This window comes from Ornithorhynchus anatinus, chromosome 2, assembly GCF_004115215.2.
Source record: "Ornithorhynchus anatinus isolate Pmale09 chromosome 2, mOrnAna1.pri.v4, whole genome shotgun sequence".
NCBI classification, from domain to species: domain Eukaryota; kingdom Metazoa; phylum Chordata; class Mammalia; order Monotremata; family Ornithorhynchidae; genus Ornithorhynchus; species Ornithorhynchus anatinus.
Genome location: NC_041729.1, coordinates 88,882,314 through 89,947,137, shown reverse-complemented (window position 1 = coordinate 89,947,137; position 1,064,824 = coordinate 88,882,314). Strand labels below are relative to the sequence as shown.

Below are 1,064,824 nucleotides of genomic sequence, written 5' to 3'. Positions count from 1 at the left end.
GAAGAGGGAGGGAAGGAAGGAATGCGGCACCGCCCCCCTTTACATCACCCACCGAGGACGCTTCCGTTGCCCCTAGCAACCGGGGGGGGGGGGATGGGGAAGGATCAGAGAGCCCTCGCTTAGCGCCGCCGAGAAGGCGGGACAGAAGAGGGAGGGAATGCGGCACCGACCCCTTTACATCACCGGCGGAGGATGCTTCCGTTGCCCCTAGCAACGGGGGGGGGGGACCAGGGCGCCTTCGTTTAGCGCCGCAGTAAGCGCTCAATAAAGACTGTTGAATGAATGAAAGAGGGAGGGAGGGAGGGAGGGGCGGCACCGTCCCCTTTACATCACCCGCGGAGGACGCTTTCGTTGCCCCTAGCAACCGGGGTGGGGGAGGGAAAGGACCAGGGAGCCCTCGCTTAGCGCTGCCGAGGTGGCGGGACAGTGCTTTGCACATAGTAAGCACTCAGTAAAGGCTACTGAATCAATGAAAGAGGGAGGGGCTGCGGCACCGCCGCCCCCTTTACATCAGCCGCGGAGGACGCTTCCGTTGCCCCTAGCAACCGGGGCGGAGAGACCAGGGTGCCCTCGCTTAGCGCTGCCGAGGAGGCGGGACAGTGCTCTGCACGTAGTAAGCGCTCAATAAAGACTGTTGAATGAATGAATGGAGGGAGGGAGGGGCTGCGGCCCCGCCCCCTTCACATCACGCGCGAATGACGTTTCCGTTGCCCCTAGCAACCGAGGGGGGAGGGACCGGGGCGCCCTCGCTTAGCGCTGCCGAGGAGGCGGGACAGAAGAAGGAGGGAGGGAGGGAGGGGAGCGAAAGGGCGGGGCTGAGGACCACGGTTCAGGGGAAAGAGCCCGGGTTGGGGAGTCCGAGGACGTGGCTTCTAATTCCGACTCTGCCACTTGTCTGCTGTGTGATCTTGGGCAAGTCACAACTTCTCTGGGCCTCACTTACCTCATCTGTACAATGGGAACTAAGACTGCGAGCCCCACGTGGGACAATCTGATGAATTTATATTCCCCCTCCCGCTTCCCCACCTAGCGCTTAAAACAACGCTTGACATATAGTAAGCGCTTAACAAATACCATCGTTATTATCATTATTATTATTATGATGATGACGACGCGTCCGTTGCCCCTAGCAACCAGGGATGGGGACCAGGGAGGAGGGATGGAGGAGGCCTCCCTCGTGGAAAGAGCTCGGGCTTGGGAGTCAGGGGTCATGGGTTCTAATCCAGGCACCGCCGCTTGTCAGCTGTGTGACTTTGGGCAAGTCACTTCACTTCTCTGGGCCTCAGTTACCGCTTGGCTCTGCCCGGGACGCGGAGCGACGGAGGGAGGGAGGGAGGGGCTGCGGCGACCACGTAGACACCGCCCCTTCGCATCACTCGCGGATAACGCCTCCGTTGCCCTTAGCGACGTGAGGAGGTTTTTCCCCTTCTCTCTGCCCGTCCGTCTGTCCGTCCCTGCTGGGCATCCGCGACCACCAGTCCTCCAGTCATTCAGTCAAACAATCAATCGATCAAACAATCAATGAGCAGCGTGGCTCAGTGGAAAGAGCCCGGGCTGCAGATTCGGAGGTCATGGATTCAAATCCCGGCTCTGCCGCTTGTCAACTGGGTGACTTTGGGCAAGTCACTTCGCTTCTCTGGGCCTCAGTTACCTCAACTGTAAAATGGGCATTAAGACTGTGAGCCCCAGGTGGGACGACCTGATCACCTTGTATCCTCCCCAGCGCTTAGAACAGTGCTTTGCACATAGTAAGCGCTTAACAAATGCCATCATCATTATTATTATTATTATTGAGCGCTTACTGGTCCCAGAGCACTGTACTAAGCGCCTCGGAGAGAACAATCTTCCTTCTATTCATTCAATAGTATTTATTGAGCGCTTACTATGTGCACAGCACTGTACTAAGCGCTTGGGATGAACAAGTCGGCAACAGATAGAGACGGTCCCTGCCGTCTGACGGGCTCACGGTCTAATCGGGGGAGACGGACAGACGAGAACGATGGCGATAAACAGAGTCGAGGGGAAGAACGTCTCGTAAAAACCGATGGCAACTAAATAGAATCGAGGCGATGTACAATTCATTAACAAAATAAATAGGGTAACGAAAATATATACAGTCGAGCGGACGAGTACGGTGCCGTGGGGATGGGAAGGGAGAGGTGGAGGAGCAGAGGGAAAAGGGGAAAATGAGGCTTTAGCTGCGGAGAGGTAAAGGGGGGATGGCAGAGGGAGTAGAGGGGGAAGAGGAGCTCAGTCTGGGAACGCCTCTTGAAGGAGGTGATTTTTAAGTAGGGTTTTGAAGAGGGAAAGAGAATCAGTTGGGCGGAGGTGAGGAGGGAGGGCGTTCCGGGACCGCGGGAGGACGTGACCCGGGGGTCGACGGCGGGACGGGCGAGACCGAGGGACGGCGAGGAGGTGGGCGGCGGAGGAGCGGAGCGTGCGGGGTGGGCGGTGGAAAGAGAGAAGGGAGGAGAGGTAGGAAGGGGCAAGGTGATGGAGAGCCTCGAAGCCTAGAATGAGGGGTTTTCGTTTGGAGCGGAGGTCGATGGGCAACCACTGGAGTTGTTTAAGAAGGGGAGTGACACGCCCAGATCGTTTCTGCGGGAAGATGAGCCGGGCAGCGGAGTGAAGAATAGACCGGAGCGGGGCGAGAGAGGAGGAAGGGAGGTCGGAGAGAAGGCCGACACGGTAGTCTAGCCGGGATATAACGAGAGCCCGTAACGGTAAGGTAGCCGTCCGGGTGGAGAGGAAAGGGCGGATCTTGGCGATATCGTAGAGGTGAAACCGGCAGGTCTCGGTAACGGATAGGATGCGTGGGGTGAACGAGAGAGACGAGTCAAAACTAGACTGTCTAGACTCTAGACTGTGAGCCGTTGTTGGGTAGGGACTGTCTCTATCCGTTGCTGAATTGTACTTCCCAAACGCTTAGTACGGTGCTCTGCACACAGTAAACGCTCAATAAATACTATTGAATGAATGAATTAATGTACAAAGTGCCCGGGGAAAGAACGATTATAAACAGGCGCATTCCCTAACCACGACCAGCTTAGTCTAGGGGGGGAGACAGAGGTAATTAATATTATTATTATTATCATCAAGTGCCGTCGTGTCGTTTCCGACTCGCGGCGACTCTTTGGATAGATTTTCTCGGTAATATGTCACCTTGCTAACGGTTCTTCCGTTATCGTTCTTATGGTTTCTATCCATTGAGCCGCTGGTCTGACTCTGCCTCGTTTTCCCTGGATTTTTCCCAGCAATAGTGTCAGACCGCGTGGCGTAGTGGATAGAGCCTGGGCCTAGGAGTCAGAAGGTCTTGGGTTCTAATCCCAACTCCTCCATTTTACTGCTGTGTGGCCTTAGGCAGAACACTTCTCCGTGCCTCAGTTCCCTCATCTGTAAAATGGGGATTGCGACTGTGAGCCCCACGTGGGACAGGGAGTGGGTCCAACCCGATTTTGTTCTATCCACTCCGGCGCTTAATACGGTGCCCGGCACACAGTGGGCGCTTAACAAATGTCACTGTTATTATTATTGTTACAGAGAAGCCGCGTGGCTCAGTGGCAAGAAGGAGCCCGTGCTTGGGAGTCAGAGGTCGTGGGCTCGAATCCCGGCTCCGCCGCTTGTCCGCTGTGCGACTGCGGGCAAGTCGCTTCGCTTCGCTGTGCCTCGGTTCCCTCATCTGTCAAATGGGGATTAACTGTGAGCCTCACGTGGGCCGGCCTGATTCCCCTGTATCTCCCCCAGCGCTTGGAACGGTGCTCTGCACATGGCAAGCGCTTAACAAATACCAACGTTATTATTAATATAATAAAATTAGAGATATGTACATCAGTGCTGTGGGGCTGGGAGGGAGGTTGAAAAAAGGGTATAAAGGGAGCAAGTCGGGGGCGATGCAGAAGAGAGTGAGAGATGAGCAAAGAGCGATTTAGGGAAGGCCTCTTGGAGGAGGTGCCCCTTCATTGAGGCTTTGAAGGGGGGGGGGAGAATCGTTGTAGGGAGCGGGAGATGAGGAAAGGGGGATGTAGTCGGGGAAGGCCTCTTGGAGGAGGCGTGCCCTCAGTAAGGTGGGGAGAATCGTTGTCCGCGGGATATGAGGAGGGAGGGTTTTCCAGGCCAGACGTAGGACGCAGACCGGCCGCTCCGGCTGCTCTACCGTGTCCGGGTCCATCGGCGGCCACGGTTGCCCCCACCTCCCTAAGCAACCCGACTGCCCCTCGCTCTCCTTCTGGCCTCCTCCTCCTCCTGCTCCCCCATTAAAGCGGTCGCTCAACCCGCCGCCCGGCCCAGTCCTCTCCTTCATTCCTTCGATCATATTTACTGAGCGCCTACTGTGTGCGAAGCACCGTACTAAGCACTGAGGAGAGCACCGTGTCTTAGCGGACAGGGCACGGGCCCGGGAGTCGGAAGCCCCGGAGTCCCAATCCCCGTTCTGCCAAACGTGTGCAGCGTGACCCTGGGCAAAGCACTTGGCTTCTCTGGGCCCCGGTTCCCTCATCATGGAAAATGGGGATGAAGAGTTTGAGCCCCACGTAGGACGGGGACCCGTGTCCGACTTGATTAACTTCTATCTACCCCGGCGATTAGAATAATAACGTTGGTATCTGTTAAGCGCTTACTATGCGCAGAGCACCGTTCTAAGCGCTGGAGTAGACACAGGGGAATCGGGTTGTCCCACGTGGGGCTCACAGTCTTCATCCCCATTTTACAGATGAGGGAACTGAGGCCCAGAGAAGTGAAGTGACTTGCCCACAGTCACACGGTTAACAAGTGGCAGAGCTGGGATTCAAACCCGTGTCCTCTGACTCCAAAACCCATGCTCTTTCCACTGAGCCACGCTTGGCCCACAGTAAGTGCTTAACAAGTACCATAACTATTATCATTATTACAGTGCAACAATATTCATTCATTCAGTCGTATTTATTGAGCTCCTACTGTGTGCAGGGCACTACACTAAGCACTTGGAAAGTACAATTTGACGAGAATTGAGACTATGAGCCCTACGTAGAACAGGGATTATGTCCCACCCGATTATCTTGTATCTACCCCACAGCTTATTCATTCATTCATTCATTCAATAGTATTTATTGAGCGCTTACTATGTGCAGAGCCTGACACATGTCACCGATTGTCTGCCGTGTGACCTTGGCAAGTAACTTCAATAATAATAATGTTGGTATTTGTTCAGCGCTAACTATGGGCAGAGCACTGTTCTAAGCGCTGGGGGAGACACAGGGTCATCGGGTTGTCCCACGTGAGGCTCACAGTCTTCAGCCCCATTTTACAGATGAGGTCACTGAGGCCCAGAGAAGTGAAGCGACTTGCCCACGGTCACACAGCTGCCAAGTGGCAGGGTCGGGATTCGAACCCATGACCGCTGACTCCAAAGCCCAGGCTCTGTCCACTGAGCCACGCTGCTTCTCTAGCTTCTCTGGGCCGCAGTCATCTCATCTGTAAAATGGGGATTGAGACTGTGGGCCCCACAGGGGCCAGGGACTGGGTCCAACACGATTTGCTTGTATCTACCCCAGCACTTGGTACAGTCTTTGGCTCATAGTAAGCGCTTAACAAATACCACAGTTATTATTATCATTATCGCTATTATTATTATTCTCTGTGCCTCAGTTACCTCATTTGAGGATTGAGACTGTGAGCCCCATGTGGGACAGGGACTGTGTCCGACCTAGAGAAGCAGCGTGGCTCAGTGGAAAGAGCCCGGGCTTTGGAGTCCGAGGTCATGGGTTCGAATGCCGGCCCTGCCGCTTGCCAGCTGTGTGACCGTGGGCAAGTCGCTTCACTTCTCTGGGCCTCAGTGACCTCATCTGTAAAATGGGGATGAAGTCTGTGAGCCCCACGTGGGACCACCTGATTCCCCTGGGTCTCCCCCAGCGCTTAGAACAGTGCTCTGCACCTAGTAAGCGCTTAACGGATACCCTCATTATTATTATTATTATTAACCTATATCTACCCCAGCATTTAATGCAGTACCTGGCACAAAGTAAGCACTTAACAAATACCACAATTATGATTACGACAGAGTAAGGGCTTAACAAATTCTGCAATTATTATTATTATTAGACCAGGGCAGTTTTGAATAATTAAACATACTCAGGGCCAACCATTCCAGTAAGGCCTGGGGAGAGATCGTGGGGGGATTTCTCCGCCTCTCTCCACACAGTAAGCACTCAGTTCATACCACTGATCAACTGATTTCAGGAATCCTTAAATGCCCGTTCCCTTTCCCCTTTTAGATTGTCAGTCCCCCGTGGTACAGAGACTGTGTCCAACCTGATTACCTTGTATGAACCCCAGTGCTCAGCACACGACTTCACACATAGTTCCCGGTTGTCATATTACAGCGTGGCTCAGCGGAAAAAGCCCGGGCTTGGGAGTCAGAGGTCGTGGGTTCGAATCCCGCCTCCGCCACTTGGCAGCTGTGTGACTTTGGGCAAGTCGCTTCACTTCTCGGTGCCTCAGTTACCTCATCTGTTAAATGGGGATTCACTGTGAGCCCCACGTGGGACCACCTGATTCCCCTGCGTCTACCCCAGCGCTTAGAACGGAGCTCGGCACATAGCGAGCGCTGAACAAATCCCAACACTATTGTTACCTTTTTGTCTTCTCCACCTCTGACTCCTTGTCTCCTTCCACATTTACCCCACGCTCAGAGATCCATGGCAGGGGCCCGCTCGAGAAATACGAGGAAGAGGAAGTTGGAAGTGGAGAATCAAGGCTCCTGTAGTTGGGCACGGCCCCCGTGTTGGCCCAGTCTTCTTGTGGAAGTGATCAGCTCGCTCTAGAAGAGGGAACCGAAGCCAAAGGGGCTTTAAAAAGGCAAAAAGGGAAATCTTATTCAAACAGCTCTCTGCCCCTTGAAGCTAGAGTCCTCTGAGTCTTTTCCATTCCCCGGAGTGCCTTGGAAAGAAGCTCCGGGGTAATCGGCAAGCGGAGCTAAGCCTTAAATGCAGGATAGGCAGAGGGCCCGTCAGTTTGTTCTCTCTCGGTTACCGATTTTTCACGTTAGTTTCTCTGACCGTTTTTGAAACCGTGAGCACTCATGCCCGGGCCTAAGAGAGCATGTGTGCCTATACGAATGTGTGTGTTTACAGAACTCTGCTTATGTGTTTAAGTAGATTGCTGTATTTATCGAAGCTGTCAGCTCTCCTAACCACTCAGCTCTCACTCTTCGTTTCTCTCCAACCTACGCACTCATTCATTCGTTCAATCGGATTTATTGAGCGCTTACTATGTGCAGAGCACTGGACCAAGCGCTTGGAGTGATACAATTCGGCAACCGATAGAGACAATCCCTGCCCATCACCGGGCTCACAGTCTGTGCTTGCCTTATTCTCATCTCTCCCACCTCGTGCCTTTACTCTCTGCCGACAACTCCCTCTCACATCAGATGTAACAGATCACAGTTTTCAAGCTCTCCCTGCAATTATATTTCCTCCAGAAGGACTTCCTCTATTATTTCCTAACCTTCCCAGGGTATATATTCCCAGATGCCACTTCAGAACTTCTGCACCATCTAAACGCCGGTATACTCACAACCTCTTGAAGCACGCTCACGTGCGCGCGCGCACACACACACACAAATGCACACGAACCCAGGCCTGTATATATGTGTGTGTGTATGTGTGTGTGTAAATATATATATATATCCATTCAATCGTACTTATTGAGCACTTCCTGTGTGCAGAGCACTGTACTAAGTGCTTGGAAAGTACATCTCAGCAATCAAGAGAGGTAATCCCTGCCCACACTGGGCTTACCGCTGCAAGAGGGGAGACGGACGTCGAAACGAGTCAACAGGCATCAACATAAATAAATAGAATTACACTAGATTGAAGGGTCGCCCCGGTACCCCGCTTCTCCTTCTCCAGGGCAGGGTCAGATCCCGTGCGCCCAAATTGGGAAAATCAGGGTCAGAACCAGCCTGTAGCCCGTAGGGTTGCCCCCCCCCACCACTCTGACTCCTTCCTCTCTCCCACTTCTAGAAGACCCCCCCTCAAGGCACTCGTATATATGTATAGATCTATAAAAATATACATTATTACTTAGGCACTCTTTTCCAAATCACATTTTTCTTCTTCCTCCTGCCTGCAAGTTATTTTAATGTCTGCCATCCCCCAGGAAGATCATAAGCTCTTTCAGGGCAAACTCAGTTTGTCAGAGTTGGGAGAGTCAAGAGCTAAGGTGTAGCTGTGAAAGAATGAACAGTTCAAGTTGGGGAATAGTCGAATGAGGAAAAGGTTTTCTCGTTTATTTTTCAATGGTATTTGTTAAGTGCTTACTATGGGCCGGGCGCTGTACTAAGCGCTAGAGTAGATTAAGGCTAATCAGGTTAGACACAGTCTATGTTCCACATGGGGCTCACAGTGTTAAACCCCATTTTACCGATGAGGTAACCGGAGCAGAGAGAAGCTAAGTAACTTGCCCAAGGTCACACAGCAGACAAGTGGCAGAGCTGGGATTAGAAACAGGGTCAGTTCTCGGCCCTCTTCTGTTCTCCTTTTACACTCACTCCCTCGGTGAACTCATCCGCTCTCACGGCTTCGACTACCATCTCTACGCAGATGACACGCAGATCTACATCTCCGCCCCTGTCCTCTCCCCCTCCCTTCGGGCTCGCATCTCCTCCCGCCTCCGGGACGTCTCCACCTGGATGTCGGCCCGCCACCTAAAACTCAACGTGAGCGAGACTGAGCTCCTCATCTTCCCTCCCAAACCCGGTCCTCTCCCAGACTTCCCTATCACCGTGGATGGCACGACCATCCTTCCCGTCTCTCGGGCCCGCGATCTCGGTGTCATCCTTGACTCGTCTCTCTCGTTCACCCCACGCATCCTATCCGTTACCGGTTTCACCTCTACGATATCGCCAAGATCCGCCCTTTCCTCTCCACCCGAACGGCTACCTTACCGTTACGGGCTCTCGTTATATCCCGGCTAGACTAACGTGTCGGCCTTCTCTCCGACCTCCCTTCCTCCTCTCTCGCCCCGCTCCGGTCTATTCTTCACTCCGCTGCCCGGCTCATCTTCCCGCAGAAACGATCTGGGCGTGTCACTCCCCTTCTTAAACAACTCCAGTGGTTGCCCATCGACCTCCACTCCAAACAAAAACCCCTCACTCTAGGCTTCGAGGCTCTCCATCACCTTGCCCCTTCCTACCTCTCCTCCCTTCTCTCTTTCTACCGCCCACCCCGCACGCTCCGCTCCTCCGCCGCCCACCTCCTCGCCGTCCCTCGGTCTCGCCCGTCCCGCCGTCGACCCCCGGGTCACGTCCTCCCGCGGTCCCGGAACGCCCTCCCTCCTCACCTCCGCCCAACTGATTCTCTTCCCCTCTTCAAAACCCTACTTAAAACTCACCTCCTCCGAGAGACGTTCCCAGACTGAGCTCCTCTTCTCCCTCTACTCCCTCTGCCATCCCCCCTTCACCTCTCCGCAGCTAAAGCCTCATTTTCCCCTTTTCCCTCTGCTCCTCCACCTCTCCCTTCCCATCCCCACGGCACCGTACTCGTCCGCTCGACTGTATATATTTTCGTTACCCTATTTATTTTGTTAATGAATTGTACATCGCCTCGATTCTATTTAGTTGCCATCGGTTTTTACGAGACGTTCTTCCCCTCGACTCTGTTTATCGCCATCGTTCTCGTCTGTCCGTCTCCCCCGATTAGACCGTGAGCCCGTCAGACGGCAGGGACCGTCTCTATCTGTTGCCGACTTGTTCATCCCAAGCGCTTAGTACAGTGCTCTGCACATAGTAAGCGCTCAATAAATACTATTGAATGAATGAATGAATGAATGAATGAACCCAAGTTCTTCTGACTCCAGGGCCTGTGCTCTAATCCACTAGGCCACTAGGCACTGCATTAAAGATGGTGTCAGATGGTAGACATGTCTTTTAGTGTCAGGGTGGTGGTATTAAAAGTGGAGAAAAAGAGATAGATCCAGGAAGTATTTTGGTAGAAAAATTGGTGGGATTTCAAAGCAGACTGAATGTAAGAAGAAATAGTAGTAATAGCATTTACTGAGAACCCACTGGGTGCAGTGTACTGAACTAAGTATAGATCGAGAAGCAGCGTGGCTCAGTGGAAAGAGCACGGGCTTTGGATTCAGGGCTCATGAGTTCGAATCCCAGCTCTGCCACTTGTCGGCTGTGTGACTGTGGGCAAGTCACTTAACTTCTCTGTGCCTCAGTTCCCTCATCTGTAAAATGGGGATTAAGACTGTGAGCCCCACGTGGGACAACCTGATTCCCCTATGTCTACCCCAGCGCTTAGAACAGTGCTCGGCACATAGTAAGCGCTTAACAAATACCGACATTATTATTAGTTACCTCTACGATGTTTTGTGGTTGCGTCCATTCCTTTTTTTGTTCTGGTCCCTACTCTTGCATGAACCTCTCGTGCTTCTTCATTAACTGACTTCCACATTCCCGGTTCTCCACTCTCCACTCAATTCTCCATCTGCATCCCAGATCAAACTCTCCACTCTGCCGAAGCTAATCTCATCGTCACCTCTGCTTGTCTCTCTCACCTTCAAGCAGCACCTCTCGCTATCATTCCTGCCTAGAGCTCTCCATCCAACTCTATCATGCCAACTGCATGAATTACTTGATTCTATTTATTGCCAATGTTCTCGTCTGTCCGTCTCCCCCGGATTAGACCGTAAGCCCGTCAAAGGGCAGGGACCGTCTCTATCTGTTACCGATTCGTCCATTCCAAGCGCTCAGTACAGTGCGCTGCATATAGTAAGCGCTCAATAAATACTATTGAATGAATGAATGAATGAATTGCCTCCATCTTCTCCTCAACAACCTGACTCAGATTCCATTTACGATGTGTCTTTTTGCTTTCTGTTGGCTCCTTTCCCCGCTGCTATTGTAGTTACGCTTCTCTTGGGGAGGTAGAAATAGAAATAGTCTCCAAGTTTGTGGATGACTGTAAACTCTTCTAAAAGGTGAAATCTTCTGCCGGTGGGGATAAACCACAAGAAGGTCTCATAAAACCCGAATGGACAGAAAAATGGCAGCTGGGTTTTAATAGGAACACATTCAAAGCAATACATTGAATAAAAAGGAATCCAAACTACAGGTGTATGATGTTAAGCCGTAAAATATCGACCATCTCAGAAAAGTGGCTCTTCTGAGTCATCCGTTTCTATTTTTTCAAATAATCTGTCTTTTATGGTGTTAGCAAAAGATGTCAAGAAAATACTGGGCATCAACAGGAATGAGATTTTTAAAAATCATAAAAAAGGGAAAGCTTTGTTCCAGTTCTGGGCGTCCTCTTGGAATAGCCCTTGCTCTAGTCCACTGGCCACACCGACACCCACCACCCTCGCTCCTGATAAAATATTCTGTTGCAATTGTTGGTGACAGAACTCAGGACTAGTTGGACCATTTGCTCTACCCAATAATATTAGTTTAATTTTTGGTATGTTTCATCTACTGTTTCCTCAGCATCTTGTCTAAATAAGTATACATGTAAATATCTGTGACTATGTGTTTGCTTTTCCCATTAGATTCCTTGAGGACAAAGCTATCATTATTATTACTATTATTATCACTTTTTGAGTGTTTATTTTGCACCTGGCCTCTATTGCCAGAGTGGAAACAGGTTAGGTGATTCAAACATGATATCTGTCCCACAAGAGGATTTACACATTCAGTGTGAGGAGGACACATAGAAACCAGAAATAAATACAAAAAAAATGGAGCCTATTAAAATGCTTAAATTAAAAATTAAGACTATTGAACTAATTAAAGAAGATGAGAAGCAGCGTGGCTTAATGGAAAGATCACGGGCTTGGGAGTCAGAGGTCGTGTGTTCTAATCCCGGCTCCGCCCCTTATCACTTGTGTGATTTTGGGCAAATCATTTCACTTCTCTGGGTCTCGGTTACCTCATCTGTGAAAAGGGGATTAAGTCTGTGAGCCCCACGTGGGACAACTTGATTACCTTGTATCTTCCTCAGCGCTAGGAACAGTGCTTGGCATATAGTAAGGGCTTAACAAATACCATCATTATTAATCAGGCAAAACAGTACTTGAAGGGACCGGTCCTCAGGCCTCTCACTGCTCCAGGCAACAGTCATCTGTTACAAACTACAGCAGCGACCCCAGTCAGAATTCCAAATGTTGGGAGGCAAAGTCATCTCCTCCTCTTCCTCCTTCCCTTCCCTCTCCTCCTGTCCTGTGGGGGCCAGGGGTGCGCCACGCTTGCCTTTCCCAGGTGTCAAAATTCAGAGTCCGTCAGGGAATCTTGGAGCTGGGGGTGCCGAGGTGCCTGGTTCAGGGAGATCCCAGTTTATGTCCAGCCTCGTGGACCTAACAGTGGGTGGGAGCTCACACCGTCAGGGCAAGATGATGGAAAGGGAAGCGTCTGTCGTAAAGACCCCCAGTGCCTGGTACAGCGAGTGTTTTGATGTTGTTGATAATGATATAATAACAATAATAACGTTGGTATTTGTTAAGCGCTTACTATGTGCAGAGCACTGTTCTAAGCCCTGGGGTAGACACAAGGGAATCAGGTTGCCCCACGTGGGGCTCACAGTCTTCATCCCCATTTTACAGATGAGGTAACTGAGGCCCAGAGAAGTGAAGTGACTTGCCCACAGTCACACAGCTGACAGGTGGCGGAGCGGGGATTCGAACCCGTGACCTCTGACTCCAAAGCCCGGGCTCTTTCCACTGAGCCACGCTGATATGAGCAAACAATACAATAAAAATTTCACTCAGCACTTTGAATACTGTTGGCGGCCAGTGGTGAAAAGAGGGAGGTTCTTACGGATCTCTTGATATTCCCTCCGAGGTCAAGCTGGTATTTCTATCGGGCTCTGCGTATGCCAGGTATTCCCACTGCTTAACAACTCCGCATCGTCTCTTATGCTCGCGAAGCTCGCCTCTAATCCAAATATTATGAACTCTGGGACTAGGAATGATTTTCTCTAGGTTTTATTACATTTCTTAGTCTTACCTATGTTCGGGTCTCCCTGTGAATGGCTTTTCCTGCGATCCAGGGAGATGAGGAGGTGGCTGGGAAAAGAAAAGAAAGGAAAGGAAGCAATGTAGCCTGCATAGTCTCTATCGTCACTCGTAGTACATTTATCCACTTAATGTCCTCATATTTTTCTCCCTGCTGCTATCTGGGTGATAGAATGGAAGAAGACAGAGAAGAAGAGAAAAGATGCCGAAGGTGGGGGAATGATTTATGCTCCACTCGTTGCTTCAGTTGAGGTCACCTCCTTGATCACGCAAGCACAATCATATCCTCACAACAGGGTGATCATTACATTCTATTTGAGGAATAAGATGCTCCAGAAAGAGCCACTTCCATTCCTTTATTATCATTATTATTATTATCGCATTTAAGTGCTTTCCATGTGCCAGGCACTGAACTAAGCGCTGGGACAGATATAAGATCATCAGGATGAGCACAGTCCATGTACCACGTGACTCACAAGTGGTTCACAGCGTTAATCCCCATTTGAAGACGAGGTAACTGAGGCACAGAGAAGTTAAATGGCATGCCCAAGGACACAGAGCAGACAAGTGGTGGAACGGGGATTAGAACCCAGAAAAATCCCTTCTTCGCAATCTCTGCTCACAGGCTATTTTTCCAGTGTATTTTTCTAATCTGTGCTTCCCATCCAAAGGACCAAGTCCAAAACCCAATAATGCAATGTTTTTTTATCAAGGCTTACTGGGTGCCGAGCGCTGAACTAAGTTCTTGTCCCCGCACCCTCATCTTTCCTCATTTTGTAGCCTCCTTTCCTCCCTGGCTTCTCTGGCATTTCAGGTTGGGGAAGGAGGGAGATTTAGCGTGAGATCTAACACTGTTCTAGAAATCAATCAGTCAATCAGTCTCACTTATTGGGCACTTCCTGGGTCCTGAGCACCGTCCTAAGCACTTGGGAGAGTACAGTATAGCAGAGTTGGTAGCTACATTTCCTGACCACAGTTGAGTTTACAATCATTCGTACAGTCAAATTTAGTGAGCACTTACTTAGCGTACTAAGCTCTTGGGGGAGTACAAAACAACAATAAATGGACATATTCCCAGTCCACGACGAGTTTACAGTCTAGAGGTGTCTTAGATGGTTAATTTGTGAATCACCAAGAAAAACTGAATTAGCAGACTTTTAAGATCCCGACTCTCCCACTTGTCAGCTGTGTGACTGTGGGCAAGTCACTTCACTTCTCTGTGCCTCAGTTAGCTCATCTGTAAAATGGGGATTAAGATTGTGAGCCTCACATGGGACAACCTGATTCCCCTGTATCTACCCCAGCGCTTAGGACAGTGCTATACCGACATTATTATATGGGGGAATGGAATAGTGATATGTGGTCTATATTTTCATATTTGAATTACTTGATTTCCATCAGCTTTATTTGGGGGTTTCCTGCAAATTATTCTCTCCTGGAGGCTGCCTCAGTGACTTGTGGGCAGGGATCGGGTCTACCACTCTGTTGTACTGATACTCCTAAGCGCTCAGTGCAGTGATCTGTACACAGTAAACACTCAGTAAATGCCGTCGGTGGATTAAAGCTCACCGTGAGGAACGTTCCAAGGTTAAAGCAAAATTTCATTCTTATTTAGCGGCCTAATTCATATATTCATATTGTCAGTAGATGGCACCATATCAGCACAAATCATTTATTGCTGCCCACTTCAAAACTGAACAGTGAAATTCCTCCTCCCCTTACCTCATCACTCTCCCAGCTAGCCTGCCGACATGCGGCATTTTCATTAAACCAGCCGTCGTCTGATCGCAACTTACTGACGGTCTTAAAACCAAAATTTAAAAAATCTTAGTCGCCTCAGAATTACCGGCTCTGAGACGTCTTGCTCTGCCTGAGTTTTACTCTATCCGTCAACTAATCAGTCAATCAGTGGTAATTATTTAGTGCTTGCTGTGCGCGGAGCGCTGTAATAATAATAATAATAATGTTGGTATTTGTTAAGCACTTACTATGAACCAAGCACTGTTCTAAGCGCTGGATAGAAGGGAATCAGGTTGTCCCATGTGGGGTTTATAGTCTTAATCCCATTTTACAGATGAGGTAACTGAGGCACAGAGAAGTTAAATGACTTGCCCTGTGCAAAGCGCTGGGGAGGGTACAGTATAACAGAGTTGGTGGACACGTTCCCTGCCCACTGGGTATCCTTCAGTAATTTGGAAAAGTCTGCAACGGCTGGCCTTCGGAGGATAGGACCATCATTCATTCAGTCAGCCGTATTTACTGAGCGTAATAATACTAGTGTTGGTATTTGTTAAGCGCTTACTACGTGCAGAGCACTGTTCCGAGCGCTGGGGTAGATACAGGGCAATCAGGTTGTCCCATGTGAGGCTCAGGGTCTTCATCCCCATTTGACAGATGAGGTCACTGAGGCCCAGAGAAGTGAAGTGACTCGCCCACAGTCACCCAGCTGACAAGGGGCAGAGCCGGGAGTCGAACCCATGGCCTCTGACTCCGAAGCCCGGGCTCTTTCCACTGAGCCACGCTGTAATGATGATTTATTTACTACCGTGTGCAAAGCACTGTATTAAGCACTTGGGAGAGTTCAATACCACGACTAACACACATATTCCCTGCCCACAGTGAGCTCACAGCTGTCTCTCTCTTAGAAGACAACGTTCTGGGAGAGTTAAAAAAGCACTGACTTCCTCATAGCTAAGCGGCAGAGGCTGCAGGGTATTTTAAGCTGTGCATTGTTGGGTTTTTTTTCAGTTTGACTTGCCTCCTACCAGGGGTTCAGCCTATGGTTCTGATGCCATTCGTAGTGCCCGGGTAGGTCTGAAATCTCTTGGATGTGGAGGTTAAGTGGGTTTTCCTCTGTCCAAGATGAGACTGATCGCCCAGACTCTTAATCTCTTCAGGTTTCAAAATGGCCCCTCCCTACTATTTGTCTTTTTCACTTTTTCCTGCGCAGGCTGAGGGTGTTTTTTTCCTATTCGCATACTTTTTAAAAACTGCAATCGGACATAATCTCTCTAAATCCCTTCCCCTTTCCTAACGTGTTTGCTGTACCTGTTCCACACTTACTCTTTCACATTTTCCTACAAAAGAGGGCCTCTGAATGATCCTTAAGAAGCCAGAAAACTCAGGGGCCATTTTAGAAAGGGCATCCTCTCCTTTGATTTTACATTTTCTTTGTAGGTTCACTTTGCATTTGCCCAGTATTCATTCATTTGGTCTGCTTCCTTTTTGTTTAATTTCCGCTTTCCCAGCTGATCTCCTGTGAGCCTCCTTCTCTCATCCTCCCTGCTGCCTTCCCCGTTGTCTAAGTAGAGCCTTGCAATAATAATTAATACTAAGTACAGTACTTGCTAAGCGCTTACTATTTGCCAAACACTGTTCTAAGTACTGGGGTAGATGCAAGTTCATCAGGTTGGACACAGTCCCTGTCCCACGTGGGGCTCACAGTCCTAATCCCCATTTTCAGATGAGGTAAATGAGGCACAGAGGAAGTGAAATGACTGGCCCAAGGTCCCACGGCAGAGAAGTGGCAGAGCAGGGCATTCAAACCCAGATCCTTCTGACTCCCAGACTCATGCTCTATCCACTAAGCCACACTGTTTCTCTAGCCGCTTGCAAGGGCTGGAAATCCAGAAATCTGGACCAAATCAGCTCACGCTGGGTTTTGGCCAAGTAAAAATTGGTCATTCATTCATTCATACATAACGAGTGTTTACTACGCGCAGAGCACTGTACTAAGTGCATGGGAGAGTACAATACAACAATCAACAGACGCATTCCCTGCCCACAACAAGCTTACAGTCTCAGGGGGGTGGGGAAGGTCATAATGATAATTGTCGTAATTGTTAAGCACTTCCAACGGGCCAGATACTGTACTAAGCGCTGAGGAGGATACAAGCAAATTGGGTTGGACACACATCTGTCCCACATCTAGCTCACAGGCTTAATCTCCGTTTTACTGATGAGGCAATTTAGGAACAGAGAAGTGAAGTGACTCGCCCACGGTCACACAGCAGAGAAGTGGCGGAGGCAGGATTAGAACCCAAGACCTTCTGACTCCCAGGCCCGTGCTCTACCAACTAGGTCACGCTGCTTCTCTGGTTCAGTGCCGGTGATTGTACAGCAGGGGATGTGATGCTGAACTGTTACCCACAGGGAAACTTCCTTCAGAAGTCAATGTCTAGTCATTTCTGGCTGCATCCTGAGCGGTACTGGGATAGATTCTCCTGGCAGGAAGTTCACTTTGGAATGTTGGCACACCAGGGCATGGTCTCAGCAGACAAACAGCTACAAAATATCAGCTTTTTTTTACGGAAGAAAAGCGTCTATTCATTTTCCCAGGAATTTATTCAAATATCGTCTTTTTCCTGTCCCCTGATTCTAATGGAGCGCTATCCTTTTCCAGAGGAGAGCGGAAATCAATAGTATAGTGTTCTGCATAAAGTAACTGCTCAATAAATACCACGGACTGATCGATTGATTGATTGACTGAGGCATTATAATTGTTTTGCCCCATTTTGATTTACTTGGCCCTAGACACAAGAAAATGGAGATCAGGACTGCGAGTCCCAGGTGCGACAGGGACTGGGTCCAACTTCATTTGATGAGAAGCGGCGTGGGTCAGTGGAAAGAGCACGGGTTTAGGAGTCAGAGGTCATGGATCTTAATCCCGGCTCTGCCAGCTGTCAGCTGTGTGACTTTGGGCAAGTCACTTCACTTCTTGGTGCCGCAGTTCCCTCATTTGTAAAATGGGGATGAAGACCGTGAGCCTCACGTGGGACAACCCGATGACCCTATATCTACCCCAGCACTCAAAACAGTGCTCGGCACATAGTAAGTGCTTAACAGATACCAAAATCATTATTATTATTATTATTATTGTATCTACCCCAGCACTTAGTACAGGGCCTGGCACATAGTAAGGGCTTAACAGATATACCACAGTTATTATTATTCTTCTTAAACCACATGAACTGGAATATGTATCTATTTTTAAAAACTTAAAAATGGTGAGCATTTCCTCTCACTAGCTGAATCCAGCTTGTTAGTGCAAAGCCTCCCCCTCGCCCCCCGTTACCAAGGAAAGTGGGGGATTTCCTCACTGTCCTCACTCTCCTGATTTATTTCATTTATTTATTTTGGTATTTGTTAGGCACTTACTATGGGTCAAGCAATGTTATAAGTTCTGCGCTAGATTCAAGTTAATTCATTCAGTCATATTTATTGAGAGCTTTCTGTGTGCAGAGCACTGTACTAAACGCTTGATCATGTTGGACACAATCCCTGTCCTACATGGGGCTCAGGATCTCAGTGAACCTGATGAATGAACATCCCCCAGAACCCTGTGGGGAAGAATACTTAACCTGAATTGCCCCCTGAGTGTCTGAGCCTAATCCAAGCCTAGGTCTTCAACCTTTTTTCTGGCCCTACCCCAGGCACATCTCTAGGTCTGGAAAGATGTCTACCAAGGGAACAACAAGGTACAGTGGATAGAGCACGAGCCTGGGAGTCAGAAAGCTCTGGGTTCTAATCTAGCCCTGGGTTCTAATTTGACTTTCACCACTTGTCTGCTGTGTCACCAAGGGCAAGTCACTTAACTTCTCTGTGCCTCATTTACCTCATCTGTAAAATGGGGATCAAGACTATGAGCCCCACAAGGGACAGGGATTGTGTTCAATCCAATTTCCTTGTATCCGCCTCAGTGCTTAGTACAGTACTTGGCACATAGTAAGTGCTTAAAAATACCATTTTTAATATTATCATTAATAATAACTATTATATTGTACTCTCCCAAGGGGGAAGCCCCAATAGATACAATTGATTGATTGATTGATTCCTGGGTGCCTGGCCTTTGATTGATTAAGCAGAGGGAAGACGTTTCATGCAATCTTTTTTTTTTATTTGTTAAATGCCTACCATGTAACAGGCACTGTACTAAGCACTGGGGTCAGACACAGCCCCTGTCCCACACAGGGTTCACAATCTTAATCCCCATTTTACTGATGTGGTAACTGAGGCACAGAGAAGGTTACACAGCAGACAAGCGGAGCTGGGATTAGAACTCAGGAGTGTGCTCTTTAGTTACTTTTGTGAGTATAAGATATGAGATAATCATATCCCACATGAGACAGTGTAAGTAGGAAGAACAGCGAACTAAGGCACAGGGAAGTGACTTGCCCAAGGTCACACAGCAGATAAGTGGCGGAGCCAGGATAATTAATAATACAATTATAGATACACAATTCTACTGGTATAAAATTCTCCATAACCATCTATCTGGAAGATAATCTTTCATTTATTCATTCATTCATTCGATCATATTTCTTGAGCACTTACTGTGTGCAAAACACTGTACTAAGCACTTGGAAAGTACAATTTGGCAACAGATAGAGAAAATCCCTACCCAACAATGGGCTTACAATCTAGAAGGAGGGGACAGACAACTGAACAAAACAAGGAGAGAGGCATCAATACCATCAAAATAGATAAATAGAATTGTAGATATATACGTCATTAATAAAATGCAGTAATAAATATGTGCAAATATACACAAGGGCTGTGGGGAGGGGAAGGGGACAGAGCAGAAGGAGGGAGTAGGGGAGATGGGGAGGGAAGGAGGAGCAGAGGAAAAGGGAGGGCTCGGGGGCCTCCTGGAGGAGGCGAGCTCTCAGTAGGGCTTTGAAGAGGGAAAGAGAGTTAGTTTGGCGGAGGTGAAGAGGGAGGACATTCCAGGTCAGAGGTAGGATGTGGGCCAGGAGTCGACGGTGGGACAGGCGAGAACGAGGCACAGTGAGGAGGTGAGCGGCAGAGGAGTGGAGTGTTCGGTGTGGGCTGTAGAAGGAGAGAAGGGCGGTGAGGTAGGAGGGGGCCAGGTGATGGAGAGCTTTGAAGCCAATAGAGGGAAGTTTTTGCTTCATGCGAAGGTTGATAGACAACCACTGGAGGTTTTGGAGGAGGGGAGTGACACGTCCAGAGCGTTTCTGTAGAAATATAATCCGGGCAGCATCCGGACAACATTGGACATCATAGTTCAATACTTGATTTTGGATTTAAAGAAATTCCTAAAAATAGAATTTCAAAATCACTGCAAGAAAAGACTATTTGAATCTAATTGAAATGGGAAAAATTGTCCTTTATTGATCCATAAATCTCAAAGATTCATCAACAGTCCTAATATATATTTTTTTCCCAGAAAGTGTTTTATGAGAATCTGACTGGAATTTTAGGACTAAATCATTCATGAGCAAAGCCAATTCTAGAGCCTCAATTTTCATCACCCTAAGGAAGTGAGAAAGAAGGAGGTAATTTTGTTTCAAGTCATGCCCAAAGAACGTAAACTGTGAAAACTAATGAAATAGTAGTCCCAGAACCTGGCAATTTTGCAGATTAGTAGACTGACTTGTAGAGGGAGTGAGGCAAATATTTCCACAAATTAATGACATTTTACAATAGTTTTGCCTCCATGAAAACCTTCAACACCTCCAACATTGACCCCTGTTAGACTTTGCTTCCCTTCCCTCTAGGCCCCGCCAATAGGATGGCAGGAAGATTGTGAAGGAAGCTATTCATTTCCACATCATTATTTCTCAAACAATAGTTTTCAACTTTGTGAACAACTCTTTCTCTTTGAATATCAGCTCATGAACCACTGTTCTGGTTCATAGGCTTGGTGCTATCTTTTCCTTTCAACTGAATATTGAAACAGGTAAAGAAAATATCAGAGAGCAACATTTTTCCATTTCGACACAAGCATAGTTCCGGGCTTTTGATTTTTCTGCCCTTAGCGAAAACGACTTTTGAAGTGTTTTGATTTTACCCTGCTATTTTTTTAATGGTACTCGTTAAGGGCTTACTGTATGCCAGATAACGTACTAAGCGCTGGAGTAGTTACAAGCTAATCAGGTTGGATCCGGTCCATGTCCCACATGGGGCTCACGATCACAGTGATTCCTCATCAAAACTGACGGTCTCGAACGTCTCTCCGGGTGGGAACAACCGACGAGCCTCCGTCCTACGGTTTCGGGGTCGAGAACCTGTGTGGAGATAGTGGTTCTAGTGCTAGTGGTTTGCCCGGCACCACTTGCGTGCTCTCCTTTCCCAGCCGTGCTCCCACTGGGGCATGGAGTGCAATGGGAGAGTAGGCGGACTGGGATGCAGCTCATTGCAGAGAGCAAGCACGAGTCTGTCCCAGGCCGAAGTGATCACAGACGAGTACCGTAACAGCAGGCCGTCGCCTTGATGGCTGTGGGGGTCTTTTTGCTATTTTTCGGGATGTCGGCTGGGTCCGCCTCCTTGCAGAGAGCCCTTGGTGGTTCTTTGAGAATCCTTCACCACTAATCAATCAGTCGTATTTATTGAGTTCTTACTGTGTGCTTGGCACTGTCCTGAGAACACTGTACGAAGAGCTTGGGAGATTACACTATAACAGAGTTGATAGACATGTTCTGGGCCCCACAGTGAGCTTCCTGTCTAGAGGCCTAGTCTGATGGCCTAGCTAGAGCCGGCAGAACTGAAACTGGAGCCCAGGACTCCTGATTTCCAGACATTCTCTTTGCCCTGGACCAAGTGACGGCACCATAACCTGGCATTTCGGTGTAACGACTTCCTTCAAGGAACACATCTACTTCTCAAAGGTGACTTAATCCTGTGAATTAAAGAATGGGATAGATACAGAGCAGTGTTGCCTAGTGGCTAGAACAAGGGTCTAGGAGTCAAAAGGGCCTGGGATCTAATTCTGTCTCTGCCACTTGTCTGCTGTGTGACCTTGGGCAAGTCACTTTGCTTCCCTGGCCCTTAATTACCTCATCTCTACAATGGGGATTAAGATTACTTGCCCCATGTGGGACAGGGTCTGTGTCCAACCTGATTAGCTTGTATCTACCTCAGTGCCTGGCGCATAATAAAAAAAAAGAGCCACCAGGCAAAGATAGTAGTAGAATCAAGAAATCCTGACTTCCAAATCTAATGATTTGTTTTACACTGCACTGAGTAAATTTTTTAGGCCAAACTACATTTGAGGCCTACTTGCCTACTTGCCTGCTTAGTGGGTAGGTGGTCATTATTCCAGAAAATGTGGTTTTCAGCTGGTCTGTCCCCTGTTCAATACTGATAAGGCACTAGATGCTCTTATGTCTAATATTTTTATTTTAAACATCCAGCATCTCTCTGCCTTGGCTTCTCCCTCCTCGTGCTATAGCTTGGAAGCAGCTCTCAATAACTCTGGAGAGGTCAGATGACACAGAGAAAGGCTCAAGGTACTGTAGATTCCTGCAAAGAAACTTTGAGTCTTTTACGGCATAGCTTGGCACGTAAAATAAGACTGTTACTTTTAGGTCAGCGAAGCAGGGTCTGGTATCGCTGAGGGCCATTAGCAACCACTCTGTGGTCGAGTCTTCTCGTTTTGATTGTTGGGCCCTAACGCAAGCTGTAAACTGGGAATTGGCCGTGGGTAATTTCTCAAAAAGCACATTTCTCATTTCACTGTTACGTTAGTTTGGTCATCTGTTAAATCTAAGTGCCTTTGCTCAGTTTCATCCAGAAATTACAGGCCTTATGGAACAGACTGGAAGTGTTAAACAACCCTATGTTCTGTGGAATGTCCCTTGAAAATCTTCAGAGATGAGCTGATGTGTCCTGACCATCACTAATCCTGTCTAAAAATGTATTTCTGTAATGTGCCATCTAAAATTTTAAAAATGTAAAAAACAGAGAAGTAGTAGAACTGTTTAATGTATTTCTCCAACACTGGCTTGAAAATGATTTCTTGTCCACATAGGCTAGGAAATTCACTGGTGCATATAATACCTGTTCTCGCTGAGACTTAATTATTCCCTGAAGTAAATTAGACCCAGTGGAGAGCGTACTGGTTCTTTCAGGCACCTCATAGTAGTGTGTGTTTGTGTGTGTGTGAGAGACAGAGTGCAGTTCCATTCTTTGTGTGTGAAGATTCATTCATTCATTCAATAGTATATATTGAGCACTTACTATGTACAGAGCACTGTACTAAGCGCTTGGTATGTACGAGTCGGCAACAGATAGAGACAGTCCCTGCCCTCTGACGGCCTTCCAGTCTAATCGGGGGAGATGGACAGACAAGAACAATGGCAATAAAAAGAGTCAAGGGGAACAATGTAATTTGGTCCACGTGTGTGGGTGTGACCGAAAAGACCGATTTTTATCTTCTCACCACACACCTGTGAAGGTCATCCTTTTACGTCCTCTTTCGCTTGCTGTTTGCAGTACTAGCCAGGGCCTGGAGATATTTTCAATTTTGCCTCTTGGATTTGGTCATTTTCTGTTGGGTTTTTGCACTCTATGGACCTCTAGGCTCCAGACTGTAAGCTCACTGTGGGCAGGGAATGTGTCGTCCAACTCTGTCGTACTGTACTCTCCCAAGCACTTAATACAGTGCTAGACCCATAGTATATGCTCCGTACGTACCTCAGATTAGTTGGTTCGTGAGTCTGGTACGAGGAAGGCAATTTTTCAGGCCCCTTGACTAGTCCTTCTTCCTTTTGGGATGAGCACTGTATTCCTAAGTAGGGTGTCTCAGACCTTTCTCAGCAACGGAGTGACCAGTCTGGCAAGATGGCGGTGACGGCAGCCGGGCTGTGAGAGGGCTGTGAGAGGCGGCAGTGATGACACCAGAGATCCAAGGTGGGGTAACCCCTCCAGACCCACACATGAAGGGGAAGGATCGCTGAACCCTCCCCACCCCGTGCCCCTTCCCTGCCTGGAGTGTAGGACTGCAACAGAAGGAAAGTATGCTGAGCTATCCGGCCCCTTCCCGCCACACACACCTCTGACCGTGCCTGAGGGGAGGGCCGCCGACCACTCCGGCGCCCACTCAGAAAACCAGGGGACAAAAAACTGAGACAAGGAGAGGGTCTGTCCCCATCCCTCCCCAACTGTGGGGACATACGATGGCTTCGGGGGAAGGGGCGCTGAACCCTCCAGCCCCTACCATCACCCCAGAGGTCTGAGGGAAGTGTCATCCACTGCACGTAGGTGCCTGAGGACTGAACAGCGGGGAGTGTCATCGTCCCCCCAGCCCTGCCAAGGAGGCCCGGGATTGCCCAGAGGGAAGAGACTCTGGCCCACTGTCGTCCCACCCCCGGGTAGTGAGGCCTGGGTCGCACCGAGGGAGGGACACTGGGACCCTTACTCCCCCCTCCCTCCACCCGGGCACCAGAGATTTAGGACCGCACGAGGAAGGAATCACTCATCCCACCTCCCACTACCCCTTCTCACACGAGGACGCAGGCATCCCACCGAAGAAGCAGGACGGCGACTCATCTAGGCGAAAACCTGTCCATCATCATCAACAAATAACGATGATGCTCACCTGTTCATTCCAGATAGATGCTTTAATGACTCGCTGGAAATTATCTCTGGAGAATGTATTGGCTCTTTCAGGCACCTGTAGGTGTGTGTAAGAGAGAGACAGAGCAGCTTCGTTTGATTGATTGAACTCCTTGTGAGATAAGGACTTCTAATTCCAGTTCTGCCACTTGTCCGCCGTGTGACCTTGGGAAAGTCCCTTCACTTCTCTGTAGGTCAGTTACCTCATCTGTAAAATGGGGATTAAGACTGTGAGCCCCATATGGGACAGGGACTGTCTGCAACCTGATTAACTTGTATTAACCCCAGTGCTTAGTACAGTGCCTGGCAAATAGTAAGAACTGAACAAATACCATTTTTTATAAAAACGGAAGATAGCTATGTACAGGTGCCTATGCATGTGTGCGTGTGTGTGTACATACATTATCTACTTGGTTTTACAAGTCCTGATCGGGGACTCACTTTGAAACGCAACAAAACCCTTATTATATCTTTCTAGATTTCTTACCCTGACAGGTATTATGAAAAAATGCTTGGACCACTCTGCATAGTTGATTAGTAAATCTTAAAACTACGAATCATATACCATTGCTTAGTCAAGAAATCTTAACTATGCTTGTCGTGGAAGCAGAATTGAATTTTTTGATCATAAACTCAAACCATAATTCTACGCTGAAAACATTTTCAATTAAGTAGCTGCATTGGAGTAATTCAATTGAAGTCAAGGTAAGTTATAATAATAACCATATGACTGTAAACTGTGTTTATAAATTCAAGTTCAACATATCTACACAAATCAAATTGTGAGAAATTGTCTTAACGCCTACTTCTGAAAACTGAATGCAATTTTTTTTGGTTTGATTATGTACTATAGTTTTGTTAAGTGAAATATTGCCTTAAAAGGAAAGGGAAAGGGAAAAGAACACCTCATCAGTTTTACGTAAGCCAAAACCTTGCATGTGAACTCAGCGTAACACAATGTAAAACAGTAGATATGATAAATTTAATGAGTAACCCTGGCAGGACGGATAAAGTCAGATTGCTCCACAGCTTCTTCGATGCTACTAGTTGAGGGCAACGACTGACTAAGACGATCCCTCTTAGGATCTGGAAGGGTGGAGAAGCAAAATATAATGACTATTTTTATATTGAGATAAACGTGTTCCAGAAAGTGGGGAAAAAACTGGAACTTTAAGCAAACTTAATTTGTGTCTCCTCCTTCCTTTCCAAACCCTTTTCACCCTCCACGCCTCTTCCCATTTTCCTCTCCGCCCTACCTGCCCCGGGAAACAATTGAAAATATCTTTGAACAACTTTATCATCCTTACTGTGAAGAAATCTAGAAAGCCAAAATAAAAGAAATATTTTCGCCAACATCCTGCTTTGAGGGCAGGGATCACGTCTACTAATTCCATTGTTCTCGCCAAAGTGTTTCGTGCCATACCTGCATGCAGGAGATTTTCAACAAATATTACTGATTGATGGTTACAATCTATCCCCCACCTTGGGGAAAAATCTGGGAGATCCAAAATTAAGATAAATCCCAAGGTAAATTGCTCTAGGTTAAAAAATGTACCGCATGAATTGCTCGTCTGCGTGGCTCTCAAGGGAAAAAGCAAACAATTCCTCATAGCAAACAAGAAACTCCTCACTCTTTGAATTCCCTTCACTCTGCCTTCAGGAAAGCTAGACTCTGCCCCAAGAGGGGTAGTCAGTCAGTCAATCGTATTTACTGAGCGCTTCCTGTGTGCAGAGCACTGCACTAAGCACTTGGGAGAGTACAATATAGCAATATAACAGACACATTCCCCGCCCACAACGAGCTTACAGTCTAGTGGTGTTCTCCCACCACTGGCCGAGGTGCCAGCTTCCTCCCAGAGCATTCCAAATGATTCTAAGGGCTCCCAGAATATCCCAAACATTTCCAAGCAAGTCTGGGAATTTGCTTGAATTTAAACGGATGTGGTTGGCCTTTTTCCTTTCAGGAGCGGGACTCACTGCCTTGTTGTCTGTAGCTGATGGCTCTGTGGAGCTCATTCCATCTATCAATTAATGGTACTTATGGAGCACTTAATTTTGTGCAAAGCTGAGCACTTGGGAGAGGAAAATGCGATAGGGTTGGTATACCTGATCCCTGCCCACCAGGAGCTTAGAGTCTAAGGGGAAATACTGCAAGCAGCCACTCCACATGCTGGTGTTGAGGCTCTGTAGCCTCCTTGTTCCTGGGCTGTTGTTGGGGCTGCAGCCCCCTCTCCATTTCCGCACCGCAGCCCCCTCCCCACCTCTGCACAAGCTTCCTCTGATCAATCAATAATATTTTCTGAACACCAACTTTGCAAAGTTTACTTCACGAAGCATACGGCAGAGTCTGATAGCATCAGGAGGTATGATCCCTGCCCTCAAAGAGTTTACAACCTATTAAGAGAGACGGAATCTAAAAGAAGTTACAGGTAGGAGGACTCTTGTCTTTCGTTGTGGAGTCACCTCCGACCCATAGCGACACCAGGGACACTTTTCTCCCAGAACGCTCCACCTCCATCTGCAATTGTTCTGGTAGTGGATCCATAGAGTTTTCTTGGTAAAATACGGAAGTGGCTTACCACTGCCCGAGTAATTTCCCAACAACCTATGCCATAGAAACCCTCTAGACCGTAAGCTCATTGTGAGCAGGGAATGTGTTTGTTTATTATTGCATTGTATTCTCCCAAGCACTTGGTATAATTCTCCGCACACAGTAAGCTCTCAATAAATACGATTGAATGAATGAATCAGCAAGCATATTCTTATTTATATCCATCATTAACACTCTAGTATATATGTTTACCCACTTGTGCATTTGATTAGTCATTTTGACTCCTGTGAATGTTTTTATCTTTGTCTCCACCCATGAGAACATAAGCTCCTTGTGAGAAGGAACTTGTTTTTCTTTATTCAGTACTTGCCAAGCACCAAGTTCAGTACACTGCACCAATAAATAGCTTAATAAAAAACTCCGCTGTGACTGCTATTCCTATAATTCTGTATTTCCTTTCTTCCTGCTGCCTAACAGCTCCAGGGCTTCACAAAAAGCCTCAGAGTTAAGGCTAACAGACGACCGGGACACCAAAAGGTTAGAGTGGAGAAGAAGACTCCAGGAGCATTGTTTTGAAGACCTTCACACATATCTAGTGACTCCCTTTTCCTGCAAAACTGCACACATTGTTCCACCTCCGCTCATTGAAATTTTGGGATCCTAGCTTGAACTGTCAGCTTAAGCTTTTTTGATTGCATAGCAGATTTCCTTGGGCAAACAATGTGGCTTAATTGGTTAATGAGAGGGCTTTGTAAAAATATTTAAAAATAAAAGAAATTGCCTTTGGCTGTTTCTCTGTGTGATCTTAATGGTTAGACAGCAGCCTTGGGGGAGGGAGCATTTTTTAGTTCTTTTTTTTTTTTATGGTACTTGTTAAGCGCTCACTATGTACCAGGCACCGTACCAAGTGATAACATCTTGTCTGTCCAATGCTGTCGAGCCATCTTCAACCCACAGTGACGCCATGGACACATCGATTAGACTGTAAATCCATCAAAGGGCAGGGACTGTCTCTATCTGTTGCCGATTTGTCCATTCCAAGCGCTTAGTACAGTGCTCTGCACATGATAAGCGCTCAGTAAATACTATTGAATGAATGAATCTCTCCCAGAATACCCCACCTCCACCTGCAATCACTCTGGTAGTGAATCCATAAACTTGAGTCTCCAGCCTTGACTCACTCCCATGCCCCTACTTCCCAGCACAGGTGAGTTTTGACTTGTAGCGGATTGCCTTCCACTCTCTAGCTACTTCCCCTGCTACGAATGGAATGGATTGGAGAAGCAGCGTGGCTCAGTGGAAAGAGCCCGGGCTTCGGAGTCAGAGGTCATGAGTTCGACTCCCGGCTCTGCCACTTGTCAGCTGTGTGACTGTGGGCAAGTCACTTCACTTCTCTGGGCCTCAGTTCCCTCATCTGTGAAATGGGGATTAAAAGTGTGTGAGCCCCACATGGGACAACCCGATTACCCTATGTCTCCCCCAGCGCTTAGAACAGTACTCGGCACCTAGTAAGCGCTTAACAAATACCAACATTATTATTATTTGCCTCTGCCTGACTCTCCCTCCTGTAGTAGAGACTGGTAGAGTACTGGGAATTCTCCAGGTGTGATCCTGAGAGGGGAATGCTAGCGTAGATACTGGTTAATCAGGTTGGACACAGTCCCTGTCCCATTCGGTTCTCACAAGTTTGAATCCCATTTTACTGATGAGGTAACTGAGACAAAGAGAAGCTCAGGACTTTGTCACACATCAGACAAGTGGGGGAGCCAGGATTAGAACCCAGGTCCTTCTGTCTCCCAGCCTCCGTTCTATCCAGTAGGCATGTATGGCATCCAAGTTCCCCAGACTCCTTGCTCCTGGTGAGGTCCAAATGACACAGAATGTTCCAGTATATAAATTGCTAACTGAAACTCTCAGTTAGTTTTAAACCACCTTTCCCACCAGGAAGTCCTTTTGCTCTTCTAAGGAGACCCAGGGGGAGGGGAAAAACAGAAATCCTGGTTTTCTCTTTTGAATCATATCTTTTCCTCCAAAATTCAAAATTGTCAATCAATCAATTTAATAAAACAATGGCATTTATTGGGTGCTTTCTGTGTGCAAAGCACTGTACCAATTGCTCCGGGAAGTATAACACAACAGAGTTGATAGACGCGATCCATGTCCACAAGGAGTTTATAGGGGAGACAGACATTAAAGAAATAGTGATGGTGATAATTATGGTAATTGTTAAGTGCTTAGAATGTGCCAGCACTGTTCTAAGCACTAGGGAAGACACAAGTTCATCCATTTGGACACAGTCTCAATTCCCATTTTACAGATGAGGTAACGGAGGCATTGAGAAGTTAGGTGACTTCCCCAAAGTCACAGAGCAGGCAAGTTATGGAGCTGGGATCAGAATCCAGGTCCCTTTTCACTCCCAGGCCTGTGATCAATCCATTAGGCTGTGCCGCTTCTAACTCTCTCCTCAACCAACACAGACTCCCATTGGCTTTAAGGCTTTAAGCCATCTTATATGTTGGTGTTCTTCAATGACTACTTCTCAGCTGTAGCTCTTCACTCTCAACTGCTAACTATACCTGGCTCTTAACTTTAATAATAATGTTGGTATTTCCCATCTCTAACCTCACATCATTCGATCAGGCTAGAATCTCCCATTTCCCCACAGAATCTTCCAGACCACAGCTCTCCCTATCATCAAAGCCCTAAAATCTAAGTCCTCCAGGGATCCTTCTCTTATCATGACATCCCGGTCCCCATCAACCCAGCACGACCCTTCATGTTTATATGTTCCATTCCTATCCTCGGCACTTGTGCGCCCATGCATATTTTTAATTGTTCGTGTATCTGCCGATGACATTATTCAGCTGTTTTCATCCGGTCTACTTGTACTACTTCCTGATGGATCCTTATTCTTCTTTCTGCTCTCACTATTTGCAAAGAATTCTTGTCTATCCATCCATGCTAGAAGTAAGCTGGGACAGGCCAGCACTCAGCTCCCGTGTGAGGAAAATAATAAAAATAGCTGTGGTATTTGTAAAGGCCTGATTATGTGCCAGGCAATGTACTAAGCTCTGGGGTGGATAAAAGGTAATCAGGTTGGAGACAGTCCCTGTCCCACATGGGGCTCACAGTCTTAATCCCCATTTTACAGATGAGGTAACTGAGCTACAGAGAAATGAAGTGACTTTCCCAAGGTCACACAGCGGGCAAGTGGCAGAACTGGAATTAGAACCCAAGTCCTTCTGACTCCCAGGTCTGTGCTTTCTCCATTAAGTCACACTGCTCTGGAAAAGTCCTGAAATGGCTGTTCTGGTTACGAAACTTGCTCTAGGATGGTATGATGGTGGTGGTGGTGGTGGTGACCCTCTTAGCCAAGCCTCGTTCTCTGCCCCTTCTGACTCTTGTTGGCCAGCAGCTGGAGCCGAAAACTCCAACATCACAAGGAGTGCCGGCTACAGAGCTTGGTGTCATCTCAAGCGAGCCCAGTCCAGCCAACATGACCCCAAAGCCCGCCTCTTCTTCCACCCGGAGACCCGTTGCTGCTCCCTGACCCTGCCCTGGGCCTGATTTCCGGGCGAAAGAGTTGATGGTGCCCGATTCACCGGCTCCCTCCTTCCTCCCTCCTCCTCGTGGCCTTTCCTGCCATTTGGGTGCTTGGGGGCAGAGCTGGGGGTGGGAGGGTCACTGCAGGAAGGAAGATGAGTCCTGGGTCTGAGTGGAAGGGTCCAGCCCAGTCGCATGGCCTTCACAGAGCCCAAAACGCCGGCCTGTGCTCCAATCAGATGGTGGGGAGGATTGCTTCAAATGTTTTTCATTTTCCTCTTCTTTTTTAATGGTATTTGTTAAGTGCTTACTGGGTGCCAAGATCTGTACTAAGCGCTGGGGTAAGTACAAGATGATTTTGAACATGGGCCCTCTTCCACATGGGGCTCACAGTCTAAGAGGCGGTAAGAACAGGTATCTCATTCCCATTTTACGGAGGAGGAAACTGAGGCTCAGAGAAGGGAAATGACTTGACCGAGGTGACACGGGAGACAAGTGGTGGAGCTGGGATCAGAACCCATGTCCTCTGATTCAAAAAGCCTGTGCTCTTTTCCCTAGACCATACTGGGGGGGAGTGAGGGATCATGGCTCTTTTGGGGGGGGATTTCCTTCCTCTGGTCAACTAGAGGGTTGGAGGGGGTTGCTGGGGCACCTGGCCTTTCATTCACTCAATTGTATTTATTGAGCACTTACTGTGTGCAGAGCACTGTACTAAGCACTTGGGAGAGTACAGTACAACAGCAGCGTGGCTCAGTGGAAAGAGCACGGGCTTTGGAGTCAGAGGTCATGAGTTCGAATCCCAGCTCTGCCACTTGTCAGCTGTGTGACTGTGGGCGAGTCACTTAACTTCTCTGCGCCTCAGTTACCTCATCTGTAAGATGGGGATTAAGACTGTGAGCCCCACGTGGGACAACCTGATGACCCTGTGTCTACCCCAGCGCTTAGAACAGTGCTCGGCACATAGTAAGCGCTTAACAACTACCAAGATTATTATTATTATTAAAACGATACACTCCCTGCCCACAACAAGCTTACAGTCTAGAATGAGGGAGACAGACATTAATCTGAAAAGATAAATGACAGATGTGTACATTAGCGATATGGGGCTGGTCGGGGGAAGAACAGGAAGAAAGTCAGGGTGACACCGAAGGAAGTGGGAGAATAGGAAAGAGACTCTTAGGGAGGGCCTCCTGGAGGAGATGTGTTTTCAATAAGATTTTGAAGAGGTGGAACGTAACTGAGCTTCTTATCTTCCCTCCCAAACCCTGTCCTCTCCCTGACTTCCCTGTCACTGTGGACGGTACGACCATCCTTCCCGTCTCTCAAGCCCGCAACCTCGGTGTCATCCTTGACTCGGCTCTCTCATTCACCCCACACAGCCAATCGGTCACCAACACCTGCCGGTCTCACCTTTACAATATCGCCAAGATCCGCCCTTTCCTCTCCATCCAAATGGCTATCGTACTGGTACAGGTTCTCATAATATCCCGGCTGGATTATTGTGTCAGCCTTCTCTCTCATCTCCCTTCCTCCTGTCTCTCCCCGCTCCAGTCTATTCTTCACTCCCCTGCCCGGATCATCTCTCTGCAGAAACGCTCTGGGCACGTCACTCCCCTCCTTAAAATCCTGCAGTGGTTGCCCATCAACCTCCGCACGAAACAAAAACTTCTCCCTCTGGGCTTCAAGGCTCTCCATCCCCTTGCCCCCTCCTACCTCTCCTCCCTTCTCTCTTTCTACCGCCTACCCCGCACCCTCTGCTCCTCCGCCGCCCACCTCCTCACCGAACCCCGTTCAAGCCTATCCCACCGTCGACCGCTGGCCCACCTCCTCCCGCTGTCCTGGAATGTCCTCCCTCCTCACCTCCGCCAAACTAATTCTCTTCCCCTCTTCAAAACCCTACTTAGAGCTCACCTCCTCCAAGAGGCCTTTCCAGACTGAGCTTCCCCTTTTCCCTCTGCTCCCTCTCTGCTCCTCCTCCACCCTCTGTTCCTTCCCCCTTCCCCGCTTCACCTCCCCTCAGCTAAGCCCCCTTTTCCCTCTGCTCTTTCCCCTCTCCCTTCCCCTCCCCTCAGCACTGTGCTCATCTGTATATATTTTTATTACCCTATTTATTTTGTTAATGAGGCGTACATCCCCTTGGTCCTATTTATCGTGATTACGTTGTCTTGTTTTTGTCCGTCTGTCTCCCCCGATTAGACTGTGAGCCCGTCGTTGGGCAGGGATTGTCTCTATCTGTTGCCAAATTGTACATTTCAAGCGCTTAGTACAGTGCTCTGCACATAGTAAGCGTTCAATAAATACTAGTAAATCAATTCATTAATGAGTGGTCTGTCAGTTTTGAGGACGGAGGGCGTTCCAGACCAGAAGGAGGACGTGGGCAAGAGGTCAGCAGTGAGATAGGTGAGCTCGAGGTACAGTGAGAAGGTTAGCATTAAAGGAGCAAAGTGTGTGGGCTGGCTTGTAGTAGGAGAGTAGTGAGGTGAGGTAGGAGGGGGCAAAGGGATTGACTGATTTAAAGCCAATGGTGAGAAGTTTTGTTTGATGGAGTTTTTTGAAGAGTGGGGTCACATCCTGAACATTAGACGAGATGTCTATTCTGTTACAAAGACAGAAGAAGCATGGTGACTATTCATACCTTTTTCCAGGCTAGGGAACACAGGTGTCGAACCTACATCTTCTGCCCTCTCAACAAACCTGACTTGACAGGGTCACTGGCAGAGCCAGCTCTGCTCTCACTGCTGCATTTCAACCAGCATATTTCAAGTGCCATCAAGAAAGCGGTGACCCTAAGAACAAAAGGAGGAAGTAAAGAAGGTGAGCCTACCGTTTTTTCCCGTACGACGTCTCCAGGATCTACCTCTTCCTCTTCACCCAAATGACTATGACCCTGGTACAAGTTAGACTTCCCTAGACTATTGTGTTTTAGCCTTCTAGTTGGTCTCCCAGCCTCCAGCCTCTCCTCATTCTACTGTATATAACACGCCGCTACACATATCATTAAGTTTTTTAAAAAATGGTATTTGTTCAGTGCTTACTATGTGCTAGGCATGATACTAAACGCTAGGCTCCAAGCTGATCAGATTGGACAACCAGGCCCGTTCTCTATCCACTAGACCCCACTGCTTCTCTCTCCAAGGTTTAGCGTTAAATCCCACCGATACGAACTGTAACAGTTGACTAAGAAGAAGCCTCGGTAGTGTGCTATGCTTCTATGATTTAAGTAACACCTAGAAAGTTGATATACCTTCCCTGCTTCCCTCCAACCATGGGTATTTTTAATTGCTTTTTGATTCTTTCCTTTAACGCTCTGACAATTTCTCAGTAGCCCTACTACCTTTTTTTTTATATTAACTTTTATCCTCCTTTTCTTACCCATTTGCTTACTCTGCCTAGTCCATCTTTTCCATTTGTTGGCTGCTATAGAAGTGCAACTTTCATTCATTCATTCATTCATTCATTCATTCATTCGTATTTATTGAGCGCTTACTATGTGCAGAGCACTGTACTAAGCGCTTGGAATGTACAAATCGGTAACAGATAGAGACAGTCCCTGCCCTTTGACGGGCTTACAGTCTAATCGGGGGAGACGGACAGACAAGAGCAATAGCAATAAGCCCATTATCATTTAAACCATTTTCCACAAAAGGGATCTATGCAAAACTTCATTTTTCAAGAACTGCTTTTGTCCAGATTTGGGGGCCTGAGGAATAGGTCATCTTTTAATCAATCAATCAATCAATCAGTGGTATTTATTAAGTGCTTACTATGTGCAGGGCACTGTTCTATGAGCCTGGGAGAGTCTTTCCAAGGGAGTCAAGTTACACATTTAACAATAAATATTGCAACCACCAGACAGATGTGTAATAAAGGCACTCTACTATCATCCCTTTGCTAAAAATAGAGACACAAGTCTTGGGACGAGACCAGACGACTAGCATGGCCTAGTGGATAGAGCACGGGCCTGAGAGTCAGAAGGACCTGGGCTCTAGCCCTGGCTCTGCTACCTGTCTGCTGTGTGACCCTGGGCAAGTCACTTAACTTCTAGGTGCCTCAGTTACCTCATCTGTAAAATGGAGATTAAGACTGTGAACCCCACGTGGAACGGTCTCGCCAGTCCTGCCATCGACGCCTAGAATGCCCTCCCTCCTCAAATCAGCCAAACAAGCACTCTTCCCCCTTCAAAGCCCTCCTGAAGGCTCACCTCCTCCAAGAGGCCTTCCCAGACTCAGCCCCGCTTTTCCCCAGCTCCCCCTCCATTCAGCGTCACCTCGACTCACTCCCTTTTGCTCTTCTCCCCTCTCCCCATCCCACAGTACTTATAAATATATATGTATCTATCTATAATTATGTTTATTTATATCGATGCCTGTTTTACTTGTTTTGATGTCTCTCCTCCCCCTTTTAGACTGTAAGCCCAGTGTGGGCAGGGATTGTCTCTCTTTATTGCTGAATTGTACTTTTCAAGCACCTAGTACAGTGCTCTGCATGTAGTAAGTGCTCAATAAATACGATTGAATGAGTGAATGAATGACAGGAACTGTGTCCAACCTGATTACTTTGTATCTATCCCAGCGCTTAGAACAGTGCCTGACACAGAGTAAGCACCTTAAAAAATACCATTAAAAAAAAATGAACGGCCACGGAAGCCACGTTAGCTCCCCTAACCCCATCCCTTCCCAGTGACGGCTTGTAACTCCTCCTCCCCCTTCCCGATGCCAGCTGTGGAAATGGAGGCAGGGAGCAATGGGGCAGGCTGGGGGCAACTATTGCCGTTGCATCATGGCACTGTGGCATAGGGGAGAGAGTGTGGGCCTGGGAGTCAGAAGGTCATGGGTTCTAATCCTGACTCTGCCATTTGTCTGCTGTGTGACCTTGGGCAGGTTACTTCACTTTCTACACTTCAGTTACCTCATCCGTAAAATGGGGATTAAGACTGTGAGCCCCCCATGAGACAGGGACTGTGTCCAATCTGATTTGCTTGTATCCACCCCAGTGCTTAGTACAGTGTCTGGCACATAGTAAACGCTTGACAAATAGCATTATTATTAGTTTTATTCCCTTTCCTTTCCTGACTGGAGGCTGGGACGAGCTGAGTGACCCTTCTCAAGACTCTTATCTCCCTCTGTCTTCTTTTCTTTCTACCTCTCTCTTCATCCCTTACCATCCCTCCCAAATCCTGTCCCTCCCATGGCTTTCCCATCACCGTAGACAGCATCACCATCCTTCCTGTCTCACCAGCCCATAAACTTGGAGTTAGCCTTGGCTCCTCCTTTCATTCAGCCTATATCTTCAATCCATCACTAAATCCTGTTGGTTTCACCTTTACAATATCACTAAAATCCACCCTTTCCTCTCTACCCAAATTGCTACCACGTTACTGCAATCACTTATCCTCTCCAGCATGGTTACTATATCAGCCTCCTTGCTGACCTCCCAGCCTCCTGTCTCTTTCCACTACGGTCCACGATTCACCTTGCTGCCTGGATAATTTTTTTACAAAAACATTCAGATCATGTTTCCCCACTCCTCAAGAAATTTCAGGGGTTGCCCAATCATCTCTGCATCAAACAAAAGTTCCTCACCATTAGTTTTAAATCAATCAATCCCCTTGCTCCCTCCTACCTCATCTCACTATTCTGCTTCTACAACCCAGCCCCCGCGCTTCGCTCCTCTAATGCTAACCTTCTCATTGTACCTTGATTTCCTCTAACTCACCACTGATCCACATCTTCCCTCTGGTCTGGAATGTCCTCCCTCCTCAAATCCGACTGTTATTCTCCCTGCTTCAAAGCCTTATGGAAAGCACTTCTCCTCCAAGGGGCCTTCCCTGCCTAAGCCCTGCTTTCCTCCTCTCTCACTCTCTTCTGTGTCACCCTGACTTGTTCTCTTTATTCATTCCCCCTCCCAGCCCCATGACATTTATATATATATATATTTATAATTTTTTATTTATATTAATGTCCATCTCCCTATCTAGACTATAGGCTCATTGTGGGTAGGGAATGTGTCTGTTTATCGTTATATATTGTACTCTCCCAAGTGCTCGGTACAGTGCTCAGCACACAATAAACACTCTTTACATATGATTGATCCCTATCCCTATCTTTCCCCTTAATCCCTTTCTTTCCCCTTCTCCCCCTCCATCCCCCATCTCTCTGAATGTGAGTTCTGAGGAAATGCAACAGTTATATTGTTATATTGCACTCTCCCAAGCACTTAGTCCAGTGTTCTGCACACAATAAGTGCTCAATAAATACAAACAACCGACTGATTAGAGGGGAAGATGGTTGAGGCTTCTCCACAAATTGCAAACATTAAATGTAATCTGAAGTGTGTGGGAGTGAAAGGATAGCCACTCCCCCATCGACAGTGAATTGTCAGACATTTAAGCAGCTGAACTTTGCCACATGACACTGCTCTGCTCTCTCATCCCCAGGACCATGGAATAGTAGCCTGTCCATGGCCACAAACTACTAGCACCTCGGTTCTATAAGCACCTGACTGAAAGTTGCTTAATTCAACATGTGCTGATAGAGTTGATCAATCCAAACCCGATTGATTGCTAGCAGTTGCCAAAGAATCAATTATTGTCTTACTCATGATACGAGCTATCGATCTCCATGTAATTAGAAACCACGTGTCTGCATCACGGGGCACAGACATTCATTCATTCAACGGTATTTATTGAGCATTTACTGTGTCCAGAGCACTGTACTAAGTACTTGGGAGAGTACAGTACAACAATAAACAGATACATTGCCTGCCCACATGAAATGGAGTTATTGGTTGATGCTGTTCATAGATAAATCCTACCTCCCAGACATCCTGGCCTTCTTGTCAAGGAGGAGTTCTAAGCAATCAGAGAGCACCCTGTAGCCTTGAGGAAGCCTGAGCTTCTTCCACTTCTTCTTGGTTTCTGTGACTGTGATGACATCACCATACTGCATCATGCATTCCATGGCCCGGGGCGGGGAGGAGGAGTGTCACATAGTCAACGCACTGGAAGGTTAATCTAATAATAATAATTATTATTATTATGGTATTTGTTAAGTGCTTACTATGTGCCAGACACCGTTCTAAGCGCTGGGTTGGATACAAGCAAATCGGGTTGGACACAGTCCCTGTCCCATAGGGGGCTCACGGTCTCCTTCCTCATTTTACAGATGAGGTAACTGAGGCACAGAGGAATGAAGTGACTTGCCCAAAGCCACTGAGAAGACAAGTGGAGGAGCTGGGATTAGATCCCATGACCTTCTGACCCCCAGGCACCTGCTCTACCCACTACACCATGCCACTTCTGTTGCCGACTTGTTCATTCCAAGCGCTTAGTACAGTGCTCTGCACATAGTAAGCGCTCAATAAATACTATTGAATGAATGAACTTCTCAATTCACTTAGGCAAGTCACTTAACTTCTCTGAGCCTCAGCTTATTCCGTTGCAGAATGGGGATTCGATACCTGTTTTTCCCTTCTACTTAGACTGTGAGGCCCATGTGGGATAGAGACTGTGACCAACCTGATAAACTTGTATCTACCCCAGTTCTTGGAATAGTGTTTCACACAGTAAGTGCTTAAAAAAATACCATGAAAAAAGGAGACTGAATTGTTCAAACCCTTCTCTGACATTTCTTTGACGCTCGGTGGCCAATAGCACCTCACTGGTAACCGGTAACGGAGGCACAGAGAAGTGAGGTGACTTGCCCAACATCACAAAGCAGACAGGTGGCGGAGCCAGGATTAGAATCCATGACATTCCGACTCCAGGCCTGTCCTCTATCTGCTACGCTAATCTGACCCTACCTGAACCTAGGATTGATGATAGTTCAGTCTGCATTCTATACAAGTTCATCTTGCTCAGGGAACACATCTACCAACTCTGTTACATTCCCCTCATCTCCCTCTGCTCCTCCCCCTCTCCCTTCCCATCCCCTCAGCACCGTACTCGTCTGCTCAACTGTATATATTTACGTTACCCTATTTATTCTGTTAATGAAATGTACATCGCCTTGATTCTATTTAGTTGCCACTGTTTTTACAAGATGTTCTTCCCCTCGACTCTATTTATCGCCGTCGTTCTCGTCTGTCCGTCTCCCCCGATTAGACCGTAAGCCAGTCAAACGGCAGGGACTGTCTCTATCTGTTGCCGACTTGTTCATTCCAAGCGCTTAGTCCAGTGCTCTGCACATAGTAAGCGCTCAATAAATACTATTGAATGAATAGTCATTCATTCATTCATTGAATTGTATTTACTGAGTGCTTACTGTGGGCAGAACACGGTACTAAGCACTTGGGAGAAATCAACACAACAATAGATGATCACATTCTCTGCCTACAACAAGCTTACAGTCTCCCAAGCACTTAGTACTGTGCTCCATACACAGCAAGTGCTCAATAAATATGATTGATTGATTATTCCTCCAATTCTTTGATGAATTAGACTTATCTGGCTAACGATATTGTGCCAGGAATATCCACAATGACTTTATAAAACGCACAATAACTTTCAACTTCCTTGTCGTTCCTACGGAGGAAATCTCAGTTTAGCTGTCTGCTGGGACACCCAGCAGGGGTTGAAGTATTTTGATTTTTTTCATCTTTTTCATCTTAATGATCCAAGCGGAAGATAGGGTTTCTCAGGCCTCTCTCTGCTAGTTGTAAGTGGACCATGGTCTGTGGAGAAACAAATGTTCAGTTTGGCATCCGGCGAAGTCCAGCTTCTCTGTGAGTTTATAAAAATAATGAATCAAACATGAATCCCTTTATGGTATTGTATGTTCAGTGCTAGGAATAGCTGAAGGAGCTTTGCTTTTTGCTTCCTGATCACTTTGGATGGTATTTAGAGACTGATGACAAGTCTTTCAGGCTCTGTGAATTAAGACAATTACTCACATGTGAATTCTTTATGGAATCCTGGCTGTAATAGAAAAATCTGAAAGATGTTGCCGTGTGCTTCCTTTGAGCTTTGGATGGTATTAAGAGACTAGCAAGCCTTTCGGTCTCCGTCAGCATTTTCAAAGTGTTACTAAGCCACTAGCTAAATTCCTTTTCCCAGACTTAACCAGTAGGGAAATCTTTTTAATGCAATAGCTGAATCTTTTTTAATGGTATACCATGTGTTCTCCTTTATTCCATTAATGTTTTCCTTGGTGGGATTAAATTTTCTACCCTTACTCCACCTACAGAACCAGCTTAGGTACTTTTTATTCTCCATTTGTGATGTTCCTCTTCTCCCCCTCTTTTCCCAGCCTCTCCTACTTTGGTGATCAAGAACTAATATGAATAAAGGCAGCTGCAAGAAAGTATCTCTGAAGATCTTGGAGAAGGCAATGGGACATTTTTTTAATGTTATTTATTGTGTTTACTATGTGCCAGTGTACTAAGTGCAGGGGTAAATACAAGATAATCAAGTTGGACACGGTCTCTCTCCCATATAGGGCTCACAGTATTGAGCTCAAATCTGCTCATTTTACAGATTTGGTAACTGAGGCACAGAGAAGTTAAGTGACTTGCCCAAGGTCACACAGCACACAAGTGGCAAAGTAGGGATTAGAACTCAGATCCTCTGACTCCCAGACCCATGCTGTTTCCACTAGGCTATTCCACTGTGGAAAGAGGAAAAGAATGGAGTCAGTTGGCTTTCAAGAGCAAGAGGGATCATATCTATTAATTCTACTCTACTCTTCCAAGAGCTTAGCAGAGTATTCTGCACACCGTAGGTGCTTAGTAAATACTCTTGTTTGATAGGTTGTTTGATTGGTTGATTGACAGATGTGATTGATGTGATTCAGCGCTCTGATGACCATGCTTCCACCAAATTGCTAAAGAAGATATTGACCAAAGTTAGGATGTACTTAATACCGGAAATTGGAATGGATAGTACAAAACAGAAAATACCAAAGTTGTGCTGTACAGATACCTCAAGGAATGTGTCAATTTATGTTATTATTGTTCTCTCCCAAACACTTAGCACAGTGTTCTGCACTCAGTAAGTGCTCAATAAATACGATTGAACGAATGAAGAATGAAGACATACCTCAACCTTTTAAAGCCTATGGGGCTCAGAACTGCCGGGGCAAAGCTAAACAAAGCTAAATGACTGATATCTCTCTGGCCTGATCATTTTGTATCTGCCCCAGGGCTTAGTACAATGTTTGGAATGTAGTAAACATTTAACATATACCTCCGTTGTTGTTATTAACAGAAATCAGTCATTCCGTGTTAAGAACATGAGGCTGCTTGAAGGTTTTATTGGGTATGGTCTAAGATACCCCAAATAATTCACCCTGGACTGCTTTTTACCCTAGATTGTAGCTTAATCAGATAGAAATACTTTACCATGTGTAATCTAATCAGGCTAGGTCTCAGAGGAGTGGGCAGACAAGCACACCAAATAACAAGAAACTTCAAACTGAATTTCCTTTTCCATTTCTCCCTGATGAAAACTCAACCCTACCCCCAGGGCATGGGTTGGGGAGGGAGTTAGGGAGAGGACTTTCCCGAGATAGGCAGAAGAGTCAGTCTTCTGCAGAAAAGGATAATAAAATATTAAGATGAAGGTAAAGAAGAATTGTGGTAGGTGTTAAATGCTTACTATGTGCCAAGCACTGTTTTAAGTGCTGGAGCAGACACAAGGTAATTAGGTTGGAAACAGTTGCGGTTCACATAGGGCTCAGCGTCTAAATTGGAGGGAGGATTTAATCCCCACTTTACAGATGAGGCACAGAGAAGTGAAAGGACTTGCCCAGGTTCCACAGCAGACAAGGGGCAGATCAGGGATTAGAACCCAGGTCCTCTGACTCCCAGACTCGTGTTCTTTTCACTAGGCCACCATGCTTCTCGTTATTCCTGGGATATTCTTGAGAATAGCCCAATAGCTTCTGGAAAATGTTGGCCAAACCAGTCTTTTTTATTATAGGTTTCAAGTCCATGCACCCTTGGTGACATTCCTCCTGCCTGTTGTTTTCAAGGGATTTTAAAGGACTCTGCTCTCTCTGTGTTCTAACACTAATTCTCTATATTAAGAATACCCTCCTGATGATCCTTTCTGTGTTCTTTCCAACATTAGAAGTTACACGTCTCTGCGCATTTATATTCCAATCAATAAAATGGAAATTATTTTAAAGAGAAAATTGAATAATTTGAATCATTTAGGATTGAGACTTGTTTAGGTAATTAAAATTCATGTATGTTGGACACAGTTGGATTTGGTTATTGCAGACAGGAGCTTCTTGGATTTCAAGGAGTTAGCCAACCTATTTCTTCCTCGCTTTTCTCCAAGGATCTAAGCTGGGCTTGTTTCAGATAAAGGGTTGATTTAGATAACAGATATTTGGATACACGTGTTTTTATTGTATCCATTTTGTTTTGGGGGTTAGACTAGATATAACCTGTAAAACATGTCATTTCTGAGCTAGAAGAACATGTGTGTTATTGTAACTTCTGAACTTTAATGTCACTCTTACTTGGTCAGATATGCAAATACCATTGCCTTTTGCATGACTGCAATTTCAAGTTTGATTGCCATAGAGCCCTTTGAGATTCATTGATTATTTTAACTGAAAAAAATGGAAAATGAAAAATGAAAAAAAAATGAAACTTAATTTGACTGTTGGAGCAATCCCTCACATGGTGGAGAGTGGGAATGGTGGAGTGGGGCTGGGGAGACCTAAAAGCACAGCTTAAAATAATTGTCCTTCATTTTGAAAGTTTCATAGGACATAGAAAATAGCCAATGGCAAGGCCATCAATATGTCATCTGTGTATTTGCTGGCCACCAAACAAAATGTCAAATTGTTTTCAAATGAACTCTCCATGGACAAAAAGGAAACAGATGGGGAATCTGCTGGAGCTCCAGCTGCTTATTTGACAATTTGCTTTAAACATTGACTCTCTCTTTTCCTTTGTCCTGAACTAATGTTTCATCTCCTAAACAAACAGGGAAGAGATTGGAGAACTCTGCAGCCCACTGTTATCCCTATAGAACTTTCTCTTCCACATAGAGTGAAGTCTGGGGAAAGAAAAAAGAAACAAACTTGATGCCAAATTGCCTAACTTCAAGTGAACAAATTAATATATTTCCACCTGAGTCCTCTCTGTTCACAATCATTTCTAGTATCTAGCTGTTTTATTTCTTCATCTCTTACCATCTCCTTTAATTTCTCCCATTTTTCAATGCATTTGTTCCACAAATCACTCTTTCCAATCTGTTCTGCTCTCTCTCTTGATTTGTGGACATTTCTCTAGCTATCTCAAATAATTAGAAGTAGACATTCTATGTGTTTTAATTTTATTCATTCATTCATATTTACTGTACTAAGTGCTTGGGGAGTATAATTCAGTAACAAAGAGAGACAATCCCTGCCCACATGGGTTCAATTTTATATAAGGCATGGCCGTCCAGTACAAATTTCCACCATCTGAGTAGCATAATCATATTTCCTAGAATATATTTATGCTACACAATCTTTGATTACTAAAATCTCAATGCTTCAAAATGAAACTTCTGGAAACACTACACCTACACTACTTTTATTTTTCATGCTTTCCACTACTGAGTGTTCTCACAAAGAGACAGTGATAAGGACATCAGTTAGTTAATGGTATTTCTTGGGCAACTGCTGTGTGCAGAGCACTGTTCCCAGTAAATGGAAAAGTTCAGTGTAATTAATGCATGATTCCTTCTCCCAAAGACCTTAAATCTTAGAATGGAGACCAACACTAAAATAAATCACAGAGAAAAGAAAGTAATAGATTACGATAATATGCACATAAGTGTTATGAGAGTTGTGTTTTTTTATGGTATTTGTTAAGCTCTTATTTTTTTGCCAGGAACTGTAGTAAACACTGAGGTATATACAAGGTAATCTGGTTGTACCCCGTCCACGTCCCACATGGGCTCACAATCTTAATACCAGTTTTATAGTTATAGTAACTGAGGTACAGAGAAGTGAAGTGACTTGCCCAAGGTCACTTAGCAGACAAGTGGCAGATTCAGGATTAGAACCCAGGTTTTTCTGACTACCAGGCCCATGCTCTATCCACTAGGCCAAGCTGCTTCTCTGTGAGCCTCCAGAAGATGTGGGAAGTAACCAAGGGCTACCTGGCTTGTCCTGCTCCCTGAGGGCTGCCATTCTGGAAGAATATCAAAACTCCCTTTCCTCCTTATGACTAACAATCACTCCAAACCAATAGATTACACACACACACACACACACACACTCCTTAATCGTCCTCTGGTTTTAAACAGCTAATGAATATTTTATGTAAGGATTTCAGTGGTATCAGATGTCCCAAGAGGTTACCAAACTAGATCCAGGAATAACCCGCCATCTCTGATCTGGAATTTATTCCGAGCTTACACCTGGTAGTAAATGCCCCCTTTGAATCTCACTGTTATGTTTTTCTTCGAGTTCCTCTTGGGGCACACTGTCCAGACACCTTCCCTGGTTATTCTAAACTGTGAGCCCATTGTTGAGTAGGGACCGTCTAATCCTGGCTCTGCCACATCAGCTGTGTGACTTTGGGCAAGTCACTTAACTCCTCTGTGCCTCAGTTACCTCATCTGTAAAATGGGGATTAAGACTGTGAGCCCCACCTGATCACCTTGTATCCCCCCAGCATTTAGAACGGAGCTGTGCACATAGTAAGTGCTTAACAAATACCATCATTATTATTATTGTCTCTATCTGTTGCCAGATTGTACTTTCCAAGTGCTTAGCACAGTGCTCTGCACACAGTAAGCACTCATTAAATGTGATTGAATGAATGCATTCACCCACCCATTTCTCCTCTCCCCTGTAATTGGCAGTGTGTCCAGCTGGTCAGCAGGTGAGTGGCATCATCCTACACAAATGAGCTCTCCCTTTGAGAGGATTTTGAGGAATGAGCAACTTCTCTAGAACCTTCTGGGTCATTCCCCTTTATCTATGGGTCTAGCTTGGGCTGCTATAAGTATGAATTACACAAGCCTCTTCTGCAGGAACCTTGTTGCAAGCTGTAAGTTCTTCTTTGGAGGTTCTGAAGGTAAATCTCTAGCCCTATTTTAGTAGGGTTGTTTTTTCCTTCAACCCTAATCTTACACCCTCTATGACTGTGATTTTTCAAATTACATTCTGAAAAATAACCAAGAGCATACTGCATGCTGTACTTTGCTATCACCTGGCTAATGAAAATGTCATCACTGCTCTTTGGGAGTAGCTAATATGATAATACTCTGGCTTCCTTCCTTAACAGAAGGGGAGTTGACACTCTTAAAAGAGAAGTGTCAGGGAGTGTTTGTTCATTTAAACACAAAGGTAGAGCCTAAGGTTACTTCTAAGACAGCTAATGTGGGCTATGTTTGGAAGATGCAAAGAAGACCTTACCTAGATTTCTTTGTTTGACAGAGATAGTTGTTTTCTTCTTTTTTTAAAACCACACAGAAAATGAACATCTGTCACAGACCATTGACCTGAAAAAGCTGTGACATGTTGAATCTATTCCATCAGCATACACTGTGTGTGTGTGTGTGTGTGTGTGTGTGGTAGAGTTCAGGTCAATGAAAATACAGATTAATATACTCAGCTTAGAAGCTGGGAATAAAGATACAGTAGCTCCAAAAACAGTTTTGCCAAAGAAAGCTACTGTATTTTAAAAAAAAAATGCAATTGTATCCAAGTAGATGTAACTGCTGTCACTGATTTTTTTCCATGGCTCGCTGTGCCATCTACTTTTACGTAGGCTATGATCACAGACTCTCATCACTGTTAACTACATAAGAGTGGGGTGGGAATGCACTCCAAATTAAATACAAAATAATTGAGATTGAGAGGAAAATCGGGAAGCCAATCTGAGCACAAAAGTAAAGTCATCCTTCGTGAAGCACAAAAAATTATTTCTTTAGAAAACACAAATGAGAACTGAATTTAGAATTCAGGAATTTCAGAATCATACCAACATGGTAAATATGCAGAAATGTTAACGTTCAAAGCATGAACTAACTGTTGTTTTCCCAGGTGGTAGGGTGTTGGGTAAGCCCTAATATGCATTTTTAGTGGCATTAGTAAACTTATCTGTGAAAGTAATCACCTATCTATGTCTGGAATAGAACCAAATGGAATCAAATACAATAGTGGATTAAAAATGATTTTAATGTATTCTGCCTCTTCTTTCCATTCCCCTTCTGGTTGGTTTCCATGGAATCTGATTTGAAGGGAACTTTGAGTGTATTGTTGCTGGCAGAAGCTTGTGTTGCCTTTGCTCAGTAATTCAGAGAGGTAAAAAGAGGTGCAGCTGGCTAGAAGAAGGAGGCTGACATTGTTAGGTCTAAGTAGGCCAGCAAGTATTTTGTGAGTCAAATGGAGTTTCTGAGGGTGTGATGAAGATTGTCGAAAGCTGTGTATTATCTCCCTATAGAATCCATGAAGGTATATCTTCCTATCCCCCTTGCCATTTACTAGAATGCTTTATGATCGCTGTTGTGCGTGCAAATGTGTGCAAGTGACATTTGGAGAATAGGTTTATTTAACTGATTGAAATTTGCAGAACTGTGATGACAGCTTCCTCTATGTTACATTTGGCCACAGAAGCAGCCACAAAACAAACTGAATGACGCAAATTGGGTAGCTGATAGCAGCTGACAACACACAGCTCAGAAATCAACTCTGTAGTCTCCCAGAGCTATTTAAAACAAAACATTTCGAAACAGCATTCTTAATCATTTTTGATGCGATGGAAAGTGATCTTAGTTTACATGTGAAAATTATGGGAGAATCAACGGTAGAGTGCTTACTATGTACAGAGCACTATGCTAAGCAACAGAATTAGCAGACGTGTTCCAGTCAATTCGTCATTTATTCATATTTGAGTGCTTTCCATGTGTAGAGCACCACACTAAGTGCTTGAGAGAATACGGTATAAGAGAGTTGGTAAACAAGTTCCCAACCCATAAGGACCTCACAGTCTAGAGAGACACAGACATTAATATAAATAAATGACAGGTATGTCCGGACGTTCTGTAGGGCTGAGGGAGGGGTGAATAAGGGGAGCAATTCAGGGTGAGGTAGAAGGGAATAAGAAAAGAGGAAATGAGGGCTTAATCAGGGAAGGTCTCTTGGAGGAGATGTATCTTCAGTAAGGCTTTGAAGGAGGAGAGATAAGAAGAGGAAGAGTGTTCCAGGCCAGAGGCAGGATGTGGGAGAGAGATTGGCAGTGAGATAGATGAAACTGAGGTACAGTGACTAGGTTGATAATATGTGGGCTCTGTTTGTAATAGGTGAGGTAGGAAGGAGCAAGGTGATTTAAACCCTATGGTAAGGAGTTTAATACCAAGGTGGATGGACAACCACTGGAGGTTCTTGAGGAGTGGGGAAATGTGATATGGGAAGTAGAGTGAATTAAGGACTGTAGTGCAGTCGGGAGGCTGATATATTAAGGCAGGTAAGGATAAGTGCTTGGATTAATATGATGGCAGTTTTGGATGAAGAAAGAGAGCGATTTTTAGTGATGTTGTCAAGGTTGAACCAACCGCATTTAGTGATTGGTGCTAGGCCTTGCTAGCACTTCCTATAAAACAGTAAGACCCATGCCGTTTTTGGATCCACTTGCTCAGAAGACTTTGTAGCTAGTTTCTATAGCTTCCTAAACTGCCTAATCATGCCCACTTCTCAAGGATGGGGGAGGGTTGGGGGAGAAATGTACGCTACTTTAGAATATAGACTCTGTTTTCCAGCAGGCTCCAAACAAACTTCTGCAATTCTCTAGGGCCAGTTCTTAATTCCCTGCACCACCCCCATCTTCGTGCTTTTTGGGACAGAAAGATAGAGCAGTGGCCCCCATCTTCTTGCTTGTTGGGCTAGAAAGAGCAGTGGTTGCAACAACCTCTCACTAGACATGGTAGAGCCATGAGTTATGGAAAATAATTCTATCCTGTCCTGCTCCCATTGGTCAATAAATCATGAAGCAGTATTTCATGGTGGAAAGAGCAAGGGCCTGGGAGTCAGAAGGCCCGTGACCTTCTGACTCATGGTTCTAAACCTGGCTCTGCCACTTGTCTGCTGTGTGACCTTGGGTAAGTCACTTCATTTCTCTGTGCCTCAGTTACCTCATCTGTAAAATGGAGATCAAGACTGTGAGTCCCACATGTGACTGGGAGTGGATCCAACCCAATTTGCTTGTACCCATCCCAGCATTTAATACAGTGCCTAGTATGTAAATGCTAACCATGTTGGTGGTGTTACTGTCATACTGGAAGATGCAAACATTCCAAGGGAACTACTGTTCTATAAGCGAACTACAGTGTTAATCACTCTCTCCTGTGCTTAGCACAGAGCCTGGCACACAGTAAGCGCTCAATAACTTGATTGAATTTCACTTAAATCTTTACATAAGTATCAAATATTAGCATTGGACTGGGAAGAAAAAATGGTCTCTATCAGGAATACAGCTGGAGCCAATTTTTTAAAAAAAATATGTAAGTGCTTAATATACGCCAGGTAATACGCTAAGGCTAGCGTAGATATAAGCTAACAGGCTGGATACAGTCCATGCCCTCCATTCTTAGTCCCTATTTTATTAATGATGTGTGTAGATCTATAATTCCATTTATTTTGATGCTACTGATGCCTGTCTACTCATTTTGTTGTTAGTCTCTCCCTTCTAGACTGTGAGCCTGTTATTGCGTAGGGATTGTCTCTATCTGTTGCTGAATTGTACTTTCCAAGTCCTTAGGACAGTGTTCTTCACACAGTAAGATCTCAAATATGATTGAATGAATACAGATGAGGTAACTGAGGCACAGGGAAGGGAAGTGACTGCCCAAGGGCACACAGCAGTGAAGTAACTGAGTCAGGATTAGAACCTATGTCCTCTGACTCCCAAGCCCATGCTCTATCCATTAGGCCAAACTACATCCATGTTCCTGTATATAGATTCCCTCAAACCTATTGAAAAAACACCAAGTTCAAATTAGAACATAAAGACAGCCTACAATTACCTATTTGAGTGACAAGCTTATTAATGATTAGAAAGCCCTAGGTTGAATTCATGTCACCTTCTTTCTGAGGGCTCAAAATGCTTCCTTTGTCTATATTTTTCTTCCCTACAACATCCTTTTGAGACAAAGTAGTGGTTACCTAGAGGCACACTCCCCCTATGGCTGTATGTGTAGCTGTCCTTCATTTTCAGAGATTACACTCCTAGCAAGAAGCAGTTGACTAATGGATAGAACACAGGCCTGGGAGTCAGAAGGACCCGGGTTCTAATCTTGGCTCTGTCACCTATCTGCTGTGTGACGTTGGGCAAGACACTTAACTTCTCTGGGTCTCATCTGGAAAATAGGAATTAAGATTGTGAGCCCCTTGTGGGATGGACTGTGTCCATCCTGATTAGTTTGTGTATTCCAGCACTCAGTAAGGTGCCTGGCACATAGTAAGCATAATAAAAACCATAAAAAATAATAATTACTCTTTTTGCTAGGTCACACAGGTTTCCAGAATGGGGAAGGGATAGAGAAGCAACAGGGCATATCTATGAACAACTAAGTGCCTCCATACTGTGTTCCAGCTCTGACATTGTTGTGCATTTCACTTCTTCCAGTACTATTCAGTAGAATTAGCAGGCACATGATCTGCCCTCAAGGATCTCACGGCCTAGCAGGAGAGACAGATGCTAAAATAAATTTCAGATAGGAAGAAGTAATAAAGTATGGAGAGAAACAGAAGTGTTACAGGAGATGGGGAGTGCTTAGGTGGAACAGAGGGCTAAAATGCCAGTTGCAGGCTATGTGGTGGGGATATGAGTGAGTTAATCAGGGAAGGCCTCCTGGAGGAGATGTGATTTCAGGAAACAAGAGAGCAGGGTTCAGTGAACCTCTTCGAACAGACCCCCACCTCCATCACCCAAAACTCAGGTCCTTTATGCAGTTGTAAAACAAGGTCACACAACCACCAAGGGAGGAAAGTGTCATCTCCTGGAAGAGTGATTGTTCTCCTAAACTCTGCAGTCTATGTGACAGGCTTTCATAATGATGATAATTGTGGCATTTAAGGGCTTAGTATGTGCCAGGCACTGTACTAAGCACTAGGGTAGATGCAAGATAATCTGGTGGACACTGTCCATTTTTGACCAGAAACTTCAAAAGGCAGTGACTCTTGGGTACACTCCAGGAGGGCCAATTTCTCACAGTGCTGGATAAAAACTATTACCACTACTACTTTACCAAACGTTTTTAGGACTTGTCCCCAGCTCATGAAGTTAATGATTTTGGAGTCAGGCACCTCAAGTGCTTCTTCACTTCTCACTGCAGCAAAGCTAACATCCACACACATTTGATGGTGAGAGGTTTTCAACCTTTTTTTTTTTTTTTAATCTGCCTTTTAGTCTTTTCTCCTTATCTTGTTGCTATTCTGGAAAAATCTGAAAAATCCAAAGTCCCCAGCAAAAGTATTAATGGTACAGTTAGAGAAAAGTAGGCTCAAGAAGAGCTGGGTTTTTTAACCATTCTACCTTTGGAGAGAAAATGCTGGATTTTATGACTTCAAACAAATGGTGGGGGGGGTGTGTGTATGTGTGTGTGTGTGTGTGTGTGTAAGTGAGAAGCAGCGTGGCTTGGTGGAAAGAGCACGGGCTTGGGAGTCAGAGGATGTGGGTTCTAATCCTGGCTTTGCCACTTCTCTGCAGTATGACCTACGGCCAGCCACTTAACTTCTCTGTGTCTGTTACCTCATCTGTAAAATGGGGATTAAGACTGTGATCCCCATGTGGGACAACCTGATTACCTTGTATCTACCCCAGTGCTTGGAACCATGCTCAGCACATAGCGCTTAACAAATACCATAATTATTATTATAATATATATGTATAAAAAAACTGTCATCCAAAAGAACTAGTTGCATATATGCCTTTTTACTTGAAAATTGGACTGCTCGGTGGGCAGGCTTTTTTTTTTGTTGCAAATGCTATCATGAAATCATTTAGAAGCTGCAAATGCTGATATGCTGAGCGAGAGAAAGAAATGAAAAGGATGAGTAGGGCAAAGAATGGTCAAAATTTAAAACAAGGGACGAGACTAGAAGCAGTCATGGGGCAGTGGCTCAAACACGGGCCTGGGAGTCAGAAAGTCTTGGGTTCTCTATCCTGGCTCTCCCACCTGTCTGTTGTATGACCTTGGGCAAATCACTTCACTTTCTGTGTCTGATACCTCATTCCCCGATTTAGACTGTAAGCCCGTCAAAGGGCAGGGACTGTCTCTGTTACCTATTTGTACATTCCAAGCACTTAGTACAGTGCTCTGCACATAGTAAACGCTCAATAAATACTATTGAATGAATGAATGAATCTGTGAAATGGGAATTGAGACTGTGAGCCCCACATGGGTCAGGGACTGTGTCTAACCCAATTTGCTTGTATCCCCAGGGCTTAGTACAGTGCTTGGCACATAATGCTTAACAAATGCCATTATTATTACCATTATTATTATAAGATTAAGGAGAAGAGGAAATTGTCTGATATGAAGAAAAAGAACTGGGTGATGAAGAGAAGGAAACAAAAGCTAAACTGCTGAACCACAGTATGCTTCCCCAGTCAAACAGAAGGAAAGGCATGAGTTTACAAAAGGAACAAAAAGGGAAAGGTTGAAATATTTTTCAAAATAACAAGCACATAATCCACGGTAGTGAGTGCTTACTGTATACAGAGCACTGGACTAAGTATTTGGGAGTGTACAGTACAATAATGGTTACTTGCCCTGACCATATCGAGCTTACAGTCTAGAGGGGGAGACTGACATTAAAATAAGTATATAATTTTAAAATGTGTGTGTGTTGTGGGGTTGGAAGGTTGATATAGCAATATCAAGGGGTTGAAGGCAAATTATGTCAGTAAAAGATTTAAGAGTCACACTTAATTTCTAAATCATTTTACCTTTGAAACAAATGAAATATGGTTTTAAAAAAAAAATCATGCATTATCTCAAAAAGTTTTACTCATTTCCCCCCTGGGCCAAGGAGCCAAAAATTTCAATGGCCGAATCCAAACAAGAGTAGTTCTTTTTTTCTTCTCTCTCCTTGGTCTTCCTCTTTAAAATTGACCACACATTACCCTCCTCCTAGAAGAAACTGGAATACTTTTCCCATTCTCCAAGATTTAGCACTGGTGAAAAGATTGCTTTGTGGCCATTGTCTAAAGCATCATCCATTAGTTTGAATAACTTCCAACTGAGCTGTTAATTTTCAGGAGATTCATAGGCCTCTTTTCATATGTGACCCTAACTTACATCTTCATGGCTTGCCACTCCCTGGTTTGGCATCTCTTATCTGACTATATATAGAAAATGAATCTCATCTTCCCAGCCTTCTCTGTAGCAGTGGAATTGATAGCGAGGACAGCAGTGGGTATCTCTTTAAATGTTTGTGACAGCTATAAGCATGCATTTGCAATCTTTACACTGCTTGCTCAGTTCAGATTTTCAGGTTGTGAACTAGAGGGAGAGTAAAGATTTTTTTTTTTCCATACTCCAGATTTGATCCTTATACATTTAAAAAAAGGATTCTGCTTAATAATGAAAAATCACTATTCCTATATTTTAAGAATAAATCTCAAGAATGTCAAAGATCATAAGCAAACATTGAAATTAATCAATCATATTTATTGAATGCCTATTATGTGCAGAGTAGTGTGTTTAGCATTTGGGAGAGTACAATATAATAGAATTGGTAGACATGTTCCCTGCCCATGGTAAGCTTACAGTCTAAAGGTATGTGGATATTGTAATTGAATGTGGAATTGAAATGTGGGTGTGAGTATTTTCTAGTTGTGTGTGTAATATTTTTTATGTTATTCATTAGTATTTGAGAGCCTCATGTGTAGAGCACTGTGTGGGCCACTTGGGAGCGTACAATAAGAGTAACAGACACCATCCCTGCCCTTAAGCACACTTAGAATCATTTTATGAATCCTTTAGTCGGTCTATTGGAAAGTAGTCTGGTGATTTTATTAACAATGGGAAATCTTCAGAAAATGGCAATGCTGTATTTTGTGTCAAGGTTGAATGAGAAGGACCACAGAAACCACAAGAGCACTCTTTCACACAGACTGGGCACTTCCACTTTCAGCTGTTGAGAGGAGGTTGCTGAAATCTGCACTAAGGAGCTGCCTTAATCCAGACTCCTTCCAAACCCAAGAGGACTAGATTCATTAGGGATTTGGACCATTGCCCGAGAAGATTTTTCCTACCAACTAGAGGCACCACTGTTTGAGGCTACTGCTATCTTCCAAGGCTGTAATTTGAGGTTAAATCTTTACACCATCAATCAGTGGTATTTACTGAGCGCTTATCGTGTGCTGAGCACTGTACTAAGCACTTGGGAGAGTACATTACAGCCTCCAGGTTAAAATCATCCACTCTGTCCCTAAAACTCCTCACTGTAACACATTTCACCTTGCTACCGTTTACTTCCCGGTAAACTCTTCGAGGGAAAGGCTTGAGGTAAAAATGTGCTAATTTTCTGTTACTGATTCCTAAGCACTAAAACAATAGGTGGCATGTAGGGCAGCTTTTTGGTTGTTTGTGAGGGCTCAAGGGCCAGTCTGCAGGTTATTTATATCACCAGGCTTTTCCAGCTGCACTGGCCCAAATCTGTTGTTTCCACCTAGTTGCTCACATGGTTTTACTGTGGGGCCAATGTGCGTAAATGCGGTTGTGAGTGGCTTTCCTGTAGGTTCTGGAGAGTTGAAGATTACGCATGAGGTTGTGGGGCAGTTTACCATTCCGGATATCGAACAAAAAGGGCTCAGGACTCTTCCAAAGTAACTTTGTTACGTGTTTCTAAAATTTTTGTTCAGAAACGGGGACAGATACTTTTCAAGTTGATGAGCTGTACCTCTGTAACAGAGGGAAAGCTGTTTCTCATTTGGACAGGCTTCACTAATGCACGCTATGTCGTAGATGTACCTTTTGCTTCCCTGAAATACAAGCGGTATGAAAGAACACAACACACAACAACTGACAGGAGCAAACATCAGTACTAAATAAGCAGGCCCTTTAGTCTTGAGTCCAAGGGAAAACATAATTGTGTATGCAGTGGGAAAGTGGTGTTTTTGAAATTTTTTTTTTAGAGTGATATTCTTCTAGTGATCTGAACCTCCATGGGGAAAAATTTTACCTCAGTGCCAAACTAATACTAGTGGGCATGCTCAGGATGCTGCTGAGGAGAGATGTTTTCAGAATTTCAGCCCGTAGTCCTGCTTAAGGTGGCCATTCACCTGACTTTGCAGTGGACAGTCCAGTTTGCAGGTGGTCTGACCCCTGTCTACTGCAGCATGGCCTGCTGGAAAGAGCGTGGGTTTGGGAGTCAGAGGACGTAGATTCTAATCCCGGCTCCGCCACTTGTCTGTTGTGTGAAGCTGGACAATCCGCTTAACCTCTTTGTGTGTCAGTTCCCTCATCTGTAAAATGGGGATTGAGACCGTGAGCCCTCTGTGGGACAACCTGATTACCTGGTATCTACCGTGCTTAGAACGGTGCTTGGCACATAGTAAATGCTTAACAAATACCGTTATTATTATCCACCCCTGAAATATAACTTACTGCCTCCCCTACTAGTTTTTAAATTGAGGCTTGGGATCATATCTACTAAAAATTGCACACTCCCAAGTGCAGTGCTCTGCCCAGAGTAATTTCTCCCTAGGTAGTATTGACTGGCCCGGAGTATTCATTCAATTGTTTTCATTGCGTGCTTACTGTGTACAGAGCACTGTATTAAGTGCTTGGGAGAGTACAGTACGGGAAGCAGCGTGGCTCAGTGGAAAATAGCCTGGGCTTCGGAGTCGGAGGTCATGAGTTCCACCCCTCGGCTCTGCCACTTGTCAGCTGTGTGACTGTGGGCAAGTCACTTAACTTCACTCCCGGTTCTGCCACTTGTCAGCTGTGTGACTGTGGGCAAGTCACTTAACTTCTCTGTGCCTCAGTTACCTCATCTGTAAAATGAGGATAAACTGTGAGCCTCACGTGGGACAACCTGATTACCCTATATCTACCCCAGCGCTTAGAACAGTTCTCTGCACATAGTAAGCGCTTAACAAATACCAACATTATTACAGTGTAACAGAGATTAGCGCACAATAAGCTCACAGTGAGGGACTAGACATTTTATGTCTGTATACTTTTATTTCCAGTATCACTCCACCACGGCTCCCTTGGCTGAGTTCTGTGGCTCTGATATGGACTCCAAGTTTCCAGGAACCTGAGTGAGAAACGCAAAGACTTTGGAGCAATTGAGGGAACCCCAGAGAAATGCTTTTGATTCAAACCCGTTAATTGCTATTATTACTGTATTTAAGCACTTACTCTGTGTCAAGCGCTGTTTCAAATGCTGGGCTTGATGCAAGATAATCAGGTTCGACACAGTAGTCTCTGTTCCACATGAGGCTCACTATCTGAATGAGGCAAACAACCACCAAAATGGCAGCTGGGTGAGATCATAGCACCATGTTGCCCGTTGGGCCATCACCTGTGGTCCGGGGACACCCAAGTCCTGCCCTTAGAGCCTCTAATCCCAGCTCTGCCACTCTTCTGCTGTGTGACTTTAGAAAAGTCAACTTGACTTCTCTGTGCCTCAGTTATCTCAACAGTAAAATGGGGTTCAAGATTGTGAGCCCCATGTGGGACAGGGACTATGCCCAACCCTATTTGCAGGTATTACCCCAGTACTTACTGGGATGTGCCTGGGATCTGACTGTGCCTGACACACAGTAAGAGCTTAAGAAATACCAAAATTATTGTAATGGACATCCGCACCTCTTCTCCTGAACAGACCAAACTGGGGTTCTTCCAACCACCAGCCCGATCTGCTCGACTCACTGCTCCCTTGGACAGGGAAGGCCCGGAAGCCAAGATGGTTGGCAAAAGGGGGTTAAAACCTTCCATCATTGGGACACCTTTCTTTACATCCCAGTCCTCCATTGGCTGCTGTGGGAAGGGAGGAGATGGAGGGCACTTTCAGAGCCTTATCGAATGTCAGCTTGGGGAATTCATTTTGGAAATGGCAGTGGATTCTGTAGAATGTGCCACCAGATCTACTGTCCCCTATCACTAATCTACTTTAATGTCTGTCTCCCCCTCTAGACTATAAGCTCATTGTGGGTAGGGATTGACCCTACCAACTTTGTTGCAGTTTACTTTCCCAGGCATTTGCTAAATATCATTGAGGGAATTTAGGAAGCTAGAGGAAGATACTAGCTTTTCCTAGGTTTAACGAGGAGTTCTAATTTGTAGTCTGAGTGCACTCAGAGGAACCATGTTTGATTATTTGTTCTTCTTGCAACCTAATTCACTGGAACTGCTCAGTAAATATTTAGTTAAACATGATGAAGTAAATTGAGGGGAAAACCTAGTGAATTGAGAAAACTGGTTATTTCCAACCTCAAAACCACCTGCTCACGTTGAAACAGGAATTGAGACTTGTGTGACTGGCATTCCCCTATTCAACACTCTTCAATCTCACCTTTCATTTTCACCCGGGGGTTGGAGGAGCTTACCTTTGCCATAGTTTTGGCATTGAGGACGTAAACTTTGTTTCCAAATTACACTCTTCATGTTGAAATGTATTTGCACGGAAAAGGAGTGCTTTCTAGCACTGCTGAAGTCTTAACCTAGCTGGGATACCCAACTCTTAAGTAGCTCTGTCGAAGTTTGAATCTAAAGACAATTCTTTCTTATAAAATTCATCAACCATTGTTAACCGCAGTTTGGTGTGAAAGATACTTTAGTTCTCCTCTTCCTTTTCAGATGACGTTGATGATGATAATAATAACCACAACGGTAATAATTGTGGTATTGTGCTTACTATTTACCAAGGACTGTACTAAATTTATAGGGTAGATAAATGAGTCAGAGGTATTTGAGTGTTTACTGCATGCAGAGCACGAGATTAAACCCCTGGGAGAGTATGATGTCATATATCGTGTTGGTAAATACAGTTCCCGGTAAATACAGGGTGGTCAGGTTAGACCCAGTCCCTGTCCCTCATGGGGCTCACAGTCTGAGGAGGAGGAAGAGATGTTTAATCCCCATTTGACAGATGAAATAACCGAGGTATGGAGAGGTTTAAGTACTTGTCCAAGGTGATACAGCAGGTAAGTGGCAGAGCTGGGATTAGAACCCAGGGTCCTTTTGACTTCCAGGCCTGGTGTTTTTTCTATTAGGGAACACTGCTTTTTCTACAGCTATCTTCAGCCTTTTATTTTACTCTGGCTCCTTCCTCCTTTTCTTCCAAAAAGACTTTAGTTTTCCCCATTAAAAAAAAAAAAATCCTTCTCTTGACCCATCAATCCATCAGTCAGGGTGGTCTCGGGATCCGTGACCTTGGATCGCTGGGTCCCCTGGGGGTTGGGTTGAAGAGGGGGAAGCCGAGGGGAGAATCTCCGAGGCCCACAGCTGGCTCCCGGCCACCTTGTGTGAGCCCCCCGTGGGACAACTTGATTACCTTGTATCTACCCCAGTGTTCAGAACAGTGCTCGGCCCACAGTAAGCACTTAACAAATTATCATTATTATTGTGGTCTCAGGAGATGATGCCTGAGGGGGAGGGTGGGGAAGGGACATTTGCTACCCCACAGGGGTTACCATGAAAACTCAGCAACAAATATTTGAAAGCTGCAGCATCTGGATTCCTGTTATTTAGGCAAAGGTTGGAACCGCTTTTTGGCCTTTCCCTTCGTAAATGCAATCAGCCAGGCATCTTCCGCTTTAAATGGGTGGCCGTGGTCATGGAGGGAGGTGGTAACAGGGAACACTTCTGCTAATTCTATTCCAACTTCCCAAGCATTTAGTACAGTGCTCTGCACATAGTAAGCATTTACCATTGGTGGTGGCGGCTCCCTCCCCTTGGATTCTTCCAACGGCTGTCTTCTATTTACAACAAATATTTCTAAGGGCCTTATGGATATGACCAATTTCAACTCATTGTTACAAACCATCCTCAAATCGACAGGTAGATGGCAATCTGATATCCTCCCTCACTTCCCGTCCAAAGCCTTTAATGGGCTGTAAAGACCTGCAAACTCTACGTTCTCTTCGCCAATTCACTTCTTGACCCTCTGCAATCTAGTTTTCAACCCTGTTCACTCTGCCAAGACCAAGCTTACTGAAATCTCCAAGGCCTCACTTTTAGCCAAGTCGTCTCTATCCTAGCCATCCTTCTTACCTTCATCACCACTGAGCCTCCTTGTCACCTCTCAGCTGGACTACGACATCAGTCTCCCTACTGGTCACTTAGCCCTTTCCCTCTCAGTGCTTCTTGAATCCACCCCAATGCTTAGAACAGTGCTTGACACATGGTAAGGGCTTAACAACTATCACTACTATTATTATTAACTCTATCTTACAGTCTGCTGCCCAGATGACCTTTCTACAATACTCTTTAGGAAGACCTCAAACTTCCAATAATTCCTTATTTCACTCCACTTCAAACATTAAAGGTTTGACGGCTGGTTTCAAGACTCCCCGTCATCAGACTTCTTATCTTTTTACTTTTCTTCTCCAGCTGCACCCCAGCTCACACTTTCACTCTTTCCAAACTATTCATTCATTCAATAGTATTGATTGAGCGCTTACTATGTGCAGAGCACTGTACTAAGCGCTTGGAACGTACAGTTCGGCAACAGATAGAGACAATCCCCGCCCAATGATGGGCTTACAGTCTAATCGGGGGAGAAAGACAGACAAAAACAATAGCAATAAATAGAATCAAGAGGATGTACATCTCATTCACAAAATAAACAGGGCAATAAAAATATGTGCAAATGAGCACAGTGCTGGGGGAGGGGAAGGGAGAAGGGGAGGAGCAGAGGGAAACGGGGGAAAAGGGGCTTAGCTGAGGGGAGGTGAAGGGCAGAGGGGACTATATATACTTTGATCTCTACTCTCCTGTCTTCAGCCTGGTGTGTGCCTTCTCTTTTTCCTGCATGGAACTTCCACGCTCAAATTTTCCAAACCACATTCCTCCTTACCTTCAACAACCTCCTATAAAGCCCTTCTCCAAGATGCGTTCTCCTGTACAGTGCATAATAGTAAGTGCTTAATTAATACTTTTACTACTTCTGCCTAATCATGCCACCCTTTGGACTTGTGTACATCATTTCTTTAACATATTTACTTCTCTCTCTCTCTCTCTCTCTCTCTCTCTCTTTTTTTTCCCCCTGCTTGCTTGTGGTTTCACCAGTGGTACATGTTTTGTTTTCACTTTGTTTTTCATTTGCATCTGCCTGCATCCTCCATTAGATTGCAAGCTCCTCGAATGCAAGGCCTGGGTCATCTACTTTCATTGATGATATTTATTGAGCACTTCCTGTGGACGGATCACTGTAGTAAGCGCTTGATAGAGTTCAGTACAGCAGAGTTGGTAGACATGTTCCCTGCCCACGAGTTGACTTTCTAGTACTTTTATTGTGGACTCCCAGCTTCCTAATAAAGAGCTCTTCAGTGCTTAGTAAATACTGATTAAGACAGTGATGATGAAATGAAGAAATTTCAACTGGGTCTTATGGGGTGCACCCTTCAATGACTGGCTGACGGCACTCTTTATTTCAAAAATATGTCTATCGATAGTTTTAAACCAGAAGTTTGGTGATACACTTCAGGTACAGATGTGATTACTGATCTTTGGTGACTTGTGAGCTCTGACTATAACCACTGTATGTTGTAGGCTTCTTGGGAATGTGTGAGAACCTGTAAATGGTGTGTGGATGCTTTGTAAATTGTATCTTGGCATGAATTTGAGAAAGTGAGAATTGCTGAGAAAATGTGAAGCAAAGGGAGGAATTCAGGTTTAGACATCAAGAGATCTGGACCAGGAGATTTCTCTTGTCTCATCAGATGTGTGATCCTGAACTTCTGTTTTTCATGGGCAAATGAAGACCATACAGTAAGAGTCATTATCAGATGTTGGTCAAGTGATTGAGATCGCTGGAATGGTGTAATTCTGGAACCACGGCTCCCATTCTGGGCTAAGTGGTCAGAGGCCATTTTGACAGTAGGTACCCCTCAGAGTGGCCATCTTCTCTCAATAGGAATTCTCCCCATTTTGGTTTTGACTCAAGAGATGCTCACTCTGTTTTGAGGTTATGGAATTTCATCTGATGTGACTTGTTCTGAGTGTAAAGTATGCTATTATCTAGTCACCCCATTGGTGCATCTATGCAGCAGTTATTTCAGTATACTGCATTCAGTGGGTGTTCATTAAATAATAATAATGTTGGTGTTTAAGCGCTTACTATGTGCAGAGCACTGTTCTAAGCGCTGGGGGAGATACAGGGTAATCGGGTCGTCCCACGTGTGGCTCACAGTTAATCTCCATTTTACAGATGAGGTAACTGAGGCACAGAGAAGTTAAATGACTTGCCCACAGTCACATAGCTGACAAGTGGCAGAGCCGGGAGTCGAACGACATGTTCTTCCCCTTGACTCTATTTATTGCCATTGTTCTTTTCTGTCCGTCTCCCCCGATTAGACCGTAAGCCCGTCAAACGGCAGGGACTGTCTCTATCTGTTGCCGACTTGTTCATCCCAAGCGCTTAGTACAGTGCTCTGCACATAGTAAGCGCTCAATAAATACTATTGAATGAATGAATGAACTCATGACCTCTGACTCTGAAGCCCAGGCTCTTTCCACTGAGCCACGCTGCTTTCCCGTACCAGTACAGAGTCATCAGCTTAATAGAAAATGCACAGTCCTGGGAGTCAGATGTGGGTTTTAGGCCCTGTTCTGCCACCTGCATACAGCGTGGCTCAGTGGAAAGAGCCTGGGTTTGGGAGTCAGAGGTCATGGGTTCGAATCCCAACTCGGCCACTTGTCCACTGTGTGACTGTGGGCAAGTCACTTCACTTCTCTGTGCCTCAGTTCCCTCATCTGTAAAATGGGGATGAAGACTGAGCCACATGAGGGATAACCTCATTCCCCTGTATCTACCCCGGCGCTTAGAACAGTGCTCTGCACATAGTAAGCGCTTAACAAATACCAACATTATTATATGAGAAGCAGCGTGGCTTAGTGGAAAGAGCCCGGGCTTGGGAGTCAGAGGTCGTGGGCTCTAATTCCGGCTCCGCCCCTTGTCTGCTGTGTGACCTTGGGCAAGTCACTTAACTTCTCTGTGCCTCAGTTACCTCATCTGTAAAGATGGGGATTAAAAAATGAGCCCCACATGGGACAAATCAGATTACCCTGTATCTACCCCAGCGTTTGGAACAGTGCTCTGCACATAGTAAGCTCTTAACAAATACCATAATTGTTATTATTATTATTATCACTTAATCTCTCAGTGCCTTGGTTTCCTCATTTGTAAAAATGAGGATAAAATTCCAGTTCTCCCTCCCTCCTTAGACAGTGAGCTTCGTGTGGGAGGAGTACGCTATCTGACCTGAGGATCTTAGTTGGGCAATGCTTGGAACACAGTACATAATCAATATCATCATTACTACTACTAATGGTGGTATTTGTTAATCGCTTACTATTTGCCAAGCACTGTTCTAAGTGCCGGGAGAGATACAAGGTAGTCAGGTTGTCCCATGTGAGGCTCTCAGTGTTAATCCCCATTTTACAGAAGAGGTAACTGAGGCACAGAGAAGTTGACTTGCCCAAAGTCACACAGCAGGCAAGTGGCGGATCTCACATTAGAACCCAAGACCTCTGACTCGCAAGCCCGTGCTCTTTCCACTGAGCCACGCTGCTTCCTAATATCACTACTGATAGTGCTAACGTAATGATTCAAGGAACCATGTGTTGATTTCCCCACTCTAGAATCCATCATACACAATATGAATCACAGGGATTCTATCTTCTCTATGTAGTAGTAACCCAATATGTATCTTTCATTATTAATTTATCCAAACTTCATTCAAACTATTTATAGCCTTGTTAATAAATTCCATCATTTTTTCCACTTTCTCAAGGAAGGGTTTCTATTGTATTTGTTTTAAATCTACCACCTTGCAGCTTCACTGGGTGCTGCCTCATTCTGGAGGGGTGGAACTTACTATGTGCCAAGTACTATATTAAGAGCTGGGGTAGATAAGAGATTATCAGGTCCCATATGAGGCTCACGGTCGAAGTAGGAAGAACAGAAGTTATTGAATCCCCATTTTGCAGATGAGGAAACTGAGGCACAAAGAAATTAAGGGACTTGTCCAAGGTCACACAGCAGACAAGTGATGGATGTGAGATTAGAACCCAGCTCCTTTGATTCCCAGGCCCATATTCTTTCCATTAGGCCATGCTGCTTCTCTGACCAATAACTATTTGGTGAATGTGCTGTCCACACCCTCCAACATATTTTTATAAACCTCCATCATGTTCCTGTCTCACACCCTTCCTTGATCTTTTCAAATTGACGAGTCTGTCCTCCTAATGATTCTTCTCCTTCTTACCCTGACCCCACCACTTACAATTTCCCTGAAATCAGAACCTTGATAATTGCTTTGGGAATGTCCCGTCCACACCCTCCAAGACATTATGAACTTCCATCGCATCACTGTCTCAAACCCTTTCTTGGCGTTATCGAATGAAAGGGTCCGTCCTCCTAATGCTTGTTCTCTGGATTGCTCCTTCTTGCACCCAACCTCCACGTACAATTACCCTGAAATCAGAACCGTGATTGTAGAGGTGTGGCTGAGGCCAGGACTGGCCCAGTGGCCTTAGCTTGACCTCACCTTTGGGCTGACCTAGCCTGGGAAACAAATGTCTGGTGTAGGGGCAGGCTTAGGCCCAAATGAGGGGATGATTTTCTCCTCTCCAACCATGTCAGGCTTCTAACGCCTCTGTCTGGGAAGAGGTGGGAGGGCACATCAGGCCCAAAACAGAAGAGATGTGAGCTCTTGCCAAACCTGTGGCTTTTGCTGTTAACAGTAGTAATCGTGGTATTTAACTGCTTGCCATGTGCCAGGGATTGTACTAACTACTTGGGTTGGATAGAGCCTCTGCCTTTCACTGGAGCTCACAGTCTAAATAGGAGGGAGAACGGTACTTAGTACGGCCGGACCCTAAATTGACACAATCTGGTAAAATCACATCTTCTCAAAGAGGCCTTCCTTGGTTAACCTTTTGTTTCTCCTTCCTTGAATTGTATTTATTGATCACTTTATGCAAAGCACTATACGAAGTGCTTAGAGAACAATATAACATCAGACATATTCCTGTCCACAGCAAGCTCCCAGTCTAGAGGGGGAGACAAACATTAATATAGATAAATGAATTATTGATATGTGCTGTGGGGATGGGAGGGAGGACGAATGAAGGAGCCAATTAGAACAGCGCAGAAGGGAGTGGGAGAAGAGGAGAGAGGAGGGTTTAGTCAGGGAAGGCTTCTTGGAGTTGTGCCTTCTATAAAATTTGAAGTGGGGGAGAGCAATTTTCTGTCTGATACGAGCAGGGAGGGCATTTCACACCAGAGGTGGGATGTGGGCAAGATCATCACCTAAGCAGTTGGATCTGTACTCTTTAACTGTTGATAATCTGCCCACAACACTTTGGTTTTGTCTTACGCTGTCGAGTCGATTCCAACCTGTAACGATACCATGGACACATCTCTCCCAGAACGCCCCATCCCCATCTGCAGTCGTTCTGGTAGTGTATCCATAGAGTTTTCTTGGTTAAAAATACCGAAATGGCTTACCACTGCCTCATTCCACACAGTAAACTCGAGTCTCTTCCCTTGACTCTTTCCCATGCCACTGCTGCCCAGCACAGGGGAGTTCAAACTTGTCGCAGATTGCCTTTTACTCTCTAGCCACTAGCCAAGCTAGGAATGGGATGGGGTATGCCTCTACTTGACTCTCCCTCCCATAGTCGAGACTGGTAGAGTACGGAAACTCTCCAGGTGTAACCTTGAGAGGGGAGATCACTTATGTACCTAGCTGTAATTTATTTTAATGTCCATCTCCCGCTCTGGGCTGAAAGCTCCTTTTGGGCAGGGAATGTGTTCCAAACACTGTTGTATTGTTCTCTCCCAAGAGCTGACTGCAGAGCTCTGCACACAGTAAGCACTCTAATATCACTGGTTGATTTGGATTTGTGTTGTCATGAGCAACACAGCAGGAAGCTGACAGTTTAAATGGCTAGGCTTGGTCGGATTAGCACTAGCAAAAGAGAAACACTAAAACGGTGGAGGGAGAGACGGACTGTCTCTAACAGCCTTTACCATCCTTTAAAACCAGAGATGGTAATATTTGCTCTTATGACCAAGATCCACAGCCAATTTCAAATGAACAAAAACAGGAATAATCAAAGATCCTCTAGGCCGAGCTAAAGTTCTCTCTTCAGTGGTGATAAAAATGCAGGGAAGAGACTGGGCTTTGATCCAATTAATCTATTTTGCATTCACAAAGATGCTATGAAACAAGTTCTCCGAAGAATAGAGAAAAAGAAATTTGACTGCATCATCTATAATTCTACACTTGGCATCCCACACCTTTTTCAAATTGATGGAAGAATGCGTTTTCCTGTTACTCGATCGAAATAGTTTCAAATTTAGTAGACACTAAATGGCTATAACAAGGCAGTCAGAAGCTCCCAGAGCTTCTGCACATTAGCTAAATCATCCCTTTAAACTTTGCTTTTGGGTGTTGTATGTCTTTTTATAAACGATTATATGGATTGCTTTTCTTAAGGGAAGCGTCACTAAATTGATCAGTACATCTCTGGAGAAAAGAATTATTGACTTGGGAGTCTAGTGCGGTACTTTAGCCATGATGAGTTGTGCTTTGCGTCACTTCAAATTTTTCTCTAATCATATCAAATTAGACTAAATTTTGGAAAATGTTTGTTCTATTTTGTCTTAAGGAATATTGCGTTTGTGGTAATTCTGTCATCACAGTGAGAAGAAATTTTGATCATCTTTTATTTCTTTCCTCCTTTCTGTCCAGGAGGAAGCACATTCCTTGTGCTCTGTCCTTTTGACTTCTACCGTAGCATTTAGACAGGCCAGTACCTAGCATAGTTAAACATCTAAGACTTGTTCAGCTGAGGGTTTTCAATGAGTGCTGTGAAAAATGTATCTTAAGACATTCTTCACTGGGTTGGCCCTTGATAAAGTGATTTCACTTTCAGTGTTTGTTTTCTTTTGTTAACTCTGCATATCTTTGTGGTTAAACTTGGCTTTGTCAATTTTGCTCTTTCATTTGCAAACGGTTTTCCTGCCCGGTGCAAAGTGATTCTTTGGAATACTGCCCCAAGTTTAAAACCCTCTGGATTCACTCTTCTCCAAGAGTACAGGTTTCACAACAATATGCTTCCAAATGCATTGTGAAAAATAAGTATATCTGAAGTTTTTCCCTTTTTAAGATGTCTACTTTAGTCCTTGCTTAATTATGGTCTAAACTAGGAAAGCATCACTAATAACCAGGACAAAGCCTTGATGTCATCAGACATGTACTAAGATTAACAGACTGTTAGCTAAAGATCAGCTGCAGACATTTGTCAGAGGCACCTAAAAGTCACATTGCAATTGCAAAAATTGTTGTCCAGGTTTCTATCCAAATCCTCCTGGCGCTGCCGTTTTGTCTGACAGAGTTGGATGGGTTTCTTCTTCCAAAATCTGCAGCCAGTGTGATTTTACTCTTCTAATGTTGCCTTAATCAAACGTCTAAAACACATTTTGCATTTTGGATGCCTCATTCCTATGGTTGCCAGTGCGCTCTGGAAAAGTTGGAGACATTTAGTCATCAGATAGCTATCTGTCAGTGGTGAAGGCAAGCAGAGCAGTTTGGAAGGAGGCTCCAGTAAAGCAGTAAGGACTAGTTTGATGTTTTCTTATGACTTATTTGGAAGCCTGAGACCTCCCTTTCCCAAAACTCCTACCACAGAGTTCTGCAGCCACATTCATTCATTCAATAGTATTTATTGAGCGCTTACTATGTGCAGAGCACTGCACTAAGCGCTTGGAATGAACAAGTCGGCAACAGATAGAGACGGTCCCTGCCGTTCGACGGGCTTACGGTCTAATCGGGGGAGACGGGCAGACAGGAACGATGGCGATAAATAGAGTCGAGGGGAAGAACATCTCATAAAAGCAATGGCAAATAAATAGAATCAGGGTGATGTACATCTCATTAAACAACATAAACAAAATAAATAGGGTGATGAAGATATATACAGTCGAGCGGACGAGTACAGTGCTGAGGGGGTGGGATGGGAGAGGGGGAGGAGGAGAGGAAAAGGACGGAGAAGAGGGTTTAGCTGCGGAGAGGTGAAGGGAGGGTAGAGGGAGCAGAGGGAAAAAGGGGGGCGCTCAGTCTGGGAAGGCCTCTTGGAGGAGGTGAGCTTTAAGTAGGGATTGGAAGAGGGGAAGAGAATTAGATTGACAGAGGTGAGGAGGGAGAACATTTCGGGACCGCGGGAGGACGTGGCCCGGGGGTCGACGGCGGGACGGGCGAGACCGAGGGACGGCGAGGAGGTGGGCGGCGGAGGAGCGGAGCGTGCGGGGTGGGCGGTAGAAAGAGAGAAGGGAGGAGAGGTAGGAAGGGGCAAGGTGATGGAGAGCCTTGAAGCCTAGAGTGAGGAGTTTTTGTTTGGAGCGGCCACATCAGACTTCACACTAACCCAGAACCGGAATGCAAGATTCTAGAGCATGTGGAGGCATGGGCCAAAAATCCCTGCTTCGTTTTGGATTGCTAATGAAAACTTTTTTTATGGTATTAAACTCTTACCATGTGCTAAGCGTTGGAGTAGATAGACGCAGATGGACGCAGTCCCTGTCCCACAAGAGACTCAGTCTTAATACTTATAGATGAGGGAACTTAGGCAAAGTGAAGTGACTTGCCCACGGTCACACAGCAGATAAGTGGAGGACCCAGGATTAGAACCCAGGTCCTTCTGACTCACTCGCCCATTCTGTACCCTCTAAGCCACACTGCTTCTCTTGTGAAGTGTTTACTGGGTGTAGACTGGTAGAACAGTACTTAATAAAGACGGACCCTAAATTGACGCAATCTGGTAAAATCACATCTAAGCCACATTGCTTCTCTGGTGAAGATAGACTGGTAGATCCATCTTTGGTGGGGGTTTGGGGTTTTTGTTGTTGATTGTTTTTGCTTTAGATTTATTATCAGGCCCTAGCATTTCCTGAATCTGCAGTGATTCATAATGACCTACATGTAGTCTTATGTGTGTGCCTCCAGAGCAGAATCATCTCTGCTCCTTCCTTTTTCCGGAGTCTCGTACTTCCGTATTTCCTCCTGCCTTCAGAACACTTCTACATGTATGTTCCACCACACCTCAAACTTAACACGTCTAAAATAGACTCATATTCCCCACCCCAAACTCTGTCCTACCCCTGACTTTCCCATCACTGTTGACAACACCACTGGCCTCCCTGTGTCTCGAGCCCATAACCTTGGCATTACCGTCAACACGTTTTTCATTTAACTCCTATATTCAATCTGTCACTAAATGCCTCCTTTCACAGCGTTGCTAAAATCTGCCGTTTCCTCTCCATCCAAACCGCTACTGCACTGATCTAAGCACTTATCCCACCTTGACTACTCCTTCAGCCATGTCGCTGACCTCCCTTGCCACCTGTCTCTCCCCACTCCAGTCCCTACTTGAGTCTGCTGCCCAGATCATTTTTCTAAAAATAGTTCTGTCCATATTTCTCCATTCTTTAAGAACCTCCAGTAATTGCCCACCCAACTCCACATCAAACTCCTTACCATCAGCTTTAACACATTCAATCACCTTGTCCCCTCCTACGTCATTTCACTGCTTTCCTACTACAACCCAGCCCACACACTTTGCTCCTCTAATGCCAACCTACTCTTCTCATCACCAATCACTCACCTGTATTCTCCCTCCCCCTTAATGTCGGACAGACGTTCACTCTCCCACCTTCAAAGTCTTATTAAAATCACATCTCCTCCAAGAGATCTTCCTGACTAAGCCCTCATTTCCCCACTCCTCCTTTCTGCATCACTCTTGCCCTTGGTTTATGCTCTGTAAACACTTGTAATTCACCCCACCCCTAGTCCCTCAGCACTTACGGACATGTCTGTCTCCCCAACTGTGTTGTACTCTGCCAAGTGCTTAGTTCAGTGCTCTGCACACAGTAAGTGCTCACTGATTCATTCAGTAATATTTCTGGAGTGCTTATTGTGCACAGAGCAATCCACTAAGCATTTGGGAGAGTACAATATAACAATAAACGGACACATTACCTCCCACAAGTTTAATAAACATGATCGATTGGTTGATTGAGCAGATGGGCCATTAGGTTTGCTGATCCTGGCTCTGCTACTTGTCTGCTGTGTGACCATGGGCAAGTCACTTAACTTCTCTGTGCCTCGGTTACCTCATCTGAAAAATTGGGATCTGTAAAGTCAAACAGGGACTGTATCCAACCCAGTTAGCCTGTGTGTACCCCAGTACTTAGTACAGTGACTGGCACATAGTAAATGCTTAACAGATACCATAATTATTATTAATGGGGAAAGGGTTAGACAGGGTTTCTTCAGCGTTGACTTGACAAATCATTTCATCAAGGAGTAACCTAAAAATTTTGGTGACTTTCTTGGAGAGCCATATTTGCTTAGTAATATCCAGACTCTTGTCCTGTTAATGAGCACTTATGCACTCACTCCACCCCCCTGCTCCCAAAGCACCTATGTAGGATGTATATCCTTATGCTTGGTTGCTTATCCTACCTATAATGTATTTAAGTGTTTACTCACCCACTCGATTGTAAGTGCCTTGTGTCTCCCAAGATCTACTGGATTGTACTCTCCAACTTCTTAGTTTGATGCTCTGTGCACAGCGTGCTCAATCAATAGAATTGATGGAAAAATGTTTTGATAATCACTGTGGTATTTAAACACTTCCTATGTGCCAGGCACTGTACTAGACGCTGGAGTGGATACGAGCAAATCAGGTTGGACACAGACCCTGTTGCACATGGAGCTCATAGTCTCAATCCTCATTTTACAGATGGGGTAATTGAGGCACAGAGAAGTAAAGCAGCGTGGCTCAGTGGAAAAGAGCCCGGGCTTGGGAGTCAGATGTCATGGGTTCGAATCCCAGATCTGCCACTTGTCAGCTGTGTGACTGTGGGCAAGTCACTTCACTTCTCTGTGCCTCAGTTACCTCATCTGTAAAATGGGGATTAACTGTGAGCCTCACCTGGGACAACCTGAGGACCCTGTATCTACCCAGCGCTTAAAACAGTGCTTTGCACATAGTAAGCACTTAACAGATACCAATATTATTATTAAAGTGACTTGCCCAAGACCACACAGTACACAAGTGGCAGAGTCGGCATTAGAAGCCATGACCTTCTGACTCTCAGGCCTATACCCTATCCACTATGCCACGTTGATCAGATCGATGAATATGATAGAAAAGCCCTGGTGGTGCACTCATCCTGCATGTGTTGCCCTACAAAGATCTTATCTGTGTGCCCCAATTTGAACTGATGCCACATGGTAGTTCAGATAGTGCAAAGTTGACCACATTCGCCAAATAGCCCTTTCAGAAAGACTTCGGCTAGAATCTTTTCAGTACTGGCAAGCTCGAGGTAAAAATGTTCTTCCTTATTTAAACATATTCATATGAACCTTTTCCATTTTGCCAAGTCTTAACGAAGATAAACAGAATGCAAAGAAAACATGTTTTTTTATGAGGAAATACAGAAAAACGAAGTGGGCTTTCATCTTTCTGGTACCTAAGCATGTGGGCAGGGAATGTGCCTGTTGTGTTGTAATAATAATAGTGGTATTTATGGAGCGCTTACTATGTGTCAAACACTGGGGTCGATATAAGGTAATTGGGTTGTCTCATGTCCGGCTCACAGTCTTAATCTCCATTTTATAGATGGCATAACTGAGGCACAGAGAAGTTAAGTGACTTGCCCATGGTCACAAAGCAGACAAGTGGCGGAGCCGGAATTAGAACCCATGACCTTCTGACTCTGAGGCCCATGCTCTATCTACTACACCATGATACTCTCCCAAGCACTTAAAAAGTGCTCTGCGCACAGTAAGCGCTTGCCTTCATACAAGTATTTACCATTATATTATTATATGTATATACTAGAATAGTCTTAGAAGTATAGAAACAGCATGGCCTAGTGAAAAGACCACAAGCCCGTGGAGCCAGAGGACTTAGGTTCTAATCCCAACTCCTCCATCTGCCGGCTTTGAGATCCTCGGGTAAGTCACTTAACTTCCCTCTCCCTCAATTTTGTCACTTGTGAAATAGGGATTCAGTACCTGTTCTCCCTTCTATTTAGGCTGTGACATGAACTGTGTCTAACCTGGTTATTTGGAATTTGCCCCATTGCTTGGTACAATGCTTGGCACACAATGATTACCAGATGCTATTTTAATAATTTTATTATGCATTCAGTGCTTTCTGTGTACAGAGCATTGCAGGTGCTTTGGAAAGGGGAAGAGAAGTTGGCATAATTTCACCAGGTCAAAGAGTAAGTTCAGAAATAGTAATGATTAAAGAAACTAAACAAACAATAAACCCCTATACATGTGAAGGCTATGTACACTGTGCCAATAAAGATGCTTTAGATGAATTATCTTATTTACATGTGGCTCACTGGGGGCAAGGAACCTGTCGACCAATTAGGTTATTGTACTAGCCCAAGTGCTTAGTACAGTGCTCTGCACACAGTAAGGGCTCAATAAATACAACTGACCAATTGACTGAAATAGCCAATGAAGGACCCAAAATCCTGTTCTCATTTTTTAAAATGAATGTGCACGCATACAGATCTGTTGTGCTGTCCTGTTTGTCGTGTACCATACCTGCATTGTCCTGAGGATGACGTGTCTAGGAGAATGTGGGATAAGTCAGGGAACACCTCTTGGAGGAGATGATTTTTAGTAAGGTCTTGAAAGAGAGTGGGTGGTTGGTTTTGAGCTGGGACAGTGACCTATGGTAGAAGAAAGATATTGGCAGGGGCTTGGAGAAGGCAGAATAGAGTGACTTGCTAATTTGGAAAGAATAAAAGAGGTTTCATAACAGGTTGAGGGAGAACATTTAATGGAGAGCCTTGAAGCCAATGGTTAGGCATTTTTGTTTTTATTCAAAGAGAAATGGGTACCCAAATGAAAAGATTTTAAGATAGGGAGTGGTATATTTTAAGCAGTATTTTAAGATGATACCTACACAAATAATTTTATAAATTTATCACTCTAAAATACTGATACAATGAAGGCGAAGCTGAATTTGAGAAGTCTGAATCATTCAGGCAATTTGCAGGTGTAAAGAGAGCCACAACAGCTCTCTGAGGTTAGCTGTGTATTGAGGCTCTCCCTCCAAACAGTAAGTTCATTTTAGGAGGAGAATGTGTCCACCAACTCTGTTGTACTCTCCCAAATGCTTATTACAGTGCTCTGTACACACTAAGTTATCAATAAATACCATTGATTGAGACTATTTCAGCCAATTTGTGTCACACTAAATGGGGACAAGCTCTGAAACTGAATCTGGTTCAGTGTTTCTGAGAAAGTGAAACTAAAGAATAGTGTTTCATTAGTTAGATGAAACAACAAAAAACAAATGGATGAGAAATGACAAGCAGGCCATAGTAGTCAAAATAATTTCCCAGCAATCTGTGATGCAGTTTATTTTAAAAAGCCTCAACTATTTCCCAAATAGAGAATTTTAATAACTAGAGTGCTTAGAGAGTCGATGCAATTGGATGAAAATATGCCTAAAGATTCAAATTCCACATCTGCTTTTTAGTTTCTCTTTTTTTTTTTAAAAAAAAAAAAGGTTTCACAGAACTCTTAAGTGTGAAATGTGCAAAGTGTAACATTTTTCTTTTTTTAAGGCTAAACACTTCCCTTCTAATTTTCCTGCCATAGCATTGCTTTGAAGAGTTGTTTTAGGGGAATTTGAGTGTAATTGCATTGGGGGAATTAAGTGGCAATCACTGAAGTGGGACTTGGCAGTTACCATGTACTGTTAAAATCATTGCCTCCTCTCCGAAGGAAAGCATTGTTTCATCATACTCCAACTAGGATAAGCTCTTCCTCCAGGACATAAACCCAATTCCTTCTGACATCAGTGGCAAAAACCACAAACTTATGGAGGGCAGAATATCAGTGAAGATCACCTGGATCTTGTTAGGAGAGGTAAATGGCCCTTGTGAAGATTTTATTAAAAAAGTTCTGGTGACTTGAGTAGTAGAAGCCAAAAATCTTGCTTCCGGCTCCATCTGTGAGTTGCTGTGTGATTGTTAGACTCAGATGAGTCTGTTTCACTAGATGAGGGGGGCATTGAATTCCATTCGAGCAGTCCCTGCAGTTTGTAGGGAGCTCACGAAAGATTTCCCAAAGAGGTCTTTTAACTAGAATTTCTGTCCCTTTTCCACCTCTAGCCCGGCTCTGCCACTTGTCTGCTGTGTGACCTTGGGCAAATCACTTTACTTTTTTGGGCGTCATTTACCTCATTTACAAAATTGGGATTGAGACCGGGAGCCCCACGTGGGCAACGTACTGTCCAACCCGATTTGTGTCCACTCCACTGCTTAGTACAGTGTCTGGCACACAGTAAATGCTTAACAAATACCAAAATTAGTATTAATAATAATGTTGGTATTTGTTAAGCACTTACTATGTGCAGAGCACTGTTCTAAGCGCTGGGGTAGACACAGGGGAATCAGGTTGTCCCACGTGGGGCTCACAGTCTTAATCCCCATTTTACAGATGAGGGAACTGAGGCACAGAGAAGTTAAGTGACTTGCCCACAGTCACACAGCTGACAAGTGGCAGAGCTGGGATTCGAACTCACGAGTCCTGACTCCAAAGCCCGTGCACTTTCCCCTGAGCCACGCTGCTTTGTTAGCCACTCCATTGCTTGTCCTTCTTTAATAGTAATAATTGGGGTTTTTGTTAAGTGCTAATTAGGTGCCGAACACTGTACTAAGCACTGGGGTAGATTCAAGATCAGCAGGTCTGAAACAGTCCCTGTCCCACATGGGGCTGCCAGTCTAGCAGGGAGAACAGAAATTGAATTTCAATTTTGCCGATGAGGCTATTAAGGCACAGAGATGTTACTTCCCCAAGGTCACCCAGCAAGCGAGAGTCAGGATTAGAACCCAGATCCTCTGGCTTCCAAGCCGAGGCTTTTTCCACTTCTTCCCACCACTGTCCCTGTTTCGTCTCTCCCCACGCTAACCCCGCACTCCCCCACCTTCCCCACTCATCAGCTCATTCCCATCCAGTCTCCCCCTTTATCAGTCATGCCATCCCAGCTCTCTGTCCCCTGACAGCCCCAGACAAGTGCAGCCCACAGAACTTCCAGGGAATGTGCCTACTGTATACTCCATTCATTCAATAGTATTTATTGAGTGCTTACTATGTGCAGAGCACTGTACTAAACACTTGGAATGTACAAATCGGCAACAGATAAGTCCCTGCCCATTGACGGGCTACTATATTATACTCTCCCAAGCACTTAACAGTGCTCTCTACACAGTAAGTGTTCAGTGAATGCTAGTGGTTGATTGTGTATCCTGTGAGGCAGTGTGATATCATAATGGTAATACTTATCAAAGAATTCTTTGGGCCAAGCACTGTGCAAATTACTGGGATATAAAATAATCGTGTCAGACAGTCTCTGTCTCACATAAGGTTTATAGTCTGAGGGAGAGAGAACAAGCATTTTATCCCCATTTTGCAGTGAGGAAACTGAGTGCAGAGCAATAAATGATTTGCCCAAGGTCACAAAGCAAGCCAGTGTTGGAGTAAGGACTGGGAAAGAAGTAAGCTGATAGATGCTTTTCATTTCCAAAGAAATAGCTTCTTTTGAAATGAAAGGTATGTTGCCAAAATCCTAAACATGATTTGCATCAGGGGTTTTTTTTCCATTTTTCCCCCTCCCCGGGAGCGCTTTTTTTTTTTCCACCTCAGTTTGCAACTAGGTGACTTTCTTATAGTAGGGAGTGAAACTGTAAATAGCATTTGAATGAGCTATTAGGATAGATTGGTCTGCAATTAAAGGTACAAATTAGATTTCGAATGCATTTTTCAGTATAAGAATACATATGTCTAGTCCTCTCAGTAATTTAATTTTTCCTCACTTTATTATAACAATTTACTAGAAAATAAAACATTACTCTGCTTGAATCATGCTGCATTCACCTTTAAGTGCATATACTTGCTTCGAAGCTGTATGAATAATCACACCTGAAAGATGAATAACACAGCAGCCTGAATTTTTTTCCCCTTGAAATTATTAAGCAGTTGAGCTGTTTGTATGCAAGTTTTCTCTTAAATCAGAAGTTTATTATTTGCCATAATTTATACTATCCAATCCCATCAAACAGCAGTAAATTTTCTTATGTTCCGGTTTTTAACGTGAGGCTTATAAATGTCGCTTTAGATGGCTTTCGTGTAAAGTGAACAGGCTTTTACTCTTTATCTGTAATAAGTTGATTATTCATTCGCCTCCCACTACAGCCATTTTCACATGGTTGATACTTTGCATGGAGTTTATTATTATGTCACAGTCTCAATAATAAGTCCCAAGTGTGCCAATCAAATGAAAATTAATCAGCTGCAGCCTACCACAGTTCCTTAGAGGTTTTCACTGCTCCTGCCTTCAGCAGTTATCAATCAATCATATTAAGGGTTTACTATGTGCAGAGCACTGAACTAAGGACTTGGGAGAGTACAGTATAATACAGTTGGACACCTTTCCTGCCCACAATGGTCTTACAGTTTAGCGAGGGAGAAAGACATTCATATAAATATAGATAAGTACATAAGTGCTAAGGGACAGAGGGAGGGGTGAATTAAAAACTGCAAATGCAAGGGTGACGCAGAAGGGAGTGGGAAAAGTGGAAATGAGGGCCTAGTTTGGGGGAAGGCCTCTTAGAGGTGATGTGGTTTTTAATAAGTCTTCGAAGGTGGGGAGAGTGAACATCTGTTGGATATGAAGAGAGAGGGAGTTTCAGGCAGAGACAGGGTATGGTAAGGGTTCAATGGGGAGATAGATGAGATTGAAGTACAGTGAGTAGGTTGGTATTGGAGGAACAAAATGTGCTAGCTGGGTTGTAGTAGGAGAGTAGTGAGGGCACAAGGTGACTGAGTGCTTTGAAGCCAATGGTGAGGGGTGAGTTTCATGTGGAGGTGGATGGGCAATCACTGGAGGTTCTTGAGTACGAAACATGGACTGACTGTTTTTGTAGAAAAATGATCCGGACAGCAGATTGAAGTATGGATTGGAGTGGAGAGACACGGGAGGCAGGGAGGTCAGCAAGAAGGCAGAGGCAATAGTCGGATCGGCATGATAGCCGTTTGGACGGAGAGAAAATGTGGATGGTAGCAATGTTGTGAAGGTTGAAGGGACAGGAATTGGGACAGATTGAATATGTGGGTTGAATGAGAGAGAGAAGGATAACACCACAGTTCCAGGCTCGTGAGACAGTGAGTCTGGCGCTGTCTTCAGTGATGGGGAAGTCAGGGGGTGGACAGGTTTGGGTGGGAATATGAGGAGTTCTGTTTTGGGCACTTTAAATTTGAGATGTAGGCAGGATATACAAATAGAGATCCTGAAGGAAGAAGGAACTGTAGAGAAGGAGAGAGATTAGGGATGGAGATATAGATTTGGGAATCATCCCCCTTAGAGATGGTAGTTGAAGCTCTGGGAGGCAACTGAGTTTTTTCCAAGGGAGTGAGTGTAGATGGAGAATAGAAAGGGACCCAGAACTAAATCTTGAAGGACACCCAGTTAGGGGATGGGAGGCAGAAAAGGGTTGATTACCTTAAACACACAAGACAAAGGCCTTGTTAAGGTGATAATCGCTTTGCTAAGAGGGTTGAGAGTAGGCGGTAGTTCCCCAGACAGCCCTGGAGACTCCAAGTACCCTGCTCTTTTCACTAGGCCATGCTACTGCTTTTTGGAGTTGAAAAGCAAAAGAGCTGCATTCTAGGTCCTGCTTTGCGATTGGCCTGTGGTATGAACTTGGGAAAATCACTTAATCTCTCTCTGCCTCAGTTTCCTCACCTGTAAAAGGGGGATAATTAAACCTGCCTCTCCCAACCTTACAGAGATAATAATGTTGGTATTTGTTTAGCGCTCACTATGTGCAGAGCACTGTTCTAAGCGCCGGGGGAGATACAGGGTCGTCAGCTTGTCCCACGTGAGGCTCGCAGTCTTCATCCCCATTTTACAGATGAGGTAACTGAGGCACAGAGAAGTGAAGTGACTTGCCCACAGTCACACAGCTGACAAGTGGCCGAGTAGGGATGGGATTCGAACCCATGACCTCTGACTCCCAAGCCCGGGCTCTTTCCACTGAGCCACGCTGCTTCTCACAACAGAGACGTTGTGAAGATAAAACAGAAGCAGTGTGGGGTAGTGAATAAAGCATGGGTCTGAGAGTAAGAAGGTCGTGGGTTCTAATCCTGACTACCACTTGTCTGCTGGGTGACCTTGGGCAAGACATTTGACTTTCCTGGCCTTCAGTTACCTCATCTGGAAAATGGGAATTGAGGCTGTGAGCCCCAAGTGGGACACGGATTGTCTAACCCAATTTACTAGTATTCATTCCAGCGCTCAGTGTAAGCACCTAGCAAGTACCAGAATTATTATCAGATGAGACCACTGATGTGCCAGTGCTTTAGAAAAATATAAGTGCTCTGCACAATCACTCAGTGTTAATTACTGAGCACTTGCTGTATGCAGAATACTGTAAGAAACGCTTAATAATAATGTTGGTATTTGTTAAGCGCTTACTATGTGCAGAGCACTGTTCTAAGAGCGGGGGTAGATGCAGGGTAATCAGGTTATCCCACGTGAGGCTCACAGTCTTAATCCCCATTTTACAGATGAAGTAACTGAGGCACAGAGAAATGAAGTGAATTGCCCACAGTCACACAGCTAAGTGGCAGAGCCGGGATTCGAACCCCTGACCTCTGACTCCCAAACCCGGGCTCTTTCCACTGAGCCACGCTTAATGATGGTATTAGATTGTGATGCCTATCTGGGACAGGGACGGTGCCTGACCTGATTAACTTGTATCTACTCCAGCACTTAAAACAATCCTTGAAGCTCTTAACAAATGCTATGATGATAATATTTTAATACTGATGTGATGACCCCTTCCCTAGCTGAATTTTGCCTCCCTCCCCAAACTGAGCTTCAAAAACAAACAGCTGAGAGGACACATTTACTTCCCCTTCCTAATTCATCCCATACTCACTGCCCGACAGCTATTCCATACATTTAACTGTCTTCTCAAACCTCCTGTCCCTCTGCCCCCACCATCTCTCTCCCCTATCGACTTGGCCATATATTTCATCAGCAAAATTGAAACCATCTGTCACGGTACCCCTAAAATCTTCCCTGCTCTTCTCCAATCCCCACCCTCTCCTCCACCTGCTTGGACTCTCCCTATATTCCCTGCAATAACTCAAGATGATATCTCTTGCCTCTTCTGTAAATCTACCCCCTCCACCTGTGCTTCTGACCCCGTCCCTTCATATCTCTTTAAAACACTTTCCTCCTTCCTTCTCTCCTTGACTGCCAACAGGCTTGGAAGTGAGAAGTCACGGGTTCTAGTCCCGGATCCGCCACTTGTCTGTTTTGTGACCTTGGGCAAGTCACTTCTCTGTGATTGTTACCTCGTCTGTAAAATGGGGATTGAGACTGGGAGACCGGGAGCCCATTGTTGGGTAGGGATTGTTTCTGTTTGTTGCTAAATTGTACTTTCCAAGTGCTTAGTACAAGGCTCTGCACACAGTGCTCATTAAATACAATTGAATGAATGTGGGACAGGGACTGTGACCAACCTGATTACTTTGTATCTACCTTGGCACTTAGAACAGTGCTTGGCACAAAGTAAGCACTTAACAAAAACTATACGTTTTATTTTCAACCGTTCCATCTCCAGTGGCTTCTTCCCCACTGCGTTCAAACATACCTAAGTATCCCCCATTCTAAAAAAACCAAAAACAAAACCCTCTCTTGACCCAATAGCTCCCTCCCTTTTTCACCCCATCTCCCTCTTACCATCTCTCTCCAAACTTCTTGAGAGTTGTTTATAACCACTGTCTCCCTTTCCTATCTTCAAATTCTCCCCTTCACTCCATGGAAACAGCATTCTCTAAGGTATCCACTGAACTTCTCACCAAATCTGATGACTTCTATTGCATCCTAATCCTCCAAGACTGCTCAGCCACCTTTGACACCGTGGACCCCACCCTCTTGTCCTTGAAATTTTATCCAACCTTGGCTTCACTGACACTGCCCTCTCTTGGCTCTCCTCCTATTTCTCTGACTGCTCCTTCTCAGTTTCTCTTGCTGGCTCTTCCTCTACCTCCCGCCCTCTGACAGTAGCGGAAAGGAGGGGAATCCTTCAAGGCTCAGTCCTAGATCCCCTTCTATTCTCATTCTAAACCCATTCCCTTGAACTCATGGGACTTCAAATTACCATTTCTATGCAGATGATTCCCAGATCTACATCTCCAATTTCTCTCTTTCCCTCAAGACGTATCTAATTGAATGTCCTGCCGACACCTCAAATTAAACATGTCAAAAATGTACTTTCCCACCCAAACCCTGTTCTTCCCTTGTCTTTCCCATCACTGTACTATTCTCCCTGTTTCACAAGTCCGTAAACTTGACATTGTCCTCAACTCATCTCTCTCATTCCACCCACATATTGGAATTATTAGAGAAGCAGCACAGCTTAGTGTAAAGAGCGTGGGCTTGGGAGTCAGAAGACATGGGTTCTAATCTTGGCTCCACCACTTGTCTGCTGCGAGACCTTGGGCAAGCCACTTATCTTCTCTGTGCCAATTTTCTCATCTGTAAAATGGGGATTAAGACTGTGAGCCCCACATGGGACAACCTGATTACCTCGTATCTACACCAGTACTTAGAACAGTGCTGGGCACATTGTAAGCCCTTAATACCATTATTATTATATTGAATTTGTCTCCAGATCTTGTTCTACCTTTATAACAATGCAAAAAACACGCTTTCCCCTTCACCCAAACTGCTACCATGTTGATCCAAGCACTTATCCTATCCCGCCTTTGCCTTCTCTCTGACCTCCCAGCCTCCTGTCTCTCACCATTCCAATCCATACTTCACTTGGCTGCAAGAATCATTTATCAACAAAATCATCCAGTTCATATCTCCCCGCACCTCAAGAACCTCTAATGGCTGACCATCCATCTCCACATCAAACATTCTCCTTACCATTGGTTTTAAAGCACAGAGTCAGCTTGCTTCATCCTACTTCACCTCACTAATTTCCAACTACAGCCCAACCCACGGCCTCTGCTCCTCCTAGCACCAGTTTACTCAGTGGGCCTCGATCTCATCTATCTTGCCGCCAACTCCTTTCCCACATCCTCCCCCTAGCCTGGAATTCCCTACCCCTCCTTATATGCTAGACCACCACTCTCTCCACCTTCAAAACATTATTAAGTTCACATCTTCTCCAAGAGGCCTTCCCCACTTTAAGCCCACTTTTTCCTGTCTCGTTGCCTGTTCTGCATCATCTATGCAGTTGGATCTTTAGGTTTTCAGACACACTTGGTATTTACTCCAGCTCCATAATACTCATGTGTATATCTTTCAAGTATATATTATTTATTCACATTAATGTCTCTCTGCCCCTCCCGGACTGTAAGCTACAGGGGACACGTCTGCTAATTCTGTTGCAGTGTGTTCTCCCGAGTGCTTCGTACAGTGCTCTGCACATAGTAAGTTCTCAATAAATACAATTGATTGGAGCCAGGGAAGATGTGCCCCCAGAAGAGGGGAGAAATGAGGAGTTGTGGCTGGAGTTCTCCCTGGGCACGATGGTGGACTTGAACTTTATTTACACTTCCGTAGTCAGTCAATCAATGGTATTTGTTGAGCGTTCACGGTGTGCAGAATGCTGTACTTTGTGCTTGGGTAAGTACAGTATAACAGAGTTGGCGGACCAATCCCTGCCCATAAGGAGCTTTCAGTATACAGAGGGGGAGGACCTCAAAACAGATCAGGTACAGGGGAAATAGAGTGTATAGGTATTGGGGGGCTGAGAGGGTGGGAAGGTGCTTAAGGGGTACATAATCAAATTCATGGTCTACACAAAGGGGAGGGAGATAAAAGGCTTAGTCTGAGAAAGCCTCTTGGAGGAGATGCAATTTGGGCAGGGGTGGGAGGGAGGGTTGAAGAGTAGTGGACTGTTGGCTATGAAATAAGAGGGAATCCCAGGCCCGAGGGGCTGAATTTGGCAAATGAATCTTTAATTCCCAGCCTCACAGGGGTTTCATGAGAAGAACAAAGGTAAGAATGAGAAGTGATTGTTCTGTGCAGTTTGAAGAAGAAAATATGGTGGCAAAGCAAATTTTGAAGAGAGTAAAGCAAATCTTGCCAAAATTTTAAAGGGTAAAACCACCTGGAAAGTACCAGGCCATCATAACACTGGTGTTGAATGGAAAGTGGATCATGGATCTCAATAGTCAAGACCCACAAAGTTTTGCTCAGAAGACAGAACATTCTGCATGAATGGTAGAGTAAAATACACCAAAAGAATGTACTAAATAGTTAAGGATGGGAATGAAGTTCCCAGAACAGTATTTATCAAGATGTTTGTGCAATAACAGCAATATTGAATTATTTGGGAATGTCTGGCTTTGTTAAAAAAAAAAAAAAAAACCAAAAAAACTGAAAAACTAGTTTGTAATTTTTAAGAAACATTAAATTTAGAAAGGTGATTTATGATTAGGAAGGAAAAGAAAACACAACTAAAAAATGAATAAACTAAATGGCTAGTAGAGTAAATGGACTGAACATAATGTATAAATAGGATAACTCCTTACTTTTAATGACTGTCATATATATTTGTCTACCCAGTACAATCTTCTAAGTAAAAAAATGCAGATCAATAATAATTGTATTTAGTACCACACTGAAAAAATGTATGTAAGCATTTAAGAGGAAAAGTATCATCAAATCTTATTTTAATAACTCTTGAAACAAGGCACTTTTCCTTTCTAATATTTTTCAAAAGGTGATTGGGTGTAATGCTCCAATGCTAAACTGAATCAGTTTCATTTTATAACACATTTTCAGATTAACAAATGCTTTGGACTTGGGAGATCCATTAAAATGAGCTTATCTAGTTATTTTTGTGCCTGTTGAGAAGAGCTAAGACTTCGTACCAATATTGAAAACCAAGTGCAGTGAAATGTTGTGGTGAATATAGTTACATCAGAATACAAAGAAGGCAAGACCTTTTTTTCATCTTTTTATAAAGGAATGTGTTTATAAAGAAATGTGTCTAGAGTGGGAGGTGGCAGTGATTTGCTATTTTGAATTTCCACATACTGTAGTTCCAGTTTTCTTACAGTATCACTTTCCCCATACATTGCTGGCAGAACTTAATTTAGCCTTCACATGCAAAAACTTTAGACTTTCAGCACATCTTTGTTCTCTACTTTTCTGACCCTCCAGTAAGAGTACAAATCAACACTGACCTTTTTAAACTCTCTAGTTACAGTTGACAAGAGTTTGTGGTGATTATGACAACTGATATATTTTCAACCACTGTCCTATAGTCATTATTTAGGATTTGGCTTGTTCTCATCTAGTGAATTCACTTCAGGAAATCCTCCTATTCAATATCAGTCTCCGGAGAAGGATGAGCTGGGTGTGGGCAGAGCTAATGGCTGTCAGAGACATTTCACATGTAGTCTCAACTCTTCAAGCTATGCTAAAAATACTTTCTCATCCTTTTGTTTCACCTTCTCCAGCAGAGTGTTGTTTCTTCAGGGACTTCTCTTTGCAACCCTCTTGAAATTCTCCCATTTTGGCTCAATTTTTTTTTTTTTGAAAATAATGAAAAGAAATAAGGAAATGGAAAATTATGATTTGTTTCCCAACAATAGTCTCCCTGCTTAGTGTACCCCGCATGTTGTTTACTGAATTAACTCCCTCATCTTGTTGGTCAACTCAGAAGCTTAGATTGCTATCTCTGACAGCTCAGGATCATTCAGTTTTCATGTTCCACGTTTTGCCATAAGTTGCTGCTTCCTCAAGGAAGAGAGATGGGCAGTTTTCAAATATGACCCCGGTGGGCCCTGTGTTTGAAGGAATCACACATCTGCCCTTTTAAAGCCCAAGAAAGGGAGGAGAGGTTTGCTTTCTGCCTCACACTCTGGCAGAAAAGTATCTGCACATGCTCAGACGGTTGGGCGGGAACCGTGTGAGATGCCAGATGAGAAGTCCAGCAGTAGAACTTAATTTCACAGATGAATTAAGAGACCCCCAGACACTCCTGTCATAGCTTATCTCCCTTGTTAGGTAGAAGTCAGAAGTGATTTATGGCAAAAAGTAGGCCCCAAAGACATCATGGATCTTCAGGGCCTCCAGTCCAAATGCCAGTGATCTACCAAAAGAGATATATACTTTTTTCTTCTACACTGTAAATTATCTTTGGGCAGGGATCATGTCTACAACTCTTTATTATATGTACTATTCCAAGCACTTAATACACAGTACTGTATGCTCCATAAGCACTCAATAAATATCACTTTTCTGTCTAAAGAACTAAACCCCTAACTTTAGGCCTCAGGAATCTCTTTAACTAGCTTTTTCCTTTCTGACTTATTTCAGTCTCACGTTTTAGCTTCTGTTATTATAAAATACCACTGCCAGAAACATCTCTCATCCATTTCTTTAGCTATGTTAATGCCTTTTAAAATTCTCCTCTAGCTCCCCATTTTTCACCACATCAAATCTAGAAGCCACTGTCTCTGCTTCTAGCCTCTGTAATGCAACTCTTCATTCCATTTACTCTCCTTAATCATCCCCTCTTTCACTTCAGTCAAATCGTAGATACAATCACTTTTCATCCTCACCAACAGAGTTTATTGGGTGACTAATGTGGGTGGAGCACACTTCGACTTCTATTTTTTAAGCCTTCCTTTTTATAACTTTTTATCTTCCACTCAACTTCTCACCCCATCTGCCAAGCCATCTCTTTTTTTTTTTTTTTTAAAGTCCATTTTTCCCATGCAGTATAAGCTCCCTCTAGTCAGTAAACTCTTGCAGACAGGGATTGTGTCTATCTACTGTATTCTAGCAAACACATAGAACAATGTTCTGAATACAGTAAATGGTTGACAAATGCCACTAATTTGATTTCCTCGTAAAGTGGTGTGAAACCCAGACTCAATCCCTGAACCAACTTTGTCCCATACACAGTCACAGATAAAGGAGTTTAAAATGAGCTCTGTCAGTATTTTGGTTTAGTTGTATCTTCACTGGATTGTACATCTCTTGAAGAGGGACAATGCCTCTTCTGTTCCCCTTCAATTAGCTAGGCTAGGGCTGTACATATGCTCCCCCCACCCTCTCAGTTATGCAGGAATGCCATACTAATTGATGACTGCCATTTTCTTCATTAGAGGAAAAATCGGGTTTTGCCTGACCTGAAAGTGAAGCCCATAATTTCTTAATAATAATAAAGAATAATTGCATTAAACACTTACTACAAGCCAGGCATTATACTAAGCACTGGGGGATACAAGCAAATCGGGTTGGACACAGTTCCTGTTTCACATGAGGCTCCCAATCTTAATCCCCCATTTTACAGATGATGTAACTGAAGTGAAGTGACTTGCCCAAGACCACACAGCAGACAAGTGATGAATCTGGCATTAGAACACAGATCCTTTTTACTCCTAGGCCCATGTTCTATCCACTAGGCCATGCTGCTTCTCTGTAAAATTTAGCCATAACACTTTAAAATAGTTCATCTTTTGTCGGTCATTAGTGCTGAGGCTCCTTAGTGGGTGGCTAATCTGGGGGACCTTTGGTAGGAGAAGCAATAATTCTACACACAGTAAGTGCTCAATAAATTTGAATGAATGAATTTATTAACACACTTTAAACTCTCAAGAAATACTGTTGATTGATTTCTGCTGTGCATTTATCCAAAAGGGGAAGGATAATTCTGAACCATCTACTTTAAATATTCATCAAAAGGAGCATGGCCTAATGGAAAGAGCACGAGTCTGGGAGTCAGAAGGCCTGTGTTCTAATTGCGTCTCCACCACCTGACTGCTGTTTTGACCTTGGACAAGGCCCTTCTCTTTGCTCAGTTTCCTCATCTGGAAAATGGAGGTTCAATTCCTGTTATCTTATATCTATCTAGTGCTTAGCGTGGAGCTCAGCCCGTGCTAAGTGCGCAACAAATACCACAGTTATCTTCATTCAATCATATTTATTGAGAACTTACTGTGTGCATAGAGCACTATACTAAGCACTGAGGAGAGTACAATAAAGAGTGAACAGTCAGTCACATTCCCTGCTCACAACAGGCTTTACAGTCTTGACTACTAATATTATTAGTATTAGTAGTATTTTCACACTACTCACCTTTGCAGAAGCTGGGAGAAGACAAGGCAAAGTCGGATTCTTCAGTATTTTGTCCCTCTGAATGGAGTTTTACTTTCTCAGTCTTCTCCCTCACTCATCCTCCTATTTCTTTCTTGACCCTTGCAGCCAAAGCCTGGAAGAGATTCAGACGTTCACACTCTGGTTCCCCCCTTAGTAAGAAGTATGAAAAGCCCCTGAGCAGCCTAAAAAAGTCTTACTAGGATCATGAACTCCGCTTCTATCTTCCTTCTCCATCCAAATTGCTACTCTATTGATCGGTCAACTATACGGAGTGTTTACTGTGTGCAGAACACTGCATTAAATGCTTCGGAGGATCCAGGGTAACAGAGTTGAAACTTTGCCTGCCCACATTGAGAGTACAGCCTAGAAGGGGCGAGAGGTCTTACTGTTACAGATATCTATGTAAGTGCTATGGGGCTGAGGGTGTGATGAATAAAGCCTGCAAATTCAAGTACCAGGGAGAAGGAGTAGGGGTCATGAGGGCTTAGTTGTGGAAGGTCTCTTGGAAGATGTGATTTTAATAAAGATTTAAAGGTGTGGAGAGTGGTACTGGATTGGAAGGGGGAGGGAATTGCAGGAAGGGTGTGAGTGGTGAGATAGAAGAGATGTAGGTACATTTTAGTGATCATATCTACCAATTCGGTTGGACTTTTCCAAGTGCTTAGTACAGGACACTATACACAGTAAGCACTCAAATATGAATATGATTGGTGATTTACTTTTTTTGCCTCCTTCCCTTGGTTTCTTCCCCAAACCTGACAGACCCCATACCTCCTCCATATTCAAAGCCCTCGGAAAATTGTCCCCCCCACCCTACCCCGGACAAGTCTTCTCAGCACCCTGAGTGGTAAAAATCCATCGTCTGCCTCTAACACTTTGGTATTTTTTATATCTATCATCAGCACTTATCGATATGTTCATTCAGTTGCTCACTGAAGTATTCATTGTGATTATTCTGTTTGTAAACCTTCTCATAGCTACCTCCCCCATTTTGAATGTAAGCTCCTTGTGGAATGAGAGAGTCCAGGGGAAGCAGCATGGCATAGAGCACGGGTCTGGGAGTCAGAAGGTCATGGGTTCTAATTCTCTTTTGCCACTTGTCTGCTGCGTGGCCTTGGAAAGTTCCTTCACTTCTCTGTGCTTCAGTTACCTCATCTATAAAATGGGGATTAAGACTGAGCGCCATGCAGGACAGGGACTGGGTCCAACCTGATTTGTTTGTAACCACCCCAGCACTTAGTACAGTGCCTGGCACATAGTAAGCACTTAACAAATACCACAATTGTTATCATTATTTTTAGACTGTATCCCTTATTTGTTTTGCATTTCTCTAAACACTCCGTACTCTACATTGCACACAGTGGATGCTCCTTAAATGCTGTTGGTACTATTACAACATCATCACAGTCACAGGGCTATATAGATACTTGATATAAGCTATCGCATGGTGGGGATGATGAAGTAATGCATCACAGACCTAGAAATGGCAGAAGTAGTATTCTTTGAAAGCTTAATTAATGCAATACACTTGGGAAATACAACAGTAGCACAAAGCACGTTTCCCGCCTAGAAAGAGCTTCCCTGTAAACTCCCTCTAGACTGTAAGCTCACTGTGGGCAGGGAATATGTCTACCAACCCTGTTGTATTCTCCCAAGTGCTTAGTACAGTGTGCTGCGCACCCTAAGTGCTCGATAAATACGATCGATCATTCTCCAGTGAAGTGAGGAACAGTTTATATTAGGTAAATAATGAATGATGCTGATCTGTTTCATGTTCTCTACACAAAGGAAACTGACATGGAAAGGAAATACTGGGGAGGTCTATTGGCAAGGCTGCTGTTTAGAACCTTGCCCGGGGGGGGAATCCATCCATCCCCTCCACGCCATTTCTTCAGATCAGTTTACTACTGGTGCGACAAAGGACGCGACCTTGGAAAGGTGGGTAGGGCTTTGGAAAAACTCATCTTGAGGAGTGGCTGCAAATTAATTAATTCTCTGTGGAGCCCTAAATAATCCTCCTAGTCAGAGGAATGTTTGGTTCTTTCCTCTAATACAATGTAGGCCATGGCACTCCACCCTCATCGCACTAACGCTTCCCTCCGATGAACAAGATTATGAGATAGAGGAAGGAGGTTTGGTCGAAATGATCATTTCATCTGTTGGATGGGAAAGGTTTTATTCCTGGAAGCCGATCGGAATGCTTACGAAACAGTTGTGCTGGTTGGTTTAATGACACAAATCTCTTTCCCTGAGGGTCCCCTGTTGAAGTTCCACAAGATGGCAGTGTTTCAGGGTTTTTATTTAGGGCGAAGAGAAATCTCCTTTGAAGGCGCCTGCATGAGGTGGGGAGACAGAGAAGGGAGGCAAAAGATGAAAGGAGAAGAGGGAAGAGGGAGGGAAAAGTGAAGAACTTTGGGCACATGCCCTCTGCCACCATCACCCCTTTGCCGCTCTGAGCTGCTGAGCAGCGGCGGCTACAGCAGTCTGGCCTAGAACTAGTCAGATGGGCCGGCGAGGCTGCCATTTCGCTTGACTGGTGGTAAAGGAGGCGGGGGGGGGGGGCCGCAAGCCAGACTCAGCTGCAGGCCTGGTCTGCTGGGTCTTGGGTGAACATGGCTCCTCCACTTCTTTAACCCTCCATCCCTCTCGCCGCTTTGGAGTGCTGGTGTGAGGAGGAAGCAACTCTCGCCCACCGTCATCCCTCCCCTTGGATTCATTCATTCAGTTGTATTTACTGAGCACTTACTAGGTGCAGAGTACTGAGAAGCAGCGTGGCTCAGTGGAAAGAGCCTGGGCTTGGGAGTCGGAGGTCATGGGTTCGAATCTCAGCTCTGCCACTTGTCAGCTGTGTGACTGTGGGAAAGTCACTTCACTGCTCTGGGCCTCAGTTACCTCATCTGTAAAATGGGGATTAAGACTGTGAGCCTCATGTGGGACAACCTGATTACCCTGTATGTCCCCCAGCGCTTAGAGCAGTGCTCCGCACATAGTAAGCACTTAACAAATACCAACATTATTACTAAGCACTTGGAAAGTACAATACAGCAATAGAGACGATCCCTGCCCACAACGACGGGCTCACAGTCTACGCCTATGTGTGTAGTCCCTTTCATTCATTTAATTCATTTGTTCATTCATTCATCTTTATTGAACGCTTACTGTGTGGAAAGCACACGGTACCAGTCCCTGATTTGTAATATTGATGGTGTTTGTAAAGCACTTACAATGTGCCGGGCCCTGTACTTAACGCTGGGGTGGGTGGACACAAGCAAATCGAGTTGGACACAGGCCCTGTCAACTGTGGGGTTCACAGACTCGATCCCCATTTTACAGATGAGATCCACAAGTAACTCAGCCAACCATTTTTCCTTAAGGTGGGGCAGAATTGTGTCCGGAAGAACCAGAAGTGAGTAGGGGGACACACCTTTTAAATTTCAGGGCTGTCCACCTTTTCCCCCCTTCTCCCATCCATGTGCTAATGGAGGCAAGAGAGAGCCTCAGTTGCTTCATCTGTAAAGTGGGGAATAAGACTTTGAGCCCCATGTGGGATAGGAACTGTGTCCAACCTGATTAGCTTGTGTCTACCCCAGTGCTTCGTACAGTGCTTGGCACATAGTAAGCACTTAAATACCATAAAAACAAAACAGAGAGAAAATCAACCTGAGCACATGCTTCTGTGTGAGTGTGTGTTTTCAGTTTTCCCAAATCCCCCAGATGATGATTGTTTTCTGTCCCCCATGCACCCATCCAGACAGAGCTTGGAGGGGAGATGGCAAGGTGCCTATCACCTTGGGGCTTCAGGCCAGGAAGGGGTCTGGGCTGGTGGGGAGAAGGGGAGAAGGAGCTAGAACACTAAAAATTTCTAAGGAAAAAAAAAAAAGGACCCCAAAAAACCGCTCTAAAACCTTCTTGCTTTGCTTGAACCAGGGACCCTAGGGACCTTAGAGGGTGTACTGTATTTACTTGTGTAATTGCCTCCACCAAACAATTCATAATTCAAAAATCACCATACTCTGATCTTTGAGAAGGGGGAGGGAAAAAAGGATGATTTGGGGGCACAGTAGTAGCAGCATGTGCTCTGATAAGAAGGGAAAAAGAATCAGAATGAGAAAAAGCCATAGGTACAGATTCACAGAGGCGAATATGGAGTTTCTTCTTTTAAAAGGATGTGCTCCTGGGAAGGAAGAGAAGGGAGCGGGGCAGTTATTGTAATTCATTGATTTGCCTTTTGTTAGGCTGCACTTGGGAAAATGCACTAGAAGAGATGCAGTCTCAAGTGTCCTCTTATCTTTCTCATCCTTCTCCCCTCCTGTGATTTACTTCTCGGGCTCCCCTTATTGCTATGCTTAATTCCCCGAGTAGTAGCTCCTCTGTTTTGAAGTTACAAAAAAGTAGGGGAACTGTGCAAATAAATAGGGTAGTCTAACTGGCGCAAAAACCAATAGAAAACTATCAGTCTACTTGTAATGTTTTTAGTGTCTCTCTCCCCTGCTAGAGGGTAAACTTCTTGAGGCCTGGAGTCATTTTTACTTTCTCCTTTGTACTCTCCTATCTACACAGAGTAAGCAGTCAATAAATACTACTGAATGACATAGGGAAAATTAGAAGTCTTTGTGAAGTCCTTCCCTGCAGTATCCTCTGAGGAGATCTCCTCCCTCCTCTCAAACGCCACCCTCTCCACCTGCGCCTCGGACCCCATTCCCTCTCACCTTATTAAAACCGTCGCCCCTGCCCTCCTCCCTTCCTTAGCTTCTATTTTTAACCACTCGATCTCCAATGGCTCCTTCCCCTCTGCCTTCAAACATGCCCACGTCTCCCTCATCCTAAAAAAACCCGCTCTCGACCCCACTTCCCCCTCCAGTTATCTCCGTATCTCCCTACTACCCTTCCTTTCCAAAATCCTAGAACGAGTCGTCTACAGTCGCTGCTTAGAATTCCTTAACTCCCATTCTCTCCTGGACCCCCTCCGATCTGGCTTCCGTCCCCTCCGCTCTACCGAGACTGCTCTCTCTAAGGTCACCCGTGACCTCCTTCTTGCCAAATCCAATGGCTCCTACTCCATTCTGATCCTCCTTGACCTCTCTGCTGCCTTTGACACCGTCGACCATCCCCTCCTCCTCCATACCTTATCTCACCTCGGCTTCACGGACTCCGTCCTCTCCCGGTTCTCCTCTTACCTCTCTGGCCGGTCATTCTCGGTCTCCTTCGCTGGAGCCTCCTCCCCCTCCCATCCTTTAACTGTTGGAGTTCCTCGAGGGTCAGTTCTCGGCCCTCTTCTGTTCTCCATTTACACTCACTCCCTCGGTGAACTCATCCGCTCTCACGGCTTCGACTACCATCTCTACGCAGATGACACGCAGATCTACATCTCCGCCCCTGTCCTCTCCCCCTCCCTTCGGGCTCGCATCTCCTCCCGCCTCCGGGACGTCTCCACCTGGATGTCGGCCCGCCACCTAAAACTCAACGTGAGCGAGACTGAGCTCCTCATCTTCCCTCCCAAACCCGGTCCTCTCCCAGACTTCCCTATCACCGTGGATGGCACGACCATCCTTCCCGTCTCTCGGGCCCGCGATCTCGGTGTCATCCTTGACTCGTCTCTCTCGTTCACCCCACGCATCCTATCCGTTACCGAGACCTGCCGGTTTCACCTTTACAATATTGCCAAGATCCGCCCTTTCCTCTCCACCCAGATGGCTACCTTACCGCTACGGGCTCTCGTTATCCCGGCTAGACTACCGTGTCAGCCTTCTCTCTGACCTCCCTTCCTCCTCTCTCGCCCCGCTCCGGTCTATTCTTCACTCCGCTGCCCGGCTCATCTTCCCGCAGAAACGCTCTGGGCATGTCACTCCCCTTCTTAAACACCTCCAGTGGTTGCCTATCAACCTCCGCTCCAAACAAAAACTCCTCACTCTAGGCTTCAAGGCTCTACATCACCTTGCCCCTTCCTATCTCTCCTCCCTTCTCTCTTTCTACCGCCCACCCCGCACGCTCCGCTCCTCTGCCGCCCACCTCCTCGCCGTCCCTCGGTCTCGCCCGTCCCGCCGTCGACCCCCGGGCCACGCCCTCCCACGGTCCCGGAACGCCCTCCCTCCTCACCTCCGCCCAACTGATTCTCTTCCCCTCTTCAAAACCCTACTTAAAACTCACCTCCTCCAAGAGGCCTTCCCAGACTGAGCTCCCCTTCTCCCTCTACTCCCTCTACCGCCCCCCCCCTTCACCTCTCCGCAGCTTAACCCTCTTTTCCCCCCATTTCCCTCTGCTCCTCCCCCTCTCCCTTGCCATCCCCTCAGCACTGTACTCGTCTGCTCAACTGTATATATTTTCATTACCCTATTTATTTTGTTAATTTTGTTAATGAAATGTACATCGCCTTGATTCTATTTAGTTGCCATTGTTTTTACGAGATATTCTTCCCCTTGACTCTATTGCCATTGTTCTTGTCTGTCTCCCCCAATTAGACCGTAAGCCTGTCAAACGGCAGGGACTGTCTCTATCTGCTGCCGACTTGTTCATTCCAAGTGCTTAGTACAGTGCTCTGCACATGGTAAGCGCTCAATAAATACTATTGAATGAATGAAAGTTGAGAAGAAGAATGACATTAACTGCAAATGGATGTCAGAAACCCGACACTTGCTTCTGTTATCCTGTCCCGGTTGTTCAGAAAAGTATGTCACCCTCAGGTGCTCTATAAATACCATTATTCTGACATACTTATGGGTGTATCCATAATGTATTTATATTAATATCTATTCCTCTAGATTGTAAGCTCCTTGTGGGCAGGGAATGTGTCTCTGTTGTATTGTGCTCTCCCAAGTGCTAATACAGTGTTCTGGATGCAGTTAGAACTCAGTAAATACCATCGATTGTTTGAGCAAAAGATTTCCTGATGGACAGCCAGCTCCCAGAAAGAGACACCAGCTAGGCTGTTTTCGGAAGGCCTTCTAACTTTCAAGCAAAGACTCTTGGGTGCCTGGTTTGTCATCACTGGGGCCCTTGTTCTGGGCCTCATAAATTTGATCGGAGGCATAAGTGAGGCTCTAATGACCCCATCGCTAAAATAGAAATGCTATGCTGTAATCAAAGTGAATGCCATTACCGTGACAGCATTGTCAAGGAGAAAGGAAATATTCGGCCACGATACGGACAGACTTAGCACAGCAGAGCCAACAACTGTCAAGTGGATTGTCATGGGAAATTGTAACATACATATTGGCAGCCTTGTGAAACACAGAGGAAAAATAATTGGCTCTCACAGGACCAGAGAGCTAAATAGCAGTCATCTCATTCAACGAGTGGGCAACTCATCAGCCGGTAATTATTTACACAATCTTCCATTTATAAGTAAAAGAAGTACATTATGGGTGCATTCACTGTCTAAAACCTGGCACCTTATTGGCTTTATGATTTTGATTACGAGATCTGAAGGATGTTCGTATTCTACTGTGTGGCGCTGAGCCCTAGGCAGGCCGTTTGTTCAATCCAGAATGAAAATCTTCTCTACCTTGGCAGGTGATTATCGGTCAATATCGAAGCACTTTACAATGAAGGCCTCTTCAAGGAGCTCTACAATAATCCATCAGCCATCAACCGCGTCGGAATAACGGGTCCTATACTCCATTAGCCGTGGCAAATGCCTCCCTCCATACAAACCTTCTATGAATTGGCCATTAAGACGGTGGCAACTCACAGCTAGTCCCAGCAGGACTGATGATAGATCAGAACGCTAAGTATCCGATGTGTCATCAATATCTTGCAGCTCTTTGCAATAGTGACACAAAGAAGCTTTTGTCATGACCTGCTGATCAAGTTGAGCAAAGTGGTGCCACAGCTAGAGAGAGCCAACATTTTCTTTTTAAGACTGTCATTAAGCCAAAAACTTTTCTACATCCCATAAGGATCTATAAGGACAACAATATCAAAGAATCAATCAATCAGTAGTGTTTATTGAATACTTATTGTGTGCAGATCAATGTACTAAGAGCCTGGGGAGAGTCATAACAGAGGTGGTAGATAACTTCCATGCCCATAAGGATGGCAATTCCCTTATCTCAAGCCACGAGGGAATTCCTCAGAGAAAGCAACAGTAAAATCTTCTTAATATCTTCCTCTGTTTTCCGCCATGGAAGATGAGAACCAAAAAATCAAATAACTTTTCCAGCATATGAAAGCATAATCTTGGTTTAAACTTTGGAGGAACTTTTTGGGATAGCTCTGTCCATATCCTGTTTCCCATTCCCCACTCCTCTTCTAGGACTTCTGCTGTTGGGTCTAAGCCAAGGGGGACCATGGACCTCAGTAAGGGCACCGTCCTAGCAGCATTGCCTAGTGGAAAGGGCATGGGCCTGGGAGTCAGAAGGACCTGGGTTCTAATCCCAGATCTGCCACTTGTCAGCTGTGTGACCTTGGGCAAGTCACTTCACTTCTCTAGACCTCAGTTACCTCATCTGTAAAATGGGGATTAATATTTGTGAGCCCCATGTGGGACAGGGACCGTGTCCAACCCGATTATTTTTGTACCTACAGCAGTGCTTAGAACAATGCCCAGCACATAGTAAGTGCTTAACAAATACCATTAAAAACAATAAAAATCATGTCTATGTATTTCATGTGAATGAAAGACTCTGTGTATCCACAAGTGGGATTGCAAGAGCCAGTGACACCGAGGGGCAATAATAATAACGATGGTATTTGTTAATCGCTTACTAAGTGCTGGGGGGATACAAGGTGATCAGGTTGTCCCGTGTGGGGCTCACAGTCTTAATCCCCATTTTACAGATGAGGGAACTGAGGCTCAGAGAAGTGAAGAGACTTGCCCAAAATCACACAGCTGACAAGCGGCAGAGCTGGGATTAGAACCCATGACCTCTGACTCCCAAGCCCGGGCTCTGTCCACTGAGTCACGCTGCTTCCCCAGGGGTAGACACCCTCGGGAGATTGATTAGGCATACTCAGTCCAACTTTAACCGTACGACCTAAACTACATTTGCGCCATGCCAGCTAACGGCATCCCAGGGTGGGCCTAACACTCTCTAGGTTTGATTCAAGGTGGGCCTTGAAAGCATTTCTAAGATATTGAGGGAGTTGGCAAATTGCCGTTCAGAAACCTGATCCTGAGGAAGTAATTTTTTTGGGTAAGTGGTGTTAAGTTCTTACTCTTTGCCACACACTGTACTAAGCCCTGGTATATATCCAAATTTGGACATAGATCATGTCTCACAAGGGGCTCACATCTTAAATCCCCATTTTACAGATGAGGTTGCTGAGGCACTGAGAAGTTATGTGACTTATCCAAGGTCACACCACAGATGGATGGTGGAGTTGGGATTAGAACCCAGGTCTGTGCTTTTTCCAGTAGACTATACTGCTTCCCAAAGAACTCTAACAGAGAACTTCTTATAGCAAGTGATGTAATAATGTTGGTATTTGTTAAGTGCTTACTATGTGCAGAGCACTGTTCTAAGCACTGGGGTAGACACAGGGGAATCAGGTTGTCCCACGTGGGGCTCACAGTCTTAATCCCCATTTTACAGATGAGGTAACTGAGGCACAGAGAAGTTAAGTAACTTGCCCACAGTCACACAGCTGACAAGTGGCAGAGCCGGGATTCAAACTCATGATCTCTGACCCCAAAGCCCGTGCTGTTTCCCCTGAGCCAAGCTGCTTCTCATGTATAGAAAGCAGCAAGGGTTTGTGGGAAGAACTCGGACCTGGGAGTCTGAGGGCCTGGGGTTCTAATCCCAGTTCTGCCACTTATCTTCTGTGTCACCTTGGGCAAGTCAGCTGACTTCCCACGTCCTCCGTTTCCTCCTCCTAAAATGAGAATTGAATACTCATTCTCCCTCCTATCTAGACTGTGAGATCCATGTGGGTCAGGGACTGTCAGAACTTCTACCCCAACGCTTAGTACAGAGGTTGGTATATAGTAAGTGCTTGAGAGATACCATTAATATTTTAGTGAGTGCAAGCCACACAACTGCCTTTGTGAATTCAGTCAGAAGCTGGTCATCGGTAGGATCATCTCTGGACCCGAAAGACAGTTAAATTGTATATTCCTAACTTCAGTAAAGCATCCTCAAAGTGCTGACTCAACTGCCTCGGTATTGCCAACTCCCTCATTACCCTACAGATCTCTTTAATCAACTTTCCTCAGAGAAGATGACCCTGGCAGGACTTTTTGAAGTGTACACACTGTGTCGTGACCTTAAAATAGTAGCCCATCAGCAGCTGACCAGATTAATCAACTGGTAACGGGCCCAACACCTGCTTGGTTGTTATGGCTTCAGGAGGGGAGAGTGTAACAAGGCCCCATCTCCTCTGGTTTCTAGGAGATGGAAATCCTGATGGCTGAACTATTTTCAGCAGGGAGGATAGGTCTTTTAAAGGAAATCTCAAAACGTTTGCTGGGAGTACAGACCTCTGCATTGAGGGAGAGAGCAGAAGGACAGCATCTGCCCCTTATACCCCACCCTGGTTGAAGGGAAAGTACAAAGATGAGTTTATATTTGAAGTTCAGTGTTGATATCAACAAATGAGCTGACAGCTTCAACCTGATGGGTGCTCTTATCACTTAGGGTGTAATTAGTGTCATGTTCTTCTTACTGGGATCAATCTTAATTCTCAGGCTGGCTTTAGAAGCGGCTTGGCGTAGTCGATAGAGCACGGGCCTGGGAGTCAGAAGGTCATGGGTTCTATTCCCATCTCCACCACAACTCTGCTGTGTAATCTCAGGAAAGTCACTTTAATTCTTTGTGTCTGTTACCTCATCTATAAAATGGGAGTTGAGACTGTGAGCCCCACATGGGACAGGGACTGTGTCCAATGCAATTTGCTTGTATCCATCCCAGTGCTTAGTAGAGTGTCTGGCTCATAGTAAGCACTTAACAAATACCATTATTGTTATTTTTATTATAATTATTATTATTACCACATTATTTTCTAACCTTAATGCACACATTTTGCAGTTGGAGCTGTGCCTTCAGGTTTTATAAAAAAAAAATAGAGCTTTTATTTTTCTGTCTCTGGATCCTCTCCCTAGAAAGTTCAGTATATGTGGTCGTCTTTGACCTTTAAGTAATTTCTGACCTTCCATTAATATAATTGTAAACACTTTTTAGATCAGATGCAAGCATTTACAGTTATAACTGTTCAGTGACAAGCCTAATAAGGGTGAGATTTTTATCTTTGAGTATTAAATGTAGCTGATCAGACCAATAAGCAGTTGTTTACTTTCCATATAAAATCACCTTTTGATGATGATAAGAATTGTGGTATTTAAGAACTGGAGTAGATACGAAGTCTGTCTCATATGGGGCTCAAGGTCTAATTAGGAAGGAGAGCAAGTATTTTTATCCTCACTTTACAGATTGAGAAACTAAGGTATAGATCATTTAAATGAGTCTCCCATGATCACACAGACAAGTGGCTGAGTTGTGATTTAGACCCCAGGTACTATTGCTATTATTACTACTACTACTACTAATAATAATCATGGTATTTAAGCACTTACTATGTTCCAAGCATTAAACGAAGTGCTGGGGTAGATATGAGGTAATCAAGTTGAACGCCGTCTCAGAGGGAAGGAGAACAGTTATTGAATCCCCCTTTAACAGGTGAGAAAACTAAAGGCAGAGAGTATTTAAGTGACGTGCCCAAGGTCACATTGCAGGCAAGTGGCGGAGCCGAGAAGAGACCCCGTATCTTCTGACACGCAGGCCCGTGCTGTCTCCATTAGGTCACACTGCTTCTCTTTGATCTGTTGTTGCATTTACTGTACGCGTTGCTTAGTTCAGTTTCTAATTCTGTCTTTCACTCTCATGATCCTCCAAACCCTCTGTGAGAAAGCAATCACCCCAATCCTGACTGTCACTCACCAGGATGTCCTTTCAGACGTTTTCTTTGCGCTCCCTTCTGCTAGGCTTCATCATTTGAGGTTCTGCTGAGGTCCCGGGAGAAGCGGGGTTGATTTTTAATTAATAATTGTGGTATTTCAGTGTTTACTAGATGCCAAGCACTGTTCTAAGCACTGGGGTAGATAGAAGCAAATCAGGTTGGTCACAGTCCCTGTACCATGTGGGGCTCACAGTCTTAATCCCCATTTTACCGATGAAGTTACCGAGGCAGGGAAAAGTGACGTGACTGGTCCAAAGTCACGCAGCAGACATGTGGCAGAGCTGGGATTAGAACCCACATCCTCTGACTCCCAGGCCAGTGCTCCTTTCACTAGACTATGCTTCTGAGACTCCTGTAAAGCAGCATTTTAGATCGCTTGCTCCTGTGACCCTAAACTGTCCATCCTGGGAGCTGGGCGGGGGGAAGAAACAAGCCTGAGAGCAGCTGTGCTCTTTTGTCAGGAGCCTTTCAGTAAAGAAATGCAGTTTCTATTGCTGCGGAAGTAGGATCCCCTGGCACCCATGTCCTTCTGACTCCCAGGCCCATGCTCTATCCGCTACACCATGCTGCTTCATCTCTTCTTGCTTACTTCTCTCTGAGACCAGGGTGCAGATTGAGATCTTTTTCCACTGTTTACTCTTCGTTTGTTCACCCCTGATTAATTGTTCTCTGCCACTTTCATTGTCAACTCAAAAATCTCACCAATAATCCCTCAGGTAACACAGAAGTCAAGTTAGTTCCTTTACCCATTAGGCAAACATTGCTTTTGTACAGAGCACACAATACTCTCCAGTGTCCTCATGGCAGGCCAGTATGTTCTTATCTTCATTTTTCCCTTCCTCCTTCTCCCACTCCTGCCCCAGTCTTACTTGTGCTGCGCCTTTTGCATCTGCTATCAGGAACGTAAAAATTGTGGTACTTTTTAAGCGCTTACCATGTGCCAATCCCTGTTCTAAGTGCTGGGATAGATACAGGTTAATCAAGTTGGACGCAGTGCGTGTTCCACATGGAGCTCACAGACTAAGTAGGAGGGAGTAAGGTTTAATCCCTATTTTACAGATGAGGTAACTGAGACACAGAGAAGTTAAGCGACTTGCTGAAGGTCACAAGCAACAGACAGGTGGCAGAACCAGGATTGAAACCGAGGTGTTCTGACTCCCAGACCCATGGTCTTTCCACTGGGCAATACTGCTTTGACCTATGGGTGCTGTGGAGGACGTGAAAGGAGGGCGAAATACAGGGACCCTCCGGGGAAGGCCTAGGGATAAGTGGGTTTCCAACAGAGCCTCAAAGCAGCCTGGAGGGTAAGACACACAGATGGAGGGGTTCTTCTAGTCCTGTAGAGACCGCAAAGGCAGCTGATGCGAGTCTTTAGTGGGTTGGCAAAGGTTTGGAAGGCGGAAACCCTGAGAAGCAGCATGGCCTAGTGGACAGAGCGAAGTCCTGGGAATCAGCGGGACCTGGGCTGCAATCCTGGCTCTGCCACTTCTCTGCTGTGTGACCTTGGGCAAGTCATCTCACTTCTCTTTCCCTCGGCTACCTCATCTGTAAAATGGGGATTGAGACTGTGAACCCCATGTGGGACAGGGACTGTGTTCAACCTCTCTAGCTTATATCTACTACAGTGCTTAGTACGGTGCCCGGCACAGAGTAAGCCCTTAATAAATACTGTGCCCCCCGACCCCACCAAAAAAAAAAAAAATGCTCGGCTAATGTATTTTTCTAATAGTCTGCCTTGCCCATAAAGGCCTATGCTGTCAGGTGCTTTGCACGCAATCCATGCTCTTCCACACCAGTGTTGAAATAGCTCCGATGAAGGGTGGCAGGAAACAAAAAGGAAAGTGGGGAAGAAAAATCAGAATCTGTCCCTCATCACCACTGCCCATCAATCAGCACAGCAAAGATGTTGGAAAGGCTTGTTCCTTGATATGCAGTTATTCCTTCTCACAAAGAGTTGGAAAGTGAAATGAAGTGCAGCACAAATCTGAGGCATGTTGAAAATTTGCAAAGAGAAAAAGATCTCTAAATTGGCACTCGAAATCATTTTGTTGTCATTTTGCTTTACAAAAAAGAACATAATGTACTTAATGTGTTTATTCCTAAGCCTGAAGAACACCGATAATAAAATAAGATGCATGACACATTCTTGTTTTTCGTAATACGGATCCGATGAAGAAGCTGGAGAACCCATTCTGTTCTGTCCCTCCTTTCCCTGTCCTTCTTTCAAAAAAAGAGTTGAAGTTATCGCTGAATTCTTTTGGGCATTTTCCAAAAATGCGATGCTTTCATGATGTGCAAGAAGCAAATTGCAAGGTAATGACCTGAACTATAGGTATGGAAAGCTGGAGACATGTGAAGCAGCATGGTTTAGTGGATAGAGCATGAGTTCTAATCCGGGCTCTGCCACCTGTCTGTCTGACCTTGGGCAAGTTGCTTCACTTCTCTGGGCCTTAGTTACCTCAAATATCAAATAGGAACTGAGACTGTATAAGAACGTAGTACAGTGCTCTGAAAACAATGTGTTCAATAAATACGATTGAATGTGGGATAGGGACGGTGTCCAGCTGGATTTGTTTGTATTCACCCCAGTGCTTAGTGCAGCCTGGCATATAGTAAGTGCTTAACAAATACCATTGTTGTCATTATCATTATTATTACGTGAAGGGATAATTTAACCTGCGGCAACATATGAAAATCCCTAATGCCACCAAATTGCCTAATGAACCCAGACGTGTCTATCTCATAGACCACAACAATGAGCCCGAATAATTAGTGAAGTATTTCAATTCCTATGGAGAATTGGGGAAAGGTAAAGTTTAGGGAATAAATGAGGCAGGGGTGGGTGGGGGAGACGGGAAACTAGGGATGGGAATGTGCTGTGCGGCCATGAGGACATCAGAGAGTAATAGTATTTGCTCTGGGCAACAGCAGTGTTTGCCCAATGGGTAAAGGAAGCTGCTTGAGCACATTATACCGAGAGAGTGAGTGTTAGTTTTTGCTCCTCCATATCTAGTGAATTATCCTTTGGTAATCCATAGTATCAACTTAAAAATTCTGTCAGGTAACTGATTGGATTGTATTGTGTTTAACCCAGTGCTCTGCACTGTGCTCGGCATGTAGTAAGCCCTTAATTACCACTATTCTTATTACTAATATTCTTACCTTCTTTGGGGATGCAGTGACACAGCTGTTCCTCTTTACTCTTCTTCTCTCTCCCATTTTTGATCTTGATGCTTCATCACACACCTTTTAGCATTTTTTCAAGCTTGTACTCTTTGCTCCCCTATTCTTCTCCTCTGTTTAGTATTTGTGTCTAATAAAATACAAATAAGGCTCAGCTTGATGTAATGAGGTCATAAAGTTCCAAAAATAAGTGGGTCCAAAGACAATCTCCAAACCACATTAAGTGCTTACTATTTGCCAGACACTGTACTGAGCTCTGGAATGTATTCAAGTAAATTAGGTTGGACACGATCACTGACCAGAATCTTAATCCCCAATTTACTGATGCGGTAACTGAGGCACAGAGACTTGCTCAAGGCCCCACAGCAGACAAGTGGAATAACAGCAGACAAGATGCAATAGTGATTTTTGTTTCCTGCCACTATGAGTTTCACCCAAGACCCCATTTTATTACAGAAGTTACATTTGTATCCCTAAATAGGAATTTCAATAGACTGAACACATGACCCTTGTTTCACCGTATCTTTGTCCAGGGTGAGATCAAAAATGTTTATCCTTTCCAAAAGGTTTTGTTGGGGAGATTTATTGCCTCAGATTCGCTGATCCTGTTATTTCTCCAGGCAGTAGACAAATTATTTCAAATTAAAGCAAAACACACACACACACACACACACACACACAACTCACACCCCCGGCCCCCACACTCCCATATCCCAGATAGGTTTGCTGAATTTGGTACTAGATGATTAAAGGGCTTTGGGGCTACAGTCACACATTTATCATCGGGGAACATCATCTTGAAATAAAAGGACAGCACAGCTATTCCCGCTACTGCCAAATGACAAATTGCAGGCCATCCCTTCTAAATCCTAGAAAATAAGGATTTTTCTTAAGAGCAAAATCCAGAAACTAATTTTAATTTCCTTCTTCCTAAAATAGCCCACAAACTCATGATTTAGTCCAGTCTTTAATATCCTCAATGATCATTTCTGTTTCCTCCATTGATACCTTAAAATATCTTTGTAACTATCCTCTACAAAAAGTCACCTTCCTTCCCATTGGTTGAAGAGTACACTTTTAATCACTAAAGGGATATTGTGTTTATTTGTAAAACCGTATCTTTTTCTTCGGTCAGTATTTTTGCCATTCAGTTTTGTAACCTCTTTCAAGGCCAAATTCTCAAAAGCTCCGATATCTCATGTGACTTCCATCATTTTTCTAACTTAGAATCCGTGTTTCTTCTGAGGCGTTCAGTCAGATGAGGTAACTGAGGCACAGAGAAGATAAGTGACTTGCCCAAGGTCACACACAGCAGACAGGTGGCAGAGCCAGGATTAAAACTAAGGTCTTCTGACTCCCAGACCCATGCTCTGTCCACTGGGCAATACTGCTTCGACCTATGGGTGCTGTGGAGGTCGTGAAAGGAGGGTGAAATGCAGGGATCCTCCGGGGAAGGCCTAGGGATAAGTGGGTTTCCAACAGAGCCTCAAAGCAGCCTGGAGGGCAAGACACACAATTGGAGGGGTTCTTCATAATCCTGTAGAGACCGCAAAGGCAGCTGATGCAGGAGTCTCTTTAGTGGTTTGGCAAAGGTTTGGAAAACGGGAGAAGCTGAGAAACAGCATGGCCTAGTGAATAGAGCAAGGTCCTTCCTGGCTCACTTTGACTCCTCTCTCTCGTTCCACCCACATATTCAAGCCATCACTAAATTCTGTCGATTCTACCTTCACAACATTGCCAAAATCCACCCTTTCCTCTCCATCCAAACTACTACTACATTAATACAAGTACTTAACCTGCCTTGATTATTGTATTAGCCTCCCTGCCTCCTGCCTCTTTCCACTCCAGTCCAAAGTCCATTCTGCTGCCCGAATCGCTTTCCTTCAGAAACGTTCAGACCATGTTTCCCCCTTCCTCAGGAATCTCCAGTGCTTGCCCATCCACTTCCACATCAAGCAAAAACTCCTCACCATTGGCTTTAAAGCACTTAACCACCTTGCTCCCTCCTACCTCACCTCGTTACTTTCCTCCTACAACCCAGCCCACACACTTCATACCTCTGGTGCTTAACCTTCTCACTGCAAAATCGATCTCATTTATCTCGCCGCCGACCTTTCGCCCGCATCCTTCCTCTGACATGGAACACCCTCCCTCCTCATATCAGACAGATAATTGCTCTCCCCCACTTCAAAGCCTTACTGAAGGCATATCTCCTCCAAGAAGCCTTCCCTGAGTGAGCCCTCCCCTCCTCTTCTCCCTTCTGTGCCGCTCATACTTGCTCCTTCGTTCATCCTCTCTTCCTATTGGTTCTATCTGTATCCTATCTGTATATATACAGATTATATATCTGTAATTTATTTATCTATTTATATTAATGTCTGTCTCCCCCTCTAGATTGTGAGCTCACTGTGGGCAGGGAATGTCTTTGATGTTGTACTTTCCCTAGCCCTTAGTACAGTGCTTTGCACACAGTAAGCCCTCAGTAAATACGATCAACAAGGTTAGACGAGTCACTTTTCTTCACTGGACTACAGCTGTTAGATTCCATAAAATAAATCATTCCGAGTCAAGCTACTGGTTCATCCAGCCCTGTGTGCTAGCACCAACCCTGGTACCAAAGAGTAGCTGGAAGAGCAATGTTATGGTGTCGATTTTTCACATATAAGCGTATGATAATGAATCATCATTATGGGAAGCAGCATGGCATAGTGGCTAGAGCACGGGCTTGGGAGTCAGAAGGTCATGAGTTCTAAACCCAGCTCAACCACCTGTCTGTCGTGTGGCTTTGGGCAAGTCACTTCACTTCTCTGTACCTCAGTTACCTTATCTGTAAAATGAGGATTAAGACTGGAGTCCCAATTTGCTTGCATCCACTCCAGCGCTTAGTACAGTGCCTGAGGCCTACTAAGCGCTTAAAAACTACCACGACTATTATTATTATTATCTAGCATATTACTTTTCCCTCCAACCTTCCTAGTTTTGTTTTTTATGGTATTTGTTAAGCACTTACTACATGCTGGACACTGTACTTAATGATCTAACAGTTACAAGATAATCAGGTTATACACAGTCTGTGTCCCACATAGGGCTCGCAGTCTTAATCTAGACTGTAACCTTGTTGTGGGAAGGGAACATGTCTACCAACTCTGCTGTACTGTACTCTCCCAGTAGAGCTCTCTGCACACAGTAAACACTCAATAAATACCACCGATTGATTAATCCCCATTTTACAGATGAAACACTTGAGGCTCAGAGAAGTTAAGCGACTTGCCCAAGGTCACACAGCAGATAAATGACAGAGCTGGGATTAGAATCCAGGTTCTCTGATTCCCAGGTCTGTGCTCTTCTCAGTAGGCCACACTACTTCTCTATTAAGCTACTGCGGACCTCTCGTCCCCGAATTTATCCAAATTCTTTTCATAGTCTTGTCTAATAAGCATCTGTCTGTACTTGATGGGACATGGAAAAACTTTCAGTGGGGAGAATTATGCAGCAGAGATGAAAGACAGCAAGTGTTTCGATGCACAAAAGCACTCTGGTGGCACAAAACAAAGATATGAAAAAGATTCATCAGAAATTACAGATTGCTAAGGAGAAGCTGAGGGGGAACAAAAGTACATGTTCAAAATGAATAACGTGACTCACATATGAAGGTAAAAGACAAAGGTAGAGAACTATGAGTATACGTTATCTATGTGGGTTAGACAGCTATTCTTTGCATATGGGACATACCAACTAGAATAATATGACTATATTTTTCTATGATACATACAGTGGAGTTCACCCTCCCCAACCCTGCTGCCCAGTCTCCACCCACCTGTCCCCAGGGCCATCCTGTCTTGAAGGAGGTTGGCAGGAAAAGTTCATTCGATAGTATTTATTGAGCGCTTACTCTGTGCAGAGCACTGTACTAAGCGCTTGGAATGTACAAATCGGTAACAGAGACAGTCCCTGCCCTTTGACGGGCTTACAGTCTAACTGGGGGAGACGGACAGACAAGAACAAGAACATGGTTTGAACAATTTCATGGTTAGCTAGTATTCATTAAATTCTAATAGCTTTTTAAAAAAAACTCAGTGGTATTCATTAAGTACTTACTGTGTGTCAGGTATTAATAATAATGGTATTGTTAAGTGTTTACTATGTGCCAAGCACTGTTCTAAGTGCTGGAGTAGATTTAAGGTAATCAGGTTGGACACAGTCCCTGCCCCACGTGGGGCTCTCGGACTTAATCCCCATTTTACAGATGAGATAGCTGAGGGATGGAGAAGTTAAGTGATTTGCCCAAGGTGTCACAGCAGAAAAGTGGCAGAGTCAGTATTAGAACCCCGGTCCTCTGATTCCCAGTCCAGGATCCACTAGACCACGTTGCTTCTAGTAGGTGAAGTAATGCTATATTTTGAAGGCATGTTAAATTCAGTGCACTGGACTACACACTTGGGAGGGAAAACAAAACCCTAGTCATGTTTTCTGCCCACATGTGAACTCCTTATGGGCAGGAAATGTCCTTGTACTTATCTTTTATTTCTCAGGTGGTTCGTACCGTGCATTGTTCACAGTGGAAGGGACTGCCTGTGTTTTTAAACTTTTCAGCTTCAAATGCACAACCAGATATCAATCTGTCCATAATGTCATCTAGATGTCCCCCTGATACCTCAAACTAAACGTTTCCGAAACAGAACTCTTTATCTTTTCCCCTCTAGACTGTAAGCCCGCTGTGGGCAGGAAATGTGGCTGCCAAATCTGTTGTAGTGTGCACTCCCAATCATTCAATCATATTTATTAGCGCTTGCAATGTGCAGAACGCTGCATTAAGTGGTTGGGGGAATAAAATATAACAGAGTCGGTAGACACGTTCCCCGATCACGATGAGCTTACGAGAGCTTGGTAAAGTGCTCTACACGTAGTAAGTACTCAATAAATGCCACTGATTGATTGAAGCTAATTGTGGGAAGGGAGCTTGTCTACCAACTGCATCATATTTTACTCTCCCAAGTGTTTAGTACAGTGCTTTGCCCATGGTAAATGCTCAGTAAATACAATTAACTGAGTAAAGAAGAGTTCAGTAAATACGACTGCTACTAGTGACAAACCCCAGACCAAACTGAAAATCTGCAGATTAATAGCAGGGTTCCACTTTTTTTTCCCTTTTTTCTTTATGGTATTCAAGTGCTTACTATGTGGCAAACACTGTTCCAAGCTCTGGGGTAGATACAAGTTCATTAGGCTGGATACAGTCCCTGTCCCACATGAGGTTCTCAGTCTAGGAGGGAGAACGGGAGAACTGAAGCACAGAGAAGTGAATTGCCCAAGGTCACGCAGAAAGCGATTGGGCAAAGCTGGGATAAGAACCTAGGTTCTCTGACTCCCAGTCCCATGCTCTTTCCACTAGGCCGTGCTGCTTTTCATAATGAAAGCTGTGTTTTACCTCCCAGAAAGTTCTAGCAGCCAGTATTTTTGTTATGCTCTATCACTCTTGGTGGAGTGATCCTTTGTGAGGAAGATCTAGTTCCTTGTGGGTGGGAAATGTGTCTTTACTGTGGCATTGTACTTTCCCAAGAGCTTAGTTCAGTGCTTTGTACAAAGTAAGCGCTCTACAAATACTACTGAATGAATGAAAAAGGGTTGATGATCCATTACATTCATTGAGCACTGTACTAATCTCTTGGGAGAATACAGTATAACCGAGTTGGAAGATACGTTCCGTCTCCGGAAGGAACTTGCAGCCTAGAGGTAGGGCAGGGAATGTGTCTGTTTATTGTTTTATTTTCCTCTTCCAAGTGCTTAGTACAGTGCTCCGCGCACAGCAAGTGCTCAATAAATATGATTAAGCGAATGAATCCTCTCCATGAGAGTGAGGAGGCAGACAATGAATGTCAAGCTGCAGGCAGTGTTCTGCATCAACTCTTCCTGGAGGTCTAGAAGGGTTACCTCAGGCCTGGCAAGATTGGCAGCTTTAGAAGGTGGCGCTTAGCGTGGCTCAGTGGAAAGAGCATGGGCCTTGGAGTCAGGGGTCATGGGTTCGAATCCAGGTCCTGCCACTTGTCAGCTGTGTGACTGTGGGCAAGTCGCTTAACTTCTCTGTGCCTCAGTTACCTCATCTGTAAAATGGGGATTAAGACCGTGAGACCCACGTGGGACAACCTGATTCCCCTGCGTCTACCCCAGCGCTTAGAACAGTGCTCTGCACATAGTAAGTGCTTGACAAATACTAACATTATTCTTATTCTTATTCTTTGTTATCTGTTGCTTGTATTAACACATTTTAGGAGAGACTTTGTTCTTAATGATTTGGTTCTCCTTTGCCCTCTGCTCAACTGGGCAAAGCCCTTCTAACAGCAGTGACTTAATAATTGTGGTTTCCATTAAGCACGTACTGTGTGCTAGGCACTGTATTAAACCCTGGGATGGATACAAGCAAATCAGGTGGGAGCCTGTCCTTGTCCCACAAAGGGCTCACAGTCTCAATCCCCATTTTACAGGTGAGGTAACTGAGTTCCAGAGAAGTGAAGCGATTTGGCCAAAGTCACACAGCAGACAAGTGGCAGAACTGGGATTAGAACCCATGACCTTCTGATTCCCAAGCCCATGATCTATCTGCTAGCCCACGCTGCTGTAACCTTACTGCTTGACCAACTGCCATCTCCCTTTCCTCTGGCCAGATTTTAAAAAAACCAACGTGCAAAAAAAACCAAACTTTATTGGAGATCTGAACTTGATGCAGGGCTTACATTTGACTTCTTGAGGCATTTAGACTGTAAGCCCGTGGAAGGGCAGGGACTGTCTCTAGCTGATGCCGACTTGTACATTCCAAGCGCTTAGCACAGTGCTCTGCACATAGTAAGCGCTCAATAAATACTATTGAATGAATTGAATGAATTTCAGGAGCATCATCTACGTCATACAAGTGGCAGGGAAAGTCTGGCAACAGTGATATTCCTGGGAGGCAGCTTTGTTGGACACAGTCTGTAGGAGAATGGAGCAGCAGACTTCTCAGTTGCTGAATATCGAATTGAAGTAGATCAGCCCCAAGCTGGAGGGGGAGAGGAAATGTTTTCAAGACACAGTGACGCACATCCTCAAACAATGCAATGGAGATGCTTCTTGTTGGAGAAGATGAGAGATAGGAAAGAGATGTCCCTCTTGGAGCAAAAGCTTCCAAAAGGCAGGGAGTCTTAGAAGCAGCATGGCCTAGTGGAAAGAGCATGAGCCTGGATGTCATAGGACCTGAGTTCTATTCCAGGGTCCACTCTTGTCTGCTATGTGACCTCGTGCTAGTCACTTCACTTCTCTGTGCCTCAGTTATCTCTACTGTAAAATGGGGATTAAGATTGTAAACTCCATGTGGATTGCAGACTGTGTCTAACCTTATAATCTTCTACTGAGTTGCCCTTGTTTTTACGAGATGTTCTTCCCCTCGACTCTATTTATCGCCATCGTTCTCGTCTGTCCGTCTCCCCCGATTAGACCGTGAGCCCGTCAAACGGCAGGGACCGTCTCTGTCTGTTGCCGACTTGTTCATTCCAAGCGCTTAGTACAGTGCTCTGCTCGTAGTAAGCGCTCAAAAAATACTATTGAATGAATGAATATCTATACCAGTGTATAGTTCAGAGCCCGGTACATTGTAAGTGCTTAACAAATACCATTTTTTTAAAAAGAGGCAGAATTGAAAGCAGTCCCAGTTGCTAGAGATAGCTGTAACCACAAGCCAAAGACGGTCCTTACTTGTGCACGGAGTGGAAGGGACTACCCGCATTTTAATCTTTTCAGCCATACATGCACAAGCAGATAGTAATCTGTCCATAAAGTCATCTGTGAATACAAACCGTACGCATCCACACAGATATTTGTCCCCTCGGGTTTGACGATGACGACGCTTAGTGATGGGGAGATGTTTATCAGCAGGTGTGAGTGCGGCCGATAAGACCTACTCGTGATCGAAATTCCATCCATATCTTGTCCATGGAAAGATTGTCCCTTGTTGTGCTGTTGCATTTGCTCCCCACAGGCCGGCTGCCGTGTCTATTACTTGGTGTTAAGACCTTTCTGAAGCCTCTGTTCTAAAAGAGTCAGTCCTTTTCTAAGTGCTGTATCCCACAAGGTCTGCTCTTTTGCTTTTTGACTCACGGCTACCCACTGGTTCACTCTTCACAGTGTCTGCCTTGTCCTCTCCATCCAAATCGCTAACAGATAAATCCAAGCACTTATCCTATCCCTCCTTGAATACTGCATCGGCCTCCTCGTAGCCTCCTGTCTCTCCCCGCTTCAGTCCGTACTTCACTCTGCTGCCCGGATCATTTTTCTACAGAACTATTCAGTCCATGTTTCCCCACCCAAGAACCTCCCAGTGGTTGCCCATCCACCTACTTTAAAGAACTTTATCACCTTGCCCCCTCCTACCTTCAGTGATTTCCTATTACAACCCAGCCAACATATTTCACTCCTCTAATGCCAACCTACTCACTGAACCTCAATATTGTCTGTCTCACTGCCGACCCCTGCACCACGTCCTGCCTCTGGCCTGGAACTCCCTCCAGCTTCATATCTGTCCAACTACCATTCTCCCCAACTTCAAAATCTTATTAAAAACACATCTCCTCCGAAAGGCCTTCCCCCAATTTTAAGACCTTATTTCATCTTCTCCCATTCCCTTCTGTGTCATCCTTGAACTTGGATTTGTTCCCTTTATTCATCTCACTGTCATCACCACAGCACTTACGTACATATCCATAATTTATTTATATTAATGTCTGTCTCCCCCTCTAGACTGTAAGCTCTTTGTGGGCTCCGCTGGCAGCGAGTATGTCTACCGGCTGTTATAGCGTACCAAAGAGCTTAGAGGAGTGCTGTACACACAGTGAGTGCTCAATAAATCACTCAACAATAGAAGCAATGTGGTCTAATGGATAGAACCAGGGGCTGGGAATCAGGAGATCCTGGGTTCTAATCCCAACTCTTCCAAATATCTGCTGGGTGACCTTCTCAGCTCCTCAGTTACCTCATCTTTAAAATGGTGATTAAGAATGTGAGTCCATGAGGGACAGGGACTGTGTCCAACCTGCTTAGCTTGTGTCTACCCCAGTGCTTAGTACAGTGACTGGCACATTGTAAGTGCTTAACAAATGCCATAAAAAAAAAATCAATGGCATTTATTGAGAGTTTACTGGGTGCAGAGCACTGTACTACTCCCTCCCTCTGCTCTTCCACCTTCCCCGCACCACAGTACTCGTGTATATTTGTACATATTTACTATTTTATTTATTTTATTAATAATGTGTATATATACCTATAATTTTATTTTGATGCTACTGATGCCCGTCTACTTGTTTCGTTTTGTCGTCTGTCTCCCCCTTCTAGACTGTGAGCCCGTTGTTGGGTAGGAATTCTCTCTATCTGTTGCTGAATTGTACTTTTCAAGTGCTTAGTACAGTGCTCTGCAAACAGTAAGTGCTCAATAAATACGGTTGAATGAATGAATACTAAGCACTCTGGTGAGTATAATGCAATGTGATTGATTATGAAGATTTATCTTTATTGTCTCTAATGCATTTATTTTGCCTTCCTTGTTTGCCACAAGAACAGTCAACCGCAATAACCTCTTAGGAATTTGACCCAACAAAGCCAGGCTTTTTGATGATTGAGACAGAGAGGAAGAATCATTATGGGATGAAGGACTCCTGATTTATTATTTATTTATGATTACCATTATGATTACTACATTAAGCACTTTTTATCAAGCACTGTTTTAAGTTCTGGGGTAGATACAAAGTATATCAGGTTGGACACAGGCCCCTTCCCACATGGGCTTCACAGTCTAAGTAGGAGGGAGAACAGGTACTGAATTCCCATTTTATAGATGAGGAAACTCAGGCCCTGATGTGTTCACTTTCGGTTGTCCCCGATGTGAACCATTTGAGGATTCGAGTAATGCATCATTTAATTTCTGGGAGATCAACATGATGTATACACGTGTATATATATATATATGTCTTACAGACATCTTATAGATGTCCTCAACTGAACGCTCCGCTCCTCCGCCGCCCACCTCCTCACCGTCCCTCGGTCTCGCCCATCCCGCCGTCGACCCCCGGGCCACGTCCTCCCGCGGTCCCGAAATGTTCTCCCTCCTCACCTCTGTCAATCTAATTCTCTTCCCCTCTTCCAATCCCTACTTAAAGCTCACCTCCTCCAAGAGGCCTTCCCAGACTGAGCGCCCCCCTTTTTCCCTCTGCTCCCTCTACCCTCCCTTCACCTCTCCGCAGCTAAACCCTCTTCTCCGTCCTTTTCCTCTCCTCCTCCCCCTCTCCCATCCCACCCCCTCAGCACTGTACTCGTCCGCGCGACTGTATATATCTTCATCACCCTATTTATTTTGTTTATTTTGTTTAATGAGATGTACATCACCCTGATTCTATTTATTTGCCATTGTTTTTACGAGATGTTCTTCCCCTCGACTCTGTTTATTGCCATCGTTCCTGTCTGCCCGTCTCCCCCGATTAGACTGTAAACCCGTCAAAGGGCAGGGACTGTCTCTATCTGTTGCCGATTTGTCCATTCCGAGCGCTTAGTACAGTACTCTGCACATAGTAAGTGCTCAATAAATACTATTGAATGAATGAATGAATGAATGAATGAACTAGCAACCTGCGCCCTTTCCTCTTTAGTGAAATTGATCATACTAATAGGAAGCCTGAGGTCTGGACCTTAGACCAGGGAGAATTCCAACAGATCTCCTCCTCCTGCTCCTGTTCACCCCAGGGAGTGCCTCTATAAACATCTAGGCATTGTGCCTTACTCTCTAAAATATTGATAGCTGTTTTCTCTTTCTTATGAAACTAAAGCAGTAGGGAATTCTGATCAATTGTCTGAAAAATTCAGAGACAACTAACTCTATCGAGTTGGAAGAAACATGGCCTAGGGCATAGAGCAGAGGCCTGGGAGTCAGAAGGACCTACGTTCTAAATCTTGCTCTACCACTTGTCTGCTGTGTGACCTTAGGCAAGTCACTTAGCTTCTCTGTGCCTCAGTTCCCTCTTCTGGAAATTGGGGATTAATAATTATGGGTTTTTTTAAGCATTTACTATGTGCCAGGCACTTAAAACTGTGAGCCCCAAGTGGGTTAAGGACTGTGTCCAACCCAGTTTAGTTTGCATTTACCCCAGTACTTGACACATAAGCACTTAAGAAATGTCATCATCATCATTATTGTTTTTGAGGAAATGCAGATTTCTAGCCTGAATTGTCATTATTGTCTTCTGTGAATTCCTGGATAACAGTTCAGCTCTCTGCATGTCTGTAAGCCCATGGAAGGGCAGGGATTGTCTCTGGTGCCGAATTGTACATTCCAAGCGCTTAGTACAGTGCTCTGCACATAGTAAGCGCTCAATAAATACTACTGAATGAAATGAAGGGAGGGAACGAGAATTTGGTCCGGCAAATCTCTCCCACTTGTGTTCTGGGTAAGGTGATGGTTTCGTCTCCTGGGCCGCCTGCCTACCTAGCAACTCTCACCCACTCAAAAGTTCCGTCTTAGGAAACCTACCCCTCTGTGGCCAAAGCCTCCAGAGGCTCCGAGTTAAGGCTGCTACTGAATTACAGGCTTGGCTTAGGGCATGAGCCGCTTGTTTGTAAATTCTCTGATGCAATATTAAAGTAAATAAGAAACATGTGTCACTTTGAAAACCGTTCCTTAAACTTACCCCAAAACTAAACAAAATAAAATTTATATGGAAATGCCTGAGGAAGAGTGGACTCGGGGTTCTATTTGAAGAAAGAGATTTACAAGCTGTGAGCTATCCTTAAATTAGCTGTCACCTAAAGTCAAAATAATTAGATCCCCCATCCTCACTTTAGTGGAGCAGAATATTCCATCTCTACACCACCAAATATTTGGGACTTTCAGAGTTTGTAAGGATAACATTTTTTTTTTTTTTAATTTTCTCTTGGTTCCGTGGGTTTGAAAGCTTGGAGACAAGCTAGACTCTAGGCCAATAACTACATGTGCAATTAACTGTTCAACTGCTTGCAACCCTTACTCTTAATTTTTATGGACTCATATTTCTTAAGGTGCAATTTTACAGTGTAAAAGCAAAGACGTGGTAATGATGGTTGTGTGAAGTAGAGAAAAGATTTCTTTTAGAACTTGAAACCACGTCAATCAATCCATCAACGGAATTTAGAACTTGGAATCGCATCTATGATTCTATTTGTCTTGATGATACCGATTCCTGACTGCTTGTTTTGTGTTGTTTTGTTGTCCGCGTCCCCCTTTTAGACTGTGAGCCCGTTGTTGGGCAGGGATTGTCTCTATCTGTTGCCCAATTGTACATTCCAAGCGCTCTGCACGCAGTAAGCGCTCCGTAAATACGATTGAATTAATGAATGAACATTACTCACTCAATGGAATTTATTGATCGCTTACGATTTACAGAGCAGTGTACTAAGCACTGGGGAAAGTACAATATAACAGGGTTATTATTATTATTAATAATGATAATGGTATTTATTAGTGCTTACTACGTGTCAAGCACTGTTCTAAGCACTGGGGTGGATACAAGTTAATTAGGTTGTCCCATGAGGGACACTCTTAATCCCCATTTTACAGATGAGGTAACTGAGGCACAGAGAAGTGAAGTGACTTTCCCAAAGTCACACAGCTGAGAAGTGGCAGAGCCGGTAATTAGAACCCATGATCTCTAACTCCCAAGCCCGGGCTCTTTCCACTGAACCGTGCTGTCTCTCTTATAGTAATGATGGTATTTATTAAGCGCTTACTTCATGCCAAGCACTGTTCTAAGCACTGGGGCAGATACAAGATAATCAGGTTGTCCCATATAGGGCTTACAGTCTTAATCCCCATTTTACAGATGAGGCACCTGAGCCACAGAGTTGTAAAGTGGCTTGCCCAAGGTTGCACGGCAGACAGGTGGAGGAGCCAGGATTAGAACCCATGTCCTCTGACTCCCAAGCCCCTGCTCTTGCCCCTAAGCCACGCTGCGGTAGAAATGTTCCTTGCCCACAAAGAACTTACAATCTAGAGAGGAGCTTGTTACATGCTTGGCATAAGAGTAATGTTGGTATTTGTTCAGCGCTTACTGTGTGCAGAGCACTGTTCTAAGCGCTGGGGGAGACACAGGGGAATCAGGCTGTCCCACGTGGGGCTCACAGTCTTCATCCCCATTTTACAGATGAGGTAACTGAGGCACAGAGAAGTGAAGTGACTTGCCCACAGCTGCCAAGTGGCAGAGCCGGGATTCGAACTCCTGACCTCTGACTCCAAAGCCCGGGCTCTTTCCACTGATCCACGCTGCTTCTCCCCTAGTAGGTACCGAAGATTCTGAGCTGGTATTTTCACGCAACATTCCAACCTGTTCAACTTTCCAAAATGGGCTGTGCTTAGTCGAGTGCTCTTCATAAAGTGAGCACTCCATAAATACCACTGATGATGGTCCACTGGGGTGCTGTTCCCGCAGACCTCAGGGACACCAAAAAAAATCCCTTCCAATTTCCTGCCTCTTCAGTTGAGTTCTGGGTTGACTTCCTGACTTGATGGCAGCGTTTGACATTGCCTGAAAGGCGTCTCCACACTCCGCGTACACTCCGCAGCCGATTTGGTGGAGAGCTGTGAGGGTTATTCAAAGCAGCGTGGCTCAGTGGAAAGAGCACGGGCTTGGGAGTCAGGGCTCATGAGTTCGAATCCCAGCTCTGCCACTTGTCGGCGGTGTGACTGTGGGCAAGTCACTTAACTTCTCTGTGCCTCAGTTCCCTCATCTGTAAAATGGGGATCAAGACTGTGAGCCCCACGTGGGACAACCTGATTCCCCTGTGTCTACCCCAGCGCTTAGAACAGTGCTCGGCACATAGTAAGCGCTTAACAAATACCAACATTATTATTATTAACCTGGACTTCAAAAGCTTCCGATCTCTACTTTAGCAATCAGTCATATGTGTGGAGCCCTTGCTGGGTGCAGAGTACTGTTCTCTATTGTTGGTATTTGTTAAGCGCTTACTATGTGCAGAGCGCTGTTCTAAGCGCTGGGGGAGATACAGGGTAATCAGGTCGTCCCACGTGAGGCTCACAGTTAATCCCCATTTTACAGATGAGGTAACTGAGGCACAGAGAAGTTAAGTGACTTGCCTACGGTCACACAGCTGACAAGTCCCAGCTCTTTGGACAGTGCTCTGCACGTAGTAAGCGCTTAACAAATACCAACATTATCAAGTGGCAGAGCTGGGATTCGAACCCATGACCTCTGACTCCCAAGCCCGGGCTCTTTCCACTGAGCCACGCCGCTTCTCTAATCTGTAGTCTAATCTCTAGTCTGTAAGCTCCTTGTGGGCAAGGAATGTGTCTGTTTATTGTTGTATCGTTCCTACCCCAGTGCTTAATACAGTGCTCTCCCACACAATAAATGCTCAATAAATAAGATTGGTTACTAAGCACTTGGGAGAGTACAATATAATAATGTTGGTATTTGCTAAGCGCTTACTATGTGCCGAGCACTGTTCTAAGCGCTGGGGTGGATACAGGGTAATCAGGTTGTCCCACGTGAGGCTCACAGCCCATCCCCATTTGACCGATGAGGTGACTGAGGCCCAGAGAAGTGAAGTGACTTGCCCACAGTCCCACAGCTGACAAGTGGCAGAGCTGGGATTCGAACCCAGGACCTCTGACTCCCAAGCCCGGGCTCTTTCCACTGAGCCACGCTGCTTCTCTTGAGCCACGCTTCTTCTCTGATAATATATATATATATATATATATATAACAATATAAGGGTTGGTAGGATCATTCCCTGCCTACGGCAAGTGTACAGTCTAGAGGACTTTACAAGCATTATCTCTGATATCCAAAATGTGAACAGAAGAGGTGCCAGGAATATAGTAGACCAGCCCTTAACACACACAAACACACTCCCCATTTTCTTCATTGAGTAGTGGCCTCTTTTTCCTGGGTTCTACATAGTAACATGACGCTGTCAGTCTGCTGAGGACCCGACGTGCGATTGTGCCGGTTTTTGTTTCTTTTTGGCTCCAGACACTTACCTCAGCAGGATACGTGAGTGACCAGCACTGGTTACCCATTCAATTGAGCTGATTGGAATCCTTCCATACCCTTTGCCTCGCTTGGATATTTTATGGTAAATTACAGTGGGGGGCCTCATCATCCTGGTAACAGAAGAAAATACTTCAGATGACATCGAGAAAACCACAGGCATTGGGTGGATTTTAGAGTTGTTTATTGCCCTTTCCCCAGCAAATAATGGTAAGGTTTCTTGAGTGTACAGTCCCGTTGACAGCCTTGATAAGTGAAAAATATGGCATTTTCTTCCTTTGGTAAAGATCAATTCTGTTCTTTCATATGCTGATAAAGGGTGAGAACAAGAAGATAATATCTGAAAGCTTAATAATGTTGCTAAATGTTATGGACTGACACAAATAGGCGGCTTCCTTTATCTAGACAGCTGTGGTTTTATACAAATAATTTTGAATGAGTTCTCTGTTTGACTTGCAGGAAGATTATGCGCAACACTGAAGTGTATTTTTTTGAAAGGTCACCTTGACTTTCCCAAGGAACTCTTAAGGCATTCGTGACTGTCAACTCTCGATCGGAGAACTCTGCAGACTGAAGTACGTTTAACCATGCATTGCTTAGGAGGAAAGTATATTGGTGGCGGAAGGCGCTTGTCGAGATTTGAAATATGGGAACTGTGGGGAGCACAGTAATTTTGCACCGCTCTACATGGCTACCTTTTAAAAGCGGAGAGGTTCCCTCAGGTTAGTAGAGAGGGGTTTAGGGAACCAGTTGGTGGGGGGCGGGGAGGAAAGGGGGTGTCAGCCTGAAGTTAGCAATTTTAGGTTGTTAAATTTATTGCAGATGATAATTCACGTCAGTTAATGAAATCACCGCTCAGTCTAATGGATTGACTGGGATGGGCTATTCAATCATTAATTACTCGTCTAGTGCCTGAAATAGCTCATTACAAGCATCACAAGCAGATAAGGCAACACTTATTGAAAATTAAGGCTTGAAATGCAATACTTATTTTACCTTTTCGTTATGTGGTGGGGAAATAATTGTTCACTGCTATGTGCGTAGCACAATATCTTAGCATTATTTTAGAGCTCAGTCTTTTAGGAGGACCATGAAGCTAATCCAACTTTGGGCACAGGAATCCTCATGTTTGGTGAATAGATCAACACTGATCTTTTTAGAGACGGCTTTAAAAAGTAATTATTTCCTTTTTTGAACTCTACAAAGGCTCGATTTTGGCATTCCTAGCGAAGGGTGGGTGGGGCAAGGAGAGGAAGCAGAGTGGATCAGGGTCCTGCCTGCTTTGCCACAGGGCCACCGCCCCACTTCCATCCCCTCCCCCAGTGTCTTTCTGGAGGCTGCCCATTGCCCCCCATTTTTCCCAGAGCTGGAGGCCCAGGGCCTGAGTGAATGTCACTTGGCTCAGACTGACCTCCCACAATCCTTGGGCAGGAGCCGGAGAATATTTCCTGATTTCCCTCCTACTTATTTCCACTTTATCATCGGAATTTAAAAGGTATCAAAACTCTGCCAGGAAAGCACATCTCTCCCTTTCCACCCAAACTCCAAGGTCAGCATCCATACTGCGTCCTTCCCCTACTCTCCACCACCCTACAAGTAGGTACTGTTCAAAGTAAGCTCGCTGTGGACAGATGAACGTGTTTACCAACTTTGTTATCCTGTACTCTTTCTAAGCTCTTAGGACAGTGCTGTGCACACAGTAAATGCTCAGGAAATATGACGAATTGAAAGGTATTGAGGTAGATAAAAGCCATTTCCTGTCCCACGTCGGGCTTACAGTCCAAGCGGGAGGGAGAACGGGAATTGAATCCTCATTTTACAGGTGGAAAAACCGCGGCACAGGTAATAATAATAATAATAATAATGTTGGTATTTGTTAAGCGCTTACTATGTGCAGAGCACTGTTCTAAGCGCTGGGGTAGCCACAGGGGAATCAGGTTGTCCCACGAGGGGCTCACAGTCTTCATCCCCATTTGACAGCTGAGGGAACTGAGGCACAGAGAGGTGAAGTGACTTGCCCACAGTCACACAGCTGACAAGTGGCAGAGCTGGGATTCGAACTCATGACCTCTGACTCCAAAGCCCGGGCTCTTTCCACTGAGCCATGCTGCTTCTCTAAGATAAGTTAAATGACTTGCCCAAGGTCATACACTAGGCGATAGAGCTGGGATTAGAACCCAGGTCCTCTGACTCCCACCTCTTGCCACTAGGCCAAGCTGCTGTGAGGATGACTTCATTGCTCAGGGACCAAGGGATGGTGTCAGATAAGATGCTGGAAGCTGTGGGGTTCAAACTCGAAATGAGGAGGACGTGTGAGAGAGTCTCATTGTTTAGCAAACAAATTAAAAGAAATAAGAGGTTTAAGTTCTAGTTTTCAATTGGATACGATGTTCGTTTTCTTGCAAACTATCATATGGTGATATGTGCAGCTGTTAACCAGCTGCTGCCTTTTGCTGTGGTGGAAACGATCGTGATGAACACTGCTTAGTTTGTGTACCTCCTAGAGTCCTTCGGTATGAAACGATCCGTGCAAATATAAAATGTTATTTTTATGTTAATACATTAATGTTAAGTTTGAACCTGAGGCACTCTTTAAGTGGAGGAAAAAATAGAAACAATGTTCAGAATTAATTCCGGCAACTAGTTCGTTTCTTAAAGTATCTGAAACAAGTGCAAGTGTTTTGCCCTCATTTTCTAGTTAGTTTTGTCCTGGCTAGGAAAGACTAGCCCGGTAGGCATGGTAAGCTGATGCCTCCTTGATTGCTCCAAATAATGAGTCACTTAGCGCTACTTAATTTCATAACATTCTAATATTTTAAAATCTCCATTGGGATGACACGAAGGACTTCTTTCAACCGGGGCGTTTTGTTAAATTTACCGGAATGAATATGATTTTCTGATCAGAGCATGGTCAATATCCAGACGTTTGAGAATAGGTGCTGGTGGTGTTGGCAAGGGAGATAGGAGGAGAGGGTTTAGGAAGGAATGTCAAAATCTGTTACCGATTTGTACATCCCAAGCGCTTAGTACAGTGCTCTGCACATAGTAAGCGCTCAATAAATACTATTGAACGAATGAATGAAATTTCAGTTTTGGACTTGTTGAGTCTGAGATGGCAGCAGGTCACCCGAGTGGCTTCGTCCTGGAGGCCAGAAGAGGGGCAAGATTGGACCTCAGGGGAGAGGACGTCCTAAAGAGATGGGTGAATCGTCCCCAGAGAGAGGAATCCAACTGATCGGACGAATTCTCCAAGAGAGTGATTGTGGAGGGAGAAGAGCAAGGGACCCTAAGCACAGCTCTGCAGGCACCGCTAATCCACTGATAGGGGGATGAGAGGTGAAAAAGGAGTCAGTGAAGGAAGCAGAGTGGTTGGAAACATAAACGAAAAACCAGGAGAATAGAGTGAGTAAAACCAAGATCAGTTAACATTTTAAGGAGAAAGGGGCAGTCCACAATATTGAACAGGGTAGTCTAGAATGTTAGTTTGTAGTGAGCAGGGAATGTGTCTGTTATATTGTATACTCTCCCAAGTGCTTAGCAGAGTGCTTTGCAGAGCACACGGTAAGCACTCAATTAACCCGACTGAATGGTAAGCACTCAATTAACCCGATTGAATGGTCCTCGGCATCAAAGGTAGCTCAGGGTTTAAAAGGATTCAAACATCACGTGGATCATTAGATTTAGATTACGATGAGATCACTGGTGCAATTCTGATGCAATGAAGTGAGGGAAGACCTGGCCGAGGTAGGTCGAGAACAGAGTCGGTGAAGCAGAAGTGAAAGTAGAGAGTACATAGCTCTTTTGAGGATTTTGCACAGGAAAGGGATGAGAATGTTAGCCAGAGGATTCTGTGGGATCTGGAGAAGGTTTCTGTAGTTCAGGGTGATTTGAAAGTGGTTGAAGGCAGAGGGGAATGAGCTATGTGTGTGTGAGAGAGAGAGGTTCAAGAGGGGGGAGGGCAGAACGTACTGAGCAGGAATAGGGGTTCAGAGGCACAGGTAGAAGCGAGAAAGTTAGAGAGGAGCCATGGAGCAGCAAGGTGAGAGATTTTTCTCCCTTTATTCACCCCTGCCTCAGCCCCACAGCACTAATGTACATATCAGTAATTTATTTAATTATATAACTGTCTATATCCCCTCTAGACTGTAAGCTTGTTTTGGGCAGGGGTGGTGTCTACCAACTCTGTTTTAGTATATTCTCCCAAGCTCTTAGTGAGATGATCTGTACACAGTAAGCACTCGATAAATATGATTGATTGACTGAAGTTGCCCAGGGAGGCCCAGGATGGTGAAGCCAGAAAGCAGAAAATGGGAGGGAAAGAGGAAAGGGAAGACGGGAAAATAATAGTAAGCACGTAACAGATACCACTATTAGGTGCCAAGCACTGTTCTAAGCGCTGCAGTAGATAGAAGATATTTACGTTGGACACAGTCCCTCTCATTCATTCATTCGTATTTATTGAGCGCTTATTTTGTTGCTGGATTGTACTTTCCAAGCATTTAGTACAGTGCTCTGCGCAGAGACAATCCCTATCCAACGGCCTCACCCTTTCCCACGTAGGGCTCGCAGTCTTAATCCCCATTTTACAGATGAAGGAACTGAAGCCCAATGAAGTGACTTGTCCAAGACCATACAGCAGACAAGTAGTTGAGCTGGGATTAGAACCCGTGACCTTCCGACTCCCAGGCTCGTGCTCTAGCCACTGTGCTACGCTGCTTCCCATGGGAAGATATGGGCAGTCCTTGGATAACACACACATCCATTACTTACTGAGCTGTATGTGCCTCCATTCACGCCTTGGCAGTGGCTACACTGCCAAATTAAACCTCTGAAGCAGCAAAATAAGACCCAGCTGAAGTAAGTGAAAGAGGGAATTTGGGCCCGGTTACAAAGGTGTTAATAGAGCCAGACCCAGTGGGAGCAGTAGGAGGGGTTGGATGGTGGGTTGTTGCATATGTCCGTTGTTGGGTAGGGATTGTCTCTATCTGTTGCCGGGTTGAACTTTCCAAGCAGTTACTACAATAGAGAAGCAGCGTGGCGCAGTGGAAAGAGCCCGGGCTTTGGAGTCAGAGGTCATGGCTTCGAATCCCGGCTCTGCCACTTGTCAGCCGTGTGACTGTGGGCAAGTCACTTCACTTCTCTGTGCCGCAGTTACCTCATCTGTAAAATGGGGATTAACTGTGAGCCTCACGTGGGACAACCTGATTACCCTGTATCTACCCCAGTGCTTAGAACAGTGCTCTGCACATAGTAAGCGCTTAACAAATGCCAACATTATTATTATGCTGCTCTGCACACGGTAAGTGCTCAAAAAATATGATTGAATGAATGTAGCTCTAAGGAGGAATGCACATTCAGAGGCTGCCCCTTGTCCTCCACTCCCCTCTCTTTCACAGTATTCTCTTTCGCCAGACCAGTGGGCAGAATGATAATCATAATAATTGTGGTATTAAGCATTTACTATGTGCCAGGCATTCTATTAAGTGTTGGGGCAGACACAAGGTTGGACCCAGTCCCTGTCCCACGTGGGGCTCACAGTATTAATCCTCATTTTTCAGCTGAGGTAACTGAGGCACAGAGAAGCTAAATGATTTGCCCCAGGTCGCACAGCAGACAAGCGGCAGAGGCAGGATTAGAATTTAGGTCCTGTGACTCCAAGGCCTGGGCCTCATCCACTAGGTCACGCCGCTGTGAATGGATTACAATGTATTCTTACATTGCATTGCACTCAACACCATGAGTTATCACAACTGAACAAATGAAGGAATAGAAATTAAGTACTTTGATTAAGGACTTACACTAAGGGGGAGGAATTTAGAAAGAATATCGGTTCTAGTCCAGGGCGTCTCAGGTCACGTTATCCCATTAGCTGCTGAAGACTTTTTTCTTTGATTGATAAAACATTGACTTATAATTACATCCTGGAGGAGAGCTTCCTTGAAGGCAAGGAACTAACGCTCTAATAACTCAGAGAGGATGGGTCTCCATTGTCAAAAAGGGGCGATATAAATTCCAAGGCATCCTGGACAAGTAGGAGCTAAATAAAGCTTTCTGGAGATATAGTAAGCACCCAAAAATATCATTGGTTGATTGATGGAGTGAGCTATGGGTGTTCTGTCCAACTTCTCCATTTTAGCTGTTCTCAAGTTAAAGGAGACACTGCCAGTTTGCATTTAGGTTGGGAGCAAAACCTCACACCATTTCATGCAATTTCGTGCAATTTCCTTTCTAATCTAGGGAAGAGCCCCACTTCACTTGAAAATCTGTGGCCCAGCCTGAGCCATCCTACCCACGGCTCATGCATTTGGATTGGGGGTGGCCTGAACTGGCCCCATAGATTTAGGATCTGTAGAAAGGGTTATATTAGCCCCACCGTGGGTTCTGGGCCTGATCCGTCTTCTGGGGTCCCCACCACGTGTTGGGTGACACCGCAAGGTCTAGTAGAAACAGCATAAAACTGAGAATCTGGAGAAGCAGGGTCTAATCCTGGCTTTGCCGCTAGTTTGCTAAGTCGCCTTGTGGAGTTCACTTAGCTTCTTGTGATTCAGTTTCCTCACCTATAGAAGGGAGATTTAAATAAATATTCTCTCTTTCCCATGGACTATGAGCCCTCTGTGGGACAGGGACTGTCTTTCATTTGATGGCATTGTAACAACCCCAACACCTAGTATACTGCTTGGCACACAATAAGTGCTTAACAAATTGTTATTATCGTTATTCTTATTATAAACTCGTTTGGGGTAGAGAATGTATTTACCAACTCTGTTATACTGTACTCACCCAAGTGCTCAGTACAGTGCTCTGCAAACGGTAAGCCCTCAATAAATAGGATGAATTGTATCACAGGTTTAGCGCAATATACAACATTATGTCATGTTGTGTCTTCCTCCTCATAGTCAACAGGTAGTCAACTCTTCCCCCTTCAAAGCCTTATTCATTCAGTAGTAATAATAATAATAATGTTGGTATTTGTTAAGCGCTTACTATGTGCAGAGCACTGTTCTAAGCTCTGGGGTAGATACAGGGTAATCAGGTTGTCCCACATGAGGCTCACAGTCTTAATCCCCATTTTACAGAAAAGGGAACTAAGGCCCAGAGAAGTGAAGTGACTTGTCCACAGTCACACAGCTGACGGAATTTGAACCCATGACAATAATAATGTTGGTATTTGTTAAGCGCTTACTATGTGCAGAGCACTGTTCTAAGCACTGGGGTAGATACAAGGGAATCAGGTTGTCCCACGTGGGGCTCACAGTCTTAATCCCCATTTGACAGATGAGGTAACTGAGGCCCAGAGAAGTTAAGTGACTTGCCCACAGTCACTGGCAGAGGCAGAATTCGAACCCATGACATCTGGCTCCCAAGCCCATGCTCTTTCCACTGAGCCACGCTGCTTCTCTAATAGTATTTATCGAGAGGCTAATGCTTGCAGAGCGCTGAACTAAGTGCTTGGGAAAGTACGACACACACACACACACACACACACAAAAAACCAGTGTCACTCCCTTCCCACAGTGAGCTTAAAGTTTAGAAACAGGGAGACAGCCATCAGTACAAATAAACCATGAATAGAAATAAATTGAAGGTACATCTCCTCCCGGAAGCCATCCCTGACTAAGCCCTCCTTTCCTCTTCTCTGCCTCCCTTCTGCATCACCCTGACTTCCTCCCTTTATTCAACCCCGGTCCTGGCTCCACAGCACTTATGTACATATCTGCAATTTCTTTATATTAATGTCTGTCTCCCCTCTGGACTGCAGGCTTGTTGTAGGCAGGGAATGTGTCTGTTTATTGTTGTATTGTGCTCTTCCAAGTGCTTAGTACAGTGCTCTGCACACAGTAAGTGCTCAAAAAATACCATTGGATGAATGAATGATTGAATATGCTGTCATGAGATCTGTCTCCCCAGCTTCACCCTGTTCTTGCCTCCATCCAGAAGTAACTCCCGGGTGGGACACTGAGTCAGCAGGGCTCTATCTTTCAGGTCTGTCCACTGAGGGAGGGGGTAGCAGTTATAGAGTGCTTATACAGTGCCTGGCACATAGTAAGCGCTTAAATACCATTATTATCATCATTATTATTATTATTATTAGAGCGATTGCAGCAGTGAGGCCTGCAGGGTGGGATCCACTGCCATGACTGTCATCAACCACTGAATAATAATAATATCTGTGGTATTTGTTAAGCACTTAACTGTGTGCCAAGCACTCTTTTAAGAACTGGGGTAGGTACAAGTTAACCAGGTTGGACAGAGTCCCTGTTCCACTTGGGGCTCATAGTCCTAATCCCCATTTTACAAATGAGGTAATTGAGTCACAGAGAAGTTAAGTGACTTGCCCAAGGTCACGCGGCCGACATGTGGTGGAGCCGGGATTAGGCGCTTCAGTTCTGAAGCCGGATCTGAAATGGTTCGGTTTTGCTCCTAGGGCCCAGGATTCCAAAGGTACAATTGCTGATATACGTGTAAAAAAGCAGAACGTGATTATAGGCCAAGGCTTATACATTGGTCATAACTATGACCATCAATTGTATGTATTGAGTGCTTACTGTGTGAAGAGCACGGTCCTCTCCCAGACTTCTCTATCACCGTCGATGGCACGACCATCCCTCCCGTCTCTCGGGCCCGCGATCTCAGTGTCATCCTTGACTCGTCTCTCTCGTTCACCCCACGCATCCTATCCGTTACCGAGACCTGCCGGTTTCACCTCTACGATATCGCCAAGATCCGCCCTTTCCTCTCCACCCGAACGACTACCTTACCGTTACGGGCTCTGGTTATATCCCGGCTAGACTACCGTGTCGGCCTTCTCTCTGACCTCCCTTCCTCCTCTCTCGCCCCGCTCCGGTCTATTCTTCACTCCGCTGCCCGGCTCATCTTCCCGCAGAAACGATCTGGGCGTGTCACTCCCCTTCTTAAACAACTCCAGTGGTTGCCCATCGACCTCCGCTCCAAACGAAGACTCCTCACTCTAGGCTTCGAGGCTCTCCATCACCTTTCCCCTTCCTACCTCTCCTCCCTTCTCTCTTTCTATCGCCCACCCCGCACGCTCCGCTCCTCCGCCGCCCACCTCCTCGCCGTCCCTCGGTCTCGCCCGTCCCGCCGTCGACCCCCGGGCCACGTCCTCCCGCGGTCCCGGAACGCCCTCCCTCCTCACCTCCGCCCAACTGATTCTCTTCCCCTCTTCAAAACCCTACTTAAAACTCACCTCCTCCAAGAGGCCTTCCCAGAGTGAGCTCCTCTTCTCCCTCTACTCCCTCTGCCATCCCCCCTTCACCTCTCGGCAGCTAAACCCTCATTTTCCCCTTTTCCCTCTGCTCCTCCACCTCTCCCTTCCCATCCCCACGGCACCGTACTCGTCCGCTCGACTGTATATATTTTCGTTACCCTATTTATTTTGTTAATGAATTGTACATCGCCTCGATTCTATTTAGTTGCCATCGGTTTATACGAGACGTTCTTCCCCTCGACTCTATTTATCGCCATCGTTCTCGTCTGTCCGTCTCCCCCGATTAGACCGTAAGCCCGTCAAACGGCAGGGACCGTCTCTATCTGTTGCCGACTTGTTCATCCCAAGCGCTTAGTACAGTGCTCTGCACATAGTAAGCGCTCAATAAATACTATTGAATGAATGAATGAATACTAAGCATTTGGGAGAGTACAATGGGAAGCAGCGTGGCTCAGTGGAAAAGAGCCTGGGCTTCGGAGTCAGAGGTCATGAGTTCGACTCCTGGCTCTGCCACTTGTCAGCTGTGTGACAGTGGGCAAGTCACTTAACTTCTCTGTGCCTCAGTTACCTCATCTGCAAAATGGGGATTAACTGTGAGCCCCACGTGGGACAACCTGATTACCCTGTGTCTACCCCAGCGCTTAGAAATGTGCTCTGCGCATAGTAAGCGCTTAACAAATACCAACATTATTATTGTATAACAAAGTTGGCAGACATATTCCCTACCTACAATGAGCTTCCAGTCTAATAAAACACAGCAGATTACAAAGCACTTCCAAAGTAAGTATTATATAAATTTTAAATAATCTACAACTTTATCTGAGAGATGTACATATACCCTGATTAGTATATATGGTAGTTTGTTTAATTATAAGTTTATAGGCATGTTTTCAAAAACATGAAAGGAAAAATAGTTGAAATAGGCTAGTTATTTTAAAGTTGATTATAAGAGTAAATGATTAAAGCTAGTTTGAAAATCAATTCATGCAGTTTTGAAACCAAGATCAATTTCTTTTCCTTATTTCTTCTGGCATCCTAAGTGTCCTATTTCCCATTTTCTATTTCCATCAGTAATACTATGTGATTGTGGCTTCAAATCAGCCATTTCCATGCAGATGTGTGTATTACAGTTATTGACACCACTTTGAAGTCATTTGCCGTCTCGTTCTGATTTTTTTTATAGAAATGCTCATGTCACATTTACTAAAGGTGAGTGTGCCATGCCTTTTTTTCCCCACCCCAAACTGAATTACGAAGGCAGAACTTGAGCTGTCAGGTATAGATTCTACCAAATTAGGTCGAGATTCTGTACTACCTCATCTTAAACCCTATTCTTTTGTGCTGCAATTCAGAAACCAATGTTCATTTGTATTTTCTCTATGGACTACTTTTCTATTCCCTGGGTCATTTAGATTTCAAGGAATGGTTCAACTTTTAGAGCAGTGTAATGATCTTAGTGGGTTATAAACTTGTCACGTAACTCATATTAAAAAACCAGGGTACTCTACTCAATAGGATACTAAAAAGACTCAGTTGAAAGCAGAGAGTCTAAGAAGCAGCATGGCAGAGTCGAAAGATCACAAGCCTGGTAGTCAGAGTACCCGAGTTCTAATCTCCCCTCTGCCACTTGTCTGTTTTGTGACATTGGAAAAGTCACTTCACTTCTCTGTGCCTCAATTACTTCATCTGTAAAATGAGGATTAAACCTGTGAGTCCCACATGGGACACAGACTGTATCCACCTTGATCAGCTTGTGCCTAACCTGATGTTCGCTATACTGCCTGGAACATAGCAAAGCAAAGAAAAATCTCTCGGAACCTCAGTTCCCTCATCTGCGAAATGGGGATTCCACACCTGTTCTCCCTCCTTCTTAGATTATGAACCCCGTGTGGGACCTGACTGTCTTGTATCTACCTCCAGAGCTTAGTACAGTTCTTGGTTTATAATGAGCATTTAATAAATACGATTATTAACAGAGAGTTCCTTTGGTCATTAAAACTCCATAATAATACAAATTATGGAAAAGCATGATCCTTGGTTTTAGGCTGGGTTGCACTCACAAATTATTTAGGTAATGTTGGCCTTAATAATTCAGGTGATATTTAATAATGCAAAATTTAATAATCATTTGGATGGTGAGTCCCATTAGAACCAGAGATTGTGACTAATTCCCACCTCTGTGTTTTTCCCCAACTTTTAGTACAGTGCTCTGCACCCAAGAAACACCCCTACCATTACTTTCCAAACTTCTTGAACAAGTCGTTTACCCCGCTGCCTCCACTTCCTCTCTTTCAATTCTCCCCTCGACTCTCTCCAATCTGGCTTCCAGGCCCTTCATTCCACAAAGATGTCCCCTGTTATGGCATTGGTTATATGCTTAATATGTGCTAGACACTGTACTAATCACTGGGGTAGATACAAGGTAATCCTTAAAAACCTCCAGCGGTTGCGTATCAACCTCCGCCCGAAATAAAACCTTCTCACTCTGGGCTTCGAGGCTCTCCATCCCCTTGCCCCCTCCTACCTCACCTCCCTTCTCTCTTTCTACCGCCCACCCCGCACGCTCCGCTCCTCTGCCGCCCACCTTCTCACCGTCCCCCGTTGACACCTATCCCGCCGTCGACCTCCGGCCCACGTCCTCCCGCTGTCCCGGAATGTCCTCCCTCCTCACCTCGGCCAAACTAACTCTCTTCCCCTCTTCAAAGCCCTACTGAGAGCTCACCTCCTCCAAGAGGCCTTCCCAGACTGAGCTTCCCCTTTTCTCTCTGCTCCCTCTCTGCTCCCCCTCCGCCCTCTGCTCCCTCACCCTTCCCCCCTTCATCTCCCCTCAGCTAAGCCCCCTTTCCCTCTGCTCTTCCCTCCTCCCTTCCCCTCCCCTCAGCACTGTGCTCATTTGTATATATTTTTATTACCCTATCTATTTTGTTAATGAGGTGTACATCCCCTTGATTCTATTTATCGTGATTAAGTTGTCTTGTTTTTGTCTGTCTCCCCCAATTAGACTGTGAGCCCGTCAATGGGCAGGGATTGTCTGTATCTGTTGCCGGATTGTACATTCCAAACGCTTAGTACAGTGCTCTGCAGATAGTAAACGCTCAACAAATACTACCGAATGAATGAAAGATAATCAGGTTAGACACGGTCCCTGTCCTACATAGGACTCAGAGTCTTAATCCCCATTTCACAGATGAGGGAACTGAGGCACAGAAAAGTGAAGTGACTTGCCAGGGTCACACAGCAGACAGTGTTGGAGCCAGATTTAGAACCCAGTCCCTCTGACTCCGATGGCTATGCTTTTTCCACCGGGCTAAGATATTTCCCCTGGGTCCTCTCAAAGGTCACCAATGACTTCTTTCTTACCAAATCCAATGGCCTCTACTCCATCCTAATCCCACTCACCCTCTTAGGTGCCTTTGATACTGGGCATCACCCCCTTCTCCTGGAAAGATTCATTCATTCAATAGTATTTATTGAGCGCTCACTATGTGCAGAGCACTGTACTAAGCGCTTGGAATGGACAGATCGGCAACAGATAGAGACGGTCCCTGCCGTTTGACGGGCTTACGGTCTAATCGGGGGAGACGGACAGACGAGAGCAATGGCGATAAATAGAGTCAAGGGGAAGAACATCTCATAAAAACAATGGCAAATAAATAGAATCAGGGTGATGTACATCTCATTAAACAAAATAAATAGGGTGATGAAGAGATATCTCCTGCTTCTCCTCTTATCTCTCTGGCCACTCCTTCTCAGTCTCTTCTGCTGATTCCTCCTCTGCCTCCCAACCCATAACTGTGAGAGTCCCCTTCTGTTTTCCATCTTCACCCACACCCTTGGAAACCTCATTCGCTCCTATGGTTTCGCTATAGAAGGAGAGAAGCGAGATGCAGTAGGAGGGGACGTGGTGATGGAGTGCTTTAAATCCAATGGTGAGGAGTTTTTGTCTGATATGGAGATAGATAGGCAACCCACTGAAGATTTTTGAGGATGGGGGTGACGTGTCCTAAACATTTCTGTCGAGAGATGATCCGGGCGGCAGAGTGAAGTTTAGGACTAGAGTGGGGAGAGGCGGGAGGTTGGGAGGTCGGCAAGGAGGTTGATGCAGAAATCAAGGCGGGATAGGATGAATGATTGTATTAACGTAACAATAATAGTAATGTTGGTATTTGTTAAGCGCTTACTATGTGCAGAGCACTGTCCTGAGTGCTGGGGTAGACACAGGGGAATCAGGTTGTCCCACCTGGGGAATCACAGTCTTAATCCCCATTTTACAGATGAGGCAACTGAGGCACAGTGACTTGCGCACAGTCACACAGCTGACAAGTGGCAGAGCCGGGATTCAAACCCATGACCTCTGACTCCAGAGCCCGGGCTCTTTCCACGGAGCCACGATGGTAGGCCACACAACAGGCAGGTGGCAGAGGTGGGATTAGAACCCAGATCTTGTGACTCCCAGGCCCCTTCTCTTTCTACTAGGCCACGCTGCTTCTAGCGTGGCTCCGTGGAAAGAGCCCGAGCTTGGGAGTCCGAGGTTGTGGGTTCTAATCCCGGCTCTGCCGCTTGCCAGCTGTGTGACTTTGGGCAAGTCACTTTACTTCTCTGGGTCTCAGTGACCTCATCTGTCAAATGGGGATTAAAATTGTGAGCCCCAAGTGGGACAACCTGATCACCTTGTATCCCCCCCCCCCCCAATGCTTAGGACAGTGCTTGGCACATAGTAAGCGCTTAACAAATGTCGCTATTTATTTTATATAAGTGGAAAGAGCCCGGGCTTGGGAGTCAGAGGTCATGGGTTCTAATCCCAGATCCGCCGCTTGCGAGCTGTGTGACTTTGGGCAAGTCACTTCACTTCTCTGTGCCTCAGTTCCCTCATCTGTAAAATGGGGATTGAAACTGTAAGTCCCACCTGGGACAACCTGATCACCTTATACCACCCCCAGCGCTTAGAACAGTGCTTTGCACATAGTAAGCACTTAATAAATACCACCATTATTATTATTATTATCCTCTCAAAGCTCCTCCTCTGCCTCCTGCCGCTTACTGTGGGTAGTGAATTCTGAAGTACAGATATTCCTGCCTGAATATGAACCACCCAGTTATCACAACCCGACTGTGAATTGGCGTATGGCTTTGCCAGAAATATCTTCTAAAACCTGTTTCAAGCAAAATGACAAACTCGCACTTTTATCATTAGGTCATTAGCATTGCACAGGGAAGTAATTGTAACTACTTAAACTGACTTAAAACAGTGATAAATTAGTTACCAGTGAGGTGCTAGTAATGGGTCCTGAGTGTCAATGAGACGGCAGAGAAGGGTTCAAACAATGCACACTCCCTTTACCATGGTATATGTTAATAGCTCACTATGTATGAAACACTGTTCTAAGCGCTGGCGTAGATACGAGTTTATCAGGTTGGACACAGTCCCTGTCCCACGTGGGCCTCACAGTCCAAGTCGGAGGTGGAAACAGGTATTGAATCCCCATTTTGCGGCCGAAAAAACTGAGATACAGAGATGTTAAGTGACTTGTCTAAGTGATTTGAGAAGGAGTATAGCACAGTGGATAGAGCATGGGCCTGGGAGTCAGGTCACGGGTTCTAATCCCAGCTCCACTACTAGTCCGCTGTGCGGCCGTGGACGAGAGTCACTTCTCGGTGACTGTACTTTCCAAGTGCTTAGTACAGTGCTCTGCACACAGTAAGTGCTCAGTAAATACGACTGAATCGAATGAATGAACGAATGACTCAGTTACCTCACCTGTAAAATGAGGGTTGAGACTGTGAGCTCCACAGGGCACAGGGACTGTGTCCAACCCGATATGCTTGTATCCACCCGGGTGATCAGTGCAGTGCCTGGCACATAGTGAGCACTTAACAAATACGACAGTTATCATTATTAAAGTCTCACAGCAAGCAAGTGGCAGAGCCAGGATTAGAACCCTGGCCCCCTACTTCCATGCCGCCTCCCTCCTCGAAACAAACCTTTGAAGGCTTTTTCATTTTACACAGTGTTCTTGGATTTGACCTGGAGTGACGCAATTTCAATTGTTTTGGAACCATCTTCCTTCTAACGTTTTATTGTCAGTAGCCAAACTTTTCATGAGTCAACTCATGTGAACGTGAAAGACATTACGGGATGCTGATGATGAGTACTGGTAATATTCTCACCTGCATGTGCAGTTCGGTGCTCTAGTTCCCTGTAGACTGTAAACTTCTGCAGACTAAGCTGCATTTGGGCAGTGATCACACTGACCAACTCTGTTGTATTATAATAACGATAATGATGGTATTTGTTAAGCACTTACTATGTGCCAAGCACTGTTCTAAGTGCTGGGGTAGATACAAGGCAATCGGCTTGTCCCACATGGGGCTCACTGTTTTAATCCCCATTTTACAAACGAGGGAACCGAGGCCCAGTGAAGTGATTTGCCCAAGGCCACACAGCAGACAGGTTGTACTTTCCCAAGTGTTTAGTATTCTTTCAATAGTATTTATTGAGCGCTTACTATGTGCAGAGCACTGTACTAAGCGCTTGGCATGTACAAATCGGTAACAGATACAGTCCCTGCCCTCTGACGGGCTTACGGTCTAATCGGGGGAGACGGACAGACAAGAACAATAGCAATAAATAGAATCGAGGGGATGAACATCTCATTAAAACAATAGCAAATAAATAAAATCGAGGCAATGTACATTTCATTAACAAAATAAATTTAACAAAATAAAGTTAGTACAGTACTCTGCACACCGTAAGCACTCAATAAACACCACTGATTGATAGATAGTGCCTCAACACTATTGTGGGCAAGGAATGTGTCTGTTTATTGTTATATTGTACTCTCGCCTATCAACCTCCGCTCCAAACAAAAACTCCTCACCCTAGGCTTCGAGGCTCTCCATCACCTTGCCCCTTCCTACCTCTCCTCCCTTCTCTCTTTCCACCGCCCACCCCGCACGCTCCGCTCCTCCGCCGCCCACCTCCTCGCCGTCCCTCGGTCTCGCCCGTCCCGCCGTCGACCCCGGGGCCACGTCCTCCCGCGGTCCCGGAACGCCCTCCCTCCTCACCTCCGCCAAACTGATTCTCTTCCCCTCTTCAAAACCCTACTTAAAACTCACCTCCTCCAAGAGGCCTTCCCACACTGAGCTCCTCTTCTCCCTCTACTCCCTCTGCCACCCCCCCTTTTACCTCTCCGCAGCTAAACCCTCTTTTTCCCCCTTTCCCTCTGCTCCTCCCCCTCTCCCTTCCCATCCGCTCGGCACTGTACTCGTCCCCTCAACTGTATATATTTCCATTACCCTATTTATTTTGTTAATGAATTGTACATCGCCTCGATTCTATTTAGTTGCCATCGGTTTATACGAGACGTTCTTCCCCTCGACTCTGTTTATCGCCATCGTTCTCGTCTGTCCGTCTCCCCCGATTAGACCGTGAGCCCGTCAGACGGCAGGGACCGTCTCTATCTGTTGCCGACTTGTTCATTCCAAGCGCTAGTACAGTGCTCTGCACATAGTAAGCGCTCAATAAATACTATTGAATGAATGAATCTTCCAAAAGCTTAGTACGGTGCTCTACGCACAGTAAACATTCAGCAATTATGATTGAATTAGAGAAGCAGCATGGACTAGTGGATAGAATATGGGCCTGGGAGTCAGAAGGATCTGGGTTTTAATCATGACTCCTCCACTTGTCTGCTGTGTGACTTTGGGCAAGTCACTTCACTTCTCTGTGCTTCAATTATCTGTAAAATGAGGATTAAGACTATGCATACAATGTGGTTCACTGACTGCGTCTGACCTGATTACCTTGTGTGATGATGATGTTGGTATTTGTTAAGAGCTTACTATGTGCCGAGCACTGTTCTAAGTGCTGGGCTAGATACAGGGTCATCAGGTTGTCCCACGTGAGGCTCACAGTCTTAATCCCCATTTTACAGATGAGGGAACTGAGGCACGGAGAAGTAAAGTGACTTGCCCACAGTCACACAGCTGACAAGTGGCAGAGCCGCGATTCAAACCCCATAATCTCTGACTCCCAAGGCCGGGCTCTTTCCACTGAGCCACCCTGCTTCTCGTGTCTCATGTCTCGTGTCTACTCCGGCTCTTAGTACTGTGCCTGGCACTTAGTAAGTGCTTAACAAATACCAGAAAAAATAGCTGCAGGGCAGAAAACAAGACAGAGAAGGTGTAATACATTCCCTCTTCTCTGCACCATCTTTTTCTTCTTCCTTCCTCCTCCCCCATCTTCCCTCCACAGTACTCCCACCACTGAATAAAGTACATAATGTCCTCAATTCAGTAGCTGGAGTTTGTCACGGCAAGCTTCCTTCTCCTGCTCATCATTCTCTGAATAAGATACTTTGAATGTATTAAAGGAAAAATGAAAAAAAAGCTGCTGTCATGAAAGATGCTGGTAGATTGACAGTCTTGGAAGCTAAGGACTGTTATTACATTTCTTTTCTCCTTTTCCAGTTGATTTGTAGATTGTGTTGTATTTTTTTAAACCCCTCCTTCCTTTAGGTGGTAAAGAAAGATATTCCTCTCCCTGCACTATTTTTTGAGAAGCAGCATGGCCTAGTGAAATAGAGCATGGGGCTGGGAGTCTGAAGGTCATGGGTTCTAATCCTAGATCCGCCAGGTGTGTACTGTGTGGCCTTGGACAAATCCCTTCACTTCTCTGTGCCTCAGTTACCTCATCTGTAAAATGAGGTTTTTGACTGAGCCCCATGTGGGACAGGGACTGTGTCCAACCCAATTTGCTTGCATCCACCCCAGCGCTTAGTACAGTGCTTGGCAAGTAATAAGTGCTTTACAAATACCACAATTACTTATTATCATTAGGGGTTTTTTTTAAGGAATTAGTCACAGTCCTTGTTTTGATTGTGACTGTTAATTTATACATGCAAATCATTTTAATCCCAGGTCCACCATTTGCTTGCTGTATGACTTTGGACAGGTCATTTAACTAGTCTGTCAGTCTATTGTATTTATTGAGTGCTTACTGTGTGCAGAGCACTGTACTAAGCACTTAGGAGCATACAATACAGCTATAGACAGGCACATTCCCTACTCCGGGGCTCAGTTTCCTCATTTGTAAATTGGAGATAAGATTTCTCTTCTATCTCCCCTTTAGACTGTGAGCCCCAAGTGGGACAGGGACTGTGTCCCTTCTGCTTGAATTGCTTGGCCTATAGTAAGCACTTAACAAAAATCACTGTTATTATTGACTCATTTGCCAGTGTTTGTATGGCTGGTCTTGCTATTCAAGGATGACCTCTGCTCTTTTAGTGAAATTCTCCTGGTTAGTAATAGGATAAATGCTTGACCTGTGGATTTGTTTATAAATGTTTTGGCCATTTAGGAATTAGAAAACAATGTACGGTTCACTACACCTTAAGGAGAAACAGAGACCAAAAGAGAATGTTTAATCAGAGATGAGCACTTTAATTTTATAACACCCTAACAAATATAAAGCTATCGCTTGCCTGAATTCATGATCAACTCTAATATCAAACAACAGTGACGACTTTATCATCTCTCTTGTGTTAGTGGGTATTAATCATTGAAGGCAGTCTTCTGATGCTCTTAACATCACAGTTCCCTTTGCTTCAAACACCTTGCAGCGGCTTTGTTGTAAATAAAAATTTTCTGTTTTAATAGTTAAATTTAGAATGCTTCATTTCCTATAATACATAACCATACCCATTTTATTTGACAGAATGATTATCAGTCTGTCATATTTGGAAAAAAATCAATGGTCATAAAACTAGCCCCTTCTCTTCCTGGGACTGAAGCCTTTCCTATCCCAGTGAAACCAGAACAACCCGATGGAAAGGAGCTGTTTATCCAGAGTTCACCGGATATTAACTTTAGCTCCTTTCCTATAAGACTGTGCTCATAGCATTCTTTTTTCTTCTTTCATTAGTAAGCCCACTTGATGATATCTTGAAACAATCTCACCGACTGTGGGATTTCCTGGCCCTATTTCCCTTCCTTTCTCACAGCCCTGTGTATTAGCTGGTGGTCCGGGTGCTGGGTTGATTTGGTAAAGGAGGTGAACTTCAAGAATTTGAGCATTTTTTTCTATTCTGGATTTTAGAAATGCAGGATTTTTTTTCCCCTGACATTTACACTCATTTTAAAATAAAAATGATGGTATTTGTTAATCGCTTAATATATGCCAGGTGTTGTACTAAGTGCTGGGGTGGATAAAGCAAATTGGGTTGGACACAGTCTTCTGTTATTTGCTAAGTGTGCATTATGCACCAAGCACTGCACTAAGAGTTGAGGTCAAACTAAGAGAATCAGAGGAGACACAGTCCCTGTCCCACATGGAGGTTACAATTTAAAGAGGAAGAGAACAGGTATTTCGTTCCTATTTTTCAGAGGAGGAAACTGAGTCACAGAGAAGTTGAGTGATTTGTCTAGGGCACACAGCCGGCAAGGAGTGAAGCTGCTATTAGAACCCTGGTCAACCTCTAGACTGGAAACTAGGGCAGAGAACGTGTCTACCAACTCTGATACTCTCCCAGGCATCTAGTATAGTGCTCTGCGCCCAGTAAGTGCTCAATAAATACCATTGATCGATTGAGGTCCTCTAATTCCACTGAATGATTTGGATATGTTAGATATAAATCCATACCTATATATGCACGTGTGTGTGTGTGTGTGTGTGTATACACACACACAAATTCAATTCAATCATTTATTAAGTGCTTACTGTGTGCAGAGCACTGTACTAAGTGCTTGGGGAAAGTCCAATACAACAATTCCCTGCCTATAGCAAACTCACAGTCTAGAGAGGGGGAGAGACAGACATCAATACAAATATCTAAAGTAAAGCTTTTCTCTCTAATTAAACTTCAGTCTTTTAAGGTAAAGCAGTATGCTTATGATTCATTGTTTATTCATTTATATTGAATTGATCGCAATCACAGAATCTGTGCCTGGAAGGGGTTTAGGTTACCTAGGTCATGCCTCACCCTTAAATCACAGCAGGGAATGAGTAGTCTTCCTTTTCTAAATGAGTTCAAGGAGTTTTGCGATTTCGTGGAGTCAGGGAAAAACGGAACTTGAACTTTGAATTAAAACAAAAGAGCGTTTCAATTTTGGCAAAACAGTGCACACGGTTCTCCCATAACGCATGTTGGTATTACATGTTTTGGAAAGAACTGTGTTAGTTCATGAGGAAATATTCTTCTGACAATGCATGTCTATCTGATAAAATAGATTCAGATAGATATAAAAGCATAAATATTTATATCTGACAAATCTGATCAAAGCTAATGTGATGGCAGTTAAAGAGGCTTTGTTTTTGGTGTCAAAGCATTACATAATAATAATTGTGGTATTTGCTAAGCGCTTACTATGTTCCAGGCATAGAACTAAGCACTGGGGTGGATACAAGCAAATTGGGTGAGCCACAGTCTCTGTTCCACATGGGACTCCCAGTCTCAATCCCCATTTTACAGCTGAGGTGACCGAGGCACAGAGAAATGAAGTGACTTTCCAAGGTCACACAGCAGACAAGTGGAGGATCCATTACGCCACGCTGCTTCTCTACCTATGACTCTTACAGTGCACGTTTTTCTAAACACATGGCTCTTTGGCGATATCGCCCCTGAGTTATAGGAAAATAAAGTGTGTTTTCATCACCACTTATGATTGTAATCTTTAGAGGAATCATTCTTTAAAGACACCTCTTTCTCTTGCAGCATTTCGTTTTTTGACAAATGAGCGTAACTTTTAGCAAGGAAAGCAATTAAAACAACAATGCACCACATAAAGATGGAATGCCAGTAGCACCACACATTACAGAAAGCGAGATGGCAGCTCACTCATTGGATTTGATTGGGAACATTTTGGGCTTCATCCGCGGTCCTCAACCGCTGCCCTGTGGAGCTTTGTGGCCTTCACTGAATCCAGGGAGACTTAGAGCTGAATGAGAGGAGGAAAGCAAAAGCTCTGGAGATCCTGGCTATCTATTGCTAATAGGGCAATGTCATGGGTTAATTGGGAGAGCACAATCACACAGCCAGAAATCCCACCCAGACTGCACACGTAGCTCCTCTTGTGCTAACCGTCTCACTGTGCCTCCATCTTCCTTATCTCACCACCAACCCCTGGCCCAAGTCCTGTCTCTGGCCTGGAATGCCCTCCCTCTTCAAATCCGACAGACAATTACTCTCCCCCTACTTCGAAGCCTTACTGAGGGCACATCTCCTCCAAGATGCCTTCCCTAAGTGCCCCCTTTCCTCTTCTTCCACTCCCTTCTGCTTCACCCCAACTTGCTCCCCCCACATTCTTCATTCAATCGTATTTTTTGAGCGCTTACTGTGTCCACAGCTCTGAATGTTCTTCCTCTGCTCCCAGCCCCACAGCACTTATGTACATGGTGGTAATTCACATATACTGATGTCTGTCTCCCCTCTCTAGAGTGTAGTATGTCTGTTTATTGTTGCACTGTACTCTCCCGAGCACTTAGTACAGTGTTCTGCACACAGTAAGCGCTCAATAAATGCGATTGAATGGGTGAAGAAGCTGAAAAGATAGCCAATCCTTAAACGTGATGACAAATGCATTGTTTGCCATGAAAATGAAGCTTAAAAAGGCTGGCATTATTACAAAATGCATGGATTCTAGTTAGATAAGCTAAATGTATAGTAATGTAGTTGCTAAATTCTCTGAGGGTAGGGAGCGGGTTTACAGTCTCGACTGTAATGTCCCAAGTATTTAGTACAGTCAATCTAGTTTTTGTTTTTTTATGGTATTTGTTAAGGGTTTATTCTGTTCCATCACTGTACTAAGTGGTGGAGTAAAAAACAAGCTAATCAGGTTGCACGCATCAGGTTGCATCACAGTCTTGATCCCCATTTTACAGTTGCGGTGACTGAAGCACAGAGAAGTGAAGCGATTTGCCCAAGGTCACCCAGCAGACAAGTGGCAGGACTGGAATTAGAACCCAAGTCCTCCTGACAGCCATCTCCGAGGTCTTTCCACAGGGCCACGCTGCTTCTCCATGGGTAGCGACCGCTTCTACCAACTCTGTTGCATTGTACTCTCTCAAGCACATAGTACATTGTTCTGCCCGTAGTAAGCACTCAGTAAGTACCATTGATGATGATAATAAATACTATTAATTGAATTTAATAGTAATAAATTGATATCTGCTTAAATCTGAGCATCTGATATAAAAGCAGAGAGAGGACCTACCTAATTAATACACATTTTTTCCCCCCAAAACCTGTTGATTCAGGAATATAGTGATCACATTTATAACAGACATGATTGTCCTAAGCCTCGCCGACTCTTTCTTCAAGTGTACCCACTTCTGAAGACATGCTAGTCTTCTCAATAGCACACAGCCCATACACTTTCTCCTTCAGTCAATTAACTGTATTTATTGAGCGCTTACTCTGTGCAGATGCACTTTCTCCTTAGTGGGGGTCCATGAAAAGAGGGTTGAGCCGCGCGTGCGGAGTCCCGGAGCCACTAATAACTAAACGTGGCAGTCAAAAGATCTTTTAAAGCTCTTCTGGGCCTTCCTTTCAACCCTCATTAACTCATGGGGAACTTGTGCGGACTCCTGCATTAAAACCAGGAGAGTGTCCCCTCTGAAGAAGAAGAACATAGGAGTGAAATGAGGAAGTTCCTCCAGCCCCTGTAAATAAAGAGTGAAAATAAGAAGGGCGGAGGAGTGAGTAGCAACGTGACCAGATGGCAAGAGGACGGGCCTGGGTGTCAGAGGACCTGGGTCCTAATCCCAGCTCTGTCATTTGTCTACTGTGTGACCTCAGGCAAGTGACTTAATTTTTTTTTCCTCAGTTCCCTCTGATAACCTTGTATCTTGGGGAAGCAGCGTGGCTCAGTGGAAAGAGCCTGGGCTTTCGAGTCAGAGGTCATGGGTTCGATTCCCGGCTCTGCCACTTGTCAGCTGTGTGACTGTGGGCAAGTCACTTCACTTCTCTGTGCCTCAGTTCCCTCATCTGTAAAATGGGGATTAACTGTGAGCCTCACGTGGGACCACCTGATTACCCTGTATCTATCCCAGTGCTTAGAGCAGTGCTCTGCACATAGTAAGCTCTTAATAAATACCAACATTATTATTATTATCTATCCCAGTGGTTATAGCAGTGCTTGGCACATAATAAGCTTTTAAATACTGTAATTATTCACAAGTTCCCCATGAGTTAATGAGGGTTGAAAATAAGGCCCAGAAGAGTTTGAAAAGATCTTTAGACTGTCACATGTTTAGTCATTAGTGGCTCCAGGACTCCGCACTCCCAGCTCAACCCTCATTTTATGGATACCCATGAAGGAGATAGTGCATCTGCACACAGTAAGTGCTCAATAATAATAATAATGATCATTATTATTATTAGTTGTAGTAACAGTAGCAATAGGGGATCCTTCATGGAGAAGGAAGAAGGAAGTGCACCGGGGCTTAGAACAGGCACCAGCGGACAGAATCGATCACTCAGTCATATGCTCTGCACACAGTAAGTGCTCAATAAATACGATGGAATGAATTTAATGAGCACTCACTGTGTGCAGACCACTGTATTAAGAGCTTGGGAGGAAGCTGTTTTCTCCTGGCTACCCTGATTCAAAAAAGAAAGGGAACAGGACAAGGGTGGGAAGGAGCTTGGAGAAAGCTGGAGAGCAAAGGGAAGGAAAATATTATAGTAGGGAGAACTGAAAATGTGTTCTGGTACCTGTGTTGCATTTTATGACTTCCTTTGAAAGGACTGTGGTATTTATTAAGCGCTTACTATGTGCTGAGCAATGCACTAAGCACTGGAGTAGATACAAGATAATCAGGTTGGACAAAGTCTAAGTAGGAGCAGTGTGGCTTAGTGGATAGAGCACAGGACTAGGAGTCAGAAGGACCTGAGTTCTAATCCTGACTCCGCCACATGTCTGCTGTGGGACCTTGGGTAAGTCACTTAACTTCTCTGGGCTTCAGTTACCTCATATGTAAAATGAGGGTTAGGAGTATGAGCCCCATGGGGGACAGGGTCTTTGTCCAACCTGATTATCTTGTATCTGTTCAGTGCTTAAAACAGTGCTTGGCACATAGTAAGTGCTTAACGAGTATGATAACTATGATTATTAGCGGGGAGGAAGGTCCCGGGAGCAAAGGATGGTGTATGCACAATTTGGGAGGAGAAAAGGAGAGATCACGGAACTACTCAGGCATAGCTAATTGCCAGGATCGGTCCTGTCCAAGCTGCTCAGATCTAACCCAAATCTAAATGGATCCAGGGGGTCAAAAGTTTCGGGAACCTTCCACTCAAATCCCTTGTGAAAGCAGAGTACTAGGATCTTTTTTACCTTTTTTTTCTGAAGTCTTCTTACTTCCGCAGAGCACCCACATTTCTTGTGGCAGGGCCAAGAGTGCAAAGGAGATAATAGGCTATCTTTCTTAGAAAATATCAGCAACAGGAATGCCAAGGGTAGCTTGGGATGACTGGGATGGCCAAGGTACACATTACCCTGGAATAGTGGAGAAGCTTAGGAAGGTGACAAAAATTCTGAGCAAATCTTATTTAGCAGAAGAAGAGCCAAGAGACTTGATAAGGCAGGCAATTGAGTGTTGAGCCCTGCATTATTTTATTATTATTATCATCATCATCATTTGTTAAGCATTTACTACATGCCAAGCACCGTTCAAAGTGCTATGGTAAGTACAAGTTTATCAGGTTGGACATAGATTATGAGCCCCATGTGGGACAAGGACTAAGTAGGAGGGAGAATGGGTTTTGAATCCCCATTTTACAGATGAGGAAACTGAGGCCCAGATAAGTTAAGTGACTTGCCCAAACAAGTCAATTTGTGTGGCTGGGATTAGAACCCAGGCCCTCTGACTCTGAGACCCATTCTCTTTCCAAAGACCACAGTGCTTTTCTTTTAGGATGTAAAGAACACTACTAAAGAAATGACTGAGGGGTGCTGGGAAAAAAAGACACTCATTTATCCAGTCATATTTATTGAGCGCTTACTGTGTGCAGACCACTGTACTAAGCGCATGGAAAGTGCAATTCAGCAACCCACACCAAGACATCAAGAAGGCAATTAAGAGCAGGAAACTTAGAGAGCAATCCGCAAAACTGAAGAGATGCAGAGATGTGCAAAGGAAGATGGGGACAGGATGAGGCAGGGAGAGGGGGAAATCACACAGATAACCAAGCAGATTAAAGGACAAATGAGAAACACATGTCTGAGGGGAACAAGGGGTCATGTGACAGGAAAGGGAAGGGCCGGCACAAAATGAAGTTTTAATAGCACCTAGATCAGCACCGCGCAGATAGGAATTAACAAGTGCTTTTGATGGTGAGGTGCCAGGAGACCGAGGGAAGGGAAAGTTAGTCATGACTTTGAAGTTTAAAAATGGACGAATCAAGACCAGATCAAAGGAAAAGCTGGAAATGATAGGAGAGCTCTCAGATTTGTTCGGTAGAAAAAGGAAGTGGATAGTGAACAGGGGCCGACTGAGCTATTCCCTTTCCCTTTCTCCCTCTCTGAAATTGCCAGTGGGTGAAGGGAAATAGAGGGTTTAAAGGTAAAATAAACTGGGGAAGAAGGAGTAATACTCTCAGCACCTGGAATAGATGGAAGCACCACTGAATTTTATAAGTATTTGTTGACTGCTAAATAAACCTGCGACAGAGATTTCCTATGTAATTTGGGTGGGATGGGGATAGTGGTGGAGAGAAACAGCCCAGCCTGTGATATGAAAGGCAACTGATTGTTTTGCGTAAAACGGGGAAGAGACTTTGGGAATGAGAGAGCCTTAAACGTTTTGGAGTTCTGACCATAAAATACTAGTGGGCCTTGAATTATTAGCCAAGCATGGAGGGTTGGCAGAATTCTTTAATGAAAGAAGGGGAAATAGCAGACTTGGGAAACGTAATTGGACTTTTTACTTGAATGGTATTTGTTAAGCCCTTACTATGTGCCAGGCACTGGACTAAGCGCTAGGGTAGATACAAGATAATCAGGTTGGGCTTACAGCTTCATTCCCCATTTTACAGATGAGATAACTGAGACACAGAGAAGCGAAGTGACTTGCCCAAGGTCATGCAGCAGATGAGTGGAGGAGGCAGGGTTAAAGCCCAGGCCTGTGCTCTTTCCACCAGGTTATGCTGCTGCTTCATTCTGTGAGAAATTCTCAAAGATAAGAAAGAAATTCTCTTTCTAAGAGAGATTCTGAGAGAAAAGATGGTCGGGTTTCTAGAGAGCCTTGTTGAAAAGACCATAATGTATAGCAGAATGAGCCCAGTTTCTGTATCCTTCATTATCATTCCCATATAGACCGTAAGTTCTTTGTTCCCAGAGGACTTGTCTTTTCCAGGTGCTTAGTACAATGTTCTTTACGTAGTAGACAATCAAGAAGCAAGTGTGGTCCAGTGGAAAAAGCACCAGCCCAGGCCCTTCTAATTCTAGCTTTGCCATTTGTCTGCTATGAGGTCTTGGGAAAGTCACTTGACCTTTCTGTGCCTCAGTGACTTCATATGTAAAAAGGGGATTAAGACTGTGAGCCCCGTGTGGGAGATGGACAGTGTCCAACTGACTAGCTTGTAACTAACCCTGGCACGTAGTAAGCATTTAACAAATACCATTCTAAAAAAATAAGAAATACCACCAAATGTTTGACTGGGAGCATGGTGCGTGTGTGTATGTGGCATGGCAAAACCCACTCCATGGCTGGCAAAACTTTTGGTTCAGGGTGGAAACCATTCCTCCCCACTTCTGGGATTTTTTTTGTCTAATGGCTAGTCTCAAATGCAATAACTGTGTTGCTGGGCAGGGTAGGGCAGAAATATTTTCGCTCTCCCCCACAAGCCTGTGCTTGCCATGAATCTGGGAAGAATAGAATGAGAAGCGAAGAGGTGTCGAGAAAGATAAAGAAATCAGGGTCACAATGAATTGATGATAACTTTAGAATCCATCTTCCTAAACTGAATCATTATAAAATAAAAATATGTTCTCAATATTATTAGTAGTAATAAAGTAATATTTGTTAAGTGCTTCCGACGTGTCAATCACTGTTCTAATCGGTGGGGAAGATACACGATAATCAGGTCAGAGACAAACCCTGTCCCATACAAGGCTCACAATCTAAGTAGGAGGGAGACTAGGGATTGAATCTCCATTTTACAGATGAGGTAAATGAGACATAGAGGGCTTGCCCAAAGTCATACAACGGACAGATGGCAGAGATGAGATCAGAACCCAGATCCTCTGACTCCCAGGCCTGTGCTCTTTCCACTAGGCCATGTTGCTTCTTGGCAGTCAATCAGTCAGTGGTATTTATTGAGCACCTACTGTGTGTAGAGCACTTACTAAGCACTTGGGAGAGTAAAGTACAAAAAAAGTTGTTAATGCTTGAAATGAAAGTATCCAGTGAAATCGAATCCCACTTTTCAGGAAGTATGACCTTTTAGAGCTCTTCAAATCATCCTGGTTCTTTTACAGTTGCCTCAGGATAAACTTTTCACTTCCTTATTTCTCCAATTACGACAATATACTAACAACCCTACTTCAGTTTCTTTCTCACGTCCAACTGTGATTATCACTATGGAATTATTTCTCAGATTTGTATGGCCTTTATATACCAACATTATTATTATTACCCGTCAAAGAGCCAGTGACCCTGGAAAAAGCTTCCAGTCAAGTAGCACCACACTCATTTCCCACCAGTTACTCTCTCTGCCCTCAGCTTTCGAAACTTTGCCCTATCCTCCATTAAAACCTTCTTTAAGAGTCACCTCCTCCAGGAGGCATTCCTTGATTAATCAGGTTGAACACGGTCTGTGTCCCATGTGGGGCTCACAGTCTTAATCTCCATTTTACAGAGGAACAAACTGAGACATAGAGAAGTTACGTGACTTGTCTAAGGTCCTACAGCAGACAAGTGATAATTGCCAGGAAGAGAACCCAGGTTCTCTGACTCCCAGGCCCATGCTTTTTCCTCTTTTCCCTCTCCTTTAGACTGGGAGCCTCTTGTGGGATAGGGACTGTGCACAACCTGATTATCCTGTATCTATCCCAGGGTTTAGTGCAGTATTTAGATCATAATAAGGGCTTGACAAATACCTTCAATATTTTTATAGAAATAGGTGTCATGGCAACCTTCTAAAGGGGTAGTAGAAAGAGTGACCAGAACAACACAAAATCGTGCAAACCCCAAATCCTACAGCTGGTTCAAGCACTAAACTGTGTAAATGTTTATGCAAGTTGTTTTACGATTCATAAAATACTCTTTTAACGGTTTCATCGAGGGCTATCGGGCAAAAACTTTATAGAACATCCACTAAGTCAAGCTTTACCCTTCCACCCTTTATAACACTACCATAACAGCCGGAGGGTGCTGATTCCATTCATGAGCACTTTGCTAAAAAGTCACTTAACTTCTCTGTGCCTCAGTTCCCTCATCTGTAAAATGGGGATGAAGACTGTGAGCCCCACGTGGGACAACCTGATTCCCCTGTGTCTACTCCAGCGCTTAGAACAGTGCTCGGCACATAGTAAGCGCTTAACAAATACCAACATTATTATTATTATTATTATTATTAAAAGGTTATATTCATGGTTTATGACTTCCATATTAGAGTTGTTAAAAATCTTCCTTAAATTCCCTTTGGTTAAGTCATAGCGTGGACGAGTGGGAGACGAGGGCTCTTGGGCCAGGGAGAACAGTGGGGGACAAGAGTAGGAAGCAGTGTGGCCTAGTGGAAAGAGCATAGACCTGGGAGTCAGAGGACCTGGCTCCACTATGTCTGCCGTGTGACCTTGGGCAAGTCACTTAGCTTCTCTGTGCCTCAGTTCCCTCATCCGTAAAATGGGGATTAAATCCTACTCCCTTCAGTTTAGACTGTGAGCCCCATATGAGACGGGGACTGCGTCCAACCTGCATCTACTCCAGGAGTGCTTAATATAGTGTTTGGCACAAAGTAAGCGCTTAATGAGTCCCATAAACAAAACAATAAAAACCAACTGAGTTAAGTTTCACTGCAAAGATATGGGAAAGCAGTTGAGTGCTATTTCCAAATGCCAGAGTTTCAGATCCCCCTAGAGACCTCTGTGACTCCAGAAGTTGTTTTTGATATCTCCTGGTTGGATAAGCTACTAGATCTCTATCAGCGTTATTTTGAGGTTCTCAGCAAATTAGACTCTCCTCTAGACTTGTAAGCGCCTTGTGGGCAGGGATTGTGTCTACCAACACTGTTGTATCGCACCCTCCCACGCGTTTAGCACCAGTACTCTGCACGTCTGCACACAGTAAGCACCCAATAAATAACATTGATTGAGTTTAACTATCTGACACTCGTTGACCCAGCCAAAGCCTATAACATAAGAGCTATAAAATTTGCATTTAAGTGCATTATTTAAATTTCTTGTGTCTCTGCCATATTAGCCATCTCAGGGTGAATCTCAAGGAGCTGAATCAGTAGGGAAGACAATTATAGTTGCAACTCACAGAACCCACAGTGTTTTCCACTGTTTCTTTTTCCTTATTATGGCATTTGCTAAGTGCTTACTCTGCCCCAGGCACTGTACTAAGCACTGGGGTAGCATACAAGCTAATCAGGTGGGACATAGTTCATGCCCCTCAAGGGGTTCACAACCTTAATCCCCATTTTGCAAATGAGGAAACTCAGCCTCAGAAAAGTTAAGTGACTTTCCCAAAGTCACACAGCAGACAGGTGGAGGAGTCAGAATTTGATCCCAGGTCCTTCTGACTCCCTGGCCCGTGTTCTAGCCTCTAGGCCACACTGCTTCTGCACGGTGGAGCCTAAGGCCAGATACAGTACATTAGTTAAGGTCTGATTAAGTGGGAGGGTTATCTCATGTTATACACTTACTCAGGCTAACAGCAGCGTAACATTTCTAATTAAGCTCATCGCGGTTCTCTGTGATCTCAAGATCTCTTTCCACCCTATCGACTCGTTCATGCATAGTTCCTTGTAAAGATGTTCAACTGCTGTCATCGGAAGCTATCTGCTTTATAAATTCTAACACCCGTGTTGCTCTTGTGTAATTTCTTTGTCATCCTTCAGCTTAATTAGAAAATATTCATATTTCCTTTGTTTTTTCCGGTTGTATATCAGCTTTTCAGGAATTTGGAAGTAGTAACAGTAATGATTGTATTAAAGTCTTTACTATGATGTCAAGCACTGGAATAGAGATGGGGTAATAATCAGACACAGTGCCCTGTCCCGCATGAAGCTCACAGTCTAAGGAGGTGGGAGAATAGGCATTTAATCCCCATTTTACAGATGAGGTAACTGAGGCAGAGAGAAGTTCAAGCTACTTGCCCAAGGTCACATAGTAGACAACTGGTGGGGTCTGGATGAGAATCCAAGTCCTCTGACCCTGCAGGCCTATTTTCTTTCCACTAGGCCATGCTGCTTCTAAAAATGTTAAATAGGGACATATTAGCTCATTCTTAAATATGACAACTTTTAGTGGGAGTTGATTAGCTTTTTACCCAAAGTGCACGACTTGGTATTTCAGTCTACAAAAGTGTTTGTTATCAATGAATCAATCAATCATATTTATTGAGCCTTTTACTGTGTTCGGAGCACTGTACTTAGTGCTTGGGAGAGTTATTTAGCTTGTAAACCTCAGCCCAAGCCACCTTTACCAGTGCCATGATGTTGAGAGCAGTAATGCTTTCTTGGACCGGCGATATCCGATACAGAGAAGTAATGCTAAGGGAGAGATGTTCAGATTGGCTTTCTTGTTGTTGTTTTTTTCCTTTTCTGGGTGCAGCCCCAAATTGTTAATAGCTTCTAACTTAAGATCTGTGTTCAATTGCCAGACCGATAAATGAGTTTAACAACAGATCCTTGGCTTCAACTGTGCCCTCTCTGTTGAACTCAATTCTCTCGCTCCCCTGTCCCTCTGCCGATCTCTTACGTCTAACCCGTGGCCCTGGATCACCTCCGCCGTACTCTCCTCCTCCTCCTCCTGTGCTTATGCTGCAGAACGCTGCTGGCAGAAATCCAGCCATCTCCAACTTATTCTCACCTGCTGTGACTCTGCCTCTCCTTTGCTTAGCAACATCCCTTCTCTTCCCTGACTCCCATGCCCACTGCCTGCAACAGACTTTTAACTTCGCCTTTAAATTGCCAGCGCTGACTATCAAGTGGGAATTTCTCAAACTCTCCCTCTCACCTTTCCAGCTTCCTTTTACCCGCACCCCCATTCCTTCAACTTTTCCAGGCATCTTTCAAGAATAGTTCTCCTGCCTCCTCTCAAAATATACTCTCTCCACCTGCACCTCATCCCTTCTCACCTTATAAAAATCTCAGCACCCATTCTTCATTCATTCATTCAGTAGTATTGATTGAGCGCTTACTAGGTGCAGAGCACTGTACTAAGCGCTTGGAATGTACAGTTCGGCAACAGATAGAGACAATCCCTGCCCACTCATGGGCTTATAGTCTCATCGGCGGAGACAGACGGACAAAAAACAAGACAACTTAATCACGACTTCATTTCTCCTTGCCCACCATCTTCAGTTGTTCATTCTTCTGATGGCTCCTTCCCTTCTGCCTTCAAATCTGCCTGTCTTCCCTCTCCTAAAAAAGCCCACTCTTGACCCCTCCACGCCATCCAGCTATCATTCCAACTTAGTAATAATAATAATAATGTTGGTATTTGTAAAGCGCTTACTATGTGCCGAGCACTGTTCTAAGCGCTGGGGTAGATACAGGGTAATCAGGTTGTCCCACGTGAGGCTCACAGTTAATCCCCATTTTACAGATGAGGTCACTGAGGCCCAGAGAAGTGAAGTGACTTGCCCACAGTCACACAGCTGACGAGTGGCAGAGCCGGGATTCGAACCAATGACCTCTGACTCCCAAGCCCGTGCTCTTTCCACTGAGCCACGCTGCTTCTCTAACTTCTCTAACTTCCCTACCTTCCTCCTACCATTCTTTCCCAAACTCTTTGAAAGGGTTGATTACCGTCACTACCTTCGGTTCCTCTCCTGTAACACCCTCCTCGATGCTCTACTTCCTAGAGAAGTAGTGTGACGTAGTAGAGAAGCAGCATGGCGTCGTGGATAGAGCCTGGGCCTGGGAGTCCGACGGTCATGGGTTCTAATGCCGGCTCTGCCACTTGTCTGCTGTGTGATTAGACCGTAAGCCCATCATTGGGCAGGGATTGTCTCCATCTGTTGCTGAACTGTATATTCCAAGGGCTTAGTACAGTGCTCTGCACATAGTAAGCGCTCAATAAATACTATTGAATGAATGAATGACCTCAGGCAAGTTGCTTCACTTCTCTGTGCCTGTTACCTCATCTGTAAAATGGGGATCGAGACTGTGAGCCCCACGTGGGACAGGGACCGTGTCCATCCCGATTTGCTTGTATCCAACCCCACACTTAGTACAGAGCCTGACACGTCGTAAAGGCTTAACAGAGGTATATATCAGCGTGGCTCAGTGGAAAGAGCACGGGCTTTGGAGTCAGAGGTCAGGAGTTTGGATCCCAGCTCTGCCACTTGTCAGCTGTGTGACTGTGGGCAAGTCACTTCACTTCTCTGTGCCTCAGTTCCCTCATCTGTAAAATGGGGATTAAGACTGTGAGCCCCTCGTGGGACAACCTGATTCCCCTGTGGCTACCCCAGCGCTTAGAACAGTGCTCTGCACATAGTAAGCGCTTAACAAATACCAACATTATTATTATTAATTCATTTATTCATTTGTATTATTGCCTGTTTCCCCCTCTAGACAGTGAGCTCCTTGTGGGCAGGGAATATGTCTGATATTATACAGTACTTCCTCACGTGCTTAGTACAGTGCTTTGCAGATAGTGCTTAATATAATTAATAATAGTAAAATATCATTATTATTATTATTATTACAGTCCAACCTGTGATCCCTTCATTCGACTGAGACCAATCTCTCCAAGATCACTAATGACCTTTTCTCACCAAGTCTGATGGACCCCTACTCGGTCCTTAGTCTCCTCTACCTTTTGGATACCTTTAATAATGAAATACCTCCTTCCCCTGGAAACACTATCCAACCTCGGTTTCTCTTATAAAGTCCTGTCTGAGTTCTCCTTCCTTCTCTGGTCATTCTTTCTCAGTCTTTTTTGCCAGGTCTTCCTTTCCCTCCTGCCTCCCAACTCTCCGTTGTCTCTCATTGCTCAATTCTGGTTCCCCTTTCATTCTCAATCAACACTCACTCCCTTGGGTAAATCCTTGTGTCTTAACTATCGCTCCTATGTGGATCAATCAATCAGTGGCATTTATTGAGCGCTTAGTGTGTGCAGAGCACTGTACTAAGCACTTGGAAGAGTGGAGTTCAACAGAGTTGACAGACAGTTCCCTGCCCATTTCGATTTTACAGTTTAGAGGTTCTTCCTCCTCATCTTCAGAATCTGCCCTTTCTTCTCCCTCTGTAAGCTCGTTATGAACAGGGAACGTGTCTGCCAGTTCTGTTGTATTGCACTCTCCCAAGTGCTTAGCACAGTACTCTGCACATAGTAAATGCTCTCTAAATACCATCGATTGACTGACTGATCGAAACTGTCATTTTGTAAACCCTCCAGAGCTTACAAATGACTCATAAATCTACCTCATTCATTCAATAGTATTCATTGAGCGCTTACTGTGTGCAGAGCACTGTACTAAGCGCTTGGAATGTACAGTTCAGCAACAGATAGAGGCAATCCCTGCCTACTGACGGGCTCACGGTCTAATCGGGGGAGACAGACGGACAAAAACAAGACAGCTTAATCGCGATAAATAGAATCAAGGGGATGTACGCCTCATTAACAAAATAAATAGGGTATTACAAATATATACAAATGAGCGGAGTGCTGAGGGGAGGGGAAGGGAGAGGGGGAGGGGCAGAGGGAAAGGGGGCTTAGCTGAGGGGAGGTGAAGTGGGGGCAGAGAGGGAGCAGAGGGAAAAGGGGAAGTTCAGTCTGGGAAGGCCTCTTGGAGGAGGTGAGCTCTCAGTAGGGCTTTGAAGAGGGGAAGAGAGTTTGGCGGAGTTGAGGGGGGAGGGCATTCCAGGAGCAGCGGGAGGACGTGGGCCAGGAGTCAAGGGCGGGATAGGCGAGAACGGGGGACGGTGAGGAGGTGAGCGGCAGAGGAGCGGAGCGTGCGGGGTGGGCGGTAGAAAGAGAGAAGGGAGGAGAGGTAGGAGGGGGCAAGGGGATGGAGAGCCTCGAAGCTCGGAGTGAGGAGTTTTTGTTTCATGTGGAGTTGGATAGGCAACCACTGAAAGATTTTAAGGAGGGGAGTGACAGGCCCAGAGCGTTTGTGCAGGAAGATGATCCGGGCAGCGGAATGAAGAATAGACTGGAGCGGGGAGAGACAGGAGGAAGGGAGATCAGAGAGAAAGCTGACAGCCGGGATATTATGAGAGCTTATACCAGTAAGATAGCCGTCACCCCTCCCTACCTCTTTCCTTCTCTGCAGTCTTGCATTTCCTCACTTTTCCAAGACTTCTTTCTACATGTTCCCCCAGGACCTCAAAACCTAATATATCCAAAACCAGTTTCCTCATCCCCCTCCCAAATCCTCTTGTCCACCTAACATTTCTATTGCAGCCGATGACATCACCACGCACCCATCTCTCAAGCCCTCAACCTTGCCACTGTTCTCGACTCCTCTTTCTCTTTCAATCCCTCTATTCAGTCAGTCATCAAATCGATCAGTCCATCATTCAGTGGTATTTGAGTGCTCACTCTGTGCAGGGCACTGTACTAAGCACTTGGGAGAGTACAATACCACAGAAGTAAGCAGGCACGTTCCCTCCCCATAATGATCTTATAGTCCAGAGATTCTTCTTCCACATCTTCACAATCTGTCCTTTCCTGACCATCTGGAAACTCATTATGGGCGGGGAACGTGTCTGACAATTCTATTGTATTGTACTCTTCCAGGTGCTTAGTACAGTATTCTGCAGATAGTAAGCACTCAGTAAATGCCACTGACTGACTGGTCCAAACTGCCATTTTGCTGGTCCAAGAGCTTGCCATATCCCAACCTGACTACTCCATCAAATGTCCCTTCCTCCAGTCTTTTTTTATGGTACTTGTTAAGCACTTAGTATGTGTCAATCACTGTTCTAAGCACTGGGGTAGATACAAGGCTGAATACAGTCCCTGTTCCACATGGGGCTCACAGTTTGTTGGGGGGAAACAGGTGTCGAATCCTCATTTTGCAGTTGAGGAAACAGGCACAGAGAAGTTAAGTGACTTGCCCGAGGTCTCACAGTAGGCAAGTGGAGTGGGGGAGTTGGCATTAGAACCCAGGTCCTTTGGGTCCCAGACTCTTCCCTTTCCACTAGGCCATGCTGCTTCCCTCTTCAGTCCACATTTCACTGTGCTGCCTGGATCTTTTCGAAAAACATAGCGCTCTATGGGACACCCCTCTATTTCAAAAACCTTCAAATGATGACTATTCCTTTCTGCCTCTGGCAGAAACTCCTGACCATGGGCTTTAAGAAACTCCTTCATCTCTCTCTCTCCCCTACCTATCCTTGCTCCTCTACAGTATGCCTCAGCTCACACTCTTTGTTCCTCTCAAGCTAATAATAATAATAATAATGGTATTTGTTAAGCATCACTATATGCCAGGCACTGTGCTAAGTAGTGGGGTGGATCCAAGCAAATCAAACTGGACACGGTCCCTGTCCCACGTGAGGTTCACAGTCTCAATCCACAGTCTCAATCCCCGTTTTACAGATGAGGTAACTGAGGCCCAGTGAAGTGATTTGCCAAAGGCCACACAGCAGACAAGCGGCGGAGCCGGGATTAGAACCCATGACCTTCTGACTCCCAGGCCCAGGCTCTATCTACTACAATATGCTGCTTCCCACTGCTAACTTCTCAATGTATTCGTTCTTTCCTCTGTCCCTGTGGGCCTCTCATTCGCACCTTCCCTCTTGCCTGGAACTCCCTTCTGCTTTATAGACGTCAGACCACTGCTCTTTCCATCTTCAAGGCCCTTCTGAAATCACACCTCTTCCAGGAGACCTTCCTTGATTAACGTCTCATCTTCACAACCCTGTTCATTCATTCAATAGTACCACTGCCACTTGTCAGCTGTGTGACTGTGGGCCAGTCACTTAACTTCTCTGTGCCTCAGTTACCTCAGCTGTAAAATGGGAATGAAGACTGTGAGCCCCACGTGGGACAACCTAATTACCTTGTATCTCCCCCGGCGCTTAGAACAGTGCTTGGCACATAGTAAGCGCTTAACAAATACCAACATTATTATTAGTAGTAGTATTTATTGAGCGCTTACTATGTGCAGAGCACTGTACTAAGCGCTTGGAATGTACAAATCGGTAACAGATAGAGACAGTCCCTGCCCTTTGACGGGCTTACATAGGACTAGTATTTATTGAGCACATTCTAGGTGCAAAACGTTGGACTAAGTGCTGAGAAACAATATACAGATGAGAGTTCGATCTGGCCCACTTCAGCCCTTCCTCATCGGTCACGCGTAAAATCATGCCTGCTCGTTGCTCTGCATGGTCAATGAGATAATAATAATGTTGGTATTTGTGAAGCGCTTACTATGTGCCGAGCACTGTTCTAAGCGCTGGGGTAGACACAGGGGAATCAGGTTGTCCCACGCGGGGCTCCCAGTCTTAATCCCCATTTTACAGATGAGGGAACTGAGGCACCGAGAAGTTGAAGTCTCCAAATTATATTCTGCAGAATAGTCGAACACCACACCTCGGGAGGTGATTACCTCAAAACCCCAAGACACTTTTTAGGTTACATTTATACCCGAACTATAGCCCCACTTCTTCCCCCGCCCCTCCTCCCCCAGGCACATTTCAATCACTGACACAGGCATCTTGATACTCAGATAAGGTTATCTTGGTCACCAGGGCTTGTTGACACACTCTCAATGGTCAGCAGTAGAATTTAGCAACTGCAAAGGATTTTCTAAACCAGACCGTTGACAATTTAAAAGTTAACTTTTTGTATTAACATTTTAAAAGTTCTCCTCTGTGTTCTTCAAAATGGTGTTATTTCAGCTAAGGCTATGTTTCCACCAAATGGCCTGTACTTTACTTTCCACACATCACAGTGGGCACTCACACCCCCGACCTTCGCTTTTAACTGTGCATGTGTTTGTACTCTAATGCTTCCTCTGATACTAAAGTAAGAAGCAGTGACACTAAAATGAGAGGCAGCATGCATAATGGGTAGAGCACGATCCTGCGAGCCAGAAGGACCTGGGTTCTAATCCCGGCCTTTCCACCTGTCTGCTGTACCCTTGGGCAAGGCACTTAACTTCTCCCTGCCAGTTACCTCATTTGTAAAATGTGGATTAAAACTGTGAGCCCCACGTGGGACAGGGATTGCATCCAACCCGATAGCCCCAGCGCTTAGAATAATAATAATAATAATGTTGGTATTAAGCACGTACTATGTGCCAAGCACTGTTCTAAGAGCTGAGGCAGATACAAGGTATTCAGGTTATCCCACGTAGGGCTCACAGTCTTCATCCCCATTTGACAGATGAGGTAACTGAGGCACAGAGAAGTTAAGTGACTGGCCCAGGGTCACCCAGCTGACAAGCGGCAGAGCCGGGATTAGAACCCATGACCTCTGACTCCCAAGCCTGGGCTCTTTCCACTGAGTCATGCTTAGAACAGTGCTTGGCACATAGTAAGCACTTAAACCCTATCATTATTATTATTATAAATTCCAGATGTGTCTCCCTCATAGATTGTAAGCTCTAAGCTCCTTGAAAGATTATAAGGGGTCATGTTTACTAACTCTATTGCATTTTCCAACCACTTAGAAGAGTGCTCTGCAGTAGTGATGGGAAAGATCATTTTAAAGACAGAAGTTACTCCAACTTTGTCAACATTTCCTCACCCTGATTATGATTTTTAGATACAGTGCTCCAACAGGATGGACCCCGGAGGTTTCTTCTCTTCTTACATAGTCAAAGGAATTGAATAAGGAAAATGACATCAATGTGTTTTCTGAGTAGACCTGTCTTGTCTTAGAGAATGCAGTGTTCCTCCTGAGAGTCTCCCACTAAATGGGCCACAATCAGTCAGTGATATTAATTGAGCACTTTCTGTTTGGAGAGCACTGTGCTAAGCACCTAGGAAAGTACAGCGCAGTAGAGTTTGTAGACATGATCTCTGATCCCAAGGAGCTTATACTGTCTACAGGAGGAGACAGGCATAAATTACAGATGCGGGAAAAGTAGAAGATAAGGATGAACAGAAGTGTTGTGAAACTGAGTTGGGTTTCGAAAAGGTTTGATATCGGCTCAGAGTGTAGCGGGCTTTTAAGTACTATCCTGGCCATGTGACTTATCTGTGTATGTGAGTAATAATGATAATAATGGTGGTATTTGTTAAGTGCTTACTATGTGCCAAGCACTGTTCTAAGCCCTGGAGTAGATACAAGGTTAACCAGGTTGTCCCACGATGGGCTCACGGTCTTAATCCCCATGTTACAGATGAAGTAACTGAGGCACAGAGAAGTTAAGTGACTTGCCCAAAGTCACACAGCTGATGAGTGGCAGAGCCGGGATTAGAACCCACAACCTCAGACTCCCAAGCCCGCACTCTTTCCACGAAGCCACGCCCATCAGTGTATACTGAAAAATTGGGAAATTCCTTTTGAGGATGTGCTATTTTTTTTTTTTTCCAAGAGCGGGTACAAATCCTGATCTTTGGAACTATTTTTATTCTTAAAAATCTAAGCAATACCATGATGCTTCCTTCTTAGGGAATCTGTTCATGATCAATTGCAAATATGGGAGACTCTGAAGAACTCCACTGAAATTTGCAACACTGGAGCAATGAAATCCCATTAGGCCAATTTTTAATGAAGTAGCATTGGAAAAGAATATGATTCCTGAATTTGACTCATCTAATGAATATAAGGCAGCTCTGTAGGTAGCTAGATGAGTTTAGGGTTGCCAAAGAGACCCGTAGCCTTGAATTTAAAGTTAGTGTCAGTCTGAGTTTGAGCCAGGTCAGAAAGGTTCACCATGAAGTGTTCCCTCATGGATATGTGACATTTTGAAAAGAATAAGCAGTCCTAATTCATGGCGATGGACAGCTGTCTTCCAATAAAGAACTTCAGCTGGACACAGGAATTCATTATGGGCAGGGAACATGTCTCCCAATTCTGCTGTATCATACTCTCTTAAGCTCTTAGTACATTGCTCTGCACAATAAATACCACTGACTGGTTAAATAAAAGTTGATGTTTTTATGGTCTAAGTAGGGAAATCCAAAAAGCCTCAGATCAAGATCAGCTTACTTTTCCTCAGAAGTTGTCCGTCAAGGTCAGGCCTTGAGTTGAGCTTGATGATGTGTTTATTGCTCCAATCTGTGTGGGAAGAAGCCTTTGTTTATTTCCACCAATGATCCATTTCTGGAGAACAATCTTCTTATCTTTATTCTTGACCTTTATTGTTATCACTAAAAACGAATTGGTTTTCCAGCCAGCCAATCAGACCTGCTTTCTACTCTTTTCAATATTCGAAAGAGTAAATAGTTTTTACTATTTTATTTCTACTTGGCATGAAAATACCAGACTCAAGAAAATAATCCATTTACCCAGAAATAGTGATTCAGAAGCTGGGGGAAAACTACAGTTGCCACCTAGACCATCTTCTCTCACCAATTTCTTATCTGCCTATGTAAACATGAGCTTTGAATTCTTGTTCTTTATGGCTTTTTGTTTTGTGTACACAGATCTTTTAATGTAGCAATATAGTTATCCTGAGAATAGCCTCTTCTCACTCACTTCTTGGTTGGTCTTCCTCGCTTGCCCTTTGATTTACTGACTCATGAAACCTGCTCAAAGCCTGGGAGGGAAGAATCAAATCTGTGTATCCATTAACTCCACCTGGGATTACTATAATTGTTAAATTTAACTGTTTACTCTGTGTCAAGTACTGTTCTAAGTGCAAGGGTAGATAGTTTATAGAGAAGCAGCATGGCCTAGTGGAAAGAGCACGGGCCTGGGAGTCAGAGAGGACCTGGGGTCTAACTCGGATTCCACCACACTTCTGCTCCGTGACCTTGGGAAAGTCAATTCACTTCTCTATGCCTCAGTTCCCCCAACTGCAAAAAATATGGATTCAATACAGGTGCTCCTTCCTACTTAGAATGAGTCCCATGTGGGATCTGTTCATCTTTTATCTATCCCAGCACTCAGTACGGTGTTTGGTACATAGTAAGTGCTTAACAATATCAAAATTATCATTATTACTGTTATCGGTCTGGGCACAGTCCCTGTTCTATATGGGATTTATAGTCTAAAAAGGAGGGAGAGGGATCTAATCCCAATTTTACAGATGAGGAAACCGAAGCACAGAGAAGTTAAGTGACTTGCTCAAGGTCATATAGTAGACACCTGGCAGAATTTGGATTTGAACTCAGAACTTCCGATTCGTAGGTCCATCCTCTTTTTCCCTAGGCCATACTGTTTCTTAAGTTTAGCCTGAAGAGGGGAGAGACTGGAGGCAGGGAAGTCAGCAAGGAGGCTTGGTGCATTAATCAAGCCAGGATATGACCGGTCTCTGACCATGCTACAATGTAAGATCCTTGACCAACTCTACCAAATGTGTTGTACTCTCCGCAACCATATTTGGTCTCTAAATATAACTCAACACCAAGATGTGTGTAATTCACTCACTGGAATGATCATCCTCAGAGTTGTCAGTTGCCTTATATTGTGTCTCAATATTTCAATCAGTGAAACTTCTAATCATAATATCTTTAAGGGAAAAATATTCCCAGGAAGAGTCAGTACAGTATAGAAGGGTAAAGTCCCAGGCCGAGGATGGAATTGGTATAATTGCCACGATAGAGAACTGTACTAAATGCTAGGGTGGTTACAAGCAAGTAGGGTTGGACACAGTCCCTCTCCCATGGGGCAGTCAGTGAAAGAGACTGAGAAGGATCAACCACAATGCAGAAGGAACTGATACAGTCGCTCATTGATCTAATCAGCCCCACCTATACACACTGACAAGAATGGTATACTATAGGCAATGTGGAAAGGAAAAATTCCTAATGGGAACAGGAGCAGGCTCTCTGCCTCAGTTTCCCGCTGCCCCTGCCACCCCAGAGAATAGTGGCCTCTCGGACTGTCGCTGGTGGTGTTCAAAAAATCAGTAGGGGCTGGGACAGGGGCACACCCTTCACCTCAGCTTTCACTCCCCCCGCACTCCTCCAACCCCCACCCCCTTCCCTGGGACTCCCGGGTTACAGGACTGAGTCCTAGCCAGTTCGGGATTACTTCCAGTTCTGGCTCTACTAGAATGACTGGGATTTGGTGAGGAACATAGTGTGTTTTCATCCAGGAAACCAAGAATAACAGAAGGCATGAACATGTTATACCCAGAAGAACAACATTTACTGACCGTTTGGGTGCTATAAACATGGAATTTAGAGTTTTGCTGGAAAAGCAGCCAAACAAGTGAGGGCATCTTTTTAATCATTGTTTCAGAAGAAATGAAAGGCACTTAAGTTCTACTAAACATCCGTTAGAGGAAACATGATGTTATGCCCTGTGGAGAGGCATTTGGAGTCAGTCCTATTTATTGAATAATTACTATGTGCAGAATACTGTATTAAGTGCTTGGGAGAGTATGATATAACAGTAGAACAGACACATTCCTTGCCCACCAGAAGCTTACAGTTCAGAGGGTGAGAGAGACATTAATATAAATAAATTGCAGATACGTACAAAAGTGCTGTGGGGAATTTAGAGGATATTGAAAAGTTGAACAGCTAAAACTAAGTCCAAGTGGATCATAGAGGAAATGATATATGGAATAAAATGAAACGAGGTACGCAACTGTTTTCCTCTTACTGGTATGGAAATGAAGCAGGAATCAAAAATTCAGTGGAAATAAATCAAATATCTGTATTCCCTTGGAAAGTTGCATATTATCTATTCCAAGAGGAGGGGACTAAGGGGGAGATAATACTTGGAGTCGAGTTGGTATGAAAGGAAAATTATCAGAATGAATATTGTGTGCCCTAAGACGAAGGGTAGAAAACCTCAAGAATCATCATCATCATCATCTGCGTTTACTGAGCATCTGCTGTGTGCTGGAGCAAAGCGTGTACTAGGACGGGGTGACCAAGTCTCATGATCTGAAGAGTTGCCAACCAAATGCATGATATGGCCAAGAGCCATAGATCAAAACAAAAAATTCCTTTAATTGGCATGTCAAGTAGGTCCTCTCCACCGGTCTGTCAAGTGAATCCACCGCAGCTGCCCGCCTATCCACTGCGGCCTTCGGTGTCCTCCGCTGGAGTGTAAGCTTGCTGTGGGCAGGAAATGTGTCCGTTTAGTGTTATGTACTACTCTCCCAAGTGCTTAGTACAGTGCTTTGCACACAGTAAGTGCCCAATAAATGTGATTGAATGAATAAATGACTGCCACTCTGCCTCCCTGGGCTACCACACTGGCTCTCCTCTGCCTCCCCAAGGGGCCTTCATCCTGACCTGACCTGTGCCTCCCGGGTGGGACAGAAAAAAACAGCCAAAGCTCAGTGTCACCTCCACAGAACTTCACGAGACTGAGCGGCTGCTCAGTGGCAGTCACTCTGGCCGTGCTTGTGACTTTGGACTCTGAGTCGTGAGGAGCTTGAGATTCTGTTCTTCTAGTCTTCCAGTGTAGGAGTTTACAGTCTAGTGGAGAAGTCTACAGTCTAATGAAGGTGCTTACAGTTTAGTGGAGGAGTCTACAACCTAATGGGGGAGCTGAGCAGTTTAGTGGAGGAGTTTACCGTCTAGTTAATGGAGGAACTTAAAGTTTAGTGGTGGAGTTGACCGTCTTTTGGAGGAGCTTATGGTTTAGTGGATGAGTTTACAGTCTATTGGAGGAGCTTACAGTTTAGTGGAGGAGTTTACATCCTCTTCAGAGCTCAGATTTGGTAGAGGAGTTTGCGGTCTATCAAAGGAGCTTATAATTTAGTGGAGGAGTTTACAGTCTAACTGGGGAGCTTACGGTCCCACTTTTAAATTCTCCAGGTCTTTCTAGTTCTTGGAACTGCAGCTGGAGGGACCAAAACATCAACAAACTGGTCATACCCATAGCTTTCCTTTTTGTGAATCCAGTCTTTCTCCTGCCCTTCACTCAGCTGACTTCCACATACCCTAAGATGACAGACCAAGAACCAAAAACACCCAAAGAATTTTGAAAGGAAATGCTAAAGAAAAGTTTTCCTCAGTGTGTCCTTTCAAGCTTCCCATATTTTCTGGAGACAGGGGAAGATCAGAGTTGACCAAACACCTCCTTTTTCCTCTCCCTGTTCCCCCTGCGCCCCGAGTTAAGATGACCAGAATCTCCATTTGGTCTCACTGCAGTCAGGATGCCTGTTTACCTTACCCCGCTTCCCTGTTAATGCCCTTTTTCTTCTGCTTGCTTTGACTTCTCCCTGAAAGGTAGTAATATAAGAAATACTGAGAATGGTTTCATTTCCTGATATTTAGTCTCATCAATCAATGGTATTTATTGAGTGCTTTCTGTGGGCAGAGAGCTGAACTGAGCATTTGGAAGAGTGCAATAGAGTAAAGGAACACGATCTCTGCCTTCAAAGAACATGGAGTCTAGTGGAGGAGACAAACATTTAAAGTAATTACAGGCAAAGGCAGTAGCAGAATGTAAAGATATGGGCATAAATGTCCTCTCTCAAGTGTATAGTTAAGGGTTCTCGTCACCGTAAGTGATTAATAAATACAATTGATTGATTGATTCCTGTGGGGTAGAGGGTGAGGGGTAGGGTAAAGGCTTAAGGGTTTAGAGAAGCATTGTAGCCTATTGGATAGAGCGTGGGCCTGGAAGTCAGAAGAACATAGCTTTACCACTTGTCTACTGTGTGACCTATGGCTGGTTGCTTAACCTCTCTGTGCCTCAATTACCTTGTCTGTAAAATAGGGATTAAGACTGTAAAACCAATGTGGGACATGCTCTGTGTCCAACCTGATTACCTTGTATCTACCCCAGTGCTTAGTATAGAAGCAGCGTGACTCAGGTGAAAGAGCCCGGGCTTGCGAGTCAGAGGTCACGGGTTCTAATGCCGACTCTGCCGCTTGTCAGCTGTGTGACTTTGGGCAAGTCACTTCACTTCTCTGTTTCTCAGTTACCTCATCTGTAAAATGGGAATTAAGACTGTGAGCCCCACGAGGGACAACCTGATCACCTTGTATCCCCCCCAGCACTTAGAACAGTGCTTTGCCCATAAGAAGTGCTTAACAAATACCATTATTATTATTATAATTATAGTGTCTGGCCTATAGTAAGTTAAATACCATTAAAAAAAAGGCATGGATTTATGTAGGAAGGGAAAATAAAGTAGGGAGATGAAAGGTTAGGGAAGGCTTCCTGGAAGAGATATCCTTTTAGTAGGGTTTGAAGGTGGAAAGAGTAGCAGTCTGATTGTGAATTGGGAGGTAGTTCCAGGCAGGAGGAGTGACAAGCAAGGGGTTGCCAATGAGTGAGAGGCACATAAAGATGGTTAATATTAGAAGAATGAAGGGTGTAGAAGAGGTTATAGTGAGAGAAGAATAAGGCTAGCTTGTGGGGAGAAAGAAGAATGAGTGCCTTAACGCCACTGGATACAATTTTCTCTGGGATGTAGAGATGAATGGGCAACAAATAAAATATAATTCCTTTGTTTTTTTCTTGGTTAGCACAGGACTGGTTATTTGGGTATAAAAGGTTTAGCTTTTTAGATGCAGGAAAAAGGGGTTCCAGAAATATATAAAAGAAGCTACCATTTTGCCAAATGGCTAAAGGTAAGAGAAAAATTTATAAATGCCATATTTCAAGACTATTGGGTTGCACTGTACTCTCCCAAGCACTCTTCACAGAGTACGTGCTCAATAAATACCATTGATTGATTGGTAATATAAACACAATTTATTTTCAGAAATGTATTTGGCTTAATGGGCTTTATTTCTCTTTCACTGTGCCATTTGAAGTATTGGAGCACTATTGAAAAAATATTAAGTATTTCTTTGAATTTTAAATGGATCTCCATTTGTATACTAAACAAAATCTTTGCCAGGTGTGCATTTACCTAGAGATATAGATTTTGGACATTAAATATTTTGTTTCAAAGTTGGAATTTCTCTCCGTTGTGTTGGAGACCATGATAAAGCTTTCTGTCATCCTGGAGTTGTGTTAACTTTGTCTCTGAAAAATGGCTCGGGGTGGGGGGGTTGGGGGGGCTGCTCATAAATGGATCCTAGCAATCATTGCTTCTTTGGGGAAATGAGCTGAGCGGGCAGCTGATCCTTCTATTACCCTTGGGTACTGCACAACTTTGTCAGTGTTGATGATAATGATCATTTGGGGACAGTTTGTGGTGCAGATGTGACATAAACACCGGGCAGATGCCAACTTGATAAAATTAGTTTCAGGTTCTAGGTCTTCCGGTCAGTCCCCACTGCCTACATCCTTTTTTTGTGGTATTTGCTAAGTGCTTACTATGTATCAAGCACTGTTCTAAGCACTGGGATAGATACACGTCAATCAGGTCACACACAATCCTTTTCCCACATGAGGCTCACAGTCTAAATAGGAGGGATAACAGGTATTGAATCCCCACTTTACAGTTGAGGAAACTGAGGGACAGAGAGGTTGTGACCTCCCAAGGTCACACAGGCAAGTGACAGAGCTGGGATCCCACTAAAATGTCCTTCTTTTTGTCCAAAAAGAGCTTAAAACTGAAGTGTGTCTGAACCTGAATCAAAGGTCATGAGTTCTAATCCTGGCTCCGCCACTTGTCAGCTGTGTGACTCTGGGCAAGTCACTTAACTTCTCTGTGCTTCAGTTACGTCATCTGCAAAAAGCCCATAGATCCAACGTGGAATGGACAGAGTTAAATCAAGATGGAGTTTAAAAAGCACTAATCTGGGCATGATTATAGAGAAAAAAACAGAGAACGTTATTGACTGTTGTGTTTGTTAAATAGCTATCTAAAAGTCCATTGTAAAGAATTAAATTCAATCCATTTCCCCTGTGTACAATAAAGTAGGTTTAAATGCATCATGAAGAATTGAAAGTCACCTAAGATGCTTGCCTAGAGAGTGAGGTATCTGAACGTTGCCTCCTCCAAACTGTATCTCTTATATTAGATTGTAAACTCCTTGAGGCCAGGAATCATGGTCTACTAACTCTATAGTAAGCATTTAGTAAATACCATTGATTGATGGATTGATATTTGGATCATTTCTACCAACTCTATTGTACACTAAGTACTTAATAAATGCCACTGATTGATGGATTGATGTGACTGTTGAGTTTTAACTTTCTTTGTGGTGCGAATATAATTTTATTGTTCTGTTCTTCCATCCCACCTCACTTAGATTGTGAAACTTTATGAGTCAGGAACTGGATCTTAATTTATTTCCTCACATTTCTTCAGTGCTTGTAACAGCAAGATCAGTTTTAGTAAATACTAGTTTTAATTAGGTTAAATGTAGGAAGAACTTATTTTGAAAGTAAAGGGCTTACTAGGCTCCCGAGAAATGTTGCAAATCTCCTGAACATAGAAGGTTTTTTCTTTTTAAATTATCAAGGGTTCTCATCTGAAAGAATGAATTTCAGAACCTCTTAAAATCACTAAGATCACTAAAATAACTTTGATTGTTATTATTAAGTGCCTTCAAGTCATTTCCGATTCACAGCGACTCCATGGATATACTTTCTCTAGAACTTCCTGTCCTCTGCCATAATCCGCAATCTTTCTAATGGTTCTTCTGTTATCGTTATCGTTATCTATCCATCTAGCTGCTGGTCCCTCTCTTCCACGTTTTCCCTGGACTTTTCCTAGCATTAGTGTCTCCTCCATAGAATTAGTCCTCCTGATTCTGTGCCCAAAATATGCTAATCTAAGTCAAGTCATTTGGCCTTCCAAAGACCACTTTGGTTTAATTTGCTCTAAAATCCATGTTTGTCTTTCAGGCAGTGCTTGGTACTCACAGAAGCCTTCTCTGACACCACATTCAAAAGAATCAAAGGTCTTTCTACCCTATTTTTTCACTGTCCAGCTTTCAGATCCATACACTGTCACTGGAAATACCATAGAGTTGACAATATGTATTTTTGTGGCAATCATCACATCAGCCCATTTCATGACTTTTTCCAGGCTCTCCATAGCTAGTGTTCTTAACATTAATCTTTGGTGTATTTCTTGGCTACTATTTCCTTTATTATTCATTATCGATCCCAGTAGAGAAAAATTGTCAGCTATTTCAATCTTCTCTCCATCCACTGCAAATATGTTAAAACTTCCAGTTATCATGATCTTTGAAAATATAGGCCCATCTTTTTGCTCTGTTCTTTAACTTCTATTAGTAAGCCCTTCATGTCTTCTTCAATTTCTGCTGGTAGGGTTGTATCATCAGCATAATGAATGTTGTTTATATTCCTTCCTCCAATCTTTACTCCCCATTTGTCTTCATCCAATCTGGCTTCTCTCATTAGGTATTCGGTGTAAAAGATGAATAGATAAGGTGATGAGATACATCCTGTCTTAATCCCTTACTAATGGGAAAGCAATCTGTTTCTCCATTTTCTGTTCTTATTGTAGCCTCATGTTTGTCATACAGGTTCCACATTCATGCAATTAATTGGCCTGCTATGCCCATTCATCGTCTTTAGGATTCTAAAATTATCATTCCTGTAGCAGGTCAGCAACATTTTGGGATATTTGGAAGTATATTCTTTAAGGTGTTAAATTGGGGCTTGAATGCAAAGATGCTTATTATTAGAAAGTATTTGACATTCAAATGCCACCAGTAGGCCAGACACACTCTAAGTGCAATTGCCGACATTCCTTTAACTAAAGCAGTAAGCCCAAAGCAGGAATGGTTTGGTTAAATTTAGTTTTGACTTTGGATTCCACATAATCAATGATGCAGGACTTAGTGAACTTGTCAGATTGGAAGTTTTTCCTGAAGATTTCACACTGGGCCCAGATCACAGAAAGGGAAGTAGAAGTTCCAAAACAAAAAGTAGTTTGGAATTCATATAATGAAGAAATCTTTGTTTAAAGTTCCCGAAGAATCCTCTTAGACCAGAATTCTCTTTTGAGATAAATGCCTAATGAAGTTTGGGGTTGAAACGTGTGGATTAAACAAGTGGTTCGCCTTGGATGACCTATGTATTTTCCTCTCTGGAGGCACGGAGTTGGACTGAATGACCTTTGCAGAGCCCTTCCAGCTATACAATTACTGGGGTGTTTTCTACAGGACTATGATGCTAAATTTCAATTTACAGGAGTCCAACAGAGTATGCAATGTAAATGACATACTGACATTTCACGAGCCAATCAGACCCTGGAAACTTTTGAAAGGTTTGACTTTGTCTAGGAGCACGGGACAGCAAAGGGCACCTTCAACTCACAAACAACTCATTCAGAATTTAAAAGAAATGGACATGGAATATGGCAAAGGTACAGACTGGCTTTGGGATTTATGCATGAGAAGACAGCGGAGTGATGGGTGAACCTTAATCCATCAAGAAAGTGGAAGCACCACCTTGTTATTTATTTTTTCCCTTGTGATTAAAGCTCTTTATTGTTTTCTCTTTTACTCTGAAAATGAAAAGGAAAAAATATGGAAGTTCAAGGTGAACAGGGCACACGTCTGGAAATCGGAGCAAACTGGGTTATGTTTCTCAAAACTATCTCCGGGTTAACCTTGGGCTAATCCCTCAGATCTCCTGGTGTCTCATTTTCTGTATCAAATTTGACATTTAGTTTTTGTTTTCCTCGTCCATTTCCATCCCATCTGCTCAAAAACTTGCACCTTCGGTTTGATTTCTGATGAGAATAGCATTGTGCTGCTGTGCCTTTTGCTCTGAAGTATTAAAAAAGCTGTCACTCAGTTCCCAGATTTGGGCTCCTCCAGCAGACAGACAGACGCTGGGGCGAGGGCTTCCGGTGACTGGCGCCTGGTTGCTGGAGTTAGAGGGAGAGCATTTGAAAGCTTCTTACCCCTTTTGGACTGAAGTGGTGGGGCTTACTACTCCTGCCCTTCGAATGTAGACCTCATCTCTGCTGTCTCCTCTCTCGGGATCCCCAAAGGACAGCAAGCAGACAGCCACGCATGCATTTGCCCGGAGCCAAACTCTAGCTAATTAAACTTCTCCTCAGGTACAAAGTTTTGTCTCTGGGGCTTTCCTTGGCTACATGTTTCATTTTGAGAGAGCATTTTGTTTCCCCTGCCTGATCTAATCCTCATTTTCTCCCTCTCCGGTTCGGTGTCTGCTATAATATTTGTCCTGGGTACTTGCCTTTCTTTCTTTTTTACTAACTGGAATGAACTTGTCTCCAAGACTGGATTTCCTTTTCTGCTTAAACTCCATAAAAAAAATCAAAATTCAAAATTCAGAACAAAGTTTCTTCAGAATAATACAGTACTCCTTTTGGTTAAGAAGAGCAAAGAAGACTCACCTGTTATAACCTAACTCACGGCTTAGTAAATTGTATAAATGTGGGATACTGAATCAATATTTTTAAGGTCCAGGATACGCTTTCCATTTAGGTCATTGCTATTAAAAGCTGAAAAAGTTGTCATCCCGAGTTGCCGTAGCCAACAGGAGCTTACTCTACTGAATTTAACTTTCCACTCACCTTTATTTAATAGAGGAAAACATCGTGGTCTAGAGTAGGAATGAGGAGACGTGGGCCTTGGTCTCCTGCCATTCTGGTATACTTGGGAAAGCCACTTAAATCTTTTTTCCTCAGTTTCCTCTAGCTTTTTCGCCTTGGAGAATAGAGATGTTGGCATGTTCTCCTGCCCACCCTGAATGGATATTTGGTGAAACCAGTGGTTAGCTGGGATAATATCTCGAGCACTTTAGGAAATGAGTTGTCCACTGATAACACCGGTGATGTGGGTAAAGTTAGGCCCTTGTCCTTTGTTAGTCCTTGGCTTTGCTGACACTGTCCTCTCTTGGTTCTCCTCCTATCTCTTTGATTGCTCCTTCTCAGTCTCTTTTGCTGGCTCCTCCATTGCCTCCCACCCTCTGACAGTGAAGGGGGACCCTCAAGCCTCAGGTCTAGGCCCCCTTCTATTTTGCATCTACACCCACTCCCTTGGAGAACTCAACTGCTCCCATGGCTTCAATTACCATCTCCATGTAGATGAAGCTCCCAAATCTACCTCACCGGCCCTAACCTCTTTCCTTCCCTGCGATCTCATATTTCTTCCTGCCTCCCGGATACATCTACCTGGATGTCCACCTGACACTTCAAATTGAACAGGTCCACAACTGAACTCCTTTTCTTCCCACCCAACCCCTGTCCTCCCCTTGTCTTTCCCATCACTGTAAACAATACCGCTATCCTCCCTACCTCACAAGCCCATAACTTTGGCTCTGTCCTTGATTCATCTCTTTCATTCAACCCACATATTCAGTGTCACCAAATCCTGTTGGTTCTACCACTGCTAAAATCCACCCTTTCTCCTCCATCCAAACTGCTATCATGCTGATCCAAGCACTTATCCTATCCTGCCTTGACCTCTGCATCTGCCTCCTCGCTAACCTCCCAGTCTCCTGTCTCTCCCCACTCCAGTCCACAATTCACTCTGCTGCCTGAATCATTTTTTTTACAGAATCATTCAGTCCATGTCTCTCCACTCCTCAAGAACTTCTAATGGCCGCTCATCCACCTCCACATCAAACAGCAACTCCTTACTATTGTCTTTAAACTACTCAATCAACTCGCCCCATCCTACCTCACCTCACTGATGACCTGCTGCAGCTCATCCTGCACATTCTGCTCCTCTAGTTCCAGATTATTCACTGTGCCCTGATCTCATCCCTCTTACCCCCGCCCCCTTTCCCCCATTCTCCCCCTAGACTGGAACTCCCTCCTGGTCCATATACACCAGACCACCACTCTCTCCACCCTCCAGACACTATTAAGGTCACATCTTCTCCTAGGGGGCTTTCCCAATTAAGCCCTTTCCCCCAGCTCACTCTCCCTTCTGCAAAGTCTACGCACTTGGATCTGTGACATTCGATATTCACCCCAATCCCAAAGCACTTAGGTACATACCTTTAAATTATATTTTATAAATTATTTATTCATATTAATGGCTGTCCCCCTCTCTTGATTATAAATTAATTATGGGTAGGGAATATGTCTGCTAATTCTGTTGTACTGTACTCTCTCAAGTGCTTAGTACAGCACTCTGCACATAGTAAGCGTTAAATGAATACCACAGATTGAATGATTGATTATCATGCTGATGCTTTACTCACATATACTCTCAATCACACACACACACACACTCTCTCTCTCTCTCTCTCTCTCTTTTCCCCCTTTCATTCTCCACCTATCCCTGGACTAACAAAGCCAAGATCAGGTCAGGCTGATCTGTTTACTGCTGTCTCAGTAGAATCCTTCTTCGATCAGTTATATTTATTGCGCACCTACCATTTGCAGAGCACTGTAATAAGCACTTGGAAGAGTACAGTGTAACAGTGCTATACAATATAACAGCTTCATCATTCGAAGCTGAAGTTGTGATGCACTCTAGGTACATACTCTTTGTAAATTCCAATGAGTGTTGCCTTTTGAGTAAACAAGTATTTGCTACACTTTCACATCTTTACTATCTGTAATAACAATGATAATAAAGATAGTGTTTATTTTACTCTGTGCCAAGCACTCTTCTAACCCCTGTGATAGATATAAAATAAATAGATTGGATACTATCTGTGTCCCTCATGAGAGGGGGGAACAGGTATTTTATCCCCACTGTGCAGACGAGGAAACCGTGACCCAGAGAGGTTATCTTGTCCAGGTCACACTGCAGACCAGTGGAAAAAAAATCGGACTAGAACCCAGTTCTTCTGACTCCCAGTTCTGCATTCTTCCCTCTAGGCTATACTGCCTCCCTAGTATGTGATGCTTAATAATAGCTCTCTGCTACTAATCTCTTCCAGGGAGATGCTTCTCTGAAAGGAATTAAGATAATGGGTGGAATCCTCATTAACTTGTGATTTAGCTGTCCAATATAGATTGCTAATGGTCCAAGAGGAAGTGAGGAATAAGAAAGGGGAGAAGAAAGAAGGGGAGTGGAGAGATTTTGAAGGAGGGTTGGAATGGAGGAAATGGAGCGGAGGGTGAATCCTTTAGAACGTCCCAGAGGCACCTTGGACTTTGAGATAGGGCTTCTAAAGATTTAATGGCCCAATCCAGGCCCTGCCACCTCAGTCTCCGCATGCCCCTCCATCCCCCACACCCAACCACCTCCCCCTTCATTAAAAACTATCCAGTTTATGCTGTGGAGGGAGGTGGACCCTACATACTACCTGATAGATATATTTGGGCTCAGCAAATTGATAGCCAGATATTTAGAGTTGGCTGTGCACCGTCCAATTCCACTTTTCAGCAACAGTAATTACAGAATATCTAGGGGAGCTGAGCACAAGTAAAGCAGCATGGCCTAGTGGAAATAACAAGGGAGGCAGGGGACCTGAGTTCTAATCCCAGCACTGCCACTTGCCTGCTGTGCGACCTTGGGTGCGGTACTTGTAACTTCTTGGTCCCTCAGTTTCCTCATCTATAAAAATGGGGAAGCTAACTGTTCTCCTTCCTCCTTAAACGGTGAGCTCCAGATAGGCAGGGACTATGGTCTGATGTGATTATTATGTATCCACCCCAGCTGTTAGTAGAGTGCTTGACACATAATAGGTGCTTAACAAATATCACAGTTTTCTTTATAAAAGTCCTTTAGATTACAGTTCATTAGATTACCAACTCTCTATGAGAGAGGAACCCGTCCATACATTTTTGTCACACCAAGAAAATGTTCAATTAATACCACTGTGACTTTAGCCCTGCAAATCCTCCTGTTTGTGTCAGAGGTGGGTGAATGGATCATGGAAGGGGGAGGTCCAAGGGTGAAGACAGTAAAGTGGAGCACCTCACTTTTATTATAGATGAGCAGTCTTTCATGGTACCAGGTCACAGACCAAGTGTTTATTCAGTTTTACATTTTTCTCTGGCCACTTCAGACCTCTCTCCGATTGCTTTCTTCTATTTCTCTTAATGAATTACCTCATTACAATTATTTTGCAGAAAATCTAGCCGACATTCTGAGTTTACCTTTCAATGATTACTCTGGTTCTAGAGGTTTAAAACAAATTCTGTTCTGAAGGTTTGGGGACAGTCATGGGAAGTGGATATTATGGCTCTGGGAAGCCTATTACTGAGAAACCATTTTTACACTAGTGACGCCAATAATCCTGGAACTGCATTTGAGCCTGTTTTCACCATTACTCTGTGGTTAGGGAACGAAAGACAGTCTTATGTACAAGCATTTCGGTAGAGCTTCCTTTTCATAGTTACCCTGAAATTGCTTCATTTCTGTGTCCTGTCAATTGCTTCTACTGTACTTTTACCAGTTTGATCCCCAACATCTTTAAAAATCAGCTTTCACCTTCAGTTATTCTTGCTCTTGGCCACCGAGTAAATTGTGTAAATAAGCTGAAGGGAAAACAGCACGAATAAGAATTAGCACCAGAAACCCGATGAGGGTAAAAGGTCAAGAGCAGAAGCTTTCCACGAATGGGTAGTAGACTGCCCCCCCACATCTCCCTTTCTGTGGATTGCTGGCAGAGCCAAAGAGAGCAAAATTCCTTGTTTTCTTTTGAGGTTTGCATTTCAAATGCCTCATTCTTCATGCAAGGAAGAGAACACTACTCTAATATCATCATCGTACTTGATGATATTTTTGAGTTAAAAATTAAATTTAGTTAAAATTTTAACAAATTTTAGTTTGAAAAAGATCAAGCTCTTAAGCTAACTTTTACATCTTTCAACATAGTTCAGAAGTAGGCCTCTGTGTCAGTCTTAGCAAAACCATGTTCTTTAAGGATTACCCATTATTCGAAACTTTTTCAAGCCTCACAAATGTAAACCCTGGGTTTCCGGAGAAATGAGAAGTTAGATATACTTCATCAACCACTCCTTCTAAGTCCCTACTCAGTGCCAAGTCCCTCACTCTTACTCATACCAGCTCTGGCCCCTTGCTTCTGTCTTCCCTCTCGCCTGGAATTTCTCTCTCTTTCAAATCCACCAGACCAGTCGTATAGTAGAGGTTCCAATCTGCTGGTCCAGTTTGCCATATCCCAGTTTGACTCCGGCATCAGCCTCCGCACTGGACTGTGCCTGTCTTCAGAATCTCTCTTCTCCTTCTGCTACCCCTCTAGACTCTAAGCTCGCTGTGGGCAGGGTATGTGACTGTTACATTTTGTAATATAGTCCCCCAAGCATTTAGTACAGTGCCCTGCACACAGTAAGCACTCAATAAATGTGATTGACTGATCTGAAAGAAGCACAGCGATATCCTCGTTCAGCTGCCATTCCTCTCCAAACACAAATTGGAAACCAACTAAGAAGCAGAGTTCCTCGGTAGATAGAGCACGGGTCTGGGAGTCAGAAGGACCTGGGTTCTAATCCCATTTCACCCACTTGTCTGCTGCATGAGGTTAAGCAAGTCACTTTATTTCTCTGTGTCTGTTACCTCATCTGTAAAATGGGGATTAAGATTGTGAGCCCCATGGGGGGCATGGATTATGTCCAACCAGATTAGCTTGTATTTACCCCAGAGTTTAGCACAGTGCCTGGCACTTAGTAAGCGCTTACCAAATACCAGAAAAAAATAAAGCTTTGCTGTATCGAAAGCAGAACAGAATTACAGCCAGGTAGAAAAGGTGGCTAAATCTGACCGAGCTCTCTGCCCTTTTCACTCACCCCAGTTCTGTACAGCTTTTGGATGAAGAGGAGAAACCCCCTACTTCCCTCACTATAGAGGAGGAGGTGATCATGGTTGCCATTAAGGCTAGAATTTTATCTCTACCACCTGCTGAGATTTGGGGGTGGAAAAAGTCTTGCACCAGTTTTCAAGAAAGCATATCAGTTAATGAGATTTACTGAGCACTTACTGTGCACAGAGCACTGTACGAAGAGTTAGCACTGTATTAAAAGTGTTTAGGAGGAATACGACTGAGTAGGCCGACAGGTTCTCTGCCTATAAGGAGATTATAGTCCAGATGAACTTTTTAAAATGATAGAGTGAGGAGTTTGAAGGTGGGCTAAGATGACCAGAAGGCCAAGGGTAATGCAGGGCCCTTTATAAAGACAGGAAGAAGGCTGTTCTTAACCCAAATTGGGTAGATTTTTCACTGCAGTAAAGTGGAAAAACCACTTCCGCAGCAGAGCAAGCTTCTATTTCTGCGGCCTCTTGCAAAATCTAACTAATCATATTACAAATTCTAATTTAGTTAATGTTGTGATGTTATGTTTTGAATTACTTTAATAGAGAATAAATGAAAGACCGAAGGGCAAGAAGGGAGGTCTAAAACAGGGAAGTGAGGGTTCAGTGAGAAGGTTGGTGTTAGAGCAGCCAAGTGTAATAATAATAATGTTGGTATTTGTTAAGTGCTTACTATGTGCAGAGCACTGTTCTAATCGCTGGGGTGGATACGGGGTAATCAGGTTGTCCCACATGAGGCTCACAGTTAATCCCCATTTTACAGATGAGGGAACTGAGGCACCGAGAAGTTAAGTGACTTGCCCACAGTCACACAGCTGACAAGTGGCAGATGGGGATTTGAACCCATGACCTCTGACTCCAAAGCCCGGGCTCTTTCCACTAAGCCACGCTGCTTCTCCAATAATGTTAATAATGTTGGTATTTGTTAAGCACTTACTATGTGCAGAGCACTGTTCTAAGTGCTGGGGTAGATACAGGGTCATCAGGTTGTCCCACGTGAGGCTCACAGTTAATCCTCATTTTGCAGATGAGGGAACTGAGGCACAGAGAAGTTAAGCGACTTGCCCACAATCACACAGCTGACAAGTGGCAGAACCAGGATTCGAACCCATGAACTCTGACTCCCAAGCCCGGACTCTTTCCACTGAGCCACGTTGTGGGTTGGGTGGTGGTAGGAGATCAGTGAGGTTAGGTAGGGTCCAGGTTTGTAGCATTTAAGTATCTGGGAAAGCATAGTTTACAGTACAGCAGTTCATAGTACAGAGACGTTTCTGAGGAACGCAAGGTATACCTGCGTATGAAATCCAATTTTCTTCCAATGTAGTATTTGTTCTGTAAGTGGCTGCTTGCATCCCTTTAAATTCCAATTTCCAGCTATGATTTAAGTTAAGAAATTACCTTTTTCATTTGGGTTGGACACGGGAAAGTCACTGATATTGCCTTTAGCAACACTGTCATCTCCTGGTTCTCCTCCTATTTCTCTGGCCGCACTTCACATTCATAAGTAAGTCTGGTCTTCCACGCTGCATTCTGAAGCCCTTTTAGGGTCCTGCAGGACCTGACATCTATAGCCCCCACTATTTTAAACTCAAACCCCCCTTTTCCTCCAAGATAACGTTTCCTCTGGTCACAGTGACAATTATACCCCTTAAACACTTAGGAACTCCCTTCCTCATCCCCAGCCCTGCAGAACTATCTGATGCATCTATCCTTATACTCTGCCATTTCCCCTAACTGTAATTATTTTAACCTCCCTCTCTCCCTCTAGAATGTAAGCTCCTTGTGGGCAGGATTCTATTGTAGTGTATTTTCCCAAGCATCTAATACAGTGCTTTGCTGCTCCTCCTGCCTGGGATTTCTTTGAAGTCTGGAGATGTGTTTTGATTTAGGATGAGTTGCATGAATACTGGAAGGACTAAAGAACAGTGGGAACTTCTCTGTTACCGATTTGTACATTCCAAGCGCTTAGTACAGTGCTCTGCACATAGTAAGCGCTCAATCAATACTGTTGAATAAATGAACTTTGAAAGTTTAGTTCAGTGGCCCAGCAAGTAAGGCTAACCGCTACAGCAGGCCAATATTTTTTAAAACCAGACTATTATCTCCCTAAGAAGTAGGGAGAAGTTGGACCATTAATAATAGTTTAATAATTGTTGGGGGTGAGAAGGCCATCTGGATAAGGTAATATTCCTCAAAACAATGTTAAAGTGCTTAACAAGATCTAGTACGGTGCATCATCCCCAGAAGGGGTCCAATAGATACGATTACTAGTGCTACTCCTATTGCAGCATGATAAGTGATGTAAATAACATAAGAGTTAAGGCCTTCATCTCTTTAACCCGTGTTTTAATACATTTTCCATTCATAAGCAATACTGCTTTAGGTTCTTTAGGGCAATAACTTCTTGTGTGTAATTAATGATAGTAAAAATAATTGAGTTGTGGTGTAGAAAAAGGATCAGATTCCCTTTCTTATAAGTGGATCACAATTTAAGAAGTAGGGAGAGCAGATATTTTATCTCCATTGTATTTCTAGGAATAGTAATAATAATTGTGGTATTTATTAAGCATTCACTGTGTCCCAAACACGGTCAAGAGTACTTGGGGTAAATAAAAGATGATCAGGTTGGGCAGAGACCATGTCCTACATGAGGCTCAGAGTCTAAGTAGGAGGAAGAATGTTTACTATATCCCTATTTTACAGTTGGGGACAGAGGTGAAGTTACTTGCCCAACGTCACACAACTGGCAAGTGGCAAAACTGGGGTTAGATCCTGGGTCCTGTGACTCCTAGGCCCAGTCGATCAATCATATTTATTAAACATTTACTGTGTGCATAAAACTGTAGTAAGTGCTTGAGAGATTACAATAGAGATGCGTGGCTTAGTGGAAAGAGCACAGGTTTGGGAGCCAGAGGTTACAGGTACTAATCCTGGCTCTGCCACTTACCAGCTGTGTGACTTTGGACAAGTCACTTAACTTCTCTGTGCCTCGATTACCTCATCTGTAAAATGGAGATTACGACTGTGAGCCCCACGTGGGACAACCTGATTACCTTGTATCTATCCCAGCGCTTAGAACAGTGCTTGGCACATAGTAAGCTCTTAACAAATGCCATCATCATCATCATTACGATATACGAGAGTTGATGGGCACATTCCCTGCTCATGCTCTTTCCACTGAGACATTCTTTAGTACTATCCGAGGCCAACCAAGCCTTAAGGCTGAGTCACCGTCACTTGCTCTGCAGTCACTTGAGGCTCTTTCCACATAGTACAGAACCACTAGGCCCAGATAAATCTTTAACGGGTTCTCTCTATATCCCACTAGGATGGGTCGAATGGCAAAGTGAAATTCATAAAAATGGTGATAAAGTGTTTATCAAGTTTTAGTAGTTTCATTGATCACTGGCTTTAAAGCATTCAATCACCTACTTTACCTCCCTGATTTCCTACTACAACGTAGCCTGGATACTTCACTCCTCTAATGCCAACCTACTCATATACCTAGAGTATCTTGTCTATCCAGTCTATCTCGCCACTGATCTCTAACCCACAAGCCTTTGGCCTAGAACACCCTCCCTCTTCATATCCAAAAGATGATCACTCTCCCCCACTTCAAAGCCTTGCCGAAGACCAATGTCCTTCCCAGATTAGGCCTTCATTTCATCTTCTCTCTCTCCCGTCTCTGCCACCCTCACATTTGGATTTGCTCCCTTTATTCATTCCTCCCTCAGCCCCACGGCAATTATGCACATATCCATAGTTTATTTGTTTATAATATTGTCTGCCTCCTCATCTAGACTGAAAGTTCACTGTGAGCAGGGTCATGTCTACCAACTCTGTTAAATTGTATTCTCCCAAGCACTTAGTACAGTGCTCTGCTCACAGTAAGCGATAAATAAATGTGATTGATTGATTGCTAATTCAGTTAGTCATTGTTGTTGGCACTTCTTCCAATGCTTATTCCTCTGTCTCACTTTATAATTGTGTTAACATTTCCGTTCCTCATGGAAACTGTACCTCTGAAGGGTTTGTGTATGCAACACATCTCTTTCTTTTTCACTTTTTTCATGTCAGAAGGCTGGAGCAGAATCCTGAAATGCATGGGCCTGAAATGCATGCGCCAGTTTATTTAAACCAGTAATTGAAGACCTTTGTCAAAATTAATATCTGGAGGATATTTTTAGAATATTTATGATTTGGTTGAATTGCATTCAATACTGGAAGTTATGCCAGGAAAAGGCACTCAGAAAAGAAATGGGTTGGATTAAAGGGAAGGTAATAAGAGAATTGATTTTACTGGTATAAAACAATTAGATTACAGAGGGGATGTTCTTTTGGGTTAGTGAAGGTGCCCGTTGCCACTTTTCTTTAAGTTGGGGGGACACTGGAAAGTCAAAAAGCTGTGACTTAACTCCTGTGGAACAGGCGGGGATTGTCTCTCATTCCACAACTAAGGTTGTGCATCAGTTTGCTGCGAATAATAATGTTGGTATTTGTTAAGCGCTTACTATGTGCCGAGCACTGTTCTAAGCGCTGGGGTAGACATAGGGGAATCAGGTTGTCCCACGTGGGGCTCACAGTCTTAATCCCCATTTTACAGATGAGGGAACTGAGGCACGGAGAAGTTAAGTGACTTGCCCACAGTCACACAGCCGACAAGTGGCAGAGCTGGGATTCGAACTCATGAGCCCTGACTCCAAAGCCCGTGCTCTTTCCACTGAGCCACGCTGCGAACATGTGGAAGGGAGCAGCAGTTTCACAGCAACTCTCCCTCCCCACCCATCCCTCTCCTTACTCCTGGCCTGGGCTTTTGGAAGAACCTGCAGGGTTCACTGGGTTTGATCCAGCTGGAGAAGGAGCAGGGTCAGCCAATATCTCAGGTAACCCAACATATAGTAATAATGTTGATATTTGTTAAGCGCTTACTATGTGCCGAGCACTGTTCTAAGCGCTGGGGTAGACATGAGGGAATCAGGTTGTCCCACGTGGGGCTCACAGTCTTAATCCCCATTTTACAGATGAGGGAACTGAGGCACAGAGAAGTTAAGTGACTTGCCCACAGTCACACAGCCGACAAGTGGCAGAGCTGGGATTCGAACTCATGAGCCCTGACTCCAGGGCCCGTGCTCTTTCCACTGAGCCACGCTGCTTCTCTGTATATAATGAGAGGGCAAAAAAATGCAATCTTAAGCCTTCGAGGCTCAGTGATATCAACTAGAAATAACACTGAGGGCAAACTCTTTCTTGTCTCAGGAACTAAAATCCTGAATTACCATGCTGAGAGATGTAGAGAGAGAGAAGAAGAGAAATTGAGTGAGATACAGAAGAAAGAGTGAAAGAGAGGAGAGAAAGCAAGCGAAAGAGGGAGAAAGCATGAGAGAAGAGGAGGAGAGAGAGAAGGAGAGGGAGAAATAGTGAGAGAGACCCTTTTTACCCTTTTTTCTCTTCTGGGGAACCCCTGGATCTGAGAGAGCCCTTTAGATGGCCATCCTGTCTATTCCCCATTTCTTCAGGGAGGGATCCACATTATTTGATTCTTTTGTTTTAGATTTACTTCAAGATTTGTTCTTCAACATTTTTTTCCTTGCATCTCTTCCTTTCTCTTGTCTAGCCTGTAAGCTCCTTGTGGGAGGCAACGTATCTACCAACTCTGTTATATTGTACTCTCCCAAGTGCTTATTACAATGCTCGGCACAAAGTAAGCCTACAATAAATGTAATTGATAGATTGATTCCCTTCAATAGAGCCTTGCACATAAAGGTAAAACTAGGTCTCTAGTAGTCTCTGTAATCACTTTACAGAGTGATTATCTCTAACCAATACTCCCTGCTTCATAAAATAGGCAGGGTGACTTCAGTGATTAATTATTTGTGATGACAACATTGTTTCACTGAACCTGCAATCTTTCCTTCTAGCTTTCTTTTAAGAAGCTTTCCTTCTGTATTTTTTGTCATCTGTTAATTTAATTTAATGAAACAATTCAGCTCTGGGTCCTTTACTTTTTTTACATGTGCATTTTATTAATAGATTTTGTACCTTATGGGTGAGTTCACCATCATCATCATTATAATCATCAGTAATATTTACTAAGCACACATAACTATTTGTAGATTTTGGGTTGAGACTGGGACTCTTTTTAAGATGTTTTCAAGGACTTTCCTCTTGCTCATTTCAATTCCATTTTCCATATTACACCCTCTAAGTGGCCTCCAAAACCCTATTGGGAATTGCTACTCTATCCATTGACCAGGGATGATCCCTGGGAGAACTTATCTTTTATCCTCATTGTCTTTCACTCCCCGTAAATGGGAAATGCATGTGATTTAATATTGCACTCTCTTCCTCCTCCTTCTTCAAATGCCATCGGAGTCACTTCCTAACCCTAGCGACTCCAAGGACATACCCTCTTCAGAATATCCCATCTTCTGTCATAAAGTTGTTCTGGTATGTGTAAAGATACGGAAGTGGTTTACCATTGCCTTCTTCCACACAGTAAAAACTTGTCTCTGTCATTGTTTTTGATCAATGTTTAGATCACTTAATCATCTGCCTTTGATTCTTTCCCATGCCGCTGCTGCCCAGTGCAAGCGACTCGACTTTGATGCTTCTGCTTAGACATTTCCATCAAGGGTAGCCCTATGTGGCCTAGCACTAAGCTTCATCAATGTACACAAACTCTTCTGCCATAAGATATTGATTCACAGGAGAACATCATCCATCACAAAACTACAAATTGTAGTTTCTTTCTTTGCCTTCCCACCACCAATTCCTGAGCATGAGGGTACCTACTTGTCTTGTCATTTGTTAGTGGCGAAATTCTCCACACCATCCACCCTGCCTCCAGTCAGTGTCAGTCCATGTAGACAATGACTCTCCACCTCTTCAAAGTCTTACTGAATGCACATCTCCTCCCTGACTAAGCCCTCCTTTCCACTTCTCCCACTCCCTTCTGAGTTGCCCCGATTTACTCCCTTTACTCACCCAACCCCATAGCACTTATGTACATATCTGTCATTTTTTAATTCCTACTAAGGTCTGTCTCCCCCCTACCCTGTAGACTGTAAGCTCATGTGGGCAGGGAATGTCTTTATTGTTATAGGTACTCTCCCAAGTGCTTAGTACAGTGTTCTACACACAGTAAGTACTCAATAAATATAATTGACTGACTGAGCTGTACATTCATACTGTGCCTTTCTTAGAACTCAGCTATTTCTCCTATGATCCTGTGACAGCACTCTTCATTCATTCAGTAGTAATTATTGAGTGATAATAATAATAATAATGTTGGTATTTGTTAAGCGCTTACTATGTGCCGAGCACTGTTCTAAGCACTGGGGTAGACACAGGGGAATCAGGTTGTCCCACGTGGGGCTCACAGTCTTCCTCCCCATTTTACAGATGAGGAAACTGAGGCACAGAGAAGTTAAGTGACTTGCCCACAGTCACACAGCTGACAAGTGGCGGAGCCAGGATTCGAACCCATGACCTCTGACTCCAAAGCCCAGTCTCTTTCCACTGAGCCACGCTGAGTGCTTACTATGTGCAGAGAACTGTACTAAGTGCTTGGAACCCTGACCTTTCTCTACTATCTGTTATCTTTTACGTTATCTCTTATCCCTCCCTTGGCTATGCCCAACACTCTACCCTGAATAAGCACCTTTAGCTCTTGATAATAGTTTTCCTACTCCTTTCCCTTGGTTTCCCACACTCAACTTCCCAGCATCCAGAACCCCTTCTTCCCCACTTCACCAAAAACTTTTCTTCCTCATCTTCTGTGTTTAAATTCCACCTCCACTCTCTCCTCTTATTCCTCATTCATGATCACCAAATTTGAGGCAAATATAATGGTAGTATTTCTTTAATTTTCTGGGCTTGGCTTTAGGTCTGGGGTCCTCTCCATTGGCGATGAACCACTCTATCTAAATATCCTTCTCCGAGTTTGCCTACCTTGCCCACTACTTTGCACAATTAATCCCCATGACCAAGGATCCTGTCATTTTAATTGCTTTTGACAGAGCCCACTATGAGACCCAGCCTTTGTGAGCACATGTGTGAAAAACTCTTTGATGAGAAAGACAATTCTCTCCTGTGGATCGTCTAGCGTGAGCTCATGAAACATTCCAAGCAAGCATTCTTCATATTCCTCAAGCAGCTTACAAAAGCTCTTAACTTTAATACTACCCATACGACCGAGTCCAAAAAACCTCTTTATGATTATAAAATATTTCTGTTGATTCTGCCTTATGATGTCTTTCAGTATGATATAGAGCAGAGTGTTTTAGAGTTTAAAAAAAGAACAAAAGCTGCTCTTTATCTTAGTGTTTTAGTATACCAAATAATAGGAAAAAGAACACGGATCATAAAAGATGGGACCCCTGGCCAATTGGTGTATTTGATTTGGTTGAACTTTCTCAGGTGCCTTGTGATGTCAAGATAATGAAAGAAACAAGGACTAGAATTATTTAAACAATTCCTCATTTGGGGTTGTGAGACAGATTGTTATAAGGAAAGAAGCAGCATGAGCAGCAGCATGTCCTCATGAAGAGAGCAGGGGCCTGGGAATTTACTGGTATTTGTTAAATGATTACTATGTGTCAGGCACTGTGCTAAACTCTGGGATTGATACAAATTAATCAGGTTGGACACAGCCCATGTCCCACATTGTGCTCATAATCTTAATTCCCATTTTACAGATGTTAACTGAGGCACAGAGAAGTTAAGTGACTAGGCCGAGGTCACCCAGCAGACAAGCGGCAGAGCAGGGATTAGAACCCAGGTCCTTATAATTCTAACCCAGCCACGTGCCTGATATGTGACTTTGGACAACTCATTTCTTCTCTGTGCCTCAGTTCCCTCATCTACAAAATGGGGATATTCAATACTTGTCCTTCCTCCTACTTAGATTGTGAGCCCCGTGTAAGACCTGATGATCTTTTTATCTACCCAAGTTCTTGACATATAGTAAGCACTTAACAAATAATACAGTTTTTCTATTGTGTTATTTGTTATTTTATATTGTACTCTTAGTATATCTTATTGTAATCTCCCAAGCATTTAATATAGTGCTCTGTGCATAGTAAGCACTCAATAAATACGATCGATCAATTGAATTGTTCCTTATTGCTATTGTTCTTGTCTGTCCGTCTCCCCCGATTAGACCGTAAACCCGTCAAAGGGCAGGGACTGTCTCTGTCTGTTCCGATTTGTCCATTCCAAGCTCTTAGTACAGTGCTCTGCACATGGTAAGCACTCAATAAATACTATTGAATGAATGAATGAATTGTTATTATCAATAATAATAACAATAGGACAGTGCTATATTTACATAGTTGGTAGATCAAATCATTCTTTTATTCTTCTGCCAACTGGGTTACTTCCCAAATTATTGTTTTGTGCAGATGCATTATACAGTGTCCTTCACAGTAAGCACCAAATAAATATCACTGATTGACTGACATGCCGTGGGTTGATCTTAGAACATACCCACCGGATTCCGAGGCAGGGGCAAGCTGTCAGCTCCTTTGAAATTAGGAGGCATGTCTCATGGAAGAGCAGCCAAATGTTGCTGTGTGACTCAGATTAGACATGCCCTTCCAAGATGCCGGCCAGAGAACTATGCCTCAGGCAAAGGCAACAGTTTGGATGCAAATGAATTTATATAAATTAGCATCTCTCTGTCTCAAATTTGTGCTGAAATTATTTATGTTGTAATTATGAATTTGGGAAAAGTTTGACTGTTCTAGCCCAGGTTTCCCAGCAATGCCCTAGATTAACACTCCTTGTGTTCTGGCTCACTCTGAGAGTTTGCAAAGAGTGTGAAAAGCCTGAATTGTGTCCTGCTTAGAACTTGATTAGCTATAGACCTACAAAGCCTTGCACAGAAATGATTCGTGGTCTACCAAAAATATCTCCTAAATTCTTTTCACAGCTCTTTTCACAGTGGACCAAGTGAAGCTTCACACATATCATCTACCATTCCTAACCCAACTCTGAGTGGCCATGGTGGCAAATAATCTTAATTAGTGTCATGAGAGAATCTCAAAGCATAGTTTCTTAACAGAGTATCCTCCTTTATAAATATTCAGATAACTTGGCATTTCAGGTTCCTCCACCTCTTTTGGATGGAATTTACTGCTCAAGAGGTAGGGCTGTGTACTGGGGTTCTGGCTCATTATTTCTCTATTTGGCTTATGAAACCATCCTAGTTTAGGGGGTACTGCAGAAACCATTAGCTAAAGATCCTCCCAGATGTTTCCTTAATTATGGCCCAGAGTTTTGGAATTCCTTTTATTTCATGTTTTCTGAATGTGTTTGATGTTATAAACATCCCAAACCCATGTGTGCAAAGGGGTGAGGTTTTGTTTTTTATTCTGGAACAAATCTCTTCCTCCTAGCGTGCGTATTTGTCCCTTGAATTTCCTCTATTGGCGTGGGGCTTCATTTCATCTGGCACTAAAATTCCAGGTTTTGTCAAGGTCTTGGGCCCGGCTTTGCTTTAAGTATTCCATAGTTAAGTCAGATTCAGCTTAATTATAACTATAACATTGAGAGATTGACTTGTGTGGCTCAAGAAAATAATTGTTCTTATTTAGTTGGGCAGCAGGTCTTTTAAAGCGTTCAGGCCAAGTGGTAAAAGCCGTGGGTTTGGGAGTCAGAGGACCTGAGTTCTAATCCCTGCTCCACCACTTGCCTTCTGGGTGACCTGGGTAAGTCACTTAATTTTACTGGGCCTCAGGATCCTGGTCTGTAAAATGGGGATTGACCACCTGTTCTCCCTCCTATTAGACTGTGAACCTCATGTGGTCCAGGGCCAGTGTCTGACCTGATTATTTTATTATCTCCCCCAACACTTAATACAGCGTTTGGCACAGTTAAGTGCTAAATTCCACAGTTTCTAAGTGCTTCAGTGATAAGCTCCTGGACTGGGGTCTATGGCTCTTTAGCTTGCATTATATTGTGCCCAGAACATCACCAGGGACATGAATCAATGCCACTTGGTAATGGTGCTGCATCTGAGGTTCCAAATTCAGCAAAACAGAATTGGCAGTGAAAGGCCGTAGGTTGCGTCTGGCTTCCTTATGCATTCCAAACAGCTCAGGATTGGATCCAGAGTTCAGGTGACAGCAGAAACCAACCATGTCCCCACCCAGGTTTGAGGAAAATTCGTGTTTCTGGGTCCCCAGCTGGACTGGTGATTGGACCAGTCAGAGTCAAGACAGAGCTTTAATTTGCAAGTGTGTCCTCCCGCTAAGCCACAGCTCAACAGCAAGGCTGACTCTGGATGATAAGCCAGGTAAACAGTTGCCTCGGGTTGTGATATTTGGAGAACTGGTGGCATGATCCATCATAAAGAGGCTAACAGTACTGCCCTAAGCAAATAGAGTTGTTCTGATGCTCCGAACAAAGATCCCCCTCTAGCCTGTGAGCCCAATGTGGGCGGGGAATTATTGTTGTATTGTATTTTCCCAAACAGTACAGGGATCTGCCACAGTAAGCATTTAATAAATATGATGGAATGAATGAATGATGGAGGCTAGGGCTATCTGTCCCTCTGCTTCTCCATAGGATGAATAAAACAGGATTATGGCACTCTGGAGTCAATCAATTGTATTTATAGAGCATTATGTACAGAGCACTGTACTAAGTGCTTGGGAGAGTACCATATAGCAGAGTCAAGACAGAGCTTTACTTTGCAAGTCTACCCTCATGCTAACCCACAGCTCGCCAGCAAGGCCAACAATACAACAGAGTTGGTAGACATATTCCCTGCCCTCACTGGTCTTACAGTCCAGAGGATGAGCTCACAAGAATGATCCACTGATAGGGATCTCAGGGCCCGGCCACCCACGGAACCAAGAGGAGGAGTGCAGAGGGGCGGCTGCTATGTCGATTTCTGAGAAAAGCTGTTTGGACAGACTTCCACAGACTGTAGTGCAGGCATGTTAGGCTACATTCACACAGTCATGCAGGGTGATGTAATGCTGGCACGTGGAATGCTGCATACACATTCAGTGTGATGTCGAGCGTCATTCAGAATGGAAATGGCCAGATTTTCTCCACCTCAGGGTGACCAAATGTCTGAAAAGTCAGCCCTCTTGGCCAGGGGAACCATAAGTCAAAATGGAAAATGGAGGATGAACAAGAAATTTATTAGTAGAATGACCTTGTTTGTGTCCACTCCCAAGACCAGCTCTGATATATTGTTTGTCCCTGGAAGAATTCTGATTATAAGGGCTTGAAGGTAACTGACTTCTTAGAAAACTATCACTGTGTTATTCAGAGCAACCAAATCCTCTAGGTTAAAGACGTTTTACTGCCAAGTCTCTTTGTTTTGTCTTTAATACCCTAGTCCTGAAGTTATAATGTATTTTTTACGCCTCTAGTTTTATCCCCCATTTAAAAAAGACTTATTGGGATATTCATTTGAGATGATATTGCCATTCCTTGCCTATCTGATGATAGTCCTGGAAGCAAATTCTACTCTTCTCTTTCTGCCTGGTAAACAAAAAAACAAACATAGTGCTTCCTATGTGCCCTAATTTTTGTTGTTTTGTTTCATTTCCACTAACTTGGCTTCTTTGTGTTTTGTTGCTGTTGTGCAAGGAACGTGTCTACCAACTCTGTTATATTATACTCTGCCAAGCACATAGCACAGTGCTCTGTACACAGTAAGCACTCAATAGATACCATGGATTGAACGATTGTGTCTTCCTAAGCACTTAGTGCACTTCTTTGCTCTCAGGAGGTGATTATTACATAAGTGTTCTCCTTCGAGAAGATTACTGTAGGGCAGATGCATCAGTTTGTTTTTGTACCAGTTGTCATTTGCAACAGAAGTGCTAGTTTTATCTCCAAGTCCAGAATGAGAAGTTGTTAATGACAAGCAATCTTCCAAGATGTGTTTCTCTTTATCTAAACTCTAATAGGAATGGATATTCACCAGAACTGAATTAAACCTCTAGGGATAGCTACAAGGTTTGGGAGGTTTTCATTATCGTCATTTTCTATCCCCTAGAAATGTCAGAATAACATCTTTTGTCAAAATCTTCTATTTCTACGCATATCTGCAAGAGCCTTCAATATGGAGAAAAAATGAAGCCATGTGAAATTTTAAACCCCTTTTTTAAGCATTGGATCTCATTAAAAGTTGTTTTTCCTGTTTGAATTTAGAAGTACCGGGAGTGAGGCTTCTTTCATCAAAGCTAGCTTGCACATCTTATTCAAAATCTTTTGCAATTTAAGAGTCTCGGAGACTATCGTCGAGGAAACCCTCATTCGTTCTGAACCCTCCTTTGAAATCCTTGCCAGGCAAATCATTGTGACCACACTTCACAATTCCCCAGTCCTGGGCAGCAGATGTATTTTTCCCATTCATTTTACATGTGGCTTCAGGCAAACCAGAAGCACTGCTCAGCCACCTTTCAGTTGTATTGCTAACTGGCTGAGAGGGCTCATGAGCACCATTATTTTCTGTCCGTGAAATGCAGAAGAGCCGTGGGTTAGGAAGGGGTTGTTTCTCCAAGGAACTCTCTTCGGCTGACTCTCTCGGAGCAGAACTCTGAACTCTTCTGAATCCTCTTATATTGTCCATCCCGGAGCAAGGAACGGAAATAGATGACTCACTCTCAGTGCTAATTATCAAGTAGCTTTCTGGACATTTAAGTGAATGTATTCCTTTCGAAATTTTGTTTAACTGCCACGCAGACCAGAGTTCTCTGCTGACCTCCAGGCCGGATCCGGTGCAAGCAACATCCTTTCGGTGCTGTATTGCCATTTTGAAGCTAATCATCTCTCAGGAGAGCATTCGCCTATTTGGAGACGGCTCACTGTGCTTAGCACGATCACCCTCTGGACTCTAAGCTAGTTGTGGGTGGGGAATGGGTCTGTTTATTGTTACACTGTACTCTCCCAAGCGCTTAGTACACTGCACTGTACATAGTAAGTGCTCAATAAATATGATTGACTAATAGTGGTTTGAGGTATTGTTTCTACCACGAAAACAGAAATGACAGAGGAAGCTGAATTGCATTTCACAAAGACCCTAGAACAGCTATCTGAGAGCCCAGTTTGCCCATTTCACAACTAAAGATGTGAAGGAATCCCTTCCCCAGTTCAAGTCCTTTGATCCAGTGTCCTCTCCATTTATGATGGAAAAGTATTTTAAACAAGTGAAGAACTCAACATCAGAGAGCCCTTTTATTTCTTCAAGAACAAAGAGCTTAGAAGAGTGGAGATGGGGATGGAGGGAATTCATTAGAAGTGGAACTGGAGCAGGAGAACATCTGGACTTTTGTTGCCAAATCTTACATTTCCCCCCCTCCACGCCCTCCCCATTTTTTGGCACCCATGTTTTTCACACCCATATGGCATAAATATGCATGGAAACATAATGCATGATGAGCAGGGCTGGACTGGCTCAGAAAACTTTATCGGGATGACCCATTATGAAAAAAGAAATTGTGGTATTTAAGTGCTTACTATGTGCCAGGCACTGTTCTAGGTGCTGGGCATGAGCATTTGAGAGCTGGCTGGAGGATAGAAATAGGGTGAAATGAAGAACCCAGCTCCTCCAACTCCATCTGCCTCTGTCTGCTTTCCTACTGCCTTTCTGAGCAGTTCTCTACTTCAGGCTTTGAGGATGGAAGAAAAAGCTCAGAGCCACACATGGCCCATGGTGTCCCCACCCAGGCCCCTGCCCACCAGGATTTTCCTAGTTATCTAAGGGTCTGGCCCACGGTAGGATACTAATGGGAGAAACAGTGTGGTCTAGTGGGTAAAGCACAGGCCTGGGAATCAGAAGGACCTGGGTTCTAATTCCGCTCCTCCACTTGCCTGCTGTGTGACCTTGGGCAAGTCACCTCTCGGTGCCTCAGTTACCGCATCTGTAAAATGGGGATTAAGACTGTAAGCCTCATGTGTCCAACCCAATTGCTTGTATCCACCCCAGCACTTAGGATAGCACCTGACACATAGTAAGTGCCTAACAAATATCACAATTATTATTATTTATTATTAATGACTTCCTTTTGATGGGCTCTGGAATGACCTCTAAGGAAGGGCTACGTGTCATACAGAGTCCAAAATCAGACATGGCCCATATTGAAAGGGATTAACACACAAATTCATTAGATAAGTCACAGAGAAGGGACGACTATCCATGTGGAAAAAACTATACATCTTGTGAACCTAAACATTACTGAAACATTTAAAGAACCAAAGTGCTCTGCCATTTTCTAAAAGTTTTGAATTATGGTATGCGTTAAGTTCTTACTATGTGCCAAACACTGTTCTAAGCACTGGAGTAGATACAAACAGTAAGGTTGGTGTGGCTCCTGCCCCATACGGGACTCACAGTCTAAGAGGGGTTAGGATTTAGTCCCCATTTTACAAATCAGGAAATTGAGACACAGAGATGTAAAGTGACTTGCCCAAGGTCACACAGCAAACAAGTGGCAGAGCCAGGATTAGAATCCAGGTCCTCTGACTCTCAGGACCCTGCTCTTTCCTCTAGGCCATGCTGCTTCAGAAAGGGACAATCTATCAATGTAGTCTTAAAAGGATTGAGAGTGCTTTCTTCTAAACTATCCCAGCAGGATGATGATGGTATGCGTTAATTACTATGTGAGAGGCACTGTATTAAGCGCTGGGGAGGATACAGGCAAATTGAGTTGGACACAGTCCCTGTCCCATGTGGGGTTCACAGTCTCAGTCCCCATTTTACAGATGAGGTAACTGAGGCACAGAGAAGTAAAGTGACTTACCCAAGGTCACAGGTAGACAAGCGGCAGAGCCGGGATTAGAACCCATGACCTTCTAACTCCCAGGCCCATGCTCTATCCACTACACGATGCACCTTCTTATAAGCAGAATATTCTGCTCCTGACAAAAGAGAATCTTCCCTTAACAAAGAAGGGTGTTGGTAGGGGAAGATTCCTGCATTAATAATTTGTCTAAGGAAACTTTTAGAGAAGGAAAAATATCTCTTGAATGTTCTGCTTGAATTCAGTTTTTTCTGTTGCCAGGACAACACTGAGTGTGGGGAAATCAGTCAATCCATCAGTAGTATTTTTTAAGTGCGTACTGTTTTCAGGGCACCATACCTAGTGCTTCGGAAAGTACAACAGACTTTGTAAGCTTATCCCTGCCCACAAGGAGCTTACAATCTACAGGGGGAGACAGTCATTAAAATGGGTTAGGGGTAAGGGAAATAGTAATAATAATGTTGGTATTTGTTAAGCGCTTACTAGGTGCAGAGCACTATTCTAAGCGCTGGGGAGGATAGAAGGTGATCATGATGTCCCACGTGGGGCTCACAGTCTTCATCCCCATTTGACAGATGAGGTAACTGAGGCACAGAGAAGTGAAGTGACTTGCCCACAGTCACACAGCTGACATGTGGCAGAGCCGGCATTCGAACTCATGACCTCTGACTCCCAAGCCCGGGCTCTTTCCACTGAGCCACGCTGCTAGGGGTAAGAGTAGAATAAAGAGGAAAGAGTGACTACTGTCAGGCGCACAAAGCCACTGCTCATTACGTTTTAGGAATTGCAGTGTAACTAACATTTGTGAGAATTTTTGTGGGAAACGTAACAAAGGACTTTACAGCTTGTTGGGCAGGATGTTAAATCTTTGAAGCCTTGGCATAGACTGACTGGCAACGAAATTTCAGTGCCCTACACCTAAGTGCAATACAGTGATTGTGCCATTCAAGGGGGTTTGAAAGAGTACAGCGTGATACTAATGATCTGAGATTTTATGCGCAAAACATTTCACTTCACCCTAACTGGTGTTTTCAGTTGACACACGTTCATTTGGGTTGACGTCGCCTTGGCTCTCCCCTCTCGGCTTCTAGGAGCTTACACGGATTGCTGAAGGACAGAAGTTGAGGGACTGGAATGGGAGTTTGTTGTGTAGACAGAGGGGTGAAGAAGGAACTGTCACGATGGAATAGTTGTATATTGCTGTGGGGAAATGGGAGTTCTGTCAGGGAGTGTGTTGAGGAGAAGGAAGGTCCCCAAGATGGGAAGGAAGACATGGAGTGGAGTGATGGCTTGTCCGTCTCCCCCGATTAGACCGTAAGCCCGTCAAACGGCAGGGACTGTCTCTATCTGTTGCCGACTTGTTCATTCCAAGTGCTTAGTACAGTGCTCTGCACATAGTAAGCGCTCAATAAATACTATTGAATGGGGAGGGGAAAGAAGGAAGTTGACAGAAATATAGTCTTTCTAGAGTTGGAAGAATACCTCAAGGGAAGCCCCATCTGAGGCTTAAACCGCACCAGCCTCTTCACTGCTCACTGAAAAAGATGAGCAGTTCCCACTGTTTCTTTGGTTCTAGATCATCTTCATCAATGGTATTTTTTGAGTACTGTGAGCAGAGCGCTTAGTAGAGTATAATAGAGTTGGTAGATGCTCACAACAAACTTACAGACTAGAGGGGGAGAGAAACATTACTATAAATGAATGATTTATAGCATAGAAATTTCAGATCTTGTAGAATGGGCTAGGAACCTAAAACCTCCATGGCTTGGGGGAAAGGGGGCTGGCAATTGGTAATAATGTTGGTATTTGTTAAGCGCTTACTATGTGCAGAGCGCTGTTCTAAGTGCTGGGGGAGATACAGGGTAATCAGGTCGTCCCACTTGAGGCTCACAGTTAATCCCCATTTTACAGATGAGGTAACTGAGGCACAGAGAAGTTAAGTGACATGCCCACAGTCACACGGCTGACAAGTGGCAGAGCCGGGAGTCGGACCCATGACCTCTGACTCCAAAGCCCGGGCTCTTTCCACTGAGCCAGGATGCTTCCCCTGGTATGGTATGGTGGAGACTCCATGGCTCAACGTTCTCCCCAGCCTCTGTGTTCTCTAAAATCGGTCCTGTTCCTGCCTGGGAGGAATGTATTATTGTATTGTATGTCTTAGAGACATACAAGGTTCAGGATAGGGGGAATATGGACCGCTGTACCCCATTACCAAGATGTTTCCCAGGTTTCCTTCAGGTTCCACACCACATCCAGTCAACCAAACTGGTCAGATGGTTCAGCTTTTTCCAAACCCACCTTCTCCTCAGTCGCAAAACCGATCTTCCTGAATTTCCCTGTGGACTGCTTCCTTACCCAGAGCTTTTCCCATCGGCCTAAGTTATCCCCATCCCAACCGGGCGTAGAGTTGAGATAAAAGAGGGACCCACTACATCCTGAGTCCATTCTGAGGAGAGTCTGCTTCTTGTTTGTACATTATTCAATAGTATTTATTGAGCACTTACTATGTGCAGAGCACTGTACTAAGCGCTTGGTCGGACAACATTACTTCCTCTTTGTCAAAGAGCAGCGTGGCCTAATGGATAGAGCATGGGCCTGGGAGTCAGAAGGACCTGGGTCCTAGTCCCGGCTCCACCACCTGTCTGCTGTGTGACCCTGGGCGAGTCACTTCATTTCTTTGTGCGTCAGTTACCTCATCTGTAAAATGGGGATTAAGACTGTGAGCCCCATTTGGGACATGGACTGTGTCCAACTTGATTAGCCTGTGTCTACCCCAGAATTTGGAACAATGCCTGGTACATAGGAAGTGTTTAACAAATACTATTAAAAAAAATTATCCATCTAGGATGGTTTCCACACCATTTTGCTCTTTCAAAAGATTCATTATGAGGGATTCCCATTCTTCTACCTAAAGAATGCAGATTTCTCTGGCAAAAGAAATTGTGTTTTTTCCTCTCCAATGATGGGATGAGCATCGCTTCTTCCCTAATCCTCCAGAGATTCTGATGAACAGTGCTAGAAGCCACGAGAGGGAACACGAGGACAGGGAGCCTCCTATGTTGAGGCTCCCAGATGAAGGCTTCGTGTTCTCATCTTTGTCTCTGGTTCCCAAATGGGCTTGTGGGGGAAAAGTGATACAATCATGAGATCACTCTGAACTTTCAGATGATTTCCTGTTTCCTATACATTTAAATACACAGGGAATAATCCTTCGATTAAAATGAGGCCCCATTCACGAGGATGGCAGAGGTTCAATTAAAAAGGAAGAAAAATATGTTCGCATTATAGCAGATGCAGAAAGCATGAATCCGGCCTGAGCAACGGGGAAGAGAAGACTTGCTACAAGGCACCAGGTCTAGAGGAGGCTGACAGGCACCACTTAACCAACCTACTCAACCACCTTCCTCAGCGGCAAAGTAGAAGTTAAAGGTTTTGTTTTCTTAGGTGATTTGAAATTCCTGCTTTGGGCGATTGAAATCTCATAAGCAGGAAGGCTATTCTGCACAGTTCAGTCACTCAGCAAAACTGGGATTCTCCTTGTATTCCAGGCTGTGGTCTCTGGCCAAATCCCATTAGTATGCTTGGGCTTCCATCTTCTGGGAAACCCAGTGTTGGAAAACCCATCATCTCTTCATTAAACTTCTTTTCTGAGCATAGCGCTAAAGCAAGAAAAGTTATGCTTAAAATTCCTTTACTTTTTCATCTTCTTTCTTCCTCTCTTCTGGCTCATGTCCCCTCCCTTCTTCCAAAATGCTGGAGAGTTGCTGAGTGATAGCTCACTGGGAAGGACAGAAAGGAAAATTAGTTCAGAGGCTGCATCATCATATAATAATTGTGGTATTTGTTAAACCCTTACTATGGGCCAGGAAACGTACTAAGCACTGGAGCGGATATAAGCAGATCAGGTCGGATGCAGTCCCTGTCCCACGTGGCACTCACAGTCCTAATCCTCATTTTACAGATAAGGTAACTGAGGCACAGTGAAGCGATTTGCCTAAGGTCATGCAGCAGACAAGCGGCAGAGCCGGGATTTGAACCCATGTCCTTCTGACTCCCAGGCCTGGGCTCTAATCATTAGGCCACTGTGCTTTTCATGTCCCAGCTGGGAAGAGTTTGCTGGGGGCTGTTTGGAGCTCTGAGGTTGTGACTGCCAGGCAAATGTCAACAAGAAATCGACCAATAGCGAGCCATGACACGAACCCTCACTGATGGCAGGACGGCAAATGGGTCAGGCACAGGGTGTGAGTTTCGGCACAAATAATTCCCAAGCAGAGTTTATGTTCCAGTTTTTACCAAACTAGAAAAAGAGCACAGCGCATGCTGAAAGGCAGAATAACCTCGGAATTACTTGTCGTACGTGATATGTGTGTTGTGCTTGAGAACAGCCTTCAACAATCGGCTCTGTCTCCCATTCAGCTGTGACCTTTAGAGGGAATTCTGGTTAATGACATCATTGCGGATGCTATGCTATTTGGAGAAGCAGGGGTGTTCAGAAGTGGAACCATGGGGAATAGATGGACAAAAAAAAAAAAATCCCCAAAATTAGAGGTCAAAGGTTGATGGCACTAGACGGTAGTGAGACGTTTCTGGGATCTAGTCAGCCCGCCAAGCCTGAGGCAACGTTTAGTACAATCCAGCTTCATTGGGTGGAGCATGTGAGGAGAACAGATGGATAGTACAGTACTAAGTGGCTTGTGTGTGTTGTGTTTAAGTGGGACAAGTGCAAGCTGGGAAGGCTGAAGAACATCTTATTGAAGAGGAAAGTCGCCATCCCAAACAATGTGTGATAACAGTGAACCGAGAGGCAATTGCAGCAAACAGGCAGGCTGACGTTTAGCAGTCAGATGAGGGATTGCACTGCATAAGTTCAGAGACAGAGGCCATCCAAAAGGCAAATCCTAAAACAGCTTGAGTCTCCTGAAAGTGCCAAAAGGCATTAGCGTGGCCAGCAGCAATTTGCCTTTGCCCACCGTGTGGAATGAAGTGAGTCAGTCATGCAGGTATCTTTTTGGAATCCCCACCTGCTGCTCAGGATCTCACCACCAACAGTGTCATCTTCATCTATGAAGAAAAACACTGTGTCTGGAAAAAAAGATTTGTTCTTCACTGTGGACTTCTACACAATTCTGAAGCTTGACAAAACTCATTTTTCTTAGCAAACTATTTTTTGCTCTTTTGTTAACTTTTTAGCATCTGTTTTTTAAAATTACATAAACATTATTCATTCAATAGTATTTATTGAGCGCTTACTATGTGCAGAGCGCTGTACTAATCGCTTGGAATGTACTAATCGGTAAACATTAGGGGTGACTTGACTCTCCCTCCCATAGCCGAGACTGGTAGAGTACTGGAAACTCTCCAGATGCTGGCCTGAGTGGGGAATAGTCAGCTACCAATACAAATTCTTTCTGTGATGGGAAGGAGGAAAGGCAGACCAGAAGAATAAAGGTCTCAATGGTGGAAGGTTAACCGAAGAAATCTAGTTGTTTTCAAAGCATTATGCCCGTGATTATTATAATGAGCAAACTAGGGTATGTAGAGAACCGATTTATTACTGAAGGGTTATTAGTTCCCATTTTTAAAGGCTCATGAAAACTTTGAAAGATGTCTGAAAATTGGAAGGAACTCAGTATCCTATCAACCTCCCACCTCCCATCGAACAGAAACTTCTTACCGTTGGGTTTAAAGCACTCAATCACCTTTCCCCTCCTACCTCACCTCATTACTCTCCTACTACAATCCAGCCCACACACTTCACTCCTCTACTGCCAACTTACTCACTGTACCTTGATCTCTTCTATCTAGCCGCTGACCTCTCGCCCGTGTCCTGCCTCTGGCCTGGAATGTCCTCCCTCTTCATATCCAACAGACAATTACTCACCCTGCCTTCAAAGTCTTACCAAAGGCACCTCTCCTCCTTTCCTCTTCTCCCACTCCCTTCTGTGTCACCCTGACTTGCTCCCTTTATACATCCCCCTCTTTCAACCCCACAGCACTTACGTTCTTATCTGTAATTTTATTTTTATATTAATATCTGTCTTCCTCTCTAGATTGTAATTTCATTGTGTGCAGGGAATGTGTCTGTTGTTATATTGTACTCTCCCAAGTGCTTAGTGCAGTCCTCTGCACACAGTAATCACTCAATAAATACGACTGACTGACTGAGTATTCACCTTTTATAAATTATGAAAGAGTACCACTACGTTTCTTGAATTTGGGAAGACACTAGAAGAAATGAAAGGCTGGTAAGCAAGCACCAGGAAGAGTAAAAGGGATTTGCTAGAAACCGGGCAGTCAGTCATGCAATAGGAACGGTGCCTTGTCACATCACATACTTAAAAATAAATCTAGTCTACACAAGGGACTTTCCCAACTTCCCTGCATCCCTCAATAGTAGAGGATAAAAATAAGACCCCAGTAACAATAGTTGTCAGTTTTGCTATTGATCTATGGTTGCCCAGGGTCTTGTTTTCGGTCAATCAATATTTTTTTAATGGTTTTAGTTAAGCACTAACTATTTCCCAGGCACCGTACTAACTACTGGGGTGGATACAAGCTTATCCGGTTGGACACAATCCCTGTCCCACATGGAACTCACAGTTTTATTCCCCATTTTCGGGTGGAATAACTGAGACCCAGAGAAGTTAAGTGACTTGCCCAAGGTCACACAGACAAGTGTTGGAGCCAGGATTAAAATTGATCCTTCTGACTCTCAGGCCCATATTATATCCACTAGACCATGTTATTTATTGAAAGCATATAGCGTACTGTGTGCACAACACTGTATAAGCACTTGGGAAAGTACAATACAACAGAGTCAGTTGACACTATACCTGCCTGCCCACAAGGAGTTTACAATCTACAGTCTTCGTTAATAATGATAATAATAATGATGATACTTGTTAAGCACTTACTAAGTGCTAAGCACTGTTTTATGCGCTGGGGTAGAAACAAGTTAGTCTAGAGCTCACAGCCTTAATCCCCATTTTACAGATGAAGTAACTGAGGCCCAGAGAAGTGAAGTGACTTATCCAAGGTCACACAGCAGTCTTGTGGTGGAGCTGGGTTTAGAACCCATGACCTTCTGACTCCCAGGCCTGTGTTCTATCCACTAAGCCATACTGCTTCCATACTAATCTTCTCTGTCCACCCTAGCTGTCCTTCAGTCTTTCCTCTCAACGGCCTCCAGCGGCCACAATGACCCACGATCCCCACTCCAGGGCATCAGCCTCACCCCACCTGTTCTGGATCTCAAGTCCGCCCGCCCAATTTCTGCATACATACTTAACTATCTTAATACAGCATACAATCACTCTTCAGTCAATCCCTACAATTCTTTGAACTCCAAGTGTGTGCAGAGCACTGCATTGAACAGATTGAAATAGAAGACACAATTCCCGCCTCAAATAGTTTACAGTGTAATGGGTGAGAGACTTGTCTCTTGTCTTATGCTGTCGAGTTGTCTCGGACCTATAGCGATTCCACGGATACCTCTCTCTCAGGATGCTCCACCTCCATCAGCAGTTATTCTGGTAGTGTTTCCCTAGAGTTTTCCTGGTAAAAATATGGAAGTGGTTTACCGTTGTCTCCTTCCACACAGTAAACTTGAGTCTCCGCCCTCATCTCTCTTCCATGCCGCTGCTGCCCAGCATAGGCGAGTTTTGACTTGTAGCAGATTTCCTTCCACTCACTAGCCATTGCCCAAGCCAGGAACAGAATGGGTATGCTTCTGCTTGACTCTCCCTCCGGTAGCCCAGGCTGGTAGAGGACTAAAAATTCACTAGTGCGATCCTGAGAGGGGAATGGTGGAGAGGCAGAGGCATAAATAGCTTACACATTGTGGACAGTGGAGGAAAGCAGATTCAACTGGTAATTCATTCATTCAATAGTATTTATTGAGTGCTTACTATGTGCAGAGCACTGTACTAAGCGCTTGGAATGTACAAATCGGCAACAGATAGAGACAGTCCCTGCCCATTGACGGGCTTACAGTCTAATCGGGGGAGACAGACAAAAACAATAGCAATAAATAGAATCAAGGGGATGGACAGCTCATTAAAACAATAGCAATAAATAGAATCAAGGTGATGTACATCTCATTAGCAAAATGAATAGGGTAATAAAAAATATATACAAATGAGCAGACGAGCACAGTGCTGAGGGGAGGGGAAGGGAGAGGGGGAGGAGCAGAGGGAAAGGGGGGGAAAAGGGGGCTTAGCTGAGGGGAGGTGAAGGGGGGTGTAGAGGGGCAGCAGAGGGAAAAGGGGAAGCTCACTCTGGGAAGGCCTCTTGGAGGAGGTGAGCTCTAAGTAGGGCTTTGAAGAGGGGAAGAGAATTAGTTGTGAGTCAGGTAGGCAGCCACCTAATTTGAGAAAGATGGAGACTTTAATGCATCACGTTGCTTAAAGAGGCAGCTAATATACAAAGATACCAAAGATAATACTAGGGATAGGGAAAAACAGAGAAATAAATGAATGGAGTATGGAAATCCCTATATATTTAAGTGTTAAGTGTAAGCATACATTTCAAAGACTTGGTTTTGAAGTCCCAAAAGAAAATAGTGTTAGTGTTAGTGGCATCAGAAAGACATGCTGAGGGTCCATAATATGACATGAGTTAAGACCATCCTCTGCCCAAAGAGCGCAGGTACGGGGTAATCAGATGAAAAGACATTTTACTGCATGATGTTATAGTCACAAGTTTAGATGTAACTTGTCTGCTGTGTGACCTTGGGCAAATCATTAACTTCTCTGTGCCTCAGTTCCCTCAACTTCAAAATGGGAATTAAATAACTGTTCTCCCTCCTACTTAGACTGTGAGCCCCATGTGTTCCCTGATTATCTTGATTTTACACCAGCACTTAGTACAGTGCTTGGCACATGGTAAGTGCTTAATAATAGTTATTATCGTTATTATATTTCTGACTGGCTATGCCCTCTGTGATTTGCATGTCCTAATGGCCTGTTTCCGCTAGAAACCCATATGGATGCGTGAAGAATAAATCACGTCTGGTGGGCAGCGAACATTTCTACCAACTCTCTTGTATTGTTCTCTCCTAAGCGCTACACTCAATAGGAATTCAATAAATACTTAAGGATATGAGTTAGGGTTTTGTAGAAAAGTTGTCAGCCAATAGATACCAAAATTTCATTTTGAGTGAAGAGGTAAAATGAAGGCAGGGATTACAGGGAGGCTTGGCACTGGCTGGGATAGATTATAGAGAACCTACAGTCCAGAAAGCAATAATTTTGAGGTTTTTTCAGCCCTCACTGGAAATTCTCAGAACTTGCCAGAAAACTGAGATTGACAAGGTAAGGAGTCCAGCTAAAGAAATGATTGCCTCCACACTGTCCCCAGTAACAACTTAGGCTACGAAATATTCTTCCTCAACAATGAAAGAAGAAAAAGAGGGAAAGGTGTTTCGGTGTACAAATTCTTATCATTTACTGTTTCCCGATCTGTAATTTATTTTAGTGTCTGTCACCTCAACTACACTGTAAGCTTCTTGAAGGCAGGGATCGGGTCTTTCAACTTTGTTGCATTATACTCTCTCTAGCACTTGGTACATTGCTTGGAACACAATAAGTGCCCAGTAAATACCAGTATTTGATGATTGATTGATGGCAGGAAGAGAAATATAAATTGGCCCCCCAAAAGCTCCTTTGATAGAGGTTTGAAGATTGTGGATGATTTAGCTGAAATCCTCTGAGACAGGGAACTGTCCTGGGTGATCTTCTATATCTACGATTTAACAATCTTGTCATGAGAAGTAGCGTGGCCTAGGGGAAAGAGCACAGGTTTGGGAATCATGGGTTCTAATCCCAGCTCCACCACTTATCAACTGTATGACTTTGGGCAAGTCACTTAACTTCCCTGAGCCTCAGGTACCTCATCTGTAAAATGGGGATTAAGACTGTGAGCCCCATGTGGGACAACCTGATGACCTTGTATCTACCCCAGCGCTTAGAGCAGAGCTTAGCACATAGTAAGTGCTTAAGAAATACCATCATTATTATTCAGATAAAATCATTTTTATGATATAGAAATAATATTAATTTTGGTAAAAACAAATCAGAATCCAGAACTTAAAAGATTTGTATTAAAAAGGAGACAGAAGGCTGTTGAGATAACTCAAATCCAAAATCAGTATTTAAGAATTTTCTATTTAACAGAGAAATATAAATGTGAGAGAATAGTCTTGAAAAAGAGCCACAAATGCCCAAGACAAGAAGAGAAGTTCGATGGAAATCGAAACATCAAAATTCCAATCAACCATATGCAAAGAATTGTAATATGTGGGTAACATAATATGTAATACAATTTTACTGGATCTGCAGTGGGAAACACCATTACAAACATCTGGCAGTTTATTGTATCTTATGTCTCTGAAAAAAAGTTCTCTTTGTGCAAGAGGGATTCTTGGTCTGCTAGCCATGGAAATGTAAAACCTTAAAATTCTCTCTGTTTGTTTTGCTGGCATTATCATATACAGTGGAGCCAAGACCTGGTTAGGGGAATTGGGGCTGTGGTGTCTTTGAAGCAGAAGCTGGCAGTGAAGTGAAGAGTTTTAAACCTAAAGGCAGTTGTTAACTGGTAAACAGTTTAGAAAATATCATTACCTCATTCTTACTTAACCTAGTAACCCATCACCCTGTGGCTTTTGAAGGCTTTCTTTTTCTTTTTGAATTTAATATCTTTAAAGCCAAAGTGAGCATATGGACACACGCACACACACCCCTAGAAAAGACGCACCACAGTGGATGTCCAATCTTGATATAAACTCCCGAAAGCTAGGATTGTGTCCTCTTGGATTAGCTTCATTGAAATTCCTACCTCTCTCTCCCCTGCGGGGATGGAGTCAGGAAAAAATGAGATGTGTAATATAAAAAGCACTTTGGAAAAATAAAAGTGCTATATGAATTCCAGATTTTATTATTAAATGTAATATATGTTGAAAGAATGGAAAGTTTGCTGTCCAGTGGTATTTATTTAGTGCCTACTGTGTGCAGAACATTATACTAAGCACTTGGGAGAGTTGAACAGAAACAAAAGACATGTTCCCTGCTCTCAAGGGGAGATGGGCAGTCACAGAGTAATTGGTATTTTATTTTTTGAGGGGGAGAGGTGGATACATACTGTAAGCATATCTACCAACTCTGTCATAAAAACAGCGAGGCCTAGTGGATAGAGGGGAGTCAGAACAATCTGGATTCTAATTCTACCTCTACCACACATCTGCTGTGTGACCTGGGCAAGTCACTTAACTCTCTGGGCCTCAGTTACCTGATCTGTAAAATGGGTTAAGGGTGTGGGCCCCATGAGGGACGGGGACTGTGTCCAACCTGATTAACTTGTATCTGTCCCAGTATTAAGAACAGGTCTTTATACAAAGTAAGTACTTAACAAATACCATTATTATTAGTACTATTATTTTCCCAAACACTTAGTACAGTGTTCTCTACACTGTAGGTGCTCAATAACTACCATCGATGATAATGGTGATGAATGCAAAAATAAGTGTTTCTTTTTAGGTAGACTGTGTTGCAAGCAGAAAATGTGGATCGTGAGCAAAATCCTTAGTAGTAATAGGGTTTACTGAACATCCACCCAGTGCAATGCTCTGTACTAAGCTTTCCCTCCTTGTTCTTGTTCAAGGTATGTTGATCCACATAAACGTAGTATTTCATTGATGGTTTGTCAGTCTTTACCGTAACCTCCTCCAAAAGACATATGTATAGTTGTTCAAAAATAATAATATAATATCTTGATTTTGTATATTGCTTTAATTTCCAAAGCATTTTCATACTGTGTAGATCATCACAACATCCCAATTTGTTAAGAAAAGAATAGTAATATGAACCCCATTTTACAGATGAAGAGTCAGTGGCCCGAAGAGGTTAAGTGAATTGTGGAGTCACCCAGACGGCTAGTGGCGGAGCTGGAGCTGGAATCAAGATCCTCCAACCTCCTAAAACATACTCTTCTTCCACTACAACATCCTACCTCTCAATCAATCAATCGATCAATCAGTGGCATTTATTAAGCACTTACCATGTGCAGAGCATTGTATTAAGTGGTTGAGAGAATACAGTACAACAGAGTTGGCATTTGTAATCTCTGCCCACAAGGAGCTTACAGTCCAGAGGCGGCAGACAGACATCCAAATAGTATTATTAATAATAATAATAATGTTGGTATTTGTTAAGCGCTTACTATGTGCCGAGCACTGTTCTAAGCGCTGGGGTAGACACAGGGGAATCAGGTTGTCCCACGTGGGGCTCACAGTCTTAATCCCCATTTTACAGATGAGGGAACTGAGGCACAGAGAAGTTAAGTGACTTGCCCACAGTCACACAGCTGACAAGTGGCCGAGCCGGGATTTGAACCCATGAACTCTGACTCCAAAGCCCGTGCTCTTTCCACTGCGCCACGCTGCTGATATTTACATATACGTCCATATTGTTGGACATTACAAAAATATGACTCAATTTTATATACATATTACTCAGTTGAGTACTATTTTTGTAATGTCCAACAATAATCAAAATAAGTAATCTGTAGCCCCCAAATTAAGAATTATATTTTTATCGATGAGAAATATTACAGAAACGAAAGTCTTGAGTTACATGAAATGTAAAGTGCTTTAGTAGATAAGCATATAATTGAATTGAAGTCTTGACCTCAATTTAATCGCTCAACACTTAAACCTGTCCCCTCTGGCCCACTCCAGAAATACTGGTGAAGACTTAAGAAGCAACACTTAACAAAACAATCAAGTTTTTAAAGTACTTCCAACCATTGACTTTGTGTAAACATCCTGATTGCAAATGAACCACAGAAATGTTGGATAGAAACTTTAAGTATCTCCTGAGGGTAAAGATCCATCCAGAGGGAATGCAGCCCCTTTATCTTTAAATGTCAAGGCTGAGTTATTTTACTTTGTTATTTATTCAACCTTTCTTGAGCATCAGTATAAGACAGGTGGCATCTGTCGCAGGGAGAGTTCTGAAGTTTTAAGTGGAGTGTCCAATTAAACACTTAACTTCTAAACTGCCAATAATGTGGTAGAATACATTGAAAATGTCAAGATGACCTAGGAGAGTAAGCCAAGTCTTGGATACAGCTGTTTCCTCAACCTTGTGAGACTAAATAATCGCAATCGGCCCTAGGTTCATGTAGAAAATGGTGTCGTGTTATTGTGCCTTCCTTTTTTTACATTTCACCTATGTATTCTTCTGCTCTCTGATAGGAGGATAATAAGAAATTGCAAGGTTGGAAGGCTGAACAGCAAGATCTGTTATGCATGATTATAATTAGCTGCAGCATTATGGAAATGTAATAAAATCCCCTATTCAACTGAAAGTATATAACTGCTCAAATAAGGGGTTTATGTGATAATGTCGAAATTCTAATTTATATACGGCATTCTGCTGCAGGTTTTGGATATTCAGGAAAGTGTTTCACACTTTACTTCCAAGCATTCTGTTGCTACTACTGAAGACAAGTAACTGTGCAGCATGCGTCACTGATCTAACCCAGTAATGGCAGGGCTTGTGTTCTTATAATCTTACAAGGGTGATTTAAATATAGTGAAAAATAATCGGATTTACTTCCCAAACTTGATGCAAAACAGAACTAAACATTGTCAAAGCTTAAAAGCAGTTAATTTTGATTATATTCATGCTTTTTATTTATTTCCCAATTTCCTTTTATTTTCTCTCTCCTTTTTCTCTTCTTTCTATCCACAGCTTTGACGGTCTAACCTTTGAAATTGAATGGCCAGGAGAAGAGATCTCCTTGGAATATAGCCAGGATGAATAAAGCCAGGAAAAAATTGGAAATCTGGAGACAAAATGTTATTTAGGATAGCTTTTATTCCGTCTCGGGCGGCCAGTTATCCTGCCCCCCCGCCTGCATCTTCTTCCAAATCAGTCAATCAGTAATATTTATTAAGCATTTACTCTGTGCAGAACACTATTCTAAGTGCTTGGGAGAGAACAATAGAGTCCGTGTCTTAGTTGTACCACTAACAGTGCTCTGCCTATAGTAAGCACTCAATAATAGTCACAATAATTGTGGTATTTATTAAGTGCTTACTTTGTGCCAAGCACTGGAGTAGATACAAGATAATCAGGTTGGACACAGTCCCTGTCCCACGTGGGGCTCACAGTGTAGATCCTCATTTCACAGCTGAGGCACAGATAAGTGAAGTGACTTGTCCAAGGTCACACAGGAGACGCGGCAGAGCGAACCTATGACCTCTGACTCCCAAGCCCATGCTCTTTCTACTAGGCCTAAACACCATCGACTGAATGATTGATATTCAATAGTATTTACTGAGCGCTTACTATGTGCAGAGCACTGTACTAAGCGCTTGGAATGGTCAATTCGGCAACAGATAGAGACAATCCCGATCCCTGACCTCAAGGACCTGTTAATCTATCAAGGGAATTAGACCCTAAAATAAATTACAGGTGAGGGGAAGCAACATAATTTAAAGTTATCAATCAAGTGTTGGTATTTGAGTTCCTTCTATGTGCAGATCACTATACTAAGCACTTGGGAGAGTATAGTACAAGAGAGTTGGCAGACACATTCCATGACCACAATGAGCTTACAGTTTAGAGAGACGTACAAAAATGCTGAGGGGATGTAGTGGGGAATTATGTTGCACGTTTTCCCCTTTTTTCCTTGCCTATCTTCAGCTAGAGAGCTATTCTACCAGAGAGCTGGTAGGATGGAAGGGGAAGTAAATTCATACCACTCATTTTTTTTAATGCTATTCGTTAAACACTTAATGTATGTCAAGCACTGTTCTAAGTGCTGGGGTAGATACAAGTTAGTCTGGATACATTCCCTGTCCACATGGGGCTCACAGTCTAATTAGAGGAGCACTGTTGCTTAGTGGATAGAGCATGAGCCTGGAAGTCAGAAGGACCTGAGTTCTAATCCTCGCCACTTGTCTGCCGCGTCACCTCGGACAAGTCACTTAACTTCTCTGGACCTCAGTTACCTCATCTATAAAATGGGGATTGAGACTGTGAGCCCCATGTGGGACAGTGACTGTAGCTTGTATGTACCCCAGAGCTTAGAATAGTGCTTGACACATAGTAAGTGCTTAACACCATCATCATTATTATTACAGTACCCAGCACATAGTAAGTGCTCAACAAATACCATAGAAAAGGAGATCAAGTATTGAATCCCCGGTTGACAGTCAGGGAAACTGAGGCACAGAAAAATTAAGTGACCTGACCAAGGCTATGTAGCAAGCAAGTGATGGAGCTGGAATTAGAACTCACATCATCTGGCTCCCAGGCTCATGTTCTGTCCACTGAGCCATGCACTTTTGAATTTTCTTTCCAAGTCTCACTCCTCCTATGTGACCATTTGGAAACTTTTCTGTATGTCATAAAACAACAAGAGAAACTCCTTCTGTCAACAGGAGGGCATTTTTATAGTGGGCTTGATATTCACTCCACCCTTAGACCAAAGAGCACTTGGATCTGTAATTTATTTATATTAAGGTCTATCTCCCCCTCTAGTCTGTAAGCTCCTGGTGGGCAGGGAATGTGTCTACCAAGATCTTCAAACAGTGCTCCACACACAGGAACTGCTCAATAAATACCATGGATTGATTGAATGATTGACTGGTCATCATGGCTGGATGGATTTTCACATAGAGGAGAAACATGTAGTAAACACCAAAATGTGTCTGAGAAGCAAATTAGTGTTTCCTACCCTGAATAAGTTTTGCCTCTAAGGGGGAAGCCGGGAAGAGGCAATTATTTATCAATAAAGGAGACTAAAGGAAGAAGAGGATATAAAGGAAAGCAGCTAAATAAATAATTCACTGTGCAACTGAGGATATATATGTATATACGTAACCGCAACACCTTATTCATATAGTCTCAGTTATATAGTGAATTATTTATTTAGCTACTTCCTGTTGTATATCTTCTTCTTCTAGTCCCACCTTCGAACCCTAATATATGTATAAAGTGCTGAGGATCGGTACAAATACATAAGTGCTTGATGTAGCTATTGGGTTCTTGCTTTTTAAAGTGTTGGGACCTAATCAGAGAAAGCCTCCTGGAGGAGAAGGGACTTTTAGGAGGACTTTGCTGGTGAGAAAATTGGAGCCCTCACGGATTTTGGAGTGGGGGGTGAAAGTAGTAAGCAATAGATTTTATTCAGAACCTACTAAATACGGAATACTGCACTGAGCCCAGTGAAAAATATTCTGGTGTGAATTAAACAAACTTTCTGGCTCCTAAGGGCTTTGAGTAACAGGGAGAGCAAGAGGTCAGATGCAGTAGAGTCCTGAGGTAGAGTTAGATTAGCTTGGGAGAATAAAAGAGAAGCAGTGTGGCATTATGGAAAGAGCATGGGTTTAGGAGTCAGAGAACATAACCCCAGAGGTTCTAATCCCAGCTCTGCCATATAATAATAATAGTATTAGTTAAGTGCTTATTATGTGTCAAGCACCATTCTAAGCACTGGGTTAGAAATTAAGTGACTTGCCCATGGTCACACAGCGGACGAGGGTGACTGAGCTACATGTAATAACTGTGGTATTTGTCAAATGCTTACTCTGTGCCAAGCACTGTACCAAGCACTGAGGTAGATACAAATTAATCATCCCACATGGGATTTACAGTCTGAGTAGGTATTGAGACCCCGTTTTGCAGATGAGGGAACTGAGGCACAGAGAAGTGAAATGACTTGACCAAGGTCACACAGGTAAGCAGTGGAGCTGGGATTAGAATCCAGGACCTCTGACTCCCAGGCCCATGCACTTTCTATTAGGCCACGCTTCATGAACTTGCATTAAGTAATTTTATCTTTTGCTATTTAGTGCTCTTTTGGTTATGCTAGAGGACCATTCTTGAATTTCACAGACTTCTGAGTACTGAGTTACAGGGTTTATCCTAGAACAATGATCTCAGGCTAGAACAGGAATGCTAAAGAATGGCTGTGGGAGATTTACATTGTTTTCTAGAAGAAATTCACCTGTAAAAGGTCTCCTTCCTCCCTCAGTAGCCTCAGGGTGTCAAACAACAGCACAGAATCCTAGAAACTTACTTTATCCCTGCACATCTCCAGGAGCTAACTGATCAAAGCAAAGATTCTTTGACTGTCTCCATTTTCCTTTGCTGACCTGAGATATAAATCTCTAGACTTCACTGCTTCTCCTTGCTGAAGTTTTCCATGGTGTGTATTCGAAAAGACAAGGATGTCAGGGCATTTCACTCTAAACCTCGGGGAGAATCTAAATGAGAAAGACTGTATTTGGGTGAGATGGGCTGCATTGTACCCAGTCATTCGATAGAACTATGCTGTGGTTTTACATCCACAAAGTGTTGATGCATTTTTTTTTTAAATGCTAGGGGTTGAAACTAGCTGAATTGAACCAGATGAGAAGATTGACAGGATTATTTTTATGGATTTCAGCTGGGAAACTGCTGAGTTTCATATGATTTTGACCAGCCCCAGAAGTTTATTTGTGTTTTTGAGGTCCATAAAAAGAATCCTTTCCCACCTCCAAATTATTTCCTTCTAGTTGACCACAGCAATCTTTTCTTCCAAATACTCTGAGATTTTTATCTCCTCTCTTTCCCACTCTCAGCTTCTAGGAAACTACTGCAACTTATGAACACTTTGCCAATCTTTAGACATTATTTCCAGGTGCATGAAACCACTTTCTACCCACGCTAATTGACAGTAAAAAGACTGGTAATAAATACAATTGACAGCTAACACAGATCATTTCTCCCACGCAATAATGCACATTGAAATTTTTTTAAAAAGTTCTCCCTCTGAGCTCTTCAAAGATATCATGGCTGACTGGTTTTCCTGATCTTTTGTAAGGGAGACCCTGGAAGATATTCTTTGAAATTCATACCCTATGCCATTTTGTAGTAAATCACAATCAAAGCTAAAGCAAAGGGGAGACTTCGATATTTTTTTTAAATATAGGCAAGTAAGATATTCCAAGTAGAGCCCAAGTATTTTTTCCCCGCTATTATTATAATTAGTATTCTCATTACATTTTGAGCTTTTTTTTTTTTTTTGAGATGTGAGTCTTAGCTATTTCCAAACAGTTTGGGGTTTGCAATGAAGACTGCATAGGTGTAGTTCAATGTATTTACAGACGTGGATGCTTTCTGTCTTTAAAGTGATTCTTATGGTCACAGCAACTGGCAATCTTTTCACAAGTATGTAGTTACACAAAAGAATGGCTACAGACATTTACATTTCCTAAATGCAAAGATGGAGCAGCAGTAGCTTTTTAAATTGTCCCATGGTGCCATAACCAGGTTTCCAAGAACTGTTCTGGTGAACTGGCTCCAGGTCGACAAGTATTCCACTGGAGGGTGTTCTTGCTGATATTTTTTAACAGCAGTTCTGGTTATGTACCTGTGTTATCTTCTCGTACCACAGTTCTAGTTTCATAGATTGTGAGCCCTTCAGGAGTCAGGAACTATGTCTAATTTTTACCCCTGTATTTTTTTCATCACTGAGAACATATTAAGTGCTTAATCAGTACTATTACTACTAGACCTTCTCATGGAATGTGAGCAGCCCTTATTAGGACAAATCTGATCTGTACTGAAATAAAGCACTAAAAAGAATGTGTAATTGTGTTTTTGATCTAGGCTATAAGCTTGTGTGGGTAGGGTATGTGTCTACTGGGTTGTATTGTACTCTCCCAAGAGAGTACAATATCAATCAATACCATTGATCATGATGATGATGATGATGAGCTTGACATTGCCTGATCTTTTCTTTGTAATTACTTGTTTCCATCTCATTTCCTTTGCATACCATCTTTATTCTTAGTTGTATTTAAATTTGGTTGGTGTTTTTAAGCATCAACTTCTTTCCTTTTATGTATGACCATGTAGATCTTAGCCTTATTCATTTTATTTTATTATTTTCATATTATTGGGATATGTTATATATTATTTGGATTTATCTATTATGAATATATGCAATAGATAAATCCAAATTTTATATTTAATATATGTGTGTGCATATACACGTATTATATAAATATAGTACCTATAATACATATATACATAGACTGTAGGTAGACTTGCAGTTTTAGGCTGTAAGCTCATTGTGGGCAGGGAACATGGCTACCAATGAGGCTATCCTATACTCTTCCAAATGCTTACTACAGCGCTCTAAACACAGTAAGCACTCAATAATTGCTGATGATGATCTGTATAATTTATTCCATAGTGCTTATAAATTGGGCTTATTTTTATTTTTAATTATTTCTTAACTTACAAGTTATGATGAATTTAATTCTTCTGGCCTGGAGGTGGGAAGGAAGTGAGGGGCAGTGTTGGGATTTTAAAATAGTGGGGACATGTAGTAAAAGTTAAAGGGAGTCATTGGATAGAGGGCTGAAGGAAAAGGACAGAAGGTAGGATTGAAGAAATGTGTATGTGTGTGAGTGACATGAAAGAATCTGTTTGAAAACTGTATAATAGTTGGGTGATTCTTTATTAGAGTACTATATTCAGTTTTGGTCCTCATAACTAAAATATGATTTGGGGAATTTGGAGAGATTCCAGGTGAGAAAAAAGTGATGGGAGGGTGGGGGTATTAAGTCTAGACTGTGAGCTCCCTCTAAAATGTGAGCTTCCCTCTAGATTTTGAACTCGCTGTGGGCAGGAATGTATTTGTTGTTATACTGTACTCTCCCAAGTGCTTAGTACAGTGCTTTGCACATAGTAAGCACTCAATAAATACTATTGAATGAATGAATGAAAGCCTTTGAGAAATAGCGCTACGAGAAGTTGTTAAAAGAACGGGTTTTGTAGAGCCTGCAATAAAGGAGGCTGGGTAGAGTTATTAAGAAGCTATAACTTATCAAGCATATACAAAAGAGACTGTGGTATAACTATTAAATGTGAGCACTTTCCTGGCCAGAAAGGAGGCAATAGGTTTCAGTCAGAATTAGAGGTGTGTTGTTTTGTGTTTCAAAACTGCCTCTGCTCAATTTTGAGTGTCAAATCTTTACCTTTGTCCAGGGAGTGAGGAACCTGAAGGGAGTCTCTGGAGAACTGTCTTCTGGTGGTCTCTCAGAGGCAGCTGCTTGAGACTGCTGTCAGACAGAGCCACTTGGAAGAGGAGCTCAGTGAAATTCAGGGCAAGCTAAAGGGTAGCAGAGTCGGTGGAGGAAGGCAAGAGGGGAGGGTTGTGCGGGAAAGTCCCCGCACATTGTTTACTGTACTGAAATGGCAGGTAGGAGGAGGCCGGCGGGATGTCTGAGCAGACACAACAGTGTGTTCTTTTCTTGAAACTTTTGTATCAATCCTGTCTGTTTTCATCTGGTTTTAAGCAAGTTTCTTGACTGCTTGTCAGGATCCTCCTCCTGCAATAACAGCATTAGATGGTCATGGTGAGTACCTAAGAAATGTATATCGGTTCTTTCCATCCATTACTGTAGACAATACCACTGTCCTCCCTATCTCACAAATCCATAACCTTGGCATTATCTTTGATTCATCTCTCTCATTCAACCCACATGTTCCATGTCACCAAATCCTGTCAGTTCTACCTTTACAAAATAACTCTGTCTTCAACCTCCTCTCTGACCTCCCTGTTTCCCATCTTTCATCACAGTAGTCCTTACTTTGCTATGCTGGCTGAATCATTTTTCTACAAAACTGTTCAATCCCCTACTCCCCACTCCTCAAGAACCTCCAGTTTTGCACACTTGCAATTTTTTCCTTTACCCCCTCCAAACTGGCTACCAGCCCCATCACTTCACAGAAACTGCCCATTCAAAGGTCACCAATCACTCAAACACATTTATCGAGAGCTTCCTGTGTGCGGAGCTGTACTAAGCAGTTGGGAGAGTACAATATAAAAAGTTGGTAGACATATTCCCTGCCCACAGTGAGGTTACATTCTGGAAGGGGAGACAGACTTTAATATGAAAAACTAAATTATGGGTAGATACACAAGGGCTGTGGGGTAGAAGGAGGAGTGAAAACTAGGAGCAAATCAGAGTTACCCAGAAGGGATTAAGCTAGGAGCAAATCAGAGTTACCCAGAAGGGAGTGGGAGAAGAGGAAATAAGGTCCTTATCAGGGAAGGTCTTCTAGAGATGTGCCTTAAATAAGGCTTTGAAGTGGGGAAGAATAATTGTCTACCAGCAGCGTGGCTTAGTGGAAAGAGCATGAGCTTGGGAGTCAGAGTGTGTGGGTTCTAAATGCTGCCTCTGCCACTTGTCAGCTGTGTGACTTTGGGCAAGTCACTTCACTTCTCTGAGCCTCAGGTACCTCATCTGTAAAATGGGGATTCAGACTGTGAGCCCCATGTGAGACAACCCGATTACCTTGTATCTACCCTAGGACTTAGAACAGTGCTGGACACATAGTAAGCACTTAACAAAGGCCATTATTATTATGTGAAGGAGGTGGGTATTCCAGGCCAGAAGCAGGAAGTGAGTGAGAGATGGGAGGAGAGATGGATGAAATCAAGGTACAGTGCTTAGGTTGGCAATAAAGGAGTGAAGTGTATGGGCTGGGTTTTTAGTAGGGGAGTAGCAAGGTGAGGGAGGTGGGGATAAGGTGATTGCTTTAGAGAGTTGGTAAGGAATTTCTTTTTGATGCAGAGGTAGATGGGCAACTAGTGGGGGTTCATGAGGAGTGGGGAAACATGGACTGAATGGATTTGTAGAAAAATGGTCCGGGCAGCAGACTGAAGTTAGAACTGGAGTGGGGAGAGACAGCAGGGAAGGTAGTTGACTTGTCACTGTTCATTGTTGTATTGCACTTTACCAAGTGCTTTGTACAGTGCTCTGCACACAGTAAGTGCTCAAAAAATATGATTGAATGAATGAATGAAGCATTTGTGATTATTTTTGAAGCAGCATTATCTAGTGGAAAAAGCACAAGCTTGGGAGTCAGGGGACTTGGGTTCTAATTCCAGCTCCACCACTAACTTGCTGTCTTACTTTGGGCCAGTCACTTAGCTTTTCTGAGCCTCATTTACCTCATCTGTAAAATGGAGATGCAATCCTCCTCCCTCCAATTTAGACGGTGTCCAACCTGATTATCTTGTATCTACCTCAGTGGTTAGTACAGTGCTTGGCAGGTAAGTGTTGAAGGCTAAGGAGAGCTTGTGGGAAGGGAGAAAGGAATAATATGCCTTAAGTAAATTTTTGTTCTCATCTCAAGGACCTTCATTTCACACTCCTTGTGGCCTGCTGAGCTGTCTAAACTTAATATGACAGTGAACCAGAGCAGCAACCTACAAAGGAGATCCAGCTGCCTAGCAGGACTCAGCCAGGCAGAAGAATCCACTCCTCATCCTGGACTCTAGCAACATGCTTCTCTGGGATCTAGCTAACTGGATCCTGTGGTACTGGATTGTCGGTCAATATCTGGACCTGCTGCTTATCTCTTTCCATCTTCCTGGTCTCCTCCCCAAATAAACATATTCCTCTTCTTTTCCGTTACTTTTTTTTCTTCTTTCCTCACCTTCCCTTTCCCCATTTTTACATAAGTATTTCAGATTTTTCAATGGGTCAGAATGACTACTGGGGATTTTGTTGTGAAAGATGAAGAAGAGGTGAGGGAGGTGAAGGAAAGAGCAGAAGAGGTGAGGGAGTAAAGGAGACAAGTGAAAGGGAGACGAGGAGGAGGAGACAGGAGAGGAGGGAGTTGAAGTAGAGAGAAGGAATGGGAGATGTAAAAAGAGGTGGAAGGCGCAATAGTGGGCAATGGCAGAGTTTTTGGGTGAAGAAAATAAACAGAAGCAAGTGATAGACATGAGATGGGGGAAAGGGGAGTAAAGAAAAATGAGAGAGGAAAGTGAATAAAGAATGCCAAGAGAAAAGGATTTGTGCAGAAGACCGGTTTGTTCCACGTTGACTCTCAATCTGGTCTCCAGGCTGAGTGTACAGTCAATGCAGACAGATACAGTAGTGATTGAGAAAGAAGGGTGGAAATACAAAAATTGCAAATGAAAAAATGTTCAAACAAAGAAGCTAAAATCAGCTTGCCACATGCTGGGTTCAGTTCCCAGAATTAAAGCCTTCAGATTGAGGCTCCCAGTTGGACCACTTTTGCAGGTGTCCAGGGCTTCTATTTGCTATGGGAATGAGTTCCCACAGAGTGGCTTTGCTAGGGTAGAGATTCAAAGTTAATGGCCACAAGGAGGTCAATCAATCAATGGTATTTATTGAGCACTTACTAGGTGCAGAGCACTGTACTAAGTCCTCAGGAGAGTGCAATACATAAAAGAAGCAGTCATGTTTTCCGTCTATAATGAGCTTAACATCCAGAAGAGGGGGGAAAATAATAATAATGATAACAGTAGAAGTAAGCACTTATTAGGTGCAAGAGCATGATACTCAGTGCTGGGAAAATATACAAAAATGGGAATTAGAAACAGACCCTATCCCTTGAGTGGCTGACAATCTATGAATACAAGTGGGGGAGAGGACTGGAGACAGATGTTTTGGGAGCAATGAAATAACAAAACATTTAAACAGCATAAGGCACAAGGAAAGATACACATCGCCCAAAATAAAAGCCAAAAGTCAGTAAACTAAGTCACTTCCAACCAAGACCAGTGCGCCATTTCCAAACAGTTTCAGGAGGGGAAGAGTGTGAGTCTGGGGGCTGTGTAATGTGGTCTGGCATCCTCAGTGTCTTAGGGGAAAAACTGGTCAAGCCTGTTGCCCTCCAGCCGGTCCGAGCAGCTTGCCTGTATTTTGATCCACCTGTTCCCCAGGTGGATGCGTGCTGAACTTGGTCCATTTGGTGCAGATCACGTAGAAATGGTAGAGGAATAAACAAAACCGTCCCTACCCAGAGCTCCTCAGAATGGCGGTGACAGAGAGTGAACATCCTGAATGATCTCTCGCCTCAGCACTTCCCCTTCACCTGAGCTCTAAGTCCTCTCATCCTCCCCATAGTATTTTTGGATATATCTTTAATGTATTTAAAGATATACTTATGCATTTACATGAATTTTATATATATGCACATAGAGGAATATATATATGATGATGATGATGGTATTTGTTAAGCACTTGTAATGTGCCAAGCACTGTTCTAAGTGGTGGGGTAGATACAAGGTTATCAGGTTGTCCCACATGGGGCTCACAGTCTTAATCCCCATTTTACAGATGAGGTAGCTGAGGCTCAGAGAAGTTGTGACTTGCCCAGAGTCGCACAGCTGACAAGTGGCGGCGTCGGGATTAGAACCCACGACCTCTGACTCCCTAGCTCGTGTTCTTTCCACTAAGCCATGCTTCTTCTCTAATGTGCTTCACACATATGTGTGTGCATATATAAAGCAATAGTCTCCTCCTATCTGTAATTTATTTTAGTGTCTGCCTCTTTCCCCTGCTAAGCTCTTTGAGGGAAGGGATCATATCTTTTGTACCCTCTCAACAATTTATATAATGCTCTGCAGACAGTAAGCTCTTTATAAATACTTTTGTTGGATGATTTAAAATTATGGGTAGGGAATGTGTCTACTAACTCTGTTATTAAATACTCTCCCAATCTCTTAGTACAGTGCTCTGCACACAGTAAGCTCTCAATAAATACAACTGATTAATCAATGGATTGAACAACGGTGCTGTAATCATCTTCCTCTTTTACTGGGGAAGAGCAGAATAAGCTCCTTTTAGAGATCCAAGCTGGCTGGAAATTTGCAAGGCAGAGAGGGTGATAGATTCAGGAAAATTGCAATGAATAAATGATTATATTAGCATGGTCCTCAGAGACAGGGGCCGGAGATGGTTTCAGTAGGACACGGTCAGTTCTTCCACAGAAATCCTGCCTGCCTCATGGGTATGGTATTGCTTATGCCTCTGCTGCTCTGCTACGTGATGCGATTCAAGGAGACACGGATCACCCTGGTATCCCAGGGGGAGGAGGAGACGAAGAAGCTGGTTTTTCCTGGCGCTGACAGGGAGCATCTCACAGACTCCCTCTCCGCCTCCCCCCAAACATTCAGCCTGATCGTGTGTGAGCTGGATGTTTACAGTTTGGGGCTATGGAGGAGGGGAAAATATTTTGGCTAACGTGCAGTGACGTCAATGGCTTGGATCCCAGTCAGTTGAGGGACTCTGTTGTTGCTTAGCAAATGCCTGCACACTAATGATTCTGCTTCTGAAAAAGAAAGAAAGGCTGCTGGCAGATCTTATAGGTCTATCAGACACCTTCATGCAGTGATGGTGCATCTGAATATGTATACTGTGAGTGCATATGTGTTTTACTCGGTGTGTGAATGTGTGTGTGTATTGTTAGAGAAGGGTCTGCATCATTCTACTTTCCCCTGACCGGCAATGCTTATGGAATAATTTTAAGTATCTAGGAGAGGAGGAGAAGACAAGCACCATTTGGATTGCGGTTTGGCTGGGTTTCATGTGTGTAGACATATATTTGCTAAGTAGCAGTGTATGCTCCTGTCTTGCCGTATACCTTTTTTGATAAATTATTTGTGTTTCTATAAAGCTGGAGATTATGACCCAAATAATCAGGCTTTCTTCCTCTATGATACTGGGTATCCATGCTCTGATTCGAGGGACATAGTGCAGCAGAATCTGATTTCAAAATTAGAGAAGTAGAGTGGCCTAGTGGATGGAGCACAGGCCTGAGAGTCAAAAGGTCTTGGGTTCTAATTCTGACTCTGCTACTCGTCTGCTGTGTGACATTGAGCAAATCACTTAATTTCTCCGTGCCTCAGTTACCTCATCTGTAAACTGAGGATTAAAATTGTGAGCCCCATGTTGGATGTTGACTGTGTCCAAGTTGATTAGCTTGTATCTACTCCAGTGCTTAGTACAGTGCCTGGCACATAGTAAGAACTTAACAAATACCATTTTTTAAAAAATCAGAGCTTCCCAGAAGAGCACAGTGAAAGAGAGGCATGCAGTTGTTTTAAGGCGAAGAATGCAGTGTGGTGAGTAAGACTCGGCCAGAAGTAAAGCTAATGACTACTGTTTGTTTTTTTTCCCAATTATGTTCAGGCATATTGATACGTGAGGGGAAGGGATGCCATCAAATGCCTTGGGAACATGTGGCATGACCTTTAACACCATGAGGTGTTCCCCAGGGGCATTAAAAATGAGGACATGCATCCTAAGGAAGCTGCCTATGTCAAGAGAAAAGGAACAGAAAGCAAATGGAGGAGAGTAGAGCCACACAACAGGAAGCCCAAATCTCAAAGGCGAATACTGCCCATCGGTGCCAATAAGGTGAAGAAAGTTTCTTGCTTGCACTGGATCAATGAGGGGCATTTACTGAGCATCTACTGGGTGCAGAATACTGCACTAAGTTCTTGTACAGTACCAAAGTCCTGCCCACAGGGCACTTAGGATCTAGCCGGGGAGACAGTTTCTAAAATAATTTACAGACACGAGGACGAAGGAAAAAGGAATGTGTGTATGAGTTAGTGCTTAAGGGATAGGGTTTTTAAATAAATTTTTTTGTGCAGTGGGTTAAATGGTGGGGTGGCAGTTGAGGGTTGTTAGCTGGGACTGTTAGAGATTAATCTTGGAAAGCTTCTTGGAGGAGATGTGTGATTTAATGAAGGGTTTGAAGATGGGGGAAGGCTGTGGTCTGCCAACTTTGAAGTGGGAGGGAGTTTCAGGGAGGGAAAGGACGTTAGCAAAGATTCAGCTGCCGGAGAGACAGGAATGAAGCTGAGGTAGTCAGTATACTGCCTTTGCAGGACTATAAGAAGAGATCAATAGGTCACTGGGGTCCATCACATTCAGGAAGAGAAAGTGAGCGTTTTCTCTGGATTCAGTCAACCCAGTTAGAGGTAAGAGACTCCCAATCTTGCACAGCTGAGTAGGAAGAACATGGCATGGAAGGTGAATGAATGAATGAATGAATGAATGAATGAATGAATGAATCAAAGGTGTTTATTGAGTGCTTTCTATGTGCAGGGCACTGTACTAAGCACTTGGGAGAGTACACTACAACAGAATTAGCAGAGCCTGTAGGCAGGGATACAGTATTCGGCAAGCACAAAACTCAGAAGACAAAATGATAAAACCTCGATATACATTCTTCCAGAGTGTTTTTCATCCCTGTGGTAGGCTAGGGGATGAAGCCCCTTTTCTAGCACTGATTTTCAGAAAAACTGAATTAATCCACAGTTTTCACCTAAAACCAGGAACTCATTTCTTCTCAGCAGTCTTTCCTATCATGAAGCTCTTGTTACTTAAACAGTTTTACAGTTGCTATTTGGGGGGGAATACGCATGATCTACAGTCTCTGATTTTTACTCCCTCTTTTATTCTGCCTAGTACCTTTATTTTTCCCTTTTGAGGATCTTTTTTATTCTAAGATCCAGTTCCTAGCTCCTGGAAGGCCCCAGTAATCATGGACAAGCCAGATTCCTAGACAGAATAATGACCAAAGTCAAGATTGAATCAGTATTACAATAGATGCAGAAGAAGAAGACTGTGGTTTACAGAATTCTGTTTAAAGACACTGAGGTTTAAAGCTGCAAATGCAAAATGTGATAGTCTGATTACCAAAGGCCCATTCACCATATGCTTGGTCTCATGGGCACCCTAAGGAAGGATTTGCTTGGGGGAGGTGGCAAGAGGAGGATTTAGACTAAACGAACCCCAAATTGTCTCACACTAGATTCTTTTAGAAGCCTAGAAAAGCTACCTAAAGCAGAAACACCTCCCATATCCTGCTGGTTCTGGCTAAGTTCTCAAGGAGAAACACACCAGATAGTCTGACCCTTTCTTTCCAACTTCCCTCTGAGGACCTCCCACTCTAGAGGGTGGCGGGGCTCCTTCCACTACTGGCAAAAAAGTCAGACTCCCTCAAGAATGACCAAATAGCCTCTGGAAGGCAGAACCAGCCCCTTTACAGTCCAGATTTAATAGATTTTCGGATTCTCGCCACCTCTTCAATTCTTTTGCCACCCTTTTATCGGGGTTCAAAGCACACCCCTTCTCCTGCGACCTGTCTGGATAACAATTAATTTATTCTGCACCTTTTAAAAAATTCCATCTCCATCTCCCCTTCTAGACTGTAAGCATATTGTGGGTGGGGAATGTGGCTACCATCTCTGTTATATTGTACTCTTCCAAGTGCTAGGTACAGTGCTCTGCATACAGTAACTGCTCAATAAATGCGATTGATAAAATGATCATGAATTAATTTTTCTACTGGTAGTTCATCCTAAAGTAACCGGGTACCAATATATTTAATGGGCACTCCTTTGCCTCCCTTGATTTGTCAGATCCTGAAATGCTATCCTTATTAGGGAGAAGTGTTTCTCGGGCTGAATTTTTACAAGGGAGGCAGGTGGTAAAATAAGCCCTGTGTGGGCAGGGATTGTCTCTCTTTATTACTGAATTGTACTTTCCATGTGCTTAGTACAGTGCTCTGCACACAGTAAGTGCTCAACAAATACAATTGAATGAATGAATAGCAGAAGTCCAACTGGATTGTATGTATGTCTCTCTACCACCATTCCATGCCTTCCTGTAATCTCAAATTCAGTAGTGGTTAGGTGCTTTCACCTTAAGACTAGATCATAAGGAATGAATCATCATTTCTTTTTTGAGGGGTGAGGATCATTAGCAGCATGGTTGTGGTGCATGGTTGTGGAGTGCTGGGAAAAATCAAGTTAAATAGACACAGCTCCTGCTCTCTAGAAACTTACCATCTAAAGCGGATGATAATGAACTTTTCTAGTCTCTAGACTATAAGCTCATTATGGTTAGGGAACGAGTGTACTAATTCTGTTGTATTTAGTCAGTAAGTCAATTGGCTCTATTTCTCTGCTGCGTGACCTTCGGCAAGGCACTAAACTTCTCTGTGCCTCAGTTGCCTCATCTCTAAAATGGGGATTCAGAGTGCGAGTCCCACGTGGGACAATCTGATTACCTTGTATCTACCCCAGCACTTAGAACAGTTCTTAGCATGTAGTAAGTGCTTAACAAATAGCATTATTATTGTTAAAAATTGTTTTATTGAACATTTGCTTTGTGCAGAGCACAGTACTGTTTAGAAGACTACATTATAACAGACACATATTTTATTAATAATAATAATTGTGGTATTTATTAACAACAAGCACTGTTCTAAGCACTGGGATAGATAAATGGTATTCAGCAGACTAGTGGCAGAGCCGGGATTAGAACCCACGTCCTCTAACTCCCAAGCCCGGGCTCTTTCCACGAAGCCACTGCTTTCCACTGCTTCTCTACTCTCTCAAGCACTTAGTATAGTGCTCTGCAAATAATAAACAGTAAATATTGTCTCTTGGGAATCAGTCCTGGAAAACAGGGGTATGTGAAGAGTGTCTCCTATTTATATTTAGTCTGCATTGTAGTGACAGGAAATTTTCAGCCTATCCACCCTCTGGGAACATTATTAAAGGAGGCAAATCCGAGGCCAATTAGTAACTGCGGGCTTGGTAGATGGTATCTGTCAGACAGGTAGCCCATTCAAATGAAACAAGAGCATGGCAGTAGAGGAACTAAAGTAAAGCTGCAGTAAAAGCTTCACTCAGCAGTGTCCAGAGGTATTTTTTGTCTTTTCATATTGATGTAAGAGGCCTATGAAGAGCCACTTAGAGCTTGGGCCTGGCTGAAGTTGCCAAGTGAAAAGCTAGTTAATGAGGAAGCATCAGGAAGACCCAGCCCAAGGTTTCTGTGTTCCTAGAACCAGGCAACTTTGACTTTGCCACTTTCTCCTTATGTATAGAGGTAGGAAGGGGAAATAACCTTGTCCCGAAATGTTTCCCTGACCTGCTAAAATGCCCCTACAGTTCCCGAGCTCCTCAGGGGCATGCGTGTGTTTTTCATTCATGAATTAAATTTCTGGAAGATTTTTCTCCTTCCGTTTTGGTATTCCTTTCTCGGAGGCTCTTGCACGCAGGCAGACACATACTCCTTTCATTCATTAAGTGGTGAAGTATTGCACTCAGGATACAAAGGCCACATCATACGCACTTTATTAAGTTATAAGTAGAAAGGAGTGGATTCATTTTTAATTTATTATTCAATAAAATTATTATTGCCCATCTGTGGCAGATCTAGTGTATGTAGTACTTTTCAAATGCCAGCCTTGTCCCTGGCACTACATGCCTCATAGAGAACACTGTGGCCCTTCTGAGTTTGACCCTATAAAGTGTTTTGTTTGTTTGTTTTTAATTCCAGGGAACATTTTTGTCAGTTTTTTAACTAATTGTACCCTGCTGCAGGTTGGACATTGGCCCACATAATTCTTTTGGGGTTGCTCCATTTTAAAAGTTCTTTTACAACCCAGTCTAGCCACTTCTGATTTTCAAGAATTTTGGCTGAAAATGCCACGTTGTGTTTTGAACTTTTACCAAATACAGTGTCCCCCCAGTAACCCTGGCAATGGGGGAGGGTGGTGCCAACCATCTGCTGGGGAAGAGTGGATTTCCCAGAAGGCATCACTCAGTCTTTCCAGCCTTCTTGGCAAACTTTCCTAAATGAATTCCCCTTCCCTGTTTATTGGGCTGAGCGATCTGAACTGATTATCTTATATCTATTCCAGTGCTTAGTAGCACTGGTAAGCAGCATGGCATAGTTGATAGAGCAGGTGTCTGGGAGTAAGGTCATGGGTTCTAATCCTGATCCTCAACTTGCCTGCTTTGTGACCTTGGACAAGTCACTTCATTTCTCTGGGCTTCAGTTACCTCATCTGTAAAATGGGGATTGACACTGTGAGCCCCACGTAGGACAGGGACTCTATCCAACCTGATTATCTTGTCTCTACCCTCATGCTTAATACAGTACCTGACATGTAATAAATATCATAATAATTATTATAGTGCTTGCTGCATAGTAAGTGCTTAACAAATTCCATTACTATTGTTATGAATCTTCAGGAAACCAAGTGCCTCAGATAAACAATTATCTGAGAAGAAACAGAAAAGTTGTGCTTTTAAAAATATACATTTTTTTTCTCTCTCTCTCTCTCTCTATATATATATATTATCAAGTGCCACTGAGTTGTTTCCAATTCATAGCAACTCTGATATATTTTCTCCAGAACATCCTGTCTTATATATTCCATTGGGGGAAAAGAAATAGGAAGAAATGGGAGAAGTTTTTCTTTCATTGAAAGGGAAGAAAAGAGGGAGGATCAGGTGTCCTCTCAGGTGATCAATGATTGTATTCAGCTGGATTCTAATTAGACCATTTCTCATAAAGATGCTGAAACAGGAGAAGATTTACCTGAAAAGCCAAACCAGAAGAGACAAATATACCCAGATGGAGTAGGTGTCCACATTTTAAAAAGCTGTACAAGGGAGAAATCTTTGAGAAGTTAATATGATGTTGGAAGAGACGCAGCAGGACTTAGTGGATAGACTACAGGGTTGGTAGTCAGAAGGACCTGGGTTCTAGTCCTGCCTCTGCCACTTGTCTGCTGTGTGGCCTTGGTCAAGAGATAACTTTGTTGTGCTTCAGTTACATCATCTGTGAAAGGGAGATTAAGACTGTGAGTGCCAGGTGGGATATGGATTTTGTCCAACCTGATTAGTTTGTAAACTACCCCAAAACTTCATAAAATGTCTAGCACATATTAAGTGCTTAACAAATACCATTTTTTTTAAAAAAAGGTGTAGGGTACTAGCAGTTACTATTATACTTTCCACTCCCTTATTCTGGGTGCTTACACTAAAGAAAAAAGACTTTCTCTTTCTGCCTACCCTGCTTTTGAGAACCAATCGCAAGTCACTGGGTATCTTTGATGTTTAGTACAGGATTGAAAATGCAGGATTGTGCCCATAAGTTACAGATATGTGATGCTGTTTCATTCAATGTTGAGTATATTTACACATAAATCATCAGGAACTAGTAAAACTAAAATGATGACCGTTATTGAGGGTGATGTCCAGGTTCTGAGTGAGACTTTCATAAAAGAGCTTCTTTTTAAATATTTAGCTCATGGAATAGTTAAAATGGAAATGTTTTTTCTTACAGTTGTTCTGTTGTCCAAAAGGGCAGAGCTGGTTTTTCCCCAGGGGCTGGGGAACAACCCAAAACTGAGGGACAAAAGGAAAATTTTGTTCTGAATTATGCAAAGAACTCTTAAAGGGAGAGTGTGGTTCTTTTATACTGTCTTAATCTTGCATTGAGATCACAAGGTGGCATTTTTTTCTGTTTCCAAAGCCAGATTTTTGTTTGGACTTTCAGTATCTGCTCTTAGTATCAGTGTACTCCCATGAACTCTTAGATAAAGATTTTTTTTAATCTTAAATTCAATTTCACCTCTTGGATTGACTCACTCCTCAAGAAATCTGAACCAATAAGAGCAAAAAAAAGACTGAGTGAAAAAGTTCTGTTCACTAATAGATGCATTGAAAACAAGAAGAAAGTCTTCAGTTTGGTGGTCGTGGGCTGAGCAGTAAACAGAGAGAGGTTGTGTGGAATGAAATTTCCAAACCCTGCCTGCATTTGCAGCCAAACCTCTGTTTGTTTTAAGATGGAAAGGTTTGAAAATGCAGTAAAGTGCTGGTCTCTTCCATCAGTCAATGGCATTGACTTAGTGCTTACTATCTACAGTGCTGTAGTAAGTGCTTGGTAAATCCATTACAACAGAATATGCAGACATGTTCCCTACCCACAAGGAGCTTAGAGTTGGGCAGGGAGGCAGATATTAAAATGTTACAGTTATGTACAAAAGTGTTGTAGGATGAATATCAAGTGCTTAAAGGGTACAGATTCAAGTGCAACTTTTATACATGAAGAAAGAGGGAGTAGGGAAAATGAGGGCTTTGAAGGGGAAGGTCTCTTGGAGGAGCTGTGATTTTATTAAGGCTTTGAAGGTGGGGAGAGAAGTGGTTTGTCAGATATGAAAGGGAAGGAATTTATAGGCCAGAGCGAGGATTTGGGCAAGAGTCGGTGACAAGACAGTTGAGATTGAGGTACAGTGAGTAGGTTGGCATTGGAATCATTTATAGGGACTGGGTTAAAGTAGAAAAGCAGTGAGTGGATAGAGCACAGACCTAAGACTCAAAAGGTCAAGGGGTCTAATCCTAGATCTGCCACTTGTCTGTTGTGTGGCCTTGGGCAAATCATTTCACTTTTCTGTGTCCCCATTCCCTCGTTTGTAAAATGGGGATTAAGACTGTGAGCCCCATGTGGGATAGGGAAATTGTCTAAACTGATTACCTTGTATCCCCCTCAGTGCTTAGTACAGTGCCTGCCACATAGTAAGGGCTCAACAAAGCCCATTATTATTATTATTATTATTATTATAAAATTAGCAAGGTGAGGAGGGTGTGAATGAGCTGACTAAGTGCTTTAAAGTCTATGGTAAAGGGTTGCTGTTGTGGAGGTGGATGAGATTTGTGACCTAAAGGAAAACATCTTTTTGTAGTATTAAAACTTTACAAGAACAAAATGATTAAACGTAAATTGCAAAAACACCATATGAAATAATCTTTCTAGTGTACACTACCTCCTTGTCAAGAGACTTTTGTTAAGTCCCAGTGTGTGCCTTTAGGCCTTGGGGGAAAGCAGGATGAGGAGAAGGGAGAAACTAAGGTTTGAAAGAAACCAAAGACTCAGGGAAATGAATGCATTAATGATGACTTGATCATTCATCCAAGTTTCATTTTCTCTGTCCATACCATTCGATCAGTGGTTAATGTGAATAATCTCCTTCAGTGCAAGCATCATGTCTACGTATTCCATCATTCATTCCCCAAGCATGAAGTACAGTCATCTGAATGCATTAAGTGCCACTAATTACTGGATGCAGAGCGCTGTACTAAAGCTTAGGAGAGTACAGGGCAGGTTAAGGAGTCTTGCTCATACAGTCTAGTGAAGGAGTAAATTCCAGGTAGGGGAAGACGTAGAGTTTGAAAATATTTGCCTAAGAGTTGTGGCAAACTTGGGAGTAGGCTGAATATCTGAAAAGCTTTGAGGGAGGGGCTTCTAAGTACATAGTTGACATGGGAGGGAGAGTTGTCACAGGAGGCATAAGGTAGATATTTCATGATATGACTCCTGTCAGGAATACAGCAAGACCAGAAATCTATTATTATAATAATTATTATTGTTATCATTATCAAGTGCCGTCGAGTCGTTTCTGATTCATAGTGACTTCTATGGATATATTTTCTCCAGAACATCCTGTCTTCTGCCATAATCCATAACCTTTCTAACGGTTCTTCCGTTATCATTGTTATGGTACAATGAATCTACCAGCATGATAATAATGGAGGAAGCCTGTAATTAATAAAACATGCTAGTACTCCTGAGATACACTATGCTTGCTGAGCCAAAGTACTGATGCTCATTTCATGAGCCTAAACGAGCTCAGCAAGGAACTTATGGGAATCAGGCGGCTGGCCCAAGGGAAACTTGATATGTACTGTCTCCAAGTTCTACTTCCTTTTTTCTTTGGCTTTTGTGGGCATCTGTGTTTATGGAGGGTGTTTGCCGCAACTGCTTGTAGCACATTTTCTTACCCGGGCAATATGAGAAGTAGAAAAGATCATAAGGAATGTTATAAGGCAGGGCTAAAGATTAATGAGAGCTTCAGAGTTTGTGAGCTTGACAGAATAAAATTCTGGATCATTTTGGAAGGGCAGGTCAAACCAGCAGAGCCAGCTTGCCTGGGCACCCCTGTGAGATACGGACACAAATTCTGACTCTATTCTCTGACTTAATGACACTTTTGCCCCACCCAACTGGATGCCCCAGTGAACTCATATGAGCTTCTAAACAGGGGAGAATCAAGCTGTTTGACTAGAGGAGAATATTCATTCATTCCGTTGTATTTATTGAGTGCTTTCTGCATGCAGAGCACTGTATTAAGTACTTTTGAGAGTATTATACAACAATAAACAGACACATTCCCTGCCCACTACGAGCTTATATGTGTGTGCGATCTGCCCGTGCCTGTGGAACAGGGACTGTTTCCGACCTGAATATCTTGTGTCTTCCCTAGAGTTTAGTACAGTGTTCAGCCAATAGTAAGTGCTTCACAGATACCTCGGTGATTATTAATTGGGAAACATTCCTCCTTCACCTTTTCTGCTCTACCATTCCTTCTTTTACAGTTACAGAATTGTCAGGGTGATCCCTAGATGAGGTAAAGAAAAAGCCCAGCCCTTTCTTTGGAAAGCTGGTTGCAAAGTGCTTCAGACCTAGGGTGGACTCTTTATGAAAGACCAGAAATGTGCTCTCTTTCAGTCAATATCCATCAGCACATTTATCTACAGTTGGCTAACTTTGGTTCCAAGGGTACAGTGGTAAAACACACCCAGCCACACGCACGCTTCTTGCATGAAAACCCTTTGAAAAATCAAACTGCCCGCTTTATCTCTGAGCCCTACATGTGTAGCCTTATGATGCTTCCACTTTTGCTGATCTGTCTGCTCTCTGCCCTGTCACACTCCTACCCATCTGCATTTGGCAGTTATTGTTCATCCTCTTGTAAATTCAGCAGTGAATAAATCTAGCAGTGACATGTTCCTCTTCCCTGTTCCAGCCATCAGCTTTTTAGCCTTTCCTTCCTTTGAATTTGTTCTTATAGTTATTGAGATTTCTGTGTCTACTACACGTTAACACACATTACACGTTAAGTCACAGAAACCAATGAGGAAAAACAACAGGAACTTTGTAAAGTGGCCTGGAACTGTAGGAAAGAATGGATTGGAAATGGGAAAAATGGATATCAGCTAGACTTTTTTTTTTTTAAAGAAACAAGGAGGAACCAAGATCATCAGAGAACAAAAACTAAGGGAATTAGAGAAAGACAGAGTAATTTGTGTTCATATCTGTAATTTATACTAACATCTGATTCCGCCTCTAGACTGTAGACTCATGGGCAGGGAACGTGTCTACTAATTCTATTATGTTGTACTCTTACAAGCACAATACAGTGCTGTGCATACAGTAAGTGCTCAGTAAATTTGACTGATTGAAATAATTGTGGTGGTATTTTTAAGTACTTACTATGTCCCAGACATTGTACTAAGCACTGGGGGGTTAAACAAATCGAGTTGGACACAATCCCTGTCCCTTATGGGGCTCACGGTCTTAATCCCCATTTTGCAGATGAAAGAACTGAGGCACAGAGAGGTGAAGTGACTTTCCCAAGATCACACAGCAGGCAGGTGGAGTAGCCAGATTTAGAACCAGGGTCCTCTGACTCCCAGACCCTTGATCTATCCACTAGGCCACATTGCCTCTAAAGGATTGACAGGTAGTTGAAAGTATATTGATAGAATTTTGAAAGTAAGAGGGCTTGGAAATAGGAGTAGAAAATAGAGCTAGAGAGAGAAGCTCACACGTTTCTTTCCTCATCTCTGCTTCTGTTCCCACAACTTACTTCCTCATCCAAAAAGCACGTGGCATGATCCAATCCCCCTTGCATTCTCACAGAACCCATTCACTCTGCCAACTGTTGGAACAGAACGTTTCCTTCTGATGCTAAGGTTTCCATATGCTCTTCGGAATGGGTTGTCATGATATGTTTTCCAACATATCCATGTGTCCAGAGTATTTTCCTGGGAAATTAGCTCTTTCAAGTTCCTGGTTACATTATATACAGGAGAAAACAAAAACCTCAATTTCTCTTCCATTCTTTACTAACAAAGTTAAGTAGATCTCCACAGATCTACTTCGGGACTTTCTCTAGAAAGACTTGGTAAAGGAAACACGAAATTTCCAAAAAATCCTTGAAAAACTATCCTTCAATTTTTTTTTTAAAAAAAGAGAATAAGAATTCTGTAAGGCTAATGGAATAGGAGGTTGAGAATCAAAAACTACTCTAATCTATCTTAAAAATATGATCAAGCCATGGAAAGGTCTTCATGAATATGCTTGATGGTGAAATTGTCCACTCTCTTTGAAGGAATACAAGTAATTCTCACCCAACTCCCCATACCCCACCACTAAAGAAAAGGGAGAAAATGAAGTTAGATTGTCATATTTAAGGCAGAATATCTCCTTAAAAACTGTATTTCTAATGAAGAGAGCACATTTATATGTCATTGTAAAACAGGCAAACTCATTTTTCTCTAATCACTTTCAATCCATTACTCTCCATTCATTCCTTTCCTACTCCAAGGGCAATAACTACCCCTAGAGAGTTAAAGATTTTCTCATTTTATGAGGCACATTGAGGATCAAGGCCTCTGGAAATATACACACAGCACAACATTGAAAATAGGAGAACAGTTTTATAGCCTAAAGCCAGCCTTGGAAAGAGGTACAGAGTATTTTACCAGTCCACACAGTATTTATAACCAATCTATGGGGTACATTTACAGTTAAATTAAACAGACCAGCATGTTTTTCTATTCCCCCAATTTTTTTTTTTTTTCACTTGAGCAGGGCTAGTAGGCCAATAGCAATTTCGAAAGATCCTAGTTCTATCTATCAGGGTCTCCTTTTTGACATCTCTGCCTGCTTGTTATAAAAAAAAAAACCCTGTGCTTTAACCTATTTCAGGAGAAAAAAGTCAAAGGCTAAAATGTGGAATGATTCACCCAACTTTAACTTGGCTTACATTCAAAAATCACTCTTTTCAAACCAATCATTTTCCACCAGAAAACCAATTCTATTTTTTCCATCCCCTTTCAATACTTTGAACCCATCCCATTTCACAGAAATGTTACCCAAACTCTGTTGGCACTTACCATTAGGAGATCTAACCAGAGAAGCAGCATGGCTCAGTGGAAAGAGCACGGGCTTTGGAGTCAGCGGTCATGAGTTCGAATCCTGGCTCGGCCACTTGTCAGCTGTGTGACTTTGGGCAAGTAACTTCACTACTTGGTGCCTCAGTTACCTCATCTATAAAATGGGCATTAAGACTGTGAGCCCCACGTGGGATGACCTGATTCCCCTGTGTCTATCCCAGTGCTTAGAACAGTGCTCAGCACATAGTAAGCGCTTAACAAATACCAACATTATTATTATTGTTATTAACCTGTGATTCTACGACCCAGTATAGTTATAATAATACTTATTGTGCCTACAGTCTCTTTAGGTTTTAGAAAAATTACATTTGCCTAAAGAATCAAACAATTTGCAAGTGTACCTAGGTCACCTCTACTGCTTCTTGCAGTTGTTCCAGGATTCACTAGAACTCAGATGGCCTATTCATTCATTCATTTATTCAATCAATCGTATTTATTGAGCAGTTATGGTTTTCAGAGTACTGTACTAAGTGCTTGGGAGAGTACAAAACAACAAGAAACAGACACATTCTCTGCCCACAGCGAGTTTACAGTCTAGAGGATGAGCATGTCGACCAGATTAGTATTCAGCTCGTCTGCCCCCCGTCTGGTATGGATTAAAGCACCAGTCACCTCTATGCCTGGTATTTTAATTTTCAGCAACCCATCTCCCTCCACCAAAACTCTTGTCACTGGGTTTTGTGTCTTGAGTGCTGCAGCTGTGCTCGTGTGAAAGGGAAAGGAGCATAACAACTATGGATCAAGAAGGAGATCAGGGATCCCTCTTTGTCTCCCTTCACATCTGGCAGACCATTACTCTCCCCATCCTCAAAGCCCTCCTTAAGTCCCATTTCCTCCAGGAAGTCTTCCCTGACTACTGGGAAAGCAGCCTACTGGCCTAGTGGATAGAGCACGGGCCTGGGAGTCAGAAGGACTTGGGTTCTCACACTAGCTACCCCACTTGTCTGCTGGGAGACCTTGAGTAAGTCACTTCACTTCTCTGGGCTTCAGTTATATAATCCCTCAACACTATAAAATGGGATTAAGACTGTGAGCCCTGTGTTGGACAGGGATTGTGTCCAACCTGATTAGCTTGTATCTACCCCAGAGCTTAGAACAGTGCTTGACACATAGTAAGCACTTAACAAATACCAATATCATTATTATTAATTTCTAATCTCCTCACCCTATTCTCCTCCCTACGGCATCATCCACATACTTGAGTCCTCCCACACCATCTGAACTCTCATAGTTCTCTTCACCTTCACTCCCTAACCTCCACAACGCTCATGTACTTAGCTTTATACTTGGCTTCTTCTTATTCCTGGAATTTATTGTAATATCTGTCTCCTCTGCTTGATTGTAAGATGTTTAAGGGCAGGGATGGCATCAAAAGAATCTCGTACACTTTCCCGAAGACTCAGTACAGTGCTCTGTGCAGATTAACTGCTCAGTGAATACCACTGAGCAAGCAAGTTCTGAAAAGCATGTAACTGATGTGAACAGTTTAGGGTCAGTTTCCTGGAAGTTTAGAGAATCTACTACTGTCATTCTGTGGAAATAGGGGTTCTCATCTTAACAAGGAAACTGCAGCAATGAAGTATTGTTCAAAATAACGAGCGATGTGCTTCCATCTTTGTAAGACCTGATCATTCCATTTTTTCTGACATGTAAAATTTTAAAAAGTTGGGATTTGGCTCGATAGCCGATGGGTTGAAATTCTTTGCCGTTCCATCGCTTAATACTAAAGTTCCTTGACTTCAATTGTATTTGCATGCTATCAAGATTCTTGCCAGCTGATTTTTCTCATGTTCTCATTTTGAGAGCTTCTCTGGACTCTAGGGTTTTCATTCAGTTGAACAAGTAGAGGAACATCCTGACATTAATAATTCAGCAAGCAAAGGAAACTAAGAATTCTTCTGGCTGAGAATTTTCCTCCCTCGAGGCAAAGAGGAGTCAATGATCATTATGGACCGCTGACTCTTTCAATACCAGTTTGTGTTTCCTCCTTTCCTATCCACCCGTGATTTCTGCCTAAACCTTGGTGATTAAAACCTCCACCAATGGGGACAGCATTGTCCTGCAGTCTTTTTTTGTCATAACCTATCATCCTCCCCCTCAAAACTATTCAAAACCTAGTGCATATGCTGAGTTTGGTAGTAGGCCCTTAGGTCACTTCAGAAACTTCAATATGACACACTACTGACAAATATGTGTGTTTTTTCTCATTCCTTTTCTTTCTCACTCCTCCTTTACCCCCTCTGCGTCCCACCCCTACCAAATAAACTGTCCTAGGCTAATTGAGCCAGAATCCAGGCTTGCTGCATATGTTTAAGTTGGATGTGTATACTCGAATGTGTCTCCTGTAAATTGCGGAAAATCTTTAGCCCTTCCCTTCCATCCCCAGTTAGTTGCACATTCAATAGATCCTTGTCTCTGGAGAGATTATAGTGTCACCCTAAACAGGGCCTAAGGATTTTGAGGGCCTGAAAAAGGATCCAGTTGTTTCCAGTGGATTTCAGGTCTGAAAGCCAAAGCCAATGTCTTGTGGACAGGAAATGTGTCTGTTTACTGTTATATTGCACTCTTCCAAGAGCTTAGTACAATGCTCTGCATATAGTAAGTGCTCAATAAATAAAATCGAATGAATGAATCCCAAAGTATTTGGGTGTCCACAGTATCCTATCGTCACTGGGCTTTTAATGTTTTGCCATGAATTCATTTAAGAGGAAAAAATCCTGCTGTGATGTAGTGCTGCTCCTCAGATGGCCTCTACTGCCTTCTCTCCCCAGTCTTATCCCCATGACTTGCTAATCACTTGCAGAGTCACATGCCCCTGGGGTCCATGATGACGTTTCCGGGGAGTGAAGGAAAATTTTGTTTCCAAAGTCAGTACAGCCTAGGAGTGGGGGAGGGAAATATTTGAGCAGTTGAGCAGCATGTGCGCAACAGCTTTTTCAGTGGATTAAGGCGGCAGCTGCTATTTAGGAGGTACACGTTGAACGGGGGTTTGAGACGTGCTAATGGTACAAGATTCTTCAGCTAGTTAAGAAGTGGGGTGGGTAGTAGGCTCAAAATTTCATTAATCCCGCAACAAGGGAAAATGAAGAGAAAAGCTTTATGGCTTTACTGGGAGTGACTGGGGTTATGGACGCAAAAGATATTTTTTCACTTTGTTTATAAGCAGAGAGCACATTGCTTCCAACCGAGAGAAAAATAATTCTCGCCTAATAAATAGGCTTTGGGGGATAATCAAGTTTGTAGGGCCCCAGTTTTAGAGTTTGGCTATGAATGTGGTAGTTTGGTCAAAGAAGTAGTTAAAATGTGATCTAGTGAAGTTTCTAGAAAGACTGCGGTTTGAGATTGAAGGGCTTTGGTAGCATCAAAGCAGTGAAGGGAGTTGTACTCCAGCCTTGGCTTTGGGTTTCATAAAACTGACAGGCTAAAACTCACACCCGATACATTATTGAAAGAGGAAAGACAAAAATCCATCCAATCTTTCCCTCAGGACCAGTTTTGGCCTGTTGTACAACTGAGTTCTCTGAGCAAGTTAAGAAAATCTGTGGTTCTTATCAAAGGCAGTAAATTAGCACTTTTTGTGTGTAGGAAAAGGATTTGCCGTACTCCTACTTTGGGGTTTAAAAAGCAAGACAAGCATATGAACTATATCCTTTCTTGAAAAGGAAACCTTCAGGGGCTTAGGGGAAATTAAAAGAGCTTCAGTTCCCATTAACAGTATAGTTAAATTATAACCTTATCCAAGACAGCTGAACAAACATGTTTTGGAGGGAAAATATGTACAGTTCTGAAACAAGAACATGGAGAAGGGTTTGTGTTTCAAACTTATTCCACATTATTCCACATATATGTGGCACCACATGAAAACATAACCAAAGTGTTGTTGGAATGGCTGTTTGTCTGAAGCTAATATTTTGAAGATTTTTGCAAATACAGTACCCTGAATTTTAAATATTTAAAATGGCAAATAAACTTGAAAGTGAAGTGTTCTTAAAATTTAATTTTGACATTTAAAAATGAGCCCCTTGAAACTCTCAATTAAAAGGATAGCTAAAGGCAACTAGATACTTTCCAATAGCTCTGGGTGGAAGAGTGCTGTTTTTACTGGGTTCATTTTTTTTTTACTGCACATTTCTTGCAATTGGTTTTTTTATCAATTTTCATAACTGTGAAGGAGGTCAATAATATAACAGACACAATATTATCATTATAGATGAGTGAATTGACAAATTTAGTGATTTCTCCAAGTTCATATAACAATTAGGGGTTTGACAATAATGTAAGCTAGTTTCTAGGCCTTTTATTTGCTTCCTGAGTCACTGTAGTCTTTGAAACTCTGAAAAGCCTATAAAGCTTTCAGGGCTCTAGCTTCATTTTCCACACAGAGAAGCAAAATGGTCTGCTTTTCCGAATGAAATCCTCACTCCTCTAGACCTTGAAGATCAACCTTCAAAGGTTACTCTATCGCCTGATTTGGCATAGGACAGCACCTGCTGAACGAGCCCTGGCAGAGAAAATTCTCATCCCCAAAATAGAGATTGGAACCTCTCCCTTTATTGATGGTTTGTGACTTGAAAACACTGCGCTAATCCCCTCAACCTCTGCACACTGTTCTCCATTTATATGGGGCCACGTTCTTGACCCATATCTCACCATGACCAATGCTGCACTCGACTGCACAAATGATTTCTTCCAACCCTGTGAAGAACTGCATCCAAACAGGGCTCATGAGGTCAGATAGACATGCTTTAGTTCCCTGACAGTGTCCTAGCTGAAACCTGTAGTGAAAACATGGGTTATGACAAGACAGACTGTACCACAGAAATTCCTACCCCCCTCAAAAAATATGTTTGGGCAAATTGATCATTTCATCTGTGATATTTATTGAAAAGTTATTATGTACAGAATAATAATATTAGGATGCCTATGCTCCTTGTCGAATGTTTACTATCTGCCATGCACAGATTAAGTGCTGGGGTAGATACAAGAGATTTAGATTGGATACAGTCCCTGTCCCACTTGGAGCTCACTGTCTAATGTGAAAGGAGAACAGACATTGAATACCCATTTTACAAGTGAGGAAAGAGAGGCACAGAGAAGATAAGTGACTTGCCTAACATCTTATAATAAACAAGTGGCAGAGCTAGGATTAGAATTCAGGTCCTGTGACTCCCAGGCCTGTGCTCTTTCCACTAGGCTATGTTGCTTCCCTACAGAGAACTGTACTAAGCACTAGACGAGTAAAGTAGAGGTAGTAGACCTGATCCACACCCTCGAGGAGCTTACAATATACTGGGGGAGGAGACATTAAAATAAATTACAGATAAAGAAAACAACTGAGAATAATGATTTGTCCATATGTGCTGGGGGGTGGGGTGGATACCTAAGTGCATAGGTGATACAGAAAGGGAGGAAAATAGGCTGAGGAGTTATGGGACTAGTCAAGGAAGGCTTCCTGTAGGAGATGTGATTTTTAGTAAGGATTTGAAGATGGGAAGAGTGGTGGTCTATCGGATACGAAGAGAGAAGGAATTCCAGCCAAACTTCCAGTCCAGTAGCATAAAATCCATCAGACCCCGCTAAAATGAACAATTCCTGGGTCCCAGGTAAGTGGTCAATACAATAAAAGCAAAACCCCTTAAATGAAAGTGTGGTTCCTCTTAGGAAAATTTAGTTGGCTGTTTGTCTTCTTGTAAATGAGGGAAGTTTCTAACTCCCTTCACCTTTAAATAAAATGCACTCAGTACCCTTGACCAGCCTAGCATAGCCCTGGGGTGGTCTGATCTGGTCTTGCATTCTCTATATGTGAAGTAATTACCATTCTTGTTGGAGGGGATTCTGTTATTCGATGTATGCCACTGCCAGCTAATAATTCTTTAGCAGTGTGCAGCTCACATGGGGGAGGGAAATCTCCAAACGACAAACAATTATTATGCAGGGGAAAGCTGGGGTGGTGAAAAGGCATCTCAGTTCCACAACTTGGAATTTCTCAGGTGCAGTGGAGGGCCCCTGGCCTCTGACTCCTTTTGCCTCTTTCCCATTAAGCCCTCCTCAGCCAGCAAACTGGGGCTCTGGGAGCTTTCTCAACCTCCTGCTTTAAGTTTCCTCAGTAGCTAGGCGGCCCTTATCAAGTCCACAGTGATGGAATTCATTCATTCATTCATTCAATAGTATTTATTGAGCGCTTACTATGTGCAGAGCACTGTACTAAGCGCTTGGAATGTACAAATCGGTAACAGATAGAGACAGTCCCTGCCCTTTGACGGGCTCACAGTCTAATCGGGGGAGACAGACAGACAAGAACAGTAGCAATAAATAGAATTTAGGGGATGAACATATTAAAAACAATAGCAAATAAATATAATTAAGGCGATGTACATTTCATTAACAAAATAAATAGAGTAATGAAAATATATACAGAAAATATATACAATTCAGCCACAGTGGCAACGATCTTTAATCTTCAATATCCTTCAGATGGTTTTATGGGCATTTTCTTTTACTTTCCTCCCACAGTCAATTCACTGAGGTAGGTCACAGAAAGCAAGCAGTCTTTTCCTCCTTTGTTCCTTGGCCCAGCACCTGGACTTTCTGGAAACTTCAAAGGCTGGTTGTCTAGCAGCTGGTCTTTGATAGGATTGTGTGTTCTGATCAAGCATCTGCAAAAGCAGGAAGCTAAGTGAAGGGGTTTAATCAATGTGACTCTTTACACCATGAAATGTCTCATCTCCTGGAGTATCCAAAATGGATGTTCTGTTGAGGGACCTTTATGCCAATACTCAGAGGTCTCAGGGGTTATTTTATTTTATATACTTATTTAGTTAGTGACCTTGTGTTGAAGGCCCAGTTTCAATGCCTGCAAATTCTGATCCCTTCAAAAAGAGCAAAACTCCTCCAATAAGATCAACCACAAACATGTTCTTCAAAGTCATCCTGCTAAATTGAGAAACATTTTGGCCAAATAGAAAAGGAATTGAATATGCAGTAATTTTATTTGGTTGCCAGCACTTTCATCAGTAAATGCTTGGCTGCCCTTGTTACAGTTCAATTCTAACCATAAACCACTTGAAAAAGTCCTAAAAAACAAAACTCTCTGCTCTGGGCAGCACCACCCAAACTATAGATAATGATTCTTAAATTGCAAAAATGTAACATCAACTTCATTCGCAGTCTAAGGAAAGTCTCTTTTGTAGCCAGCAGCTGCACAATCGTCTATTAAGTGTCCCCACCGAGAATGGCCTTCAAGCCAACATTGCCAGGGGTGGGGTGGCCTGAGGAATGGGTTCAATAGTATTTATTGAGCGCTTACTATGTGCAGAGCACTGTACTAAGCACTTGGAATGTACAAATCGGTAACAGATAGAGACAGTCCCTGCCCTTTGACGGGCTTACAGTCTAACTGGGGGAGACAGACAGACAGACAAGAACAATGGCAATAAACAGAATCAAGGGGAAGAACATCTCATTAAAACAATAGCAAATACATAGAATCAAGAATGAATAGAATCAATCGATAGACACACAATGGTGTGTCTGTCGGAAGTGAAAGCCAGCCAGGAAAAGCCTCAGCAATGGACAAAATCAACTGACCAATCATCGTCTTTATTGAGCGCAGAGCAGAGCACTGTACTAAGTGCTTGGTAGGAAGCAGTACAACAGAATTCCCTGACCATAATGAGCTCACCATCTAGAGGGGGAGACAGACATTGATGCAAATAAAAGACATTGATATGAATAAGTAAACAAAACTGGAGAAGAAGCTTGTAAATGCAAGCAACAGTGGACTGTTGATGAGGCAAAACCAAAAAAATCTTGCCCAGCAGGATGGGGTGGGATAGTACTCAGGACTGGGAATCGGGAGACTAGTTTGTTTTTTTTTTAATGGTTTATGTTAAGCACTTACTATTCTCTGTGCATTCATTCATTAATCCATCCATTCATTCAACTGTATATCTTGAGCGCTTACTGTGTGCAGAGTACTGTATTAAGTGCTTGTAAAGTACAATTCGGCAACAGAGACAATCCCTACCCAACAATGGGCTCACAGGGGGGGACAGTATGAAGCACACGGGTAGACACAAGGTTGGACACACTCAGTTTATGTTCCTCATGGGGCTCACAGTCTTAACTTCCATTTTACAGATGAGGTAACTGAGGCACAGAAAAATTAAGTGATCTGCCCAAGATCACACAGCAGACAAGTGACCAAGTCAGGACTCTGACTCCCAGGCCTGTGCTCTATCCATTAGACCATGCTGCTTTCCCAGTTCTAAGTTAACTGAAGTTCTAATCCCAGCACCACCACTTGCCTGTTGTGTGACCTTGGAGTAGGCACTTGACTTCTTGGTGCCTCGGTTTCCTCTTCTTTAAAATGGAAATTAAAAACTTGCTCTCCCTCCCCTTAGTCTCTGAGCCCTGGGTCAGAATGATAAACAATGAATCTACTCCAGTGCCTAGCATAGAGGTTAGCACGTTGTCACGTGCTTAACAAATACCATTATTATTTTAATTGGAGCCATACAGATGATCTTCCACTTTGGAATGGCTCAAGGTTTACGAGACCAAAAATGCTAGCATACTTAACTGAAAGGGGGCATTACCACGACCACGCAGATGGTTTTCCTGGGCCAGTGCTCATCTGTTGCATTGTTGTATTTGCTGACCTTGACGTTTTTCCCAAATGGGAGAATCTCAGCAACATGATTCATGGAGTGGAGATGGCGTTTGTGCTCTGCCCTGATATATGGTTTTTAGGAAAGATGTTGGTGAACACCTCTGCTTCTCTTAACCTGTCATTTTGTTTTGACAGAAAATGTGGCTGTTGCCTCTTTTTCTTCTCCAATGGAATGATCCTGTGACTATGTAACTTTCTATGAAACAGTATGTGTTTTGTTGAAACTTTGGATCATTAAGCCAGGATTTGCTCTCCTCTCTCATTCAGCCTGCATATTCCACTTCACTCCTCTGGTACCAGCCTACTCAGTGTACCTCAACCTAGTGTCTCTCACTACCAAAGCCTTGGTCATGGTTTTCCTCTGGCCTGGAGCTTCCTCTCCTTTCAGATTTGACAGACCACTACTCGCCCAAATTACAAAGCCCTACTAAAAGCATTAATCCTGTTCTCCCTCTTAGTGTGTGATCCCCATGTAGGACAGAGACTATCTGTTCTGATTAATTTGTATCTATCCCCGTGCTTAGAACAGTACTTGATGCATAGTTAGCACATAATAATAATAGTAATAATAGTTATACTGGATAAATGCAAAAAAGTCCAAGACACATCTCTCCAGACCAAAATACACTAGAAATTGTTGTTTTTCTCATTGTCCAGGCTGTTCAAGGATGCATAATGAGTCAGTGGTGTCATCAATTCATCAATCAATCAGTGATATTTACTGAGGGCTTACTATGAGCAGAGCGCTGTACTAAGCACTTGGAAAGTCCAGTACAACAGAATTAGTAGATAAGATCCCTGCCCATAACAAGCTTACAATCTAGAGGAGCAGACAGATATTAATATAAATAAATGTGAGGTATAATATACAATTGAAATATACGTACATAAGTGCTGTGAGGTTGGGGTAGAGTGAATATCAAGTGTTCAAAGGTCACAGATCCAAGTGCATAGATGACACAGAAGGGAAAGGGAGTAGGGGAAAAGAGGGCTTAATCCGGGAAGGCCTCTTGGAGGAGATGTGACCTTAGTAATGCTTTGAAGGTAGAGAGAGTGGTGGTCTGGCCTATATCGAGAAGGAGAGAGTTCCAGGCTAGAGGGAGGATATGGGAAAGGGGTCAGTGGGAAGATATACGAAATCGTGGCACAGAGAGTTAGAAGAGTGGAATGTAAGGGCTGGGCTGTAGTAGGACATCAGTGAGGTGAAGTATGATGGGGTAGGCTGATTGAGTGCTTTAAAGTCATGATGTGCCTATATTGCTGTGGCAGACCTTTGCGGCCTTTTTTTGTGTGACATGTTATCTTTTCTAAAAATGAAAAATAGAGTCTTGGGACTATTGATTTTAGGGGTTGGACTTGACCTTGTCTGTGAGATTGGTGGAGTTGAGTAAGAGTCCTCCATAAATTGGTCCTGGAAATCAGAGCTGGGACTCTGAACTGCTGCTCAAAAGTGGTAGGGAGAGGGAAGATAATTTAAGGAAAAGCCCATCATTCTCCCTTTTCCCCTACTTAGGGCTTTGTGCTCCCTTTTTGCTCCTTTAGTTGTTAACTTGAGCTCTTTAGGCATCATCTATTGTGGAGCACCTATTATCCCCCAGAAAAGATTAAATACTTTGTGTTTGCATAGGATCATTTTCTCTTTATGTGTTATTGTTATGCCAACACTCCCATTTGTTGATGTAGAAATTTAAAGTAACCTGAATCTAATTACACTTTTCCATAAATTGACTTTAAAATAAAAATAAAGCTTACATCTTGGGATGGCAAGCAGAAGGTCACTAGTTGGCATGTACCACCTCATAATTGCTTGTTGTTATTTTTAAAACTCAAGTTTTAAAAGGTTCCAAGGACCAAAGAGCAAAATGCAAAGGCAAAGCAAAGTCAGCACCTATCAACAAGTAGGTGAATCTCAGAAAGCAAAGTAATTTGAAGTTGAAACCCCAAACTGCTGCCTAACAAGCACCTAACTCACAGTCCCCTTGTTAGATAAATTGTCAGAATATGGAAGCCATGACCCCCACATCATCTTGTTGCAAAGCTCCCTGACTATGTCCAGCATCCTGTGAAAGGTCAAAGGAGACAAGAATCAAGTTGCTGTTTCTAGCCAGTCAGCTACAGAATGGCAGCTTCGTTAAGCCTGCCCATGTCTAATTTTAATGTGAATGTCATCAGTCATTTGCTTTCTGTCACAGGGTGATGTCTATTCTCCCAGTCTTCAAGAGTCTTCTTCCCTCCCCTGTAACACTGGCCAGTAGAAGAGGATGAAGACGTGATCACACAACTGGTATTTCTAATCTCTAAATATCTTGACAGCACTAGTCTGACCCAGTAGGAACAACACTCAATCATCTTTGCTAGGAAAGGATCATAAAAACCTGTGAAATGAAATGTACAGGTGATCTGAAAACTTGTTTAACTTAGTAGTTTAAAACTCTTCCTCCAACCATCCTTTTATTTTTTGTAGCAGAACTGCAAGTAATAATTATGGTATTTGTTAAGCACTTACTATGTGCCAAGCCCTGTTCTAAGCACTAGGATAGAATCAAGGTAAACGGGTTGAACACAGCCCTTGTCCCCATGGGGCTCACAGTCTAAATTCCCATCTTACAGATGAGGTAACTGAGGCCCAGAGAAGTGAAGTGACTTGCCCAAGTTCATACAGCAGACAAGTGGCAAAGCCCAGGTTAGGCCTATGACCTCTGACTCTTAAACTCGTGCTCTTACCACTAGGCCATACTGTTTCTCCAGGAAATAGCAAAATGACTTGTCTATGACCGGCTTCCATTCCCTCTCCACTTCCTATTCATCTACTGGTGGAGCAATAAAATAACTGAATGACAGTAAAAGGAAAGAGGAGTAAGACAAGCAAATGTCCCTGATAAGACATGAATGAGATAAGCAGTCTAGATGTGGGTATTTATATAATTCTGTAGTCTGGTCCTCAAATCCCTTGAAATAATGAAACATACGTTAGAGATTGGAGATGGAGAAGGTGTGATGAAGAGAGCCAGAGTATGTGATGGTGGTGAGTCCTGTTTCATAAAAAAAGAAAAGAGCACTTTTAACACAGTGCACTAACGTCTCCAATTAAGACGTCATAAATTTGTGCTCTCACCAAGCCCAAATTTAATGCACATGTATAACAGGAACACAGTCTATAGTCTACCCAAAATGGTGTGCTAGATCATATTCCGCCCATATAGGCAAACTTGTTTTTATGACTGTAGTCAGTGAGGATGGTGACACCCACCCACTTACTTTCATGTGCACTAAAGGGGTTTACAGGGCTTGAAGAGCAGGACTAAATAGTGAACAGGATTCGCTAGTTATGATTTGGAAATGGAAATCTATTGTTAATGCTACATTACATTGCTTGAGACTTTGAAGCCTCTTTTGAGAAGTTTGAAATACATTAATGGAACTTTGTTTTGAATGCATAAAAATATTTTAAACCCCAGCGAGCTAGTATTTGAAAGATTGTCTCTTTTTGGTGATTTGGAATGAATTTTGATTTATACCGGTCTAACAACTGAATTCACTTATGCTCTGGCTGGCTCGTTATCTCTGTCAATTCTGACTGATCGGCAAATGAGATCAAAATCATTGAGCCAAAGTGTTGCCTAGTGGCCCTCGAACGACCCAAGCCCAACATAAACATTAGAACTTTACAAGGCTGGTAATAGGGTGGGGCATCTTTCCATGGAAGAGAGCATTGGGGGAGGTTTGCCTGGAGTGAATCTGGGTAACACAGCTGCAGAGCCCAAGAAGCCAAAAATGAATGATGGATCAAACTCCAAGGCTTGGAGGTTTAGTATAGCTATAAGTACTTCCAGATGTGCTAGTATACACAAAGCTCCTTTCAAAGGCAGAACTCCCCATGAAATTTCTTTTCTCTCTTTAGAAGCGGCGTGGCCTAGTTTAAGAGCAGGTGTCTGGGGATCTGAGGATCTGGATTCTAATTCTGGTTCTGCCATATGCCTGCTGCATAACCTTGGGCAAGTCAGTTAACTTCCCTGTGCCTCAGCTCCCTCATCTGCAAAAAGGGGTTCAATATGTGTTCCTCTCCTACTTGATCTCTGAGTCTCCGGTGGGACCTGGATATCCTGTGTCTAATCCAGCTCTTAGTATCATCCTTAGCATATAGTAAGTGCTTGACAAATGCCACAGTTATTATTTGATTTTCAAGCACAGTCAAAATCCATAGTAGCGGAGTGTGAAATGGGGATGATTTCACCAGAGCAGCCAAGCCATGGGACGTTTTAGGCCTTGACTGCTTCAAGCAGACCATCATGGAAGACACCCTTAGCATTTATCATGAGGAGAAGCTGAATAATTTGAAGATCAATCAATCCATGGTATTTATTGAGTACTTACTGGGTACAGAGAACTGTACTAAGCACTTGGGAAAGCACAATACAATAGAGTTGGTAGATACTGATGATGCATACAGTGAAGTGATAGGAACAGTCATTCACAGAAATGGGCTAGGTATTAGGCATCTCCCTGCTAAGGTTTATGATTTAAAGTTGGAAAGGCAAGTATTCATTCATTCATTCAACCAATAGTATTTATTGAGCGCTTACTATGTGCAGATCACTGTACTAAGCGCTTGGAATGTACAAATCGGTAACAGATACAGTCCCTGCCTTTTGACGGGCTTACAGTCTAATAGGGGGAGACAGACAGACAAGAACAATAGCAATAAATAGAATCAAGGGGATGAACATCTCATTAAAACAATAGCAAATAAATAGAATCAAGGTGATGTACATCTCATTAACAAAACAAATAGTGGAATGAAAGTACAGGTAGTTCTTCATAAAGCATGTTTCCATTAGGCGTTTTGGCTAGAATATTGTTGAGGAATTAGAGAACTTTATTCCCTCAGTAAGCATCTGTCTGAATCTAGGGTGATGAGGGGTGGGTAAAAGGGTGGGAGAAACATTTTATATGCCCAATGCCGGTTGGGATGTGAGAGATCCAGGTTTTCCATAATGTGAGAGTCTTTGGGAATATGAGTTCTATCATATGGAAGACCGTGATGTATTCACAGAAACTGGGGAATTGACTTCCATCACATTCTGCCCCTCCCCTCTTACACTCCAAGGTGGTCAAAGGAGGGAGTGAGAATATCCTGGTCTTTTTTTGACCTAGGGGAGATTGAAGCCTCTGGGTAAATCTGGCTTTGGAGCTGAGATGCCCCTGTAGGATGACTAGAAACAGAAAACACTTCTCGGGGAGTTCCAGCTGCTCTAGAGTGTCCAGAAGTCTGAAGGTGCTGAATTGTGAAAGATATAATAAAGCACTGTTCTGATGTAATAAGGCATTGTTCCTCTCCTCAGATGTCTTGAAGTCTAATGAGGGTCGTAGGGTTAACACAAACTCACAACACACAAGTATATCAAAAGTCACCAGTGACAGCGGCACAGAAACTAAAATATCAACCTGTAAGCAACTAAGGCACATATTTATGGTTTCCTGAAATGAATCTCTCTGCTGCAGGGAAAGATATCAAAATACTCAGAATTCAACAGGTTCCTTTAGTGTTTTCCACAGTTCATCAGGCTGACTGCTTTTCTGATGATCATCCTCAGTAACAACAATATTTGGTTGAGCATTTCTTTTCTGTGTGAGCAGCACATCATACCGGATTCTTTGGAGCGGCATCCAAACAGTGTATATACTCGATGACTTTACGCATCTAGTGAGGAAGATGCGATGGCGAAAATTGCTAAAGGCAGCAGGGAGGTAGTTGGACTTTTTTTGTTTAGGTGCATTCAGCTCTTACCCAACAGCACCCTCCAAATAAGAACAGTCTGTTAAGTAAAACAATTTTGGACTGACAATCAATGTGAAAGGAATTGCGTATTAATTCCTATTATTTTAATGGCATTTGTGAAGTGCTTACTATGTGCCAGGCACTATGCAAAGGGCTGGGGTAGACACAAACTAATTAGCTTAGACACGGTCCCTGTCTAACATGGGGTTCACAGTCTTAATCCCCATTTTCCTGATGAGGTATTGAGACATTACCTAACTTTCTGTTTGGCTTGGGTGAATATCTTCTGTGCGTTAGGTCTGCCATCCATAAAAGTGAAGGATAGAACTGATCAACTTTCAAGGGCTGCAGGAGGATGGAATCCCTGTTGAGTAGTACAGTGCTTTATGTTCTACGTTTTTTGTGGAAATTTGATAGCACCAATATAAAATCCAAGCGAGTCTGTTTCTCTGTTTTGTAATGAGATGCTCCTGCATATCAGGATAAACTTCATTTGGATTTTTGGTGCCTCCTGTTCACACAGCTTAGATCTCATTTGGTTTCACTGGCATTCCAAGTGTCTTTTTTAACACTTCTGCAAGTGATCCCTTCCCTCACAGTCCATGGTTTGAATTACCTTAAGGGTTTGGGGGTTTTTTTGCAAGTATTGTATTTTCCCAAATGGACTTTACATTTTCTTCTCTCTCTTTCTTCACATCCTCCTATATTATTCATTAGGCCCAAAAGCCTATGATATGTATTATATATGATTGTCTTTCTGAATTTATAGATGCTATTGTCTGCATACTCATATATATGCCTACTGTGAGTTGGGGGAAATCCATCTTTGAATAATGTACCACTAACCCACAGCATTGGATCACCTCCCCAGTATGCTTCCTTTGCTCCAGTGTATGAGCTGTGGACCCCTGTTGGCAGAAATTATCAGGTTGAACTTTCCCATCCCAATTTCATCCTTGCCTGCTTTAACTCTAACTTCTTCTCTTCCCAGTAATATTCTTTCTCCATCCTTATGGATTCCTATGCAAAATGCCCTTGCCAGGTTTTCACATCTGCTGTTAACCTCTCCCCAACCCCCACCTCTTGCACCTAATGACCTGATCATGTACTTTATAAAGTGGAAACTGTCAGGCCTGATCTTCCTAAAATCTGCCCACTCCTCTCCAGTCCCTCCCTCCCTCTTTCTTCACTTTCTTTGACTCTCCCATCTTTCCCAGCAGTTTCTCAAGAGGAGTTCTCCAGTCTCCTTTTAAAATCTATCCCATCCTTCACTTCTTATAAAAACAATTCCCCCTCCTTTCTTCTCTCCTAAATGTCATCTTTAACTGTCCGCTTTCTAATGGCTTCTTCACCACTGTTTCAAACATGCTCATCAGTGGATGATATTTGTTAAGTGTTTACTGTGTGCAAAACACTGTGCTAAGAGCTTGGGAGAGTACAATACATATATCCCCTATTCTTTAAAAAAAAAAAAAGCACCCATTGTTCCTTCCTGTTACCACCCCATCTTCCTCTTATCATTTCTTTCCAAATTCCTTGACTGAGTTATCTACAGCTGCTCCTTCCACTTCCTCTCCTCCAATTCTCTCCTTGATGCCCTCCAGGCTAGTTTCCATCCCCTTCATTCCATGGAAACTGCCCCCTCTCAGATTACCAGTGTTCTCCTTTTTACCAAGTCCAGTGTCCTCTACTCCATCCTAATCCTCCTCTACCTCTCAGTTGCCTTCACCACTATGGATCACAGTCTTCTTCTGGAAGCATCTAAATTTGGCTTCACTAACACCGCCCTCTCTTGGTTCCCCTCCTATCTCTCTGGGTCCTCATTCTCAGACTCTTTTATAGGCTTCTCCTCTGCTTCCTACTGTCTGCGAGTTTGTCGGAGGTGATCCCTCAAGGCTCAGTTCTGGATCCCCTTCTATCCTCCATCTCCATACACAGCCTTGAAGGACTCATTCACCAGCACGGCTTCAACTACAATCTTTATGCATATGATTCCCAAAGTTACATCTCCAGCTCTGATCTCTCTCTTCTCTACGGTCTCATATTTCCCCCTGCCTTCAGGACATCTCTACTTAGATGCCCTACCGACACCTCAAACTTTATATCCAAAACAGAACTCCTCATCTTCCCAGCCAAACCCTGTTCTCCTCCTGAATTTCCCATCACTGTAGACAGCACCACCATCTCCCTGTCTCACAACCCATAAACTTGGCATTATCCCCAAACCAGTCTCTCTCATTCAACCCACATATCCAATCTGTCAGCAAATCCTGTAGGTTCAACCTTCATAGCATTGCAAAAATCCACTTTTTCTACTCCATCCATAGTGCTGCCACAGTGATCCAAGCACTTAACCTATCCTGCTTTTACTGCATCTGCCTAATTGCTGACTTGCCTGCCTTCTGTCTTTCCCCACTCCAGTCCATACTTCACTCTCCTGCCCACATCATTTTTCTAAAAGAAGTTCAGCCTGTGTTTCTCCATTCCTCAAGGACCTCCAGGGACTGCATCAAACAGAAGCTCCTTACCTCTTGCTTTGAAGCCCTCGATCATCTTGCCCACGCCCCTCTTAGCTGATGTCCTACTACAGTGAACATATGCACTTTGCTCTTCTAACACCAACCTACTCATTGTTCCTCGATCTCATCTATCTCCATGTTGACCCTTTGCTCATTTCCTGCCTCTGATCTGAAACTCTCTCGCTTTCTCTCCCTTCATATCTGACAAACTATCACTCTCCCCGCCTTCAAAGCCTTATTAAAGCACATCTCCACTGAAAGGCCTTCCATGACTAAGGCCTTATTTACCCTACTTCCTCTCCCGTCTGTGTCACCCTTCCATCTAGATTTGTACCCTTTATTCATCTCACCCTTAGCCCCACAGCACCTATGTACATATCTACAGTGTATTTATATTCATGCCTGTTTCTCCCTTTCGGCTGTAAGCTGCTTGTGGCCAGGGAATGTGTATTCCAACTCTGTTATTGTGTACTATTCCCAGCACTTACTACAGTGCTCTGCACACAGTAAGAGCTCAGCAAATATGATTGACTGATGGACACCTACACACATGTATAATTTCATATTTACTAATGGCATTCCTAATGGTGATCTTTACCCATAAGTGCAAGTATTCTATGTAATGAACCATTTCTACTCTACCTTGCATTACACACAGACTGCCCCCCTATAGGATTATGCCAATACAAGTGTTGTTTGTAATGCCCAATGCTATCTTTGTTTTCCTTCTGCTCAAGAAGAAGCACTCACTTCTTGACCCAACATGGGGCTGCCATGATGCTTTTGTCCAAGGTACATGCCAGTGAATTCTTGAAGTGTTTCCCCTGCTCTCTTGCTTTAGTTCTTAGCAGACAACAACTGTTTGCTTATCCCAGGAATACAAAATCCTCCAAGAAATTTGGACTAATAATAACAATAATTATGGTATTTTTTAAGCGCTTACTATATATCTAGCTCTGTACTAAGCACTGGGGTAGATATAAGTTGATCAAGTCCCACATAGGGCTTATTCACAGTCTAAGCAGAGGGGAGAACAGGTATTGAATCCCCACTTCGCAGTTGAGGCACAGAAAAGTTGAGCAACTAGCCCAAAGTCACAGCAAACAGGTGGTGGAGCCAGGGTTAGAACCTAAGTCCTCTGTGCTCTTTCCTCTAGGCCATGCCACTTCTCTGTGATGATGATGGTGGTATTTGTTAAGTGCTTGCGATGTGCTAGTCTCTGTACTAAGTGCTGGGGTGGATGCAAGCAAATCGGGTTGGACACAGTTCCAAGTGGGGCTCACAGTCTCAATTCCTCATTTTACAGCTGAAGTAACTGAGGCACAGAGAAGTGAACTGAGTTGCCCAAGGTCACACAGCAGACAAGAATTAGAACCCTTGGCCTTCTTACTCCCAGGCCTGTGCTCTATTCACCAAGCCAAACTCAAAGTCATACAACAGACAAGTGGTGGATCCACGGTTAGAACCCAAGTCCTCTAGCTCCTAGGCCCATTCTCTTTCCACTTGGCCAGGCTACTTCTCTAGATTGAAAACTCCTTGTGGACAGGGAATGTGTCTATCAACTCTGTTGTCTTGTACATTCCCAAATGCTTACTACAGTGCTTTGCACACAGTAAGTGCTCAATAAATGCCTTTCATTGATGGTCAGCTATGATTAGCGATGCTTCTCTCCTCTTCCAAGCTATTCTAAATCATCACATTCTGATTATGGTAAAAGCTTAGAATTAATCATGAAATTGTGCACCTGGTTATGAACCACTTACAGAATCACAATCTGCCTTGGATGAGTAAGAAACTTAAAAATTACTGAGGTGTTATACCATCCTGTATCTGGGGATCCCCAAACCCCGGTGAGGTTTTTTTATCCTTGAAGCTGACCTGAATTCTGTTTGCGAGGGTTTTCCTCTTGGTTAGCACACTGTCCAGTAATGTTCTGGTACTGTTGTTACTTTTAGAGCAGAGACTTGGGGACTGTCATGACAAGGAGACAGAACAGGAAACAGAGCCAAGCTCTATCAATGCCACTAAACCCTAACTTTGTGTAGCTCAGTGTGAAAGAGTCTATGTTTTTATATCCACTTTCATAGATGTGCAGAAAATATGACCTTCAATACTGTCATCATTGAACGTGTTGTCGCTGGATCGTACCTTGGCATGTTGCAAGAGTTTCTTCCTTCCTAGAATCAGTCACTCAGTGGTATTTATTGAGCACTTAATGTCTGCAGAAGACCATATTAAGGACTTGCACGAGTACAATACCACCCAGTTGGTAGTAGTAATAGTATTTATTAAGTCCTACTGGGTGCACTACCCTGTACACTTCCCCTTGACTCTATTTATTGCCATTGTTCTTGTCTGTCCGTCTCCCCCGATTAGACTGTAAGCCCATCAAACGGCAGGGACTGTCTCTATCTGTTGCTGACTTGTTCATCCCAAGCGCTTAGTACAGTGCTCTGCACATAGTAAGCGCTCAATAAATACTATTGAATGAATAGTAAGCCCTGGGAGAGAATACACAGGTGGGAATTAAACTTGATACATGTCTCTTGTAGACAGGTTCCCTGCCCACCAGGAATTTACAATATAGAGGAGGGAGTTTGCTAAGGTCTTTCACATTCCTCATTACAATAATCATCAACAGTATATTTATTGAGCACTTCCTGTGTGCAGAACATCGGACTAAGCACTTGGGAGAGTATAATACAAAAGAATTGGTAGATATGTCCAGATATTTTCCCTGCCCACAATAAACCTACAATCTAGAGTGGAAGAGAATGCCCTTGGGCATCCACAGTTTTATCCAGAGTTATCACTTTATATGGGAGCCAAAGTTAAGCACTTTAGCATTGGAAAATTCCAGTTGTAACTAATGAACAAGGGAACTGTAACACTTGTAAGACAGCATATTTGGCATTAATTCAGGAGTTTGAATTTGAAGATTCCCCCAACCACATGGCCTAATGGAGAGAGCGTGGGCCTGGGAGTCAGATGGATCTGGGTTCTGATCCCAGCTCTGCCACTTGTCTGCTGTATGACCTTGGGCAAGTCACTTAACTTCTCTGGGCCTCAGTCACCTCATCTGTAAAATTAATATTAACCTTGTGAGCCCCATGTGGGACAGGTACTGTGTCCAACCCGATGCTTGTATCTAACCCAGCACTTAGAACAATGCCTGGCGCATAGCTAGCGCTTAACAAATACCACAATTATTATTATTACTATTATAGTTTCTGTAAATCCATGTGTTTATTTCCCAAATTTTCTTTTGCTTTTCTACTTTAACTCCTTTTTTTCACACCCCAATGTGAACGGTCATTTGGGTTCTTCCCTCTGTTACCTTGTCCTGTTAATTGAACCCCATGTTGTATAAAATGAACTGTATATTGTTTAATATAACAAACATTATTTTAATAAATTAAAATGAGGACAAGAAAATGAAATTAAATTGCTTAAGCAGTCAGAACACACCAAAAGCAGGATGCAGGGTTCAGTGTAACTCTTAGGAGTAGAGGAGGGCTGTCAAGTATATAATCCTATTTTCTAGAGAGAGGTTTCTGATAACTATCCCCAGAGACGCATGTCTCACTGTAGCTAAAACTGAATGAAGTATCTTTTTTTCTGGCCAGCTAACAAATAAACACTCAATCAGCTCTGTTTTGCTCACCTATCACCCACTCCAACCAAGCTTGCACATTTTGCTCCTCTAACATGGCCTCTCTCACCCTTGACCCCTTGATCACTCTCCCTCCTGCCTGGAATTCCCTCCCCCTTCATTGCTGAAAGACCTCCCCCACCACTCTCTCCATCTTCACGGCTTCCTAAAATTACAACTCCTCCAGGAACCCTTCCCTCACTAAACTCTTATCTCCCTATTCATGCATTTGTGTCCATGCCCCCTTATACATTTAAGTATTGACCCCACCTGCCACCCCCAAATCATCTATATACATATCATTATACCCTGCCACTTCCCCTAACTGTAATTTATTTTTATGTCTGTCTCCCCACTGTATTATAAACTCCTCGAGGGCAGGGATTGATTCTACTTACTCATTGTACTCTCCCAAGTGCTCAGTACAATGCTCTGCACTCAGTAAACAATAAATACCACTGATTGATTACATAAAACCAATATGCCATACTGGTTTTGATTATTAGATGAAATGGAACTTTTTCAATGAGAATAAGATACCTTACTTACAAAGAAACCCCTCTCCTCTATCTTATTCATTTTCATGTACACTTACCAAACAGCAGCAAGCTCTATCCTTTCCTTGATGTGGGGGCAGAAATAAGAGTTTGTATTAGCATCAGGATTTCTGGAATCATGTTAAGACCCCAGACATATTGATTGGCTGATTCTAGGAAAGAAAAATTCCAAGAAGTACATGGTTGACTGTGAGTGCTTTGCATGCATTCATGCTTCAGTGAATAGCTAACCCAGTACTTCCTTTCTGGTCTCCTTTTCTTAATCAAGCAGTAACAGTGCCTAACATGTGCTCCTGTAGTTTGGTGGCTTGTGTGAATTCAGTTCTTCCAAAAAATATACTTATCTCTGAAGTGGGTCATTCATAGTGCTGTTGCAAATCTCCAGGTTTATCTAGAGGGAAGAAATGCTTGAAACATGAGGATTTCTGCCGAAAGAAAGGCCAAAGGAAATTATTTTTTCTGAAAAAAAAATCTAGAATCACAAATATCCCAGATTTAGAGTGGAGGGAAGAGAGAGGACTTGCTTTGTATTTCTTAAGTATTTCTGTAAGGGGAGTTGCATCATTGAGATAATTCAGTTTCTCCTCAAATTCATCCTTCGTTCTTGTTGCTCACGGAGTCGAAGAATAGTCTCTTAGAAAATGGCTTCTACTTGACAAGATGGAGTTACTCTTGCTCACCACAATCATCTGTATTCTTTTTCAAGAATAAGCTAATAATAATAACAATAATGATATTTGTTAAGTACTTATGGCATGTCAAGCCCTGTACTAACCACTGCGGTAGATACAAGATAATCAGGTTGTACATAGTCCCTGTCCACAGGGGGATCACAGTCTCAGTAGGAGGGAATGGGATTTAATCCTTATTTTACCTGAGGAAACTGGGGCACAGAAAAGTGATTTGCCCAGTGTGTCACAGCAGACAAGTGGCAGAACCAGAATTAGATCCTAAGTCCTCTGACTCTCAAGACTGTTCTCTTTCAATTAGGCCACACTGCTCCTTAAAGGAAAGCTGCCCTTGGTCCAATAGATTCCTATCATGGATGTCTACATTCTAGTCCCAGTTCTGCCTTCCGGAGCTAAGCCTCCAATGGTAAAGATGGAGTATGTACTATGTACAACCTGATTATCTTGTATCTACCGCAGTGGTTAGTACAGGGCTTGACATGCCATAAGTACTTAATGGAGAAGCAGCGTGGCTCAGTGGAAAGAGCACGGGCTTTGGAGTCAGGGCTCATGAGTTCGAATCCCAGCTCTGCCACTTGTCGGCTGTGTGACTGTGGGCAAGTCACTTAACTTCTCTGTGCCTCAGTTCCCTCATCTGTAAAATGGGGATGAAAACTGTGAGCCCCACGTGGGACAACCTGATTCCCCTATGTCTACCCCAGCGCTTAGAACAGTGCTCGGCACATAGTAAGCACTTAACAAATACCAACATTATTATTATTATTATTATTATTATTATTAAAGGTGAAGCATTAGAGAAGCAACGTGGCACAGTGGAAAGAACCCGGGCTTGGGAGTCAGCAGTCATGGGTCCTCATCCCGGCTCTGCCACGTGTCAGCTGTGTGACTGTGGGCAAATCACTTCACTTCTCTGTGCCTCAGTTCCCTCATCTGTAAAATGGGGATTAACTGTGAGCCTCATGTGGGACAACCTGATTACCCTGTATCTACCCCAGCACTTAGAACAGTGCTCTGCACATAGTAAGCGCTTAACAAATACCAACATTATTATTATTATTGGCCCAAAAAATATCTAGGATATTCCACGAGGTGGACAAGCTGGCTAATGGGGACAGAAAGGACTGCAGCAGCCGCCAGATTCACTACCCACCAGATCACGGTACCAAGGCGTAACTATGGCAATACTAAGTGGTTACTTGGGCTGTAAATGGATCTGTCAAGTACCAAAGCTTTGTATAACATTTGCAGTGGCTTCCCCATCACCACCTCCAAACGGGGGTTTGCATTTGGAGTTCCCTATCCCATCAGGACTGTTGTGATATTTCTGCAGAGCTCCTTGCCAATGCTTTCATTGTTCAGGAGCATAACAATTAGTGGTCTTGACAATTTTTTGATGCTAGGTTTCTACAGAGAGTATGAGATTGGAGCATATTAGGAGATGGTTTGAATGACATTTTGCTCCAAGCATGGCTACTGTGAAATATGCATCCTTGACATCCCTCTACCACAGTAGTATGCCTCTATTTATATTGTAATCAATCAATTGTATTTATTGAGCACCTATCATGCACAGAGCACTATACAAACTATTTGGGAGAGTTCAGTATGACAGAGTTGGTAGACATGTTTCCTGCCCACAAGGAGTTTGTAGAATAAACACCATTGATCCCTCTCTTCACCTGTTTGCACTCCTCTGTGCTTTCTTTTCCAAGAGCTATTTCACTGGTTTTGCCACCAGATTTCATTTGTCTTCCTTGATCACTCTGAGCCTTCTTTCATCCTCCTTTTGGTGTTCTCAGCTGCTCTAAAACCCTCTCTCTTGGGTCTGCTCATTATGCTCTGGTTTAAAGTTAGACATGTTCAGTTGGCCTTCTTTTACGCTCCAACTTCCCCCTACTGCCAAAATGGGCTCGGTTGGAGTGTGATAGAGTCTCTCAGCGATCAGTGATAGAGATTTAAGGTTTATTAACCTTTATTATGTGCATGACTCTCACCAGCTCCCTACGGACCGTGGTTAAGATCAGTGAATTGTTCCCAGGCAGAAAAATCCCTGACAATGAGTGCATTTCACAAACACCATTTTTACTGATTTGGAGTCTAGAATGGAAACAGATGTATTTTAGCCTAATGTTTTGGGTGTGCCTTTCTTGGCATCACTAAAATTCATAGTTGACATTTTGTAACAATAATTAAAGGAATGAAAAGCTCAGGTTTTTGACCAAAATTTTCCATAGATCTAGTTAAATGCTGTGGTGGCTCATAGAACACAACTTCAGAATACCCGAACCAGCGCCATTGGCTTAGATGATGCTTACTATTAAGGGTAGGAACTTTCCAGAAGGTCCTGGATACTCTGGTATTTAAAGGACTGTAAGCAGTTACAACATCAAATGTGAAAATTTTCCAAAGGGATTCTCCCTTGGAACAACTTTATTCAAGAAGTATAAAGACCTAGAGAGTGTACAGTAAATCTCTTGGAATTTGTTCCATTGTATGCTTTTTTTCCCCCTTTATACCTGTATATACATTCAAGTAGCTAAAAAAAATTTTTGATGACAATAGTTTGGTTTATCGAATTCAGGTATGCAGAGCACAGGTGTTAGAGGAAAACCTCTGCAGCCGATAGCAAGTTATTCAAAATTGTTTATACAGTCACCTGCTATCACGGAAGCATTATATGTGGTGAGACTGATAAAGGTTCTTACTGGAGGGGTTGAAGATTTAAAACTGCCGCTGCTGTATAAGCAGGGTATGGCAGAGAGGTGAGTCAGAGAGGTGAAGGGAATCAATAATAATAATTTTGGTATTTGTTAGGTGCTTACTATGTGACAACTGTTCTAAGTGCTGGGGTAGATGCACGTTCATCAAGTTGGACACAGTCCCTGTCCCACATTGGGCTCACACACTTAATCCCCATTTTTTATAGAAGAGGTAACTGAGGCACAGAAAAGTTAAGTAACTTGCCCAAGGTCACACAGCAGACAAGTGGTGGAACCGGGATTAAAATCCATGACCTTCTGACTCCCAGGCCCATGCTCTAACCACTCCACCTCACTGGAAGCATGGGCTGACATCCCCTTCTTACCGTACCCAAAGCCGTGCCAGCCCATGGTGGGAGCAGATGACATGGTTGGGAGTTCCCTGGATGCCTGGTCCCCCACAGTCCATTCCCATGCCAGGGTATTGGGCACGGCCCAGACCCAAGTCAGGACCAACTCCTCTCCTTGGCTCATGTGACTATGTGAGCCTCCAAATCAATGAGGAACAACTTGGTCCCCACTACCGTGGAGTCCCTGGACCTCCAATTACATGACCCTTCCCATCTTGAGCTGGAGGACAGCTCAGCCCCAGAAGATGATAACAGACTTCAATTCTGAAATATAGAGAAGATAGAGAGGCAGAGAAGAAGCAGCCTGGCTCAGTGGAAAGAGCCTGAGCTTGGGAGTCACAGGTCAGCGTGGCTCAGTGGAGAGAGCACGTGCTTTGGAGTCAGAGGTCATGGGTTCGAATTCCAGCTCTGCCACTTGTCAGCTGTGTGACTGTGGGCAAGTCACTTCACTTCTCTGTGCCTCAGTTACCTCACCTGTAAAATGGGGATTAAGACTGTGAGTCCCACGTGGGACAACCTGATTCCCCTGTGTCTACCCCAGCGCTTAGAACAGTGCTCTGCACATAGTAAGTGCTTAACAAATACCAACATTATTATTATTATTAGGTCATGGGTTCTAATCCCGGCTCCGCCACTTGTCAGCTGTGTGACTTTGGGCAAGTCACTTAACTTCTCTGGGCCTCAGTTACCTCATCTGTAAAGTGGAGATGAAGACTGTGAGCCCCATGAAGGACAACGTGATCACCTTGTATCCCCCAGCTCTTAGAACAGTGCTTTGCACATAGTAAGCACTTAACAAATACCAAAATTATTAAATATCTCATACCAGAATAGCCGCCCCACTGCTTTCTGGTGCAGCTTCCGGGTGACTTGCTTTCGCCTCTGAGTTTGAGGGAACTTTTAACCCACCGAAAGATCTCAAGTGGACCCAAGTAGAATAATAATTGCATTTATTATTGTGGGTCTCGTGTGGGAAAGGAACTGTGTTCAACCTGATTAACTTGTATCTACCACAGCACTTAGAACAGGGTTTGACACATAGTAAGCTCTTAATACATGTCTTGCCTTGTGCTGTCATCTCTGACCTATAGAGATGCCACAGACACGTCTCTCCCAGAACACCCCACCTCCGTCTGCAATTGTTTTGGTAGTGTATCCATAGAGTTTTCTTGGTAAAATACCCAAGTGGCTTACCATCGCCGCCTTCTTGCAGTAAACTTGCGTCTCTTCCCTAGACTCTCTCCCATGCTGCTGCTTCCCAGCACAGGTGAGTTTTGACTTGTAGCAGAGTGCCTTCCACTTGCTAGCTACTGAATGGAATGGGTTTGCCTTTTGCTTGACTCTCCCTCCTATAGATGAGACTGGTAGAGTACTGGAAACTCCCCAGGTGTGACTCTGAGAGGTTTTAATACATACCTTAATAAATAACAACTAATTTTATTAAGTACTTACTTTATGTCAAACAATATTGTAAGTCCTTGGGTAATACCTATGGCATTTATTAAGCACTTCCTGGATATTAAACCCTGGGATATAGATACAAGGTTATTGGGTTGGAGCTCACAATCTATCTTATCCTCATTTTTATGGATGGGGGAAAATGAGACCAGAAAGGTTAAGAGACTTGTTCAAGGTCACACCGAACACCAGGACTGGGGAACCTGAGACAATCAGATGGGAAGAAATCCTAACCCACACAAGGCTCGCTGCCTAAGAGAGAGGGAGAGTAGGAGTTTATCCCCATTTCATAGATGAAAAGACTTTTGCTTTTTGTGTTCTATCATTATGTTTGATTGCATCTTTCATATCCCACAAGCAACAGGTGAGGCACTCCTCCACGTTCAGAGGTATTTGGCAATTTGGTTGGATCAAAATTTATGTCTGGTCACATTTGCTGACTTGACTCTTTGAACACTGGGCATTCATGTCAGGTGAATTACTGAGTTTGCAAGAAAAGTGGCCAAGTTTCTGGCAATGAGCAAAGAGCTGAATCTGCTCGTATATTTCATTTCCTACAACTGTACTTAGGGCTTTGTCAGATTTACTTTACGATAAATCAAACTAATTGGCTTTTCACCACTAAGGTATTCATACTAGAACCTCCACAGCTCTGAATAATATGGTGTGGCTTATTTTATATAGGCCCATTTAGCCGACTGTAAATTTACAAAGACCGTCTTCTTCCACTGTAAGCTACCAATCTGGGAACTACAGAATATTTTCAGTAACAGGTAAAGATTTTTGGTGAATAGTGATGTAAGCCTACTGTGGGCAGTGAATGTGTCTATTGTTATACTGTACTCTCCCAAGAACTGAGTACAGTGCTCTGCACACAGTAAGCGTTAAATACAGTTGAATGAAGTGCTCAGCCAAAGAATGAAATTACTGTAAAATGTGGGGGCAGTGGGGGGCGGTTAAAGATTATTGCATGGAGATCATTATTAATTAAATATTAATGACAGAATTAGTATATTATATAGCATTATATTGAAAAAAAAGAAATAGCCACTCTTAGAATCCATTGCTATGAAGGAAAAAGATATATGTCTTTTGCATGTTGGTTGGTATGTATACACTTAAAAAAACCCAGAGGCCTCATGTTCACTCTGGAGAGTGGAGGGCTCCAGCTGTTGATTTGAAGTCTAGACCAGCCCAAGGCAGATTTCCGATCCATTGCTCTAGTTTATGCCAAACACACTATCTAAATTCGCACGACTTTCTGTATCAGAGCATGGTAAATGAAAAAAAAGTATTTTCAGTGAATGTGCGCCAGACTGTTGTGAAACAACATTTGAACCTAGCTCTCACCCAGATGAGCACAAGGTTCGCTGCATCAGAAAAGAGTACGGGCTCAGGGAGCTGGAAAAGATGGCCGTTGAACACATCCGTGGCCCCACAGTACATAGTATACTCCTTAGTCATTACGAGCCGCCTGCAGGCTAACTCAAGCCTGCTGGAAATGTAAGGGAGATTTCTAACCCTCTGGTTGAAGAATGAGAGGTAAAAAGAGCTCCAGGAGGAAAACACACTTGCCAAAGTGTCTGCCGGTGCAGGAAATGAAAATGCATCGAAACTCTTGATCCAGAACATCAGACTTGATAGACACGGGTTGGGGTGAGAGAGGATGTTGGGGGGTGTGGGTGGAGATGCCAGCATGCTGATCACCAAACAACTGTTTAGAACTAATGCTCTTTCTCTCAGTCAGGAACAACAGTTCTTACTTGGAATTTATGTATTTTTTGCCATGATTCAAAGCTGATTTGAGGCTACAAAGCAGACTTGACCTCACTGCCTGCCTCCTGCTGTCCAGATTCAATGAAATATCCAATTGGAGAACCAGAAGCCGCAGATAGAATGATGTAATGCCGTTACTGTGTTTCTGCCCACTAATGAATAATCACAGGTTGCAGCAGGCACGTTATACCGGGGATGGATGCGGTAGGGTAGGGTGGGGGAGATGGAGGGGTCAAGGCCTCCAAGCTGGCTCCAAGCTGACTCCCCACTGACTCAAACATGGAAACGGATTATGAAAGCTAAATCAGTGGGACTGGCCTGGCGCTACTTCCTGACCATCAGAACAGCTTTATGGATGCTGCTATGTGTTTTCCTTCTCTTGGGGTTAGACTTCATCTCAGGGCTGGGATCTGTGTTTTGATCTCATGAAATACAGCCAAGCAAAACTCAGGGCTTGGTTCCTTTCTCTGCTCTCCTTGGTTTTGGTCTTCCCCTCTTCAGGTAGTGTGCTACCTTTATCTCTATGGAAAGACCCATCCTAAAATCATGCAGACACACACACACATATTCACCCTAGACAGCCAAAATATTTCAAATGGCAAATAAAAATAAATATACTTCCATGTCAATGAGGGCAAAAACAGTGAAAGCACAAAACTGCTCCCCTAGAAACACTGGAAAAATATGCATCTTCCTTCACAACCAAGTAGAATTTCCACTGAAAGTGTTCTCCTTATAACCAGATGTTTTGTGAATACTCTGACTGCATTTTTCATAACTGAACATGACCGCTATGAAATTTCATGAAATTTCACCCTGCAAATCATTTTACTGGCCATAAGACCCCAAAACAGGGTGGTAGAATCAAGGAAAGGGTCATCTGAGGAGTAGAGTGAAAGGGAGAGAAAAGAGAAAGGATCCCAGAAAGCAGTGTGGCTTAGTGGAAAGAGCACGGGCTTGGGAGTTAGAGGTCATGGGTTCTAATTCCGACGCCATCACTTGTCTGCTGTGTGACCTTAGGCAAGCCACTTAACTTCTCAGAGCCTCAGTTACCTTATCTGTAAAATGGAGATTAAGACTATGAACCCCACGTGGGACAATCTGCCTACCTTGTTTTTACCCCAGCACTTAGAACAGGGCTTGGCACATAGTATGCGCTTCAACACAATTATTATTATTGTTATTTTAAAATGTGATTGGTGGAAATCCTTTCTCCAGAGGGAGAAAATGTCCTTAGAGTGGTAGTGAAATTCCACCCATTCTCAAACAGTGAAAAACAAACTTGCTTTGCAAGCAGGGGAAAACCAGGTGGTGAGTATTCCAAAAGAAGGAGTGCTATTATAGAACCTATTAAGCACGTACGGCTGTGCAGAGCAAGTTGGGCTTTCCGTCATTTCCCTTATGTGATGATGTAGGATCTTTTAGTAATTGGGGCGAATTACCTTTACACTTGTCATCAGCATGGGTTTTGTTAGTAGTACTAGAAAATTCTTAGAGATACCCTCTACCTTTAGGGTTTCCATCTTGGCATGTAGAAGTTCTGATTCATTAGCTGAGCTAAGGCTACTCTGAGACAGCACAACTCCTAGCTGGTGCTAGGAGCTAGTGGAGTGAGCTGGGAGGAAATAATGTCAGTCAATCCATAGTATGGACTGAATACTTATTCTCTGTGGGGTATTGGCACTTTGCACTTGAGGGAGAAAAATAAGGCTAGTAGAGACGATCCTACCCTCAAGGAGCGTACAATCTAGCAGAAATATTTGCCATAAGCATGGAAGAAAGAAACATGGTTGTAACATGTGTCTATTCAAGAAATTTTCTTTTCAATGGAGGGTTTTTGGTTTTTTTGGTTAAAATGCCTAGGGTAGAGTAATCACTTGTCAAGAAAATAGCTTCATAAAGCTGATGGAAAAATAGCAGCTGGGCAGAGCTGAAATGTTGCCTGCTCTTCAGTGAAACAAGATTTTAGCTTCTACATGTGTCTCTTCATTGACATGGTATGGATAATCTGCTGCCCAGTCTGAGGAGGAGGTATACACGTGGAGTCTTACTGAAGGCAAGTCTCCTCCAAGAGGACTGACTAAGCCCTCCTTTCTTCTTCTCCCACTCCCTTCTGTGTCACCCTGACTTGTTCCCTTTACTCGTCCCCACTTTCAGCCCCACAGCACTTATGAACATATCTGAAATTTACTTATTTATATTAATGTCTGTCTTCTCCTCTAGACTGTAAGTTCATTGTGGGCAGGAAATGGGTCTGTTTATTGTTGTACTCTCAGTACAGTAAATGCTCAGTAAATATAATTGAATGAATGCATTAATGAATGAATGATTCACACACTGAGGTGACTCCACAGAGCACTAATACTCAGACACGGGAATGAATTAAAGTCATACTGCTGTAAGGAGAGGAGTAGTAAAGCATGGTAGCTAAAGGGAAGACTATCTAGCATGGAGAAAGACTAGTCAGACTTCCAATGGCTTTTATGTCAGAATAACTCCACCCTAGCAGAAGGCCAAATTAGCTAGGTGATCAGCTAAACCACCCTCAGAAAGACGCCAGTGATCAAGGGCCTTGGTGGTAGGGAAGATGATTTAGTACAACACAGCTCAAGATTATGCAGACTGGTGTTTTTTTTCTACTGTTAAAGCTTGTTCTGCAGGCAAGATCTTGTTAAATCCCAGTATCGTATGTTAAGAATTTTTTTTTATGGTTTGAAGCTACATGAAGTTTTTTGATCGACAGAACAAAACCTGTTAAAACTTTGGTGCAAGACAGTCTGTTAGTAGGTTTTAACAAGTATGGTGTAGACTCGTGAGAGCTACATGAAAATCACTGCAAAAAGTTAATGCATCAGTTAAAGGACCAGAAGACCTGTAAAGTTGGAAAGAAGTCTTGACAGCACAAGGCTTTCATTAAGGAAATATATTCCACTTCCAACTAATGACCTAGAGATAGGAATTCAGACATCCAGCTTTAATGTAGTACAAGCCTTGAAGTAAAAGCATCTGTTTATGCTATTTGACCATTTCAAATGATTTAATAAGCTATCATTATTACAAAATCTGCAGGATTCTGTTTGACTGTATGTCACTGAGAAGAAAAGTTGAGGCCATTTAAGTAAAATCCTCGGAGTGCACCAGTTAACTAAGAGGTCAAAAAGAAGAGACGGAATCTTTTATGAGATGTTGGTAGTTCTTATATGTTCTTTTAATTATATGTTAGTCTTCTTTACCATCCCAGAAGGAGTATTACTTGGTTAGATATGCTTGACCTTCTCTTATTTCCCTGTCAATCAATGACTTTATTGAGCACTTACTGTGAAAAGAGCACTGTATTAAGTGCTTGTGAGAGTACATTTTAACAGAGGTGGAAGACGTGTTCCCTGCCCATAAGAAGCCTTTGTCTGAGCTCTAACCTCCACAGTCATCCAGTGTGGAAAGTGAGGGCACCACCAGAACCCATTTGCAATCCTAGTAAGCCAGCCAGGAAGCAGTAAACTGAGAAATAGAGTGAACTCTCTGACAGCCACAGCCATGGATCAGTGATCCAGCAAAATAGGCCATAATGAAGTGACTAAATCCACCTCAACCTATTCCTTCTCTCAACTTTCCTTCTCATAGTTGATAACTCCACCACCTTTGCTTTGCTAGAATTCCACAACTTTGGTGTCATTCATTCATTCATTCATTCATTCAATTGTATTTACTAAGTGCTTTCAATTCAGCAACAAATAGAGACAAATGGGCTCACAGTCTAGAAGTGGGGAGAGAGGCATCAAAACAAGTAAACAGTCATCAATAGCTTCAGTATAAATAAATAGAATTATAGATATATACACATCATTAATATAAATAACTACACTTACAATTATGTACATATATCCCTCACAATTTTTCAGCTCTCTATATTCAATTTGATAATTGTGGCATTTGTTCAGTGCTTACTCTCTGCCAAGCACTGTAGTAAGAACTGGAGTAAATAGAAGATTATCAGGTCCCACATGAGGCTCACAGTTTAAGTAGGAGGGAGAACAGGTATTGAATCTCTCTTCTCCTGGAAATATCATCTATGTTTGGTTTGACTGACACTGTCCTCTCCTGGTTCTCCTCCTATCTCTCTGGCTGCTCATTCTCATTTTCTTTCAGTCTCCTCCCCTGCCTTCCAGCCCCTAACAGTGGGAGTCCTTCAAGGCTCAATTCTGGATCTCCTTCTATTTTCCATTTACACTCACTCTCTTGGAGAACTCATTCACTTCTGTGGGTTTGCCTACCATCTCTATGGAGATGACTTAGGAGAAGTAGCGTGGCTCTGTGGAAAGAGCACGGGCTTTGGAGTCAGAGATCATGGGTTCGAATCCCGACTCTGCCACTTGTCAGCTGTGTGACTGTGGGCAAGTCACTTCACTTCTCAGGGCCTCAGTTCCCTCATCTGTAAAATGGGGATTAAGACTGTGAGCCCCACGTGGGACAACCTGATTCCCCTGTGTCTACCCCAGCGCTTAGAACAGTGCTCTGCACATAGTAAGTGCTTAACAAATACCAACATTATTATTATTATTAGACTCCCAAATCTACATCTCCAGCCCTGATCTCCTTCCTTCTCTGCAGTCTCATATTTATTCCTGTCTTCAATCTATCAATTGAGTTTATTGAGTGCTTACTATGTGAAGAACACTACAACAGGATTAGAGGACATGTTCTCTGCCCATAACAAGCCTACAGTCTTGTCTTGTGCCGTCGAGTCGTCTCTGACCCATAGCAACTCCATGGACACAACTCTTCCAGAACGCCCCACCTCCATTGGCACTCGTTCCTATAGTGTACCCGTAGAGTTTTCTTGGTAAAAATATATAAGTGGTTTATCACTGCGTTATTCCATGCAGGTAACTTGAGTCTCTGCCCTCGACTCTCTCTCATGCTGCTGGTGCACGGCACAGGTGAGTTTTAACTTGACAGATTGCTTTCTGCTCGCTAGTCATTGTCCAAGCTAGGAATGGAATGGGTTGACTCTGCTTGACTCTCCTTGGTAGAGTACTGGAAACTCTCCAGGAGTCATTCTGGGAGGGGGCTTACAGGCTAGAGGTGAGCTTACAAACCGAGACATCATATATACTTGGATATACTTGAGAAGCAGCGTGGCTCAGTGGAAAGAGCACGGGCTTTGGAGTCAGCGATCATGGGTTCGAATCCCGACTCTGCCACTTGTCAGCTGTGTGACTGTGGGCAAGTCACTTCACTTCTCAGGGCCTCAGTTACCTCATCTGTAAAATGGGGATTAAGACTGTGAGCCCCACGTAGGACAACCTGATTCCCCCGTGTCTACCCCAGCGCTTAGAACAGTGCTCTGCACATAGTAAACGCTTAACAAATACCAACATTATTATTATTATATCCTGCCAGTAGCTATTTATTTTGTTAATGAGATGTACATCACCTTGATTCTATTTATTTGCTATCGTTTTAATGAGATGTTCATCCCCTTGATCCTATTTATTGCTATTATTCTTGTCTGCCTCTCCCAATTAGACTGTAAGCCTGTCGAAGAGCAGGGAATGTCTCTATCTGTTACCAATTTGTACATTCCAAGCGCTTAGTACAGTGCTCTGCACATAGTAAGCGCTCAATAAATACTATTGAATGAATGAATGAATAGCTCAAGCCTAACATGTTCAAAGCAGAACTACTCATCTTCCCACCCAAACCTTATTCTCCCACTGATTTTGCCATCACTCTATCAATCAACAATCATATTTATTGAGTGCTTATTGTGTGCAGAACATTGCACTAAGCACTTGGGAGAGAATAATATAATAGAACTGGTAAGCGTACTTTCTGCTCACAGTGAGCTTAGAGTCTAGTGGGGGAGACAGACAATAATATAAATAAATTATGGATGTGTACATAAATGCTTTGGGGCTGAGAGAGGGGTCTCTGTTGCCAAATTGTACTTTCCAAGCACTTAGTATAGTGTTCTGCACACAGTGCTCAATAAATATAATTGAATGAATGACTAAGGGAGCAAATCAGGGTAACACAGAAGGGAGTGGGAGAAGAAGAAATGAGGGCTTAGCCAGGGAAGGGCTTTTAGAGGAGATGTGTCTTCAAATAACGTTTTGAAAGTGGGGATAGTAATTGTCTTTTGGATATGAAGAGGGAGGGCATTCCAGGCCAGAGGCAGGATGTGGGTGAGATGTCATTGGCAAGATAGGCAAGATCGAGGTGCAGTGAGTAGTTTGCATTAGAGGAGCGAAATGTGTGGGCTGGGTTGTAGTAAGAGCAATGAGGTGAGGTAGGAAGGGGCAAGGTGATTCAGTACTTTAAAGCCAATGGTAGTTTCTGTCTGAGACAGAGGTGGATGGGCAACCACTGGAGGTTCTTAAGGAGTGGGGAAACATGGATTGAACATTTTTGTAGAAAAATAATCAGGGCATCAGAGTGAAGTATGGATTGGAGTGGGGAGAGACAGGAGACTGGGAGATCAGCAAGGAGGCTGATCAAGTAATTGAGGTGGAATAGAATAAATGCTTGGATTAACTCTGGAAAGTCCCACCATCTTCCCTGTCTCATAAGCTTGTAAACTTGGTGTTATCCTCAACTCATCTTTCCCATTCAACCCACATATTCAATCTGTCACCAAATCTTGTTGGTTTCATCTTCATGACATGTTAAAATCCACCCTTTCCTCTCCATTAGAACTTCTGTCTTAATGAGCCAAACACTTGCCCTACCTATAACATCTTGATTACTTCATCAGCCTCTTTGCTGACCTCCTTGACTCCTGTCTCTGCCTAATTCAGTCCAGACTTCACTCTACTGCCTAGATCACTTTTCTACAAAACTTTTCTTCTAGACTGTAAGCTCATTACGGGCAGGGAATGTCTCTGCTAATTCTATTGTGTTGTACTCTCCCAAACTCATACTGCAATGCTCTGCACATAGTAAGGGCTCAATAAATATCATTGATTGATTGAGTCCATGTTTCCCCACTCCTTAAGAACCTCCATTGGTTGCCATCCACCTTCACATGAAACAGAAACTCCTTACCATTGGTTTTAAATCACTCGATTACCTTGCCCCCTTCTACTTTGCCTCATTGATTTCCCACTACAGTACAGCCCATACCCTTTACTCCTTCAGTGCCAATCTGTTCACTGTACTTCAGTCTCGTCTATCTTGCCACAGACTCCTAACCTATGCCCTGCCTATGACTCCCAGGCCCATGCTCTTTCCATTAGGCCATGCTGCGTCTCAGCCAGTTTACACCCAAGTCCTTCTAGTTCTTTCTACACCTCTCCTGGAGCCTCCTCTTCCTCTCCCCTCAGAGATACCACTCTGCTACTAGGTCTGGTCATCCAGTATTCTAGACAGCCTCCTCTCTGCTCTCTCTGCCTCCAACTTCTCTCCTTGACAAACTCTACCACAGGCCACTGCATAGTTCTCCTTAAGCATCACTACGGACACATCTCTCATCTCCTCAAAACTTGCTTCCCTTGTCTCTCCACAGCCAAAAAAGTCTCCTCACAATTGACTTTGAGGCCTACTGCTAAACTGCCCCACTTTCTCTATCTGCTCCCTTTTTCTGCTAACTTTCAATTCTCTTCATTCCTCCCAAGCCAACCTTCCAGCAGTATCTAGCTCTCAACTCCCTGCCTCTTTTCTCGTGCTTGGGAACATGCACTCCCTTTACAGATTTGACAGACCACAGCTCTCATAACCTTCAAAGCCCTCATCACATCCTACCACCTCCAAGCACCTTAAATTGTTTAAACCTGTTAAACATCTCTAACACTTACAAACTTATTCATACCTGTCCTCAGTACTTTTGTATATATGTTCATTCATTTATTCATTTTGACCACTCAGTATAATTTTTATTATTGTCTCCTCAATAGAGTTTCAGCTCCTTGTGGGTAGGGAACATAGCACAGCTTTGTTTTATATTTCATAAGGACTTAATACACAGTACATGGCATCCAATGGGTACTCAGTAATATACAGGATAGAGCATGGGCCTGGGAGTTGGAAGGTCATGGGTCCTAATCCCATTCTACCACTTGTCTGCTTGGGCACCTTGGGCAAGTCACTTTACCTCTCTGTGTCTCAGTTACCTCATCTGTAAAATGGGGATGAGAGAGTAAGCCCCACATGGGACAGGGATTGTTTCCAGCTTAATTTGCTTGTACCCCTCCCAGCACTTAGTACAATGCTTGGCACATAATAAGCACTTAATACCATCATCATCATCGTCATTATTACTATTACTGGTCCCATCTCAAGCTTTAGTTATATTATTTTTAAAGGAATGCATATATAGTAGTAAGTGTGTGCTTTTCTTATGTCTCTAACATTATCATCAGTACTGAATGAAGTAAATGCTTAGTTAGTATAGGACCATCCACTTTTCTTTCACCGAGTTGAGTGATTCATTCTGTTGATTGATCGATCCATGGTACAAAGTACTGTACTAAGCTCTTGGGCAATATGGTTGGTAGACACAATCCCTGCCCAGAAAGAGCTAGAGGGTGAGACAGATATTGAAAGTAATTAGACAGGGAGACTGCCAGGGTATACAGATATATTCATAAGCGCAGTGCCATAGGACTGAGGGTGGGGTGAATGCCAAGTGCTTACAAGGTACAGATTCAGCTTCTTCATCTTTAAGAAGAATTTGAAGGAGTTCTGACTGGGTTTGAGATAAAAGTCCAGTTTCCAAGAAACTGATTCTATGGAGACAGTATTATGTAAAGTGTTAAGGTGGTAGTCTTGAATAAGTCTTGCCTGCTGAAGAACTGAACATTTTCCCAGTTTATGCAGGCTAAAAGAATTAATATGGAGGGAAAACATCTTAAAGAAATCCTGAACTAAGAATTCAAGTAACCAATTGGGCATTTCCAGAAAGTGCAGACTCAGATAAGGAAAAGACTACGTGGCTTAAGGAATATGTACATTTCCTTCTTGTTGGTGTGGTGGTAAATCATTTTGCTATGGACACGTCTATTTAAAGGATAGTGATACTATTTCACAGCAGCTCTATATTAGAGAGGGATATAATTCAGAGATTATTTCTTTCTTTGTACATTAAATGACTCTGAATGATCTTCAATAATGACCGAAAAAGAAGGAAAACACACATGCCAGATTTGAGGACAGTAGGGGTTTATTAGTATGAGTATTTTTGATAGTGCAACAGATGGCTTCAACAAAGACTATAAAACAGTATGAAACTTAAACATTGAGCTTTTCAGTTAATATAGGAAAATTTATACACATTTCGGTGTAATGACAAAAAACATAACCTAGCACTATGCATTTTTTTATCTGTAATATTTTTTAACTATCTGGTTTGAGAGGATTCATTTTTTACTTGAAAAATTTTGGAAGTTATTCATACCAATATTTTGCAAAGGAAACTGCAACCAGAGAGAATAACCAGCTAGAGCAAGATGATAAGGATTTTTTTGGGGTTTATCAATAGAGAATTGCTTAGAGATATCTTTTTTTAATCTCGGGAAAGAATTGTATAACTGGATTTCAAACCATTTCAGTCTCACACATGAATCTCTGCTGGATCTGGTTATTAATAAAGTCATTTGTATGATGACTCTCATTCTTCAACCTTATTTTGACTTTGCTAGCCTGCACCCACTTTTGAGTGGTGAAGGGTAGTCTCCTGTTCTCTCTGCTGGGTAACATTTATTTACATAAATGCTTCAGCTTTCAATTAGTCCAATGAGTGAGTGGCACTTGTGATTCTTATCAAATCTTTGCTGTTTTATTACAGAGCAGAAGAAACTTCAAACCAGGGATTTTAAAATGCTCTTGGACCAGTAAAGGCTTTAAACCTTCTTCAGCGAAAACATTTAATGACAGCTCCTTTGGGAACGCAGCAACTGTTTTCTTCTTTTTGCCTCTTTTTCCACCCTTCAAACTCCCCCAAGAATGTTAATTTTTTTATAGTATTTGTTAAGTGCTTATTATGTGTCAAGCATTGTTCTGAGCTGGGGTAGATACAAGTTAATCAGGCTGTAAGCAGTCCCTGTCCCACAAGGGACTCACAGTCTAAGTAGGAGGGAGAACAGGTATTTAATCCCCATTTTGCAGTGAGGAAAATGAGTCAAAGAGAAGGGAAGTGACTTGCTCAAGGTCACACAGGAGGCAGGTGGTGGATCCAGGATTAGAATCCAGGTCCTCTGGCTCCCAGACCTGTGCTCCATCCACTAGGCAACACTGCTTAATTATACTCAAGGTTCATCTCTGCCCAGTTCTACTTGTTTTAGCAAGAAACATAGGGCCCAATTATTTTTCTAGAAGCATGAGGGGCCCTCAATAATGCCATATGAAAGACCCCCTGGCTCTCTCCATGGATGTTGCTCCTGCTACCCCTGTCAGCCATCTTGCAATATGTTGGCACTCTTAGGGGCTCGTTGAGAGAATGGAGATGATTCAGTGCAACCCATCACCCCAACTGCAAAAGCAAATCAGGTAGTTATTTTGCTGGTGGTGGGTCATTCCTTCTTTATCCTCTCCACTCATTTTAAAGTAAAGGAAATGTGTCTGTTATATTGTTGTATTGTACTCACTCGGGCACTTAGTACACTGCTCTGCACACTTTAAGTGCTCAGTAAATACAATTGGCTAAGATCCTACCTCTTTAGGCAGCCCCTGAGTGGACTTACTATTGCTGTTGAGGCAGCAGGGCTCCTGGTCCCTGAGTAGCCCTATTGAGTAAGGGGCTAGAAAAGGTGTCCAGTCTATTCTTAAGCTTGCACAAGCCACCTAGTCTTGGTAGGGATGAGGGAGGTTGGTGAGAAAGGAATTTCACCCCCTTGCTTCCTACATGCTCTCTTCATTAAAAGCAGGCTAAATTCTGGAAAATCCAAGCAGCCATCAAGAATATATCTTGTGAACTGTGAGTAGTTGGAGGAGCAGCGTCGCTCAGTGGAAAGAGCACGGGCTTGGGAGTCAGAGGTCATTGGTTCGAATCCCGGCTCTGCCATTTGTCAGCTGTGTGACTGAGGGCAAGTCATTTCACTTCTCTGTGCCTCAGTTACCTCATCTGTAAAATGGGGATTAGCTGTGAGCCTCACGTGGGACAACCTGATTACCCTGTATCTACCCCAGCGCTTAGAAAGTGCTCTGCACATAGTAAGCGCTTAACAAATACCACCATTATTATTATTATTATTTAGTATGCAGCTACTGTTGTTTATCAATAATAATGCTAGTAATTGTAACATTTTTAAGTACTTATTCTGTGCCAAGCACTGTACTAAACTCTGGGGTAGATACATATTTAGGTTGGACACAGTCCCTGTCCCAACCAGAGTTCACATTCGAGGTACTGAATAGCAGAACAGGTATTGAATCCCTATTTTAACCAAAAGGAAACTGGGACACAGAGAAATTAAGTGACTTGACCAAGATCACACAGGAGGCAAGTGTGGAACAGGAATTAGATCCCAGGTCCTCTGACTGGCAGGTCCATGTTTTTTTCCATTAGGCAACACAACTTCTCTTGTTTCTATGGGAAAAGGCAGCTCCAGCTGGGGAAGACCTTAGTCATGACAGACTTTATCTTGCCACAGTAAATTCAAGACTCTTCACCACTATGCCCTAACTACTTAAGCTGCTTTGTAACCTCCCTTCTCTCTGGTCCTCCGTTAGTTCCTGCCTCTTTCTTCAAACCTGCTTTTGAACCGTAGCCTGTTTAATCTTTCATGTAGCATACCCTAAACTTGTTTCTACAAATTCTCCCTTAAATCTCACAGATCTTGAAGAATTTACTTCACAGTCCCTCCACAGAAGACACATAGCTTTATTCACTTGAATTTTGTTTTAGATACCAAATGAATTTGGACTTCACCACGGCATTTTTTCCTGAGAATTCTATCTTAGTATTTGGGATATTACACTTGCTATGGTTATATAGTAGGGACTACGATATGTTATGTAGTGGCTGACTATGCCATGGCTAGTTAAAAATGAAATGATATGGCATAAATCATAAGTCTTTATTTTCTTTTTAAGGGGAAAGCAGGCACAGACCTGAACCCTTGGCAAAATTGCTCTTAATTGGTTGTCGTGGCTTGGAAACTAAGGATTGATTGGCATGTTGAGCATTCCTTAAACCCTCTTTCCTTGCATGGTTTAGAATGGCTTATGCAAGTCATTGATGGGGTTGTTCCAGGAGATGTGAGCTGTCATGCCTGTTGTGCTGTATTTATTCTATTCTTGATGTTTCCAATTGATTTTATTGTCTTAAAATTTCTGAAAAGCATAATCTTCCCTTTTCTGAATTAAGCTTCTATGCAGGTCACTGAGTCTCAACTTTCCTGACCCCTTGCAATAAGAATGGAAGTACTCTAGACTGCAAATAAACTTTTCAAAAGCTCACAGAATACTTACTTATGTAAGCTGGGGAAATGCCACTTTCACAAGAAAAGAGCTTTCAGATCTCTGCTGATTGTCCTTTTGTGGGTGTTGACTCACCCCACAGGTTCCTTCCTCTCCCCCATTCCTTGCCTCCAAAAAAAAAAAAGTGACTGTCCATGCAATGGGCTTGCCCTGGATCATAATCAGGGTTATAGTGAATGAATATCCTTTTGCTGGTGGGAGAACTAGAATCTAGGATCTTGGGTCAGGAAGTCAAAAAAAAAGCTAAAGTTTAGGGGACAATGCACCTGCTTGGAAATATGATATGAATCCGAGTGGTTGCCTCGTACTTCTAATCTATCTTCAATATGTTGTTCGAGGTCATTTTGATTAATGTTTTGAACTGCCTGGAGTTCACCAGTATTTTTTTTAATTATGAAAGTAGAGTTGTTCAAAAATCCTATCACTAACATTGGTTGGAACCTTAGGGAATAGAAAACAACAGATGAAAATCATTGCACTGTTTAAAAATCACGAAACAAAGACACTGCTTAAGTGGGAGTGAACTCCACTGAACTCAACTCCCTCCCTCCCCTATCTCTTCACTGATCTCATACAACTAACCCGCAACCTTGGATCACCTCCACAGTAGGCTTCCTCCGCTCCTGTGCTTCAGCAGCCAAGTGCTGCTGGCAGAAATCCAAACACCTGGTTGACCTCATCCATATGAAGTTTATCCTCAACTGCTTTAATTTTGTCCTCTCCTCCACGTGACATTAATTTTTCTCCATCCTTATCGACTCCCATAGCCATTGCCCATGCCAGCTGTTGCAGACGTTTAACTCCCTGCTGAAACCACCTGTCCCTCTGCTCTCCCATCTCTTTAATGTCCTGGTCATGTACTTCATTGTTAACATTGAAACCATCAAGCATGAGCTCTCTGAAATCTCCCCTGTTTGTATCCAGAACATTTCTACTTGGATGACTCACTGACATCTCAAATTTAACATGTTCAAAACAAAACTCTTCATCTTCCCACTCATCTACCTTCTCCTGATTGTCCCTTCACTGTAGTTAACACCACCATCCTCCCTTTTTCATGGTATTGGTTAAGCGCTTACTATGTGCCAGGCACTCTACTAAGCACGGGGAGAGAGACAAGCTAATCAGGTTGGACAGAGTCCTTGTCCCACATTCATTCATTCATTCAGTTGTATTCATTTAGCACTTATTGTGTACAGAACATTGTACTAAGTGCTTGGGAAGTACAGTTCAGCAACGTACAGAGACAATCCCTGCCTACAACAGGCTCACAGTCTAGAAGGAGGGAGAGAGACATCAAAACAAGTAAACAGAAATCAATAGCATCATTATAAATAGAATTATAGATATATACACATCATTAATAAAAACAAATAGAATTATAGTTATAAATATGTACACACACACATATATATATACATATATACATATATATACACAAGTGCTGTGGGCCTGGAGGTGGGGGTAGAGCAAAAAGAATGGGTTGGGGCAATGGGGAGGGGAGAGGGAGTAGAGGCAAAGGGGGCTTAGTCTGGGAAGGCCTCCTGAAGGAGGTGGGCTTTCAGTAGAGTTTTAAAGGGGGAAGTGTGCTAGATTGGCTCACAGGCTTAATCCCCATTTTACGTGAGGAAACTGAGGCACAGCGAAGTTGAATGACTTGCCCAAGGTCACAGAGCAGACAAGTGGCGGAGCCAGGATTAGAACCCTGATCCTTGTAACTCTCAACCCAGGCTCTCTCAGTTAGGCCGCACTACTTCTGCCTATATCACAAGCTCATAACCTTGGCGTTATCCTTGACTCATCTCTCTCATTCAACTCACATATACAACTGTGATGAAATCCTATTGGTTCAACCTTCACAGTATCATTAAGTCCATTAGTGATACTTCTTCATCCGAACTTCTACCTAGCTGAGCCAAGTACTTATCCTATCCCTGTGCCTTGACTACTATATCACATTCCTTCCTGACCTCCCTAACTCTTGTCTTTTCACACTCTTGTCCATACTCCACTCTGCATGATTTTTAAAAAATGTTTAGTGCACTGGGCACTTCTTTCCATTCCTCAAGGACCTCCAGTGGTTGCCTATCCCGGCTTCTCGTTATATCCCGGCTAGACTACTGTGTCAGCCTTCTCTCTGACCTCCTTTCCTCCTCTCTCGCCCCGCTCCGGTCTATTCTTCACTGCGCTGCCCGGCTCATCTTCCCGCAGAAACGATCTGGGCATGTCACTCCCCTTCTTAAACAACTCCAGTGGTTGCCTATCGACCTCCGCTCCAAACAAAAACTCCTCACTCTAGGCTTCAAGGCTCTCCATCACCTTGCCCCTTCCTACCTCTCCTCCCTTCTCTCTTTCCACCGCCCACCCCGCACGCTCCGCTCCTCCGCCGCCCACCTCCTCACCGTCCCTCGGTCTCGCCTATCCCGCCGTCGACCCCCGGGCCACGTCCTCGCACGGTCCCGGAACGCCCTCCCTCCTCACCTCCGCCAAACTCATTCTCTTCCCCTCTTCAAAACCCTACTTAAAACTCACCTCCTCCAAGAGGCCTTCCCAGACTGAGCTCCCCTTCTCCCTCTACTCCCTCTACCACCCCCCCTTCTCCTCTCCGCAGCTAAACCCTCTTTTCCCCTTTTCCCTCTGCTCCTCCCCCTCTCCCTTCCCATCCCCTCAGCACTGTACTCGTCCGCTCAACTGTATATATTTCCATTACCCTATTTATTTTGTTAATGAATTGTACATCGCCTCGATTCTATTTAGTTGCCATTGTTTTTACGAGATGTTCTTCCCCTTGACTCTATTTATTGCCATCGTTCTCGTCTGTCCGTTTCCCCCGATTAGACTGTAAGCCCGTCAAACGGCAGAGACTGTCTCTATCTGTTGCCGACTTGTTCATTCCAAGCGCTTAGTACAGTGCTCTGCACATAGTAAGCGCTCAATAAATACTATTGAATGAATGAATATCCACCTCTACAACAACAGAAACTCCTTCCCGTGTGCTTTAAAGTACTCAATCACCTTGCACCCTGCTACTTTACCTCACTGGTTTCCTACCACAGCCCTGCTTGCACACTTCACTCCTATATTTCCAACTTGCTCACTGTGTCTTCATCTCTTTTATCTCATCACTGATAGCAGGCCCACTTCCTCCTTCCGGCTGGAACTCCCTCTCCCTCCATATATGGTAAACCACCACCCTCCCCATCTTCAAAGTCTTATTAAAATCATATCCCCTCATGAGGCCTTCTCCAATTAAACCCTCTTTTCTCCTACTCTCCCTCTTCTGCATTATCCACACACTTGGATCTATACCCTTAAAACCCTTGATATTCACCCCACCCACAGCATTTATGTACATGTCTGTACTACATTTGTATAAACATCTGCCTCACTGTCAGGTTGTAAGCTCCTTGTGGGCAGGGAGCATCTCTTAGAGCTTAGAACAATGCTATGCAAAATGCCCTTCTCAATAAATACCCTTGACTGATTGATTGGAGAACTCCATCTGACTGGCTAATGTTCACCTGGGCAGAAATTGCTCACGAGGGGATACATGTAGGACACCTCCAGCATTATTTTGTAGTGAGTTATGAGACCCAGGTGGCCTGGAGTCTTCGGCAATGCTAGTCTTCCTGGTCACCACACTTATTCAAAGGTGTTTTCTGACCAAATGACTTCCAGCTTGATAGGTGGGGCATTTGATGATTGGCTTGAGGGTAATAATAATAATAATGTTGGTATTTGTTAAGCGCTTACTATGTGCAGAGCACTGTTCTAAGCGCTGAGGTAGACACAGGAGAATCAGGTTGTCCCACATGAGGCTCATAGTCTTAATCCCCATTTTACAGATAAGGTAACTGAGGCACAGAGAAGTGAAGTGACTTGCCCACCGTCACACAGCTGACAAGTGGCAGAGCTGGGATTCGAACTCACGACTTCTGACTCCAAAGCCCAGGCTCTTTCCACTGAACCACGCTGCTTCTCTAGATAATGGGTAGATAAGGATGAGTTTGGTACCTATTAAGGACCTGCTTTGTGCTAAATCCTACAGTCAATGGAAGCTATGAGATCGGGCACAGACTCGATGAGCCAACTTTCAACAACTGAATTTTAGATCTTTTGACTTGATTGCATTTTTGGTGATTTGTTCTCTCTGGAGTGATGCACATCTTTTTTTTTTTTCACTGAACAAAAAATGCAGTAACGATGTGTTTCATTGTATGAAGCAGTTCAGTGGATTTCATTTTATGTGATTTCTCTTGAAGATTAATGGTTCAATTTCTCATTGTTATCATCTCTCAGATAATATGAAGTCAAGAACTTTATGTCTGAGAGTTATATAGAAAATAAACCTTACACTTAAAACATGCAATATAGTGGTCTCTAATTAGGAAAGAAAATCACAAAATAAATTATTCCTGTTTTCATTCCATATAAAAAGCAATAATGATTGTTGTTAGATCTGAGTTTATAGACATTTTTATTTTATTTCTTAGCTAATCATTTTATCTGTATCCAGAGAGGAGGTATGCACTGCTCTGAATATGCATCTCTCTCTCTACCTTACCTTTCCCAGTTAGTTTAAATAACAAGTGCTCCAGCAGGTGATGTGACAGTCTAAAATTTTGGGAATGTTATACCAATATATATATAATAATGTTGGTATTTGTTTAGCGCTTACTATGTGCAGAGCACTGTTCTAAGCACTGGGGTAGATACAGGGTAATCAGGTTGTCCCACTTGAGGTTCACAGTTAATACCCATTTTACAGATGAGGTAACTGAGGCACAGAGAAGTGAAGTGACTTGCCCAGAGTCACACAGCTGACAAGTGGCAGAGCCGGGATTCGAACCCATGACCTCTGACTCCCAAGCCCGGGCTCTTTTCACTGAGCCACGATAACTACAGAGGATAGGTAGAAATAAGTACTGGGAAGACATATTAGAGGAGGAAAGCTTTCAGGAAGACTCTGAATAGGAGACAAGTGTGTTCTGTTGGATTTGGTAAGAGAGAGGATATTAAGCCGGAGGAACGATGTGAGCGAGGGGACAGATCAATGAATAAATCAATCAATTGTATTTAGTGAGTGCTTACTCTGTGCAGAGCACTGTACTAAGAGCTTGGGAGAGTACAATATAACAGAGTTGATAGGTTCCCTGTCCACAAGGGTGAGCCCGTTGTTGGTTAGGGATTGTCTCTGTTGCTGACTTGTACTTTCCAAGCGCTTAGTACAGTGCTCTGCACACAGGAAGTGCTCAATAAATATGTTTGAATGAATGAATGAATCTTACAGTCTAGAGGGACAGACAGACATTAAAATTAATTATGAATAGAATAATTATGGAAATAATTATGGTACTTGTAAAGTGCGTATTAAGTGGCAAGAACTGTTCTAAGCCCTGGAGTAAGCACAAACCAATCAGGTTGGACTCAGTCCCTGTTCCTAATGGGGCTCACAGGCTAAGTAGGAGGGCGAAGGATTGAATTTCCATTTTATAGATGAGAGAGAAAAATGCTGAATACCTATCATAATTTCAGGTGCAGCATTGGTGCTGGAGGGCCTCTTTTTTTTCTTTACATTTATTGTTCTATACTCTCCCAAGAACCTAGTTCAGTTTTCTTCACCTCAGAGACACTGAGTAAATGCAAATACACTGAGATAATCATTAATGTCATAATATGGAAAGATTCAAAACAAGAGTCACAGTGTCCCAAGAGGCTGATATATATGTGCATACATGTTACACGTGACCTAAATGTAAAAGCAAAGAAAGTCAAAGAAGTTAAAGTAGGCCTGAGGATGGGGTAAATAAAGGGGACAAATCCAAGTGCAAGGTTATCACAGAAGGGTGAGGGAATAGAGGGAAATGAAGGTTTTAGTCGTGGAAGGCATTTTGGGGGAGATGTGCCTTCAACGAGGCTTTGAAAGTGTAGAGAATGAATGTCTTTCACATTAGAAGGTTGCGGGGGAGTTCCAGGCCAGAGGCAGGATGTGGGTGAGGAGTTGTTGGTGAGATTATTGAGATCGAGGTACAGTGAGAAGTTTGGTGCTAGAGGAGCAAAGTGAAAGCACAGCATCATAGTAGCAAATCAGTGAGGTAAGCTAGGAGGGGGCAAGGTGCTTGAGTGCTTTAAAGCCAACTGTAAGGAGTTCCTCTTTGGTGCAGAGGTGGATGGGCAACCACTGAAGGTTCTCAAGGAGAGGGGAAACATGGACTTGAATGAGTTTATAGAAAAATGATCTAGATAGCAGAGTGAAGTAGGAACTGGAGTGGGGAGAGACAGGAGGTAGGGAGGACAGCAAGGAGGCCGATGCAGTAATGAAGGTGGGCTAAGATAAGTGCTTGGATCAATATGGTAGTGGTTTGGAGGAGAGGAAAAGACAGATTATAGAATGTTGTGAAGGTAGAATCAAAATGATTTGGTGACAGATTCAATATGTGGGTTGAATGAGGGAGATGAGTTCAGGATGATGCCAAGAATAATGTTTATATGAGGATATGCTTATGATATCTGATATATATGATATGATATCCCACGCTTATGGGAAGCAGCGTGGCTCAGTGGAAAGAGCCTGGGCTTCGGAGTCAGAGGTCACAAGTTCAACTCCCGGCTCTGCCACTTGTCAGCTGTGTGACTGTGGGCAAGTCACTTCACTTCTCTGTGCCTCAGTTACCTCATCTGTAAAATGTAAAATAAAAAATCTGTAAACTGTGAGCCTCACGTGGGACAACCTGATTCCCATGTGTCTACCCCAGCGCTTAGAACAGTGCTCTGCACATAGTAAGCGCTTAACAAATACTAATATTATTATTATTATATGATATACGATAGGATATACTTATGACAATAATGCTTGTGCGACAAGGAGGATGGTGACGCTGTTTACAGTAGTACAGGGCCTGACATATTGTAAATGCTTAACAAATGTCATTAAAAAAGTCAAGAGGGGTCAGGGTTTGGGTGGAAAGATGAGGAGTTGCTCTGTTTTGGACATGTTAAGTTTGAGGTGTTTGTGGTACATCCAAAAAGAAATGTGTTGAAGGCAGGAGGATATATTAGACTGCAGAGAAGAAAAGAGACATTACTGTTGTCATTATCTAATGAAAAGTCATTAGGCAGTTTGCTATTGTTATTTAGGGCCTGACATCTCCTTCAGTTTAATTAATGATTCTTAATTCCCAGTGCTATGAACATTAAACTGTAAAATAATCTTCTGCAAAACTCTATTCTTGCTTTCCGCTATAACATTTTATCTGAAAATATCTATTTTTCCCCCTCATGTGAAGTTCAGAACAAAAATACAGTACTTCTCATCGATGGCAAAGTATGATACTACTGTCGCCTACACACAATGCTATCATGCATCTATAAGAATCAATAAAGTCAATGAGTGATATTTATTGAGTGCTTACTGTGGGCAGAACACCATAGTACACACTTCGGAGAGTTCAGTACAACAGAATTGGTAGACATTCCCTGCCGACAGCAAGCTTGCAGTCGTGGCTCAGTGGAAAGAGCCTGGGCTTGGGAGTGAGAGGTCATTGGTTCGAATCCCGGCTCTGCCACTCGCAGCTGTGTGACTGTGGGCAAGTCATTTAACTACTCTGTGCCTCAGTTACCTCATCTGTAAAATGGGGATTAACTGTGAGCCTCAAGTGGGACAACCTCATTACCCTGTACCTACCCCAGTGCTTAGAACAGTGCTCTGCACATAGTAAGCGCTTAACAAATACCAACATTATTATTAGAGTCTAGAGCAACTTTCTTTGAAAAACTTCTAAGTATTTTCATACCCATTTTTCCTTGAAGTTTTTTGTTTTGCATTGACTAGATAAGTGGAAGATTTTTGAAGAATGTTTTAAATATAACAGGCTTTTCTCTATGCCTGTGTAAAGTATTTATATTAATGTTTTCCTCCCATCTCTAGACAGACTGTCAGTTCCTTGTGAGCAGGGAATGTGTCTACCAGCTCTGTTGTATTGTACTCTCCCAAGCACTTAGTACCACTGATTGATTGTTTTGCAAGTATCCATCTTCTCCATATTCCATTCAGTCATTTATTGAGCACTTACTGTGTGCAGAGCACCGTTCTAAGTGCTTGGAAAGTACAATTCAGCAACAAAGAGAAACAATCCCTGCCCACAATGAGCTCACAGTCTAGAAGGGGGGAGACACATCAAAACGAGCAAACAGGCATCAATAGCATCAATATAAACAGACCTATAGGCATATATACATCAAAACAAGTAAATATGCATTCATTTAGATAGAATTATAGATATATATGTATATATATATGTATACATATATACGCAAGTGCTGTGGGGCGGCATTTTCCTGTCATTTTCCCTTTCCCCATAGCCCTTTGATTCCATAATTAAAGATCTTTGATCATTCTTTCATCAGGCCTGTTTCTTTCTCTCTGCATCCCTCTCCCCATGACGTTTTTATTCAAAATGCATTGATTCCTAGTACTCCACTTCCTAAATCATGACTTTGTTTTGAAAAACAAAAGCAACATTCAAACCTGTCCTATTTGCTAGCCATCAACTCCAGGATGCCTTCCCAAATTAACTTCTAATTCTCTGCCCCATTTATAGCCTCTCAATTGTCATTTTAGCACCTCTGAGCCACTGAAGCATTGAAGTGCTTATAATTCCCTAATATCTTTTATGAACAACCCATACACACACACACACACATATATATAGATAGATTTTAAAGAGAGGCAGAGAGGAGAGGATATATCTATTTATAGATATATATAGATATATATGTGTGTGTATATATATATATATACACAAACCTTCTAAATTGTAAGCTCCTGTGGTCAGGTAAACGTGTCTACATACTCTGTTTTCCCCTCTCAAAATTCCATCTAAGGGAGGGAGAGTGAACTAGAGGACTACCCTTTCCATTTCTTGCTTGAGCAGTGGCTAGCGAGTGGAAGGCAATCTGCTACAAGTCAAACTTACCTGTGCAGGGCAGGAGTGGCAATGAGAGACTCGGGTTGACTGCGAGGAAGAAAGCAATGGTAAAACACTCCTTTATTTTTACCAAGAAAACTGTGGAACCACTACCAGAATGATTGCAGATGGAGGTGGGTATCTGGGAGAGATGTGTCCATGAAGTTGCTAAGGGCCAGAGACGATTTGACAGCATAAGACAAGACTCTGCTGTACTGTACTCTTCAAAGTGTGCAGTATGGTATTCTGCACAAAGAAAGCCTCCGTAAATATTGATTGATTACCTCTTCCTTTCGGTTATTTATTTTAGTGTCTCTCACCTGATTGTAAATTCCTTGAGAGCAGGGAGAGCAGTAAACAAATTCTATTATTCATTCATTCGATCATATTTATCGAGCACTTACTGTGTGCAGAGCACTGTTCTAATCACTTGGAAAATACAATTTGGCACCAAATAATAATAATGGCATTTGTTAAGCGCTTACTATGTGCAAAGCACTGTTCTAAGCGCTGGAGAGGATACAAGGTGATCAGGTTGTCCCACATGGGGCTCACAGTCTCAATCCCCCTTTTACAGATGAGCTAACAGAGGCACAGAGAAGTTAAGTGACTTGCCCGAAGTCACACAGCTGACAAGCAGCTGAGCCGGGATTTGAACCCATGACCTCTGACTCCCAAGCTGGTGCTCTTTCCACTGAGCCACGCTGCTTCTCCAACAAATAGAGACAATCCCTACCCAACAACAGGCTCACAGTCTTGAAGGAATGAGATAGACAACAAAACAAAACAAGTAGACAGGCATCAATAGAATAAACAGGCATCAATAGCATTATACTCTTATACTTATTATACTCTTTCAAATGCTTAGTATGGTGCTCTGCACACATTAGGGCATCAAAGATATTGTTGTTTGATTCTGGTATTTTTGTACCCTCTTCTCACTGTTTCCAGAAGGATCTTACTGTTGGGCATCCGGCTATCACTTGACTCTTTCTCTACTTCCACCTCAATCATAAGACATACCCTGATCCACACCCAAAACTTTAATTATTTTAGGCAAACTATCAACTTCTTACAATTTTTCAGTCTCAGCACCCACTCCATCCCCAAACCTCCATAGTAATAATAACGATGTTATTTTTTAAGTGCTTCTTATGTGCCAAGCACTGTTCCGTATTTACAAATCCTTACACTCAGTTGTTTTCCCTACCTATAATTTATGCAAAGTCTTTGCCTACTGCTCGATTTTAAGCTTCTTGAGGGCAGGAATCAATTGCACTCTCCCAAGAACTGAGTAAAGTGCTTGGTGCACAATAAGCACTCACATGATTGATTGATTGGTCATTTTCTCATCACCTTCATTTCTCAATGTCCTTCAAACTCCATTTTATATGTCATTTCCCTAATATATCTTTTTCCAGGTTCAATATATTGCCCTCCCCACTTTGTCTTTATTACATTATTTCCTTCAATTTTTTGTTACTTCCTTGTCAGAAACCATGTCTTTCTATGTTTCAGTCCTTTGAGTGAGGACTGAACCCTTTCATCAATGACAGATGAGGATAGGGAAACCTAAAACTTTTTCTTCAGTTTCCTTCCCCATTCTCCCATCAGAATTGAAACATACAATTTTTAAAAATCTGTATGAATCATTCCCAGCCCATATTCAGTGGGAGGAAAGTCTGCCAACTGTCTTTTGACAATACTAGTCTTATTGTTCCATCAAATGATAAAAAAATACTGTTAGAGAAACCACCCAGCTAGTTGGCAATTTTCAGAAATTATTTATGTGTAAAGAAACAAGAAATGAAAACTGCTTAATGAGGCAGACTCTGTTCCAGAGAGACAATCTCCATATCCTGGGGTTTTACTTTTTGTCTGTCTTTCCTCTAAAACTCTATGTTTCACATGGTTGCATCCACCATTATTCACCCCTAGTCTGCTATGTGACCTTGGACAAGTCACTTAACTTCTCTGTGCCTCAGTTCCCTCATCTGTAAAATGGGAATTAAGAATGTGAGTCCTGTGTGGACTTGGACTGTGTCTAACCTGACTAGCTTGTATCTACCCCAGCATTTAATACACTTCCTGGCATGTAGGAAGTACTTAACAAATACCACTTTTAAAAAATGGGTTCATTCTCCATTCTTATCCATTCACTGTTGAAATACTGGTCACACTTCTGTATACCATTACCCTTTTCAAACTCAGATTGTAACTCATATGTTTACATTGTTTTAAACTAAACCGTGCTTTGTCTTGTCAGGTTCAATAGGCAACCTTTGTATGTCCTCTTACACAGATGGCCCTTCACTGCATAGTTTTGAACTATAATAGGTATCACACTCTAGAGAGAGGATATTACCAAGTCGCCTATTTTTGATATCTCTCTCTCATAGATGGGGATGTCTAACATATCATCATGATTCTCTTTTTCATAAGCTTTTCTAAATCTTCGAGCATTCTAACCACTTAGTCAACCTTTGCTTTTCAAGGCTTTCACAACAAGCAGTCCCACTGATTCCATAATTATCATCTTGCTTTTCATCTGCTTGAAAAAAACTTTTTTATTGTCTTTGGTAAATCTTGTAAGGTATAGCTTATATTCCTTTTCAGCCAACTTGATTTCTTTACGACTCACCTGATGTTCTTTATGGACTTTTTCTCCTTCAATCAATCAGTCAATCAATCAGTCCTATTTATTGAGGGCTTATTATGTGCAGAGCCGTGTACTAAGTGTTTGGGAGAGAATAATACAAGAGTTGTTAGAGACATTTCCTACTCACACTGAGTTTACAATCTAGAGGATCTTTCCACTTTAAAGAAAATGGTCATTTTCCCTAAAAGCCCTTCTCTACTTTGCCAATTAACCAAGCAGGGTTTTACTGAGTTTCTTTGTGTTGCTGTTGTTTGATTACAGTTTTGTCTGGCCTTTCAGGGTATTTTAAAATAAACTCCAACCTTGTTTTAGGCTATTTAATTTTTGTAGTTAATCCCATCAGTTTTTTTCCCCTAAGGATCACATTTTAACATTCTTTTTTGGAAAATTTGTTCTCAGTGAACTTTATTTTTGTTGTTTGGCCTTCCCTCTTCAACAACATTGTAAAGTTTTGTTGTTTTGTGAAGGCCAAATGAACATATACATCCTGCACCATATCCTGACCTCTACTCAGCATTGTCAGCATATTATCTCTCCTTTGAAGTTATAGAACTAGTTGCTCTAGAAAACATTTTCTTTTATCCTATCCAAAAGTTGACCTTCACTACTTTTGGTGAATTTATTCAACCAATCAGAGAATGATCTCCCCCTTTTATTACATCCCTTAGTTTTGCAGCTTTTTCATTTTTACCTGACATTTAAGACTCCTTCCTAATCCTGATTAAGTGCTTTATTGAGCAGTCCTAGAAAGATATTTTTGCTTAATCAGTGATATTTACTGAGCACTTACTGTGTACCAAGCACTGCATTAAGCATATGAAGGAGAACAGTACAGTAGAGTTGGTAGACCTGTTCATAGAGTTTAGGGTCCAGAAAGGTCTAGTTCAAAGTGAACCTGTTACTCAGGTGTGGGAATTCCAGCTTTTGGGATTCCATAAATATCTTTTCTAGATAGATCTTTAGGTCATTAACTCCATGTTTCTAGCATACATTCCCCAGATCAGCCCCAATCATTCCTCTAAGTCTTCTCTACTTTATACCCTCTCACCAGTGCATCCCACCGGTTTTGGTTTGTACACCAAATTTCGGAATTGTGAATTGCATCAACATTACTAGTCTAGATTGTAAACTTGATGATGATGATGATGGCATTTGTGAAGCACTTACTGTGTGCAAAGCACTGTTCTAAGTGCTGGGGTAGATACAAGGTAATCAGGTTGTCCCACGTGAGCTCACAGTCTCAATCCCCATTTTACAGATGAGGTAACTGAGGCACAGAGAAGTTAAGTGACCTACCCAAAGTCACACAGCTGACAAGTGCGGAGCGGGGATTTGAACCCGTGACCTCTGACTCCCCAGCCCAGGGTCTTTCCACTGAGCCATGCTGCTTTGGAAATGTATCTACCATCTCGATTGTATTGTACTCTCCCAAGTGCTTAGTACAGTGCTGTGCACACAGTAAGTGCTCAATAAATATCACTGGTTGATTGATTATTAGTGTATTTGGTTATGGGTCCAATGCTATATGTATGTACGTAGTTAAAGCAAACCCTTAAGTTGAGTTTTCCAGAATTAGGAGCCCTGAATTCTTCCACTCTGCTTCCCCCTTTGTTTCTTGAGATATACTATTTTAGCTTAGGAGAATGTCAGTAGAGACATTTGGAGCCTCGGTGCCTTCTGTGAGATGCATTAAGAAGTGTTGGTACGAGAGCATCAAGCATTGATTGTGTATGACGTGCCTGGGGGACCCGATGGATCCCTGCCCTATAGGAGTAGACCTATAGATCAAAAGCAGCATGGCCCAGTGGATAGAGCACAGATTTGGGAGTCAGAAGAACCTGGGTTCTAATCCCAGCTCTGCCACTTGTCTGCTGTGTGACCTTGGGCAAGTCACTTCTCTGTGCTTCACTTGCCTCATCTGTAAAATGGGGATTGAGACTGTGAGCTCCATGTGGGACAGGGACTGTGTCCAACTTGATTTGCTTGTATCCGCCCCAAAGCTTAGTACAGTGCCTGGCACATATTAAGCATTTAAGATACCACAGTTATTATTATTATTGACCAATATGGCAAATTTATTTGTACTTATACTATTTCTAGATGGAGTCTTATGATTTTATTCTAATATGTAGTTTGCAAGGTATGTAATGTTCTCTTCTAAAAGTATTATGTGACCCATTAAGTACCCCAGAAGAGGTACATTCTGACCTAAATCTTCCTAATCTACTGAACTCAGTGGTTGTCATTGTCATTTTCCAAACACATTTCAAATTGAATCCACCATATCCATTTGAAATGTTTGCTTTTTTTTCTGGAATCCTAGAAAATTGAATGGTTAGAACATCCTTTTGCATTTTTTGAAAGTTTGCAAAGTTTAAAAGTTTTCAAACTTCTTGTTGATACCTAAGATGTCAACCAGAGTTCGGGAAGTTTTCCTAACAGTTTTTCTGTTTTGTTTTTTCTTCCAAACAGCATAAGTCATTTATTCTTTCAAGTCATTTAACTGGAAAATTCATCATTCTTGGGTTCTGGAAACATGAAATGGTGTACCCTGGTAAAAGGGATTAATGAAAATTGAAATTGCAATTTTGGCTTAATTTGTGATGCCAAAAAGGTGGTTTTGATCAAAAGACAAAAGAACCAGCTCTGAAAGACTTCAAAATTGCACATACAAAAAGTATTGGATATGGGGAGACTTTATTTCTCGAAAATTGAATGCAGGTTTATGCTGTTAGGCTTATATTATATGTTTCTAGAGGAATGGGATTGTGTTTCACTTGTTTATGAAAAATAATGAATAAGTAGGCTTTAGTAGATTTTTTTGATAGTGATAAGAAACTTGGTTGCAGCAAAAGAAGCTGTGGAAGAAGGGAATTCCTTGAGATTATGATGGAGAAAATGATGACTACCAAAATAACCGCACTTAATAATGATAATAATAATGATGGCATTTGCTAAGCACTTACTATGTGTCAAGCACTGTTCTAAGCGCTCGGGTAGATACAAGGTAGTCAGGTTGTCCCAGGTGGGGCTCACAGCCTTAATCCCCATTTTACAGATGAGGTAACTGAGGTATAGAGAAGTTAAGTGACTTGGCCAAAGTCACATAGCTGATAAGTGGCAGAGTTGGGATAAGAACCCACAACCTCTGACTCCCAATCCCATGCTCTTTCCACTAAGCCACGCTCTTCCACCATGGTGCTTCCCAGCAACCTTCCCTTTCCAACCACTATACTATTTCTAGATGGATTCTGATGATTTTATTCTGTTAATATGTAGTTTGCATAAGCCAGCCTTAATAGTCCAGCCTTTCTCTCTGCACTTTCTTCCCTTGCCTCCTCTCTCCTCCCCTATCTCTGTTGTCCTCCTCCTTCATAGAAACTCTCTTTATTGTGTGCCAATTCTTCTTCCCCAGGAACCAGGTAAGCCTATGAATTTTTTTTTTTTATGGTCACACAGCAGATAAGTGGCAGAGCTGGAATTAGAACCTATGACCTTCTGACTCATTCATTCATTCAATAGTATTTATTGAGCTCTTACTATGTGCAGAGCACTGTACTAAGCGCTTGGAATGAACAAGTCGGCAACAGATAGAGTCCCTGCCGTTTGACGGGCTCCGTCCACTATGCCGTGCTGCTTACTATGTTCAGAGCACTCTACTAAGTGTTTGGGAGAGTACAATACTGCAGAATTAGTAGACATGTTCCCTGCTCATAACAAACTGACAGACTGTAGGTAAGTGCTCTGAGTTTCACACTTCAGAGGAAATAATAACTGTGGCATTTGTTAAGTGTTTACTATGGGCAAAGCACTAGGGTAGTAATAATAATAATAATAACTTTGGTATTTGTTAAGCTCTTACTATGTGCCAGGCACTGTACTAAGTGCTGGGGTGGATACAAGGAACTCAGGTTAGACACAGTCCGTGTCCTACATGGGGCTCACAGCCTTAATCCCTATTTTACAGATAGGGTAATAGAGGCATAGAGAAGTGAAGCAACTTGCCCAAGCTCACATAGCAGACATATGATGGAGTCAGGATTAATAATAATAATAATAATTATGGTATCTGATAAGCGCTTACTATGTGCAGAGCACTGTTCTAAGTGCTGGGGTAGATACAGGGTAATCAGATTGTCCCGTGTGGGCTCACATTTTTTTAATCTCCATTTTTACAGATGAGGTAACTGAGACAGAGAAGTTAAGTACCTTGCCCAAGGTCACACAGCTGACAAGTGGCAGAGCCGGGATTTGAACCCATAACCTCTGACTCCCAAGCCCGGGCTCTTTCCACTGAGCCACGTTATTAAACAGGTTTGTTCTTTCATAAATGTATGCAAAGCAAGTTATGAGGCCTAGTGAATAGAGCAAGGGCCTAGGAGGCAGAGGGTTCTAATCCCCAGCTCTGCCACCTGCCTGCTGTGTGACCTTAGGTCGAGTCACTTTGTTTCCCTGTGCCTCAGTTTCCTTAGCTGTAAAATGGGGATTAAATATCTGTCCACCTTCCCACTTAGACTGTGAGCCCATTGAGAGCCAGGGACCCAATTATCTTACATCTCCCTAGCATTTAGAACGATGCTTGGAACAGAGTAAGCATTTAACAAATATTATAATTATTATTATAAAAAAATCAAAATGGAAAATTTCTGAGTTGTTAGTCGCTCATTTTATTGAGTGTTGTGTGCAGAGCACTGTACAAAGTGCTTGAGAGAGTACAATCTAACAATGAATGGACACATTCCCTGCCCACCATGAGTTTACAATCTGGAGGGAGCTTATAATAAATGTTGGTATTTGTTAAGAACTTACTATGTGCAGAGCACCATTCTAAGCGCTGGGGGAGATACAGGGTAATAAATTGTCCCACATGAGGCTCACAGTCTTCATCCCCATTTTACAGATGAGGGAACTGAGGCACCGAGAAGTTAAGTGACTTGCCCACAGTCACACAGCTGACTAGCGGTGGAGCCGGAATTTGAACCCATGACCTCTGACTCCCAAGCCCGGGCTCTGTCCATTGAGCCACGCTGCTTCTCATGATTTAGTTGCTTATAGATCAGCAAAATTCAGGCTTTCAAAGACAGTAAAAATGGTGCTGACTGCCCATGAGGAGACTCCAGCAGGGGAGAAGCTCATGCCCATTGCTCTCCACTTACCCACAGCACCACTTTGCCTAACATATAGAGGGCTAGAAGCAGGAAAAGGTAAAAAAAAAAAAAAAGAAAAAGACCATGTTGATGCTTCTGACTGGCATGTGCTCCCCTGGTCGGTGATCATGGCTCAAAGGTAAATCACTGTTGAAGCGATCTTCTTCTCACTGATTTCTGATAACTTGCTATAACTTCCCAGCTGTTTGGCTATTTGTAACCTCAGCTGATTCCGCTCCGTTGTGTCCACCACAGTTCTGTCAGGTCACCAAAATACACGTGAAAAAATATATATCATAAAACTCTCCGGTTAACTGCCAACTCTCCATATTGTGAATGTGTGTCTGTGTTTTATTTCTCCTCCACTTTGAAGAGAAGGCATTCGTCCAGTTTTACAATAATAATGTTGGTATTTGTTAAGCGCTTACTATGTGCAGAGCACTGTTCTAAGCGCTGGGGTAGATACAGGGTAATCAGGTTGTCCCACGTGAGGCTCACAGTCTTCATCCCCATTTTACAGATGAGGTCACTGAGGCACAGAGAAGTGAAGTGACTTGCCCACAGTCACACAGCTGACAAGTGGCAGAGCTGGGGTACTGTGTTCCACTGGTCTTCCCCTGTCTGATATAGACCTGGTCCTGGGCACAAATATGTCCTATAATTTTTTCCTAAAGTATCCCCAACCTCCGTCTGTCTTGACTGTTCCTGCCCCTGGGTTGGAAGCAGCACCCTGTTGACCAAAAGCTAGGAGGGAAACGCAATGGTCTGGAACATGAGGGGTGGATTCAGATTAAGGTTGGCTAAATATCATGAGTGACATCCCTATGTTAGAGAAGCAGCGTGGCTCAGTGGAAAGAGCCTGGGCTTGGGAGTCAGAGGTCATGGGTTCGACTCCCGGCTCTGCCACCTGTCAGCTGTGTGACTGTTGGCAAGTCACTTCACTTCTCTGGGCCTCAGTTACCTCATCTGTCAAATGGGGATTAACTGTGAGCCTCACGTGGGACAACCTGATTACCCTCTATCTACCCCAGTGCTTAGAACGGTGCTCTGCACATAGTAAGCGCTTAACGAATACCAACATTATTATGTTATGCTGTGCGCCCTATGTAAGGCAAACAGTAGCACCCATATCTTGAGGCCTCAGATTTGCAAGGGCAGTCAATGGCTCCTCCACTACCTCTTTAGCCACCTTGTTTTGGGGGGGATTTTCACGTCAGTGAATCTTTCCTATAGAGAAAGAGTGTGGTCTAGTGGAAACAGCAAGGGTCGGGAGTCAGAGGAAAAGGATTCTAATCCTGGCTCTGCCACTTGCCTGCTGTGTGATCTTAGGCAAGTCACTTAACTTCTCTGTGCCTCATTTGCCTCATATGCAAAATGAGGATTAAGACTCTGAGCCCTGAGTGAGACAAGGACTCCATCCAATCCGATTATCTTGGCCCCATGTGGGACCTCATTATCATGTATTCAGTAGTATTTATTGAGCGCTTACTATGTGCAGAGCACTATCTATCCCAGTGCTTAGAACAGTGTGACACATAATAAGTGCTTAACAGTTACCACAGTTATTCTCACCCTCTAGACTGTAAACTCATTTTGAGCAGGGAGTGTGTCTGTTATACTGTTACACTGTACCCTCTCAAGCGCTTAGTACAGTGATCTGTACACAGTAAGCTCTCAATAAATACAATTGACTGACAATTATTATATTTTAAACTCACAGAAGGCTGGGCACAAATTCTTTCACAGACCACCTTCTGCATCCAACTGTTTAATGCAGTGCCTTTTGGGTTAGTTAATAAATCCTTCTCGATGATTCATCCATTCACTCATTCCATCAATTCTATTTATTGAGCACTTACGGTGTGCAGAGCACTGTGCTAAACACTTGAGAGAGTACAATATAACAATAAGCAGACACATTCCCTGCTCACAGTGAGCTTACAGTCTAGAGGGGGTTGGATGATTGCAACGAACAATCTTTCCCTTTAAAGAAAGACCATGGCAGGCTCGGAAAGCGGGATTTTCTGCTTCAGAGAGTTGTGATGCTCTTATCGTGGACCCTAATCTTAGAGCATTGCCTTTGGGAGTAGAGATTGGGTTAAGTCTTTCAGACAGGTCTGGTGACTTGGAGGCGGAACCCCTGGGTGTGTTTTGCAATCGAACTGTTCTCTTCCCTACAAACTCCATTCCAGAGCTTCAGTTCGGTGCAGCCCTTTGTTGCCCCCTCTTGAAAAAAATGAGAAAATTACAGATAAAAGCAGAAAAAAGCAACCTTAGGAGTTAACCAATGACCCTGCATGACAATAATCCACAGTCATGTGAAGTAGAGAGCTAAGGTGTCGAGGAAGAATTGACGAAGATGGATATTTAATAGATGTTCTCAAAGGCGTCATGGACTATGAAATGGATAAGATGGTTTTCCTTAGGGAAGAGTCCTATAGAAACATAACCAGTGAAAAGCCATTTGGGTTTCAATGGCCTTAAATCCCTCTTTGAGCAATAACGGACCGTTAACTAGTCTGTTCATTACATAACACATTCATATGGCCATCCTAATCCTCTACTACTAATTGCTCCAGCAGAGTACAAAGTAGTGTATTTAAGTTTGAGTTGTTTTCAGTTATTGGAGCCAGTTTTCTCTTATTCTTGACCCTATTTATGGAAAGATAGTTCTGGTCATTTGGTGGCCTTTAAAATATGTCATTATTGAAGTCAACTGTTACTTTTAACATTACACAGCACACACATACTATAATGACACAGACTACTAGCTGCAAATTATTGCTATGAGGAGTATCAAAATTCAGAATGGTAATGCTCTTTGAATAAGAAATTTTTCCTTTGCAATGAAAAGTGTTCTGGTAATGCTAATAAGAGTTTTGAAAGTTATATGGAGTCAGATTCCAGTAGTTCTTTGAAAATATTTCATCTCAGTGATTTTGCAAAACTGCGGGTGTTCAAGATGAAGCAATTTCCAAGAATTGTATAGTTTTTATATTCAACAAGGTTCAGTGGTAATTTTATGGAATTGGAAAAATAATGGGACAGTTTTGCAAAGTCTATAACATTCATGTAGACTTTAATTTTTCAGTTTGTGCCATGTGGCACGAAGGAACAATACAAATGTTTGCCAACCTCGAGAATGAAAAGCCAATGAAAGTAATATAAAAACCAACAGATCAGAGGGCTTTGTTTTTCTTTTTTTCACTCTATGCAACTGCCCCAAGGGATTTCCCATAAAGTTGGATGGAGTGTGAATTGGCCCCTAAAACAAAGTGGGGCGTCACAGGAGGGGGTGAGCAATTTTATTTCATTTACAAATGAAAACAATTTCACAGAGGTTTTATTTTGCTGCACGCGTCCCTGTATACATCTCCAGCAGTGTTTGTACATCCCAGAATATATCTGTGGGCAGTTTTCTTCCCATAGATAGTATTTTGTCATACAGATCTCATGTATCAATGCCATAGTTATTGGTTGGAAAGCTGTCCAACACCTGAATTTCTCCTCCCTTTAATTTACAATGTTGAGGCCATTATGATCTAGACAGATGAGTTAATCCTTTCCCAACTACGTATCCAATCATTTGTCTAATTCCTCAAGCCCTAAGATTTCTGGAACCATCTTGAGTTCTGTAGCTCGAGAAGGCTGCTAAGCAGCTCAGTTTTGTTCGTATATGGTTACCACACTCAATTGGCTCACTGAAAGTATTTTTCTTTCTCTTGCTCTGCTGACATGAACTTGGGAACCCAGTTGAGAAAATCCACTAACTGAAAATAAACAAGCAAAAAAGAAAAAAACCCAAACCAATTAGGGGCAGGAGAACTTGGAAATTTATTGAGGGTGGTGAAATTACTAGAACACTGATTTGGACAATAATAGAAAGTTTTAAAAGTTTCAGATATAAACTGCTTTGGGAAGAACTTTTTTTTTCTTTTTCCATGGGAGAGTTACTCAACTTATGATGGCATGAAGGACCACACAGAGGTGGAAAAACGTCTAGCAGCCAACCTGATGGCAAAAAGCTCAGATTTAAAAAAAACACCAACCTGCAAAATTGAAAAGAATGTACAATTCAGTGGTTTGAAAATCTATACAGCATTAATGTCTCCCGCCTCTGTTTGTTTTTGAATGAAAGGCAGTTGAAGCCTGTTGTGGGCAGTGAATTTTGCTTGTTGTTGTATTCTTCCAAGTGCTTAGTTTGGTGCTTTGTGCACAGTAAGTGCTCAATAAATATGATTGAATAAATGAAAAAACAGAAGAGTCGTTTTCATACAGAGCCCCTCAGAACAGATATGAGGGCTAATGCTGAGCTCTGGCACATTAATACATTCCCCCTTTTTGGAGGTTGAGTTTTCAGTTGGAATTACACATGTCGACCAAAGTTAGAAACCCAAGATTTAGGCTGCATGCAGCAGAGCCATAGAGACACAAACTGGAAACCAATTCATTCATTCATTCAATTGTATTTATTGAGCGCTTACTGTGTGCAGAGCACTGTACTAAGTGCTGGGGAGAGTTCACTGCAACAGTGTAACGGCCACATTCCCTGCTCACAGTGAGCTTACAGTCTAGAGGGGAGACAGACATGATGTGAATAAATAGATATATATGTAAGTGCTGTGGGATGGGGGGAGATGAATAAAGAAAGTCAAGGCAACCCAGAAGTGAGTGGGAGAAGAGGAAAGGGGGGCTTAGAAAGGGAAGCCCTCTTGCAGGAGATGTGCCTTCAATAAGGCTCTGAAGGGAAGGGAGAGTAATTGTCTGTGGGATTAGAGGAAGGAGGGCATTCCAGGCTAGAGGGAGGATGTGGGTGAGGGGTTGGTGGTGAGATAGATGAGACTGAGGTACAGTGAGAAAGTTAAGATTAAAGGAATAAAGTGTGGGGGCCTGGTTATAGTAGGAGCGTAGCGAAGTGAGGTAGGAGGGGGCAAGCTGATTGAATACTTTAAAGCCAAGGATGAGGAGTTTTTGTTTGATGAGGAAGTGGATGGGCAACCACTGGAGTTTCTTGAATGGGGAAACATGCCCTCAACACTTCTGTAGAAAAATGATCCAGGCAGCAGACTGAAGCATGGACTGGAGTAGGGAGAGACAGGAGGCTGGGAGGTCAGCAAGGAGGCTGATCCAGTAATCAAGATGGGAGAAAATAAGTGATTGTATGAATGTGATAGCAGTTTGGATGGAGCAGAAACAACATTTTAATGCATTTGGATGTTTGTTGAAAACTCATGAGTTTTCTTTTCGTTTGCTTGTTTTTTATGACATTTGTTAAATGCTTACTCTGTTCCAGGCAGTGTCCTGAGAGCTGGGTGGATACAAGCTAATCAATTTGTTCACTGTCCATGTCCTACATAGAGCTCACAGCCTTAACCCCTATTTTACCGGTGTGGTAACTAAGGCACAGAGAAATTAAGTGACTTGCCCAAGGTCACACAGCAAATAAGTGGCAGAACTGGAATTAGAAGTCTTTCAGTGTTCCAGGCGTGGGCTGTATCCACTAGGCCATGCTGCTTCTTAGAGAAGTATAGAGGAGAATGAAAATAAAAAAAAAAAAACAATACAGAGGAAAAATAAGCCCAGTAGTTTGGAACACCAAAACTGATATTACTTGAAACATACGCATCAACTTAACTTTCTAACAACTACCTGTGTTCACCCAGGGGAAGCAGCATGGCTCAGTGGAAAGAGCTTGGGCTTCGGAGTCAGAGGTCATGAGTTCGACTCCCGGCTCCGCCACTTGTCAGCTGTGTGACTGTGGGCAAGTCACTTCACTTCTCTGTGCCTCAGTTACCTCATCTGTAAAATGGGGATTAACTGTGAGCCTCACGTGGGACGACCTGATTACCCTGTATCTACCCCATTGCTTAGAACAGTGCTCTGCACATAGTAAGCGCTTAACAAATACAACATTATTATTATTATTATTACCCATTTCTAACATGCTCTGACATTATTAATTTCTTCCCCAAAATTCAGGAATATAGCTCTACTGAAAAATTAGATGGCAGTGGCCTTGTGGTAAGATCACTCTCTTGGGAATCAGGGAACCTGGGTTCTAGTCCTTGATTCTGCCACTTTCCAGCTATGTGACTTTGGGCGAGCGACTTAACTTCTGTGTGCCTCAGTTTCTTCATTTGTAAAATGGGACTTAAATAGCTGTGCTCCCTCTCCATTAGACTGTGCCTCAGTTTCCTCATTTGTAAAATGGGATTTAAATAGCTGCTCTTCCTCCCCATTAGACTGTGAGCCCCATGAGGGACGGAGACTGTGTCCACCTTGATCATCTCATATTACTCCAGCACTTCATATAGTACTTGACACACTGCTTAAGCGTTTACATTTATCATTATTATTATTATTATTAACTCGAGATCAGGGACCACATGTCTTCTATAATCCAAGTATATAGTACAGTGCTCTATGCTAAGTACACACTCACACAATAAATAATATCGATTGACAGTTGGAAAGACCAGTAGCAGGTCACTTATGCAGGCCTTTCTTTCTTTTTCTCAATGTGACTTTAAATTTGAATATAGATAGTTTAGGCCAAAGAACCCCTAGGGATGAATTTCATAATAAAGTGGAAGTTAGCAACGTTGTAAACTCTACAGCCAGAATTTACTCATTTCCAATTAATTCTTATCTAAAAGATCAACCCAGATTATAAAGTACAAAGTGGAAGATTATGAAGCCCTTCTGAAATGAGAGTAATGGACTGAGACAATCAGATGAGGGTAGAACATGGTACTCACCCTTCTGGACAAGCTGCATTTTTGAGTCCTTGTGAGCTGGAGCTCCAGGGGGTGGGAGAGTGAAACAACACAAAAAAAATGTAATGCAGTTGCCTGAAACCCAAAGCATTTATCAGTAAAACTAAATATTATTGTTGATGTAGAACTATGATTTCCAGCTCAGTTCAGATAGAATATCTTTGCATCATAAAATAGTTTAGAAACGTATAGGAGAGCTTGTTTCTAGAGTTAAATTAATCCTGGGATCTCAAGGGAGTGAATATAGTCTTTTGTAATCAAGGGGAAATGGCAGGGTGTAAGAAGTCTTCAGTAACTGAATAACACAAATGACTGACTTTTCTGAAATTAGGATCCTGTTTTATAAAGTTATACAGTGCTTAGTAACCTTCTTTTGTCTTTTGCTTCAGTTTTAGCAAAATAAAAGGTGGATGGAATGCTTGGAGCAGTAGAGGAAAAAAATTCTAAAAAATAAGAATCTTGATTTCCTGAAGACATTTTATTCAGCTTCTCAACAGGGAAGTGCTGGGCTTGGCCCTGAGAAAATTCCACATCATTTACCTGATAAGAAATACAAAGAAAGACAAAACAGGAGGGAAGTAAAATAGGATGTTGGTGGGTTCAGGAGCGGGAGTTGAAGAAGTTGGCAAGGGCTTCTAGATGGTGAACTATTAAGGGCTAAAATGAAAAAAGTTAGGGAGGTGTAAGGTTATAGATTCCTTACTCCATGCCTCCTTGTGAGAGACCTCATGAACAAAGAAAGAAACGATAACGTACTGGGAAGAGAAGCTCTCAGACAGGATCCAAGCTCTCTAGGATAGGAGTGTCTATTTGTGAATCAAACAGGTTTGTGTTTATTATCCCTTTCTTGAGCTAGCCTTCAGGATGTCTTGACAGTTGTGTTCCAGAAGTTTTGGGCTGTCATCTGTGAGCTCCCAGAAAAGGCGTTCTTCTGGGGAACCCTGAGAATTTTACATGGGGCTCACAGTCTTTATCCCCATTTTACAGATGATATAACTGAGGCACTGGGAAGTTAAGTGATTTGCCTACGGCCACACAGCCGACAAGTGGCAGAGCCAGAATTAGAACCCATGACCTTCTGACTCCCAGCACCGGGGTCTATCTACTACACCATAAAGAGATTACTTTAGTGTCAGTTCTAATTTTGGGAGAAGGTAAATGATATGTTGTATGTTCAAGATACTTTTTGTTTCTCCTATGATTATAATCCTCAATTGTTTAAGATGCATTTTATACTTTGCTCTTTCAGCTGACCTGGGCCCGTGACATCTTCCTGCACACAGGGTCTGACATTGACTAAGAGGCCATTGTTCTTGTCTGTCTTTCTCCCCCGATTAGACTGTAAACCCGTCAAAGGGCAGGGACTGTCTCTATCTGTTAGGGATTTGTACATTCCAAGCGCTTAGTACAGTGGTCTGCACATAGCGCTCAATAAATACTATTGAATGAATGAATGAACAGCCAATTCTTGCTTTTTTCTGCTGAAAATCTGAGCAGATGAAAGATGTTGGCCAGATCTTCTTCCCTTGAGCTCTGGTTGCCTCCCCTGCCATCCACCAGTCTTAACTATGGTATTAATTGGGCTATTTGTTAAGAGCTTATTATGTTCCAGGCACTGTACTAAGCATTGGGGGTGGATACAAGCAAATTGGGTTGGACAGCCCCATCCCACATGGGGCTCACAGTCTTTATCCCCATTTTGCCGAGGGAACTGAGGCACAGACAAGTGAATAGACTTGCCCACGGTCACACAGCAGACAAGTGGCAGAGTTGGGATTAGAACCCATGATTTTCTGACTCCCAGGCCCGTGCTCTATCTACTATGCCATGCTGCTTCTCATCTTCTGGAGCAAAGATAGCAGAGGACAAGAGACAACCAGACACAGATACCTAGTATGCTCTGGAGGAAATCATAAGAAATACTGCTGATGTTTATGAACTGTCTGAGGAAGACAGAGATTATGAACCAGCCAGAACTGAAATTCCACTCTGCAGCACACACACACCCCTCTACAGATTTTCACTGGCATCATATGAAATTATATTAACTGTCCATGAAATTACAGCACCTAGGTACCGTCCAGCAATGCACCAGTACCTAACAATTTAAAAACTGATTGGAGAAAGCCAGTGTGTCCCCTGGATACTGTAACCTGCCACTCCCCATGATCACCGTCTCTCTAGGAAGGAGGGCCCAGAAGTCCCAGGATTCAAACACTCAGAGATTTTTCCCCATTTACCACTACCACAATCATTCAACTGAAGCCATGTTATCATCCCCACTCCTGGCAAGAGTGTCAAGCAGAAATTCATCTCTAGCAAATAGCACCTAGGGGCTGAGACTTTTCACATGCAGGGGATCTTAGGCCTTTCTCTCTGTCTGGGTAGCATAACTCTTAGGAGCTGGAGTCCCACTCCCCTTCATTATTATACAGTTACCTTGTCCCTTGATTTAGTGTACCTACTAAATCACTGTTTAAAAATGATTTTATTAAAATCAGAAGTCTATGAAAAGAGGTTCTCTTCCTTCATAAACAACGGTCATAAAATAAGCGAGGCAGTTCCATTAACTGTTCCTGTTTCAGGGAACTGACCTCTCCTCTTCATCCCTTGACCCTTACTTGTCCTGCTTTCCTTGAGTGGTCCATATCCCATTCTACTTCTAGCACAAAGCTCTTTTCTTGGGATTCAACTTAGGTACACTGGATAATCCAACTGAGGAGCAGAGGAAACCCAGATTTCCTAACTGCAACTTCAAATCTTAGTTTTTCACATTTCTATTTGCTTTTATCCTTTGTTTCTAGGTACTCCCACACCTTCACCCAAATCATCCTCTAGATTAGTTTGTTTCTGTAGTTGTTTTTGCTGTAGAAAATTTGCCTAAGAAGACTTTTTATTATACTTGTTAAGTGCCTCCTGTGTACCAGACACTGTTCTAAGAGTTGGAGTAGATAAAAGTTGCAGTCCATGTCCCACTTGGGGCTCACAGTCTTAATCCCCATTTTACAGGTAAGGTAACTGAGACACAAAGATGTGAAGTGACTTGCCCAACACCACACCACAGATAAGTATTGGAGTTGGGACTAGAACCCAGGTCCTTCTGACTCCCTGGCTTGTGTTTTTTCCACTAGGCCATCCTGCTTCTGAGACTTGCTCCAAAATCAAAAGTCTTAAGCTCAGAGTTCACCCAAGGATAGCAAAACCTGAATGAGCCAAGGTAGCAAAATTTGTTGTTTTGAAGGAAAAAGAAACCCAATTCTCAAAATAACATCATTGGAGCCTTCTCCCCTTTCTGTCTCTTGGTGTCCTGGCCACCTTTCAGCCTTAAATCTGAGCAACCTAACTGGTAGAGTTTTTCACAATTCACTGAAGCTGACTTAGGAAGCAGGAAGGAAGGAAATCCAGTACTGCTTGTAGTAGTAGAAATAGTAATGTTTATTGAGTGTCACATGGCTCAGTGCATAGTACCCATTGCTTGAGAAGTTCAGAAAATAGGAGTGATACATTCCTTGCCCCCAGGAGCTTATGGGGGAGAGAAACAAACATATTCAATTATTTATTTTGACTACTTCTGCAAATGTACAATTGAATTCACAAGTCTAAAAGAGTGCTGAGGGTGGATATAAATGTGTGTCCTAATGGTAGAGTTTGCTGATGGGCTCATATGGCTTTAGCATGCTGTAAAGTATGTTGGAGGAGGTGGGAATTTAGGAAGACTTTGAATTTGGGAAGAGCTGAGGTCTGTCAGATGTGGGAAGACAGAGAGTTCTGGACAGCTTCTCTTTTATCCGGAAGTATTCTAGGAGACCCGAGAAGTGGGGAACTAGGCAGCCTGAAGGAACTATGTCTCGGGCCCCAACCTTTGATCTTAAAATAACTTTTTTTCTTAAAGAATTTAATCCTGGTTCTCAGGACTCCCAGAACTTTCCCTTCCTGCTTTCCTGAGCCAGGTCACTGTGGCTATAGAAACACAAACTTTGTTGGGAGAAAGGAATCAAGAATCATCTGAAACTGAGAGTAATATCTGATCGTTCTGCCTACAGAAGGCAGATCCTCCTTCTTGAACAGCTTCATCGGTATCATCCAATCAGTCAATCAATCAATCGTATTTGTTGAGCGCTTACTATATGCAGAGAACCGTACTAAGTGCTGGGGAGAGTACAGTGCAGAATTAGCAGGTAGGTTCCCTGCCCATGATGAGCTTAAGGCCCATGATGAGTCTAGAGATGAGCTTACAGTCTATCCACGTGTAAGGGCAACAGCTGGTAGCATCTGCTTGGGTATTCTGACATATGATGAGTTGAAAGTGAACTTCTGCAAACAGGGAGGTCAGATCAGATATTTTTAAAGCATAATTTTAAATAGCGTTAGAGCCTGAATGTCTTTGTGAATAGGAAACAATAATAATAATAATGCTGGTATTTGTTAAGCACTTACTATGTGCAAAGCACTGTTCTATGCGCTGGGGGGATACAAGGTGATCAGGTTGTCCCACGTGGGGCTCACAGTCTTAATCCCCATTTTCAGATGAGGTAACTGAGGCTCAGAAAAGTGAAGTGACGTGCCCAAAGTCACACAGCAGACAAATGGCAGATCCGGGATCAGAACCCATGACCTCTGGCTTCCAAGTCCGGGCTCTTTCCACTAGGCCACGTGGTCCTTGCATGTGTTGTGTTTTCCCAGAGTCCTAGCACAATACACTGTACCCAGTAAAACTCAATAATAATGAAAGTCAATAGAAAATTGTGGCTTTTAAGTGCTTCCTCTGGGCAAAGCATTGTACTAAGCACTGGGGTAGATGCAAGGCCATCTTGTTGGGAAAGGTCCCTTTCCCATGTAGGGTTCACAGTCAAAGTAAACCATTCCTATAATATCAGGAGAGGGATTACTCTCCTCAAGTAGAGGACTGAAGACTGAGCTGTTGAGGCAGATTCAAAAACAGGGCCAAATCTGCAAATAACAAACAAATCAGTGAGCAAAAGGATGCTATTGGCTTGTAAATAATGTTAAATGGATCATCGGTTTTATTTAGTTATGGCATTTGTTAAACACTATGTGTCGAGCATTGTTATTACAAGTTTATCAGATGAGACAGAGTCCCTGTCCCCCAAGGATCTCACTCCTAAGTAAGAAGGAGAGCAGGTATTGAATATCCATTTTACAGAAGGAGAAACTGAGGCACAGAGAACTTAAATGACTTACACAAGGTCATACAGCAGACAAGTAGTGGAGTGGGGATTAGAACCGAGGGCCTCTGCCTCCCAGCCCTGTTCCCTTCCGCTATGCTACATGCTTCACCTGCTCTTTGCAGCCTTGCTGCACTCTTGAACAAAATCTCACTCTCAAAGAAGTCATTTTTGCACTGAAGGAACCCACTACCTGTATTTACACATATTTCGTTAGCTAGGTTTTTTGTTAGTGATGAAAGATACAGAATTCTCTAATTTTGGGTGGGCCTTGAGGTGGTTGCTCCATGGGGAGGTATTTTAGGGTTTTTGTTTTGTTTTTAATATAGCATTTGTTAAGTGCTTACTATGCACCAGGCACTGTTCTAAACTCTGGGGTAGGTACCAGTTAATTAGGTTAGACCCAGCCCATGTCCCATATGGGGCTCAAAGTCTTAATCCCCTTTTTACAGATGAGGTAACTGAGGCACAGGTAACTGAGGCATAGCTGCTTTGCAGGTGCACTTTCATTCAGGTTTCATGGAAATTCTTCTGGATGGTTTGCTGTGATCTAGTGATAATACATGAAAACACATACATACATACATGGGTAGAGCCTCTTTAGGAGCTAGAGTGGGCTCTCCAAGCTAGTGATGGCTGTCGTAGCTATGATAGACTCCCCTCGAGTGGGTAGCGCAATCAATACCATTTTCTCACTAGCCTGTGCAGTACTAAATGTGGTGGAAATATATCGAAATATATCAGCAGAATTACGGCTTCTACATTATGTACACTCCATTTCCCGGAGATCTCTGAAGGCAAAAGATTGAGACTTCTGATTCTGGACCACACAGGAAGGTTGAAAATAGATTCTACTGATTCCTGGGAGGATTGTTCCGTGTCTGATTACCTGCTTGTTATGATAGCAGAAGCTTTTCTCCACTGGCATGGTTAGAGGTGCCTACCTTGCAGGCAGTGAATTTAGGCTTACGTAACTCTAGTCGAATCCCCCAAGTTCATTTTATCCACATGGGGCCACAACAGTCTGTCTCCCGGGGAGAAGGAATGTGCAGTTTGCCATTCCTGAACTGGGTCCCTGTAGCTTTTCTTTCTAATTCTTAGTAATTTTTAGGGACTTGTCCCAAGAAGTCAATTTATTTGCAGGTTGTTTTTTTCTCCCCATGCACTGGATTCGAGTAGGCAATCTCAAAGGGTAAAGCCTAAGATGGAGCCATGGAAAGTCATGACTGCCTGACTCTTACCCAAGTTCTTCCCTACCAGGGAATGAAGGAGTGTAGATTGTGTGTGTGACGCTGTCACGGATCTGTCCAAATGACCATGAGACTGCTGTTCAGGACTTTATTTTAGAGTCTGTGAGCAATGATGACATTTTCTCAGATGGGATGTTTGGACTGTTTGCACTTTTGTTTTATGAGGACTTAATTGTCCAAAGCTGCTTGTTGGTAGAGCCATTCATTAAGTGTCCAATTTGTCTACTGCCCATTTTCCATTAAAGCCTTCAGATCCTAAAATCTGGAAGCAGGTGGAGATGGGAATTGCCTCTTCAAATTCAGCTTCCAGTCATGAAAGACACCAGCTGTTTTTCCGGTCTCCTGAGTAAACTCAGTTTAGTGACCCCTTGTTCAGTTCCATCCCAGACTTGTATTGATGCAATTAACAATAGATTCCCTTGAATAAAGTCTTTTTCAGGGTCGGTGGGCACTCTTCTTGTGGCATTTATAAGGAAGATTCCTAAAATCTTCCCCCGGGATTTCTTAATAACCAAACAGAGGAGCCGCTCTGCCTCAGTTCAGATACCCCACAGAAAGCAGCCTGGCCTGGTGGAAAGAGCCCAGGCCTGGGAGTCAGAGGTCCTGGGTTCTATTTCCAGCGCTGCCACTTGTCTTCTGTGTGACCAAGGGCAAGTCATCTCACATATCTGTGCTTCAGTTACCTCATCTGGAAAATGGGGACTGTGAGCCCCCTGTGGTACTTGAACTGTGTCCAACCTGATTAGGCTATATCTTCGCCAGTGTTTCATACAGTGTCTGGCACATAGTAAGTGCTAAACAAATGCCATCAAGAGAAAAAGGAGCCAAAGACTGGTGTACAGATATAAAGTTTGCTGGAAACTTTATGAGGTGTAACGACCATTTGTTCCTTCAGTCGGGATCACAGGTCTGAGTGTGTGGGAAATGGGGGAGGTAGAAGAGGGTGTGGTCTGTTACAGTGCTTGTTTGGATGAGGAATTGAGCACCTTTTTATTATGAAATAGTTCATTTCATTTGATATGAAAAAGCACTCTTTTAATCTGTTATATATACTGAGGATTTACAGTGTGCAGTGCACTATCCACTAGGCCATGTTAAGTGTTTACTATGTGCCAAGCACTGGTCTAAGTCTAAACCTTTCTGGGCTTCACTTCTGGGTTATCCTACTTTGTGGGAGTCATGGTTTCATTGGGACTGCTTGGACCTGAAGTCTCAGCAACCCACTGTAAATCCATTCATTCATTCATTCGTTCATTCGGTCGTATTTATTGAGCGCTTACTGTGTGCAGAACACTGTGCTAAGCACTTGCAAAGTACAATTCAGCAACAAATAGAGACAATCCCTGCCCACAACGGGCTCACAGTTGCACATGGGTGGTGACATCTCTGTTGCCCTCTGTAATTTATTTATTTGCATTAATGTCTGTTCCCCCTCTAGCCTGTAAGTTCATTGTGTATAGGGAATGTGTCTGTTTATTGTTATATTGTACTCTCCCAAGTGCTTAGTACAGTGCTTTGCACACAGTAAGAACTCAGTAAATATGAATAATAATAATAATAATAATGGTATTTGTTAAGCACTTACTATGTGCCAAGCATTGTTCTCTGTGTGCCAGGCACTGTAATAATAATAATAATAATAATGTTATTTGTTAAGCACTTACTATGTGCCAGGCATTGTAATAATAATAATAATAATAAATATTATGGTATTTGATAAGTGCTTACTATGTGCCAAGTAAACACTAACACTGGGGTAAATACAAGGTAATCAGGTTGGATACAGTCCCTGTCCCATATGGGGCTTACAGTCTCAATCCCCATTTTACAGATGAGGTAATTGAGGCACAGAGAAGTGAAGTGACTTTTCCGAGTTCACCCAGCAGACAGGTGGCAGAGCCAGGATTAGAACCCACGACCTCTGACTCCCAAGCCCGTGCTCTTGCCACTAGGCCATGCTGCTGTAGATACCAGCAAATTGGGTTAGATAGTCCCTGTCCCACATGGAGCTCACAGAGAGTAAAGTGACTTACCCAAGGGCATACAGCAGACAATCAGTATAGCCAGGACTAGAGGCCATAACCTTCTGACTCCCAGGTCTGTGCTGTATCCACTACACCTGAATGAATGAATGAATGAATGAATGAAGAGCTGCTGGGGTTCTCTGGGTGTTTAAAGCCAGGCTGAACGTGGCTTGTATGAGCTTTGTCCTGGCTTCCAGGCAGGTGGAAAGGCAGGCTCTGCAGGCACTAATATCCCCCAGTCCTGTCCTCTTATCCCCGTTTCGCTGGGAAGGTCTGTGAGACCAAATGTTCCACCAAATTTTGATTGCTCTGATGGCAGCAAAAGCAAAATTGATGAGAAAACTGTTTGTTTCGACATTTTTGTTAAGATTATTTATTGTTTAATACAACAGAATGGAGCTAAATACTGGTCGTAACAAAAAAGAAAAAATGTAAATATTTTCCTTTGATTCTTAAGGATCATTATGATAATGATATTTAATGACGGCTTGTTATGTACCAAGCAGAGGGAGGGTTGATACAAAGAATTAGATACAAATCAGATTTGGACATCATCCCCGGCCCACGTGGGGCTCATGGTTTTTGAGGGAGAACAGTTATTTTACCCCCATTTTTTTGAGATATTGACATTCCCAAGGTCACATGGGAGGGACCTGGCAGACCCTGGACTAGAACCTAGATTTCTTGACTCCCAGGCCCTTGTTTTTCCCACCAGGCTGAGTTGCCTCTCTCTCCAATTTACCAGGTAAGGACCAACAACTGAAAACAGATAAGGAAGAATTAGCACATTTAACAGGCCAACAGCAGATCAGATAAGGACCCCAGGAGTGTTCATGAGGCAGATTCCAGGCCTGACTAGCTGCCATGTCCAAGGGTCCAAGGGCACAGGATATCTCAGTGTAAAGTGAAAGCTGGATTTCATGAACTCAAATGGAGTTCAGGTGATTTTACTGTGGTGGAGTCCAGGACAGAGATTTCAGACACAGTACTTACCATAATTAACAGTGAAATGAAAGAGAGAGTTTTTTTCACACCCCTCTCCACCCCTGCCCCCCAAACAAAACAAAACAATATTTCTTGTCAAATTATCTGACTTCCTTGCCAGCTGTTCAAACCTAAATTGAAATTGGCCCCTGGCTACTAGTTTCCTGCTGAACCATCACAGCTCTATTTCCTCTCCACTTCCCCTTCCTCTCTCCCCCGTCCCTTAACAGTCCTTCTCATTTTCTCCTCCCTTCCTATAGATGTAATCGTGAAACATATGACTATGTGTAGCTGTGTAACACCCACACAATTCCATGAGAATTTATGTTCCCTCACCTTTTTTTTTAATGGTATTTGTTAAGAACTTACTGGGTGTCAAACACATTTCTAAGAGCTGGGGGGGGGGGATACAAGCTAATTTGGTTGGACACAGTCTCTGTCCTGCATGGGGCTCATAGTCTAAGTAGGAGGGAGAACGTGACTTGCCCGTGGTTACACAGCAAGCAGTTGGCAGAGCTGGGATTAGAACCCAGAAAGTCTGGTTCCTGGACCCATGCTCTTTCCACTAGGGCACACTGCTCCCAAGCCAGAGGGTTACAAATGCCCCCTAATAATAATTAATATTTATTATGGTATTTGTTAAGCACTTTCTGTGTGCCAGGCACTCTACTAAGTGCTGGGGTGGATACAAACAAATCAGCTTGGACACAGTCCTTGGTTCCACTTGGGGTTCACAGTCTCAATCCCCATTTGACAGATGAGGTACACAGAAGTGAAGTGATTTGCCCAAGATCACATAGCAGACAATTGGTGGAGCCAGGATTAGAACCCATGACCTTCTGACTCCCGGGTCCCTGCTCTATCCACTACTCCATGCTTAGAGAACTTGATGAGAATTTACCTGGGAAGACCTGAAGTCACTGAAGTCAAATTTGGGATCTTTAACTGCAAATATCAGGCGTACTGAAGGATAAATAGGTAAGTGCAGGTGAGGTAAGTTTAGAGTATATGCAAAGGCTAAGGGTAGGTGAATAATCCTAAACAACGTGGCAGCCACTGGGTGACATGACCTGGGGAGGTGGAGATTCTTTGGGGAATGCTTCTTGGAGAAGGTTGGGATTTCAGGAGGTCTTTGAAGATGTGGAGATCTGTGGCCTGGTGGATTTGAAGGGGTAGGGAGCTCTGCGAAGGAGGGAGGCCTAACAAGGAGTTGAAAATGGGAGAGTTGTTACCAAGGCATGGTGAGAAGCTTGTGGGTAACAAAAAGGCAAACTAAGGTGCCATTTTGAAGAAAACTATTAAGTAAACAGGAGAGAGTTGGTACAACAGGAGGAGCCAGCAGAAAAAATTAAACCTAATGCATTCTGGAGTACTGTGTTGTGCAAACACACACACACACACACACACACACACAAACCCCCCCACCCTTCCCGAGTTATCCATCCTCTTCACGTGGTCTACCCCACAGAGCTAACGTGTTGAGTTTTGCTTAGGTGCTATAGAATAACTGTTCCAGGACTTCATTGTTTGTGATCCTGTCTTGTGAATTTATGTTGTCACCCAAATGCTGTGGATGTAACTGCTCCAGAAATAGGATGTGGTATCTCTGGTTGATCTTTGCCTCTGCAATATAATGGGTTGGACTTAATTTTTTGTCAAACATTCAATTCAGCCTGAAGTTTGACATACAGTGCTTATCGATTTACCCAGAGGCACTTGGGCCTACTTGACTGGATTTTCTGCTTCTTGTTCCATCTGTGTATCGTTGCATGATCCCAAGGTAGCAGAACTCAGTGCCAATATTCAGCTCTGGGTCGTCGATGAAAATCCTTGGTTGTTTGTAGAATTTTCCAAACGCAGGGTGGAACACAACCTCAGTTTTCTTTATGCTTATTGTGTGTCGACAATGTAGACCCTGGAACCCCAATTTATTCCTTTGGATTTGAAAAGGCACTTACAAGTCACCTTCAACACAACTGAATTTGACCATGCCATTGCAGAATATCCTTAAATTCTTGATAATTTTTTAAACCAGTCCAATTTGCTTTAGTAACCGACAGTCTTCATCTAAACAAATAATATGCATCATAATGCCATCGATTTAGTAAAGGAGTGTAGGAGAGCTCTGTAGATGAGGAGAAAACAAAGATGGAGAAGAGGATGGAGAGAGTATTGTTCATAATTGAGGGGAGGACCCAATGGCAGGATGACTTAATCTCAAACTGATCTTTCTGGACTGGACTTGCTTATCACTATGTTCCAAATGTTCCATGTGTGTGTATGTGTATTAGTTATGGTATTTTTGAGTGTTCACTATATGCTAAGCACTGGGGTAGGAATACAGACATTGTTACCATCCCCCAAGAGGCTCACAATATAGGTGAGGGAGGGTGGGGGATAATTACATTAAAAAGAGACATAAAATCTACATATTCCAGAAAACTGAATCATTGGAAAAAGTACAGGAATCAAAACCCAAGGGCAAATGCCAGTGATGATGCCAAAAAAAAAAAAGACCCCAAGATGCACATGACATCTCGTTACACTGGGACACATCATAACTTGATGATGTCATAAGGATGCCATTTTTGCAAAATTCTGTCTGATTCTGCCCAAACCCAGAACTCTGCAAGAGGGCAGAATACTGTGTTTCCACAGACTCTACTTCTCTCTATGTGTACCTTCAGAGCAACTATGATCAAAGTGCCACTTGAATTTCAAAAAGATGGAGAAAAGAAATTGCTCATGGAAATCCCTTTTCTCTGGCATCCTTCTTCCCCCTAGACTAAAATTCAAGCTTGTAAATTGTTTCAGATGGGTGAAACCCAATTAGCTAATTATCTGTTAGTCCAGATTTTGGAAAAGTTTACCTTTCTATATGGTTCACCAAACCCTTAATGATAGGTTACTTTTAATCAAACTTTAAAAAAAAGAAGCAAACACATAAATTATGACCAAGGCTACTGTAATCTCATGGAGAGAATAAAATATTTTAGAAGGAAAAAATAAATCTTTTTCAACGAGGACATCATCATCAGCCACCAATTTGACAGATCACCAGCGGAATTCTGAAGAAACTGGTCAGATAACATGTCAGAGTCAGGGTCAGAGCTTAGAATTTCCCAATCCCCAGCAACGTGGGATGTGAATCTAACTAACCACATATTGAATGACCACCAAGCATTAATGCTACCCCTAGGCCTCCCCCCATCACACCTCTCATTGCTTTGGCAGTTTGGAACAAGGACCACAGTCTCGAGCAGGGAGGAATTCATTCATTCAATTCAATCGTACTAAGTCCTTGGGAGAGTACAATATAGCAATAAACAGAAAAATACCCTGCCCACAATGACCTTACAGACTATAGGGGGAGACAGACATTAATATAAATGCATACATTACTGTATAGGGCTGAGAGGGGGGATGAATAAAGGGAATGTCAGGCTAATGCAGAGGGAGTGGGAGAAGAAGAAAGGAGGGCTTAGTCTGAGAAGTCGTCTTAGAGGAGAACTGCCTTCAACAAGGCTTTGAATCAGGGGAGAGTAATTGTCAGTTGGATAAGAGAACGGAGGGCGTTCCGGGCCAGAGGCAGGATTTGGGCGAGCAGTCAGTGGTGAGGTAGATGAGATCGAGATACAGTGAGAAGGTTAGCCTTAGAGAAGCCAAGTGGGTGGGCTGGGTTGTAGTAGGTGAGTGGCAGTGTGAAATAGGAGGGAGCAAGGTGATGGAGAGCTTTAAACCCGTGGTGAGGAGTTTTTGTTTGACCTGGAGATGGATGTGAAACCACTGATGTTTCTTGAGGAGCGGGGAAACGTGACCCGAATGTTTTTGTTTTGTTTTGTTTGTTTTGATCCAGGAAGCAGAGTGAAGTATGGACCAGAGTGGGGAGAGACAGGAAGCAGGGAGGTCAGCTAGGAGACCGATATAGTAATCAAGGCAGAATAGGATAAGTGATTGGATTAATGTGGAAGCAGTTTGGATGGAGAGGAAAGGGTGGATTTTAGTGATGTTGTGAAGGTGGAACTGACAGGATTTAGTGATGGATTGAATATGTGGGTTGAATGAGAGAGAGGGGTCAAGGATAATGCCATGGTTACGAGCTTGTGAGAAAGGAAGGATGGTGGTGCCATCTACAATGACGGGAAAGTCATGGGGAGGACAGGGTTTGGATGGGAAGATAAGAAGTGCTATTTTGGACATATTAAGTGTAAGGTAACTTGAGGACATCCAAGTAGAGATCTCTTGAAGGCAGGAAGAAATTCAAGGCTGCGGAGAGGGAGAGATATCGGGGCTTGAGTTGTAGATCTGTGTATCATCCACACAGAGGTGGTAATGGAAGCCATCACTGCCCCCTCCAAGGACCGTTTTCCTGCTAATGTCCCTCTCTAGTAGGTCACTTCTCCAGTTTTTTATTAGACTGTCGGGACTTCAGCCGATCTCTACCCTTTCCAGTAAGGATTTGACAATTTTAAATCTGTTTTAGATATTTTTCAATGCTGAGATCCCTTCTCCTCTGCTCCTAGTACTGATCTCCACAGGAACTGAATTGAGAAATACAATGGCTCAGGAGGAATTGGGGAGGGTCAGTACAGCCCAGAGAAACACGTATGTCCTCATTCCTCTCTTGCTGTTCTGTCTATTCTAACTTTGTTGGTGCTTCTCCTCCCTTTACCTCAAAGTTAGGGCCCTCTGTTCTTCTTACTTTATTCTCACTCTCTTGGGGACTGCATTCGGCCATGCCCTCCCTCCGGTCCTTCCAAGATAATAAACCAAGAATAATTTTCCTTATAATTCAATCTCAGAATTTCCCCCTTCAGAAGATGCCAGGGCCTGGTTCCAGTTGCTGCTGGCATCAAGTTAAAACTCTGGCCCTAAACTTCAAGGTCCACAATTGAGTGTTCCCACCTTTCCTAATAGTCCTAATTTCCCATCGTGGCCGCTCCCGCTCACTGCTCCCAAATCCATTCAAGCAAACCTCATCATTTGGGAGCCCACTGTTGATGGCAGCAGGTGGGCTGTGTGCTGGATAGAGAAGCTTGATGGAGAACAAAGGTCTCCCAGCAGCTTGTTGTGGGAGTCCATAAATTAGAGAGCCACTTAAACTGTCAAGTACGCAACAAAGATGAGACTGCGATGGTGACAGTGCAGAAGTCAGGATGAGAAGCAGCGTGACCTAGTAGAAAGAGCTCTGGCCTGGGAAACAGAGGACCTGGATCCTAATCCTGGCTCTGTGGCTTGTCTGCTGTGTGACCTTGGGCAAGTCACTTCACTTCTTTATGCCTCAGTTACCTCATCTGTAAAATGGGCCTCCAATACCTGTTTTCCTTCCTTCTTGGACTATGAGCCCTGATTATCTTGTATCTACCCCAGGACTTAGTGCAGTGTTTGGCACATTGTAAGTGCATAACAAATACCACATTTGTCATTATTATTATTATTATTATTACGAATTTTAATGCACTGGCTACCTAAGCCTATTTTGTACAGAGGAGCAGTGTTACCTAGTAGATAGAGCATGGGTCTGGGAGTCAGAGGGACCTGGGTTCTAATCTGCCACATGTCTGCTGTATGACCTTGGAAAAATCACTTCACTTCTCTGTTGCCTCAGTTACTTCAGTTACTCAGTTACTTTTACTTACTGTGTAAAATAGGGATTAAGACTGCGAGCCCCATGTGGGGTATAGACTGTGTCCAAATTGATCTGATAGCTCATTTTTGGTAGGGAATTTGTCCATTTGTTGCTATACTGTATTCTCCAAAGTTCTTATTACAAAGCTTTGCACACAGTAAGCATTCAATAAATATGATTGAATGAATGAATGAATCTATCCCAGCAATTAGTACAGTGCCTGGTACACAGTAAACACTTAACAAGTACCATTTTTTAAAAATACCAAAAAAAAAAAGGGGAGGAGGGGGAGAGAGACTAAACTAGTCCTAAACTAAACTGAACTCTCTTGCGAGAATGAGAATGATTCTCCCTTGAGGGTCCTTTTCTTAAAAACTCCAGTCTTCACCACCGACATTTAAAATGCAAGAGATGACTGGGTGACATTCCAGAAGAAATAACTAGAAAAAAAATTAATATGATGCTAACAGCTTGTCATAACCCTAAACATTCTGAGACACCCATTGTCCTATAAAATCAAGGAAGGATATCAATTTTGCTGTTCCATTTAGAAATTCTAACAAGATTGCATCAGGAAGAGGAGGAAGGTCTGAAATTAAGCAATTGGGAAAGAAGGGAGAGAGGTCCCTGAGGGACCAGCTACATCTGTTATTTCCAGTATATGTTCCCCAAACCCCTACTTAGTGGCCCCATCCGCCACACACAGTAGGTACTCAGTGAATACTGTTGATAATGATGAAAAGGAAGAGAAACCCAAAGGGCATGTTGACTTGTGATCAATCAATCATATTTATTGCACACTTACAATGTGCAGAGCACTATACTAAGTGCTTGGGCCAGTACAATATGACAGATTTGGTAGACATGTTCCCTGTTCATATCTTGACAGTCCAGATTAATGATTGAAAATGCTGCTGACAATGTGCTAGATTATTAGCAGCACCTAGAGGTTATGATTCAACATAAACAAAGAACTGAATAAATCAGGACTGAAGTCTCTCAGAGTGGGCACTCTGAGTGTAAGGGAGTGAGTTATGCACGGTGAGAAAGAATGTGTTATCTACTCTATAGGTGGAAGTGCCTAATACCCCGAGAAGCACTTCAGTTACGGCAAGACACTTTAAATGACGTATGGGCCCAGAGACTTAAAATAGGGGGAGATTCACATTTTTTACTGGTGTGGTCATTTGGCTAAATTTCACATTTTTATTTCTAGTAACAAAGATGAATTAGCCATCCATTTAGGAGAGGCAAAGGAAAGGGAAATTTCATCTTAAATAGAGCAACAGCTGGGAAGTGGGCTGTGGGGCGTACTTACACATATGTAATACATAGAAATCCTGTTGCCCTTTGTGAAGATGATTTTTCTTGATGCGACCGCCTGCCAGGTATTTGAAAATAAGAACCTGAGCTGGTAAAACGCTGCTTGGGTTCCTATGAAAGTCTGGGGAGCCTGGCTCAATAGCTGCCACGAATTCTTCCCATAGTAGAGTCCTTTAAAATGAATAGCACATGCAGAGGAAAAACTAAACCCTTTGACGTCACTCCTGAAATGAGGAAACATAAACAGAAAAGGCTCCACTCCAGTAAGCTACCAGTGCTAAAGCTGATTGGTCTCTGCTTTTCCTTGCCTGTGGCAACTGACAGCACCTCCCAGCAGAGAAGGGCCTTCTGCTTGCTCACACAGTCAGGCTGAAGTCAGTCGGACTGCAGCAAGCTGTAGTCTACCCCAGCACTTGCCTGGGAGAAAAGTGTACTCTGTTAGAGACTCTGGTTTTTTTTTCCCCCCCCCCCAGGAGAGTGTGCTTTTGTGTGTGTGTGTGTATGCGCGCGCGAGTGCGTGCTTGCATGCTGTGTGTAGTTTTTTTTTCTTTTTTTTTTACTTAATTATATTCCTAATCCTGGATGAAGTTGCTGGATTCTGCAGCACAAGTCTTCATGAACAAACAGCACCGCTCAGAGATTTCACGGCATTCAAAGGTCACAGAACTGCCACTATGGTTAAATGTCTTGTTTAATGGTTGAGGTATGTACAGAAAAATTTCAGCAGCAACCTGAATTTTTTTTAAAGGGGAGGTGAATTGCAAAACTGGGGGAAGGTTTTCTGATTAAAAAAAAGAATATACCTATATATTTTCTGTCTGTGATTGTTACTACAGCAACCGCCTTTTGAATATTTCCTTCCTATTTTCTGTTCAGACTGGCTGAACGTTTTCACTTGTCCTGAATTAACTATTTGAGAGCATTAAGGGTTCATTTCCTATTAGAGCAGTGAAACAACAGGATCTGGTAGCTAGTTCTTTGTGCCTTCATTGAGAAAGACCGTGTTTTTTCTGAATGCAAAATTCCTTCTGCTCCTCTCAGTCATGAATTACAGTAGCATCTATGTAGACCTTTCAGTTAGTTCACATAGTTTGATTTTGTTTTTTTCTTTAATCTATTTGTGGGGTGGTTGAAGGGAGGCACATGGGAAGGGGTACTGGGGATGTCAGTATCAAAGCAGTCTTTTTTTCTTGATGTTTTCATCATTGATTTAAAACCAAAGAAAATTAAGTAGCTAAAGAACGTGGAGGTGGTGGTAAGATTGAAGGCAGGCATATCTACAGAAAAGCATGTCAGAGTAACACATTTGTCTGTTATGTGTCATCCGGGTAGAATTTTTAGGGTGCCTTGGATTTAATAGTCATAAGGCAAACCTCAGTTTTAGGCATATATGGAAAGTGGCTTCAGTTTGTTTTTTTAAAGTCTCCTTTTTATTACTCATGATTTCCAGATAGCCTTAGCCTGCACTCGTTGGAGACAGAACTGGAAATTTAATTAGTAACTGAAATGATAGAATCTGGTGGCTATTGAATGACATGTAGCGATCCAATCCATCATCCTGCATTCGGTGGTCTAACCTGAATGACTTTTGCGGTGTTAACGGTGAACACGGTACATTCTGCAGGAAATGAGTACAACTACTAATACAGAACTAACAGGGTTGTTTTTGGTGGCCTATTACCAATACTTGTGTAGGGAGCTGAAGGGAATGTGCAAAAGAGAAGATAGCACCTGAATGAAAAAAAGATCCTATCAAAATGGCAAATTCCCTTTGCAGTTCTCCTAATGAAATTTAAGTGTAGGCATTCTCCTGTACCAAGTTAATAAAGGGGTTCTGCAGGGGTGATGTCCCCCCCGCCCCAACCCCAACTTATTTAATGGCAGGTAAGATCATACTGTTTGAAAACACGAGTGTGCCTGTCGACCCGCTTCCTTGATTTTAAGTCTTTGCTGCTGTTCATAACTTCTCATAAGTAAAATCTTTAAAAGCTGGTCACTTAAACAGCAATATTGTGCAAGGGAAAGCTTGCTTAGCAAATTTTAATGGGTTAAGAAAGGAAAAGAACTGCACTAGTTTCAAATATACCAAGTTAAGGGCTGTGAAAATATTAGCTCTGAAATGCAGAGGATGTGCTGTGAATGGACAATTGCTATTCTGCAGTGCCTAGTGGGAAAACAAGGACTTTGTGTATTGCAAATGCATAACTGCAGCCCCTCCATTTCCTTTGCTGTATCTTGCACTGCTGGAGAGGGAAACAAAGAAGGCTTCAGGAACACATCTTTATTGCCATCTTCCCTACTAAATTGAAGTATCATTTTGTCTCAACTAGTAACCCAGCATTGGATCTTAATAGCTGGATAGTTGGCCAACTCCCTATCCCCTACAACGTCCAATACTTTACCCCTGAAATTGTAACCTACCTGATTTCAGAGCATGCAGACTTTCTTGAAGTATGGAAGGCAAAATTCAACTGTGTGTGTGTATGTGTGTGTGAAAGTGAGTGTATACACTCTTGTGCTACACAACAGTGGGGAAACCTCACTGCCACACAAAATAATCCAAGTCTTCAGGAAAGAATAAACCCTGCATTGAAATAAGGAATTCTGTTTCAGATTTGTCCATGTCAGACTTCTAATGGGAACTCCACTGAATAGTAGTAATAATATTTACTACTGAATCCCCACTATAGGAGTTCCTTGTGTAAGTGCAGCAGTTAAAACCCTATATAGGCCCCAGAAGAGGGCAAGTAGAATGTTTCTTTATGCTTGAAAACACTTTCTCATGACTTCAAATTTGTTTTTAGATGATGCAGCTTAGTGGAATCTATCAAATATCTCCCCTTCTAGACTCTAAGCTTGCTGTAGTCATAGAACAGGTCTACCACTTCTCTTGTTCTCTCCCAAATGCTTAGTACAGTGCTCTTCACAGGGGGAGTACTCAATAAATACCATTGATTGATTGATTGATTGAAAATATAACCACATATCTAAATTACCATTTAATGCAGTGCCGTGACCTCCTGTCGTTTTGGGCAAAGCCAGGTTTTGGGAGTTTCTGCTTTCTCTGGGTGCACGTGGAGAAAAATGAATTGATGATGGAAAGACCAAAATGAATTGATGATGTAAGGACCAGTAATCCTGGAGAGTAGGGAGGTTTGCTCCAGGGAAATAGAGCCCTAACTGGGATAGACTGAGCTGCCGTGGTCAGAGTTAGATATGAAGTTCCCATTCCAGGAAAGACACTTAGCATGGCAGAATTACAGAAAGTGATCTGGGAAAACCTTCTTGAGAGTTTTTATCCACTCAGGAACTTTTCAGCCATTTTGGGAAGAGTACCACTTGGGACGTCGGCAATTCCTTTCTGAACCAAGAATTAACCAGTCCTGCTGAACGGAGACCTAAAACACCATATAGAGAAAACTCGTAAACGTCAGGGTAGCTCAGTGGAAAGAGCACGGGCTTGGGAGTCAGATGTCATGGGTTCGAATCCTGGCTCTGCCACTTGTCAGCTGTGTGACTGTGGGCAAGTCATTTAACTTCTCTGTGCCTCAGTTACCTCATCTGTAAAATGGGGATGAAGACTGTGAGCCTCACGTGGGACAACCTGATCACCCTGTATCTACCCCAGCGCTTAGAACAGTGCGCTGCACATAGTAAGCGCTTAACAAATACCAACATTACTATTAGTATTATTAACAGTTAGCCATCCCTTTCTCTGAAGCAAAGAAGTAAGCAGATAGGATAGCCTTGGATCTCTTTTAATGGAGGAAATACAATTCTCCAGTGGTTTAGCAAAGGCACAGGGGCTGTAGCCCCCTGCTGGGCTGCGAAGCACCACTAAAAGTTGAGAATCAGTTATGGAGTACATTTCTCTACTTCCATTTCACTAAAGCGATCCAGCCGGGGCACCGTGAATGCTAGCAATTGGTGTCTCTGTAGGAAGCGTTTTTTAGGATCTAAAGGTTTAGGCTGTGATATGTAGTTTATAGTCATTCGTTCATTCATTCAATAGTATTTATTGAGTGCTTACTATGTGCAGAGCACTGTACTAAGCGCTTGGATTGTACAAATTGGTAACAGATTCAGTCCCTGGCCTTTGACGGGCTTACAGTCTAATCGGGAGAGACAGACAAAAACAGTAGCAATAAATAGAATCGGGGGATGAACATCTCATTAAAACAATAGCAAATAAATAGAATCGAGGTGATGTACACTCATTAACAAAATTAATTGGTTAATGAAAATATATTCAGTTGAGCAGACAAGTACAGTGCTGAGCGGAGGGGAAGGGAGAGGGGGAGGAGCAGAAGGAAGTGATAGGCACATGCAATTTACAACTCCTTAATAGGAGCCAACTTACTCCTCTTTCATAGGAGCTTACTTCATAGTGAAAAGAGTATTCATACTTATCGAGTGTCCACTTGACGCAGGGAACTGTATTGAATGTTTGCTTTAAAAAGCTAGAATGTAAGCTTGTTGTGAGCAGGGAATGTCACTGTTTATTGTATTGTACTTTCCCAAATACTTAGTACATTGCTCTGCACATGGAAAGTGCTCAATAAATACGATTGAATTAACAACTGAATGAAAGCTAGGCTGCTGGCCCCGTCGTCAGCAGAGCACTGATCTGGAAATCAGAAGACTTGTTTTCTAATTCTGAATCTCCCTGCTGGACTGACTATCCTATCAGTGGTGAGAACTTTCCATCTCCCCCGATTAGACTGTAAGCCCGTCAAATGGCAGGGACTGTCTCTATCTGTTGCCAACTTGTTCATCCCAAGCGCTTAGTACAGTGCTCTGCACATAGTAAGCGCTCAATAAATACTATTGAATGAATGAATGAATGAGAACTTCTGACCAAAGAACTACTTAAGACATTCTACAGTGAGGTCAGAAGTACTGAAAATTAGCTGGCCAACATGGGTGGTGAAAAGCACTGTACTCTCTCAAATGCTTAGGACAGTGTTCTACACGCAGCAAACACTCAGTAAATATCATCGATTGATTGAAATGCCTACCAGGTGATGGTACTGGGCCTCTTTATCATCACTATACCGTGGTCATTTCTGCCAGAAACTGATCATGAATGCAAAAATTCTTTGAGTTGCATTCATTAATATGTTGATTGCCCCTCCCCACCCTATTCCCGCCTACTCTCTGGTGGACCCTGTGCCCAGCCAAGAAGCAGAATGGCCTAGTGGATAAAGCAAAGGGCTGGGAGACAGAAGGTCATGGGTTCTAACCATGGCTCTGCCACTTGTCTGTTGTGTGACCTTGGAGAAGTCACTTCACTTCTCTGTGCCTCAATTTCCTTGTCTGTAAAATGGGGCTTGACACTGTGAGCCCCATGTGGGATAGGGACTGTGTCCAACCTGATTTGCATGTATCCACCCAGTGCTTAGTACAGTGATTGGCATATAGTAAATGTTTAACAAATACCTCAGTTATTATTATTAACTGCCTGTGTATTCCAGGAGACTCCCACTGGATGCTGGGGAAAGGGAAGACCATCACCAGGGGAAGCATTAGGGAATAAGAGATGACACCCTCATCCTGAGGAGCTGAATCCAGGCTCCTGCAGCTCCCATCTCCCCTCCCTAATTCCACAGCTCCCAGTTTTAGTAGAAGTAGACTCTTCAGTAGTTGTGAGGAATGTAAGCTCTCCCTTCCCTCCCCAGATTTCCCCATAGGGGCTTTTCTGATCTTCTCCTTGGGACCACTGACCTTGGGGAGATCTCTTGGGAGTCACATCACTGTGGTTCTTTCTGGACTTCTGTCTTAGCCCTGACACTCGCTTGCTTTTAAGGAAATTTGTCATAATGAGGAGCTATAATTCAAACATTTAACCAACTTTTTTGTTACTTCCTGTTTCTTCTTTTCCCCCTCCAAAACTGTGCAAAGCTGCAGCAAGACATACAAGATACATGAGTGTCAGTCAAATGTTTACTTAAAAGACCCATCCTCTTTCCCTCTATGTTCTAAAGAACGGATATGTCAGCGAAAAATGTAAATGTCTTGGCTTTATTTTATCTATCTGTTATAAGCCTGCTTGTCACCACTTAAAATATACTAAATGCAAATCTCAGATGTGTTCTATATACAGGGCAAAAGCATAGTATTTTGGAGTATTTTGACTAGTTATTTTTTAAAAATTTGATTCACATTTCTTTCAAATGGAAAATGATTTATTACAGAAAATGGCAGACCCATGAAATATGCATATGCATCCAATTAATTTTTCCAAACATTGTTGTAATTCTCAATGGGGTGTGTTCTGTTTCATCTTTTTCACTAGTGCTTAAACAAATATAGAAAGATTTCACTAAATTATGATTGTTAAAGTAATAACAACTTTCCTCTAAACACCCAACATCTGGGCTATCCTGTTCCTATCTTCTCTGTCTCCTCATTAAATTGGGAGTGAATATCATGTAATAGTCAAAAAGCATTAATATCTCATGAAATAGTACATTCTCAGTGCTGGACTATGTGAATTAGTTTACAATTCCTCATTGTTAAATTATGGAGAATCAAGGTATCTGTGGAGCATATCAACACTAAGGATATTCACTAGAAAATGGAATCAAATATATCAAGGAATTGACTAAATTTCTTCACAGCTACCCTAATAAATTTAAAACTCATCAAATTCCATAAAGCAAAATTCTCTGTAAATCTTGTTGCAACCCCAAAATCCCAATTTCCATTTGGCCTCAAGGTAAACCATCTTGGCAGTCGTTATGTAATAGTCGTTATTTACTGAGCGAATCTGGTTTTCTACTATGAAATCACGTGCTCACTGGTGACACAAGTGATGAAATTGCATTTCTGTGAATTTTCACTTCTTTTTGTACCTCCCATATTCCTTCGGCAGCAGCAGCATCCTTTCCTCCAGGACACTCCTGCTTTTCTATTAGAGATCAAATCCCACACTAGGTTATAGCCAAGAGATCCTTAAACTTATGGAATTTATTAATCTCCTACTATGTGCAAACCCTGTGCCGAGCACAGTATCCCCAGCCCTGAGAGGCCCAGAACAGAAAATAGTTTTTTAGTGAGGGAGTTTCTCTTCTAGGGAGAGGCCCATCTCTCTAGCTGTGTCCCTTGGACAAATAAGGATTGATATCTGTAATGTTGAAATAACAAGAAACTCTAATATGACTTGTAGTGTTTAAGAATCCTGGCTCCGCCACTTATCTGCTATGTGACCTTGCGCAAGTCACTTAACTTTTCTGTGCCTCAGTTCCCTCATCTATAAAATGAGGATTAACACTGTGAGCCTGATGTATGACATGGACTGCGTTCAACCTGATTAATTTATCTCTACTCCAGCACTTAGTGCCTGGCATATAGAAAGTGCTTAACAAATACATTTAAAAGAAAAATCTGGGTTGTTGTCATGGTCATGTCTTTACCTTGTATAAATTTAGCTTTGGGAGAATCAATTTTGCCATCTATACCATCCCCCATTTTAGAGATGAGGTAACTGAGGCACAGAGAAGTCACTTAACTTCTCTGTGCCTCAGTTACCCAGCTGACAAGTGGCTAAGAGGGAATTAGAACCCAGGACCTTCTGAGTCCCAGGCCTATGCTCTATCCACTAGGCCATGCCGCATCTGTGAGCCCCACGTGGGACCTGGGCTCTGTCCAACCTGATTAACCTGTGTCTATCCCAGTGCTTAATACAGTGCCTGGCACATAGTAAGCACTTAGCAAATACCATTAAAAAGGGACATTTCTTTCCTCTCCTTGCATCAGTGCCTACTGCTTGGGCTAGCACCTATGTATATGAGCCTCCCTTTCCCCTTTCAACCTTACTCCCATAGAGAACTCTTGGTAAAGTGGGGAACTTTTGTTTTCTCTAAGGATTTCTGCCACGGAATTTCTCACGTAAATGAAAGATTATTCTCCCAACCTAGTGTCCAAATCAATTTCTAGACAAATAAAGCTCAAATATGCACTTCCCTTCACCTCAATCCATCAGAGTCACCCGAAGCATTTCCTACTGAAAAATAGTTGGAAAAATTCAATGACAAACTGGAAGTCAGTTTGTTATTTCTTAAAAATTCTCATCGCTATATAAAACTCCTAAATACTAGAAAGAAAACATATCTTCTGGGAAGGGAACATATCTACCATCTCCATTGCATTTACTCTCCAAAGTGCTTAGTATAGTCCTCTGCTCACAGTAAGTGATGAATAAATAGCATTGATTGATTGACTGTTATGAAATATCCTTTATAAAGTACAGCTATTCTCTCCAGTTCTCTGTCTTGCAAAAAATCTAACTCCATGATTAGGGACAAATACGATCATGGCTGAAGACCAGGAAGCTTTCTGAAAAAAATCTGAGGTACAGAACCGGTAAGATGGAATGTTCTGAGCTTCAAAAAGCAAAGAGTGATTGCTCCTCATGAAAAAGTGGAAAAATATTGACACTTTTCACCTTGTGTTAAATGAGTACGTCAGTCATTGAGATGGATGTTTGAGGAAATCCCACATCAACTAAAGTCTTTCCTCAGAAAATTAATGCAACACATGGTTCAAACTTTACTGTCAATTTAGTCTGAATTGCTTAACCTTAGTTGACTGTGACTGTGGACCAGTAACTTCACTTCTCCATGCCTCAGTTACCTCCATAGGTAAAATGGGGATTAAGACTGTGAGCTCTATGTGGGGCAGAGACTGTATCCAACACATTTATCTTAATCCTGGCCCTAGTGCTTAATACAGTGTCTGGCACATAGGAAGCACTTAAAAAATACTATTAAAAAAAGTTAATGCCTTTGGGATATGTTGATTTGGGTGGGAGTGAAAAGCATGCAACCCGACGCTCTGTAATGTTCAAAGTACCTGTCTGGCCTCTCTTTCTGGAAAATTCAATCTCTTCTCTTTCCTGTAGGCCAGCATGCCTTGTCCATTTGGATAAAAGCTGTAAGCCCGTCAAACGGCAGGGACTGTCTCTATCTGTTGCCGACTTGTTCATCCCAAGCGCTTAGTACAGTGCTCTGCACATAGTAAGCGCTCAATAAATACTATTGAAAAGAACTCAGTCATTTAAAGAAATAGATCAGTGCACAAGGCACTAGGAGGAGAAGTAAGAACACTTTAAAGATATTTCCACTTCATTCTTTCTGTGAATTTGCTATAAAATTGGTTTCCTCGTGATGGCCTTTGGTTTTACTCATTGAATAAACCTGCATTTGTTGAAGTTCTTAGTTATGATTATTCTTCTAGTAGCAATGGACAACTAAACCTCACAGGAAGACTTCTGATGGTCATATCCTTTAAATTCTTAAACTATTTAAGTCTGTTTTTCTTCATTTGGATCCCTGACCTTTGGGCATTTGCTATTCATTCCACCCTCAACCGCACAGCACTTACATATGTATATTTAAATTATATATTTCAGATCATACATTTATATTAATGTCTAACTACTCCTCTGGACTGTAAGCTCATTTTAGGCAAAGAACTATCTGCTGATTCTATTGTATTATCCCATGCATTTAGTAGAGTGCTCTGTACAAAGTTAACACTCAATAAATACCAATAATTGATTGACATTGATTCATTCATTTCCCATTTCCAAGGAACTGATTTCTTAACAAACTGTACTTCTCCCTGTCATTTACATACAATAGTCACTCCAGATCTCCACAGGTGGCTATAGAGAGTATGGAGGGAGGAACACAGAGAGAAGAAAATGTTCAACCCAACCCTTAGAGAATTCTCCTCAGCTCCAGAGCCTTCCACAGAGCCTCCAGCATTAACTACTATTCCTTATATAATAATTGTGATATTTGTTAAGGACTTACTATGTGCCAAGCGCTGTACTAAGCAATGGGGTAGAGGCAAGATAATCAAGTCCTACATGGGGTTCTCAGTCAGCCAGCCAATTGTATTTACTGAGCACTTACTGTGTGCCGAGCACTGTGCTAAGTTCTTGGGAGAGTACAATCCAACAATAAACAGACACATTCCCTGCCCACATCGAGCTTACAGTCTAGAAGGGGAGAGCGACATTAATATAAACAAATAAATTACAGATACGTACATAAGTGCTGTGAGGCTGGGGCAGGGGAATGAATAAAGAGAACAAGTCAGGGCGACACAGAAGGGAGTGAGAGAAGAAGAAAGCAGGGCTAAGTCAAGGAAGGCCTCTTGGAGGAAATGTGCCTTCAGTAAGGCTTTGAAGAAGTGGAGAGTCATTGTCTGTCAAATAGGAGGAGGGAGGGCATTCCAGGCCAGAGTCAGGATGTGGGCAAAACGTCGCCGGCATGATAGACGAGTTGGAGGTGCAGTGAGAAAGTTAGCATTAGGCAAGGTGTGGGGGCTGGGTGGAAGTAGGAGAGTGGGGAGGTGAGGTAGGAGGGGGCAAGGTGATTGAGTACTCACCTAATAATGTGAAGCCTATGGGGAAGTGTTTCTGTTCGAAGCAGAGGTGGATGGGCAACCGCTGGAGTTTCTTGAGAAGTGGGGAAACACAGTCTCAGTAGGAGGGTGAAAAGTACCTGGCTCTCCAAGAAAAGTCACTGGAAACAGGAGACTGACAGCTTTGCCCCCGAGGTCCCAAGAGCCCAGATCCCCTCCCGTGATGACTTCCACCGGCACCTATTGGGGCTCATATTACAATACAGAGATGAGGCATTGTGATCTGTGCTTCATCAGGATGGAGTGACATTTTTCACTGGATTACTCTACAGCCTGTGTCCTAGGGTTGAGCTCAAAAAGGTCCAGAAAAATATACCTTTTTGACTCCAAATCTCTGTCAGTGTTTCTAAGAGCTCCATGTCAAAAGTAATTAGAAAATACTGGGTTTTCAATTTTAACATTTCACCTCCTTTGGAGAAGGGGAAAGTGGCTGATCTTTATAGTTCTGGTATCTTTTCATTTTCATGTTTGGGATTTTCTGCCTGTCTACTGTGAATGGCTTAGTGTAAATAATTTGAATTTCAACCGCAGGAAAAATAGTGCATTTCTGTTATTGGTTTTAGCAATATTTTCTTTAATAAAGGCCTAAAATCAGAGCTTGGGACCCCTAGTATTTATCCATTAAATCTTTGATTTTTGAATTTTCAGTCACTATTTGAGACACAGGGAAAGGGAAAGAAACTATCCCAGTCGGCCATACGGCCGAGAAATATTCCCTTCTCTTTCATTGAAGGCATTATTCATGTACTGTACTGTACCTGAGTATCTTCAGGAGCAGTTAGCAATGCACTAGTTTCCTCACTCCTTTGTTAACATGTTTGAGTCCTTTGCTTTCTTGCAAAGCATAGGGGAACGAGAATCATGCATTACCCTGTGTGTGTCAGTACTACGTGGTGCTCACTGTTTTCATTCCTTAATCATTGTAAATATTTGTGTTTTTTTAATAAATAAATATTTCGAAAAATGGGCCTTGAAGGCTAGCTCTGTCTTGAAAGTTCAGGCCTGTACAAGCTCATCAGTTGCCCTCTCCCCCTTTAAAGATCCGTGCTTCTTTACATTTTAGAAGTTTTGCAGAAAGATTTTGAAAGTTCACTTTGAAAATTAGCTTCCTGTGGTTAGTCAGTAAAGCTGAGGGTTGAATTCCTTGTCTCAGATTCCTGGATGCTCTCTTATCTGAGAGACTAGATGATTTGAGGAGTGGCTGAATCTATATACCATATGCTGACTTTCATTCTTTGTCTTCTTTAGAATATTTAAATGACTCAAATCACCTGCAATTAGGGTGGTTCTAAATGGCACCCTATTTAGCTCTTGACAGATCATCACTTCTGTGTCAGTGGGCTGCTTCCCTGCTTTCTCGGTATTTGTTTGCTTTTGTGTGTTTTACAAATGGATATTTGCATCATTTGTAGTTTTTTTGCTGTAAAGAAGGAAACTATGATTTTAAAAGGCTCCAATTCCAAGTAGCCACTGAATGGTCAAATTCCTTTCCTTTTATTCGGTTTAATATAATTCTTGAAAAAATTGAATTGCTTAATCCTTCATATTATCAACCCGACAGGGAAAAAAATGATAGCCTGCTGCGTTCATACTGCTTTCATCATTTTCTGAAGGTAAAAATGAAATTGATGAGTTTTGGTGCCCTTCTGCTAGTGGTGTGCTTTGCCCATTCTGGAAACAGTAGTAGAACCAAAGAGGAACCATAGACTTGAGCAAGTGACCTGTCACTGTCTTGCTGTCATTGATCAATCAATCAATAAGTGGTATTTATTAGTACAGAGCACTGTACTAATCACTTGGGTGAGTACAATGCAACAGAATTAGCAGTTACAGTCTCTACCTATATCGAGCTCATAGTGCTGTGATGATCAATCCTCTTTAACTCAGCAGGGATTAAGCTAGAAAGCTCTTGTTTTTTAGAGCAACACAGAGTAAAAGATTTCCTCTTTCGACCTTCACCACTCTTTGGGACATAACACTTAAAACAACTCATCACAGACCATCCATCACAGACTTGGATGTGGAAGTGAACACAAACTTTCAGAATTTGGAGACATGAGCAATTTAACTATTTTCTTAATTATGGAAATTGTTTTGCATTATATTGGGTTCCACATCAGTAGATCTCATGATGGATGTATGTATCAGATAATCCTATCTCTTGGCCAATGTAGGTAAGGGGTTAGCAATGGAAAATCAGCAAACATGGCCTAGTCCAAAAGAAGAATCCCTTAATTCTCTCTTTTAAGACTGACCATTGATGCCTTGCATGTGTTACAGATGTATGCAAAAACACTTTATTTCCAAGACATTTGCAACAAATGTTAGAAACAAACTTTTATTCAATTAGGTGGCTGAAACGATGAAAAGGTTTTGTATACCTAGGGTACGACATGGTTTCTTGCTCTAAGATCTCTGGATTTCTCATTCCTTTTTGATTCATTTGGGAAAGCATTAGAGAAAATGGAGTTTCATCTTATCCAAGTTTCTCTACTTCCAAGATGAAATCAATTGTTTGTCTATAAGGAAAGTGGTATGGTAATATGCTGAAACCACATCTTCAGCAAATTTTCTGTTTTTATTCCCTTTTTCCTTCTCTCGATTTCATCATTTTTTCTCCTACATTTTTCTTTTCCGAAAAGAGTTTCTATTAAACCCTCTGCTTGAGGAGACAACATAATAGCCTTCTGAGTGATCATGAATTTAAGGTTTATCATTTTCTTTATGGCATCACTAAAATGAGCAAAAGAGAAATGGGAAAAACCAAATGGTTTTATAATATGCATTTAAAGGCAAGAGTCATTGGCTTTTTCATAATATTAAATACTATTTTCATATTAGAATTGTTCCTTCATCCACATGACCTACTGGAAGGTGCAAGCACTGCTTAAGGTCTAACACTTTCATCTAGCGATTAAATTAAGCCAATGGAGATAGTGCAGGTCGGTGTTTTACATGATAGGTGGGATTGAGGTCTGTTCCCTCTGCTTTCGTCTCTGCCTTCTGCATAGAAATAGAAGGGGGAAATCAATCAATTAATGGTATTTATGGAGTGTTAACTGAAAGCAGAGCACTGTACTAAGCACTTGGGAGAGTACAATACAACAGAGTTCCCTGCCCACATTGAGCTTACGTCAGGGTTGTTACTTTAGAGAACATGCCTTGTTCAGGATACTCCAAAATTCATCTTTGCCAAGCCACTTTAATACTGCACAGGAAGGCTCTTCAAGTAGCATTTGGGTCAACTGTTGTTGTTTTTTTAATGTGCCAGGCACAGTACTAAACACTAGGGCACAGACAAGCTAATCTTTTTTATGGTATTTGTTAAATCCTATGTGCCAAGCACTCTTCTAAACTCTAGGACAGAAACAAGCTAATCAGGTTGGACACAGTCCATGTCCGCTATGGGGCTCACAGTCTTAATCTCTGTTTTACAGGTGATGTAAACTGAGGCTCAGAGAAGCTAAAGAGCTTGCCAAAGGTCACACAGAAAACAAGTGGCAGAGATGGGATTAGATCCCAGGTCTTCTGACTCCTAGGTCCGTGCTATTTCTACTAGGCTACAGTGCTCTGCCACATAAGGAACAATTGTTACCCTTTGTCAATGGCTGAAAGGAAGAATCATGGAGGATGGAAAAGGGAGGACATATTTCTTACTACCCTTGGGAAGATATGCTGTTTGTGCCCTCCTACAAGACAGACCTATTGATTGATGGTGATAATGATGAATGTCCTCTTGAATAACTGTGTCTCTCTACTTATGAGGCAACAGTTTAGAATGAAAAATCAGCAAACATGGCCTTGGTTTAGGGTTAAATGACTTCATTCATTTAAAAAAAATTCTCAAAGAGTCAATGATTTTTTAAAAATCAAGATATATCTTTGGATGAGCAGCATTAAGCAAGACCATAAAAAATAATTGACTTGTTATCTTTTAGAAAAAAGCATGTCTTTCAAACTTTAATTAAATTTTGCAACCAGATCATCTAAAAATGTAATAGCTGTATAATAGATATGCAGTGTTTCAGAAGAGTTTTCCAAATTTTACACTACCTCTGAGAAAACTTTTTTTGTGTGCTTTTAGTTTCTTTTGACTATTTTTGCCATGCAAAATAAGCCTCTTAATGGTATTACATTATATACCTTCAGGTGCCTAATGTTTGCTTTTGGGAAACTGGCTTAATATTTACCCAGGGGATTAAGCTGTTCCTCTGCACTAGCTCATTGCTTGATGAACTGAGAAGTCTCTTTTAGCTTGGACACAATAAACAATACCAGTTTGCAAGAAATCATTACAGGCTACAGAGTCTAAGTAATAACAATTATGTAGCATTTTGTAAAGCTCCTAATTGGGCATTTCCTCAAACTCTTCAGGATTAGAGGGCTAATGCCTTACTGTGGGTTTTTAATACATGTTTACTACAGTTTACAGCATCTTTTATAAAATCAATGCAGAAAGTGGACTCCAAGTCTCCACTGGCCAAATCAGGTTTTAAAGTTCATGATTTTAGGCAGGCGGTTTAAGGGTACAAATCAAAGGCATGCAGACTGCCTTCTGGAATTCGTGAGCAGCATTTACCTTCCCAATGAATTTCTAAAATACCTAGGATTTCCACCTGGAAAGGGCATACTCAGTGAAATAACTCTCCCTCACCTACAGACCTCTCACTGGTTTATGCATCATTATTTAAACCTGCAGCTTTAATCTGACCTTAAAAAGTCTTAAAGTGCCTTTAAAATGTCACTGTATTTCCAATTTGCGGGGGGGGTGGTGGAGGCTTCTGGTGTAGCCCAGGTGAACATTTTCACAAACATTAAATTTTTACACAAATACTCTCCAAAATAACCTCACACTGGTAGTCCAAACCTGGCACCTTTCTGACCCCTCGCCTTTCAGCAACTTGAGATGATTCTGAAAAATGTGTAAAATTCCTACAGAAACAGGGCAGAGGGGAAGCTATAGACCACACTGTCTAGTCTGTCTCAGAGATTATGCTGTGGGCCCCTTCATTCCGGCTAGTTCTGGAAGGGAGTTGGTAACCTTGAGAGATTAGGAAAGAGCAGACTTGACACTGTGGACAAATAAAAGGAAAGGAGCGCTAGAAGAGAACTTCAAAGCAAAATAATCTAGAGGCTGTTTCAATCACACTGTATCTCTGCGTTTTGCCTTCTGTGTCCTTCAAAACCAAATGTCTGTAGGTTGTAAAAAATAATCTAATGTCAACTTTAAGAACTTTATTGCTTAGGAGATGTTAATTGGCATTTGAAAGTACTTCTCTTGGGTAAATAAAACCAGCAGGAACTATTTAAGTATCACTAGAAAGCAATTCACAAGATCATTCAAAGATTTTTATTTAATTTTCTCCTACAGCTGTTTGTATAAGACCATATGATCTAACATAAAATGCAATGCTTCTTTTCATCTAATAATTTCTTCCATGACTTTTTTGCTTTAAAATATTGCGCCTTTTTCTTAAAATGGAAATGGTGTCGATTTAAATTTATGTGCGGTTTTAGGGAATTTTATTCTAGTGCAAATGATGTAACAGTGATTTTGCCAAGTGTATTCAGTTTTGTACCTAAGCTACCTCTAGACTGTTAGCTTCTTGTGGGTGGAGAACATGCCTATCAAATATGTCATATGTGGGAAAGGGACTATGTTCTACCCAATTATCTTTTATCTACCCCGGTGTTTAGTACAGTACCTGGGACATAGTAAGTCCATAACAAATACTATTATTATTATTACTCTCCCAAGTACTTAGCACAGTATTCTGCACACAGTAAGCGATTGATAAATACGATTGACTAATTTTATAGCCCCTCTGAGAATGTCAAAATCTCAAATGAACACATTTGTTTACCCAAAACTCACCCACGCTGGGCAGCAGCGGCATGGGAGAGATTCGAGGAGGAGGAGACTCAAGTTTACTGCATGAAAGACAGCAATGGTAAGCCACTTCTGTATTTTTACCAAGAAAACTCAATGGTTACACTACCAGAACGATTGCAAATGGAGAGTGGGGTGTTCTGGGAGAGATGTGTCCATCGTGCCGCTTTGGGTAGCGACACCATCATCATCTATTTTCAGTAACAGTGTTTACTGAACATCCACTAGATGCCGAGCACTGCATAAGACACTGAGGGCATATTTAGAAATGGAAGATCCAGCCGCTGTCCACACGAAGCTTACACAATAATGGAGGAGAAGAGCACTTTAGGTAGTGAACATATATCGTTGAGGGGGTGTGCAAATAAATAAAAGCAGTTGAATTAATAAGGTGATCCATGTGTGCTGTAGTGACAGTTGGGATGGCATGTCTAGAAAGATGTAGGGATTAATCAGACAAGGCCTCTTGGAGAGATTTGAGGGATGTGGTATATTTGTATCTATAATTCTATTTATATTAATGCCTGTTTACTTGTTTTGATGTGTATATATCTATACTTCTATTTATTTATATTGATGCTATTGATGCCTGTTTACTTGTTTTGATGTCTGTCTCCCCACTTCTAGACTGTAAGCCTGTTATGGCCAGGGATTGTCTCTCTTTGTTGCCGAATTGTACTTTCCAAGCACTTAGTACAGTGCTCTGCACACAGTAAGCGCTCAATAAATATGATTGAATGAATGAACTGAGGTGGCGAATACTTAAAGGAATACTTTACAGAGGAAATGACATGAGCTGTGGTTCAGAGGGGAGAGATATGAAAGGTGTAGGGGGAATGTTAAGTTTCCTACAGAGCAACAGAGAACTCCAGATGGCAAAAAGCAGGTCAAGGTAATAATGGTTATGGTATTTGTTGAGCACTTGTGATATGTGAAGCTCTGTAGAAAGAATCAGGGGACATAGACTGTATTCAGATCAGGCTAAGTCCCTGTCCCATATGGGGCTCACAGTAGGAAGCAACTAGGTAAGAGGGAATCAGAAGCTGGAAAGCTTGAAAACGAATCGTTGAGCTTTTGTTTCATGTGAAAGATTTTGAGCAGGAGACTGATATACTCTGATCAACCTTCTTTTTCAATGTTTTGTTTTTTCCATGGTATTTGTTAAGCCTTTACCCTGTGACAGACACTGTACTGAACACTGAGGTAGATACAAGGTAGTCAAGTAGGACACAGCCCCTGTCCCACGCAGGGCTCCAGAGTCTTAATCTCCATTTTACAGATGAGGTAACTGAGGCCCAGAAAAGTAAATTGACTTGCCCAGTCACAAAGCAGGCAAGCAAGTGAGCCAGGATTAGAACCAAATCCTTCTACCTTCCAGGCCCGGCTCTATCCACTAGCCCATGCTGCTTCTCAGTGACCACAGTGGGAAAGTTAAGAAGAGGAAGGCCTATGAGAGAAAATGGTGAGTTTAGCTCTAAGTTTCTGATGGGCTGACCATCCAGGTGGTGGTGTCTGAAAGTGGAAGGATATATCATCTCGTAAAGTAGGTTAAATATCAGAACTGGAAATGTTGAAACTATGAGTTCAAAGCAGTCCAAGAGAATCAACTCCAGTATCATTCTGAGTGCTTGGCATTCATGGAGGAGGGTGAGAGAAACTCTTTTCAGTGAATTATCCACTGAAGACTCCTCATTACCAATTTTTCTGGAGGCAAATGGATTATAGAGGTAGGCAATAAGGTCACAACTAAATTCTCTAGTGTTTTTTGAACCTTCTCGATAAATTCCATACGATAAACAGAACCTTTGGGGATTTTCTCACCCATGTAACTTTAATGCCAAGCTGAATTTTTGTGAGCACTAAGAGCATGGTTTTAAAATAAAATAACATAAGGTTGTCAATCAATTATATTTATTGAACACTTTCTGTGTGCAAAGCATTGTACTAAGCTCTTAGAAGAGTACAATATAATGATATAATAGACACATACCCTGCCTACAACGAGTTTACAGTCTAGCAGGGGAGACAGACATTGATATAAATGAGAAAATTATGGATATGTATATAAGTGTTGTGGGACTGAGGGGGCATAAATAAAAGGAGCAAGTCAGGGTGAAACAGAAGGGAGTTGAAGAAAAGGAAAGGGGGCTTAGTCAGGGAAGGCCTCTTGGGGATGTGCCTTTCATAAGGCTTTGAGGTGGAGAGAGTAATTGTCTATCAGATATGAAGAGGGAGGTTGTTCCAGGCCAGAGGCTGGACATGCACGAGAGGTTGGAAGCAAGATAGACGAGACTGAGGTAGAGTGAGTAGGTTGGCTTTAGAGGAGTGAAGTGGGTGGGCTGGGTTGTAGTAGGAGAGTAGCTAGGTGAGGTAGGAGGGGGCAAGGTGACTGAGTACTTTAAAGCCAACGGTAAGGAGTTGCTATTTGAATTGGAGGTGGATGGTCAACCACTGGAGGTTCTTGAAGAGTGGGGAAACATGGACTGAACTGTTTTATAGAAAAAAGATCCAGCAGCAGAGTTAAGTATGGAGCGGGGTGGGGAGAGACAGGACACATGGAGGTCAGCAAGGAAGCGGTTAGAGTAATCAAGGTGGAGTAAGATAAGTGCTTGGATTAACATGGTAGTTTGGATGGAGAGGAGAGGATGGATTTTAGTGATGTTACTGACGATTTAATGATTGATTGAATATGTGAGTTGAATGAGACAGAGGAGTCAAGGATAATGCCAAGGTTATGGGCTTGTGAGCGAGAATGATGGAGCCGTCTACAGTGATGGGAAAGTCAGGGGAAGGACAGGGTTTGGGTGGGTAGATAAGGAATTCTGCTTTTGATGTGTTAAAAGCATGGCATGTATCAAAACAGCACGAATAACTAGTTGGAACAAAATCCTTCCGCTACATTATGTGTTGGTCAGTCTCCTATTAGAACAGGGTCAAGTTGGTCACCTTTTGGACAAAGGATTCACACTTGAACTTGGCTTCCAAAGAAAATATTTGCAGAGCACAACTGAGCTCATGGATGGAAGAGATATAGACATCCCTTGCTTTCCACTGGGGATGTCCTCCGGGATTAGACAAAGTCAATGTAAAATGAGCACTGTTTTCCATTATAAAAGGAAGTTTTGAAATCCATAAAGAAGAGAAAGTGTGAATTAGTTTACATAGAACTAGTGTAAGGAAACTAACTACCTAATGCACATAGTTGATTACACAATGCATGCACTGTGATGACTGCACAGTTGCATATGGAATTTATTACCACAGGAAGCTGTGCAGACTGAAAATATTGGTTAAAGAGGGCTTTGAATAAATTCATGGAATGCCATCTGTAATTGGCTACTGTTGGAAAAATTAAGGATGCAGACAGAAGATTTGGGGATGTAAAGTGGTGCTTCCATAACTATTACGATGAATGTTGAGGAGTGTATTATCAGCCAGACTCCTCCAAGCATTCTTTGGTGTCAGAGCATAGGCTGTCCTGATCCACTAATGGCATTTCTTATGTTCTTATGTCTTCAAAATACTAAATTCTATAACTTGAGAATTGCCAGGATCAGATAACTCATATATACTAAATCACAAGAAGAATATTCAGTTCTCTGGAAGCAGTGCAGTGGACAGGAGGCATATTTTTAAAGAGCAAGTCCCCACTGCTGTTAAGGAGGAGACAGAACACACTTCTTCTCACAGCCAAGCAGAATAAAAACTTAGGTCATCTCTGAGGAAAATGAGGTCTGTTTTCATGTTGCACTGTTGACCCAGGGGTGAAATGTTTAAAATAATGTTAATAATAATAGTAATACTTGAAAAACACTTCCTTTATTCCAAGCACCATGCCAAGTACTGGGGTAGCTGCAAGATAATCAGATCAGAAACTCTCTCTCTCTCTCTCTCTCTCTCTCGTGGGGCTCAAAGTTTAAGAAGAAATGAAGACAGGTATTCTATTCTATATTCCATGATAGAAGGTAACTGGGGCATGCAGAGATGAAGTGACTTATCTAAGCCACACGGAAGGCAAGTGGTAGAGTTGGGACTAGACTCTGACTCCCATTCCAGTGCTCTTTCCTCTAGGCCACTTTCTCATATTATATTATCAAACTAACAAGATTTTTTTAAAGGTATATGTTAAGTCGTTACAATGTGTCAGGCACTATTCTAAGTGCTGGGGTAGGTACAAAGTAATTAGGTTGGACAAAGTCCCTGTCCCACATGGGGTTCACAGTCTTAATACCCAATTTACAGATGAGGTAACAGGCACAGAGAAGTGAAGTGACTTACCCAAGATCACCCACCAAACAAGAGGCAGGACCAGAATTAGAACCCAGGTCTTTCTGACTCGCAAGCCCATGCTCTATTCATTAGGTCACGCTGGACATTTTGATTTGGACCGGTGGGTGTTACAGTGGGCGCCTGCTAGGCGGTGCAGTTCCTGGGGATGGAGTGCTTAGAACAGTGCCTGGCACATATTAAGTGCTTAAGAAATACCACTAAAAAAAAGAGATGGAGGCTCCCAGGACTTTTCCCTAGCACTAATGACCACACTATGGTCTGGCTGGTCAGGGGCAATTCCATAATAAAGTTTTTTGTTTACTTTCACACCATACATCAAAGAGTTAGAGTGTCCTAGGGATATTATGTGCTAAGCGAGCATGTAAATTGAAGTATTGACTATTAACTTGGTTTCTGGAAATTCTTCTGAGCAATTTTTTTTTAAAGATAGAAAGCCATTGCATTTGAGAGTCATCCTTAGACTTTAGTTTCTGTTCATTTTTCTGGTTTGCCTGTCTTTCCAATGTCTAAGAAGTCTGCAAGAAGTTTCTCCTCCCCTCTTATCCCACCATCCCTCCCCCTCCCCCACCCCACCCCAGATCCCCACCTCCCCAGATAAGATACACATCATTTACTTTCATTGCATATAATTTCTGGAACATGCTATCTTGGCTGCTGGAGCTGGCTCCGCAAGACCATGCCTTTGAGATTTTGATTAATAGCCTGCATTAGAAGCAAAGAGCTGTGTAAAAGATATATAGTCTAGGTTGTTGGCATGGACTTTTAATGTTTGGTATTACAGTTTACTTTCAGGAACTAATATTTACAGCAGTTACCATTTAATTAACCGAAGTCAAAGGTCTGAAGAAATACCAGTGCCATAACAAAAAAATAAGGCCACCGGAGTGATGGCAAATAAGACGAGTATATGGGGATAATGCCCTAGGCAGAATTAGTGCTTTTAAGTCGTGTGGAGCTATCTTTTTTCTTTCTATCTTCCTTACATCTCTCCCCTAAAGCATCATCATAATGAGGTTGATCCTCTGTCCTTCTGAGTGGCAGTAGCTGATTAGGCTGGCACTGGTTGGCCAACACAGAGATATGTGGGGGAGAGGGAAAGCGCTTTTTAACTCTCTTTCCTCCCACCCCCCATCCTCTTCCATAATGGATGATCAGTGCCTTCACATGCTCTCTTCACATAATTGAACCTCATGAATTGATTTCAACCTCCTCAAGCGATCCATTTGCATCAACTGTAATACAGACATTTGACCCCCTCAGTAACGCATTTAGAAATGTGCATTCGGTACCTTACCTGGCTGTGTGTGTGTGTGTGTGTGTGTGTATTCAGTAGTTTTGCTTTATGGGTATTGTGCAACAATTTCCTTGGCGTAAACTTTCAGGTTCTGAGATGTGTATCTCTCTGAATCTCAAACAAGTTTGAAAGTATATTCAGATACGAATCCAGTTTCCTTGAACTTGAGCACTTTTTGCTGCTGTCCCTCTAAGACATACAGAAACCGTATCACTAAAGAGAAGGAAGGAAGTTACTGTGTGTTGGGGAACCAAGCTCCAAAAGGAGGATGTTTCATCGAAGTACTTGGGAGCAACCAATTTTTCTCTCGTTTGCCCTGGGTTCCCATCTGAAACCAAGACGTTGGTATGGTCCAGGCAAAGAAACTGAGTGAAGAGAGAGTTAACTCCTTTTTTCTAAATTGCAGGGGAAATAAATAATTAGTTTGTATTTGATGAAGATTTAAGAGCCCAAAGAAGGATCTTGTTTTGGAAAGATTTCTTCTTTTTACCCAAAATTATTTTGGCACCCCATTTAAAAGGTGCAAAAACTGGTCTTAGTTAGCCAGCTAAATCTAGTTACGGATTGTGAATGGTTGTGGCATCTTTACAAACTGCAAGCCTATTGATTGTTCCCATTAAGGACAATTTTTTTTGGCCTTGAAAAAAGAAGGGTTTGTCTAGTTTTTCTCCTTTCCCTTTCCTTCCTTTTCTCACCTTCCTACTCCATCCCTATCCCACTGCCTAAGCACATCTACAAAGGGTGAAATTGCATTCTGCCCCATCAAATACAATGCAAAGAGGACAAAAATGAATGAAAAGGCATTAGTCTCTTCCCTTCATGCTACTTCATGACCCTAGGGTAGTTTGGTTCCAATCCAGTGAAACAGTTTAAGCCCAATTCAAAACCATCAATCATCAAATTAATGATATTTATTAAACACATAGTGTGTGCAGGACATTGTACTAAGCACTAGTGAAAGTATAATACAACAAAGTTAGTATTCACATTCCCTGCCCACAAAGAGCATACAGTCTAGAGGGGGAGACATGTCATTAATATGCCAAAAAATTACCGATATGAAAATAAGTTCTGCAGGGCTGAGGGTGGGGTGAATATCAAATGCTTAAAGAATATAGATGCTAGTGCAATACTCAAGTATCTAGTTCGGAGCATCCATAATTAGGGTAAATCAGTTGTGTGGTTTTCAGCTGGCCTGTCCCAGATCCATTTTTTATGGTTTATTTATTTTTAAGATATTAAGTACTTACTATGAGTCAAACACTGTTCTAAGCACTAGGGTAGGTACAAGTTAATTAGGTCAGACACAGTCACCGCCCACGTGGGGCTCACAGCCTTAATAGGAAGGAGAACAGGTATTTAATCCCCATTTTACAGTTGGTGAAACGGAGGCATAGAGAAGTTCAGTGACTTACCCAAAGTCACAAAGCAATTGGCAGAGCTGGGATAAGAACCTCTTTCCACTAGGCCACACTGCTTCTTGGAACTGGACACTTGACTATCCAGTTACAGTTGTGGCAATAATCCTAATTCTAATCCTGGCTCTGCCACTTGTCTGCTATGTGACCTTGGGCAAGTCACTTCACTTCTATGTGCCTCAGTTATCTCATCTGTAAAATGGGGATTAAGACCGTGAGCCCCACGTAGGACAACCTGATTACCTTGTGTCTACTCTAGTGCTTAGAAGAGTGCTTGGCACATGGTAAACACATAACAAATACCATAATAATTATTAATTATTATTATTAATAACATTTCCTGAGTTCTCAGCTCCCATTTAGTGCAGTGTCCATTTGTGAATTTTCAGCACCTTGCCTTTCACCACCGTGGCTCCTGCAGCCTAGTTCTGTGACTTGGGTGTTGTGCCAGAATTCACACTTATCATCATCATCAGTGGTATTAATTGAGTGTTTACTTGTGCAGAGCACCATTCTTAGCAGTTGGGAGAGTAAAATACAGCAGAATTGGCAGACACATTCCCTGCCCACAGTGAGTTTACAGTCTATATGGGGAGATAAAAAATTAATGTTATGTGGGAGGAGAATGCAAAGATCCCTGGACTAAGTGTGGGTTTCTTGGGTCCTGCCCAGAAACACATACAAATCTGCTTTATTTTTACAAAATGACAGCCATGAGGTCATCAAGTTGAGCGGTATGCCTGATGTCGTGTGTCTCCTCGTCCGGCCTCCTTGGGAGAGTTAACAGCAACCCTTTACACACAGCAGGCCAGGCCAGTTCTAGGGTGGCCCACAGGAGTTGGATTCATGATAAAGTGTAGATTTGAGACAACATTTCCCAGAATCAGCCCTAGAATCAGCAACATGCCCTAACAGATAGAGCATGAACCTGGGAGTCAGAAGGGCTAATCCCGGCTCTGCCACTTATCTGCTCCTGATCGAGGGCAAGTCATTTCCTTCTCTTTACCTCAGTTACCTTATCTGGAAAATGGGGATTAAGACTGTGAACCCCATTTGGGACAGGAAGTGTGTCCTTACTGATTAGCTCTTATCTAGGCTAGCGCTTAGTGCAATATCTGGAACACTTATTCACAGATCCTCAACACCATTAACAAATACCAAAAAACAAAAGTAGACATATCACCTTTAGAGAAACCCTAAAACTCACCTATCCTCCAGAGGATGCTGGAAGAATGTATATCTAGGCCAGGATCAGGTCAGTAGGAGTTGGAGAAGTGGAGGTAAAACACATTTTCTTCCTACTCCTTTGACCCCTTAATTTCAGGTCAAAGCCATATGTCCATCCTTTGTACTTCTCATTAATGACTAGTCTCTACACCCACTTGGTCATGTTTTAAGCATGTCACGGTCTTTCTTCAGAAGGCTAACTGGGTAAGTGTCCAGGATCCTGAGGCAAGGGGGTGGGCAAACCCCTTGAAATGTCTGGTTACCTTCTTATTAGGAGAGGGTAGGTAATTTGGCAGAAGAGAGAGGTGGGCTAGGGTAAAAAGCAGAGCCCAAGCTCTTAGAGAGACACTTTAAAAAGTCATAATGAGTCAACAAAAAATCCCTACCCCTGATAGCACACGTCATCCTTAAATTTTGCTTTCATTTGTATTTCGGGGTTCCACATACGTTTTCCCCTTTCATCCCTTTTTAGGTTTTACTATTCTTCTAAAAAATGAATGTAAATCATAAAAGACCCCTCCCCACACCTCACACATCCTCTCCCTACCAATCTTGGGCAATGCGATTGCCATCTTCAACAGTGAAAAATGGCTGAGGATAGAGTAGCATCTACTACCAGTGGGTCCTAAAGAGATCTTTAGTTTCATAATCATAATAGACTGAAGCCCCTAGCTTTGCTAGCTGTCTTGCTGGGCATGGAGGGCCAGGTGAGGACGTGGGGGCAACTCTGGACCATCTATCACCTGCATGGCTCAGTGGAAAAAGCACGAGCTTGGGAGTTCAGAGGTCATGGGTTCTAATCCGGTTCCACCGCTTGTTTGACTTTGGGCAAGTCACTTCTCTATGCCTCAATTACCTCATCTGTAAAATGGGGATTAAGACTGTGAGCCCCACGTGGGACAACCTAATCACCTTGTATCCACCCCACCGCTTAGAACAGTGCTTCACACATAGTATTATCATTATTATTACTGCAACAGTACATAGAGCTGCACAGCCTGCTAATGTAGATGTACCTTTGATCTGATCTTCTCCCAGACCAAGACCAAAATCCAGTGAAATATAGTCAGCACCATTCTGGAATTAGGTAGATGGATCAATATAGTGGGCTAGTGCCTGGCCCATAGTAAGTAATTATCAAGTATCAAAACAAAACCGAACAAGCCAAATCTAAAACAAACCAAAGAAGCCAAAAATGATAGCAATGCCGTTCAACGGGAATCTTAGTAACTGAGGAGCACTAGTTATTTTCCTTACACAGGAAGGCGGTCAAAAAAAAATACCTTATGGCATTTTCATGATCATGGTGGACAGGAAATTTCAATGTCAGTAGGGTCATATGTGAACTTGAAGGACAATTTTATATATATCTACATATATATGTCTACACATATGTGTTGATAAGTATCTTAAGTATATTTCTCATTCCTAATTATGGTATATTCATCAATTTGTGGCGCTGTCTCCTACTAGATTATACATTTCGCAAGGGCAAGAATCTCATCTTTTATTTCTTTTACAGTTTACCCTGCAACTATGCTCTACAGTCAGTTGTCAACCAATAAAGGCTCATTTTTTTAGTAACTCATAAATCCTCTTTGATTTGTGATTTCCCCTGAAAGAAATTCTACAGTCTGAAAAATAAAAGAAATATGATGTCTCTCCTTCCATTAAAAATAATTTATCTTTTGATTATCGTTAATATTCTGAGGGGAGTTTTTTTCATGCATGTTCTGGGAAATCCCAATTGTAGATTCAAGCTGCGGATGCCTTTATGATCTCAAAGAGTTCAAAGTAACAGATCTGAGAGTGTTGCTATTGATTTGCTTCACTCTGCCAAATGTAAATGATTCATGTTCAGTGGTACTTGCCCTGCCATGGATGAAAACAGAAGGAATAAAACTTACACAGCTTCAAAGGGACAGTGTGACTCAGAAGGCAGCACACTGTGTCAGTCAGTACAACTGGCATTTTAAAATATACATTAGAGGCTTTCCGTGAAAGTTGTGTCATCTTTACTGAGCTTGTCTTCCAGATCTCCGAACAGGAGAGAGGAACTTGGATTAAAGCCACAAGCAGTAGCCACTGTCCTTTCAAATGGGTTTCCTTGGTAATGAAACTAGATGTTTGAGAGTACATAAACCCCCGTGACCAACTGTGGAGAGAAAACCAAAGTGGTTCATGAAAATGGGCTTTGGACTACAAAGTGATGTGAAACTGTGGAGCCGAGCCAGGCCTCCTGTCAACGAGGGCACGGCTCCACCCACAGTAGGTATTCAGGCAATATACTGTTAATGGTGTTGACAATCTATGAATAACATACATTTGTTTTCCTCCCACCTTTTCGCATCATAGTACTCCCAGATATTTTTGTGAAGTCTCTCTCTAGTCTTGGACCCCCAAACTTACTGCTTTTTTTTTAAAAAAAAACACCTTTCTCCTCCCCCCTACCCTCCCCCATTTACTGGCCTTGTCCTTTTTCTCTCCCTAGACTTCCACTTTTATTTAGTATACTATTCACAGGACATTTTGCACAAAATTTGAATAAAGCTGCATCCACATGCCCCGGGGTACAGATATGGGTACTATTTGGAAAGAAAATCCTGTAAGTGTGTTTTAGTGTGATATCAGAGACATTTTACTTTTTTTTTCTCTCTAAACATATAAGCCGTAGACCTTGCCAGCTTCAGAATAAGCAGATGGGGCTCAGAGGTGGGAAAACCTTGTAATAGCTTTTTCTTCAATTTAACTTTGGTTGGAAGGAAGGAAGGGTATAATTAAACGGTGGGAAGGAATTGTATCTGTTAGTGAAATGCTGGAGTGGTTAACGGGAAAGTAATGGGCCCTTCATTAGAACCTTGGAAGAAGAGGTTAGTTAGACTTAGGACATTTCCACAGAAGAGGTTGATTAGATTTTGGACATTTCCACGTTGGGGCAGGAAATAGGGACATATTTCTATCCCCCACCATTTCTACCCAGTTCTTGGATTCACTGAAGGGAAACCTCAACTTGTATCCTGTAGACTTTGGGCAAGTCACTTAACTTCTCGGTGCCCCAGTTACCTCATCTGTAAAATGGGGATTAAGACTGTGAGCCCCACGTGGGACAACCTGATTCCCCTGTGTCTACCCCAGCGCTTAGAACGGTGCTCGGCATATAGTAAGTGCTTAACAAATACCAACATTAATTAATTAATTAATTAGACTGTAACCTTGTTAGGGGCAGGGGATGTGACTATCAATTCTGTTGCATTGTACTCTCCTAAGCGCTAAGTATGGTGCTTTGCACACAGTAAGTGCACAATAAATGCCATTGACTGAGAAGCGCTCCACAACAAATAGAATGTGCCAGGTATGTATTTTAGGTTACAAATATAGACGCTTTCATTTTAGAATCCCCAAGGATATGATTAGCTCCTAAACATATCTTGAACCAGGAAAACCTAGCAACAACTTTCTCACTGTACCTCGACCTCATCTATTTCCCTACTGTCCCCTTGCCCACATTCTTTTCTTTGGCCCGGAACTCTCTCCCCATCCCTATGCGATAGACCCCAACTCTCCCCAACTTCAAAGCCTTATTAAAATCCCATCTCCTCCAAGAGGCCTTCATTCATTCATTCATTCAATTGTATTTACTAAGAGCTTACTGTGTGCAAAGCATGGTACTAAGCACTTGGGAGAGTACGATATAACAATAAACAGACACATTCCTTGCCCACAGCAAGCTTACATTCTACCTTCCTGGGTTAATCCCTCTTTTCCCTTATTCTCTCTCCCTTCCATGTGACCTCTACACTTGGATCTATGTCCTTTAAGCAATTGAGATTCACCCCATCCTCAGCCGCACAGCATCTGTAATTTATTTATTGTCTCTCCCTCTAGACTCTAAGTTCCCTGTGGACAGAGAATGTGTCTACTAAGTCTGTTGTATTGTACTGTGCCAAGCGCTTACTACAGTGCTCTGCACAGAGTAAACACTCCATAAATACCACTGATTAATGACTAGGGCTGGTTTGAATGAAGAGGTGGCAGAAACATGCTCTTTGATTTTCCCCCTCCTTTTCCAAATTCAACACTGCAGTCTGTGATCTGCTCTCTCAGGGATTGAGTGGTGTTTGAGGGTGGGGGAGGTGAGATCATAAATTTACTTTGTTTTGGAAGCAAGACCGGTGATAAGAGTGAACAATGGAGTGCCTGGGTTTCTGAATTGGAAAGTCGTGAAAAAGGAAATCATTCAATTTAATCAGAGATTGAAAAGACTAATGTTGTTCAATTTAAAATGAAAAGTGGTTGGGAAATATGAACAAAGTGCTAGATGCCAAAAATAATAAATGGCCTAGCAAGAGCCAACAAGATTTACCTTATCCATCATAGGTTCCGTTCTTGATTCATGCTTCTTTTTAATAATTCGAACAGAAAAACAAGTCATCCCTCAATCGCATCAAAAAGATTGAAGATGGATTAAAGTAAACTGTTTGAAGCTATATAGATTTAACCCAGTGAAATTTATTTTCTTCAGGGTATTAGTGAGGCAGAAAGCTTAAGAGTTCTCAAGACGAGGATTAAATAATTATATGAATGGAACTACACATTTAGGGAGCAGATCTATGGACAAGGATAAAAATGGTAAGGATTACTAAACCCCACATTTCCTCTGTACTCACTGGACAGAAAGGACAGTTTAAAGCACAATTGCAGACTAGATGCGGAGCTGATTTTTTTTCAAATCCATTTTGTCTGATGTGTGACTGTGGGCAAGTCACATAACTTATCTGTGCCTCAATCCCTTCATCTGTAAAATAGGGATTTATTTATTGTTTTCCCTCCCACCATGTGGGCCCTGATGAACTTGTTTTTGCCCCCAGCGGTCAGTACTGCTAGGCATATAGGAAGTGCTTAACAAATATTATCATTATTATTATTATTTCTGCCTTGCTTGAGAAGAAGAGTTCTATTCTGCTTGCGCTCACAGTTGAAGGGAGCAAGTGCTACCAATAAGTATGGAATGGAGATGCCCATGGGAAAAATGGATCTCAAATTATCACTAGAATCAATCCCCCTTTTTTAATAGGGTCATCAAAATGCCTTCCCTCCCTTGCTCAGCAAAATGCAGTAGGATACAGTTAATCTTATAATAAAGAACAGATTTTTATACTTCCTCTGAACGATGTGAAAGGTTATCAAAGGAGGAGGCATAAACTCTCCACCTTATGGCATAAAAGTGTACAGTATCAAGCCTACAGAAGTATTACAATCTCCTCAAATCTCTGCCACAGAATATGATTGTTAATCACACCTCAGGTGTAATTTAGAATTCTGAGAGGGATTTCAAAGGGTCATGAGCTTGCTTCTTATCCCTTAGAAAGTGGCTCTAGCTCATAAGATTTAAAGTATTTCATTAGGTGTCCTCATGCAAGAGTTATAGTAGGCAGAACATTGTAATAATTTAGGAAATTGAATAGACTCTTGTCCAAATGCTCTTAGCAGAATATGTGAACAAGCAGTCATCCAAGCCAATTAGAAATGATGAATCTTAATTCCAACTTTAGGCTCACAAAATTATGATCTTTATCATTCAATAATTTTTATATGAATGTAGATGGAGCACTCATGGTTCACAGCATTGTTACATCACCAACCTACAAATCAAATCATTTAGGACAGATGCTTTAGGGTGGGGGAGAGTTGTGCTGAGCACTCTACGAAGCAAGGTAAGTTGACATCATCCCTGATCTCTTGCAGCAATAGACTCAGTTGCCTCAAAGGAAAAATCTATTGTAATATTTTGACAAGTTTGCAACTGATGATCCAAGAGAACAGTCTACAAAGACTTTTTGTGTTTGTGTGTGTCAGGGGAGGATTTTTTCAGCACTTACTATGTGCCAGGTACTGTACTAAACTCTGGGGTAGATACAAGGTAATAAGATTGCACATAGTCCCTGCCTCACATGGGGTTCGCAGTCTTAATCCCCATTTTACAGATGATGTAACTGAGGTGCAGAGAAGTGAAGTGACTTGTCCAAGTTCACATAGACAAGTGATGGAGCTGGAATTAGAACTCAGGTCCTCTGACTCCCAGGCCCATGATCTTTCCGTCAGACCATGTGGCTTCTCACACTTGCAAATTATACTCACAAGTTTGTACCTGACTTTTCTGGTTGCCCTTCAGTGTGTCACTTACTAAACACTATTGTCTCAGGTTATAGATTGAAAAAAATCAAAATGAAAAAATTGTAGGAAGCCTTGGTTTGACTCGCATTTGCATTCAGGAGGCACTACCCATGGGAACAAAAATGTTGCTTTTGTCCTACCAAATTGCCCTTTAACATTGATTGCAAGCTCCTCAAGAACAGGGATAAATCTTTATTCTTCTTTAGTATGTTCCCCAAGCATGTGAAAAACTCTTCTGTCAAGAGTAGGCGATCAGTGATTATTTTTGAAAATGGTGATGAGAAAGAGGATCATTTTTTAGCACATTACAGATTTATTTCACCCCCTTTAAAGTGGGGGTAAAAATCCCAGCTCTCCACAGAGAGGAGAGCAGGAGTCTGTGTTTAGATGTTGTCCTCCGTTCTCCCACCAACCATGCTCTGGTGGAGGATATCTTCCTAGATCAGTGTGGGCTCTGAAGCGGCTGGGTGTGGTGGATAAAGCACAGGCCTGGGACTCAGAAAGTCATGGGTTTTAATCCCAGCTCTGCCACTTGTCTGTGTGATATTGGGCAAGTCACTTCCCTTCTCTGGGTCTCAGTTACCTCATCTGTAAAATGATGATTGAACTGTGAGCCCCATATGAGATAAGGTCTGTGTCCAACTCAGTTTGCTTGTATGCACTTAAATGCTTAGTACAGTGCCTGGCACATAATAAGCACTTAAATACCACAATTATTATAAAGACATAGCGGATCCTTTCTCCTCTCCATATCCACAGATGCTCAGGCATCCAGGCCCTCACTCCTCTAGGAGGTGATGCTTGACTGTGTCTTGGTGTTAGAGAATTTCCAATTTGCTCTCTCTGTTTAAATGATTTCCTTTTGATGATAACCTTAACACGTTTGGAACCACTACCTTCTCCTGAAGTGAGTGGCTGAAGAGCAATACTTCAGTGCATTCATCAACATTTCCTTATACAAGGCAGGGCTTGATTTTAAATTCAATTAAGAAATGATGGTACCATGGTTTCTGGCATCAAATGAGTCCAAAGCCATGTGTCCTGAGAAGCTGGGAAATCAGCCAAAATATCCCAAAGCCTCCAGCAAAGCTCCCATCAAATAATAATAATGATGATGATAGTATTTGTTAAGCGCTTTACCATGTGCCGAGCACTGTTACCCATGAGGCTTGGGGTGAGGAGACTCAGATAAACATAAGAATGTTAACAGGTAGGAGGGTTCTGAGGCAAAGGGAGCAGGCCAGGAAGAAAGGCAGCTCTAGAGATGAAGGCCTCCCACATTTGCTTCATCCAAGAACACTTACCAAAGTGTGTGATTTCAATCCACTTCCCTCAGTTACCTTGTCAAACAGGGTCATCAGGCAAATGCACTGGCTTTCCCGCCCAACATTGTTGAAATGTACAGGTTCATTTTGTTAAAAAAAAAAAAAAAAGGATGCCTCTTTTGAATTGAAAGTGAAAAATTTAACACACTGTTTAGAAATGAACCCGATGAAAAATAGAAGGCTAAACTAGGTGGGGTCGGTTATGACTTCTACTCTCAAAAGTAAAATTTAAATCTGACCTGGAAGATGAAAGCAGAGAAGCAGAATGGCTCAGTGGAGAGAGCCCGGGCTTGGGAGTCAGAGATCATGAGTTTGAATCCCGGCTCTGCCACTTGTCAGCTGACTTTGGGCAAGTCTCTTCTCTGTGCCTCAGTTACCTCATCTGTAAAATGGGAATGAGGACTGTGAGCCTCATGTGGGACAACCTGATTACCCTGTATCTCCCCCAGCGCTTAGAACAATGCTCTGCACATAGTAAGTGCTTAACAAATACCAACATTGTTATTATTATTATCAAATAGATGGTTTCTGTTTCTGTTCAGGGGTGAAAATTCAGGACCAACATAAAAAAATAGAACTGTAGTTGAGTTTTAAGTACAAGGCATTTACGATTTTAACTAACAAAATTTAAGAACGAGATAGTGGTTATGTGTTACTAGCAGCTTACCCTGGAGAGACATGTTAATATGGTTCCGAGACACCTCTGCAGTAAACACATTTACATCTTGGATAAAGTGAAATGCATAACAAATTTTCATCTTGACTAGAATGAAAATCATAGATGATGCAAAGATACTTGAAAATGCTTTCAATATTCACTGAATAAAATAGCTCAGTTGCAAAGGAGGTATTCACTTAATCAGAATCCTAGGAATTTTTACTAGTCTTAGAAAATGGATTCCCATGCAATAATGGAACACTTAGATTTATGTTCTTTAAAAAAAATACAGTTACTATGTGATACATGTATTGTAATTTGTACATTCCAAGAGCTTAGTACAGTGCTCTGCACATAGTAAGCGCTCAATAATACTATTGAATGAATGAATGAATAATATGTAGTAAATACTTCATAAATTCCATAAGAATTCATACACCTTGTGCTTGGTATATAATGACTCATAGTTACCTGATATTTCCCATTCTGTCTCCTTCCACATTTGAGATGGTGGAACCGTCTCTTTCCAAAACATGAGGTATAGAAAATACCTTATTTCAATTATATGAAAACCCAATAATCTGCCTCAGGTGCTGTTCTCCATGGATACAAGTGTGGCCGTGTGAAAGACAGATATACAGCCAGCAATCCATTCCCCTTGTACACGTGATGAAGACTCTCCTTTGGCTTGTAGCTGTAACTATTGCCTTCAGAGTCTGTTGCTATTTGGGAATCAGTGCGGCCTAATGGAAAGAATATGGGCCTGGGAGTTAGAGGACCTGGGTTCTAATCTTGTTTCCACAACTTCTCTGCTGTGTGACTTTGGGCAAATCACTTAACATCTCTGGGGCTCAGTTTTCTCATCTGTAAAATGGGGATTCAGTACTTGCTCTCCCTCCTACTCAGAATGTGAACCTCATGTGTTTCAGTGACTGTGTCCAACTTAATTAATTTGTGCATATCCCAGCACTTAGTACAGTGTGTGGAACATAGTAGGGGCTTAAAAAATACCATAATTATTGTTGAGCTTCTGTCTTTTTGCTCTCAGCCTGCAAGTAACTAAAACAGTATGACCATACATCCCAGTTTAGCTGGGATAGTCCCAGATTCTTGTAGGCTATCCAGGACAACTTTAGAAAAATATGCAAAAATCCCCACATTGGCATGGCCTTTGGCTAAATTAGTCAGCCTACTACTTTTCACTGACCCTTAAATGCTCTTGCTCACTTTAAATTCTTGGACTTCCACAGCAGAGCTGGAACCTGCTTCACTCAGTTTGGATCCCAGAGTTCTCTGGGACTTGTAGTTTGGCCTGAGAGATTTTGACTCCACACTTCCCCCTTCTTTCTGACTCGATGATTACCTTGATTTTCAACAAATTAGAATGGTCAGGCTAAAACATAAAGATGGGAACTAAAAAGTGTGGTTGCCAAAAGAATGGACTATTCTCACAAAAACATTTCAAACATTTAAAAGACAATATTTGCCATAATTTTGATTTTGGAAGCAAAGACTCAGAGTGGCCTACCTGGTTTGCCCAACTCTGAAAGGTGGTTTCAATCTTTTGTAAACACTGAGAAAGGATGAGCAGATGAGAGCAAGAAGAAAGGGATTTTATAGATTTCTATATACTTTCCCGATATGCTGGCATTATTGATTCCTTCTGTTTACTCACTCTTCTCCTTTGTTCCCTTCAAGGCCTCAAAGATTTTTTGATTTGATTTTAAAGCTCTTCACTTCACATAGACCACTACGCTACAAGTCCAAACCATTATTTTACGGTATTTGTAAAGTGCTTACTATGTGTCAAACAGTGTTCTAAGCACTGAGGTAGGTATAAGTTAAATAAGTACAAGTTAATTAGGTTAGACACAGTCTCTGTCCCACATGGGGCTCACAGTCTAAAATACCCAGTTTCTTTCAGACTGTGCGCCGCTCATATAGAACAAAGTCTCTGTGAAATCTGATGGTCCTGTGCCATCATTAAACATGCAAACCGACATTTTAATAATAATAATGATGATTAGTATTATTTCATTATTTATAATAATTTAATATGATATTGATAATTATTATTATTACTAATAATAAGCCTCATAGTCTAAATAGGAAGGAGAACGGGTATTTAATCCCCACTTTACAGTTGAAATTGAAGAAACTGTGGCACAGGGAAGTGAAGTGACTTGCCCAAAGTCTCACAACAAGCAGTTGACAAAGCTGATATTTTAACCCAAGTCCCCTGACTGCCAAGTCTGTGCTCTTTCCTTTAGGACATGCAGCTTCTTTGAGTAATGAGTGCTGGAATTGCCCTGCATCTCCAACCTTTTTCAGAGATGCCCACCCAAGAGTGGGACCCTGAAACCACATCATCCTTGAGAGGGTGCTGACTACAGTATCTGTTCTAAGGAGGAAGTAACTGGCAGTTGGGAAACATTTGAGTCTATACCAACCCACTTGTCTGAATAATCCATTCTTCTCTTGCTCTGTTTATTTGTGCACCACAAAGAGGAGCAATGAAGGCTTTAAAAAATGCACTTGACCCAGTTCACACAGTATACTCTTAGATACGCCTGATTTGTGTAAACACGGCCTCTGACCCATCCAGGAGTAAAGCGGAGCTCTGTGAGTCCAAGGTCTGTAAGAAGTTAACATGAGCCAATACAAACCGGGCAGAGGATCTAATAAGCATTAGCCAGAATGAGAAACCGAAGAACCTCCGATCCTATTTGGAAACTAAGGAACACCAAGTGATTTTGCTGATGGCCCCCATTCTGTCAGATAGTCTCTTTGCCTGGTGATAAGGGGTTGATTGTGACTTTGAGGCTGAGGTAGAGGAATTGTATTATCGAATGAGGAGAAAACTGATGGAAATTGGAGGGGTAAGTAAAATTTTGACAAGTTTGTTAATCAAATGAACTTCCAGATCTACAAAATATTAGCAACTCCCTAAAGTAGAACAAACTTACCAAAAAAAGCCCATTGCATGATAGGGGTGAAGTGAGGGCCAGTGAGAAGCTCAGCAGATAATCAGGAAGAGGAGATGAGAAGGGAGAAGGGATACTGCTTGCTCACTGCTTGCAGTTCTCCTAATCTGGGTCTCTTGCTCCCTCTTTCTCATCTCTCTTCACCCAGTGGTCCCCAGTTCATTCTCTTCACTTCTCCCAAGATTTGCTTCTACCTAGTGCTTATGCTTGATTCTCTTGCCTTTGATCTCTAGCTCACAGTGTTCCCCCAGCTTTCCCCCTGAACCCAGTCCACCAAACCACAGCTCTCCCCCATCTTTATAGCCCTTCTAAAATTCTGCCTCCTTCACCAAACCTTTCCTGATTAATTCACAACACCCCAGTCCTATCAGACCAGTGTGGTGTACTTTACTGAAGTCATCAGCATTCTTGAGTGTATATTTTTTGTACATCATTTCTGTACTTGAATCAATCACATTTATTGAGCATTTACTGTGTGCAGGGCACTACTCTCATCTGTGTGTTCAATTATTCAGCTATTTTGTCCTGCTATTCATTCAGTAGTATTTATTGAGTACTTACTATGTGCAGAACACTGTACTAAGTGATTCACTTCCTGCTTTGTACTTGCTCTTCCTCTTTCACTATCTGTAAATATTTTTTATCTGCTACCCCCCCTCATTAGTTCATAAGATTCCTGGGGGAAGGGAACGTGTATCTTGCTGCCATCAGATTCTCCCAAGTAGGTAGTAAAGTGCCTAGAATCAGCCACTGATTCTTTTCCTTTTTACCTTCCTCCTCCTTGCATAGTCTCTACTCCTGGTTTCTGTTCCACTGCAGTCCCCAGTCACACGATCATAAGTGTTTGCCGGTGTACCATGCTAAATATTTACAGCCAGAAAATGACAAACTTTTTAGGCCATCTTTAGGTAGGGTGGCCAGATCTCATTGTTCAGAATGCTCGACACTGGCTAGTCTGATCGTTGTCATTACTGGCCCTGATCAATGGTCCATCCTGGCTAGGTTTCTGCCTGTTATTGGCAGGGAAGACTGTAAGCCCGTCAAACGGCAGGGACTGTCTCTATCTGTTGCCGACTTGTTCATTCCAAGTGCTTAGTACAGTGCTCTGCACATAGTAAGCGCTCAATAAATACTATTGAATGAATGAAGATAAAACACATCAAGACGTAACAGCTGAATGATGGAATGTGTTGACTTTTTTAGTGCCTCAGATTGCCCTCCTCAACATTTGAGATACAGTGTTTGCCTTAGTAAGCTATAGGGAAATTTTGGGTACCATCTTGACATCCCATTTCGGGAAAGCAGAGATGTGAAGGGGGGAGGTGGAATCCAATATGAATGGAATATCTATTGAAGTTCCTTTTTGAATTGAAACTGTGGGATCAGAGCACATACATAAGCATTCCAAGTGCAGTGGACAACAAAGAAGATTGCTGTTCTTAGGAATGAAAATTCCAGAGGGCTCTATTACTATTATTGTTACTATGTGATTATTATAGTATTTACGCGCTTACTCTGTTTCAAGCAGTGCTCTCGGTGCTGGGGTAGGTACATATTAAAAAGGCTGAACACAGTCCCTGTCTCAGATGGGGCTCACAGTAAAAGTAGGAGGGAGAACAGGCAACCCCTTTTTTACAGTTGAGGAGACTGAAGGTGAAGAAGTTAAGTCACTGTCCAGGGTCTCACAGCAGGCAAGTGGCAGAGCCAGGATTGGAACCCAAGTCCTCTGACTCCCTGGCCCATGCTCTTTCCACTAGGCCATGCTGCACCCATGTGAAAATAGCTGGAATAGGTGACAGATTCCAACTTGGTAGTAGGTCTTCATCCTTCTCTAAGGGTAGATGCATTTAAAATGGATGAAGTCCAAGATTAGTAGTAGACTTGTCTCTTAGTGCAAACGTTGTTGCTGACTGTGAGAATTTCATCCATGAGTATGTGTCCAACTCACGTTTTATACCCCCTTGTCTTTTGGGTGAGCACTGCTCAGACTCTAATGTTGAGAAGGGAAAATGTATCCCACCATGGTGGAAAACGCTTGATTTGTTGTTGTTGCGGTAGTGGTGATGGTTTGCACTGAGCCATCCACACACTCTTGCCTGGAAGTAGCAGCACATACTGTGTGATGGGAGTAGGGAGATCAGGTGTGGGAACCAAACCTTAACAGCAGTAGACACCACTGAGCTCTCTCCCATTTGATAAGCCATTGTTGAGTGTGATAACCGAAGTGACTTAGGTTTGGGGTTCTTTCTATCTTACGGAGAAAACAAGGAAAATGGAGAAAAGAGAGTTCTGGGCCTGAACAGGACCATTTTTCTTAGCCCTTCCTTCTTTTTTTAACCTTCCCTCTCCCAACATTTATTTTAAAAGTCTACTCACTTGAGTAATAGCTCCTTTTCTGGCTGCCATCTCTACCTTCCTTTTGGCACAGCCCAGGGTGAAGTTTTACCCTTGTGCAGTGAGGTGATTTAGTACAGTGCTAAGATTTTGGTATCTTTGGGGAAAAAGTGCTATTTTACAAACATATAATATTATTGTTGGTGCTATCATGGTTGTTTTAAATGAACACATAAGTACACTAATAAGAAGGGAAGCCAATTTTTTTAGAATGCAGAACAAATATAGTTGTCCTCCTAGACCTGATTAGTCATAGGCAAAGTAATCACAGCTACAAGCAGCCTATCGTCTTGCGAATTTCCAGAGTAATTCAGAATCCAGAAATCATGTGTTCCATGAAAGTTATAAACCAGGGGGAAAACCTTTTATTTAAGAAATTCCATGTCCTTGTTGTATGCAAAGTGACATAATGGACAACTGTTTCTACTATTATAGATTTAATATTCTGGCATCTTTGTGAAAAATATTCCTCCGGGGATGTACTGGGGGAAGGAGAATCTCTTTTCCATTGGGAAAAAGTGGAGTCCCTCACAAAAAAATAAGAGAAAGAATTCTTTTGATTTATCCTTGGATTCTTCCCAAGGAAATGGCATTGCCCAAATTAGCAAACTTGGGAAATTATGGAAAAATGCTATGTCAGAGTAAGGTAGAATCGAATCGGATGAGAAGAGATTCTGAATGCTTTCCTATACAGGCTGATCTAATAAAAAATAGTAATGATAATATTATTTCTTAAGTGCTTACTATATGCCAAGCACTTTTCTAAGTGCTGGGGTAGTTACAAGGTGATCAGGTCAGACACGGTCCCTGTCTCACATGGGGCTCACAGTCTTAATCCCCATTTTACAGACTAGAGAACTGAGGCACACAAAAGTGAAATGACTTGCCCAAGGTCACACAGCAGACACATGGAAGAGCTGGGACTAGAATCCACGTCTTCTGACTCCCACGTCCATGCTCTTTCCACTAAGGCCATGCTGCCAAACCTTTCCCTAAAGAGAAATTTGGTTACTTCAATCCATCTATTCTTGGGGTTTAAGGAACTAGAAAAGAGTTGAGGGTGTCCAGTTCCACCAACTCTGGGGCTTTTCCCCTCTAGATTGTAAGCTCATTGTAGGCAGGGAATGTCTGTTGTGATGTTGTACTCTTCCAAGAGCTTAGTACAGTGCTCTGCGCACAGTAGGCACTCAATAAATATGATTGACTGACTGACTTTGACCTTCATAAACATTTACCAAGCAAATAAAAAAGGTAAACCACCAGAGTGTCCTTTCCAGGCCAAAAAGGAGGATATTTATTCTGCCTGGTGAATGGTGACTGGTGAATGACATTCTTTAGGAAATTGTGTGAAAAATTAGAAACTGAGCAGGATTCCAAAGGTGTTATTCATTGCTAGGACTTACTTAAATTCATGGGAAAGTATTTCCAAGATGGATGCAGGTAGAACCGCCAGGTCCAAAATGTAAAACAAAAATCTGCCCTTGAGGTAAATTGGATGTTTATTACATTTGGCGAAATAGTATCTGAAGTATTTCATTTCTGATTGCTGGCTCCAGTGTATTTGTCAAGGGGAATTCTATTTGAAATTGGTGAATATTCCCATAACCTTGGGAGAATGGAGCTAGAAAGTGTTTATGTAAACCACCTTTCTGGGTTATTTTGACAGTACATCCTCCATTCAACTTCTAACCAAAGTGTCAGGTGCGGGGATAACCTGAACACAGTTGCCGTTCCTCGCTTCCAAGATCTTTGCTGCTAGTGAGGTTGACACCCATCAACCTTGGACTTTCCACGCATATGCCCACCTCCGGTCGGCATCACCAGCCAGCAACTACTGTTGGTGAATGATGTCCTCCCACCTCCAGTTTTTTTAAATGGGATTTGTTAAGTGCTTATTCTATGCCAGGCACTGTACTAAGAGCTGGGGTAGATACAAGATAGGTTGGACACAGTCCATGTCCCACATGGGGTCACAGTCTTAGCCCCCATTTGACAGATGAGGTAACTGAGGCACAGATAAATTCAGTGACTTGTCCCAGGTCACAGAGCAGACAAATGGCAGAGCCAGGATTATTACCAAGGTCCTTCTGACCCCCAGGCCCGTGCTCTCTCCACTAGGCCAAACTGCTTATCATCTGTACAGTTTCTAAAATGTCATGGGCTTTCATGGAGATTTATGACTCTGATTGACTGTAAAGAGAAAAGTTCCCCAAATGATTCATTTTAGTGCTCTAAATAGATTTATTTCAAAGTCGTAAGAAAGGTTATTCATGATGGTTCCCTTCTACCTACTGTAGTTTTAGATTAGAGGATTTTTTAAATGTTCAGTTTTCAAAAGATTATGTTGAACAAAGTGGGCCAATTTCTGCCCACACGAACTTCCAAATGACGTCAATGGAGGCAGCGCACGCAGATCTCCAGGCAGGATTTGGCTCATTATATGTGTTTTTATTTAAGAACAACTGCAGAAATGATTCCTCCAAACTCAAATTACACAATTTGTTCTTCCTTGTGTCCTGAGTCAGCAGTAGCCACATTCTGAAAAATAAAGCAGATCTTCCTCCATAAACAAATCAAAATAAAAATAGGAATATGAAACACTGAATAACGTTTTTCATTTCCAGAGTCTGCACTTGGTGCCTTTTTTTGCCTTTTTTTTTTATTTGTTTTGAGGTGTTTGGGTTTTTTTTTTTTTTTGCGGCGGGGAGTCTGACATTCAATGTAGCATTTCACAACTGAGAGTGATGCCTCTCAAGTTGATTGTAGATAGATGAACTTCTGTAAAGGAGCTGCTGGTGTCTCATGTTTGATCTGAGTTGCGTTCCTTGCTCTGCAACTCACCTAACTCTGTGATCTTGGGGAAGTCTTTTAAACTCTTGGAAGATCCCTGAACAAGTTGCCAAGAAGTTGCAGAATTTCCTTTTTGGACTTCACTGAGGCAGATGGTCGGGAACCTTCAGTTAATTGGGATTCTAGTTATTGTGACTGCAGATAGTCTTTCCTCTGTGTTCATTTCTTTTTTCTGTTATTGGCTTGGATGACATCTTACAGTGGGGACTTTCACAGTTTAACTCTGTGAAGCACAGGAAAAAGCCAATCAGTCAACAAGAGTTTAATGAGCCCACAAGGGGCATCTAAGACTGTTTAAGCAGGCCTATATTTAGCATGCTCTACTGGGTACAAATTTGATGTAGCACTCTTTAAATATTGATAATTGATATTCTAGCCATTTTTATGGTCATTCAACTCAGTTTAACACATTTCATTTGTTATTGAAAATCTAGAAGGTCATTCACTATTTTCATTAACCTCCAAGGATATGTTGTGGTTTCCCTCAGGCTAAACCTTTGGGAAAGGCCTGCCTCCTCTCTGCACATATTGCCGAAAGCAGCCTTTCAACTCCTTAAATCTTAGTTAGATTTAAGATAAGTCCTATTCTACTAAGGTTTATATGAACTTCACTCACTTTTCATGTTTATTACAATAATTTGGAATGCGTTCCACCATTTTTCATCCTGTTTTCCCTCTGTACTGCATTGGCCATGCCCGTGAGTCTGAATCCCTTTATGGACTTGCCCTACCTCCACCGAACATATGTGCATACTTTTATATTCAGTTGCCTCCCCTAGCTGTATTTTATTTTAATATCCGCCTGACCTGCTGGACTGTAAGCCCCTTGAGAGCAGAGATCACCTCTAGTTACTCTATTATACTCTCTCAAGTGCTGCTCTGCACACAGCAAGTGCTCAATAAATACCATCAGTTAATTTCAGGTTAGATGATTGTGAAAACAGTTTGACATTCATGACACTCATTATTCTCCAAGGTGGTGTCAGGAATGGACAAAATCTAATAGTTAAAATTAATATACAATGTTGCACTTGCAGTAAGTACTCAGATGCTGTTGCGTGAATTAATGGAAATTCAACTTGCTGAACATTACTTCCTTTAATGCCAACTTTTTCTATACCAATTATAACTCTTTCCTCCACTAGACTCTAAGCTCCTTGTGAGCAGGGATGTATCTTCAAACTTGTACTGTAATCTCCCAAGTGCTTAGTGCAACCCTCGACTCTTAATAAGCTCCCAATAAATAACATTGATTGATTGATTGGCCGTTCAGCAAAGACTGTTCTCTTTTAGAAACAGATCTGCTCCATGCCCTTAAGGAGCTTGCAGTTCATTGTAGAAAAAAGACAAAGGTTTCTACACAATGAGCTTAAGTGTGCCCATATAAATACAGTACTTACAGGAATGAGCTGAAGGAGAGGAGTGGCTGGAGATGGTGCTGGTAGGTTCAAGAAATAGCCATTCCTGGAAAGTTTCCTGAAGGAGTGGGCCTTCATTGAGCTATGATTGAAATAATACCTTAGGTTTCGAATACTGCTTTTATTCCCAAAGCATTTTCACATTACTTGTGTCATTTTTACTATCACAAAAATCCTGTGAAAAAGGCAGAAAAGCAGGTATTATCATTCCCATTCTGCAGACGAGAAAACTAAGATATAAAGAGGTTAAATAACTTGCCCAAAGGTCACACATGAAGCTGGTGGCAGGGCTCGGACTCAAACCTGCCCTTGTCAGCCTCCATTCCAGTGCTCTGCTACTGCACCATGCTGATAATGGTGATCTATTCCGAGTTATCCTATTGAATTAGCTACTTAAAATCCAGAGAAGAGAGCACAGCAGATCTTCCGATTTTATTTAGAGAGAAAGGTACTATTGTTACTTCAATAGACTAACTAGAAGTTGGATATAGATGCGAGTCAGTCATCTGTGTCTCTGCATGGACTATTAACCTTCATTTTAACACAAAATGATTTTAAGTGGCTGGTGCATACTCACTTATTCTGTGGAACAAAACCCATTTGATTGTGTCCCGCAGTGAGTAATCTACAAATGCATAAACTCTCTTATTGTGACAGTGAATAGAAATCCCACCACAATCCAAAGGCTGGTCACTGGTTCAGGATGACTTTGCCATTTGCTGATTGATGGTTCACTCATTGGCAAAACTGCATAAGGCCAGAGGACTCTTGGAGAAGAGGCCTGGGAGTCCTGGACCCCAACATGGGCCAGATGACATTGTTCAATACCAGTGAGGGGGCCCACGACTGTCTCAGTGTGGGAGGAACCAAACCTTTGCCCCGGTTATTATGGTATTTGTTAAGCGTTACATTCTACACTCTACACTCTAAGCGTTACACTTGTTAAATTACACTCTAATCAAGTTGGACACAGTCCCTGTCCCACATGGGGCTCACAGATTAAATCCTCATTTTAAAGATGAGGGCACTGAGGCACAGAGGAAGTTAAGTGACTTACCCAAGGTCACACAACAGACAAGTGGCAGGTCAGGAATTAGAGCCCAGGTTCTTCTGACTTCCAGGCCCGTGCTCTATCCATTAGGCAATGCTGCTCTCTTTATACCAAAGGGTTCCTTAATCAGCATTTGTATTCTGGCAGTTGGCAATGTAGTCCAAGAATGTTGCTTCTGCCATTGGAAAGGTATTTCTAGATTTCTGGATTAGAAGGCCAAATTTTCTTCTCTCCGATCTCATCTGTGTGATGTAATTGATGACTATGGAAAGTTAATATAGCCTTGAAAACAAGTGAAAGTATTGAACCTCATGAAAATTTGTTCTCCTTCAAAGTTCTAATGCTTCAATACTTGTCTAGGAAGAGGAATATTTTCAATTCTTATTTGAAATATCATTACAAGTATATGTTAGCATGCATTTGGGGACAAGTGATGAAGTATGTTAAATTTGCTATCCTTGCATTCACCCAGCTTATCTGCCTTGAGTAAATAGAAGATGGAATACTTGAGAGACTCAGGAAAATATATGGCTAAGACTGATTTTTTTGTAGGAACCTGGAATCATGAGATGATAGCACACAGTAGGTATTCAGTAAATAAGGGGCCCCAAAGAGAGGGTTGGGAGATCAAGCACTTAAACTAAGGAAGCTAAGTGGAGAGAAAAATGTTTGTAATGAGTCCCAGCATGCCGCCACCCAAACAGCATTTAGAGTCCCTTTATGAAATCTCTAGGATGTAATTATTGATTGATCTCAGCCCGCAACCCCTACTCTTATTTATTCACAAAAAAAAGTCAACATTTCAAGAAATTTTTTTTCCCTCAAGGAAAAAAAAAATCCTATGTCTGGACATCAATTCATGAAAAGAGATGCCTACAGTGACTTTTAAAACACTATGGGTCAGGGTGATAATGTTAAACATATTCTTCCCCAATTTTTTTTCATGGTTTGTTTTGGGATTTTTTTATGGTATTTGTTAAGCTCTCTGTGCCAAGCACTGTACTAAGCACTGAGATAGATACAAACTACGCAGGTTCAACACAGTCCATGCGGCTCACAGTCTTAATCTCCATTTACAGATGAGATAAATGAAGCACAGAGAAGTTAATTGATTTACACGGTAGACGAGAGACAGAGCAGGAATTAGAACCCAGGTGCTTCTGACTCCCAGGCCCATACTCTATCCACTAGCCCACACTGCTTATCAATTTTTATTCCTATTATAATAATAATAATGTTGGTATTTGTTAAGCGCTTACTATGTGCAGAGTACTGTTCTAAGCGCTGGGGTAGATACAGGGTAATCAGGTTGTCCCATGTGAAGCTCACAGTTAATCCCCATTTTACAGATGAGGTAACTGAGGCACAGAGAAGTTAAGTGACTTGCCCACAGTTACACAGTTGACAAGTGGCAGAGCCGGGAGTCGAACCCATGACCTCTGACTCTGAAGCCCAGGCTCTTTCCACTGAGCCATGCTGCTTCTCCTATTATGAAGAACTAACCTTTATTTAGAGCCTTAAAATGAATCTAGTCATTCATTTATTAGCTTGCTGTGCCGTATGTATTTCTTTTGCAAAGTCACATGCCTGGGAACTTTAACAGGCCCTACAGAAAGCTTTGTTTTGAAAACCGGGTTTCATTTGAAGCCATCATCAGATAATCCAACAATACTCTCTATCAATGTTCCATATAAATGTGTTTTTTCTATGTTATAAGATGGATGAACTGATATTTATAGAAGCAAAGGAATTTATTGTTTCTGTGTAAAAATATATTCTGTTGTCCCAGACTCATCTCACAGAATATCCTAGTAGATTCTCCATTGATTGTTTGCTGCCAAGACTTTGATGAAAGGGAAAAACACCTAGAATGATTTTAATTACTAGAATAACTTTAATTACTACATCTGGTAAAGGAATCAGAAATGAGGGTTTCCAATACATATTTTCCAAATTCCCGAGTCTACTTTCTTCTGGAAAGAATGAAGTTGTGAGAGAAGCCTAAGCTTTTGGGGTAGAGGGAGTGTAAGGTCTTTACGGGCAGAGAAATTCTTACAAACTCCATTTTACTTTTCCAAGTGCCTAGTACAGTGCTTCGAACAGAATAAGTGCTCAAAAATCATTGACTGATTGTTTTTCTAGCCTTGAGAAACTGGAATAAGCACAGGGTAGTTAGTGATAAAGACTGTTTTAAAATCCAGGCTTTCCTGGAAAGAATAAACAGGTTGGAAGTTAGCTAATTTTTAAAATCTGGTATTTGTTAAATGCTTATCATATGCAAGGCACTGTATTAAGTGCTGGGATGGATGAAAGATAATCGAATCCCACTTGGGTCTCACAGTTTAAGTATGAGAGAAAACAGGCATTGAATCCCCATTTTACAAATGAGGGAGCTGAAGCACAGAGAAGTTAAGTGACTTACCCAGTTTCACAGCAGACAAGTGGCAGACCTTGGATTATTGATCAATCAATTAATGGTATTTATTGAGCACTTCCAATGTGGACTGTTCGAAGCATTTGGGAGAGTATAGTGCAACAGAATTGACACATTCTCTGCCCATAATAAATGTAGTCTAGAGGGGGAGACAGACATTAACATGAATAAACTAGTAATTTCATTCATTCATTCAATAGTATTTATTGAGTGCTTACTATGTGCAGAGCACTGTACTAAGCGCTTGGAATGTACAAGTCGGCAACAGATAGAGACAGTCCCTGCCCTTTGATGGGCTTACAGTCTAATCGGGGGAGACAGGCAGACAAGAACAATGGCAATAGAGTCAAGGAGAAGAACATCTCATAAAAACAATGGCAAATAAATAGAATCAGGGTGATGTACATCTCATTAAACAAAATAAACAAAATAAGTAGGGTGATTATATATAATGATATGTACATAAGTCCTTTGGGTTTGGGGTGGGGTGGATATCAAATGTCCAAAAGCCAAAGACCCAAGTGCACAAAATTTAGGTCCTCTGACTACCGGGCCCCTGCTCTTTCCACAAGGCCATGATGCTTCTTTGCTCTCTCCCCTCTGATAATAATAATGATGATGGTATTTGTTAAGCTCTTACTATGTGCAAAGAGCACTGTTATAAGTGCAGGGGGTGTGGGGGGGGGGAATTCAAGGTGATCAGGTTGTCCCATGTGGGGCTTACAGACTTAATCTCCATTTTATAGATGAGGTTACTGAGGCACAGAATAATTGAGTGACTCGCCCGAGGTCACACAGCAGATAATGAAAGCCAGATTAGAACCCAGGGCTTTCTGACTCCCAGGCCTGTGCAGGAAATTCACTGGTTCTTCCCTCAAATCACTGTGAGCTGTGATTTCCTGGATTCTCTTGACCAGAGTGGCTACCACGTTCCCAATGGCTACATAGCAGATGGGTTCTTCAGGAGGGGTCAGACATTCTTACCCCTCAACGATAATCCAGTGTCACCCCAAGGGCTCAGTGGGGTCGGAGAGGGTAAAAGTCTTTCAGTTTTTCAGTTCCAGTTGTTTTATAGTCATTGAAAGCATACGTTGGGGAAGCAGCATGGCCTAGTGGAAAGAGCAGAGTCCTGGGAGTCAGAGGACCTGGATTCTAATCCGGTTCAGTCTATCTTCTTTGTGACCTTGGATAAATCATTTAGCTTCTCTCTCTGCCTCAGTTACCTCAACTGCAAAATAGGGGTTAAATCCTCCTCATTCCAACTCAGCCTGTGAGCCTTTTGTGGGGCAGATTATCTTGTAACTACCCCAGTGCTTAGTACAGTGCCCGGCACATAGTAAATACTAACAAGTACTATGAAGAAGATCAGTAAGATGACATAAGTACTAAGTACTTTTCCAAGCACTGAGTACAGACGTCTGCACAAAGAAGTGCTTAATAAATATGATCGAATGATTGGAAATAAATATGATTTCCCTGAGTGGCCTAGTAGATAGAGCATGGGCCTGGGAGTCAGAAGGACCTGGGGTTCCAATCCTAGTCCTAGTGTAATCCTACATATCAATTTTATGCTGTGCAACATTAGGCCAGTAAGTCATTTAACTTCTCTATGCCTCAGTTACCACATCTGTAAAATGGGGATTAAGATCGTGAACACCAAATGGTAGATGAACTGTGTCCATCCTGATTAGTTTCTATCTACCCCAGTGCTTAGTATAGTGTCTTTCACATAGTAAGAACTTAAATACCATAAAAAAGGGGAGGAAAAAGTTATCTATAGCATTTGAGCACTTATTCTGCAGAGCACTGTTCTAAGAGCTTGGGAAAATTCAGTAGAGTTAGTAGACATATTCCTGCCCTTGAAAAACCTAAGTCTCAAAGAGGAGACAGATATTAAAATAAATTACATGTGGGAGGAATAAACAGAGTTTAAAGATACATAATAAATGCTCTGTAGAGGGGAAAGGCCCCCTCTCAGGGTCACACCTGGAGAGTTTCCAGTACTTTACCAGTCTCAGCTACGGGAGATAGAGTCATGTAGAGGCATATCCATTCTGTTCCTAGCTTGAGCGGTGACTAGCAGTGACATGGAAGAGAGTCAAGGGCCAAGACTCACGTTTACTGTGCAGAAGGAGGCAATGCTAAGCCACTTCTGTATTTTTACCAAGAAAACTCTATGAATCCACTACCAGAATGATTGCATATGGAGGAGGGGTGTGTCCATGGCGTTGCTATGGGTTGAAGACGACTCGACAGCATAAGACAAGACACGGGAAAAGGGAAAGAGTGAATATCCGTAAGTGCTTAGGTGATGATGAAATGAAGAACTGGCAGTAAGAAGGGAAATAGGGTAGGGAAAAGAGATTAATCAGGGAAGGTCTCTTTGAGGCAATGTGATATCAGAAGGGCCTTGAAGAATGAAATAGCAATTGCCTGACATGTGAAGGAGAAAAAAATTCCAGGCAGAAGGAAGGGCATAAATAAGAGGTTGGAGGCAAAAGAGATGAGACCCAAGCACAGTGAGTAGGTTAGCTTGAAAGGAGAAATGTATGAGAGGTGGAATATAGTATGAGAACAGTGAAGATGGAGTCAGCCTTTTTTGCTTCATGTGGAGAATTGCCAAGCTTTGGAGTTTTTTGAGGCGTGAGAAAGACGTGCACAAAATAATCCAGGCAGCAGAATGAAGAATGAACTGGAGATGAGGGGGAGTGGAGTTAGGGCAGTCTATGAAGAGTCTGATGAAATAGTCAAGTTCTTGGACCAACATGATGTAGTTTGAAGAGGGATGGCACATTCTGAAGATTTTGTGGAACACTGAATATAGGGGTTGAAAGAGAGAGAAAGAAGAGTCAAGGATAATGCCAAGATTGCAGGCTTGAGAGACTGGGAGGATGGTGGTTTTGCCAACAGTGACAGGAAAGTTAGATGGTTGCCTATCAACGTCTGTATCAAACAAAAACTCCTCACTGTTGGCTTCAAAGCTCTCCATCACCTTGCCCCTTCCTACCTCACCCTCACCTCCCTTCTCTCCTTCTGCATCCCTGCCTGCACACTCCACTTCTGTGGTGCCAATCTTCTCACTGTGCCTCTATCTCACATGTCTCACCACAGACCACTGGCCCACATCCTACTTCTGGCCTGGAACACCTTTCCTCCTCAACTCTGCCAATCACTCTCCCTGCCTTCAAAACCCTAGTGAAGGTGCACTTCCTCCAAGAGGCCTTCCCAGACTAATCCCCCTTTTCCTCAGCTCCCCTTTCCTTCCCCATCACCTCGACTTGCTCCCTTTGCTCTTCCCCCCCACCGCCCCACAGCACTTATCTCTTTATGTATATCACTATAATTCTATTTATTTATATTGATGCCTGTTTACTTGTTTTGATGTCTGTCTAGCCCTCTAGACTGTGAGCTCCTTGTGAGCAGGGAATGTCTCTCTTTATTGCTGCCTTGTACTTTCCAAGCTCTTAGTACAGTGCTCTGCACCCAGAAAGTGCTCAATAAATATGATTGAATGAATGAATGAAGGTGGAGGAGAGAGGATTTGTGAGGGAAGATACTGACATATTGACCTGGAGGTGCAGGTGGATCATCCATACGGAGATGTCCCAGAGGCATATCGAAATGTGAGCTTTCAGAGAAGAAGGGGCCTGGGCTAGTGAGTTAGATTTTGGAGGCATCCTCATAGAGGAAGGTGGTAGTCAATGTAGTGATAGCAGATAAGCTCCCTTGGACCAATGAGTGTAGATTGTGAATGAAAAGACTCAGAATTGAACCTTAAGAGATACTCACAGAAGCAGAGGAAGAACTGGCCAAAAAGACTGAGGCTCAAAAGCGGCTTAGAAGGAAGCACAGACAAGTCAAGTGACCTGCTCTGGTGCTGTTGTGAACATAGGTCTGTGTTCCAGGAGACTGAAATTGGAAAAATGTTATTTGGGGTGAAAGCAAACAACCACATTTAGGTAAGTGGTTTGGAGGAAGATTAATAATCAAGATATACTCTAAGGGATTCAGAGAAAAATTGTTAGTAGGCAGAAGCAAAAGCACCTCTCCAGACCATGGTAAATCTGTTTTTGTTCTGAAATGTGTGTCTTTATCGTGTTTGGTAACGTGCCTTTTCTCCCAAATCATTTTTCCCTGCAAAACTCCCTTCTCACAGCACGGAGACATCTGATTTCTTGACCCTCTCCATGAATCCCCTCTAGACTATAAACTTGTTGTGGGCCGAGAAAGTGTTTACCAACTCTATTGTACTCTTCCAAGCACTTAGTCCAGTGCTCTGCACACAGTATAGCACTCAATATTATCATTGATTATTTGACTGGTTGATCTCTGGCCATAATTCATTCATTCATTCAATAGTATTTATTGAGCACTTACTATGTGCAGAGCACTGTACTAAGCACTTGGAATATACATCCCCATTTGGGCTCTGTATCCCTCTCTTGATGCACACATCCAGGATCTCAACTCCACTCTCTCCTCTTCATTTAATCCCCTCGTGGCACCAGTCTCCAGGCCTGATCACCTCCACAACTCATTTCCTCTGCTCCTGTGGTTGTACAGACTTCTTCCAAGCCAACTTAAGCCACGTCACATTTTTCTACATCTGTTGTAACTCTCCCTCTGCTCAGCAACATTAGTCCATACCAGAAATGCTCATCTCTTGCCTCAAATCATCTCACCTAACTTTCACAGCACAGTTGACAGCACTTCCAATAAATCAGTCAATGGCATTTTTTGAGTGCTTACTGTGTGCAGAGCATTGCACTAAGTTTTTGGAAGAATAGATTACAGTGGAGTTGAAAGACACATTCTCTGCCCACAAGGAGCTTACCCTCTTCTCCCTATCTATCAAGCCCATGATTTGGCATTATCCTTGACTCCTCCCATATTTAAGCTATTGTGAAATCCTGTTGGTTTCACATTTATTATATTATATTAATTATGTTAATCATAATTGTATATTATATTAATGCATTATATAATAATAATAATAATAAAGGTACTTGCTAAGGACTTGCTACGTACTAAACACCTTCCTGAATGCTGGAGAAGATAAAAGATAATAAGGTCCCACATGGGGCTAACAGTCTAACAGTTTTTGCACTTAGAGCAGTGTCAGCAGTTAGACCAGTGCTTGGCACATAAAAAGCGCTTAACAAATGCCATCATTATTAGTAGGGTGAACAGCTATCCTATCCCCATTTCACAGATGAGGGAACTGAGGCACAGAAAAGTTAGGTGACTTGTCCTAGGTTACACAGAAAGTATTTTGTGAAGCTGGGAGTGGAACCCAGGTTCTCTGACTCCTAGGTCAGTGCTCTTTCTATTAGGCAATACTATTTCTCATTTCTAACACTTCCAACCCCTTCCTTTCCACCCCGATCTGTTCTCTAGATTATAAACCCTCCCTCTAGACTGTAAGCTCTCTGTGGGCAGGGAATATTTCTGTTATATTGTTCTGTTGTATTTTTCCAAACAGTACAGTCTGCTGCACACAGTAAGCACTCAAAAAATACATCGGATTGGTTAACCACACTGGTCCAGGTACTTGATCTTATCCCAGCTAGCTTGCTGCAACAGCATCCCCACTGATCTCCCTTTCCTCCAGTCTCTCTTCTCTCCAGTCTTCTGCCCATCACTTGCCTGCCCAAATCACTTTTCTAAAACATTCTGCCCACATCTTCCCACATCTTCCCACTCCTCAAAATCCTACACTGATTGCCCACTCATGTCCGTGCAAACAGAAGCTCCTGACCATTGGTTTAAAGGCATTGATTCAATTCTCTCCCTCTACTTTACTTTATCCTCTACTTTATCTTTTCCCACTAAACCCCACTCTCATTCTTTTGCGGCCCCCAGTCTCACCTCTCCCACCACCTTCTTCTGGTTCTCACCCTTCCACCTGCCTGGAACCTCCTCCCTTTTCCTATCCAACAGATCACTTCTCTTTCCATTTTCAAAGCCCTGCTGAATTCATACAACCCAGCCCGCACACTTCTCTCTTCTAACATCAGGGCATCTCTCTAGCTAACAATCCCTTGCCTGTGTCCTCTCTCCGGCCTGGAACTCCCTTCTCCTTCATGGTGGTACTTGTTAAGTATCAACGTTGCGCCAAGCACTGTACTAAGCCCTTGAGTAGACACAACATAATCCAGTTGAACACAGTCCACGGCCCACATGGGACTCACTGTCTTAATCCCCATTTTACAGAAAAGGTAACTGAGACACTGAGAAGTTAAGTGACTTGTCCATCTATAAAATGGGGATTGAGACTATTCATTCAATAGTATTTACTGAGTGCTTACTATGTGCAGAACACTGTACTAAGCGCTTAGAATGTATAATTTGGCAACAGATAGAGGCAATCCCTGCCCATTGACGGGCTTACAGTCTAATCGACTATGAGCTGAATGTGGGACATGGACTGTATCCAAACTGAGTAGCGTGTATCTACCCCAACACTTAGTACAGTCTCTGGCACGTTTAACAAATACTATAAAAAGTAGTTTTGAAAAAATGGTCTTGGTTCCTAAACATTTCTGAATCCATGTGAACTGAGAATGCCGGTATATTACTAAACACTAAAACATTGTGAATTGGCATGTTCATATTGTGGCAACAATGTGTGTAGGCAGTGTTGTGTAGTGGATAGAGCATGTGCCTGGGAGACAGAAAGCCATGGGTTCTCATACGGCTCCAGTACTTGCCTGCTCTGTGAGCTTGGGCAAGTCACTTCGCTTCTCTATGCCTCAGTTGCCTCATCTGGAAAATGGGGATCAAGACTGTGAGCCTCTTGTGGGTAATAGCTTGTATTTACCCCAGTGCATAGCACATTGTTTGGCACGTAGTAAGCACTAAATGAATAGCATTATTCTTATTATTATAAAGCTTGAATTAATATTCTAGAATTGAATAGTAAAACTGGTAAAACTGTAAACTCCTTGAGGGCAGGGATTATGTCTCTTACCACTACTATCAACTCCAAAGTGTGCTTAGTAGAGTTCTTTACATATAAGTTATCAGATAAACACTATTGATTGAATTCATATATTAAAAATCAAAATCTTTTTTCAGATTTTTTTTTCCTTTTAATACTCTTTCTTTGAAAGGAGATGATCATTCAGCTTTTGGACAATTCAACTTCTGAATCCACATGATTACAAAGACAGAATTTTTCAAAGAACTTAACCCTTCCAAAAAATATTTGCTTCTCCTTCAATTCAAGGGTGCTGGTGCATTCCTAAAGCAGGCAAGGAGATTCCAAAAAGAGTTATAGAAACCCTCTAGTTGCACCACTGAAAATTTTCATTCTTCCAATGGTTTTACCAACTCCAAGAATATTTATGGTCTCCACCCTTTCTTCAGAAGCCTGTAGTCTTTAAAAGAGAACAGCCTCAGAAAAGAGATACGACCATTTCTCAGATATGTTGCTCCCTCCATATTAAGCCAGCCCCTTGGGATCTTTATGTCAGCCCTTTTGAGACACAAGGTCAGGGACATTACACCTCCTTCTTGTACCCTGGAATAGCAGTTTGAGAAGCAGTGTGATGGTGAATGGAGCACAGGCCTGGAAGTCAGAAGGACTTGGTGTTCTAATCCCTGCTCCACCACTTGTCTGATGTTGTGAGCTTAGGCAGGTCTCTTAACTTCTCTGTGCCTCACTTACCTCATCTGTAAAACGGGGATTAAAACTGTAAGCCCTAAGTGGGAAATGGACTGTGTCCTACCTGATTAACTTGTATCTACCCCAGTGCTTAGTACAGTGCATGGCACAGAGTAAGCGCTTAACAAATACTGTAAAAAAAGTAGAACTGAAACCTTCTTAAAGCTTTTCAGAGGATCGAGCTTGTTTCATATGTGCTTCGTAGCTGAAAGTGTCTGGAAAGTAACTTCCAAAGTTAACTTTTGAAGATTTCAAAAATGGATTAAATTTGAAAAACCTATGTCCAAACTAGGCCATAGGATATGCTTTCTATCTATTATATTCTAAAAGTTTTCTGTTTCGTAAAGATCTTACAGACTTTACCTTTTGCTTATCAACTGATTTCAATTGCCTTTATTCACCATGTCTCAAAGATCTGTCTTTGATCCCTGCATTGGGTCCTTCCATGGATCAGCATATCATTGTCCAACATGGATTTTATTATTTGGCCTGTTCTATTAATGGCCTGATAAGAAAAATAGAGTTTGGAAGGGCAGCTCTCAGTAGTTTCTGGAAGCTTCAGATGCCATTATGGTAGTTTCTACTAATGCTACCCGGAAATCTGAAAGATGAATACCATAGTCCCAGAGAGCATTTTATACAACCTGTCTTGCTGGAAATCGGGTACAGGAATAGCATTTTTACTACTGCTCTGTCAATCAATCAATCAATCAGTCAATAATATTTGAGTGGTTACTGCATGCAGAGCGCTGTACTAAGTAATTGGAGTGTACAATCCAACACCGTTGGTAGACATATTCCCTGCCCACAACGAGCTTGCAGTCTAGAGGAATGTTTCCTCTTTTCCTTGGATTGGTTACTTTTTTTTAAATTCTACCTTCTCTTCCTGCTGCACCACCACAAATTAATGCCTAGAGTTCTTACCTAAATTAACACCTAGAAAGAGAAGCAGTGTTGTCTAGGGAATAGAACATGGGCCTACAGGTCCTTGGTTCTAATCCTGGCTCCTCCACTAGTTTGCTGTGTGATGTGGGAAAGTCATTTAATTTCTCTGTGACTCAGTTACCTTATATGCAAAATGGGGATTAAGACTGTGTGCAGTGGACATGGACTGTGTCTAACCTGATTAGCTTGAATCTACCCCAACGATTAGTATGGTGCCTGGCCCATAGTAAGTGCTTAACAAATACCATAAAAGAATGAACTTCTGATTTATAGTTATCCCTTAAACTAAATAGTCAAACTACCATTCTGTATGTGAAAGCTGGGAGTTAGCCTTTTTTGAGCTTAGTGAGTCAAAATGATTTTGTAGTTCTCTCCCTTTTGAGAAGGAAAAAAGTATGTCCACTTTAAGAGAATGTAAAGTCAAGCCCAAGTCTTCCATTATGAAAGCAGCTTTGTTAAGTTTAGTAAGTTTTATGTTCATCCCCCTGTTAAATGTAAACTCTTTCAGAGGCAGGAAACATGTCTGAATTTCCCAAGCACTTAGTATGGTGTTCCATGCCTAAAACCCTCTCTTGACCCCACTGCCCCTCCAGTTATTGCCTTACCTCCCTCCGACCCTTTCTTTCCAAACTTCTAGAGCTAGTTTTCTATACTCGCTGCCTCTAATTCCTCAACTCCAACTCTCTCCTGGACCCCCTCCAATCTGGCTTCCATCCCCTCCACTCCACCGAAACTGCCCTCTCAAAGGTCACCAATGACCTCCTTCTTGCCAAATCCAATGGCTCCTACTCTATCCTAATCCTCCTTGACCACTCAGCTGCCTTTGACACTGTCAACCATCCCCTTTTCCTCCACACCTTATCTCATCTTGGCTTCACGGTCTCCTTCCTCTCCTGGTTCTCCTCTTATCTTTCTGACCATTCATTCTCAGTCTCCTTCGTAGGTTCCTCCTCCCCCTCCCATCCCCTAACTGTAGGGGTTCCTCAAGGGTCAGTTCTTGGTCCCTTTCTGTTCTCCATCTATATTCACTCCCTTGGTGAACTCATTCACTCCCACGGCGCTTCAACTCTCATCTGTACACAGATGACACCCAAATCTACATCTCCTCCCCTGCTCTCTCTCCCTCCCTCCAGGCTCATATCTCCTCCTGCCTTCAGGACCTCTCCACCTGGATGTCCTCCTGCCACCTAAAACTCAACATATCTAAGACAGACTCCTTATCTTCCCTTCCAAACCCTGTCCTCTCCCTGACTTTCCCATCACTGTGCACAGCACTACCATCCTTCCTGTCTCACAAACCTGCAAGCTTGGTGTCATTCTTGACTCTGCTCTCTCATTCACCCCACACATCCAATCCATCACCAAAACCTGCTGGTCTCACCTTCGCAGCATCTCCAACATCCGCCCTTTCCTCTCCATCCAAACCGCTACCTTGCTGGTAAAATCTCTCATCACATCCCAACTGGATTACTGCATCAGCATCCTTTCTGATATGCCATCTCCTGTCTCTCCCCGCTTCAGCCTGTACTTCACTCTTCTGCCCGGATTATCTTTCTACGGAAATGCTCTGGGCATGTCACCTCCCTCCTCAAAAATCTCCAGTGGTTGACTATCAACCTTCGCATGAAGCACAAACTTCTAACTATTGGCTTCAAAGCTCTCCATCATCTCGCCCCCTCCTACCTTACCTCTCTTCTATCCTTCTAAAGCTCACCCCGTACACTCCACTCCTCTGCCGCTAACTTCCTCACTGTGCCTCATTCTCGCCTGTCCCACCATCGACCCCTGGCCCACATCTTACCTCTGGCCTGGAATACCCTCCCTCCTCACATCTGCCAAACTAGCTCTCCTTCCCCCCTTCCAAGCCCTACTGAGAGCTCACCTCCTCCAGGAGGCCTTCCTAGACTGAGCCCCCCTTTTCCTCTGCTCTTCCTCCCCTCTCCATCACCCCTACTCCCTCCTTCTGCTCTACACCTCTACACCCTTCCCCGCCTCACAGTGCTTGTATATATTTGTACACATTTATTATTCTATTTATGTTATTAATGATGTGTATATATCTATAATTCTTTTTATCTATTTTGATGCTATTGATGCCTGTCTACTTGTTTTGTTTTGTTGTCTGTCTCCCCCCTTCCAGTCTGTGAGCTTGTTGTTGGGTGAGGATTGTCTCTATCTGCTGCCAAATTGTACTATCCAAGCACTTAGTAGAGTGCTCTGCACAAGTAAGCGCTCAATAAGTATGATTGAATGAATTAATTAATGAATGAACAAATGCTGCTCATATTGCTTATGTCTGGTAATGTGAGCAAATTTATTATAGAGAAACACAAAGACTATGGAACTACTGTTTTTTTGAGACCTCTACTCCACCCAGTCCTCTGGGATAGCCTTGTAGTCTTTTACATCATGGATGATAAGTGCATTATCTAGCTGAGAAATGGTTTAGTGAAACTACACACTGGTTTGAACACTTGAGGAAAGATAAGGGAACTAGCATTCCTTATTCTGGAAAAGAGAAGACGGGGGGTGATTTATAAACTGTATAAATGTATATACATTTATACGGGGAGTTCACATAAAGAGGGTAATGTTTAGCTGTTCTCCAACTCCCCTGAGGATGGACTCAATTAAAGGCATTGATTGAGTACTTATCGTGTACAGAGCACTGTACAAAGCATTGGTGTGTTCAGTGCCATAGAGGTGGTAGACATGATCCCTCACCATGAGGGGCAATATGGTCTATAAAAGGAACTTACAGTCTGGAGTAACAAGAGGAAATGGACTGAATCTGCAGCAGGAGGCTGTAGGTGAGACAGAACTAAAAATTTCAAAAACAACCTATGTTATATTTCTGACATGTTTTAGGAGTGGTCTCTCTTGCAGGTAGCAAGAAATACTGCATTGAAGTGACTTTGTAGTATTGAAAATAAGATAAAGGTAATGATAAAAGCAATTAACTGTAGTATTTGTTAAGCACTTACTATGTGCCAAGACTCACTAAGTGCTGGGGTAAATATAAGATAAACAGGTTGGATCAAGTCCCTGCACCAGATGGGGCTCACAGTCTAAGTGGGAAGGAAACCAACTATTTAATTCCCATTTCACAGATGAGGAAATGGAGGCACAAAGAAGTTGTGACTCTCAAATCCCACAGTATACAATTGGAAATGCCAAGATTAGAACCTCGGTCCTCTGCTTCCCAGGCTCACAACTGGAATGGGCCATTATCTCTTGTGAATCAGGGGAGAAGACCTGCAGTTTGGTTTTGTGGTAGATGTCATTTATTTTTCACTTATTATTTAATCTGTGAAGAGAGTGGACTTTGGTTTTTGGTGATGACACAGTTGATGATGAGATTTGATCCGTGTGTGTGACTGAATAGACGGATGCACAGCCAAAACGGCCCTTTCACTCAGAGCCCGTGTGAGGAGCGTTCTTTGATGAGCTGCTGCAGTTTCTATTTACTGTTCTTGCACTTGTTTTCGGGTCTGTTTCTTGTTTCCCAATCCTTTCTGAGCCTTTGGTAGTAGACCCCGCAACCCCCAACCTTTTCGATTGCTGCAAATAATGTTTTCTGATCATTCAGTGCCCTTATACTGTAAGACCCAAGGCCTTTCAGGGAACTTAAAGAGAATGAACAATTTGGAAAATTCCAAGAGTAAAGTACAAGTGCAAACTGGCAGGAGAGAAAAATGGAGTGAGAAAAGAGAAGGAAAAACACAAAAGGGAGGGAAGGAGGAAAGACAGAATGGGGGAAATATGCAACAAAAATTTGATTGGAAATAGGCACTCTATAAATTTGAGAAAACACTCTTGAACTCTCAGAAAGGCTGGATTTTATCCTGAGAGAAGGATTTGACAAAGTCATCCCATCTGACAAGGTATCACCAACTCCTCCCCCTCCACGGAAACTCTTTGATAATGAGATTATCATCTAGATTATTCTCTTGGCAAGAGTATGACCTTATGGCTATGTCTTATGACATTTCTTCCCAGGATTTAGGTCTTATTTCTTTTCAAGTTGCTTGAATGTTCCCATTTTAGTCATTCTTACCTCTTGAGAAGGAAAATCCCTTAGTAAGTGTGGATCAGCCACCCTTCACATGGCAATTTTATTTTTTGGTGAGGGTGGTGAAAGGAGAACAGGGAGATAGCAAAAGCTTTTCTGTGGATATTCCTGGATGCATGTCTCAGCATCTTAATCATTGAATTTGAGGTATTTAAAGAGGTGAGGGTGAGAAGGACAAGGACAGCAGAGGTTTTCAATCCACCAACAGGAATATCCTAAGAAGACTAATGTAATTAAAGGAGGTGAAAAGGAGCCCAGCCCAACAAAAAAAAAAAGGGCCTTTTCATGCTTCAGGAATGGAAAACCTTGAGGCCCACAGAGGACAGATGAATAGCAGGCTCAAAGACCATTTTATTTTCCACAAGTAAGCTGCCCATCCACATGGCTGACACACTTAACATGCCATGAGTTTCAGATGGTCTTGAAGGACGAGTCTTTTTCATCTGGTTAATGAGAAGCAAAGGGGAAACAGAACATTCTTTCTTAGCTGGGTGATAAAGAAAGTCTGAGTTTCCATATGTGCCAAAAATATTGAGATGCTGGCTCCTCCCCCATGCAGACTTGAATTCTAGGTTAGAACTGATTTAGTTGGCATGAAGTCTGCTTTTGGGAGATAGTAAGATTCACGGGTCACATGAAAAATTTTTGCGTCCACTATTATTTTTATTATTTTATATTATTATTTTAACAACACAAAGCATTAAATATTTAAAATTTTCTTGTCATCTTTTCTCCCCAAGTTTCCTTGTACTGTGTTCATGATTTAAACTGGGTAAGATTTTAGAGGATCTGAGAGTGGAACCTTTTTTTTTTAAAGTTAAGTTGGAAGAAGCAAGGAAGTATTCCCTTTGGCTGCGGGAGAGGGAAGATCTCATTATCAATTCATTTAGAGATAAATCTTTTATTTTTAAATACTGTCAAAAATCTTTTGTCTTGGGTGTAGGAGGGGAGATGAAGAAAGGAGGAGGCTAGGGGAGAAATCAATCAAACAGTTTGATTGGTTATTTTTGGGTATTTTTGGAGCAACGTCTGTATGCAGAGCACCATATTAAGTGCTTGGGAGACTATAATACAATCAATCAATTGTACTTGTTGAGCTCATACTGTGGGTAAAGCACTGTACTAAGCGCTTGGGAGAGTACAGTGTAATAAAGTTGGTAGACACGTTCCCTGCTCACAACGAGCTTACATTCTAGAAGATAGAGTTGGTAGACATGTGCCGTGCCCACAAATAGTCTAGATGGGGAGAAAGATGTTAAACTATGGCTATGTACTTAAGTTCTTTAGGGCAGACTATGAGGTAAATATCAAGTGCTTAGAAGGTACCAATCCAAGTTCATAGGTAACATAGGAGAGCAAGTAGCAGAAATAAGGATTAGTCAGGGAAGGCCTCTTGAAGGAGATGTAATTGTACAGTTCCATGTTCATAGGTAATGCAGAAGAGAGAGCAAGTAGCTGAAGTAAGGGTTAGTCGGGGAAGACCTGTTGAAGGAGGTGTAATTGTACAGATCCAAGTTCATAGGTAATGCAGAAGGGAGAACAAGTAGCAGAAATAAAGGTTAGTCAGGGAAGGCCTTTTGGAGGAGGAAATGTAATTTTAGTAGGGGTTTGAAGGTGGGGACAGTAATTTTCTGTCTGATATGAAGTGAGAAGGAGTTCCAAACCAGAGGGAGGACATGGACAAGGGGTCAGTGGAGAGATAGATGAGATTAAAATACAGTGAGTAGGTTGATGTTAGAGGATCCAAGTGTACAAGTTGGGTTGTAGTAGGAGTTCAGCGAGCTAAAATAGGAGGGGGAGAGCTGCTTGAGTGACTTAAAACCTATGGAGTTTATTTGAAGCAGAGGTGGATGGGCAACTACTGGATGTCCTTAAGGAGTGGGGACATGTGGACTGGATTTTATTTTTACAAAACTTTTTGCAGGCAGCGGAGTGAATCAATCAATCAGTAGTATGTATCGACTGTCTTCAGAGAGCACAGTACAAAGTGCTTGGGAGAGTACACTACAACAGAATTGGTATTGAAGTGAAGTATGGACTGGAGTAGGGAGGGACAGGGACAGGGAGGTCAGTGAGAAGGTTGATGCAGTAATCAAGGAGGGATATAAGTCCTTGGATCAACAGATTAGCAGTTTGGATGGAGAGGAAAGGGTGGATTTTAGAGATGCTATGAAGGTAATACTGAGAGGATTTGGTTACAGATTGGGTATGTGGTTTGAATGAGAGGCATGAGTTGAGGATAATGTCAAAGGTACAAGCTTATGAGACAGGGAGGGTGGCCTGTTGTACAGTGATGGAAAATATGGAGAGGATAGGGTTTGGATGCAAACATGAGGAGATTTGTTTTGGACATACTAAGTGTGAGGTGTTGGCAGGATAACCAATTAGAGGTGTCCAGAAGACATAAGGAGAGGACAGAGCTGAAGAGCTAGATTTGGGAATCACCCACATAGATATGGTAAGTGAATGACTTCTTCAAGGAAGTGTATGTAGATGGAGAATAGAAGGACACCCAGAAGTGAGACCTAAGGGACTCCCGCCGTTAGGAGGTGGGAAGCTGAGCGCGAGCCTGTGAAAGGGACTAAGGAGGAGTGGCCAGAGAGATAGGAGGAGAATCAGAAAAGGGCACTATCAGTGAAGCCAAAGCAGGATAGAGTTTCAACAAAAACAGGCTGGTCCACTGTGTCCAAGGCAGCTGAGAGATCGGGAAGCTTTAGGACAAAATAGAGGCTGTTGGATTTGGCAAGAGGGAGGTCATCGATGAACTTAGAAAGGACAGTTTCCATGGAGTGAAGTGAAGGACCTAAGAAGGAATTAAGAATAAAATGCCTTTTAGACAATGAGGCTAGAGTCAGTCCACAACTGATTTGTTTATGGTATTTCAAAACCAAGGCTGATGAGCCCATTATGGGCAGGGATTGTCTCTATTTGTTGGTGAATTGTACTTCCCAAGCACTTAGTACAGTGCTCTGCACACAGAAAGATTGAATGGAAGAATGAATGAATGATTACCCCAAGAGAAAGAGCAGCTATGTGGAGTCCACGCTGTCTTTTTCTTTTGGCACTCACCCTCAGAAAGCCATCTCCTCTCTCCTCTGCCAGCCCCGTCTCCTTCCCCTCACTGTCACTGGACGCTGCTGCTGAAATCGACTTGCCCTTTCTATTCCAGTGTGCTGTCCATGGCTATGCAGTCAGTTAGTTTTCCTTGGCAACTGTTCAAAGACAGTAAGTTTGACAACAGGAGAGGATGAGAGAGAGAGAGTGAAAAAATATGGTGAGAGATTGAAGCGAGTCCATAAACACCATTTTTGGATGAGAGTGTGCACATGTTGGCAAAGCCTGTGGCGGAGGGGATAATGTCGACCTTGTGCTTCAGGTTTCTAGATTGTTATTGAATGTCTCCTTTTCAGGCACGCTACAGCCTGTGGATTTGGAAGAGGAATGATTTTTAATTGTATTTTATGGTAAAACATTTTAGAGGAATTAGAAGTAGATCATTGATTTAAAAAAAAAGCCCTGAGAAAATTGGTCCTGTCATTTTGGAAGGGGATCATGTAGCTGGGAAAGCTCTAGCTCTGAAAAGGTGGAGGTTATAGTTGTGTTGAAATGAATGTCATTGCTCCTTTCATGCTCACCGAGTTAGTGTTGTATTGTGTTGTGGGAAGCAGCATGGCCTAGTGGATTGAGCACAGGCCTGGGAGTCAGAAGAACCTTGTTCTAATTCCATTCTGCCACTTGCCTGCTGTGTGACCTTGGGCAAGTCACCTCCTCACTGTGCCTCATTCCTGCCTGTCCCGCCATCAACCCCTGGCCCACGTCCTACCTCTGACCTGGAATGCCCTCCCTCCTCACATCCGCCAAACTAACTCTCTTCCCCTCTTCAAAGCCCTACTGAGAGCTCACCTCCTCCAGGAGGCCTTCCCAGACTGAGCCCTCCCTTTCCCTCTGCTCCTCCTCCCCTGTCTATTCCCCCTACTCCCTCCCTCTGCTCTACTCCCTTACCTTCCCCACACCACTTGTATATATTTGTACATATTTATTGCTCTATTGATTTTATTATTGATGTGCATTTATCTATGGTTTTATTTATCTATTTTGATGGTATTGATGCCTGATTACTTGTTTCGTTTTGTTGTCTGTGTTCCCCTTCTAACTGGGAGCCCGTTGTTGGGTAGGGTTTGTCTCTATCTGTTACCCGAATTGTACTTTCCAAGCAGTAGAGTGCTCTGCATACAGTAAGTGCTCAATAAATATGATTGAATGAATTAGTGATTACCTCGGTTATGAATGAACTCAGCACTTCAGTCCCCTCCTCTGTAAAATGAGGATTATTATTAATAACAATGATAATAAAACAATTATTATGGAATTTGTTATGCACTTACTATGTGCCAGGCACTGTACTAAGTGCTGGGGTAGGTACAAGCAAATTGGATGGGACACAGTCACTTTCCCATGTGGGGCTCACATTATTAATTCCCATTTTACAGAATGATGTAACTGAGGCACAGAAAAGCGAAGTGACTTACCCAAGGTCACATAGCAGGCAAGTGGCAGAGCCTGGATTAGACCCCATGACCTTCTGACTTCCAAGCCCGTGCTCTATCTACTGCGCCACACTGATTAAGACTGAGAGCCCTGTGTGGAACGGGGACTGTGGCCAACCTGATTATCCTGTATCTACCCCAGAGTTAGAACAGTACCTGGCACATAGTAAAAATTTAACCTCTACCACAATTATTAATATTATTGTTACTCTGGTCAGTATAAAATACCATTTTGCTGTTGTCTCAGTACTCAAGGTCGTCACTCCCAAATATGCTGGGCACTGAATATGTAAATAGAAAATTGTGACTAGAGGTGGTAAAGACTCATTCTGGTTGAAACTGAGGTTTTGCTTCCAGCATTTCTGTCTCCCTGGATGGAGGTTGCTGGCTATGTTCAGAAGCAGGGTGGCCCTTCCATAACATAGTATTGTGATGCTCTCACGTGCACCTGGCATTAGGCTAAACCCTATATATTCAAAGGCCCAACACCTACCCTCTGAGGTCATGTAATCATCAACTCCGTCTTATGGACCGTAAACTCCTTGTGGACAGGGATGAGTTGTACCAATTCTGTCATTCGGAAATTTCAGCAAATCTCTACCCGGATGCCCTGCTGATACCTCAAGCTAAACATATCCAAAAGAGAGCTCCTCATCTTCCCATCCAAACCCCATCCTTCTGCTGTCTTTCCCATCACTGTAGACAATACCATTATCCTCCCTACCTCACAAACCCATAACCTTGACGTCCTAAACTCATCTCTTTTGTACAGCCCACCTATTCATTCTGTCAACAAATCCTGTCTGTTTAACCTTCACAATATGGCTAAAATCCACTCTTCCCTCTCCATCCAAACTGCTACTGCGATGGTACAAGGCCTCATCCTTTCCTGACTTGACTATAGCATCTGCCTCGTCGCTGATCTTCCGGCCTCCTGTCTCTCCCTGGTCCAGTCCTCACTTCAGTCTGATTAGCAAATCATTTTTCTAAAAAAACATTCAGTTCACATCTCCTCACTCCTCAAGAACCTCCAGTCTTTGACCATCCACCTCCACATCAAACAGAAACTCCGCATCATCAGCTTTAGAGCTTTGGATCACCTTGCCCCCTCCTACCTCACCTCACTGACCACAGCCCTCACACTTCACTCTAACACCAGTTTGCTCACTGTGCCTCGATCTCATCTACTCACTGTCTACCCCTTCACCATGTCTTCCCTCTGGCCTGGATCTCCCCCCCAACCAACTCCTTATATGCCAGACCACTATTCTCCCTTTCTTCAGAGCCTCATTATCTCCTCCAAGAGGCCTTCCTAATTAAACCTCTTTTCCCCCAACTCCCTCTCTATCAGTCAATTAATCAAATGTTTTTATTGAATGCTTACACACAGAGCACCGTATTAAGTGCTTGGGAGAATACAATACTCCCTTCTGTGTCGTCTATGCACTTGGATCTGTATGCTTTGGGCATTTAGTATTCATCCCACCCTCAGCCCCACAGCACTTACGTACATATCTTTAAATTATTTATATTAATGTGTTTCACCCCTGCTACACTGTAAGCTTGATGTGGACAGGGAATGTGTCTATGACATCTGTTGTGTTGTACTCTTCCAACTACTTAGTACAGTGCTCTGCACACAGTAAGTGCTACATTGATTTATTTCTCAAGTGCTTAGTACAGTGCCTCTCAGTTTCATTTTCTGGCTTCTCCTCTGCCTCCCATCCTCTGACAGTGGGGGTCTCGAAGGGTCAGTTCTAGATCCCCTTCTATTCTCCATCGTTAGCCTTTCCCATGGAGAACTCATTCTCTCCCATGGCTTCAACTACCATTACTTTGCAGATGATTCCCATATCCACATCACCAGCCCTGATCTTTCTCCTTACCTGCAGCCTCTCATTTCCTCCTGCCTTCATGACATTCATTCATTCATTAATTCAGTCATATTTACTGAGCTCTTTTTGTGTGCAGAGCACTGTACTAAGTGCTTGGGAAATACAATTCAGCAACCAGTACAGGCAATCCCTGCCCACAACGGACTCACAGTCTAGAAGGGGGAGATAGAAATCAAAACAAGTAAACAGGCATCAGTAACATCATTATAAATATAATTATAAATATATACACATCATTAATAAAAATAAATACAATTATAACTATAAATATATACATATATTCACACATGCTGTGGGGTAGGGGGGTGTGTGAGGCGGGAGCAAGTCGGGTTGATGGGAAGGGGAAAGGGAGCAGAGGAAAAGGGGGCCTTATTCTGGAAAGGCCTCCTGGAGGAGGGGAGCTTTCAGTAGGGCTTTGAAGGGGCGAAGTGTGCTAGTTTGGTGGATTTGAGGAGGGGTAGACATCTCTACCTGGATGCAAGCAAATGTAAGCATTCAATAATTACCATTGTTTGATTGACTGATACAGTTCTGTGCACACAGAAGGTGATTTTTATCCTGCAAACAAGGCAAGAATTGCCTTCTTTAGAATCTCTTTCGTCCTGTCTCTCCCTTAGGGAGAACCTTCCTTGCCTCATATGAGACTGTTATGGCCTCATGGTGAGGATTCATTCCCTTCCTATCCTCCCAGAATAATAATAATAATAATAATAATGTTGGTATTTGTTAAGCGCTTACTATGTGCAGAGCACTGTTCTAAGCGCTGGGGTAGACATAGGGGAATCAGGTTGTCCCACATGGGGCTCATAGTCTTAATCCCCATTTTACAGATGAGGTAACTGAGGCCCAGAGAAGTTAAGTGACTTGCCCACAGTCACACTGCTGACAAGTGGCAGAGCTGGGATTTGAACTCATGACCTCTGACTCCAAAGCCCGTGCTCTTTCCACTGAGGTTTACCCCAACACATTCCCAGGAGAAGTCTTCTTGCTACCTCTACAGGAACTGCACAATATCCAGCTATTAGCTGTACCCTCCTCACTCATGTCTCCTTTCCCTCTTCAAACTCTGCTCGAGGTTCAGCCCCTTCATAGAGACTTTTCAGATAAATGGCACCAGGTTCCAGTCATTTCAGCGATTCCCACACCGTGACCTTCTTGCCTCCTAAAGGAAAGAATGCTCTAACATATATAGTGTGGGTGTGTATATGCACACATTTAACGTTTTCTGTTGAAAAGCATAATTGGCTGTTTATTTGTTTTAAACGTTTCTTCACACTTGTTTTTATGTGAATGTACTGGTGTTTGTCTTCCTTCCCCCATTAGATTATAAAGGCTTCGATGATGAATTCCTCCATTAGATTATAAACAAAATATTTTAATAATGTCGGTAATTGTTAAGTGCTTACTATGTACAGAGCACTGTTCTAAGCGCTGGGGGAGATACAGGGAAATCAGGACATCCCACGTGAGGCTCACAGTTAATCCCCATTTTACAGATGAGGTAACTGAGGCACAGAGAAGTTAAGTGACTTGCCCACAGTCACACAGCTGACAAGTGGCAGAGCCGGGAGTTGAACCCATGACCTCTGACTCCGAAGCCCAGGCTCTTTCCACTGAGCCACATTGCTTCTCTCTTTGTAACTCCCCAAAGTGCCTAGTACAGGATTCTGAATGCAGTGAGCTTTCAGAGATTATCATTGACTGACTAATGGAAAGGGCAGCGGGGAGCCAATGCACGATTTTTGTGGTAAGAGCAGGATATTTAATATCCAAACATCAGTCCTCCGTATTTTCACCCTCATATACCTTTTCCATAGAAGAAATGCAAATATAATAAGGATGAGTAGGAAGTATATTGGGAAGTATATTCTCCTTTTGTCTCTCTTGCTATAATCTTGAACAAGTCATTTAAAACCTCTCTGAACAACATTTTTTGTATCTTTGAAATAGGCCAAATAATTTCTACCCTTCCCTATCTCCAGCAATATACTGAGATGTCAAAGTGGTTAGGAGCATACAATGTATACAACAAAGAGGTTGATTTCCCCCATACTTTGTAGGGTGTTTAAATTCAGACATTTAGGATTGCCTAGAGCCATAGTCTTGTGTACACAAACACAGACACATATTACTTTCATATGTTAATTTGACATCTTTGATTTTTCCTTTGCTTCTGCCCTTACAAGTCTCAGAAATAAAAGGAAAATCATCTTAACTATTTTATTGCAGCTTTGTTGTGATATTCTTCAAAGAAAGAATAGAATCCGACTGAATGAGAAATAAAGGTGTTACATTTGGTGATGAGGGAATATAAAACTGAAAGTCACTTTTCCTTGAGTATATTATTAAGTAAGAGGCATTTGGGAAAAGCTCAAGGCTCATTAAATACATTATCACCAATAACCCAGAGAAAGGGCAAGAAATTATATTTTTGAGGGTCACCAGCACAAAAGAAATATCATAGTTACTTAGACTAATGATCCAGCCAGCCCAATAATCCATTGCTGATGGTGATAACAAAAATTTCTGGGAGAAACAATGTGATGGCTGTCTTCCTTGACATCTAGCCTCATGGTTACTCCTGGACCATTTCAATGTTTCCCTCTTATTATTCATCATAGATCCATTATGCACGCACTTATTTTAACTGTTTTCAGGACTTCTAAAAGCCCAGCTTTTTCCTCTTATTAACAATCCCCCTATTAACTCAGTATTGGCCTCATCCATGAAGTGTCTCCTTTTGTTGTGAAGCTACCACCTTCAAGCTTCAGTGAGTACCACCTCATTCTGGTGAGTGGGATTTGGTGAATAACAGTCTGAGTTTACTCTGTCCCCACCCTTCATTATTCCTACACTCCAATCAGGTCCCCTCTCAGCCTTCATCCTTCTTTGCTGAAGAGTTCTAATCCTTTCAGTCTGTCTTCATAAAGAAGCTCCTCGTTCACCCAGTTGTCTTAGGTTTACATAATAGTAAATAAATAAATAATAATGATGACATTTGTTAAGCCCTAACTATATGCCAAGCTCTGTTCTAAGTGCTGGGAGAGTACACGGTAATCAGGTTGTTCCACACGGGGCTCACGGTCTTAATCCCCATTTTCTAGATGAGGTAATTTAGGCCCAGTGAAGTGAAGTGAAGTCACACGGCTGACAAGTGGCGGAGCCGAGATTAGAACCCATGACGTCTGGCTCCCAAGCCCAGACTCTTTCCACTGAGCCACGCTACTTCTCTAAGTTACATGGCTACTTTACTTTCTCAACGTAATAATAACGACGATAATGGTATTTTTTAAGCACTTACTTTATAATAATGTTATTTAAGCGCTTACTATGTGCAGAGCACTGTTCTAAGCGCTGGGATAGACACAGGGTCATCAGGTTGTCCCACGTGAGGCTCACAGTCTTCATCCCCATTTTACAGATGAGGTAAATGAGGCCCAGAGAAGTGAAATGACTTGCCCACAGTCACACAGCTGACAAGTGGCAGAAGCGGCATTCGAACCCATGACCTCGGACTCCCAAGTCCGGGCTCTTTCCACTGAGACCTGGGACCTCACTGTTCCAAGCACTGTTCTAAGCACTGGGGTAGATACATGTTAATCAGGTTGGGTACAGTCCCTGTCTCCCAAGGGCGTCACACTTTAAATCTTCATTTTACAGTTGAGGCAACTGAGACACAGAGAAATGAAGTGGCGTGCCCAAGGTCACACAGCAGACGTGTGGTGGAGCCGGAATTAGAACTGAGGTCCTTCTGACTCTCAGGCCCGTGCTCTACCCACTCAGCCACACTGCTGCCCATCAGTTCTATTACATCTTTCCTAAAGAAGAGCAATTAGGTATGCACATACTCTGTTCTAGGAATTGCACCTCAAACAACCTTTCCAAAGGACGCCACCCATAATAGGAGTGGACTTGTTTTCTGCTTTTGGGGTTTTACTGAGAATCATGCATTTAAGAAACAGAGAAGTTCCACCTCCAAGAACCTGCAGCATTATCCTGGGGCATGAGAATGCCAGAGCAATACCAGCTGAAAGAACTAATGTCACTGAATGTCACTGGCAAGAACAGTGGGGGCCTGACTCTTGTTGAGCAGCCATGCAGATTTATTAAGCATTTGCATCACTGTCTGTACAAGAGCCCGGAGTCCTCTGGCATCAGTGGATTCTGGTTTCCAAAAGGGTAAAATAAATTTAGCTGGGGAGTGGGGTAGTGGTGGGAGAAGCAAAATCAGCAATTGGAAAAAGCTGTAGTCAAAAATCCCCTCCATTTGCTTATCTAAACTGTTATTAATCACTTATTCCATGATATTTATTATTAAGACCCTCCCCAGAGTTATTTGAATTTGAGAATGATTTTGGCCAGTCTCACTCTTAGCTTTCCCAAGCTCCTTTATATTTCCCTTGGGGAGGATTGTTATAGTTTTCGTAAATGTAACAGAAACAAACTGTCAGCAAACTTGAGAATGACCCAGCCAGATCCACTATGTTCTGCCTGAGATCAGATTGGGTCCAGTAGGAACTCAATAAATACGACTGACTGATTGACTGACTCTCTCTCTCTCTCTCTTGCTCCATCTCTCCATGTCTCTCTCCCTTTCTCTCTGGGTCAGTCGATGGGTCTGTCCAGCCATCTTAATGTGTTTCTCTTTCAGTGTGTGGGTGCATGGGGGTTGGGGAGTGGGCTAGGATGACGCTGATGGCTCTATGCAAATTTCAGGATGAATCTCAGGCCTCTTTGTTTATAGAATGGGCTGATTGTGTGATAAGCAGCTGGAATGTGGAATGCTCACTTGTGAGCATAGTGTCCGCAGTCCTCATTTTGCTGTGCTGCCCGGAGAACAACAGATCAGTGACAGAAGAGTCCTTACTGACCTGCAAGTACTTCACTTGCCCCTGAATTTGTTTCCCTCTGCTTTAAGACATAAAAAGGAATAATAGGAGGTTTAAGAATTAGAAATAAAAGCCCTTTCCATTTGCCTGCCTCGACACTCTGCCCATTGGCTGAGTTAAAGACCAGAATGACAGGCTAGAAATAACATGAAACTGAAACGAGAGGATGAGAGAACAGACAGGATCATTTGTACTTGGCCTCCTACTGTTTGTCCAGAGCACTAAAAATTTCTTTACCAAACCTGTGCATGTGAAGCTGCCTGGGGCTTTGGGTTTGACCATCAGCAGTTGACAAGGTTGGGTGGAAGTCTGAAAATCCATTACTGATTCTGCCACACCGATGGGTTGGCTGTGTCTCCATGGAGCCAACCGCACGGAAGTTGGAAATTTTTCACAGAATCAGAATGTATCTTTACAGCCAACGAGTCATCTCACGTAGGATGAGGAAGTAAACAAGAGTCTGTCCTGCCAAAATTGAGCCATCCAAGAGTCTAAACCATAAGCTTGAGCTGGTGTGCAGGGAAGGATTTTTTGCAGGAAGATGGCACCCTTGTGTGGATAGGGCAGTAGTGCCTGGGGTGGCTGGAATCCCTGTACTATCCCCTTGGTTTCATCGCCAGCCTGCTTAAACTCTGTGGTTTGCTCTGAGCCCTTCCCTAGGGTGACAGTAGAGTTAGGCCTTCAGACTGGATGAGGAAAGGGCCGAAAGGCTGTTGACCAGAGCTGACATCAGGGCTTCCACAGGAAGCTTGGTGCACCAGATATGCATGGCACAGATCCTGCCCTCATTAAGTTTGCTTTGTGAATATTCAGGCAAAAAAGCAGAATTTTCAATAGAAAAATTATCTTTCAGGAATGTACCTGCTCTGGGCAAATTTGGGCACCCCTGGCCTCTGAAAAATCCCCGTCATTCTTTATTCATCTTCAGATATATTCTGAAGGTTCTCATTTACTGTCCTGTGTCAGATGCCGGAAATGTCCCTCCACCCCACAAGCCACTGTTTCTGCTCTTATGGAACTTATTGTCTAAGAAAAGATGACGCATATTAATTCAGTGCATATGTTAGCACCTTCCGCCCATGCACTGAGGATTAAACAAATTTTGCCCTTCATGTGATGTATATTGCATTTTCCTTTTTCACTGGGTTTCCTTATTGTGGAAGCGATGGGAGAAGTAGACAAGAAGAGCTTGGGGAGGTGAGGGAAGGGGGAGGGACACGGGGAGGAGGGAGTTACGTGCCTTGCCCAATCTTTGATCCATCCAGTTGGCCCAGGTGCCTTGCATTAGTAACTGTCTGCTCAGGCCTAATCACACAGCACATCCTCACCCGGTGGGCTACGAGTGGAGGAGTGAGTCTGTATTCCAAAAGCAGTCGAAGGAAGCCAGGTCTACTGTGCCCTGCTGGTCTCCCCCAGTTTGAGCAGCTCCTGCTGGATTCCCAAGACGGGAGGTAAGAGCACTGAAACTTTGGACTCTGCTGTGACTCAGCCCATCTGAGGCAAATTGTGCCTCGTGTAGTCAAGGGTGGAAATTATCCTTAAACATTTTGATTGAGAGCTTAATGTGTGCAGAACATCGTACTAAGTGCTTAGGAGCGTACAATAGAACAGAGTTAGTAAACTCTGACCACAAGGAGCTTACAGTCTTTACTTTGTAAACTGACACAATGGAAAACCATATTTTCTTAGGCACTCCCCAGCTGCTCCCCACTTCATTCCTGCCACTGACAGGGGCCCATTAACTCACTAAGCTCTGTTCCTCCCAGTGAAAATAGTCAGATTTTTAAGCCCAAAAAATGTATTTCCAGGCACAAGGGTACCATTTAGTGTGATGGGAGGGACTGTGTCTAATTTGACAAATTTATATCTACCCCAAGGGAAGCAGCATGGCATAGTGGATAGAGCGTGGGCTTGGGAGTCAGATCATGTGTTCTAATCCTGGCTCTGCTACTTGTCTGCTGTGTGACTTTAGACAAGTCACTTCACTTCTCTGGGACTCAGTTCCCCCAGCAGTAAAATGGGGAATAAGACTGTGAGCCCTCTGTGGGACAGGAACTGTGTCCAACCTAATTTGCTTGAATCCATCCCAGCACTTAGTACAGTGCCTGACACATAGTAAGTGCTTAACAAATGCCATCATTATTACTATTATTATTATCATTATTACATTGTCTGGTACTTAGATCTTAACTAATACCACACTTATTTTTATTATCATTATTATCTCTTTACTCAGGCAGGTGGGGCAAGGATGGAAATCATTCTTCCACTGCTCCCTATCCCTCTTCCCATAAGCCTGCAGTTAGGAATCAGGGTTGTCCTGAAGAGGAGAAGGATATATTAATGTATCAATCTTTCACTTGTGTTTATTGAGCATTTACTGTGTGCAGAGCACTGTACTAATATACTAAGCACTTGGGAGAGTAGAGTATACAGAGTTGGTAGACACATTCCCTGCCCACAATGAGTATACAGTGTAGAGAGGGAGCAGACACTAATGAGAACTACTGTGGTTTAGAAAACATGGGCTTGGGAATCAGAAGGAACTAGGTTCTAACCCCAGCTCCACCACTTGTCTGCTGTGTGACCTTGGACAAGTCACTTTACTTTTCTGTGTTTATCATCTCATCTGTAAAATGGGGATTAAGACTGTAAATTCCGGGTGGAGCGGGAGCTGTCGAACCTGATAGGCTTGTATCCACCACAATGCTTAGTACAGTACCTAGCACATAAAAAGCAATTAACTACCACAATTATTATTATGTAAATAAATTATGAATATTTACATAAGTGCTGTGGGGCTGAGGGAGGGGTGAAGGAAGGGTGCAAATCCAAGTGCGGGGTGATGCAGAAGGATGTTAGAGAAGAGGAAATGAGGGCCTAGTCTGGGAAGACCTCTTGGAGATAAATATGGTATTTGTTAAGCTCTTGCTATGTGCCAGGCACGGTAGGCTTGGAAGGTAGGGAAGGTGATTATGTGTCATCTGAAGAAGGAGGGAGTTCCAGGCCAGAGGCAGGATGTGGGCAAGTTGTCAGTTTCTAGATAGATGAGATTGAGGTACAGTGAATAGGTAGACATTAGAGGAGTGAAGTGTGTGGTCTGGGATGTAGTAGGAGAGCAGTGAGGTGGGATAGGAGGGATTGAGTGCTTTAAAACTGATGTGAAGGGGCAACTGCTTGTTCTTGAAGAGTGGGGAGCATTGATGTAATTAGCGATCTGCTGGGTAAAGATGACCAAGACACCAGAGAGATGTATTATAGGAAACCTTTTATGTGGTTGGGGGTGATGTGATTTGTACATTCCAAGCGCTTAGTACAGTGCTCTGCACATAGTAAGCGCTCAATAAATACTATTGAATGAATGACTGAATAAAATCCCAGTGCATGGACCTTCCTTCTCAGCCCTTCTGTCCTCAAAGGATTCCCCAGAATTTCTGTCCCCAGAGAGCCAGCCCCTCCCACCTTCTCAGAGATCAGTCTTTGACTGAGGAACTCTTCCCCACCTCTAGCAGTGTGGCTCAGTGGAAAGAGCATGGGCTTGGGAGTCAGAGGTCTTGTGTTTGAATTCCGGCTCTGCCACTTGTCAGCTGTGTGACTTTGGGCAAGTCATTTAACTTCTCTATGCCTCAGTTACCTCATCTGTAAAATGGGGATTAAGACTGTGAGCCTCATGTGGGACAACTTGATTACCCTGTATCTACCCCAGCGCTTAGAACAGTGCTCTGCACATAGTAAGCGCTTAACAAATACCAAAATTATTATTATTTAGCTCATCTTAAACAGCCACAACCAAATAAGACTCCACCTTGTTTTATATGCAACTTATTATTATACAAACTTATTTATACCAGCATCTGAATAGAGAATTACCCAGTTTTTACAGGGGGGAAATTCAGATGCAAGAGGACTGCAAAAAAATAAAGATCAAAGAAAAGAGCAGATTTGATCTATATTCTCCCTGATGCCTTACTTTCCTCTAGACTGAAAGCATATTGTGAGTAATGATGTTATTACAACAGTGTTATTGTACTCTCCCAAGCACTTAGGACAGTGCTCTGCAAACAGTAAACACTCAATAAATGTGATTGATTCATTACTTTGATTCAAATTCCCTACCCATGTGGGGTTTTGTCTGTCAAGGCACCTTCCTTGTAATAACAGTAAGTGGCATTAAGTGCTTTTTATGAGCCAAATAACTTACTAAGTTTTGAGGTAGATACCTGCTAAGCAGGTTGGACAGAGGCCCTGACCCACATGGGGTTCACAGGCATTAAATCCCATTCTGCAGATGGAAATTGAGGCATAGGAAATTTAAATGACTTATCCCGCAGGCTCTTCAATTGGTCTAAACTCTCTACTATTAAATTTTCCAGTTCCCCGGCCTGTAGAGGACATTGCTCTGCTCTCTTTCTCTGATTTGTTTAAATTGGAGTCACCTTTGATGGGATGGTAGAATCAATCAACATATGGCACCAATTCTTCCTTTAATGAAACTTCATTTTTCCTTCACAGTCCCCACCCTATCCCAGGTCCTATTTACTTTGAGCTTGGAGTATTGAAACAACCTCCTTCCTGGTCTCTCTGCTACCATCTTCACTCCTTCCAATCTATCCTTAAGCTTGTCTTCTAGACCGTAAGCTTATTGAGGGCAGGGAATGTGTCTGTTATACTGTACTCTCCCAAGTGCTTAGTACAGTGCTCTGCACACAGTAAGTGTTCAATAAATAAGTTTGACTGACTATCCTAAGAACCATCTTCTCTTCATCCTACTGTTCCCCTCTTCCTAAGCCTACAGTGGTTCCCAGTTTCTTCTTATATCAAATAAAAACTTTTCAGTGTTAAGTGTGTCGGCTACTGGATCTTTTTAACCAAGTTTCCTCCCTTAATACTATTATTATTACTATTACATCTCTACCAACTCCCCTACACATTCTCTTAGCACCAGCCCCATTGCCTTGTGTGCCAGCCTTTGCCCATGATTCCTCTAACTCTAAACCATTTTCCTGTCTTCCCCAGGTCATTTGCCACCCCCTCTTCCAAAGATCCATAAAAATCCTATCTCTTCATGAAACCTTCCCAGAAAAATCCCACCGTTCCAATATTCCAACTCCCCAGCACTTTTATGTCTCTAAAATGTGAAGCATGACTTAGTGGTAAGAGCACAGGCCTGGAAGTCAGAGGACCTGGGTTCTAATGTCATCTAATAAGCACTTCTCTGTGCCCCAGTTTCCTCATCTGTAAAATTAAGATTCAATACCTATACTCCCTCTTTTTTAGACTGTGAGGCCTATTATCATTATTCTATGTTGGCATGCATTGTTTAATAAATGGATCATCATATTGCACACAATCCCTGATCAAGATGTGTGGTGCACAGTCTGAGGGAGAATGGGTATTTTATCCCCAATTTACTATGAAGAAACTGAGGAACAGAGGAGTTGCAATTTGGTTCTGTCCCTTGCCTGCCTTATGATTTTGGGCAAGATTAGAACTCAGATTTCCTGAATCCCAGTTCCATATTCTTTCCATTAGGCCTAGCTCACTCCCGTGATTTCTGTTGATAGTGTTTCTGTACCACTATCAATGGGCTCTGTGTCTACTATGTGTTGTACATGTGTGTGTGTCTTGGCTCTCAAATTAGGTGATGAAATCCTGGAGGATGAGATCCTTTTCTGGCTATTTCTTAGTAGGGGTTCAAAATTTACTCTTGGGTGGATGAAGGAATAAATGATATGCTGTGACAATAGAACTAGTAATCACAATCATGCCATTAGTACAGTGCTCTGCACACAGTAAGCACTCAATAAATACCATTGATTAATCCTGGCTCTTAAAGGGGTTTATAATCTAGCAGGGAAGATACACTAAAATAAAGTACAGGGAAGGGAAGCAGCAGAGTTTAAAGATATGTATTTAGAAATCTATCAGATGGTGGCCAAAGGGCAATCCAAGCCTAGACATGGGCTAGAAGGAGTTAAAATTGAGTTATGTTTGAGGTTTAAACTACAAAGCTTCTCCGCATGCGTATTTTCTTCACTGGAAAAAAAATTTTAATATCAGAAGGGAAGAAGTAGAAAGAACACTCTTGGCTGAAAGAAGAGTTGTAGTACAATAAAGCATCTCATTGAACAAAATCCTTCTTTACAAAAGGGCTGGAGAACTTTAATTTAATTCAAAAACTATCCCCATGCGTAATTCACCATGGCAGGAAAATTCAAGGTAATCTATTAAAATTCGACAACTGCAGTTATTCAAAAGAAATATAGGCACGGTTGTGGTTTCTGTAGATTCGTGCCATGGGACTTGGAGAGTTGTTAATTGGCCAGGATTTGTTGGTCCCTGGAAGTCTTCACCACCTACAGGTCCTGTTATCTTTACAATTTAAATCAGTCAGTGCTATTTATTGAATGCTTACTGTGTGCAGAGCACTGCACTAGGTGCTTGGAAAAGTATAGTACAGTAGAATTGGTAGATATGATTCCTGCCTACAAGGAGTTCACAGTCTAAAGCAGGAGACAGACATTAAAATAAATCACAGATAGAGGTAATGGCAGAGTGTAAAGTGGATATGTACACAAGTACTGTGGGGTTGAGGGTGGGGTGAATATCAAGTGCTTAAGGGGTACAGATCTAGGTGCATAGGGGGTCACAGGGGTGGGGAAATGAGGGCTTAGTTGGGGAAGGTCTTTTGCAGATGTGATTTTAGTAGGGCTTTAAAGGTGGAAACAGTGGTAGTGTCAGACATGAAGGGAGAGGGAATTCCAGGCCACTCGTAATGCTACTCAGCTTGTGCACCAGAGCGGAGGAAGCATACAGTGGAGATGATCTGGGGCTGAGGGGTTGTTGTTATGAGATCAGAGGTGTAGGGGACTGAAGGAATTTAGTACAGTGGAGAGGGTGGTGTTAATGGTGTGGTGTGTGTAAGTCCAGAGAAATAAGATTGGGTGACGAGACCCAAGTAGGGGAAGATGGCTTTGAAAAATTGCAGGGGCTCAAAAGAGGTCCCTATGGAGAAACAGGACAGATTGGGGAAACAGGGGGAGAAGGGAGGTCAGGAAGCTGTAATCTGAGTGGAATTTCAGATTTGGTGAGATTGGAGATTGTGCATTGACTAGAGATAATAAGTACCAAAATAATAATGATATCTAAGCGCTTACTATGTGCTAAGCACTCTACTAAGCTTTGGGGTAGAAGCAAGATAATCAGATTTCATCCACATGGGGTGCTCAGTCTAAGTAATCAGTCAATCATATTGAGCTCTTATTATGTGCAGAGCACAAAAGTGCTTAGAGTATATTACAACAGAATGAGCAGTCATTTTTCCTGCCCATAATGTGCTTACAGACTAAATACAAAGGAGAACAGGGATTGAATCTCATTTTGCAGATGAAGGAACTGAGGCACAGATAATTTAAGTGACTTGCTCGAGGGCACCCAGCTGGCAAGTGGTGGACCCCAGGTCTCTGACTCCTACTCCCATGCTCTTTCTACTAGGATACACTGCTTTTATAAAGTTAAGACTGAGAGTGCATCCAACTTGGTGAATGGATGAGGTGAGGTGAAGCAGGAGGAAGAAAATAAAGGCAAGTCGGTGTGAAAACAAAATGTAATTTTCTTCTCTACCATGGGCAGGGATCATTCTCAAATGACCATTCCAAACTTGGACTAGTACTGTGATCTGTGAAACAATCCATTCTGAAGGTTGGAGTTCCCTCAATTTGCATCCAAAACACTACATCATAACCCAAATCAGAGTAGAATGTAGGCCTTTGCAGAGCTAAGATGTAGCTCTCTTATCTTAAAAGAATTTCATATTGGATTCTATATTCAGTGATACCAATCAACAGTTTTTATTGAGCTCAGATGGTGACTCTGATACCCTGGACCTTTCTTCACCCCACCACACCCTCAATATCTCCTCTTTCCTTATGAACCTTACCATCAGCAAAATGCATATGCAATTTTCTCCTATTTTTCAGAACACAAACTTGTCCCCAAATCCTAAAAATGGGAGATGGGATACACCCTGGAACCTCAAGATTGTCTTACTCAAATTGGGGAACCTGGAAACCTTACCCTGACTCCCAGAAATGGCAAAATCCAGGGAGCCGAGGAGCAGGGCCTGGGATTATCCTGAAAAGAAGTTTCCCAGAGCCAGATCTCAGGCTGTAGAGGGCCCCTAAGGCCAGGAAGTGGGGGCTGGAGATGAGTTAGTGCTACTTGATTCTGATTGTTACTGACAAAGTTAGGGATCCGCCCAATATTCTGACAAGTGATTATAGTTTGCTTCAAGTTTTTCCAGGGGGTTTTGTTAGAGGTACTGCCAGAACTGCCCAGTCTTCGGCTCCTTTCAAAAGAACTGTGTGTGTGTGTTCACACTAAAATAGCAATTTCTCACATCCATTTTTACCAGACTAATCAAGTAATAGACCCAGGCATATTTAATAAGAATTGCCTTTTGTGGGTCAAACCTTCAGAACTCGTCTCCAAGTGCTGGGCAAAAACTTAAAGAGATGAAAATCCAAGAGAAACACCAAGACCTGGGTTCCAATTCTGGCTCCAACTTTGCCGTGTGAATTTGGGCAACTCATTCAACTTCTCTGTGCCTCATCCTCATCTGTAAGATAGGAATTAAATACCTTCCTTCCTCTTTTTTGGAATGTGAGCCCCATGTGGCACAGGAACTCTCCCTGTGCCCAACTCAAGGTCCCTCTAGATTGTGAGCTCCTTGTGCACGGGAAGCATGTCTGCCAACTCTGTTGTAGTACACTCTCCCAAGTGCTTAGCATAGTGCTCTGCACACAGTAAGGGCTCAATAAATACTGCTGATTGATTATCTTGTAGCTACCCTAGCACTTGAAATAGTCCTTGCCTCATATAGTAAATATCACTTAGTTATCATCATCATTACTACTATACCAGCGCTTGGGTCATTTAAACAGGGTAAATTTTCATTCATGATTCTGGTCTGAGTCACCTATAAACATTTCCATCCCAAGTTACTACAAATCTCATTCAAGTTACCCAACTTTAAGCTTCACAAGTTCACTTGCTTTGACATTTGGTACCTTTATCCAACTCAGTGTTCCAACTTGGTTCTTTTTACATTAATACATGAATATTGTAGTAATTCATGGAAGAAACTCCAGATGATCACTGTACCATATGCGTATGTGCGACTGAAAGGGCTAAAATGAATGGGTACGTGACGTTGCCAGACTGTAGGTTTTATAATAATGGATCTGTCTGGAACCTGATTCCTCAGTCCCCAGCTCTTGCAGAGGGTTAGAGGCTTATTCTACTGAAATTTGGGACAATAACGTGTCCTCTCCCAAATTAATTTCCAGGAAAGCGAGAGACACTAAATGGGGACAGTCCTGATTATTCCAAAATGTGCTGGGCTCAGAGCAATTTTTGAGTTCCCTCTAAAAGTGCTAATGTTCTTGGAAAGGAGCATCTTCTGGTAGGTTACTGCTACATGTAATGGCATGTGATGATACATGCATGCCTTAAGGGAGGAACCATTTGAAAAGTTAATTTTTCTACCCAAGATCATGCTGTACTGTAAACAGGCATTTTATAAACCATATCCAACCATGAGCTACCCTAGGAGTGACTTTTAGGAGGAAAAGCCAGCCCTGGGGGCCCAGGGCTGAGGGAATCCAGGTCAACTTGCAGCTCCCAATCAATCAATACTATTTATTGATGCTTACTGTGTGCAGAGCACTGTACTAAGTTCTTGGAAAGGTACAGTATAACAGAGTTAGTAGACGTGTTCCCTGCCCATATAAAGCTACCCATAGGACTTTCTACATGCCTCTCTCTTTCCCTCCCTTTTACCCAAACACACTAAGCTTTCCCATTCTGCTGGGCTACTTTAAATCTTTGGTGGCAGGGCAGGAGGGTGGAAGGTGAGGGCTGCTATCAGAACTGGGGTGGTGAGTTCAAGAGACTCAGTCTGCCCCTTCTGACCAGTGGTTAGAGTGACTATCTCTGAATGGGATCTTATTTTCCCACAGAGGAGAGGAAAAAGACTGGCTAAATCCAAGGAAAATGTCCACATCTAGGTTAAAGCATAGAACTGAGTATTTTTCTCCCCTGCAATATTGTTTCTGTAACTCTGAACAGTGCTACAGTATTTTAACCTGAGTCTTGTTAGATATGCTCCCGTCCTCTTGAAAATATTGTCTTATAAGAGCTTTTTTCAGGCAAAAATCCTATCGATTTAAACGTGCTCAAGACTACTCTCTGATCTACTGAAATGAGAAACATTGAGATCTTGAGCTAGACAATCCCCTAATCTAGTCAGGCAGGTGTAAAGATTTCTACAGGGCAGATATGTGTATTGTTGAGTGAAAGGACATGACAAATATCTTCTCAAAAGAAATGCATCTCCTCTGATTCCAACCTATGTGAAAGCCAAACTTTCTACTAGCATTACTGAACTCTCTCAGCACAAATGGAAAATTTGGTAGGATCAAGGGATAATGGAAGCTTTATTCATCTTGTTCACTAATGAGGGACCTTCCAGGAGGTACTCTTAGGATCCAGATCCTTCAGATGTTAGCTGTGCAGCTGTTTAATTCGCTGGACTATTCAGGCCTCTGCAGTCAGAGCAGTTTACACTCCGTCCCATCCCAGGTTTAAGATTCAGCAGTACAGAAGCTGCTGTTGAGAATAACACAGTTTCCAAGTGAAATCAGTCATTTGACCCTATGGTCATGCATCAGACTATTTGCTCGTTACTTCCCCTTGCCTTAAACTTTATAGGATAGTGATTAGTTTGGTGATGGTTTTCCTGAAAAGGCCCCACAGAATCTGATTTGCGTAGTCGAGTTCTATTGCTGCTTAACACTGGTGGCTTTGATCTTCATCTGTTCACCCTAGAGGATAGAGTCTTTGCATTTTCCAGCTCATTCTGGCTTTAAAATTGGTTGCCAGTGGAAGTCCTTATGTCTGGCTGGTATGTTTTGGTGGTGACAGAAGACCTGTTGCTTGCCAACTCCTCATAGGCTGGAGTTGCAGGTTGGCCTAGTGAAAAGAACTCAGTCCTGGGAGTCAGAAAACCTGGGTTTCCATCCCAGATCTCCCAGTCACCTGCTGTATGGCTCTGGGCAAATCAATCATTCAGTAGTATTGAATGTTTACAGTGTGCAGAGCACAGCATGAAACGCTTGAGAGAGTACAATACAACAGAATTAGTGGACACATTTCCTACCCATAACAAGTTAACAGTCTAGAAGGGGAGACAGACAATATAAATAAGTAATTTATAATATATAATTTATAGATATGTATTTAAGTGCTGTGGAGATGAATATAGAATGTGACAGTTCCACATGCCTAGACAATGCGAAGGGGGAGCAAGCCAGAGGAAAGAGGGCTCAATCAGGGAGCTTTAATAAAGCTTTGAAGGTGAAGAGAGTGGTGGTCCGGCATATATAGAGGGGGAGAAAGTTCTAGGCAAGCAGGAGGATGTGGGAAAGCGGTTTGCGGTGAGATAGATGAGATTGGAACACAGCAAATAAGCTGGCATGAGAGGAGTGTTTGGGCTGAGCCGTGGTAGGAGATGAATGAGGTGAGGGGGCAAGCTGATTGACTGCTTTAAATCCATTGGTAACGAGTTTGATGCAGAGGTGGATGGTACCGTGAGCTTGTTAGGTGCAGGGAATGTCATTGCTTATTGTTGTTTTGTTGTAAGACCTCCAGGAGGCCTTCCCAGACTGAGCCCCCCCTTCCTCTGCTCCCAGTCCCCTCCCCACCCACCCCACCCTCAGCTCTTCCCCCTTCCCCTCCCTTCAGTACTGTGCTCATTTGTAAATTTTGTATTTACTACCCTATTTATTTTGTTAACAAGGTGTGTATCTCCTTGATTCTATTTATCGTGATGATGTTGTCTTGTTTTTGTTTTGTTCTCTTTTGCTTTGCTGTCTGTCTCTCCCATTTAGATGGTGAGCCCATCACTGGGCAGGGATTGTCTCTATCTGTTGCTGAATTGTACATTCCAAGCACTTAGTACAGTGCTCTGCACATAGTAAGTGCTCAATAAATACTAATGAATGAGTAGTGTACTTTCTTAAGCGCTTAATACAGTGCTCTGCACACAGTGAGTGTTTAATAAACACGGTTGAATAAATGACTGGAAAGCCATTGGAGGATCTTGAGGAGTGGGGATTCATGGCCTGAATGATTCTGTTGAAAAATGATCCGTGCAGCATAACCAAGTATGGAAAGACAGGAAGTCAGGAAGCAAACGAGGAGGCACATGCAGTAGTCTAGGCAGAATAGGATAAATGCTTGAATCACTAAACTTCTAGATTCCTCAATTTCCTCATCTGTAAAATGGGGATTCGGTGTGTATTCTTACTCTGACGTAGACTGTAAGTCCCTTATGGGACAGAGACTTTGTCCAGCTTGATTAACTTATATCTATTCCAGGGCTTAGAACAGCGCTCAGCACATAGTAACAGGCCCAGCCCCCACCAGAACTCATCAATCAGGCACAGAGTCATGACCTAGAGACTCCACACCCCCCCTTGCCTATAGGACAGACAGGGATTCGTTCATTCATTCAGTTGTACTTAATGAGTACTTAATGTGCAGATCACTGTACTAAGTGATTGGGAAAGTACAACAAATACAATAGGACCCTTAGTGAGGTAGGTTGTCAACAATTTTCTTACAATCTGTGCCCTCACATGGTGGAAAATCAGATTTGGTGCTTCATTTAGTTTTTCACCTTGAGAGTAATAATAAATGAACCAAAAAAAATTTCCCCAGGTTAGACTCTCAAGGCCTCCTCTTCATCCAGACAATAATAACTTATTGTCAAAATACTTTTCCACGTGAGCCCTAAATTCTAGGTCCTTAGAGCAAAGACTCCCTCTCAGCAGCAAATGTCTCCTTCCCCCAGCTCCAGCTCTTCAATTTATTAAACCTCTGCCCTTTACCAGGGACTACCATTAGGACTGTACCATTAGGACAGTCAGTGATATTTACTGTGCGCTTACTATGTGCAGTGCACTATATTAGTGCTTGAGAGAGTACAATACAATAGATTTAGTGGATAGGTTCCCTCCCCATGACAAGCTTACAGTCTAGAGGGGGAGACAGACATTAATATAAACAAAAAATGAATAATATTCTCCTCCCTACGCCATGTGTCTAACCTCAGTTGCAGTACTTGGATCGATTCCTAGGCCGAAACCAACCTCCTCAGATCGCCCCCGCCAACTCAGACTCTAGCCCTCCCCTTCTGCAAGCCTCAATTATCCCAGCAATGTTTACGAAGGCTGACTGGTAAAGGAATCATCTTTGCCCACCAAATGGCCTCCCCGCGCCCCCACTCAGACCAACCCCCAAAACAGGGGGGAGGCTTTCTGCTTCTAACCAGGCCTGGCTGTCACCTGTAGGACAACATCTTTGATATAATCACGAGCAGCCGTCCTTGGTTTCTCAACCGGGCGTCCGCCACCGGCTTTGAAACTGCCTTGGAATCGTCTCAGAAATCTTCATCGGCCAGGACCGCCGGGAATGACGTCACTGTGGGATTGCTACTGAACTTGATGTTCCGATAAACAATGCTGCGGTGGCCGTTGCCACAGCCGGCTCTCTTTCTCTGGGGCTGCCAGTATGGGTTCCCTATTCATTGTGTAGGGGGTGGCTGAGGGGATGGAGGAAAGAACGTGGGAGTGGTCAGGGAAATGTAAACAGAGGTTTAGCTGGATCACCTAATGAAATGAGGGCATGTAGGCCAGGCTGTACCGGCTCATTTCAACTCCTAAATGGCGTTCTACCCAAAGATGTAGATGGATCTTTTTCAGAACATAAAGCCTTTCCAATTATTTCCACCTAACCACTGATTGACTTACTCCCCTTTCCTTTTCCATCCTACAATGCAGTCACAGCAAGAGAGCACTGTGTAGCAAGGCCCGAAGGGTTAAGATCGTCTTGGGTTTTATTTTCTTGGACGGATGCCTTCGAGTGTCGGTTGTGCACTTTAATGGTGGTGCAGAGGACAGAACAAGGCAGAAGATGAGATCCTCTGTAGCGATAATGGTATTTTATGTTTGCCCCATACTAAGGCTCTGGGATCATATCACTAGCTCCAGATTTTGGAGTAAAAATGGTAGTATAGAATTTCCAAAGATGGATAGTTCATGTTCCCTATTCAGTACACTGCTTGCATTATGCTGTATCTTTCTACCTTAAAACTCGCAGCAGAGTAAGTCAGATGACAAAGGATAATAATAATAATGATGGTATTTGTTAAGCACTTACTATGTGCCAAGCACTGTTCTAAGCACTGGGATGGGAATACAAAGTGATCAGGTTGTCCCACGTGGGGCTCCCAGTCTTAATCCCCATTTTACAGATGAGGTAACTGAAGTACAGAGAAGTTAAGTGACTTGCCCAAAGTCACACAGGCGGAGCCAGGATTGGAACCCATGACCTCTGACTCCCATGTCTGTGTTTTTTCCACCAAGCCATGCTGAAATGAGTCCGTCTTTTTGAAAATTATACTAACTGGTAACTCTTATGGATAGGGCTATCATGCTTGATTATCAATTGACAAGCTATTGGTGGCATTTACTGAATATCTAATAAGTTATAGATCCTATATGAAACACTTGAAAATGTCCCCCACTAGCACGGCACATGTTCCCTGCCCTCAAGGAGCTTGGAGTTTGTTGGGGTGGAGAAAGGAGAAACAGGAAAAAGTTACTTGTAGAGAAAGTAGGAGAAGAATAATGATAAAGCAGAAGGTAGGACAACCACCTCAGAATAAACCAGCTGAACAAGTAACTGACTATATAGACAAATGTGTAAACTGTATGCACTTTAATGCTGAAGAGAGAAATATATGCACATGTATAAGGCTAGTACGACTGGGATGTTGTGAATAAATCAGGGAAGGCTTCATGGGAAAGTTGTACTTAAGGGAGTTTTGGAGATGGAGAGAGTGATAGTGACTTCCAGGTTGGAAGAATAATGTGAGGGGTCAGAGTGGAAGGGTTAAGATCTTCCCCATTTAAGCCCTTTCCCCTGGCTATCTCTCCCTGAGGTGTCACCTAGGCAATTGGATCCGTGACCTTTGGGTATTTGAAATGCGCCCCACCTTCAACCCCACAGCATTTATGTATGTGTCTATAAATTATATATTATAAATTATATTAATGCCTGTCTCTCCCTCTATCTAAACTGTAAGCTTGTTGTGGGCAGGTAACAAGTCTACCAACTCTGTTGCATTGTACTCTCCCAAGCACCTAGTACAGTCCTCTGCACATGCTACTTATGCTTACATGCTCTGGTATGGTAAGAAGTCTATGCTAGATGGAAGAAGGGAGAGGCTGGAGGCAGGGAGACCCATGAGGAGGCTGATGGAGGAGTCTAACTATAATATGACCAGAGGACATCAAGTGTACCTATATGAGGAAAGAGGAAGAGGCAAATATGAGAAATGTTATGGAGGAAGAATCATCTATCTTTTAGCAGGTGTCTGGATGTAAGGGCTGAAAACAGTGATGAGTCAGGATGAGGCCAAGGACCTGGGATTCTAGGGCAGAGTGTTTGATGTTATCAACGTAGTTAAGAAAGTTAGGAGACAAAATGAGATGTTGAGTTTTTAGATATGTTGAATTTGAGGTGTTGGTCTTCCACTGAAGCATTTTGATGCTCACCCCAATCCTACAGCCCTTACGTACATATCCTGGTACTCTATTATTTCCCCTCTCTGTAATGTATTTTAGTGTCTGTTTCCCATCGTAGACTGTAAGATTATATGCTTAGTACAGTGCTTCACACCCAGTAAGTGCTCAAAAAATACCATTGATTGATTACCCAATTAATTTCTAATCTTCTCATCTTACATCGCTCCTATTGCCCCTTCTGCACCACCTAAGCATTTTTTCACACCAACACCTATCTCCCCTGCTAGATTGGAAGCTCCTTGAGGGCAGGGATCATGTCTATTAATTCTCTCATACTCTTCCAAGTACTTAGGACAGTGGTCTGTGCACAGTGTAGGCACTCAAGAAATGCTCGATCAAAGAGAATGAAAAAATAACAAATCTGTATGCTTTTGGGTAAATTTAGCTAACACTCTTCAGTCAAGCAATTAATCCTATTTAGGGAGTTCTTACTGTGGGCAAAGCACTGTACTAAATACTTTGGAAATTACGATTTAACAGAGATGGTAGACACATTCCCTGCCCACAAGGAGCTTACAGTGTAGATGGGGAGATAGACATTAAATAAATTACATGTATGTACGTAAGAGCTGTGGGGTTGAGGGTGGGGTGAATAAAGGGTGCAAATTAGGGTTCATAGGGTGAGCTCTTGAAGCCCATCCTGGAGAATCAGGTTATTTAAAACTAAAAATACTCATATCCAGAAAGGAAATATTTCTTGCAGAGCAAAAGTGTATTTTTCATACATGGAATAGTTAATGGTGCTAAATTACTGCAAATGGGATTCCAACATGTGCAGGAATTCTACAAATTCAAAGTAAATTTCTTTGGCCATTTCCATCTAGGACACTTAAAAATAGTTTGGCTTTAATTTTCTGGTTATCTAATTAAAAAAATTGTTTAAAATAGTTGGATAAATGAGGACCAACCATAGAGATACTTCACTAAACATTTACTTATTGAAAATTTACATTTTTGTCAACTCATACGGGAAAGTAGTTATCTTCCAAACCCAGTAATTCTGATACAGCCCATAATCAAGTAAAATTCCTTAGTGTAATTTTCATATTGCTATTACTGTACTTCAAAATATACGGTACCGTAAAATGGGGTCGGGGCTTTGATAGCTTCTCTATCACATTAGGCAATAACCAAATTTGGCATTTGCACGGAACCATTCGCACATTCTGTAAATTTATCAGGCTGTTCTCTGATGTATGCCTATATGTGAATCCCGAATCTATTATTTTCATCATGGAAGAAGCTAGATACAGTTAGGATTGTGGGCTAGGGCTCATAGTTTATTGTTCACACTCAAAGCATTTCATAAACCTTCTGGATGAAAGTTGTGGCCGGAGCATTCAGCGAATTGTTGGCACTGATGCACGTTTGGTGAATGCTTGGAACAAAACCCACTCAATATGGTCATGAAGATTAAGGTCTTTCAAAAGTGAGTGTCAAGACCTAATGTAGAGATCCCAGAGAGATAAAATAGAAGAATTAGTAGGATTCACAATCACAGTTTATTTAGTTGAAGAAAAGAATGACTAGAAGACCATAACCATGAACCTCAAAGTATTTTTAAGTTTCTACCAAATTTTCAGGGAAGAAGGACAAACCATCTCACTTTGGATGAACATGCAGTCAATGTCATGTTTCTAACCAGGACTTGGAAAACCTGAGATTTTTATCTCAATTGGACTGATTTGCATTTCAGTTTAAACATTTCATTCTCCCTATAACCCCTTGGAATTTTGATTAACTCCAGGGCTTTTCTCCATTAACGGTCAGAACATGTTAAAAGCTACTCTATTCTTAAGATGGCCATGTTTCTATCCTGTAAGGTCGAAAGACACTATATGTGCATTGTTAGTGTTAAACTAGAGTATTAGTTCATCGTGGGCAGGGAAAATGCCTACCTACTTATATTGTACTCTCTCCCAAGTGCTTACTTAGTATACTGCTCTGTGCACAGTAAGCACTCATTAAATGATTATTATCCCTATCACTACTTTAATCATCACTAACAGCATCAACAACAATGGAGCTCTATGTGTTTTAATTTCCCTAAACTTTTCAAGCTTTGAAAAAAGAAAGCTGAGATAATAGTTGCGTTCTGATTGGGTCCTCTGTGATACATCCACTCAGTCAATCTATGGCAGAACACTGAGCATCAACTGGGGGTTCTTTTTCAATATCTTTCACTGGCTCATGTGACTTGTGGAAATATGAATGGTTTTGTAGTTCTTTATATTCATTCCAGCGCTTTTGAAACGGTATTTTTTAAGCTGCTACTGTGTGACAGGTACTTTTCTAAGTGCTGGGGTAGATGCAAGATAATCAGGTTGGACACAGTCCCTGTCTCACATGGGGCTCACAATTCATTCAGTCATATTTATTGAGCGCTTATTGTGTGCAGAGCACTGTACTAAGAGTTTGAGATTGTACAATACAACAATAAACAGACACATTCCCTGCCCACAATGGACTTACAGTCTAGGGGTAGTGAGAAAGACATTAATAGAAACTACAGATATATACATAAGTGCTGTGGGGCTGTGAGGGGGGATGAATCAAGTGAGCAAGTCAGGGTGATGCAGAAGAGAGTGGGATAAGAGGAAAGGGGGAGTTTAGTCAGGGAAGGCCTCCCGGAGGAGATGTGCCTTCAGTAAGGCTTTGAAGAGGGGGAGAGTAATTGTCTATCAGATTTGAGGAGGGAGGTTGTTACTGGCTAGAGGCCAGGGCATGGGCAAGGGGTCGTTGGTGAGATAGATGAGATAGAGGTGCAATGAGAAGGCTAGCAATAGAGGAGCGAAGTGTGTGGCCTGGGTTGTTCATTCATTCAACTGTATTGATTAATAATGTTGGTATTTGTTAAGCGCTTACTATGTGCAGAGCACTGTTCTAAGCGCTGGGGTAGATACAGGGTAATCAGGTGGTCCCACATGAGGCTCACAGTTAATCCCCATTTTACAGATGAGGTAACTGAGGCACAGAGAAGTTGAGTGACTTGCCCCTAGTCACACAGCTGACAAGAGGCAGGGCTGGGAGTCGAACCCATGACCTCTGACTCCGAAGCCCAGGCTCTTTCCACTGAGCCACGCTGCTTTATTGAGCGATTACTGTGTGCAGAGCACTCTACTAAGCGCTTGGAAAGTACAATTCGGCAACAGAGACAATCCCTACCCAACAACGGGTTCACGGTCTAGAAGGGGGATACAGTCAGCAAAACAAGTAGACACACATCAATAGCACCAAAATAGATATAATTATAGAGATATACACATTATTAATAAAAAATAGAATAATAAATATGTACAAATATACACACGTGCCGTGGGGCGGGGAAGGGGATAGAGCAGAGGGAAAGAGTAGGGGCAATGGGGAGGGGAGGAGGAGCTGAGGAAATGGGGCGGCTCAGTCTGGGAAAGCCTGGAGAAGTTGAGCTCTTAATTGGGCTTTGAAGGGGAGAAGAGAGCTAGTTGGGCAGATGTGAGGAGGGAGGGCATTCCATTCATTCAATAGTATTTATTGAGCACTTACTATGTGCAGAACACTGTACTAAGCGCTTGGAGCGTACAGTTTGGCAACAGATAGAGACAATCCCTGTCCATTGACGGGCTTACAGTCTAATCAGGCCAGAGGTAGGATGTGGGCCAGGGGTCGACAGTGGGACAGGCAAGAATGAGGCACAGTGAGGAGGTGAGCGGCAGAAGGGTGGAGTGTGGGGGCTGGGCTGCAGAAGAAGTGAAGGGAGGTGAGGTAGGAGAGGGTAAGGTGATGGAGAGTTTTGAAGCCAACAGTGAGGAGTTTTTGCTTCATGTGAAGGTCGATAGGCAACCACTGGAGATTTTTGAGGAGGGGGGTGACATGCCCAGCGTGTTTCCGTAGATAATCCAGTTACCAGAGTGAAGTATAGACTGTAGGAAGAGTAGTGAGGTGAGGTAGGGGACAAGGGGGCAAGGAATAATCTTAATCCCCATTTTACAGATGAGCTAAATGAGGCACAAAGAAGTGAAGTGATTTGCCCAAGGTCACACAGCAGGCAAGGGGCAGAGTCAGGATTAGAACCCAGGTTTTTCTGATTGCCAGGCTCATGATCCCCAGGCCACTCTCCTTCCACGCTGCTTTGGCAGTTAAAATAATTAACTCATCTCCTGCTCCATATTCCCTGAGTTGGGGGGGTGGCAGCACAGCCAGCCATGAACCAGGTGAGGGGTAGCTAATTTCTCCTCTAGTGGTCTTTTTTTCATTTTGTGTTTTCTTAAAAGGGCAGAGCTCCAGGGAGCTGGGTCCTGCTGCTTAGGTCTAAGAATTATTGGTCAGTAGCACATCAGAAAAGATAGAAATAGGCCATATCCCTTAGCTGATGTCATGTCTGATCTGGTCACAGTAAATCAATGGGGCTCTTTTCATATAAAAATATTAATTTGGCAATGAACTTGTACCAAATGACTTTTGCTCCCTACTTCTGTAACTGGGATATATCCATCCCTTGTAGACTGTACGTTATAACCATGCAATTTTGCTTCCAGCAATTACTCGTGGGTTTCAAATCTGGCCCCCGGATCATCACCTTGGAGTTAACGGGACACTTGATTCTTCCGAGGTCAGAGGTCAATTGTACCCAAAAACCAAGAAGCTTTAGTAGGTCATGCTAGACAGGTTTGCCATCTTGGAGCTCTTGGTTGCTGGACATGATGCCGTCCTGTCCTGAATCCTGATACAAAATGTGAATCTGGCAGAAGCTAGAAAGCTCAGACTAGTCCCTGACCAGGATTTTAAAGCCAAGTTCCAAATAGCTTCCAAGTTCCAAAAAGTTCCAAGGACTTTTCAATCTGTTCGTACAAAGAAGTCAAACGAGTAGACCTCATCCTCCTCCACTGCCCCCGCTGTGAGAGATCCCAAGCTCCACAACTGCTATGCAGTTCTCCACTGTGAGTTCTTCTGTTACGACAACCCTGCGCCTGTTACCTCTTCCTGTTGAAATTTGCAGTGGCTGCGAAGGGCCCTACTTCACCACACACTCCTGGTAGTCGGAGTGTTAAAGTGACTGCTTCATGGCAGAGAAATGAGTGGCGGTGGTAGGGAAGGTCTGGGGCACAGTTGCCCCCTCACAGTTACTGGCCCACAAGCATTTCTAGGCTATCTAGTTTTAGAAACACAGTCCCCTTCTCAAACACATTATGAGGACAAAAGATTCCAGAAGCCCTTAAGACAGATAAATTCCTCCTTCCCACTCTGGATCTCACAAACTGCTCCTAGACACCATTCAGGAGAATGGCCTTACTTAGAAGTTTTTTGACTTTGGTGGCTTGTGTTTGTCCACCAGTTATAAATAGGACTTCCTTTCAAAATATTCTTGGGTCTAGGTGGCATAGGATTTATGTCCCAAAACTTATCACTAGCAAATTAATTGTCCTATTGATCGTAAGAGACTCTAATTGTACTGGAAAACATAATTCTCGCCATCTGAAGTGGGTAACTCAACAAACATTATGGGACCATAGCTAAACGCTCTTAGACACCGTTTAGGAGAAGCAGGCTGCCTAGTTGATAGAGCACAGGCTTGGGAGTCAGAAGGACATGTGTTCTCATCCTGACTCCAACACTTGTTTGCTGTGTGACCTAAGTCACTTGACTTCTCTGGTCCTCAGTTCCCTTATCTGTGAAATGTGGATTGAGACTTTGAGCTTCATGTGGGTCAGGGACTGTGTCCATCCCAATTCGCCTGTATCCCCTCCAGTGCATATTACACAGTTCCAAGCACATAGTAAGCACTTAGCAAATACCGCAATTATTATTATTATTATTACTGTGATTATTCCTATGCTATTGGGTTCACTGGTTGTTTTCTGTCTAGATAGAGGGCAGGGTTCTCTTCAGGTTTATGCCTACAACACCTTGACATAGGCCTCTCCCATGCCACTGATTCATTTACATTTGCTTTATTCCTGCAAATCAACAGAGGTATAAAGTTGCATGGATGGAAAGGGAAGCATTTCCTTTGTTAAAGCTGGGGCTGATGGTTCATTTATCCAGGGTATTGGAAAAAAGTCCTTTATTGCTTCTAATGTAATCAAGTTCTAAAATTGTTCTGTGGTTGAGAGGACAGCAGTTCCTAGTTTGTGCTCAGGGCTATCCTTTAATAACACATCATGGGCCTCGAGGATTCAGACTGCCCTGGGGTTCTGCCACCCAAAAAGAAGAGGCAGGTTAAGTGTCTTTCTCTGCTTTAGTGATCTGGCTGGAGAACAATTTGCCCAGCACAAGGTACTGCCCTCCTATATGCCCTGCAAAATTACTGTCACAATTTTACCTCTCTGAGGTCGCCGGACTTTGTCTCTGGTTACCTACCTTCCCCAATAATTAGAATCCAAACTGCCAGAAGAAACAAGTTTCTGGGGTACAGGAAGTAAGTGACCAAAAAGTGTTGTTGTTTCTTTGACCCAGTGAATTGAATGTCAACACTGGCTGTTTCTTAAAGGTCTAACGGAGGAGGTCCCGAAGGGCTGTGAAATACCACATAAAACACACAAAAATTATAAACCTAAACCATAACTTTGTTATCGTTCCTCTGGGTTATATTGCATCCAGATGGAAAAAATGGCCTTACTTAGAAGTTTTTTTGACTTTAGTGGTTTGTGTTTGTCCACCAGTTATAAATAGGGCTCCCTTTCAAAATATTCTTCCATCTAAGGTGGTAGAAGATTTATGTACCGAAACTTATTACTAGAAAACTAATTGTCCTATCAAACATAAATAAGAGACTTGGAACATAAATAAGAAACTCTCATAACACTGGAAAACATGATTCTCGCCATTCAAAGTGGGTAACTCAACAAACATTGTGTGACCATATCCAAACGAGAGCGCAGTAGTTCCTGTGGCCTATGAGATTAGCTGTATTTGTTTAGGATGGTTTGGGACAGTGAAAAAGTTCCAAGTTATGCCTAAAATCCAGACATTTGGCAGGAAGAGAGAGAATTTATTTACCAAACTCTCTTCAATCCAGCAAGAGAGTAGAGGAAAAATGGTGCCACATTAAAAGTTAGCTGGCACATTTATAGAGGAAGGAAAATACCTTCCAGTTTATCCCCAGCATACAGAACTGATCACAGGTGTAGCTGGAAGTGAGCTGGGCAAAGCCTGGGGCCTTCTGCTCCCATTGGTTTGGCTGGGGCTTGATTCATTCATTCAATCATATTTATTGAGTGCTTACTGTGTGCAGAGCACTGTACTAAACGCTTGGGAGAGTACAATATAACAGTAAACAGACACAACATGCTTACAGGCTGGAAGGGGAATACACAGCAGCCAACATATTTTTTTCCTGGCATCTTCTCTGGCCTCTTTTTGAAGCACAACCCACCAGGCCCACACCCTCTAGACTATAAACTCCTTTTGGGCAGGGGATGTGTTTACCCAACTCTGTTACATTGTACTCTCCCAAGGACTTAGTATAGTGTTCTGCATACAATATGAGCTCAATAAATGGGATTGACTGATTGTTTGCTTCCTTGGAAACCCCCACTCACCCTCTTCCACTAAGCACACAGGAAAAGGTATGGCAGGATCCAATTGTACTATGGGTTCGAGAGTGTGTAACCTCAACCCTGGGTTTAGAAGGGGTAAAATCAAGCTTGCTATACAAAATATGCATTTTATGATATGGAAAAATTTCACCCTTAGTAGAAATAATTTAATTATGGCACTTAAACACTTACTATGTGCCAAGCACTGTTCTAAGCACCTGGATAGATACAAGGTAATCAGGTTTGACACAGTCCCTGCCTCACGTGGAGCTTACAGTCTAAGTAGGAGGAGTAAGATTTAAACCCTATTTTACAGATGGGGTAACTAAGGCACAGTGGCTTTCCCAAGGTCACACAGGAGATATAAGTAGAGCTGGGATTAGAACCCAGGTCTTCTGACTCCCAGGCCTCTTCTCTATTCACTAGGCCTTGCTGCTGAAGCTGGGTTTAAATCTATCTTTGTCAATTAGACCCATTATTCTTTAACTCATCTCTTATGGTATTTAAGTGCTTTTGAGATATGGGTTAATCAAGTCCCTGTCCCACATGGGGCTCACAGTTTAAGTATCAGGGAGAAGAGATATTGAATTCCTATTATGAAATGTGGAAACTGAGGCACAGAGAAGTTAGGGGACATGTCCAAGGTCACAAAGCAGTCATAGCAGGTTGAGGTGGGATTAGAACCCATGTTCTCAGGCTCCTAAACTCAGGCTCTTTCCTCTAGACCACACTGCTCAACCTGTCAATTACATTTATTGACTGCTTACTGTGTGCAGGGCACGGTACTAAGCATCTGGGAGAGTAGAGCACAAAAATGAAAGTCACATTCCCTGCCCACAACGAGTTGGCAGACTCAAGCTGTAAACTCTAGACTGGCTTTAAAGAACTCAATCACCTTGCCCCATTTCTACTCTCCTACTACAACCCAGCCAGCACACTTCGCTCCTCTAATGCTAAACTTCTCACTGAACCTCAATCTCGTCTATCTCACCACTGACCTCTCACCCACATCCTGTCTCTGGCCTGGAACGCCCACCCTTCTCATATCCAACAATTACTCTCTGCCCCCTCCAAAGCTTTATAGAAGGCACATCTTCTCCAAGAAGCCTTCCCTAAGCCCTCTTTTCCTCTTCTCCCACTCCCTTCTGCTTCACTCTGACTTGCTTCCTTTATTCATACCCCTACCCAGCTTATTTTTTTAATAGCTGCAATTTATTTATAGATTTATATTAATGCCCGTCTCTGTTTTCTAGACTGTCAGCTCGTTGTGGGCGGGAAATGTCTGTTTATTGTTGTAAGTATTCTCCCAAGCACTTAGTTCAATGCTCTGCATACAGTAAGTGCTCAATAAATATGTCTGACTGACTAAAGGAGGAGACAGACATTAATATAAATTAATTATGGATATGTGCATAAATCTTCAAAAAGACTTTGAAGGCAAGGAGAACAATTGTCTGTTTGGTATGAAAAAGGTCCGGGGGGAGGGGTTGCATTCCTGGCCAGAGGCATGTCATGGGTGTGTCTACTGATGAGCCCCTTGATCATGCCTGGGATTTTTTTTGATGAGGCCAGGTAAATTTAAAACACAGAGGCTTAAAGAAGTGCAATCCTTGAGTAGATATCAAAGCAACTAGTACTACTGGAAGCCCTTTCTTGATTCCCAGGAGATGTCTGTCCTGGAATGAGAGAATTACAAACGTTTTCAGATGCTGTGGGATCTCCCTGTCCACTCTTGAGATTCATCACTTTACATTTCATTCAAAGCATTTCCTAATTATGGAAAAAAAATTAAACAAGTTTTAAAACTAATGGAAGATAAAAGATCTTTTCCACCCGAGTCATATATATGCTTTTCATTTATGACTAGAGAGTAGAGAGTAGTTCTCTACTTCATTTATGAGTAGAGAACACATACTGATCTTTCCACTGTGTAAGCCATTTTAATTGATCATCATCTGATATTGTCTTCCACCATCAACTTGTCATAACATTTCTTTTAAAACCATGTCAGGGTGTGGAGAAGTCTCAATAAATCACCCTAGATGACTTATTTGGCACTTGAGGGCTGTAGGTGTGTTTAAAAATTGTACAAGCAATGTTAAAAGGTTTTTTGTTTTTTTTTTTTTGCTTAAGAAGGAACATCGCTTCACACAAACCAAACTTCCAGAGATAAAAGCCAGAGGTGGATAAAAGAGTTATCTCCAGTATTTGTTATCCCTGCTGGGAGCTAAGAGAAATAATTCACATAGTTTCAGAGAAGTAGCATGGCCTAGAGGATAGAACACAGACTTGGGAACTAAAAGATCTGGGTTCTAATCCTCGTTCCTCCTTTTGTCTGCTGATAGAAGTGACATCTCACTGCTCTGGGCCCAAGAGGGCGGGCAAGCAGGGTGGTTGAGGAGCACCACTTCCTGCCACTCCATACGTCAGCTCATTGGCTCATCCCATCTCCAGTTTGAGCCTGAAAGCCTTTGGCTCCAGGGTCCAGCACCGTCCTCAACTTGTTCCGGTTTGGGAAATCAGTCAGTCATATTTATTGAGTGTTGATTGTATGCAAGACACTTGGGAAAGAGTCCTGCTTTATTACATACTTTCTGCCTACAGGTAGGGGTCGTAGTAAGTACTATGCTTGGAAATTACAGAATAATTGGGTGACGTGTTTCCTGCCCACAAGGAATTTATATTCTAGTCACTGTTAGGTGAACTGAGATGAAAGGGAGGAGAGGTGCGGTCAAAGGTGGTCTTCTAAAAATCAGCACCCCTGGGAGACCACTTGTCTCATCTGCTTACAAAACCACTTGTCAGCTGTGTGACTGTGGGCAAGTCACTTCACTTCTCTGTGCCTCAGTTACCTCATCTGTAAAATGGGGATTAACTGTGAGCCTCACGTGGGACAACCTGATTACCCTGTATCCACCCCAGCGCTTAGAACAGTGTTCTGCACATAGTAAGCGTTTAACAAATACCAATATTATTATTATTAACATTATTAAAACCAGCACTGCTCATTAGAGGTCAGAATTAAAAACTCATTTACTGGGTTTCAACAAATGCTCTCTAGGGGTTGGAGGATATAGTCTCTGGAAGGCAGAGGGGGAGACTTTCAGACAATCAATCAATCATATTTATTGAGCACTTATTGTGTGCAGAGCACTGTATCAAGCTTCTGGGAAAGTGTAATGGAGTTAGTAGACACAATCCCAGTCCTCAAAGAACTTGAAATCTACCGGGGGAGGCAGAAGCTAAAATAAATTTCAGGTAGGTGGAAACCTTTGAGTATAAAGATGTGAGGAAAGAGTGGTGTCCCAACTTTCCCTGTCCTCGTGAAAAGCAGCCAAAATCAGGGAGAGGTATGATCCATTGAGAAACTATGATTGAGATGGCAATCCCCAGTGGCAAAAATACCTGCCACCCTGACCGTAATTCATCTGAGTTCATAAATGCTCAATTACAATACCAAGTGCTGGGAGAAAAGGATCCTATTACTGGCAATCTGGGGCATTAAATATGACTAATAATGATAATTGTGATATTTGTTAAACTCTTTCCATGTGTCAAGCACTGTCCTAAGTACTGGAATAGATAAAGGACAGTCAAGTTGGATACAACACTTATACCTCATGGGGCTCACAGACTAAATAGGACCTATAACCAGCATTTAATCCCCATTTTGCGGATGAAAAAACTGAAGTCCAGAGAAGTTAAGTGACTTCCCTGGGATTAGAACCCAGGTCCCCAGACTTCCAAACTGGTGCTCTTTCCAGTAGGCCACGCTGCTTTTAATATATGGCCTAGTGGAAACAGTGCAGAAGTAGGAGTTGGAGGAGAGGAATTGTAGGAAATGGGTACACACAACCTATTCAAGGAGTTTGATCAGAAATGGGAAGAAAGATATGGGGCAGTGGCCCAGAGAAGGGTGTTCTTTTGTTTGTTTTTTAGGATCAGGGAAAAGTGGATGTATGTTAAAACAGAGCAGAAAAAGCCAATGGAGAGTGAGCAATTGAAGATGGCAGTCAGGGAGAGAGAAAGAAGAGGCGCAACAGTTTTAGGAAAGTGAGAAGAAGGGCTGAAGGCACAGGTGGAAGTGGTAGATTTTGAAAGTAGACATGTCCCTCCTTGAAACATAGTCTAGAAGAATGAAAGAGGTTCAGGACATGGGAGGGAGCTGGGGAGGTGGGCAAGAGATTTTGAGGAATTCATATCTAATGGACAAGATTTTGTCAACAAAAGACCTGGAAAGGTCATCGGGATGAGAGAGGGCACACGGGAGATTTCAAGAGACTTCAACTCCTCACCATGGCTTTAAAGCAGTCCATCTCCTTGCCCCTTCCTACCTCACCTCACTTCTCTCCTTCAACCCAGCCCACACACTTTGCTCCTCTAGTGCTAACCTTCTCATTCTGACTCATTGTCGCCTGTCCCGCCGCCGACCCTAGCCCCACATCCTGCCTCTGGTCTGGAACGCCCTTCCTCCTCAAATCTGACAATTACTCTCCCCAACTTCAAAGACTTCTTGAAGGCCCATCTCCTCCAAGAGGCCTTCGCAGACTAAGCCCCACTTTTCCTCATCTCCCACTCCCTTCTGCATCACCCTGATTTGCTCCCTTTGCTCTTCACTCCCAGTCCCACATTACATATACATAGCTGCAAGTTTTTTGTATTGTCTGTCTCCCCGCTTCTAGACTGTAAGCTTGTTTTGGGCAGGGAATGTCAATGTTAATTGTTGTATTCTTTCCCAAGCATTTAGTCCAGTGCTCTGCACACAGTAAGTGCTCAATAAATATGATTGAATGAATGAAGAGGAAGTTAAAGACCTGAAATAGTTGATGAATAGTGGACATGGGAATTGATGGAGAAGCCTTTAGATTGAGCCCATTATGGGATAGAGTGTGAATGATCTGATTAATTTGTACATATCTCAGGATTTAACATAGCACTGAGCATATGATAATAATATATGATAATAATATATGATAATAACTTAATATGTTAAGTGCTCACTCAAGGTCACATAGGAAGCAATTTGCAGAACTGGTATTAGAACCCAGGTCTTCTAACTCCCAGGCCTGTGTTCTTTCCTGGGCCTTGCTTTTTCTCCCTTTAATCCCTTTACAAATGCCTCCTTATTGCTCTTATTATTACTATCATTAGAGTGTTGCTGAGCAGGAGAGGGTGGTTTCCTAGCAGGTGACGATGAATTTAAAGTATCCAAAGTTATCCTGGTGCTTAGGTTCCCACCAACTGCACTTCACTGCATAATGTGGAGACTCTCTGGGGTGGAGCTGGGAGAAGTGAGATCCATGTAGGGATAGAAGGATGAGGGAGTTGATTTCAGGGGAGAGGGTGGAGTTAAGGGTGTGGACTGGTGCATCAAGAGAGGTGAGGTTGGGTGGAGAGCCAATGGTAAATGGAGCTATAGGAGGTCTCTGAAAGGAGAGGACAGTTTTAAGAGGAAGTGTGTGGGAGAGAAGGCAGGTTAGGAGTACTCTTCAAATGATACTGTCCCTATTACAGTTTGCTTTTTTATTATTCAGTTTTTTTACCATTAAACCCAATTGCAACACACACACACACACCTCCCCCCACCCCCAACATAGCACACATACTTCCCTCCTACAGCAGGTGTCCCTGTAAATACCACACCCTCAAATGGGTAGGATGGGCCTCAGTTGCCTGAACAGGACCCAAAGAGAAACAAGCCAGATGGATCCGTGATTCTTTCTTTTTGCTTTTAGTCGTCGTTTTCAAGTTAGCCAAGCCTGGTGACTGGTTTTCAGAGTATCGCCTCAGTTTGCTCAAGGCATCCAGTAATTTCTCCAAGGTAGAACAAATTGCATCAAAGATGCCTAGTTGTGCTGTGGATTCCCCTGGGCAGACCAAGGGGATTTTTCTGAGATTTACCAGAGCGAACGGAGAACTTCTTTCCTAAGGCTTATTGCAGAACCATATTGCATGTTCTACCCTAATATCATTATTATTATTATAATCATTTTTATTATTACATTTGGTAAGCGCTTACTGTGTCAAGCACTGTTCTAAGTGTGGGGGTTGATACAAGTTAATAGGGTTGGTCACGGTCTCTGTCCCACATGGGACTCACAGTCTACTATCTGAGGGAATTCCATATGGAGGGGGGTCAGTACTATGTGGCCAGTAATAGTTTTTCTATTGCACGATGTGAACGCCCAGCTCCTTGACCTAATGGCTGGTGAAAACATACGCCTTAAGCCCTATGGAAAAGCGCTTACTCTGTTTGTGGCTCCAGATGCCCTGTTCTGAGAAACCCGGCATTTGTGCCTTACACTGGAAGTTCTGGAAGTCATTTTCTCAAACTGAGGTTATTTAGTTCCAAAGCCTGGTTTAAATTCCTTTTAAAACTGAATGAGTGTAGGATTACACTTAATTGTTGGTTTTATGTACAGGAGCACCGTTGCTTTGCGATGCACAGAGTACATTATAAATACTCTTTTGTACTGAGTAAACATCCATTCAGTCTCAAGTTGGATCAGGTCCCGTGAATCTCTGGATCATGACGTCTGTACAGAAGATGTGAAGATATTGCTGATGGTATCTATTAAGCTTTTGCCATCTATAGACGAATACAAAGTAGTTTGAAATTGCGGGGCAAACCAAGTAACTCAAAAAGTTTAAAGTTTGGAAACTTCTCGTCAGATGGAAAGAGTTTAGAGAAGCTTAGAGAAGCAGCATGATCTAGTGGATAGAACACAGGCCTGGAAGTCAGAAGGACATGGGTTTTAATGCCAGCTTCACCATTTTTTTTTTTTTGCAGTGTTTGTTAAGCACTTACTATGTGCCAGGCACTGTTATAAGCACTTTGGGAGATATAGAGTAATCACGTTGGCCACAGTCCCTGTCCCACATGGAACTCATAGTCTTAATCCCCATTTTACAGATGAGGTAACCGAGGCACAGAGAAGTGAAGTGATGTGCCCAAGATCACAGAGCAGATAAGAGGCAGAGCTGGGATTAGAACCCAGGTCCTTCTGACTCCCTGGCCCGTGCTCTATCCATTAGGTCATGCTTCTCCTGGGTCAGACCGATAGCCTTCCCACCCCAGAACTCTGTTTCCAAGGGTGATAATAGGATGATTAAGGGAAACCACGGAATGGTGCCTTCCTGAATGTCCACCTGAATGTATGGCAACAGGCAAAACACAGCTGTCCCTCCAGAGTGCCACCTTTCAGTTGTGCACTCTGGTAGCAACATCCCGTTGTTCTACTTTAGAAGGTAAAGGGATACTCAGAGTCGATTGGGCTGAGGTTTTTTTTACTCTGCATGATTTTCAGAATCTACATGTGTATTCTGTAGGTCCATAATATCAATGATTTTTTGGGATGAGACTGGATATTTGAGGAGCCGTGATTTCACTCTTGGCACCCCATCCCCTTCAGGCACCCTTATGATTTATCCAATCTGAGGCAACCCACTAACCCGAAACAACCAGGTTAGAGAAACAGCATGGCCTAGTGGATAAAGTATGGACCTGGGAGTCTGAAAGATCTGGGTTCTAATCCCCACTCTGCCTCTATTTGTTGTATTGTACTCTCCCAAGTGCTCAGTACAGTGCTCCGCACACAATAAACACTCAATGAATACAATTGAATGAATGAATCAACAGTGCCTATCACATAGTAAGTGCCTAACAAATACCTTAAAAAGAAAACAAAAAACAATCTAAATGAATGTAAGACCTTCTGGAAGGATTAACCACAGCCTATACACTGCTGATGCCTGCAGTGCATGTCACTGCTCCATGACACCTCCTGTCCAATTATTCGACCCTCACCATTCATTCATTCAATTGTATTTACTGAGCGCTCACTGTGTGCAGAGCACTGTAGTAAGTGCTTGGAAAGTACAATTCAACAATAAAGAGAGACAATCCCTGCCCACGATGGGCTTACAGTCTAGAAGGAGGGAAGACAGACATCAAAACAAGTAAGCAGGCGTTAATATAAATAAATAGAATTAAAGATATATATGCATATATGCAAGTGCTGTGAGGCGAGGGGGGTAGAGCAAAGGGAGCTGGTTGGGATGATGGGGAGGGGGAGCTGAGGAAAATGGGGGCTTAGTCTGGGAAGGCCTCTTTCTTAGTGCCCCTCCAAAAGGCAAAGAAAGTTAGGAGAGAAGGCAAGTTTCAGCAGAATATAGACTTCTCCAAATATGACTGCAGTCAGCATGAAAAGTATTTGAACTCCTCTGCTCTGAAGGTGGAGTGAATTTCTCCATCCCACTCAGAGCCATTTATGAGGCCAGAGTGGCTTAAGCCGGGGACATACCCAGTGGATAGAATGGTTCTCAAGCAGGTTAATCCCCTGCCAGCTTGCAAACCCTGCCAGGTTTGGCAGTTAGCTGCCCTGGTTCAGCTCACATCTCTGGGATAGAGTCTTGGAACCCACACTATGTTCCAAGACCATTCAGGGTCCAGTTCAGCTCCAGGCAGACTGTCCAAGACTTCCAGTGACTTCATTAAGAGTTGTGGCTGTGCGGTGGAGGGCAGGATCCTGCCCGTGCAATTACAAAATGGAGGCCTGAAGGAAACATGTCGGTTTTCCTCTGACTCAATCGCTTTCAATTGTACACGTTTTCTGAGGGATTTGTTGTTGTTTTTAACCTCGGATCACATATGTGCAGCTTTATGTGACTTTAAACGGGGCATCCTTAAAGGTAAAATCCGATGTCTCTACAACTGCTCCTTTGGACGGACTATTAATTCCTGGACTGGACTGGCCCGCCTGGATGGTGGGTCAATTCCAGAGTCCACTCTGTGCTGTGTGGACTGGATCCAGCTCCAAGTGTCTCTTGCAAGTTAATAATGTTGGTATTTGTTAAGCGCTTACTATGTGCAGAGCACTGTTCTAAGCGCTGGGGTAGACATAGGGGAATCAGGTTGTCCCACATGGGGCTCACAGTCTTAATCCCCATTTTACAGATGAGGTAACTGAGGCCTAGAGAAGTTAAGTGACTTGCCCACAGTCACACAGCTGACAAGTGGCAGAGCTGGGATTCGAACTCATGACCTCTGACTCCAAAGCCCGTGCTCTTTCCACTGAGGCACGCTGCTTCTTCCATCATCCATTGCACTGAAGTAATAGAGCCAGGAAACAGCATAGCCCAGTGGCAAGAGCATGGGGTTGGGAGTCAGAGGACAAGGGTTCTAATCACGGCTCCACCACTTGTCTGCCTTGTGCCTTCGGGCAAGTCACAACTTCTCTGTGCCTCAGTTACGCCACTTCTAAATTGGGGTTTAAAACTGTGAGCTCCATGTGGGACAGGGACTGTGTCCAACCTTATTACCTTGTACCTACTCCAGCGCTTAGAACAGTGCTTGGAGTATAATAGGTGTTTAAATGTCACACTGATTATTATTTCTATTGTAATTATTATAATTGATGGGCTCCGAGGAGCTCCTGACTTGGTCCAAGCTTGCTGAAGCCACGTAAGGGACTTCTGCTCCTCAAACCACTACTCTACCCTCCTGCTGTGAAGGCAGACAGGTCCTAATTACTTTCTGACCAAATTTTCTCAGTTCTCATAGCCATTCTTGACTTTTTTTGTGTAAATCATGTATATATTAAGTACCACGCTGTAGTGAAAAGAGCACAGGCCTGGGAGTCCGAGGATCTGGCTTCTAATTCCAGATCTGCCAATTGCTTGCTATGAGATCCTGGGCAAGTCACTTAACTTCTCTGTGCCCCAGTTTCCATCAACTGCAATATGGGGATTAAATCCTATTCCCTCCTACTTAGACTGTGAGTCCCATGTGAGACAGGGACTGCATTGAACCTGATTGACATGTATCTATCCCAGTGCTTAGAACAGCCTCTATTACTAAATTGTACTTTCCAAACACTTAGTACAGTGCTCTGCATACAGTAAGTGCTCAATAAATGCGATTGAATGAATGAATGAACAGCGCTTGACACATAGTAAGCAGTTAACAGATACAATAATAATAATAATATTGTTAGTGCCCCCCGACCAGCCCCTCACCTCCACCCTGCCTCTGGTCTGGAACTCCTTCGCCCTTCATATCCCTCAGAACACCGCTCTCCCCACCTTCATAGCTTTATTAAAATCACATCTTCTCCAAGAGGCCTTCCCCATCTTAGCCCTCACTTTTCCCCTACTCCCTCTCCCTTCTGCATCGCTCTTGCACTTGTATTTGTACCCTTTATTGACCTCGCCCTCAGATCCATTAGCCCTAATGTACAATTATTTTAAATGTCTGTCTTCCCCCTCAAATCAGTCAGTGGAGCTTACTCTGTGCAGATCACTGTGCTAAATGCTTGAAAGAGTACCTTACAACAAGTCCAAATGCCATAATGACACGAAGTGAAGTTGACAGCCACCCAGGTCTAACCTGGTGCTCTACAAACAGTAATGAGATGTGGGGTAGAGTCCTTGAACCATGATTGGTTACCCATTGTCCAGTTCTCTGAAGCTGTTTGCCAAGAATGTAAGCTCCTTGAGGTCGGGGGGTCATGTCTACTAACCCTACTGCTTAGTACACAGAGTAAGCAGTTCAATTAATTGATTTGAATCCCAACTGGGCCCACAACAGTTCATGGCCCATGGGGTAACAGCCTGTACTCCACTGCCCCAGAAGGTGATGGTTGAATCAGGGATTGTGACGGGACCCGTGGATTTCTATGGGGGGGGGGGGGGGGGTTTAGTATAGTCACAAGTGTTTTCTGGTGGACTTCCCCCAGAGGGACAGTTTTACAGAGAAAATCCCCAAAAAGCTTGTCACTTTTCTAGTGATAAATTGTTAAGATTGCCACCAAGCTGAGCCATTCCCCACTCTCCATTCTCCTGTTTAAACAAAAACTCTTCCACTTTCCAGTCCCAGCTCCTCATCTGTTCTATACCCACAAACAAGGACAAGCAACTTCTCACAGAATGCTAATAATAGCTTGGAACTGCACAATAGTGACCTTAATACCTGTTCAGCAGTCAGACAATTCAGGGTGGAGGGTTTGGGGGGCGGGTGAGGATTTTGGCCTAATTTATCCCATTAAACTGTCTACACTGAATAAATCAACAGGTTGATTGCTTAATCCCCCAGTTTATTTGGTTCGTGCAGACCCAGCCATAAAAGGGAAGTTCCACGGACTTGAAAATTTAAGGTTAAAATCTTCCCTAGTGACCCCTCAAAAGAGGCTTTATTCCTCAAAAGAGTTCTGCAAAGCTGGCTATTTTTCAGTTGTCATCATCCTCAGTGAGCTTTTACTGAGCACTTGCAGAAGTATGGCACCAGGATAGATGCACTCTTTAGAGGACAGAGATGCAGTGTCCCATTAGTTCTGTTGTAATGTATTTGCTTTTTTGTTTAGAAAAACTGACTGGTCACTCTACAGAAATTATTTAATCCAATCTCCATTGATATGATTTAAATTTACAGGGTTGAGGTGCTCACGTTTTACTCTGTAAGAACAAAGTCCTCTGACCCGAATTTTGGGTCTCCACATCAAAGAGAAACTCCATGCCATAGGCTTTGAAGCATTCAGTCATCTTGCCACCCTTCTACTTCACCTCGCTACTCTCCTACTACAACCCTGCCCATACACTTAGTTCTTCTAATGCCAACCTACTCGCTGTACTTCAATCTCATCTATCTTGCCCCCAACGTCTTGCCCACATCTTGCCTCTGACCTGGAACACCCTCCCTCTTTGTATCCTACAATGCCTCTCCCTCTCTTCAATGCCTTACTGAAGGCACATCTCCTCCATGAGGCCTTCACGGTAGGCCCTCCTTTCCTCTTTCCACTCCCTTCTACATCACCTTGACTTGTTCCCTTTATTAATTCCTTCTTCCAGCCCCACAGCACTTATGTACATATCTGTAATTTTATTTATATTAATGTCTGTTTCCCCCTCTAGACTATAGGCTCATTGTGGGCAGGGAATGTGACTGTTATGGTGTTGTACTCTCCCAAGTGCATAGTACAGTGCCCTGCACACAGTAAGCACTCAGTAAATATGATTGACTGACTCTATAACCAGTTTTTGAACACCAATAAAAGATTCTTTCAGTTGTATTTAGTGAGTGCTTATTGTGTGCGGAACACTGTACTAAGCACTTGGGACAGTACAATAGAGCTAAAAAGAGGGGACTGTCCCTGCCCACAGCGAGCTCACCCTTTCCATATGGCGGACTCTGCCGTCGAAAGTGGGAAAGTTACCCCTGATTATTATTTAGGAGGTGTCTACGGGTATTGTAGCGATCTGGTACCCCCTCCACTTTAACCTTCTTCCTCTCTGAGGGTGTCTGAATATATATTTCCAATGCCCTCTACTGTCTAACGCCATAATGGCAGAAAACATGGCCATATGTGAGAGTTCCTTAACTGTTTTAATGTTGTTGTTTTTTAATTGCTCTTGGGTCAAAACCTGATTTTCCAAGTTTCAGATCATAGTTACTGAGTTTTAAAGATTTAAAAATAGGGGCTCATAATGAAATGCTGACAGGCCCTCAGGAGTTCCGTGCTGCTGGCACTTGGGTAATAAAAAGCATACGCCATTAAGCTAACATTTTGTTCCTTGACTGAAGAGGAAAACAAAGATTCCTTAAGAAAAAAACACTGGTAGGCTCATTTTCCAATAGCATTAATATCTTTCAAGCCATTCCTGACCATAACTAATTAGAGGTTTATGAGGGACGGCCCTTCTGGAAGGTTCACATCAGGTTACTTAGCCCACAAATTAGTCGTTGCCCATTGGCAACAATGGACTTGTTAGGAGTCTCTGCTCAGTTGAGGGTAATTATCCGTTTGCGAGTGTGTCTCTTATTTTGACTGGCTGAGGGTTATTTTGGACGGTACACACCAGATTGAAATGCAGTGCCAGGTTGCTGCTGGAGATCAGCACTGACAGATTGTTGAAAAGTTGTGAGGCTGACGTTTTTACTGCCTGGATTGGCTGGAAATCGGCCTTTCCCTGGAAAAGCTTAGAAAAGGAAACATGAGCTCAAACCGAAATAGACCCAGGTTCCAAACCTGCCTCCCTAGAGCAGCGGCATTCCGGCGGCAGCAATGCTATTTGGGGTGGCTGCCCCATGGGTTCCCTGGATGGACAGCAGATAATAATAATTGTGGTATTTGTTAACCACTTACTATGTGCCAAGCACTGTTTTAAGAGCTGGAGTAGATACAAGCTAATCAGGTTGGACACAGTCCCTGAACCACATGGGACTCACAGTCTTAATCCCTGTTTTACAGATGAGGGAACTGAGGAACGGAGAAGAGAAGTGACTTGTCCGAGGTCACACAGCAGACAAGTGGCGGAGCTGGAATCAGAACTTAGGTCCTTCTGACTCCCAGACCTGTGCTCTATCCATTAGGCCACGCTGCTTCTCTAAAGCAGCAGATGGAAGCAGCAGCTCCCTCTAGACTGTAAGCTTGTTTTGGTTAGGGAACTTGCACTTGGGAGAGTATAGTATAAGAGACAATACTCTGAGTACAGTAAGCACTCAATAAATACAATTGATTGACTGATTACCTCAAAGAATGTCAGAACATTCAACTCTGTTATATTGTACTCTTCCAGATGCTTCGTATAGCAAGTGCCCAGTAAGTACCATTGATTGATGAACTGATTATCGGGGAAGCCCAGGAAACTAGAGAGATTGGGATTTTGTTTGATGTCATTCAATGCAAGAGCAGAAACTAACTTTGCTTCTGAGCATGAAACATGGCTGGAGCCCAGACTGCTCTGACCAAGGCCTAGGCATAAACCCACGTGGGGAGTGAGGGGCAGAGAGAGGAGGAAGACTCTCTGAGGATCTCCTATCTGGGAACGGCAATGTCAGCTGTACTGCTCCTCAAAGCTTCCCTTCTAGCCTTGCTTATCATCTGAAGCCATCCTTTCCTGGGGCCTTGCGAGCACACCCTATTATTCTTATTATGGTATTTAAGTGCTTACTACGTGTCAAATACTGTTCTACACACTGGGGTAGGTACAAGTCAATCAGGTTGGACACAGTCCCTGTCCCACTTGAGACTTACAGTCTAAGTTGAGAGAGAGACAGATACTTAATTCCCATTTTACCAGTGAGGAAACTGAGGCATAAAGAAGTTAAGTGACTCACCCAAGGTCACATAGGCAATTTACAGAACTAATAGTAGAACCCAAATCTTCTGACTCCCAGCCCTTTGCTCTTCCCTAGGCCATGCTGCATCTCCCTGTAAGCCCTCTACAAATGCTATATTATTAATATTATCATTATCATTATCATCATCATTATTATTAGTGTTGCTCAGCGGAAGAGAGGGCAGATTATAGCAGGTGAGGGTGAATTTTAAGTGGCTAAAGTTAGCCTGGTATCTAGATTCCTCACAGTCTAAGTAGGAAGGAGTAGGACTTAATCCCATTTTTACAGTTGAGGAAACAGAGACACAGAAAAGTCTTGACTAGCCCAAGCATTTGGCAACTCTGGGATTAGAACCCAGATCCTCTGACTCCTATGCCCGTGCTTCTGTCATTAGGCCACAGTGCTTCAGACCTCAGTTGGAACAGCCTCCAGAAAGGAAAAAAGGGGAAGAGTTGAGAGGGATGTAAGGCTGTGACCTGGCTTTCTCTGAGGTGATTTACTCTCAGAGTCAGACCTCTGCCGGTTTTTAATCCATCCTTAGCCACTCTGAACACTAAAATGGTCAAGTCTGAGAGCTTCTAAAGTAATATGTATGTACAACTCTCTACTCCAAAATATTGTTCCCTGAGTTGGTTTAGGCCCAGTCCCTTTCCCATGTGGTGGCCAGTCTGAGGTAAGGGGAAGATGAATTGCCATTGTACAGATGAGGTAACTGAGGCATAAAGAGTTTGTGACTTAATGAAGGTCACACAGAGGGCAAGTGACAGAAGCGGGACTAGAATCCAGGCCTCCTGATTCCCAGCCCCAGGGTTTTTCCACTAGTCCGTGCTGCCTCAATATGTCAAACAATGGGAAAAAAAGTATTTTTCTTAGGTTTGCAAGCATTTTCCTTGAATTATAGAGTGTCTCTATAATTTGTGACCTTTAAATAGTTTAAAGACTCTTCCCAATAGGAAAAACTTTGTTTTTGGGGGGTTGGGTTTTTTTTTTTGGTCAACTATGGCATTTAGCCTATAAAAAATAGCAATAACCAATGTCCAAAATCCATGTTGACAAATTTCCCAAATCTCCATAACTTTAAGGAGCATTAGGAGTGTATGGCTGTCACGCTAATTCCAGTCCTATCTTGAATGGTTCCAGTCAGAAACTTTGGACTCATCTGTCTCCAAAGAGAGCATGTGATTGTCTCTTCTAATTCAGAATGTTTAAGTTGATTTAAAACAAAGAATCGGGTGGCCATTTAGTGTGAAAAGGGGATGGATTTATTTGTCTTTTTCCTTCCCCGAAAGAGGCCAGGGAAGTTTAAAAATTAATAGAATCCAATATAAAAGAGAAGTGGATAAAAGAATCATTTATTCCTTCTAAAATGACTCTATACTTCTCAGCTTTCCATAGGAACACAGACGCTTTCTGTCCACTTTGGCACCAAAAGGCATTAACAAAAACGTTTTCCAAGTCTGAATTTTTCTCTCCTTTTAAGCACAAAGCTGCACATTTTGCAAAATGGAGCCAGCAAACAGAGGCAGGGCTTTTAAACAACGAACTTTGTTCTGCATAAACCATTTACCTTCAGCCATTTACAGGAGTAAAATTTATTACCACAGGAAAGTGTCAAGAAACCTCAAATGTGCTTTTGGAAAATACAGAGTAAGCTCTATGCAAATGAGACAACTCCCCCTATAAAGCTGATTCCCTTCCATTTGAAAAGACTTTCCCTTATCCCTAATGAGTTTTACTTGAAAGTTCTTGGAAAACAAGAAGAAATGTTGTTCTCTCTCTTCTCCTTGTTGCCAAAAGGAAAAGGTACTGATCTGGAATTTAACAGCTTTAGAGCAGGGCTGTATTTCATAAAAGAGACGTCTTTAGAAAGTGAAAGTCCACAATTCTCTCCTTTCCTACGGCTCCCCAGGCAGCAGCTCCTTCCCTGAGTTTTGTGGCCATTATTACTGACCAAATATTTGGAGAATAAAACCCCAAATGCCAATACACTTTGAAGAATCTAGACAAAATTTCAGTAGCAGTGAATTCTCCAGGACATATTGATCGGTAGGCTTCATGTGAAGTAAAGTGATTACTTGCTGAATCTTAGTGTAGACAAGCAGCCTGGATTACTCTGACTCTAAAATATTTTTTAAAAATCGACTTTTTCCTCAATAGGATTGTTTTCTTTCTTGAATTGGTGGTCCCAATTCTCCATTTTGTGTTGTAAAATCAAATCATCCCCTATGCTATTTTACCTTTTGATTAAAATAGCTCCTCAAAAATCACATATGTCTCCATTTTAATTTCCATGCTGCCCTCCTTACCTCAGCTCAGGAAGTGAAAGTGTTTTGTTTTCCATTTTACTGTGCCTCAGTCTCCCTTTCCTCTTACCATAAAAGGTCCCAGGGCTTCTGATATACTCCTTCTAGGCCTCAGTCTCACCTCTGGACCTGGGTCATAATAATAATAGTAATTGTGGTATTTAAGTATTTACTATGTGCTAGTCACTGTAATAATAATAATGATAGTATTTGTTAAGCACTTACTGTGCACCAAGCACTGTTCTAGGCACTGGAATAGATTCAAGGTTATCAGGTTGTCCCAGGTGGGGCTCACAGTCTTAATCCCCATTTTATAGATGAGATAACTGAGGCATGGAGAAGTTAAGTGACAAGTGGCGGAGCTGGGATTAGAACCCAGGACCTCTGACTTCAAAGCCCATGCTCTTTCCACTAAGCCACACAGCCTTTCCAAGCTGTACTTAGCCTGTACTAAGTGCCGTTTGCTTGTATCCACCCCAGCTCTTAGTACAGTGCCTAGCACATGGTAAGTGCTTAACAAATGCCACAGTTATTATTATTATAGCAAATTGGGTGGGATACAGTTCCTTCTCCCATGTGGGGCTCCCACAGTCTCAATCCCCATTTTACAGATGAGGTAACTGAGGAACAGAGAGGTGAAGTGACTTGCCCAAGGTCATACAGCAGACAGGTATCGGATCTCGGGTTAGAACCCATGACCTTCTGACTTCCAGGCCCGTGCTGTACACGCTACACCACGCTGCTCATCCCCCCGAGCGGCTCTGGGGGACGGCAGCCAAGCCAGACTCAGCCACTGATGCGATACCGCTGCTCTGACTCCAGTGAAAGCGGGTCGGATGAGAAAAAGGGGCTGGAAAGAATCTGGTTACTTTGAAGTCTGGAAAGCAATTAGATCCCTTCTGGGTATTACATTAAAATCTGCTGCTATAATCAGGCACATTACAAAGCAATGCAATTAAAGGACTCGTAACAAGTTACCAGCTCTTTAAATTCATCAACAACTCATTATAGTTGAAGAGAAGAACAGTATCTTTGTTTTGAAGGTTGATTTCATTTTTCCTCTCCCCCCCCCAACATCTCTCCTCTCTCCCCTGCAATTGAAATAAGTTAACTCTATGCAGTGAACCTAAAAAGAGAGAAAATTAGGGATTGGCACTTCACTATGTTTCAGAAGAGGCCTGCTGATTTCACTATCATTCTGAATTAGGATGTGATTATGCACTTGGTTTGGATTTTGAAAGATCAGTTATATAATGTGGCACTTGGAATTTTCCATAGCACCTGTGTTCAAAGGAGCCGAAACGCCACTAGAACCTGTGGACCTGGTCCTCGAGTGAGCAGAATCGAAACACTTTCTCTTTCAAAATGCATTAAGCTCCTTTCTTGGTCACAAAGGTTCTCCCTAGTAGGCACTTTTGGGCTAAATGGGTCCTACTGCCCTGAAAGAGTTGATTGTTGTCCAAGCGCTTCCAAAGGGAAGAGCAGTGTAATCCATCCTTCCCGGTAAGATGGGTCAATAGGTCACAAGTTCCCCCAATAGCCCTAAGAGTCAGCTAGTTGGTCTGTATTGGTATCTCTAGTAATAATAATAATTGCGGTATTTATTAAGCGCTTACTTTGTGCTAGCCGCCGTTCTAAGTGCTGGTGTAGATACAGGGTAATCAGGTTGTCCTTTGTGGGGCTCACACTTTTAATCCCCATTTTACAGATGAGGTAACAGACACAGAGAAGTTAAGTGACTTGCCCAAGGTCATACAGCAGGCAAGTGGCAGAGGTGGGATTAGAACCCATGTCTTCTGACACTGCAGCCTGTTTTCTTTCCACTAAGCCACACTGCTTCTCTAATGGACAAATGCACTAAAGCAGAGAGATTGTATCCTCTTATGGCAAGTGACATAGAAAAATCACCGGTCTATATTTATCACGTGAAGAGCACCTTACTAAGTTCTTGGAAGAGTACATCAGAAAAGACACGGTCTTTGTCCTCTTGGGTCATAGACAGATAGGGGAAACAGACATTAACTATTTCCCAGTATTGGAAGCAAAAGGGATATAACAGATGATAACATGAATGTTAGGATAAGATAGCTGAATAAGTAAATATGCATATATACAGAAGGGTTGAGGGTGAATGAAGATTGAAAGTGCTAAAAATGGCTGCTGGGCTCATGTATCTTGGGATGTTGAGAATCAGTCATGGAATTTTAGGAGGACTTTGAGATGGGAATATCTGTGGTATTCCCAGTTTTAAGGGGAAGGGAGTTCTAGAATTGGGAAGGAGTATGAAGTGGGGATTGGAGATGGGTAAATTGAGAAACAGTCTGGCCTGCTAGTGGAAGGAGCACGGGCCTGGGAGTCAAAATACCTGGGCACTTATCTGAGCTTGGCCACTACCTGCTGTGTGACCTCGGGCAAGTCACTTGATTTCCCTGGGGCTCAGTTTCCTCATCTGTAAAATGGAGATTCAGTACCTCTTCAACCTCCTACTTAGACTGGGAGCTCTATGGGGGACAGGGACTGTGTCCAACCTGATTAACCTGTATCTGTCCCATCAGTGTTAGGCATTTAGTAGACATTTAACCAAATCACAATTTAATTTTAGAGCAAGGTACAGTTAGAAGGTGAGCTTGGGAGAAGTGCAGAGAGAGATGGGGAATAGTGGGTAGAGACCCAAGATGTAAGATGAGAAAAGCTGGTTGAGAGCTGAAGCCAATAATTGGGCAGTTCCATTTGATAGGGAAATGGATACCCATTGGAGGTTTTTGAAGAGAGGAGAGTTGTGGGTCAAGGAGTGTTTTAAGAGGTCCTCTTAAAGCATGGCACAGTGGGGAGAGGATGAAGGATGGAAAAGCAATGAGGAAACTGATGCAGTAGACATAATCATGGTGTGGGTGAGGAGCTAGAGGCAGGATGGTGGCTGTTTAGTTGGAAAGGAAGAGTTCTTCCTAGATCTGAAGAATAGGCTTTAGGGACCCTGACTCTGAAGTCCTAGACTGAACTTCAGAATTCATTCCCACTCTCTTCCTCCCCTTCCTTCTTGCCGCCTCACTTCATTATAGTTCAGCAAACCTTTCTCAATCAATCAATCTGTGTGTTTACTTGCTTTATGGTCAGGCACGTTTCCAACGCATCTCTTAGCCATCAACATTTCAAGAAAGAGAGAGAAAGGGAAAGCAAAAGGAAAAGACTGACAAGATTTTAACAATAGACTAACTTAAACAGTAAATTGCTTTGAATAGTTCCCCATCTCCCTGTCCCTGAAAGGTGGCTACTATGCCTACTACTAGCAGACTACTGGCTATCATAGATTGCAAGCTCCTCCCTGTAGATTGGAAGTTCTACCAACTCTAGCATGCCTTATTTTCCCAAGTGCTTATTAGTATTCTCTGCACAAAGTAAGTGCTCAAAAAAATAACATTGAGGTTTTATTATGTGCAAGGACAGCACTCGGTGCTTAGAAGAATACAGTACAATAGAGTTGGTAGACATGCTCCCTGCCCTCAAGAGGGGAAAGCAGACATATAAATAAATGATAGGTAAGGGGAAGCTAGAGACTATAAAGATATGTACATATGACTTTAGTAGGCTGCTTGGAGGAGAAGTCATTTTAATAAGGCTTTGAAGATGAGACTGGTAGTCTATGGGATGTGAAGAGGAAAGTAGTTCTTGGTGGGAGAAAAGTCATGACCAAAGGATCAATGGCAAAGGAAGATGAGATTAACTTCTACTAGAGAAGCAGCATGGCTCAGTGGAAAAAGCCCGGGCTTGGGAGTCAGAGGTCATGGGTTTGAAAACCGGCTCTGCCACTTGTCAGTTGTGTGACTGTGGGCAAGTCACTTCACTTCTCTGTGCCTCAGTTCCCTCATCTGTAAAATGGGGATGAAGACTGAGCCTCATGTGGGACAACCTCATTAGCCTGTATCTACCCCAGTGCTTAGAACAGTGCTCGGCACGTAGTAAGCGCTTAACAAATACCCACATTATTATTATTATTGTTGTGGCCTATTCCATGCTGTCAACCTGCAACCACCCACCTACCAATTCTACCAAGACTTCTCCCTGACATCATTCACAAACTTCCTCAAACTGAGAACAAACACAAATCTTTCCCATACTGGGCAAGTTACAACACTCACTTCACACGAATCTCTGCCTATTAATTGCCCTTATCCCTGGGATATGGAACTCCCTTCAAATCCATCAAATTTGACAAAATCAAGAAGATTAATTTGAACCACACTTCAAAAGTGATTAATATAGCTTCTATAGATGAATCTGTGTTGTTATGCGGGCTGGATTACGTCATGTCAGATTGTAATTCCTTAGAGTCATTGCTTTTGAATGGTGTTTAGCTCATTCAGCAACAGCAATGCACACTAAATCATTGCTTCTGTGAGACAGCTAAGTGTAAATCCGGATGAATGGATGGTGCAGGTCTACGCAGGAAGATGGTCCCAGGGGGACCAAATTTATTCCCTGGTCCCGGTTGGAATTTTCGAGGTCCTCTAAGAGTTCAGAACGTTCCTGAATCGATGCCCCTCGTGGTTGGTCGGTTGGTTTGTTCCTCTACTAAAGGGGGGCAGTTGAAGGGAAAGGAACCTCTGGTTCTCCTGCCCTGGGTTGGCGGCTCAGCCCTGTTAAGGGTCCTTTCCTGTTGAAGTTCTTTCTAAAAGGAGAGATGGTCTTCAGGTGGGATGGAGGGTGTGTGAAGGAGGAGTGGTCCAGACCTGGAGGATTTAGGACAGAATCTGATACTGCTTCCAGAAGAAAAAGGAATTCGGTCACTTTCTTATCACTTGTTTAACTCTGGCGTTTACTGCAGCAGCTGTAGCATCCTTTAAAATCATCCCTGAGGGTTACCTGGCTTCACTTTCAGTGCTGCCTTGCTTTGGAGCAATGTGATCTAGAGGAAGGAGCGCAGTCTTGGGAATCAGAGGATTGGGGGGGGGGGCGGGGGACGCTCTAATCCCGGCTCCTCCAAATGTCTGCTGTATGACCTTGGGCAAGTCATTTGACTTATCTGGGCCTCAGTTGCCTCATCTGTAAAATGGGTATTCAATACCTGTTCTCTCTCCTATTTCAGTTGTGTGTCCTATGTAGGACAGGAACTGTGTCTGACCTGATTGCCTTGTATCTTCCCCAGTGCTTAGAACAGTGCTTGACACTTGGCAAGAACTTAACAAATACAGTAATTATTATTATTTGCCCAGCACAAAAGTAAATGGATCAGGGTCTAGGCTCTGACATGACTTTGTTATTGGCAACTACAATTATTATTGGTCTGTAATAATAACCGTGGGGTGTTTAAGGGCTTTACTATGTGCCAAACATTGTACTAAATCCTGGAATAAATACAAAAAAAATCTGGTTGAATACAGTCTCTGTCCCACATGAGGCTCACAGGAAGGAATTCCCATTTTATGGATGAGGAAACCAAGGCACAGCAGCTTAAGTAACTCCTCTGCTTCTCTCTCTCCAGCCAGGGCTCATTTTCTCCCACTCCCCAAGATTCACTGAGAAAGACGAAGTCAACTTCCTTCCAGCTCCCCAATGCTGTTTTCGCACCATCCCACCTTCCCATCTCTCTCTTTCCTTTCCTTTGAAGTCCATAGCATCTGCCTCTACCACCTACGCTTCACAGTTATCTATCACCCCCCGGGTCCCTCCTCCAACCTTCTTAATGATGTTCTCACATTTCTTCTCTCCTTCTCCATCTCTAAATTGATCCATGAGGACTTCAGTATCCATGGGGGTGTCCCTGAGCACTCCCTCTCAGCCTCTTTTGCAGGCTCCTCCTCTGCCTCCCACCCTCTTACAGTGAGGGTCCCTCACGGCTCAGTTTTGGGTACCCTTCTATTCTTTACCTACACTAACTTTCTTGAAGAATTCATTTGCTCCCACGACTTCAAGTACCATCTCTGTGTGGCTGATTCCTGAATCTACATCTCCAGGCCTGACCCCTCTCCTCTGCAGTCTTGCATTTCCTCCTACCTTCAGTACCTGTATGTCTGGCCAGCACCACAAACTAAACATGTCCAAACCACTCCTTATCTTCCCACCCAAACCCTGCCTTCTCTCTGCCTGTCCCATTACTGTAGGCAATATTACTATCTTCCCTAACTGACAAGCTTGTAACTGTGCCGTTGTCCTCGACTCATCTCTGTCATTCAACCCACATATTCAATCTGTCACCAAATCTTGTCGGTTCTACCTTCACACAGTGCTAAAATCCACCCTGTCCTCTCCATCCAAACTGCAAACACATTGAAACACATTGAAACCAGCACTTATCCTAGCCCATCTTGATGACTGCATCTGTCTCCTCGCTGTCTCCTTGCTCCTTGAAGAATTCATTTGCTCCCACAACTTCAACTACCATCTCTATGTGGCTACCATCTTTCTTGTCACCTGTCTCTACCCACTTCACTCTGCTGCATGAATCATTTTTCTAAAAAAAAGTTCAGTCCATGTTTTTCCACTCCTCAAGAACCTCCAATGGGTGACTATCTCCACATCAAACAAAAACTCCTTATCAATGACTTTAAAGCATTCATTAAGTTTGTCCTGTCTGACCTCACCTCACTGATCTCCTACTACAGCCCAGCCCACACACTCCACTCCTCTAACACCAGTTTATTCACTATTGACCCTTTTTCCAAATTCTCCTTCTAGCCTAGAATGCCCTCCCCTTCCGTCTACACCAGACCACCAACATCCCCATCTTCAAAGCCATTTTAAGGTCACATCTTTATGAGCCCTTCCCCAGTTAAGCTCTCTTTCCCCTGGCTCCCTCTCCCTTTTGGGGCATCTGGATCTGTGGCATCTGGATCTGTGGCCTTTGAGCATTTAATATTCACCCCACCATTAACCCCACAGCACTCATGTTCTTATCTTTAAATTATATATTGTAAATTATATTAATGTGTGTCTCCTCCTCTAGACGGCAAGTTTGTTGTGTTCAGGGAACTTATCTGACAATTCTGTTGTACTGTACTCTCCCAAGTGCTTAGTACAGTACTCTGTCCATAGTAAGCACTCAATAATTATAATTGATGATGATGACTTGCCGTAGTCACATAGCAGACAGGTGGCCGAGTAAGGATTAGAACCCAGGTCATCTAACTCCCAAGCCCATGCTTCTTCCACTAGGCCATGCTGCTTGGGGGTAATCACACAATTCTGTACTTTTTTTTTCCTTTTTTAATGGAAATTGTTAAGCCCTTGCTATGTGGCAGACATTGCACTAAGTACTGGGGCTAGATACAAGACAATCAGGCTGAACACCAAATCCTCCATGGGGCTCACAGTCTAAATTGGAGGGATTTCATACCCTGGAAAATTCACCATTTTTTAAAAACGGTATTTGTTAAATACTTACTATGTGTCAGGCACTATACTAAGCTCTGGGGTGGGTACAAGCTAATAAACTAGGACACATTCCAATTAACATGGGGCTACAGTTTTAATCCCCATTGTACAGAGGAAGTAACTGAGGCACAGAGGAAGTAAAGTGACTTGCCCAAGGTCACAGAGCAGACAAGTGGTGGTCAGAATTAGAACCCAGATCCTCTGCCTCCTAAGATAGTGCTTTTTCTACAAGGCCACGTTGCTTCTCATTATTAACTTCTACCAACACCCAACCTCCGAGTCTGTCCACACACACAAAGTAGCACAACCACAACGTTGCTCCACACTGTGGATTGCTGAACCACCAGTGCACCAAAACAGAACTCACTATGGGGTATATCATGTCTCCCCTGACTGGTGATCATGGTTTCCTATTTTCACTATAAGATATTGTCTAGAATGGCACCATTTAACTCTTTCATTCATTCATTCAATAGTATTTATTGAGCGCTTACTATGTGCAGAGCACTGGACTAAGCACTTGGAATGAACAAGTCGGCAACAGATAGAGACAGTCCCTGCCGTTTGACGGGCTTACGGTCTAATCAGGGGAGACAGGCAGACAAGAACAGTGGCAATAAATAGAGTCAAGGGGAAGAACATCTCGTAAAAACAATGGCAACTAAATAGAATCAAGGCGATGTACGTTTCATTAACAAAATAAATAGGGTGATGAAAATATATACAGTTGAGCAGACGAGTACGGTGCTGAGGGGATGGGAAGGCAGAGGGGTAAGAGCAGAGGGAAATGGGGGGAAAAGAGGGTTAAGCTGCGGAGAGGTGAAGGGGGGGCGGTAGAGGGAGTAGAGGGAGAAGGGGAGCTCAGTCTGGGAAGGCCTCTTGGAGGAGGTGAGCTCTAAGTAGGGTTTTGAAGAGGGGAAGAGAATTAGTTTGGTGGAGGTGAGGAGGGAGGGCGTTTCAGGACCGCGGGAGGATGTCAACTCTTCATTTGTACGTACAGTCTGAGCCATCCCTCTTCCATCCTTCAACTAAACTGCATGCCTAAAAATAGTGGTATTTAAGCGCTTACTATGTGGCAAGCCCTGTACTGAGTGCTGGGATAGATGCAAGATAATCAAGGCAGATACTGTCCCTGTCCCACAAGGGGCTCACAGTTTCATTAATTTCCCAATTCAATCTCTGGACATTTTAGAACAAGGCTTTTCTAGGTAAAATGCAGACTTAGTCCCATCCAGAGAACAAGGAGGAGGATTGCTGAAGATTTTTGCTTTGTTCATTAACATCTATCTGCAGCTTACCCAGTGCAGAAAGTTTTGTATTGAAAGGGCCTACAACTGAGACCTGAAGACTTAGCTGTGGAGCCCTAAGGGTCTTCAGAGTTCCATGAAAATAAAGGAAGATTGTTCTCATTGCCATTTTGCATTCATGTGCTGTCTTGGAAATGCTTACGCAGAGTCTTGAATTAAATTTTAAAACCTTTCTCTTTCAGAGGTGTGGAGAAATCTTGTTTGATAGCCCTGATCAGAATGCCAAATGTGTTCGCATGCTAGGTAAGATGTTTTCTTATACTGAGTGCTACATTCTGGCAGACCGATGTTTTACTTTTTTTCTGTTGCTTCTAATCTAAGTATAACTGCGGTGGTTTACAGGTTGCTGCTACAAGAACGTTAAATGTCTATGATAAGCAGTGTCTGGTAAACATAGATTTCAATCATATGATGATGAATTTCTCATTCTTCCTCCTTTTCAACCTCCCCTTCCTATCTATTCCCTTTCTCCTCCTCTTTCCCCTTCTCCTCTTTTTCCTCCTCCTCCTCTTCCTTTTCCTTCTTAAATATATATTCAACACTCAATTTGTGCTGAGCATTACATTATGCCCTACACTGCAAATGCACTTAACCTCTCCATTTGTAGCATCCTGACTGAGAAATTAGAAGCCACTGATTATTACGAATTCCGTCTTTTAATTTTTTTAAAGCGGTGCATAGGTAAAATTTGGTACTTCTGCAAGCAAGAATTATTTCTTGATAGTTAATAAGCAATAGATTAGAGGGTAGGTAAGGAATATTTTTAGATGTTTGGATTTCCAACTTAAATTCACCTTCAGGGAGAACAGCATATCTGAGCAACTCTGTTGTGAATTCTGAAGCAAGCAGTTTGTCACTGTTTTGTGTTTTTCTTTGTTTTTTCTTTAATGGTATTTAAATGCTTACTATCTACCAGGTACTATACTAAGCATTACAGTAGATTCATGCTAATCAAGCTGGACATAGTCCATATCCCACATGGAACTCACAATCTTAATCCCCATTTTACAAAAGAGGGGACTGGGGCACAGACAAATGAAGTAACATGCCCAAGGTCACAAAGCAGACAAGTGGCAGAGCTAGCAGTTTGAACCCAGGTCCTTCTGACTACCAGACCCGCACTCTATCCACTGGGCCATGCTGCTTCTCTTATGAAGTGAGTGGCCTTAGCAACCAAACACAATTATTATCAGAATGAATAAAACTTGGCCTTTATGTAATATTCTCATCTTGAGAACATACTGAAATCTGAAACCCATCTCTCTTACATAGAGGGAAGGGCAAGATGTAATTAGTAAAGGTAACTCACAATAGCTATATGGAAATGATTCTGCTTATGGCATATCAAACATAGGTGCCACCCTTTCCAACTCCTGGCATACAAGGGGCACCATCTGCCAAAAGGTCCCTTGTAAGCGCTTAGTACAGTGCTTCGCTAATTGTTGAATAAATATGATTGATTGATTGATCCACTGAGTGATTCTTCTCCTTTAGCAGAAAACCTGCTTCAAGTAGGGAATTAGAGAAGGCATAGAGGGAATCTGACTCTTGCCTCCATAACCCCTTAGATTGTAAGCTCCTTCAATCAAGCAATCATATTCATTGAACACTGTGTGCAGAGCATTGTGCTAAACTTCAGGGAGAGCATAATCTAACAGAGGCGATAGACATGTTCTATGCCCACAACGAGCTTACAGTCTGGACAGGATCATGTCTGCCAACTCTACCGTACTGTACTTTTCTAAGCACTTGGTTCACAGAAAACACTCAATAAACACCACTCACTGTTGAACCAGAGGCAGGTTCATAAGCTTGCACACACCCATTCAGGAGAGGAAGGTGATATTATTTCCCCAAATAAGAAAACCGGGCAGAGAGGTTGAGTGACTCAGCTCCACAAAGTCAATACACTGTTAGTTGTTGGTTTTTTTTACTCTAGGCCTTGGTCTTCACTTCAAGAACTGCACCATATAGATCAATTCTCCATTCTCCATATAACTAGAGAACAGAGATGAATGAAAGACCCCACTAGTCCCTAAATCTCATTTTGTCCGTGGTTACTACATTGTTCTGTACAAATCAGTTATGCCTAAACTGCCAAATTTCATCTCTAATCATCACGCCGCCTCCCTTCCACCCCCCATCTACTCTTTGGTGATGAGAGAGTGTGCAGAGAACTGGCCCAAAGCAGCAACAAAACTAAAGAGGGAAAATGAATAGTATGGATACCCTACAGCCTTCATCACAAGTCTCAGAATAATGGAGGAATGCCCTGTATTTGAAATATCTATAGTGGAAAGAGTACAGGTCTGGGGGTCAGAGAATCTGGGTTCTAATCCCAGCTCTGCCACATTCCTTCTTTGTGACCCTGGGCCAGTCGTTTAACTTCTCTGTATGTGTTTGCTCATCTGTAAAGTGGAGATTTGGTACCTAGTCTTCCTCCTACTTAGGCAATGAGTCCCATGTGGAACAGGGACTTGTGTCTGACTTAATTGTCTTGTGTCTCCCAGGGCTTTGTAGAGTTTTTGTCATGTAGAAAGTGCTTAATAAACAGTACAATTATCATTATAGTTATTATCTCTCCCTTCCTCTTCCCCTCTATTTCTAACATCCCATTCATTTTTTGCTTTTTACTCAATACAATGGAGGGTCGATTTTCTTTTCATCTTTTCCAGTTCATCTAGTAGCATAGCAGAGACAGTAAATAAAGGAGAGAGTCCCTAGGTTATCCCTCTGTATGGGTTCCAACTAGCTCTACTTCCATGTTTTCCCTTCTCCTCTGAAATCCAATGAGCCTAAATTTCCCAGATATCCAGGAGGATGCTAATGCCCTCTTTCATCTTGTGTTTAGGTAACAGATCTCTCCCTCTCTCCATTCTCTCCTCTAGCTAGGCATAGGCCTGGTTTAAGAAGATAACTTCCCAGTTGTTGGGCTGTAAGGCAGCCTCCAAAAATGGTTCAAAAATGGAAGCCCAAATCAGTGGTAGTGAGAGGGCAGAGCAACCCGTAGCCTCTCTGGTCAATTCTGGAGATTGGAAAATAGGACCATTCTCTATTTCTTTTCATTTTTTTAAACGATATTTGTTAAGCACCCACTGTGTGCCAGTCAGTCTAATTGTATTTATTGAGCACTTACTTTGTGTAGAGCATTGTACTAAGCACTTGAGAGAGTACAGTATAACAATCCAACACACACATTCACTGCTCACAATGAGCTTACAATTCCAGAAACTGTACAGTCTGGGGGGTGGTTGACAGGCATTAATATTAATATAAATAAATTGTAATATAGAATTTGTGTGTATTTATATACATATATATATATATATGCTGTGGGGTAAAAAATCAAATGAAATGTCATAGATTCAAGTGCACAGATGAGGAAACTGAGGCATAGAGAAATTAAACAATTTGCCCAAGGTCACACAACAGGAAACAGGAAGATCAGAATTAGAACCCAGGTCCTCTGACTCCCAGGCCCATGCTCTTTCCACTAGACCATGCTGCCTCTATATCTAAAAGGTGGCTTGAAAGAACTGAACACATTTGTAAATTTTGCAGGTGTGGCAAAAGAGGATTCTGAACACTAGCTGGAGGATCATCTCGTCATGGTGGGTAAAGTGTCTAACACTGGAAGGGAACACTTTACCCACCATGACCAGGTGATCCTAGATAGTTTAGATCTTTAGATCTCACCACCCAAAATGCTGAGCTCCTGAGTCACTGACAGCTTCCTCCTCCTCTGCCAACAGTCTCTGCTGCTGCTTCACTCACCTCTGGTTCTTACTGAAGCAATGAACAATAATAATAATAACAGAATTTGTTAGGCACTTACTATATGCCAAGCACTGAACTAAGTGTGGAAGTTGATACAAGATAAGCAGGTTGGATTTAGTTATGTCACACATGAGGTTCACAGTCTAAGTAGAAGGGAGAACAGGTATTGAATCCCCATTTTATGGATTAGAAAACCAAGGCACAGAGAAGTTAAGTGACTTGTCCAAAGTCACACAGGAATGAAGTGTCACAGCAAGGATTAGAACTCAGGTCCTCTGATTCCTAAACCTACGATCTTTCCACTAGGCTACATTGCTTCTCAATGTTTTAACAGGAATTTCTGGTGCTGCTGACATCTTGTGTTTTGGGCCAAGTAAGAAACTCCTATTTTTTCACAGCCCCAAAAGCAATTGATTCAGGCTTTGATCGATCAATAAATTGTAGTTACTGAGCGCTTACTGTGTGCAGAGCACTGTACTAAGCGATTGGGAAAGTACAATATAACAGAGTTACAGATTTGGAAGACACGTTGCCTGTCCACAATGAGCGTAGTCCATAGAGGAATACAGAAATCATATAAGGAATACAGATATCAATATAAACAGATTGCAGATAAGTACATAAGTGCCATGGGACTGAGGAAGGGGTAAATAAAGGCTGCAAAGCCAAATGCAAGGGCAACATAGGAGGGAGAGAGAGAAAAGGAAATGAGGGCTTAATCAGGAAAGAACACTTGGAGGAGATGTGATTTTAATAGGCCTTGGCAGATGCTAGGCCTTCTGCTTCTCCACAGACCTGGTGGCCAAGAAACTGGCCTCTGACTTGTGCAGGGCTGCATAATAATAATAATTATGGTATTCATTAAGTGCTTACTATGTGCCAGTCACTTCCTAAGCATTTGGATGGATACAAGTAAATTGGGTTGGACAGGGTCCCCACCCCACATAGGGCTCACGGTCTTAATCCCCATTTTACAGATGAGTTAACTGAGACACAGAGAAGTGAAGTGGTTTGCCCAAGGTCGCAGAGCAGACAAGTGGCAGAGCCGGGATCATTCCAATTGCATCTTTCACCTGGTCACTCAAGTCCAGCACAAGCTATTTTTCCCCACAGTGCATTGCTGCCCCACCACAAGATGAGCTACAACAACTGCTTAGACAATAATAATAATGATAGTATTGGTTAAACGCTTACGGTGCGCCAAACACTGTTCTAAGCCCTGGCGTAGATACAAAATAATCAGGTAATCCCATATGTGGCTCACAGTCTTAATCCTCATTTTACAGATGAGGTAACTGAGGCACAGAGAAGTAAAGTGGCTTGCCCAAGGTCACACAGCAGACAAATGGCGGAGGCAGGATTAGAACCCATGTTCTCTGACTCCCAAGTCCTTGTTCTTTCCACAGTTTGTCCCTCTTGTGTCGTGGCTCTGCCAGTGTCAAATGCCTAGGGTAATGGAGGGAAGCCAGAAGGAATGTGGTGGTGGGGCAAACAAGTCCTGTCCCTTGTTTCTTCTCCCCCTCCACCCCTTTTCCTCTTTCCTTCCTCTTTTTCCTTTCTCCATTTTCCCTCTTCCCTTCTCTCCTTTACCTCACCTTCTTTCTCTCTTTTCTCCTTTCCCTTTCCTCCTTTCCTCCCATCTTCCTATCTTCATTTCCCCTCTTTCTTTTTCCCCATCTCCCTTCTTTCTTCAGTCAATCAATGGTATTGAGTGCTACCTATAATAATAATAATAATATTGGTATTTGTTAAGTGCTTACTATGTGTCAAGCACTGTTCTAAGCGCTGGGGTAGATATAGGGTAATCAGGTTGTCCCAAGAGAGGCTTACAATATTAATCTCCATTTTACAGATGAGGTAACTGAGGCACAGAGAAGTTAAAGCGACTTGCCCAAAGTCACACAGCTGACAGGTGGCAGAGCCGGGATTAGAACTCATGGACCCTGATTCCTAAGCCCGTGCTCTTTCCACTGAGCCATGCTGTGTGCAGAGCAATTGTACTAAGTGCTTGGAAGAGTGCAATACAACAGAAGCTGCAGACACCTTCCCTGCCCATAACGAGCTTACAGTCTAGAGGGATGAGTTTACAGTCCAAGTCCCTTCTCTCCTTTCCCTGTCTTTCCTTTCTCCCCTCGCACCTTACTCCATCTCCCATTTCCTCCTTCTTTCTCTTCTTTCCCCCCTTCTTTCTCTCCTTCCCCCCCTTTTTCTTTCCTCCTCCTTTCCCCACTCCTTTCTCTTTTCCCTTCTCTCCTTCCCCTTCCCCTCCTTCCCCCTTCTCTCCTTTCCCTCTCTCTTCTCTCCTTTTCCTTTCCCCATCTCCCTTTCCCTGTCTCTCCTTTCCCCATCTCTCCTTCACCATCTCTTCTTTCCCCATTTTCCTCCCCTTTTCTTCTTTCCTGTTTCTTTCCTTTCCTCTTCTCCCATCTCTCCTTTCCTCCTCTCCCATCTCTCAATTTGTCCTCTCCCATCTCCCCTTTCATCCTCTCCCAGCTAGCCTTTTTACTTCACTCCTCTTCCTTCCCCCCCACTTTCCATCTTTTTTTTTTCTCCTCTCCCTCCTTTCCTCATCCTTTCCCTCCTCCTCTCTCCCTCTTTTGCCCTAACCCCAGCCGGGTTCCCTTGTCTAGCCCCACTTCCATCCAGCCTGAGGTGACTTGATATCTAGTTGTTTTAAGTCCTATCCCTCATTTGCAAATGAACAAGTCAGCCCAAATCAGTGCCTGGGATGAGATGGGTGGGGAGAGAAGAGAGGAAGATCTATAGACTGGGAGTGGGTTCATAGCCTGATATTATCTTCAACTGCTCCCTAGCCACACTAAAATCATGAATGGAAGAGTGGCATCTGTGTGTTTTCTCTCCAGTAACTAAAAAGGGCCATTGTTACCCAATTGCTGCAGTGGCAAGGGAATATTAATGGAATTGGTTTGAAGGAGATTACTCTCTAGATATGCTAAATCATTACTTAAAATGGCTATCTAGAGGCTACTCAAAGCAACTTGATCGATATTTCTCATAGCATTTGACGTGCTTATCACAAGTCCTGTGAAACAACAATAAATGTGGAAGAAATTCAATCTACCCTATCAAGAGCATTTAATAAAATGTTGCAGAGGAGAAACCTCCACTTTAAACTCATCTCCTGCTGACAATTTATTTTTCTTTTATTCTTTACTTTCACAATGGAGTGCTTTCAAGTTATAATTCTACATTTGTGGGTCTCAGGCAGAGTTCAATTTCCTTATCCTCTTTTTGAAACTTCTGCTTTGTTTATTTGGCATTAGTGACAGTGTTCCGTTTCTAAGGGACTTTCTCCACACTCTGTTGTGGGCTGATCTATGTTATCATCACGATCACAAAGTATTCACAAAGGTGGCATTCTACTGGACACTGCAGGAGGGTCGGGGAGGAAAAGGAGGGGACGAGCTAGTGAAATTAATAGAAATGATATAATTACCAAAGCTGTGTGGCCTCTTGGAAAGAACCCAGACCTGGATGTCAGAGGACCTGGGTTCTAATTCTGGTTCCACCACCTACTTGCTGTGTGACCTTGGGAATGTCACTAAGCTTCTCTGTGCCTCAATCCTCTCATTTGCCAAATGGGCATTGGATATCTGTTCTCCCTTCTACTTAAAATGTGAGCCCCGTGAAGGACCTGGTTATCTTAGAACAGTGATCAGCACATAGTACGACTTCGGTGGAAACAAAGCTATCGGACAAGGAATTGACTATGGAAAGCTTAAGATGTCACTTTTTAATATACGTTTCACCACACTATCAACCTTGAAAACATGGAAGTTGTTTGCATAAACTTGGCTCTAATAGAGATTATCTTTCCATTTTAAAATATCACCTTTTTTCAGTGTGTAGGAGGGGGATTATCTTAAATACAATGTCATCTTGATTTATGGGCAATATGCTATATGAAATTATCTCCATGTTTGTTTGAAGCTGACACTGCTGGTGAGGCTTTATTTTTGCATCCAGCATTGCCACCAGTTGGGTAACCAACATCCCCTGCCTTATTGCATCCCTGGAGAGATTGTCCAGGGTTGTGCTGATTCATTTGGCTTTTACAATGCTTGGCACTTTACAAATATGTCTCTGGGGGTCATCTCTACAAAGCCTCTGAAGATAATCTAATAATAATAATAATGTTGGTATTTGTTAAGCGCTTACTATGTGCAGAGCACTGTTCTAACAGCTGGGGTAGACACAGGGGAATCAGATTGTCCCACGTGGGGCTCACAGTCTTAATCCCCATTTTACAGATGAGGTAACTGAGGCACAGAGAAGTTAAGTGACTTGCCCACACAGCTGACAAGTGGCAGAGCTGGGATCTGGGAGCTGGGAATCTCCCATCCTTCAATTGCTACCTGCCCGACAGGCCTGGTATCCTTCATTGTCACCAAACAGCCCCCTAGAATACCACACTGGACAATCAGAAAATTAATATCAGTGGAGTAGCTTGAATTTTCTTCAGGCGAATTATTAAAGGAAACTGTTTAACTACTCTGAGGAATGATGTCATCAACCAGCAAATACCATTGGTTGCTGTGTTTGCCCTGCAGAGTTAGTTTCAGTGATGTGTATAAATAAAATTGGAAAAAAAAAAGAGCACAAAGCACTGTAACTAAGTTACTTACACATTTCCAAAAGAATAGACGTTGAGCTCATTATAGCCAGGGAATGTGTCTGCTAATTCTGCTGTACTGTAATAATTGTGGTATTTTTAAGCACTGATTACGTGCCAGGCACTGTTCTTAACGCTGGGTGGTTACAAACAAATCGGGTTGGACATAGTCCCTGTCCCACATGGGGCTCACAGTCTTCATCCCCATTTTATAGTTGAGGAAACTGAGGCACAGAGAAATGAAATGACATGCCCAGGGTCACACTGCAGAAACATGGCAGAGCCAGGATTAGAACCCGGATCCTTCTGATTCCCAGGCTCTTACTCTATCCACTAGGCTAGGCTACTTCTCTCCCACATACTTAGTACAATACTCAGCACAAGTGCCCGATTAATACCATTGATTGATACTGAGTAATCCTTGCAAGGGCGATTTGAATTTCCATTCATTAGACTTTCTGAAGATCCCCTAATTTCAAGAGACAGTGGATGATCAGTTAAGTATTCTTGCTTTTCTGGTCCATTAATAAAAATCTTTGGAGGGGTCCTGCATTTTAGAGTTGGAGGAGGAGACTCGATTCCTATCCAAGTACCAACTGCCCCGTTTCTCCCTTTCTCCTCCACTCCACAAGCAAGGTGCTGCAAAAATCTGATACTAGCCTCTAGACACAGCTGGCCAGAGGCCCACCCAAAGAGAGATCCCTGAATGTCAAGATAGCAAGGGAATTCTGCAGTTAGTGGGGGCAGAGGATGAGGTAAAATTAAGGCAATTGGAATTATTCAGTGGGGAGAAGAGAACGGAAAGAATCAGCCAAGTAATGGCCTTCTAGCTTGCAAAGGGTTATAATGAGAAAGATACCGATTAGCTGATCTCCTCCTCATCCAGGAAAGAACAGGAGAAATGGATTTAAAATTGCAGGAGAATGGTTACAGATGAGACACAAAAATGAATTTTCTGACAGGGTTGTTAGTGCCAGAGAAGCTAGTGGAATCTTCTTTCCCTCAGATCTTGAAGAATATGAGAGCTTTCTGGACAGTTGAGTTTCAGTGCAATTTTTCCAGAAAGTATCCTCCCACCCCAAGAATTCTTAATTTAAATACTTTTTTCTTATCCAAAACAACTTGCCTGACTCAAGATAACAATACTGTACAAGTACGTCTTAACCCCGAAAACAAATTAGAGATTTTGTGGGTACATGTGTGGTAACTGGAAGGGATATTTACCTGTTCTTTGTTCACCAGCCCAAATGGAATGGTGAAAGATGTGTTCGTGTAGTGCTCAGAACTAATAATATTTTGTAGTTACTTAATTATGATTTTCTTCTTCAGTACTATTTTTTGTCATCTTTGCCTAAAGGTGATCATTAATATACTGTAGAGTTGTTGTTTTACTTTTAATTTTCCAAATGTGTGAATAATTTTCTGATGTGATGGTATTGTTGCCAACAAAATCGTTGAATAATTCCTCGGGTTAAGGTGGAGGGAGGAGGGAGTGTGGAAGCTTCAGGAGGGAGTTGAAAGCGTGGAAAAGTTTGGAGGAGATTGGGGGCCTGAGATTGTTTGGGAGAAACAGAGAAGTATAAGATGTGTTGCTTGCCCAGAAGTAGCTTTTGATTCAGGGCTTTTGCTAGAACATTTACTTTTCACCAGTGACAGCAATCACGACTCCTCTCTATAAAAAGACTACATTTCTGTAACCTATTCACTTTAGATTTTCAAAGTATTTTGCCATCAATGCCATTAGATTGTGAGTAGCTATTCCTCTCAAAAAGCAACATGACCCAGGGGAAAAAGCATGGGACTGGCACTCAGAGGACCTGGGTTCTAATGCCACTCACCACGAATCTGCTGTGTGATCTGCAAGTCACCTAATTTCTCTAATAATAATAATAATAATGTTGGTATTTAAGTGTTTACTATGTGTGCAGAGCACTGTTCTAAACGCTGGGATAGACACAAGGGAAGCAGGTTGTCCCACGTGGGGCTCACAGTCTTAATGCCCATTTTACAGATGCGATAACTGAGGCACAGAGAAGTGAAGTGACTAGCCCACAGTCACACAGCTGAGAAGTGGCAGAGCTGGGATTCGAACCCATGACCGCTGACTCCAAAGCCCGTGCCCTTTCCACTGAGCCATGTTGCTTCTCTCAGTTGTCTCATCTGTAAAATGGGCATTAAATCCTGCTCCCTCCTACTTAGACTGTGAGCCCCATGTGGTCAGGGACTATGTCCAACCTGATGTACTTGTATCTAGGATAGTGCTTGGCATATAAACACTTAAATACCATTAAAAATAGTAATGATAACAATAATTTAAACTTGGATCAGGCAGCACCAGCCATAAGAGGGAGTGTATCCTGCCACATACTTGCTGAGTTTCAAGTAGTCCTGAGCTATAAGCTACACTGCTGGCTAAGTCAGGTCGTGCTCTCAATAAAGAATATCGTACCACCTGAGGGAATCTGAACCAGAGTTGGCTCGTGGAAAAAAAAACACATAGACACCAACAACATTTGCACTTGCTCTCTTGCCAGGAATAGAAATGAGGCAGTAGTGAGACTGATTGGTTTAGGACTGCATTTTCTGTGGTCTATAGTATAAATTATTGGCTCTAAAGCTTTTTCATCTGGGGACCTTCCGTATCCCATAGCACATTTCCATTAAATAAAAGAAGGCAGGAAGAGATTTACAGTATAATTTTTACTTATCTCTAGTGCCTGGCCATTACTCTGGGCCTGGTTCTGGAATAGAACATGACTAATTGCTTGTAAGCCTACTGGCAATGCACTCCACGAAGCAACCATCTGTGATCCAATTGCATTTTCAAAGGGCCATAACCTGGTTCTTTCATGGGGTTCTTACGCCTGTAGTCATATATTAAAAAAAAAAAATCAGATTTGTAAGGGCTCAGGAACGATGATGCATTTAACCAAAGACAGAGGAGTGCAGGTTACCTGGACTTCTGCTTTGCAAACAAATGTGAACAGACTTTTCAGTTTGAAGAACTCTCCATTGTTCTATTTAAATGGACCACTGGTGGATACAGCCTGAGACATATTTACTTTTCTTCCAACAGTCAGTTAGAACCCACTCCAGGAAAGCAGAATTCATCAGGCAGAAAACTGTGTCAAGAAACCAAATGTAGGAAGATTGTTTTGTCTCCTAATATTTTTATTTGACCCTGGGCTCCCGCTAAGTTTCGACGAGACGGTCAGCCTGAAGGTCTGTGGGCAGCAGGGGTTTCTCTGCCATCCCACTGCATTTGAGAGTTGTGTTCAAAAATCAATATTTCATCACCTAAGAGAAATGAGTATCCAGGTTTCAAAGGAAAGTGCAAACACACATGAACATGACCAGCAACCTCTCCTCCTCAGAGAAAGGTGGCAACCAAACAACAAACCTGGCAGACTGGAGGAGGAGGAGGAATTGACATTGTTGTGGAGTGAGCTTACTTGAGGCTTGACCCAAAACAGTCATCAGGCTTTATCTTCCAAAGGCTCCACTTCATCTTCCAACTTGGAGAGGCAAGATTAAAGGTGGGGTGGCAGAGAAGTTGGCCAATTGGAGGAAAAATGGTGGGAAGATTCCAGAATGACACAGCTCCCTTCACACCCACTATTTGAAGTGGCTGTTCTTTGTTCCAAACCTATGAGAGAAGAATAATTCAGATTTTTCTTTTTTAAAAAAAGGTCCAAAGCATATACTTAAACCAGAAGTGTCACTCTGTTACAGAAAGAAGGAACAGCCAAATGAATGTTTTATTCAGTCTGCTAATTTTTCAGTCTTAGTGGGTCTTGAAGGAATTTCCTATAATTAATAAGATCATTTTTAGTGTGGATGTGTTTGTGTGGAAAGATGTGCAACTAAGAACTTGAACATTCGTAATCTCATTTCAAAATAGTATTGCTAAATTGTGAGTTTTCATTTTTTAGTGACACTTAAGCGCTTGCTGTATGTTAAGAACTGTACAGGATACAAGATCCTGGGGTAGATGTGAGATAATTAGTTTGGCCACAGTCCTTGTCCCTCATAGGGCTCGCAGTCTAGTTTTCATTGCAAAATTTGGGGATAATTTAATAGATGTATTAGGAAATCTTCTTCCAACAACATCTATTTATTCTGGGTAAAGCACATGCACACATGGCACAAAGAGATAGATTAGCAGTCAACAACTAATCATATTTATTGAACACTTACTGTGAGCAGTGTACTGTACTAAGCACTTGGGACAGTACAGTCTAACAATATGAGAGAGACATTCCCTGCTCACAGTGAGCTTACAATCTAGAGGGGTTTACAGTGAGTCAGTGTAGTAAAAAGCTGGGCACTTGCAAATGACGTTGGTCAAGGTGTGATGCAGCTACACTTCCCAGCCTTAATTTTACTGAACTAATAGTAGTAATAGTACTAGATGGTTTTGCAACTTTGCAATATTTAATCCAGTATTCACTCAGTTGTATTTATTGAGTACTAAGTGTGTGCAGAGCACTGTACTAAGCACTTGGGAGAGTACAGTACAACAATAAATGGATACATTCCCTGCCTACAACAGACTTACAGTCAAGAGGGGGAGGCAGATATTAATATAAATAGATTACAGTTACATATATAAGTGCTGTAGGGCTGGGAGTGGAGATGAATAAAGGGAACAAGTCAGGGCAGTGCAGAAAGGAGTGGGAGAAGAGGAAAGAGGGCTTCGTCAGGGAAGACCTCTTGGAAGAGATGTACCTTCAATAAGACTATGAAATGAGGGAGAATAAGTGTCGGATTAGGGAAGGGAGGGAATTCCAGGCCAGAGGCAGGACATGGGCAGGGGTTGGCGGTGAGATAGAGGAGACTGAGGTACAGTGAGTAGGTTGGCATTAGAGGAGCAAAGTGTGTGGGCTGGGTTGTAGTTGGAGGATCAAGGTGAGATAAGAACAAGCAAGGTGATTGAGTGTTTTAAAACCAATGGTAAGGAGTTTGTTTGATCCAGAGGTGGAAGGGCAACTACTGGATGTTCTTGAGGAGTGAGAAAACAAGATTCGGGCAGCAGAGTGAAGTATGGACTGGAGTCAGGGGAGGCAGAGAGGTCAGCAAGGATGCTGACAAAGTAATTAAAGTGGGATAGGATAAGTGTTTGGATTAACGTGGTAACAGTTTGGATGGAGTGGAAAGGACAGGCGTTAGCGATGTCGTGAAGGTTGAACCAACAAGATTTAATGATAGATTGAATATGTGTGTTGAATAGGAGAGATGAGTCAAGGATATCACCAAGGTTTCAGGCTTGTGAGACAGAAAGGATGGTGGTGCTGTCTTCAGTGATGGGAAAATCAGGGGGAGGACAGGGTTTTGGTAGTTCTGTTTGGACACGCTAAATTGGAGGTGGTGGCGGGACATTCAAGTGGAGATGTCTTGAAGGCAGGAGAAAATGTGGGACTGCGGAACAAGAGGGAGATCGGGGTGAAGATGTAGATTTGTTAGGGGGTGGGAGGCTGAGGAGGATGCCGTAAAAGAGACTGAGAAAGAGTGGCCGGATAGGAGAACCAGGAGAGGACAGTATCACTGAAGCCAGGGTTGGATAATGTTTCCAAGAGAAGGGGTGGTCAGTAGTGTTGAAGGCAGCTGAGAGGTCAAGGAGGATTAGGATGGAGTATAGGTATTTGGCTAGAAGCAGATCACTGGTGACCTTTGAGAGGGCAGTTTCTGTGGAGTGAATGGGATGGAAGCCAGTGACAGTTATAAACAATAATAATAATAATAATAATGTTGGTATTTGTTAAGCGCTTACTATGTGCAGAGCACTGTTCTAAGCGCTGGGGTAGACATAGGGGAATCAGGTTGTCCCACGTGGGGCTCACAGTCTTAATCCCCATTTTACAGATGAGGGAACTGAGGCCCAGAGAAGTTAAGTGACTTGCCCACAGTCACACAGCTGACAAATGGCAGAGCTGGGATTCGAACTCAGGAGCACGCTGAGCATAAAGCACGCTGCTAGTGATGGGCAAAACATTATAAATTCTGTAGCAATAATGATAATCGTATTTATTAAGCACTGTGCTAACCACAGGTCAGACACAGTCCCTTTCCCACTCAGGCCTTACATATATGAAAATGTAGGGAAAGAGAAGTTAGATGATTTGTCCAACGTCATGCAGGAGGCAGAGTCAGGCTAGAATCTGGGTCTTCTGATTCCAGATCTTGTGCACAATCCACTCATTCATGGATATCTGTCAGGATGGTGTTTTTGAACTAGCTATCTCCTAAACCCTTCATTTCCAATGAATTGCTGTAATGCATATTTTCCCGTAACGAAAGATTCCTCAAGAGCCCAACTACCACATTATAACAGAACTGAATAATTTCTTTAAAAGTAATGTAAAATGTAAAAGTCGTTCTGCAATTTTCTTTCTCATAAACACTTTTACTTCTACATTTATCGCCTTTGGGCTCAGTCGGAGCCGTTCTCTCGCTGGGTCCCCAGAAAGAGATAAAAATCTGCTGCACTAGCTTAAAATATGAGACAGGGAATTTGAAAGTGACCCTGCAAAATTTTTTAGTATATAAAAACAAACCTTGAACATGTAACAAGAAATGAAACTGGGTATACCCATATGTCTTTGTATATTTAAATACTAGACAAGTGGTTTATAATTTGATGAGCTAGTTTGTGCAGATAACCTCTTCAAGGCCAGGGGGAGTTGATCCTTTGCAATACCAGAGCAACAAGAAGAGTATTTAGCGCACAGTGGATAGTATGTAAATACTGTCATATCCCAGCCCTCCCCAACATCAAAGAAGAATAAAGGCTGGCAAGGGAGAGGAAAAAGCATAGGCAAGGTTTGGAAAATACTTTTAGGATATGCGGTGAAGCATGTGCATTGCAGGTTACTTAATATTCCAATGGAGAAACTCCATGCCGCAAATTAGCTTAGCCTGGGCCCTTAAGGAATGGTACTCGACAGATTTTTCCAGTCCAGAGCTCATTTGCAGTCTTTTATATTCATAAGGAGTAATTGAACGCCTATTGTGTACAGAGCCTTTGGGAGCATACAATAAGGGTTAAAAACCACAGGTTTAGTATTGGTAAAAGTATTTATTGAGCACTCACTGAGCACATGCACTTACAATCTAATGGGGGAACCAGGCCAATGCAAACTGAATACATACAGTGGGAATAAGAGGAGAAACAGACAAAATTAGTAACAGTTAAGGAAAGGTAGCAAAACATAAATTATTACTGTGTTTTGTTAAGTACTTGCAACGTGTCAAGCACTATTCTAAGCTCTGGGGTAGGGACAAATTAATCAGATGGGAAAGAGTCCCCCTCCCACATGGGGCTGACAGTCTAAAGAAGGAGAATGGGTACTTAATCTCCATTTTCAGATGAGGAAACTGAGGAAATGAGAAGTTAAGTGACTTGTTCAGAATCACACAGCATGTAAGTGGCAGAGCTGGGATTAGAACCCAGGTTCTCTGATTCCCAGGTCCATGCTCTTTGCACTAGACCACGTTATTACTCCGAAATGAAGGGGTTAAATGAATGGTATGAGTGGAATAAATGTATATACACCTAAGTGCCAAGAGAAGCTGTTGTGATGACACTTTGATGACAGAAATGACCATGGAAGCTGTGCGTTAATTAGAAAATGTCTCGTTGAGAGCAGGGATCCGGTCTACCACTCTGTTGTATGTTATTCCCCCCCTAAGCACTTAGTAGAGTGCTCTGCACACAGGAAGCACTTGATACATTATGACTGATTGATCAAAGGAGATGGCTTTTCAGAAGGGCTTTGATGGTGAGTAGGGTTGTGGTCTGGCAGGCTTGGAGAGGGATGATGTGCCAGGCAGAAAAAAAGTCATGGCAGTAGTTGGAGATGGGAGAGTAGAGAATGGAATGTAGACAGAATGGTAACTTGGGAGCTGTGGGGAGCAGCAGGAGAGCAGTAGAAAAGAAAGAGAATTAATGGAAACCTTTGAATCCAATTAAAGGAGTTTCTGTTTGATGCAGAGAGACATGAGTAGCCACTGGAAGCTGGTCAAGAGATCGTGATGAGTTTTGAATGGCAATTTAAGAAGATGGTTCAGGCAGCTGAATGTAGAAATATAGGAATGAAGAGTGTAGAGGTGGGGAAAAAGAGAAGCCAGTAAGGAGGCAGATGTGTTAGCCACCCAGGAGATAATAAGTACTTGAATCAGGGAGGAAAGGGGTGGACATACCGTGAAAGAAAAATCCATAGAATTTAGAACATGGAGACAGAAACTAATCAAAGGTAATACAAAGGATATGCACTTATAGGACAGAAAAAATGATGTTAATGACCATTATGGAAAAGTTAAGAGGAGAAGAGAGGATTTATGAAGGAAGATGAGTTTCATTTTTGCCATATGAAGTTCGATATGTGGGACAAGGATTAGGTCCAGTCTTATTAGTTTAGAACCGAGCTTAGAACAGAACTTGGCACTTAGTAAGCACTTAACAAATACCATTATTATTACTGTTATCTGGGGATGTCCTGGGACAGGATGCAATTAAAGGTCATCGGGCAGATTAGAGGTTGGGTCAGGTGAGATTTGGGAGTCAGCCGCTTAGAGGTGGTAACTAAAGGTGTGTGAGTGAATGCTCTTCTTAGAGACGCAGTGCAGAAGACCCAGAAAAGAGCCTTGTGGGGGTCTAGTAAGGTAACAGAGGAAACTGAAAAGCAGACAGAGATGTGGAAAGAGAACTAATCAATTGATCAGTGGTATTTTTGAGCCCTTACTGTGTTGTGTGCAAAATGCTTTGGAAAGTACATTGTAACAGAGTTTGTTGACATGATCCCTGCCTACAAGGTGCTTACGGTCAACCAGGAGATCTGGGAGAATATTGGTCAGTAAAAAAGTAGTTGAGGGTCACTGGTAGGCAAGAGGTCATGGAAGATTAGGAATAGAGTAGAGCCTATTACAGTTGACCAAAAGGAGGTCATGGGTGATCTTGGTCTCCATACAATGAAGAGGGAGAAAATCAGATTGTAGTGGGTAAAGGAGAGTTGGTGGAGAGAAAGTGAAGTCAGTGGGTGATTACAACCCACTCAGGTAGTTAGGGTCCCTTAAAGGTGGACTTTGTCGGCCTTTGGGGAATCCAGTGTCTGTTCTCAATCTGGTCTGAAGTGACACCCGAAGCACCAAGAGGGCCTGAAACTCCTTCCCCCTTCATATCCGACAGACCACTCCTCTCTCCACCTTCAATGCCTTATTAAAATCACATCTCCAAGAGGTCTTCCCTGACTAAGCCTTCTCATTTCTCTTTCCCCCTCTCCCTTCTGCATCACTCTTGGGCTTGGATTTGTATCCTTCACATATCCCACCCTCAGCCCCACAGTGTATATGTACATGTCCAAAATTTAATCTGTCTGTCTGCCCCTCTAGGCTATAAACTCCTTGTGGGCAGGAAACATGTCTGCCAACTCTATTATATTGTACTCGCCCAGGCACTTAGTACATTGCCCTGCACATAGTAAGCCCTCAATAAATATGCATGATTGATTGATTGGAAGATTTATTTTGTAACCAACGGGGGAAGATATTTGCTTAACAAAAATGAGCAAAACTAATTTAAAATTCCAGAAGTAGATGCTGGACTCAAAAAGTCAATTTCCCCTATCCCTGTGGAAGAGTTGTACATTCTTATGCCTGTTCTAATGATGTCTTAGAGCATTAGATTCATTATTAGTAACAATTAATTCCATCTGGCAGACTGTGCCTCAAAGGTAACTTGTTCTTTCTTTGGGGATCTTTTGAGTTGGTAAATTAGGCAAAGCTTTCTTATATAAGGAGTACTGTAGGCCAAAGAGAACAAATCAGATATTAAAGATTATTCTATAGGTCAGAACACTGGAACCCATAATCATGTGCTTGCCCATTTGGTAGCCATTTAGCTCCTGATGATCATGGTGGGCTTTAGTAAATTCGACTTGATGTAAATAAACTCTTCCTCTATTTAGAAAATAAATCTACACTGAATTAGTTTGCTGTTGAATGAGAATGCAGAAGACAGGCAAATATGTGATGATCATGGACTTTCCCACTGGGAACAGTGGATGAGCCTCGGGCCTAAAGTGTGAACATGTTGATTACCCTGCATATTGCATCTATACCCTCTGGAACCCGTCGGTGGTGTTCACGCTGGGATGTGAGAGCAATGAACAAGTAGGTGGGATGGAGGGCTGTGGTTGTTTTAATGCGTAGAGCCCATTTTGAGCCAGAAATGCACATATGTGTGTAGGTTGACCATGTACCTAGTTTAGACAGGCCTTCCTATGTTTTTGTAGACAGCTCTCAGACAAATTAAAAAAGACTAAATGTTCCAGAATTGGTACTATCCCAACTAAACTGAACATTATATGTTGCACCTAAATCAATCATATTTAGTGAGCACTTACTTTATGCAAAACATTGTACTAAGCACTTGGGACAGTGCAATATAACAATAAGCAGACATATTCCCTGCCCAAAATGAGTTTACAGTCTAGAGACTACCACCACTTCCTCTTGGACACTTTAAATGTTTGAACTTCCCCCATGGGTGTGTAGCATGTACAATCACAATGTAAGTCCCACAGCATGCTGGGATTTGTAGTGTGGATATTCTAAATTCTGGGGAGATTTAACGACTCCATTTCTCCTTCCTTCCTTTTCCCTCCTGCCGATGAAAGAAGGGGAAGGCCTTCAAGCTTAGAATGGTATCCCACTGTTCTGGTTGTTAACATTTTCTGAAGTCACTAAGGGCATCTAATAACTCCAGGGTTCATCGTCAGACTATGAACAAGCCCCGCCTCTTGCCAAATTTGTGCCAAAGAGTAGCCCTGGAAGCAGGGCCGGAGAAAGAGGAAGCCAGCTGGGAAATGTCCCTGGGGACCATATTTGATTGGGGTTGTGTGTTTTGGGCAGTGTCCCCACTGCAGCTACTCTCAGCACCAATTTGGTGTCTCATCGTTGCTTTCCCTGAAGCAGCCACGGCACCGTGAGGCCTGCTCAGCTTCTGGCCGAAGGTTGGCCACTGATGTCCACTCTGCTTTCTTCCTTCCCCCAAAATCATCCCTCTTTGCCCATAGGGCGGGCCCCTGGATCAGCCGCCATGGCAGCATGAATCCGGAACCGGCAGGACTTCTTCTAGGATCCCAGTTTGCACCCCTCCTAGCAGCATTGTGTAGTGGATAGAGCTGGGAGTCAGAAGGTCATAGGTTCTAATCCCAGCTCTGCCACTTGTCTGCTCTGTGGCCTTGGGCAAGTCAGTTCACTTCCTTGTGCCTCAGTTATTTCATCTGTGGGGATTGAGACTGTGAACCCCATGTGGGACCCCGTGTCCAACTTGATTTGCTTATATCCACCCCGGTGTTTAGTATAGTGCTTGGCATATAGCACTGAACAAATATCATCATTATTATCAATATTATTATTTTCTATAGAGATGGACGTAGTAACATGCAACCACCCCCGATGCCTAAATAGTAAAATGGTGTGGGATTTCTCAGGAAACCCTGCAGGTAGGCAACACCAGTTTAGGGAAGCAGCTCACTGTGAACAGGGAATGTGTCTACCAACTCCTTTATATTGTGCTCTCCCAAGCACTTAGTACAGTGGTCTGCATACAGTAAGAGCTCAATAAATATGATTGATTAATTACAAGGCAGCAAATACAGCCTTACCACTTCAGCTTGCCATCCACTAATCTGAAGCAGTTTGGCCTAATGGATAGAACATGAGCCTAGGAGTCAGAAGACCTGGCTTCCACTTGTCTGCTGTGTTACCTTGGGCAAGTTGCTTAACTTTTCTGTGCCTCAGTTCCCTCAGCTATAAAATGGAAATAAAGACTGTGAGTCCCATGTGGGACAGGAACCTAATTTGCTTATATCCACTCCAGTGCTTAGTACAGTGCCTGGTGGAAAGTAAGCATTTAACAAATATTATTATTCTTATTGACTAGTTTTGTTGTTTTTTTCCTCAGGCAATACTGGAATTGAGGCAGAATAACAGGTTCCACATGTGATTAAGGGAAGCAGTGCATATTCAGAGTGTCTAGTAATAATAATTGTGGTATTTATCAAGCAGTTACTACATGTCAAGCACAGTACCCTGGGATAGATAGAAGTTATTTGGGTCACACATGAGACTCACAGGCTAAATAGGAGAGAAAATAGGTATTGACTTTCCATTTTACAGTTGAGGGAACTGAGGCACAGAAAAGTTAAGTGACCTGTCCAAAGTCACTCAGTAGACAAATGGCCAAGCCAGGATTAGAACCCAGGTACTCTGACTCCTAGGCCCTTGTTCTTTCCACTAGACCTCTATGCTTCCCTGTTCTGTCCAGGAGACAGAACAGTGACAAGGACTATTTAAATAGATGTAGGGGAGGAATAGGTCAAGGGACTTATGTCTTAATTGTGCAGGCATATGAACCACTCGGAAACCTCAGTTGCTGTAATTTGGGAGGAACTTTAAGGGTTTCACTTAGCTCTGTTGCTCATACAAATCGATCCTTCAAAAAGTGAATGAACTTTTGGTGATCAGCCAGCTAACAACAGGGTATATTTAATCAGTTTTAAATAGTTTTCTGAGCTTTAAGTCATTAACAAAAATGTCATACATTGACACCTCTCTGATGAAATACCACAGTGGCTGGAAAACATTATGAAATACAAATAAAGGTCAGATCTGGCCTCCATGGGAAATTAGAGAGGTATGAATATCTTTATCAAGCCAAAAAAGTTAGGTCTGAGGACCTATCTGCTGGAGCTCATTTGGTAAATGGCACCGTATAATATGGGGTGTAACGTTTTCAACTGTAGTCATCTCATGAGACAAGCAACATGTCACAAAAGCACATATGCTTTTTGCTTTCGGTGACCTCTCAGGGTATGAACAACAGGTGTTTCCATTATGTCTGAGAGTTTGCAGTTTTTTACTAGTTAATTACCTTCCTCTCTACTCCTAGGAAGTAATGAATGTGTCATTTTCCAATTGCAATGGGATGACCAGACAGGAAAGCGTATCCAGTTTAGGCATTTATTGCTAACATATGGATTTTGCTCCTTGCCATTAAATTAAAGCCCTTCTACACAATCTTTGAGGAATGTGGAAGTAAGAGTTGTTTTTACATGGGAACTGCTGATCACTGGCAGTATTAAATATAGACAACTGAGGAAGAGGAGTTTATTTCTGCATAGCCCAAAGCCGCTGGTCATTTACACAAGAGCAGCAAGGAAAATGGATAGTGTCAGTAGTCTGAATGTTTTAGGGGTCAAAAAAGTTCTGGATCTGGCCTATTTTTTAAACATGACTGACAGGTAAAAGTCATCCTTTGTTTCAGTGTCGACTTCTCCTTTGTTAAGTTATTTAGGTCGATCAGCCCACCCATCATATTTATTGAATGCTTATTCTGTGCATTAGATGCTACTAACCGCTTGGAGAGGAGTGCAGTAGAATTAGGAGAGATGATCCCTGGCCTCAAAGAGTTTAAAAACTAGCAGGAGATGTAAGCACTAAAATAAATTATAGTTCTGAGGAGACAATAGGGTGTCAAGACTTATATATAAACCACCAAAATAACATTAAAGTTTGCCAATAATCCATTAGAAAATTGACCTGTGTAAAAAGGAGTCAGATTGTCAATAAGCCTCTAACACTGTACACTGAGAACGTATTTAAAGGATCCCATGAGAAATGCATCTTCATTCAGTCATGTTTATCGAGCATTTACTGTGTGCAAAGCACTGTGCCCAGGATTGGGAAAGTACAATATAACAATAAACAGACATTTCCTGCTCATGATGAGCTTACAAACTCCACCAATTAAAGCATGTGATATCTTTGATTTAAATTGCCAGGGTCAGCTTTAGACAAAATGGTACCTGTGCAATCTTTCTATTCTATACAGTACCCCTATTTTAATGAATAAATCATATGAGATGCTTTCTAGGCTGACAAACTCCACCAATTAAAGCATGTGATATCTTTGATATCTTCTGCAGTGGCAATGTCTACATTAGCTAATTATCCAAATTCAGTCATTGAGACCTAGTTATTGAGTGCTTCTTGTGTGCAGACCACTATGCTAAGTGCTGGGGAGAATACAATAGAACAATAAACAGTCGTTCTCTCTGCTCACACCGTGTTTACATAACTCAAACACCACAATTCACAGTAGCCTCAATCCTCTAGCAATTCAGGGCAAAATACCTAAGGACCTGAAAATATCCAGGTAGGTGAGGTTGTTTTTTTTGTAGGGCTGAATTATTCACAGACTGAATAGGTATAGAACTAGCTGGTATCATATGGGATTGATTAAAGAAGAAGGAAAAAAGTCTGTTGATTATTTGATTCTACTTATAATGGGGTTTTTGGGTATTATTGTTCCGGAAGAGATGTCATAGTAAATCATGTAAGCTCATTATGGTAGGGAACATGTCTGCTAATTCTGTTGTACTCTCCCAAGTGCTGATTACAGTGCTCAGCATATAGTAAATGCTCAATAAATACCAGTGACTGGATGTTTCTCTGTCAAAAAAATGGAAAACTGTTGATAAAAACCAACAAGGCCAACATTCAAAAATAGTACCTGTGTTCATATTTCTATTGGCTATTGATATGTTTTGAAAGGGTATAGTGTGTAGATGGAATTTAAATTGCCAGGGTCAGCTTTAAACAAAATGGTACCTGTGCAATCTTTCTATTCTATACAGTAACCCTATTTTAATGAATAAATCGTATGAGATGCTTTCTAGGGAGAAAAACAGCAAGAGCAAAATGAAAACCCAGGACTGATCAGTCCAGACATTCCAACAGAAAGAACAGCTCTTCTTGTCCCTTTGGAAAATCATTCAATAAATCCATGGTATTTACTGAACACTTATTGTGTGCAGAACACTGTACCAAGCTCTTTAGAAAGTATAATACAACATAGTTAATAATAAAATAATGGTATTAAACACTATGTGCCAAGCACTGTAGTAAGCACTGGGTAGGTACAAGCAAATCGGGTTGGACACAGTCCCAGTCCCATGTGGGACGCACAGCCTCAATCCTCATTTTACAGATGAGGTAACTAAGGCACAGAGAAGTGAAGTGACTTGCCCAAGGTCACACAGCACACAAGTGGCAGAGCTGGGATTAGAACCTATGATCTTCTGACTCCCAGGCCTGTGGGACAGAGTTGGTAGATGTGATCTCTGCCCACAAAGAGTTTATAATCTACAAGGGGAGACTGACATTTAAAACATGAAAAAGAGTGGAAAAAGCCCCATTCCATGTCGCAACACACCTCGAGCCTAATCTTCAAGGACGCCTGGTTAGCTTGTTTACGTTGTTGATTAGGTCACCTTCTTGACGGGCTCCTTCTTACAATATCTCCACTCCTCCAAAACCCCATATAAAAAGAGTTCAAAGTGTGCACATTGTGTGTATGTATGTGTGTGTCCAGCCAAGACAATGAGTTACCCTACTGCTCACTAAAATAAGACAAGATACCTGGGAGTGTTATAACCAGAAACTTTGGTCCGTCCCACTGATCTAGATCTTAAATGTAATCTTAATCTTCTAATCGAAAGGGTGTCACTGCTATCTCAGACGTAGTTTGAACACATTTTGCTGAAGCATTTTGCATTATACCTTTAGCCATCTGAGTATTATCTAACTCAGAATGATAGCCCAAAGTCTCCTTTTCCCATTCTCTCTCAGGAAATCTGTAGAAAATCTAAATATTGCTCTATTTTGGCATTCTGGAAGCCATGGGTAATACCACAATTATTGAGCAGGGGCTCAGACTTCCACTCCCTGCTTCATCAGTTTTTCTTTAGTTTTTTGGCTAGGTGTTTTTTTAATAGCATTTGTTAAGTGCTTAATAAGTGTCAAGCACGTTTCTAAGTACTGAGATAGTTACAATTTAATCGGGTTTGACAGGGTCCCTCTCCCACATGGAGCTCACAGTCTGAAGAGGGAGAACAGATATTAAATTCCCATTTTACAGTTGAGTTGAGGAAACTGAGGAACAGAGGATTTAAGTGACCTACCCAAGGTCACACAGCAAGCAATTGGAAGAGCTGGGATTAGAACCTAGGTTCTCTGACTCCCAAGGTCATGTTCTTTCCATTAGGCCATGCTTGTAGCCCCAAAAACTCAATGATTCCCTTTTCTGTCCCACCCTCCTGCCATCAGACATGAGGCAGAGGGTAAAGGGACCTCAGCTGCTATCCCCCTTAGACCTCCCCTCCTCTGGAGTCCACTCAAGCCCCTGTACCTCTCCATGCCATTTCCCTCCACCATAGCTTTTCAATGACTTTCTCTTGGATTGGATAGAATTATTAGGATTTTCTACAAATTTTCCAATCTGTACAAAGGGAAATGTGTGTACTGGCTTTTGCTTAGGTCTTTGCTAGTCAAAAGTGTGACTGATTGTGAAGCAGGAATAAGTGAGACCAATATTTCATCTTTTGAAGGAGGATAAAACAGCTATACTATCCCGGCCAAGGCAATACTGCCATGCCAGCTGGAGCTCGGCAAAGTCAGGCACGTCTCCTCTCTTGCCTGCCCCCACCTCGATAGGTCATAATGGCCAATCCATTTTCTCTCAGACTTAGAATTCCTGAACGTAAATAATACCATGAATGTGTACAGCACTAAAAATTTTCCCAAACCCTTTAGTATCAGGTTTCTCACTCTATCTTCTCAAAACCCTATAGGTGCAGAGCAGAGAACGTGTTTAATAATAATAATTGTGGCATTGTTAAGTGCTTTATTCATTCAATCATATTTATTGAGTGCTTATTGTGTGCACAGCAGTGTACTAAGCACTTGGGAAAGCACAACAACAAAGAGCCACAATCCTTGCCCAGAGCAAGCTCACAGTCTAGAGAAGGAGACAGACATTAATATACATAAATAAATGATTTACAGAAATATACATGTGTGCTGTGGGGATGGGACGGAGGATGAATGAAAGGAACAAGTCAGGGCAATGTGGAAGAGAGTGGGGGAAGACTAGAGGAGGACTTAGGGAAGGCTACTTGGAGGAGATGTGTACTTACTATCTGCCAGGCTAGAAAACTCGGGTAGATACAAGCTAATCAGGCTGGACACAGTCCCTGTCCCATTGGGAGCTCACAGTCTTAATCCCTGTTTTGCAGATGAGGTAAGTGAAGCACAGAAAATTTAAGTGACTTGCCTATGGTCACACAGCTGTCAAGTAGGGGAGTGGGGATTAGAACCCACATCCTCTGACTTCTAGGACTTTGCTCTCTCCACTAGGCCACACTCATTCTCTAATGTTGTGCACATAGTAAATGCTTAACAAATACCAACATTATTATTAATGCTATTATATGGTACTCTCCCAAGCATTTAGTACAGTGCTCTACACACATATTTTCAGTAAATACCATTGTTTGATTGACTGATTGTTAAGGTAGGGAGAGTGAGGAATTATCCCACTTTACAGAGGAGAAAAAGGAAAAGCAGAGAATTGAAGTAATTTGCCTGAGATGACTGAGCAGGCTTAGGGGTGAGCTGATACTAGACATCCAAAATGGTGCTCTTTCTTCTAGACCAGCATCAATCAATCAGTGATATTTGAGTGCTTACTCTTTGCAGCGCACTGTACTAAGGACTTGAGAGTGCAGTACAACAGAGTTGGTAACCACAGTCTCTGTCCACAAGTAGCTTACAGTCTAGATGGGGAGACAGATAATAAATTAAACTGCTGTGGGGTTGACGGTAGGGTAAACCATCGGTTTAAGATATTAAAACCCATTGCTTTAGTTTGTACATCATAAAATAGTTGGTCTATAGTAATGAACTGTATATTATTTCTGCATCCTCCTACACAATCTGCATTTCAAACAGTGATGCTGAATGAGCCCTTGTGTGCAGAACACTTTACTAAGGGCTTGGGAAAGTACAGTATGGTTGGTAGACATGATCCCTGCCCTTGAGGAACTTAAAATATTTGAGCGAGAGCAAGGATTGTGGACAAGCTAAGACATAGGATCATGGGAAGCATTAAAAATAAAACAGGTTCTGGGAAAAAATGCTCAAAAGGTAACTAAAACAGGGTCCATGCCACTTGAGCTAGGCTAGTGGGAGAGAGCCACTGTAAATTTTCAAGCTAAGATAGCTGTAAAGGGAGAAACTGTATGCTCAATGACTCTTAAGGACGTGTTCCCTTTTGAAGACTTGGCGAAGATACTGTTGCTTTTGAAGAAAGGCCTAGTCTAGGCCACAGAGCAAACTCCAGATTTAAATTCATATTGAAGCAAATTACTTAAGTGCGGTCGATTAAAGCACTTTTTTGGAAATCTATCTATTTTAATATCCAGGGCTGTTCCGAGAAGAGCAGCGCCTCTCTACTCTGAAGAGTGCATCAGAGTTCACTGGCATTTAAACGGGTTTTGGGATCTGCCTTGGCACCTGAGTGAAATGTCCCTGTGGATCAAGACATAGATCATTCCGTTTGTTCGCAAAGGTTGGAATGCTATCCCCGTTTGCGCTGGCTTCACTGCCAAGATTTTAGAGTAAAGTTTGTTTTTTCTTTGATTTCAAGAACTTCAAGTACAGAGACTCCAGCCAGTACCTGCCATGCAATAAAATAATTCTTAAACTGGTATTATTTCATGTTCCTTCAGAATGCTTAGACAGCGTGGCCAGCTCGCTAGCATTCCTTGTCATTCTAAGTGTTCAACTAAGGAGAATCACATGGCTGTACTAGTGGAAAGTGGAGAGGGACATAGGAGGAGAAGGCCTCTTGATGGAGGATATATTTGGAATATGATTAAGTAGTGATGTCCTGAGGACTGGCTGGGCTCCAGGAGAGAAACTGATGAAAAGAGCAAGGAGAAAATAGGCGTTCAGTTATGTAGCAGTCCAGTCATCACCAGAAAATGGTGTGATGAGTTTGGGTTCACCTGGTCATTCATGCCAAGATGGTAAAAGAATTTGACACACTCTGTCTCACCCAGTGTGAGGTGCTAAATGTCTTTGGTCAATCAGCAATAGAATTTGTTGGGCACCTACTGTGTGCAGATCACTGTACTAAGCTCTTGGGAGAGTACAATAGAATTAGTAAAAGTGGTCCCTGTTCTCTGACTAGTTGGGGAGATAGACAAATCATTTTCACATGAGGGAGAAGGAAAGGGGAGATAGGTTTAGGAGATAATGCTGCAGTAGTTAGGATAAGATATACACCTAAGTGCTACAGGACATTGTAAGTACACAAGTACTTAGTTGGCACAGAAGTGCTAAAATGGCAGTTGTTAGACAATAACGTGGAGAGAATATAAATTAAGTGGGAAAGATCTCCTGGAGATACAATTTCAGTTGGGTTTTGATGAGGGAAGTTGGCTTCTTTTAAACTCTCACACCTAGAGAGTTTCCAGTACTCTATCAGTCTCGACTATGGGACGGAGAGTCAAGCAGAGGCATATTAATTCCGTTCCTAACTTGGGCAGTGGCTAGCAAGTGGAAGGCAATCTGCTACAAGTCAAAACTCCCCTGTGCTGGGCAGCAGCGGCTTGGGAGAGAGCTGAGGGTGGACACTCAAGTTTACTGCCCGGAAGGAGACAATGGTAAACCAATTTCATATTTTTTACCAAGAAAACCCTATGGATATACTCCAGAATGATTTCAGATGGAGGTGGGGTGCTCTGGGAGAGATGTGACCATGGCGTCATTATGGGTCAGAGATGACTCAACAGCATAAGATGACAATAAAAGGAGGGAAGGAGTCCTAGGCAGAAGCAAGGACTTGGGCAACAGTTGGTCAGTGGGAGAGATGAGTAGGAGGCAGAGTGAGTAGACTGGCTTGAGAGGGATGAAGAGAGTGAGCTGGGGTGTCAGGGAAGGAGACAGTGCGTTAGTAAGAAGGAGAGAGTAGATTGAGGGCAATAAATCAATGGTCAGGAGTTTCTACTTGATGTAGAAAAGAGTAATACTGTCAGTAGAATGAAGGGTGGACTGGAGAGGGCAGCGAAACCAGAGAAGAGGTTGATGTAATCGAGCCAAGTTATGGCAAGTGACTGGGCCAGAGGTGGCCGTTTGGTGGAAAAAAAAAAAAAAAGAGTGGATCCTGGAAATTTTGGGGAAGAAAAACTGACAGGATTTGATGACTGGTTGAATATGAGGGTTGAAGAAGAGGCAGGACTCAAGGACAGTGCCAAAGTTACAAGGTTGAGAGAGGGTTAGGAGAGCGGTGTTAACTGGGATGGGGAAAGTTAGGAGACGGAGAGGGTTGGGGAGGGAAGATGAGTTCAGTTTTAAGTTGAATTCAAGGTACCAGTGGCATATCCTGGTGGAGCAGTCGCTGAGGTGATCATTGTAGACTCTGGAGAGCAGGGTGTATTTCAGATGATAAGCAACTGTGGCAATTGCCTCGAAGTACGCTACCCGGGGGGAAGAGAGTACCAGCAACCATTAAATATTTCAGAGCTCTGGCCCACTGGAAATGGCATATGTAAATTCAGGAATCAGGGGCAATGGGAAAAGAGGTGGCTCTGAAGTAAGTGGGGCGGGTCAGGGATTCCCCTGCAAAGTACTCTAGGACTAGGGGTTTGGACAAATTTCTCTTCATTCATTTCATTCATTCATTCAATAGTATTTATTGAGCACTTACTATGTGCAGAGCACTTTACTAAGCACTTGGAATGTACAAATCGGTAACAGATACAGTCCAAGCCCTCTGACGGGCTCACAGTCTAATCGGGGGAGACAGACAAGAACAATGGCAATAAATAGAATCGAGAGGAAGAGCATCTCATTAAAACAATAGCAAATAAATAGAATCAGGGTGATGTACATCTCATTAACAAAATAAATAGGGTGATGAAGATATATACAGTTGAGCGGACCAGTACAGTGCTGAGGGGATGGGACGGGAGAGGGGAAGGAGAAGAGGGAAAGGGGGGAGAAGAGGGTTTAGCTACGGAGAGGTGAAGGGGGGGTAGAGGGAGCAGAGGGAAAAGGGGAGCTCAGTCTGGGAAGGCCTCTTGGAGGAGGTGAGCTTTAAGTAGGGTTTTGAAGAGAATTAGTTTGGCAGAGGTGAGGAGGGAGGGCGTTCCAGGACCGTGGGAGGACGTGGCCCAGTGGTCGACAGCGGGAAAGGTGAGAATGGGGGACAGTGAGGAGATGGGCGGCAGAGGAGTGGAGCGTGCGGGGTGGGCAGTAGAAAGAGAGAAGGGAGGAGAGGTGGGAAGGGGCAAGGTGATGGAGACCCTTGAGGAATCAGGGGCAGTGGGAAAAGAGGTGTCTCTGAAGTAAGTGGGACAGGTCAGGGATTCTCCTGCAAAGTACTCTAGGACTAGGGGTTTGGACAAATTTCTCTTCATTCATGTGCAGCATATGTCTTGACTTTATACAGAACAGGAAGGGGTTGCCCATTTTCCCCTTTGCCCCAGCAGCCAAATGTCTGAAGCTGACCTTTTGGAGAGTATGGCTCAGAGGAGCAAAGGGGATGAAAAACTAACTCTGTTGGATTGAGAAGGGAGTTGGGGGAGAGGGAATGAAAGACAGCGTTGTGCAGAACTCTTTTAAGAAGTCTGGATGGGGAGGAATGCAGGGAGATAGGGTGATAGCTGTAGCAGGCAGATGATCCAGGTTCGGCATTTGAAGGCAGAGGGAAAGGGGGTATCTGAGAGTGACAGTCTGAAGATAGCAGCATGGAAAGGGTAGGAATAAGAAATGAGGGAATGGAGTGTTAGGGCAGGTGGGTAACCTCCCTGCTGCCTCTCAGGAGGAGGAGAATGTGGAGGAAGTATAGTAGAGTTCCCAGATAATTTAATAAAATGTCATTCTCCCTATGCCTCTAAAATCCTTAATTTTTACCCATTCTTTTATGCAGTAACTAGAAGCACCTGAACATTGTCATGAAGGCACTGTTAGCTTTCTCCAAGCTACCTATCCACTGCAGCTCTCACTCTTCGTTTCTTCCAAACCAACCTATCAACTGTGCTTCGCTCTCCTCTTCCGCCGTTGGCCTTTTGCTAAGCCCTTCCATCTGCTTCCAACTCTTTTCCACTTCTTTTCCTGCAGACCACAGCTACTCCTATCTTGAAAACCCTTTGGAAATTATATCTTCAGGAGGTCTGCTCTAATTAATTTCTAGTCTCCCCAGGTTATAGTCTCCATAACTGAATTCAGAACTTCAATCAGTCGTATTTACTGAGTGCTTACTGTGTGCAGAGCACTGTACTAAGCGTTTGGAAAGTACGATTCAGCAATAGAGAAAATACTTGCCCAAAACAGGCTTACAGTCTAGAACTTCTGTGCCACCTAGGCAATTTATACTTGTGACCACACAGTGCATTTTTCTATATCTCCTACCCTATTTCTTAAGCCCTCTCTCACAGTCATATCCCCTTTCCTTTCTTCTGCTTGTCTGCAATTTATTTTAATGTCTGTTTCCCCAACTAAATTGCACACTCATTGAGGGCAGGATTCATGTCTTTATACTCCATTGTATTCCCCCAAGCACTTAGTACAGTGCTCTGCAAATAGTAGATCAATATATATTATTGAGTAATATTATCAATGATTACTGGTTAATAATCACTGACAGCCTCCCAAGCCTTGCCTCCAATGTTTTGAAGCATTTTGATCCCTTTCTCACATTTCTTCTCTATTTCTCCATCCCTACACTGATCCTAGGTGATTTCAGTATCCACATAGATGTTCCTGATGACCCTTCCATTGCCTGCTTCTATCACTCTTCAACTCCATTGACCTCCTGTTTCACCCACTCACCAATTGGACATACACTTGATTTCATTGCCTCTGGTCACTGTTCAATCTCTATCCTCATCAACTTTAAAATCCCTCTATGTGACCACAACCTCCTCACCTGCCTTCTCTCCCACACATCTCCTCTCCTCAAATCTGTCCTGTTCCCTGAAAGAGACCTCCAATCTTTTGATCCCAAGCAATTTTCTCAAGTCATCTTACCCCATTTAGCCTCCATATTCAATCCACCTTACCTTGATGACCAAATTGATGCTTTCAACCCCAGCCTCTTTAATGAACTCAACTCATTCACTCCTCTATCCTTTTGTCTGTATTGTACCCCTAACCCATAGCCTTGGATCACTCCACAGTCCACTTCCTTCATTCCTATGCACAAGCCACAGAGCACTGCTGGTGGAAATCTGGATATCAGGCTGACCTCCACCTCAAGTTCATCCTTGCATGCTTTAACTCCTCTGCCTGGTAAAATTATTTCCCCATCTTTATTGACACCCATGCCCCTTGCCCTCTCCAGTTGGTTTAGACATTTAACTTCCTTCTCAAACTCTATTTTCCCCTGCCTCCCCATGTCTTACCCCTAATGTCCTAGACACCTACTTAATTGAGAAAATTGAAACTTTCAGGTGTGAGCTTCCTAAATCTCTCCTGCTCCTCTCCAGTATGTCCTTCCTCCTGACCCTTTTTCAACTCTCCCATCTTACTCCATTGTATCTTCTCTCAAAACTCACCCCCTCTGCCTGAGCATCTGACCCCATCAATTCACACCTTATCAAAGCATTTACACCCTCCTTACTTCCCTCTCTATCTTCAAATGTTCCATGTCTCCCCCTACCCTAAAAAGACCCTCCCTTGACCCCACGTCTTTCTCCAGCCCTTGCCCCATCTCCCTCCTACCAATCCTACCATTCTTCTCCGAAATCCATGACCTTCTGACTACCAGGCCCATGCTCTATCCATTACACTTATGCTGCTTCCTGTATGAAGCACTAAACTGAGCACTTAGGAAAGTACAGTAGGATAGTTGGTAGACCTGATACCTGCCCACAGGGAACTTAGAGTTTAGAAGGTGAGACAGACAATAAAGTAAGTTTACAGATAGGGGAAATATATACCTAGGTGCTACAGGGCTGAGCATCAAAGTGATTAAGGGCCAGGAGGGTTGGAAGAGAATCGAGGCAGGGCAGGCCCCAAGTCCCAGAGGTCACAGTGAAGAGTGAGAACAGAATTTGAAGATGGAGGATCAGAAACACGAGGTCAAAATATGGTTGGGTGGAGTTGATGAGTTTGAGATAGAGCAGTGTCTGGAAACGATGAGTTCTAGCTTGTGTCTCCAACAGTGAAGAGTGAGAACAGAATTTGAAGATGGAGGATCAGAAACACGAGGTCAAAATATGGTTGGGTGGAGTTGATGAGTTTGAGATAGAGCAGTGTCTGGAAACGATGAGTTCTAGCTTGTGTCTCCACTGATGTGTGGTAAAGTGAAACCACCACCCTGCTTAGGCCATTTAAGTGGGGGCAGCAGTAACAACAGCAGGAGGTGGTGGACAGCAGTGGACAACACTCAATTGACGCAGGAGGTAGTGAAGGGTCTTAGAAATGGACAGTGGAAAAGAACAGCAAGTAACAGTGGAGGACAGTGAGGTCTTCCCTCTCTAGCTCTCCTCCTTTTTATCTTTCATTCATTCATTCAACAGTATTTATTGAGCACTTACTATGTGCAGAGCACTGTACTAAGCGCTTGGGATGAACAAGTCGGCAACAGATAGAGACAGTCCCTGCCGTTTGACGGGCTTACAGTCTAATCGGGGGAGATGGGCAGACAAGAACAATGGCAATAAATAGAGTCAAGGGGAAGAACATCTCGTAAAAACAATGGCAAATAAATAGAATCAAGGCGATGTACAATTCCTTAACAAAATAAATAGGGTAATGGAAATATATACAGTTGAGCGGACGAGTACAGTGCCATGGGGATGGGAAGGGAGAGGTGGAGGAGCAGAGGGAAAAGGGGAAAAAGAGGGTTTAGCTGCAGAGAGGTAAAGGGGGGTGGCAGAGGGAGTAGAGGGAGAAGAGGAGCTCAGTCTGGGAAGGCCTCTTGGAGGAGGTGAGTTTTAAGTAGGGTTTTGAAGAGGGGAAGAGAATCAGTTTGGCGGAGGTGAGGAGTGAGGGCGTTCCAGGACCGCGGGAGGACGTGGCCCGGGGGTCGACGGCGGGATAGGTGAGACCGAGGGACAGTGAGGAGGTGGGCGGCAGAGGAGCGGAGCGTGCGGGATGGGTGGTAGAAAGAGAGAAGGGAGGAGCGGTAGGAAGGAGCAAGGTGAGCCTTGAAGCCTAGAGTGAGGAGTTTTTGTTTGGAGCGGAGGTCAATAGGCAACCACTGGAGTTGTTTAAGAAGGGGAGTGACATGCCCAGATCGTTTCTGCAGGAAGATGAGCCGGGCAGCGGAGTGAAGAATAGACCGGAGCGGGGCGAGAGAGGAGGAAGGGAGGTCAGAGAGAAGGCTGACACAGTAGTCTAGCCGGGATATAACGAGAGCCCCTAGCAGTAAGGTAGCCGTCTGGGTGGAAAGGAAAGGGCGGATCTTGGCGATATTGTAGAGGTGAAACCGACAGGTCTCGGTAACAGATAAGATGTGTGGGGTGAACGAGAGAGACGAGTCAAGGATGACACCGAGATCGCGGGCCCGAGAGACGGGAAGGATGGTCGTGCCATCCACGGTGATAGAGAAGTCTGGGAGAGGACCGGGTTTGGGAGGGAAGATGAGGAGCTCAGTCTTGCTCATGTTCCCTCTCTCATCCTTTCTTTTCCCTTATCTACTCTTCCAGTCATTTCTTCTTTCCTTTTTCCTCCTCATCATTTCACTACTTAATAATAATGATAACAATAATCATGGTATTTATAAAGCACTTACTATGTGGCAAGCAGTGTGCTAAATACTGGGGTAGATGCAGATAATCACTTTGGACACTGTCTCTGTCCTATAGGGGCCTTACAGTCTACGGTAGAGGAAACTGAGGCACAGAAAAGTTAAGTGACTTGTCCAAGGTCACAGAGCAGGCAGGTGGCAGAGCTGGGATTAGAATCCTTGTCCTCTGGATTCCCAGGTCTGTACACTTTCCATTAGGACACACTTCTTTCTTAAAAAAAAAAAAATGAATGGCACTGGTCAAGTGCTTACTATGTGACACACACCATACTCAGCACTGGGGTAGATACAAGTTAATCAGTTTGGATACAGATCCCATCCTACATGGGTCTCAGTCTTAAACCCCATTTTACACATGAGGTAATTGAGGCAGAGAGAAGTTAATCGACTTGTCCAAAGTCACACAGCAGACAAGTAGCAGAGCTGGAATTAGAACTCAGGTCCATAGAGAAGCAGCGTGACTCAGTAGAAAGAGCCCGGGCTTGGGAGTCAGAGATCGTGGGTTCAAATCCTGGGTCAGCCACTTGTCAGCTGTGTGACTTTGGGCAAATCACTTAACTTCTCTGAGCCTCTGTTACCCCATCTGTAAAATGGGGATTAAGATTGTGAGCCTCACGTGGGACAACCTGATCACCTTGTATCCTCCACAGCACTTAGAACAGTGCTTTGCACATAGTAAGCGCTTAACAAATGCCATCATCATCATTCTGACTCCCAGGCCAGATTCCCAGGTCCATTTTCTATCCACTAAGCCACACTACTTCTTTCCCTCTCATTCTCCCTCTCCACTTCTCCCTTTCTCCCCATCTCTAGCCCCACCACACCAGTCGGCCACGTCCTTTTTAAATCCCACATCCAAGCTCCTTTGAGTCCCCCCTAAAATCCGATCACATATGCCTTTCTGTAATGGCAGAGAACTCTTATAGCCATAGTATGAATTACCCATCTTATTATTTTAGGAGGAAGAAGAATCCAAGTTCATGTGATTTTAATTATTACCATATTTTCATTTAAAGTGAGGGTGGAAAGAGGATTGCGGTGACATAAATCACTAACCATCTAATCTCATTTAGATTATATAAAAGCAAACCCAGAGCCTTTGAAGCCAATGTGTTTACTTGTTACCCACCGCCCCCGCCCCCCCCCCCCCAAATCCCAATGTAATATTTCTCAGAACTGTTTGGAAAGATAATATTGTTGTTTTGGGATTTCTGTTTTAAAAAATATTCACTCCTGTGTCCATGCCATGAAGCAGCCTGAGTTTGGCTTAGAAGGAACCATTTTAGCTACTATGGTTGCTTCAAATTGTGCATCTCATTGAAACAAAACAAGAGGTCTCCCAATAGTTGGTGATTGAATAACCAGAGAGGAAACCAAAGTCAGATGTGCCCTGGAAAGCACTTTAGTATATCTGAGGGTGGAAGGAGAGAGCAAGGAGGAGCAAAGTGGAAGTGGCATTGGGAGAAAGGAGGATTGAACTGGGGGTGGAGCCATCAAAAAATCCGTGTTTGCCTGTTTGGAATCCCACACTTCAAGACCCTACCAGTAATTGGGTGAAGACCCTGAAGTCACGGCAGCCTGGCTCTATCTCCAGGAGTGAATGGGACTAAGGCTTGGATGTGCTCCCACATTGTCCTGCTAGGGAGATATTGACTTGACACCTGACACCAGGGTTTCAAGGGGCAGAGAGGCATTCAAATGGAGTTGATCTATAACTCACTGACCTTAGGAAGGGCAGTCCGCAACCCGCTCCACACACTCACCCAACTGATCTGAGTTTCCCTACAGGATGCCAATCTTGTGAATGGCTTTGATTCTGCCGAGTTTGTCACTTCATACGACTAGCTGACACGTGTAATGCGTGCACTGTCTCGGACCAGTTTTTTATTTTTTCCTGTCTCCTACAGATGGTCAGTCCCTCCCGGGTCGGGGACGGTGTTGGAATCAGCGTCCATGTATTCTGTTCATGGCGCAGCGCAGTGCAAGAACTTAATGCATGTTCTTCGTGACTTTTAAAATGAGGGCAATGTCTCCTTACCTGACCTTTCTCCCTCCTGCCTTTTACCCACCCAACAAGACACACACTGCTACCAAACCACGTGGTGTCTCAAATCCCTCTCCTGATCTGCCTCGGTGGCTCGGTGTCTTCCTGTTTGGGTCTCCTGGCCTTCCTTTGTTTCCCTATCTGTGTTACAATGCCCGTCTGTGCCTCAGTCCTTCTCTGAATCTGCCTGTTTTTGTCTGTTCCTGCCTCTATCTGTTGCTCCCCTCCCCCGATTGCCATCTAAGCATTTCAGTACTCTCACCGCCCTCCAACTCCCGATGTACATCTCTTTAGACCTTATCACTTCCTCCTATCAAACAAGTTAGTGTCTGTCTTTCCTGGTAGTCTGCAATATTTTGGAGGACAGGGATCATGTCTACTAATACCACTGTACCATCACAAGTGCATACAGTGGGCACTCAAATACTATTCATTTATTCCTTTGTATTTATAGAGCACTTACCATGTGCAGAGCACTTGGGAAAGTACCATACCCCAATACAAATATTACTGATTGATGCATCTGCCTGTCTGTGTCTCTGCCTCTATTCCCTATCTCTGTTCCTCTGTTATTGAATCTATTCTTCTTTCTTCCCATTTGACTTTTTCTGGGTATCCCCATCTCTCCCCCTTTCTGAGATTTGGTTTTGACCTACATCATCCTCTGCTCCTCCACCTCTCCCTTCCCATCCCCCACAGCACTGTACTCGTCCGCTCAACTGTATATATTTTTCGTTACCCTATTTATTTTGTTAATGAATTGTACATCGCCTTGATTCTATTTAGTTGCCATTGTTTTTACGAGATGTTCTTCCCCTTGACTCTATTTATTGCCATTGTTCTTGTCTGTCCGTCTCCCCCGATTAGACTGTAAGCCCGTCAAACGGCAGGGACTGTCTCTATCTGTTGCCGACTTGTTCATCCCAAGCGCTTAGTACAGTGCTCTGCACATAGTAAGCGCTCAATAAATACTATTGAATGAATGAATGAATGAAAGGGGCAGAGAGGCAGTTGTCTCCACCCCCATGCCAACTCTAGCCATTCCCCCCAGACTTTGCCACTCGAAGGGTGAAGATGACACAAAGATCAGTGAGGGAATTGAACATAGGATGGATAATTCAGTTTGCAACTCAGTAAGTAGTGTTCAAAGGAGTACCTTTATACAAAGTTCAGTAAGAATTACCTAAAAATAATCAATCAATGGCATTTTTGATGATAATAATAATGCTATTTGAACGCTTACTAAGTGCAAGGCACTCTACTAAGTGCTGGGGTGGATATAAGCAAATTGGGTTGGATATAGTCCCTTGTCCGATGTGGGGCTCGCACTCTCAATCCCCATTTTACAGATGAGGTAACTGAGGCCCAGAGAAATGAAGTGACTTGCCCAAGGTCACAGAGCAGACAAGTGGTGGAGCTGGGATTAAAACCCATGGCCTTCTGACTCTCATGCCTGTGCTCTATCCACTATACCATGCTGCTTCTAGTACATCATGAGTGCTTACTGTGTGCAGAACACTGTACTAAGCACTTGGCTTAAAGAGAAAAAGGGACTTCCCTTACTCCCCTGCCGACCTAGGGCAATGATTTGCCCATCGTTATATTTAAAGTCATCATCATTCAACAATGTTCTTCAAGGGGCAGATACCAGAACAAGGCTGTCATTGTATGAATCAAATTCAAACTTCTACCCACAAGTGGGTTTATTTCCTTTGAAGATGGTTTGATTAGGAGAAAAGTAATGATGACAGTGAAACGATTAGTACAGTGCTCTGCATACAGTAAGCACTCAATAAGTACGATTGAATGAATGATTATGATGCCTAAAAACTTTCAGGACTGAGAACGTGGGTAAAAGAGTTGATTATAGTGATGCCATGCACATTTTTATTTCTACCAATCCATGGTCCCACTGGAGCAGTAGGTGAAAAATTCATGATGTTAGTCTGCTAACTCGGTTTTATTGTAATAATAGTAATTCCTGTATTTGTTCATTCAATTGTATTTATTGAGTGCTTACTGTGTGCAGAGCACCGTACTAATTGCTTGGAAAGTATAATTCAGCAACAGAGACAATCCCTGCCTAACAGTGAGCTCACAGTCTAGAAGAGGGGAGACAGAGAACAAAAAACAAGTAGAAAGGCAACAATAACATCAATATAAATAAATAGAATTATAGATATAGACATATCATTAATAAAATAGAATAACAAATATGTACATATATGGACAGTGCTGTGGGGTGCGGAGGGAGGTAGAGCAGAGGGAGGGAGTAGGGGCGATGGGGAGGGGAGGAGGAGCAGAGGAAAAGGGGGGGCTCACTCTGGGAAAGCCTCCTGGAGGAGGCACACTTACTATGTGCAAGGCACTGTACTAAGCGCCAGGGTAGATATTCTCCCAAGTGCTTAGTCCAGTGATCTGCACAGAGTAAGCCCTCAATAAATACCATTGATTGATAACCTGAGATTAGCATTTTATCTCTATTGTCCTCCTTCAATTTGATGTGTGATTCTTGGTGCCAAAATAGCTGATCGAATTTCCCTTAGCCTTAGGTTGTTCATAGAGCAGACACCAGAAAGTAAATGATCTGGTTATGGTTAGGCTGCTGCACATGGACATCACTCACAGATATGGAAGTCCAGCCTTTGCTATCTTGGAAGTAACACGTTCACTCATTCATATTTATTGAGAGCTTACTGTGCGCAGAGCACTGTACTAAGCAAACACAAATTAGGCAACATAACATAATGATGTCACAAGGAAGCTTTTGCCAAAATCCCCAGATCTTACAGCATGTTCTCTGCCAGATAAGGGGTCCAGAACCTTTACCTTCCCACCAAGGGTTCCAAAAATGGAGGTGCCACTTCTGAGCCTCATCTCAGAGTTGAGGATCAAGACAGAGGCCCATGCAATACCAGACAGGAGCCAGAGCAACTGAAAATCAGACTGTCTGGTATAAAAACCAAGTCAAATGGCCACCCTAGTTAGGGTGGATATTAGAACTCGTAACTGTAATTTTCTTTTCAAAGCCAGTGATGCCTAAAAGATACGTAAGCTGGAATTGCAAGGTCATTCTGCTTTTTTATGAAATTTAATAATACTCATTATTATGCTACTTGTTAAGTGCTTACTGTGTGCCAAGCGCTGTTCTCAGCACTGGGGTAGATAAAAGTGAATCAGGTTGGACACAGACCAATCCCACATGGGGCTCACAGTCTTAATCCCCTATTACAGATGAGGTAACTAAGGCCCAGAGAAGTTAAGTGACTGGCCCAAGGTCACACAACAGACATGTGGCAGATCCAGGATTAGAATCTACGTCCTTCTGACTCCCAACCCCATGCTCTATCCACTAAGCCACACTAGTGCTTTTATGTGCCACTACTAAGCTCTGGGATAGATAAAAGCCAATCAGGTTGGGTACTGTCCATGTCCCACATGGGGCTCACAGTCTTAGTCCCCATTTTACAGATGAGATAACTGAGGCACAGAGATGTTAAGTGAATTACTCAAAGTCACACAGCAGACACGTGGCAGAGCCGAGATTGAAAACCAGGTCCTCTGACTTCCAGGCCTGTGCTCTTTCCACTAGGCCATGCTGCTTTTCTACAAAATCCATATTCAAGTCAAGGAAAGGAACATTGCCCCAACAGCAATAAGCTAGGGGAGGTTCTGGGTATTATAATAACAATAGTAATAATAGTAATAATTGTGCTGCTTCACTGTACTAAGTTCCAGAGCTGATTCAGTGTAAGCAAACTAGATACAGTCCTTGTCCCATATGAGACTCAAAGTCTAAGAGGGAGGGAGAACAGGTATATTAGCCTTATAAGGTAACTGAAGCACAGAGAAGTTACAAGACTTGCCCATTGTCACACAGCAGACAAATAGCAGAGCTGAGATTACTAAACCTGATTACTGATCTACTAAGCCAAGCTGTTTCCAAGATATCCCATCCTTAGACATTCAAGAAGGTAGTTCAAAGTCCTGGGAGAGAATCTGAGGTCTCCTATCAACCTACAGCTGCTCAAGACTGCATAGCCAGGGCTGGGCGTTGGAGGTAAAAGACCATTTTCTTGTCTGTATTCTGGGAGTTATCAGGTTAGATCCACTGAAGCTTAAGGAAACTCCATTTTGACCACAGTACTTAGACCGTGAGCACCATGTGGAACAGCGACTGTGTCCAGGCTGATACTTGTAACTATCCCAGTACTTAGAACAGTGCTCAGCACATAGTAAGCTCTTAGCAAGTACAATAATACTTGCCATTATTATCATCATCATCATCATCATCTGTTAGAAGGTAACCTGGATTGGGTTGATTTCTCACCACAAACCCATCCCCATACCTGGCGTGGGTTAGATTTAATAACTGGTATTTTTTAAGGGCTTACTAAGTGCCAAGAACTGGAGTAGATACAAGATAATCAGGTCCCACAAGGCTGTCACAGTCTAAATAAGTAAGCACTTAACAAATAACATCGTCATTATTATTATTAGAACCCAGGTCCTCTGACTCCCGATCCTGGGCTCTTTTCCCTAGGCTATGCTGATTCTCTCGGCCATCCCACCCTCTGCTCTAACCCCCTCCCCGCCCCACTGCACTTGTGTATTTATGTACATATTATTCTATGTATTTTATTAATAATGTTGGTATTTGTTTTTGTTAAGCGCTTACTATGTGCAAAGCACTGTTCTAAGTGCTGGGGTCGTACAAGGTAGTTTGGGTGTCCCACGTAGGGCTCACAGACTTCATCCCCATTTTACAGATGAGGGAACTGAGGCCCAGAGAAGTTAAGTGACTTGCCCAAAGTCACACAGATGACAAGCGGCAGATCCGGGATTAGAACCCATGACCTCTGATGTGTACATATCTATAATTCTATTTATATTGATGCTATTGATGCCTATTTGTTTTGTTGTCTGTCTCCCCCCTTGTAGACTGTGAGCCCATTTTGGGTTAGGGATTGTCTCTGTTGCCAAATTGTACTTTACAAGCGCTTAGTAGAGCGCTCTGCACACAGTAAGCGCTCAATAAATACAATTGAATGAATGAATGAACTAGGTTCCAGGAGGGTCTATCCTAGATGGATAAGACTTTCTCTGAGTATTATGGAAACTTCTAAAAGGGATTTAACAGTTCACTGAATTTCCTCAGTGGTAGAACTAAAGGTGTATTTGGTAAAGAAACAGATAGTGCTGCAGTGCCTCCCTATTCCAGGATAGTTTTTTTCTACCAGGAGGACTTCTGGCAGTCAGTGTAATTCTTCAGGGGGTGAGAAGGTACAGAGCATGATTCAGCCCATTAAAAAGTTGCAAAAGATTCAAACAGCACTAACAAAATTCCCTTCAGGTGTGAGGGCCTTAACCCACACATTCCCAATTGATCAAAGCCATGCCCTGAACACTCCCCCCATCCTGCTGAATTTATGCTTAAAGGAAAATGGAGTATGTTCCAGAACTTTTATTAATAATGAATGAAAATAGCCAGAGGGCTTGAGGGGTGGGCAGAGAGGGAAAGAATACATTCACACACCACTCCAAAAACTCTAGCACCACGAACTGAGACCATTCATTGGGTGAATTCTGTTCTACCAAGCATCTCCAGCGCAGCTTTTCAATCAATCACAGAATTAATGGTATTTATTGAGAGCTCACTATAGGCAGAGCACTGTACTAGGTGCTTGGGAGAAAAAGCAGCCTGGCCTAGTGTATAGAACACAGGACCAGTAGGCAAAGGACCTGGGTTCTAATTCTCTCTCTGCCACTTGTCTGCTGTGACTAACTTCGGGTAAGTCACTTTACTTTTCTGTGCCTCAGTTTCTTCAACTGTAAAATGGAGATTAAATACCTCTTCTCCCATCTACTAAGACAGTGAGCCTCATGCAGGACAGGGAATTTATCCGACCTAATTAACGTGTACTTACCCCAGTGGTGCATGGCTCACTGGAAAGAGCACGGGCTCTGGAGTCAGAGGTCATGGGTTCGAATCCCGGCTCGGCCACTTGGCAGCTGTGTGACTTTGGGCAAGTCACTTAGCTTCTCGGTGCCTCAGTTCCCTCATCTGTAAAATGGGGCTGAAGACTGTGAGCCCCACGTGGGACAACCTGATTCCCCTGTGTCTACCCCAGCGCTTAGAACAGTGCTCGGCACATAGTAAGCGCTTAACAAATACCAACATTATTATAGTAAGTGCTTAACAAATACTATATAAAAAAAAAAATAGAGTTGGTAGACAAGATCTCTTCCCACAAGAAGCATACAATCTGGAGTGGGACCGCCATTAAAATAATCTGTACACTTTGGGCACCAGGTATTCACCCCACCCTCAGCCCAACAGCACTTATGGACTTATCTATAATTTATTTATGTTAATGTCTGCCTCGCCCTCTAGACTGTAAGCTCAATGTGGGCAGGAAACATGTCTACCAGCTCTCTTATACTCTCCCAAACTCTTAATACAGTGCTTTACATACAGTAAGTGTTCTAATTCCACTGATTAATTGATTTGAGTAGGACTTTGAAGATGTGGAGAGTGGTTCTGTCAAATATGAAGGGGGAGGGTGTTCCAGGCAAGAGGGGGTGTGTGTGAGAGGAGTCAATGGCTAGAGACATGAAATCAAAGCACATTAAGTAAGATGGTGTTAGAGTAGTGGGCTGTGTTGTAGTAGGCGAGGATTGAGGCTAAATAGCGGGGAGAGAGCTGACAGAGTGACTAAAAGTCAAAAGTAAGGAGTTTCAGCTAGATGCAAATTTGAATGGAGGTTTTTGAGGAGTGGGGAGACCTGCACAGAACAGTGTTTTAATAATAATAATAATAATGTTGGTATTTGTTAAGCACTTACTATGTGCAGAGCACTGTTCTAAGTGCTGGGGTAGAGACAGGGTAATCGTTGTCCCACGTGAGGCTCACAGTTAATCCCCATTTTACAGATGAGGTAACTGAGGCACAGAGAAGTTAAGTGACTTGCCCACAGTCACACAGCTGACAAGTGGCAGAGCCGGGAATCAAACCCATGACCTCTGACTCCGAAGCCTGGGATCTTTCCATTGAGCCACGCTGATCCAGGCAATGGAATGAAACAGGGACTGGAGAGGGACAAGGCTGGAGGCAGGGAGGTCAGCAAGGAGGCTGATGCAGGAGGCAAAATGAGATACGACAAATGCTTGGACCAGCCTGGTGATAGTTTGGATCGAAAGGAAAGGATGGATTCTGGAGACATTGTGAAAATTGCTGGTAGGATTTGTTGGCGGACCGAGTATGTAGGCTGAAGAAGAGAGATGAGATGAGGAAAATAACAGGGTTCAGGGCTTTTGAGACTAGGAGAACGGTGGTGGGGTCATCAATGATGGGAAAGTCTTGGGATGGAGCGGGTTTCGGAGGGAACGTAAGTTCATTTTTATGCCTCCGGGGCCCAGGGTCACATAGCAATTACCTCCAAGGCCTCACCTAAGTTTGCATGGAGTTTGTGACTCCAAAGACACTTCACATGAAGAGGAAAGGAAGAGAGACAGATGTAGGAGTGGGGATGGAGATCTTGCACAAACACGTGGAGCTATCACTCATTAGTATAGACCCAATCTGATCCGGTGGTGAAAATTCAGTGGTCCTCATTATGAGTGCCTCATGCAGGCTTATGATGTATTTATGATGGATATTTACCTTAGATTTGTGTATAATTTGTTTTTTCCTTTGTATTAGCTAGTTTAGGCTCCAGCCTAAACTCTCTTGACATTTTCATGTTATTCTTTTTTACCATTTAACTGTTATCTCAATTAGGTTTGGCTTTTCTATGTTTTTTCCTTATCTCCTTAGATATCTCTCCCCAGAAATGTACAGCAGATTCCAGAATCACAGTGAGGGCATGTGGAGGAAGGTCAGGGATAACAATCAATCAAGGGCATTGACTGAGCATTTACTGTGTCCAGAGCACTGTATTAAGCACTTGGGAGAGTACACTACAGCAGAGTTAGTAGACATGGAAAGTGGGGAGTTCCCTGTTGGGGCTGTGGGGGAGGGAATAGGAATATTGGAAAAAGCCACCTTAAATTTCAGCTAGATCACTAATATTGCCACTTCGAAGAAATGTTTCTCTTTCAACATGGGCAAATAGCTCATGAAACAATAGGCATCATCTCAGTTTGGGGTACTGTAATGGCAAAACATTTAAGTACACTTATATTTTTCCCTTACTAAATTCACTGACTCCCTCCAAACTAACCACTTGAAGATCATATTGATTTCAAAGGCCAGAGAGGGATTGATTTCCTATGTCAGCAACCTAGAATCTATTTCAATGTGTCACGATTTTTTTCCTGCACATTTCACTCTTATCTGATTAAAATCAATAGCTGCTACAAAGTTCTGAATTTGCTCAAGCATCTCCACTTCCAAAATGGGGCACTCAAGAGCTTGCATGTGTTTCCTCCCAGTTCGTGCTTTCTGACAGCACATGCTTTTTCATGTTAGTCCCCAGTTCTGAAACAAGGAATTAGATGAATAGATTTAATTTGCTCATCCTAGAACCCTGTTTGCTTTGTGGAAAATAGATTCAAGCCAAGTCCTCTCAGGCTGTCAGTGCTGCTGGAATGCTCTGGAAGGCAGCAGGCTTTGAATGAGTAACAATAACGGAAAAAGATATTTCAACAGTCAGTTCTGTTGATACAATATTCATCTAGGATTAACGAGTGGCAAATATCAGAGATCCTGCCTTGGATATCAAAGTTATTCATTCCAGAGCTAGAAAGAAGTCATGACCACCCGAATTTTACAGAAATAATGCTCACCACGTACAAGTATGCACTTATTGATTATGATTCACTTTCAGCCAAGTTTGTTCATTTAAATGGTGTTTGTTAGGCGATTATTATGTGCTAGGCTAGAGTAGATACAAGATAATCAGACTAGACACAGCCCATGTCCCTCAGGGTACTCACAGTCTTAACCCTCATTGTACAGATGAGGTCATTGAGGTACAGAGAAGTTAAGTGACTTGTCCAAAGTCACACAGCAGACAAGTGGTGGATGAAAACCCAGGTCCTATGCTCTATCCACTATCCCATGCTCTATCCACTAGGCCATGTCTTTCAGCAAGCTTTATTCCCATTTAGGGAGGAAAGACATTTTTAACTGAAGAATTTCATTTTCTCAGTTAGAATGTTCATTTAGTGAAAGGCTACATTGCTTTGTCAATTGAAAGGGGCCGATGAGATGGTTCCTGACAGCCAACATGTCAGGTGTCATGTGTACAGTGAGACCAATTCTAAGCTATTCTGGACATAAATTCAGAACTTTCCACTTTTCTCACTGTTGCCAGCTTCTTTCTTCCCTTCACCACAGAGTATATGGAGAGCCCCTTTGGACACCGCTCCTTTGACACTAAAATCAATCAATTGATTGGGCACTTACTGTGTGGGGAGCACTTGGGAGAATACTATATAACAGAGTCGGTAGGCACATTCCCTTCCTGCAACGAGCTTACAGTCTAGAAGGGAATGACTCCTCTTGAGAATATTTAGAAACTGACTGAACTGATCCGAGTCAGTGTTGCTGCGACTTTGCCAGTTCCAAATGTTGAAATCCAAACTTGAAGAGGCTCTAGGAAGCCACCCCTGATCACCCCTCCCCCAGACCAGGGCTTAAAGCTCTCAGACTCTGCAACCGTTATCCTACAGAGCTGATTATAATGTTGGTATTTGTTAAGCGCTTACTATGTGCCGAGCACTGTTGTAAGCGCTGGGGTAGATAGAGGGTAATCAGGTTGTCCCACGTGAGGCTCACAGCTAATCCCCATTTTACAGGTGAGGTAACTGAGGCACAGAGAAGTTAAGTGACTTGCCCACAGTCACACAGCTGACCAGTGGCAGAGCTGGGATTCGAACTCATGACCTCTGATACCCCACACCAACTACTTCTTGGGGAGATGGGGTGCTCTAGACCCCTTGGGGTGGGCTCTGTGCTCTCCAAAGAGGGATTGGTATCACTGGACTTCCATACATTCACCTATGGGTTTCATGGAGGACTGGATCCAATCAATCATTGGTATTATCTGAGTACTTACTATGCACAGACATTGCACTGAGTGCTTGGGGTGTACAATATGGTAATGTTGGTAGACATTCATTCATTCATTCATTCATTCAATAGTATTTATTGAGCGCTTACTATGTGCAGAGCACTGTACTAAGCGCATGGGATGAACAAGTCGGCAACAGATAGCGACAGTCTCTGCCGTTTGACGGGCTTACGGTCTAATCGGGGGAGACGGACAGACGAGACAATGGCAATAAACAGAGTCGAGGGGAAGAACATCTTGTAAAAACAATGGCAACTAAATAGAATCAAGGCAATGTACATTTCATTAACAAAATAAATAGGGTAATGAAAATATATACAGTTGAGCAGACGAGTACAGTACTGAGGGGATGGGAAGGTAGAGGGGGAAGGGCAGAGGGAAATGGGGGGAAAAGAGGGTTAAGCTGCGGAGAGGTGAAGGGGTGGCGGTAGAGGGAGAAGGGGAGCTCAGTCTGGGAAGGCCTCTTGGAGGAGGTGAGTTTTAAGGAGGGTTTTGAAGGGGGGAAGAGAATCAGTTTGGCGGAGGTGAGGAGGGAGGGCGTTCCGGGACCGCGGGAGGACGTGGCCCAGGGGTCGATGGCGGGATAGACGAGACCGAGGGACGGTGAGGATGTGGGCGGCAGAGGAGATGGGCGGCAGACATGATCCCTGCCCCCAAGGAGCTTACAATCCTCCCACCAACCTCTCATATCCTTTTCCCCTTTCCCCCTGTGTGATCCCTTCTGGACACAATAGGAGACATGAAGGAGGAAGGAGAGTTATCTAATAGTCCTTGCTCTCCCCTCTTATCTAATAGTCCTTCCTCTCCCCGCCTTCCTCCGCCTGCCTCCCCAAGCCCCTCCACCACAAATGCACTTTCGCATTTCATCTCCTCACTCTACAGGATACTCCAAAGGAATCTGACCTAAAGGCAGGCACGCCATTTGCTTCTCTAAACACAAAGTTCAGAAACTGTGAATATCTACTGAGAGAGCTGGTTGAGCAAAGCTTCTTAGAAGAATTCTACTTGGAAACAGTAGTGTGAAAGGGAAGAAAATCTCAGATTTACTTGCTAGGATTAACCTTCCAGAGAGGAGAACTCTAGTGGGTGCTTTCCTTTCTCAATCTCAACTGTAGCTGATCAGAATATTTCACATGTACTTGGAAACAGGCAACTGGTGTTTTGTAACCACTAGTCTCACATTAATCGGCAGGTAATTATTTTTATTCCCATTTAATTTATCCCCCATGGAAAAACCTAATCAGTCACTCAATCATTTATTGTGTGTCTCCTGTGTGCAGAGCATTGTACTAAGTGCTCGTGAGAGTACTTTATAACATTCTCTGCTCACAACAAGATTACAGTCTAGATGGGGAGATAGATATTAATATAAATAAATTACAGATAAGTAAAATGTTATGGGGCTGCAGGGAGGATGAATAAAGGGAGTAAATCAAGGCCTCTCAGAAGGGAGTGGGAGAAAGGGAAAGGAGGGTTTAGTCAGGGAAGACCTCTTGGAGGAGATGTGCCTTCATTAAGGCATTGAAGAGGGGGAGAGTCATTTTCTCTCTCTGTCTAAACCTAGACCTTGAGAGGTCAATGGACTTGCCTATGGTTCTAAAGTGCATCAGTGGCTCATCCAGAATTAAAATGACTCTTTCCTCTTCCCAGTGTGGTGGTCTCTCCATGAGCTATGATCTTTGGCTTTGACCTTTGATCATCTTTCATCTCCAAGATTAACTTGACCTGGTGGAAGAGGGAGCTGCATTAGCCAGGAATGGGGGAACCAGTGGAAAAAGCCAGTCTTTATCCACCCCCACAGCCTCTGTAGTCTCTGTAGATTTTATTAGGGCAACAAACAAGTGACAATCTGTTTCCTGCTTACCTATTTCTTTGTATACTTTTGCTTTGATCCTAAAGAGCCATCTCCTCCAAGAAGCATTCCCTGACAAGTCCCAACTTTCCTGGTCAGGCCACTCCAACAGCCATGTTAGCTGTCATAGGTGTATTTATGTATTTATTACAGAGTTATTTACATAACTGCTTCTCTGTTTGGAAGCATTTGCATTTCTGTGCTTATTTGTTTACTTACTGTGTATTCGGCTATTTGTGCCTGCTTGCTTCCCCCATTAGATGATCAGCTCTGTTTTATGTTTACAAGCACCTTCTGTTAATTAGAACTTGCTGAATACTCTAAAAATCTTCCCTTTGTCTTTTAGACTAACTTCTGATTTGTCCGGCTCTTTTTAGTTCTCCCTCAATGTGTTTATTTTTATTGTAAATACATTGTCTCTCTCACTCTCTCTTTTGTTTAACCTCTTTCAACCAAATTTTGCTGTTTCTCCACCATGTAATTTTGTCTATCGTTTGCCATGAAATCCTTTCATAATGATTTTAAATTAAGATTTTGTTTTGAGACTAGTTTATCCCTTTCCAGTTGTGTTTTTTTTCCATTCATTATTTGATTTTCTAAAAGATGACTGCCAGGATTTCAAATTTTTCCATTGATTTCCATCTTCAGACCTCTCAGGTGGTAAAAGTTCAATGATTTACTTGAAATTTGAATCTTTCAATTGTCTTATTTTTTTGGAGAAGTTCTGCAGTGTCTGGCTTTGAAACTAGTTACTCTTTTCAATTCCTGATAGATTAAAATGGCTACATAACATGACAGCTTCTTCCCTTGCCGTCTTTAAGAACAGATGATCTAAGGATCATCTTTTAGATAATCTATGAGCTCTCAAGAACAAGTCAAACTCCATTGTAAATAATCTCCAGCCATGAGCAGTATTCACATTCAGTTTTAAATTGTTGTGTTCCGAGCCAATTTTGAATAGGGATGTTTCTACACAGATCCACTGAATTGCATTCACTCCTGATACCATGTTATGTGCCTTCACTGAGAAACAAATCCAGTCACTGAATGTTTTAAGTGACAACTAGCTTGCTTATTTACTGAGTTTAAATATTTAAGAGAACATCTCTGCATGTGCTGGTTCTGTCAGGGTTCTGGTCGCCTCCTGGAAATTTTTCTTAAATGAATGTTATTCTAATAGTGCCTTTTCAGCAAACTGCTTTCACTCGACCCTCTCCCTCTTCCTCACTCTGTCCCTTTCCTCTCCTCTCATCTCTCTTTTTCTATCTCTGCTCTCTCTATAACTCTCCCTCAAGCTTTCCCTTTAACTCTCCCTCTAACTCTCACCCTAGCCCTCCCTCTAGCACCCTCTCTAGCACTTTCTAGCCTCCTTCTCTCTCCTCTCTGCTCTCTCTCCTGAACTCTCTCTCCTGTTCTCTCTCCCCCCTTCTCTCTCTATCTCCCTGTTCTCTATCTCCCCCATTCTCTCCCCATTTCTCTCCCCTGCTATCTCCCTGCACTCTCTCTCCCCTGCACTCTCTGTCTCCCCTGCACTCTCTGTCTCCCCTGCTCTCTGTCTCCCCTGTTCTCTCACTCTCTCCTACTCACTCACTCTTTCTCACTCTCTTTCTCTCTTGCTCTCTCACTCTTTCCCCTGCTCTCTCTTTCCCTGCTCTCTCTCTTCCTTGTTCTCTCTCTCCCCTGCTTTCCCCAGCTCTCTTTCCCCTGCTCTCTCTTTCCCTTGCCCTCTATATCCCTGTTCTCTCCCCCTGGCTCTCTCTTTCCCCTCTTCTCTCTTTCCCTGCTCTCTCTCCCCCTTGTTCTCTCTCCCCTTCTTTCCCCAACTCTTTCCCCAGTTTTCTCTTTCCCTTGCCCTCTATCTCCCTGCTCTCTCTCCCCTGATCTCTCTTTTCCCTACTATCTTGCTCTCCCCTCCTCTCTCCCGCTATCTCTTTCTTCCCTGCTCTCTCTCCCCACCCCAGCTCACTCTCCCTGTGCTCTTTCTCTCCTTCCCCTGCATTTTCCCTCTGTCTCTCCCCACTGCTCTCTCTTTCCCCTATTATCTCTCTCTCCCCCCTCTTCTCTCTCCCTGTCTCTTTCTCCCCTGCTCTCTCTCTCTTTCTCCCCTGCTCTCTCTCTTCCCCCTGCTCACTCTCCCTGTGTTCTTTCTCTCCTTCCCCTGCACTTTCCCTCTCTCTCCCTGCTCTCCTTCCCCTACTATCTCTCTCTCTTCCCCCCTTCTCTCTCCCTTTCTCCCTTGCTCTCTCTTTCCCCTACTATCTCTCTCTCCCCCCTTCTCTCTCCCTATCTCTTTCTCCCCTGCTCTCTCTCTCCCCCTGCTCACTCTCCCTGGGCTCTTTCTCTCCCTCCCCTGCACTTACCCTCTCTCTCCCCTGCTCTCTCTTTCCCTTGCTATCTCTGTTTCTCCTCCCTTCTCTCTCCCCATCTCTTTCTCCCCTGCTCTCTCTCTCTCTCCCCTGCTCACTCTCTCTGTGCTCTTTCTCTCCCTCCCCTGCACTTTCACCCCTCCTCCCCTGCTCTCTTTCCCCTACTCTCTCTCTCTCTCCCCCCTAATCTCTCCCTATCTTTCTCCCCTGCTCTCTCTTTCCCCTGCTATCTCTCTTTCTCCCCTTCTTCTCTCTCCCTATCTCTTTCTCCCCTGCTCTCTCTCCCCCTGCTCACTCTCCCTGTGCTCTTTCTCTCCCTCCCCTGAACTTTCCCTCTCTCTTTCTCTCTCTCTCTCTTGCTCTCTCTTTCCCCTGCTATCTCTCCCTCTCCCCCCCACTCATCCTCCCTCTTCCCCCCCAACCCTTTCCAACGCTCCTCTGCCAGTTTCATGTTCTCTCTCTCTGGCTATAGCACCCTCTTCTGGACAAATACTTTGGAAAGCACATTTCTTCTATGATCCTCCAGAAGGTTTCCTGGAGCCACCAAATGGAAATCTAACTGGCAAAAGAGTCAAAATTTATCGCCTCCCCAGCTAAATTTCTTACTGAGCTGTAGTTCTTAGAAAATAAGAACAGCATAGGATTAAACGATTTGTTTTCTTGAGTTAGATGGTTGCTCTGTCCAATAAACAAAAAAAGTAAGTTTCTTGAAAAGGGTCTAATGTATATGTAACAGAATAATTACCTCTCAATAATAATCGGAAAACATATGAAAGAAGTATAAAATTCAATCCCTGCCTTCAAGTAGACTCCAGTGTAAGTAGGGGAGAAAAGTAGACATAATTGACTACTATGCTGTAGTCAAAAGAGTGTGAAAGCGGATATAAATAAATAAAGTGGACAAATAAATCCGTACAAGAAAGCTGAGTTGGCTAAAGGGTTGCCCTGGCTAGGGAGATGAGGTAGAGGAGTTAATTTGGGAGAAACATGATGTAAGAATTATGACTATTATTTCAATGTAAAATACTGTGTACCGTTGACAGTTTGGTTATTGACAAAGTGGCCAAATTGAGAACATGATCTCATCATCTTAAAATACCATTCAGAAAGCATCTTTCCCCTCCTCAGAAGCTTCCCTAGATGGTATTTCTTTCAGGATTAATCAAAATCTAAGAGAAGCAGCATGGCCTAGTGGAAAGAGCATGGGGCTGGAAGTCAGAGTTCCTGGATTCCACTTCCTCCTCTGCCAGTTGCTTGCTAAGTGAACTTGGGCAAATCACTTAACTTCTCTGTGCCTCAGTTTCCTCAACTGTAAAATGAGGATCAAATATCATTCCTCACTCCTATGTAGACCATTAACCTCCTTGCAGGATAGGGACTGTGTCTGATCTAATTAACTGGACCTACCCCAGTGCTTAGAACAATGTTGCACTAATAATAATAATAATAAGGAATTATGGTGTTTGTTAAGTGCCAAACTCTGTTCTAAATGCTGGGGTAGATACAAGTTAATCAGGTTGGAAAAAGCCCCTGAGCACTTAACAAATACCATAAAAAGAAACCAAAACTAGTATCTACTGGATTTAAGCCAATCCACCAGCCGTCTTGCCCTTACCTATCTGCTCTCTTTTCCCCCTACAACCCAGCTCTCCTTCTTTGCTTCTCCCAAGTTAACCTTCTACAAAAGTCAAACTAATGACTTCCCAATGAGCAAAATGTTGCTTATTCTTTTCCCCCTCCATAAAGTTATCATAGAGCTATGCCAAGATACATCCCTTCCCACCTCAAAAGCCTTCCTAAAACTATCTGCTCCTAGACAGTCTCCAATTAATCTCCACTTTCCTGATTGCATTATCCCCCTCAGCCACTTTAGCACTCATGTAGATCTTGCCCAATTTTGTTTTTCATATTTCTCCCATTTGGTTGAAAATTCAATCAATTGTTTTTATTGAGTACTTATTGTTTGCAGAGCACTGTACCAAGCCCTTGGGAGAGTACAAAATAACAGAGTTGGTAGATACATTCCTGTCCCACAATGAACTTACAGTCTAGGGGGGAGGAAGACATACTGTGGGGCTGAGAGAGGAGTAAATAATGGCTTAAAATCCAAGTGCAAGGGCGACACAGAAGGGAGTAGGAGAAGAGAAAATGAGGTCTTTGTCAGGGAAGGCCTCCTGGAGGAGATGTTCCTTTAGTAAGGCTTTAAAAGATGTCAACTAGGGTTTGAAGATGGGGAGTGTGTTCGGCTGTCAGATATGAAGAGCTTGGGAGCAATTGAATTGCTTTCAATTCATCAAGAGCAGGGACTATGTGTTTGACTCCTCTTCCCTATTCTTCAGTCCATAAATGGTATTTATTGAGCACTTAATGTGTGTAAAGGACTTGGGGCAGCACAGTTGAGTTGGTAATTGATCCCTACCCTCAAGGATTTTACACCAATTTGGAGGAGACAGACATTAAAATAAAAGACACCTAGGTGAAGCAACTGAGTATAATGATCTCTATTGAAATGCTGTCGGGGGTGGGAGGGATGAGTACCTAAATGCTTAGGGGGATAGGACTAAGTGCATGGGTGATGTCGTGGGTGAGGAAATGAGGGATTAATCAAAGAACACTTCCTAGAGGAGGTGTGATTTTAAATGGGCTTTGAAGATGAGGAGAGTGGTAGTCTGTGGGATATGAAGCAAGTTCCAGGCAGGAAGGAGGGAATGAGCAAGAGTTTGATGGTGAGAGAGATGAGATCGAGGTAGGATGAGTAGGTTGGTGTTAGAGGAGCGAAGTGTTTGGACTAGGAAGGGAGTGAGATAGGTAAGAGAGAGAATTTACCAAGTGCCTTAAAGTGGCTAGTGAGGTGAATGATATGGGGATCGCTAGCTGATGGGAGGTTTACAGGACTCTGCAAACAGTAGGTGCCCGATTGCATGCTTCATTTCCATGAAGATGGTAGCCGGATTGCCCTCCTCTTCCTCATGGTCCCAGTTACAGTTTGCTGAGGCTCCTCCATTGACGTCTCCAACCAGGTGACTGGATGTAAACTGGTTGTGGGCAGGGGATGTGTCTGTTATATAATACTCTCCCAAGCACTTAGTACAGTGCTCTGTACACAGCAAGGGCTCAATAAATAAAATATACTGACTGTTTGGGCTGGCTGGACCCTGACTGTAAGCGCATTGTGGGCAGGGATTGTGTCTGTTATAACCCCTGTCTTTACATTGCGTTGTATAATAATATTTTTATTATATTTTGTTCCTGAATATAATAATTCCTGTACTATTTTATGTCTTTATATTGTTATATTGTACTCTCCCAAGTGCTTAGTACAGCACTTTGCACACACTAAGCGCTCAACACATATGTTTGCTTGGCAGGGAATACTTTCCATCAGCTGTTCCATGCAGAGCAACATTGTGCCTTGAGCTACTGTCCAGTTACTGTACACATTGCTCTGCACACAGTAAGCTCTCAGTAAATATGATTGACTGCAGAATTTGATTGTTGCAGTTCTCTGGTTTTGGGGAATGATATCTAGTCAGCCATCCTGGGATATCAGAATCTAACCTCCAGAATTATCTATCCTTTACCTGCTTTTAGTACCTAAAGGAGCCTGAGGAGAACATAATCTTCTGAGAAATTTTATTTTGCTGTGACAGTAGGTGCTAACTAGTCGTAGCTCCATTTTCTCTCATGAGATGATTGACACTTTTTTATTAAGGAGTTGAAATGAGACAACCAGCCCCTCACCTTCCTTTCTATAGAACAATCAATCACCGGTATTTATTGAGCACTCACGATGGGTAGAGCACATTACTAAGTTCTTGGGAGAGTAAAATAGGACAATGACACATTATGAGATGATGTGCACAAACCCAAAAGTTTGCAATGCAGAGTGCATCATATTTGAAGACCCTTATTTTAGCATGAAACACTTCAAATATAATGTGTTGGCAAAATGTCACTCAACTGCTTTCTTTCCGAAGAACAAAAAATCCACCTTAATCCCACTGCAAAATTTAGAAGAGGACAGTGGTAGGGAAGCTGAAGTAAGATCACTTTTTGAATTCTGACATCCATATACAGAAAACATCAAAAACTTGTCTTAGGCTCCACAACTCACGACAAGTTGACACAAGCTGCCTCGTTATTTTCAATAAAATGCTATAATCCGGCAGCCTTTAGCCAGGACAAAAACATTCATGAGAAAGAAGAAAGTAACATCATTGATTGTTCATCTACTTGTTTGGCTGCTGAATCTCTTTTCTCCTGTCCTTGACAATTTGGATTCTGGGGGTGTTTTCTTAATAGACCTCAAGTCAGTAAAGTCAATTTGGAAGAAAGGAAATGATTGCCAGGAAACCGATATTGTGTTGCAAGCAAGGTTTACTTAGGAAATTTCTTCATCTCCTGGTTTGCCAGTAATAAATCCCACCTCATGGTCAAAAGTATAAGCGACTCTTCCTTCTCTCCAGGCTCTTGGATCTTGCCCCTAATTTTTTCTCTATGATCTGTTCTAGAGCATGCGTTTTCATCATGTGATTTGGAGGTCACTCTTTAGAAATCAGGGGACATTCTCCCTACAATGAGCATCTGTTTGGCTATAGCACCATGTGTGCTGGAAGAAATTATTTTGTCCATGTGGTGTCAGTGCTATAATGAGTTTTCATAAGCATGAGTTTTTTCAGGAGAAGCAGCATGGACCCCCTTCCCCTCTACCACTCCATTTTAATACATTTCTAGGTTATTTTAAATTGCATTTAAGAGTTCTGGCTCAGAGAGAACTTAATTTTGAATAATTGAGAATAATAATGATTATAGTATTTGCTTAGTGCTTACTATGTACCAGGCACTATACTGAGCGTTGGGTGGTTACAAATAAATCGGATTGGACAGCTACTGGATAGAGTGTGGCCCTGGGAGTCAGAAGGGCCTGTGTTCTAGTCCTGGCTCTGCCATTTGTCTGTTGTGTGATCTTAGGCAAGTCATCAACTTCTTTGTACCTCAGTTACCTCATCTGCACTATGGAGATTGACTGTGGGCCCCACATGGAACATGGACTGTGTTCAACTTGATGAACATATATCTACCCCAGAGCTTAGTATAGTGTCTGACACATAGTAAGTGGTTAACAAATACCATTTAAAAAAAAAATAAGGCAAGACCTGTCTTTTTGAGAGCTTGCACTCAATTTGTTTTGGATATTTGACTTCTGCAGCCTTCTCAGGGCATTAACTCCATCCATTCCTGCCACCGTCTTAAGCTGCTAATGACTTCTAACTAGCCCTGGTGCCTAAATTGCTATAATCATTACACCTTTGATTTTCCAAACCTTAGTATCATATTTGAAAAGCAGGCCTTGAAAGTGGGAGAGGGGTACAGTGTCCCATGCCAGGATACGCTAAGGTGCTCTAGAAACATTTCCTTTGCCTCTTGGCTTCCATGACTGACTTTACTGAAGAAATAGAGGACAGCCTGAAGTGACTAGTACCTCCATTAGGTAATGAGGCAGTTAATTGAAAAAAGAACAGAAGATTTTGTAGAATTCATTCCAGACTTGAAAACTTTGATGTGTGGGTATGTGTATGTGGCATGTGAATGGAAGTCATTAGCCTACAGCTTTCTTTCCTTGATTGCTGGTTAGATATTAGTAATTCAACTGATTACCTAAAACAAGCCCCAATTATTTCTGAAACAGTTTATCGGATCGAAAGACAGTGTGGGTTTATGCCTTTTCAGGCAAGGGATAATCCCAAGTCTAGAGATGTTGGACTTTTTTCTTTAGAAGTAAGAAGAAAATAAGTCCATTCAAAAGCCCAATCAGGCTCTGCCTTATTTGTTTGGACTTTAGTGTTAATGGACGAGGAAGAAATGTGGGGAAAGTGAAATTAAAAACCCTCTAATCCGTACCAAACATCATGAGAAAGCTCTTTGTGTATCAAAGTAATTGTCCTTCAAATAATTGTATTACTGTTGGCTTTTCTGGAGAGTCCAATTATTAAAGTTTTCTAATTTATGAAAATTAAGTTTTGAGCTATTATTCTAAGGCACAATCGTATATCCAGAATATTCCTGCATATATAGAAAAGTAATAGATCAGAAGCAGTTTACAGACCTCTTACATGAAGGCTAAAGGAAAATTTAAAAATTCACCTGTGGTATCGAACATTTACTGTATGCGAATAGGCACTCTACTAAGTGTTTGGGAAAGTAGACTATGATAGAGTTGCTAGACATGATCCCTGCCCACAAACAACTTAGATTCTACAGCAGGGAGACAGATATGAAAATCAATTATAGATAATCAGCCAATCATATTTATTGAGTGCTTGCTGTATGCAGAGCACTATGCTAAGCCCTTGGGAGAGTATACTATAAGAGAGTTGGTAGACATGTTCCCTGCCCACAGTGAACTTACACTTTAGATAGAGGAAATGGTAGTGTATAAGGATGTGTGCATAGGTGTCATGGGGATGGGGTGAGTATCAAAATGTTTGAGGTGTACTTACCCAAGTGTTTAGATGACACAGAAGGGTGGGGGAAATGAGAGGTTAGTCGGGGAAGGCTTCTTGGAGGAGATATACTTTAGAAGGGCTCCATCCATCTCCACCCATCTCCACTCCTAGCACCTCCTCACAAACTTTACCAGCTCCAAGCCTTCCCTCCTAAGCCACCTTCACTGCCCCTCCAGACATTCAGCTTTCACTGGCCAGTTAGAGTACCTGAAATTCCCAAATTCCACCCTGACACACACACTGCTTACTCAACATCTGCCTTAGGGCTGACAATACTCACTTATCTGCCACCTTGCCTCTACATCAATCAGCATTCTCTTGCCTGACCCACATAGCTTACTATATATTATGTCTATTTGCATGTGGGACTGTGTCGGGATGTTTTTCAGACAAAGTTAAGCAGCATGACCTAGTGGAAAGAAGGCAGGCCTGGGAGTCAGAGGACCTGGCTTCCGATTCCAGCTCCGTCACTTGCTTGCTGTGTGACCTTGGGCAAGTCACTTAGTGTATCTGTGACTCTTACAAAAAAGCCATTACATCCTCCTCTCTCCACCTTAGATTGGGAGCTGCAGGTGAGACAGGGGCTGTGTTCCACCTGATTATCTTATATCTATCCCAGTGCTTAGTACAGTGCCTTCCTGGCACATAGTAAGCCGTTGACAAGTGCCATTAAAGTAAAATATATCCCAGTCCCTGCCTTCTAGAAATTTATGTTCCAGATTACACAGCATTAGTATGAGCAAACATAAGAATACATTTCAAAAGCATAAACAGGAAATACTTAAAATATGTAAAAGTTCTAGATTTCTTACTTAAACTGAACTTGAATATAAATTGCCCAGGCCTTCCAATAAATCATTTTTCTGAGATGAAACACAATTCTGAATAAGTGAGTTTTAAGAAGAATGGAGTTTTTAATCTATCTGTGGGTTGGACAAATCCACTAACCTAAAATCCTATAGTCCAATCATTCACGCTTTGGAAAGTGACAGTCAACCACTTAATTGTAGAAAAAGCCAGGAACTAAGGTCACAGAGCTGTGAACAACTGAACTATCAACCTGTACCCTGTACCCTGTTAATATTTATATTCTTATTTGCAAGGCTGATCTGTGAACCCTTTAAAAATGACAAATTCCATAAATTTAGTCAGTGATATTCTATTTCTAAAAATGATTTGAAAAGCCTACTGACTTCTCCAATAAATATATAAATAAAGTACTATTGCTCTTCAAACACAAAGAAGATGCTACTGATCGTGACCTCAACTAATTTTGTCAAATCGGTATGTCTAAATAATGGCCACACTTTGTCCTTTGTTTTTGAGTTCCTTCCAACTCTGAGTGAATTGGGCACTCAAGTAATTTGCTCAAAATTAGTTTGCCCCCATCTATGTGCAGTCTGTTCTCATATTTAGGTGCATGCTTGACTGAACAAATTGAAGTCTAGCCCAGTAAGAGGAAAACGTGGCAGGGAACAGAACCCTAAAGATACACCCTGGTTTGTTCCGAGATATTTGAAACTCACGTCTTCTTCAGTGTTGAGGGAGGTGGGGAGAGGGGAATGGGGGAGGAGTGAATTTAGTTAGAATAGATAATGCCATTCCTGGGTCACAGAGTGAAGGACTAGGCTGAAAAGATGAACAAACATAATAATAATAATTATGGTACATGTTAAGCGCTTACTGTGTGTCAAGCACCATTCTGAGCACTGGGGTAGGCACAAATCAATCAGACTGGACACAGTCCCTTTCCCACATGGAAATCACACTCTTAATCCCCATTTTACAGACAAGGTAACTGAGGCCCAGAAAAGTTAAGTGACTTGCCCAAGGTCACAGAGTAGACATGTGGTGGAGCCAGGATTGGAACCAAGGTCCTTCTGACTGCCAAGCCCGTGCTCTCTCCATTAAGCCACACTACTTCTGGAAGGCTTCGATTTGGTTGGCCTGAAGTGAGGGCTGACACTCTAGTTGACGGGCCAGATTAGAGATCCCTGATCTGGCAGAAGCTTTGGTTTACATCACCATCCCTGGAGCAGGGCTGTGTCCATCCCCCTTTTGGACAATCTGTCACCACCTACTATTCCCACCAATCAAATGGAACAGTGAGGGCACTTGTCCTGGGCTCTCTGCCATAAGGGGCCTGATCGCTAATGACAGTGGCTCCTGGCAACAGTCTCTTTAGCCCTGATTGACCAGAGAACTGAATATAAAGTCATAAACACATAAGCTTGGTGTGGGCAGGGATTGTTGCTGTCTTTATTGCTGAACTGTAGCTTTCGAAGTGCTTAATATAGTGCTCTGCACACAGTAAGCACTCACTAAATACAATTGAATGAATAATTCCAATCCCAACCTCCCCCACCCTCAACACACACACCCTATCTTCTTCTTCTCTCTCTCTCTCTCTCTCTCTCTGTCACACACACACACACACACACACACACACACACACACACACCCGAGAGCTTTCCTGAAGGAGTTTGGCCTAGTAGAAAGAGCAAGAGCCTGGGAGGGGCTTGGGAGCCAGAAAACCTGGGTTCTAATCCTGGCTCCGAAAATTGCCTGCTGGGTGATTTTGGGCAAGTCACTTAACATCTCTGGACCTAAGTTTCCTCACCTGCAAAATTGCTTGATTGATAGTAGTTCAGACTGTGAGCCTGTCATTGGGCAGGGATTGTCTCTATCTGTTGCCGAATTGTTGCCGAGTTTTTGGTGTTCCCTTTTTCACTCATCTGCATCCTATCCTTAGGGTGTCCGTATATCCGTTTCTCAACTGGTCTGAGAACAATCCTGCTCTTTCTTCCCCACTGCTGGATAATCAAGAATAGCCCTAAAGGTGCCTCTCAACTCCATGTGCAAAGGGATCAGGATGAGACATACTAATGTCAGCCTCTCAGAAAAATGTTGTTGCTTGATTTCATGATCTCGTTCCTACCACTTATGGTTTCAAATTTATCTATCTTCATCATGTATTTGCATTTATTCTCTAGCTTATATTGGGTCTTGCAGGAAGTGAAACCAATCCAATGACCTTTAAATTTAACTATCATATATAGCTAGAGTTCCTAGGCTATTAGTGATTCTAATGAACTAGGGAAAAAGTGTGACCTGGCAGAAAGAGCACAAACCTGGGAAACAGAGGAGGTGAGTGACCTTGGACAAGTCCCTAAACTTCCCAGTACCTCATATGCAAATTGAGGATGCAATATCTGTTTTCCCTCCTATTTGGAGTGAAAGCTCCTTGTGGGACCTGATCTTTTTATATCTACCCCAGAATTTATAACAGTGCTTGTCACATAGTAAGCATTTAGCAAATGCCACATTAATGGTAATAATAATTAGTTATAATTATTTTAGACAAATGACAATATGAGGCACATATATGAATTTAAAGTGGGAGCATAATCTTTGGGTTGTTGGCATCTGGGACATCTCTGGATTCTGGAGACATCTCCTCCTCCTTCCACCAGATGGGGATAGTTCCAGCCCTAGACTTGCTCAGGACTGAAGCCTCTAGAGATGCTGAGAAGATACTAAGGTCTTGGATTTGAAATAGGCAACATTCCCTCAGGGGTGTGGAAAGGAAGCACAAGAGGCAACAAATGAAGGAGGGGGGTGGAGCTCAGCCTTAGATCTTGGGATTTCCCCATTTCAGGATCCTTAATGGGCCTAGCATCAAAAGATTTTATGTGTTTGGGGAGATAATAATAATAAAAAATTATTATGGCACTTGTAGAGTGCTTACTATGTGCCAAGCATTGTTTTAAGCTTGAGGATAGATATGTTTATCATTTTGGACACAGTTCCTGTCCCATATGGGGCTCACAGTCTAGGTAGGAGACAGTGGGATTTAATCCTCATTTTATAGGTGAGGAAACTGAGGCCCAAGGAAGTGAGGTGATTTGCCCAAGGTCACACAGGAGACAAGTGATGGAGCTGGATTTAGAATCCAGATCTTCTGATTCCCAGACTCGGCTTCTTTCCACCAGCGCATGTGTCAATATTCCTTAATTCTTTTGTTCCCGATACCGGGAGGACTGGTGGTAAGAGATTCCAGAAGTAATGCAGACTTATTATACTAATCAAGCAATCAATCAACCAATCAGTGGTATTTATTGAGCACTTACTGAGTGCAGAGCACTTTACTAACCACTTGGCCCTGTAATTCCTATCACTCTTCATGTCTGCATTTGTATACGTGGATTATCTGTGTGCTTGTGTCCCCAGTATACATCATGAGAATCTCGTGCTGATAGATCTTCAACATGTCTACCAATATTCTACGGGAAAGTTTTTGGGGGGTTTTTTTATGGTATTTGTTAAACACATACCATGTGTGAAACACTATTCTAAGTACTGGGGTAGGTACAAGTTATAAGGTCAAACACGGTCCCTGTCCTGACCGGGGCTCACAGTCTACATAGAAGGGAGAACAGCTATTTAATTTCCATTTTCCAGCTTTATAGTTGTTAGATATATTTTTGTGTCCACAAGGAGCTTACAGTCCAGAGCTACCCTTTGTGTCTTTTCGTAAGACTCAACAGTAAGAACCATATGTGCATAGCAGTTGGAATTTTTCCTCCCCATCTGGGCAAAGACAGCCCTGTCATTTCCATGGATAAACTGTGTTCTGTTTTGTATCCTCCCATAGGGTAGACTCTCCTGAGGAAATACTTGAGGGTATTGTTAAAGTCTCCAGTGTGAACTATTGAGGTAAATTAATGACAAGACTGTGGATGAAGGGAAATTCAGAATTTGGGTGAACTGACAAATGGAGTGGAAGTTAATATAGTAATCATGTGTTTTTCTTCAATAAAAATAACCTAGCATCCACAAGGAAATGGAGCAACATTCTACTTTGGTCAAAGTGTGAACCCAGATTTCTCTCTTTGACATTGAGTTTCTTGTCTCTCATAGATAAAGCTTTAATACTTTAAAAAAAAGTGATTCCCTTGTTACTCTTCTCAGTCAGTAGTGCATTTACAGCACTTCAATTCAGTGAAAGGGATTGATTGATTGATTGACTGGCTGACTGATTACTAAAAACAATTATGAAAGCAGTTCTGGAGACCAGGTTATAGTCACTGAAATTACTTGTTTGCATTATCAGAGCACCAAGTATAAGGAAGCTATTGGTTCTTGTGTTGCCCTGAGCAAAATGTGACTAGAATCCCTCTTATAACTGTTGGGGAAGGAAAGGATCAATATTGAGACACCCCTGCCTGGGAGGAGTGGAAAGGGACAGTTTCTAAGGGAACCCGTTCCCCAAGATAGTAATAGGATTGTGGGTTAAGGGATGGGGATATTCTGAGACCAAAACAGACTGGCTGGCCTTAGTGGGAAATGGACCAGAAGCCCTGCTGTGATAGGGCAGGAATTCGTTGCCCACCTATTAGTTGGCCTGTGTCCTTGACATAGCAACCAGACATGCACAGCGGAAAAGATGATGATTTTTCAATTACCGAGGCTCATCTGAATGGTCACGCCAAGTATATGTAACATGCCAGTGCGTACTGAGTCTGCGCAGCGGGTGGTGTAGAAAAGGAAGTGACCTTCATCGTTCTTTGCTCTGGGTGGTGCTCAAATGAACCACAGGAAATAAAATGTGAGTCTGAGAGCTTGATGGGTTCTTTTTCCTCCCCCCACCAGACTCTGGCTCTCGGGCCCTCTTGCCTTTTAATAATAATTATGATTGTAATAATAATTATGGTATTTGTTAAGCACTTACTATGTGCCAGGCACTGTACTAGACACTGGGGTGGATACAAGCAAATTGGGTTGGACATAGCCCCTGTCCCGCAGAGGGCTCATAGTCTTAATTCCCATTTTGCAGATGAGGTAATGGAGGCACAGAGAAGTAAAGTGACTTGCCCAAGGCCACACAGCAGACAAGTGGTGGAGTCAGGATTAGAACCCATTACCTTCTGATTCCCAGGCCCATGCTCTATCCACTAGGCTATAATTTCTTTCTCAGAGTCTGAGCATGTGACGGGATCTGGGTGCCGGGCTCCTTGATCTTTTGGTCTTGGATCTTTCAGCAGAGACTGGTAGGGGCCCAGGCGCTGAACTCAGCTCCGGTCACTCACTGTTGGATAACTGCTTGTTGGACGGGAACCCCCAGCTAACGGTAACGTGGAATACACATCCTGGAGAGTCATCCTGGACCTGCCTGCTTTGCTGAGACTAGATATGCCAAGAATCTAAAGCCGAGAGTAGACATGCCAAGAGACTAATGGACTGAGGAATGAGATTGACTTTGATTTAAGGCATTTATTTTTTCCAGCAAAAGTTTAAACCTCACCTCAGTAGCCCACTGATTCACAGGAGAGTGACTCAGACCCACTTCTCTGATGTGACACAAGTTATTTTCCTTAAGTATTATGTAAATTCTTGAAATTTAAGCAAGAAAATAATGTCAAGTGTGTTCTTTGCCATTACCACAGCCAGGAAAAGAATCCAGACAAAAGTTCTGTGGTAAATGACACACACAGATTTGTATCATTGTTGGAGGAATACGACACTTTGTAACTCAGTCCCTTGAAAGTTCAACCCACTTAAACAAACAAGCTTTCTTTGTAAATGCAGAAGTCTCTTCTTTGAACAGTAATTCAAAGCATGAAGTAATATGTCCTAAGCACATGGTTCTAGAACCCAGATCTCCTGACTCTCATGCTCCTTAGCTGAGACCATTCTGCAGTGCTCCTTACTTTGCACTTGGGGGTATGAGAGAAGAGAAGCAACATCAGCTAGCAGAAGCCCTTGGAGTGAGGATCTGAGTTCTAATTGTGTATCTGCTACTAGCCAGCTGTGTGGTCTTGGGCAAGTCTCTTAACTTCTCTGTGCCTCAGATTCCATATCTGTAAAATGGGGACTCAGTGCCTGTTCTCTTTCCTACTAGGCTGTGAGCTCCATGTGCAACATGGACTGTGTATGATCTGATTATTTTATATATATCTTAGCATTTAGTACAGTGCTTGACCCAAAGTAGGCACCTAACAAATAGCAGTATTATCATTACGATGTTTATTATTACTAATAAGACATGTTCCCCATCCACAAGAAGATTACACTAAATGGAAAGACAGACATAGCAGTATTGAATATTGAGTCAATAGATGATGATGAAAATAATAATAAAAATAACGGTATGTAAGTGCTTACTATGTGCCAGTCACTTACAAAGTGCCCGGGTAGATACAAGATAGTCAGGTCCCATATGGAGCTTATCACCTAGTAGGAGGGAGAACAAGAATTGACTTCCCGTTTTGCAGATGAGGGAACTGAGGCACAGTGAAGTGAAATGACTTGCTCAAGGTTACACAGCAGACAAATGGTGGAGCTAAGATTAGAACTCAGGTCCTCTGAATCACAGGCCTGGGGCTCTTTCCACTAGGTCGTGCTGTAAATAAATACATAAGGGCAAGAGGAGGTTTAGGGGCTGATAAGAATTGGGGTACCAATAAGTGGTCTGGTAGGAGGTGGGATTTTAGGAGGGTTTTGAAGATGGGAAAGGCTGAGATCTAGTGCATATGGGGTGGGGAACAGGGAATGGAGCTCAGGTCTTGAGGGCAGATCTGAACAAGGGATTTGGGGCAGGCAAGAAGAGAGCGGGAAATAGCTAACAGTTGGGCTTGGAAAGAGCAAGGAGCGTGAGCAGAGAGTAGGAATGAGGAGAACCAAAAAATAAGGTAGAGAAAGCTGGTGGTCAGCTTAGAAGACAACAGTGTGGAGTCTTTGATGAAGGACGATCATAAGATGATTTGGAGAAATGGGGTGACATGTGCCGAGCAACATTTCAGAAAGACGACCCAGGCATCAGCGTGGACTGTGGACTGAAAAGGGGAGAGTCTGCAAGGTAAGGCAGACCCGCGAAAAGGCCAATATAATAGTCCGATTCTGTGCCCGCTTGTACAGAACACTGAACTTGGCACTTGGGAGAGTACAATGGAAGTAACAATGGTGGTCCCTGCCCTTGAGGAATTAACAACCTAATATCCCCAACAGCCAACATATCTATTAAAGAAAAAATGGGCCTGAGAGTCAGAGGACCTGGGTCCTAATCCTCACTCCACCACTTGTCTGCTGAGTAGCCTTGGGAAAGTCACTTAACTTCTCTGTGCCTCAGTTACCTCATCAGTAAAATGGGGATTAACACTGTGTCCAGCCTGATTAGCTTGCATCTACCCCAGCCCTTAGTACAATGTCTGACCTATAGTGTTTAAAAAATACCATAAAGAACAAAGCAAAAAACTGGCATTGTGTGTGTGCCACTCCTGTCCTCTGAAAACATTTGCAGCTGACCTTCACAAGTGTGGCCACATGGAGAGATGTAGGTAGAGTGGTAGAGAAAACGAGGCAGCTCTATGTTCCTGACACATAGTATGTGCTTAATAAATACTATTAAAATTCCAGGTAGGCTAAGCTCAAGAGAGTGACTTGTCAGTACAACACCGACTGCATGTTCTACAGTAAAGTGGGGCCTTTCATGCTTGAATGACAAGCACGTGAGCACGTTAAACTCACTGGCCAAAATGTCATAGTGATTTTTTTTTCCTGATCTTTACTGAACAGGCAAGACTTTATGCCCCAAGAGTAAACTCTTTGCAAAGCGGCATGACCTAGTGGATAGTCTATGAGCCTGGGAGTCAGAAGGACCTGGGTTCTAATTCTGGCTCCACCACTTGTCTGCTCTGTGAACTTGGGCAAGTCTCTTCATTTCTCTGTGCCTTGGTCACCTCATCTGTAAAATGGGGTTTAAGATTGTGAGCCCCATGTGGGACAGGGACTGTGTCCACCCTGATTAGCTTGTTCTACCTCAGAGCTTAAGTACAGTGCCTGGCACAGAATAAGCGCTTAATAAATACCACTGAGGTAAAAAAAAAAAACCTCTAAGAGTGCTAAACCCAAACAAAGCATCAATATTCATAAGCTAAAATTACGTGAGTTATTTTTTTCATGGAGACAAGGTGTTCACTGACCTTCTTTCATTTCATACTTAAATTGATCAACTGTTGAGAGGCTGAAAGGTAGGGGGACCAGAGAGGTGGCCAAAACAATAGTCCGTTTGGGCTATGACAAGTGCTTCATAGTTGAGTCGTGGATAAAATAATGGAAAGTACCATTTACATTACCTAAGTGAATTTCATACTTTTTAGATTGTCTGCAATTCCCTGTTCTTACGTCCTGCATTTTTCCTGCTGGAAGCCCCCTGTGTCCAATATTTAGGTCTTGGCAGATTGACTAATGATCTCATCTCTTCATAAATTTGTCTATCTTGGATGACTTGGAGCTTCATCTGGAAGTACTAGGGGAAGTGGTGCATCAGTTATCGTTTGTGGAGTGTACATTTCAGCAGGCTGTTCCCTGTCTAATTGGGTTGATGGATGGTTTAAGATCTAAAGAATAGAAAGGAAAGCAGGGTAAGGAGGTTTTAGCCAGGCTCCTCATTTTCTTTTAGAGTGTCTCTGGTTTTCCCTTTCAACAGATCAAAGACCCTGATCCTTAAGATAGCCATCTCCTAGCTATTGACAGAAATTCAATGACAGTAACATTTACTGATCACTCTCCATTTATAGACACAACCCTATGGACACAACTCCTGTCCTTAAGGACCCAAGTTTTAAGCAACACTGTCAAATCCTTAGGATCCTACTGAATGCTTGTTTGGGGTCCTTCACCTCCAGCTACCTAATCTATGAGGAGTTCCTAAAAGAAAAGGACTCTGATCTTGACATTAAAATTCAGGGAAATGAGTTTGATGCCTAGAGATAAGACTATTCCAAAGAGACAAGGGATTGTAAAATTTAAATAATAATAAACTAAAATGAGATCAGTTTTTCCCTCTTCTAATAATATCTCCTGTACTCATAGAGATCAATCATGATATTTTTCTAGTATTAATCTTCTTTATCTAACATCACCGTTCTGTTACCTAATAAGGTGATGTTATCCCTCTCTAATAGGGAAATAAAACCACAGAGCGGTTAACAGAGCCAAATTCACACACTGAGTCAGGAAAAGAAATGATCAATCAGAAATGTGTGACAGATGATAAGATGCACATGTGACAAAGTGGCATGCCCATTGAGGTTTGTAAGGGGCTCAGCCATCACTGAGTGATTTGAAAGAGTTAATGCTCTCTCCAATGTTCCTAATAGTGGTACCAAGGAGTAAATGGAATCACCAGGGAAATTGAGCTTAACTGATTTGGATTTTATCTTTGAAGAACAAACACAAATCCAGGGGGAAAAAAAGAAATAATTTTCCATTTACCATCCAAAAAAAAATATGCTGGCCTTTTCTCAAGCACTATGCCAAAGTGTATTTTTTATGATCACCAAAGATTCTGCTAAGTAAACCATTTATGCGGCATGATTAAACAAAGGTTCGCACTTCTAATCGATGCATCTCATTAATGCCTGCACCTCTCACCATGCTTTTATGGAGAGTGGGGGAAAAAAATCATAAAAAGGACTGTGATGAATGCCAGTAAAATTGTGATGGGCTATGAAGTGTATTGAGGTCTCTTTCATATTCCGCTCCCTGCCGTTGGCCTCTTCTGCGTGTTTTACTTCTCATTTTCTTTGAGACAGCCTGCCAATCCTTTTCACCGCAGACCTCCAGGTCCATTCACCCCCACCACCCCACAGCTTCCACTAAAGTATGTGAGTTGCCCCAAGGCTTTGGCTAATTGGGTCGATTGAGAATTGGGGATCTGAGGTTCTTTGCAAGGATGTTACCCTGATGTTGGTGGCTGATCACACGTGCCCATTAAAACAAATCAAAATATACACGCACACTAGCGCACACTTACATAGACTCATAAAGATTTTCCATGGCTGGCTTCCGCTTCCTGATGAGGCCAAAACTCTTCAAATGTTGTTAAGAGGTTTTTTTTTTTCCATTTCTTCCACTAGTAAATCTGATGTTGGCTTGCTAGGCCTAGCTCCATCAGAGCCTTCTTTAACCAACACTTTGGGGAGTTCTTAACGGGTATCTTGCCTACCATAATGGCTAACAGATGGAGTCGCAACCATATTTGACCTACAGAGTAACCACTTACTCTGCCTTTTTCCATATTCCCATGCCCTTTGGGATCTGAGATAAAAAATAAAATAAAGCACAGTAAAGCCTCCGCATAACAAGCTCTCGGTAACCAAAAAAAAAAGTCCTTGAGACTGTTTTCCACTGATCCCAGCAAACCACTGTTTAATACCAGTTAAAGGACCCCCATTCAAAGAATTTCCATATAACAGAGTCCCCCATAATTGGGGTTTTTGGCTTCCTTTAAACGGAAAACGGCCCATAGACCGGCTCCGACTCACTGAAGGAACAGAATTGAGAAAGCAGAGGCCAAGAATTGGGTAATCCATATGAGACAACCCAAGAGATGATTGAGACCTGGCAGAACAGAGACAAGAGGAAGGGATCTTGTAACCCTCCATCCGTGACAATAGAATGGTCATGGGAATCTGGCGAAGATGACCAACTGGGTTGGGAACGGACCCTGGAATATTGCCTGCCCTGGTTATCTGAAGCCAAATGCAATAAAGAGAAACTGAACTAAAGCCAAAATGAAAGTGTGGGCTATTCTCCTTAGAGGGTGAAGTCAACCCAAAAGTGAGATAGCTCCTGGGAATGCAGTGTTGCTCCACTTTATTCTAGGGAATGATAGGATGAGAACCTTCTGTGTACATTATTTCACATCACCCAGTTGAATGGGGATTCTGCCTCCTCCTTCTCCCCCACCCTCACCTACCCACCACTCCACCAGGATAATCTTTTTTCCAAGTCCCAGTTGAGCTTGGCAATGTTCAAAAGAATGCCTTTCACTTTCTGAGAAACATGAAGCTAAGTGTGGTCAAAAAAATTTCCTTTGCTATTATTTTGAAATGGCAGTCAAAAACTGTTAAAATGTATTTTGGTTTCAATAGCTTTGTGGCAACTGATGATCATTTTAGGTTGGAGAGGCATGCCTGTCTCACTTAAGTTTCCAGTGACCAAATCCTGACTAAAACCAAGGAAAAGTTCTCCATCCTAAGTCTCTTTGACCATTCTAATGCCTTTGATTTGGTTGAAGTCCCCCACTTTCCCTTACTCATCTTAGCTTCCTCTACACTGTAAGCTCCCCCTCTAAACTGTATGCTCCTCTTGGGCTGGGAACATGTCTATCAACTGTGTTGTTTTGTATGCTTCAAAACACTAAATACAGTGCCTTGAACACAGTAAGTGTTCAATAAATGCCATTGATTGATTGAAGCACTACCTGTCCTGGTTCTCTCCTACCTAGCCAGTTGCCTTTTAAGAAAGCCCTTCTGGGGCTTTTTGAGAATCATCCTAGTTAATGTGAAGGTCTCCAAGCAAACTTCACTTCGCCCCACATTCCTGCTCCCTGATCACTCATTCTTTGCTTTCAAGTCCCCTTCTCCATAGTTCACTCCCAGATTTATCTTTCCAGGTCGCCATACTCTCCAGCCTGAATGTCCGATCATGGAAAACTTCATCTTTCCTTTTGAATTATCCAACCCTAGAGTCTGGTCTTACTCCAGAAGAATTGGGTCAAGAGTACAGTTGGTGATGAGCAGCATGGAACTGCTTACTGCACACAGGAAGCGCTCAGTAAATACGATTGAATGAATAATGGCTAGGGATCAAATGGAACAGTAGGAGAATTCTTCCTTCTTTGTACATTGGAAGGTGGGCTGAACCGGACATACATCTGGCTTGCCAGGTCTGACCCTTCCCCTCTACTCCCAGATCCCCAAGGAGCATTTAGCCAATCTTCCAAGACCCACCAAAATCACATCTCATTAAAGAAGCCTTTCCCGACCAACCTCTCATTTCCCCACCTCATTTGTCCTTCCTTCTGCATCACCTATGCATTTGCACCTATAGACCTTAAGCACTTTTTTTTACAATATTTGTTAAGCGCTTACTGAGTGACAGGCACTGTACTAAGCACTGGGGTAGATAGAAACAAATCAGGTTGGACTCAGTCTCTGTCTTATATGGTCTTCACAGTTTTAATCCCCATTTTACTGATGAGGAAACTGAGGCACAGAGAAGTTCAATGACTTGCTCAAGGTCACACAGCAGATAAGTGACAGAACTGGGATTAGAAAGCAGGTCCTTCTGACTCTCAGGCCTGTGCTCTGTCCATTAGGCAACAATGCTTCTCATACCTTTATACTGCTTACTCTGTGATTTATTGTAATGTCTGCCTCTCCCACTAGATTGTAAGATCACTGAGGTAAGGGGTCATGACTACCAAAGCTACTGTATTGTGCCCTCCCAAGTGCCTAGTACAGTGTTCGGCAAACATTATATGCTCAATAAATACCATTGGCTGATTAATGTTTGCTGTGCATATGCCCTGTGCCTTACAGACATATAGGGGGAAGCAAGTCTGATGATAATAATTGTAGTATTTATGAAGCCCTCACTTTGTGTCAGGCACTATTCTAAGCACTGGAGTAGATGCAATCAAATCAGACTGGACACAGTCCCTATCCCACTTGGGGCTCATAGTTTTTACAGATGAGGTAACTGAGCCACAGAGAAGTTAAATGAGTTGCTCAAGGTTACAGGCCCATGCTTTATCCACTAGGCCATGTTGTTTCTCTACCATGGCAGGGAAAGAGGGAGGCCATGATATTGGCCCAGCAGGGAAGGAGGGTCTGGCCCAGCATGGGAACATAAGGGTGAAGGATCAAGTGTCAGGGCAGCAAAGTGGCTAACTCAGATTGGTGATGAAGGGAAATGCAGAGAGTGGTTTGGCACAGAAGTGAAAACCTGTTCACACCAAAACAATTGTACTTATTGAGCATTTATTATGTGCACAGTTCTATACTAAATGCTTGGGAAAACATCTCAGATTGGTATAGATACACTTAAATCTGTCGTAAAATGGCTTGGCTCCCCATCAATCAATCCATAGTATTTCTGGAGTGATTACTGAGCATAGTGCACTGTCCTAAGCGCTTGGGAGAGCACAGTACAAAGAGTCGGTAGACACCTGTCCTGTCCACAGGCAAGCTTACAGTCTAATCGGGGAGACAGACATTAAAATAAATTACAGATTTGTATATAAGTGGTGTGAGACTGAGTGAGGGTGGGGTGAATTCCAAATTCCTAAGAGATTCCATAAGAGTGGGGCAAAGCATAGCCAGGGAGTGAATCTTGCAGTTCTTCAAGACAGATGTCCCACCAATACCTCACACTTACCATGCCCAAAGCAGAATTCCTTTTCTTCTCACCCATACCCTGGCATCCACCTGATTTTCCCATCACTGTAGACAATACCACCATCCATCCTGTCTCACGAACCCATAACCTTGGCAATGTCATTTCATTCATCTCTCTCATTCAACCCCCATATTCAATCTGTCACTAAATCCTGTCGGTTCAAAATTCACAACATTGCTAAAATCTGCCCTTTCCGCCCCATCCAAACTGCTATCACATTAATCCAAGCACTTATCATATCCCACCTTGATTGCTCTATCAGCTTTCTTGCTGACTGCCTTGCCTCCTTTCTCTCCTAACTCCAGTCCATACTTCACTTTGCTGCCTGGATCATTTTTCTACTACAGTGTTCAGTCCATGCGTCTCCACTCCTCAAAGATCTCTGGTATTTGTCCATCCACCGCAGCATCAAACAGAAGCTTCTTACCAGAGGTTTGAAAGCTCTCGATCACCTCCCCTCACCTCACTGCTCTCCTACTACAAGCCGGCCCGCACACTTATTTCCTCTGGTGCCAAACTTCTCTCTCTACCTCGATCTCATCTATCTCGGCAATGGATCTCTCAGGTCTGCAGTGCCCTCCCTCTTCATATCCAACAGACCATTACTCTCTCCACCTTCAAAGTCTTATTGAAGGCAAAACTCCTTCAAAAGGCCTTCCCTAAGCCCTCATTTCCTCTTTACCCATTCCCTTTTGTGTCAACTTGATTTGCTCCCTTTATTCACCCCTTTCTCAGCCCCACAGCCCATATGTACATATCTGTAATTTATTTTTTTGTATTGTCTGTCTCCCCCCTCTAGACTTTGAGCTCATTGTGGGCAGGAAATATTCTATGTTGTTGTACTCCACCAAGTGCTTAGTACAGTGCTATGCACAAAGTAAGCACTCAATGAATATGAATGATTGATTGAGTGGCAGGAGCTGCTGAGGCCCTAAGCAGTACAACTTTCCATATGCCCTGTCTGGATCGAAGGAGTCCGTGACATATAGAGGACCAGATGGGGGAACCTGATGAAGGGAATTGAGGATGATCAGGTGAAAAAGAAAAATGAGAGCATCTCAATAAGTGAGCATCTCAATAAGTGACCAATCAGGAAAAGAAGTTTGAGGGAAGCCAAGAGAAGGGAGTGGTAGGGCTGAGGAAGTGGAGGGTCCTGTTAGAATAAGAGCAAAAGACCATCAGTGTGGCTTAGTGGAAAGAGCATGGGCTTGGGAATCAGAGGTAGTGGGTTCTAATCCTGGCTCCACCACTTGTCTGCTATGTGACCTTGGGCAAGCCACTTAACTTCTCTGGGCCTCAGTTCCCTCATCTGTAAATTGGGGATTAAGACTGTGAGCCCCACATGGGACAACCTGCTTACCTTGTATCTACTCCAGCACTTAAAATAGTGGTCGGCACATAGTAAGCACTTAACAAATGCCATTATTATTATTATTATCAGCAGTGCCAACCTACTTTAGGCCAATGGTCAAAGCACGCTAATATTCTGTTTCCGAAAAGAGCAACTACCACAATGGAGCAGGAGAAACAGAAGGTTGGAGGGAAGGAACAGAAAAGGAGAAGGATGTGGATGGTGAAAAGCTAAGAGGAAAACTGAGTTGGAAAGAGTAGGAAAGGGCTGGAGAACAGAGAGATAAAGTGGTGTTAGAATTGATAGATTAAAACCTGGGAAGTTTCACAGGTATTTTTTTGAGAGGTATTTATTAAACACTATTTTCCAAGCACTGTACTAAAAAATAATACAGCTCAGTCACAGTCCCTGGACCGCATGGGGCTCACAGGCTAGAGAGAAGGAAGAAGAAGTGAAGAAGCCTAGTGGATAGAGCATGAGTCTGGGAGTTAGAAGGACCTGGGTTCTAATCCCTGCTCCACTACTTGTCTGCTGTGTGACCTATGCAACAGTTCTCTCATCTGGAAAATGGGATTAATTCTGTAAACCCCATGTGGGACATGGACTGTGTCCAACCTGATTACCTTATATTTACCCCAGCACTTAATACAGTGCCTGCCTGGCACATAGTAAGCACTTAACAAATACCATAAAAAAGTGTTTAATTGCCTTTTAAAAGATGAGGAAACTGAGGCACAGAGAAGTTAAGAGACTTGTTCAAAGTCACACAGCAGGAAAGTGATGGAACTGGGATGAGAACTTGTGTTTCCTGATTCCCAATCCTGTGTTCTTTCCCCTGGGCCATGCTGTTTCTCTACTGGCTAGTTTTTCCACTATTTAAAATTCTACCCATTTAGAATGCTCCAGTAGTGTATTAGATGTGGTCCAGCTCAGAGAGGAGAGGGCAACTTGGCCTTAAGATTCTTTTTTATGGTATTTAAGTGCTTACTATGTTCCAGGCACTGTACTAAGCACTGGGATAGATACAAGATATTCAGGTGGGACAGCCCCTATCCCACATAGGACTCACAGTCTTCATCCCCATATTAGAGATGAGGTAACTGAGTCACAGAGAAGTAAAATGACTTGCCCGAGGTCACATAGCAGAGAGGAGGCAGAGACATGATTAGAATTGTGTCCTCTGACTCCCAGGCTCATGCTCTTTCCGCTAGGTCACGCTGCTTCTCATCCCTCGTGGAAAAATACTTCCAAGCCTCTCTGAATAAAATGTAGTCGTAGCTTTTTTCCTGAATTTTTCAGAGCAAGATTGGAGCAAGGGTAAATAGTGAACCTATGGAATTCCAGAGGTTTAAGCGAAATACTAGCATTGAAGTTTAAGAAACACAAGGCAGCTTTGTGACCAGCAATAACCTTGGAGCCAACTTCACAATACTGTTATTACTAATCTCTACTTGGGCCGCACTCTCCTTAAAGCTGATGGGAATTCTTCTTGATTCAAGCCTGCAGAATCAGGCCCCTTGGGAGTTGGCAAACCACAATAGACGTCATCAAGTCTCTTATGCTTGGGGATATATATCCTGATCACTGTAGGGGTCAGGAAAGCATTGCACAATAGTCTGAATAGAAAGTAATGGGGCTTTATCTTTCTTTGAACTTCGGTCATGTCAGCACAGGCAGACCGTGTCACGGTTCTGGACCGTAATTTATGGTTAGAATGGTGAATCCCTTCGAATGACCAAACTGCACCAGGCACACAGCCGGAACACGGCCTCCTGACTGATAATTATGGTCCACGGGAGCGACACGGCCCACAGTTTTCACTGTGCCAATCTAGACTGGGGAATTATCAATTTTGGGAAAACAAGGGACCTGACTAGGGGAAACAGTAGTAAGAAGACAAACTTCAGAGAGGGGTGTTGTTCAGTTTAAGATGGAAATATATGCTGTTACCCACTTGCACTGTTCTTTGGCAAAGCGAAGGTCAACAGGGTGTCTCTCTCAAAGAAAGGAATAATAGGTCACCAGCGAGGGAAAGGCTAGGGAAATTGACTGCCTGATGGTTAAAGGCATTATAAAGGGGAGAGAAATTGTCAGCAACAAGAGAAAAATGCCTAGTGTGAAGACAGTGGTATTCTTATAATCACTTCTCTCTCCTTGACCTGGCAAATATACATCCCAGATTCCCAGATTCCTTCCATTCTTACTGCAGGATTTTGGCATTTGCAACTTTTCCGGGAATGTTGCAGCATGATCTAAGGGCAGTTTTCTAAACCAAAGAACAGTTTGGCAGCAATGACAAACCTCGGTATGCATAATGATTAGAACAAAGTAATTTAGCCTTTATTCATGCAAGAATCTATGAAAGCAACTACATTAAGCAAGAAAAATGAATTTGCCAACCTTTCTTTAAGGGGGTTTGAAGAGGCGGTGCTGTCTTAGTTTTAGCTAACTGTACAAATGAAAAAGCGGGTACATGTTTTGGTAATGGTTAGAAGTGGTCTGTTAATCTGAATTTCACAGGTATACATCTGGGGGATTAATATTTCCTTGTACTGTTTTTGCTCTGAAGTCAAAGCATTCATTTCTTAAATTATGGGATGTACTTGAAGTACACTGGGGAATTGTTTTACTCCTCTATTTCTTAAGACAGTTCAGTCGTGATTTTTTCTTCATTATGTATGAAATGTAAATACGGTTTTGTTTAGTAGCTTGGCCTAGTGGAAAGAGCGTGGGCCTGGGAATCAGAGGACCTGGGTTCTAATCCTACTCTGTCAATCGTTTGCTGTGTGACCTTGGGCAAGACACTTAACTCCTGTGTGCCTCAGTTTACTCAACTGAAAAATGGAGATTACATACCTGTTCGCCCTTCTACTTAGGCTTTGAGCCTTATGCAAGACAGGGACTGTATCCACCCTAATTAACATGTACCTACCCCAGCGCTTAGAACAGTGTTTGTCACATAGTAAGTGCTTAACAAATACCATTTTAAAAAATCATTTGTATTGAAACTCCTAACCTTATAAATGTCTAACATTTGGTTCTCCAAGTACTTTCTTTTCTTGTCGAGGCTGATGTATCTATAAGGTTGGTTGAGTAAAACTATGCCAAAATGTGAATGAAATAAGTTAGGACCTCCGAAGCAGCACAGGAAAAACAGGATGAAAAATGTACCTTTGAGAGATGGAAAAATGGGATTCAGTCATTTTTATTTTATCATGAACATCGTGACCAAAAATGTAGATGAGAGTAGAAATTAGGACCGATTTGGAAAAACACATCTCAGTAAAGCTCTTGCAGGGCAGCTTAATCACAGCAATTATTCTAATAATAAAAAATGAATAATGCTTCACATCATCAGAGTACATTTCAATATGCCTTAGCTGCATGACTTCCCAAAACTTTGTGAAGATGATCAAGATGTGGGCGGTAGATGTAATGGATCAAAAACTGACCTGGTAGTTTGACCTATCAATCCCCTGGACAAATCTTATAGTATCTCAGGGAAGTAGGGTCAGCTGAGTTCAAAGGGAAGGAGGAATATTTTCCTCAACCCCATGAAAAGCTGAACAAGGCTGTCCTTAACCAGCTACCGTTACTGCCAGACCTGTTCCTCTTCATTTCCCCGTCTCCGTCTCAGCTTCCAAACTAGCGCTCTTCAGACCACAGGCTGTGCTGCTCACCCATGTGCGTGCGAGGTTTTTTTTTACCTTTTTTAAAAATGGTATTTGTTATGTACTTTCTCTGTGTCAAACACTGTTCTGAGCACTGGGATAGTTACAAATTAGGTCAGACACAGTCCCTGTCCTGCATGGGGTTCACAGTCTGAGTAGGAAGGGAGAATAGGTATTTGATCCCCATTTTGCAGTTGAGGAAACTGAAGTTCAGAGAAGTTAATAATAATGTTGGTATTTGTTAAGCGCTTACTATGTGCCGAGCACTGTTCTAAGCGCTGGGGTAAACACAGGGGAATCAGGTTGTCCCACGTGGGGCTCACAGTCTTAATCCCCATTTTACAGATGAGGGAACTGAGGCCCAGAGAAGTGAAGTGACTTGCCCACAGTCACACAGCTGACAAGTGGCAGAGCTGGGATTCGAACTCATGAGCCCTGACTCCAAAGCCCGTGCTCTTTCCACTGCGCCACGCTGCTTCTCGTTAAGTAACTTGCCCAAGGCCACACAGCAAGCAATTGCCAGAGCTAGGATTAGAGCCAGGTCCTCTGACTCCCAGGACTGTGTTCTTGTCAGTAGTCCATGCTACTTCTACGCTGTCACTCACTCTACCCTCACAGCCAGCCCTACTGGGAACTGTTAGCTTTCCCGTCCTCCTGCAGAACAGCCCATTGAACACCCTTCAGGCTGAGCCACAGTACGCAGGGCTATGGGGATGAATTGTTGGCCAGTGTCAGTGCCAGCTCACCTGAAGACAGACCCCTCCTCTGCCTTTGACCACTGCAAAGCAAGTTATTCCTGAGGAGGCCCCAGGCATATGGAGTCATGGGCTACAGTACAATCTGGAGTGTCTCCAGGAGGGCCAGTTCTTGGTCAGCCTTTATCTGGAGGAGTCTGATAGGTCGGTCAAATCCATACGAAGATATTCAAAGTCAGCAGGTCTCTAATAATAATAATAATAATTTTGGTATTTGTTCAGCGCTTACTATGTGCCGAGCACTGTTCTAAGCACTGGGGTAGACAGAGGGGAATCAGGATGTCCCACGTGTGGCTCACAGTCAATCCCCATGTTCCAGATGAGGTAACTGAGGCACAGAGAAGTGAAGTGACTTGCCCACAGTCACACAGCTGACAAGTGGCAGAGCTGGGATTCGAACTCATGACCTCTGACTCCAAAGCCCCTGCTCTTTCCACTGAGCCACGCTGCTTCTCTAAGGGTCTAAGGGTCTATAGTCAAGGGTCTCACCCTAGGTTAGCTTGAAAACCCTGAGGGAGGCCAAAAATGCGCCCAGCCTCCTAAAGGACCACCAGCTCCCTGGGAGAATCAGGCTTTGAACTGCGCCCCTAGAAGTTGCTTGGAAAGGACACAAGAGTAGTTCTGGGAGGACCCTGTGGCCTGCCATATATCTGACTGAGCTACTACCTTGCCCCTCGATGCAGCATTGGATACACCTGAGTGGTATTTCCTGGTATCTATGCTTCCTACCACCCCTGATGGCTGATAAAATGTCACATGGCTACTCCATGACTCCTCAGAGCTCCAAATCCCTCCAGCTGAAAAGGAGGCCATTGTTGGTCACCACCTCTTGGGGATATTGTGGATAGTACCTTAATGTTTTGAGAATATTTACAGAGAATGGAAAGAGAAATTCCACATAAATACAAAGTTCCTAAGGTGAAGAGTGCGCTTTGTGATTTTTTTCCCTCTCTGTAGAAGGAAAAAATGTCCATAGCACTAGAGAACCAATTGGTCAATTAGTTCTTCCAGTAAGCTAAATGGTACCCTGGAAGAGTCATATTTCCTCATATTAATTAAAAAAACTCCTCTTAGAAGTGGGGAGATTAAAGAACAAAGAAATGAACAAGCTTTCACAGGCACCAAGCGGTAAGGTTCAATCACTCATATTTATTGGACGCTTATTGTGTTCAGAGCACTGTATTAAACACTTGCGAGAGTACAATGTAACAGAATTAGCAGACACTTTCCCTGCCCATAACATGTTCACAGTCTAAAGGGGAAGACAGACATTAACATGAATAAATAATTTATATTATATAACTTAAAGATATGTACAGAAGTGTTGTGGGGTTGGGGGTAGGGCAAGTATGAAGCGTCCAAAAAACACAGATTGAGGTGCATAGTGCAGAAGGGAGAGGGAGCCAGGGAAGAGAGCTCTTAATTGGGGAAGGTCTCTTGGAGAGGATGCAACCTTAGTAATGTTTTCAAGGAGGAGAGAGTGGTGGTCTGGCATACGTGGATGGAGAGGGAGTTCCAGGCTAGGGGGATGACATGGGAAAGTTGAACTAAGAAAATTTCTAGAAGTGTTCAGCTTGAATCTTTTGGATAGTTTCCTAGATAGCTTTCTTTCCTAAATTCCTACATTAGCCTGGCAATAGTTGTTTTATTCAGATCTTCCCTGGAAGGATAGTTGAGTCTAATCAGCAATCAGCAATTCTCCTTTTGTATTGGGATTTCCTCTTTTATCAGATTAACCTATTTCCTTGAAGCATGCATAATTATATTATTAGTGGTGCATGGAGAATCAATCAGTTAATCAGTGGTATTTATTGAGAGCTTACTTAGTGAATACAGAGCATTATTACTTGGCAGAGCATAGTAGTATTAGCCTTGAAACACACCTTCTGATCCTGTCTTTCCAAAACATGACTTTCCCATGTCCATCTCATTGATTTCCTCTCCAAAATTTACTCAGTTGTACTCAGTGGAGAAATTCTTAATGTTTAGTAACTTCATAGAGAAGCAACATAGTCTAGAGGGAAAGAACACAGAACTGGAAGTCAGGGGTCCTGAGTACGAAGACTGACTCCTTCACTTGTCTGCTAGGAGACCTTGGGCCAGTCACTTTATTTATCTGTGCCTCAGTTTCCTCACTGGCAAAAATGGAGATTATATACCTGTTCTTCTCCCCACCACCTCAGACTGTGAATCCCATGTGGAACAGCAAAGACTGTGTTTAATCTCCTTATCTTGTGTCTACCCCAGAGTTTAATACAGTATTTGGCACATAGCAAGCACTTAAATGCCACAATCATTATTAATAACATTTTAACCCCAGCAATTCTGTTGTTAGGACCTTGACACTGATTTTCCTCATTCTGGCTAGAGTCTGAGTGATCCTTTTTGTCCCATGATCCTGAGTATATCCACACTGTGTAGAAGCAGTGTGGTCTAATGGAGAGAGCAGGGGCCTGGGATTCAGAGGACCTGGGTTCTAATTTTGACTCTGCCACTTGTCTGCTTTTTGACGTTGCTCAAGTCACTTACCTTCTCTATGGCTCAGTTTCCTCATTTGTTTCCTCATTTTGTTTGCTTTTTTTATGGCATTTGTTAAGCACTTACTACATGCCAGTCACTGTATTAAGCAGTGAGGTAGATACAAGCTACTCAGGTTGGGTACATTCCATGTTACTCATGGGGCTCACCGTCTTAATGCCCATTTTACGATGAGATAACTGAGGCACAGAGAAGTGAAGTGACTTGCCCAAGGTCACAAAACACATAAGTGGTGATGTAGGATATAAAAACAGGTCCTCTGACTCCCAAGCCTAAGCCTGATTTGGGATAAGCCTCTCTCTTTATCTTACCTTAGTACTTTCACTTGTAAACTAGCAATGATCTTTCTTCCAGACTAGCATGAACGCTCTAATAATCATAGTAATTGTGGTATTTGTTAAGTTTTTACTTTGTGACAGGCACTGAACTAAATGTTGGGACAGATACAAGTTAATCAGATCAGACAGAATTCCCTTCCCACAAGGGCTCATAGTCTAAATAGGAGGGGGAACAGGTATTTAACCACCACTTTGCAGATGAGGGAACTTAAGCACAGCAAGATTAAATGACTTGTCCAAAGTTCACACAGCAGGTAAATGGCTGAGCTGGAATTAGAACCCAGATCCTCCGACTTCCAGGCCCATGCTCTTTCCACGAAGCCATGCTGCTTCTCAAGTAGTTGGTTTTTTTAAAATGCCCTTAGCGAAGTGAAACATATAAATGACTTCTATCCTTCTTTTAAAGCATGTGGTGATTTAAGAACATGGGATCGTTGTAGGGAAAAGGTGTCGTGACTGTGGGAGTGACTGGTGTGAATTTACAAATTCTTTGCATCATGCTGTCCCACAAAGGTGAACTCACACTCCCTTCCAAATTAGGGAGAATCAAGTTGATCACATTTCACATTTCCTGGTATGAGAGTGAATGACTTTGCAAACTGTGTAAAAATAAAACCATAGAATGTTACCACTATAGAAAACCAGATCATATCATTGCCTGCTAGAAATGTTGTTTTCTTCAGGCCACATCTCTGCATCTAAGTGGCAGAAAGCAGCTGGGGCCCAGATTTGTCTGTCCTCACACACTGGGAATCATGAAAAAGAGAGTCCCCAGCAAGTTTTTTAAAAACAAGAAACACTTATGAATTGTTCATATAGTTAGAAAAGACACTGAATACAGCTGGGACTGCCTTATTGACAGCAGTCTTTGCCATATGGTGCTCAGAGGAAAATTTTTGTCCAGGAAGCTTTTCTTCCATTTTCATATCCAGTAGATTCCACTCATTAGTTCCACATCCTCATTTTTGGGGTCTACAGGCCCAAGAATTTAGGTCAGGGGAAGCTAAGTTTTGACCACAATTATGTATGAGCATCAGAGATGCAGTAATATGCTTTAAGATTTTCCCATTGCTTCCCAGCCGTAGTTCTGGCCTACCTTCCAAAGAAACTTCAAACTCCAGGCATCCAGGGTGGGTTCGCGTCAGCATGTTTTCCGTGGGGAAGTACTAAGTCACACTAATAGTACTATACAGTTATTTGATTTGAAGACTCTACTGGGATGCTGAAAAAAGATCAACAAATAGAGTTTTTAATCATTCAACTAGAGAATACCCAAATCCTGAGAAAATTTTTGCAGGAAATTTTGATCCTGAGAATTCTCCCTCCTACATGAGAATTTACCTTCAAACTTTCTGGATAAACAGAACTATGGTAGATAAATTGAAAGTAACTGGATGATAACTCTGCAGTAGACAAAAGTGTCTGAGTATGAATATTCGTCTGAGTATTTGTGTCTGAGAAGCAGCGTTGCCTAATGGATAGAGCTCGGGCCTGGGAATCAGGAGGACAGGGATTCTAATCCCGGCTCCTCCACCTGTGTGACTTTGGGCAAAGTAACATCACTTTTCTTTGCCTCAGTTATCTCATCTATAAAATGGGGATTAAGCCTGTGAGCCCCAGGTGGGACATGGATTGTGTCCAATCTAATTAGCTTGTATCTCCCCCAGGGATTAGTATAGTGCACTTAACAAATACCATTAAAAAAAAAAAAGCTAAACTCAAATAAGATGGAGGATTGAGTAACTATCTAGTTGATCTATCAACCAGTGGTATTTATTGAGCACTTACTAAGTGCTCATGAATATACAGGATCAGTTTTCCTTTGGGCGAGGTGTGGTTTAACTTATTTGTTAAGCACTTTGTGTCCAGTACTGTTCTAAGTGCTGGGGTAGATACAAGTTAATCAGGTCGGACACAGTCCATGTCCCACATGGAACTCACAGTCCAAGTAGGAAGTATACACAATCCCTGGCGTCAAGGAACTGACAGGTAATGGGAATTAGCTTCACTCAGACAACCAAACAACATAAATGAAATGAAGAATGAATTAATCCATCTGGGCCCTAGGTTACCTGATTTGATGTCTCCGGAGCATATCAGGTAATAGTTTAGTCCTCCATTTCAAATGGGCAATGCAGATCTAGCCTTTGGCTCAAAATTTGCAAAGTGTTGAGAAGCCCAAAAGACAGTCGTGCTGAAGAATAAGTGTAGCAATGACCCTCAGAGTACTATTTTTCTTTCCTGTCCCTTTGACTTCTCTGTCATATTTAATCATTTTACCAGTCAGAGGGCACATCTCCATAAGAGAGTAACAGCTTCAGTCTGGAAGTCTGTAAATCAAATCATATTCTTCTGCCCTTTGCTCCATCCTACCAACAAAGATGCTACAGTCACAGTGTTGCTGATAAAACATAGCTAGAAATGGATGAGACAGAACAGAATCCAGGCTATCTTCTCCAGAACCATGTGTAGTCTATGATGCCATCAGAATTAAAGACCTATTTCTGCCAGAAAAGCTAGCTGCTTACAAGAGAGCATTATAGAAGATGTCCTCTTGAGGGGAGAAGGTGGTAGGGCTGCACTTTCCTTGTTTTCACATATAGGGGAACTATAGTCATCACCCAAGTAAGATACACTACACCGTAACATGAAAGTGCCTGACTGTTGAGCACAGCGTTTAAATGAACAAACGCAAGGAAAGGTGCTTGGAAATGTGCTCACTGAAAAATATATGTATTTCATTTTAAACCAGGGAAATGGAAAGTTTACACTCTTCATCACCCCAGAAGAGAAGCATTTCATATTTCCCATTACCAAAAATGAAAAGAGATGTGCCATTATCAAGGTTTTCATTGCAACTTATCTAATTTCCAACAAAATGAGCACACTGGGCCTTTCTGCCTCCCTATAGTGATTGCTACCTTTATGCCCCATTTATTCTTCCCATATTAAGCTTTCTAGGAAGGAGTGACTGGAGGTCTACTAATTTGCCAATTTGCTTGAAGCATAGTGTTCATCATCCAGAAGGAAAGAGGGGAAAATCTGCCTGGATTTACGGATAATATCTGTGCTAAATTAAAAGACCCGTCAGCACCAAACCAAAACAGCCTCAGCCTCGATTCTACTGGCTTTAGACGTCAAGGAGGTCCTCCAGGAGAGAAAGGCGGGAAAGCACCAGCCCCTCGGCTGTGGTTTGCGTTGGGCTGAGAACACACTGGGCACTCTTGATTGTAAGCCCGCTGTGGGCAGGGAATGTATCTGATAAATGGTACTCTTCCAAGCACAGACTACAGTACTCTGCACACAATAAGCGCTCAATTAATACAATCGATTGATCTGGGGCATCTCCCAGGGGTGGAAGCTGCTTTTCTTCCATTGAGTAACAGTGACTAGGATAAACCGAAGGGGTGCTGCAGGCTAGAAAGGGAAGAGGAGCTAGAGTTTGGATGAGAAAATGACTGAGAATGAACTAGCAACTGATCCACAGGGTTAGTGAGGAAAGGTGCAGCCCCTTCTCTGGAGGATAAGGCCATGTACACATGTGACTCATCTTTTATGGGATGAGTGGTGCCACATTCACTGCACTAACAATAACAATAATAGTAATAATAATAATAGTTACAGAACTGGTTAAGTGCTTACTATGTTCCAGGAATCGTATAAAGTGCTGGGAGGACACGAGCAAATCGGGTTGAAGACGGTTCCTGTACCACATTGGGCTCACAGTCTTAATCCCCATTTTACAGATGAGGAAATGAGTCACAGAGAAGTGGAGTGACTTCACACAGCAGACAGTGGCCTGAACAGATGAAATGGGAGACTAGGGGACCTATGTCATTGAACAGTCTCGTGTTCACCATATTGTAAGCTTCTTGAGAGCAGAGATATTGTCTACCTACTCTGTTGTATTTTCCCAAGCAGTACGGTGCTCTACCAAATCCACTGTACTGTACTCTCCTAACAACCAGTCAATCCATGGAATAAATTGAGTGTATACTGTATGCAGAGCACTGCACTAAACACTTGGGAGAGTACAATATAACAGAGTTGGTAGACATGTTCCCTGCCGACAGAGAATTAAGCCCTTAGTATAGTGTTCTGCAAACCATAGGCACTCAGTAAATGCCACTGAGTTACTGCTCTGCACATGGAAGCAGCATGGCATAGTGGATAGAACACAGGCCTGGAAGTCAGACAGTCATGGGTTCTAATCCTCACTCCACCACTTGTCTGCTTTGGGCAAGTCACTTCACTTCTCTGTGCCTCTGTTACCTCATCTGTAAAATGTAGATTGAAACTATGAGCCCCACGTCAGACAATTAGCTTCTATCTACCCAGCTTTGGCATATAGTAAGTGACTAACAAATGCCATAATTATTGTTGTTATGCTAAGTGTTCAATAAATATATAAATATAAACATCATATGATATCACCACTAAGAGAGTTTGCAGAAAGCAACAAAACAGACTGAGCCTTGTCATCAAATGGACCTGTCACAGAATATCTCTGCATGTCTGCAGTGAGAGATACATGCGAAATGTGTGAATGTTTAAATCAGGTAATTGTGCAGAGCTCTTCCTTCCCTCTTAGCTCTTCCCTCTAATTGCACATTATTTTCACTCCCTCTGACAGGAACTATAGGTGTTTCTAAGCTCCAGAATAACAGTTGACTTTAGTTTGATAAGTTCCAGACAATGGGAAAAACAAGCTACAGGAACTCCCTGTTAGCAATTAGAAACAGACTCTCTTATTTATTCCAGGTGTTCTTGTTTAGTTAGCAGGCATACATTTTTAGCATACATACATGCTGCCATTTCAACTTCTTGCTCCCAGCTAGACTTTCCTTCTTATTCAAGTGAGTCCGCTCCTTGATATCCTCTTCGGGATCCTTTGAACAAATAATTTCTAAGATCTGCATAATCAGAGTTCTCCTGCTGGAAGTTCTTGTGCATCTTTTCCAGGAGACAGCCCACTTGGAGATTACTGGCCTCTATGAACTCCATGAATTACCCTTTAATTTTGTTTTTATCTCGTTACCTCCGTGGAATCATCTGGTCAACATTCATTCTATGGCAGAGTGGAATCTCACTGATAGAACTGGAGATTGCCTACCTGCATGCACGGCCTGTTTTGCAGACCTTTTATTAAATTAAATGAAGGTGTCAATCATGACTGGTCATATTTCCCCATGATGAGATCAAAGAGGAAGAGGCAACTTCTCTATATGCCACCTTCTCTGAAAAGAGTTCACCACAGTGCTACAAGGAGAGGAACAATGTTTTGCTAAATTTCAGTCCGATTTGGCTGGGCCATTTCAAAACAACCAAACCATCGTGGAGATTTAAAAACCACACGGTTAATATTCATCCCCAGAGTGCTTTTAGACTTTAATTACCTTCTGACATAGAAGCTAAAGCACAAAAGGAAGCAAATGTTTTAAGGAAAACATAGAGCAGGGTCAGTGTCTTAACTACCCCTGAATAAATTGAGAAGCACCATGGCCTAGTGGATAGACCACAGGCCTGGGACTCAGAAGGACATGGGTTCTAATCCTGCCTCCACCACTTGTCTGCTCTGTAACCTCAGGCAAGCCTCTTCATTTCTCTGTGCCTCAGTTACTTCATCTGTAAAATGAGGCTTAAGATTGTGAACACCATGTGGGACAGGGATTGTGTCCAACCTGATTAACTGGTTTCTACCTCAGTGGGTCATACAGTGTGTAGCACATAGTAAGGACTTAACAAATACCATTTAAAAAAATCGTATAGCCCAGTGGCAACTGTACGAGAAGAGAAGCCGGGGGCGGGAGGGGATGGTGTCTACTGTGGCCCTCTGCCCTCTCAATTGTGACCCTAGAATTGGTCGCAATGCAGAAACTCTTCCTTTCCCCAACTTTAAAAAAAATTTTGTTCTTTCCTAAACCCCTAGACAGAGAAAAGTGAAATGGAAAACATCTAATTTGTTATAGATCATCAAAATTAAACTCTAAGGAGCCCCAAAGGGCTGCTTTGCGCAGACCCTCTACTACCTTAAGGCCATTGGTGGCTTAACCCCTGACTCTTCTTTTTCCCGAACCGTAAAGTATTCCTAATTCTTAGAGCAGGACACTTTGGGGAATTGGGTAGTTTTGCTGGGAGGAACTGAAATGATTGGGGTTTATTGCTTTTTTGTGGCTCCAGCCTGGTATGACAGAACAGTCCCTATCCATAGCTGGTGTGGAAGAAGCGGGAGCCACCTAACATGTGGTAGTGATCTATGATAATGTTCAGAAGGGGTAGTTTTGTGTTGCAGTCTGTAAATAGCAGTTATATTGTGAACATTTTATATCCTTATTGGCTACTGGGAAATGGTAGGTTAAGAAATAAAAGAAGTGTCAATGTTTCTGAAGGGAAAATTTGAAGAAATGCCAAGATTTATCTCATAGAGCAGATGCCGATTTAAATCATCCCCCCGCAGCCAAACTTAGTTTGCCATTCCCTTTGGGCGCACATCAATATACGTCAGGGGAAAATGAACCCAAGTTTGCTTTCTCTTTCCCACCACCTATTTTCTTTCATTGACTTTGGGTTGTTTGATAGTGACAATTTCTCCTTATCACATTACTTTGTCTAATTTGATTTTTCTTTATACTTACGGTGAAGGGCAAAGATCTCACTCAGGGAGTCTGGGACATTTCATTGATTTTGCCTGGGTGTTCCCTCCTATAATTTCTTTGTGGTCTTCTTAGACTGAACCAATTCCTAGCAGTTTCCAGAATTCGTGCCAAAAAATAGGAGCCAATTTCAAGCCTCCTTTGGGACATGGCATCCAACCCTGGGCACCACAGTTCTACAAAGAGTCCTGGCAAATTAAAGAGGGTACAGATAAGGATGCCTGAAGGGGTGATTGTTTTAAAGCTGACATGTTGGTTGATTCTAGAGAAAAAATGGCAGAACGGGTACTAGGGAGACTTGATCTCTATCTGATCAAGGATGCTATTACAAAAGACACCAAAGCAAATCATTTCCATGGTGGACAGAATGAGAAGTACTGGAATCAGTGGAAATCAAGTTTCAAATCAAGGAAAGCTCTATAGTAAATAATAATAATAATAACGGTATCTAGTACTTACTATGTGTCAAGGCACTATTCTAAGCCTCTGGGATAAATGTAAGTTAATCAATTTGGACACAATCCTTTTCCCACAAGGAGCTCACAGTCTAAGAGGGAGAACAGGTATTGACTCCCCATTTTACACTTGAGGCAACTGAGGACCAGAGAAGTTAATGACTTGTCCAAGGCCACGTAGCAGATAAGTGGCAGAGCTGGGATTAGAACCCAGGTTCTCCGACTCCCAGGTCCATGCTCTTTCCACTAGGCCATGCTGCTTCACATCTCTAGGAACAGTTCAGACAGTAAAACAAGTCATCCATATAAATGTGAAACAGCCATCAGTAGAAAATGTCCACACTCAAACCATTAGAAATACCAGTGGCACGATGATGATTCATTTTCAAAGGAGCTTTCATTAGGAACACTTTTATTACATTATTTAATGGAGGAGCCCAGGCCTAAGAGTCAGAAGAACTGGGTTCTAATCCCAGCTCTGCCACTGTCGTGCTCTGTGACTTTGGGCAAGTCACCTAACTTCTCTGTACCTCAGTTACTTCATCTGTAAAATGGGGATTGAGTCGTGAGCCCTGTGAGAGTCAAGGACTATATTCATATCTACCCCAGTGCTTAGTACACACAGTAAGCACTTAATAAATACCATAAAAATGCATAAAGGTGGAATCAATAACCCATGAGGATGTGCTTTAAGTTGTCTCCTCTTGGTTTAACTTGAAACTAAGAGTTCATTCCTCCAGGTGTAGAGCTGGGGCTCAGCCTAATGGTGACTATAGCACCTTACCTGACTTGCAGTTTCAAACAATTCCTGTACTCTCCCATTAAATCCCTCTACATTAAGCAAAAACAACTCACCGTTGCTGTCAGTGCTGTCCACCAGCCCTATCCTTCTTACTTATCTGCTCTCTTCACCTATCACTCCTCAGTCTATGCTCAATACTCCACCCAAGTGAAACTTCTTGCTGCATCTTGATTCTTCAAACTCAACCCTGTGTGCATGCTTTTCCTCCTTCCTGAGACTCTCACCTTCTTCAAATCTGCCAGACCATAAATCTTCCTATCTTCAAAGCCCTCCTAAATTCCCACTTCCTTCAGAAGGCATTCCTGATTAATCTTCTTCTCTCCAGGTTATATTCCCTTCCACTCCCACCTCAGCAGTTATGCAATCACAATCATATGTAGCACTTATGTAAATATTGATTCATATATGGTATTTAAGCATGTATTCATTCACTTAAGTTCACATTTACTTAGATATTCCATTCTCTTATAATAACTAGGTCTATCTTTTTTCCCTCCTACATGTAAATAATTTTGTGTTGTCATGGTCTTCCTGTTAGATTATGACTTTCTTAAGGGGAAGGGGTTATGTGTACTCTCTCAGATACTTAACATAATGTTTCCCCTTCTGTAAAATGAGGACTTGTTCTCCCTTCCTGGGACAGCAACAGTGTCTGATTAACTTGTATCTACCCCAGGGCTTAGCACAGTGCTTGGCACATAGAACATAGGAAACATCATCATTTCTGTGCATAACAGATGCTTGATCAATAACTTTATTGACTAATTGAAAATGACAACAGGATCTCCTCCTTCAAGTAGTGTGCCCTAATCTGGCTTTCAAAGGAGGGCTCGTTCAATCTGCCAATCAATGGTGCTTATGGAGTGTTTACTGTGTGCAGAGCACTGTACTAAGGGCTAAGGAGAATGCAATATGGTATAGTTGGTAGTAACAATCTCTGCCCACAAGGAATTTATAGTGTTGGGGTTGGGGGTAGCGGGGGGAGAGACAGACATTAAAATGAATTTCAGATAGGGGAAGCAGCTGAGGATAAGGATACATACATAAGTACTTGGGGCTGGGACTGGAGTATCAAAGTGTTTAGGGGGCACAGAGCTGAGTGCACAGGTAACACAGAGAGGAGGGCGAATAGGGCGGGGAAATGGGGTTTTGCCAAGGAAAGCTTCTTGAAGGGGATATGACTTTAGTAGGACTTTGAAGATGGGGGGAGTGATAATCTGTCAGATATGAAGGAGGGGGGAGTTCCAGGCCAGAGGGAGAACATGGACAAGGGGTCAGCAGTGAGACAGACAAGAATGTGATACAATGAGGAGGTTGGTGTTAGAAGAGAGGTGTACAGACTGGATTAGTAGGAGATTAGGGAAGTAAGATAGGAGGGAGAGAGCTGACTGCCTTAGAGTCGATGACAAGGAGTTTCCATTTGATATGAAAGTGGATGGGCAACCACTGAAGGTTTCTGAGTAGTGGGGAGATATGAACTGAACATTTTTTCAGAGCAATGATTTGGGCTGGAAAGTGAAGAATGGACTGGAGAGGGGAGAGACAGGAGGCAGGGAAACAGAATTGTTTAGTGAAATAGCATGGGCTTGGGAGTCAGAGAACCTGGGTTCCCTCCTCTGCTAACTGCCTGCCGTGTGACCTTGGGTAAGTCACTTTGACTCCACCGCCTGTCAGCTGTGTGACTTTGGGCAAATCACTTAACTTTTCTATGCCTCAGTTACCTCATCTGTCAAATGGGGATTAAAACTGTGAGCCCCACGTGGGACAACCTGATCACCTTGTATCCCCCCAGCACTTAGAACAGTGCTTTGTGCAGAGTAAGCCCTTAACAAATACCATCATTATGCTTATCATTAATTTATCTGTGCCTCAGGTTCCTCATCTGTAAAAAGGGAATTCAATGGCTGTTCTCCCTCCAACTTAGACTGTGAATCCCATGGAGGACAGAGACTGTTCATTCTGATCAACTTGTATCTACCCCAGGATTTAGAACAGTGCTTGATGCATACTAAAGTGCTTAACAAATACCATAATGAAAACAAGGAGGCTGATGCGGTAGTCAAGATAGGATGTAAGTGCTTGGATCAGCATGGTAGCGGTTTGGATGGAAAGTAAGGGACAGATTTTAGCGATGTTGTGAAGGTAGAACTGACAAGATTTAGTGACGGAATGAATATGAGGGTTGAATGAGAGAGATGAGTTGAGGACGATGCCGAGGTTATGGCCTTGTGAGACAGGGAGTGAAGATAGTGTTGTCTACAGTGATGGGAAAGTCTCGGGGAGGACAGAGAAAGGGTTGGGAAGATGATGATTTCTGTTTTGAACATGTTAAGTTTGAGGTGTTGGAGGAATATCCAAGTAGAAAGGCCCTGAAGATAAGAGGAAATGAGAGACTGGCAGAGGAGAGAGATCAGGGCTGGAGAGGTCAATTTGGAAATCATCTGAGTAGAGATGGTAGTTGAAGACGTAAGACAGAATGAGTTCTCCAAGAGAGCAGATGGAGAGGGAGAATCCATCAATTTTTTCTAATAGTATTCATTTAGTATTTACTTCAAACCAAGCTCTGTATTAATGTGGCCTAGTGGAGAAAACATGGGTTTGAAAGTCAGAAGGACCTGAATTCTAAATGTGGCTCCACCACTTGTCCACTGTGTGACCTTGGGCAAGTCATTTAACTTCACTGGGCCTCATAAAATGGAGATTAAGACTGTAAGTCCTATTTGAGATGTGGACTGTGTCCAACCTGATCAACTTGTATGTACCCCAGCACTTCGTACAGTGCCTGGCACACTTAACACATAACAATTACAATTTAAAAAATGAAAGAGTAGCGGGGTAGATACAAGCTAATCAGGTTTGACATAGTACATGTCCCACATAGGGCTTACAGTATTAATCATCATTTTTACAGATGAGGCACTGAGCCACAGAGAAGTTAAGTGATTTGCCCAAGGTCACACAGCAGACAAGTGGCAAGACCAGAATTAGAACCCAGGTTCTCTGACTCCCAGGCCCATGCTCTATCCACTAGGCCATGCTGATTGCCAATTTATCAATCAATGGTATTCACTGAGCCTTTAATGTGTGCAGAATATTGTGGTATGCATTTGAGAGAATACAATAGAAAGAGTAGATATGATCCTTGCCCTCAAAGAGTTTATAATCTAGTGGAATTCTAATTCTAGAAATCCTCCTCCCTTATTAAAACATCCCCATTTGACCTATTTCTTCGGCTTCCCCTGCATAGATTGTAGATACCAAGACTACCTGCTTGAAAAATTGGAATTTTTAGTCTCCCAGGTTTCAGGCCCTAGGAAAAATAGTATTGCTTCCCCCTGGGTCCAGTCCAGTCAATCAGTCGATCAATCAATGGTTTTTATTGAGCACTTACTTGGTGCAGAGCACTGTACTAAGTGATTGGGAGAGCACAATACATCAGAATTAGCAGACACATTCCCTACCCATAATGAGCTTACAGTCTAGAGAGGAGCTTTACAGTCCAGTCTGTGATTCTATTTTTTTTTTTTTGAGGGAGTCTGTTGGGGTGGTGAAGGAGGAGACAAGAGGAAAGATAACCCTAGGGAACAAAATAATAGGAAAGAGGAAAATCAGGTGAAGAAAATGAAGGCTCTTGGTCAGTATTTCACAGCCATTGTGTTCAGGGACTAATTTGTTGGGGGAAGGACTACTGGAGGCAGTAGATTTGGCACTGACTAGGGAAACTGAGAGCCAGGAAAGAGGACTCATGCCTGCCTTCTTTCTTTGAAGAAAGAAAGAAAGTAATGAGAAAGGGAAAGAGAAACTTGCAGTGAAAACCAGAGCACTAGGTTAATGAAGGCCATGCAGGCATCGTTCAACTGCAAAGTTACATATAATGTGCTTCCTCCACTGTCCGCCATGCACTGCTTCTGCATAAGCTGTGTCCTCTGTGTAGTTTGAGTCAATGGGATATTTTAAAGAGCTGTTTGGAGGCACCTTTGTTGTGAAATCAGAACTGTGGATCTGTCAGTTCGTTTGCTTTCTTTTTCACCCCATAATTCTCCGCTCCAAGGCCAGTCCCCAACCCCCATTTTCCTCGTGTCTGGGAAAACATTCACTGACTCCTAAAGGGCTCTGTGAATAAATTGATCTACCAGCTTGCTGGCATTGCTCTCTGGTATTATTTAATCCCTGCAATATTGCATTTCTGTTTTTCAAGTAAAACTGGATGCATTATTTAGGGTTTTTTTAACTGAGCAGCATTCTCCAAGAACAAGTAACTAAAATCAGTGGTGGTTCCAAAGGTGAGTTCAGCAGAACTTGAAAAGTTTTCAAGCTCATTGGAATGACTTTTGTCATTATTATTTGCCATGCTTTAAGGTTGTGTGTGTGTGTGTGTTAATATTAAGGAAATGGAAGGGAAGGATTAGTGAGTTGTATTTTGGATCTATCTTGATGAATTGAAGAAATAGTAGTAGTAAGAGTATTTATTGAACACTTACTGTGTGCAGAACACTATACTATGCTCTGGGAGAAAATACATAGGTGAGAATTAATCATGGTTCCTGTCCCTTGTGGCCCTCACGGTCTAAGAGTTGAAGTGGGAAGGAGGGATTGGAGACAGGCACGTCAGGAATGATAAATACCCAAACACAAACAAATACACAAAATTGGCTCAAGTCTTCAGTACAAAGAAACATTTAAAAGATAAAAGAGTACCCAAAATGTCCATTCAAGATCATTCTTGGTGGTGTGAGCTTTTGGGAAAATGTCATCTTGGTGATATCCAATTAATGTTTTCCATATCTTGTTAGGAAGACAAGAGAAAGCAGTAATTTTGGCAGATACTGATATAGTTAGAGATCAATCACCATTTTAATATGGGATTAATTTTGCCTGGCACTCCATTGGGTGTTGAACCTGTAAGTCAGACCATGATAGACCCTCTAGTAGAAGTAGAAATAATAGTAATTAGTAAGTGTTTACAATGTGCGAAGTGCTGTACTAAGCACTGGGAAAGATGCACAAGTGGGAATTAGACCTGGTCCCTGGCACCTCAGGGAGCTCACAATCTAAAAATATAGAGACACATGAAGAGAGAATCTTAAGTGAACCCTTTGAAGATCCGGTGAAACAAGCAGACCCCAAATTACCTTCTTTCTAATCCTCCTCCTGACCTCATCCTTTCTCTTACTCATCTATCTTCAGTCTTCTATAACTGAAACCATTTTCGACGATACTATCTGACCCCCATCCTACGATAAAGAGCTGATGTTGAAAATGCAAATTGATTCACTGACACAAACGGGGAGACAAGGTATGGTGGACTGAAGTTAGTGGAAACTCTGTGATCCCCTAGATCAGATGTTGTCCCTTCACATCTTTATCTGAATGCCTGTATGCACTGTCCTTTAGCAAAACCAATGGGGCTACTTATAGTCCAGTCACATGTCTTGTTTGAGGAAGTGTACTATTAGGATAAACACAGTAGTCCCCCTTGATGACTACCAGTGGCATGCAAAAGATGGTGGTGGTGGTTCTGGGGGCAAATGGCCCTTTTGGCCCAGTGGTTGAATTGGCCCTGGGCACAACTAATTCATCCCATTCTTTTTTACTGGGAAAGCACCTCATTCAAGAAGCACCATTCCCTCTCTTCACAATTTAGAAGCCGACACTACTCTAAAATGAACTAGGACATTTTGGGAATGGCAGACTCTATGTGGCCCCTCTGGTACCTTCAAATCAGTGATGCCTTAATTTTGGAAATTAACTTTGAAACAGCCACAAGAAAAAGAAGACACCTTTACCTTCGGAGCAATTATAGTTAGTTGAAGGGCAGTTTCCTTCTGTTATCTAATAAAAATAATAATAATGGTGATATTTGTTAAGTGCTTTCTATTTACCAAGAACTATGCAAGTCCTGGGTTAGATTTAGAATAATCATATCAGGCAAAGCCCTGATCCCATATAGGGCTGGAAGACTAAAGGGGAAGGAGAACATATTTAATCCCCATTTTACAGATGAGGAAAGTGAAGCACAGGTAAGTTGAGGGACTTGCTCAAGGACATGCAAAGGAGGCAAGTGGACAAACTCTGACTAGAACCCGGGTCTCCTGACTCCCAGGTTTGAGTTCTATTCACTAGGCTGTGATGTTTCACACCCTCTTATCTCTATTCTTCCCAGATTCTTTCTGGATTTCCTCAGCCCCTCTCTGCCCTGCACTGTAGATTCAAGTCAGTCAATGCCAAAGTCTCTTCTTCCTAGGCCATCTCCACTCAGCCAGACTGTCCTTCTAAATTACAGCTCCTCATTGGGCCCATTCTCTTCCTTCTACTGATCCGCTTCCTCCGTGAAGTGCTCCAAAGGCTAGAGGGTTGGTTTGTTTCTCAAAACCTGCCTAGTGCCTGAAGCACCCATAACCTAAGGCCCTTCAGAATCAAGAAACTAGAAGCTAGCCATTGGTCATAGAAATTAAAGACCCCCTGAGACTGAAAGGTTGGATTCAGACATGCCTAAAAAGCATTTGGGTGTATTTGAAGCTTATATGAACCATCTCAATCTCTTAGTTCAGTAAAGTTGAGCCAGGAATCTCACAAACCAGGCTTTCTCACAAGATTTCCTGTACTTCCTGTTTCTGGGTAAGCCAGAAATACCATAAGAATGGGTTTCTTGTGGAATTTTTTTAATTAGAGCCCTGGATGAAGGATACCCATTTTTTTTTAAATTAGGATAATGTTTGTTAACCCTGAAATGATTTTTGGTTCTTCACTGGGGTGAAAAATCAGAGCTCATTCTTATATTATCCCAACTGTCTCAACTATCCTGACAAAAAAAAAACCCTCATCTTTAATGATCTGTAAATTCACAATTCATCCAAGATGTTTGTTATTAGGAAGTGGTTGAAACAATTAAAAGGAGTACAATGGAAATTATATAACCTTGGGGAAAAGAGAAAACAGTCCTTGTGCACATGTGTAACCACAGATTGTATGGTTATATTAGTAGCGTGTGTGGCATATTATATCATATATTGTTTTCTTTGTTCTTATCCTCTTTGTCTGAGGGTCAGGATATCCTGGTGTTAAGTGGTGATGCAAAATAACTGAAGTAAAATTCAAACAGTAGAACCCTTAGCAATCTCTTCAGTTGTTATTGTCAGGGAAGTGCCAAACTGTGGAATGAGTTGAAGAACCTATTTAGGAATGATTCAAATAAATGCAGTTGGGCTAAAGCACAACAACCCATTTTTCAGGACACTAATGTCCCCAAGATAATTAGTAATCGTGGTATTTGTTTAGCATCTGCTGTGTGTCGAGCAGTGTAATAAGCACTGGGTTAAATACAAGATAATCAAGTTGGACACAGTCCCTGTCCACAGGCAGCTCACAGTCTAAGTAGGAAGGACAACGCCTAATGAATTCCCGCTTTGCAGATGAGGAAACTGGGGCACAGAGAAGTTAAGTGACACTCTCAAGGTCACACAGCAGGCAAGTGGTAGATCTGGGATCAGAACCCAGGCATGTGCCCTTTCCACTAAACCACACTGCTTCTCAAAGTCAGCTAAAAATGGTGGTATTTGTTAAGTGGTTACTATTTGCCAAGCACTGATACACGGTAATCAGGTTGTCCCACATGGGGCTCACACTCTTAATCCCCATTTTACAGATGAGGTAACTGCGGCACAGAGAAGTGAAGTGACTTGCCCAAAGTCACACAGCTGACAAGTGGTGAAGTCAGTATTAGAACTAACGACCTCTGATTCCCAAGCCCGTGCTCTTTCCGCTAAGCCACTCTGCTTCCCTATCCCACACAGGGCTCAAACTTAGAATAGGTACTTTATCCCCATTTTACAGATAAGGAATTGTGGCCCAGAGAGGTTAAATGACTTATCCAGGTCACACAGCAGGCAAGTGATGGAGATGGGATAAGAACCCATGTTTTCTGGACTGAACTCTTCCTAACAGGCCATGATGCATTTCAGATGTGAATGGAAACTCTCAGGTTTTATCGGAGACTTGAGACTAGCCAGCCCAGGAACCAAGCTCATTTTTTTTTATGGCATTTGTTGAACACTTACTGTGTGCCAGGCACTGTACTAAGCGCTGCGGTAGATACAAGATAGGTTGGACACAATCCCTTTCCCACGTGGAGCTCACAGTCTTAATCCCCATTTTACAGATGAGGGAACTGAGACACAGAGAAGTAAAGTGATTTGCCCCAGGGTCACACAGCAGGCAACTGGCAGAAAGGGGATTAGAACCCAGTTCCTTTGAATCCCAGGCCTGTACTCTAATGCACTAGGCCATGCTACTTCTCACTAGACCACGCTGCTTCTCCATTAGCCTTGGGAGGAATTTCCCCTATCACCCCCATGGCGTGGGCACCTATGCTTTGGGGGTTTGCATTCATTCTTCCGTTCTTACTCAAGGATATGAATTTCTAGGCTGTTTGCATACAATCTATATCACTTGAATCTTCTCCTATGAGGAAAGATGCAGAATGCTTGTCTGTATACTTTTCCACCTGGAATATCCAGCCATCCCTGATTTCAATCAGGAAAAGCCAAGCCTACTAAGTTGTGGTTTAATGATATTTAAAAAAATAGTGTATATAAATTAGTATATATTATAATTTTTTGAAGAAAAAAGGTGGGAGTAAGGTACACCCTACAGCCATCTCCCTCCCCAGTTTTCTCCTCCACCTCTAAAGTAGCATCAAATGATCATCTGACAAACCAACCCTGCAAGGAATGTAGATCAGGAGCGACAGATTGTTTATCAGCAAAATAAAGTGCCAAGCCAAATAAAGCATTTTGCAATGCGGAGATTTGAGAAGGGGAGCAAGGAGGGATGGCTGTAACTCCCTGCAGGAAAGCAAGGACTATCCGCGAGAATGCTTGAGTTCAAAATGTTCCCCTACATCCTATTTGCTGGCAGAAGTGCCAAATACAATAAAGCTTCATCTCTGTGTTGGCCAGGGCATTTCAAAACACCTCCAGGGGTGTGTTCCCTTTTTATATTGGTTTGGACTACCAGGGTTGGCACGGAATAGTCATCTTCTAGCTATAAAGCCATGGACATGGCTAGCTAGCCCCCCTCGGTTGCCCTCAGATGAACTGCTCCCCGTTGGAGCCCAGTATCTTAGTAGACCAAGCCCTGAGGCAAAATTGCTACTTCCCGGGAAAAATAATTTTCTTCGAGTTCTTTTTCTCCTGTCCCCTATCAGGTGCCTTGGACTCCTTATTACTATTTTTTCTTCGAGAAATGGATTAAGGAAAAAATAAAAAAAATTCTGAACCATTTGTTCAGATTACACAATGGCCCGGGACTTATGCATGCAGATCTTGAGGGTTTCCTAATGCACTTTCTTTCCCAGTTAGCTTTGGAATGTGAATCAATGTTCCTTCCCTTTCCAGCTGAAGGGCAGTTGAGGTTACAAAGGGGTTTGACTAATAGGCCAAAAAAACCCTTTAGGTTTGCTGAGAACCAAATGACAGAGAAGGGAAGAAGGGGGTGGTGGAGGAAGAGGGGCGGGGAGGGGGAGGAGGAAGTGTATTTAATTGCGTTACTGTGGATAAATTCAAACAGCTTTCTTAATATCTTCATCATAATGCAGTCATTAGTGGAAGGCAGAAATGGCCCGCTGCCAGGCCATCCAGAGAGGCAGCTGTGAACGGGTTCTCTGGGCTACTCCAGCTCCTTGCTGCTTACCACAGGCTCCTCTAGGCTGCAGGGCATGATTTTGGTGAAGCTTTTCTCTTTCAGAAGCCGGCCGCCGTTCCCCCCCACCCCCAGTAGTTTCTGATAGCGACTCTCTGTGGTCAGGTTGTGGGGCAGAGGGATAAAGCGGCATTTCCCCCGAAGCCTCTGGAGAGTGACAGCTAGTTGGTGATACCTGGCAAGAATCAAACCAGAATAAAGGAAGAGCAGATGAAGGGAGAAAAAGAGAGGGATATAGGGGAGAAACGGGAACAGAGTCGTTAATCCTCGACGGTGGGAGTTTTTTGGAGGAGGTTGGTTGTTGGTTTTTTTTTGTTGGGTTGGTTTTTTTTTTTTTTGCCATCATTCCAGCTGTAACCTGGGATTAATTAAGTGTTGTGAACTCAGTGCCTGAGAGAGGGGGGGTAAAAAAAACCGCACTCTATCTCTGAGGAAGGAGAAGTACAGTAAACTGTTTCAGATCACTCACCAGTGAGAAATCTTGGGAAGCAAATCTCTCCTCCGTGTTTGTCCAGAGGCTAAACCTGGAGAAGCTGGAGATGATTTTTCTTGTGTTCGTTTTCCCCTGCCTGTGAGGAATTTCCCCTCTGGTAGCACCAGCAGCGGCGGCGGCAGCAGCAGCAGCACTTCTGGAGGAACGGGGCAGGATGCCTGTGCTAGATCGGTTTTTTAACTCAGCCGAGCTGGGCAGAAGGTGGACGGCAGGGGAAAGGTTGCTGCCCTCTTCCCTGGGCAGCCTGCCGGACTGTCAGCAGGGACCCCTATCCTGGTACTTACCAGAGATGATCAGGATGGTAAAGCTCGTGTGGAAATCAAAAAGCGAACTGCAGGGGACCAGACCACAAGGGCTCCTGGAGAGCGAAGATGCTCTGAACAGCTTCTCAGGTAAGGTAAATGTGTGGCGGAAAAGTTGACAGCCCTGGGCTGGGTCAGCTTCCCTCCGCTTCCCCGATGGGGGAATCGAGCCACTGGAATGGCGAGAGAAAGCGGGACGAAACGTGGAGCCTGGGGTTCTGACAGCTGGGAAATAATTGATGACACACTCTATTACTGAAATGCATTGCGAGGAAGGAGAGCGAGAGAGAGAGAGGTTTAAGGTGGTTTCTGAGAGAACTGGGGGATTTTTTGAAAGGGTTTTATTTGGCTAAAGGGTGCATTTCACTGTTGCTCTCTAGAACCACAGGGGTTTGTAATGATATCTCCCCTGAGGTTGAGTCATGGCTGAAATCCCTTTTCGTAAACTTGAGCAAGTTGCTTGGGGTCTTTGCCTCCGTTTCCCACTCCGAAAGGAGAATACCAGCAACCTTCCTTTTACGTGCCATCAGGAAAAATCCATTGATAACGGGGGAAAGTGCTCGAGAGGGAAAGGCTGTTAGAGCGTCGTCTCGTGTGATTCCTCTGGGGCTTGGGACCTTAGTGTGGACTGGGTAGTATTTTCATTAGACGCATTAACACCCATGAGGATTGTTTTGAAGTGGATCTTTTGAAGAATCAGTACGGCTCTATGAACGGTTCCTGTCAGCTGTGAATTATGAAACCAACTGTAAGAGTCTGATTCCTTATGTGAGAGATTTGACACGCACGCACACACACATGCTCACAGGTGGAGGGAAATGGAGGAGTGGGCTTGGGTGGGCGGCCAGGAGGGGAGGATGAAGGGGAGATAACCGACACAAGAAGGAAAGATGTGAGTGTGTGTTCCTTTGGCTGGTCTAGGGTGTTCAGTGCTGACAGGCAGTTAGGCTGAGGGGTGAAAGATACTGGGCTAAGCAGCCTGGGGTCTTCCTTCTCTTATTGGGGAAAACGGGGAAATGAAAATGCAGAGACTTTTGACTCATTTTCTTCGCAAATCAAAAGCATTAGACCAACTCTCAAGAAAATACCAATGCCACCTTCTCTCTTCAGTGACCCAAGAACCATTTGCAATAGCGTGAAATTAGAAGAATCTGAGAGAAAGTCAACTGTTTGGGATACAGGAAAGATCAGGAAACAAGCATACACTAGTTCTGAAGTCAGTGGAAAAAACGTAGTCCATGGTTAAGAAGGAGAAGGAAGCCAATGAGATTTTGAGGTTTATGTGGCAAGTGTGAAGTGATGCCCACAAAGAGAAATTGTGCTAATGCTAAAGCAGCCACATTTTTCTTATTAAAAGAGAAAAACGGGAAAGGGCCACCTATGCAGAAAACAGCCCTATCGCATTCACTGTTTCAACCTTTGGTTTGTGTGGACCAATTAGATGTTCAAAATTCACATTTCAAATTTCTTCTTTCAAATGTCCAAAACATAGGATGGGGTCCTATGTGTTTGCTGATGTTTACTATGAACTGCTCAGAGCAGTGGAAAAAGAACATATGCATCATGTGATTTTTAAAATGTACAAGGGAAAAGATTCCCCTAGTAACTTTTGCTGGTTAAAGTAGACGTTCTCTGTTTGTAATGAAGCACCTTGTCTTTATTCTCAGTACACATCTTGGCTTTTGTCTTTCTTCCTGTGCATGTTTTCAAATACAGTTTGGTTACCAGTGTAGGTGCTTTTCTGTTGTGCTGTTTCCAATGGGAACTGCCTGCAGGGAGGCCAGTGAAAAGCTGATGTACACAGACAGGGTGTAAGCGTTTCCCCAAGGGAGGGCTATTTTTTTTCTCTTCCCCTGCTCCTGCCTTCCTACTCCTAGCTAAAAGCATCCGTGGTACAAGGTGCTCACGTGTACAATCAAGCAATGAGATTAAAAACACTTCCATGGCCTCACGAAACACTGTGGAGCGTGACAGAGCAAGTTAAACATCTGAAAGGAACATTAGGTTTCTGTTCCTCTGAATTATTGTGGTTGTTAACATTAAGTTTTCTTTTCCTTTTTCTAGCTCATAGCTCTGGGCCTTTCTGTAAAATCCCAAAGTGGCAATGGCAGTGATGGGCGGTGGAAAGAGTACAGGATTCAGAATCAATCCCAACTTCCTCCCTAGGTTCCTCCCCAACTAATCTCTCTTAGCCTCAGTTTCCTCATCTGTAAAATGGGGATTAAATAGACCATGTTAGCCCCCAGGTGGGACAGGGGCTGCCCAATACCAGAATCTTGTTACCTTCACTGAATAAAATAGATTTTGAGCGACCTGTCAAAGAGGGTCTGTGTCTGATCATCACTTTGTTCATACCCCAGTGGTTAGCACACAGTAAGAGCTTAACAAATACCTCTTTTTAACTCTCATAGTAGTAGCTTTTCGATCGTCAGGGTCCTAGGAAAACCGGAGTTAAATATTATTTCAGGAAATCTTGCTGCTTGGGATTGTAGAAGGTAATAGAATTGGCTATTGGAGAGTTTGTGGGAAGGACACCTTTTGGAAATTTCACACATTATAGCTCCCTAGGAAGGAATCTTTGCTCAGCTTCACTTAATATATTTAGAGGCAAGCCTTTGAGAGTGCAAAAATATTAGCCCAGGATATTTATTGAGGAATACTGAGTGGAGAGCATTGTGCTGGGTAGTGTGGGAAATTATAAAGGAAGTAGAAAAACAGAGCCCCTGTTTTCAGTGGCTTTAGAAATCTAATGACAGAGAAGGGAAAACCCGAATAATATGATAAATGCCTATAAATATATGACAGACATCAAAGGATATACATAACTAGCCACCCCTGTAAAGAGATACACACACAAATAGGTCAACTGTGGGAAACAACATGAGCATGGAACTGGAAGTCAGAGGACCAGGATTCTAATCCCAGCTTTGCCTTTTGTCTGCTGTGTGACCTTGGGCAAGTCACTTAACTTCTCTGTGCCTAAATTTTCTCATCTGTAAAATAGGGATTAAGACTGTGAGCCCTATGTCGGGGTTCGACTCGGTCCATCCTGATCAGCTTGTACCTAACCCAGCACTTAGTACAGTGCCTGGCACATAGTAAGCACTTAACAAATACCATAAACAGCAGATGGAGGGGTTGCTAAAGTGAATCAAGGGACTGGAGCCATGTGGGATTAGCATGAAAAAGTTGCACGGAGGAGGTGAGTCTTGAGGGGAACTTGAAAAAGGCTAGGGACAGGGTTTAATAGAGACGAAATAGAAGGGTCATAGTCTGTGCTGGGGAGAGTGGAGAAAAAGAGTGGTGAGGGTTAGAGAGTATGTCTCTTTGTATGTGTATATTTAGAAATTTCTTTTGTTCAACAGGTAGTTGATATTAGCAGATGCATGTGGCCCAAACAAACCTGAAAAATAACTGGAAAATCCTGGTGTGATATTTGTCCAAAGGAAACGTGATAGTACTCAAATCTGACAGTGCCCACCTTTAAAAGGCTCAGGCAAGCAGGCTTTCCAAATTCAACTGTGCCTACAATATGACGTATGATGTCCTTCTGAAAAATCCTGCCCAAGATATATTTAGAGCCAAATTTTCCTAGTGTGCAAACTAGCCCCTGGTTGTAAATTAGGCTCATTTAGAAAGCGTTTTAACTCTTGTACACCACCAGCGCACTAGAGTCACATATCGTGAGTTACTTAGGGAGTAGTTCCCTACAGGCTTAAAATAGTTAATCAAACCTATGTTTATAATTTTATTTTCATTTTGCTACTGGGAGAGTCTGGATCATGTATTGCTGAAATACTAAAGAGATGTTTAAAAAGCTTTATTGTTGGACTGGAAAACAGTGTGGCCTAGTGGAGAGATCATGGGATTGGGCATCAGGAGACCTGGATTCTAAATCCAGCTCTGTCACCTGCCTGCTGTGTGACCTTGAGCACATTTAGGCACACTTCTTTGTGCCTCAGTTTCCTCATCTGTAAAATGGGGATTAAGTACCTGTTCTCCCTCCTACTTATATTCTAAGCCTATGTGGGGCAGGGGCTGTGTCCATTTTGATTATTCTGAATTGCCCCCATGATTATCCCCTAGTGGGTGCTTCACAGATGCCATTATTAGTAGAAGTAGTAGTCATAATAGTATTGAAGGCCTGGACTGTCCTATAAAGTGGGTAGAGGATAAACTTCTCAAAATGAGCCTCAGTGGACCCCTTTTTTAATATGCCCCCCCAGAAGCCCAGACTTTCTACTTACTTAGACTTTCCTACTTAGGAGATGGTTTTACCATCTAATAGCATCCTATTAAGTTTCCAAACGAGTCCACGGGATAACCAGTCCTCTCAGAACTGTCTGGGAGTCAGGCAGGTGTGAGAACCAGACAGAAAAATAAGTGAACTGCCTGCTGGACTTCTGGTGCCAGTTGAGCCCTTAGCCACCACCATCTCCATATCCCTCTTCAGAGATCAACGGTGCCCTCGTTGTTCCCGTCCCCCATGCTTGAAACCTCGAAGTCATCTTTGACTCCCCACCAGACCCAGCCTACACGTAATGGAAAGAACTCTTTTCCTCTAACATCAATCGTGCTCATGCCACTGGCCATCTCAGCAGCCTATAGTGACTTTCCATTGCTAATTAAATGCAATAAAACTCTTAACCTTGTTATTTAAGGCCCACCTCCAGCTGTCCCCTCCCCTCGCTTCTTTACAAAATGGTCTTCTTGTCAAGCTCACCTGCTCACCATCCCACCACATGGTTCCCAACATCAAGCCATTGCACAGGCCATTCATCTGAAATGCTCTCTTGACTTCAGTCTGCCGAATCAGGTCCCCCACCTTAAAAACTCCTTCCTCAGTAGAGTTTTCCCAGATTCACTTCATCTAAAGTTAACTGCTCCAGGAGTCCCTCAGTTTAGCTTGGCACAGGGTAAACCTCTAGTGAACACCATGACTAATAGTAATGATAATAATAATTGTGGTATTTGTTATACGCTATGTTCCAGGCACCTTAGGTTGTTGGTATTTGTTAAGCGCCTACTATGTGCAGAGCACTGTTCTAAGCGCTGGGGTAGATACAGGGTAATCAGGTTGTCCCACGTGAGGCTCACAGTTAATCCCCATTTTACAGATGAGGTAACTGAGGCACAGAGAAGTGAAGTCACTTGCCCACAGACACACAGCTGACAAGTGGCAGAGCCGGGAGTCAAACTCATGACCTCTGACTCCGAAGCCCAGGCTCTTTCCACCGAGCCACGCTGCGCTGGGATGGATACAAGCAAATCAGGTTGGACTCAGTCCCTACCCCGTGTCGAGCTCACAGTCTTAATCCCCATTTTACAGATGAGGTAACTGAAGCACAGAGAAGTGAAGTGACTTGCATAAGGTCACACAGCAGGCAAATGGCAGAGCCGGGATTAGAGCCCATGACTCCCAGGCCCGCGCTCTATCCACTACGCCATGCTGCTTCCCCAGTCAAGCAATGATATTTATTGAAGGCTTACTGTGTGTGGAGCACTGAACAAAGCACTTGGGAGAGCACAGTACAATAAAATTGGTAGAACTAATCCCCGCCTCCAGAGAGTTTCATAATCCAGTGGCTTTGAACTCCTGCACCTAGATCTCTTCTCTGATCAACCATCCACTTTGCCTTGCCTCCAGAGGCTTTGCATTTCCCTCCAAGTCCCTGTTTACGTGGATACCTTTATTCATTCATTCAATTGTATCTATTGAGTGCCTACTGTGTGCAGAGCTCTGTACTAAGCACTTGGAAAGTACAATTAGGCAACAAACAAAGGCAATCCCTACCCAACAATGGGCTCACATTCTAGAAGGTCACCATTATGAATCGGGTTTCACAAAATTAACTCCTTCTGTCCCCCTGTCGCTCCACCTCCAACCCCTCTTGGTGTCCCAGGGGCACTGGCCTGGTGTACTTTCCCTGTGAAGCCAGCCCTGGTCCCACTCTTTCACCAAAAGAAAGGGGAAACCAAAAGCTAAGCAGGCATAGACTTTTCCATCTGTAGGTTTTGTTTATGTTGTTTTCGTCTGTCCTGAGTTTGAATGGCAATATGCCTTTCTCATGTTTCCTTCATCTATGTAGTCTGCTATTTTAGACTGTAGGCTCTTTCTGAATGGAGACTGTCTTGATCAGCTCAGATTCTGTACAGCCGCCAGGCTGACTCCAGAACTTCTGGGGCTTAATCAATGCCATTCTGATTGTGATTCTGGTCAGCAGCAAGTCCAATCTAAGCAGGTCTCTCAGTAGGACAGATTCTTGGTTGTATAACTAATTTGATTTCAGAATTGGTCCAAATGACTGCAAAATATGCAGTCTTGTTGAAACTTTTTTTTTTCTTTTGGTGGCTGTGATCTAAATCTTGGATTATATTTTATTTATTAAACTCTGGAAAATATTTCCATTTCAATAGCCCTAGGGAACAATGAACAGTATGAAAGTGTAGGAACACAGAGCCAGAGAAAGTCACGGTTGTGAATATCCCCTGACCAATACAACTGTTTCTGCCTTGCAAGAAAAAGCCAAATTTCAGAAATCTGCCTTCCACCAAGCCCTAGACAAACAATTCAGCCCTTGTGAGACAGGGAAAGACAAAGAGTTTTAGCCAAGAGTTTCCCCCAAGTAGAGACACTTGGTCTCTGACTCCTCCCATGGCTTGCCCCATCCTCTCCAACCCCCTGGCTCCCTCAATTTAACCATCCAGCTATCTCAGCTGCCATAAGGGTACATAAGAAGAGAGGCTATGTTTTAGGTCACGTGCATAGTCTCCTTCCTTTAAATGGGACAAGCTGAAATAACTCAAACACTCTCCTTAAGCAGCGTGAATTAGATCGGTAAGAAGTATGATAGTGACAAAGGAGATCTTCAGTACATCAGCAAACAACATTGTGAGTCTGATATTACTGAGGAATCACCATTTTTAATAATTTCCTTATATTATTTAATAAACTTTTCAGGAATTCTTACTCCCTTAAAAGATCAACATTAGACACACTCTAACTACAGAATCCCTGCACTCTTTTTCCCTCAAAGAAAATCTTTTAATGCACTAAAGATATTAGCCCCAGAGGAATGAAATGCCAATAAAATATTATGCAACATTTAATAAAAGCCATCTTCACCACATTGCATAAATGTTATGATTGTGTTAATAATTGCATAATTTTAGAACCAAAGAATACAATTTACTCCTGCATCAAGCTGCTTTTTAATGCAATTCTTCCTACGTGAAGTATGCATCTTGCAATGTTCTATATAAGTGAAATGTTCGAAAGCAGCTCCTATTCCAGATGCCAGTCTGTAAATTCCTTAACATGATTTCAAAATAGAGGGTAGAAAAGCATGTATTTATATGGTCCTACAAATGAGCTTTTTTTTTTCTGGTTGAAGTGAATGGGGGATGTTGTTCTCGTTTCTTATTTCTGCTGTTTGTCTGGAGACAGTTTTCTGTAAGGCTGGATTAACTGGACAGCAGGACATTGACTTCAGTTTGTGACTAATCCCTTAAAGGAAAGTGTTAGAGGTTTCATTGTAAAGATTTCATAATCTTAGATGCTATTAAAATAAACATTCATGAGTGTCAGAAAATGTGAGCTGATTTTCCACCCCCATCTGATCTTTTCTTCACCGTTCTGTTTAGTACATCACCACATACACACAAAATAATCTCTATCTCAAAATGTTTGTGTCTTAATTAGCAACCCTGATGTTATCTGTGGGAATCTTATCTTTGTAATCTTCTACCTTTGCCTAACTTTCCATACGTTTTCTCTCAATACCAGCTCCCTTCTTCCCCTGAGACCCTCTAAACTAACCTGCTCTGTCTCATTTTGAAGTTTTCCCCTTAGCGTGACTGTCTTCCTTACATCCCGCCCTAAACCTCGATGTCTCCCATTATTAGATCTGGTCTCCCCCACCCTGCCACTCACCCCCATCATCCGGACTCTGACCTTTACAAAGTGTAGACTAGGCCCCCTGCCATGAGCAGTTTACGATTTAGCTCAGACACCCAGCCAAACACCAAATGAATAATGAAGAACAGCTAGTGAGTCAAGTTTAGGTCATGACTCAGGAGATTTCATGAGGGAGATTTACGGAAATGAAGAGTTAGGGTCCTTTGGTCAAAGAGAGGTGGGGGCTGTTCTAGACCTGGGGTGTGGTGTGGAGAAGAAAAACAGGATAACTGAAGGAGGAGTAAAGTACTGGAGAAGGGAGTAATTTGTAAATGAAGAAGACAAAAGCAAGACCTAGACTTTGTGAAACATTTAAAGGAAATCTTTATAGGAAAAGAATAAAGGAAACTGCTAAGCAAGGGAAAATAAAAGAAGAGATTTCTTTGGGGTAGATCAGAGTCTAAAATTTGACATTTGTATGGACTTGTTGGAAGTGACTAGTGAGGCCAAGGAGAGAAGATGGGATTATTAGCTTCAGACTTTGGCAAAGGAATTGGAAGAGCCATTCACTGATGATGGGATGGAAGAAATACCAGTATTCAATAAGATCTGGGTCAGGAAATGAAATTGAGGATTACTCTGAATTTACAGCCTAGGAAATGGGCAAGGTAGTAAAACACAAATGGTAGAAAAGAGGAGAAGCTCAAAGATCTGTCAAATGGAGGAAAGAGCATTAAGACTAGCTGACGAGTCAGGGAACTTCAAACCAGAGGCACAAAACAGTGAGGAGGAAGTGATTAACCAGAGTCCACGATCCGCCCCATAATCTCTTATCCTAATAGCTCTTTCCTGACTGTTCTCCAACTCCTTCCCCTTCCAATATACATATTTCTCAGCACCCGTCATACTGCCGCCTCCCGTAAAAGTTTAGCTGAGTTACTTCAGTAAGTAAAACAGGATATGTAGCAAGTCACCCACTCTCCGGCATGTTTCGCTATGAATGCTGAAGTTCTAGTGTTGGAAAACCCTACTTATCTTGAATCGTAGTCAGAATTATATATTGTACACATGAGATTCCTTTTGGAGTTGGGTGCGGGGGGGAGGGCGGGGTGGCTGTGGTGCATTTTCCTGGGTTGTAACGTGTAAATGTGCTAATTGGAAAATTTTAGAAGCAATTCCTTACTTCCTCCACACAGAGGCCTCTAGGCAGAGATGGGGGGATTTGGTGGATGTTGAGCAGTTGCATGCCTTAGCTGTGCCCAGTCATACAAGCGCTTTCTAGAGTGCTCTGCAAAGAGCAAGCGTTCGGTAAATTTCATCCATGGTGCTCCCTATCGTATCATCTTCAATCAATCAATGGTAATTATTGAGCACTCACTGAATGCGGAACACAGTACTAAACACTTGAGAAAGTTCAACAGAGTTGATGTTTCCTGCCCGTGAGAAGCTAACGGTCTAAAGTCTTGTGACTAGCTGTGAAGTCTGACCCAAGTTTATGCTTCATTCAGAAACAGAATCAATTAATCAATGGTATTTACCCAGTACTTACTTTGTGCTGAACTCTGTTGTAAGCACCCGAGAGACTACAATACAGTTGGTAGCTACAGTCTTCGCCCTCATATTTTTAGCGCTAAGGAGATTGTCCCAGCGGCTTAGAGTACCATGATCATTGTCCCACGATCGGTGAGACTGTCATGAACTTCGGGGCTGTAACCTGCCACCTGAAAAGTCTTGTCTTCTAATCCTGGCTACGCCACTTGTCTGCTATGTGACCTTGGGCAAGTCACTTCACCTCTCTGTGCCTCAGTTCCCTCATCCCCTTCCCCCCTTCACCTCCCCTCAGCTAATCCCCCTTTCCCTCTGCTCCTCCCCCTCTCCCTTCCCCTTCCCTCAGCACTGTGCTCATTTGTGTATATTTTTATTGCCCTATTTATTTTATTAATGAGGTGTACATCCCCTCGATTCTATTTACCGTGATTAAGTTATATTGTTTTTGTCCGTCTGTCTCCCCCGATTAGACTGTAAGCCCGTCAATGGGCAGGGATTGTCTCTATCTGTTGCCGAATTGTACATTTCAAGTGCTTAGTACTCGGAGCATTCTGAACCTCCAGTGGGACTCATTAGGATGCCACTTTCAACCTTCAAGATGGCCAAAGGCCATGGCATCAGTGGGGCAGCAGCAGGAAGGAGGAGAAGTCAAGAGGCTGCCCATCTTCTTGCTCCTCTTCAGTACCAGCAGCAGCCATTGCTGCCAGAGCTGCAGTTAAACCAATATTTCCCAGCCCAACAAAGGTGATGTATTTTGGGCCAGTTTAGAAAATTCTAGGATGCAGCCCAATCGGCCACAGTTCGTTGACTGCACTGCATCCTCAGCTATATGGATGAGGCAGCGTGTGGGTCCGTCAATGCCTGGTAGGCTCCAGGCAGCCCTAGAGCCTTTAGGTGAGCCCGTCATTGGCAGGAATTGTCTCTATCTGTTGCCGAATTGTAGATTCCAAGCACTCAGTATGGTGCTCTGCACATAGTGCTCAATAAATATGATTGAATGAATATAGGTGTACCTATTGAGCAGTAGCTGGACCTAGAAGAGCACACCTGTCAGGGATCTCCTGGAAACTTTTTCAGAGCCCACTCCGGTGAAGGTGTAAGAGGCAGAAAGATTGGGTGTGTGAGTGTTAGAATCCCCCATACTATGTTCATCTTCGTTCAGAGGAAGGATTTCAAGATTTTGGGGGATTCATTAATTCATTCAATCCTATTTATCGAGCACTTGCTGTACTGTACTAAGCGCTTGGGAGAGTACAGTACAACAATAAATGAACACATTCTCTGCCCACAATGAACTTAAACTCTGGAGAGAGAGATTTATATTGAAAAAAAAATCAGATATGTACGTAAGTACTGTGGAGCTGGGAGGGGGAAAGAACAGAGGGAGTAAGTCGGAGGGACGCAGAAGGGAGTGGGAGAAGAGGAAAGTAGAGGCTTAGGGAGAGAGTTTAAAGGTAGTGAATTAACATTTCTGCTTGATGTAGAAAGGAATGGGTAACCACTGGAGATTTTAAGATGTGGAGAGGCAAGTAAAGAATCAATCAATTGTATTTCTTGGGCACTTACTGTGGGAAGAGTACTGTAATTAAGTGCTTGGGAGAATGTAATAGAACAGATTTTGGTAGACGTGTTCACTGCCCAGGAGGAGCTTACAGTCTAGAGGAGGAACTTATAGATGGTTTGGACAAGTAATTTGGACAGCAAAGTGAAACACTACCTGGAGGGCACTTGAAAGGGGCAGTGGTCTAGCCTGGGATAAGATAAGTGCCAGAATCATGGCAGTGGCCATTTGGATGGAAAGGTAGGAGAGAATTCAGGAAATATTGTGGAGGAAAAAATATATATCAACAGACTGAACATGAGAGTAGAAAATCAATGAGGAAACAAGATAATTTCAGGATTTAGAGCTTTGGGGACAAGGAGGATGACAGGGTTGTCAATTGTGATGGGAAAGTTAAGTGGAGGGAAGATGTGGAATTCAGTTTTCTCCATACTTCACTGGTGGCACCAGTGGAATGTCCACATGAAGATATCCTGGAGGCAAGAGGAAATAAGAAATTGCAGGGGGTCATGAAAGATCATGGCCAAGGAGATATATCTGGGAGTCATCTGCCAAGAGATGGTAGCTGAAACCATGGGACTGGATGAGTCACCGGCCAAATAAGTAAGCGCCAAAGAGTAGAACACCCAGAACAGAGCCTTGTGTGACACTGACAGGGAATCAGAGGCAGAAGAGGAAGCGGCAAATGAGATTGAGGAGTGGTGGTCATTGAGAAAGAAGGAGAACCAGCTGAATACCATAGATCAAAATCAAGATTTAAAAGTGCTCCAAGAATAAACAAATGGTCCAGTGTCATAAGCAGCCAAGAAATTAAGGAAAATTCTGTCTCAGTGATTTGATGATGGTAGCAACTAAACCGTAATGGACCCTTCTATTAAGTCAATTGGTACCATGTTGTTGTTTTCTTTCTTTTAGTAGTGGAATTACCATCCTATTCAGCTGGTGATTGACTCTGATCCCCGGCTCCCTTTTCGCTAAACTGTAATTGTTCCTAGCCATTCTTTCTCTATCTTACTTTGTGTGGAATTCTTATACTTAAGCGGGCTCCTTTGCACTTGTTTCTACTGAATATCAACCTGTTTATGTGGGACTGTTTTTCTGATTTACCAGCCACTTTGAATTTTACCTATGTCTTTCAAAGTGATAACGAACTGGCACAATTTAGTGTTGCCTGCAAGGCTGATGAGAAAACTCACAGTTCCTAGTATATAGGATAGCAGAACAGAAGTCAACTAAAACTGATTCCAGGGTTGATCCTTGTAGGAAAGCCATCAATCCATCCTCCCAGTTAGAAGCTGAGCCATTGATAATGTCCTCTGTGCATAACTCTCAAGTCACCTATACATTACAAACTTTGTGTCAGTAACAACAGGATTTATTGAGTGCCACTGTGTATAGAATATTGTCCTATGCATTTGAGGGAACATACTAAAAAGGAAAAAGACTCAATCCTTGCCCTCAAGGAATTTGCGATCTAATGAGGTACTTATGCTTGTCTGTGAGAAGGATGCCTGGGCTGGACAGGCGTAAGTCTAAATCGATTCCTTCTATTATTGCCAAAGCAAGCAGATGTGCAAGGATATTTCTCTTCCCACTCTAATTGTATAATCCTTGAGGTCGGAGACCATGTGAGCAGGGAACGTGCCTTCGGACTCTCATATATTTTACTCTCCCAAGTGCTTAATACAGTGCTCTGCCCACAGTAAACACTCAATAAATGCAATTGATTGACTGACATTACCTACCAGGGTTTAGAAAAGTGCCACACCTATTAGAGACTTAATAAGTGGTTTTATAATGGTGGTGGTGATTACTATATAAGTATAAAGCACTTAGTGTGGGCAGAACATCGTCCCAAGCATTGGGAGAGAATTCACAGATGAGACTCAGACATGGTCCCTGCCTTTTGGGGGGCTCACCGGGGAAGAGCCTGGAGAAAAACACATCGAGAATGATGAAATGTTCAATCACAACACAGACAAATACTCAAAAGATAAGCAAAATCAGTAGGGTGCTGTGACTAGAGGAATAGAATTTCAGGCTCCTCAGGGCACATCGAGAGGGACCAGTCTTCCCAAGGTGATGAAGATACATAAAACGTGGACCCCAGTGATTTAATTTTTTTAAAAGACAATAGGACTGTAACGTTAGTATCAAGACAAAGTCCTCTATTAATTAAAGAAATGGTTAAAATGGGCATGCTTGATGACTAGCCATGAATGGTAGAAGTTAGAGCAGAAGTAACTATAGCTCAGTTTGATAGTTCTATTTCTTCCTAGTTGACAGGACTTCGGTAATTCATTTGCCTAGATGAATCTGGATCCACATAGTTTCTCAGGATTTTCTTTGCAAATGATGGGGTAAGAGCATGTTTGTAAGCTGTATTTAGGAGGTATGTAGCAGAAATTCCAATAATTAGAACCTTTCCAAACTAGGCTTAATGATTTGAACAATAGCATCTCCCACAGGAAGCTCTGTGGAAAGCTTTCTCATTGTTGTTGTTCATGCTGATATGCCATTATCTGTATAGGGCAAGAATAAATGCAGACTGAAAATTTTTCCAGGACTCCTTCTGTGTCTTAAAGGCACTAATGATGCCTGGCTTATTAGTCAGCTAACAGTTAAGGGATTTTCTACTTTCTCGTGCAATTCAGTGTAATAGCGTGGAAAACTGTATCCAGTGGGGTCATTGCAGACACGATATGTTTGCCGCGAGCTTGAGTCTACATGCAGACTTTCGGATTGGCCTGGGAGTCTGCCTGATTGATGGCTGCTGCTCAGGGTATTGGTGATCTGGCTACTCCTCCCTGTTAGCCCTCTGTGATCTGCCTGAACCCTGTGGACGTCCCTGAGGCCCTCCGGGGAGATGGGAAAGTGTAGGGGCAAAACCTGAAATGTAGCCTGTCAATTAGTTGGGAGAGCTTACGTCAGTAGGACCCTGAGGCTTTCAAAAAAATGGTCTTGCGTGCCCAGAACAATCTCTATTAGTGTTAGCTTCATTAATGGCAGAGTCAGAGCCCTGGAGGATTTTCTAGCACAAAAAACTATGTTATGTTCCTAGCACCAGAGGCAAATTCCCCCCTTACCAATGTCTTCCTACTTCTGCCGGTGACCCGTTTCTCTTTTATATTATGCCACCCAAGCTGACCCCGCCAAGGCTCACATACACTTGAGGTTCTTTCTCCACTTTTTAGGAGAAGGAACCCCATTCCAAGGAAAATAAGACCCTCTCTTGAACCTTCACAAAACTTTTTTTTTTATGTTTAAAAAGAAACACCAGGCACCATGTGTGGGTTTTTTCTTGCTTTTTTTTGTCTTTAATTATTTTCATTTCCATGCTCCTCTGCCCCTCTGGCTTGCAAAAAGGAGCAGAAGGAGAAATGGTGAAATACCACGAAAGAGCCCTCCTTTGCAGTATATTTGGCCTGACAGGAAACAGGAAATACCAGAAAAGATCACAAGAAAGGCTGTAATCACAAGATTTCCAGCCTAATTCTTTTGACGTCAGAGTTTTGGATAGTTTAGATAAGCTTTGGTGTATATATACCCTGTGGACTCCTGGCTGCCTACCCAAATATTCAAAGTGAACCTTCGGCCTTTCTGAACTTCATGCCTTGTTCCATCTTCCACACAAAAGCACCTTGAATTCTATGAATTATGGATGCGGTTTCCGCATTAGGCAACATTAAGACATTACACACAAGTACAGCTGAGAAATGAACCTTGGAGTGCAGTACAACTCGCTCAGGGCTTTGCAGGTATGGGTACATCTGGACTACCTCAAGGTGCAGGCATACAGTGTACCTGACCTAACTCAGATGGGAAAATTCCTGCTTAGTTTGAAACTTCCATTCCCCAAGCAATAGTAGAACTTTGCCTCCTTAGCAAAAGGAGTTTAGCACTTCTGACAGTTTCATTTATTTTAATGTTCATTTCCCCCACTAGTCTGCAAACTCTTTGAGGGTTGGGATCGTGTCTACCGATTCTGTTGTATTGTGAGTGCTTAGTACAGTGCTCTGCACACAGTGGATGTTCAGTAAATGCCATTGATTGCTTGATTGAGTTGGCAAGAAACAAATCTGCCAGATCTGAAAGTTGTCTCTAAGGAGAACAATGAAAAACCTTTTTTTTTTTTTAGACCTCACAATTAGTAATGGCCCATCAATTGTCAGATGGCACAGGGTTCAATTTGGATATTCACCTCAAAATTGCATCATCAGGTAAAAATCTCACAATAATAGGGTCAAACATGGGACTATGTGAAATCTTAAAAATGGTGAAATAAAACTTTAGTGCTAGTAAGATCGGGCTCCATATGAATTAGTTTTTGCTATATTTAATTCAAATGATTTTCCTCATTTCTGGCTCCATTTCTCTGAACAGAGACATCTCCTCTCCTCTCAATTTAGTGTTTCCAAAGAATTTGAAAAAAATGAGAAAGACACTTAGGCTGGGAAAATTGTGTGGTAAACAATTAAAGCATAAAATATTCCATAAAAGGGAATACTTTCTGTATGAAGGTTTTTCAATGGGCTTTGTTGTATTCATCACCACAGTGATGTCTAGCCTTGGAGAGGAGTGAATTTACAGCCTCTGTCAGTGTGCCTTTCCCACTGTCGGCTGAGACGGTTTCCAAAGAATCTTGTGCCAGGGTGCAGATCGGATCCAACCCCGGCTGGCACCAGCTGGGGGTTTTCTTCAAGACCAAGGCCGAGGACGAATGGGAAACAAGGCATTAGCCATTACGTATTCTAGACTTAAACTGTATAAAGAAAGCAAGAAGATAAGTGAAGGGAACAGAAGAAACGTCACAAAGGAAGGGTGGAAGAGAACTCTCAAGCTCCAGGCCAGGCCAAGGAAGAGAAAGAGAGATAATGATAATAATACAAAATAATATTATTATTGTATTTGTTAAGGGTTACTATGTGCTAAGCACTGAGTTAGAAAATTGCGATCAGATCGGACCCAGTCCCTAAACCCTCACAGGGCTCACAGTCAAAGATGTGTCGAGGAGAACAGATATTTCATCCCAATTTTACAGATGAGGAAATTGAGGCATGAAGAAATTACGTGACTTTCCCAAGGTCACACAGCAGGAAGGGGGCAGACTCGGGGTTAGAACCCAGGTCTCCTGACTGCTGGGCCTGGGCTGTTTTTTCTGCCATGCTGCTTCTAGTGAAAGGCAATGCTGGAGTCTGATAATTGGGTAAAAAGGAGAACCAACCCCTTCAGAATCCAAAAAGTTCATCATGGGTGAGAGGTAAGTCATGGAAAGAGAAGTTTTGCTGACATTGAAAAGATCACTTACCAGCCACTTCTTTTTGACTTCTTATAATTGAATTACTGTTATCCATTCTGGCATGCCAAAGTCAGGAAAAGGATCAACAGTGGCATTTACATGTATTTTATGACAGCTTTTCCTACCCTGCTTGGAGTAGACTTGCCCTTCTATTAGAGACTTGACTGAAATTAAGGGCACTCACAGGGAGGAATGACAAACGCTCACTAGCTGGTATAGAACTGTGCATCAGATTGCTATTCCTTAAGGGGTCACCTTCGGAGGTAGCGCTATTCTTTCCTCTGATTCTTTTCAGTTTCCTATTCTATTGTTGGATGAAAATGAGGACTGCGCAAAGAGGATATATAGGGCCCCTGTGCTTATGCTAATAGGGGGTTCAAATTGCGGGTCCCTTTGAAACCAAAATAAGAGGAACACAATGTCCTTCATTTCTGTTGTTTGTTTGCTTAAGGCAAGGTTAATGATTCCTTATAACCCTCACTGACTCTTGCATTTAGGATATTTGTATTCAATTCATTCTCTTTTCCTTGTGCTGTACAATCCTTTTATGTAATTACCCAGAAATGACTGGGAACCCTTTCAACTCTCCCCACTGATAACAATGGAGGTCTCTATCCACTTCTTATTTTTCGACCCACACTGCACCACTCTTAGGCCCGAGCCTAATGAAAGACCGAGCACCTGGGTAATAGCCAAATAGCTTCTGATATCATGCAGCAATTTTGAAAATGAGCAAAACACCCCTTTCTAATCAACTGTTTATGTGCTTTCTTATTCAGTTGGCAGCACAATCTCCTCTAGTGGCAATGTGGTCAAAATGTGCTCACCCTTGGCTTTATGTAAGAGGAGATCTGGAAAAGCCTTTGTTTTGGGCAGGCAAAATTAAGGCAGAATTGAAAAAAATGAACATGCTGCATTAAACATAGGCGTCGACGTGTACACGTCTATGTGCAAAACTCAGTCAATCAGTTAATAGTGTTTGTTGAGCACCCACGATGTGCTGAGAACTATACAAAGCACTCTGGAGGTAATAGGATTAGTAGACATGATCCCTGCCCTCAAATAGCTTACAACTTAGTGGGAGAGAGGATACTGAAATGCAGAGAGGGATGGATAACTGAGGATTGGGAAGATGTGTGCAGAGTAACATTTTAGGAAAATAATCCGGACAACATTGTGAAGGATGAATTTGAGCAGAGGGATTGGAAACAGGGAGATCACTGAGGAAGCTGATATATTAAAGTCATGATATTATGTTTGTCTGGACCACCGTGCGGCCATTTGGATGATGAGGAAGGGACAGATGATGGAAATTTACGGAGGGAGAACTGATAGAATTTGGTGACCGATTAAATATAAGGGTTGAAAGAGAGGAGGAGTCAAGGATAATGCCAAAATTACAGGATTAAGAGTTGGAAGGGAAGGTGGTGGCCTTGCCAAGTGTGATGAAAAAGTAAGGTGAAGAAGAAAGTTTAGGAGGGAAGAAAAAGAGTTCAGCTTTGGACATACTATTGGGCATGAGGTGTTAGTAGGAAGTCTACTTGGAGATGTCTTGGGGGCAGGAAGGAGCACAAAATTACAGAGGCAATTTTGGGAAGACAAGGGGACCCAGAGCAGAGCTTTTAAGGGTTATCCACAAGTTAGGGAGTGGAAGTCCAAGGAACGGCCAGTGAAAGCAACTGAGAAGCATTGACCTTAGAGGTAAGAGGAGAACCAGGAAAAAAAATCACATCAGAAAAACCAAAGTTGGATGGCGTTCCTAAGATAAGGAAGGTTAACGTTGGCCCAGAGGTCAAGGGGAATTGGGCCAGAGTAGAATCCACTAGATTTGGCAAAAAGGAGATCATGGGTGATCTTAAAGAGAGTAGTTTCAATAGAGTGAAAGAGGAGGAAGGAAGTGAAGGTAACCTGTTCAAGGAGTTTGGGCAGAAACCGAAGGAGGGAGATGGGGTGTTAGCTAAAGGGTGCAGTGCGGGCTGGAGAAGGGTTCTTTTAGGATATGGGAAAAATGAACTTGTTTAAAGATAAGGACAAGAAATTATCCTGGAGTGAGTAGTTGAAGATGGTGACCAGCAAAGAAGAAAAAGGGTGCAAAGTGATTTGGGAGGCAAGAACAAACAGGTTCGGAAAGCAAGGGGAGAAGATCAATTTTGAAAGTTCTTGGAAGCACAAAGAACAGCTTTGAACATGTCTTGTTTCTTTCTGGGGATTCTGTTATGTTTATAGTGAAATTTCAATTTTGGGGAAGGGTTCCAATATCCACTTAAAAAGCAAATGTCAGATCTTTTCTATATTTCTCTAGTTAGATTCTGATCCCCATTACCCTGTTCTATATCCTCTCAAAACTGAATAACTCAAATAACCGTATCCACACAACCCCAAAAAAGTGGCACTTCAGCTAGCCAAACCAGTGTCTCTGATTATTCTAAGACTTCATCAATGATTTATTCAAAAGCTTTGAGAAACTACTTCATGCCCAGCTCTCTTTGGGTGGGGTGCCTCTGTGACTGGAAAACATATCCTGAAAAAGATGAAAAGGAGGATGAAAACGTGGGAGGGCATGCAGTGTATTTTCTTTGGTGGTTTCCTGAAAAATTGGGGAGAAAACAACTCTCTCAAATCCATATTCTTTTTAATGATTTCCCATCTGAGTGGATTTCCATAGGGAAAAAGAGGTCAGTCAGTCCACGTGGTGATTTGTACAATACATAGTCTAACGAGGAGTAAAGCTCTTAAACCCTGATGTGCGTCCTATCAGCAGCAAACTCCAAAAGGCAGAAATTGTAATATATGTAGGTCACTTTAAGGGAGCATGAATTATGCATGACCCACTCTGAGAAGTTGTTCAGAGCGAGCAGTGTGTTGACTTGTCACAGGTGATCTGTGCGTTGGATCAGAGGTGGTCCGATGGTTCCCGCCAACTGGGTGGTAGGTATTGGGTTTGGTTTCTGGGGTTGGGAGAAGACGCTCAGATAGAAAGCAGACTCCGCTACTGGCTCGGACCCCTCAGCGGAGGAGCTGTAATGTAATTATACAGAATTAATCAGATCCGTAGACCCAGAATCAAAAGGCGCCTTCTTATTTTCTATGCAGATGTAAACCTTCTTTCTCTGCATCAGAAGTCAGCCAAACTTCAGGCAGCAGAGATTTGAGCAGTGATGGACCCATTCCAGGCATGAGCAGGAATTTGAAATAGAGCCCAGCCTTAAATACACTTCAATTAAGCTTGGAATGACAACTTCTCTAGGCTGTGCTGCATTTTGGGAGATTGGGGGGGAGGGGGGATAAAGGACTCAAATCTTGCCTATAAACTTCAGGTGAAATTCTGTGGCCTCTGAGAATATCCTGAGATCTTTGGGCAGTATCTTAAAAGCCCTGATGAACCTTCAGGGTTACTAGTATTGCTCATTAATCCAGCCGCACCACAAGGCAATGCAAATAGGCAGGAGACTTTTATGATTTCACCAATTAATAATTGGAAATCTCAGAAAGCTTGATAAGATATGCATCCAAACATATATATATATATATATATTCCTCCAAATCAGAACGGTCGAGGAGGGGGCTGCAATGGCATATTAGTATCTCTTTCTTTCCCTCTGTTAATCAACTCTCAAAGTCACCAGTTGATATTGAGGCAATGAAGTTTTGCTTCTGTTGGATGTTCAAAAATGATATTCCATGCGATAGCTACCAAAGCTGAAAATGACTTGGTAACTAGTGAGGCAGAGTTGCCCAGTGAAAGGGCAAAGGACTAGAAGTCAGGAGACCCTGGTTCTAGTCAGTCATCTGTTGTGTGACCTTGGGCGTGTCACTTTACCTCCCCATACCTCAGTTTCCTCATCTGTAAAATGGAGATACAATACCTTTTCTCCCTCCTTCTATAATAATAATAATAATTATGGTATTTGTTAAGCGCTATGTGCCAAGCACTATTCTAAGTGCTGAATAATGATGGTGTTCGTTAAGTACTTACTATGTACCAAGCGCTCATTCATTCGTCCGTTCAATTGTCTTTATTCATTCACTCAATCGTATTTATGGAGCGCTTACTGTGTGCACAGCACTGTGCTAAGCACTTGGAAAGTACAATTCATCAACAAATAGAGACAATCCCTACCCAACGACGGGCTCACAGTCTAGAAGGGAGTAAACAGACAACAAAGCAAGGCAAATAAGCAGGCAACAGTAGCATCAATAGAAATAAATAGAATTATAGATATATTCATATGATTAATAAAATAAATAGAAAAATATGTACATATATACACAAGTGCTGTGGGGTGGAGAAGGGGGTAGAGCAGAGGGAGGGAGGGAGTCAGGGTGATGGGGAGGGGAGGAGGAGCAGAGGAAAAGGGGGGCTCAGTCTGGAAAGCAGTGTTCTAAGCGCTGGGGTAGATATAAAGAAATGAGGTTGTCCCACGTGGGGCTCACAGTCTTAATCCCCATTTTACAGATGAGGAAGCTGAGGCACAGAGAAGTTAAATGACCTGCCCAAGGTCACCCAGCCGACAAGTGGTGGAGCCGGGATTAGAACCCACATCCTCTGACTCCAAAGCCTCTGATCTTGCCACTAGGCTATGCTGCTTTCCACTAGAAGCCCCCCACACGGGACAGGGACTCTATCTCTGTCTTCCATCTTCCCTAGTGATTAGCACAGTGATCAGTGCAAGGGAAGCATTTACTGTCATGATTAATATTATTATTATTGTTGTTATTGTTGTTAGTCAAAAAGTATGAACATTGAAAAGTCTAAAACATCTGAATGCATATGAAATAACCCCCTAGCCCACGGTAAGAAATAAATAAGCAATATTTTCCAGCCACCCATTTCAGAGGGGTGCCAAGGAAATCAGTGTAACACAGTTCCTCAGAGATTCTAGAGATTCCAGGCGTTACCCTGAGGTGAATACTCCTGGTTCATTCATTCAGTGGTATTTATTGAGTGCTTACTGTGTGCAGAGCACTGCACTAAGCACTTGGGAGAGTACAATACAACAGTAAACAGACACATTCCCTGCCTGAAGGTCCAGGTAGGTATCACATCATTCCTACTTTGTGTCTGAGACCAATTCATTGCATGAGTGTGGATCTGCTCGAAGGAAAGCCCAGATTGAACCACACTTCAATCGCTGAAGTGGATCTGATCATCTCTGGCCTGCCTGGGACTAGATGGTGACCTGGTGCCACCTGGGGCCTCTCGAGATCAGAGCAGACCGCTCTTATCTATCTTGGTCTTGCCCTAGGGGATGAATAGGATGAGAGAGCAGGATGGCCTAGTGGAAAGAGCACGAGCCTGGAAGTCAGTAGGACCTGGGTACTAATCCCACTCTGCCAATTGCTGCTTGTGTGATCTTGGTCAAGTCACTTACCTTCTCTTTACTTCAGTTTCCTCATCTGAAAAATGGGATACCTGATCTGCCTCCTATTTAATAATAATAATAATAATCAAGGTATTTAAGCGCTTACTACGTGCCAGGCACTGTACTAAGCGCTGAGGTGGATATAAGCAAATCCCACGTGTGGCTTATTCCACATGTGGCTCATAGCATCAATCCCCATTTTATGGATGAGGTAACTGAGCCACAGAGAAGTTAAGTAACTTGCCCAAGGTCACACAGCAGACAAGTGGCGGAGCCAGGATTAGAACCCAGGACCTTCTGACTCCCAGGTCCATGCTCTATCCACTATGTCATGGTGCTTCTAGACTGTGAGCCCCACGTGGGATGGGGACTGCGTCCAACCTAATTAACTTGTACCTACCCCCAAGTTTAGAACAGTGTTTGACACACGGTAAATGCTTAACAAATACCATTTTTAAAAAAAGCCTCTTGACTTGGACTTTGCCCAGGGCAGCTCAGCATTTTGTCAGCTTGGGCTCGACATCCATCACTGCCGTACTAAGCAAGATACTCTCTCATCCTGAGCCGAAACAGTGACATGGATCATTTGGATGGCAAGTAATTGAAAAATGCCTATAAAGTGCTCTGAAGGCCGCCTGACTTCAGCTATTATTAATCATGGCTTCACTGAGGATGCTTTAAATGCTTCGCCTTTCACCAGACAACTGGAGAGATTGTCATAAATTCTCCCCTGGGCGCACTAACTTTTTCAAGCAGGTACTGAGCCATTGCATCCAATGAGACAGAAGCTGACAGACCAGCATTTTGGAGCCAGCAGAGTGCAAGTGCGGTAGCCATGGGTAGAGGCCCACTGGGACCTGGACCAGGCCCTATAAAGGTCAGCCGGGCAAGGAGAAGTAGATCTCGCTCCTCTCCTTGCCTCCGGCTGAGCCATGGGCAAGGGTGTGGGGGAGCCTCGCTGGAAGCACTGTAGTGACAGGAGCCACATGGCCTAGTGGATAGAGCGTGGACCTGGAAGTCAGGAAGATTTGAGTTTTCCAATCCCAGTTCTGCCCCTCGTCTGCTGGGTGACCTGGGGCAAGTCACTTCACTTCTCTGTGCTTCAGTTACCTCATTTGTTAAATGGGGTGTAAGACTGGGAGCCCTTTGTAGGACAGGAACTGCATCCTAGTTGATTATCTGGTATCTACCTTAGCACTTAGTACAGGGCCTGGAAAACAGTGAGCACTTAACAAAGACCACAGGTATTATTATTATTAGTATTATTATGTACTTCTGAATGGCCCCAGGAGCTACAAAACGATCATCATCACATCGTCCTCTGGATTAGGACAGGAGTATCCTTCCGTCCTCTCCCAGGGCACATCTTGGCCAGGATTGACCCCCAGACTTCTAGTCCAGACAGGGCATTACCCAAAACTGTCTAACAGTGAGTAGCATATGGAGGTAGAAAAACCTGGCTTGAGTCTGATTTTGAAACCTTGATGGGAACCAAGATCCCACATCAGTGGTCAATGACGTGTGTTCTCAAGAAAAGTGAACTAATGCACGTGAATAGCCCAGAAGAGGACTTGTCCAAGGACGAGCAAAAACATGACTGGAGAGTGGGTAAACTCCATATTCACTAGGATGTTCTCTCTAAGCCCAAAACTCTCCCTGCCCTCCAAAGCTTTCCCGTCCAAGGAAAACCCTGCTGTCAGCCACTTTAGGATGGCTGAGACCCCTTTCTCATTTGGGGATACTGCCAACACATTTGTAAGTCAATACATTTGTAAGTCAGTAAATCAATCAGTGGGATTTATTGAGCATTTGCTGTGTGCAGAGCACTGTATTAACAATACAATAGAGTAGGCGGTCAGTAGTATTTATTGAGTTCCTATTGTGTGCAGAGCAGAATAGTATGTGGTGGAGAGAGTACAGTAGAGATAAAAAAACACAGGGAACAGGGATTGTGTCCAACCTGGTTACCTTGAATCTAATAATAATATTGGTATTTGTTAAGCGCTTACTATGTGCAGAGCACTGTTCCAAGCGCTGGGGGAGATCCAGGGTAATCAGGTTGTCCCACGTGAGGCTCACAGTTAATCCCCATTTTCCAGATGAGGTAACTGAGGCACAGAGAAGTGAAGTGACTTGCCCACAGTCACCCAGCTGACAAGTGGCAGAGCCGGGATTTGAACTCATGACCTCTGGCTCCCAAGCCCGTGCTCTTTCCACTGAGCCATGCTGCTTCTCTACCCAGCACTTAGTACCTGTCTTGGCACAGTCATTCACTCATTCATTCACTTGTATTTATTGAGTGCTTACTGTGTGCAGAGCGCTGTACTTAGTGCTTGGAAGAATACAGTGCAGCAATAAACAGGCACATTCTTTGCCCACATTGAGCTTGTAGTCTAGAGGGACATAGTATTTATTATTTATTTACATAGTATTTATGTACATAGTATTTACAATTTGTTAAATTATATTTAACAAATACAGTTATTATTATTATTATTATTTGAAACCAGACTGCAACCGGTTCCCCCATTCTCAAAACTGAAATGGAGCCACTCTGTGGAAGGCCCTTATGTACCCAAATCACATCTATCCCTCCATAAAGAGGGAAGTAGATACATAGCAATACAGCACAAATCCTCAAGGAACCTGTGAAAGTCACATCTGCCTCTTTTTCAGTGCTTTGCAAAACATCAAACAGTGGAATTTATTGAGCGCTTACTGTGTGCAGAGCACTATCCTAAGCATTTGGGAGAGTTCAGTCCAATAGAGTTGGTAACAGAATCCCAGCCCACAAGGCAGAGCAGCAAAGAGAAATAACATAGCCTAGTGGAAAAGTATGGTCCTGGGAGTCAGAGGGTCTGTGTTCTGATCCCAGCTCTGCCGATTGTTTGCTGTATGGCCTTGGGGAAAGTCATTTAACTTCACTATGTCTCAGTTTCCTCAACTGTTAAGTGGGGAGTCAAGACCTCTTCTCCCTCCTACTTGGACTGGGAGCCCCGTGTGTGACAGGGACTGTGTCCAACCTGATAAACTTGTACCTACTCCCAGCACTTAGAGCAGTACTTGACACATAGTAAGCACTTGACAAATATCATTTTACAGTCTAATGAAATAAATTTCCATAAGGACCAAGCGTTCTCTTGAGTCAGGGCACTGTAATGGATAAATTACTGTGCAGAATGATAATGCTGAATAATGATGATGATGGTGTTTACTAAGTGTTTACTATGTGTCAAGCACTGGGGTAGATAAAAAGAATTCAGATTGGACACAGTCCCTGTCCCACCTGTGGCTCACAGTCTTAACCTCCACTTTACAGATGAGGTAACTGAGGCACAGAGAAGTTTAAGTGAGTTGCCCAAAGTCACACAGCAGCCAAGTGGAGGAGCTGGGATTCGAACCCAGGTCCTTCAGACTCCCAAGCCCGTGCTCTATTCACCATGGCATGCAGTCTCCCATCAATTTGGGAGCCTCAAATCCACTGCTTCCAGCATGTTGTGAGGGGCCTGAAGAAGCTAGCATGTGAGGCCCAAGGTCGGACACAGATCGCATACGAGAAAATTAGCAGTTGTGTAGTGCTTAAAATCACCTTTCACCTGGCACATTTCTCCTTTGCAGTGGCCATGGGTTTGTCTCAACACAATGAATACCTCAGTCTTCATTCAGTTGTATTTACTGAGTGCTTACTGTGTACAGAGCACTGAATTAAGCCCTTGGGAAAGTACAGTATGATAAATTAGTAGACACGGTCCCTGCCCATAAGGAGCATATAATCTATAAGGGGAGGCAGGTATTATAATGTGACAGTTGGGATGTCACGATGACCTGTCTCATGCAACAAGTTCCAAGCACTAATGTCAGTGGAGTCGGTTTGGAGGCTGGCCTTAGTCTGTCGTTGTACCCATTTCTCTGGCTGCCGCTTCTGGAACCGTGCACTAGCGCTCCGCTCCTCCAAAAAGATAATTTTATCATTCTTCTGTGCCCGATGACCACACCACTGCAGCTGAGCTTCAGTCGTCATTCATTCATATTTATTGGGCGTTTACTATGGGCAGGGCACTAGACTAAGCGCTTGGGAGAGTTCGTCATAACAATAAGCAGACACGTTCCCTGTTCACAATGAGTTTACAGTCCAGAGGGGGAGACCGACATTAATCATCATCATCTTAGTGCCTGTGACCGCACAATGTTGCGGGCCCCCGGAGTTAAGCGTCATGCTTGAGGTGCAGGCCGGACATCTAGTTAGAGATGTCCTGACAGTGGGAAGAAATGTGAGATTGCAGAGGAGAGAGGTTGGGGCTGGAGAGATAGATTTGGGAGTCATCCACGGAGAGGTGATAGTTAATAATAATCACGGTATTTGTTAAGCGCTTACTATGTGCAAAGCACTGTTCTAAGCGCTGGGGTCGATACGAGGTAACGAGGTTGTCCCACGAGGGGCTCACAGTCTTAATCCCCATTTTACACAGGAGGTAACTGAGGCACAGAGAAGTTAAGCGACTTGCCCAAAGTCACACAGCTGACAAGTGGCGGAGCTGGGATTAGAACCCATGACCTCTGAGTTCCAAACCCCGTGCGCTTTCCACTGAGCCACACTGCTGAAACTTTGAGCGTGGATTAGCTCCCCAGTGGAGTGCAGGTAGATGGAGAATAGGAGGAAACATAGCTATGAGCCTTGAGGGATGCCTGTCAACCCTGTTGACCCAACCTTGGTATTTTCTCTCGGCAAATCCAAGAGGGTCCGCAGACCCGTTTTGCATGGCGTTGAATACCGACCGTGCAATCTCCAAATCTGTTCTGTTGGAATACTAGAGTGAGTGAAGGACCTCATCCGTTCTTGGGCTGGCTTCACGGTGTTTGGTGATCAGAGCCAGAGCTGATTTTCTTGGTTGGGGGCTTGCAATGACAAGGCTGTTGATGTAGCTCTCTGTGGGCAGGGAACACGTCTAACTCTGTGGTAGTATAGTCTCCCAAGCACTCAGTACTGTACTCTGTACACAGTAAGTGCTCAATAAAGACCATTGATTAATAGTGTGTGTGATCATGACTCCTTTTTTATTTGTGCGTAGTATTTAAGTCCTTTCTACGTGCCAGGCACTGTTCTAAGCACTGGGGTGGATACACACTAATCATGTTGAACACAGTCCATGTCTCGCATGGGGCTCAGTCTTAATCCCCATTTTACAGATGGGGTAACTGAGGCACAGAGAAACGAAACAACGTGCCCAAGGTCACGCTGCAGAAAAAGGACTGAGGTGGGATTAGGACCCAGGTCTTTCTGACTCCCAAGCCCATGCACTAATCATTAGACCATGCTTCTTCTCCACGAGAAACATCTTTCATTCATTCAATAGTATTTATTGAGCGCTTACTATGTGCAGAGCACTGTACTAAGCGCTTGGAATGTACAAATCGGCAACAGATAGAGACAGTCCCTGCCCTTTGACGGGCTTACATCTTGTCTCTCATACTGTGTTATGGTGACATGATCTATTAGATCTATTAGTGATTAGCGATGGGAATACAAGGGCATCTGTATCATTTTGTGTTCTGCTGCCAGCTGGAGCACAGTGGTTGAGATAACTAGCCGTGCTGCATAACGAATACTCTAGCAGTAAGCAAGAATGTCCTATAATAATGATGACATTTAAGCCCTTACTATGCGCCGAGCACTGTTCTAAGCGCTGGGGCAGATACAAGGTAATCAGGTTGTCCCCCGTGGGGCTCGCAGTCTTAATCCCCACTTTACAGATGAGGTAACTAAGGCACAGAGAAGTCAAGTGACTTGCCCAAAGTCACACAGCTGATCAGTGGCGGAGCTGGAATTAGAACCCACGACCTCTGACTCCCAAGCCCGGGCTCTTTCCACTGTGCCACGCTGCTTCTCTAAAGATCAAAGCAGGTCGTATGACCTGTTCTCCTATGATTTAATTAAGAAAGGCGAAGCAGAAGATATCAGTAGGGTTAAGAAAGGTTGGAATACATTCCTGGACTGGGCCCACAGTAGATTGCTGGAAGGCAAATCAGGGCTTTCCTTGTGGGCAAGGATTTTGTCCACCAACTTTATGACATTGTAGTCTCCCAAGTGTTTAGTACAGTGCTCTGCACCCAGTAATCACTCAGTAAATGCCACTGATTGATTTTAGGTGCTAGAGTAGCCATCACAACACCTTCTCTCCCCACAAAGGCAGAATACTGGTCGCTGTGACCCTGCCAGTATTATAATGTAATAATCAAGGAAGAACTCCGTATTGGACAGATTTTTGCCCCATTGAGAGTTTATATGTTGTGAAATACTAACTCAGTATTAGCAGCTCACACTGTTTCTAGAATGCAGCTGTGTTGACATTGTAGCTGTGAAGGTAAAATACAAACAGGTCTAAATAAATGCTTAAACAAGAAAGAAAATAAGCAATTAGGAGTCTGACATAATCATTTTCTTTCTGTAGGAACTGTGTATACTTGTGTTCATTTGGGGACTCACAGTTATCAAACTGTAAACATATCCTCTTGATTATGTTGCCCCCAGCCCTCCTGTAGACAAGATGTTGGTTTCATTGCTGATTAAATAATAATAATAATATTTGTTACGTGCTCATTATATGTCAACCACTGTTCTCAGAGCCGAGGTAGATACAAGTTAATCAAGTCAGACATAGTCCCAGTCCCACATGGGGCTCATAGCCTAAGTAGAAAGGAGAACGGGTATTAAATCCCCATTTTAACAGTTGAGGAAACCGAAGCACAGAAACGATAAATGACTTGCCTAAGACCACACAGCAGGTAAGAGACTGAACTGGGATTAGAACCCAGGTCCTCTCACTCCCAGGCCTGTGCTCTTTCCATTAGACCATGCTGCTTTTCACCAGAACCAGACCCACATCTTCAGCTGACACTTCACATCCATAGAGGACTGGGCCCTTCCCTTCCCTCAGGGGACAGAATTTGGCCTCCTGCAGTCAGTCAGGTTGTATTTATTGAGCCCTTAGCGTATGCAGAGCACTGTACTATGCGCTTGAGAGAGTACAGTATAACAGTGTAACAGACACATTCCCTGCCCACAATGAAAAGTCATCAGAGTTGGTTTCTTCCCATTTCACCACGTCTTTTTTATCACCACCACCCAGGAAACCAAGGCCCTGTTTTTCCATCTTCAACTAGAACCAGCCCATGGGAAAGATGGCTTTCCATTCTGCTCGCAACTTCTTCCTGGTATGCCTAGCTTGAGGGTCACATTTTAAGTAGGCTCTTTGAGGAAAGTAAATCTTCTGCCTTTTCCTCTCCGGGAGAGTAGCAAGAAATTCACCCCCTTTGTAGTATTGTAAGGGGTGGATCTTTGTTTAGAATGTAGGGACTTGGAGACCCACCCCAAATAAAGCGCTGTTTATAAATAGAGCCCTTTATTGGGGTAATGTCAAGCCAGGCCTGGCCTCTGGCCTATTGCCTCTGGTGGGTTTTATTAATTCATCTACCTTATTAACTGTTTCCCCAGAGGAGACAGTCCATAAGAAATCAGACTCCATTGGTTTCAGTGTTTGCTTTGCAAAACTACTCAGGAGGGGAAATGCGCCTGGCTGGGTGTTAGAGACAGAATGGGTACCTCACTGAAATAGTCATCCCTTTTCCCACACTCATGAATTACATAAAAATTGAATGAAACTGAAAACACACATTGGGTCAGAGCTGCCAATTAGTAGGTTTCTACTTCAGGGAACTAAATGTGGTACCCTGGTGGCCTGAAAGAGATGATGCAGCTCCCCAAAGTGCCAACTTTTCTCCCGGGGAGTTGTCTTGGCAACGGGAGTATCTGGCCAATGTTTCCTGCAATGGCACTGTCTGCGTTTATGACCGCTGACTTCATTGAGCCTTGCCAATGTGTTCAGACCCGAACAGCATGTGATGTTAGATGCCTCCCTATCCCTTGGGCCTGGACCAAAATCGTTTTTCTGGAAAAGCTAGAATCAGAGATTTCGGGATCAATATGAATTCGGTATTCCAGTGAAACGGTCGTTTCCTAAGGAGGCTATTCGCTATTTCCCTTTCTCATTCTCCTCTTTTCTTTTCACCCTTTCTAAAATGAATCTCTAACTCTACAGTTATCAGAGATAACTGTCACTTTAAAGCCAGTTTAAAAAGTTTCGAACCGAATGCAGGTAGTGGCGATAGCTGAGGCCAGTGATGGGTAGGCGGAGAAGAACGGGGAATGGCAGCGACCAAGATGAGAGGGTTTGGGGGGCTCAGAGAACAACAGCAAACAGTTGCAAAAGGGCTTTATCCAGAACTGGGGGAGGCTCAACCAGAGACCGTTCAGCCCACGCTTGGAATTGGAAGTGTGAGCTCCACTCAATCTTCTTGGTCCTCTTCCAGTTCCTCTGATGGAACAACCAGGCAGGGGTCCAGCCAGACACTGAAACAGCATCGGGCACACAGCACTGGGCACACAGTCCCAGTCCTTGGGATAGAGCAAAACCAACAAGGCAAGATTGCCCCTAACGGCCACCATGCCCGCTGCCCAGGGACAGCTGTTCCGGGATTCTTGTTTTTTATACCGAGCCGAGTTCCGGATTGTTCCACCTCCCGGCGCTGTTGAAAACCATTTCATCACTTCTGTGCTTCACCCTTTCGAATGCTGTAGATTTCATAAAGTCCGTTGGCGTCATGGCAATTGATTTCTCATTTCTGATTTTTAGTCAGTATAATTTATTAGAGCATGAAACTTCCAGGGAAGGGTTTTTGTTGTCTTTGGGTTTCCCTTCAATAGCTTGGTGCAGCCAACAGCCATGGCAAGTGGGGTTTTGTGGTGTAATGCAGTAATTGCACTGTTTTTAGTACAGTACGGTGATAATGCAGATGATTTTCCTGTTTCTTCTAAGACTTTTGCTCTAAGACTTTCCCTCTAATTTCCCAAAGGTAAATTCAAGGAATATATATACAAAATAGAATTTCTTCCTGCTCTCTCATTTTTATTTTTTTTTTTGGAACTGAGTGGAAATCACCTAACACGAGGTGAAACTAAAATATATTGGATTATACATTTTTAAAAAAATGATGGGACTCTGAGCACAATTATCATAAATCATGAGCTATATAGCTCTTAGGCGATTGACATTTTTTTTTTTGATAAACTCAAGGTGTGAGTTTAATATTAGCTCTAGGAACTGGAAAATTAGATCTGTAACACCACAGTGTGGTAACAGTGAAGTGTAAAGAGATACAATTATGTTCCCTGTGCAATGCCACTGAATTACTGATAGAGTGACAGAGAAACACAATGTGATCTCAGAAATGGAGGAAGCGAGTGAGAGCACAGTTAGCTTAAAACAGGCATAGAAACTTTTTTGTTGTTGCCACGCACAAACTCTCTAGCATTGTTACTTGGTGTGATGAACCCCGGGCAATCCTTAACCGTCTTCATTCCGGAAAACTTCGGATTTACCACCTGCAGCTGGGTTCTAATCCCGTCATTCAATCGATCTATCATCTTTATTAAGTCCCTATTATATGTAGGGCACTGGAGTATGATAGAGTTGAAAGACAAGATCCATGCCCTATCCAAATCCTCTCCTCCACCTAACTCATCCATCACAGTTGACAACACCACCATCCTCCCCGTCGGTCAAGCCTGGATTCTTCGCATTATTCTTGATTCCTCTCTTTCAATCCCCAAATTCAATTATTAAATCCTGTCAATTCTTCCTCCACAGTATCTCTAGAATCTGCCCTTTCCTCTCCTCCAAAACATCTGTTATCCTGTTTCAAGGATATCATACCCCTTCTCTACTACTGCATCAGCCTCCTTGCTGCCTCCAGTCTCTCCTATCTCCGGTCCATATTTTAATCTGTTGTCCCAGTCAGTTTTCTAAAACATCATTCTGGGCCCATCTCCATGTTCCTTAAAATCCTTTATTGGCTGTCCCTTCCTCTCCCGAAAGTCCTGACCGTTGACTTGAAGTCACATAATCTCCTCTCTCCCCACTACGTATCCTCGCTCCTCTTCCACAACTCCCCAGCTAGCACACTTTGCTCCTCTCATCAACTTACTCACTATGCCCCGTTCTCTCTCACCAACAATCTCTTGCTCACACACTCCCTTCTTCCTGGAACTCCGTCCCCCTTTACCACTGCTTTCTCCATCTTCCATATCCTTCTGAAATCACATCTCCTCCAGGAAGCCTCCTCTGATTAATTGCTCATCTACCCTCCCTGTATCTCCTCCAATTGCTGCTTCAGTACTTACACATCCCCTAAGCACTTGGATACTCAAACACATCCCCACTGCAGTTACAGACACATCTTCATTGCTTCTTCCTGTAATTTATTTTAGCGCTTACGTTTTCTGTTATTTTGTAAGCTCCTTGAAAGCAGGGATCATGTCTACTAACCCTCTCGTATTCTCTCAACCACTTAATACATTTCTCTGCACCATATAAATTCTCAAGAAATACTGTTGATTGATTATGATTCAGATCAAACCCGTTTTGCCAACTGCTGTGTGAAGAAAAATTAAATGATTAAAAAAACTTAAACAGTGGTCCTGTACACAAGAAATTTCATATCCTAACATGATAAATTGGTCTTCAAGTTTTCCACAACTCTTATAAGTAACAGGAGCCAACAGTGGATAAAAATATTCTACCAAATAGCTCCTGAAGTTACTCTGCATTAAAGCAGACTTCATTTCAACTCCTGTTTTTCAGACTGACTGGAGGTGTTATTTCTATCAGCATTTAGCAGTAATATTGAAGTGACTTTATACCCGAAATTTCTTTTCAAGGAAGGTATTTTTCAAGTTGCTGGATGTCAGCCACCAAATGTTTGCCACACATTAGGCCCTGTTTTTCAACACACCTTGTGGATCACTAATTGGGGTTTGCATAATACCGCAAAATTGCAAACATTCCTTTGAAATGAGTAGGAGTGCACACTTCCCTTTAGGAGTTATTGAAAAGGGACAACCTTGTAAAGCAAAGGCAACCGGCAGTGATCTTTTCATTAATTTAGGAGCAAAAGAAAATTTCTAATTCTTAATTTTAATGGAGAAGGGAAGAAATTCAGCCTGGAAAAAAGCTTGTTTTTAAATTCTTTCATCTTTAACAAACGGTTCAAGGGAGAACTGTATTTTATGACACTACTGTCTTTGGCAATAGTTACATCTGTTTTGTAAGTGCCTAGTACAGCACAATAAAAGATGAATAAATGCCACTGATAACTGGCAAAGATAAATGATCATAAAATGCCTTTAAGCTACAGACTTCAAGTTTTCAAGATTGTGTATTGTGCTGCTAAAAACTGAATTAATTGTATAAGCCTATCTAAGGGTTTTACTATCTGCTCCAGGGATGCAGTGCATTTTCACAGGTGGAGGATCGGTGCCAACTACCCGATTTAGGAAAGTCTGAAGCAGAGAAGCCAAATGATCAATGAGAAAATACTGGCTCTGCCACAGGACTGGATAATGGGTTGATGGTTTTGTCTGTGTGACACAAACAATGGCAAAATGAAATAAAAAGTTAATCTATTGGTAGAAGACTTCGATATTGATATTTTAAGTGGCATTTTAGACATAAGTCCGGTCTAGTGAGTAGAGCACGGGCCTGAGAGTCAGAAGGACCTGGGTTTTAATCTTGGCTCCGCCACTTGTCTGCTGCATGATCTTAGGCAAGTCACTTATCTTCTCTGTGCCTCAGTTACCTCATCTATAAAATAGGGATTAAGACTGTGAGCCTCATGTGGGACAGGAACTGTGTCCAACTGGATTACCTTATATCTATCACACCACTTAGAACAGTGCCTAGCACATAGTAAGCACTTAAATACCTTAAAAAAACCCCAAGTATTGGGTTGATCTATTCCTGGTGAAGTATTTGTTGGGAGATTGATACTCTGAGACCTTCTGATCAAAGCTGTCCAGAAATTTAGCAGTCCCGAGGCAAGGAAAAATTTGCCACCCACCCGCCCCCCGTTCCCTTTCCATGCAATACATTATTCTGTGTGTATCCACAGTACAGCATAGACTGTAAACTTGTTGTGGGTCAGGAATGTGTCTACCAATCCTGTTATACCATACTCTCCCAAGGGCTTAGTACAGTGTTCTGTGCACAGTAAGCACTCAGTCAATACCATTGATTGATTGATGACAAATACATTGTCTTGCGGACGTCTGTCTGAAGAACTTTTCTGCTGCTTCTGCTATCTTAGAGAAGGGTGGAGACCACATAGTCCTTGCCTCTGCCCATTTTGGTGAGGATCTAAATAGCTGCCATCTTTCTTAGGGGCTGATCTGCCACCCCACCTCATCCTCAGGTTCTTTTTTATCCAACTTATCTCTGAAGCCTGCCCTGGGTCTGATTGACCCCCCCCCAAACTGATGGCTGAGCCCCAAAGTTGTTGTCCTCTTACCCCACTGTTAATTGCCCTGGGCACTGTCACTATCCTCCAAATATAACAATCAGTCAAAGGTATTTATTTAGTGCTTGCTGTTTGTAGAACAGCATGCTAAGTGCTTGAGAAAGTACAATAAAGTAAGAAGACTCCATCCCTGCCTTCAAGGATCCAATAATCTAACTGGAGACAAGGACTGGGGTCAAAGGAGAGAGCAAAAGCAAGAATGAAGGCACACAAAGTAGAAGGAGCAGAAACTTCTAAAGTGCTATGGGTTCATTAGAGTATTTGGGGCAGGCTAATGATTCCATAAGTGACTCCAGAAGCATTAATGGCTACATTCCATGACACTGAAGTGGTGCAGCCCGGTCAGAAGGGCTTGATGATGGAAGTCAAGAGAACTGATTTCTAATCCCAGCTCCACCACTTGTCTACTGTGTGACCTTGGGCAAATCACTTAATTTCTCCAGGCCTCCATTTCCTCATCTTTAAAATGGGGAATTAAAAACTGATTCTCCCACTTAGATTGTGAGCCTGGTGCAGGATAAGGACTGTGCCCATTCTGTTTATATTGTATCATATATATATATATATATATATATATACATATATATATGTATGTTATGGTATTTGTTAAGCGCTTACTATGTGCCAGACATTGTATTAATCGCTGGGGTGAATACAAGCAAATTGAGTTGGACACAGTCCCTGTCTCGCATAGGGCTCACACCCTAAATTTTTATTTTACAGAGGAGATAACTGAGGCACAGAGAAGTGGAGTGACTTGTCAAAGGCCACGGTGCTTAATACTGTGCCTGGTCACATAGTAAGTGCATAACAAATTGCACAATTGACATTATCATTATTATTATATCCCAACTAGATTGGGTTGGTATTTAAATTCAGGTTTGCCCCATGAAGATTCAGTCAAAAACCCAGAATTTTCTGTAGAATCTTATTTTATGCAGGCAGGAGGAATGAATCGTCAAAGAGAAGCAGGGGAAGCAGTGTGGCCTAATGGAAAGAGCATGGACCTTGGGAATCAGAGGATCTGTGTTTTAAACCCAGCTCTGCCACTGGCCCTCTGTGTGACCAAGGATAAGTCACTTCACTTTTCTGAGCCTCAGTTTCCTCATCCATAAAATGGGGATTCGGTGCCTGTTTTCCCTCCTATTTAGACGTGAGCCCCATGTAGGAGAGGCAACTGTGTCCAACCTGATTAGGGTGTATCAGTGCTTGGCGCATAGTAAGTGTTTAACAAATACCACAGTAATATTCAGAGATAAAAGCTCAGCTCCGCTTCTGATTCCAAGATAAGGGATCTGAGGCCTGGAGTTTGATCCTCAAGGAGTATTTGACAAAAAACCATGACATGTTTCATTCCGTTTTGGTTCACAAGGCAGCTGTGTTTAGAGAAGGACTTAAGTCTCCGGTCACAGCTCAAGGCAAAGAAAACTATTTTGGCTAAATGTGAAAGGACATTGAATGTGGGGAGTTATTTAAGAGACAAATTATGCAAAGCTGTATCTAAGTTGTGATAAAGGAGGATAACTACCTTTTTTGGTGGAAAACGGAGAAATTGACTTTTCTGAATGAAATGTTCCTATCATTCACACAAATAGTACCAAGAAAGCCCCCATGAAGAAAAGAGACTCGTACAGCTTGAACAGTGAGATCAGCAGAATATTTGAGTTAGCTTCGTTGTTGCAAGACACTGAGGTGGAAGAAATAAATTTGAAGGAGGGGGGAGGAAAGTTTAGAAATACAAAGGATATTCAGAGCTATCAAAAGTGAGACCCATAATACAGAATTTCTGCTCTCTTTAAAGGTGGGGTGGGGGCAAATGAGGGTTCTGAGAGATTTTAATCAACTGTGAGTCACTTTTTAGAAGAATTTTATCATTCACACTGCAAATTTGAACTCCATCTGGCATGAGAGAGGAGAGAGAGAGAGGGAGAGATGAGGATGATTAAACTGATGAATATCTTGGGTTAGGAATGTCTCCTCTGATAGATTCCCCTTCACAGCACTAACAGATTGAGACGTAGCCATTTGGACTGTGAGACAAATATGTGTGAATTTTGGACTCTTCCTATAGCTGACCTTCCACTGTGTTTTTGATGAATTAAGAATACATCAGAAGGGCAGGGACGTCTAGCTGATGAACAGAACTCATTGAAAGCAGGCTCTGAAAGAGTCCAATTAGAGGTGGACTGAAGCTTTCCATTTCAATCAAGCGCAAGGGCTCGCCCCCCACTTGAATATCGTATTCCTTGCAGTTAGAATTGTTGCCACTTAGCCTTAAGAGTTGTAGAGTATAATCATTGCAATCCATAATGGGAGCCTTGTAGATTCTCTTATTAATTTCTACTAATACCCACCCTTGGTCAGCCTTTAAAATTAATCTGTTCATGCTCCTTACATGATTGTCTTAATATGCAGTCCTCAGAGGGTGGAAATTAGTCTAGTGAAGTGTCATGAATGAGAACTCTGTAGCTTTGGTGAGTTCCTGGAGAATTTTCTATGCAAATACCAAGCATATTTCAATTACAGCTAGTTCAGCAGAACTTTTATTCTGGATATGACCATTTCAAGCAGCATTATTTTGGCATCTTTTCTAGTTCAGTGTACAGAAGGATCTCCTGTTGTAATGTTTGAATTGCTTGGAGTATTGTAACTCCCTGCCCCCATCCCAACCTCTGCCCACCACCTGTCAGGTGAAATGAGATGCGTTGATAACTAAGGGTGGATTTCCATCTGAAAAATCTGAAAAAAAAATCAGGTTCTTCAAATGAGAGTCATACCTGCACTGGGCCATGCATACTGGTAGAAAGAAATTTTCTGGAGGAAATTTCCAGATTGGGTCAAATTAGCCGGTCTCCACTGCAAACCAAACTTGTTTGAGAGTCAGAACCCACTAATCCCATCTGCAAACACACATGGGAAACCCAGACTCCAGCAGGTTCATCTGAGTGGCAGGTAACATTTTGGAAATTAAAAGTCACTGCCAATATGCATGATGGGGAAGCAGAGAGGAGAAGAGGACAGTCAAAACCAGCAGTGCCCAAGTGGTCTATGGCAAATGCTTATTTGTGGGTCTTGAGACATTCAGGAAGTAAATACAAGAAAAAATCTTAGCAGGGATAAGCCCTCTTTGCAGAACCTCAACCTAATAATGTTTTTTGGTCCTTCAGGGCTTAACTGTGACAAATTTGCTATGATTTGTTAAAGAGGCGTTTTTTGTGAGGTTTTTTTTTAGCCAATACACAGATGCTACAATTTTTTCTAAGTTTTTTTATTATTATTATTTTTAAATTCACATTAGATGCACCTCATACAGACTCTGTCGCAGAGCTACAACCGTCAGAGTTGTAGGCCCATTTAGGCTAACACAGGGATAAAATTCTAAGTTTGGCCCAGATTGAATGGTTGAATGTGAAAATTTTATTGCAGCTTGAAAACGTGTCTCTCCATAAGTTCCCCAATTTTCTGGCTCCTCAGCACTTCCAGGCTTCTCCGGGCCCAGGAGCTCCAAAATCCCATGCGGTGACTGTTCTCCTAATGCTCCCAATCCAAGCCAGAGCCAGGAAACTTCATGAATCTCATCAGAAACCCTCAGATCTCATGAGGTTTCAAGTTGAATTTCCAAACCAAAGAGGTTTGGAAAAGATTGCCTTGAACCTTCGACCTCCTGATGCTTTGGCCATGGGTAATTCAATTTAGGCCTCTCACCAGAAAGCATTGGGGCTCTCACTATGCTCTGCCAGTGTTTTATGGGGATATTTTTTCCCTCAGAAGGTAGAGGAAGGAGCAGTTTAATGATCTAATAAATATATTGTAAATAACCAATGAAAATGATGTTACAGGAACTTTCTTGTAGCTCTTCTCCCTCCATCCCCTTGAGTAATTACATCTTCCATCCCATCAGTTCTCATGCAATTCAGAAATGGATTTTTTATGATTCTAAGAAGAAAGGAAGCAAGGAAAAGCTTACACAGAAGAGTAAAAAAAAAAAAAAAACAAACCTCAATCCCTTCTGCTTTTTATTTGTCGCTCAGTATGACAGCCCTTTCCCCTTCACAACAGCTGGTAAGAAACGTAGTGTTTTCAACCCGTTCCTGAAACCCGGAACCAGCTGCCACTTTAATTTCAGGCTTTTCTTACTGGCTCAATTTAAACAAAGAAAAGAGAGCAGCTTTTGAGCAATGATTTTTATGTGATTTCCTTTGGGATTAGGAGGTGGGGTGATATCAATTGTGATAGTTTTTCAGGGTTTACTATGTGCCAAGCACTGTTCTAACCCCTAGGGTAGATTCAAGCTAACATAGTCCCTGTCCCACACGAGGCTCACAGTCTAAGAGAAGAAACAGGTGGGTGAATCCCCATTTTATAGATGTAGAAACTGAGGCACAGAGAAGTTAAGTGACTTGCCTATGATCATACACCAGGTAAATGGTGGAGCCAGCATTAGAACTCAGATCTCTTGAATCCCAATAATAATTGTTGTATTTGTTAAGAGTTTACTATGTGCCAGGCACTGTACTGAGTGATGAGGTAGATATAAGCAAATCAGGTTGGACCCAGTCCTTGTCCCACGTGGGGCTCATAGTCTCAATTCCCATTTTACAGATGAAGTAACTGAGGCACAGAGAAGTGAAGTGACTTGCTCAAGGTCGCATAGAAGACAGGTGGCAGAGCTGGGATTAGAATCCATGACCTTCTGACTCCCAAGCCCATGCTGTAGCCACACTGTTTCCCACTGTTGGGAAAGCACCACTTTAGTGGACAAACAGTCCCCACTTCTCCCAAACAAATAGGTTTAGAAGGCCTGTATTAAAGAAGTTGTGTTTTCACCTAGACAGACAGATCACAGTCTGGCTAATCGTCCTCTTGTCTTTAAACTTCCCCTTTTGAGATGGACAGAGAGAGCTAGTTGTGGCACTGAATTCTGACTTGCTGGATCTCTTTGGTCACGGCTGATGGATAGGGGATGAAATCTACTCTGGGTTGCCATGGTTGATGTGCTCCTGTCAACAGACATGGGTCAGGTGTCCCTGCTTGTTTTTCAGACCTGTCAGCAGCCTTTGATAAGGTTGGTCGGGTGGGTTTTATTGACTCACCTGTGGACTCTGGCAGGGACAGCTATGTTCCCCTCACAGCTTCTATCCTTCTTTGGTGAGGTCTCAAGGGGTAATGTTGCTTGTTTGCTTGTGTGTCCAAGGGGCTCGCTTGTGCTGAGGTCAGTCCTCTCTGGCCTGCCCTCCGGTTCACAGGGTATGTGACGTATGCCCTTGGGGTTGTCCCTGCCAAGAAGACGGCCCCTACTCTCTCAGGGTGAAGGATTCTTTCCCCACTTAGAAAAACAGGACTTGACCTTGGTAGAAAAAGGAACATGAAGGAGATTTAGAGTTTGAGAGCCTGGACGAGGTCAAAGTGATTCGGGTAGAAGGAAGAAAGCATCTACCAGATGATTTGTGGGAAGCAGCTTGGCCTAGTGGAAAAAACACAGCACAAGCCAAGGCAGTCAAGGGCCTGGGTTCTAATCCCAGCTCAGCCACTTGCCCGCTGGGTGACCTTGGATAAGTCACTTCACTTCTCTGGGTCTCGGTTTCCTCATAGGTAAAATGGGGGTTTGACACCTCTTCTCCTTCTGACTTAGACTGTGAGCCCCATGTGGGACCGGGAATGTATTTGACCTGGTGATCCTTTATCTACCCCAAAGCTTAGAACAATGCTTGGAACAGATTAAACACTTCACAAATACTATTATTATTATTACTAGTACCTGAATGACGTGAATGGGGCAGTAACAATCGCTTGGTCAAGCTGCATTTTCCATTCAAAGTCAATGCAGGCTTCTGTCTCCCCATCTGCTCCTAGAACTCCAACTGCTGGTAGGGAAATTTAAAGTTATGTAACTAAGCAGATCACAAATAAACTAATGTGTCAGTTAAGAATTAGCGATTGTCAGCTGAGGATCTTGAATCTTATTATGAACCTAACTTGCAGATGAAGACACCGAGATAAGGTAGTAATAGTATTTATTAAGTGCTTACCACGTGCTGTGCCCTGTAAGGAGGTGGGAATTAGACACTGTCCCTGGACCTCATGGGGTGAGCAACCTAAGAGTTTAGGATGGAGTGAAGAGACCAGTCAAACACAGCAGGAATGATGAAACACTAAAACAAAACAAAAGGAAAGGACAAATGTACAAATAAAACCAAAAAATCAGTAGGGCGCTGTGGAAAGAGAAGTATAAGAGGTTTGCTAAAATCCACACATCTGAATTAAGAGAATTTAGGTCTTCTGATTCCTAGGCCCCTGTTCTAATGAATTGACCACCCACACCCTAATTTACAAAAGAATGAGTTTTCCTCAGAAACAATTCCCCAAGCAGACAGTTGGATTCTTCACCCACGATGGTACTTTTGTGGTTACAAGGAGAAGAAAGAAGAGATTCAAAAACAAAAACTTCATAGAAAACATCAACTTGATCTGCATCGTTCCTTCTCCAATAAAACATTTCCAAATTATTTTTCTCTCTCCACTCTCCCTTTCTTTCTCTCACTCTCTCTTTCACTTCTGCCCTCCCCCACCAGAAACTCTTATCTTCAACCATATCTTCAGCAAGAATATATTTTTAGACTCCTTTAAACTTGAGTTGTTCAAAGGATTAGCAATGAAAAAAAGCAGGAAAATTATCTTGACGTACTGTGACAGCTGTAATATCATGTAAATTATTACTAATGGAGAACGATTACAACGTGCTAGGCAAAGCACCCCCTACCGAAAAAGATTTTCTCACAAAAGAGGAAGGGTATTGGACCTACAGTATAGCTGTGCAGCAGCTGATTACATCTCCTCTTTTGTACATAACAAATGAGATGTGTTAAGGATGTCACAATAGCCATGACACATTCAAGAACATCATGTTCCTGGCATTTTTTTTCCCTGTCTCTCTATAATAATAACCCGTGCTGCAGCATTTCTAACCCAGTTTTTTGGTATGTTATGATTTTTCAGTTGCATGTCTTTGCACTGTAATTTGAAAACATAATTCTGTCTGTAATGTCATTATAAGCCCTTATTTAGGATTCCTACTGTACATGTTGCTTTCTGCTGGTCTCTGTTTATAATCCAAATGCAAAGCTTTTGTTGTTGTTCTCTGGACTTTAATCCCTTTCCTCTTCCTCTCTCCAAAATCCATCCTGTAGCAGAGGAACCACTATTTGGCAGAAGTAATAGGATTCAGTGGCGGAAGTCCCGTAGGGCAGTGCTGAAAGGAAGCAAAGGTGGATAAAGGTCTAGGAGACAAGGAGTGTGGAATCAGTTTTCCCGCTCCATTCAGTGACCTGTTCCTTGGCAACCTTTCCAGGTGACTTGAAATCTTGGAATTGAAATATTGGCCCTAAGACCTGGGCTAGGGATGTGCTTCTTCTCTCTTCCTCCGTGCCCTTGTCTTCCTTCCCCTCTTCCCTGGGCATTATGGAAGAAGCAGCAGAAGGTTACTCAAACATTACTCCCGTTGCTGCCTGCTGCCACTTCACTGCTACCTGGTGGGCCAAAGAGCAAGTTCAATCAATGATATTTACTGAGCGCTTTTGGTGTGCAGAGCACTATACTAAATATTTGGGAGAGTATGATAGAAGGAGAGTTGGCAATAATAACTGTGGTATTTGTTAAGTACTTACTATGTTCCAGGCACACATTAAGTGCTGATATAAGATAATAGGGATAATAATACGGAGATAACAGTCTCCGTTCCACATAGGCCTCAGAGTCTTAATCCCCGTGTTAAAGATGAGGTAACTGAGGCACAGAAAAGTGAAGTGACTGGCCCAGGGTCACACAGCCGGCAAGTGACAGAGCTGGAATTAGAACCAAGGTCCTCTGACTTCCAAACCCGTGCTCTTTCCGTGAGGCCACACTGCTTGGGGGCAGGGGTTGGGAGACACAGTCCTTGCCCACAAGGAATTTACAGTCTAGTTGCGGGGAGAGTAAAATAAATTACAGATAGGGGAAATGGCAGAGTATAAGGATAAGTATGTAAATGCTGTGGGGTTCCGGTAGTATCAGAGTGCTTCAGTGGTACAGACCTAGGTGCATAGGTGCTGGAGATGGGAGGGTAAATTAGGTGGGAAGGTGAGGGCTCAATCAGGGAAGAGAGGAGATGTGATTTTAGTAGGGTTTGACAATGGAAACAGTGGTGGTCTGTCAGATATTAAAGGAGAGAGAATTCCAGGCCAGAGAGGGACATGGACCTGGAACTCAATGTGGATGAATATTCATCCCTTCTTCCTGCCAATCTATCCTCTGCTCCCAAGGAGTTGGTGGTGGAATAGGTGAGACTGAGATACAGAGAGCAGGTAGAGGAGCCAAGTGTGTGGATTGGGTTGTAGTAGATGAGCGAAGTAAGGTAGGAGAGAGCTGACAGGGTCTTAAAGCCGATGGTAAGGAGTTTTTGTTTGACTCAGAGATGGGTGAGCAACTATTGGAGGTTTTAAAGGAATGGCGAGTTGTTTTTAGAACTGTTTTTAGAACTGGAGTGGAGAGAGACAGGAGGCAGGCTGATGCAGGAAAATGAGGAAGGATATTCCCCTGGAGGTCTGCGCCCCAGGACAACCTCCTTTGCTATCCCAATTATAGTTTCTCCTAATCCATCAGTCAATCAATGGCAATTATGGAGCTTTTACTATGTGCAAAACACTGTACTGAGCACTTGGGCAAGTACAATTCGGTAGAGTTCGTAGATGCATTCCCTGCCCACAATCCAAATGTATGTCACTTTCTGCAATCATATCATTGAACTATTCCTCCCACCTGTTTTCAACTCATCGAATTTTTTCAAGGGTAAACCAAGAAATGAATGAAAACATTGCAAAGAATGTGTATTTAAACTAGTTTCAATGATTTTTAAATATAAAATAAATGATTAGTTCTAGGTGATTCCGAGTAACCATTATTACTGTTGCTGATATTGCTAGCACAAATATTTTATATCAGTTCATCACCTACAGTTTTTATGGAGCACCTATTATGTGCAGAGCACTTGCAAATATGCAACAGAAATAAAAGACCTATTCCTGCCCCTTTTACTATGTAAAGGGGGGGGGAACAAAAGAATGTAAATTGCTAAGTATTCAGAAAGTTAAAAGGACTTTGGTAAAAATGATTTTTTGAAAGCCATTAAACCAGAAGACAAGAGAGGGGAGCACATGGGTACTAAAATGTCCGAAGGAGATGCATGGCCAGGAAGATGTGATGGTTAGTCTTTCTCAAGTTTCCTCATGTCCTTCTAAGAATGCTATCCTGGTTGCTGAAGAGCTGAAACAACTAAGGATAGGATGCATGAACCATCATTAAAATATAGGAAATGTTAATCGGGCTCACAATCACAGCTTCATAAATTCACATCGTTATCCAGATCTGCTGCCTTTGCCAGGAATACTAAGTGAGTTGCGGTTGGTCACCCATGAGTAGGGAAGCAGCGTGGCTCAGTGGAAAGAGCCCGGGCTTGGGAGTAAGAGGTCAAGGGTTCGAATCCCGGCTCTGCCGCTTGTCAGCCGTGTGACTGTGGGCAAGTCACTTCACTTCTCTGTGCCTCAGTTCCCTCTTCTGCAAAATGGGGATGAAGACTGTGAGCCTCACATGGGACAACCTGATTACCCTGTATCTATCCCAGCGCCTAGAACAGTGCTCTGCACATAGTAAGCCCTTAGCAAACACCAACGTTATTATTAGTTGAAGTTGAACAGGCAAGAGAAGCAGCATGGCCTAGTGGAAAGAGTAACGGCCTAGGTTCTAATCCTGCCTCTGCCACTTGTCTGCTGTGTGACCTTGGGCAAGTCACTTAACTTCTCTGTGCCTCCGTTACCTTATCTGTAAAATGGGGATTAAGATTGTGAGCCCTATGTGGGACAGAGACTTTGTCCAGTGTTAGTAGCTTATACCTACCCTAGTTCTTAGAACAGTGCCTGGCACACAGGAAGTGCTTAACAAATACCATGAAAGAAGGTTTAACCTGCCCACATGCACATTGTGCAGGGGCCAAGAGCTGGAAGAGAGAAGTGACATCCGGCTGTGGCAATAGGGACAGGTTAATCACTGCCCTGGGTGGCCCCCCCATAATCCCCTAGGAGCAGCAGCCTGAGCCAAAGGTTAAGGTTGCAGAAGACCTCCCTCATTCACACTTCCTTCCACCTGGGCAGCCAAACGTCAAGGTGGACCAGCATTCATTCAATAGTATTTATTGAGCGCTTACTATGTGCAGAGCACTGTACTAAGCACTTGGAATGTACAATTCGGCAGCAGATAGAGACAGCTCCTGCCCGTTGACGGGCTTAGTCATCACTCGGCTAAACCTGGGCCACTGGAAGCTGGCATTCAAAGGTCAACTTTCCCAAGACTTTGATCTCATTCATGTTTCCTGAAAGAACTTGACAAGTTCCAATGCTTCACGTGGCTCAGACAAGAGATCCATCCGGCCTTCTTTTGTTCCTGATAGTGGCAAAAGTGCTGCTTGGAAAAACTACTAGGTGGTTACCCTCTTTGACATTTCATCCTAATGGGTGAAACATCCCTAAAGCGTGGCTCAGTGGAAAGAGCACAGGCTTTGGAGTCCGAGGGCATGAGTTCGAATGCCAGCTCTGCCACTCGTCAGCTGTGTGACTGTGGGCAAGTCACTTAACTTCTCTGTGCTTCAGTTCCCTCATCTGTCAAATGGGGATGAAGACTGTGAGCCCCACGTGGGACAACCTGATTCCCCTGTGTCTACCCCAGCACTTAGAACAATGTTCTGCACATAGTAAGCACTTAACGAATACCAACATTATTAAACTATCAATCAACCGATCAATCAGTGGTGTTTATTGAATGCTGACTGTGCAGAGCATTGAACTAGGCACCTGGAAGAGTACAATACAACCGAGTTGATAAGTACATTCTCTGCCCACAAGGAGCTTACTGGTAACCATTTTGGGACCTCTGATCCATAAATTAATCTAAGCCCCTTTTCATTGTGGTATTTTCAGCCTGCACAAATAACTTTAATAATAATAATAATAATAATGATGGTATTTGTTAAGCGCTCGCTATGTGCAAAGCACTGTTCTAAGCGCTGAGAGGGATACAAGGTGATCACGTTATCTCACGTGGAGTTCACAGTCTGAAACCCCATTTTACAGATGAGGTAGCCGAGGTAGAGAGAAGTTAAGTGACTTGCCCAAAGTCACACAGCTGACAAGCGGCGGAGCCGGGGATTAGAACCCGTGACCTCTGACTCCCAAGCCCGTGCTCTTTCCACTGAGCCACGCTGCTTCTCATAGCCAGGTTGCTTCGGCCCAATCATTCAGTCACTAGCATTGATTGAGCACTTCGTGCAAAGCACAGTACTAGAAGAGTATTTAGGTTTACTAGCTATCTAGTCTTCCTGGTTTAAAATGAGCCAGAAACCCCAGGAGGGCCAGGGGAAAGTGCCGTGACCCTTCAAAATCAATCAGTCAGTGATATTTATTGAGTGTTTACTATATGCAGAGAATTGAACTAAGTTTACCGTACCCAGAACGCGGTACTCGTGCTCGGGAAAGTACAGAGCGAAGAGTTGGTAGACGTGATCCCTGCCTTCAAAGAGCTGTATGGTTGTTTTTCCCAGAAATGAAATCTACGCAACGTTTGGTTGGTTACTAGTACTTCCAGGCAAGATTCAGCACTTTAGGACTTGAACATAGCTGAACTGGGCAGCGTATCATAGGATCTAGTCCTCGTCTGTCCTCCCTCCTTATTACTGAGAAGCAGTATGGCCTAATAATAATAATAATGTTGGTATTTGTTAAGCGCTTACTATGTGAAGAGCACTGTTGTAAACGCTGGGGTAGACACAGGGGAATCAGGTTGTCCCACGTGGGGCTCACAGTCTTAATCCCCATTTTACAGATGAGGTAACTGAGGCCCAGAGAAGTTAAGTGACTTGCCTAGTCTAGTGGATGGAGCACGGGCCTGGGAGTCGGGAGGACCCGGGTCCTAATCCCAGCTCTGCCACTTGTCTGCTGGGTGATCTTGGGCAAGTCGTTTCACTTCTCTGGGCCTCAGTTCCCTCATCTGTAAAATGGGGATTAAGACTGTGAGCTCTATGTGGGACAGGGACTGTATCCAACCCAATTATCTTGTTTCTACCTCACTGCTTAGAACAGTGCCTGGCACATAGTAAGTGCTTAACAAATACCATAATTATTATAATTACTATTATTAGTCCAGGTGTCAGCCTAATCAATGGCTTCAGCCTCCGAGTGGTCAAGGCTGTTCCACACTTCTCCACTCAAACTCCTGCCTGCTTGCCTGAACTCTAGAGACTGAAGCTGCCCAGGTGAGCAAGAAAATCAGGGGCCTGGACTAGAGGCATTAAGATGGCCTGGAATGCAACCAGTCAGGCAGCCAGATGGGTTCATTCATTCAGTCGGATTTATTGAGCGCTTACTGCGTGCAGAGCACCGTACTAACTGCTTGGAAAGTACAATTTGCGTTGACATTAAGGTTCCGGGTGTGGACTTTGATCATTAGCTCCATGATATCTGGTTAGCCTAGACTCTGCAGTTGCCCCATCCGTGTGACATGGTTAGGATTATGTCTCATCTGCTTGTTTCATAAATATCCCAGTTTAGTCCGACATAAGCACTAAACAAATACTGAAATTATTTTAATCATTACTAGAATGAGAAGCAGCATGGTCTAGTAGAAAGAGCATGGGCCTGGGAGTCAGAGAACCTGGATTTTGATCCTGGATCTCCCACTTGTTTGCTGTGTGACCTTGGGCAAGTCGATTTGCTGCTCCATGCTTCAGTTACCTCATATGTACAACGCAGATTAAATCCCCCTCCCGCCAATTTAAACTGTGAGCCTCATGTGGTACAGGGACTTTGTCCAACCTAATGGCCTTGTATCCCAGCACTTAGGACAGTGTTGACACATAGTAAGTGCTTAACAAATATTATCATTATTAATATTATTATAAGCAGATTTGAGGCAAAAACGTTGTAGTCTACTTAAAATGTCTCCCTCTAAAGCACAAGGCAGCCACATAATGTGGGCAATAATTGGAGCAATGGAATTTGGGACATATATATAAATTTTGGATTAAAGAGTTGTGAAGAGAGGTCAAATGTTATTGAGCTCTTAAATGAGATTCCAAGCATTCTCTTTGAATACTTACACTTTGTATACCCTCTGTCGGTTCACTACTTTTGCTCTGTACTCATTAAATCATTCACTGAGAAAATGAACCACATGAATGACATACATTTATGAGGAAATCGGGTATCTCATTAGGAGATGAATTGCTTTTTCAGTCACAGGCCAACGAAAGGACCCAGCCTTTCGCTCCTCTACATTTTCCAAACACTTTGAACTAAGGGTCTTGTCCTCAGAGGGTTAAACGGCTGCCATAGTAGCCAAGGGTCATCAGTGTCACATATGTGGGATGAATGGCTTGAAAAAGAGAGCAGTTCCCATAGATTCTTATGATTTTGCTCATGATTCACACATTCGCTGCCACACTCTCCTTGAGCTGGGCTCTTTTCAGACCATTTTGGTTTCTCTTTGGCTCGGAAATAGGGTGGGAGCCGGGATTTAGTTCCTCAGCGGGGAGTTGGAGCTCAATTGGCCTTTGCCAGAGGGATGGGGTCCATACAGCAGGGTGATGGGAAAGTCTCTCCAAAATCAGAATATAAATAAAATGAGGACAATTACAAAGCAACGGGGACTGGGAGCTGGACCCAAACCAGCCGCCCACCTGCAGTTTGTTTAAGGCCTTAACCCATGATGCAGCCAGGAAAAAAATGATCATTTGCTTGACTAAGGGAATCCGAAGCCAGCACGCGGCCCAAAGCCCCACCCAGGCGCTTGCAAAGGGTTGACCTTCCAAAGGTTCGCTGTTCAGGCTCAGTTTGAATAAGCACCTAAAGCTTGCATACTTCCCCCAACCTTGAGTCTCCTGGGGCCGGGAGACTGGTGGGGAGAAGGGAATTTCATGCAAGGATTCTCATCCTTCCAGCTCCCAACTAGCCTGGAAACACCTCAAAAACAGTCCTTTTTGGGTCCAGTTTCATCACTTCTTCCTCCAGCCCCAGCTGGAACCCAGAAACCTGAGAAGATGAAAAATAACAGCAGGAAAAGGAGTTCAGAGTTTTGTTGGATTTCCATTCACAGTTCAGCGTGAGATGGCTTCATTCTGTGTTGTAACGGCTGAGCCGATCCCCGCCTGATTGGTTCGATGGGCGCTCGGCGCAAGCCTCCCGAACATCCTATGCCACCATGTCACTACATTGAACGGGTCAATCCTCAGGGAACAAGAATGCTCTACAGGGAGTTCTTTATGCTCCTCTGGAATGACTATCTCAACTTTCAAATCTCAAATATTGAAAACTTCTGCCTGGCATTTGGCATTCGAATAGGAAGAGCATCTTATAAATATTTGCACGTGGTTCTTTTAAAGAATTGCTCATATTCTTTTCCTTATGCTGATTGATGCCTTTTCTTCACAGATGGGAAACAGAAAGTCCTTAAAAAGTTCTTAGCTTCTGGAGAGAAAGGCACCAAACACACCCAATTCTCTATCAATCAATCTGTCGTGAGCCCCCCGCCCGCCGTCCCGCCCCCCCCGCCGCCCCGTACCAACCAGGACCTTCCTGGACCGGGGGAGTCTCGATGACACGTAGTAAAGTCAAACCACACCTCTGATCCCCAAGGTTACTGTAGAAAGACTTTTACTTAGTTTTTACCCACAGGCAAGGGAGTGACATATGCCCTCATTCACTCCACTCCATCAAGGGTCCAATACCAGGCTGCTGGTCAAGGGAGTCCATTCTGCCGATACTTCTTTCTGCTTCCACCTTCTGCTGCTTTCAAGTGCTGCTCTCCTGGTGCTTCTGCTCCCTTTCAGTGCTGTTTCTTGCAGGCTCTCACAATTCAAAATGACCACCTTTTATCTGCCTCAGTTATAATAATGTTGGTATTTGTTAAGCGCTTACTATGTGCAGAGCACTGTTCTAAGTGCTGGGGGAGATACAAGGTAATCAGGTTGTCCCACGTGGGGCTCATAGTCTCCATCCCCGTTTTACAGATGAGGTAACTGAGGCACAGAGAAGTGAAGTGACTTGCCCACAGTCACACAGCTGACGAGTGGCGGAGCCGGGATTCATCTGCCTCGGGCGTCACAGCTCTGGTTCTACTTGGCAATCATTGATTTTTCCAGGTCCATTAGTGGGTAGAGCAGGGTGAGAAAGCCTTGCCCCCCTCCATGCTCCACCCTCACAGGCCAGCAATCACCTGTCTCAGGTAGAGCACATCAGTGCCTTCCCCAGTCTCTTCCTTCTCGTTCACGGGATTACAAACAGTCACCGATAACGCGGCTTGTTGTGGGCTCACCACACAATCAATCATATTTACCAAGTGTTTATTGTGTGCTAAGCACTTAGGAGAGGAACAGTGTCGCTTAGTGGATGGATCACGGGCCTGGTAGTCAGAAGGACCGGGGTTCTAATCCTGGCTTGGGCCGTTTGTCTGCTGTGTGACCTTGGGCAAGTCATTTCATTTCTCTGGGCCTCAGTTACCTCATCTGTAAACTGGGGATTAAACCCTTCTCCCTCTTACAAAGCTCTTAGTAAAGTGTTAAGCGCTTAGTACATTACTCTGCACACAGTAAGCACTCAATAAATACGATTGAATGAATGTGAGCTCCATGTGGGACAGGGACTGTGTCCAACCTGATTAACTTGTATCTACCCCAGTGCTTAGCATATAGTAAGCGCTTAACAAGTATTATTATTATTATTTACAATACAACAATATCACAGACCCATCCCCTGCATCTACTATAATTTTATTTTGCAGAACTGAGAGAAAGGGAAGTTATGACTTAATAATAATAATAATCATAATGTTGGTATTTGTTAAGCACTTACTATGTGCCGAGCACTGTTCTAAGCGCTGGGGTAGACACAGGGGCATCAGGTTGTCCCACGTGGGGCTCACAGTCTTAATCTCCATTTTACAGATGAGGTCACTGAGGCACCGAGAAGTTAAGTGACTTGCCCAAAGTCACACAGCTGACAAGTGGCAGAGCCGGGGTTCGAACCCATGACCTCTGACTCCAAAGCCCGGGCTCTTTCCACTGAGCCACGCTGAGGCCCTTGACGGTGGCCAATATGTACCCAAAACACCCATTGACGTCAATGGGATTAGATGTGCGTTAAGGATGTCCCCGTGAACCCCTAAGTGTTTATACCCAAGACTCCATTGCTTAGTATCTCCCGGTGTTTTTAAGTTGCATATCCCTTTGGGTAGGGCTGCTACTGGAAGTCTTATGGGTTGCCTCAGTTACAACTCTTGACGCGCTCAAACAATCCCACAGGTCCTCAGTCTCTCCGGCCTTCTATTAATTCCACACCAAGGTGAAAGAGGGAGGCAGGTATGTTCACGGTGGAATAATTTCCGGGAGGATTAGAATAACATCAGCCTTAGTCTGAACTGATACGGGGATTAGCCGGCAACTTGGAGGGTGCCAGGCTGGACTTCAGTAGCGACATCTGGGTTTGTTTGTAGTGGGCCACTTAACCAGGATGATTCCTCAACTCTATTCCCTCATTTTTATTCTGATTATGAGTCATTTAATTAATGTCACCAACCCACTGATGCCAACTGGAAAATTATTACTATTATTGTTGTTGTTGTTGTTATGGCATTTGTTAAGCACTTGCTATGTGTCGAGCACTGTTCTAAATGCTGGGGTAGATACAAGTTAATCTGTTTGGACACAATCCCTGTCCCCCTTTCCCTGAATCCCCATTTTATAGATGAGGAAACTGAGGAGGAGCATGGTCTAGTGGATAGAGCATGGACCTGAGAGCCAGGAAGACTTGGGTTCTAACCCTGGCTTAGCCATTTGTCTGCTGAGTGACCTTAGGCAAGTCACTTAACTTCTCTAGGCTTCAATTACCTCATCTGTAAATTGGGTATTAAGATTGTGAGCCCCATGTGGGGTACTGACTGTGTCCAATCTAATTAGTTTATATCTATCCCAGCACTTAGTATAGTGCCTGGTACATAGTAGGCGCTTAAAAAATACCAAAAAAAAGGGGTGGAGGGGGAGGGAGACTTGCCCAAGGTCACACAGCAGGATGGCAGGCAGGTCCTCTGACTTCTAGGCCTGTGCTCTTTCCACTAGGCCACAGTCTTTCTGGTTCTGTCACTGTTTTGTAATTGGACTAGGTAGGCAGGGATGAAGGAAGGAGGGGTACCACACTCATCTTTCCTAACCTGTTGCCCTTAGGGTCAGAGATGTGACCTTCTCTTTCTCTTCAGGCCAGATAGAAGAACGGGGAGGGACTGGGTATAGGAGGACAGGCAGAGGAGATAAGGTTAGGGGTCACTGAAGGAGAGGTGAAAGAGAAAGGAAGGGAGATGTGGCCAAAACCCACATTACTTAACTTTGAGGAGTGAGATTCGTCACTGATAGATGACAGAAACTAGAAGAAGCAAATGTCCCTGTTACTCTGGCTTTCCTTATTCAAGAAATTTGCTTGTCTTGAAAACAATCTCAAAGATACACTTTCTCTGGATTACCTGGAAACTATAGTCGGTGAAATACATGGGTGTCCTTGAGTTCGTCGGACCTTTCCCTTCCATTAAATGTTTGAATTAATCAATGGTATTTATTGAATAGTAGCAGTTTTTATAAAGTGCTTCCTATATACAAAAAACTGTGCTAAGCACTGGAAGAGAATATACAGGTTGTGTCTCTCAAGGGAGTTCAGCAGTTAGTGCAGAGCACTGTGCGAAGTGCTTGGGAAAGTACAATTCAATTGTGCTTGTACGATCCCTGCCCTCAAGGAGCTTACAGCCCAACTTTCTCAGGCATTTGTTCTGTCTTCCTTTCTCATATGCCTGCTGGACTTTCACTCCATACAGAAATGTAAAGTGATTTATTTCCCCAGTCCCATGTCTGATTCTCTTTTTCTGGGGCACACCCTTCAATGGTATCATTTGTCACCTATTTCCCTCTATACAGACAAAGTCACTAAAACATAGCAAAAGCAGTCTTGTCCTCTTCTGCTAGTAGGTATTTTCAGGGTCCTGAAGAGGAGGAGGAAAAAAAAAAACCCAAGGAATAAAATTGTCAGATTTGGATTGGCAGTAATAGTATTAATTTATTAAATGCTTACTGTGTGCCGAGCATTGTACTAAGTGCCGGGAAAGAGTAAACAGGTGGGAATTATACTTGGTCGCTGGTCTTCAAGAAGCTCATAATGAATACAAAGTGGGGAGAAGGGCTGGTGCAGACACATAAGAGATGAAACAATAAAACACTAAAACACCATAAAAGGTAAGAACAAATACATAAAATAAAAACTAAAATGAATAGGGTATATGGCTAAAGAAGCAGAATTTCAGGATTCTTGCAGTTCGTGGTTAATTTCACTTTCTGATCCATGGACACATCTTGCAGAAAAGGAAAAAAGAAAAGAAAAATCTGATTTTGACAAAACTGGCTTCGTGACTCTAGCAGCAATAATGTTTTTCTAGGAAAATATCTGTGTTGTCTAAACCCAGGTTAATATCCCATTCAGAGGAATTCTTACTGACCTGTGCTCCTCTGATATGCCTACTCTGTTGGGTTTTTTTCCCATTTTCAGTGCATTTAAATGAAACTGCACAGAAGCCTTGACATTTAGGGTGCCAGCGAGCTGGTGACAATTTTCTGTGTGTCTGAATATACATGGTGGGTTGGAAACCTTATTTATTTGCTCCAACTTCTGGAGATTTAACTCACTGTGACTGCGGAACTTGGTAGGATTTTAGAAAATCCTCTGAGAACAACAACAGAGCTTGGAAAGACCTAGCTTTCTCCCCTGAAGGGTCTGTATCTTTCCACTCTCCCCCCCAACCCCATCAACAAAGATTTGGGAGGACAAAGCACAGGGTATCTGCACCCAGGTGGGTTTCCTTACCAGCCACATTTAAACAGTTACCCATGAAACTGAAAACCTGGAGGTTTGGACAAGATATTTCAAATAACTCAAAATATTCAGCGTAAACAAACTGTGCTTTTTAGTATGAAGTGTACTGAATTAAAGAAACCAGACGCTTTGGTTGGCTTGGAACAGCTCTGGATTTCGATTGGCTCTCCTTCTGGGCTAACAATTCCCTTCATTTTCCCCCTTACCCTTTTAAAGAAAGCCCCGTCATTTTTGTAACATTCAGAAACTTTGGTGAGAATCCCATTTCACCTCCAGTGTGCGTTAGCAGGGTGTCTGTGAAAAGTCTTTTTTAATTAAAATTGGAACGCTTGTACTTATAGCTTGTTACAAACATCTTGCTGAAGTCTGTATGTGAGAGACTTCTAATCACAGCTTGAATCTATATTCTAACTTTAAGAGAACAACTTTTCTGTGTAAAACAGTCAACGATATTTATCGAGAGCTTACTGTGTGCAGGGCACTGTACTAAGCACTTGGGAGCGTATAAACAACACTACAACAAGGTGAACTTCTGTTTCAAGCTCTCTAAGTATTTTCTCCTTTGGCCAAGTCTGTAAGGCTTTTCTTCCAAGGATCTCAGAGCACTTTAACAGTCCTTGAATCCTCACAGAATATCATCTGACAAAAAAGAAGTCTGAGATTCAGAGAAAGCCTGGGTAGAGGGTCAGATTTATAGTAGCAGAGTGGAGAATGAGAACGTTTTCCAAACAGTTCATTCCAAGAGTTGCCTTTGAAGAGTAAAGGCATTCCTAAGTATTTCCTGTGGGCCAAACTGAGTTAAGCTGAGCACTAAGGTAGATACCAGACACCTCGATCAATCAATCAATGATATTTATTGAGCGCTTACTGGTTACAGAGTACGATATTAAATGCTTGGGAGAGTACAGTACAACAGAGTTGGTAGACATGTTCCTTGCCCTCAACAAGCCAATTCCTGTTCTTCACAGAACTCACAATTCATTCATTCATTCAGTAGTATTTATTGAGCTCTCACTACTTACTATCTAAAAGGGAGGGAAAGGAGATGTCTTTTTTCCCATTTTACCCATGAGGGATCTGAAGCACAGAGAGTTTAAGCCACTTGCTCTAGGTCACACAGCAGGCCAGAGACCTAACCCGGCCTGGACCACTGCTCCTTTGTCTCTCACACCCGGCCTCTTTCCTCTAGGCCTTGCTGCCTTGCTTTGATCAAAGCTGTGTTTTTGTTTGAGTAATCTGGAAGGTTGCCTCAATTTCTCACTTGACTTTGCTAATGTTGACTTGGATAGAAATCGAACCCAGTCTCCTGGTGTGCTGCTTTAACCATCCGGCACTCGGCTCTTCCAAAAGGCAAGGGTTTTAAGGACATGAACCCAACCGTAGCCTCTCCTTCCTGTGTAACTCCCAGTAGCACCAATGTACTGCTCCACACCCTACAAGCCCTCAATAAATATTGTTGACTGTGTGCTGGCGGACTCACCTTGGAATGCATTTTCATTTTTAAAATGACCTTCTCAGTTATCTTTTGCCATTTAGGGGACCGAGAAACACCTTTTAGCGTGCAAATTATGGTCAGAAGGCAAGCGACCTAAACCAAAGAAAGAGTTTCAGTTTCCTCTAAAGTCGCCATTGAGGGTGGCATAGTGAAGAGAAAGTTTCTTCCATAATCCAGTGTGGGCTCTCTGAAATATCTAGAGGTCTCTCCAATATCCTGCCTAACAGACCGCAGCAACAAAAACATTAATCTTTCCAGGGTGAGCAGCAGTGCTTTTTTGATCACCTACCCAGCCAGAGCATTTGAAAAGCGGGTGTTCCTAGGACAAGGGAAACATTTCAAATTGAATGTCTGATCTAGGACATTCGCTGGTCACATGGGACAAAGCGCAGCTCCAACAGAGTGATGTTAGCAGCAAATAAAAACCACAACCTCTCAGCTTAGCACTCCTTAAAACTGAATCTATTATCACATCCCCAGCTTTTATCCAAACAGAATCACTGCCTGGATTCAGCTGTTTCGGCAACTAATCCTTTTAAGAACGAAAAGAAGAGGAGAGAAAGAGAGAAGTCTAAAAACTCCACAAACAGGGCCGGAAAACAAGAAGCTCTCTGAGACTCCCTGCGATACAGCAGTTTACCTTATGGACCCATTTTATTAAAATCTGACCATCCTGGACAACTTGACCTGTGAATTTGTATTACCCTTGTGCAAGCTTCAGATGTTTGCACAAAATTTGGCCACTCTTGCTGATGGAGTAATGTGGCGTATTAAATGACTTCCATAATAAACGATCGTGTGGGTCTGGTACATCGGACCCCAGGAGTACGAGGAGACAGAGTCATCTCCGTGCTTGTGCCAGTTCAGCAGGAGGAGCCCTCGAAGGAGAGGCAGGGTGTGCTCACACAGTAATGAGGGCACAGACCCTCTCTCGAAATGTCCTCTTTGCCATGTGATTTGTGGTTTGGGGATTTGTCATTTCTCCAGCACTAGTTTAGCCAGCACTAGTTTAGGAGGTCTCTCTTCTCTCTCACTCCCCATACTCATCCGGTTGCCAAATCCTGTCAATTCTTCCTCTTCAGCATCTCCAGAATCCATCCCTTCCCCTCCATGCTGGTCCAGACACTTGTCATATATCAGCTTGCCTGGTGCATCAGCCTCCTTGCTGATCTCTCTACCTCTAGTCTCCCCCCTCCTTCTCTATACCGTAAACTCCTTGTGGGTAGGGAACATGTGTACAATTCTGTTGTATTGACTCTCCCAAGCACTTAATATGCTCTGTCCACAGAAAGCACTCAATAAATATCATTGACTGATTGATTGATACTTCACTCTGCTATACAGAACATTTTTTCTGAATTGTCATTCTGTCCACATCTCCCTTCTCTCCAAAATCTCCAATGGTGCCCATTCCTTTCTGCATCAAGCAGAAACTCCTGAGCATTGGCTTTAAGGTACTACATCAGCTCTCTCCATCCTACTATTCTATTTTTTCCTCCCACTACACACCCATAGCACACTCTGTGTCCCTCTCCATCTAGACTACTCATGGGTCCCACTGTTATCCCTCCCGTCACTGACCTTTGTTCATGCTCTCCCTCTCGACACCGTGAGTACACTACTCTCCCAATCTTCAGGGCCTTTCTGGAATCACATCTCTTCCAGAAGACCATCTCCGATGAATTTCTAATCGTTCCGCTTTATATTCCCCCAAGTGTCACTTCAGCGAAGTCCTCAAAAACCCCCATTGCACATCTGCATATAAGTGTTTGTTGGAGTTTATGACTTCCTCCTACCTGTAATTTATTTTAACTTCTGGCTTCCCTGTTAGATTGCAAAATCTTTGAGGATCGGGATTACATTTACTAATTCCATTTACCTCTCCCTAACCCTTAATAGCGTGGAGCACACATTAGGCTCACAATGAATACTCTTGATTGATCGAAATGATGATTATGGTATTTGTTTAGCACTTGCCAAGCACTGTTCTAAACTCTGGGGAAGATGCGAGTTAATCAGGTTGGACACGGTAACTGATGAGTGTTTTGGTCCTCTTTTTTGTTTGTTTTTTAAGATATTTGTTAAGCACTTACTATGTACCAGGCATTGTTCTAAGCACTGGTGTAGATACAAGTTAATCAGGATGGACACAATCCATGTTCCAAATGGGGCTCGCGCCTGTGATCTCCATTTTAGAGTTGAGGGAACTGAGGCTATAAAAAGTTAAGTGACTTGCCTAAGGTCACAAAGCAGACAAATGGTGAAGCCAAGTTTCAAATCCAGGTCCTTCTGACTCCCAGGCCCGAACTTTGTCGACTAGGCCATGCTCCTTTCATTCATTCAGTAGTATTTATTGAGCGCTTACTGTGTGCAGAGCTCTGTACTAAATGCTTGGAGTGAACAATTCGGCAACAGATAAAGACAATCCCTGACCAACAATGGGCTCACTAGAATTGCCTGTACTAGCAGCACATGTGGCACGTAAACACTATACCCCTAAACACACCCCTCCAAACCTCACACCATCAAGCCAAGTTCTAAATCTCTCTTAAAAACAGGGGAAAATTCTTCACTGGAGCAATAAAAGATAAATGACTACATAAGCAAGGTTTCTCTTTATCCTAATGGTGAGAATCTTATTCTTAATATAGCTTGTTCCCACCATTATAGCTCTAAACTCTGGTTACTGATCTTGTTTTATTGCCTTAAGGCAATATTCCAATATTCCCCACCATGGCTTGCTCCTGGACCACCACTGAGTTTTTGAGTCAGTCTTGTCTATTTTTGTTGTGTTGATATTTAATAATGTTGGTACTTGTTAAGCGCTTACTATGTGCCGAGCAATGTTCTAAGCTCTGGGGTAGACACGGGAATCAGGTTATCCCACGGGGGGCTTACTGTCTTAATCCCCATTTTACAGATGAGGTAACTGAGGCACCGAGACGTTAAGTGACTTGCCCAAAGTCACACAGCTGACAAGTGGCCGAGCCACACTCCTGATCTGTCTACCTCCAATCCCATTTTCCCCCACTTAAACTTTTAGATTGTGAGCCCCCTAACAAGGAAAAGTGTTTAATTCCCATTTGCGAATTTTCTCTTAGTGCTTAGTACAGTTACTGCAACACAGTAAGTGCCTTAATGAATGCTATTTCTACCCCTATTACAACATTCCCTTTCCCAGAAGTGCCAAAAAAGTACTGCTGGTAGACGTGAGAATACTTCTGGTGAAGTGGTGTGTACAGCACACGAGAGTGGAAATTCCAAGTTTGTCCTGAGTTACTAAATCACTGGAATGGGCATTTTAATCTCCTTGTGCTTCAGCTTCATCATCTATAAAAAAGAAATAGCCTTTGGGGGTTGCCATGATAAAAATAAAGGCAAAGCTTCCTGTGAGAATGCTGGGCTTCAGTAAGTGCGAATGGCCAGTTACAAAGCAAGACAGGGAAGATCCTATTGACAATAAACAGTTGGAAGTATGTAGGATAAAGTGACACTTGGGCCCTGATGGATAATGGGAATTGAGGAAATGGGAGCGGTAGTTCGGAGGGGATTGGAAGAGGAGAGACAGGAGGCTGAGAGACCAGATCATTGGAAGCTTGACTGCCAAACCAGAAGAGACCTGCCCTTGGGGAGGTGCTCCTTTGCCCACTCAGGTGCTTCCTCCGATGGGAGGGAGAGAGAGAGAACAATTCAGTGGTCAGAATATCTCATCTAGAGAAGCTACTAAATGGTCAGAAACTTCTTTCTAAAGTGGCTGTGACAGCATAAGATCTTACGTCGTGCTGGGCACACTGCATAAAAATAATAATAATAATAATAATCGCATTTGTTAAGCAGTTATTATGTGTCGAGCACTGTTCGAAGCGCTGGGGTAGATACAAGGTAATCAGGTTGTCCCACGTGAGGTTCACAATCTTAATCCCCATTTTACAGATGAGGTCACTGAGGCACAGAGAAGTCAAGTGATTTGCCCAAAGTCACACAGCTGATTGGTGGCGGAGCTGGGATTTGAACCCATGACCTCTGACTGCCAAGCCCGTGCTCTTACCACTATGCCATGCTGCTTTTCATGTAAATGTAATGTAATGTCATGTAATGTGAAGACATCATACACGACGGGGCCCTCCAATCTCCCCGGCACCAACTCCCAACCTCAGGACTCTAGACTGTAAGCCCAGTGTGGGCAGGGATTGTCTCTCTTTATTGCTCAGTTGTGCTTTCCAAGCACTTAGTACAGTTCTCTGCTCACAGTAAGCGCTCAATAAATACAAATGAGTAAATGAATTACTCTGCGGCAAGAACCGAGGGAATAGATCACTTATTTGTATCCCCTTCTAGACTGCAAGCTCGCTGAGAATAGGGAAGCTGCCTACCAACTCTGTTTATCTGGCACTCTCCCAAGCGCTTAGAGGAGCGCTCTGCACAGAGTAAGCGCTCGATAAATACTTTTGAGGGAGGCCTGGTTTTTGAAATGAAAATGCCAGACCTGAAGGCATCAGCTACCGATTCCTTCCACACTGGACAAAAGGCAGACCTGCTGAAAACAGGCCAAACGGTCACCCTACTGCTGGCACAGGTCTAAGATTTCAGAGAACTCAGCAAAGATGTTTGTTGGCTAATCGAGTGGATTCATAATTCTTCCTATTTCCATCAGTAGGACTTAGCTTTATTGTGCTTCTAGAAGCGAGGTAGCCACATCTGAACGCAGCGTCGTGTCGGGAACAGTTAAGGAGCAGACCTGCAGCAGCCCCAGATCTTCAGATGAAACAGTAACTTTTTGTTGGTTAGCATTTCCTTACACAGAGTCTGATTTAGCTTCCCCTGTTTTCAAGCAGCAAAAAAAGCTACACCACTTTTCCCTGCTGCTTCGGGCAGTTCTCAGAAAAGGGCGGGGGTTGCGGGGGAGTAAATCTACCTTTAGTAAGAATCACACAGGGGTATGAGTCAGGAAGTACGTTTTATGTCCTGTCTTCACACACGTATGCCAGAAAGTCCTGTCCTGGCACCAATCTGTTTTGGAATTTACTGGGGTTTGTGAAAAGCAAAGCCCGACACTTCAGAGCTGCACAGTGTCGTGTTTGTCTTGCTTCTTTATAAGGCTTGAAGAGTCTGAGGGTTTCCCATTAGCATCCTGAAAAGCTCTTCCTGAGCAGAGGTGGAGAATGGAGGTTGCACATTTTTATTTGTAACAGAAAGTTATGACCGGTGGGCTTGTTGACCGTGCGTTCCGGCGGAGATAAAAGTCATTGCTTTCGTCGATCAGTGATATTCAGTGAGGGCTTACTGTGCAATAATAATAATGGTATTTGTTGAGCCCTTACTATGTGCCAGGAACTGTACTAAGCACTGGGGTGGATACAAGCAAATCGGGTTGGACGCAGTTCCTGTCCCACGTGGAACTCAAAGGTTCAATCCCCATTTTACAGATGAGGTAACTGAGGTACAGAGAAGTGAAGTGACGTACCCAAGGTCACACAACAGACTAGTGGCGGATCTGGGATTAGAACCCATGCAAACAGTATGCGCTCAGTAAATATGATTGAATGTACAGAGGATTATACTAAATGCTTGGGACGAGTAAAATACAACAGAAGTGGTAGACACATTCCCTACCCAAAGGACCCTAAAGTCTAGAGAAAGATACTAGTATATATAAAAAAAGTGAATGTACAATTTTTCAGGCGAATTCCCAGTGTGGCAATTTAGTGACCTCCCAGCTTTATGTAAAGAGGCATGAGATAAGAAAAAAAAAGGGGAATTTACAAAATTGAAACTTTTTTTCTCTGATTATCTCTATCTTGAACCACATGCTTGTTCTCTGAATTCAAATTTTGATGATATTTTCAATTCCCTCCCTGCATAGTTTATTTGAATTCCTGGTTTCACCCAATGTGCCTCAGCATAAAGCATTTAAAATGGCAGCATACTGTCAGCTAGAAAGGTCACACAAGAGAATCAGCAATATTTCTTGATTCACACCATCTGCTGGTCACTGGCACAGTTCCTTTCATTTCTCAATTTTAATGGTGCCCCGTCTCCTTCCCCCACCCCCAAGAATTTGCTCACTTTTGTTATATGCCCCACGTTTTTAATTCTCCCTCTATTTACTGTCTGGGCCCATAGGTTTCACGCTCTCCATTTCTCTCTCAATTTCACCCCACTGTGAAGTTCCCCTCTACGACTTCTATGTTATGAATCTCCTCTTTCTGTCTCAATGTTTTCCTTCCTTTAACCAGCACGGTGGTTCCTTCACCCTCCCTTTCTCAGTAATTCTGTGAAACCTTCCAGTGATAGTCCTCCACTGGAAAACCCCCTCCCTCTCCAGAAAACCAGGGTCTCCAACACCACCAGGCTTAAATCTGGTGAACGGTACTTTCGGCCTGAATTGTTGCGTCTGGCCGAACTGTTGCGTTGCTCTGATCTGAAGGAAAAGATGCAGGAACTGAAGAATTTTAATACATCTCTGGAGGTCCTCTTTAAAAGCATGGAGCCGGGAGCAACAGAAACAGCTTTCAGAGCAGGGGCCGGCTGACTTTGGGAATCACAAGATGCCAAGTGGGGGAATTTGGAAGGAACCTCAGGTTTTAAGAGAAGTTGACACCTCATTAGATTCAAGGGTGGACACTGTGAAGACCAACTCTGCTGTTCAATTAGATCCCAAGCCAGTAGCCCAGCAGAATTGTCCTCAGGAAGCTGATGGACTATCAACACCCTTCCCGGAGAAGCTTTCTGCCAATTCTAGAGTTAACGAGCTGCTAACGATACAAGACTTTAGCGCAGTTTCAAATCAGCCCGGAGTTGATTTAGAGGAAGCGTTTTCCAAAGGGCCTTTTAGGACAGAACAGAGATTAGATGAAATGTAATTTGATGTATCTAAAATATTGTGTGCGGCATGGCTTAGGGAAAGAGCACGGGCTTGGGAGTCAGAGGTCGTGGGTGCAAATCCCCCCTCTGCCGCTTATCAACTGTGTGACTTTGGTAAGTCACTTACCTTCTCTGTGCCTCAGTTACCTCATCTATAAAATGGGGATCAAGACTGAGTCCCAGGTGGGACAAACTAATAACCTTGTATCTATCCCAGTGCTTAGAAAAGTGCTTGGCACGTAGTAAGCGCTTAACAAATACCATTATTATTATTTTTATTATTAAGTTCGCTAAAATCAAGTTCCCCAGAAAACTTTCCCCCACCTCTAGCATTCATGTACATATTTTAATCAACCATAATAATACCTATGGTATTCGTTAAGTGCTTATTTTGTGCCAGGCGTTATACTGAGCACTAGGATGGATACAAGCATATCGGGTTAGACACAGGCCCTGTCCCACAGTCTCAATCCCCATTTACAGATAAAGTAACTGAAGCCCAGAGAATTAGTGATTTGCCCAAGGTCACCCAGCAGACAAGTGGCAGAGCCGGAATTAGAAGCTAAGACCTTCTGACTCCCAGGCCCGGGCTCTATCCACGACGCCATGCTGCTGAGAAGCACTGTGGCCTAATGGAAAGAGGAGGTGCTTGGCTGTAGAAGGACCTCTGCTACCTGCCTGCTGTGTGACCTTGGACAAATCACTAAACATCTCTGTGCCCCTGTTTCTCATATACAAAATGGAGATTCAGTACCTGCTCTCCTTAATAATAACAATAATAATAATGTTGGTATTTGTTAAGCGCATACTTTGTGCAGAGCATTGTTCTAAGCGCTGGGGTAGATACAGGGTCGTCAGGTTGTCCCACATGAGGCTCACAGTCTTTCATCCCCATTTTACAGATGAGGTCACTGAGGCCCAGAGAAGTGAAGTGACTTGCCCACAGTCACACAGCTGATAAGTGGCGGAGTTGGGATTCGAACCCATGACCTCTGATTCCCAAGCCCGGGCTCTTTCCACCGAGCCACGCTGCTTCCCCTCTAGACTACCAGCTCCACTTAGGACAGGAACATGGACAGACCTTAACCAGGTTTCCGTTATCAGATCTTAATCTTCTTATCTCCTCTAGTGCTTAATCAATCATATTTACTGAGCACAGTACTAAGTGTAGGGAAAGTATACTATAACCAAGTTAGTAGACACATTTCCTTCCTACAACGATCTTACAGTCTTCAGGACAAGCTTAATATAGTGTTGGTACAGAGTAAGCACTTAACAAATACTAGCATTATTTTGATTGCTATTTTTATCATCTATCAATGCTTCCCCCTACCAGTCACTTATTTTAGTTTCTGTGCTGCCAACTTGAGGGCAGGGATCATGTCTTCTATGGTTTGTACTCTTTCAAGTGCTTTAGTACAATGTACGTCTGTCCAGAGTAACTCTTCAATAAATGTCAATGAGTGATTGTTTGACTGAGAGAACTACTTAAGATTCAAAAATCCAACAGGAAAAGCTACGACTGTTGGCAAAAGAAGTCACTTAAGTAGTAGGGGAGAGCTGAGGGCGGAAGCTATAAGCGACTAGTCTGATTCAGATATAGACTCTGAAGGTGAAATTCTAGCTTCAGCTTCCATCCCAATTCAAAGTGTCCCAGGGCAGGAATTTGTTGTTCATCGGGTGCATTTACTTTCGAGATTATTTTAGCTTTTTGATTGAGTTCACATTTGCTCTGCTTTAGTTGCATCTTACTCTGTGATTTTTTGCAAAGTGTCCCCGAAGCCCCATTTTTGTCTGATTTTCATTTTATTTTATGGTTTGAGCTGTACTCTTTATTGTTTGCAGAATATTTTTTCACCCCCTTTGTATTTGGACAACAAATAAAATAGACAAAAATCCCAAAGATGTAAAAAAAAATCAAGATGCAGAAGAACAATGGATGATTAGTGAAGGAGAGTACAGAGGAGCAGAGAATTTGGGAGAACCAGTCCGTAGGGAAGCAGGGTGGCCTAGTGCATGGGCCTGGGAGTCAGAAGGCCATGGGTTCTAATCCTGGCTCTATTTGTCTGACCTTGGGCAAGTCACTTCACTTCCTCTGCGTCTCAGTTACCTCATCTGTAAATTGAGGATTAAGTCTGTGAGCCCCATGTGAGACATGGACTGCATCCAACCTGACTAGCCTTCATCTACCCCAGCACTTAGTACAGCACACATAGTAGATGCTTAACAAACACCATGAAAACAAGATGTCCCAATAGTGAACTCAGCCTAGCTAATGATATCTCTTCTTAATCCATCTTGTATTAGTGCGTCCAGTGTCCAAAATCCCTGCCTCTGCTTGGCAAATTTATTTCCCTTCCCCATTCCTCGTTTTCCTCTATTTGGAAGTTGAAACAGTGGCATTATTATAGACCATTCATGTCTTTTCAACTTCCCTTATTCATTAGTTTTGCTTCGGTCAGGAAACATGTCTAAAAAATGGCCCCAGAGAAGGATTCTGACCACTAGAGATATTCGAGTACAAATTAATATCTCTTCACCGGACAAAAATTGCAGAAGTTAGGCACTGTTTGTATTATTTGTTTTACAAAAAAAAAAGGCAGAAAATCATTTACTCTCCACACAGAATGAAAAATAACTCTGCTAGTACTTCAGAGTCTCTTGTAAAACCTTCTAGTGCCCAGGGACAGATTTTCTTGTTTACTTGAAGGTTGCAGAAAGCTGGGACCAGAAGTCTGGGTCTTGAGTTTGGAAACCAGGCTGGGAATTTCACACTCGTACTATGCTCTTAGCACTGGATCAAGCCCCAAGGAGCCCTGGAGGCTCAACAGAACAGCTACTGAAAAAGGAACCCGACAGGGAGACCACAGTGGATAGAGCCTGAGGCCTGGGAGTCATTAGATTATGGGTTTTAATCCCCACTCCTCCACTTGTCTGCTGTGTGATGTAGAGCGAGTCACTTCACTTCTCTGTGCCTCAGGTACCTCATCTATTAAATGGGGATTGAGATTATGAGCCTCACAGGGAACAGGGACTGTGTCCAACAAAATGTGCTAAACACGGAGGTGGATACAAGCAAATTGGGTTGGACCCAGTCTCATGTGTGGCTCACATTCTCAATCCCCATTTTACAGGTGAGGTAACTGAGGCACAGATTACGTGAAGTGACTTGCCCAAGGTCACACAGCAGACAAGTGACAGAGACAGGATTAGAACCCACAACCGTCTGACTCCCAGGCCCATCCCCTACCCACTAGGCCATGCTACCTCCCACCTGTGTTTCTATGTGGTGCTTTTATTACCGAAGGGTCTCACATTATTTAGTAATTTACTCCTCGCAACACCCCTGCGAGTCAGGGTTCAGGTATTATTCCCCCCCCAATTTACAGCTGGGGAAACTGAGGCATGAGGTGGTTAAGTGGCTTGCCCAGGGCCACACGGGGAACGGGTGTCAAAGCCAAAACTCGAACCCAGGACCTCTGGCATTCAGGTCCGCGGCTTTTCCATCTGCTACGCTGAAGTGGTCCCCAGGCTTAAAACACAGTTTAATTTGTATTAAATGTTGCCAGTGCTGAGCCCCTCCTCCTCTCAGCGTGACGGTCTGTAATCCTGGCCTCTCCGGTCTTGACATTTCACATTGCCTACCTAGGGCATTGTAGTCTCACTCACATGAGCTCCATCCCCACCCTGTGGCGTAGTAAGTGTGAGCTGAAAAATTTGACAGTCGCTGTTCTAATGGGATGCAACCAAGGGCCTCTCCTCAGAGCCCCAAACTATGGCAGCGGTAACATCCTTAGGACAGGTGTTATTGTGTTTCAAGATTGTTGGATCTGCCTAGGCAAAGTGGCACTTTTGGAAGAGAAGTTCTCTCAGATATCTTCTGGGGATTTGCTGCTGTCTCTCTAGTCGTCTTTAAGAGGATTGGTAACAGTACCAGGTTTTATCTGCCCACAAGCAATGGAACACGCCAAGGGTTTTCGTGGTCAGTCCATTGAGCCTCGGCAGAGAGATCCTGACACATAACTGATTTGGGAATTCTAATAAAATGAGCTTAAATATGAAAAGACTCTATACTGTAAGGTCCCAGTGGGCAGGGAATGTGTTCACCAACTCTGTTATCTTAAATAATGTTGGTATTTGTTAAGCGCTTACTATGTGCACAGCACTGTTGTAAGCGCTGGGGGAGATACAGGGTAATGGGGTGGTCCCACGTGAGGCTCACGGTTAATCCCCATTTTGCAGATGAGGTAACCGAGGCACAGAGAAGTTAAGTGACTTGCCCGTAGTGACACAGCTGACAAGTGGCAGAGCCGGGAGTCGAACCCATGACCTCTGACTCCGAAGCCCGGACTCTTTCCACTGAGCCACGCGTCCGTCCTAGCGCTTAGTTCAGTGCTCTGCACATAGTCAGCGCTCAGTAAATACCATTGATTGAAAAGAAGCTTGGGGGTCTTTTCCTCTGTATCATACCACCCTGATTATTCTGTCAGCCTCCTCGCTGACCGGTCTCTCCCCACTCCGATCTGTAGCTTGCCCAGATCATTTTTCTACAGAAACATTTAGATCGTATTTCCCCAGTCCTCAAGAGGTTGCCCATCCACCTCCTCATCAGATGGAAACTCCTTGTCATAGGCTTTAAAGCACTCAATCACCTTGCCCCCATCTTACCTTACCTCTCTGATTTTCTCCTACAACCCATCCCACACACTTCGTTCCTTTAATGCCAACCTACTCTCTGTTTCCCAGTCTCATCCATCTCGCTGCCCACATCCTGCCTCCGGCCTGGAACTCCCTCTTGTTCCATAGACACCACGCTGCCACTCTCCCCACCTCCAAAGCTTTATTAAAATCACATCTCTTCCAAGAGGTCTTTCCCTGACTAAGCCCCCAAATTTTCTTCTCCTACTCCCTTCTGCTTCACCCTTGCACTTGGATTTCCACCCTTTATTCACCCCACTCTCAGCCCCACAGCACTTTTGTACATATCTGTAATTTATATTAATGTCTGTCTTCCCTTCTAGACGGTAAGCTCCTTATGGGCAGGGAACATGTCTACCAACTCGATTATATTGTACTCTCCCAAGTGTTTAATGTAGTGCTCTGCACACAGTAAGAGCTCAGTAAATACGATTTGTTGACGATTGACTGACTGGTCAGGCACTGGTTTCAGGGAAAAATAAGCCCAACACAATATATAAGCCCACTTTGAGCGGTTGAAACACACCAGCCCAAGTGACTGAAGATGAGAAAATCTCTCCTACGGTCAGTGAAGCCTCCACCCATCAGTTTGAATGCCTGACTACCCTTTCTTGTCTCCGCCGACTTGGACTGGAAGTCTTTTGAGAACAGGCGCTCTCGTGGGACTCTGAGTATTTCCTGCTCCTGATCAGCAACATCTTTTCTTGTGGTATTTTGGCAACCTTGTCCTTGTTCCCAGCCAGAATCAGGAAGTTCAGAAGCACACAAAAACAAACAATGCATAAAAAGAGTCTTCCATCGTTTTCAGAGTTCCAAAAACAACCAGGAGAAGATGAGGAAATATCGGAGGCTGGTGCTTATTTTATCGTGGCTACCCATCCTCACCGAGGAGATCTGTTCTCTTTCCAGCTAAAGGGTTAAAGGCCGATAGTCCCCTAGGATTTTGCCAAGAGCCCATCCCGATGTATGAGGGCTGACAGAGGCCAACAGATCCCCACTTTCAAGAAATTTTGAACTTAAAATTGCATTATCGCCCCTGTGGAAGGTGTCCTTCTTACATTATTTTCTCTCTATCATTTCTCTCCCACCCACTGCAATAGTTCCTCACATCGAGCAACGAGCAGCACAAAACTAAAAGGAAAGAGTGAGGACCACTATCTAGCTCTTTCAGCCTCTGCTCTGAAAAGCTTTCTTTCAGAGATTGGCATGGTTAAGCAGGAACGGGAGAAGAACAGGAACGTTCTCCAAGGATCATTGTTCGTAAAGGGCGCAGATTGATGCCACAGGAAAAAAGAAGTAAAGGGAATGGCCTATTTAATTTAGCCTGATGCTTCCGATACTCTGATTCCCTAAGAAGATTTCTCCTCTGTCCGTGAGTTGCTCTATGCTCCTCAGGGTTTCTTTATTCCTCTTGGAATTTTCTTTAGTCATACCTGCTGCTTTTCTTCAATGCATTTTTTTTTTTTTAGTTTCTTGAGCTCCCACTGTTTGAGGTTTTCTCTTCTCTTATTTTCCCTGTGAAAACCATCAAGCTGCAAAATGTTGGTGACTCTTGCCAGTAGATGTCGGATATCCTATCCCTCTCTTAGAAGAATGCATACTATAAGTAGGTGTAACTACCAATTATTTTTCTGGATGTTCCTGCTGTTTCTGAAATATCCAGCAAGTAATTTGCCATGTTTAATCATTTCAAGTTGAGCCTGCCCCAAGAAGCCCCTTGTTTTCAGTAACTTTGTAAAACGTTCCTCCCATCTAAATTTGAGTCCAGTCAACAGGTCATTTCTTAACATTAAAAAATGAATCCTTATAGATATTGGCAAATTATCATTTCTTGCCCACTGCTCAAAAGGTACGCTGTTTAACTCTGGAAAAAAAATCCTTATCAGAGGGTACAGATTACTTATTGGGAGCCTGATGGGGCAGCACAGTTGAGCTCAGACAAATGAACAAAGGTCCCTAAACTTTGCCTAATAGGCAGGTGTAGTCGAAGCAGAAAAAAAGCCATCTATTCTCATCTGGTGCTTAGGAACAGTCACTTGAAATTATTGAAGTAACTGGGACAAAATTCTTTTCGTTGATACAAGTCTGCATTTACCTGAATTATCTGAACCGATTGGTTATGTAGACTGTCCTGAATCTTCTGGGGAATGGTGTAATTTTCATTGTTTTATTTTTTTAATGGTATTTGTTAAGCTTTTACTATGTGCATGGCGCTGTACTAAGAGCTGGGATAGATGTGAGCTAATCAGGTCTGACACAATCCAAGTCCCATATGGGACTCAAAAATCTTAATCCCCATTTTGCAGATGAGGTAACTGAGGCACAGAGAATTTAAGTGACTTGCCCAAGGTCGCTCAGCAGACAAACGATGGTTGCAGTATTAGATCCCATTTCCTTCTGACTCCTGGGCCCATGCTGTATTCACTAGGCCATGCTGCTTCACACTTGCTTTTCACACTGCTTTAGTTGGGTAACCCAGACAAGTGGAAGACTTGCTGCGTGGCCAATTTTGAAAATAATCACATTGGAAATGTATAAACTGGATGGCCTAGATGAGGGAGAATTGAGGCTAAAATCATAATCTGGCAGTTCAGGAAGTCAAAGCTCCATTCCTTCTGACCTCTCCCTCATCCGTGACATCAGCCTCAGCCACATCTGGGCAGCCTAGTGATTTCATGTTACTGGGGTGAACCCCATTACCTCGTTTTCCTCTGTCATTTCATCATGTCTGTGGAGCAATGTAGCCTAGTGCCCTCTGAAACCAGTTTGCATTGAATAATTCTTCCCTTTCTCTATCGCACATTAGCCGCTGCTTTTGTCTCTCCCTCTCTTGCCCCTTTTCCCTACCCTGCAATGACCTTGACGCCGTGAGTATAGCCAGATCTTGGTTCTTGTCACACGGCTGATGTTCCAACAACTGTGAGCTGCCATCACCACTCAAGCCTCCACCTTTGCTGACAGTTACTTAAGAAGCCCCATAAACTCCTGTTACCTAGCACAGGATTTTATTAAACAGAGACAAAGGGAGATGCCAAGCAGGCAAGAGATCCGTCCAGGAAATATGTCCCTGGGGAAACCCAGAGTCCGTCTCCTGTTCTTGGCTCTGATGAAGATACAGTTCTCCGGGAGTGTTTGCTGCCCTCGATATTCCAGTGTGACAATATTCCAGAGATGAGAGAAGAGCAGCCCTTTCAAAAAGGAAGAAAAAAAAAAAACCTCTTGCTGTTTGTTTCATTTTGGAACACAATAAGTACCGTCTAAGGATATGACTCTCAGCTGTCAGCGTTTCCTCTTCTGCTTCAACAGGATCCTTCCTTTTGCCAGAAAAGGTTACTTAAGTGAAATTGGGGCTTAATGAATAATCAGAACGATTGTTTAGTTTGGTTTTAATACCTTAGATAGAGAGATGGATGTCTGGGCCAGCAAGCCAGCAAAAGCATTTCAGGACATCACATGCCCCTTCTTTTTGGAAATAGTTTTGCAACCGCAGTTCCTTCTGAGACTGCTGTTACCGAGCAACTCTCCTCTCCCTGGCAACCCTGTTGAAGGCCCTTAATAACCAGCGATGGTCCATCAGAGGAGGGAAAGGGCCACTTGAGCGTTTTCCCAACAGATTCGTGTTCGGGGAGACAATTGAAGGGATATCCCATTATTTTTCAAACACAGTGCCGCAGTTGCTTTCCTCTGTTTCCTTGAAAATGAAGTCTTTTCCTATTGATCTGATTCTTGCTACAGGGTACAGTCCCAGAATTTGGTTTTGTTTCTAGTGTGCCAGATGCCTCTCAACAGTGCAGCTTCTTTTAATTAAAGAAAACAAAACAAAATCTATCTGCTTTAGCATCGGCAAGGACGTTGGCAGGAGCGGTGTTCTCCGTTTTCTAGGAACAGTGCTGCTTAGATGGTTGATTTGTAAGCAGAAGCTTTTACTTTGTGGCAAATGCGGGCCAAATTGTTACAAATGATGCCCCTTGTAACCATGGGCGGTTTCCGTCTCACCGTTGATTTTCCTCACCTGGATACCCAGAGACAACATACGTACAAGCTAGAGATTTTAGTCTCGAAAAATAGTCGTCTGTGTTTGTCCACCAACACGCCACTTAAATCTCCTCCTCTAAGTTCGTGTTGATGAGCGGTTTTTAAAAATCAAAAGGACATTTTCTACATTGCTAGTTTTGAATGACTTAATATTTCACTTTCATCAAATAGTTATTGAGCATCCACAGGGCACTGTGCTAGACACCTTTTTTCAGGTAGTGATAGAATCAGATGCCATTTAACTGTATTTATTTGAACACAACTGTGTGCAGGACACTGTACTATATGCTAGCCGTAGCAGACATGAATTCCTTCCTTCAAGGCACTTACAATCTAATTGGGGTGAGTCAGACACTAAAATGCAGAGAATGTAGTTAGTGCTATGGCGGACGGGAGTGAGATCGGGTGAGCTCCCCAAAATTTAGCTCACCCGGAAGGCCTGAAGAGGCAGTTAAGAGGAGGTGAATGGGGTGGACAGGAGGGGTAGGCGAAAGGTCAATCCAGAAAGGCATCCAAGATAGAGTTGTGGTCTGCTAGGTGTGAAGTGGGAGGGAGTTCCAGGCAGGGGTGAGGTTGTGAGCAAAAGCTGGTGGAGGAAACGATGAGAACAAGTCACAGTAAGTAAATTTGCTTGAGAGGAATGGAGAGTGTGGGCTTGTGCATAGACGGAGAAGAGAGTAGATAAGTAGGAGCGGAGTTAATGCATCAAAACCAATCATCAGGTTTTTATGCTTGAATCAGACAGGCATAGGTGACTCAAAAATCAGTGTTTTTGAGGGGTGAGGAGATGTGCATGAATTATGTTTTAGAAAAAGATCCAGGCAGCAAGGGAAGATTGGACCGGGAGAAGGGAGACCCTGGAGGCAGAAGACTCAGGGAAGAAGCTATAAAAACCCAGATTGCATACATATCAAATTAACACAACCCAGAAGTGAGAGTGGCTGAAATACAATGACAAGGTGTAGGGAGGCAGGTGGTTTGGATTACTGGCGGAAGGCTTCAGAGGAGGCCATTTTGAGCTGGTTTTTGGAAACAGTCCAGAATGATGGAAGGGAAGGGATGGAAGCTGGATAGGTGAAGGACTGGTAGTGGGAGAAGGAAGCACACATATGTCAAACTGCCAGCTTTAACAGACGCCATTAATATGATGATAATAATTTGGTTTGCCTGGCTGGGGAATATGCACAATAGGGAGGGGAGGCAAATGAGGTCATTGGAGAATAGGGCAAAGTAAAGTGCCTTGAAGCCCATATTCAGGAGTTTGTGCCCTTACTTGTACTTGTCACATGAAGAATGATTTTGGAAGCTGTGGACAGCAGTGGAGTAGTGCTGGGCTGGAGAAGCAGTGTGGCCTAGTAGATAGAGCTGAGCTAGGGCCTGGGAGTCAGTCGGATCTGGGTTCTAATCCTAGCCCCCCCCACTTGTCTGCTGTGTGATCTTGTGCAGGAAGCAGCGTGGCTTAGTGGAAAGGGCAAGGGCTTGGGAATCAGAGGTTGTGGGTTCTAATCCCGGCTCTGCCACTTGTCAGCTGTGTGACTTTGGGCAAGTCACTTCACTTCTCTGTGCCTCAGTTACCTCATCTGTAAAATGGGGATGAAGACTGTGAGCCTCACGTGGGAAAACCTGATGACCCTGTATCTACCCCAGCGCTTAGAACAGTGCTCTGCACATAGTAAGCGCTTAACAAATACCAACATTATTATTATTAAAAAGGGGATTAAGACCGTGAGCCCTATGTGGGGCAACCTGATAACCCTGTATCTACCCCAGCGCCTCGAACAGTACTCTGCACATAGTAAGCACTAAAATGCCATCATTGTTATTTAACTTCTCTGTGTCTCAGTTAACTCATCTGTAAGCAGGTATTAAGACTGTGAGTCCCATGTGGGACAGGGACTGTGTCCATCCTGATTTGCTTGTATCTACCCCAGCACTTGGTTCACTGTCTGGCACAAAGTAAGCGCCTAACAAATACAACAATAGTAATAACTTAAAATTGAACAAAGAAATATTTAAAAATGCTACGGTTGGGTATAAATTCATGAGTGCTAGACATGGCTGATAGTTTGATAATAATTAGGGTACGTGTTAAGAGCTTACTCTTAGTTTTAGATGACTTAGGGTGCTGGGAACTAATCAAGGAAAGCTTGCTGGAAGAGGTGGTGTAGAAAGATGATCCGGGTAGCGGAATGAAGTATGGACTGGAGAGGGAAGAGGCAGGAGGTCGGGAGGTCAGCAAGGAGGCTGATGCAGTAATCCAGGTGGGATAGGATGAGTGTATTAACGTGGCAGGAGTTTGGATGGAGAGCAAAGGGCAGATTTTAACAATGTTGTGAAGGTGGGACTGATGGGATTTAGTGACAGATTGAATATGTGGGTTGAATGAGAGAGAGAGGAATAAAGGATAACGCGAAGCGTACGGGCTTGTGAGACGGGAAGGATGGTGGTGTCGTCTAAAGAGAAGGGAAAGTCCAGGAGAAGAGAGTAAAGAGAGAAAGGAGGGTGATTTGGTGGAGATCCTTGAAGCTGACTGTAGATTGTAAGCGTGTTGTGGGCAGGGAATGTGGCTGTTTACTGTTATATTGTGCTCTCCCAAGAGCTTAGAAAAGTGCTCTGCACACAGTAAGTGCTCAGTAAATACGATTGAATGAATGAATGATTTTGAGGCCACATAGCCTTATTGGGCCACAAACCCCATCAGCCAGTAGCGTTGTCCCACGTGCCCGCTGCACCTGGCGTGTGCTGCGCCACCCCTACCCAAAAGTAACATCGGGCCTCACTAGCCCAGGCCTGATTCTGGCCAGACCTGTGGCCTTGAGGCTTAGCTCAGTCACACCAGGATTTCATTTGGACAAGTCACTGGACTTAGATTGTGAGCCCCCAGAGGGACAGGGACCGTGTCTGTCCCACCTACACATTCTCTCCCAACAATTCAGAACATTGCTCAGAACATTGCTCTGAGCACTTAATAAATATTATTACTGAATGTACTTGTACGTACCTTAGGTATTATTACTGAATGTATTTAATGCAGTGAATGTATTGTTTTCTTTTTCTCTGTCTCTTAAATATCAATCAGTCAATCACTGGTATATCGAGTGCTTACTTTGTGCAGAGCACTATAATAAGCACTTGGGAGTGTACAAAAGAGCTGGTAGACACTATCCCTGCCCTCAAGGAACTTCCAGTCTAGTGGCAGAGACGGACGTTGAACTATATTACAGCTAGGGGAAGCAGAGAAATATAAGGATAAGTAATGAGCAAATATGCAAATACATAAGCACATATGCAAATAGGTTCTTATAGTGCTTTCTGTTTGCTATGTAAGGAGGGGGAAAGTGAGATACATTTAGAAAGTGCTTTAAGTTGCCTGGATGAAATTTGCCACATGAAAATGAAAGGTGGATAAGAACTCTGAATTTGGGGACTATGTGCTTCTAATAAGTGCAGAGATTAGATAGAGAAAATTATTTCAAGGTCTTCCTTTCATTAAGCTGCTAATTATATATCTCTTCCCATGACTTTTCAAAGGTTATCATTATCACTTCCAAATAAGTTAATTCTGCAAAATCGTCAGCAGGTTAATTCTTTTTGAAATTAATGGTGTCATGGACCCTTCCAAGAACGTCCAGGGAATTCTCCCGTAGAGCAGAGGTTATGCTTTTGAAGAACCTTATATTATGGGAAAATCATAGTATAACGGTCATTAATTCAGTGGATTAGCAGGGAGATGGCTTGAAGCTACCACCGTAACTAACATCATTCGATGCAAATTACTGATATGTCCATATCTAGGAGAACATTTACAAGTTGGCATTCATTATTTTACTATATTAAATATGGTAAGATTACAAACACACACACACACACAAACACAAAATATTGAATGGTACCAGTGCAGCAAGCTGAGGCAGAGATTGGTAATTATAGCAGCATCATGCCTTGATCGATGCCGTGTCCCTGCACACAGTGTCTTTTTTCCTAGAGCGAAATTACTTGCTCTACGTGACGTATCATGCTGTGGCAGCATAGACACGGACTGTGGTAAGAACGTTCCCTAATTCTTCCAATGTGTTATATCCAAATCGTGTCATGATAACATGTGCTATAGCAGAACTGGAGATATTCTCACATATGCCTATTTTTCTCTCCACACACTGCAATGTGAATTTTTCCATTTCTTCTTTTTCTGCTTTGTCCAGTTTCCCACAACTGATTCAAAGCACATAGTCATTTATAATTAAAAAATAGCCTACATTAGCAGGCTGAGATGTGATTTACCATTCAGCAAAGGCTCCTATTTGCAAAGGAAGAAACAGCTCAGTGTGAACTATTGGTGGCTTCTTTCCAACCAATCAGTCAATTAATCAGTGATATTTACTGAATGCTTATTGTGTGCAAAGCACTGTACTAAGCATTTGGGAGAGTACAATACAATAGGTTGGTAGATCTGATCCCTGCCTACAGGGAGCTTACAATCTACAGGACTGTAAACTTTCCTGGCCTTTTTTAATAACAATAATAATAATGTGCTTAAGTACTTACTATTTGCACTGTATTAAGTGCTAGGACAGATACAAGATAATCAAGTCCCACATGGGACTCCCAGCTTGAGTAGGAGGGAGAATAGCTGTTGAATTCCCAGTTTGCAGATGAGGGAAATGAAGCACAACAAAGTTAAGGGCCTTGCCCAAGGTCACACAGCAAACAAGTGGCAGAGCCGGGATTAGAACTCAGGTCCTCTGACACCCATGCTCTTTCCACTAGGCCATACTGCTTCTTTCCCATGGGAGGGAGAATTCAGACAAGCATGGTGTCTTTAGGCAGGAAGGGCAAAACCAGGACTGGGGGCAGAATGGAGATGGGGTGGCTTCTGCTTGATCTTAACTGCACTGCTCGTGGGATGAGCCTATACACACATCGCTCGCCTGCTTCTTTGGGCGACATTGCAAAGGCACGCAGGGCTCCAGCCTCAAAACCTGAGGTGCCTTGGGTAACCTGGGCCAGTTTTGGGAAACTCTGTCCGATATGAAATGAGTCAACCTAAACAAGGGCATTCTCTTGTTGGTTGGGGGATATGTCTACCAAATCTGTTGTACTGTACTCTTCCGAGTGCTTAGTACAGCGCACAGTAAGCACACAATACAGAAGCAGCCTAGTCGACTAAAGTACGGACCTGGCAATCAGAAAAACCTGGGTCCTAATCCCAGCTTTGCCACTTGTCTGCTGTGTGACCTTGGACAAGTCACTTCACTTCTCTATGTCTCAGTTATTTCATCTGTAAAACGAGGAATAAGACCATGCACCTTATGTGGGGCAAGGACTGTGGTCCAACCTGATTATCTTGTATCTACCCCAGCGCTTAACAAGTATCATCATTATTATTTTAACAGTATTAAGCACTTACTACGTGCCAGGCACTGTTCTAAGCCCTGGGGTAGATGCAAGGTAATAAGATTGTCCCACGCGGGGCTCACAGTCTTAATCCCTATTTTACAGATGAGGTAACTGAGGCACAGAGAAGTTAAGTGACTTGCCCAAAGTCACACAGCTGACAAGTGGCGGAGCCAGGATTAGAATCCATGACCTCTGACTCCCAAGACCGAGGTCTTTCCATTGAACCACGCATACTATGCTGAACAATGGGGAAAAGTACATGGATGAAAGATAATTAAGACAGAAGTGGTAATCCCTGAGAAATTATACCATCAATCCCCTCCTGGAATTCAGTGGAATTAATGCTCAAGATCCAAACATCTCATTTGTCCAGAATGGTGTCCTGTTTCTTCCAATATAATCATTCCCTTCCTCCTTCCCACCACTGAACTGGTATAACAGAAATTTAGATAAGAAGACACACTTCCATTACTTTAAATAATAATGATATTTATTAAGCGCTTACTACGTGCCGGCCACTGAACTAAGTCCTGGGGTGGATACAAGCAAATCGGGTTGGACGAAGTCCCTTGTCCCACGTGGGGCTCACAGTTTCAATCCCCATTTTACAGATGAAGCAAGTGAGTCACAGAGAAGTTAAGTGACCTGCCCAAGTTCACACAGCAGACAAGTGGTGGAGCCGGGATTAGAACCCTTTTGAAATCAATGCAACAATCTGAGTTTCCCTTGGAGAATCAAGGTGAGAAGCAGTGTTGCCTGGGAGATCATGGGCCTGGAAGTCAGAAGGGCCTGGGGTTATAATCCCGGTTCTGCCACTTACCTGCTCTGTGACCTTGGGCACATCACTTCACTTCTCTGTGCCTCAGTTACCTCGTCTGTAAAATGGAGATCGAGACTGTGAGCCCTATATACGTCAGGGACTGTGTCCAACCTGTTTATCGTCTATCTACCCCAGGGCTTAGTACGGTGCCTGACACATAGTAAGCACTTAACAAATGCCATAAAAAAAAAGATTAGGTCAACAGAACAGGCTTGGACCACTGGGTTCTGATCCAGCATCTGGAAGTTTGGAGGTTTGGATCACAGATAAACTTTCCCGGCCCCTGGCGTCAATTCCATTGATTTCACTAGTTCAGTGGAGAGTGTATATATAACTTGGCAGCATTTTCAAGCGTTTGTTTGGAATGTTTTGTTTTCCAGGAGATGTACGAGTGAGAGGTCAGACGGGGGTTCCTGCTGAACGCCGTGGCTCCTACCCGTTCATTGACTTCCGCGTGCTAAACAGTAAGTGATCAAATGAATCTGAAGAGTGACAAAAGTTTCCCTTCCGAAAAATAGAAGACTTATGTTTTCTCTGAACTTCTAACGCTTCCCAACACCTTCCTTCCTCAATCTCCTCTCTTCACAATATCACTCTTCCTAGCCCAGCATTTCTTCCTGAGGGCTATCTCTTGCTGAAGCTTCCGAGAAGCAGGGGACGAGAGAATCATTCATTCAGTTGTACTTTTTGAGCACTTACTGTGTGCAAAGCTCACCTATTCACCTACCTTTAAGCATCTCCTCACCTCAACCACCTTTCACCCGTGAAAATCTCTCCCAGTTTGATTAAAACCTCCAGAGGGGGAAGGAGATCCAGTAACCTCTCTTGGTCATTCATGAAAAAATTTACAAGCTTAATTGTTATTGAATTCTCCCTTGCATCTGATTTAAATCTCTCATCCTGTAGCTGGTCCAACCCCAATCTCCAAGAAAAATCCCATTCACTCTAGTTGTTTTCTCAAGTCTGTTCCTGATGAATGTACTCCATTTTCAAAAGACTTTTTTCTACGCTATCTCTTCTTAAAAATATCGTTCTGCTGTGGCTTTGATTTTGCATTTGGTTCTCTACCTTTGATTAGAATTCAGTGCTTTGTGTTTTAACCATGAATCTGCTACGCAAAATAAGCATCCCTATTTTTAGAGCAGTTGAGAAAAAAATCATAAATTTCCAAATTTGCTTTATTTAATCAATCATTGTTTGTTTATTGTTTTATTCTGCTATAACCTTTCCCTATTCATAGATCTTAAATCACTTCCCAGATCTTCAAGCACTTCCCAGGGACTTAGTCAAGGGGCCCCAGGGAACAAAACAACGATTAGTGTTTATTCAATCCATCTGCACATAGTAAACGCTCAATAAATACTACTGAATGAATAAGATAGTACAGCACTGAGCAAAAAGCAATAAAGTGATCTAATGGACAGAGCATTGGCCAGGGAGTCAGGAGATCTGAGTTCGAATCCTCGATCTGCCACTTGTCTGCTGTGTGACCTTGGGCAAATCATTTAATTTATCTGGGTCTGAGTTCCCTCATCCCTCCTAATTAGATTAGATTAGAACTGTGCCTTTATCCCAGTGCTTAGTCCTGTGCTTGGCACAAAGTAAGCGCTTAAAAATGCCACTTCTTTAAAGAATAGACCCAATCCTTAACTTTGGAAATTTTACATTTCTAGTAGCATAGATGTAGTCTAATAGTGCAGATGTGGTGTTGGAGAAGGTTTTTGCAAATGCCATGGACTGCCCGAAAGACAAACAAATGGATTTTAGAGCAAATTAAACCAAAGTGGTCTTTGGAAGGCCAAGTGACTGGACTTAGCATATTTTGGACACATCATCGGGGGACTAATTCTCTGGAGAAGACACTAATGCTAGGAAAAGTCCAAGGAAAACGTGGAAGAGGAAGACCAGCAGCTAGATGGGTAGAGACCATTAACGACTATAACGGAAGAACCCATTAGGTTGCGTATTACGGCAGAGGCTTGGACGTTCTGGAGAAAGTATATCCATAGAGTCGCTATGAATCGGAAATGACTTGACGGCACTCAATAATAATAATAAGTAGTATAGATAGAAGAAAAACACAATCATCTGAGTCTGAGATGCACTAGTTTGTCTAAAGCCTAGGAGAGATAAGGATTAAAGATATTCTGACTCCTGCAGATTAGGACACAAGGTGGCACGCCAGAGGTTGGCACATTCATCTGACTCTCTGGCCTCTGGAGTGAATTCTAGCGAATTCCAGTGAATTGAGAAGCAGCGTGGCTCAGTGGAAAGAGCATGGGGTTTGGAGTCAGGGCTCATGAGTTCGAATCCCAGCTCTGCCACTTGTCGGCTGTGTGACTTTGGGCAAGTCACTTAACTTCTCTGTGCCTCAGTTCCCTCATCTGTAAAATGGGGATTAAGACTGTGAGCCCCACGTGGGACAACCTGATTCCCCTATGTCTACCCCAGCGCTTAGAACAGTGCTCGGCACATAGTAAGCGCTTAACAAATACCAACATTATTATTATTATTATTAATTCCAGGGATTGCCTCTGATCCCATCTAATTGGAGGCAGTGGTAATAGCAGCAGTTTTAGTATTCGCTGGATGCAATGCAATACACCATGGATTCTAGTGTGGCCCGTCCCTAATCCTGGCTCCGCCACTTCTCTGCTGCGTGACCTTGGACAAGTCACTTCACTTCCCTTTGCCTCATGTACTCCATCTATAAAATGGGGATTGAGTCTGTGAGCTGCTCACAGGACAGGGACCGTGTTCAACCTGATTTGCTTGTATCCACCCCTGGCACACAGTAAGCACTTAACAAATACCACAATTATTATTGTTATCATTTCTGAATCCCTGCTGCTTCCCTAAACACCCTGCCCGTATCCCATTTCTACCTGCTACGGTTCATCTATCAGGAATAGCCCCTCTCGGGGACACAAGACAAGAGAGGGGTAGTAGACGACTGGGGTGGCCAGAGATAGAACTGTATGGAACTGACAGCTATAGGAGAAACAGCAGCTTCCTAGGGTCAGCCAGAAACTTACACTCTATAGGGACTTGCCCTCCCTCCCCCCCCCCCCCCCAACTCCACTCCATCCTCATTTTCTTGGAAATTGGTGGTTGCCTTTGTCCAGCCCTCTCTAAGGAAACAATTGGTTTTCCGACACTTAGGCAGGTTATTAGTCTCAGATGTTTGCTCGTTATTTATTGGCAATAAACAACCCAGAGCAGGATAACCCGGACCAATCTCGGGAAGTGGGAGGCCAGAACTAACTAAATTCATCCCTAAGCAGTTTGAAAAAGGAAAAAAAAAGTATGAAGCCAGAATTGTCTTGAAAACTAAGAGTCAAATTGCTTCCTTATTGAGGATGATTTCGTGATGTGCTTGTTATTTTAAATTTATCAGCATGGAACCGTATAATGAGTCGAGTGACTCCTCAGTCGTATTTGTTGAGCACTTATTGTGTCCAGAGCACTGTACTAAGCACTTGGGAGAGTACATTAGGACAGAGTTGATGGACATGTTCCCTGCCCACAACGAGCTTCTCATCATGAAACCATAATTCAAAATCATATGAATTAGGGCGAAAGCACACTGTTCATTGGATTACATGAATATTTATTTGTGTTATCCCTGGCCACCATTTATTTTCATTTTCTAGAGTCAGAGAAAGTGGCAATCGGCTATTTCTGGGGAAACCTTGGATGAGATGCGGTTGGGTCCCGAACATTCAGTTCAGTACCACTAACCACTATAAGCACTCTAGACTGGAAGCTAACTGTGGGAAGGGAATGTGTTTGTTTGTTGTTATACTGTTCTCTCCCAAGCACTTAGTTACAGTGCTATGCACACAGTAAATGCTCAATAAATATGACTGAATGAATGAATGAGGTATTCAGTACATACCATTGACTGACTGAGTGATTGAGAGGAAAACAGATAGTCCAGATAGAAGATTTTGTCTCTATTTGTTGCCGAATTGCACTTTCCAAGCGCTTAGTACAGTGCTCTGTACACAGTAAGAGCTCAATGAATATGAATGAATGAATGCATATCAAGAGAAGCAGCTTGGCTCAGTGGCAAGAGCCCGGGCTTGGGAGTCAGAGGTCATGGGTTCGAATGCCGGCTCTGCCACTTGTCAGCTGTGTGACTTTGGGCAAGTCACTTCACTTCTCTGTGCCTCAGTGACCTCATCTGTAAAATGGGGGTGAAGACTGTGAAACCCCACGTGGGACAACCTGATTCCCCTGTATCTCCCCCAGCGCTTAGAAAAGTGCTCTGCACATAGTAAGCACTTAACAAATACCAACATTAATATATCAATCAGTCCCAGTTAGCTTCTCGGTTGGTCTTCGAATATGCCGGTAAGAGGAAAACCTTGGAATAGATATTTCTTTAAAGATGTTTGTTAAGCCCTTACTATGTGCCAGGCACTGTACTAAGCTCTGAGGTAGATAAAAGGTTATCAGGTTAGACACAGTCCATGTCCCACATGGGGTTTACAGTCTTCATCCCCATTTTACAGGTAAGATAACTGAGGGCCCAAGAAGTTAAAAGTGCCTTGCCCAAGGTCACAATACCAGAAAATTGGTGGAGCCAGGGTTAAGGTCCAGATCCTCTGCCTCCCAGGCTCATGCCTTTTCCACTGTGCCATGCCGCTTCTCAGAATATTCATCAAAATAGTCACCGATATATTCTGAGCCCATCCTTTCTGATTTGTTCATCAGTCAAATGGTCCTCTTAAGTTTGCCGAGCCTCTTCGTCCCTGCAAAATTCACCTATAGACAAAGACGTGTAACAGGGAAACCACTGGGCCTTAGGAAATTGAGTTACCTGATTTGAAGATGCTGCTGCTGATGGTGGGAGTGTATCCATGGTGTGAGTTCCATGAGCAGAATCAGTTGCCCACTGTGACCTAGAAAATACAGTAGTGCACTTTTTCTGAACCTTTGCCATGGAGGATGAGAATTGCCCAGCCACCAATTGTAAAGAGGGAAAGGTATGACGTACCGCCATCAGAAAATGCTCTTGAGTTGTTTTTTGAAGTGGTGGTGATGGTTTGCCCAAAGCAATCAATCCACTGTCTCTCGTCTGGTCTTATTATTATTTTTATTACTATTATTATCATCATCATTGTCATTTGTTCAGCACTATGTACCAAGCATTGTTCTAAGCATTGGAGTAGGTACAGGTTAATCAGGTTGGACATAGTCCTTGTCCCACAAAGGGCTCACAGTCTAAATAGGAGGGGGAACAGGGATTTAATAATCCTCATTTTACAGTTGAGGAAACCAAGGCCCAGCGAAGTTAAGTGACTTGCCCAAGTACACAGAGCAGGCAAATGATGGAGTCAGAATTAGAACGCGGGTCCTTTGACCACCCCCAGGCCTGTAGTCTTTCCACTAGACCATGCTGCTTCTATGCCTAACAACAGGCATTGTGAGGTGGCTGTAGAGAGAGCAGCCTGGATGCACAGTCTGAAGTCCCCAAATAGACTATGACTTAGTTAAAGTAGCCTTCCAGCTCCTTGATTGCAGGGAAAACCTCTACAGGAAGGATGAGAGCAATATCTTAGGGACAATGAGCCTTTAGTTCAGTTGGCTGGTTTCTGCGGGAGGAACCTGAAACGCAGCTTTAATTTTTGTAGTTCCTTAACCGCTCTTGTCATCTTTGGAGAACTCGAGCTGTCCACAGTGGAACTGAATTCCAAGAATATCATTTTACAAATCATTCTATCATACTGGAAAATTGTAAAAAAGAGGATAGTCTAATGAAGCGTGACTGAACTCATGTTCTAGATTCTCCACAGGAACAGATTTTCATTTTACTAGAGTGTTCCTCTCAGAAAATGCCCTTTTCCTCAGTTCCTAGATTAGAGGGAAGTAAATGTAGATCCATTATTTCTCTATTGTCCACTATTCAATTAAAGGAGTCCATGCCCATATCTCCCATCATTACTAGAGGTGATGGCCCACTAAAAGAATCTCAAGATAACACTTTTCAAATTTTCATCACCATCCTCAGTACTTACTGAGTGCCACTGGATGCAAAGCACTGTTCTTGTCTTGTCTTATGCTTTGAAATAGAAAGTAGAAATAGAAAAGTTTCCTGCCCTTGAAGAAGTTATGGATCCTGAAAAGACAGATGCATATGCATTCCATTCAAATAATAGTAATGGTACTTTTTAAATTGGAAACACAAGACATATGCCCTGCCCATAAAGTGCTTATACTCTAAAAGGGGACACTGACCAAATGTATATATGTCGCTCTCTCTCTCTCTCTCTCTCTCTCTCTCTCTCTATATATATATACATATATATAGACAATATATATATATATACATATATATAGACAATGGGGACAAAATAAGTAACTAAGTGTGCAATTGAATGTTCATTTCTAAATATGGGCTGAGGAAAGATTTAAATAAATACGAACGTGCTAGAGAAGACTGTCGGGCTGAGATGACTCCGGGTGTTGAGAACTAATTGAGGAAGACTTGTTCAGGAGATGGGATTTTAGAAGGACTTTGAAGGGGAGTGTAGGGTAGGCAGGATACCTGCGCGTTGGCAGATTTGGCAAGGGGAGGCAGTTCCAGACTGAGGGAACAGTCTGAGGAGGATGAAATGAGAGCAGTGTAGAATTAGGAAGTGAACTTGGTAGTGACGAGCACGAGTGGGGAACTAGTAGGTTAAGAGAGCTAATATATATATATATATATGTATGTATATATATGTGCACACATACATATATGTGTATGTGTATATATATATATATATATATAGGAGGGTTTATATTGTGCATTCCCAAGCACTTAGTACCATTCTCTGCACGCAGTAAGGGCTTAATAAATACCATTGATTGATTGATTACAGTTCTGGATCAGTGGAATTCAGGTGAGAAAATATCATTAGTGATGCAATCAAGGAAGTAGGTTTCTAGCCTATTTCTTATTTTATTTATCATGCCCTTCATTGAAGAAAGAGGGCTAGCATTTTCAGACTGACTACTTGAACAAAACAGCTGAAGCTAATGGAGTTGCCTGCCAAAGCAACTTCTGCTCCGTGCCTCTGATGTTTAATATAATCAATGGCGTGAGCAGATAATGACTGCATTGAGGTGTTCCCCCGGTAACCATATTCAGAGGGTCCCAGCAAGATTTTCCTGTGTCCCAGAAAAGGTAGTGTCAAGCAAAAGAAACCTTCCTAATGGGGATTGTGGACCCAGAAACAATTAAATGGCCTGAGTTTAGGATTCCACAAGAGCTTTAAAGGACCTAGATATCAGTGGCCACAGAGAGCCAAAGGTTCCAGCCATGCTTTCCCTTTACAGAAATAGTCAAATAATGATAATGGCATTTGTTAAGTACTTACTATGTGCCAAGCACTGTTCTAGGTGCTGAGGGAGATACAAGGTAATCGGATTGTTCCACGTGATCTCATTCTTAATCCCCATTTTACAGATGAGGTAACTGAGGCACAGAGAAGTTAAGTGACTTGCCCAAAGTCATACAACTGATTAGTGGTGAAGCTGGGATTAGTACCCTCAACCTCTGACTCCCAAACCTGTGCTCTTTCCACTAATCCATGCTGCTTCTCTGTTTCTAGGTGGTGCTTTTGTTACCAAAGCGTCTTACATTGATTATTTAGTTATTTACTCCTTGCAACCTCCCTGCGAGGTAGGGTTCAGGTATTATTACCTCCATTTTACAGCTGGGGAAACTGAGGCATGGGAAGGCTAGTTGAAATATCTACTTGACCCTTCTTGTCTGTTATGTGCTCATTTTGATTTCTGAAGTGCTTCCCAGATCCACCCTCTCCATGTAAGGCTGTAAGTTTTTGTTCCCCAAGAATCTGACTTGTTTCAGGTACAAGAGGGAAATGGGTTATTGGAGGGAAATCTCTAGGGCTGTTAGATGGAGCACCCCTAACTATAAGGATGGACGTCTAGTAGAAAACCATCACCCTGGTGCAACGATGACCCTTTGCCATCTCCCTTGGTGACAGAACGCTGAGCTGGTGAAACACTGTTCTGACCCACATTTCAGTGGACCCACATTCTTTCCTTATCAGGTTACAAATTTTGAAGGGAGTGTAAGTGGTCATGATCTCTACTTCATAAGAATTAAGTATCTGAGGCATTGAGGAGTTCCTGATCCTTTTTGTATTTTTTTTATGGTATTTGTTCAACACTTACTATGAGCCAGGCACTGTACTAAGCACCGGGGTAGAAAGAAGTTCATGTCCCATATGGGGCTCACAGTCTTAATCCCCTTTTTAGAGATTAGGTAACTCAGGCACAGATAAACTAAGGTCACACGGCAGGCAAGTGGTGGAGCCGGGATTAGAATCCAGGTCCTTGTGACTTCCAGGCCCGTACTCTAACCTCTAGGCCATGCTGCTTTACAGTGAATTTCAAACGGCATTTATGCACGTATCTATAATTTATTTATTTATATTAACTTCTGTCTCCCCCTGTGGACGGTAAGATCACTATGGCCTGCTAATGTGTCTACTTATTGTTATAGTGTATTCTCCCAAGCACTTAGTACAGTGCTTTGAACACAGTAAGTGTTCACAATCAATATGACTAAATGAATGAATGCCTGATTAAATGAAATCCCCATTTTCTGGAGGATAGTGGCTGTCCGAAATTATTTGAACAGTAAAACATTTGAGGATCAAAGAGGGTCCAAAAATTCATTCAGTCGTATTTGTTGAGCGCTTACTGTATGCAGAGCACTGTGCTAAGCGTTTGAAAAGTACAATTCAGCAACAGAGACCATCCCTGCCCACAACGGGCTCACAGTCTATAAGGGGGGAGACAGACATCAAAACAAGTAACCAGGCATCAATAGCTTCAGTATAAATAAATAAAATTATATATACACATCAGTGCAGCTAGTCCCAATCCTAACTCTCCTGGACTATACACACGTGAAGAAGGGATGACACCAGGATGTCACACAGTGAGCCAGAATGGAGCATTCATTCGACTGCATTTATTGAGCACTGTACTAAATGCTTGGAAAGTACAATTCAGCAACAAATAATGAACAGGAGATGTATCTGCAAGAAACAAATTTCTCCTTTTTTTCCCCCTCAAATATTCTCTTTTGAGGCCTTGAAGATCTTACATGGCCAGATAAATAGAGTTTTTGCTGGAAGCAAAATTCTCTTTTTGTCCACCCCATATATTACCTTTTCGGGCCTTGAAGTTTTTAGGTAGAGGAAAAACGAGTAGCACAAGTAAGCAGAAGAAATGTGGACACACTGAAGCTTCACTTTAAACAATTCAACCTAGCCAGGGGACGATGGGAAAAGATGGAGATGGAGTTGGAAGGCAGTGTTCAGAAATGAGGTGGCTCTTTTTGACCTGAAATCCCAGCTGAACTATGAAGTTAAAAAGCTGTGCAGCAAACAGGCACTAACTCTTTTGGTAGTTGCTGCAGTTGCAATCATGGTTTTGCGTTATTGAAAGTTTGGGGCTTTTGCTCAGTCAAACCCAAACACGTGGTTAGTTTTCTCCCCCAGCAGAATAAGTTCGATTTCACACCCAGAGGACACCAGTAGTGTGAGTCCGTAGGCTAGCAGGGCCTGAGAAAGTCTACCCCTTTGCCTTCAGGAGGAACTTAATATAAACTCTCACATCCGACTTTCAAAGACCTTTTCGAGCTGAAGAACATGTTGAGAGGGGCGGTCTGGGGAACGAGAGAATGGCGAAACTTGTTCACGGAATAGACTGAAAGGGCTCTGGACTCTTCTGTTAAGAAAGATACAAGCAGAATAGAGGAGACGTAGTTGAAGTTATGAAAACATGAAAGGTGTGGATCAGATGATCCCAAAATAATTGTTCACCTATTCCCACGGCTTGAGTGAAGAGCTGTATGGCCTGGTGGAAAGAGCCAGGACTCGGGTTTGGAAGACCTGGTTTCTAATCCCGACTCTGCCATCTGCCTGCCCTGGGCAAATCCCTTAAAACTTCTTTAAACCTTAGTTTCCTCACCTGTAAAATGAGAATTAAATACCTGTTCTCTCTCCCGCTTCTACCTGTGAGTTCTATGTGGGACGAGGGGCTTTGTCTAATCTGATTTTACTGTATGTACCCCAGTGCTTAGTTCAGTGCTTGGCATACAGTAAGTGCTAGCAAATTCCACAGTTATTATGATAATTGAAGTTGCTGGGTTCAAAACCAATAACAACAAAAAAAATACTTTTTCATACCACAATTATTATGATAATTGAAGTTGGTAGGTTCCAAACCAATAACAAAAAAATACTCTTTCACACAGTAGGTGATAGGTTTGTGTTACCACAGGAAGTTGTGCAGGCAGATATAACAGCAGTACTAGGTTTTTTCCTGCTGTTCCTGGAAAGGTCAGTCTCTCCCTCCCCTCTCCCATCCCATCACTGTCTGTTCGCCGCTTTAAGGATTCACGCTAGCTTTTCTTCCTTTCCATGTGTGGATTTTCTTTTGGGTCCTTAAAACAATTTGTGTAAACGATGACCAAGTCCCCCGTGCTCCTACGAGTTCAGTGTTCTCTCTGTGTTAGTTTATTCGTATCCCACCTTTTAAAAATGTGTTTTCTTTAAACTTTAGTTTTTTCTCCTTCCTTTCCTTAAAATCTTTCAGCTTTCAGTCATCCTTCTCACTAGTTTTACCTGTGATGTTTATGGAAGTAAGTGTTCTAGAAAAGCCTATTCCACAGGGGCTGGAGGTTTTAAAGGCGCTTCAAGGCTGACATTCACGTACTTTTTCGAAAATCTTCACCCCCGTAATTTGAGCAAAAATTGAACAAAGTGCTTTATGAATCTTGATGATAAAATTGATGAGGCTTTCATGGGTTGGGTGGTTTCTGAGCAATCGATGGTATTTTTCTCAGCTAAAGAATTCTTGAACACTATAGTTTAGACAAAGTGTATTATAGGCTACAAGCTTTATTTTGTAAAAAGTAAACTGCCGCCATAATAACATAGATGGTTTGGTAAATAACTTGAATAAAGCAGAGTGTAAGGGGAAAAAAAAACTGATGTGTATCACTTGCTTAGCAAAAACATATCTTCAACTGAATTTTCTCTGGAGGATGCTTCATTTGGGATTAGAAGATAGGAGAATTTAAATGGAAAGTGACAGTAATTTACGTTTCTCTTGACTAAAGTTACCCGGTGAGTCACTGAGCCAGAATGACTCATATTGGATGATTAAAATAAGATTCATCTTCCCACAGTGAATCAGCCTAAGCTTATTTCTTGATTGCATTAGTGAAAAAAATGAGGGGGGATTTCCTCACAGTGTCACAGAAGCCCCAGAAAGCTTCTCTATGGTCTAAATGACACTTACCATTATGGGCACGGTCCACATCCTCTGCTGGTTCTCACAGCAGGATTACTGGTTGGTTACCAGAAACTGCCGTGCACGTATCAGGAGCTTTGGACCATTCATCTTATTGTTCCCCCAGAGAAGGGGCTGAAGGGTGGGAAGCAGCATGGCCTAGTAGAAAGAGGCCAGCCTGAGAGCTAGAGGACCTAGGTTCTAATCCCGGCTCCTCCACTTGCCTGCTGTGTGGCCTTGAGCAAATTACATCACTTCTCTGGGCCTCAGTTTCTTCATCAGCAAAATGGAGATTCAGGACCTGTTCTCCCTCCTATTTAGATAGACCTGTATCTATCCCAGGACCTAGTACAGTGTTTGGTGCCTAGAAAGTGTTTAACAAATGTTATTATTATTAGAACTAGCCCAGGACAATTTTGAAAGGAGTGGTGGCCAGAAGGCTTGGGGAGACTCACAGACGTCTCACACCCAGGCCCACAAACAGTCTTACATACATACACACACACACACACACACACACACACACACTCCCTTCCTTGGTTACTTATCCAGAGGCCATGGCATAGGGTCAAAGCAGCGTGGCTCAGTGGAAAGAGCATGGACTTGGGAGTCAGAGGTCATAGGATCGAATCCCGGCTCTGCCACTTGTCAGCTGTGTGACTGTGGGCAAGTCACTTAACTTCTCTATGCCTCAGTTACCTCATCTCTAAAATGGGGATTAACTGTGAGCCTCATGTGGGACAACCTGATGACCCTGTATCTACCCCAGCACTTGGAACAGTGCTCTGCACATAGTAAGCGCTTAACAAATACCAACATTATTATCATTATCCTCGTGGCCCTTCCTGTCTCTTCTCCACAAACCTCCCCTCGACAACTTCTTGCCCTTGCTGCCGCAGAAAGAGAGTGAGGTGGAACATGGCAGGTGGTGGGACTGAATCTATCCGGATCAGAAATGGACCCCAAGATAAGCAACTGCTTCCTTGTAGCCTGGCAGCAGAGCTTGGAACTGATTTGTTCTGTGAGGCTGTCTCCTTAGATGTCAACTGGCTACGTTGGGATTCTGACTTCGTGACCTCTGACCTCTCTGGGAAGCTTATCCTGATGAGTTCCCCCAAGCTTTCTGGTCATACCACATCATCAACCACTTCAGTTCTTATGTATTTATCTATTTATTTTATTTATTCACTTTTGATAATGGTATATATTAAGTGCTTACTATGAGTTAAGCAATGGAGTTCGCTAGATAATCAGATCAGATACAACCCTCGTCCCACACGGGGGTTGTAATGTCAGTTATTGTTATTTCTCGTCTCTGATTTTTAACTAAAAAATACCTGTTTGCCCTCCTATTTAGACTGTGAGTCCCTTGTGGCACAGGGGCTTTATCTGATCTGATAATCTTTTCTCTACCCCAGCGCTTAGCAAATAGTAAGTGATTAACAAATACCATTTTTGTCTTTTATGAAATATTAGTTTGTCTATTGTCCCCTCTAGTCAATTATAAATCTCCCCAAGATAAAGATTGCAGCTTTCACTTATTTTGTAGGTTCCCAAGCAACAGTCAAATCCTTTGTACACAATAGGCATGAGATCAATACCGTTGATGATGCTATCACTACCAGGTACCTTAGGCTCCTAAATTCTTGTCTCAGTGCGTGAGTAGAGGTCATCTGGTTTTAAGGCCTAGAGTCAAGTTTTCATCTTGTCGATCTCCTGTCCAGTATGACATCATTCAATTTTGTGTCTTTTCAAATTTTCCTTCCCTGACACTTGAGTTTTGTGGCTCAGACGTGGTACCAGAGTTCCTTTAATAATGATGGTATTTGTTAAGCGCTTACTATGTGTCAAGCACTGTTCTAAGTGCTGGGGTAGATTCAAGCTGATCAGGTTGGACACAGTTCTTGTCCCACATTGGGCTCACTGTACATTCCAAGCGCTTAGTACAGTGCTCTGCACATAGTAAGCACTCAATAAATACTACTGAATGAATGAATCTTCATTTTACAGATGAGGTAACTGAGGCACAGAAAAGTGAAGTGACACGCTCAAGGTCTCACAGCAGACAAGTGGCAGAGCTGGGATTAGAACTCAAGCCCTTCTGACTCTCTGACTCCCACTTTTCCCTGCTGCTTCCCTGTAGAACTGAGAGAACGCAAAGGCCCTGGAAGAAGGAAGGGGAATCAAGAGAATGAAATCAGGGTACAAAATCAGGGCACCTCCTCAAAGAGCCATGGGTGATGTTATTATGTTATCAATTAATCAATCAATGGTATTTATTGAGCACTTTCTGCATGCAGAACCCTGCTTTAAGTGCTTAGAAGAGTATAGTGTAACATAATTGGTAGACACATTCCCTGCCCACACTAAGCTAATAATCTAGAGGGGAAGACAGATATTAATATAAATAAATAATTGATAGAAATGTACATAAGTGCTATGGGGCTGAGGGTGGGGCAAATATCAACTGCTCAAGGTCACAGATCCAAGGGCATAGATGACACTGAAGGGAGAGAGAGCCTGGGGAAAAGAGGGCTTAATCGGGGAAGGACTTTTGGAGGAGATGTGACCCCAAAGCTGGTGAAGTGTGTGAGAAGTCACATGAGTCTCCTTGTCTGGTATTCATGAGGGCCATTAGAGGCCATTCCCATGCCTAATAATCACGGTATTGGTTAAATGCTTACTGTGGACCAGCACTGTACTAAAGACTGGGGTAGATTCATTCAATCGTATTTACTGAATGCTTACTGTGTGCAAAGCACTGTACTAAACACTTGAGAGAGTACAATGCAACAATAAACAGCCACATTTCCTGTCCATAATGAGTAGGAGGTGTTAGCCTTCCCTTTTCACTTCATTCATTCAATAGTATTTACTGAGCGCTTACTATGTGCAGAGCACTGTACTAAGTGCTTGGAATGTACAATTTGGCAACAGATAGAGACAATCCCTGCCCAATAATGGGCTCACAGTCTAAACTGGGGAGCAAAACAGCAAAGCAAAACAGAACAAAACAAAACTGCACCCACTTGCTTCTGACTCTGTGAATCTCCTTACCTGGGACAACCAGGGTCCCGTCAACCGTTGCTGGCCAGAAGTAGAAGGACTTTCTCAGATGTAGAGCCCACCCTGGACCTTAATACCTCATCAGCCGGGTTCACGGAGTCCCAGTTGAAGAGAACAGAGAAGCCTGTTCTTCAGCCTGGGAACTCTGGACATGGCAGAATGGGGTCCTCTCTCTCCGAAGGAAGCAGGCCAAAGATGGAGTCAGCAATATTTAACTCCTATTGTGAATTCCACCTGGTAGTTTTCATTCCTCAACTGCTCCTCAAGCATTCATATTCATTCGCTCTCTCCCTCTTTCCCTCCCTCTCTCCATCTTCCTCCCCCTTTCCTTCCCCTTCACTTTTCCCTCCCCCCTCCTCCCTCTCTCTCCCCACCACATACCCTTCTCCTTCCCGCGTTCCCAGGCTCACCATCCTTCAAATCAGAGATTTCTTGGTAAATTATACAGAGCCAGGTCAACCTTGTCCTTTACAATTCCCCACCCTTAGTTTTTTCTCAACTGTTGGGGTCCTTCCCCCTTGCCAGCCTCTACCTTTCCTTCTGGCTAGAGCACCTCTACATCTGCCATTCCCCGCCCAGCCATTTGCCTCAGGTCCTTAAGACAGCTCCTTGAATTTCCTCTATTTATTTAGAGGAAATTTTGGTTTGGACAATATTCACATTAGAAACATACGGCATTGTCGATTAATGATAGGCACCTCGTTATTTTCTCCTTGTTTTTCTGGTTATCATTCTCAAATGTTTGTCTGTAAGCTGGACATCTCTATTATGTGGGACTACTGTTATTCCTCCTGTATTTAGAAACGTTTCCAGTCTCCAGTCTTTTTCTGAAATCTCACCTCATTGACTGCCCCCTGTTCCAGAGTTGGTGAAGGTGAAACAGATAAGGCAAGGGGAGTTCAATATCCCTTCCAATCTCTTTGTTTTGTTTTTTATGGTATTGGTTAAGTGCTTACTATGTACCGGGCCCTGTTCTAAGCACCAGGGAAGACACAAGGTAATGAGGTTGGACGCAGTCCATATCTCACAGTCTTAATCCCCATTTTACAGATGAGGTAACTGAGGCACAGAGAAGTGAAGTGACTTCGCCCAGTGTCACACAGCAGACGTGTGGTCGAACCAAGATCAGAACCCAGTTCCTTCTGACTCCCAGGCCCACTCTCTAACCACTAAGACATGCTGTTTCTTTTCAAGTTCTCTAAATAAAAAACACAGGTGTTCAAATCAAGTGATGTATACGTTTGCAGAGTAAAATGTTTTAGATAGGCCAAATTCAGTCATTCATTGGTATTTACCATTTGCAGAGCACTGTAGGAGACCATTAGGATGGCTTCCCCCATCAAATACCAAAAATCAATCAACTACTCAATCAATCAGTCGCATTTATTGAGTACTTACTGTGTGCAGATCACCTTAGGCTTGTTAAAGCACAATGCAAGAGTGGATAGAAACAATCCCTGCTCACTAGCAGCTTAGAGTTAACAGCCTGAGTTATTCCAGGTAAGAAGTTTTGAACTCCACATTCAAAGGAGCTGAACATTTTGTATAATTCCTCAAGCCATTGCAACCCCACTGGAAGTCAAACGTACTGAAAACAGAAAGCTGAAACAATTAATCAGTGGTATTTATTCATTCGTTCGATAGTATTTATTGAGTGCTTACTATGTGCAGAGCACTGTACTAAGCGCTTGGAATGTATTTATTGAGCATTTACTGTGCACAGAGAATTGTACTAAGCACTTGAGGAGAATACAATAGAGTTATTTATTTGCTATTGTTTTAATGAGATGTTCATCCCCTTGATCCTATTTATTGCTATTGTTCTTGTCTGTCTGTCTCCCCCAATTAGACTGTAAGCCCATCAGTGGGCAGGGCCTGTCTCTATCTGTTACCGATTTGTCCATTCCAAGTGCTTAGTACAATGCACTGCACATAGTAAGCGCTCAATAAATACTATTGAATGAATGAATTCCCTGTCCACAAGGAGCTTATAGTTTAGAGGGGGAGAGAGGCATTGAAATAAATTACAAATATTTGAAAAAGTATTGTGGTACAGAGGGTGTTGCAGAGGGTGAATATTAAATGCTTAAAGGGTACAGATCTAAGTGCATGAGGACATAGAAGGGAGAGCGAGTAGGGGAAATGAGGGCTTAATTGGGGAAGGCCCCATGGAGGAGATGATTTTTATAGGACTTTAAGGTGGGGAGACTGGGTTGATCTGTCAGATTTGAAGGGGGAGGGAATTCCAGACCACAGGGAAAGGGGAAAGGGGTCAGCAGTGAGGCTGACGAGATGGAAGTACAGTGAGTAGGTTGGCGTTAGAGCAAAGAAGTGTGTAGGCTGGGTTGTAGTAGAAAAGGAAGAAGGGAGAACTGATTGAGTGGCTTTAAAGCATATGACAGGTGGTTTCTGTTAGATGTGGAGCTGGAAAGTCAACCACTACAGTTTCTTCAGGAGAGGGGCGATGTGGATTGAAATGATCCAGGCAGCAGAGTGAGATGAGGACTGGAGTAGGGCATTCTATGTTCTAATACCTGCGTTCTCCTATCTTCTTCAGCGTGAATATTCACATCCCGTTTTCTCTGCTTTCCTCATAGGATGAGCTGTTCCATGCAAGAACTATGGAAGCAGGTCCCAGAACAGTTGACTTTCACACAGTAACCTGGCAGGGAGATGGAGGGAGGATGGATTTAGGTTTGGGCAGGAGACTCTAAACAAACCTTCTGATCAGTCCTTAACCTAGATGATTGCTTTCTGACATCTCCCTTTGTTGGGGATTAAGTTTCTTTTTTCTCAACATCCCTCCCACCTCCTCCTCACAGCGGTAATGGTAGTTCCTGTGTTTCCTACAGAAAAATAACCTGAGTATGAAATATCTGGCAACATAAATGCACGTCTATTTGAAGGAATGATTCTCAATAAATACAAAAAGTGTAATAATATATTTCCAAAAAAAGCGTTATCAATCAGTGGTATTTATTGAGTGCTTACCGTGTGCAGAGCACTGTTCTAAGTGCTTGGGAGAGTTTAATATAGCAGAGTTGGTAGATAGGTTCCCTGACCAAAACCAACTCACAGTCTAGCGGGGGAGACAGACATCAATATAAATAAATAATTTATGGATAGGTACACGAGTGCTGTGGGACTGAGGGAGGGGTAAATAAAGAGTGCAAATCCAAGTGCACCCTTGTGGCGTCACTTTATGATGCCCTGGAAGGGAGTGGGAGAAGAGGAAATGAGAGTTTAGTTGGGAAAGACCTCTTGAAAGACATGTGCTTTTAATAAGGCTTTGAAGGCAGAGTGACGGTCTGTCGGATATGAAGAGGGAGGGTGTTCCAGGCCAGAGACAATCTGTGGATGAGGGGTCAGCAGTGAGATAGAATAATAGAAATTATGGTGTTTGTTAAGGACTTACTGTGTGTGAAGCACTGTACTAAGTGCTGGAAGAGAGAAGAGAGATAGAAGTACAATGAGTAGATTGGCATTATAGGAGCAAAATGTGTGGGCTGAGTAGTAGAAGAGTAGCAAGGTAAAGAGGAAGTATTTTCAGCTCCTGTTTTTCAATAAATCCAAAGAACATAGCAGTATAGTATCTAATGTTGTTTTGGGGATAAAATATGAAAAAAAGATTTTCAGAGAATATAGTATGGTAACCCAAATTGAGTAAAATGAGCACTTCTTCATATTCATGGAAGGATTTTTTCCAATTAGATATCTTCAGATCACACTAGAGCATCTGAAGAAAACTGATTATCATCTAGTGTCTCAATTTGTCTCTGCAATTTTAAGTTCCCTCCCTCTGACCAGTAAACAGCCCAAATCTGAACTAGCTGAAGGTAGATTTATTCATTCATTCATTGTTATATTTATTGAGTGCTTACTGTGTGCAAAGCCCTGCACTAAGAGCTTGGGGGAGTACGATACAACAAGAAACAGATGCATTCCCTTCCCACAGTGAGCTCACAGTCCAGTTTTAGCAACTGGCATTCCAATTTATAGATGATTACATAAGGAAAAGGAAACATGGAACAAGGAAGAATTCTTTTACGTTGGCCCTTTTTTAAAGGTCCAAAGGCAACTATTGCATATAATTCATTCCGCACACGCTTATACCATACAATACCATCATCCTTCAACTTTGAGCAGATTTAGATTAGACTGTCCCCTCCCCCTTTACTTGAAGTCAATCAAACATTATTGCACAGGTATTCATACATTTTAATAAAATATGTGCATCATTCCTGGGCATTTTCGATATAACTACATTTCAAGTAGCAACTTGCAACATTCCTCGGACTGGACAGGATTTGCTAATTCTGTCACCTGACCTTCATTCCTTGAATGATTTTATTTTGATTTTTTACAAAAAAAGGGAAAAGGGTATGATGGTGCGTAAAATAATGAAGGCACATTTCAAAGATTGCAGCGAGAAGAACAGAGAGCAGGAATCATTAAAGTGATAAATGAAAGTCAGGTTTGCTGCTGTTTCTAGTTATTTTAATCTTCCTCTGGAGGCAGGGAGAGAGCTGAAAGATGGTTGTTTTCTGTCAGGCACAGAACTCTTGAAGAGCAGCCTTGGAAAAACAATCACCTCGGTCCCCGACAGAGGGAGAGCAAAGGTTTTTGTCAGAACAAAATAAGATATGGAGGTTGAAAGTGAGGTTTCAGCCTGTGGCAGGAGGACGTTGTTTACCAAACCTGCTTAGAAACCTGAATGGAAACTGGGCTGCCTGGCTGGGGGCCAGAGGATGTGTGCGGTGTCTTGCAAAGACTGCTTGTGCATGAGAGATGAAAAAGCCCCAGGGAAGCAGGCTTGAACCATGAACCAGGCAGAAACAGAAAATAAGGACTCGCCTCTAATTGCCCTTCCTCTTATAAATCGAAGGTGATTGTAGAAAAGGCAAGTCGCTGAGGAAAAAGGCAGATTCACAGGGGAGAGGGAGGGGGAACTTTAACCTTTCATGCCATTAACCCTTTTCTGCTCTGGGCATCTGCAGTCCGCTCTTCATCAGAATATTCAGAGATCTGGGTTTCTTCAAACCACAGATGAGCGCCAGCCTTTTGAATTCCCTGGGTCAACATTTTGTGGGGGAGAAAGAGCTTCCTACATGTTAAATAGTATTTAGAATCGTGAGACAAGGAGGAGAAAATAAAAACCAGCACAGAGGACGCAGCGCAGCCAGGTGGAAAGAGCTCTGGGAGCTGGATGGTGTAGGTTCTAGTCCTGCCTTTCTGCCTTCTGTGTGACCTTAGACAGGGCCAGATTTTCCTGGAGGCTCGTGGGACTTAAGATGTAGTCTCTGGGCTCTAGAGCAAATGTGAGCCCGACATTGGGCAGGGATTGTCTCTATCTGTTGCTGAATTGTACATTCCAAGCTGTTAGTACAGTGCTCTGCACATAGTAAGCGCTCAATAAATGCTATTGAATGGATGAGATTCAGAACCCCACAATCCAGGATCGTTAGATTACCGGTAATAAGGCCCCCTAAAACCTGCTGTGCATGCTCACACTGTCACTTTCCTCCTTCCACCTTCACTTCCCATCCTCATCGTGGTCCGCTCCCACTGCTTCTTCCTTCTTCCACCCCTATGCCGCTCTGTGAGTGGCTAGGCCTCCACTGCTGTCATCACTACTGATCTTCACGGAAATTCACGGGCCTGGGGTTCAATCCACTCCCAGTTCTGCCTCTTGCCTGCTGGGTGACTTTGGGCAAGTCGCTTCACCTCTCTGTGTCTCTGTTTCCTCATCTGTAAAATGGGGATTGAGACTGTGAGCCCCACACTGGACAGGGACTGTGTCCAACCCGACTTGCCTGCATCCACCCCAACACTTAACAGTTCTTGGCGCGTAGTACGCGCTTTACAAAAACCATAAGTATTATTACTGTTGCTGCCAAAGTGTCTGGAGTCATGTGAGAATGTGTGTGTGTGTGTATTTTGGAGGGTTTTGGAGCTAGGAAGAGCTGTTGTCTGGGGGATTTGAAGGGAAAAGGAGTTCCAGTCTGGAGAGATACATCACGATGGTACAGTCATGCAGTGCTACATCTGATGTCCCCACTTACTGCATCATGAATCAAGTGGGGTGGTGATGGCCTCCTCATGCCCTAGAGCAAAACATGCCTAGATCCATTCCTTACCAAAGGCAAGCCACATAATCTTTCTAAGTCTCAGTTTTCTCAACTGTCGCAAAAGACGAAAACGAAATATGTAGCTTGAAATCGCTTTGGAAAATAAATGCCAGGAAAAATTCCGGCTATTCTGTGTAATTTATGCAAAGTCCTGAATTAAGTGGTAGGAAAAGGTTCAAAAATAATGACGATAGTGGTGCATTATAATGGTTCATGATAAGGGTTTGCAGTCTAAAAAGGGGCTAGGGTATATTAGCAACTGATGCACTAGACTGTAAGCTTGTCTCTAGATGGCAAACATGTCTACATAATGATTTAAATTATATATTACAAATTATTTTTATAATGTCTATCTCCCCTTTTTAGACTGCAAGCTTGCTGTGGGCAGGGAACATGTCTGCCAACTCTGTTATACTATACTCTCCCAAGCACTTAGTTCAGTACTCTGCACATAGAAAGCAGAGTGGGACAGGGACTGCGTCCAACCCAATTTGCTCGTATCCACCCCAGCACGTAGTACAGTGTCTGATACATAGTAAATGCTTAATACCACAATTATTATTACTTTCCGGTGTGCTCAGCAGCATGTAACACTAGACAGCTGGCAGAGAGCAGAATATTTCCCCAAGATCTCATCAGCTATAGGCACTGGTGAAACCTCACTGTTTTTCTTAAACAGTGGATGTGATTTGGCACTCAGATTGGCTTAAATGGGAAAGGAGGCCAATGAAAAAGCAAAACAGATGAAGAAAAAAAGGCCAAAAATACACAACAAAGAACAAGTGAAAGAGGAAACCAAAAGGAAAATAGAGAAAAGAAAGTCAAGTTGCCATGAGTGTGCCAATAAGCTTTTAATTAGCCTTTCCTCAGGTGAAGTACATCTGGGATACTGGGCTCTATCTTTCCCTTCAGCCACTTCTTCACCTGCTCTGCCCCTGTAAGAATGTAATCAGCCCTCTCCAGGGTCTTGTCCCTTCCTCTGTCCTAGGGCACAGGATACTAATTGTAATCTTGGGGAGACAAGGCTTAAAATCAGATTGAGCTGTACAAAGCAGCATCTAAAGGTTGCATGTGCCTGTAACGCCCACCAGAAGTGAAGTGTAAGGCGATAGCCTATGTTTACTCTTTTACTAAAGGGCCTGTCTGTACTGTGACTTTGATCCTAAAAATCAAGAAACGCAGTTGTTCCTTAGGCACCATTTTCTAAACCTGCACCATTTAAACATGACGGGATAATACAAGTTAAATTTACACGGCTAACAGTTGTATGCCCAGGAGAATCCCGATCCATTCAGGGAAAAGTCTAACAGAGCTATCAAATTAGAATTCATTAATTTCAGATGGCACTGACAGCTGGTGATTTCTCGGAAGGGTGGCCCTGCTTTACCCTTTCTTTCCTCTCCTCCGGGTAGTTTACTGTTGTTTTTAACATTAATTAACATTCCACAAAGTACTAGCTAGAATTCAGAACATTTGTAGATGTGGCCCCTGCCCTCTATAAACTTCCATTCACCTCCATCTTTCTTATCTAAGCCCATAACCTTAGCCTTATCATTAATTCCTCCCTCTCTTTCAACCCCTATACTCAGTATATCTTCCACAACACTTCCAGGATCCCCACTCCCTCCCTCCTTATCCAAACAACCAGCAAGCTTGTCATATCCCAGCTTGGCTGTCTCATCAGCCCCTTCTCTGGTCTCCCTGCCTCCAGTCTCTCCCTTCTCCAGTCCAGATTCACTCTGCTGCCCAGATCGTTTTTATAAAATGTCATTCTGCACACATCTCCCCACTCCTCAAAAACCTCTAATCACTGTTCATTTCCTTCTGTAACAAATACGAACTCTTGTCCATTGGCTTTGAGCACTCGGTCTGCTCTTTTCCTCCTACTTACTCAACTCTTCTATCGCTACCTCCCAGTTTAGTCTTTGTTCGTCTCAATTTCACCTATTCACTGTGCCTCATTCTTGTTTGTCTCACCACCAACCTCTTGATCATGTTCTCTCCACTGCCTGCGATTCCCTCCCTTTTCATATCTGACAGACCATAGCTCTCCCCATTTTGAAAGCTCTTCTAAAATCAAATCTCTTCCCGGAGGCCTTCACCAAATTAGTTTATACTCTTCATTCCTTATATCCCCTCAACTGCCACTTCAACTTTCCCCTCTAGACTTTGAGCTCATCGTGAGCAGACTGTGAGCAGGGAATGCCACTGTTTATTGTTGTATCGTACTTTCCCAAGAATTTAGTGCAGGGCTCTATGCATAGTAAGTGCTCAATAAATATGCTTGAATGTGTGAATGAACTTCAGCCCTTCTGCACCCCTAAAAGTTTATGTACCTATCTTATGTCCTTCATTACTTCCTCCTATCTGTAATTTATTTAACTGTCTGAACCCAGCTTCACACAGGCCACAACTTCAGCTGTGTGACCTTGGGCAAGCCTCTTAACTTCTCTGTGCCTCAGTTCCGTCATCTGTCAAATGGGGATTAAAACTGTGAGCCCCACGTGGGACCTGATCACGTTGTATCCCCCAGCGCTTAGAACGGTGCTTTGCACATAGTAAGCGCTTAACAAATACCGCAATTTTTTTTTTTTTTATTTAACCCCCCAATTGTGAGTTCCTTCAAAACAGGGATCGTGTAGACTAATTCTATGGTACTCTCCCAAGCAGTTGTACAATACAATATAGTTAATTGATCGAATGATTCCATGTCACCTACAGCACACATACTGAACACGCAAAATGCCTCTTCAGTTACTCCCAGAATATGTACATGCCCACAAAACCTTTATCCCATATATACCATCTTCTCTTCCTCCTCACTCTGTCATCTTCTTCCTTTCCCCTGCTCCCAAAGCCTGTGTCCTGCACCTTTCTGCAACATTTCCCCTCACTCCCACCCACTCCCACTAGGATCTGGTCTTCCCAATTGCTGAGCTCAGATCTGAAGCCATTACACTCAGTGTCTGAAGCTATTATAGGTAGGACAGTTGATCAATACAGATCAGTTTTCCTGCCTCTGCTAAACCCATATTATGGATCTGAAACAGCCAAGAACTCACAGAAAAAGCCAGGAATAACTAACCCTTCCTTTGTGTGGAATTTACCGTGGGCCGGACATGGTCAGTTTAGGATGAGGCATTGAAAAAATGTGACACACAGGTACTCTTCGAATGAGAAGGAATACTATCTGACTCTTCACATTACAGAAGAAGGGTCGATGTCTCACTTCCTGCTCCAGGGGAGGGAAAGACCAGTGCCTGGAGTTAGCAAGGGTAATTCAATTCTGGGGCCTTTTTGGCTCCACTAATGACTTCCCTCAGTTTGCCTTTGAGGCCTGCTCCAGAGATTCCCACTCCCTCCCATAAGAGGCAGGAGGCCAGCACCCACCCTTAATGACAATCAATCAGTGGTATTTATTGAGCTCTTACAAGGTGCGGAGCACTGAACTGAGCATTTGGAAGAGTACAATACAACAGAATTGGCAGGTATGTTCCCTGCCCACAGCGAGCTTGTACTCTAAATGAGTTGCTTGTTCTTCCCTTCCCACCATTTTCTTTTATTTTTCCTTCAAATTTGTGTCCTGTCAAATTTATACTTACCCGTTTTGGTTTGGCCAAAGGTTGGCAAGACCAGCAGTCCAAGTCTGTACCCGAACTCTTCTCTCCAGCAGGTTTTGAGCACTTCCCTGCCTGAAATAATGTAAAGCCAGAATAGAACATTGTTATTGTTTGTATGTGCTGAGTAGCAGAGGATTTACAAAATATGCTTATAATAATGAAGAATGAGGCCCTGAAAGCTCTGCCACTTGACAGAGAATACGGAAGGCATGGCTAAGACATGGGTTAGCAAAAATTGAGAAAAGAATAATCCCAGGCTATCCTGGAAAATATACAGCTATTTCAGGCCAAAATAATAATAATAATGTTGGTATTTGTTAAGCGCTTACTATGTGCAAAGCACTGTTCTAAGTGCTGGGGTAGATACAGGGTAATCAGGTTGTCCCATGTGAGGCTCATAGTCTTAATCCCCATTTTACAGATGAGGTCACTGAGTCACAGGGAAGTGAAATGACTGCCCACAGTCACACAGCTGACAAGTGGCGGATATGGAATTTGAACCCATGACCTCTGACTCCCAAGCCCATGCTCTTTCCACTGAGCCACGCTGCTTGCTTCCAAAAGTTTTATGGACCCCAAATAAGAAAATTAAGATGAAAGTATTTTGAGGCCCAGAATATCTGGATATTTTTCTAACCAAGAAAACCTATGAAAAGATTTTTGATGTTAATTTTTTTAAAAGTATCACCATTTATCAAAAAATAATAATAAAATGGACTTGGATATCTCTTTGCCTTGTATACTTTGACTCCTCTGATAATGGGCTGGTGAATTCATTGAAATAGCTGATAAGCTTGAAAAATCAGAAAGAACAGTGATAGCACCAGAGGCTTTGAAAAAACAAATGGGATGCTTATCTTTGAAAATAAATCAAAGCCTAATCCACTGGATGTATTACCATCTACCACCAATTCTGATGAAATAATGGACCAAACATTAATGGGAACAAGAACAGGAGGATAATGTAGCCAGAACTTGTAACAAGAATACAAATCCCTTTCTATCTTCTTTAATGTTAACTAGTCATCCATCACAATCCCTCTTTGAAGTACATTAAAGATAATTATTACACATTTTTGAAGAGGGAAGACATTTGACTGGGGTGGAGGAGGGAAAACCTGTATTTGTTTAGCAAAGGAACTGATAATCACCTTCAGCCTATTTAGGGGATAAAAAGAGGGTTGCCCAGGGTGCCATTTTTGCATAATTGTATCTTTTTTAATTCCTTGGTCTAATAATATAATGATGATAAGAACAACAACACTAATAATGATAATGATGACTGTGGTATTTTTCAAGTACTTACTATGTGATAAGTCCTGTACTGAGCACTGGGGACATACAAGATGATGTCTCTGGAGGATACATGAAATTGCCCCATATTTCAGAGGCACAAGCTCTGCCTCTCCATAAGGGAAGTGTTTGGGTGAAACCAGACTGCAGCCTGTGTCCGAGAGGTGAATGAAATCATTCATTCATTCATTCATAATAGTAATAATAATGATGGCATTTGTTAAGCGCTTACTATGTGCCAAGCACTGTTCTAAGCGCTGGGGAAGATACAAGGTGATCAGGTTGTCCCCTGTGGGGCTCACAGTATTTACTGAGCACTTACTCTGTGCAAAGCACTGTACTAAGCTCTTGGGAGAATACACTACAACAACAGACACATTCCTTGCCCACAATGAGCTCATAGTCTAGAAGGGAAGAAAGAATCTGCAGCCTGTGCACTATATTCTCAAAACTGACTAGCAAGGATGGAAAAGGAATCATTTGGAAAGATGTGGGTATAATTAAGAAGAGAAAACTTGGACTGAATTTTGGGAAATATTAGGACAAAAGGGAAATAGAGAAAATCCCACTACAATACTCGAGTCATTCTTTTTTCTTTTTATGTTATTTGTTAAGCATTTACTATGTGCCAGGCCCTACCTAAGTTCTGGGGTAGATACAAGTGAATCAGGTTGGACACAGTCCCTGTCCCATAAGGGGCTCACAGTCTTATTCCCCATTTTACAGATGAGGTAGCTGAGAAGTTAAGAAACCCCTCCAAGGTCGCACAGCAGACAGGTGGCGGAGCAAGGATTAGAACCCAGGTCCTTCTAACTTTCAGGCCATGCTCTATCAATTAGGCCATGCTGCTTCTCAAACTGGTCTGAAAAATGACCTCGTGGGAATGAACTTATCGGGGAAGTCCATGATATACATGACCTAAGGAGACCTTTCCTTCTTTTCTTTTGATGACTGAATCAATCAATCAATCCATCACTGCTATTTATTGAGCCCTTATTGAGCATCATACTAAATGCTTGGAAGAGTACAGTACAATAGAGTTAGTAGACAGGGTCCCTGCCCATGAGGAGTTTACAGTCTAGCGAGGAGCGTACAGTCTACTGATTCTAAATGGGACTGGAGAAATGCAAACACACATGCAAGCCACAGCCTGAAAATGTCAAACTCTTATTGTTTAATAATGGAGATGAACTGTGTATTTTTTCCCTCAGATCTGTCCACGGAGGAGCAGTTTTTCCAGTCATTCTATCAAATAAGCACTTGGCTCGGCTTTTTTTGAACCTTTCTCCTCTAGCAAATTCTACATTGTTGGCTGGGGGACAGAAGTCTGGACTTTTGCCACCTTAGGGCATTGTTTTCCCGGAAGTGTAACTCAATGAACTGTCCTTTATTACTGAGCCTTCACCTACTTGGAGTTGATCAATGTGATACGAGCTCTGTGTCTCACTTTTTTTATACCACACTCTACTCTGAAAATGGTGATAGTCTTCGTTGCTTAGCAGCTAAAGGCAAACTTGATACGGTCCGCAGATCAGGAGCTTCAAAGAAAGACATGAGATGTATAGCTCTGCAGAGAAGATTGTTTTTAACAAAAATGAGAGAAATGTGTCATCTGTATTTGAGCACTCTGTTTTTCATAGAATTACCGCCCTTCATCTGTTTCTAACTCGGATAAGTGAGACTATATTCTCTTGCTGTCCAGTTAAAGTTTCTACAGGTGCCTTTGGTGATCTTTTTTGTGTTTGAAAGCCCTCAGTGTCAGAAGCTTCCAACAAGCTTAGATTCCTCATGCTGCAATTCAGCACATTTCTTCTTCCATTTCCAATGTAACAAAGACTAGCTTAGACTTCAGTTTCTGAATAATATCCCTGATATTCCCGAAGACTGTATTTAACCACCCATCGGTTTTCTTTTCTTCAGGCATGGCCACACTTTAAACTTTTCTCAGAGGTCTTTTTTCTCAACACTTTAATAATCTTTGCAATCCCTCTCCAATTTCTGCACCTCCCTCTTGTTCTGTAGAGTCCAGAAAAGAACGCACTAAACTAGGATTCCTCTAATGAGTATAAGGGGATGGTTGTCTCATGGTTTCTATGGGCTGTAGCCTTGTTTATGCAACCATGGTATCATGTTGCCTTTTTTATTAACCACAAGGATACATTCCTAACTCGTGATCAATTTGTGGTTCAGTAGGGCCCCTCCATCCTTTTTGCTTTTCATTACTGATGACAACTAGAGCTGTGAAATTAATTACACAAGGCAGAAAGATTCCCACATGCTTTTCAAAGTGAGACCCATAAACTGAAATGTGCTTCCAAAAATTTCCCTATACTCTCTGGAGTCCACCTTGTTCCGTACGGCTAGAATAAGTTGCTGGAGAGTGGGGTTTTTTCCGTGGTTCCTTACTGTTGCATTTATCATGAACCATCTGAGTTTCAACTTGGGTAAACAGAGATCTTCTTCAAAGCAAATTTCAAAAGTTTGGTTACTTAAAAATTGAACCATTTCTACCACAGTCTCCATGACAAACACTCAGAGGATCCAAATGATTTGGAAATTTAGTTAACAAAATGCAGACATTTATTCAAATTATCCAAGCCTCTTAAGCCAGCAAAGTTGGAGGGCTTTTTTGTATAATTCTCGTTGCCCCAAATCAAGCTGATTTTCAGTTAGAGTATTCTTTTTCCTGGTCATAGTAGTATTGACCAGGATGAGTGAAAACCTTTTAGGAAAACAGGAGACTAAAACTTTAAATTAATTTTTTTATCTGTTAATATTTTAATTTATGGACTTTGCCATTAATTGACATTTGGAAGGAGAGTTTAGGACATTTTGGTCGCCTTGTCCTCCCAAAACAGTGAACTCCTCACATAAAGTAATATGAGGTGCGATACCCTGGGTAGGACATTAAAATGATATAAAGTAATGTTGCTTGTATTCTTATTCCGCTCTTGAAGAGGGATTTGAGCAGCTGTAACTTTTCATTAATGAAATATGGCATGTTTTGCAACACTTTAAGAAAGATGGTAACTTTCCATTAGTTATAATGATGGGACCCAGGCTCATTAGACTCAAAAATGCCCTTTGCAAGGTTATCCTGATGGTGTTTTATATCACGTCCGTCGTCTCTCAAGACTCTATAATAGCAGAAGGAAAGGCTACTGAGAGTCAGACCAGAGTTCTGACACTAACTCTCATTCTCCTACTGTCAGATTTTGGCAAGTTTCCCTTTCTGGATTCAGTTTTCTAGTCAGGAAACCTGGGAGAGCATCTAGTGTGGGTGGGAATGAACCTTTCCCACAATTCCTAGAGCTCTTATTATACTGCCAGTCCCTTTCCCCCAATTCCTAGAGGTCTTAATGTTTGCGGCCCAGATTCTGTTCCACCCGTATGCAGCCATTGTAAAATCCACACTCTGGCCCACTGGAACCCTGACTGTTTTAAAGACCTGGAAGCAAGGCAAACAAGTTTAAGGGGACGTGGCATCAGCAGCAGTTCTCACTGGGAAAGTCATATGTGAAAATAAATCTTCTCCCTGGTTTTGGCTTTATGTCTTTTGACACTCAACACATTGAGAGAGAATGTCTAAAGAAGACGGTTTAAATGTCTTCCTCTTATTCTCCCCTTACTGATAAAATCCTACAAGCAGAAGAACGAGGAGGAGGCTGTCCTATTCTGTCCAAACCTAATTTGGTTCAACCCTATTCCTACCAAATTCAGTTCCCAGGCACAAGATGGTAGCTCTCCCCTCCCCCTCCAGTGCCCTCCTCTCACCCCCACCCCTCCACGGGCAAGAGCCTGACCTAGATATGCTCTACCGTAGCTGTCCCCAAGAACCGTTTTCTTTGTCTTCGCTGTTTCTGTCATAGCCAGAGGGAGATCAGTACACACTGACCTCAAATCACAGAGCTGCCTGCCTCTTCATTTCCACGCAGTCCTCGAGGGCGCTCACACTGCCGTTCCTCAGGGACAACAGAGCAGATAGAGAGTGGCATCAATCAATCGTCTTAATTGAGCACCTTCTGTGTCCAGTGCACTGTACTGAACGCTTGGGAGAGTACAATATAACAGCGTTGGTAGACACATTCCCTGACTTCAACGAGTGGCATGGGAAAAAGGATGGGAAAACTCCCAGTACAGGTACTGCCGTGATCCTGCTCCCCCTCTGATCTTTGTCCAGAGGTCACCCCCACAACAAAGAGAAGGTAGTCTTTGCAGAGTATTTTAAGGCCTTCCAAAGAAAGGCACTAAGTAGTCCCCAAGAAGGGTGTCGTCATTCCTAGTGTGGGTTATTGTTTTGTATTTACAACTTTGCGTTGTATTTGTTTTGTATTTACAACTTACAATTTTGGATTTACAACTTAGTCACTTAAGGCTCTATTCATTTGCCAGAGAATTTAGAAGACCCTCTAGACTGTAAGTTCACTGTGGACAGGGACCATGTCTATTGACTCTGTTCTATTATGTTGTACTCTCCCAAGCACTCAGTACAGTGTTGCGTACGATTGGCATCGTAAAGGCATTTACCTCCAGAGTTGACAAATGAGTAACCCCCATTGATCCTTGCGAGCGTAGTGAGAGGGAGAAGGCAATGTCTTCTGAGTGAATTTGACAATTAAACTGAGGGAGGGAGGATTAGGACACAAACACTCAGCTCATATCTGCTCTGTTTTGCCTGTCGCCATCTTCAAGGCCTGGAGGCCAGAATCACTCAGACAGCAGTGGTTTCCTTCAGCAGTGCGTCATTTCCATTTCAGTCGGGTAAAGACCTGTCTCTTGAGCTTTGCCTAAACATTCTTCTGGCCACTGGGACTCTGAATGAACCCTCACAAGCATCACTTCAGAAACACTCTCTCTAATTGATTGTGACTTCTGGGTTAATCCACTTGAGCTGTGGTGATATGTCCCCAGGAGTTGAAGTTCTCTGCATTGTCCAGGCTATTTGTAACTCTGCTCTTCGGTGGAGATGTGTTCCATGTGTGCCTGCATGCAGACGATTCTTAGATCTGATTCATAAATCTGTTTCATAAAACATCTCTATAAAGATGTTTCTATATTTCTTTAAATTCTTCAGTGTCCCCTGGAGGAAAGCTTTCCTCCTTGCTCTTTTCACTTACTCTTCCTAATTGTGAATGAAATCAGTATATACTTTAGAGATCTTCATCCTAAGCTTAGTACAGTGCTCTGTAAACACTAAGTGCTCAACAAATTCCATTTGATAGACTGATAAGCACAAACTTGGCTCAAGTCAAGATTGGCTAGTCAAAATCAACAAGCAGGCACTCCTCACTGTAGATTTTAGTCTGAGACCCAACCCCACTCGCCACTTTCTCTTACCAACCTCTTCCCTCCTTCAAGCCCTGAAATAAAGGGTGATTTTTACAATTTATTCCAGAATTTTTCTCTCACTGATCTTCTGTAGATGATAAGCCTATCCTGGGGCTGTTCCTCTCTTCCTTTCTCTCCCAAAGGCAGCTCCTGGAAGAGTAATAAGCACTTACTATGTGCCAGGCACTATACCAAATGCCGGGAGAGATCAATCAATCAATCAATGGTATTTTCTGAGTACTTACTATATGCAGAGCACTGTACTAAACATTTGGGAGAGTATAATTCAACAGAATTAGCAGACAAGTTCCCTGCCCATAACAAGTTTATACTCTGGAGTTATGAGATAATTGGGTAGGCACAGCCCCTGTCGCAAATTGGGCTCATAGTCTTAATCCCTATTTTACAGATGAGGAAACTGAGGCACAGAGCAGTTAAGTAACTTTCTCAAAGTCACACAGCAGACAAGTGGCAGAGCCAGGATTAGAATCCAGGTCATCTAACTCTCAGGCCTGTGCTCTTTCCACTAGGCCATGCTTTTTAATATTAGCACCTACTTTGTGCAATTCCAAAACTACGTCTGGAACTTCTTTTACCTCCAAGGTAGGGAAGAGTGGTGTTAGCCAAGAAATTTCCTGGGTCCCCTCCCGGGTTGCTGATCAGTAATAGACTGGGGAGCGGTAAATATGGTGATTTTTGCCCCTTTTGGTCTGCATTATCAGTCAGTTAAGTGGTAATGTCTTTTGAGCCCCAACCTTTGCAGACCACTATCCTAAACACTACCATCCCCCAGACTTCTGGGTCAAGACTGTATTATTGATTTAATTATGGGGATTTTTCTAGGAAAAAAAGCATTGAGTGGAGACTGAACCATGTTCCAAGTAATATGGATTTACAGGCTGAGCCTTTTTTCTGATTTCAACTTGTCTTTTGTTAATGAACATCCAGACCATTTGTTTTACTCCTCAGTTCACAGACCATCTCATTTGCCAGGAAGCGCACACGGGCCCAGACCTAAATAGCCAGAGAAGTGGTAGTGATGAGCAAGGAGGGTCCAGCATCAGGACTGTTGAAGTGCACCCCGGGAACTGATCGCCCATTGTAGTCAGGGATTGTCTCTCTTTATTACTGAATTGTACTTTCCAAGCGTCTAGTACAGTGTTCTGTACACAGTAAGCACTCAATAAATGTGACTGAATGAGTGAATCACCCCAGCTTTGCCAAGTCCTTGCCACCTCCTCCCAGCCTGCCTCCCGTTCCTCCATTTCCCCTCCCAATTGACAGTTTTCCCAGGAAATGGTCTTTTGGGCAAATAGAGAAACATTTCTTTTGTATTTTTAATGATTGCCCTTATATTTTAAAAGTAATACCTCAAAAATTATTTTATTTAGCCTATTTGACTTGTCAGATGTCTAAGCATTGTGGTCTAATGGAAAAAGCATAGATCTGGCAGTCAGAGGACCTGGGTTCTGTTCCCAGCTTTGCCAATTGTTTGCTGGGAGACTTTGGGTAAGTCACTTAACTTCTCTGTGCCTCTGTTTCTCAACTATAAAATGGGAATTAAATACCTATTCTCTGTCCTCCTTAGACTGTGAGCCCCATATGGAACAGGGACTGTGTGCAGCCTAATTAGTTTGCAGCTACCCCAGAGCTTAGAATGGTGTTTGACACATAAGAAGTGCTTAACAAATACCATAAAGAAAATGTAGGCTCTCCTTGCAATCATGGGGCCCCAATTATTCAAACCCAGCTAGTTTTGCTGGGACCAGAAGACCCAGAAGTCTTCAGGGCCTGCAAGCTCCTTATTATCCCCAATCTCCTGCTTGCTCTGTCAGTCTGGAAACTCAGAGTGCAGAAGGGATTGACAGAGGAGGTGGCAAAACCTATGGCTGCCCAGCATTGTGCTGTATCTACACCGGTCTAAAATGGCATTTAATTGGAGAACACAAGCTATTGTCTGCCACTGAACCTTTGCACTGAGTGAGCAAACCAAGCTATTCAAGACTTGTGCTGAACGTCTCACATATTTAAAACGATAGGCCTCAGAACAAGCAAGTTTTTCTTGGCACATTTTTTTATTTAGGTCTAGGGAAATTTGATCTGCTTCTTCCTAATCCACTTACGCTGCATTCAAAATATGATTTTCATAAAAGTTTTCTGTTTCTTACAGAATTCTTTTATGTCTTTATTTTTCCAAGTCTTTTGACCACTTTTTCTTTTTCACGTAGAAGAGGTGTTTTTTCCAGCTACTTAAGACCCAGCCAATCGATTGTATTTATTTAGCACTAAACTTTGTGCAGGGAGCTGTACTAAGCACTTGAGAGACATGTTGCCGACAACGAATTTACAATCTAGAGGGGGAGGCAGACATTAATACAAATAAATCATTTAGAGATCTGTACATAGTGCTTTGGGGCTGAAGGTGGGGTGAATACCAAATGTTCTAAGGGCACGGATCCAATTGCATAGACGATGAAGCAGGGAGAAGCAGTGTGGTCTAGTGGATAGAACACAGCCTAGAAGTCAGAAGAACCTGGGTTCCAATCCTCCTCTGCCACTTGTCTGCTGTGTGACTTTGGGCAAATCACTTAACTTCTCTGTGTTTCAGTTACCTCATCTGTACAATGGGGATTAAGACTGTGAGCCTCATGTGGGAAATGGACTCTGTCCAGCCTGAGTAACTTGTATCTACCACAGCGCTTAGTACAGTGTCTGGCATATAGTAACTGCTTAACAAATACCAAGTTAAAAGAGAGACAGAGAGAGAGGGGAGGCTAAGGAAAAGAGGGCTTAATCAGACAAGGCCTATTGGAGGAGATGTGGCCCAAATCCCAAAGTGAATAAATTTGGTAGAACTTATAAGGATAGAATTTACTCTGAACCAGAAAAAATGCATTCTCTTAAAATGACATCGATCAATGATATTTGATTGCAAGAGAAGCAGCATGGCTCAGTGGAAAGAGCACGGGCTTAGGACTCAGAGGTCATGGGTTCGATTCCCGGCTCTGTCACTTGGCAGTTGGGTGACTGTGGACAAGTCACTTAACTTCTCGGGGCCTCAGTTACCTCATCTGAAAATGGGGATGAAGATTGTGAGCCTCATGTGGGACAACCTGATTACCCTATATACCCCAGCGCTTAGAACAGTGCTCTGCACATAGTAAGCACGTAACAAATACCAACATTATTATATTTTTGAGCACTCACTGTACCAAGTGAGTAGCAAGACCACCAAAGCAAAACATCTACTTTGGTACAGTTCCAGGTAGTGGTAACATGAACAGTATCGGTGTCCGATGCTTGCCTCTATCTACATTTTGGTTAGCTCTGCAGCTACAGGTGAGGATTCAGGTAAACTTAAAGAGGCACTTTGGTCAATATCATTCATAGCACTAATTCAGGTTAAAAAATGATGCTGCTGATGGTGAGATTTAATCTGCCTGTTTGATCTTCCATATAAAGATCGCCTTTTGCTGCCTGAAGTACCTGACACCATTTTCTATATTTGCCCCTTAAATCGTGTCCTTTCCAGGAGGGCTGAATGAATTCAGGGGCTCACATCAAGCTTACGGTTTAGACAAGTCACTTGTTCTTCCCTCTCCACCATTTTCTTTTTTTTTTTGACAAATTTGTGCCTATCAAATTAGACTTACCCATTTTGGATCGGCAAAGCCAGCAGTCCAAGTCTAAACGCCCCACCTCTAGACTGTAAGCTCACTGTGGGCAGGGAATGTGTTTATTGTTTAATTGTGCTCTTCAAAGTGCTTAGTACAGTGCTCTGACACAGTAAGTGCTCAATAAATATGATTGAATGAATGAATGAATGGACTAAAACCCAGAGCTCCAGGTGTTGAGGGAGGGGAAGGGTGCTCACACAGTCCCAAAACTGTGCCCCCATTTGACTTTACCAACGACATTATAAAGATGAGGTTCTCATAATGACCCCCGCAAGGCAACCCGTACTACCGTATCCGACTGGTAATGGGGACACTGCCCTTGAAATTACAGAGGAGGCTCGCTGTCCCTGACACTCCTTTAAAACCCAAGCTGCCTCAGCATCTTCTCCTGCCCTCTCGGCTCATCCTCTGAGGGTAGCGATGAACAGAGATAGGGGCTAATCACCCCCATCCATCCCCATTGCCAATTCCTAGCTCTTTATCTCCCGGAGGAATATAGTTGATTCTTGTCGGTGGGAGAAGTCATTAAGCCGAAAGTGATTAGGAGGGAAAAAAATGTGTTTGATGGTTAAACTGTGAAGAGGTTAGTGACCTTTGAGTATTTGTTGTGTGTTTTTTACTCATCTGGTTGTCTCCCCAACTGGGGTGTCACCGTGATTGGGGAGAAGAAGCCCCGTCCCCCAACCCCAACACTCCTCTCCCAACCTCCCCCCGGCAGCCAGCTTCTTTCCCCTTGAAAGAAGGAACACAGGGTGAGTTTGGAGAAGGAGGAGGGAGGAAAGGTGATGTGCCACTCTGTCCACAGGTGGCCTTTAGACTCCTGCTTTCTCCTTCCTCTCTCTTCTTTTTCCTCCCCTCTGAAAAAAAGGCCTCCCAGTCCAGGCTGCAGACGCCACTCATAGCTCCTCCACATCTCTGGTCACATGAGTGGGGAGGCACCCCTGAGAAACACCAGCCCGAGACCCAACTTCAGTTAATGTGCTCCTGCTTCCCAGAAATCGCTGCCTGAAGTCACCCCATATCACACTGCCACATACAACACATGGCTGGCCTTTCGGACGTTACTATTTCCCAGCTGTTCTAAGCTCTGCTACATCGCTTGTGTTGCATGTCATTTCATTCTTGCTGTCCCCCACATTTCAGCTCACAGCACAGCAGCTGTCTGGGTATTCTGTTGTCATCCCTTCTCCTCTCAGGTCCCTCCCCCAAAAAGCGTGGTGCAGTTTGCATCGATTCCAAACAGGTGGGCTGAGCATATGCCACGACTTAGTTGTTTTGCCATTTGTTGTTGGATAATGTTCTTATCTCATTTAAGACTGCACAATTTTGCACTTCACAGTCATGAACATAAAGGAAAATTGGCAATTTAAAGGAAAAAGTGTGAGAAAAGAGAAACTTAGATAAATCCCACTTTGAAGTCGTGTGAATCATGGATCTTAACTAGTTGAAATATTCAACTGTAGACCCAGAGAAACTATATTTTTTAATCTGCCTTTAAAATACATCTACTCCCACTCTGTGGCGATATTAGAGCAGAGTTCTTCTTCAAGAGACACCCATCAGGAAGTAATGAGTGGTTAGGGTTTTTCTCTCCTGCTAATGACATGTAACTGACAACATTCTCCTCTAACTCCTAAGTTTGGAGAGCAACTTTCTCCTCCAACTCCCAAGTTTGGAGTACTGTGGAAAAGGAAACTTTTCAGACGCCTCATACGTAACTTGATTTTTTTTTTGTTAGAGTTACGATTTTGGCTTCTTGTTTTGACTACTGGTTTCCTTGTTTTACTTTACTGACTATAAATTCTACTTTCAATGTAAAGAACACAATTAATTTTCAGTTTGATTCAATTTTTAGGACTTAAAAAAAATCTAAAATAAATACAGTTTTAAAATATTGCATCCTAGAGGGTAAAAATCCTCTTAGTTGGAGGTGTCATTTATACACAAAACCAAATCCATTGCTAGTTACTGATTCTCCTCATTCTCTTTCCTTCTTCCTATACTTTTGCTCCTGCTAATGAAACACATTTTCATTGGAGGAATGGGAGAGAGTGAAAATAGACAATTGTCTTGTCCTGTGATCTATGACCATCCAAGAAAAATAGAGTATCTTTATTTTTCAAGGATTCTGATATCTTGCTTGATCAAATGTAGTCTTCATCTCATCGGTCGGTGCCAGTACAATGGAGAAATGAGAATTTAGTTCCTCGAGTATGGGCAGGAATTTAGTTCCTCGAGTATAGTGTCTGCTAATTCCACTGAATTGTACTCACCCAAGTGCTTAGTACAGTGCTCTGCACATACTAAGTGATCAGTAAATATGATTGATTGTTGACCACAGAAAATATCGGAGCAATTCATAAAATAAAACAAGGATTGGTGTTCAGACATCTCTAGCCCCTTATCTAATCAATTAAAATATTCGAGGCAATTAGTCTTCTTAATCCTTTAATTCTTTTGCTTTCTATCTGCAGCCTCCTTTCCTTGAGTTCTCTGAGGAGGGAAATATTTGAGAAGTATTTGCTGCTACTCAACTTCACCTAGATTGGCTGACCCAGATGTTCAAATCAATGGGTACATTGGAAAAGGTCATCGCCTCACTGTCTGACCAGGGCTGCTGGAGCACTTATGAACACGTTTCTGTAGTCATTTTCTTCCTCCTATCTGTAATTCATTTGTTTTAGTGTCTGTCTCCCCCACTAGACTCAGTTTCTCATTCATTCATTCAGTTGTATTTATTGAGCACTTACAGTGTGCAGAACTCTGTACTAAGTGCTTGGGAGAGTACAATATATTAATAAGCAGACACATTCCCTGCCCACAGTGAGCTTAAAGTCTAGAGGGGAGACAGACTTTAATACAAATAACTACATTTCAGATATGTACATGAGTGCTGTGGGACTGGGAGCGGGGATCAATAAAGTAAATGAGGGCAATGTAAAAGGGAATGGGAGAAGAGGAAAGCAGGGCTTAGTCAGGGAAGGCCTCTTGGAGGAGATGTGCCATCAATAACCCTTTGAAGGGGGAGCTGGAGAGTGATTGTTTGGCGGATTTGAGGAGGGAGGGCATTCCAGGCCAAAGACAGGGTGTGGGAAGGGGTTGGAGGCGAGACAGACAAGATCAAAGCACAGTGAGAAGATTAGCACTAGAGGATCGAAATGTGTGGGCTGGGTTGTAGTAGGAAAGTAGTGAGGTGAGGTAAGAGCGGGCAAGGTGATTAAGTGCTTTGAAGCCAATGGTAAGGAGTTTTTGTTTGATACAGAGGTGGATGGGCCACGACTGGAGTTTTTAGAGGAGTGAGGAAACATGTCCTGAATGTTTCTGTAGAAAAAAACCCAGGCAGGAGAGTGAAGTATAAACTGGGGGATCATGTCAATTAATTAGTGGATCAGTAACTGGGAGGAAACCAATTGAGCCAGTGAGAAAAGTGTAACCATTGAAGACTTCTGAGAACTGGGGAGATGTGTGCAGAATGATGTTTTAGAAAAAAAATAACCAAGGCAGCAGAGTCAAGTATGAACTGGAGAAGGGAGGGACTGGGGGCAAGGAGATCAGCGGGGAGGCTGATGAAGTTGGAATGGCAAGTACCTTGTTCAGTATGATGGTCATATATTTAACTGGAGAAGATGGTTGATGAACAGTATGAAAAAGTTAAGCAGACCAGCATCCCCAAAGGCACAAGGTGAGATAGGGGTTGATCTCCAAGGACATAGGCTCCAAAGTGTGTGCTGGAAATAAATATGGGGATAGAAAGAGAGAGAGGGGAAGAGGAGAGATAGTTGAGAGAGAGTAGGAGATAAGGAGAAGACAAAAGGAAACAAAGGAGGTAGAGAGAGGAGAAGCAACAGATGAGGGAATAGAGAGATGGAGGGAGAGGCAGAAAAATAAAGAGAATGAAAATGGGGCGAAGGTGAGATAAGGAGAAGAGGAGGATGGTGGGAGACACATACCAAGACTCCTTTGCTTCCATCCTTCTAGAGGCTCAAACAACCATTCATTCAATAGTATTTATTGAGCGCTTACTATGTGCAGAGCACTGTACTAAGCGCTTGGGATGAACAAGTCGGCAACAGATAGAGACGGTCCCTGCCGTTTGACGGGCTTACAGTCCACCTGTTTGATCTGAATGTCACCATCCAATTTCACCAATATTCCCAAATTAATAGAGGAAGAAGTTTGGTATTGACTTGATAATAAGTGAATGTTATCCTGACAGTTAAGTAACACCCTTATAAACCATTGGCCGGTTTATAGTAATCTATTGACTGTAAGCTCCTGGTGGGCAAGGATCACATCAGAGCAACTCTGTTGTATTGTGCTCTCCCAAGCACTTAGTACAGTGTTCTGCACAATTGAGCGCTCAGTAACTGCCATTGTTTGCCTGGTCCTTCTCCACAGTGCCATCATCCATCTGTTCCACTGTTGCTATTTCTCACCCCAGCCCAATTGATCCTTCCCAAGTCCAAACTCAAGACCCAAAGAGCCAGTTTTTCCAGGATGGGTAACTGAATGACTTCCTCCCCCTCCTCCCTCTCTTCTCCTCCTTCCTCCAACTCCCCTCCTCCTCCATTCCACTACCCAGCCCCCTCTCCTCCCCCACCCACCCCAGCTCTAGAGTTCTTCTACTTCAGTGGCTAAAAATGATATCTTAATGAATCTCACTTTTGGCCTTTCAAATGGCAGAACCCAAACACCCAAAACTCCCATTTCAGTATGTCTAGCCCCCAGATCCTGAGTGCTAATTAAGGACTCAGAGTATAACCTCCTGGGGGGCAGGAATGTATTGGTTTAAATAGTGCCTCACTCATTCCTTTAAAAGCAACTGTTTTATACCGGTGATGATGTCACCAGCACGACTCAATCAGGTTCATTTGAACATTTCTGGGTTGCTGGCTTTCCAGTCATCACTCCCCAACTAAAAAGCTTGGTTTAAAATTTATTTATAATTTTAAATTCACAAATTTATGGACCAAAGCCTGGGGGCTACTGGCCCCACAATAATGAAAGTGCCTGTTTTTCATTACATGTAGTCTCTGGATCCGCTCTGGACTGAGTTCTAACTCTGTGTCTTCCCTGAAGCCATGGATTCTGGCTGTAATTGGGTTCCATCTGTATTAGTTATTAACCATTTCACTTTTAAGTCCTCTCATGGATTCTGCACAAAAAGCATATAGAGTTGGTACAGAGAGAGGGGCCATATCAGCGTACAGTGATTTTTGTGCTTTTCAGTAGTTCCGTACCAAGTTTTACATGCTCCCAGGATGAGAAAATTCTACCGAGAAGACAGTCAAAATCCAAATCATTTTTTATTAACATTCCTTGCATAAAAGCCAACCCCAGCTTGTGAAATTTGTAAATTACTATGCTGTGCAGTGCCAGTGCAAACTTTTTAATGCTAAAATTAGTATCTGAAGGGCTTTTAAAATGTGCCAGAAAAATGGTTCTATGTACATATTTGTGATAGTCATAAAAGTGTTAAGAACCAAGTGAGCAGAATGTGAATTTCACAGCTGGGACCGGTTCTAATCACACAGACGCAGGGAACCAGCCAAACAGCGGCAGAGCATAGCCTAATGTGCATTTTCCTTCCCTGTTCCAAATGAGGATGGAAGGGCCCATAGCCCTCTCTGAGCCATTTCTTCATGGAATCACGGTGAGATGAAAAGGCACTGGAGCATTGGCCCAGCTGTGAATTCTGCCAAATGTCCCTTTCATATTATTATTATTATCTAAATGGAGGTAATACATTAGTAATTGTGGAAAGCACTTATAATCACAGCCATATTGTTCAGGCCCTCTTCATAAATCTCAAGCATGACCTTATATTGTCTCCCAAAATGTCCTCCAGCTTTATCTGTGTAGAATCCTCTACGACAAGGCCATCCCAACCTAGTTCAACGTCCAGTTTCGCAAATAGTCCCTACCATCCCACCCCCCGCCCCCATTCTCCTACTCGGAGACTGGTTTTTCAAAGTAAATGTGGTCCATCCCTTGAAAGACAAATTTCTAAGGTTTTGTAATTTTGCTTAATAAATGAAGGGAACATTTTCACTGTGATTTCCCTCCCTATCATGTAGGCTCGTTGTGAGCGGGGAATGTGTCTGTTTATTCTTATACTGTACTCTCCCAAGTACTGGTTCCAAATAATGCTCCGAACTAAATGCTCAATAAATACTTTTGAATGAATGAATGAATATCATTTGGGGAAATCATCTCTTGCACCTTTCTCGACTCAGTCATAATCTACCGGTCTTTGGGAACCTATGGGATCCCCCAGATCTTATTACAGCCCCACATACAGATACTGAGTTTCCAGTGGGCCTGGGCCGTAACCATTTAATAATATTAATAATAACTGTTGTATCTGTTAAGCACTTACTGTGTGCCGGGCACTGTACTAAGCACTGGCAGGGATACGAGCCAAATAAGATTGAACCTAGTCCCTGTCCCTCACCAGGGTCACAGTCTTAATCCCCATTTTACAGATGAGGAAACTGAGACACAGAGAAGTGAAGTGACTTGCCCAAGGTCACACAGCAGACAAGTGGCAGCGTTGGGATTAGAAGTCATGACCCTCTGACTTCCAAGCCTGTGATCTATCCACTGTGCCATGCTGCTTCCCAGGCTCATGCTCTTTCCACTGGGCCAAGCTTCTTCCAGATGCTAGGGTCCTCTTAGCCTAGCTCCCTTATCTTCGTTTTGCCACCATAAACCTGTCAGTCCCTCTTCTCCACAGGCTGGGTTTCCCACCCTCAATGTTAAAGCTTCTATCCCCTACGGTCCTATACATGTCCCTCCCCTGAAGGGAAAAAAAAAAAAAGGAGTATCACCAGGATGAATACTACAGGAGCACCAATTTCCCTTCTTCCAACATCCCCTTCCCTCCCTCCCACCTCCTTGAGAGGGGGCCTGTAAAACCAGGTGCTGGAGATTTGTGGAGGGGGGCTGGGGGCAAGCAGCAGCAAACAGCAAAGGGGATGATGAGGTGGGGATGGGGGTAGAGGACAGTGCAGAGGCAACAGAATTATCTCAGTGAGGCCAGGAGTTGGTCGGTGCTTGAGTCCGGCAGGTGCCCTCCCTTTTCTCCATAACCTGGGCTTTATCTTTGACTCACATCTCTAAGCTCACATATTCAATTCGTCTCCAAATCCTGTCAGTTCAACCATCACAACAATGCTAAAATCTGCTCTTACCTCTCCATCCAAACTGCTATCATCAGGTGACAGGGGAGAGACAGCCAACTGTGCTCTTGCCTCAAGGAGCAGGAGATTCTGGAGCCAGTCCGGCTAGGCTGATAAATTCCATATATTTTTCTGCGAGAATGAAATGTTAATCCAAGCACTTTTCGTATCTTGCTTTGATTACTGTATCAGCCTCCTCGCTGAGCTCCCGGCATCCTGTCTTTCCCCACTTCAGTCCATATTTCACTTTGCTGCCCAGATCATTTTTTTTCAATCAATGGTATTTACTGAGTGCTTATTCTTTCTACAAAACCATTCAGACCATGTTTCCCTATTCCTCAAGAACCTCCAGTGGTTGACCGTTCGCCTCCTCATTGAACAGAAAACTCTGTACTATAGGCTTTAAAGCAGTCCATCACCTTGACCCTTCATATCTTACCTCACTGCCCTCCTACTACAACCCAGTCCACACAGTTCATCCCTATAATGCCAAACACCGTACTGCGGTATTCACTGTACCTCAATCTTGCCTAGCTCTCTGCCGACCCCTCGCCCACGTCCTTCCTCTAGCCTGGAATTCCCTCCCCGTTCAATATCCTACAGACGTTCATTCATTCAGTTGTTTTATTTAACGCTTACCGTGTGCAAAGCATACAGATCACTCTCCCCTCCTTCAAAGCCCTATTAAAATCACATCTCCTCCAAGATGCCTTCCCCAACAAAACCCTCATTTCCTCATCTCCCACTCCCTTCTGCATTACCCTTGCGCTTGGATTCGTATCTTTATTCACCCCACTCTCAACCCCACAGGATTTACATAACATATCCATAATTTATTCACTTATAGTAACGTCTGCCTCCCGCTCTAGTCTGAGAGCTCCTAGTGGGCAGAGAACACGTGTACCAACTCTGCCACCGAGCACTTCAAGTACGGTGCTCTGCACACAGTAAGCACTCAGTAAATACGATGGAGTGATTGACTGGCTGTGTGCTTGGGCGTTTCACACGTCACCAGAGGGGAGACCTCGGCTGAGGCCGCCCAGCCCAGGCTATACGGAGCCAGAGCCGGAATAATAATAATAACAATAACGTTGGCATTTGTTAAGCGCTTACTATGTGCAGAGCACTGTTCTACGCGCTGGGGTAGATACAGGCTCATCAGGTCGTCCCACGTGAGGCTCACAGTTAATCCCCATTTTACAGATGAGGTAACTGAGGCACAGAGAAGTGAAGTGACTTGCCCACAGTCACACAGCTGACAAGTGGCAGAGCCGGGAGTCGAACTCATGACCTCTGACTCCGAAGGATTCATCCTTGCTGAGGGGGCAAGGGCAGGCTTGGCTCTGCTTTATCCTTGTGGTTGAGTGGTTCCTGACACCGGTGGGGATTTCTAGGAGTGTTATGACAGGTGTCTCTTTCTTCAGGCCACAGCTCGGCAACTAGTGGCCACGGCGGAGGCTGAGTCAGGAACTGGGTCACACTGTGTTTTGTGTGTGTGGTGGAGGTGTGGGGTCAAGGGGAGGGAGCATCAACTCAACTGTCCTGAATCACCACTGCCTCACCTCGGGGAGTGCCCGCTCTGCTCCCCCAGGCCTGGCACCAGCCCTACCTCATCCTCCCCGTCCAGTAAGGGGCTACAACTGGAGCAAGTGGTGCTTGACCACCTGGGTGGCACAGTGCGACACGGCACGCGCTATATGTCATCATCGGGTGACGGGAGAGACAGCCAATTGTGCTCTTGCCTCACGGAGCGTGAGATTCGTTCATTCAATTGTATTTATTGAGAGCTTATTATTCAACAGTATTTATTGAGCGCTTACTATGTGCAGACCACTGTACTAAGTGCTTGGGAAAACCCAATACAACAAGAAACAGTGACATTCCCTGCCCACAACGAACCCCCTGCTGAGCTGATAAATTCCACGTATTTATCTGCAAGAATGAATTACTGGCATTGCCCGCCTTTCTGGATCATACAGTGAATGTTCTGTATAGGTGGGTTTACTAGAGTTTAAAGGACTGAAAATAGTCGGGAAACACTGTTCCGAATATTATCACTAGTTTGGGGATCCACATGCTTTCCTCTTCATGTTTCAGGATAAAATGAGTCATTGTAACACTCCCAGACTAACCGTATCACCAAACTGACAGAGGTCTTTGGTAGTCTCTAGACATAAATTTGAATCGTGGTTTTTCAACAGCATTAGTGAGCGGAAGCAACAAACTTCCTGCTGTCCTCATATGCAGTACGTGACCAAAATGCTTACCAACATCAGATTTTTGGCTCTGCGTAAAACCACAGGCTATTTGAAGAGCTAAACAGAAATTTAAAAGAAATCACCCTTTCTCTCATTTGGCTTTTTGGTGTCACTTGAACTTTGATGGATTACTTCTGTTTCCATTATGTAAATACCTGACATTAAAAGAGGGCATTTTTTTTTCTGGGTTTCATTGTTTAACGGCTGTAATAGTTTTTAAGCGAGGAAACTACAGATCATTTCCTTGTCCTGCACTCAGCCACATAGGAAATTTTTCTTTGAACTCATCAGAATGATAGACTTTTCCAGGAAATTGAGAATACTTCATGGGATTCAGCAAAAGGAGTGTGTTATTGTGTGAGTATGTTTCCTTTTAGATTTGTCCTAGCATAATAGAGGAAGTACATCAAATGGTCAGTTTACTGCTGAACTACCCTCGATTTGGCCCCTGTTCAGATGGTCTAATTGAAATAGGCAAGTGCCAAATAGTATGATGGAGTCAGAGAGCAACTATTTTGGGTGTCACAAATGCACCACTCGAGTGCACCCAAATTTCCACCCTTAGGTGCTCATCACATCTCTAAGAAAAGCCAGGATTCTGGTCATTACTTATGTTCATTACGCTATAACCCATTAGACTTTATTTCTGGTGATTCACCGCAATGGAGCCGGCCGCTTGAAGCACTAAGCAATAGCTCGGCTTGGAAATTCATTTTCTCTACTTTCTCATTACAGTCTACTCAGCGCACCTCCCCTGTGGCCTCAGTTTCATTCACTACTGCCACTTCTTTTCCATTTTTAAGATGCAGTGCTGTACTCTAAAATCCAGGCCTCAGGGTAGCCAGGTTCCAAAGGGAATGGATTCATTCAACTCCACATTGTTTGTGAATTACCCCGACCAAATCTAGTGCGGTATCTGTCGGTCCTCGAGGGGACTGGAAGCCAGATGCGTGCGACATCCCATACGTTACATGGGAGGCGGCGTGGCTCAGTGGAAAAGAGAGCCTGGGCTTCGGAGTCAGAGGTCATGGGTTCGACTCCCGGCTCTGCCGCTTGTCAGCTGTGTGACTGTGGGCGAGTCACTTCACTTCTCTGGGCCTCGGTTACCTCATCTGTAAAATGGGGATTAACTGTGAGCCTCACGTAGGACGACCTGATTACCCTGTATCTCCCCCAGCGCTTAGAACAGTGCTCTGCACATAGTAAGCGCTTAACAAACACCAACATTATTATCATGGTGCCGTACCCACCATTTCAAAGAAGTCCATCCAAGGTGACTCCAGTCCACAGCATTCGGGGGGGCAGGGTGGTGGGGGGCGGGTACTGATGTCCTCCCTTAATTCACGGCCATTGTATCCCCCTCCCAGGTCCCTGTGGACACAGGTGTTGCTTCTGAACCGTGGAACTGGGCAGCAGGAGTCGGGGTGGAGGGCGGCTTAGCGTTTAAAATAAAAATACCGGACGCAAGGGTGTCCGAAACCCTATCGTTATCTGACAGTCAAAAACTGGACTGTCCAGTATAAGTCTAAACATTTAACACATAGCACAAGCCAAAACAGCAATGAAGGTGTTCGTGCTTTTTTCATTTGGAAATCTGTAATCTTAAATGTGAGGCTCCGACTATTCCTTTACTTACGCTTCCTGCTGTGATTTGTTTTCACAGATACACCACACTCAGGGGAAATTGGCACCAAAAAGAAGGTGAAGAGACTGTTGAGCTTTCAAAGATATTTCCATGCATCCAGGCTGCTGCGAGGGTTTGTCCCCCAGGCCCCTCTGCACTTGCTGGATGAAGATTACCTTGGACAAGCAAGGGTAAGAGGCAACTTCACAGCTGCCCCCTTTCAGAGAAGTGTGACGGGAAAGTTCTCAGAAAGGAGATGCCTTCTGTTGTTCCAAGCCCCCGGGGTCCTTAAGTGGGCAGAGTGGGAGTGGTGGGGAGGGAGAAACTGTGGCTTTATGGGATTTTCCCACATGCAGAGGTTTTTGCGGGTGGCGTGAAGAGAGGGTAGCCTTGCTCTCCCCTGGCTGCCATCTTCCCTGCCCCCCACCTACCTGTCTGAATCCACCATGATCTGGCTCCTGATTTCAGACCGACCAAGTTTTAGAAAGGTAAGTTGGGTCAAGTGAGAGGATGAGAGAATGAGGGAAGAAGGAGGAAGGAGGCCCAGAAGCATTTTCACAGGGAATATCCCCCAGCATCTCTACCAAACTTAAAATGTGAAGAGGAAAAAAAAAACCCTACTAAATCTGCTTTCCCTTTGTCTCCCTCCCGCTGAGTTTGCCAGGGTTAATGGAGTAATGGCCACTGACTGAGCCCAGCTGATGATTTGTCCCAGAAAAGGACAGGGAGATGTCGTTCTCCACCTTATTCTTCCCAAACAGAAGCAGGTGGTAGAATCCTCAAAATACTCAATTTTCATTCTAAAATTAGGAAGGGAAGAAATAATGACAAAAATAATCCAAACCTTGGCAAAAGACTAGAAGAAAGATCCTTTCTGGAAGTTTGCAATTCCACTGATCTCCTCTCCCCCTCCCTCCACTGCTCCAGCTGCCCCCTCCCCCATTTCAACTGTTTATCTGTAGCCAAATTTGTCTCTTAAATGAACATCGAAGGCGAGAAAGATGGACCCTAATGTCACTAAAGGCCACTTGAATCTCAACTAGAGCAGCCAGGAGTTGAACTCAAGCTTCCCATTTACAACCACTGTATTTTGCACATGGGCCCTGCTTGAGTGCTGATGATGGAATCAATAATAATAATTCATTCAATATTCATTCAATAGTATTTATTGAGCGCTTACTATGTGCAGAGCACTGTACTAAGCGCTTGAAATGTACAAATCGGCAACAGATAGAGACGGTCCATGCTCTTTGACGGGCTTACAGTCTAATCATAATAATAATAATAATGTTGGTATTTGTTAAGCGCTTACTATGTGCAGAGCACTGTTCTAAGCGCTGGGGTAGATTCAGGGTAATCAGGTTGTCCCACGTGAGGCTCACAATCTTAATCCCCATTTTACAGACGAGGTAACTGAGGCACAGAGAAGTTAAGTGACTTGCCCACAATCACACAGCTGACAGGTGGCAGAGTCGGGATTTGAACCCATGTCCTCTGACTCCCAAGCCCGTTCTCTTTCTACTGAGCCATGCTGCTTCTCTTGCAGAGGCCTAACGAGGTCGAGTAGCTAAACTCATCGAAAATAACCAACCAAAAAGCCCGGAAACAGCATGAGAAACAGTGTGCCCTAATGGGTAGAGCGCATGAGAAGCAGTGTGGTCTAATGGGTAGAGCACAGGCCTGGGAGTCAGAGGACCTGGGTTCTAATCTCAGATCCACCACTTGTCTGCTGTGTGACCTAAACAGATACCATTAAAAAAAACCCATGGCTTTCTCAATTGATCCCAAATTGTTAAATGTCAAAGGAGAGAGGAAGAAAAGGGAGAAGTGCTATTTATGATTTGTTGTATTGTACTTTCCCAAGAGTTTAGAACAGTGCTCTGCACACAGTAAGCACTCAGTAGATACCATTGATTGGTTACATTGTTGAAGATTATTAGTAGTAATAGCATTTGTGGTATTTAAGTGCTTACTATGTACTAAGCACTGGGACAAATAAAATACAATCAGCTTGGATTTGGTCCCTGTCACAAATGGGACTCACAGTCTAAGAAAGGAGTATAACAGGCATTGAATCCCCATTTTACAGATCAGGAAACCGAGGCATGGAGAAATGAAGTGACTTGCCCAAGGACACTCAGCAGGCAAGTGGCAGAGCCGGACTTAGAACCCAAGTCCTTTGATTGCCGGCCCGGCTCTTCCTATATGGCCAGCTGCTTCAAATAAATTGAATCCTTAAATTTAAATTAAATCCTTTGAAGCCAGCACATTATGACAATGAAAGAACAAGCCATAGAGCAGAGTCAACATCACGAAAAACCTCCCTTAAGAATACAAAGCTAAGAAGTGATGTCACTAGGCCTTACCACAGAAAATTGCCAATACTTTGCTTCTGAGTATAGCTTTCAGTTGCAAAGAACTTGCTTAGGGGTTTGTGTTCTGTCACTCACCTCACATAAGCCCAGTGTTTTATGCAAAACAAGATTCGAATAAAAGGATTTCCCATCTTTTGAAATATAACTCAGCTATTTTCTGGCTGGCATGCAGTTTTACCTTCCATACTGAATCCGGTAGTTTTCTTGAACTGTTTAAAAGAAAAACTTTGTGCAACATTGATAAATAGTCCCACTGAACATTCAAAGATAGACAAAGTCAGTGCTACAGTCTTGGATGTGATTCACTCATTGTGTTCTTTCTGTTTGCTTCTCCAGCATATGCTCTCCAAAGTGGGAATGTGGGATTTTGACATTTTCTTATTTGATCGCTTGACAAATGGTAAGCCACAAAAGCCCAGGATTAGGACTTTTTCCATGAGGAGAATGTATTTTTGATCTGCTGCTCTGTCTCCTTGCCTCTGCACAATTTTCAAAATTCATCTCTCACCGTTCATTACTGGCCCCATTGATCTGTCTGCCGCCTGAAGTGAAAGTCCCATTCTGAAGTCTGAATTCGGTCAGAGAGTTTTAATATCATTTCTTCCCCTTTTTGTCCCCAAAATTGGGTGGTTATCATGATTAACAATCTTTTATACTCAACATTCGTAAAGCAGTTTAAAAAACAGATGTAGCAAACCAAGGTTCAGATTTGTCTTCTCTACACATTTTGGCCAGCATTCATTCATTCAATCGTATTCATTGAGCGCTTACAGTATGCATAAGACTATACTAAGCACAGGAAAAAGTGAAGTATGGAATTGGTTCTTTTAGCCAAATAATTTGGGCTGGAGAAATGACTGTGCCAATATAGCCCAAACAATTCAGTTCCAGAACAGTTTGTCTGGCTGCACACTCTCAATTCAGATCGTAACTAAAAACTTTCTCCTTCAGCTTTGCAGAGACATGAGATTTTTTTCTGAAGTCTTTCATAAGATAAAAGGGTCGTGTACCTTAAGGAACAGGATCCGTGCATAATTCCCACCTGTATAATTCCCACCTGTACCCTGTAGACTGTAAGCTCCTGATGGGCAGGGATCATTTCAACTAACTCTTTTGTATTGTACTCTCTCAAGCGCTTAGTGCAGAGCTCTGCACAGAGGTAGCACTCAATAAATACCACTGATTAATCTTTCCCAGTGCTTAGTACAGTGCTCTGAACACAGTAAGTGCTCAGTAGATACCACTGATTGATTGACTGATCTTTCCCAGTGCTTAGCGTGGTGTTCTGCCCTCAAAAAGCACTCAATAAATACCACTGATTGACTGATGAATTGTTTTTTCCTCAATGTTTAATACAGTGCTATGCACTCAGTAAGTGTTCAATATATACCACTGATTGGCCAATCTTTCCCGACACTTAGTACAGTACTCTGCCAACAGTAAGTTTTCAATGAATTCTTTCATTACAACTACAAGTTCCAGTCCTGTGACTCTCCAAATACTGCCTCAGAACCCTCAACATCTGACTTCATTCGTGATGGAAGAATTCCTGTCCAATCCCCTAAACCAACCCCTGCCCTGGGAGACTTCGTTTTCTTCTGTGTGGGAAGGGATATGAGCCATCAATCAGAGAGTGTGATGATGTGGCAGACCACCAAAATGGGTCACCTGGGCCAAATGAACCATTTTCCTACTAGCAGCTTTTATTGTTTGAACTATCTAATTAATTACCTCAGCCTGCGACTTTACTTTGCCTGTGCTTTTAGTCTGACAACTCTGTGGGCTTGAGTTCTTCTGAAATACTCGATTCTTTATGTGCTCCTACATAACGAAGATGTTATGAATCTGAGATTTAAATCACAAGGGACCACAAAGGCGGGTCAGAGTAAGGGAGGAAAATGGAGACGAAAAGGGCCAGGAGATTGTCTGGTGTCTTTGCTGATTTGGTAGGGACGGAGTCAGAAGGTAGGTAGAATCCCAGAAATAAAGCCACCTTTGGCAAGAGGGGAGGGAAATGTTTGTTGGCTAGTTTTACACGAACAGCCTCTGAACTGAGTCCCCTGAAAAAAGCAGCAATAAATATTTGACTGAACAGCAGACTCACACATAGCTGTTAGGTAATGAATGTGATATTTTAGCACTAACAAAATAATTAGAAGGAAGGCTTGTAAACTTTTTTTTTTGAACCAAAGAAATCTCGCTGAGTTACTGAAATGATTTCCCTATACCTTACTGAACAGTCAGAAGATATGGGTATATTTTCCTTCTCTTAGAAAATTGAAATTAGCCTAATCATGTTGTTAGGGAGTTTAGATAGCAGCATTGCAGGCATCGTATAAATAAATATATAAATAAATTAGAAATTGAATTAGAAATTTATATCATTTCATTTCCAAACTATCCTATTTCATTTCCAAACCATCCCATTTCATTTCCTTTGACCTTGTCTTCTATTTATGAAGTCAATATGCCTTTAATCTTAAGCAACTGGAAAAAAACTAGTACACTTGACATTTACCTGTGGTTGTTCTGATACTTTCATGTTTTCATTTCAGTTTTCTTTATTTTTAAGAGCAGTTACCCTTTCAGATTAGAAGGTGAACAAGTCCTCGACACACACTAAATGCAAATTCTTCAAATGGCCAATGAGATTGAATTCTCTCCCTTGCTTTTATTCTATGATGTTATCCTATAACTCTTGGAACTGAGAAGCAAACAATTTTCCAGTCATTTGCTCAAAGTCCTTGCCACCCAATCCTTTATGCAAGAAAACCATCTGGGTTGTCTTCTTTTAGACGGTCCTTCCAGTTTCAAGTGCAACTGCAGTATCTGCCAGAGACTAGGGAATGCAAGGGAGTTGGGATTCTTCAAATGGCCTTCACACATGACATGGGGCACTTAAAAACCTTTTAGCCAAAGGATGTCCATTTCCAAAACAGTAGGTATTATCTAGTGCTTCCTGTTACCATTGAGTGTAATATTGGAGCAAGTAGAAAGTTTCTGAGCTAATTTAGCTTGGGTAACAAGTGAAAACCTAAAGGGTCATTCAGGGAATCTTTTCAAACCCCAAAGAAATGATTTTCTTTAGAGGAAGCCTAGCCCCAGGGTCTGTGTTGCTGAATAATTTTGAAAGTCAGTTAACAACTCATCTTATTTTCTTTCAGGAAACAGCCTGGTAACATTGCTGTGCCATCTTTTCAACATACATGGGCTTATTCACCATTTCCAGTTAGATATGGTTACGTTACATAGGTTTTTAGGTAAGTTGTTTTACTGGAACATTCTCAATAATAAGCAAGGGAATGCAGTTTAAGATGTTTGAGATCATGAGTCAAAAATAGAGGGCACACAATGTTCAGACACTTTGGGTTGAGAAATATTCATCAAATTAGAATACAGAATGAGAATCATGTTCAATATTCTAGTGCCTAAAACCCTTGTTCATCAAAAGATTGACAACTTTTGATTAACACAGTAAACTCAGACCCAGGTAACTAGAGAACGAGATTCTTTTTGGCATGGGAAAGATGCATTAAGATTTATAAAATGGGTCAATTTATAACGAGATTGTTTTCATAAAAACTACCTCTGGAGCACAGTCCAGATACGTTAAGAAATCAGCTTTGGGCCTCATGAATGTATCCCTAAATTTTCGTTGTGATTTAGTTTATTCCTGAAGAGTAGCATCCAAGAAACTTTAGACTTTTTGAATACATGCTTACGTATGTAGGATTCAGCTAATGCTGCCTTAGTTGTCCAGGCAAAGAAAATCACCAGAATATGAATAGTATCTGTATTGTCTGTGGATGCCCTCTTTGGCTTATCTTTGGTTTTAGCTTGTCGTTATCTTAATATATCTCTACCTCCTGCTACTAGATTGGCAAATTCCATATTTATGTAGCACCTATTGACATACTATTTGGTCCTCAACCTCAGAAGTCCCAGAAATGACTGATCGTGCATGTAGCCAGACAGCAGAAATTGCCACAGGGCTTCAGGCCACAGGAGAAGGAAGAATCCAAGAAACAGAAAGAAGCTGCCACTCCAGACCTGGCATGCAAACCCTCCCTTATCCCTGAATATAGGAATACTCTGCCCCAGCCCCCACCCGCCCCCTGCCAAATGGCAAAGTAATAAAAAAGAAATGCCTTCAAAGTTTTTTCCAGACTAAAATGACCCATTTTAATTTGAGTCAGTGAGAATATTCATACATAAATAACTGGCCCTTTCAGAAAGGACTCAAGAATCAAAAACACATGATGTGGCATATGTATAGAAAGCATATGATCCTGACAACAGTATTTACAGTACAAAATTCCAATAAAGTATTCACAATTGTCATGTATTACGGTGACGCAGAAGCATGATCACAAATTGTAAGTTTGGTGGGCCTGAGACTATCAATCGATCAGTGCAAGCAATGGTATTTATTCAGCGCTTACTGTGTGCAGAGCACTGTCCTGAGAACTCGGGATAGCACAATAAAACAGAGTTGATTGCCATGGTCCTTGCCCACAGTCACTCAATCAGTGGTATTAAGTGCTTACTTTGTGCAGAGCACTGTACTAGGCCCTCGGAAGAGTACAGTATAACAATATACCAGCAAATTCCCTACCCAGAAGAAACTTACAATCTAGAGGACTGTAGTCTAGAGACTACTATAAGTAGCAAACTAAATATGCCATTCCTCCCATTCCACCCACTGATTCCAAAGCCTCTGAGGTCTGGCACGGGTAAGGCAGGAGTAGGAGTAATTTAAAACACCGGTTGGCCCAGGTTAAACGTGATGGGGCACAAAGTTCACTGCTCCTTCCACCTCTATCCTGTCCCCGACATTACTGGCTGGTGCTATGGCGAAAGGCTTAGGGAAGTAGAAGATGTCAGGAAAGAGCAGAGAGGAGAAGCTACATGCTGATGACCCAGACCCAGATTCAAGGGCACAGTGATCCCTGAAGGACCCCGTTTTGCCAACGATCAAAGTGGCCCCAAATGGGGATGGGAATGATGATGAGGATTTTCCTTTAAAAAGTGGGAAATATAGCCGGGCAGCCCCTGTCAGACCATTCTGGTCTTTGGAGCTTTTTCTGCCTGAAGAACCTCAGGTTTTTCGTCAAGGTCAATTAGCCAAGTGACAAGCTGAGCTTTGGATGTCAATGGCCTCATGTTCCTACAAAAAAAGAAAAAAAAAAAAGAAGGAAACTGTCTTGTTGATATATTACTCACAAATGACAGGAGCCTAAAATAATTAAACTATAGTGTGGATAAATTTGCCCTTATTCTACATATTTATTTTACCTCTGAATAGAGCCTTCACCAAAGCAAGAAAGAGGTGATTTATGATCGAGGCTGAGAATCCCAAGGGCCTCACAAATCCTTTTAGTGATTTTTTTTCTCTCAAAAGCAGCCCAGTAGGCCTGCCAAGCTTGCATGCTTCTTGCATTTGTAGACGATCCCCAGGCTGCATGGCTCCTGGACACACATAGTTTAAAACAAAAATAGCCCCCAAATCTTCCTGAAATCCCTGTTTCATAGGGAAATACCCAGAGAGGTGACAAGGCATATAATCCTTCTCTTTGTTTGCCAGTTATGGTTCAAGAAGATTACCATAACCACAATCCATATCACAATGCTGTCCATGCCGCCGACGTGACTCAGGCGATGCACTGCTATCTGAAGGAGCCCAAGGTAAGGCTTGCATTACTTTCCTTGCATGAATGTCTGCAAACTCCAAGAAGGGAGACTTCAAGAAACATACCCACACAATGACTTGCTTTTATGTTGTCCCTATTAAATAACAAGGGCCAGCAGGGAAAAGTATTTTGGGGAGGGTGTTTTTCGTTTTGTATGGTATTTGTTAAGCGCTTACTATGTGCCGGGCAAAGCGCTAAGTGTTGGGGTAGTTTCAAGGTAATCAGGTTGGACATGCATGTCCCACATGGGGCTTACCATCTTAATCCCCATTTTACAGATAAGGGAACTGAGGCAAAGAGAAGTGACTTGCCCCAGGTCACACAGCCAGAATTAGAACCCAGATCCTTCTGATTTCCAGGCCCGTGCTCTATGCACTAGGCCACACCAAATGTAATTAAAAAGATCCTTCACTTGTACTTCTTTTCATTTTATGTATTGATGAAGCTACTTTAGAAGAAATGGAGGATGAAGTGTAGATTAAAGTTTTCGAGGGGTCCCAACAGTCTGGAGTCTCAGATGATAGAGTTAAATGATAAAGAAAAGAATGATTCCCGGTCAGGAGTTTGGCACTGAGAGCTCATGATTTCTTTAGGCATGAAGGAACATGTTCAACCTTGGAAAGTAACATGGCCCAGGAATGGGAAGAGTGTGGTCTTGGGAGTCAGCGAGGACCTGGGTTCCAATGTCGGCCCCACCGTTTGCCTGCTGTGTGACCTTGGGCAAGTCCCTTGATATTTCTCTGCCTCAGTTTCCTCATTTGTAAAATGGGGATTAAATACCTGTTCTCCCTTCCCTTAAATTGTGAGCCCCATGTGGGACTGAGAATGTGCCCAATCTGATTATTTTTACAGTACAGTGCTTGGCACACAGTGAGTACTTAACAAACACCACAATTATTGGCCATGTTAGGAATGGACTTGGCTTCAGGCTTCTAATTTCCACACAGAATTTGGATTCACATAAGATTCAAGTTTAATTTACAGCTAGAAAAATGACTGATAATGGATCCGAGTTAGGTAAGCATTAGAGAGCTTGGACCAAATGGTCTGCTGTTTGTACCCAGGACAAACGTATGTCTACTTTCTCTATTTCGCTCTCCCAAGGGCTTAGTACAGTGTATACCTACCCAGAGTAAGGGCTCAATAAATACTCTCCGCTACTGTCTGAGTATTTAGTAGTTTGTAGACATACGTTGTTCTTCTCCTTCATAGACAGTGAGCCCTGTGTGGGATAGAAACTCTTCCCAACCTGATTGACTTGTATCTACCCCAGCACGTATCAGAGTGCATAGCTCATAGTAAGTGTCTAATATACCAATATAATAATAGTAATTATATTATTGGTATATATTATATTATGTAACTATATTATATAGTTATATATTATATAACTATATTATATTTGTTGAAGGCACATCTCGTCCAAGAGGCCTTCCCAGACTAAGCACCCCATTTCTTCTACTCCCACTCCCTCCTGCTTCACCCTGACTTGTTCCCTTTGTTCTTCCCTACTCCCAGCATTTCTTTGCATACCTGTAATTGATTCATTTGTGTTGATATCCGTCTCCCCATCTCTAGAATGTAAGCTCCTTGTGAGCTGAGAATGTGTCAGTTTATTATTATCCTGTACTCTCCCAAGCCCTTAGTATGGTGCTCTGCACACAGTAAGTACTCAACAAATATGAATGAATGACTGAATGAATGAATTTGTTAAGCATTAACTATATACCGAGCCCTATTCTAATCGCTGAGGTAGATACAAGTTAATCAGATCGGACACAGACCCGATCTCACTTGGATCTCAGTCTAAGTAGGAAGGAGAAAAGTTATTTAATCCCCATTGTATGTTTGAGGAGACGGGCACATAGAAGATTAGTGATTTGCCCAAGGTCAGGCAGCAGACAAGTGATTTGCCCAAGGTCAGACGGCAGGGATTAGAACCCAGGTCCTCGGACTCCCAGGCTTGTGCTTTTTCCGATCTGCTATTTATTGACTGATGTGAAATAGTTCAAATATTAAGCAGAAGTTTGTTGGCATGCCCTTTAAATAAAATAATTTTCGAACAATTTATGAATTCAAGCCTGCCTAATTCACCCTAACTTAATGTTCCAACTAACCACTAAAGCCCTGAAATACACTGGATTATGACTCCTTTCACAAGTATTGAGAATGTGAAGTGCTTGCTCATGTGTGAGGCACAAACACTTCCAGTTCACCAGAGTATATGGACTGTAAAGGCTGTAATTTACCAAATATGACCCAGAAAAAAAACTTAGTTAAGCTTTGGCGGATATTCGTTTTTCAGAGAATCTTGTCCGAAGTCCTCGTATATGTTCCAAGCTGTTAATTGTATACAAAAAGGGGAAATAATAATTATAATAATAATCGTTAAGCATTTACTAGGGGTCAAGCACTGTTCTGAGTGCTGGAATACATACAAAGCAAGCAGGTCAGGCACAGTCCCTGTCCCACAGGGGGTCTCACTACCTAAGTACTCGTTTTGTTTTGTTGTCTGTCTCCCCCCTTCTAGACTGTGAGCCCGTTGTTGGGTAGGGATTGTCTCTATTTGTTGCTGAATTGTTCTTTCCAAGCGCTTAGTACAGTGCTCTGCACATAGTAAGTGCTCAATAAATACGACTGAATGAATGATGCATGAGAATAGGCATTGAATCCCACTGTTTAGGAATTTCACAGTTTAGGAAACTGAGGCATGGAGAAGTTAAATGACTTGTCCAGAGTCACACAGCAGAAAACTGGAAGAGTCAGGATTAGAATCCAGCACCACTGAGTTGCAGGCTTATCCTTTTTCCGATAGGCCACACTGCCTCAGTCATGTGACTCTTTGTCTGAGAAAGTGACGGTTCTAAGTGGCCTGAAGTAATGGAGGTCAGGGAGAGCATAAGGAATTGAAGTCCATAGATAATACAAAAATCTTTATTTTAGCCATCAGTGTCAACCTCCTGAGATGGAAAACAGAATTTAAGTCTCACCTCTTCTCCCCATGCCTGTCCACCATCTGGAGAAGGTTCTAGCAGCCCTAAGATATGATCCAGGAAGGAGGGGTTAAGAGAAAAGCAGGGCCAGGCTAACCCACAGACCCTGGGTGACTGAGAACTCTAGATTATTAGTTAATAATAATAATAATGTTGGTATTTGTTAAGCGCTTACTATGTGCAGAGCACTGTTCTAAGCGCTGGGGTAAACACAGGGGAATCAGGTTGTCCCACGTGGGGCTCACAGTCTTAATCCCCATTTTACAGATTAGGGAACTGAGGCACAGAGAAGTTAAGTGACTTGCCCACAGTCACACCGCTGGCAAGTGGCAGAGCTGGGATTCGAACTCATGAGCCCTGACTCCAAAGCCCATGCTCTTTCCACTGCGCCACGCTGCTTCTCTTCTACCTAGTTCACAAGGTTACGTTTTCTTCCCTTAGTTCCTACCTACTGAACCACCTCATCGTTCCCCAAATTCCCATAAATTCACAACACCTCATCATTCCCCAAATTCCCATAAATGCACGCAGGATGAAGATGTAGTTCATTTTCTAATACCAGAATAGGATGATCTCATGATGGTTCACGCGGTTTGCTTTAATAGAACAAATGCCCATGTTCTCATATTGACAATCTGGTAAATCTCCGACCACTGGTGTTTCAACAGCTCGCCAGTTTCCTCACACCACTGGACATTATGCTCGGCCTGCTGGCTGCTGCAGCCCACGATGTAGACCACCCTGGGGTCAACCAGCCATTTTTGATCAAAACCAACCACCATCTTGCCAGTTTATATCAGGTAAGAAATCTTGGCCATCCAGTGTGGAAAAGAGCACAGAGCGCTCTCCTCCCGCACTCCCTCTACCACTAGGTCTGTTTCTGAACTAGTTAAAAATAATAATAGCGGTAATAATAATAATGGTATTTAAGTGCTTATTATGTACCATGAGCTGTTCTAAGGGCTTGGGTAGATTCAAGTGAATCAGGTTGGACGCAGTCCCTGTCCCACAGTGGGCTCACACTCTTAATCCCCATTTTTTTTACAGATGAGGTAACTGAGGCACAGAGAAGTGAAGGGACTTGCCCAAGGTCGCACAGCAGACAAGTGGTTGAGCTGGAATTAGAACCCAGGTCCTTCTGACTCCCAGGCCCGTGCTCTGTCCACTAAGCCATGCTGCCTTTGGGGTGGGGTTCCGGATCTTGTCATCTGAAGAGATCCCAGCAAATCCAGTCTGGCTTAAATCATCCCCAGGGAGAGAGAGGGCTATCTATGGGGATTTTTTTTTAAATGGTATTTAAGCACTCACTATGTTCTAGGTACTGTACTAAGCACTGGGGTAGATACAAGATAATTGGGTTGTCATACATAGGGCACAAAATTTTAATCCCCGTTTTACAGATCAGGTAACTGCGTCATAGAGAACTGAAATGACTTGCCCAAGTTCACGCAATGGATTTGGGTCCATTTCAAATTGGGGCCAGAATATTCATTCATTCATTGGGAGAGTACAATATAACAACAGACATAATTCCTTAGATTAGTTCCTATGCATCTACCATCTGAGATCATAACTGTTGCCCATCTGGAGAGTGATGACCACAGGAGGTCTGACAGTGCAAGGTACAAAATTACACCTCCTCCCCTCCAGGAATCTCTCAATGTCCTTAATAGTCTCCTAGGCTTTAGGGGGGTCCCAGAAAAAAGAAATCCCTTCTCTTTTCCAGGAGGTGTTCCACTTCTCCTCCCATGTCCTCATTTTTGCCTAGAATGAGCCCCACACTTTCCCAGCTTCATTAGATCAATAAATATCCTAGGGTCATCCTGGCCTGGAGCAAACAGTCCTCTGAAACACCCCTTTCTGGTCCTTCCCAAGTCCATCCTTGTCCAGACTCATTCCCCGAGGACTGAACAGCACAAAATCTGTCTTCTGAACAGTCATTTGCTTCACCGAACTGGATTCCACATCATCTCTCTTGAGGAAGCTCTAGAGTGTGACCAGCCAACCCTGGGCAAATGAGGCAAAATTGGAACCAGGTAGCCTGAAGAATTCTAGTTTAGAGTTAAAATCTAAAATATCAGGAGTGACACGCCTTCAAAGGATGGTACCTTGGTTCTTGGGTGGGCTTCTCTTCTCATTAACAATCCGACAGTGGTGTTTATTGCACACTTACTGTGTGCAGAGCACGGTACTAAAAGTTGGGAGAGTCCACTACAACAGAAGTAGCAGACACGTTCCCTGCCAATAATGAGGCAGATATTATTATCAATAAATATATAATTTAAAGATATGTACATAAGTACTTTGGGGTTGAGGGTGGAGATCATATCAGATGCCCAAAGAGTCACAGAATCAAGGAGTCAAGCGCAGAGATGACAACAGAAGGGAAAGGGAGATGGGGAACAGAGGGCTTAATTGGAGAAGGCCTCTTAGAGGAGATGTCAGTCAGTCAATTGTATCTATTGAGTGCTTACTGTGTGCAGAACACTGTACTAAGCACTTGGGAGAGTACAAGCAGCATGTACCTAGGGGATAGCGCATGAACCTGGAAGTCAGAAGGACCTGGGTTATAATCCCGGCTCTGCCACGTGTCTGCTGTGTGACCTTGGGCAAGTCACTTAACTTCTCTGGGCCTCAGTTACCTCATCAGTAAAATGGGGATAAGAGTGTGAGCCCTATGTAGGCCAGGGACTGTGTCCAACCTGATTAACTTGCATCTACCCCAGCGCTTAAAACAGGGCTTGGCACATAGTAGGGGCTTAACAAGTACCTTCATTATTATTATTATAACAATTTAACAATATAACAGACACAGTCCCTGACTTTAACCAAGCTATCGTATGTATACAAGAGAGTCATTGATGCCAGACCAGTTGGATCTCTGTTCATGGGAAACTCGAGTGCTGAAAGAGTGGTTACAGGGCCCCTGGGAAGGCTGGAGGCCGGGCAAGATCCTGCAGTTTAGAGATACATTCACTCCCTCTCAGTTGTGGGCTGGGAACCTCTCTACCAACTCAGTCATATTCTACTCTCCCAAGAGCTTAGTACAGTGCTCTGCACACAGTAAGGACTCAATTAATACCACTGATGGAGTGGTTGAGTTTGATTGATTATTAGCTGCAATCAATCCATTGTATTTATTGAGCGCTTACTGTGTGCAGAGCACTGTTCTAAGCCCTTGGGAGAGCACAACGTAAGAGTTGGAAGACACTTGCAGAACACTAAGGGGGCATGTGGGACGATCCAGTTAAAGAAGACAGAGTCCTGGACTTCGGGTGCTTGAGTCTAGCTTGTGGCCTGTTATTTTCATTCCCTTATACGTAGTAAGGTTCACCTGATGTATCAAGGAGAACTTTGCCCCAGCTAATTTAGCTGTGTTTTTAGCTAATTTTGTGGGGGTGGAAAACATCCGGGAATGAGGGGGTTGCTGACCAGGAAAACCTCCATGATTATTGTATATAGCCTAATAGAAATGATAGTAATATTAAGCACTTATTGCGTGCAGAGCACTGAGCTAAGCACAGGTAGAGAATTCACAGGTGGAAATTAAGTCCAGTCCTTGGCCCTTGGAGGGTACCTGGAATTATCCACATAGGCCCTAAAAAATGCTTGTTGACTCTCAGACTGGACCCTGCCTGTCTCAGACAGCCCTTTTAGGAAGTAGGTAAGTTACAGAGAGCACAAAATATTGCAAAGAAATAGATGAGATGTAGGTTCAAAACCCACACCTGAAGATAAAGAGTCAGAAGAAAGTTTGATATTAAATCAAATTTTATTTGAGACAAATTAGTAGACGTCTTTGGGGCCTATTTGAGTGAAAGATCTGCGATTTGTATTTGGGGTAGACAAGAAGGGAAACTAACAGCCCTTAATGTCAAGTAATAATAACAGCTTGTCATCCGTGATCAATCAATCAATGGTATTTATTGAACACTTACTATTTGAGAGCACTGAACCAAGGTGCTTGGAGGAGTATCTAGTCTCCCCCCGATTAGACCGTAAGCCCGTCCAACGGCAGGGACTGTCTCTATCTGTTGCCGACTTGTTCATTCCAAGCGCTTAGTACAGTGCTCTGCACATAGTAAGCGCTCAATAAATACTATTGAATGAATGAATGAGTATGATATAACAAAGTTGGTAGACACGTTAGTGAGGGGGATGGTTACAAAAACTCACTTGGTGATTGAATGCAATGTGTACATATTTGCAAGTGTGTAAATTCATGTGTTTGTGCGCCTGCGCGCATGTGTGTGTTCAAGCCTAGATACACACACACACACACACACAAAATGTTCATATAGTTTTTCGTTTTGTTTCTTAATTAAATGATCCCAGACTAAGCTTTAAGCCTTAAGTCTTGGTAAGTGTCTTGGGCAGCCTGGCTCACCCAAGTAATTAACTTCCTTCATTATCTGCGATTCAAGGTACGGTAATTACTTTGCCAAGCCAGAGACATTTCTTTGTCTTTATTAAAGGACAGCTGAAATGAGAATCACACTCTTAGGTTTGTTTTTGAAACTGCTGGGTGTTCTCTGAAAGTGCATATATATGGCTGTATGCTTGTTGAGGTCAGGGATTGAATCTGTTTATTGTTGTATTGGACTCTCCCAAGCGCCTAGTTCAGTGCTCTGCACACAGTAAGAGTTCAACAGATATGACTGAATGAATGGCTGTGTTTTCATGAATGGTGTAGAGCAAGTTGCTTACCAAAGCAGTCCACCTTGCCACAGTATTTGCTGTTGGAAAGAATGTTTCAGGGAGTGGTGGGTGTTTACAACCAACTGAAGTTCTACGGCAGAGTGTTACGGTCTTTATGGTGGTTAAAACGGCAACAATTAACACCAGCCTGACCAAAACGGCAGGCCTTGATCTTGCCCCTCCATCAAAAATGCCCGCGTGTTATGATGAGACGCAGTGTGGACCAATGGATAGAGCGTGGACCTGAGAGTCAGAAGGACATGGGTTCTAATCCTGGCTTCTCCACGGATCGGCTGTGTGACCTTGAGCACGCTGCTTAACTTCTCTGTGTCTCAGTTACCTCATCTGTAAACTGGGGATTAATACTGTGTGCCGCATGTGGGACATGGACTGTGTCCAACCTGATCAGCTTGTATCCGTGGCTCAGTGGAACGAGCACGAGCTTGGGAGTCAGAGGTCACGGGTTTGCCACTGGTCAGCTGTGTGACTGTGAGCAAGTCACTTCACTTCTCTGTGCCTCAGTTCCCTCATCTGTAAAATGGGGATTAAGACTGTGAGCCTCACAGGGGAGAACCTGATTACCCTGTATCTACCCAAGCGCTTAGAACGGTGCTCTGCACATAGTAAGTGCTTAACAATTACCGACATTATTATTATTATTATTTACCCCAACATTTAGAACAGTGCCCGGCACATAGTAAGCGCTTAACCGTCATGATCGTCGTGCACTCTATCCAACCAGACCGTGTTCTTTTGCTTACCAAGCTCTTTGGTTGAGAACGTATTTCTTCCATAAGAAGCTGATAGTCCCAGATTCTAGTCTTCACCCCATAAAGACAAACACTTCTCTATACCATAGCATGAGCAACTCACAGATTTCCTCCTCCCAGCTTGTGTAGTGAAGGTAAGAAGGGATTGGAGCCCTGGATTGTCTCAAATCCAAGAAACACAAAATCTATTGCACAGATGATGAGCTCAACCAAGTTTGAAAAAATAAATGGTGCAGGGTGGTCAGTGACAGTTTGGGGTTTTTGCATGCTTGAATTTTGGCTTTGCTTCCCATCCTTAAACACTATGAATTTCTGAGGTTCCTTTCATGGGAATCAGGCAGAAAAAAATGCTATGGCAAGGAGGTTTCTTCAGTGGCCTGAACTGAATTTTCCTTCATGGCAGCCAGGTCCAGGTGGGCACAAGAGAGACTTCCACATCAACGTTAGGCCCGTTCCACCCTCCTCAGAGCACGCTCCCCTCCCTCTCTCTCTCCGCATTTCCCCCAGGAGGCCTTTCCCGACACGACCCTGATTTCCTCTTCTTCCACCAGCTTCTGCATCGCCCTTCCACTGAGATTGGCACCCTTTATTGAACGTACTCTCGACCCCGTAGCACTTATGTACTTGGGAAGCCGGGTGTCCTAGTGGATAGAACATGGGCCTGGGAGTCAAAGGACCTGGATTCTTATCCCGGCTCCACCAACTGTGAGTCAAAGGACCTGGGTTCTTATCCCGGCTCCACCAGTCGTTTGCTGTGTGACTTTGGACAAGTCACTTAGCTACTCTAAGTCCAGGACAGGGACAGTGTCCAACCTGATTAACTTGTATCTACCCCAGTTCTTAGATCAGTTCTTGGCACCTAGTAAGTGCTTAACAAGTATGGTAATTATTATTATTATTGTTCCCTCATCTGTAAAAAAGGGATTCAATACCTATTCTTCTAGACTGAAGCTCATTGTGGGAAGGGAATATGTGTGTTATATGGTTGAATTGTACTCTCCCAAGCACTTAGTACAGTGCTCTGCACACAGTAAGTGCTCAATTAATAAGATTGACTGGTTGACTTACTCCCACTTAGACTGTGAGACCCATGTGGGACTGATCATCTTGCATCCACCCCAGTGCTTAGTATTCATTCATTCATCAAATCATATTTATGGAGTGGTTACTCTGTGGAAAGCACTGTACTAAGGGCTTGGGAGAGTACAACATAATGATAAAAAGACATATAGTACAGGGCCTAACACATAGTAAGTGCTTGACAAATATCAAAATTATATCTGTGATTTATTCATATTAATGTCTGCCTCCCCCTCTAGACTGGGGGCAGAGAACATGTCTGCCAACTCTGTGTACTAGTGTACTCTTCTAAGCGATTAGTATGGTGCTCTGCACCCAGTAAATGTTCAAAAAAAGCGCGACCGATTGATTTTTTTTTTTTTTTTGATTGACTCCGTCATGTGGCCAGAACTACGATTAGCCTGGAGCAGCAGGAAAGGCAGAGAGGAAAGCATGGAGTGAGGGAGGATGTTGTTGAGTGAGGTCATAGGGAGCCCCTAATGACCATGCAGGAACCTCTTCTCCCCCCAGCATGGTCCCAGCAGCTAAAGGCTGAGAGCCAGGCTATTTGCCCCTTCAGCGTGGCTCAGTGGATAGAGCACAGGCTTAGGAGTCAGGGGTCATGAGTTCTAATCCCGACTCTGCCACCTGTCAGCTGTGTGACTTTGGGCAAGTCCTTATCTTCTCGGTGCCTCAGTTACCTCATCTGTAAAATGGGGATTAAGACTGTGAGCCTCACGTGGGACAACCTGATTACTCTGTATCTACCCCAGAGCTTAGAACAGTGCTCGGCACACAGCGCTTAACAAATACCAATATCATTATTATTCAGCCCAGCAAAGTATCCTTTTCCATTTGCTCTCTTGGCCCTTTTAGTTGGACAGATAAGATTCTCCTTTTAACGACACCATCCTTCCTTTTGGAAACCAGGGTCCAAGGGATGAAGGTCTACTCTGAGTGATGTTCCCATTTTTAGCATTTCTCACTCAGTCTCTCTCAGACTGAATCAGCTTTTGAGGGTTCATAGTTAAAGAGGAACTACCTCAACAACACATGCAGAGTGCTTCTCTGGTGTCCTCAAGCTCCATTAGGGAGGGATTGTACTTAATAATAATGTTGGTATTTGTTAAGCGCTTACTATGTGCAGAGCACTGTTCTAAGCGCTGGGGGAGACACAGGGGAATCAGGTTGTCCCACGTGGGGCTCACAGTCTTAATCCCCATTTTACAGATGAGGTAACCGAGGCCCAGAGAAGTTAAGTGACTTGCCCACAGTCACACAGCTGACAGGTGGCGGAGCTGGGATTCGAACTCACGACCTCTGACTCCAAAGCCCATGCTCCTTCCACTGAGCCACGCTGAAACTGTGTTCTCCCAAGGGCTTAGCACAGTGGTCTGCACCCAGTAAGAGCTCAATAAATACCATTAATTATTGATTTAGTCAGGAACTGGAAGTTTTTCAGCATCTGTGGTGGGTTGGGATGGGTAGAGAGAAAATGAAAGGATCAATTTTACCCGCCAATGGGCTCTGCTACTAGGATAAACCACTGAACAGCCTAAGATTGACTAAGAATAGCATGTAGTCATGTAATTCAGCTCCAGATCAGCCATTTAATTTGTACAGATGAGACAGATTTTATAAGGTCATATCCAGCTCAAAAATACAATCCCTCATAAACACCTCGGTATTGGTTTTTCACATCCTAAAATGTTGCTGTGAATGATGGTTTGAAATGGCTGAAAAGACCTATGTGTGCCTGACATTTCATTCCCTACTCCACACATGGAAAGGGAGTCTTCTTCCTTGTTGGTGCATTTGCCCGCTTAGTATTCCGGTCTTCCAGGAGCCTTTGTTTTGAGGAGCACCTCTCTGATTGTCTCCTGCTAGGCTGACTGGCTGCTGCAGTTCCCTCTCAGCAGTTTGCTGTGATTCCAGTTGCCTGAGATTGCTCTTCACTAGGTCTTTAGGACATCTGGCCATGGGTTCTAATCCTGCTCTGCCACTTGTCTGCTGTGTGACCTTGGGCAAATCACTTCTCCGTGCCTCGGTTCCCTCATCTGTAAAATGGGGATTAAGACTGGGAGCCCAGTGTGGGACAGGGATTGTATCCAACCTGATTAGCTTGCGACTACCCCAGCACTTAATGCCAGGCATGTAGTAAGCGCTTAACAAATACCATTATTATTTGTTCTGCTCTCCCAAACCGATGTGATACTCTGCCTGAGGTTGCTTGTGATGCGTGTGGCTGGTGGGCTGTTACATTCTTGGGCTTCATTACTGATGCCCTATCTTGCCGTATGATGTCGACATTACTCTGTAATGCTAAGAAATTGTTTGAGAAGCCCAACGTGTCTCTGTCATTAGGCTCAGGTGTCACAGCTTTATAGAAGGTTCTGGCACACGTGATGCTTCTCAACCACACTCGCCCCATCTCCCAAAGGCCCTGGAAGTCTCTTGGATTCTGTTTTCTACTTCTTTGTTTCTCCTGAAGCGTGATAATAGTTGTGGCATTTGTTAAGCGCTTATTATGTGCCAGGTACTATAATAAGCTCTGGGGTAGATACAAATGTCAGGTTGGACCCAGTCCCTGTCCCACATGGAGCTCACAGTCTTAATCCCCATTTTACAGATGAGGTAACTGAGGCCCAGAGAAAGTGAAGTGATTTGCCCCAGGTCACACGGCAGACGAGTGGAGGAACCGGGATTAAAACTCAGGTCCTTCCGATTCCCAGGTCCGAGCTCTATCCACTAGACCGCACTGCTTCTCCAAAAAGAGAAATTCTTAGCAGGGGAAGTTTTCAATCCTTCTACCTCCGGGTTATCGGCCCAGCACCTCTGCTGCACCACTAGCGCGTCCCATATATTATTTTTAAAGCACTTTCTCATACTTGTTCGCATTCATTCCTTTAGTCATTAGTAGGTAAATAAGAAGTGTTAAACCAAAGCGCTACCTCCCTGATTCAAGCTGTAGTGATATCACAGTGAGTCTCCTTACCGGTCTCCCTGCCTCCAGTCTCTCCCCGCTGTCCACTCTATCCTGCACACCGCTGAATGGGTCATCATCTCCGACTGTCACTCGGCACAAATCTCGCCACTCTTCAAAACCTTCTACTGGCCTCCCGAGTCCCTCTGCGTCCAGCAAAGCTCCTCACACTCAGCTTCAAGGCTCTCCATCACCTTCATTCATTCATTCGATAGTATTTATTGAGCGCTTACTATGTGCAGAGCACTGTACTGAGCGCTTGGGATGAACAAGTCGGCAACAAGTCGGCACCTTGCCCTCTATCTTACAGCAGCGTGGCTCAGTGTAAAGAGCCCGGGCTTGGGAGTCACAGGTCATGGGTCCGAATCCCGGCTCTGCCACTTGTCAGCTGTGTGACTGTGGGCAAGTCACTTCACTTCTCTGGGCCTCACTTACCTCATCTGTCAAATGGGGATTAACTGTGAGCCTCACGTGGGACAACCTGATTACCCTGTATCTCCCCCTGCGCTTAGAACAGTGCTCTGCACATAGTAAGCGCTTAACAAATACCAACATTATTATATCGGTCCTCCTCACCTGCTACTCCCCGCTTAGTTCTCTTCCTTCATCCCAAGCTAACCCTCTCTCCCACCTCCAGCCCCTCACCCAGGCTATTTCCCTACCTCGGAACACCCTCCTCCCCAAATCCAACAGACCACAGCTCTCCCCACACAAAGAACCCTCTTAAAATCTCAACCTTCCCCGATTAGCTCCCAAGTTGTAGAAAGGCACCGACAATCCCCAGCACTAATGTACATGTTGCTTCCCAACCTCAGCACTTCTGTTTGTGTGGTATTTAATTGTCCATTCAGTTACCTACCTCGATTGCTTTGTAAATTGACTTTGTAAATATTTTCATGCCTGCCTCCCCCCATTAGAGAATAAACTCTTTATGGCCAGGGAACACGTCTCCTCTAATTTGAACTTCCCTAGTTCAGTGCACTGCTCCTGGTGGGCATTCGGTAATTATTACTATTACTGATATTATTTCTACTACTGAGGCCTGCACACTTTGCTCCTTTAATGCTAACCTTCTCACTGTACCTCGATCTCGTCTATCTCACCACTGTCCCCTCACCCAAATCCTGCCTCTGCCTGAAAAGGCCTCCCTCCTCATATCCAACAGACAATTGCTCTTCCCCATTAAAAAGGCACATCTCCTCCCATAGGCCTTCCTGATTAAGCCCTCCTTTCCTCTTCTCCCACTCCCTTCTGCATCACCCTCACTTGCTCCCTTTATTCACCCTCCCCCAGTCCTACAGCACTGATGTACGTATCTGTAATTTATTTATATTAATGTCGGTCTCCCCTTCTAGACTCTAAACTCACTGTGGGCAGGGGATGTGTCTATTATATTGTTATATCGTACTCTCCCGAGCGCTTAGTAGAGTGCTGTGCACACAGTGAGTGCTCAATAAATATGATTGACTGACTGACAGTGCTATACTGCGGCTCCAAGGTCAGGGACCGGGGCCTTGGAGGTGAAGGTAGAAGTAGATCCAGGCCTGTCAGGCTTTAGCAAAGAGCTCCTCCGTCCTCCATATGTTACCGTGCCCCTTCCTTATTCAGCATCCCTAACACTGGCTCACAAATCCCCTTTCCTTTCACTCTGATGGGATCATTCCAGAAGGAGGTAACAAAATACCCACTAGATGTCTGAGAGTTTTCTCCTTAAGAACCACTTTCCCTCCTTGCCCATCCGCAGCCTTGTAAGTCTGATCTCCGAGCTGAGATTAGAATCATGTCTATGGCAACCTGAGGTAAAAATTATAATTATGGTCCTTGTAAAGTGCTTATTATGTGCCAAACACTGTTCTAAGCCCTGGGGTAGGTACACGTTAATCATTCGTTCATTCAGTCGTATTTATTGAGCGTTTACTGTGTGCAGAGCACTGTACTAAGTGCTTGGAAAGTGCAATTTGGAAACAGATAGAGACAATACCTACCCAACAACAGGCTCACCGTCTAGAAGAGGGAGACAGACAACAAAACAAAGCCAGTAGACAGGCATCATTACCATCAAATAGGTAAATAGAACCGTAGAGAAGTACACATCATTAATATAATAAATAAAGCAATAAATATGTACAGTTATATACAAGTGCTGTGGCGAGGGGAAGGGGGTAGAGCAGAGAGAGAGAGAGTAGGGACAGTGGGGAGGGGAGGAGGAGCAGAAGGAAAGGGAGGGCTCAGTCTGGGAAGGCCTCCTGGAGGAGGTGAGTTCTCATTAGGTCTTTGAAGAGGGGAAGAGAGTTAGTTTGACAGATGTGAGGAGGGAGGGCATTCCAGGTCAGTGGTAGGATGTGGGCCAGGGGTCGACGGCGGGACAGGCGGGAACAAGGCACAGTGAGGAGGTGGGCGGCAGAGGAACGGAGGGTGAGATCTGGGCAGTAGGAGGAGAGAAGGGAGGTGAGGTAGGAGGAGGCAAGGGGATGGAGAGCTTTGAAGCCAAGAGTGAGGAGTTTTTGCTTCAGGTGAAGGTTGATAGGCAACCACTGGAGGTTTGTGAGGAGGGGAGTGACATGCCCAGAGCGTTTCTGCAGAAAGATAATCCGGGCAGTGGACTGAAGCGGGGAGAGACAGGAGGATGGGAGATCAGAAAGAAGGCTGATGCAATAATCCAGTCGGGATATTATGAGAGATTGCACCAGCAAGGTAGCAGTTGGGGTGGAGAGGAAAGGGTGGATCTTGGTGACGTTGTGAAGGTGAGACCGGCAGGTTTTGGTGACGGATTGGATGTGTGGGGTGAATGGGAGAGCAGAGTCAAGGATGACACCGAGGTTGCGGGCTTGAGAGACGGGGAGGATGGTAGTGCCGTCCACAGTGACGGGAAAGTCAGGGAGAGGACAGGGTGGGAAGCAGTCCCTGCCCCACATGGAGCTCACACTGTTCATCGTACATTTTACAGATGAGGGAACTGAGGGCTCAGAGAAGTGAACTGACTTGCCCAAGGTCACACAGCAGACGTGGCAGAGCTGGGATTAGAATATAGGTCTTTCTGACTGCCGGGCCAGTGCTCTAACGACTAAGCCCCGCTGCTTCTCTCTGAGGTTCAAGTCAAAGCTTCTCTGGTTGAGGGCTTCAAAACTGGTAGCTTGCACAACTGGCCCAACATTCAGGATTGCTAGGTTGTTCGCTTTGGAAATGACCAAGTTCTCTTTCAAGGATCAGGGAACCCGTCCTCTATGGATTGGAACATCTTACTAAGAGTCAGGAAGCCTTCTGGGATTATTGTGGTTTGTTAGGGAGAAACCACCTCCGACTTTATTATCTAGCAAAGTCTTCTCCTCTGACTTCCTTGGGCAATTAAAACATGAAAGCAGAGGGGGTTCTCTATGCGGTGTTTTCCTCCTGTGTCACCCGATATTTAAAAGTTGTAATTAACTCTGATTCCAATTGGTACACTCCGATTCAATTATCATCATTATCCTTCCCGACCTTGAAAGAAAGCACCAAATAAATACTCTTTAAGGTTGACACTGTCAGATAAAATCCTGCCCTACTGGTTTCAAAGATTTCACTTCACGTGAAGGGAAAGATGTCTTCTTGCTATTAGTCTTAAAAAAAAACCACATAAACTGATAGTATTTCATGAAAAGCCTGCTAAGTTATAGTCCCCAACAAAAATTTGTTTTGCTCCCAGAGTGTGTCGTGAATCAAAACCTATGGGGATTCAGAGTCAATTAAGAGGGTTTTCATATCCCATTTGGGTTTTAGTTTTAGCAGAAACGAAATGCTTAATGCAATGAAACCTTGAAAGGAGTGCATTCATCCTTTAAACTTTAATATGACCAAAATTCCTCAAACAGCAAGTGTAAAGGCCGTAAATAGCTTTGGAATAGGTTGTAGTTAGAGTCTGAGGAATCATCTTTTCTGGAAATGTTGAAGGAAAGGACAGGCGGCTGCTATCATTTCAGGTGATTTAAGCAGTTTTACTGGGAAGCCAGGGGTTTGTGGTCCCCAACCAGGAGCTATCTACTTTCACGATTGCTTCTTCAACTCAGTTCCTAGCAAAGTGACATGTAAATCTGTATGCACATAGTTATGATACTTATTAAGCGCTTAATATGTGCCAGGCACTGTACTAAGCACTGGGGTAGATCCAAGCAAATCAGGTGGGACCACCTTAGTCCCACGTGGGACTCACAGTCTCAATCCCCATTTTACAGATGAGGCACTGAGGTCCAGAGAAGTAAAGTGACTTGCCCAAGGCCACACAACAGACAAGCAGCAGAGCCGGGGTTGGAACTCATGATCTTTTGACTCCCAGGCCTGTGTTCTGTCCACTCCGCCATGCTGCTTCTTATATCTATGCACATATATGAAAGGTTTTGCACCTTTAGTTTCCATTTGTCCTTCTACAAGTGAGAGTGTTGGTATGCCTACCTACTCTATTATAGCATACTCTCGCAGATCCTTAGCACAGTGCTGTACACACAATAAGTGCTCAATAAATACCATTGATTGATTGATTTCTGGTAGCCTTTCAGGTGATTGTGATTTTTTTCATGCAGTCCTTCAGCGTTGACCTCATGGGAGTTGGACTTTATTTTTAACCCCGATTTTTCTCTTTATACTTTTAGGCTCTCACTCTTCACATTCACTGGGAAATACTGATGGGTCTACAACAGCAGACACCAGGCAAATCTGTTAACATAATCAGTGACAGGAAAAGAGCATTTATGAACTGTAACAGCTCGTAAATATCAGTTAGAACTCTGCCTTGGGAACAGTTTCATTCTCATCCAGAAGGGAGAAAAGGCTGGACCGGGGACATTCTGAGGCAGTTCTGTGTCCAGTGTCAGTGGAAGGTGCCGCTGCTGCAGGTCATTCATTCATTCAATCGTATTTATTGAGCACTGTACTAAGCGCTTGGGAGAGTACGATACAACAATAAACACATTCCCTACCCACAACGAGCTTACAGTCTAGAGGGAAGAGTTTACTGTCTGGAGAGGGGTCAGAAGACGCACCCAGACTACATAGGTTCCTCATGCGATAGCTGACACACTGTTAAATGCTCTCATTCTTTTTTTTTTTTTAGTGGTATTTGTAAAGTGCTCACTATGTGCCAGGCACCGTACTAAGTGCGGTGGTAGATTATAATAACAACTGTGATATTTGTTAAGTGCTTACCAAATGCCAGGGACTCTAAGTGCTGAGGTAGATAAAAGACGATCAGGTTGGACCCAATCCTTGTCCCACGTGGGGCTCACAGACTTTATCCCCATTTTACACACAAGGTACTGAGAGACAGAGAAGTGACTTGCCCAGGGTCATACAGCAGACAAATGGCGGAATGGGAATTAGAATCCAGGTCCTCTGATTCTCAGGCCTGTGCTTTTTTCATTAGGTGCGCCATTTCTCTGCCCGAATGAGAGTGTCCACAATGCAATTCCGAGAGCAGATATTACCCTCCTGCCCACCAATTGCAAGTCCCAGAGAGTACCATCCTACTTTGCTCATTCTTTTCCCTTTCAAAGACTGATCTGATGCAAAATGATTGCTTTTTCTGTGCAAAAAGGCAGCTGACTTCTGGCTCCAACCCAAGCTGTGAGACCCGGGGGGTGATTCCTTAATAATGAAGAATTATTTTAATAATTAAATTATTTGAAATTAATTTTATAAAATTAATTATTAATTTGAGTAGGAGAGGCAGCATGTCCTAGTGGATAGAGCACGGGCCTGGGGGCCAGAAGGACCTGGGTTCAAATTCCGGTTCTGCCATTTGTCTGCTGTATGACCTTGGGCAAATCACTTCTCTGTATATCAGTTACCTCATCTGTAAAATGGGAATTAAGACTGTGAGCCTCATGTGGGACAGGGACTGTGTACAACAGATTAGCTCGTATCTACCCCAGCACTTAGTACAGTGCCTGGCACAAAGTGCTTAAGGAATACCGTTATAAAAAATTAACGTGTGTTTGGAAAGCGGGATCCACGGACTTCTGGTCGGCTATTTGGAAGTGTCGGTGGTAGGTGATGGAAAACTTTCAGGTGAGGAGGACATGGATAGTTGCTCAGGGTTGTTGTGGGCAGCCACACACTGAGGGGAAAGATCTGAAGCATCTGACTTGAGAAAAGCTGAGCTGTCCATTCCCTTCAACACCTGTGAAGGAACTTTGATCCTGAATTTTGACCTGATTTTATCAGTTCACAGAAAATGACAAATGCGGTATTGTGCCGGTTATATTTGTAGACATTTCCCGGCAAAGGAGTAGATATACAACTGAGATAATGAGTGGGCCTTCCTCTAGGGAGAGACCTGGAAGCTTTCATCTCGTCTGATTCTTCCTTGCCCTTTGCCAAAGACTCCAGAGCCAAGGCAGATCTATCACAGTAAAGCAAGCGCTGAGCTTTTTCGAACCTTCACCCGAAACACCAACTCCACTGTTTTACTTACGACATTCCAGTCTGGCCTTCTCACTTCCCCCTATTTTTCATTTTTGTCACTCCTGCTCTCGCAGAAGCAAGGCACTTCGGGAAGGCCATTCTCAAAAGTATTTCCCGGTTGATTTTGAAGTCCGTAGGCGAGCTACCGCCAGACTGAACACACATCAGCTCTTCACCTGCATTCTAGACCGAAATTAGAACTGCCGGGTCACTCTGAGGTCATCCACCTTAATGGCATTACCTTATATCCGGTCTATTTCTCTTCTACACACTGCCCTCAGGGGAAAGGCCTTTCTCGACCTCCCTCACTGTACCTCCCCAGCAGTTGCCAGACACTTCCTTGCACACTCCCCGGAGAATCAATCAATCAATTGATTTATTGAGTGCTTATTGTGTGCAGAGCTCTGTACTAAGATTTTGGAAGAGGATAATATAAGAGTGTTGGTAGACATGTTTCCTGCCCACAGCCTCTTCTTCCAAGGAGCGAAGCAGCAGGAGCAGTAGAACAAGTGCCCGTCTCCCCCGATTAGACCGTAAGCCCGTCAAAGGGCAGGGACTGTCTCTATCTGTTGCCGACTTGTTCATTCCAAGCGCTTAGTCCAGTGCTCTGCACATAGTAAGCGCTCAATAAATACTATTGAATGAATGAATGAATGAACATTTCTGGGGGAGTCAGAGTTTTAGTAGAATGCTCTGTACACAGTAAGTGTTAATAATAATAATTATATTTATTAAGCATTTACTGAGTGCAAGGCACTGTACTAAGTGCCAGGGTGGATAAGAGCAAATCAGGTTGGGCACGGTCCCTGTCCCACATGGGCTCACAGTCTCAATCCCCATTTTACAGATGAGGTAACTTAGCCACAGAAAAGTGAAGTGACTTGCCAAAGGTCACAAAGCAGACAAGTGACAGATCTGGGATTGGAACCCAGGTCCTTCTGATTCTCAGGCCTGTGCTCTATGCGCTATGCCCCACTGTGCTCTATAAATACCCTTGATCGATTGTCGTCAGCAGCTCCACCATCCTGCTTCTGCTCTGCCTTCTCCATTTGGGAAGGACTTCTCTAGTCTTATGTGGGCTGGGGGGGTTTGGGCTCAGGGATTCATCCTCCCTCTAAGGTTTCCCACTTTTGCTGGCCCCCTCTAGACTGTAAACTCAAAATAGGCAGGGAACGTGTCTACCAACTCTGTTGCATTGTACTCTCCCAAACGTTTAGTACAGTGCTCTGCACGCATTAAGCACTCAATAAATACAGTCGACTGATTGACTATCAGTTCTTCCTCTGCGAGAGAATTGGTCCTATGGCTTTTCTTCCATTTCCATCACACTAAACTCCCAGGATCAGCTAGCTCACCTTTCCTTGATTCTACTGCAGCTTTTCTGAACATACACAGTCCTGGCATATCAACCCCTCCCCTCCTCTCCTTCACCCGATCTCTTCTCCCCTCTCTCCATCCAAGGAAAAGGCAACCGCAACAATGCATATGTCTCTTCGACTATGGGCCCGTCCCAACTAGCACCACAGATACTCAGTAAATACTGATGAATGATAATACTGGCTGTGTTGAATTGTACCAGGACCAGGTTTAGACAAGGCAGATGTTCCTCTCCCCGGCCATTCCTCCTGAAATTCCAAAGCAGGATTGTTGCACAAGGAAGAGAATGTCAAGAAAAGGTGAAAGAGATGAAAGGTGAAAAAACAGGAAATTGGTAGTCCCAGGTTCTGAGGGATATTTTGTTCTACAGTGCTTAGACTTGGAGAAGAGTCTCCCCCACCCCAGCCGCAATTATCCTCCTAGATATGAGTTTGGATCCATCAGGACTTTAGGCTTGATGCGGGGGTCTACATTTTGGACTCCAAGAATCTCAGCCCATTCAGGGCTCTGCTCCCCAGAGAGTGGATAAAATTAAGTTTAAATCCCCATTGCAGGATTACAAATCAATAGTATTTATTGAACACTCACACTACACAGAGCACTATAGTAAGTGCTTGGGAGGGTACAATAGAGTTACTAGACCTGATCCCTGTCTTTAAGAAGCTTACATTATAGTAGGGGGGTCTGACACTAAAATAAATTGCAGGTGAGGGAAACAATAAAGTGTAAAGACGGATATAAAAGTACTTCAGTGCTTAGGTGTTACAGAGGTGCTAAAATGGCAGTGGAGGGTGGGCAGGGGTAGGAAATAGCATGGGGAGATGAGAGATTAGTCATGGAAGGCCTCCTGGTGGAGATGTAATCTTAGAAGGGCCTTGAAGAGAAGTGGTCTGACAGGCACAAAGGGATCAGGAGTTCTTAATAGCAGGGAAGGTATAAGCAAGAGGTTGGCAGCGAGAGAGATATGAACGAGACAAAGTTGGCTTGAGAAGAAAGAAGCACGCCAGCTGGGGTGAAGTGGAAGAACAGTGAGACTAAGTAGTGGGGCAATAACTGAATTGAGTGTTCTAAAGCCAGCGGCGAGAGGTTTCTGCTTCATGAGGATATGGGTGGGTAACCATTGGAGGTTTCTGAGGAGTTGGAATACATGCTCCAGATGATTTTTAGAAAGATGATCTGGGCAGCAAAGTGAAGTACAGACTGAAAAAGGGGAGAGACTGAAGGCTGGGCAGTTATCGAACAAGCCGATGCAGTAGTCTAGTCGGGATATACAAGTCCTTGGATCAGCATGGTGGTGGGTTGAATCAATCAATCAGTGGTGCTTACTGAGCACTTATTGGGTGCAGAGCACTTGAACCCTGTACTAAGCCCTAGAATGGAGAGGAAGGAGCAGATTCTGGAGGTGTTGGGAAGAAAGAATATGGGAATTGAATGAGAGAGGAGTCAAGGATAATTCCAAGTTTACGGATTTGTGAGTCCAGGAGAATGGAGGTATTGTCAACAGTGATGGGAAGGAAGGAGCAGGAGAGGATTTGGGGGGGGGGGAAGGTGCTGAGTTCAGATTTTGGGACATGCGAGCTTGATACCCAGTGAATTACAGTAAGGACTGTAGTCATTATGTTTTGCAAATTCAGGTGTTTCCTCCAAAAAAAAAAGTTTACTCCAGTTTACTTGAAAAACCTGAGTGCACTCACATCTATAAAGCATGTTTTCGGGCTGCATTTTAAATAGACTACTTTTGGGGAATTAGGGAATGCTCTTCCAATCATGCCATCAGATAATTGCAGCAACTGAGTGGAGTGCGCAGATGGCATTGGTCAAATTGGGCCTAGTATTAATATGATTCAGGGCTTTCTGTATGCAGAGCAGTGTACTACGCACAGGGAAAGAAGATGTGGATGATTATTAGACACAATCCCTGGCTCTCAAGGAACTCGCAGTCTAAGAATAATAATAATAATTGTGGTATCTGTTAAGCCCTTACTGAGTACCAGGCCCTGTACTAAGTGCTGGGGTGGATACAAGGAAATTGGGTTGGACACAGTCCCTTTCCACCGTGGGGCTCATGGGCAGGGGAGGTGAGATAATAACGTTGGTATTTGTTAAGCGTTTACTATGTGCAGAGCACTGTTCTAAGCGCTGGGGTAATAATAATAATAATGTTGGTATTTGTTCAGCGCTTACTATGTGCAGAGCACTGTTCTAAGCGCTGGGGTAGACACAGGGGAATCAGGTTGTCCCACGTGGGGCTCACAGTCTTAATCCCCATTTTACAGATGAGGGAACTGAGGCACAGAGAAGTGAAGTGACTTGCCCACAGTCACACAGCTGACAAGTGGCAGAGCTGGGATTCGAACTCATGACCCCTGACTCCAAAGCCCGTGCTCTTTCCACTGCTCCACGCTGGGCTGAGAATTTGAGGGGGTGGGGGGGATTGAGGGGTCATGGAGGGGTCGGTGAGGTAAAAAACAGCAATAACAACTTAATCAGATGATAACCCCAGGAGATGGTTGAACTGTCCTTGGGGCCTTGAGGGCAATGAGGCCAATGTTTAGGAGAAGATTGAGAAGATGGTTGAATTGTCTTTGGGTCTTTGAGAGTGAAGAGTCCAGTGTTTAGGGGAACCCTGAGAAGATGGTTGAATTGTCCTCGGGGCCTGGGGAACAAAGAGGACAGTGAATAGGAGTAAACAGCCTAGGTTGGTGTGAATGTAGAAAAAAGCAGGGGCTCAATAGATGTGACCAATAATAATAATGGTGTTTGTTAAGCGCCTACTATGTAATAATAATAATGTTGGTATTTGTTAAGCGCTTACTAGGTGTAGAGCACTGTTCTAAGCGCTGGGGTAGAGACAGGGTAATCAGGTTGTCCCCCGTGAGGCTCACAGTTAATCCCCATTTGACAGATGAGGTAACTGAGGCACAGAGAAGTGAAGTGACTTGCCCACAGTCACACAGCTGACAAATGGCAGAGCTGGATGTTCTGAGCGCTGGAGAGGATACAAGGTGATCAGATTGTCCCATGTGGGGCTCAGAGTCTTAATCCCCGTTTTACAGATGAGGTACCTGAGGCACAGAGAAGTTGAGTGATTTGCCCAAGGTCACACAATTTGACTTAGAAATCAGAAGTCCTGGGTGTCACTTAACCTCTCTGGGTCTCAGTGTCCTCATTTATAAAATAATCAAAATAATACAATTGGGGTATTTGTTAAATACTCTGTGCCAAGTCCCGTACTAAACACTTATCTGTGTGACCTTGGACAAGTCACTTCTCTGGACCTCAGTTACCTCATCTGTATAATGGGGATTGAAACTGTGAGTCCCATGTGAGACAGGGACTACGTCCAACCCAATTTATTTGCTTTCATGCCAGGGCTTAGTAAAGTGCCTGGCACGAGGTGAAGCGCTTAACAAATACCACAATTATTATTATTATTATTAGATACAGGATAATCAGATTGAGCATCTAATTATCAGTCCAAGCCCCACATGGGGTTTGCAATCTCAGAAGGAAAATGGGGAGTGGCTTTAATATAAGATAATGCATTTATAAGATCATAAATATGATTGGTTATGAACTCAGATGTGGGACAGGGACTTTGTGCATCTAATCCAGTGTAAGTGCTTAAAATTGTCATAATTATTTAGAATAAAAGGAGGAGACGGGACTGGCAAAGCACATAAAGAAAAATGAAATGAAAACCCTAAAACAACATAAAAGCCCAGCATGTGGATGAATGCATAAAATAAAAATTAAAAAGCAGTAGGACATTGTGACTAGAGGAGAAGAGGTTTGGGCTCTTTTCAATAGTATTTATTCAATAGTATTTATTGAGCGCTTACTATGTGCAGAACACTGTACTAAGCACTTGGAATGAACAAGTCGGCAACAGATAGACGTTTGACGGTCTTACGGTCTAATCGGGGGAGACGGACAGAGGAGAACAATGGCCATAAATAGAATCCAGGGGAAGAACATCTCAATAAAACAATAGCAAATAAATAGAATCAGGGTGATGTACATCTCATTAACAAAATAAATAGGGTGATGAAGATATATACAGTCGAGCGGACGAGTACGGTGCCGAGGGGATGGGAAGGGAGAGGGGGAGGAGCAGAGGGAAAGGGGGAAAAGAGGGCTTAGCTGCGGAGAGGTGAAGGGGGGGCGGCAGAGGGAGTAGAGGGAGAAGAGGAGCTCAGTCTGGGAAGGCCTCTTGGAGGAGGTGAGTTTTAAGTAGGGTTTTGAAGAGGGGAAGAGAATCAGTTTGGCGGAGGTGAGGAGGGAGGGCGTTCCGGGACTGCGGGAGGACGTGGCCCGGGGGTCGACGGCGGGACGGGCGAGACCGAGGGACGGTGAGGAGGTGGGCGGCGGAAGAGCGTGCGGGGTGGGCGGTAGAAAGAGAGAAGGGAGGAGAGGTAGGAAGGGGCAAGGGGATGGAGAGCCTCGAAGCCTAGAGTGAGGAGTCTTTGTTTGGAGCGGAGGTCGATGGGCAACCACTGGAGTTGTTTAAGAAGGGGAGTGACACGCCCAGATCGTTTCTGCGGGAAGATGAGCCGGGCAGCGGAGTGAAGAATAGACCGGAGCGGGGCGAGAGAGGAGGAAGGGAGGTCAGAGAGAAGGCCGACACGGTAGTCTAGCCGGGATATAACGAGAGCCCGTAGCGGTAAGGTAGCCATTTGGGTGGAGAGGAAAGGGCGGATCTTGGCTCTTCATGGCTCAGAATGTAACAGTCACAACCACTGCCATGTCTAGGGCAGTCACCACGGCCTTTGTGATGGTCAGCACTTAACAGTGCTTGGCACATAATAATAATAATGTTGTTATTTGTTAAGCGCTTACTATGTGCAGAGCACTGTTCTAAGCGCTGGGGTAGATACAGGGGAATCAGGTTGTCCCACGTGAGGCTCACAGTTAATCGCCCATTTTACAGATGAGGTCACTGAGGCCCAGAGAAGTGAAGTGACTCGCCCACAGTCACGCAGCTGACAAGTGGCAGAGCTGGGATTCAAACCCATGACCTCTGACTCCCAAGCCCGGGCTCTTTCCACGGACCCACGCTGCTTCTCAAAGCAAATTTCCCGTAATATAAGATCTGTCAAGAACATGAGCCTTGCATTTGTCAAGAAATTCTTTCTTGATGGCTTGAATTATTTTCCTACTATTTCTTTACATTATAAAAAAATCATAAGAGATGAACATTTCCGGTCATTCTTCGCATTTCTATAGATAGTCTTTCCCAGATTGTTTTACTGTTCCAGACTGTTATCTTTTTTATGGTATTTGTTAAGCGCTTATTCTGTTTCAAACATTGTTCTAAGCACTGAGACAGATATAAGTTAATCAGGTTGGACACAATTCCTGTCCTGCTCAGGGCTCACAGACTAAGGAGGAAGGAAAGCAGGTATTTTGTCCCCATTCTACAGTTGAGGAAACTGAGGCACAGAGAAGTCAAGTGACTTGTCCAAGGTCACACAGCAAGCACTTGGCAGATCTGGGATTAGAACCCAGGTCCTCCGACTCCCAGACCCATGTTCTTTCCACCTGGCCATGCGGCTTATTCAAAATATTTCTCATTTCCTTAACTGTCCAACCTTTCTAGCCCCCTAGTGATTCTTGCATTAGTTCTCAGCAATCCCAGCATCTTTTCTACACTTTCGCGACCTAGGAGTCAGAGAGAAGGATTCATGCATTTCATGGCTGGGTCCACAGCTCCCAAATAGTATAGTGAATTATAATAACAACAATAATAATTATAATTGTGGTGTTTGTTAAGCACTCTGAATGTGCCAGACATGGTACTAAGCGCTGGGGTGGATCCAAGCAAATCATACAAGCAGATCAGATTGGACCCAGTCCCTGTCCCCCAAGGGGCTCACAGTCTTAATCCCCATTTTACAGGTGAGATAACTGAGGCACCAAGAAGTTAAAGGATTATTTGCCCAAGGCCATACAGCAGAAAAGTGGAAGAGCTGGGATTAGAACCCATGGCCTTCTAACTCCCAGGCCCTTGCTGTATGACCCAAGGTCTATGCCATAATAATGCTGGTATTTGTTAAGCGCTTACTATGTGCAGAGCACTGTTCTAAGCGCTGAGGTAGATACAGGGTAATCAAGTGGTCCCACGTGAGGCTCACAGTTAATCCCCATTTTACAGATGAGGGAATTTAGGCCCAGAGAAGTGAAGTGACTTGCCCACAGTCACAAAGCTGACAAGTGGTGGAGCTGGGATTCGAACCCATGACCTCTGACTCCCAAGCTTGGGCTCTTTCCACTGAGCCACGCTGCTATGCTCCCAACCGTGGAGATTTCAGGCCACACTGTGAATTCATATCATCTTTAGGTCTTGCCCAGGTATTGATGTTAGGCCAGTTCATGGTAGCGAGGAACCTAATCTCAGGTTGTAATTTAGGCTTTTGGGAGGCAAATTAGCACCTTCAAATTGCAAACTACCCTCCCCCCACCCCCACCACAGTGGCCCCCACCAAAAAGATCAGCCCAAATTATTGTTGCTATTGCATCTTGGGCTTTGGTCTCCTCTGTGGTTGGGTATTGTGGATTTTTCATGCTCTGTGGTCTTTGCCAGATTTCTGACGCACACAGGTCTCTTCAAAAATTAGCCAGTCTTCACGTTTAATTTCACTTGCGAGCTTCCCAAATGTCCTGTTCCCAGATTACTAATGAAGATGTTAAATCAGGCGGACATCATTACGATCCTCGAGGCGATCTTCCAGATACTCTTCTTTCATTCAACATGGAGCCGATGTCATTTACCATTAAGTTTTCTAGCAGTGTTTTAGCCAGTTTAGAAGTATCCACGATGATGCTCAGATCCAAATATATTTAGATGGATTTGCAAGTAAAATTTCATGAGATACAGAGCTGTGGTATCAAGATGGCTCATCAGTTGCTTGAAAGTAACCTATTATTCATTTGCATTCATTTAATCGTATTTATTGAGCACTTACCGTGTGCAGAGCATTATACTAAGCACTTGGGAGAGTACAGTTTTTAATTTTAAAAATTAAGCGCTCACTATGGGCCGGACACTGTGCTTGGGTAGATGCAAGCTAAACAGGTCGGACGCATTCCATGTCCCATATAGGGCTCACAGTCTTGATCTCCATTTTACAGATGAGGTAGCTGAGGCTGAGAAGTGAAGTGACTTTCCCAAGCTCAGACAACAGGCAACTGGCAGAGCCAAGATTAAAACCCAGGTCCTCCTGACCCCCAGGCCTCTGCTCTATCCATTAGGCCAAGCTGCTTCCCATTTGGTGTTAAACCCGGCACACCGGTGATATTCACGGCACTGCCGCGGAAGTCAGATGTGACAGCTATGCCGGCAGACCTGGTTTTAGAGATGGGCAGAAGGGGAAGACTCCCGAGGCGGCCGATTTTCCTTTCCCAGGCCAGCTCCTCCCGCCGTGAGGGTCAAAGCCCCTGAGGACGGTGGCCCTGGGAGAGTTTCCCATCCTTTCTCCCCAGGCCCAATGGTGGAGAATAGCAGCAACAACCATGGTGTTTAGATAAACAAGAAAGATGACAGCCGCCGTTGCTCATGTTGCTCATGTCCTAATGGTGCAAGTCATTGTGGGCGGGAAATGTCACCGTTTATTGTTGTATTGTACCTCCCAAGTGCTTATTATTATTATTATTATTAATACAGTGCTCTGCACACAGTAAGTGCTCAGTAAATATGACTGAATGGAATGAGTGAATGAAGACCCCTGATGTAGCATAGAATTAGGCTTTTTTTTGGTTTAAGGTGTGTGATGTTCTGTGCTATAAGAACACTCTAAGATATGTCTTGCTTTACAACCCTCACCTAGCTACTGTCTTTCATTCATAACCCTCAAGGTGTTTAGCAGAGACACGCAAGTGATGCAATAACTTTCAGATCATTCGCATTTTGAACTCTTGCTTTTCCTGGCCAAATGTAGAGGTCATAGCTCGACTGAACTAAATTAGCTTCCTTCTCCCCTGTGGCTTTGGATGGATTCCTTGCAGGCGGTGAATATGTCTACCGACTCTGTTGTATTGTTTTTACCGAGTCCTCAGGACAGTGATCTGCGTACCTCAAGTGTTCAATAAATATCATCGTCATCATCATCAATGGTATTGAGCACTTACTGTGTGCAGAGCACTATATTAAGCTCTTGGGAGAATACAGTACAACAGAGTTAGTAGAAACGTCCCTGTCCACAACAAGCTTGGAGCAGATAAACATTAATATAAATAATTTATAGATATGTATATACATGCTGTGGGGCTGAGGGTGGGGTGAATATCAGTGCCCAAAGGCCACAGATGCAACTGCATAGATGACGCAGAAGGGAGAGGGAACAGAGGAAAAGGGGGTTTCATCGGGGAAGACCTCTTTGAAGGTGGGGAAAGCCGTGATCTGGCAAATAGGGAGAGGGAAGGAGTTCCAGGTCGGAGGGAGGGTGTGGGAAAAGGGTCGGCAGCAAGTTAGGCGAGATGAATACCTTTGATTGATTGGCAGGGCAGGGAAGTTGGTGATCTTCTCATGGTTTGTTCCAACATATGATCTGATACGGTGCTGGCTAGAGCTGGAGGGAAGGTCTATCTGGTAAAATATCAGTCAAATCCCCCCTGCTTTAGCTTGTTTATCTCATTCCCCCTAGAATGTGTCCGTGCTGGAGAATCACCACTGGCGTTCTACGATCGGCATGCTCCGAGAATCAAGGCTCCTTGCCCATCTGCCTCCTGAAATGACGTGAGTACTGGCGGAGCGCTAGAAAAAGTCAATATTTCACTAGAGACTTGAAGCGAATGGCACTGAGCCAGACCCGAGGTCGGCAACCTTTAGCGGGCAGAAAAGCCGAACCAAAGCCACGCAAAGAGCCAATCCTAATTTAAACATACAGTAACAGAGTGTACGTCATTGGAAATCTAAGAGTTTGAAGTGCCTCCCTCCCAATCCCATCCCTGGTGCAATCCCCTAGGTAGCAGCTGGGCTGGTTTAACAACCCCACTTTTTGCGATCAGTCAATCAATCAGTGGTGTATTCATCGTGCAGAGCATTTACCAAGCTCTTGGGAGAATACGATACAACAGAATTAGCAGATACGTTGCTTGCCCATACCGAGTTTACAGTCCGGATGGGGAGAGATGTCGCTACGTCACCTTGCGTGGAGCTGTTTCATAGCAACAGCTGTTGTTGCCGGTGGGAGGGGATCAGAGGGAAGGGAAAGGAGAAGGGGGGAGGGGGGAAGCGGGTAACGTGGCTTTTCTAATCGAAACGAATTACATTTAATTATAAAATAATTATTCTAAGCACAATAAATATAAAAATACAGTTACATTTAATCAGCATTTTCTATATGTAGAGCACTCTACTAAGTGCTTGGTAGAGTATATTCATTCAATTCATTCAATTGTATTTCTTGAGTGTTTACTGTGTACAGAGCATTGTACTAAGTGCTTGGAAAGTACAATCCAACAATCAATAATAATAATTTTGGTATTTGTTAAGCGCTTACTATGTGCAAAGCACTGTTCTAAGCGCCGGGGGTGATACAAGGTGATCAGGTTGTCCCACGTGAGGCTCACAGTCTTCATCCCCATTTTACAGATGAGGGAACTGAGGCACCGAGAAGCAAAGTGACTTGCCCAAAGTCACCCAGCTGGCAAGCGGCAGAACCGGGATTAGAACCCATGACCTCTGACTCCCAAGCCCGAGCTCTTTCCACTGAGCCGCGCTGCTTATCTGAAGAGGGACAATCCCTGCCCACAGCGGGGTCACAGTCTTACAGAGTCGGTGGACACGTTCCCTGTCCACCATGAGCTAACTTCGTAGATTTTGCTTCGTAGATTGCAGCCAGTCTATCACCCCAGCCTGAAGTCCAGAAGCACTTCACTTCTCTGTAGGGCTGAAGGAGATTCATTCAATAGTATTTATTGAATGCAGCGTGGCTCAGTGGAAAGAGCACGGGCTTTGGAGTCAGAGGTCATGAGTTCGAATCCCACTCTGCCACTTGTCAGCTGTGTGACTGTGGGCAAGTCACTTAACTTCTCTGTGCCTCAGTTACCTCATCTGTAAAATGGGGATTAAGACTGTGAGCCCCACGTGGGACATCCTGATTCCCCTGTGTCTACCCCAGCGCTTAGAACAGTGCTCGGCACATAGTAAGCGCTTAACAAATGCCAACATAATTATTATTATTATTATTATTGAGCGCTTACTATGTGCAGGGCACTGTACTAAGCGCTTGGAATGTACAAATGGGTAACAGAGACAGTCCCTAAGCTTTGACGGGCTTACGGTCTAATCGATGATGAGAGTAATTATGGTATGTTTTTAATGGCATTTGTTAAGAGCTTACTATGTGCCTGGCACCGTACTAAACACTGAAGTACATACAAGTTAATCAGGTTGGACCCAGGAATCCCACGTGGGGCTCGTAGTCTTAATCCCCATTTTACAGATGAGGTAACTGAGGCTCTGAGAAGGGAAAGGCCTTGCCCAAGGCCACACAGCAGACAAGTGGCTGAGCTGGGATTAGAACCCAGGTCCTTCTGATTCCCAGGCCTGTGCTCTATCCACTGTGCTGCTTCATTGAGCACTTACAATGTGCTGAGTGCTAGGGTCGATCCACGGTTATGGACCGTAAGTTAGTTGTGGGCAGGGAACGTGTTCTGCTTTATTGTACTCTCTCAAACGATTAGTACAGTGTGTTGCACCCAGTAAGTCTCAGTAAATCCGATTGATCGACTGATCAGTTTGGCACCTGTCCAGACACGATCAAGTGCTCATCTCAGAAATCTGAGATGCTGTCATCGGTCTCTCTGAAGCAATTAAGCCAAATAACAGAAGACAAAAGAACTGTGTGCTAAAAAGCCTCACTCTGCATCATCTGTGTCCTGAATAAATGTTCTGGAGAATTGATCGCTCTAATCTTCTGACCCACAATCAGGTAATAGTTTAATAAACGGCTCTGTTTTCCAGCCCTTCAAAAGCCACCCTGTGCTGTGACCAAATCTTATGCTTTAGGTTAGAAAATGGCAATAACCCTCCCACACATGAACCATACAATAAATATCTGTTAAGAGTACGGAGCAGAGCTATAAAGCCTCCGGCAAGATGGATTTCTAGACTCAAACCTAATAAAAAAACAGCTAATGGTTACCTTGCAATCATAAGTGACATATAAATGAAATTATATCCTTATTACTAGTTTCCGAAGAAGTTAGAATCAGCAAGTCTGGGCTAAAATTTATCTTTTACATCGGGTTCCAATTGGACTCGATGTATTTAATGTGCAGTTTACGCCGCCAGCAGACAGCTTTCAGATAGGGAAAGGAGAGATTCTAATCTCCCTGAAGGTGCCTGACCCTCACATTGCCTTTAGTGCTGCAGGGAATCAGAGTTTAAAGAGGTTTGATTTTTGTTTTTTGTTTTTCTAAAATTGGTATTTGTTAAAGGCTTACAATATGCCAGGCACAGTACTAAGTGTTGGAATAGATGCAAGATAACCAGCGTGGCTCAGTGGAAAGAGCACGAGCTTTGGAGTCAGGGGTCCTGGGTTCGAATCCCCACTCTGCCACTTGTCAGCTGTGTGACTGCGGGCAAGTCACTTCACTTCTCTGTGCCTCAGTTCCCTCATCTGTAAAATGGGGATGAAGACTGTGAGCCCCATGTGGGACAACCTGATTCCCCTGTGTCTACCCCAGTGCTTAGAACAGTGCTCTGCACATAGTAAGCGCTTAACAAATACCAACATTATCATTATCATTATTATTATTACAATCAGGTCGGACCCAATCTCTGTGCCCCATGGGGCTCACAGTTTTAATCCTCATTTTACAGATGAGGTTACAGAGGCACAAACAAGTGAATTGACTTGCCCAAGGTCACAGAGCAGACAAGTGGAGGAGCCAGGTTTAGAACCCAGGTCTTCTAACTCCCAGGCCTGTTGTTCCTTCTCCCCCTCCTCCACACACACACACACACCATGGAGGGAACCAGAGGTCAGGACAACTGTAATAATAATAATAATTTTGTTATTTGTTAAGCGCTTACTTAATAATAAGCCCTGGGGTGGATACGAGGCAATCAGGTTGTGCCACGTGGCGCTCACAGTCTTAATCCCCATTTTCCAGGTGAGGTAACTGAGGCACAGAGAAGTTAAGTGGCATGCCCAAGGTCACACAGCAGACGAGTAGCAGAGCTGGGTTTAGAACCCATGTCCTCTGACTCCCAAGCCCGTGTTCTTTCCACTAAGCCATGCCTTCTGCTTGCATTTGTACACAAGGGCATTCTGCAAAGAGTAAAAAAAGGAAAATGCCGTAAAACGTTAATGTAAAAATGAGGAGGAACGAGTCAGTGGCATTTGCAGTGCTATACTAAGCACTTGGGAGAGAGTATTAAAGGAAAACTCCCCTTTCTTGCCCTCGGGGAGTTTGCATTTAGACTTATTACATTGATTCCCATATTCCATTTCATGCAGATTTTCTCCTCCAAATAGACTGTTGCCTCAATTCCCCTTGATAAGAAAAAGTCTTCTTACATTATTGACATATTGTGCCCCCGCTTTGCCCCCAGCTCTGTTGTTACCCACTTGTGGGATGTCAGATAGGGTTTAGAGAAGCAGCATGGCTTAGTGGAAAGAGCACGGGGTTGGGCGTCGGAGGTCATGGGTTCTAATCCCACCTCTGCCACTTGTCTGCTGTGTAACTTTGGGCAAGTCACTTCATTTCTCTGTGCCTCAGTTACCTCATCTGGAAAATGGAAATTAAGACTGTGAGCCCCACGTGGGACAACCTAGCGTGGCTCAGTGGAAAGAGCCCGGGCTTGGGAGTCAGAGGTCATGGGTTCGAATGCCATCTCTGCCACTTGTCAGCTGTGTGACTGTGGGCAAGTCACTTCACTTCTCTGTGCCTCAGTTCCCTCATCTGTAAAACGGGGGATGAAGACTGGGAGCCCCACGTGGGACAACCTGATTGCCCTGTGTCTATCCCAGCGCTTAGAACAGTGCTCTGCACATAGTAAGCGCTTAACAAATACCAACATTATTATTATTATTACCTTGTATCTACCCCAGCTTAGAACAGTGCTTGGCACACAGTAAGCACTTAACAAACACCATCATCATCATTATTATTATCCCATTTTTCTACTCCTCCCTCAGCCCCACAGCACTTAGGAACATCGCAATCAATTATTTATATTCATATCTATCTCCCCCTCTAGACTGCAAGCTCAGTGCGGACAGTGAACGTGTCTACCAACTCTGTCATAGTGTGTCCCCGCTGCCGAGGCGGGTGGCAGTTTTTTCACACCAAGGGTCAGAAATGTGTGCGGAGATTTTCGGCGACGCGTTTTTTGGTGGGACTTAGTCTCTGGCGCGACCTCTCTGAGGGTGTCCTCCGTGAGCCGGGAGCAGCGAGGAGCGGGTCCTACCCCCGCCTGGCAGCCCGGGCTGCCCAGAGGTCTAGACCCTCCTCCGCCTGGACGCTGTCGGCCGACCCGCTTCCTGATGGCCTATTGTGTCGGAGGTCCCCGCCGGGGCGGAGAGTGGCCGGGGGGTGTGTGTGGGGTAGGTGTGTGTGTGTGGACCTGTGACCCGTTCGTCCCAGCGCGAGCCGGCTTCCCCACCACCACCACCACCACCACTGCCCCCGCCGCCCCACCTCTCTCCACCGCGGGACCGAATCTCCAAGGGCTCCTTCCCCTCTGCCTTCAAACACGCCCACGTCTCCCCCATCCTAAAAAAACCCGCTCTTGACCCCACTTCCCCCTCCAGTTATCGTCCTATCTCCCTACTACCCTTCCTTTCCAAAATCCTAGAACGAGTCGTCTACAATCGATGCTTAGAATTCCTTAACTCCCATTCTCTCCTAGACCCCCTCCGATCTGGCTTCCGTCCCCTCCACTCTACCGAGATTGCTCTCTCTAAGGTCACCCGTGACCTCCTTCTTGCCAAATCCAATGGCTCCTACTCCATTCTGATCCTCCTTGACCTCTCTGCTGCCTTTGACACCGTCGACCATCCCCTCCTCCTCCATACCTTATCTCACCTCGGCTTCATGGACTCCGTCCTCTCCCGGTTCTCCTCTTACCTCTCTGGCCGGTCATTCTCGGTCTCCTTCGCTGGAGCCTCCTCCCCCTCCCATCCTTTAACTGTTGGAGTTCCTCAAGGGTCAGTTCTTGGCCCTCTTCTGTTCTCCATTTACACTCACTCCCTCGGTGAACTCATCCGCTCTCACGGCTTCGACTACCATCTCTACGCAGATCTACATCTCCACCCCTGTCCTCTCCCCCTCCCTTCGGGCTCGCATCTCCTCCCGCCTCCGGGACGTCTCCACCTGGATGTCGGCCCGCCACCTAAAACTCAACGTGAGCGAGACTGAGCTCCTCATCTTCCCTCCCAAACCCGGTCCGCTCCCAGACTTCTCTATCACCGTGGATGGCACGACCATCCTTCCCGTCCCGCAGGCCCGCAATCTCGGTGTCATCCTTGACTCGTCCCTCTCGTTCACCCCACACATCCTATCCGTTACCGAGACCTGCCGGTTTCACCTCTACGATATCACCAAGATCCGCCCTTTCCTCTCCACCCAAACGGCTACCTTACTATTACGGGCTCTCGTTATATCCCGGCTAGACTACTGTGTCAGCCTTCTCTCTGACCTCCCTTCCTCCTCTCTCGCCCCCCTCCGGTCTATTCTTCACTCCGCTGCCCGGCTCATCTTCCCGCAGAAACGGTCTGGGCGTGTCACTCCCCTTCTTAAACAACTCCAGTGGTTGCCCATCGACCTCCGCTCCAAACAAAAACTCCTCACTCTAGGCTTCGAGGCTCTCCATCACCTTGCCCCTTCCTACCTCTCCTCCCTTCTCTCTTTCCACCGCCCACCCCGCACGCTCCGCTCCTCCGCCGCCCACCTCCTCGCCGTCCCTCGGTCTCGCCCGTCCCGCCGTCGACCCCCGGGTCACGTCCTCCCGCGGTCCCGGAACGCCCTCCCTCCTCACCTCCGCCAAACTGATTCTCTTTCCCTCTTCAAAACCCTACTTAAAAATCACCTCCTTCAAGAGGCGTTCCCAGACTGAGCTCCTCTTCCCCCTCTACTCCCTCTGCCATCCCCCCTTTACCTCTCCGCAGCTAAAGCCTCATTTTCCCCTTTTCCCTCTGCTCCTCCACCTCTCCCTTCCCATCCCCACAGCACTGTACCCGTCCTCTCGACTGTATATATTTTCGTTACCCTATTTATTTTGTTAATGAATTGTACATCGCCTCGATTCTATTTAGTTGCCATCGGTTTTTACGAGATGCTCTTCCCCTCGACGCTGTTTATCGCCATCGTTCTTGTCTGTCCGTCTCCCCCGATTAGACTGTAAGCCCGTCAAACGGCAGGGACCGTCTCTATCTGTTGCCGACTTGTTCATCCCAAGCGCTTAGTACAGTGCTCTGCACATAGTAAGTGCTCAATAAATACTATTGAATGAATGAATGAATGAATACTCTCCCAAGCACTTAGCACAGTGCTCTACCCACAGTGAGAGCTCTATCAATACGATTGACTGTGTGACTACCTCTCCCCCTGATGGGCAGGCAGGCTACCCCAGATAATGCTTTGGGCAGTTGCTCCGTGGTTTAAGAAGAAGCTGCGCTTTTTCCTCTTGGCCCAGAGGATAGAAGGGAGCAGCAGCACTTTGAACCCTCTATCGTATTCCAGGAGGAAAACCTCTGAAGGGCTTCCAGGCCCGCCTCTCTTTCAGCCTGCTGCTGGGGGTGGTACAACCTGATTCGAGGGCTATCTCTGCTGCTGCATCCCCCCAAAATACACTGGCTGTAGAAAGGAAAGAGTTGTCTTCCGCTCATCCTACAGCAGAATTTAAGGAACGGAGAGATTTGGCTGCCATCGATGCTGACAGATTCAACCACGTATTTAAAAGGTGTTTTCCCTTTCCCGTGTGCACAGGCAGGACATTGAACAGCAGCTGGGTTCCCTGATCCTGGCTACAGACATCAATAGACAGAATGAATTTCTGACCCGCTTAAAAGCGCATCTGGACAACAAGGATTTGAAACTGGAGGATGCTCAAGACAGACATTTTATGCTTCAGGTAAAAAACACCTTCTCTATCACATTCGATGGGGAGAAATCACTGGGAGAGCTGGAAGTTGGTGGTTTTCTAGCATGCTAGTTAGCTCGCTACTAAAAAGTTGGCCAGATTTAACCCCACACTTTAAATTAGAGACGTGATCGGCTTTATTAGAAAGATTCGAGGGGGAGGAAAAACAAAAAATGTTCTTCAAGCGGGAAATGTCACTGTTTTTTGCCTGTGTCTCGGCAATTTCTAAGTCACCTTCATCAATCATCGGAGATATTTATTGAGCGTTTACAGTGTGCAGAGCTTGGTTGGTAATTGCTTCCCAGTTGTTCCCGCATCGCCTAAGGGATCATCTTGTCCCAAGTACTAAAGGAGTCACTCCACCATGTGTTGGTAGAGTGACTATCATTATGGCACCTGTGAAATTTGAAAAGCCTCCTATTTTTAGCTCAGGACAGACAAAAAGAAGAAGAAATGATCTCTTTTCCCCCCTCAAACCTATTTGCAAACACTCTCAAAAACCAAAGACCTGAGATTTGAGCATTTTTTTTTCCATTTAGACACATTCTCCCACCCCTCTACTTAGTCATACTTCCTGGGGCCTGGTAAGACAGGGAATCGCTTCCAAAATAGTCCATGCTAGGGGTTATTTCCAGCCTGATCTGAAAATCTGGGGGTTGGAATAATAATGCTATCTATTAAGTAGTCTATTCAAAGCATGGTAATAAATGCTGGCTTAGAAGATAATCAGGTCAGACACAGTGTAAGCGTTTAATACCGTGCTCTGCACGCAGAACAGGTATTTCATCCCCATTTTACAGAGGATGAAACTGAAACTCAGAGAAGTTAAGTATCTTGCCCAAGGTCACACGGTAGGCGGATGTGGAATTTAGAACCCAGGTCCTTTGACTCCAGTAGGCCTCGCTGGAGCAAAAGAAGCTATTGGAATGAAAGAACTAAACAGGATATCACGACTGCAGCCTAGTAATGGGTGGAGAAAGAGCAGGAAGAGGCAGGAAGTGTTCCAAAAAACCTGACACAATGAGGCTGAATCCCTACTGAGCCTGAAGCTTCAAGGATTCTCCCTGTCCCTGAGCCAGAATCTTCATCCCATGTGGTGGTCCCCCCCTGTGAGCTTGGGGCTGGGCAACAGAAAGGCAGAGGTTAGGGATCAAAGAGGGAGAGCACTATGCAAATATACTTCAAATTCGAACATCTACTTTCTTCTTTCTGCCCATTGTCTTTTATTTGAGTGAGGGCCTCCCTAAAGAGTGTTTGTTTGGAGAGGTATTTGTTAAGCACTTACTCATTAGAGAAGCAGCATGGCTCAGTGGAAAGAGCCTGGGCTTGGGAGTCAGAGGTCAGGGGTTCTAATTTCACCTCTGCCACTTGTCAGCTGTGTGACTTTGGGAAAATCACTTAACTTCTCTGTGCCTCAGTTACCTCATCTGCCAAATGGGGATTAAGACTATGAGCCCCAGGTGGGACAACTTGATGACCTTGAATTCCCTCCCAGCACTTAGAACAGTGCTTGGCACATAGGGAGTGCTTAACAGATACTATTATTATTATTATTATTAGATGCCAGCCACTGTACTAAACACTGGGGTAGATGAGCAGGTTGGACACAGTCCATGTCCCACATAATGTCCCGTAATCTAAGAGTCAGAGGTCATGGGTTCTAATCCCAGCTCCGCCGCTTGTCAGCTATGTGGCTTTGGGCAAGTCACTTAACTTCTCTGTGCCTCAGTGACCTCATCTGGAAAATGGGGATTAAGACTGTGAGCCCCGCATGGGACCTGATTACCCTGTATCTACCCCAAGCGCTTAGAACGGTGCTCGGCACATGGGAAGCGCTGAACAAATACCAACATTATTATTATTATTATTATTATTATTATTAATCCCCATTTCACAGTTAAGGGAACTGAGGCCCAGAGAAGTGAAGTGACATGCCCAAGGTCACACGGCAGACAAGTGGCAGGTGCAGGATTAGAATCCCGGCCCTTCTGACGCCCGGGCCCACGCTGCCACTTTGTGCTAAGCTCTGCGTCCACGAAGGTCGGGGACGTGTCTTACAGGAGACTAGTCCCTCTGGACTGTGAGCTCATTGTGGACAGGATTGTGTCTGTTGTTGTACTGTACTCTCCCAAGCACTTAGTACAGTGTTTTGCACACAGTTTGCACTCAGTAAATACGATTGAATGAATGAAAGGAGACATTCACACATTGACATTAGAGAACAAATGCACAGGACCTAAACAAGGCTTCTGCTTCTCTACTGGGCCACGGGACACTTGGCTTCAGCCCAATATTTTCAGGGGCATCTCTTGCAGCACCTTCACTTCCCCTCCCATTCTTTCATTCATTCATTCAATAGTATTTATTGAACGCTTACTAGGTGCAGAGCACTGTACTAAGCGCTTGGAACGTCCAAATCGGCAACAGATAGAGACACTCCCTGCCCTCTGACGGGCTCACGGTCTAATCCGGGGAGACGGACAGACGAGAACGATGGCAGTAAGTAGAGTCAAGGGGAAGAACATCTCATTAAAACAATAGCGAATAAATAGAATGAGGGTGATTTACATCTCATTAAACAGAATAAATAGGGTGATGGAGATATATGCAGTCGAGCGGACCAGTACAGTGCTGAGGGGGTGGGACGGGAGAGGGGGACGAGGAGAGGGAAAGCGGGGAGAAGAGGGTTTAGCTGCGGAGAGGTGAAGGGGGGGGTAGAGGGAGCAGAGGGAGCAGAGTTCTTTTCTCCAGCCCTGGGTTGCTGTGGGTTAAAAACAGCCCCCAACCCATCTTGGAAGGGAATAATGTCGGTATTTGTTAAGCGCTTACTATGTGCAGAGCACCGTTCTAAGCGCTGGGGTAGATCCAGGGTCATCAGGTTGTCCCACGAGGGGCTCGTGAAGTCTTAATCCCCATTTTCCAGATGAGGGAACTGAGGCGCAGAGAAGTGAAGTGACTTGCCCACAGTCACACAGCTGCCAAGTGGCAGAGCCGGGATTCGAACCCATGACTCCCAAGCCCGTGCTCTTTCCACTGAGCCACGCCCTTCCCCCGTCCCCAAGGGAATGGCCAGCATGCACCCGTAGCAGGAATGGGATGGCGGAGGTACATTCCGGGAAGTAACACATCACAGCGATGCATGGATGCACCTGTCTAAGAGAGACTCAAAACCTCATTCCGTGCTGGAGAAAGCAGCGTGGCCTAGAGGAAAGAACACAGTCCTGGGAGTCAGAAGACCTGGGTTCTAATCCCAGCTCTGCCACTTGTCTACTGTGTGATCTTAGGTGAGCCGCTTAATTTCTCGGTGGCTCAGTTTCTTCATCTATAAAATGGAGAATAAGACTGTGAGCTCCATGTGGGATATGGACTGTGTCCAACCTCATTAACCTGTATCTATCCCAGTGCTTAATATAGTGCCTGGCACAAAGTAAGCACTTGATAAATACCATCAAAAAAAGACAAATGTCTCGTCCCTGATGAGCCCCATGTCTCCTTCCTCAATCAATCAACTATTTATTGAGTGCTTCCTCCTTCTCCCCGTACAGACCGTAAGATCCCCCTTTACACCGTAAATTCATTGTGGGCAAGGAACGTGTCTACCAACTCTGCTATATTAAAATCTCCCAAGTGTTTAGTACGGTGCTCTGCTCTGCTCACAGTAAGCACTCAATAAATATGACCGATTGATTGATTCTCCGGTGTGTTCCCCATTCTTTGGTGTTTGAACGTTTCTATAGTCAATCGTATTTATTGAGTGCTTACTGTGGGCAAAGCACTGTACTAAGCGCTTGGGAGAGTACAATATAACATCGGACACATTCCCTGACCACAGCGAGCTCCTGACACTCTGAGGATTGCTCAGAGACCTCCAGACGGACATGTTTCTTTCTGGTTTCCCCTATCCTGTACAGTGGAAAGAGCCCGGGCTTAGGAGTCAGAGATCATGGGTTCTAATCCCGGCTTCGCCACTTGGCAGCTGTGTGAGTTTGGGCCAGTCACTTCACTTCTCGGTGCCTCAGTTACCTCATCTGTAAAATGGGGATTAAGACTGTGAACCCCATGTGGGACAACCTAATTACCTTGCATCTCCCCCAGCGCTTAGAACGGCGCTCGGCACATAGCAAGCGTTTAACAAATGCCAACGTTATTATTGGACCTACAGACAGAAAGGGGAAGCAGCATGGCCTAGTGGATAAAGCACGGGTCTGGGAGTCAGAAGGACTGGGATTCTAATCCCAAATCTGCCACTCATCTGCTGTGCGACCTTGGACAAGTCACCTAATTTCTCTGCGCCTCAGTTAGCACGCCTTTAAAATGGGGATTAAGACTGTGAGCCCCGTATGGGACAAGGACTGTGTCCAACCTGATTAGCTGGTATCTATCTCAGTGCTTAGTACGGTGCCTGGTACATAGTAAGCTCTTAACAAATACCATTCTTTAAAAAGGGCTTTAGGTTAAATATGGATTACTATTGGTGCCCTGTGGTTTAATATAAGCCTAAAATGATCCTTGAAGAACATAATAAAGCCGATTTATTTTTGAATGTTGGTTTTTTTTTTAAACATTCACCAGAGTATGTGAGGCCTATGGCACCAAGACCATTAACACGGAGCTGAGTTTGTGCCGGCCTGCATGTTCTCTCTAGCCCTTAGGACATTATGGTTTTTATTCATACTTGTTCTGTGGCAAGCGCCGTAGATACATGATAATCAGGTCGGACACAGTCCCTGTCCCACGTGGGGACCACGTCTAAATAGGAGGGAGAACAGAAGCTGAATCCTCACTTTACAGATGAGGAAATTGAAGCACAGAGTTGACCAAGTGACTTGCCCCCAAGGTCACACAGCAATAACAGCACTAATCCTTTGAAACGCTCGAGATTTCAAAACAGAGAACAAGCCCAAACTTCAGCGGATGGGGAGGAATGGCTATTTAACTGTGCTATCGAATCTGAAGAACTCAGAATTAAGTAGTCACGCCAGCGGTCATCGGAGAACCCATCATTCTGGAAAAAACAAGATATCAGCGCGCCGGGCAACGCAGCTGAAAACAGCTGGGGTTCGGGCCAACGTAAGGCCAGGGTGCCTGAGCTGTTTTCCAAATCACAGCTAGTCCTGGAGTCGCCAGGAAAAAGGAGGGCGAAACCCAACTACTGTAACTCATGAGGACTCTACTTAAATCTGCACACAAAAACCCAGACGGGGCCCATCCCCGCCCTGCCAGCTAAACATCATTAAAGGGACAAGTCAGGTCAACCACTGAGACCGCGGGGGAAGCGCGGTCCGGGCTCCAGTCCCCACCTCATCCGGACCAGTGTCTACAGGGGCAGGGGTCCAGGCCGGAAGGAGGGGCTGGGCTGGCCTGGCGCCTTCCTCCCTTTCTGCTGCTTGGGGTTTACCCAGGCCATTCCACAGACTCAAGGTGGAGCTGTCAACTCCACTCATTCAACTAGGGCCTCTGAAGAGGTGTTTTATTGGGAGCGATGAATAAGTAGAAGATCCAATATAAGCGGCGAATAAGTGCTCTTTCCTGAAGAGGTGAGTTTGGGAGGAGCTTTGTTTTGAAAAAGCATACTTCGCACCACGTAGCAGCCGGAAAGTGACTCCTCTGACCCAGAACTCTTTAGAGCACCGGAGCCAGAGCGATTTGCCTCTGAAAGGTCACCGGCTAATGGCTTGTCTTCCCCGACAAAACGCTCCTATTTTGTTTTGTTTTTTCTCTTTCCAGATCGCACTCAAGTGTGCTGACATTTGCAATCCTTGTAGAATCTGGGAGATGAGCAAGCAGTGGAGTGAAAGGGTCTGTGAGGAATTCTACCGGCAAGGTCAGTGCTCTGGCATCTCTGTTTCCTTTCACCCCGGGCAGTCCCCATCACGAAATGGAAAATGGCTAACAGCAGTGGCTTTTGTTTCTGCAGTTATCCCTGGTTTTCCTAAATCCTCCCTCTTCAGCAGGCTGATAAAGAACAGGTTGGACTTCCAGGTCCAGAAAGTAGAGAAGCAGTGTGGCCTGGTTTTTTTGTTGTTGTTTCCTTTTTTGTTGTGATTGTGGTATATGTTAAGGGCTTACTATGTATCAGGCACTGTATTAAGCTCTGAGGTAGAGTTAAGCTAATTAGGTTAGACACAGTCCCTGTCCCACATGGGGCTCATAGTCTTAATCCCCATTTTACAGATAAGGAAACTGAAGCACAGCCAAGTTAAGTGACTTGCCCAAGGTTACACAGCAGACACGTGGCTGAGCTGGGATTAGAACCCAGGACCTTCTGACTCCCAAGCACGTGCTCTACCCACGAGGCCACGCTGCTTCTGGATAGAGCATGGGCCTGGGACTCGCCTGCTGTATGACCTTAACTTCTCTGTGCCTCAGTTTCCTCAAGCGTAAGTCCTACGTAGAGTGTGAGCCCCATACGGGACGTGGGCTGTGTCCAACTTGGTGAAACTTGTATCTACCCCAGCATTTAGAACAGTGCTTGATGCATAGTAAGTGCTTAGCAAATATCGTGAGAAAAAAAGGAGCCGCAGATAACGAGGGACAACGAATTGGACAGAAGATAAGTCAAGGATCTCAGGGACTTCCCTGTTTGCCGGTGGGAGGTAATGCTAATAACGTTCCGCTCTAACTTTGATCTTCCCTTTAATGAGCTGGGACCTCCGTTCTAATGGCTCCTGGCAGCGTGGCTCAGTGGAAAGAGCCTGGGCTTGGGAGTCAGAGGTCATGGGTTCGACTCCCGGCTCTGCCACTTGTCAGCTGTGTGACTGTGGGCTAGTCACTTCACTTCTCGGCGCCTCAGTTCCCTCATCTGTAAAATGGGGGTTAACTGTGAGCCTCACGTGGGACAACCTGATGACCCTGTATCTCCCCCAGCGCTTAGAACAGTGCTCTGCACAGAGTAAGCGCTTAACAAATACCAATTGGAAGCAGCGTGGCTCAGTGGAAAGAGCCGGGCTTCGGAGTCAGAGGTCATGAGTTTGACTCCCGGCTCTGCCATTTGTCAGCTGTGTGACTGTGGGCTAGTCACTTCACTTCTCTGTGCCTCAGTTCCCTCATCTGTAAAATGGGGGTTAACTGTGAGCCTCACGTGGGATAACCTGATGACCCTGTATCTCCCCCAGCGCTTAGAACAGTGCTCTGCACATAGTAAGCGCTTAACAAATACCAACATTATTATTACAGTTAGCCCATTGGCAAGCCTGGCAGGCCTGGATAACGTGGCAACCAAGACTACCCATCTACCTACTTTCCTGAAAAAAACCTTAAAAGGTTAATGTCAAAAAGCCTCAAGTATGTTTCCGACTTGATGGGGTAGAGAGATCCTGAGGCATCATCTTTGATTTGTCTCTCTCGTCCCACCCACATATTTCACCTGTCACCAAATCCCGTCTTCTACATTCACGGCATTGCTAAAATCCTTCCTTTCCTCTCCATCCTAACTGCTACCGTGCTGATCTGAGCACTTATCTTATCCTGCCTTGACGACTGCATCTGCCTCCTCCCTGATCTCTCTCTGCCTTCTCTATCTATCTCCCCATTGCAATCCATACTTCACTCTTCTGCCTGGATCATTTATCAACACATTTAGTCCATGTCTCCCTAGTCCTCAGTGGCTGCCCATCCACCTCCGCATCAGGTAGAAACTCCTGTCCATTGACTTTAAAGCACTCAATCAGCTTGCCTCATCGTACCTCACCTCATTGATCTACTATAGCCGAGCTTCTCTAGCGCCAGCTTACCCACTGTGCCCTGATCTTGACTGTCTCACTGCTGACCCTTTCCCCACATCCTCCCCTTAGCCTGGAACTCCTTCCCCCTCCGTATACGCTAGACCACCACCTTTAAAGCATTATCAAGGTCGCATCTTCTCCAAGAGGCCTTCTCCAATTAAGCCCGCTTTTCCCCAGCTCACTCCCTCTTCTGTATCGTCAACGTACTTGGATCTGTGCCGTTTGGACGTTTGATATTTGCACGACCCCCAACTCTCTAGCACTTACGTACATATCTTTAAATTATGTATTATAAATTGCCAATTTATTCATGTTAACATCTGTCTCCCCTCTTAGACTATAAGCTCGTTAGGGGCAGGGAACGTTTCCGCTAATTCTGTTGTACTCTCCCGAGCACCTAGGACATTGCTCTGCACATAGTAACTGCTCAATAAATGTGATTGATCAATTGACTTAGAGGGCCAAGTCAGACGACCACCACCCACAAGTCAGCAAGCAGATTTGAAACTCAGGGTGAGAGTCTTCACCATGTAGTGGTAATAGTATTTATAAGTGATTAGCATTGGGAGCGAATATTCAGAAATTAGAGAGGTAGCAGGGAAGGATTCTTGAGCGGGTGTGGGTTTTGTTTCCTTAAGTTAATCTGCGCAGGTTTTCTTCAGGTTTTGTTTCTGCCCTCTCCGTTGGTCCTCAGAATCGTTAGGGCCGTTAAGAGTGTCAAGGTCTGGGCCTACCCTGGCAAAGGATGGAGGTAATTGAGGCATTCTAGAACCGGAGAGTCAGTCAGGCAGAATGATCAAAAACTGGGGATGCAGTGTCTCTGTTAGAAAGAGCCAGAAAACCCCTATCTTGAGGAGCAGAAGGATCGTGACAAAGGGAGGTGAATGCTCCAGGCTGATAAGCTCTTGGTGGGCAGGGAAAGTGTCTGCTAACTCTGTTGCATGGTAGTCTCCCGGTAGCTTAGTACAATGTTCCGCTCATATTAAGTGCTCAATAAATACCATTGATTCATTAATTGATTGCTTGTGGTGCTAAAGACTCTGGTTCCTGTCGATGAAAACTTCGGGGACTCTGCACCGTGTTTAAGCGGGTAAGTCAGATACAAGTTATTTCTACTACTATTCAATTCAATCGTATTTATTGAGCGCTGGCGGGATGCAGAGCACTGCACTGAGCGCTGGGGAGGGTCCAGTACAACAGTAAACAGAACATGTTCCCTGCCCACAATAAGCTTACAGTCTACAGTCTAGATTAATGGTGGTATTTGTTAAGCGCTTACTATGTGCCGAGCACTGTTCTAAGCGCTGGGGTAGACACAGGGGAATCAGGTTGTCCCACGTGGGGCTCACAGTCTTAATCCCCATTTGACAGATGAGGTAACTGAGGCACGGAGAAGTGAAGTGACTCGCCCACAGTCACACAGCTGACAAGTGGCAGAGCTGGGATCCGAACCCATGACCTCTGACTCCAAAGCCCGTGCTCTTTCCACCGAGCCACGAGATTATTACCCCTTCCCTCCTCTGCACCCCAGGGTCCCATACTACAACCAAACTATGGCATGTTCTGAGCACATTAATCACCAGCTCCTTCCAATAGTGCTTCTACTAGTGCTAGTAGGGCCCAGTGGTTGATGGGCAGAATTTCCTCAACTAGTCAAAGCCAACTCAAACTCTACACAATACAGGGCTTCCATCTAAACAGTTGGTAAGGCATCCCTACGCGATCAGAGAGCACAGTGTGGGATACATGCTTTAAAACAGACAGCAGTAATTCCCACTGGGTAGTTTCCTGGCCCTGCTTTGTGCTCCAGGTGATCAAATTCCACCGTTAAGGGAAGAACACCTTCATCCTGTCTTGACTTGATATGCTAATCTCCCCCATAAGACAGGCAAAATAGACAAAGGGAAAAGGATATGTGATGTGTTTGCCCTGAGTATCCTGCTACTGGGCTGCCAAGCCGGCCTAGAGGCAAAACAGTTGGGGGGGAGGGGGGGAGGATCTGAAGAGAAGGGGGCATTCATTCTTTCGATTGTATTTATTGAGTACTTACTGTATGCAGAGCACTGTATTAAGCACTTGGCCTCTCCACCCAGACGGCTACCTTACTGCTACGGGCTCTCGTTATATCCCGGCTAGACTACCGTGTCGGCCTTCTCTCTGACCTCCCTTCCTCCTCTCTCGCCCCGCTCCGGTCTATTCTTCACTCCGCTGCCCGGCTCATCTTCCCGCAGAAACGATCTGGGCACGTCACTCCCCTTCTTAAACAACTCCAGTGGTTGCCCATCGACCTCCGCTCCAAACAAAAACTCCTCACTCTAGGCTTCGAGGCTCTCCATCCCCTTGCCCCTTCCTATCTCTCCTCCCTTCTCTCTTTCTACCGCCCACCCCGCACGCTCCGCTCCTCCGCCGCCCACCTCCTCGCCGTCCCTCGGTCTCGCCCGTCCCGCCGTCGACCCCCGGGCCACGTCCTCCCGCGGTCCCGGAACGCCCTCCCTCCTCACCTCCGCCAAACTCATTCTCTTCCCCTCTTCAAAACCCTACTTAAAACTCACCTCCTCCGAGAGGCCTTCCCAGACTGAGCTCCTCTTCTCCCTCTACTCCCTCTGCCGCCCCCCCTTCACCTCTCCGCAGCTAAACCCTCTTTTCCCCCTTTCCCTCTGCTCCTCCCCCTCTCCCTTCCCATCCCCTCGGCACCGTACTCGTCCGCTCGACTGTATATATTTTCGTCACCCTATTTATTTTGTTAATGAAATGTACATCGCCTCGATTCTATTTAGCTGCCATCGGTTTTTACGAGATGTTCTTCCCCTCGACTCTGTTTATCGCCATCGTTCTCGTCTGTCCGTCTCCCCCGATCAGACCGTGAGCCCGTCGAACGGCAGGGACCGTCTCTATCTGTCGCCGACTTGTTCATCTCAAGCGCTTAGTCCAGTGCTCTGCACATAGTAAGCGCTCAATAAATACTATTGAATGAAAGTACAATTCAGCAACAAATAGAGACCATCCCTACCCGACAACGGGCTCACAATCCCAGTCTCCCATTGCCCTTTCCAGCCTAGCACAATTGCACTGGTAGGTGAACTTCACCACCTGAAAGGCCAAGAGAACAATCTTCAAATCAGAAGGCACATTTGGTCTATGAAGACCAGACCAAAAATATCAGATTTCAATTGAAATAAGGATTGTGTTTCGACAGAGTAAAAATCCTCGACTGTAAGCATTGGATAGACATTAGAACGGCTTACCGAGAAGGTTAGGGAATTGTATTCCTTAGAGGTACTCAAGGGCAGGCCTCCCCAAGCAGGGAATTGGATGAGGTGATTTTTCTGAAACAAAAACACATGCTCCTCTACCCTTATAAGAAGAAAAGAACAGCTAGGAGACAGCTGTCCCTACAACATCTGGAACGGTAATCACCAAGGCCCGGATCCTATTCCCTTTCCACAAGCAAATCTCCCAGGGAAACCAAGGACTCTTCGCTTCACAAGCTTTGGCTTCTGTGGGAGCTCTGCCTGCGTAAGAGAACTGGCCCAGAGCCCATTCTCTCCACCCTCCCTTGCTCTCTCGCTGTGGGCAGGGAATGTGTCCGTGTATCGTTGTATTACACTCTCCCAAGCGCTTAGTACAGAGCTCTGCACACATTGAGTGCTCAGTAAATACGATGGACTGACTCCCTCCTGCCTCCCTTCCACATTATTATTGAACTTTTTGCAAGGACCCCTGGGACCAAAAGTCAGATGTTCAAATTTATCTGTCTTTTGGGGCCTTGACTAGAAACCCAGATGAGTTCTAGAGCCAGTTTGGCTTCACACCCGATGAATCAAATCAATCAGTAGTATTTATTCTGCGCTTACTATATGCAGAGCACTGTACTAAGTGCTTGGGAAAGTACAGTGCAATAGAGTTGGTGGTCATGATTCTTGTCCACAAGGAGCTGAAAATGTCCTTAAAGGCGGGGACATATTCCCTTCTCTTTGCCTCAGTTAGCTCACCTGTAAAATGGGGATTAAGACTGTGAGCCCTAGGAGGGACAGAGACTGTGTCCGACCTCATAGCTTGTATCTACCCCAGTGCTTAGTACAGTGTCTGGCACATAGTAAGTGCTTAACAAATACCATAAAGTAAAAAGTTACAGTGCTCCTTTAAGTTGGGTGCTCAACATCCTGCAGTTAGCCCCAAGTGTAAGGACTCAGCCTCAGTCACAAGGGAGGAATAGGGTGGGAGAGGAGGAAAGATGGGGGACACAGGAGGAACAGGACCCTAAATTGGAAATAGAATAGAAAACTACAAAGTCAGAGTTCAAACCCCCATCAGAATCAGTTGGTCGATCGAAGTTATTTATTGAGCGCTTGCTGTGTGCAGAGCATTGTACTAAGCGTTTAAAACAGCACAGTACAAAAGGGTAGATATAGATGACCTCTGCCCACAAGGAGCTGCAGGCTACAGTACTGGTCTCCCCATCCTCCCCTGGCCGGGAATCCGGGGTCCTTCTTCCTCGACTGGGCCTGGCCGATTCCTCGGGTAATTATTGTTTTGTGCAACCCCATAGCCCCCGACTGTGTTCCTGACTTCCATTCAGTTGTATTTATTAAGAACTTACTGTGTGCAGAGCACCGTACTAAGAGCTTGGGAGAGTACAATATAACACTAAACAGACACACTCCCGTCCCACAATGAGCTTACAGTCTAGACTTCTCACACTGAGATATGATAGAGGGAAAGAGCTTGTAGTGCAACACCTTGTGGAGATGATATGTTTCTCTTTGGCCACCTAGATGAGGAGGGTGGACACCGAACCCAGATCCTGGGGGCCGTTATCCGGACCCTAAATCTTCACTTCGCCGTATCCTTCACCTTATCCTAATGTAGTATCAGACTATTAGAAAATGAGTTTACTATTAATTATATTACCTCCCTGGCATGTGGATGCAAAATTACTACTAGTTGCAAAGCAATTACCTTGGAAAACTCTGGTCTCGGCTGACTAGCTCTCCCCATCGGGTCTGGATCGTCCATTTCCGGTCGCTCTTAATTAATAGCCACATCTTCCATTGATTTCTCCAGAATGCACATCTTCCTCTGGTTTATTTAATCCCAGATCCAAGAAATGCTTCCGACTGCTCGAAGCTGAAGCCTCAAGGGGGCCACCACCTCCCAGTAGGAAGACGTAATGGGACGATCTGGGCCGGACTGAAAGCCCTAAAGGGGTCGATGAGGGAGTTGAGGATTTGAGGAGGGAAAATTCTTTGGCTTCCTTTTCCAGCTGACTCAGAGGCCAAGCTGCACTCGGAACTAATTTCAGCAGTGTGGCTTTGGCTTGGAGCTGGATAGATAAGCAGCAGCACAGCGGAAGCTAAGGAACTTCCAGGGGCCACTCAGTCCAGCCAATTCCGGTGCTGGCAAGCGACGCCTCCTCACTCCTCAGCGATCCTGGACAAGCAGACCTTGGAGCAGCAGCTCCGCAGCACCACAGTTAATTCTGCCCTGAGCTGAAGAGGGGGCCTGCAATTCGGAAGATTCCGATTGTTTTCATACTACAGTTCGCTTCTCCATCGGAGATGGAAGGGTTCTTAAAAAGCCTGGTTCGGGGGGAACTAAAAACTCACAGACTGACTCTTTTCTCCTTTCTTCTTAGGTGACCTTGAACGGAAATTTGAATTGGAGATAAGTCCTCTTTGTAATCAGCAGAAGGACACAATACCCAGTATACAAATAGGTGAGCCATGGATTTTTATTTCGGTGTAGTTGGTCGGAGATTCTCTTTCGAAGTGTGCCACATACAAACACACACACATACACCCGCACAACTATCATAACCAGGGTGACACTCCTTAAAAGAGTGAAAGAATCATGAGGTTTAATAAAGTCTCTTTAGTAAAGAGCCTGATTATTATTATATTTATTAAGTGCTTACTATGTGCCAAGCACAGTTCTAAGCACTGGGATAGATAGAAGTTAATCAGAAATAAACCAGCGTGGCTCAGTGGAAAGAGCCCCGGCTTGGGAGTCAGAGGTCATGGGTTCGAATCCCAACGCCGCCACTTGTCAGCTGTGCGACTGTGGGCAAGTCACTTCACTTCTCTGGGCCTCAGTTACCTCATCTGTAAAATGGGGATTAAGACTGTGAGCCTCACGTGGGACAACTGATTACCCTGTCTCTACCCCAGCACTTAGAACAGTGCTCTGCACGTAGTAAGTGCTTAACAAATACCAACATTATTATTATTAAATGAGTGAATTTGCAGTGGAAACAAGATTCTGCTGTGATTTATCTAGAGACAGGAGATGCAATGCTGGCTTAGCAAGGGTACTGTATATCGAGGAAAGAGGGAACCATAAAATAATGTGCATTTTAAAGGCACCAGACTCTCTTATGCTTTACGGCAGAGGTAGCAACATAGAATGGAATCCTTCACCCCAGTTTTGGGGCAATTTCCAGGTGAGGTCAAAAGCACATTTTATCCAGAAGCAGAAACTTCCGATTCACTAACCTCTCTTGCTGTACAATGCATCAGCAGCTCAATCTATCCTGTTTGACCAGAAACAGTCCTTCCCTCCGCAAGCTAAAATTAAGGGCAAGTCAGGGGTTGTTATCCCAGAGGCCTGCCATGTGCAGGCTCTCATAGTGGGAGGAACCGTGTGCTGCCTTCCTCTACAGCCCCATTCTGAGAACTCTGTACTCTCCCAAGCGCTCAGTACAGTGCTCTGCACACAGTGAGTGCTCACTAAATATTAAATATGACTGAATGAATGGGAACACCAAAATGCCTGGAAGTGGCAACGATGGAGAAAAAGCAGTCACAAAAAGCAGTGACAAGTTCATACTTTGTCACAATATAAAATCCAGACAAGCCTCCTGTTTACCATTGCTTTATGGCTTATAATAATAATTATTATTAGGGTATTTGTTAAGCGCTTACTATGTGCAGTGCACTGTTCTAAGCGCTGGGGGAGATACAGGGTAATCAGGTTGTCCCACGTGAGGCTCACAGTCTTAATCCCCATTTTATAGAAGAGGGAACTGAGGCACAGAGAAGTTAAGCGACTTGCCCACAGTCACACAGCTGACAGGTGGCGGAGCCGGGATTCGAACCCATGACCTCTGACTCCCAAGCCCGGGCTCTTTCCACTGAGCCACGCTGGTTTATTTCACTTGGTTTATACTGAGTCTTCCACTTAGGCTGTGAGCCCCATGTGGGACAGGTACTGTGTCCAACCTGATTAACTTCTATCTATCCCAGTGCTTAGAACTGTGCTTGGCGCATAGTAAGCACTTAATAAATATAATAATAATCATCCACCTCAGAGGTGCCAGCTCAGATTCAGAAAATATAAGCAGGTTTCTAGTGTCATTTTTTGGCCTATCCAATAGCCACTGTTTCTCTTAAGTTATTAACCTCTCAGCAGGGGCAGGAGATTTTAGGGAGTTTTGGACTGCAGGGCCCTGGATTATCAGTCACAACCTCTACATACACACACGCACCCGCACCTGAACGCCAAGAGAATGGCGGAACCCGTGTCCCGACAAGGCCCTCTTCGTGTTTCCCCAGGTTTCATGACGTACATTGTCGAGCCGCTCTTCGAGGAATGGGCCCAGTTTACCGGAGACACTCCCCTGTCTGAAAACATGCTGAGCCACCTCACGCGCAACAAGGCCAAGTGGAGGGGTCTGCTCCACAAACAGCACAGCGGCGACGGCGGCGGGGGTGGCGACGACGAGGGCGGCGGCAGCGGTGACCACTCAAGCCCGGTGACTGAAAATGAAGAGCAGACTTTCACGGAAGGGGAGACCCCTTAGTGCTGGGCTCCGGGGTCTCTTCCACGGCCTTGCCGTCTTTCCTTGGCGGGTCAGGACCTAGTCTGGTGAGCGAGAAACCCGCGGGTGTGGTGGGCACCCCCGTCAAGCGTGGGCAAAGGTAAACAAAGAGGAAGACGGAGCTCTAGAGACCCTCCTTTATCGACCCACCCGACTCCTGGGTTTCATTGTTGTGCTCTCGGGGATTCCCCCGGCTCTCCAAGGGTAGATCGGGTGCCCTCTGCCCTCCGCCCTCCCGGTCAGGAGTCCGTTCGAGGAGGAACTCCATTCAGCTGGGCGGCCGCTGGTCCCAGGAGAAGGCCAGCAACTTGCGGGGGCGGGGGGGGGTAGTTCAGAGAGTCAGGAAGACCAACTCCAACGTCCGGGCTCCACTCGCCCCGGCTGGGACGCGCAGCCGGCCCCGGGCCCCAGATCTCGCGCGGTTTCCGGCCAGCGCGCTACGCCCCCACGTCAAGCCACCAGCATATTCGGAACTCGGCGGATAATGGCCCGGCACTAAAGAGAGCAAGAGAGAACCTCTTTATTTTATTAATAATGATGATAATGATAATAATAAATAAACCCTTTTTAACTTTTCTATTCCGTGCACTAGACGGTGGATCTAAAAACCTCGGACTGAGATTTCTCGGTGTACCCACCTGACCAGGAGACGGCTCATTTTGTTAATAATTTTTATGCCACTTTAGGTAAGAGGCTGGCATCTTCTCGATTCAACCAACGGGGTCTCCCATCGACTCGGTGGAGAAGGTGATGCTCGGCACAGTCCTTTGCACCGTTAGCTGATCTGTCCTTTTTGACGACTCAATTTCAATGACATGTTTATATTCACACGTGTACATTTCCTGTAAATACAAAGCGCTACTGATTCCCATGCCAAGATTCTTAAGTATTACGGGATTGCTACCTGTATAAACAATGGCACTGTGAACAGAATACTGTTAGTTTTAATACGAGAGAAAGCATTTGTAAATATGGTATAGAGTTTATTAATACACTATCGTTTGCAGATAATGGCCTTAACTTTTACCGTCTCTCATCTTCTGATAGCTACCGTCCTTGTAGCGCCACAGCTGTGTTTCTGAATCGTCTTTCCATCTGCATCTTCCTGCTCCCCGCAGAATGAGGATGGTGGGCCCTTTCCGTTGTCGTCGTCGTCGTCGTCTTTTTTCCTCTTTTGAAACTTCACGTGCATTCCGCTTGAGACCATGTTGTTTAATCTATGTTTCTGGGCATCCTTTCGAATGGGTTCTTACCCAAAGCCTGAAGTAAACGTTACAGCGATGTTACACAGTCGATTTTAGCCATGCCAGCTGATGAGCTTGTGTTTGTTAGACCCTTGCTACGGAACCTGACGGTGTGCAGACCCCCAAAGGGACCCGTTGTGACTTGTCACGTTCGCAGCTTTAGACAATCCGTGTTTCGTCTGTTACGGTATCCCGTGGTCCCTCTGTGTTGGATTCATTCTTTTGGTCTTGAGAGTAACTCGTTTCGTTTTCCTCGCTCCCTAAAAATACCTAGCTGTTTGTCCCCTCCCCTTAATGCTTTGTGGTTATTTAAGGAAGGATGATATTCTGTGATCGACAGCCTTTGCGCCTGCTGATGAAGTTCATCGTGGCTAATTAATTACAGCTCTCACTTGGCTGAGCCCCTTGTATCTTCAGCCGTTTGGTTCCACTGTGCTTCATCCAATGACTTGCTACGTGATCCATCCATTAGGCTCAACCCATGGTGGGGTTCTCGTATTTTCTGGGGCCTCCCCTCTTTGGGTATGTCCTACTCCTAGACATAGCAGGAGCTCCAAATCAAGCTAGAGTAGTGGGCACTGAGAGCTATTTTTTTTTCTTTAAGGTTTATTACAGGGGTGTCAGTCAATTCTGTCATTATTTAAATGCTCAAGTTTTACACATTCAAAGTAGCTAACTTATTTTCTTGGTTCTCTTAAGCATCCATTTTCATATGTTGAAGTTTTCATAAAGGTCTTGTAGGAAAAAGCCAGAATTCAAGAGAAATGATTATCTTGGAAAGAGTAAAACAGAAGCTTAGCGGGAGAACTGGTTTAGGTTTGTGCCGTAACAGAAGAGGCTATCGGGTGATGAAACAAAAGTTTTGACCATTGGATTATGAAAGTCAGGAGAAGAAATTGATAGATTTTCTAGGCAAATGGTCCGGTTGTGAGACCGCAGCGCAGTTTTGTTGGCTGGCTACAAACTGACATTCTTGGGATAATTCAGGTTGTTTATCGTAATCTTTGAAACTATTGGATTTATTGTGGGCAAGGAAAACCTAGATTTGGAGATACTTCTGATTGTAAAGCCCAACGGCAAGCTCCAATTTAGCTTGATTACACAGGAGAAAGCCACCTGAGGCCTTTGAATAGCTTACATCTAAGAGAGTCTCTAGAAAAAAGAAATTATGGCTTGGGGTTGGTTGAGGGGAGGCTGGTCCAGGAAACATCTATTTGTAGCCAATATTAGTATTTCCTCTTGTTTAACCAAGACCTCTTTCTTACGTTATGAAATAGAGTTGCTTTTTCTTACACTAAGAAGCTCAAAACGCACTCCATTTGTAGATTATGCATTCCCTGCATTGCGTCTGCTGCCTTGTCTTTTGATTATTAAACCCACTCATTTTGATCCATATCAGAAAACAGGCAGAAAAATGGAAAGGAAATCAAACTAATGCATTTCCATGCTAAATTAGCACCTGTCAGATGACTTGGCCAGACAGTTGAAACAATCAGAAAAAAAAGGCCTTTGAGATTATTTGTTTTCTTTTACCCACACCATCATCATTCCAATGAGAATCAGAAATGAACGACACTTGATTTTATTGCTTGAGGAGATTATGTTAGTGACTGAGAGGTTGCAGGGGTGGACTGAAGATAAAATTGAAAGAGGACATTTCCTTAAGCCAGATAAGGACTTTGAAACAGCTGTGAAGAATCAAAATATTATACTATGAATCAAATATTATGCTATCTGTGAAGCTCCTGCTAACCCATAGCCCTGGGCTCAGGTCTGATCCATAGTTGGACTAGATAAGAATTGAAGCCTACCCTCTTGGAGTTCAGGATCCCAATAGGAATCCTCAATAGTGTCATCTGGAGAGCATCCATAGCTTGGCCTGCTCTTGGGAACTTTACTAAAGCAGTGCAAATTAGCCCTTGATTTTGGACTGGGTTATGAACTTGTAGATTCACCAAATTTCCCCTAAAACTTCATGCGTAAACTGGACTTTGCAGCCAAACCTATCCAAGTTGTTGGAGGTCAGCTTTGACTTTTCTGTTTATTAACTATCCTATGGGGGCAGTGACAGAAAATATATATTTTTTATGGCATTTGTTAAGCGCTTACTATGCATCAGACATTGTATTAAGTGCTGGGGTAGATACAAGCTAATCGGGTTGGACCTAGTCCATGTCTCCGATGGGGATCACAGTCTTCGTCCCCATTTTACACCTGAGGTAATAGGCACAGAGAAATGAAGCGACTTGCCCAAGGTCACGCGGCAGACGCGTGGTGCAGCTGGGATGCCCATTATCTGAGCCATCCTACTTCTCATCCATTTATTCAGGGCACAGCTCTACTAATTTTCACAGTAAGGAGGAACCCAGCACAAACAGAAGTTAGAACGCCATGATCCAAACCAGTGCTTCATTTTCCATTCCGAGCCACAGCAATAAGCAGGGGAAAGTAAAAGCATCACAATTAGAAGTTTGTCATGCTTACGCATGGCTTCACCTAGAGGTAGTGCAGCTTCCAGCTATTCAGACTCCTGCCTTTCCCTTTCATGGCCAGGAACCACACGAATGACTGGGTCTTACATAACTCAATTGCCTGGCACATAGTAAGCGCTTAACAAATACCATAATTATTAATAATAAAAAAGACCGTTCTAGATGGACAAAAACCTCCCCAGAGCCTTTCAGGGCTATCTGTTGAAGACACAGTCCACAAAGCACAATTAAACAGTCCTGAAGAAACAGTTTCTTAAATCTCTCCTGCAATGAGAGAAAAAAAAAAAGCAGCTTCTCACCATCTTCCCTATACTTAAGCCACTCCCTTTGCTTTCTCTCCATTAAAATTTTATCTAGTTTTTCATTCCAATCTCTTTAGCTCTTGGGTAGATAAAAATAAAAACAACATTTGTGTATGAGCAGGAGCGCCATCTCTCCTTCACTGAAGCAGCCGATGAAAATTTAAAACCCCCGCTAGAAAACTCGAGTTCAAAAATCTCAGGTCCCATATGGCCTTTCTAAGGTGCATCTGAGCACATCTGAAATACCCTCTTGCAGGAGAAGCCAAAAGTGAATAGACCCACAAGGATTCATACCTGAGAGGAAAATATTAATGAAGGCAGGGAGCCCTGAGTCCTGTCTCCCGAATATTGCAAATGGTGGTGTCAGAAGGGTTTTGTAACCCAAAATGCCTCTGCTCATTAAAGTTTGTTTTTCAAGGAGCTCACAGATCGATCCCTTAGCATCCTGAGGTTTCTGGCTTAGAAGTGGCTTTGCAAATAGCTACTGGCCCCGTGGCAAGTAACAATTTATGCCACATATGTTGATTTGGTGGACTACTCTGCTTTCCTCCTGGGTGGACTCAGGTGAGGCAACAAGCTGTTTAGTTTTTGGCTCTTATTTGTAAGGCTGCGTAAGAATCCACACCTGCAACCAATTACTCAAATCCTTTCCCCATACCCTCACCCCACTCCATTTCCTCACTGATTCTCCAGCAACTCGGCCACTCTCCTCCAAGGTCAGAGAGGAGGTTTAATTGACGTGTCTTCAGGCACGTAAATTCTCCGGGAAATCTTTCTAGGGCAACGATCCCTAAAATAAACTAACGCCCACTTCAACCCTGTTGCTGACCGAACCGATTATCTGTGTGTGGTCTCATCTGAGCATCTCTGCCTCAGATCCTACAGCCAGACTCTTCTCCGAGAGGAGAGCTGCCGGCTTTTCCCCAGAACCCTTGGCAGCAGTCGCTCGCCAGATGGACTGTGGGAGCGGGTGCTGCTTGGGCTCCACCCTGGCTTTCCCCTTGGACGGAGGCAGAATGCGCTTCTTGTCCCCAGTGTAGGACCTCCGGGACAGGCTTGCCGCAGCCGCCCACTGTTTGGTGTGTAGCAGACGGAGGACACAAGTACTTTCAAACATCCAAGCTGAATTTAAGGCAAGAGCATAGGCCCAGGCTCCTTGTAGAGACGCAGTGGTAAGTTGAACATTACCCCCCGGGGTTGACAAGGTCCTTCCGGCCAGGCTAGTGAGGATTCTCTCTGGAGTAATTCACCTCAAGTGAGGTGCGCCACAGCTGAACTTTGGGCATCTTGAGGGAGACTGGTTATTCCGACATTTCCCAAGATTGCCTCTGGGCTTCTCTGAAAAAATTATTTGCCTCATCCTATCTAGGGTTGGCAAGGCCACTCAAAGCCTTTGTATCTTGAGGATCCGAGAGGCGGAAAGGTCGTAGGGATTTCTCTTTCGTGATAACTAAAGTGCAACTGCATGTGTTGTAAAGGGAGACGTAGCCCAAAAGGGTTAATTAGTTTAATGTGAAAGTGTGAGCAAAACGAATGGTCTAAATGAATAAAGAGGTTCTTGGAGATCTTGCATGGTGGATCTTTTGGTTGTTTTTTTTATGGTATTTGTTAAATGCCAATTGTGTGCCAGACACTGTACTAAGGGGGTAAATACAAGCTAATCAGGTTGGACACGGTCTGCGTCCCACATGGGGCTCACAGAATTAATCCCCATTTTACAGAGGAGGTAACTGAGGCAGAGAGAAGTTAAGCGACTTGCCCAAAGTCACACAGCAGATAAGTGGCAGAAGCAGGATTAGGACCCAGATCCTTCTGACTCCCAGACCTGTGTTCTATCCACTAAGCCGTGTAAAAATATGGGTGAAGACCAAAAGCGTTGTCTCCTTCCATCTAACAAAGTAGGAAAATCAGCAGAACTCGATTTCTTTGTGATGCTATAGTAGGCTGTGGATTCCAACCTAAAGATAAGGTAAACCTAACTTTCAGCTAGCATCATAAAACATACCAGTTCACCCACGCTTTCAATGACCATTAAAATTCCTCCCAGTCGAGCAGATTCCAGGCTTATCGATGAGGACTGCAGACATTTGACTCACCTCCAACTCGTACCTTGGTCTTTTTTCTCTATCTCCCCATCATTTTGCTGCCTCTAGAAATAGAGGTATGTGGATGAACTCCAGAATAGGAGTTGACAAACTGTTTTTTAACCTAAAATAGATGAAGCAGCTGCAGTTGAGATCCTGACCTGAAGCCTCCTCTTAACTGCCCCGGGCTTGTCCTTTATACTCAGTAAAGGTAAGCGTCTAATACCTATTTAAGGGCCTGGTTAAACTTTTGGTCACGTCCCTGCTGTGAAGGGCAGAGTTCCTACCGTGTTTCCTCTTCTCCAAAGGGAAAAGAAGATTACCTTGTGTGAGTCCGTTGTGGGCAGGGAATGTGTCTGTTTATTGTTACACTGTACTCTCCCAAGTGCTTGGTACAATACTTTGCACGCAGTAAGGGCTCAAAAACTAACGCTGAATGAATGAAAGCAGCCCTGGGAGAAAAGAATCCTATGCTAACCACCAGAGACACAGTCTATCGGCCTCATGTCGTATCCCAGTTCTCCTCTTTAAAAAACAGGAGAACAGTAGGAACATCCTGCTAAGGTTAGTCACGTAGCAAACAGTCACCTCAGAAGAGGCAAGCCCCATTTTAGAATACCATAGGTGTGCATTTTCCAGCTTTAAATTAGGCAGCGCTAACTGAGAAAAGATTGGAAACAGATGAGTGGCTCTGAACTCCTCCTAATTTTCAAGTCACTAGTTTTAGATTGACCCCCTAGCCTGTAAGTTTGTTGTGGGCAGGCAATGCGTCTGTTATATTGTACAGTGACCTGCACAACAGAGCAAGCGCTCAATAAATACCACTGATTGATTGAATCTTCCCGACACCAGGGCTGGTCAACTTAAACTGACTACAGCAATTCTGTGCCAATCTTTTATGCCTTTCCACAAAGGTATAACTCCAGAGAAAATTGAAAAACAACTGCTCAGTGTGGTTACTTTCATGGATTGATTCACTTCTAACAATCTCCAAGGAAACCCGAACCTTCGGCTCAGTAATGTTTTGGACAAATGGAGGAGCCCATTAAAGGGGTTTTACAGATTCCCAGCTTCGGGATGATTAGCTGGGAGAATACTGAATGTTTCACAGAGCAAATGGAATTCTCAGGAAGTCCAGTTTTTCAAGAATCATGGGAAAGAAGAGCTCAATAAACTGTGTTGGGGTGATTGTCAGACCCGCAGAACAAATATGATACTGAGACAAAACTCCCAAGTGATTGAAGGGTAGAGAGTTTAGTGTGGCCACGGATGAGATAAATGACCCAACGGGATCTTTCAGTAACCTACAGTAACATTGTTGGAAGTATAATAAAATCCTTCTTACCGCTCTAAATGGTCTTGGGAGATGAGACAGATCCTGTTTACATCTGGGTCCTTTTTAAATGTAAAAGGAAAACAGTTTCTCATAAAGCTTAAATTTCCTCTTAATCTCAGACTCAGCTGTGATGGCTTCATGGGTCAGCCTGCTCGCCATTAGGACATATTTCTGGTCTATAGAGTGATTTCAACCAAAACTCGACCACTAATGTAGCTTAACGGCAGCTGCCTCTCTAATTCAGAACAAAACCCACTCCATACAACAGTCGCTGCACTCGAAGCAGTGTATTTCCTCTCTGGCCACCCCCATCAAGGCAGCTGAGTCGAGCGAGTGGTTAAATCCCTTTCTCAGGACAGGCTGAGCCACAGGAAGGCTCCAATGGTCAGATCCTCATCCTATTACGCTATGGGAACTGTCTATTTGGGTTGAATACCAGCCAAGAATCGGGCCCCAAAGGGCTACGGCTGTAATGAGAAACTGACCCCGAGTACTTAAGACAACTAGTACATATCCATAAAGTGAAAGCTGTGCTAGCGGGTGATCATGGATCGCGCTATTATTATTACATGTATGTATAGGTATGAATACATACGTATTTGTCTTTCGGTCACAAATGATTGTTGTCCTTTGTAATATTTCAGCATATATTTTAGGTACACTTGAAAATATACTTTTACACAGAGAAGGTGAAGAGGTTGGATCAGATGTAAAGTATATTGCTAAACTTTATACGCCAAAGTCGGATCATTTGTATAAAATGCCAGGTTGGTGGTACAACATATTATATCTGCATACACGTTCATTAGATGGATATATGTGTATATATGTGATATGTCACATGAATCCAGCTGAAAGGTAAAGCAATAGAGTATGTGAAAATGCTGTGACAGCTAAGCAGTGAGGCCAAGAATTAAACAAAGAACTTTAACTGTATCTTTTAAAACATACTGCTGTAAGTATTCATCATTTCAGAAGATGGCAACTAATAAAATTTTAAAAAACGTCACAGATGTGGTGGCTCTGGTTTATTGTTAGAAGAAACCCACATTTAGGGAAATGTTTACACAGCACGTTCTGGAAGACACAACTCAAGGATGACTTATAGGCTCCAGTTGTGTTAGGACGGCCCCAGATTGGGGGTGATACCCATAGGTCTCAGAAATCCTCATAAAAGTATAGGACGTGTGGAAAGGTCTCTGACCCCAAAGCCAAGCAAGGGCTTCTCGAATAAAAATCCCGCAATGTCCGAAACGTCTTTGAATTGTCAGCTGGGAGGTGGACTTGGGAATTAAACTGGCGTGGTGGAGTCACAGACCCTAAAAACATAAAGAGGAAACACCTCTCCATTACTAGAAGATCCCTTGTGTGTCTTGCTCGAATGAGTCTTCAGATCTTAAGGAAAGTAGAACTGGGTCTGAAAGGGGATGGAGAGAAAAGGAAGCCTGCTACAGGAACTCCTTCCTTCTCTTTCAACCCATCAATCGTACTGAGTGAGTATTTACTGTGTGCAGACCAATGTACTAAATGCTCCAGAAAGTACAATATAACAGAGTTGGGAGATACATTCTCTGCCCACACAAACTTTCAGTCCAGACCTTTGTCCATTCCTTCCCTCCTCCCCTCCCATGTAGCAGTGGCCAGAGCTTCAGATCAAGTTCTAAAAATGATGATCGCTTTGGAAAACTCTCTCACCCCGAGGAAATCTGAAGAGGGAAACTAGAGAACAGAGGGGGGAATGTTGAGAAGATACTTATCAAGGGTTCCTTTTAGATCTGGGAGGGCTTGAGCCTAAGATTTCATGTTCGATTATTCCTCCTCCCTCCAAGCCACAAGCAATACACTTTCTTTTGGGGTTTTGTCTCCCCGGCACGCTCCCTTGTTCTGAATTCCTCCACCGATGAAGCCAACAGGCAACAGCCCTGCTTATATGGAAGCTAGTAGCACAAAGCAGATAGAGGCAGGCTTCGACACCATGCTGGGGATGAGATGAAAGAAAGCCATTTGGATAAAAGCTTGCTGCCACTACATCTTAAAAAGAAAACCTAACCCCTCCTGGCTTAATTAATACCAGTCCTCCCAATTATTCTCTCTTCAAATAGTACAGGCCTAGAAAGCCAGCTCAAAACTCTCCACACATTTTTTTTTTTTTACAAACTTGAAGTTTTCCTAGTTGTTTGATGACTTACTTTCTAAGTGGTCTTGATCAGAGGAGAGATGTTTCTGATAATTTTAATAATAATTGACAATGAGGGTATTTGTTAAGCACTTACTATGTGCTAGGCACACTCTAAGCGTCGGTGTAGATAGAATATAATGGGGTTGGACACAGTCTGATCCAGTAATCCAGAGCCAAAGGAGAGGGGGCAGGATGCAAAGCCCAGTTAGATCTCTCTTCTAGGGACCCCAAGGAGCAGCTATGTTCTAAACAAGATATATCCCTGTCATAGATTGTGAGCCCATCAATGGACAAGGATTGTCTCTATCTGTTGCCAAATTGTACATTCCCAAGTGCTTAGTACAGTGCTCTGCACATAGTAAGCACTCAAATACTATGGAATGAATGAATATATCATGACATATGTTCAGAGGGACATCTGTAATCTAGGAGCAAACTTGGGCGAAGCCCTGAAAGTTATTCTTTTGGAGTATCAAGATCACCTGCCACACGGCCTGAGCAGAATGGTTTCGAAGCAAGGATGCAGAAGGAAATGAGATTAGCCTAGATTCTCTAACCTTGCCAAGGTCAGACTAGTCAGCGATACTAGACAAATCTAGAATTCCATCTGAGCCATCTGTTTTATCAAATGGTCCAGAAGTAGGTCAAGGCTAATAGGGGGACTTTGGACAACGGTTTCAATGAATCTTCACCCCAACTGTCCCGAGGATCAGCCTTTCCTCACTTTGTCTCAGTGGGTTAAGGAGAAAAGCCAAGGAAACTCCATCTGCCAAATGTAGATAAACCTCTTATGACTGGAGATTAAGGCTGAACTCACCCACCAAATCAGTAAGAATACTCTGTGGTACTGCCAGCCACTTGATGAAGGTGGCACTTTCTGGTAAAATGAAAGAATTTTCTCAGCCATTTAGAATAAAGCTAATGTTTCACATGTGAGCACAAAAGATCAATTTGCGTGCAAAAGGAAAAGAACGGTCAGATTAGAATCAAAGCACAGAAGCTACCGGGCCAGGAAAACAGTGATAAAGCAGGAAAGGTGTCTAATTAAGAAACTTGCTCTTTTTCAACCAAGAATTGAATTACTGTACAAGTGCATCTCAGGGCCAAATGTAAAAGGCGTGCCACTCATTCAGAAAAGAGTCCAATAATCATCCAAGTGCTGCCTTTCCAAAGGGATAAACCTGAAAAGTGTGGAGAAGCAGCGTGGCTCAGTGGAAAGAGCACGGGCTTTGGAGTCAGGGCTCATGAGTTCGAATCCCAGCTCTGCCACTTGTCGGCTGTGTGACTGTGGGCAAGTCACTTAACTTCTCCGTGCCTCAGTTCCCTCATCTGTAAAATGGGGATTAAGACTGTGAGCCCCACGTGGGACAACCTGATTCCCCTATGTCTACCCCAGCGCTTAGAACAGTGCTCGGCACATAGTAAGCGCTTAACAAATACCAACATTATTATTATTATTAACTCTGATTATCAGTCTACTGGACACTACATTCCCAAGATACAGAAACTGATCAATAGAGAGGACAGCCAGTGATCAAGATGAACCATTAATTTTTCTTAACAGCAGAAGATGAAAAACGAAAATATGACAAATTAATATTTATTTTCTAGACAGACAAGTCAGCGAAGAGAGATATAGGATTTCAGAAATCAATTTTCCTGACCTATTAATTTATCTAGACTTAACATGAACATTCTCCACAAAATCCCCTTGCCTCCGAACTTTGCTTTTTTTGTTGAGGGGGAAAATTCAGAAAACCAAGTTCAGAGATGTAGCAATACTATGTAATTTCAAACAAAAAGGTACAATATAGGTGTGATATAAAAGAAACTTGTTGTAGATACTAAGACAATTTTCAAAAAGTATGAATTCAAATTCCTTTTTTCCTCCCAATGTGATGTGCTATTTGTCTAAGTCCTTAGAAATATTTCCAAGAACCGTGAAAGACTAATGTTTCTGGATTCAATTTTCCTTGGGTATCATTTCCAAAGTCATAAGAAGAGATATCTATAACTTAGAATAGGCTAATAAATATTTAGGTGACAAATTGCTTAAAAAATGACATAAACTTCAGCTCACCTCTTTTGGGCTCTGCAAGGGAACGAATTACACATCATCTTTACATTGTAAAACAAACACATGAATCCACTTTTATGATTCCAAGAGACTCACCTCTTTTGAAATGCCACACTCTGGCTCAAAGCTCTTATCCTAGGTGGTTTGGGTGTTGTCAGCCTTCTAAAACAGGGCCGTTGTTATCAGGCAGAATCTTTGGAGAGTTGTTCCTAAGGACACAAGCTGCCAGGAGAAAATTCTATGAACAGACTGCAACCAGATGGATTTCAGCTGATCCATGTAAAGTGTGGCCCCTAAATCCCTCATTTGTTTCCCTGAAACAACTAACATTTGGACTGGGAAGGTTCCATGTGGATTCCAAAATGTGTTTCCTAAATATTTGTTTTGTCCCATATAATAAAAATAATAATAATACCTTGAATTTTGTACAACGCTAATATTTGGGAAATTATATAAAATGATATATAAATATTATATTTATACAGTATGATATATTATGAATACATTTATTTTATATATGATTGGAAAATATATAATAAAAATAATAATAATAATACCTTGAATTTTGTACAACACTAATATTTGGGAAATTATATAAAATGATATATATTATATTTATTATAAATCTATTATAAATACATTTATTTTACATATGATTGGAAAATATTTGGATCTTTGGAAAATTACAGCACTATTATTTTCCAAAGTGCTCTCACATTACTTATTATTGTTCTCACAACTTGCCTATAAGGAAAAGACAGGTTCATCTACCTCATTTTACAGATGAGAAAACTGAGGCCTTTTTGCAGTCAAGTAACTTGCCCAGGATCACAGAGCAGCAGCAGCAGCAGCATCAACAGTGGTGTTTATTGAGCCCTTACTGTGTGCTGAGCACTGTACTTAGGAGAATAAAATGTAGCAGGCCAGCGGAAGAACAACATGGCTTGGTAGATAGAGCATGGGCCTGGGAGTCAGAAGGACCTGGGTTCTAATCCCGGCTTTGCGAAGTGTCTGCTCTGTGACCTTGGGCAAGTCACTTAACTTCTCTGTACCTCAATTACCTCATCTGTAAAATGGGGGATTTAATCCTGTGAGCCCCATGAGGAATGTTGTGTCCAACCTGATTGGCTTGTGTCTGCTCCAGCACTAGTAAGGTGCCTGCCACATAATAAGCACTTAACAATTACCGTAAAAAAAAAAAAAGAGGGCTGGGACAGTAACCTCGCCCTCCGAATCCCAAATCCCAAGCCTTTGCCATCTTCACGACACCACGCTAAACCATCTCAGACAGTAAGCGTCTGAGCTCCAACGAGGTCTTTCGGTCCAGGTCTTTCCACTCCTCAAGAACCTCAAGAAGAGGTTGCCCATTCACCTTGGCATCGAACAGAAACTCCTTACCATCAGCTTCAAGCACTCAGTCGGTTCCCTCCCAGCCCCTTATCTCGCTGAGTTCTTATTACAGCCCAACCCACACACTTCAGTCCTAATGCCAACCCGCTTATTATAGCTCAATCTCATCTCTGTCGTTGCTGACCCCTCGCCCTAGATCTCCACACTGGCTTAGAACTCCCTTACCCTTCGCATCTGGCAGATCATCACACTCGCCAACTTTCAAAGCCTTATTAAAATCACATCTCCTCCAAGAGGCCTTTGCCAACTAAGCCCTCATTTCCCCTACTCCCTCTCCCCTCTACACTGCCCTTAAACTTGGATCTTTGGCCTTTAAGCACTCACTATGCACCCCACCCTCAGCCCCACAGCACTTACGTACAGATCAATAATCTATTTTAATGTCGGCCTCCCCATCTAGACCGTGAGTCCCTTGTGGGAAAGGAACGTGCCTACCAACTCTCTTGCACTGTACTCTCCCAAGCGCTTAGCACAGTGCTCTGTACACAAAGTGCTCAATAAATACAGTTAATTGATAGCAGTCCCCAGCTCTGGACTGGGTGAGAGGGAGACTGCCCAGCCCCAGGTCACTGGGAATCCCATTGGCTCAATCATATTTATTGAGTGCTTGCTATGGGCAGAGTACTGTACTAAGCGCTTAAGAGAGTACAATATAACAGAGTTGAAAAACACATTCTCTGCCCACAGCTCACTTACAGCCTAGAGACTCCTGCTCCCCGTCACTAAAACCTGCTGGTCTCACCTTTATAATATCGCCAAGATCGGCCCTTTCCTCTCCACCCAAACGGCTACCTTACTGCTACGGGCTCTCGTAATATCCCGGCTGGATTATTGCATCAGCCTTCTCTCTGATCTCCCTTCCTCCTGTCTCTCCCCGCTCCAGTCTATTCTTCACTCCGCTGCCCGGCTCATCTTCCTGAGAAGCAGCGTGGCTCAGTGGAAAGAGCACGGGCTTTGGAGTCAGAGGTCACGAGTTCGAATCCCAGCTCCGCCACTTGTCAGCTGTGTGACTGTGGGCAAGTCACTTAACTTCTCTGTGCCTCAGTTACCTCATCTGTAAAATGGGGATGAAGACTGGGAGCCCCATGTGGGACAACCTGATTCCCTTGTGTCTACCCCAGCGCTTAGAACAGTGCTCGGCACATAGTAAGCGCTTAACAAATACCAACATTATTATTATTATTATTCCTGCAGAAATGCTCTGGGCATGTCACTCCTCTTCTTAAACAACTCCAGTGGTTGCCTATCGACCTCCGCTCCAAACAAAAACTCCTCACTCTGGGCTTCGAGGCTCTCCATCACCTTGCCCCTTCCTACCTCTCCTCCCTTCTCTCTTTCCACCGCCCACCCCGCACGCTCCGCTCCTCCTCCGCCCACCTCCTCACCGTCCCTCGGTCTCGCCTATCCCGCCGTCGACCCCCGGGTCACGTCCTCCCGCGGTCCCGGAACGCCCTCCCTCCTCACCTCCGCCAAACTGATTCTCTTCCCCTCTTCAAAACCCTACTTACAGCTCACCTCCTCCAAAAGGCCTTCCCAGACTGAGCTCCCCTTTTCCCTCTGCTCCCTCTACCCCCTGCTTCACCTCTCCGCAGCTAAGCCCTCTCTTCCCCCATTTCGCTCTGCTCCTCCCCCTCTCCCTTCCCCTCCCCTCAGCACTGTACTCTTCCGCTCAACTGTATATATTTTCATCACCCTATTTATTTTGTTAATGAGATAAACATCACCTTGATTCTATTTATTTGCTTTGTTTTAATGAGATGTTCATCCCCTTGACTCTATTTATTGCCATTGTTCTTGTCTGCCCGTCTCCCCCGATTAGACTGTAAGCCCGTCAAAGGGCAGGGACTGTCTCTATCTATCACCGATTTGTCCATTCCAAGCGCTTAGTACAGTGCTCTGCACATAGTAAGGGCTCAATAAATACTATTGAATGAATGAATGAATTAGTCTGAGCCATCAGGAGCCCAAACCTCTATCACAGTGAACCACTGTTCTTGTATCTATCGTCTTCCTGACTCTTATTTTGGTTTCGTTTGTGTATTGTTTCTTCTTCCCTTATATGTTTGTCACCAATCTTCCCTCCCAAATTTATTTCCTTCTTAAAACACCTCTCCTCCATAAGGCTGTCTCAGATGAATTTCTCATCTCCCATCCTATTTCCCCAGCTACTGCTAGTTCAGCATTTTAGAGTCTCCAAAACACTTGGTTAATAATAATAAAGTTGGTATTTGTTAAGCGCTTGCTATGTGCTGAGCACTGTTCTAAGTGCTGGGGAAGATACAGGGTAATGAGGTTGTCCCACGTGGGGCTCACAGTCTTCATCCCCATTTTACAGATGAGGGAACTGAGGCCCAGAGAAGTGAAGTGACTTGCCCACCGTCACACAGCTGACAAGTGGCAGAGCCGGGATTCGAACCCATGACCTCTGACTCCCAAGCCCGATGAATCACTCCATCTTTCCCTGCCAACACCCAGGAGCACATACGTACAGATCTTGAAAACCTGTTGCTTTTCTCTACTTGCACTTTGTTTATTAATAATAGTAATAATGGTATTTGTTAAGCCCTTACTATGTGCCAAGCACTATTCTAAATGCTGGGGTAGATACAAGGTAATTAGGTTGTCCCATGGGAGGCTCACACTTTCAATCCCCATTTTACAGATCAGGTAACTGAGGCACAGAGAAGTGAAGTGACTTGCCCAAAGTCCCACAGCTAAGTGGCAGAGTCGGCATTAGAACTCACGATCTCTGACTCCCAAACTTGGGCTCTTCCCATTAAGCCACGCGGTGTCTCAGACAGGGTCTGTCTGCCCCACTAGACTGTAACGTCCTTAAGGGCAGCGGTCATATGTACTCACTGTACTGGATTTTTAGTATTTAGTTCAGTGCCTAGCAATAATAATAATAATAATAATAATACTTGTTCATTCATTCATTCAATTGTATTTATTGAGCACTTACTGTGTGCAGAGCACTATAATAATAATAATAATGTTGGTATTCGTTAAGCACTTACTATGTGCAGAGCACTGTTCTAAGCGCTGGGGTAGACACAGGGGAATCGGGCTGTCCATTTGGGGCTCACAGTCTTCATCCCCATTTTACAGATGAGGGAACTGAGGCACAGAGAAGTTAAGTGACTTGCCCACAGTCACACAGCTGACAAGTGGCAGAGCTGGGATTCAAACTCATGACCTCTGACTCCAAAGCCCGTGCTCCTTCCAGTGAGCCACGCTGCTTCTCTTGTACTTGGAAAGTACAAGCGCTTACTATATGCCAAGAACTCTTTTAAGTGCTGAGGTGGATATAAGATAACCAGGTTGTCCCACATGGGGCTCACGGTCTTAATCCCCATTTTATTCATTCAATAGTATTTATTGAGCGCTTACTATGTGCAGAGCACTGTACTAAGCACTTGGGATGAACAAGTCGGCAACAGATAGAGACGGTCCCTGCCGTTTGACGGGCTTACGGTCTAATCGGGGGAGACGGACAGACGAGAACGATGGCGATAAACAGAGTCGAGGGGAAGAACATCTCGTAAAAACCGATGGCAACTAAATAGAATCGAGGCGATGTACAATTCATTAACAAAATAAATAGGGTAACGAAAATATATACAGTCGAGCGGACGAGTACAGTGCTGTGGGGATGGGAAGGGAGAGGTGGAGGAGCAGAGGGAAAAGGGGAAAATGAGGCTTTAGCTGCGGAGAGGTAAAGGGGGGATGGCAGAGGGAGTAGAGGGGGAAGAGGAGCTCAGTCTGGGAAGGCCTCTTGGAGGAGGTGAGTTTTAAGTAGGGTTTTGAAGAGGGAAAGAGAATCAGTTTGGCGGAGGTGAGGAGGGAGGGCGTTCCGGGACCGCGGGAGGACGTGACCCGGGGGTCGACGGCGGGACGGGCGAGACCGAGGGACGGCGAGGAGGTGGGCGGCGGAGGAGCGGAGCGTGCGGGGTGGGCGGTGGAAAGAGAGAAGGGAGGAGAGGTAGGAAGGGGCAAGGGGATGGAGAGCCTCGAAGCCTAGAGTGAGGAGTTTTTGTTTGGAGTGACCTCATTTTACAGATGAGGTAACTGAGGCACAGAGAATAAGAGCCTTGCCCAAGGTCACACAGTAGACAAGTGGAGGGTACCTGGTACCTGTATCTCTTCCCGGCATTTTTGATGGTTCAGTCATTTTTTGAACGTCCACAAAGACGACCATCACACAGTCCCTCCGAGAACACTGCTGCTTCTATCAGACACGGGATATTGGGCCGAGTGACCTGACTATTAAAAAGGTTGCTTATATTCTCAGAAGCCATTTACGAGGCCAAAATAACTTGAATCACTCAATCATGTCTATTGAGCACTTACTGTGTGCAGAGTACTGTATTAAGGGTTTGGGTGAGCACGATTTAATGGAGTTGGTAGAAGCGTTCCCTGCCCGCACTGAGCTTACGGTTTAGAAGGGGAGGCAGTAAATAATCTAACTAAACAATTTACAGATACTGATACTGAGTCATTTCCTAGCCCCGGGGTTGGATAATTAGAATAGCAACCACTGCCCTGTTTCTCCTCACATCCTTTAGCGTCACTGTTGGGAACAGAATACTGACAGAATGCAGAATTTGAACAGCTAGAGATGGTTAAGGTGGGTATATAATAAGAAGAATAATGTTGGTATTTGTTAAGCGCTTACTATGTGCAGAGCACTGTTCTAAGCGCTGGGGGAGATACGGGGTAATCAGTTGTCCCACGTGAGGCTCACAGTTAATCCCCATTTGACAGATGAGGTCACTGAGGCCCAGAGAAGAGAAGTGACTTGCCCACAGTCACCCAGCTGACAAGTGGCAGAGCCGGGATTCGAACCCATGAGCTCTGACTCCCAAGCCCGGCCTCTTTCCACACAGCCACACTGCATATATGATCAAAGGTACATCAGGGTGAATATAAAATCTGTGTGGTTGTGCGGTAAGAATACCTTGGCAAATGGCAATAGAACTCAAAAATTTAGCTATACACGTGGTATTTCTTTTGTCATCCTTAACAATGCAGTCGACTATTTTCAGAAGCTTCTGGCAAACAGCTTGGAGTCACTGGAGTGTGATAACACTGACGGCATCTCTAACACTTGAATGCAGACCTCCCCCACCATTGCAGAAACATTTTAACAGGGTAGATTTGGGCCCAGGCTACTGAATAAAGCTCTACATCCTCTCCAGTTCTCTGAGAGAGATGCGTCTGAAAAATACGGACCGGTTTGCCCAGTGAGAGGCCCCGCCCTCCTCCTGGGAAGGGTCCGATACGTAACATTAAGAGAACAAGAGCATCAGGTTTTCAACAAAATCCCTACTTCACAACTACTTCTGTAGCCAGGACACTCACTTCGCTCCTCCAACACCCACCTACTCACTGTACCTAGATCTCATCCATCTTGCTGCCAACCTCTCGCCCACGTCCTGCTTCTGGCCTGGAATTCCTTCCCCCTCCATATTCGACAGGCCACCATTCTTCCCCCCCTTCAAAGCCTTAATAAAAATCACACCTCCTCCAAGAGGCCTTCCACAACTCGCAATTCCCCCTTACTTCCTCACCCTTCTGCATTGCCTTTCACTCGGATCTGTCCCCTTCATTCACCCCTCCTTCAGCCCCACGGCACTTATGTTCATATCTGCAAATTAATGATCATTTCCCCTATAGACTGTAAACGCCAGGGGATGTGTCTACCAACTCTTTTATACTATATTTTCCCAAGCCTTTAGTACAGTGTTCTGCACCCTGTAGGCACTCAATAATAATAATAATGTTGGTATTTGTTAAGCGCTTACTATGTGCAGAGCACTGAGTTAATAATGTTGGTATTTGTTAAGCGCTTACTACGTGCAGAGCACTGTTCTAAGCGCTGGGGTGGACACAGGGAATCAGGTTGTCCCCCGTGGGGCTCACGGTTTTAATCCCCATTTTCCAGATGAGGTAACTGAGGCACGGAGAAGTGAAGTGACTCGCCCACAGTCACACAGCTGACAAGTGGTGGAGCTGGGATCCGAACTCATGACCTCTGACTCCAAAGCCCGTGCTCTTTCCACTGAGCCACGCTGCTCCTCTGAGCACTATGTGCAGAGCCACAATAATGTTGTGGGCAGGGAACGTGTCTATTAACTCTGTTATATTGTCCTCTCCCAAGCACTTACTACAGCGCTCTGCACACAGTAAGCACTCAATAAATATAATTGATTGATTCTGTCCCAACAGCATCATTCAAATTTTTTAAATTTTTTTAAAATCTCTTTATCGTCTTTCTGTCTTTTTAGTTCACTTCTCTGCCGCGCAGGACCCACCCTTCCACAACCCTCCCCAGTTAAGACTGGACAGGAAAACAAAGCTCAAGGGGAATAATTATTGGGTAAGTTTTTTATTATGGCTTATTAGAGGAAAAGGTAGATATTGTAGATGATACACAACTAACTAGGAAAAGGGATATCCAGGAGAGCAACCAGCACCATCTCCGGATATCCTGTACCACTACTAGGCTGGGGGGGATGCTAGTTCTTTGTAAGGGGGATGCTAGTTATTTGTAGTTTGGGGTGAAATGTTTGGCTGGAGTGGGATTAGAATGACCTGAGGATTTCAATGGTTTGTATCCCTTTCATCTCGTTTCCACACGGTTTTGTGCATTATTTAGAAAAAGTCAGTCTTGACTAATGCTTGCACTGACTCTGCATGGATAGGAAGGCTGCATACACTCTGAAGAGCTCATCGTTCCTAGGATTTCGAACTGCAAAACACCATCAGCCACACACCAAAAACAAAGTTAGTTCTCCACGATGTGCTACTTTTTCATTACTGCCACAGAGAGTCTTAATAACATCATTTGTTGAGCGCTTACTATGTGCACAGCACTGTTCTAAGCGCTAGGGGAGATACCACATTGTCCCACGTGAGGCTCACAATCTTAATCCCCATTTTACAGATGAGGTCACTGAGGCCCAGAGAAGTGAAGTGACTTGCCCACAGTCACAGAGCTAAGCGGAAGAGCCGGGATTCAAACCCATGACCTCTGATTCCCAAGCCAGGGCTCTTATCACTGAGCCACGCTGCTTCTCTTCCATCCCTCCTGGCATTCGTGTCTCGTTACGCTCTCTGATGCCTGGCTGTGGTCATTTTCAAAGATCCTGAACCTATCCCAGACCCTCGCAGCACCAGGCAGATATGCTGCCAAGTGAGATCATGGAGACTAAAACTCGGTTTTGTTTGGTTTTTAACGGTATGTAATAATAATGTTGATATTTAAGCGCTTACTATTTGCAGAGCACGGTTCTAAGCACTGGGGTGGATACAGGGGAATGAGGTTGTCCCACGTGAGGCTCACAGTCTTCACCCCCATTTTACAGATGAGGGAACTGAGGCACAGAGAAGTGGTGACTTGCCCACAGTTACACACAGCTGACAAGGGGCAGAGTCAGGATTCGAACCCCTGACCTCTGACTCCCAAGCCCGGGTTCTTTCCACTGAGCCACGGTATACGTTCAGAACTTACTGTGTGTCAAGCAGTGTTCTTAAGCGCTGGGGTAGACACAGGTTAATCAGGCCATATCCAGTCCCTGTCCCACATGGGGCTCCCGGGCAAGAGGGAAGATCAAGTACTGAAGCCCCATTTTGAAGCTGAGGAAAGCGAAGCACAGAAAAGTTAAGTGAGTTGCCCGAGATCACAATACCGGCAAGTGGCAGAGTGGGGATTAGAACCCAAGTCCTCTGGCTATCAGACCCAGGCGCTTTCCACTAGGCCACAGTGCTTCAAAGAGGAAAGGGTGCTCCTGGGCTGTAAAGGGGAGACACAGAACCAAAGAAAGGAGAAACATAACCCTCTGTTTACAATACCTCTGAAGTGCGAGCTGTTTAGTTTTGTGGCTTACTCATGCCTTGACCCATAAAACCGGTCTCCATAATAAGGAAACACTGAACCATAAAGCTGCAAACCGAAACACTTATCTGTTCCGTCCATCATATTTGAAGTTGGAATAGCTTAGGTTATTGTCGTTCACCCGGGAAAAATTCCAGTAGCGACGTGGAAAGTAGAAATAACAACTTGATTTTGTGATCTCACGAGGGTTTTGAGCGCCGGCAGTTGGAAAAATTCCTGCTAGACTTATAAACCAAATGAGCTTGAGGTCAACTTTTCAAAGAATCTCAGTGTGACTTTTTTTCTATGTGCAATTATAGCAACAATTGAAATTTAGCTTATAGATAAGAGAAAAAGGACTATATAATGCCACACTTAGAACCGCCTTAATAAAACTAGGCTAAAACCGGAGAGGCCCGCCACGAAGCCAGGTAATGTAATTTTTCTGAAATCGCTTTTCAAAATACATCAGTACAGAACACCAGACGATTCCCTCCTCGTGGTCACACCCTCTAATTTGGGTTCAATGACCCGGTTCTCTCCTCCGCTCTTTTTGGCTACGCTCTCTCAGTCTCTTTAACTCGATCTCCTTCCGCCTCATGGAATAATTGTGGGTGTCGCTAAAGGCTCTGTTCTAAGTCCCCTTCTTCCTACATTATAGTTAACTTCCGTAGCTTTAGGTACTACCTCTGTGCAGTTGGCTCCTAAATTTATCTTGCTAGCCCAATCTCTCTCCTTCACTGCAATCCCACATTTGCTCTGGCTTGTAAAACATCTAGATATGGTTGTCTTGCCAGCATCTCAAGCTTCATGTACCAAAAACCGAACTAATTTTCCCTCCTGATCCTCTCCTCCAACCAACTTTTCTCTAACAGTTGAGCATGGCCTAGTGGAAAGAACACAGACCCGGGAGTCAGGAGACCAGGGCTCTAATCCCAGCTCCACCACTTACCTGCTGTGTGACCTTGGGTAAGTCACTTGACTTCTCTGTGTCTCAGTTCCCTCATCGCCAAAATGGGGATGCAAAACCTGCTCTCCCTCCCTCTTAGACTGTGAGCCCCATTTGGGCCCTGATGATCTTTTATATCCCCCAGCACTTAGTCCAGAGCTTGGCACATAGTGAAAGCGTGGCTGAGTGGATGGAGCAGGGGCCTGGGAGTCAGAAGAAGCTGGGTTCTAATCCTAGCTTTGCCACTTGTCTGCTGTGTGACCTTGGGCAAGTCATTTGACTCTGGGCCTCGGTTACCACATCTATAAAATGGGGATTAAGACTGTGAGCCCCACGTGGGACAAGGATGGAGTCCAACCCGATTAGCTTGAATCTACCCCAGTGCTTAGTACAGTGCCTGGCACCTAGTAAGTGCTTAACAAATACCATTAAAAAATGTGATTTGCACCTTGTCTAGACAAAGACAATTTTTGAGTAACAATGAGTGGTGTTTCCATCAGGTAGGACCGGAAAAAAAGCGTTAGCAAGATGCATATCCCAAGTGCAAAGTTTTGATCCTTGTAGCCAAGAGAAACATGGGAGGAAAATATACCCTATCGCCCTATGCCGGAGTAGAGTCTTGCCCCTCATCCCTACCTCTTCCGCCTCTTAACAGTGTCACCCCCACAAGCCACTCACCCACACCAGTCTCTGCTGTTGGCTCTATCACTACACCAGAGAAGCAGTGTGGCTCAGTGGAAAGAGCCTGGGCTTGGGAGCCAGAGGTCATGGGTTCGAATCCCAGCTCTGCCACTTGTCAGCTGTGTGCCTGTGGGCAAGTCACTTCACTTCTCTGGGCCTCCGTTCGCTCATCTGGAAAATGGGGATCAAGACTGTGAGCCTCACGTGGGACAACCTGATGACCCTGTATCTACCCTAGCGCTTAGAACAGTGCTCTGCACATAGTAAGTGCTTAAAAAAAATCAACATTATTATTATTACACCAAGCACTAACTCTTACCAACATCCCTCTCATCAGCCCCTCTAGACTGAGGCATTAGTGCTTCCCTTTCCCTCACTCCCCCCTACTTTCTGGACCAGGGAATTATTATTTTTTTTTTAGTGTCTATGCAAAGCCCTAAGATGCTACAGTATTTAGGTTTATCTGATTTGTTTTGCAATAAAAAAAGGTAACAATGCCCTAAGTAGTGACTTTTAGCCCATCAAAAACATAGTCACTAATAGGCCACAATGATAAGAGCTATGTCAATATTAATAGCTACAAGGCAAAGATTTCTGCCTCCCCGTCACCCAGTTTTACTATCATCCAATATTTATTGGGTCCCAGCAAGACTGGAACTTTAAAATTTTAAATACCTCTTCCATGGTCACCTCTTCTGTGCTCACATCCCCTACCACGGAGCCTGAACTGGGACAATCCAGGGAAGGAGATATATTTGCACCGAGGGACAAAGCAGCCTCTCTCGAGAAGAAGTCTGATGCGATAATTTCATTTTCCTCACAATTTGATGACCAAAATTAAGCTCATCAGTGGCATCTCAATCTAATATGGCTTTTCAGGTGGCAGAAGCCGATACCTGGTGTTGTCATCAGTGCTTTCATTTTTCAGAGAACTCTGACAATACATACCTGATTTTTATCCTTACAATAGCCTTGTGTGGTAGGGAAAAGCTTGCATTTTTTTTTTTTCATTTTATAGATGAGGAAGGTGAGGCCTAGAAAATTTGCGTGATTTGTACGTGGTCACGAGGTCCTCTAGATGACATCCCCTCCAGGACCCAACTGCAGGGAGGCCTGATTGTTCATACCCTCTCCTGGAAGGGAAATGAGCCAGAATCTACTCGGAGGCCTCTGGCCAGAATCTAAAGAAAAATTTTAAAAGCATCAGGAAAACACGGCTTCAAACAGCACCTGTCTGTTTGTTGCGTTTGTTTCTGTTTGTTTTAATCCAACAGACTGTAAATTCCACTCGATTGTAAGTCCACTAGACTGTAAATTGCTTGAGGGCAGGTCCCACATCTACCAAGGGTTCTGTTGAACTGTACTCTCCCAAGTTCTTAGTACAGCGTTCTGCACATAGTAAACACTCAAATATTACTGACTGATTATAGCTTAGTTTGAATCCCGGCTCCGCCATTTGTCAGCTGTGTGACTGGGGACAAGTCACTTCACTTCTCTGGGCCTCAGTTACCTCATCTGTAAAATGGGGATGAAGACTGTGAGCCCCGCGTGGGACAACCTGATTACCCTGTGTCTACCCCAGAGCTTAGAACAGTGCTCGGCACATAGTAGGCGCTTAACAAATACCAACATTTTAGACTGTAAACTCCTCCACTAGATCATAAACTCCTTGGGGGCAGGGATCATGTCTACCAACTAGTTTCTGTTGTATCCTACTCTCCCACGTGTTTAGTACAGTGATCCGCACACAGTAAGCACTCGGATACCACTGGCTGATTGTACTGTAGGGTCCCAAGTGCTTAGTAATGTATATTTCAGACAGAAAATTTCAATAAATTCCATTGACTCATTTTTTATTCCAGATTTGTTTCAGACGGTACTGTTTTCATGGTATTTGTAAGGTGCTCACTATGTACCAGCCAATGTGCTAGGCACAGGGGTAGATACAAAGTAATCAAATTGGACACGGTCCATGAAATGATAATAATAATGGTATTTGTTATGCACCTACCATGTGCCAGGCACTGTATTAAGCGCTGGGGTGGATACAAGCAAATTGGATCGGACACAGTCCCTGTCCCACAAAGGGTTCAAAGTCTTAATCTCCATTTTACAGATGAGGTAACTGAGGCACGGAGAAGTTAAGTAACTTGCCCAAGGTCACATAGCAGACCAGTGGCAGGGACAGGATTCCTGACTCTCGGGCTCATGCTCTTTCCCCTAGGCCATGCTGCTTTCACACTGAGTGATGTTGATTCTTTCCCGTTTTCTCACTGTTTTAAGCTATTAAATTTACAAAATTCATTAGGTGGAATTTTTTTTCTATGCGTTTGCCCAGACTCTAACATGGTGAATGCCAAAGGCCGGCGGCTGCTCTGCGCCTTCCTCGGGCCTTTTCAAGCCTCTAGACTTGATACTCCATACCCTGGGAGCTCTTTGGAAACCTGAAAAGAGGACAAATGATATATCCCTTGGTAAATGACTGTGAGCCCCATGTGGGACAGGGACTGTGTCCAACATGATTACTTTGCATCTACCTCAGTGCTGAGAACAGTGCTTGGCACATAGAACGCACCTAAATACAATAATAATAATAATAATAATAATAATAAAATGGAAAAGTAGCAATAACTAAAGCTGGCCAGAATGCAGATTCAAACTTCTGTTTTGTTTTGTTTTCAATCTCCAAAACTAAACCAGTGCAAACAAGTACTACTGCAGAAACAAAAATATTACATAAAGATTTTTCTTAGATTGGCTGACTGCCTTGAGGGCTCTGTTGCATTATTCAAATGAATCGTGTGGGGGAAATCATTCAAGGCTTCAAACCCAACAATATCGTGGAGAAGGATAAAAGGACATTTTGGAAAACTTTTCCACACCTTCTTGGACATACAAATCTAGTACAGGTTCCTAGACTTTGTCATCCATGCATCTGCCTGGCCCAGTGAGAAGCAGGATGGCCTAGTGGATAGACCGCGGGCTGGGGAGTCAGAAGGACCTGGGTTCTAATCCCAGCTCTGCCACTTGTCTGTTGTGTGACTTTGGGCAAGACACTTCACTTCTCTGGGCCTCAGTCACCTCATCTGTAAAATGGGGATTAAGACTGTGAGCTCCATGTGGGACAGAGGCTATGTTCAAACTCCTTATCTTGTATCTACCCCAGCACTTACAACTCCCCCCTTCTAGACTGTGAGCCCGTTGTGGGCAGGGATTGTCTCTATTTGCTGCTGAATTTTACTTTCCAAGTGATTAGTACAGTGCTCTGCACACGGTGAGAGTTCAATAAATACAATTGAATGAATGAATGAATGAATGAATGAACGGTGCCTGGCACATAGTAAGCGCTTAATGAATAACATATTAAAGAAAAGGAAAATATAGATCTTTTCAGAGTATTCCTTAGAGACCTTTCTCTTAAAAATTCTATTTTCTGAAAACTGAGATTTTTAGGATTATTATTATTGATAATAATAATAATAATAATAGATCTACTCAGTGCCCATATTTACACAGTCCCTGCCCTAATAAACAGCAGACTAAGGAGGTGAACTAAAGTGTACATAGAGTAGCTTAGTTCCACCCCTCCACCCTCCAAATCAATGACTAGTCGCAGGTCTTGCCAGAGTAGTGTTTTCACTCTCTCTGATTTTTGGCATATCCCAATGGCTAGGTTAAGGAGGAAAGCAAAAGATGGATCAAAATAAGGAGTGAAATGTTTGTGCAATAGAGGGGACTTTCTTCAGTCTAGAAGTTAATTTTGCCATAAAATTTAGCTGGAATAGAAATCAGTAGATACCTGGAAAAACTCTCATGCACATTTTAAGAACAATAATGTACTGGCAATGTCATCCTTCGGAAACTTTTCTCAAAAAATCGCTTTTACGACGCTCGTTTCTCTGCCTTAAAGGCAAACAATCGGGGCCGTTTAAAGCCAACTGTTTCAGAACACAACATTATCATCCCTCTTAAATTCAAAGCCTGACACTCCATCCAGATGGGTTATAAGGCAGGTTGAACATATGTCAATCGTTTTCTCTGACAGGGCTAGGATTGCAAGGTGAGATCATGTGCTTTTATTTAAACAAACTTGTACTCAAAAAATGCCTATATGTTGTCTGTACTCAAAAATGTTCCCGGTGATATAAATCTTACTGCAATCTTTAAATCTTTTGGAAGAGTAGGCACCACCAGAAAATATCTGTCAGCCTCTCTTATAAAGTAAGTGTGATTAGAATAATAATGGTGATATCTGTTAAGTGTTTACTATGTGACAAGCACTGTACTAAGCACTGGGGTAGATATATATCTTCATCACCCTATTTATTTTGTTTAATGAGCTGTACATCACCCTGATTCTATTTATTTGCCATTGTTGTTATGGGATGTTCTTCCCCTTGACTCTATTTATTGCCATTGTTCTTGTCTACCTGTCTCCCCCGATTAGACCGTGAACCCGTCAGTGGGCAGGGACTGTCTCTGTTACCGATTTGTCCATTCCAAGAGCCTAGTACAGTGCTCTGCACATAGTAAGCGCTCAATAAATGCTATTGAATGAATGAAGTTGGACCCAGGGCCCATCTCCAATCAGGCTCACGGTCTAAGTAGGAGGGAGAGTGGGCACTGAATACCCGTGTGGCAAATGAGGAAACTGAGGCACAAAGAAGTGAAGGGACTTGCCCAGAGTCACACTGCAGGCAAGTGGCAGAGCCGATTAGAATCGAGATCCTCCAACTCCCAATCCGACGCTCTTTTCGCTAAGCCATGTTGCTTCCCTCAGTGTGCCCTCAGATTGACGTAGACCAGTTGACCAACGTTTACCAAGCCCGCGTCAGTGATTTATAATAATAACGATTGTATTTGTTAAGCGCTTACTATGTGCCAAGCACCGTTCTAAGCACTGGGGTAGGTACGAGGTGATCAGACTGTCCCACGTGGGCCTCACAGTCTTCATCCCCGTTTTCCAGATGAGGGAAGTGAAGCACAGAGAGGTGAAGCGGCTTCCCGAGGCCACACAGCAGACAAGTAGCGGAGCCGGGATTAGAACCCATGTCGTCTGACTCCCAAGCCCGTGGTCTCTCCGCTAAGCCACGCTGCTTCTTCATGCTTAGTGGTCTTTTGAAAGTGTATGTTGCGTATGAAATACACGTATATGGAATCATATTTCCAGCTGACCAGTTTACTCAGGTAAAATCGTTGGATTTAATTCTCTTCACTCAACTACTTGGAGATACTCCGATCTCTTACATACTCTGATCTATTAACAAGGTCCTCCCGCAGAAGCAGCAGGAGGTCGTCGGCAGAAGAGACGCGACAAGGCCGAACGGAAAGAGCACGGGCCCCCGTCAGTGATTTCCAATAATAATGACTATCAGTCGTTATAATAGTCATGATAATAATGGGAGTCAAAGGACCTGGGTTCTAATCCCAGATCGGCCACTTCTCTGTGCCTCGGCGACCTCGTCTCGAAAACGGGGATTAAGAATGGGAGCCGTGGGGGGACGTGGATTGTGTCCAACCTCATTAGCTTGGATTTACTCCAGCACTTGGTACGTGCAGTGACTGCGACATAGACAGGAAGCGCTTAACCGATACCATAAAAAGAAGTGATCACATCCTATCCGTTAGCAAGACCTGCCGGTTTCACCTCTACAATATCGCCAAGATCCGCCCTTTCCTCTCCACCCAAACGGCTACCTTACTATTACGGGCTCTCGTTATATTCCGGCTAGACTACTGTGTCAGCCTTCTCTCTGACCTCCCTTCCTCCTCTCTCGCCCCGCTCCGGTCTATTCTTCACTCTGCTGTCCAGCTCATCTTCCTACAAAAACGTTCTGGGCACATCACTCCCCTTCTTAAACACCTCCAATGGTTGCCTATCAACCTCCGCTCCAAACCAAAACTCCTCACTCTAGGCTTCAAGGCTCTCCATCACCTTGCCCCTTCCTACCTCTCCTCCCTTCTCTCTTTCTACCGCCCACCCCGCACGCTCCGCTCCTCCGCCGCCCACCTCCTCACCGTCCCTCGGTCTCGCCTATCCCGCCGTCGACCCCCGGGTCACGTCCTCCCGCGGTCCCGGAACGCCCTCCCTCCTCACCTCCGCCAAACTGATTCTCTTTCCCTCTTCAAAACCTTACTTAAAAATCACCTCCTCCAAGAGGCCTTCCCAGACTGAGCTCCTCTTCCCCCTCTACTCCCTCTGCCATCCCCCCTTCACCTCTCCGCAGCTAAAGCCTCATTTTCCCCTTTTCCCTCTGCTCCTCCACCTCTCCCTTCCCATCCCCACAGCACTGTACCCGTCCGCTCGACTGTATATATTTTCGTTACCCTATTTATTTTGTTAATGAATTGTACATCGCCTTGATTCTATTTAGTTGCCATTGTTTTTACGAGATGTTCTTCCCCTTGACGCTGTTTAGTGCCATTGTTCTTGTCTATCCGTCTCCCCCGATTAGACCGTAAGCCCGTCAAACGGCAGGGACTGTCTCTATCTGTTGCCGACTTGTTCATCCCAAGCGCTTAGTACAGTGCTCTGCACATAGTAAGCGCTCAATAAATACTATTGAATTGAATGAATGAAAAGTGATCGCAGAACGATGCTAAAACTAAGATTCATCTTCTCCTAAAGCACTAGAATATATTAGAATCCATGATATCATGCTGCTCTCTTGTGGTCGACAGATAGTATTTCCCTGTCGGTTATATACATACGGCTAAGCAGCAAAAGCAGGCTCTGCCCGAGGCAAAAAAAAGTCATGAATTCCACTGGTCTCAACCAAAGAAAGAAATTTTAAGCTAGGCGCTGGGGTGACTTACTGATTTGCAAATTCCTAAGAACTGGCAAAAATGCAACACTGTGCCTCTCCCAGACTTACATGTTTTCTTCTCTTCCAGCTACACTTCCTGGGGGGAGAAAAGAAAGTCGAGCAAAAAACACACTCCACAATCACAATATATATTCTACTACTCCAAAAAACGTTCAGCCTTTCCAAGACACTGAGGGAAATATATATATATATATAAAATATACTACATATATAATATGCAGAATTATCATATATTTAACAATAAATAATTGCAATAGTAAATAAATTTAATAATAAACATGATATATTATATATAATTATAAACAATTATATATTATATATATGGCTCTGCCACTTGTCAGCTGTGTGACTGTGGGCAAGTCACTTAACTTCTCTGTGCCTGTTACCTCATCTGTAAAATGGAGATTAACTGTGAGCCTCACGTGGGACAACCTGATGACCCTGTATCTACCCCAGCGCTTAGAACAGTGCTCTGCACATAGTAAGTGCTTACCAAATACCAACATTTTATATATATAATGTTGGTATTTGTTAAAACATATATATATATATATATTAATATATATATATGTTGGTATTTGTTAAGCGCTTACTATGTGCCGAGCACTGTTCTAAGCGCTGGGGTAGACACAGGGGAATCAGGTTGTCCCACGTGGGGCTCACAGTCTTCATCCCCATTTTACAGATGAGGGAACTGAGGCACAGAGAAGTTAAGTGACTTGCCCACAGTCACACAGCCGACAAGTGGCAGAGCTGGGATTCGAACTCATGAGCCCTGACTCCAAAGCCCATGCTCTTTCCACTGAGCCACGCTGCTTCTTAATATATATTAAATATATAGCTATATAAGTATATAGCTATATAGCCCCTGCTCATACCAGCACTTAGAACAGTGCTTGCCACATAGTAAGCGCTTACCAAATATCATCATTATTACCCACCGAGACTTTCCTAGACCAGGAGAGCCTCAGAGACACATAGTAGTAAAACCACACCACCGACCACCAAGGTGACTGGAAAGTCTTTTTTTTTTTTTTTTTTTTTTTTACTGAGTTTTACCGACGTGCAAGGGAGTAATACATAAACACACGCGCTCACTCCACTCCACCAAAGGTCCAGTACCAGTCTGCTGGTGAAGGGAGCCCGTCCTGCCGACGCTTCTTCTTTCGGCTTCTGAGTGCTGCTCTCCTGCTTCGATGCTGCTCTCCTAAACGCTTGCTTCTTGCCTACATATATATCTCTATATATATATCTCTCTCTCTCTATATATATATAGTATGTGTATACAGATAGGCAGTACTTCAACTGACATTAAACATAACCAGGGATGGAAGGCACATTCATTTGATGTTTTATTTACAAAGGAACAAGCGGAAAAGCCGGGCAGAAGAACAAAGCACAGACACATACACTTATTTACGTAAGAAGTTTAGATTCTGCTTGCGCAATCAGAAGGTTCTCTGCTACATCCTTCCCTTTCGGATACTTAATACTGCCAGAGTTACACGTAACGAAAGCCAAGCGCCATCACTATGATCTAATAATATGTGCAAAGTCTCCTTTCTGAACCAAACACAATATATTAGGAAAAAATACCCTGAGTGCAATCACAACTTTTTAGGATACTCTGTAGAAGAAACCAAAATCACTACCCTCTTATTGTCAGAATGGAATAGTGGAATAGACTCGCTTATAATAAAATTAAATTCTCCTAGTTATTCAAACGGTTTCCATACCATAGGCAAGTCTTTCCGCTTTTACTGATGGCTTTCGGATCAACCATTTCAAGACTGCGAAATTTAATTTTGAATGCTTTCCTACAGTGAAAAAAAAACCGCGCTCCGTTAAAAAATATCATTACAGAAAAAAACCCATGCCCACGACCCATCCAAATAGCTCGATGGTTGGGAAATCCAGATCTGGAGAGGTAGGTGGTTTTCAGTCTTCACAGCATTTCACCGATACAATCCATCCCAGTGCATACGGTTCGTTTAGCTTCTGAAACGAGAGGACCCGCCAGGCTCAGTTCAACAAAGGCAGTGAAACGCCATCGCCGTTCTCTTCTTTTTCACGGGCTTTTCACTCGATAGCTGAATGTTATGCTGCGGATCCTCCCGGGAGACACTGTCCATTTGGCTTCAGGGCGGTATATCTAAACTGAAATCAATCATTACCAAAACCGCATTAATAATGTTGGTATTTGTTAAGCGCTTACTATGTGCAGCGCACTGTTCTAGGTTGTCCCACGTGGGGCTCACAGTTTTAATCCCCGTTTTACAGATGAGGGAACTGAGGCTCAGAGAAGTTAAGTGACTTGCCCACAGTCACAGAGTTGACAAGCGGCAGAGCCGGAATTCGAACCCATGACCCCCGACTCCCAAGCCTGGGCTCTTTCCAAAGCAGGAAAAAGACTGGTTAATTAAATCCTTGTGGGTTCTCCTCGCTTTCCAACTCTCTGAAACCGGGAAGAGAGATCAGCAGGGCAAAACACCTCTGCATTCACAATACTGTTTTTTCACAGCCCCTGGGCTGGGGTTCGGCAATCTATGGCTCACGAGCCACACCTGGCGTCTCTTGGAACCAGGTGCGACTCACGAGCATTCATTCAATGGTGCAACTGTGTGCAGAGCACTGTGCTGAGTGCGTGGGAGAGTACAATGTAACAGTAAACGGACACATTCCCTACCCAAAAGCAGAAGGGGCTTCCCCGTGGGCTCGACGTAGGGAGGGTGACCCAAGAAGCCGAGCAAGGAGTAGCAGGGTCCGTCCCACGCTTATGAGCCTGGAGGGGGTCGAGGAGGGGCCGAGATGGCGGCTGGGCTGCTCCTACCCCTTCCCCCCGCCGTCCCTCCTGCACGATGCCCACCCACAGCCATCAGCAGAAAGCAGCAGGGGCAACCAAGGTGGGCTAGCCGAGCTGAGCGGGAAAGGAGACCGCTCATTTATTCTCCCACGCGTGCCGAGGGAATTAAGACGCCCCCATGGCTGACAGCAGAGGGTGGGCTATATGCTGGACAGGGAACAGGTTCGGCTCCTGTAGTGAGCACCGGGAGCACCCGGTGGGTGCGTCACATCCGGGAAGAGCTCAATCACCTGATCGGTGGGGAGCGGGGGGGCAGTTTGCCCAACCGGATATTAAATTCCTCCACATTCACTCTCTCTCCGTCTCCCCCTTGATGACGATGGCATTTGGAAAGCGCTTACTGTGTGTCAAGCACTGTTCTAAGTGCTGGGATAGATACGAGATAATCAGGTTGGACATAGTACCTGTCCCACACAGCGCTCACAGGCTTAATCCCCATTTTACAGATGAGGTAACTGAGGCCCAGAGAAGTGCCTAAGGTCACCCACAGCCAGGCTTTCCTACTCCCAGATCCGGGCTCTGTCCACTAGGCCAGGCTGCTTCCCTTAATGGCAGTTGGGAACCGCATTTGGCCTAATCAAGTCTCCCCCATCTCCTCCCCCTTCACCCGGCTTCTCAATGAATCAGTGGTAGTTATCGAGCGCTTTCTGTGTGCAGAGCCCTGTACTAAACGCTTGGGGAGAGTACAGTATAACAGAATCGTATTGGCACAAGCATCTCTTCCTTGTGCTCATCCGCATGTTATGTTTCTTCCCAAATCAGCCCCAGAGTGGGCCCGGGATGGAAATGATAATAAAAATGTCGGTATTTGTTAAGCCCTTACTGTGTGCGGAGCACTGTTCTAAGCGCTGGGGGAGATACAGGGTCATCAGGTTGTCCCACGTGAGGCTCACAGTCTTCATCCCCATTTTACAGATGAGGGAACTGAGGCACAGAGAAGTGAAGTGACTTGCCCACAGTCACACGGCTGACAAGCGGCCGAGCTGGGATTCGAACCCCTGACCTCTGACTCCCATGCCCGTGCTCTTGCCAGAGCCACTAGGGGAGGGATGAGATTTCATCCCTCCCACAGCTGAGAGACGAAGGGCCTGGGAGAGCTCACGGGGTGGAGGGCAGGTGGAGTCCAACGTGGACTAGAAGCAGTGTGGCCTAGTGGAAAGAGAACCGGCCTGGGAATCAGAAGGACCTGGGTTCAAATCCCGGCCCTGCCGCTTGTCTGCTGTGTGTCCTTGGGCAAATCACTTCTTTGGGCCTCCGTTACCTCATCTGTAAACTGGGGATTAAAACTGAGCCTCACGTGGGACCTGGACCGTGTCCAATCTGCTTATTTTATATCTACCACAGCACTCAGTTACAGGGCCTGGCACATAGTAAATGCTCAGCTAATATCATCCCAGCCCCACTGGGCAAAGAAAAAGGGTGGGGACCTCGGCCCAAGGAGCTCAGCAAGTCAGAGAGAATGGCAACATGGGATGCTTTTTCCATACTATGTGTACAAACTCCTCAACTATTTCATTTTTTTTTGGACTCTCCAGCACAAAAAGATGGCTTATCACCGACAGGCTATCGAATGTAATTTTTGCTGACCTTTGGAGTGTCCGGGCTAGAAAACGGGGAAGATTCCCAGGATCTATTTTCTTTGTCAAAGGAATCGTCGTCTTGAAATGCAAACTTCTGCTTAAGCGCCTGAGAAATCAGAGACACTGGATCCCACTGTGAACTTCTTCTTCTCTTATTAGTCACTGGTCTACCTCCAGGTGACCTACAAGAGAATTTAAGTCCCAATATTTGAAATATTTTAAACTAATAGATACCCAAATGGAGTAATGAAAAAACCCAATAACTTTCTGACATTTCACTCTCATTACAACCCCACTGGCTTGTAACCACCCCAGCGCTTAGAACAGTGCCTGGCACACAGAAAGTGCTTAACAAATACAATTCTTCTTCTTCTTCCTTACTATGTTGCTATGTTGTAAGACCGTGCAATAAGCAGCAGAGGAGGGAAGGCAAAGTGATCCAAATTAGGAATTACCATTTTGGCTACCGACCACTCATTCTCTTCTTCAGGCTCCTTCTCTGTCTTCCCCTCTCTGTGGGAGTCCCTCAAGGCTCAGTTCTGGGTCCCCTCTATTCTTCATCTCCACCCGACTCCCTTGGAGAACTATTCGCCCCTATGGCTTCAACTGTTATCTCTACGCAGATGGTTCTTCAATCTCTCTCTCCAGGTCTGCTCTCTCTCTCCTCTGCAGTCCGGTATTTCCTCCTCCCTTCGGGACATCTCTACTTGGATGCTCCGACATCTCAAACTTAACATGTCCCAAACAAAATTCCTCACCTTCCCACTCATCCCTGTCCTCCCCCATCCTTTTATCGCTATAGGCAGCACCACCATCTTCCCCGTCTCACAAGCCCATAACCATGGTCTTATCCTTGACTCATCTCCCATTCAACCCTCACAGTCAGTCTGTCATGAAATCCTGCCCGTTCTACCTTCGCAATACCTCTCGAATCCACCCTTCCTCTCCAAACTGCTACAAGCGGATCCAGACATTTATCATTTCCCACCTACTGCATCAGCCTCTTTCCTCACTTCCTCTTTTCTCTCCCCTCAGCTGCCCAGATCATTTTTCTGAAAAACCTTTCGGTCTATATCATCTCCACACTCCTCAAAAATGTCCAGTGGTTCTCTACTGGTTCCAGAAAACAGGAACTCCTTGTCATTTGCTTTAAGGCACTCAATCGGCCGTCCCCCTATTATCGTACCTTGCTGATTTCCTACTACAACTCCGTCCGCACACTCCACTCTAACGCCGACTCACTCTCTATACCTTGCTCTTGTCTATCCCAGGGCCGACCCCTTGCCCTCGACCTCCCTCTGGCCTGGAAGCAGCGTGGCTCAGTGGAAAAGAGCCCGGGCTTCGGAGTCAGGGGTCGTGAGTTCGACTCCCGGCTCTGCCACTCGTCAGCTGGGTGACTGTGGGCAAGTCACTTCACTTCTCTGTGCCTCAGTTACCTCATCTGTAAAATGGCGATTAAGTCTCTGAGCCCCACATGGGACAACCTGATTACCCTGTATCTCCCCCAGCGCTTAGATCAGTGCTCTGCACATAGTAAGCGCTTAACAAATACCAACATTATTATTAACTCCCTCCCCTTATATGTACGACAGTCCACCACTCTCTCCACCTTCAATCCCTTCTTAAAAATCACATCTCCCCCAGGCTGTCTTCCCTTACTAACCCCTCATTTCCCCTATCCATCTTCCCCACTGGGACGCCTGTGTAATCAGTTGTGTACTCTTTGAGCACTATGATACTCAGTCGCCCCACAGCACTTACGTTACATGTCCTTATACTCGACAACCTCCCCTATCTGTAATGTATATGAATGTCTGTCTCCCCCTTTAGACTGCAACTCCTTGGGGGCAGGGACCATATCTACCCGAGCTTTCGTATTGTACTTTCCCAAGTGCTCAGTACAGTGCACACAGGAAATGCTCAAAAAATCCCAATGACTGATAGATTAAATTTTGTTTATAACATTGTTGAGCACTTTGCCGTATGGTACCTAAAAACAAAGAACTGCCATTTCTGGGACAGAGCAATGGCCCTTCCGGTCAGTATTCTGTCCCCAACAGTGACACTAAGGGATGTAAGGAGAAACAAGGCAATCTTTATCATCCAACACCTTGGCTAGGAAATGAGTCGGTATCAGTATGTGTAAATGATTTACTTATTATTCAATAGTATTTATTGAGCACTTACTATGTGCAGAGCACTGTACTACTAATAATAATAATGATGTTGGTATTTGTTAAGCGCTTACTATGTGCCGAGCACTGTTCTAAGCGCTGGGGTAGACACAGGGGAATCAGGTTGTCCCACGTGGGGCTCCCAGTCTTCATCCCCATTTTACAGATGAGGTAACTGAGGCACAGAGAAGTTAAGTGACTTGCCCACAGTCCCACAGCTGACAAGTGGCAGAGCTGGGATTCGAACTCATGACCTCTGACTCCAAAGCCCGGGCTCTTTCCACTGAGCCACACTGCTTCCAGGCCAGAGGGAGGTCGAGGACAAGGGGTCGGCCCTGGGATAGACAAGCGCTTGGAATGTACAATTCGGCCACATTAATAGGCCACCCCCTCCAGACTTTAAGCTCACTGTGGGCATGGAATCTGTCTACCAGCTCTGTTATACTGAACTCGCCCAAGCGCTTAGTGCAGTGCCTGGATACTGTCATCGTCCTCCCTCTCTGTCATCTCTTTCTAAATCTCCTTTCTCCCCCATCCTTTCCATCAACCCACTCTCCTCTTGCCCTTCCCCATTCTGAGGTTGATGCTGCAATCTCTCTACAAAAGCACAATGCTTTGCTTCCCATCTCCAGCATGAGGCTTTAGATTCTAGAAACCCTACGATTAGAAGACTACTGAAAGACACACTGGATGAGTGCACATTATTATATTGTTGCACACAGACATTCACTTCTCTGTAAGGCAATAATAATTTTGGTATTTTTGGCACTTACTATGTGCCAGGCACTGTTCTAAGCACTGGGGTAGTTACAAGGTAATCAGGTTGTCCCACGTTCATTCATTCAAAAGTATTTATTGAGCGCTTACTGTGTGCAGAGCGCTGTACTAAGCGCTTGGAATGTACAAATCGGCAACAGATAGAGCCCACTGCACTTCCTGCCCACTGACGGGCTTACAGTCTAATCGGGGGAGACGGACAAAAACAATAGCAATAAATAGAATCGAGGGGATGAACATCTCATTAAAACAATAGCAGTAAATAGAATCAAGGTGATGTACATCTCATTAACAAAATAAATAGGGTAATAAAAATATATACAATTGAGCGGACGAGCTCAGTGCTGAGGGGAGGGGAAGAGAGGGGGGAGGAGCAGAGGGAAAAGGGGGAAGAGAGGGCTTAGCTGAGGGGAGGTGAAGGGGGGGGTGGAGGGGGCGTAGAGGGAGCAGAGGGAAAAGGGGAAGCTCAGGCTGGGAAGGCTTCTTGGATTAAGTGAGCTCTAAGTAGGGCTTTGAAGAGGGGAAGAGAATTAGTTTGTGGGGCTCACTGTCTTAATCTTCATTTTACAGATGAGGCAACTGAGGCACAGAGAAGTAAGTGGCTTGCCCAAGGTCACACAGCAGATAAGTGGCAGAGCCATGATTAGAACCCACCTCCTCTGACTCCCAAGCCTGTGCTCTTGCCACTTAGCCAGGCTGCTACTATTAGGCATATAAACCCAATAATAATAACTATATTGTGTATCTATTAAGCACTTACTATGTGCCAGGCACCGAACTAGGTTCTGGGTAGAGACAAGATAATCGGGTTGGATACAACCCCTGTCCCACTTGGGGCTCACAGTCTTAATCCTCATTTTAAAGATGAAGACACTGAGGCACAGAGAAGTGAAGTGACTTGCCCAAGGTCATCCAGCAGACAAGTGGCAGAGCCAAGATTCTTGACACACTGAAAGGTTCTCATTCACGATTTCAACCGATACAATATCGGCCCTGTCACAGTACAAGTTCCATAAACAAAGTATAAAAATGAATGCACCTGCTTTCACCATCTTTCACAAAATGAGAAACGTGTGAATAGACAAGCAGAAAAGCTAATATTTAACTTAAGTCAGTTTGAGCAGTGACACAGAAATGGCCACCGGGAATACTGAGTAAGTTGGGAATCGCAAAACCCAGGAGGAGTAGCTTCTCTCTCTACCACCAGACGTACTGTTTATGTCAGTCACGGTATTTACTGGGCACTTAGTGTGAATTACTATGCTAAACTCTGGGGTAATAAGGTAAATGCAGTCCAGATATGGTCTAAAGTCACATTTTTTTTTTTTTTTTGCTGAGACTTTCCCACCTACGAGCAACATCTAAGAGTTTCATATTCAGGATTCCAAGAAGGAATATCTTCACATGCCACTAATTGCTCTTGGCACTATTATACTTCCAGTTAATCGTCAATTTATCTGTGTCACGACTCTCTGAACTTGTCTTGGTTCCTTCTGTTCAGAGAAACAAGGTTTCTTACCGTTCAACAGCCCGCAATTTGACTTTGTTCATATCCTTCAGAACGTCCATCATGCTGGGAATTCCTTTGGCCTTCAAGTTTTCAGCAGGCTCACTAGATGTTGAGTTGATCTCATTTGCGGCACGGCTCTGTTTTCCAAGTTCAGTTGTTGAATTATCTGAGTCACGGTTATTGGAGGCAGGCAGTAATGAAAGAAGCGGGGGAGGAGGAGGAGGAGGAGGTGGTGGAGGTGGTGGAGGTGGTGGTGGTGGGACCACTGGAGCAGAAAACTGATCTGGAAAAATGCAGAGTGACGCGGAAGTTGATGAAAGTACTAGGGGCTCAGTGCCAGGCATGAGATACACAGTCAAGAAACCGAAAAACCTTGCCGTGCTTAACACAAAGTCAATCAACCAATAAATCAGAAATATTTATCGAGCATTTTCTTTGTGCGGAGCACTGTTCTAGGCATTTGGGAGACTGCAATACGGTTGGTAGACAAGATCCCTGCCCTCGAGGAGCTTACGGTCTAATGGACATTGACGCCCGTTACATGGGAGTCGGGGGTTGGGGGTAGCGGGGGCAAGAGACGGTTCCCATTGCTGCGTAGGACTCCCGGACTTGTTAATCCCTGACAAGAGTCCGACAAGACCTGAGAGTTTTCCATCGGGATGGAAAAGACCCCTGTGCTCACAATGCTCACAGACGGCACCGCTGATCTAATTTAAAAAAACCCACAAAACAACGTAAAAAGAAAACCTTCCACATAAAATTCTAAATTAAAAGTATTTTTTTTAGAATCGGCTGTATTCGAGACAATTTAAATCAAATTATAGGAGTCCATAAGGGGTCAGCAAACCACATACAGTCCTCTGGTCTAACTATGCTGAAAGTCTGTTCAGTAAGCAGAATCCAGTACTCATCATGTCTACATCTCTACCCTTTAAAGAACACAGAGATGTCAACAGAACAAAAAAACACAAACAAAAAGGCACAGGGCCAGGAAAATTAACACTGGCAATCTTCCCAACCTCAAAGAAATGGAAAAGAATGATTTCAAAAATTAGAAACATACAGTGTCTGTGGACCATTACAGCCCATTAAACCCTTGAAAGAGATTGTCTCCCCTCCTGAATTTCAAGTTTTTCCTGGATTTTTTTTTCACAAGTCACAAAGTGATTTTGCCCTAGAAAACACTTGTAACTATAAAGTATCTTCCCTACACAGACTGTAATTATAATATTGACTTACTCAGAATAGAATTCATGACAGAATTGGATGTAAATTTAATTTGTACGGAAGAACACAGGCCAGACACAAAAGATTTAAAAACCGTGTCAATATGCCATATTTACTCGCTCTGCCACTTGGCTGCTTTGTGACCTTGGGCAAGTCACTTAACGTCCCTGTGCCTCAATTCCCTCATTTGCAAAATGGGGATTCAGTAACCATTCTCCCCTTCTATTTAGACTGTGAGCCCCCCGTGGGACCATATTATTTTGTATCTATTGAAGTGCACATTACAGTGCCTGGCACATAATAAGAGCTTAACAAATACGACAATTATTATTATTATTGCTATTTTGTGATATTTACCAAAGTTAGTACTACTTCTTGGTTCTTGCCCTGCAACGATTGCGGCTATCTGGGACCGAAGAAAGGAAAGCTCATCTTCCAGGGCAGCTATTTTTTTGATTGCCGCTTCAGCTGCAGGAAGATCATCTTTCATTGGTTCTCTGCTTCTCGGCACAGGTGACAGGGAAACCGTCGCTGATGACACAGGGTGAAAAGCTGAAATTTCCTCCTCTTCATTTGTCCACACATCATTCCTATCCCAGGGGGAAGAAAAGAGGGAGACTACAGTTAGTCTGCTGAACTTTTTCCAAGAACGGGAAAACAAAAACAAGAAAGGACTGGACTAAAACAGGTCTTTTTTCCTGTTTCAGATAAAAGCAGCTGCTGAAAAAAAAACATGGTTCATCTTAGATTAAGACAGATCATATACTGCATTTATGATACTAAATATACATGTACATACATATATATATATATATGTATATATATATATATATGCTTTCAAAAAGCTCTTTGCATGTGAACCCAATCACAGTTGTGAGCAATCATTTATTCTCTTCTAGAGTTTCTCTCTGAAGTGTGAGCATAGTCCCTTTAGAGGAATTAGTTACCGAACCTCAAGTCAGCAATTATCGGGTGAATGCCCCTAAAAAAGCCATCCTTTTTGTGAGGACAGTGACTCGGCCAATGGCAATTTTGGATTCCATGTGTTTCCTTGGGGAAGATAAAGATCAAAACAAAAACTCCTCACTCTAGGCTTCAAGGCTCTAGGCCCCTTCCTACCTCTCCTCCCTTCTCTCTTTCCACCGCCCACCCCGCACCCTCCGCTCCTCTGCCGCCCACCTCCTCACCGTCCCTCAGTCTCGCCCATCCCGCCGTCAACCCCTGGGCCATGTCCTCCCGCGGTCCTGGAACGCCCTCCCTCCTCACCTCCAACAATCTAATTCTCTTCCCCCCCTTCAAATCCCTACTTAAAGCTCACCTCCTCCAAGACCCCTTCCCAGACTGAGCTCCCCCCTTTTTCCCTCTGCTCCCTCTATCCCCCCCTTCACCTCTCCGCAGCTTAACCCTCTTCTCCCCCCTTTCCCTCTGCTCCTCCCCCTCTCCCGTCCCACCCCCTCAGCACTGTACTTGTCCGCTCAACTGTATATATCTTCATCACCCTATTTATTTTGTTTCATAAGATGTACATCACCCTGATTCTATTTATTTGCCATTGTTTTTATGAGATGTTCTTCCCCTTGACTCTATTTATTGCCATTGTTCTTGTCAGCCTGTCTCCCCCGATCTGACCCCATCAAAGGGCAGGAACTGTCTCTGTGGTCGATTTGTCCATTCCAAGCGCTTAGTACAGTGCTCTGCACATAGTAAGCGCTCAATAAATACTATTGAATGAATGAATAAAGGGAGAGGAAAAACGTAAGCTTGCCAAATTTGAGAAGAAAGAGGGAAACCTCAAGTTATTCTTGCAGGTCTTCAAGCTGTGGCTGTGCCAGCGATGATCTTGTTCTTCCTTTCCACTATAATGGGGAAGCTTAATATTTCCCCAAATACTTAAAAGCTAGTTAGGAGTTCTAGCCACCAGACCCGTCTTTAAGACCATCCCCACCAAATTTAATACCATTCTTAACATAAATCCTACCCTGACAACAAGAATAGGACATTCAGAATTCCGAGTGAAGACAAAGGCAGTGGCAAAATTTATGGCTGAGCATTCCAAGGCTGGAGAGTAGAGAAGCAGTACGGCCGGGTGGAAAGAGCAAAAGCCTGAGAGTCGGAAGACCTGGGTTGGAGTCCCAGCTCTGCCGATTGCCTGCTGTGTGACCTGGGGTAAGCTATTTAACTCTCTGTGCCTCAGTCTCCTCACTTATAAAATGGAAATTAAATATTTATTCTCCCTTCTACTTAGACTGCGATCTCCATGTGGGACAAGGACTGTGCCCCACCTGATTAAAATATACCTACCCCAGCTCTCAGAACACTGCTTGACACATGATAAGCACTTAAAAAATGCCACGATTATTATTAACAATAAAGGAGTGACCACGTTAAAAATCACAGTAGTTCATCTCCCTGAAGCTTCTATCAGGTTCCCCAACACTAACCAAATTGACCTTCATTGAAGAGTCCTCTTAAGTGTCAGAGTTTCAATGAACTACCGTTTACAGGATGGCTGAATCTCTAACCTATTTCTTAAATAAGTTAGATTTTAGAGTACCGCTGAAATTAATAAATGCTTGAAAATCTATTTTTTTGCTATAGCATGTTGATGGGCTCGACACATTTAATTCAACTTTGAAGACCCCTATATAAAATTTGCCATCCTACAAAGTATTTTGCCGCCCTGTCTTTCTAGAGACAGCACAGTATGTTCTACACAGATAACAGAATATCTACACGGCCAACAGAAAAGCACTGGAGGCTCGACATTGAATACACAAAGCACCATTCCCCCTCAAAATATGGATGACAATTTTGAGCTTTCCATGGGCCTAATGTTCCCTACCCAACTTCACTCCCAGGCATCAAATGAGTTGTCATTAAATATTCCAAAACCCCTTGGTCATATCGTAGTCCCAGATGAGGTGGAAATCAACAGAAAAACAAAATGATTAATTTTCCAAACCTGCCCATTTATAGAACAGAAGGTACAGTGTGGAACAATTTACATATGAGAGCTTGCCTGATTTCCAAGGAGAGCAAATAGCAGTTACCTAAATCTGATGTAAGAGGTTTTTCTCTCATGCTCCACCCACTGAATATCGGCAAAAGATGCAACTTGAGGCCCTGTAGTACTGTCATATTCATCGTCGTACCGGAAGTTCAGGTAGGTAACCAGCTAAAGAGAAAAGACAGATATCAAATCTCTACAGATCAAAATGCTTACCTTGAAAAATACTCTTCGTGGGAATAAGAAATACTTATAGACTATATATTTATGAGCAAAGGAAAATAGAAAACCAATTGAATTTGAGTGCTTCGCCGTGTTCAGAGGACTAAGCACTTGTGAGAGTACATTACAACATGTTCCCTACCCACAAGGAGCTTACAATCTGGAGGGGAAAACAGACATTAATATAAATTTCAGATATGTACATAACAGCTGTGGGGCTGAGGGTGGGGTGAATCAATCAAGTACTTAAATGGTACAGATTCAAGTGCATAGGTGTCGAAGAAGAGAGAGGGAATGGGGGAAATGAGGGCTCAGTTGGGGAAGGCCTCTTGGAGGAGACGTGGTTTTAATGAGGCTTTGAAGGAGGGGCGACCGGTAGCTGTCAGATATGAAGGAGGAGGGAGAAAATACGCTCCTTTCAATTTCAGTGGTAAAGCATGAAACAACATTCTATTCACCTCAAAATTAGGTCTCGGACAAGGAGCTAAAGGAAGAATTTTTCCAATGATGCGAACGATACTTCGAGTTGATCCACAGCTTTTATTTTGCCGACATGGTCCAACCTATTACAGATAACACAGAAACACACAAAATAAAGTTTTGGTAAACCCATGAAAATTTCACAAATGGCTGGAAACGTAACAGGAGTAGGAAATGGAATCAAATCCCATCGGTACACTTTTTCAGTGGGTCAACTAGGGCCTTTCACGGGCGAGGCCGGACTTTCCGGCTTGAGGCCTGTATTCCACGCGCCTGAAACCAAGCCTCCCTTCTCCTCCTGCTTCTCACTGCACGGACAAATAGCAACGGAGAGGACAGTGTGATGATGTTTACGGAGCAAGTGAAACTGTCATTGCTCACTGAGGTTGAAACCAAACCAGGCAACATATACAGAAGACTTCAGTACGGCGCACCACGGAAAAGTGACTCCTTAACATTTCTGACATTTTTATGTTTTAAAAGTTTCGGGATCAAGTGGGTTTCCCAAAATCCGGTCTGTGCAAAGCTTGACGAGCTACCAAAACTTGGTGAGGGGAACAGAGAAATTCCCGATTCATAACTGAAAGCTAGAACTCTGGAATGATTATATGGGAAACCATAAACAATTGTTTTATGTGTTATAGTTACTTGTTCTATAGCCTTTATAAATTTCAGAGTAGATGACAAGATCATTTCCAGGTCATTTTAATGTTAAACAGACTTGAAAATTCGAAAGATATAGACAGTTACAGTTTGCAAAGCTTTATTAGTGCAAACTTCTTCACAGAGGATGGAGGTGAGAAGCCTGGTCCAGAACGATCAGCTGGTCACTGCCAACAAACAGTGAAAAAGACTGAGAATTACTTACAACGGGGTATGCCTGCCGGAGGTCAGCTCTTGAAAAGAGATTTGCCGAGAGTTGGGTCACAATAACACGAAGGAGGCTACGACCATTTCCATGAGCTTCCCATATCGGCGGAAGCTATTTTCCAGTCACCAAAAGAGAACCACAGCATGTTATTTGTCAGAGATTTTTAAACAAATACAAGGAAGAAATGATTACGGTTGGCTAAATTTGAAAAAATTACATGTTTTGTGTGTCACTTGAAAGCTTAAGACGTTTCTCCCCCCCATAAATTCGATGACGCTACGCAGGGATACCCCACAATACAGCCATAACGTTCCTCAAAAATGCAGATGTATTATGAAGGTTGGAAGGGGGAGGGAGAAAATATGTTCATTTCAATAGTAAAGCATGAAACAACGTTCTATTCAGCTCAAAATTAGGTCTTGGACAAGGTTTTACGGAAGAATTTTTCCAATGATGTGAACAATATTTGGAGTTGATCCACAGTTTATCTGGATGTATATGGAAGAGTAAGAGGAAATTCTTCGCCATGCTATGCATTCTATCTACCCTAGCACTTGGCAAAAAGCAAGCACTTAAATACCACAATTATTATTAGTAGTAAAACAGTATCTATTAAGTGCTGGAAGAGAATTCATAGGTAGGTATTAGACACGGTCCCCAGATCTGTCAGGTCTGTCTAAACTACAGAGATGTGTCCTTATCTAATTCGAAATTGAAATGGGCTTTCATCATCTCTTCGAGTCAATCAAAACACTTCAGAGGTGATAAAGGGAGAAGTGGAAGCTAAAGTAAACTTTGCAGAGTTCTCTCAAAGGAAGGGAATGCTGAAAAAACTACAAAGCACTAAAATTCAATAACCCAATCCTGAAAGCGCACTAAAGGAAGAATTTATAATCAGAATCCCTGCAGAGCTAATAAATTACAACTCACAGTACCTCCTCCGAGTTTACCCAGACTGCTTACGGCTAAATGCCTCTGTAGCAGTAACTTAAAGACTGCAAGGAAAGAATCAGCATATAGAGGCCCCTTGTTCTACAGAAAAGAGCGACTAGACCCTTCCACTGGACTATTGATATAACCAAGAAAATTAATACCAGTTCATAGAAGTAGAACCTGAAAGATTCCAGGATGCGTTCATATTAACTGAGAGGTCAAGCTGCGATCATGTTTCAAAATCAAACTTACAATTTACAGTCACGTCCGGGGTTTCATAAACATTAGCCTGATAATGGATAAGGGCAGAGGCTAGCGAAAATTTTAGAGATTCATTATGATTTCTTGAGCCTAACTTCAAGGCTGGATTAATTCAAATCTACATCTGTTCTTCCTAAATAGCAATTTCAGCTATGAGTGGAAAACAAAAAAAAAAATTATACCTTTAGTGTTATTAAAACCAAATCCAAGACCAACTCTACTCACTGAGGTAAACTGATATACCTACCTCTTCTATGTGTACACCAAAATATTCTAGTAGTTGTCTTAGGAGATTCAACATGAGTGACATTTAGAAAGTAATAATAGGAAAACCCAGAAAAAAATTAGCAGCCTCTTTGACATCAACAGGTTACCAACACTGCAAACGAAAAAGGACATTTTTTAGAATCAGTGGAACCTGGGAGAAGATGCGCTGTAACTTCTACTAAAACAATTGAGGGAGTTAAAATTTCAATTTGAATTCTTCAAGAACTGGGAAGCAATACTGATTAACAAGTAGAAGGTCATCGGTTCTAATCCTGGCTCCGCCACTTCTCTACTGTGTGTGATCTTGGGCAAGTGACTTTACTTTTCTGTGCCTCAGTTACCTCATCTGTAAAATGGGGATTGAGACCGTTAGATCCACAGGGGACAGGGACTGTGTCCAACCCGATTTGTTTGTATCCACCCCAGCGCTCAGTCCAGTGCCTGGCACATAGTAAGCACTTAACTAACACCAATATTATTATTATTAAGTAGGAGACAGGTTTGAGAATCGACATACCAGTTTTCCATTCCTGGATCTGGTACTGACAATCTGTAGGAGCATGGGGCAAGTCCCTTTTCACCCCAGGCGACCCAATTAATAAACATTCAATTCCGGCCAAGGCCACAGACATTTATCAGAGGGTCTCTTAAAGACACACTGGCTTCTCTTTTGTAAATCTAAGAGGTTATTCTCAAGCAAGCAGATGTCTTTAATTCTCACCAGTCTCCTCAGAACCTTTTCCTCTGGGGTGTCAAAACTTTGGAGAGGGGGACGCTCCCCATTTTCATCATCCTGGGTGAATGACTCCAAAGTCTCTAAATTTTATCAATCGATTGTATCGATCCAACGCTTACTGTGTGCAGAGCACTGTACTTGGGAGACAGTACAATATAACAGTTGGTAGACACATTTCCTTCCCACAGTGAGCTCACAGTCTAGAAGGCGAGACAGACGTACATATAAATAAATTAGAGATATGTACATAAGTGCCGTGGGGTGGTGGGAGGGGGGAATAAAGGGTGCAAATCAGGGTGACACAGAAGGGAGTGGGAAAAGAGGAAAGGAGAGTTTAGTCAAGGAAGGCCTCTTGGAGGTGGGCCTTCGATAAGGGTCCGAAGATGGAGAGAGTAGTCCTCTGTCGGATATGAAGAGGGAGGGCGTTCAGGCCAGAGGCAGGACGTGGGCAAGAAGTCGGCAGCGAGACAGACAAGATGGAGGCACGTTGAGAAGGTTGGCATTAGAGGAGCAAAGTGTGCAGGCTGGGTTGTAGTAGGAGAGTATTCATTCATTCATTCAATAGTATTTACTGAGCGCTTACTATGTGCAGAGCACTGGACTAAGCGCTTGGAATGAACAAGTCGGCAACAGATAGAGACAGTCCCTGCCGTTTGACGGGCTTACGGTCTAATCGGGGGAGATTGACAGACGAGAACAATGGCAATAAATAGAGTCAAAGGGAAGAACATCTCGTAAAAACAATGGCAACTAAATAGAATCCGGGTGATGTATATCTCATTAAACAAAATAAACAAAATAAATAGGGTGATGAAGATATATACAGATGAGCGGACGAGTACAGTGCTGAGGGGGTGGGACGGGAGAGGGGGAGGAGGAGAGGGAAATGGGGGGAGAAGAGGGTTTGGCTGCGGAGAGGTGAAGGGGGGGTAGAGGGAGCAGAGGGAAAAAGGGGGGAGCTCAGTCTGGGAAGGCCTCTTGGAGGAGGTGAGCTTTAAGTAGGGATTTGAAGAGGGGAAGAGAGTGCTTTAGAGCCAATGGTGACCGTTTTCTATTTCATTCATTCATTCAATACTATTTGAGCGCTTACTATGTGCAGAGCACTGGACTAAGCGCCTAGAATGGACAATTGGGCAACAGGTAGAGACAATCCCTGCCCAAAGACGGGCTCACGGTCTAAACGGGGGAGTCGTTCGGCCAAGCAGAACAGAACGAAACATCGAGATAAACAGAACAAGGGGATGTACACCTCATTAACAAAATAAATAGGAGAATATATATAAACGAGCACAGAGCAGAGGGGAAGGGGAAGCAGAGGTGGAAGGGCAACCACCCAAGAGGTTCTTGAAGAGTGGGGAAACGTGGACCGAACATTACCGTAGAAAAACGATCCGGGCAGCAGAGTGAAGTAAGGACCGGAGTGGGGAGAGACGGGAGGCTGGGAGGTCGGCAAGGAGGCTGAAAGAGTAATCGAGACGGGCCAGGATAAACGCTTGGATTAACTTTGCAGTAGTTTGGATGGAGAGGAGAGGGTGAATTTTAGCCATGTTGTGAAGGCTGAAGGGACAGGATTTAGTGATAGACCACGCGGGATGAATCAGAGAAATGAGTCGAGGATAACGCCCAAGGCCTCCTTAAGACTGGGACAACCTGATCACGTTGCATCTACCCCGGCGCTTAGAACAGTGCCTGGCACATAGTAAGCGCTTAACAACTGTAAAATGGAGATTAAGACTGTGAGCCCCACGTGGGACAACCTGACTCCCTTGGGTCTACCCCAGCGCTTAGAACAGTGCTCGGCACATAGTAAGCGCTTAACAAACACCAACATTAAATACCATCATCATCATCATCATGTGGCAGAGCCAGGATTAGAACTCAGGTCCTCTGCCTCCCAAACCTGGGCTTTTTCCACTAGGCCATGCTAGTCACTTCACTTCCCTGCACCTCAGTTTCCTCATCTGCAACAGGGGGATGGAGACCGTGAGCCCCAGGTGGGACAGGGGACGGGGTCCAACCCGGTTTGCTCGTATCCTCCCCAGCTCTTAGTACAGTGCCCGGCACAGAGTAAGTGCTTAACAAATTCCCATCATTATTATCACTGTGCCTGGCACAGAGTAAGTGCTTAACCAATACCATCATCAATATTATTAAATACCATTATTATTATTACACTGCCTGGCACAGAGTAAGTGCTTAAGAAATACCATCATTATTATCCCAATGCCTGGCACAGAGTAAGCACTTAACCAATACCATCATTATTCTTCTTCTTATTATTAAATATCATCATTATTATCACAGTGCCTGGCACAGAGTAAGAGCTTAACCAATACCATCACTATTACCACAGGGCCTGGCACAGAGTAAGTGCTTAAGAAATACCATCACTACTCTCAGTGTCTGGCACAGAGTGATCGCTTAACCAATACCATCATTATTATTACTATTAAATAGCATCATTATTATCACAGTGCCTGGCACAGAGTAAGAGCTTAACCAATAAAATCACTATTACCACAGGGCCTGGCACAGAGTAAGTGCTTAAGAAATACCATCACTACTATCACAGTGTCTGGCACAGAGTGATCGCTTAACCAATACCATCATTATTATTACTATTAAATAGCATCATTATTATCACAGTGCCTGGCACAGAGTAAGAGCTTAACCAATAAAATCACTATTACCACAGGGCCTGGCACAGAGTAAGTGCTTAAGAAATACCATCACTACTATCACAGTGTCTGGCACAGAGTGAGCGCTTAACCAATACCATCATTATTATTACTATTAAATAGCATCATTATTATCACAGTGCCTGGCACAGAGTAAGAACTTAACCAATACCATCACTACTATCACAGTGCCTGGCACAGAGTGAGCGCTTAAGAAATACCATCACTACTCTCACAGTGTCTGGCACAGAGTGATCGCTGAACCAATACCATCATTATTATTACTATTAAATAGCATCATTATTATCACAGTGCCTGGCACAGAGTAAGAGCTTAACCAATAAAATCACTATTACCACAGGGCCTGGCACAGAGTAAGTGCTTAAGAAATACCATCACTACTATCACAGTGTCTGGCACAGAGTGAGCGCTTAACCAATACCATCATTATTATTACTATTAAATAGCATCATTATTATCACAGTGCCTGGCACAGAGTAAGAACTTAACCAATACCATCACTACTATCACAGTGCCTGGCACAGAGTGAGCGCTTAAGAAATACCATTATTATCATTATTATTATATATTATCATCATTATTATTAAATACTATCACTATTATCACAGTGCCTGGCATAGAGTAAGAGTTTAACCGATACCCTCAACATCATTATTATTAAATCCCATCATTATTATCACAGTGCCTGGCACAGAGTAAGTGCTTAAGAAATACCATCATGATTATCACCGTGTCTGGCACAGAGTAAGAGCTTAACCAATGCCATTATTATTATATATTATCATCATTATTATTAAATACCATCACTATTATCACAGTGCCTGGCATAGAGTAAGAGCTTAACCGATACCCTCAACATCATTATTATTAAATCCCATCATTATTATCACAGTGCCTGGCACAGAGTAAGTGCTTAATAAATACCATCATGATTATCACAGTGTCTGGCACAGAGTAAGAGCTTAACCAATGCCATTATTATCATTATTATTATATTATTATATATTACCATCATCATTATTATTAAATACCATCACTATTATCACAGTGCCTGGCATAGAGTAAGAGCTTAACCGATACCCTCAACATCATTATTATTAAATCCCATCATTATTATCACAGTGCCTGGCACAGAGTGAGCGCTTAACCACTACCATCACTACTATCAAAGTGCCTGGCACAGAGTGAGAGCTTAACCAATACCATCATTATTATTATTAGTAGTAAATACCATTATTATTATCACAGTGTCTGGCACAGAGTAAGGGCTTAACCAATATTTTCATTATTATTACTGTTATTAATAAATACCATCATTATTATCACAGTGTCAGGCACAGAGAAAGAGCTTAACCAATACCATAAAAAAGTGTGTGAAGAGGAAGAGGGAAAGAAAGAGAGGGAAAGAGGGAGAGAGAGAAAGAAAGAAGAGAAAGAGAGAGAGAAAGAGAGAAAGAAAAGAGTGAGAAAGAAAGAAAAAGAGAGAAAGAGAGAAAGAAAAGAGAGAAAGAGAGAAAGAAAAGAAAGAGAGAAAGAAAAGAGAGAGAGAGAAAGAAAGAAAAAGAGAGAAAGAAAAGAAAGAAAGAAAAAGAGAGAAAGAAAAGAGAGAGAGAAAGAGAGAAAGAAAGAAAAGAGAGAGAGAGAAAAAGAGAGAAAGAAAAGAGAGAGAGAAAGAGAGAAAGAAAAGAAAGAGAGAAAGAAAGAAAAGAGAGAGAGAGAGAGAGAAAGAAAAAGAGAGAAAGAAAAGAGAGAGAAAGAAAAGAGAGAGAGAAAGAAAGAAAAAGAGAGAAAGAAAGAGAAAGAAAAAGAGAAAGAAAAAGAGAAAAAGAGAAAGGAAAGCGAGGGAAAGAAAAGAACGAGAGAAAGAGAGAAAGAAAGAAAAGAGAGAGAGAAAGAAAAAGAGAAAGAAAAGAGAGAGAGAAAGAAAGAGAGAGAAAGAAAAAAAAGAGAGAGGAAGAAAAGAGAGGGAGGAGGAGGAGGAAGGAGGGGGGGAGGGGGAGGGGGAGGGGGAGGGGGAGAGAGAGAGAGAGAGAGAGAGAGAGGGAGGGAGGGAGGAAGGAAGGAAAGAGAGAGGGAAGGAAGGAAGGAAGGAAGGAAGGAAGGAAGGAAGGAAGGAAGGAAGGAAGGAAGGAAGGAAGGAAGAAAACGAAAGAAAAAGAGGGAGAAAGCCGAGGTTGGAGAGGGTTGGAGGGGAAGGGCAGGCCCCTGGCGCTGCCCCCCGCCCTGCCCTGCCCTACCTGCAGCCCCGCTTCAGCGTCCGGCCCCCCCGCCCCGGCCTCCGCCAATCAGCGCCGCCCGGGCCCCGACTCGAACGGCGCGCGCGCCCCCCTCGGCCCTCTTCATTGGACGGGCCGGACCCGGCCGCCGCCGATTGGCCGTCCGCCCTGTCGATCGGGAGGCCGGGCCGGGGCGGGAGCCAATGGGAGCGCGGCGCCGCGGAGGCCGCCGGGAGCGCGGGCCAACCGAAGGGGTTCGGCGGCGCGGGACGGGAAAGGGGGGGGGGGGTGTCCCGAGCCCCACAAGTCTCGCGAGAGTTGGGAAGGGAGGCCTGGGGACCCCCAGGAGCTGGGTTCAAATCCCGCCTCGGCCACGCGGCTGCGGGGTCACCGGGGACGACTCACTTCACTTCGACTCAGTGGCAAGACCCCGGGCTGGACAGTCGGAGGTGGGTGGTGGGTTCTAATCCTCCTCCCCCGCCTGTCTGCTGTGTGACCTTGGGTAAGTCACTGCACTTCTCTGGGCCGCAGTTTTCTCATCTGTCAAATGGGGATGGAGACTGGGAGCCCCACGGGGGACCACCTCATCACCTTCTATCCTCTCCAGCGCTTAGAACAGTGCTCGGCACATAGTAAGCGCTTAACAAATGCCATTATTTTATCATTATTATCATTATTGTTGTTATTATTCTCTTGAGAAGAGTGTGGCTCAGGGGAAAGAGTGCTTTGCACATAGTAAGCGCTTAACAAATGCCATTATTTTACTATTATTATCATTATTGTTGTTATTATTCTCTTGAGAAGAGTGTGGCTCAGGGGAAAGAGTGTTTGCACATAGTAAGCGCTTAACAAATGCCATTATTTTACTATTATTATCATTATTAGTATTATTATTCTCTTGAGAAGAGTGTGGCTCAGGGGAAAGAGTGTTTGCACATAGTAAGCGCTTAACAAATGCCATTATTTTACTATTATTATCATTATTAGTATTATTATTCTCTTGAGAAGAGTGTGGCTCAGGGGAAAGAGTGCTTTGCACATAGTAAGCGCTTAACAAATGCCATTATTTTACTATTATTATCATTATTAGTATTATTATTCTCTTGAGAAGAGTGTGGCTCAGGGGAAAGAGTGTTTGCACATAGTAAGCGCTTAACAAATGCCAGTATTTTATTATTATTGTCATTATTATTTTTATTATTCTCTTGAGAAGAGTGTGGCTCAGGGGAAAGAGTGCTTTGCACATAGTAAGCGCTTCACAAATGCCAGTATTTTATTATTATTATCATTATTATTATTGTTATTATTCACTTGAGAAGCAGTGTGGCTCGGTGGAAAGAACCCGGGCTGGGCAGTCAGAGGTGGTGGGTTCTAATCCTGCTTCCCCCGCCTGTCTGCTGTGTGACCTGGGGCAAGTCACTTCACTTCTCTGGGCCTCAGTTTCCTCATCTGTCAAATGGGGATGGAGACTGGGAGCCCCACGGGGGACCACCTCATCACCTTCTATCCCCCCCCCAACGCTTAGAACAGTGCTCGGCACGTTGTAAGCGCTTAACAAATACCATCGTTATTATTATTCACTTGAGAAGCAGCGTGGCTCAGTGGAAAGAGCCCGGGCTTGGGAGTCAGAGGTCCTGGGTTCTAATCCGTCTCCCCCGCCTGTCTGCTGTGTGACCTTGGGCAAGTCACTTCACTTCTCTGGGCCTCAGTTCCCTCATCTGGAAAATGGGGATTAATAAGGATGGTATTTCCTAAGCGCTCACTATGTGCCAAACACTGTTCTAAGCGCTGTGAGCCCCCCGTGGGACACCCCGATGACCTTCTATCCACCCGAGCGCTTAGAACAGTGCTTGGCACAGGCTCTGCCACCCGTCAGCTGTGTGACCTTGGGCGAGTCACTTCACTTCTCTGGGCCTCATTTCCCTCATCTGTTAAATGGGGATGAAGACTGGGAGCCCCACGTGGGACAACCTGATCACCCTGGATCTCCCCCAGCGCTTAGAACGGTGCTCGGCACATAGTAAGCGCTTAACAAATATCATCATCGTTATTATTGTTATTCTCTGGGCCTCAGTTCCCTCATCTGTAAAATGGGGCTGAAGACTGGAAGCCCCATGTGGGACAATCTGATCGCCTTGTCTCTCCCCCAGCGCTTAGAACGGTGCTCTGCACGTAGTAAGCGCTTAACAAATACCACATTTATTATTATTATTCTCTGGGCTTCGGTTCCCTCATCTGTAAAGGGAGGGATTAAGATTGTGGGTCCCATATGGGACAGGGACTCTGCCCCACCCAATTCGCTTGTATTCGAGAAGCAGCGGGGCTCAGTGGAAAGAGCCCGGGCTTGGGAGTCCGAGGTCATGGGTTCGAATCCCGGCTCCGCCACTTGTCAGCTGTGTGACTGTGGGCAAGTCACTTCACTTCTCTGGGCCTCGGTTACCTCATCTGTCAAATGGGGATTAAAACTGTGAGCCTCACGGGGGACCACCTGATTCCCCTGTATCTCCCCCAGCGCTTAGAACAGTGCTCGGCACATAGGAAGCGCTTAACAAATACCAACATGATTATTCATTCATTGTCAGTCAGTCAGTCGTATTTTGGGGGCGCTTAGTGTGTGCAGAGCCCTGTACTAAGCGCTTGGGAAAGCACAAGACAACAATGAACAGTGTCATTCCCTGTCCACAGCGAGCTCACGGTTGGAATAATAATAATAATAATAATTGTGGAGTTTCTTAAGCGCTTACAATGTGCCGGGCACTAACTAAGCGCCGGGGTAGACACAAGCAAATGGGGTTGGGCACCGTCAAAGCTGAGTTAACTGAGGCCCGGAGAAACGAAGTGATTTGCCCCAGGTCCCACGGTAGACGAGTGGCAGTCATAATTAGAACTCACAACCTTCTGACTCCCAGGCCCGGGCTCTCTCCGCGGCCGCTCTTCTCGGGAGGGGTCATCCCAGCGCTCAGTTCAGTGCCTGGCATTTAGTAAGCACTTAATAAGCACCATTATTTATGGCTCAGTGGCAAGAGCCTGGGCTTGGGAGTCAGAGGTCAAGAGTTCGAATCCCAGCTCTGCCACTTGTCAGCTGTGTGACTGTGGGCAAGTCACTTCTCTGCGCCTCAGTGACCTCATCTGTCAAATGGGGATGAAGACTGTGAGCCTCACGTGGGACAACCCGATCGCCTTGTATCCCCCAGCGCTTAGAACGGTGCTCTGCACATAGTAAGCGCTTAACAAATACCGACATTATTATTATTGTTATTAACGAATCGTATTTATCGAGCACTTACTGTGCGCGGAGCACTTTGCTGAGTGTCTGGGGCAGTTACAGTATAACGGAGTTGGTAGACACGGTCCTTGTCCACAGCGAGCTCGGTCTAGAGGGGAAACGGACACAAATATAAATACCTTCATTCACTCGGTCGTATTTATTGAGCGCTTACTGTGGGCAGAGCGCTGTACTAAGCGCTTGGAATGGACAATTCGCCTTGATTCTATTTATTGCTATTGTTTTTGTCCGTCCGGCTCCCCCGATTAGACTGTAAGCCCGTCAGTGGGCAGGGACTGTACCTGTTGCCGATTTGTCCATTCCAAGCGCTCAGTCCAGTGCTCTGCACAAAGTCAGCGCTCCATAAATACTATTGAATGAATGAATGAATGAATGAATGGGCAGGGACTGTATCTGTTACCGACTCGTCCATTCCAAGCGCTCAGTCCAGTGCTCTGCACATAGTCAGCGCTCCATAAATACGAATGAATGGATGGATGGATGAATGAATGAATGGGCAGGGACTTCTCTATCTGTTACCGACTCGTCCATTCCAAGCGCTCAGTCCAGTGCTCTGCACATAGTCAGCGCTCCATAAATGCTATTGAATGAATGAATGAATGGGCAGGGACTTCTCTATCTGTTACCGACTCGTCCATTCCAAGCGCTCAGTCCAGTGCTCGGCACATAGTCAGCGCTCCATAAATACTATTGAATGAATGAATGAATGAATGAATGAGCAGGGGCTGTCTCTATCTGTTCCCGACTCATCCATTCCAAGCGCTCCGTCCAGTGCTCTGCACATAGTAAGCGCTCAATAAATACTATTGAATGAATGGGCAGGGACTGTCTCTCTCTGTTGCCGATTTGTCCATTCCAAGCGCTCCGTCCAGTGCTCTGCACACAGTCAGCGCTCCATAAATACTGTTGAGTGAATGAATGAATACCATGGAGCGATGACTTCTTTAGCTGAACTGTTTGGAACGGTTCGTTCTGACCTGCTAATGGAAATTTTGGCTTTTGTTCCCAGGGTCGTCGAGCGGGGGAAGGAAACAGATGACTAATTCACGAGGATGAATGCCTCGTCGGTAGTAAAGCGGCTGAGGGATTTGGCAGCAGAGCCAAATAACAGAGCTTCGATAGTTAAAGATAAAGGGTGTCTCCCTGGCCTTATTCTCTTCCTCGACCACCCTGATGTTGAGGTTACTCATTCAGCTCTCCAGGTAAGAGGCCCCGTGCGTACCTTTTATATCCGATAAGAACGAAATGGCGAAAGCGTATTTTAATGTTCGCCGTCGCTAGTGGAAAGAGCGCGAGACGGAGTCAGAAGACCTGGGTTCTACATCCCAGCTCCACCGCTTCCCTGCCGTGTTCCCTGGGCCTATCGCTCAGCTTCTCTGTGCCTCCGTTTCCTCATCTGTAAAATAGGGGATTAAATAATAATGATGTTGGTATCTGTTAAGCGCTTACTACGTGCAGAGCACTGTTCTAAGCGCCGGGGGAGATACGGGGTCATCAGGTTGTCCCACGTGGGGCTCACGGTTTTAATCCCCATTTTGCAGATGGGGTAACTGAGGCCCAGAGAAGTGAAGTGACTTGCCCACAGTCGCACAGCTGACACGTGGCGGAGCCGGGATTCGAACCCATGACCTCTGCCTTTCAAGCCCGGGCTCTTTCCACTGAGCCACGCTGCTTCTCACATAGTAAGCAAGCGCTTCATACAGCGCTCTGCACACAGTAAGCACTCCATCAATACGACTGGGTGAGCCGTAAGCGCTTAAATACCTCAATCATTATTACAGAGGCAACTCAGATGAAGAAAATACGTAGCAAAAAGCTTTTTTTTTAGAATTTCAGAGTTTCCACATATTTAGTATGAACAGTCATCACCCACAAAACCTATTTCCCGGCCGAGAAGGTTTGCACACAGTGGCCTTTTATTTCACTCCAACTCGTTACTTTTAGGAAAATCAGTGTCGCTGCTTTGTAAATGGATTTTTTGGACTTTTTAAAAATTTCTCTTTGGCCTCATCATAACCGCTAGCAGTGTTTTCTGGGCTGTGGAACAGAGGTCAAAGGTTATTAACTGGCGTTCGATTAACTCACTGGCACGTGAACTGAAAAATCTATCTATTCTCGCCTTCCTGGGAATTTTTGAATAACTTTTCTGAACCCCAGCAGGCAATACTGTAAGGAGGCTGAATATCGTTTTATGCCCCTTTTGCTTATGCAGGGTTGACTGAATCAACTAATCTTTGAATGTACCTCCAGGAGACACGGTAAAAATGGAATTTTTCATCGGGCTGCATATTCGAAGAGCAGCATTATTATTCTTTCCCAGCATTTTGGGACAAAAGAAATGGCGACCTCAAAACTGGGTCATTTCCCGTATGTGAAAATGTTTTAAAATCGTATCAAATTAGAGCACAAAGTAATGTTGAGGAACCTACAAGGATGGGAAGTAAATATAAATTCTAAACCACTAGCAGGTGGTTGTACTTTGGCCCAATTCAGAACATGTGCTCTACCAAATAAAAGCCGACTTCCACCGAGAGTTCTAGGGTCTAGTCCTCCTCTGTCACTGGCCGGCTGTGTGTCCCCGAGTAGTAATAATAATAACGTTGGTATTTGTTAAGCGCTTACTATGTGCAGAGCACCGTTCAAAGCGCTGGGATAGACACAAGGGAATCGGGTCGTCCCACGTGGGGCACACGGTCTTAATCCCCATTTTACAGATGAGGGAACTGAGGCCCCGAGAAGTGAAGCGACTTGCCCACAGTCACACAGCTAAGTGGCGGAGCCGGGATTCGAACCCATGACCTCCGACTCCCAAGCCCGGCCTCTTTCCACTGAGCCACGCTGCTTGAGTAAATCACTTCACCTCTCTGGGCCTGTTTCCTCACCTGTAAAATGCCTCTTGACCTCCCTGGGATGCCGCGTGGACAGAAATGAGACACGTCATATGAAAGTGCTTTATAAAATAAGTGCCGTAAAAAAATTCAAGGCCTTATACAATCTTTGCCAAATCCAGCGGGAGCCAGGAACCTTTTCTTCGTGATTATCTGGTGTCCGCCCCAGGGTTTACTACGTAGTAGTCGATCAGCACAATACCTACGATCATTTTCGAGGACCATTAGAGTCTAAGTTCCTTGTGAGCAGAAATGCCTTTTCTTTCCGTTGCGCTCTTCTAAACGCTCAGCCGACGGCACTGCTAAATTCTGGGTGACTGTCATTACCGCTGACATTATCCACGGGAGTCTTTAGTTGATTTTCATCATTTGAAATCCCCCTTGGCGCTAATTTTTTAATCTCTTGCACTGCGCAGGCCCTCGGTTATCTCTCCGAATGCCCGTCTAATTGTGAAATCATGAGGAGAGAGCTTGGCATGATGGCGAGCTTGGAGAAGTTGAGGAAGAGGTAACTAATTACAGTTGGAAACAGAATTCATTCATCCATTCATTCATTCATTCAATAGTATTTCTTGAGCGCTTACTATGCGCAGAGCACTGGACTAAGCGCTTGGAATGGACCAGTCGGCAACAACAAAATGGCAGGTTAAAGTGGAGTCTGAGAGAAGAATCCAATTTAAAGGCTGCTTGTTTTGCAGAAAGGAGCAGATTCAAGATTTGATGCCGTCCCAGAATGTGATGACTGGAAGGGGTTATTGCTTAGCACTCCACTGTTGGGGGGGTGGAGGAGATTTGAAGCGTGTTTAACAGCCATCAGTGATTCTTTTTTAAAAAAGCAGTGGAGCACAGTGGGGAGATGAGGCGTCCATCCCCTTGATTCTATTTACCGTGATTAAGTTGTCTTGTTTTTGTCCGCCTCCCCCGATTAATAATAATAATAATAATGTTGGTATCTGTTAAGCGCTTACTATGCGCCGAGAGCTGTTCTAAGCCCTCGGGGGGATACAGGGGAATGAGGTTGTCCCACGTGAGGCTCCCAGGCTTCATCCCCATTTTCCAGATGAGGGAACTGAGGCCCAGAGAAGTGAAGTGACTTGCCCACGGTCACACAGCTGACAAGGGGCCGAGTCGGGATTAAGAGTGTGAGCCCGTCAACGGGCAGGGGGATTGCCTCTATCTGTTGCCGAATTGTCCATTCTAAGCGCTTAGTACGGTGCTCTGCACGTAGTAAGCGCTCAATAAATAGTAGTGAATGAATGAACAAAGCAGGACAGAGTTTGCCCGGGCACGGGAGGGGGCAGGAAAACTGCACAGAACAAGGAACGGTGGGAAGGGGACGGACAGGGCGTTGACTTATCCGCAGTAATTGCAGACAGTGTCAGGGCAAGGCCTTAAAGGTTCTGGGGTGTGTAAGGTATGGAAATGAGTCAACGAGGCTCTTTAGTAATGTTGGTATTTGTTAAGCGCTTATTATGTGCAGAGCACTGTTCTAAGCACTGGGGTATTCATTCATTCGATAGTATTTATTGAGCGCTCACTATGTGCGGAGCACTATACCTTAGCGCTTGGAATATACAAATCGGCAACAGATACAGTCCCTGCCCTTTGACGGGCTTACAGTCTGATCGGGGGGAGACGGGCAGATGAGAACAATGGCAGTAAATAGAGTCGAGGGGGAAGAACATCTCGTAAAAACAGTGGCAACTAAATAGAATCAGGGTGATGTACATCGCAATCAACAAAATAAATAGGGTGATGAAGATATATACAGTTGAGCGGACGAGTACGGTGCTGAGGGGGTAGATACAGGGCAATCAGGTCGTCCCACGTGAGGCTCACAGTCTCAATCCCCGTTTTACAGATGAGGGAACTGAGGCGCAGAGAGGTGACTTGCCCACAGTCACACAGCCGACGCGTGGCGGAGCCGGGATTCAAACCCGTGACCTCTGACTCCCAAGCCCGGGCTCCTTGCGCTGAGCCACGCTGCTTTAGTGAACATCTCAGTGGTTGCGATCCCATTTCAAATACAAACCACGGGGGCCTTATAACTGGAGAACTAGGAGTTTGTAAAAGTTATAATTCTTCTTCCGTTTTTGTCGAGGAACTAAATTGTGTTGCTTTCGCACTTGCGTCACAAAGTACAACCTAGTTCCTGTGACATCAGGAGAAGCAGCGTGGCTCTCGGTGGAAAGAGCCTGGGCTTCGGAGTCAGAGGTCATGAGTTCGACTCCCGACTCTGCCACTCGTCAGCTGTGTGACTGTGGGCGAGTCACTTCACTTCTCTGGGCCTCAGTTCCCCCTCCTCTGGAAAATGGGGATTAACCGTGAGCCTCACGTGGGGCGATCTGATGACCCTGTGTCTCCCCCAGCGCTTAGAACAGTGCTCGGCCCAGAGTAAGCGCTTAACAAATACCAACGTTATTATTATCAGTGGACAGAGCGTGGACCTGGGTTTTAATCCCGCTTTGCCACATGACTGCTGGGTGACCTTGGCCAGGTCACTCCACTTCTCTGGGCCTCAGTTACCTCGTCTGTAAAATGGGGATTAAGAGGGATTGCGTTCAACTGATTAATCTGTATCTTTTCTAGTGCTTAGAACAAGTGCTCGGCATATACTCGCCTGATTACTGGTTTTGTCGCCCGTCTCCCTTTTTTAGACGGTGAGTCCGTCGTTGGGCAGGGATCGTCTCTACCTGTTGCCGAACTGTACATTCCAGGCGCTTAGTACGGTGCCGTGCATACAGTAAGCGCTCGATGAATGAACGAATGATCTTTTTGACCACTGATGCAAAAAATGAATGGCAATTTATCAGCACAACTATTCACGGTTTCACTTAACCGTTATTTAGGAATAGAAAAATTGGGGAACTATCAAAAAGATGGGCTAGAAGCCAAGCACCTGCAAGTTAAGGGGGAAAAAAAATCCAGACTAATAATTTCTGATTTGAAGGCCGAGTTTACACCAAACTCCCATCTCTTTCATGCAGGAGCGATGTCGGCGGTGACATTCGGCTTCTGGCCGAAGAGATCCAGTATGCGCTGAGCGATTCCCTTCGAGTGAACCGTACGAGCACTCCAGAAAATCTCCACCCCAAAATTAAAGCGCCGTCTTTCTTCCTCAGTAGTTCAACTAAGACGGCCAAGACTATCACTCTCCATATCCAAGGCCTGGATAATACGGTCAGTGCTAACTAGCGGTTATCCCTTTTTCAGTCTTTTCAGTGGTGGCAACTGGAATTCTAAGGAATTCCACCGCTGCAGTGATGGCGTCCAGCGGGAACGCAGCTTTGACAAAAAGGCACCGGGAGTTCAGCACGGCGGTTTCCAACCAAGTGTGGGGCCGGCGAGAGCCACCGCGTCGCGTTTAATTTGCGTGGGTGTGAATATTTAATAATGATAATGATGATGTTGGTATTTGTTAAGCGCTTACTACGTGCCGTGCACTGTTCTAAGCGCCGGGGGAGATACAGGGTCATCAGGTTGTCCCACGTGAGGCTCACAGTTAATCCCCATTTGACAGATGAGGGAACTGAGGCCCAGAGAAGTGAAGCGACTTGCCCGCACACAGCTGACAAGGGGCAGAGCCGGGAGTCGAACTCATGACCTCTGACTCCCAAGCCCGGGCTCTTTCCCCTGAGCCGCGTAGACGAACGAGCCTGGCGCCGAATACTTATCTGATCATCCTGACATCCGCTCCAGCACCGTAGATACGTAATAAAACAATCGCCAGATCTTATAATAATGTTGGTATTTGTTAAGCGCTTCCTTTGTGCCGAGCGCTGTTCTAAGCGCTGGGGTAGACACCGGGGGGGGATCAGGTCGTCCCCCGTGGGGCTCACAGTCTTCATCCCCATTTTACAGATGAGGTCACTGAGGCACCGAGAAGTTAAGTGACCTGCCCACAGTCACACAGCTGACAAGTGGCCGAGCCGGCTTTCGGACCCATGACCTCCGACTCCGAAGCCCGTGCTCTTTCCACTGAGCCACGCTGCTTCTCTCAGCCACGCTGCTTCCTTCTCCACGTGATGTGCATTTGAATGTCAATCAAGCTGGACCTTCTTGCCTACATTCAGCCCCCCCCCCCCCCCCGCACACGGCACTCGGTGAATCCGATTGATTCGTAACTGGAGTCGCTACTCTAGCTCAACTGAAACATTAATGAAGAGAAAAAATAAACGGAGCGGTCTAGATCAGACATAGAAGGGCACCTAGAATTCTTACGGGAAACTCTCCTGTACCAGTTTAAGCGTTTACCGGGTGCCAAGCACCGAGCTGGACGGGAGACACTTTAGAGCAGCCGAGGAGAAGAGCAGTGATACTCAATACTTAAGTACAGGGAGCCCGTTACAGTGTTTGCCTGAAAAGTGCTTTTTGGTAACTGAAACAGCTAAGCGGGTAGCCTACGGGCACGGGACGCACGAGTTGGGAGGAGAAATATCGTCGGAGAGGAAGGCGTTGCGGTGCGTCACCCGCAGAAGGGAAAAATAAGGGAGAAGAGTGACACGTAACGCCGCCCATCTCCAACCGCTTGGGTTTCTGTCACAGGCAAATGACAGGTGAACTGCCAGTCCGCGCTAAATCAGCATATTAACATTTCAAATCGTCTTTTGAACTTTCAGCATACAAGAACTTTGTGTGAAGAGGCTCTGTTGAAAGTCAAGGGGGTGATCAGCTTTACTTTTCAAACGGCTCTTAAGCGGTGCACCGTGAGAGTTAAGTCGGATCTCCCGACGGAGGTGAGCGGCAACGCTTTCTCGGCGAGGGATTTCTGCTCGGTTGAAAAGAGTGACGACGACGGCATTTGTTGAGCGCTCGCTGTGGGCCGAGCACTGTTCTAAGCCCTGGGGCGGATACGAGGTAATGAGGTGGTCCCACGTGGGGCTCACGCCCTTAATCCCCAATTTACAGATGAGGGAACTGAGGCACAGAGAGGTCAAGCGATTTGCCCCAAGTCACACAGCCCATCGGCGGCGGGGCGGGGATTAGAACCCGCGACCTCCGACTCCCAAGCCCGGGCTCTCCCCCGCCGTGCCCCGTAGCTTCTCGGAAAACGCTAACTGGAGGATATCTTCTCGGAAAGGAAACCGGCAACCTCCCGAACAAGATAAATATCCAGGTTACTCAGATGGCGGCAATGGGCCGGACCGGAAATTTGGGGAGTCACCGCCCGGGGGGCGCGCCGTACTTGTGAAATCAAGATAAGTGACTTGTCGGCAAGGAGAGCGAGGCTCCCCAGGGGTCGTGGGAGCTATCATCTTGTGAGAATTTCCACAGGGCCGGCCCTGGGCGGTTTTACGGCTACCCTGCTGTGTTCTAATTTCTAGAAAACGGACGACGATTTATCGAAGAGACGTCAGTTTAGCAGTGAGTCTTAAGAAAACTATGGTAGGCAGACGACACGTGACCACTTAGGACATTTTATTGGCATTTGACAATTCACAAGGGTCCCTGTTCCAGTATACAACACACCGAATAGGAGTCTTTAACCACCTATATTCATCCATACTGGGAAAGATCAATGGCTTCTCAGACGTACGATTTAAATCCCGACACTGATTCGACTGTGCCGACTGACCCCTTCAGGCAGCCTGCTGGAAAAATATAGTCTGCATTTAATATAGTAAAACCCCTGGGCTGTTGGAAAGTAAGCACACCTTAAATAATCGAGTCGTGCCTTCCTGGGAGTGAGTGAGTTTTTCTTAATCCTCCTTGGAGACCGTCTCTGCCCATTTCCTCTTGCTGGGTAAAAGGCAATCCGTCAGTCGGAGGTACCGAAGAGCACTCTGTGCCATCTGCAGACATTTGGCAACTATTTAAGAGGAGCAAACTCGACTTGTATCTCACTTAGGCGTGGAGCTAAGCTGTGATTTATAAAAATATACAGTGGTCACTACACCTCAGCTCTGAAGGAACACACATGCAGGGACGTTATACACAATTCCCACTTGGCTGTCCCGTTACGAAGCACTCGTCCCTCTTCGTTTTGTGCTGGGCGGCTAATTACGTTTCACACATTACAAGGAAAAGCAGAGTTATATTTTATGATGAACCCCAGAGGGGCTTTAAACGACGTGGGACCGAAGGCCCCGGATTTGGGAAGGGGCTCGGGGGAAGTTGGCCCCGTTCCGGAAAATGATTGCCCAACTCCCTCCCCTCTTTTGCCTCTCGTGAATTTCAACAGAACCTAGTGATTAAGTAGCCAGTCCCCACCCTTCTAACGTTAAAGCTGGTGGTTTGTCATCACCTTGCAGTGTCTTGAGTGTTGCTGGCCAACAACCACAGTAAAAGTGTCTGAGTTAATGGGTAAACTTCTGTACTAAATTGTCAACTCTACCTTGCTCAAATGCAGTTCTGGTGAACCGCCCTATAATTCCCTTCCAGAGTTTACGGGTCACAGATTATGTCCTAGGTAACAGGGAAATCATGCAGTACTACTATTGCTCGGCCATAGAATTATGTTCTTCTCGCACTGTTTTTTTGTTTTACAGCTGTTAGCAACTGCGATCGCCACAACTAAAGTTCTAGAGGCACAACAAGTGATCAAGAATGAAGGGGGAAAGGAGGTAAGGCTTCGGATTTAAGACTTCAAAGTTACAATAAGTAGAAATGTTCAAGCAGCTGTTTGGGCCGCTTAGCTCCGCAGCAACTCGTCAACTGAAATCTTCTTCGGAAAGCATTTTTCGGGGTGAAACTAGCGTCTGCCTCTCCGTATCCTTTCAGATTTTTATCCCTCTGAGAGCTGTAAACGCTAATCTAGAAGACGATTCAGATCTGCCAGCTTATCTGCCTGAAGAAAGCCCCCAGGAAGAAAATGAGAAGGCTGTTTTACGGACCGGAACTAAATCGGAGACAAGCAGAAGCTGGATCGATGCCGCAACCAACTTCCTGACAAAAACTTTTTATTGGTGAAATGATCTGTCAAACAAGATATTCGAAACACTGAGATTAGTTTTGTCTTATTTGCGATGCGTTCGGGAACCGGGTACACAGGAGACGCTGCATCTTGTGAAGAGGTGAATGCTTTTCCCTTAAATTGTTTTCAGGCTGGCCGAAATCCACCTAGAAAATACTCATTACTACTTTTAAGTGGGGCGGTTCATCAAGACTCGAGGTTTCCTCCTCACTTCCCATCAGCCAGTAAGCGACAGACTTCAGACTTTAAGCTCTAACACCCATCGCGGTAGTGGAATTTCTCGCTCCACCTCACTGCGGCTAATTCATTTCAGATAGACCGGGACAGTGGATGATTGTCCAAGACCATGACTCAGTCTCCCTCCCCCCCCCCCCCCCCCCCCACCCCACCAGGAAGAAAAGATAATACTTTTTTTTTTTTTTAAAAATAAAAAACCGGGAACGGCTGTTGAGTTGCCCGTACTTCTCATTAGCATAGCAGCCCCCGTCCCGGTGGGAAGTGCTCCTCGTACTTCTCCACCGCTTAAGGCTGTGCAAATCCGGGATTCCCTTTCAGACGGATCCCCCGTCGAAGCTGCACTTGCTTGGCTGCCCCCACTGGCCCTACTTGCTCAGTAGTACGCATCGAAGAGTAGTCACCCTACAGCGAAATGTGCTCTACCTACGGAAACCACTAAGATGTATAGAGTTAAAATAATTAGAGGTGTACTGTTAAAATTAGTGCACTGTATAAACAATTTTGTTCAGGGATTTGTTTCTCTTTAGAGCTAAAGTTTACTTCAGAATAAAACATCAACAAACGAAGGGGAGAGGGAGGAATCAGAACTTTCACAGAGTTGTACTTGACCATATCTTATAGACAAAGCAGAATTACAATGCATATAACAAAAACAGTAAAAGATCTTTTGTTTTTTTAAAAGTCGAGTTACAAATATGGTACGTAGCAACTTCCTACTGTTTCGGTACAATCCTCAACATACAGTCTACTAATCATCAAGATATTTAAAGACTTAAAACAAAAAGTCTATAGACTACTTGCAAACAGTAAAATTTAAGTAAAATGCATACATTCTGTTTGAAAACAAAAAAAAAGTCACGTAAAAAAAATGGTAGGTGCAAGTTCTGCTCTTTGAGTTGCAATCTTATTTCAGACTTACTATTCCTGTAAAAACAAACAGAAAGTAAAAGATTAACACGGACCTAGGAAAAGTATGTACAAGCCACATCTGAGTCACAGCGAGCTCTGCTTTTAACATTAATTTTCTTTATCGACATTTTCACGGCCTTTAACGTGACCCATATGGGAGGAAAGCTGTTCTTCAATTCACTGACAAGTCTGAATTTTCTACCTTTTCTTCTTTGCGTCTTTCCTTCTTTTCTTCGTTATTCTCCATGGTCTCCTCTTCGTCTTCGACGATCCCGTCCCCTTGGTATTTGTCATGTGTCCATTTTGGACTGCTACCTGATTTTTTGAAGTTAAATCGCCCTCTGCCACGCTGGAAAGTACCTCGACCTCTTCCTCTTTTAGCCCAGTAATCCACACCGTCATCTCTGTCGTCATGCTAAAGGGGAGTTTAAAATAAAAAAGGAGAGTGAGGGTTGGTTTTTTTTTTCAGGCGAGACAGTAACTCTAAGATCAGTATATCCGATCACTATTTTCTGAGCCTCATAAGTCAAAAAAGTACTTTTTACTCCCATTCACTGAGCGTTTAAAGTGCCGGGGAAGAGTACGGCGGAAGAGAAACTGAACAGACTCCCTGGCCCATACAGGTATAAACTAAAGACTGTGAGAAGACAGGGAGCCATATGAGTTTCTGTACCTCAATTCTATATCGCAGAGGCACCACATTCACACACTGGACATCAAATCCTGACGGAAAGGGGCCTGATGAGGGAGAACCCTGGGCCATCAGGGGCTTACGTATAGCATTAGGTCCCCCAATTCCAATTCTCCACCCCCCCCCCCCCCCGCTCTGGATCACGGTGGCGATTCCGGGGCAGTCACACTGCTCAAACATGAGTGAGCAACCTTTTAAAAGTCAGAATCCCCCCTTGAACTGATTGTACTCTCCCAACCCCTCGGCACAGTGCTCTGCACACAAGAAGTGCTCGATAAATGCAATCCATCGAGTGTTTCAAGGCAAAACACCTGCCTTTGAGGAGCCGTGTTCTGACTGCCTTCTTAGGTGGACAAGCCAGAGTCTAAAATAACCATTTCGATATAATAGCCGTATATCGCAGTCATTTTCTGAACGACCAGAAGTCTGACTGGCATGGGTGGTCAAATCTGCAACTTTGGCCACTCCACGTTTCAGAATCGTTACGGTTTTCTCAGCATCTGTTTCTGCCACCTAACTAGACTTCAGCATCTGATCAAAACCGCAACTGGGTCGGAGCCCAAGTCGAAAACGAAACCTTCAACGGTCACACCCCGCAATGGCACTCGATGCTAAGGTGTCCACCAAATATGAATAATGGTTACAGCCTCAGTGATGCCTGCTCAACTACCAAACTGGGAAATCCAAGCTTGGAAAGTCTTGGCACCAATTCTAAATAAATTGGTTGCCTCGACAGGAAAGGGAAGTTCACCCCAGACCCGACTAAATCCAAAGTCAGGATTTTGAAGCATCTTATTCAGCAGTACCTACGAGTGTACCCAAAAGTACATGAGACACCAACGCTGTTTTGTTTAAAGCAAGCTGCTCCCTTGAGGAGGTAGGTTAGTCTACAAGAAAAGACTGTAGCACTCTATGAAGGCTGGAGAGAAGATTACCTAAATCTAAAATAATATCATCTAACCCGGCCACATATTAAGCCAGCACCCCTACTTCAGAATTTAAGTCACTGTGTAAAACACGACTGCCCTCCTTTATAGACAGGCAAACACAGCTTCCCATCAAAGTCCAGACACTCTGACGCTACACTACTCAGAATTGCTATCACCCACCCTCACTGTTTCAACAGTGGTGGACTGGTGATTTGGGACCCACAGACCCAAGTCTTTTGTTCTGATTAAAACCGATCTGGCGGTCCCCAATGCCGCTCTCACGTGGGGCAAGGGCTTAGCTCTTGGTGAGAAACTCAACAAACCGAATCGGTAACTTGCAGACGAGGTCAACACAAAGATATATTCATCTTGCCGGAGAGACTCTAAGAGAGAGACCGTACGGCCGAAAGGACACAAGCCCGCCCGCCGGGACCCCTTGTTAGCGTGCCATACAAGTAATACGGAAATTCTCCATTCATGATCTTTCCAGAACGTCGCAAATCAAGAGAGAGCAGAATCTAGGACCCACCAAGAAGTACTTCTTGCTCTTTGGGGTGTACTCAGGATCCCATTCCTCTTCCTTCGGTCTCTTTTGGAAAGTGGTATTTGAGTTGTTTGGGCCGGTATTTGTCCCCGCAAAGACTCCTCTGGCTCTTCCTCTGCCTCTAATTCGGAACTGATTAACAGAATTCTTTAAGTATATATCGTCAACGAAGGCTAAAGCCACAGTGCATTTACTCTCTGCTTGCCCAATCTAGGCGACCACACGGAATCACAGGGCCACTGGCTTTACACTCCCGTGGTAGGTCTCACATCGACGAGTAAGCATTTGGGTTTTAAATTCTCCAAGTCTTGCCTATCACATTAGAGAGGAGTTTGCTTGGCTGGCCCTCCCCCCCTTAGGCTCCTCTGCCAGTGTTTCTCTTTCGCCCTCTTCCCAGGATGTTTCTGGAACTACTCAGAGAGGAGTTACCCGTAAGTGTCCGCTTTCCCGGGGGCAACTGGCTGCGGGGACCTTTTGCCTGCTTCAAATGGACTACAGAATCTCAGCGGTGTCAAGATCCCCGCTCCAAGCGTTCCCCAATCAACTCCCTCTCCAAATCCTAACGCCACGGAGGACCGGGACTCCGAGCTACCTCCGACCTGGATTCCAGGAGGATCGCACGGAGAACCGGCCCGCTCGCGTGAACCCAGGAGCCGAAGGGGATAACTCCACGGGGCTGCGATATCAGAAGGCGGCCCCCGCTGCCGGCCTCATCTCCCGTCGGACCCGCCGCTCCGGCCGCAGCTCGGGTTGGGCCGCTCGTATTCCCGCCCAAATGCATCAGCTACTTTTCTCAAGCGCCACCACCCTCTCACTGTCCGTCCCCTAGCGTGATGAAAGAGCGCTCCATTAACTCGGGACCCCGGGCAAGTCCCCTCACCTCTCCGCGCCTCCGTCACCCCATCTGTAAAACGGGGATTGAGACCACGAGCCCCGCCTGAGAGAGGGACCGCGTCCAACCCGCCAAGCTTCCGGCTACCCCGGCCCTCAGTTCGGTGCCTGGCACGTAGCAGGCGCCTAACCAACACCCCGATCGCTACTTCTGCCGTTACTTACGAAAGTTCCTCGAGGTCTGCTGACTCCCGCAAAGCCTGAGTATTCTTTCTGCTCGTGGTGGGCTTTAAACTCTTCTTCTCTTTCTTTCTTACTGTCTTTGTCTTCTCGAGAACTGGCAGAGGAAGAGGAAGTTGAGGATGATGATCGAGAACGGTCTTGCTCTCTGCTTTTATGCTTACTGGAAAAAAAAAGCATACTATGTGCTATTTTAAAAGGGATATTTAATCTGTAAAATCTTATTCTAAGAGGGAGCATTTTTTTTTTTTTTTGGTTTTTCTGTTTTTTTAACGCAACAGAAAACTATCTAATCGGAAGTAAAATAATTGTCTGGGTGTTAACTTGATCATGGTTTGTTTCCATTCTCCTTCCATAATTTGTTTAACTTTGCCTGCAGAAAACATGCTGTTGCCAACCAGTTAGAAACCAGCAGTCTGCAAACTGCAAGAGCAAGTGTATGTGTTTTAATGAAAGAAAGTTGTCTCTTTGCCTTTTGCAGGGAAAGGAAAAGAGGAATAAGGAAAAGGAAGAGTAGAAGGAAATGAAAGCCCTCAAGGCAAAGTTTCGAAGTAATTTTAGAATTCAGTTTGCACACACTGATGAGAATAGCTGGTATGGTTTGGGCTCTCCTATGTAACACTAGAACAGAAATAGATAGTGGATGACATTACGGATAACAGTCAGAAATGAAGAGTTAAGTAAAAAAATCAATCATTTACCTAATAAAATACAGAGCAGATATCTACAGAATACTTTATTCCTTAGCCCCATCACATATGCATCTGGTACTATTTTAGTCAGATTGACATGATCTTAACACAACACCCGAAAGGCCATACCTGCAGTAATTTCTTACCACTGCTACAAGTATCCACTGAAACATAACTTACTACGAGAGGCTAACACATCGTTATTTCTTTAACGATACTAATTTTAAAAAAAAAAAAAACTCTGTACGTCCTCCCCCCAGCTCTCCCATGTTAAACCTCTAACCGTTCGGTATAAATGTTTGGTCTCTGGGTGTTATGAGTTGAAAAAGTGCGGAATCAAGCATAACGAACCAAAGTTCTTACACAAACTGTTTCTAGAAATGCACTGCATTGAAGTCCAACCTCCTGATGTAGCCTGGATAATAGGACACATTAATTTGTCATTTTTTTTTTCAGTGTTAGCTTGCTATTCCAAAGTTTTTGTCCTCATCCACCATAAGCCGTGTAAAAGACAAATACATTTTTGCTGTAAAACAAATAATTTTAATTGTTTAAATTTAAACATTCGATTACACCGTGAAAATTGAAAGCAATTAAGCTGACAATTATAACAGTCTAATTAGAAGTTAAAACCTACTTAAACAGTGCGGCATTTACCTGTCGTCTTTGTAAGATTTGTATTCTTTGAAATCTTTTGGCGTTTTCTCCTGCTTTCTTGACCCACTGGATTCCCTGGAGCCCTTGGAATCCCCTCGCTCTTTACTTCTTTCTTTTCTCCGACGATCAATGTCATGCCGAAGGTCAGCGGAGTCGCACCTTAATTTTTTTTCTCCCTATATAGAGACACGAATTAAAAGGCCTCAAAATGGAACTATTTAGCAGTACAAAAAGAATCCATCCAATTTCTATCACCTGCTTCCAAAATGGAATTTAAGTGACCAGAAAGAAGGGGGGGAGAGCTATCCTTAGGCTGGCTTCAGACCCGCAGCTTCAAATCCAAGACCTGCACGTCCCATTTGGACAGACTTGCTCAGTGCTTGGAACCTACCACAATCCCCTTCATGTCTGAACTCAGAGGCCTGCGTGTACCCAGAGATCTGCATCGCTTCCCGACTGAGATGGTACACGGAGTCGCAGAGCAGAGTTCAAGGGACTGCATCTTCTCTACTAGGCCCCCCAACCTGCCACAGACTATGTTTCCAAAATTTCAGAGTTTGGGATGCCCAATGGAAAGAGCACAGGGGCACAGGACTGGGAGTCAGAAGATCTGGGTTCTCATTCTGGCTCTGCCGTTCTCCTGCTGTGCGACCTTGGGCAAGTCACTTAGTCAAATATCCCTAAGACCGGGAGCCCCAATGGGGCCCAGAACTGTGTCTGATCTGATCGTATTCTACCTGCCCCAGGACCGGCGCAAAATAAGCCCATTTAAAAAATCAGAATTATTATTATTATAGATACCCAATTTTCTGGTGGCTACTGATACAACCGATCCAAGAGACAAAACTGAGGCGGCACAGCATTAAAAGGCGGGGCCAAAAATTTCTTCTGCTCAGTCCTTGTAAAGCCAATTCAACTGATTAAACTTAGTAGTTGACAATTCACTATCTTCTCTCCTTTGATTTTTCAAGTAGTAAAGACTTTTAAAACAAAGGTAGAAGGCAGAGTAGAAAGGGAAAAGCCAAAGGTCAACTCTCCAGTCTAGAAATTTTAGACCAGAAAGATTCTAATACTATCACTCTGTTAATCAAAGAAAGGAAAGGGGGGGGGGGGGGGGGGGGGAGGGGAAGGGGAGGGGAAGAACCCTGGTCACAAACTCACCCATCTGGTAGAATCAATCCGGTAGGAGCAGAGAGACCAGTAGGCAGTCTCAAGACTGGCCCCGGGGAGGAAAAGTGGGAGGGTAAGGTGAGAGAAAATAGTTCCTCTTTCCAGGTCCGGGCAAGTGGACCACTCAGTATTGCTTTGAAGTGAGCCCAGTTTCACAGTGAGCTGAACCATCTGTTTCATGCCCTCAACAGGCTCCTTGAGGCAGTGTGACACGAATTACCAACCAGAAAAGCCACCCGCTGACCCTTCTTTGCAGAGTGAGGCTGCTTACCCTCACTGTGGAAAGCTGTCATCTTCAGATAGCCACGGTGGTTAAATCAAGGAAGAAATGCGCTGGCCAGGTTTAATCACTGGCAGTAGATTCCACTACCTTCTCCTGCTTAATTCACTATTGGCAATGAATATTCTGGCACATAAGTGCTTGACAAGTAACATTAAAAAAAGAATTCAATCACAGAACAAGTCGCTATATATAATTTTAATCAATAGCATTACTAGGTTGACCTCTTCCTTGGCCACTCCGAAGTCTTCCTTTTCTTTCTTCCTCCCGAACTTCAAAACTCTTGTTTTCAGTTCTCTCTCTCTCCAATATCCTGTTTCAATCTACAGGTACTAATGCATTATGAAGGGACACTTCCCATTTCCTCTTTCCTAATTTTAAACTGCTTCCATAAAGTCAGACACCTTCCCTTTCATGCCCCCTATTTCCTAAGTGCTCTTGGCTTCCCCAAAGTATCTTGTTAACTTCACCGGCACGCACCTGACAGATTACCTTCTCTGGGACGGAATCCCTGACTCTCGTGTGCACTTCCTAAAGCACGTCCTACTACTAGATTCTACAAGTTACAAACTGGGAAGGAGTTCACATTCAAACACCAAATGCACCAACGGTCTCAATTTCAGCCCGTACTTGACGGCAATTAAAAACTTACCTTTTGGCTTTCTTCCTTAAATACTCTCTCTTCCCCTGCTAAACGGGTGTGCTTCCTCAGGGTACTTGGAGAGATGTCAATTCTCCTTAATGTAAAATAAGAGTTAGTTTATCTGGGAGATGACTATGGTTCAGAGTTCTCTGAAAGTCAAATGAGGTGACATTTTTCCTCCTGCAGAACGACCTTCAGAATACCAATAATTAGGTCCATGAACTTCTCTCTATCATATTCGACTCACAACAGGGAAACCCCTGCCACGCCTCGTCAACACATGCGTAACCAAGCCATTTTTCCCCATCTCGTTACCTGAAGGTTATGAGCATTCATCACACCGTCTTCAGAGTTTACTATATTTCCAGAAAGCTGAGATACGGCTGAATTACCTGGAACTACCTCACACCAAATACTCTTTGAAATGAAGAACAAAAGGACACCTCCCTGAAGGTTACTACTTAACATGGGATTATTGTTTTGCCTTCCAAATCCCCTTATTCTGAATCCACAAAAGACAGTACTCTCAAGACTGAGAATTTCTTGGAAAGTGTACTTTTAAAAAGTAAAACTCAAGTCACAATTACTTTACAGGCACGATCACCGGATCTGATAGGAGCGGAAGAATCAGTACAGAACTCCTGCCTTTCTGAAAAATGAGATTCCTAAAAGCAGCTGAATTCCCCAATGCAAATCAGCATCCTTGCTTTATGCCACTACAACGGCATATACCTGTGTATCTCAGGACTTTTTTGCCGGGTGCTATGTTCTTCTGTGGCTTTCTGATACGCAGTGAACCTCTCATTTAGGGTCGTTCCGGGAGACTTGAAGTATTGCTCTGTTGGGTTAAGAAAGACACTGTCCAGTTAGTTTATTCCACTTACAGAGGGGATTTCCACTCCTGACAGAAGGGCTTGTAGCAGGCGAAAAAATAATAAATAGAATATTTAAGAGACCTAGCGGGAGAGACAGATGTTACAAAGAAATCCCACCCTAGTCCCTCAACTCTGGTACCTCAACATCTAGTGACAGTAGCAGAACACACCACCACTGCAAGCTTCCTCACAGGCATAATCTGCCAATACTACCTATAATCCAAGCACAGTAAGTGAATTTAAAAATCAAGACTCTCCCTCCCCATTTCACTGACGCACCCCCTTCCCCTCTAATCGAAGAAAAAGGACTGGTGGCTTTGGGCGTCTTTACAATTCCTGCCCAAGTGTGCAGAAGAAGCGATTTCACATCATTCATCGCCGGAAACAAAGAGAACGTTTTAAATCAGTGAAAAATCAAAATGCAAATCCGGTTTGATTAAAAAAAAATTAATACTGTCATTTCTGCATAAAATTAAGACATTAAGTGTGCAGGAAGAGGAACCTCTAAAAATACTGAACTTGCCACGCTGAGAGAACTTTAAGATCAATCAGTACCACTACCGTTGATTTTTTTTTAAACATCTGGCATCTTGGCAAACCTGACAGCATATTTGACGACTGATTTTTTCTCTCGACTCTTTCAACAATTAAAAAAATTAGTAATAACGATTTTTTAAGACCAGCTCAACAAATGTGTTTAAATGCAAACTAGAAAGACGTATAAAGTCATGAACTATGAAATGTTACATATGAAGCAAGCTATCTGCTTAACAGGTCAACATACATCTGTGTCAACTTACCGCCCAATATCCAGCACATGTCTCATAACCAATCATTAAAACTTGAAATGGCCACTACAAGGGTAGTGCCTCAATCATAATTCCATGAAACCCAGGAATTTGAGCTAGCAACTCAGGTTTTATGCCATTTTTGCCAGGAAGACAGAAGATTCAACTTTGCCTGTTTTTGCATCTGTATCTTTCAACAGCTATTTTACTGTGTAACATGGATTTTGCCATTTCAAAATATTTTCCAGGACCTAGTTACAATGAAAAAGAAAACATCACTGGGCATTTTCAGCTCTATACAAATAAAGAGCTGTTCAGTTCGGTTGCACAATACCAATAAAACACAACTACAGTTGGGTTTTGTTTTGCTTTTTGTTTTGTTTTTTTTTTTTTTTTTAAAGAAAATGGAAGCAGAGAATGTACCAAAATCTGATCTCAAAACTCAGCCGAAGAGGTGAAATACGGAGAAAGTCCAAAAAGAATTAGATATATAAAAAAATGAAGGTAGAAATCAATAACGCTGTTTAATGAAGATCAATAATCTGGTCCTCAAACTTCACTGCTAGCTAAAGGTTAAAATTCTTACCTTCAGCTCACTCATTTGCATCAAGATATTTCAACACTATCAACAGCCTATTCTCCCGTCAATTCAGGGAACATATAATTCACACTACTATTAAAAGGTTTAGGCTGATAACGTGTGTGACCTCAGCACAGTTCACAAACCAAAGTAAGCCAGATCAGTGGCCAGCAAACTGCCTAAAAGGAAAAAAAAAATCTATTTGCCCCCAAAAGTTGTTCTACACTCACTAAAAGCTGTTACTTGATCCAAGACATACACTGACGAAGTCGAATTATAACAGTAACCGTTCTGACACGAAAATATTTCATATCCAAAAAATGTATACTGGATCTCAGTCATTGTAATTTCCAATAAGTGATTTAAATTTCTGCGGTTTTTTTTCCCTTTGGAGAGAGCTGGACGATTAGGTTGTCCGCCTCATTCGGTGTCTTTTTTTTTTTAAAGGCTGAGCAATAAATTAACCACTTCAAAAACTGAAACAAGGGATCATTTGACTTAATCACTTAAAACTGATTTTAAGCAATATGCCCAGAATACTGCTTTCTTTGCAAATAATCAATATTTTCTACACACCACTCGGGGCGGGGAGGAGGGGGGAGACACGGACCCCACCACACCTTCAACACAGTAATGGCTGGCAGAGTTAACCACTGTATTTTCTGAAATTTAAAGGGCAAAATTCACTACAGACTGCAGCCGGATCCAAGAGAGACCCACAGACCTTCTCATTCATTAAAGGGAGGGAGTAGTTATTTAAAGTTATCGTACAGGAGACACACGTCACGCTTTAAACGACTCAGCATCACTATCAGACTACATATCTGGCACCGTCTCGAATTTAATGCGCTCGCCTCTATGGAGTCGAGCCTTCCCCGGAGGTCTCCCTCACGGCCCCGAGCAACTGGATCACCGGCCGTATTCTACGAAGGTTTATTTCTGCTAGCCTGTCACGGTATCTGTTGCTATCCATCGTTCCTCGAGATACCCCCGCTACTTCAAAACGACACTGTAACCAGGGGTCGCTACTTACCTTTGACGTGATGAACCAAGGACACAATATGCTGAATAAATGACTCTGAAGTGCTTTTGTTGGCCTGTGGCAGCTTAATGTGGTCAAAGATGGATCGGAACTCTTGCTCCTTCTTGACAGAATGGACAAGTGTACTAGCAAGCAGCCTGTCTTTAGTCAAGGAAGCAGGTCTAGAACGTTTCAAACAAACACGCACACGCACGCACACAGAGACAGAGAGAAAGAGAAAACACACTCCGTTTGAATGAAGAAGGGATCGGCTCACTCCAAGACGACGAGTTTCAGGAGATCCTGAACATCAACGGAACATGGACAACGTTTACGGGGCACTGATGCGGGATTACTTACCTATTGGAATCATCAAGAGGAACGGGTGCCATTTTGAGTTTGACTTCAGGACGGTGGGAATCACTGGCTATCATTTTGATCCTAAGTGGGCTCTCCTCTCTGAAGGTGGACTTTTCTCTCGCATCCAGATTCTTGTGTAGAGGGGGACTGTAATCAAAGAGTTCTTTGAGCTTTTCAGACTTTACCTGCTCAGGTGACTGAGTTTCTTTCTTCACCATTATTCTCTCAGAACTTTTGTCGTCTTCCTTGTGCTTATCTTTTGCGGTACTAGGCTTTTCCACTACATAGCCAGTCTCTTTAAGTTTATAACTTTTCTCTTCTCTAAATCCTTCACTTTCTCTAGTGCCCTTCAGTGAAATTTTAGATTTGTACTTGGTTCCTTCCTCCTCAGCATTCCGGTGAGATGCAGTAGCAAAATTTTTACCCTGATCTGCCAGGACTGACTTCCTGAACTGTCTATAATCCTCTGTCTCCTCTGTGTCATCCCCTTCTGAATCATTAAACTTTCGCTTGCCAGCCTCTTTATCACTGAAATAGTCTAAAGGTTCCTGATCTTCCCACTCTCCCTCCGCCCTCCCTTTCTCCGATCCTCTCTCCTTCTGGGCCTCTTTCTCCCTGGTATTACCCCTATCAAGCAGGTATACTCTAGACTCTTCATCTGTGTACCTGTGGATAGCAAAGAAGAGGATGGTAACTCTGGATTGCATTCATTGAAAGTCACTCGTATACTTTATGTGTTGTCCAACTTCACGGGACAAGCAACAAGGGGAATAAATGCCACTAAAGAGCGTTGTTGCTATTTCAAACACTACTTCAGCACGGCGTTATGGCCAAAGCCACAACGCATGGCTTACTTTAAAAGCCATCCTTTGCGTACGGGGCTCCTGGAATTTTGGAACTGTATCGTACGCTGCTAGGAAATCAGTTTTCCCTTTTCCCAAAAGTCAGCTAACTCCTGCATTTTCAGTCTGGGGGATTCCCGAAAGCTAACTTTGAACAAAAGGAACACCAGCCTAAAAGACCTGTGCTTCTCAACACCGCAGTTCACTGCTCTAAGCTTACAACACTCACAAGCCCTCAGCGCTGCTTTCTATGTCTGAAACTCATTTTCGAAATTCTGTTCCTAGGGCTAGACTTCAGGGCTGAAACGTAGGATTGTAATAGCTGTTGACAATCCATCTGCAGAAAGTACCATTTGAACACTGCTAAAAACCACAAGAAAGATCCACTTTGCTTAGTTCTTAGTGTCCTACATGACTCAACTGCGCGTGCAGATGACTTCCAAAACTAAAGGTAAACAAACAATTTAAGGCCCTTCACATGAAATCTTGAAATATTTCACAAGAGAGCGCTTAACGAAACTGCTCTCTGCTCTGGTAAAACCCATGCCTACCAGGCCCTTAAGAAGAAAGAACAGTTCAGGGATTAAGAAAATGAATTCGGAGATATGAGGAAACACCGTAACAGCATGAAATGTTCCATTTTGCAAGAGGATATAAGTCACGCGACAGAGAATAGCAAGTTACAGCTCATTTTCCATTGAAATTCTGCATGTGGAATTAGAACTCTCCACCAGACATACAAGATGTTTTGAACGCCTCCAATGGTAACTTTTGAATTTGAGTTTTCAGAATCTGAGTCAGGTGAGAGGCGTTTACCAAGTTCCTTTCTCCGTGGTGACAAATTTAAGGTGCATAAACAGTTTGCTATTGAGTTCCCACGTTACAGACTTAAATGAAGGCATGCTTTATAATAGTATGACTTTTCTGTCTTTACGCTCCTGTAGGGAAAAACTGTGACTTCAACCAATGTGGAAGGAGAAGAGGTTTCATCACTCTAACATTTACAAAACTGGCTAGAGTTAATAACTGTACTGGTTTTTAGGGAGAAAACCGCTTTATTACGCATCCTTGGTTGATTTGCTTCTGAAAGCTCTAGGACGTAACTAATGAAGGGTGGAATTCCAGATATTCTTCCCTCCCGCCCCCCCACCCAAAGACTCAGCTCCTGATTTCCACGAGACAAAGAAGAAAAAAGATTTGGAAGTGTTTTCAGAAAAAGACCGCACGTACTAAGTTCAGGGAAGAAACACTGAAACGGGAGTCACCCTGCATTCAGAAACCCAGAGGTCCGGAGAGAATTCCTCAAGACAGAGAAATGCCTCTTTTAGGCTCAAGCTTCAAAGCGCAGCTCTTACCTTTTTAGGAACTTTCCAGTCTTGGCAGTTTCCTGATCCCCAGCATCAGGATAAAACGAGGACCGCATTCGAGCCTCTTCGCGTGGAACGTTCTGGGACGGGACTGTTTTTGCAGGGCTTCGCCTCGAAGGGATGTGGTGGATCGGGCTATTCTGAGAAGGGCTGTAGCGACTAGAACCATTTCCCAGAGATCCAGAGCCAGACCTCTCGGGGCTATGCTGGATGGAATGTGAGTGTTGAGAAGGAGTATTTTTTGCCGAGTGAACCGTGCTGAGTAAAGGCGCGTCGGAGCAGGAGGAACTCTGGCTAGGCGGTGTGGCGATAGAAGGACTGTGGGGTGATCTGGGACTATTGTCGTAGGCCGACAGGCCAGGCCAAATGTCACCGGAGGCGGCCGATGATTTATTAAAGTCATCGAGAGACTCGGATGGGTCATGTTCAAAAGTATCTTTCTGTTCATCCTGTGATTTGCTTTTGAGAGGGCTGTCTTGTGGGGGAGCCCCCTCAGTCTTTTTGGCCTGCTTTTCCAGGGACCCTCGTCTTTTGGAGACCGGCGATTTGCTATAGGGAGACGAAGAGCGAGACGAAGAGGATCTCGGCGACCTGGACGATCTGTACGAGCGGCGTGATCTGCTCCTGGACCTCTGGGAGGACACGGACCTTCGCTTCGGGCTTCTGGAACGGGAGCGACCCCTCCTCGGGCTCCGAGAGTGTCTTCTGTTCCAGACCGGCCGATAGCCACCTCGGTGATATCTACCGCCGCCTCCTTGATAATATCCTCTCCCCCTTCCTCGGTACCCATAGGGGCGCCTCATTCCTCGGTTATTTCTGTAATCCCGGCGGTAATCTCTTGAATAAACGCGATCTCTACTGCGAGATCGAGAGTACGTTCTGGAACGAGACCTGGAACTAAACGTACAACACAATATCAGCGCAAGGAACGAAATACACCTAAAGATTCTACGTATCCACTGCGTTTATTGAGCGCTCTACAATACAACAGAGTAGGTTTAGATCTGGCCCTATCCCCAGGGACCTTACGGAATATAGGGGAGACCGTTAATGTAAATTACGGATGAACAGGTACACAGCCGCTACGGGGCTGGTGGCGGGGTATCAGTGCTTAGAGCCCCAAGCGCTTAGGCGATGCAGGAGCTCGTCGGGTGAATAAGAAAAGTGAGGGCTTAGTCGGGGAAGGCCTCTTGGAGGAGACGAGATTTTAGAAGGGTTTTGAACACAGGAAGCCTGGTGGTCTGTCGTCCATGAAGCCGGATGGGGTTCCAGGCACAAGAGAGTACATGGGCAAGGGGTCGGCGGCAAGTTCGTAAGAAAAAGTAACTGACGACTCATTCATACTGCCCTAGTATTAACACACTGAGGTTAGTACTGTAAAAGCATCACTGCTAACCAAGAAAGACTCACTGTTCAGAATGAACTGAGATTCTTTAACCGAAAGAGTAGAACAAAAAATGGCAAGGGAGAAGGATTAACAATGGAGTTAAGCTCCTATTACATGCTATAATTATTTCTATTATAAAAAGCCAGCTGCAGAAAGATTTTCTATAGAAGACTCATCAACTGAATCAGAACCTAGAATTCTGTGCCCCCAGTTACCCCACCCATAACACGCACACTTTTTACTATTATTTGCAGGCCCCCCTTTTTAAAAAAAAAAAAAAAAAAAAAAGCAAAAAACATTTGGGCCAAGCTTGGTTGACTGACACCCCTCCTGCATCTTGTTTCCATCAAAGGCTTCTGCGGGTCAACGGAGTCACTGCCATACCAGTATTTCTTCCCTCATTTTAGCGGGTACTGGGATCCACCCTTCTCATAAGCGCGATAGAACCTGCCTCCTTACAACCGAATTTTTGTTTAGGCAATGCACATGATTCTCTCCATGCAGGTCTCTAATATCAGTCAGCCGAAACAACAGATCTCTCCATTTCTCTTCGCTTTCATCCCATCCTCTGCTTCTCCTCTCAGCTGACCAATCCAATGGTAACCAGGACCGGCAACTAAACAAGAATATTACCCTATTTATTTTATTAACGAGGTGTACATCCCCCCGATTCTATTTACTGCAATTAAGTTGTCTTGTTTTTCTCCGTCTGTCTCCCCCGATTAGACTGCAAGCCCGTCGATGGGCAGGGATGGTCTCTATCTGTTGCCGAATTGTACATTCCAAGCGCTCAGTACGGTGCTCTGCACACAGTAAGCGCTCAATAAATACTATTGAATGAATGAATGAACAAGAACATCCCTGACGGTAGGAAATCCCCTTGGTAGGACGTTATAACTGGAACGAGGCTTGCCCGGGTCGGGATCGAGGGAAGCAATTCCAACCTCACTGCTGTTGCTCCAGTGGTTCAGAGATCTCGAATGAGGACCCCGGAAGGGGCTGTCAGGGAGGAGAAAGAAACTAGATGATGCCGTGGGACCGTGTTTACGTGCCAAACTAGACAATACCAAACTGGTGCTTCCCAAAGTTTCGCATCTAAGTACAGTTGCTAAAAACACTTCTGAAAGAACCAGACCTAGACCTCAGCTCTACTGCCATCTGCCTTGCTTAGGGCTGTGATTTTCCCATCCAAGAAACATCAGTATAAAAAGCCACACGCCAACCGATGGATTACCTGTATCTCTTCTTTCTCGAATGTGACCTAGATCTTGACCTGGAACTTGACTGTGATCTGGACTTGGATCTTGACGAATGTGACCTGGAGTTAGAGCGACCCATTTTTCCTACTGGATTACCCTGTTCAAATGAAAAAGCGGAAAGTTAAAAAACGCTACCGAATGAAGTCGCGTATTTCCACAACAGATGTTTAATGACCTAACCGTCATTCTTCTTTTCACACGCCTCAGGTAAATGCAAATATCTAGATGATTCACAGCCCGGAAACCCTACTTTCAACTATATAACATGCCCCATATAGAGGAGACCGAGGAATGCTCACGGTTCTGCCATAACAGGTTTTCCACATGGGCTTTGGCTACAGTGTGATTAGAGAAATAGGGAACCTTCCTTCAACGACCCAAGCTCGTTTGGGATTGGCATACGGCCTGATTGAAGAAACCGTACAGATGCATAGAGGTACTGAAGGTTAGTTTCAGGGTAATGCAAATGAACCCGAGGCAGAAAATATAAGACACGTGTGCCATCGTTTAAAAAAGGCCATGTCACATTCCCACGGATGAGGGCCAACCACGGGGACCCCCGAGTGTGCTCCCACTCCAAAGCCGCCTGAAGTGCAGCATATGGTCCGCAGAGGTGAACAAAAGTCACCCAATCCCCCGATCATCCGGATGCCGATGCTCTCCTACATACGGCTTTCTGAAGAGTCACGATGTCAGAATGATGCCGAGCGTATGCGGCAAGACCTCGCCCCTCTCAGCAGCCCCAGATAGACTGCTGACCCCCTGCCCGGTGCTCAAGATGAGAAAAATACACAGTGGTGTATGTTCCCCTTCAGTGACTGGCAGTGGGCACTCAAGCTTGGTTCCCCAAATGAACGATCATCTTATTTTTGAGGGGGAACAAAGCTGCTATAAAATGAATAGAGATCTTATTTTGATGGATGAGTCAATCGTTTTCATCTTTCCCTCATCTGATTATCATCAGGTTCACTAGGGAGTTCAAGTCAAATGATGCAGTTAATCAATTCCTTTTCAACATAAGATAATATGATTTTTTTTTTAAATTCAAGACTCCTCTCGCAATCCCAATCTAGGATCATATTATCCTTGAGAATGGAGGAAAAAGTATAGATGGGTACCAAGAAGAATACATGTGGGGACTCAGAGCAACAAGTCAACATGTCACTAAAACACTAGTTTTGAAGGCAATTTAATACTGGAATTTCATCCAAGAATTTACCAAACAATTAGTGTTACTAAGTAAAATACACATGCAAATCCCAACTTGGTGGCATCCGAACATTAAGCCTTGCCTGAAAAATTAAAGCTCAACTTCAACTTAAGGAGTGCATGCTTTTCAAATACTGGAAGCTTTCAAAAAAAAACCCTCAAAGTATTGGTAAACAACCAAAACCGCGCAGCATATTCCTGAGAAATTTAAGGTCTAGATTTTAGAGAAGAAAATTAAGCCAGTCCCTCTGGCCTAAAATTGAATTGGAAATACTCCCCAAACCCTAAGGGACACCTAAACTGAATTTGTTAAAATGGCTTTTGGAATGTAACGGGTTCCAATCAGAGTATCCAAACAGGTATGCTTACCTTATGTTCTGCTCTGTGTGTCAAACAGTCAAATGAAGTTTTTGAAATGGAGCAGACTTTCTGGAAATGCGAATTCTATTTTCAAATCGCTAGCAAAGACATAAAAAGAAAAAAAGATTAGCCAGTCGCCATAGAAAGAAAATGACATCCTCAAAAAGGAATTATTTCAAAAAGGAATTATTTCAGAAACTTGCATCAAAAAGTTTAATATCGGTTAAATTAAAACGACCTTTCAAAACATACCACTTAGGTCAATAACCGCTATCCGCGATTCTGCGGATGACCTAAAACTTTCTGGGACTGCCATACAAATCTGGTCTCTCCTAACACTGGTAAAACCATCTTAAACCACAGTGCAGTTTAAAAAGTTAAACAGCATTTATCTACTTTTGGTATCTAAATCACAACTGTACTGAAGCAGTTACTATCAGTGATATTTACTGAGTCAATCGCATTTACTGAGCACTTACTCTGGGCAAAGCACTGTACTGAGTCCCTGGGAGGGTACAATATAACAGACGTTCCCTGCCCACAAGGAGTTTACAGTCCAGAGGTACTTGGGAGAATACAATGTAACAGGAAGATTGGCAGAACCCGGTAGACACGTTCCCTGCCCACGAGGACCGTACGGTCTAGATGGGCCGGATACTATACCGTCACCGAGACCTGCCGGTCTCACCTCTATAACATCGCCAAGATCCGCCCTTTCCTCTCCACCCAAACGGCTACCTTACTGCTACGGGCTCTCGTTATATCCCGGCTGGATTATTGTGTCAACCTGCTCTCTGATCTCCCTTCCTCCTGTCTCTCCCCGCTCCAGTCTATTCTTCACCCTGCTGCCCGGCTCATCTTCGTGCAGAAACGCTCTGGGCATGTCACTCCCCTTCTTAAAAACCTCCAGTGGTTGCCTATCGACCTCCGCACGAAACAAAAACTTCTCACTCTGGGCTTCGAGGCTCTCCATCCCCTTGCCCCCTCCTACCTCTCCTCCCTTCTCTCTTTCCACCTCCCACCCCGCACGCTCCGCTCCTCCGCCGCCCACCTCCTCGCCGTCCCCCGTTCTCACCCATCCCGCCGTCGACCCCTGGGCCACGTCCTCCCGCGGTCCCGGAATGCCCTTCCTCCTCACCTCCGCCAAACTCTCTTCCCCTCTTCAAAGCCCTACTAAGAGCTCACCTCCTCCAAGAGGCCTTCCCAGACTGAGCTCCCCTTTTCCCCCATTTTATAGATGAGGAAAGAGACAAAGTTAAGCGACTTTCCCAAGGTCGCACGAGGCAAGCGGCAGAGCCGACACTAGAACTGAGGTCTCCCGACCTCCCCGAGAAGCAGCACGGCCTAGTAGGTGGAGCGCAGGCCTGGGAGCTCTGACAGTTTCCTGCTGTGTGACCTTGGGCAAGTCACTTCACCTCTCAGTGCCTCAGTTACCTCACCTGTAAAATGGGGACTGAGAGGGTGGGCCCCACGTGGGACGGGGACCGCGTCCCACCCAATTTGCTTCGCATCCACCCCGGTACTTAGTCCAGTGCCTGCCACATAGGAAGCGCTTAGCAAATACCATAATTATCATTCTTATTTCCAGGCCCACGGTCTTTCTCCTAGGCCACGCCGCTTCTCTTAATAGGTCCCGGAAAAATCTCCTGCTACAGCCTCAGCGGATAACTCCGGCTCAATTTAACGGCACTTTTCAGACTAATCGGGACCGGACGGGGCAGAGTACAATCGGAGGGAGGTAATTCATCTCCACCCTCTTTAAACAGAGCCCAGACTTCGGTAGTCAGATCGCGTGCAGGCAGGCATCACGTGATGCATTATTTCCGCAACTTCCACCACTCTCCCACCCGGGTGTAATTGGGGGCAGCTGGCAATGCCCAGCTACACAACCACGAGCTTCCTCCAACCCCAGGGTGACAGAGCCCACCAGGTAGCTCATTTAAACTTCCCACAGCCCTACATCTTCCCCTTCTCCCTCAGCAGCCTTTGATCCCCTTTCCATTTTAACTTGCACGAGATGGCTACAAGTGAGGCAAACAGAGCCCCGTGGAACTGGAGCTGGGATTAAAAAATAAACGTGGCATTTGTTGAGCGCTTACTATGTGCAGAGCACTGTTCTAAGCGCTGGGGGGAGATCCAGGGTCATCAGGTTGCCCCACGTGAGGCTCACGGGCTTCATCCCCATTTTACAGATGAGGTCACTGAGGCCCAGAAGCGCCTTGCCCACCGTCACACAGCTGACGAGTTGGCAGAGCCGGGATTCGAACCCGTGATCGCCGATTCCCAAGCCCGGGCTCTTTCCACTGAGCCACGCTGCTTCCCCAGCAGAAAGAGTTTGAAGTGGCAGCGTAGCCTAGTGGATAGCGCACAGGCCCGGGTGTCAGAAGGACCTCAGTGGAAAGAGTCTGGGCTTCGGAGTCAGAGGTCCTGGGTTCGAATCCTGACCTGCCGTCTGTCAGCTGTGTGACCGTGGGCAAGTCACTTCACTTCTCTGTGCCTCAGTGACCTCATCTGTAAAACAGGGATTAACTGTGGGCCTCACGTGGGACAACCTGATGACCCTGTATCTTCCCCGGCGCTCAGACAGTGCTCTGCGCATAGTAAGCGCTTAACAAATAACATTATTATTATTATTATTAAGCCCAGCTCCAACGCTGGTCTGCCATGTGACCTCGGGCAAGTCGCTTCACTTCTCTGGGCTTCGGTCACCTCATCTGTAAAATGTGGGTGAAGACAGAGCCCGCCGTGGGACGGGGACTGTGTCCAACCTGCTTAGTCTGTAGCGACGCCAGTGCTTAGTACAGCGCGCGGTACATCGTAAGCGCTTAAATGCCATTCTTAAAAAAAAAAAAATGAAAAGTTGCCAATGGATTTTTGGAATATCTGAAAAGTCACTCCATCTGCTGCTGTTTTTTCCTGCTTGCCTATCACTGCGCCGTCTAAAGTTGCGCTTCCGTGTGTTTCTAAGTATTTCTTCTACCCAGCTGGTGTTTGCTTCAGTCAAGTCATTCTTTAATACAGCTGCAAGAATCCCCCCCCTCCCCGATACATTTCTGAAGGGCAGAGTTCGGCTGGGATGTTGCCTTGTCCTCTCCCAAGCGCTTAGGACAGTGGCTCCGCGCACAGTACGTGCTCAACAGGTAGCGCCGATGATAACGTTAGAGCTGTGCTTTAACACTCGTTAGTGACAGACTGGTTCGCTCACTAGTGATCATTTCCACTTAGTGTCTGGTGATGATCTTTCTTCCGCCATTATCACCGGGAAACCGGAGGCCGACCGAGGCAGGTCCAAGTCTCTCAGCCAAGCCCCGACTTGATACCGTTCCTCAACTGCAGACCACGACTGCAACCGGAAACAACGGCATCCCACTATCTGGCCCGTGTCCCAAAGAATCCGCTGCTCTCGTTTTTGTTTTCTAATTCCACGGTGCGCAGATCACGGGGCAAACTGTGGCTGGACGGCAGAACTCAGAGGCACTCTGCGGCTCTTTCGGATGGATATCTCTGGCTGTGTAAAGGATCTTCCCGGAGCAAACCGGCAGCCAGCCCGTCTCCCGTTTTCGGGCACACCTCGCTTAGCAGCGGTTTGGAATCTCTTGCGTGCTTTCTAGGTCCGTCAAAGGGCAGGGACTGTCCCTATCTGTTGCCGATTTGTCCACTCCGAGCGCTTAGTACAGTGCTCTGCACAGAGGAAGCGCTCAATAAATCCCATCGAATGAAGGATTTCATGGCAGGAAGGTGCCCCCATCTGCCCCGCGTGACTGTAACTAACAGAGACGCTTAGTATCTCCAGGTGTTTTGGCTTAACTGACCCCTGTGGCTGATACTCCACGGTTCCTCTGATCCCCGCTCGGCCGTGTTGACTTGGGCAAGTCACTTAACTTCTCTACGCCTCAGTTACCTCGTCTCTAAAATGGGATGAAGACTGTGAGCCCCACGTGGGACCACCTCATCCCTTGTATCAACCCTAGCGCTTAAGAACAGTACTTGGCACAGGTAAGCACTTAAATACCATTACTATAACTGCTTTTTATCTACTCCCATTTAGACGGCGAGCTCCACGCGGAACAGGGACTGAGGTCTTATAGTTGCACTGGCCCCAGGGCTTCATAAAGTGCTTGGCCCTTAGTCTGCCCAAATCAATCAACTAATTAACGTGGGCCACCGTCAGCTGCATCGGGAGACGTAGCTGTAGCCATGCAGTCTCCCCAGAAACGCTATCTCATGCCTCACCCCAGGAATCAGATCTGTAAGTCACAGGAGACAAAGCTTTTCTTCCCCATTTGAAGCGGGGTATAAATCATCATCCTACAGCATCCGACCAAATAATGTGCCATCTGATGTGGACTCACCAGCCAACACAAAATGCTTCGGTGCCCACTCCAGCTTACCTTGCTCAGACTACTGTTCATCCACTTCCCTCCCACCTGCTGTTGACTTACTACCATTTACATTTCTGTCACCCCCTTAAACCCCTGAAGTGAAAACTAGAACCCCCCAAAAAAAGCACGGCCCCGTGGATAGAGCACAGGCCTGAGAGTCACAAGGCCGTGGGTTCTAATCCCGGCTCTGCCACTTGTCTGCTGTGTGACCTTGGGCCGGTCGCCTCACTTTTCTGCGCCTCAGTTTCCTCATCTGTAAAATGAGGATCGAGACCGTGAACCCCACGTGGGACAAGGGGCTGGGTCCAAATCCGTTTGCTTGCATCCACCCCTGCGCTTAGTACAGTGCCTGGCACAGAGTAGGCTCTTAAACACCAACTAGTGTTATTATTATAAAAGGGGGAAGGGGGGGAACAACTTGCAATCTTAAGAGTGACTGGGTGCAGATGACTCAAATTCAAGCTCCCTTTTTTCTCCCCCCACTCCCCGCCCCTCAGCACTTATGATTATACCTACAATTCTTTTCTTTATAGTGATGCCCGTTTAGTTGTTTTGATGCCCGACTCCCCCTCCGTGTCTGTAGGCCCTCTGTGGGCAGGGACTGTCTCTCTTTACTGCTGCACCGTACTTCCCAAGCACTTAGTTCAGTGCTCTGCACACAGTAAACTCACAAATACGACTGAAAAGGAGGGGTGGGGGGAGAGAGCAAGGATTTGCCATCCCAGCGTGACTGGGTGCAGATGCCTATCGAATTCACAAACAATTAAAAAGGAGGGAGGCCGACGGTGGGGAGGACTGCCAACCCCCGTCCCTTGTCCCTCTCGCTTCGGGCCCCGCACCCTGGGGCCCCTGGCTCCAGAGGAGGCCATCTCCGAGCCCCGGGAGCGCGACTGTGGCCCCGCTGTGGGGCAGGGACGGTCTCGCTCTCTCTCTCTGTAGGGGAATTGTGCATTCCCAGTGCTTTGGGGAGTGTTCTGCACGGAGCAAGCGCTCAATCGATACCGATGGAAGGAATGAATGGGGAGGAGGACGAGGAGGGGGATGACGAGGAGGGGGATGAAGAGGAGGGCCCCTTCCTATCTCTCCTCCCTTCTCTTTCTTACCGCGCCCACCCCGCACGCTCCGCCCTTCCGCCGCCACCTCACCGTCCCTCGGTCTCGCCCATCCCGCCGTCCGACCCCCGGCACGTCCTCCCGCGGTCCCGGAAAGCCCTCCCTCCTCACCTCCGCCGAACTGATTCTCTTCCCCTCTTCAAAACCCTACTTAAAACTCACCTCCTCCAAGAGGCCTTCCCAGACTGAGCTCCCCTTCTCCCTCTACTCCCTCTACCGCCCCCCCTTCACCTCTCCGCAGCTAAACCCTCTTCCCCCCCCATTTCCCTCTGCTCCTCCCCCTCTCCCTTCCCCTCCCCTCAGCACCATACTCGTCCGCTCAACTGTATATATTTTCATCACCCTATTTATTTTGTTAATGAATGTACATTCGCCTCGATTCTGTTAGTTGCCATCGGTTTTTACGAGACGTTCTTCCCCTCGACTCTATTTATCGCCATCGTTCTCGTCTGTCCGTCTCCCCCGATCAGACCGTGAGCCCGTCAAACGGCAGGGACCGTCTCTATCTGTCGCCTACTTGTTCATTCCAAGCGCTTAGTACAGTGCTCTGCACAAAGTAAGCGCTCAATAAATACTATTGAATGAATGAATGAAGAGGAGGAGGATGGGAGGAGGGGGATGAAGAGGAGGAGGATGGGAGGAGGGAAGGAGGAGGGAAGAACAGTGAAGAGGAGGAGGAGGGAGATGAGTAGAGGAGGAGGTTGAGAAGGAGGGAAGAGAAGGGAGGGGAACGAGGAGGGGGAGAGGAAGACGATGAGGAAGGAGAAGGAAGGAGGATGAGGAGGGCGAGAAGGAATAGAGCGAGGAAGAGGAGGAGAAAGACAAGGATGAGGAGAAAGACGAGGAGGAGGGTGAGGAAGAGGAGGAGAAGGGAGGAGGTTGAGGAGGATGAGGTTGAGGAGAATGTGGATGGGGAGGAGGTTGAGGATGAGGAGGAGGGAGAGGGAGAGGGAGGAGAAGGAGGACGAGAAAAGGGGGGAGGGGAGGAAAAGGAAGGAGAAAGACGATGAGGAGGAAGATGAGGAGAAGGGGAGGAGAAAGAGGAGAGGAGAGGAGAAAGACGAGGAGGGGCGAGAAAGAAGAGAGAGACGAGGAGGGAAGGGGAGGAAGAGGAGGAGAAAGAAGAGGAGCAAGGAGGGCAAGGAAAGAGGAGGAAGACGGACGAGGAGAAGGTGAGAGGAGAAAGGGAAGAGGAGGAGAAAGAGGAGGGCGAGAATGAGGAGGAAGAGGAGGAAGACGAAGAGGAGAAGGTGAGAGGAGAAAGGGAAGAGGAGGAGAAAGAGGAGGGCGAGAATGAGGAGGAAGAGGAGGAGAAAGAAGAGGAGGAGGGCGAGGAAGAGGAGGAAGAGAGCGAGGAAGAGGAGGAGGAGAGCGAGGAAGAGGAGGAGGAGAGCGAGGAAGAGGAGGAGGAGAGCGAGGAAGAGGAGGAGGAGAGCGAGGAAGAGGAGGAGGAGAGCGAGGAAGAGGAGGAGGAGAGCGAGGAAGAGGAGAGGAGAGCGAGGAAGAGGAGGAGAAAGAGGAGAGGAGAGCGAGGAAGAGGAGAGGAGAGCGAGGAAGAGGAGGAGAGAGCGAGAAGAGGAGGTAAGAGCGAGGAGGAGGAGAGAGCGAGAAGGAGAGGAGAGAGCGAGAAGAGGAGGAGAGAGGAAGAGGAGGAGGAGAGAGGAAGAGGAGGAGGAGAGCGAGGAAGAGGAGGAGAGCGAGGAGAGAGGAGAGCGAGGAGGAGGAAGCGAGGAGGAGGAGAAAGACGAGAGGGACGAGGATGGGGAGAGAAGAAAAGGGGGAGGAGAAAGGGGAGGAGAAAGGGGAGGAGGAAAGGGGGAGAGCGGGGAGAGGAGAAAGGGGAGAGAGGAGGAGACGAGCCAGCATGCTCAGTGAAAGAGCACAGGCTTGGAGTCAGAGGTCAGGTTCAAATCCCCGCTCGGGCCATCGTCAGCTGTGTGATTTTGGGCAAGTCACTTAATTTCTCGGTGCCTCAGTTCCCTCATCTGTCACTGGGGCATGAAGACTGTGAGCCAACGTGGGACAACCTGATTCCCATGACTATCCCGGCGTTTACAACAGTGCTTGGCACATAGTAACGCTTAACGAATACCAACGTATTATTATTATTAAGACAGGAGTGCGAGAAAGGAGGAGAAAGAGGAGGAAGGTGAGGAGAGAAAGGAGAAGGGGGAGGAGGTGTGAGGAGGAGGAGGAAAGGAGGAAGAGGAGAAAAGAGGGGGAGGAGGGCGAGGAAGAGGAGGAGAAAGTGGGGGAGGAGGGCGAGGAAGAGGAGGAGAAAGGAGAAGGCGATGACGAGGAGGAGGGCGACCTATTTATTTTGTTAATGAAATGTACATCGCCTTGATTCTATTTAGTTGCACTGTTTTTATGAGATGTCCTTCCCTTGACTCTACTTATTGCCCTGTTGTTCTCGTCCGCCCGTCTCCCCCGATTAAACTGTGAGCTTGTCAGAGGGCAGGACTGTCTCTGTTGCCCCATTGTCCATTCCAAGCGCTTAGCACAGTTGCTCTGCACATAGCACGCTCAATAAAATACTACTGAATGAGTAAATGGGCAGGGATTTGTCTCTGTTGGCCCCATGCCCATTCCAAGCACTTATCCATGCTCTGACACAGTAAGCGCTCAATCAATACTATTTGAGCTGAAGTGAATGGGCAGGGATTGTCTCTGTTGCCCATTGCACATTCCAAGCACTTAGTCCAGTGCTCTGCACATAGTCAGCGCTCAATCAATTACGACTGAATGAATGGGCAGGGATTGTCTCGTTGCCGAATTGCACATTCCAAGCGTTAGTCCAGTGCTCTGCACATACTCAGCCCTCAATAAATGCTAATTGAATGAATGAATGGGCCAGGGACTGTCTCTGTTACCGATTTGTCCATTCCAAGCGCTTAGTCCAGTGCTCTGCACATAGTCAGCGCTCAATCAATACTGTTGAATGAATGAATGGTCAGGATTGTCTCTGTTGCCCCCACTGCACATTCCCAGCGCTTAGTCGCATTGCTCTGCACATAGTCAGCGCTCAATAAATACTGTTGAATGAATGAATGGTCAGGGATTGTCTTCTGTTGCCCCACTGCACATTCCAAGCGCTTAGTCCATTGCTCTGCACATAGTCAGCGCTCAATAAATACTGTTGAATGAATGAATGGTCAGGGATTGTCTCTGTTGCCCCACTGCACATTCCAAGCGCTTAGTCCAGTGCTCTGCTCAATAGTCAGCGTCTCATCAATACCGACCGAATGAATGGGCAGGACTGTCTCTGGTTGCCCCCATTGCCCATTCCAAGCACATGGTCAGCGCTCAATCAATACGATTGAATGAGTGAATGAAAGAGGAGGAGGAGGTGGGCGGGGGGGGGAGGGGGAGGGGGAAGACGAGGAAGAGGAGGAAGGGGAGTGGGTGTGGGGTCGGGCCCGGGCCCCCGCGGGTAGGTAGGCGGGCCGGGAGCAGAGCGATTACCTGCGCGGCGGCGGCGTTGGCGGGGAAGCCCCTCCTCGATGGAGGCCGCACCGCCCGAGGCCCGGGACACACTGCGCATGCGCAACGCACCGCCCCCGGGGGGGGGAGAAAGAGAGCGGGAGGAGGGGAGCGCGCGCATGCGCGCAGGCCGGGCCAAAGCGGAGAAGCCCAACGGGGCCCGGGGGAAGGGGAAGATCGGGGGGGGGGGGGGGGGCGCCAAGACCCGAGGGAGGGGCCCCGCCGGCCCTTTCTCTCCGCCGAGGCCCCCCCCCTTCACGCGGAGGCCCCACCCACCGGAAGTCCGGCGGGGGGGGGAGGGGGGAAGGGCGAGGAGCGACGGCGGCGCCGGCCAATCGGAGCCCGACACAAGTTAACCGCGAGGCGGCGGCGGCAGGGACCGTAGGGGGCGCGGGCGCATGCGCGCAAGTTCTCCGAGAGGAGAGAGAGCAATGAGCCGAGGGGCGCGCGCATGCGCGCAAATTCTCCGAGAGGAGAGCGAGAAATGAGCCGAGGGGGCGCGCGCATGCGCGCAAGTTCTCCGAGAGGAGAGAGAGAAATGAGCCGAGGGGGTGCGCGCATGCGCTTAAGCTCTCCGAGAGGAAAGAGAAATGAGCCGAGGGGGCGCGCGCATCCGCGCAAGTTCTCCGAGAGGAGAGAGAAATGAGCGGAGGGAACGCGCGCATGCGCGCAAGTTCTCCGAGAGGAGAGCGAGAAATGAGCGGAGGGAACGCGCGCATGCGCGCAGGTTCTCCGAGAGGAGAGCGAGAAATGAGCCGAGGGAGCGCGCGCATGCGCGCAAATCCTCCGAGAGGGAGAAGAGGGCGGGGGCGCGCAAGTTCTCCGAGAGGAGGGAGAGGAATGGGCGAAAGGGGCGCGCATGCGTGCAAGTTCTCCGAGAGGAGGGAAGAGAAAGAGAAGGGAGCGCGCGCATGCGCGCCAGTTCGCCGAAAGGAGGGAGAGGGCGGTGGGGGGGGGGGCGCATGCGCGCAAATTCTCCGCGAGGGCGGGGGGGGGGGCCGCCGGGGAGGAGGGGGGGGGTCTCTCTCGCGCGCGGGCGCGCTCGTGCGCAGCGATGGCGCGAGCTGGCCAGCCGCGACCGCGCGCAGACTCCGTTTGGCTTCAACCTCCCCCGCCCCCTCCCCCCCCTCCCCCCCCGGGCCGAACGGCCTTCGCCGGTCGCCCCGACGGCCGCCATGTCGGATCCCCTTCCCCCCCCCCCCCGGTCCTCTCTTTTCACGTCGGGGGGAGGGCTCGGTCCGGGCCGCGGGAGGCTCACCCGGATTTCGGCCGTCGACGGTGGGGGAACTCAGCTGCGCAGCGGAAGGGCAGCGGCCATTCCCCCCCTGGCGCCCTGCAGGAGAACCATAGAGTCGCTCCTTCCTCGCCCGCCGTCCGACGCGCTAGAGAGCCCCCGTCACTTCCGCTGGGGGCGGGGCTTCCGGCCGCGAGCCGAGCGCGAGCCCGCCCTGGACGCGGCGGGAGGGCGGGCGGACAAGATGGCCGCCCAGCTGGCCTCCCAGAGGCCTTTGCGGCGGGCAGGGCAGGGGCCGCGCCTCCCGGCAGCCCCCGCGGGGGCCGAAGGGGCAACCCACCTGCTTTCCCGTGATCCTCTGCGCCACCAGGCCCCATGGGCCTTATTGAGCCATGACAGGGGGCAGAGCAATAATAATAGTAATAATAATAACAATAGTAATGATGATGGTATTTGTTAAGCCCTTACTAGGTGCAGAGCACCGTTCTAAGCGCTGGGGGAGAGACAGGGTCATCAGGTCGTCCCACGTGAGGCTCCCAGTCTTCATCCCCATTTGACAGATGAGGGAACTGAGGCCCAGAGAATCATTCATTCATTCAATAGTATTTATTTTTTTAATTTTTTAATTGGTATTTGTTAAGCCCTTACTAGGTGCCGAGCACCGGTCTAAGTGCTGGGGTAGTTACAGGGTCATCGGGTCGTCCCACGTGAGGCTCCCAGTCTTCATCCCCATTTGACAGATGAGGGAACTGAGGCCCAGAGAATCATTCATTCATTCAATAGTATTTATTTTTTATTTTATTTTTTTAATTGGTATTTGTTAAGCGCTTACTAGGTGCAGAGCACCGCTCTAAGCGCTGGCGTAGATACAGGGTCATCAGGTTGTCCCACGTGAGGCTCACAGTCTTCAGCCCCCTTTTCCAGATGAGGGAACTGAGGCCCAGAGAATAATTCATTCAATAGCATTTATTTATTTATTTTATTTTTTTAATTGGTATTTGTTAAGCGCTTACTAGGTGCAGAGCACTGTTCTAAATGCTGGCGTAGATACAGGGTCATCAGGTTGTCCCACGTGAGGCTCACAGTCTTCATCCCCATTTGACAGATGAGGGAACTGAGGCCCAGAGAATCATTCATTCATTCAATAGTATTTATTTTTTATTTTATTTTTTTAATTGGTATTTGTTAAGCGCTTACTAGGTGCAGAGCACCGCTCTAAGCGCTGGCGTAGATATAGGGTCATCAGGTTGTCCCACGTGAGGCTCACAGTCTTCAGCCCCCTTTTCCAGATGAGGGAACTGAGGCCCAGAGAATAATTCATTCAATAGCATTTATTTATTTTATTTTTTTAATTGGTATTTGTTAAGCGCTTACTAGGTGCAGAGCACTGTTCTAAGCGCTGGCGTAGATACAGGGTCATCAGGTTGTCCCATGTGGGGCTCACAGTTTTAATCCTCATTTGACAGATGAGGGAACTGAGGCACAGAGAAGTGAAGTGACTCGACCACAGTCACACAGCTGACAAGTGGCAGAGCTGGGAGTCGAACCCATGACCTCTGACTCCGAAGCCCAGCCTCTTTCCACTGAGCCACGCTGCTTTGAGCACTTACTATGTGCAGAGCGCTGGACTAAGCGCTTGGAATGAACAAGTCGGCAACAGAGAGAGACGGTCCCTGCCGTCTGACGGGCTGACGGTCTAATCGGGGGAGACGGACAGGCGAGAACGATGGCGATAAATAGAGTCGAGGGGAAGAACGTCTCGTAAAAACAATGGCAACTAAATAGAATCGAGGCAATGTACATTTCATTAACAAAATTAACAAAATAAATAATAATGTTGGTATTTGTTAAGCGCTTACTAGGTGCAGAGCGCTGTTCTAAGCGCTGGGGGAGACACAGGGTCATCAGGTTGTCCCACGTGAGGCTCACAGTCTTCATCCCCATTTGACAGATGAGGGAACTGAGGCACGGAGAAGTGAAGTTGGTATTTGTTAAGCGCTTACTATGTGCAGAACACTGTTCTAAGTGCTGGGGGAGACACAGGATCATCAGGTTGTCCCACGTGAGGCTCACAGTCTTCATCCCCCCATTTAACAGATGAGGGAACTGAGGCCCAGAGAATAATAATCATGTTGGTATTTGTTAAGCGCTTACTCTGTGCAGAGCACTGTTCTAAGCGCTGGGGGAGACACAGGGTCATCAGGTTGTCCCACGTGAGGCTCACAGTCTTCATCCCCATTTGACAGATGAGGGAACTGAGGCCCAGAGAAGTGAAGTTGGTATTTGTTAAGCCCTTACTATGTGCAGAGCACTGTTCTAAGCACTGGGGGAGACACAGGGGAATCAGGTTGTCCCACGTGAGGCTCAGTCTTCATCCCCATTTGACAGATGAGGGAACTGAGGCCCAGAGAATAATAATCATGTTGGTATTTGTTAAGCGCTTACTATGTGCCGAGCACTGCTCTAGGCGCTGGAGGAGATCCAGGGTCATCAGGTTGTCCCACATGGGGCTCACCGTCTTAATCCCATGGGGAAGCAGCGTGGCTCAGTGGAAAGAGGCTGGGCTTCGGAGTCAGAGGTCATGAGTTCGACTCCCGGCTCTGCCACTTGTCAGCTGTGTGACTGTGGACAAGTCACTTCACTTCTCTGGGCCTCAGTGACCTCATCTGTCAAATGGGGATGAAGACGGTGAGCCTCACGTGGGAAAACCTGAGGACCCTGTATCTCCCCCGGCGCTTAGAACAGTGCTCTGCACGTAGTAAGCGCTTAGCAAATACCAACGTTATTAATCCCCTTTTTCCAGCTGAGGTCACTGAGGCCCAGAGAAGTGAAGTGACCTGCCCACCGTCACGCAGCTGACAAGTGGCGGAGCCGGGATTCGAACTCATGACCTCTGACTCCAAAGCCCGGGCTCTTCCCACTGAGCCACGCTGCTGGCGAAGGCCAAGAGCCACAAGTGCAAGCAGAGCGCCGCTCTAAGCGCTTGGGAAGTCCAGGAGCCAAGCACTAAGCGCTGGGGAGAGCCAAGGGCCGTAACTGCGCGCAGAGCATTGCACTAAGCGCTGGGGAAGTGCAAGAGTGATAACTGTGTGCAGAGCACTGCACTAAGCGCTGAGGACGTCCAAGAGCCATAACCGCGCGCAGAGCACTGCACTAAGCGCCGGGGAAGGCCAAGAGCCGCAACTGCGTGCAGAGCACCGCACCAAGCACTGGGAAAGTCCAAGAGCCATGACTGGGCGCAGAGCACTGCTCTAAGCGCTTAGGAGGTCCACAGAGCACTGCACTAAGCGGTAGAGAAGCAGCGTGGCTCAGTGGAAAGAGCAGCCCGGGCTTGGGAATCAGAGGTCATGGGTTCGAATGCCGCCTCTGCCACTTGTGTGACTGTGGGCCAGTCACTTCGCTTCTCTGTGCCTCAGTGACCTCATCTGGAAAATGGGGATTAACCGTGAGCCTCATGTGGGACGATCTGATTACCCCATAGCTACCCAGCGCTTAGTGCTCTGCACCTAGTAAGCGCTCAATAAATACTATTGAATGGATTATTATTCATTCTTTCATTCGATGGTATTTATTGAGCGCTTACTAGGTGCAGAGCACTGTACTCAGCGCTTGGAATGAACAAGTCGGCAACAGAGAGAGACAATCCCAGCCCAAAGACGGACTCACAGTCTAATCGGGGGAAACGGACAGCGGAGCAAAACAGAACAAAACAAAACAAGACAGCATCATTAAGATAACTAGAATCATGGAGCTCTACACCTCATTAACCTTCATACATTACACCTTCATAGAGAAGCAGCGTGGCTCGGTGGAAAGAGCCCGGGCTTGGGAGTCCGAGGTCATGGGTTCGAATCCCCGCTCCGCCACTTGCCAGCTGTGGGACTGTGGGCAAGTCACTTCACTGCTCTGGGCCTCAGTTCCCTCATCTGGAAAAGGGGGATGAAGACTGTGAGCCTCACGTGGGACAGCCCGATGACCCTGTATCTACCCCAGCGCTTAGAACGGTGCTCGGCACATAGGAAGCGCTTAACCAATACCAATAAATGCCAACACCGTTATTAACAAAATAAATAGGGTAACAAATAATATATACAGATAAGCACAGTGCTGAGGGGAGGGGAAGGGGGAAGAGCAGAGGGCGGGAGGGAGGGGAGGAGGAGCAGAGAGAAAGGGGGGTAAAAACACAAGTGCTGTGGTGAGGGGGGAGAGCAAAGGAGCGAGTCGGGGTGATGGGGAGGAGAGGGAGAAGGGAGGAAAAGGGGGGTTTAGTCCTCTCCCTAGTGGAGAAGGAGTGTGGCCGAATGGGTAGAGCACGGGCCTGCAAGTCGGAAGGTGGTGGGTTCTAATCCCAGCCCCGCCTCCTGCCAATGCTCATGCATTCAATAGTATTTATTGAGCGCTTACTATGTGCAGAGCACTGGACTAAGCGCTTGCAATGTACAAATCGGTAACAGAGACGGTCCCTGCCCTCTGACGGGCTCACGGTCTAATCGGGGGAGACGGGCAGACGAGAACAATGGCCATAAATAGAATCGAGGGGATGAACGTCTCATTAAAACGATAGCAAATAAATAGAATCAGGGTGATGTACATCTCATTAACAAAATAAATAGGGTGATGAAGATATATACAGTTGAGCGGACGAGCACAGTGCTGAGGGGAGGGGACGGGGGGGTTAAGCGCTTACTATGTACCAGGCACTCTCCTAAGCGCTGGGGTGGATACAAGCAAATGGGCTTGGACACACAGTCCCGGTCCCACGAGGCGCTCACACACTCCATCCCCATTTTACAGATGAGGGGACAGAGGCACAGAGAAGAGACGTGACTTGACCAAGGTCACCCAGCAGACAAGTGGCGGAGCTGGGATTAGAACCCACGACCTTCTGACTCCCGGGCCCGTGTGCCTGTCCGCTGGGTGACCTTGGACAAGTCACCTCTCTGGGCCTCAGTTCCTTTATCTGTCAAATGGAGATTAAGACTGTGAGCCCCAGATGGGACAGGGATCCCAATTACCTTGCATCTACCCCAAAACTTAGAACAGAGCTTGACACATAGCGCCTAACGAATACCATTATTATTATTATTATTATTATTGTTATGATTATTAGTAAGTATGGCCATCTGATCCACTTCGGGGTGTGGCAGCTGACAAAATAATAGAATAATCAGAATACTCAATGGTAATTGGTTGTGGGCAGGGAATGTGTCTGCCAACTCGGCTGTATTGCAGTCTCCCAAGTGCTTAGCAGGGTGCTCCGCCCCCAGTAAATGCTCAAAACGATGGCTCGATCGATTACTGAACCTCCTCACGGTGCCTCGTTCTCACCTGTCCCGCCGTCGACCCCCGGCCCACGTCCTACCTCTGGCCTGAGAACGCCCTCCCTCCTCAAATGGTATTTGTTAAGCGCTTACTACGTGCCGAGCACTGTCGTAAGCGCTGGGGTAGACACAGGGGAATCAGGTTGTCCCACGTGGGGCTCACAGTCTTCATCCCCATTTGACAGATGAGGGAACCGAGGCCCAGAGAAGTGAAGTGACTTGCCCGCAGTCACACAGCTGACAAGTGGCCGAGCCGGGAGTCGAACCCATGCCCTCTGACTCCAAAGCCCGGGCTCTTTCCACTGAGCCACGCTGCTTCTCTAATCCTCAAATCCTAATAATTCTCAAATCCACGAGTCTAGCACACGTCCCCCTTCAAAGCCCTACTGAGAGCTCACCTCCTCCAGGAGGCCTTCCCAGACTGAGCCCCACTTTTCCTCAGCTCCCCCTCCCCATCACCCCGACTCCCTCCCTCTGTTCTACCCCCCTCCCGCCCCGCAGCACTTGTGTATATATGTACAAATCGATAATTCTACTTCTACGAATGCCTGTTTGGATGTGTCGGTGTATCTATAATTGTATTTATTTGTATTGATGCTACTGACCCCACAGCACTCGTGTATATATGTACAAATCGATAATTCTACTTCTACGAATGCCTGTTTGGATGTGTCGGTGTATCTATAATTCTATTTATTTGTATTGATGCTACTGACCCCACAGCACTCGTGTATATATGTACAAATCGATAATTCTACTTCTATGAATGCCTGTTTGGATGTGTCGGTGTATCTATAATTCTATTTATTTGTATTGATGCTGCTGATGCCTGTTTACTTGTTTTGATGCCTGTCTCTCCCCTTCTAGACTGTGAGCCCCTGTCTCTCTTTATTGCTGCATTGTACTTTCCAAGCACTTAGTACAGCGCTCTGCACACAGTAAGCGCTCACTAAACACGATCGAATGGATGAATAAATGTTGAGAGCTTCCTGAGGGCAGAGACTGGTAATAAGCGCTTAAGAGAGTGCCATGCAATAGTATTCATTCAATAGTGTTTACTGAGCGCTTACTATGTGCAGAGCACTGGACTAAGCGCTTGGAACGGACAATTCGGCAACAGAGAGAGACAATCCCTGCCCAGGGACGGGCTCACAGTCTAATTGGGGGAGACAGATGGACAAGAACAAGACAACATAATCACGCTAAATAGAGAATCAAGGGGATGGACGCTTTATTAACAAAGTAAATAGGGTAATAAATAATATATACAAATGCGCACAGTGCTGAGGGGAGGGGAAGGGAGAGGAGCAGAGGGAAAGGGGGGAAAGGGGGCTTAGCTGACGGGAGGTGAAGCGGGGGGTAGAGGGAGCAGAGGGAAAAGGGGAAGCTCAGTCTGGGAAGGCCTCTCGGAGGAGGTGGGCTCTCACTAGGGCTTTGAAGAAGGGAAGAGAGCTAGTTTGGCGGAGGTGAGGAGGGAGGGCATTCCGGGACCGCGGGAGGACGCGGGCCAGGGGTCGACGGCGGGATGGGCGAGAACGGGGGACGGCGAGGAGGTGGGCGGCGGAGGAGCGGAGCGTCCCCAAGGAGCCTACGATCTGGTGGGGGAGACAGACATTTAAGTGAATTACGGGTAGAAGGAAGCAATAGACTGTAAAGATGTGTATGAATCCCCCAGCGTTTGGGAGACATGGAAGTGCTGAAATGGGAGGGAAGGCTCCCTGGAAGAGGTGTAGTTTCAGGAGGGCATTGAAGGCCAGGAGAATCACATTCCGGTGGATGTGAAACAGCATGGCCTAGTAGAAAGAGTACAGACCTAGGAGTCGGGACGCGGGTTTCTGTCCCACCCTTTGCCTGCTGTGGAACCTTGAGCAGATGATTTAATTTCTCAGTGTCTCAGTTTCCTCATCTGTAAAATGATATCCTTATATCTGACAGACAATTATTCTCCCCTCCTTCAAAGCCCACTGAAGGCACATCTCCAAGAGGCTTTCCTTCACCAATCCTCCCCTTCCTCTTCTCCCACTCCCTTCTGTGTTGCCCCAACTTGCTTCCTTTATTCATCCCCCCGACCCCAGCTTCACAGCACTTATGTCACATCTGTAATTTATTTATTTATATTAACGTCTGACTGTCCCTCTAGCTCGAAGTGGACAGGGAACGTGTCCGTTTATTCTTCTGTTGTACTCTCCCAAGCACTTGTAGTGCTCTGCACACAGTAAGGGCTCATTGAGTACACGTGACTGACTGGTTATACACATTTTAAAAGAATTAACGTTTTAAGGCACTAAATCGTTGTGGGGAGTGGAAGGGAGATGGGGAAGAGCAGAGGGAAAGGGGGCTTAGCTGAGGGGAGGTGAAGGGGGGGGAAGGGGAAGGGAGCAGAGAGGGAGCAGATGGAAAGGCTACGTATAAAGGTGAATTGGTTAATTAAAAAAAAAATATTTTCGCTAATCAGAAGGGTAAACCTAGAAGTTATCTGTACTATTTAGAGTGCTCTGTACATAGTAGATGCTCAATAAATACGACTGAATGAACTCTCTAACTTGGTGTGTAGTTTTCTTCATTCTTTAATCCTAACTTTTGCGATTCTACCTCGGACAATGCTGCATCTCAGCTGAAAAGTTGGAGTCAGTCACCATGGCACACTGCAGTCAAGAGTGATTCTTTTCGAACGGAGATTTATAAGGACCACGACGAGGAGGCAAAAGCGAAAACAGCGGCAGGCGCTGCAAACGGCAAAGACGACAACGCGACAGAGAACAGCCCTTGTTTCTGTATAAAGCCTGTGGATTTTGATTTGCCTTTTCAGCTAAACGCCAAACCGGTAGTGAATTTTGCCGTCCGTGGCTTCCTCTTTTGAGCTTGAACACCTCATCTGTTCTTTCCTTCTCTCCTGTTTTTTGAAAAATGGTATTAAGTGCTTTTCATATGCCACTGTCCTAAGATCTGGGGTTATTACAGTTGGGGTAGGTTGGCCACGGTCCGTCACGTGGGGATCACAATCTTAAGTCCCATTTTACAGATGAGGGAACGGAGGCACAGAGAAGACAGGTGAGTTGCCCAAAGTGCTCTACTGACTAATCCGTGCTGCTTTTCTCACTCTCACTCTCTCTCTCTCAATCTCATCTATCCTGCCACCAATCCGTTGCCCACAGTTTTCCCTCGGGCCTGGAATTCTCTTCTCTTTCAAAACCTAATAACATAACCTAATAAACTAATTCTCTTCCCCTCTTCAAAACCCTACTTAAAGCTCACCTCCTCCAAGAGGTCTTCCCAGACTGAGCTCCCCCCCTTTTCCCTCTGCTCCCTCTACCCCCCCGCTTCACCTCTCCGCGGCTAAACCCTCTTCTCCCCCCTTTCCCTCTGCTCCTCCCCCTCTCCCGTCCCACCCCCTCAGCACTGTACTCGTCCGCTCGACTGTAGATATCTTCATCACCCTATTTATTTTGTTAATGAGATGTACATCACCTTGATTCTATTTATCTGCTATTGTTTTAATGAGACGTTCTTCCCCTCGATTCTATTTATCGCATTGTTCTCATCCGTCCGTCTCCCCCGATTAGACCGTGAGCCCGTCAAAGGGCAGGGACTGTCTCTATCTGTTACCGATTTGTCCATTGCAAGCGCTTAGTACAGTGCTCTGCACATAGTAAGTGCTCGATAAATACTATTGAATGAATGAATAAATGAATGAATGAATAACCAACAGTCCACCACACTCCCCATCTTCAAAATCCTCCTAAAAATCACATCTCCCTGAAAAGGGCTTCCCTGAGTAAGCCCTTTATTTCACCTCTCCACCCTCCCATCAGCATCAGCTATGAACTTGGCCTTGTACTCTGTAAGTAGTTTGATATTAACCTCAGCCCCACACTACTTATAATAATAATGGCATTTGTTAAACGCTTACTATGTGGCTAAGCACTGGGATAGATACAAGGTGATCAGGTCGTCCCACGTGGGGCTCACAGTCTTCCTCTCTATTTTCCAGATGAGGTAACTGAGGCACAGAGAAGTGAAGTGACTTCCCCAAGGTCACACAGATGAGAAGGGGTGGAGCGGGGATTAGAACCCATGACCGCTGACTCCTAAGAATCATGCTCTTTCCCCTAAGCTATGCTACTTATAATAATAGTGGTGTTTGTGAAGCGCTTACTATGTGCCAAACGCTGTCCTAAGCGCGGGGGGGATCAGGTTGTCCCACGTGGGGCTCACGGTCTAAATCCCCATTTTCCAGATGAGGTCACCGGGACACAGAGAAGCGAAGTGACTTGCCCAAAGTCACACAGCTGACAAGTGGCAGAGGTGGGATTAGAATCCACAACCTCTGACGCCCAAGCCCGTGCTCTTTCCACTAAGCCACTGTGCTTCTCTTATATAAATATTCTTATACTCCAGTATTTCTCCTATCCCTAATCGATTTAAATGTCTCCCCCCCGCCATAGATTGTAAACTCCTTGTGGTCAGGGATCACGTCTGCCAACTCTATCGTAGTGTGTTTTCCCAAGAGCTTAGCACAATGCCCAGCACACAGTGCTTAATAAATGCCACTGACTGACTGCCACTTAGCTGAAGATTTAACTTCGCATAAATATTTGAATAAAGTGTTTCCCTTACTCCTGCCACAAGATCTGTTTCTAGAGATTTTTAGGCATTTTCAGTGCCAAGCTAACAGTTTACACTTAGACATGACAGGGAAGTCGAAGCTTTTTACCAGCACCGTGGCAGAATCACACTAAAAATCTTCAAGAGCCTGCATAAGTCACGCTTCGAGTGGCGGTGAGGGTCCTTGGTACCAAAACTAACGAAGCCACTACTGAAAAAAATATTAGATCGATTATCGACGTGAGATTTAGGTGTTGGGATATCGAGATCTTTGACAAGTTAAGTGCCACTCTTAATCAATCAATCAATCACTAATTGGGCGCTTGCCGTGCGTGCAGAGCACTATACTAAGAGACTGGGAGAGAACCGTGTCACCGAGTGGGTAAATTGTGGTATTTGTTAAGCGCTTACCATAGGCAAAGCACTCTTCTAAGCGCTGGGGGATACAAGGTGATCAGTTTGTCCCACGTGGGGCTCACAGTTTTAATCCCCATTTGACAGATGAGGGAACTGAGGCACAGAGAAGTTAAGTAATAATAATAATAATAATGTTGGTATTTGTTAAGCGCTTACTATGTGCCGAGCACTGTTCTAAGCGCTGGGGTAGACACAGGGGAATCAGGATGTCCCACGTGGGGCTCACAGTCTTAATCCCCATTTTACAGATGAGGTAACTGAGGCACCGAGAAGTGAAGTGACTTGCCCACAGTCACACAGCTGACAAGTGGCAGAGCTGGGATTCGAACTCATGACCTCTGACTCCAAAGCCCGGACTCTTTCCACTGAGCCACGCTGCTCCTCAGCGTGACTTGCCCACGGTCACACAGACTTGCCCAGATTTAAGTAACCTGCCCACGGTCACACAGCTGACCAGCGGCGGATCAGGGATTAGAACCCGTGACCTCTGACTCCCAAGCCTGGGCCCTTTCCACTGAGCCACGCTGCTTCCCCAGGGAAGGTAGACACCTTCCCTGCCCATAATAAGCTTACGGATATTCTTTTTAAATCGTAAATACAGTACAATCATAAATATAGTATGAGTGCAATTCATGAATCCAAGTAGCATAATTTTTCACACAACCCTTGCCAAAAATTTCCCAAAAGGGGAGGTTGAAAACAGAAGAGACAAGTAGGTCAACCTGACCTCCAAATTCCAAGTTGATTCTACTCGCTTAAATATTACTATAATAATAATAATAATGTTGGTATTTGTTAAGCGCTTACTATGTGCAGAGCACTGTTCTAAGCGCTGGGGTAGCACGGGGAATCAGGTGGTCCCACGGGGGGCTCACAGTCTTCATCCCCATTTTCCAGATGAGGTAACTGAGGCCCAGAGAAGTGAAGTGACTTGCCCACAGTCCCACAGCTGACAAGTGGCCGAGCCGGGATTCGAACTCACGACCTCCGACTCCCAAGCCCGGGCTCTTTCCACTGAGCCACGCTGCTTTGTTCGTGCTTGCATTCTCTCTGGAAACGTGACACCGTGACGCCGTTATCTGCCGGGAAACGAACAGTTCTGAAATTTAAAAACGACGCAGTTGTGAAATACGGGCCAACGGTAGCGTCAGGTTATCCCTATTTGATTCATTTCCTGGACTACTGCATCGGCCTCCTCGCTGACCTCCCTTGCTTGACTCCGGTCCACGCTTCCCTCTAGATTATTTTTCTTCGGGACCATTTAGGCTATGTTTCCCCACTCCTTCAGAACCTCCAGTGGTCGCCCATCCACCTCCGTTTCAAACAGAAACTCCTTACCAGAGACTTTAAAGGCAGTCAGTCACCATATCCACTCCTACGTGACCTCTGCGATTTCTCACTACGATCCAGCCCGCGTACTTTGCTCCTCTGATGCCAATCTACTCCCCCTCCCTCAACCTCTCTATCTCGCCACCCACCTCTCGCCCACGTCCTGCCTCCGGCCTGGATCGGCCTCCCTCTTCAAATCTGACGACTGATCACTCTCCCCACATTCGAAGCCTTATTAAAAACAGATCGCCTCCACGAGGCCTGCCCGAATAGTAATAATAATGTTGGCCTTTGTTCATTCATTCATTCAATAGTATTTATTGAGCGCTTACTATGTGCAGGGCACTGTACTAAGCGCGTGGAATGGACAAATCGGCAACAGATACAGTCCCTGCCCATCGACGGGCTTACGGTCTAATTCGTCAAGCGCTTACTATGTGCGGAGCCCTGTTCTAAGCGCTGGGGTAGACGCAGGGTGATCAGGTTGTCCCACACGAGGCCCACAGTCTTAATTTTCCAGATGAGGTCACTGAGGCCCAGAGAAGCGAAGTGACTTGCCCACAGTCACACAGCTGACAAGTGGCGGAGGCAGGATTCGAACCCATGACCTCTGACTCCCAAGCCCGGGCTCTTTCCACTGAGCCCCGCTGCTGCTCAAAGCCGTCATTTCCTCTTTTCCCACTCCTGTCTGTTTTTTTACATTTGGATCTGCATCCCTTATTCACCCCTCTCTCAGCCGTAAACTATTCGTATGAATGTCTTTCTCTTCTTCCTTACTGTAAGCTCGCTGTGGGCGGGGAACATGTCTACCTACTCTAATGATAATAATAATAATGTTGGTATCCGTTAAGCGCTTACTCTGTGCCGAGGACTGTTCTAAGCGCTGGGGGAGATGCAGGGTATTCGGGTTGTCCCACGTGGAGCTCACGGTCTTCATCCCCATTTTACAGATGAGGTCACTGAGGCACCGAGAAGTGAAGTGACTTGCCCACAGTCACACAGCTGACAGGTGGCAGAAGCGGGATTAGAACCCATGACCTCTGACTCTTAAGCCCGGGCTCTTTCCACTGAGCCATGCTGCTTCTCTACTCTGTTATCGTTATTATCATACACAGAAAGTTTGAGCCAAGCAGTGAACTGTGATGGAATACTTCTTCCTCCAACTTCTTTTCAATTTATGTTCTCAGCAATTTAGTTTAATCTCTATCTTTGACAACACCTATCCAGTTTGGATCAAGTATTTTAACGTCGCTTGATAAAAATAAAATGGTTCTTGGCAGTGACAGAAGGACACCGAAATAATTCCTGCAGACAGTTTCCATTTTTTGGTGATATTTGCCAAGCACTGACTGAGTGCCGGGCACCGTACTAAGCATTGGGGTATATACAAGCAAGTCAGGTTGGATACAGTCCATGTCCCAAAGGTTCTCCGTCCCCTTGCCCCCTCCTGCCTCTCCTCCCTTCTCTCTTTCCACCACCCACCGTTCCTCCGCCGCCCACCTCCTCACCGTCCCCCGTTCACACCTATCCCGCCGTCGACCCCCGGGTCACGTCCTCCCGCGGTCCCGGAACGCCCTCCCTCCTCACCTCCGCCAAACTTATTCTCTTCCCCTCTTCAAAACCCTACTTAAAACTCACCTCCTCCGAGAGGCCTTCCCAGACTGAGCTCCCCTTCTCCCTCTACTCCCTCTACCACCCCCCCTTCACCTCTCCGCAGCTTAACCCTCTTTTTCCCCTTTTCCCTCTGCTCCTCCCCCTCTCCCTTGCCATCCCCTCAGCACTGTACTCGTCTGCTCAACTGCATATATTTTCATTACCCTATTTATTTTGTTAATTTTGTTAATGAAATGTACATCGCCTCGATTCTATTTAGCTGCCATCGGTTTTTACGAGATGTTCTTCCCCTCGACTCTATTTATCGCCATCGTTCTCGTCTGTCCGTCTCCCCCGATCAGACCGTGAGCCCGTCGAACGGCAGGGACCGTCTCTATCTGTTGCCGACTTGTTCATTCCAAGCGCTTAGTCCAGTGCTCTGCACATAGTAAGCCCTCAATAAATACTATTGAATGAATGAATGAATTTTACAGATGCGGTAACTGAAGCACAGAGAAGTGAAGTGACTTGCCCAGGGTCACACAGCAGACAAGTGGCAGAGCTGGGGTTAGATCCTAGGTTTTAAGTCCTTCTGACTCCCGGGCCTGTGGTCTACCCATTAGGCTACACTGTTTCCTCTTCTGAACTTTTTATTGTGCTCTGATTCTTTTTAGATAGTATTTTTCGGTTGAGTCGGATCCTTTGCCGACAACCGTGAGCCCGTCGAAGGGCAGGGACTGTCTCTATCTGTTCCCGCTTTGTCCATTCCAAGCGCTTAGTACAGTGCTCTGCACATAGTAAGCGCTCAATAAATACCATTGAAAAAAACGGTAATCATCATAACTGTATATGCTTAATGCTTAGTCGGCCACTTGTCGGCTGTGTGACTGTGGGCAAGTCACTTCACTTCTCGGTGCCTCAGTTACCTCATCTGTAAAATGGGGATGAAGTCTGTGAGCCCCACGTGGGACAACCTGATTCCCCTGTGTCTACCCCAGCGCTTAGAACAGTGCTCGGCACATAGTAAGCGCTTAACAAATACCAACATTATTATTATTATGTGTGAAGCGCCATACTGAGCACGAGGGTAGATACCTAATCCGACAGATAAGTAGAATCAAAGGCATATTGGAAACACATCTCCTCCAAGGAGCCTTCCCAGAGTAAGTCCCGCTTTTCCTCATCTCCCACTCTCTTCTCCGTCACTCTGACCTGCTCCCTTTTCTCTTCCCCCCTCTCGGCCCCAAAGCGTTTATGAATATATCTGTAATTTTATTTATCCCTTTGCTCGTCCCCATCCCAGCCCCAAAGTATATATCTGTCATTTTATTTATTTGTATTGCTGGGTGTCTCCCCACCTCTAGACTGTGACCGCGTACTTTCCCAAGCGCTCAGTACAGTGCTCTGCACACGGTAAAGCCTCAATAAATACGATTGAAAGAATACGTTCTCTCAATTTAAGTAGAAGGGAGAACAGGTAGTCAATCCCCATTTTACAGCGGAGGAATCTGCGGCATAGAGTAGTTAAAAGACTTTTGCAAGGTCACACGGCAAGCGAGTGGCAGAGTCAGAATTAGAACCCAAGGCCTCTGGCTCTTTCCACTAGACCAGCTGCTCTTAAGCAGCGTGGCTCAGTGGAAAGAGCCTGGGCTTGGGAGTCAGAGGTTCGAATCCCGGCTCTGCCACTTGTCAGCTGTGTGACTTTAGGCAAGTCACTTCACTTCTCTGTGCCTCGGTTCCCTCATCTGTAAAATGGGGATTAACTGCGAGCCTCCCGCGGGACAACCTGATTACCCTGTATCTACGCCAGCACTTAGAACAGTGCTCTGCACATAGTGAGCGCCTAACAGATACTAACATTATTCTTTGCACGATGAGTGAGCTCCACTGCTCCAGTGAATTTAGCATTATGAGGCCGACATCAGTAGCTTCCCTGAAGTAGATTTTGGGGCCTGCCCCACGCCTTTGGGAAGAAAATGTTTTTGTTTTCTTTGGAATGATATTTAAGTGCTTAAAATGTCCTGGGCACTCTATTAAGGGTCGGAGTAATATAAACTAATCAAACACATGTGTCCATTTTCCACACGGGGCTCACAGCCTTAATCCCCACTTTACCCATTCATTCTATAGTATTTATTGAGCGCTTACTATGTGCAGAACACCGTAGCAAGCGCTTGGAACGGACAATTCCAAGCAATTGAGAAGCAGCGTGGCTCAGGGGAAAGAGCCCGGGCTTTGGAGTCAGAGGTCATGAGTTCGAATCCCAGCTCTGCCCCTTGTCAGCTGACAGTGGGCAAGTGGCTTCACTTCTCTGTGCTTCAGTTACCTCATCTGTAAAATGGGGATTAACTGCGAGCCTCACGTGGGACAACCTGATTACCCTGGATCTACCCCAGCGCTTAGAACAGTGCTTTGCACATAGTAAGCGCTTAACAAATACCAACATTATCATTATTATTAATTCGGCAACAGATAGAGACAATCCCCGCCCATTGACGGGCTCGCAGTCTAATCGGTGGAGACGGACAGCAAAGCAAAACAGAGCAAAAACAGAAGAAGACAACATCATCAAGGTAAATAGAATCATGGAGATGTACACCTCATTAACAAAATAAATAGGGTAATAAATAATATATACAAATAAGCACGGTGCTGAGGGGAGGGGAAGGGGAGAGGGAGTAAAGGGAAAGGAGGGGCTCAGTGTGGGAAGGCCTCCTGGAGGAGGTGAGCTCTCAGTAGGGCTTTGAAGAGGGGAAGAGAGTTAGTTTGGCGGATGTGAGGAGGGAGGACATTCCGGGACAGCGGGAGGACGTGGGCCGGGGGTACCCGAGGCCCAGAGAAGTGAAGCGACTTGCCCCAAGTCACGCAGCAGACCAGTAGCGGAGCTGGGATTAGAACCCAGGTTCTTCTGACTCCCAGGCCCGAGCTCTATCCATTTGGCTACAGACCTTCCCTCCCTGAGAGGGAACCAAGATGGCAGCTCCACTCGTGCCATCTGGCTGCAGGATGCAGGCTCCACCTGGGCTGGGGACTGGTGGCTTTCCAAGCAGCTTGGCGGAGTGGCTAGAGCACGGGCCCGGGAGCCCGAAGGTCACGGGTTCTAATCCCGGCTCCACCACTTGTTGCTGTGTGACCTTGCGCAAGTCCCTTCACTTCTCTAGGCCTCAGGTACCTCATCTGTAGAATGGGGATCGAGATTGTCCCTAGCTGGGACAGAGACTATGTCCAACCTGATTTGCTTGTCTCCACCCCAGCGCTTAGCACAGTGCTTAACAAATACCATAATGATGATTATTATTCTCACTGGAAGGCAGATGGGTTCCTGCCTTCCAATAATAAGTGCACATAGTAAGTGCTTAACAAATACCATAATGATGATTATCATTATTATTATTCTCACTGGAAGGCGGATGGGTTCCTGCCTTCCAATAGTAAGTGCACACAGTAAGTGCTTAATAAATACCGTAATGATTATTATTATTCTTCTCATTGGAGGGCAGATGATTGGAGCTACTCACTTCTCCCCTTTCCCCCCCCCCCGCAACAGCAGCTACAAGCTGGAAAGGGAAGGGGAAAGTTTAACTTCCCACAGGTGCTGGGGTCAAAGGAGCCCCCCAAACCGTGGGATGTTCAACAGTGTGCTGCACACTAGGCAGAGAAGTGCTGGGACAGGAGCAATTGCTATCATTATTGTATTAAGCGCTTACTCTGTGGCAGGCACTGTACTAAGCACCGGGGTGGATACGAGCAAATCGGGTCGGCCACGGTCCCTGTCCCACAAGGGGCTCACAGTCTCGATCCCCGTTTTGCAGACGAGGGAACTGAGGCCCGGAGAAGTGAAGCGACTCGCTCCAAATCGCCCAGCAGACAAGTGGCCGAGCCGGGATTAGAACCCATGGCCTCCTGACTCGGCAGCCCCCACGCTGGACCTCACGGGAGCTTACCGGGATCTCCGAGAGCGCTGGGAAAAAAAAAGATTCACCCCCGCTACACGTTCCCAGGGCTGGGCTTTGACACGGAGGTGGTGGTAGCCCAGAAAGAGGAGGAAGGAGGAAGGAGGTGGTACAGGAGGCAGGGTGCTCTTTGACTCTGCCATCTTCTCTCCCCCTTCCCCGAGGAAAAGAACCAGAAATACACGTATTTTCTTCTTCTTTCTATCCTCTCCCCTGATTTTCTTTCCATTTTGCCTTCCCACCTGTCTGTCTCAGTGATAATAATGATAATAACAATTGTGCTATTTGTTAAGCGCTTACTAAGGGCCGAGCACTGCATTAAACGCTGGGGTAGATAAAAGATAATCTGACCAGACTGTGTCCAATGTGGAGTGCGCAGGCTTTTCTCTTTAAATCGTTTTATTGACTGTCTCCAGATACTCAAAGGTTTCATTCTGTTTGTTCCTTCTGCCGGTAAAGATTGCTAATGACTTAATCAGAAAAAGCTGCTTGGATTTTTTTCCCCTTTCTCTCTTCCTTTGGCTACTGCAGAACATAGTGTGGCCTAATAATAATAATAAGCGCTGGGGGAATAATAAGCGCTGGGGGAGATACAGGGTAATCAGGTTGTCCCACGTGAGGCTCACAGTCTTAATCCCATTTTAGAGATGAGGGAACTGAGGCACAGAGAAGTTAAGTGACTTGCCCACAGTCACATAGCTGCCAAGTGGCAGATCTGGAATTCGAACCCATGACTCCCAAGCCCGTGCTCTCTCCACTGAGCCACGCTGCTTCTCTAGTGGAAAGAGTATAGGACCCGGAGTCAGAAGACCTGGTTTTCATTCTGCTCGGCCATTTGCCAGCTGTGTGACCTGGGATAAGTCATTTGACTTTCCTGTGCCTCAGTTTCCTCATTTGTAAAATGGGGATTAGATATGTGTTCTCCTTCCCACTTAAACTGTGATCCTTAGGTGGGACAGGGCCTGTGTCCCACCTGATTGTACTCTATCTACCCTAATTCTGGTACATAGTAAGCGTTTAACAAATTCCACAGTTAGTTTTAGATGGAGGAAATTTAGATATTTAGATTTAGAAATTTAAATTCGACTTTACATAAATATAATTTCTTTATTTAATCAGAGTCTCTCACTGCCCCAGACAAGCTCAGCTGTGTGTGCACCGCACACAGTAAGTGCTCAATAAATACGACTGAATAATGGATGAATGTTCATGCCATAGTTCAACACCATTCAACTTTCTAGAAGCAAAAGCAGAGTCGGTATCTCCCACTTTCTTGATGGCTTCTTTTTTTACGGCATTTGTTAAGCTCTTACCATGCGTCAGGCACTGTTCTAAGCACTGGGGTCGATAAAAGGTAATCAGGTTGGACCCATTCTCTGTCCCACGTGGGACTCACGGCCTTAATCCCCATTTTATGGCTGAGGGAACTGAGGCACGGAGAAGTGAAGAGACTTCCCCAAAGTCACCCAGCAGATAGTGGCAGAGCTGGGATTAGAACCCAGGATCTTCTGGCACCTAGGCCCACTAGGCCGCACTGCTTCCCTGCAGCAACCTGCTTTGATGACATCAAAAGGAACAGAGGAATAACCGCGGCGGCCGTTAGCCTGTAAATATTTCTCGGGCTCCCCAAAAGACAACCACAGGATACTGCTATTTGTTCCATTTTCCAATCGATGGTATCGGCTGAACAGTTACAGGGTGCGGAACTTTTTTTTTTATTAACATCAGTTATTTGAACTCAAGGCTCTGCTTGGGAATATTAAGTGTGGGTTGAGGAGTTAATTGCTGAGGATTTGAAACATTAAGACATTAAATTCATGCCGATCACTCTGTTTCTCCCCCTTCGTTTCTTTCAATCCAGAAGAAACACGACTCAGCTGTGTGACATGTATTTGCAGCTGATGGAGAAAGTCGTTTGTCCCCTGAGGAACCTGCCCTCTCATCTAGTGCAGAGGCTCAGAGTGTGCTTCGCTTTTGTCGGTGAAACGGGGCTGTTTTACAGGCTAGTTCTACAGCCACATGAAAGGAAGACTGCAAGAGTGTTTTTTGTCACGCAGTGAATCCGGTAAGCGGGGAGGAGGAGCATTTTGGCGGGGGAATGAAGTCTGGGTAATTATTGAGAAGCGGGAATCTAAGTGATACCGTAAAACGACAGGACTCTTGCTAAGTTTAATAGGGTAGCCATTGCAAGACAATAATAGATGTCAATTTATTTTTATCCATTTCTATTAATGTCTCTCTTCCCCTCTGCTCGTTGTGGGCAGGAATGTATCTGTTGTTATATTGTATTCTCCCATAGACTTAGTACGGTGCTTTCCATGCAGGAAGCACTCAAATATGACTGAATGAATGAATCTGTATTTCAGGAATAAATAACTAGAGAGGAAATTTGAAGGGTTAAGAGAAAGAGATGACGGTGAGCCCGTTACTGGGCAGGGATTGTCTCTATCTGTTGCCAAACTGTACATTCCAAGTGCTTAGTACAGTGCTCTGCACATAGTAAGCGCTCAATAAATAGTATTGAATGAATCGTATCCCAGGAAAGCAAGATTTTGACTGAAGTCATGCATGAATGTAACAAGGCCCTCTGGTGCATTCTGTATCCTGAGATGAATGTTTTACAGGAGAAATACTCAAAAGTCGGGAGTTCAACGGATAAAGCACCGGACCCGGCTCAGATGATGGATTACCAAATGATTACGAACTTGCTATCGAATTGCTCCGTCTGTTTTCCAACTTGAGATAGTAATTCTTGTCTCTTTCCTAATTTCCCAAAATATGAGGAGAAAGTACTAATAATAATGTTGGTATTTGTTAAGCGCTTACTATGGGCAGAGCACCGTTCTAAGCGCTGGGGTAGACGCAGGGGAATCAGGTTGTCCCACGTGGGGCTCACAGTCTTCGTCCCCATTTTACAGATGAGGTAACTGAGGCCCAGAGAAGTGAAGTGACTTGCCCACAGTCACACAGCTGACAAGTGGCAGAGCCTGGATTCGAACCCATGACTTCTGGCTCCAAAGCCCGTGCTCTTTCCACTGAGCGACGCTACATAAGAATATATCCAAAATGATTTTTCTTTTATGGAAGAATTCAGTTTGAGTAGACCCGGGGCAACCAAATGGGTAAGAGTGGCTTAATACTTGTGGGGATTGTGCCATGCAAAGAAGCAGCGTGGCTTAGTGGAGAGAGCACGGGCTTGGGAGACAGAGGTCGTGGGTTCCAATCCCAGCTCCGCCACTTATCGGCTGTGTGACTTTGGGCAAGTTACTTGACTTCTCTGTGCCTCAGTTACCTCGTCTGTCAAATGGGGATTAAGACGGTGAGCCCCACGTGGGACAACCTGATTACCTTGGATCTACCCCAGTGCTTAGAACACATAGTAAGTGCTTAAAAAACCTATTATCATCATTATTATTATCATTATTTTAGAAGCCATATGGTAGTCAGTAGTCTTGCCTCTGACCCCACCCTAGGAACTCTGATATAAATTAGTAATTTGTTCAGACCCCTGTACTAAGCACTTGGAAGACTACAATAGATTTAGGAGACTTGATCCTTGCCTTCAAAGATCTAGAGGGGGAGATAGGTAAGAACAAAAATTTTCAGCTAGGCTGAAGAAAGGGGAATATGTACATGAACTCACTGTGGGCAGGAAATGTGTCTACCAGCCAACTCCCAACTCACAGTGTCTTCCTTGCTGAGTTGATAATTTGCAGCTGGTGCTGTCTTCTAAACTGTCTCCTTTGATGATAACGTTGGTAGCAGCGTGGCTCAGTGGAAAGAGCCCGGGCTTGGGAGGCAGAGGTCATGGGTTCGAATCCCGGCTCTGCCACTTGTCAGCTGTGTGACTGTGGGCAATTCACTTAACTCCTCTGTGCCTCAGTTTCCTCACCTGTAAAATGGGGATTAAGACTGTGAGCCTCACGTGGGACAACCTGATGACCCTGTATCCACCCCAGCGCTTAGAACAGTGCGCTGCACATAGTAAGCGCTTAACAAATACCAACATTATCATTTGTTAAGGGCTTACTATGTGCAGGAAGTGCTTACTATGGAAGCGGAGCGCATACTTTGATGTTCTACAAGTCTCTGCTCAAGAAGCAGTGTGGCTCGATGGAAAGAGCCCGGCCTTGGGAGTCAGAGGTCGTGGGTTCTAATCCCAGCTCCACCACTTGTCTGCTGTGTGACCCTGGGCAAGTCACTTAACTTCTCTGTGCCTCAGTTCCCTCATCTGTAAAATGGGGATTAAGACTGTGAGTCCCACGTGGGACACCCTCATTACCTGGTATCTACCCCAGAGCTTAAAACAGTGCTTGGCATATAGTAAACTCTTAACAAATACCATTATTATTATTATCTGTGATTGATTTGTGCTACACTGGTTTGCTTTTGCTTTTCAACAGAGCATTTCTATAATGTGGAGGCAGGTTTAGGAAACGCAGTTAAGCTACAGTAGATAGCAGCTTCGATATTTTTGCAAAGGACGATATTTCCTAATAGTCAAAAAAAAAATAATTATAAGGTCGAATGTGGCCACGCATCATCTTAGGGGGGTTTTTTTTTGGCTCTTTTTAACCAAAAACATAATTTTCGTGGAACCAAATGGTTATCTTTAGGGTGGAAATGTTCGAAACTTAATCCCTGGAATAATAGGTTCCATCTTTCTTTGTATTAATGTCTCGGGAATTCTGTTGATGTCTTTTGCTGGTATTTATTTAGATCTTTCCCGGTCAGAATGATGACACTCAGGGGATGGAGGATTTCACAGTGAGACTGAACTCAGTTCCACTACTATTTCCCCATCCCCACTAGGTACTGGGGTACAAAGTGAGATAATGTGATTGACTCAGTGCAAATTATCATCAGTACGGTATAAACAAGTCAAAACGTTCTGCTGGCAATGGGATGTGACCTCCTTTCCATCTTTTGGTGTCAGAGCAATGCTCACCCCCTATGGCCAAGGGCCTGAAAATATTTTTTTATCATTATTTAGCACCTACTATGCGTTAAGTTCCGGGGTAGTTACAAAATAAGCAGATTGGACACAGACCAGTATAAGTAGGGAAGGAATAGGGTTAAATTGCCATTTTACAGGTGAGAAAACTAAGGCGTAGAGAAATTAAGTGACTTGCCCAGGGCCACGGAGCAGAGCAGACGTGTCAGAGCGGGGATTAGGACCCAGGTCCTCTGACTCCCAGGCCCGTGCTCTTTCCACTAGGCAGTGCTGCTTTTATATTTTAATAATAACAATGTTGGTATTTGTTAAGCGCTTACTATGTGCCGAGCACTGTTCTAAGCGCTGGGGTAGACATAGGGGAATCAGGTTGTCCCACGTGGGGCTCACAGTCTTAATCCCCATTTTATCCCATGAGGGAACTGAGGCCCAGAGAAGTTAAGTGACTTGCCCACAGTCACACAGCCGACAAGTGGCAGAGCTGGGATTCGAACTCATGAGCCCTGACTCCAAAGCCCGTGCTCTTTCCACCGAGCCACGCTGCTTCTCGAACAAAGTGTGCAAAGTACACAAGGAATTAGCAACAGCATTGTCTTGGAACTGAAGGGCAACTCACCCACTTAGGTGGAAGTAGATTTACCCTGTGCAGACACGACCAGAATGGGATATGTTAAAAAATTATTGAAATGTGCTACATGCGGCAAAGGTGGCAGGGACTGTCTCTGTCTCTGTTACCGATTTGTCCATTCCAAGCGCTTAATACAGTGCTCTGCACATAGTAAGCGCTCAATAAATATTATCGAATGAATGAATTTTCTTAATTTAGTCATCGATCAGATTTTTCCAGTCATTATTTTAACTAGAGTGAAATTTGGAAATCTTGCTATTTCTGAAAGTTGACCTCTGCCTCGATTACCGGCTTTGAGCCGAATCATAGACAACAAATTAACAGGGTTCATTATGCTTGAGAAACAGCGTGGCTCAGTGGGAAAGATCACGGGCTTAGGAGTCGGAGGTCATGGGTTCTAATCCCGGCTCCGCCGCTTTTCAGCTGCGTGACTTTGGGCAAGTCACTTCACTTCTCGGTGCCTCAGTGACCTCATCTGTAAAATGGGGATGAAGACTGTGAGCCTCAAGTGGGACCGGGAGCCTCACGTCCCGCTTAGAACAGTGCTCGGCACAAAGTAAGTGCTTAAGAAATACCAACATTATTATTATACTTCCTCCTAGAAGTTCAATTTTTTTTTAACCCCCTGGAGACAATCTGTAGTGGTGGAAGTTGATCTGCAGCATGTAAATCTCTCTTACAGCCTCTCCTACCGGCATTCCATTTCTCATCCTCACCCTCCCACCATACTCTCCAGTCCCCTCCTTTCTCAACTCAAGCCTTCAGCTCCCCTCTGGCGGATAATGGAACCGTTAATATTGGAAAAGCCTCAGTTGGCAAAGTGGAAGCCTGGGTTTCTTCCTCTGCGAGACCTGCCAACTAAATCCCGTTGGTTCCACCTTCACAACCTCACTAAAATCCACCCTTTCCTCTACATCCGAACCGCTACCTCATTAATCCAATCACTTATCCTATCCAGCCTTGATTACTGGATCAGCCTCCTTACTGATCTCCCAGCCTCCTGTTTCTCCCTACTCCAGTCCGTACTTCACTCTGCTGCCCGGATCATTTTTCTACAGAAATATTCTGGACGTGTTTCCCCACTCTTCAAGAAACTCCAGTGTTTCCCCCTTCTAGACTGTGAGCCCGTCGTTGGGGAGGGATTGTCTCTACCTGTTGCCGAACTGTACTTGCCAAGCTCTTAGTACAGTGCTCTGCACACAGTAAGCGCTCAATAAGTATGAATGAATGAATCCACCTCCGCTTTTAAAAAAACAACTCCTCCTCACCATTGACTTCAAAGCATTCAGTCACCTTGTCCCCTCCTACGTCATCTTGCTACTCCGCTACTCCAACCCAGCCTGCACACTTCTCTCCTCTAACGCTAACTTTCTCACTGTGCCTCAATCTTGCCTATCTCACGGCCGATCCCTCGCTCATGTCTCGCTTCTGGTCTGGAACGTCGTCCCTCCTCAAATCTAATTTCTCTCCCCCCGTTTCAAAGCCGTAATGAAGGCACATCTCCTCCAAGCACCCTTCTTTGACTGAGCCTTCCTTTCTTCTTCTCTCACTCCCTTGCTCCCTTTATTCATTCCCCCGCCCAGCCCCACAGAATTTATGTACATATCTGTACTCTCCCAAGCGCTTAGTTCAGTGTTTTGTACAAGAACTCAAATATTAGTCATAATAATACATGTAATTTACATTAATGTCTATCCCTCCCTCTAGACTGTAAGCTCACTGTGGACTGTTGTTATATTGTACACTCCCAAATGCTTAGTACAGTGCTCTGCACACAGTAATCCAATCTAATTCCAACTCTAGCACTTGTTTGCTATGTGACCTTTGACAAGTCACTTAACCTCTCTGCACCTCAATTACCTGATCTGTAAAATGGGAATTAAGACTCTGAACCCCAAACTGATTAGCTCGTATCTACCCCAGAGCTAAGAACAGTGCTTGACACAGAGTAAGCGCTCGATATATACCATCATTAATAGTAAGCGCTCAATAAATTGATTGAATGAACCCATCCACACTCCCTTTTCCTTTGTTTTGATTTTATCTTTGTTTTTATGGTATTTAAAAAAAATACCAGGCTGGATCCAAGATAATCAGGTCAGATGCATTAATGGGGATCATAGTCCAAGTGGGAGGGAGAACAGGTATTGAATCACCATTTTACAAGATGAGGAAACTCTATTTAGAGAAATTGAGTGACTTGCCCAAGGTCACACAGTTGGCAAGTAGAGGAGCTGGAGTTAGAACCCAGGTCCTCAGGCTCCCAGACTTATGCTCGTTTCACTAGATCACACTGCTTCCTAGTGGTGTCCCTGATGGACAGATCACAGACCTCATACTCAAAGGATCTGGGTTCTAATCCTGACTGCCGCTTGCCAGTTGTGTGACCTTGGGCAATTCACTTCTCTGGGCCCATGTTTACTCATCTGCAAAACGGGGATTGGGTATCTGTTCTCCCTCCCCCTTAGACTGTAAGATCCATGTGAGATGGGGATTGTGTGAAACCTGATTATCTTCATTTACCCCAGCACTTAGTACGGTGATTGGTATATAATAAATGCTTATCCACGATTATTAGTAGTGCATTCTACACTTCATAGACTCCTTGCTGGCTTTCAGCTCTCACATCTAATTAACTGCTCAATTCTGTTGACTTTTCTTCTAAATCATTTTCCAGATCTGTCTCTTGCCACTCAAGCAGCCACCATACTGGCTCAAACACTCTTCAAGTCTTGGTTAGGGCTACAGTATCCCCATCTTCAAAGCCCTCTTAAAATCCCGCCTTCCCCAGTTAATTCCCAATACCTCATCATATCAATCCAATAGCCCCTATCAATTTATGAGTGATACCCCTCCTCAGTCCTTCTGCATCCCTATATGCAATTATTCTGGCATTTCATCCTGTCATATTTTACTTCTTACGTTCGCTTTTCCTACTTCTACTTTTTGTAAATATTTTCTCTGAATGTAAGGCCCTCGAGGTAAGAGACCATCTCTGTGGCTTCTGCTGTACTTTCCCCAAGTCCTTAATACAGTGCATTGCACCGAGTAGGTGCTCAGTACATATCATTAGACTGTAAGCCCGTCAATGGGCAGGGACTGTCTCTATCTGTTGCCGAATTGTACATTCCAGGCGCTTAGTACAGTGCTCTGCACATAGTAAGCGCTCGTGGGCAGGGAACGTGTCTACCAACTCTGTTAAATTATACTCTCCCAAGGGCTTAGTACTGTGCTCCGCACACAGTGCTCGATAAATACAATTGATGGATCATTACGGCAGCGGAGCGGGGCAGCCCTGGGGGAAAGGGGAAAAGATGTGGTTTCTATTTCCAGGCCACCCCTCATCCAGTAGTTCCATCCAGTATATCATTAATAGTATTTATTTATTATTATAATTATATAATTTATATATATAGAATTATTATTAAAATACTAGTTCATTTTTGAAGCTATAACTCTAGATCAGAACAGGCTATCAGTGACTTTTATGATAGTCACCTCAGGCCTCTCCAGAGTATTCCACGGCATAGGAGCTGTGCTTTAGACCACAGTTCTGTGTGGATCCCTACAGTAACCGTTACTTGCAGTTTTGAAGCAGCGACCCTGACTAGAGTTCATTATGCTTGCAATAAGTGACTTAAACATGATTATCAGCGTTAAATAGTCCCTCTCTAAAAGACTCATCGTCCTACCATTTTGAAGAACTCAGTGTTTATCCTACCTCTTGTGGGGAAGAAGAAGTGTCCTTTCTAAGTCCTTTGCGTTGTAACCTGGAAGGTTCTTAAAGGATCTTGGTTTCATCTTGAGTAAAACAATGTCTATTTTCCTCTTTTCTGTAAGAGGCCTTCCCCAACTAAGTCCTTATTTCTTGTTTTCCTGCTCCCTCTTGCATCTTTCGATCATATTTTTTGAGAGCGTACTACAGAGCTCTTGGGCAAGTACAAAGCAACAGTAAACATTCCCTGCCCACAACAAGCTTACAGTGTAGCTGGGGGAGACAGACATTAGTAGAAATGAATTACAGATACGTACATAAATGCTGCGAGGCTGGGGTGGGGGAAATGAATAAAGGGAACAAGTCAGGGTGACCCAGAAGGGAGTGGGAGAAGAGGAGACGGGGGCTTAGTCAGGGAAGGCCTCTTGGAGGAGATGGGCCTTTAATAAGGCTTTGAAGAGAGGGAGATTTGGATTTGTCGGATTTGGGGAGGGAGGGTATTCTGGGCCAGAGGCAGTATGTGGGCGAGGGGTAGGCGGAGAGCTAGACGTGATTGAGGCACAGCGAGAAGGTTAGCAGTAGAGGAACCAAGTGTGAGGCTGGATTGTGGTGGAGAGTAGTGAGAGGAGGTAAGAGAGGGCAAGGAGTGCTTCAAAACCAATGGTGAGGAGCTTTTGTTTGATACAGAGGTGAGCGGGCAACCACTGGAGTCTTTTGAGGAATGGGGAAACATGTCCTGAACGTTTCTGTAGAAAAATGAACAGGGCAGCAGAGTGAACTATGGACTGGAGACTGTAAGCCCGTGACCTGGCAGGGACTGTTATCTGTTGCCGATTTGTACATCCCTAGCATTTAGTACAGTGCTCTGCACATAGTAAGCGCTCAATAAATGCTATTGAATGAGAGGCAGGAGGCTGGGAGGTCAGCAAGGAGGCTGATGCGGTAATCCAGGTATGATAGAATGAGTTTTTGTCCGTCTGTCTCCCCTGATTAGACTGTGAGCCCGTCAATGGGCAGGGACTGTCTCCATCTGTTGCCGAATTGTCCATTCCAAGGGCTTAGTACAGTGCTCTGCATATAGTAAGCGCTCAATAAATACTATTGAATGAATGAATGAGTGATGTGAACATAACTTTATTAACATTAACATTAGCAGTTTCAGCGGAGAGGAAAGGCTGTGTGTCTGACGTTTTGTGACACGGTTCCACCCACAGAAGCCGGGTTGATTCATTCTAGGTCATTGTAGGCATCTAGAAGCAGAGCAGTCTTAAGAAATTCACCTGGGTCCAGAGCCTCCCCAATATGCGGCTTCCTCCTGGTTCTAGAACTGAGAAGCGGCATGGCCTAGTGGCAAGAACACGGACTTGGGAGTCAGAGGTCATGGGTTCTACTCCCGACTGCCCCTTGTCTGCCGTGTGATCTTGGGGAGGTCGCTTTACTTCTCCGTGCCTCAGTTACCTCCTCTGTAAAATGAGGATTGAGACTGTGAGCCCCACATGGGACAGGGCCTGGGTTCAAACTGATTTGCTTATCTCCACCCCCAGTGCCTAATATAGTGCCTGGCACATAGTAAGCGCTTAACGAATACCTTAATTAGGATTATTTATTGAGTGCTTACTGTGTGCATTAGGGACTACGTACAGCAGCAAGGTCAAGGAGAATTAGGATGGAGTTGGGGCCATTAGATTTGGTAAGGAGGTAGACACTGTGGTGAAGTTAAGGGATGGAGTGGGGAAAATAGAGAGGCCTAAAGAGAGAGTGATTGGGTCAGGTTAGTGGTTGGGGATTCATTCATTCAATATTATTTAATGAGCGCTTACTATGTGCAGAGCACCGTACTAAGCGCTTGGAATGTACAAATCGGTAACAGAGACGGTCCCTGCCCTTTGACGGGCTCACAGTCTAATCGGGGGAGAGAGACGGACAAGAACAATAGCCACAGGCTTCATTTTAGATGGTAATAATGATAAAGATAATATACTTATGGTATTTAAGCGCTTATCATGCACAAGGCCCTGTACTAAGCTCTGGGGTCAGTGCAAGCAAATCAGGTGGGACACAGTCCCTGTCCTGCCTGGGGCTCACAGTCTTAATCCCCATTTTGCAGATGAAGTAATTGAGGCCCACAGAAGTGAAGCGACTTGCCCAAAGTCACACAGCTGACAAGTGGCAGAGCTGGGATTAGAACCCAGGCCCTTCTGACTCCCAGGCCCGTACTTCATCCACCAGGCCATGCTGCTTCCCAAGATACTGGGGTGGGGTGACATCGGGGTGGATTCGGGCGACTGAGCCGGGGGAGTGCGTGGAAGGGGATGGCTGGTTTGCGTTGACGGCAAGGGAGGAGAACGGGGGTGTGGCGAGCAGAGGGTTGGGCCGGGGAGCCGATGGCGAACTTCCGAAACCTTGAGGTCTGCAGTCCTGTCCCTGGGCCCGGAGTGGCTGCATCTGCCCAAAGTCCAGGCCGGTGTCAGAGGCCGGATGAACAACTGGCTGGAAGTTGAAGACGGAGGCTGTTGCTAGATTTCCACCCTCCCCAGGAAAATACACGGTGACGTGGAGAAGATCTGTGTGCCTTCATTTTTGATCCATGGGTATTAGCTTCACATTTGGCATTTGGAGAAAAATCACTATTGGCATTTCAAATTGTTCTGTGTGAAGAAGACACTATACAAAGGAAGATAATAATGTTGGTATTTGTTAAGCGCTTACTACGTGCAGAGCACTGTTCTAAGCGCTGGGGGAGATACAGGGGAATGAGGTTGTCCCACGTGAGGCTCACAGTCTTCATCCCCATTTTACAGATGAGGGAATTGAGGCACAGAGAAGTAAAGTGACTTGCCCACAGTCACACAGCTGACATGGGGCAGAGGCGGGATTCGAACCCATGACCTCTGACTCCCAAGCCCGGGCTCTTTCCACTGAGCCACGCTGCTTCTCTGAAGATATGAGTATGAATCTAAGGCAGCCTCTTAGTTGCATCTGAACACCATACTTGAGACAGGGCACGAGTACCACAAGCAGAAGGACTTGGCTAAACTCGGTGTGTACATTTTTGAGAAATCAGCAGCAGAATTCCATGTCAAGAATTCTCAGCATCAGAGGATAAAGGGATGAAGATTCAACTCCCATTTAATCATCTGTAAAGACAAGAGGACCGAGCAATTTTATTGATCCACAACTAGAGCCGGGAGGGAAATGGTAAGAACTGAGGCTGCCTGAATTTAATCGATTCACTGGTGGCTATGCACTTGATCTAACTGGTGTTGGATGAAAGAGGGTTAAGCGATCCCCAAAGAATTTTTGTTTTCTGTGCCTCGAAAATGAAAGGTCAAAATGTTTTGATGATGCTGTGGTGACCGTTTCTCACAAAAAAATCAAACTTTTTCTCAAGTCCAATCCTTTCGTTTCTAAGAAAATAAGAATCTTTGTTTCCGAAGAAAATCTTTTGTTCCTGTTAGACGTTTTCTGGAGATCTTTTTAGGAGACTTAATCATCTTTTCAAAAGCAGTGATAGCAGCAAAGCGTGAGAATTCTGGCTTCAGTTGGGGAATACTTGACTAGAGGATAAAGTCTTTGTTTTTCCTGAAACGGAGGTTCACACTCAAACTTCACCTATTCTGTATGAGAAATTATCAAGCCTTCAAAAATTGCAAGTGCAATTATTAAGCTTTCATTCACAAAATTAGATTTTTAAAAAATCACGCTAGTCACCTGTGAATCTCTGAATCTTGGTTCATGGCTTGAGCATCGATTCTCAAAAAATAGTAACTGTGGTATGTATTAAGAGCTTACTGTGTGCCAGTCACTGTACTAAGCGCTGGGGTGAATACAAGCAAAAAGGGTTGGACCCAATCCCTGATCCATGTGGGGTTCACAGTCTCAATCCCCATTTTACAGATGAGGTAACTGAGGCAGAGCGAAGTGAATACAGTGACTTAGAAAGAGAAAAAAATTAAATCGTGGACGATTATTTAGGAAGGAATGAAAGGCCGTTCTCCAAATAAGCACTACAGAGTTTCTGAGATGAACATTCAGGATGGTTCACCACTGGTGGCCTGTTTCACTTAATTTAATTTTAAAATACACTGTAAAATCAAGGTCTTGAGCGTTAGTGTTTATTCAGCCATGCCATTATGCTTTTCACAAGAGGAAAGTGTTTGGAATTTTCCAAACCACGGTCTGATTCTATTTGGCCACTATTTTCACTCAACAAAATACACCCCCGAGGCTTTTCTCAGGCATCAGTCATTTCCCCATTGTAATAGCACCTATTGCAGATCCACATTTCTCCGCACTGGCAAATGAAGAGATGAGTAGCCAGCCTCCCCCATATGGCTGCTTTTCTACGGTTAACTCACTATGAACCGTTTGTGAATCAGCTTTTAAACTTACAGGGTCTTTCGAAGTAAGGAAGGAACTATATATGTACGATTCAGCAAATTACTATATCGGCATGAATTTCGCTCCTGGGAAAAAAAACATGCGTGTTCTTAATCCAATGATCAGCCATCTGGTGCATAAAAATGAAATTGGAAGTAGTAAGACTGAAAGACGTTTCAAAGAATGAATCTACTCTCCATATGCCCTTGGCACTTGAGGAATTCAGGCTCAGCAGGGTGGCCACTCATCTGAACAAAAAGTTGTCACTCTAGGCTTCAAGGATGTCCATAACCTTGCCCCCTCCTTCCTCTCCTCCCTTCTCTCTTTCCACCGCCCACCCCGCACGCTCCGCTCCTCCGCCGCCCACCACCTCACCGTCCCCCGTTCTCGCCCGTCCCGCCGTCGACCCCTGGGCCACGTCCTCCCGCGGTCCCGGAACGCCCTCCCTCCTCACCTCCGCCCAACTGATTCTCTTCCCCTCTTCGAAACCCTACTTAAAGCTCACCTCCTTCAGGAGGCCTTCCCAGACTGAGCTCCCCTTTTCCCTCTGCTCCCTCTACCCCCCTTCACCTCTCCGCAGCTAAGCCCTCTTTTCCCCCCTTTCCCTCTGCTCCTCCTCCTCTCCCTTCCCCTCAGCACTCGTCCGCTCAACTGTATATATCTTCATCACCCTATTTATTTTGTTAATGAGATGTACATCACCTTGATTCTATTTATTTGCTATCGTTTTAATGAGACGTTCATCCCCTCGATTCTATTTATTGCCATTGTTCTTGTCCGTCCGTCTCCCCCGATTAGACCGTGAGCCCGTCAGAGGGCAGGGACTGTCTCTGTTACCCATTTGTCCATTCCAAGTGCTCAGTACAGTGCTCTGCACATAGTAAGCGCTCAATAAATGCTATCGAATGAATGAATTAATCTGGTTTTATACTGGACGGTCTGGTTGTCCGCTGACCTGTCCTCGGTCTGCTTCTCATACGAGATTGGAAGCTGGCTGAAATCTAGGTTTTGAGCCTCCCTCTGCTGCGGCTCCTGCCGCCAAGTTCAGGAGCTGATGAGGTGCCGGTGTTCACATGGTCCAGGAAGCAGAACACAAAGGCTCTAGAGGAAGTAGAGGGGCCAGGGGAAAGACTCTAAGATCGGACACGTGTGACGCGATGATGTTTAGCGTTGAGGACGGGGAGAGCCATCAGCGGCTACCCTCCCTCCATAGGATGCCTCTGACCTGAGGGAGCCTCACTAAGGACAAAGGGAATGGTTCATAGGGCTCCATTGGCAGAGGAGAAGCAGCCTGGCTCAGTGGAAAGAGCACGGGTTTTGGAGTCAGAGGTCATGGGTTCGAATCCCGGCTCGGCCACTTGTCAGCTGTGTGACTGGGGGCGAGTCACTTCACTTCTCTGGGCCTCAGTTCCCTCATCTGTAAAATGGGGATTAAGACTGTGAGCCCCACGTGGGACAACCTGATTCCCCTGTGTCTCCCCAGCGCTTAGAACAGTGCTCTGCACATAGTAAGCGCTTAACAAATACCAACATTATTATTATTATTATTAGGAGGCCCATGGACCCTAATGCCCCCTCCCCCTCTGCCCCCTGGGGAGATCCTGTGGAGATTTGGGCCAGAGCAGGCCCCCTGGTTGTTTGTTCCCAGATAGAGAACCTTTTATTGACCTTTCCTCCCTCTCTTATACCCACTAGATTGGTGACAGAGTATCAGGGCAAGGACCAGCTTACTCCAGTTTTGTCTTTGCCCGGAGCTGGAAACCTCAGGGCACATGGGTTCCCTGTCTAACTGGGCCCTGTGTTCTATCTTATCCTCCCATCCCCATTGGGAAGTTGAGTTTGAGGCCCATCCTCTGGGCCTTGCCCCTCTCCCCCCACCCCGTGATCAAGAAAAGAACTCTTCATCTTCTCACTCTTACCCTGCCCTCTCCCTGACTTTCTCATCACTTTAGATAGTACCTCCATCCTCGTCTCACAAGCCCATAACCATGGCATTAACCTCTGGTCTGTAAGCTCCCGTGAGTTTGTCATGGGCAGGGATTGTCATTTTATTGTTGTATTGTACTTTCCCAAGTGCTTAGTACGGTGCTCTGCACTCAGTAAGCACTTACGAGCAATCGAATTCATTCAATCCTATTTAGTGAGTGCTTACTGTGCGCAGAGCACTGTACTAAGTGCTTGGAAAGTACAATTCAGCAACAGATAGAGACAACCCCTACGCAACAATGAGCCCACAGTCTACAAGATCCAGAGACACAAGTCCCCCAGAGGCCACCACATCAATCAGTCGTCTGCACTGATTGCTTACTATATGCAGAGCACTGTACTAAGTGTTTGGGAGAGCACCAAGCAACAAAATCAGCAGGCCCGCTTCCTGGCCGTAAAGAGTTTACAGTCCAGAGGGGGAGACGGATACAGAGGCCCCCAGTGAGACGATGGAAAGACGTGCGACTGGGGAGGAATCCGCCCCGCACTCTCTGCCTCCACGGCTGTGCAAGGTGGAAGATGCCCACTGAGTCTGCTCGCCGGCCTGGGCCCCTGCGGGAAGAGCCTGGGGCTGTGTTGGGCAGAACCAGGACTCTGCCGTTCCCCAGTCTGCCACTCACGCTAACTCTTGCTTACCTGAATTGAATGAACTGTGGGCCGGGAAAGTGTGCACTTTGTACAGTCCTTTGCACACATCAGCTGTGTGACTGTGGGCGAGTCACTTAACTTCTCTGTGCCTCAGTGACCTCATCTGTAAAATGGGGATTAACTGTGAGCCTCACGGGGGACAACCTGATTATCCTGTATCTACCCCAGCGCTTAGAACAGTGCTCTGCACATAAGAAGCGCTTAACAAATACCAACGTCATCATTAAGCACACAATAAATACCACTGATTGATTATCCTCTACTCAGTCTGTCACCAAATACTGTCAAACCATCACAACGATGCTAAAATCTACCGTTTCCTCTCCATCCATCCGGCCTCCTTGCCGACCTCCCTGCCAAATGTTTCTCCCCACTTTAGTCCATGCTTCACTCTGCTGCCCAGATCATTTTTCTACAGAACCGTTCAGTCCATGTTTCCCCACTCCTCAAGAACCTCCATTAGCTGCCTCACCTCAGTATGTTTGAGTGGCTGAATAAAAGGAAGTGCTGAGCTCTCCAGAAATGGACAGTTGTTTTGGTATTTTTGTACAAGTCAAGGTATCTGCTTGTATAGGTAAATCATTTTTATTGCCGTTGTTGTTTTCTTATTTCCTGACTGGGAGCTTATAAGCATTATTTGCAAAGGAAAAAATATGTTTAATATGCAGGGGCTGGAGGATCAGTAAAGGGGTGTTGTGCATTCTCTAGGACTGTCAATGGCCACTTTTATAGAGTTTGTAGTCCAGAAGAGAAGAAGCATGTAAAACCCTGCCTGTAATTCTTCTAGACTGACTAAATCACTGCTGAGGCATTGGCCTGGTTCCCTAAAGAAAGCCCTAAAATGCTCTTTCACAGTCTGTGGCCTCTCTAGGGCACTGGAGTGTAAGCTCAGTGGCTTAGCCCCCCTGGAGGAATATTCATGTTCATATTTTGTCTCCCGTCAGGCTTCCCGTCCAGTTCTGCTGCTACACTCTCACTTCTGTTCCCTGGACACTTCCTTTCATCCATTCACTATCTCAGTCTTTTTTTCCCTTGTGAATCCTTCTCTTTTCTTGCCCTGGAGAACTTCAGGTTTTCTTGGGTTTGGGAGATGGCAGAGAAAGGGAAGCAGCGAGGCCTGGCGGATAAAGCAGGGCTCGAAAGTCAGAAAGACCCGGGTTCTAATCCTGGCTCCGCCACTTGTCTGCGGCGTGACCTTGAGCAAGCCATTTTACTTCTCTGGGTCTCAGTTCTCTCATCTGTAAAGTGGGGATAAAGACTGTGAGCTTCATGTAGGACATGGACTGTGTCCCACCTAGTTAACTGGTATCCACCCAGTGCTTAGCACAGAACCTGGCACATTATAAGCAGTGAACAGATACTATTACAGGAGGAAGAGAGAGGGGAACACAGGGAAGTGACAGGGAAGTCAACTGCTCTTTGACCAATGCTGAGGATTTGGAAAGGATCAAATGTAGATAGGACGGCCGGAAGATGCTCAGGGCATGACAAACTCCTGCCAGCAGTGATCCCCAAAACTCAAGTTCAGCGGGCACTTATCACAGATGATCCAGTAGGTTTTTTAAAAAATTGAATTAATAATAGTAATAACGGTGGTATTTGTTAAGTGCTTACTATGTGCAAAGCACTGTTTTAAGCGCTGGGGGGATACAAGGTGATCAGGTTGTCCCACGTCCCACAGTCTTAATTCCCATTTTACAGATGAGGTAACTGAGGCCCAGAGAAGTGAAGTGGCGTGGCTTGCCCAAAGTCACACAGCTGACAAGCAGCAGAGCTGGAATTAGAACCCTTGACCTCCGTCTCCCAAGCCCGGCCTCTTTCCACTGAGCCACGCTGCTTCTCCTATACTTACTACATGCCAGGCACTGTACTAAACGCCAGGCTAGATAAAAGTTATCAGGTTGTATGCATTCCCTGTCCCGTATGGGGCTCACAGTTTTAGTCCCCATTTTACGGATGCAATAGCTGAGGCACAGAGAAGTGACGTAAGTGACTTGCCCAAAGTCACACCGCAGGCAAGTGGTGGAGCTGGGATTAGAACCCAGGTCCTTCTGACTCCCAGGCCCATGTTTGCCAACTATAGGGAGCGTCAAACTTCACAGTACCTGAGACCCATAAATGGCAGCCGGCTCCACTTGTCTCTGTATCTCTCTGTCTTTCTGTCTGTCTCTGTCCCTCTCGCTATTCAGACATATATGTCTTTCTCTCACATACACGCAATTAGTCTGCCCTTGGTCGTGCTTGGGTATCCTAAATGACCAGGGAAAGGTGGTGGTGTGAAGTGGGACCAAGACTAGGAGGATGTAATTCTTCATCTGTGCCCAGAGTGTGGAAATTGTAACTAGCAGTGCTTAATGCGGCCTGGGATTGCTCTCTGAGCTCTACCCCCTGACACCGCTTCTATCACCAACGTTTTGGGCACAGTGGGGACCAAGAGAGGGGGGAGGCAGGAGAGATGAGAGGGTTTGAAGATCCGAAGACGGTGGAAGACCTACTATCCCAGACCTAGTCCTCTCCCTACCTAGAGGTTCTGGGATTATGTCCAGAGTTGTGGGGCTAAACCCTGGCACAAATTAAGCCTTGGTAATTATCTTTTTTCCGGTGACTCTGAAGGGGAAGCAAGGCATGCCCAATGAGACCCGGCAGGAAACGCCGAGGTGCCGACTTTAAACAAACCTATTGGTTTAGTGAGGCCCAACTGACTAGGAACACTCTGGCCAAGGAACGTCAGGTGGGTTGAAAATGGGGGGAATAGTTTAGAACAGGTAGGGGAATAGCCCCCCTCGAAGAAAGTTTAAATTGGAAATCAAAAGCTGTGTGAGGCGCTATGAGAGGTAGGCATTGCTCTGAGTCTGTTTAGTGGAACAAAGTTATTATTTGCACTCGAAAAAAAAAAAAAGCCTCGTGTGCCCTTTGCTCATTTCCTTTGCAGTTATTTTCTTACCCAATATGCTGAACTGTGGCTTTATTATTGGGGGATATGGTTCATGTCTTTGTTAGCAGTGGATTCAAGCTATTGCCAACTGGGCAGAAAGCCAATGGCAGCTGCTGCCATAAGCTCCCATTTAAATCTTCTTGAAAGAAAAGACCTTGCCCGTGGTTTTCCTGATGAGACTGTTGACTGAGGGATTACATTTGATCTATTATATATGAAATGAGAGAAAGGGTTAGAGAGTGCGGTTGGAGAAGGAGGTGAATGGGAGCCCGTGGGGCTCTCTGAAGTCCTCTGACATTTTTAGAGAGATCCGTCTTTCGCTACCGCACTCCAGATGATCACGTTGGATATTTATTTGGTTAGGTTTCTGGAGGGGTTGTTCTCAGGGAAGCCGAAGGGAGAACTTAAAACAGAGAAAATCTAGCACTTAAATATGGAGGAACCGGGTTCATAAATGTCTCCCCTCTCCCCCGGTTCCCCCGCTCCGCTTCAGGTTCCCCGGGACGCAGGTGACGCGGGCTCAGTCCCGCTCCCCGTGCCGGGGTAAGTTGCCCGGAGTTCTGTCGACGGGGCAGGATTAGGATGGGTTCCTAAATCGGTTTAGCTTCAGTTTGGCAGTGGGAATGCTAGGAAATTCTCAACTGAAATCTTTTAAAATTACAATTACAATTTTGGGGGAATGAAGGGGTTAAGCCTAAATCGATATATAGTATTAATTTATATATATTTGGGAGGTAGAAATTAGAATCAATGGGATGGAATCCTCAAAATTCATGCCCTACTTATAAAGCTATTCAGTTTTTTTATTTTTATCTAGAAAATTTCAACTTCTCTCTGCCATCTGTTATCTTACAATGTGTTTTCCTTAGCCTTGGCCTTCTCCGGCCCCATCCGCTTTCTCTCGCTTTGGTTTCCTTTGTAATGTGCCGAATTGAATAGGGGGTTAAGGCACTACAGAATGTAGAGCAAGACTGGCAGCTTCATAGCCCATTCTACAATGGCACACCTGCATAGTGACATTTTAAACCTTCTTTTACCCAATGTGATTTTTTTTTTTCCCACCCGGCACGAGTCACTGGGCAGAATCTCTCCTAGGCTTCCAGGGTATCATCACCTTTCCGGTTCCTTCCTTCACTCTAAATAAGAGGTGGAGAAGAGCCTGTGTATAAACAACTGCAGCCCCTCAATGCTCCACGTCCCCTGTGCCTTTGCCTTTGAATCCCCCAAATGCCCACTGTCTCACATAAAACATCCCAAACTGAGCATTAGCATTCGGAGTTTTGCCACTTATTGGCTCGTCTTCTGATTCTGACTTGGAAGCTGGGGAAGGAAATGGAAGAAGTGGATTAGAGGCTCTGCAAATTAGCTCCCTGCCGTATCGATTTGTTGGTCTTATTTGCATGGGCCGTGGGTAACCGCTGACTGCAGAATTGCTAAAATCACACACTAATGGACTTGGCTTATAACAGCCAGAGGTTTAACATTCAACTGCTCGTAGTGAAGGAGGAAAGGCCATAAGTAGCGTCAGGCCTTGCAAACAGTGACCACAGCCACAGACCTGCAAATAGGCTATTAGCATTTTCTCGTCGTACCAAAGACTGAGAATACAGTCTTGCAACTCCTTCACGTTGTTAGAATCGGCTCCATCCGAAACTTGATTTTGCACGGGAAAGAACAGCAGTGGAGATGTGGTGCCAGTTGACTGAAGTTGGTCTCGCTCGATGCCCTCTGCGCTTTTTAGCTGGGTGAGGAGTGGCGGATGGTGATCCTCTTTTACCTTCCCATCTTCTGTATCAAGCCTGCCCTGCTTTGCTTCAAAATGCTTCTCCCTCAACTGCTAAACTGAGGGAGAGAACACACACAAACACACACACGCAGAGAAAACACCCCACCCACACTTGTAAGCAGCACCACTCTGCTGTGCCAGGGCAGCGTTAGTCAGTAAACGAGGGCCAAGTGTGCAGGGAAAGGAGACATGAAGCAGCGTGGCCTAGTGGAAAAAGCACAGGCCTGACCGAGCACCTGGGTCCTAATCCCAGTTCTGCCACTTGCCCGCTGTGTGACCTTGGGCAAGTCCCTTAACTTCTCTGTGCCTCAGTTTTCTCACCTGAAAAACGGCAATGCAAAGCCTAGTCTCCCTCCTACTTAGACTGTGAGCCCGTATAGGACAGGGACTATGTCTGATCCATTTATCTTGTATCCGCCCCGGTGCTTAATACAGTGCTTTGTACCTACTAAAAACTTAACACACATCATTATTATTATTATTGCCCTTATGTTGAGCTCTGTCACATTAGGCAGTATGAAATTCTATCTCTCACAGTGATCTGGCAATGGGAAATTTTGAGTTCTGCAATAACAAAATATTTCATGTGAGGGCGTGTATACATATATTCCTGTCAAGACGAAACTCACGGGAGGGTGCAGAATCACTTCCATAGTGGAATAGGCCCTCGTTTGGTATTTTGGGGGAAGGAACAAGAATCGTCACCAGTTGTTCCTTTGAAAATCCAGCTTCTCTTTAAAAAGAAAGAAAAAAGGAACCTAACCCCGTGGTAAAAGTAAAAATGAGCTGACATTACTGCCTCCTTTCTGTATCTCCTCAGAGAAAATGATTTCAGGTGGATCATCATAAATCATCCGCCCACCACCTTGATTGCTCTTACAGTAATTGGCTTCAGGTATGGTTTGCTACTGATCAGTAGTATTTATTGAGTGTTTATTCTGTGCAGGGCTTTGGAGAGAGTACAATAGAATTAGAAGATACCATCCCCTTCCTAAGGGAGGTTTTATCTAGTAGGAGAGAGAACACATAATGCATTTCAAATAAGACTTAGAAGACAATGGATTGTGGATGTTAAATGTTTAAAAGGTGGAGTAGTAAACTGATGGGTGCAGAAGGGAGAAGCAGTTTAGCCTAATGGAAAAAATACACAACTGGGAGTCAGGAGACGTGGGTTCTAAACTTGGCTGCACCACTTTCTGATCGTGTGACCTTGGAGATGTCACTTAACCTTTTTTTTGTTATGGTATTTAAGCACTTACTATATGTCAGGCACTCTACTATGCACTGGGATAGAGACAAGCTTGTCACTTTGGACACGGCCCCTGTCCCGCAGAGGGCTCACAGTCTTCATCCCCATTTTACATATGAGGTAACCGAGGCCCAGAGAAGTGAAGCGGCTCGCCCAAGGTCACACAGCAGATAAGTGGTAGAGTTGGGATTAGAAAGCTTCGGCTTTAAGGTGCTCACCTTGATCTCTCTCTCTCTCTCTCTCCAAACTTTTAATATCGGTTCTGCCTCTTCTATGGACTGTGGGATGGGGACTGTGGTCGTCCCGACTGTTGTATCCTCCCCAGCGCTTCGAACAGGGCTCGACACATGGTAAACACTTTATAAATGCCACAGTTTTTAATTATTATTCCCTAACTTCTCCGATTTCCTACTGCATCCCAACCCACACACTCTGCTCCTCTAACACCAACCTGTTCACTGTACTTTGGTCTTGTCTATCCCCCAGTGCCGTCGTAGCCATGTTCTCCCTTGGGTGTGGAACTCTCTCCCAGTTCATATTTGATAGTCCATCAATCTCCCCACCTTCAAAACCCTCCCAATATCACATCTCCTCTGAGAGGCCTTACCAACCTAAGCCCTATATTTCCCATATCCACCCACCCTTCAGCTCAACTATGAACTTGGCTCTGAACCCCGTAAGCATTTTGATACTCCCCCCAGCCCCACAACGCTTATGTGAATATTCTTATGCTCTACTATTTCTCCAATCCCTAATCCATTTTAATGTCTCTCTCCCACTAAAGACTTTTATCTGCTTGAGGGCAGGGATTGAGTCTACCAACTGTATTGCATTGCACTCTCCTAAGCACTTAGTTCTATGCTCCGCACACAGCAAACACTCATTAAATCCGTTGACTAATTGGTGTTGTCTACAGTGATGGGAAGTGCGGAAGGAGGCGGTGGTAAACCACTTCCATTTTTTTACCAAGATAACTCTATGGATATAACACCAGAATGATTGCAGATGGAGAGCGGGCCGTTCTGGGGAGAGATGTGTCCGTGGTGTCACCGTGGGTCGGAAACAACTCGAAACAACTCGACAAGGCAAGACAGTGATGGAAAAAGATGGGGGAAGACAAAAGGCTGGGGATGGGAAGATGTCACCGGGCAGAACCAGCCACGGGGTAACTCGTGAGTTTATGGATCGGGGGGTTGGAAATGGACTCACAACTCTGGAGTGAGCTTATTGAGATGATAGCACGAAGAATCCGTGATAGGTTATCCTCAGGAGCAAAGCTATTCCTAGGCTACTAAGTATACTTACCCAGCAAGGAGCCCACCTCTCTCCAGGGCTATTTTTCAAATCGCCCTGGCATGGGCGACCTTTCGAATCGCCCCAACCCTCAAGTTCCCAAGGTGGAATATTCACTTCTCGTACACCAGCGAGGAGGGCTCATCGGTCACTCGACACCACAGAGGATTAGACAGAGTGGGTGACCCTGACTCTAGATAGAGGAAACTCACCATGTCTTTGCGGCAGATTTCCAACTTACTATCAAGAGTTCGTGGTGACCCCTTCCCAGATATACCTTGCTATTTCCCTATCCTCTGTCCTTTCACTGGCCACATTTGGAGGGAAAAAAATAGTGCGACAAGACCCATTGCAATTTTCTCATTCCAGTTCTAATTATTTCAGCCTTTCTGCTCAGCTAGCCCTCCAGGGTTGTTAGCACCAGGAGCTGTGGGTTTGTGTTTGTTGAGCTAACTGCTTCCTATCCCTCACTGCCAGCCCTCCTGGCGTTAGTGAGCTAAGCTTGTTAGCCTGGCCAAGGCCTGACCTGTCACAGAAGACGAGTTCTATTTTGGATATGTTTATTTTGAAGATGACGTCGTCCACTTGGGTTTGCTGAACCAGTTGTGGACTTGGGACACTCCTTTGTTCAGTGCAACTACTGTGCTTGTATGATGGCCTTAACGGTGTTGGGTTAGTATTTTGGTAACTACGGCTCAATAATAGCAAGGAAGGGATCATCAGGTGGTCTGTCTGATTTAGAATACAATGAACTGAGCTCTCACCATACCCAGAACTTGGCTCTTTTCAATCCCTGTTTCCCCATTTGTACAAATTGTGGCATGCTGGCAAGCTATCTCTTCTCCTGGGTGCCTGCAGGAATAAATCATTAAGATTTCATCGGATTTTGCCTCAAATGTAGGGAGAAGTCGGTGTATTGATAGACGTGGAAAGAAATTAAGTGGTCAGCAAGACTTTCCACCTCAGAGGAGTCTGATTTTTGAAGCAGGACTATCAAAATCCTGTGTATTAGATTGTTAGGATGCTATTGAAACTCAAATTTAAAAATTTTTCACTGTATTATATCCAGATTGGGAATAATGAAGTAACGGTATTTATTAACTATAGTAAGCACGCAGACCCCTCTCAGTCGCATCTGGAGAGTTTCCATTGTTCTATCAGTCTCGACTTTGGGAGGGAGAGTCAAGCAGAGGTCTACCCATTCCATTCCTAGCCTGGGCAGTGGCTAGCGAGTGGAAGGCAATCTGCCACAAGTCAAAACTCACCCGTGCTGGGCAGCAGCGGCAGGAGAGAGTTGAGGGCAGAGACTCAAGTTTACTGCGCGGAAGGAGGCAGTGGTAAATCACATCCGTCTTTTTACGGAGAAAACTCTCTGGATACCCTAACAAAACGATTGCAGATGGAAAGCGGGCCATTCTGGGAGAAGTATGTCCACGGTGTCGCTACGGGTCGGAAATGACTCGACGGCGTAAGACAAGACAAAGCGCACGGAAGAGTACTGTAGAGCTGATAGATTCGATCCCTGCCTTCAGGGAGCTTGCAATCGAAGGTTGATGGCTACGTGAGCAGGGTTAGATCACTGTAGAGCAATTGCCAGAAGTATTTCCTCGTGCATTTAGAGCCACATCAAATGAATAGGGCTTTAGCAGCTGAAGAAGCACCTTTAACAAAGCTAAACAACATTCTGAAGTTATAAAAGGGAGTTAGTCAGCAAAGCAAAAATAGCCTCCTGCCAAATCGAGAAAGGGTGTACATTACTGAGTTCCAGGAACAGCCTCTTAACAGTAGACACTTTATCAGATCTACTCTGAAACAGCTTTTCACATGTGACTACCGGGGGACTATAATAAAAAAAAAATAAACACTGCCCAGACAAATGCTTAAAAGAACAATTTATAAAATACTGGCTTTGATTCCATCTTTGTTATATTAAGTTGTTTTTTTCAATTCATGAGATTTTAAGAATTTTTTTTGGCGGGGGGGCGGTGGTGAGGAGAAGGGAGGGAGGCCAGAATCCAGTGAGGGGGAAACCTTCAACAAGATAACTGGACTTTTCTCCTGATATTTAGGGTTGGTAAGATATTTAACAATTACTAACCTCAAAGAAAAGCGGGATTCCGGGCAGGAGGTTGAACAGAGTCAGAAAGAACTCAAGAGATGAAGACATTGTCCCTCTGGTCAGAATTGTTCTCCTGATCTGATTCAAAGTACCTTTCCATGCTAGATTGAAGAAAGTTCCAGCAGAGGGATTATCCTCTCTCAGGCGGTCATCGATTAATGCTCTAACCTTCCCTGCTTAAAGCAGCCTTGAGGCCGCCTTGGACTTGCCTGGGTGCCAGTTGCAGTCTTCGATTCTCAGTATTGCAGAAGTCTGGCCAAGTCATCATTTCTGGACCACATTGCATTCGAGTTGGCTTGGGGTAAAAATAGACCAAATGGAAGAACATTCAACAGAATTACATAAGAACTAGAATGACATTTCAGAATATTGGAAATTCCAAGTGGTACATAATCCAGTTCATCCAGTTCCCAAACTTAAACTACTCTTAGAACTAAATTAAGCTAGTTTTAGCTTTATTGTTATGCTAAATTTTGTGAAAAAGCAGACGTGAATCCCCAAGAGACATAAATCGTGTGGTCAGGCTGGTTAGAATTGAGTGAATCTCAATTTATCTTCCAGTCAATCAATCAATCATATTTATTGAGCACTTACTGTATGCAGAGCACTGTGCTAAGTACTCAGGAGACCGTGATTCACTAAAGGCTGGTAGTTGCTTTTTAACAGACTTTTACTTGTGCATTTTGGGGCCTGGGAGAGGGTCCAATTTAGGGAGAGGTTGGCTGAGTGGAAAGAGCGTGGACCTGGGAGTAAGAGGACCTAAGTTCTAACTCTGCCACTGGTCTGCTGTGTGATTTGGTCAAATCAGTTAACTTCTCTGTGCCTCAGTTTCTTCATCCGCAAAATGGGGGCTCATTACCTGTTCTCCCTCCTACTTAGACTGTGAGCTCCATGAGGGACCCGATTATCTTGTACCTACCTCAGTGCTTGACAGACAGTGAGCACTTAAGAAATACCATCATTATAATAATGATTGTGGCATTTGTTAAGCTCTTAGTATGTGTCAAGCATTGTTCTAAACCCTGGGTTAGAAACAAGCTGATCAGGTTGGACACAGTGCCTGTCTCACATGGGGCTCACAGTCTCAATCCCCATTTTACAGATCACTGAGGCACAGAGACGTTAAGTTACTTGCCCAAGGTCACACAGCAGACAAGCGGAGGGATTAGAACCTAGATCCTTCTGTCTCCCGGGCCCCGGGCTCTATCCACTAGGCCAGATCATTATTAATGCCAACAGTCTCCTGCTATCCCGCTTTCTTGTGCACACTTCTATTTGAATGGTGTTCACTCCTCCTCCTCTTCGCTCTTAGCTCTCCCTGCACACTGTCCCCTGAAGTGGCAGCGTGTTCAAATTCGAGAGGGTGATTTGTGTGTACTGGCAACAAAAGACGTTTGCCACCTCACTGCATCTCCTAGGGAATGACAAAGAACAAATGTGGTGTCTCATGTATGTCTTATCTCTAGAACACAGCATCCTCAGGAGGAGAAAGAAATCAGAAAACATGTTCAGTGGAGTTGAAAATTTGGGAAGCAAATGTATCTTGAAGCCGCATGGACTAGTGGAAGGAGAATGGGCTTGGGAGTCGGGGAACCTGGGTTCTAATTTTGGCTTTGCCAATCGTCGGCTGTGTGATCTAGGGCAAGTCATTTAATGTCTCTGGACCTCAAATTCCTCATCGGTAAAACGGGGATTCAATACCTGGTCTCCCTCCTACTTAGACGATGAGCCCCATGTGGGGTAGGGATTGTGTCCAATTGGATTAACTTGTATCTACCTCAGCACTTAATGCTTGACACACATGGTATGCACTTAACAACTACCATAATAATAAGTATTATTATTGTACAATGAAAAGCAGCGGGGCCAAGGGGAAAGAGTGTGGGCCAAGGAATCTGAGGACCTAATTCTAATATCAGCTCTGCCATTTGCCTGCTGTGTGGCCTCGGGCAAATCACTTCATTTCTCTGTGCCTCAGTTACCTTATCTGTAAAATGGAGATTAAGACTGCGAGCACCGAGTAGAAGAGGAACTGTGTCCATCCTGGTTATCTTGTTTCTACTCCAGTGCTAGTACAGTGCCTGGCACATAGTAAGCATTTAACAAATGCCATTTAAAAAAACCAAAAGAACATCTTGTCCTGCCATAGAATTATTGCCTGGCACACAGTAAGCATTTAAATAATACCATTTAAAAAAAAAAGCAAGCATCTTGCCCTCCCGCAATAGAATTATTACTGGGTCATACAGTTCAAGATATCAATTCATTGGTACAAGAGAAAAAAGCCCAGTTTTCCAGAAGTGGAGGAAACACAGAGCTCCAAAGACTGTCTACCTAAGGGGGAGGTCTTTGAAGGATAACCAGATTTTACTGATATTGCAACAGTTTCATCTAGACTTGCATTCCCCAGAAAGACTGTGTTCCACAGGAGGTATAATACTTCTCCAGCAAAGAACCTCTGAAAGAAAAAAAGAGAGAGAAGTAGAGTAAGGGGAGCATAGTAGAGAATTCACCAAGTGGAAGTCACCTTTAGGAAAAAAAAAATACTCCAGAGAGGAAGAGGAATATGATTTTTCTTTCCCTCTGGAGCTTCCATCAGAGATTTTGGGGGCAGTTTGCACTTTGTGGACAGAAAACTTTTCTACCGGCTGTTATATTGTACTTTACCAAGTGCTAAATACAGTGGTCTGCACACAGTAGACACTCAAATACAGTTGATTTTTGCTGGAACTATATTGAGAAGAATTTAACTAGCAGTGAAACAGCATACGAGTAGGCCTTATCCCTTAGAGTGCAGTGATTACTGGGAAGCAGTGTGGCTTAGTGGAAAGAGCACAGGCTCGTTAGTCGGAGGACTTGGGTTCTAATCCTAGCACAACCACTTGTCTGCTATATTACCTTGGGCAAATCACTTCACTACTGTGCGCCTCAAATACCTCATCTGTAAAATGGGGATTAAGACAGTGAGCCCTCTGTGGGACATGGACTGTGTTCAACCTGATTATGTTGCATCTACCCCGGTACTTGGTGCCTGGCACATAGTAAGTGCTTAACATATACCATTAAAAAAAAATGGGAACAGCTTTGTCAAAAATACTAGAGTATACACTTCACCAGATCATTCCTGGCTATGTTGCATTGCACACAACCATTGCTTAAGTGGAACTGGACACTCTCTAGTGATGCCCATGGTGGCTGCCACTCTGGAGAGCAGAAAATCAATCCATTTCACCAAGGTTCGAAGACTGTGGTGTGAGATTGCCTTGCCTCTATGCCAGACAAGGAAATATTTCCCAGGCCCTCATTTCTGGATTTTCCCCCAACCCCAAATCAACTAGATTGGCATGGCATCCCTGCTCGGTTGAGTCTTTTACTTTTCAGTCCACACACCCGAAGGACACATTGGTTCCTTACAGATTAGAAAAGAGAATCCATCAGCCTCTTTTAATTTATTTTAAAGAACGAATCATTTGAAGGGTTTTTGTAATCGGTTGCCCGAAATGTCCAAGATATTGTCTAAAGAAATATCGTGCACATCCTTTCAAATGGTCTATTAAGGCACATCCCATCAAATGTAAAGCTTTTAAAATTACCTCTCCCTATCTCTGTCACCGATGATGTGCATTAGAAGATAGTTCTTTCCTCTGGGGACTTTAAACAAAGCTATTGCTCCAGGATTGTTCAGTGGTCATTACTTTCATTTTAAAGTATATTCCTTTTTATGAGAAAACATAAGAACACAAGCAATGACATGCTCAGACCAGCTAATGCTCCCTGCACCCTAATATTTTGTCTCCAATGGGGACCAAGCGGATGCAGTGAGGAGTCATCTTTTTCAACATCCTTAGGACTGTACCATCTGATGTCATTAACTTTTCCTCCGGCAATGCATTATGGAAGTCTCGTCCGTGATTTTTTTTTTAATGGTATTTGATAAGCGTTTACTATATGCCAGGCACTGTATTGAGCGCTAGGATAGACACAAGTTAATCAGATTGGAGACAGTCCATGTCTCACAAGGGGTTTACAGTCGTAATCCCCCATTTTACAGGTGAGCTAACTGAGACACAGAGAAGTTAAGTGAATTGCCCAAATCTACACAGCAGACAAATGGTGGAGCTGGGATTAGAACCAGGTCCTTCTGACTTCCAGACCTGTGCTCTATCCACTTGTCCACACTGCTTCTCAGTTGCTTATCACAACCTGAATTTTAAGGGTGAGCATAAAGTCTGGAAAATGTTATTTTTTGGTTAGCTGTTAGATCACTTCATATCTGCATTCTTTTCTCCAATTCTGAGTTTTCTTTTATTTTTTATTTTTGTTCTCTTTCAGGGAACAAAGGACATGGGGAGGAATTAATGCCCCATAATTAATGCTTCAAGGGTGGTTCCCAAACCCTTGAAGAAATATCAGGGAAAGAGTCATTAGTGTGTTCTCAGAAACTACTTCAGGGGAGCTCTTTTAATTCTGAGAGAGGAGCAAAAAGAGCCATTAAACCTCCAGCCAGAGCAACCTCTGGCGTGGAGATCTTTTATACATGCATAGTAAGTGGAGCCCAGTGAAGACTATAGGGATGTCAGTGGATAACACATTAATTTGGAATATAGACTCTCTTACAGGACAGCTGCATGGAAATTAAAATAATAAAAGTTCAAACTGTCCCTGTGGGGTTAAAGAGAAATCTATCAGTCTCCCTTTCCCTTCAAAGATAGACAGCTTAAAGAGGCAAGCATCACTGGCGGGGGGGAATAATGTGGCATAATTTATACAAGATCATATCAAGTATCCAGGTTGCTGCGACACGGAAATTGGTACTGTTTTAACTTTCGAATGACTACTGAAAGAAGGGGGAAAAAAAACCCCAGACCTTTCCTTGTACTTGGAAGGATAATGATATTTTTGATGAAGTTGGAAAGGCAGGATAATTTATGATTCTTAACTACTTGGGAATGGGATTTTTTTTAATGACTGGCACTGCTATAAATGATGGTTGGTGGAAAAAATACATTTGGTCAGCGTATTTTCTAGATATCAAATTCAAGTAGACAGGTAAGGCCGTCTTTCTGAAGAATTTCCCAGATTTATACCAAAAGGCAAACAGGTACAGCCTCATTTCAAAGAAATTTAGAGAAGCCGCATGGCCTAGTTGAAAGAGCAAGGGCCTGGGAGTCAGAGGACCTGGGTTCTAATCCCAGCTCTGCCACTTGTCTGTCCCTCAGTTACCTCCTCTGTAAAATGGGAATTAAGACTCTGAGCCCCAAGTGGGTCATGGACTTATTATCTTGTAACTCTCCTGTGTCTAGTAGAATTACTAGTCTACAATTAATGCTATTGTACTTGTCTGTCTGTCTCCCCCGATTAGACTGTAAGCCCGTCAGTGGGCAGGGACTGTATCTGTTACCGATTTGTACATTCCAAGAGCTCAGTACAGTGCTCTGCACATAGTAAGCGCTCAGTAAATACTATTGAATGAATGAATACCTGGCATATAGTAAGCACTTAACAAATAACATTTTAAAAAAAAGGACTCAATATCTACCGTCCTAAATGAGGGTCATCTCTTAGCTTCATATCCAGAGGGCATCTTTCTCAGCCTCTTCTCCTAAAACGTAGCATATTTGCCACACTCCACTTCCTTGTTCACCTCGCTCTACAGCCTTACGGCAATTTTGTCTCAACCTTTCTGGAATTTAATAAATGAATAACTGAGTGGGTCATTACGTTATGAAACAGATCATTAACTGTGGGTAGTGGTTCACTGACCCTCCCATAACATGAGAAAGGTAACGGTCTAGCAGCTATTTTCAGCCAGCTAGGACATTTTTGCCAGCAGAACCTCACTGGATTTTCTATGGTTCTTGTTAGGTGCTTAATATGTATCAAGCACTGTTCTCAGTGCTGAGGTAGGTACAAGACTCATTTGTACATATTTTTATTACCCTATTTATTTTGTTAATGAGGTGTACATCCCCTTGATTTTATTTATTGCGATTAAGTTGTCTTATTTTTGTCTGTCTGTGTCCCCCGATTAATAATAATAACGTTGGTATTTAAGCGCTTACTATGTGCCAAGCACTATTATAAGCGCTGGGGTAGACACAGGGGAATCGGGTTGTCCCACGTGGGGCTCACAGTCTTAATCCCCATTTTCCAGATGAGGTCACTGAGGCACCGAGAAGTGAAGGGACTTGCCCAAAGTCACACAGCTGACAAGTGGCCGAGCTGGGATACGAACCCATGACCTCTGACTCCAAAGCCCGTGCTCTTTCCACTGAGCCATGCTGCTTCTCTGACTGTAAGCCCATCAACGGGCAGGGATTGTCTCTATCTGTGGCCGAATTGTCCATTCCAAGCGCTTAGTACAGTGCTCTGCACATACTAAGCGCTCAATAAATACTACTGAAGGTTGGACACAGTCTTGGCTCCACATGGGGCTCACCCTCTTCATCCCCATTTTTTACAGATGAAGTAACCGAGGCACAGAGAAGCTAAGTGACTTGCCCGAGGTCACACAGCAGACCTGTGGCAGATCCAGGATTAGAACCCAGGTGCTCCCGCCTCTATCCACACAAGGGTTTCAAAATCAAACTAGTACAGCTCACCCACAGGCCCATAGTCCACCGGGTGTTTTGTGTTATTCCTCTCCCTCCTTCCCTCTCTCCAACACTGAGTGTATATTGGCCCCTCAATCAATAAGAAGATTATCTTCCTCACAGTACTGGGAGTCACTGGGACCAATCAATCAATCAATGGTATTTAAGTGCTTACCAAGTGCAGAGCACTGTACTAAGCGATTGGGAGAGTACAATAGAGCAGAATTAGCAGATATGTTCCCTGCCCATAATGAGTTTACAAACTCTTCCACCTATGTCACACACCACACCCACCTGAGTTGAGAGCTGTTAATAATAATGTTGGTATTTGTTAAGCGCTTACTATGTGCAGAGCACTGTTCTAAGCGCTGGGGTAGATACAGGGTAATCAGGTTGTCCCACGTGAGGCTCACAGTTAATCCCCATTTGACAGATGAGGTAACTGAGGCACAGAGAAGTGAAGTGACTTGCCCACAGTCACACAGCTACTAGGCACCCCATTCTCCACCCTTAATCACGGTATGTGGGTGTTTATTGTTTCCTAAAGCTAAACCTCCTTTTTCCCCAAGTTTTCGTATATTATTTTAAAATCCAAGCATATATACACGGAATCTCCAGACTGCAAGATCAAGGTGAACGGGGAACGTGTCTACCGGCTCTGTTATATCGTGCTCTTCTAATACAGTACGGTGTTCTGAACACAGAAAGCGCTCGAATCTATCAGTTGTATCTGAGCTTATTCTTGGGGAAGAGGGGAAATTGAATATGTTCTGCTTTTTCTGCAAGTTCTCTTTTGGATAGGTGATTTTAGGGCACACTCAATCTATGTGAGAATATTGCATTTGTAGACAGATGTTTGTTCTAAATTAGTTAGGTGGGGAGGGAGTGATGAGTGGAGTCCATGAACAATTTGGGGGCTGAGAGAAGTTTTAGATGGCAAGTGATTTATTTTTTTTTTTAAGAATGATGTGTAAAACTGCCTTAAAACCACAGGTGAGTTGGTGGATAAATCTGACATTTAAATTTATCTTATGAGTTGGTGAATAAATCTGACATTAAAATTTATCTTCTCAAAATGTGAATGAATTCATTCATTGAAACTCCTTCCACGCTTTACTGAATATTAAGTTGTCCCCCATTCAGGGTTTAATGGTAAATCAGAGAGAGAGAGAGGAGCCTTATTAAGAGCCATCCTTCAAAGCGATTTTCCAAATATATTACTTCTCTCCTCTAGAGACCAACCAGGAAGCAATTGATTTTGGAAGAGGAGTTGCCTCTCGTTAAATCCTCTGATCCTTGAATCCAACACAATGCTCTGGGAGCAGTTGGAAACCTTCCACAATGAGGTACTCCCATGTACAGAGCTTCTCTTCTGAATTTTCGAAGGCCAAGGGGTCCAATAACGTAACCCACCCTATTCCAGAAAATAGTTCCATAACACTCTCTCCATCCTAGCCACTGTGCCGCTTCTCGTGGCTCAGTGGAAAGAGCCCGGGCTTTGGAGTCGGAGGTCATGGGTTCGAATCCCGGCTCTGCCACTTGGCAGCTGTGTGACTGTGGGCAAGTCACTTCACTTCTCTGAGCCTCAGTTACCTCATCTGTAAAATGGGGATTAAGACTGTGAGCCTCACGTGGGACAACCTGATTACCCTCTATCTACCCCAGCGCTTAGAACAGTGCTCTGCACATAGTAAGTGCTTAACAAACACCAGCATTATTATTGTCACTGATAAATTAGTTGAAAATGACTTAACTTGCGAGTTCTTAGGCTTTCGCGAATACCACGTCTCACTGGGAAGGGACGACTTTAATTTTCTTCCCTGATTTCATACTGTCTCGACAGGATTTACGCCAGAATTTACAGTGCTTTTGATTCCTAGTTAGCTAGAAAAATGACATCTGAGAAAATGTTCTGTAGGGTAAAGGTGAAGGGGCAAAAGTGTTGTACTATGTAATGTTGGTATTTGTTAAGCGCTTACTATGTGCCGAGCACTGTTCTAAGCACTGGGGTAGACATAGGGGAATCAGGTTGTCCCACGTGGGGCTCACAGTTAATCCCCATTTTACAGATGAGGGAACTGAGGCACAGAGAAGTGAAGTGACTCGCCCACAGTCACACAGCTGACAAGTGGCAGAGCCGGGAGTCGAACTCATGACCTCTAACTCCGAAGCGCTTAGTACAGTGCTTAGCACACAGTAAGCACTCAATAAATACGATCAAATGAATAAATATGCATGGCCTCCCGTTGCTTCATGTAGGTTTTCCCAGCGGGTCTGGGAGATCTGTATGCTTTATGATTCGTGAGAGGGTTTTTACTGGCTTTACTTTTAGGGGCAATAGCATTAGCTTTTAAACATGAATAATCCGGCCAAGTCAAATTGTTTATCTCTGTTCTATCCAGGCTTAGCAGTGAAATAAAAGTGTTTCCTTCTTGGGTCAGTGTCTCATTTGGAGTGTACACTGAGGTGTATAAGGACTAATCAAGGCTGTATCGACCTTGCCATCACTGTATACTTAGCAATGTATTAAGCACCTGGGGAGATGATGATGTTGGTATTTGTTAAGCGCTTACTATGTGTCAAGCATTGTTCTAAGCGCTGGGGTAGATACAAGGTAACCAGGTTGTCCCACGTGGGGCTCACAGTCTTAATCCCCACTTTGCACATGAGGTAACTGAGGCACAGAGAAGTGAAATGACTTGCCCAAGGTCAAACAGCAGACAAGTGGCGGAGGCAGGATTAGCACTCACGTCCTCTGTACAGGGATGCTAGCAGACACAGGTTTTCCAGTAGCCCGGCTTAGTCAAAGCAGCAATTTGAAGTGAAGAGGACAAGATTAAATCCTGTCTCTTCAGCGGCTTCTGAGACTCTATGAATAAGCCATTCAACCTTTCTACTTACAGATCGTAGTTTGCTCAGATGCAGTAGTGACTCCGTCAGCGAAGGCTCACTCTGGGCAGAGAAAACCAGCCATTGAAAATGATTTTTAAAGGTTTGTAATTTAAGAAGCACAATGGAAATTTGATTCCCATCTGTTATTTTCAGTCAGCATTTCCGGGCTTAAACTGGCCCTCTGACTTTGCCCTCCAGAGGCCCGATAACGAGTTTTGTGTTCGGGAGTGCTTCAAATTCACGTCCCGCTCTTGCAGTCTCCTAATTCCGGAGTCGGGTCCAATAACCACACCTCAAACCAGAGCTTTTATCTATTCAGGACTGATAGCTGGGGAGACAGTGTGGTCTAGTAGAGCATAGGTCTGGGAGGCAGGGTTTCTAGGTTCTAGCCTAGGTACAGTCTCTGCCACTAGACCTTGGGCAAGTCACTTAGCTTCTGTGCCTTTGTTTCCTCTTCTGCCTAATGAGGATAAAAGGCCAGCTCTCACCCCTTTTAGACTGTGAGCCCCATATGGGACTGAGACTGTGTCCCATCTAATTATCTCGTATTTACACCAGAACCAGTCCAACGTCTGGTACGGTATTTAAGTGCTTATTATGTGTCAGGCACCGTTGGAAGCACTGGTGTAGAGTGAAGTGTGAGGGCTGAGCTGTAGTAGATCAGTGGAGTGGAGTAGGATGAGTCGAGCTGATTGAGTGCTTTAATGGTAAGGAGTTTCTGTTAGATGCTGAGGAGGATGGGCAACGAGTGGAGGTTCCTGAGAAGTGGGGAGACACGGACTGAACTTATTTTTGGAAAACGATCCATGCAGCAGAGTGAAGTATGGATTGGAGTGGGGAGAGACAGGAGGTCAGCGAGGAGACAGATGCAGTAGTCAAAGCGGGATAGGGAAAGTGCTTGGATCAGCATGGTAGCAGGAGGGAGAGGAAAGAGCAGATTTTAGCAAAGTTATGAAAGTAGAACTGACAGGATTTGGTGACAGATTGACTCTGTGGGAGTAATGCGAGAGATGAATCGAGGAAAATGCCAAGGTTACAGACACAGGAGGTAGGATAGAGATACGTACGGTGATGGGAGGGCAGAGTTTGGGTGGGGAAAATGAGGCGTTCTGTTCTGGACACGTTTGAGTTGTCAGTGGGATATTTAGGTAGAGATGTCCTGAAGGCAGGAGGGGAAACGCGAGATTGCGGGGAAGGCGAGAGATCGGAGTTGGAGATGTAGATTTGGGAATCAGGTGCCTAGATGTGGGAGTTGAAGCCGTGGGAATGAATGTCTTTTTCCAAGAGAGTGAGCGTAAATGGAGAATAGAAAGGGACCTAGAATTGAGCCTTGAGGGACCCCCACTGTCAGAGGGTGGGAGGCAGAGGAGGAGCCACTGAGAGAAACTGAGAAGGAACTTTCAGAGGGCTAGGAGGAGAACCAAGAGATTGCTAGTGAATAATAACAATAATAATGTTGGTACTTGTTAAGCGCTTACTATGTGCAGAGCACTGTTCTAAACGCTGGGGTAGATACAGGGTAATCGGGTTGTCCCGCGTGAGGCTCACAGTTAAACCCCATTTTCCAGATGAGGTAACTGAGGCACAGAGAAGTGAAGTGACTTGCCCACGGTCACACAGCTGCCAAGTGGCAGAGCCGGGAGTCGAACTCATGACCTCTGACTCCGAAGCCCAGGCTCTTTCCACTGAGCCACGCTGCCAAGCTTGGATAAAGTTTCGAGGATTAAGGAGTCGCCTAAAGTGTCAAAGGCAGCTGAGAGGTCTAGGAGGTAGGGGCCATCAGATTTGGTGAGAAGGCCGTCGCTGGTTACCCTAGAGAGGGCTGTTGCCATGGAACGGAGGGGGTGGAAGCCAGATTGGCAGGGATCGAGGAGTGAGTCGGAGGAGAGGAAGTGGAGATGGTGGGTGTGAACATCTCTCTCAAGATGTCTGGAGAGGAATAGGATGGAGATGGGGTGATAACTGGAGGTAGCTATAGGGTCAAGGGAGGGGTTTTTTTCAGGCTAGGGGATACATAAGCACGTTTCAAAGCAGTGGGGAAGAAGCCACTGGAAAGCAAACAATTGAAGATGACGAGGAGAAAGAAGGAGGGAAGGAGCGAGTGTTTTAAAAAGGTATGAAGGGATGGGGTCAGAAGCACAAGTGGAGGGAGTGGATTTAGAGAGGAGGTGAGAAATCTCTTCTTGAGTTACTGCAGGGAATATAGGGAGAGTCGAAGAGGATAAGACGGGGAGAGGAGCAGGGGAGTTTAGGGAAATCACCTCTGATGGTTTCACGTGGCTCAGTGGAAAGAGCCCGGGCTTGGGAGCCAGGGGTCATGGGTTTGAATCCTGCCTCTGCCACTTGTCAGCTGTGTGGCCGTGGGCAAGTCACTTAACTTCTCTGTGCCTCAGTGACCTCATCTGTAAAATGGGGATTAACTGTGAGCCTCAAGTGGGACAACCTGATTACCCTGTAGTGCTTAGAACAGTGCTCTGCACAGAGTAAGCGCTTAACAAATACCAACATTATTATTATTTTGCTGATGAAGTATGTGGCTAGATCGTCAGGGGAAAGAGATGGTAGGAGTTAGGGGGACCGGAGGTTTGAGGAGGGAGTTAAATGGCTGGGACGGCTAGTGAAGGCGGTGAGTGTGGGAGTGAAATAGGAAGGAGAAACATTGTTGTCGGCAGAAGAAAGGACTCCGTGGACATTATTTGATCTCAGTGTACCAAAAGGGACTGGTTCCATTAGATAATTCAAGGCTGGCGATGTGTGAATATCCCTACGAACACTTGCTGCTGTGGGGACAATAGCGGCCACGTTACCACACCCAGTGAATAGGTCTCTCAGAAATGCCGGGTGGCTGCTCGCCAGGTATTCCGATCTAGTTATTGACCTTGGGCAGTACTCGGCTCTTCTCTGCAGAGCAAAAAGCTTTCAGTGTCATCTAAAGGCGTCATTGCAGTAAATAATCCGTCCTTTTATTTTCTCAAAAAGTAATTTTTCCTCAAAGATTCTAAGATTCCTAGAGTGTGTATGTGCACATAATTTATTATTTTTATAGCAGGGAGATATATTTTTTCTACATGACCATAGATGGGCTCACATCACTTTTAAATTGATTGAGCAGTGTACTCTCCAGTGTGCAAAACCAGGCTATTTGGTCATTTTTGGTTACCAACATTATTCCCCAACATGGCTTTACCATTTTTCAGAAAACAAATTATCAAAATTCATGCTGCCTATTTAAACCAGAGCTCACTTAAAGCTTATATTCGCTACCGGGGCTCCAACTATCATGAAGCTACAAGGCAAAATGGATAGAGCACGAGCCTCGGAGTCAGACGATCATGAGTTCTAATTCCAACTCCACCACTTGTCTGCTGTGTGACCTGGGGCAAGTCACTTCACTTCTCTGTGCCTCAGTTACCTCATCTATAAAATGGGAATTTGAGACCGTGAGCCCCATGTGGGCCAGGAACTGTGTCCAACCTGATTTGCTCGTATCCACCCCAGCGCTTAGTACAGTGCCTGGCACATAGTAAGCGCTTAATAGATACCAGAATTATTATTATTGTTATCTCTACACAGATGATCCCCAAATCTACATCTCCAGCTCTCCTTCTTTGCAATCCTGTATTTCCTCCTGCCTTTAGGACATCTCTACTTGGATGTCCTGCTGAAAACCTAAAACTTAACACGTCCAAAACAGAACTTCTCATTCTCCCAAGGAACGCTGTCCTCCCTCTAATTGTCCCATCACTGTAGACAGCACCACCATCCTCCCTGTCTCACGAAGCCACAATCTTGATACCGTAGACAATTTGGGTTCGTGGAGGTATAAAACTGAATGGAACCGTTCTTAAATTGATAGTTCACAAATGAACCCTACCCCAAAATTTTGTTAATGTGCTTATGTTTCAAAAACTTGCAAAATCAAAAACAAATAAACTGCTTTTTAACGAGAACAGAGAAGCAGCGTGGCCTATTGGAAAGAGGATGAGCCTGCGAGTCAAAGGACCTAAATTTAATCCCATCTCTGCCATGAGTTTGCTGTGCGACCTTGGAAGTCACTTCACTTCTCTGTGCCTCAGTTATCTCATCTGTAAAATGGGGATTAGAACTGTGAGCCCTAGGGGGGACATGGACTGTGTCCAACCTCATTGGCGTTTATCTATCCCAGTGCTTAGCTCAGTTCCTGCCACATGGTAAGCACTTCTAAACAGATACCATGAAAAAATCAATCAGTGGTATTTATTGAGCACTTACTACTGTATGCAGAGCGGAGCTGGTAGACACATGTTCTTCCCCTTGACTCTATTTATCGCCATTGTTCTCGTCTGTTCCTCTCCCCCGATTAGACCGTAAGCCCGTCAAACGGCAGGGACCGTCTCTATCTGTTGCCGACTTGTTCATTCCAAGCGCTTAGTCCAGTGCTCTGCACATAGTAAGCGCTCAATAAATACTATTGAATGAATGAATGACTGAATCCCTGCCCATTAGGAACTTACAGTCTAGACGGGGAGATAGACATTAAAATAAGTGCTGTGGGGCTGAGGGTGGGGTGAATTAAGAGTACAAATCCAAGTGATGCAGATGGGAGAGAGAGTAGAGGAAGTAAGGACCTCGTTGGGGAAGGCCACTTGAAGAGATGTGAATTCAATAAGACTTTGAAGTTGGAGAGATCAGTCGTGTCTCAGGTGTGAAGGGGAAAGAAGTCCAGACAAGTGGCAGAGAAGGGATTAGAACCCTTGTCCTGTGACTCCCAATACCGTGATATTGCCACAAGGCCCTGCTGCTTCTTCTAGATCCTGGAAATTTTGTGGAGAGAAAATGAGCAGGGTTTGGAGGCAGACTGATTATAATAACAATGATGATGGTATTTATTAAGCACTTACTATGTGTCAGGCACTATACTAAGCACTGGGGTGGATACAAGCAAATTGAGTCGGACACGGTCCCTGTCCCACGTGGGGGCTCACCGTCTCAATCCCCATCTTACAGATGAGGTAACTTAGGCACAGAGAAGGGAAGTGACTTGCCCAAGGCCACAAAGCAGACAAGTGGTGGAGCCAGGATTAGAACCCATGCCCTTCTGACTCCCGGGCCTATATTCTATCCACTATGCCGTGCTGCTGCTTCAGATTTAGTGCCACACACTCAGTAGGTACTCAAATAATACCATTATTCCTACTTCAACTCTTGATGTCTTAGTTTTCCCATCCATAAAATGGGAATAAGAAACTGGCTCTCCCACTCCTTGGATTATGGGATGGAGACTGGGATGATCTTGTACCTATCCCAGCTTCTGGTACACAGAAAGCATTTAATAAATACCCTCTTCACCAATATTATTCCACCCACTGTGGTTTCAGTTCAAGGTGAAGGAACTAGCTAGGTACACCAGATGCAAATGCAGATGAAACCAAGCTATGGAAACAACATTTACTGAACCAATTTACAGACTGTTTTTTCATTGTATTTCAACTTCTGCGGTGGGTTGACCCTGAGTGAAATTAGCTAGGAATGAGGGATTAGAATGCTTCCGTGGCTAAGTGAGATTTAGTAGGGATATTTAAGCCAAGTGCAAGTCTATTTATGATGCTTTGATGGTAATTATACAACACTGTTGGGGAAACCAAACAGTGATTAAGGAGTCAGGAATTTGTCCAAATAATAATATCTTGTAATTATCTGATGCCCTGCTCTGAATTTCACTCAGATGGCACAGATTTTTAATCTCCCCAACATCCCTGATGTTTCTTAGTGGAAAAAACTGACCCAGAGCAGGTAAGTGATTTTTTTTTTTTCCCCGAACACACGGCCAATCAGGGATGAAGCTGGAAGTGGAATCCGTGTCTCCTCCTTTCCCCTACCGAGTTCTAACTACCAACTCAGTCTTGCAGAGGGTAAATCACAGTAACTAGGTCTTGGGGTTGGACGGGTCTCTTTCCGAGATCCCGGTTTCTTCTAATATTCATCGTCTTTCCTCCAACCCTCCTCCTCTCTACCCCTTTATCCTCCTCTCTTCCCTGCCCTATTGCTACGTTGGCCACCGGACTGTGTTGAGAGCGACTCTGTGGTCCACTTCATGTCTTCCCCAACCTTTCCCCCACTGAAGCTCTTTCTGGTTTAGAAAGTCCCATCTAGGTGAACTCTGAAGGAGGTAGGCAGAAGAAATGTTTTTCTATGCTTTTCTCCCTAAGGGCATCACAATTTATCTCAAATTGCGTTTTTTTCTGTTAACCTTTCCATCAGTTATCTGAAAATTTTGCGCCTGGCATGATTTTGAAAATGGGTAGGTCTAGTTTTGATGTGAATGAATCTCTGAGGTTCTTTACCCTTCATTGCTCTAAAACAGCTCAGGTGCTTACCTTTTGGGATCCATATGAAGTTACTGCACTAACATTTATTGTCACGCATTAGGACAATTAGTATCCTTAACCTTATTTATTTAAAGGCCATAGAACTAAGCTCTAAGATCTTTCATTTGGGAAAATATCTCTGTATTGTTCATTTATTGAGACCAGGCATCAATACCTAGCCTTAACATTAATACTAATTCTTTATCAATCAATGGTATTTATTGAGCACTCACTATGTGCAGAGCATTCTACTAAGTGCATGCGAGGGTGCAATACAAGAGAATTAGTGGAGATGTTCGCTGCCTAGCAATCACACTCCTCCTCCCCCCCACAGATTGAGTCCTACTGAAGACTCACCTCCTTCAGGATGCCTTCCCAGACTAACCCTCCCTTTTCCTCAACTCTCCCTTCCCCCACACTTCGCCTTGACTTCGCCCTTTGCTCTACCTCCCCGTCCCCAGCACTTGTCTATATATGTACATATCCACAATTCTATTTATATTAATGCCTATTTTACTTGTTCTGATATTTGTGCATATATATCTATATATATATATCTGTATATATACTTCTATTTATTTATATTGATGCTATTAATGTTGGTATTTGTTAAGCGCTTACTATGCACAGAGCACTGTTCTAAGCGCTCTGGGGTAGATACAGGGTAATCAGGTTGGCCCACGTGAGGCTCACAGGCTTTATTCCCATTTTACAGATGAGGTAACTGAGGCTCAGAGAAGTTAAGTGACTTGCCCACAGTCACACAGCTGACAAGTGTCAGCTTGTCATCAATGCTATTGATGCCTGCTTACTCGTTTTGAAGTCTGTCTCCCCCCTTCTAGATTGTGAGCCTTTTGAGGGCAGGAATTGTCTTTCTTTTTTGCCGAATTGTACTTTCCAAGTCCTTAGTACAGTGCTCTGCACACAGTAAGCGCTCAATAAATACGATTGAATGAATAAATAAATGAATCAGCTTAACCCAACCCTCGCCCCAAGTGAGGTTTCTCAGTAATTGGCCTGTCAATGTGTTGATTTTGGAAATGTCAATGATTGGAATTCAGGAAATTTATCAAAACCCCTCACCCATCCCCATCACCCCCGCCCCATCACCTCTATCATCATTCTGCTTTTCAATGAGTCCAACTTCCTGCTATTGAACTTGTGAAATTGAGAATCGTGGGTTAAGTTAATTTGAGGCAATGGTCTTAATAAAAAGTACTATTGCGGGACCCTAGATGTGCATCTCTTTGAAAATACATGCTATTACTAGGAAGTAGTATTCTTCAGGGTGAATATCCACAAGACTCTCTAGGGTAAGAATTTAGCAGAAATTGGGCCAGGTATTTCAGCCCTCAAAAGAGGGAATTGGGATTTCATTGCTTAAAATCAATATTACTAGTTTCCTTTGGGGAAGGGCCAGGGAAGGATGAAACAAGTACATTTAGCCCATTCATCTTTTACATCATTTATTTCACGTTTCTGATCCAAATATTTACAGAGATGAAGAGATTAAATTGAGGGCTGTAGACTGGGTTCCCTATGGCCCTCTCCAACCCTTGTAGTCACTGGCTACTCTGTTAGAGCTTCGGGGACTCGAAAGGTTGGAATGAAAGCTGATGGGCTTTTTCCAGTCGGTTTTGAAGTCCCTCCTGCCTGTATAAATGCTTTCAGATCGTGGAGTCTGATACCAAGATGGCCAAGATACCCAGTGGCTGACAATGGTAGTTTTTCTTGCTTTTCAAAACTATCCTTTTGCGAATGCAGGTCACCACCGAAGCTTACGTGCGTCTGACTTCTACTAACTTGCGGGGGGGGGGAGGGGGGTTGACTGTAGGGGGAAGTGATGGAAAATGGGCATATGTCACTTCTCCTTTCCAAATGAATTAACAGGGAAATTTGGTTTCATCAAATATTCACTGGGAGGCAGAAGAAACTGGGAGTTCTCCTTGATAAACACTTTCTGCTTTAAACCCAGTTACATAAGTCATTGTCATTTTCCGTTCTTACTGAGACCATACTGTGTCCAGAGCACACTGCTGGGTGTGCGGAGCACTGTGCTATGCACTTGTGAGAGTACAGGGGTGGTAGACACATCCCCTGACCCCATCAAGCTTACAGTCTGGAGGGGATGAAACAGAAACACAGATGTAGAGGTTTATTAAATGTTGATTTTGCCATTCTTTGATTTTTTTTTCACTCAATCAACGATATTTATTGAATAATAATAATGTTGGTATTTGTTAAGCGCTTACTATGTGCCGAGCACTGTTCTAAGCGCTGGGGTAGACATAGGGGAATCAGGTTGTCCCACATGGGGCTCACAGTCTTAATCTCCATTTTACAGATGAGGTAACTGAGGCCCAGAGAAGTTAAGTGACTTGCCCACAGTCACACAGCTGACAAGTGGCAGAGCCGGGATTTGAATACTTACTGTGTACTATGTACACATGTAATAATAGTGGTACTTGGTATATATTTTTAAATTATACATGATAAATTATTCATATTGTTGTCTGTCTCTCCCTCTAGACTGTAAGCTCATTATGGGCAGAGAATGTGTCTGTTAATTCTGTTGCACTGTACTCTCCCAAGCAGTAAGTACAGTGCTCTGCACATAGTAAGTGCTTAATAAATACCACTGATTATTAGTGAGTGACTGGCTCCACCAGCAACTACTCAAACACCCCTGGGCCCCAACTCCTTCAGTACCAGGCCTTGATCTACCGGCTGGGCAATGGCAAGCCTGATGACTGAAGGGGTAGGACAGGGCTCTCCCACTCCTTCACCCAGCCTGGACTGGGTCCTCTGGTCTGGACTGGTTGGCCTTGCCGCCTGGCCCTCTAGGCACTACCAGCCTGAATCCTGGGAAGCGGCATGACCCAGTGGAAAGAGGAACTGGATTCTAATTCCAGCTCTGCCCATTTCTTGCTGTGTGACCTTGGGCAAATCACTTCATTTTTCTGTGCTTCAGTTTTCTCATTTGTAAAATGGGGATTAAATCCCTATTCTCCCTCCTAGTTAGACTGTATGAGCGACAGGGGCTGTATCCAATCTAATTAACTTATACCTACCCCAGCACTTAATAATAAAATAATAATAATGATGTTGGTATTTGTTAAGCGCTTACTATGTGCAGAGCACTGTTCTAAGCGCTGGGGGAGATACAGGGGAATCAGGTTGTCCCACGTGAGGCTCACAGTCTTCATCCCCATTTTACAGATGAGGGAACTGAGGCACGGACAAGTGAAGTGACTTGCCCGCAGTCACACAGCTGACAAGTGGCAGAGTCGGGATTCGAACCAATGAACTCTGGCTCCCAAGCCCGTGCTCCTTCCACTGAGCCACATAAAACAGTGTTCGATACATGGTAAGCACTTCAGAAATACCTTTAAAAAAAACCCCAACACTTGGAAGAGTATAACAGAGTTGGTAGACATAATCCCTGCCCACTCAGAGTTTACAGTAGAGAGGGGAATTTACACTCTCAGTAGAGGTCCCCAAATCTGTATTAGAAGAAGAGGAGATTTGAAGGGCTTTAGGTCCCAGCTGAGGTTGACTGGGGTCCAAAGCTCCTAAAGTGAAACAGATTTGTATCTTCACATTGACAAACCCAAACATTTAAATCTAGTTGACAGATTTTTAGAGTCAGTATTGCACTTTCATCATCATCATCATCATCATCAACAGTATTTATTGCAACAGAGTTGGCAGAAACATTCCCGGCCCACAGCGGGTTTGTAGTCTAGAGGGGGAGGAAGATTTTACTATAAATAAACCTAACCGTATTCTCTCCCCGCATTTACTGCCTCACTTTCTTTGCCCACATTTTCCTTCCCACATTGCCCTCTCCTGCACCCCCTATTCATTCATCCCGAGGTCTTTCTTCCCCCTGACCTATTCCCAAACTGACCCCTGAATCCCCATTCACCCTTTCGTTCTCTGCTTCCTACCCTTTCTCTTCATTCATTCATGAACTGGCAGACGAAGAATAGGCAAAAAAAAAAAAAAATTGTCATGGCTTAGAGCGGAGCCTGGCCCTTTATTTTCCTTTGCTGTCTAGAAAGCAAACTAATAATAATAATAATTGTGGTATTTGTTCAGTGCTTACTATGTGCCAGGCATCGTAGTAAGGCTGAGGTGGTTACAAGAAAATCGGGGTGGACACAGTCCCTTGTCCCACTTGGGGTTTACAGTCTCAATCCCCATTTTACAGGTGAGGTAACGGAGGCTTTGAGAAGTGAAGTGACTTACCCAAGGTCACACAGCAGACAAGTGATGGAGTCAGCATTAGAACCCGTGACCTTCGGATTCCCAGGCCCATGCTCTATCCGGTACGCCGAAACCAAGTTACTGCCATTTTCTATTCACGTTAACGTCACACTACTGGAGCCTGCCTAGTCAACCATAGGCAAAGCAGCCAAATCATCATGATCATCGTCACGGTGATAACATTTGCTAATCACTTACTCTGTGCTACGCACTGGGGTGGATACAAGATAACCACATAGGACACAATCCATATCCCATATGAGTTGTTTTCCTTCAAGTGGGCTTCTAATGCTGGGAGAAAATGCGAGGATGGGATAGAACCCTTGCTCATTACAGAGAGTTGCCCCATCACTTTAGTAGATGGAAAAAAAAAATTTCCAGAAAGACTTTTGCCTTTCTTTTCTGCAGAATTTTTTAATGTTGCTGGTGGTTCTCTGCCTCCACCTCCTGGATTTATGGAGAATATTCCAGGGTCAACCAGATGCCAGGAGTATACGATTTTCCTTCAGATCGTTGTTGAGAAGATATAGAGAACTCTCTCTTCCATCTGTTAACCAATGAAAGCTCCTTCCTCCAAGTTCCACAAGCTTTTCCCCCTCAAATAAATGAAACAAGAACCAGTGATAGTCTAGGAGCATTAGCTGTCTCTTTCAATAAGTGCTTTTCCTTTAAAATAATAATGATGACGATGCTTGTGGTATTTAAGTATTTACTATATGCTAAATACTGTACTTGGACTTGGGGTAGATGCAAGATCATCAGGTTGCATCTGGTTAGGCCCTGTCCCACGTGGGGACAGTCTAAGTCGGAGGCAGAATAGGTATTGAATCCCCATTTTACAGATGAGGAAACTGAGGCATGGAGAAGGTAAGTGACTTGCCTAAAGTCATACAGCAATTAAGTGGCAGAGAAGGGTTTAGAACCCAGATCCTTTGACTCCTAGGCCCGTGCTCTATCCACAAGGTCACATTATCAGCAATAAGCATGATCAGTCAAAAAATAATTCTCATGTGCTGATTTATTAAGCGGGATTGAAGGGTCTCAGTTTACTGGGAATAAAGACAGCTGGCATAAAGGCAGAAAAGAGGCTGCTTTTTTGTTTTGTTCTGTTTTTTCCGTTGCCCAGAGCACCCAGCTATGATCAGGGTATTCAGGGCGGAGCAGGCTTTCAAATGATTGATTTCCATTTTCTTGTTCATTCACACTGTGCATTAGACCAAATTTCCAAATCCGATCTTTTATATTTGTATATTGAGGTATTTGGGATACATTTTATAGGTTAAAATGTGGTGACTTTCTACTCTTTTCTATATGGGACCAACAAGATACACTGACTTTGCATTTTGGAGTCTTTAAGTCTAGTTCTACCTTCCTGTTTTGTTTGATAAATCAATCAATCAATGGTATTTATTGAGACTTTGTGTGCAGAGCGCTGTACTAAACTCTCGGGAGAGTAAAATGCAACTGAGCTGATAGATATACCAACAAGGAGCTTACAGTCTAGAGGGGGAGACACATTAAAATAAATTATAAATATGTACATAAGTGCTGTGGGACTGAGTGGGGGATGACTATAAGAGGCTTATAGGGTGATGATGACTGTGGTATTAAGCATTTACTTTATGGCAAACACTGTATTTAAATGCTGTATTAAGTGCATTAAGATAATCAAGATAATCATCCTCCCTGTCTCACAAGCCTGTGACCTTGGCGTTATCCTTGACTCATCTCTCATCCAACCCATATATTCAATCTGTCGCCAAATCCTGTCGGTTCAACCTTCACAACATCACTAACATCCGGCCTTTCCTCTCCATCCGTACGGCTACCGTGTTAATCCAAGCACTGATCCTACTCCGCCTTGATTACTGCGTCAGCCTCCTCACTGACCTTCCTGCCTCCTGTCTCTCTCCACTCCAGTCCCTACTTCACTCTGTTGTGTGTTTCCCCACTCCTCAAGAACATCCAGTGGTTGTCCATCTCCACATCAAACAGAAACTCCTTACCCTCCGCTTTAAAGCACTCGATCACCTTCCCCCTCATACCTTACGTCCCTAATTTCCTACTACAAGGAGCGTGGCTCAGTGGAAAGAGCCTGGGCTTCGGAGTCAGAGGTCATGAGTTCGACTCCCGGCTCTGCCACTTGTCAGCTGTGTGACTGAGGGCAAGTCACTTCACTTCTCTGGGCCTCAGTTACCTCATCTGGAAAATGGGCATTAACTGTGAGCCTCACGTGGGACAACCTGATTACCCTGTATCTCCCCCAGCGCTTAGAACAGTGCTCTGCACATAGTAAGCACTTAACAAATACCAACATTATTACTTCTCTCCTCTAATGCCAACCTTCTCACTCTACCTCAGGCTTATCCATCTCGCAGCTGACCATTTTTCCACATCCTTTCTCTGGCCTGGACTGCCCTCCCTCTTCATATCCAACAGAAGATCACGCTCCTCACTTCAAAACCTTACTAAAAGCACAACTCCCCCAAGAGGCCTTCCCTGACTAAACCCTCATTTCCTCTTCTCCCACTCCCTTCCGTCTCATCTTTGCACTTGGATTTTTCACCTCCCTCGGCCCCACGGCACTTACGTGCATATCCGTATTTATTTTATTTATTGCATTTATATTAGTGTCTCTCTCCCCGCTAGGTCATAAGCTCGATGTGGGCAGGGAATGTGTCTACCAACTCTGCTTATATTTCAGTCTCCCAAGCACTTAGTACAGTGCTCTGCACACAGTCAGTATTCAATAAAGGGAGAGGGTACTCATTTTTAACCAGCTGAGACGCAGTGTGGCCCAGAGGAAAGAGCCTGAGAATCAGAGACCCTGGGTTCTGATCCATCTCTGCCACTTCTCTGATGTTTGACCTGAGGCAAATCACTAAACTTCTCTGAGCCTTTACCTATTTATTTTGTCATCACCCTCTTTATTTTGTCATTACCCTATTTATTTTGTTAATGAATTGTACATCGCCTTGATTCTATTTAGTTGCCATTGTTTTTACGAGATGTTCTTCCCCTTGACTCTTATTTATCGCCATCGTTCTCGTCCGTCCGTCTCCCCCGATTAGACCGTAAGCCCGTCAAACGGCAGGGGCTGTCTCTATCTGTGGCCGACTTGTTCATTCCAAGCGCTTAGTACAGTGCTCTGCACATAGTAAGGGCTCAACAAATACTATTGAATGGATGAATGAGCCAGTAATCTCATCTGGAAAATGGGGATTAAATCTCCCTCCCTCCAATTTAGACTGTGAGCTCCACGTGGGACAGGGATTGTGACCAACCTGATCACTCTGTATCAACTCCAGCACTTAGAACAGTGCTTGACACATAGTAAGTGCTCAACGAATGCCATAATGATTATCCTTATCTCTGGATTTCCGGGCAGAAGCACCGGAATGAACTGGTGAGTCAACATTAACGTTCACGCTACCACGTAGGCTGGAGAGGGCCTTGTCCTAGTTCCTGTCACACTGGGCTAGCTTCTAGTGCAATCTAGGCATTGAATAAAAAAGTTTCAGTTGCAGATGGGAAGATATTTCTGATCACGCCAGAAGTTTCCACCAGTCATAGATTTAAAGTGGTGGGGCGGTACCCTAACCAGTGACTATCCCATCCATTTTAGGAGTCACTGTAGGAAGGGATTGGATCTGTTACTGTACTGTACTCTCTCAAGCACTTAGGACGGTGATGACTGACTTACTTTTCATATAAACCTAATACAAGTTAATTAGTTCGGATAAAGTCCCTGTCCCACATGAGGCTCACGGTCTTAATCCTCTTTTTACAGATGAGGCAACCGAGGCCCAGAGAAGTTAAGCGTCTTGCTCAAGGCCACATAGCATCCGTGTGGCGGGGCTGGGATTTCCGACTCCCAAGCTGATGCTCTATCCACTACACCACACTGCTTCTCAAAACTGAGGTATTTGTCAAGCGATTACTATGTGCCAAGCACTATACTAAGCACTAGGGTGCATACAAGCAAATCGGGTTGGACACAGTCCCTGCCCCACATGGGGCTTAGTCTCAATCCCCATTTTACAGATGAGATTGATGAGGCACAGAGGAGTGAAGTAACTTACTCAGGAAGTTCAGGAGTGAAGTAAGTTACTAAGTAACTTACTTAGGGATTGAGTCCCTACCCTGTGTCCAACCCAATTTGCTTGTATCCACCCTAGTGCTTAGCATAGTGCTTGGCACATAGTAATCACTTGACAAATACCTCAATTTTGAGAAGCAGTGTAGTGTGGTGGATAGAGCATCAGCTTGGGAGTCGGAACATCATGGGTTCTAATACTGGCTCTCCTACACGTCTGCTGTGTGACCTTGGGCAAGTCACTACGCTTCTCTGTGCCTCAGTTATCTCAGCTGCAAAATGGGGAAGGAGGCTGTAAGCCCCACGTGAGATAGGAACTGCGTCCAACCCAATTTGCTTGTCTGCACCCCAGCACTTAGTACAGTGCCTGACACATATTAAGTGCTTAAAGCCATCATTATTATTAAATACAATTATTATTATTTTCATGCACCCATTTTTGGTGCCTCTTGTTGATGTTCAAGGAGCAACTGTTTCACTTCTGTGCATGTTGTCCAAGAACTCGTTAAACCAGGTATCAATCATATTTATTGAGCATTTACTGTGTGAAGAGCACTGTACTAAGTTCTTGAGAGAGTACATTAGAGCAGAGTTGATTGACTCATTCCCTGCCCACAGTGAGGTACTGGGAAAAAAATTTAGGAATAATAATTTGGAATTTTTGTTATATGATTTTTACTTCAAATATTATCTCACAGCTTTATGGCTCCACCGGATAACAAACTGGATGTGTTGACAGTTTATAGGGATGTTGGAGGATCACAGTGGGGATGATAGGAAGGAATACCCCAATTACTCGGTGTATTTCAATGCCCATCCATTACCAGTTAATCTGAATTCAACTTGCTCCTCACTTAAAACTTTTACCCTAACTGACAACAAATAATCTGCTGGATTTATTTCATTTTCTCCCCAAGTTGCTTTTCTAGCGGGAAGGATTAGGAAGCAGACAGCAAGAGAGAGGAGGAAGAGAAGCAGAGTTTAAACAGTGTGTTTCTATAGTGTCTCCTTCTCTAAGGATGTTACTCTTTTATGGTATTTGTTCGATACTTACTATGTGCCAAGGACTGTTTTAAGCGCCGGGGTAGTTACAGTCCCTGTCCCACGTGGAACTCACAGTGTAAATTGGAGGGAGGAGGATTTAAAATGCATTTTACAGATGAGGTAACTGAGGTGAGGAGAAGTTAAGTCACTTGCCCAAGGACACACAGCCGACAGGTAGCAGAGTCAGGATTAGAACCCAGGTCCTCAGACTCCTAGGTCCGAGCTCTCACCACTAGGCCAAGCTGATTCCAAGGGATATCCGGGAGGGTAGCCATCACATGGTTCCTCCACATTGCTGGAAACAAAAATCTTGGGCTGGGTGGAACACTGAGCTAACCCAGTACAAGCAAATTCTAGGCTCATACATTCTCAAGTATATTCCTTTAAATTTCTTTTCCCTGTTCTCCTTGAAATCTCATTTTCGGCACAGTACCCGTATAGGGCAGGTTGCTCCGCCCGAGAATTTCCACTCTACTCGGTGGCAAACGCCTCAACGCAAACCTATCCAACCCCTCTGTTCTGGAAGCTTCCCTTGGCCAGCCCCAGGAAACTCAAAGGCCTCTTTACCGCTGCTGCCGTACTGCTGCTGCTGCTGAAATTAGAACCCAGGCCCTCTGACTCCCAGGCCCACTTGGGCTCTTCCACTCGGATACACTGCGCCCCTGTGGTAACATTCCCTGAGGAGGAGACGGAGAAAAACAGCTTGTGTGTGGGTTATGTGATATACTCAGAATATGTCCAGGGTCAAGATGAAGCAGCGTGGCTCAGCGGAAAGAGCCCGGGCTTGGGAGTCAGAGGTCATGGCTTCGAATCCCGGCTCTGCCACTTGTCAGCTGTGGGACTGTGGGCAGGTCACTTCGCTTCTCTGGGCCTCAGTTGCCTCATCTGTAAAATGGGGACTAAGACTGTGAGCCTCACGTGGGACAACCTGATTACCCTGTATCTGCCCCAGCGCTTAGAACAGCGCTCTGCACATAGTAAGCGCTTAACAAATACCAGCATCATTATTATTATTATTATGAAGGTCAGAAGGGATTTTTTGGTTCAGCATGTCTGTTCTAATCTCACAAGGTCCATTTTATTTTGTAGTCTTTCTCAATCCTTCCTTTTCCTTTCCCTTTCTTCGCCGCTTCTGTGGCCAACCTGCTATCGGGCTGACAGGAGATTTTGAGGGCAGAACTGCTGGGAGTAGCTAAGACAACATATTATTCGGCCAGTCTCCAAAGCTCCTATTCCTAGCCAAGTGGGGTCTAGGAGCCGTAAGGAGAGAAGACACTTGGCTGCCAGGGTTAGAAGGGTTTAATGTCCCCCAACTGGGTGGTTCAGGAATCAGTTTAGATGCGTAAAATCTTTCAAAGGCAGGAATGGGACCCCTCACTTCCTTTCATCATGGAATTTACCCATCCCCTTCTTTAATCGTGATTATGTTGTCTTGTTTTTGTCCGTCTGTCTCCCCCGATTAGACTTGTGAGCCTGTCGCTGGGCAGGGATCGTCTCTATCTGTTGCCGAAATGTACATTCCAAGCACTTAGTACAGTGCTCTGCACATCGTAAGCGCTCAATAAATACTATTGAATGAATGAACGAATGATCAGGAGGGCCTCAAGCCTTGTATAGAAAGGAGAGATTGTCTTTAGGTCCCAGAGAGGCTGGAAACTCTGCTAAACCAGAAGAAGAGTACGACTTGTGAAAATTTCTTGTTTCCCCGGGGATGATAGTGATAATAACGATAGTAATGACAATCGTGGTCATGCCAAGTACAGTGCCAAGCACTGTACTAAATGCTGGGGTATATATAAGATAATCAGGTCTCACTGCCTATGTAGGAGGGAGAACAAGTAATAACAATAATAATAATGTTGGTATTTGTTAAGCGCTTACTATGTGCAGAGCACTGTTCTAAGCGCTGCGATAGATAAGTGAAGTGACTTGCCCACAGTCACACAGCTGACAAGTGGCAGAGCTGGAATTCGAACTCATGACCTCCGACTCCCAAGCCCAGGCTCTTTCCACTAAGCCACGCTGCTTCTCTGAGCATTCAGTGAGTATTGAATCCTCATTTTGCAGATGAAGGAACCGAGGCACAGAGAAGTTAAGTGACTTGCTCAAGATCACCCGGCAGGCATGTGATGGAGCTAGGAGTAGAACCCGGGACCGCTGACTCCCAGATCTGTCCTCTTTCCACTAGGCCGTGCTGCTTCCTTGGGATGATGGTGGGAGACTGACAATGTGGTCGGAGGAAGTGATTACAGTGATGCTGGTTTGTGCAATACCACTAATAAATGTGGTATTTGTTAAGCGCTCTGTGCCAGGCACTGTGCTAAGTGCTGGGGTGGGTATAAGCAAATCGGGTTGCTCACGGTATTATCCCCATTTTACAGATGAATGTAACTGAGCCACAGAGAAGTTAAGTGACTTGACCAAGGTCACACATCCGGTGTGTGGCAGAGCTGGGATTGAAACCCGGGTCCTTCTGACTCCCAAGGAACATTCATTCATTCATTCAATAGTATTTATTGAGCGCTTACTATGTGCAGAGCACTGTACAGAGCGCTTGGAATGAACAAGTCGGCAACAGAGACGGTCCCTGCCGTTTGACGGGCTCACGGTCTAATCGGGGGAGACGGACGGACGAGAACGATGGCGATAAACAGTGTCGAGGGGAAGAACGTCTCGTAAAAACAATGGCAACTAAATAGAATCAAGACGATGTACATTTCGTTAACAAAATAAATAGGGTAATGAAAATATATACAGTTGAGCGGACGAGTACGGTGCCGCGGGGATGGGAAGGGAGAGGGGGAGGAGCAGAGGGAGATGGGGGGAGAAGAGGGTTAAGCTGCGGAGAGGTGAAGGGGGGGCGGTAGAGGGAGTAGAGGGAGAAGGGGAGCTCAGTGTGGGAAGGCCTCTTGGAGGAGGTGAGTTTTAAGTAAGGTTTTGAAGAGGGGAAGAGAATCAGTTTGCTCTACCCACTAGGCCATGTTGCTTTTCCCTGCACATTCGCGTTAAAATCTGAAGCTCATTCTTCTGGAAAACAAAAAACATTCTTGGATTTTGGGGGGGGAGCAAGGTTGGATGCACCTCATTCTTATAATTAACTCATTTTCAGCTACACCTCAACTGGGCTACTTTCTCCTGGTTGGCTTTCTTTGTTTTAATTTTTGTTTTTGAGTGGGGTAAAAGGAAGAGCAGTATAATGCGCTTCCTTTTATAGAAACTTACAGTTTAAACAACTTTTTATAGAGACTTAGTACTCTGGATAATGCTGAGAAATAAGTTAAAGGTTATTATACAAGTATATGAAATGAAGTATATGAAATATTGGCTTTGAAGGAAAGGCAGGGGCTTGAGAATCAGAGGATGTGGGTTCTAATCTTGCCTCTGCCACTCGTCTGCTGTGTGACCCTGGACAAGGCACTTCACTTCTAAGATAAGCAGCGTGGCTGAGTGGAAAGAGCACGGGCTTAGGTGTCAGAGGACATGGGTTCTAATTCCGCCTCCGCCTCCTGTCAGCTGTGTGACTTTGGGCAAGTCACGTAACTTCTTGGTGCCTCAGTTCCCTCATCTGTAAAATGGGGATTAAAACTGTGAGCCTCACGTGGAACAACCTGATTACCCTCTATCTACCCTAGCGCTTAGAGCAGTGCTCAGCACACAGTAAGCTCTTAACAAATGCCAACATTATTAGTATTCTCTGTGCCTCAGTTCCCTCATGTATCAAATGGGGATTAAGACTGTGAGCCCCACGTGGGACAACCTGATTACCTTGTATCTACCCTAGCGCTTAGAACAGTGCTTGGCACATAGTGAGTGCTTAACAAATGCCATTATTGTTATTATTATTTTAACATAAATAAGAATGAAGTCTACAAGTAAATCTAAGGCATGAAACCAGCAACGTAGAATGGTCCGTAAAATGTCCTTGTGCTGCTTTATTCAGTGTCAGGCACAGTGGCTGTTCATTAAATATCACTTATGAGGAGAAGGATAATTAATTCATTCAGTAGTATTTATTGAGCGCTTACTATGTGCAGAGCACTGTACTAAGCGCTTGGAATGCACAAATTGGCAACAGATAATGATAATGATAATAATGTTGGTATTTAAGTGCTTACTATGTGCAGAGCACTGTTGTAAGCGCTGGGGTAGACACAGGGGAATCAGGTTGTCCCACGTGGGGCTCACAGTCTTAATCCCCATTTTACAGATGAGGTAAGTGAGGCCCAGAGAAGTGAAGTGACTTGCCCACAGTCCCACAGCTGACAAGTGGCAGAGCCTGAATTCGAACCCATGACCATAGTGAGGGAGGAGGGAAAGCCCCTTTGAAGTTGCAACCACTAAGTGAGGAAATGCATTTCAAATGAAAGCAAATCATTATATTTCTGAACAGTACGATCTGCTCAGTTGGGACTGGTTTCAGGTCGTTTACCGTCTCAGTGCTTAGACTGAATTCACGCTGGGTTTAAATTCTTCTGAAACTCAACAGGACTGATAGACTTGGTACCTGAATGTTACCCAGCTCCAATGTGAAATTAAAAAATAGGTGGAGCCGCCAGAGTTAATTGAAGAGATGATTATTTTTCACTTATCCAGGTCAAAGCCTGGTTAATAAGTTTAGCCCCATTTCACGGATATTTCTCATTCTGCCCTATAATAATAATGATAATGACAGTTGTTAAGCACTTACTATATGCTAACCACTGTTTGAGGCAATGGGGTAGATACAGGATTGTCAGGTCCCACATGGGGCTCATCCCCACTTTGCAGATGAGGGAACTGAGGCACAGAGAAGTTAAGTGACTAAGCCAGTGCTTAGTATAGGGCCTGGCAAAAGTAAATGCTTCTATACCATTAAAAAAAAAACTTGCCCAATGTCACACATCTGGTAAAATGTGGGATTAGAACCCGAATCCTCCGACTCCCAGATCCACTTGTGCTCTTCAGTAAGAGATGGGGAAAAGTCAGCTAATGTGATATATTTGGAAAATGCCCAGGGTCTAGAGGAAGGTCAGAAGGGATTTCTTGGTTCAGCATGTCTATTCTAATCTTATTTTCTCTGTTTAGGAAGAGGATTAGAGCTGATGAGAGGAAAACTCAGAGACATCTGGGACCAGACAAGAAGTAATGGATTAGACTTCAGAAAAGGTTTTGGTTTTGAATGATACTGTTATTTATTTTTAGTCTAATGCATGTCCTTGAGTACTACCTTTGGGAGACTAGCACTGTTGCATACATTTCCCCCCCGCCCCCCATTTTCCTGTTGATCTTACACCATTTTCTTTTTATATTCCAAATGTTGAGCCACAGAAGGCCGCAGAGCTCACTTCCTGACTTCAACCTTATTTTTAGTGCTGCCCGATAGGGGTATCCTGCTCTACTGGACACTACATCAGCATCATTAAGCACCGGATTTGGTTCAATTCATGGGAGACAGATAATAAATGCCATTATACCTGACTCCTCCCTGGTTGTGTTCTAATGACAAGATCCAGGGCAGGTTCTAATGGATAACGTTTTCCCCCAGCTTGGCAGGGAGTCTCTTCCATTTATTGATGGCAAACTGGGGAATGCGTTATCCATGTTTCAGCTGAACACCTACTCATACATATGGAACACCCTGTCAGGACCCAAAGCCAGAGTACGTAATAGGTCTGGGGATTTGTGTGCGGAATGGCATCAGCCTTGAAGCAATTTGGTCACAGATAGGGAAAAAATATCAACCGCGGAGCTTGCTATGGCAATCTTGAAAGAGAAGCTTCACTGGCTTGGTTTGTTTTTTTCCTCAGGAAACGGTTACATTTTGAAATTTATCTTTACTGAGCAAGCATCGTGTGACGGGGATACAAATCCAGCTCACTACCGATTTCTGGGGAACATTCAAAAAAGGTGAGGGCCGGACGAGTGGCTGATCCCAGAATACCCCTCCCCCTCCAGATGTCCTTTTTCAAATTCTCTTCAAGGCTTCCTCCCCTCAGCCGCTTTGAATTCCAAATGACCTGAAGAGGGATTTCTCCATGGGAACGGCATTAGGAAAACAAAATGGAGAACAAAGCTAACATTTCCAAGCAACCGCTTAAGATGTTCCTAAGGGTTGGCTGTTTACAGCTGGGCAAACCAGTTGCCCTGGATTTAGTCCACTGTAAATCTCCATGGTACTTTAGTCCTTTTACTGGTCTCTCAGATTTGTGATCACCTTGCCCTTCTTTTAATTCCCTGGGAATCCACAGTGGAGTCCCGATACTCTATTTTCTCTTTCTAAAAACATGTATCCAGAAACCTTTTCTCAAAAGGTGAGAAATCAATCAGTGGTTTTTGTTGAGTGCTTACGGTGGGCAGAGCACTGTACTAAACTCTTGGGAGAGTACAAAACAGAGTTGGTAGTCATATTCCCTGCCCACCAGGAGATCAGGGTCTGGAGGGGGAGACAGACAATAAAATGAATTATGGATTTGTACGCAAGTGCCGCGGGGCTCGTGGTGAGGGTGAATAACAATACTTACAGGGTACAGATCCAAGATCACAGGCAATATAGAAGGAAGGAGGGGAAAGGAAGGCTTAGTGGAGTTAGGCCTCTTAGAGGAGATGTGATTTTACTAAGGCTTTGAAGGGGAAGAGTGGCCGTCTTTCGTAAATGGAGGAAGGAGTTGCAAGCCAGAGGGAGGATGTGAGCAAGGGATTGGCAGCAAAATCTCACCTAGTCTCAGCTAGTACTCTGAATAGGTTGATGTTAGAGGAGTGAAGCGTGTGGGCTGAGTTATAGTAGGGAACCAGTGAGGTCAATTAGGAAGAGGTGAGCGGTCAAGATGAGTCGTTTTGGGTATGTTAAGTTTGAGGTGTTGGTGGGACACTGTATAGAGCAGCATGGCGTAGTGGATAGAGCACAGGTCTGAGGTTAGAGAGCTGGTCAAGAGCTTTAATATCAATTCTAAAACCCTGCAAAAAGCAGCATGGTGTACTGGATAGAGCACGGGCCTGAAAGTCAGAAGGTCATGAGTTCTGATTCTGGCTCTGCCACTTGTCTGCTGTGTGACCTTGGGCAAGTCTTGTCACTTTTCTGTACCTCAGCTACCTCATCTGTAAAATGGGGATTGAGACTGTCACTACAACCCAGTTCACATGCTTCATTCCTCTCCAGCCAACCTACTCACTATGCCTCATTCTCGTCTCTCTTGCCACCAACCCCTTGCACTCCCTCCCTTCTTTTTGCCTGGAATTCCCTCCCCATTTACCACTGTTCTCCCAACTTTCAAGGTCCTTCTGAAATCAGATCTCCTCCAAGAGGTCTTCCATGATCATCTCATTTCCATACCATATTTCCATCGCACTCCTAGGCATTTGGATTCTCTCACTCCCCACCAGTGCATTATGTGCACATATTTAGACTATGTATTTTGCTTCCTCCTACCTCTAGTTTATCTTAGTGTCTATCTCCCCTTCTAGACTTAAAATATTTTGAAGACAGGCAGGAATCATGTTTAATAACTCTATTTTACTCTTCCAAGTGCTCTAAACAAAGAGCTCAGATACTACTGATTGATTTAATTGAAATCACTGCTCTAGTTCACTTTATTATGCATTTATTTCAGTAATTCTCACTTTTAAGAACATATGACTTTAACATTTTTCATTTAAGCATTTAAATGCTGGAATTCTATTAAAGTAAGCAAATCATTTAGCTCTCCTTTCAAAAGGTCTAATTTACACAGTGCCTAGTACATAATAAGCACTTAACAAATACTATTATTATCATTTGATTTAGATTTATAAGGAAGGCCCCGTGGCCCTGAAATGGTAATACTAGAATAACGTTTTTCATATATATATATATAAAAAATACAGAAATTGACATTAATTTAAAACACAAACCTGTTGATGGTGAAATACAATAATCATCTTCTACAGACGGGCCATAAAGATCATCATCTTCAAAATCTACAATGAAATTCACAATATTAGACACCCTAGTTTTAAAGACACGAGGCAAAATTTTCTACTTTATCTGAACCCTCACTCCCTGATCTACACTCTACAATAATAATAATAATGTTGGTATTTGTTAAGTGCTTACTACGTGCCAAGCACTGTTCTAAGCACTGGGGTAGATACAATAATAATAATGTTGGTGTTTGTTAAGCACTTACTATGTGCAGAGCACTGTTCTAAGCACTGAGGTAGAACCAGAGTATTCAGGTTGTCCCACATGAGGCTCACAGTTAATCCCCATTTTACAGATGAGGTAACTGAGGCACAGAGAAGTTAAATGACTTGCCCACAGTCACCCAGCTGACAAGTGGCAGAGCCGGGAGTCGAACCCATGACCTCCGACTCCGAAGCCCAGGGTCTTTCCACTGAGCCACGCTGCTTCCCAAGGGAATTAGGTTGTCCCATGTAGGGCTCACAGTCTTCATCCCCTTTTTAAAGATGAGGTAACTGAGGCACAGAGAATTTAAGTGATTTGCCCACCGTCACACACCTGACAAGTGGCGGTGCCGGATTTCGTACCCATGATCTCGGACTCCCAAGCCCGGGCTCTTTCCACTGAGCCGCGCTGCTTCTCTGGAAAGGAATCCACAGTATCTCTAATGACATGTTTTAGAATGGTTTTCACAGATTGCATATTCCAAATGGCATCAGTTTCAATATCTATGCAATATTCAGCAAGCATGAAGGATGGTGCTGGGAAGCAAGGACAAGGATGTGGTGATGGAGGGGAGGGGTTCAGTCAATCATATTTGTTGAACACTTACTGTGTGCAGAACATTGTACTCAGCACCTGGAAGAGTTCAATGCAACAGAATTGGTAAACATCGGCTGGGTGGAAGGGGATCAGGGTCAGAGCTGAGAAGCAAGGACAGTGATGGGCTGATTAGAGGAAAGGGATTCTCCCCACCCCGAAGCACTTGAGTGTATTTGTACATAGTTATTGTTATATTTATTTTATTAATGATGTGTATATATCTATAATTCTATTTATTTTGATGCTATTGTTTCCTGTCTACTTGTTTTGTTGTGTGTCTCCCCCTTCTAGACTGGGAGCCCATTGTTACGTAGGTCCCTATCGGTTGCCGAACTGTACTTTCCAATTGCTTAATACAGTGCATTGCACACAGTAAGTGCTCAATAAATACGATTGAATGAATGAATGAATGAGGGGACATGGTGAAGTCAGAGAAGTTTGAGTTATAAGAAGGTTGTCAGCAGCAGTAACCACATAATCTGGCCTTTAGGTTCCTTGATTAACAGATGAATTGAATGTACCTCCTTGGGTCCTTGAGAGAAAAGAGAGGGGTTTTCAGGAGTAAACAGGTGGCTGGGTTGATCTGAAGGCAGGCAGATGTTGATACGTGAAAAGCCGAGTCTTTGTCCCCAGGGGGTCAGACAGGTATTCCGTGTTCCCTACTGGTTATTCAGGCCAGGCTGCAGGGAGAGGGAAGATGAAGGAATAGCTGCTGCTTGGCTGCAGCAATTTGGAAACAAGTTCATTCATTCAATCCTATTTTTTGAGTGCTTACTGTGGGCAGAGCACTGTGCTAAGCGCTTGGAAGAGTACAATGCAATGATAAGCAGACACATTCCATGCCCACAAGGAGCTTACAGTCTAAAGGGCCTGGGGCTGGGAGCTTTGGGTCTGGGATGGATGAATAAAGGGAGTGAATCAGGGCAACGCAAAAGGGTGTGAGAGAAGAGGAAGGGAGGGCTTAGTCAGAGAAGGCCTCTTGGAGGAGGTGTGCCTTCAATCAGGCTTTGAAACGGGGGAGAGTCATGGTCCGTCAGATTTGAGGAGGGAGGGCGTTCCAGAGACGGGGTGTAGGTAAGGGGTCGACGGCGAGATAGACGGGGTTGAGGAACAGTGAGAAGGTTAGCACCAGAGGAATGAAGTGACTGGGCTGCGTTGTTGTAGAAGATTAGCGAGGTGAGGTAGAGGGGGGCAAAGTGATTACTTTAAAGCTTACGGTGAGGTGTTTTTATTTGATGTGGAGGTGGATGGGCAACCACTGGAGGTTCTTGAGGAGTGGGGAAACATGGCCCAAATGTTTTGGTAGAAAAATGTTCTTTGTATCTCTGCAATCAGTAGGAAATGGACAAATGAAAGCCCAGAGATTTTGTTTTATTATGCAATGATAATATTTCTTTGAGCATAGTAAGCTCAACCCCTGAGTTCTTATGTTGAAACAGAAAAACATCTGAAATTTAAATTGGCACAGAAGTCAGGGTGGATTTTTCAACAATGCCTTCTTGGTTTGATGTTGATACATTGTGCCTCTCATGGTAGTGTAAAAAAAAAAATAGTGTGTGGCTGTTTCTAGTGACCTTTCACAAGAGTTAACATGAACCAAACCTAATTCTGAATCAAAGAACAAGTTTGAGAAGAGTGAGGTTTTAAGATTGTGTTAGACCTTCCCTTAGTTTTTTAGGTTATCCTTTCAATTGCATACTTCTGTTCAATTTCTAGGACTTTCCCTTGGCACTGACAGTTAAATAGGTATATGTGGGGCTAATATTTCCTATGTGCCATGCAATGTTTAAAATATGCTGCCAGGTTGTGGGTACCAACACAACAAAATATTTAAAATATTAAGCAGTAGGTGTTACATTTGCAAAAAAAGAAGACAGTGTAGCAATTAGACAGTTTTGATGTTTAGCCTCATCCATGTACACTTTTCCAATACATCTTGAGGAAAACTAGAGGTGGAAATGGTTTAAAAAAGTAACACAATTTTATATTACCTAATCTAGGTCAGGAAATAAGATTTTTTCTTTCTGTGACTCCTAAATAACAACAGAAGCAGCAAGACCTAATGAAAAGAGCACATTTCTAATCTCAGCTCTGCGACTTTTGTCAAGTCACTTAATTTTCTGTGCCTCAGTTACCTCATCTGCTAAATGAGTATAAAATTCTTGTTCTTCCTACTTCTTAGACTGTGACATGTGGACAGAACTGTGCCTGACCTGACTGTAGTCTATCCCAAGGCTTAGTACAGTGTTTAACGAGTATCAGTATTATTATTATGATATTATCACTATTAACAGAAGTTAGTGAATTACTAAATAACATTGATGACCCTCTCTTGACTCCACAGCTCCCTCCAGTTATTGCCCCATCTCCCTCCTACCATTGCTCTACAAACTCCGTGAGCGAGTTGTCTACATTCACTGCCTCCATTTCTCTCCTCCAGTTCTGTCCCTAATCCTCTTCAGTCTGACATCCACCCCCCTCCTTCCACCAAAATTGTCCTTTCAAAGGTCACCAGTGATATTCTTCTTGCTAAATCCAAAGGCCTCTGCTACATCCTAATCCTCCTAGACCTCTCAACTGCCTTTGACACGGTAGACCACCCGTTTCTCCTGGAAACATTACCCAACATTAGCTTCACTGACACTATCCTCTCCTGGTTCATCCATTTCTCTGGCTACTCATTCTCAGTCTCTTCCACAGTTTCCTCCTCTTCCTCCCACCTGCTAAATGTGGGAGTCCCCCAAGTCTCAATTCTGGATCCCTTTCTAGTCTCCTTCTAAACCGACTCCCTTGGAGAACTAATTCACTCCCATGGTTTCAACTGCCATCTCTATGTGGATGATTCCCAAATCTACATCTCCAGCCCTGATCTCTCTCCTTCTCTGCAATCTCATATTTCCTCCTGCTTTCAGGCCATCTCTGCTTGGATGTCCTGCGGACACCTCAAATGTAAACATGTCCAAAACAGAATTCCTCATCTTCCCACTCAAACCCTCTCCTCCTGCTGACTTTCCCATCATTGTAGACAGTATCACCATCCTCCCTGTCTCACAAGCCCATAACTTTAGCATTATCCTTGACTCATCTCTCTCATTCAACCCACATATTCAATCTGTCACCAAATCCGGCGGTTCATCTTTCACAACATCGCTAAAATGTGCTCTTTCCTCTCCGTCCAATTTGCCACCATGATCATCCAAGCATTTATCTTACCCTGCAATGACTACTACATTGGGCTCTTTGCTTATCTCACTGTCTCCTGTCTCTCCCCACTACAGCCTATACTTTACTCTGCTGTCTGGATCATTTTTCTACAAAACCATACAGTCCATCTTTCCCCATTCCTCAAGAACATCCAATGGTTGCCCTCCACCTCCACATCAAACAGAAACTTACCATGAGCTTTAAAGCACTTAATGTCCTTGCTCCCTCCTACCTTACCTCCCTAATTTCCTATTTTTACCCAGCCCACACACTTCACTCCTCTAATGCCAACCTATTCACTTGATTTCAGTCTCGTCTATCTTGCTGCCAACCCCTCAACCCACATCCTGCTTCTGGCCTGGAATGCTGCCCCTCTTCATATCCGGCAGATGATCCCTTGCCACACCTTCATAGCCTTATTAAAAACCCATCTCCTGGAGGCCTTCCCCAGCTAAGCCTTCATTTCCTCTTTTCTCACTCCCTTCTGCATCACCCTTGCACTAAGATTTGCATCCTTTATTCACCACCCCCTTAGCCTCACAGCACTTATGTACATACCTGTGATTTATTTGTTTACAGTAAAGTTTCTCTCCCCCTCTAAAGCGTAAGCTTGTTGTGGACAAGGAACGTGTCCACCAATTTGGTTATATTTTACTTTCCCTTGCACTTAAGACTGTGTCCTGCAAACTGTAAGCTCTCGATAAATAGGACTGATTGACAATAATATTAGAAGCATCCAACAAACCAAAAAAACTATATCAAGTCACAGACACTACATTAACTGTGCTGTTAGCTCTACCATTCAAGTGTTGTTAATACCAAGTGAGTTTAATGTACCAGCCAAAAAAACACATATACTAATAATGATAATAATAGTATTTAAATTCTTCCATACACCAAGCACTGTACAAAGTGTTAGGTAGAGACAAGATGATAATTTGGACACAAGACCCCGTTCACACACTGGGCTCACACTCTAAGGGAAAGGGAGAACAGGAATTGAATCCTCATTTTACAGAGGAAACTGAGGCCCAGAGAAGTCCAGTGACTTGCTTAAGGTCAAATAGCAGACAAGTGACTGGGTGGGATTAAAACCAGGTCACCTCGACTCCCAGGCCCTTGCTTTTTCCTATGTCATGCTGCATTTTTGTAATTTGGCATACAATAATATCAAAATGAAGAAATTCAGTAGTCTCTTGCCTAAACCAGTCTCTATGGAAAGTACAGAGGGGTCATGATTGAGTGAGGAAATCTTCTCTCATGGTCTGGCTTGTTTCAGTCCGACAGGCTCCCCCAGCTCCCTCCTCCCCCTACTTCCTTTCTCTCCCCTTTTGGATCCTCATCCTGGGATGGCTCTCATCCAGCTAGCCTGCCAGTCCATCCACTGGTTTGCTGTGGGCTTGGCTACTGCTACCTCTCTATTTCCTCCCCACTCTCCTCCTACAACCCTTTACCTCTCATTGGAAAAAAAAAAGCTCAAACACTGATTTCTTCTTCTAAGGACCAGTTCACTTTAGAACTCGTCAGTTAAAGTTTAGAAGGATTTCTGAAGGAGGGAAAAATTTCAGAAAACATTGCCTTGACATTTTGTGCACTTTCGAAGTTTGAGGCCTGTCAATTTAGCCTAATCCCACTTTATCATCTTTCGTTTCTGGGCAGCATAAATAATAAAGTGGTTATATCACTTTTTCAAAACCTTTTCAAAGCCTTATTGTTCAAACTTATGTTCCTGACTGAGAAATTGTCTCAAGTAGAATTTTTTACTTTAGATGAGCACTCAATTGCCAGTTGACAAACACAGTCACTGTCAAACAGAGGCAGATTTTAGCACTAATTTTAGCACAGATAAATACACCTCTCTCTCCTCCTGTATGCACAGGTCTACCCAGGAAAAACACATTTGTCAAAACTGGGCAACCAGGGTGAGTGAGTGATATCATTGTCAGTAAAATGCTGTTAAGTAGGTCGCTACCTCAACTGATAGCAGGATGAAGACTGATGGCATAATTACATTTCAGGAGAGAATTATAATGACTCTAAAAGGTCTAACCCAGCCTCATATATTTGGTCTTTAGATACTCTGACACAATGGCATGGTTAGGGAAATAGGAATTCTTATTTCAAAAATGAAACCTATAGAGCAATCCTAATAGAAGGTAAATAAAAACAATTAAAATGTATACTGTGTGACCTAAATCCCACAAGGGAATCTCTTTCCAATTACAGGACAATTATAAAAGGTCCGTACCTTATTCAGACTTTAAATACAGTTGTTTATCCTTGATACCATTTTTAATTCTTACTTTGAATGAATTATCTGCTAAAAGTATTAAATATATTCACATTTTGTCGGTATACCAGTATGGAATTATTCATTCCTGGCTTGGTCGCCTCCAATACATTCATGCCATTAAGCTTGGGGAGCACTCCATTTTAGAGAAACTGAACAATGACTCTTTTTCACAGTTCCTCAGGACTCCTCTAAGGAAATGCACAAGAGTGTCAACATTTCAGGGGTTGTTGTTTGCATTACCAAGAATTTAACACAGTGTGTACTAATGATTTAGCACAGAATGTACTAAGTCAGTAGGAAGTGCTGCAGAAAGTAGATGAAATCCTATGAACTCATCATCATCATCAGTGGTAATCAGTCGCATTTATTGAATACTTATTATGTGCAGAAATTGTTCTAAGCACTTAGGAGAGTACAATATAACGGACACATTCCATGTCCACAACCGGCTTACAGTCCAGAGATGAGCTTGAGCGCTTACTATGTGCAAAGCACTGTACTAAGCACTTGGGAGAGTACACAGAAAGAATATCCACTGGCTATAGGTCACAATGCCTACATCATCCCAAATTTGAGTTTTTCCCGAAGGATTCAGGTGGATAGGACTTTCCCAGGCTCTTCTAAGGTGTCTATTTGCTTACAGTGTCATAATGGTTACTTGTAAATTCTTTGTGGGCAGAAAACGTGCCTCCCAACTCTGGGATCGTGTACTCTACCAAGCATGGAGTATAGTACTCTGCAGATGGCAAACACGCAATAAATATCATTGATTGATTGACTCAGGAAAGACTCTGTGGGGTTATTAGACTCTCCCCCATGCTCAGTAGAAGTCAAGCTGTTAGATTATAATCCCTGCCTTGTGGAGTATGACTAGCAGAAAGTCATATAATCACTATGCCTATCTTTCTTCATTTTAGCAAACTTTCAGGAATGCTAAGGTACCTCCTTTCTCTGTATCGGAAATGAAGTATTCTGATTATTACTTGCTTTCCAAACTAAGAATTCCTTATCCTGGAAAATTATTTTTAAATCACTGTACAAGGAGATTTTACCGGGTCTGTTTCATACTGACAAAAATGCCTATCAATGAAAGGGTGTGTCATCTGCCTGCAACGCATGAAGTAATTTCCACATATGTCTTCAACATATGATTTTCCCCCATTTCTGGGTAAGATGGTCTTGTGAAACACTGGACATTTTTCCCAGAGTAAGGGCTTAACAAACACCATCATAATGATTATTACTACTATTATTATTGTCATTACAGAAGAGGAGTTGCTCAGTCTGTCTTTACAGAGGTCACTCACTCGAAATCTGATGGACTCCACCTCAGGGCATGGGGCTAGATGCACCGTTCTCTCAATCATTCAAGCAATCAATAGTATTTGACTGCTTACTGGGTGCACAGCACTGTGCTAAGCATTTGGGACATTAAAATACAGTAGAGTTGGTAGTCATGATCCCTGTCCACAATGAGCTTGCGGTCTCTCACTTTCGGGAGGACTGGATTACACTGAGCCGAAAGTACAACTGTGGGGCCTCCCACACACCGACCCCCACTGCTTCCCCTTCTTTTTCCTCTTTATTTTATGGTATTTGTTAAGTGCTTACCATATGCCAGGCACTGTACTAAGTGCTGGGGTAGATACAAGCTAATCAAATTGGACACAGTTCATGCCCCACAAAATAATAATAATAATCATTGTGTTTGTTAAGCGCTTACTATGTGCTAAGCACTGTTCTAAGTGCTGGGGTAGACATAGAGTAGTCAGGTTGCCCCATATGGGACTCACACTTTTAATCCCCATGTTACAGATGAGGTAGCTGAGGCACAGAGAAATTAAGTGACTTGCCCAAGGTCACGCAGCAGACAAGTGTGGAGGCGGAATTAGAACCCAGATCCTCTGACTCCCCAGCCCATGCTCTTTCCACTGAACTGCACTGCTTGGATTTACAGGTGAGATAACTGAGGCACAGAGAAGGGAAGTGACTTGCCTGAGGTCACAAAGGAGACAAGTGGCAGAGCTGGGATTAGAATTCAGGCCCTTCTGGCTCTATCCACTAGACAACACTGCTTCTCTGCATTCTGCATTCCTTCCATTCTGTTCTGCTGGGCACTCTGCTCTTAATTAAAAACAGCCCGGTGAAGTGAGGATGGGAAGTTCCAGTCCAGAAGCAGGATCACATGACCGTGCCCTGGTGGAGGGCAGAAAGGGGTGAACCTGGGCCTTACTGGAGGAGAGGGGATCCACTAAGCCTTCTGCCAGATTTCAATCAGGCTACAGGCCCACCTCAGCCCCAGTGGCTTTCTCGCTTAAGGGCCCTGTTCCTCTCCCTTTGCTTCACTGCTTGGCAGAAGTAGAATGGATCCCATTTGGTAATTACAAGGATTTAAGGGCAGATGAATGACATAAAGCCAGAGCTTCAGATTCCTATTCCATTATTCATCTACTACACTGTATTCCATGCTGCAGTCTTGCAGTATCAGCACATTGACCAGCAAAACTCCTCCCTCCAGCAGCCTTTGTTCAAAGGAGATTAAAATGCATTTAATTTTGTAATCATTGGTGAAGAGGTTCTCTGCTCCTCTGCTCCCCACACTATCCCCTTTAGGGGGAAAAAAAAGTAATGAGTTTAGTTTCTAGGTATCTGGAGTCCAACCAAAAATGGTCTTTTAGGGGTGATGTCTTGGAGATTTTTCCCTACATTTGAAATAGTTCTTGTTGGAAGTAGCTGGGAAAAGAGGATTTTTCTCTGTCCCATTTTCCTACAACCCATGTTTCCTGATGCTTTCTAGTTTTATAGCCCACCTGGGGGCCACAAATCCCCCCCAGCCAATACCGAAGGCAGTACTTTGAATGGACCCCTCTTCCTGTTTCAGTGAGATCGGTGCACGTCCTGTTGGAAAGAGCAAGGGCTTGGGAGTCAGAGGACCTGGGCTCTAATCCCAGCTCCGCCACTTGTCTGCTGTGTGACATTGGGCAAGTCACTTCACTGCTTCAGTTACCTCATCTGTAAAATGGGGATTAAGACTGTGAGCCCAAATGGGACGTGGATTGGGTCCAACCTGATTATTTTGTATCTATCCCAATGCTTAGTCCAGGGTCTGGCACCCAAAGAATACCATTAAAAACATAAAACAAAACAAAGCAAGAACAGTTGATGAGGAGTTTCTCCTTGATGCAGAGATGGATTTTGGAAGTATTTGAGGAGTGTGAGATATGTGCAGAATGATATTTTAGAAAAATGATCCAGGCATCAGAGTGAAGTATGCACTGCAGAGAGGGGAGGCTGCTGCAGATGGAATATGACAGGTGCTGGGATCGGCACAGTGGCAGTTTGGAGAGGAAGGGTGGATTCTGGAGATGTTGTGACTAATAGGACTGATCGAATCTATGCGTTGAAAGATAGAGACGAGACAAAGATAATGCCCAGGTGAGACGGACGGTGGTGGTGGTGTTTACAGTGAAGGGAAAGTCAGAGGGAGGAGAAGGTTTTATGTAGAAAGATGAGAAGCTCTGTTTTGGATGTGGTAAACTTAAAGTGTCAGCAGGACATCGAAGTAGAGATGTGAGGTAGGAAATGTGAAACTGCAGAGGAGAGAGGTTAGGGCCGGAGAAGTAGATTTGGTGCGCATCCATGTAGAGATGATAGTTAAAGCTGTGGGAATGAATGAGTTCTCCAAGGGTGTGGGTGTAAATGAAGAATAGAAGGGGACTCAGAACTGAAAGTCTTGAAGGAACCCCAAGGTTAAGGGGTGACAGAGAGAGCCTTGAACTGGAGAATGCAGTGGGGTTAAGGATTGCTGCTTTTTTTTTTTTAGGATGGGGTATATGGGCATGTTTGAAAGCAGTGGGAAAGGAGTCATTGAAAAGTGAGTGGTTGAGGGTGGTGGTGAGGGAAGGGGCAAGAGCTTTTAATAGGCTGTGAATGATAACTGTGGCATTTGTTAAAAGCTTACTTTGTGCCAGGCACTGTACTAAGGACTGGGGTGGATACACGGAAATTGGGTTGGACCCAGACCTGTCCCACATAGGGCTCACAGTCTCAATCCCCATTTTACAGATGAAGTAACTGAGGCACAAAGAAGTGAAGCGACTTGCCTAAGGTCACACAACAGACAAGTGACTGAGCAGAGAATAGAACCCAGGTCCTTCTGACTTCTAGGCCTGTGCTCTATCCACCAAGCCACACTGGCTTAATTTTAAGAGGAAGTAGATCACACTCTACGCACTCTAAATACTGGGATAGATACAATATAAACAGATGGGAATTTGTATTCTTTTCTAGCACATTTGCTCAATTTCCAAAACTCCTGCAGACACTTGCCTTCTTTTTCTGAAGTGGAGCAAGGAAGAATGGCCAGATGGTGGAGTGAATGGAGGGTAAGTAATGAAGAAAGGAAGGGAGAAGCAAGGCGGTCTAGTGGGTCTTTCTGTGGGTCATAGAGACCTGTGTTCCAGTCCTGGTTCTGCCGCTTGTCTGCTGTGTCACCTTAAGTCACTTAGCTTCTCTGTGCCTCAGTTACCTCATCTGTAAAATGGGGATTAAAACTGTGAGCCCTATGTGGAACAGAGATTGTGCCCAACCTGGAGTTTGTATCTACCCCAGTGCCCAGTATAGTGCCTGGCCATAGTTTGCTGTCTCCCTCTCTAGAGTGTAAGGTTGTTATGGGCAGGGAATGTGTCTGCTAAATCTGTTTTATTATATTCTCCCAAGTGTTTAATACACTGCTCTGCACATAGTAAGCACTAAACACAATTGATTGATAGTAAGTGCTTCACAAATACCCAAATACCATAAAAAAATTAGAAAATTAGAAAAAAAATTAGAAAAAGGGATGATGGAGGAGGAGAGTGAGAACCAGTATACATAGACTCTTCAATTTAAGTTGAAACTACCCTGGCTTCTGATGCTGCTTTTTACAGGCTCCCCTTTCATCTGTACAAAAATAATAATAATAATGATAATCTTGGTATTTGTTAAGCACTTACTATGTGCAGAGCACTGTTCTAAGTGCTGGGGTAGATACAGGGTAATCAAGTTGTCCCACATGAGGATCACAGTTAATCCCCATTTTACAGAAGAGGTAACTGAAGCACAGACAAGTTAAGTGACTTGCCCACAGTCACACAGCTGACAAGTGGCAGAGCCGGGAGTCAAACCCATGATCTCTGACTCCGAAGCCCAGGCTCTTTCCACTGAGCCATGCTGCTTCTCTAAATATTCATCAAGTCCCTTCTGTGCATGGCGAGGAATCTACTAAGCACTTGGAACATACAAAAAAAACCCCAATCTTGAGCTTATAATCTTATGGAGTGACATAAATTGATGAATATACTGTAGTTTAGTGAGAAATAGCTATCAGTAACCAACTTGGGTGAATCATATGAACCCCCTCCCCCAAAAAATAAAGTTAATGTAGGTGATGAGATAGCATTTCTGGGGCAGTATGTGGGGGAGAGGGACTTGAAAGGGGATGGTGAAAGAAATTCATTCATTCATTCATTCAATGGTATTTATTGAGCGCTTACTATGTGCAGAGCACTGTACTAAGCGCTTGGAATGAACAAGTTGGCAATAGATAGAGACAGTCCCTGCGATTTGACGGGCTCACGGTCTAATCGGGGGAGACGGACAGACGAGAACGATGGCGATAAATAGAGTCAAGGGGAAGAACGTCTCGTAAAAACAATGGCAACTAAATAGAATCGAGGCGATGTACAATTCATTAACAAAATAAATAGGGTAATGGAAATATATACAGTTGAGCGGACGAGTACAGTGCTGTGGGGATGGGAAGGGAGAGGTGGAGGAGCAGAGGGAAAAGGGGAAAAAGAGGGTTTAGCTGCGGAGAGGTAAAGGGGAGGTGGCAGAGGGAGTAGAGGGAGAAGAGGAGCTCAGTCTGGGAAGGCCTCTTGGAGGAGGTGAGTTTTAAGTAGGGTTTTGAAGAGGGGAAGAGAATCAGTTTGGCGGAGGTGAGGAGGGAGGGCGTTCCGGGACCGCGGGAGGACGTGGCCCGGGGGTCGACGGCGGGACGGGCGAGACCGAGGGACGGTGAGGAGGTGGGCGGCGGAGGAGCGGAGCGTGCGGGGTGGGCGGTAGAAAGAGAGAAGGGAGGAGAGGTAGGAAGGGGCAAGGTGACGTAGAGCCTCGAAGCCTAGAGTGAGGAGTTTTTGTTTGGAGCGGAGGTCGATGGGCAACCACTGGAGTTGTTTAAGACAGGGAGGGACATGCCCAGATCGTTTCTGCAGGAAGATGAGCCGGGCAGCGGAGTGAAGAATAGACCGGAGCGGGGCGAGAAAGGAGGAAGGGAGGTCAGAGAGAAGGCCGACACAGTAGTCTAGCCGGGATATAAGGAGAGCCCGTAGCAGTAAGGTAGCCGTCTGGGTGGAGAGGAAAGGGTGGATCTTGGCGATATCGTAGAGGTGAAACCGGCAGGTCTCGGTAACGGATAGGATGCGTGGGGTGAACGAGAGAGACGAGTCAAGGATGACACAGAGATCGCGGGCCCGAGAGACGGGAAGGATGGTCGTGCCATCCACGGTGATAGAGAAGTCTGGGAGAGGACCGGGTTTGGGAGGGAAGATGAGGAGCTCAGTCTTGCTCGTGTTGAGTTTTAGGTGGCGGGCCGACATCCAGGTGGAGACGTCCCGGAGGCAGGAGGAGATGCGAGCCTGAAGGGAAGGGGAGAGGACAGGGGCGGAGATGTAGATCTGCATGTCATCTGCGTAGAGATGGTAGTCGAAGCCGTGAGAGCGAATGAGTTCACCGAGGGAGTGAGTGTAAATGGAGAACAGAAGAGGGCCGAGAACTGACCCTTGAGGAACTCCAACAGTTAAAGGATAGGAGGGGGAGGAGGCGCCAGCGAAGGAGACCGAGAATGACCGGCCAGAGAGGTAAGAGGAGAACCGGGAGAGGACAGAGTCCGTGAAGCCGAGGTGAGATAAGGTATGGAGGAGGAGGGGATGGTTGACGGTGTCAAAGGCAGCAGAGAGGTCAAGGAGGATTAGAATGGAGTAGGAGCCATTGGATTTGGCAAGAAGGAGGTCATGGGTGACCTTAGAGAGAGCAGTCTCGGTAGAATGGAGGGGACGGAAGCCAGATTGGAGGGGGTCTAGGAGAGAACGGGAGTTAAGGAGGGGGAAGTGGGGTCAAGAGCGGGTATTTTTAGGATGGGGGAGACGTGGGCATGTTTGAAGGCAGCGGGGAAGGAGCCATTGGAGATTGAGTGGTTAAAAATAGAAGTTAAGGAAGGGAGGAGGGCAGGGGCGATGGTTTTAATAAGGTGAGAGGGAATGGGGTCTGAGGCGCAGGTGGAGGGGGTGGCACTTGCGAGGAGGGAGGAGATCTCCTCTGAGGATACTGCAGGGAAGGATGGGAAAGTAGGGGAGAGGGTTAGTGGGGAGGAGGGGAGAGGCGAAGGGGTGACTTTGGGGAGCTCAGACCTGATCGTGTTGATTTTCGTGAGGAAGTAGGTGGCCAGATCATTGGGGGTGAGAGATGGGGGAGGGGGAGGAACAGGGGGCCTAAGGAGAGTGTTAAAGGTCCGGGACAATCGGCGGGGGTGACGGGCATGGGTGTCGATGAGGGAGGAGAAGAAGTTTTGCCTGGCGGAGGAGAGGGCAGAGTTAAGGCAGGAAAGGATAAATTCGAAGTGTGTGAGGTCGGCTCGGTGCTTGGACTTTCGCCAGCAGCGCTCGGCAGCTCGAGCATAGGAGCGTAAGAGGCGGACGGAGGAGGTGATCCGGGGCTGTGGGTTAGTGGAGCGAGAGCGGCGGAGGGAAAGGGGGGCGAGAGAGTCGAGATGAGTAGAGAGGGTGGAGTTGAGAGCGGAGACCTGATCGTCGAGAGTGGGAAGAGAGGACAGGGCGGCAAGGTGAGGAGAGATGCTATTGGAAAGACGGATGGGATCGAGAGAGCGGAGGTCTCTGTGGGGCAGTAGCGAAGATTTGCAGGGGGAGGGAGTGTGAGAGATGAGGCAGGTGAGAAGGTTATGGTCAGAGAGAGGGATTTCAGAGTTGGTGAGTGAGGAGATAGCGCAGCGGTAGGAGATGACGAGATCGAGGGTGTGACCGAGTCGGTGAGTGGGCGCGGTATGGTGGAGGAGGAGGTCGGCAGAGTCGAGGAGGGATAGCAGGCAGGCGGCAGAGGAGTCGTCGGGTACATCCGTATGGATGTTGAAGTCTCCGAGGATCAGAGTGGGCAGAGAGAAGGAGAGAAGGAAGGTGAGAAAGGGGTCAAGGTGGTTGAAGAAGTCGGAGGTGGGACCGGGAGGACGGTAGATGACAGCGACAAGTAACCGGAGTGGGTGGTAGAGGCGAAAGATATGGGCTTCGAAGGAGGGGAAGGAGAGGGAGGGGGGAGGAGGGATAGTGCGGAAGCGGCAACGGGGCGAGAGGAGGAAGCCGACGCCTCCTCCCTTACCGGTGAGTCTGGGGGAGTGGGAGAAGGAGAGGCCTCCGCCGGAGAGAGCGGCGGCGGAGACCGTGTCTTCGGGAGAGAGCCACGTTTCCGAAAGGGCGAGGAGGAGGAGAGAGCGGGAGAGGAAAAGGTCATGGACGAAAGGTAGCTTACCTGTAATACAGCGGGGGTTCCAGAGGCCACACTTGAAAGTAGCTGTGGGTGCAAGGGGGGGAGGGGGGGAAGGGCGGGGGGAGGGGAGGGTTTGGATGGGACCGGTTTTGCTGTTTATCAGCAGTTAATAATAATAATAATAATAATGTTGGTATTTGTTAAGCGCTTACTATGTGCCGAGCACTGTTCTAAGCGCTGGGGTAGACACAGGGGAATCAGGATGTCCCACGTGGGGCTCACAGTCTTAATCCCCATTTTACAGATGAGGTAACTGAGGCACAGAGAAGTTAAGTGACTTGCCCACAGTCACACAGCTGACAAGTGGCAGAGCTGGGATTCAAGCTCATGACCTCTGACTCCAAAGCCCGGGCTCTTTCCACTGAGCCACGCTGCTCAGCAGTTGTGGTCAAAAGTTTGGTTGAAACACTAGGGGATGAATGGAAGTCTTGGGATTCTCCAAAGATTACTATGCCTTTCTTCTCTAGCAATTTCCTTTCCCTCTCCTATATGATGGGTGATCAAGAGCCGAAAAGCCGATATTACACAACAGCCACCAGTGCACTGTGGTGTAAACAGGAGGCTTTGTCAGTCTCATTCATTCAATAGTATTTATTGAGCGCTTACTATGTGCAGAGCACTGTACTAAGCGCTTGGAATGAACAAGTCGGCAACAGATAGAGACAGTCCCTGCCCGTTGACGGGCTTACGGTCTAATCGGGGGAGACGGACGGACGAGAACGATGGCGATAAATAGAGTCGAGGGGAAGAACATCTCGTAAAAACCGATGGCAACTAAATAGAATCAAGGCAATGTACAATTCATTAACAAAATAAATAGGGTAATGGAAATATATACAGTTGAGCGGACGAGTACAGTGCTGTGGGGATGGGAAGGGAGAGGTGGAGGAGCAGAGGGAAAGGGGGAAAAAGAGGGTTTAGCTGCGGAGAGGTGAAGGGGGGCGGTAGAGGGAGTAGAGGGAGAAGGGGAGCTCAGTCTGGGAAGGCCTCTCGGAGGAGGTGAGTTTTAAGTAGGGTTTTGAAGAGGGGAAGAGAATCAGTTTGGCGGAGGTGAGGAGGGAGGGCATTCCGGGACCGCGGGAGGACGTGGCCCGGGGGTCGACGGCGGGACGGGCGAGACCGGGGGACGGTGAGGAGGTGGGCGGCGGAGGAGCGGAGCGTGCGGGGTGGGCGGTAGAAAGAGAGAAGGGAGGAGAGGTAGGAAGGGGCAAGGTGATGTAGAGCCTCGAAGCCTAGAGTGAGGAGTTTTTGTTTGGAGCGGAGGTCGATGGGCAACCACTGGAGTTGTTTAAGAAGGGGAGTGACGTGCCCAGACCGTTTCTGCAGGAAGATGAGCCGGGCAGCGGAGTGAAGAATAGACCGGAGCGGGGCGAGAGAGGAGGAAGGGAGGTCAGAGAGAAGGCTGACACGGTAGTCTAGCCGGGATATAACGAGAGCCCGTAGCAGTAAGGTAGCCGTTTGGGTGGAGAGGAAAGGGCGGATCTTGGCGATATTGTAAAGGTGAAACCGGCAGGTCTCGGTAACGGATAGGATGCGTGGGGTGAACGAGAGAGACGAGTCAAGGATGACATCGAGATTGCGGACCTGAGAGACGGGAGGGATGGTCGTGCCATCCACGATGATAGAGAAGTCTGGGAGAGGACCGGGTTTGGGAGGGAAGATGAGGAGCTCAGTCTTGCTCATGTTGAGTGTCGACCTGTTAGAGGAGTGAGCTAAGTTCACACTTAGGCAGAAGAGTTCCCTGCTATTTAAGCAGTTGTGTAAAGAAAAAGAAAATCCCTTGTTGCCTCAGGAGAAAGGGAAAAAAAAACTTTTTGGTGACAATGGCTTTTTGATTTGTAACTTTAAGATTTGCTTCCCAAATCCCATCATATGGAGTAGAGCATTGAAAGCACTGTCCACCTTGTCTACTAATTCTGTAGAATTATGTTGAAGGGAGAGAATGTGTCTACTAATTCTGTTATATCATACTTCCCCAAGTGCACAGTAAAGTGCTCTGCACATAGTAAGTGCTCAATAAATGTGATTGATTTTTCTTTTCTTCTCACAGCGCTTTTTGTTGAGTGCTTACTATGTGCCAGGCAATGTACTGAGCACCGGGATAAGAATAAGCTAATCAGAGAAGCAGCATGGCTCAATGGAAAGAGCCCGGGCTTTGGAGTCAGAGGTCATGAGTTCGAATCCCAGCGCTCTGCCGCTTGTCAGCTGTGTGACTATGGGCAAGTCACTTCACTTCTCTGGGCCTCAGTTCCCTCATCTATAAAATGGGGATGAAGACGGTGAGCCCCACGTGGGACAACCTGATTCCCCTGTGTCTACCCCAGCGCTTAGAACAGTGCTCTACACATAGTAAGCGCTTAACAAATACCAACATTATTAGATTGGACACGGTCGATGTCCCACGTGGAGCTCACAGTCTTAATCACCATTTTACAGATGAACTAACAAAAACACAAAGTGAAATAACTTTCTCAAAGTCACACAGCAGACAAGTGGCAAAGTTGGCATTAGAACTCAGATCCTTCTGACTCCCAGGCCCGTGCCCTATTTGACTAGACCATGCTGCTTCAATGATGAAGTGGAGCAGTGACTGGGGCGAAAACAGGTTGAAGATGAAGGGAAATTTGCCCACGATGAAGTGTGGGTTCCACTGGGGCTGTGTGGCAGGGGAGGGGGAAGGGGTGGTGATGAAAATGATTTTAAATTGTCCAGGATCCACATGGAACCCATAACAAACAAGCTCTTACCACAACCACTTAGCTTGACTCCTTGTTCGGCTCTTCATGACATTCAACAGTTCTTTTGTTCCTCAATTTCTCAACAAATTTCCAAGTGGTCCAACATGGGTCCCCTCTTGAAGAAAATCGCATATCAACCTATGTTGGTAAGACTAACTTGTAATCAATATAAAATAACTTATTTTTGACATTCTATTAAACTAAAACGCTGTTAAGAACTTAAAGCATCTTGCTAATACATTCTACATAATGAAGTTGTTTATAAAACTCATGACTTCCAATGATGGGTAAATTAGAGAAGCCCTGAATGAAAAGCCAATCTGAACATTTACCGAATGTTTTCTTTTTAGCATTTCATTTTTTAAAATATTATCAAGACAAAACTATAGTTTGAAATCGGACCTCACTAACAACTGCATGGTATGTTGATGTATTTGCAAAGTTAAGTCTTTAAACTGATAATTCAGCCTTTACAGGGAGGAAAATGGAACTTTTAGCAAATGTTCAATGTGAACTGATTTTTTAATTGGCTTAACCTAATGGGTGGGGGTAACCCACAGCTCATAAACCCTGGATCATTCTTCCTGGAACTAAAAGTGCTTCTCCAACATAGGCATCCACTCCATAAGCGTGATGCCGTTGGCTTCTGTCACCCAGCTCTTTGGGCAAGAAGAGGATGGCCTACCCCAGCCCTTTGAGAGAAGCAGCATGACTTAGTGGAAAGGGCACAGGCCTGGGAGTCAGAAGGACCTGTGTTCTAATCCCGGCTCCACCATAAATCTGTTGTATAATCTTGGACAAATAATAATATTTATGTTGGTATTTGTTAAGCGCTTACTATGTGCCGAGCACTGTTCTAAGCGCTGGGGTAGACATAGGGGAATCAGGTTGTCCTACGTGGGGCTCACAGTCTTAATCCCCATTTTACAGATGAGGGAACTGAGGCACAGAGAAGTTAAGTGACTTGCCCACAGTCACACAGCCGACAAGTGGCAGAGCTGGGATTCGAACTCATGAGCCCTGACTCCAAAGCCCGTGCTCTTTCCACTGAGCCACGCTGCTTCTCAATAATAATAATGTTGGTATTTGTTAAGCGCTTACTATGTGCCGAGCACTGTTCTAAGCGCTGAAATCACTTCACTTCTCTGTGCCTCAGTTACCTCATCTGTAAAATGGGGATTAAGAGTGTGAACCCCATGTGGCACCAGGACTGTGCCCATCCTGATTAACTTGTATCTACCCCAGTGCCTAGAACGGTGGTTGACACACAGTGCTTAACAAGTATCATAATTATTATTACTTGATCCAGAAAGAAGCTAAGCAGTACTCCCAGGGTGATGACTTTCACTCTTCAAGCAGATGGGAAGAGAAACAGGAGCTGCTCTCACCAGCCCCCTTCCCTCCCCTTACCCCCCGCCCCCCAGCATCAGTGAACAGCCTGCGGCCGAATTGTGCCAGCCAAGGTGAACAGGAAACTGTGCCAGACATTTGAGTAGCCTCTTTGTGTGCTCAGGGTGGGCTGCGAGGCGGGACAGGGAAGCTGCAGGGCAGGGGGTGAGCAAAGCCCCCGTGCCATGTATGTACTTTTGTACTATGTGTACTCATCGCTGTCTCCATAGGTGCTGGATTAGAGAAAGGTTCAGCCCAGGAGCAGCCCAGGGAAGAGAAGAGAAGAATGAAAACAAAAGTAAGTTGGCTTTCTCTCTCACTCTGGCCACTCACATAAACACACACATTCACTCACTCTCTGACTTACTCTTCCCTCCCTCCACCACCCCGGGGCATGCAGAGAGTTGGCAAATGCCAACCTTACCTACTTCCTCCTCTTATGTTTTTAATGGTATTTAAGTGCTCACTATGTGCCAGGCACTGTACTAAGCATTGGCATAGATACAAGCTAATCAGGTTGGACCGAGTCCCTAGCCCACATAGGGTTCATAGTCTTAATCCCCATTTTACAGATGAGGTAACCGAGGCCTGCTCAGGGTCACACAACAGAGAAGTGGAGGAGCCAGGTTTAGAACCAAGGTCTATCCCAGATTAGAATCCTCCTCATCCAACTTCTCCTGCGGGTGCTAATGAGAGTGGAAAGTTATCTGTCTCCAGGTAAAGTGGGGGTCGATGGAAGGGCAATCTTACTCCCCATGAAGAGAGGGCAGCAGTGCCCTCGGGGTGGTGATTCAGCAGGGAGCTGGCGGCTGGCGGCATGTGGGGAGTGAGAGCATGTGGCCCACACAGCCCGGGCACTAGGAAATGCTCTGTCTCGGGGGCAGCTTTCGGGGCTCCCCTCAAATCACTTTCTGAAATGAGAACATCCATTCTCTCTCCTCCTTTCCCCTTGCCACCCCCCGACAACCCATCCTTTTAGAATATTACTATTTAATATTAACTTTATTATTATTCAATCACTTCACCTCCACAGTGAAGTAACATACATTCATGTGGATTTAAATAGTCTGATTAGGCCCACCAACTGCTCAGAGGCATGTTTTCTTTCCGTTCTATACGTTTCTACCCATTGTTGGGTAGGGATTGTCTCTGTTGCTGAATTGTACTTTCCAAGCGCTTAGTACAGTGCTCTGCACACAGTAAGCGCTCAATTGAATGAATTTCTAAATAAAAAAAGGTCACCAACTCCTGATTTAATCTCTTTCCTTAAGATCACTTTACCAAAACAATACTTTAGCTGAACCTTCTGCAGAATTAAAACACCCCCCATCTAGCATCAGAGTTCTCTTGGTTTCATTTTCATAAAGCACGTTCAAACCAAACCTTAAAACAAACTGAGCAACATAAAACACTAGTTTCCAATTTTCTTGTGCCCCTAGCTCCATAATCTTGGTGGCAGGCAGTTCACTGCTATTCACGTCTCACATTCAATCAATTGCTAAAGCCTGTAGCCCCTTGGGTCCCACGTGGGACCTGATTATCTCATATCTACCCCAATGTTTAGTATAGTCCTTGGCAAGTAGTAAGTACTTAACAAATACTATTGTTATTATTATTAGTAGAAGTAATAATAGTAGTCTAACCTGTGTTATTGGGAGACCTTGAACTTGCGTGGCGGCTGCTGGATGGAGAGGCAGGGGTGAATCTGGGAATTATGGAGGAAGCTTTAGGGAGGACCAAGGATCGAATATGACTCTGCCCCTTCTCTTCCGTGTGACCTCGGATGAGTCACTTATCTTCTCGGCACCTGTTACCTCATCTGTAAAATGGGGATGAATACTATGAACCCCATATGCAACATGGACTATGTCCACGCTGATTAGCTTGTAACTACCCCAGTGCTTAGTACAGCGCCTAGAACATAATAAGCACTTAAATACCATTAAAAAAAATATAGCATTTGTTAAGTACTCATTTGGTGCCATGAATTGTACCAAGCACTGCGGGAGATACAAAATGATCAGTTCAGGCAGTCCCCACCCAACATAGGGTCACAGTCTAGGAAAGCAGAATAGCCTAGGGCTAGAACACAGGCCTGAGATTCAGAAGGACTTGCCACTTATCCGTTGTGTAACCTTGGGCAAGTCACTTCACTTCTTTGTGCCTCAGTTACCTCGGCTGTAAAATGAAGATTAAGACTGTGAGGCTCATGTGGTACACGGACTGCGTACAACCTGATTACCTTGTATTTACCCCAGCTCTAAATACAGTGCCTGGCACATAGTAAGAGCTTAACAAATACCATAGAAAAACCAGAAGTAGGAGGTAAAACAGGCAATTAATCACCACTTCCCACATGAGATAACAGAGGCACAGAGAAGTTAAGGGACTTGCCCAAAGTCACAGGGCAAGATTAGAACTCAGGTCCTCTGACTCCAAATTCTATGCACTTTCAAATAGGCCACACTCCACACACATGGCACTGGACACTGTACTGCAACACAAGTTTCCTTAATGGGAGATTTTTGCAGGAAGTCATCCCTGCTTTAGAACGTGGCTAGCAGGACTGGACCCTTGCTAATCTTTTCACTTAGAACCCATTAGTTTATCAGCCTAAACTAAAATATACTATGTCCAAATCCTCTCTCGACCAGAAATCAGATACACATCTCAGTCAAACGACTGGGAAAGCTAGCTGTAGGCAAATGGCAGGGGGAAGATACAGAATATACCCTGAATTTAATTCCATCCAAAACTAGATGATGACTCATGAGTTTAAATTAAACAAGGACAATTCAGCCTCACTGAAACACAGTAGAAAGAGGAGAGTGTTTCCAAGGTAGCAGCAGCCTGTAAATCACACACAGATGGATGCATTCATCATTTTCCCTCCTCAAGAGCTTGGAACAAATAGTGTGGAACCACTGAGAAATGAGATTTATGAGTGGCTATGACCACCAGTCCTTAGGCCATCTGCTGCAAAGGCTGGAATATCATGCTCTGAGAAATAGTGTGATAAATGTTTACTCTGTGATTGCAAGCTCTGGTCACAACTATTTTACTGTTGCCTAATCAGTGGTATTTATTGAGGACTTATTGTGTGCAGGGCACTGTACTATGCATTAGAGAGGGTGCAATGTAACAGAATTGGTAGACTCTTCCCTGCCCACAAGGAGCTTGCAGTCTAGAAGGAATCAATCAATTGTATTTATTAAGAACTTACAAAGTGCAGAGCACTGTACTGTTTGGGAAAGGAAAGTACAAAAGAATTAGCAGCACAAGGAAGGATTTTGAAGCAGCGTGGCTAGCGGACAGAGCACAGACCTTGAAATCAGAAGAAGCCGGGGTCTAATCCCGGCTCCGCCACTTGTCTGCTGTGTAACCCTGGGCAAAGTCACTTCACTTTTCTGTGCTTCATTTACCTCATCTGTAAAACGGGGATTAAGACTGTGAGCCCTGTGTGCGACAGGGCCTGTGTCCAACCTTATTAATTTATATCTTACCCCTGTGCTTAGTACAATGCCCGACACATATTTTGGGCAAAACCAAAAATGAGGCAGGGTGGACTCTCCTACCAGGGATGAGGGGATGGGAGAGGAGAAATGGTTGAGAGATGTTCAGTTTAATGTTTTAAAATTTGGAATTCACTGGCTTGGTGCTCTAATGGGATGATAGAGTTAATCTCAGGGTTGGGGGTAGGGGGAGGTGTGTATCTCTCTCTCTCTCTCTCTCCAAATTTTGGACTTGAGGTCAGGAAGGAAATGCCCTGAAAAATTTTCAAGATCAGTGTTAAAGTTTAGAGTCATCAGTTTATCAATGCCTTTTTAGGATAGTGTAAAGGAGACTATAACCAATTTTAGCTGGATTCCTCAAAAAACCTTCCAGTCTATATTTACAGCTAATACAGCTAAAGAGCATCGACTGTCACTTTTTAATGCAATGTTTTATTCCAAAGTATCAAGGAAAAATTACTTAGGAAAGACAGTTGAAATTGCTAGGTTGTAAATAAACCTATCCTATTATTTGTGATCGGTTTGACCTAAGGGGAAGTTGCAAAATTTCATAACATTAAAGTTAAGCAGTTTGAAAAACGTTTCAAGAGTCACCAAACTCTAGAGAGAACTGTGGCAACAAGACACCCAGTAGTAAAAGTATTTCAAACACACTTTATTTTGAAACCCGTGCTCTGCCAATTTAAAGAAAAAGACATGTTTAGATCAGATCTTTTTTTTAATAGGACATCTATGTACATGGACAACTTTAAAAGAAACCAGGAAAAGAGAACCCAAATCATTCTTACTGTTCCACAGCTATTTCTAAAATACACCAGATTAACAAATACCATTATGACACAGTGAAATTTTTTTTTCATTTCTAATAGATGAAATATTCCTTGCTGAATTTCAGTAATTAACCAATCCCCTTAATGCAAAATACACACCCTGTAGCATTTGATAGTCAAAGTTTCAAATATTCTTCATATAAAAATCATTCTTTCCCTCAGAGTGCCTTTTCTGGACTTTCTGCAAAGTTGTTTATCAGTGGCATTTCAGGCACAACAAAATCAGTAGTTAATTTTTACTGTTAAGAGCATTGTCTATAAAGGAAAAAAGTGCAAAGTCTTACTTTACAGTCATGCTCAGTAGCAGCAAAAGTGAAGTGTGTGGAGTGAAAACTGGATGAAAAAAAAACAGGTGGCAGAAAGTCAAGCTGGTAGCCCGTAGTAAAAGCATACCTCATCTGAGAACTGCACAATAAACACAGAAAATATTCCATCTGCTCTGAAACGAGCAAAACCAAGTTCTTCTTTTATTCTGAAAGAAAACTCAAAACCAGATTTCCCACATGTAGCTTCACGATCCAATAAGGCAGAGACAACCCCTTTGTCACTGAGGACAGCAGCAATTTACGGGACTTAGAGAACTTGATGTTGTCAAAGGTCTCTTACGGTACTCCGAGAAGCAACCCAAAAAGTCAAATTTTCAATGCCGTTTTCCATGGTGTTCTTATTTTATTGAATTCGCTTTCCTTAAAGGGACAAACTTCATAAATACACTGTAAAAGAACTTTGCAGGATTTTTTTTCCTTCTTCATGAAAAAATAACGCTTTTCATTTTTCACATCTTCTAACCTTTCGTTTTTTTTTAAAGAAAGATGCAAGAAGAAAGCAATGATGTTTGAATTTACAGAATGTCCAAGTATGAGTTACATTTTTGAGACCCTGATACAGAAGCCTGTTTATTTGGCTGTATAAATAAGATTCTTTGCAATAATATTTAAACCAGTAGACTCAAAAGGAACACCTCAAATAGCCCTACCTGTAGGGTGATGAGGTATATAGTTTTTCAAGTATTAGATGTGTAAAAGGTAAGGTTTTTTTTTCCTTTCGCCAATTTTAGATTATAGCTTTCAAAGCAAAATACACATCTTAAAAAAAAATCATGCTTTTTAACCCCCTAATTGCCTGTTTCTTTTCAAAACCCAATGCCTTTCAATGTTAAGAATGCCGAAAATATTGACTTGCTAAGTAGGAGCCCATTAGAAAAAGCCATTTTAAAGCAGCACAGATGAAGCATGAATTCTTTTCTATTGGTGAAAACTATTATAAAAGGAATCCAGTCTATCCCCAATATTTCTGCAGTTGGTTTTAATAGAGTCTTTTCAAAAAAGATGTTTGAGAATTTTTTAGAAAACTGGTGAGGGGAAAACAAACAACTACTCCTTCATAGCAGAGAAGGAATCCATCAGCGATAGAAATGCTGTCCAAATTTCACCTTTGGTTCACCAGAAGAAACGGTCAGATAACTTCTAGATTAGGAAACAAGAGAGGGAACAGATTATTGTGGAGAATAAACAGATTATTGTGGCATTTACTCAAACGTTGATTTTAAGAGCTCGTATTTTCATGCTGTCTGTCCCTCCAACCGATACTGATTGTCAAAGGCTCTAGACTGACAGCAGGGAAGCAGCACCCACCTTTAGACTTTAAGCTTGTTACAGGTAGACAGTGTGTCTGATAATTCTGTTGTATTGTACTCTAAGTGCTTAGTTCAGTGCTCTGCACGTAATAGTGTTCAATAAATACCATCGATTAATTGACCGATTCAACCTGTGGCTTCAATTTCCCAGTTCCCAATCCATCTGACCCGCATGTGGCCCCCCGATTCGTGTTCCCCCGGGAAAGATAACTGGGAACTCCAGTGCCACCAGTTGTTGATGGGCACTGGACTCGTTTTCCAAGATCACGTTATCCCTCTCCCTGGAGGATGCTCCGAGATGGATTAGATCAGTGGTCTCAATCCCTATAAAAATTTTTTTCTCATAGTGAAAAATTAGCAGAAACCCCCAGGATCACCCATGCTATCTCTCTGGCTGGAGGTCTTTTTGGGTCTCACAATCTCTATTTTTTTTTGCCTTGTGTGTGGGTGTTTGAGTGTCTCCGCTACTGTGGCAACACGCAAGCAACACTGATTCTGACTCAGTGCTGCCTGGAGAAGGAGTAAGCAGAGGAGTTACAGTGCTATTCCACCTCATGATCTAGTGGAGAGAGCACGTCCCTGCTGGTGAGGAGTTGGGTTTTAGTCTCAGCTCTATTGCTGGCTTTGCTCTGTGGCCTTGGACAAGTCATTGAGTCTCTTTGTGCCTCAGTTTTCTCATTTTTCTCTTCCTGTTTCACAGGGATGTTGTAACAATACAAGATCACGCATGTTGAAAGTGCTTTGGAAAAATAACAGCCCTATAAAAATTCAAGAAAGTTTGAATAGTAATGTTAAAGCCTCCAATAATATTAATAAGAGTTTGGGATGTCTCTTTTCACTTTCCAAAGGACCAGTGGGACATTCTGGGGCAGACGTTTTTAGAATTCCTTCACATAAGGAATGGTAGATATGCATGATGGCTTAAAAGCAAGCTGCAGAAGAGGGTGTTGAATTAAATATATACGGTCTTGGAACCCATATATTGTATATATTCACTTGTCAGCTGTGTGACTGTGGGCAAGTCACTTCACTTCTCTGTTCCTCAGTTACCTCATCTGGAAAATGGGGATTAACTGTGAGCCTCACGTAGGACAACCTGATCACCTTGTATCTACCCCAGTGCTTAGAACAGTGCTCTGCACATAGTAAGCGCTTAACAAATACCAACATTATTATATATTACTGTATATTTTAATGGTGTATATGTATAATATATGTATACTACATGGTGCATGTGTATAATATGTAAACATATATTGTATATATTAATTGTATATATTATTGTATATATTAATGGTGTCTATGGTGTATGTGTGTATATATACACACACACCCACATACACATATATATTTGTGGCATTTGTTAAGCATTTACTATGTGTCAAGCACTGTGATAAATACAAGATAATCAGGTTGGACACAGTCATTGTTCCACATAAGACTCTCTGTCTAAGTCAGAGGAAGGAGGATTCAATCTCCATTTTACAGAAGCTGTAACTGAGGCACAGAGAAGTTAACTGACTTGCCCCAGATCACACAACAGATAAGTGACAATGACAATAAAAAATCATTTCAGCAGCTTGCTGAAAACTCTGAGCTGTCTCCACTCTCTTTACAGTGACCTGAGGGGACACCAGGCACACACTGTAAAGTAATCCTGTGGGGCAAACAGGTCAGTGGAAGCAATCACGAGCTGAAGGTGATGATTCTGAAATGAGCTAACTCATCATGGGCATTAAATCTACTTCTGACAATGGATAATGCAGTAAAATGGCCAAGACAGACTTACCTGCAGTTTGTTGTGTTTGAACACTATCTACCTGAGGCAATGACCCTAAAGTTCCCTTATCCTCAAAGGCTAAAATTGGAGTCAGAGGGATTTCTGGGCTTCCGTCGCTGTTTGTGGCATCTAATCTGTTTGCTTTAGAGCCAATGGGCAAATCGATCATTTCTTCAAAAGAATCATTCTGCGAAGACACTCCATTTTCAGTTGGCTGTTTTTCAGCATTGCTGAAAATTTAAGAAAATGAGAGGGGTTAACATTAATACGAATGTGGCCCCGAGGACATTTTCTCAGTCGATTGCATTTATCGAGCACCTACTGTGTGCAGAGCACTGTACTAAGACTTGGGAGTGTACAATATAACAATAAACAGACACATTCTCTTTAAGGCGTCTGGTGTACTCCCTCAAAACGTAATGACCATCTTTCAGAATTGAAAAAACTGATAAAGCTACTGCTCTCTGCAGAAAAAAGTCAATTCTATTAGACTTATCAATCCATCAGTGGTATTTATTGAGCACTTAATGTGTGGAGAGTACAATACAACGGAGTTAGCACACGTTTTCTGCTCCTAAGGAGTTTACAGTCTAGAGGGGGAGACAGATATTAATATAAATTACAGATATGCACATGAGTGGTTTGGAGCTGAAGACGAGGTAAATACCAAGGGCTTAAAAGGTACAGATCCAAGGGCATAGGTGACATAGAAGGGAGAGGGAGTTGGGGAAATGAGGGTTTAGTGGGGGAAGGTCTCTTGGAAAAGATGTGATGTTAATAAGGCTTTGTAGGTGGGGAGGTGTCAGATAGGAAGGGGGAGGGAGTTTGCAGCCAGAGGGAGGACATGTGCAAGGGGTCAGAGGTGAGATACATGAGATCGGTGAGTAGGTTGGCATTGGATGACTGAAGCACGTGGGCTCGTTCGTAGTACGAAATCAGCAAGGTAAGATCGGAGGGGGAAAGCTGATTGAGGGAAGCCACTGCACCGGGCACCAAAGTAAGCACTGGAGTAGACACAATCAAATCAGGTTGGACCCAGTCCATGTCCCACATAGCCTCGCAGTCTTAATCACCATTTTATATTGAGGTAACTGAGGCACCGAGAAGTTAAGTGATGTGTCCAAGGTCATATAGCAAACAAATGGCAGATTAAGAGAAGCAGCATGGCCTAGTGGGGAGAGCAGAGGCCTGGGAGTCAGAAGGTCATGCGTTCTAACACCAGATCCGTCCCTTGTCTGCTGTGTGACCTTGGGCAAGTCACTTCACTTCTCTGTGCCTCCGTTCCCTCATCTGGAAAATGGGGATTAAGATTGTGAGCCCTATGTGGGGCAGGAACTGTGTACAACCCAATTACCTTGTAGCTACCCCAGTTCTTAGAACAGTGCCTGGCACATAGTAAGTACTTAACAAATACCATAATTATTATTAGAACTCAGGTCCTCTGACTCCCAGATTTGCTTGATTAGATTTAAAGGTGTGGGCAAGAGAGCCAGCAGTGACATAAGCATAAGGACGATTCAGAAGAAGGATTCAAACTCCATTTTACAGCTGATGTAACCTGAGGCACAGAAAAGTTAAGTGCCCCAGGTCCCACAACAAACGACAACGACAATAAAAAATCATTTCAACAGTTTGCAGAAAACTCTGTTCTGTCTCCACTCTCTCTAAAAGTGACAGAAGACAGAAGACTCTAAACCTGAGACAAAGATGGCTGGACCTGCTGAGAGACTGAGAGAAACATTGTAAGGTATGGAGTAGGGGAGTCATGGTAGCTTAAGTGCCTGGTGAGAAAAATAATTTGTGGCAGCATTTTGGCAGAGAAAAAAATGAAGAGGAGACGTCCAGGGTAGAGAAACTGACAGTTCAGGAAGACGAGCAGAGACGTAGCTACAGAAAATGGAAGGACAAGGAGAATTTTGCAGATAGGTAGTGGATGAAATGGTAGGATTTGGTGAATATTTGAAAGTGAGGAATGGGAAGAGTCAAAAGAGACTCCAGGATCCTGAGTCTGGGCAGTGGAAAAAATGGGATGTTGCCCATGGGAAGTGGGAAAGAAACTCAGTGATCCCATTATTACACGATAGCAAGCTCTATGGGCCATTAGATCAGAAAGGTTGGTGGAGGTAGAGGACTGAGTGGCCAGAGAGAAGTGAAATGTGGCCTAGTGAAGCAGAATGAGCTAGTGGGAAGAGCACGGGCCTGAGAGTCAGAGGAGTTGGATTCTAATCCCTGCTCGGTCACTTGTCTGCTGTGTGACCTTGGGCAAGTCACTCGACTTCTCTGTGCCCGTTACCTCATCTGTAAAATGGGGATTAAGACTGTGATCCCCAGGTGGATCATGGACTGTGTCCATCCTGATTTATTTGTATCTAACCCAGCGCTTTGTACAGTGTCTGGCACACAGTGAGTGCTTCGTGGCTCAGTTGGAGGAGCCTGGGCTTCGGAGTCAGAGGTCATGAGTTCGACTCCCGGCTCTGCCACTTGTCAGCTGTGTGACTCTGGGCAAGTCACTTCACTTCTCTGTGCCTCAGTTACCTCATCTGTAAAATGGGGATTAATGGGGAGCCTCACGTGGGACAACCTGATTACCCTGTATCTACCCCAGCGCTTAGAACTGTGCTCTGTACATAGTAAGCGCTTAACAAATACCAACATTATTATTAACAAATATTAAAAAGTGTAGAAAGAGAAATATAATTTTATTCCTCTATTTAAGTACTTTTTCCTACCTACAAGCTATAATTAGTCTGTTTTCCCTTTTAGATTGTAAACCCCCTTATAGGGCTCAGAGTCTTAATCCCCATTTCACAGGTGAGGTTACTGAGGCACAGAGAAGTGAAGTGTCTTGCTCAAGGTCACACAGCAGACAAGTGGAGGAGATGGGATTAGAATGGAGGTCCGGTGACTCCCAAGCCTGTGCTCTTTCCACTCCGCCACGCTGCTCAACAGATACTACTGATGGACCGATTTGGTGTGTGCACCATAGAGATGGAAACAAGTCCTTTGGAATGAAATAGCAAACTCAGGGACAGATATAAATCTAGAGAGAAGAGATGGTCACTGGGGACTTGATATGGAGGAGGAACTATCAAATGAAGAGTGATCAGAAATGTCTACATCGCCTCTATATATTCTCTCTCAGGGCTTGATACAGTGTTCTCCACAAAGGGAGCGCTTAGTAAATGTGCAAGTGCATGGGCAACGCAGAAGGAAGGGGGAATAGTCAATTATTTCAAAACTATAAAATGCACTTACTCACAAGGGAATATATAGCATCCTTTTAAATGTATATATGTCTTAGGTTCTAAGGCTCAATTAAAGGACAATTTAGCCCACTTATTCATTCACTTTCAAATCAATCCATTTCCCTAATATGCTCCATTTCTCTCTTTTTGTCTTCAGTAAGAACTGGGGTCTTGAAACACTTTTGATCCTGGGACATTTGATCATTCATCTTTCCTACCAGCATTGAACATCTTATAAGTATTGTGTCTGATGCTGGGTGACAGCAATAGGAAGTATACATTTTAGTCCCCAAATCAAGGTGCGTTTAAGGCTGAGATGTAATTAGCACTTAATAGCTGCCTTAGATAATGATAAAATGGCTTTATGTAGTTTATACAACATGACTGAGTGCTCAATGCCATTAATAATAATTCTCCCAGCGGGGACAATCTTGTCAGCTTTGCAGGAGGCTAATAATTGCCAAGACAGGGAGAGATATTGCCGTACAAAAATTCATCTTCCAATTAGTGCCAATCTCAGGACAGAACGGTGTATGGGGAAACCTGTTTGCTTGTGGATTATGGAAGACAAATGTCTGTCAACCGAAATGTATATACGGTTAGAAAATAATGGAAGATTCTTAGGTCTCCAGTGCTCAGTGCTCCAGAACTTAGAACAGTGCTTGGCACTTAGTAAGCGCTTAAAAAATAACATTATCATTTTTATTATTACTATAATTCTGGCAGTGGCTGTTGAGAACGGGAGCTTGCAATGTCACACTACGGTTTTCTGAGCAGCGATCCAAGAACCAACGGCCAGCCAGGGCCAGAACTGAGGAACTACTGGGCCGACATTCCCTGTCACATTAGGCAGAGACTAAAGGTCTTCAAGCAATTCCAGTGATAATAATAATAATAATGTTGGCATTTGTTAAGCGCTTACTATGTGCCGAGCACTGTTCTAAGCGCTGGGTTAGACACAGGGGAATCGGGTTGTCCCTCGTGGGGCTCACAGTCTTAATCCCCATTTTACAGATGAGGGAACCGAAGCACAGAGAAGTGAAGTGACTTGCCCACAGTCACACAGCTGACAAGTGGCAGAGCCGGGATTCGAACCCATGACCTCTGACTCCAAAGCCCGTGCTCTTTCCACTGCGCCACGCTGCTGTGCTGCATCTTGGGGGCATTTAACAAATCCTCTGAGGATGGGGTTACAATCATCTGTATTAATGAGCAATTACTATGTTCAGATCACTGCACTAAGCGCTTGGGAGAGCAGACTTTAGCAGAGTTGGTAGTCACCTTCCCTGCGAGCTTATTATTTACTGAGTGCTTTAGTGTGTGCAGAGCACTTTACTAAGCACTTGGGAGAGTACAGTACAACAGAGTGAGCAGCCAGGTTCCCTGCCCACAAAGAGCTTACAGTCTGGAGGACGGTGTCCACTAGGATACGGTCTCTATCCACTAGGCCACGTACTCTACCAAAGGCTTAGACACTTTTTCCTCTAATAGCAATGATAATGTTGGTATTCGTTAAGCGCTTACTATGTGCCGAGCACTGTTCTAAGCACTGGGGTAGATATGGGGCAATCAGGTTGTCCCACGTGAAGTTCACAGTCTTAATCCCCATTTTACAGATGAGGGAACTGAGGCACCGAGAAGTTAAGTGACTTGCCCAAAGTCACGAAGCTGAAAGGTGGCAGAGCTGGGATTAGAACCCATGACCTCTGACTCTTCAGCCCATGCTCTTTCCACCGAGCCATGTAAGCTCATTGTGGGCAGAGAGCGTGTCCACCAACTCTCATGTCATTATACTGTACCCTCCCATGCGCTTAGTACAGTGCTCTGCACACCGTAAGCGCTCAACAAATTCAATTAATTGTAAGCTTGTTGTGGGCAGGGAATGTGTCTATTGTTATATTGTACTTTTTCAAGTGCTTAGTACGGTACTTTGCCCGCAGTAATTACTCAATAAATATGATTGAATGAATTACTTCATTTTACCATCTGTCTCCCTCTTTAGAATGTAAACTCCATATAGGCAAGGAACGTATCTACAAATTCTGTTGTACTGTACTCTCCCAGCACTTAGAACAGTGCTCTCAGCATGGCATAGTGGCTAGAACCCGGGTCTGGGAGCCAGAAGGTCATGGGTTCTAATTCCGACTCTGCCGCTTGGCTGCTGTGTGACCTTGGGTAAGTCACTTCACTTCTCTGGGCCTCAGTTCCCTTATCTGTAAAATGGAGATTGGGTCTGCAAGTCAGGGACTGTATACAACATGATTTGTTTGTACCCACCCCAGCGCGTAGTACAGTCCCTAGTAAGTAGTACTTACAGTACATAGTACGTGCTTAACAAATACCATAAATTTTCTTTTAGACTGTGAGCCCGTTGTTGGGTAGGGATTGTCTCTATCTGTTCCCGAATTGTACATTCCAAGTGCTCAGTCCAGTGCTCTGCACACAGCAAGCGCTCAATAAATATGACTGAATAGTTAAGCACTCGGTAAATACCACTGATTGAGTGATTGAGGCAGAGTCTTTATTAGGACTATATAAGTTAACAGTTGTGGCATTGGTTCAGTGCTTACTATTTGCCAACCACTGTATTAAGTGCTGGGGTAGATACAAGATAATTAGGTGTCACAGGGGGCAGTGAATAAGTAGAAGGGAGAATAGGTATTGGATCCCCATTTTATGGATGAGGAAACTGAGGCACTGAGAAGTTAAGTGACTTTCCCAAGGTCACACAGCACACTAGAGGTGGAGCTGGGAGTAGAATCCAGGCCCTCTGACTTCCAGGCCTGTACACTTTCCACCAGTCCATGCTGTGTCCCCCTAGGTTTTCTTTTAAGCTTCATACTGGAGAGAGAACCTTGTCACCTGTGACAAAAACCTTGCTTCCTGTGACAAACTAGCTGTGACTAATAATAATTAATAATAATTTTGGTATTTGTTAAGCGCTTACTATGTGCCGAGCACTGTTCTAAGCGCTGGGGGAGATACAGGGTAATGAGGTTGTCCCACGTGAGGCTCACCGTCTTCATCCCCATTTCACAGATGAGGGAACTGAGGCACAGAGAAGTGAAGTGACCTGCCCACAGTCACCCAGCTGACAAGTGGCAGAGCCGGGATTTGAACTCATGACCTCTGACTCCCTAGCCCGTGCTCGGGTTCTACTCCCAGCTCCACCACTAGTGTGCTGTGTGACCTTGGGAAAGTCACTTAACTTCTCAGTGCCTCAGTTTCCTCATCCATAAAATGGGGATCCAATACCTATTCTCCCTTCTACTGGCCCCTGTGACACCTAATTATCTTGTATCTACCCCAGCACGTAATACAGTGGTTGACACATAGGAAGCACTTAACAAATGCCACAATTGTTAACGTATATAGTCCTAATAAAGACTCTGCCTCACTCAATCAGTGGTATTTAGCGAGTGCTTAACTATTCATTCAGTCATATTTACCGAGCGCTTACCGTGTGCAGAGCACTGGACTGAGCACTTGGAATCCCAGGGGGTTCCAATTCCTCTACTCACCCATCCTTGGATCCTGTCAGCTGATGCGCAATGGCCACTTGAGGGCTGGCTCCTGGCTCTCCATTCTTGGAAGAGTCTGTTCCACAAGGAGGTGAAGATACGCCTAGAGATTTCCAGGGAGATAATGAAGGGGGTTACTTGTGATTCAGAACAACTGCACAGCATCGATGTACCCATATCCGTGACTCCCTTCAACACATCTCCGGGTCCACTTAATCGGCCGTTCACCCAACTGGAGATAACCGCACCTAATGCCAAAACCATGGTACCGTAGTTGATGGTGACTTCAATAGAGACTCCAGTAAAGCCCGACTCAGATGTACAACCGAAATTTCCACTTTTAGTTTTAAAGCAACGAGAAACAAAGCCGTGGAGAAGAATGACTCTGATTTCAGGCAGAGTTGCTCAAAGCCCTGCATGTAATAAGCTGCCCATTAAGCAGGGTTGATTTCTTGTTTACTCTTTGCTGATAACTTCTGTTAACTTTGCTGTGTTGTAATTAAACAGAAACAATAACCACAAATCAAATTTGTCAACTTATAGCTTTTTAAACACCAACTTCAGGCAGTCAGTGATGTTTATTCAGTGCCTGCTGTGTATGCATAACACTGTACTAAGTGCTTGGGAGAGTTTAATACATTAGGGGTGGTAGAGCCCATCCCTGCCACAAGGAGCTTACATTCTAGAGGAATATAACAAAAATACATATTAATCACAGGAAAGAAGCAATTGTTAATTTGTTAATGAATAAAAAAGCCGATTCCGGTCTGTGTGAGAGGAGTGCTACTGTTGAGGATAATATCCCATCCCAAGGTTTTACCTGGGATGTAAAAACAGAATTTTGGCAAGGTTTTCCAACAGATGGAGTCTGTCTAGACACGGCGTAATACGATGTCGGAAGCAACGGTCAAGTGCATTCACGTGGCAATACTACAATGTGAGTTTTCCTTAACTTGGAGAAGCCGCATGGCCTGGGAGTCAGAAGAACCTGGGTTCTAATCCTGACTCTGACACTTGTCTGTTGTGGAACTTGGACAAGTCACTTAACTTCTCTGGGCCTCAGTTACCTCATCTGCAAAATGGGGATGAAGAGTGTGAGCCCTATATGGTCGGGGACCGTGATCAAACCGATCACCTTTTATCTACCCCAGCACTTAGAACAATGCCTGGCACATAACAAATACTATTAAAATAAAAAAAAACAAAAAAGCAAAAAAACCCTCAGGAATGTACAAGAACTCAACCCCTCAAGTCGCAGAAATGGGTGTTTTGTGTCTACTGTATGGCACACCGCAATACCTGTTCCTCCAGGAATATTTCCCTTCGAGATATCTCCATTCCTCTGATCATGCACTTTCTACAAAAAAGAGGTTGTTTTTAGTAAATGCAAAGAATAACTGAAATCACATAGCAGAATCAGGCCACTCTTTGGAGGGGATGCCGACAATACCTTATCCGCGGCTTCGGTTCGCCTCGTCCTTTTCATAATCTCCTCAAGTCGCTACAAGGAAAGCGGAGTTGTACAAAAAGGTCAGTTTTTGATATGTTCCCAGTCCACTTTAGAGATAACACAAATCCTTGAGTCTCAAAAACCTCTCAAAGCCGCTTGCTGAAAATAACCCAGGCACTCAGAGTGGAGGCTCACAGAGCGAATTTCACCACCACTAGAGTTCTGTTCTTGACTCCTGGTCCCCTCTGCTTAAGAGGAGACTTGGAGAAGCTGGGAAGGATTCAGAGAAGAGTCACCAAGTTAAAGTGTTGGAAAATAAGAAGAAAGTTTAAAGGATTTTGCGGCCTGGAGGAAAGAAAGCAAGAGAGGCAACCTAGTAATGGTTTTCAAAGCAGTAAAGGGCCACTACACGAAGATGTTGGCCAGTCTGTCTTCCCCGACCTTATAGGCAGAATAAGACGACAGGGTCGAGGTTGCAGCACTAGAGAGTAAGTAAGGTAAGGCACAAGTTGGCTGACCAAATCCATTAGCTTGGGATACGTGCAGAGGGAAGTACAAGTTGACCTCTTGAGATTCCTTCCAGTCCGAGGATCCTGCAAATTCAGAAACTAGAACAAGAGACGCGCAAGCTCTACCCATCACAGTTACCTTCTTCCTTTCTAGACGTTCCTGTTCTTCTCTCTGGAAATGCTTTTCACGTTCTTGCCTAACTTTCTCCGCTTCTTCACGCATGCGAGCTTCTTCCTCTCTCTACAGAATACAGAATGGGATCTGTTTACTACAGACAACTGTAGGGGATGTTTCCTCTAATTTTCCAAAAGAACATGATTTCAGAGCCTGTGTCAAGGGCAGCTCAATAGACAAAAAAAACATGCTTCAGTGCTGCATCCCCCCTTATATTTCCATCCTTATCACTGATGGCGGTATTCAACACACGTCCAGGGAATTCACCCTGCAACAAACCTAGGGATGGTTCCCCGCCACCCTCCACGGAAAAAACACAAAGTGAGGTAGGGCTTCCTTGTTTTTCAGCAGGGGAGAATAACCTGTTTCCTTTTGTTTCCTCTCTGATTCTAAAGCTTCAACTACCCAGTTCTATCTGATGGCTCCCAAACCTACCTTGCTAACTTATCTTTCCTCCTTTTCTGCAATCTAGAATTCCTACCATCTCCAGGACATCTCTACTTGGATGTCCCCCTAGCAGCTCAAATTCAATATGTCCCAAACTGAACTCTACATTTTCCCTACCGAATATCTCCTCCACTTAACTTTTCTTCCTATAGCTGCAAACACTAACACTTTTATTAACACTAGCACTTGCATGGCTCAGTGGAAAGAGCACGGGTTGGGTCAGGGGTTCAAATCCCAGCTCTGCCGTTTACCAGCTGTGTGACTTTGGGCAAGTCACTTAACTTCTCTATGCCTCAGTTCCCTCATCTGTTGGAGAAGCAGCGTGGCTCCATGGAAAGAGCATGGGCTTTGGAGTCAGGGCTCATGAGTTCGAATCCCAGCTCTGCCACTGGTTGGCTGACTGTGGGCAAGTCACTTAACTTCTCTGTGCCTCAGTTCCCTCATCTGTAAAATGGGGATTAAGACTGTGAGCCCCACGTGGGACAACCTGATTCCCCTATGTCTACCCCAGTGCTTAGAACAGTGCTCGGCACATAGTAAGCGCTGAACAAATACCAACATTATTATTACCTCATCTGTAAAATGGGCATTAAGACTGTGAGCCCCATGTGGGATAACCTGATCACCTTGTATCCTCTCCAGTGCTTAGAACAGTGCTTTGCACATAGTAAGCACTTAACAAATGCCATCAATTATTATTATTAACTATCCTCCTTGCCTCTCAAGTCCACCACCTTGGCATTATCCTTGACTTCCCCCTCGCTTCCAAATCCTGCTTGTTTTTCCTCCAGAACATTTCCAGGATTTGCCACTAACTTTCCATTCAAACTACTACTACACTGGTTCATGTGTCTGTCATATCTCTCTTGGACTACTGAATCAGTCTCCTTTTTGGTCTCTTTCCCTCCAGTTTCTCCATTCTCCAGTCCATACTTCACTCCACTCCTGGCTATTTTTCTACAATGTCATTCCACACATGCTCCCCCACTCTGAGGAAACCTCAACATCAAGCAAAAACTCAGCGTTAGGGCCATCACCTTTCTCCCTCCTCCTCATCCACTCTTTTCCTACTTCACCTCAGGTCAGACTCTTTGTTCCTCTTAGCTAACCTACGTGCTGTCCCTCATTCTTATTTTTTCAGCTTCCAACCTGTTGCTCATAACCCTTCTGTCTGGCTTCGCACTCTGTCTTCCTTCAAATCCTCAGCCCACTACATTCCCCATCTCCAAAGCCCATATGAACTCATCTCTCTCAGGGGGTCTTCCCCAATTATTTTTTCTGCTTTTATCCCCTCCTCCCCACCACACACGTACTCTAGTCCTTATTCAGTAGCTCTAGGGCAACTACACACTTAGCTCACAACTGTATCTTATTATTTAAGCACTTATTATGTAAGCACTAACCTATGTATGTAACCCCTTGTCCACCTAATAATCATTTTAGAATCTAGTTACCCTGTTAGATTTCTAGCTCCCCTAGGGCAAGGATCTTGTCTACTCATCCACTGTATTCTCCCAAGTGTCTGCTACAACACTCTCCACCTAAGGCACTCACTCTTTCCTTGGATTGATAGACTCTCATTGAGCTACAGCCCATGTTTCTCCAAGGCTGAGGAAGGGAGAGGAGGATGAGGTGGATTAAGCATCACATACAAAGCAGATGGACATACTGATTCTTAAGGGGAAGACTCTCCCCAGAGACAATGTACAGGAATGAAAAATTCAACAAATAGTGGCAATACCTTGTATGTAAGTTAAAGAAATAATTGAATAATAAGAGTGCTCACTATATGCCAGGCACAGTACTAAGTGCTGGAGTAGATAAAAGATACACAGTCACCATCCCACATGGGGCTCAGAGTCTAAAAAAATCTAACAGCAAACATGAATTTTACTTTTTGCCAGCCCTTCTGCCCACACAAGTCACACTGGTAGTAAAGGGAATTTTCTTCCGTCATGACCTGTTGTTTGGTTCCCTTCCAGCCGTATGGTTCGATGGCTTGAGGAAGGGCTGGGGTGCTCACCTGTTTCTGAATTCGTTCCAACTCTTCCCTCTCCCTCTGTTCTCTCTCTTCCGCTTGCTGACGCAGCTGCTCTTCTTTTTCCCGGGCCTGCTGTTGCTCTCTTTCCTTCCTTTCGGCCTCCAGCCGGCGGGATTCCTCTTCTCGGCGAGCCCTCTCCTCGGCCACCTTCTGGGCCAATTCTTCCTTCTTTTGCCTAGGATGGTGTTACACGGGAGGTGGTTTCAAATACCATCAGTATTATTTAGGGCAGCTGGACTGGGGGGCAGAGCACAAATCACTGGGCCGGGAGGGAGAGGTTGGGAGGAGGGGCTGCCACTTCAACATCCCCCAGTTTGGGATCATGTCAGACGACCTGCTAGACGGACTAAGATCAGCCTCCCACCTTGGTGTCCTGTGGGAGGAGACTCGAAAGGCCGAGAGCTGTAAATACACCTCTGCGGTTGAGGGCCTGAGGCCTCTGTTGCTAATAACAATAATAATTGTGTTATCTGTTAAGCATTTACTATGTACCAATTATTGTATGAAGCCTTGGGATAGATAAAAGATAATTAGCTTGGACACAGTCCCAGTCCCACAAGGGGGTCAGAGTTTAATTCCCATTTTACATATGAAAAAATTGAAGCACGGAGAAGTTAAGTGACTTGCCCAAGGTCACACAGCTGTCAAGCGGCAGAGCCAGCATAAGAACCCAGATCCCCTGACATCCAGGGATGTGCTCTTTCCACCAGATGAGGCTGCTTCTCCCACTGCTCATCGGAAAGCTTGGATCCTCTGAGCAGAGGGCAAAGTGGTGATGAATACGTCCACGGCTGACGGGAAATGCGTGAGTTGGCATTTTGATTACCTCACCTCACTAGATCAAAGTCTGAGTGGAGGATTGTCTGGAAGGAAGAGTGGTCAAGTGAAGACCTATTTTGAGAGGTACTGAATGAACAGGTTGACTCAGCTGAGGAATACTCTTGAAGGCTCTTTTCATCCTTTGAAACGCCTCTAGGTCTTTTACACAAGACCAAAAGTCGTCAAAACTCACCCCTTAATTTAACTTTATGCTAGAGCTCCCCAAGTAGACCTGTGAGCACACTCCCCTCCACACCCCTCTTACCTCTCAAGTTCTTCTTTCTCCTTCCTTTCCCGCTCCTCTCTCTCTCGCTGCTCCCGAGCCAGCCGCCTATTCTCGGCCAAAATTCGGGTGGCCTCTTCTGCATCGGTGGTCCCTGCTGAGGTCTTGGTGGAAGTAGGTGAGGGTGTTGATCCCAGTGGGGCTGAAGCCGGGGCAAGAGCAGCTGGTCAAACAGGCACAGGGTCACACCAACGGAAAACAAAGCTCAAGACAGAGCCAACAAACAAAATATAGCACCCGCATCTAAGGCTATACTCAATCTCTTGAAAGACAGTGGAAAATGAAAATCCTGATTCCTCAAGGTTTCTCTGTAAACTGTTCTAATATTCGGGCCACAGAGATTGAAAGAGCACTCTCGTAAACTGGGCACCAAAGAAAAAAGATATCTGTGTTCATCTAAGCTCTCAGATTCAAGGAATCTCCTAAACCATTTCTATTTACCAGTCATCGTCTGTACAGTTGTTGATCCCAATTTACATGCAACAAAACTGAAGCCTAAGGAAAGTGGTTTGGGCAAGAACACATAAAGCTAATGACAGGGAGGTGAAATAGTCTGGGAAAGCAGCTATGGGAGAAGCAGCATGGTTTAGCGGAAAGAGTCCGGGATTGGGAGACAGAGGGCATGGGTTCTAATCCCCCTTCTGCCACTTGTCAGCTGTGTGACTTTGGGCAAGTCACTTTACTTCTCCGGGCCTCAGTCCCCTCATCTGTAAAATAGGGATGAAGTCTGTGAGCCCTACGTGGGACACCCTAATTACCTTGTACTACCCCAGCGCTTAGAACAGTGCTTTGCACATAGTAAGTGCTTAACAAATGTCATTATTATCCTTGTTTAAAATCTTTGGGACACCTCCATGCCCACCATTGTGAAACTCCTAAAAGAATGTGGAAGCAATAGTCTTAGAAATTGGTGCCTAAAACTTTGACTAAGAGCCACCCATTACATGAGTTTCCTCGATCAGTGGCATTATCGGCAGTATTTCATCCCTGGCTACTGTGGATAACATATTGTATTAGGCCTAAGGCCTAATTTAGGCAACATGAATCTTCAGGCTGGAGACGCTTTTCTGGATTTTTACTACAATAATTATGGCATTTCTTAAATGCTTACTAAGTGATAAGAATCGGGGTAGGTACAATGTTACAAGATTGGACACAGTCCCTGGTGCATCCAGAGCTCAAAAATCTATTTTATGTCCATCTTTCAGATGAGGAAACTGAGGGCCACAGTGATAAAATGACTCGCCCAAGTAGGCCACGCTGGGGTTTGACTCAAACCCTAGTCTCCTGACTTGCAGTCTTGTGTCATGCTCTTTCCACTAGGCCACACCGCCTCCAAGTGTCATTGTCACTGTCACGAAATGAGAGTGAGGCCCCAAGCGCTTAGTACAGTGCTTTGCACACAGTAAGCACTCAATAAATACGATTGAACTGAACATACTTAATGTGCACCACTGAAACCTGGACTTTAGCCCAATGAAGCTCGACTCCTGGTTTGTGCTTGCCTTCCAGGCTTCTGCCTAGGTCCCTCCTGCCCTTAAAATGACTTTGGTAATCCATAGGCCACACACACGTAATGGATGATTTTCCAGGTTAAAGCAGTTAAAAGTTAATTTGAATATTGACCAGTATAACTTTTCAGTCTATGTTAATGAACCAAGCAGATGGTCTAGTAGAAAGAGCATGGGCCTGGGAGTCAGAGGTCCTGGGTTCCAATCCCGGCCCCACCACTTGTTTGCTGGGTGACGTTGGGCAAGTCACAACTTCTCTGCGCCTCAGATACCTCATCTGTAAAATGAAGATTAAGACTGTGAGCCCTATGTAGGACAAGGACTTTGTCCAACCTGATAATCCTGTATCAACATCAGTGCTTAATTCAATTCTTGGCACATAGTAAGCCCTTAACAAAAGCCATTAAGAAAAAAAAAATTTATTTTAGAAATAAAAGTGGCAAGTTCAGGATTGAACTACTTTTTTCCACTAAAGCCAGAGCTTTCGACCCTTTTTCAGAAAATAAACCCTGCAGGTATCCCCCCTACCGGCCTGGCACCAGACTTGAGGGAGTGGAGCGGCAGCAAAGAAAACTTTCCACCAGCAGCCACCAGCACCAGCACTTCCCCAGGCCTCCGGGACCGGGAGGCCATTTTAGGAGCAGCAGGAACTCTGGAGAGGTGAGGGTGGTGGGAGCTAATGCAGCAGTAGCATCATCTCTTCTAATAACTTCATTCCTCTAGGGCTGGCTTGCTCACTGTGCCTCCATCTCATCTGTCTTATCGCCGACTCGATTCGATTCAATCGTATTTATTGAGTGCTCACTTTGGGCAGAGCACTGTACTAAACACTTGGGAAAGTACAGTACAGCAATAGAGAATGACAATCCCTGCCCACTCTGAACTCACAGGCCAGAGGGGGTCCTTTCCCACATCCTCCCCCTAGCCTGGAGCTCCCTCCCCTTCCATAGAGAAGCAGCATAGCTCAGTGGAAAGTGCCCGGGCTTGGGAGTCAGAGGTCATGGGTTCAAATCCCAACGCCGCCACTTGTCAGCTGTGTGACTGTGGGCAAGTCACTTAACTTCTCTGGGCCTCAGTTACCTCATCTGTAAAATGAGGATTAAGACTGTGAGCCTCATGTGGGACAACCTGATTACACTGTATCTACCCCAGCACTTAGAACAGTGCTCTGCACATAGTAAGCGCTTAACAAATGCCAACAGTATACACACTAGACCACCACTCTCTCCACCTTCAAAGCTATAGTAAGGTCACATCTCCTCCAAGAGGCCTCCCTCTTTCTCCCCAATGCCCGCTCCCTTCTGCCTCCTCTATGCACTTAGATTTGTACCCTTTGAGCCCTTGGTAATCATTCCATCTATCAATCATATTTATCAAGTGCTTACTGAGTGCAGAGCATTGTGCTAAGTGTTTGGGAGAGTACAAAATAACAGAGTTGATGGAGATGTTCCTTTCTCACAGCGAGCCATCCTCAGCCCCACAGCACTTATGTATTTATTTATTTTACCGTCTCCTCCTCTAAATTGTAAATTCATTGTGAGCAAGGAACTTATCTGTCAACTCTGTTGTATTCTCCCAAGGGCCTACAACAGGGCTCTGCACGCAATAAGAACTCAAACACTATTGATTGATTGACTTACAATAATGGTCTTTAGTAAGTGCTTACTATGTGCCAAGTACTGGGGGTAGATACAAGATAACATCATCAAACATGGCCTTTGTCCCACATGGGACTTCCAGTCTGAGAAGCAAAACAGTTGTTCTACCCCCATTTTAAAGAGGAAACTGAGGCCCAGTGAGTTAAGTGACTTGCTTTCTAGAGATCAGAAAAGCCTCTAGCATTCTACTTTGTGCATCAACAAAGAAAAAGATCCAAAATCCCTAAGAATTTTGGGACAGAGTAGAATCATAGCAACATGTTCTAGCATGGACCTGGGACTCAGAAGGACCTCGGTTCTAATCCCAGCTCTGCCACATGTTAGCTGTGTGACCTTGGGTAAGTCGCTTAACTTCTCTGGGCCTCAGTCACCTCATCTGTCAAATGGGGATTAAGAGTGTGAGCACCATGTGGGATAGGGACTGTGTCCAAACTGATTTAGTATCTACTCCAGCATTTAGTCCAGTGATTGGCACACAGTAAGTGCTTAACAAGTGCTATTGTTATTCTTAGGGTGGGGTCTGAGTCTGCCATCCTGGGGTTCTAGTATACTTCTGCCACAGGCATGTCATCGAACACTTCAGGGTTCTAGTTACTCCATTTGGGCTCCCAGGGATAGTCCATTGGGCGCCTGCCATTCCACAGCATCATAATAATAATTATTATAATTCTGGCATTTAGTAAAGGCTTACTATGTACGAAGCAGTGTACTAAGAACTGGGGTGAATACAAGCGAATCGGGCTGGACACAGTTCCTGTCCCACATGGGGCTCACGCTCTTACTCCCTATTTTACAGATGAGGTGACTGAGGCACAGAGAAGTGAAGAGATTTGCCCAAGGTGGACAAGTGGTGGAGTCGGGATTCGAACCCACGGCCTTCTGACTCCCTGGCCAGTGCTCTGTCCGCTACCATGCTGCTTCTCATTAGCTTATTATCACCTTATTATAGGTGTGTTTTACATTATCAGTGAAATTACTGTGGTTGAGTCTGGCTCCTCTCCTCCCCTGACTGGAAGGAGTCGAGGGTACGCATCTCTCATTTTTCTGTGGGAGAACCCGAGGCTTAGAGCAATCAACTGAATTCTTGTAACTCTAAGACCGGTACAGAGCTTCTCTCGGTACAGGGCCTCAGTCTCTAATCACTCTGTTCCTGAATCCTTGTTAGCAAATGTCTTTGACAGTCTCAGAAAGAAAGCCAAGGATGGGCATTTCATTTGGAAAAACTCCAGCATGTTTGGCTAATTAATTTTCCTAATCTTTGTGCTTCAGAAACATTCTGCCTCGAGAAACAGAATCTTCGCCGGCAAAAAGTCAGTTCAATATCTTCAAAAAACTTATGAAGTCTATTGCAGTCTCCACAGCCTCTAAAACGGGGGAGGGGGGTGGGGTTTATTCATGCACCGCCAAAAAAGCACCAAAAAGATCAACCATCCGGCAGACTAAATGCACCACTTCAAACTCTAACATGTGTTGGATCAGTCTGACAGGAGCCAAAATAAGCCCCATTTTTGGTGTGAGAACTTGAAACACATTTGATTAAGCACATTGTCATCATCGTTATTTGTATGTATCAAGTGCTTACTGGGTGGACAGCACCATACTAAGCGATTGGGAGAATACAATACAACAGAGTTGGTAGGCATATTCCCTGCCCACAAGGAGCTAACAGTCTAGGGTTTCAAATTAGTTTCCTAATTCACATCCACATGGCACAGTAGAATAAGGCAGTTTGGGGAAAAAAATTATCAACAAGGAACATCTAACGCATAGCTCCAGTGGATTTTTCATGGCTCTACAGAATGAACGAATCTTTTCCAAGCCACTCTGCCCCCTCACAATAGGAAAAATACACTGAAATGAGATTTAAATGGGAGGGTGGATGTGTTATAGGAGACAATGGTAAATCTTACCTGGAATAACCGGGGGTTTGACAGACAATCCCTCTCCCCTGGCAACATCACCGGCGCTCACTACAGGGCCTTTACTCTCTCCTGAGATTTCTTCCCTGACTTTTTCGAGGTCCTTCTCTCGGTCTTTTTTCTCGCCTTCGGCTTTGCCTTCTTTTTTGCCGGGTCGGATGTTGCCAGGGGAAGGGGGGCGGGGTTGAGCAGAGACGGCTTTGGATGAGCTGGACGGCAAGGACGGCGCAGGTCTGGGCGTGCCAGGTAGATGAGGAAAGGACTTGGATGGCAGCCTGCCCAACACCACCCAACACAGAGAAAAGGACACGTCAGACACAGTCTACTCGCCAGGGCCGCCTTCTTTTTCTTCTAAATGGTATTTGTTAGGGACTTATGTGTCAGGCATTGTTCTAAGCACTGGGGTAGATACAAATTCATCGAGCTGTGCGACTCACAGTCTAAGTAGGAAGGAGAACAGGTATTGAATCGCCATTTTACATTTGAGAAACTGAGACATAGAGAAGTGAAACGACGTGTCACAGGTCACACGGCAGGCCTTCATTCCACCTCCCACCAAGAGAACAACACTCCAAAACTACAGTACTTCTTTCCATTTCCCAGAAAGGAAATCAGGTTATACAAACAGGTCGTTAAGGCTGGGTTCTCTTCGGCCACTTGTTCACCTTAGAAAAGGTTTGGCTTTTCCTCTCACAGAGAAACAAGGGTTGCCCGAGGCCAGAGGTATTTCATAACCAAAGCAGTTTGCGACGATTTGTTGATTCAGCTTCTCACGACACAGGAAACTTCCTGTGCCCGGCACTAATCCGGCCTGTTGACCTGCTCTTCACTTACCAAACTGGGGAGGGAGCTGGCGACCTAGCTTTGGGGTTGGTTGGAGAATGGGCCCTGCGGAGGCTGGATGTGCAAAGCAAGGATGGATTCTCTCTCTCCTTTTCCTTTCTGTCTCCCTAAATTCAAAAAATACAATCAGAATCTTCCACAAATAATGGTAATGCCATATACAATCAGCCTTGCATTTCATAATCTGAGCAAACGCTAGGGTCCCATCAGGACCAAGCTCTAGAGCAAAATCAACACTTGAGGTATCGATTATCAGCACTGGGTGCTAAGCCCCCTGGTTGCCCCCATTTTTAGAGCTATTTTAAGAATATTGAATGAATGAATATTTAAGTGCTACATTTTGCTACTAGAAAATAGATCTCTAGCATCTTTAGAGGTGAATGTGGAAAAGACCCACAGCAGACCTAGCTTTTGGGGGGCATGGGGCATAGCATTGGCACCAGAAAAATATTTTAGTGGCCCTGAGGGGCTTTCTGAGTCTGTGAACTTTTTTCCACATATTTTGGAGTAGAAAGAAAAATAAATGGTACACTACACGTCTACACTCCCTTTACAATTTCTATCCACCACTGCGATCCTATGGCTTTGAATGAAGTACTAGGCGACCAAATTTAAATAACAGTAAGAAATTGGCCTTCAAACAAACAGATGTCTGTATACACCTACTTTCTTGATGAACAAATCACTGAGATAAAAGCTTGAGGTAAATTCTCATTCAGAAAACAACTTCTATTTGTGCGATACCAGGACTTTTCTTATTTAACTGTTGCCTCGTTAACAGAAGTCTTGAGATTTTCAAGGCCAAGTTCCTGCTGAAACTGGGCTTTTGTTTATAGGGGCTTAGGGTGGATGTAACGTATCAACTGTTCTGATCTCCTTGCTCAGTGTCCTCTGTCTTTCCGTCTCCTGGGAAAACCTACAACACACATTTACTGAAAAGGCTGTAACAGTACCTGCTGCCATAAAGGAAAGGAGGCGGTAGTAGATGCCTCTATTTCATTCATTCAATAGTATTTTTTGAGCGCCTACTATGTGCAGAGCACCTTACTAAGCTCTTGGAATGTACAAATCGGCAACAGATAGAGACAGTCCCTGCCCTTTGACGGGCTTACGGTCTAATCGGGGGAGACAGCAGACAAAAGCAATAGCAGTAAATAGAATCAAGGTGATGTACATTTCATTAACAAAATAAATAGGGTAATGAAAATATATACAGTTGAGTGGACGAGCACAGTGCTGAGGGGAGGGGAAGAGAGAGGGGGAGGAGCAGAGGGAAAGGGGGGAAGAGAGGGCATAGTTTAGGGGAGGTGAAGGGGGGGTAGAGGGGGAGCAGAGGGAAAAGGGGAAGCCCAGTCAGGGAAGGCCTCTTGGAGGAAGTGAGCTCTAAGTAGGGTTTTGAAGAGGGGAAGAGAATCAGTTTGGCGGAGGTGAGGAGGGAGGGCGTTCCAGGACCGCGGGAGGATGTGGCCCGGGGGTCGACGGCAGGATAGGCGAGAACGGGGGACTGTGAGGAGGTGGGCGGCGGAGGAGCGGAGTGTGCGGGGTGCGCGGTGGAAAGAGAGAAGGGAGGAGAGGTAGGAGGGGGCAAGGGGATGGAGAGCCTCGAAGCCTAGAGTGAGAAGTTTTTGTTCCGTGCGGAGGTTGATAGGCAACCACTGGAGGTTTTTAAGAAGGGGAGTGACATGCCCAGAGCGTTTCTGCAGGAAGATGAGCTGGGCAGCGGAATGAAGAATAGACTGGAGGGGGAGAGACAGGTGGAAGGGAGATCAGAGACAAGGCTGACAAAATAATCCAGGAGGAAGGGAGGAGGCAGGGAATGCTACAGGTCCATATTCAGTAAGATAAAACATTTATCGGAATGGGATCTCCTTCTAAATTCTTAGCATGACCACTATAAAGATCTCAGTTCAGACCTATATCACTGAGATAGTATGGGTGAACAGTTGGAATAGAATACCTTAGACAACAAGCTATGCTGTCACATCTACTTGAAAATAGCTAAAAAGCTAGGTAAATATGCCACCCTAGGGCCCTGCTCCTGTGCCTGAAGCTGGAATGCAGACATTGAGCAGGTGCAGGTTTTTCCCCTTCACCTTAGGAAAACCAGAATAACTGTGATATCGACTTAATACTGAAATCATTCTGAAGATGGTCTCTTTCAACTTAGTACTGAAATCATTCTGAAGATGGTGTCCTCTCCCAACCCCCAAGCCATAGACATCCTTGAGATCTGAGGACTGTTTTTTCCTGGATATGGGGTTATAGGCGGGCATGAGTTTGAAGAGACTATTTTTCTCTTCACTGTTACGATGTATCAAAATTGCTGGCTCGTGGTTTTCACGCACACAAACACTGAGACCCTAGAGGTGTGACAGTGAGCTCTGAGTGGACATCAATGGTATTTGTTGAGTGTTTACTATATGGGGAGCACTGTACTAAGTGCCTGGGAGAGCGTATTACAACAGAATTAGCAGACACGTCCTCTGCCCATAGCGGGTTTACAACCTGGGGGGGAGACCGGCATTAATATGAATAAATAATTGATAATGTATAATTTAAAGATATGTTCTTTAGTGCTGTGAGGTTGGAAGTGGGGCAAATATCAGATGTCCCAAGGTCACAGAGCCACAGAAATCTAGAGAAAGCACACTTCCCCGTTTCCACTGGAAACCCTCTCCTCAGGCAGTGATAGTGTTGCTGCTGACTGCACCACACCTTCCATACATATGTCTCTTCAATATGTCCGGGAGGTAGACGAGAGTTGGCACAATGTTGGGGGGCTGGATCTGTCAATCTGTCCTTTCCTGTAAGCTCACAGGTAGGCGAGGCTATGCTTCCTTACTCTGCTGGGAAAACAAGGCCCGGTGGTAAAATCTTTGGCTCTTGGCGGCATTGAGAGAGGACATAGTTTTCTACTTTTCCCAAACCTGCAGGGGGAAGCGTCTGCAGTTTTAGGATGGTTCACCCACTGATGGGTGCATATGAGCTCTCAGTCCGGATTAGGAGCCTTATCTGATTATAATCCTCGAAGGTCATTGCTCTCCAGCTGTGCAGCCTGACACACTGGTCTTCAGAAACAGTAAGCTTTGCATGGCAGATTTTCCAATTATTGTAACAGAATGAAGTCATTTTATTCCACTTTTACACACTGCTTGTATGCTGTTTCTTCGAGGAAGGTTAACACAGAGGACCACTACTGTCTTCTGATACCTAAAGGAGAGTCAGCTACAAGATGACCAACTCCAGTTATTATCACTCATCTCTCTCTGCTTGAAACAAGCTTGAGATCTGAAAAATGTTCACAACATCTGCCTTTCCCCAGCTACTGCTCATGGAGCATCAGTAAAATCTCTGCCAGTGTAAGATTCTCCCTAGTCTAGTACTCCGGGTCAGCAGTGCAACAGGAAGAGGTACAACTCGAGGGAAATATTAGATAGTAAAGCACGACTACTCTCAGTTGAGTAATTCTCTATAGAATTGCATTTTGCTAAAGCCAAATGATTCCCTTTCAATATGTCAATTAGTTGTCTTTGTTTTCTAAAATAGTAACCATCACTAAATATATAGAGGGAAAAGGCTCTCAGGTATGTTCTGGTTAGTGTATCCACTCCCAAGATCTTTCTGGCAATCCAAATTCTAAATGAGAAATTCCTACCATCATATCAGGATATTCCTACTTTGGTTTACAGGGTCTACAGGTGCCTAATTTATGAACTAAAAACTAACTTTGGAACACAGAAGATATCACGCTTCTGTAAAACAAACGTGTTGTTCTCATACAGTATGTACTTTTTACAGCCTGCCATCTCCACAAATCTGAAAAAATGGAAAATATGTTCCAGGCATTTCTTAAAATGGGTCATGTCTTTAGATTGGTGGATTAGTAAAATCTTTTAGGTGGTTGGTAAAGCTGTGTTAAAGGCTAAGAGAACTCAAAATCAGGCCCAATTAACATACTTACTGAAACATATTTTGAGGCAAAATAAATAAAAAGAAATATATAATCCCATATTCCATATAAACTACTTTACTAACTGCATCAGTGGAAGAAAAAAATATCACCTCAGTCTCTTTGCCAGTAAAAGGATATCCAATCCTCTTTCCTCCCTTTCAGTTTGAAGACAAAGGAAGCAAAATATAAGCTCATAAAACCTGCCTTACCAATACCTGGTAGCTGTCATTTTTTGAGCATCTAACAATACTTCCTATATCACGTGCTTTGTAATTATTGGCTAGTTACAAGTTCAAGTCTTTGCATTTACACACTTTGACTGGGAAAAAGCAGTAGAAGCTTGCTTTATGCTGCTCTTCCATGCAGAAATTTATCCTTGGTAATCCCATTTCTATAAGCAAGAAGCCTTAGACTTTTTAGATTCCAGTTTCCTGGCCGAGATGACCGATTGGATAGTGACTTTCAGGTACTAACTTGGATGTCACTGTTCACCAAAATAGAGAAAGAAATACATCTCAGCCACTAGCATTATCCACTCATTGGATGGTGAGTGTGGGTGTGTGGGTGTGTTTTGTGGAGGTAGATCACTTCTAGCCCATACAGATTTATTTATGCCTTCCCTCACACTTGGGGTCCCTGTAAATTGTAAAACTATCTTATTCTGATCATCCTACTTGTCAACATCTTTAGGATCAACTTCCTCAATAAAAGTGCAAGCGCCTTGTGGTCAGGCCACATATGTTTCATGTACCTTCACACCTCGTTCCTTCACAGACTTTCTTTCTTCCCACGTACCTTCCCAAATGCTTAGCACAGGGTATTACTGTATTCAGTGGGCGCTCAGGCAAAAACATTATGACTGCTGCACCATCAGACCTGAGTCTTTCCAAAGCCATTCAAATATCCATAAATATACATTTCAAAAGAACACACCCCCTCAAAGACCGGGATTTTGTCCGGCTGCTTCCCCTCCTCACAGAAGCCACAGAAATACTTTTATATCTACTTACCATCGTCGAGTGGATAGTCCTCCTGCGGGCCGTCCCCTGAGGTGTCGTGACAAAGAGCTTTGGACGGTCCGCTAGATTTCTACAGTGGGCAGCTTTGTAGGACATAATGCTGATGGGGCTGCAGGATGCTGAACGAGGACAAATAGGGATAACTACGATGCAGTTGTTTGTTTTACACGCAAGAGTCCCAGAGGAAGTGAGGGAAAGCCAAAAGCAGGGTGCAAGGAGAGGAACGAAGCAGAAACAGAGAGAAAAGGAAGGAGAAAGCATTATTACCTCGGCTAGAACCATCACTCGTGGCTTGAAGGTAGATTCGATATTTCAGTGTAAAAATCTCCTGCTAGTTATTATGATAGAGACCAGATATATCCATCAGTAAATGGATAGTGGGAAATACCCTTAATTATTTTATACACTGATGGTTCTGGTAAAACAGCACATCACAGTAAACAGTATCTATGATTGATTCATTTTTTAAAATTTCTTCTTTTTTTTACCAAAAAAAAAAATGGGTTTAAAGATCCAATCAGATTCTGCTTACTGGACTGAAGATGGACCAAGAGAGAAAGAGAAAGAGCAAGCAACAGGTTAGAACACACCACAACTATGCAGCGAGTGGAGTTCAGCAGACTTGTCAAACGATTGCATTCCAACACATCAAGTGCATCTCATGCATTGAAGATGGCAGGAGATTGCCAGACCAAACATACAAACGTTTTAGTTTAACAGGCAAAGCCTTGTGCACAATTTAAGGTATTCTAGGAACTAGTAATGGTTTTTGTGCTTTCTGAACAGAACACCCTTCTGCTTTGGGTGGTGAATAAAATGGTTGCATCATAAAGCTGAAAACTACCAGGATGGGGATTTAAAAAAAAAAAAGGAAAAGCAAAGCGCTTGAACCACAAATATATTTTCCGGGTTATAATTGCCCTGGAATGTTTTCTTACTCATATGAAAATCAAAACGTATCCACTTCTGGTCATCCGCATCCAATTGGGGCTGCAGTGAATTACCTTAATTGACAGGGTGATCAAAATGACCTCTGTACTTATACTAATAACAAAGCAGCTACCACATCTTATTCTTAATGAGAATAAACTTCAAGTTGTAGATGACCCAAATGACTCCCTATCAGAAAGAAATTCACCCCTCTATTAGATCTGCTTCCCAGCCCAGGCAGAGATGTCAAATCTCACCACTCTCTGAGGTTGGCGTACAGGGACTTTTTAATCTCCATGGAGGATTTAAAACGGGTTTAAGGTCATTCAAACAGAGCATTACACAGGTATCGTCATGAGGCAGAAATACAAAGGTTGTCTGTTCAGGTCCCACAGTTCATTTGCAGATCTTAGCTGTGGATTCATTTTCACCAAAAGAAGGCACCGAATCATAGTGGTCAACTGGAAGGAGCTTCAGCCAAACAGCATCAGAGCCAACTTACGAGGGGACAATTTTACATTTTTATGTAAATTATATTATTATGATATTATTATTATACGTACAATATATTATTATATATAAATTATTATAATATTATCAATATTATATTTAATATTGTTTTTACGAGATGTTCTTCCCCTTGACTCTATTTATTGCCATTGTTCTTGTCTGCCCGTCTCCCCCGATTAGACTGTAAGCCCGTCAAAGGGCAGGGACTGTATCTGTTGCTGACTTGTTCATTCCAAGCGCTTAGTACAGTGCTCTGCACATAGTAAGCACTCAATAAATACTATTGAATGAGTACTATTGAATGAATTTTAGGCAGAAGGCTCCCATCCAGTGAAAAATGTAGGTTGCTAGTGGGTTCAAAATTCAGAAGGCCAACTTGGTGGTAAAAAAGAAAACATAGAAAAGGGGATTTGGAGGAACAGCGGCAATACTGGGGATTACAATATAATAATAATAATAATGTTGGTATTTGTGAAGCGCTTACTATGTTCTAAGCGCTGGGGGAGATACAGGGTAATCAGGTTGTCCCACGTGAGGCTCACAGTTAATCCCCATTTTACAGATGAGGTAACTGAGGCACAGAGAAGTGAAGTGACTTGCCCACAGTCACACAGCTGACAAGTGGCAGAGCCGGGAGTCCAACTCATGACCTCTGACTCCGAAGCCCAGGCTCTTTCCACTGAGCCACGATGCTTCCCATTGGCATTTCAGCTTAATCTAGAGGGACAGTAAGGCAGGGTGTATAATCATCAATATAATTTTCCCTGGGGAAGCCCTTCTCAATGCCTGCTAAACCTCAAGATTATGTGTCCTTCGTCTGGATGCTGAATGGCAGAGACACTCGGATTAGGTAGAGGAACATCGTTCTCTCCTCGATTCACTTTACGAACGGCTTCCATGTACTTGGGTTAAAGAGAGAACATCTTTTTGCTGCTCCAAGTCCCGCATAAGCAGGTGTGAAAGGTGAGGAGTCAATCCCAAGCTTTCAGCTTTCTCTCCTGGTGAAGAGGCTGACAAGCTGAGAGAGATAAGATGAGCCTGTCATTTATTTCCACTTCAAGGACTGACTATTTGAGAATAACCTTCCTCCGTGCCACTGTGATGCATTTGCATTTTCCTGGCAGCCAGAGAGTCCATTAAATATAAAACTCTTCCGAGTCAATCAACTGTACTTATGGAATAACAATAGCAGCACAAGGCATTTCCTGGGAATTAATGACCAGCTGGGGGAGGGAAGGAGGAGAGTGGGGGGAACACTGCCCAAGGCTTAGCCTGGGGCGATTACCCTCAGCTGATCAATACGTCCCAGAAAACAAGCAGGCACCAACATCATTGGTGCTTTTTATACTGAAAATAGAACAAAGCTCAGAAACATGATTTCCCCCCTGCATTGGGCAATGCAATTTCAGTAGGCATCTAAAGAGCATTTCCTGAGAGAACACTGGATTTCTGCTCATCTCATGTTTCCCCTTAGGTTTCAGTTTATTATGCAGCCGCTATTAATGAACAGAAGCCTTTACCATGTTGAAATGTTTATAACTCTGCTGTGGTATAGCAGGTGCAAGGTCCCACATCTTAGTTTTTCAATGACTATCTTCTGGCCAAGTGCTATGTTAAAAAAAAAAAAAATCTTTCTAGGTACAAAGGATTTCATGGGATTCATTACTATTCCTGCCAGCAGTCTCCAGCACTGGAAGCATGGGAAGGGCTCACACTGGTGTATTTTGATGTTCAGAGGAAATAACCTTAGAGCATTACCCTCTTTCTTCTCCCCTCCTGCTACCAAAGTACCCCAAGGGGCTGTCGCTTAATTAGACATGGAAATTCTTTCATGAAAATGTCTTTGAAAAAAATCCTCTCACAGTGCTTCCATTTCTTCTTACCCTCTAAATGTCCTTTGCCTCAAAGAATGTACATCAGATGCCCAAAATGGTGGGTCAGCCGCACACTGGGCATGGCATGGCTTCAGCTCCAGGTAATGCCACCAGCGCGGGCACTGGTGGCCGGAGTGTGGGGACTGGAGACCGCCCGCCTCAAGAAGTAGAATTAGAGGCCACCGTAAGGGGGAGGACTTGCTTTCAACCACTTCTTGTCCTCGCTCTCCCAGTTTGTTAATGAAGAATATTAAAACTGTGATTAAATCAATCATATTTATCTAGTGCTTACTGTATGCTGAGCACTGTACTAAGCATTTGGGAGAATACAAAATAATCAAGTTGGTAGACATGTTCCCTCCCTAAAACAAGCTTACAATGTGTCAGGAAAATTCTCCCTAGCCTCCCTAGATGTTAGCATTTCTTCAGACCTACCAATGTGCCCCCACTAGGGAGGACTGTCAGTATATCCTCTCATCTTTCCTGTGAAATACTTTTGAAACATTTTGAAACTGGTGATCATGGAATAACCAATCCAAGACAAGGGTAGACAGAAGGAGGCCTAAGAGAAGTAGGGTGGCCTGCAGAAAAGACCATGGGCTTGGGGGGGAGGGGGTCAGAGGACCTGGGTGTTAATCATGGCTCAGCCACTTACCTGCTTTGTTACCTTGGGCAAGCCACTTAAATTCTCTGGGTCTTAGTTCCCTCTACTGCAAAAAGGGGATTTAATGCCTGTTCTCCCTTCTACTCAGACTATAAACCCCATCTGGGACCTGATTGTCTTCTATCTACCCCAACTGCTTAGTACAATGCTTGGCCCTTAATACCACAATCAGAATAATAATCACTACTACTATCATTAATTGATCACTTGCATAGCTTATATCTAGCCTGAAGACAGAGTGGAGAACTAAAAGGAAAACACAAAGAGAAGAGAATGAGGAAATCAAGAGAAAGAATGTAATGCTGAAGAGGATGAGGAGAGACTGAAAAACATGACTTCAGATAGAAGCAAGATGCTCTTAAAAGCTTGTTTTTTTTAAGAAAACCATCCAGGAGGAGCTGATGCAACATATAGTGGCCAGCCAGGATGGAGAAAGTGCAGGAGTTTAGTTATTGAGATGAGCAATTAATGGAAAGGGAAGATTCTTAATCAAATAGCCTAGTGAATTGTGGGATTAGGCCATTCAAGTGTGGAGTTGGGTGGGGAGAGTGAGAAGAAAAGAAAAAGAAAGCTGTGAAGGAGGTAAGGAAGCCCAGTCAGAGCCACTGATCAGATAAATTAGTTGTATTCATTGGGCACTTACTGTGTGCACAGCACTGTACTAAGTGCTTGGGGGTGTACAATATAACGGTATGACACATTCCCTGACCGCAGTGAGCTAGATCGGATCACTTTAGTTACCCGCAACAGTGAAAGAGATGGAGGACAGAGCAACACTAAGCAGAGGATTAGAATGTGGGACAGGGGTTGTACCTGACCTCTCTTATATTTACACCAGCACTTAGTACAGTGCCTGACACATAGTAAGCGCTTAATAAATACCATAAAAATAACACAGAGCCCTCCAGGATCCAGCAGCGCAGCAGTTTGGAGCAGTTTGGAGGAATGGGATGGGAAGAATAGGTTTGGCAGTGAAAGACAATGGTGGATGGGGGTAGACAAAATAGTTTCATCTCCACGAGTTGGATTTGAGACACTGGAGAATCGTGACTCACAAGGCCCAAAAATAATACGATATCAAACTGCCACTAAGCAGTCCCACTGGATTTTTCAGTCCGGCAAAAGCCTGCAGGATAGCAAGTCTGATTAAATTGATAAGGGGAAAATGTAGTTTTCGACACAAGTTGGTTTTCTTCTCCATCAGAATGGCCAGTGGCCGATACATTATAAACCGGTAATGACAGGGAACTAAATGATAGAAGATGGGGGACCCCATGGTTGAGGTGGGGAGATAACTTGATCTGGAGTCAAGAGACCTGAGTAATTTCTGGCTCAGTAAATGAGTGGCGGAGTGGTCCTACAGAGAAGGACTTATCGTCACCGGGCCAGAGGTTTCTTCATCTATGCAATGGGGATAATGATACCGCTGCTTACGGCTCCCAGGGGGTGTTAAGAAGATGAGTGAGCTAATGCTAGTAAAGTAGTTATAGCATCTTAGATGAAAGGCCCTATAAAAGTACAAAGGGGTATTCTTTATGAAGGGGTGGATGACAAAAGATGGCTTGCCAGGTCAAAGCATCCTATGAAGCAATGGATGGCAGAGAATCTAGCACCTCCAAACAGGCTGGGGAATGTTAGGGCGGCAAGGTGAATGCCAACGCAAATACCTCGGGTGCTCAGAGTCAGCTGGAAATCAGTAATCATCCCAAGATGAAAGAGAAGTCACAGAATATTTAATGTCTGTCTTTCCACCTAGATACATGATCTACACTAACTTCTTCTAATTAAACTAATTAGTTCGTGTTTGGTTTGCACTTTGAAGATGTAAAAGGGCTGTAGTGTATCTAATCATCATCAACTACTGTTTTCCATTTTTTTCAAGGAACATTGCAAACATGAACTAATTAGTCTTCATCACCGGGTTGGTCACATTAACCCCAGCTTACATCCGAGTGACACACTCGGGTGGGTGAAGTGACTCCTCCAACACTCCACGGAGAACTGGTATTACAACTCCTCCCTTAGCCTTCCTGCCTGAGGTTTCGAATCGCCTTCCAGCTCCAGATATCATTCAGTGGTTAAAATAGTTAAAACTTTGAGTCTATCCAATCCTTCTCTCCCCGTGGAAGGTTCCCCGGGGGATCACTGCGGGAGCAGTTATTCAGATATCTGTCTGCTGGGTAAGAAAAGGGGAATCCTGAGGGCCGTGTGTGTCCAAACAAAGAAAGCAAGACTTTGAAAAGGAGATAATAAAGAGAGCAATGAAACCCCCACCAAGCAAAAGCCTCCACCCCGGCACCACACTGAGCCCGGGGTGGCTTGAAAGTGCTGGAAGGATGACTTTGTGCCTGCCACCAGCAAAGCTCAGCTTCAAGAGGTTTACCTGGGTCTCCGGACAAGGCTGCTGTGCTTTTGCTTCTGGCCAGGAACGAGTGGGTGGGCATCTGAAGCCGGTTAACAATGCTGCTCTCCCACGGGCTGAGTTGCAGGCGGCGAGCTAAATGTCACCACATAAGCAAGACGTTAGACCCTTTTGCTTTCTAGGGCTGGGTGAGCCCCACGCCTAATATTTCCATCCCTGGGGGTCCCCAAAGAGATTCAGCTTCCGAAAGATCATTCCCCGGATCTGTTCACAAAAGTTATTTCTCCTCTTATTCTAAGTATTCAGAGTCTCTACTCATTTATGCAACTCTAGGGAGCCTGGCAGGTATCATGAAATGTCTATAATCTCAATATCCCTCCGCCCACCCCAGCAGTAAAGAGGCTTAAAAATTAGCAGTCAACTATCTTAAATTTGTCTGGCATTCACTGGTTATTAACCCCAGGAAAATGGCTCTCTTCAAGGCACAAGGACAGACGCTGAAGCATCACAACCCCACAACTGGACTGCATAAATGTCTTCTCACGAAGAAAAGCAAAAAACTCATTCTGGTTCTAGAGATCAGGCTGTGAAGTCTTCCATTACAGAAATGTTACCCTAGAACAATCCCCAACAGAGAACCCTAGTAGTAAAAGAAAAAAGTGTGGGTTTTTTTTATACAATGAAAAAGAAGGATGATTCAGAATATCCACTGTCTTAGCGAGCACATCAGGACACAGATCTTTTTCTCCATTTCCCCTGCCTGTTAGATCTAAATGGAAGACTGAGAGTAAAGCTGAGGCCAGAGAAGAGAAATTAAACCTAGATGCCATCATTAAGCTGCAACCCAATCCTCTGGAGCAGTTAAGAGGTCTAAGAAGCAAAATGACACAGAGATAGTACCAAAAATAACACTCATTTGTGGCAGGTAACCAACTTTAGAAACAATAATGTATATACATCTATATAGGGAAGATCCATTCAAGACCACCAAGGTCCTGAAACCCTGCAAAAGTATTGAAATTCAGGTGACTGCCCATCAGTGCAGAATTCAAATTTATTTTCTCCTACTACAGGGGAAAAAGCATCAAGGACTTTGGTGAGAGTATATTGGAAAATCACCTCCTCTACACATTTTAGAACATATGTGCCTACAGATTGGAATTTCAGTCCTGGGTTTGGCAGAACAGGGCAAGACATGTTTTGTTCAACAACAGAATGAACAAAGACGTCACCCTTAATTTGTTTTAACAAGTAACTGTCCTCATGTCACCAGTTTCAGTGAAATTTCCAGTGCCAAAGCAAAAGTACACGGAAAGCCACAACCACAGATTTTTGAAATGGTAAACTGAAAGAAAAATACCTCTTCTGTTTATTTTAAATATATGAGGAAAATTTAAAGTAAACCATTTCAGTCTTACTGGGAAGAATAGTTCTGGTCTCAAAGCCAAATTCACACAAAACTCCTTAAAACATTTTGGCAAAAGCCGATCAGAAAAGAACTTCAATAGCTACTAAAGTCTTTGGTCGCCTTACATGAAGATCACTCTACACTATGGTCTAATACACCAAGGATCTGACCACCTGCCTATACGTTCACTGAAGACAGTAGTAAAAAGCGGATGAATTTTCAGGACTAAAACCATAGGGTGAGAAAAAAGGGAGATGAAAGTTTTCTTCAGTGGCAGGTGAGGAGCTGGAAGGTTGGCAATTAGTCATATTTACTGAGTGCTTACTGTGTGCAGAGTACTGTACTAAGTGCTTGGGAAAGTATAATACAACAGAGTTGGTAGACCTGTTCCCTGCCCACAAGGAGTTTACAGTCTAGAGGGACAGAATCCTAAAACATAAGAAACAGGTAAACCTCCTCTCTGGTTACTCTGGTTATTCTTTGTGACTTTGAGAGATGCACAGGTTTTTTTTTAAGCAGCAGGAAAGAAGGAACTATAGCTAGCTAACTCACAAAAAAGAGGTTTCCATCTACCACGCTCTATACCCAGGCACATTTTATACCACCACAAGACTAAATGAACAGCAAGAGACTACAAAAAGAGGTCTGTTCGATTTCAATGCTATGACAACATTTCCTACTGGCGCTTTTCTGCAAAACAGTCAATCATTGCCATAAATAAATAAAATTGAACTTTGCCCCCAAATAAAAAAAAGGGGAATTACATTTTGCAAGGTGACATTATGTATTTTGTTATTTTTTATGGAATTTGTTAAGTGCTTACTATGTATCAATCGCTGTTCTAAGCATTAGGGTAGATACATATTTATTAGGTTGGACATATTCCCTGTCCTGCATGGGGCTTTCGTCTAAATAGAAGGGAGAACAGGAGAACTAAGGCACGGAGAGGTTAAGTAACTTGCCCAAGGTCACACAGCAAGCAAGCAGTGCTGGGATTAGAATCCAGATCCTCTGACTCCCAGGCCCATGTTCTTTCCACTAGCCCATGCTGCTTCCCATTTTGTTTGGCTGCCCTAATGGCTGACTCTTATAACTCTGTAATTGGCATCTTGCCAAAAGCCTAGTATTAAAATTACATCCACTTGGCCCCCACTTGACCTGTATTTTAGATTGGAAGATCACGCTCTCGTTTTAGGCTCTTTTCCAAATGCTACTGGGTTAAATTGCTAGTTGTGATTGACAGCAAATTTGCATAAGTGTTGCTAAGAATTCTGGAGTGCACAATTGTCCCAAATGATCATATACCGATCTACTCTTCATTATAACTGTGCTTTGCATAGCACCTTAATTCCAGGGAATACAAAGAATTTGGAATATTATCATCATCAACAGCTCAGAGAAGAAAGCAGACAATATGAATTAACCCTTTGGAAGAGTGTAGTGGCTTGCACAAAGTTACATCAGCCGTCTTCAGAGTTAGGAGTAGAATCCAAGCTCCTGGATGCCAGTCCACCTTCTTCCCTCACCCTCAAATCAATAATGATAACTGTGGTATTTATTTATTAAGTGCTTACTGTATACCAAGCACTGTACTAAGCTCTGGGGCAGATAATCAGGTCAGACAGTCTCACGGTCTAAGTGGGAAGGAGAACAGGCACTAAATCCCCGTTTTACAAGCGAGCAAACAGGCCCAGAGAAGGTAAGTGATTTGCCCAAGTTCACCCAGAAGCCAAAGGCGGAGCTGAGACCTCAGCTCAGGTTCTCTGCCGTCCAAGCCCAGGTTTTTTCTGCTAGGCCACACTGCTTCTCGACCCTGTTACTTTGATATTTCTTCACTGCTTCCATTCACAAATCATCCTCAAGGGTGACAGGACCTTCTCCTCTTAGGCAGTGCAGTAATAGGGACTGAAGAAGCAATTAAAGCGGGGCGGTTGCTTGAGGCATCTGAGGCCTGGAGGAGGCCGATCAATAGGGCTGAGACTTTTCAGCCAGAAGAGTCTCAGAAAGGAGCATGGGCCTGGGAGTCGGAGTACCCTGCTCTGCCACTTACCTACTGCGTGACCTTGGGAAAGTCTGTGCCTCCTTTCCCTCATCTGTAAAATGGGAATTTAATATCTGTTCTCCCTCTCCCATAAACTGTGAGTCCTATGTAGGAGAGGGACTGTGTCCTAATTCACTTGAATCTACCCCAGTGCTTAGGACAGTTCTTGGCACATAGTAAGCGCTTAACAAATACATGTAAGCCCGTCAAAGGGCAGGGACTGTCTCTATCTCTGTTACCGATTTGTACATTCCAAGCGCTTAGTACAGTGCTCTGCACATAGTAAGCACTCAATAAATACTCTTGAATGAATATAAGACTCTAGAGTGTGTGGTCACGCAGAGGTCTCTTTTAAGGCAGTAGAGTTTATCAGTCCCTCTAATAGTATTATGGGTCTCTCCTAGCATTCTGGATTATTTCTAGCAGTTTGACTAGTTTAAGTCTGGTTATATGGCAAAAAACCTAAACCACTGATCTAAACCTAGGAAATTGGTTAATGGATTTTAACGCAAGTCACTTAACTTCTCTGTGCCTCTGTTACCTCATCTGTAAAATGGGGACTCAGACTGTGAGCCTCACATGGGACAACCTGATTACCCTGTATCTACCCCGGCGCTTAGAACACTGCTCTGCACATAGTAAGCTCTTAACAAATATCAACATTATTAATTGGGAGTGGTGGCAGGGGGTTGGCACCTACTCAGACACGAATTCACTTAGATGTGTTTAGTTCCTGTTTTGGCTGCAAGGTTAAACTAGGACTTTGTGATTGGCTTACTCTGTGTTTACTTAAAAGTTCAACTGCCTTGGGAGTTGGGCAAGGAAGCTTTTCTACACCACAGAAATTTGTTCAGAAAGTGGTTCTGAATTTTTTTTTCTACAGAACAACAGGTGAGTAGGGGAGGAGAGAGGCCAGAGGCTCTACAGAGAATGGTGGTTTGAGATCCAGGCCCAAGATTTTCTTCTTTCCTCATTTGTAGTTGGGTGAAACTCAAGAGATGATATCTCAAAAGAAGTTAGAATACACTTTTCAAATTTAGCTTTCTCATAGTATTTTAGGTTGTCAGAGGAACAAGAGCAAATACCTAAGGAATTTAAAAGAAGGAATTTTTAACCCAAGATGCTGTTTTTACCGTTCTCATCTTACCACATGCCTCAGAGTTCATAAGTGGTTGTGTGTACCTATTGGTGTAACCTGACAATTTTTGTCACTTGTCCTTTTTTCATATAATCCTGCAAGCACTGGGACATGACCAGATTTGGGGCTCACCTACTCTTGCATAATGAAAACAAAGATGACAAGAGCCTGGAAATGGGAAATCCTTGGACTTAGAACAAGTGGTCTCTAGGGGCACCATCGCTATGTGTACTGAAGGGTCTCTGGGAAAAGAAGGATGCTTCCCATAGGTCGCTGGTTGAGCCAAGGGCCAAAAAAAGAGTTACAAAGCATTGCCTTCAATAACTTATTCCAAGTACAGTGTTCTCATGCAAAGAAAGTTCAAGTAGGTCAACTGTTTGTTCAAACAAATATAGTCCAGGTGAAAGAACAAGCACAGCAACTTGCTAACCAGAGGTTCAAACATTTAGTGCTTTCAAATATTAGGTTTGCAGAAAATGCCAACACATCTACATTACACACGTAACATGATACGACACATGTACAATTATTGCACAATATAAAAACATGGAGATACACATACACACAGAACACACATACTTGTTTTTTTGGAGGAATACAACCACGAATCTTCCGGGGAATTCAGTCACAGAACTTTGTGTGGTTATTAGAGGGTATGCATTCACCTTGTACAGCGATTCAACTTTTGGCTCTTGCCCCTTGTTGAAAAGGAACTGAGCCTGTTTTAGAGAAGCTTGGTCTTTTCTTTCTGGGGTATGAGAACTTAGGCTACGATGCTTCATCTCGAGCAAGCTTTCACAGCTACATTTCATGTACTGTAAATCCTCTGAATGAAAGCAACTCAAATCCCAAATGAAATGCTGTTAATTGGATGGTGACTGTTAAGCTTTGGATGAGGCAAAGATCAGCATATTTCTTGAAAATAGCCTCGCAAGACTAAATGAACGGACGGTGGAAATCAATAAACAGACGTTATAAGGCGCAACAGCGAGTGTCCGGTTAAATGAAAAATAAATGGCAACATGAAACCCTTCTGACACTAACCACTTTAAATTTTGTTCAGAAATTCAAAGCAAGGAACTCCAAAGAAACAGATGAATAGCCCAATGACAGTGGAGTTGCAGTCGGATAGAAGTTCACCAGAGTGACTGTACGTCTGTGGAAAGAATGGGTGATTTCTGGAGCTGCAATGTCATTTATTAAAACTGGACGGAAGCACCACTTTCGTCACTTGCTAAATGCATTCATTCAGCCAAGTTCTAAAATGACCAATGTTCTTCTTGCAAGGAAAATGTTGGTCAGCCGTTTATTGCTTTTTTACTTGGGAGTGTTTTCTTCCTATTTAAAAAACGTAGGGAAAGCAACTTCAGATGCTTATCGTAGCTGCAAATATCCTCAAAAGCCAATATGTAAAAAGACAGAACACTTTTCTATTTTCCTTTTAACTGTACCTCTGTCTGGAGAATTTAGTAATGTCGCAGATGAAGAGGAGAGCCGCTTGCTAATAACTGGATCAACATGTTTCGAAAGATTCATTGTTGAAACAGAACGCCTGTCTGGATCTAAAACAAATGGAGATAATGCTATTTGACAGCCCACATGCAGTAACACAAGTTTCCAGTTCATGGACCACCGGGTGGATTGGATTCTATCCTAGATCTTTAAAATAGCACAGCTTTCTCAGTGGATGTTGTACAAGTAACCTAAAGGTTGAGCACTAAATTAATTTACAGCTGGCCAATCAAACTTGAGACCACGATTTGATAAAACATGGAAGACTGATAATGAATGAAGGTGGACAATCCAGCAGAACGATCTTGAGGTCCAAATTTTAATAACTACTTTACAATAATTTAACGAAGGGGAGATACGACATTTTAGAGATCATTCCAATAACAGCAGGCTGCGGGATTCTAACCACAATCGCTAAACTGATGGTTGAAAACAGAAAGAATGGAGAAAGAAGGACAATGCAAATACATAAAACTGACCATTTACCAACTGGAAAGTATTAGGGATGCTGAATGTCATAGCATATAGAGGACTTTTCCTCTTCAGACCAAAAAAAACTCCAGTTGAGCTTTTTTAGAGTAAGAACAGATCTTGAGGAGGCGGTTTGACTGTTGACCCATAGGATGCTATGCTTCAGTCTTTTCTTTCTGTTATTAGATGGATGAGACCTCTGTGACTTTGATATGCTCATTTGAGCTGTTTGGAAAACAAGTATCATGCATGACAATGTATCCTCTAAAGGATGAATAGAGAGAAAAGTAAATTAAATTCATATTCTTTACTACCTATCTGGTGTGAATTAATAATAATAATGGAATTTGTTAAGGCTTTACTCTGTGCCAAGGACTGTACAAAGCACTGGGGTAGAGAATTAGGTCAGATACAACCCTTCTTCCCCTTGGACTCACAGTCTAAGTGGGGAGGGAGAGCAGCAATTAAACCCCCATTTTAGAGATGAGGTAAATGAGGCACTGAGAAGTTGCTACATGCCCACGATCACACAGTAGACAAGTGGCGGAGCCAGGATTAGAACCCAGATCCTCTGACTCCTAGGCTGGTGTACTTTTCAATAGGCCTTGCAGATTTGCATTACTCATCCCAGCAGGGGGCTACTTGGAGACACCTTTGCACCAATTTATGTCATTTTCTTTTCTAACACTAGTCAGCCTCAACTGATTTGGAGTAGCCTCAAAACGTTGGATCTGGAAGATAATGTTTTCCACATGCAATTTCAAATTAAACAATCCACCAGGAGTGAGTAAATTCTCACAGGTACAGTTGGCCTTGCCAAAGACTTGGCTATGTTACAAGGAAACACTGTTTTCCACCTGTTCCCGAACAATTTGTAAATTGTAAATTTGTAAATTTTACAAGGTGTAAAAGTGCTTTATGTCAACAATAGGCATCTCTTGACACCTATTTTATCGGTAAAACTTATTATCATGCTGTTGAGAACGTTGCATGAAAACTACTGGTCTAACGATGAGGGGCAGAGGGGACAAAATGGAGAAACCACCCTGGGTTGGCCTCTTCCCAAATATGTCTCCAAGAAGCCTGAAGTGGCAGAGAAGCTTCCAGTTTTCCAAGCAGCACTGCCTACACACGGCCCCACCCGCTAAACCATTACGGCCCTGGTTAATCTTTTTGCTGTTCTTACTCAGATCTCTAAGCACTGTCTCCCTACAACAAGTTCAGTCTTGACTGGGGTAGCATGAATGAAGCAGGATGGTCTAGTGGAAGGAGCCAAGGCCTGGGAGTCAGAGACCTGGCTTCTAATCCTGGCACTGCCATTTGCCTGCTGTTTGATCTCAGGCAACTCACTTATCTTCTCTGGGCCTCAGTTTCCTCATCTGCAAAATGGGGACTAAACTGTTCTCCCTCCCACTTAGACTGTTTTTATATTATGGACAGAGGGAGACGGGACTGCCATTGCAGCAGAAGGGCAGCGTGGCTCAGAGGAAAGAGCCTGGGCTTCGGAGTCAGAGGTCATGGGTTCGATTCCTGGTTCTGCCACTTAGCTGTGTGACTGTGGGCAAGTCACTTAACTTCTCTGTGCCTCAGTTACCTCATCTGTAAAATGGGGATTAACTGTGAGACTCACATAGGACAACCTGATTACCCTGTATCTACCCCAGCCAGCACTTAGGACAGTGCTCTGCACATAGTAAGTGCTTAACAAATATCAACATTATTATTATTAAATATCAATTCTGCCTGGAAAAAGGAAGGAGGAAGCATGACTAGATGATATTCGGTCAAATGACTGGAAATGTTCTTGAAAAGAGACTTCTGGCTTTCTCTATTTGTCTTTCTAGTCAGACATTTTAGAGGTGAAATCGAAGGGAGTGTTTTACTACAATTCACTGCCCTGAAAATACGGGTATTTGTCCAACAACCTAAGGGAAAACAGTGCTCTTTTACTCTTTAAAACAGAGATGACTCTAATTAGTTAATTCTATGAGTCTGGAGGGAAGGTATAGAGTCCGTGTTTCTTGGGCCTTGGGAAATCTATGGACAGGATAAAAGAAAAGGGATGTCAGAGCAGCCATAACCATTCTGAGAATAAAGGTGATCTGGAGAATGGAGAAGCTTCCGAATGAGAATAAGCCGAGGGGATTAGGACTCTTCCTTCAATAAAGCAGAGGCTGAGAAAGGACATGATTGAAGACTTAAGAGAGGGTGAAGAGTAGTTCACCAACCACAGGGTCACCCATTCAGTGTTGAAGACAGTGACTTCTAAACAACCTAAAGGAAACACTTCTTCACCCAGCAGGTAGAAGTAAATGGAAGCCGTTACCCCAGAAATTATTCAAACTAAAAATAGCATCTGATTAGAGAGGTTTGAAGAAAGGTGTTTTATAATGGGGTGCTAGACTGAAAGTTAGGGATGTTAGTATATTCCTAGACGTTAAGATGGATGTAAAGGAGGGCAGCCACCACAGTCCCTTTAACCAACAATCAGTGCAGACAATCAATGGTATTTTGTTAGTGCTTACTGTGTGTAAGGTACTATGTTAAACACTGGGTAGAGGATAATACAGAGGAGTTAGAATAGATGATCCCTGTCCACAAAGAGCTTAGAGATTAGACAGGGAAGCAGACAAAATAAGATATAGATGGATGTGTAAATAAGCACTGTGAATCCAGGGCAGGGGTGAATATCAAAGAATCCTGGATCACTGGTCTGACCCAGCAATGGCATTGTTTATGCTCCTCTAATAGGTTGAGGCATTTTGTCGGTTTTCTGACATGAACAGTTGCAGAAAACTCTCCCTAAACTTACTCTCTTTTTCCAGTGAAGAAATATTGCCTATAAAATGTCATTCCACAGAACTCAGAATTTCAAAAGGGGGTGGGGAGGCGGGGGGAAGAGGAGGGAATAGAAGGAGAAATCTGCCTTTTTACTGAGCCAAATTACATAGAAAATCCAGATTTGCAGTCACGTGTTTTGGATGTTCTTTTAATAGAATGCCAGGCAGCTTTCCAGTGGATAGATGATCCATGGGAGGTAAGATTCAAATGCATAATTTCATATATGCAAAAAGAAAAATGAACGGAAAACAAAAACTGGGGGAAAACCTTCAAATAATTTGAATGACCTGGAACACCAGAGAAATCATTAGGAAAATAAGCATGATTTCAAAATTAAGATCCTTTAGAATTTTTTTTCTAAAGAACCAGGTGGATTGTATGCAGTTCTTTGAAGTGATCGTGTCAAATCCTTTAAGGCCACCAGCTGTAGGCATCACACTTACAAACCACTGTGCTATCTATCAGATCTCAGTCTATACAATATGATCCTAGGCATGCACAATGTCTAAGTGAGGACAATTTAGCTACTAATGGACAGATCCTTTATCTGTGAAGCTAGCTACAGGTCACGATGATCAACAAATTACAGTGATATCTGTACCAGCTTTTCTAGCACCACCAAAAGGTCTGAAGTGGTGGTCCAAGCCTGCTAAATCGAGAAAGGTGAATGATGATTCAACAAAACCACCTAGGACAGAATGTAAGACAGTGATTTTTTTCAATGTAAAGAAAAAAATAATAATAAAAATAACTTGTATTATACCAATGAAAAGCAAAGCAAAAATATTAACACATTATGGAAAGTAAAAGCATTTGGAATTTACAGTACGATTTTTTTAATGGTTTTTGTTAAGCGCTTACAACGTGCCAGGCATTGTACTAAGCGCTGGGGTAGATAGAAGTTATTCAGGTTGGACACAGTCCATGTCCCACATGGGTCACAGAGTCTTAATCCCCATTTTTCAGATGAGGTAACTGAGGCTTAGAGAAGTTAAGTGACTTGCCCAAGGTCACGCAGAAGATAAGTGGCGGAGCCAAGGGTAGAACAGTGGTATCAAAACTTTCAATAATAAAATACAAGGAATACTACTTCCTCAGATCTCTTGCGTGGAACAACCAATCATTATGAGAAGTTTGTCCACTCATCGGTGATGAATAGACTCTTTGGCTATACACCGTGCACCATTTCTAAAAAAAACCTCATCAAATACTCCTTCCTAAGCAGCTCCACACACTTGTTCCCAAATCAACACACATGTAGCCAGTATACAAAAAGATTAATTTTTGGATGGGCCCAACAGTTGCCATGAACGCCCATTTTGAAGAAAAAATCAAAATAATTCATTCCAGATTGCTAAATAACAGATGGCAAGGATTTATTTCAATTACTGCTATAGCTGTGAAATGTTTTATTTTGTAAACAATTACTTTAATTACCTCCTTTAGAAATTTCAGAATACCTGAACATCTTATAAAACGGTTGAAAAAATATGACCATATATAACCACTCAGACACGTATACCTTGAAACAGCAGAGGAAGCATGCAATCATAGTTTTACCCCTCTCAGTGGCTGAGTTAAGTGATTAGCTCTTTCAAGAACTTCACACTGCAGCTGGAATTCTTGTTGCTTGAGGAACTCCACGATCTCTTCCAAAAAAATCAACTGAGACCAGGATCAAACCATCCTCTCTGGATTCTCTTTGACGAGCAAGGAGAATCTCTTCCCATGGAAAGAAGTGGAAGTGGCTCTGGTGTCCTCCCCTCCCCATTTTACCTGCATTATTCATGTGGTTGCTGCTGCTGCTATGAAGCGGTCCTCCCCAGGACCACCTGAGTTGCTTCTGTTTCGGCTTATGGCTCCTCTCCATCGTGCGCCTAACCACGGCTTCATGGCGTTCCTGAAACGTGACCCAGAAGTCATCAATATGGTGGACCAGATTCAATTTGGACACACATAGCTCTGCCCCAATGCTATGCTAGAAAATTTATCTACGCTTCTGGCTTGGAATAAACAGCTCTGTTATTCTAGAATATAAGTGAGATTCCTGCATGGAGAACAACAAAGAAACAGTGTGGAGATTGACCAAATGCCAAGGACCAAGGTGTGATTGGCTGACCACTCCACTCCTCGTCCTCCACGGAACTGATTCCCATTGATTTCTAAGGCCTGGAAGTGAAGGTGTTGTACAGGTTAGAGAGAGAGAGAGAGAGAGAGAGAAAGTTCTGTCACTTTAAAATAACACAGTTTGACTGCAATTAATACAAACCCGGAGAGGCAACACTACCACTCTGAAATAAAACAAATTCTGCACATAGTTTCCCTCAGAGAGTTTCAGTCTCATTACCTACCATGTAACCTACTCCATACAGTCCCTAAAAACAAAAAGTTAAACAAAGGCATCCAGTACACCATGGCTGATTCTTTAGACTATCATGGGCTACACGACGCCTAGAAGATGTCCAGAAGAGCCTCTTACTTTATCTTCTTCTAGCCTCTGCCTTCGTTTTTCCTCTACAGCAGCTCGTCTTCTCTCTTCTTTTAATCTCTGCTCTTCTAGTTTTTTTTTCCGCTCCTCCAGGAGTTTCTCGTAGTGCTGACGTGCTCGCTCTTCTCTTTCTAACCAGACTGTTTCTCTTGCGGCTTCAGAAAAAGGAGAAAAAAAGAAAGTAATAAGTAGCCAGATGGGGTTGATTCCAACATGAAGCTATTTTTGCCTGGACAAAAGGTCAAGTAGCATGGCAGCCGCAATTTCTTTTTCAACATTTTTCTTCCTTTAGACCCTCTGCAACTGAGGCAAGGGGAAGGGTATGGAGAGAAACCAGAAACTCATGATGATCAATCAAGAATGAGCCTCTGGGCATCCATTCCTTTTCTCTTCTAACTAGGTATTTAATAAGCTCTTACTATGCTCCAAGCACCGTACTAAACGTGGTGAGCGATGCAAAATAATCAGGTGAGGCACAGAACATGCCCTGCAAGGGATTCACAATCTAAATAGGAGAGAGAACATGTATTTCACCCCCAATTTGCAGATGAGGAAGCAGGCATAGAGTCAGAGGTCAAACAGTAGACAAAAGCAGAGTGGGGATTGAACAATCGCTCAATAATATTTATTCATTTCACTCAACTGTATTTATTGAGCGCTGACTGTGTGCAGAGCACTGTACAAAGTGATTGGAAGAGTACAATACTATGGAGTTGGTAAACACGTTCCCTGTTCACAACGAGCTTACATTCTAGAGGTGAAGGCTGACAATATAAATGAACTAAGGCTATGTACATAAGTTCTGTGGGTTTGAGGGAGGGGTGAATAAAGGGTATAAGTCTAAGTGCACGGTGACTAAAAAGGGAGTGGGAGAAGAAGAAATGAGGGCCTAGTCGGGGAAGGCCTCTTGGAGGAGATGTACCTTCAATAAGGCTTTGAAGGTGGGGAGAGTGACCTTTGGTAAAATATGAAGACGAAGGGTGCTCATGCCAGAGGCAGGACATGGGTGAGAGGTTGGCAGAGAGATAAACAAGATCAAGTACAGTAAATAGGTTGGCATTAGAAGAGTGAAGTGTGTGGGATGGGTTTTGTAGAAAAGCAGCAAGGTGAGGCATGAGGAGGCAAGATGACTAATTGCTTTAAAGCCAAAGGTAAGGAGTTTCTTAGTATAGTGCTTTGAACACAATAAGTGCTTCATAAATATGATTGAGTGTAGAAGTGGATGGGCAACCACCGGAGTGGAAACAGAGACTGAACGATTAGAACACAGATCATGAGCCTGCCAGGCCTTTGCTCTTTTCACAGGGCCATGTCCTTCCTTTCCCTTACCACCATCTCCCTTTCCATTTTCTCAATTTCCCTGACCTCCTGCTTCCACCCCCGCCACAGCCAAACATCACACCTAATCACCTGGAAGCAATGCCTCCGCTCAATCTCACCAACTCTGATTTATCACAGCCTTCTAACCTTTCAAATCACCCACACTACCTACCCCACAGGTTTGATCTTCACCCCCAAATGTGACCTCCATGTTCTAGACCCACTTCACAGTGGACTGACCACCCCATCCCCAATTGACATTGCCCCCTCTCCCAATCCCTAGATGCCAAAGTACACACCCTCAACTCTGACTGCTGTGCAATCCCTCACCCTCTTGTCTCTGTCTCTCCCAAATTAGCAAATCCCAGCCCTGGACTACCATGCATCACAGTCTGCTTTCTCTTCTCAGTCCACACAGCTGAACCTAGGTTCTGGGTTGACCTGTCATAATCAAGTCATTCGATCCTGCTATAACTCAGATGTCTTTTCCACACAACTACTCCACTATCCCTCACTTTGATCCCCATGCTTACACTCTCTCCAGCTCTCCCTTAACTTTCAAATCCCTCTTGAAGCCTCCCATTTCCCCCTACTCCTATGACAACCCTGATGACCCTGCCAACTATTTTGTGGATAAAAATGAAAAAAATTGGGCACGAACTCCCCAAAGCCCCACCCTCACTCCCTTTCACTACTCTCTGAGGCATGCTGGACAAGCAACATGGTTTAGTGATCGGAGCATGGGCATGGGAGTCAGAAGGTCATGGGTTCTAATCCTGGTTTCACTACATGTCTGCTGTGTCACCTTGGCCAAGTCGTTTCACTTCTCTGGGCCTCAGTTACCTCATCTGTAAAGTGGGGATTAAGAGTATGAGTCCCTCGTGGGATAGGGACTGTGCCGAACTCGATTTGTTTCTATCCACCACAAGGCTTAGTAGAGTGCTGGGCACATAATAAGCACTTAAATACCACTATGATTATTATTATTACTGAGATTACAGTTTAGAGGGGGAGATGAGTTTCCCAGTTAAGCAGAATAGGGGATTTAGAATAGAGCCTTGCAGAATGCTCCAATAAAAAGATGAGAAACAGAAGAGGAAACAGTGAACTCTAACTGAGATGGTGCACCCAGGGAGATAGAAGAACAAGATTAGTGCTTTGTCTGCAAATTTAAGGCCTAAGATTTTAAAGAGGATGGATCCATGGGATCAAAAATGGCCAAAGGATCGAAGAGTATTAGAATAGAGGATAACCCTTGGATTTGGCTACAAGGGGTTCAGTGATAACCTGAAAGAGAGTAGTCTCCGTGGAGCAAAAAGGTCAAAATCATGGGTGCAGTAGATCAAGAAGAGAGTTAGTAAGTCAGAGAGTTACTTGTAAAATAAACCCACTGCTACTGTAGCTGGGCTTAGAACCCATGACTTTCTGACTCTCAGGCCCATGCTCTATCCACTAGGCCATATTGCTTCTCATTTTGGGCAGGAAATATGTCTGCTAACTCTGCTGTACTCTCCCAAGTGCTCAGTACAGTGCTCTGCACATACTTAGCGCTCCATAATTATAATTGATTGATCTGTTTACATGTCTTCTGATACCGTTTCCTTGCAAATGACCACCCAAAATACCTCTCTAGCTCTGGCCTCTCATTCAATTTACAATCCTTGACTCTCCATTTTCCTCCAGAACATCTCTTTACCAGGATCTCCCACCAGCACCACAAAATCAATATTCTACGATGGAACTACTCATTTTTCCTCTTAAACTCACTCTTACTCCTAATTTTCCCATCTATGTCGATGACACCAACACCCTCCCCATCACAGAAAACCTCAACCTCGGTGTCAACCTGGACTATCTGCTCTCTACCGCTCCTTCCTGTAACACCTATGCACTTGGATCTGGATACTTTAAGCACTTGATATTCACTCCACCATCAGCCCCACAGCTCTTATGTACAGATCCGTAATTTATTCTAATGTCTGTCTCCCTCTTTAGACTGTAAATTCCTTGTGGGCGGGGATGTGTCTACCAACTAGGGTCGTATTGTACTCTCCCAAGCACTTAATACAGTGCTCTGTACACAGTAAATGTTCAATACCACTGATTGATTTCAATTCTCAAATTCAGTCTACTGCCAAATCTTGCCAGTTCTTCCTATCTAACATCTCCTGGATCCACCTCTTCATTCATTCATTCAATCATATTTATTGAGCGCTTACTGTTTGCAGAGCCCTGTACTAAACGCTTGGAAAGTACAACTCAGCAATAGTTAGAGTCAATCCCTACCAAACAATGGGCTCAGTCTAGAAGTGGGGGAGACAGACAACAAAACAAAACAAGTAGAAAGGCATCAATAGCATCTTCCTCTCCAGCCAAATTACCGCTATCCTGGTCCAAGTTCTAGTTTTATTGTGTCTGGACTAACAGATACTAATATTGCTGGTATCTCCATCTCTAATAATAATATTAATAATAATAATCACGGTATTTATTTAAGCGCTGACTATGTACCAGGCACTGTACTCAGCACTGGGGTGGAAACAAGCAAATCAGGTTGGACACAGTCCCTGTCCCACAGTGGGCTCACATCTTAATCTCCATTTTACAGATGAGATAGGCACAGAGAAGTGAAATGACTTGCCAGGGGTCACAGAACAGACAAGTGGCGAAGCCAGAATTAGAACCCAGGTCCTTCTGACTCCCTCTGACTCCCAGGCCCCTGCTGCTTCTCTAGCCACTTCCCTACCCAGTCACACATAGTATACTATGTTCTGCTGCACAGATCGTCTTGAAGCATTACTCAGCATATGTTTCCCTCTGCTCCTCGAAACACTACTCTGGCTTTCGGTTTCCCTCAAGCTCAAGGGTCTCAACCAACTCACTCCATCATATACCTCTGTTCCCCTCACCGCTTACTCCCCAGCTCTGTCTCGATCAACTTATTTCAAACTAACTTTCCAGCTGGACCTAACTCTCACCTCTCCCGCCTCCACCCCCTCAAGCACACTCAAGCACACTCACTCTCTCAAAAAAAATTCACAGAGCACAGTATTTCCACATTTCATGCCATCCTAAAAGCCCATCAAAAGTCTTCCCCCAATTAGTTCACAGCACTCCAAGTTATTCAAACCCACCAGCATTCTCCACCACTTACTTATAAGCATCCCGAATGCTTCTGAATACATGTTATTCAATTGTACGTTCAATTATTTTTTTGGTTTATTTTACTTGTAAATATTTTCATTTGTGTCATCCTTATTATGGAGGAAAGCAGGGCAAGGAACATGTCCCTTGTTTATTTTGTCCTTCCCAAGTGTTTTCTACAGCGCATTATTGTTCCCTGTGGGCACTCAATAAACATTGTTACTTACTACTACTAACCATTCACACGGCAAAATTCTTCATCTTGAAAATTCAAATAAAACCACAATTTAGTATTTCCAAAGAATTACTGTAAAAGGAAGAGAAATGTTTGTTTTGTAAGCTCCTTGTTTTGGAGAAGCTTACATTTTAAAACAAAGACACAAAAAAGATTAAAACAACCCACTGTAAAAACAGTTTTCTCTTGGAAAGAGCAGGATTAAGAGATTGGCTATGTTGAAGGCCTCTCTGAAGCAGACTGGAACAAGATTCTTATTTATTCAGGACTGTCAATAGAGCTATGAGCAATGGGAAGCAGTTTGGACTAGGGGTAATAACACAGAACTGGGAGTCAGAAGACATGGTTTCTAATCCTAGCCCCTCCAATTGCCAATCACAACAGTGTGATCTTGAGAAGCAGCGTGGCTCACTGGAAAAAGCACGGGCTTGGGAGTCAGAGGTCATGGGTTCGAACCCCGGCTCTGCCACTTGCCAGCTGTGTGACTTTGGGCAAGTCACTTAACTTCTCGGTGCCTCAGTTCCCTCATCTGTAAAATGGGGATTAAGACTGTGAGCCCCACGTGGGACAACCTGATTCCCCTATGTCTACCCCAGCGCTTAGAACAGGGCTCGGCACATAGTAAGCGCTTAACAAATACCAACATTATTAAGTCACTTGATGTTTTATACCCAGTTTCTTCACCTGTACAATGAGGATAAAACACCTGTTCTCCCTACTCCTAGACTGTGAGCTGCATAAGGGAGAGGGATTGTGCCCAATCTGATTATCTTGTATCTACTCCTGTGCTTAGCAGGCAGTAGTGGCATAACACAATTATCATTATTATTATCATTAATAATGTTTACTATGATGTTATGCATATGATAGATGCTCAATAAAATACTACTGATTGATTTATTTGATTCTGCAAAGCATCTAAAATTAGATTTGCTGTACATATGTACATTGAGGAGGAGCATTGCCTAGTGGATACAGCACAGGCCTGGAAGCCAGAAGGTCATGAATTCTAATCCCAACTCCACAGCAGGTCCACTGTGTGATGTTGGGCAAGTCACCTGACTTCTCTGGTCCTCAGTTACCTCATCTGTAAAATGGGGATTGAGACAGTGAGCCCCACATGGGATAGGGATTGTGTCCAACCTGATTTGCTTGTATCCACACCAGCACTTAGTACAGTGCTTGCACATAGTAAGCGCTCAGTAGCACAATTATTATTATATACCACACAAGCATTCCAAAACTCCAGGCATGGGGTGTTATATAACCATAAAGTATTATTATTTGATAGCTTGTGGTAAGCAAAACAAGAAAACATCATCTCTTTCCTGAAGACACACTGCAAGCCTTGTCAGCAAATAAAAGCATCAAAGCATACTATTTAAGAATGTGAAAACTAGCGAAAATGTGAAGGATGCAAATTTAGTTGTTCCTCACAAAAAGAAAATTACAGTCTCCTTGTCAAAATGTTTACCAGGAAAGACTGTGTATCTCCTCCATTGTTAGAGCTTCGTTTGAAGGAAGCAATCTACTGAAAGAGATTTGAAATGACTTTGCTTTCAGGAGAGACAAACACAAGGAAGGTCAAATTCAAGGCCAGCCTACCTGCCTTGATGTGATTTTTTTTCATGAAAGAGACAAACACAATTCTTACTTTCCTTTACAGTTACCACTGATATAGGACAAAAACAAACTTCTAAAAGAAAGATTTCTCCCCATTCCTTCCTCTTTCCCATTTGTAAAATAATTTGCAAGATCAATGAGAACACATGGTGGAATAAACATAAGGTGAAAACACTACAACAGTAGGTAAAAAAATGAAGTGTGAAATCTATTTTCAAAGTCAGAATGAACTGAATGGGAATCATCCAGACAATGCCCAGGCAATTGTGGCTTCAAAAGATGAGGGACTGTAAGTAGTTCAGAAGAGTCCCAGGCAATCAATCTCCAGAAAAAAATGAGTCACAAGAATTCTCCTTTCTACTGTCATATTCAATACTGCCTAGTTTATAAAAGTGACAAAAACAGGTATAAAAGAAAGATCTGGGGGTAGGGGGTCTCTATAGATTGGTGGGGAGGGGAGAGGGAGGAGGGAATGGGACATTGAGAAATTTGTTAAATGGGAGAAAGGGGAAGAGAGGAAGTGAGAAAGGAAGTAGGGGAGGAAGCTTTCCATCACTGTTGTCCTGACCATTCATGGGGCAACGATGGAGGGCGGCCCTCGCTCTTTTCCCTAGGTGCTCTGGGTCAGGGCACAGGGGCAGCCAGTAAGACTCTTGTGTCTGGACCTCGGGCAACCCAACTTGCAGAGCCACCACAGAGGTGGCTGCCAAGGCTGGAACCTGTATGATACAGCTAACCCAGGGTCCCTCCGCCCACAGCTTCCTGCCCTTCATCACTGCTGCGCTCTCTCTCTCTCACTCACACCTTCCTCCTGCTCTTTTCTTTCCATGCACATATTAGAGGGCCACTTTTTCTTTTACTGGATCAGTGGCTCTCAACATATTGTCAAAAATGGCCCTCAAATTTTAATAGGGTCTAGCCCAAACTTGGGGAAACCTTATTGTAGCAGACTTCCCTATGGGCACTTCAAGGTTCTGGTGGATTCTGAGCAGGGGAAATCCAGGATAGAGGTGGTGGGTGGGGAGATGAAGGGGAAGGGGATAGATCCAAATCCTTATTCCTGTATCAGCATGGTCAGGGAGGTTTTAGGCTTGGTACAGTGGTTGTGAGAGTGATGGGGAGAACATGACTGCTGTGTGACCTTGGGCAAGTCACTCAACTTCTCTGTGCCTCAATTACCTCATCTGTAAAATGGGGATCGAGAAAGACCCATGAGGAATATGGACTATGTCCAAACTCATTCATTCAATCATATTTATTGAGCACTTACTGTGTGCAGAGCACTGTACTAAGTGCTTGGAAAGCACAATTTGGCAACAGAGACAATCCCTACCCAACAGTGGACTCACAGTCTAGAAGAGTGGGTAGACAGACAACAAAAAACAAGTAGACAGGCATCAATAGCATCAATATAAATAGAATTATGGATATATCCACATCATTAATAAAATAAATAGAATAATGAATATGTACATATATGCACAAGTGCTGCGGGGAGGGGGGTAGAGCAGAGGGAGGGATTTGGGGTGATGGGGAGGGAAGGAGCAGAGGAAAAGGGGGCTCAATCTGATTACACCTTGTATCTACCCCAGAGCTTAGAACAATGCTTGGCACATAGTAAGTGATTAAATACCACAATTATCACTGTTATCATCAAGGCAGAATGCTGTTTGGATGGCAACAGCTGGCCCCCTAGAAATAATGGCCCTGCCTATACTATAGCCCAATTAGATCAGACCTTAATCTACCCTTTCCCCAACCCCCACTGCTTCAAAAGATCTGTAAGAGGGTCAATACCAGTCAAAATGCCTTAAGATCTTTGAATAAAATAACATCTCACAGGCAGAGAGTGTTCAAATAACTAGCTTGAGGCACCAGCTTTAGAGGATATAGTATGTTTTATCTCTGCTAAAATCGAATCCAGTAAGGTTCAATGAATTAAAGGCAGACTAAGAAAACGTGAAGGACAATTTGGAGATGGCAACAAAGACAAACATTTAAGCTTTAAAATTTGGTCATTATGCTTTCCTTTCCAATCATTTCATACAAAGGAAATTACACCTCTTTCCCATCTTCTCTCTGGTCACATCAAGAGGAAGACAAGAAAGGAATGTATGACTGTAAAGTGGTCCCCTGAAATCTAGCAATTAATAATAATAATAATAATAATGGCATTTGTTAAGCACTTATTATGTGCCGAGCACTGTCCTAAGCATTGGTGGGGGGATACAAGGTAATCAGGTTGTCTCACATGGGGATCATAGTCTTGAGCCCCATTTTCCAGATGAGGTAACTGAGGCACAGAGAAATGAAGTCACTTGCCCAAAGTCACACAGCTGACAAGTGGTGGAGCTAGGATGAGAACTCGTGACGTCTGACTCCCAAACCTGGGCTCTTTCCACTGAGCCACGCTGCTTCCCTATGATCAGTACATAGCACAATGTGGAATCCTTCACCTTTGGTGGTCCCTTCACAAGCCCATTTGGTGTTTCTCCTGTACAATGCCAATATGCCAAAAATATATGATGCAACTACCCAACCAACCACACTGCCCTTTGTGAAAGAGTGGTCCTGTCCTCATGTATCAGTTTGAGGGTTAAAACACGACGAAGACACATGATCCGAATCTAAGGTAAAAGTGGAAAAATATAACTTAGCAGTTCAGCCCAGAGCAAGTTATTAATACGACTTTCCTGAAAACAAGACGGGCCATGGAAAACAACTGGACTTTCATTTGTTCACCTGTATCTTGCTCTTCAGTAGTAATGAGCAGAGACTTTCTATTTTAAAACATGTGACTCAAGTCAGTAGCTTCCCTGAGAATAAAACGATCTGCAGATTCCCGAATGTTTTCCTGTTTCTTGGGGTGAGATCAATGGTGTAATCAAATAGAAAAATGAAGCAAAAAACTACGAAACCATGGAGGAGAAAACACCTCAGGAAGCACAAGTGCGCTTCATTGACAACCTGTCAATCACCTTGCAATTATGTAATCCATAATGTATTTTAAAGTCAATACATGATCCACTCATGGATCTAAGAGGGAAACGACATCTTTCTCCTTGCACCGACTCCCTGTTTCATTCTAGGCAGGCATCATAACCCAAGTGCACAATCTGAAGCCAGTTAAGGAAATGATTTAGCAATGAGACCATCAGGCAAGGTCACAGTCCAGTTCGGAGAGAGCATCCGTAGATTACTCATACCTAAAAATCAAAGGTAACGGTATATTTCTATACCCTTGGTAAACACTCAATCCTGCTTCTTGGAGGAATTGGCTGGGGTCCAAGTTGTTTCTTCAATTTGACAGCCATCCATTTCAGAAACAGCTCTGAACTCTGTGTTGACAGAGGGAAGACCACTTCAAAATAAGATGATGAACATTTAATTGAATCAAAAGCGTTCTCTGCTTTATTTGACCAATCACTAGGGCAGCAAAATTCACAAAGGACACAGGCCAGCTCTATGGAGCAACTTATTCTGAGAAGAAAATGCCCAAGAAAAATGGATACATCCTGGGAACCGAAATTGCCTGGCTAAACAGATATCTTACGAGAATTTCCTATACTTCGTTAAAGGGGAGAAGAGAGCTATCTAATGGTCAGAGCAACTGGGCTGAGAAACATGGGACAGGCCCTATTTCAGTTTTGGGGTTCATCTGTGCCTTACAGTGTATAGTTTGCTGGGAGCTATTTTTCCATTTAGCAGGTAAGGTTCTTGGGAAGACTTTCAAGAGCTGGGTGTTCGGAAAGAGCAAATTCCTCAGCCCTGCTCCTCAATCTTTCTGAGAAAAAGGGGACTAAATTGGGTAAAGCTGGCAATTGGTGTGAATGCCTTAGTTCCAAAGGTCTCATTTTATTCAGGTCATATGCTATCAGTTGACCAGGATCCTTCTCTGAGAATTACACTAATTCTAAATTGACTGAAAAAAAAACTGGACTTGTTGAATTATTTGGACTTCCTGGAGGGTTGGGACACTCTCTCCCAAACAGATATTACAATGTTTTTGGTGGGGCTAACTTTGAAAAACACTTAGAAGTCACTGAACACAATGGCTTTCTTATCAATCTTATCAAGCATATCAATCACTATAGTCATAGTGAAGACTATAGAAGCACAGAAGCACAAATCCATGGCTGAATTTCCCCTAGGTAAGTGTATTTTTTGACAGGATTTTCCAGCAGAAACATTAATTTTTAAACAAATTTGCCCAGGGCAAAACATGATTGCTACAGGGATTGCTTTAATATTTCTAGACCCATATCAAGCGATAATGCCACAGGATTCCCAATAAGTGGTTTTGCGGACTACGTCCCACCCCCATCTGCGGGAGCCCTTTAAGGTTCAGTTCTGGGTGTCCTAGTCTTCATCTGCAACTACTCCTTTGAACAACTCATTCACTCCCACAGCTTCAGCTACAACTTTTACACCGATGATTCCCAAAGCTACCTTGACTTCTCTCCTTTTCTGTAGTCTCACATTTCCTCCTGCCTACACGCTATCTCAACCTAGATTTCCTGCTGAAACCTCAAAGTTAATATGTGCAAAACAGAACGCATCTTCCCACCCAAACCTTGTCCTCCCCATGACTCTCCTATCACTATAGACAATACCACCATCTTCCGTGTCTCACAAGTCCATAACCTTGGCAGTATTCTTGAGTTATCCCTCTCACTGAACCTAGATATTCAATTTGTCACCAAATCCTGTCATTTCTACTTTCACACCTCTCCCTCTCCATCCAAACCTGCTCCCAGGCTGGTCCAAGCACTTATCCCATCTCACCGTAGCTACTGCATGAGTCTTTTCACTGACTACCCCGCCTCCTGTCTTTCTCCTCTCCTCTTTGTTGACTGGATAATTTTTTCTAAAAAACCCGCTCAAATGACATATCCCCATTCCTCAAAAACCTCAACTGGCCACCCACCAATTTTCACACCAAACAGAATCTTCTTACCGTTGGCTTTAAGGTACTTAATCACCCTTCCCCCTCCTACCTTACCACCCTGATTTCCTTCTACAACCCAGCCTGCACACATCTCCTTTAACTCCAACATACTCCCTGTACCTCCCCATCTCACCTTTCTCACCACCACCTCTTCGCCCATGTCCTTCCAGGGGCCAGGAACTCTGTCCCCCTTCATATCCCACAGACCATTATTCTCCCCATCTTCAAACCTTCCTGAAATCATATCTCCTCTAATAGGCCCTACCTTACAGATCCCTCACTTTCCATTTTCACCCTCCCTCTGTTTAACAAACACACTTGGATTTGTACCCCTTAAGCACTTTGATTCTCACCTCACTCTCACAACACTGATGTATGCACCCGTCTGTTTTTATTTTAGTGTTGATCTTTCCCTCTAGTCTCTAACTTCCTTGTGTTTACCTAATCTGTTGTATTATACCCTCACGAATGCTTACTACTGTGCTCTGCACGCAATAAGAGCTCAATAAATACCACTGATTTATTAATTGACTGACAGACATCTTGTATCAAGTTTATCCACCATTCAGCCCAGACTTCAACCTTGATGTCACCCTAAGAAATTATGAGGGGAAAAAAAGTCCAAGTGGTAATGCAACAAAAAGCACATAAAGAGAAAAATACAAAATTACAGGAAAAGTGGTTTGTTTTCATCCTCATTATCAAGAGTGACTACCTATTGTGTTTAACAGAGCAGGAAGAAGCACAATGACATTTCCAGGGAAACAGAAAATGTCCCTGTGCTGGAAAGTTGGGGAAAAAAAAAACCCACCTTTCCCCACTTGGTTGCTCCCAATTTATAAGCAAACAGGACAAGAATATTGGCAAATTGAATCAGGACACCCAGGAGCAGTGTCAATCAGGCAGGCTCCGGGACCAATTACAAGCCTCATTCTAGAATGCCATTTTCAAAGAACCAAAAAAAAAAAAAGGCTTTTAAAGTCTCAATCAAAATAATTCACCGCAAACTCTACTTTGATAACTGAAAAGGAGGAGGCTTCAATTTATACCATTACGGAAAAATACAGTTCCAGCTTTTTTTTCTTCCAAATAAGCATGGCTTTTCCTCACGTAGACCTAGCCCCTGATTTGATTTTCATCTACAGAGCCCTTTATAATCCTGGCCACTTTAGAAAATCTCTCTTCCAAGGCACTCTCACAGCAGTGGTGATTATTTGCAAATATGAGCTTCTGATGAATAAATATAAGGAGCTTTCTGTGGGTTCTTACACTTTGGAATTCCTTCCCTTTTCTGGTTCTAGTCTTTATAGACCATAGACTTCAAACCTATAAACTCGTGGGTGGTGAACGGGTCTACCAACTATTTTATTGTGCTCTCCCAAGCGCTTAGTGTACTGGTTTGCAGAGTAAGTGCTCAATAAATATGATTGAATGATTGGTTCCATAATGCCTGAATCTGCTGCCCACTAAAAAACATATTTAAACTAATTTTTCTTTAGTTGATTTGAAACTAATGTTCAATTTTTAGGGATTATTTTGTCAGACAAGAATTACAACCCCAGAAGGTCTAACATACTTTAATCAAGGTGAATAATTAAATGTTCGATCCCAGGTATTATTCTTCATTGTCAGTGACTGTCTGAATTTTCATGCCTACAAAATTCCTGAGGAGAGTGATGTGGATTTCTGTGGGAAATATAGCCAAATTAGGGGCGTCTGCCCCAAGAAATTCAAAATATGAGAAATATTTATGGAAACTTGATAGTAGGATTGGAGATAGAAAACAACATAGAGGCTAGCAAATCTAAGTCCTTATAAACAGTCTCAGAATGATTATAAGTGTGGAGCTGAATTCCCTGATTAAAAACACAGAAACTCCAGATCAGTTCTGTACAATACATAGCTTTCCCGAACCGTTGTAGGCCGGCTCACCAGGGCCCTGCTGAAAGGAGAGCTTCCTGACCTAGACCCCAATCTCTTCTACACCTAGACACCTTGGAACCAACTGGTCAAGGTGGCCAAACCCTTTTGTCTTTGAAAGGAAGATAAGAGAACTATCTTGTCCATTAATGAAGTATTTATTGAGCTCCCACAATATCTCGTTGTGGAGAGTGCCCTAAAATGAGGCTTCTTCTGTAAGGAGGGGCTGGTTTCTGTACCTTTGATCAAATTTTCCGGAACAAAAGAGTCCAAGACAAGTCAAAGCCTCCCTGTCCTCCTGGGAGATGTAAGTGACAAACAAATACCCTGAACACAGTTCTGCACTACTAGGTCACTCTCCTTTGGCTGGGAAGGGCCCAGAGCACTACCCTCTCCTGGAATAACCACCTAGTCCCACCCTCATTTTTTATGTTATTTGTTAAAACTTATAGTGTGCCAGGTATTGTTCTAAGCACTGGGGAAGAAACTAATCAGGTTGGACACAGTTTCTGTCCCACATGGGGCTCATAGGGGGATTACCTCATCTGTAAAATGGGGATTAAGACTGTGGGCCCCATGGGGGCCAGGGACTGTGTCCAACCCGATTACCTGTAATGATAATAACAATAATAATTGTGGTATTTGTTAAGCACTTACTTTGTGCCAGGCACTGTACTAATCGATGGGGTAGATACAAACAAATCGGGTTGGACAAAGTTTGTTGACTGCTTACTGTGCGCAGAGCACTGTATTAAGCCCTTCGGTGAGAATAATACAGCAATCCACAGACACATTCCCTGCCCACAATGAGCTTTCCCACTTGGGGGTCACAGTTTCAATCCCCATTTTACAGATGAGGTAACTGAGGCACACAGAAGTGAAGTGACTTGCCCAATGTTACACAGCAGAAAAGTGGCAGAGCCAGGATTAGAACCCATGACTTTCTGACTCCCATTCGTTCATTCAGTCAAGTGTGTTTATTAAGCACTTACAGTGCAGAGCACCGTACTAAGTACAATGCAACAATAAACACTGATATTCCCTGTCCACAACGAGCTCAGAGTCTGGGGGGTGGAAAAGGAGAGGAAAGACAGACATATATACAAATTAATAAAATTACAGATATATACGTAAGTGCTGTGGGGCTGAGGGTGGGGGAGAGCAAAGGGAGCAAGTCAGGGTGATGCAGAAGGGAGTGGGAGATGAGGAGAAATGGGGTTTAGTCTGGAAAGACCTCTTGGAAGAGATGTGCCTTCAGTAAGGCTTTGAAGTAGGGGGATGAGTATTGTCTGGTGGATTTGAGGAGAGAGGATAAGCCAGAGGCAGCATACAGACAAGGGGTCTGCGGCAAGACAGGCAGGATTGAGGGATAGTAAGAAGGTTAACACTAGAGGAGCGAATTGTGTGGGCTAGGTTATAGAAGGAGAGAAGTGAGGTGAGATAGGAGGGGGCAAGGTGATGGAGTGCTCTAAAGCCAATGCCGAGGAGTTTTTGTTTGATATGGAGGTAGATGGACAACCACTGGAGATTTTTGAGGAGGGGAGTGACGTCCTGAACATTTTTGTAGAAAGATGATCTGAGCAGCGGAGTGAAGTATGGACTGGAGTGGGGAGCAACAGGAGGTTGGGAAGTCAGCAAGGAGGTTGATGCAGTAATCTAGGCAGGATAGGATGAGTGATTGTATTAAAATGGTAGCAGTTTGAATGGAGAGGAAAGGACAGATTTTAGCAATGTTGTGAAGGTGGGACCCACAGGATTTGGTGACAGATTGAATATGTGGGTTGAATGAGAGAGAGGAGTCAAGGATAGCACCAAGGTCATGGGCTTGTGAGACAGGAAGGATGGCTGTGCCGTCTACAGTGGCAAAGTCAGGGAGAGGACAGGGTTTGGGTGGGAAGATAGGGAGCTCTGTTTTGGACATGTTGAGTTTGAGGTGATGGGAGGACATTCAAAAGTAGATAGAGGAGATGTGAGTCTGGAGAGAGGCAGAGAGATCAGGGGAGATGTAGATTTTTGGGTATCATCTGCATAGAGATGGTAGTTGAAGCCATGGGAGCAAATGAGTTCTCCAAGGGAGTGAGTGTAGATGGAGGAAGATGGAGTGTAGATGTAGATGAAGGGACCCAGAACTGAACCTTGAGGGACTCCCACAGTTAACGGGTGGGAGGCAGAGGAGGAGCTCACTAAAGAGACTGAGAAAGAATGGCCAGAGAGATGAGGAGAACCAGGAGAGGATAGAATCAGTGAAGCCAAGGTTGGATAACATTTCCAGAAGGGGATGGTCCACAGAGTCAAAGGCAGCTGAGAGGTTGAGGAGGATTAGGATGGAGTAGAAGCCATCGGATTTGGCAAGAAAGAGATCATAGGTGACCTTTGAGAGGGTGGTTTCTGTGAAGTGAAGGGGATGGAAGCCAGATTGGAGGGGGTTCAAGGAGAGAATTGGAGGAGAGGAATTTGAGACAGCGGGTGTAGACGACTCGCTCAAGAGGTTTGGAGAGGAAAGGTAGGAGGGAGATGGAGAGGGAGCAGTGGGGGCAATGGAGGGGGTTTTTTAGGATAGGGGAGACCTGGGGATGTTTGAAGGCAGTGGGGAAGAAGCCTTTGGACAGCAATCGGTTGAAGATGGCTGTTAGGGAGGGAAGGAGAGAGGGGGCAAGAGTTCTGATGAGGTGCAAAGGAACGGAGTCCGCTTTGCATGTGGATGGGGTGGCATTTGAGAGGACAAAGGGAATCCCTCTAGAGATACTGCTGGGAAGGATGGGAGAGTTGAAGAAGCCAGTCCTCTATCCACTACATCATGCTGCTTCTCATACTTATCCCAGTGCTTAGAACAGTGCTTGGCGTATAGTAAGTGCTTAACAAATACCATAATAATTATTATATTAGAGGGAACTGAGGCACAGAGAAGTTCAGTGATTTCCCCAAGGTCACACAGCAGACAAAATGGCAGAGTCAGGATTAGAACTCAGGTTCTTCTGACTCCCAGACCCATGCACAATCAACTACGCAATACTGTTTCTCTTCAGCAGATAGTCCCGAAACCACGATGTGTGGTTTCCAGAGATGTGCTTAATAATAACAGCAATTCATTTAATAGTATTTATTGAGCTCTTACTATGTGCAGGGCACTGTACTAAGTGCTTGGAATGTACAATTCGGCAACATATAGAGACAATCCCTGCCCATTGACGGGCTTACAGTCTAATCGAGGGAGACAGACAAAAACAAGACAACTTAATAGCAATAAATAGAATCAAAGGGCACCTCATTAATAAATAGGGTAATAAAAACATATGCAAATGAGCACAGTGCTGAGGGGAGGGGAAGGGAGAGGGGGAGGAGCAGAGGGGACTTAGCTGAGGGGAGGTGAAGGGGGGGGGCAGAGAGGCAGCAGAGGGAACAGAGGGAAAAGGGGAAGCTCAGTCGGGGATAATTGTGATATTTGTTAAATGCTTACTATGTACCAAGCCCTGAGGTAGATATAAGCAGATTGGATATGGTCCCTATCCTATATGGAGCTCCCAGTCGAAAGCGAAGGAAAAACAAGTCTTGACTTCTCACTTTACAGATGATAAAACCGAGGCACAGTGAAGTGAAATGAGTAGCCCAAGGTCATAGAGCTGCCTAGTAGTTAGAACCCACAACCTCTGACTCTCAGGTTGGTGCTCTTTACACTCGGCTACATTGCTTCACGTGCTTCTGCCATAGTATGAGAAGCCTCTTACCTGAGCCTTGCCCCTGCTCTGACATCATTTTGACCCCTAGACCCTGAGCTTGTTGGTATTTGTTAAACGCTTACTATGTGCACAGCACTGTTCTAAGCGCTAGGGGAGATACAGGTTAATCAGGTTGTCCCACGTGAGGCTCACAATTAATCCCCATTTTACAGATGAGGTAACTGAGGCACAGAGAAGTGAAGTGACTTGCCCACAGTCACACAGCTGACAAGTGGCAGAGCCGGGAGTCGAACCCATGACCTCTGACTCCCAAGACCAGGCTCTTTACACTGAGCCATGCTCTCCCAAGTGCTTAGTACAGTGCTTTGCACACAGATAAGTGCTAAATGGATGCGATTGAATGAATGAATGAAAGAATGAATGAACAAGCTTCCCCATTCCCCATTTGATCTCTGGAGATTATTCTAAAACACACTTAGGAGAGGAAGAGGGAGAGGAAGCTTTCCCAGCTATCAGTGAGGAATCACTCCCCTGGGTAGCAGTAGTCCTCTACCTTCTGGCTCTCAGAAATTTGCAGAAGAAGCAGAACAGCAGCTATTGTTCCTTTGGCTAGAAAATTCTCAGAGCTGCCAAACTCAATGAAACCCTTTATTCTTAGATTGCCAACTCCTTGAGGGCCAGGGACTGTACCTAACTCTCATCTGTATATTTTTTCCCAGCACTTAGTATTAGACTGCAAGCCTGTCATTAGACTGTAAACCCGTCAATGGGCAGGGACTGTCTCTATCTGTTGCCGATTTGTACATTCCAAGCTCTTAGTACAGTGCTCTGCACATAGAAAGCACTGAATAAATACTACTGAATGAACTTAGTACAGTACTTTGCACATGGTAAACACTTAATACTATTAATCAACCAATCAATGGTATTTATTGAGCACTTCCTATGTGCATAGTGCTGAAATAATAATGCTGGTATTAACAAAGCACTTACTTAACAAAGCGCTTAACAAAGTGCTTAACAAAGCACTTACTATGTGCAGAGCACTGTTCTAAGCGCTGGGGTAGATACAGGGTAATCAAGTTGTCCCACGTGAGGCTCACAGTTAATCCCCATTTTACAGATGAGGGAACTGAAGCACAGAGAAGTTAAGTGACTTGCCCACAGTCACACAGCTGACAAGTGGCGGTACTAATAGCTTGGGAGAATATCCTACCACAGAACGAGGAGACAAGTTCCCTGGCAATAAAAAACTTACAGTCTAGAGGGGAAAGAGACATTAATATAAATGATTTATAATATATAATTTAAAGATATTTTCAAGTGCCTACTCCCCCCCCAGCCACTCTGCTCCATAGCCCCTGCAGAATGGAGAAGCGCTCACTCTTCCACAGGAACATATATTATCGTTATGGTATTTGTTAAGTGCTTACTAGGTGTCAAGTCCTGTTCTAAACTGGGGGAGATACAAGTTAATGAGATTGGTCACAGTCTTTGTCTCACAAGGGGCTCAGTCTAAGTAAAATGAATCTGCCTCTGTGTCTGGGAATTGAACACGGGTCTCCTGCATAACATAGTTCTGGAGGAAACACACTGATACTATAATTAAAAAGGACAGTATTTTCCCGCAGTCCCAGCACCATCATCAATGGTATTTATTGAGTGCTTACTGTGCGTGGAGCACTGTATTCAGTACTTGGAAGACTACAATACAACAGAGTTGGTAGACCCGTTCCCTGCCCACAACAAGTTTGCAGCCTACAAGCTTACAGGGGAAGTAAACATTGACATAAATAATTTTTGATATATAATTTATAGATGTGTACATAAATGCTGTAGGGTTGAGGATGGAGCGGGCATCAAATGTCCAAAAATCCAAGTGCATAGTTGATGTAGAAGGGAGAGGGAAGTGGGGGAAGAGGGCTTAATCGGGGAAGGCCTCCTGGAGGGGATGGGACCGTAATAAGGTTTTGAAGGTGGGGAGAGTGGCAGACTGGTGTAAATGGAACGGGAGGGAGATACGGGCAAGGGAGAGGATGTGGGAAAGGGGTTGGCAGCAAGACAGATGAGATTGAAACACAGTGAGCAAGCGGGCACTAAAGGAGCTGAGTTCACCAGCTGGGCTGTAATAGGAGATCATTGAGGTGAGGTAAGAGAGGGTGAGCCGATTGAGTACTTCAAAGCCAATGGTTAGAAGGTTTTGCTTGATGTGGAGGTGAACGGTCAACAATTTGAGATTCTTGAAGAGTGGGGAGGCACGGTTTGAACTTTTTTAGAAAAATGATCCATGCAGGAGAATGAAGTATGGACTGGTGTGGGGAGAAATAGGAGGCAGGGAGGTCAGCAAGGAGGCAGATGCAGTAATCAAAGCGGGATAGGATAAGTGATTGGATCATCATGGTAGCTTGAAGGGTACAGATCCAAGTTCAAGGGCAATACAGAAGGGAAAGGGAGTATGGGAAAAGAGGGCTTAATGGAGGAAGACCTCTTGGAGGAGATGTGATTTCAATACATTTGAAGTTGGGGAGAGGGGTCTGCTGGATATGAAAGGGGAGGCAGTTCTAGGCCAGAGGAAGGATGAGGGCAAGAGTTCAGCTGTGAGGTAGACAAGATCAAGGTACAGTGGTTGGTTGGTGTTAAAGGAATGAAGTGAGGAGGCAGGGTTGCAGTAGGAAATCAGCAAGGTAGGTAGGATAGGGGAGGGTGAGTTGACTGAGTGACTTTTAAGCCCATGTTAAGTAGTTTCTGTTTGATATGCAGGTTGATGGGGCAACCACTTGAAGTTGTTGAGTGGGGAAATGTGGATTGAAATTTTTTTTTAGAAAAATGCTTCAGGCACAGTGAAGTATGGACTGGAGAGGGGACAGACAGGAGGCAGGGAGGTCAGCATGGAGACTGATGCAGGAGTCAGCAGTAGTAGTAGAGAAAAGTGGAAAGAGTGGAAAGAGTGGAAAGTGCTCTCAGTGGAAAGAGCCCGGGCTTGGGAGTCAGGGGTCATGGGTTCAAATCCCAGCTCAACCACTTGTCAGCTGTGTGACTTTGGGCAAGTCATTTAACTTTTCTGGGTCTCAATTACCCCATCTGTAAAATGGGGATTAAGACTGTGAGCCCCACATGGGACAACCTGATCACCTTGTATCCTCCCCAGGGCTTAGAACAGTGCTTTGCACATAGTAAGAGCTTAACAAATGCCATCATCATCATTATTATTATTAGTCAAGGTGGGATAGGATAAGTGCTTAGATCAGCATGGTAGCTGGTTTGGATGGAGAGAAATGGGCAGATTCTAGAGCTGTCCTGAAGGTGAAACCAAGGGAATTTGATGACAGATTGAATACATGAGTTGAAAGAGAAATGAGTCAGGGGTAACACCAAGGTTAGATTGTGAGATAGGGAGGATGGTGGGGTTACATACAGTGGTGGGAAAATTAGGCTGAGAGCATGGTTTGAGTAGGGAGATTAACAGTTCTCTTTTGGACAGTTGCAAGTGTTGGCAGGACTTCCAAGTAGAGATGTTCTTAAGGCAGGAGGAAATGCAAGACTGCATTCAAGGAAAGAGGTCAGGGATGGGCATGTAGATTTGGGAATCATCCACATCGAGATGGTAGTTTAATCGGTGGGAGAGAATTAGCTCTCCAAGGGAGTGGCTGTAGATAGAAAAAAGAAGGGGACCTAGATTTGAACCTTGAGGGACTCCCACAGTTAGGACGTGGAAGTCAGAGGAGGAGCTGAATAAATAGACTGAAAAGGAGCAGCCAGAGAGGTAGGAGGAGATCCAGGAGAGGACAGTGTCTGCTAACCTAAGGTTAAATAATATTTCCAGGAGAATGGGATGGTACATATGTTGAAGGCAGCTAAGAGGTAGAGGAGAATTAGAATGGAGTAGAGGCAGTTGGATTTGGCAAGAAGGAGATCATTGGTGACTTCAGAGATGGCAGGTTCCTCGGACTGAAGAGGGCAGGAACCAGATTGGAGGAGGTCAAGTAGAAACTGGAGAAGAGGAAGTCGAGGCACTGGTTGTAGACAACTTGCTCAAGGAGTTTGGAGAGGAATGGTAGGAGGGAGAAGGAGCGATAATTGTAGGGAACTTTGGTGTCAAGGGAAGGTTCTTTTAGGGTAGGGAATACACGAGCATGTTTGAAAGCAGTGGTGAGTGAGCCGTTGGAAAGTGAGCAGTTGAAGTAAAAGGCAAAGAGCCCAAAGCAATTTCACACAGAGATTCAAACCCCACCTCCCCGCAATGCAATGAATGAATTTGGGTCTACATTACCGAGCTGTTTTTCCCGCTCCTCTCTCCGCTCTCGAGCCAGACGCTGGCGGTCATCAACCCTTAAAACAGGCTGATGGTCTGAAATATAAAAGATGGTACAGATAGTTACAATCCCCCAAAAAGATAAACTATATTTTTCAAAAATAGTTCTGCCAGAAAAAGTGTTCTCTATATAATTTTTGGACAGAATAAGAAGTGGTGTTGGAAGAAATGATTTGCACCCAGGGGTGTAGTGTCAGAAAGAGGGAATCCTGCAGCCAGTGTGAGCTTTCCTTATACAATTGATGGTATTTATTGAGCACTTATTGTATGGGGAGTACTGTACTGAGTGCCTGGGAGAGTACAACACAGAAGAATCAGGAGACATGTTCCCTGCCAACAGCGAGCTTACAGACTAGAGGGACTGTATTGTTAATGTAAGATTCTGGAGGAAAGCAACCTCTTTGTTTCTAGAACTGACTTATTTTTAGTGAGGAATTCCCTATGAAAACAGGCCTAATAAAAAAAAAAACGCAAAACACCTTCACTGTTATTGTACTACTTTGTAAGAGTAATAAGCACTTACTATGTGCAAAGCACTGTACTAAGTGCTGGATAGGAATATACAGGCAGGAATTAGGCATGTTCCCTGTTCCTCAGTTAGGCATGTTCCTCCTCAGGGAGTTATTTGGCTCTTTCTCTGAGGTTTTCATTTCCCTTTACATACTTTAAAGCAATTGAAGCATCCACAGGAGGCATATCTGTATGTGCAGGGGCTGGGATGATGGGGAGGAGATTTTAAAGACAAGTAAGGCGAGGCACCAGAAGTTGAGCATCATTTCACAGTAGGTCAGAGTGGTAGTGACACCCTATGTTCCCAGGGATCCAATCTAACCCTGTAGGTGGCCGGTGTTAATTAGGGTCAATGGAATAAAGAAAAGTCATAGAAATTAGAATTGAGAGATTATGCACCTATTTTGGGGGTCAACTTGGATAAATTGGCACCTTCTGTTAACTTCTTCATAGAATTTCCAATGAGAATAGTGATGAAAAAAACAATCAATCAAATATATTGAGCGCTTACTGTGTTCAGAGCACTGTACTAAGCTCTCGGGAGAGTACAACATAAACAATATTAGAACAGTGCTTGGCAAATAGTAAGCGCTTAACAAATACCATCATCATCAACAATATGCGTGGCTCATTGAAAAGAGCACGGGCTTGGGAGTCAGAGGTCATGGGTTCGAATCCCAGCTCTGCCTCTTGGCAGCTGTGTGACTGTGGGCAAGTCACTTAACTTCTCTGTGCCTCAATTCCCTCATCTATAAAATGGGGATTAAGACTGTGAGCCTCATGTGGGACAACCTGATTAACCTGTATCTACCCCAGCGCTTAGAACAGTGCACTGCACATAGTAAGCGCTTAATACCAACATTATTGTTATTATTATAACAGACATATTCCCTGCCCACATCAAGTTTACAATCTAGAGAGCAATCTTAAAATGGATGTATTAGGAGCTACTGCATAGTCACCTATTTAGGCCAGCTAGATTGGGAGCCTCTTGAGGACAGTGACTCCATCTTATAATAATGTTGGTATTTGTTAAGCGCTTACTATGTGCAGAGCACTGTTCTAAGCATTGGGGTAGATACAGGGTGATCAGGTTGTCCCACTTGGGGTTCTCAGTTTTAATCCCCATTTTACAGATAACTGAGGCCCAGAGAAGTGAAGTGACTTGCCCACAGTCACACAGCTGACAAGGGGCAGAGCCGGCATTCAAACCCATGACCTCTGATTCCCAAGCCCGGGCTCTTTCCACTGAGCCACGCTGCTTCTCTTATACATCTTCTAATACAGTACTTGTCATATATGAGGCAGACAATAAGTGATGGTGCTAATATAGTTTGACTTTAAATGCCAGAACCTCTGTATACTAGTAGCATCAGTTTTCTCAATTGTAAAACAGGACTTAGAAAGGTTTATAAATGATACAAATTATACATTAATTGTATCTGATCCAATCAGATTCCCTTGAGTCTGTTACCCTCTTCATCTTTTAAATAGAAAATTCAATTTTAGGATGAGCTCGGGAACACTGAGATCCATTGCAACCACCCTCTTTCTGAACTCTTAGAATATTCAGAGGCTCTTCACTTCGAGGAAGCATAAAATTGACTCTCAAGACAAGGCAATTTCATCTTGTTTATTCATCGAAAGATAAAGTACCCTCAAAGGTGCATTCCTTTACCATCTCTCATCCTTCTGTTATGAGCCATTCTGTCAATTCTAGCTTTCAAAATTAGGCACTAGCTCATCTTCCAGTTCCTCATAACAATAAAAATTTCCTTCCTATTGAGTGAATAGGTGATATTTATTGAGCTCTGTGTGTAGAGGACTGTACTGAGCACTTGGGGGAGTTCAGTACTGAGTTGGTAGACACAATTTCCTACCTATCAAGAGCTTACAGTCTTAAAGCAGCATAGCTCAGTGGACTTGGGAGTCAGAGGGCATGGGTTCTAATCCCGGCTCCACCGCTTGACAGCTGTGTGACTTTGGGCAAGTCACTTAACTTCTCTGTGCCTCAGTTCCCTCAACTGTAAAATGGGGATTAAGACTGTGAGCCCCACGTGGGACAACCTGATCACCTTGTATCCCCCAGTGCTTAGAACAGTGCTTTGTACATAGTAAACGATTAAATACCACCATTTATTTTTTTTTTACTTATAGTCTAGAGGGAGAAGACTGACATTAAAATAAATTATGGATATCCATTAATAAGTGGCATTTGAGTGCTTACAGTGTATAAAACACTGTACTAAGCCCTTGCAAGAGCTGGTAGACATATTCCCTGCTCACAAGAAGCTCACAGTCTAGAGGTGGGGACTGACATAAAAATTAATTACATGTACATAAGTCCAGTGGGTGAATATAGAGTACAGATACAAGTGCAAGGGTGACACAGCAGGGAGAAGAAGTAGGGGAAATGAGGATTTAGGGAAGGCTCTTGGAGGAGTTGTGATTTTAATAAGGCTTTGAAGGTGGGGAGAGTGGTGGTCTGTTGAATATGAAAGGGGAAGGAGTGCCAGACCAGAGAGAGGATATGGGTAAGGGGTGGGTGGCAATATAGGCGAGACTGAGATAGAGTGGAATTAGAGAAATGAAGTGAGCAGACTGAGTTATAGAAGGAAATCAGTGAAAATAGAAGGGGACAGCAGATTACGCGTTTTAAAGCCAACGATAAAGAGTTCCTGTTTGATGAGGCGGTGGATGGGCAACCAAGGGAGGTTCTTGAGGAGTGGGGAGATAAGGACTGAATTTTTCTTGCTTTTGGAAAAATGATCTGGGAAGCAGAGTGAATTTATGGACTGGTGTGGGAAGAGACAACGGGCAGGGAGGTCAGCAAGGAGGCAGATGTAGTAGTCAAGGCAGACAGGATAAATGCCAGCAAAAGCATTGTAGCAGTTTTAATGGAGTGGAAAGGGCAGATTTTAATGATGCTGTGAAAGCGGATCATCAGGATTTGGTGGCAGATTGAATATGTGGTTGAGTGACAGAGATGAATCGAGGATAATACCAAGGTTACAGGTTTGTGAGACAGGGAAGATAGTGGTGTTATCTACAGTGATGGGAAAGACAAGGGGAGGACAGGGTTTGGGTGGGAATACGAAGAGTTCTGTTTTGGATGTGCTACATTTGAGGTGTTGGTGGGACATCCACATAGAGTTGTCCTGAAGGCAGGAGGAAATGTGAGACTACAGAGAGGGACCGAGATCAGTTCTGGAGGGGTAGATTTGGAAATCATCTGTGTAGAGACGGTAGTTGAAGCTGTGTGAGCCAATGAGTTCTCCGGGGCAGTGGGTGTAAGTGGAGAACAGAAGGGGACCCAGAACTGAGCTTTGAGGGCTTTTCAACAGTTAGAGTGTGGAAGGCAGAAGAAGATCGTCCGTGCAAGAGACTGAGGAATGGCCAGACAGATAGGAGAACCAGGAGAGGACAAGGTCAGTGAAGGCAAGGTTAGATAAAGTTTCGAAGAGAAGGGGGTGGTCCCCAGAGTCAAAGGCAGCTGAGAGTTCAGGGAATATTAGGACCAAGTAGTATGGATATAAACGTAAATGCTGTGGGACTGAGGGTGGGGTGAATATCAAGTGATGAAAGGGTACAGACCCAAGTGCAAGGACAACACAGAAGTGAGGGATTAGGGGAAATAAGGGCTTAACTGGGGAAGGCTTCCTGGAGGAAATGTGAATTTGAAAAAGCCTTATATTTCTTGATCATCAACATACCAGGTGTTTTTCATCACATTCTGAATTATGTGGTCCCCAGTTTTCATACAAACAAGATCATGCAAACACAAAAAGGCATTTTGGCAAGTCACCGCTAAAGTTTTTTTGTATGGTAGAAGGGAAGGATGACGGTGTAAGTAGCAGAGAAAGGGAGCCAACATTAAAAGTAGAGTGGAGGGTAAAAGTACCAGTAAACTAGTGGGAGCTGGGAGAAAAAGAACAAATAGTTCTCAAACAATATACCTATTAGCTCTTGGGAATCTTTAATTACTGATTGTGAAAGTACTGACCAACTCTTCGTATCACCATCAAAATTGTTGAGTTCTTTCTAGGTGCAAAGCACCCTAGCAGGATCATAGAGCATACAAGAAATAAAGACAGACTCCTGACCTTACAGGCTCATAGGAAGAAAACACAATTAAGAATAGCATCAACAGTTAGCAGAGTGTGCATAAGTAGGTATAGAAATGGAAAGCACACAGTAAAATTGATGCCTTCACACAGGTTCTTAGACCCCAAATCTTTGCGGCAGCACTGTGGTTTGCCATCATTTAATGATTGCTTTATTGTTTGTTTCATGTATTGGTCACTGTGTGACGAGTGCTGTTCTAAGCACTTGGGTAGATACACGTCAATCAGGTTGGACATAGTGTCTGTGCCACACAGGGCTCACAGTCTAAATAGGAAGGAGAATGGACATTTCATTCCCATTTTACAGTTGCGGAAACAGACACAGAGAAGTTAAGTGATTTGCCCTAGGTCACAGAGGAGGCAAATGGCAGAACGGGGATTAGAACCCAGGGCCTGTGCGCTTTCCACTAGGCCAGACTGCTTTCCATAATGCAAAACTACATAATGCGACCTTCTGACTCCCAGGCCTGTGCTCTATCCACTATACCATGCTGCTTCTCTAAAGTAGCTTTGGTAGGATTCATAATTTGGGTGTATGATTGAACAGGCCAATTGGGCTGGCTTTTCTTTGACCACTATAGTGAGCAGACAGAAGAGCAGGGCAAATCCTATTTGGGCAAGTAAACATCTTCCTTCGTTTTGAAAAGTGGATACTTCTGGGTCTGGAAGTCTGCTCAGACAGTCCCCAAACCGCCTGTGGATTAAGTTCTTCTTCGGAGGCTCTTCGGCAGGAGCCCATCATTTCAAGAAGAGTGAACCATGTCATAAGCAGCAGCATAGCCTAGTGGAAAGAGCGCAGGCCGGGGAGTCGGAAGGTCATGGGTTCTAATCCCAGCTCTGCCGCTTGTCCGCTGCTTGACTTTGAGCAAGCCACTTCAGTTTTCGGTGCCTCATTTATCTCATCTTTAAAATGGGGATTGAGACTGTGAGCCCCACATGACACAGGTACTGTCCGGCACGATTTGCTTGTACAGTGCCTGGCACATAGTAAGTGCTTAAAGACCATCATTATCATAGGGTGAGTGTTGCCTGTGCTTCCCTCATCTCCACTTGCACTGATTCAGTGCCTGGCTCTCAGGAGGAAGGGGTGTTTCAGAGCATCTACTGGAATGCCTTCCTTTACGTTGAGGTACACGTGATGTTTATTAATAATAACAATGATTATGGTATTTCTTAAGCCCTTACTATGTGCCAAGCACTATTTTAAGCACTGGGGTAGATACAAGGCAATCAAGTTGTCCCATGTGGGACTCACAGTCTTCATCCTCATTTTATAGATGAGGTGACTGAGGCACAAAGAAGTAAAGTGGTTTGCCCAAGGTCACAGAGCAGGCAAGAGACGGAGGCGGCTTTAGAACTCATGTCCTTTGACTCCCAAGCCCGTGGCTCTTTCCACTGACCCATGCTGCTTCTCTATCTCCCGCTGCAGGCTGTAAGCTCCTTGTGGACAGGAAACGTTGTCTATCAACTTGTGATATTGTACTCTCCCAATGGTTTAATGCACTGCTCTGCATATAGTAATAATAATAATAATGTTGGCATTTGTTAAGCACTTACTATGTGCAGAGCACTGTTCTAAGCGCTGGGGTAGATACAGGGTAATCAGGTTGTTCCACGTGAGGCTCACAGTCTTCATCCTCATTTTACGGATGAGGTAACTGAGGCACAGAGAAGTGAAGTGACTTGCCCACAGTCACACAGCTGACAAGTGGCAGATCTGGGATTCGAATCCATGACCTCCGACTCCCAAACCCAGGATCTTTCCACTGAGCCACGCTGCTTCTAAACAATCAGTAAATGCCACTGATCAAGTATGTTCTGATAACACTTCTTTAACGTACTCTGTCACTGTGTGGTGCTGCAACTCCTCCCGCCGCAGGATGGGCTATTCACTAGACCTATAAAAGTGACTGCCCAGTTAGGTTCAGGGTCAACTGGTTTTACTGTTGCCTGCTTGAAGCCCGAGGGAAGGCATGTACCTAACAAGAAGCAGTGTAGACCTAGTGGAAAGAGCATGGGCCTGAGAGTGAAAGGACATGAGTTCTAATCCCCCATGAGTCACTTGTCTGTTGGGTGACCTTGGCTTTCATACTTGGCTTTGTGCAAAAATCTATAGCAATTCCAGTATGTCAGAGTCACTACACTGGGGCAAGAGAAAGCTGTGATTCCTCTCCATCTTGGCCTTGAATATGAATGCAAAATCTCTACCCTACCTAGGATGACGGATTAATTCATTCATCGGTGTCATGGCTTCATCCCCGCCTGGCAGAAGGGGAGGGAAGAAGAATGCTAAGGTTTTCAGAGTCTAGTTTTTCAATTTAGCAGATTTTCTCAAGATGAGAGATCATGTTCTTTTTGCCAAACAGGATGCTGGTATTGGTATTTCCTTCGGCAGTACAATGCTCAGCATATTTGGCTCTTCTTTACTTACTCCGGTGGTGGGGGACTACTGTTGGGAGGTGGGGGTGACCCAGAACGATAAAGTAGCTTGGGGACCAAAAGTATCTATGTTCCTAAGGTGAAGGCATTTTCCAGGTAATAATAATAATAATAATGTCGGTATCTGTTAAGCGCTTACTATGTGCAGAGCACTGTTCTAAGCGCTGGGGTGGATACAGGGTAATCAGATTGTCCTACGTGAGGCTCACAGTCTTCATCCCCATTTTACAGATGAGGTAACTGAGGCACAGAGAAGTTAAGTGACTTGCCCACAGTCACACAGCTGACAAGTGGCTGAGCTGGGATTCGAACCCATAACCTCTTACTCCCAAGCCCAGGCTCTTTCCACTGAGCCACGAGGTACCCTGGGGGGGATTTGAGGAGGGCCTTCTGCAGAGCCAGCTGCCTTAGCATTTTCCTTTGTGCTGAGCTGCTGATGATAATGATGCTATTTGTTAAATGCTTACTATGTTTCAAGCACTGTTCAGAGCACTGGGGTACCAAGAACCTCATCAGGTTGGACACAGTCCCCATCTCACATGGGCTCACAATCTTAATCCCCATTTCACCGTCAACTGAGGCCCAGAGAAGTTAATGTTGGTATTTGTTAAGCGCTTACTATGTGCCGAGCACTGTTCTAAGCGCTGGGGTAGACATAGGGGAATCAGGTTGTCCCACGTGGGGCTCACAGTCTTAATCCTCATTTTACAGATGAGGGAACTGAGGCACGGAGAAGTTAAGTGACTTGCCCACAGTCACACAGCCGACAAGTGGCAGAGCTGGGATTCGAACTCATGAGCCCTGACTCCAAAGCCCGTGCTCTTTCCACTGAGCCACGCTGCTTCAAGTTCGCTTGAAGTTCAAGTTCAAGTTAAGTGATTTGCCCCAGGTCACAGAGCAAACAAGTGGAAGAGCCGGGATTAGAACCCGTGACCTGACTCCCAGGCGCGTGCTCTATCCCCTATGTCACATTGCTTCTCTTGGGCCAAGCTGCCTACAGTTCGGGAGCGGTTTCAGAGTCCCTTGGGCACTTCTCAGGGTCTGGATGCCTGGCGCTTGATTGAGTTCGCTGGAGCTCCAGGGGAACCTTGGGATGGAGTCAGTCTCACCAGAAGATTCCCACATTGGAACAAGCCTGGCTTTGGGGTGTCACCCACACCCCTTCTATTCTGGGAAGCTGCAGTGCCCCCAGGACTAACCTCAACTCACAGGGAGATTTCGATATGCCCCAAAGCCAGTCTGAGGTTTCTGGTGGTCATCTCACCCTGGTGCTAACCTAAGCACTCTACAGTTTGTGGGAAACAGTGTGGCCTAGAGGAAAGAGCACCGGTCGGGAGTCAGAGGGACCGCGTTTTAATCCCTGTTCTGCCACTTCATTCATTCATTCAATATTATTGGGTGCTTACTATGTGCAGAGCACTGCACTAAGCGCTTGACTGCTGAGTGACCTCAGGCAAGTCACTTAACTTCTCTGTGCCTCAGTTCCCTCATCTGTAAAATGAGGATTGAGACTGTGAGCCCCACTCGGGACAGGGACTGTGTCCTTACTTATATCTACCCCAGTGCTTAGTACAGTGCTTGGCACATAGTAACTGCTTAACAAATGCCATAATTATTATTATTATTAAAATGGGGATTTAGACTCTGAGTCCCAAGTGGGAATGGACTGTGCCTTAACTTTGTATCTACCCTAGTTCTTAGTACAGTACCTGGCACATAGTAAGCACCTAATAAAAACAATGAAAAAACCCCAAAATTTCTGAGGCTTTTGCTTCTGGAAATCCACAGCAAGCCAGGGTTAGCTTGGCACATTCTTCCGCCTTCCCCCTTCCTTGTTGTAGGCCCTTATAATCTGTAAGGCTTCATCCCTTTGGGCACAGGAAAAAAATTGGAAAATGACGGGGGCTCTCTTGGATGGGATCCCTGGATAGAGGGCATCCAGAATTCCACCAGAACTAGGTTTCCTGTCAAACATCAACTAGGTTTTCTGTCAAACATCACTTTGAGCTACTGGAAAAATTTGTCCAAGGGGATCTGGGAGTTAATATCTGGAGTGAGTATCACTTTTCTGTCCTTTCCTTTCCTTTGGAGAATCTAGGGTCTAGAAGCTTCACATTTTGAATCCAAGGTTAAGAACTGGTAATTTCAGCTGCCTTTGCAAGTGATCTATTAAAGTAACTGTGAAGCAACATGGCCTAGTGGATAAAGCACTGGCCTGGGAGCCAGAATGCCTGGGTTCTAATCCTGGCTCCTCCACTTGCCTGCTGTGTGACCTTGAGCAAGTCACCTACCTTCTCTGGGCCTCAGTTTCCCCAGCTACAAAATGAGGATTCAAAACCTGTTTTCCCTCTTAGACTGCGAGCACCATGTGTTACAGCGACTGTGTCCTGCCTGATTAATTTGTATTAATTAGTACTTAGAACAGTGCTTGACACGTAATATGTGCTTAACAAAAACCATAAAAAGCTCTGCTATGCCACTAGTAAACCTGCTACACCTCTAGTTTAAACGATTGTAAAGGACTATGTCCCTAGCAGTCACTTATTTTTCCGCCAAAGCATGAATCACTATACCTGGTTTATTTCCTGAATGGTTGCCACTCTGTCCTGAAGTAGCAGGGTTGGGGTGGCTGGATGTTGCTGTTTTCTTGTCTTGCCCTTTGGAGCCTTCGGAGGCTATAAACATGGGGAGACACAAAGGAGGAAGAAGTCAGGTATTTGACATACTATCTGTACAAAGACATTTGAAAACTTAGTTCTAAAGTCATTGACCTGCTGTATAAAATCTTGAAACAAATACTCCGGCTCGGGACATGGAGAGCAGACACTTTTGAAAAGCAGTGATCACAAGAAAATGTCTCTTTTTCCCTTTGTCTTTAGGATCCACTTAGGAATCTGCCAATGTGACTCCAAAAAAGCATTTGCAGTGCAGACACATTTTGGAACAGATTATGAGGTGTGAAATTTGAATCCACACCATCAAACCCTGCCCTTTCCCCTTTCTCAGCAAATCCTATTCACTGAGCGCCCACGATGTTCTTGGTACCACTGAGAATATACAAAAGATACGGTCCCAGCCCTACTTTCAAACTTGAACCAATTCAAACCTTTCACTAGCTCTAATAACCAGCAACAAAGTGACCTGTTTGAGTTTTGCCTCCTTTCATTTCCCATCAGATTCTTGAAGGAGGCATTCCTAATGAGTAGTGTCATAGCCCAAGGGCAAAGGAGCACCTGGGAAGGGGAATGGCAGGAGAGGAGGAGAAGAAACAAAGGATTTGAAATACCCAGAAAAAGGATAATCAGTCTTTGCATAATCCACCATAGGCTGGACAGGGGATCACTATTTCCCACAGGGGAGCAGCTTCGCTCAGAAAGGTAATCTCTGAAATTCTTTTCCACTGCTTCCTACTTCACACAGATGTAAATTAAATCAAAGTGAAAATAGCAATGACCTATAGGGAATTCCTATCATCTAACATTTTATAGCCTAGCTATAGGATGACATAAGTGGATCCATTCCGCAGTATTGCTCTGAGACCTAGCACGCAACATTTATGGTCATACTACTTTCACTTATCCGCATTCAACAAAGCAAATAAGCTAGGAGGCCGGTGCCTACAGAGACCATGGGAATGTCAATCTATCAGTGATATTTATTAAACCCTTACTGGGTGCAGAACACTGTACCAGTTATTTGGGAGTGTAAATTACAGTTGGAAGACACACATTCCCTATCCACAAGAAGGTTACAGACTACCAGGGGTGACAGACATTCAAATAAATTACAAAAATACACATAAATGCCTTGGGGCTGAGCAAAGGGTGAATATCAAGTGTTTTAAACACACAGATCCAAGGGTATAGGTGATGCAGAAGCAGGAGGGAATAAGGGAAATGAGGGCTTAGCTGGGGAAGACCTCTTGGAGGAGAAGTGATGCTCTCCTACATGTTCACAAAAAGCTGTTCCTTAAGAAGAAATCATCGAGTGCTCATGTGGTTTTTACACCAATGTCACCATCACTTTCACCTTTACCTTTATATTGGAGCTACTCAAGGTAATCCAGAAAGGAAAAAGAAAACACTTGCTGCTTTAATCACATAGATTAATTAAGAATCAGTGTTTCTTAAACTTAGGGGTCCAAATATCCCAATTGACCTTTTTAAATGTTTCCTCCTGGGTCCCCGCAGGCAGGTTTCTCCAGCTTCACAGCATCTCTGGCCCAAAGATATATGGCTCCAAATACCTTTTCCCTTCCAACACTCTAACATATCTGACCCTCTCGCTCAAAATTTCCAACTATCCTTGATTCCTTCCCCTAAAATTAACATCAGCCATTATTATTACCATGACATTTATTAAATATTTACCAAGTGCCAAGCCCTGGGACAAAGCATAATCAAATTGGACATCTGAGGCTTATAATTTCAGTGAGGAAACTTAAGGCCAGAGAGGTTGACAGGAGCTTGCCTAAAGTGACCAGTGGCAGAGCTGGGACTGGACCCTGGTCATCTGGGCTCCTTGTCCCATGCCTTTTCCACCAAAACAGAGGCCTCCCCCCAGAGGAAAACAGTGATCTAGGGAATTAGCTCTTTGTGGATTTGGAAATCCCCATTATGAAGAAAGCTACCTGAGAAGAATTTAAAGCCTTCAAAAAAGATTAAAAAGTCAGGTGATATTCCAAAATGATATGCTGCCATTAATTTTTTTACAAGTAGCTCATCTGAATAAAAAACCAGCTTGGGAAACTTTTTTTTAAAATTGTTTCTTGTTTTTGTTACTTTTCGAAAGAGAGAAAAATATATAACTGCTTGGGAATCAAATTCATTCAATTGTATTTATTGAGCGCTTACTGTGTGTAGAGCACTGTACTAAGTGCTTACAGGTATCTTTTCATTAGGTTCCCCAAACTCAGAACACTATTTGAGCTGCAGATTATTAGGGTGATATTCCTTAAAACATCATTTCAGAACTTTTAGGATGCCCCAAGGGATTTTCTAGAGTTATTCACCTCTTTAAAATGTTATTTATTATGTGCTCACTATGTGCCAGGCACTATACTAAGCACTGGGTTAAGCTAATCAGGTTGGACACAGTCCGGGTCCTATGTGAGGCTCACAGTCTTAACCTCCATTTTACAGATGGGTAACTGAGGCACAGAGAAGGTAAGTGACTTGACCAAAGTCATAAATGAGACAAGGGGCTCATCAGGGAGTAGAAGCCAGGTCCTTCTGACTCACAGGCCCATGCTCTCCACTAGGTCACACTGCTTCTATTAATTTGTCTTCTCCAATTTGCCCTTCCAAGATTAAAAAAAAAAAGACAGAGAGACAATATTAAGGCAATGTCCCATGATTTTCAGTAAATCTTTCCTGGTTAAACCTTCACTAATCCAAACTCAAAGTGCTTCCTTCCATTCATGTCACATGTGAGGGAGTAGAAGCCAAGAAAGCAGGAAACAAATCAGATAAACTTGGTGATGTTTCATCGACTCATCCCTCTACCACTTCTTAAAACCCCTAGTCAAGGTGGAAGTTGGTCTGAAGCTGCAAGCAGCCAGGCTGGGTGTTTGATCAAAATGAAGCAGCATAGCCTGTTGAGAAGCAGCCTAGTAGTCAGAAGCTCCTGGATTCTAACACTGGCTCCTCCACTTGTCTGCTGTGTGACCTTGGCCGAGTCATTCAACTTCTCTGTGACTCAGCTACCTCATCTTAAAATAGGGATTAAGACTGTGAGCTTTATGTGGGACATGGACTGTGTCCAACCTGATTAGCTTGTATCTACCCCAGCATTTAGTACAATCCTTAGTAGATAGTAAGCTCTTAAATACCATAAAAATAAAATTTCACTGTTCAAACAGTTGCGTACACAGCGGTGGAAGTCAGCGTCCCTCAAGAACCCACTTATTCAAGGTCCCAAGCATATCCCAGCCCATTAGAGAACTGGCAGTGTTTACTGTGGATTTCCATTTCATCTAGCCCCTTCTACCATGAATATCTCCATGGATTTACATCATACCCATTCAGTGGATGGATTTGACAGTCCTGATCGGATTACAGTTCAGTCATTATTCTAAATTAAATCAGTATCTGGGCCTGGGAAGGATGGGGAAAAGCAGGCAGAGCTCTCAGCCTTGCTGCTTGTCATCAGTGTCATCTGAGGACTGGAAAAAATCAGGACTTGCAGACAGGCAGCTTCTTTACCCTCCCCACCACCCTTATCACTGTTCATTATTTTTCCCACATAGGCCACCAAAAGGAAAGGCAGGACTCCTTTCAGTTTAAGGCACTTACTGTTTTTTAACTATTTAAAAATGACTACTATAGTATCAGTATTGCAGCCTTACACAGAATGTCTCAAATAACGGATTTTTAAAGGTAACCATCTTTAGATTTGTAAGTACCATGGCCTTATCTGAAATTTGCAGATTGGATCAATTCAGGCTGAAAACTAAGGGCTTTGCAACTCCCAAAAGTTGACCAAACCACATATCTCTAATCTTATCTCTAGCGCTATCGCTCACACCAACTCCCAATTTTGTTCCACCTCATCTGTGAAAATTGGTTTCAGTTTCAGAGGATGGCATGACCAGGAAGATGGAATTAATAAGGGAAGGCTGCCAGAAGGAGGTGGAGGTGGGTTTTGAGAAGGACTGTGGTAGAGGAGGGATGTTTCTGCCAAAGTTATAGTGGGGAAGTGTGGCACTCCTGCTTCCACTCCCCTTTTTTTTTTTTTTAACTGAGAAATAGCTCAACTCCATTCCTTTAAAAAGTCCTCTTTTTAAATGGGACACAACAACTCTATCTAGTTTTGTTAATATCCGTCTCCCCTTTATGTTTTTATTTTAATATCTGTAGGCTCCTTGGGAGCAGGAATCAAATCTACCAACTCTATAGTGTATTGTACAGTGCTCTGCGCTCAAAAAATGTCAATCGATCATCGACTGAATTCAAACATAAATTACACAGATGTAGGTTCCACATGTTCTATGCACCATCTAAAACAGAACCTGCAATTCAACACAAGCTTTTTATTTTAGGACCGATATTTAAATTTTGAGGAACAGACCAGTCAGTATCCTTTAGAGCATTGTTGCTATGTATCTTACAGGCTTCAGACACTGTTCTGGGAATAGTTCAGGCAGTGGTTTCACTGCCAACTTTGCTTACTTATTGTTTCAAAATAAATCAACCTGGGAGAAGTGATGAGCCCTATATTTGATGTTGTGGGAGGGTGTGGGAGGGGGTGGAGTGCCTAACTTCCATGCTCCGAGCAAGGTTCCTTCTGCCTTAATTTATCCATCCGCAAAGGGAAGAACAATTCTTACTGATAGGACCCTGGAAGGTTAAATCAGGATCTATGGGCTTTGGCTCCACTAAGGTATTAGCTGCTCTGGGATGTAGCCATTTTGAAACAGCCAGTCCTAGCCCTGTGAAAGCCTGGTCTAGGATGCTTTGGAGGGCCAGCTTGAGAGGTAGGAAGGTTGGGGTCTCTTAGTCCTGCCTTCCTTCACTCAACATCCCTCAATCCTAAAAGGCTCCTAGTTGAATTTTGACTCTTGCAAATATTGGTTCGGTGGTTAGATTTGAGAATTTAATACACAGTAAAAGATATATGCATGCTTATGAACACTTGATACTCTCATGTAATTTAACAGTTTATCGGGGGAATGTATTTATCCCATATATTCCCTAAATTCTTACTATGGCATGCTCTTTAAACAGACCCCAAATAAAGCTAAAGCTTTTCCTAATAACTCCTCTGTTATTTTATATGAAAAGGTTTTCATTTTTTCAAGTTCATCTTATTATGAATAGCAACAACAGTAATTGTGACATTTGTTCGTTGTGGGCAGTGAATGTGTCTATGTTATATTGTACTCCTCCAAGTGCTTAGTATAGCGTTCTGCATAGAGTAAGCACTCAATAAAAACAACTGATTGATTGTTAAGTGATTTCTATGTGCCAAGCTCAGTAGTAAGTAATGGGGTAGATTCAAAGTAATCAGATCTCACATGTAGCTTACAGTTTATGTAGGAGAGAGAACAGGTATTGAATCTCCATTTGGTAGATGAATCTCACTGAGGGAGGGGAATGTGTCTTTTGTTATATTGTACTCTCCCAAGCACTTAGTACAATGCTCTGCACACAGTAAGCATTCAATAAATAGGTTTGAATGAATGAATGAATGAATGAATGAAACCGAGGTACAGAGAAGTTAAATGACTTGCCTATTACAAATTCAGAACATGTTTATTACTTGGATCAAGGCATTATTTTATTCAGCTGAAATTAAGGAAACAATTTCTCTAAATTTCATCATTTGGCTGCATTTAAATGGCATTCTAAATGCCACATGGATTTTCATTATAAGATACTCAACAGACATCTAGCTCTGAGCTACTGTCTGAGTTAGTGGTACACTGCACTCTTCACAAGATGAGATTAGACATCTGCTGAAGCCTTAGGTAGCACTAGACCTTAGGATAAAAGCACACAGAAGGAAAAAGAAATCTAACTTTATAAAACAAAAGGAAGAGCCATAGGGGAACACATGAGTTTGAGAAGCAACATGGCCTCATGGGAAGAGCAAAGGACTGAGGGTAAGGAGACCTAGTAACTAATTCTGGATCCACCTCTTGCCTGTTTGTGAACTTGGTCAACTGACAACTTTGAGAAGCAAGATGATCTAGGAGATAGAGCAGGACCCTGGGAGTTGGAAGGACCTGGCTTCCAATCCCAGCTCCACTATTTGTTTGCTGTGTGACCTGGTACAAGTCACTTAACTTCTCTGTTCCTGTTACCTCATCTGAAAAATGGGGATTAAGGCTGTGAGCCTCATGTGGGACATAGACTGTGTCTAACCTGATTAACTTGTATCTACCCCAGCACTTAGTAGTGCCAGACACATAAACACAACACTTGTCATAAGAAAACCCGATGACAAAAAAAAAAACCCCTCTCCGTGTCTCAATTGCCCCAATTGTAAAATGGGAGAGAAAATAAAATGCCCATTGACCTTGTCTCTTAGACTGTGAACCCTATGTGGGACAGGAACTGTGTCTGCTCTGTTTATCTTGTATATACAAGTTAAGTGGCCTAATGGACAGAGCAAGGACATAGGAGTCAGAAGGGCCTGGGTTCTAATTCTGACTCCACCACTTGTCTGCTCTGTGACCTTGAGCAAATCACTTCACTTCTCTGTGTCTCAGTTACCTCATCTGTAAAATTGGGTCTATTACTGTGAGCCCCATATGGGAAATGGACTTGGTCCAACCTGATTACCTCATAAGTACTTCGGTGCTTAGTTCAGTGCCTGGCACATAGTAAACACTAAATGTCATAAAAAAGAAAAAATAGACTGCAGCTGTTACCAAAGCAACTGCCTACTGGTTACAGAGCTGCAGCACCTTATCAGCACCCTGCTGTGGTCACTACAGCTGTCAGTGAATCCTGCACCCTAAAAAACCTGAGTATGTCCTTCTAAACATTCTTCACCTTGGCCTGCCTACTCACTGGTGACCCTCTGTGACCCAGCAAGGATGTGTCTGGTAGGGGGAAGTGAGTGTGAATGCCCCTGTGCGTATCAACCGGTCAGTTGATCGTATTTATTGGGTGCCTACTGCATGCAGAGCACTGTACTAAGCACTTGGGAGAGTACAATACAATAAACAGACATGCTCCCTGCCTACAACGAGAATACAGTCTATCCCACTATCAGTATATCAATTCTTTAGCAGAGGTTTTACGGCCTGAACTCTCAGGACTGAAGTTTTTCTATCATTCTCCCCAGAAGATTCCAACATTGCCATCACCATCCTCACTTCATTCATTCAATTGTATTTATTAAGTGCTTACTCTGTGAAGAGCACTGTAATAAATGCTTGGGAGAGTATAATATAACAATAAACAGACATTCCCTGTCCACAATGAGCTCACAGTCTAGAAGGGGAAAGAGACGTTGATATAAATAAATTCCGGGCACCACTGTCATCACCACCACCATCACCAACACCAGGAATCTCGGCTGTCTACTGCCTACAGTAATGTCTCATGGGTACTTGAGAAGGAGCGTGGCTTAATGGTGAGAGCACGGGCTTGGGAATCAGAGGATGTGGATACTAATGACGGCTCTGCCACTTGTCTGCTGTATGACCTTGGGCAAGCCACTTCACTCCTCTGTGCCTCAGTTACCTTATCTGGAAAATAGGGATTAAAATTTTGAGCCCCACATGGAACAATCTGATTACCCTGTATTTACCTCAGTGCTTAGAACAGTGCTTGGCACATAGTAAGTGCTTAACAAATACCATAATTATTATTATTATTACTTTCATACTGACCCAGAGTTAGTCACCAAACTTAACACTAGCAGCCATAGTGCTTAGGAAAAAGAATCTGAACACCAAAAGTTCTACAAGATGGGGAGAAAGCTTATTGGGTGTATAATAAGCCATGCAGGCACAAAATGACTCAGAGCAAGCACTATTTCTTCTATTATTAAACTGTTTTTGCAGCTTAATGCTGCATCAAAATACATTGTAACAAACCCCAATCCAGAAAAGGCAACTTCCAGAGGCTTCAGAAAACTACATGGTTCACATGTTCTGCAACAAACATTTGAAATGACCCCAAACACCAATCATTTCTCCCATTTTTCTAGCCCCAGAAGAGCCTGCAATAATCTAAATTACAAATTCTTCCCCAAACACAACCAATTTTAATTTAACAACATCAACAACAACAAAAGGTCTGCCAGTTGAAAAATAAGTCTCCATTAGCACCAGATGGCAATGTCATAAATGGCAGAGTGTTCTTCTTTTCCACAAGCTATGAAATGGATTAGAAAGGCAAAGCCTCCCACTTTAACCAAACCACCAATGACTTCATTCTGAGCAATTCAAATAACTAATAATACATTCCTTCTGTACAAATTATCCCATCGTCAGATATGCTATCTGAATAACGTTTCCAACTAATCAAAGCATGGCACAAAGTACATAGAAAAGGACGTACTGAACCATGTTAATGTTTTCTAGTGACATTTGATAGCTAACTTATTTAACTCCTGCAACTGGTTATGGAATTTGTTGAACTGAAGAGAATTAAGTTCAAAGAGCTAACATTCAAAAGATTGAAATGACACTTAGCATTTAACTATTTGGATACTTTGCTGAATTATTTTCAAGTCACTGACCATAAAAATGAGGAGCCTAGTGCCATTAGCCTTAAGCTTAAGGAAAAAACAAATAGCAGGATACCTCAAATTATCTAGTAGGTGATGACAAAACTTTAAACTTGGCTGAGTGTCAAGTAAGTGATCAACAGAGAAAAGAGGGCATTATAGTCATTTTCCCCAATATGCACACTTTCGATACACGTTTTGGTTAGAATGCGGTAAGATGTCGAACAATGCCATGTGAACATATGTGTAGTGCCCATCCGAGCGCACATACTACCTTGTGAGTGTTCCTCGGGATGTGGCAAGGACATAACCCTAGCGATATCGAAAGACTGGTTGCACTAGCTCAAATAAGTGCCAGAACAAGTTTCAACCCAACAGGACTCTTGAGGAGAAGAAAAAACCAAGCTAAGCTTCACAGTGCTAGGACTATATCAAGTTATTTTAGTCAGCAGGATGAACCAAGATAAATGGTTACTATGCAGGCAGGTGAGGGCACTCAGATTACCCAGCCCGGGAAGCCATCTACTGGGCAAAGTTCGGCCACAGTCAGTCCACCGCCACAGGGTTCTACCAGGCTCTCGCTATCTCGCCTCCTGATGCTGACCACTCCCATCGTCACTCGTAAGATGGAGTAAGAATGGAGCAGATTGTGATGTGGGACCCCAGAGTAGTAATACTGGGGGGTGACTCAGGCACCTTTCAGATGTCATCATCTGCCCCACCTACTCTTTCCATCACCCCGCCACACTGACGTGGCAGTGATACAACATAAGTTTAATTGGAATTTATCCAAACTAAGTCTGGAAAGCATAAGTCTTACTTGATTACAGTCTAACCCTCTAGATTATAGGCAGGGAATATGTCTGCTGGTTCTGTTGTATAGTCCTTACTGTGTGCCAGGGACCATTCTAAGTGCTGGGGTAGATATGAGGTAATCAGGTTGGACACAGTTTCTGTTCCACATGGGGCTCACAGTCTTAATCCCCATTTTACAGATGAGGTAACTGAGGCCCAGAGAAGTGAAGTGACTTGCCCAACGTCACAGAGTAGACAAGTGGCAGAACTGGAATTAGAACTCAGGTCCTTCTGACTCTCAGGCCAGTCCACCATGCTGCTTCAAGTTATCCATTGGCCCTGTCACTGTAGACAATTCTCAATCAACCAAGGGAATGTATTGAATGCGTACCATGTGCAGAGCAATGTACTAAATCTTGGGAGGGTAAGAGACAAAACTGGTTCCTGAAAATTACATCAAGTTGAAGCACTCACTATAAGGTGGAACCAATTATCTGATAGAAACAAGGTGCCCGCTGTTGGGTAGGGATTGTCTCTCTCTATTTGTCGCTGAATTGTACTTTCCAAGCGCTTAGTACAGTGCTCTGCACACAGTAAGCGCTCAATAAATATGATTGAATGAACAATGCTATAGATGCGAGATTGGTTCTGCAACTCAGGCCCGAAGCCCGATTTTTAGCAAAATTAATCAGAACTGTGAACTTAATTATAGCTGAGTAACAAGGCTGAAATAATATGTATTGGATCAGAGAAGTTCCATGATAGGATATTTTTACTTTATTGGAAGTAAATCAAATATTGAACTCCACCTGGTGACTCACTCGGTTATCTCTTTGTGGGCATGGAATGTTTCTGTTATACTGCTATATTGCTCTCTCTCAAGCGCTCAGTACAGGGCTCCGCTCACCATAAGTATTCAAAAAATACGAATGATTGATTGATCGATCAGGTAACCCGCCATCCGGCTCCATCCTCCTTCTCACTTTAAAATTTCTCCCCTTCTCCCCCTACTCCTTTGTTGCTTTTAATTAGAATCCTCATGGCTCCTGTGCTGCGCCTCCATGTCTCAAAGCTAATGCCATAAAAAAGAAGGGTACCAGAATAACAAAACCTGTGTGCTGTAAAGCTGAAGCGGGGTAAACTTAGAAACCCTAACCATTGCTCTTCGTAACTTAAAACACCCTAATTCAAGGACTGCCTGTACACTTTTGTATTATCTCTATGTAAGGGATTCCTAAACAATAAAGTCTTTAAAATTGTTGTGCATAGCTTCTTTATAACATGAGTGTACGGTATTATTCACCACCTCTTTCAGGAATAGAAAGGACTACTCCAAGAAAATCAACTTTTTAGGAAAACTGAGTAAGAAAAGAAAGTGGAGAAAGAGGATGCAAGACGTCACAAGAGCAGGTTTTTTCAAACCATTATCAAGTCAGGAAATTCCATCTCCAGATGATTTCCCAAGAGAGTATGCAAAATTCCTAGAACAAATAATTTAATTCTCACCAATGGCCATTACAAAAATATTTCCGAACACTAGTGATAATCACCTTTTGGGCATTTGGGACAGATAGGTGTCTGTGCCCAACTTTTCTTTCCTTTGTTATTTATAAACACTGAGCTTCTCTGACCAAGCCACTCATAAGAGTTGGTTGCTTGGCCTTCCTTGAAATGGAGAGAAAGCCAAAACAACATGAAGCATTTGTTTTGGAAAAAGTCCCTTCTATAAAAGCACCCCAACAGAAGCAAGGCAAAAAGGAGATGATTTTTTAAAGCATTTACTATGTACCAGGCAGTGTGCTGGAGTGGATACAAGCAAAACAGGTTGGGACACTGTCCCTGACTCTCATGAGGCTCACAGTCTTAATCCCCATTTTACAGATGAGGTAACTGAGGCAAAGAGAAGTGACTTGCTCAAGAGGACACAAGTGGCGGAGGTGGGATTAGAACCTTTTGACTCTGAGGCCCGTGTTCTATCCACTATGCCCCGCTGCTTCTCTGGAGACTGAACAATATGACTTCTGAACTTCAGTAGGATGCTTCCACAACAAGATCAAGATTTAGCTTTGTGGCTACACTATGTATTCTGTACAACCTGAGCACTACCCAAGAATTACTATGTGCACCTGGAAAGGGTCACGAAGCAGCGTGGCTCAGTGGAAAGAGCACGGGCTTTGGAGTCAGAGGTCATGGGTTCGAATCCCGGCTTGGCCACTTGTCAGCTGTGTGACTTTGGGCAAGTCACTTAACTTCTCGGTGCCTCAGTTACCTCATCTGTAAAATGGGGACTAAGACTATGAGCCCCACGTGGGACAACCCGATTCCCCTGTGTCTACCCTAGTGCTTAGAACAGTGCTCGGCACATAGTAAGTGCTTAATAAATGCAACATTAACATTCAAAAGATAAATACCATTCCAATAGGAGTGACTGCTTCTGTTCTTCCCTTGGTTGGAGTCCTGATACTACTGCAGTCTAAGGGGTTAGGGAAACATATTTTTACCACCCCTGTCACCTTCACCCCCACACAAACAAAAATTCCATACCTGCATATGGTTAAATATTTACAGCCACAGTAATAGATCCTCAAGAAGAAGTGTTCCCTAGTGGAAAGAACATGGGCCAGGGAGTCAGAGGAGCTCGGTTCTAATTCTGTCTCCACCACTTGTCTGCTGTGTGACCTTGGGCAAGTCACTTAACTTCTCTGTGCCCCAGTTCCCTCATTTGCAAAATGAGGATTCAATATCTGTTCTCCCTCTGACTTATATCGTGAGCCCCATGTGGGACCTTTCATTCATTCATTTATTCATTCAATTGCATTTATTGAGTACTTACTGTGAGCAGAGCACTGTACTAAGCACTTGGGAGATAAACAGACAACAATAAACAGGCACATTACATGCCTTATCTTGTTTCTACCCCAGCACTCAGTACAAGGGATTGGCACATAGTAAGGGCTTAAAAAATACCACAGTTATTTTTACAATTATTAAAGATAATACACACTCAGAAAACAACAGCACAGACAAAAGTTCCACTGGTCAGTGCTTGTTTTTCCTACAAAATGAACCACTGACTGGTACTGATGCTGCCTGTGAGATGATGGTAGGAGAAGGAAGACATGTTCCTTGTGTTTTTTTCCTCTGGTCTAGGTCTCTTACTTGCCCCTGTTGTTCACTGTGAACATTTCTGAGCACCAACCATGTACTTGTTACCTCTTCCAATACAAGACGCAGGGAACAGTTCTGGAACTCCATGTTAAGCCAAGGTAAAGAAAAGTCACTATGATTTAATGGTTTCAGGTTCTCATATTCTTTCCTGTTGCAACTCTATTTTCTCTGTGTAAAGCCTGCTTATTGTACTTCCTCTTCTTCAGTTAAACATGGCTACCCGAAAGGTCCTTAAATTACACTCCAATTAAGAGTGAATTATATGGCTAGAAGGGACCTTAAGAGGTCATCCAGTTCATCTCCCTGTCTCCAGACAGAATCCCACTTAAACTACCCAGACTCTATCATTTACATATTTGTAATAAAATCAACACAGCACACAACTGATTCACACATATTAATATATGACACAAGAAATGATTCACTGCATGACAGTCATGATAAAATTCAATTCACTAAATAACTCAATTCACTAACGTATCAAGTCAGAGAATGGAAACAGGGTGGCTCAGGCAGCTAAATTATGGTTGACTACTTGACAGGGCAATTATTCATTTATTGCTATCTACTTCCCCCCAACCCTAATCTTAGACTCTGACCCCCTTTGGGACCAGGGACCGTGTCTAATTTTCCCCAGCACCTAGTACAGTGTTTTGCACACAGTAGGTTTTAATAAATACTATTGTTACTATTTATAGATTAGATTTTCAGTATGTTGAGTGGTCAGCGCATACATACATGAAATCGATACAAATGTTTTTAAATTCATTTGGTATTCTTGGAGGGTACAAGATTTACTCTGAGGTAGTTTAAACCATGCTTTACAGTGGATGCTGCACATAATAACAATGTTATTTATTAAGCACTTACTATGCATCAAGCATTGTTCTAAGCACTGGCATATATGCAAGATAGTCAGGGTGGGCATAGTTTCCCACATGGGGCTCACAGTCTAAACTGAAGGGAGGACAAGTATTGAATCCTCATTTGACAGATGAGGAAACAAGCACAGAGAAGTTAAAGGACTTACCCAAGATCACACAGCAGACAAATGGCAGACCCAGATCTGCTGACTCCCTGGCCTGTGCTCCTACCATGAGGCCATGCTGCATCTCTACAAAGGTGTAGGTGCAAGATTAAGAGCACTTTACAACGAGAAAGTTCAGAGTACAAACCAAAGAGATTAAATTCACTATACATCCCTCAAACTTAGAGATCGATTACTGCCTACATTTAAGACTGTCACAATATTTTGCCAGTCTGTGAAAGCCTGATTTTTACAACAGCATATAATACTTAGAATGGGAAAGAAACTTATTACATAATTTTAAAATGATCAGAGAGGAGGAATAAAATCAAAATACTTGGCCACTCTGTGAAAGCCTCATCTTTAAAACAGCATATAATACTTAGAATGGGATAGAAAGAAACTTATTACATAATTAAAAATGATCAGAGGTGAAAAAAAATCCCAGCAGCTTAAAGGACCACATGTATTTTTCAACCTTGAAGTCTGATATCCAAAAGATTTTGTAGTCCAGAGGAGTGATAGCAGATGTAGCCGCTTCTTGCTGAACTCAGAAAGGACTCGGAAAATTCCTTAGCTGGCGGAGTAGAAGACAGAAAGGCCTACTTCACTCCTGCTGTGCCTGTCACCACTGACTCCCTGAAATTCATGTTCTGCCACGAGTTGATAAAGAACTGCCCATAACAGTGGAAAGAACAGGTCTGAAATCAGAAGACCTGGGATCTAAACCTAATTCTGCTACTTGCCTGTTTTGGTACCTTGGGCAAGTCACTTAACTTCTTTGTGCCTCGTTTCCTCAACTGTAAATTCAGTATTAAATAGCTGTTCTCCCTCCTACTTAGACTGTCACTTCCATGTGGGACAGGGATTGTGTCTGAATTGATTATCTGGTATCCCTCCCAGTGCTTAGTATAGTGGGAGGCACAGAGTAAGTACCTAATACCACAGCTATTATTAACACTATCAATCAAATTTATTAAGTGCTTAATTAATGCAGAGCACTATACTAAGCACTTGGGAGAGTACAAAATAACTGACTTGGCAGACACATTCCCTGCCCACAGTGAGCTTACAGTCTAACAGAACTCAGAAAAATCATAAATAGCAATTGCAACATGACCAGTTTCTCTTAATCCCAGCTTCAGCTCGTATCAATCATATTTATTGAGCACTTACTGTGTGCAGAGCACTATACAAAGCACTTGGGAGAGTACAGTATCATAATAAAGCAGACACATTTCCTGACCACAATGAGCTTACAGTCTAGCGGGGGAGACAGACATTAATATAAATAAATAATGGTTAAGTATAAACATGCTTTTGGGCTGAGGAGGGTGGTAACTGAAGGGAGCAAATCAAGGTGACACAGAAGAGAGTGGGAGAAAAGGAAATGTGGGCTTAGTCAGGGAAGGCTTCTTGGAGGAAATGTGTCTTCAGGAAGGTTTTGAAGGTGGAGGGAGAGTAATTTTAGGATATGAAGAAGGAGGGCTAACAGGCTAGAAGGCTAGAGGCAGGTAGTGGGTGAGAGGTCGGTGAGATAGATGAGGTCAAAGTACAGTGAGCAGGATGGCATTAGAGGAACCAAATATGAGAGTTTGGGTTACAGTAGGAGATTAGTGAGGTGAGGTAGGAGGGGACAAAGTGAATGAGTGCTTTAAAGCCCATGGTGAGGAGTTTTTGTTTGAGGCATAGGTGGATGTTAACCACTCGGCGTTCTTGAGTAGTGGGGAGACATGCAGAGTGAAGTATGGACTGGAATGGGGAGAGACAGGAGGCAGGGAGATCAGCAAGGAGGCTGATATAGTAATCAAGACGGGATAGGATAAGTGCTTGGATTAATGTGGGAGCAGTTTGGAGGGAGAGGAAAGGGTGGATTTTAGCAATGTTGCAAAAGATAAACCAAAAAGATTTAGTGATAGATTGAATATGTGGATTGAATGAGAGAGAGGAGACGAGGATAATGCCAAGGTTAGGGGCTCGTGAGACAGGAAGGATGTCTTTCAGCATTTAGAACAGTGCTTGGCACATAGTAAGTGCTTAAAAATACCTTTATTATTATTATTGTAGATAATGGGGTAGATACATGCTAATCAGGTTGGACACAGTCTATGTCCCATATGGGGCTCACAGTCTTAATCCTCATTTTTCAGATGAGGTAACAGCCACAGAGAAGTGAAATGACTTGACTAAAGTCAAAGAATAGACAAGCAGTGGAGCCAAGATTAGAACCCAAATCCTTTAGGCTTGTTGAAGAAGAAAGGGTTTTAGGAGGGTTTTTTTTTTTTTAAATGGCATTTGTTAAGCACTTACTATGTGTCAAAGATTGTTCTAAGCGCTGGGATAGGTACAAGTTCATTAGGTCAGATATTGTCCCACTTCCTCATGGGGCTCATGATTGAAGTAAGAGGGAGAACAGGTATCCTAATTTTACAATGGAAGAAACTGAGGGAATGCACTGATTCTCCTTTTGCATATAAGGAGAGCTGTTTTCTTCCAAATTTTGGGAGGGACTTCCAGTCTGGGGGAATAGCACAAGTAAAGGATGGAAGTAGAATCTTCAGGAGCAAGACACAGATAAGATACTCTGGGAGGATTGAAGAAAGAGAACTAGTGAATTACAGGTGGAGGGAGCAGATGCGAAGGCAAGTAGATTATTCACTGATGCCCTGATGGATGAAAAAAAGTAGAAAACAATCAAAATATAATCAGTGTCCTCTACATAACAACAGTAAGGCTTCATGCTAAACTGAAGATCTGCAAAGCTGTGTTGGCTGTGTGGACTTTCCCCTCCCCAGAAGGAACCTCCAGCTTTGAGACCAATTTGAGTAGTCTCCACTACAAGGTAGTTAACATCAGATAGCAAGGTCAGGAGTACAGTGAGGTCCCAAAATTGTCAATTCACCAGCCCTGCTTCAACACTCACTGCACAGAGCCTTACTGGAGGGAGCACCAGGGGAGAAAACCTGATAAGAGAGCCAAGTGGTAGTTGAATACAATAGCACGGAGAACTGAACAAACACTCCAAAGAAACAGTAGTAATAACTGTCTATTTGTCAAGTGCTTACTATGTGCCTAGCACCATACTAAGCACTGGAGTCAATACATGATAATTAGGTAGGGTACAGTTTCTGTCCCACTGGAGCTTAATGCCTAAAGAAGAGGGAGAATGCATATTGAATCCCTATTTTACAGCAGAGGAAACTGAGGTATATACAAGTTAACTATGTGCCTAGCACCATACTAGGCACTGGGGTCAATACAAGATAATCAGGTCGGGTACAGTTTTCATCCCACTGGAGCTTAATGCCTAAAGAATGCATATTGAATCCCTATTTTACAGCAGAGGAAACTGAGGTATATATACAAGTTAACTGACCTGTCCAAGGACACATAGCAGGCAAGTGGCAGAGCTGGGATTAGAATCCAGGTTTTGTGAATCCCAGATCTGTCCTCCTTCAACTAGGCCATGCCGCTTCTCTAGTAGTGAAGCACAATTTCAAACAGTAGACTCTTAAGAGGCAACAGACTATCCTGCCATGTAGCAATTAGGGGACTTTACCCAAAAGAGTCTAGAGCCTAAATAGTATTTTTTCCCTGGTAACTGAGCTCATAATATCACTGATTTGCTTTCACACCTTTCCTCAGAATACCCTTAGAGTAGATCTGAGTTTTTTCTTCTTGAGAGAAGAGCTACTAGGAAAAGGACAAGCTCCAGTGAAGCTCCAGTACCAAAGAATTGTAAAATGATCCATCAGGCACTCAACTTTACTTAATGAGAATGGGCAGGGTGTGGAACATTAGTGTGTAAATACAACTGGAAATATGTATTCCTATTACAGTGTATGGTACAAAGTAGGTATTTGATAAATATGATTGACTGGAAAATTGCAAAAGACTATAAAAGGAGTTTTCATGGGAGACAAAACCAACAATAATACATAAGCACGAATAAAGATACAAGAAGCATGAGAACATACAGAAAAACACAAGGGTGAGGGGGAAAGCCAAGCTTACGGGTCAGTATGTAGCGTGGAGGTTATTCATTTACAGTTTTACTCAGTTTAACTTTCTGTTTGCACAATCCCAACCTCTTGCTAGTCAATCATATTTATTGAGCGCTTACTGTGTGCAGAGCACTGTATTAAGCACTTGGGAGAGAACAGTATAACAGTAAATAGACATTCCCTGCACACAAGTTTACAGTCCAGAGGTGGAGACAGACACTCATATAAATAAATTACACATATGTACATAAGTGCTTTGGGACTGGGAGAAGGGTTGAATACGGGGATCTAGTTGGGTGATGAAGAAGGGAGAGGAAGAAGAGGAAAGGAGGACTTAGGGAAGGCCTCTTGGAGGAGAAGTGCCTTCAATAAGGCTTTGAAGGTGGGGAGAGTTGGAAATGAGAAGAGAGGGTGTTTCAGGCCAGAGGCAGAAATCATAGGTAAGAGGTTGGTGGAGAGATTGATGAGCTCGAGGTAGCTCATAAGGCTAGCATTAGAGAAGCTAAGAGGGTGGGCTCATTTCTGCCATACTGAATGTGCGGTTTCCAACTCTGAAAACTTGTAAAGATCAAATGGCAAGGGGTAAATAAAAACCCTGAAAAGCTGGAGAAAGAAGCCCAGTTGTAAAACACTCCTACAAATGGAAAAGTTGTTTCCAGTTTTGTCAGTTATCAAGGCAAGAATGACAGTTGTGTGTCAGGCGCCTCCGCTCTGGAAAATGGCTTTGGACCAGATGGCACACAAAGATCCCTAATGGCTTTTTACTCTGGATCGATGACAACTATTTGTCAACACACAGTTCCATAAACAAATAACCCAACGCTCCTCCTTTTCAATCCCCAGATCTCTAATTGAAATGAAAGCCCCCAATAAAATGTCTAACAACTCCCAAATCCCCTCAAAGCTCCTGACTCTTCCAATTTAATTGGAGGTTTTCCTAAGGCCAAGAAAAGCCAGCCAACAGACTCAATATCCACTCCAAAGCAGAGGAAAATAAATTCAGAACATGTGTCCAGATCTCTTTATTTTAATCTTTCAGTTAGGGGGAGGGGGAGGCAGAGGAGCTCACAATCCATAATCACAACAATAATAATTAAGGGCTTATTATGTCCCAAACACTGTACTAAGGGATTGAGTAGTACCCTGATCTCATCTATTACCTTGATCTCGTCTATCTTGATGCTGCTACCTCGCCCACCTCCTGCCTCTGACCTAGGACTCTCTTCCCCTCCATTTCTGACAGATGATCACTCTCTCCATCTTCAAAGGCTTATTAAAATCACATCTCCTTCAAGAGGTCTTCCCCAAATAAACATCCATTTCCTCTTCTCCCACTCCCTTCTGCTTTGCCCTTGCACTTGGATTTGTACCCTTTATTCACCCCAGAGCACTTATTACAGATTCATAATTTATTTATATTACTGTCCAGTTGTCTTCCCCTCTAGACTGTAAACTCATTGTGGGAACTTATCTACAAACCCTGTTGTATTGTACTCTCCCAAGGGCTTAGTAGAGTGCTCTGCACACAGCATTCAACAAATACAATTGATTGGTAGATACAAGACGAGAAGGTGGCACACTGTTCCTGTACCATATGTGGTTTACAATCTAATTAGTTTAGAGGTCTGAATTCAAATCCAGAAGTCCATGCAGTGCATTTTCCTATAAACCTAGGTTTATAAAATGTTAGAAGCAAAAGCTCGCCACAAAAAAAAAAAGCAATATGGATGTTCTAATAACTAAAAATTCCTAATAATTGTTTTTCAAAAACAGGCAGATGGGTGGCTTAATAAAAGATAACAATGGGTCTTACCTCAGGATTTCCAAAATTTGGGTAAAAAAAGCAACCTCCAGAATGTCCCAGAGAGATGAGTTTGGTGATCTTATCATCATCAGACAAGCTGTTTATTGGTGGAAATGGAAATTATGGATTTCATGACTGGGGTCAAGCTGTCCTAGGTCTTCAATCCTTCCCCTTATGTTCCACTATTTGCTTGGTTTTAAAAAAGCATAAATAAAAGAATGATGAATGGCATATTTAATTAACACTGGTAAGTTAGGGAAAGTATTTAAGTTTTGGGATAAATAAAAGAGAAGCATATCAGATATGGTCTCTGTTCTCTGGGACTCATAATCACAGCATATTTTTATGGTATTTATTAAGTGGTTACTATGCTGGGGTAGATAAAAGCTAATCAGTTTGGACCCATTCCACATCTCACATGGGGCTCACAGTCTTAATCCGCATTTCACAGATGAGGTAACTGAGGCCCAGAGAAGTGAAATGACTTCCCTAAGATCACACAGCTGACAAGTGACAGATCCAGGATTGGAACCCAGGTCCTTCTGACTCCTAAGCCCATGCTCTATCCCTAGGCTACACTGCTCCTTGTCAAGGGCTTACTATATGTCAAGCACCATTCTAAGCACTGGAAGAGATACAAGTTAATCAGGTTGGACACAATCCTTGTCCCACATGGGGTTCACAGTCTAAGTAATCTAAATTATTAGGAGAGCAGGGATTTTATCCTCATTTTACAGGTTAGGAAACTGTGAGCTTTACTGAAAATTATTCAAGGAAATTTGTTTCCGGATTAAAACCAGATTTTCCACCCCAGCACTGGTGAACTGCATGATCTAGAAAGGGTAACAGCATCCCAAATTTTGTGGTGGGTCCCTTCTGTGCTCATCTGCCAGGCAAGGGCTGAGCATGGCAGATGTCACAACTGCTACAAGGTCTGAATCTCTGCAAATGCTGTTCTTGAGTCCTAGCCCTGCCAGGAGCTGGTTACCACCCCAGTGGAGGCTGGATGGGGAGAGGAGAGCACTTGAGGGTCTAGAATGGATAGATAAGATTCCACAGAGGCATCCATAGAAGGATCACGGTGGGAAGTGGGAGTCGCAGGTGAGGAAATGGCTGGAAAAGGATTGTCAGAGGCTGGTATCACATCAGGAGGGGTTGGCAGGCATGTTAGGTGTTTGAGAGCACCAGTCATTTTGGCTTTCCCACTTTAGTCAAATCAATCGTACTTACTGAGCACTTACTGTATGTAGAGCACTGTACTAAGAACTTGGGAGAGTACAATGAAACAGAGTTTGTAGCACATTCCCTTCCAACAAGGAGCTTACATTCTGGAAGAGGAGACAGACTTTAAAATAAATCATGGACATAAGTGTTGGGGGGCTGAGGGTGCAGTGAATGGAGGGTGCAAATCCAAGTGGAATGGCGACAGAAGGGTCTGGGCGAAGAGGAAATGAGGGCTGAGTTGGGGAAGGCTTCTTGGACGAGATGTGATTTTAATAAGGTTTTGAAGTCGGGGAGAGTGATCATTTGTCGGATGTGAAGGGGGAGCAAGTTCCAATCCAGAGGCGGGATATGGGCGAATAAATCTCCAGATTTGTAAAATGAATAAAAGACAAAGACATTAACTGATTGAAATCCTATATATTCAGTGATCCAAATACTATGGGAAAAAAAATATTGCTGGATGAAGCCAAAGTGAACTCATTACACTGGCCTATCAAAAACCATTTACTAAGCATCTACTGATGCTCGTTGCCGTGGTATATGCTATACACACTATACGCATATATTCCAGCCTTCTTGGAATCCTTTACCAAAGTCATGTGAGATTTCATATAATAATGTTGGTATTTGTTAAGCGCTTACTATGTACAAAGCACTGTTCTAAATGCTGGGGTAGAGACAGGGTAATCAGTTGTCCCACGTGAGGCTCACAGTCTTAATCCCCATTTTACAGATGAAGTCACTGAGGCCCAGAGAAGTTAAGTGACTTGCCCACAGTCACACAGCTGACAAGTGGCAGAGCTGGGATTTGAACCCGTGCCCTCTGACTCCAAACCTGTGCTCTTTCCTAGCTATGCACGCTTCCTCCCATCTCAGGAGCATTAGCACCAGGGCAACACTAAAGATCTCTAAACAGCCAATCTCCACCCACCCCTTCCCCATCAATCAATTAATCATATTTATTGAGCGCTGCCTGTGTGCACTATATAGAGCACTTCTGGAAACTCCTGAAAAATAACTGCTCCCATTTCCAGGAATCAGTGCTGGAGTCTTGTGTCCTGGGAGTATGAAAATAAGAGTATTGATTAGATTACTGTCGATCTTGAACCACACTGCTGAGTCTACAGATAAGGATGCCGCGTACATCTTTAGGGATAGGAATGGAAAGTGCAAATTCATTTTCGAGAAGGCTCCATAGGCACATCAGATAGGAATTTCATCCAGTTTGGGGACTATTGACTTAAGAATTAAGATTTAAATGACCTTTTAGATGGAACAGGACAGTCCAAGGAGGCAGCATTTCAGGGGAAATGCATAGCTCATGTCACATCAAGACGAAGCTCAGTTCTGAGGAAAAAAAATCAAACCTAAAACCACAGCTGTGGCAAATGAAAGTCTATTCCAAACTAGCCTTACTCTCAAAGCATCAAATTACTAAGAGAAATATATGCGCCGGAGGATTCTGAAGTAATTCACTGAAAGCATTCAGGATGTTCTAAAAATCATATTGACATTTCAGAGCAAAGAAGATTGATTTCAATATTCTTCCTAACTATTCGTGGACACCTTTATAGTTCCCACCCCATGGGTTCTCATGCCCTTTTGGGGAGGACAGGCAGAAGTTAAAGGTTCCCTGAACGAAGATAAATGGAATACAAAGTTATTCAGTTATTTGAGATAAAGGGGGATCACGGAAGAGGACAGGAATGTTGATAGTAGATAGCTATGAGAAAGGGTGGCTTTAAAGTTTTGAGCCAGTGACATTTATGCTGGGAGGCTGAAAATCCATACTAAAACAGGTAAATCAATCAACTGAATTTATTGAGTGACAAGCACTATACTAAGTGCTTGGGAGAGTCAAATATAGTAGCACTGGGAGACATGTTTGCTGCCCACAATAAGCTTAAGAAACTGGCTAACAACACCTATATACATTATACGTATACGTTCCAGCCCTCATGGGAACCGTAATCCAGCTCAACATGTAAGATTTCAGGTGCAGTCCTAGCTACGCGCTCTTCCTCCCATCTCAGAGGGTTAGCACCTTAAACAGCCAATCTCCACCCACACCTTTCTTTTTAATCAATCATATTTATTGAACATTTACTGTGTGCAGAGCACTGTATAGAGCATTTCTGGAAACTCCTGAAAAATCTCTGCTCCTGTTTCCAGGAATGAGTGCTGGAGTCCTGTTCATTCATTCAATCACATGTACTGAACGCTTACTGCATGCAAAGCCCTATACTAGGTGTTTGGGAGAGTACAATACAAAAACAAACAGATACATTCCCATCCACAAAGAGCTCACAGTTTAGAGGGGTGTGAAGGGAATTCAGATTGCAAGGGGTCAGGGACTGAATTGGAGGAGAGGAAGTGTAAGCAGGGGATATAAGCAACTCACTCTAGGACTTTGGAGATGAGTGGTAGGAGGAAGGTGTGTCCTGAGAGTATGAAAAATTGAGTATTTTCCAGGTTGACAACTTCCTCATCTTCTGGACTAGTTGCAGAGCCTGCCACTGGCCCCTGTAAAGAAAGAAATGGTTCCCCGGCCCACCATCGCCCATCCCGTCTTCCACTGCCCCATGGCCCTAATATAGGCCCAATCCCCATTAGTCTCCAGTCCCTCATACAGCCATTGCCATCATTGCTCCTGGGAGCCCTGGACCAGCCCACTCCACTGCTCTGATCGCAAAGGACATGGAGGCGTCACATCCAGCCTCCTGCCGAGGGTAGTGGGAGGAGATTGGCAATTGGCCTGGTTTGATACCAATTGGTAGGACACTTCCAACATTCTGAATCAAGGAATCTGCAGCTATTACTACAATCGAGACCCATTATTTTGAAAACCACAGAGAACAAAAAAAAAATTCCTGCAGTAGGAGGAGAAGAGCAAATGCTGAGTCTGGTTAAAGAAGAAAAAAAGGAGAAAAGCGGCATAACTATTGACTGATCTGTCTCACATTATTACTTGGAGAGAAATGAAAATGAATCATCAAAATCAATTTGCAGCCACCTAACAGAGCTGAAAAATTCCAGGAAGCAACCAAAAGGGCTTACGAGTATACTCAATTCCTTCAAAAATTAAGTGACAGCCCAGGTAGCCAGAACACTGCTCTAGATGTAGTCCAACAAGATTTCAATAAAGCTTTTAGTACCTCCCACGATCAAATTAGATGGGTATGGCCCAGACCATAAAAAGCTGATTCAAGGATTGTCAGTGGCTCAGTACAAACTTGGGGGACATTTTCAAGTTCATTTATTAATTTAGTTGTATTTATCGAGTGTTATTGTGTGCAGAGCACTGTATTCATTCATTCATTTAATAGTATTTATGGAGCGCTTACTATGTGCAGAGCACTGTACTAAGCGCTTGGAATGAACAAGTCGGCAACAGATAGAGACAGTCCCTGCCATTTGACGGGCTTACAGTCTAATCGGGGGAGACGGACAGACAAGAACAATGGCAATAGAGTCAAGGGGAAGAACATCTTGTAAAAACAATGGCAACTAAATAGAATCAAGGGGATGTACATTTCATTAACAAAATAAATAGGGTCATGAAAATATATACAGTTGAGCAGACGAGTACAGTGCTGAGGGGATGGGAAGGGAGAGGGGGAGGAGCAGAGGGAAATGGAGGGAAAAGAGGGTTAAGCTGCGGAGAGATGAAGGGGGTGTGGTAGAGAGAGTAGAGGGAGAAGGGGAGCTCAGTCTGGGAAGGCCTCTTGGAGGAGGTGAGATTTAAGTAGGGTTTTGAAGAGGGGAAGAGAATTAGTTTGGCAGAGGTGAGGAGGGAGGGCGTTCCAGGACCACGGGAGGACGTGGCCCAGGGGTCAACGGCGGGAGAGGCGAGACCGAGGGACGGTGAGGAGGTGGGCGGCAGAGGAGCGGAGCGTGCGGGGTGAACTAAGGTCTTGGGAAAGTCCAATATAACAATAAACATACACATTCCCTGCCCACAACGAGTTTACAGCCTAGAGATGAGTTTTCAACCTAGAGTAATATTAAGCTGATATTTCAATATATTTTCATCTTACACAATCTGGACAAAGTAATAGTGAATAAGCATATTCAAGCTACAGATACTAAACTGGGGTGAAGTGGTTGCTATAGCACCTTCAGTGAAATTCATTATGCCTTGATAAATGTTTACCTTAGAGATATGAACAGCCAAATGCAGGATGAATGTTGCCCTCCAATATCCGCCCCATCTTCCTCCTACCATTCATCTCCAAACCCCTAGAGTTGGTTACATCTGTTGCTTACACTTCCTCTCCTCTAGTTCAATCCTTGGCCCCTGGAAATCTGAATTATCTTCACTCCAAAACTGCCCATTCTATGATTGCCAGTGACCTCCTTCCTGCCAAATCCAATGGCCTCTACTCCATTCTAATCTCCCTGGACCTCTCAGTTGCCTTAGATACTGTAGACTACCACTTTCTCCTGGAAATACTACCTAATAATTATTATTATTATGGTATTTGTTAAGTGCTTACTGTGTGCCAGGCACTATACCAAGTGCTGGGGTGAGGACAAGCAAATTGAGTTGGACACAATCCCTGTCCCTCATGGAGTTTACAGTCTTAATCCCCATTTTACAAATGAGGTAACTGAGGCAAAGAGAAGGGAAGTGACTTGCCCAAGATCACATAGCAGACAAGCAGTGGAGCCGGGATTAGAACCCAGGACCTTCTAACTCCCCAGCCTGTTCTCTATTCACTAGGCCGCATTGCTTCACATCTCCTGCCTCCCTCTTAGCTTCACTTACACTGTCCTTTCTTGGTTCTTCTCTGATCTCTCTGGCCATTTCGTCTCTTTCACAGATTCCTCCTTTGTCTCTCACCCCTTAAACTGTAGGAGTCCTTCTAGGTTCAGTTCTGGGTCCCCTTTTATTCTCTATTTACACCTACTCATTTGCTCCCACAGCTTCAACTACCATTTCTACATGGATGAATTTCAAATCTACCTCTTCAGCCCCAAATTCTCTTCTTCTCTGCAGTTTGGTATTTTCTCTTAGGTTCAGGACATCTCTACTTGGATGTACCACTGGCATCTCAAACTTGATATGTCCAAGACAGAACTCATCTTCCCACTCAAACCCTGAATTCCCGATCACTGTGGGCAACCCCACCAACCATCCTATCTCCCCATTTTAGACTGTGAGCCCGTTGTTGGGCGGGAATGGTCTCTACCTTTTGCCGAATTGTACATTCCAAGCGCTTAGTACAGTGCTCTGCACACAGTAAATGCTCAATAAATACAATTGAATGAATGAATGAACAAGCCTCTAGCCACGCCATTATCTTTCATTCATTCATTCACTTGCATTTATTGAGAGCTTACTGTGTAGAGAACAGGGATTGTCTCTGTTGCCGAACTGTATATTCCAAGCGCTTAGTACAGTGCTCTGCACAGAGTAAATGCTCAATAAATATTATTGAAGGAATGAACTGTACTAAGTGCTTGGAAAGTACAATTCGGCAAGAGACAATCCCTACCAAACCCCAACTCATCTCTCTTATTCAACCTGCATATTCAGTCTGTCACCAAATCCTGTATCTCTAGAATTCACCCCTTTCCATCAAAACTACTACCATGCTAATCCAAGTACTTATTTCCACCTTAACTAACACATCAGCCTTTTGCTGACCTCTTAATAATAATAACAGTAATAATAATTACGGTATGTGCCAGGCATTGTACTAAGTGCCTGGTGGATACAAGAAAATTGGGTTGGATACAGTCCCTGTCCCATGTGGGACTCACAGTCTCAATTCCCATTTTACAAATGTGGTAACGGACCCAGAGATGTGAAGTGACTTGCCCAAGGTCACACAGCTGACAACTGGCATAGCAAGAATTAGACCTTCTGACTCCTAGGCCTGTGCTCTATTCACTATGCCATGTATCTACCCCACCATTTAGTACAGTGCCTGGCACAGAGTAAGCACAGTAGGTTGGAGGAGACAGACACTAAAATAAACTACAGCTAGGGAAAATGACAGAATATAGAGTACTCACTCAATCAACTATCTCCCCTCGCAGATCTCCTACTACAACCTAATCTGCACATTTCACTCCTCTAACACCAACCTATTTCTTGTACCTTGATCTCATCTATCTTGCTGCTGACCCCTTGCTCAGAAGCAGCATGGCTCGGTGGAAAGAGCACGGGCTTTGGAGTCAGGGCTCATGAGTTTGAATCCCAGCTCTGCCACTTGTCAGCTGTGTGACTGTGGGCAAGTCACTTAACTTCTCTGTGCCTCAGTTCCCTCATCTGGAAAATGGGGATTAAGACTGTGAGCCCCATGTGGGACAACCTGATTCCCGTGTCTACCCCAGCGCTTAGAACAGTGCTCGGCACATAGTAAGCGCTTAACAAATACCAACATTATTATTATTATTATTGCTCACGTCCTCCCTCTGGTGTGGTGCTCCCTTCCCATTCATATTTGACAGACTATTACTCTCCCCACCTTGAAAGCCCTCCTAAAATCACATCTCTCCCAGAGGCATTCCCCAATTAAGTCCTCATTCTCCCTACTTGTCCTCCATTTTGCATCACTTATGCACCTGCATCTGTACCCTCTAAGTATTTGATATTCACCCCACCCTCAGCTCCACCAGGAACTTACTGTCTGGGGGAGAGCTTACAGCCTAGAGGAAATAACAAATGCTTTAAGGGGGCCAGTGCTTAAAATAAAAAAAAATGGTGGTATTTATTAAGTGTTTACTATGTGCAAAGCACTGTTCTAAGAGCTGGGGATGCAAGGTGATCAGGTTGTCCCACGTGGGGCTCACAGTCTTCATTCCCATTTTATACATGAGGTAACTGAGGCACAAAGAAGTGAAGTGACTTGCCCAAAGTCACACAGGCAAGCGGCAGAGTGGGGATTAGAACCCACAACCTCTGCCTCCCAAGTCTGGGCTCTTTCCACTGAGCCAGGCTGCTTCTCTAAAGGCTTAAAGGCTCCTCCTTTACTTGGCTCCCCTTTACTGGGTGCAAATGTGCCCACTAAATGCTCAATAACTATCAAACAGTCAAAATCACTAAGCACTTACTGTGTACAGAGCAGTGTGCTAAGAGCTTGGGAGAATGCAAAATAACAGTTGGTAGGGACATTCGCTGATCGAATGATGGTTAAGTGTAAGGAAATGTTTGAGGACAACCATACTCGGTTACAGGATACAGAAAGGCTGGCTAGATCTCACAAAAGAAAAAGTCTGTGGATCACAGAGAACCACAAGTTGAATGATTCAGCAATGTGGAGTCACTATTACAAGAAGTCAGCGAGAGACTGGTACGAATGAACAGAAACATGACATCCAGGAACTGGAAAATAATCCTTCCACTATCCTGGGCATTTGTCAGATGACTGTCAGAGTACTGAGTCCGGTCCCTTCCCAGTATATCAGACAGGATTCAGAGAGAATGGAGGACATTCTGAGAAGGGGTACAAAAATGATTAAAGAGATAGAAAATAGGTCGAGAAGCAAAGGTTATAGGAATTGCAGTTGTTTGGCAGGAAGAAAAAAGATAGGTTTTAAGATGGTTATCTTCAAAACACATGAAGGGATTTTATAAGATAAATGCAATTAGTCTGGACTACCAAAGGCAGATTTGCAGTAAGAAAATGTGGTAATTCATAAGGTACACAATTATGACCAATCCGTAAAGCAATCAAGAATGGGGAGGGCTACTAGGGAAAAATGGGAAACTTCTAACCTTAGAGATCTTACTAACAGACATCCATGTAACCTAGATTATTTAGTCATTCACTGTGTAAAGGGAGGGGAATAGATCAGATGACCTCTCCAAGTCCTCTTTTGCTTTGTAGTTCTAAGAAAATCACTATCGAATTTCAACACAATGTCTGGCAACAGACAAAATTATTTTAAATCCGAATTTTAAGGTGATAAACTGATATGGCGGCAACATCCCTTACTATATATGGACACTGATGCATATTCTTACCGAAAGAATGCCAGGAAATAAAGGCTTATCCTGAACAATAGTAATAAGGTCTCTAAGACAAGAAGAAAAGAAGTAGCACACAAATTGATCGCTGAAAAAAAATCCATGAAGGATACACATTGAACTTTCTCCTCATATATATAAGAACACATGCCCCGTACCAAGTTGAACAAAGAACAGTATGTTCCTGGTGAAACAATACCACTTGAGGAATTTTCTTAGCAAAGCCATTATGTATAAGATAAACACTGCTGCTCTCTCCCTTCTCTAACACCAGCTTTTGCTGAACATGTTTGGACAAAAATGAAATCAATACAGAACTCTATTCTTAAGCCCTCAAAGCATATTACTCTGCAAGACATTAATTTTAGATTAAATGTCATTATTTTCTAGATAAATAGGGTTTAACATAATCTGGGTATGTAAAATACAAATACTAATCTGCCAATTTCTTTTGTCTTGTTTTCAAAAATTTAAGAATTTAAGTGATGCCATTAATGCCTGGATCAATGTTATTTATTGGGTACCTACTCTGTGTAGATCATTTTGTTTCATATTACCACCATCTAAGAGCTAACACTATTAATACCAGAATAAAAAAGTTTGAAACTCGCTCTAACTGTTCACATTTCAATATCTTCTTGCCCTCTGCTTTTGAACATGTTCTATGTCTCCCCTATCCTAAAAAAAAACCCCTCCCTTGACCCCACAGCTCCCTCCAGTTACCTCCGCATTTGTCTCATACAAGGGAATTGTCTATACCTGCTGACTCCACTTCCTCTTTGCCAATTCTCTCTTTGACAGCCTCCAAACTGGCTTCTGACCTTTTCACTTCAATTCATTCATTTGATCTCATTTATTGAGTGCTTACTGTGTGCAGAGCACTGTACTAAGTGCTTGGAAAGTACAATTCAGCAACAGATAGAGACAATCCCTACCTAACAACGGGCTCACAGTCTAGAACTGGGAGACAGACAACAAAACAAATAGCAAAAGCTTTATGGAGACCAAAAGAAGCAGCATTACCAAATGGATAGAGCACAGGCCTGGAAGTCAGAAGGACCTGGGCTCTAATCCCAGCTCTGCCACTTCTCTGCTGTGTGGCCTTGGACAAGTCACTTAACTTCTGTGCCTCAGTTACCTCATCAGTAAAATGGGGATTAAGACTGTGAGTCCCATGTGGGATGTGAACTGTAACCAACCTGAGAAACTTGTATCTACAATAGCACTTAGGACAGTGCCTGGTACTTAGTAAGTGCTTAACAAATACCATTAAAGAAAAAAACCAACAAAAAAAAGATTCCAAGAGCCAGATTTGAGAGCGTGGATGGATACAGAAAACGGCAACAGCATCAGTACAGTGATCAATTTTACATGTGTAGTGTGGAATGGATTTGGGCTGCTCGTGGGTTTTTCTATCTACCTTCCCATTCATAGACAGGAGTTTAATGGTTGAAAATGTCTTCTCTGAATACAGAGATCTCCTCTATTTATACAGCTGCTTCTCGAGGGCAAGGAACAAGAGGAACGGCAGCCTGGGTAGAAATACTGGTGGTTTTAAGAGAGAGTTGAGCTGGTTATTGCTGGAGAAATTGCTGTTATTTTTGAGGGCCAGACAGTTGGGGAATAATAATGTTAATAATAATGTTGGTATTTGTTAAGCACTTACTATGTGCAGAGCACTGTTCTAAGTGCTGGGGGAGATACAGGGTCATCAGGTTGTCCCACATGGGGCTCAGAGTCTTCATCCCCATTTTACAGATGAGGTCACTGAGGCACAGAGAAGTGAAGTGACATGCCCACAGTCACACAGCTGACAAATGGCAGAGCCAGGATTCGAACCCATGACCTCCGACTCCCAAGCCCGGGCTCTTTCCACTGAGCCACGCTGGGGAAGCCTGCAACTCCATGAAACAAGGGTCCCAAATAGGTGGCAAACAAATGTCACTGAATCCATCCATGACAACTGCCTTCTCAAGTTAGGTTTTGGGGTTAGACTGTGAGCCCGTCATTGGGCAGGGGTTGTCTCTATCTGTTGCCGAACTGTACATTCCAAGTGTTTAGTACAGTGCTCGGCACATAGTAAGCACCCAATAAATACTACTGAATGAATGAATGATTGCATTTAGTCAGGGAGTATTTCAGTGTCCATGTTGAATATGGTTATATTTCACTCAAAAATCTTGATACAAGAATGCTAAGTGCTATTTAAATCATCAGTGGAATTTATTGAGCGTTTACTAAATGTGTACACCCAAGTGGAATGTAACATATTAAAGAAGCACTATGTTAGATGTAGTAGCCATAGTGATGGAATTTTAGTGCCCACTGGGAGTCCAATGTGGAAAGGTCAGAAGGAGAAGCAGCAACTGCTTTAACAACCTCCTGACCAGCAAAGAGCCATGCTACCTCATTTCTGGGCCCTTTGAGTTATCCTGGGACCTCAATCTCTTTTTCTTATGGCATTAATTAAGTGCTTACTATGTGCCAGGCACTGTACTAAGCACTGGGTTCATACAAGCTAATCAGGTTGGACATAGTCCCACAGGGGCCTCATAGTCTTAACCCCCATTTTTCAGATGAGGGAACTGAGGCACAGAGAATTGAAGGGACTTGCCAAAGCCACACAGCAGACAAGAGGCGGAGCCATGTTTAGAACCCAGGTCATTTTGAGTCCCAGGCCTGTGCTCTTTCCACTAGGCCATGCTGCATCCCTACATGGATAAGCACACAGAGTAGGTCTTGGGGAAAATACCTCCTTAGTTAAAGCACTTGGTACAGTGCTCTGGCCAGAGTGAGGCACTTAATAAATATGACAAAGTGGTTGATTTGGGAATGAGAAAGGAAAAAGCTGCACCTTTTTGCAGCTATTAAAGTCCTGATGTTCTGGTAAAGGGAAAAAATGGCTATTTGCGTAATGTTTATCACAGTAGCATAAATCTCTTCTTTCCAGAATTTCCCACCACGTTCACACTCCTCTATTTGCCTGAATTAATCATACTTCAAGTGTACTTACAGTTTATACATTAGTAAAAAGAAGCCCAATTCAGAGATGTTCTTTCATGAATAATAGTAATTCCATGATTTCTTTCCTTTTGTGTCTACCTTCGGGTTCACCATTCCCATCTCTCCATTTAAAGTGGGCTCCCACTGTGTGTTAGGGACCAGATCTGTAGGACCACCCTTGTACCTTTCGCCAGTGCTTAATATACCTTGCTGTGGGAAGGGAATGTGTCTGTTTATTGTTGTATTGTACTCTCCCAACCGCTTAGTACAGTGCTCTGCACGCAGTAGGTACTTAAAAATTCAGTCGAATGAATGAATATAGGGCTTTGCCCTCAGTAGGTGCTTAACAAATGTCACGAATAACAATAGTAGTAATAAATAAGTTTCTTTTCAGTTGTTTGTGGTTACATGTCTCCACCTAAACACTTCTTCAAGTTCTTATTAGTCTTCTTTGAAAACGAAGGACGGCTATACATTTGTTAGCCATCCACCTTTTCTCAACTGTGAAATTTGTGGCACTAGACATCAGAAGGCATCCTTTTTTTTTTTTCTTCCAGGCTCCTGGGTAACCTCATTCCTTTACTACCTATCAAACCCAGCTGAGACTACGACGGCAGCTCTTTGAGGGAGTTAGCAGCATGAAGTGTTCAGAGACAGTTAAAAATACTTTGGAAATCACAATGCCTATGGTAACCAAATCTTGGACTGAGTGAGGCCAGAAGAAATCTTTCACATTCATTAGCAAAAGCAATCTTCAGTGCCAGCCGCTCTCCCATAATGAAAGAGAGTTAAGGGTTTGTTTTGGTTTTTTGCAAAAACCTCTTAAGGAAAATTTGTGCTTTCATACTTGTGCTTTCCAAATCCACCCACATGCCCGCAAGCTGTTTCTTTGAAGACAAACCTAGATAGGCTTGTGTTGTTGAAAGAAAGTACCTCAGTTGAGTTCTGGCCAAAATGCATCTTGAAAACATGCATTATGGTAGAAGTGAGTGTACTAATCACCAAATCATCATACATGTAGTAGTACTAGTATTTATTAAGCACTTACTATGTGCAGTCCACTGTACTAAGTGCTGGGAAGGAGTACATAGGTGGGAATTAGGAATGTGAAAATTGAACCTATCCAAGTCCAGGGTAACATAATCAACTTAACCTAATTGTTAATGGAGGCAGATGTTTAAAAAGAGCAGTGAAAATAGAGTTAAAGATCACACAAAGCCAAGACAGCATGAAAACCTATTTCATAAACCACTGTGTTAAGCTCATAATGCCAGTGAAGGTGCCATCACTGTGATCTTTTTTTAATTGAGCTTATCTGATAGTTACTTCTCCCACCTTCAAAGCCTTATTGAAGGCACATCTCTCCCAGGAGGCCTTTCTTGATTAAGCCTCCCTTTCCTCTTCTCCCTCTCCCTCCTACATCACCCTGACTTGCTCCCTCTGTTCTTCCCTCCTCCCTGCCCCTCAGCATTTATGTGCAAATCTGTAATTTATTTTTTATATTAATGCCTCTCTCCCGCTCTAGACAGTCAGCTCTTTGTGGGCAGGGAATATGTCTGTTCACTGTTGTACTGCACTCTCCCCAGTGCTTAGTACTGTGGTCTGCACACAGAAAGCACTCGATAAATACAATTGAATGAATGAGTGTAACACTTAACACAGATCAAATCTGGCAAAAGACCTCAACAGTTAAAGAAATACTTTTGTTCCCATAAAGACTCATCCGAAAAATTATGTCAAGAAACTTTCACACCACCTATGGCTAGAGCAGTGTGGCCTATTGGATAGAGCCTGGGCATCAGAAGGACCTGGATTCTAATCCCAGCTCTGCCACTTTTTGGCTGTGTGACCCTGCGTATGTCGCTTCACTTCTCTGTGCTTCAATTACCTCATCTGTAAAATGGGGATTAAGACTGTGAGCCCCATGTGGGACATGGACCGTGTCCAACCTGCTTAGCTTATATCTACCCCAGTGCTTTGTATAGTGCCTGGTACATAGTAAACACAAACAATACCATTAAAAAACCCAAAAAATATTAGCCTCCCTAGGGTTAACATAAAAAAACAATAACAATATTGGTGGGGATTGGAGAAGCAAGTTTCGGGGCAGGAAAACCCCGACTAAGGGAGCAGGTAGGTAGTTTCATGACAATGATTAGACGTAATGTCAGACAAAGGGTTTACACATACTAATAGTGCATTTATATGAATGTCTGTCTGCCCCTCTAGACTGTGAGCTCATTGTGGACAGGGAATGTGCCTGTTTATTGTTATATTGTACTCTGCCAACCTCTTAGCCCACTGCTCTGCACACAGTAAGCGCTCAATAAATACTATTAACTAAATGAGTACAGGACATAGGCCCTAGTTGCTGTTACATGTAGAAAACCTGTAGTTTATTGGCTTGTAACCAAAAAGCTATCAGTACATTTCAACAAAGCTCAATGATTAAAAAAAATCACATGCTATTCATTTGTCATAAAACTACCCGATACCTTTTGAATTTTGAAACACTGGTTTAACATACTTCTTACATCTCTTCTAGAATCCTAGTTAGATATGATAATAGATTTGCATTTGTTGCACATACATTTTCAGATTTAAAAATCCCACCTGACACCATTTTAGACTTCAATGAATATATATATGAGTGAATGTATTTAAGTACACACATATACACACACATATAACATAGGACAGTCAGGATGTTAAAATGATTTGTCAAATTTATGAATTTTGTAGCATAATAATGAATGTCAGAATAACAATTATGAGACTTGCTCTCCCTTCCTCAATAAAACCAAGTTTCTATTCGTGACTTGGTGAGGAATTTTCTTCTTCTGCCTGGAACAGCCCCAGACCTATTCCACTGAAATTTCTTATTCTTATTCTTTTTATTATTTGAGCATATAGCCCAATTTAACCACCTCTCAGGCCCACGGAGAAGTCTCCCTGTCAGTGGATGCCTATAGTCACATTTAACACTCCGCCTGCTATTTAGCCTGCCCTACTCAAAGAGCGCTCCTTCCTTCCCTCTGGAACTGTGATCAAACACCTCCATCTGTGACAAAGTAAATACCTCAAAGGCCTTAGTAACGTGTTTCCATTTAGTTCATGAAAAGCAATCTGCTGTATATTTTGATACTGATCTGAAAGATTCCCACTAAAAAGTACAGCAATGAAGACCACCATTTCAAGCAGATTTACAAAAGGGAAATTGAGGTTTTCCAGCCTGTTTAAAAAGATCATACTTATCATGACTACAGGAGTGGTGACTTACAGGAGTTTTAGAAATGCTTCCTCATTTGTTTGAAGAAATAAAATGACTATGTTACTGACATGCTTATTTCCCCAATGATTCTATTGCATTCTTTTGTCTGATCCTGGGAAATTAAAGGCCCAGTTTCAGCTATATTCTGCCTATTGTGCTCATAATAATAAATAAGTGACTTGCCCAAGGAGACACAGCAGACACGTGGCAGAGTGGTACAAGATCCCAGTTCTTTCTGTTTCCCAGGCTGGACTCTAGCCACTGAGCAACACTACTCCTCACACTTGGAAACTCTGAGAACTCACTGCATGAGATGCCTCTCTTTTCACGTATTCAGTACAGTACATCAGGTTGAGAAGCAGTATGGCCTACTAGGTAGAGAACGCATCTGAAAATCAGAGAACCTGGGTCCTCTACTTGTCTGCTTAGTGTCCTTGTTCAAGGAACTTAACTTCACTGTGTCTCAGTTACCTCATCTGTAAAATGGGGATTAAGACAATGAGCCTCTTGTGGGACAGGGATTGTGTTCAACTTGCCTGGTACTCAGTATGCACTTAAGAAATACCATTTTTAAAAAAAAGTAGGCGGTGCTATGGGTCTATGCAGGGTCCAGTTTCATAGTTAAATAAAAATTTTAATCAATACCCCCCAGTATTTGAGTATCTACACTGAAGTGATACACACACACACACACACACAAAATATACTTTGAGTTTACATTTGAATGCATGCAACCTACGCCCAACTAAAAATTGATCAGTTTTCCACAGTAAGAGGATACAATTACTCTACTGACCATCAATCAAGTCATAATTTTAATGCCATAGTGGCACCTATTCTCTCAGCCCCTAGAAATTGTGCTGTCTAGTTAACAAAAACCAGAGTACGAAGCTCCATTTCACAGTAAGAATTCTTTGTTATCTGTAGAGTTTGCCAGGGGCACCTTTGATAAATAAAATTGCTCTTCTTCAGACTGTTAGCCCACAGTACTTCGATTCAGTGAAGTGATTGATAATCATCAACAAAATAATTTGCATATATTCTCATATGCTTGCTTTAGCACAATCCTCATCATAAAGAGAATGAGATAATGAGAAGCAGCGTGGCTTAATGAAAAGAGAACGGGCTTGGGAGTCAGAGGAGGTGGATTCTAATCCTAACTCTGCCATTTCTCTATTTCTCTGCTGTGTGAACTTGGGCAAGCCACTTAACCTCTCTGTGCCTCAGTTACCTCATCTGTAAAATGGGGATGAAGACTGTGAGCCCCACGTGGGACAGCCTGATTACCTTGTATCTACCCCAGCGCTTAGAACAGTGTATGGCACATAGTAAGCACTTAAATACCAACATTATTATTATTATTATTATTATATAGGATCTCTTTTAAGAGTGATTGAAGGCCGTTTGGTTATGCTCACTGCTTGGGGGAATTGACATTTTCCCAGAGCAATAAAATCATACTCTGACTCTAGCTTTTCTTGAGCAGGATGCATACAGTAGGCCTAAGGAGACTGGCTTAACACCATTAGAAACTGTTTTGAGCTTAGGATGTTCAAAACATACACTGAGGAAAATGGTAATGCTTCTGTCTGCAGATAATTACAATCGGTTGCCTGGCACCACTCTGAATGGAAAGCACTAAGTGCTCTTCTATGCAGGTGTTTGGATTATATTACTCGGGATACTTCCTTCTCTGATAAACGGCAGGTTAGAAACCTAAACACTTTTCTAAACAACATTTAATAATTCCTTTAACTGGTAGCATAATCTTCCCTGGTTATTCCAGAATATAATGGTCCTTTCAAACAGAGAATAATGAACCAGAGGCCACAAGGGGGGCAAGTGGTGAAGCTGGGATTAGAACCTGAGTTTCCTATGTGAGGCCAAGCTACTTCATTGAGGAGGGATCTGAATGAGGAAGACTGTTAAGGTTTTGAACAGGCAAGTCATGTATTACTCAAAGCTCTTTTCAGACATGTAGTATTTACTACTTCTATTCCTTGCAGAACTTCAAGGTGACGTGGATTGGAGAAATTAAATTACACAAGCAAACTCTCTCTGGGACAGTGTCAAGATTCTCACAGACTTTCAGAGCTCCTTGACTGGAGAACATTCTTCACAGTAATCCAAGCAAGAACACTGATGGTACACCTAGAAAAACCCACTCACCCACACCCATTCTCTCACCCAAATTCATCTAAACAGGGAAATTCCATAATGATGTGAATGAGTCAAAAAGATTTGATCACTCCATTGTATTTATTTAGCATTTATTGTGTACTAATCATTTGGGAGAGTACAATATAACAGAGTTGGTAGGCACATTCCCTTCTCACGAGTTTAAAGACTAGAGGAGGAGACAGATATTAATATAAATAAATAAATTATGTCTATGTACATAAGGGCTGGGGGACTGAGGGAGGAGAATATGGAGAGCAAATCAGAGTGATGCAGAAGGGAGTAGGAGAAGAGGAAATGAGGGCATAGTCAAGGAAGGCCTCTTGGAGGAGATGTGCCTTCAATATGGCTTTGAAGGTGGGGAGAGTAATTGTCTGTCAGATATGAATAGGGAAGCTGTTCCAGGCCAGAGGATGTGGGCGAGAGAGGTGAGATAGATGAGATTGAGGCAGAGTGAATAGGCTGGCATTAGAGAAGCAAAATGTGTAGGCTAGGTTGTAGTAGGAGAGCAGCAAGGTGAGGTAAGAAGGGGGCAAGGCGATTGAGTGCTTTAAAAGCTAAGGTAAGGAGTTTCTGTTTGATGTGTGGGTGGACGGACAACCACTGGAGGTTCTTGAGGAGTGGGGAAACCTGAACTGAACTTTGCAGAAAAATGATCTGGGTGGCAGAGTGAAGCATGGACTGGAGTGTGGAGAGACAGGGGACAGGGAGGTCAGCAAGGAAGCTGATGCAGTAATCAAGGCGGCATAGAATAAGGGCTTGGATTAATGAGGTAGTGGTTTGGATGGAGAGGAAAGGGTGGATTTTAGCAGTGTTGTGAAGGGTGAACTGACAGGATTTAGTGATAGTTGAATATGTGAGTTGAACGAAAGAGTAGTCAAGGATAACGCCAAGGTTACTGGTTTGTGAGAAGGGAAGGAGGATGGTGTTGTCTACAGTGATGGGAAAATTATGGGGAGAAGAGGTAGGGTTCTGTGAGCTGACTGAGTGCTTTATAGCCAATGGCAAAGAGTTTCTGTTGTGGAGACATGAATTGAATGCTTTAATTGATAAATGATTAATGCAGCAGAGTGAAGTACGGATTGGAGATGGGAAAGACAGGAAGCCAGGAGATCAGCAAGGAAGCAGATGCAGTAGTCAAGGAGGGATAGGATAAGTAGTTGGATCAGCATGTTAACAGTTTGGATGGAGAGGAAAGTGAGGATTTTAGCGATGTTGTGATGGTAAAACTGACAGGATTTGATGATAGAATGAATATTTGGGTGAAATGAGAGAGAGATGAGTGGAGGACAATGCCAAGGTTAAGTAGGGAGGATAGTGAAACCTCTCTATTGTTTGTGAAGTAGGGAGGATAATGTTATTGTCTACAGTGATGGGAAAGACAGGAGGAAGACAGGGTTTGGGTAGGAAGATAAGGAGTTCAGTTTTGGCTTGCATAATTTGAGGTATTGGTAGAACATCCAAGTAGATATATTTTGAAGGCAGAAGGAAATGCAAGATTGCAGGGAAGGAGAGAGGCCAGAGCTGGAGAGGTAGATTTGGGAATCACCTGCATAGAGATTGTAATTTAAACCATCGCAGTGAATGAGATCTCTGAAGGAGTGGATGTAGAGGAAAAACTATAAAGTAAGAGAGAACTGAGAAGCAGCATGGCCTAGTGGATAGAGCACAGGGCTAGGAGACAGGATGACCTGGCTCTGCCACTTGTCTGCTGTGTGACCTTGGGCAAATCACTTCACTTCTCTGTGCCTCAGTTACTTCATCTGTAAAATGGGGATTAAGATTGTGAGCCCCATGGGGACAAGAACTGTGTCCAACCCAATTATCTTGTATCTACCCCAGCACACAGAACAGTGCTGGACACAGACTGTAAGCCCGTCAATGGGCAGGGACTGTCTCAATCTGTTGCCGAATTGTACATTCCAAGCGCTTAGTACAGTGCTCTGTACTAGTAAGTGTTCAATAAATATTATTGAATGAATAGTAAGTGCTTACTATTATTACTATTATTATTATTAACTGAGTCTTGAGGGAACCCTACTGTCAGATAGTGAGAGGCAGAGGAGGAACCAGAAAAAGTGATTGAAAAGGAACAATGAGAGAGACAAGAGAACCAAGAGAGTGAATAAAGTCGGTGGAGTAGGACAGTGCAGCCTGGCTTAGGAGAAAGAGCATGGGCTTGGGAGTCAGAGGTTATAGGTTCTAATCCCAGCTCTGCCACTTGTATGCTGTGTAACCTTGGGCAAGTCACTTCATTTCTCTGGGCCTGTTCCCTCATCTGTAAAAAGGGGATAAAGACTGTGAGCCTCACGTGGGACAACCTAATTACCTTGTATCTACCCCAGCACTTAGAACAGTGCTTGGCACACAGTAAGAGCTTAACAAATACCATTATTATTATTATTGTCTTGCAAGCAAATCAGCAGATCTCCAGCTTTATATCTATCTCTGACTGAAAAGATACTGAGAATCAAGGGCCAAGTCATGGAAATATTTAAAGGGTAGGTACAAAATCATTTTAACTCAAAGGCAAGTCAGTCAATGGTATGTATTGAACACTTACTGTACAAAGAGCACAGTACTAAGCACTTGGGAGAGTACAACAGAGTGGGTAGACATGTTCCCTGCCCACAAAGAGGTTATAGTCTAGAGTCAGACAATAACACAAATTATGGATATGTACAGAAGTGCTGCGGGACCAGGAAGGGTGACTATCAAGTCCTGTGCCTCCTTTACCTCATCTGTAAAATGGGAATTAAGACTGTGAGACTCTTGTGGGACATGGACTGTGTCCAACCTAATTACCTTGCATAGTAAGAACAATCATTCATTCATTCAAATCATATTTGTTGAGCACTTACTGTGTACAAAGTACTGTACTAAGAACTTGGGAGAGTACAGTATAACAACGGACACATTCCTGCCTACATCAAGGTCACAATCTAGAGGGGGAGACAGACATTAGTATAAAGAGATAAATACAGTTATATACAGATATACACTTATCTGTTGTGGAGATGGGAGGGAAGATGAACGAAGGAGCAAGTAAGAGTGGCGCAGAGGGAGTGAGAGAAGAGGAGAGGAGGATTTAGGGAAGGCTTTTCGGAGGAGATGTGCCTTCAATAAGGCTTTGAAGTGGGGAACAGCAATTGTCTGATATGAGGAAGGAGGGCATTCCAGGCCAGAGGTAGGACATGGGCGAGAGGTCGGCAACGAGATAGATGAGATCAAGGTACAGTGAGAAGATTAGCATTAGAGGAATGAAGTGTGCAGGCTGGGTTGTAGTAGGAGAGTAGCGAGGTGAGTTAGGAGGGGACAAGGTGATTCAGTGCTTTAATTCCAATGGTAAGCAGTTTTTGTTTGACACAAAGGTGAAGGGGCAACCACTGGAGTTTCTTGAGGAGTGGGGAAACACGGTCTGAATGTTACTGAAGGAAAATGATTCAGGCAGCAGAGCAGAGTATGGAGTGGAGTGGGAAGAGAAGCAGTGTGGCTTAGTGTAAAGAGCACGGGCTTGGGAGTCAGAGGTCGTGGGTTCTAATCCCCGCTCCGCCACCTGTCAGCTGTGTGACTTTGGGCAAGTCACTTAGCTACTCTGTGCCTCAGTTACTTCATCTGTAAAATGAGAATTAAGACTGTGAGCTCCACGTGGGACAACCTGATTACCTTTTATCAACCCCAGTGCTTAGAACAGTCCTTGGCACATACTAACCACTTAAATACAAGCACTATTATTAAGAGACAAAGTAAGCACTTGAGAAGTACAATAACAAAAATCCAAGAGCAGGAATGACACAAAAGGGAGAGGGACTAGGGAAATGAGGGCTTAGTTGGGGAAGGCCTCGTGGAGGAGATAAGATTTTAATAAGGTTTTGAAGTTGAGGAGAGGGATGACCTCTTAGATATGAAAATGAAGGGAGTTCCAGGCCAGAGGCAGATAAAAGGAAAGTTATCAATACAGCGGCAGTTGACTCAAGAGGACAAGCAGGCGCCTCCTCCCCTCCCATCTTTTAACTGTTGGAGTTCCTCAAGGGTCAGTTCTCGGCCCTCTTCTGTTCTCCATTTACACTCACTCCCTCGGTGAACTCATCCGCTCTCACGGCTTCGACTACCATCTCTACGCAGATGACACGCAGATCTACATCTCCGCCCCTGTCCTCTCCCCCTCCCTTCAGGCTTGCATCTCCTCCCGCCTCCGGGACGTCTCCATCTGGATGTCGGCCCGCCACCTAAAACTCAACATGAGCAAGACTAAACTCCTCATCTTCCCTCCCAAAACCGGTCCTCTCCCAGACTTCCCTATCACCGTGGACGGCACGACCATCCTTCCCGTCTCTTGGGCCCGCAATCTCGGTGTCATCCTTGACTCGTCTCTCTCGTTCAACCCACACATCCTATCTGTTACCGAGACCTGCCGGTTTCACCTTTACAATATCGCCAAGATCCGCCCTTTCCTCTCCACCCAAACGGCTACCTTACTGCTATGGGCTCTCGTTATATCCCGGCTAGACTACTGTGTCAGCCTTCTCTCTGACATCCCTTCCTCCTCTCTCGCCCCACTCCAGTCTATTCTTCACTCCGCTGCCCGGCTCATCTTCCTGCAGAAACGATCTGGGCATGTCACTCCCCTTCTTAAACACCTCCAGTGGTTGCCTATCGACCTCCGCTCCAAACAAAAACTCCTCACTCTAGGCTTCAGGGCTGTCCATCACCTTGCCTCTTCCTACCTCTCCTCCCTTCTCTCTTTCTACCGCCCACCCTGCACGCTCCGCTCCTCCTCCGCCCACCTCCTCACCGTCCCTTGGTCTCGCCTATCCCGCCGTCGACCCCTGGGTCACGTCCTCCCGCGGTCCCGGAACGCCCTCCCTCCTCACCTCCGCCAAACTGATTCTCTTTCCCTCTTCAAAACCCTACTTAAAACTCACCTCCTCCAAGAGGCCTTCCCAGACTGAGCTCCTCTTCTCCCTCTACTCCCTCTGCCACCCCCCTTTACCTCTCCGCAGCTAAACCCTCTTTTTCCCCTTTTCCCTCTGCTCCTCCACCTCTCCCTTCCCATCCCCTCAGCACTGTACTCGTCCGCTCAACTGTATATATTTTCGTTACCCTATTTATTTTGTTAATGAATTGTACATCGCCTTGATTCTATTTAGTTGCCATTGTTTTTACGAGATGTTCTTCCCCTTGACGCTGTTTAGTTCCATTGTTCTTGTCTGTCCGTCTCCCCCGATTAGACTGTAAGCCCGTCAAACGGCAGGGACCGTCTCTATCTGTTGCCGACTTGTTCATCCCAAGCGCTTAGTACAGTGCTCTGCACATAGTAAGCGTTCAATAAATACTATTGAATGAATGAATGAAAGAACAAAAGTGACCAAAGAACAACTAATAACCATAATCCAGTTTTCTGCACACTGTAGGTAAAAATGGTAATAGTACTTATGCAGGTAAGAGAGGTTGCCTTTTTTTTTTTTTTTAATCAACATCAAATGTCTATCCTATCCCAAAGCTATAGTTTCAGTGGACCTAATTTGTTTCATTTCTATATTTTAGAAAAATTGTAATAAATTAAAGTTTTTTGAAGAAAATCATTTTTTCATGTGCATATTTTTAACAGTAGGTTTCCAGCTTTTGATATTCAACTTATTTTTAACCCTGCACCTGAAATCCTGAACATAATCATTTCTCTCAAAGCACTTTCTCTGAAATATCAAATGGTAACTTTAAAAATTAATCACCTAAAGTTAATAAAAAATAAATTTTACTCATGAATCCCAATGTAAAGACTACCTCCTACCCCCTTGATTTATATCATCAGTCGCTTATAACAATCAACTCTTGCAACCAGGTATTGATACCGCAAACATAACATTTTACCATTCTGTATCACAAGTGTTTTATACATTAAATACTTTAGATTCTGTCTCATTTGAAAACTAAGTGGAAAATCAAGGGCATGAATGAAGAAGTGAATGTTTATTTCTTAAGTAAATGTTTAGGCAAGAATGGAAAGAATAACTCATTAACCCTAAGTGAAGAGTGTGGTGTTGCTCTTAATTAAACTGGAAGACAGTTAAGGAGAGAGGAATAGTAGAAAGAAAAGTATACAAAATCCAATTCAGAAAAGGAATTCACTATATAAAATACTAATGAACAGAGCAAACTAATTTCCTTTATAAAATCTTGAGTTGATACACTGACCACCATCACGGAAAAGAAAGAAGGGATTTGGGCAATAGGGAGGCGGAGGAGGAGGTGGAGAAGAGGGGAAAAGGAACTATGGACAAAATTTAAATCAGAAAATTGACCCACAGACAAGCAAGGCTAAAATAAAAAAAATACTAAAATAATCTTTTAATCTTTCATACGCTTCTATCCTAACAATTTCCCATAGTCTTCCTTCTCTGAAGTAGCAATTTTTAAATTCACAAATCACTCAGAAAATGTATTAACTTTCTAAAAGTATCATAAGGAAGGAAAAAAATCACTAAATTATCAGATCTTTTCCATTTACCTAGTACGAGGCAGTCAAATTTCCTTTTGGCAAAAATGACTTTATGACTCGTTAGCATAAAGTGAGAGGGGGCGGCTGTAATGGGGAGGAAAATGATGGAAACGCAGCCCTGTCTTGTTCTGACCAAAACTGCCTGAAGCAGCCGCCAGTACAGATGAACCAATTTAAATGAACCGAGTCTGGGGCACAAATACCAATAAAAGAACTTCAAGAGCACTTCACTGAAGCAGAAGTTTTGACTGTGCTCTCATAAAGCAAATAAAAACTGCCATCATTTACTAAGTCTTTTGTTGTTTTTCAAGGGGACCCTGTGTAGGGAGAGCCTATCCTTTGCTCCAACAGCCTGCTTCACTATCATGGCAAGAGGTGAAGCCTAATGTTGATTAAAAGTCAAACCCAGAAACACAATTATTCACTAGTTATTCCATAAGATAGAATTAGTCCCAGAAACTTACAGTCTTTTGACAGCTGCTTCAGGTCAATATTTTCCATCCTTGTGTCTCCCTTTACGGTAAGCGTTGCTGCCTATCTGCATGTCTCCTTTTTCCAGTAAAACCACCCAGAGTAACAAGTGAAGGGATGATTAATCACCATAAGAATTGTCTCCTACACAGTTTGAAGGTCACTCAGGGTAAAAGCAGAGGTTGATGAGGCACACAACTCTACACCCCACTGTTTCCAAACAACAACCTTGTTCAGTGAACCATACACAAACTGAGGAAATTCTTTTCAAAACCCAGCAGCCAGGCTCAAATGGATTAAAAACAAATATAATTCCTGGTTAAGAGATGGTTGCTAAACATCAACTAGGCCTTAACGGTTCCTCCGGAATATCTCTGAAAAACTTGTCTGCCTAAAATTTCTTCCAAGTATCTCAGCCAAGTTCCTAAAATCCTCTGCTGTCTCATCTCTGGGTTAAAAGCAACGTTTGATATCTTTCCTTGGTTATTGATATTTTTACATCAAGAGAATTAAATCGTGATATTCATTGAAAATCAGTCAGGCAAAGGCAACTGCTACAGTCTTTTCCCTTCTTTTGAAACAGACAGGGCTGAGAGGTCTAGGAGCGTAATATAATGAAGTTCAGCCACACTGTTCATAAAATCAAAAGACAGGCTGGTATTAGGAGAGGGTTTCCAGGAGCATATACTTGCATGTCAGTTCTTAATGGATTCTGCTGGAAAAAAATGCAATGGTGCAATGAGCACTTCAGTTTAAAGGATTTAATAAAAGCTGCTCAAGATGTGAGATGGTTAGCTGGGCTGAGAGATTCACTTAAAGGAAGGACATGTATCTGTTCTAGGAGCTACTTTATTCTTCACAGGGACAATTGGATTAAACCTTTAAACCAAAATTCCAATTCCTTTTAGAGCTCTGTTTTGAGGCAGTTCTTACCATGGGAACAGTCCCTGATCTGTGGTGATTTCATATAAAGGACAAAAAAGTCATCAAGTTGAATTTTTTGTTCTGGCCTTAGGCAAATCCCAAACTGGAAGTATAGTAGGCAAAGATGAACCAAATCTGAAATAATTTTCAGGCTTTCGTGAATAATGGGAGAAGCAGCTAGAGAAGAACCTTGTGGAAACAGCATGGGTCTGGGAGTCAGAAGACCTGGGTTATAATTCTAGCTTTGACACTTGCCTGTCGTTCATTCATTCACTCATTTATTCATTCATTCAATTATATTGAATCATTCATTCAATCACATTTATTGAGCACTTACTGTGTGCAGAACACTGTACTAAGCACTTGGAAAGACAAGCAATGCAGAAAGACAATCCCTGCCCACACCGGGCTTGCGGCTCTGTCACTTGTCTGCTGTGTGGCCTTGGGCAAGTCACTTCACTTCTCTGTGTCTCAGTTACTTCATCTGAGACTGGGATTAAGACTGGGAGCCCTATCTGGGACAGGGGCTCTGTTCAACATGAGTGTTTAGTACCATGCCTGGCACATAGTAAGCACTTAACAAATATCACAATTATCATATTTATTGTTATGAGACCTTGGATGGGGCACTTAAATTCTCTGTGCCTCAGTGTAAAAACGGGGTTAAGGTATCTATCCTCCCTCCACCTTAGACTGCAATCTTAATGTGGGACAGGTACTGTGTCTGATCGTTTATACTGTATCTATCCCAGAGCTTAATAAGGTGCTTGGCATGTAGTAAATGCTTGGGAAATATCACTGTATTATTACCAATCCTGAGGACAAAGTGAAATCTTTTTACACTCCCAAGATATTCTTCCAGTATTTTTGAGTTTGATTTCTGAGCACATACTTATGATCTTAAAGCAGCACTAGAATCATCTGTCACAGTAAAAACAAAGATAAACTCATAAAGGACTCATTATGCTAGATAGGGCAGAACATCTAATTCTAACCCTCCAGCGATATCCACCTGAAGGAACACAACCCAACAGTCAAGGTTTTAATACACACTGTAACTCCTGTTGCAATGGTCATAATCTGCCTTAATAAATAATAATAAATGATGATGGTATTTGTTAAGTGCTTACTATGTGCCAAACTCTGTTCTAAGCACTGAGGTAGATACAAAGTAATCAGATTGTCCCACGTGGGACTCAAAGTCTTAATCCTTATTTTATGGATGAGGTAACTGAAGCCCAGAGAATTTAAATGACTTGCCTTAAAGTCACACAGCAGACAAGTGGCGGAGTCAGGATAAGAACCCATGGCCTCTGATTCCCAAGCCCCGGCTCTGTCCACCGAACCATGCTACTTCTCTTCAGCCACACTGCTTCTCTAGATAGAGATAACTAAAGCCTCAAATGCAGACTTTCCCTTCGTAATTCTGTAACAAATAGATTACGTATTATGCTGTGGATTCAGACAGAAAGGCTTTAGAGCCTAGAAGGCTCCAGTCTCCCTTTATTCTTAGTCCGGTCCAATAATGAACAGTGTTTGCTCTAAAAAGTACCAGCAAGTGTTCATCTCTCGACACTCAGGGAACATCGGACTGATGTCAGCTACGGAGAGGAAATGACTGGTACCATCATGGGAGATGAAAGTCTGGGATGAATAGAAGATGATATTGTATAGTTACAGTGTCTCCAGTCTTCTCTCAAAAGTACCAGCACTGCATGGAAACTGCTGACTGGAGATGCATTCATTCAGTGCCACAACTGATAGCCAATTACGATTAAAGCAGAATAAAAGGCTTCTAAAAATACACAGACACACACACACATGCACACATACACCAAAATATATATGCTGGAGCCATGGACATCATCCCGAACTTAATAGATGGAGCACATTAATTTCTAATTAGGTTGGCGTCAGACACAAGCATAGATTCAAATAGAAGTTACCCACTAGTCTTTTCCCTAAGATAATATGGCAAGTTTCTCGAAAATTACATGCCATGAAGGAAAAAGGGCTATATGTCACTTCATTTTGGGTTGCTTTCAAAATAGTTTAATCGACTGTAAAATATGAATAAAATAATTGAGACCCTCCACCCAATTCAATTATTATTATCCAAAAATAAAAGTCACTGATAAGCCTTCTTTGTATTTGTGCTTTGCTCTGTTTCTTTTGGAGAGCTTTCACTTGTACAGGTAATTATGCTTCTTATGGGGGCATATTGTGAGAGCTGGGGACTTGGCAAATACACCCTAAAATGCTTCAATTAACATAAATTTATTCTGTTGAGTTTACCCTTTGGTTTTACTTTGCTTAATGGTTGGACTTATTTTTAGAAATTTTCTGTCCAAGAGCTCTAGCAATACCACAGTTTTCTGAACCTTATTTCAATCAATCAGTAGTATTTACTATGTGCTTAATATGTGCAGAGCACTGTACTAAGCTCTTGGGAAAGTACAATACAAAAGAGTTGGTAGACAATCTCTATCCACAAGGAGCTACAGTCTACAGAATATAGACACTTAAATAAATTACGGATAGGGGAAATTTGGGGGGTGGGGTGAGTATCAAAGTGCTTTAAGGAATATCCAGCCAAAAATTTATCTTCTTGTAACCCTCCATAGGCAGTATTTTTTAACCATCCCAAGCACCCACCCTTACTCTCACCACTAATTCATAGTCCCCATCCATACTTTTCTCCTTAAAATCTCTTTCAGAGCCAGGCTTTATAGAAAATCTCCAATTCATAATTCCCATCCATAATCTTTTCTCCTTAAAATCTCTTTCAGAGCCAGGATTTACTGAAAATATGTTTGGAAAACCCTAGACTGCAAGCTGATTCTTTGGGCTCCTTTTCAAGATAATCTTGGACAGTGATGAAAGGTCAATGATTGTCTACCCAGATTTTCATTCTGGTAAAACCCAATTCAACAAAAGTATACTCCTTACATCTACAGTCAAAGCTTGGAGGATAAAGAACACACACATCTGATTTGCAGAAATTACATTCACTCCTCCACCCTGCTGTTTATTCATAAACTGACACATTTATTTCTCAAATCTACCCAACAGGCATAAAACAGCCAATTCAAAGCCTATCCCATGGTGTGTACAACAGTCTGAGCATTATAACTCCTATCTCTATTTTATACCAATACGTTCATCAGATTTCTCAAATTTATCAATTGCCCCCATCAAAGGAAACACTTTTCTGTGTCCAGATTTTACTGGATAGATCTGAATTTATTTGCAAATCTGACACATTTTAGTTGTTTAGGGTTTATTATGAGGAAGTTATGAAATAATTTTTTTTCTGGTTATTTAAGACATAAATCTCTCAGCCAAGCTTCTTTGGAACCTCACTCACCTAATTTGCTTTGATTAGATAACAGTCTTGATACAAGACAAAGGAGTCTACTAATGCTACTTCCTCCCTCTTTCAAATTTCCATTGTTCAAATGTTTAATTCCCAGGAATTTCACAGACACAGGGTACTGGGCAGCTCTCTCATGTTATCAGTGCAAACAACTTCATCGCAATTTATTTTGGAAGGGATTTCACTGGCACCGAGGATTACTGTAAGAGATGTTAACAGATGGAGCCCTGGGTTGGGTTAGAAATGAAAATAAAAACTTGACCTCGTTTCAGAATGGTTGCTCATTCACTTCACAGCTTGGTAGGGATGTCATGCTAGCTTTTAGGACAAGAATTCCCAGGATGCCCCATGGATCTAACATGTAAAGAAAATGAGCAAGCAACCTATCGGGACATACAATAAATGTCCTGTTCTCCCTTTCTTGATGTGCTCCCCTTGTTCTTCCTCCTCCATTGAGCCCTTCTTCTTCAAGGTTTTCTTTTTCTTCACAGCCTGGCTCCCCCACCAGATGCTCCCTTCCTTCCCAACTTATGTCTGTGGGGATGGAGACTAGAGAAGCCAGAGTCTGGTTGGGTGAGAAGTAGAGAAGACCAGAATGAAAGGAAATCCTGATAGGGAGAGGTGAATCCCAGCCAAAACCCACAAATTTCTATTAAGATGATGTTGATGATATTTGTTAAGCACTTACTATGTGCCAAGCACTGTTCTAAGCACTGAGGTAGATACAAGGTAATCAGGTTGTCCCACATGGGGCTCACAGACTTAATCCCCATTTTACAGATGAGGTAACCGAGGCACAAAGAAGTGAAGTGACTTGCCTAAAGTCACACAACTGATAGTGGCAGATCCAGGATTAGAACCCACGACCTCTGACTCCCAAACCCATGCTCTTGCCACTAAGCCATGCTGCTTCTCAATATTAAGATCCCATTAAGATAAGAGAGTTCAGAAAAAGAAAAGATGCACTTCTCATTGTATTTGTTAAGCATTCATTATGTGTTAAGCACTATTCTAAGTATTCTGGGTTGGGTACAAGGGAAACTAATAATTACGAACTGGAAATAATAAAAATGTGCACTATTCAAATATGATTTAGCTATTGGTTATTGCTCCCAAATGAATACAAAACACAAATATGTATTATTCTCTGAGAATCAACAACACATTCAAAACCTTAAATGAAACACAAGAGGAAAAAGAGCAACGGAACAAAAAATATAATATTTTCTCAAAAACATTTCTTTTGTGAGTCATAGAAATAATCTTACCTCTTTGTTCCATCACAATGATAACTGTACTCTTGTACATTGTTGAACTACCAAAAATCAATCTCCTTATATTGTTAGCCACTTAAAGAGTGTCATATTTTTTCAGGTTTCTCCTATTGCTTAGAGATGGCGGTGAGAAACCCGATTTGGAAAATTCCCCTATGGAACTAAGTAGCTCTACATAAAATTCACTACATACGTAACTTGACACCAGTAACAATAATAAAAAATCCAGTTTGGGCCTCATCAATATCACCTCAGTTTCTGGCCCAGTGTTGGACTGAAATGGTGTTTGTCATATCCTCTAGTGCAGCAGATTAGGGGGACACTTTGCTGACTCTTCCCTGACATTGAATCAATCGATCTGAGCTTCTTAACAAGCTAAATCCAAAGCAACCGGCTCCTAGTGTTTGTAGCAGCTGTCTACCACACGACCCAGTTTCCCATTTCGCACTTACCCTACAACTTTGACTTTTCTATTAAGATAGAGGTTATCAACAACCTGCCTCAAAACATTTATAAGGGGCAGAAATGACAAATAAATGTTTCCATTGAATTGAAAGGAAAAAAAAACCCACCTTCTTCAGGGAAATGAAAAAACTATTTGTTGAAAGAGAAAAAATGGAAGTTTTGAAGAGTAGAATGAAAGTGAATTTGGTTGGATATTCCTGCAACCTATTTACCAAAATGGGCTTCAGTACTACTTTAAAGTCCAAGTAATACTTGAGGTAGGTATCTTATGTTTTTATTCATATTTAAATGAGTGCTTCCTAAGCACTCTTCATCCAATGTTACATACCCCAAATTCACCTTTTTAAAGAGGTATTTTCAGTCCAATTTTAATTATTTTTTTTTCAATAAGAAAGGAATTAAATGTTTGGGGAAAAATAACATCTCATAAATATACATATTGTTAAGTGATTTACTATGTGCCAGGCACTGTTAATATCTTTCTCCCCCATTCTAGACTGTGAGCCCATTGTGGGCAGGGATTGCCTCTATTTGTTGCTGAATTGTGCTGCTTTACAAGCGCTTAGTACAGTGCTCTGCACACAGTAAGTGCTCAATAAATACGAGTGAATAAGTGGGGCAGATTCAAGGTAGTCAGGTTGGACACAGTCCATATTCAACGTGGGGCTCACAGTCATAATCCCCATTTTACAGATGAGCAAACTGAGGCACACAGAAGTTAAGTGACTAGCTCAAGGTTAAATAGCAGACAAGGCTATTTAGGCTTCAAGGCTCTCCATCACCTTGCCCCTCCTACCTCTCCTCCCTTCTCTCTTTCTACCGCCCACCCCGCACGCTCCGCTCCTCTGCCACCCACCTCCTCACCATCCCTCAGTCTCACCTATCCCACCATTGACCCCTGGGCCACGTCCTCCCGCGGTCCCGGAATGCCCTCCCTCCTCACCTCCGCCAAACTGATTCTCTTCCCCTCTTCAAAACCTTACTTAAAGCTCACCTCCTCCAAGAGGTCTTCCCAGACTGAGCTCCCCCCTTTTCCCTCTGCTCCCTCTACCCCCCTTCACCTCTCCGCAGCTAAACCCTCTTCTCTCCCCTTTCCCTCTGCTCCTCCCCCTCTCCCGTCCCATCCCCTCAGCACTGTACTCGTCCGCTCAACTGTATGTATCTTCATTACTCTATTTATTTTGTTAATGAGGTGTACATCACCCTGATTCTATTTATTTGCTATTGCTTTAATGAGATGTTCTTCCCCTTGATTCTACTTATTGCCATTGTTCTTGTCTGTCCGTCTCCCCCGATTAGATTGTAAGTCCGTCAAAGGGCAGGGACTGTCTCTATCTGTTACCGATTTGTACATTCCAAGCGCTTAGTACAGTGCTCTGCACATAGTAAGCGCTCAATAAATACTATTGAATACTATTGAATGAATGAAGTGGCAGACCTGGGATTAGAACCCAGGTCTTTGTGATTCCCAGGACCGTGCTCTCTCCACTATGCCATGCTGCTTCTCACTTGATTCAGACTACTGATTTTTCTAAATAACAGGACAATAACATCATGCCTTTAACCACTTCATTTCAAGCTTACACTCTGGTGTATTCCATTTATAAGTCAATATACTTGCATGTTATACTTCTAAACACATCACAGATCACCCCAGCCCTCATAAAAGCAGAGGTATTTTACTGTAATCTACTGGATAAGCACTTTATTAGAATTTAGGCAGTAAAATTTAGAGTCTAAACTGGATTGGCTATCTGTAGTGAGATGACTAAATAATTGATCTCAGTGAACACATTTTAAAAATCCTTTTAAGTATAAAATCCTTAAAACCTTCATGGATGTCAAAAACAGATATTCAATTCCATTAGTGGGCTCTGTGAATCTGAGGAACACTTTCCCCCGTCTCTACCATGTTCCTAGAGGACCTACCCTAGTACGGGAATACCTGCCACCACTTAGCTTAATGTCTGGGCTTCAAAAAACCACAGGAAGGGTGACAGCCCATTTGAAGATCACAGCAAGACAGTATCTCACAAAACCATAAAGCATTGAGAGCCACTCCCAACAACATCTTGGGGAACTGCCTGCTTCAGGATTTTCAAAAAGGCAGCTCAATAATAATAACTGTGGCATTTGTTAAGCACTTACTGTGGGCTAGACACTCTACTAAGCGCTGGGGTAGATACAAGGTAATTGGTTTTGGACACAGTCCCTGTCTCACAATCTTCATCCCCATTTTGCAGAGGAGGGAACTGAGGCCCAGAGAAGTGACTTGCCCAAAGTCACACAACAGACAAGTGGGAGAGCCAGGATTAGAACCCAGATCATTGACTCCCAGGCCTGAGCTCTTTCCCTGAACGGGGTCCCATGCTTGGGGGATGGCTAAGGGGCAATGGACACCACTCACTGAGCACCCCCCACACTCCTCCACTATCCCCCCAAACCTCCACTACTTTACAAAGGTCCGTAAACACTTCCCTTCCCTACCTTATCCTGCCTACAGAGTGTGGAAGAATCCAGCTACTCTCTACCTCCATTTGTTCCCTTCATGTCAAGGCATTATGGAGACTGAAAGAAGAAAAACTTTTGAGACTCCTCAAGTTTGATTTGCTCTTGGCTCAAGGGGGAGGAGAAGTGGGGTGTTGGATGGCTGAAACGAAGGGAGACCATGAGCTACCTGTGGGCAAGCTCTTAGTACAGTACAGTAGGTTGAGACACGGCATCTCCTTTGCTTTCCATGGCCACTGCCCTCCAATGTCCCTGCCAAGAGTGGGAGGGGAGGAGGGTGGGAGAAAAAGGAGAAAAAGAAGGAAAAGGGCAGACATGGGGAGCTCTGGGGAGCTCTGCAGATGTCAGCCAAAAGGGGCTCCTGAAAAATACAATGTGATGGCCCTGGCCTGCTCATTCATTAGGTTTAAAGGGACCTCAATGGAACATGGAAGAGTAGAGTTGTTGGAAAAGTGAAAGAAAAATTCACATACAGATCTCTCACAGAATAATGTGTTACATCAAGAGTGGGGACATTAGTATTAGTAGTAGTATTTATTGAGCTCCCACTAGACTGTAAGCTCATTATGGGCAGGGAATGTGCCTGCTTACTGTTGTAGTGTACTCTCCCAAGCACTTAGTACAGTGCTCTGCACACAGTAAGCACTCAATAAATACTATTGAATCAATAATGTACTATAGCACGCTCTTGGGAAGTACAAAACAAATAAGTGATATGTTCCCTGCTCATAAGGAGCTTCACTTTTACAGGGTAAACAGACCCAAAAATATATAATATAGTACTCAAGATAGATGAATGGGTGTACATAGGTACCAAAGTGCTGAGGAAAGGAATAAGTTTGTAAGTGATAGAGGAGTTTACAGGCTTTATATGATTTAGAGTGTTGGGAATTAATCAAAGAAGCCTTGATGGTTGAGGTGGAATTTTAGGAGGGCTGTGGTCCATTAAATTTTGGGAGGGAGGGTTTGGATTCCAGACTGGTGGCAATTTTCATTTATTCTAAAAATGCCTACTAATATTATCCCAAAACGTGACATTTGTTTGGGAAAGTGTGAAATTTATAGGAAAGAAGATGAAAAGGGAGGGAAAGAAGTCACAATTAGAAAAACTGTCAACTATTTTTAAGTAAAGGGGAGAGAAACACATACCCCTTTGAACAGTCTTAAATCCAAATCTGCCTGCTTGTTCTGGAACCCATTTCTGCATATTCATACACTGATCCATACCCAGAACATCTATATCCTTACACAAAGCCTGGAAAGGAAGCAGCTGACAAGAAGTTCTCATTTTTCCCTGACACCTAAACCATCATCTCTTCCAGGAAGAATTTCCAGGTAAGCTCTATCCTTTCTGGTTGCATTGGTACAAAACCAACCCTTAGCAACTTGCATATTCTTAAGATATTAACTTACACTTTATATTATTTTTTATTATCCATTTAACCATCCAGACTTCTGCTCTCAATAAGTATTACATTGTTTCTTTGGTTACAGCCAGCTATTGGTTACTTAATCATTGGTTACTTATGGGAAGCAGCGTGGCTCAGTGGAAAGAGCCTGGGCTTCGGAGTCAGAGGTCATGAGTTCGACTCCCCACTCTGCCACTTGTCAGCTGTGTGACTGTGGGCAAGTCACTTAACTTCTCTGTGCCTCAGTTACCTCATCTGTAAAATGGGGATTAACTGTGAGCCTCACATGGGACAACCTGATTACCTTGTATCTACCCCAGCGCTTAGAACAGTGCCTTGCACATAGTAAGCGCTTAAATACCAACATCATCATCATTAATCAATCAGTGGTATTTATTGAGCGCTTACTATGCATACAGCACTGTACCAACTGCTTGAGAGAGTACAACAGAATTAGCGGTCATGATCCCTGCCAATAATGGGTTTGCAATCTATAGAAGGAACTAGGATCTGTTATTTTCCCTAATAGATTTTTGCCAAGGACCATATCAACTTACTCAGTCTTCCAAATTTTAGTACAATGCTCTACATACAGTTGACTCCCGGTTCTTCCACTTGTCAGCTGTGTGACTGTGGGCAAGTCACTTAACTTCTCTGTGCCTCAGTTATCTCATCTGTAAAATGGGGATTAACTGTGCACCTCACATGGGATGACCTGATTACCCTGTATCTACCCCAGTGCTTAGAACAGTGTTCTGCACATAGTAAGCGCTTAACAAATACCAATATTATTACTATTACACACTTAATAAATTCTTCTGATAGATGAGTGAAAGTTTGTCTCCTCACACCAGAGGGAAAGGCAGACTACTCAGAAGCTCTGGGTAGCAATTTTGCATTTCTTTTAGATTCTTTTGGACGGAGACTACACAGAGAAAAAAAATTCCTCTTCTTGTGACTTTCATCATTTCACATGTCCTGGAGTGGCAATTCATCTCAGAGCTGTCCATCACTTTGGAGCCAACCTTCAGAAACTGGGCTCCAGATACTCCTCCTCAACATTTTAATGCCTTTCATCTCCGCTTGTCTCAAACTCAATGCCACAATCCCCATATTAATGAACAGTTTGTACCCCAACAAAGCGGGCAATAAAATCAATTAGTGCTATCACTTCTCTTGAATAAGGACACATCTAATATTTTGTTGCAGTGCCTTTTCGCTTTGAAGTATCTGCTTGATACACAGCAAACTTTTAATGGAGGCTTCGATGCGAGATAAATCAATTCTCTTATCATGCAAGGATTTTGTTCTAGACAAATTAGTGGTACACATATGTACACCATGATTAACACTACATGTAGGCACACAGCCACTTCTCCCAAAGCCGCATTGTATTCTATCCAAATATGCGTGGTTAGACTATTTCCTACTTTTCCAACCATGTTCTATCTAAAATGCCTAGTGAAAACATATGACAGAACTTCACAAATGTCCAGGACAGCAGAGCACAAGTTCAACATCAACAATCCTTACTAAGCCTTGCAATATCCAGAAGCCTGAAAGAGACACTTGGGAAATATGGTAAACATAAACATGAAGTATACTGAACTCTCCTTGAAGGCAAGGATTACAGCTACTAATGGAAAATAGGTGAGAACACAGTCAGAGAGAAAAATCAGAATACAGAGCATAGTGACAACCTCCAGATGCAGCAAAAGCCACATTTGATTCACCTATAAACAAAATTGGATGAAGTTAACTAACGGAAGCAGCGTGGCAAAGTGGAAAGAGCACTGGCCTGGAAGTCAGAAGATACTGTGTGAACTTGGACAAGTCACTTAACTCCTCGGCACCTCAGTTACCGCATCTGTAAAATGGGGATTTAGACTGTGAAGCCCATGTGGGGCCTGCACTGTGTTTAACCTGATCATCTTACATCTTCCTCAGTGCTTACATAGTGGATAGAGCACAGATCTGGGATCAGAAGGCCGTGAGTTCTAATCCCGTTTCCACCACTTGTCTGCTGTGTGACCTTGGGCAAGTCACTTCACTGGGCCTCAGTGACCTCATCTGTAAAATGGGGATTGAGACTGTGAAACCTCATCTGTAAAATGGGGATTGAGACGGTGAGCCCCACGAGGGACAGGGACCGTGTCCAACCTGATTTGCTTGTATCCACTTCAGTGGTTAGAACAGTGCCTGGCACATAGTAAGAGCTTAACAAATACCATAATTAATATTATTATTAATAACAGCTTAACAAATACCATAATTATTATTATTAAGAGCTTAACAAATACCTTTTAAAAAGGAAGCCATAGTTATTTTGATTACTATGATGTTCTGATTATGCAGTCCCAGGATGGTCAACAACAAGCTGTTTGTTAAGAGTCCCATTGATGATTAATGACATAAATTACACACCCTGAGGAATCTGGACTCAATTTATGAATGTGAGATCATTAGGTTGGTCACATCTGCTGATTCAATCTATGGGCCACTGGGCCTCATGTAACACAGCTGAAGACAAATGCCTTGATGTGCAGTCTCACGTGTTTCCCTGACTGTAAGCAACCCAGGTGTTATACAAATACAACTTGAAATTAGCCCAGAATGTTTTAAAAAAAAAAAAAGCCAAATGAAAAATGAACAGGAGAGTAATAAAGATGTTTTTTAGGACAACTTCAGACTTGTCTCATAATAATAATAATGGTGATGGCATTTATTAAGCACTTACTATGTGCCAAGCACAGTTCTAAGCACTGGGATAGATACAAGGTAAATCAGGTTGTTTCACGTGGGGCTCACAGTCTTAGTCCCCATTTTACAGATAAGGTAACTGAGGTCCAAAGAAATGAAGTGACTTGCCCAAAGTCACACGGCTGATAAGTGGAGGAGTCAGGATTAGAACTCATAACCTCCAATTCCCAAGCCCTTGCTCTTTCCACTAAGCCATGCTGCTTCCCTCACATGTTCCCACACTTTTCTTCCCTATAATGAAATTGGCTTTCTGTCACCCCTTCTTTTTCCCAAGTTGACATTTTTCAAGCAGTGAGATTAGAAATCATTTAAAAGGAGGGATTGAGTTATCCACATAAATGGCTCCACTGTAAGCTTCCTTCTACCTTTCCACCCTGTTTCAGATCTTAACCTGGAGTCGTGGCATCAAAGGAGCCTAAATGGAAAGATCCTCACAGTCAATGACTTCTCTGAAGAGGCTGTCACCGAAGAACTCTCATTATGTCCTGTGGCCTGACTTATCGTATGTTTCCATTTAACACGTCAGCGCAAACGCTGGCACTGTTCAACAAGGCCTCTAAATAGCTGTCAGACAGCATAGCCCTCTTTGCATGAATTCAATTCAAGGTCTGAAAATGAAGGACTCAGCCAACTCATCGTCAAGCCCCTGGACCACACTGTCCTTTTAGGTTTCCCTGGCAATGCAATGACAGCCTAAGAAGAAAACATGCTACATCCCAAAGGAGGAGCAGAAGCGACAAAGTGCCGAGAACGCCCAGCATAGATCGTGGAATGCAAATGCTAAATCCTCTCAATACCCATCACTTACATGATGATTGTCAGAAAAACTTCTCTCTCTGCCCAGATGACTGTGTTTGTAAACTGGGAAATAATTTGTGCCGCCATCTATATCACAGAAGAGTCACTAACGATAGATTGTGAATTTGTGATTACTTTCAAACACACATCTAAGCGCTTGATTGAATACTGTGTGTGATAAAGGAGGAAAATATTTAATCTTACTTTTGCTCTGGGCATTCAAGAAATTGTCTAACAACTGTGGTGAATGATACTTTCAGATGATGAGCTCTGCAGGTGGAACAAAATATTGATGCACACTGTAGCTAGAAAGAGGAGAACTGTCAAATAAATCACTAAAATCAAGTAGTTTGAAAGGAAAGGAAAATCCACAGCTGATAGGCAAGGAGATTGAAAACAATCAAATTTAGTCTCAGTGCATAAACAGAAGTCAGCAATATCACCCTTTACTGACTCAAAAATCATTTGAAAATGAAAAGGAAATCTCTCTCAGACGGAACTGATTATAAATGTCAATGGTTAAAATGTCCCCACATATAACTATAGTAATAATACTATTGCTTATGCACATACTATGTGCCAAGCACTGGGGCTAGATAAAAGATAATCGGATAAGACAGAGATCCTATCCCACGCATGGCTCACCATTTTACATATAAGGAAATGGAACCCAGAAAGTTAAATGACTTTAACCTAAACCTAACTCAAGGTCACACAGTAGGCAAATGTCAAAACTGAGATTAGAACTCGGGTCTTCTGACTCCCAATCCCGTACTCTTTCTACGAGGCCACAATTAATCGATGGTATTATTGAGCCCTTACTGTGTGCAGATAGTTGTACTGTGTGCTTGGGAGAGTAGAATACTATGCAGTTGGTAGACATTGTTCCCTGTCCACAAGAAGCTAAGAGTCCAGAGGGGGAGATTGACATTAAAAAAAAAATTGCAGATTTTTTTTTGCAGTACCCTTGCACAAATCCAAGTGCAAGGGTACTGGGGGCACACAGAAGGGAGAGGGAGTAGGGGAAATTAGGTCTTATTTGGGGATGGCCTCTTGGAGGGGGTGTGATTTTAATAAGGTTCTGAAAGTGAGGAGAGTGGTAGTCTGTAGTATATGAAGGGGGAGGGAGTTCCAGGCCAGAGGGAGGATACGGGCAAGGTCTCAGCAGCGAGATGGGTGAGATAGAGGTATACTGGGGTTCGAGGAGCAAATGAGCATGTTGGGTTTTAGTGTGAAATCAACAAGGTAAGATAGGAGAGAAACAGCATGGCCTAATGCTGCCCATCACACGGCAGGGACTGTCTCTATCTGTTGCCGACTTGTTCATTCCAAGCGCTTAGTACAGTGCTCTGCACATAGTAAGCGCTCAATAAATACTATAAATACTATTGAATAATGATAAGAGCAAAGACCTGGGAGTCAAAGGACCTGGGTTCTACTGACTCCTGTCTGCTTTGTGACCTTGGGCAAGTCACTTAACTTCTCTGTGCCTCAGTTACCTCATCTGGATTAAGACTGTGAGCCCCATGTGGAACAGGTACTTTGTCTAACACAATTGGCTTGTATTCATCCCAGCACTTAATAAAGTGCTTGGCATATGGTGAGTGCCTAAGAAATACCACAGTCATCATCAATCAAGGGTATTTATTTAGCTCCTTTGTGCAGACCACTGTACTAAGCACTTGGGAGATTACAATATGAGCTGGCAGACATGCTCTCTGCCCACAACCAATTTACAGCCTAGAGGGAGCTTAAGATCTAAAAACTCAAATATACTTAAATAATAGTTAATAGTATTAATACTCAACTTACTTGCTCAAATTCAATAGTATTTATTGAGCACTTACTATGTGCAGAGCACTGTACTAAGCGCTTGGAATGTACAAGACGGCAACAGAGACAGTCCCTGCCCTTTGATGGGCTTACAGTCTAATCGAATCAAATGTGTACCAATAATAAAATGTCCAGAGTATAAATAAAATATTTATAAAATAAAGTATAAATAAAATATTAACATATATATATACACTTCAAACATTAACTGACCTCAACAGCACTAAAATTCAAGAGTGCTATCTTAGGAAGCCCTGAAAGAAGAGAGCTACAATGAGCGAGGGATGTAAAAGGGGAAAAAAATGGTCAACAAGAAAATGGAAAGGGAGTTATGGAAAACAAGGGGGGATGAAAAAGAAAAGATATGGGGAAAAGAGGACAGTAAAAGTGTTATCTTTGAAGGATGATGGAACATCTCCTTATATTCTCCCATTTCCCATATCTGTAATTCATTTTATTATCTCTCTCCCTCATTTGATCTGTGGGATTATTTCTACCATCACTATTGTACATTCCCGAGTGCATAGTACAGTGCTTTCTGCACACCCTATTTACACATGGTATGCGCTCAATACATACACTTGATTACATGTCAACTCACCAGGAAAAAATGAAAATTGAAAAGAGGTAATAGATGTTCACAAACCTACAGAGCCTAATTGCTACACTCAGGTGATTAAAGTTGGTGAATACAATAGAGTTGGTAGATATGCCCTTTTTAAGAGCCCTTTTAAAGTGACCTGGATTTATTTGGCCAAAATACCATTATTCCATGAGATCACTGAAGTTTCCCAGCAGAAAATATTGACATGTTCAAAAAGGGTTTGGCGATGTTCAGTAGGCCTATGATTGGTTATTAGTGGGTGAATTTAAACCTGTTGGAAGACATTCCCCTTAATCTGAAGATGAGAACCTAAGAAGGCAATCATCATCACCAAGGATTATGTTTGCCAGGGACAGAGGTAGAACAGTAGCTATAAGGGGAAGTAGCATGGTCTAGAGGATAGAGCATGGGCCTGGGAGTCAGAAGGACATGCCTCTGCCCTTTGTCTGGTGTGCCACCTTAGGTAAGTCACTTCTCCTTGCCTCAGTTACCTCATCTGTAAAATGGGGATTAAGACTGTGAGTCCCATGTGAGACATGGACTCTGTCCAACTTAACCATCTTTAAGTGAAATATAACTTTTTGGTTTGGGAAAAAAAAAAAAAGACTTCCAAGTGACAGTTTCCTTTCTTAATTCCGAACACCACTCAGATTTTGGGTCACTCAATTACAGGAATAAAATTGGTTACAATTATTTCAGTTCTCTTGTATGCTTGCAAACCACCAAGCTCATAGCATTAGTACACTCAGTCCTCAGACAACATAGGGGTTACATTCTTGTCAAACTCAGAAAAAAGAAAAGTATACATGTCTTGCCTGGCACCAGATGTATGCCCTTGATTGCCTTTGAGTACGGTTTAAGTACGGTTGCTCATTTCCCTCAGCTTCAAGTCTCTGGGACTGTCTACCACTTCTTTCTGCTTACTTATTGACTCTCCTCACCCACTTCTCCCCTGCTCACTCATTTCACTCCTCCCATGCCCGCCTACTGGCTGTGCCCTGCTCGTCTTGTCCACCCCCAACCCCTCATTCCACTGTCCCCAGGACCTGGAATTCCTCCCTCTCCCTGACCCCTAGCTCTCAGATCATCCCTAATGGCCGGGGACCATATCTACCAACTCTATTATATTCTCTTATGGATTTAATAGGGTGCCCGGCTCACAGTAGGCATTGAATAAATACCACTGATCATCCAGACCTTAACCTCCCTTCTTTTACAGTTTTAAGACTCCATCTCCTCCAACAATCCTTCCTCAACTAATTGGCATTATCCCAATTCTTAATAACTCTTCAGTCATCTTTTGTACTTATGCATTTATAAGTACAACTCTCAGCATGTGTGTGTAGGTGTAATTTAGGTTTTTTTTGGTGGTCTTCCCCTGTTAGTAAGTTACTTGTGGGCAGGAAATGTGTTTGGTTGTTCTTCACAAGCACTTAGTTCAAAGTATTGCATGTAATAGGCACTCAAATGCCATTACTACTACCATGACCATTTATTCTAACATTACACTGAGTTCTATCCAAACCCGTGCTGTCATAAGAACATGGCCTATTCCCCAACAGCATTCAATCCAAACTATACAGTGAAAACACAATTATGGAAGAACTAAGGGAATTATTGAGCACCTACTATATGCAGAGTGGATATTAGTTCCTTCAGCAACCAAGAGATGTGAGAGACATGAGGAATTTACACTATAAAAGAAAAGATAGGCAAATGGAATTGACCAAATATCCTGAAGTTAGGGGAAAATGAAAAATGCATAAAGAGAAGTGGAAACATAAATCAATAACAGATCGCTAAGTACATGAAAGTGCTAAAGTGGTTGAGGGGAAGGCATAACCGGGATGACGAAGGGATTAAACATTTATAAAGCAGCACCAGTATGTTAGGAATACAAAACTCATTCTCAATTAGCTTACATTTATAAAGAAGGAAAGAGGTAAAGTTTGTTAGGACTATCCGGCCAACAGCTGAATGTCGATCGTGTTATTTATTGGAGGACAATGTACGCCATTAATCTACAGCAGTGAGTGAAGTAATCCTTACAGTCTCTCACTCTCTCTCTCTCTCATATTTGCAAGACACAGCAAGCGAAGAGAACTTATCCATGTGACAAATTTAAGATTGACCAGGGACGGTCCTGTGGTAACTCAGGTTTGAGCTTGGTAAGACAGGCAAAGTTTAGGGAAACTTTACTAGCCCTGCTCCATGGAGTTAGTGGTAAATCCCTTATTGGATGTTGCTCAGTGTTGCTGTTGTCTCTTCAGCGATCAGATGATCCATATTTTGAGCCACCCACCTGTAAAAACACTCTTATTTAAAGGTATGGCTGGACACGCACTCTGTAGTTTTTTCAGTAGCGGTGATGATCTGTGCAGAGCCATCCACATTATCTTGTCCACACCCCTGGAGATTAATAGTAGGCATTGAGATTTAGTTGGTCGTGATTAGGGGTGCAGCCTGTGGCAGTGGGGCAGGATGCTGCTGTGCATCCTCTGCAGCAGTAGATACTGCTCTGTGCTTGTCTGCTTTCTACACATTGTTGAGGGTGGAATTCACATCTGCTGTGTAACTTTGGAGTCTGTATAGTTATTCTAAAATGATGTCAAATGCATTTAGCTACTTACCAGGAGTGTTGCAATAGAGATTCACGGGCAAATATGGATGGTGGAATAAAGTTAGTAGGCAAATTGGAAAGTGACAATGGAGAAAGCAGCAACTGGCATTTGAGAAAAATGGAAATTTTGGAGTCTGCACCCACTAAAATGCACACCTAAAGCACACATGTAAGCTTCAGTTCTGTCATACAAATCTGTATTTTAGCTCCATCCCATGAGGAATCACCTCTATTCACAGAAATAAAGGGTATGGTGCTGCTATCTCTCCAGCCCAGATGCATGTAAGTCAATCAATAAATGGTATTTTTTGAGTGCTTACAATGTGCAGAGAACTTTACTAAGCACTTGGGAGAATACAAGTTAGTAGACATGTTTCCTGCTCTGAAACACCCTACAGTCTAGAGGAAGAGACAGATATTAATATACAAAAATAAATTATGTATGTGTACATAAGTGCTATGAGGCTGTGGGTGGGGAGAATATCTAAGTTCTCGAAGGATAAAGATCCAAGTGCATAGGGGAGGCAGCCGGGAGAGGGCTTAGTACAGTGCTCTGCACATAGTAAGCGCTCAATAAATACTATTGAATGAATGAATGAAAGGAGTCGAGGAAAAGAGGGCTTAATTGGAGAAAGCCTCTTGGAGGAGATGTGATGTTTAGCCTTCGAAGGTGGAAAGAGTGGTGGTCTGGCACAAATGGAAGGGGAGAGAGTTCCAGGCCAGAGAGAGGACACGGGAAAGGGGTCGAAAGTGAGATAGACGAGATCGAGGCACAGGGATCAACCTGGAACTAGAGAAGCCAGGTGTGGGGGCTGGACTGTAGTAGGAAATCAGTGAGAAAAGGTAGGATGGGGGCAAGCTGATTGAGTGCTTTAAAGCTGATGGTAAGGAGTCTCTGATATGGTAGTGGATGAGAAACCACTTAATAATAAAAACTAACTTCCTACATAGTAAGTGGGTTAATGGATGACTTATTTTTCTGCCAAAATGAACTTCAAGTTATGTCTTTAGTTGTGACCAATTTATAGAATTTAACTACCAGCTAACCAATAGCATTTTCAAATGACCACCTGTAATCTGTGCTAGCAATACAGAAGGGTGGAGGAATTATACTTCAGGCTGAAGGGTGATTCAGAGGTCTCCAGAATGACAGAGGAATAGAATTTCTTTTTTTAAACCTGTAATCTTTCCAAGAGCTACTGTTCACCCCCAGTCTATGAATTATTGACCTGTTTATTGCATTTGCTATACAAATCAATGGGATTCATTTTTTCCCTCCCAAAGAAATTAATTGCTCTTGGAAAAAAGGCAGCTTTCCCTCAAGCCAAGAGACTGATTTATTAACCTGTGTCTCAGATGTGGGCAGGACTGAGATTCAGAAGTCCACCTGGGCAAGGACCACCCATTTTATGACAGAAGCTTCATTCTTTGTGTGCCCAGGAGTCAAACAGGAGATGCAAATAACCCAGCTCCTTGTTTTCTGCTGACCTAAACAAGCTCCATACCTATATGGAGACAAGATCAGGGCTGGGTAGGAGTTGCCAGTTCGCAAATAATTCAAGACCAAGAGACAAAGCCACGATGTCCTTTTTCTCATTGTCCTTTCAGTGTGAAATATTTCCGTGGCAAATATGTGCCTAAAAGTAACTTGCTCATTATTCTTCCAGAGAGATCTGGTGACCTTGAGGCTTCCTACTTTATCATTAACAATTACACCAACCCACGCATGTAAAGAAAGATGCTATGTGCCATCCTGCTAATTGCAGACACATCCAAATCCTTAATAGTTCATCCTTTTTAGCTAACACTTAATTTTGCATTTCTTGGCAACTATAGAAGCCTCTCATCACTGCCATTTGCATTACCGGGAGTACAATACCCAATTTCTTGGCATGTAACTTGTAATGTTGAATGGCATGCTGACACCCACTTTTAGCAATATAATGGGCAGGAATCACCACCACTTAAAACAGACTCAGCCAGTGGAAAATACTGAATTCTTCCTGAACTCTGTTCACTTGCCAAATCTTAACAAATCTTCTCCTTCTCCCCTTCAGTAGCTTATAGTAACTCTAAGAGTCTCTGTTCTTTCACAGTGCATTGAAAAATGTTTTCTTAAACCACTTTCACATTTCCACGGGATGACACAAAACATATCACAAACCAGGTCAGTGAGCCAAATATCAAGTTTTCAGAAACCTCTGTATCAATCATAACTTCAGGGTTTGGCTTAGGCTAATTGACAGGGCTGCTTTAGGAAGAACTTGCCATCCACTATCACAAGGGAGAGGTCTGCAGATCTGGAAACTGTCTTTTATGGGTAGACCTGCCAGGGGATATGCCAAATTACCTCTTGAAGCCCCCTCTGGCACTATGATGATCCTTATGAGTCTCTATAAAAACTAGCCCTTATTACTAGGATTGTGGAGAAAATGCAAAGTCTAGAGGAAATTAATCAATTATATTTATCGAGTGCTTACTGTGTGCAGAAAATTGGGCTAAGCCCTCGGGAGAGTACCACCTAACAGACACATTCCCTTCCCCTCCCACAGTGAGCATACTGGCTAGAGGGTACCTACAGTGCTCTGCACAAAGTTAAGTGCTGAGTAAATACCACTGATTGAAACAGCTTGGAACATTTCATAGTGCTAAAATGTCAACTCAGAAGGAGATTTAATAACTTTTAAAACGGGTCCAAACTTAACGTGGTGGCCAAACAATACCAGCAAACATTTTGAACAGTCTGGAATATGACCAGAATACTGTAAACAGGAGTGGAACAGAAGGCAGATTAGAACAGAAGAGGGATAGAAGGGGGATCATCTATTAGAGATAAGCCCATTGTTGGGCAGGGATTGTCTCTATCTGGTCCCGAATTGTACATTCCAAGCATTTAGTACAGTGCTCTGCACAGTAAACTCTCAGTAAATATGATTGAATGAATGAATGAATGAACATGAAGGGCTTAATTGTCTCCCCATTAACAGTAACTAAATGCCCTCATTGTTATGGCACACTGCAGACCCAGTGTGTCGATGTTCCTTGCTTTCATTCAATCATCCAATCGTATTTATTGAGCACTTACTGTGTGCAAGCACTGTCCTAAGCACTTGGGAAAGTACAATATCACAATAAACAGAAGTACAATATCACAATAAACAGACATTTTCTGCCTACAACAAGCTTACAGTTTGTTTTACGTTTTTGTTTTCCCTTTACATTTCTTTCATTTTCCCTTCTTTAATCCTTCCCACTTCTTTCCTCCCTAAATTAACATTTGTAATTTTTGAAAATTTCACTGTACAAGTCTTAAGGCTCTCCGTACTGTTTCTGATACTTGTGGCTGCTCAGAATGGATTTTCTGGTTCAAAGGTTGCTTTAACAATGCTAGCACATTGTAATGGCTCACTGAATATTAATCAAAGAAACACTGCATTATATTGTTTGTTACAGAATCTCTCCTCTACTGAGTAAAACTATTCAGAGGTCATAGTTTGTAAAAGAAAAATAACAATGACAACTGCCAAAAGTGAAACAATAGGGTGAATAAAGTCTTGCTTCGCAATCTTGTTTTATTCCATTGGCGATGGAAAATGGGTTGGGCAGGGTGTCGTCCACTCTAGCCCAAAGCCCACACAATCAGAGAGTGACCACAGGCTTGCCATGAATTTCTCTGGGTAGCCAAAGTGGCTTGACAGTGACCCAAGCCCTCACCTGATGATGTCCAACACCTCTGCGCGGTTAATGAATCATGTGCAAAGCACTTGATGTTGTTAGTCCCTGAACTTCTCCTACAGTTGTCGTGCTGCAAAGATCATAACCATTCTCCCATAGTGTGGCCTAAAACTACATTGTAATTCTGGAAACATGTGGTGGACTGCACTTTGTAACCTATTCAGATCAATTCTGGCCAGATCTCGACAGCTACAGGGAGCAGTGAGCTGAAAGAAGAGCAAAAATGAGAAGGAAAAGGAATGGCAGTGGCTTAATGCTGGCAAAGTGATCATACAGAAGTGGAGAAAAATGACAACAATTCTCCTATTGCTTCTGTCATTTCCTTTAACAATTTGAAAGGTGCCCTTCTGCTCAACCCGCACCTGCTTTCGCAGAGAATGACCTCAAACTTGCCCGAGCTCATAAAGGTATCAATTTTCCTCCTTTCAGTCCACTTAAATTTCTACTATGTAATTGTGTTCCAAAAATCCTTCCATTGTCTTTAAATTACATTAAGAAAGTCAGCTTATTGTCCTTTTATATGTAAACAGATCGCCTAAGTAAGCTATTGCTCCGTTCATTTTATATTCTGCAAGACAAGGAAAGAGATTTGCTGGCTAAGGGAAAGCTAAAGGAAGATGTTGATTGTAAAGGTAAATTAAGCAACAAGACATCTGAATTGACTTGGTCCTCTGACCATCAATGAAGCTGGGACAAAATTCTTCCCACAGGCATGATCAGGCAGATTCCAGTTTTAGAGACAAAATTTCTTTATTGAAATAACATGAAAGTTTTTTTTTGCAGACAGTTAAGAGGATCCTCTAGCCTATAAACTCATTGTGGGCAGGGAATATGGCTGCTAATTCTGTTGTTTTGTAGCCTCCCAACTGCTTAGTGCAGTGTTCTGAAATTAGTAAGCACTCAGATACCATCGATTGATTCTCAAATGGTTTGGGTGGGGTTCTTTATTTCAACTTGGTTGAGTTTTCCTCACCACTCCTCATCAGGAAGCCTCTTACACAGGTAGAAGTCTTATTCCATTATACTGTATTTGGTACCCTACTTAGCACTGGGGCTCTCCATCTTTCATGGTGGTTTAAATTTTCATAACATGAAAAGTGCTGCAGGCTAAGAAATTTTAGATAATTTTGGCCCATCACTGTGTGTACTACTAACACAAGGGATTCAAGATGGTCACTTATGGGAAGCAGCACGGCATAGTGGATAAAGCAAGGGCCTGGGAGTCAGAAGGTCATGGGCTCTAATCCCAGCCCTGCTACTTTGCTGTGTGGCCTTGGGCAAGTCACTTTACTTCTCTGTGCCTTAGTTACATCATCTGTAAAATGGGGATTAAGACCATGAGCTCAGTGTGGGATAGGAACCATGTCCGACCTGATTTGCATATATCCACCCCAGTGCTTAATACAGTGCCTGGCACATAGTGCGTAACAAATACCATTATTATTATTATTATTATTGTTAAAATGGGTTTCAAATAATCCCAGAAGATTGTTAGAGATTTGGTCTGTGGCTGATTCGCTCTCACGAAGAGACTTAAACCTGGAGGAGAACTGCTTCTGCCAGTTCCTCTAACATTTTAAGAGGGGTAACCCAGCCTCGGAACTTGAATTGTGTCCCTCTGCAGTGGAATAAATGACACCTGGAAAATAGGACTGAGCAGCCAAATATCAAAGAAATATTTTCAATTAATGATTGTCATCTCCTAAAAAACTTCAGAGGGCTTAGTGAGGCCACATTTTCAACAAACTATCCATTAGACCCTACCACCACCACTCCGGGTGATGGGTGGAGCCTTGCTATAGAGTTTGGACTACATACTTATTTAAAGGAGAATCCTCAGAGATGCTTACTGTTAAACTTCAAATGTTCCTTCTTCAAGCTGATTCACTATTAGTCATAAAATTAATCATTTTATTAATCATTTTCACATGGATCCCTCTAGGGGTTGAGTTAGAGAACAGTCCAGTTAGATGCAAAACATATTCCTTCGCTGGCCTGGTGACATTTTGCAAAGCATTCTTCCCTCTAAATGAACTAGATTTTATCATTAAGTTTGTAGAGGTTGAAGTATCCCATTGCGACCTCTCTCTTTGCCCTCTTCAATTTCCTCCTTGCTCCTTGACATTCCGTAGTCAGGTCAATGACTAGAGTTGTTCCCAGAATCTCTCCAAGGCCCAAACCTTCCCGAAGGAGAGCCTCCCGCACATATGGAGGAATGACAACTTCCAAATACCCAATCAACTCTCTGAGCATTCATCACATTCAGCAATATTGGATTTACAGGTCTTCTACGTGGTTCACCACCACGTCAAAAAGCCTACTAACAAATGGTCATCTGACACATGAAGCTTCTGTTGAACTGTGCTGACAACACTATGCTATTTTCCTAGGAACATGCTTAATTAAATCTGAGATGCCATATCCGTTGTCTTGCCTTCATTAAACTCATATTTTGAGGAATCTTACATGCCCATGTTACTCATTACTGTTCTCTCATTTGTAAACTACCTGATTTGCTACGAAATGTGTAGCCCTCTGAGACATAACCAATCTCCCAAGAATTTTCATGAATTTATTTAATGAGGGAGAAATTGGACTTTCATTTCCCTGTCCATCCTCTCGTGAAAGTAGATTTGCCTTAACTTTTGAGCATTTGGCCAGCTTTAGAGGGCCTGAGTTTTCTAGCTTTTGCATATATCTGCATCTTCCCTTTGATATTTTTGTTTCATCTGTCCTCATGTAGATGTTGCCAACCACTTCCTCCTGGGAGTCAAGGACAATGTCTACATCTCACCATGTACTTCTTCCCCAGCGCTGAGAACAGTGCTTTGAATATGGTAGATGTTTAATAAACTACTACTAGGACCCCTCACCTATCCCTGCTACCCCACAGCTCCTCGGAATAATCATCTCAACTCGCCCTATTGATCAGCAGGAGCCCTACTCCTCCCTGTTACTGGCCCCAACCAGAAATTTTCCAGGAGAAAGGGTGTGAGTGAAGCCACGGGCACCTTGGCACTCTGTAGGGGTGATAGCAATCAATCAATGGTATTTATTGAGTGCTTCCTCTGTGCCTAGTTCTGCACTAAGCACTTGGGAAAGTACAACAGAGTTGGTAGACCACATTTCCTGCCTACAGGGAGCTGATAACTTCCGCTATGAAGGAGGCAACTTTTGGCCTGATTCCATCTGCTTGGGGTCCACCAGACCTATAAAATTAAGTCCATCATCCTGTGTCTTCCCTCCTTATTCATTCATTCAATAGCATTTATTAAGCACTTACTATGTTCAGAGCAATGTACTAAGCTCTTGGAATGTACAATTCGGCAACAGATAGAGACAATCCCTGCCCAATAATGGGCTCACAGTCTAAACGGGGGAGACAGACAGCAAAGCAAAACAGAACAGAACAAAAACAAGACAACATCATCAAGATAAATAGAATCAAGGAGATGTACACCTCATTAACAAAATAAATAGGGTAATAAATAATATATACAAATGAGCACAGTGCTGAGGGGAGGGAAAGAGGGAAGAGCAGAGGGTGGGGGAGGAGGGGAGGGGGAGCAGAGGGAAAGGCGGGGCTCAGTCTGGGAAGGCCTCTTTGAGGAGGTGAGCTCTCAGTAGGGCTTTGAAGAGTGGACCTTGAAGGCAGGAATTAGTTACTAATTAACTAGTTACTAGTTACTAACTAGTTTTTATTCACTAACTATTACTTACCTATCCCTCCCCTGCCCCTCACCGCCACCCCCCCCCCCCCCAACACACAGAGTAGAGTGCTCTGAGCACAGGTAGAAGCAGTACGCTTAGTGGCTACAGCACAGGTCTGGGTTCTAATCCTGACTCCCCCATGTCTGCTTTGGGACCTTGGGCAAGTCATTTCACTTCTCTCTGCCTCAATTACCTCATCTGTAAAATGGGTATTAAGACTGTGACCCCTATGTGGGACAGGGACTATGACCACGCTGATAAACTTGTATCAACCTCCAGTACTTAGAACAGTACTTGGAACATAGTAAGTGCTTAACAAGTACCATAACTACTGGTACTCTATAAATATTAATCACTAACTGGAGTGCTAATGAATGAGGCCTCTCCTGATTAAATTATCTCCTCACCCCACTTATCTGTCGCCCTGCCCGACACTACAGCTCTTCCATTTCACCTAAACACTTGCTACTCTCCTCCCTCCCGCCCTTCCTAGGACTTGTGTACACAGTGTTAAATTCCCTGGCTTCCCCATAGCTGTAATTCATTTTAGTCTCTGACTACTCCTCTGGAGTCTAAATTCTCGAGGGCAGGGATCATGTCTACTAACTTTACTGTACTCTCCCAAGTGCTTAGTAAAGTGCTCTGCATAGAGTAAGTTCTCAATAAATATTGATTGATTGACTAATGAACAAAGAAAAGATCTAAATGAAAGTAGCAGGCAGAAGGAAGTAGTCTGGATAATCCACAAAAGGAATCAATAATGCCTGAGCTGGAATTACTGGGTTGCAGCAAGAGGCCTCTATTTATTTTATGGTATTTGTTAAGTGCTTACTATGTGCTAGGCACTAAGCACCAAAACAGATACAAGCTAATCAGGTTGGACGAAGCTCACAGTCTTTATCGCATTATTCAGATGAGGTAACTTGAGGCACAGAGAAGTTACGTGACTCACCCAAAGTCACGCAGAGGACAACTGGCAAAGCCAGGATTAGCGCCCAGGTCCTTCTGGACTCCCAGGCTGGTGTTCTATCCACTAGGACAAGCTACTTCTCTACTCTCTACTTGTTTAGAGAAGCAGCGTGGCTTAGAGGAAAGAGCCCGGGCTTTGGAGTCAGAGGTCATGGGTTCGAATTTCGGCTCTGCTACTTATCAGCTGTGTGACTGTGGGCAAGTCACTTAACTTCTCTGTGCCTGTTACCTCATCTGTAAAATGAGGATTAACTGTGAGCCTCATGTGGGATAACCTGATTACCCCAGCGCTTAGAACGGTGCTCTGCACATAGTAAGCGCTTAACAAATACCAACATTCTTATTATTATTATTATTAGTCAGTCGTATTAATTGAGCAATTACTGAATGCAGAGCACTGTACTAAGTGCTTGGGAAAGTACAATATAACAGAGCAACCCACATATGAACCATGGTTCCCCTTCTGCTTCAATCCCATTTGTGCAGGTGAATACCATTCTCCCTTTCGATCTGCTGCTCTGGGGCAGTTCTTCGACTCATCTATGAAACACTCTAAACTAGGTGGCAGTTTCCTTCCCTTCTTCACCAGAAGGAAAGCAAGCACAAAAAGCTTGTTGAGGAATCAAGGTACTGCCAGCTTTTAAAACCATAAATCTAAAATTAAAACTAGTGTTTTCAACCTAATATGTATTCTACCATTTTGAATGTGCCAAAGAAGCTTATATATTTTTCTATATCTAAAATTTTTATTTGGAAACTTCTGCTTTTTTCCATTCAGTCATATTTACTGACCACTTACTGTATGCAGAACAATGTACTAAGCACTTGGAAAGTACAATTTGGCAACAGGGACAATCCCTACCTAACAACGGGCTCACAGTCTAGAAGGGGGAGATAGACAACAAAATGAAACAAGTAGACAGGCATCAGTAGCAACAAAATAAACAGAATTATATATATATATATATATATAATTAAGATAAGTAGAATAATGAATATGTACAAATATACACAATATATACACAATATATAGACTGTAAGCTCATTGTGGGCAGGGAATGTGTCTGTTATATCGTTAAATTGTACTCTCCCAAGTACTTGGAATAGTGCCCTACATAAAGTGCTCAATAAATATGACTGATGGATTAAAACTGAAACAGACCAAATAATACTTTGCCAATAAAATATTCTATGAAAAAGGGTACTGCCTTGAAGTAACAACTCTTTGAAGGCACTTGGGGAAATGGCATTACAGTACTGAAAAGGGCACATATTCCATAATGATGATCCAGGGCAGATCACTATGTAAATGAGTCTTTCCAAAGTTGATTTTCTGAAACAACACTGAAAAGCCAGCCAGGACAATGTCACCAAAAGGAAAATACTGTTCCGGCAGCATTTCCATTATAAATCTTATTTTTTCTAAGGTTTATAATTCCACTGAAAACATTTGCTGTAGAATAAATGTTGGCACTACTGCCTGAGGCTTAAAGCACATTTAAGAATACATTTCAGGTTGTTTTCAAGTTTCAAAAAGCCAAAAATTAGTGGAAAATGAATCCTTAATTGGATGTTTGCTAATTAGATACACCAACTCAGCCATCTGATTCACAATTAGTGAACAGAGACCCACATTAATCACTATTTAATGATATCCCCTATCTCCTTGGAATTTTGTCACTCCATTTTCCAGTTCCAATCTCCAAATTTCTGTCAGCAAACACCACCAGGAAACCTTCTGGTAGTAACTCAGTTATTTTCCCTATGCTACAGATAATTTATCAAGCTGTCTTGAGCTGGTATATTTCCCCTAATAAATATATTTTCCCAACAATTTAGGTTTAGTCTGAGGTAGAACTCATACTTTCTATCCTGCAGTTAAAACATTTTCCTGGAATTTAATTTCATATCGAAAGAGAGCCACAAAGGTTACGGCCAAGGACAAGTTACTTCGACGAGCTATCATAAACCTCCCCAATTACTGTTTATCTTTGAGACTGTGACATTGGAGACCTTGTCCTCTTTGTCTCCTCTTCCCCACACTTTTTCTCTCTCTTTAGAGGAACTGGAGGATGACGAAAGAAGCCTGAGGAAAAACAAATGATCTTCAAACCAGCTTACACACTCAATGTGCTCATTTGCACAGATAGGAACTGAACCTTGTTGCTCAGCCACCTCCAGTCAAATCAATCAGTAATATTTATTGTGCGCTTACTATGTGCACAGCACTGTACTAAACACTTGGGAGAGTCCAATAAAATAGAGTTGGTAGACACGTTCTCTGCCCACAAGGAGCTTATCTCCAGAAGAGCAGAAGGCCTTCTGCAATTAAATCTCCCTTTCCCGACTCCCTCTCTCTTCTGCATCATCTATGCACTCGGATCTGAACGCTTGGGGTATTTAGTATTCACCCCACTCTCAGCCCCACAGCAGTTATGTAAATATCTATAAATTACTTATTGATATAAACATCTGTCTCCTCCACTAGACTGTAAGGTCATTGTGGCTGGGGAATATGACTACCAACTCTATTGTATTGTACTCTTCCAAGTGTTTATCAGAGTGCTCTGCACACAGTAAGCTCTCAATAAATATCACTGACTGAAAATGAGCAAAGGGCCTTGTCTACTTAACTTCCTTAGGGCCACAGAATATGGTGGTTAATAATTAAAAATAAGAGTGAAGAAATCAGAAATTATCTCACCAGCCTCTGCAGCCATAAGCAGGAGGGTGACACTTGGGATAAGGGATAATATTTTAGTGTCTTAAAGTTACTGCAAATTTTCATCTTTTTGCCTTCAAGTTCCCCAAGTTTGATGGGGATGACAGACCACAGAAGTCACAGTCACCTAAAGAAATGAAGCGACCACTCTTTTCATAGCCAATTGGTGGAAATAATAACCCAGATGATTCCCCTATGAAGGAATGGCCTCATTTTAAAATAAAAGGTGGCTGAGCTCCACGGTTTTGAATTTTTCCTGCTCCGGTTCGGAATAGCGCTGCCAGAGTTGATTCAGCTTGCAACAAAAACCACGTTGACAGTTGCAAAAGCCCTGCAGCAGGTCCTATGGTGATGACCCAGTGGCAGTGTTAGCCCTGGGAAAGAGAGATGTTTTCTCTCCAAGTCTGCCAAGCAGCAACTATAGATCAATTGATCACGACACTTAACTGACAACTCCCCAAATCATCCTGCTGAAGGAAAGACCACAGAAGTGATTCTTGCCCCTCCTGAAACTTCTCTCCAGGAACCAAGTCTCTGTCAACCGACACTACCACCTGTCCATCAGGAGAAGCAGCATGGCTTAGTGGATAGAGCACAGGCCTGGGAGTCAAAAAGTCATGGGTTCTAATCCTATCACCGCTTGTCTGCTGTATGACCTTGGGCAAGTTGCTTCACTTTTCTGTGCCTCAGTTACCTCATCTGTAAAATAGGAATTGAGATTGAGCCCCACAGAGGCTGCATCCAACCTGATTTGCTTGTATCCACCCAGTGTTTCATACAGTGGCTGGTACATAGCAGTTACTTAATTAACACAGTTATTATTATTAGGTCTGATGGGGTTAGTGGGTATAGTCTGGGCCACCCTTACCTCAATACTTATTCCAGTAATGAGCAGAGTGGCAAATAATAGCCCATAATAATAATAATGTTGGTATTTGTTAAGCGCTTACTATGTGCCAAGCACTGTTCTAAGCACTGGGGTAGACACAGGGGAATCAGGTTGTCCCATGTGGGGCTCACAGTCTTAATCCCCATTTTACAGATGAGGTAACTGAGGCACCGAGAAGTTGTGACTTGCCCAAAGTCACACAGCTGACAAGAGGCCGAGCCAGGATTCGAACCCATGACCTCTGACTCCAAAGCCCATGCTCTTTCCACCGAGCCACGCTGCTTCATGAAAGAAGCCCATGAAAGAAATGGACCTCTAAATGTACATGACAACATATTTGCTACAGCAGCATGTGGTGTGATGGGATGGTATGGCCTCTATTCTGCAGAAATCTCACAGATTGGGCTAGAATCAGTATGAAACAAGCATTTCTCTATACCACGGACCTCCATCCTCCAATTACTTCAGAGCCATCCTGTTTCCCTTCCAAACCAAAGCATTCAATGCACAGAACTAGAAGGAGCAGCGTGGTCTAGTGAACAGACCATGGGCCTGGGAGTTATAAAGACCTGTGCCCTAATCCCAGCTCTGCCACTTATCGGCTGTGTGACCTTGGGCAAGTCACCTAATTTCTCTTTGCCTCAGTTATCTTTAAAATGGGGATGAAGATTGTGAGTCCCATGTGGGACATGGACTGTACCCAACCTAATTAGCTTGAATCTACCCTTCATGCTTAGTGCAGTGCCTAGCACAAAGCACTTTACAAATACCATAAAAAAAATTCTTGGTGGAAAACAGGGGTTGGATCTTAATGGTATACTGGATATTAAAGGACTCAGTACCATATTGCTCTCTGGAAAGGGACAGGCCTGATGAAAAACAGACTTCTCAGGACTGGATGAGTAGCCACCCTATCATCAAACCTAGGAAGATTCAAAGGAGTTTTGATCTCATGATCCCCATCCAATAGTTCATCCATCTACTTCTTCCTTTCTACCTTTCAGTCCACAACACTTTAAAACTTTACTGCCTTCCAACTTGTCTGCTGTAACAGGCCCCCAATGTTTAGCGCTTAGTACAGTGCTCTGCACCCAGTAAGCACTCAAATAAATATGATTGAATAAAGCTTCTCCTCTTCATTCCAATCTACATCCAGCTGTGGAAATCATCCAGCTGTGGAAATCATCCAGCTGTGGAAATCATCCTTTTAAGGCACCACTTAGTGTATCACTCCCCTCCTCAGAAACCTCTAGTGTCTACTTATTTTGCCTCACTTAACAAAAACCAGCTGCCTCCTTCTTACTTATACCCCCATTCATATCTCACTACCACCCAGCGCAGACACTTCCACATCACCCAAGTTAATGCCCTCTTCCAATCCTTGCTCACACCTGGAATGACCTTAAGCCCTAAAATTCACTCAAGTGTGTCCCTCCCATGTTCAGAAATTTGTAAAAGGACATCTCCTCTGAGAGATAGTTGTTGATTTATCTCCACATTCTGGGCTATACCATGCCATCAATAAGTTTATTACTTGTTTTTAATCATTTGCATTTATGCTTACTCTTATCTACTGTATATTTGGCACTTTATGTTCACTTGACTCTCCGATTAGACTGTCGCTCCTCAAGGGCAGGGACTGCATCTTTAACGTCTATTTTTTAAAATTGGTATTTGTTAAGTGCTTACTATTGCCAGGCAGTGTACTTAGTGCTGGGGTAGATACAAGATAATTTTTTTTTTATGTCTTATGATAGTTAAGCCCTTACTATGTGCCAGGGACTGTATTAAGTGCTATGGTACACACAAGCTAATTAGGTTTGACTGTGTCCTACATGGAGCTCACTGTCTTAAACCCCATTTTACAGATGAGGTAACTGGGGCACAGAGAAAATAAGTGAAATGCCTAAGGTCACACAACAAGTAATCCTGGCTGAGCCAGGATTAGAACCCAGGTCCTTTTGACTCCCAGGCCTGTGCTCTATCCACTAGGCTACGCTGGTTGTCAGGATGGATACAGTCCATGTCCGACGTGGGGCTCATAGTCTTAATTCCCATTTTCCAGATAAGATAACTGAGACCCAGACAAGTTAAGTGATTTGCCCAAGGTCATAGAGCAAACATGAGGTGGAGCCTGGTTTAGAACCCAGGTCCTCTGACTCCCAGGCCAGGGCTCTTTCCAATAGGCAATGATGCTTTTATTATATATTCCCAAGTGCCAAATAAAGTGTGCTGCATACAATACCCACTCCATAAATACTAGTGCAAAGATGTCTATTAAGCAAACTGGTGCTCATGGAACTAAGAACTATGGGTACTTTTGAGAACCACATATAGCATTTACTGAACACTTTGTGCAGAGGACTGTACTAAGCACTTGGGAGAGCCCCAAAAAGTTACGACATTCTTTTCCCCATCCTCAAGGAGCTTAAAATTTAGTAAGTGTATTATCAGAAGCAGTGTGGCCCAGTGGAAAGAGCCTGGGCTTGGGAATCAGAGGTCACAGGTTCTAATCCCAACTCCCCCACTTGTCAGCTGTGTGACTTTGGGCAAGTCACTTAACTTCTCTGGGCCTCAGTTACCTCATCCATAAAATGGGGCTTAAGACTGCGAGCCCCATGTGGGACAACCTAATTAACTTGTATCCCCCAGTGCTTAGAACAGTACTTGGCACATAGTAAGCGCTTAACAAATGCCATCAATACTATTACTGAACTAGAGACAATGATGGCTGGCAGTTCCTTTTGAAATCACTCTTGGGGACTGAGTACATGGCAAAATAGCTTTCTTTCCTAGCCAATGGCAGATAGAAATTCCATGACTCAGAGCTGAGATCTTAAGGATGGCTTTGCTTAGGATACATCAATATATTTCCATTTAGCAGCTCTCCTTTGGAAAAAAACTACAGGGAAAGCTTCCTTAAGAATATGAAATCAATCAATCACATTTATTGAGTACTTACTGTGTGCAGAGCACTTTGAGTGCTTGGGAGAATACAGTATAACCAAGTTTGTAGATCCATTTCCTGCCCACAATGAGCTTACAGTCTAGAGGGGGATACGGCCATTACTATAAAAAATTAATTATGGATATTTACATAAGTGCATAGGAGTGAGGGAGGTAAATAAAAGGTGCAAATCCAAGTGCACCCAAGTGCGATACAGAAGGGAGTGGGAGAAGAGGAAATGAGGACTTAGGGAAGTCCTCTTAGAGGTGATGTGCTTTTAGTAAGGCTTTGAAGGTGGGGAGAGATCATTTGGATATGAAGAGGGAGAGCATTCCAGGCCAGCGGCAGCATGTGGGCGAGAGGTCGGCAGGCAAGATAGACAAGCCTGAGGTACAGTTAGTAGGCTAGCATTAAAGAAGTGTACAGACTGGGTTGTAGTAGGAAAGCAGTAAGATAAGGTAGGAGAGGGCAAGGTGACAGTTCTTTAAAACCACGAATGAATAAATCCTGGAAGTACAGGAAACCTCAAACATTAGGTCAAAAATGATGCTTTCAGCTTTGCTTCTGCCAGAGTAGCGGGAATTTCCTCCCTTTCAGGTTAAAGTAGCCCTTTGTCCGAGCACACACTAGGGTGGGAGGCATTAACTCTCCCTGCTGAAATTGGTAATGTACTCACCAGTTTTCCTACTAAGGTACCATTAATGAATACAATGGCCTATTTCTAAACTATTAAGATTACTGAAACCTGAACCTAAGATTTTGCAGGGAGGAGACAGGAGGGAGGAGACAGGAAGGGGATAAGAGAGCATCTTCCGAAAGAAGAGGGAGAGAATTTATTTGGCAAGAATCTGAATCGGAGATTTCAATGACTGAATTCTTAACCTACGGACTTTGGTGGGACCAACTGGCAACTTAAATGAAGACAGCGGATCTTGTCTGTTTACCCTGGGAAGCTTTTAAGCATGCATTAGAATCAAATATTAATCATTATTGATGAGATCAGCTTCCTTTCTCCTGCCTTCCATGTACAGTGATGTTTTATTAATACAGATATTGCTGGAACTGATGTCCATGAAGGACATAAAGTAGCATGTTAAAACTTTGCTTTCTAAAGCACTCCCCAAATGGAGCATCTTTTATAATTTTATTTCCATTTCTGCTTCTGTGCCACAGCCATAGCAGTCGGCATTACTCTGGCCTGAAGTTTCCAAGTCACTGATCCAGCTATTGTCAAGAGCTATCAGAAGCACCAGCGGCTCTGAGCCCTAGGTGATGATAGTTTTCCATGCTGCTGATGTGGCCTAGTGACCTGCTCTCTCTAATTCCTTTCCTTTCTAGGGTTTGGATACCATCCTCCAAGAAGTCAGGTGATCTGGTCAAATGGCTGGGGCTCCCTGTGTTTGGGAGAAGCAATCACAAGAGCCTCATTTGAGTGCTAAATCCAGAGAAAAGTCAGGCAACACTGAGCTCCCTCCCCCAGTTCACATTAAGGTAAAGCCAAATGTCACACAGTGGCATCCCAAACTACAGACTGGCCTCCTAAAAATGCTCCCAGAGGACTGCAAGCCTTCTTACCCTCTTACCAAATCATTCTTTTGGACAAATGTGAACCAGTGACTTCTTCCAAAGGGGAGCAATTTTAAATCAATGGTATTTATAGAGAACTTACTGTATGCAGAGCACTATTAAGCACTTGGGAGAATACAACAGATTGATAGACATGTTCCCTGTCCACAACAAACTTACAGTCTTGGGCTTTAAAAGAGCAAGTAGTTTGCTTATTAAACCTTCTCACTCACAACCCAGACTTTCTACAGTGGGCCCTTATAATAATGATGGTATCTGTTAATTGCTTACTGTGTGCTAAGCACTGAAGTCTGCTACTGAAAGTCATCTTTATTCTGGTCCTTAAAGACATAAACTTGGACATCCTGTCCTTCAGGCTTCCTTCCAGCTGGTAGCTGAGGCTAAGAGCAGCAACCATATTATATTCATGCATTATTAATACTTATCTTTCAGACCTATCAAGAATAGAGCAACCAGCCTGATAACCTGGATCAAGTTGGGATGGAAGGGAACAAGAAAAAGATGATGATGATGAAAGGAGGAAAGACCTGGATGGGCCTGGTCCCTGGAAAGGCAAGCTGAATGAAGGGTCTTATGCCCGCCCCTCTCCTCCTCCACCCTCACAGATCTTTAGGCATCTGAAAGCCCCTGCTACTAGAGGGGTAAAATGGATCTGGGTGGCCTGCTATGGTGTAGCACTGTATATGCAGTGCATGGGGAATATGTCATGTCTCTAGCGTGCACAAAAAATCTGGTAAAGAAAATCTGGTCAAACCCAGATCAAGGGGTCGATCTGGACCCAGAATGAGCATTTATTAGTCTTAATAATAATAATGGTGGTATTTGTTAAGCACTTATTATTTGCAAAGCACTAAGCTCTGGGGGTGGATACAAGGTGATCAGGTTGTCCCACCTGGGGCTCACAGTATTAACCCCCACTTTACAGATGAGGTAACTGAGGCGCAGAGAAGTTAAGAGATTTGCCCAAAGTCACACATCTGGCAAGCGGCAGAGCCGGGATTAGAATCCATGACCTCTGACTCCCCAGCCCATGCTCTTTCCTGGGTGGGAAGCCAAGGCTCCAACCTTTCAGACCTGAGGACCTTCTTTAGGAGCCAATGCCTAGTTGAGGTCAGTGAAAAGAGGGTGAGCAGTGGGGCAAGAGTTGACATGATCATTTCCAAGTGAGGAATGTGAAGCCTCACTTGTTTACTGTAAAACCTTGCCCAATTTCATTTCATCCAAGCTGGGAAGCGCTAAGTGGTTATTATTCCAACACTCGGGCCCTCCCTTACAAATTCATAAGGCTCATGAAAGTCAGCTCCAAAACCCATCGCTCGGGAAAACCTGTTCTTCTGGGACCTGCAAACAAAGAGTCCGGACTCCAAGGTGGAGCAGGATTAGCCAAAGAGAGAAGTACATAAAAGGTACGTTTTGTGGGTGGCTGGGTGAGGTGTACGGGTGAGAGGTGGAGTTCCAGAAGGGCTGGTGCTCCCCACACTTTGCAAAACAAGCACCACCGGATCTCTTGCTGGATAACTCCTCCCAGACCCCACAGAAACCTGCTTCAGAGAGCAACACCAAAAATAAAGTGGTGGGAAACAGGTTTAACACCATGTGGGATGGGTTTCTTTAGCATAACCAGCATTCTCCATAGCTTCTCTTTATGCACCAGGATGCACAAGCTTGGAGAGGCCCATCCTGAATTAAAAATCAAAGTGTGGCAAGGCGAGCCAGGATGGACTAGAAAGGAGGCTGTGGGAAATGGAGCCCTTCATCTCTAGTCCTCATGTTGGAATTTGATCCGCATTTACCGAATTCCTGAGTTATCAGAATCTGAGAGCTATCTCCATTGCAAAAACGGTCATCATATAGTAACTTACGCAGCCATGACTTTGCCAGGACTATACCAATTTTAGGGCAAAGTCCTGCCCCAAGGAATGTCCCAGACAGAGTCTGCCAGCTCCACCCACCGCATGCCTTTTGCTTTCAATCATGGGACCAGGCATCTGGCTCTGAGTGTCATCTTATCAGTAATCCATTGGAAGTTAAAGACTGCTGACGCAGGCGGTTTATTGAGCAGCACAATGGACTTGGCCCCAACTCAGCATATGAACCCTACCTGGGGAATCAAACAGTGGTATTTATGGGCACTTACTATGTGCAAAGCACTATTCTAAGCTCCCTCCAGTTTTCCATTTGAGGTTACCTGGAAGGGTAGTAGGTAACCTGTCTGAAACAGTAAGGACTGTGTGCTCCAGGTGTGTCGACTTCACACATTACCAAAATTCTAATGGCTCCCAAAAGAAAGCAAAGCATCCTATCATCAATTACTGGCATTTACTGAGCTTTTATTGCCTGCAGAGCCCAGCACCAAGTGCTTGTCTCAGTGAAACTCAAGGGAAAAAGGTAAGCCTCTTGAAAAGGTGATGGTACAGGAAAGAACCAAAACTCATCTCTCACCAGAACTAGGATTCATTCAATAGTATTTATTGAGCGCTTACTATGTGCAGAGCACTGTACTAAGCGCTTGGAATGAACAAGTCGGCAACAGATAGAGACAGTCCCTGCCGTTTGACGGGCTTACGGTCTAATCGGGGGAGACGGACAGACAAGAACAATGGCAATAAATAGAGTCAAGGGGAAGAACATCTCGTAAAAACAATGGCAACTAAATAGAATCAAGGCGATGTACATTTCATTAACAAAATAAATAGGGTAATATATATATACAGTATATATATATACTAGGAGAACAAGGCTCAATAGTGGTGGAATTTGTATTAGAGAAAAATCCTTGCTGTCATTCAAAACTGGGGAGGGAAAGCCTGTGGTTGACAACATGAACATTCACAGTCTCAGCTGCTCTCTCTGCTGCAATGGACTTTGTGCTATGGACATTTCTGCTCAATTATGTGGTGGGGGGAAAAAAGCCAAGGCTGAAAGGGGAAAAGAGGCTATATTATATATATCCTCCATATATTTATGTATAAATAAATCCCTTTCTTGTTTCATTTTCATTAGCACAGAAAATCAGAGTCATTGTCCTGAGACCAAAGCACGCCAGTCAGGTTTGGCTTTCAGGGGCTCTATCAACTCTAGATATTAGAGTTTGAAAGATTCCTCCACCCTTAAGCACTTCTAAAACAACAGGTGGAAAGGTGGGAATGCTGTCCTCTGACATCAGGGAAATGCCTCTTCTTTCATTTACCCCTTCAAAATTACAGGCTGTTAAGATGAGTCATTGTCCTGACATCCAGTACATTTAATCTATACTCCTCAGCGTGGGATACAGAATGTCAATTATGTGGCTGTGGCCGGAAACACTCCTTTGGCAGGAGACAGGATCATTGCAAGAGTCATCAGCCTCCTTGCAGACCTCCTTATCTCCAATCTCTCCCCTTTCTGGCTCATACTGTAGTCGCATGTCTCCCCATTCCTCAAAAAACTATAATCATTGCCCATTCATCTCCACAGTCACTCAGTCAGTGGTGCTTGAGCGCTTACTGTTTGCAGGCCACTGTGCTGAACACTTGGGAGAGTACAAGAGAGTTGGTGGACACATTCCCTGCCCTCAAGAAGCTCATCATGCAGATACTCCTGGCCATTGATTTCAAGGCACTCAGTCAGCTCTCTCCCTCCTATTTAGCCACTCTCTTCTATCACAACATCCCTGCCCACAATCCGTTCCCCTCAAGCTAATCGACTCACCGTGCCTTGCTGTCATCTCTCCTGCTGCCAACCTCTTGCTCATACCCACCCCCCGGCTGGAATTCTCTCCCACTTCACATCCAGCAGAACAGTGGTCTTCATAGCCCTTCCGCAGGGACATCTCCCTTTGGAGGTCTTCCCCAATTAACATCCGAACTCCCCACCTACTGCCATTTCAATACTTCCATACCACCTAAACATTTGGATACTCACCACTATCAGTTGCACTTTACGATCAGATCTCTATATTCTATTGCTTTCTCTTATGTGTAGTTTAATTTTAGTTACTGTCTGCCCCTCTGGATTGTAAATTCCTTGAAGGCAGGACCCATGTGTACCAAATCTGTTGTACCTTTCCCAAATATTTATTACAGTGCTTTCCATAGAAGAGGTGCTCAGTAAATACTACTGATTGATACTGAACAGTGAGGTCCTGAGATTAAGGCACTCTGTCTTCCAGTATTTTTCTGTGTCAAAAATACTACTACACAAAGTAAGATACCCTTGAGTCTACCCTGTTTCTCCTTGCATGAATTTATCTTTGTTTCCAAAGCAAAAAGGAAAATTATTCTGCTTTTCATTTTTTAATCAGTGAATCAATCATTTATTGAGTGCCTGTGTGCAAAGCACTGTACTAAGCACTTGGGAAAGTAGACAATGTAACAAACACATTCTCTACCCATAATGAGCTTACAGTCTAGAGAGGGAGACAGACATTAATATAAATAATTTATGGTTATGTACATAAGTGCTCTAAGGCTAGGAGGGGGCGATTAATGAAGGGAGCAAGTAAGGGCAACACAGTAGGGAGTAGAAGGAAAGGAAAAGAGGACTTAGTCTGGGAAGGCCTCTTGGAGGAGATGTGCCTCTATTAAGGTTTAAAGGAAGAAGAGCAGTTGACTGTTAAATATGAAAAGGGAGGACGATCCAGGCCAGAGGCAGGATGTGGGTGAGAGGTTGGCGGTGAGATAGGCAAGTTCAAGGTAGAGTGAGTAGGTGGGAGCCAGGTTGTAGTAGGTGACTAGCAAGGTGAAGAAGGAAACAACAAGGTGATTGAGTGCTTTAAAACCCATAGTGAGGAGTTTCTGTTTTATGGCATTTTTTAAGTGCCAGGTGCCAGGGACTGTACTAAGCTCTGGGGTAGATACAAGCTAATCAGGTTGGACATGGGCCATGTCCCCACATGGGGCTAATAGTTTTAATCCCCACTTTACAGATGAAGTAGCTGAGGCACAGAGAAGTTATGTGATTTGTCCAAGCTAACACAGCAGACAAGTGTTGGATCCAAAATTCGAATCCAGATCCTCCAACTCCCAAGCCCAAGCCCACTAAGCCGTGCTCTTTCCCTAATTTTGCTTATAAATCTACTGATAATAATTTTGTAAAATAATTTTCCTTTAATTTCAAATTTGCACTACCCAGAGATTATCCAGTATTTTTGAACCAACCATTCTTTAGAGGAAAGAAGTTGGCTTGAAGATATTCATTTTCATTGATGGTCTACATTTTTAGTGTTCTTGACCAGTGCTGGAGTACACTTTAATTTCCCTTGTAGCACTTACATACTGGATGCTCAATTGTGCATTCAATGATTTTTTCAGCTATTTTACCTTGTCGTTTATACTACTCTCAAGCAATCAATGAATGGTAATTACTGAGCACTCTGGGCAAAACACTGCACTCCATGCTTGGGAGTGTAATAATAACAATGGTATTTAAGCGCTTACTATATGCCAGGAACTCCACTAAGTGTACAGTGCAATCCCTCCCCCCCCGACACCCTCTGCTCTTCCCCCTTCCCCTCCCCTTAGCACTGTGCTCATTTGTATATATTATTTATTACCCTATTTATTTTGTTAATGAGATGTAGATCTCCTTGATTCTATTTATCTTGATGATGATGTCTTGTTTGGTTCTGTTTTGCTTTGCTGTCTGTCTCCCCAGTTTAGACTGTGAGCCCTTCATTGGGCAGGGATTGTCTCTGTTGCCGAATTGTACATTCCAAGCGCCTAGTACAGTGCTCTGCACATAGTAAGCGCTCAATAAATACTATTGAATGAATGAAATTGGTAGGCATGATCCTTGCCCTCCAGGGGTTTTCAAACAAGTGGGAAAAAACAGACATTAAAAGACATTACAAATAGAGGAAGCAGCAGAATATAAGGCTATGTTCATAAGTGCTGTGGACTAGAATAGAGTGTATCAAAGGGCTCAAGTGGTAGAGACACAAATGTATAGACGATGCAGAAGAAAAGGCAAAATAGGGTGGGGAAATGAGAGGTTAATCAGGGAGGCTTCTTGCCAGAAGTGTGATTTTAGTAGGGCTTTGAAGATAGGGAAGCAGTGTGGTTTGGTGGATAAAGCACGGACCTGGAAGCCAGAAGGACCTGGGGTCTAATCCCGGCTCTGCCACTTGTCCGCTGTGACCTCGGGCGAGTCCCTTCACTTCTCTGTGCCTCAGTGACCTCATCTGTAAAATGGTGATTAAGAGTGTGAGCTCCATTTGGGATGGCGACTATGTCCAACCTGATTAACTATCTACCCTTGCGCTTAGAACAGTACTTGGCACATAGTAAGCGATAACAAGTACTATCATTATTATTACTATTATTTATATAGGGAGAGTGGTACTCTGTTCAATAGAAGGAAGTGGGGATCAGAGAGAGTAGTGATGGCAAGAGAGCAGGAGAAAGGCAGGAGCAAGGAGGCAGGAGCTCTCTGAAGTCTCTAAGGGGATTGTGGTGCTTTAAGGTAGAGTGGAATACAGGCAGTATTCCAACCCTTTTCCTTTAGTACCAGTAATTGTATTCATTAAGTGCTTTCTGTGTGCAGAGCACTGTACTAAGCGTTGGAAGAAAATACACAGGTGGGAATTAAACATGGTCTCTGTCCCTCATGGGGCACACAATCTAAGGCCATATCCTCCCAGTGGCCCAAATATTTACAGAGAGGTAGGCTAATCGTACTATTTTTGTTGAGAATTGGGACATCAGAACACTTTGCCGAACTTGCACACCTTTCCCTTCCCTGTCAGAGATCATGAGGAAGAGTACAAAATTTTGCAAGAGAAACCTAGTGTTAAAACCCCCTTAGCCTTCCAGAGAAACCCTTACTGCAGGGTCCCAAGATTTCATAATATTGATAATTAGGGTATTTGTTAAGTGCTTACTATGTGCCAAGCACTGTTCTAAGCACTGGAGTACTGTTCTAAGCACTGGAGCAGGGTTTCATGGAACAGAGTGAGTATCTACTGATTAGACTGGATTACTCTATTGATTAGACTGTAAGCCCGTCAAAGGGCAAGGTCTGTCTCTGTTACCGATTTGTACATTCCAAGCTCTTAGTACAGTGCTCTGCACATAGTAAGCGCTCAATAAATAGTATTGAATGAATGAATCTACTGAGCATGTGCAGCCTGGGTGGGGCAGTTTCCAAGTTGGAAGTAGGTGCTCATAAATTTAGCCAAGACTGACCCAATTTGGGCCACTAATTTGCCCAGAACAACCTACTAAAAACTGGGACTGTACCAGCTGAACCAGGATATACTATCAACATGATGGTGATGATGTCGATGACAGTGGAGTCTCCCAACGTAAATGATGGGCAACACTCATCCTAGTCACAAAGCCCTTGGAATCAAAAACCTGAACGACAGAATTAATTATAGGTTTAGAGATTGGCAAAGTCCCACACACTCGCTCATCCCTGCCAGTTTTGCTCCCGGTAGGGTCCACCCAGATATAAGGGATAAAAATATTTCACTCCCCTTTTCCTTTCCCAGACTTCTCAAGAGTTGGCCACCAGAAGTGGAATTTCCACACCGCTTAGCCCAGGGGGGCATGAAATTGGGAACATCACCAAGATTCAGGAGACTACTTCTTGAGGTATGGGGATATTATAGGATATTAAAGGACAGGACCTTTCCTGTCAAGTTACAATTGGGTATTATTTTCTGCTCACAATAAAACACAGTAGAGGAACACCACCAGGCCACTTGACAGGAGGGATAGCAATGGGGCTAAGCATGGCGTAGTGGCAAGACCAAGGGCCTGGGAGTCAGAGTCATGGATCCTAATCCTGACTTTCCCCACTTCTGTGCTGTGTGTCCTTGGGCAAGTCCCTTCACTTCTCTTTGACTCAGTTACCTCATCTGTAAAATGGGGATTGAGACCGTGAGCCCCACATGGACAGGGACTGTGTCTAACTCGATTTGCTTGTATCCACCCCAGTGTTTAGGTTAGTGCCTGGCACAGAGTAAGTGCTTAACAAATGCTACAATTATTATCATCATCATTATTAGTAAGTCCTTTTCTAGGGACACGCTGGATCTAGTGGAAAATGGATATTCAATTCAAGTTCAGAATGTAACTTTCAAATAATTAGGACCTAGGAATGGTCCCGAGAGATTTTTAGCTAATGCGATTGTGATCGTCTCCTAGTGCTGAGGTATTCCCAGCTCTTCTGCCTGCAACAATCGTACCCGACGATGCATTTATCACGTTTCTAAAGAGGTCTTTTAAGCTTAGCTATAACAGTTGGAACATATCATTGTATTTTGGTTCCAATTTTCCTTAGGCTCTAGAGATGCAGGAGATTTTTCATCTTCACATAATGTACTTTCACTCAACCGGCTGTTAAATCTACTACTGAAAAGTTTTTCCAAGTTCGTGAAATGGCAAAAATTAAAGACACAGGGACCAGACAAGAGCCAAAAGCCAGTGGAACAAAGGGAAAAGGCACAGGGAAATGCTGTGTGTGAATGAATCTGGAGTGGTATTCACACTTCTCGACATAAGACTCCTCTCTGCATACAAAAAAGCCTCCTGACTTACAAAGAGAGCATTACAGTAGTTGGATGTCACCTGTCCAATGGGAATACAAATGGGAAAGGGCAGATTGCATTTCATTAGGAAACCTTAACTAGTTAGAAATTCTACCTTTCCAGGAGAGGAGTCATGAGAAGTATCGGCAAACAGCAATTTGACTACACCGAAGGACAATTCCACAGGAAGCCCTCTGCAAGGATTGTGACAGATTCCAACCCCCGCCCTGGCCAAATGAGCCAATAGATGGCATCCAGCAGGACCAAAGGGACAAAAGAAGATATTAGCTCTGTCAGCAAACCAGTAATCAAGTCAAACCTCTCCACCGTTTAGGAAAACACCCACATTTGTTTCAGGAAGAGGAGAGACCTGAAAGACCAAAGTGAATCAGGATAAAGCAATTAAAAAGCAGAAATGTGAGGCTGGTAGAACATCCTTCCTTTAAGATTCTTCTGCTATCAAAAAGCAAAGCATGCAGAACATTTACACTCCTATTGATTGCAGAATCAGGCTGCAAAAGCACTTAACAATTCCAGTAAACCTCACCCGTTAGAAACAGATGCCATTAGAAGAAAACTGGAGCCTTTAAGACCAGACAGTTGGGGCCCATGCCACACACTTACCAGAGACCACCAAAATTTCTTCCAAAGTATATTGCTTTCCATTCCAGCAGCTCATGCATAGCTACTGCTCATCATTAAAATGCAAGGTATGGGGAAGTTTGTCCCAAAAGAAACCTTTTAGAACTTTCAATTGAGTTAACAAATCCTTTTTCATACCCTGTTAATGAACTTTTGGAGTAGGAATAAGTATTTTTGCTTAGTCTTCTATATCACATTGGAAAGGCCCGGTTAGATGATCTTGCTAGGCTGTTTTGCTACAAGTGTTTAGAACTCATAAGTGCCTCTAGACTGTAATAATAATTATGGTATGGTATGGTAATTAAGCACAATATGTGCCAAGCACTGTTCGAAGCACTGGATAGATACAAGTTAATCCCTCTCCCACATGGGGCTCACAGTCTCAATCACTACTTTCAGATAAGGTAACTAAGGCACAGAGAAGTTGTGACTTGTCCCAGATCATATGGCAGATGTGTGGCAGAGAGGAATTAGAACCCAGATCCTTCTGACTCCCGGGCCCATGCTGCTTCTCATCTCTAGACTGCAAACTCATTTTGGGCAAGGAAGGTGTCTGCTAATTCACATAGTAAGTGCTTAATAAATACCATTGATTGACTGATGAGTGTCCTGTAGGAATTGCAAGAGAATGTACCAGGAACAAAGAGCTGGCAAAAGAAAGAAATTGTACTGGCACTATAAAATACAAAATGAGTGTGTCTGAAACATATAGATTACTCACTTGTCATAGTAGCACTTCACCAAAAAGGCATGCAAAATGAGAGATTAAAAAAATAGAGGGATGGACACAAGATGACCCTTATATCCAGGCTACATTAAGTGATTCAATTCTTTGAGAAGCTAAGTGGTCCCTTTATGTGATGGAGGGATCTGTCGATTCAAGTTTCCTCTTCTGGAGTTGTCAGAGGGCAATGTTTCACTAGTATGTAATACACTTAAGCAGCCAGTAACAAAAAAATAATCATGGGCATATATAGACACACACACACAGTTTTTCCTCTCTCTCTATTCATAAAGAGTGATGAAATACACACACACACACACACACACTAAGAGTGAGGATGAAGATGTGGAGAGCAAGGCCGACCACCAGGATTAAATAGTGTTTATTGAGCGTTTACTATGTGCAGAGAACTGTTCAAAGCACTTGGTAGAGTACAATAAGCCAGAATTAGCAGACACTTTCCCTGCCCATAATGAGTTTACAGTTTAGAGGACAAATATTGCTGAATTGTACTTTCCAAGTGCTTAGTACAGAGCTCTGCACATGGTAAGTGCTCACTAAATTTGGCTGAATGAATGAATGACTATAAGCTTCTTGTGGACAGGAAACGTACCTAACAACTCTACTATAATATACTCTCCCAAGTGCACTGTACAGTACTGGGTACACAGCAAGTGCTCAATAAACACCATTGTTTGACTGATTTGTTATAAATTCTGCATGAATATTGACATTTTAAAGTATCACAGTTCTAGTGATTACCAAAAAAAAATAAAAATGGTGACATTTCTTACCCAGGAGTGATCAGAAATAATTAACCAACAACCAGAAAGTTTCATTCACCAAGCATGAGTCTCAGTTTCTCTCCATAGTTAACCAAAAGTATTTTTGGGGAAATCACTAAAAGGAACCTTGAGAACAATATGCTCAAGTCCCTGACAAAACACTTGGGAATTGTTATTTTCATTAAGAGAGGCAAAGGGCTTTCTCATTTTAGACTATAAGCTCCTTGTGGACAAGGGATCATGTCGATCAATTCAATTGTATTGTACTCTCCCACGTGCTTAGTACAGTGCCCTGCACACATAAGTGCTTTGTAAATACCACTGACTCATTTCAAATATTAAAACATCTCTGGTTCCTGTGGAAGATGATACAAGTAGCAAGAGATTCATCGAGAAAACCACCTTCCCCCTTCTCCAAAATAGATTTAATAAGACCATGGTCTGGGTGCAGGGGAGAAGAGGTCTAAAAAGCACAGGACACCCATACTTAGGAAAGGGGTGACTGCCAGTAACTGTTGTCCCAAAAATTCACACGGAAATCTGCAGAGAACCACCAAAGATACACCCAAGAAATAGCTAGGCAACTAGTTCCAAGGGAGCACCTGTTTCATAACCAACTACTTGGTGACCAACCAGTCAGACACAACCCTAGATAATGGCTAACAGCCATATCTAGTTCAGATATCTAGCCCCATGGCAAATGGAGAAATTAACTTTGGTGCCTAATAGTGTTAGCTCATCCTCCTCAATAAGCACTTGACTGCCCTCATGAAGAATTACTGTACCAGGCTCACGGGAATATATAATTGAGCCTTCACAAGACAGCGGTCCCCACATTAAATAAGTACTAACTAATTTTACACTGAAGACAGTCTGCCTGGGAATGACTTCATTTAAAGTCATAAAGGAGAGTAAGATTTCATAATAAAACAATAGCCACATCCTTTTTCGTAAGACAGACTTCATTCAAATATCAATAAAATCTCTCCCAGGCTGATTCAGGACTGCAATTCACTCTATTGTTATTTTAACTTGCCAGCTCTAACTCTCCCCACTCTCCCTCCTTCCTCTCTCTCCCTGTAGGAGAAAAAGCTGATAAACCAGCGACAAAGCAACTGGAATACATACGGCGCACTATCTCATCAGTAATGCACAAAAAACTAGAAACTCCAAGCTCCTCACGTCTGCACTTTGGGAATGAATCACTGATCAACTAAAGGAGTTGGAGAGTGAAGGGAGGGGAGGACCTGAGCCATGGTAACGAACACTTCAAATTCAAATTCAGGAACCAACTCATAATCCAAAAGTGCAGAATGTTGCTTGCCTTTTCCCACAGATTAATTAAAACCTGGGGAGTTCTGGCTATAAGGTAGTGCTGTATCTGAGGCAGTCCCCAGCTGTTGAACTGGCTTGCCGATATGTTCTGCCACATTCAACCACTAGGCAGAGTATCCCAAGGATCAGACTTCTCTTTTTCAAGCTTTCAGAAAGAGGTCCCATTGCAGGGTTTTTACCCCAAGTGACAGCATGTTTCTCTCCTCATGCCTATTCCTCTTCAGTGTAGAAACAATAGTAACATATCTTCATGTGACCCCATCCAGTCTAACTTCCACCCAAACTGCTCCACCTGCCTTCACTCTACTGAAGCTCAAAATGACAATCTTTCCCTAAGCACATTCGCCTCATTACAACGCACAGATATCACCAGATCCTTTCATTCATTCAATCACATTTATTGAGAGCTTATCATGTGCAGAGCACTGTACTAAGTGCTTATTGAGAGCTGCTTATGTGCAGAGCACTGTACTAAGTGCTTGGAAAGTACAATTCAGCAATAAAGAGAGACAATCCCTGCCCACACCAGGCTTACAGTCTAGAATGGGGAGACAGACATCAAAACAAGTAAACAGACATCAATATAAACAGAATTATAAATCCTTCTCAAGAAGCTACACCCTCACTGCTATCCATTTGAAGCCTCAACCCTACAAACTCTCTCTCTGCTGACTGTGGCACCAGTAACCATCAAGGGAAGGTGCACGTGGAAAAAAAAACACCTCACGGTTTCAAAACAGTTAGTGAGGCTATTTGTTCGGCAAAGGTGGCCCTTTGGAAATGTGCCAGATCCAGGGTGAACGTCCCTCCCTCCTCGAGCATAAAATATCCACTGACAAAACTGCTCTACTAGGGCATCAGTACTCTGTGCAGCTTGTCATTCGAATACCGTTTGCACAACATGAGGGGCTAAACTCTGCTTCCCATAGTCCCAGTGAGAAGGTACAGAACTAAAACATACCTTTCGGGTTTCTGGAATTTCCGTTCTTTTGCTGCTCATCTTCCTCGTTAATGGTGAATAGACCTGGGGGAGTTAGCCGTGGACTGGTCTTCTTCAGTCTCTCCTGACGCACAGCAATAGCTGATCCTTGCATGTTGCTGGGACTCAGTGGGTTGTGATGTTTAAATACTCAAAATACGTTTATGGAATTGCAGCTCCTGGGAAGCTGCTAGTTTCTAAGCTGCCGGTTCATTTGAGCACTTGTAATAGATCCCCTCTGAGTAAACAGTATGCAAACAGCTGACAAATACAGTCCTCCCATCCACTTGGCAGCTGAGGGCCTGAATTACCCCCGCCCCCATTCCTCACAACCCCCTTCCCATTCTCAAGTGCACACACACACACACACACACTCACGGGCACGCACCCCTCCAAGGAAAGTCTTAATTAGCCGCACGCTGGTTTGGATGCTTCTGGCTCTCCCTTTCTCTTCCTCCCCAACTCCCTGACCTGTTCGATCAGATCCCACAGTTCAGTTTCGCCTCCCTGCTGCAGCACCCCTTTTTCCAATCTTCCTCCGGCTCCACACACTAAAATATTCAGCACGCCGCACAAGAGGGGAAAATATGATACGTCGCCATGAACAGTTGCCCTGACAACCCTGACATATCCTAATCACAGGAGGATGGGAGGGTCTCCCCTACCTCTCCCCCCAGCAGTGGAGCAAAAGTCGGCCGGAATGCTCTCTGGATCTGGGGGAACTTGCGGAGCGAGGGTTGCAGCGGGAAAAGCTGGAATCACCGCTGAACTGGGCAGCGACTTTCCTCCTCGTAGCAGCAGGATTGGTGGGGAGGAGGGAGGAGGGAGGAGAGGGCTGCTTGCACAAGCAGAGGAGGATCCAGTGAAGGAAAGCTAAAGGGACTCCAGGCGGGAAGCCTGTTTTTTTGCCAAGAGCTGCAATCTCCGGATGAATCAAACATCAAAGTAAAGATCAGCATCCTTACGCATCAACTCACGTGAAGTGTCACATCCCAACATCGCAAAACACACATACTTGCCACCAGCCATCAGAAGAAATATAAAGTGGCTTGTTCAAGCTCATCTCTGTTTCCAGCACAGCAGGGGAAACCAGAACACTGATGACCCCTTTCTCCTTGAAACATGGGGGAGCACTCCTACCTATAATTTCTAGTTCATGGGAGGGAGGCCATTAATTAAGAATAAATCAACTGTGCAGAAAGGGAAATTACCACCACAATTGCATCTCACAAAGTTTTCCCAATAACAAAAGTTACCACAACCACTTCTCGGTGCTCTCAGCAATTTGCATAACTTGACCTAATTCTCGGTTTTATAGATGCTGTTTCTGCACTCAGTATTGGGATTCTGCCCTGGCTTAGCATATGCAATTTTCACTTGAGTCATTAACCTCCTACACAGAGAGGTTCTTCCCTCTTTCACAGGCCCCAACTCCATACTACTACCAATGTTACTCCATTGACTTTTTTCCCCCAAACATGGCTTAAAGGTGGAGAAAAACTTTCTCCAGTAAAAGATTTCAGACTTACCTTCCCTTTTATAATCAAAGGCAAGAAAGTAATAAACTGACGGAACATCTATATCTTTTTTCTTCAACTTACTCTCCTTTCTGTTATAATTCTAAGCTTCTTTTTTAACAAAGCAGGCCACCCATGTATGTAACAAAGACATGTGGGGGTAAGGCTTAAACAGCTACTATCATTTATTACTAGGACCCACAGTGAGCACTGCCCCTGTCCCACTGGGCTCACAAGCTAAGAGGAAGAGGAAAACAACTATTTTATCTCCATTTTTCAGACGAAGAAACTGTGGCACAGAGAAGTTAAGTCATTTTACCAAAGTCACACAGCAGGCATTGCCGGGACCAGATAGCAGGTTTTCTGAGTCCTAGTCCTGTGTCCTTTTTACAGGGTCATGCAGCTAAACAAATTAAGTATAGGAATAAACTGGGTTCTAATTCACATGAGGTTTAGTGGGCCCTAATTTACTTGAAGTTTCTATCCAGATCTCAAAAATGCAAATCCAGAACCTTAACCCTACCTGACTCATCTCTGAAAAGCTTTGGGAGGGGTGTTAGATGCCTGGGAAGTGCACAGAGAGCCGTACTAGATCACAAAAGTAAACAGCAAAATATTGATTTTTAAGAAGCGCTTCAAAATTGATGTGGGTGTCCAAGGAAACTTATGTTGCTTTGGACCTGGGGTTCTTACTAGCCAGCCAACCCCTATGCCCGTATTTCATTCAAATAATAAAGATGGTATTTCTTAAGTGCTTACTATGTGCCAGGCACTGTACTAAGCACTGGGAAGGATACACGCAAATCAGGTTGGACACAGTCCCTGTCCCATGTGGGGCTCACTGTCTTAATCCTCATTTTACAGACGAGGTAACTGAGGCACAGAGAAGTGACTTGCCTGAGGTCACACAGCAGACAAGTGGCGGAGCAGGGATTAGAATCTATGACCTTCTGAATCCCAGGCCTGTGCTCTATCCACAACGGCATGCTGCTTCTACTATATTAGTACGCAAATGGCCAACTTTCTCTCTAACCGCATCCACACAAATTTGGAAAAGATTATTACTCTCACAGTGTCTCCTCCAAGCATGAGGAAAAATCTAGAGGAGTCCCTCTCCAGTGCTGCCTCCACCGAGTGTATTCTGAAGAAAGCAACTTGTTAGCAGTCATCTCTGGCCAAAAATTGTTTCCGTGGGCAATGACAGGATGAGATGGGAAGGGGCCGAGGAAGGGTCATCCCGCAAGGGTGCCAGAGAGAGCGGCAGCCAAAGCGTGGAGCAAACCAGCCAGCTGGCGGCAGGACGGAAACTGAGAAAGGTTCCCAGAAGGTGCAGGGAGCTTTGGGTGGGAGAAGGGAGGTGGAAGAGGTGCCTGGAGCACTTGAAGTCAGGAGTCAAGAATCAGGCATGGAGACAGCTGAGATACGCAAGGGCACGGGGCAGTATCGCACCCAGCCCAAGGGGAGGGGAGGCTTGGGACAGGGGCAGACTATGGAGATAGTGCACCATCCCTACCTCCCCACAAATGCTTGGCAATCAAGTCAGGAAGAGAAGGGGTCAAGTGAGGCTCTCAGAGCAATCTGGCCTCTTTCGGCTGAACTACTCCTCTTCCCCCACTGCCTGCTCACTGCTGCTTCAATCAGTCAATCAATGGTATTGATTGAGCACTTCCTGTGTGCAGAGCACTGTACTAAGCACTTGGAAGAGTACACTATAACAGAGTTGATAGCCCTCGGTGAGCTCGTTCTGTATCAGGGAGAGACATTGACCTAAATCATTCACATGTGAATCCTTCTAAGAATCTGCCATTTCACAGAACCCCTTGGGGAGTTAAAATGTCAACTGTTCAAGTGCAAAAATAGCAGCTTATTCATTCATTCAATGGTATTTGAGGGCTTACTTTGTGCAAAGCACAGTACTAAGTGTTTGGAGAGTACAAGTGAACAAGAGAACAATTGGACAACTATCGCCAAAGCCTGTAGGTCTCCCCTTCACAACATCACCAAGATCCGCCCTTTCCTCTTCTTCCAAACCACTACCACGTTAATACTCATCCTATCCCAAGTAGATTAGTGCATCAGCCTCCATTCTGACCTGACTGAGGTACAGTGAGTAGATTGGCATTA

General features: G+C 43.8%; 5 protein-coding genes, 1 long non-coding RNA gene and 2 other non-coding genes across 25 annotated transcripts; 4 read left to right on the top strand and 4 right to left on the bottom strand.

Moving 5' to 3' along the window:
• The first annotated feature begins 231,006 nt into the window (after positions 1 to 231,006).
• LOC114809805 lies at positions 231,007 to 231,170 on the top strand. Its single transcript, XR_003757581.1, has one exon. It is a non-coding gene; the product is annotated as a U1 spliceosomal RNA (small nuclear RNA).
• Positions 231,171 to 233,317: 2,147 nt separating this feature from the next.
• Positions 233,318 to 704,660, top strand: PDE7B (phosphodiesterase 7B). 3 transcript variants are annotated; one of them, XM_029058083.2, is made up of 13 exons: positions 233,318 to 233,389; positions 421,358 to 421,418; positions 596,142 to 596,225; positions 641,301 to 641,452; positions 643,973 to 644,036; positions 646,801 to 646,896; positions 649,221 to 649,321; positions 652,988 to 653,119; positions 678,281 to 678,372; positions 685,578 to 685,722; positions 691,459 to 691,555; positions 699,091 to 699,171; positions 701,006 to 704,660. In XM_029058083.2, the coding sequence occupies exons 2-13, from the start codon at positions 421,412 to 421,414 to the stop codon at positions 701,251 to 701,253; spliced, it is 1,299 nt and encodes a 432-aa protein (XP_028913916.1). In that variant the 5' UTR covers positions 233,318 to 233,389; positions 421,358 to 421,411; the 3' UTR covers positions 701,254 to 704,660. The 3 variants fall into 3 exon arrangements, with proteins under 3 accessions (XP_028913916.1, XP_007671125.2, XP_016084013.2); XM_007672935.4 differs by lacking the exon at positions 233,318 to 233,389 and adding an exon at positions 303,369 to 303,705; XM_016228527.3 differs by lacking the exons at positions 233,318 to 233,389; positions 421,358 to 421,418 and adding an exon at positions 518,511 to 519,486.
• LOC114809104 lies at positions 383,330 to 386,367 on the bottom strand. Its single transcript, XR_003756862.2, has 2 exons — positions 386,264 to 386,367; positions 383,330 to 383,525 (listed from the first exon to the last, which is right to left on the bottom strand). It is a non-coding gene; the product is annotated as an uncharacterized LOC114809104 (long non-coding RNA).
• A 27,396-nt stretch (positions 704,661 to 732,056) lies between the features above and the next one.
• Positions 732,057 to 752,596, bottom strand: MTFR2 (mitochondrial fission regulator 2). Of its 5 annotated transcripts, none has more exons than XM_029058843.2 (9): positions 752,573 to 752,596; positions 746,881 to 747,012; positions 745,437 to 745,550; positions 744,547 to 744,651; positions 743,910 to 744,034; positions 741,217 to 741,449; positions 739,642 to 739,915; positions 735,179 to 735,353; positions 732,057 to 732,885 (listed from the first exon to the last, which is right to left on the bottom strand). In XM_029058843.2, exons 2-9 carry the CDS (start codon positions 746,941 to 746,943, stop codon positions 732,826 to 732,828), a joined length of 1,149 nt encoding a protein of 382 aa, XP_028914676.1. In that variant the 5' UTR covers positions 746,944 to 747,012; positions 752,573 to 752,596; the 3' UTR covers positions 732,057 to 732,825. The 5 variants fall into 5 exon arrangements, with proteins under 5 accessions (XP_028914676.1, XP_028914674.1, XP_028914678.1 ...); XM_029058841.2 differs by lacking the exon at positions 752,573 to 752,596 and adding an exon at positions 751,647 to 751,667; XM_029058845.2 differs by lacking the exon at positions 752,573 to 752,596 and adding an exon at positions 749,014 to 749,208 and having other exon boundaries at positions 732,057 to 732,726.
• A 269-nt stretch (positions 752,597 to 752,865) lies between these two features.
• On the top strand, positions 752,866 to 765,670 carry LOC100080892 (armadillo repeat-containing protein 1-like). 3 transcript variants are annotated; one of them, XM_001510087.4, is made up of 7 exons: positions 752,866 to 753,000; positions 756,847 to 757,039; positions 759,142 to 759,233; positions 761,713 to 761,905; positions 763,345 to 763,461; positions 765,214 to 765,288; positions 765,446 to 765,670. In XM_001510087.4, the coding sequence occupies exons 2-7, from the start codon at positions 756,890 to 756,892 to the stop codon at positions 765,632 to 765,634; spliced, it is 816 nt and encodes a 271-aa protein (XP_001510137.1). In that variant the 5' UTR covers positions 752,866 to 753,000; positions 756,847 to 756,889; the 3' UTR covers positions 765,635 to 765,670. The 3 variants fall into 3 exon arrangements, with proteins under 3 accessions (XP_001510137.1, XP_007671127.1, XP_039767107.1); XM_007672937.3 differs by having other exon boundaries at positions 752,866 to 753,053; XM_039911173.1 differs by lacking the exon at positions 759,142 to 759,233 and having other exon boundaries at positions 752,868 to 753,053.
• A 390-nt stretch (positions 765,671 to 766,060) lies between these two features.
• Positions 766,061 to 793,884, bottom strand: BCLAF1 (BCL2 associated transcription factor 1). 5 transcript variants are annotated; one of them, XM_029057730.2, is made up of 13 exons: positions 793,745 to 793,878; positions 783,519 to 783,607; positions 781,916 to 782,037; positions 779,283 to 780,191; positions 777,086 to 777,751; positions 776,738 to 776,907; positions 774,194 to 774,299; positions 773,471 to 773,555; positions 771,369 to 771,544; positions 770,005 to 770,182; positions 768,934 to 769,080; positions 766,987 to 767,199; positions 766,061 to 766,799 (listed from the first exon to the last, which is right to left on the bottom strand). In XM_029057730.2, exons 3-13 carry the CDS (start codon positions 782,017 to 782,019, stop codon positions 766,794 to 766,796), a joined length of 2,760 nt encoding a protein of 919 aa, XP_028913563.1. In that variant the 5' UTR covers positions 782,020 to 782,037; positions 783,519 to 783,607; positions 793,745 to 793,878; the 3' UTR covers positions 766,061 to 766,793. The 5 variants fall into 5 exon arrangements, 4 of the variants coding, with proteins under 4 accessions (XP_028913563.1, XP_028913562.1, XP_028913564.1 ...); XM_029057729.2 differs by having other exon boundaries at positions 766,061 to 767,199; XM_029057731.2 differs by having other exon boundaries at positions 766,061 to 767,199; positions 770,005 to 770,116.
• Positions 793,885 to 835,631: 41,747 nt separating this feature from the next.
• Positions 835,632 to 835,767, top strand: LOC114809691. The gene has a single exon (XR_003757468.1). It is a non-coding gene; the product is annotated as a small nucleolar RNA SNORA7 (small nucleolar RNA).
• A 57,207-nt stretch (positions 835,768 to 892,974) lies between these two features.
• On the bottom strand, positions 892,975 to 1,061,930 carry MAP7 (microtubule associated protein 7). 6 transcript variants are annotated; one of them, XM_029058581.2, is made up of 18 exons: positions 1,061,166 to 1,061,930; positions 969,043 to 969,144; positions 959,355 to 959,432; positions 938,209 to 938,372; positions 937,506 to 937,629; positions 932,357 to 932,467; positions 926,340 to 926,453; positions 919,970 to 920,121; positions 914,999 to 915,114; positions 914,156 to 914,439; positions 909,059 to 909,239; positions 907,957 to 908,149; positions 905,451 to 905,552; positions 904,803 to 904,853; positions 904,652 to 904,709; positions 903,353 to 903,455; positions 896,596 to 896,816; positions 892,975 to 894,636 (listed from the first exon to the last, which is right to left on the bottom strand). In XM_029058581.2, the coding sequence occupies exons 1-18, from the start codon at positions 1,061,296 to 1,061,298 to the stop codon at positions 894,626 to 894,628; spliced, it is 2,298 nt and encodes a 765-aa protein (XP_028914414.1). In that variant the 5' UTR covers positions 1,061,299 to 1,061,930; the 3' UTR covers positions 892,975 to 894,625. The 6 variants fall into 6 exon arrangements, with proteins under 6 accessions (XP_028914414.1, XP_028914415.1, XP_028914416.1 ...); XM_029058582.2 differs by having other exon boundaries at positions 909,059 to 909,218; XM_029058583.2 differs by having other exon boundaries at positions 919,970 to 920,097; positions 1,061,166 to 1,061,929.
• Between the last annotated feature and the right edge of the window lie 2,894 nt (positions 1,061,931 to 1,064,824).

What these genes read in the sequence shown, in the direction of transcription:
- PDE7B (XM_016228527.3), top strand. Translation starts at nt 519,249, where the DNA reads ATGCCTGTGCTAGATCGGTTTTTTAACTCAGCCGAGCTGGGCAGAAGG. An exon ending in ATTACCTTGGACAAGCAAGG is followed by an intron (nt 641,453 to 643,972) that starts GTAAGAGGCAAC and finishes TTGCTTCTCCAG; the next exon opens with CATATGCTCTCCAAAGTGGG. An exon ending in GCTATCTGAAGGAGCCCAAG is followed by an intron (nt 649,322 to 652,987) that starts GTAAGGCTTGCA and finishes GTGTTTCAACAG; the next exon opens with CTCGCCAGTTTCCTCACACC.
- MTFR2 (XM_029058843.2), bottom strand. Translation starts at nt 746,943, where the DNA reads ATGTCACTCATGTTGAATCTCCTAAGACAACTACTAGAATATTTTGGT. An exon ending in GTCCGAGACCTAATTTTGAG is followed by an intron (nt 744,035 to 744,546) that starts GTGAATAGAATG and finishes TTTTCTCTTTAG; the next exon opens with CTGGTTACCTACCTGAACTT. An exon ending in AAATTGCGGGCTGTTGAACG is followed by an intron (nt 735,354 to 739,641) that starts GTAAGAAACCTT and finishes ATTCTCTTGTAG; the next exon opens with GTCACCTGGAGGTAGACCAG.
- LOC100080892 (XM_001510087.4), top strand. Translation starts at nt 756,890, where the DNA reads ATGAATGCCTCGTCGGTAGTAAAGCGGCTGAGGGATTTGGCAGCAGAG. An exon ending in TTGGAGAAGTTGAGGAAGAG is followed by an intron (nt 759,234 to 761,712) that starts GTAACTAATTAC and finishes TCTTTCATGCAG; the next exon opens with GAGCGATGTCGGCGGTGACA. An exon ending in AGAATGAAGGGGGAAAGGAG is followed by an intron (nt 765,289 to 765,445) that starts GTAAGGCTTCGG and finishes GTATCCTTTCAG; the next exon opens with ATTTTTATCCCTCTGAGAGC.
- BCLAF1 (XM_029057729.2), bottom strand. Translation starts at nt 782,019, where the DNA reads ATGGGTCGCTCTAACTCCAGGTCACATTCGTCAAGATCCAAGTCCAGA. An exon ending in ACTGGAAAGTTCCTAAAAAG is followed by an intron (nt 777,752 to 779,282) that starts GTAAGAGCTGCG and finishes TGCTATCCACAG; the next exon opens with GTACACAGATGAAGAGTCTA. An exon ending in CCTCTTGATGATTCCAATAG is followed by an intron (nt 776,908 to 777,085) that starts GTAAGTAATCCC and finishes GAAACGTTCTAG; the next exon opens with ACCTGCTTCCTTGACTAAAG.
- MAP7 (XM_029058581.2), bottom strand. Translation starts at nt 1,061,298, where the DNA reads ATGCAAGGATCAGCTATTGCTGTGCGTCAGGAGAGACTGAAGAAGACC. An exon ending in CCATTCAGGAAATAAACCAG is followed by an intron (nt 959,433 to 969,042) that starts GTATAGTGATTC and finishes TTTATATTTCAG; the next exon opens with ACCATCAGCCTGTTTTAAGG. An exon ending in ACTAAATTCTCCAGACAGAG is followed by an intron (nt 926,454 to 932,356) that starts GTACAGTTAAAA and finishes GGTGACATTTAG; the next exon opens with CTCGCCGCCTGCAACTCAGC.